The 1,153,433-nt window shown below is 42.6% G+C and overlaps 1 protein-coding gene across 2 annotated transcripts; it reads right to left on the bottom strand.

Annotated features, from left to right (window-relative positions):
• Positions 1 to 311,868: 311,868 nt before the first annotated feature.
• ARID5B (AT-rich interaction domain 5B) lies at positions 311,869 to 850,848 on the bottom strand. 2 transcript variants are annotated; one of them, XM_086921775.1, is made up of 10 exons: positions 850,380 to 850,848; positions 849,807 to 850,064; positions 745,204 to 745,426; positions 549,997 to 550,227; positions 419,929 to 420,038; positions 415,952 to 416,150; positions 400,559 to 400,611; positions 396,275 to 396,372; positions 350,978 to 351,176; positions 311,869 to 319,526 (listed from the first exon to the last, which is right to left on the bottom strand). In XM_086921775.1, exons 1-10 carry the CDS (start codon positions 850,404 to 850,406, stop codon positions 317,376 to 317,378), a joined length of 3,549 nt encoding a protein of 1,182 aa, XP_086777901.1. In that variant the 5' UTR covers positions 850,407 to 850,848; the 3' UTR covers positions 311,869 to 317,375. The 2 variants fall into 2 exon arrangements, with proteins under 2 accessions (XP_086777901.1, XP_086777902.1); XM_086921776.1 differs by lacking the exons at positions 549,997 to 550,227; positions 745,204 to 745,426; positions 849,807 to 850,064; positions 850,380 to 850,848 and adding an exon at positions 423,392 to 423,707.
• Positions 850,849 to 1,153,433: the final 302,585 nt, after the last annotated feature.

Below are 1,153,433 nucleotides of genomic sequence, written 5' to 3'. Positions count from 1 at the left end.
CAACCGGAACGCCTCCCCCTGCGATGGTACCCCTCTTCTGGCGCAGGGATTTACAACGTGACGCATCTGGGAGATGCGTCACATTGTAAATACCCCGCACCATGGTGCATCTTTTGCGCCACCGCTGCGTCACAAATGTGACACAACGGCAGAGTACAAGCGGCGCAAGGGGCTTGTAAATCTGCCCCTTTTTTTCCAGATTTTTAATCAGGGGACTTCCACCAGTCCTTTGGGCAGAGGGTTGGTTTTCCCGTTAACCCCATTGGGTAACTATTATTCTGTCTTAAATTTGCATATCTTTTGCAAATGAATGATTTATTATGCCTTTTGTCTCTTCATCTTCTCACTCTCAATGCATTGATTTGTTGAATGATTCTATGAATTGAATGTTTTACTAAATGAATTTTCTCTCCCATGAAAGATGCTGGAGAATGCACTGTGAATTTGTACTAATGAGCGTTCATTTATGACTAAGATTTAGATAAAATTCATTGAATCTTACCCAGAGTCTGTGGTTATTTCACTGAGATCTGTAAGTTAGTTATTTAATTGTTAATATCACCATCAACTACTCAATTAATGGTCCAAAGGAAGAGTGTTGATCTGTGAAGGTTAGTTAGTCATTGAATATAATTTTCAAGAATAATTTTGAGCCTGCAGTGAGTTAACTAATCAAGATCAAAGTGAATTACAAAACTTGACCCCCAGTGAACCAGCCAGGAAACTTAAATGTGTATATGGGCCCATTTGAAATGTTGGTTGACTGTGAAGTGTTCATCCCTGGCCTTTCACTGGATCAGGGTCAGCAGGTCATTCTGGATTGACTTTACTAATTGGACTTTGAACAATTAGTATATTGTTTGTAGGATGCCTGGTGAAGAGTCTGGGTCACTGTTACCCAGTCTGTCTCCTAGTAACATAAGACTGACTGAACATGAGCATGACCTGGACCATGTAGCCAGAAGGGGATTAATATGTGTTTTGTTTAATGTCCATAATGGCCCTGATGAAGCTAGTTCTGTTTGAGGAATCTCCGTTAATACACTTGTTTTCATCTCTCTAGTGGGTAACTTAAATTTGTGTCTCACCTTCCCTCTCAACTTCAAACTAACCTCTTTCATCTGTTGGTAGATTAAATGGATAGTTTAGCTCAGATTCAAATGATGTCTAAGCCACTGGTGATTTGTATGCCCAAATACAATGCACCATTGTAATGAGTAGGCACATCTGCTCACTTCCTTATTAGTGTCCTGAGCGATATTGGCCACTTACACTGGGTCCAAATCGGAGCAAATAAAGGCTTCAATCCTCTGCTGACACTGCTGACGAGGGAGAGCTCGTGGATTGGAATCCAGGTGTCTAACCACTGGTTGTGCATTTGTAATTTGTAGACCAACATAGGCCTGGGGCAGGCCGCTGTCGTTTCAGGGTCTGAGACCAACATCTAGGTTGGATCTTTGACTGGCACCAGTAGAGTCTCTGTTGGGATAGGTGGAACCAGCGTGGACCTTGGCACTGAAGGAGAAATCAGTCCCAAAGTTGGTACGGGCCTACTAGGTGGTCCTGATAGGACAGATGGCGTTTGGGGCAGATCTAATGGTGGAGTTCTGACGAGAAACCCCTGTAGGCCCATGTGGCCCATAGCCTTGCCAAATGGAGCTGGAATCATATCAGAAATCTAAAGAATGGGCTCTTTGAAGGCCACTATATACTGTGGGGTTAATGAAGGCCTGGAAAACTCTGTGACCATCAAACAGGATCAGAACCAGGAGACATCTGGGGAGTGAGATCTTTGTGATGCCCTTGCACATTCTCGCGAAACTTCTAGTGGCAGAACAGGCCCGAGTCCTTCTTGGCCTTCTTACGCTTATGCCTAGATTTTAACTAACCAAACGTTTTTGAGCAGAAAGTGGACTTTTTTGTGGGAGCAGCTTTGTGACCAGGACTCAATCAAGCTCATGACCTACAATGGGAACACTACCTCTACCTTGACTTCTTCTGTCAAGCGACCTAGAATTTAGCTTCCCTGTCCTACATTGCACTTGTCGCTCGCCTTAGACTTGTGGCCTGGTCCAAGCCCCACAAGTGTACCTCATGTACCTCTGTGACCGATGTCTGCCTCCTGTTTGCTTGATGCATTGATCCAGCGGTAATTTCACTGTAATTTCTCCATGCAAAACATCATTTACCTCTAGTTTACCTCTTAAAAGGTGATGGACCTTTGCCACCCTGTATCACCTTCAGGAGACTTTACATACACATGAAAAATCAAAATGCAATTAATATTTAATCAAATAAAGAGAATTGTGAGTATTTTTAAAGGGTTTTATTTTCTAGTTAAAAGTTAAGGTTCTCTGACCCTTTATTCATTAGTCAAGTATCAATCAGGTTACAGAATTGAAAATAGGAAAAATAGAATTAATACAGAACATATTACTGACGGAATACAAGGCATTCCGTAAAGGAAGGGAATGAGGCATCAAATGACAGTCAAAATTCTTTAAAGAATTCCAGAAAATATAATTCAAGAGTGAGTTTTGCAAGGCTAATCATTATTTATTATTTGGCAAAAATCTGCCATAAAAAGAAATAAATGCATGAGACAAATAAATCTTTTCAAAGCTAGTTAGTTAATCAAAGCATAAACTTAGAGTTTTAGCATCTAAATCTAAACCTGTTCTATCAGCTGCTCTCTGGTCTGTTCATCTGTCTCTCTGGTGTCTCACACAGAGAGGCTGCCCTCCCTTCACAAGACCACAGAAGAATGTTATCTGCCTTCCCAAAAATATGACAGGAAAGGCTAGCCTATGCCTCTCTGAAAAAATATGAGCAAGGCCCCGTCCTCCCTCTGTGACTCCTCAGACGCAATCTCCTCCCAGGTTGCACCAGCGACGTTGACATACCTAACCCAAATGATGACTGGTCTGATCTGCTTCTTCTCATCTCCTCCTATCTCTTCTAAGTCCGACACGCCCCCTAGGGGGTCATTATTCATGCTCTAATTCTTGGCTTACTACATTAATAATGTTGAGTTTCAGTAGAAACTTGCACTGTGATTGGTTAGCTAGGTGACATGAGATTCTCATCATCCTGTTCTCATTGTAAATCCAACCCATGCCGGTTTTAACAAAGAAAGCATTAAGGCTTAATACAGTCAATGTTTCACCATCAATAATTATACAAAATTGCGACATTTAAGCGTAAAAAATGTATCAGTCCATTTCCGTCTCGCTTTCACATCGCACGCAGGGATGACAATCGCCCACAAACACTGGTACATTGGTACAGTGACAGGAGTGTGCAGATCATTGTGGCCTTGACCTATGTGTCTTCACTCAAGGCACTTGGCAGTTCATGCAGCTGGCGCATTCTTCTGTGCATGCGTCCCTCATTCAGCACACTGCTAACAATTCTCAGCCATGCTGGATTCCTAGGCAGCCATTTTATTGTGGGCCCAAAAAGCAAAACAAACACAAAGGAATATTAATTTATTAAATAGAACCCATTATGTTCACCTCCAACCATTCAAATACCCTGTCATAATTATTAGCTAGAGAAAGCTATTAAAATAAAGCAGCTTTTCTAATATTTGTGCACAACATTGCAAAATGTGCAATGTACAACATAGCATAAACGTGCACTAGGGCAAATTTTCAAAGCGCAACCAGTTAATACATGCTCATAGCAACATGCTCTAATGTTTAGATAGCTTTTCATGCAAAATGTAGTGTTGGTGCATGGTTGATTAATTAATACACATTATAAGAAAGATGTGTTATGAACTGAATATGTATTGTCTAAATATGCAACAAAGCCAAAGTCTCTTTAGACGGCAACAGGGGGTGTAGATTACAAGGAAAAAGAGCTGGGAGGAAAGAACACACAGAGGAAACTGAAATCACAAGTTTATCTGCACTGCAAAAACACATGTTAATTCAACATGAGTATGTGCTACTTTAAAAGTAAAAAAAAACATTCTAAATTAAATGTACATTCTATAGTGAGGTTAAATCTAAACTAAACACATTAAACATCCAGGATTAATTAATTAAGCATGGTTTTAAATGAAAGCATTTCAGACTGAAAGCATTTTGACCTGGCCTCATTTCATGTCTTTCACTTTGCATGTACCAAAAGTGCCAATTTTAAAAAGCATTTAACTAGGCCTCATTTCATGTTTCATGTGCCATGTGTTTTCACTTGCACTAAAATCTGCGTGCCATTTTAAAGGCAATCTGAAACACAAAACAGAGCAATGCTTATTCTTGATGAAATCTAGCTCTTTCAACTCACCCTTTGATAATAACACATCATGATACCTCAAATAATTTGTAAATCATCACACTTATTTATTTTCACAGCTGACATTTTTATTGCAAAAGATTAGCATATAACAATTTTACCTCTATTTCCAAGGCAACACAAGTTTTGTCTGTAATCATATCATATAAAGCCAAGCGCAAATGTTTAGTGCAGAGTTCTGTAAGTAGCTTCTTGGAATTGTTAGTCTTCTCTAAAATAAGTAACTAAAATAATAAAAGGAAAATTCAACAGGAAAGTTCTCTTTTCTATTTTCTTTTCTTCTTTTTCTTTCATCATTCAAAGATTCTTTTCTCTTCAGCTCTTGACAATTCTCAGTAATTGTTTCAGCACTTCTTTGCTCTATGGCATCAGCTTGCCATCAGGGTTGCTAATACAGTGTGGCATTCTGTACTTTTGCCATGCAAGTTGACCACTCAGGTGCTGAGAAACTCTGGCAGAGCACCATTAATTCTTTGCCCTTTTTCAATCCAAGCCTTTCACTTTTATTTTCACTTTGATCAGATTCAGATGTTTCAGCTATGGGTGCAAATGATTTTTCAAGGGACCACTGCAGACGTTTTGGATACCCTTTTAGCCAGCTTTTTCATATCTCCACTCGTAGGGACACAGCACTAATTTCTTCTTCAGAGGCTGCATCTGACTCTTTCACCCTTTTGACACCACTTTCCTCTGAGTCAGTTTCCACTTTTTGCTTTTCCAGGGCCACTTCAGTTTTCTCCAGTGCTGCTACAGACTGTGTGTGTTCCCTTATAGCTTGACTGGCCCTCTTCTGTGGGCTTTTGACCACTGCTGTCATCTCTTCTTGAAGAGGAACTGTTTTATCAGAGGGACACAGGACCATATGTGTGTGAGAGGCATGCACCCAATTTGGAAGGCCACCACATTTCACAACAGTCTTTGCCAGGATCATTTGGAACAGGCCTTTTGATTTCACAGCATCTCTCAGATCAAAGTTTTGGCACCATCCATTATGTAGATCTTGTGTAACAGCTGCAATCTAGTGAGAAACTGCATGCTCCATTTCAGCCAGAGCTTCACAGCAATGGCTAGTCTTTTCATCTGTGTTTTTCACAAGTGCATTTGCATGTACATATTCAAGCCACTTCAATGATGCTGAAACACAGTTATTTGCAAAGTGAAACTCGGAACTGTCTTTGTGTGGCTCTATTCTGCTTGAAACTTTAGGCACATAGCTACAATCCAAACTGTGGTTCTGCACACATTATCTTTGAGACCTCATTATGATCTGACTTCAGAAAAACTGTCAATCTATACCTGGGCATCAGTCTGTGCAATAACACATTTGCTACTATGCAGTTGTCAATTTTCTCAAAATCTGTTCTGATACAACCCTGTTGTTCTGCTTCTGAAACATTTTCTTGAGCCTCTACTAATTCACCTGTGGGGAAACACTTGTGCCACTTGTGGATTTACCTGAAGCAGCAGCGGGGACACAACTCAGTGGAGAACCACGCTCCCCCATCCGACAGCGACATCACTAGATTACTTCTCGCATTTCCCGCTCCGCGGGAAACGCTCGCAGCTGGGGGCTCCTGTGACAGGAAGGGAGTAGAACTACAGCGCCCACAAACCATCTGGGCATAGAGACACCCTCACGCCTTCCACAGGTGGATAAAATCTGCCTCCTTATCCCGCATCGCGGGAATCACTTGTGCCACTTGTGGATTTACCTGAAGCAGCAGTAGGGACACAACTCAGTGGAGAACCACGCTCCCCCATCCAACAGCGGAATCACTGGATTACTTCTCGCGTTTCCCGCTTTGCGGGAAACGCTCGGAGCTGGGGGCTCCTGTGACAGGAAGGGAGTAGAACTACAGCGCCCACAAGCCATCTGGGCATAGAGACACCCTCCGCCACGCCTTCCCCAGGTGGATAAAATCTGCCTCCTCATCCCACATCGCGGGACGAGCCGGGCGAAGCCCGGGCAAAGGGCGGGCCGTCTGTGGCCGTCCGGGGCCAGACGAGGCCGGGGTGGGGCCGCCGTCTTGGATTTTGATTACTGGACATGAAGTAAGAGCCTTGGTGTACATTTAGTCTGTGATATTGGTGAAATAGTTTTTTGCCTGTAAGGATTGTATTGATAGTTAGACAGGTTTCGTGTCGCAGACCCTCAGAAAAGATGACCACACGCCCAAGTAAAGGCAGGAACTCGTTGGGGGAGGGACTTTCAGAAGGACGTTAGATCACTTCCTAACTAGGGCTGCTTTGAAAATAGAACAGGAGATAGCGTTCACAGAACGTCGCCTGTCTTCAGAACTTACCAATAAAAATTCTTCTCTGGGTTCCCTTATCACAGCAATCTCCCCCCGCACACAAATTACAGAAGAAAATCCTATCAGTGATTCTAGCATCCCACTACCCTTACAGGATCGCACAACATCACCGAACCCACACAGGGGGGCACAAGTCAACATTGGCACTTTGGATACCTCTTTAGAATCTACTTTTGAGGAGCTTTTAAGGATTCCTGGTTTTAATCCTAATCCCAAGAACAAAAAGAATAACACAGACACAAATTACAAGGGCAGGGTGCTATACTAAAGAGAAAGCGGGGGGAATACCACCAGGGCAGACATGCCAAAACACCCAAAATTCATACTAGCACCCTCAAAGGCCAAAGGTACATCAATAAAAAAGACATCGTATGATTTACAATTCTCAGTCCCTGCTGACACCCATGGCTTAATGGAAAGCATAGAACACCTAGTAAAATCCTTACTTTTACCCCTTACGGAAAGAGTAAAGAAGATGTCTGAACAATTGGGCAGTATAGCGGAAGTGTCTGCCTCCAATGGTAAATTATTAAAGGAATTGGCATCCCATAAACAAGTCACCATCTCTTGCGGGCAGATACCCCCGGGTGCGACTAATACAGGGGATACCTTACCTTTATCCAAAGAGACCATCCTAGTCCCTACTGGAAAAGACAGTGTTCCCAAGATAACAGAGAAGCAAAAACGGCAGGACTAGTTAAAGGGTCAGAACAGACAAATACTAATACTGTCAGGGAACATTCATTGCATAGGAATATAAAAGTAAATGGACAGCATATAGATCTGCCACCAGGGGCGGCCCCATACGTTATAGTTCTTACTGGCGTTCCAGAATTGGCAGCAGGGAAGACGGAAGGCTACATAGAACTTAAGAACAAAGCAGTCTTTTGGTTAAGGAAAAATAGACCACTGCCCCCCAACATAAATGGTGAAATTATGTTTGTTAGAAGATTAGCATGGGTGGGGCACAGGCCCAAGGATATTGAGGGGGACGTTTTGATCATTCATTTCAGGGACCGAAGAGTAGTCACCCACATAGTAGATTGGTATGTAGTGAGAAGAGGTGGCGGAATATCGACTTGTGATCTGAGTTATTTTTACCCCCAATCCCTAGTGACCCCAGGTAACACTAGACCCACCCGTGAGACTTGGAAGAGTCTTAGTTGTATCCCCCTAGTTCAAACTCCTATGACTGTCAGTCGGCAGGGGGCCTTCCACCTATTACCATCTTATGCAGATAGGCCCCCTTTATACCAAAATGGGAGAGCACAGCAAACGGTATATAACCCCATTGGTCCATCCCCTTAGATAATCGTTATGAGGCATTAACAGGTCTGGACGATCTTGATTGACACATGAGGAATAATAGTGAGCAGAAACTAATAGAGAATGTCTCTCCTTCACCATTGGATGCAATTAGTTCACAACGGAGAGTATACTCAGGCAGGTACGGGATTAAAAATAGGGAGGAAGAAAATAGGGCGGTAGAGATCACACATCCTTTGGATGAGCACAAAGCTTATAACCTACCTAAGGACCCTAGGGATAAACCCGAATTCGAGATAGAGCCAGTCTCTCTCTTACGAAGGGCCATGACTGTCAGTGATACCGTTGATAGTACCCCCCTTCAGGGGCTAAGACCCACTCATAATATCTTATCCTGGAATGTCGCAGGATTAATGAACAAAATCTCCCACCAACCTTTGCTAGACATAGTTAATAACTATAATATACTCTGCCTCCAGGAAACCTGGGCCGTGGACGAATTACATATAAGCGGGTTTAAGACCCTGCACACACCCGCAATAGTAAGCACCCAGGGAAGAAACAAAGGGGGCCTGTGCATATATGTCTCCACTACAGGGGGAATTAAAATTCTTACATTTATGACTGCAGTGTTCTATCAGGTTTTAACAATTAGGTGGGGCCATGTAAAGAACATGACCCTAGTACATTTTTATAATAACGTGCCCAAAAACAATATGGAAAATGTAACTAATAAACTAATGAGTAGCTTAACTACTCTAAAGGATCAGCTACGAGGGGAGATGGTTCTGATCTGGGTGGGGGATTTTAATTGCACTATCTGTCCGCACGGTTCGACTGGCATTTGCGGCCTTGCCGAACACAGGGAGGACACCCCCACCCACTTCATTCATTCTAAACTTGGTAATACGCTGAATAACATGATATTCCATTTTAATTTGTCCTTTGTTAATGAATTATGTACCCCAATGATCCCGTTCCAGCCGACTTTTAACGGGAGGGGATGTAATTCAATGATTGATTTTACATTTCTATCAACTATGCATGCAGGTTTAGTATCTTCATGGGAAACCCTTGAGTTCGCTTTTAGTGACCACTATCCAATTTCTTTTAGTCTAAAAATTAGAGGGCATAAACAGACCTTAGATGATAAATCTTTATATAAAGCAGAAATTAACCTGGCAACCAGAAACGGTTATTCAATTAAATGGGACAAGGTGGAGCCAGTGGGTTTCTTGAAAAATTTAGCATTAGTATCCTGCGAAGACCTATTTATTTGTCTGTCATATAAAGAGGAGCCATCAAAAGTAGTGAACTTGTTTTTAAAAATTCAAACCGAGATGAAAAAGTTATTAACTAGGGATTACCGACCAGACTCAAATAAACCTCATGGCTGGTTTGATAAAAGCTGCACTAAAGCACATACAACCCTGAAAAGGGCATTGCACGCATCACCTTGATCCCCCCCCCCGGAGATCCGGCAAGCCAGAAAGCATTATCAAGCGGCTATTAAGATTAGGAAAAACTTACTGAGGAAAGAGGCCTGGTCTGCTCTGTCCGAAGCCTCCAAAAGAAGGGATAATACCGCATTTTGGAAAGCTGTAAACGCCCCGTGCTTACAGAATAGAGAGGGAGACGTTATAGACCAAGCAATTGACAGGGAAACCTGGGTGAATCACTTTAAATATCTTTATGACAAAGTGAATGCCCCCGATCATGCAAATCTTGTGACTGAGATGCTGGACAGCTACCATGACACTAATCCATCTAGTGTATTCCCGATAGAGATTATTTTTAACTGTGAGGAGGTCACATAGGCAATCAGTGAATGCCCCTCAGGTAAAGCACCGGGTCCGGATGGAGTCCCAATAGAAGTTTATAAAAATGAAATTGATTTATGGTCTCCATTGTTAACAAACGTCTTAAATAAAGTAAATCAACAGGGGCTCATACCGTCCTGGTCGGGAGCCAAAGTGGTCCAATTTTTAAAAAAGGAGATAGAAATGATCCCACTTGCTACCGGCCAATTTGGCTACTCAACGCATTAATGAAGGTAGCAGGTCGGATAGTTTTAAACAGGATACAATCATGGGTAGAGGAGAATGATATTATATCAAATTTACAGTATGGATTCAGACCGGGTAAAGGAACAATAGAGCAGGGATTAAATCTCGCCTTAGTAATATCTAAATATACTCAGGCCAAGAAGGGAAACCTTTTTGTCACCTTTGTTGACCTAAGTACCGCATTTGATTGTGTTGACCATGAGTTGTTATGGCCAACACTAAGAGACATGGGTATAGATAGTCAAATTCTTCTGTTTATTAAAGAACTCTACAAGGAAGCAGGCGCCAGGGTACGCTATGGTAGGGGTGTAAGAAAGGGGTGCATATTAGCTCCCCTTCTCTTCATCCTATATATCAATTCCATCGGTCAACACCTAAGGGAGTCACAGCACGATCATCCAACCATAATGGGAACACCAGTGCCAATACTCTTATACGCTGACGACGCCGCCATCATGTCTCGCACCAGGGTCGGCCTACAGAGGGCTGTCCTGAAATTTATTAACTACATGAGAGTCAGAGGACTAAAAGTTAACACCTCAAAAACATACACCATGTCATGTGGCCCTGGGTCAAAGAGGACACCTTGCCCGATCTTCCTTGATGGTAGGAGAATCAAGTCTACAGAAAGATTCTCTTACCTAGGTATAAACTTTGATAGGAAGGGTAGATGGCACCCAGCAGTGACTGCCAGACAGGTAGCCTTTTCCAGGACCATAGGCGCTCTGAATAACTTTGTGCCAAAACTAGGGGGCAGACCAGTGAGAGAACTGATTCACATTTATAATGCAAAATGCGTTTCTACAGCTGTATATGGTTCAGGCCTTTGGGGGACAGAAAACGCACAATTGATCCAATATTGTGAGAATCAGCATATTCGTTACTTATTGGCCGCACCCAAATCAACACCTACCTACATTGCACACATTGAATTGGGTCTACCATATATTTCGGATATTATAAAAACCGCTCCCATACTATTGTGGCACAAAGTTTGGGTTACCCCTGAGACTTCTGTAAATAGAGACTTAATCACCGATTGCCTTAAACTTGACAGGGTTGGTAACATTAAATGTTAACCTGTGTGAAGAATATGATGACCGAGATCAGGCACTTGGAATTTTTCACAAGCCCACTAAGTATGGAATCGGTGACTAGAAAATCATTAAAAAAGATGGTCTTGGACCACCTAAGTAATAACAGGTGGGATTTGGAAAAAGCCAAAACCACAGTCACCAGATACCAGCAAATTACTATCTGCGAAGGGCTCCAACGGTACCTTATGTCTAATCAAAGTTGTTATGCCCGAATGTTACTGACCCAATTTAGGTTTGGCACCTTTTTTCGTTTGATCACTTTCCCAGACTGTAACACCTAGTCAATGGAAAACTTTACATGCCCATGTGACGACACCTCCTTTCAATCAAACATCCATTGCGTCTTCTTTTGTAAATTTTATCAGATACCAAGGAGGGCTTTCCTGAAACCTATTTGAAAGGAGTGGGGTATCACTACTTGCAAATTAGCATTTATTAGATTGCAACAGTTAGAAAGTGACCCTGTAATCTATGCAGTATCCAGCTTTTTAAAAACTCGTCATTAGGTTTCGGACTTCAATGAAATAGCCATGATAACTAACCCTATTTTAGAACTCCTTCTATTGAAACAATATGTTTTTAATTTACTTGATCTGATTATCAGACCAGCACAGCAAAATCAGTTTTTATCTTTGTGAGTCTTAAAATTGTATAATCCATCTGATGTTTATGGCAGTTTATAATGTATGCTTTTATGATTTTGTTTTTAAAAAATCGAATAAAGCTTTTATGAAACACCTGTAAGAATTCCATTGAATGTATATGCTAACAGAACACAATTTTGTGCAACTGAATTACCATTTCACTCTCCCATGACAACAGTGACTCATTTGAGCAGATAGACTGCATGTTTTGGTAAGGGCAATCAATTTTGAACTTTGGGCTGAGGTAACTACTGAAAGCCATGAAGCTTTGGCAAAATAATGTATAGGGGCACAGCATGTGCTGCTCTTAGTGTGTCATTATTACCTTTCAAACATGGGCCTTCTACAAAATGTACATTGTTGAGCTAAATCAGACGTTCATCCTTAAAGTTTGATCTTGGCTTTGTGCATATTTTCATGACATCTAGACATTCATATTCAGTTTCATTGATGTTGGGGTCAAAGGTCATTGGGAAATACCTCACAGACCTTTAAACACATGTTTTTAAACAGGCACTGAGAGAGTGCATCCCTCCCTCTCCACAAATTGGTGTATTTTCTTTTAAATAAACTTGCATTCCTAGCACTCGGGCGCAACACTTTTTCTCTTTCAACTCTTGGAATGCTCTTGTGCAATTGTTGTCCAATGGAAGCGGATCAGACAAACCCTTGTGTGTCAGCCTCAGTACAGGGTTAGCCACTAGGGAAAGGTTTAATAACCACTCTCTACAGCAGGGTGCACAGACATAATATCGACTCCAAAATATCGTTTGGACAGAATATCGAGTTTTAAATATCGTTTGGACAAAATATCGACTAGACAGAATATCGACAGCCAAAATATCGTTTTTAAGGTAAGTGAAGTAATATCGACTGTAAATAATATAGACAGTGAAAATATCCAAGTATATAATCTAGATAGTAAAAAATATAGTTTTTAAAATAATATTTAATTATTTATAGTGTTTTTATGTAATAATATGTGTGAAAAGTGTCATTTTATTTTATAATTATTTTTAATTAATGATTTTTTTAATTATTGTGTAATTTTATTATGTAGCGGGTTGTGGGTTTATAGGGGAATAGGGTGGGAAGTAATTTAATTATAATTAATTAAATATGTAAATTTATTAATTGGTAGTAATAATTAATTAATTGGTAATTAAATAATATATGGTATTTAATTAAAATGTAATTGGTAATTAATTTAATTTAATAGATTAATTGCTAATTATGTTAAATTAAAGGGGTATTTTTAGGGTTCAGGGTCAGTTTTTAGTTTTTGGGTAAAGGGGTATTTTTAGGGTTCAGGGTCAGTTTTCAGTTTTTGGGTAAAGGGGTATTTTTAGGGTTCAGGGTCAGTTTTTAGTTTTTGGGTAAAGGGGTATTTTTAGGGTTCAGGGTCAGTTTTTAGTTTTTGGGTAAAGGGGTATTTTTAGGGTTCAGGGTCAGTTTTTAGTTTTTGGGTAAAGGGGTATTTTTAGGGTTCAGGGTCAGTTTTTAGTTTTTGGGTAAAGGGGTATTTTTAGGGTTCAGGGTCAGTTTTTAGTTTTTGGGTAAAGGGGTATTTTTAGGGTTCAGGGTCAGTTTTTAGTTTTTGGGTAAAGGGGTATTTTTAGGGTTCAGGGTCAGTTTTTAGTTTTTGGGTAAAGGGGTATTTTTAGGGTTCAGGGTCAGTTTTCAGTTTTTGGGTAAAGGGGTATTTTTAGGGTTCAGGGTCAGTTTTTAGTTTTTGGGTAAAGGGGTATTTTTAGGGTTCAGGGTCATTTTTGGGTTTTTGGGGTACATATACAATATTGCCTATTATTTAATTGAATTTTGTTACTATATATATATATATATGTTTTAAGAAATATGATTAAAAAAATATTATTTTTTTACTTTCATTAATTATTTAATTATTAAAAGTTATTTTAAGTATTGTTAATTATATTTTAGTAATTAATTTTTTATATTAATGTAATTAAACATTGTTTTTATTAAAGTCGATATTTTTTACAACGATATTTTTTACAACGATATTTTGTACTCGATATTTTTGTACTTACCTGTTTGTACATACAAACTCGATATTTTGGTTGTAGATATTTTTTCCTCGATATTTTGGGTAGTCGATATTTTGGTAGTCGATATTATTTCAGTGATCCCTACAGCAGCTAACCAATCCCAAAAACATCTTGACTTCTTTCTGAATTTGAGATGGATTCATCTGGTGAATTATATCCACTCTCTCTCTGGTGACACCTTTCTAGCTCCCTTTCCAATTATGTGTCCCAGACATTCTTCTTCTTTTGACAGTACTCCTGACTATTCTCATGTAATGGCACTGTGACATGAACTTGACAAAAATCAATAACAGTAAGCCATTCTTCAGCACATGGAATGTGAAAAAATATATTGGCTGGATTCTGTACCACGGGACAACATTTAGAGCCCTATTAGGATGGCGGACGGACCTGCGCCGTCCGCCACCCCAGAGGAGGAGGGACCATCCGCAGGGGCAGCGGCGGTCCCCCCGTACAAATTAGAATGTGACTGCCACCCTGGCGGTCACATCCTGTATGTATGTTTAACATTGCGGCGGGTGCTGCTTGAAGCAGCAACCGCCGCAATGTTAAAAATGCAATCAGTGCATTTGCATGCACAAAGCGGCAGGCACCGTGCGGTGCCTGCCGCTTTGTGCATGCAAATGCAGGGGGGTACCATAGGTACCCCCCCCACATGTGCACCCCCACGCCCCCATCACCCGGGAGTCCCGCAACGGGCCCCCAAAGAAAGGTCCGTTTGCCTTTTCGTGGCGGCATTGCCGCCGCGGAAAGGCATTACAAAATTCTAATCCTAATATGGCTGGCGGTGTCTGATAGACACCGCCAGCCATGTTAGAGCTTTTCCGCGGCGGTCGGAAGGCGACCGCAGCGGAAAAGCGGCGGACGTAAAAATGACCCCCCAGCCATCCTAATCTGGCTGGGGGTCATTTGTGTGTCCGCCGCGGTGAATCCGCATACTCTGGGCCGGCGGTGGCTTCCGCCGGCCCGGAGTATGCAGATTCACCACAATCATAATGAGGCCCTAGGTTTCTGTGAACCTGTGATCAGAAAGCTACATAAACTTCCAATCAATTCCATCAGAAATCCTTTACTCAGTTTACCTTCAATTATGGGTAACATTTCTGCAACTGATGGTGCACTTGAATACATGTCATCTGATTCTAATTTGAATAAGACATGTTCTGCCCATTTTATTAATCTGACATACTTCTCTGTGAACTCTATTATTTCTTTCAAATCAGAAGGTAATTTTTCAACAGTCCTTTCTGAAAACAATGCTACGGCTGTCTCTTGTTTGGCCATTTTAAAATGTACATCATCATCAGGAATCTAAAAATTAACATTATCTGGTGTATAGTAATCTTTGCTGTTAAATTTGCAAAACAACTGTTTTCCCGCTAGGCTCGTGTATACAGTAACCGTTTGAAATGGGTTCTTATTTTGTTTCTGGAATGAATTCACACTTGCTCTGGGCAACTGATTTAACTTAATTTGAGCATTTTCCATATTTTGTAGTAGCATCTGAGATTGAAAAACTCCTGCCATTGGTACCTGATCTGAAACTGACATTTGCATTTGCTTAACTGGCATATTTTGCACCTGCATTTCTCTCTGTGTTTGTGCATCATGTTTAAATTTATATTTCTTCTTCCAAGGCTCAAATCTGTTATAAAGATGGCAAAAGAATACTTTTTCAAGCAGTGCAACATCCATACCTGAATTTGCACAAACCAAAACACCTTTACTTCCATCCTGTGTTCTTTTATTCTGTACCCAATTAACATCCTTTGCTAGCACTCTGCCCTTCAGGAAAGTAATCACTGCTACGTTTTTCTCCATAACAACAGAAAATGATGGTGCATTCATGCAAACCTTTTTCATTGTTTCCTCACCTGGCCTTTGCACAGCAACTTTATATTCAAACCACAATTCAATCTGCATGGCAATGTCAAAGAACATTTCCAAATTAATCCACAACTCTTTTACATTTTCAACCATTTCATCAATTTGTGGGTACCATAGTATAATTTTGTCTCTCAATTGTGGGAATGTGTTAAAAAATGCTGCAAGTTCACTTTTGTTCCATGATACATGAACATGCACTTCTTTTCTCTCAATGAGTAAGCAAAAGCTGCTCCCTCACCCTGTTTATTATTTTCCTCAACTAGATCTGGTGGTTTCTTTTTCTTATCCAGTTTCCTTGCTAGGTCTAGTGGTTTCTTTTTCTTCTCATGTTTTCTTGCCCATTTGTCTCCAAATTTCTCAAACCCATTGCATTTGAAAATATATTTAGTTATTTCTGCAGTGTGCAATTGCATTCTTGAAGAGCACATTTTCTCATTTGCTTCATCATTCATATGTACCCTGAAACCTTTCTGAAATGGAAAACTTTCTGAAACACCAATTTCATATTTTTTAACTAAATCCGCCAGTCTATCATGTGTAGTTACTGCACATGTAGCGGTTTCCTTACTCAGGGAAATTAATTATTTCTCCTGACACTGGTTCACATTTTCATTATTCAAACAGCAGGGACTGTTAATTTCTTCATGTTCAAATGTTGAATTTAAAACACTAAGCTGTTTCTCTTTTTCAGGATATGGGTTAATTTGTTCCCCCATGCTCTCTATCTTTTTAATCACTGCTGCTTCCTCAAAGCAGGTTTGAAAAATCCCATCTTCAAATATATTCATTTTATCCTGGGCTGCAGATGTTTTAAAGACCATTCCCCCCCCCTTCAGTGCTTGGACTGTCTGGGGTAATTTCTGTTCAATAATCTGTGAATTCTGAGTTTCTGAAATAAACCCTGACAAAATCACTACTTCTACAGCTCTTTGAACCTTTTGAGTAGGGACCATAATAATTGGGACAGTCTCAATTTTTCTAGGCATTGTTGTGCATCTGCAATTTGTAATATTTGGACTGAATCAGTCACATTTGAAGCAGTAACACCTGGAGATATCACTGTCAGTGCTGAATCAACAGATATAAAAAAACACGCACCGGTAGTAGTGTTCCCTCACAGGGAAATATCCGCACATTCACTAAGCGCAATATAATCATGAAAAGTTAAATTGTTAAGCTTTGCTATAGCAACCAGGTGCTAGATCAGCCCCAAACACCTACTACCTGAAGGTGTTGTCAGCACAAACAAATGTGCAACCAACTAAACAAGAAAACCGAGGCTCTTTCAGCACACCATTAGATCAAATATTAATCAAATATAGTACCGGTTTACTCTGTTAGACCCTTAGATAATATACCACTCCTTTGAGAACGAGAAAATTACCACAATGTTCATCAAAAAACAGTATTATTAAAATAACAGAGATCCAGAAGGGTCATTATTCATGCTGTTTAGTATTCTTTATTCATGTTGTGTCAAATTTAAAATTCCAACCACAAGATTAGCCGACACGTGTTTCGTCTTTGCTTAGACTTTTTCAAGGCTGGAATAACAAACCTAATACAATAAATACCCTACATACAATAAAAATTCAATCATACATGACACCCTCAGGAAATACATACACATGACCATGTTGTGATGTGCATATAGAACACACATGGTGATGCTACATTGGAAGATAAACAAATGTACTATTAAAGATGCACTGTTGATTATACCTATATTACATATATTTATAAATTGATGTATACGTGAAAAGGAGAACCCAACCACCTTATGAGTCAACATCAGAAAAAAAGCTAAGTGGAAAGAAACCATAAAGAGAAGGTGAGATCCCGAAATTCAGCTGGAATAACCGTAAGAATTGTGATTTAAGTCTTCGGACAAACTTAAACAAGTCAATGTGTATTTGTGTAAAGTCCGGTTTCGATAAATGACAAAAACCTAAGCCTTTTTTCAACACAGTCATTTCAATATTGGTTTATGTTATCTGGAACACATTTGAATTGCTACATCTTCAGGTGCATTAACCACATTTAGCACCGGTGCAACATTGTTTTCCATCATTTCCTCTGCAGGCGCAATACAGATCCGGTGACTCTTTTGTTCTGACCACGTCTATTCTTTCTGGCCCCCCTCCTTGTTCTTTTCCTCCGGTGTTGTCCTTGTTGAACCCTGGTTTCTTTCCCTTTCAATATTTTTCCAGTTCTAATAAAAAAACATGACCCAGTGGCATTGTTTTCACTAGGCCCCATGGTGGAAGATGTTTCACTTCTTGCATCGCTCGTTTCACTTAATCCACTTGACAGGTCTGACTCACTGACTGGCATGACAGTATTAGATCTTTTCTCATTCAGAGCAGCCAGCCCCATCCTTGTTTAACCTCATCAAATTTGCCACATATGTGTTGATGCATAGTTGATTAATTAATTCACATTATAAGGAAGATGTGTTATGAACTGAATATGTATTGTCTAAATATGCAACAAAGCCAAAGTCTCTTGAGACGGGAACAGGGGGTGTAGGTTACAAGGAAAAGGAGCTGGGAGGAGAGAACACTCATTCCATTGTTATCCTCAACGCTAAAGAGGAAACTGAAATCACAATTTTTTCTACACTGCAAAAGCACATGTTAATTCAGCATAATTATGTGCTACTTAAAAGTTCCAAAAAAACTATTTTTTTAATTAAATGTACATTCTATAGTGAGGTTAAATCTAAAGGAGTGGTGCGTTGAGGAGAGCGACCCTTGACCCTGCTCTCAGACAGGTCGCTCCCCATGCCGCACAGCACCACCTGTGTGTTGCTGCCCCTGAGCCCGTTGCTGCCGCCTGTTGGAGGTTCGAGGCCGTGAGCTCCTGCGCTCACTATGCCCCTTGCTCCCTGTTAGCCCTGCCATGATTGTGCTCTCTGCTCTTGTGTTGGCATTGTTGTTTTTCGCCGGCATTCTTTTTTTTTTCTGTACTGCTTCTCTGTTAATGTGCCCTTTTTTTGCCCTTTCCACTTTTTTGCCTTCTGTATCCCCCGCCCATTCTTCCCTCTCATTTTTCCCGCAGCTGCATCCCCTGCAGCCCGCCCCTTGATTGCCCATTCGCTGCCCGCTCCCAGCTGCTCCTCCCACCTGCTTGTATATGGCGGCCGCTGGTACGCCACGCGCCGCTGGGGCGCCAAAGATGTGCCTAAGGCAAGCGCGTCTGCGCTCGTCCGCGCCTGGACTGCACCCAGCACCAGACCCCCTGGTCCCCACGAATTCCAGGACACCTAACGCCGCTACAACGCCAACACCCTCCACGCACTCAACACCGGAACCACACACCTGCTTCCTGGCTGCATCGAAGCACACCAAAGGACAATTCTCCTGCCGGAGCTGCAACTTCACCAGCCTCCGAGCCACCACACAGCCCACCGTTACAGGACGCAACCACCTCAGATGCATACTACTGAACACCCGCTCCGCAAGCAAATGCCGTCGAACTCTGGGACCTGCTCGACACATCCTCCCCGGACGTCGCCTTCCTGACAGAGACCTGGATGAATGCCTCCTCGGCACCCGACATCGCAATAGCCATCCCGGACGGCTACAAGATCTCCAGCAGGGACCGCAACGGAATAGGAGGTGGAATCACCATCATCTACAAGAACACCATCATGGTCTCGACCAGCACTGATGACACCCTCAGCACCACCGAACACCTGCGCTTCCAGATCCACACCGATATCAACACCACATTCAAAGGAACTCTTGTCTACAGACCCCCAGGATCCCGAACTCACTTCAGCGACTCCATTGCCGGCTTCGTCAGCACGCACGCCCTCGCCTCCACAGACTACATCTTCCTCGGAGACCTGAACTTCCACCTCAAGAACAACAATGACACAAACTCCACCACCCTGATTGACAACCTCGCCAACCTCGGACTCAGACAGCTTGTCCCAACACCCACTCACTCCGCCGGTCACACGCTTGATGTTATGTTATGTTATGTTATTTTTATTTGTACAGCGCACAGCTGCCCCAGCGAAGGGGCGTCCTGGCGCTTTGAAAGGGTAAACACAATACAACACCGATAAAAGAAGGGAGAGGAAATAGCCTAAGATTTAATCAAACAGAAAAGTTTTGATGGCACGCCGAAACTGAAGAAGGTCATCAATTGCCTGGATCTCAAAAGGAAGGTGTTGGAACTGGGGTCACCAGTCCCATAGGGTAGCATGGCACGAGCGGGTAGGCGTCCGAAAGCATATGTGTAAAGCGACCATACAGCACACTCAACCACTGAGTCAGAAACATGGGCACGCAATTAGTGACACCACTCCAGTGAGCTTGTGTAAAAACTCAAGTCAACTTTATTAAGATAGAGCAGGATCAGGGTATTAGGAATTCATCATAAAATTAGCTTCATAGCTCTCTTTTCAGATACCTGTGTGTCAACACTTGGCATTAAACTTCAGTTGAATAAATATTAGCTATTCCATAAATATTAAATTGGATAAATACACTTTTAGTAAAACACGGGCCTGGCCTATGCCTTGCTCCTGGTCAGCACCTGCATCAAATACATTAAGGAGACAACCAAAATGATAGGTCATCTTATTAGCCTTGTGGGCTTTTTACCCACCTCTCACCAAGCAAGGGTGAGCGTTTCAGAACAGCAACATGTAGATAAATCACTGTAGGCTTCTAATAAATATAGCACTACGTGGAAGTAAACCTTTCATTAAGAATAAACAACCTCGTGAGTAGGTATAACCATTTAAACAGGCAAGCCTGCGCTTAAAAGACTTGGATTAGGCATATACAATCTTTCAGTAAATGTAACACATTCCCTTAGCCGTAGCCTAGATTGACATAACACCTTCTGTGAAGCAGGAGTAAGACATTTCATGAGGCCGGAGTAAACAGCTCAGTAACTGAAGTAAACCCTTCAGCCATCCCCTTGTGCAGGGTCAACCTCTCATGAATCAAGAAGTATATTTCATCATATCCCTGTAGGCACTTAGCCAACATCCTCTTATGCAAGTCTAAACATTTCCTTATGTAGAATAGTTAGTTAACCAAGGTAACCAAATCAGGAGTAAACACTTCCGGGAAATAGGAGCAACCCTTCCCTAATCAGGAATCAACAGATCATTAACTTGATTAAACACTTCCATTTTAGTTGTTAAACAACATTTTATCAGGTAAGTTCCCCATAAAAAGGCACAACATTTCCTGAGCAAGAATAGGCATCCCCTTAGGTAAACATCCCATTGGGTTAGAGTAAAGGGAGTAATTCACCAATGCAACACATACAATGAAGGCATAGCCTTTTATTTCTTCCTAATCAGCATTTCATTTTACACTGGAAGGCAATGCATCAACATCTCTCTTGACATGGATAAAACATTTAATCCGCAGGGGATTTCCCCCTGTGAAACTCAGCCCCAGCTAAGAAGCAATCTGGCTAAAATAATCCCACAGCTAGGGACTACTCCCTCCTCAGACCAGTCACTAATTAGGAATTTGGGGGTTCCTACCCAGTCAATAAGGCAAACATTTAATTAATCTCTTTGAGTAAGCATGGGCATTTTCGTGTAGCAGGAATGAGCCTTTCCTTGGGTGGAATAACCAGTTCTCTAATCAGGGCCTAGCAATATCTGTTAATAGCCTTTGCCCCAGGTGGGGGTCAACTTTCGTGGCCCAGCAGTCCCTCGAGGGTCTTACCCCGATTCAGCTGGTCCACTTGGGGTTAATTAGGGCCCACAACAGTCTTGTCCCCAGGGGAGGGGTGAACTCGGGCCCTCTTCGGCCTTCCACCCTCCTCCCTGGAGTTACCTCAATCTTCGGCTCCTCGGGGAGCCCTTGCGGTGCTTGAGGCTGGGTAGGAAAAGCTCCGGCCCTCCCGGAGGCCTCACACGGCCAGAGGATCTCTTCCAGCCTCCACGGAGCTCATGGGCTCCTCCTGAGTTGGCGCCGGCAGGTGGGGGGGCTCGGACTCTCTCGGAGCCCTCCCTGATGACACAAGGTTGTTCCCGGGCCTTCCAAAGCCTCCACGGCCCGGGAACCAATTGGGACGTGGCTGCAGAGGGGCTCTTCACTTGCAGCCAATGGCTGCGCGGCAATGGGTGGGGGTGCAGCCGATGACGCGGTGCACCCCCGTCACGTGAGGTGGGAGGTGGCTTCACTGGTCCTAGCGCGGCCCTTACTGAGGTAGCGGCGGCCCCCTCCTGGTACTGGGGGTCGCCGAGGGGGGCACAGAAGACAGCGCTGACCTTCGGGTAATCGCGGCGGCCTCCCCAAGGCTCCGGGGGCCGCTGCGAGGACGGCACACAATCGGGCCAGGCGCTGATCACCACGACACGGCGGCGGCCCTCTCCTGGCACCGGGGGCCGCCTGGGGCAATTACCGCGCTTCACACAACACCACAGGTGAGCGCTGGAGAGGAAATTGCGGAGCTTGCTGACAGCGCTTCACGAAGCTCCACAGTCTCGGGCACCACAGCGCTTCAGGCGTGGGGGGGGGGCGCCAAACAGTACAGAACACAGCAGCTCGTGGCACCAGTGCCTGGGGCAGTTATAGCGCTTGTAAGGCAACTTCTTTAATAGCGCTTCCATTCCTCCACACCAGGGCACAAAGCAGAGCAGCACTTTCCCAGTTTACTTCGAAGCACTTTCCCAGCACCGTTCACAGCAGGCATTCACCACAGCGCTGAGCAGACACAAAAGTCTCCAGGACCACAGCGCTTCGCAAGGAGGCTGATCACAGCAGTCCAGGCACAGGTCACAGTGCTTTATAGGCACAGGCAGTCTTTAGCGCTTTGAAAGGGTTCTGGCTAGGAACGCAGCAGGACAGCAGTCCCAATAATAATTCAGTTCAGCGCCTGGCAGTACAGGTAGTTTAGTCAGGGAGAGCTAAACACAGCTCAGGCAGAACATGTAGTTCAGTAGAACCAACAGGACAGACCACACGTCCGTGGCAAACCAGAAAGAGGGATCCCAGATGGCGTCAGGGGGCACAGGGAGCAACACAGCGCCAATACCTGGGTGGTTCTTCAAATGTCCTGTGGTGATTCAGTCTCTTCTTGGCGCTTTATGTTCCTTGCGCCTGGTTTCTTCTTAGCGCTTTATGTTTCTTGCGCCCTTGTAAGTTTCAGTTGGTTTCTTGTTTCCTTGAAGGGGGTTAAGTTGGTGGCTGGTGTTAGATCTCCTCAGCCAGTTCCCTTCAAGCAGACCGGGGGTTCCCCTTCCGCCGGGCCAGGTCAGAGGGGCAAATTCAGGATACCTCAACACTTGATAGGCAGCACCTAGGCCCTGTCTCTACCAGTGTCATAGGCCCCTGTCTAGGCCCCACCGCCTAAAGCTCCTGCGTAGGTTCTCCCCCAGGTCTGCGCTCCCTCAGTCTGACAGGAAAGTTTCCCTCCCTCTCCTTTTATAGTGCCAGTTGACAGTTGGTAGTGGCAGTTGGTGTCACCTCACCTCTTCCAGAAGGTTCCAGAGGCTTCCAGGAGGTTCCACCACTCTACCTATGGGCAGGCTGGCAAGCTAAGATGGATACATTGTCTGAGGGTTCCAGCCAGCCCCTGGCTACTAGAATGCGCCAACGTAGACCACGCTGCAGCAGCAGAGGTCAGTGGCAGCCATGTTAGGGGTAGGAAGTACCTGTACTTTAACACTAGTTTTACACTACACAGGCCCTTCTCCACTACACAAGGCCTACACACTGTTGTTTCAATAGGGGCATTCTAAATTAAAAGGGGATAAAAAGCGAAACATATCTGGGGAAAGGGCCAAGTCCTACACAAGGGGGTACCACCATTTCGCGGCTAACACTCGGAAGGAGCGGCCGCCAGTTGTGCTCAACCTGAAGCACAGAACCACCGCCAAATTCTGACCCAAAGATCTCAGGGATCGCAGAGGAACATAAGGTGTTAAAAGATTCGCCAGTATTTGAGGGGACATACCCTTGAGGATTTTAAATGCAAGGCAAAGGACCTTGAATTTAATCCTCTGATTTATGGGAAGCCAATGAAGCGAATGCAACGTTATAGAAACCGAGCACCGCCTAGGCAGACCTACCACTACTCTGGCTGCGGCATTTTGCACTCGCTGCAGCCCGATAAGTTCAGCCTGATTTATCCCCGCCAAGAGCAAGCTGGCATAGTCCAGCCGGGACAACACTGATGCCTGAACCACCAGCTGTCTGGTGGGGCATCAAAAAATGTAAGTATGGGCCTGAGTCCTCTAATAGTGCCATAGCAGGAGGCCGCCACCCTCTTGGTGTGGCAAGTAAAACTGAGCGTCGGATCAAGCCAGACCCCAAGATTTTTCATCTCCGATACTGGAGAAGGGGTCATGCCCAGTTCAGGAGGCCACCAGTTGTCACTCCACAGCCCCGCTTGCTTGCCGACCACCATCACCTCTGTCTTCTTGGTAGTCAACTGGAGACAGTTGGAGTTCATCCAATTGGCCACTGCCCGAAAATCGTCACGGAACCTGAGAGCCTCCACATCAGAGTCCCCACTCAACCTGACCGCCAGCTGCGTGTCATCAGCATATGAGACCATCGTCAGGCCCCATTGATTGACGACCGCAGCCAGCGGTCTAACGTAAAGATTAAATAAAGTGGGACTCAATGATGACCCCTGTGGGACCCCCGGGGCCAACGGGTAAGATTTGGATCCCATCATCTCCGCAAGTCCCCACATCACCTTCAGCCACACCCCCAAACCGACCATTGCTGCAGCCACTTCACCTTCCATAAACCCACCACACACCATTGGACTCAACAGATCCCCCGCCATGAAGCAAAATCATTGAAGCCCAGCTAAACACCACCCTTGCCCAGGGCCCACCTGCTGACCCACTGACACTGACGCCTGCAACCTCAGGCGTTGGATCGACAACTGCACCAACACCCTCGTCCCGATCAAGAAACCCTCCAACAGACACACTAACAAGAAAGCCAGCTGGTTCACCGCAGACCTCTAGGCCTCCAAGCAAACCTGCCGTATACTAGAGAAGAAATGGCACCGCGAACAGACACCGGATAGCTACGCAGCCCACAAGAACGCCATCCCTAGACATCACCTCCTCATCAGATCCTCCAAAAAGGACCTCCTTCAAGGATCAACTTAACAACAATGCGCAAAACAACAAAGAGCTCTTCAACATCGTGAAGGAACTCTCCAACCCTAGCTCCAACACCAATGACATCCCAGCATTGCAAGACCAGTGCGACTCTCTTACACCTTCTTCCATCACAAGATCGCTGACATCCACGACAGCTTCAACAACCTGACCGCCCGACACCCAACGACTTCTCAGACCCCGCGACCACCACCCGCATCGATCCCCTGCTCACCTGGACACACCTAAACAATGACGACACCATCAAAATCATGAACACCATCCACTCCGGCTCTCCATCAAACCCTTGCCCACACCACATCTTCAACAAAGGCAGCGCCACCATCGCACCCCATCTCCGTAAGGCCATCCACATTTCCTTCGAGACCGTGACCTTTCCGGAGAGCTGGTAGCCCACCGAGGTCAACGCCTTACTCAAGAAACCCAATTCGGACCCGAGGGACCTCAAAAACGTCCGGCCCATCTCCCTGCTCCCGTTCCCGACGAAGGTCATCGAGAAGACAGTTAACAGACAGCTGACCTGCTACCTCGAGGAGAACAACATCCTGGATCCGTCCCAGTCTGGGTTCTGCAGCAACCACAGCACCTAGACTGCCCTCATCGCCGCCAGCGATGACATCTGGGCCCTGACGGACAACGGCAAAACCGCTGCCCTCATCCTCCTGGACCTATCAGCCGTCTCCGACACTGTCTGCCACTGCACCCTATGCACACGCCTCCACAATGCAGGGATCCGAGACAAGGCTCTGGAATAGACTACCTCCTTCCTCTCCGGCAGAACCCAGAGAATCCGCTTCCCCCCTTTCCGTTCCAAAGCCTCCGAGATCATCTGCGGCGTACCCCAAGGATCCTCCCTTAGCCCGACATTGTTCATCGTCAACATGGCACCGCTCGCCCATGCCGCCCGACTGCACGACCTCAACATCATCTCCTACGCTGATGACACCCAGCTGATCCTCTCCCTCACCAAGGACCCCCTCACCGCTAAAGCCGACCTCCATGAAGGAATGAAAGCCGTCGCAGAGTGGATGAAGAACAGCCGTCTGAAGCTGAACCCAGACAAGACAGAAGTCCTCATCCTCAGCTCCTCCCGTTCAACCTGGGATGACTCCTGGTGGCCGTCCGCACTGGGAGCAGCACCGACACCCACCGACCACACACGCAACCTGGGGTTCATCCTGGACTCAACACTCTCCATGACCAAGCAAGTCAACGCCGTCTCGTCCTCCTGCTTCAACACCCTCTGCATGCTCCGCAAGATCTACATGTGGATCCCCACTGAAACAAGCGGTCACTCAGGCCCTCGTCAGCAGCAGGCTGGACTACGGAAAAGCCCTCTACACAGGAGACTTGGCCAAACTCCTGAAACGACTACAACACATACAGAACGCCTCCGCACGCCTGATCCTTGACATCCTTCACCACAGCCACATCACACCACATCTGAGAGACCTGCACTGGCTTCCCGTCAACAAGAGGATCACCTTCAAGGTCCTCACCCACGCACACAAAGCGCTCATTAACACCGGTCCGGCATACCTCAACAGACGGCTCACCTTTTACACCTCGAACCGACAGCTCCACTCTGCCGACCGTCCCCCGCATCCGAAGAGCGACCACCGGCGGCAGATCGTTCTCCCACCTCGCAGCCAAGACCTGGAACACCCTCCTCATCTTCCCAGGACCTACTAACCTTCAGGAGGCTCCTCAAGACCTGGCTATTCGAGCAGTAGCAGCTCCCCTCCCCTGCACCTTCAGACCTCACGGGTGAGTAGTGCGCTCTACAAATGTCTTGATTGATTGATTGATTGATTAATAAACTAAACACATTAAACATCCATGATTAATTAATTAAGCATGGTTTTAAATGAAAGCTATTCAGACTGAAAGCATTTTGACCAGGCCTCATTTCATGACTTTCACTTTGCATGCACCAAAAGTGCCACTTTTAAAAAGCATTTGACTACGCCTCATTTCATGTTTCATGTGCCATGTGTTTTCACTTACAACAAAATCTGCGTGCCATTTTAAATGCATTCTGTCTGAAACATAAAACAGAGTGATGCTTAATCTTGATGACATCTAGCTCTATCAACATGTACATTTTTGGTAAGGATATTGTTCCCTAGCACAACGTCCAAAGGTTTTTGGTATTAGCAGAAGCATTTCACAGCTGGGAGTGGAGCATCGGAGGCATACAGAGGTTGTGCTTATATGTGACTCCACTCATTGTCACTTCAGGGGGCAGTGTGGTGTGACTGGGGAGAGCCATACAATGCCTCCTACCACCACGTACAAATATTGCTGAAAGAATTCTCCAGAGCCTGTCTGGTGCCCGCAATATTCTAAAGGCGAGGAATCTGCAGTTAAAAGGTTCCATCAGAAATGTCGATTTTGGAAGCTTTGAGGCAAAATATTTTCCCATTCCTGTTTAAGTAGCTTTGTATTTTACCCCGATTTCAGTACAGAATATACCACATTTGAGAGAAATTTGATAATTTAGGTCTGCAAAAATGCTTTGTTCCAACTACAACTACAAAAACCAACACAATGACCAAGGTTATTTGAAGTGATGTGAGTCTAGGAAAGCTTTAGAAGACTTAAGGTTCGTTTTCTTGTCACATTGATTTACAACACTAAAGTTATTGACCGCCTCATCAGGTGTTGTTAGCTCTATATATGTATATATCCGTTTACAATTTAAAATACATCAGAACAGAGCCACCTTGTTATAGGACATTATTAACAACTTTTGTCTTTTAAATTTCGACTGGGAGTATGTGTAAAAAGGGGTAACAGAGCTTAACTGCAATGTCTAAATATGTTTAGACCTATTTAAACATTACAATTTAGTAGAATAATTTTGAAAAGAATGTGGGGGCGCGGGGGGGGGGGGTGGAGGCCGTGGATTTTTTTTATTAATATTATTATTTAAGGTGGTGAAGTGGGCACAGCATTAAGAAGTTTGAAGACCACTGCATCAGAATGAATCTTCAGAAATCGAAAGCAGTGCTTTGTGTGTTTGGCCATTAGTTTGCTAATAAGAAAAAATACTAAAACATATGGGGGCAGATTTATGTTAACTGGCGCATCCCATTTATGATGCGGCGCACCATGGGGCAAAAACGGCACAGATGCGTGACGCATCTGTGCCGGAAATGTGGCGCATTGCTGGAGTTGCGTCACAAGCGCGACGCAGCTCCAGCAATGCTCTGGGGGGGCCTATTCTTTCAATGCTGCCTCAAGCCTTACGCCTGCTTCAAGCAGGCGCAGGGTTTTGACGCAGCATTGCCCTGAAAGTGACTGAGTGAAATCTCATAGATTTCACTCAGCCACTTTCAAGAGGCGTTCCTGCGCAGGAACGCCCCCCCCTGTGCAGGAACGCCTCCTCATGGCGCAGTGCTGTACAACGTGACGCATCTCCTAGATGCGTCACGTTGTAAATAGGGCGCAGGGATGCGCCACGTTTCTGCGCCATTGCGTCACGCAACGGCGGCGTAAACGTGGCGCAAGCCCTTCATAAATCTGCCCCATGGTGCTCCTTTCCAATGATTACTAGAAAAATTCCAGTTATGTGTTAATATAAAGTCAATCAAAAGCTATTTTATTTTCTACTTATTCTGGAGGCAGCAGCGCCGATAGTGCCATCTTGCGGCCAAATGCGAGAACGTGTGATGCTCCAACATTCCAGCGCCCAGATTGTTTCCCATGTAAGCGTTTGCGTATTAAGGTTGAAACAATGTGCGAGTGCGTGCCAGTTATGATTGGAACCAAATGTTCTTTTTCTTCTTCTGAAAGCTCCTAAGAAAGGAATATTGCTTTCATGTTATTTTTAAATCGAAGAGCCTGGAGAAGGATTGCTAGGCTCGCACTTTACCAAGAGTTCAAGCTGTTTTCTCGTTATGGAATTGTGTATGTAAACGGCTGCCAAAGAATATCCTTGCAGCCACAGCCTCCTCCTAGGCTTTACATATTTAAAATAAAAAAAAACTGCCTTACTCTTTTCCACTGGCTCAACGTAGTGGTAAATATAGAAGCTAGACTTTCAGTATATTATCTAGGTAACTTATATATATAAGTTATTCAACAGCAGGCTTCTCCCTAGGCAAAGATTATTGCTAGACCCGTATGGCCCAAACAAGTTATGTTACCATAATAACATGATTTGCAATGGTTTTGACACACGTCATACCAGGGGAAGAAGTGTGAAGCGAACATGAACGTTTCCAGGTATAGCAGCAAGTCTGAGACAACAGTGAATCAAAAGACAGGCATTTAAATGTTTCCTCTAAAAAAGACAGATCCTGTTTCGCCTAGCTAAAAAAAAAAAATAGCACGTGAACCTACAACATGAATATCACTGACTAGAGACAGCTAATGTGCAACCCATCTGTTTCTTACATATACAGAGCTCTCTTATACAGAAACTGTAGTTAATTTTTTCCATGAAACATGTGAAAGCTAAAAGATTACTTGGACAGATGCTCGTCCTATAAGTTAATTTTAGTCCAGGAGAAAGTGCAAACCATAGTTCTTTAAAGATGTTTCTTTGTAATAGCATAAACAAATGCTGCGTTGTAGTAGAGTGTATACATTTGTTTGGCACGCTTTAGGGAAAGATCGGTTTACAAATGTTTAAATATAATGATTATATGCAACGGAGGTATTCAGTTAAGTTATGTTTATATCAAGTATATAATATTGATAGCATATGTAAGACTGTATGTAAGACACGGCTGGCAGAGAATTCACTCTCTGAGACCTCTTCTGAGAGTTCCATACCTGGGTGGAAAACTGGGTGGCATCGCATCTGTGCTTTGGCAAAAGCAGTAATGAGTTAGGACCAAGGGTAAATGTAGCACTGTTAATTAGTGCCAGAGAAAAAAAACCTCTGGCTGTGAAACAGTTTTCAGGCTGTCAGCAGTTAGAATCATGCAGCTGCAGATAGGCATTTTACTCCTGTAGTAAACAGACAAGGCCTTGGTCGAAAACTGCGCGCCCAAACTGGGCGCTTCATCCATTCCTGCCAGGTACCATAAGCAGGGCCGGACTGGGAACCAAAACCGGCCCTGGCAAAGTGCTCGGCCAGCCCCCCCACCCCCCAGGGGAGGATTGGGGATGCGACCGCGCTCTTTGCCAGGGCCGGTTTTCGGCCGATTTTGTTACAGGGCCGTTTTTGCAGCAACGCTGTAAAAATGGCCCCAGGGGCCCAAAACCAGCACCAAGGGCCCAAAACCAGCCCCCAAGGGCCCCCACCCCTGTGGATTGCCCGGTGCCCGCAACGGCCAGTCCGGGCCTGACCATAAGCACCTGATTTGAACTGTGGTAACAAAATAGTCTAACAAGCATTGGAAATGCAATAGGTCTCGCATTAGGAAAGTTTGAGCAATTGGTATTGTAAAGGACACTTTTTTTTATTTATGTGTTGGTTTTGAAAATAGCAAAAGTAATAGCTTTGTCAGTTACAATGTCAATAGTTTTAACTTTTGCAAATGTGACACCTATAGCATTTGTAATGCAATGTGTGTTGTCTTTACGTGACTTAGATGTATTGATATTGCAAATAACAATGGCTTTTAATTTTGTACATAATTAATACTTAAATAAAATTTATTGTAATTTATAATGGCAATAGCTTAAACGTTTGTAAATTAATTTTGTGAAGATTATGTTCAGTGTACTTTATTGTGACGAAAATCCAAGAACATTGCATTTGCACCTGGTGGTGGATGTGGTGGTGGATGTGGAGGTGATGGTGGATGTGGTGGATGTGGTGGTGGATGCGGTGGTGGTGGTGGATGCGGTGGATGTGGAGGTGGATGTCATGGTGATGGTCGATGTGGTGGATGTGGTGGTGGATGCGGTGGTGGTGGATGCGGTGGTGCATGTGGTGGTGGATGTCATGGTGGTTGTGGTGGTGGATGCGGTGGTTGTTGTGGTGGTGGATGTGGAGGTGGATGTGGTGGTGGATGTGGTGGATGTGGGTGTGGTGGATGTGGGTGTGGTGGATGTGGGTGTGTTGGATGTGGGTGTGGTGGAATTGAAACATTTGTGATATTAATTACTGCCACGAAATCATTGCTGTTACTCAACAGCAAACGACCATTGAGAAAGCCAAACTCCCCACCTGGCACATACCCCCTCATTTCAGGTCATGACCCTGATTGTTACATGACACTCAGGAGAGCTACTAGGACCCTCTGTCTCAATTTTATAAATATATATTATGTAGCTGTGCAGCCTTGATCGCTCCAATTTTACTTAATATGTAATCTTGAGTGAATATGTAATTTGTTAATCTGTAACTCACGTCACGAGTAACTGCTGTACATATAAGTAGTGTTGTCTACTACCATGTCACTTTTTCCTTATGTAATTTACTTCGCTCTAGTCTAAAGCGCTCTGACAACTCTGGGTAAAGTGCGCGCTATGTTAAAAACACATAAATAAATAAATTGCAATAGTCCTGTTAGTTTTTTGGTGCACGTCAATTTTTGTGTTCTATAACTGGATGCAATAAAGGAAAGCTGGGAGAGGAACCAAAATTCAGGTTGGGTGGCACATACTATGGAAATAAATTAAATAGGCCAAACACCTTTTGGAGACCCCCTCCCCCAAACACCTTTGCATCCCACTTATAGCCCAGTGTCGAACAGTATTGGGAGGGGTGATCTGTTGGAATTGGAAAGGAGGGGGAATTTGTGAGGGAGAGCGAAAAAGAGCTGTAAAGGGAAGTGATGGGAAATTAGGGGAAGAGTAATTGAGCTGGGAGAAGTTCAAAGGGAGGCGAAAGAAGTGTGCGAGAAAGAGAGGGGGGGAGGAGGGAGGGGGCCGTCTGAGGCGAGGTGGCGTCGGTGCGGTGAGAGGCGGATGTGGGGCGACACAACAACAAAGAAGCAGCGAAAACAAAGCAACATATGGCTGGTGAGTTGCAAAGACCGTAAATTAATTGTAAAGGGAGGTGAGATAATGAGAGCACGTGGTCAGTCCCCTTGAAGGGGAGGGGGCAATGGCGGGCGCGAGGCAGAGACTGCAGAGTGATGCGAGGCTCCGGCGGGGTGGATTGTGCGCGAGAGAGATTGAAGGGGAGGGGGCAAGTCCCAGAATGAAAATTGAGAACTAGATGTGCAACTTAAGCATGCACGTGGACGCTTCAGAGCCCTGCTATTCATTAAGGCGTTGATAGTGTATGAAGGTAGTAATAGACTAATAGTATTTGCACTTGATATGAAGGGTTCTAGATGTATGCCAGTTTCTGGTACTGCTCCTTGGCACATACTCCATAAAGAAAGATTCTATGTTAGTTATCATTTTGTAACTTGTACAGCAAAATTGAAATGGTGCCTCTTCCTGGCACCAATGGGCAGCACATGACACCGTCCCAATGACCCTGCCCCTTTACTTCTTCTCTGAACGTTAAACATAACCTCGGTTAATCATCGCCAGCCGTTCAATTATTGTTAAAGTGTAAGAAACAGACAAAGAACAATAGCGGCCCGTGCACGCCGCTGCAATTATTCTCTTAAACCAGTTTCTGTGAGCAAATCATTGGCTTCCTGTCAGGGCTGAGTGCATTAATGCCATAAATAAATAAAAAACTCTAGGCCTAAATGTACCACACACCATGCTGTTTTTAAGGCACTGATCGCCACAAAATTAACTAGATAATGCGATCCCATTATAGAAAAAAAAATCGGGCAATGAACTAGACAAAAAAAATGAAAGTATAATTTCATGTTATTGTGATTTGCGCTTTTTTTCACAGGCTAATCCACAGAGCTCTAGGAATGTCCCTGATCAGGGTTGAGATGTTCTGCTAATTGTCACTTTTGGCTCACTTAGTACAGTTCTGCCACGTCTGGGAAAATTAAAACTGCAAGTAACAAAATACAAAGCAAAACGAACTAAACAATTCCATATTAGCCGAACGTTTGATGTCAGGTTTCGGACAGCCTTTCAGGGCTGTGCCTCTATAAACAGACTTGTGTTACCGAAGTAAACAGCTCGGTGATGCGATTAGAACCTCACCCCCACGCGCTTAAACACTTTCCTGATGAACAACAATCCCGAACTGAAACTGACATTCGCTGCAGAGGGTCGAGATGGGCAATAAGGAAAACCTTTATAAAGTATAGGTTTCCTAAGGTATGACAGCACACAAAAATAGGATGCTTCAAAATATTGGATGGCATGTATACTTTGATTTAATCACAGAGTTATTCAGAAATTGTAATAATCAATGAAGGAAGACTGCAGATAGACACTGAAAACAGACTACCCCATGTAGAGATCTTGGGCGGGTTGTAATAGACAATGAATTATGATTTCAGAGTGCTGAGGTGTTGAGGTTCTAAAAGAAGAAAACTGGAGGCACCATGGTGGGGCTGTCAGGGTTTGTGGCGCACAAAGAGAGCAGAAGTCAGTGTGTACAGCTCGAGCGGTGAACGCGTCACTACCCTAAATTTCCAAATAAACGGAGGCTTGTAAACGACTCAATTTAGATCAATAACATGTAAATTTATGTCGAGTGCTATCCTGAAACGTTATGGCTCGTGTCTGTGGCTTAACATTGGTCACCGGAGCGTGGACGCTTGGCAGCAATGCTTAGAACATGTGTGCCCCTTTAAAGCAAATTACGTCACGAAGCGTTAACGACCCACAAACCATTTAACAGTGCTTCAGAGAATCAGGCCTGGTGACGTAATATGAGCTTTCCTGCCTGCTGTGATGGCACGGTGTCCACTGCGGTCCTTGATTCAATTATTCCATGAACTCAATGCCTGGAGGTACCACAGACAGTGCAGTGACAGCCAGGCCTGGCATGCCCTCTGCAGCGGCCAGCGACGCCTCGGCACCCCCTGAGGAGTCTGTCAGGCAACAGTTGCCACTGCTGTGGGTGGCTAGAAAGCCCCCATGACAGCACGTGGAGGGGGTGAGACAGACGGCGGGCAGGGGACGGGGCGGAGCGGGGAGAGGGGAGAGGTGCGACACGAGAGTAGGAGGAGGGGGGGGAGGAGAGTAGGGGAGGCACGGCCTAGCGGCCGTGCAATCAAGAAGTGAGGGGGTGGAGAAATGCGACACGGCGGGCAGGGGAGGGGGCGGAGCGGGTAAAAAAATAAACAAACAAGACGGAGGGAAGAGAGAGAAGGGGAGGGGGGAGGAGAAATGCGACACGGCGGGCAGGGGAGGGGGCGGAGCGGGTAAAACAAGACGGAGTGAAGAGAGATGGAGGGAGGGAACTGATGTGCACGCGCTTTTAAGCTCAATGCGCATGCGCATTGAGCTTAAATGTCACGGGCACTGCAAGGAATCGCCACGATTCCTTGCAAGTTGGTTCAAGAGTGGATAAGCCCCCATAGTCTCGCAAGCTCGATGCGCATGCGCATCGACAGGCGAGACCTAAAAAGAAAGAGAACATGCAAGTTCTGATATGCGACGCCATCTGGTAGTACGGCCATGTAACCAGCCTCATTATCCATAAAGAGGACAGAATTGCTTGCAAAATCTATAAACAAATAGGCGATGGAGGCTTCTAATCAGAGACTCCTCACCTTTAGAATAGCCCAGGCATCAGACTGGATGCAGACAATTTCAACAGTAGTGCTCCTGGGCTCAGGCAGGTGTTGCCATGCGGTTACTTTTTGGCTTCACCCTCCCTTGGATGTGACTGGACAAAACCGCATATAATCGTTACCCCCTGCATGCTGATGCCAGCTTCTTTCTTTCTAAAGCCATGATTCCCTGCCTGTAGACCTCTGCCATTAATATAACTATTTTAAGGAATTGTTCTTGAGGTGTCGGCCCTAAAATTGGAATACACATTTCTTCTCCAAAGACTGCCTCACTGTCCCCCCAACCTCCCACCCGTGTGTTTGCATGTGAAAGTGCCTAAAACACGCTTCCTTTCCTGGGTGAGTCAAGGCATGGGAACGGTCTGCTGCTCACTCCTCCTGCCTGCAGCCAAACTGTGACTGGGTTCTGAACCACATATGACGTGTAGGCCTGCATGGGGTTCTGTCTGTAGTGTGGATGGCTTCTCCAGTGAAAGAGCTCCTCAAGAGTAACCCATGACCGGCTTGCCAGCCTTCCTGGAACCATGCTGCTGCCCCAAACCTTACCAGCCAGATGCCTTGTGCCCAAGCAACCCATGGATAGGCAACTTCAAACGAAATGAGTGGATTTTGAGATATGTCTCTTGTCTCTATATGTGGCTGTACTCCATCCCCTAAATACGATGTGCACGGATCTCAGTGCTCGACTGGCACCAGGAAACAAATTCTGTACACACTGTTTTTTTTAAGATGTGATTTACCCCTTCTGGAACCACCCAGTATTCAAGATGGACACAGGGTGTTCGTGGGCATTGCCAACTTTAATCAATGTTACCTAACAAATGCTTTATTGATTCTGTGAACGAAGTTTCCTCAAACATCATTACAGACTTTAGAGGTAAACAATAGTAGCGATATCCTTAAACACTGATAGCCAGAGGGTGAAGAAGAGCTCCGCTATAGTATTGTCTACATTCACTTAATAGCAGGCATAATTGTTTTTTTTAATTATTTTGTTATAACTGTTTAGTGTCGTGCTGCAAGAAACATATGGCCAAACTTCTTGTTAGACCTGGCATTTTTTGGCATGCTTTCCTGGTCTTCTTGCTCTGTGACCTCCTGGTTTTGAGGGTGTGCTGGACTTTGTTTTTGCTGGTTTAGTGTCTATGCACGCTTTCTCACTGCTGTTCAGTGTTAAAATGCAAGTGCTCCTACTGAAAATTGCGTCTTGTTTGGGATATTTGATTTACTAGTAAGTCCCTAGTACAATTAAGGTGACCACGCACACACACGATGGGTTGTCCGAAGTATTTATTCAGCAGAAGAAGTTGTATCTCTCTTAACAGGGGCCCAGGGACAACTGCTGTACGGTTCACTGACAAAATATTGATGTTAAAAATATAGAAGTAAAAAATATTTTGATGCAAAAATATAGAATGCAAAAATATTGACTCCCTATACTTACACAGGTAAGTACAGAAACATAGAGAAAAAAATATCGATGTAAAAAGTATAGTTGTACAAAATATCGAATTTGATACATATATATAAATTAATGAATATTAAATATGTTAAATAATAAAAGTATATTTAATATAAAAAATAAATAAATAAATGTATTTAAAAAAGTTAAACACACAAATAATAATTCATATATATTTACTTTAAAACAATTAATAAAATATTAGTTTTTATTTGTTATAATTTTATAATTATATAAAAATTTATAAATATATACTAACATAAAATCTAATAAAAAACATTCCATTATAAATTAATAAATTAAAATATTAACAAGCTCACCCCTTGTCCCAGATCTAGTTTGTATCCATCATCGTTTTTGCGCACTTCGCCACCCGGGTGCGGAATCAGCCGTATGCAAATCTGTCTAGACCCTGTACCTTATGGGAACAGTCCATCCCAAACTGCCAAGCAAAGTCTTCTCTGGATTGGACACAAGCATCCTGGGACCGGTTTAGAGGTAACACCCCTCATCAGCCAGGCTAGCTTGAATCCAGTGGCAAAGTGAACAAGGGACCCACATCTAAGCATACCCTGACAGGTCTGCAGAAGGCAAGCCTCATGATCAAGGCCAGTAAGTGCCAAATCAGGCACACGTCTGTTGTGTACTTAGGGCACCGGGTAGGAAGCGGGCAGGTGGCGCCCCTACAGCCTAAGATTGACAGCATCCTGGCTTGGGAGCCCCACAAGACCCAGACCAAGCTGAGGGCCTTCTTAGGTCTCACCAGTTACTATAGGAGATTTTTCAAGGGCTATGGCACCATTGTTGCCCCTTGACTGAGCTGACTTTCAGGAAGCAGCCAAGGAAAGTTATCTGGACGGATGCCTGTCAGTCCGAGTTTGATTCCCTAAAGGCAGCTATGTGCATGGTGCCCATGCTTAAGGCACCCGACTTCTCCAAGGAAATTGTCACGCATGCTGATGCTTCATAGCATGGCGTGGGAGCTATGCTCTCACAACTGAATGAAGAGGGCCTGGACCAGGCTGTAGCCTTCCTTAGCAGGAGACTACTCCCCAGGAACAAAGGCGGTGTGCCATAGAGCTAGAAGCTTTTGGTATGGTCTGGTCCTAAAGAAGCTAAGGGCCAGATATACGACCAGCAAAATTGCGCCTCGCAAATTGCAACTCCTTTGCGAGTCGCAATTTGGGAGGTGCAATTTGCCATGTACAACAGTGTTTTTAATACTGTTTGTGATTCCCAATGGGATCGCAAATGCGAGGCTCATTAATATTAATGAGCCTCTCGCAATTTGCGAGCACCATTGGGAATGACAGGCCCTCCCAGGTATGGTGGCCTGCTGGGCTCAGCAGACCACCATGTCTGGGACTGCTTTTAAATAAATCAGTTTTTTTAATGCAGCTCGTTTTCCTTAAAGAACGGGATGCATTTTTAAAAAAAATGAAACTTTTAATTTCATTTTTTAAGGGCAGGTAGTGGTCCTTGGCACCACTGCCAGCCCGTAAAAAATATTTTTAGAGACAGTCACGAAATGTGGGAGGGGTCCCCCGGGGACCCCTTCCAAATTCCGACTGCATTAGCACCCTCTTGAAGAGGGAGGTCATTTGCAAGTGTTTTGCAACCACAATTGTGGTCACAAAACATTCATACATTGATTTGCAGACGCAATTAGGAAGGGAACACAAATAAATTGTGACTCACTATTTAGGAATTGTACATGGCCCTGGGCCATTTTGCATGCTGAAATGGGTTGCAAACCCGTTTGCGCATGCAATTTAGGGTTGTACATCTGGCCCTAAGACGTTACCTGTTTGGGACTCACTTCCGAGTTCATACAAACCACAGGACCCTCAGGTGGTTCATACAAATGAAGGTTGAGATGTACATTCACACTAGATGGACACAAAAGGGGAGTTGGGGTGTTCCCTGCCTTTCCTCGGTGACCTATAGTCAGGCTGAATAGACCTGGCAGCATTTAGAGTAGTGAGAGCAGTTGTCACTTGCACTTGAATGGACTGTGGCTGCCTTCCACAAAGCTGTCTCCACCTCCTGGAGTGAACCTGGCCTGAGCTAGGAAGAACTGGTTTATGTATGCCAGTGGAACTTTGTTTGTGCCAATTTCAATGGGAAATGTGGTATAAATATTGGGGCCCTGACCCCAGAACTTTAGAACTCTTTTGGATCAAGAAACTTGCCAAGAAAAAGAGCTGGAGAGGCTGTGAGGCGAGACTACCACTTTGCTGTGTTGGCCTGCAGTGGCTGCTTCTGTCTTGGGCAGTGAATGGACTGGACTGGGTTTTCTGCATCCTATTTTCTTTAGTTTCTCCGAGGGCTTGAGGTAGAGCTTGTCCCCTGTTCGAGAAGACTCAGGAGCAGCAAAGACTTCAAGTTCATCTGCTACCAGAACCTGTTTGGTGCTGCAACAGAAGAAAAAGCAACCCAATGGCATCAAGGATGACCTGAAGGTACCGCAGAGGGCACCGCCACATCTTGCACCGCAACCCTGGTCTCACCAGCCTCCTCGTCCGACGCTGCTCCAGAGCTGCTGCTTGCACTGTGACCTGTGGGCTCCAAACCAAACCACCTCACTTCACACCGCCGCCCTGGTATCCCTGATGACACCACGCCGACATTGATGCCGCTCATGTTCATCATGTAACTCATGCGAAAACATTCTGGCAGGCGAAGAGTTTGAACATAATGGCCACAAAACTAAAGCGAGGGAAATGTGGAATTGTAAAACAAACAACGTGATATATTTTATACAATGCCCGTGCCCCCAAGGATACATAGGTGAGACCTCAAGAATGATTCACACACGCCTAAATGAGCATCGCTCAGCCATAAGAACCAAGAAAACAGCATGCCCAATGGTGAAACACTTTCTAGATAAAGGACACAATGTTGATGATTTTAAATGGAGAATCTTAGAGAAAATTCACGTCCCTGACTCCAAAGGAGGCATGGCGATTCGGAAGAAAAGAGAAGTCTTTTGGATTTTTGTTTTTAATACATTCCGCCAAGGTCTTAATAGCGAAATCCCGTGGGAACACGCAATATGCTAAGAACCCTCATTAGTATAAACATACACATATGCCCAGTATATGTACTACATAATTAGACCTTCATAATATATATAATGTGTAGTATCAAGAATAATACAAACTACACAATAAACTCTAATGATCTGTAAACTTTATAATCAATATACAATATACAATATCTCTAGACCAATTATGAGACATTCGAAATCATCTATAGATCCCTTTTACATGATCTAATTGTCTTAAGCTCCCCTCTGTAGAACTAAATTTAAATTAAATATAGAAATATAAAAATGATATTTGAAAGGAACTGGCTTCTTTGTAAATTTTATTTACTGTCAATAATCTTATTCTAATCAATATCAACTATCGTCCCTTTTTCTGATTTCCGGCGAAACCACGAGTGGAAAATCTCTCCCCTGCCATATATGCATTGTTTATGTAAAATAGAACGCTGACCGTGGGATCCACATTAAACTGTTTTAGACTTAAACCTCTAATCGCTATAATCAATCTATGCATAAATCCCGCATATGCCCAAAACTTTTAACCTTTAGTACTGACTGTCGATACATCCAATCAGAGAAGCGCTCATTAAAACTCCGCATACGCGACTCCGTTAATCACTGGCATTTATAACTAGAACTCCGTTTTTTACCTCTCAATGCTCTAACTAATGTTTACCTTTATGTTTACCTTCACACTAAAACTTACCAACCAATAGAGCCCACTACATATACAGCCAATCAAGGAAGCCTACACAAAACTACACATAGTCATACCATCAATCCAAGGCATCCTGAGTTTAAACTTCACTATTCTATATTTCTCAACCAATGTGAAACTCCTTAAAACGAGAACCACCAATCGTCGGAACCCATCGCACGCGCATCCAATTGAGGAAGCCCCCACGGAACTCCGCAAACGTTATACACCCAATCCGCGTCGTTCTAAATCGAAACTCCGCTACTCCGCTACTGCACATACCGAATGACGAAAACGATAACGCCCAACAGGTGTCAATGATTTACAATGATTTACAGCCATTTAACGCCAATATATAAACAAATGCTGCAACATAGGCAATCGCTCATCACTTTTCCCGCGCTTACCGCCGTGAGAGACGTATCGACCCGCCAACGGACATAGGGAGCCCTGCCGACCATCTTCAGGTGAGACTCCAGACTAGAGTCTGCAAATAGATTACTTGTAATAAAATAGAATAAAAACCAGAATCCCCCCATTTTAGGTTACAATGTCCTCTTATTCTTAAATTTACAGGCAGGGAGATCTTTTAACCCCAATTCCAGATATATGAGGAACAAGAACTACCTTACAACTTGAAGACCTGTAAAGAACAAGTGCCACATTGTTTAGGTAAGATGACTAAAGAAAAATATTTTTTTTTTAAACTAGAGCATAAAGAAATAGGAAATATACAACTTAGTTTTTATTATTTTTACATATATATTTTCTCTAGGCTAACAAAGTGGCTGTTGAAATCAACAAATCAACATTTTATAAATAAACCACTTCTAAAAAAGAAACTTGATCACAAGAAACCATGAGAAGATCGATATATATTTTATTAGGTAAGATAACTGCCTTTGTCTATATGTTCTAGACAATCGTAATTGATCAACTACTCGCAATCCCCGTCAAGAAAATGAAAAGTAAATATTCCATTATCTCTCTCTTTATACTCCTACAATATTAGAGAACTAGAACACTCCAAGGGAGCAATACTATCGAACATCAATCCATACAAAGGGTTCCAGTTGGCGGGCGCTAAATGTTTTATTACTAAATCAATCAGGTAAAAAATAGCGATCAACATCCTACCTGTCAAAACTAACTGGAAGTATTAAACCAGTTAAACTAATTGTTTATATGACATTGCTTCATTTTTTCCTCTTTAGCCTTATCAAACCTAAGAAAATTTATCTAGAACAGCTTCCAAAAAATTTTCTATTAGTAAGTATCCTATGACTAAAACTACAAAATATCCTTTACAGTAAGGCCCGTTTGAACAAGGCGAAAAATAGATCTATAAAACAATACATGCCTATATATACATATATAAGAGTAAATAAGGCACTACCTTCGATATTCATATCAGACAATAAATGTGTTGATCATCATCAAGTTTGGCTTTACAATACAGATTTTTTGACCATTTATACAAATTAAATAAAATCAACTCTGTGAATTATTTGTTCTTTAAATCCTAAAGAAAAAAATCTTTAGTCAAATGTCCTTTATATCATCTGAACCTCACCCCGTATGAATGATAAATAAATTACCGCAAGGAATTGACAATGAGAATATAAATGTTTACTAGAATGTTTTTATCAAACTACAGCTACTAAAAACTCCTTTGTTAGAAACTGTTTTTAGAATGTATAAAAACGTAACATTGAAAAGATATAACATTATGTTCTATATGCATCTTCACTTTATAGATATTGTGTGGCTGCTCCAGGAAGAAGGCGCTGGCCGCCGAAACGCGCGTAGAGACTGAATTTTTATGCCACCTACCTTTTTTATTGTTTTTCAATTTGCACACAATAATGTTGATGTTAAATATATATTGTGTATTTTTAATCGTGATTTGATACTTTATAAATGTCTTTTTAAACTGTATGAATTGTTTAATAAAATTACGTTTTTTAGCTAGCTGTAGTTGACTTTCTATAATTCTTTACCATTAAGGTACTCTTATTCTTAAGTTGCCTAGGTTGTTAATTTTCATGTGTACTATTTTCCCTGACCTAGGAATTGCCAATTTCAGTTATTCAGGGGGTCCTTGCTAAATACACAAACATTTTCCCACAGCTTGTCTGTGCAGGGCTGTACCTTAGATAGAGCTTGTTATATCAATCTCTCTCTTGCCATTCCCTTGCAAATTTATTATCATTAATAATTATATATATACTCTATATCATAAACTAGTGCTATAATGGCACTCCAAAAAACCTTTGGCTTCACAGATGAAGAATTCGAAACACTTGTAGGAATATCAACTACATTTGGCGCATCTACCTCTAATTCGACCTTGCATAACGATGATACAAAAAAATTATTGGAATTAAAAAAGAAACTAAAAAGAATTGAAGCACATGGGGAATTCATGTTAGCCTATCTAAGGCTGGGCATTATCCCCATGGGTCTCCGAGTGAGAAACATCCCCGGCCTCTTTGTTCACTACAAAGCTTTTCTGGATAAATGGAGCAGAATTGCCAGTAGATGCTCAAGGGACCTTATGATGCTCATCGTTGAGACCGCAAAAGAATTAGCTGCAGAAGTAAGGTCTGAAGTAGAAGAATTGGAAAATAAGATCAAAAAAATGGGCAACATAGATGAAGCCATTAAGAAAATTGAAGAATGCAATAAAGATATAGAATCATTCACTAGCTATCTAGAAAAAAGAAAAAATGATAAATTATTAAAAGATAAAAGATTTGCCACCATTGAAAACACATACCCGTATCTAAGACCAGATTTCTACCAACAGAATCACTATACTACCGAGAATAGGGAACACCAACAACAGAACCAGCGTGTAAACACCTTTTCAGAAACCTCCGATTCTGAAAATGAAAATAACGAAGGTTACTATGACTCTGATTTACTCTACAATCAGACACCCAACAGAGGAAACCGTAGACAGCCTTTTTTAGGGAATCGCGGGGGAGGACGGGGACGCCCCAGAGTCCGCTTCCAGGGTCAACCGAGAGGGAATTACCAACCTCAGCACCACCATCAGCAGGAAGAACCACAATTTGTGCGGGAAACCAGAAGCAGACAATATTGGAAGCAGGGCATATAATTCCAATTTTCAATTTAACCAAATTGGAGCTATATAAATACAGCACCAACCTGCTTTCTAAAGGATTATCGTATGTCCCACATTCCACAGTCAATTTATTTGAGCTTCACTGTGACATTATCTCCTTTTTCCGTAAAATCCGTTTAAAATTTTTTTTTGCATCAAATGCAATTATAGAGGAGGAACTTCCCGCCATAAAACCCCTTTGTCTTCCATCAACTTTCTGTCCTGGTCTTGAACAATTAGGACCTGAAGTAGCAACTTTTGAACTAGTAGTGCTCAAAAAGTTAGATCAAGCACTAAGATTTATCCCTAAACCTATTTACAACCTGGAAAAGGAAGAACATCAGGCCCTAATGTCCCTCTCCAAAAACAAAGACCTCACCTTTAAAGGATGTGATAAAGGTGGAGGAATAGTGATCGTAGACACATTAGACTATGAAACAAATATGCTCAAAATGTTAAACGACCCAACATTTTATGTCCCTTTGAGATCACACTCTATGATAAATATATCTAAGAGAATTAGGTCCTTAACAAAATCTGCCCAAGAGAATGGCCTTATTAATGCCAAAGAATCTGACTTTCTGAACCATCACCAAGGAAAAACTGCCTGTATCTACGGTCTACCCAAGATCCACAAGCATGCCAGCAACCCCCCTTACAGACCCATAGTCTCTACAATAGGGACAGCAACTGAACCACTCTCTAAGTATGTGGACAACTACTTACGCCCATTCGTCCCTAAAATAGAATCCTATATTCGTGACACAGGTCACATGATCCAAAAGATCGAAGGAATTCCTTTCAATTCAAACAACGAACTACTTGTCACAATGGACGTGGAGTCCTTATACAGTAATATTCCTCTGCCTGATGCAATGAGAACCACAAGTTGGTTCATTGATCTACACCAGATTCCATGTCCCAAAGAATTCCTACTTGCCTGTTTGGAAATTGTACTGACCGAAAATGTCTTTGAATTTGGCAGCCACCTATATCGCCAGATCAAAGGCGTCAGTATGGGGGCTTCAGTAGCACCGTCTATAGCCAACATCTTCATGGCAGCATTTGAAAAAGAATTTGTCCATAATGAAGCCACCCCATTCTTTGAGTCTGTCTCCCATTGGTCCAGATACATTGATGACATCTTTTTTGTCTGGACCGATGGGAGGGAAACTCTAAATGAATTCATCCAATGGATAAATGGAGCAAACCCCAATTTACATTTCACCTCTCATATTAGTAATGAGAGAGTAGAATTTTTGGATATCGAGATTGTTAATAATGCAGGGAACTTAGAAGTGGACCTCCACATAAAACCTACGGCAAGGAACACCTTACTCCATTATCGGAGTTTCCACCCCCGAAGCCAAAAAAATAGTATCCCTTTCTCACAGTTCCTACGTGTCAGACGCAACTGCACAAACTTAAATGATTTTGACAAGCAAGCAGCAATAATGAGAACTAAATTCATTGACAGAGGCTATCCCCATCGCTTAGTAAGAGACGCTTACAAACGAGCTCGATACTATGATCGAGATTGCCTCTTAAAAACAAAAACCATCAAGCCCAATGATCAACTAGTCTGTATAACACGACACTCAACTCTAAACGAAAAGGTAAAACAAGTTATAAATTCCAATTGGCACATATTGAACAGCAACTGTGTAAATGACCAAAAACTGATGAAGCCTTTATTTGCGCATAAGAGAAATAAAAATATAAAAGAATTTATTGTCCATTCCCGCTTTCAAAGCATCAACGAAGAAGTCCTAAGTCAAAGATCAATCTTGACTAATAACCCTCTAAAAGGCACCTTCCCATGTTCATCATGTAACTCATGCGAAAACATTCTGGCAGGCGAAGAGTTTGAACATAATGGCCACAAAACTAAAGCGAGGGAAATGTGGAATTGTAAAACAAACAACGTGATATATTTTATACAATGCCCGTGCCCCCAAGGATACATAGGTGAGACCTCAAGAATGATTCACACACGCCTAAATGAGCATCGCTCAGCCATAAGAACCAAGAAAACAGCATGCCCAATGGTGAAACACTTTCTAGATAAAGGACACAATGTTTATGATTTTAAATGGAGAATCTTAGAGAAAATTCACGTCCCTGACTCCAAAGGAGGCATGGCGATTCGGAAGAAAAGAGAAGTCTTTTGGATTTTTGTTTTTAATACATTCCGCCAAGGTCTTAATAGCGAAATCCCGTGGGAACACGCAATATGCTAAGAACCCTCATTACTATAAACATACACATATGCCCAGTATATGTACTAGATAATTAGACCTTCATAATATATATAATGTGTAGTATCAAGAATAATACAAACTACACAATAAACTCTAATGATCTGTAAACTTTATAATCAATATACAATATACAATATCTCTAGACCAATTATGAGACATTCGAAATCATCTATAGATCCCTTTTACATGATCTAATTGTCTTAAGCTCCCCTCTGTAGAACTAAATTTAAATTAAATATAGAAATATAAAAATGATATTTGAAAGGAACTGGCTTCTTTGTAAATTTTATTTACTGTCAATAATCTTATTCTAATCAATATCAACTATCGTCCCTTTTTCTGATTTCCGGCGAAACCACGAGTGGAAAATCTCTCCCCTGCCATATATGCATTGTTTATGTAAAATAGAACGCTGACCGTGGGATCCACATTAAACTGTTTTAGACTTAAACCTCTAATCGCTATAATCAATCTATGCATAAATCCCGCATATGCCCAAAACTTTTAACCTTTAGTACTGACTGTCGATACATCCAATCAGAGAAGCGCTCATTAAAACTCCGCATACGCGACTCCGTTAATCACTGGCATTTATAACTAGAACTCCGTTTTTTACCTCTCAATGCTCTAACTAATGTTTACCTTTATGTTTACCTTCACACTAAAACTTACCAACCAATAGAGCCCACTACATATACAGCCAATCAAGGAAGCCAACACAAAACTACACATAGTCATACCATCAATCCAAGGCATCCTGAGTTTAAACTTCACTATTCTATATTTCTCAACCAATGTGAAACTCCTTAAAACGAGAACCACCAATCGTCGGAACCTATCGCACGCGCATCCAATTGAGGAAGCCCCCACGGAACTCCGCAAACGTTATACACCCAATCCGCGTCGTTCTAAATCGAAACTCCGCTACTCCACATACCGAATGACGAAAACGATATATGAGGAACAAGAACTACCTTACAACTTGAAGACCTGTAAAGAACAAGTGCCACATTGTTTAGGTAAGATGACTAAAGAAAAATATTTTTTTTTAAAACTAGAGCATAAAGAAATAGGAAATATACAACTTAGTTTTTATTATTTTTACACATATATTTTCTCTAGGCTAACAAAGTGGCTGTTGAAATCAACAAATCAACATTTTATAAATAAACCACTTCTAAAAAAGAAACTTGATCACAAGAAACCATGAGAAGATCGATATATATTTTATTAGGTAAGATAACTGCCTTTGTCTATATGTTCTAGACAATCGTAATTATCAACTACTCGCAATCCCCGTCAAGAAAATGAAAAGTAAATATTCCATTATCTCTCTCTTTATACTCCTACAATATTAGAGAACTAGAACACTCCAAGGGAGCAATACTATCGAACATCAATCCATACAAAGGGTTCCAGTTGGCGGGCGCTAAATGTTTTATTACTAAATCAATCAGGTAAAAAATAGCGATCAACATCCTACCTGTCAAAACTAACTGGAAGTATTAAACCCGTTAAACTAATTGTTTATATGACATTGCTTCATTTTTTCCTCTTTAGCCTTATCAAACCTAAGAAAATTTATCTAGAACAGCTTCCCAAATTTTTTTTCTATTAGTAAGTATCCTATGACTAAAACTACAAAATATCCTTTACAGTAGGGCCCGTTTGAACAAGGCGAAAAATAGATCTATAAAACAATACATGCCTATATATACATATATAAGAGTAAATAAGGCACTACCTTCGATATTCATATCAGACAATAAATGTGTTGATCATCATCAAGTTTGGCTTTACAATACAGATTTTTTGACCATTTATACAAATTAAATAAAATCAACTCTGTGAATTATTTGTTCTTTAAATCCTAAAGAAAAAAATCTTTAGTCAAATGTCCTTTATATCATCTGAACCTCACCCCGTATGAATGATAAATAAATTACCGCAAGGAATTGACAATGAGAATATAAATGTTTACTAGAATGTTTTTATCAAACTACAGCTACTAAAAACTCCTTTGTTAGAAACTGTTTTTAGAATGTATAAAAACGTAACATTGAAAAGATATAACATTATGTTCTATATGCATCTTCACTTTATAGATATTGTGTGGCTGCTCCAGGAAGAAGGCGCTGGCCGCCGAAATGCGCGTAGAGACTGAATTTTTATGCCACCTACCTTTTTTATTGTTTTTCAATTTGCACATAATAATGTTGATGTTAAATATATATTGTGTATTTTTAATCGTGATTTGATACTTTATAAATGTCTTTTTAAACTGTATGAATTGTTTAATAAAATTACGTTTTTTAGCTAGCTGTAGTTGACTTTCTATAATTCTTTACCATTAAGGTACTCTTATTCTTAAGTTGCCTAGGTTGTTAATTTTCATGTGTACTATTTTCCCTGACCTAGGAATTGCCAATTTCAGTTATTCAGGGGGTCCTTGCTAAATACACAAACATTGATGCCGCTGCCTACATCATGGTTTGGAGGCACTGCTCGTAAGTCACACGATGCACCACCCTGTCACATACCACAGCCTTGGCCCACCGATACTGACACCAGCGCCATTGACTCCAGTTCATCAGCCGACAACATCGCTTCAGTGACGCTGACAGCACTGCAATGAGCACCGTCTGAATTCACACCATAGCCCTGGTCTCCCCAATTGCGCTGGACACGGTCACCGAGCCACTGCCTGCACCCTGGCCTAAGGGCATCACACTGCTGCACTTCACACCACAGCCCTCCCGATGCCAGCGCTACTGACTTCAACTGCACTGAGTTTGATCTGCAATGCGTGTGACTTCAAGGCCCGACTAATCCTGCACTGGACTCTGGAACCAATGCCTGCCGACACTGGCTCATAACAAGGTCCCCAACTCCCTGCATTTCTAAAGGTACTGTTTTGCGGGTCCTTCCAACGCTGTAGCTGGTCTGCAACACTGCGGTCAGTCAGAACAGTTCACAATGCCATGACAGCCCCGGATGGAGCTATTGACTTAAAAGAACTGTTTTTAGAGTATGTTTTTTGCTTTGTGAGTATTTTGAATAGCTGTACGTTACAATGATTTGTAAATCTGAGGCAGCTGCAAAAACAAATGCCTTTCCAGCAGAGACTTTAAAGAGTGGCAACAAGGAGAAATACTTTAATTTCTTCTCATTATTTACTCTATCTATGTGTGCTACATTTTGAAGAACACATAGAAGGAGCAAAACACCATTAATGATTGCTTTTATGCAGGAAGGGACATCGTCCTGCACAAACACAATCATTCCTCCAATACAAGCACGATTGCACCATGGTGCAAGGGTGTCTGTGTTGGCGCATAGCTTCTTTTTGTGTGCTGGGACAGGGGAGGGCATAGGGGTGTATCGCATTCCTGTAAATACAGTGCATCCCTGCATTTTGAAATGATGCAGCTCAGTGCAGCAAAATTGCTTGCGGCACTGCGCTGTGCCATTTCATTGTAAATATGTCCCGCGGTATCTAGCATCCTCCTTCAGTCAGGGGAACAAGCAATTGTCCTCTCTGAAACTGTTAAGTGTTCTTACAACCTCAGGTTCTTGTGAAAGATTTCAAACATCCAGGGCCTTGAACTCCACACTACTGGTAAAGAAAACAGCTGAGTGCCTAGGTACCATTTATAAGGAACATAGGAAAAAGATGAACCGCTCTCAATACATAAATAAACAGGCTTAGTGACGAAAGAAATTCTACATTTTGCTGAGAACTCCTTATGGTTTGCTTCTTCTCAGTTTTCAATATGTTATCATATCACAAATGCAGATACAGCGGCAGTGGCCTCGTTAGTCTCAGAATTAATAAACCATAGATTGATTCTGTTGTTTTTTGCTCATTTGAGGCGTTGTGCCTTAAGTTCTCATGCAAAGTTTCTTCAAGAATCAAACAATTTACTGGATTCTTTTTTAGCCAAATTAAAATGAGTAATAACCATAGGCTACTTTAATACCTAGAGAAATTCTGATGATTAAGTGAGTCTACTGCATCTAAAAGCACAAGATGCCACTGATGATATACATTGTTAAAGAGAAGGGTACAGAATGGATTGGGCCATTTCATTTGGTAGGAATGCAGTGCAAGCATTTGTGTCCCCACTTTTATGCTATGGCCACATCATGATAAAAATGGCTTCACTCTCCCCCGCAAGGCCGATTCCCCCGAATCTGAAGGCAACATGCTTCTGGAAAAAAAAGTTAAAACTCAGTCCTTCTGAAATTACACAAGAATGTCAGTTTATAGGGGCCTGCCTCAGGGGTGCTCGAGGAACAGCGTTGCACCAAGAGGCTTCGCCCTTTAGTCTGGTGCCATGACCATTGCTGAGATATCACTCCAAAACTCATTACGTGAATTAATAGTTCATTTACTTTGCAGAGGATAGAATAGACTGTTAAAAGGAAGCCCGGAAGTGTAAGACATTACAGTGGAAGGAAGATGCAGTTGTGTGTAATATACTCTTAAGGGAGACTAATTTTGAAGGGGACACTACTATTTTAGACTACTTCTAATAATGGCAGACAGCAGTTCAAGTGTCCTGAAGTAATTAAAGAAATTGATCAACATATCCTGCCTGACGTCCTTTAGATTACATTGATGAGATCTATGATCCCTTCCTTTGTCTTGGACAGCAGAGTCCCTGCAGTGAGGTTCAGGGGTTAGTGCCGGATAAGCCACCTTAATTAGGAAGATTTTTAATGAGTGTTTTATACCTGTGAGACTAAAGGGAATGAGAGTGATGCAGCATGATTTTAACAATCATAAAACATGACATGTTTATACATGAAAGGTTGAAAATGCACGTTGCACACATTAGACACAGTGACGCATTATACAGAGACAAGTTTAGTAGAAGCATTCTAAAATACGTGCGTTAAAACGAGACATATTTATAAGACAACACTAATACAGATACATGAGTTGCAATAATACATTTTTCATGCATATGTTGCTTATTAACTTAAATTAATGAAAATTGTGATGCTACATGAAGTGGCCTAGTGTTTTTCATTCTCTTTGCTGAAAACGAACCAATTAGAAAAGTCGGTACAAAAATGTGTAACAATGAAGTACAAGTTTGATATTTTGTAATATATTAAAGACTCTATGTTTTATGAAATATTGGAAACTAATTTCGTAGGGTGAAATTGGAAAAAAGTGCATTTAAATGAATATCGTGAAATGTTGTGGTAGTGGGGCATTTTTGGTGTTGGCCATTTCCGTGTGATAATAATTTGTGAAAATGTATATATTTTGCATTTGAACTGATTTAATTGTATTATTCTTGAGGTAAAAGTTGAAACTCATTTCGTATATGTATGCATGCTGGCTTGAAGGCCTTCTCAAAATGTTTTTTCTCAGGTGCTGGCCTTTCCCCTTATTTAATGCAATGGATCGGGCTTTACCGGTGGGATGTTGCTTGTTTGTCCATTGCAGGCCAACACCCTGCCATTCCTGAGTATTTCTTCAGTGTGCACAGTGGAATATTCCTTGGGAATGAAGTTTCAGGTATGCCTTTCAACAGACTACTTAGTATCTCTTTGTTTTGATGCTGGGCTTGTGTGGACTCACAGTTTTTTTCGTTTCTCATGACTAGCATTGTTTCAGGTGTCCTGGATGGCACTATTTGGGCATTTACGTGTGGTGGATTTTAGATTGTGGTGTGATGCCACACCACTGGACAGTACTAAAAGTTCAATTAAACAGGAAACACAAAGAGAGGGGCAACAACCGCCATTCTGGTTTTTCCTACTTGAGACCCAGATGCTATGCTGATCGACCCTTTACTTTGGACTTTTCGTCGATGCTACAACCGGTAGCTGATGGCCTGAAACTTTCTTTGCCTAACCATTTCTATTTTCCAATTTTTCATTATATCTTTAGCTGTAAGTTAATGGACTTGCCCCTAAGGGACTTAAAGTCTGAACCTTTCCCCTTTTTCTGTAGAACTTGAGCTGTTAGAAATATTAACCATCCTTCCGCCTTAAAGGGTAGCATGGCTCTGTAACTCTGCAAACCGAACTTTAGAACCTCTCAATAAAAATGTGCCTAATGTTTGATGCTTTAATGCAACCGGTGATATTTTTGACCAAAGTCCTTAAATTGCTTATTTTATTGAATTTTGATTCTTTAATACAATAACCAAATTAATCTAAATCTATCTGAGTCTATTTTTGAATCCTGTTGGTTTTTTCATTTAAACAGTGCTACTGTACTGATACTTTGAATGCTTTTGAGGGAGAATCAAAGAGCTCTATCAGAATATCAGGATTTACTTCTTTTATTCTGTGTTGCTATTGCGGAGCTTTGGATTGCATAATTCTCACTCAATGTAACTTTTTTAGGAGGTTTGGGTCTCCCAGTTTCTATTCTTTATTTATGCAGCATGATTTTGAGAGTGGTGTATCTAAATCTGATTTCAAATTAGTGATTTGATGTCAATTAATCATCCTCATTAACAGCTAAAGAGGAATTTGGTCACCCTCATTTCCACCACACCTATCGGCGGAGAAAGATTTTTCAGAGGATCATTTCCTCTGTGGTAATGGAAACACTTCAGACTGTCTAATTAAAAAGGACCCAGTACGGTTAGAGGAGTAAGTAGAGTAAGTGTACAATAAATATTTTATGTACACTTTATGCTGCAACAAATCCAGTTGGATATACCATGGTTGCTCAGGATCATGGGGCTTGCAGCTCCTCTGCATCCCCAGGAATGTGTTGAATTCCATCCTAGGTGAAAGACAATCCTGCTTTCACCCCATAATGGGATGCAGGCTGCAGTGTTTGAAAATCATAGTGGACTCTGAAGACCATGCTCTATTGATATTCATTCTCTTTACAACCTTTAAAATCGTTGATCACCTTACTTTGCTGGAGTGTATTAGGAGGGTTGTGGAGCCATTAGGCCATTCCTGAGATGGTTGGTATTTTCTTTTTTAATCTGAAAGGAGTATGAGGGTGCTGATAAGCCAACAGTAAACAAAGACCATTGAGATGAGGTGTGGAGTAGCACAGGGTTTGTGTCTCTCCCCTTTAATGTGTATGCTCAGCTTCTACATGAGCTGCTAAATGATCTCAGGGGTATATTTACAAGCCCATAGCACCACCAGAGCGTCACTTTTTTTGATGCTCCGTTGGCGCTCTATGAAGCCCATATTTACAAGGCAGCACTATGCCACTTTGAGTGGCTTAACACAGCATTGTAAATATGGCCCTCTGCAATACACAGTTTTCTGAGACAAAGGGGAGTGCAATGAGTGTTGCTGTAGACATTCCCAGCAATACCCATGGCTTGTTGACACTACTCCAAGTGTACGAGGACCTGTAAATCTGAGACAGCGCCAAAAGCAACACTTTTCACAGGGAGGCGTTAATGTGGCGCAAAAAAGAGAAATACCTTTGTTTCTTTTCACTTTTTGCTCTTTCTATGTGTGCTGGTTTCTGCAGCACACATAGAAGGAGCAAAACACCATTAATGATTGTTTTTTTTCAGAAAAGTGTCCCTTCCTGCACAAACACAATTATCCCTGCAAAGCAGGCATCCTTGCAACATAGTTCAAGGGTGCCTGTGTTGGAGCTAGACAGCTTTTTTAGCATCAGCACAGAGGTGAGCACAGGTATGCTCCTTGCCCCTGTTAATACGGTGCATCCTTGAGTTTTGAATATGACGCAGTTCAGCACAGCAAAATTGCTTGTGGCACTGCACTGCGCCATTTGTCATGTGAATATCTATAGCCGCAACTCAGCTAAGGCAGAGGAGCCTGGACCACTGCTTTTAAGCAGTAGAAATAAAGGAAAACTAAAATGATAATAACGGTAAGTTATTACCATCTTATTTTTTCCTAGTTTCAGCACCTTTGTGGTCCGGGCGGGCTGGTTTGCTGACAGAGCAGGGGTGGAGTGGTTTGCACTCCCTAAGTGCGCATAACATTTTGGCCGGCAAAACTGTCATGTACACTTTGCATGTTCTCAACCCATGCTGCATTACAGCCTGGGTGGAGAACATTCCCAGGCCCCTAGTCCCATTTCCCGGAGAATTTGTGCGGCAAGGGTGAGAGTCCTTCGGGGCGTGGGCGCAATTGCCGTGAAGATGGCCGCACCCTTGTGAGGCTCCGGCATCTGTGGCGTAGATCTGATTGCACTCGCTGCCACAACCTGCTGCAGCGTACAGTACAGACCATGATATGGTAGTGGAGAATGTGGCACCGAGGCACCAGGGAAACTGTGGCCCAGAAGACACGAATACTGAGGAGGGACTGAGACGCATCCAACGCCGCCTCTGAGGCCCCACAGCAAAGGGGGCCGCAGGCGAACCTGAGGCAGGGATCATTTGGTCCGGTCTGTACGAGCATCTGCTCCCTTCCTCCCTCCCTTCTTTGGCATTGCCCCATGTGCTGCAAAGCTGAAGCAGCGACCAAAGGCTCCCCCCGGTGAAGACATCTACCCACTGAGACGGCCTGCCCGGGTCGGCGGAAGGTTTCTGCTGGGAATAAGAAGAGCACAGACAGGAGCAGCTGAGCCACCCCGGGTTCTTGCGTGCAATTCAACCTCACCCATTGGCCAAACAAAAGCAGAAAGAGCTGCGACTGTGACACTGCCGACCCCACGATAACTGCTCACATCATCCCACCCATTACTGCAGAGGATGCAGTGCACCAGGATTACGTCATAGGACACACGGATCCTAAGCAGTGACGGCTCACGATTGTCTGCACAAAGCCCTCCGAAAGTTGCGGCATGCACTCCAACATGGATGAACCTGCAGATGGCGGCATGGAAGGCGCCACCTCTAACAACATGGCAAACATAATGGCTGAACTTAAGGCTGGTTTTAGCGCGATGGACACCCATTTCAATACACTGATGGGCCATATCGACAGTCTGGGTGAACGGCTGGACAGCCAAGGCCTCTGATTTGAAAGTGCAGAGAAAAGGATATCATACCTGGAGTACTCTTCCAGCACAATGCTGAAGCGGATGGAAAAAATTGAGCGAGTGCTCAAACAGGTGGCCATAAGAAAACATAAATCTCAAAGCCAGATCTTGCTGAAATAATATCCGCATAGCAGACATTGCGGAGACCACCAACATGGGACGCCCAGAGATCTTCGTGGAGCAACTACTAACAGAGCACCTTGAACGCTCTAACTTCTCTGCCACATTAGTGGTCGAAAGGGCGCACAGCTCAGTGGGTCCACAACACCAACAGGGCACTCCACCATGATACATAATGGCCCGCCTTCTCAACTACAGGGACAGAGACACCGCCCTTCGATTGGCGTGTGAAAGAGGCCCACTCAGGCACCAGGGTGCCACTATTTCCTAACTCCCCAACTTCACCACTATGGTACAGGAAGCTAGATGGAAATTCAACTGCATCAAGAATGCTCTGCACAAGCTGGGCCATTCAATACGCCATGCTATACCCGGCACGCCTAAGGGTGGAGCATAAGGACCGCCCTCAAATCATGGACACGCCCGCGAATGCGGCTGCCTTTTGTAGGGAGTTCCGAGCCAGATCTCCCTCATCCCAGTGTTCATCACCTTCACACCCAGGAGCAGAACATTTGGGACACTCTTCCCCTGTAGCCCACAACAACACGACTAGAGGAACGCCGACCCAGGACATTTGCAAACCTCCTGCTGGCAGAGCTGAACTTCCCAACTATATGTGAACAGTACCAAAGACTCTGTATCTGGTCCACATTGTGATACTCTCAGAGTGGAAGCAAGATGGCGGCCAAGTGAGTCAGCCATAGGTGGCTCCCAAAGGTGACGGCGCTACCTATATTATAAGTCATTTAGGACTAGTATGGAGAGCCCCCAAGTGACAACCAGGTGACAGGTGGCTGTGCAATGACTGTTCGAGCCTCACTGAAGAGCTCGGTCACGGTGATGGTCGAGGTGGCAGAGCAGCTGATTGTCGGCTGCAGAGAATTCGAGCGGGAGATAATCTGTGCCTCGGGGTCGAGCAGAGGGGACGGCAGTGGTATGGGTCCAAAAACTGGTACGAAGGGCAGAGGTGCAGCAATCTAGGTGGCCCCCAAGGAGTCCCCACGGGGGCACATGACAGAGCCTGAGGTTTCCATTGCGGCTCAGGTATGGAGGCAGAGGACCCGGCTGGAGAGTCTCCCGGACAGGAAGGGGAGGGGCACGGGCACGCAGCTCCAACCTCCATGCACCTCTGCCTCAGTAATCGACATGCTGAGGGCAGCAGCTCCTTGGATCAGCAGAGAGAACGGACAGAGACAGAGACTCCAGAGGAAGGCGGTCAGGGCCTGATACAGTCTGGTAAGCCACTGATGGGTTGAGGGGAGCAGGGAGGGTCCCTGGGGGAAGAAACATTGAATCTGCATTTCATAGGGCTTGAAGAAGGAACTCAGGAAAACCTTGTTGATGAGCAATCCCTGAGCTGGGGTGAAGCTCGAACCCAGGAAGTAGGGCTGGTAATGCGAGATGCAGAGACCCCGGGTGAGCCACACAGCGGAGGGAAAAGGCAAGATATAGGGATTTCTGAGTGCACTGAGCCATATCAGGGGGAAACTAGCAAGTCTATGGAACAATCAAGAAAAGAGATTGTGGCTAAGAAGGGAAAGTACATGGGGGGGGGAAGGGTCCACCCCGGGGTTCAGAGCAGATTCCTCCCATACCAGCTAAGGGGGGAGCTAAAACCCGGGGGACTCTCAAGCCTACATAGAACCCCACAGGCTCACAGTGAAAGGGAAATTGATTTGGAAGCAAATTACTATTTTTCACTCTCTGATGTCACATGGTCAGAAGGGGGTTGGATACTGGGTCTAGTCTGACTCAAGTGAGGCAGATAGCTTAACCGGAAGTGGCATAGGCAGCAAGGACAATCTCACCACAACTCGGAAGATGCACTGCAAAGTGGCTAGAATTGTCAGGCAGAGGGACTTGAGGTGGGATTTTTCCCTCGGAGATCAACTTGTCGGGGATAGTAACAAACCCCCAAGCAAAGATTTATCAACCGCAATACCCCCGACACTGGAATCCATTTTGCAGTGTGTTGTTGCTCATCAGGAAGAAGCCCGCATGGAAAGTAAACGTTCACAGAATGCCACTGGTAAACTTCAAGGGGTGGTGAGGAAAGTTGCAAAAACCTGTAACGCTATAAGCGATCGAATGACTGAGCTAGAATCTAAAACAGCCTCACTGGAGACTGACATATCAGGCGCAAAGGTACAAGTGGAAGCCCATGAAGTGCCACTAATGGATATCCAATGGAACTAGAGGGGAGCGCAAATCGCCAGAGAAGAAACAATTTGCGCTTCCTGGGCATTCTGGAGGGAAAGTAGGGGTCAGATGCTCGAATTTATATGGTCCAGTTGTTGCAGAATTCCTTTCCAGAATTGGAAGGCTGGAACTGGCCTCAGGAAATACAAAGGGTGCACCGAGTCCCGTTCACTCTTCGACAGCCAGTCCGTCCAGACGCTAAACCAGGGTTACTCCTGATCTATTTCGGAAACTATTTGCTAAGACAAAGTGTGTTCAAGAAAGCGAGACCGGAAGCACAGTGTGTTGCGGACAGATTTTCGTTTTTTTCCTGACCAGATTTTTGTCACATTACTGCGGAACGTCACTGGCGTTTGGTCAGATGATTAATCTCTTTCAGGAAAAAGGTGCACAGGCCTTTCTCCTAAACCCAGCTCGTCTGAAAGTAATATGAAATGACCAGACTAGATTCTTCACATCAGAGATCAAGGCAAAAGAGTATTTAAATGCAGGGGGGAAATGACTTTGAAATTCTGCATCTCTGACTTTGACTCAATTCGGGATTGGGATTCAAGTTTATAGGGATAAGCCGCATGTCTTTCTGTATGTCAAGCTGGTTCTGTTTATCTTTCTCAAGAAAAGTAGCATGGTGGGTTAGGTAATCATGTTTCAATAATGTGAGGAGATGCTCCTTTTTTTCCCCTCTTTTCTTTTTTATGACGCATGGGGGTTTCTAGGAAGTCGCACATAAGTATTACACATGTCACCTTTGGGAGGGCTCCACCGCTCATCAATCGTAGATCGAGACAGGTCTGTTGCTTCATAGAGCAGGGAGGGGGAAGGGGGAAAAGGAGGGGGGAGGAAAGGGGAGGTGAGGGATGGGGGTTGGCGAGGGGGATAAAAAATGTAATAAACTCAGGGAAGCAGATCACTGCTGTAACATAAAGAGGTCAATGGGAGCTAGTTTGAATAATTGATCCAAAGTCCAACATGAGTATCAAATAAATTTACAGAGATGGTAGGATGATTATTTGTTCTGTAAATATTGGAGGTCTGAATAATAGGGGCAAGAGAGGTAGGGTAGGGGAGGCACTACAATCTCTGGGCGCAGATATTATAAGTCAACAAGAAACCCATATCCCGGGGCAAAATAGAGGGCTCAATGTTATCCCAGGGTATATGCAGGTCACCTGCTCTTCCCAGTCTACCATGACTAGAGGCGTTGCAATTCATGTATCTAATAGGATGCCACCTACAAAGCGCATGTTATCTGATAAATGGGGTAGGTGGGTGATTGCTTCAATAGCAAGTGCGTTCACATTATGTACAATTTACGGATCCAATTTAGATGATCCAGACCGGCTGTCAGAATTAGAACTCAAATTAGTTTCCTGGCCTGCCCCCTCATCATCTGTGGGGATTTTAATATTCATTTGGATGTAAACGGCTCCTGTAGGGGCAGCTTTAAGGGTAGGAAACCACACGATTTTAAGGCATTAAAGGTGCTGGTGGATAGTCATGGGTTAGTAGATATGTGGTCTTATAAAAAACAGGGGACCCAGGTTACCCCTACTTCTCGTGTCCGCATAGAAAGTATGTCAGGCTTGCCTATTTCTATGCTTCAGCAGCTCTTATAGATGGGGCAAACATTGAAATTACCTAAGGTCCTGTCGGCTCATAATCCTCTTATATTGGAAATCGAGGCTCAAGTCCACGAACGATCATTCACAAAATGGTCCTTTGATAGGAAACGTTTGGTAAAGGGAGGATTTATAAAATATATCAGGGGATTGGCTCAGCAGTTTTTATATATGAATAGGTTTAGTACATCCAAGGAAAATGTCTGGGACGCATTCAAGAGCATCCACGAGAGCTTGGTATAGCCCCTGCGAATTGCTATTGACGATACAGGACAAAAGCGAACGAACTTTGGAAAGAATGGTTTGTGTGACGACGTTTAATACCCAAAGACATGTGATTAAAAAAATCATCAACAAAAACTGGTCGATTATTTCTGATGACATCGCACAGCCCAACCTACCAATGCATGCTTTTAAGAAAGCAAAAAGTGTCAAGGACCATGTGGTCTGTTCCTACTTGGATAACCAGCGACACCTTCCATACAAACACTTTGGAATCTCCCTACACAGAAGGGCCACTACAGATGTGGGAACTGCAAGGCTTGTAGGATGACCATTCAAACTAAACAATTCATTTTTAAACACCACCAAATTGAACTACAGGCCTTTACTAATTACAAAAGCAATAATGTAATTCATGGGATTGTCTGCCCATGTGGCTCCATCTAGATAGGCCAAACACAACAAAAAATTAAAGCAAGGATACTACAGCATTGTAGTCGAATAAGATGTGATACACAAGGTGCACCTTTTGTGGAGCACTACAAGAATGCAGGACACACGGCAGAGGATCTCCAAAGGATTGTCCTTGAGAAGGCTACCCTGGGGCCCCGAGAGGCAATATTGTGTCAATTCTGAATGTCAGGGAATCGAAATGGATGAGCCGTTTTGACTCAGTACATAATGGCCTTAATGAACTTGACCCAAGCCATGCACAACTGGCCTGTCTCACAATGGAATAATATGGGCCTACTTCACACAACCTGTCATTCTCCTGGTCACAGAGACTTTGCTCTCCCAGGACTCATTGCCGGACGTTCTCGCGGCGCTTCCATCCGAGTACTATATCATAGCTGAGAATTGTCCGGTGGGCAAAAAGTGTGGGGGAGTAGCAGCCATCATCCATAAAGAGCATACATTTATACAACTGCCTTCTCTGACCCTGAGTGACACGGAGAATATAGTAACGAAAATCGACACAGCTGGTGGGGCTTTATTACTTGTCTTGCTCTATCGACCTCCCCAAACCATGATTACTTTCCCATAGTCTCTGGCAGAACAGATTTCACACCTTGTGACCAAGTATCCAAAAATACTCCTAGTCGGGGACTTAAACTATTAGTTTGATAATATCATCAGTGATCCCCAGGCGCTGGAACTCTCAGAATTACTTTCAAATATCAACCTAACTCAGCATATACACGTGGCTACGCATGAAAAAGGTCACACGCTGGACCAAATTTGGTCGCTTAACCTTCCCTGCTCATTATCATCCATTATGCCCTGCATTTGGTCTGACCATTGTTTTATCCGGTTTGCGCTAACTGTTGACGGGCACACTAAATTGCCACCAATGGCGGGCGGAGAAACTAGGAAATGGAAAGCCATTAATATACCTGCCTTTATTAAAACACTAATTAGTTATGATGGGTTTTGGTACCCACCTAATCCCGCACTGTTCACCTGGTGCTCCGCACCTTGTTTATTTATGTTTTTATCTCCACACTATAAACCAACTATTTTTCTTTTGTTATCAGTTTTGCTTTTAATCATATTTTTTCTTTCTAGCATCTCATCGTGTTATTCACAGTATTCATAACAACATGCATTTATATTCTTTGCCTTGCAAATATCATATTTTCTTCAGTACATTTCAACATTATACATGACACATATAATCAATTTTCTCTTGATGAGCCCAATGCATTTCGGCACCTATTTGGCGCCTTCATCAGGGGAAGTTCTGCAAAAGTAAAAATACATAGTGTAAGTGTTTTGTACTTCATTGTACGTGGGGGTTCACGTAAGTGTAACATGTTTTTTGCGTACCTGGTAATACCTGCTATATGGTGATGTATCTATACGAGTATCCACCTAAACCGCAAGTATTCTGTTAGAACAAAATAAAAGCCCATCTTTAGCTAACTGTGCCATAAATTATATGGACCAAGTTAGCCTCTCCTAATCTAATGACGTACCTTATGCTCTTCGCCACAAAACTCTGAAACAACAAATGTAAACATACTTAGAAGTCTACTTCTATCACCATTATACACACGACTGTTCTCAAAAGTGTCCACACCGTACCTTATCTTCGCTATATCACTTGCGTCTAAAAGAATCAAAAAGAATAGAATACCACGTTATTACTATCATGTGTCAGGTTTTTCCCTCTTACTTCCCCTAGTTCACGTTCTGGCCGTACCTGTGTCTCCTTGACTGTCTCCTTCGGCAAAAAACCGCAGCCCTGTGCTTGCTTCTGTATCCCCTCCACTCGTGATACAAACGTTACATAAACTCCGCGAACTTCGTAGGCTTGCGTAGTTTTAGAAATAAAAAACGGACTCACTGTAGGCCATAGCACAATAGACGAAGCTTGCTCGGTGCCATCTTAGTATGGTGCCTACCAAACCTGCTATACATCCCTCAGTGTCTAAAATAGGATTTGCCCGATGCGTTCTGCCATATTGGATCCCCATCAATGGATTCGCCTACGTTATAGAAAATAAGGATACATCGTGTGTTATTATGGTGTCTCATGGTGGATGTTGTGTATTGGGCGAAATGTTTATGTATACATTCAGCTTAATTTACATTGATCATGTTTTCGTGAATTACATCCTGTTTCAACCAGTTATAACGTTATCATCTGACAGTGGGTTACATTTCAAAAGAATTAGAGTATCGTTATATACATATGTCTACATTGTAGATGGTATGTGATTCAGTGAACAATTTTCAATATTGCCCTTTGTTCAATTATTCTCCCTAAAGGTAACCTGCTAAGTCGTAGTTATCATTGAGACCTATCGGTACCATCGTATTAAGATATTTAATCCAAAACAGTTCTCGCTGCAACAACTTTTGATGATTGTTAATCCCTGGTTTTGTTTGTACCTGTTCTATGACTAGGAATCTTAACTGAGAAATACTGTGTTTTTCTTGTCTCCAGTGTTGCACCAATGGTGAGGTCAGATTTTCATTGCGGATCCGGCTTTTATGTTCCGTTATTCTTATTTTTATTTTTCGTTCCGTTTTACCAATGTACATTTTACCACATGGACATTTGATATCATACACAACATTCTGCGTATTACAGTCACTGGTGTGTTTTAAATGTATTTGTTTTCCTGTGGTCGGATGGGTGCATGTGTTTCCTGTTATTACATTATTGCAGTTTGTGCAATTGAGACATCGGATTGTCCCCTTGTATGTTGTTGTTGATGGTGGTTGTTGTCTGTATTTCAGTCTCTCTCTTAAATTTAATCCTCTTGTGTATGCATGTAGTGGGAGTTCTTTAAATAATCTGTTGAAATCTCGCTCCATAGATAGTAATTCCCATCTTTTGTTGATGATATTTTAGATTTTTTGTGATTGGGTTGTATATTTAGTTACAAATACCATTCTATCTTGTGTTGTTTTTCTCCTGGGTTTCAACAATTCCACTCTGTCCATTTGCGAAACCTTGTCCAATTGCTCCTGTAGTGTCTCTGGTGGATATCCTCTGTCCTTATATTTTTGTGCTTGCTTTGCAAGTGTGCTTTCACACGTTTGTGTGTCTGAACAGATGCGTTTAATCCGTATGAATTGTGACAACGGAAGATTCCTGATTAGACTCTTTGGATGAAAGCTCGTATAGCTGAGAGCATTGTTCCGATCTGTGGGTTTTGTATATAATTCTGTTTCAAATCCACTCTCTGTTTTGGTGATTCTGACGTCTAGGAAGTCAATAACATCCTTATTTATTTTATGCGTGAATTGAATTCTCACATCAGCTTGGTTCAGTGTTCTGATTAACTGTTCCAGTGTTTCTTGAGTATCATCCCAAATTAAAAAAATGTCATCGATGAATCGGCAATACATTTTCACATGTGGCCATTCACTCAAACTCATCAAATTCTGTGCCTCAAATTGGGCCATGAATGTATTCGCGTAGGCAGGGGCCCCTGCAAAGCCCATGGAAGTTCCATTGAGTTGTGCATAATATTTGTCCTTCCATATAAAATAACTGTTGTAAAGACAGAATTTAAGCAACTGTAACAAAAAGATTTTGTTGGTAGGTAAATCTTCCATTTTGAGCAATGCCCATTCTGCGGAAGGAGTTACAAGAGGGAAAATTACGCAAATACAAATGCGACACAATAGATATGGCCGGGATGCCCGCCACCCCCTCCCAACACCAATTCCCCATGGGAGGAGACAGACACAAGTTTGAGCTTTTGGAAGGCGGGGCGGAGTTACCCCCCCCGGCCGTATTTATTAAAATATGAAACAAAATTTAAAACTTTAAATAAAACGTTTCCTACATTATGTACAATTTTACTTTCATTACATTTTGATGAAGACATGTTCTTTGGCTAACCTTAACAGATCTCTAATACAAAGGTTTCCTAGCCGAGTCTAGCATCCTGAAAATGCATACATTCTAAAATAAAATTGTACATCCTAGCATTAAGGGCCAACGGCAAGGTCTTAAACGGTGTCAGATCCCTACTACCAAATTCCCGCCCTCACGGTGTGAGTGGCGCATGCGCAGAGGACTTTACCCTCGTTGCCAACTGTAACTTCCCTTGTCGTGGGGGCCCCCTTTCACTCGACGCCATTTTAAAGGTCGTCCGAGTTCCCATGTGAGGTATCTGTAAGAAGGACAGCGTGGACTCCCCCCCTTCCCCACACTCTCTTCCGCCGGAGCGGATATCCGGCCCCCGGGAAATTCGTAGGAGGGGCATATAGCCGTCTCCCCCCTGGGAGGGGCCTATGGCCGTCTCCCCCTAGGCGACCCATCCGTCGCGGGTGCCGCCTCCCCGTGGGAGGGGCCAATGGCCGCCTCCCCCCGGGCGTTCCCATCCATACTGGGTGGCGCCCCCCCTAAGGACCTTGAAATTACTGCTCACCGATCATGACCTTACCGCCACAGGCCAGATAGTTGACCGACTATCCGGCCCCCCACACCTCCTAAAGGTCATGCCTCCTCAAACCCACTAGCCATGCTATGAAGTCTCCTATGAGTAAATCATTCCCCGCCCTGGACAGGTGAACCCCATCATTCAAGTAAAAGTGATCACCCCGAATACAACCATGGGGAATGCTTTGCAAATGTGCGGAGCGAAACAATTTCCCAATTTTATTGTTGACCCTCTTTACCGAGTGGTTCAATGCCGTCACAGAGAAACCCCCCCGCCAAACTCTCCTGGGGATCATATGGGACCAGGCAATTGTGCACCCCGGGAGCCTCCTAGCCAACCAGCTGACTGCCGACAATATGTGTTCCACTAACACTCGTCTTCCCAGTCTTACCAAGTCATTGCCCCCCAAGTGCACTATGATTACAGATGGCGGTGACCTTTGCCGCCTTAAGAGACCCTTCACAAACGATTGAAATTGGTCAAAACAGAGGCCTCCCTTCCCATGGAAGGTTACTCTGAACCCGTATTCCCCAGATGCGTGAGTCGCGTCACCTGCCATGAATACTTCCCCGGCGCGCCTCACGTATGAGTGGCCCACGACCCATACCACTTGCTCTCCAGTCGGTGATCCTCGACCGCTGGTCCTCTGGTGATGGGTTGATCCCAAATTCCGCCCCGCGTCACAGGCTTGCGAAACTGTAATTCAAACAAAAGACAACAAGCGTGAGTGCATTTCATCAGTCTTTTACAACATGTGCAGTCGCACATACCTCTTGAAACAGTTCGAGGACCAACGGCCTAACTGTTTTACTTCTTCCGCACCCAGACCCCGAGCCGTAGCCTCAGTAGCGGCCCCTATTCTGAATGAGTGGGTCCCAAAATCGCACGGGTTCAAGCCCGCCGCAGCAATCGTAAGTGCCAGCACCCTCTGAAATTGAAATTTTGTCAGCGGGGTGCCATCCTTGTGTCTAAGCAGGCTCCCTCCCCATGTTGCCGGCTTCTGTGCCAGGTAGTCCTCTAAATACCTTATCGGACAACTGGGGCTCCCTCGAGCGCGCTGCACAACAACACTACTCCCTATAGCTTCCTGGTCTGTCTTGGACCTGGCTATCGAGATTAGCATCGAATCACCCCGTATTTGAACGTGATCCCTGCATAGGCCTCCCTCCATATCTTTCTTGTTCCTCGCCACGAGTTCGCTTACCCGCATGGCCCCATGGAATGCCAAGGCGAAAGCCGCTCGGAACAGAACTGCCTCGGAAGGGGAGGAGCATGTCTCATCCAGCTTTGCTAGTAGCAGAGACAATCTCTCTAAACCAATCGGGTGCCTTGTATCTTGTCTGCGACCCTCCAGGCGTTGCCAACCGCGGAGCGCCTTCCTGACTAAAAAGGAACCCGTCGGATCCCGTATGCCGTGGAGCTGTGCCATGAATGATATGGCCGCCCTATGTCTGTTGGCAGTTGCGGCTGATCGGCCTTCTCTATGAAGCGCCACTAAGAACCCCAGGAAGGATTCCTCCTGCCCCCAGCTATGTCTCCCTGCCGGGCCTAAAAAGGCGCAGTAAGAACGAAACGCTCCCTCATAGGCTTTCCTCGTCCTGGGCGCTAAGCTTGCTGCCACGAGGTCCTGTAATCCGGGGCACCAATCAGCCATAGTGCTTCGGGGAACGGTGCCGCCACTAGATCCGCTGTAGGTAGATAGCCCCTGAAAGCCTGCATGTGTGAACGAGAGAGTGCATCAGCTGCATTATTCAGTACACCCGGCACATGTTTTGCCCTGAACTGTACATTCAATCTCATGCAACGTAATACAATTTCTTTCAACAGTCTCAAGATCCACTTGCAGCGTGCTGCCTGCTGATTAATGCACTCGACCACTGTCATATTGTCAGACCAAAACACTACTGAGCGGTCCCTAAAATCTTCTGGCCATGCCAACAGAGCCACCCAAATGGGAAATAGCTCCAAGAACCCAATGTTACCTGTTAGGCCACTGGAGTGCCACCACGTCGGCCATACTTGCGCCGACCATCGGTTACCAAAGATGGCGCCAAATCCCACGCTCCCAGCTGAGTCGGTCCACAAACCCAGTTCGTCAGACGATGCTGGGGGTTTGTTCCACGCCACTCGACCGTTGAAGTCCGCCAGGAATGCCAACCAAATGCGCATATCCTGGCGAACCTCTGCCGACAGTCTCGTGCGGTGGTGTCCCTCCTTGAGGCCGGCCATAGCCTGTGCAATGGAACGTGAGAAGGGGCGAGCCATCGGTATTACTCTCAAGGCAAAGTTAAGCTGGCCCACTGTTTGTTGTAACTGGTGCAGGGTCACTTTTTCTTTGCCCAGGCATTGTATTAAGGAAGCCCTGAACTTGGCCACCTTCTCCATTGGCAGACGGAAGCATCCTTCCACAGAATCGAGCTCAATTCCCAGAAACTCCAGTGAAGTAGATGGCCCCACTGTCTTACCTGGTGCCAATGGGACCCCAAACTCCTGCATGAGAATGCAGAAGTCCTGCAGTGCCTGTGCACATTTCGTAGTGCCTGCCGGCCCTAAGAACAGGAAGTCGTCTAAATAGTGCATCACCTGTCTATGCCCTGTGGCCTCGGTGAACGCCCATTCTAAAAAACAGCTGAACATTTCAAAATAAGCACAAGAAATTGAGCAGCCCATGGGCATGCATTTATCCATGTAATACTTCCCTTGGAACGTAAATCCTAGCAAGCGCTGGTCCCGCGGGTGTACCGGGAGCAACCTGAATGCTGATTCGATGTCTGATTTCGCCATCAGAGCACCGGGGCCCAGGTGATTCAGTAGGTCAACGGCATCGTCGAACGATGCGTATCGAACTGAACAGACTTCCGGGTCAATGGCTTCATTCACCGAGGCCCCCCTCGGGGCCGACAGATTGTGAATAAGCCTATACTCCCCTGGGTCTTTCTTCGGAACCACTCCTAGAGGTGAACACACGAAATCCGCCACTGGCGGGCATGGAAAAGGTCCTGCTACCCGTCCCAAGCTGACCTCTTTGGTAATTTTCTTGGCTGCCACTGCCGGGTTGTGTTGAACAGATAGCTGATTCTTACAAAAGGGGCTCCCCCGAAAATTCCCCGCTGGGATGTTGAAGCCATATAGGAAACCATTCCTCAAAATCCCGGCGGATACATGATCAGGGTATTTGTTCAGCCAGGGAGTCAAAGCCATGATGTCGATGGGTGAAGATGATTGCTTCCCAAGCATCACATCAATCCTGCTTGGATCCCCCCTTTCCTCCCGAACTACCGCTCTTGGACCTACAGCTACTTTCCGGGTGTGAGGAGTTCCCACAGCCCGCACAAGCATGCCGGAACCTACATGTTCCCTGGGGCCTGTTACAGTTACCTCTGTTGAAACCCCAACAAACCCCGCGCTTGCCCCCATTTCCGCCGGTCTTGGGCTGTGATTCCCCACCGGCGCTTGCTCGAAAGGGCTGCGCCGGCCTTTGTTGAACTGTCCCAGACCCGCTCCCGCCCGGCGAGGACGTACCCGCCGATCTAGGCAAGAGCTGTTTGTGCCATGACACCGTGTCGAGGCAATCCCACGTTAAAGTTACATCAAACTCTTTAGACTTTCGAAAGGGAACATCATAACCTTTCCATTCATTCCCCCCGTACATGTTATAAAAATCCATGATCCTGTTCTGGTAACATGATAGATCGGGTAACCCTTCAGGTTTACGTTTCCCCATTACCGCCGTAAATATAGAGAAGGCCTTCACCCAGTTCGCTATGGTCTCGTCGACCCTAAATTCCGCCATCTTGGCCCGCCATACGCTGGGGTGCCATAAATCTTTCTGGGTCTTTGCGTACTCTATCTCACGATGGTCGGTCAACAGTGAAAACATATTAACATATTTGTCCCCCCATATCATTTCCTTCGTGGCCGCCGGGATGTGCTGGGCCAACCTTTCGCGCCTCGAAGGCACTGAACTCTCCCCTACCATTGGCAACGGGTTCTTACCGGGTTCAACCGCCGTGTCTGCTGTCTTTTCTCGGCCAACCGCCGTCACTCCCGGTGCCACCTGTGGGGGAATAGAAGGAACATTTGCCGTCCCGGCTTCTCTTGACTGCCGTAACTGCTCGATTATTAATCTGGCTTCCTCGGCCGGATCCCCCGCGGAGTTATTACAACAGGGATTGGTAAACCCACATCCGGACTCGGTACCGGGCTGTCCACCGGTGTGACGGGGCCTGCTGGGGTACCTCCGGGACTGGGCCCTCCCCGGAACCCGCCCTCTTCTTACTATGTTTCCCCCTACCCTCAGGGGCGACTCCCGGCAAGGCCGGTCCTATCACCTTCTTAGGCCGCCCCGAGAGGTTGTTCGGGGCTGCTATCTGCTTTTTAACCTCTGCTAAGCCCCGACCGATCGAATCCACTTTACCCAGTTTTCGGTCCATGACCGCCATTCGGTTCGACAAAGTGCGTAGTATCTTCTCCAACTCGGAGCTCTTTCCTGCTCTTTTGCCGGACATGACTTCGTTCACTCCGTTCGACTTGATCGACGAGGTCCTAGATCCTACACACGCCTGATACTGAAAGAGAAACAACAAAGATTACAAGTTCTCAAAATTGCTGCTTGTTCCGTCGAGGGCTCACGAGCAACGAGTGGTGCAGCCTTCAGAGCACTGGAACAAGAGGACGCTTCCTTGGATTCCCGCTCTATTTATCTGTCTGCGGGAGGGCGGGGGCCCTCCTCGGGTATGCCCATCTGGGCGCGGTCTTCCGGGCGGGTGTCTAGGACAACCCCTTCTGGGGGGGAAGGGCGTGCTCCGGCTACGCCGCTTTGGGCATACCAGCCGAACCACGCCTTCCGCCCAAAACAGTTTCCCGGGGGGAGCGGGGCACCCATCCATACGTTCGGGGGGACCGAGTGGTCTTCCCTTTCCATTATAAGCTCAATAAGGTTTCTACATGGGCTGACATCTATGCCCGACGACAATTTATCCCTAGGAAAACAACGCCAACCACACACTCGTCTGAAGAAAGTTTGGTAACGGATAAGGAAACATCTATCTGAAGAGGAGCTGTAAGAGCAACACAAGAAGGAACAGTATTGACTACTGATGGCAGTCAGCAAGCAACAACAAGTAGAGACGCAGCTTTTTTATCACGGGAACAGGACCAAGGACAACCACCAACGTCACAAGCAGAAACACCAGTAGCAAGCAGAAAACAAGGCGAGGAAGTGGCAGGAAAAGTTCTACGGAGCCGACGGACTGTAGTTTAATCATTAACATTTCCTCTACAACACTAACAAAACAACAAACAATGACTTTAAACAAAGGCCTTTCATTCGTACCCACCACGGCAACAAACGAAATGGAGACAGAGGATGCGTTTTTCAAGTTCATGAGAACATTAAAACTAAGACATTATTTTGAAAATGTGGTAGAACCTACAGACAACAGGGTTGAGAACGTAGAGAGACAATTTAAACCAAAAAGTGTGTACCAAGCCCCAGTGTCACATAAAATGTTAGACACATTCGAAATAATGGTGAAAAAAGATCTCAAATCAATTGACTACAGAAAAATACGACATAACAACCTGACCAAGACTGAACAAAACATCATAAACAATTTGGCAAACAACGAAACATTAACCATACAACCGGCAGATAAGGGCGGCGCCCTAGCAATAATGGACACGCACTTTTACGAACACAAAATTGATGAACATGTGGCAGATACAGATACTTATGTACTGTTACCATCGGACCCTACAACAACGCTCCAAACAATGCTAAATGGAATTCTGCAATCAGGCAAAACAAATGAATGGATAGATGATCAAACACTGGCATACTTAACAGAAAAAAATCCCAGACGGCCGAAACTATATATGATCCCGAAGATCCATAAACACCCAACTAACCCACCGTTCAGACCTATTGTCTCGGGGTGTGGGTCAATATTTGACCCCCTCGGACAATACATCGATCATTTCTTACAGAAATTTGTACAGCAATGGGGATCCTATATAAGGGATACTATGGATTTTTTGAGTAAATTGACATGGATACAGGAAGGTTTCCAAAATCACTGGATTATGTGCACCATAGATGTGGTGGCACTTTACACTTCTATACCACATCAAGCAGGACTGTAATCCGCAGAATGGGCATTGCTCAAAATGGAAGATTTACCTACCAACAAAATCTTTTTGTTACAGTTGCTTAAATTCTGTCTTTACAACAGTTATTTTATATGGAAGGACAAATATTATGCACAACTCAATGGAACTTCCATGGGCTTTGCAGGGGCCCCTGCCTACGCGAATACATTCATGGCCCAATTTGAGGCACAGAATTTGATGAGTTTGAGTGAATGGCCACATGTGAAAATGTATTGCCGATTCATCGATGACATTTTTTTAATTTGGGATGATACTCAAGAAACACTGGAACAGTTAATCAGAACACTGAACCAAGCTGATGTGAGAATTCAATTCACGCATAAAATAAATAAGGATGTTATTGACTTCCTAGACGTCAGAATCACCAAAACAGAGAGTGGATTTGAAACAGAATTATATACAAAACCCACAGATCGGAACAATGCTCTCAGCTATACGAGCTTTCATCCAAAGAGTCTAATCAGGAATCTTCCGTTGTCACAATTCATACGGATTAAACGCATCTGTTCAGACACACGAACGTGTGAAAGCACACTTGCAAAGCAAGCACAAAAATATAAGGACAGAGGATATCCACCAGAGACACTACAGGAGCAATTGGACAAGGTTTCGCAAATGGACAGAGCGGAATTGTTGAAACCCAGGAGAAAAACAACACAAGATAGAATGGTATTTGTAACTAAATATACAACCCAATCACAAAAAATCAAAAATATCATCAACAAAAGATGGGAATTACTATCTATGGAGCGAGATTTCAACGGATTATTTAAAGACCTCCCACTACATGCATACACAAGAGGATTACATTTAAGAGAGAGACTGAAATACAGACAACAACCACCATCAACAACAACATACGAGGGGAAAATCCGATGTCTCAATTGCACAAACTGCAATAATGTAATAACAGGAAACACATGCACCCATCCGACCACAGGAAAACAAATACATTTAAAACACACCAGTGACTGTAATACGCAGAATGTTGTGTATGGTATCAAATGTCCATGTGGTAAAATGTACATTGGTAAAACGGAACGAAAAATAAAAATAAGAATAACGGAACATAAAAGCCGGATCCGCAATGAAAATCTGACCTCACCATTGTTGCAACACTGGAGACAAGAAAAACACAGCATTTCTCAGTTAAGATTCCCAGTCATAGAACAGGTACAAACAAAACCAGGGATTAACAATCATCAAAAGTTGTTGCAGCGAGAACTGTTTTGGATTAAATATCTTAATAAAATGGTACCGATAGGTCTTAATGATAAATACGACTTAGCATGTTACCTTTAGGGAGAATAATTGAACAAAGGGCAATATTGAAAATTGTCCACTGAATCACATACCATCTACAATGTAGACATATGCATATAACGATACTCTAATTCTTTTGAAATGTAACCCACTGTCAGATGATAACGTTATAACTGGTTGAAACAGGATGTAATTCACGAAAACATGATCAATGTAAATAAAGCTGAATGTATACATAAACATTTCGCCCAATACACAACATCCACCATGAGACACCATAATAACACACGATGTATCCTTATTTTCTATAACGTAGGCGAATCCATTGATGGGGATCCAATATGGCAGAACGCATCGGGCAAATCCTATTTTAGACACTGAGGGATGTATAGCAGGTTTGGTAGGCACCCGCGTATCATATAGAAATGAACTATGTAAGTGCAGTTTTTTTTAGAAAAGCATCAGGAGGCATAGTGTATATTGGCTTTAAATAAAATTCACTTTGTACCCACGGTTATTATTTAACATCCATAACCCAAACGAGCAAGTTGCGTTGCAAATCGAACTAGTTAGTCGGTGATTTTCACCATACTAAGATGGCGCAGAGCAAGCTTCGTCTATTGTGCTATGGCCTACAGTAAGTCCGTTTTTTATTTCTAAAACTACGCAAGCCTACGGAGTTCGCGGAGTTTATGTAACGTTTGTATCACGAGTGGAGGGGATACAGAAGCAAGCACAGGGCTGCGTTTTTTTGCCGAAGGAGACAGTCAAGGAGACACAGGTACGGGCAGAACGTGAACTAGGGGAAGTAAGAGGGAAAACCTTGACACATGATAGTAATCACGTGGTATTCTATTCTTTTTGATTCTTTCAGACGCAAGTGATTTAGAGAAGATAAGGTACGGTGTGGACACTTTTGAGAACAGTCGTGTGTATAATGGTGATAGAAGTAGACTTCTAAATATGTTTACATTTGTTGTTTCAGAGTTTTGTGGCGAAGAGCATAAGGTACGTCATTAGATTAGGAGAGGCTAACTTGGTCCATATAATTTACGGCACAGTTAGCTAAAGATGGGCTTTTATTTTGTTCTAACAGAATACTTGCGGTTCAGGTGGATACTCGTATAGATACATCACCATATAGCAGGTATTACCAAGTACACAAAAAACATATTACACTTACGTGAACCCCCACGTACAATGAAGTACAAAACACTTACACTATGTATTTTTACTTTTGCAGAACGTCCCCTGATGAAGGCGCCAAATAGGTGCCGAAATGCATTGGGCTCATCAAGAGAAAATTGATTATATGTGTCATGTATAATGTTGAAATGTACTGAAGAAAATATGATATTTGCAAAGCAAAGAATATAAATGCATGTTGTTATGAATACTGTGAATAACAAGATGAGATGCTAGAAAGAAAAAATATGATTAAAAGCAAAACTGATAACAAAAGAAAAATAGTTGGTTTATAGTGTGGAGATAAAAACATAAATAAACAAGGTGCGGAGCACCAGGTGAACAGTGCGCGATTAGGTGGGTACCAAAACCCATCATAACTAATTATTGACTCAAGGAGTGACAATCCTAAATAATTGCAGCACCAATAGATTACTAAATAAACACGAGCTTAACACGGAGTGCTCCTTACGAACCCAATTCATTAAATTTATTAAAACACTGGCATCCATGGTGCCAGCACCCAATAAGGAGGTAAACCTTATGGAAGAGGAGATCTTATACTGGCTTTTAAAGGCTACTGACTCATGTGCCCTTAACAAAATTCACACGGGCACGCACTAGGGATGCTCACAAGTGGTTCACGTCGGATCTTAAGAACCTAAAACTAGAGGTACGTCAGAAGGAAAGAAAGTGGAGAGCAAAATATAAGCCCCAAGATAAGGAGGAATATACTGCGGCTCGCAGAAATTATTTGAAGATCATTCTACAAAGTAAAATTAATTATTTCTCTGGGAAAATTTTAAACTCTCAAAATAAAACCAAAGAAACTTTCAACATAGTAAACGATCTGTGTAATAGCGAAAGAACTGCGCTTCCTCTGACGACCTCGCAGGAACTTTGTGACTCTCTTAATGATTTCTTCATAGATAAAATTGCCATCATAAAAAAGAATATTTAAAGTCTCCCTGGTGGGGATCCTATTGAAGACATTTATTACAATCCAGCCACTTTAGACACTTTACCTTCTATTGATGAGAAGACCTTTTCAGAACAGGGGCGGCTCTAGGTTCATGGTGGCCCTGGGCAGGGAGCGTAGGTAGGGGGCCCCGGAAGAGGTGGTCCGGGTGGGGCGGAGCCCCCCGTCCCGCCCCCTCCCCCCCCCGGAGCTGAGGAAGGTGTTTGGAAGTGGAACAGAGCCGGAGGCCACCAAATCCCTGCCAGGGGCCACCACGCAAATATGTATCCATCCTCAGAGGATTATTATATTAAGGATATATATTGGTGTGGTGGCCCCTGGGGTTTAGTGGCCCTGTGCAGGTGCACAGCTTGCACATGCCTAAAGCCGGCCCTGTTCAGAACTTCTTTCCCGTGTCAAATCTGGCTCGCCCTTTGATAGTTGCCCCCCCCCATATCCTAAAGGAGGTGTGCTCAGCTATTCCATCAGGAATCCTTCCTCTTCTGAATGAATCACTTAGACAGGGCAAGGTCCCTGATAGGTTTAAAAATGCCACTGTGATTCCATTACTGAAAAAACCAGGAGCTGACCCCCTAGTTCTAGCCAACTATAGGCCTATCTCCCTCCTCCCTTTTTTCTCCAAACTCCTGGAGGCACATGTATCCAGGTGTCTATCCAATTTTATTGAAAGTTCGGAATATTTAGAACCAAATCAAGCGGGATTTCGACCATCTCACTCAACGGAAACTGTAATTCTGGCTGTCCAGGACACTTTAAGATCTAATGCTGATAAGGGTATCCATCAGGCCCTGGTGCTCCTTGATCTGTCGGCCGCGTTCGACACGGTTGACTATAACATTCTGATCAACCGTGTCGAGCAGGCCGGCCTCAGGGGCCGCGCATTGAACTGGATTGCCTCTTTCATCACAGACCGTACACAGTCAGTGAGATTAGGATCTTTCACAGCCCCCAAGATGTCATCTACCTGTGGTGTTCCCCAAAGTTCGTCACTTTCCCCTTTATTATTTAATCTTTATCTTCGTCCACTGATTTTTTCTTTAAAAAACTATAAACTTACCCTATACAACTATGCTGATGATCTTCAGTTAATCATTCCCCTAAATACTCTGAACTCAGCCGCCGAATGCATTGCCGTAATGTCACATATACAGAGATGGATGACCCTAAACCATCTGAAACTGAACCCAGGCAAGACAGAATTGATCTTGCCTGGGGAAAGTGGACTGAGCTGGGGTCGACAGTTCTGGCCAACTGATATGGGAGTCCCTCCTACAAAGACCCAATCGGTTAAAAGCTTAGGGATAATACTTAATGAGGATTTATCTCTTAAAGGGCAGGTAGGAATGGTGGTTTCCTCTAGTTTCTTTCAACTCAGGAAGATTGGGAAAATTGCCCACCTTCTAACACACCCTGCACTCATTCAAGTAGTGATTGCCCTTGTCCTCTCCCGGCTGGATTTTTCTAACAGTCTCTACTTGGGTCTTCCGACTGGCCTACTAAAACGCCTCCAGATGGTTCAAAATCAGGCGGCAAGGCTCATCTGGAAGCAACCAAAGTGTCAATCAATTAGAGCTGGGTTGGAAAAACTTCACTGGTTGCCAGTGGCCCAGCGAATTGCTTTCAAGGCAGGGTGCATCTCCTTCAGGGCGCTCCATGATAATGGCCCTATATTCATTAGGAAGTCCATTACTAACTACACACCTCAGCGCAACTTACGCTCTACACATCTAAGCCTTGCAAATGTCTCTTCATCTAAGAAGAAACGCCAGGGTAGCAGCTGTTTTCACCATCTGGCTGCCTCTCTTTGGAACGCTTGTCCACTTCCTATTAGACAGAGCAATGATTTACTGTCATTTCGAAAGTCTTTAAAAACGTGGCTCTTCCAACAGGCTTATGCTTAGAATTGTGTCTAGTGTCTTGAACCTATAGCGCCAAGAAACCCAAGGGTGTACGTGCGCTCAAGAAATTGTTATTAACATAACATAACATAACATAACCAGGGATCTGTAATAATATGTTGTCTCCTGTACTAGTGCCTGATAATAGATACTCTGAAATTTTATGCTGTCTATTGATGATATGGGATCCCTTGCACTAGTATCTAACAATAGATACCCTGTAACTGTATGCTGTATATTGATGATTTTACCGACTTTGACTTTTTTACGTAGCAACAACAATGCACTGAAAACTGTATGCTGTTTATTAATGATATAGGATATCTTGTACTAGTGCCTAATAATAGACACCCTATAACTGTATGCTGTATCTGGATGATTTTACCTAATTTAACTTTTTCACGTGGCAACATTAATGCATTGATTATTCTGAATCTAATGACTACCACATCTCTGAGTTATGTAATTTTCATTTCTTACATGTGTTAACGATATAAAAATGTGCAGCCTCGAAATAGCAACCCCATACATGCTTTTCTCAGATTTAATTTGGTTAAACCATGGCTATTATGGCGATTCATTTCCCCGCTGCCACTTGCATGCAATCATCATGCAGTTGCTGCGCCCGAGACTCTGACCCTGTAAATCCATTGGGACTTTACTTGTTCTATTCATTCTGATTCACAAGTCTGTTTTCCAAAAATAACTTTTTGCATTTTTCGGATAATATTATATAAATGCAAAAACCCAGGTGATGGACAGAATGCAGAACAATGTCAGACATTCACCCCAGTACAGAGATCTGGGCCCAAATCCATTGTTTTTTTGCACTCCACACCACCCCAGTTCAGACATGGCCATATGCAAATCAGTCTGACCCTGTGCCTCATGGGAAGTGTGCCAGACGTGAGTCCCATGCTCTCCACACCACTGGATTCAAGCAAGCCGGGCTGAAGATGGCTGGAATGCCAGAAACCGGTCCTCAGAAGCTTGTTTCCGGCCCAGAGAAGGCATGGCTTGGCAGTTCGGGCTGGACTGATCCCATGAGGCACAGGGTCAGACTGATTTGCATATGGCCATGTCTGACCTGGGGTGGTGTGGAGTGCAAAAAACGATGGATTTAGGCCCAGATCTCTGTACTGGGGTGAATGTATGACATTGTTCTGCATTCTGTCCATCAACTGTGGTTTTTGCATTTAATATTATATTAAGGCACACCCTCATATGTGATGGTTATTTGCTTCTATTGAGAATGATTGGGTCGCATTACGTTTAGCCATATCGGCAATTCCAGCATAAGACATTTCGAGTCTGTTGTCAATGTCTGTGAAATGACGCGGTACAGCTAGCATCCAGCGTCTGGCCCGACCTACATCAGGAGATGACTTAGCTTTTTCACTGCACTATTTATTGGTTTCACTACACCCGCCTCGCTTCCCTCGATCATACATTGTTGGATGATTCAGCGAGTAGCGGTAAGTAAGCATTTGGCCTCCCCTAGTGACGTTTTCATTAATTAAACTATATGCTAGTTAAGTTCTCCCAAACTTTTACATAGAACTTGTTCCTTATTTGTGCTTTATTCCCTTTAGACGCCAGCACCGATTGAACAATTTTACTTTACTATCACCGAAGACCAGTGAGTTTTTCCAACGTGTGGCATAGAAATCATTTTACATATGTAGGCCCGGTTTTAGACAATGCCTGACCTATATTTTTGTCAATTTATTTTGCAGATACAGTGTCTCGCATAGATCAGGTAATGAGACACATTTTATTTTACTACCTCGATGAGTGTAGTTCGTTTAGTGACTCCTCCGTTGTACATATGTTTCTTTCTCTACATTTTCAGATATTAATTACTGAAAATCGACATGGTCTGCATAGATGTCACCAATTTAGATGGTTTTTTCACAGAAGGGACACGCTGATTTGCCTGCTTTTTGTGTAAGTGTAGCAATTTTTACCACTACCGCTCGACCTTTTGAGTAATTGTAAAGTAACATTAGGAACTCTTGTGGTCCGGGTTCTGACCCCCTTTTTGATAAAAACACCTTATCTTCAATTTTAGGTGCTGTTGTCGCACTCTTCATTTAGGAGCCCTCCCTGGCCCACTTATCTCTATTGAGTCCTCATTGCAGGATTTTGGTAACTATATTTGGACATTCTCTGGTCTGATTATGAAGCCCTTACGTTTTCTGTTTAGTACCAATTGTGTTCTTATACTTTCACAATAGGTGCCCACATGTCATGACAGTCCTGATGAAGACCCCATCCTGGACTCCTCCCTCTCCATGACCAGACAAGTCAACGCCGTCTCCTCGTCGTGCTTCAACATCCTGCGCATTCTACGTAAGATCTTCCGGTGGATCCCCACCGAGACCAGGAAGACGGTCACCCAGGCCCTCGTCACCAGCCGTCTGGACTACGGCAACTCCCTCTACGCCGGAACCACCGCCAAACTCCAGAAGAGACTCCAGCGGATCCAGAACGCCTCAGCACGACTCATCCTGGACATCCCCCGTCGCAGCCACATATCCGGACACCTGAGAGACCTGCACTGGCTCCCGGTCAACAAGAGAATCACCTTCCGACTCCTCACCCACGCACACAAAGCCCTACACAACCAAGGCCCAGGATACCTCAACAGCCGCCTCAACTTCTACGCTCCCAAACGCCAGCTTCGATCGACCGGACACGCCCTCGCTGCCGTCCCCCGCATCCGAAGAGCCACCACAGGGGGACGGTCCTTCTCCTACCTCGCCGCCAAGACATGGAACTCCCTCCCGACCCACCTCCGCCTGACCCGGGACCACCTCGCCTTCAGGAAGCAACTCAAGACCTGGCTGTTCGAGCAGTAGCGGACCCCCCTCCCCCAGCGCCTTGAGACCCTCTGGGTGAGTAGTGCGCTATATAAATGCTTTGATTGATTGATTGATTGTGTAAGGTGTTAATCAACCTATGTCGCAACTTTGGGGTCGAAATGTCGACTCACCTTTCTCCTAACGCTAACCCTTTAAACAACAGAGACAATATTTATTGTGTTTCATTCAGGCGGGCAACTAGAGCCAAATTTCGGAGGGGGGCTGAAAAATATTTCGGGGGGGAGTTAATTCTTCCAAACTTAGACAAGAGTGGCTGTAAGAAGGGGTGAACACACAACAAAAGCCTCATTTACAACTAAAAGCCTCATTTACAACTAAATGGTCTATTAAAGACCTGTTAAGTACTCGGCTGCGGCTGCAATTAGATGCTCGCCAGCCCGCGAAGCTGTCTTCGCCCGGGCTGACACACACGACGGGGGGGCGGGGGGGCTGAACCAATTTGTGTTGCGCGCCTGGTTTCATTTATGTGGTATAGCCATTGACTACTTACATGGATAATTAATGTACCATTGGCTTGACATTTTGAAAGCCCGATTTATTGAGGATTTGGCATACGATTGCACCCCTTTATTCCATGCTTTCTCACACAATCACGTATCCTCATCCAATTCACTTACCCCTTCCTTTTTCTCTGTCCTGCTGGGCACCCTTTGTATATATATGAAAATTGTGACGTATATGTGTATTATTCAATTATGTGGCATTGTGATTAAATAACATTTGCCGGGATACTATTCTTGCTACAGAGTATTGCTATTTAGATATTTATGTGTTTAATGTCCAGTTAATCTTCAGTTACTGGGGCCACTATAGATTGTACTGGGACGCATTCAAGACAGGACTTAGGAGAGAGATAATTAGTTAGGTGGGGTCTCAAAGAAAGAGACAGAAAGAGGAAATATATCAACTAACAAAAGAGATATCTAAATATGAGGCAGATCACATGGTCGCAATCGCTCAAAGACAGGAGGAGCAACAATCGCAACTAGAATTAAAAGTCATAAGAACTGCGGCTAAAATTTATGGAATTTATAATAAAATGGCAGCAGAAATATTCCAAACTCGCGCAAGGGACAACTATGAATATGGCGAGACTACAAGAAAATGCTTGGCACTCCGCCTTAAACAAAGAGCAGCGGCTCATAATATTGTAAAGTTAAAAAGGAAGGATAATGAAACCCAGGAAATATGACAAATATTTCTGGATTTCTATTCGGACCTATATAGCTCAAGGGATAGAGGTTCGGCAACAACAGGTACGGAAATGGATGCAATGTCCCTTATTATACAGGAGTTAGAAGAAGATATTACCATAAATGAGGTTACAGAGCTGATTCAGGTAATGGCCTCTGGCAAAGCGGCAGGCCCTGACGGGATCCCGATGGATATTTATAAAGCTTTATATACAGAGTAAGGCTCTCTTCTACAAGACACTGTTTCTGGCCGTACAGCAAAATGGGATTCCGCCTCCATCCTGGCAGGAGACCAACATAGTTATTTTTCTGAAGAAGGGAAAGGCTCCTGAGGTCCCAGCATCATAACGACCTATTTCTCTTATAAATGCCAATGAGAAATTGTATTCAAAGATTATCGCGCCCAGACTAGCAAAAATAATAGCCTCCCTGGTGAGTCCATGGCAACACGGCTTCATTCCAGGTAGAAGGACAATGGATCATGTCCGACGGGTAATATCTTTATTCGGCATAGCGGAAACTTCAGGAGAACAAATATCTTTGATACTTTTAGATGCACAGAAATCCTTTGACCAGGTTGAGTGGACATATTTGTGGAATTATTAAAGAACTTATGGCCCACGCATATTAACGGCCCTAAGAGCAATGTACATACATTTATTTAGGCAGTTGAAAGGGAGCTACTACAAGAAAACGCGCTTCAAACTTATAAGAGCAACTTAGAATGTTTGGCGCAAGCCAAGTAAAATCTTACAAATCCCAAAGGTTCAGAGATATTTACTCCTGTGGCGCTCACAAGTTTTTCCTGGCCCACTATACAATAATACAGGTCGAAGCTGGGAACAGGCTGGAACTAATAACCTGGGAGCTATTATAAATCTGAATGGAATTATACCATTTGGAGAACTTCAGGAACGGTATGGGATGAATACTAGATCAATTTTCAAATATATACAAATTAGGGAGACAACTAAATCTGCTGTATCACAGCTTACCAGCATGGCTCGAATCCCGCTGGTAGACTGTATTGTTTAGGAAGCCTCCTATTAAGGATTTATCTATACTACTATTATAAAGAGAGAACTTGCACCTTTTGGCCAGGTAAACTTGGGAACCACAGCGCCAATCTACACACCCGATACATCTATGAAAATGTCAGGGTGTGTAGATGGACATAGGCTATATAAATAAATAAAAAAAGTAAATAAAAAAAATTACGTTTGTAAACAAAGTAGTCCCCTGAAAGTAGCGCAGGCCGGGACCTAGCGCTGGCCGAAACACGACGTGCGTGATGACGACGAAGGAGGAGGGCGGTGCAGTGAGGAGCAGCTGTGCAGTGAGGAGCGGCGGCACAGGTAAGGAAAGGGAAAGTGAGACTGTGATGCAGGGGGAGGAAAGAAGGAGGTAGCAGTAAATGAAAATGTCGGGGCGGGAGGGGGGCGCGAGTGAGTCTGGGCGGGAGGGGGGCGCCAGTGAGTCGGGCAGGAGGGGGGCGGGAGTGAGTCGGGCGGGAGGGAGTCGGTGCGGGAGGGGGTCGGGGCGGGAGCGGGTGTACTGCCCCCAGCCCCTTTCTGCCCCAGGCAACGCTGGGGCGGGCTGCTAGTATTCTATATTGTTGAGTGCTAACACAGACGATATAGCCAGGTCGGAAAGTGTCTGGGCAGACAAGCTGGAGAATCAGGATGTCGACCTGTGTGGATCTTTAAAACTGTCTAAAAAGATTTTTTATTCACCAATCTTAAAGCACAACATTTTAAAACGGGATTCAGATTATATTTGACACCAGTAAAACTGTATGCGTGGGGAAAAAGGGAAAATCACTTCTGTCCAAGGTGTGGACAGGGCCCTGCTGATATGGTCCACATGCTTTTCGACTGCTGCAAACTGGATATATTGAAACAAGGGATTGAAACTTTCCTGTATCAAAGTACTGGGCGGACGATCTATTTAAGCTCAACATTAATGCTACTCGGCTGTGAAGAAACTTTACAGTTGGAACTAACCCAAGTATACTTTTGTTTCATGATAACAGCAGTAGCTCGCCTAATGATTGCCTCACACTGGAAGGATGTGGATCCTCCCACACATCAGGCGTGGTATGCCAGTCTTTTCCATGTGTTTAATTTAGAGGTGGCATTATACAAATGTAAAGGCCGGAGAGCGAAGAATAAAAAGGGGTTGCCAGGTGTAGGGGCCTCTCATGGAGCAATAGAGGAAATAGGAATCATGATTTAATCTGTTTGCTTGCTTCGCTTTTATTTCTTTGGACTGATTCTTTCTCATTGTTTTTGTTTCTCCATTTTTCATTATATTGTGATTGTATGCTTAGTTGTTTTTCGGGGGATTAATTGAATAACTGCTTCTCTGAGAAAAAAAAGTGATTCTCTCACAGCGGTTTCATATCCACTGCACAAAAGAAACTACTCTCAGATGGGCCGTCAAAGCCAAAATGCCGCTACACCCCCATGGTGATCACCGCCTCTTATATATTGGGTATTTCCTTACTTATTTCTTTTATTACTTTGAATAGAATTCGCTGGATGTCATTTAATCTGGTGTGGGTGCGGGGAAGGGTACGTGGGGGTTTTGTTAGTATATGTTACAAGTTTAATTGTCTTTTGCTGCATTATTCTATGCTACACAATACCGATTGCAAGCCGTCACACAGCACTCCCCGTTAGGCTATCTCTTAATATAGGACACCCATACCGACTAACGACTAACTCTCTGCTATATCATGGAACATCTGCTGCTTCAACAACCCGCGAAAAGGGAAGCAGGTGCTCTCCTACCTGCAGAGACACGATATCAAAATTACTTTCTAATAGCAGACCCACTTATTGCCCTAAGCAATGGGGCTCTCATCGACATTTCTCATGTTATAGTTCCTAATCCCGGGGCACCTGCATTCGGATCCATAAAAGCTTCCCATTTCTCCAACATGCTTATCATGCAGACCCGAACGCCAGCTACCTAATACTGCAGGGTACCCTAGCAGAAAAGAATGACCTATTGGTAAACATCTATGCCCCCATTGTCGATGACCTCGATTTCTTTCAGGACTTATTTGCTCAGACTGACAGTTTTGAGACATACCATTTAATGGTGGGGGGTGACCTCAATATACCACATTGCCTACAGGCAGAGTTAGAGGGGTATTTCTGCATATCACTGACACATATTCTTTGCTAGATGCCTGGTGCACTCGCTATCTTCATATACCTGGCTACATGTTGTACTGCTCCCCCAACTCCTATTGCTTTCTCTATATACGGACAATATCCTGCTTTTCATCAGACATCCACAGGACAATTTTCCCCAATTATGCAAAAAATAGCAAGATATGGAGACCTTTCAGGACTCCGCATCAATTGGGCAACACAGAACTTTTCCCATTGACAGATGCTGCTCAAGTACCACCTGAAGACTCTCCTCTGATGGGCTGAAGATGGCATCAAATACCTGGGTATTCATCTTCATAAAAACAGGGACCAGATCCTACAATGCAATCATGGCCCGGTTATGACTACCCTGACGTGTGTGGGGGGTTTGGAGCATTTATACCAATTTGTATGCAGAAACAAGGTAATTTTATGCACTGACTCCAAGTCTTAACCACTAAACGTCTCTATGCTGCTTCCTATAGACTTGCCCGAATGTCTGTTCGGTTGTTTGTACTTAATTAAGAGGTCCAATATGTACCTGGTGTGAAAAATGGGTAACAGCATTTACAACGCAACTTTTACAACGCAGTACCTTTACGATTACGACGCAACCATTACAACGCAAGTCATTACAACGACTTGCGCTGGGGGGCGCTCTAGGATAGGGAATAGTTTTCATTTACTATCCAACACCTTCCCTACTATCCACGGGGACTGGAGTTGGAATAGTAAATTAAACTATTCACTATCCAGCGCTCCCCAACGCAAGTCGTTGTAGCGACTTGCGTTGTAAAAGTTGCGTTGTAAAGGCATGCGTTGTAACGACGTACATCCGTGAAAAATGTGGTTGCTGATTTTTTTTGTTGCATGCCCGTACTTATGCATGATTCCAACAACAACGCCGAGGAAGAATTCTGTGTGGCTAACATTCATGAGTAATTGCATGGAATATCTATGGATGAGTGGAAGTCGGAGCAGAAAAATGATGTGTTACTGAGTAAAGTTCACGGAATGCTTTCTAAGGACTGGCTGGACAAAAAGGTCTGTTCCTAAGGATTTGCGTCTTTTTTGATAGGTTAAACATGTATTGACAGAGGAAGGTGGTTTGCAATTGAGTAGTGGTAAAGTCATTCACCCAGCCAAGTTGAGGAGCAAAATACTGGAAATTTGTCACGAGGGACAGTTGGGTATTGGTAAGACTAAATGCAGGGTAAAGAATTGGTATTGGTGGCCCGATGTAAATATTGCATTAGAAAGGACAGTTAGGGACTGTTTCTTATGTTTGAATTTGGACAAGACACAGGTCACGTTCAGGCCCTCTCTGCATCCTATCAATTGTCCGCCTAAGCTGTGGGTGAGAGTTGGCGTGGACATTATGGGGCCTAGTTTGGAATGGGTTGAGCAGGTGTTTGCCATTTTTCTAATCAATCCTTTTTAGAAGTGACCAGAAAATGCTTTTTGTTCACAAAGCAGATGCTAGCAGTATAGTCAGGTTTATGGATGGGATTTTAATCAGGTAAGGTTTACCCAAGGGCATAGGCAGTGACAAAGGTCCACCGTTCACCTCGGAAATCTTTATGGCCTATCTTAGCAGAAATAGGGTTGTTCCTAAAACGACATCTGTCTGCTATCCTGCGCGTTTGAACCGTGTTATAGAGGGGATTGTACAGCTGGCTTGCAACAGCAATCTAGCTTGGAAAGCAGAAATTCTCAAGGCCTTGTGGGCATATCTAATCACGCCATGCAACAGCACTTGTCTCAGTCCCTTTGACCTCATGAGGGGCAGAACTCCAAAGTCCAAGGACAATGTAGGTTGGTTGGTGGCTGCTTGAAGAGTAGATTGGGCTGGAGATGAAGTAAGGGGTAGATTGGAAGAGGTCCAGTTAGTGTGTAAAGAGTGCTTTGACAAGTAACACTGCAGCAATCCTGTTCACTTGAACACTGGCGATGTTATAAGAGTCAAGAAATGTGGCCATATTGGTAAAGCCCAGAACAAGTTTTCTCCATCCCATACGGTTAACAAGGTGTTTTGTAATTCCTCCTTGTTGAGTGATGGCAGGATTTGGCATTTCTCTGCCTTGGCTTTGTTCAGACTTGTTGATGTTCTGTGCCTTTGGTTGACCACAGTTTGACTGCTTGTGATGGTAATGCTGTTCACCCTGGTGGTGTTCATATGTCTGTTTGCAAAGGTGGTGGGAGAAAAAAGTTGAGTGCGTGCATGCTCCTGTTACTCAGCAAGAATTGCATTGTGGTTCTGGGTCCTCTTCTGTCCTTGAAGAAGAGTCGTCCAGTAACAAAACCAGCAGAGTGGGTCGTCCTGTAGTCCGGCCCAAGAAACTGACAGATTATGTATCTAGAGTTTATTACAGTGATTTCCACTCTGGTGCCCTTTAAGCACTTCTTGGGTACTGTGTTCTTCTGCCCCTCACAGAATTTCTTTCCTTCTCCTAGACTTGGAAATGTTTCTCACTATTCCACAATGTGGTGTATACCATGCACTATAGTTCATGGTGCACCTACTTGTACATATTTCATTATTTTTGGGGGGTTTTTGTTCATGCTTTTCTGTAAGGAGGAAGATGTGTTGTGATTTATTATGCCTGTATCCGCTCAGGGACACCGTACCCTAGCTCTCTGTCAAGTCCTCAACTGGCATCTGGAACGTTTCCAAATGACGGTTGATGACTGACCTATATGGATGCAACGCTTGTTCTCCCTGATCTGAGCAAGTATTTAGTGCTGGAATACTTTATTCTTGGACATCCATGTGGAATTTGTCTTTACATTAATAATACAGTAATATCAGTACAGTGTTGCTACTTCCTTCAGAATGGTAATCTATTGTAGGTCATCCATTAAAGATACCACAGTCTCTTTGGTTCTCAGGCTACGCTAAAATCTGGTCTTCGTCGGTCAAAGAGAACATTTTCTCAGAAAAAAAAACATATTTATTGGCCTGTCACTGTCCTCTCCAGCAACATACCTGCAGAGGCCAGAAATGAGAGGTAACGAGATTAGATCGATTATCAGTTTTGAGAAATTACTCTTTCAGCACGGATCATAGAATTGATGCTTTTAACTGAACAGGAACACATGCAAAAACAATCTAACTAGAGCACAAGTCCTAAAAAAAGAAGTGGGGGGACTAACCAAGTTAGGCAGTATGCAAGAGACATGGAGCGTGACATCACATTGCGTGGCTTCCCAAATGCCACACAACCCATGACCTCACAGGAAGTGACATCTTAAGACCTCACATATATGTTTAGCAGGTCTATCAGGAGTACATTTGAGTGTATTACGGTATTTAACAAATGAGATTTTATTCTGGATCTCAATTTAGACATTTCTTTTTTTTAACTCTGCACCAAAGAAATTGGCAACAAGGAGAAACATGGCAGTAAATCTGTTCTGCTTAATTGGTTGCAAAGTCTGCATTTTTAAATATCTTTTGTGGTGAAGGCACTTGCTACAAAGATGTTTGTGTGCCAACTAATTCGCAGGACGAAATAACAATGTTAAGATAACTCTGGGGGTTAACGTATTTGCTAGAGAGACTTGTGTTTTGACTAGTTCCAGTTTTGAATCTAAGTAGCATAGAGGGTTAATAGGTCTCATGCTAAGCACATTACTTAACACATGGATGCCAGATTTTTAGGTTTCGCCTGCACGGAGCTTGTGTTGTGCTTGTGAAATCAATTTATTTAATATATCTTAAATGGGGGCTCTTATCAGTTTCCAAAGCCAAATTACTGTGTTCATTCGCTTTTGTGTGGAACTTTTTTTTAACTTCCACTGGCTACACGCATTTATGATACTTCTACTAAAGCTGTTTGCACTATTTAAGCCCCGCTAAGATCTCTTCCCACTGAAAAGGCAGACTGCTTCTAACAGTATGCTGGAATGCTTGCTTTTTTATTATAGCTTATTAGCTTTAGAACGTTTGTGGCATTTCCTCTTCATGCCTCAGTACCTTTATTCATTTTTTCAATGTAATCTATTTGGTCATTACGATCAAATTCAAAATGTTGTAATAAATATTGCGCATTAAAAATAAAGTTAATATATAAGAGCTATGCTGTATTGTCCTACTAAACATGCAGCCACAAGTGCAGTTAGCTTGCAGACATCAGGGTCATGATTTGGATTGTAAAGCAGGCACAGTAGCACTGGGCCCAAACGTTGTCAGAACCCCTCTAAACACTGATGGTCTCATTTACAATATTTTGACGCACAGAAGTGCAGCAAGACTTCCTACTGCGCTGCAGTGCGTCAAAATAAAAGGGCAGGAATGCACTGTATCTACAAGATACAGCACATTCCTGTCCTTCTGCCCTGCATCAGCACAGAAATTGCAGCTATGCGCCAGCGCAGACACCCTTGCATCTCTTCTCGTTGCGCCTCCTTACGCCTCCCCCGGGGAGGGGTAGAATTCAGACGCATTCCCAGTTTTACAAAAAGTTGAAAATCTGGGAATGCATCTCGTTTCATGGATGTTGCATGGAAACAATCACATCCATACCCCCTTTCACACAGAGTTATGCATGGAAGGGAAACATATTTACAAGGCCATGAAAAGCCAAGCAAGGTGACTTTACATGACCTCATAAATATGGGGAAACCCATTGAGCTGCCTGTGCGTCAATAAAAGTGACACTCTGGCGGCGGAATGGGCTTGTAAATAAGCGTCATAATTTTAATACATTTGACTACTAAACAGGTAGTCACAATTGCACTTACCTTGCAGTAAAAAGGGTCTTGGTTTGAATTTGAATGGTGCAGCAGGTGCAGTGAGGAAACATCCTTTACCACGCAACTTTTACCACGCAGTGCTTTTACAACGCAGGTTTTACAACGAAAACCATTACAACGCATTGCACTGGGGGGCGCTCTAGGATAAGTAATAGTTAAATTTACTATTCAACACCTTCCCTACTATCCACGGGGACTGGAGTTGGAATAGTAAATTAAACTATTCACTATCCAGCACCCCCCAAAGCAATGCATTGTAATGGCTTGTGTTGTAAAGCTTGCGTTGTAACAGCATGCGTGGTAAAAGCATGCGTTGTAACAAGGTACATCCGGTGCAGTGGCACCGGGGCCAAAAGCTCTAGGACCCTACTAAACCCAGATTATTGCTAAAATGTAAAACTAAGCTGGCAGTCACAAGTGTAGTTACCTACCTGATACGGTCTCTCATCATATTTTGATACAGAGGTTGAAATAAGCTGGCATAATGGGTCGCGCCCTGTACTGGTTTATCTCCTTTCTTTCGGATAGGACCTTTCTGGTGTCGGCCCCTCCCTTTGCCTCCAGACCCCATTCTATCAAACAAGAAGTGTCGCAGGGCTCGGCGTTGAGTCCAACGCTTTTTAACCTTTATGTTCAGCCCCTTGTTGAGGTAGGCAAGAGGAGAGGGCTGACTATAGTGTCATACTCTGATGACACTCAACTAGTTGTCGCCCTCTCTGATGACTGTCTGAACGACGCTGCTAATTTTAGAGTGGTTTAGCGGACTTTGCAGTGTGGATGATGGCCCACTGTCTCCAGCTCAATGCCAGCAAGTCTGAGGTCCTGCTGGTTGGGAAAGACCAGTAGCTGTGGAGTGAACAGTGGTGGCCCCCCACCCTGGGCCCCGCATCCACCCCTAATCAGGTGGTGAAGAACCTTGGGGTCTCGGTGGACCCAGCCTTGAGTTTTCAAACTCAGTCTAAGAAGGTAGCAGCAACATGTTTTGGCATTCTGCGTGGACTGAAACCCCTGCTGGGTTTCTTTGACCCTTCCATCCGACAGATGATTGTCCAGGCATCCGTGCTGTCAAGATTGGACTATGCCAGCTCGTTATATCTGAGGGCAAATAAGACGGAGATTGTGAGATTGCAGAGAGTCAGAATGTGGCCGTCGGAACTCTTCTGGGCCTGCCTCGCAGCTGCTCCACCTCCACTGCCATTCGTCAGCAACGATCTAGGCTATTTACTCTATTAACAGACCTAACCCAGTCCATATATTCTGGCGGTGCATAGGACATCCATTTTAAACAGATTTCCCTTCTTCCCAATAATATTAAAAGACACAGCAAATGTGCTTGCCTTTTTTTTTTTCTGTGACCCATCACCAGACAGAACCCCAAAAATCACGGAGGCTCAACTGGATATCTTTTCCAAAAATTTCAGAGATAGCCTTACCGACTTCTTGCCAGAAAACCTGCATCAGAGGGCACTGCCGAAACATATGCAAATCATCTGCTTTTTCCATGGAGCAGTTTAAGCAGGCTTTGATTTCTCTGCCTACCAGATTTGATACCCTTTTCGGGGCCCAATACGCCCTGTGAGCTGTAAATAGAGTGTTTCTTCTGAGAGGTGCAGCTTTAATTACTGACCATATAGTGGGCATTGATACTTGCCATAGATGTGTTAAATCTGTCCCTGGCAGGTCCCTCCTCCAGATCTCCGGAAGCATTGAAGTCACATCCTCACCCTTTACCATCATCAAATACCACTTGGAAACTTCTTTGTGTTGAAAAGGGGACTCACGCAGTTTATCTTCCCACTCTTGGTTTCGTTCCCCATCTTTGCCTAGACTATGTGCCCAACTTGATAATTGATCTTAATTTAGATAGTCTTTGATTCGTGTAAATAGTCAGGGACTCCCAGGAGACTATTTAGTTTTCCTGTATTAGTTGACCCCATTTGTTTATTCCTGCCTCAACTTTTGGAATGGCCAGTTTATCTTGTAGGCAATTGGGGTCCCTGGTGAATTCCACATAGGTGCAAAAGTGCTATAAAAGGGTATCCTCACAATTCGTCTGGCTTGATACCAAAGTAGAATGTTAGGGTGCTCTATATCCCAGTGGGCTTTGAAGGAGAGAACATCAATGGTTTCATCATAAGCCTACTCAAGGAATGTATCCCTTCCATAGACTCTGCAGAACTCAAGACAGATATAGAGAGAATTAATTGAAACCCTTTTTTAAAGAACTTAAACAGGAAAAATCCAAGGAAAATTTAGATTAACTTCAAAACCTATTTTTTGAAAGAACGAGTCTTATCTGAGGCCCTAAAAGTGGGAAGTTTTACTAAAGGAGATTGGTCATTTCGAGTCAGATCTGATATTTCAAGGATTACACAAGATAGACAGTGGGAGTCAGGGATATTCATACCAGAGTAAAGATCATTAGTTGCCACTGCCCCAATGAGATTTCCGACTCTACTAGGAATTATGTGGAATAAGATGCATAAAATTAGTGACACCAAGGAGGCAGGCATCTTTGTCGAGCAGATAAGGGCACAGAAGAAACATAAATGATAAACGCCGGATGAAGTAGAGTGCTCCAATGGGTATCACAAACAACATTCCCGATTTTGGTCTAGGGAGGGTTCTCCAGGGTGGGTTGGATTCACTTAAGGATGTCGTTTGGCTTGAATTTCACTGGATGGGGAGTAGGTGGGAAAAAACACACAAAACAGATATTAAAGATCCTCAATCTCAGAAAACTAGATCAAAGGGGTGGAGGTATGAGAAAAGTACAAAGGTCGTTTTTTAAGCTAAGATAACTGAAATGTCTGAACTGATGAATTACACCTCACTCAACGTTCTAACATGGAATATAAATGTCTTAGAGTAGTCAGAAGAATTCTGCAATACTTGAAACAGGCCAACTATGATATTCTAATGTTAGAAGAGATTCATTAAATGCAGGATGAGTGGAAATACATCTTGCTAAAACAAAAGTGGATTGAGGAGTCAATATATACTATTCAATCATGTTGTACAAAGGGAGTGGCCTTGTATATCAAGATAATCTATTAAAGCCACTATAGGGGAGTGTAAGGTAGATGCTGGGGGATGCTTGATAATATGGAACCTAAATATACAGAGTGCCTGGTATGTCTTTGTGGGGTATTACGGGCTCAATACTGATGACACTGCGCCCCTTCAAGCCTTATTTTGCCAGCTTCTGGAGGTCAAAGTGCCAATAATTCTTGGAGGCCATTTTAACATGCTATTGAATCCAAGTATGGATAACTCTTCCAAAAGGAAATCAACAAACGCACCAAAAATGAGAAGATACATCAAGACAATGATGGAAGATGAAGGTTTGATAGATATATGGAGAGAAAATCAAAGCTTTACTTTTCATAATCAAAAGCATAGGCATGCTTCTAGAATCTATTCTTTTTTGGGGTCGACTCTAGGCTAGTAAGAAGAGTTAGGAAGGTGTAACATATTCCTGAGCATCTCTCTGATCACTCCGCGGTCCATTTAGAGTTACAACTAGAAAATGTGTCACCCCATAGTAGGTGGACATTTGATAGAACCTTATTATTCGACTCAACAGTAATAATTCCGTTGAAAAAGGCCACAGAATTTATTTAACTAAATAACACTTCATCTTCAAAATAAATGATATGGGATGCATTTAAGGCCTATATTAGGGGTAGGGTAATCCGCTTAGCAGCCAAAAAAAACAAGGAGGAAAGACATAAGATAAAAGATCTGAAAGATAATATCTTAAGGTCCTTGAGAGAAAGTACCTTGCAACAATATGATCAGGCTATGGAAGATAAGGAAATTAAATGTGCAAGACAGGAATTAGTAGACTATCTAGACAGCATACGATGGAAAAAATTGAAGGCCAGTAAACTAGCTCGTTATGAATATGGGGAAGGAGGTGGGAAGCTCCTTCCCCATATTCAGATATAGAACTAGCATTTACAGACTTTTTTCCAGAGTTATATACAGAAGATCTTTTAGTCGAGCTAATGCAGATTCTTAATCAGAAAATGAGTCTGGAGGAAGTCAAGGCAGTAATCAACAAGTAAAAGAGAGGCAGTACCGCTGGTTTGGGCAGATTACCTAATGAGTTCTGTAAAATGCTATCTGATTCGCTAACTTCTGTCCTGGCTGAACTGATGAATGGAATATTCTCCTAGGACTAGTTGATCCTGTGGTTGTGGGATGAGGCCGATATTAGCTTAGTTTTAAAACCAACAAAAGACCTGAAGAATTTCATTACTAAACTGCGACTACAAGATCTATACGTACGTTTTGGCAAAGAGGTTAGAGCGAGCAATTGGAGTAGTGGTTCAGGAGGACCGGACGGGTATCATTAAAGGCCGGCAGTTACATTACTTAACACATGACTTGATTGACACTATAGACTTGGCTACTGTAAATAAATTACCATTATCTGTCCTAACATTTGATGCTGCAAAGGCCTTTGATAGAATAAGCTGGCCTTTTTTTACTTCAAACTATTCATACATTTTGTCTGGGATTAGAATTTTCCAAAAAGCAATTAGTGCAATATATTGGAAGCCAACAGCTAGGATAATAGTGAACAGGAATCTGACTAAATTGATTAAGATAGAGAGAGGGACAAGACAGTGGTGTCCCCTATACACCCTGCTCTTTGATCTATATATTGAGCCACTAGCAAATAAAATAAGGGCAAATCACTAAATCTTGCGATTCAAGTGTAATGGGTGGGCAAAAAAGGGATACTATATGCTGATGACTTGATAGTTTTTACACAGGATTATTAAGGTTCTCTCCCAGCACTATAGCAAATTTTAAGTGACTTTGAAGAAGTTTCTGGGTATCAAATAAATCAGCAAAAGCCCAAGATCATGTCATGAAACACACAACTGAATAACCCCCTTATAAAACAAGAAATAAGATATCTAGGGATACAGGCCTTTCTAAAATGGCCCAGGCCAATCTGGATAAAAAAACGGGCGAGAATAGAGCTTTGTTAAGAGCTTGGGGCTGTCTTTAACTCTCAATTTTAGATAGATCTAATTTGGTGAAAATGTCAATTCTGCCCAAATTAACGCAATGCCTCTTTTATTCAATCTAAAATCTATAAAAAAATACAAGGAGAAATTAAAGTTTTATTTCATTCTGTAAGGTAGTGAGGATCGCCTGGATGAAATTTGAAGGTCAAAGACTGAGGGAAGTATTGCAGGCCCGACTTCTGTCTATACTGCTGGGCCTCTCAGCTAAAAAATATAAGATCTGTCTTGGTGAATTGGGCTGCTTTCCCCCAAGGCTCCAAGCAATGACAAAAATCTGCCCTGCAGTAGAGATTTATTTCTTTTTAAATTTGGTCATCTAAAATCTTTCAAGAAAGTCAAATTAAAGATCTTAAGTCACAAGTACAGTTATCTTGCAGACAACAGGGTCCTAATTTGAATGGTGCAGTGGCACTGGTTCCAAAAGAACTCCTCTAAACACCTAATATTGCTATATTTTACAACTAAACAGACAGTCACAAGTGCAGCTATCTAGCAGTAGGGTCATGATTTGAATGGTGCAGCAAGTGCAGTGGCACCGGGCGAAAAAGCTGTCAGAACTCTTTTAAACACCTAATATAGCTATATTTTATTGCTAAACAGGCAGTCCCAATTGCAGTCACCTTGCAATTGAAAGGGGCTTGATTTAAATGGTGCAGCAGACACAGTGGCACCAGGACCAAAAGTTGTCATAACTTTACAAACAACAAATATTGCTATATTTTACTACTAAACAGGCAGTCACAAGTGCAGTTATCTTGCAGGCAACAGGACCATTATTTGAATGGTGCAGCAGGTGCAGTGGCACTGGGTCCAAAAGTTATCAGAACTCCTCTAAACACCTATAATTGCTACATTTTACAACTAAACAGGCAGTCATAAGAGCAGTTATCTAGCAAGCATTAGGGTCATGATTTCAATAGTGTAGCAAGTGCAGTGGCACCGGGACCAAAAGCTCCAGGCACCCCATTAAACACCTAATATTTCTATATTTTTATTCCTAAACTGGCAACCACAAGTGCAGGTTCTTTGCAGACACCAGGTTCATGATTTGAATGGTGCAGTAAGTAAGTAATTAAGTAAGTAGTAAGTTTATTGTATAGTTATTTAAAACTTACCAATTTAAAAGAAAATCAACATGATACACTGAATTTAAAAAATACTTATATAACAATAAAATTAGCAAAGTTCCTTTATTCGGGTAGTCCGCGCAATATACCTTATTTAAATTGCAGAGGGCATAGGTCTAACCAAGTCTAAAATAAGCAATTCCATTCATAAGGTAAAACACAATTACATTACCACTAAAAATTCATAGTCATTTTAAAAAGATGTTCACAATATGATTTAGCAATGAATACACTGATGGTCATATTCTCAAGGAGGTATCGCCGAGTTAACGGCATAAAGTTATCACCCCATTCACAAGCTGGAGCTAACAGCCCATAGCACCCGTTTACCTGCAATAGTAGCTGCAAAAAACATTGCCACAGATGGCCCTCGCAACTATCGGTAATGAGCTGCAGAGTAGGCGTTCCCGTGCCAAAAGCAGCGACAGCACCACTCCGCAACATTCTCAACGACTAGCCAGATCAGCGATACGACCACAAAACATGCAATAAGGCGCGTTAGCAGCAGGAAATTAACACCTGCTCTGACCTGGTGTAAAGTCAGACGACAGCCTGCACCAGAAAAGGGAGCCCAGTCCAGAGCTACACCGAAGAACAACAGATGCCATGGAGCTACTGATCATGCAGCTCAGTCACCCAAGAGGGCCACAACAACCACAGCCACCACTCCCAGGCCCGCCACCACCCCCCAGCCCCCCCGCACCACCCTCCCAGACCACCACAGAGGCAGCGCAGACACAGACCGCGGACCTTCAGAAAACGCATCAGCCTTACAGACATAACACCAGAGAATGTCATTGCCCACTACAGGCTCAAAATGACAACCGTCCTCCGCATCCTGAACATCAGTGCCCACAGGCTGACGGTACACAGCAGACAACCAACATCCCACCTCAGACAAAGCTGCTGACTGTGCTGCACCTGTTGGCCTCTGGTACCTTCCAACCAACAACCGCCAGAGTCGGTGGAGTCTCACAGCCAGCCCTATCAAAGTTCCTCAAACCTGTCCTGGATGCCATCATCAGCTTGGTACCCAGTACCTATACTTCCCCCACACTGCGCAGGACCAGCTGGAGACCAGGCAAGACTTCTATGCCATAGCTGGATCCCCACACGTGTTGGGGGCAATTGACTGCACACATGTGGTACTTGTGCCTCCTGCCATCACTGCACACAATTACGGCAACAGAAAGCACACACATTCCATCAATATGCAGGCAATAGTGGACCACCAGGGACTCTTCACCAATGTCGTTGCCAACTACCCAGGCAGTGTGCATGATTCCTTCATCTTCCGACAGTCCATCATCAGCCGGTACTTCCAGGATGGCAACTATGGAAATGCTCTGCTCGTTGTTAAGTACCAAATGAACACACCAAACACCTCAACTTCACAACCATGCCACCCACAACTCTGGGAATGCACAAGTTACAAACTCACATTCATCATGACCAACAACAGGCCCACCTATGAGACACAATATTACAACTCACTGTGGTAACGTGGGCTACCGATGTACACAAGCCATCAACAGCATGGCACCTCAGCCACACAATAGCAAACTGTGGGGAGAGGTGGGAACAAGGCATGTGCCAAGGAGGCAAGTGACCCATGAATAAGCATGTACACAATGCCAAGTGTGGCGTGGATGTGATGGCCAGACTGCAGTATACAGACCACACACATATCCATGACGACATACACCGCTAGGTTCTGGAGTGTAGTGGACAGTGAAAGCAACCATATCACCCCAGCCAGAGTCGGAGATCAAGGAAATGTAGCTTGTCACATCCCCCGTAAGCGTGAGCGGAGTGGGCTGGCCTGGCATATGCCAGGCCAGTGTAGGGGTGTGAATAAAAGGCCCGTAACTCTGGGCATGGTCCTCTTCCGGAATGCCCAACGTCTCTGTCAGGGCGGCACATCTCACCCCGCCACGAGGCTGACGCCGTTACCATGAGCGGTGTTGCCTGCGATCCTGTGGGCCTGATGCACCCCTGGCTGCTGCTCCCCGAACCAGTCTTGCCCGCCCCTGCACACCCCGGCCTCAATAGCCTACTGCCGACACCGGCGTGTGTCAAAGAGGGCCCACCACGTGCCAGAGCAAGCTCCAGGCCCGAGGCCCACGACCTTGGCAGCCTCCTTGGACCATCATGGCCTCCGCGACACACGCCTGCTGAACTCCATTCTCGCTGACGTACTCCACCCGCATGCACAGCGGACTAGTAGGTCACACATTTGGAACTGAGTCTTGATTACACCATGGCAGAGTACATTATTTAAGGCTGAGGTTATGTGACTATACTCCCTTCAATGTGGTGCCACCAAGGATGTGCATAGGACTTGCACCAAACGTGTCTGTCGGCACTTGCTGACTGTGGCCTTCGGCCTACACTGCAGTCCTGTAGGCCTCACACCAATCCAATGCAGTCCGTCACAGGCAGGACACGGCATTGTTGCTGGCTAAACACCTGCTCAGCTTTGGTGCCACTACCTATGTCACCCACAAATCTAATACAAATGACATTCCAATGTCATGTGTTAGAGATCCAGGAGGAGATGGCTGGACAGCGGTTAACCTGTGCTGATCCCAGCCTCCGTCCAACACTGCGGCCAATTTGGTCGCATTTTTGGAACTGAGTCTTGGTTTCTTCATGGCAGTGTACATGTCACAGTACGCAAGGAGAGGAGTAAGGGGAAGACGTGCTTCAGTTCGCAGTCCCGAGTGGTACCGCCGTGTTGACAATGCTTTGTTAACACGGCGTAATTTTCAAGCGATAGACTGCAATGTTGGAAGTTGCGTTAAGTAACTTTTGCAATGGCTATCACACGTTCTTGAGAATATGCCCCTGAGCTGTTTTATAAATGCAATGAAACAAATTGAATTGACACCTAATGCCTTTCAGTATACACCAATTAAATAATACACAATAGAAGGAAAAGTGGTTATTGCTCAGCAGAAATATTACACCTAGTGCCTCCGGAATACTGTCTTAAAAGCTTAAAGCTGACTGGGACTATTACTCCTATTACCTCCAGCCTGCCCTCCTGGTACCACCCTCTCCAAGGGGGAGATGCATATTGCGAGGGTACCAAACAAAACGCCAAACTTAATCTTTGTTTAGGGCACACTTAAATCCAAAGTGCAAAGACATTCTTTCTAAGATGGTTTTAACCTGATAAACGAGCAACCTCTATCCAGAGAACACCATTCTCCAAATCAGATCCTACTAACACCCTACTGTTGTGCAGGTAGCCTAGTACATATTGCAAATGATGTAATTAACGTCTGACTTTGTTTCAAAGGGAGGCCTGTAGCCTGAACATTCAATAAAGTTTGGTTTAAACACATCTCCCCAGCACACCCGGCGATCTGCTATGAAAGCAAACGGAACATGCCTGAACACAGGTATGTACTCACTCTGCCCCCAAAAAAATAGTGCAGTAGCACTGGACCCAAAAGTTGTCAGAACTCCTCCAAAACTAGTTTATTGCAAAATTCTACTACTAAACAGGATAGTCACAAGTGCATTTATCTAGCAGGCAATAAGGTAATGATTTGAATGGTGCAGCTGGTGCTGTAGCACCAGGACCAAAAGCTCAAGGCACCCCACTAAACAAATAATATTTTACTACTGAACAGACAGTTACAAGTGTAGTAACCTTGCAGACAACAGGGTCATGATCTAAAAGCTGCAGCAGGTGCAGTGGCACCGGGCCCAACGTCGTCTAAACACCTAATATTGCTATATTGTACTACTATACAGGCAGACACAATTGCTTTTATCTTGCAGTTAAAAGGGGCATGATTTGAATGGTGCAGCAGGTGCAGTGGCAACTGGACCAAAAGCTCTCAGGGCCCCACTAAATGCAGAATATGCAGAATAATGCAGAATATTGCTATATTCTACTACTAAAGAGGCAGTCACAAGTGTAGTTCTCTAGCAGGCACTAGTGCCAGGATTCCAGTGGTGGTGCAGTGCAGTGCCACTTGGGCCAAAAGTTGATAGAACTTCTCTAAACCCTACATTTTGCTATTTTAAACTCTAAATGAGCAGTCACAAGTTCAGTTAACTTGCAGGCCCTAGGGTCATTATTTCAATAGTGCTGCAGGTGTCCTCGGGCCCAAAGCTCTAGGAACCCTTTTAAACACCAGAAATTGCAATATTTTACTGCTAATCAGGCAGTCGCAAATGCAGTTACCTGACAGGCAATTGGGTCATGATCTGAATAGTGCAGCAGGTGCAGTGGCACCTGGGCCAAAATTAGTCATAACTCCTCAAAACATCAAATATTGCTATATTTTACTACTAAACAGGCGGTTACAAATGCAGTTATCTTTGATGCACTAGGGGCATGATTTGAATGGTGCAGAAGTTCGTAGAACTCCTCTAAACATAATATTGCTATTACATAAATTAATTCTATTATTTCCCTCTCATTTAATTTTTCTATTACTTACCCGCACTATACCACTTGTAACAGCACAATATATTGCCTTTTTGTACACCAACAAGTCAGAACACTTAAACAGACTTTCTGAAACTCATATTGTACAATTACTCAGCAAGCTACTACTTACGACAAAAAACAGCTTATTATTAATCACATAGACTAAACATAATGCATTTACCAAATCTTGTTATTTTATATAAGTGGTTACTACTTTTAACACAGAGATCCTTTTGTTCCTTGCAGGTCATAAATTATAATCCTTCTAATATAGCATCTGGCTCCTACACCTTGAAATCCTCGCTGTCTTATGTGACACATCCTGTACATTGATTTACAGACATGATTTATTGTCAATGTATAATGTGTACATGTGATGTAAAGTGCTCCGACTCCCTGTACTGGGATGAGTAGCCCTATCGCGCCATAAAAGAAATAAAACAAAATAGGGGTATTTAAATCGTTATTTATCCCTTATATGCAAGGACTGATCTAAGTCAAAAAATGTGAGGCTCCCAAAAGCTTCCAGCTAAGATACTCAAACAACAAGAGTCCTGATAGCCCCAGGTGGAATCTGATAAGTCCCCATACCACCTAAACATTGCTGCTTGGAAGGAAAGCAGACAACCTGCAGTGTGTGTGAAGATTACACCGGGACAAGTTTAGCCAATTTCTCTGCTGCCCAACCTCTTGGCAGGGTAGACAGAGCCCACACTGAGACGAGTGGGTAGACACTGCTTACCCACGTGTACCTGAAAGAAGTGACCCAACTAGGGCCACCCGGGTCACTCTCGACCTCCTCTAGCCTTCCAAGAATGAAGAGTCGAGGACGCAGAAGAGAATACAAGCAAACTAGTTTATTCACAAAGTACACTGCAGTGGAGTCCAATCTGACCAGCCTCCCATGATGGCTGATGAGGGACTGACTCTAACAAGCATAAAGTTACATTATGTATGTTGTGGAGCCCACAATGACCACCCGCCTACTACGGAAAAACACTGGTAGCTGTCCCAATATAATGGGGGTACAGAACATAAGTTTCGAGTACACAGCCTGGAACAAGTTATCTACTGCCTAAGGTCATCTGGCTTATCCTCCCCACTAGACAGGTGGGAGAAGGCCACTATGTAACAGAAAAGCCGTGTGTTAATGAGCAACATTCAGCATTTGAGAAACAAAACTTACCAAGGACCATTTCTCGTAAATGATCAAGTAACAATTTTGATTATAATACAAAATAGCGGCTTCGAGAGCTGAAATGGTGGAACAGATGTCAACCTATAAGAAAGAAGAGGGGAGATGGGATGCACTCCAGTGTACTCATTGTTTAACTTGCTCAACGTCATCACCATGCTGCAGGTGTGCAAATTTTCTCCGCCCTTATGTGCTGCAGTATAACTGAAACACACCTGAACCGAGCTAGGTTCAAATCAAACTGCTCAGCCAAACTCAAATGAATCCAATCAATCAAATCGTTAAATTTCATCATAGTTTTCCTCTGAATTTTACTCCATTTTTCATTCTTTCTTTGGCTTTATTTATTTCGATTAATTGTATTCATCCAAGTGTACTTGGCATAAGTAAAAACCCAGGAGACAGAAAATCCTTGCCACATGTCACAATTTATTAAAATGTGTCCCAATGCATTTCGGGAAACTTCCCTTCGTCAGGGAACTCTAAAATTACAAAGATAAGAAACACCACCATCAAAGTCACACGTTTCTCTTATTAATTTACAAATTCATCTCATTAAATATTCCTTATTTTTAACGTGTATCAAATACCCATAAAACAGCATTTCGTAATAACCAACTCTGCAACATTACATTGTACAGGGAACCACACTCTTAAACCCTACCCCAAATGTTTCTTTCTATCCCCAAGAATCTGCCATGCCTCCATTGCACTCTCCTCCCATAAATTCAAAACGCTATTGCATCTAACTGGCCGTTTATCAGCCTTGGGCTTACCATGACATTTCTCTGGCTGCTATCGCAGTCCAAAGTTCATTTTCACCCGCTACACCGCTCATTAGCTTTGGGTCATCATGCATTCAAATTTCATGAAGTGCCACTGCACATCCTTTCTAACTATTCCGATCATACTAAATTTATAGTTGCTATTCCTCCACAAGTGTGCTCTGTCCACGTGACTCCTTAGACTACAACGTATAACAACGGACTAATAAAAGAACTCTAGTACTTTTATTGCCTTCATGGGCATTTAACTCAGTTTCCCACAATGCCTCCCGCCTTCCTTATTAACATTCGGAATGCCCAAAAGCAGGTGTCCATGTAACCTGTTTCATTTTTTCACAGCATAATAAACAAAAGTATACAAATATGATGTAAATCTTGTCTAAACAGAGCAGGGTTAACAACTGCGTCCTCAGTGGTTTAAACATGAACATATGCTCATGAGTGAACTCCCAACATTGCAGTCAATCTTGCAGACAGTTAAATGCACGTTATAGTGAAATGTTGATGGTGGATGTGTTCTCCTGAACTCCTGTGCTGATCATAAACATCTTTTCTCAACCTTTATGTTCAATTGCATTTTTGATCCTCTCATTATTCATATGTTCATCAATATCTGTTTCATCATGGGTGCCATCTCATCAATGGGTGGGCATTTGTTAATGTATAAGAAAGAAGAGGGGAGATGAGATGCACTCCTGTGTACTCATTGTTTAACTTACTCGACGTCATCACCATGCTGCAGGTGTGCAAATTTGCTCCACACTCCGCCCTTCTGCGCTGCAGTATAACTGAAAGACCCATAAAACGAGCTAGGTTCAAATCAAACTGCACAGCCAAACTCAAATGAATCCAATCAATCAAATCGTCAAATTTCATCATAGTTTTCCTCTGACTTTTACTCCATTGTTCATGCTTTCTTTTTCTTCGTTTATTTCTATTCATTTTATTCATCCAAGTGTACTCAGCATAAGTATAAACCCAGGAGACATAAAATCCTTGCCACATGTCATGATTTATTAAAATGTGTCCTGATGCATTTTGGGAAACTTGACACAGATGTCAACGTAACTAACGTAACATCCGCAATTATTAGTTGCATATGCATATAGCAAGAATATATTATGAAATAGCTACATAAATGCTAACATATTATCAGGTAAAATATGAGTAATATGGCAGTAATACATTTCAATTCTAACAGACCATCCTTTTAGCATTTATCTAGCTAATACGGACACCTTTATTCTTGCTATCAGGTAAAGGTCTTTACAATTTAAAAAGTAGATACAATGTAGAAATATAGGCAATAACATGTCAAGTATGAATTTATGTATATATGCATAGCAAACGTATGGAAGAAAATGACACTGAACATTAGTAGTACAATTAACACCAGGTACAGAACCTGCAAGAGAAGTAGTTGAACCAAAAACACCCTCCTCTTTTTGCATAATAGTGTCAAGCTCCTTTTGAAGCTTCATAGTTGCATTATTATCATGAACTGAAATCCTTTTGGGAGAGAGATAAGTAGCACAGTATGAGCACCATAAGGGAAGACACTGAATCAAAACACAGGAACAAATTAAAAGAACAATGAAATATATCACCTTTTCTAGAATCCAACCCCCAACCACCAAATAAAGACCAACTCAATTACTGCTCTCCATTCCTCGAACATTTTCCAAATGTCTAAAATATGCTGGGTGATATTCCTTTCCATATTTGTGACACTGACCACACACTGCTCTCCTATTATTACACATGCACCACCGCTCTTAGCTAAAATAACATCGACCGCATATCTTGTTTGCTCAGAGGATATGCACATACTTTCTAACTGGATGGTGATGTCATGTAAAGCTGGCACTGTAGAATTAGACAGAATCTGCAGTTTGCACCTAAAATATTCTCTAGCTCATTCACCCCTGGCCATGGCAGTACCACCAAATGTGATAATAGAGGAAAGTATATATTTGCAAAAGTGATACAGTTACTGTAATTGTTGACTTCCAAATCGGTAACACCCTCACAAAATTCCTTGGTCAACGTTCTTTTTACCCATCTTGTATTTGGTATACTATACTTGCAAGGTACCCCAAGAAGTAACACCAGTCCCAAGACCACATCCTCTGTGCCATTGTACATACTAGAATATGCATCATTTGATAAAAAATAAAAACCTGGGTATGCATAGAGCGGACCCTGATAATTCAATGGAGCATATCAAGTATTCCTTCCCTTCATACTAGGGTCATCTTTTTTTTCCTAAACGCAATATATTTTTTTACACTATTGATCCAGAACAATTTAGATACAAATAAGCATCAGTGCTATTTATTATTGGGCAACAAGCTGGATAAAAACCTGCCTCTTGAGTGACTGTCAGATCTTGATCATGCCAACCTGTCAGAGTGACATTTTGTTTATCAATAATCACAATACATTTCAGGCATGCAACCTGGGAACCCTGTCCCTCTGGGTATTCTATACTACACACAAGGGCCAGGATATCCCATACCAAACTCACCCTTTGCCACTAAAAAAATGGGGAGGACAAAAATATGTATAATTTGCCAACGATAATGGGTAAGCAGTTCATAAACCTGTATAGCTCTTTTGCTACGATCTGAAGAGACAATCCGCTATAAAACAAATGATGGGGTATCACCAGAACACCCAAAGACTCAAAAAATCTCCCCTCCCACCAATAAGAACAGTAATATGAAAACAATACAGAACACCTTCTTTCTGAGCAACCAATCGAAACTGAGCTGCCCCGGTCACAGGGCAACAAAAGGCTGTTCATCTTCTACAATGGGATGGCCAAACAGATACATGTTTACTACAAATTTTCAAATAGAATCACGTAATGGAACCAATGATGGAAAGGACAAAAAAAAAGGAAATATGAAAACGTTGAAAAGATCAGGGTCCTTCACAAGCCTCCCTGGCAGGCTTCTATTATCCTCGGTGGTGCTAATGAAAACTTCATAGTGGAGCCACCATGTTGCATCCTATCAGCAAATGTTTACTGTTCTCAGGATAAGACACCCTCCCTCCTTGGAAAATCCCCTCAGCTTATCCTGTCTTGCATCACAAGCAGTGAAACAATCTTCTGATCCCTAGTCTACTAGAAAAAAAGCAGAAACAAGGGGGATTTTCACTAATCTTATCCACAAAGTCCATCTCTGCTACACTCACTTCTCTTTTGGTGGACTATCCTCCGTCGGGACACAAATTGTACTTTGCTACTCCAGGCACTGTCTCATCACAAAGAAGAATCTGAAATTCAGGGGGTATCGGAGACCAAGACTCAGGCTCCTGCAGATCAGATGAAGAAGAAGCTTGGGCAGCCCAAATTTCTGGGGGGAACTGCCGCTTTCAGAACTGCCTCACTCTCTTCCTCCGTCTGTGCCCAAGTCAGTTGGGCATTAGAAAAGGGAACAAAGCGTGGAACCTTCTCCGTCTCGTGATCACCTATCCCCTCGCGAACCCAACTATCATAGGGGACGGGGAGCGGCAATCGCCGACAATGAGAGGTATGGATCCAATGCTCCTGGCCGTCCACTCTCACTGCCATCCTTGTCGTGATGAGGACCAAATATGGTCCTTTCCAACTGGGTTCCAAGCTATCTTGCCTTTGGAAATTCTTAATGAGAACGAAATCACCAGGCTGTATGGTGTGCCCGGGCTGGAGGCAAAGTTCCATGTATCTGTTGATGAATAGAACATCAACGTTTAGTAAGATCATATAAATAATCGACAAGCAGAGGGTAATCCATTTCAGAAAACATTTTTGGTCTAGGGACGCCCCACACATTTGCAGGACAACCAAAGCCCACCTCATATGGCAATCCAGTTCTAAAATGAGATGTCATTCTGGTGGACAAAAGATCAAGGGGTAATGCATCTGGCCAGTGCAACCTAATACTTTCCTTAATTTTTCCCAATTTTAGCTTGAGAGTTCCATTGTACTTCTCAACTAAACCTGCTGACTGAGGATGATTTGCTGCATGAAATGTTTGCTTGATGTGCAGACCATTGCACACCAATTGGATCTTCTTTGCATTAAAGTGAATTCCGTTGTCACTCCAAATCAAACGGGGCAAGCCGTAGCGTGGGAAAAACTCCTTAATAAGAGCCTTTGCATTCACCATGTCTGTGTTTTCTTTCGTGGGTAGGCCTCAATCCATTTACTAGATGCACCAACAACCACTAGCACATATTTCAAATTATTAACTCGTTACATCTCAATATAAACCATCTGGATTACCTCGAAAGGGAGAGAAGGTGGCGCATAATTACCAGAAGGTGTGGGGTACCTTTTCCCGGATTGTGCTTCAAACAAATCATACAGTGTTTCACCAAATGGGCAGCAACTTTTGGGATATTGTCATTTTGCCACACAGTATCAAATAACCTACAAATTCCCCTTGCGCTAATATGACCCGGACCATGTACCATTGTAACTACAGGAAATATATATGCATTGTGTAACATCCATCTCTGCTTCTTGGATTTGTCAGTCCAGCACCCTTCGTCATCTAAATGCCGTGTACTCTCCTGCCACACTGCCAACTCCTCAACTGTTGCCTCACTCTGTATTTCCCTAACACTCTCTAGCGAATTTTCAAGCATAGTAACATCTGTTACCCTTTTAGCAGGTCCAGTCACAAAAATGTTCGCATTTTTGAAATTTTTGACCTGGCTGTCTCTTTTGCTATCTGATCTGCAAAGGCATTTCCCCTCCCCACATCATCAGTAATTGCTTAATTCTTCACTATTGCCAATCATTAGGGAAGGGTCAAGGCTGTCAAAAGCCTCTCTCTCAACAGACCGTTCTGAATCTTAGTGCCATGTGAAGTCAAGAATCCTCTCTCTGCCCAGAGTTGTCCAAAATTATGGGTCACCCCAAAGGCATACTGGCTACCAGTGTAAGTATTGACAGACAGTTCTTCACTCAATTCGCATGCTCGCAAAAGGGCTATCAGCTCCGCAGCTTGTGCGGAATGTTAAGGAATACGTAATGTCTTAACTGCAGGGTGCAGCATGGTAAAAGCATACACTGCTGTAGTAGTGCCATCTGACAATTTGAAACAAGAATCATCAACATATAGTTCCCCTTGTTGATCATATAAGGGATCATCAGTCAAGTCTACCCGTCGCTTCGACTCTTCTTCAATACGAAACAAACAATCATGGACATCTGTGTCTTCATTTTCCGAAGGGAGGGGTAGTAACGTGGTTTGGTTCAGAATGGCACATCTTTTGATAGTAATATGAGGTGCAAATAGAGTCAATTCATAGCCGGTCAGACAAGCACTGGTAAGGTGCTGAGTCTTTGTTTTGTTCAAAAGTACATCCACAGCATGGGGTACCATTACTAGTAGATCATGATTAAGAATGAGCCCTGCCGATTGTGGAATAGAGACTGCCGCAGCTGCCGCTGCTCTTAAACAACTCGGGAGAGCTCTGGTGACAGGGTCAAGTGTAGCAGAAAAGTAAGCACACAGCCTCTGCTTACCTCCAAAATCTTGTGTTAACACTGAAAGTGCACATCCAGCCGCTTTGTGTATGTACAACAAGAAAGGCGTCTGATAATCAGGTGTACCAAGCACAGGTGCAGAGCAAATCACAACTTTTAATTGTTCAAAAGCATGCTGACATTCATGCGTCCAGTGTAAGGGTTCATGCACATCTTTAGTTGTTAGGCGAAGCAAGGGCTGTATTAATAAAGAATAAGCGGGTATCCAATGTCAACAATACGAGGTGATGCCTATGAAAGCACGCACATCCCCCTGAGTCACAGGGACAGGCATCTTAACAATGGCATCAACTTATTCAGTTCAAAAAAGGGAAGGAGGACCCCACACAGACTTATAGGGGACTGGGGGGAAGATAGTTTTTGAAAAGAAACAAAAAGTCCCCACAAAAGGGACAAACTGAAGGTGTGTCCAATACTAATGAGTGTTCCCTGGGGCACACCTATTTACTAAAAGGCAGCATACCATCAATTGGGCAGGAAAGGTAAAGGTACAGGTGTTATGTTCAACTTCTAAAGATATGCTCAAACTGGACAGCAATACGATATTCTGAAATACTGCTGTGTTCGATAAACACTAGAATTGAAAAAATAAAAAGGAGATAATCCCCACACTATATGTTTGGTAAAACTCTGTTAAAATTTATTCGAGTACAAGACATTTTTCATTTCTTCATTGTTACAAAAATTAAAAACACATGTTATACATTTTATTAAAAAATTATATTTAAAAACACAAAGAATCAAACAAGTCGACGCAGCGTTTCGGTATTCTGCTAGTACACCTTCTTCAGGACTGATTCTGAATAAATTTAAGAAAACACAGAGTTACCATTCTTTTTTGGTGCAGATTCAGAGAACATCTCATCGATACCAATATCATAACATTATCTTGTGATAGAAATTAGACCACTTCTCTTTAATCAATTGTTCCTAAGATACTATTTCTAAACAAAAGTCTTCTTTTTAAATTAAACATTGTGCAATCCAGTTTTTCTGACATGTTATGTCCATTTCATCTTTACACAGACATCTTACTAGTGGTACCTATGCATGTCTACTCTTTTCACAAAACTAGTAAAGTTTACCTTTCCCTTGGATATTCTTATCCAATGCTGCTGACCCCAAATTAAGACATATTGAGAACGTATTAATGTTATTCTCATATTGCCGCATACCTTGTTCCAGATGGAGTTATTATCTCTACTGGACAATGATGTTTCTCATAGAACTCCTATGGGTTTCGGAATGATGGACCTATCCCAAGGTTCTGTGCTCAATTTGCAGGATTTTGATGTCACTGAGTAGAATAAAATATTTCTTAATTAGGTATGTTATTCTTAGACCCCTTTAAAGAGATCTTTTCTTTTGGCTAAGAAAGGTTTCTTAGTAGGAGCTTCCCTATTTTGCATACCTTTTCGGGGGAGAAATATTTTCGACGTTCCTTTAAATCGTCACAATTCAATCTTTCTCGTTCCCATCAAGTGTTTCTATAAATTATGAAACAAAAATAGTTGGAATCCTTAGTGTTTTAAATATATCTCACTTATTGCCTTATTTTAGGATTCATTGTTAAATTCTGTACCTGTCATAATGGCATGGATTTGCTGTATATTTGAATGCCAGGAGGAGCCACCGTTTAATTAGTCGTGATTGCCGTCAGTCTACCTAGAAAATTGTAATTATGTGATTTAGTATCAATTTTAGGGCTTTAGTTGGTCAAAGAGAACCTTTATTAATATTTTGTTAGTCACTCACCTATTAGATCTAGGTGACGGATATAACTTCTTGGACAATGTCTTCCAAAGCGGTCCGTTCTCAATTCGGTCCGTTCTGCATTAAGTGGTACAAGACAAAAAGAAGGGGGGTGTCCTCATCACTTTATGATTGATTTATATTAATGTTAACTTTTTTATAGTCCCCTTCATCCTTTTATTTACTTGTCGGGGGTTTTTCAGATTTTAAAATTATTCCACCCTCTTTTTTTAGTTATTATCGATGGAAGACTGTTATTCAACCCGCATCCCGTTGGGGCTTTAAAGTTGTGTTAGGGGCCTGGTTCTGAGTTTCACTTACCAGCGGTCTTTAAGTCGGCCTCCCTGCTCCTTCCTTCCCGGCAGTCAGTCCGTGTTTCCTGCGATCGGTGTGTTTCGAAGCGGAATGAACACTGACTGTTGTTTTTCCGGGTTTTTAAGTATCCCGTGTTTTAATTGGACGTCCGTCACCTAATTCCTCATTGGTTTATGTGCGGCCAATCACCATAGCGTTGCCATGGTGAACGGACGCATCTCAGCATTTTTCTTGGTGACTTTCTTATTCGCTCTCAAGATTTTAGTCTGCTCTCACTCATTGGTGTTTAGTATACGCGCGTTGTCATGGTGTTTTACTCCTGTTTATGCCGCGCTCGAGGTTACCGAGTCTCTTTTGACGGTATCCCGTGATTCTTTTGATCCCCGCGGTATGTTTGCTTATACTTATACTTACACCCGGTTTTACTCAGCTTTTGGGTGTATTTTAAACTAACCAGACGTATAGTCTCACTAATTAATAATTTTTTCCCAGTCTTCTCTCGTGTTCAACCCACATCTTACACTATTAAGCGTGGACATATAGAATTGCTCCCTTCTTTTCCTTTTATTCTCTTGATTACCCCCTCTTGCGCTGCCAGTTATTTTTTCTAACCCACACCATTTTAAATCATCGATCATATGGCCAGCTGACCTCCAATGTTCAGTGAGGGGTGCTCCTGTTTTGTTCGTTCTCAGGGCTGATCGGTGCTCATTTAAACGTAGCCTAATTTCCCTAGATGTTTCACCTACATATGATTTCTTACAGGGGCATTGGATGAGATAGATGGCATTCTTGGTCCTGCAGTTAATGAAACTTTTGATGTGTATTGTTTTCTCATTTGCTATAATTTTGTCACCTTTGATAATACTAGCACAGTTTACGCAGCCCGTACAGGGATGGGTTCCCGTTGGTAAGGGGTTGCCATCAATGGCTGACTGGAGGTTCTTGGGCATCTCTCTGTATGTGTGTACTAGAGAGTTTTTGATTGTCCTATTCCTCCTGTATGAAAACATAGGTTTTGGAATTGGAACTTGGGATTTATCTGAAATTAGATGTCAGTTTCTATTTATAATATTCTTGACCTTGAAACTAACTTGTGAAAAATATGTTACAAATATGATCGGCTGTGTGCTATTGTTATTCTCATTTTTTGGTTTAAAAATGCTTTCCCTGTTGAAATATTTTGCCCGTTTATAGGCTTGCCTTATCATTCTTTTGGGGTACCCTCTCTCTAGGAATTTGGTTTTTAGATTAGTGGCATGGGTCTCATAATCCTGCATTGAGGTACAATTCCTTCTCAATCGGAGAAATTGCCCGAATGGGATGTTATTCTTCTGTGACGCCGGGTGGTTACTCTCATAGTGTAACATACTATTTCTGTCTGATGGTTTAGTATATAGTTCCACTGTCAGATGGCCCTCTGTGTGTTTAATGATAATGTCAAGGAATTCCACATAACATTTGCTAATGTGTGATGTGAATTTCAAATTTTTATCTCCCAGATTTAGCCAAAGGAGGAACTCATTCAGGGTGTCTATCTCTCCTGTCCAAATGAAAAATATGTCATCTATATAACGACCCCACTCCGAGATATTTTCATAGAATGGGGCAGTTGTATTATAGATGTGTTTCTCCTCAAATCTGGACACATACAAACACGCCAGACTTGGGGCACACGTGGCCCCCATGCTGGTCCCCTTGATCTGTCTGAAGAGGTTGTCTCTATATAGGAAAATGTTGTTTTTGAGGATCACAGTTATACAATCAATAATGAATGTCTGATGCTCTGTTAAGTCATATTGATTATCTCTAAGGATCTCTTCCATAATCTCAATGGTGTTATCTTGGGGGATGTTGGTTTAAAGTGCTTCAATATCCAGAGTCACTAGCACCTGTGACTCTGGATTGAAACTTAGGCCCTCGACTTTCTGAATCATAGAAGTTGTGTCCTTTTCATAAGCCTTTTGTTGTTGCACTAGGGGTTGTAAGAAAACCTCCACATATTTACTTAATGGTTCCGTAAGGGACCCTATACACGATACTATTGGTCTCATTGGGGGGTCAAGGATATCCTTATGCACCTTTGGTAAACCATACAGTGCCGGGATTAGAGGGTCTGTATTGAGCATAAATGCAAATTCTTCCTCGCATATAATGTCATCATCTTTAGCTAGTCTTAACATTCTCTCTATTTCGCCTTTTAGGGTATGCCATTCTTCCTTGCTGGATTTTTTGTAGTGTTCACTATTATTTAAAAGTTTGGACATTCTGTTGTCATAATCTTGGCTATCCATTAAAACTACACTGCCCCCCTTGTCTGCCGGCTTTACTATCAGCGTATTGTCACACTCAAGGAGTTCTAGTGCTTTTTTCTCTTCCCTAGTTAGATTGAATGGTGTCCAATTTTTTTGTTTTAAAAGGTTGTCTACACTTTTATCAACAGATCTTTCAAAGGCTTCTATATCCTTGTGTACCATATTCAATGGGGGAATCCATGTCGATTTCTTTTTTAGACCCGACTTATTAGGCCTTGGGAGTCTTTCTTTTCCCTCAAAGTAAATTTGGAGTCTAACTTTTCTAAAAAAAAATTGTAAGTCTCTTTCTAGGGCGTATCGATCTACAGGCGAACATATTGCATATCCTAGACCCTTTTAAAATAACTTAGTCTCTGTTGGAGTTAACTGGTGGTCTGACAAGTTAATGACAGCTGCTTTTTTAGTTTTATTTAGTCCCACTGTTTCTGACTCCTGGTTCGAGGACGTTGAGGGTTTTGGGCTTGTGTGTATTGTGTCTGATGGTTGTAATTGCCTCGACCTCTCCCTCTCCCTCGTTGTTGACCAAACATTTGATTGCGTTTGTCTAAAAAAGCAAGCCCCTCCTTCAGGGTTGTTTTTTGTTGTTTGTTGGAATCCCCATCTTTTTGTTGTTTTTCATTTATTGATTCTCCCTCTGAATCCGTGCTGCTATACGAAGAATCAAAAAACCTCACTCTTCTCTTAGGTTGGTTTCTAGGTTGATTTTGCCACTGCCTACGGGGTTGGAAATGTTCCTTAGGGCCTTCATAAAAGTCTTTTTGGAGGTAGGGATAAACAAATTCGAGGTTATAGTTTTCTATATCTTTTTTCAATTTGTTGCTCTTTTTCTTAATCAAATATTCATTGTAACCATCTACGTCGTTTTGGATTTCGTCTAGCTTAGCTTTAGCGTCTTCCAATGCTGTGCTGTCCTTTAATTTAATCTCTAACTCCTCTATTTCTTTCTTCTCAATTACTATAAATTCATTTGCTGTTTCTATAATAAGAAGGATCCAATCCCTGCTGCACCTGTTTGCCACAAGTGTCCATTTATCTATAAATTTTTTATCTGTTATAAAGATGCCCTGTTCATTGGTCACCTGCAGGCCTTTGGGAATGATCCCATTTTTACAATATTCCACAAGGAACTCCGCATGTAGTTCCGCTCTTATCACTTTCTTCTTTAAATTCCAAAGTTTCTCCCATTGTTCTTCGTCTGTTTTATCTAATCTTACTGTAGTGGTATTACGAGATCTACCATGGATTAGGTTTTTAAATTGGTCTTCAGAAAAACTATATGTCTTTATCCCTTCCATTTAATGGTTTTTTTATATATACTTCTTCAATTTAGTATCGAGGTATTTTTTAAATTTTACCCCCTTGCTGATTTGCAATAAAAATCAAAGACCTCCTCAGCTAACAAACTGAGTGTAATGTTCAAAAACATGTCAGAAAAACTGGATTGCACAATGTTTAATTTAAAAAGAAGACTTTTGTTTAGAAATAGTATCTTAGGAAGAATTGATTAAAGAGAAGTGGTCTAATTTCTATCACAAGATAATGTTATGATATTGGTATCGATGAGATGTTCTCTGAATCTGCACCAAAAAAAGAATGGTAACTCTGTGTTTTCTTAAATTTATTCAGAATCAGTCCTGAAGAAGGTGTACTAGCAGAATACCGAAACGCCGCGTCGACTTGTTTGATTCTTTGTGTTTTTAAATATAATTTTTTAATAAAATGTATAACATGTGTTTTTAATTTTTGTAACAATGAAGAAATGAAAAATGTCTTGTACTCGAATAAATTTTAACAGAGTTTTACCAAACATATAGTGTGGGGATTATCTCCTTTTTATTTTTTCAATTCTAGTGTTTATCGAACACAGCAGTATTTCAGAATATCGTATTGCTGTCCAGTTTGAGCATATCTTTAGAAGTTAACACCTGTACCTTTACCTTTCCCGCCCAATTGATGGTATGCTGCCTTTTAGTAAATAGGTGTGCCCCAGGGAACACTCATTAGTATTGGACACACCTTCAGTTTGTCCATTTTGTGGGGACTTTTTGTTTCTTTTCATCAACGTATTCAGGTCTCAGCCTCCGACCCTCCATCGACAGCAGGTGACCTAAATAGGTGACCTGCTGTTGACAATATTAAAATTTGGAAAGGGACACTTTATGTCGTTTGTTTGCCAAATGCTTTAATAATTTAACCATAGCATCCAGACAAGCCTCTTTGGTATCGGAGCCCATCAAAATGTCATTCACATACTGCAATAATGCATTGCCTGTGGGGGGAGAGAGAGAGAGTACAATTGACTTTTCAAAGCCTGGCTATAAATACTGGGACTTTCAGTTTACCCCTGAGGACCTCGACATAATTGGAAGCTCCTACCAGCCATAGCAAATCCAAAAAGATACATACTGTCTGGATGAATAGGAATACTAAAAAAAACATTTTTCAGATCAATCACAGAAAATAATTTGGCTGTGGAAGGAATCATCATCAAGAGAACAGTAATGTCTGGAACCACCGGGAACTGGGGGACTACTATTTTATTACTCTCCCACAGATCAATCACAAACCAATAGACATCAGGATGTGCATCAGGGGGATCCAAAGATGCCTTTTTAAGAATAGGGAGAATGGGGCTATTGCATACATTCGCCACTGTCTCCTCAACCACCCCAGATTTGATCAGGTCCTATATAATCTACATCAAAGCCTGTTCCCCAGCTTGTGATATTTTGTACTGGGCAATACGAGGGAGCACAGCATTATCCTTGTCCTTTATAGAAACTGGTGGTATCTGCAACAATCCCACATCCGTATCCCCTGTGTCCCACAATGAGGACGCCACATCCTTAAATTCAACTGGAAGCGGCGCATCCTTTGCCAAACACTTTTGCACTAACTACATTAGGTCCAAGAGTCCTGTAAACACCATCCGGGTAACAATAAATGGTAGCATGTAGCTTTTTCAACAAATCCAATCCTATAAATTTTCCCTACAATTCGCCATCAACAAAAATGGGGAGTCCACAGTAAAAGGACCAACAGTCAAAGCAAGAGGTTTGGAAATGGAGCTCACAACTGGTACACCTGAAAAACCTACCGAAACATTATTACGGCCAAACAGGGCTGCCCCTAGGACCAGCGAATGAGAAACAGAGCTATTCATTGCACCAGTATCCACAAAAAATCACTCTGCAGAACCATGCAAATGTGCTTTGACATAAGGACCACTGGAATTTGGACTGGTCCTATTCCATGTCCCTGGCTGTCCTAACAATAGGACATCCCTGCAGTTTCATTGATATCATAATCACCATGATAGTACTGCCTTCCCCTTGGGTCATCAAAATAGTTCTGATCAGAACGACGTACCGAGGATGCACCTGCTTGAACCTCATCCTGATCAAACTCACCACGGCCCCTTCCACTCGAACCCCGCCCTCTAAGTACTGCAATTTTCTGTAACAAATCTCGACACTCGATTCGCCAATGTCCCTCCTTTTTGCAATACACACACTGATTAAGCCCTAATGGTGCACCACCTCTACTGGCACCCAGCGACCTCCGAGCCGAACCAGAGCCTCGTCCCTTTTCTGGACCCTCTTGCAACCTGCTGCAGCAACACCCTCGTTTTCAAATCCTTACTCTTCTTTTCCACCTTGTCCTTTTCCTCATTTACTCGATGCTCATAGTACTGGGCCTTACTCAATATCACCAAAGGGTAGGCGGTAGTCCAAGTGCTCTCCGAAGCTTGCAACAGAGCCGCAATCTCCAGAAGCAAATTTGTGACAACCCTGTTAACAAACAAACAAACACCACCTTCAACTGACAAATCCTGCCCACTGAAATCCAAGAACTCCCCTTCAAACTGAGTAAATAAAATGAGACACACTCTCTTCTTTCTTTTGCTGACATGTCATCAGCTTATCTCAATCTACTCGTATAGGTGGGATAAGAGAATGCATGTAAGTGATGATACCACTTGGCAAAGCCAGAATCTCAGCCCTAGGGTTTCCCTGTGATCCTTTGTATGCCCCTGCCTCCATATATCCACCGGCACCAACAGCCCGAAAAACATCTCAATGTATGCTAGGGTCATAACTGGTGAGGAGGCGGGCTCTGTTAACTCTTTGTAATTCGCCATAGGGTTTTTCCTAGGCTCCAGTAATTGACTTTTAAGAGCTAGCACCTCACGTCTCTTCCACAGGGTATAGACCTATTGTTCCTGAAAATGAGCCGCTACCCATTGTTGAACTACACCTCCTCTCTGGTTACGCTGCTCTGGAATCTCAGGACAAAAAATAGGATGCACCTCCCTCATCGGAAATTGAGGCACACTAGTTGGAGTACGGCGATGTAATCTTTCAGATGTACCATGTTACAACGCATACCGTTACAACTACCTACCATTACAACGCGACCATTACAACGCATACCATTACAACGCATAGCGCTTTGAGGTGCTGAATAGTGGTAAGTATAATTTACTATTCTAACTCCAGTCCCCGTGGACCCTAGGGAAGGTGTTGGATAGTAAATTATACTTATTCCCTATCCTAGAGCGCCCCCCAGCGCAATGCGTTGTAATGGTATGCGTTGTAAAAGTCGCGTTGTAATGGTAGTGCGGAGTAACAAATGCGTTGTAACAGGTGTATACCAATCTTTCTCGATAACCTAGTAGAGTCCCAACATTACCGAGAACTTCTGCAGGGGCCATACCAGTTGAATATATATGATCTTGAATGTCATAAATAATTTGAGGAGCTGTGCCTCCAACACACTGTTCCCACAAACCAATCAATGTAGCCGACATATGCTGAAAGGCAGGCTGTTGTACAAGCGGATCAAAATCTTTTATCACACTCCATATATCCTCCACACTATAGCTCGGACTCTGATCCCATTGTGCTGCCTGATTTGCAACCATCCTTTTTTCCTCTTCACCCACATCAGATCTAACTCCCGCTTTCATTATTCATCAATAACTACCATGTGATGATGTTATATTCGTAGAGGCCCAAATAACTTTACTGCAACTCTCTCCTAGGCATGCGCAGGAAGGTCAGACATTGTCAATGAATGCTGCGTCACCTAGGGGGATAAACGCTTACAAAGGGGGCACAATTTCAGCTCTTTCTCAACTTGTTCAGCTCAGCGAGGTAACCACAATTGGTCTCTTAGGGCTCTTTTGGTGGCTACAATGTCACAATGCTCTTCATGGGCTAGCTCAATGACTTGCTGTCTTAGGCTCTCACGTATGACAATTCTCTAGCCTCTATGTAGAGGCCTAGTGTAAACTAGGTCTGACCGGGAGCTCACTCTTAATGTCCCTAAGGTTTCAGAACACTTTTCATAATTAATCAAAATCATTCAAATGTTATGCAAAAAATTATGAAATCACACGTTTTTTGGAAGGTTCAGAACTTTTTTAGTTAACCATTTTTTGTACATGTATCAAAACAACTTGTTTAAATTCTTGAAGTAGTAAGGACGTGATGTCAACTTAACAATCAAATCATTTATAGTAATCACATTCAAAGGTTAAGCAGTTCAATAAACAAAAAGTTTGACATTTCCCAATGCATTTCGGGTCATGTTCGACCCTTCGTCAGGGGACTTTCAAGCGTTGAAGCGAATCCAAAATTAGTATAACTGTATTGTCCAATTCAGTTCCATAATCCGGCACTGTGAAGTTAAATGAAAAGAAGTATGTTTCTGATACTCAAGGTCACATGTACATAGAGATTTAGAATTAACACTAATTCCCAGGATGAACGTATGAAAGATAAACAGAGTGTCAGTGTGTGTAAAAGGGGATAGAAGAGAAAAGCCAACACCCTAATGTAATACTCAAAACCTCTGTGCTTACCCAGTGTTAGAGTGCAATAATTAAAAGTATGCTCTCTGTACCTGACTGATACTTGAAACCGTGTATACAGGTTTTTAGACAAGTCGTTTGAGGTGATCAGGTCTGTGACAAATAAAGATATAGAAAAAATCTTAAGTAACGATACTAATGTTCGTAGTGCTAACCACTTATTGAACGAAACAAGTTTATAATCTTACCACAACATTATTCGTGGTTACATGGAATGAAATGTTCCGAGGTTATGTTTCCTGTTGTGTGAAAAAGCCGTTTCTAAAAAAAGAAATCACAAAATGTGTAAACTCCACATTTGAGTTCTAAGAGTTAAATGTGTAAGTCAGACGCCATAAAGGCGCGAACGCCTACCTTGCTGCTAACGCGTACCAAGACCTCTGACCTCCCAATAGCTTCCGGTGCAAACATCCGGTACGGGGCTACGTCCTTAAATAGTGGGACGTTCTACAAAAAACCTATCTCTAAGTGACGGGTGCCGCTGAGGAAAAAATAACCGCGTGTGATTTAAGCAATACGTGTGTGTATGTAAAAGTGAAGCTCAATTATAAAAAATGGAAAAAAGAAATGGAAAAAAGAAAGAATAGTGGGATTTAGTGTCAATCCTGTATAAAAACTGTTGACAAATGGTACTTGCTAAACAAATCTAGTACATATTTCTAAAATATCAGTGTCATTAATTCAAGAGACTTTGAGATGTTAATTCAATGAAACAAACCAGATACATTGTGTACTATACATAGGTAATGTGATATTCATAGAAAGCATACCATCTCATACTGATCATTGAGCCCACCCGGAGTCAGTGTGCCTAATTTTTTTATCCAAAATGTCTCTCTCCGAGCCAAAGCTACATTATGATCTATGCCCTTGTGTTTCTCTACCACTTCTAGAATGGTGAATCTAAGTTGTGGTATGGTGTGACTTGAGTTAATCCAATGTGTCGCTAGGCAAGATGTTATAGACCTGTTACGTATGGTGCTTTTATGCTCGATGATTCGAGTCTTGATCTTTCGAGAAGTTCTACCCACATAAGTGAGTCCACATGGGCAAATGATAGCATAAATTACCCCAGTTGTATTACAGTCTCCACTGTACTTCAATTGAATATCTTTACCAGTATGGGGATGTGTAAACTGTTTGGTCACCATTACGTTATTACATTGTCCGCAATTGTAACATTTCCTCATGCCTTTATAAGTGGTCTTTGGATGATGTTGAGGATTCTTAAGTATTTCTCTGATGTTCTTTGATCTGGTGTGTGCAATGATAGGAAAGTTCTTGAATAGGTTGGAGAAGTCTGGTTCATTGGCAATCATTTCCCAACGTTTTCTGAGAATCTGTTTTATTCTTTGTGACTGTGTAGAGTGTTTCATTACAAACACAATCCGGTCATTGGTGGATTTCTCTGTTTTTCTCAATAGAGTGTTTCTGTCCATAGTGGAAACCTTTTTCACTGAAGTTTCTAATATTTCAGTTGGGTAGCCTCTAGCAATATATTTTTGTACTTGTTCTTCGATCAAAGAGTTGCAATTAATTGGATCTGAAGAAATCCTTTTAATCCTTATTAATTGAGATGTTGGTAGATGATCTTTCAAATTTTTGGGGTGAGCGCTCATGTAATGTAGCGCGTTATTGACATCCGTAGGTTTACGAAAAACAGTGGTTGCAATGCCTTCTGATGACTTACTGATTTCTATATCCAAGAATTGTATTTTTTGTTCCTGAATATTATGAGTAAATTTTATTCTGGGATTACAACCATTGAGTTCTTTGATTCGTTCCTCCAGTTCCATCTTGGTGCCTCGCCAAATTATCAAAATGTCATCGATAAAACGTAAGAATAGAACTAAATTCTCCGTCCACCTAGTGTCAGATAAGATAAATTGTTGCTCGAAATGCGCCATAAAGGTATTGGCGTATGCCGGGGCTCCTGAGAATCCCATCGATGTTCCGGTTCTCTGAAGAAAAAATTTGGATTTCCAGGAAAAATAACTATGGTACAAAGAAAAATGCAAAAGTTCTAACAGAAAAATCCCTAGTTGATGGTCAAGGTCAGATTGTAACAGTCTCCATTCAATAGCTGAATGGAGACTGTTACAATCTGACCTTGACCATCAACTAGGGATTTTTCTGTTAGAACTTTTGCATTTTTCTTTGTTCAAGTTGTTTTGATACATGTACAAAAAATGGTTAACTAAAAAAGTTCTGAACCTTCCAAAAAACGTGTGATTTCATAATTTTTTGCATAACATTTGAATGATTTTGATTAATTATGAAAAGTGTTCTGAAACCTTAGGGACATTAAGAGTGAGCTCCCGGTCAGACCTAGTTTACACTAGGCCTCTACATAGCAGTTTCATTCACAGTTGTGGGCTCAACTGACCACTGGGTAGCTCCCAATACAGATCAAAATTCTTATAAAACGCTATCTAAATCTGGGATTAAATAGGTGTGCAGGCTAGATTCCTACATTGCAATTCTCTAGCCTCTCAATATGATAAACTCTCAGGTGACGGATAGCTCATCCATTCATTTTTGAAATTCAACATCATCAGCAAAGTGTCGAAAACTTTCTTTCCAAGATTGTGTTGTAATGAGGTCTTTGAGGATGAACATTCTTTACCTGCATTGATAGCAGCAATAATCTGCCCAATGGATACAGCTGCTGGTGCTGGGCCTCACAATGAAGTTGAGATACTCTTCAGCTGCTTTGGATTTCAAACTTCGAGGATGAAGAGGCACTCGTGAAAAGTCATCTGCTTGGTTTTGGTCTTTCCCCAGCCTGTGCGCTATCACATAGTTGTACTCGTGCAGTTGCAACTGACACCTCTTGATGCAAGGGGGCCTCTTAGCTTTCCAAAGATAGTGAGCAAAGCCTGGTGATCTATGATTATAGTGAAATGCTTCCCATATAAAAATACATTAAAATGTTTGCAGGCCCACACTACGACCAGACTCTCCTTCTCTGGCTGAGAATAGGCACATTCTATTTTTGAGAGGCTTCTACTGGCATAGGCCACAATGTGTGTCTGGGCACTTCAATGGCCATTGTGTTGAACAAGGATTGCCCCCAACCCCTCCGAGCTTGTGATCTCAATATGTAACTTGGGGCCAAAATAAGCCATTTCAGTTGCTTTCTCAATCAAATGTTTCATTTCTTTGAAATGTTGGTTGCATTCAGGAGACAACAAAGCAGAACATCCCATTGCAACTAAGTTTTGCAATGGGCAACTCACTTTAGCAAAGTCACGAATGTACCTTGAGCAATAACTGGTCATGCCTAAGAAGGATAGCAGCATGGTTACATCTTGTGAGGGTGTTCTGACCGGGTTTTCTGCCCCTTTTTGAGTGAAGGTGACTTTAGCCTGCTATCATTCTAATAGGAGGACTAGAACCTCAGACCTGGCCTATTTACAAGGTGTTTGATGTAATTCCCTACCCTTTTCTTTATTCTAGGGCCTATAAACGTATGTTAAGGGATAGATTCCTTAGTATTAGTATTAATCCATCCTTTTGTAAGGTTGCTAGTATATTTCTAATGGAGTTATGCTTATTTCGGGCCTTGTAGGCCTCGAACGGGAGAGACTCCATCTTTCTTTCTGCCTTGGCTGCTTGAGACGCTTTTAGGTCAAATGTAATGTTTTAGTTATAAGGTGTTGTTCGCTTGGAGAGAACCGGCTCAGGCTGGCCCTTATCGAAAGACTGTATTTTTCTTCGTGTCAAAGACATAACATCAGGCCAGCCGTCTGAGAACGTGTCCTTGGCACGGGGTGGTCAAGAATTTGGTGGGCGGCAGGTTACTGGCCGTAACTTTCCATGCATGAACAAGGTTCCATATTAGTGAAAGCACGAAGAGTTCAGGAGTCAGTTAGTAGACGGCAGCTAGTCGTTAGCATTATTGCAGTTAATCAACTTAAGGCAGATAGTCGCCATTTTGAAGTCTGAAAAAGACTGAAGGCTGATACTCTCTTAGAAAGATTGAAGTTATTTTAGTTGGAGCAGCTGGTGAGCTTTGATACTAAGATCAGAGCATGCAGAGTGAAGCAGTTAGCGGAACGAACGAATACTAGAGCGGCAGAAGCGATTTATAAGATCAAAGTTAGAAGGTGAAGATAGTCCGTGATCGAGAGGAGAGAGAAGTAGTGCAGAACAGCGAGAGTGCAGCAGACGAAACAGAGAATAAGAGGAAGGTTCCAGTGACTTGGAGGGGAGCAGAGGAGACAGAGCATAGCGGTGCAGACGTGTATCCGTGACTGCAGGGGTGATCCTAAGATGAGCCAAGGCACAGACGAGAAGGGAACCCAGATGACAACTGAGTCCAGACTTCGTGCTCATAAGGTGACGTCGACCCTTTCTTATTAGTGTGCACACACATTCTAATCCTTTCTTTCGCTTTTCAGGCTATATGTTATATTGCAGTATTATATTGTTGTTATTGTCGAATAAAGGTACCCCAGTTCTTAGTGAACTATTGTGTAACTGTTATTTTCTTATAATAAAGTTAACCTTTCTTCTAGTCAGATGCTGTTATGTGGACGGATGCGTCTCCCGTCCGGGTAAATGGTAACTGAGCAAGGGAGTAGAGGAGCACTCGAATTAGGGAATAACCTTTGCACATTGTAATTTGGCCATTCTTGTGTGAGAGGATCGACCTGTCTATCTATCACATAATCTATAATATTGTATTCCCAGTAGATAGAGAAACTTCTCAATATAGAAAGAGATAGAGAGAGCTGAAGGTATTCATAGGAAAGTGATCGTCGTTGTGTAGCGGCGTTAATGAGAGCATTGACCGTGGTCAGTGTGTATACCCACAAGATTGTGGCTTGCGAGAGCACCGGAGAGACCCGGTGTGTAATGAGATCGTCACTAGGGAAAGTGGCGTTAATGAGTGAAAGTGGGAAAGTGGCTTGTGTATGTATGAAATAGTGAGAGCACTGGGGGGATACAGTGTCTATACCCACAGGATTGTGGCTTGCGTGAGCACTGATTGTGATCAGTGTGTAATGGTAAGTAATCGGAACTGCCTCAGGGTAGTCTAGACTGGGCCTATGTTGCCGCAAGACTATAAGTATGAGTGTGGTGTTTTAGGCGATCTAAGCTTGTATATTGCTAATTCCCCATCCTTAGGTAGGTACCCAGGTGCCTTTTGTACGTAGGTCCTGAAGAGGGAGGTGGTTAGGTTTCGGCTGGGTTGGTGGTGTCTTGGTGAGCTGATTCTATCTGGTCCGAAAATCCAGTCGTTACAGAGGGGCAAGAAGATGACAGTGCCTGCACCTTATCTGGGTCAAGAGTCATTCCCCAATCAGAAAATATATGCTCAAAGAATTTAAGTTTGGTTTTTTGAAACTTGCACTTTTGTTGCATTCAGACTGAGACCTGCATCAGCAAGTAATTAGCACACTTGTGTAAGAATCATGTCATGCTTCATTTTGTGTTGTCCCAAATAACAGAATGTAATCACTGTAATTCAAAGCATGTTTAACAGGTTGAATTACTCAGCGAATAACATACTGAAATATCTCCACAGCCAAAGATACTCTAAAACTCAAGGGGATATGTACAAGGAAGTTGCGGAGTGAGGCGTTAGCCATCATGGCTTAACGCCTCACCCCACCATTTCTGAAATGCAAGGCTGCACCATATTTACAATGATATGGTGCAGCCTTGCATTCCTCCCCCCCCCCCGATATGAGGCTACACTTAGCAGTGTAGCGCCAACACAGACACCCTTGCACCATAGTGTAAGGGTGTCTGCGTGCAGGGGGAGGATTGTTTATGTATAGGAAGGCGTCCCTTCCTGCACATAAACAATCCTAAACTGCCATTTTGTCACTTTCATGTGTGCTGCTTCATGCAGGACACATGAAAGTCTCAAAAATGCAATAAAAAAAAAAAAGATTGTTTATGTCCAGGAAGGATGACCTTCCTGTACATAAACAATCCATGGCATTTTGCTTTTTCCTTGTGTGCTGCAAAAGGCAGCATACGTGGAAAAAGCAAAAACGAGGAGAAATAATGCATTTGTCCTCAATTCGCCAACTTAACGCCTTAACCGCGGCGGTTTTTCCGCCGCGGTGCGGGCATTCTATTAGGTGGGCGGGGCTGCGTCGGCTGTTGGCCGACGGTAGCACTGTGGAAAGTCAGCCCAATTTACAACCGATGCCCAGGCTGCTGGCGCAAGACGCCTCTTAGTTCCCATTCTGAATAGTTACCAAATAAAGAGACGGGCGCTGGAAGCAGGAACACAAGAACAGAGTTTTATTTCTCATGAGGAGAGCCTGTCATTTCGGACACGAAACACAGTGTCTTTCGGGAGGTGCTCTAACAAGTTCTCTGAGACATCGCCTTTTATACATCACGAACATTCCTTATTACAATAATGACATTGTGAAGCAAGGAAAAAGACATCCCCGACCCCTCCCCGCTCTGGCACAATCCAACGCGTGGCTACAGTAGAGGTCCTCACCCCATACAATGGGAGGGGGCTATCACTCAGCTGAGTGTTCCGCTGATTCCTTTGGAATGTGTGCGCCTGATCGATTCTCGGAGGGGTGGGGAGGTCATGATCAATAGTAGCTCTTTTGAAGAGGGGCGAGTGCATACAGTGGTGGGCAACAAACTGTATCCTCAGGCGAAGGAGATGACCAGTGGTCCATGCGGACAATCGGGCTCAGTGGAGGGGTCATCAAGGGAGGGGTATTCATGGGAAGAAGGGAGGTGATGGTCAGGCACGGGGTGTGATTCCCAGGGACAGAGTCGCACAGAGAGAGAGGTCTTATGACCCGTACATGAGAGAGCGGGGGCAGTCAGGTACAGCTGGGGGGGGTTATGTCAGCTGAGGCGAAGGATGCTTCTTCAAGAGGAAATGGGGGGGTGCGTGGGTCAAGCAGGAGGGTTACTTTTCAGAGCAGGGTCGCGCAGAGGGAGAGGGTTTTATGGTCTATGCATTTGAGAGTGGGGGGGGGGTGTTCAAATGTGCGCAGGAGGGAAGCCGGGGATTCCAATGAGCGGGCAAAAAGGCCATGGTGCCTAAAATGGCTGTCATGTACATATGGGCACGGGCTTTTACTGGCGGAATGACGCGGTCAACGTTTCATGGTATTCATGGTGCCTACAGGGAGGGGGGATGGAAGAAGGCAAATGAACGCCGCTTATGTACATTAATATTGCTAATTTCCACAGCACTAGCGAGGTAGTGCTTCCGTCGGCCAACGGCCGATGGCAGCACGCAAGGGGTTAAGACTAGGTTTTACCTGGTCTTAATTTTGGCGCTTCCTCCAAAGTACGCTGCCCTTGTACATAGGGGGCAGTGTCAAAATCAATGGGTGTTGAGGTGGAATGCCCACTGCAACACCCATTGCCCACCCCTTTCACGCCAACCTTACTCGGAAAGGGCACCTTATTTACAGCGTTACTGCCTTGTAAATAAGGCCAAGCACCTACCGCCACCACATTGTTGATCAAAGTGACGTTGTGGTGGCGATAGGGGCTTGTACATATGCCCCTCAATCTTTTGTAGTTGAACATACCAACATGAGTCAAGAAAGTTGTAATGTACCTACAATTTTCTTCCACTTGGAGTTGTTGGTATGTTTTGTCCATGTCAAAACAGGAGATGATGTTGGCTCCATTTAGCTTCATGATCATGTCCTCTATGTGGGGACCAGGATGCCTATCTCTCTTGATTGCTTTGTTGGCTTGGTGCATATCAACACAAATGCGCACTGCACCGTCGCTGTCCTTTTTGGGCACCAAAAATATGGTTGAAACCCACAGCTTAGGACAGATGGAGCATTCAGTAATGTCATGCTTCAACAGTATTTATAGTTATTTCTCAATGGCTTTTTATAAGTGAAAAGTTACTCTGCTGTGCCATTGGGCAACAGAGCGAATGTCCTCATTATTATGAAGTTGCACTTTCATCTTCTCGAGTATTCCTTAGCCATGAAACCATGACGGGAACTGACTCGCAATTTTAGGCTGAGCAGGGTTGTTGTAGCTGAGAGATATCAGTCCCATGTCAGCAGCAGTGGCAAAGCTAAGTAGGCATACACTAGATGAAGTTCACTGAAGGGCCTGAATTTGTGACTGTACTGCATTGTTTTATGTCACAGGGTTGCTGTAAATGACCCTTGAATTTGTAATGGTTTAGAAGCAGCCCATGTGTATACCTTCATGTTTGAATGAGTAAGGTGTGGCACAGGAGATAGGCTGTTTACATTTCTACTGACATGATTGTAATCGATGCACCACTGTCTATAATGAAGATTATGGAGCGACCCTTCCCCTTTAATGTAATTTTAGGGCAAACTCATCCATTGTTTCACCAGTGTGTTGTTGTGCTTGGTTGAAGATCTATCTTTCATAGTCGACATTCGGCATTGAATTGAACTTGGCTTCCAACACTTCTTTTATCTTTCGATACAATATTGCATCAGTTTGTGAGACTTTCTTTTGCACTTCTTTCACTCGATCACTGGCATGGGTTTACAAATATTTAATGATTTTCCTATTTTCTTCTTCTAGCGCATCTATAAAGTCAACAAATGGTTCACTCCATGCAGTCCACCTGGCACCAATGTTCTGTTTATTCACTGTGTCAAAGGTAGTGGTGGTAGCTTCAGGAATGTAGCTGCATCATATTTTGCTCTGTAATAGACGTCTTTATACTTCAACATAAAATCATACTCTGCACATATTGCATCATTATAACCACACCTTAACACCTCCCAGGAGATTATGTAATTCCTATTTAGAGTCGGCCCAGAAATGTGAGGGTCCTAGTGCACATAATAGTAAATTCTCCACAATTGGCGGAGTGAGTGGTTTGATTTCCAAGCTTCATCCATGCTATGTGCAAGTCAAGTTATTTGGCTGCCAGTCTCTCGTGAATTGTACGAGGAGCTTAGCAGGTGATCTCAGCATCATTTGCACAATGCTATTTACGTTCCATCCGTTCAGCTTGGAGGAAGCTGGCTGTTCAGCTGAGTGAAGATGAAATGTAGTATATTGTATTGGATGGACTGACTTTAATATTACTTTTATATATGGAGTCTGATAGCAACCATGTCCACTAGTTCAAAAAAGAGAAGTGTAGAGCATCACTTATTGCAAAAAATACAGCATACATTCAGAATTAATTCCCATTCAGTCACATCAAAATACACTGTGTTATAAATGGGGTCTCTAGTTGGCAGTGGTTTGCACCCTGTCCACATAGGGAACCTCACTCTAGTTAGGATAAGGGAGTCACACAGCAAAAATTACCCTTGCTCACCCCCTTGGTAGCTTGGCACAAGCAGTCAGGCTTATCTCAGAAGCAATGCGTAAAGCATTTGTACATACACACACAGTAACACGTAAAAACTCTATAAATGAACACCACACCAGTTTAGAAAAAATAAAAATACTTAATGAATAAAACACGACCAAAACGACAGCAATCCAACATACACAATTCAAGCTATCACTTTTAAAAGGTTCAAAATAGTTTAGTCCATTGGAATTTATGGATGCATCACTTTTAGAACAACGTACCTGAGATGCGTCAAAATTCAAGATGAAAACTGGCACAGGGGAGGTGAGGTGCCGGAAAGCGATCAGTTGACTGGGGTGAGTGCTTGCAATATTCAACACTCCTTACTGCCAGGGGAAGTGATGCGTTGTTTCCTTACTGCAGCACAGGGGAGGTGAGGTGTCAATTTCTTATTGTCAAGAGAGCTGATGCCTCAGTTCAATTTTGAGAGGGGTAGTGATGCATTATTTTCTGGACACGCGGCCTCGGTTCCTTATTGAGAGGTAAAGTCAATGAAGAACTTGGCGCCCAGGGATGATGCGTCAAAAATCCAGACCTGCTTGGTCGATTTCACACTTGTGAATCAGGTGATGCGTTGACTTCTTCAGCTGTATGGCAGGGTCTGCATCAGAGTTGGAGTGTGCGCCACAGCCATCGGTGACGTGGTGCTAGGGTTTGGTGATCTTTCAGCCACAAGGCAGACGCTTCGTCGATTCTTCGGCTTCACATCAGTGATGCGTTGGCTTTTCAACCGCACGGCGGTACTGCGTCTGAAAATATGGGCACTCATATTCTACTTCCAAGGGCCCAGGAACTGGATTTGGTACCACTAGGATCTCAGTAGACACTGGTAGGGGAAGTCTTTGATGGCCCTGAGACTTCTTAACAGGAGGCAAGCACACACAAGCCCTTGGAGAACCTTGGAAACGAGGATGTAGAAAGCAAAGACCAGTCCTTTCACTCCCAGATCAGAAGCAGCAAGCAGCAGGCCGGCACAACAAAACAACAAGCAGAGTCAGTCCCTTCTACAGCATCCAGGTCTTCTTAATGGTAGAATCTCCTCTGAGTCCAGATGTGTTCTGAAGTTATGGTGTTACAGCCCCAGTACTTTTACCTGTTTGTGCCTTTGAAGTAGGCAAACTTTAACTGAAAGTCTTTCTAGCGCACAAGACCCTGCCTTTCCCTGACGTGACTCCAGACACACTACAGCAGTGTGGAGACAGATGTGTGAGGACAGGCATAGCCCTATTCAGGTGTCAGTGAGAACTCCTCCTACCACTCTAGGTCAGGAAGACCCATCAGCTTAGTGATGGCTCATTAGGATATGCAGGGCACATCTCAGCTCCATTTGTGTGACTGTCTAGAGTGAATGTGCAGCAGCCAAAACTGTCACCCTTTCTAAGACGTGGATTCCACAGGTGGGTGGAGGCACAGAATGATAAAGCAAAAAAATGCCCACTTTCTCAAAGTGGCATTCTCAAACAAGCAATTTAAAAACAACTTGACTAAAAGATGTGTTTTTAAATTTTGAGTTCAGGGACACCAAACTCCAAATTTCTACTACTTCCCAATTGGAAGTTACACTTGTAAGAGGTTACAAGGTAGCTCCAATGATAACTTATGGGTGACACAGTCCTTGCAATAGTGAAAAATGTAATTAGCAGTATTTTATTATCAGGACATGAAAAACATACCAGTACAGTCCTACCTTTCAAATATACTGCACCCTGGACATGGGGTTACCTTAGGCTTACCTTAGGGGTGCCTTACATTTAGTTAAAGGGAAGGTTAGGGCTTGGCCAGTCGACATGGCATTTTAAAACTCCCCACACAGACATAGGTCTGAGACATGTTTGCAGAGCTAATTCATATGGGTAGCACAATCAGTGCTGTAGGCCCACTAGACACATTTGATTTACAAGCCCTGGGCACACCTGGTGCACTTTACTTAGGACTTACTAGTAAATCAAGTATGCCAGTCATGGCTAAGCCAATAGCAGATATGTTTTGTACAGGGAGCACTTGCACTTTAGCACTGGTCAGCAGTGGTAAAATGCCCAGAGTCCTAAAACCAGAATAAAATAAATGCAGCACACAGTCAAAAACAGGAGGTAAAAAGTAAAAAAGACAGGGGAAAAACACGCCAAAGATGCCAGGTCTATTTGACACCATAGTGGAATATAGCAGTCACTCTGAGTATAAAATAAACTGGAACAATCCACACTTTTTTATTGCAATGCTACAGAGATATGTTGGCCGATGCCCAGCGAACTGAGAGTTGTCCAGGAGGGATTTCAATACTTAGGGATCTTTATAACTCCACAAAGGGAGAAATGTAGTGGCGAAAACCTGGGAAAGCTCCTACTAAATTTTAAGACCGATGAGGAGCGATGGAAAGACCTCTCCCTCTTCCTGTTCGTAAGAGCAGCCTGTTTTTTAAATGATTACACTGCCCCAATTGCTATATGACCTACAAAACACATACCACTCACTCCCAAGGGGAGTTTTTGTTGAATTGGAAAGCGGGATCAGATCTTTACTGTGGCAAGGGGGTCACCCCAGAATTGGGCTTAAAACGCGATAGCGGAACCCCTTGTCAGGACCCCAAATCTACAAGTCGCGACAACCATCTATGAGCAGAATCATCGGGCAAGGTTGGAGCCAAAGACAAGTTCCTGGTCCGGGATGTTGTGGAAATGGAACCTCAAGATGGCCACTGGGTCGCGCCGCGGTCAGCGGTCCAGTGTTTAGAGTCTCTAACAGCCGAGTTCAGGTGAAGCGCGTGATGACTAGAAACTACGCACTTCACCAATGGCGTTACCCGAAGAGGAAGTGCAGTCAGAGTCTTAGAGGAATTTAGAGTTCTAGAATCGGAGTAATAGAGAAACTGAATATTAAGCCCCCTTTTCCGAGTCCGTTTCTGTTGTGTGACTTAAGCCCCCTTTCCCGAGTCCGTTTCTGTTGTGTGACCAAGCCCCCCCTTTCCGAGTCCGTTTCTGTTGTGTGACTGGAGTTAACCTCGAGTCGCGTTAATTAAAACACAACAGTGTCAAGGCGAATTCTGAGGAGAAAAGGGCTTGAAGATTATCAGCGCATTCCGGCAGCTCAGGAAGGAGTTCAGAAACGCGCTTACCGGCGAAGACTCCACAGCGTCAGAACATCTGTAAAGGAAAAGGAAATACAGAGATAAGTGAATTAATTTTTAAGTACGCGGGTTTTAGCAAGAAGTAAAAAGACTGAAATCATACTTACCTTGCTAATGTGGATGATAACCCGCACCAAAGACAAGCTAGAAACAGGAGCAGCAAGTAATGAAAACCCTAGGAGAAAATACACGAAGAGCAGATTAGTAAAGATACAGGAAAAGGTTCACAGAGAGAATAAGTAAGTCAGGATACCACACGAAAAATATTACAGAGCAGAGCTAGAGTTGGGAATTTTCAGTGTAACGATTACCTTAAATGTATTACAGTTAACAGGACAAGATTACATGAAGACTGGAAAAGGCATACAGGATAACTGAACAAGAGGACAGATAGAAAGTGAGTAGAAAGAGTAAGACTAAAGATAGAGGCGGATTAGAGGAAAGGACAGGTTAACATAAGGTGTGGCTCAGGGGTTAGAGGCGGCAGACCCGGAAGCTGAGATCGGCCCTGGACCAGGGTTCAATTCCCCGCACCGATGGGGGTTGGGCTCAATAATTCCACGGACTCGATAATTCTCACTCCGGTGCCTACTCGACTCACGGGTTCACACTCTGCGACTCTGGGCAATAGCTTGCTTAATCTCCACAACGGCCCCTCGCGGCGGGATGCCTGGCTTTCACCTTGTGGATACCCTGCCGGGGTGTCTCACAGGGGAATACCAGGACGGGTTCCCTAAGCAAGCGCATAGATGCCTGCGATGTGGGCGATTTGCGCTATATAAATACATGTACATTTACATTTACATTTACATTGTGAATTGCAGGAAGAAATCATTAAAAGAAGTTCAGCAGAAATCTGAAGCCTTAACTTAAATTGAAGAGAGGGTAAGACTCTTGGCAGAAATGGTAGGTGAGAACCAGGGAGAATAATAGGAAAGAGTAGAGAGGGAGTCAGAGGTACGGAGTTAAGATATTGTAATATTTTCCCACACAGGTTTCCAAGCCAGTGAAGGTCTGCAGGTCGGACGTACAAGCGGAGCCACCCAAGAGGATCTCTTCTTGTTGTTTGTTATTTTATCCAATTTCCCCTTCCCCCAGAGGTAATGGTTTGGAGTCTTATATATGCATATTGAGCTCTAAGTTATTGCCTTAGGTGGATTCGGAAGCCAGCATCTCTGTTCCCGTGCAGTTTACCAAGAGTATCCTTTTAAGATCTGACAGAGTGAAGTGCCCAAGTTGCACCTTGCACCTGAGCAGAGATGGCAGAAGGGATAAACCTGCAGGGTTTAGGAGTAATCTTAGACACAATACAGAAGGAGTTAAGTGCAGTCAGAGAGGAGAACCAAGATCTAAAATTGGAGATTGTGAATGCCAGAAAAGAAACAGCGGAACTAGCACACAGACTTAGGCAGTTCCTTAGTACAGGACTGGAAACTCAGAATCCCTTGTCAGATAGTACAAATAAAATGACCACCCAAGTTATCCATTCCTTGTCCCCAGTAATACCCCTGGCAGCCACAGAGCGATTTAGTGGGGATCCACAAAAGGCGCAGATTTTTATAACTCAGTGTTCCTTACATTACATGTGCGCCCTTCAATTTTCCCTGACGCACAATCCAAAGTCGCATTCGCATTATCCTATCTGAACAGGGACGCGGCAGCCTGGTCCATGCCACTCATAACAAGAAATGATCCAATCCTAAGAAACTATGAAGAATTTAAGGATGAGTTTTTACGAATATTTGACAGGAGAAGAATATCTCAAGTCGTGGACAAAGAGCTGCTCGACTTGAAACAAGGAAACCGAGATCTGGTGGGTTACCTGGCCCAATGCAACAAGCTAGTGGTAGAGACAAACTGGCCCGAGAGTAAGCGAGCAGCAGTGTTCTACCGCGGTTTAAAAGACAAACTCAAAGACGCCTTGGCCGGAATTCCAAATAGACCCACCGAGATATCTTCTTTGGTGGACCTTGTACTAGAGATAGATTTCCGGCAAGGGGAGAGGAAGGGTGAAAAAAGGAGAGAGTTCCGACCGACAGTTCCAATATTTGATCGGGCTCGATCAGAAACTAGTCGAACTAACGAAGGTTCCGCTGGAGTAGAACCTATGCAAATTGGAACGATCCGTGGACCTCTGTCAAAGGAAGAGAAGGAGAAGAGAAGGACGGGTAATTTATGCATGTACTGCGGAGCTGGGGGCCACTTTGTCAGGAATTGCCCGAAGAAACCCAAAACAAATTACAAGCCGAAGGAAAACTAGTTGCACTACCTGTTGAAGGAGTCGAACAGGTGGGTGCGATTCTAGAAAAGGCTCCAGAAGAACATCGAGTGGCTAATACCCTACAGTCAGCAGCTCCTCATCTAAATCTATCGATGGAAGTGAAATTCAGACACATTACCTTAACAGGGGTGTCGGTAATGATAGACTCTGGCGCAACTGGGAACTTCTGCGATTTGAGATTTGCTCGTAAGTTAGGAATACAGGCAATTATGAAGAGTAAAAGTGAACCTGTAAGAGCCGTGGATGGAACTAATTTGTCTTCAGGTCCTATAATTATCCACACTGAAGTAATCCATCTAGCCTCCAATAGTGGCCATGAAGAAAGGATTCAGTTCAACTTGATAGATGTTCCCCAGTTTGAATGAATCCTAGGCATTCTTGGCTTACAGAGCACAACCCCACAATTGATTGGAGCAACAGAACAATTAAGATGAATTCAAAATACTGCCTGGAAAACTGTTTTGAACATAAAGAAAGAGGATTAGAGATCGATGTCAGCCCGTCTCATTCCCTATGTCAACTGGAAGGATCGATATGTGTAATCAACGCTCAAGAAGTTCCGGAAGAATACTTGGAGTTCCATGAGGTGTTTAACGAAGTTGAAGCAGAACAATTACCCCCACACAGAGACTATGACTGCGAGATAGAGATTGAACCAGGATCCAACTTGCCTTGTAGTCGAGTATATGCCTTGACTGAGAAGGAAAATCGTCACCTCAAGGAGTATCTAGGAAAATATCTAGCTAACGGATTCATTCGGCCTTCCCAATCCCCAGTCTCTTCGCCCCTATTCTTTGTGCCGAAGAAAGAAGGAGACTTGAGAACCTGTATTGACTATAGAGCCATCAATAGGATCACCAATAAGAACAGGTATCCACTACCCCTAATATCGGTGTTATTGGATCAAGTGAAAGGAGCTCAAGTATATACGAAGCTCGACCTGAGGGGGGCCTATCACTTAGTCAGGATGAAAGAGGGCAACAAGTGGAAGACGGCCTTCCGAACCCGTTTTGGATTGTTCGAATACCAAGTCATGCCCTATGGGCTCTGTAATGCCCCGGCGGCATTTCAACATTTCATTAACAATGTGCTGAAGGAATTCATAGACCAATGCGCCATCGTGTACATTGACAACATTTTAATTTACTCGGCAGACCAGAAAAGTCACAAGGAGCAGGTCAGGGGTGTCTTGAGAAAGTTGAAAGAAAATCGACTATTTGTAAAATTGGAAAAATGCGCCTTTAATGTGACACAAGTGGAATTTTTGGGTTTTGTTATTTCGCCAACAGGAATACTTATGGACCAATGAAAGATTGAAGCGGTGGTACAGTGGAAGTCTCCCGCAAGTGTTAAGGAGGTCCAAAGTTTCATTGGATTTGTTAACTTTTACCGCAGATTCATCAGCAAATTTTCTCACAAGATCTTGCCACTTACCAAGTTGTTGAAGAAAGGTATTCAATTCAATTGGACCAAAGAAGCGGAAGAGGCATTCAATTCCCTAAAGCAGGACTTCACTACAGCCCCAATTCTTCAGCATGCTTATCCCAACAAACCTTTTTACGTAGAAACTGATGCTTCAGACCAAGCGGTAGGAGGAGTCCTATCTCAGCGTAATACGGTATCTGGGCAATTGCACCCGGTGGCTTACAGGTCAAGGAAGTTATCTCCTGCAGAGTGTAACTATACCATCACTGAAAATGAGTTGTTGGTGATTAAGGACGCCTTTAAGGAGTGGAGACATCATCTCATGGGGGCCCAGCATCAAGTGACAGTATTTACTGACCATCGCATTCTAAAATTCCTGAAGACAGCTCGGACATTGACTCCGCGGCAGTTGAGGTGGCCACTGTATTTCGTTGACTATGATTTCATAATTACATTCCGACCAGGAGCGAAAAACGGAAAGGCGGATGCCTTGTCCAGAATTGGCACAGAGAATCAGAAGACACCCATGGAGAATCAATCTATCATACCAAAAGAGAAAATTATTGGTGCTGCCACCTCAATAGGTTTGGAAACCAGTATTTCAGAAATAATGACACCAGAAGCGATGGAAGCCTGGGCAAAAAAGGAAGAAGGAAGAAAAATTGTTGGACAACTCCCTTACTTTCATGAAAGTTTGTATATCCCTTCGGAAGAGCTCCAGTTACAGTTCATACAAGAAAATCATGATGCAAAATTGGCTGGACATAAAGGAGAGGCAAAAACCAAGGAATTAATTAAGCGGCATTACTGGTGGCCAGAGATGAACAAGGATATAGAGAACTACGTCAAGACTTGCGAGGTATGTGCGCAGGGAAAATCTGAACGGCAAGCCCCTAAAGGTTTACTTCAACCCTTGCCTACACCACCTTACCCGTGGCACACTGTAAAATTGGACCTCATCACGAAGTTACCACTTAGTAAGGGCTATGACAATATATTAGTAGTGGTAGACCCTTTCTCTAAAATGGCACATTTCACCGCACTAAAGGGGATTCCATCTGCTAAACAGTTAGCCTTACATTTTAGTACAGATATCGTAAAAATTCATGGTATACCCAAGATAGTGATCTCTGATAGAGGGCACAATTCATTTCCCATTTTTGTAAATCTTTTATGGTGAGCTTAGGAACCGAAGTAAGATACTCCACTAGCTACCATCCCGAGACTGATGGTCAAACTGAACTAGGGAACCAGGAATTGGAACAGTACCTACGACTGTTTCTTCTGAAGCAGGAGGGGGACTGGGTAGATTATTTGTGGGCAGCAGAGTTCGTCCACAATAAAGCCAAAAATATGTCCACAGGTTTCTCTCCCTTCTATATGAATTATGGGAGACATCCAAATTCAACCCTTAGACAGGTAGATCAGTCCCAGCAGTTCAGGATATGATGTCGCATTTAGAACAGATTCATCAAGAGGCCATAATAAGTCTCCAAAGAGCGAAAGAGAAATATAAGGGTTATGCAGACAAGAAGAGGCGAGAGGGTCCAAAACTGGAGATAGGAGATAAGGTATGGTTAAGTACCAAGAATTTAAGTTGAAAGGAAACCGAAAGTTCCAGTCAAGATTTATTGGTCCTTACCCAGTGAAGAAACAGATAAATCAAGTATCCTACAGGTTAGCCTTACCGTCGAGACTTAAGATACATCCAGTTTTCCATGTTTCGTTGTTGAAGAAGGCCCCAAACAATTTGCGGAAAACCCTACCACCAAAACCCATCAATCTAGAGACAGGAACCGAGTACGAAGTCAAGGAAATTTTGGACTCAAAAAGTTTGAAAGGAAAACTGTTCTATCTCATAGATTGGAAAGGGTACGGTCCGGAAGAGCGATCTTGGGAGCGTGAAGAAGATGTTCATGCTCCCAGATTGGTTAAATCATTTCATCTACGCTTCCCCACAAAACCAAGGGGGAAAGATTCTACCTTGTTGGGGGGTACTGTCAGGACCCCAAATCTACAAGTCGCGACAACCATCTATGAGCAGAATCATCGGGCAAGGATGGAGCCAAAGACAAGTTCCTGGTCCGGGATGTTGAGGAAATGGAACCTCAAGATGGCCGCTGGGTCACACCGCGGTCAGCGGTCCAGTGTTTAGAGTCTCTAACAGCCGAATTCAGGTGAAGCGCGTGATGACTAGAAACTACGCACTTCACCATCGGCGTTACCCGAAGTTGAAGCGCAGTTAGAGTCTTAGAGGAATTTATAGTTCTAGAATCGGAGTAATAGAGAAATGGAATATTAAGCCCCCTTTTCCGAGTCCGTTTCTGTTGCGTGACTTAAGCCCCCTTTCCCGAGTCCGTTTCTGTTGTGTGACTAAGCCCCCCCTTTCCGAGTCCATTTCTGTTGCGTGACTAGAGTTAACCTAGAGTCGTGTTAATTAAAACACAACAGTGTCAAGGCGAATTCCGAGGAGAAAAGGGCTTGAAGATTATCAGCGCATTCCGGCAGCTCAGGAAGGAGTTCGGAAACGCGCTTACCGGCGAAGACTCCACAGCGTCGGAACATCTGTAAAGGAAAAGGAAAGACAGAGATAAGTGAATTAATTTTTAAGTATGCGGTTTTTACCAAGAAGTAAAAAGACTGAAATCATACTTACCTTGCTAATGTGGATGATAAACCGCACCAATGACAAGCTAGAAACAAGAGCAGCAAGTAATGAAAACCCTAAGAGAAAATACACAAAGAGCAGATTAGTAAAGAGACAGGAAAAGGTTCACAGAGAGAATAAGTAAGTCAGGATACCACACGAAAAATTTTACAGAGCAGAACTAGAGTTGGGAATTTTCAGTGTAACGATTACCTTAAATGTATTACAGTTAACAGGACAAGATTACACGAAGACTGGAAAAGGCATACAGGATAACTGAACAAGAGGACAGATAGAAAGTGAGTAGAGAGAGTAAGACTAAAGATAGAGGCGGATTAGAGGAAAGGACAGGTTAACATAAGGTGTCATTATGAATTGCAGGAAGAAATCATTAAAAGAAGTTCAGCAGAAATCCGAAGCCTCAACCTAAATTGAAGAGAGGGTAAGACTCTTGGCAGAAATGGTAGTTGAGAAGCAGGGAGAATAATAGGAAAGAGTAGAGAGGGAGTCAGCGGTACGGAGTTAAGATATTGTAATATTTTCCCACACAGGTTTCCAAGCCAGTGAAGGTCTGCAGGTCGGACGTACAAGCGGAGCCACCCAAGAGGTTGTTGTTTGTTATTTTATCCAATTTCCCCTTCCCCCAGAGGTAATGGTTTGGAGTCTTATATATGCATATTGAGCTCTAAGTTATTGCCTTAGGTGGATTCGGAAGCCAGCATCTCTGTTCCCGTGCAGTTTACCAAGAGTATCCTTTTAAGATCTGACACCACTATAATGGGTGGGATTGCGCTACCAGATGTGGAAGCATACAATTCAGATGCCCACCGTGTCCCTATAAATGAATGGATACACAGAGCTACAGACCACCCGACATACCGTCTAGAAAGAGAAACAATGACACTGCACACACCTAAACTATCTCTATGGAGGGAAAGGGCGATCCCTTCTACTGCCCGCAACGCAAATCACCCTAGAAGCAAAGACGAGAACGACAAAGACTATAGTATGGACAGGCCGGGCCGCGCACACTGGCCACACCACTCTGGGAAGGAAGTAGATTTAAAGAACTACACAAAATAAATGGGTTTGAGACCTGGGACCTTTTGGGCATCTCCACAATACGGGACATAATGGATAAAGGGGAACCGAAAACCTGGACAGAGCATAGTCAGGAATATGATCTACAGAAAACCCAAGTCATCAAATATGCACAGCTGCGCCACGCACGGCAGGCAAAGGACATTCAGAACAAAAACCTCCCAGAATAGGTCATACTAGATGAAGGATTACTGCATGAGGCCCTAGTTGAAAAGGCTGCCTCCTTAACGTATAAAACCATCAACAACAACATGCCAGGCTGATTGGGGGGTTGCGGGAAAGATGGGAAAAGACATTGTGCCCCTAGAAGATATTAACTGGGAAGCAGCACTAATCCACCCCAGAGAGGTAGCCATCAAGGTGAGGCTACGCCTAATACAATACAAAGTTCTACAGAAACTACACAAGATAGGAAGGTCAGAATCACTATACTGCACCACCTCTTAAACGGTTAAAGGTGATTTTGTCCACACACTGTGGGCATGTCCTGAAACACAGACATATTGGGAGACTATAATTGAGACCATAGCATAGGGTCAATATTAGGAACAACGCTGCAGCTGAACGGAAATTTGCTATATTGGGAATCCTGAATGAGGTGGACATAACTAGGAACCAACAGATCTTCGCCTCCCTAGGATTGGTGGTGGCTTAGAGAGATGTGGCTAGAAGGTGGGGAGGGATGGAGAACCCAACGATCCAGGGATGGACCTCTATATGGCCGCTGAGCACACCACATACCAAAGTAGGGGCTGCCAAAAACAATTCCACAAAATATAGGTTCCGTGGAAACGACAGTTTGGGCTTTACCTGTGGGATGACATACAACAGTCTATGTCACAAAATACACAACTGACACACATGGCATGCAATGAAATTCAGCCCTAGTGGTGAAGATGCTCGGTTGTTCCTTCTTCCTGGGTTCACAGGGAAGAATAGTGACTACGAGATGAGAAATTGTATTAAACTAACTTAATATAAAAAATGGGGATAGGAGGGGTTTCTATTGAAAAGGGCGGGTGTTCTATGCAACTAAGAATTGAAATATTGTTTATCAAATGTATTGACTCTTTGAAAATAAAAAAGATTTATAAAAAAAAGAAAAGATGCCAGGTCTAACAAACTCCATCTACCATTAGACTAACACATGATGGTCAAAATGAAAGATTATTGGCCCAATTTAAAAAAAAATGTGTTCAGCATTTCCCTTAGTAGGATAAATGGGCACATTTTCTGTATTGTTCCAAATCTAAAAATGCAATGGTAGACATTAACTTCTACCTTATGGACAAAACGTGAATGAATAATAAAATGGGCTTTATTAGACTACATGATTAATTAAATACCATGAGACATGATCACCCCACCTGTTGAGTAGCCATTGCTACAATCTTGCTGAACATTGTTATCAATAATGACACACCGCACAGTATCTTATAAGGCACTGTGCTGCTGATTGCATTCCACTTATAAGTCATGAGCTGAGCTTTTGTTTAATCCTGTTGTTTGTACCTGTGACCATTGATATGAAAGGAAGTCCAGAATCAGAGGGTTCCTTTTCATTATGTGCTTTTTTGTGTTGTAATTCTTTATTAAGAAATTAAAGGCATAACATTTCATAAAAGTATAATACAGCATTATAGACCCATATTTGTCTAGTGACAAGAGGAGAGAGGAGGGATGAGATAAAAGACAGAAAGCTAATAAAGGAAAAGAAGGGTATTGTACATAGTATGCTAACTCTGATTAATTATAATCATGGAAAAGTTAGACAGAATGAATTATGGAACGAGGAAATTTATTTTTGAGCTGCTAAATTAATACATGCGTAAAATATGGAATATGATGTATTTTAGGATGATGTTTGGTAATGAAGGTTAGTAAATAAACAAATAGAGAAATAGATAATTAGATAAATAAATAGATGCATAAATAATTAGATAATTGGGAAGATAAGTGAGCAAAAAGGTGGATGAATAAATGGAAGAATGAATAAATAGAGAAGTGAGGAAAGTCATCTCCTTACCCGGAATGAAAAAAGGTAAGGGTGGCGGAAATTTAAGAAGGGAAAAGACAAAAGGGATAGAAAGATAGGGTGAAAGGAAAAGAAAAAAAGGAAAAAGATGAAAGAAAGCGTTGAGGGACCAGACAAGGCGATAAGAGGGAGAAGTTCAAGAGCCTTGGAGAAAAGAAGTCCACGCTTGTTGAAATATTTCTTCTTGATCCTGTAGTTTATATATGATGCGTTCATATGATGCCATCTGAAACATTACAACCATCCAATCTGCCTTGGAGGGAGGGTTAGGTGATTGCCACAATCTTAAGATACACATTTTGACTGTAGAGAGTGCAGTATATAAGAGTCGACTCTGAGGACGTCTGAAAGCAGGTGAACTTCCAAGATCATGCAATAAAATATTAGTAGAGGTATAGGGGAGTCGAAGAGGAGTAATTTCCTTTGATGTATCTCCTACTTGTGTCCAGAAATGTTGTGTAGAGGGACATTCACAGAGTATATGGAGAAGGTCACAATTAACTCCGGAACATCTCCAACATTTAGAGTGAGGTAACAATCCTGCTCGTTGCAATTTCGATGGTGTCCAGTCCCAGTCAAACGAAGTTTCAAAAAGACAAAATTCCAGGCGCGTTTTATGAGTACCCTTGTCCAGAACATCCAATATGTCCAGCCAGGCACCTTTGTCTACAGTAATATGTAGGCATTCCTGCCATTTCTCGCAGAGAGCTTTAAGAAGTGGTTGTGAGTATAGGAAATTAATTTGAGTGCAATATAATACCGACATTACTCCCTTATGTTGACCCCAAGTATGAAGATAATCCAATATTGGTGACTATTCTAATGTCCAAGGGAAAGAACCTAGACATCTCCTCAGGCAATGCTGTAGTTGCAAATGCTTTGAAGCCTGATGTAAAGAAGGTCAAATTCTTGACAAAGAAGATCAAAGGATTTCAATTCACCATTTATTTTAATCTGGTCTAGGGTCTGGATTCCTCTTGAACTCCAATCAATCCAGGAGAGCGCTCGATCATTGATTTGAATACTTTCATTCCTCCATATTGGGGCTTTAGGGTGCAAATGATGAGCAATCCCAAAAAGGTGATGTGCTTGTTGCCAGCTTGATATGTAGCATGAAGCACAGGATGCGATGGGGAAGTTCGAGGTTTATGGGTACTATATAAGAGGTTAAGACCATTGTCACACTCAAGTATTAAGTGTTCTGTTGTGACCCATTGTGGAAGATCAGTCACACCTGGGAGTAAAAAAGCCACTTGGGAGAGATGTAAGGCTAAAGAGTAATGCTCCAACGATGGTGAACCTAAACCACCTTGAGAACGACAAGCCATTAACTTAGCAGCAGTTAGACGAGGAGGCATAGTTCCCCAGACAAAGGTCCGTATACGGGAATCTATGCGACGAAGTGTGGTCAAAGGTACTACAATCGGAAGCATTCCTAGAGCATAAGTAAAGCGAGGTAGAGTAACCATTCTTACCGCCTGTATTCTTGCCTACATGGAGAAGCTCAAAAGTGACCATTTGGCAAAGTCAGCTTCCATTTGCTCTATAAGAGGTGAGAAATTGTCTGAAACCATCCCCTCTAGTTCACGATTAATCAGGATTACTAGATATTTTTATTGGAATGATTTCCAGCAAAAGGGATATGCATCAATTGAAGATTTTGTGGTACCAGAAGAGAGTGGAAGAGCTTCACTTTTGTCCCAATTCACCTTTATAGCCAGAAAGCTCTGAGAACTCATTAATAATTTTGAGAAAAGTTGGTAAAGAATGGGAGAGATCCTTAAGAGTATAGGAAATTAATTTGAGTGCAATATAATACCGACATTACTCCCTTATGTTGACCCCAAGTATGAAGATAATCCAATATTGGTGACTATTCTAATGTCCAAGTGAAAGAACCTAGACATCTCCTCAGGCAATGCTGTAGTTGCAAATGCTTTGAAGCCTGATGTAAAGAAGGTCAAATTCTTGACAAAGAAGATCAAAGGATTTCAATTCACCATTTATTTTAATCTGGTCTAGGGTCTGGATTCCTCTTGAACTCCAATCAATCCAGGAGAGCGCTCGATCATTGATTTGAATACTTTCATTCCTCCATATTGGGGCTTTAGGGTGCAAATGATGAGCAATCCCAAAAAGGTGATGTGCTTGTTGCCAGCTTGCTATGTAGCATGAAGCACAGGATGCGATGGGGAAGTTCGAGGTTTATGGGTACTATATAAGAGGTTAAGACCATTGTCACACTCAAGTATTAAGTGTTCTGTTGTGACCCATTGTGGAAGATCAGTCACACCTGGGAGTAAAAAAGCCACTTGGGAGAGATGTAAGGCTAAAGAGTAATGCTCCAACGATGGTGAACCTAAACCACCTTGAGAACGACAAGCCATTAACTTAGCAGCAGTTAGACGAGGAGGCATAGTTCCCCAGACAAAGGTCCGTATACGGGAATCTATGCGACGAAGTGTGGTCAAAGGTACTACAATCGGAAGCATTCCTAGAGCATAAGTAAAGCGAGGTAGAGTAACCATTCTTACCGCCTGTATTCTTGCCTACATGGAGAAGCTCAAAAGTGACCATTTGGCAAAGTCAGCTTCCATTTGCTCTATAAGAGGTGAGAAATTGTCTGAAACCATCCCCTCTAGTTCACGATTAATCAGGATTACTAGATATTTTTATTGGAATGATTTCCAGCAAAAGGGATATGCATCAATTGAAGATTTTGTGGTACCAGAAGAGAGTGGAAGAGCTTCACTTTTGTCCCAATTCACCTTTATAGCCAGAAAGCTCTGAGAACTCATTAATAATTTTGAGTAAAGTTGGTAAAGAATGGGAGAGATCCTTAAGAGTATAGGAAATTAATTTGAGTGCAATATAATACCGACATTACTCCCTTATGTTGACCCCAAGTATGAAGATAATCCAATATTGGTGACTATTCTAATGTCCAAGGGAAAGAACCTAGACATCTCCTCAGGCAATGCTGTAGTTGCAAATGCTTTGAAGCCTGATGTAAAGAAGGTCAAATTCTTGACAAAGAAGATCAAAGGATTTCAATTCACCATTTATTTTAATCTGGTCTAGGGTCTGGATTCCTCTTGAACTCCAATCAATCCAGGAGAGCGCTCGATCATTGATTTGAATACTTTCATTCCTCCATATTGGGGCTTTAGGGTGCAAATGATGAGCAATCCCAAAAAGGTGATGTGCTTGTTGCCAGCTTGATATGTAGCATGAAGCACAGGATGCGATGGGGAAGTTCGAGGTTTATGGGTACTATATAAGAGGTTAAGACCATTGTCACACTCAAGTATTAAGTGTTCTGTTGTGACCCATTGTGGAAGATCAGTCACACCTGGGAGTAAAAAAGCCACTTGGGAGAGATGTAAGGCTAAAGAGTAATGCTCCAACGATGGTGAACCTAAACCACCTTGAGAACGACAAGCCATTAACTTAGCAGCAGTTAGACGAGGAGGCATAGTTCCCCAGACAAAGGTCCGTATACGGGAATCTATGCGACGAAGTGTGGTCAAAGGTACTACAATCGGAAGCATTCCTAGAGCATAAGTAAAGCGAGGTAGAGTAACCATTCTTACCGCCTGTATTCTTGCCTACATGGAGAAGCTCAAAAGTGACCATTTGGCAAAGTCAGCTTCCATTTGCTCTATAAGAGGTGAGAAATTGTCTGAAACCATCCCCTCTAGTTCACGATTAATCAGGATTACTAGATATTTTTATTGGAATGATTTCCAGAAAAAAGGGTAATGCATCAATTGAAGATTTTGTGGTACCAGAAGAGAGCGGAAGAGCTTCACTTTTGTCCCAATTCACCTTTATAGCCAGAAAGCTCTGAGAACTCATTAATAATTTTGAGTAAAGTTGGTAAAGAATGGGAGAGATCCTTAAGAGTAAGAAGGATGTCATCAGCGAATAAGTATAGTTTTGATACTCCTCCCGCTATAGGTACACCCCGACTCTGTGATTAGTGGCGAATGTGTGAGGCAATGGGTTTCATCGCTAATAAGAATAAATGTGGGGATAGGGGACAGCCTTGGCGGGTACCTCTTTGTATTGGAAAGGGGTCATACAGAAAACCCCCACAGTTCACCTGGTCTGTAGGATTGTCATATAGTAAGTGAACCATGGAAATAATCTGATCTCCTAGACCAAAGCGTTTTATAGTGGTAAAAAGATAGACCCAGTCAATATAGTCAAACGCTTTCTCTGCGTCCAGGGAGAAAGCGACTGCATCTTCTATCATTTCCCTTGCAGACCATATAGTATGGGCTAATGTTCGGAGATGATTTCTAGATGAACGACCTGGGACAAAGCCAACCTGTGAACGGTGTTTTAGAGAAGGAATAACTTTGCGGAGTTGTGCCGCAAGAATACTTGCCAAACTTTTAACATCACCGTTTATTGAGGAGATAGGGCTGTAGCTACCACAAGCGAGCGGATCCCTGCCCCGCTTCGGGATAACCTCAATTAATGCATTATTAGAAATAGGACCAAGAGAATATATCTGGACAGCTTCATGAAAAGCAGAATGAAGAGTGTCAATTGTTTCTTCCCCAGACCACTTATAATATTCCGCAGGGAATGCGTCTTCACCTGGGGATATGTGATAAGGTAATTTGGAGATGGCTGCAGCTACTTCGTCCTTAGTAATGTCACCACCAAGTAAATGTCTGCCCTCATCTGTAAGACATGGAAGGTCAATATTCATGAGGTATGTAATTATTTGATCTTCAGTTGCTGCATTTTCAGAAGTGTAAAGTTCTTTATAAAAGAATGCAAAAGAGGTTTAGTGAGAATTTCACCTGATTATGTTCGTATTGCAGATATAGCCATAGAAGCTTCACGTTGTTTAATCTGTGCTGCGAGTAATCGGCCTGCTTTCTCACCTCGTTCATAATGTCTACCTTTTAGACGCTGAATAGCATACTATGCTTTGGAAGTATATAGATTATTAAGTGCCATTTTAGCTAATTCTAGGCTTTACGATTGATTACAGTAGGACAAGAAGTATATAGATGAGTAAGATAAATACGACACAGAGATGTTGATTTATTGGCCACAGCTGCATCTCTCATTAGTTGTCCGCGAATAGTTGCTTTCACAGCTGCCCAAACTGTTCTAGAAGAAGTAACTGATGGTTTATTGTTGGTTAGGTATTAAGAGTGAAGAGAACGTAATTGGGTTTTACCGTTCTGTGAACGATATCTTCGAATGTTCATATGCCATGGTTTTCAAACTGGAGAGGTTAAGCCTACTTCTAGAGCGAGAAGCACTGGAGAATGATCATAAACAGTGGCTTCTAAAATATGGGATTCATTAGTGATTGCAACTACTGAATGGGAAATAAGAAAATAATCTATCCTGGATTGTGTGCCATGAGCAGAGAAAAGAAAGAAATATTCTTGATCTGAGGGATGACAGAGGTGCCAGTGATCTACTACACCATGGTGCATTGTTATATCACCCAGTAAAGCTCTGTCACCAGCATTACATCTGTCTAAGGGGACTGTTCTATCTAAAATCGAGTCACAAGTCAAATTCCAGTCGCCACCAGTGATATAACTGGATGCACTAATCTCCACTAGTAGGCTGTTCAGGTTGAGAAAATAGGAGCGCGAAGCGCCTGTTGAGGCATATACTGAGCCAATACAGAAAATCTTTTCTCCAATTTTTACCTTAGTAAAGACAGATCTGCCCTCTAGATCAATCCAGGTTTTAACGATTGAGATAGGTAGGGATTTGTGTAAAAGAAGAGCCACACCACATTTCCGTGGTTGGATCGTCTCAGAAGGGGGTTGTGTTGTCAATCCGCAATGAATAACTTTACCCACCCATTCTAGCTGTAACTTAGATGCTTCCAGAGCATCGAGATGAGTCTTTTGTAAGAAAGCAATATCAGTTATTTTCTTTTTTAGATAAGAGAGCACTTTTTTGCATTTTATAAAATGTGAGAGGCCATTTACATTCCGTAAGATTATGCATAATGGATGAGAGGAAGAGGTTGTGCTCACTACCATATGTGCGTTGGAAGTATAAAGAGGTTAATTTAAAAGAAAAACTGATGTAAGGGATAAGAGATGTCAAATTAGATATGCAGACAAAATATCGATATTTAAATATCGATATACAATAATATCAAAGTTTAAATATCAAAGGGACATAATATAGAAGGTAAGTAATATCGATAGATTCAATATCGATATCAGTAATATCGAAGTGTTAAATATCGATGTTAGTAATATCGATGTTGATAATTTCGATGTTACTAATATCGATTTTTATATTATTTTTGTGTATATTATAATGTATTCATTATGTTTTTAATTTATTGTTATGTAATTTTGTATTTCAGTACTGTAGCGGGTTGTGGGTTTATAGGGGAATAGGGTGGGAAGTAATTTCATTATGTTAAATTAATTATTAATTAGTAGGAATTATAAATTAATTTTAATTAATGTGTAATTATTTTTAAATAATTGGTAATTAATTTTAAGTAATTGATTAATTGATAATTATGTTCTGTAGCGGGTTGTGGGTTTATAGGGGAATAGGGTGGAAAGTAATTTAATTATGTTAAATTAATTATTATTAGTAGGAATTATAAATTAATTTTAATTAATTGATAATTAATTTTAATTAATTGGTAATTTATTTTAATTAATTGATTAATTGATCATTATGTTCTGTAGCGGGTTGTGGGTTTGTAGGGGAATAGGGTGGGAAGTAATTTAAATGTAATTAAGGACAAATGTTTTTTAATTAATTGTTTTGTTAATTATATATTTATTAATTAATTATTAATTGGTAATTAAATATTATTAAATGGTATTTTTAATATTTTTTTAATGTAAATATATTGTGCTAATCATGTTTTTAATAATTATGTATTTGTATTTGTAAATGGTTTATATTTATTTAATAGTTAAGTTTTTTATTATTTAAAAAAATACATTTATTTATAAGTATGTTATTTTTACCCCTACGCTATCCAACACTTTCCCTACTATTGCACTCTCTGGAGATGGAATAGTAATTGTTACCCCTACGCTATCCAACACTTTCCCAGCAGTTGTACTCTCTGGAGTGGGAATAGTAATTGTTACCCCTACGCTATCCAACACTTTCCCCACTGTTGCACTCTCTGGAGTTGGAATAGTGATTGTTTCCCCTACGCTATCCAACACTTTCCCTACTGTTGTACTCTATGGAGTGGGAATAGTAATTGTTACCCCTATGCTATCCAACACTTTCCCTACTGTTGCACTCTCTGGAGTTGGAATAGTAATTTTTACCGCTACGCTATCCAACACTTTCCCTACAGTTGCACTCTCTGGAGTGGGAATAGTAGTTTCTACCCCAACGCTATCCAACACTTTCCCTACTGTTGCACTCTCTGGAGATGGAATAGTAATTGTTACCCCTACGCTATCCAACACTTTCCCAACTGTTGTACTCTCTGGAGTGGGAATAGTAATTGTTACCCCTACGCTATCCAACACTTTCCCCACTGTTGCACTCTCTGGAGTTGGAATAGTGATTGTTACCCCTACGCTATCCAACACTTTCCCTACTGTTGTACTCTCTGGAGTGGGAATAGTAATTGTTACCCCTACGCTATCCAACACTTTCCCTACTGTTGCACTCTCTGGAGTGGGAATAGTAATTTCTACCCCTACGCTATCAACACTTTCCCTACTGTTGCACTCTCTGGGGTGGGAATAGTAATTGTTACCCCTATGCTGTCCAACACTTTCCCTACTGTTGCACTCTCTGGAATGGGAATAGTAATTTGTACCCATACGCTATCCAAAATGTATTTAATTTTTTTTATTTGTTTTACATTTTTATTAATTGTTATTTATATTAATATTTGATGTATATAAATTTATTTGTAATTTGTTATATTTTCATTTATTTATAAGTTATTAAAATGATTTATTAGAGGTATTATAAATGAAGTATATACTATGTATTATATCTTTATTATTATTAGTTTTTATTACATGTTTTATTAATTTTAAATATTATAATATATATTTAACTATGTTTAATAAATGTATAAGTATTATTTTGTTAATATTCCATGTTTTTTAATTTAAAAAAAACGATATTTTTTAAAAAACGATATTTTTGACATCGATATTATTTTTTCGATATTTTTGTACTTACCTTGTTAGAGACAGGATCTCGATATTAAGGTAATCAATATTTTTGTTGCAATATTTTGGTAGGTAGATATTTTTGTAGTCGATATTTTGTCATAGATTCGTTAAACTATGAAGGTGCTGAAAGTGAAGAAGGGATTAAAGTGCAGAAATAGAGGCTAGATAAGTATTGGGGAGATATCATGAGCGAGAGAGGAAAAACAGGAGATAAAATAAGAGAAGGGACTATGCAAGGGGAGGAGTGGAGTAAAGGAGAGGAAAAGGTGAAGAAGATAAATAAATTCCGGGTAAGGAGAAAATTAAAGGATGAGTAATCTGCTAGGAAATTATTTATATGTTATATTGAGAAGTAAGCAATAGTAAGAAAAAGCGAAAGAGAATATAAGGGAAAAGTGGTAGATGTACTGCGTGGGGATAACACAGCACCAATGGGATGGAACTGTTTACTGCAGGTCTAGGCTTACAGGCTATTTACACTGGAGGAGACCCATCCGGCAACAAAGTTGGTGGTCAGAAATGTATTTATAAAATAATAATAACAATATTCCTACAATAATATAGAGTTTGGAATTAAAGTTGAAAAACGAGGGAAGAGAAGAACATCTTGAGAGTAAAATGTTAGAGGAGATGAGAAAATCAAAAAAAGGGAGAGGAAAGAAAAGGAATGAATAAAAGAGAGAGGTCAACTAAGTATGAAGTTGTCAAATGTATGGTACAATGAGCAGAACTTTGAATAGTATAATAATAGTAATTAAATATTAACATAGACTAGATACTTGTAATCACAGTTAGGTATAATCCTATCTAGATATTAGCACTGTTTAATTAAACAATATCAAAGTTAAATATTAAGACAATTAAATATGAAATATTATCATATATAAATAATATCATAGGTACTGGTTAGACAGAAGATGGGAATGAAAGATGAGTTCAGAGGATTGATAGAGGAAGAACACAATAGTGCTTATAGGTAATAATACATTTATGACAATTTTATAACAATTCATAACAAAAAGGCGGTCATTCATGTATATAGACAATAATCCTGATACCTATAATGTAAAGTATTAACAACACCTAAGGAAAAGGAAAAATGTAAGCAAACAGGCTATGGTGAAAATGGAAGAATCTATGAAGGTAAAGAGATACTGACCTATAATATGAAAATTTCAGTCAGTCAAACTTTTCACAGGATAGAAATAATAGTAATTAATATTAAATATTTTTAAATAGCTATTATATCAATTAGGCATTACTATACTTAAATGCTAACAAAGCATAAATAGATATTATCACAATTAAATATCAAGGCAATTAAATATTAAATATTTAAATACTTATTTAACAACATATTTATTGGTTAGGCAAGAGAGGAGGAGGGGAAATATGTGAGAAGGGATTAAGACCGAAAGAGCATAGTAGTATTAATAATGCATAAAACCTGTATAACAAATTCATAACAGATAAGAGGGAGTTCATATATAAAGTAAGTTATCTTAATTCTTTCTTTAAAGCAAACAGGCTATAAAAGAAACTTTGAGGATAGAGAAATGTTAACATATGTATATATCGGTAAATGTTGAAAGAGGGGGTAGGATGAAAGAAGAGAATATAAAATAGATAGTTTATAAGAGAAAAAGCAAACGTTCCGCTACTCATCTAATCACCGTCTACAAGAGGCAAATGAGACAGCAAGTGTTCATCAATCCAGTGATATAGAAAGGTTATATATTTAACAAAAGATAAAGGTATGTACTCATTGAAGGAAGAGGGGAGAAGACATGCAAATAGGATATAATGAGGCAATGTCTCTTTTCTGTGTTCAGTAAACATTCTCCTCTGATGAAGAGGGTTTAAGAGGAGACAGTGACTTGTCCCTGTCTCTTTCCTCTGTGAGAGTAGCGACTGCATGTAGGGCCTGAGCACGATCTCCCAAAGGGCGAACAGTTTGATCTAGGTCTCGACCTCGACTCTGAGACCGACCTGGATTACAGCGGAGCCCACTTGCAGAAGCAGTAGGATTAAACAAGGAGAGCTGAGATCCAGATTCTTGTGAGGACCTCATACATTCCATGTTCTGAGGAGAAAGATTGTCCAAGAAGTTACAAAAGTCTTCTGGATTAAAGAACTCTTTGGAGATCCCATCTTTGGTAATTCGTAAACGTGCTGGTACAAAGAGGCCATATTTGATATCGAGTTGACGCAGATGTGGTCTAAAAGAAAGGAAATCTTTGCGACGATCATTAGTTTCTTTTGAGAAGTCCACTGCAACTCTGATCTCATGTCCTTCGAATATGTATGGGCCATGAGTACGAGCCACTGTGATCAATTGTCGAGCTTGCTCGTGCCGTAGAAAGCAGACAATGAGCGGACATGGTCACCAATGTTTTCCTGTGTTAAGTGGACCAATGTGATGAGCTCTTTGCATTTCCAATGATGGTTCAAAGGTAGGGTCCGTGAATTTTGGAAGGGTTTCTCTGAGAAAGGATTTAGCATCTGGTACTTCTATCTTTTCTGGGCAGCAAAAAAGACGGATAGTGTCTCGGCGACTTATGTCTTCCAAATCTACCACCTTGCTCCTTAGGAGGAGAAGTTTTTGATCTTGGTCCGGTATGGAGTCAAGGTAACTTTCGACTGCGCTCACCCGAGCAGTAAGGTTATCCATCCGAGCCTGGAGTCCAGCAAAACTGTGAGTATGGATTTGGTCTCAGGTGTGGCCCACAGCAGATATTTCTTGTTGCTCCACAGTTGGGTCAGGTGAGGTTGCAATCATAAGGTTAGATGTTTTATGAGTCGAGGGAGAGACACCACTTGTGTCCATGTTGGAGTGGCCTTGATTTAAAGCTTCTGAAAAAAAGAGCTGTTTAGCAGGTTTCCCAGATGTCTTACCAGATGGCATCCCCAGGTTATCCGTGTCAATCTTTTGGTATTTGCAGCAATGTAAGAAGGAGCCTTTGGACCAATAATCCAATCAAGGCAGTTGAGAGCAACAAACAGAGCAACCTAACCAGTGGAGAATCTCACAGGGTATAAAAATAAGAGGCACTTATCCGGGCTGTAGTTATAGATTACCAGCAATGGGACTTGGGAAATTCAGTAATTCAGGATCGGCGAACAGAATGGAATGCCAGCATTCAGTGGTCGGCACTCCGTCTAAGAGTCTTCAAACACACTGTGATAGTGATAATCGTAGGTCCAGTATCACCACATGTAAACCAGCAGTAAATCAAAGGATGGCAGACCAAAAAACGAAGGTTCTGCATAGTAAAATCATAGAGAAAAATTGACATCGAAGGGGCGGTCTTTTGTGTGTCTGATGTAATATGGTTCGGATTCAGGGCTTCAGAGAAGAGGAGTTGTGACTATACCAGGGTAGTGTTCTCATCACACAAGCCAATCAGGGTCATTTGCAGGTAGGCTAGATCAAGTTCCACAGTTGAGGCAAATCTCCCTGAATAAACCCTTGCAATGAAATCAGATTGTACCCCCAGTCCCCTCCACAATAGCACACAGGAGTAAAATACAAAGAGAAGCCACCACAATCGAACTACAAGAGTCCGTTATTGCCAAGAGACTCTGCAGTCAAAAAGGACAGGGTGGCGCGTGAAGCATCAAGTAAGGTCCCATAGTTCAAGAAGGTGGGTCACAGAGAATAAAACGCGAAGACCACCAAGCCACGCGAACTACTTTGCTGCCTCCAGTGTCATATGTCAAGAGGCAAATGAGCAATAATATAAATGTGGTAACGATGGCACAGGACTACACATTGAAATGAATGAGCAAGATGCAATGTTCTATTGTGTCGACAGGCTCGTTTCCATTCCATAAATAACTGCGTCACCAGACTTAGCCCAGGAGAATGACCACAGATGCTCCACAAATTCACAAATAAAAGGAGACCAGTCCGATACAGACACCCAAGGACAAGACTCCGTCCCAAATTGAGCAACTGGAACCATCTGGAAACCAAACTCGCCTGAAAAGCAGCTCGCGAGTTTACCTCAGAAGCTCCGTCATCTCAAAATGGCTGCATCCTCCGAAATTCACTCATGCCGCCGCGATCACATCAGGGCATAACAGGGGGCATTTTGTAGTACCAGGATTGCCAAGTCTGCATCTACAAACCATCCGCCAGCCGAAGCCAAAGCTCAGGCAAATAATGTATCATTTAATGAGCTGTCGTCGCCGTACCCGGCTCTTCACAGCGCGGAGCTCCGGAGCTAAGCAGCCATCTTCCTCCGTGGCCAGACCACGCCCCCTGATTAAGTCCTTAAAATCAATTGTAAAATTGGCAGCACCACAAAATCTGAATTCTTCATCTAATGTGCAATATACATTTAGAGTTCAGATGTCTAGTGATTAACCATGTAACCCTTTGTACGTGGATGCCACTGGAAGGTTGTCAGCATGCCATGACCTCCTTCCAAGACAACCCCCTTGACATCTGCTTCCCTCCTTCGTATTGATCTATGACGTGTACAAAATGAAGAGACAGGCTAGAAGCCATTAATACTACCAGGTCTGGTGTAATGCAATGGACTGTATTTGATGCCGTGTTGCCCTTTCAAAGGCAGGTAGATCAGGAATAAAAAGAACTTGATAAGTGGGTGGCTAGTCTGTCTAGACTTAATTTAGCCCAATCTAAAATAAGATCTCAGTTACAGGTGTCATGCAATTGTTCCCACTTGATATATAGGGCAGGCCCACAATATATATAGGTGTGTGTATTCCATGATAGTGGTGAGCCCTATGATTTATGTGTTCCTAGCCTTGAAAATGCTGGCCTCCAGCCCAATCCATCAGCTGCAAGAAAGGACCAAGAGCTGGCGAAGTCACGAAGCTAATGCTAGTACATCAACTCAGCCAGACTACTACGAACAATCAGAACAAATCATTTCCTGGAAGAGCTGAGTGGTATTGGGACAGCAAAAACATAAATAAAAGATCGGCCGAATTCTCCAGCCCTCACCACTATTTAACTGAGGTTATAAAGACTACATGTCCCAGCATGCCTGGGCAGCTCTCAGCTGTGCCTAAAAAGGCACACGTGATACTCAAATGACGGAGTGTGCTACCTGAACATACTGTGGTTTCTATGTAGTATTTTTCCAAAATTGACTAGAAAAATAGCACACCAGCACTTTCACCCTGCAAAAAAGTTCGGAACATTTTTTTTCTGACGTTTATGAGCATGAAATATCCATATGACGATGTCCAGCATGAGATAAGCAGTATAGGGATTTTAAAAATATAAAATATCTGTCGAATTCACATTGATTTTCTTCCACCACACCCCCGCCCTTGTTCAACAGTATTAGAGAATATTAAAGACCACCTATGCAAGAATGCCTCTGATAGCTTGCAGCCATGGCTAGCTAATAAAGCAAGAATATTTGATGTGCTGACAGAAAATGAAAAACGTTTTCAACAAATGTGGTTCTATTAGGACTTAATTTCCTGTAATATTATATCAAAATTGACGGGCAGAACAACATGTCAGCACTTTTGCCCCATAAAAAGATTTGCAATGTTTTCTACTTACTGCTGTCAGTGAGCCTGGAATGCGATTGAAGAACTTTCCAGAAAGACCCGAGCAGTATTGGAACTGCCAAAAATATTGCATAACTTTAAAATTCACAATTATTATGTGACACAGAGCTCACCCCTCTCTCCATTTGTTCAACAGTATTGGCCTGGTAATAATAAATACTGCCTACATAGGTGGGCGGGGTGCTGGGGGCTCCAGATGTGCCTAATACGCTCTTGTACGCTGAATACAGTGGTTTCAACATACTGAGTTGTTTGGGCCCTTGCAAGGCGCCTGTAGACTTGATTCCTGGAGCTATTGTACTAAATTGAGCGGAAGAATAGCATTCTATCACTTTTCCCCCCGAAAAAAACCGTGGGATATTTTCTGCACACATTGCTCGTAAATACAATTCCAGGAAGAGCAGAGCAGCATTGGGGATTGTAAAATGTGCAATAGCGGCATGGCACTAAGGCCCTCCTCTTCCTTCAATGCTACTGAACTGAGAATAATAAATGCTATATGCAACAGATGCCTGCGGTGACTTGCTGCTTTAGCTCATGAAAGAAACCTACTATCGAGTTGAGCAGAGTGGGCATCCAAAGTTTCTACAGAAACCTTGAAAGAGGGAGCCCAAAGTCCCTATTCGCCAAGGTTCGGTCTCCCATCTCTCAGCTTCCAATAGCAAGATCAGGGTGTCGTCAATCACTTGGTATTAATCGAACCACTGGCTACAGCAGCGGCCCACCAAACAGTCGTAGTCGATGGTGCTCGCCACCCTACTTTCATATTAGCTGTCAGGGAAGGGTAGCAGTCGGTACTGTGAAGGCCTGCCATCCCTGACTTGGCAGTAGCTCCCATGTCCCCACCGCTGAAGGGTTTCCCAAGCTCCAGACAGAGGAACAAGCCTCACATACCCCTGACACTCCAAATCATCATGGCAATTGTTCAGATTACGTCACGGGTGCATGCACTATTTATTCTCAGTGATAGTAGGGTGACCAACTGGCATGGGTGCAAAATCAGGATGGTGGGTGTGAAAATTCAGGACAAAGGGTCAAAATTCAGGACAAAAAATTCAGGATATGAGGTCAAAATTCAGGACAATAATTTGGGACAAAAGGGACGTTTTACAGACACACCAGAGGAGGTCACGCAATAGTATATAAGTATGTAAATTGACAACCAACATAGGAACAAGTCAAAAAATGTTTATATTACCTTGAGACGAGCGTGCACTTCAGGGTTTTTCAGTATGCGCGCAGCTTTGAACTACTGAGCAACTGTGCAAGTCTTTTTGCGGTATTTAATATGATCAGAATCTATTCATGTATCATTCTTTTCTCTCTATTCTTTAAATTCATATTTTCTTTTCTTTTCATATTTCCATATTCCGTGTTCTCATTAATTTTTTTGTTCCGTTTTTATTTGATCATCTTCTTGTACTTCCTTTACTGTTAAATCTTCTATATCTTTCCAGCTTTTTCATTATTTGCATTTTATTCTTCCTTTGTTTTCTCACTCCATTTGTGTCGTACTTCTTTTTGATTTACCATTTTAATCATTTATATTTATGTAGTCGCTTTCGCCTACATTGGCACCCTGTGGCCCCCTTCCCACTGCTGCATCATGGTGATTATTCTTGTTTTGTTTATTAGGGTCTTCTCCTGTCTTGTGCTGACCTGCGAGCCACATTCAAAAGTTGGGAAGGGCCATAAAACGCTTTAATCTGACCCGGTCACACCCCCACTTAGCGGGTGCTTCAATTAGGGTGACCAACTGGAATTGGTGCAAATTCAGGACGGTGAGTGTAAAAATTCAGGACAAAGGGTCAAAATTCAGGACACAAATTCAGGACAGGAGGTCAAAATTCAGGACGATTGGATAAGTTTTACAGACACATCAGAGGTCGCGCAATAGTATATAAGTAAGCCCATAAACAAATGTGGGGGGGGGTCGGTGGGGAATTTTTTAACGACCATGCAATGGTATCATCCCCTAACAGTATCTATAACCAAGAGATACCATTGGGTCACAAGAAAATGAAAGTAAACTGTTAAGGCATGTGTTGATTCGGGAACAGTCACCAATTCCAAGTTTAGATGGTAAGTGGTGGCCATCAAATGATTCCCATGAGATACCCGTCCTGTGCCGCCCTACATCATTTGGGATCCTTCACCAGAAGGAAAAGATGTTAAACCACTTAGGATTAGGTGAACTGTAACCTAATCAAGTGGGAGAAACTCAAATGTGCTAATTTGTGTGTATGGCATAGGGAGGGTAAACAATATATGTTTGTCGCAGTGCATAAACGTGTTAAAGTGATAACAGTGAGTGAGTTAAGATTGGGTTGTAGAAATGGAAAAAACAATTTAATAGTATCCTATCCACACCCAATATTAAAAACAGTGCATAATGGTATTAAACATATAAATACTCAGATATATTTAAGGTCAACATGTTTCTGCGGTAGTTGGAGTCTCAAGATCTCCTCCAGCTTCGTCAGGACCTTATGTCAATGCTACTGCATGAAGTGATTCAAAATAAAAAGTGAAAAATGAATATCACCTGAAATTCGCCTGCTCAGACCGTCATTTCGAATGACCAAGGCGGTGAAACAAAAGAAAACACATAATTAGAATCAACAGTTTACTACACATATATTAGAATGTGTCTTGTTAAATGATGCCAATAGATATCGGTCAATTTAGTCTCAATATGTAAACTATATGATGTCTTTACCCAAATCAGTTTGGGATTTTAAGAAAAGGATACATTTATCCTACTACTCACCCAATATGTGGGGAATATGCTCTCCACCTCACCTGGCTACAGCTCAGGTAAAACGGAGCACCGCTCTGGAGAGAAGAGAGGAGGGAAGAAAATGAAAAAGGAAAGACGCATCACTGTAATCATTGCATCTGTGTTGTTAGCATGATAGTTCGAGACATTTATCTCCTGACCAAACTATCTACACTTTTATGTCGTTATTTGGATTATTTTTGTGTGTATTAATCCAAGGTAACTAATGTGGTGACATAATGTTCATTCAGTCATTACCCTTGCTTATCATTGATGTTCTTTGATATCATGCAAGGGAATAGTCTGCCCCCTTTCAATGATTAGTTAATATATTCTACAACATCACCGTGCTGCCTCAGAGATGATCAAATCGAGTTTTATTATGATTGTGGCCTTGCTCGATTTGTTTAAAAAGGCTACTCGTCACTCTTTAGAACCACTAGTCAATGTTTTTAAAACGACTAGTTAGTGTGAAAACACCGCCTCGCAATCGATAAATAATTGCAATTTCAAGCGGCTCTATACTCTAGTAGTAGTTCTCGAGAAACAAAAGAACAAGAACAGGGACAAGTCTCCACCGCTTACCTGTCCGTCGGTACTCCGGACATCCGTCTAGGCTGTCGTGGAGGGAGGTACCGTACCGGACAGGAAGCGGGTCTTTATCCTTCCTGGTTTCCCGTTCCCGGACGCTTCATTGGATCGGAGTGTCACGAGGTGTGCTGTGACATCGCATGCGTCAGCGTGCGCATGCGTCAGCGTCCCTTGTTGCCTTGCAACTGAACACGAAGACGGGGAATACGTCTTCTGCTTCCTTCTTCTCACTCATTGGAGGAGCGTGTCACGTGATGACAATGTCGCGTCTGGAAGCTCCGTTGCCTAGCACTAGCGCGATAGAAAGAGAAAAAACAGTCTTTCATTCATAAGCATTATGAGGATGGTTGAGGAAGCGTTAACGCGATGTTGAACATAACGGGTTTATTTTGAGAGGGTACAAGATCCAAATTATTATTACAACACCTAACTGGCCTATGGATAATTGTGCGGAGCATTACCTATTGTAACTTAGCGTGTCCCTGATAATGATGCTGGAAGACTGTATTTATTCAAGGACCCGATAATTGCATGGAACTGCACATGCACGGCGGATTGGTTCCCATACGCTGTTTATTGTAACTAGGTGTGTCTTGGGCTAAACAAACCTTATTAGTGTGTGTATAGGGGTTTGTGGAGAGTGCGGACCTCTTTGATATCATCCAGGAAATAGTTCTGAACCAAAACTTTTTTGGGAGAGTACAAATTTATTCATATGATCGGTCAAGATGATAGCCCTTGTTAATTCATCAGTTACGTGTAAGAGATCTTTATACCTGGAAAAAAAGGTTTAAACTCACAATGACATCCATGTCCAAGACACACCTAGTTACAATAAACAGCGTATAGGAACCAATCCGCCGTGCATGTGCAGTTCCATGCAATTATCGGGTCCTTGAATAAATACAGTCTTCCAGCATCATTATCAGGGACACGCTAAGTTACAATAGGTAATGCTCCGCACAATTATCCATAGGCCAGTTAGGTGTTGTAATAATAATTTGGATCTTGTACCCTCTCAAAATAAACCCGTTATGTTCAACATCGCGTTAACGCTTCCTCAACCATCCTCATAATGCTTATGAATGAAAGACTGTTTTTTCTCTTTCTATCGCGCTAGTGCTAGGCAACGGAGCTTCCAGACGCGACATTGTCATCACGTGACACGCTCCTCCAATGAGTGAGAAGAAGGAAGCAGACAACGTATTCCCCGTCTTCGTGTTCAGTTGCAAGGCAACAAGGGACGCTGACGCATGCGCACACTGACGCATGCGATGTCACAGCACACCTCGTGACACTCCGATCCAATGAAGCGTCCGGGAACGGGAAACCAGGAAGGATAAAGACCCGCTGCCTGTCCGGTACGGTACCTCCCTCCACGACAGCCTAGACGGATGTCCGGAGTACCGACGGACAGGTAAGCGGGTGGAGACTTGTCCCTGTTCTTGTTCTTTTGTTTCTCGAGAACTACTACTAGAGTATAGAGCCGCTTGAAATTGCAATTATTTATCGATTGCGAGGCGGTGTTTTCACACTAACTAGTCGTTTTAAAAACATTGACTAGTGGTTCTAAAGAGTGACGAGTAGCCTTTTTAAACAAATCGAGCAAGGCCACAATCATAATAAAACTCGATTTGATCATCTCTGAGGCAGCGCGGTGATGTTGTAGAATATATTAACTAATCATTGAAAGGGGGCAGACTATTCCCTTGCATGATATCAAAGAACATCAATGATAAGCAAGGGTAATGACTGAATGAACATTATGTCACCACATTAGTTACCTTGGATTAATACACGCAAAAATAATCCAAATAACGACATAAAAGTGTAGATAGTTTGGTCAGGAGATAAATGTCTCGAACTATCATGCTAACAACACAGATGCAATGATTACAGTGATGCGTCTTTCCTTTTTCATTTTCTTCCCTCCTCTCTTCTCTCCAGAGCGGTGCTCCGTTTTACCTGAGCTGTAGCCAGGTGAGGTGGAGAGCATATTCCCCACATATTGGGTGAGTAGTAGGATAAATGTATCCTTTTCTTAAAATCCCCAACTGATTTGGGTAAAGACATCATATAGTTTACATATTGAGACTAAATTGACCGATATCTATTGGCATCATTTAACAAGACACATTCTAATATATGTGTAGTAAACAGTTGATTCTAAGTATGTGTTTTCTTTTGTTTCACCGCCTTGGTCATTCGAAATGACGGTCTGAGCAGGCGAATTTCAGGTGATATTCATTTTTCACTTTTCATTTTGAATCACTTTATGCAGTAGCATTGACATAAGGTCCTGACGAAGCTGGAGGAGATCTCGAGACTCCAACTACCGCAGAAACATGTTGACCTTAAATATATCTGAGTATTTATATGTTTAATACCATTATGCACTGTTTTTAATATTGGGTGTGGATAGGATACTATTAAATTGTTTTTTCCATTTCTACAACCCAATCTTAACTCACTCACTGTTATCACTTTAACACGTTTATGCACTGCGACAAACATATATTTTTTACCCTCCCTATGCCATACACACAAATTAGCACATTTGAGTTTCTCCCACTTGATTAGGTTACAGTTCACCTAATCCTAAGTGGTTTAACATCTTTTCCTTCTGGTGAAGGATCCCAAATGATGTAGGGCGGCACAGGACGGGTATCTGATGGGAATCATTTGATGGCCACCACTTACCATCTAAACTTGGAATTGGTGACTGTTCCCGAATCAACACATGCCTTAACAGTTTACTTTCATTTTCTTGTGACCCAATGGTATCTCTTGGTTATAGTATAAGTAAGCCCAGCCATATCCAAACATATTCAACCATTTGCAAACCTATCCATCATGTATCCTTCCATCTATCATTTCACTCATCCATCCCTTCATTCATCCTTTCACTCATCCATCATCCATCCATCCACCCTTTCACCCTATCCATCTGTACACTCATCCATCTTCTCTTCTACCCATCCATCCATCCATTCATTCACTCATCCATCCAGCAATTTACCCTTTCACCCATCCAGCCATCCTTTCACTTACTATCCATCCACCCAGTCACGCATCCTTCTAACCATCCACCCTTTCAGTCATCCATCCTCCCTTTCTCTCTCTATCGACCCTTTCACTAAGCAATCCTTCCTTCCATCCACCCACCCACCCACCCACCCACCCATCTACTCATCCACTCATGAATCCATCCATTGACCCTATCACTCATCCATCCTTTCTCTCATCCATTTATCCTTTCACGCCTTCACTCATCTATTCATCCTTTTGTCCATCTAACCTCCCTTTCACTCACTCATCCGTCCTTACATCCACCCTTTCGCTCATCTGTCCATCCATTCACCCTTGCCAGTTCATAAATCCATCCATCATTTCACTCATCCATCCAGTCACTCAGCATCCACCTTTTCTCCCATCCATCCTTTCACTCATCCATCCACCCTTTTACCCATACAGCTACCCTTCCACCCATACATCCAGTTATTTACCTTTTCTCTCTTCCATCCTTCCACTCACTCATCAATCCATCCATCCTCTCAATATACATCGTTTCAATCTTTCATTCATCCATTCACCCTTTCACTAATTCATCCAGTCATCCACCCATCCCTTAACTTGCTCACTCGCCCACCTTTTCATATTAATTTTGAGATGAGCCTTTTTGAGAAGAGACCCATCAAGAACTTCACCCTCGCTGCAGGAGCCATTCCAGGACTGGGACAGAAGCCAGCTAGGGCAGAGACAGGATCCAACACAGGGGTGGTCAGGAGCCATCACAGACGTGCGGGGAGGGGGGGGTTGAGGGAACAGGAGCCACCACATGGGGGGGAGAGGAGCCATCACTGGGGGGGGGGCAGGAGCCATCACAGGAGGGGGAACAGGATACACCAGGGTGGGCACAGGGGTGGGGATCCAGTATTCTTGAATAATCTTGGTCTCTTCCAGGGTGGGGTAGGGCTCCTCATTCCCTCCTGGACAAGGCAACGAGAAGACAGGCTCTCTTTCCAAAATGTTAGTTTTGCCATCCCCACTGTGATGTACAGTACTTAAAGGAGATATTCCAAGAGTACTGATTTAACTGATTGTACTCCATCATTTTTTAATGAGTGTGGGTGCGATTGTGTAATTTCATAACTTTATTACATTATAGACTGCATGTTTGATGAACCGCTCTTTGAAGAGAACCACATGCTGCCTCGGTGTAATCAGGGCCGGTTCTAGGATGTTTGGGGCCCTGGCAGAAAGGGAATGTGTGAGGCCCATCTAAATTGCGGAGACATGAGGCATTCAGGGCTGTTTGCATCTGAATAGATGCCCCTGCTCCTGAAGCTGCAGCCCCTCCCTCTCAGTCACCTTCAAGCACCTCTTAACAGCTCATCAAGGGCATAAGGTGTGAGGGTTGCCATCCCGCTGTGCCTCTCCAATGCTGCTGGGTATGTGAGCTTTGGGACTGCCTCAGAGTCTGTTACACCCGACCTCAATAGCATCGGAGTCAAGAAGGGAGGTGGGTGGAAGCTGTGCCGGCTTCAGGGTGTTGGGACCAGTGCCCGGTTAAAATTAAGGACAAATGGCGTCCGTAAAGGATCCTTCACGGACAATGGACAGACGGACGAAATTACGGACTGTCCGTGAAATTTACGGACGGTTGGTGACCCTAGCTTCAATACACCTTTGGCCCATTGTCATTCTAAATGTGATAATCAGCCACAGTCAGAATGACAATGGGCCTTTCCACAGTCTGTGCCAGGTCCAGGAAGGGCTGCTGCAGCCTCTAGATTTCGAAAGAGAAGTGCAAGACAGCTGCGATTGTAAAATAATGATGAGGGACACCGGACAAGTCAGCAAAGTAATGGACAGTCCGTGAAATTGACGGATGTTTGTTCACTCTAAGTAATAGACGTGGTACCAGCAGCCGCGGTCGGTAGTAGGAGTTTCTGCAGGGCGGTGAAGTGGGGAGGGGGAGGGGCAGGGTGGGGGGGTAGTAATGTATGGTTTACGGAATTTAACAGGTAAATAAACATATAAATAATGAAAATGAATTTTGTTGCGTGCACTACATCACCAAATGCGATGCAGTGCACGCAACAAAATTCGTTTTATTTATTTATATGTTTACTTACTTGTTAAACTCCGTAATCCATACATTACTACCCCCCACCCTGCCCCTCCCTCTCCCCACGTCACCGCCCTGCAGAAACTCCTACTACCGACCGCAGCTGGGTACCACTAAGACAAGCTCAGGGACTCCTCTTTGCACGGGGTACTTAATTACCCCAGGGTCGAGTTTTCTAAGGAATACCATGGTGCTTTGCCTCCCTGTCCTCGCAAATCGCTGCGATTTCCCTATTCCTCCACGTTCATGGGAAGAAGATGTGGTTTTCTCCAGGTGCAGGCTCGGCTTGGCCAGAGCTTAATTTGTAAAAAAAAATTAAAAAGTGCCAGTGCTCTCTTGTCAAGAGGCCACTGTAGCTTGCACCACACATTGCCACTGCTATGCTGTCAATGAGGGTAACAACACACCTACTTAGAATCACACTCCTACAAGTGTGACAACTCAGACTATTTGATGCTCTGAAAGCTGTAAGAATGGTTTGGACTGCTGGTAATAGTAACTTTTAATGTATATTGAATTAATAATGAACTGTTGTGGTCGTCTCTAAATTAGCCAGACAGCACCACTTTATGACAGACTCTCACAAGCGCTGGTGTTGACAATTAAATGCCGGTGCCAAGCACTGGTAACTACTGGCTCAAATTAAGCACTGGATGTCTGCTGAATAATTCTTATTCTAAACAACAAAGGAGTGACTCTAGTGAAAAACAAAAGTGATAATAAAAATAAAATCACAAGATAACGCTTCACTGTATGCTGCACGCGTGATCAATGCTCACACGCGTGCAGAGAATACAGTGAGGCAGTCTTAGAAGTCCCTAGGGGGGCCCGGGCGACCGTCTTCAATCGGAAGAAAGTCAAGGCGTTTGTTAGTCACCATCTAATGGGTGGGGGGAAGGACCTAAGTTCTTAGAAGGACCCTCACTCACCACTAGTTGGTGACATGCTTCATCATCGGGTCCCCGCTGGGGTGACCGAATGTCTCCCCAGCGTGCTACGACGCCTGATTACAGCGGAGCAGGATGTGGTGGGTGCAACAGTGCCCAAATTAGGAAGTGACTAAACGTGATAGTGCAAAAGTGTATTAAACAATTAAAAAATGCAGAGGTTGTGCCCTTAGAAAAATTTTAATAATGGCCAACCCGCATTGGTTAAAAACAAAGTGTGCGGACTCCCACGGTTCTTAATTAAGGAACCGGAGTACTAAGTCAGAGGTAAAATTTGGTCGATTGTTTCAGCTGTTAGGGTTGCATGTAGCTCAGCTTTCTTCAGGACCTACAACATAAGTCCTCCGGTGGTATGCACGCTCTAAGGTGCACCCTCCCGTGAGGCTCTAAGTGTGAAAAAGTTGTTATTGTTTAAAATCAAAGGATGGAAGGAAATTCCATCTCCACCACACTACTCACTCTGGTAGGGGTGTAAAAAAACGGGAACTTTCTGAGGGAACAGATTGTGCTCCTTCGGAAATGGCAGCCTGGGTTATTTTCACGCGGCGTTATATTCCACGCCTGCGGCTCCCCACCGTGTACCTACACGGGCTATGGCTGTCTCCCGACTGTGCTGAATAATTCTGCCATCACAGTCGGTGAGCTACTGTACGTAAGAGGAATAACCACTGATGGCTGTCTACATAGCTATGCATTTTCTATAATGTTACTGTGTGATGCACGTTTTGCCCAGTCTGCATTTTTTCCTGTAATGCAGATAGTCGTTGAGTGTCCGAAATACTTCAGTAATGTACATTGTACATAGTTTTTGCAATGCTCTCTAATGCACATATTTTCCTAGCTTAATAATGGTGCCGGAATGCACAGTTTGATCAAATTGTTTCTTATTTTTAATCGTAGCACTTTGCTTATACGTAGCTCTAGCTGGGAGAAAGATGTGTCACTAGGATTCAAACCTATGAGTTACATGTTACATATTATTCTGTGCAGTGAGTGGATTTATCCGCTGATTTTCTCCCTATTTTTAAAACCAATGACACATTTCTCGAACAGGTACCTTTACTAGAATGTAATTATTTTGCAATAACCTTTACAGTGCAGTACATTACATTACATTGCATCCTTTACAACTCTAGTCATTAGTTCGTGAAGGTAAGTGTATGGGTATGTAAGGAGATTTTTAAGCCTTATGGATGGGTTGTGGTAAGGGTTTTAGGCTTTATGTATGGATTGTGGTAAGGGTTTTAGGGAAGGGTTGTGGTAAGGGTTTTTAGGCTTCAGGGATGGGCTGCGGTAAGGGGTTTTTAAGACATAGGATTTTTTTTACGGTTTAGTAAGGGGCATTAGGCTTTAAAGTTGGATTTGGTAGGATATGTTTTTTTTAGACCTTAAGGATGGGGTGGCACATAGGTTTGGAAGGGGATTTTAGACCTAGGGGATGGTATGTTTTAAGGGCAATAAGTGTTTTTTAGGCTTTAGGAATGGTTGGGGTAAGGGGTAGTAAGTTTTTTTAGAGCTTATGGAGGAAATGGAATAAGGGGCTATAAGAGGCTTTTAGACTGTAAGGATAGGATATTAACCCCTTAACTGCTGCCCCCCCCCCTGTGCTGAGCCCTTTTTTGGCTATTTGGAGTAGTTCATGCTTAGAGCCCCATAACTGCTTTCCACATAAGGTATCCCCACAAAATCTGCATCCTTTTTGCAAGCCATCTGTGGATTCTAAAGGTACCCAGTGTTTGTGGGTTCCCTTAGAGGGGACCAAAAAACAGGCAAAATACAGCTACATTTTTAGTTTTTGGAGAAAAATAGGAAATAAAGTGCTTTGGATAAGTGTCTGCTTTTTTCCCTAAAATTGCATCAATTAATGGTTTGCTGTGCTAAATTCCTTATCTCTCCAGCTTTCAGAAACATGCAGATCTGTATAAAAAAGCCAATTGTTTACAGCAGTTTTAGCATTTTTGAAAGAGGTAGCCCATTTTTACTATATTTGTGTGCTCTCAACCTGCTTCCAGTTCGTGGTGGAAATCAGTATGAAACCCATGGGTGATCCAGGAAAGCTATAGATTTCTGCAAAGTAGACACAATTCCAAATTAAACTAGGGGTCATATGTGTAGATCCCTCAAGGTTTTCCAAAAGAATCTAACTGTCCGTCCTCCATGCCTCTGTTCCCTGCCACCTTTAGCGAACAATTAGCCAGTCTGATCACCTCATCCGCCCGACTCGCTATCTTTGGCGATTTTAACTATTGGTACGATGACAGCGCTGCTGTCCCCCATGCTGCAGAGTTGTTCGAAGTCCTCTCTAACTTCAACATGCACCAACGTGTCTCTTCCCCCACTCATGTCAGGGGTCACATATTAGACCACGTCTGGACCTACAACCTCACTCTCTCCTGTCCTGTGGTCACCCCCTGCATTTGGTCGGACCATCACTTAATTGACACGGTGATCACAGTCAGGGGTCGTGTTTAAGCTCCTGCCGTAGCAGGTGGGGTCGCTTGCAAATGGGGCGCCCTAGATTCGAAAGGTTTTCGGTCCTCCCTGGCTGACACTCAACCTCCATTGCATTGCAATACGACAGTCCAGGTTTTGGAAGACGATCTCTCCAGCTGGATCACCAAAGCTAGTGATCTCTTCGCCCCTCTTTCTAAATATCCCCGTTCTTGCCACAGCAAGTCACACAGGTGGTTTAACACCTCCCTGAAATCCCAGCAGCTGAAACTGCGTCAGATGGAACGCAGGTGGAGACGTTCTTACTCACCACCCGACAGAGAGGTTTACGTCGAGGCACGAAAAATATATAAGAGCGCAATTTTAGCTGCAAAATCCTCATACTTCTCCGATAGAATCTCCAGTGACCCCAACCAGTCCAAGGAAATATGCAGAATTATGGGCGAGTTGACGTCCGACGCCAGAACCCTCCCTTCCCAGGTCCCCACCCAACACTCCTGCGATGCTTTAAATAGCTTTTTTATTGAGAAGATCATTAATATCAAGAACACTATCCCCCCCGCCCCTCCTGCCGCTTCACCTGCCCCTTTCCGTGGAAACCCATGCTCACTATCACACTTTCCCCTCCTCGATTCTCCCTCCCTCGCCAAACTTGCCTCTTGAGTCAAATCTGGCTCCCCCAATGATTGTTGCCCTCCCTCTGTCTTCAGGGACATCTGCGTGGCCCTGCCGAATTGCATTTTGCCTCTACTAAACACCTCTCTTGAGGCCGGCACTGTACCCAACTCCTTTAAGGAGGCCGCCTTGGTACCCTTGTTGAAAAAACCCGGAGCCGATCCAGAGGACCTCGCCAACTATCGGCCTATTTCTCTCCTGCCTTATCTTTCTAAGATCTTGGAGGCACATGTCACCAGTTGCCTCTCTCAGTTCATCGAGTCCTCCGGCCACCTCGAGCCTAACCAAGCCGGCTTCAGACCGTCCCTTTCCACTGAGGCTGTGATCCTGGCTGTTATGGACTCTCTCAGGAGCAATGCCGATAAAGGGTCTCCTCAGGCTTTGATCCTTCTGGACCTGTCGGCAGCGTTCGACACGGTGGACCATAACATCCTTCTCCACCGTGTCGAGCAAGCCGGCATCAGGGGTTCGGCCCTGGCCTGGAATAAATCCTTCTTGACAGGCAGAACCAGGCTGTTCACCTGGGTCCTTTCACGGCTACTAGGGAACCATCCTTCTGTGGAGTGCCTCAGGGTTCCTCTCTGTCTCCCCTGCTTTTTAATCTTTATCTTCGCCCGCTCATCCATTCCCTGAAGAGCTGGGACATTACCGTCTTCAATTTCGCAGACGACCTGCAAATCATTTTTCCTCTTAATACCTCTAACGCAGCTCTCGATTGTCAGGCGGTCATGTTACATATCCAGCAATGGATGAACCTCAATCAGCGCAAGCTGAACCCAGGGAAGACAGAACTAATTCTCCCGGGCAGTAGCTCCACCCATTGGGGCCCACAGTTCTGGCCTGCAGAGTTGGGCCCTCCGCCCATCCCGGCTAAGTCGGCAAAGAGCCTAGGGGTTATCATAGACCCAGAGCTCTCCCTCAAACCTCAGGTTGGTGCAGTTGTATCCTCCTGTATGTTTCAGCTCAGGAGAATCAGGAAAGTTTCCCACCTCCTATCGCCTGAAGCCCTGATACAAGTCCTGATCGCCCTAGTGCTCTCCCGCCTGGACTTCTCCAACTCTTTGTATCATGGCCTACCGAAATATCTACTTCATAGGCTGCAAGTCGTGCAGAAACAGGCGGCCCGACTAGCCTATAAGACCCCGAAGTGGCAGTCTGCAAAACCACTGCTTCGCAAACTCCACTGGCTGCCGGTCGAACAGAGAGCCGCATTCAAGATCGGCTGCCTGACCTACAAAGCTGTGAATGGTATGTCTCCCGTCTTTCTAAGATCCTTAGTGACCCCTTGCCGTCCAGCCCATAACTTACGGTCCTCCCATCATCAACTCCTGACTGCAGTCCCAATTAAACTCAAAAAATATGGTGGCTGTAGATTTGCTCATCTAGCTCCCAAATTTTGGAACCAGTTGCCGTTATTGCTCAAATCTTCCTTGTCTTTGTTGGAATTCAGAAAACGTCTCAAAACCAACCTCTTCACACAGTCTGGCTAGCTCCCCTCCTCTACATCTCTCAGTACCACCCAGCGCCAGGAAACTTATGGTGACAGAGCGCTATACAAGTTTCCCTTAAGATAAGATAAGAACTGTTGAAATAAAAGAATATTGAAAATGAGTTGGGAAAAAAATGCTATTTGTGCCAACGTTTTCATCTGTAACTTTTTGTTACGATGGGCGATTTACAAAAGCAATTTACCATTGCGTCCACTAGGCCATTCTGGTTGTGGGAATGTATAGGGTTTGTAGGTTTTCCAAGAATCCAAGGTACCAAGAGCCGACAACTAAGCTGCACCGTTCAATGGTTTTTCATTGTGTACCGAGTATAGACCAATTCATACGGTAAAATATGTAGAAAAATGGGTATCAAGGAAACCTATGTATTTCTGAAATTAGCCCAAGATATAGAGTTTAGGAGCATTGGATATTTGTAGATCTCTGAATTTGTGGGTACCCGTGCTATCATATGATTTAGAGAGTACTTTTCAAAATGTCTTCTTTTTTATACACTGGCGTACATTTGGAAGGTACAAATGCAGTGAAATCCAATTATAACTATTTTAAAGAAAAGAATACAAGGTATTTATAACACTATACAATCAAAATCAGTTTCAATCCCATTTCCCAACCAACATCTAAGTGCTCCAAATTGAGATAGAAACTGCACGGTAAATCTCTGGGCAATCAGTTCTGTAACAGAGACCTAAAGTGTCCATTTCGTTGGAAACGTTATAAGTGTAAAATGAAGGAGCAAGCCATTTCATGGGGACGGTAGATACATTTAGACAAAATAGCATGAAGTGGGTAATGGCCTCAATTTCACCACAATCACATACTTCATCAATCCCCTTGGGCTTGCTCCATTTGGCAATATAGCCTTCAAAAGGAGGATCCTCAGGTGGAATTGTAAGTAAAGATAACACCATATCTCAGGGTAGATGTCATCCAAATAGGGTTCATAAGCAACATTAGATTTGTGCTTTAGATAACCCTGTCCAGGGATGCTCTTCTTACCTAACTCAAATATCATGTGGTTCTTATATTGCCAATATGCATCATTTGTCTTATTTATTGGTATGTTGTTCCCCCATTAACCACCGTGGAATCCTCATAAATAATGTACAGATTCAGCTGCTTTGAAGTACTGCGAACATGCTTCCACCAAGGCATTCCAGGCAGGCCAGGGTAATGGGTCGCCTCCCTTATAGCAGCCAAATATATGCCTGCTAAACAATTTTTCTTTCGGCATACCTAGTAAATTACTGGGGTTAAGACAATAATATCTGAAATAGGTCTAATGGCCAGTTCCAAAGACAGTGATGCTAAAGGCATACCCTGTCCCACCAGCAACAGTGCCCTCAGGAACCTGTTCTCAATTTTTTGAACAGACGAGGAATCTGTGTAGCCTCAAATTTCAGCTCCATATATAATGCAGCTATAAGAGCTTATGCTCTGTGCACATGTAATAGTATGCTCAGAGACTGCCCCTCCACCATTCTTTGTTTGCACATTCAACTGCGGCAACTGCCTGCCTCAGAACTACAGCTGCTCTTTTTATTATTATTATTATTATATTTAATTTTGTAGAGCGCTCAGCTACCCGTAGGTTTCCCGGCGCTAAAATCAACATAGACAGAGGGGAGGGCAACGGGAAGAAAGCTTACATATTGAAGAGCCAATGTTTCACTTGTTTGCGGAATTTGAGATAGTCAGGTTCTTTTCGTGACTGAAGGGGGAGAGAGTTCCAAAGTGAAGGGGCTAGCCAGGCAAAAGAGCGGCCTCCCATTCTGGCTTTTCTGATTCTAGGCACTGAAAAGTGGTGTTGATTAGATGAACGCAAGGTGCGGGGGGGACAGTGATGATGGACCAAGGAAGTAAGATATGGTGGGGCCAGGCCATTGTTTATCTTGTGCATGATGCAAAGAGCTTTGAATTTCGTGCGATTTTCAATCCGGAGCCAATGTAGGGCACGGAGAGAGTTAGAGGTGGGGGAAGTGTTGGGTAGTTTGCAGAGCAACCGTGCTGCCATGTTTTGAACTGTTTGAAGTTTTCGGGTTACCTCTTTGCTGGCGCCCAGGAGAAGGATGTTACTGTAATCCAGTCTTGAAGTAATTAGAGCCTGGACAACAGTTTTCTGGGTATCCGTAGGCAGCATCCAGATGATCTTACGTAGCCATTTGATAATTGTGATGCAGATGGAAGAAGTTTTGATCACATGGCTTTTCATGGATAGTTGATCGTCGAAGATCACGCCTAAGTTGCGAGCTGATTTAACAGGAGAGGGTGGAGTGCCATTTGAGCGGGCCAGTGTTGGGGGCCCCATAAAGTAGTATTATGTCCAAACAGCAGAAGTTCTGTTTTTCCAACAGTTGAAGTTTGTTGTCCAACATCCAGGCTGCGATGCTGTTCAGTCCTGAACGGAGGGTGGAAGAGGGGGCATAAGGGTCTGAGGAGAGAGAGTAGATGATCTGGGTGTCATCTGCGTAGGAGTAAATTGTGAGCCCAGCTTGCTCCGCAATGGACGCCAGAGGTCTGACGTATAAGTTGAAGAGCAAGGGGCTCAAGATGGAACCCTGTGGGACTCCATACGCAGATGTAAAGGATTGGGAGGCAGATGCGGAGGAAAAAACTTGGAAAGTACGGTTGGATAAGAAGCTAATAAGCCAGTTAAGAGCTGATCCGGTAATGCCCGAAGATCGGAGGGCATTGACAAGGATGGGGTGGGAGACCGTATCAAATGCGGCACTCAGGTCCAACAAAATGAGTGCCACGGTTTCCCCCCTGTCGATTGGGAAACGGATGTTTTCCGAGACTCCCAACAAGGTGGATTCTGTTGAGAAACCGGATCTGAAACCTGACTGTGATGGATGTAGGATTCCCCTAAGCTCAACATAGGTGGAAAGTTGAGAATTAATATGCTTTTCTAAAATTTTAGAGAATACTGGGATAAGCGAGATGGGACGGAAGTTAGCTAAAATGCTGGGATCAGCATTAGCCTTTTTCAATAAAGGCATTATCATCGCATGTTTCCATGCGGAGGGAACAATAGCTTCTCTTAGGGAGGAGTTTAAAAGCTCCATGATGAGTTTTAGAGAGGTGTTATCCATCTTTTTTAAAATTTGGGGGGGAATGGGATCTAGTGGGGAACCAGATTTAATAATACAAATGATGTCCGAGAGGGTCTCGATGTTGAGTGGAACCCATGTGTCGATCGACTGAGCGATCGGAGGACAGGTATCAGAAGTGAACCTAGAATCATAGGAAGGCGTGGGTGGGATCGGCAAGGAGTGGATGGGGCTGTTGTCCTCTGGGGTCTCTTGCTCAAGAGATGAGATTGGAGCCTGTGAATTAGATAAAGGAGGGGGGGGGGATAAAGTCCCAAAGTTGGAGTAGATGGTGTCAATTTTGGCAATGAAGAATTCAGCCAGTGAGTTACATTGAGATATATTGAGACAAGGAGCCTTAGGCTGGCATAGTGCTCCAGAGAGTTTTTGCACTACCTTGAAGAGTGTCTTTGGGCGATTTTTTGCTTCAAGAATAGTGTGATTAACATGTTCAGCTTTGGCAGCTTTACATAAGGAATGGTATTTCAGTAAAGCGACTTTGTAGTTTTGTTTAGAACATGCGTCATATTTTATGCGCCATTTGCGCTCCAGGTTTTTGCAAATGTTTTATTCTTTTTTCAAGGCTTCAGTGAACCAAGGGGCGGGTGGGTGGATATAATTGTGCGATTGCGTGCGCAAAGGTAGGCATGCATCAGCAGCCTGTGCAAGCCAGGTGTTTATAGTAGCAGACATTGCAATGCTAGAGTCTTCCATGATAGGCCTAGTATTTTTGAGATAGGTGTTGAATTTGTTTAAGTCCAATTTATTCCAATTTCTGGATAATCTAGGTTCAGCGGGGTAATGGGGGGTGTTAGTTTGCTGACCTAGTTTGATGGTGAAGGTCACCATGTAATGGTCAGACCATACAATAGGTAAAGGAGCCTTACAGTCAATGGCCTCCAGGTTAGAAAGGATGGGGTCCAGAAGGTTCCCTGCTTTGTGCGTAGGGCCAGAGTTATGTAAATGGATGTTTAAAGCAGCCAAATCCTGTAGGAGATTGCTGCTGGTAGTACATGAGGGATCATTTAGGTGCAGATTGAGGTCGCCGATGATAGAGAAATTTGTTGAGGGCTGGATTAACGGTGCTATATATAGGGAGGTTGCTCAGGATGTCGCTGAGCCAGGGGGGCGCTATATGAGTAGGCCTGAGAGGGTGAAGTTGGGGGAAAGTGAGAGTTTAAACAGACCGGCCTCACAGTTAGGCATTGCAGAGTCTTTCCATTTGCAGGAGTATAATCTGTTATAGATTATAGCTATGCCTCCCCCTTCTTTCTTTGGTCTGTTTTTCCCTACATAAGTGTAGTTGTCGGGGAGAGCGGCGGCAATATCTGGGCCAGAGTGATCTTTTAACCATGTCTCAGTGAGAAAGAGAGCTGCGGGTTTTTATGCGACAAGAAGATCGAAAATTTCTCTCCTATGTTTGCCTAGTGATCTGCAGTTAAGGCTGATCATCATCCTGGTTCTTTCCCTATGTTGTTTCCATGACATTTTATTATCGCACCAGATTCCCAAGTAATCAAGATTGTTTACTTGTTCTAATGTATCACTTTTCTTTGAGAAGGAGCACTTTAACTCAGTTCTAGATTCATCAATTTTATTTTTGGGAACATTAATAGTTAAATGTTTCATGTCACAGTAATCTGGAAAGCCCTTAATCAATTTATGCATGGAAATTTAGGTAACAGAGAGCAACACTGCATCATTCGCCTATAACAACACAGGGACTCCTATATTACCAATCTTCAGGCAATCCCAGTCTAAGTTGTCAATCTATCGGCCAACATCATACAAAAATAAGGAAAAGAGCAAGGGGGCCTACACACTCCCTTGCCGCACACCAGCATTTATCAAAAAGCTCTCTGTACATTGTCCTCTCAATCCATAGCGCACTTGGGCCAATGTATTGCTATGCAGATTCTGAAAAGTCATGATCAAACACTGATGCAGACCCTGCTGTTGTAACGCTAGCCACAATAATTCCCTATCTACTAAATCAAAAGCAGTTTTTAAATCAACAAACTTTAAAAACAATGGGACATTCCTTCGCTTCATATACTTCAGTATAGACGCATGGCCTGTTCCACTATTCGAATACCCCTTCAGAAGACTCTTGATTATCTGATAAATGTTTTCCATCTTCAACCCAGTCATGAATGCAATTGGAGAGCACCCTCACCTAGATCTTGCCTGCCCCATACAATAACAAAATCGGGCAAAGGGTCAGTTCTCACACCTTTCTTGAATAGAGGAAGAATTATGGCCCCCTCATCAAGATTTTGATGTTTCTCCAGATCTCACAATGGCATTAAATACCTTACTGAAAAGCAGGATCCATAATAGTAGGTCAGCTTGATATAAATCTGTGGGTACAAAATCAGGACCCAGGACTTTATTAGGCTTTTGTTGTAATATAGCATGTTTGATCTCAGATTTGATGAATCCTCTCAATACGATCCTGGGAAAGATTGTTTAAACCTAATTCCCGCCTCGTGGGGGATGGTTCCTATCACTCAAGGAGGTATAGACAGACTAGTAAAATGTGAAACCCAATCCTTCACCCCAATACACATATCATTCTTGCCAATGCTTTGATTGTAACCCCATGTGATGAGTGATCAAATGCTCTTGGAGTTCTTTTCCCCAGCTGCCTGAATGCCCTTGTCCCAGACATTAAGTTGCATTTCACGCTTCTTCCTCTGAGTTAATACTTTATAATCCCTTCTAATTCTTATGAATGTAAAATCCACATCCACAATTTCAGTGCACCTGACAAGAGCATAAGATATCTCCTTCTTTTTCAACCAACATTCATAATTAAGCCAATTACCAGTCTGATCAATAACATTTGTAAACCCCACGCTCTTTGTGGTGATCGCAAAGGGGGAAACATCTTCAATAATTTGCTCAAACAGGACCAATGCCCTTTTATCATCCAACTCCTCATCCCCAATCACTATCATTTCCTCCAATCACTATCATCTCCTCAGCATTAGCATGATGTAAATTAATCAAATCCAGAGCAAAGTTCATATATTTTCCAGTGTTCAACCTTCTCAGGTCACCTCTCTTTCACTCTTTCAGGAATATGCACTTCCAAATTAGGTCCATCAAAAAAGAACACATGGGGGCTGATTCCGATCCTGGAAAAACGCTGTACAAACCGTGGTATGGAGCGTTTTCTCCATACAACTCGTACTTGTAAGGAGGCCCCTACAACCTAGGAAGTACGATCCGTACAAATAGACGCACTCCATACAAATTGTAAAAAAGACCATACAACTCGTATATACAAGCGATTCCGATTCGGATTGCTCTGTATGCGACGTTCCCATGTATTCCCGGCAGCAGTTTACAACCCGGCAAGTACGATTCGTACAACCGGCATGCGGTACGGCTCTTTTTTTACAAGAGCCAAAAAGTGCGGGAAAAGCCTTGTACGCCCCTAAAACAGTACGAGACAGACCCCCCCATGTACGCGTCGTACACCCCATGAATACAGGGGTACGGTGCGTATGCACAGTGCGTACGGATGACACGGAAAGTGGGGTACGGTGCGTACATACGCGATGAAGTGGTACTGGTCGTGTACGCACCATACAAGCACCGTACCCCAAAATCACCTGTGTACGAACCGTGCCCCAAAATCGCTTATGTATGCACCGTACCCCAAAATCGCCCGTGTACGCACCGTACCCCAAAATCGCCTGTGTACGCACCATACCCCAAAAATCGCGTATGTACGCACCGTACCCCAAAATCACGTATGTATGCACCGTACCCCAAAATCGCCTGTGTACGCACTGTACCACAAAATTGCGTATGTACGGTGTGTAAATGCGCGATGTTGGGGTACAGTGCGTACACAGGCGATTTTGGGGTACGGTGTGTACATACGCGATTTTTGGGGTATGGTGCGTACACGGGCGATTTTGGGGTACGATGCGTACACGGGCGATTTTGGGGTACGGTGCGTACATACGTGATTTTGGGGGACGGTGCGCACATATGCGATTTTGGTGTACGCACCATACACATGCCTCGCTTGTGGGGGGACCCCTGTACGCCTCATACCTCTATACGACCCGTACCCCGGTATGAGTCATACCCCCAGAACGAGTCATACCAGGGTATGAGGAGTATAGGGGTTCGCTTCGTTGCCCGGTACAAGTCATTCCCCGTATATAGGCCATTTTCCATACAAATCGTATGCTGACAAACTGGTACGAATCGTACTTGACGGGTTGGACAGCCTTTTTACAATTTGTATGGTCTTTTTTACAAGTCTGTGTCGTACAGCTTTTCCCGATCCGATTTGTAAGGATTGGGCCGATCTGTATGTATTTTTCCCGTACAAATCGTACTACACGGTTTGGAAGGGACTTGTACAATTTGTATGAAAAAAAACTACAAATCCTATTTGTATGGAAAAAAAATCCAGGATCGGAATCAGGCCCATAATGTGGGTTATTTTCAATATCTGGACGAGGTACAACATGCATAGTCCTTGCCATCAACCAAGATTCAACATTAATTAGAATAGAGTCACTTATAGAAGAACCTCTATGGCTGAGGAAGGTCTCATTAGATGGGGTATCAGAGGAGGTGCGTCCATTCAGTTGTCTTAAGCTGCAAGACAAGAACAGGGACCTGGGACTATGATGTTCCCCTCAGGCTTTACCTGCCTCATAGTTTTCCAAAGCTACTTCCAGTACAACCCCGCCTGATCTTCCTATAAGAGTACACTATATTACCTAATTGCTAATAACAAATGTTCTATTACTCTATGTTCCAACATGTCTTCCAATAGAAATGGTACCTCACTTGTATGGGTAAGCCTAGTGGCTGCAACAGGAAACACAAACATAATACAACATGGACGCATCACATTTTCCCACAGAAAACTGACCCTTTTAATTTCAATGGGGCAGGTGTGGATTTAGGACCCTAGCTGAGCTGGCACCTAGGAAAATCTAGCAAACCTGTACATTTTTAAAAACTAGACATCTAAGAAAATCCACAGTGGGGTGAGTTGCATGGCTCTTACCAGGGTTTCTTACCAAGAATCCTGTGCAAACTTCAAACTTTGACTAAAAAGCACATTATCCTCAAATTTCTGTGATGGAAAGTTCTGGAATCTGAGAGGAGCCACAAACTTCCTTCCACCCAGCATTCCCCCAAGTCTCCCAATAATATTGGTACCTCAATTGTGTGGATAGGCCTAGTGCCTGTGGCAGGAAATGGCACTAAAACACATCCTGGATACATCGCCTTTTTCCACTCAAAGTGGGTAGCTGTGAATGTTGGGCCCTAGCTCAACCAGCTTCTCAGGAAACCTAGCAAACTTTCACAGTTTTGGAAACTAGACACCTGGAGGAATCCAGGGTGGCGTGACCAGGGCCCAGTGCAAATCTCAACCATTGACCAAAAGAAATATGTTCCTTACATTTCTGTGATGGAGAGTTCTGCAATCTGTGTGGAGCCGCAAAGTTCTTTCCACTCAGTATTTTCCAATGCCTCCAAATAAAGTTGGTACTTCACTTGCGTTGGTCGCCTGGTGCCTGTGCCAGGAAATGGCCCAAAAACGCTACATGGATACATCACATTTTCCCACTCTGAATGGATCCTTTTTTGCAAGGTGGGTAGCTGTCGCTTTTGGGCCCTAGCTCAGCCATCACCTAGGTAAACCCACCAAACTTTCGCACTTTCGAAAACTAGACACCTAGAAGAATCCAGGGTGGGGTGACTTGCATGGCCCTCACCGGGATTTTTATAAGCAGAATCCGTTCAAACCTCAAACTTTAACAAAAAGAAAATGAATTTTCCTATTGTTTCTGTGCTGGTAAGTTCTGGAATCTGTGGGGAGCCACAAATGTCCTTCCAACCAGCATTGCCTCAAGTCTTCCAATAAAAATAGACCTCACTTGTGTGGGTAGGCCGAGTGCCCGCAACAGGAAATGGCCCAAAACACAACATGGCTACATCACAGGTCCCCACTAAAAACTGACTCCAGCAGATCCTGAAAGCGGGAAGAGGAGGAGCAATGGGCAAGAGCGAGGCGGAGGGTGTAGCAGAGCAGAGCGGAGCTGCCTAGAAAGCCGTAGCTGTAGCCGAGTCGAGCCGCACAGCGCTGCTGCCGAGGAAGTGAAGAAAGTCAGCGGGCAGCAAACGAGAGAGTGGCAAGAGGCGAGAGGCAAGTGGCGGCACTGGTTTCAGTGCAGGATGGACCCCGGGAGACGGACACGCACGTACTACAGGCAATGAGGTGAGGTGCTGCGAGGGGGGGATAGGGACAGTCCTCCCTCGGGCTTTCTTTGCCTCACGAGCCTGGCGCAGCCCCTCCACCCGCGGGTAACTGCGGAACTCCATAAAAAAAACGCTGAAATGCTTGGCGCAGCCTCTTTACCCACTGGAAACTGCTGGATTCTATAAAAAAAAACGCTGAATCGCTGGGAGGGTGGAACACACCTGGGCCTTTGATGCAGTCCGGCCAGAACTCTCTGCCCTCTGCCGCCGCTCACCTTTCCCGCATTCCCGAATCCCGCAACCATCGCTACGGCACCTGCGAGTAGTGAGCATCGAGAGAAGAGCGAGGGGAGCAGTGTGTGGCGTGGTATGGCGTCGTGAGCAGGGGATCGGTCTCGAGCGGTCATGAGCGGACCTGAGTAGATCCCCTGGTGAACTTTTGTAAAACGATTGCCACCGTGCTGCCGAGTGCTGGACCTGATTTATAATCATACCGACGCCATTGAAACTAGTTTGGCGCAGACAGATAGAACCTGACTTGAGCTTGAGTCTGAGCGGGAGTGGAGCCTGGGCCTCTGGGTTGCTGTGGTCAGGAGGCTGCAGGCAGTGCTTCAGAGGTTCTGTAGAAGTTTTGTAGTTAAGGAGGCTGAGAGTGAGCAAGTCGTGAGAAGACCGGGACAAGGGCGGGCCAGTCTGTGGCATCCCGAGCAGAACGTGGCTGGGCTGGGCCATAGACTCTGGATGTTGCCAACGCCATCAACCCCTATACTGTGAGACTTTGTGATATATATTAAGTTTTTTTTAAAGTTTTCTGTGCCACCAGGAACTGGAACTGGCGCTGATATAATTTTATTTTATTGTGCAATCCATGATAGCTTTCGGTCATTAATAGTAGTCTTGTCTTAGTTATATTTTTCCTTTCTAATTATGTCTAAATTGAAACCTGTGAAAACCCCACCAGTATTGGCTACACTCGATAATTACCTAGTTAAGGTGGTCAGTAAAATTAATAATGATAGGCGATTATCTCTAGGGTTAGGTAGTCCCCCTTGTCTCCCATTCTGCCAGTCTCATTAGTCCCACCAGTATCAGATGATAGTAATGGTCTTAATATTCCCTATGCTACTGACAAGGAAGTGCCAGAACAACTGGTGTCTAACCAAGTTGTGCTGGATGACTCCCCTGATACCTCGGTACAGTGTTCCCCGGCCCCTGCCCCTAGAGTGGTTAGAGCTTGCAGGAAATCTCAAATTAAATGAGGAGGAACCCGTAACACAAAAAAATAGCAGTTACCCCTCCTAAAAATATTACTGAGGATGGGGAGTCTATGGTTAAAGACGGCTCAGTTACATTGGACATTGGGCAATTTAATCTTTCTGTCAGTGCCATCGATTCTAAGATAGAAGGGATTATCAAACCCCTAGTGGCTAAACTTGACCAGATTTCTGCTGAGGTGATAAGATTAGGGGGGCTTTTGGACACCCATATGGCCTCAGTGAGAAGCTATAAGGCCCCAGCTGAGAGCACTAGTGTTAGTGTTAGTAAAGCCTCAGCGAGAAGTTCTAAGGTCCCAGCAGAGAGCATTAGCGTTAGTGTTAGTAAAGCTGCTCCATCTGAGGGGGGACCATGCGTTAATGAGATAGTTACGCAGAATGCCTCTTTTACGGCCTGTTTGGATAAGCAGGCCGTAAAACCAGATGAGATTTAAGCGGGATGGACTGAAGTAAAGAGAAGGCGCTCTATTAACCTCCCTCCTGATTGTGCACCATATGTGGTGGTTTTAACTAATGTACCACCCACTGAAACCCATACGAGCCAGAGCCAGCAGGAATCTCATGAATCGCTAAAAAATAAAACAGTTTCTTGGCTGCATAGACAATGTGGGTTTCCAACTGCTTACTATGAACAGGTGTTGACTACTAGAAGGGTCAACTGGATAGGTAACTCAAGGAAGAATTGCAGGGGTGATTGCGTTATTGTTAATTTTAAGTACCCACAACACGCCGCCACAGTATTGCTCAGAGCAGCTTCCCTACGGACCCCTGACAATAGTGTGTGCGTGCGCTCACTTGGCTTTTTCTATAGCCACCTAAACAAAGTTCCATATGACAATAAAAGTACCAGGCTCTATCCACCTTCCCATAGGCCACATTTTGATATCCCGATTCAAAATCGATTCCGTGGTCTAAACTCCTTGGATGCAAATGACTGACTTGCCCAGGACGACCAGCGCAAATTTGGCGAGACTCGAAGTGTTCAGTTATACAAGACAGTTGATAATATCATAGCACTGGAGTTAAATGTGGTGGCCGATTTAAGTCTGTCCACCGAGAGTGGGGCCCAGAGCCATGGAAACCAAAATGAGGGAGATGGCATTAACGGTCTTTTGTTGTCAGATGGCACAGGAATAAGGGGTAAAGGGATTACAATTGTCAGTTGGAACGTTGCAGGATTAAAATCTAAGTCGAATGTTCTAGGTTGGTCGAATTTTATTAACACATACGACATTCTCTGTTTCCAAGAAACGTGGTGCAGGGAAGATGTCAGTTATGATGGATTTGTTTCCTATAATTTGCCAGCGCAGGGTACTGGACCAGGGAGCGCGAAAGGTGGTCTATTGATATTAGTATCTATTCTTCGCCCAATAGTAATAAAAAAGTATATAACTGTGGGAGATCATGTTCAGATTCTTTGGCTTCTTGAGAACAAAGGTCGTAATATCCTACTGTTAAATTACTATAATAATATTTATGATAATACTAGGGTGAAAGTAGTAACCGGCCTGGCCAGTGCCATTGAAAATTTATGTTTAGAAGGGAATGTTACTTTCGATTTCATTTGGGTAGGTGATTTTAATATCACATTATGTGAACTGTCAACACAAAAGGTCTGTGGGGTCACAAATAATGCCGGATGGGATGATTTGCATTTTGGACATAACAGCTATTGAGAAGCACTACACAAATTCATGGGCTGTTATGACCTGGAAATTTTGGACCACTTGAAAGATGTAAATGGCCAAACCATTCCGACTTTTAAAAACCGGCACTCTAGCTCTGTTATTGACCATGTGATTGTTTCCTCCGATATTATCTCGTGTTGTGCTCCCCCAAGAATCGAAGTAACCTCACTAAGTGATCACAATTATATCTTCCTGGACGCTATTTTTTGGGGTGGTAGCTTAGTTAAAGTAGGAATTACAATCACAAACGTTGAGCCACACAGACCTAACGGAGTTAGATTAAGATGGGCAGGGGATAAGGCCCATGACTTAATCATTTCTATAGTGAAGGATAGTTTGGTAGATATTATCTTCGTCCTTGAAAATAGCGCTGATTATGAGAATATTTTAACCTCTTTCCTTGAAATTAATAATTCTATCGATGCCAGGTTCACTAAACATAATAGCGGTCAGCGTAGAAACGAACCAAGTTGGTTCGATCACTTATACACTACCTCATTATCTAAACTTAAACAGGAGCTTGCAAAAAAGCCCAGGGACACCGCTTCAATTATCAAATTAAGAGTGGACTATAAGCTTGCACTGAAACAGAGGAAGAGTGAGTTACAGCAGCAGGCCTGGGACTCCCTTAATCAAGCAGCGAAGTTATCCAATAGTACTCTGTATTGGGCGACGGTCAATTCTCCTTTTCTTAAAGACGAAAAGATACCAGAGTTGACCTCTAATGTCCTGAGTGAAGGGTGGGTCGCTCACTTTTCTAACATCTTTGATACCAATGGAAGTGTAGATACCGACCCTTGCAGGTGGATTGTTTTACCGTTGGATATAACAGCTGGTGATGTTGAACTTGGCATACGTGCAAGTAAGGGGGGCAAAGCCTAAGGCCCTGACGGGGTGCCGATTGATGTATACAAGGCAGCACCTGAGATGTGGGGACCTCTCCTGGCTAATGTCTTTAATGCAGCTGTGTGTACTGAGGCCCCCAAAACCTGGGGAAAATCTATCATTGTCCCGATTCATAAAAAGGGCAGTAGGTCTGATGTGAAGAATTATCGTCCCATTTCTCTTCTTGACTCCTCAGTTAAGATCATGAGTAGTGTCATGCTTGTCAGGTTAGAGGAATGGGTCGAGCGAGAGGGCATATTGGTTGACAGCCAGTATGGCTTTAGGAAGGGCAGGGGTACACTCGATCAGTGCATCAATCTTGATTTACTGATCGGGAAATATACTGAAGCAAAACCTGGCTCACTTTACCTCTGCTTTGCTGACCTAAGTAGTGCCTTTGACATGGTAGACCACTCTATCTTATGGCCAACCTTGCCACAGCTGGGAGCCCCTGAGGGCATAATCTTCTTTCTCGCCAGATTGTATGGGAACCTACAAACATGTGTGCGCTTCGGTACTAAAGGCGAATGCACCCCAAAATTTGGTGTTAAAAGAGGGATTAGGCAGGGCTGTGTATTGGCCCCCCTCCTTTTTATATTATTTATTAATGGAATCGATGCCATTCTGAAAAAGATTAATGCAGATGCCCCCCAGATCAAAGGCGCCCCTGTACCGGTGTTATTATACGCCGACGACGCTGTTCTACTTTCTAGAACCCCCTTAGGATTGCAGCGCCTGATCGACATTTTTTTTTCCTTTATCAAGGATAGAAAACTAGTTATCAACAAGGGGAAAACACACACTATGACCTGTGGGGTTAAAAATACATTTTTAAATGCCTTTTTTATTGATAGTGAAAAGGTGCAGCAGGTAGACAAATTCTGTTACCTTGGTATCACCGTCTCCAAAGACAGGAAATGGACCGAAGAATTTAACAATATCCGGAACAAAATGGCCGAAAATTCCTGCGGAGTTTTTAGATTTGCTGCTAAGGTCGGGGACCGACGAACCAGGGATATGCTTAAGATCTATCAAGCAAGATGTGTTTCCATCGCATTATAGGGGGCGGGTGTATGGGGCCATAGTTGCGACTATAATTTGCAAATAGAGGAAAATTCTTTCTTAAAAAAGCTTCTGTGTCTACCAACTTCGGCTCCAACTGAGTTAATTCACCGAGAATTAGATATAAACTATTTAACTGATCTGTTTTCCCTAAGGCCACTTATGATCTGGCGTTCTATTTGGCTTAAGTGGAAAAGTCTTTTAACAGGTCTATAATCGAGGATTGCTTATCGTTGGATAAACATCTTAAGATACGTTGGGTAAAATATGTTGTTGGTTGTTTTTCCGAGATATTTAACTTGAATATTTTGCTTGATCCAAGTGCAGCATCTAGGATACCCAAAGCTGAGCTGAAAAGTAATTTCCTGTCTTTTAGGGAGAGGAAGCGGGCATCAGCCTACGGATCCTTGACCACTGTCTTGCTCTACACTAGATACAGCATGGTTGAAGGTTTTCCTTTGTATTTATCCATGTTGACTAGGCCATCTCATAAAGTTGTACTCACTAGACTTAGATTCGGTATGGCACACCATTTGGTGGCCCTCGCGACCCTCAAGAAACATCCTTTGGGGCCATGCATGTGTGATGGCGTTTCTACTCAGAGCACTTCGCACTTTTTACTGTTCTGCAAACTGTACTCAAATTTACGTACTGCATTCTTGAAACCAATGTTCATAAAACATGGTGTACGTACAGTTAATCAGGCAATGATTTTATTTTTCAATCTGCAATCGGCCGATATCTGTTTTTATACAGCCACGTTTTTAAATCACTGTGTTAATGGCAGGAAAAGTATGTGTTTTTAATGAATCATATCTGCAATATTGTTTGTAACTCTTTTAGATATTGATGTATTTGCTATTATTATGTTTTTTACCTTTGTGCTTTTATGGTCATTTTAAATGTGCCGAATAAAGCTTCATGAATTGAATTGACTCTTTTATTCAAAGCTGGTAGCTGTGGATTTTGGGTCTCAGCTTAGAGACACCTTGGGAAGCCTAGCAAACTTTCACAGTCTTGAAAACTAGACACCTGGAGGAATCCAGGGTGGGGTGACTTGCATGTCCCTCATCAGGTTTTATTTACCCAGAATACCTCACAAACCTCAATTTATGAATAAAAAACACTTCTGTGTTGGAACGTTCTGGGATCTGTGGGGAGCCACACATTTCCTTCCAGCCAGCATTCCCCCAAGTCTCCCTATGAAAATGGTATCTCACTTGTGTGGGTAGGCCTAGTGCCTGTGAATCCCTTGCAAACCTCAAACTTTGACATCAAAACACATTTACCTCACATTTCTGTTATGGAAAGATTTGGAATATTTGGGGAACCACAAAACGTTCTTCCACCGAGCATTCCCCCAAGCCTCCCATTAAAAACGGCCCAAAGCAGAACCTGGATATGTCACATTTTGTCCACTCAAAACTGAACAATTTATGCAAAGTGTGTAGCTGTAGATTTTGGGCACTAGCTCTGCCGACACCTAGGGAAATCTAGGAAACATGCACATTTTCATAAAGTAGACACCTTTGGAAATCCAGGGTGGAGTGACTTGTGAGAATCTCTTAGAAACGCATTTTCCTCAAAATCTTGTGATGGAAATTTCTGGAATCTGCATGTAGCCACAAACTTCCTTCCAGTCAGCATTTCCCCAACTCCCCTGGTAAAAAAGGCACCACACTTGTGTGGGTAGGCCTAGTGCCTGTGACAGAAAACATTCGAAAATGAAACATGGGTACATCACATTTTCCCACTCAAAACTGGCCTTTTTTTTGCAAAGTGGGTAGTTGTAGATTTTGGGCGCTAGCTTAGCCTGCACCTCTGGAAAGCTAGCAACCTTGCATAGTTTTGAAACTCGATACCCAGAGGAATCCCGAGTGGGGTAACTTCGTGGCCCGCACCAGGTTTTTTTTACCCAGAATCCCTCACAAACCTCAAACTTTGACTTTGACTAAAAAACATATTTTCGGGGGGCATGGCTTGTTGCGTCAAGATGGCGATCGCTCTCTAAGAGTGCTCCTGACCCATCCATCATCTGCGCCACTATCCACTAGTACCGACAGCCATCCATCCTCCAATTCTGTAGCCAATGACTTGCCACAACCGAGGGCATACACCCACGGCGAAAATCCCCACAAAACCCCGCATTTCTGTGACAATCAGATGACCGCGGCCCCACCGCTCTTCAAAATGGCTCCACCCTCTCTCAGGACCGGAATGTCCTAGCCTGCTTCACCCCTGTGGCACCGTGACCCACACTCGATCCATCTGTGGCCTGAGACTACTGCAGAGACTGGCGGCCCGGCGACTAAAAGAGGCATCCACACACGGAAAACCTGCTCCCGCTCCCTTGTGACTCGACGTGGGTTGTCTGCTCACACGGCTCAAAAAGGAGGCCAAGCAGTGTGGTCCTAATAGGTTCTATTTTTCTTGGTAGAACTCGTCTTGAAATAAAGATTGGCACCACAAATCTTTCCCCTAAGAGAGACCTCGACTTGTCAAATAGAGGTACGACTTTATAGCTTCTCCAGTTTCTTCTAAGTATTTTGTGTTTAACGCTAAACAAGCAGTTTTTTACACACATATTAAATATTCTTCCTTTGTAGGGAACTAATATCCCTTACGAATATAATGAGCCATCACCACCAAAATGAGGATAGAGACAGTGTAATCTGAGCCTTCGTTCAAAACCAGGAAGGCCCAGTCTGCCTGATTGATACAGGTATATAAACACACTTTTAAACTACAGCAGTGTAATGTTAGAGAGAGAAAAGGTTTCAAGTTTGTAAATAAAACTTTATTGTTTTTTCGCATCTTATATAGAAAAGTGACGAAGCCCTGATGGGAATCCGGGAACTGGTTTTCCCTGGAATTGAAACGCGTTGGCACATCTGAAGGAGCGAGTAATGTCATTAATAGTGTAAACTAGCATCTGCTAGTTGTAAAATGGGTTTTCTCTTGGTGACTTTGCTCCTTTTTTTACTTGGTCTTTTATCTTTGGATATAGATTCACTCATTTGAATGAAAAGCATAAATATATAATGTTTGTTTGTATAAAGTATTGTTTCTAGGATGTATGATGTTTATTTTTCTTTAGTGATTATCTGGAATGTAAATAAATGTCTGGAAATTGTGTTGTATATTAGTGCAAATGTAAAGAATGTACAGTTTTTCCTTTTCATGCACAAATGTGAAAAAGAGAGGATAATATGAATTACAAATTAGAAGGGTATAAATAAAAATACTGTGTCAAACTAAAGGAATTTGTGTTTGATCTTCAAGTTGAGATTTTGAAATCAAGAATGGTTAAGGCAATTTTTTGTGTTTTTTGTGTTGTTATGTCAGACATATCATTAAACAGTCGTCATAAGCTCTTACATTTAAAATTGTTGCGCAGAGTGTACATCACTCCAGCTCGCTCACATAGAATTGATTCCTCCAGTTCACATCATTGTGTAAAGTACAACGCTCCACATGCAGATTTTGCACATTTAACCTGAAGTTGCCCCAAACTACAGTCCTACTGGAATGCGATACACAACACATTAGGCCTCATGTTTAATCTAACTCTCTCCCCGCTACCCAAGATTGCGCTCATGGGGTACGGAGTGAACTTCCCCAAAGGAGTTCGGAGATTCTCCGCTATGGGCTTTCTCCTAGCCAAGAGGGAGATTGCTATTCACTGGGATGGGATGCGGGTTCCCACTTTACATGCTTGGTTACGGAGCCTAACATATTGTAGCACGAACAGCGAGACATATGCTTCCACACTTCACGCCCGAAAGATATCTGGTGCCCCTTCAGGACTTACGTTGTATGCACCTCCTCGACGTCTAATACACAACTGGACCACGGACTTGTTCACACAGGGGTTGGATAAATGTGTGGGTGTGTTGTTTATGGTGTATGTGATTCTTGAAGTTTTTGATTTTGTTTGAATTAACCCAATATATCTAATCACGGTGGGGCCTAAAGAGGGCGCTCAAACTGCCTTTCCGGCAAGTGGTATAGTTTGGGTGGACGGGGCATGTGTAGGACAGATTTGCCTAGGTAATGACTACAAAAGGACTTTTGTTTTTTGGATATATTTGTTTGCACTCTATTGAAATGATGGTATGACAATGAGCTTAATGGTTTTGCATTCATTGTAACGTAACTAAATGACAAATAAAGTTTTTAAAAAAAATACTAATTATAACATCACCAACATTTTTGATATAATTGCACAGTTTTTTAAAACATTTACTATTCCTTTTTTCTTACATTATTCCATTAAAGTCTATGTGAGAAATTGTCTTTTTAATTTTATTTTCACCGGCGCTACTGTTTTTCAATTTTTTCCGGTTGCAGCATCTGTTTCTTCAGTCAGTGGAGTATCATGGGCAAGGACAGTGTGCTGATGGGGCACTGGGCAAGTAAGAAACGTATTTTAGTAACTGTTGTTATTTTCTAATGGTACCTTATATAAACAAAATGGTAAGAGAGGCCATGATATGTAGTAAATGTTTTTGTTTGTTCATATGTTTTTCTGTTTCAACTTTTCCCACATTTGCAGGTTGTTGGAGTATGTGCGTGCATGGCACTTTTTGCAAGACCGGTTATTTGTTTACTTAAAATTTTAGAGTAGTAGTATAGTGTTGGGTCAATTTACAGTATTCTTCTACTATTCTTTATTAACTTTCAGATTGCAAATTTTTGTTGGTAGTTTGCATTTATTTTTTGGTTGGTTGGAAACATCTGACACAATTTCTTCACTAAATTCTTTTCTCCATTTGTAATGGGCCATTTTATGTCGGTTTCTATTACAACAATCCTATTTGGGTTTCTGAAGTTTTTACTGTGTGGACGTTTTTGTCAATAGATTGGAGTTGTGTTTTTGTAATAAAAAATTAAATTAAAAAAAGATATAAACTTGTGTAAACTTTTTACTTAAATAAGCATTCGGTTTAAAATAGGTGTTTTCATTTTTTGAAGGAGCATTTGTTTAATAATATAGTAGCATATCACTTTTCGAGTTTTGGATGGTTAGGCTAATGGGTCCTGAGTTTGTGAATTGTATTACAGTGCTGTAGAGATGGAAGCGGTAATTACAAAAACACCTGCATTTGAAGAAAGAAGATAGCTCAAGGTAGGACTTGTAAAAAAAATGGTGTTTGCAAATTAGTATGTTTAAAGGACAAGGCAAGAGATTAAGGTTAACTTTAGTGCATTTCAGTAAGGGTGCTTTAGTGTTGTTAGTAATGTAGTACACACACATTACATTTTAAGCAACCTGAACCTCCAAACATGCCACATTGTTTAACTCTAGAAAGGAGAGATACATGTATTTCTTTAGGTTTTCTTCTTTACTAACTTTTGGGTGCATACAGCTAGAGATATATATTCTGCTTGTCTTTTTTCCTGGGAACTTTGATCCTTTTTTGAAATTTCCAATAAATGATAGAAACTGGGGTGAAGTTTTCCTGTAGAGGATCAAAAGGAAATATGGCATCTCTTAATGAAAATATTAGTGGTTACTCCTGCGTCTAAGCAGGTTGAGTAGTAGTTCCACCAGCCAATATGGAGCCTTGGAACTCATCTGTAACGGGACCTGTTTAGATGTATAATCCATGTTGGCTCAAACTTTAGTAAATGTGCCACTTGTTCCTCTTTTTAGGTATATGATTTGTTGTATAGAAATTATCTAGTTGTTCAGAAGGAACAAAAGCTAATGCAGTTAGTTTTTTAATTACAAATTGCATTTTACTGTCAGTCATATTTTCTCCTTCTAGGGATGTTTTCTGCATTTTTTTTCCCAGATTGCCTGACTAAGATGGAAAAACATCGCTGTGTTTGAGTGTAAGGGTCGAGGTTTTTTTTTTGCTGCCATCATTGACAATTTAAAGTCTATACTTATTTTCCCAGGTGTTTTATTGTTGGATGTTTTTCTGTAATTATTAGCAAGAATTCACTATATGTGTGGCAGACTGTGTCTGATAGTTAATCATGGAATTTGAACGCTATTCATTTTAGCGTGCACAGTACAAATTTTGGGTGAATGGAAGAGGTGTAATTTTAAATGTTCCATCGATCATCCAAATGTTACTATTTGCTAGATTACCCCCAAGTCATCTATGTTAATATAGATTTGTAATGACTGTAATTGCTATAGAGTGGAAAACATTCATGCATAAAGGTTTCAATTAGTTTGCCAGATAGTGATACTATGTCAGCAAAGGTTTTAGTTTGAGTGAAAAGATCTGTACTTGTCTGTGTTTTCCCAGGTATTTCTCCGGCAACATGCATTGGTGTCTTCTCTGCAACCTCTCTTAACACTGCACCAGAGAGCCCATTGAAAAGGCTGGCCAGTGCCTTCATTGTTCAACTTTTCCTCTAACCACACATTCAGTTGCAGAGGCAAAGAGGATATGCTCTAAGTCTAAGTCCACCAAAGTAGCCATTCTACCTCTGACGCAGAAATAGATGACACGCTTCCAAAGAGCTCTTGGTTGGTTAATTGAGACTTTCAATAAATTACAGTTACCCTATATATTTTAACAATTGGTTCTTCTTTTGGACATCACAGGGGCATGTGCCAGGGGCCATGTTTTCCAATTTTTAATCCCTATTTTTAAGATCGAAATAAATAAAAAAGAAAAAATAGGTATGCATTTTGGTATTTAATGTTTAAATGTTTTCACTATGTCTGCAGTTTCGTTTTTTTACCTTTCTTTTTTCCTGATGGCTATTTTCAAGCACTCTTCTATATGTTTGCCACCTTTGTTCAATGATGATGTCTGGTATCTTTTGTGTTTTTTTACCCAATAATCAGTTAATTTAGGTAAATGCTTTTTTAATTGATTTTCTCAATGTTTATTGTTGTTTCTGTGAAGAGAAATCTTTTGTTTGTCAATTTAACATGTTTTCTCTTTTGTTGAAAACTCTATTAAACAGCAATCATTACTTTTATTAATCTAAAAAAATGTTTGTGGTTAGTTATTTTTATTTTTATTAAAGAAAAAAAATGTTCTGTGCTTATACCTGATTGTATTATTGTAATGTTTCTTTCCCTGTGCAAAGTGATTGTTTGAAAAAAGTTTGCCTTGTTTGTTCTTTTTGGGTAATAGGTTGTCTTGTTTTCACTGACTGTGTGGTTTTGCATATACAGGCATAAGATAATATCTATGAAACATGTTTAAAAATTATTTATTGTTGATCATTGACATCTGTAGCTTTTTTGGCAAATATGTTTTTCTTTATATATATATTGCCAGGTATAAATGCCACTGTCCTTATTGACACCTGTTTTTTGTGCAAGTTGATTATCAATCAATCAATCATAGGCATTTATATAGCGCACTACTTACCCGGAGGGTCTCAAGGCGCTTGGGTGGGGGGGGGTCCGCTACTGCTCGAACAGCCAGGTCTTGAGCTTCTTCCTGAAGGAGAGGTGGTCTTGGGTCAGGCGTAGGTCGGTCGGGAGGAAGTTCCAAGTCTTGGCGGCCAGGTGGGAGAAGGACCTTCCTCCTGTTGTCGCTCTGCAGATGCGGGGGACGGCGGCGAGGGCGTGACTGGTCGAGCGGAGGTGGGGTTTGGGAGCGTAGAAGTTGAGGCGGCTGTTGAGGTAGGTCGGGCCTTGGTTGTGTAGGGCTTTGTGTGCGTGGGTGAGGAGCCGGAAGGTGATTCTTTTGTTGATCGGGAGCCAGTGCAGGTCTCTCAGGTGTCTGGAGATGTGGCTTCGTCTGGGGACGTCGAGGATGAGTCTCGCCGAGGCGTTCTGGATCCGCTGGAGTCTCTTCTGGAGCTTGGCGGTGGTTCCGGCGTAGAGGGCGTTGCCGTAGTCCAGTCGGCTGGTGACGAGGGCCTGGGTGACCGTCTTCCTGGTCTCGGTGGGGATCCACCGGAAGATCTTACGTAGCATGCGCAGGATGTTGAAACAGGACGAGGAGACGACGTTGACTTGTCTGGTCATGGAGAGGGAGGAGTCCAGGATGAAGCCCAGGTTGCGTGCGTGGTCTGTCGGTTTGCGTGCGTTGCCCAGGGCGGGGGGCACCCAGGAGTCGTCCCAGGCGGAGGGTGAGGAGCCCAGGATGAGGATTTCCATCTTGTCTGTGTTCAGTTTCAGGCGGCTGGTCGTCATCCACTCGGCCACATCTTTCATCCCTTCGTGTAGGTTGGCTCTGGCGGTGGCGGGGTCGTTGGTCAGGGAGAGGATCAGCTGGGTGTCATCGGCGTAGGAGATGATGTTCAGGTTGTGTTGGCGTGCAATGGCTGCAAGGGGGCTCATGTAGACATTGAAGAGGGTGGGGCTGAGCGAGGATCCCTGAGGGACGCCGCAGATGACTTCTGTGGCTTCTGATCTGAATGGGGGCAGGCGGACTCTCTGTGTCCTTCCGGCGAGGAAGGAGATGATCCATTCCAGTGCTTTCTCCTCGATTCCGACGTTGCTGAGGCGCTGCACTAGGGTGCGGTGGCAGACAGTGTCGAATGCCGCGGAGAGGTCCAGGAGGATGAGGGCCGCTGTTTCTCCGTTGTCCAGCAGGGTTCGGATGTCGTCGGTGGCAGCGATGAGGGCGGTCTCGGTGCTGTGGTTGGCCCGGAAGCCTGACTGAGATGGGTCGAGGGATCCAGTCATCTCGAGGAAGGCTGCCAGTTGCTTGTTGACGGTCTTCTCGATGACTTTGGCTGGAAACGGGAGGAGCGAGATGGGGCGGTAGTTCTTGAGTTCGGTGGGGTCCGCCGTTGGTTTCTTTAGTAGAGCGCTGAGTTCGGCGTGCTTCCAGCTCTCAGGGAAGGTGGCGGTGTCGAAGGAGGTGTTGATAATGTCCCGCAGGTGGGGTGCGATGACAGCGTCAGCCTTGTTGAAGACGTGGTGAGGGCAGGGGTCGGTTGGAGATCCGGAGTGGATGGAGTTCATCGTGCGGATGGTGTCTTCGAGGTTGATCGGTGTCCAGGCGTTGAGGGTGGTGGTGGGGGGCGTTGGTGTGGTCGTGGGGAGCGTTGTTTGTGTGCTGAAGCTGTTGTGTATGTCAGCGATCTTGTTGTGGAAGTAGGAGGCGAGGGAGTTGCAGAGGTCTTGCGATGGGGTGATGTCGTTTGGTTCCGGCGTTGGGGTTGGAGAGCTCTCTCACGATGTTGAAGAGTTCCTTGCTGTTGTGTGCGTTGTTGTCCAGCCGGTCTTTGAATGCTGTTTTCTTGGTGGCGCGGATCAGTTGATGGTGCTTTCGAGTGGCGAGCTTGAGGGTGGTCATGTTGTCCGGTGTTGGGTCTCTTCTCCAGGCTTTCTCGAGGGCACGGCAGTACTTCTTGGAGCTCTTGAGTTTGTCGGTGAACCACGGGGCCTTCTTGCTTCCAGGTCTGCTGGGCGGGGTCCTCAGAGGGGCGAGTTCGTCCGCGCAGGTGTAGATCCATTTCGTGAGGTTGTCGGCGGCTTGGCTGGGGTTCGCTGAGCTGGCGGGAGGGTGCTGGCTCAGGGATGCGGCGAGTTGGTCGGCTGTGATCTTGTTCCAGCTTCTTCGTGCGGCCTGTTGCTGGTGGTGGTGGACCGCGGTTCTTCTGAAGGTGAAGTGGATGCAGCTGTGGTCCGTCCAGTGGAGTCCAGTGGCGTGGCTGAAGGCGATGTCTTTGCTGGACGAGAAGACGGCGTCGAGTGTGTGTCCGGCGAGGTGGGTGGGGGTGGTCACCAGCTGCTTGAGTCCGAGGGTGGCGAGGTTGTCGAGCAGGGTGGTGGTGTTGCGGTCGTTGTTGTTATCCAGGTGGAAGTTGATGTCCCCGAGGAGGATGTAGTCGGCGGAGGGGAGGGCGTGCGGGCTGATGAAGTCGGCGATGTCTTCGCTGAATTGAGTGCGTGGTCCCGGGGGTCGGTAGATCAGGGTGCCCCTGAGGGTGGTCTTGGGGTCGGTGTGGATCTGGTAGTGCAGGTGTTCGGCGGTTGTCAGGGTGTCGTCGGTGTTGGTCGAGATGCGGATGCTGTTCCTGTGGATGATGGCGATACCTCCTCCAGTCTGTTTGTCGCGGTCTTTCCGGATGATCTTGTAGCCCTCTGGGATGGCGATGGCGATGTCGGGCGCTGAGGATTCGTTCATCCAGGTTTCCGTGAGGAAGGCAACGTCAGGAGCTGTGGTGTCGAGGAGGTTCCAGAGTTGGACGGCGTGTCTGTGGACGGAGCGGGTATTGAGCAGGATGCACTTGAGGTGGTTGCTGCTGGTGTTCGGCTTGGTGGGCGCTGGTGCAGTGCAGGTCCGGATGCAGGTGAACTTGCAGGACTGGCAGGTGAAGGGTCCGTGGGTGCGTCTCGGGGTGGCTCGGTAGCATCCAGGGGTTCGGCCGGTGTTGAGTGCGTTGAGGGTGGCGGCGTCGTACGTCCGGCGGGTGGGCAGGGGTCTGCGAGGGCCAGGGGTCCTGGCGCTGGGCGCGGTCCAGGCGCAGACGGGCGTAGACGGGCTTACCTTTGGCGCACCTTCGGCGCTCAATCGGTGCTCCCGCTGCGCGCGTTCGCTGCGCGGTCGCTCTGGGGGCGTCATAAGAGGGGAGCCGGGAGGGAGGGTCTGCGGGGAGTGCGGGAACCAATCGGCGGGCGGGGGGGTGGGGTCTCGTGGGAAACCGGCGGGAAAAGCCTGGGGGCTCGGCGGCGGCCCTGCGGTGGCTGGGGCAGCGCTGGGGCGGCCCTGCGGTGGCTGGGGCGGCTCTGCGGCGGCCCTGCGGTGGCTGGGGCGGCGTGCAGTGCGAGGCTCAGGCAGCAGGTAAGGAGGAGCAGGCGGGGGGTGTGGGGGCGACCAGGCCAAGGGCGCAGTGGTCGCTCCTGGGCAGCGCAGTGGGTCCCCTTAAGAGGGGAGCCGGGAGGGAGGGTCATCGGGGAGGCGGGGAGCGCGGGAACCAATCGGCGGGCGGGGGCGGGGTCTCGTGGGAAACTGGCGGGAAAAGCCTGGGGGCTCGGCGGCGGCCCTGCGGTGGCTGGGGCGGCGCTGGGGCGGCCCTGCGGTGGCTGGGGCGGCTCTGCGGCGGCCCTGCGGCGGCTGGGGCGTCGTGCAGTGCGAGGCTCAGGCAGCAGGTAAGGAGGAGCAGGCGGGGGGTGTGGGGGCGACCAGGCCAAGGGCGCAGTGGTCGCCCTTTACAGAAACATAATGGGCGGTTGCTTGGAAATGACCATGTACCACTGATGGAAAGCCCCCATGATGCAAAGTAAGGCAAAGCAGTGCCTTGCCTTGTTTTATTTTACTATATCTAGAAGAAGAATATGTTCCTGGTGGAATTATTTGTACTCAACTTAATCTTATGCTGGTCAAGAAAATGATCCAATGACGTCAACAAAACGCTAATGTATAAAACCAATGACTTAATAATGTGAACATGAATATATTTATAAGATTTAAATCAACAGAAAATCATATCCATTATACGTGATCACAGTACAAATAACATTTTGGATGTTATGTTATGTTATGTTATAAGAGACTTATAAAGCGCACAATTACGCGATAAGCGCGATATGGACTCAGACGTGCGGAAGGAGAAAAAATTTAAAAGCTTGATTAAAATGGTGGGTTTTGAGAAGTCTCTTGAAGACACAGAAGTCCTGGGTGTGGCGCAAAGCAACGGGAAGACTGTTCCAGAGCATGGCTACCTAAACCGAGAGTGACTGACCCCCCAGTCTGGAGGACCGGAAGCGGGGGGTGGCCATCAGATGGTGAGAGGCAGAGCGTAAGGATCGGTGAGGAGTATAAAAGGCCACCCGTTTCCTAATGTAGGAGGGTCCTGAATCATTCAGAGCTCTATGAGCTAAGGTAAGGGCCTTAAACTGCAGCCACTGGGCCACTGGCAGCCAGTGGAGGTCGCGCAGGTGAGCACATATACTGGATCTCCTAGATATGTTGAATAAGAGTCTGGCCACCACATTTTGGATCAATTGGAGTTTATTCACCAAATATCCCAGGATGCCAATGAAGAGCGCATTGGCATAGTCCAAACGGGACAAAATAAGTGCCCGAGCCACCATTTCCTTCGCTGGCTGAGGGAGCAAAGGGAAGAATCTACTAAGCGACTTGAGTGTGCCAAAACAGACACCCGTTAGTCTCTTGATGTGATCGGAGAACCTGAGATCCTCCCCGAACAAAACTCCCAAGTTATTGGCCGGACCTCCCTCAGAAAGTGGACGGGGAAAATCAGAGGGCCAGAGGGCATCCACAAAGTGTGGCGGAAATTGGCCATAAAGCAGAAATTCCAATTTCCCCTCATTGCACTTTAGCTTAGCCTGGGCTAGCCATGTAAACACGGCAGAAAGGAAGCCCTGAGCAGCCCCAGTGCACAGGTCGGGTCCATTCCAAGTGAATAAAAGTTGGGTGTCATTGGCATAAGCCATGATTTTGGCCCCCAGCTCTTCAAGCAGGGAGATCAATGGAGTCAGATAGATGTTAAAAAGCAAAGGGCTCAAAGTCGAGCCCTGGGGGACTCCCGTCAAGACCTCCCTGGCCGAGGATGAGAAAGGAGGTATCCAGACCTGCTGAGTGCGGGCATCCAAAAAGGACTCCAGCCAGGTCCACACTGTCCCCGAGATACCAATGGCAGAAAGGCGGGAAAGAAGAAGCTGGTGAGGAACCGTATCGAAGGCGGCAGAGAGGTCCAATAAAATCAGAGCCGCTCTGCCACCTCCGTCCAGGCACTCCCTGATTGCCTCCGCCATTTCCACCACCGCTGTCTCAGTACTATAAGATGTTCCGAAGCCTGACTGGGCCGGGTGTAGAGCCCCAGATGATTCCACAAAGGCTTCTAGTTGGCGGAAAGCCACTTTTTCCCAGACTTTTTTTTTTTTCACAGGGTGTAGAATTTTAATAGAGTTGCCAAGTTCTCCCAGCGTTTCTCCGACAATTTCAAAGAGGGTGATAATGGGAAATCTTTTTATTTTTTTTATTTAAGACCTTTATTGATAGCATAGCCGTTTGTCAACATATATAGATCTTACAGTTCCCATTACATTGGAAAGTACAGCTGGAGGACCAGATGAATTATACTCAAGGTACACTGTACACAGCCAGAATGCCGGCATCCCGGGGGCCCGGCGGCGTGATGTCACAGAGCAGGTCAGCATATACTAGACATATATCCCACTGTAAGCCTTAAATAGTGAAGTAGTTCAGTCGGCTGTCTTAAAATGCAAACATGACATTGCGGTCTTGTAACAAGAGAACATTAAAGGAAACTACCCCATAAACCCCCCCAACTTCCCCCCCGGTTTGCTCTCGAATGTGCTCTCGGAATCCGTCCCAACCTCTCATTGCTATTAATGTTGTGCGTATCCTTCGTGTGTTGAGTGCCCTCCCTCCACCCGTGCCACCCAATACTCTAAACCCCCCCCCCCTGTCCGCCCCCCATTAGGGGTACGTCTACACTTCGCCTCCTCCGCTCCCATTCTTCTATCTTTAGTCCTCCCCTCGGGGTGGGCTACCCGAACCCAAACCACAGTCCTCCCCCTGGGCCTGAAGCTCATCAATCTCGGAGGTGTCTGAGCCACCCTCCTCCCCTTTGAGTAGATATTCCTTGTAAAGGACCCAGAAGTTTTTCGGCCTGCTTCGGGGAGGAAGCAAGTCGCTGTACAGTTCCGTTTGGGTGCAGCAGTACTGTAAGTCCCTAAGCCATCTCGCTTTGGTAGGGAGTGGCCCGCGCATCCAGCAAGCAGCGACCACTCTCCTGGCTAACAACAGCGCCATATCCACCATCCTACGCAGTGAGGGGGCTAGCGGTTTGGAAAAGCCAAGGAGCGCAAGTGCCGGAGATCTCAGCAGCGGTTCCCCCAAAATCCGGCCTAGCTCTGCAAATACTTCCTCCCAGAAGGACCAAACTCCCGGGCAATGCCACGCTAAATGAAAGAAATCAGCGACCTGTGCTCGACAGCGTTCACACTCCGCGGAAGTGCGAAGGCCATAGCGTTGCAGCCGTTCGGGGGTGTAGTACACCCGCTGAAGGAACTTGAAGTGCACCAACCGGTGCCTGCCATTCAGAGAGATTCTGCGAGTGTTGGAGCAACAATAGCGCCACATGACGTCGTCTATGGGGGCCTGGAGATCAGCTTCCCACGCCGTTCTAGCTTTAGAAGATTGTGAAGTCTGATGTAACACCCCTAACTTGTTAACCTGTGATACCAATTTGGCAGGCGTTTTGGTTTTAATAATATACGTCAATTCGGGTAACTCTTCAGGCTCCTCTAGAGTGGGGCCCAGTACCTCCCTGCAAGCCGAACGGAGCCTGTGGAACTGGAATCTCTGCAGCAAGGAGGGGCCCGTTGTAGTGGGGGGGAGTTGTTCCCAGGTTTTCAGAGTACCTTCCAAGAACAAATCCTCCATTTTTACTATTCCCAGGGCACGTAGGGCCTCTATCACACCTTTCTCGTTAAGTGGGTCTAGCCAGAGTGCCCAGGCCACCGGCATCAGTGGAGAGTACATCAGCACACAACCCCGCGCTCTCGCTAGCGCATGCCAGGCGTGATTGGTCGCCTTAAGTGAGTCCATCTGTCCGACCGAGCGGTCCGTAGGAAGGCAAATCGTGGCAGGCAGGGGGAGCGGGTCGGCAAACAGCCTCTCTAGAATGAGATGCGGCGTGCGTGCGTCACCATGTATCCATGAGTGCAGGTGCGTCGCCTGCGCCACTCGATAGTAGCGTTCCATATCCGGGGCCCCCAATCCCCCCCTCTCACAAGGGAGAGTCAGTGTTGCCCATTTGACTCGGGGTTGTTTCCCGCCCCAGGCCAGCCTGACCAAAACCTGCGTGAGCCTCTTGAAGAAAACCCTCGACAGGACCACCGGGATGTTAATGAAGAGGAATAGGAACCGGGGTAGCACTATCATCTTCATGATGGCAATCCTGCCTAGCAGCGAAAGTGGGAGTCTTATCCAGGTTTCTACGTCATCTTCCAGTTTAGTAAAGGCGATGCCATAGTTGTCCCGGATCAGGATCTCGGGGTCAGTATGTAGGCGAATGCCCAAGTATCTGACCGGGTCGTCTGTCCACTGTAAAGGGAACTCCATGTCAAAGGGCCGTGTAACCGGGGTCAGGGGGAAGGCAATAGACTTGTCCCAATTCACTCGGAGGCCAGAGAGTGACCCAAAGCGGGTTACTTCTCTGAGGATCGGGGATAGGTTGGACTCCGGATCACGCACGTAAAGCAAAGTGTCGTCGGCGTATGTCGAGATACCTATTTTATAGGTGGGGAAGCTGATACCTTCCAGACTGTGGTATTCTCGCATGGCACAAGCTAGTGGCTCCGCTACCAGCGCATAGAGCAGGGGCGACAGAGGACATCCCTGTCGTGTTCCTCTACTGATGTGTATCGGCTCCAATACCCTATCTCCCAGTCGTAGACGGGCCGAGGGGTGATGATACAGTGCCCCTATCCTCTGCAAGAACGGTTCGCCCAGGCCCAGTTTCCGCAGCACTCTAATCATGAACGGCCATTCGACAGAGTCGAACGCCTTTTCCATGTCCAGAAAAATCGCCAGCGCGCGGTTCTCCTGTTTGACATGCTGCATCGTGCCTAGCACTGTGCGGCTGTTATAGGTTAAGTTCCTGCTAGGGACGAAGCCAGCTTGCTCCGGGGCGACCAGCTCAGGGACCAATAGGGCCAGTCGGTTGGCCAGCACTTTGGCATACAGTTTTGCGTCTACGTTCAGTAGGCTGAGTGGTCTGTACGAGCTGCAGAGATCCGGGGGCTTCCCCGGCTTGGGGATCGTTATCAGCAAAGCCTCCCGCATGGAGAGTGGCATCTCACCATCCTCGCAAATAGTGTCAAAGAGGGTTATTAGTTGTGGGAGTAGAAGATCTTTAAAGGCTTTGTAAAAGCCCACCGTGAGGCCGTCGGAGCCCGGAGCGCTACCCGACTTCATGCTCCCCAGGGCCTCTAAAATCTCGTCTTCGTGTATTGGGGCCATCAGAAATTCCCTATCCGAATTCTTAAGGAATGGCATGGAAATGTGATCTAGGTAGTCTTCTATCTCGTTTTCCGCGCCCCCTGCCTTGGATCGATAGAGTTCCGTGTAATAGCGTCTAAAGGTCTCTAGCATTTGATCTTCCTCCGTGATCCTGTCACCCTCCAGGGTCTGCAGTTCTTCAATCACTAAGGGTCTCCGGGAGCTCTTGACCATACGAGCTAATAACGCCCCTGGCCTCTCCCCCTCACCATATGCCCGGGCTGTGGCGTATTTTCCCATGAAGAGAACTTCTCTGTCCGCAAGCGTGTTGTATTCCGACAGCAATTGCGACAGCGCCGGACCATCCTCACTACTAGGTGCCACAATTCTACGGTTCTCTAACTCCGCCAATTTTGTTTCTAAGGTGGAAAGGTCTCTCCTAATGGCGCGTAACACGCTAGAGTGTTTGGACATGGCCATTCCTCTAATGAACACTTTGAAGGCCTCCCAGACCGTGAAGAAATCGTCAACCGAGTTGATATTGGTAGCAAAGTAATGTTCTATGTCTTCCGTCAGTTCCCCACGGAAGGCGTCGTCAAGCAACGCAAAGGGGGGGAATCGCCAGGTATGGGGGGGAATCCCCTTTCTGTCAGTGGACAGTCGGATCAGTATGGGGGAGTGGTCAGAGAGTGTGCGTGGCAGAACCTCACAAGAGCAAATACCACCCAGGACCCGATGGGAGGCCAGCCAGTAGTCTATCCTAGTATGTATGTTGTGGTAAGCAGAGTAGTGTGTAAAGCCTCCCTGCAGGGGGTGTTTGTCCCTCCAGACATCAACTAGGTCCAATTTCTCATCTCCGCTTTCATATAGACAGCAGATGCAACCGGTCTCCGAGTTGGGCCCGCGGAGCGGTCCTTCGCGGGGTCAAACACGAAGTTGAAGTCCCCCCCCCACAACATCTTAGACTGGGCGTGTGGTCTGCATTTTGCAGACAGGGTCGTGTAGAACTCCGGATCATCATAATTGGGGCCATAGACATTCACTAACAATATATCCAATCCTCTTCCCACACATCTAGCAAGGACATACCTACCCTCCAAGTCCACATGCACCGGGGTCAACTTCAATCTCGAGGAGGGGTTAGCCCAAGTAAGCACCCCACGGGCGTGTGTAGTGAAACCCGCTGCCACGATATTACCCGCCAACCCCCTGGTTTGTAACATCCTGCTGTTGGCAGGCAGGTGGGTTTCCTGCAGTAAAGCCAAGTCTACCTGATGTCTGTGGAGGTAGCTAAGGACCTTTCTCAGCTTGCGGTGGTCATTTAATCCCCGCACATTCCAGGTCATGAGTTTGAGTATGTGGTGAGCCTGTGTATGAGCAGACATTACAGCGCTAGACATTGCAACATTATACCGACCACTTTGTGTTCAGGGGCAGAGAGAGCACAACACTGTAGGGCACAATTACTATTTGTGGCTAGCCAGCCACTCCATACATTGACATTTCCATAAATCAAGTCATTCGCAGCAAACCTCGGGTTCTTCAACATACCAACGTAAAAAATTCCAACTAAACAATCCTTGTTCCCCATCCCCCCGTCCCTCACCCACCCACAGCCGACCACCCCCAACCCGGCCAGACTGGTCCCCGCAATAATCCCCACCAACCCAAAAACCTTTTAGTCTGTTAGGTAGTGCGAAACCCAACTCCCTGGGGAGTGTCACAACCAAAAGCACTGGGGCAAAGCGCGCCAAAACTGTGCAGAACCAACAACGGTCACAAAGTACATTACCATTTCGGTACCTCAGTTCAGCCCCAAGTCTATTTCAGTGCCCATAACGAAATGCATCTGTGGAGAAAACAAGGGGGGGGGGGGGATCCCCTCCTCCCCCTCCCCAGCGCCCCCCGACCCCGAACCCGTGCTCTAGCGTCCTTCCACAGCGGTGCCCCGCCCTGCCCTCCCCAAAGCCCATGCAAGGAGGACACTGTGCATTGCTGTCTCCTTCCCCACCCCGCCAGCCACAGTTCCCAAGTTTACGTGGACTTACTGCCCCCATTGGGGGAGGTGTAGCGCAGTCACGGCGGGGAGTCAAGTCTCATCTTCTGTAGGGAGGGTGATACATTCCAGTAGTGTCCTCCTAGTCTTGATCATCCATGTTCGACGCCGCTCCTGTGTCATCACTCTGGTGCTGTCGATGCTCCTTGCGCTCCCGGGTCCACACCTTCAGGGATTTTTGCAGTTCTTTGGGATCCGTGAAGAAGTACGATTTCCCACCCGTATTGATCCTTAGCTTGGCAGGGTAAAGCATCGCGTAATCGAGTCCTAGCTCGCGGAGCTGCTTTTTATGTGGTGCAAACTGCCGGCGCTCCTCCTGCACTTTGGCTGTAAAGTCTGGGTATAGGGAAATGTTCATACCTTCCATTTGGAGCTTACCCTTTTCCCTAGCCAAGCGCAAAGCTGTGTCTCTGTCTCGGTAATTCAGGAGTTTCGCGATGATGGGACGGGGAGGCGCGCCAGGCTGTGGTTGAGGGCCCAGCGTGCGGTGCGCACGCTCCACGATGAACATCGGGGAGAAAGCCTCCTCCCCAAGCAGTACTTTCAACATGTTCTCGACATAGAGTTCCATCTTGCCAGTCCGAGTCGATTCCGCCACTCCCGTTATGCGAATGTTCGATCTGCGGGAGCGTGCTTCCAAATCCTCAGCTTTGTCACGGATGACCTGCAGCAGTCTGCCAAATTGCTTCCTATCCTTGTCCCATTCAGTTTGTGCTTCCTCTGCTTCCGTGAGGCGGCGTTCCGCCATATCGAGGCGCTCCGCATGTTTGTCTACTCGTTCCGACATGCGGTCCATGCGGTACGACAAAGCGTCAATCTTGGAGCCTACCGCCTCAATGCTGTTTTGGATTCCTTTTTCCATAGCCGCCAACAGCTCTCGGAGCTCTGTAGGAGCCGGGGACGCTGTTGCTGGTCCTTTAGGGGAAGTTTCCGGCGCTGGCACCTCGGTCCCCTTCGGCTTGCGTCGGTCAAAAGAGAGCTTCGCCTGGGTAGTATCATTTTTCCCCATGATTCCTTCTGTACGCAGTGTAACACGGCTTCGAAGGGGACCTCTACGTCCCAGGACAGGTAGTGTTGCAGGGGTGGTGCCCCAGCCGCCTATACTCCGCAACCCGAGGCCTGGCTTGGGCAAGAGGAGCGAATGAGCCAAGATGGCTACCTTAGGGAAAGGTTCGTCGCTGTCGAGCGTTCTGGTCAAGCCCCTGCACCTCGCTGTGTGGTCTTAGTCCCCCTGCCCCGCCGCCGACAGGATCTTCCAGTATAATCGCTGAAACGCGGTGGCCTCCGTGTGGGTCAGGGTCTGCCCGAGTCCGTGGCCGTCTCAGAGTGTCTGTGCCCCGCGCTGGATTGCCGGTGCACCCCCGGTGCTCCGCCGCGGTGCCTCTGCGTGGGGGTGCCAAATCGTATTCTACGGGGTGCCGGGGGAGAGCAGGGGACCTCTACGTCCCAGGACAGGAAGTGTTGCAGGGGTGGTGCTCCAGCCGCCTATACTCCGCAATCCGAGGCCTGGCTTGGGCAAGGGGAGCGAATGAGCCAAGATGGCTACCTTAGGGAAAGGTTCGTCGCTGTCGAGCGTTCTGGTCAAGCCCCTGCACCTCGCTGAGTGGTCTTAGTCCCCCTGCCCCGCCGCCGACAGTACCTTCCTGTATAATCGCTGATACGCGATGGCCTCCGTGTGGTTCAGGGTCTGCCCGAGTCCGTGGCCGTCTCAGAGTGTCTGAGCCCCGCGCTGGATTGCCGGTGCACCCCCGGTGCTCCGCCGCGGTGCCTCTGCGTGGGGGTGCCAAATCGTACTCTACGGGGTGCCGGGGGAGAGCAGGGGGATGCCCCGTAAGCAAAGTGTTTTCTCGCGCTGCCAAGCGCGGAGCACCCCGTCTTCTCCAGTGATCGGGGCCGCACGTCGGGTGACGTCGCTCGGCCCGTGACACAGGACAGCCCGCTGCTGCAGGCCTGGTCCGCCGTCTCTCCGCGACGCAGATCTCCGCGTTGATTTCTCGGAGGGGAGAGCTCGCTCGGGTCCGCCGGTCTTTCAGTCGGGTCCGGTGGCACTGGGAGGCGCAGAGTCCCAGCACACAGTAAAGCAGGCACTTTTCAGGATGATTTAACAGGATATTATCAGGGCTTAGATGAGGAGCCGAGAGCTCACGCGTCCGACATCGACGCTGGCTAGCTCCGCCCCACACTTTTTCCCAGACTTTAGCCAATGCTGGTAGTAAAGATATTGGGCCATAGTTGGCTGGTATAGCGGGGTCCGCCGTCGGCTTCTTAAGGAGAGGAAGAAGCTTGGCTTGCTTCCACTGTCTCGGTACAATCGCAGACTGAAGTAACTAGTTGACAATGGTCGTTACTTCAGTGCATACAATATCAGCCACTCCTGCTAGGACTCTGGCCGGACATGGGTCAGAGGGAGAGCCTGACTTGAGAGATTTAAGAATAGAAAGAATGTCAGACTTCTCAGCCACAGCGAACTGCAAGAGTAATGTGTTGGAGGGGATACAGAGAGGGGGTATTGGGAGGGGGTTCAGAAATGGCACTGATAGACCCAGGCTTTCTTGAAATAATTGTATTTTATGAATAAAGAATACTGACAGCTCCTCACACCATGCCGAGGAGGCTGGAGTGGCCTTATGCTCCACACAGGGTGACATAAAGCTTTTAACAATGGAGAAAATCTCTTTGCCGTTGTTGTTGGCTTTCATTAGTCTATCAGTATAAAAATAGCTTTTAGCTTTCCTGACAGATGTATAATAAAATCTCTGTGCTGAACGCAAATCGGACTTAGCTATTGGACAGTAGGCAACCCTCCACTGACGTTCCAACTTCTTGCAGCCCAGTGTCATCCCCTTTAAAATAAGGGAGTACCAGGGCTGAGAGGCAGAAGGCCGGTGAGCCTTGGTAGATAGAGGTTTGCCTGAGGATTCGACCCCCCCGGCTAACCCAGGTATTAAACCGGTCAACCGCCCCCTCCAGGTCAGCAGCAGGGTCAATCTGAGAGTGACTAAGGGCCTCTACCAACCCTGAAATATTAATCTTACGGGTAGGGGGGGCAGATGGCAAAGATGGCCTGCGAGAGGATTTCCCCATATCCCAAGAAAAGATAATCAGGGAATGGTCAGACCAGGAAACAGGCAATGGATCTTCCGTATGCAATTCGAAATTAGAACATACCAGATCAATCAGATGGCCCCTAGAATGGGTAGGCTTGGAGACCCACTGGGTCAGCTGTGTCATGGACAGAAGGTCTAGTAAAGCCGTGGCGTCAGGGACCTCTGGGTTATCTAAGTGGATGTTGAAATCTCCCAAAAGGAGAAATTTAGGGAAGCGCAGAACCCGTACAGCGATGGTCTCCCCCAGAGTCTTTAGGAAAGCACCAATATGGCCGGGGGGGGGAGGTAAATCAGTGTACCCCCCAGCGTGAAATCGGGCAATAGGGTGAATGAAAAATCCAAAGCCTCGCCCTCCAACACCTCCACACAGGTTTCGCATGCAAAGGCCCAGTTTTTCCTGAACACCACAGCAGTTCCCCCCTCGTGCGGTCCACACGAGCGAAATAATACCCCCGGGGGACATCGAGTTCAACCACCGGCTCATGCGACTCCCTGAGCCATGTTTCGGTACTAAACAGTACATCGAGTTTATAGTCTACAATTAAATCAAAAATATTTTCTGAATGTCTCACCATTGAACGAGCGTTGATAAGGGCTGCCAGAACACCCAACTCCTTCCCTACTGTAAATCCGCTACTAGAGAAATTAGTAACAAGGTGGAAGCTTCAACTAGGGCACCCCCCGGCCAGATTTAAAATAGCATTGCAGCGTTTCAAACCTGTGCAGCAGTACATCAACAAACGAAAAAGGACACCGCCTTATGATCCCTATATTCGTGTTCATTAGGTTCGGGGGTCCAAGGAAGGGCAAGAATTCTCCTGACCATATAGGTCCAAGACACCTAAGTCCATGAGATACAAATCATCACATTTCAACTTTGAATGTAGGACAAAAAGCAGCATACTGTTTCATTGATGTTGGCATAGAGGACAGACTGTTGATGTTTCGGTCTCCAATGGTACATCAGGTCCGCAACACCATCCTCAGGACACAGTTTTGTGGAAGAGTAAAACCTATAAGTACTTGTTGACAACTAAGGCACACTTCTGCATGAAGGGCTCCACAAATGCCTCATGCATCAAAATGTTCCAACCATATGTATTTCAGGGCGGCGTGGCTTGGATCGCGATCATGGCGGACGCTAAGCTGTGAAGCTCTGTCCTGGTCCGTATGAATCCTGCCTAGAGCGAGTGTGGGATACCCCTGATGCATGAAGTTTGCTGACACAGGGGACAGGCCGGTCACCGATGCTGATCCGAGCTGTGGTTGGGGCTTCAGCGGAACAGCGGAAAGGTTGCCGCAATGGGAGCCTGGAGAGAACGCCATCAGAGTTGCAGTGGGCCGCGGCCTAACCGAGAGCCCTGAGAGCATAGTGGCTGGAACAGAGAAACATGAGTGGAGAAGACAGCGGTCGGGCCGCAACTGAAACGACAGCAGCTGGAGTATCGGATCAACAGAGGTCTGGCGTGGACGATTCCAGCCCCGGGCTGATGCATTTTAGGAGGCCTGGAGCAGAGAACCGTAGAGATCGGCAGCCCACTCTAACCAGAAGTGGAGATACTACACCCAAAGAAAAGACAGACCACGGCGTTCTTGTTCCCCTGGAGCGGAGAAGGCGGCGTGTGCTGCGGCAGACCCTTTGGTACGTGCGCCATATACCGCTGCGAAAGGGGTAGCAGTGACGCAGCACTGAACCATTGGGTGGGCACTGGAGGTGCTGAGCAGCCCGGAGGCCCATGTGGACACCCAGGAGTTGTGCAACAGAGTTTGGCTGTGGACATCGTAAGCACCGCACCTGGAGAATGTGGGCCTGTGCTTGAGGCAGCTGCGCAGTGGTACCCTGGCTAGGGTGTGGCAGAGTTGCGTCAATTTTAACGGTTGGCATGACAGGCCAGGACTGATGAAGACAGCAGTTGAGGCTATGAAAAATCAGCAGTGCAAGCAATAAGATTGCTGGGGGCCTGGCACTACAGGGCACAGTCCCATGCAGACGGACTTGAAGTGGCCTGGACAGATGACTGTAGGCCGAATGAGACATCAGGATGCATAGATAGACCTGCAGAGAGAACCTAACGATGAGGAGAGCTAGGAAATGTGGCAAGCTTTCACCACCTAAGCAGAGGCAGGGGTACATACAGCAGTTGGCTCCAGGTTTTAGTGTCGGGACTGGTAGCAGTCATCGAGGCAGTAGCTTATAACAGACTGGCCAGGCTCCAGCACCAGATGTCATGAGACACCAGTAGAACGGTGTTGACACTTAGACACTGTGCTGGGTCAATCCGCTGGGGAACAATTAAGTGGGTATACATGCCCCAGATCTTACTACTGCATATATGTGCTGCTGAATCAACCTTCCCCTGTGGCTTTGTGAACCAGTAGCTTGGTACCGCTGATGCTGGGATATCGTTAGTGAAGGTTAACAGTGGGCGAATCCCCTGTCAGGCTCCGTGATCCCCTTGAGGTAGGGAGCCACCGGATGGATACTAGAAGGAAAGGGAGCTGCGGAGTCCCAGTGCCCTAGACGGATCAATTTACAAACACCACACTAGGTGCTAAGGCATTTTGCTGTCTAAAAAGTTGCCGGGCAGGGTTTGAGGGAGTTAAAACGTCAGAAAATGAGACAAGGGGATACCTTGCCCCACACTCGGCACAAACCCATGGGGATACTACTTTCAGTGATGAAAACATGTTGGGTTAGGTGTATGGCAAGGGCTAGGGATACGCCGCTTTATACACCAAATATACTACTCATGGGACTACCACAGGCAGGGATGGGTCCCCTTCTTACACAGCGGCAATTACAGGGTTGGGGGTAAGCAGGAGTGCTATTGATTAGGGATTGCTATTGGAATGGTGAACTGCTTCCTTTAAATGAGTTTCTAGAATACCATGACTTGCTGCGGGACAGTTTTTGAATTATCATAAGATACGGGGGCATTGACAGCACTGTGAGGAGTTGACATGAAAGAACCTGCCACCCATGCGGCCTTTCAGGGATGGTGACTTTGAGGTCGGCATGACACCTGGTAAAATGGTTATACCTGGCTATAACTGAGATGACCCATTGGCCTTTGCCCCAAATACAAGAAAGATGGGAGGGTACACTGAATAGGCAGCTGACTGAGAGGGAGTGGAAGAAGGTCCTGGGAAGCCCCAAAAAAGTGTCCAGGAATGCAGCCTTTAAACCCATTAGTTCAACATTCTCCATAGAAATTATCTCACTACGCACAAGCTGAACGTAGTATATGGCAGAGACCAGGCCTGCGCCAGATGCTCGCTAATAGACACCGACTTTGCCTATATGATATGATCTTGTCCTGGGCTCAGAAATTACTGGACCAAAATTGTAGATACCGTAAATGGGGTTTTGGCTCGTAATATGACATGCCCAGAGGTGTGCCTTCTGGGCCTTTTTCTGAGACCCAAATCCAAAAGATTTGGACATAGGTTTGTAGACCTGGCTTTCCTCTTGGCTAAACGGAGAATAGCTCTCAGGTGGAAGGCAAAGATGAACCCTTTAATAGTAGACTGGGAAAATGCTGATTCCTGTTGGGCCAGGGCAGAGGAAAAAGCCCTGATCTGGGAGGGTAAGATCACGAAAAGACGCAACCCCCTGGCGAAACCATGGGCTGACATACTGAGGGCTTGGGACACACGTGATACACCTGACCAAAACTCACAGACGAGCTCATCGGAATCTGAGGGAATGGGAGAGACACGTACCTGCTAAATACAGGACAATTATTGCAGAACCCTTATAAGACTCTGGGATCTCGGGAAGAGGGTAAGCTTAGCCCCCATGCACCATAACACTTGGATGACCCCTTCTGTTCATTTGGTTGTGGTCCTTGCCCTCGTCCTTCAGGGGCCCTCGTTGCTTTCTCCTCTCTCTCCACCCCCCCACATTGGGGCCCCCGGTCCGATGGAAGAACCGGTCGTACCTATTGACAGAGGACACCTGGTTAATATACATAGGTTTTAGTTGAATGTCTAAATTTGGTTCTGGATGCACAGAGTTTGTTTTTTCAGTTTCTTTCTTATTGAGCTATTGTAGGTTAGCTATACAAGCATTTTCAGAACATGTAAATGCGTGACAATCAATGCTGACAGCGGACCCAATTACTCCATACAATACACCCCGCTACAGCAGGGAAATATTATGCATTATTGTAAACCTGGAGGATGACTGACACCATAGGGGAAAGAATCACAGGGAAGCATGATGTGGAAATAACTGCTGTTTCATTTGTACATACATAATGTGTTACTGAGATTGATGTCTGACATTACCGTAAAGATTGTATTCCTACTGTTGATTTAAAAATGCATTTATTGTATCGAAGTTGATTTCATAAATGCCAATAAAACAGATATTAAAAAAATAAATACAAAATAAAAAACCTATACGTATTTCAAATAACTCGAAATCTGTAATTTTGATCACCGATTCACAAGGCAAACCAAACTGATCCTGCCAAACTTGGACTTTCTCGTTTATTACAGCTAATAGGGTGAAATTCATATACTTGCTTAAATGGGAATACATTTTAATGTCCTAAATCTCATGTTATTCTATAATACAGCTAATGTAGTTTTTATGCAATGTTTCTGTGTATCACTTTGTACGTCGGGTATCAATGAACACAAGGGCCATGCGTCACATAAGTACATGTCGATATTTTTGAATTTCACATTTCATTCATTATTCAAAACATACTGTACATACCAAAAAGAAACATTTGAGAATAATCTCTGATAATTTAATTACTTGTATATTGAAGACACAAAACTATATTTACTGTAAATGAATTGCTTCTTTGAGACCTCACTTAGTTGGAGAAAATTTCCACCTTTACTATTTTCATCAGTAGCACGAATCATCAACTTTTTTACTTTGAATTAAAGGCCTCCCATAGATCTCTAGATATCTCTGCTTTTCTAGAATTTTCAGGACACCTCAGGACAACTGGACAACAGTCTATAATTAAAAAACATGTATCAATACTATATTTTATACAGAGGCATATTTTACATAGCTTCTAGAAATGTAAACATATAAAATGATAGAAAATTGCCAGTAACAATTTCTCTTGAAATGTTCATTTAATGTGTATTCTCTAATTTCATACAATCCGCTAATTACAGCACTACTCCATGGTAATAAGTCTGTGTTCATACAGCGGATGAAGAAAATATTAATGAATGTCCACTTCAAAAACACCAGATTCGGTCACTTTACTTTTCTTACTTTATCCATTCACACTGAAACACTGTGTCCTCTTCCCTATCAAAGCCTAATGATTATGGAACCATACCCTTTATTTAAATAACTTCTTTCAAATTACTGGATAATTAAACACAGAACATCTAACCTAAATAGAAAAAAACCTAATTATACTGACATAGATTTCGTTCTGACAACATCACAGCTTTTATCCATGTACTTCTTGTATGGATATGGAATGTTAGATCTGGAATAAGGATTTACAAAATACTAACATCAGCAAAAATTAAGGTAAGGAATTGTGTATATGATATATCCCACATGTACCATGCCATTGCCTTAATAGCCCTTTAGGTCGGGTTATTGAAATGTGATTCCCCATGGGCAATTATGAGTTGACTTGCACCATAAATTCAGCTTCCAGCAAACAGATCCTGTCCTTTACTTTTCAATTCTGCAGATCAAGTTTAAAGTGAAGAGCAAGTGTGCATTTATCTGTAACTGTAACTAAAAAATTAGTTTTACACTTGAAACTAATTCTATTTTTAGACAATTGCTTTAGTTAATTCTTTGTTTCTGCTGTCCTGCGTATGTTGTATTCTGAATGTGACCGATTTCAAATAACTGTATTGAAAATATTGGATTCCAATCCATTTGTAACTTTAGAAACGGTCATATTTAGTCAAATGTAACAGCTTTTGTTAGTTTACTGTGCTCCACAGAACCTAAAATGGGAGCGTCCTGTTAAGGAATTACCTTAACCCACTATTGAGTTGGGTTGCAAAGTGTTTGGCATTTGATAAACGCTGAATGTGGTGAGTTCGAGCTATGTATCTTCACGATGGTGGTCATGCATGCCTGCATTCCTACGCCATTCGAAATGGCTGTAATCTTGGCGATACTGCCAACCAGTGTATCAAAATGTTATTTCAATACCTATTTTCCAGTGCCCAAGTTATACATGTACATGTGACAAGGCTCCAAGCATTAATTCAAGCTGAGAATGGAAGACTGGAGGAGTTATTTGTAACTAGTTGATGCATGTTTGTGCTAACTAAAAGGTGAAGACACTGATTTATAGAACAGATGCGGTTGTTTGGATTTTCTGATTTTTTTTTTCAGGTACAGTTGACAGCTATCCATAAACTCTTTGTGTATTTATTTAATTATTTTACTGTAGTTCCTGGGAGACTGGTGTCTTGTATTACCTTTTCAATTCTTTGCTATTTTGACCTCCTGATTACAGGCTCTTAGCATGCATCCATAATAGCCTTGACCTATCACGTATGACTCAATTGAATTAACTCCGGTAACATGTTTGCTCGCTATCTTCCTAGTCTCCTTCTTGCTACTCATTTCAGTCATCTACCTTTTTTATTTTCAAATGTTTTATTCAGTATGTTCAACAATTAAGTACAGCTTTAGGGTACAGCATGAACCAATACAGCCTTCTAGTGACATTATACATTGTGCTGGATAGGAAGCATTGAATAGTGCACATCTCTATAACGCTACACAAGAGTTTGAGCTTTGTTTCCAAGAGAGCTGTTATGAAAGTGATTCGCTCCTGCGAGCTTCCCAGTAACAAGAACGAGCTCTACTGTGAGAGAGAAAGAAGAGAGCAAGTGGACTAGGGATAGGAAGAGGGGGAACAGGGTCAGTGGAGGGGACAGAGATGAGGTAGAGAGAGGGGGTGGGGGAGCCTGGTTAGTCCCTGTTATTAGGGCGTGAACGAAATTAGTCTCTGGGGTTGAAAGGTGATCCATCTCGGGAAAAGGGTGTGGGTTTGGGATGTGTCATTATGTATGTGCTGCATAGTTGAGGATCATGGTGGTTTTCATTTCTGTAGATATTTGTCTATGGGTGACCATAGCTGTCAGGAGACATTAGGATTATGTTTTTTGTTGCAAATGATGTAGTCTGAGCTTCTAAGGAAACATGCCCAAGCCCACCAAGTGTGGTAAGATATGGCTTTGCAATTCTTCCAATCACATAGTATCATTGATACAAATGTTGTTACTATTATTATTAGTTACTAGTAATAATAATGATACCAAAGCCACAGTAGAAAAGCCTGTTGACCAGTTATAACGTTTTTCGGGATCGGTTTGTTTTCAGTGATTTTTGGGCAAGTATAGGTAGCATATTTCTAGAATTATATTTTTGCTTACAGATACGAAGTGTTGTGTAACGTACAAGTTAATATTATTATGATTAATAATAATACCTTGTTTTTTGTACAGCACTTCGATCCTCACTCCTGCCATTTCTATGCACTGGAAATTACAAATATTAATAACTTATGGTAATAACATTTTTACTTAACTAATCCATAAGATGCTGAATATAGCTGACTCAAAATACCCACTTTGTATGTCTTCTTGTTATTTTTTAAGGTGCTCCATTTTTATAAAAATGCTTAACCCTTGTTTCAACACTAATTTAACTGAAGATTTACCAATCTAAGGGCCATCCTCAGCAGATGCTCTATATTCCTTTAAAAAATAAACGCACACAGTGTATTGATTGACCTCCTTGTGATTGAGCTTATCAGAGGTGCTAGTTTGGTCCAGGAACTCTTAAAAGCATTTCCGCTTTGGTCAGCTCCACTAACATTTCAGCCTACCTCAATGGGCTGGGATCACTGGGCACAAGAAGACACTTTTTTTCCAAGGATACAAGACACATACACTTAGACACTCATCTCTGGGGCACCAGGCTCCCTATAACTGTTTCTCTAATGAGCTTATGACCTGACAGTACATTTATCTTTGCAACACTGCATTTCAGGAGTTAATTCAGGCTGAAAACAAAACCGAAAGCTAACGTTATGTTCACTGCTTTCAAGACAAGCAGGTCGCACTACAGTGAGATTCCTGTTTTTCTTGTGTATACATTAAACATCATTCAGCAAGCAGTCCTGTAAATCAGGGGTTGCTGGGAATCTTTCCAGGTGTAGCAAATGGCAAGTTAGGGGCCGCAGCTGCGATCCATGGTGACCCCTAAATTATATTTATGTATTCTCTTCAACTCCAAACCCCAGAAAGTGACTGCATAGGTGGACGATGTACTCCTCTTCTCAGAAGAAGCAGACCCTGCTGCACCTTAGATTTTTAATCTGGTTAAGTACAATGCAAAGTACTCCTGCTACACGATGAACAATGAGAAAACTGAGGTCTTCCCATTAAGCACTGTATGTAACCCCTCAATCCTCAGCAATAACAATCTCAAATGGCAAAATCTCCATACTAAATACTTGAACCCGCATTTCTCTAGGGCCCTCTAAGAATCGAGATCTCAGACTGAAAACCCCCTTCTAAAAAAAGTACAAGACCTTCTTGACATGTGGTCGCCTAAACACATCAGGTGGTCAGGAACGCTAGAATGATGGTCCTCCACATAAATTAAATCACAAGTATGTTCCCATTACACCTTTCTACAAATTCTTTCAGTTACCTACCTTGTCATATATCTAATGTTAACAATTCACCAACAAGACATTCTTATTGGACTGTTCCAAATTCATTTAGGTATGTATCAGTATTACTCCAAACTATTACCCACAGTTCCTATGGCAGCACGTACTTACCTTACTCTACGTGGTACAAAAATATCTTTTTTTTTTAATCTTCTTACTTTCAATTGCCATCAACACTGGATCAACTATATTCACCTAATCGTACTTCACCTGTGCTATGTCAGTTCTACTTTCTCTCAATTGGAATAATATTGATCTGGCAATGTGGATACTTTTGTCAAGACAAAGTAATTATGATAACTTGGCATCACAAATAGATGCCCGAATGCCACTTGGGTGATTGTTAAATATTAATTTCTATATACTGCCACACAGGAACTGATGGATGCCTTTAGGACTTACAGCCCTAAAATAGTCCTAAAAACAAGACAAAACATGTGTTGGCTATTGTTCTATATAAAATCAAATATACTGTTCTCTTTCAATCAATGAGGCTGTTGTGATGTATATATGAAACATATCTGCTATATCCTCAACTAAAGAATACTGAGGTATCTTGCTGATCTAGTGAGGGCCTGGTTTGTGAGCACCATCTTGGTTTCTTTTGTTTACTTTGTCAGTTTATTGGATGTGTGGCTTAAATAATCCATGCCACTGACATTTTAATGGTTGTTAAAGACTATATGTCATAATAATAGAACAAAACATTTCTATGGTTGTATATGATAAGCTGAATTGTGGGCAATCAAACAAGGTCAGAAAGGTACCATAGCGGACATACTCATTTTATCCCGTAACTAGGGTTTTTTGCATAATCCAGTATTTATCCAACCTTTTAATTTAACAGAGTATACATTTAATCTAAAGTATTCTAACCACGTAGTGCTGTAAGAGGACCACGTAGTGCTGTAAGAGGACCAGCACCTGCGCACACTCCACTGGCTCCCCGTTGAGGCGAGAATCACCTTTTATTATTATTTATTATTATAGGAGCTTATAGAGCGCCTGGTGACGTCTCTCGACGTGTCCCCGCGCTGTGGAGAAGAGTGTTGCTTGTATGGAGCAGAGCATCAGACAGTTTAAGTGGTGAAAAGATATGTTTTTAGATGTTTCCTAAAGAATGTTTCACTTTTTTCCTGTCTGATATTCATAGGAAGGGTATTCCATTCCTTGGCTGCGAGAATGCGAAAGGATCTACCTCCAAGTCTGGCTTTTTTTGGGCGCATGATCTTAAGCAAACCTGTTCCCTTCGAGCGAAGGGATCTGGAAGGTTCATAGGGTGAGGCTAAGTCAAGCAGATAGGAGGGGGCTCTGTGGTGAACAATTCTGTGGCACCAGAGAAGGGCCTTGAATATTATTCTCTTTTTTATGGGCAACCAATGTAGAGCATCCAAGGAAGGTTTGGAAGGAGCTCTTCGCGGAAGTCGTAGCACAAGGCGTGCTGCTGAATTTTGGAGGACCTGTAACTTCCTGACGTTTTTTTCAGAGGTTCCCAAAAGAAGCACATTCCCATAGTCAATTCGGGATGTGATGAGGGCCTGCGTCATGGTACGCCTGGAACTCAGGGGAAGAAGATCCAGGGTGCGACGGAGTGTCTTCATTACTCCGAAGCATTTTCCAACTATTTTTTTGACATGACTGTCAAATGAAAGTTTGGTGTCAATCCAGACGCCCAAGTTCTTGGCCTCCTGACTGGGGGAGGGTAATGATCCCAGACATGAGGGCCACCAATCCTTGGTCCAGTTGGTGTTGTTCCCCCCTATGACGAGTACCTCTGTTTTTGTTCCGTTTAATTTGAGGCAATGCTCGTTCATCCATGTAGCCACCTTGCACATACATGAGTTGAAGTTATCTGCCTCAGAGGAGGGGGATTGAGACAGGGAGATCAAGAGTTGAGTGTCGTCGGCGTAAGAGACAAGCTCTACGCCGAACGATTGGATCACCTCTGCCAAAGGGGACATATATAAATTGAACAGGGTGGGACTCAGGGTCGAGCCCTGAGGTACCCCCTGTTCTAAGATCAAACTTTCAGAGAGATAGGTCCCTCTTTGGACCTGAAAGCTTCTGTTTGTTAAAAAAGCCTTCAGCCAGCATAGAGCCTTTTTAGTGACTCCCGCTCTGTTTAGACACTGTAGCAGTATGGAGTGAGCTACAGTGTCAAACGCGGCACTGAGGTCCAGCATGATCAAAGCCATAGTTTTGCCTTTATCAGCTCCCTCCCGCAGAGTTTCAATAGCTCTTAAGAGAGCCGTCTCTGTGGAGTAACCTGTTCTGAAACCCGATTGAGATGGGTGGAAGATATTTTGGGTTTCGAGATGGGTCATTAGTTGGACGTTGACCACTTTCTCGGCCAACTTGGCAAGGTAGGGGAGTAGGGAAATTGGGCGAAGATTCTCCAGTATGTCCTGACTTAAATTTGGTTTTTTCTTAATGGGAAACACTATGGCTTGTTTCCAGTCAGCAGGGAGGGTGGCTGTGGAGAAAGATGTTTCCAACATACGTCTAAAGTGTGGCTCCAGGACCGGGAGGCTAGCATTTAATATTTTCGGAGGTGCGGGGTCACGGGGTGATCCAGATTTAATCCCCTTACACATTTTTTCCAAGATTCCAGTTGGAGGTACAGAGAAAGCACATAGGTGGAGAGACGTGTTGATGTGATCTACATCCTCTGAAAAATCAATGCCAGATTTTATATTGCCAGAAAAATTAGCGTAAATGTTGGTGATTTTGTCAGAAAAGTATTTTGCAATTTTATTACAGGTATCCACTGAGTCTTTCTGAGAGGTAGGGTTGGATTCGACTGTGGAGATTTCTTTATAGATTTTAAATAGCTCTTTAGAGGAATTCTCCGCTTCCACAATGCGTGTGTTATAATAGGAGGCTTTGGACGCTCGCACCAGTTTATAGTAGTTTTTTTGAGCTGTTTTATATCTAATTTTTGTTTCTGGACAGAAATTTACACGCCAATCTCTTTCGAGTTTCTTGCATGCTGTTTTAGCAGTCTGGAGCTCTTGATTATACCACGGGGCAGTTTTTTTCGTTCTAGTAGCATTGGTAATAGTGCGGTTGGGGGCGGTCGTATCCAGTGCTTTAGCGATATTGTTTTGTAGCTGAGCATATACAGTCTCACTGTCATTTCCTATTGGGAGGCCGGTGGCCTGGATTATGTGAGAAAAAGCATCTATGGAAAAAATTTTCCAGCTTCTACGCTTGAAGCGCTGAGAGCTTTGGTTATATAACTCCGCCTTTTCTAGTTGAATAACTATCGGCACTATGTGATGATCAGACCAGGGGATTGGCTGAGGATCTAAGGTCTCAATTCCCTTCCAATTTCCAAAAACAGGATCTAATAAATGTCCGTGTTGGTGTGTGGGGGCAGTATTTTTTAACTCTAGTTCTAAGGTGCGTAATTCAGATCTGATTTCTGCCGCCTCTTTATTAAGTGGATCGTCAAAATGGACGTTTAGGTCACCAAGTACTAGGAGACGTGATTTTTTTATTGCCAGATGAGTAATGGCTTCAACCAAAGTAGGGGTGAAGTCATACAGTTGTCCAGGGGGCCGATACACCAGGATGCCTGAAAAGGAATGATCCTTTAAGATGCTCACCCACGCACACAAGGCCCTCCACGGCAGCTGTTCACTTAACTGGAGGCCAGGGTCGGACTAGGACAGAAATTGGGTCTGGGCACCAAAAAAGTGCCCCCATTAATGAAATTGATATCTAAACAAGTGGTCCCTGTTTGCAAATTTGGGCAGTTTTGAATTTGTAAAGACAAGTTTTATAAATGTTTACAAGGTATAAAAGACCACATAGATTTGAGGTTACTGCAGGCAATATTTGTTTTAACCCCTTCGATGCTCATGACGGAACAGTTCCGTCATGAGCATCGGCTGAGCTGTGCTCATGACGGAACCGTTCCGCCATGACCACGCCCGTTTCTATTAGGGGTCAGCACCGGGCGGTAAATCGTACCGCACCGATGTGGTTAATATCAAGGAAATCAACAGCAAAAACCAGCCCAGCAGACCATAAAACAACCCACAAACAGCTACAAAATCTGCTCACAAATTGAATTGTCAGCAGAGCCCATCGGGCACTGCCTGAATGCCCTGTAGGCCAGTCTGACCTTACTGAAGGTGTGTTCACTGTGCTGGGGGATGTACCATGTTACAACGCATACCGTTACAACTACCTACCATTACAACGCGACCATTACAACGCATACCATTACAACGCATAGCGCTTTGAGGTGCTGGATAGTGGTAAGTATAATTTACTATTCTAACTCCAGTCCCCGTGGACTCTAGGGAAGGTGTTGGATAGTAAATTATACTTATTCCCTATCCTAGAGCGCCCCCCAGCGCAATGCGTTGTAATGGTATGCGTTGTAAAAGTTGCGTTGTAATGGTAGTGCGTTGTAACAAATGCGTTGTAACAGGTGTATACCGTGCTGGGGGACTCCAAATCTTCCCTCCCCACACTGATGGTTGTTTCAGCATTTCATCCACTATAGCTCTACCTGCAAATATTCTCCAAGTTATTACAGTTTATTTGAACTATTTTCAGTATCCATTGGAGCCAAATATTCACTGTCTCAGCTGTGTGAGTTCAGTTTTTTATTTTCTTGTCCTAATGAAGACCCTTTGGATCGAATGTGGGTTGAAATGCCTTTGACAGTCTTAGCGGCCTAAAACCTTCCTTTACAAAATTCTATGTGAAACAGAGTACTACCTAGAATGAGATATAAATGGATTCATGTGTTCGTACTCTGTTTTCACAATGTAAGTAAGTAAATGTATTAACGTTCCATTAATTAAAATAATTACAGTAAAAAAGCACAATGTGTATGTATAATTATTCTGGATAGCATTTTCTGACTGTTTGCTTCACTTATAAGCATTATGTCTTTTTTTGCAATGAAAAAGCAACACTGGGTGTGGGCTTCCCACAGCAAGGCCAAGCCTCTTTATCACTACCAAACAACACAACTGCCAGTACTGTGACTACTATTTAGTTTCAATGACCTGCGCGCAAAGAATTAAACTGAGTGCGGGGTGAAAATAAATTTCACAGATTTAATCACTTTTATTTTAACGAAAGAATTTTGGAAAAGTTTGTTGGTTAGAGTTCACCAAGATTTCACAACAAGTAGAAAACACAAACAATACAAAATACCATATTCATAAAAATGACATTATCATAAAAGACTCATTAATGAAAACACACAATCGTACCTAGTTGATCAACATTTGCATTCAAACACTCACTCTCTCATCCAAACCATACATACAGACATTAATATTTACAATTTACAATGTCACAAAGAGAAATTTTACAATGAAAAAGGAATACACCATAGAAATATTTTTTTCGGAATTGAGTAGCCTATTTAAAGGATTTCTTGCAATACTATTTACAACTCAAAATCTTATGGTTTAGAAGAACAGTCTTCTACACCATAAGACGGGACCAGATATGTTTATCGCTCGATGAACTAGATATATTGATGCATATTTAAGAGGAAGTGGGTAGCGCGGCGTTAGCCACCTTGGCTTAACCATAGTGCAAGGGTGCCTACATTGTAGGGAAAGATTGTTTATGTGCAGGAAGGTGTCCCTTCCTGCACATAAACAATCTGTAATGGCATTTTGAAATTTCTATGTGTGCTGCTTCATGCAGCACACATAGAAGCTGCAAATCATAATTTTTTTTAATTGGTTGTTTATGTTCAGGAAGAGTTACCTTCCTGCACATAAACAATCAATTACCTTTTGCTATTTCTATGAGTGCTGCACAGCGCACAGGCACACTGGTCCAAATTCTACATGTGTTTCCATCTTATATTCTAGACCTATAATGTGGGGTTTCCATAGTCTAATGCAGTAGTAGCTAACTAATGTTACTGCAAATAATCTCTGTGATGCTCTCCCATTTGTCACATGTGAGATTTTGTTTCGATCTGAAAGAAACTGTTTAGGGTATTGCATGATAGCGGAAAACACAAACTCAACATTTCCCTACCAAATATCTGTAATAAACTACCAAAGATTACTTGTTTAAAAATACATGAAAGGAAAGCGGTATTTAAAACTATCTATATTTAAGAATCATTCCAGCTCATAAGGACAGGACTGTGAGTAGGACAATACCAGCTCTTTCAGGGGGCCCTATTAAAGGCTGTGGCCCTGGGACAGTACCCACTTTGCCAATGTCTTACCACATCTCTGGTTGTAGCTTTCCAATACTTTTTTCATGGGCACCAATAGAACATCTATTGCAGTAATATAGCCTTAAATAACCAGTGGAGTCGAAGAACAGGAGTAAACCTGTTAACCCAGCTGAGACTCTGGTGCAATTTGTAACTAGAAAACAATGTCTCAACCGGTGATCATTCAAGGGGGGCAAGTACTAGGAGAGTACCAATCACTCAGGGAAGTAAAAGAAGGGAGACCACAAAAAGATTTAGTAAGAAGTAAATTCTTTTTTGCAAATAGTTATATTAGCACTACAATACAGTTTATGTAACATTAACCAAAACACACAATTGTGCATTGAATGTGCTAGTGATAGTGAACGGCACAGTGACACAACGGGGTGAGATAAACAGTGTGAGCGGCGCAGGGATAATATACAGAAATAGTGTTCAACACAATGACAAAGATTATATACAATGGGGGGGTTTTCGTTGAGTCTCTTTAGGTAGACCACAATGATGCCAAGTATACGTTGGATAGTAGACGGCGTTACGACCTGTTCAATTCCAGGTCATCATCAGGACAGGGTTACTTTATTTAGAGTAGTGCTGTACAATGGGAGTTCAGAGCTACCAACGGAGGTGGAGGAACTGAATTCGCAGTTTACGTGGGTCCGTGAGGATTGGACCGGCACTTCTAATGGTCTAGTATAGGATCAAACTGGAGTATGGGTAGGTGTTAAAGCCAGGTCATGAAGGACTGTGATCCTGTTTGATCGGTATGGCTGGAAATCCACGCAGGGTTCAGGTTCAGTTGAAGAATTACTGTGATCCAACGCAATCAGACCGTAACAGTTTGAAGGAATCAGGATATGTAGGCTGATCAGAGAATTTGAATTGGGAGCAGCGAGTGGGTGCGTAAAGCGTCACGTTCATCAGTCGCACAATAATCAGGGCATGGAACACTAGTTTGCAGCTCTCCAGCAGCAAATATGGAGGAATTGTCTTCAACATTATCAGCTGGAGAAAACATACAGTGTGTGTTTTATTAATCTGAGTCGTTCAAGAACGCTGATCAGCAAGATTAAAAAAAACTGATTTTTAACAGTGGTTTTAGAGCGGGTGGGGAAACTTAAATCCGAGGCCCACCAGCTTTCGGTTACAGTGCTCCAATAGAAGCACTATGTTTTGTCTGTTTCAATGGCGTAGCAAGGGGAGGTTGCTCCGCCCTGGTTAGCATGAGTTTAGGATGCCTCCCCCACTCTTACCAGCCGTCGCTGGTGGTAATCCCCACTCTTTGGCAAACAAAACGGAGCAATCTCACCAGCACTCCTCCTCCCGGCTCTTCAATACGGCCGCTGCGGGGCAGCTAACGCAGTGACCTTCACGGGTGGCCAAAAGGCTAGCTACACCACTGGCCCATATTCAGTTTTAAGCCATTGCCATGCATTCAGCTGGCCATGACAGAAAATCATTTGGAAAAGAGACCTGATTGGAATCCTTGCGTCTCTTCAGCTGAATGATACGCTGAGTGTCATCAGTGCACATCATGCACCCTAAGGTACCCTGTGATTTATTTTACTGGAAAAGCTTCTGTAAAGGAAAAGGTCATTTTAGACATTTCTGTTTTTTTCTGCAAAGTTGTATCTCTGGCACCAGTGGCGCTTGGTAACCCACGAAAATGGTAGGTCGACAGAGATAAAATTAAACAAAATACAAATAAACATTTACATTTTAAAATTTAAAAAAGTTTCCCTTACCTTTTTACCCTGCAGCATGACCTCTGTGTTCTCCATCCAGCTCCTCCCTCCTCCAGCAAGCTCCTCTCTCCTCCAGCACAAGGTCTCGTAGCTCCTTATCAAATCCAGACACTGCTCTCATTCTGCATGAGAGAAGTGTCTTGATTGGCTGGAGCAGGTTACTTCAGCGCACAGAAGAGCACTGAAGGCCTGTGCCTGCTCTCCAACCCCACTGTCTGAGAGAGGTTGAATTGCGCATGGCTGTTTGGCCATAATAATGTAATCGGCCAAACCAAAACAACCAATTCAAACTGAAAGCGCCACTCTTTATTGCTGCCAATCAGCAACAATGACGCACTGGCCTGCCCTGCTCTCTCAGTTCAGCCGAAAGCTAGAAAACTAAAAACGTAATACAATCCTTTAATTAGCATTTTATTTTTCCAGCTTTCTGCAGCTGTGTGGGGAGTGGGTAGACGCTCCTCTGCTCCCATGGAGAAACCGCCACTGTCTGGCACTAATTCCAAGGAGTCTAGCTGTAAGGACTTCAAGACAAATGGTGTCAGAGGCCGGAGACAAGTCCAGTAGGATCTATACATAGCAGCCTCCCTGGTCACAAACCCAGCAGAGCCGATCTACCTCTGCCAGAGGAGGCGATCTGGTGCTGTGAAGAGGTCTAAAACTGGACTGAGCTGGATGCAGAATGCAGTACAAAACGACGTCAGAAGTCAGAATGTTATTGACATGTTTTTTCAGAATCTTGATTAAGCGGTAGTTGCTAGTACTAGAAGGACCGGCTGAAGTTGTTTTTTTTTAGTTTGAGCATTCGAGACCTCTTGTATATACTTTAATATATACTTATATGTGTATGTACTTTGTGGGCTCTGGAGATGAGTCCTAGGACTTGTCTGCTTCCGCTTAAGGACTTTTTTTCTGTTCAACTGCCTCTATTTAACTGTCTTAATAGAAAATGACCAGTGGAGGTCAGTAAAATTCCAGAATTGCTTACTGTTTGTTCAACTGCCTCTATTTAACTGTCTTAATAGAAAACGACCGTAGAGGTCAGTAAAATACCAGAATTGCTTTCTGCTGAGGGACTTTTTATTTTTATTTCTCTGGCAACTGCCTCTATTTAACTGTCTTAATAGAAAACGACCGTAGAGGTCAGTAAAATACCAGAATTGCTTTCTGCTGAGGGACTTTTTATTTTTATTTCTCTGGCAACTGCCTCTATTTAATTTTCTTAATAGAAAACGATCAGCAGAGGTCAGTAAAAAAAACCAGCATCACTTTAGCATTCTCTAGATTACAGTCCATAGAAAATTGTCTTCCACACGCACCTGCAGATAATATTTTTTTCAAATCTTATATTTTCAGTGATAAGGCCCTGATTTTATATTAAAAACATAGCAACATTTCTCTTCATGTGTTCCCATACCTGGTGTGTCACTTTACCGCCATGTTAAAGAACAGTAGATGTTTCAGCACCCAGGCTAATGTGCTGCATAACTAAATACATATAAGGTCCCAAGGGCGAGACCGATTGCATTGCAAATGCTTGTTTTAATCGGTGGCACAATTGCCTTTTTCCAGCTCAGAAGAACCATCTCTGTAGCCAGGCAGGTGCTACCGACGTTGTGAGAACAGTTGCCAGCGTATCAACGCCCAGATGCAGGATCCGTGCAGGGCGTGGTTCGCAGGGTGAAACAGATTTAACAAAATATGAGTTGTTTCTGGTGAGTTGGGGAAAAAGAGTCAAAGTTGGTCAACAATTCCTCGGGGTGTGTGTGTGGCTCTCACTAACCTTTGCACTTTGATGCCAAAAGTCCAAACTCGCATTCATATTCAACCAACTATTGATTTTATTAAAAAAATACATATGTTGCTAAATTGTTACACATCTCTTGAAAACTGGGGCTGTTATACACTGGACAGTTCAGATGAGTAAAATAATTAATTATGTTAATTTCTTTTGTTGGTTTAGATGATATTTGTATTCTGTAAATGAATTATGAAGATTTGGCCACTTTGATCATTTTTATAGTCATAATGCATTTAGATAGAGCATCGTGTTCTCTTTATTTACTTCAGTCCCCTCGTCAGGCTGTCTCAAGCTTGTTACCTTCTTTTTTTGTGAAGAATTATATTGTCCGAGTACCAGTGTTTAGATGCTATGACGTGGCAAAATGTCTTGTCCTTACCCGGGCCCAAATTATCAAGGGCCTTATTTATCCAACTGCAGCATGACTCATTTAAGGTAGCACCATCGGAACAGCCGTTTTATTTTAGGCAAGGTGAAACCGCAACCAGTGCTACTGAAAACGGCTCTTGTGTAATTTTCTACCAAGAAAGAGATTGCACCATTTTTTGTTTTGTTTACATTATAGTTGCATTAGATGAAATAGCTGGATTCTTAAATGAATCCACGTTGGAACAGATGTTTGATGCTTATGGATGCCAGGGAGCATATGTTGTGAGAATGCTGGGAGCGTGCACATTTTGGGCAAGAACAGTATTATTTTTAAACCAAGTTACTAAATGTCAAAACTGCTTTTCTGGGTGCTGTTTGAAAACTGACTTTATAATTTACTTAGTGGACTTTAGTTATTAGGTGCAAGTGAACATGCTGTCTGCTGCTCTGAATTGCTAAGGGAAATTAAAACGATTGTTCAGGTTGAAATTTGTGAAAGATTGGGACTAATGGAAAAAATTGAAAGAGATGTGGGGAAAGTGTTTGAGGATTTTTTGCTTAAAAAAGAACAACAACAGTATTTTATTGTTTTTATAGAAAATAAAACGTACAAAAGCAAATACAGCGTGAGTTGGCAGTGCCCTACACATTTTCACGGAGATTACAAATCAGAGGCAGTGGCAGACAAACATTATACAGTGTTCGCAAGTGGGAACTTCTACCACCTCAACCAAAGTCAAAGCAGTTTGTGTATATAACCAAGGCTATGAGTCAGTCATTATTCAAGAAGCACCATTTCACACTTGGTCATCAGAAAATGATTGTAAGTATTAACCATGCACACAATCAGCCCTCTATCTCAGAGCCGCTCTCGGAGCTCGAATCACTGTCATTTTGGAACATACCCAGCAATTGAGCCCACAACATTATGGTGTCAGCTGCCCCTTCATCATTACGATACTCTCTCATGTGGTGTTTTTCTGCCACTCCCCATTCCAAGAGATCGCACAACCATTGGTCCAACAGGGGGATCGTCGTGCCCATCCACCCAATGGCCACCGGTCTCTCCACCAATAATAGGACCAACTGGGCAAGTCTGTAAGGGATTGTACATCCTTCATTGTGCACCACTACTCTCATCAAGCAGGCTAGCAGTGTCAGTGGGATTCTAATCCCTGTGGCGGTAATATACGTGGCACTACTTGTCGACAAAAATCCAGGACCTTTTCGCATTCCCGCACTAGGTGTAAGAAAGTGTCCCCAATCGCACCACAGCAAGCACACTTAGCTCCTTTAGCGGATCTATAGTATTTCAATTATATGGAGTGACATAGGTACGGTGTTGAAAAAAGTAGGAGCTTAAATCTGTTGTTCCGGGACACAGTAAGCACAAGGCCAGACGCACTCACCCAATCCGAATCTGAGAGGGGCATATCAAATCTCTTTCCCAGGCCCTACATGCTGGAAAGTGTTGAGGTTGCATTTCACTCCTAAGAGCTTTGTAAAAGAGGGTAATTAGGTGGCCAATAAGAACATCAAGCACCACCAAGGGCTGTAGCGCTGCTGGGAAATCCATCTAGAGCTCCTTCGCTACACTGTCAAAGCCCAGCTCACCTGAGTTTCTGTTCAGTTCTGATGGAGTTTGAAGACAGTCCGACCCCACCCTGAAACTGCTTGTTCCAGCACACTAGTTTTAAAACAGTGCACTAAGTACCAGAAGCTCAAGGGAAGGGGAGAAGTGGATAAAATAAAAAAAGAGAGACAACACCGTTTTTGCGTTTCCACTGTAGAAGAGCTGCTAAAATCTGCGGCCCTCTCTGACTTCTATAGAAACTGGTGCCTAATGAAACATAAACAAAGAACAGATAAGTGCAACCTATCCCTAAATGTGTTCCTGACTAAACCTTAATCTTATTAGAAATTCTCTTCTAAAAGTACCTCTTGGATCCTGGTCTCAAGCTTCCAGGTTTGGAATGTGTTACTGTTCTGGGATGTGCTTTCTATTACTGTAAAACTTCTGTAAAATCAAACGAATATCATTATAAGAATTACCAACGTCTAACATTCACCTTAATATAACTAAAGCTTAAATTCTTAATAGAAAACTCACTTTTCACACATTTCCAGACTTTTTATAAAACAAATACTGTACTTTTACATCAAAATACAGCAGGTAATTTGTGCAAGTCCTTGGTTTACTGTTTGCCTTGCTGTCAATGGTTTCCTCTGTTCGATTCTTAAAAAAGTTCCATGTAAAACAATGTTTATTTCACAAAGTTCCACAAAGTATTCTTGTAACAAAGGGTTTGAACAACAAAGTTCGTGGGAGATATTTGTTCCAAATTGTCTTTACATGAATCCAGAAATCGCCGATAAAGTTCTTTCAGGTAATGAAAGGTTTTGCACTTACCTGTAGCTGAAAAGGGATACTGATCAGTCTAACCTTGACCTCTTTTGCAGGACGATTGCAGTGGACAGAAGAGGGGCTGAGGCAAGAAGTAGCCGGAAACCAGAAGAAGGAAGAGCCAGAAGCTGCGCCCGTTGAAGTCAATGAAGGTCTGGAGAGAGCAGGAGCGCCAACGCCGAAGGATCTGTTCTCAGGTAAGTGGGAGGTAGACGAGCACAAACACTGGGTGAGGCTCAGGGGATGCCTTTTATAGACAGGGCTGGGTGTGGTTCGAAGAGCTGGGTGTGGTTCGAAGAACTGGGTGTGGTTCGAAAAACTGGGTGTGGTTCTCACAAGCAGGTGTGCAGAGCTTCAGTTATTATGCTAATGAGTTGAAGTAACACATGGCCTAGGGAGAAGTGTTCTAAATAAGCCTTGGTAAAAGCAAGGTCCAATGTTTTCTAAATAACCCTTGGTAAACGCAAGGTCCAATGTGCAAACAAGACAGCAATGTCCAAACTTGTGAATACATTGAACATACACAGAAGTCTTAGGGAGGGGTTGAGATAACAAGAAATGCTTTCAGTAGTATGTTTAAAGAGAGCTATTACAGAGACCACTAGTGCAATGAGAGGGGACATGCTCTTTGCAGTGCACAAACCCTAACATACACTCTGCAATTTAGGATAATGTAAGAATTGGCTGGTCCAACCCCAAAGGTGTCCTAGGCATCCTGAAGCACAATGAAAGCATCCCCTGCGTATATATCAACCCCTACCAAACAACCCCCTCACTCCATTGTTCCATCAACATGTCCATATCTATATTCCAAGAGGGAGTCAGATCCCACAACTGTAGCTCCTTGCTGAAGGGAGGCCTACTAGGAACCTTTTAGTCTATCTTCTCCCAAATTTCCACTGTGATTTGAATTAGATACTGAAATTCAGTCAGGCCTATCCCCTCTCATCAACAAATGAGGCAAAGTATTGCCTGCGAACCCGGTCCCCAGGAGCCGTTTCTCTCTGTTCTCAGACTTTGTGAGCCTTTTGCAGCATGCTGTAAGTGTACAGCATAATAGTAGAACTGTGTATCCGGGAGCTCTAAACCCAATCCTCCTAGTCTTTCTTGAGCATGGCCAATGCCACCCTACAGCGCCTTCACGCCCATAGGAGATTCACCAACAGGCTATCCAGCCTGTGAAAGAGTTTTCTGCACAGGGTTCAGGTAGCGTGGAAGGAACACCATTTTAGCCTCAGCCACCTGTCCCATCACAGAGAGAGGACGCCTATTCCAGAATTTACTGGAGTTATCTAGACCCGGCAGCACCCTGTCTATGTTTTTGCTTCAATGCTGGACCTCAGCGTGTGTAACCCAAATCTCTAGTTAACAAAACTCCTCCAATTTCCACATCTGGCATTTCGTCCAACTGCCTCACAATTAATCTGCCTAAAGGGAACAAGAACAATTTTGCAGACATTGATCCGAAGATCCGAGACCACACCAAAGGAACCCAGTATTTGCATCAGGATCAGAACCGAATCCCCAGGCTTGCGCACATACACCTGTGTGTTATCTGTATATAGTGAAATAGTGTGGGTAGTGTCCCCCACACTGATCCCCCAGGGTTCTAGCTCTGTACATATCAGTAGTGCAAGGGGTTTGATTGCTAATTCAAATATTGGGGTTGAGAGAGGGCACCCCTGACAGGTACCCGTCTCCACTGGCCAGGCTTTAGAAAGTTCATCTCCCACCCTTATACGTACAGAAGCAACACTATACACAAGTGATATCCAGGTATAGAAGTTAGGACCAAACCTCATGTCTCACAAGACTGCCATCAGATAGGTCCACTCCACCATATCAAACGACTTTTCAAAATCAAGGGAGACCAAAGCTATCTCCCTTTCTCCACCCAAAGGGTAATGTAGTACATGTACCAACCTATAGATGTTATGAGTGGTGCTATGTGCCAACATGAAGCTGCATTGGTACCCATTAACCAGCTCTCGAATCACTCCTCGCAGCCTGGTTAAAAAGGTAATCTCTACCTACAACAACAGGGGACGGCAATGGGAACATCTTTTGCCCCCACGTACGCAAACCTACTGATGGCCGTCTGGGAAAAAGAGGTTCTGCTGGAAGAGAACAAGAAACATCAAAAGATAAAATGTTGGCATCGATATATCGATGATCTCTTTTTAGTATGGGACCGGAACCAGATAGAGCTACAGACCTTCATTGACTCTCTGGAAAACAACCGGTACAATCTACATTTCACTTCAACCATCAGCAACACCAGGGTGATCTACCTGGATGTAGAGGTAGAAGTACGCAATAACAAACTATGCACCAAGATGTACAGCAAACCTACATCCTGCAACAGCATCCTCCATGCCAACAGCGGTCATCCCCCAAATTTGAAGTGGAGCATACCATATGGAGAGATGCTAAGAGCCAAGAGAAATTGCTCTGAAGAAGAGGACTTGAATGCGGAGATAGAGAAAATGATTGGCCGATTCCTATCTAGAGGATACCCGTTGGAAGTTCTGATGACAGCAAAATCTCGAATGCACCTGAAGGACAGAGGGGACCTCCTGATCTCTCGGAAAGAACAAGCATACACAACGGGAGTCCTTGAGTTACCCGAGAAAAGAAAATTGGAGGAGTCGGGAAACAAAACACGCCTCATTATGGACTTCAACAACCAGAGTCAGAATCTGAAGAAGGTGATACAGAAAAATTGGAAAATTCCCCTGTTAGAGGAAACTCTTAAGGAACATTTAAAACATTTAACACCTTATCCGAGTATCACCTATAGGAAAACAGTGTCCCATAGAGACATCCTGACACAAAGTCATTTTGAGATCAAGCCGAAGGAAAAAACGTCTTGGCTGAATACACCAGGGTTCTGGAAGTGTATAAAATGCAAAGCTTGCGAGCATGGACAGAACATCAAAGAATACACACTCCAGAGTGGAAAAATTGAGAAGATCACAGATCACATTACCTGCGAATCAAAATTTGTAATTTACAGACTCAAATGCCCATGTGGAAGAGAATATATCGGAAGCACAATTAACAAACTGAAACTGCGGATCTTACAACACCTACGTGCGATTAAAAATAACGATCCGAGTTACCCCATGGTGAAACATTTCAACGAACAACATCAAGCAGACTGCAGCCAACTAATATATTCAGGTTTGAAAATCGCCAAGGTATCTGAGAGAGGAGGAGATCGCACTTTAAAGTTAAGAAAAATGGAAAGTAGGATGATTCTCGGTATGGGAAAGGAATTTCCTTATGGACATAATTTGGACGCAGAACTACATGTACATCTGGAAAAGTAAACAAATAATAGAGATCAATGATGTAGTAAAAATTTACTTTACAGAAACTCTTTCACTAAGAGGCTCAATCAATTTTGTAAAACTGAACTTTGGAACTTTGCACGTGATTTGCACCTCGTTTGAGGAATAATATCATTGTGAATGTAAATAAGTCCCCTTCAGGTACTTTACATGATGCACGTTGCACTTTAGAATTACTTTCTTAAAATAGTACTTTACTGTAAACTATGAAGTGCACAGAGATAAGGTGAAAAAATGGTGAACAAAATGCACCGTGAAATCATACTCAGGACTGGTAGTCTAGTTGTTTTTAATGGTAAAGAAACGGATGAGGGTACTAAGCACAGAGCACAACATAAATTGTCTAGACACTAGGTACTCTATGGTCCAGTTGAAGACTAAGTATAGTCAAAACGCGTAGGCCGTCCTGTTGCTAATGCACATGGTGTTTGTGGAAAAATAAAATAAATTTGAACTCATCTGCTGCTGTGGTGCCTGACTTCTGTGGAAACTACGTGAGGAGCCTGTAAGCATAAGGGTCAGCTGAGTCTCCTCTAGCTTTTAGCATCAAAGACAGTATCTCCTCTAGCATAGTTGGTGGGAGAAGATGTTTCTCATTCCAGCAGTTTTTCTTTGAGGATGGAAGAAAAGGCTTGATATAACTACACTGGGAACCCATCTCCACCCAGAGCCTTAAACCTGTTAATAGCCACAACAGCTGCACCCACCTCCTCCAAAGAAAGGTCCTCCACCAAATCCTGCATGACCTCCCTCCATAACTGAGCTAAAATCCTATCCATCACTCTCACAGTGTCCAGGAAGGTAGCTCTGTACACTAGCTTAAATTGGTCCAGCAGGACCTAAAGAACTTCTCATTGCTGGGTTTGAAATTGACCCTGTATGTTCCGTATAGATCAAATGGGGGGTACTTCCATTTCTTGCCTGAGGACCCATTCCAGGAGCTTACCAGATTCATCACCCTCTCTGTGTAACAACTGATGAAAGGATTTCTGTGCAATTTTATCCAGTGTTTTCCAGAGGAAGTGCAGCTCTATATGACTGCTAAAATCATCGCATGCACAAGAGCTAAGTGTACCTCATATTTTTTTTGATCAGTTAGCCGGCCCTCTTGTGTCTTCAGGTCCGCTATGAGGGGCCTACAGTCTCAGCAGATGGTCCCAATACATTCTACTCAAACTACAGCCTTTAATGTCTCCCATTCAATTGCCCTGGTGTCCATGGTCCGCCAGTTCTCAGGTAGGTAATTCTCCAGAGAGGTCCGCAAGTCTGCCTTACAGGTTATCTCTGTGAGAAGATCAGAGGGGATATGTCAAGCCCGGACCCCCCTCAGCTTTTGTACCCAAGCCAGTGTCAGCAAAGTTGGGCATGATCAAGAGGAGCCTAGCCATGTGTGTCACCATGCCCTTAATGCATGATCCAAACCTCCTATCAAAAACTGGTCCAATTAACTGTAAGTATTATGGGTCTGGGAGAGACATGTATGTATGCATGACCACCCCGGTGCAGTAAGTGCCACCCATCAAAGAGACCCAAATTATTCAGCACTGACCGCGAAGATCCCACCATTAGTGGTTCAGTGCCCTCTTTTGATGGATAGTGATCCCCGCTCCATTCAGAACACAATTAAAATCTCCTGCCCAGATTATCCGCCAACATGTCCTGCAGTTTAGTAGTGTGATCTCCTTACCATCCAGAGTGTCTTGAACCAGGATGTACTGCCCCATCACATTTGCCTGGCTATAGGTGGGCTTAAAGAGAACCCCTAGAGCCACCCAGATAGACACCAACCTTGGCATAGAAAGAATAAGAGGCAAAGAACAGTTGACCCCTCCAATTCTTTTTGCAACTTCTGTGTCTCCTCCCCCACAAGATGTGTCTCTTGGAGGCAAACAAATTGAATCTTATGGCACCTAAGAAATGAGTGGACCCTGTAATGCTTGGAATACCTTCACAGCCCACGGACATTCCACATGACAATGTTAAGTTGATCAGCCATAGGCATAGCAGATTCCTATTTGAAACCCCATCCCCTTCCTTTCAGAATGTCCAGCTCAAATACTGGCATAAAAGAAAATGTCTGCACCATCAAAATACTCACACTGTTATAAAAAGGAACAAACAACCCCAAACAGTGGGATCTAAGAACAAACCCCCCTACCCTGGATATGCAGCGTAGCAACAACATTTCAAAATGCCAATCCAACTGAGCACTTGCTGTCGGGACCCACAGCCTAACCCTACCACCCCCAACCATGAACCATGGCCAACTACTAACGTGGAGAGGCTACCTTCTATGACACAACCCACACACAGAATATCATGCCTTAAGAAGAACCTAGGGGCGTGGCTTGCACGCCGCACAAGATGGCACGTAACTCCGAAGCTCTGTCGCTGACTCCCGATTCCGTACGGCTAACTCCGGCTATATCGGGTATTTCTCAGCTCTGCCACCAGTTTTCTGTGCCTTAAGATGAGGTGAGCTCCCTGCAACGTTTTTTTGCCTGCATATTGACTCGATTGAATCCCTAAATCGGCGTGACTCGGTCCGTGTTTTTTACGGCCGCCATTTTGTGTTTCACTGCTCGCGCCTATGCAGTTTTTTCGCTGAAAAGGCTATTTCTTCAGTTTTTCTCTTTAAATACATCTGCTGAAATCGCTTTCTTTTTGAGGGCCCACTTCAAGCTGGTTATTTTTCATTCAAAATGCTGTCCTCGATGTCTCCTCTTCAGCTTGCCTCCAACCCCCCTTAGACTTTCAGAGCCGCCATTTTACTTCTTTGCTTGTAAATTTTGTTCATGACATGACAGCCATTTTACTTCACTAGAGGCTTGTACCTTCTGTTCATGACGTGACATTTCATTGCTCGCCACCTTTTTCTTCAACTTGATAACCTTTTTCCTCTGGACTCCTCCTTTGCTGCTTGCGACATTGACAATTTGGTTTCCTCTCCTCACAAGCTTGTTTTCATTTATATGGGGAAATTGCGGAATCTCAAGCTTTCTTTGTCGGTTAAAGCTGCTCCTTGTTCAGACTCCGACTCCACTTTTCAGGACATGGAGGAGATCCCTGCGCAAAAAATCCGACTCTGCAGCTGGTGCAACTCCGAAAATGCTTCCCCATTGTAAACTTCCAACAACAACTCCTACTAAACGTCATAAGAAAGATCCTCCTTTCCCAGGATTGTCTTCTTCTGCTTCTATGGATTTGATCTTGGATGAGATCCGCGCCCTAAAACCATTCATGGAGGAAAACACTAAGACTCTACAATTCTTACATGATAAATGGTCCTCTTTGGAATCCCGTGTGCTCCTAGTGGAACAGTTGACAGATTCCCTGCAGGCATCATGTTCCCGGATCTCTTCTCTAGAGGCGGATATTTCACTCCTTAAGAGGCAAGCAATGGATTTGGAAAATAGCAATCACAGGAATAACCTTAGACTTTATGGTCTTCCGGAACTCACTAAAGGGTCAAATCCCACCACCTTTTTTCAATCCTTACTTCCGAAAATGTTGGATCGAACTGCTGCATTTAATTTCAACATTCAATGAGCTCATAGACTTGGACCGAAAGTATCTACCAAACCCCGTGGTGTTATCATGCTGTTCCTACAATATACTGACCTTCTCCAGGTTTTGTCAGCTGCCAAATCTAAAAAGCAGATCGTCTGGGAGGGTCACCGCCTATTCCTCTCACAGGATGTGGCTAAGGTTACAGCAGATCGTCGGAAAAGGTTTTTAGATATGCGTCCCCAGCTACGTGCTCTTAATGCCAGATTTGGTTTACTGCATCCCTGCCTCTTCAAGGTCACCTACAAAGATAAAACTATGACATTTGAAGATCCTCTTGTTTTGCAAGAATTTCTTCGCCAGCAAGGATCTGACGTCATGGACACTTCAAGAATTGTCTAACTTGCCAGTTTTAATTTTTGTTCTCTGGTTGTTTCTTGTTCGGTTTCTCTCATTTTGAAATCTCCTATATACATTTTTGTATTGTAATGAAGTATATGTTTTCTGTTCTCTTGACTAATCTTTTTCTCCTCTATTTTCTCCAAAGGTGTGCTCTCGTCTATTCACCCCGTTGTTTCTCATACGTTCTGTGAAGTGCTGTCTTTCATCGGAGGTTCGGTGATGTTTGCCCTTGTTGTCGTCGTCGTCTTCTGGCGTCATCATCCCCGTTTCTCATTCTGTTTTTGTAGGTATGTTTTTCAGTCGTCTGTTTTTGGATTGTACTGTCTTCTGGTTTTTTACTGTCTTGTCTCTCACCTTGCTTTTTCTCTTCTTCTTTCTTCTCTGCTTTCCTTGGCTTCCTTTTCTTCTCTTTGTTTCTAATTCATGTTCAGCCTCCTATTCTCTCTTTGTTTACTTTTCTGCTCTTACTTTTCTCTATCTTCTTTTCTCAACAATGTTTCTTCTTTATTCTAGTAAGCGTAGTATTTACTCAGCTTTTTTCTCTGTTTCACTTTCCGGGTTTTTACTTGGAATGTTAAAGGTTTAAATAACCCAATTAAAAGGCAGCGGGTATTATCCCACTAAGCCAGGCTAAAAGCTGCTGTGGGCCTTCTTCAGGAATCCCATCTTTCAGAAGCTGAAGCCTCGAAACTTAAACGTGGTTGGGTGGGACATGTATTCAGTTCCCCTGCTGCGGGTAAGAAAAATGGTGTTGTAGTTTTATGCCATAAAAAGCTGAATATTTCTATTGTTTCTCAAGAACATGATGTTGATGGACGTTGGATGCTTGTTAAACTAATTGCAGATAAGATTCTATTGTTATTTTTAATGTTTATGCTCCTACTGGTGTTGATCAATCTTTTTGGCCTGCTATTTCGGAGAAATTGGTTACACTTAATGATGATTATATTATTTTTGGTGGTGATTGTAACCAAATCCTTGATCCTATCTTAGACAGAAATTCCAAAGTTAGATTCTCCATCGCTAAAATGCACTCTCAATTTACTACCACTATTCATCATAATGCTCTAGTAGCTATTTGGAGATTATGCCACCCGACCTTAGAGAATATAGTTTTTCTTTCCCCTTCCCATCACTCACAATCCTGTATTGATTATATTATCCTAAGTAAATCTTTAGCTCAACATGCCATTCATTCTGACATTGGTTCTATTTTAATTTCAGATTATGCACCTGTTTTTGTTGATATTGATCTCATTCCTTTTTCCCCTCACCCAGGAAGATGGAGGTTTAATAATTCCTTACTCCCAGATTCCTCTTTCTGTGCTAAATTCAATGCTTTTGCCACCGAGTTTTTTATGATTAACAACACCCCTGATTCCCCTTTTGTTTTGGTGTGGGATTCTTTTAAGGCAGCTGCTAGAGGTTTTATCATTATTTTGTTTCAAAAAAGAAGAAATTATTGGAAGCTCAATCTGTTCAACTTCTGAATAAAATCAAACATCTTGAATATATTTATTATCACTCCAATACTGATTCTTCTCTTAAAGATCTTATCTTTGCCAAATTTACTTTTAATAACATCACCACGAACGCTGCCTCAAACTCTTTATTAAAATGTAACTCCCGTTATTATGGGGGTCAGAATAAAATGGGGAAATTATTAGCCAATTATCTTAAAATACAAAAAGAATGAAAATGTAATCTATTCAAGGGCCTACTGGTATCTCCCTTTTTAAAGACAAGGATATTCTAAATGAATTTGTCACTTTTTACAAAAATCTATTCACTCCAGAATTTTGTACTGATTCGGCCGATCTTCTTTCCTACTTTCAATCTATTCCTTCGCCTCCTTCTGATCATGTGGATTTTGGGTCCCTAGAATCTGATATCTCCCTGGCAGAAATCTCTCATGCTGTCTCAGTGTTACGGCATGGAAAGGCTCCTGGTCCTGATGGTTTTACCATTGAATTTTACAATCATTTTGCTTCCCTTCTCCTACCAAAACTATTGCTTTTATTTCAATCTTCCCTTGACTCAGGCTCTTCCCGTGGTACGTTTCAAGAAGCTCTGATTTGTTTAATCCCCAAAAATGGTAAAGATCATTCTTTATGTAAGAATTATCTCCCTATTTCTTTGGTAAATACATATTATAACATTTTGCCAACGTTTTGGCTCTAAAGATGGATCCACTTTTGCCTGATTTAATTGGACCTGAACAATCAGGTTTTGTTAAGGGACGACTTTCTTCTGACAACTCACACGTCTTTTTCAACATTTTAAGTAGGGCTCCCTCACTTAATCACCCTTTGGCCGCTATTTCCCTACATGCTGAGAAAGCTTTCGATAGGATAGGATGGGATTTTATATTCCAGGCTCTTAAGTGGGTAGGCTTTCTACCTACATTTATTTCTCTTATTTATTTACTCTATTTCGGCCCTCGGGCTTAAATTTTTGCAAATGGTGTGGTTTCAGATTATTTTCCATTACAGAGAGGTGTTAGACAAGCTTGTCCTTTATCTCCTCTATTATTTGTCCTTAGCTCTAGAGCCCTTTCCTACTATAATCCGACGGGATGATAACATCTCTGGTTTTCACTTCGGTTCCCAACAAGTTAAGCTTTTGGTTTACGCTGATGACATTCTTTTATACTGTTCTGATCCACAATCTTCTCTTCCTTTCTTCATGCACCAGGTTTCTTCATTTTCCAGAGCTTCTGGGTATCGCCTTAATGTTGATAAATGTGAAATTCTACCTTTAAACCCTTTTTGTCAGAAACATCTCTTTGAACATTCTGGTTTTTCTTGGTAACCATAAAAGATTAAGTATTTAGGAATTTGGTTTGCTCCTCTCTGGTCTGATACACTTAAAGTAAATTTTGAACATATTTCTCAAAAATTGAATGCCGCCATTACCCGATGGAACACCCTCTTTCTTTCTTGGTGGGGCTGTCTCGACTCAATTAAAATGATATTAGCACCACTTATACTTTACACCATTTCCATGATTTCTATTCTGATTCATGATCATTATTTTAAGAATATCGATTCTATTCTACTTACATTTTTGTGGAAAGGTAAACGTTCTTGTATAGCCCTAGTTACTTTGAAGAAGGATAAATCTACTGGTGGACTTAAATTCCCTGATTTTAAAACGTACCATCGAGCTTTCTCCTTGAAACAAACTGCGCGCTGGCTTTCGAGTGATCTTCCCTTCTACCCTCCTCTCTGGCTTAAAATAGAATCTTCTTTTCTTTCTCCCTTTGACTTTCATGAAATATTTATCCTTTACATCCACCTTGGCCTCCCTTCGAAACCCTATCATTTCTCACTCTCGTAATCTTCTTATTCCTTTTTTATCCTCCTCTTATCCATCTATTCACTCCACTCACCTACAGCCTATTTGGCATTATAAACACCTTGAGGTTCGGAATAGTTCCATATTCTGGAAGTCCTGGTATTCCCGTGGTCTGAGATGGATCTCCCTACTTATTTCTCATGGTCAACCTCTTCCCTTCACTGACCTTCAATCTCAATTTTCCTTACCTTTTTCTTCCCATTCACAGTATAATTCGCTTTGTCCCATTCTCACTCAATACCTTCGATCTCTACCTACTACTAATGACATTCCTACTATATTTCAATCTATTTCATCTGTTTTGGATCATTCCCCTTCTGCTTCCTTTCTCTATAAATCTATCCAATTTTCTGGAGACAGAGCTAAATCTAAGATTGAACTAGCCTGGGAACAGAACAAGATTTTTCACAGAATTGGTCAATTCCCTTCTGGGACAAGACATGGCTAAAACTCCATAAAACCTCTAGGGCTGCCAATACCACGCAAACCCTTTTCTTCATTTACAACCGGATTTTATTAACTCCATTAATCTTGTCGACTTTTTCCTCAAACACTCCCTCCACTTGTTGGTCTTGCTCATGCCCTTCTGCTGATTTAAAACACATGTTATTTGATTGCCCCCCTATACTCCAGTTTTGGAAACTTGTTTGGTCCCAAATCCAAAAAATGATTAAGTTTTGCTTTCCCTTCTCCATTACTAAAATTTTTCTAGGCTCCCTTTCCCCTATCTACCCACAGCCTTCACAACATTATGCACTTATAGACCTTTTAACAGCTATCGCATTTCATCTCATTACCTGCAATTGGAAACAGGCTAACAATGTCACCTTTCGCTCTTGGTGGAATGCAGTATGTTTTCATCATCGCCTTGACACAAACTATGTCTCTCCCATTTCCCTGGCAATTAAACGTGACCTTCTTTGGCTCCCTTTGACCAATTATCTGTCTTCCGTTGCTCCCCTGACACATACTTCTCAAACTCGATCAGATGAGGTCCAAAAACCACCATGATTCTCCCAATGCCTTTTATCATTTTCGTTATCTAATCACCAGTTATCTGTTTAGTATTATTATGCTTACGATGATTTTTTCTTACGTATGGTTCGATTGACATTTTCTTATGTTTTACTTGATACTTTGTAATATTTTTCTCTTTTTCGTTTTTACTATATAATCTATATGGTTGTATCATTTTGACTGTTTCTTCTTTTTCCTGTTCTTCTGATTTCAATAAACTCAAACTTAAAAAAAAGAAGAACCTAAACATAGCCTACGCTGACAATGATTACCATGCAATCCCACAGACAATGCATGAAAACTCCCACCCTTAACATTCTACAGCTATTGAAGAAACAAATATTGCCATGAGTCCTTCCTGCAAAGGGAGAAAACAAGCATTAGATGACATTGCAGAGGTCAAGACCAAAATAAGTGCCAAATCCTGCTGCAGACTCGGTCGGCATCAAATTGTCCTCTTGCATTGGAGAGGTCTCCCCTGAATCCGGTTGCCAGATTGGCTGAGCCAAAGCCATGGTCCCATCCTCTAGGATCTCCACTCTGAAAGGATCATCCTTCTCAGAGGACCATAAGGGCTCAGTGTCAGGTCCTCCACCCACCCTCCAGTTGGAACCCTCCACATTGGCCGACCTCAAGTTTCCTGGTTCTCCAGGATCCAGTGCATTCCTTGGGTACACTATCCCAGACATCCAGCCAGCACCACACATCATCAGGATGATCAAAAAAGTATGATTGGCCCCACCAAGATCACTCTCGGCCTCGCTGGGTTTAAAAACATGTAGAGAAGGCCGATTGAGCAAAGCTTGGTCTTAACTGCCAGCAATGTTTTTCCAGAGCCATGTACCTTGTTGGTGTAATCTGAATAAAGGGAGAGCCCCTGCTTCTCATGTTTGGCAGTGTCAGCATCCCTGGCTGCTCTGAAAATCAAATTACTGACTTGTAGTTTATATTCGGGCAATGATGGCATGCAGAGGAGCCCCAGGGCGAGGTGGAGCCACCAGCGCACGGTGGGATTACTCAATGAATGTATCTAAGACTCAACAAGCTACTCAGGGTTCACCCCCTCGGCCCGCTCAGGAAACCCCAACAGGCTTACATTATTGCAGAGGGACTTCTCCACTGCATCCTCCACCCTAGCCTTCAGGGCACCAGACCGAGACGTGACCACAGCCACCAGCTTTCTCAAGGTGACCACTTCAATCTGCAGCTCTTCAATTGAAACCTCGGCCAACCGGACTTTATCAGAGACCTTGCGGAGGTCAGTGCGCAGATAGAGATGGAGACCTCAAGGGTCTCCATCTCTATCTTGTTCTACAGGGTCACTCTAAAGCCCTGAATGGCTTCCAGCAGCTCAGCTCTCCAGGGCTCCCCTACAGATGGCTCAGACTCCTGGTCACCCCAGCCAGAGTTATGCCGCGTATTGTGCCATGAGGTGGGGGCTGTTGTCCTGTAATGCTCTGTGGTGTTCCCCTGGGTTATTCCTACCCATAGTACTTAAGAGTGAGACCCTCAATGCACACCTGCACCCCGAGAACCACTAGTAGCAATCTCAGGGACTCTTACGGGCACCAAAGGAGAAAGTTAGTGTGGCCAGAAGCCAGTAGCTGTACCCTTTAGTCCCAAAGGGGCAAGCACTCAAAGTGCAGACAGGGAAGCAAGGCCAGAGAGTTTGTCGTTGGCCAGGCAGGACGCGTCCCACACAAACAGGAGGAGACAGCTCAGGGGGATCCAATTCAGACCCAGGCAGTTACTTCACAGCCCCTGTGGGATTCCAACAGGCCGCTCTCTGACCCACAGCAGGGACTGCGACAGCGCCTGATCCGCGTTGTCCCAGCAGTGAAGTCCAGCAGTTCAGCTGCCTTCTGCCAGCCGCAACCTGCAAAAGAATCCAATGGAGTTGCGCAGATTGAAATGTACGAGGTAAGCCAACAAATAATGGGAGCCCCCAAGGGAACAATGGGCCCAAGTGTGGCAGCCGCTTAACTCTGTCCACCAATAAGAAGTGAGGGTTTGCGAGGCCGCCCAGGAAGCACAACCCCACCCAATGGCTACACAGGGTGTTTGCAGGATCGAGGTACCCTATGTCAGCCCTACCAGAGAACAGTTTAGTCTCTTTTGGTCTATTGTCGCCACATTGTACTATTGTATTGCGTGTACTGTTTTATATTTTGAATTATTGTTATTCACTTTATGTTAGTGTTGTAGATGTGGTGTTGTATATTTAGCCTTGTGCTACAACTATGGGCCTCTGTTTATGTATTGCCCGCACTGTTTAGGGAAAGGAAAACAGTTTTTAAATGTATATTTATGTGATTACCCTATCTATTTTTGATACTAATAAAATGTGAATTTATAAAATGTTGTATATTATATAGTGTGGATGAATCACCCACAATAGTGTATTCCTGTGGAGGAAGATTCTGTTATTTAACCAGCCCTACCAGAGAACAACAGGGCCACCCCAGCACCGCACAGCCTACCTGGCCACAACGTCAGAAAGGCCACAGAGGCAGGGCACAGCAGGTCGTCCAGTGCGGAATTCGGGTATGTACCTGTATTCTCCTCTCACTGTGTCGGTAGCCTGGTGGCCCATCAGCTCCGCTAGGCACCACCCAGGACCAAAGGTCCTTCACCAGACCACCAGGGTGCAGCATCCAGGCAACTAGCTGCATGGTCACGAGGCCTCCAGACCCACTGCAGGCCCCTAAGATACAATAGGTTCAAGGAAGGCTCCCGATTACACAATTTAGAATTTTGGGGTGCAGAAACCCACAAAAGTGCTATGCCCTGGATTTCCAGGAACAGTGGCGCTATTGAAGGTACGATTCTGCAGGATATTACTGGGTCGACAAGTAGCCTCTTTGTAGCATGTCCTGTCAGCCAGCTTCGTTTGAGGACATTTTGTTGTATTGAATGTACAGGGGTTAGGATATTGATTGGGAATCTGTATGCAATATCACATTACTTATGATGAGGTCAGAACCTTTATGACTAATGATTTGTAAATTAATGTTTTGTCACAGCTAAGTATGCAGTGGGATATTTACTTGTTTAAAAAAGGTATTTATCATACATACTATTTTTTTTGTTCTGATTGTATCAGATCTATTTAGACTTATAAAAAAAATATCAGGTATTTAATGCTTTGTATTGGTCATTGTAAGGAATAAATCTGTTTGATGATTCTACGGCAGATAAGTGGTACTGGACCCAAATTGTAACAACTGGAGTCTTTCACCACAGGTGCCTTGGACTCCTTGTGGAAAATCCCTACCCTGCTCCCCGCACTTAACATCAGAAACTGCCATGGAGCCATCCACGGAATGCCTGAAACGCAGTCGTAGCCTGGAACATAAAAAAGGAAAGGACTTTGGAGTAGAGGACGGGCCAGATCTGGCCAAAGCGCCATAGGCGTTGAGAAAAGACTTTTCTTTCTAGGTTCAGAGGGGCAGATCAACCACTGTGAATAATAGGATGGAGCAGAAGGATGGGATGAAGCAGAATCCAGGAAGTTGTGGCAGTGCTGAGAGTGACCTGGTAAAAGAGAGCTTGTAAAAACCTGTAGGTATGAATGTTTTCATTTTGTTTAAGTTGTTTGTGTTATGTTCATGGTGTGCTGCACTAGTCCCACAATTTCTTTTGTATGCTGCCAATATCCTGTTTCACTAGTCTCATGTTGTCTTTAACCCTCATGTATGCTGCATCCCAGATGCTGGTTACTATGGTTTGAGAGAATTCTTCCAATCCCCATACCTTGCCATACTATATGCTAAGGGCTATAAACAAATGGGGCTTATAAAAAGTGCACCAACCTTGGGTAATCCCACGGCTGCTAGGAAACATAGTTCTCTATCAACCCATGACCCAGGGTGTGAGTCCTTCCCTGTATAGGGAAAATGGTCATGACTTCATTACGCTAACACATGTTTTTTGATGAAGGAAGAATAAAACCCGTTCAGTGGGATTTAAATACTTACCGCATTCTTTCCTGTTTCCTTGATCAATCAATCAATCAGTGACACTTATAAAGCGCGCTACATACCCATAGGGTCTCAAGGCGCTGGGGGGGGGGGGGGTGCCGCTACTGCTCGAACAGCTAGGTCTTCAGCTTCTTCCTGAAGGAGAGGTGGTCTTGGGTCAGGCGCAGGTCGGTCGGGAGGGAGTTCCAGGTCTTGGCGGCCAGGTAGGGGAAGGACCTTCCTCCTGTGGTCGCTCTTCGGATGCGGGGGATGGCGGCGAGGGCGTGGTTGGCTGATCGAAGGTGGCGTTTGGGAGCGTAGAAGTTGACTCGGCTGTTGAGGTAGCTCGGGCCTTGGTCGTGTAGGGCTTTGTGTGCGTGGGTGAGGAGGCGGAAGGTGATTCTTTTGTTGACGGGGAGCCAGTGAAGGTCTCTCAGATGTCCGGAGATATGGCTGGTTCGTGGGATGTCGAGGATGAGTCTGGCTGAGGCGTTCTGGATCCGCTGGAGTCTCTTCTGGAGCTTGGCGGTGGTACCGGCGTAGAGGGCGTTGCCGTAGTCCAGTCGGCTGGTGACGAGGGCCTGGGTGACGGTCTTCCTGGTCTCGGTGGGGATCCACCAGAAGATCTTCCGTAGCATGCGTAGGATGTTGAAGCTCGCCGAGGAGACGTTGTTGACTTGCCTGGTCATGGAGAGGGAGGAGTCCAGGATGAAGCCCAGGTTTCGTGCATGGTCTGTCGGTTTGGGTGCGGTGCCCAGGGCGGGAGGCCACCAGGAGTCGTCCCAGGCGGAGGGTGAGGAGCCCAGGATGAGGACCTCTGTCTTGTACGAGTTCAGTTTCAGGCGGCTGGTCGTCATCCACTCGGCTACCTCTTTTATCCCTTCGTGCAGGTTGGATCTGGCGGCGGCGGGGTCGTTGGTCAGGGAGAGGATCAGCTGGGTGTCGTCGGCGTAGGAGATTATGCTGAGGTTGTGTTTGCGTACGATGGCCGCGAGGGGGCTCATGTAGACGTTGAAGAGGGTGGGGCTCAGAGATGATCCTTGGGGGACGCCGCAGATGACTTCGGAGGCCTCTGACTTGTACGGTGGTAGGCGGACTCTCTGTGTTCTTCCGTCGAGGAAGGAGATGATCCATTTCAGCGCCTTGTCCTGGATTCCGATGTTGCTGAGGCGCCGTACTAGGGTGCGGTGGCAGACCGTGTCGAATGCCGCGGAGAGGTCTAGGAGGATGAGGGCCGCTGTTTCTCCATTGTCCATCAGGGCTCGGATGTCATCGGTGGCGGCGATGAGGGCGGTCTCGGTGCTGTGATTGGCTCGGAAGCCGGACTGTGAGGGGTCGAGGGATCCGTTCGTCTCGAGGAAGGCGGCCATCTGCTTGTTGAGGGTCTTCTCGATGACTTTGGCTGGAAACGGGAGGAGCGAGATGGGGCGGTAATTCTTGAGGTCGGTGGGGTCCGCTGTTGGTTTCTTGAGTAGAGCGCTGAGTTCGGCGTGTTTCCAGCTCTCAGGGAAGATGGTGGTGTCGAAGGATGTGTTGATGATGTCTCGCAGGTGGGGTGCGATGACAGCGTTGGCCTTGTTGAAGACGTGGTGAGGGCAGGGGTCGGTCGGTGATCCGGAGTGGATGGAACCGGAGTTGATAGCACTGGCGAGAGAATCCACCTCCTAGGAGCTGTGGAAAACGAAAAAGAACCACATTACCACCTGCTACCTCACTCGAAGGATGACAACCACTCATCCATACTCTGATTTCTTTGTACATCTTTAAATCAAAGCAAAAATACGTAAATCCAAAAAGCCTCTCAAGCCGTATTTCCACCCATCCTTCCTGCACTCCTGTTCTGCTGTGCCTCACAACTGGATACCAAATGCCCCTTTTTAGCAATTGACCCTCAAGGCATTTGGGTTTTTGTTGGAAGTGCTCCGGTTTGCAGGTGCCCCAGGACACCTGAAAAAATGTTGGGCAAGATGAAGACCATTAATGTGAATCCGGTTTGGAGAATCCTAGGGCAGATCAGGGCAACTGGGCCCCAATTGTAACATCTGGGATATTTTGCCACAGATATCCTAGGGCTCCTATGATTAGTGCAAGACCTGGAACCAAGTACCTCTTTTTAGCACTTTTTAGACTCTCTAAGTACCTTCTTCCCTGTTGAGGGTTCACAGTACAGTGGCTACAGGACACTAGTAGTGCAAGATTTCGCTGATTGAGATCCATTTTGCAATTTGCCATGAGACTCGTCCAATCGGGATTTCTTCCATAGGTGGGATTGTGTTACACGGTTCCTACAAATTTAGCAGGACAGTGTATTAGACCAATATGAACTTCACAAGATAGGCACTCAGTCCACATATACCATCAGTAAGTGTTGGTGGGTTTCGGCTAGCTCACAGCACCACATGCAACTCCTAAAGTGACTGGGGTAAAAGATGTTATTTGAAACCTCGAAAATTATGCCGATTCTTAAGCAATCAGTGACAACAGATCTAACCCTTTCGTTTGGTCACTTTTACACATCCAAGGTAAACCCAAGAAAGAGATGGTAATGTATCGTCAAACATTTATTGAAAAGATTGTATTCTTGCAAAGAAAGAACAGGCTGCAATTATTAGAAAGATGAGACATTTTACTGTAATTGGTAAACAATTTGAAAAATTTAGCCACTTTAATTGCTACTAATGTTGATTTACTCCTATCATTATCTAAAAGTACACTAAAGAGAGGATTGTGATAGTACTCTTCTGCCAGATCAATTGGGATAGCCAAACCCCCATACCTCGGTCTTAGATGCCAGGAAGTCGGTCGCAGCACGGCACACAGGTTATCTTCCTTAGCAGTATGGAGGTCGGAGTCAGCATGGATGCATCTCAGTCACAGTTCGCAGCGGTTCCCTGATAATCCCTGCATGGAAATGCTCCTCTCACTGAGCTTTAGCATGAAAACTGTTCTTCTCAATCTGTAGGAGAGGAGCTCATTTGGTTTCAATCTAACTAAAATTAAGTGTCTCTTGATGAGCACAAAGAGAAAGGAAAACAATGGCATTGTGTTCATCATGTACACCCCGGAACTAAGTGGGTCATTATGATGGTGGTCGGTCAGAGAGCTGACTACCATAGTTTTGGACAGGACCCATCAGACAATGAGTTGGCGGACCCACCTATCCAACTAGTATATGACCCCCCCCATTCAGGCAGTCGTAAAATGCCTTTTTCTTCTGCTGCTTGTGCTGTGGCCCAGGAAAAGGGCTGTAGCACAAGCCGCAGAAAAAGACACTTTTAAAAACATTCAAGCACCGTGTGCCAGGCACCATGTGGTTCCTGTCTCAGGGTGCTTGGATGTTTGCAGGGCTCCAAATGTGCCCCCCTGGCAACCTAGCAGTGGCCCACAGGGGGACAGGGTCTCTACTTGGGGCCCCCAAAGTCAGTTTCGGTCTTCCTTTAAAGGGCAGTTGGGAAGGGACATCCTAATCCCTATGGCAGTGTCTGCGCAGGCACTGCCTCCATTGTAGGGATTAGAGTCTGACCGCAGCCCCGATGGGTTCCTTGAGCCTGACCCAGGCAGCGGTCTTTCCCTCGACCTTATTGCTCTGACCACCTACATCGTGATGCGTTGGTCGGACCGATGCCTGGATGTCTGGCATACTGCCACCGACATCATAATGAGAGATAAACGTTTCACATCTCCCTTTATTGCTTTACCCCTCAGAGGGGGTACCACTTTCCTGTTGTACTCTGCAGAATAGTTTATATAACAAGTGTATGCTGTCACCTGAAGCCTGGCCTCACAGCTGAAAAATCAATTCAGCTTCCGTCATTGAAATCTCACAATTGAAATGTGTAAAAAACCTTACACTTGTAATTTATTATAATGGATCATTTCCCACATTTTCAAAATACTTTTTTTAACACCAAAATGGAACAGAAGTTCATATATTGATATTCATTGATAACATAATGAACAATAACATCTGAAGAAAAACATTGCAAATATTCTTCCTATAAGACAAAGAGATCAATGCTTTTCTTGAAAGGTTGTTATGTGTGCCCAATGCATTTCGGGAAGAACATTCCTTCTTCAGGGGACACTGTAATCAGGAAATATTCTTATTTGAATGACCTCCAATGCACATAAAGAGAGTGCTTGTGCAAATACACTAATGAAAATAACGTCTCATGAATATTAACACAGAAATGTAGCTTATCTACTTGCTAGGCACTACTACAACCAGTCTGTTGACATGTTGCTTCAACCGCTGTGACAGATTAGATAGTGATACCTTTACCCAGATGTGAATTGTGTTCCTTTATTCATAAAGACTTTAGTTTAACAAACATAAAGCTTTTTAAAGAAATGTAGATTAAGGTGCCCCACTGAACAAGTGCTAAAGAAGCCATGTTTTTGAAAGAAAGGTGCCTAAAAAAAGAACTAAAGAAATTCTATCTGAGAAGGTTCTTCGTTAGTAATATGATGTTCCAACATGCTGTTAAAGTGAAAAACTGAATAACTGACCAAGACTGAATCAAACTGATGAGATGGCAACTTACTCGAAATAACGAAACTCTGTTACAAGTCTCTGTCAGTGTGTAGTTTAAAAACATGGCCTGTAAAACAACCAATATGGAAATTAGACTTTCAACAAAGAAACTCTCGTGACTGATTAAAAAAGAATGTATGATTTAATGTGATGCTGCCTTACGATTTAATAACTCAGGAAAACAAGGGTTTTCCTTGTGCTTGAGAAATATTGGAAATATTGGAATGGCAAATAATGTACCTGCGAAATGTTAGAAAACAATGAACTGAAATATGTGAGACTAAACTGGTAGCATGACTGCAGGCATGAAGAATTCCCAATGGGATTCTTACCTCCATCAAACGTAGTTTGTATCTAAATACGTTGAAATCGAAGATTGTGATGAATGCATGAATCGACGGGTGAAATAGCGTTCTTGAGGAACAGAGATGAATAAAGGACTAATCTAGTGCAATGGTGCATTGTACTTACAATGCGATTGCCATCTTTAAAGTGCCTCTTATGTGTGAGCACTGAAGATTTCCAGGTTATTAGGTATAAAAAATGGAAAGTCCTTATTATGAAAATGTGACCCTGTCCTTAAGGACGCAGTGAAGTGCGGATGTTCCCAACGGTGACAATATGAGCAAGAAACAGTAGTGCCTTGGCTCACAAGTACTGTTAGTAGAAAAATTAAAAATAAAGCTTGTGTGTTCAAAAAAGACAAAATTAAGAATCCCTACTACCAAAGAAAAGTCAAGTTGTGTGCTGTAAGTAAGCGAAGTAAAGATGCTTCAAAAGGGTGAACGAAGATCTCCGCTACAGCTGGGTGTATATGCAATGGTTATAAACTAACAGAAACACTCATGAAAATACAAAATGAAGATAGGGGATTGCATTTTATAGTAATCCATCATGATTTGTTAACTAACAAATACAATGCGGCTGCAATAGTCATGACAGAGAGAAAAAATTGTGATAATCCAAATGAGTGTTAGAAGCTGCCTATTGTAATTCACCCAAACTGTTGTATAGCAAGCGTGTTGAACGCTTTGTAGAACAACAGGAGTTGCTTTATGGCAAACAATAACAAACAAGATAATCCAAGTATGAAATAATTACTTGAATTGTACATCATCGTCTCTGTTAAGCCAAACATAGCATGATGATATTGCTGCTCCATTACATTATATGTTGCTAAGCTTAGCTAAGGTGATAACAAACAACTCGTGTCAATTTTGTTGTTTAGACTGAATGGCGTCATTGTATTAAACTTTTTAATCCACCAAATTTTCCTCTGTGACAATAGTTTGGAGTTGTCTATGTCTTGTGTGAATTGAATAGTTTCTAGAATGAGGAACCTGAGGTGAGATATTTTGTGTGTGTTTACTAACCAATGTATGACTAAATTAGAGTTAGTGTTTTGGTATGCATCATGCTTTTGTGCTCAGTTATTCTCACTTTAATTTTTCGTTCAGTTTTACCTATATACATTAAGCCACACAGGCACTTAATGCAAAAGATAGCAAAAGTTGAATTACAGTCTGCTGAATGGTGAAATTGCACTGGTTTGCCCATCATTGGATGCATGATAGTGTTCCCCATAATCACGTTGTTGCAATGTATGCAATAATGACATTTCCTCATGCCAGTTTCAAGGTTACTGTTTTGTAGTTTGGGTTTGGATAGTATTTCCAATCAATCAGTCAATCAAAACATTTATATAGCGCGCTACTCACCCGGAGGGTCTCAAGGCGCTTGGGGAGGGGGGGTCCGCTACTGCTCGAACAGCCAGGTCTTGAGCTGCTTCCTGAAGGCGAGGTGGTCTTGGGTCAGGCGGAGGTGGATCGGGAGGGAGTTCCAAGTCTTGGCGGCCAGGTAGGAGAAGGACCTTCCTCCTGATGTGGCTCTTCGGATGCGGGGGACGGCGGCGAGGGCGTGGCTGGTCGATCGAAGCTGGCGGGTAGGAGTGTAGAAGTTGAGGCGGCTGTTGAGGTATCTTGGGCCTTGGTTGTGTAGGGCTTTGTGTGTGTGGGTGAGGAGACGGAAGGTGATTCTCTTGTTGACCGGGAGCCAGTGCAGGTCTCTCAGGTGTCCGGAGATGCGGCTGTGTCGGGGGATATTGAGGATGAGTCTTGCTGAGGCGTTCTGGATCCGTTGAAGTCTCTTCTGGAGCTTGGCGGTGGTTCCGGCGTAGAGGGCGTTGCTGTAGTCCTGTCGGCTGGTGACGAGGGCCTGGATGACTGTCTTCCTGGTCTCGGTGGGGATCCACCGGAAGATCTTACGTAGCATGCGCAGGATATTGAAGCAGGACGAGGAGACAGCGTTGACTTGTCTGGTCATGGAGAGGGAGGAGTCCAGGATGAAGCCCAGGTTGCATGCGTGGTCTGTCGGTTTGGGTGCGCTGCCCAGGGCGGGGGGCCACCAGGAGTCGTCCCAGGCGGAGGGCGAGGAGCCCAGGATGAGAACTTCCGTCTTGTCTGAGTTCAGCTTCAGGCTGCTATTTCCTTGATGTTCTTACTTCTTTTGTAAGCGAATAAAGGCTTCTCAGCAAATTGATATTTGAAATCAGGTTCAATGATATTTAAATTGGATTTCCTGAGGAGAGAAAAGCTGCTTATCATGAATTATATGTTTAACTTGAATAACCCCTTTAAGAATCCAATCTTTCCAGAAGATAGTACGATTTGAAATTTTAGTGGATTTATTATGCCATATAGAGGAATCCAGAAATAGCTGAAGCGGTGAACGTGAATTTAGTAAAAATCGGAGAGAGAGTAGAAATAAGATATGGGTTAGTAGGAGATTTGAAAGAACAAGGAGGATGAACACAATTGGCTAATGAGGAAAAGGGTATTGGAAGAATAACATTCTCCTCCAATGTATACCATATGTATATATATATATATATATACTGATATGGAAGGGTCATCAGAAAAAGAAAGATAGGGCAGAATTTGCAGTATTAGACAGGAGGAATGATATTGATGAAAATTGGAAAAATTAACCCCCACCCTTATCTTTAGGTCAGACAAAGCAGAAATAGAAATGCAAGCTTTCCGATTATTCCAAAGAAATTTACTCAGGAATCTGTTAAGATTCTTATTTTTTTTTAAAGGGAGTCGTACCAGTAACATTGAAAGATAAAAATTAATTAATGGAAGTATCATCATCTTGAAGGTATCCAACCTGCCCCCCCAGGACAGGAACAAAGGGGACCACTTCCCTGCCATTTCAGAGATTTTTGATAAGACATCATCCAATTTAAGTAGAACAGTCTTAGCAATACAATAATTTATCCCTAAACAAGTAATGTAATTAGTATTCCATTTAAAATCCATTCTTTCACACATACTTTTAAGGCAGTGTTTATTTAACGGAAGAATTTAAGACTTAGAAAAATGTAACATATATCCAGACAGGGCAGTAAATGAAGAAAAAAGGTCAGCAAAAGCAGACAAAGAGATAACAGGATCGTACATATATAACAAAATATCAACAGCATAAGCCATGAACATGACTTCAATTAATTTACGAGTAAAACCCCAAAAAACAAGAGAGCTTCTAAGGGAATGAAGAAAAGGTTCCAGGACAAGATAAAAAGCAAAGGAGACAAAGGACAACCTTGATGGGTGCCTCGTTGAAAAGTAAAATAAGGAGATTGGAAGCCATTAACAAAGACTGAAGTGGTAGGGGAGGAGTACAACAAATTAATAAGAGATAAAATAACAGGGCTGAAACCATGCCACTTAAGGGCACGCATCATAAAAAGCCAATAAATGCGGTCAAAAGCTTTCTCCACGTCTAGGGTGATAACGACGACTGGGGTAGAACTTTTGGAAGCAAGATTTATAATGTTCAAAACAGTTCTAGAATTGTCAGCGATCGTTCTACCCTTAACAAACCCTGTTTGCTCATAACCAAGCAGATCCGGGATAACATTATTAATACGAAGAGCAAGGACCTTGGCAAAAATCTTACAATCTAAATTGATTAAAGAAATAGGGCGATAGTTAGCACAAGAAGAAGGATCCTTGCCCTTCTTAGGAATTAGACAGATCATAGCTTCAAGAAAAGAACGGCAAGCTTCTTTGTGAGACACAAAATGTTGGAATAAAGATAAAAGATGAGGAAGTAAAAACTGGGAGAAACAAGAATAAAACTCAGCAGTGAAGCCGTCCAGGCCAGGAGATTTATCTTTTGGTAATTGCGCTAGGGCGGATTTAATTTCAGGAAGAGAAAGTTCCCTTTCTAATATAGAGCAGTCCGGAAGCGAAGAGGGATGTGAAGGAAGTGCTTCAAAAAAAGAATCCAGTGCCTCCTTGGAAGGAGAAGATTCTGGAGTATAAAGAGTTGTGTAAAAATCCGTAAAACAGTTTCATATTTCATCATCCTTGAAATGATCGACACCTCCAGTATCAGTGATTTTGACTACCTTAGAACGTTGGCATTTCACCTTTAAATAATTTGCCAGTAGTTTGCCTGCTCTATTGTGACCCCCATAGAATTTAGAGTTGACTTTGAGTAGTAAACCAGAAGCCTCTTCAGTAGATTTCTTTATTAAAAGACAACTTAGCCTGAATTAACTCTTTTAGGGTATCCCCATTATTAGAAGTAAAGTATGTGTGTTCGAGATGTTTAATAGAGGCTAGCAGAGAAGCAGAATCCTTCCTACACCGTTTCTTTTTAGCCGCAACGTAATTAATGAGGAGTCAGGCTGTTTCCTTGTAGGCATCCCATATAGTGGGATAGGGAATATCCGGAGTAGCATTCCTAAGGAAGAAATGTTCCAAAACGTATGATCCTTGAGTAGATAATTATTGAAGTGTCATCTGCGTGGCTTGGGGGGTTCAGAGGGGTGGTCCAAACTAATCCAAACTGGAGCATTATCAGAAATAAGAATATAACCAATATCAGAATGGATTAAGTTCGAAAGGAGATTGGGTCTCAACAAAATATTATCTATTTTAGAAGAAGATTTATGAGTAGGAAAATAGAAAGTGTATTTTAATTTATCCGGATGGGATATTCTCCATGCATCAACCAGACCCCTCGAATGAATTGTAATCCTGAAGGTTTTTTGCATTTTATTGGGAATGTACCTAGTGTTGGATTTCCTGTCCGTGAAAGGGTACATGACCTGATTGCAATCCCCTACCACTAGTAAGTTAGTATCAGGACAGGAATGAAGAGTGTGTGACATATTCTTCCAAAATTGTGCATCTACACCAGTAGGGCCGTATTTATTGAGAAGGGAGAGAAGGGAACCGTTTATGAGAAGATGTAAAAGGAGCCATCTTCCATCACCATCTCTCTCCTCCCTCTCCACAACAGGAGGAAGAGTTTTGTGAAATAGAGTAATCATTCAATTTTTCCTGTCTTTGGATGGGGAACAAAAAACAAGACCCACCCATTGCCTTTAAGAGAACTAATCTAATTTTCATTCAGATAGGCCTCCTGAAGCATTTCTATTTTACATTGCAGCCTCAACAAGTGAGTGAGGAGCCTCTGTTTCTTAACTGGGTTGATTAGTCCTTTAACATTCCATGAAACAATGCACACATTATCAGTCATTATAACTAGAGAGGAACAACATTAAGCAAAGTATGCAATTGATAAAACTTTAGCAACATCTGAGACAACTTATAATGTATATAGCTGTAAACTAAACACATGAATGCCTGTAGTACAAAGTGCCAAAGAATACATGTTAGAGAGCAGTGAAAAAAAAGAATAATAACATCATGGAAAATACCAAGAGATGGAAAAAGAAATGGTATGCTGAAAGGAAAAAGAAATGGAAGATATGAGGACAATGAAAAGAAGATAATAATAAAAGATAAAAAATAAAAAATAAGCCACAAAAAGGAAGAAAAAAGAAGAAGTAGGTGATAGACAAAGAAAAGTTGACAAGAAGCCAGAGTACTACAGTCAAGAGAGACAAGATAAATATCCAGAACAGAGAAAATAGCATGAGGAAGCGGGAAGACGCGAAGGGAAAAAAGATGGCCAAGACAGCCAGGATATCCGAGAACAACCGGAACCAAAAATAGAGTAATAAATATAAAAAACACGGAGCCAGTATGAAACGAAACAATGAAATAGACTAACTACAGATCAAACCTGAATCATCAATAAACATGAAGCAGGCAATCAACAACAACCAGAATGTGTGAAGAAATATACAACACTTACTATACCTGAGGGTAACTTTAAACATTGGGATTAATGTGGAAAGGCAGGGAAGAGGGAAACATCTGGGGAATGGGTCTGAACAGGAGGAGAGAACATCTGTGGAGAGAGACAAAGAGAAACAATAACATAATATGACCAACCATAATAACAAACAAACTACCATAATCTAGAAAAAACAACAACAGTCCGAGACCAACAACATTGGAAGAATTCCAACATCTTCAAACAGATACGATATAAAAGATAAACTCAGAGTATAAACGACAAAGTTGATCAGGTCCCTCCAAAATCTATCTCGTCCCCATTATGGCGAGCAATAAATTGTCTTAGATCTTCAGGACGATCAAAAGAGTAGGACCTCTCTTTATAAGTAACTTTAACAAAGCAAGGGTGTACCAATCCATATCTGGCATTCATGGAGCGAGGCACCAGGTGGAGAGAAAGAAATTCCTTGCGATGAGTTTCAGTAGCATGGGCAACATTTTGAGAAAAGAAGACTTTGTGACCGGACCATAACATCTGTTTTCTTTGTTTAGCCACTGAGAGGATCATTACCAGTTCTTTGTATTCCAGAAATAAAACAATTATCTCTCTGGGGCAGTTGGTTGACAGTGAAGAAGAAGAACCTCTAGTTTTAGGGCCAATGCGATGGCACGCTGTAGATTAAGATTAGTACCTTCCTTGAGACCAACCATTTTGGGAATATGTGTCTTTAAGAAGGCGATCATGTCAGACCCTTCCTTCCCCTTAAGAGTGGCATAAATTCGAAGATTTTTATGCCTATTACAATTGTCTAAATCCTCCGTTTGTGTCTGAAGGAGAGTAATCTCTTTAGTCATGGCTGCAACCTGAGGGATCAGATCTTGAGTATCGCTAATTCTCTGTTCCATCGCTGACGCTCTTGAATATAAGTTCGACCATTTCTCATCCAGCCTCTGAAGAGTAGCGTTGGTTTCAATCACAAAAATCACAGCTTCCTTTAGCACTTGTTCAATGGCAGCACCTTATTCTACATTTCTTTAAAAAGCTTTATGTTTGTTAAACTAAAGTCCTTATGAATATTGGAACACAATTCGCATCTGGGTGAAGGTTACACTTTCTATTCCATCACGGCGGTTGAAGGAACTTGTTAACAGACTGTTTTAGTATTGCCTAGCAGTTAGATAAGCTACATTTCTGTGTTAATATTTTTGAGACTTTTTATTTGCATTAGTGCATTTGCACAAGCATTCCCTTTATGTACATTGGAGGTAATTCAAACAAGAATATTTCCTGATTATGTTTTACAGTGGCCCCTGAAGAAGGGATCTTTTTTCCAAAATGCATTGGGCACGCATAACAACCTTTCAAGAGAAGCATCAATCTCTTTGTCTAATATGAAGAATATTTGTAATGTTTTTCTTTAGAAGTTCATTACGTTACTTTGAATATCAATATACAAACTTCTGTTCAATTCATTTTGAAAATGTGAGAAATTATCCATTATAATAAATAACAGGTGTTAAGGTTTTTTACACATTTCAATTGTGAAATTTCAATGACAATATTTGTTTAAGGAAGTTGAATTGATTTTTCAGCTGTGAGGCCGGGCTTCAAGTGACAGCGTACACTTGTTATGTCAACTAATATATTATTATGTAGGCAGCCTCATTCCTAACCAGCATGCTCATCTACTACAAACAAAGCAAAATCTAGACAAGCTAGATATAGTTTAAATCGTAAATCAGGTGATCTATTATCAAACTAGGTGTGCGCAACACATTTTCACTTATCGTACTGTGCAGAATGCCACCATGCTCCTATGTCCAAGGTCGTGGGATGGGCCAGAGACCCAGGAGCATTGAATTATGTATTCTCCCCTGTGCATGTCTTTGATTTGGTGATGCATGGAGCACCTACCACAACAGTGTCTGCATCCCTTCTGACAATGGACAGAAGAAAGAAAGCAGCTGGCTCCCGGGATGGGTGGGTGTGGGAGGAAGGTTGATTCCGGCTCACCTATTGTTAGACCTGGCATCTTTTGGTATGTTTCCTCTGTCTTTTTGCTTTCTGACCTCCTGGTTTTTTACTCTGTTTTTGCTGGTTTAGTGTCTCTATGCACTTTCTCACTGCTGTCCAGTGTTAAAGTGCAAGAGCTCCTATTGTAAATTGTATTATCAATTGGTGTTTCTATGACTGCCATATTTGGTTTACTGATAATTCCCTAGTAAAGTGCGCTGAGAGTGCCAGGACCTGTAAATCAAATGCTGCTAGTGGGCCTGCAGCACTGATTGTGCCGCCCACACGAGCAGCCTTTCAAAGGGTTCTCAAACCTGCCACTGCAGTGTCTGTGTACAATTTCTACTGCCATGCTGACTTTGCAAATGCGCCTACTTGCCAATCCCTAACCTACCCTTTTATTACATGTGAGTCGCTCTTAAGGTAAACCCAAGGCACCCCTATGGGCAGGGTGCAGTGTATGTGAAATGCAGAACATGTACTGGTGTGTGTAAAGTGTCTTGATAGTGAAATATACTGCAAGCAGTTTTCACTATTGAAAGGCTATCTGCCCCATAGGATATAAAGGGAGTTTACTTATAACATCTAGATGGAGAAATGGAGTTTAGTATGCCTGTACTCAGAATGTAGAAATGTATCTTTTAGTAAAGATGATTTTTGTGTTATATCACTTTTAGAAAGTAGGTATTTTCTTGCTTAGCCATCGTGAGCGCCTCTGCTGGGTTGTGGATTGACTGTCTTTGCTTTTGAGTGACAGGGGCTGGGGATGTGCATTCTCTTCAGACAGCCACTGGGGAGTTTGAGGTGTGTCCTGCCTTTCCTGGCTGAGTCAGGGATGGACTGAATAGACCTGGGCTGCATTTAGAGTAGTGGGAGGAGATTATCTTGCACCTCAATCGGACTGGTCTGCCTTGGGCAATGCTGTCTCCACCTCCTGCCGGGAAGCTGGGTCAGAGAGTACCAAACTGGTTTGGACTGAGCACAGACATACTGCCTAAGAGAACCAAGAGAAACTGGGTATAAATATTGGGGCCCTGGAAAGTTTTTTCCTCATTGTTTATGAGGGCTATTAGGTGATAGTTCTTTGGCATGAACCTCTCCTCACTTTTGTTTATTGGGGATATTATAGAACCTCAGAAATCTGAGTTGCGCTTGAAGATTAAGAGGGGATGCCAGTGGGTCCTGTTGCCCTTTCTCTATGGCATTTGCTGATTTGATGCCTAATTAAATTTGTTCTAAGTTACCTTGAGGGATCATTCTGCTCAATTGCAGTTGAAGGGGAGATTATGGTTTGGCTAATGATCTCAAGGGGTATCATGCTGGCTTCAGTGTTCCTCCAAATACGTTGCCCAGGAATCTTCCGCTATGTGGGAGGAGGCTCCTCCATGTGAGGGGCGGTAAGCTTGTTCCCAAGAAACAAGTGCTGTCATTATATTTGATATCTGTGAGTAGCTTTACGCAAACCTCCTCCTCTTTGGATCTCTTGATAGCCCATTTCAGCTTTTTTCTTGTTGTTGTTGCTGCTGTAATGCTGTAGGAAATCAGGGTCCTTGGATTACGTCAAAACGACTGTAGGGTGCTGTTAATTGATTTTTTGAGTTGCCGAAGGTGAGTCTTTAGGGCTCTAGGAATGCTCCCTTTCGCGTCAGATAAGGTAGAGTTATTTGATTTGTGTGGTACTGCAAAGGTGTCCCCCATATTGTTGGTAAAGTATCCCATCTTCCTATTTCATTGCCTATTGTGCCCCCATGTTCACCTTGTAGCGTCACTACGGAGTGTGATAGATACTCTATGGTCGGTGGGCAAACGTAATTCTTTTCTGTTTAAATTTGTTTTTATTGTTGCAGCAAAAAATGTAAAACACAAACATTTCATCAGCTGGTGTGGCATCACCATTCAGCCACTGTCAGCTATTTGTGCAACTTTGTCAGGAATATCGTAGGTGCTACTACATTTGGTCAAAAGAAACACCATTGCAGGAAAAAGCTTAGGACCTTGGTGAAACCCTGTATTATTAACGATGCGGAAGATCTTAATTAGCGAACTTGCACACTGTAAGATGGCTGCCGAATTTACTGCACAGTTAGGCACATTTTCAAGATACCTGTGAGGCCACTAATTGCTAAGATGAGTGTGCGTGCTCCCCGCGGCGCACTTCAACTGTAGTTTTGTTAGGTTTAGTTCGCGACTCTGTTCCTCCTCATAATTTATATGAGCCCTGGTGCGGAGTGCTTTAGTTCAATTATAGATTTAGTGGAGAGGTTGCCCGCATTTTCAGAGTTGGAGGCTGCATCACGGAGTTTCGTGCACATGGAGTAATCTTGCAAACTTCGGTGAGGTCATCTCGAGGAGCGGTTCTTTTGCGAAGAATTCACGAAGGAGTCAAGACCTTCAGCTTAAGGAGATATTCGCAAGAGAGAGAAACATTTCAAGTAAGACATATTTATCTGCGCTCTCGCCTCAGCTTTCTTCAGCATTTCTTGATGGCAGCCGTGCAACTAACCCGGTCCCTTGAGAGATTTGGACCTTATCCTTTGCGCTTTTCCTTTTCTTCCCGTCCTCTTTACCCTTACCCAGTCCCTTTTTGCGCGACTACCTTCCTGCCATTCGAACAAGCCTATGGAGTATCACAAAAGTTCTTAGGAGGCGAAGACAAGTTCCAATGACATTAATACTGTAATATATATATAATTGCATTGTTAAGACTCCCTGCTGGATTAACCAGGTATAGCGAAAGGCAGAAGTACAACACATGTAATTCATCTACTGTTTATTTCAGTAACATCACTCACATTGTCTTTATCAGTTTCAGGTTCAGGGAGACAGCTTACTACATTTAAAGCATCATACAAAGAGAGGCCTATACTCTTTCATAGACTGGTAGGAAGTCTTCAGCTCACTAGATGTTGGTAATTGAGTAATAGTGAGGAGGTTGTTGTTTCATCTTTTGCCCTTCTGTGCATTAGGTACCATCTCCTTTCCAGGGAATAACTAAGAAGACTACCTAGGAGCAGAGAGGGAAGCAGTTGCAGAAGGAGTTTTCTCTTCTCTATCCCAATTCCCCTTTCCCCCCCGTTGGTGCACCTGCTCCGTGAAAGACGGAGCGAGGGTACTGGTAGGCGGGCATTGGGATTTAGCGTCAGTTCTGCTTCTGTGAAGACTGCTACTTTGACAAACTTTTAACAAAGTACTCCCCCTCCTTGCCCTCCTAACCCTCCCCACCTGAGTGTCCGTGTGATCTGCTATTACCACCATGGTCTTACAGCGTGTATTCCTTCTGAGGTAGGCCCTGGTTAAGCTATGCCAGTGGTTCAGTCAGGCACAACAATTTTAGATATCTAGAGTACGTACGTTCTTTGAATTCCTGACATAGGAGTATAATGGATGGTTGCCAGACCTCCCAGAACATGTCCCCCTGTAGCTTGTGTGTCGATGAGAGTCTCTCCATCCCCAGTAGATGCCAGATTTGGTGAAGACAGGTCTGTCTAGTCAGAAAACTGTCTGTGCCCCAGAAGGCCAGTATTGATTGCCCCCAGTGCCAGTGCAATATGTCTGCCCCTTTTGGATTTAAGTGGGTTTGTCAGCAGAGTGGGAAGACACAGCACTATGTATGAAGGGAAACCGGGGAAGTTGAGTGTTAAAATGAGTGTTGATGTCTAACAAAATCTCTTCCCAGAATTGAGTCAGTCAGGGGCACTCCTGGATAGAGTGCACCAGTGTCCCAGGGGAGTTGCAGCGTCTCCAACACCTGTCTCCCCATTCCGGGTTACCTCCATGGAGACGAACGTAATCCTTTTATAATTCAGCATGAAGACAGTGTTGGGAGGTTCTTTCGTCTTTTTAAATGTAGACAGAGTGGTTGGTAGGGTTGTCTCTTGCGGACAATGGTCACTGTCCCCTCTGCCTCCTAGTGGAAAGAAAAAACCGGCTGAAATAAAGGGAGAGAGACAATCGTGTAATTGATAGGAATGCTGTGGGTTGAGGAGAAGTAAGTGGCCGCCAGTGGCTTGTCTTCCTGAAACCTTCCATTGAGGGCTCTTAGGTTCAGATAGTCCAGTTTGGCAAGCAGCACTGTTTCAAGTTTAGCTGGGAGGCCCTGGTTGTTTCTTCCTTTCACCAAGGATAGGATAGACAGGGGCACCACCAACAATGTATTTAAATGTTTTTTGGGGGCCTTATGGAGCACCGCAGCCTCTCAGAAACATTTAAAGAAAACTTGCAGTAAGTGTCCTGGGTCATTAAATACATAACCCCAGCAGGGCTTGCAATCATTGTTAAAGAACTTCAAGCTGGATTTGTGGGTTTCTTCAGTTAGAGTGCAGGTACTGCTTGTGGTTGGCCTTATGTTTGCATTATGCTGCCTAAAAGATTTGAAAGACTCAAGCACATGTTTATGGCTGTTTTGAAAAAAACGGTTAAATAAAAATATTTTAGTTAAACTTATTATTAAGGAACATTGTAATGAATACATTAATAATGAATGCATTGGATGATTATTATAATGGTTTAAGTGGTAAAATATGACTAATTTATTAATGTGGCGAGCTTTTGACAAAGTCAATAGACCTGCTTTATATATGTTGATGTAATGACACCCCTTAGAAACTAATACACCTACCTTTTATATATTGATGTTCTGAACCTTTGACCAAGCAGCACGTCAAACTTATTTGAAATCACACCGCAAATATTGTGATAGACAGGCTCTGCGGATAATCCCATGTCACGGCCTGCCAAATGCTGTGGGCAGAAGAAGTTTGGCCACAGAGCCTGGCCGCATTCCAGGCCCTGCAGCCAACCTTATACAGCGCACGGCCAAAGGCCATGTGTGGAAGGGGTTGTCATAGTTGGGTATGGTTTTAAGGTATTACTTTACATTTAAAAAAACCTAGAAATTTATTGTAAAAGACTAAGGTTAAAGTTATATTTTAGTTAGGTATGGGTGTAATATTTCACTTGTATACACACACAAGGGGGCATGGGGAGATTTAGAGACATAGCGAGCCGAGAAATTTATAAAGCAAAATGAAACTTAAATCCAGTCAGCCAAATAGTCTAGTGCAAAAAACACATAATCTACCAGTGATTCACCGATATGTAATAGGGGCTAGTGAATCCCAAGATACTGTACCCACACAGAAGGACTAACGTGGCTAGTGGAACAAAGTTCCTAATCAAATTTAGGACACCATAAGATCGTGTTTTGGAACTGTGTATAACATTGAAAAGGCATCCACCTGCAAGTGCCAGGCACAGTACCCCAGCTGTCCTTTGCAAACTTTCACTTTACATTAGAAAATGTCAGAAAGTCACTGAAAAAAGAAAGGTTAAAGGAATGTTATAGTTAGGTGAAAATGTCAGTTAAAGCATAACATTTTAAACTGAAAATAAACACTAAAATTCACCAGTTATATTTAACAGAAGTAACTATAACTCACACCCTCACAATGTGCTGCTTATGACCTCATATAGTACATCACCCATGACTTGTTCTATGACATCATTGATAACTTCAGTTATAACATCTGAAATGACATCATTGATGACAACACTGCATGGCGATTATAGTTTTTATGACACGACGAAGGGTTAAAGGACATTCTAGGTAGGTGAAAATGTCAGTTAAAACATACCTTTTTAAACTAACATAACAGCAGAAATTCACCAGTTATAATTATCTTAAGTAACTACAACTCATTCACTAAAGTAACTATAACTTGTATCCTTTGCCATGCACAGTATTACAATGAATTATGTCATTTCAGCTGTTGCAATAATGTTATCAATGATGTTATAGAACATGTTGTAAATTATACTTTGTGAGAGGTAATTTGCAGTACATGACGGTGTGAGTTATAGTTACATTAGGGCACAAGTTATAGTTACTTAAGATATCTATAACGGGTGAGTTTTAGTTGTTTTGTTATTTTAAAATGGTATGTTTTAACTGACATTTTTATCTAACTAGAACATCACTTAAAGCTTTGTTTTTTCAGTGCATATCTAAGGATTTTTTTAAATACTGAACTATAACTGTCAATCTAACATTTGCTTTTTTCCGTGAATGCTTTCTGTAACATAAATTAAGTTGTACATCGCCATGCGTGGTGCGAGATTGGGTGCCCAACCTTTCCCCGCACACAGCATTTGTGCATGCACGGTGGTGCCGGTCCTGCATCCAACCCACCTCCCCGCACATGGCTAGCTATGTCATGCAACAATGTAAAAAGTGTGATTTTAAGTAAGGCAGACCTACTGGCTTTGTGAAAGGTTCAAAATTCCAAAGTAATCGTGGCAGGCCCTATTGGCTTTATCAAGGGCTCAGAACAATAGCTTGTTTAAAGCAGCAAAAAAGTCACTAATAACCATAATCAAATGTATATTTCATCAGTTCATACATTGCAATGTTTAATGATAGTGATTGAGTTAAAATGTTTTCACGTAAGTCTTTTTAAGAAAACATTAACACGTGTTTGAGTTTTTTTTCTTTTTTAGCCACAAATTCCAGACAAATAACAAACCACTAGAAGTCCCTGCACTCTAGCTGTAGAGTAGACAGCTCCAACTTGTAGTGCTTTCAAAGATATTGGAACTTCTCCTGGCGTCATAGACTCAATGACTCAGGAGACTTACTGTGTTTCTTGTGCTGATTTTGTGGGGCTGCTGCACTTTCTGCAGCACCCATCAACATAATTAAAAATGCTTGGTGGTGCCCCTGCCTCTTCTAGGGGCACCACGAGCAAGAAAATATATAATTTATAAATGCCCTAGGGCATTATGAGGTGCTCTTTGCATAGCAGTGAATAATAAATAAGCAACTCCTGTAATAATTATTAATACAAAAAAAGTCAAATTATATATTTGTTTCACTTTGGGTGGAAATGTGATAAATTAAACTTTAGAAAATCATTGTATTTTCATATAGTCAAAATAATGACATTTGGAATGTATATTAATATATTAATGCTATATATTGTTTTATTTTATACATTTAAACTAAATAATTTACATTAATATTTAACAAATATTTTTAAGTTTTTCAAATGTATTAAACTTTTTACTGTAACCTATTGTTTGCCATAGGGAGATCTCCTCCACCAGGGCATATCTTTTCTGTTTTTATCACAGGACATAGATTCTTAGTGATGAGGGATGTTCATCAACCATTCATCCGAGTGGAATGGACCACTACAAAGCAGGCATTCATGGATAAATCTTGTGGTAGCACAAAACCCGGCCCTGGGGCGACATGTCTGCCTTATTACCATAATTGGGTCATTACTGCTTAGGGAGCCATTCAACAATTTCACATACATTTCTCTGGAGTGTGTTCAGTGATTTAGGACCATCGCTGGTGCAAATTCCGCCATCTAACTTGCAGGAAATGTGTCATTTTAAAATGCAAACCAAGCAAATAGTCTCTGCTGCACGCAAAAGTCTCAGCCCGTCATGGTTATGAAGTATGCTCAGGATTCTTGATCTATTGAGTGGAAACTTATCATCAAACTAATCTATGAAATCTATTTATGAAGTTCACAACCCTTCCCAATAAGGAAAAATTAATGCACATTTTTTGAATGAACTGTTTGTCCCTGTTGGTTTAACTTGCAATGTGTAAGGCATTTATGCAGTACTAAAACAATAATAAAGTCAAAATGCAAAACAATAAAAATCTCAAAATTAATTTGAGAAATAGAGAAACATTTAATGAACAAAATGGCACCAACATGATAAAAATCTAATAAAAGGAACCAGAGATATATTTTTTTTTAATTTTCAGTGGAAATAGCACCAAGAAGCACTAAAGGTTAGTAATTGTCAATGGTTGCGAAAGAAAAAGACCACAGCACAATTTGACACTGGAGCTCAGATCACATACAGTAATCAGGTTTGCCTTGCTCAAAAATTATACATTCCGCCTTTAACCCTTCAGGTCCCAATGCATAACAGGAGTACCGTTCTAAAGCCCCCATGACCTCATGTGAGGCACTTAGAGACTCCCAGATTTTGAGGCAGAAGCCACAACAGGGTCGAGCACAGATCCTGTTGCTACTGGAGAGATTGGCAGTTGCAGGAAAAGACCTCTTGTAGCTTGTTATGTCCCTGTATCTTTTAACAAAAGGTAAGCCTTATGATCCTTGGAGTCCACTTCTCTGTCCTGTATACAAGCAGGAGTGCAGTTCCAATCTTCTAGGCTCTTCTCAGACAGCCGTTTCAGTCCTCTTCTAATATTGCTAAGGTCCTGGAGTGTTCTGAAGTCGGTGCATGGAGATGCCACATTTATGCCTCGTATGAGCCAGAGGGTTGGAATGATCTCTGGGCATGCCCTAACCAATGGTGTAAAGGTAATTGTTCCCAGGGTTAACCCTACCCACTTTGGGCAGTTTCAAAATAGCCGGGCTGCGGGTGAGGGTGGATCAGAGCTATGGGGTTTTACCAACTTGAGCGCCCTGGTTACTGCAGAGAATAAATTTCTTCGCGGGTTGGTTGGTGTCCCGCAGAGCACTCCATCGATCCCGCTCCTATATGATCTAGGGAGGAAAAAGATCGAGGATATGGCTCGATTGCGCCCACTTTTATATTGGAGGCGCATAAAGACTACTCCAGAATTGGGCCATTACGCATCTGCTCTCATGGACATCATTACCTCTGATCGGTTTCATAAAATAGCCTGGCCCCCTGAGGGCCGCCCTTTAGGATTCTTTTTCGCGGGGACAAAAATTTTTTAAAAGCCTTGCCGAAAGACAGGTGACACTGCCCAGGTTTCCTGTAGCATAATAACATCATGGCTATCAATGAATTCACCCCATTCGGGGGTCTCTAATTTGTGGTGAATTCCCGCCAGATTCCATGAAATGAGTTTAAGGCTAGCTTTTGTCTGGGTGTTCCTCTCTTGTAGAGATGCTACCTGCAGAGTGTGGTTCAAAGGGAATGAGGGGCTACTCTCCCCATTACATACAATAGTGTGGGGAGTCGGCGACAAATACTCTGCAATACTAGGCAAATCTTCACTGGAAGTAGGTGTCTTACCATTACTGGAGTTTATTTCAATAGGCTTCACTGCGACAACTGTTCCACTCTCTTGGATCTCTACAGCGATATCCTTTACTACACTCATCCGCCCTTTCAGTCAGTCACACTCATTAAGACCAGAAAGGGCCGAGAACCTATTTTCCATCGGGATACCCCAGTTATTCTTCATATCAAAGGTTTTGGCTTTTTTTAGTACAGGGTAAATTTGTAACTGTATCCTAGGTGACAATAACAAATATTAAACATAATATTGTATCCCATTGCTTTACTATGGAACAGCCAACCCTGCTCCAGTTAAAATAATTCTAGCACTTTTTTCACTGTAAAGACATATTTAACATTAACCATTTACAAGTCCTATTTTTAAATACCATCCACCCTGCCTTAGTGGCAATAAGGCCTACTTAGGGGTGGCAATAATATTTAAAAGTTAGGTTTTAGCTTGTCAAAAGGGGTTACTATGACAAGTTGAATTTGCAGTTTTAAATGACATAGAAAGGCTACAATGGTAGGCCCGGAAACATGCTCTACTGTCCCACTGCAGTGAATGGCATAATGAGTGTGTCAATGCACTGATAGCAATTATTTTACAGGCCCTTGGTACACTTAGTACAATATACTAGGGACATATGAGTACATTTAATGTGCCAATCAGGAATATACTAATGTCATCCTGATGAAGGGAGGAGCATAGCCACTTTAGCACTGGTTAGCAGAAATTAGGTGCACAGGGTTCTATAGCCGGCAATAATAGGAACAAAATATATAATACAATTACATCTCCTGATGTATAACAAAATTCCAGCAACTGCAATTGATGTTAACAGCAAATCATTCATACCACCTTCCTCCTAATTAAAGCGCAGCACAATAATTAAAGTGCAATGATAATTCGTCTTTAAAGACATCATAAATATACAGAATACAATTTCATCACATAATAAACAACAAAATCACCAGCAAGTACAATTGACATTAGCAGCAAATCATTCATACCGCCTTTCTTATAATTGAAAGGTTGCAGGGTGCTAAAGTGCTATACTGGTACGCCTTCAAGGATAGTACGAATATACAGAATTTTCAAGACGGTAAACAAGTGTAACCATAGGGTATTTCAACTCTTAAGGGCTCAAACTTCAATCCACTACTCCCTAGTAAAACTGATTCAAAACCATGTCCTATTAAAAATTGAACAATAAATAGTAAAGAACAAAAATGCTGCGAAGTTGGACAAAAACACATACATTTACCATCTTGTTAATAAAGTGCATTAATGTCTAAACCTGGTCCTTCTACTAATGGTTGTAAACCCAAAGAAAGTCCAGAGTAACGCCCTTAACCCAATGAGTAAAAACTACTGAATATAATTTTGTAAAATTCATAAAGGAGATTGAATAATATTAGTTTGAAAAACCTATTCATGCAGATGAATGATGCTGAAAAAGCTCAAATGAGCCTTGACAAACTCCCAACATTTCATGCATATACCTCCTCAATGGATTTAGTCCATTCCTTGTGGATACAAAAGTTCAACGGTTGGAATATTTTTTCATTCTCCAATTTTGTAATATCAAGGAGCGTGCAACCAATATAGCAATTGAAATAAAGAATTTTACATGAATATTGACCCTAGTGGCGGCAAATGATGAGCCAAATAATTCTAAAATGGCTTCAGGCACTATCCCCACTTGAGCACATTTACTTAGTTCTTGAAGTAAATTACTCCAGAATTGAGAAAGAGTAGGACATGTTAAGAAGGTTGCATAACTAGACGTTTGCTGCCCAGCGTCCGCATGTACGAGGGGTTCTGGCGATTCCTGCAACGTACTGCATGTAAGAGCTGAGAGGGGCTCGCAATTATGACGTTTAAGGTAAGGATTATGAGGTAAGAGCGGGGCGTGGCCTTTACCCTCAAAACCTGTGCTGCCCCCCCCCTTCCGACACCAGGATTGACTGGATCAGCCAATGCAAAGTATAAGGATTGCAGTATGCTAACCATCTTGACAGAAAATACATTCTTTTAAACTTTGCAGCCCCCAGGAATTTATAATCCACCTTTAAAATATATTGCCATTCCCCTGTTGTTAGCTTGCAATTAGTCATGCTATAGATTTATCCATAAATTCAGGAATCAGAGCCTGGCTAGAGTACTTTTGCAACACCCAGTACCAGTTGTCCACTCCTGTTCATTTGCTTTTCACAAAGAGCTGCATTAGCGTGTATACCTCATCGCTCATCCCCTGGTAATTTGACGTTAAGAATCCTGATGTCTGGTTTAAACAGAACATTAACTATTGTCTCTCTGTCCCTAAATGTAAAAAGAATTCCTCCCATGAAATCTGCTTTTGGCCTATGAAAAAACCACCAGTCCTAGCTTACCCCTTACTTTCCCAGGATTCTAAAGTGGATCTTGACAAAGTAAGTCGGAGGATTTTGCAATCATGGATTGACATAAATGCATAGCATGCTGAATTAAAGAAAGCCTTATTATGACTTTCCAGTGTATGGAGCGCATTATGCCTGGTATTTTTTGGAAGCTTTGTTGCTTTTAAAAATGCTTGTAAATCAATTGCTGACTCTTTCACCATGTGAGTTAATGAAAAATGATAAAAAATTACAGGGTACAACAAAAAGTCGAAGCACATTATTCAATAGTGCAACCTGACAATAGGTCTGGACATGAGGTAACCAAGTACTCCCTGAACCTTATCCAACTGCAAAACCAAAAGCGTTATCCTGGAATATTTATTATTCGATACAAATGTTATTATAGGCGAGTCTAGCTCTTTAAAGTATGCATTATTAATCTTATCAGGGAGGTTTAAAAAAAGGAGTAAAAATAATAAAATAATAGCTTGATAGACATTTTAAATAGAGCCACCCTACCTGTCAGTGACAAAGGAATTAACATCCATCTGTCCAATAGGGTTTGAACTTTGCTGAGCATAGCATTGTAATTTAGTGGAACAAGTTGTGAATAGTTATTAGTGACATGTATTCCCAAAGAATGATTTGGGTGCTGGGGAACGAACTCATGGTGGATATCCTGAGAAAGATCACTGGGTGCCGCCTTAAATAATAAAAGCTCAGTGTTCAGTTGATTTACTTTATAGCCCCCTACACCAGAATGCCCAAGATTTTTGCTCATCACCCCATGGATATTAATCATGTAATTAATCATGTCTGTTTTTAAATATCATCCACATACAGTTTAATTTTCAACATCCCTTCCAATGGTGGGATAATTGAATCTTGATTGTGTATTTTCACTGCCAATGGCTCAATAAAGAATGTAAAAAGAATTGAAGACATTGGACATCCCTAGAGGGTGCTCCTATTAATTTTCACCGAGCCTACTTCCTTCGAATTTATAATAATTCTAGCTTCAGTGTTGTGATAAAGGTTTATGAGCATTTTAAAAAATTGGTCGGAAAATCAAAATTTTGCAAAAATACAAAATTAGACCCCCCAATTTAAATTAAAAGCCTTTTCAGCATCCATAATAAGTGAAGCAACTTCCTTTTGATTACTAGAAAAATAACCAATGGCTTGAATCAAAGAATCCATATTCAAAGCTATAAACCTATTTGTAAAGAAGCCATTCTGATCCCTGTGTATCAAAGTTTGAGCATTTGGAGTCATTTGCAATGTCCTGATTTTTGTGAATAATTTGTAGACAGAATTTAAAAGGCTTATTGGTCTACAGGAATTAACATTCATAGATGACTTATCTTTTTTAAGGAAACTAACTATAATCAACTCTTTAAAAGATTTAGGGATATACGCTCCCTACCTAATTTGATTACATAACTCAGTTAGAAAGGGGAGAAGTTCCTTTGCAAACATCTTATATACCCCAGTAGGAATGCCATCATTCCCACGGGTTGCGCATTAGCTGTATTTAGTGTGTTATTGCTACTTCAGGAACAACTGTTTTATCTAAAAAAAAATCTTTTTGTAGACTTCTTATTTGGGACAGACAGAGTGAGCTAAAATATTGTTCTAGCCTGGCTAGAGAGACTAAAGAGATTTTAGTCTCCTCTTTGTATTTAATTTTAAATTTAGTACCATGTATTAGCTGAACCTTAGCAACTGAATTCTTTCATAGAGGTCAATAACTGTTACAAGCCCAACTTCTATGATTTTTATTTGCTTTCCTCCTGTTCTTGGCTAAGGTTTGTTCTGCCCTATATGCCTACAAAGTACCTGCACCTTTCCCTATTTAGGTATAGTATTTGCAAGTAATGGCTCGTGGACCACCCACATCTCGCATAGCGAGGCAAATTTGCTAAAGCCATTAATTCTGTTCTTTCATTACCCCAACCAAAAAAGACAGAGGTAGTATTACCTATTATTAAAATCTTCAAATTACAATGCATTCCGGTGGCAACCTATGGGGCAGAGATTTGGGGATACTCAGGCTGTAAGGGTATTCAAACCGAGGAAAACAGATTTTGCCGAAAATTGCTAGGTGCCCCGGTTCCTGCATCTAAATATATTTGTCAGGGGGAGTTGAATCTGATGTATGTGGAAGATTTCATCAGAGCCCGGCCAGCTATCTTCTGGCTTAAAGTATGGCAGAACCCTGCGGCTACTTTAACGCAAAGCATAATCTCTGACCACCTCAATTGCGACAAGGGTATGGCCATACCATGGATTTCGGCCGTGCGAGAAAAAAGCCTATCCAGTGCAAGTCTTGAGCACCTCTTTTTAAACACCAGCGATTTGGGTAGTGTAAATAAAAAATCACTTCAGGGGCTGCTATATGAAAAGTATAACACGTTAAGACAGGCAGAAGAGATGTCCAAACAGTCAGTAGAAAGGTATATGTCAATTGAGAACATTTCACCTAATTTGCCATCAGGTTACCTTCTGAAGAACATTAATCGATGGGAAAGAGGAATATTGTTACGGTTAAGAGCAGATACAATGAAATATTTGCTTTTTTTCCATTAGTGTATAGTGCCAAACTCGAGCAAGCGATGTGCCCTTGTGACAACCACAGCAAACAAACCATGATTCACTTTGTATTCTTTTGTAAATGTTATTTAATGTATACAAACCGATTTCTAATTCCGTTCTTCAAGGAAACTCCCATCATTGACCACAAAACAGCTTATACTAAAATTCTTAGCTTGGAAGAAGATGTTCTGGTCATTCGAGTATGTTCTTTTTTGAAAGCAGCTGTCTGGGCACGTGCTACCGTGCGTGACGAATGAAGGTTGAATCCTTGTGCATATTCCACATGCCATTTTCTTCCCTTTCTCTGAAATTCGAAATTTGTATGTATTTTGTAAACTAGCTTTATTCTCTTATTGCCCTGCAGTAGAAGCCTTACTAGAATTGATGACAGTCAATTCATGATACTTACATATCCTGAGCTCCATATCCAAGGTTTCATTATTGCCTGTATATGTTTGTTTCTCTTAGATCCTTCTAGCATTTACCATGGTTGTATTGCTTTTCATGCTTTCCAGCATACAAGAACTGTCAGCCTAACACTCATAATGTAGCCTTGTCAGCCTCTACCCTTACCTTGAAACCAAATTTTAGATTTTATGTCAAGTTCAGATGGTGAACATTTGACTATTATAGTAGGTTGTTTAAAGTTCCCAAGATTTTGATCCAACACTTCATAGAGCTTAAAATTCATATTAGCAAAATGTTCATAATCTTACCCTCATCAGATTTTCACCCTTTCTTTCTATTTCTCTATTTTCTTCCCATTTTTCCCTCTGCCAAAGGACTTCGATGGTGAGTCTTTCTTTTCAATGTTTCCATTCAGATGGGTCTAGATCATAATTATTCTTCTCCAAGCAGTCCCCTTTCTTTCAAACTCTCACTCCATTCTTATTTCAGTGTAAAGAGTTGTTCTAGCTTTTACTGGTTCTCCTTTTTCCTCAATCAGGCTAAAAGTGCTCATCATTCATCTTTCTCCTTAATAATCCTCCATGTTCCTTTGAGCTCCTTGCATAATGTACCTATCAGGAGAACAGAATGTGCAGATTTCTGCACACTGTGTTAAGTTCTTTTAAATTACAGAACAACTGGTTTGGTACATAGGTGTTTCTGACCTATCTCAAATGCAATTTTTTCCAAAACATGGGACTTCTATTGGCTAAAGCATTCATTTTGATATCCCTTTCATGGGACATGCATTGATAAGAAAGCATTAAGTGAGGAGCTAAATCTGGTTAGTGACCTACTAATGGACCTAAGAGACTGAGGGGCCGATTATGATGGCGGACGGACTTGCGTCCGTCCGCCACCACTGAGTGTGAGGGACCGTCCGCATGGGCAGCGGCGGTCCCTCCATGACAATTAGGATGTGACCGCCACCCTGGCTACATTGCGGCGGGTGCTGCTTGAAGCGGCACCCGCCGCAATGTAAAAAATGACAACAGTGCATTTGCATGCACAAAGCGGCAGGCACCTCGCGGTGCCTGCCGCTTCGTGCACGCAAATGAGGGGGGTACCATAGGTACCCCCCACCCCCCTTTCACCTAGGGGGCCCGCAACGGGCCCCCGCAGTGAAGAACCGTATGCTTTTCCACGGCGGAAAAGCCGCCGTGGAAAAGCATAGTATTTCAGACATCCTAATATGCCTGGCGGTGTCTGATAGACACCGCCAGACATGTTAGTGCTTTTCCGCCGCGGTCGGAAGGCGACTGCGGTGGAAAAGCTGCGGACATAACAGCAGACCCACCAGCCATCCTAATTTGGCGGTGGATCTGTGGATCTCCGCAATCATAATTAGACCCTTAAAGTGGGTTTCTGATGTCTTCATGCTGAAACAACTGCATGGTTCAGGGAGTTCATAATATAGTAGGCAATCTTACCAAATGGCATTTCCCCATTAAATGTACTTATTGATCCTTCTTTCAGCAGGTTTTTACACTTGCTCCTAGCTTAAGCTAAACAGTTGATAAACCACTCAAGTGGTGAAAAAAAAGAGTGGTGGGAAATGAAAAATGAATTGGCAAGTGGTTTGTCTCTCATTCCTTTATTATCACCCTCATTTTCATTTCCTCACAATCTCTATTGTTCCTATACATTCGTAAGATAAGAAAAGTCATTTCTGTTTTTATGTCGGTTTCCAATAAATCTTGCCCCTTAGGATATTTTGTAAAGAAATACTTTTAAAGGCAACTCACATCAGGAGAACTCTAGTTCAAAATGTTTGTAGTTTTTTAATAGGTGGCATAATGGGTTTGTTGAGGTTTTATTTCTGCACATTTTAGGATGCCTGTTTGGTTCAACTTCTTTACATAATCCTGATGTAGACCTAATGATTTGTAACTATGTCTTTCTAGACACATCAGAAAAAGGAACATAAAGAACATCAGTCAAAACAAGCTTTATTCGATTACATTTAAAATCATAAAAGCAACAAAACAACATGTATTTAAAAATTAATTACAATTTGATAAAATTCATTACAATTTGATAAAATTCATGTGAGTTACAAAGGCAGAACAATTCAGTAAAATTCATGGAGGTTAAAAGCAAACCGGAAATCATAGTGGTAAAATCACCCTTCCAATTGTCTCGGGGATAGCATCCTGGTCCTAATACGCATAGCAGCGACCAGGAAGCTAGCAACCCCGAGAATTGTCCTGGTGCTGCCTAATAGCTGAAGGTAGAGTAAAGCAGGCCGTACCTGGACAAAACCTGCATCTCTTAAAATGGGTGCCAAGAACCTCGACCTGCTCGCTTTGTAGTGGCTACAAAACATAATGAAATGCATGAGGGTTTGCTCAGAGAAGTTATCACAGCTACACGGGGTAGATTCATCAGGAACACCCCACACAGGAAAATCGCCCAGGGAGTATTGGATTAAATTGAACCTGAATCTGATAAGCAGGTGACGATGGTACGGTCTGCTCACGATTATTAAATAAGGTTCAATTTGGGGCGAAGTCAGGAGTAGGAAATTAGCTCTAACTCTTGGTTTAATTAGTTCTTTCTCCTCCCGTGTTAAAGAACATATCTTCTCTATAGTGCCATTGATCAAATGTTTGGGTGCTCAATTAAAAACTGAAGATAAAAGAGTTTTTATTGCACATGACATTTCCAAAACAGTAGGGTGCTTCTAAAACGTTTCCAATTCAGTAAAGAGCTTCTAGAAGCTAACTAAACCATGCTAAACCTCTAGAAATCTGCCCCATATCTGTTGAATTAGAATACTTTCAGTCTACAGAATTACAATGCTGGAGCAAATCAAAACACGGTCGAGAAATGATAGTGGGATCATAGTGCTTATTCAGTAAGTGACCATTGCGATTATGAATAAGCCAGGCTGAATGGAGATATAGGCCACTGCTACAACCACTTCTCTGGTGTCTAATCGAAAAACTCTTAATGCAACAGCATATTAGCCAAAAGCCAAAAGCTTGCATACAGGCTTCAGACATTTTTTATGTGGGCCTGCATAGGCATTGCAAAAGAAAGCAAAATGATGGATGGATTCATCTTCAAATCTGCAACAGGGGTACTTGCTAGAGCTTCAGTACTCCCCCCTCCCCCATTTTATGCAGACACTATTTGCAGGCAAAACATCATACCTCCATTTTAGATAAAGTTATTTTGCTAAGCACGCAGGACGAACCTTGTGATCTAAAAAGGGGTCTGTCAGAGCGCTCTTTGATCAGTGTGATTGACTTCACTTTATCCTGAGTCACCCACCGGGATGACAAGCCAATCTCATAAATCGTGGATTTACTAAAGGCAAGCTAGGAATCCTTTTGGAGCCGTTGCCGTTGGACCTAAGAAGTACCTTTAAAGTTTGTCTCTACAAGACCAGAGCCTATGCCATGACAGAATGGGTCAAAGCATCAAGCTAAAATGAATTGGGTAAATACCAACATCTAAAAATTGAAGGAGTCAGGAATCACTCTGGGGGAGATTTAATAAGCTCACATATGCCTATAGCCTTGGCCCATAAACAGCTCGGGTCTTGGCACCCGAAATAGTCTCAGTGCTTACAAGACTCTTTAATGACATCTTAGCTAATGGTGCTACCCCTCCTAAATCATGGGGGGAGGCAACTTTTGTCCTGATCCCGAAAACCGGGAAAGATCCGGACAAATGTGGCTCTTATCGGCCAATTTCGCTTTTAAACAGCGATTATAAGCTCTTTGCGGCTGTGCTGGCGAATAGGTTGGGGCGCGAGGTTGGCTCAATAATACACACCAACCAGAAGGGCTTCATACGGGGTAGACAGCTCTCAGATCTTACGTATGACCTAATTGGGGCAGTGAATATCGCCTCAAAGTTCTCCCTTCCTTTGGCCATTATGACCCTTGACGCTACAAAAGCGTTCGATCGAGTAAATTGGGCATATTTAGCTGAGGTAATGAAGACATTTGCAATTGGGCCAAACTTTCGGAGATCAATTGGTCTGCTGTATGCCAATCCCAGTGCAAGCATTTTGGTCAACGGTTCATGTACCCAGCCCTTTCAGATCAGTAGGGGAACAAGACAGGGGTGCCCCCTGTCTCCTCTACTTTTTAACATTTATAATGAACCACTCGCACAATCCTTCAGGGATGATCCAAGAATCTCCTCATTCGAATTTGGCGGTTGGGAAAGAAGGGTAGGGCTCTACGCCGATGATATAGTAATCTATACCAGTGATCCAGCAAATGCCTTCCCCTTTGTGGTTGAAAAGGCCAAAGAATTTGGAAACATATCAGGCTATGATATCAACGCTGAGAAGACTGAGCTCATGACGTGGAATATTGCTAATCCGGGCGTTGGGGTGGCACCCTCAATTCGCTACCTCGGAGTTAAAATCACGCAAGACATTGACACCCTAGCAAAAGTTAATTTAGATCTGTTTTTCCGAGAATGTAGGGCCCTATTGAAATACTGGGCGGGTCTTCAATTATCAATTTTTGGGAAAGTCAATATTGTAAAAATGTCTATCCTTCCGAAACTGACCTTTATTTTCAATTCTATTCCATTGGCTTTTGACTCCAAGCAACTTCTGAAGTGCCAGCAAGAAATCAATTCTTTTATTTGGGGCAATAAAGCTACTAGGTTGGCCTGGAAAAAATTAAGGAGGAGGAGGGAAAAAGGAGGGTTAGCCCTCCCAGACCTGCAGTATTACTCTTGGGCATTCCAGCTCTCCCACTCAAGAATGCTCCTGAAGTCACCAGATCTCTCTTCAAATGGGAGGCTGTTTAAGGCAATGCTGGTAGGGGCAAACCTCCCGCTAGACGGGTTTCTATTTAAGTTTGGAGACCGAAAGTTCTTCAAAAGGGTGAGGCTTAAGACTCTTTTAACACTATTGAAGTCATGGGTGCAAATCAAACGTAGAGTGGGGCTGGCATACTTTTCTAATTATGCTCAGATATGGGATTCTCCTGGGCTCCCACTGTGCCTGCTAGACTCCCTAGCAACCCTCCTAATTACAGCTGGGTTTTCAAGATGGGGTGAATTGATATCTGGAGGCATCTTGATAGAGTGGGAGGAGCTTAGGGAGAAAGCAGGGCCGACTCTGTCAAGATTTAAGTACATGCAAATCAGTAGTTGGACCAGAGAATTAATTAGGAAAAATCCTAACCTCGGGAGGCTTAGCCCCTTAGAACAACATCTAGTAGAAAAACAGACAGGAGGTAAGGAGGTGGCTCTTTGGTATTGGTCCATATTGGAAGAGATAGATGGGGATTTCAATCTCCCAATGGAGCTATGGGGAAGAGAAATTGTGTCATTAGATGAGGACTTGTGGATAAAATCCTTCTCCCTTCTGTATAAACTAGTTAAACCCGCCTGGCTTAGACGAAACCATCTGTTTACGCTACACCGGGCATATCTCTCCCTTTTGCGTCTATCTAAATATCAGGACGGGAAATGTTGTAATAAATGCCAACTACCAGCAGCCTCAGATACACACATGTTTTGGGAATGCCCCCACATATCCGTTTTTTTTAAAGAGATTAAAGTCACTTTAGATTCAATTCTCAAGACTAACATTCCGTTAACACTATCACTAGTCATCTTCGGGTTTGATCAGAATATTATTGGGGCAGCGCGGTCCTTTATATTCTATGCTATCCTGTTGGCAAGACGGCAGATATGTATGCACTGGGTGGATACCATCCCTCCCACTCACTCCGCTTGGCTAACCTCACTCTACGAAACATCTAAGGTAGATTTGAAAAGAACTTGTAGAGCCCAGAGCCTCACATTTTGGAAACTTTTGATGGACTGGAAGTGAGGTTTTCTTTGCCTCCTTGGGTTTTTTTTTTTTCCCCCCCAAAGATCTGATGATTATGCCCATTCACTCCATGGCTCAGTATTGTGGTCTGCCCCGACTCCGCTATTTACATACTGGCTTTACAGGCATAAAGTTGCCTAGAGGAGCGTTAACAAGGTGCATTGTATCTCCTACCAACTCGTAATAACTTCTGCCTAGTTTGTGTAGCGGCTCAATGTCAGGGCCTTGCTCCCAATGGCAGTGAGGTGGTTGGTTTGTCTTCTTTGCATCTAAGGAACGTGTGTCGGGCAGATAAACTCTTAATGCAACAGCATATTAGCCAAAAGCCAAAAGCTTGCATAAGGCTTCAGACATTTTTTATGTGGGCCTGCATAGGCATTGCAAAAGAAAGCAAAATGATGGATGGATTCATCTTCAAATCTGCAACAGGGGTACTTGCTAGAGCTTCAGTACTCCCCCCTCCCCCATTTTATGCAGACACTATTTACAGGCAAAACATCATACCTCCATTTTAGATAAAGTTATTTTGCTAAGCACGCAGGACGAACCTTGTGATCTAAAAAGGGGGCTGTCAGAGCGCTCTTTGATCAGTGTGATTGACTTCGCTTTATCCTGAGTCACCCACCAGGATGACAAGCCAATCTCATAAATCGTGGATTTACTAAAGGCAAGCTAGGAATCCTTTTGGAGCCGTTGCCGTTGGACCTAAGAAGTACCTTTAAAGTTTGTCTCTACAAGACCAGAGCCTATGCCATGACAGAATGGGTCAAAGCATCAAGCTAAAATGAATTGGGTAAATACCAACATCTAAAAATTGAAGGAGTCAGGAATCACTCTGGGGGAGATTTAATAAGCTCACATATGCCTATAGCCTCTCCCCATAAACAGCTCAACTTTATACTTTTATATTATAGTTATCCACTGCAGGTGCTAGTAGACAAGACTGTGTTTTCTTTCACAATTTAATCACAGCACCAGCCTCCTGTTGAAGTTTCAAGGGGCTTTTGCTCATATGCGCAGACCAGTTTAGTTTGTTTGTCAGACAACCTCCTCTATACATACAAACGCCTGCACTTGTTCCAGACGGACCGCTTGCACCAAAATGTTCGTATTCACTGCTTTTTAGGGGTAGAAGACCATTAACTTGGTTTTGTTAATGTTAAGTTATCTGCAAAAACATAAGAAAGTGATCTACTATTGCCTGCAGGCCATATGGAGTTTTGGATATTAGAAGCATGTCGTCCGCAAAGAGCAGAGTAGAAATGTTACAAAGGCCTAGTTTGGAGGCATCATTACCATGAAAATGTAATGCTTTTACTAAATCAATAATATAAAGTGTGAACAACGTCAGTGCCTAGAGACCACCGGTTAGCAAGTGTCTCAATCCTAAAGAGTTCAGTAAGCTCACCTTTATTTCCATACCTTACTCATGCATTATTGGAGGTGTGCAGCATAATTAGGACAGTCAAAAGATTATCAGGGACCCCCATCTGCTTCAGGACTTCCCATAATTTTGCCCTGAGGATTGAATCAAACGCTGATCTTAAATCAGCAAAACCTGCATACAAGTGACCCCCTGTCTAGCGTTATGGTTTTCCGATAATGCTGCAAAAATGTAGAATTTGATGAATTGTGATGGTATTGTCCTAAAGCCCGCTCAATTCTGAGAGTATGGAATTTGAATGAAGCCACTACTGTTGTATGTTGTTTTAGATTCCGAATGGATTTTCCCGATTCATGCCCTTATATAGGTACAATTCTCGTTGCCCTTATATAGGCATAGAAATCCAGTCCTTATTTAGGCATAGCCCATGCTACCCAAATACAGGCATGGCTACTTCCGTCCGTTCATCTACGTCACAACAAGTTCTAGGAAAACCAGGCTCTTAAGCTGTAAGGGACTTCCCCGTGCTTGGATATTGATTTCTCCAGGAACTCATTTATTATGCATGAACAACTATTCCTTAGGGGTTCATCCATGACATTCATATGCTCAAATTTACGTCAAAGCTGGCATTCCTAAACACCTTCAAGGTATAAATATACCTTCACTTGCTATGGCAAAGCACGGTGTGGTTTTAGCCTATGTTATTTATGTATGTATTTTTATATATGTCATAGCAACAGACAATGCTATTATAGTGTTATTTTATACTACTGTTATTATACTACTGTTCTCTGTGTACGCATTATACTTTGCATTCTGTCTAACGATTGTAGCAGTACACCTCTCTTGCATGAGAAAGAAGACTGTTCAATAAACCCTTTTATTGAAAACGCCTGTCTCACTATTTCTTTGCAACTCTGTAGAAACGAAGCATGCACGATTGACTGAGTGAAATAGTTATCTATTGTTTCCACGACTCTGAAGATATTTGTTCCAGTCCTAGGGAAACAAAGTTGTCATGTTTATGCGATTGTCAGAAACTAATCCCTTCTTGTTTATTCAAGAAAGTTTCTAGTGACCTCTGAGTTAGTCGGCACACACAGTTAAGTTTAATATACTCAATAGAGACATACTGACCTCAGTCTATGTCAAAACTATAGTGTATATTATTTCAATGCGCAAAGCCTATTGGGAATATAGGAACTACACTACACTACAACAGTTACCCACAATAATACGACAAAATAGTTTCTGGGAATAGTCAATTAGGCTGATTGGTCTGAAATTGTAGGGGTCGTCTTTGCTGCCCTTTGTACATATCGACACAATCTCGCTTTCCTGCCCAGATCTGGGTAACCGACCACCTCCCAGGATAGACTGAAATAGTATGAAATCAAGGAGCCCCAAACAAAGGGTGCTGATACAAAAAGTTCCCCAGGGACAGAATCAGGGACAGGTACTTTGTGGGGAATAATCACCATTATTGCCAATAGAATATCTTTACATCAAGCTCTCATGCTCCCCAGACACTATAACAGAAGAGAGAACATGAGCATTGATCAGGATGACCACCACACCTCAGGTCGATGCTCCTCATCTCACAATTCAGAAATGCCTTCATCTGCTTCCTCTTCTGTTAAAACATACTTCATACTGTATAGTTAACCTTTATGTTCAGTTGGGCCTTAACTTTATGCGTACTGATTCCAAATCTTTATTTAGCAGATAGGAAGGCTCAGTCATTTCCAAGTCTGTGTTTCTGACTCGAGACACATTATGCAGTCAACCACTCGCAAAAAAAGCTTCCTTTTAATTTCCTCTTTCAAAATCCAACCTCTCATTTCTTGGATTATCATCACGGTCCTGCCTTTGGCACAACCCATTTTGACTTTCCCGAGAGGGTTGTGTTGGCTTATAGGATCAGGGAGGGTTCTGGTCCATTGTGCCAGTCAAAAAGATTAAGAAGTATCTTCCCTCTTTCTCCTCTCAGGATAACCTTGGGGCTCATAAGTAAGACCCAAAGGCCTCACCTGCACCCTACTTAACTGTTCAGGCCTATCACTCAGGTGCTTAATGGCATGATAGTTTTGTCCTTTCATTATATGAAATATTCTTAAATTATGAGATTAAAGCTGAGGTCTTCAATCTGTGGGGTGTACCCCCCTGGTGGTCCGTGGCTGCATTCCCAGGGAGTGAAAATGCCTCTACAAGTACTTGTAAAGGAAGATGGTCTAAAGGCGAGACCCTGTTTGTGTGGCGTATTTCCAGGCAGCCTTCATTTACAAGCGTCCTTTGAAGCACATAAGGTATGGTAACAGTGATCCTGAGTGCCACTGGAGGCAGGTGGCAGTGAATAAGCTGGCAGGGTCAAAGAGGTAGTTAAAAAGAGTAAACTATTCTGTAGGTATTTTTGTGTTTTTTGCCTTTAGGTAACTATATTGAACAAGATGCACACAGCTTAAATAAAAAAAATGATGCATGTTAAACTAGTTGATGGGAAATGTACTCTTTTACATTATGGAACCTCAGGTGGTTAATACAATCAGTGCAGATGTCTGGCTTTGTAAGATCAGAAAGGCACAGAATTGAATCATAGTTGGTGCAGTAGGAAATAGTGACTTGTATATTTGTAGTGCTAGAAGGTCCCAGCCTTTGGCAGGAATCACTGTGAATATGTAAGCCATTATTTAGAAATAGTAATACAACCAGTAGACGCTAGGCTGCCGAAAAAAGATTTGGGGCCAGATGTAGGTAGCCCTTTACCGATCGGAATCGGCCGAAAATACCGATTTTCGGCCGTTTCCGATCGGTAAAGGGCTAGGGAGATGTAGGGGCACATATTCGGTAATTTTACCGAATCGTTATTATTACCGAATCGGTAATATTTACCGATTCGGTAATATTTACCGATTCGGTAAAATTACCGAAAATGCTATGTGGGTAGCCAATTTTCTATTGGCACATGGTTTACAGAATCGGTATTTTACCATGGATTACAAATCCATGGTAAAATACCGATTCCTGTGTACATGCACATCTGTGCATGTACACATGTAGCATGTGACAGACAGACGTGCCCTTAGGGCATGTCTGTGTGCCACATTGCACACATGCCCGTTTTGGGGGTGCTAGAGGGTGGCAAAGTGACACCCCCTGCACCCTTGTGAATTCCTTAATTACCGATTCGGTAAATACCGAATCGGCAATGCCTAATCATTCCTATGGGCTTCAAAGCCCATAGGAATGAATGGGCATTACCGATTCGGTATTTACCGAATCGGTAATTAAAGAATTGTTAAGGATTCGGTAACGAATCCAGATGTTGGGACCTACATCCCATTTACCGATTTTGAAATACCGAATCGGTAAAATTCGGTATTTCAAAATCGGTAAATGGGATTTACCTTCATCGGGCCCTTGGTGTTTGAGATAAAACAATTGCTTTCAAAATATATATGAGCGATAAATAATAAGGATCTTAACCCCAGAACTGAGCTGATAAGGCCCTTACATTACCTCTTAAAAAGAATTAATCTTTGTCACTACTAAATTTTAAGTCTCTCCATTAATTAAAAACTGGTTAGAAGGCCATTTTCTTCTTTAGCTTTCTGTAGCCCCATCCCCTTCCTTCTCTTTCAGGCACAGGCACCTCAAGGTCAGCAGTAACCATTCAGAGACAACTGTTTGTGTGAGTCCGGAGGGTAGGAGGGAGTAGGCCAACGGGTTGCATTCAGATGCAGAGACCTAATTCTCTGGACGGCTGGAACCTCGGGGTACTGACCCTGGAGAAAGAGGAAATTAGCTAAATTCATGGATAGTGTCAAAGATATGGCCCAGAATAGGAGGCACTATGTGTGGGCTCAACTTTTAAGTTTCAAATGAACAGAGAGAGCTACATCAGAGAGAGGAAAAGGGTGAAATATGTTTTTGTCTTGAAGGGCCATCACTACCACTAGTGCAACAAGTATTAGAGACTGAGGTCAAAGGTGTAAGTGACTGTCTTACTATGAAAAAGCTGAGTAGGGCCCATTGTCCTTGCTAGCATTAGAGCACTGTTCACCCTTGGTGCTTTTTTGTTACAAATCGGCATAAAGTTTAATTGGTGCTGCACGTACAGTGGTACCAGGACCCAGAGATATGAGGAGCCTACTAAACCCCATTCATAGCTGTTTTACTCTCCTTCTTTGCTTGAATTAGGGACCAATGCACAATTGTTATGCGAGTGTTGCTTTGGGACCCGGAGTAATGGCTCAAGGGAGGTATATTTGAAGCAGAGGAGACCTCTTAGTTTGGCCTTAGATGGCAGGAAAGGGAATGTGGCAAGATGGGAGCCCTGTTTTTTACAAAGGTAGAGGAGACAGCCCGCTTGGCAAGGCAGTGGCTATCATTAGTGAATAAGGTGCAGTGGCACCGGAACCCAGGCGTCTAAAGGGTCCACAGGATCACAATTATGACTATTTCACTTTAAAAAGGGGCATGTGGTCTTATTTCCTTTCTAGCATTAGGGCCGAGGGTACATATGTTGGAAAATAGGGGACAACATATGGGAGCTCTTTTCTATTTATCTTGAAAAGGACAGGGAGTCTGTTTCAAGATTGATGGTCGGGCATGTTGTGGAAATGATGAAAGAGGCAGAGATGATAGTCTGCTATTTTGGACCTGAGTTATCATTAGTGCAGCAGATGCATTTTATTGGGGCCCAGGAGTGTGAGGGGCTCACAACACCGTAATTATGGGGAGCAGTATTTTTCGGTCAAATATTGTTTTTCTTTGATGCATATTTACAAGCCCCTAATGCCACCAGAGTGTCACATTTTCTGACACTCAGTTGGCATTGCTCTCTACCCTACATTTACAAGGTGGCATTGAGCCATATGGCTCAACGCCATCTTGTAAATATGCCCGTTACCGCACAAGTCTGCTGCAGCAAAGGGCCATGCAATGGGTGTTGCAGAGGGCGTTCGACCGCAACACCCATTGCTTTTTGATGCTGCTTCAGATTTACAAGGCTGGAGCAGTGCCAAAAACTAAGGCCATGTAAAACCTTATCTTAGGATGGCGATACAAGCAGAAATTATTAATTTCTCCTCATATTTTGCTCTTTCTATGTGTGCTGCACTCTTCAGCATACAGAGACAGGAAATCACCTTTAAAGATGTGTTATATACAGAAAGGTGTCCCTTCCAGCATATTAACAATTCACCCTGCAGTGTAGGCACCCTTGAAACATGGCCCAATGGTGACTGCCCCGAGCGCTAAGCAACTTTTTAGCAACAGCGCTAGGGGAAACATAGAATGCGCTGTATTTTGGGAAATATGGCGCCTCCCTGCGTTTTGAAAATGTTAGAGCGCCGGGTTGCCAAATTTGGCGTTACAAAGGCCTCTGACATTTTCTTGTACATATCCCCCTTAGTGTCGAATTCTAGCTACGCTGAAAATTTAACGTCAAGTTGAAACTGTAACCCTCATATGATCCCATAAATCCACACATGCACTCAGTCCAACAGCCCTGTCCCTGCCCTAATGTTTGCCTTAAAACTTTCGAGGGGGGCTGACTTCAAAAGATTTTGCTTATGGGGCTCAGAGCAAAAAAATCTAAAGACCCCTGAATTAAAGGCAGCACTTCTTTTGGAATTCAAGTGGCCCTTGAGTGGCCTCGGCAGCTCCATTGTTCGTGATGTCCTTGTCTTTTTAATGATATTCACAGGAAAAGATCATGTATTCATTCTCTCAAAGGACAAAATGTGACCAGAGTAGTCAAATACATAATTGATGAAAGACTTGAATGTGATATTTTGACTCTTTTGAAATTTACTGCAAGGGAACCTGTAGCTGTCACATAACCAAGCCAATCAAGATTTCATATAAAGGCTACTTGAGGTCAAAAGCCCAGAGGTTTTAGTATAGTTTAGCAGAAAAAGAAGGCACAACAGGGGGACTGCACACGAATGACGAGTGGAATGCAAAATGAATTTAACGAACTTCTAAATCCTCCTGGCATGTTTAAAAAGCACTCCCTGGGAAACCTGCACTGTACTGTGAGTAATCACGAGTTTTGAAGAAATGATTCACTTACTGCAAAGTACATTGGAAATGAAAAGAGCTTACATTGGGAAAGAATATTTAACCGTTAACTGCAGTCCGTAGTAAGACAATGTGGCTCATTAGATTCAGCAGGAAGGGTGGTATAATGGCTAATTTGTCATTGATGGTCCGCAGTTTTTCTCCGATTGAATACTGTCTCTGTGTGCTCAAGGCAATTTTCTGCTGTAAGTAGGATAAAGAAAGTCATGAAAACTAATTTAACAAAAGTCAAATATGACAATTTAAAAATGAAATTAGCTGATAGCACAATAGACCATTCATAATGCATTTTATTTAACAATAGAGCACATTAGGGCCTAAGTCCAAACTGCTGGTACTGTCTTGCGTTCAATTAAAACATTTATTATGTTCATTATAACTTGTGGCCACAAATTTTGCACAGTACAATCTGATCCAGGTGCGTTTTAGGCAACACCGATTTTAATAGCAGCATTTCAATGGGCACAATAACCCTCAAATCTTTATTTGTACTGCATTCTGTCCGTGTTCCAATTGGATGGCTAAAATCCCAAAATGTTTTTTCCGGTGGAGCCCATTTAATGAAGCGGTAAAGGGTCTAGGCAGCGCTTTCACTGTTTTCAAGACATGCTCTATTTGGGATATATGATACAGAAAACAAATGATGGACGGAATGCTGACAATGCAAACATTCTCCCCCAGTCAAAAGATCTGGGTTAAATCCATTGTTCTTTTGCCCACTATGCCACCCCAGTTTGGACCCAGCCATATGCAAATCAGTTTTGACCCTCTGCCAGGCCGGGTCCTCCCTGGACCGGAAACAAGCATCCTGGGACCGGTTTCAGGGTATGTCACCCTTCTTCAGCCAGGCTAGCTTGAATCCAGTGGCACAATGATCAAGGGACCCACGTCTTGGCATACCCATTCCACTTAGGGTGAAAAGTGTTACAGAAAACAAATGATGGACGGAATGCTGACAATGCAAAAATTCTCCCCCAGTCAAAAGATCTGGGTTAAATCCATTGTTCTTTTCTCACTACGCCGCCCCAGTTTGGACCCAGCCATATGCAAATCAGTCTTGACCATGTGCCCCATGGGAACAGTCCAGACCGAACTGCCAGGTCAGGTCCTCCCTGGACTGGAAACAGGCATCCTGGGACCGGTTTCAGGGTATGTCACCCTTCTTCAGTTGGCTAACTTGAATCCAGTGGCACAGTGAGCAAGGGACCCACGTCCCACTTAGGGCGAAAAGTGTTACATAAAACAAATGATGGACGGAATGCTGACAATGCAAACATTCTCTCCCAGTCAAAAGATCTGGGTTAAATCCATCGTTCTTTTGCCCAATACGCCACCCCAGTTTGGACCCAGCCATATGCAAATCAGTCTTGACCCTGTGCCCTATGGGAACAGTCCAGACCAAACTGCCAGGCCAGGTCCTCCCTGGACCGGAAGCAAGCATCCTGGGACCGGTTTCAGGGTATGTCACCCTTCTTCAGCCAGGCTAGCTTGAATCCAGTGACACAGTGAGCAAGGGACCCAAGTCTGGGCATACTCATCCCTTTTAGGGCGAAAAGTGTTACAGAAAACAAAAGATGGACGGAATGCTGACAATGCAAACATTCTCCCCCAGTCAAAAGATCTGGGTTAAATCCATCGTTCTTTAAGACGGCTGATAGCCAGAAACCGGTCCTAGGATGCTTGATTCCGGACCAGGGAAAACATGGCTTGGCAGTTCGGGCTGGACTGTTTCCATGAGGCACAGGGTCAAGACTGATTTGCATATGGCCAAGTCTGAACTGGGGTGGCTTGGTGAGCAAAATAACGATGGATAAAACCCAGATCTGTGACTGGGGAGGAATGTTTTGCCATTGTGCAACATTCCGTTCATCATCTTATGTGTTTTTCTATTCACCCTATGTGGGAAGGGTATGCCCAGACGTGGGTCCAGTGCTCACAATGCCACTGGAGTCAAGTTATCCTGGCTGAAGACAGCTGATAGCCAGAAACCGTTCCTAGGATGCTTGATTCTGGTCCAGGGAAGACATGGCTTGACAGTTCGGGCTGGACTGTTCCCATGAGGCACAGGGTCAAGACTGATTTGTATATGGCCATGTCTGAACTGGGGTGGCTTGGTGAGCAAAATAACGATGGATTAAACCCAGATCTGTGACTGGGGGTGAATGTTTTGCCATTGTGCAACATTCCATCCATCATCTTGTGTGTTTTGGTATTCGGGATATAGGCATTCAACATGCTCAGTGCTTCTGGTTGGTTAGCTGGCCTGCCTTTCTAAATTCCTTTACTCTGGTTGGTCAATACAGTCAATCTGTCTTGCATTTGTGTGCTTGGTTACGTCCCAGAGGACATCATCAATTGTGTTTTTTTTTTGTTGGCCATCTGTTGCCTCCTCGCTCGCACCATCTCCCTCCCATCATTGCTGCAGTGCTTCCCGTGCTGCTGCTGACCTGGTATTGTAATGCTTTGTAATTTGGTAACTTTACCGATCCTGACGCATTGTATTTATTGTTTGCTCCATCATACCCTACACCCCTGCATGACACTGGATTGCCTTTTGTGACAATGGCGTTCTATTTTGGTAACTTTACCGACCGCAAAACATTGTATTTATTATTTGCTCCAGCATGCTACACCACCTTGCACAACATTGCATTGGCTTTTGTGGCAATGGCAGCACGACGCGCTTTAGCTTTAAACATCTACTGTGAAAGCGCAGCACACCACCATTGCTACAAAAGTCAATATAAAAAAACCGAAGGTGGGCGGCGCCGCATTTATTTTCCATTTATTAATTTTCATAGCAATCGCAGCATGGCGCGCTTTATCTAACTAAAGCTAAATTACAGCAGGCCGCGATCGCTACAATAGTAAATACACAGAAAAAAAGGCGGGCCAACAACTTTTTTTTTTTAAATATTGACTTTTGTAGCAATGGCGTCACACTGCGCTTTAGCTTTAAATATCTAAAGCTAAAGCGCGGAGTGCTGCCATTGCTATAAATGTCAATGAATAAAAATCACGAAGGCAGGCGGATGCCGCATTTCTTTCCCATTTGCAATGCCAATTGCTCGATGTTTAACTAATGCGAGACCTATTGCATTATAAATGCTTAATTCTTGGGGGACGTATTAGTATGTGAGACAATACCCGCATATAAAGCAACATGGAGTCTTTGATCAACCTCAAAAGACATTTCCTTTTTATTTGGGTTCATCTCCTTCAGTTAATTCTGCTAATAAATAATCACAGATAAAAATCATCTGTAATTTGACCTTCGGACTACAGCGACCCTACCTTCCTTCATGACTTTGCTAAAAGGGGAAAGCACCTTTGTAACGTAGATACTATTAGCATTTACATTTTAGTAGGCACCATTGTTCAGATCTGAAATTAGATCAAACCTTTATTACGATACTGAATATTAATAATAATATTATCAGCGGAAAAGATAGAACAACCACCCAGATATTCAAGAAAACTATTGATGTATCAATCAAGGATTAAGAAATGCACCACAAAATTAGGTCAATCTAATGCAACCTTTTGTAACGGGAACATACGAGTGGAGGCTACCTCAAATGATCTCCATCACACATACTTGGTGTCTCCATAGGTCCACCTGTCCCATCTCCTCCATCGTTTCTTAAATGCTCGGTCCAATGACAACACCACCAGCCCAAAGTTCTCAGTGTGGCATAGTGGTATAGCATCACTTCTGCTTTTCAGTCACTGATGGGCAACCCCAGTCTGTTGCACCCTTCAGGAGCCCTCATGAAGGTATTACATTGGTGTCACATTAACCTTAGTGTCCCTAAAAAGAAGTGAGACTCCACCCCATGCCATTCAAATTGTTTTTGGTGCAAGTGTGCCACAGAATGGGGAAAGAATGAGTAGGTTCACCAAAGATTGACAGCATCTCTAAACAGTATCCAGATAGTTTGTACAACTTCACAGAACGTGTATCATATCACATCTTCTCATCCCACACCGCTACAATGTTGGTGTGGTAACACACCAGATCTGTACAAGAAAACTCCCTGTGGTGGCACTCAATTTGTCTAAGTAGGTGAGGGAGAGGCAGATATTGGGTCCTTACCCAGCTTTCCACTGAGACAGTGTCGGGGTTGGACATACTGCCATCAGTATGTCTGAATGAGGCTGTTCTCAGTAGTTGCACCTGTAAAAGATTTGTGTCTCCCAAGGACATCTGGTCCAACGTATGTATACCATAATCTCTCCAAGCAGGCCAATTGATCATCTGTCCACCTATACACATACTCACATTATTCCAGAGTGGGGCCGACACATGGAGTGATGGATCTAATTTCACTGTAGCATGTGGCTGTTTTCAAATATAAACCATGTTTAATACTGTGGGGGTAAGTCAGTACTTGAGGCTCAGGTTTTGTAACATAAAGGGCACTAAGGTCAGCCCACAGTGTAGGATATTTCTTTCTATCTTTCACCACGCTGAAGGGTCCTTAATCGGTGCTGACCTGTGTGCCATTTGTGATAAGTGGTAGGTATTCATATGAGGTGCCGTAGCCTTCCAGCCTCCATGAGTGCATGCAGTTTTAGTATGTAGCTCCACATTGACAAATGGAGATGGGACCATTTCATAATGTCGAGTTGCGTTGAAGCAAGCAAGTGCAGTAGGTTGTCGTGAACCATGCATATTAGCCCATTTTAGATGCATTCCTAGGTAATTCATACCTCTTGGGACCCACCTCATTCTAACTTGGTGGACACAAGTCCTAGTCATGACTATGGAAATTACCATTTCTTCGCACTTCCCTCAATTTACCTGGGATGCAGTCAACTCTGAGAAGGTGTTCATCAAGCTCAAAAGTGCTGGAATGGAGGTCTGCAATATGGATATAGTCATTAGTATATTAACCGCATAAAGGAATAACTTAACTGGTCCTGCACTGGTTAAGATGCAATGTATGTGTGGAGATATTCTAATGCCAGAGGACCAAGGGCTAGAAGAAAGAGTAGAGGGATTAGCAGACAGCACAGATAAGTACCTCTTTTGATCTGTATTACGCGGGATAGATGGCTTCCACAGTTGATCTGCATTGTTGACACTTCATATAGCCTCTTAACCGTTATTAACTCCTGCCCTAATCCAAATCGGTCCATAACCCGAAAGAGATAAGGACATTCAAAGCAAATGAAGGCCTTCTCTGTATCCAAGGACATGGCGACAATTTCCTTGTCTGCATTCTAAGAGTCCTATTGTAAGGAAATAGGCTCTTTGAAGGTTTACCCCTACTTTGTGCCCCTATTTCGACTACTAGGTACTGGTGTAATGATTCTGAAGTGCCCTGAGCCCTGCTAAACAAGTCTCAGTGAACGTGGTTTGACCCTTAAAATTGTTCATGCTTAATTGATTGTCCCAAATTGCCATAGCCTAACTTACTTGTAAATCCTAGTATATTTTAGTAGGGATACTCAGGGCCTGTAAGAGTGTCCCCCAGGGACTGCAGCACTTTTTGTGCCACCCTGAGTGGGTAAGGTAAAACATGGCTCCCAATCTTCTACTGCAGACTGAAAGGGCAATTTTAAACTGATGACTCAACTTTGCCATTTAAGGTATTGGCAAAACCCACACCTTCTTTTTTAGGTCGAGCCAAGGCAGCACGCATGCACTGTCTGCAAGTCCTGTTGTATTCAACAAAACCACTTTATTCCTGCCTGCTTCTTACCATTGGTTCACTGCTGCATCACTCTTTTTTGCTACCACCTAAGTTGTTCACTCAGCCGATAGGTCACTACCAGTCAAGACCAAGGAGCACTGGCCAAACACAGTCTACTTACTCTTACTTTCTTTATACATGTTTTAGAGAACTCTTTTTTTAAAGTTTCTTTATGCCCGTCCCGGCTTCCACACTCCCACTACCCTCCCACACACTTGTAGGTCTTTGGATGTGGAAGTTTAATCCTTTATGTAAGTGGAACTTAATATTGTTGTAGTGAGACAATGTAAACACATACTTTTACTTCTTTGTCCTAGGCATTACACGGATTTCAGTCTTGAAAGTACAACCACGTTACTTGGTGCATGAACTGAGCACTGCGGGCAATCATCCTTTTCGTAAGAATGGCTTTATGATGGCCGCGCAGGGTCAGGTAATTATGTGGATTCGGGCAGAGGGGCAGGAAATGGTGGCAGTTATCACCACTGCAGAAGCTGCACAGGGCACTATGTCAGCCACTTCAGCGCCAAGCAGGACTCAACCCAACACTGCCAGGACTACTACTGCAGCTCGCTGGTATCTGCAGTACTGTTCCGTCAGCTTGACCCCAAGTGCACTGTACCAGGGATAGCTCAGCTCCAATTTCATCGTCCCTCCAACCCCAGCCACCTTGGCCGCTACCCAAGCTGCTGGTTGAAGCCGCCCAGTTCTGCCACTCCACCAGGCAATTCCGCCATTCTCCTACCTGATGGCCGCAATAGGCATATAAGCATTTGCAATGCAATAGGTCTTGCATTACTGATAGTTTGACCTATTAGCATTAAAAATAATAATGAAATGCTGATAGCTCAAACTTTCAGTAATGCAAGACCTATTGCATTGCAAACGCTTGTTAATATATGTAGGTCACCCCTGAGGTAGACTTAACAACCACTAAGGCAAGGTGCTATATGTTAGAAAGTGGAACAGGAACTTTTACAAGCTTCAAAAGTAAAACCCCAAATGTTACTTTTTACTATGGAAAGGCTATTAGCCCCATTTCAGCAAGCACAGAATTACAGGCTGACATCTCAGCCCTGCTAACTTCTGTGTAAGACTACTAAAGTTGATACTGTACAGTATCAAAATATTCAGTGCATTGAATCAGATTTAATGCTTAAATCAAATTTAAGGTCACTGGTGGGCAAAGTGCAACTTTAGAATTTACCACTTTAGTTGCCCAAGATTTCCAGTGCCTGTTTACTGTTGTACTCTGGATCTGTCCTTTAGACCACCTTCTGCCCGCCTTGAGAGAAGTGCTATTTTGCTAATGGCTCCCAGGAAAGATAACAATAGAGACATGCCAAAGGAAGTGGTGTTCTCTTCCATAGGCAGGAAGCCACAAAGGTGTTAGCTCAAAAGGCGAGTTTAAAAGATAAAGCTGCCTCTAAAGGGGACACCCTTGGGAGAGAGGCAACTCTACTATTTAGGCAGATAGGCTGTAACTAGAGACAGAAGAGGAAAAAAACAGTTGCCTAACCAGTTTTCCAGAGGTGTGCAGCCCCAGCTCTGGGTTGGGCTAGGGATTTCCACATGCCAGGAGAAGGGTCCTGCCATATTGAAAGTGGGCAGAATAGTGCATTCTAGGATGCCCGGATGCCACATATCGCAGGAAGTGGTCACCAGGTGAGATGAAACCTGGTAGCCCATTGGCTTCTTACTTCATCCTGCCCTAAGGGAATTTTCTTTGCATATGTAGAGCAACCCTTGCACCCCGAACTCAGGTCTCCACTGGACTGGAAAAAGGACCAAGGAAAGACTGACCTTCTGCACCATAGAACTGACATAGAGAGGCTGCACCATTGTGATAGGCACCTGCTGCACCTGGTGCCTAGCACAGGAGAGGGACTGCGTCTGCCATGTCCTGCTTGAGGAGAATTCATCTTCTGAGTCTGCCTAAACCAAGAGACTCCAGGTACCAGATGACTGGCCTTCTTTTCGCAGCACAGGGATACAACAGCTGAAGAAGCCTGTTGGCGCAAGTTGGTAGCTCAAAGTCTTCAACCCCCCACCGTGCAGCACCAGTGGCCAGGATTCAAGGCACAAACTTGCCTCTGAGTTCACTGCAGCCGGGAGTGCCATTGGAGTGCAGCTGGAATTTCCGGAGGATGTTACCGGCCCAGGAAGGATTGGCTTGTGACTCTGATACTGGCCAACCATCAATCCAGTGGCGACTGGACATCTACCAGCACAGAGAGTATTTTGAGGGTCATCGGCCATGTGACCAGGACCACCCCACTCCCTTCATGTTCAGAGGAGTAAGCGCAGCAAGATCCACATCGACTGCATTGCATTCACAGCATCCTTTGAGGATCTTCAGCAAACTTCATCCCTTGCATCAGGGCCATTACCATAGGTAAGCCCTGCAAAGGATAAAAGTGGCTGGAACGAACTGAAGATTGCTTCACCTGTGGAGGTAACTGTTTCTGAAGACCTTGCAAGTCCTCCTGACTGGCTCACTACTGGAGTTAGTCACCTAAGGTGACTCTAAGTAACCGCATTACAACTAGCCCAAACCTTTTAGTGAGAACTTGTCAAATTTGTGGAATTTGCTAATGCTTGTTTGTGGTTGAGTGAAATGCTTTAATGTACTATATATTGTAAATTCTGTATCTCCAGAACCTTGTTGGGTGTCTAAAAATACAGAAAAATACAGTCTATCTGTTTTTTAAATTGGTGTCGGACTTCTTTGGTGTCTTGTCGTTTCTTCTTCAGTTGTTTTGGTGCTGCTTAAATGCCTTACACTTGTTCCTGTTTTTTAAACCTTGCTGCTCAGAGCCACAGCTACCCAGGGTTGAGCTGAATGTTTGACAAACAAAAGCAAAGGGTCCCAAAGGGGTTGGTAAGTGCATTGCACGGTGAGGTTGCACAACCACACCATATACACACCATTTACTTACACTCATAGAAGTTGAGCCATGGTATGCATGTGGTTTCTTGAGGAGCGCCCTGGCACAAATCCAACTTGTGAAGCATGGATCTAAGAGGGTATCACCCTCAGGAGTCTGTTGGCAAGCCCCTTAGCTAGAATCTTAATGTCAAAATTCAGAAGAGATATGAGTCTAGAAGATCCACATTCAAGTGGGCCCTTCCCTTCTTTAGGTAGTACCATTATTACATCATGTCACCTGTCAGCTTTCTGGAAGGCTTGACAGAGCATTTGTGCTATTTGGGGTGTGCATGCCATGTTTACCTGGTAATTCCTATGTGTGTAGGCCTGCTGTAGCATCATTGATTTTTTCCAGAGTGATGTTCCTGTTAAAAAGGTCTTTGTCCTCCTCAGTAGAGGATGGTGGGTTGATAGAAGCCATCAATTGGTCCTCTGCTGGTGTAAACATGCCACTGGAGAAGTCTTAGAATTTTGTCATAGAAAGAAGCAAAATCCTCAGTGATCTTGGTCAGATGGGTAACTACTTGACCGGTTGGTTCTGAAAGCTGCATTTCCTATTGGCGAAGTTGGAATGTTAGGAGACTGCCTGCCTTCTCACCATGCTCATACTGCTGAAACTTAAGTTTCATAAGCCCTCTCTCTACAGCATATGTATACACCATATTGTAATTAAGTTCTTTTTTCTCCAACCGGCGTCTGTTGCCAAGCATGGGTGAGGCATTATAGGTCGATGTGATAGAGGCTACTGAGAATTTCAAGAGCTTCCTCTCAGTGGCATCAGTCTTTTTGGCAATAGCACTGTCTCTTATTATGACGCCTCTCCACATGGAATTTCCGGATGCTCCTACTACCTGTGGGGAAGTGACAGTGTACTTATTCTCAGAGAAATAAACCTGAACATGGGTATTCAGAACCTTCCTTTCCTACGGAGACATATGCCAGATGCCAGTCAAGGAAGGCCTATGACCTGTAGTCAGGTTGAGCGATATGAGACTATGATCATTTAAGCCCCTTGCTAATATATCACTATTGAACGGGTAGGGCAGCAGTGAATGGTGCAGTAGAACAAATTCCAGTCTGGAGGTGGGATTTGTGAACTGATGAGATACAGGAATAGTCTTTGCCTCTGGGACGAGCTGTCTGCCATATGTCTAGTAAGCCATGATTTCCCAGGAGATCCATTAGCTGCGCTCTGTCTGTGGCATTTTGATGATCAGGGAGGCCAGTCCATTTCAGAACCACAACATTTAGAATGAAGAGCAATGTTTCAGTCTCCCCTATGACCAACTTAGTGTCGAAAATTCCAGCAAAGAGCTTATTTAATTGGCTGAAGAAGACCATTTTGCCCTCAGTCGACGCGTATACAGTCCCCAGGATTAAGACCAGTTAAACCAGCTTCACAAAGGCATATCTACCCTCAGGATCTCTTCAGGATTTCAGACGTGTATGAGGGAGAGACTTGTGTATTAAAATTGCCCTTTCATAATTTCTAAGGAGTAGGAAGAAGGTTCAATTAATCAACTAGGGGGTTTGTAAAGTGCAGCTGCTCACCCGAAAGGGTCTCAAGGTGCTAAGGGGGGAGCGCAACTCCTGGATGTTCACGGTGATTGGATGAATAGTCAGGTCTTGAGGTTCTTCAAGACTTTTAAGAGTGTTGTTGTCTGTCGGAGGTGGAGAGGGAGGGTGTAGAATTTGGAGAGTGTTGGTGTCTGTCGGAGGTGGAGCTGTAGGGTGTTCCATGCCTTGGCCGAGAGGAAGGAGAAGGCGCATCCTCCTATTTTGGTCTTCTTGATGCGTGGTACCATCGCAAGAGAGAGCTGGGCTGAGTGTTGGGATCTTTCCAGTGTATGGAACGAGAGGCGGTGGTTCATGTAGGCAGGTCCAGTGTTGTGGAGGGCTTTGTGGGCGTGGGTGAGAAGCTTGAAGGTCATTCTCTACTCAATGGGAAGCAAGTGTAGTGTCCGTAGGTGTTGGCTGATGTGGCAGTGGCGCATTATGTTAAGGACAAGTCTGGCGGCGGCGTTCTGGAGTTTGGGGGTGAGGTTCTTGTTGATCCCGTCATAGACTGCGTTGCCATAGTCCAGTCTGTTGCTGATGAGGGCATGGGTGGTGGTTTTCCTGTGTTCAAGGGAAATCCAGTTGAAGGTCTTTCAGAGTAGGCAGAGGGTGTGGTATCAGGAAGAGGTGACAGCGTTGATCTGGCAGTCAATTTTGAGTTCAGAGCCCATGATGAGTCCGAGGTTGCGTGCGTCATCTGTGGGGGAGGGAGGAGACCACCAGGTGTTGTTCCAAGAATCGGTGTGTGGGTACTTCGATTTTGTCTGTGTTGATTTGTAGGTAGCTGTTCCACATGGTGACTGCTTCCATTCTTTCTTGAAATTGGTGTTTGAAGATGTTTGGTTCATTGGATAGGGAGAGGATGAGTTGGGTGTTGTCTGCGTATGATAAAATGTTGAGTCTGTTTGGTCTGACGATGGATGTGAGGAGGGCCATGTAGACGTTGAACAGGGTGGGACTGATGGAGGATCCTTGGGGGACTCCGCAGGTGGTCGGTGTGGGTTTCGAGAGTAAAGGAGAGAGTCTGACCCGCTACCTTCTGCCACAGAGGAATGAGCGGATCCAGTCGAGGGCCTTGTTCTGGATTCCTGCGTCATGGAGTCTGTGTGCTAGGGTGCGGTGTGAGACTGTGTCAAAGGCAGCGGAAAGGTCCAGTAGGATGCAAGCCACAGTCTCTCCTCTGTCGAGGAGGGAGCAGATGTTTTCTGTTACAGCGAGAATGGCATTGTGCTGTGATTCTTTCTGAAGCCTGATTGGGAGGAGTTGAGGAAGTTGCTTTCTTCTATGAAGGAGGCAAGTTGACTGTTGACAGATTTTTCCATGACTTTTGCTGGAAAGGGGAGTAAGGAGATCGGTCGAAGTTCTTGAGGTCGGTGGGGTCCGCCAAGGGTTTCTTCAGGAGAGGGTTGATCTCGGCGTGTTTCCAGTTGTCGGGGAAGGAGGCGGTCTCGAAAGGAGCGGTTGATTATTCATCGAAGCTTGGGGGAGATGATGCCTGTGGCTCTGTGGTAGATGTGGAGGGGGCAGGGGTTAGTGGGAGCCCCGGAGTGGGTTGTCTTCAAAGTCTTCAGGGTGTCTTCGATGCTGAGGGCGGTCCTCCTGTCCAGTGTCGGCTACGTAGTGTAGGGAACGGAGGGTGTTGGTTCCCTATGAATGTTGTTGTTGAAGCTGTCACAGATGGTCTTGATTTTGTGATGGAAGAAGGCGCTGAGTCTGTAGCAGAGGTCCTGGGAGGGTGGAATGTCTGTAGTCTCACTGTTGGGATGGGCGAACTCTTTGATGATACCGAAGAGCCCCTTGCTGTTGTGTGTGGGTGGAGATTCTGTCCTGGAGTGCTTTCTTCCTTGAGTATCTGATGAGTTTGTGGCGGGTGGTGGTGACTGCTTTGAAGTTGTTGAGGTCTGCTGTGGTTATGGAGTTTCTCCATAGCTATTCGAGGCATCTGTAGCTTTGTCTAGATTCTCAGAATTTGGTGGAGAACAAGCAGGCTTTCTTGGCGTGTGATTTGGAAGTAAGGGTGGGCATAAAATCCATTTCGCGGGCGAATTTGCGGATTTTCCGCGATTTCGCGATCCGCGAATCTCACGAAATCGTGGTAAAATCCGCGAATCAGCGGGGACGAATTTTCAGCCAAGCAAGGGTTACAGCAGCAGGTGCAAAAGTTGAACCTAATTTCTTTGTAACCTTTTACAAAAGGGTTACAAACAAATTAACTTCAACTTGGACACCTGCTGCTAATTGCTTCCTGGCGCCTCGTTGCCTACTTGCAACTATTCTCTGACCCTGCTCTGACCCTTGAAGCAGGGTCAGAGAATAGTTACAAGTAGGCAATGAGGCACCTGTCCAAGGAATTAAACCTCATCAGGAAGCACTTACAGATATAAAAAACAGGAAGAAGGGAGAGGATGGCAAATACACCCATTTTGAGTTGTCAGGAGGGGTTAAACTAAAAGAGACCTTTACAGCACAATTTTCATATGCATTTTGCTAAAAAATAAAAAGCTGTATGTTCTGTAGGGGCAACTCAGGAATCTGGCCCTTCAGAGATCCGGCCTCTCTTTCTTTCTCTCGTTCTCTCTCTCCCTCTCTCTTTCCCTCTCTTTCTCTCTCTATCTATCTATCTATCTATCTATCTATCTATCTATCTATCTATCTATCTATCTCTCCCTCTCCCATAAACAACTGCATGGGTAACTTCGCTATGCAAGCGGCTCGCGAAGACGCAAAAAGCCCCGCGAACACGCAAAAAACCCTGCGAACACGCGAAAAAACCAGCGAACACGCAAAAAACAAAAATCCGCAAATTTGCTCAAATTCGCGAATTTTGCGGATCGCGAATTCGCAAATCCGCAAATTTGCGGATCGCGAATTCGCAAAATTCGCCCATGCTTAGTTGGAAGTTTTCTTGAGGGGAGTGATGGTGTTGATGCAGTCGGGGAGCCAGTTGTGTAGGGTATGGGCGGCGGTGGTAGGGTCGTCGACTGTGGCGGTGGGAGCGGAGCTGCTGAGAGAGGAGGCGAGCTGGTCGTCTGGAATCTTGTTCCACTTCCTTGACTGGAGCTGGTGTGGACATTTGCAGGAGATGTTTGTTTTGAAGGTGTAGTGGACGCAGCAGAGGTCTGTCCATGGGAGTTCGGAGGTGTGACTGAAGCTGATGGAGTTTCCTGATGTGAAGATGGGGTCGAGGGTGTGTCCTGCTGAGTGCATTGGTTCGGGTAGGATCTGTTTGAATCTGATGTTGTGGAGGTTGTCCAAGAGGGAGGTGGAGTTGGGGTCTAGGCAGTTGTCCATGTGGAAGTTGAGGTCTCCCAGCAAAGTGTAGTCGGTGGAGGCGATGGCTTGCGGGATGATGATGTCGGTGATGGAGTAGGAGAAAGGTGTGCGGGGGGTCTGTAGATGAGGGTGCCTCAGAGGATGGTGGATGGGTTGGTTTGTATCTTGAAGTGGAGGTGTTCCATCAGGTCTGTGGGCCCGTTGGTGAAGGTGCTCAAACATAGGTTGGATTTGTGAACAATGGCTCCCCCGCAGCGGTTGGGGTAAACCTTCTGGGTGATCTTGTAGCCTTCTGGGATGGCAATCGCAATGTCAGGTCCCGAGGCAGCATTCGTCCAGGTTTCAGTAAGGATTGCAACATACGGGTAGTGCTGTTGAGGAGGTCCCAGATTTCCACGACGTGTCTGTGGAGGGAGCGGGCGTTGAGGAGGATGCATTGCAGGGTTTGGGGTGGGATGGAGTTGTTACTGGAGGGTGGAGGTGGGTCCTGGCTCTCGGCGAAGGAGTGGTGGCAGTGTCGGTAGGTGAAGGGTCCGTAGATGTCGAGAAGTGAAGAGAGCTTGCAGTTGTTCTTGCCTACATTGAGTGCATAGAGAGCAGAGGAGCTATAGCGTTCTCGGGTCAGAGGACTGTGGTTCCTGGCGCTGGTCGCAGTTGGTTCGCGGACAGGCACAGACTGGCTTGCCTTTGGCACACCAGTGGTGCGCCTGCTGCGCGGCAGCCATTATGTAGGGCTCAGGGGGAGGGCAGGACAGCTGGGAGGAAGGAGCGGGAACACGCTGGAGTGGGTGGGGCAGCAGGGGCAGCAGCAGCAGGAAAAAAATAGCTGAAGGTGGCTGAAGCGGGGAAAAGTAAAATTAGGTGAGAGGTGGACAAATGTAATAAAAATTAAAGAATTATAAAATAATTCAATAAAGTTAAATGAGGGTAAGTAAGAGTACAGCCAAGTGAAACTGGCTAAAAAGGCAAAGCAGTCCGAGGGCAAGGCACAGGGCCCCGAACAGCATCTAGCTGTGGTGAAGGGCAGAGGCACTACCTAAGTGCACTGTTGGTGGAGCTGTGTGCTGGGAGAGCAGTATCCCAACCAGAAGTCCAGGGGTCTTGCTCATCTCAGCGTGCAGCGGGCACCATTAAGTAGGAGTTGGGGAGGGCGGGACAGCTGGGAGGAGGGAGCAAGAACACGTAGGAGGGGTTTCAGGAAAAAAACAGCTGAAGGAGGTTGAAGCAGGGAAAAGTAAAATTAGGCGAGAGGTGGAACAATTAAATACAAATTAAAGATGAATTATAAAAGAATTCAATAAAATGAAATGAGTGCAGGCAAGAGTAGAGCTGAGTGAAACCGGCTAAAAAGGCGAAGCAGTCCGAGGGCGAGGCACAGGCCTTGAACCACAGTCAGCAGCAGTGAAGGACAGAGGCACTACCTAAGTGCACTGTTGGTGGAGCTGTGCACTGGGAGAGCAGTATCCCGACCAGAATGTCAGGGGTCTTGCTCTGGGTTGTGGAGTCAGGAACCTCTGTATTTAGAGGAGTAATGTGGCTACTCCCTATTGCCCGTCCAACCTAGTCCCTCTTCAGCTGTTGATTTTTAGCAGAGGGTAAGTGTAGTTCCTGCAGGAGTGCAACATCAGCCTAGTGGTGTCAGATATAAGTGAGCGTTTACTTATGTTTAACAAAACTAAATAAACCAGATACAGAGCGGTATGTTGTACAGTGGCATTTGGGTCATGGTCCTAGGCTCAGGCGGTACCTAGGTGTGAAATGGAGGATGCAGGGGGCAAGAGAGGGGTGGGGTTGCTGTTCCAACACCAAACATTTGGGCCATGTTCTCCAGATTAGACTGTGGAATGTGTGTGGCATTAATGTGCCCAGGTGAAATCAGAGGACAAGTGTGATGTCAACTCTTGTGTTCCTATTTGTTCACAAAAAAACTTCAATTGTAGTCTGTGATGCAAGCCATAATAGCAACCAAATGTCCCTCTACCAACCAGGTTAATACCAGAGGAAATCCTCAGCAGCAGACCATAATAACTTGTAATGAAAAACAAAGGGGAAGATGAGAACAGGCAACCACCTAGCAATATCCCCATGGTGACCTATTTCACGTCTCCAACCCCAGACATCCGTCCATCCCCAAGGCAAAGGAAACAACATTTTTGGTAACACAATGATGTATACAGGACTATTGGCAACAAAAAAAAAGAGTGTGCACGCCATCAAGGCATGTTGAGATGTGCATCACTGTCTAAGAGAAGAGAAGGCATGATGTTATTGTAAATAAAGTCAGATAAGTCAACCGCAACACAGATAAAGAAGAGGTTATTTATGGAAGCATATACAATTTCAAGTATTCTGCTAGCCATTCAAATCAGATCATTGCCGTGCCATACTGTGAGGTATTCAGTGTCTCAGTGAAAGAAGGCTAGTTCACCAGGGGATCTGTAGGGCTCTCCTTCAGCAGACATCTATGAATTCCTATTCCGGTCTTGGGACAGCACATCAATGACTCTGTCCAGTCTCTCTCTGGCAGAGTGCCTATGCTGGATTGGTTAGGGCCTTGGTGAGATGCATGCTTCCGATTGCTTCCGATTGTCCATTGAGGGTGCTGGGAGCTTGAGGGGTTCAATCCCTGGACTCTCCAAGGTTTTCCAAAAAGACAGTATGTCATTCCAGATCATCAAATTGTGAGGTGTAGCCTTGTACAGTCACTATCATCACAGCCAAATCCAGCAGATCTAATTTCTTTTCATAGGCAGGGACGTAGGGCCATGATTTTTTTCATCCAATCACTATCTCATATGAAATATCTGTGATTACATAGGGAATTAGCCCCTGTCTTGGTACATTGACGCTGCAAGAGAAACGCTATGATTATCCTGGAAGCTTTTGGTTGGCAGGAAGAACATACCCTGTCCATATGCAAGAAAGCTGGGAATTTTCTCCCACCGTTGCTCACCCAGGAAAGCAGCTTCATCCGTTTGTCCATGGAGGTGGCCCAGGCCATTGTGCAGATCAGGACGCTAGTCGGGTGGGATGTGATGAGCAGACCACTTCTGCAGCCTCCATACACGCTCATCAGAATCGCCCACCTCGATGGGGATGGGCAGTGTAAGGCCGTCCTTTCACCATCCTGGTTTCCATCAATCTGCCCCGCTGGATTACCAGTTGTCCCCAGGTGCCTGAGCACATTCAATGAACCACCATCTTGGATCCTGGCAAAGTCCTGCCTCGCTATTCTGTTCTATCCTTTTTAGGTAATTTAGCACCTTTATTACATTTCTGCAGCACTGCCAGTAGCAGTCCACAATTGCAACACTATGGTATTATAATTCAATTAGCAAAAGCAAATACAAAAAACCAATATAGGCAGACAAGGGAAGTATTTTGGCAATATTTTATACATGTTTATAATGTTATCAATGAATAACCTGGCCATACTAACTTGCAAATGCTACAAGAAATAGACTGCTATACATTCAGAAAGAAAAGCAATGCCATCTGGCCTACACCATTGATAGCTAAAAAAAATTCTTCCTGTCCTACTTTTATATACACATAAATCTATGGAATCTATTTGCTTATTGCTTTCAATCAAAAGTTAAACTTTTCTCTTGCAATGTTAGAAGGCATAGTGGTCATTTAAACCTACTTGCTAGTGAAAAATCTGAGTCACAAGGAGTTTGTACAGATGTTTACATTAGTACCTATCAGAAGATAAGTGCAAAGTGTTTTCACTCCAGAGTTTGTGCAGACTAGTACCATCTGTTCCTACTTGGTAACTGCTACTGTAAATTACAGTGCATCCATTATTTTACATTTATATGTAAGTTGTGTGCAATGATATTTGCACTAGAGTGCTTTGCATCAGCAATCTACATATACTTGCAAAGGCCTCTGATAATCGTCAGTATATTTTTATATATATCTGATGAACTACCCTCTGATGTACATTATAAGGATATTGCAAGTCACAGAGGAGATCCATAGACCATACAGCGGAACAAGGCCAAAGACCTGGTTTCTTTTATGATCATGGAACTCTGAGGTGTCTCGGAATATCATTTTAACTTAGAACAGAGGGTATTTTATTCCTTACAATACTTGGTAACACTAACACCGTCCCACAAATGACTTTAATCCTCAGTGTCTTGCTCTTTCATATGAATAGTATGATAACATATTTGCAGACATTAAGACTAAAACTAATTCTGTAGTGTGAAGTTAAAGACATCAAAAAGCAGTTGGTAATTTATTGCAAAAAATATTAGAACCTGTGCAACGCAACTTAGGTTAAAATGCTGTATCTCTAAATGTGTAGAAACATGTCAAGTTTCTATCTTAACTGTAATAATGTGTACAAAACAAACATTTCTTTAAATATCTCTTTCCAGCTGATCTTTGTTCATTTTAGAAAATAACAGAACAGAGGAACAAAAAGTTAGTTTTCCTTTTCTTTGACTAAACTGATTCTGTTAAGTAAGCTCCATCCATGTTTAGGTGGAAAAAAACTTTGCTACAAAAACAGGATGTCACTGATGTTGTAGGGTATTCTGAATAGGAGCTGCTCTACACCTAAACATGGGAACTACCCAAAGTTCTATGGCCTGTTTTGCATCATTTATGCAGCACTCTAAGCTTGAAAGGGTATTATTTTTACTTATAATGGGTTGCTCCCTTGTGCCTGGACACAGCTAAACCTCTCAGAAGAGCTGTAATGACAGCGAAACATGTGTCAAGGGTTGCTTTCATTCATTCCAGGTTGACTTGGATGGTATTTTACCAATCCAATGATGCACTACGGCAATGCACTCTATGCTGGAATCAACAAGAACCTCACCCGCAAACTCCAGAACATCCAAAACGCTTCCACCAGACTAGTCCTCAACCTACATTACTACTGCCACAACACCCAGCACCTGTGGACATTACATTGGCTCCCCGTCGAGAGAGAATCACTGTCAAGCTTCTCACCCACGCCCACAAAGCCCTTCACAACACCGGAACTGCCTACCTGAACCACTGTCTCTCGTTCCACACACCCCAAAGATCCCTCCACTCAGCCCAGCTCTCCCTTGCTACGGTGCAGCGCATCAAGAAGACAAGAAAAGGAGGTTGTTCCTTCTCCTTCCTTGTGGCCAAGGCAAGGAACAACCTCCCTCTCTACCTCCGACAGACTCCCAACACTTTCATTAAGGACCTCAAGGTCAGCCTCTTCGACGAATCGCTGTGAACTTCTGGGAGCTGCGCCCCACCCACAGCCCTCTGGGGTGAGTAGTTGTGCTTCACCAACCCAATGATTGATTGTAATACTTTGCTTGGAGTGGTAAAAGGCTTTTGTCATTTTACAGCTCTGCATCAATGGCACTAACTAATCCTATGCTTAAAGCCTTTGCTGTATAAATTGCAAAAAACGTTGTCCCTTATTAGCTCTGTGTGAATGGCACTTTACTATTCCCATACTTAAAAACTTTGCTAGAACGACAGACATTTGAGGTGAGCATATTTTAGTGTGAATGACATTGTAGCGTGCTCTGTATAGGAGCTGCTCTCCACCCAAACTTGGGAACAACCCAGAGTTGTCTGCTTTGTTTTGAATATGAATATATATATATATATATATATATATATAGGGATGGGGAGCAAAATGCAGTCCCTTTAACCAAAGAAAAAGAAACACCGAAACCTTTTTTCGCCGAGTACCAAGTAATGAAAGAGACACGTCAAAGGCCGCAATTAAGGAACCATCCTCCTCAACAAAATCAAAGAGGAGGACGAGGCGGGGGAAGAGGCACAAGGGGAGGTTCTCAGGCCTCAACCACCCCGATGGTCACACGGAGTGCCTCCAATCGAAGGAGAAGGTAATCCAATTCAGAGAGAATAACATCATCAATCTGTCAAAAAGGAACCTGATGGTTGATGAAATTAAGGTACTGAAAAAAGGCCTCAGCTTTTGTCCGGCAAGTGAGTTCAATCTTGTGGATACAAAAATAGACTTGGTTAGATACATAAGAAAACTAAAATTCAAAAAGATTTTCTTGCAACATCCAAAGATTGGGCAAGATGCAACATGCTCAGACTCAACAACAGCATCAATAGATGAAACAACAGAAGACAATCTCTTAACCGCATGCGCGCTAGCGGGTTTTCCTGCTGCACGCTGAAAATTTAAAAAACCCGCGTTACGTGACAAAGCCAGCTCATCATGCGCGCAGTGCAGGTAACGCCCATGACGAGCAGGCTTTGTCACCAGCATCGAAGGGGTTAAACATCTTGTTGACTCCCACACAAGAGCTCCAAAACCAGGAGCAAACTCGGAGGTAACTAATGCTGTAACTACAACACAAGTCAGGGATCCAAGCAATTTGAAAAATAAATCGAGAAAACTGCCTAACGCGTCCCACGATGTGATTGATGTTTTCAGTGAAGCAATAACGGCAGATTTGGAAAAAATTGCAAATACTAAGATGGATATAAGAACTTCCAACATTACAAGAAGAGAGTGGGAAGCAATCAAATCTCTCCGGAATGACAAGACGATTGAGAACAAGCCCTCGGATAAGGGTGGGAACATTGTTATTTTTAGCAAGGAGAACTATGAACAGGAGGCACTAAGACAACTAAGAGATACTGAGTGCTATATCACTGCAAAGAAAGAACAATATGTGAAAAGTACCATAGAATATCAGACACTACTTAATCAGTGGAAACATGATGGTATGATAAGTTCAGAGGAATATTCTTTTCTCCATTGCGATTCTCTGGTCTTGCCCACCTTTTATCACCTGCCAAAAATCCATAAAAATGCCAAAAGACCACCAGGGAGGCCGATTGTCTCGGCAATTGGCAGCCTTCTAGAGAACACTTCTCACTTCATTGATACATATCTTGCCCCGATTGTGAAGGATTTACCCTCTTATGTGAGGGACACGCAGGACTTCCTTCACATTATGGACAGCATCTCATGGGAACAGGACATGTTATTAATAACACTAGATGTTGTTAACCTATACACATGCATAGATCATGAAAGAGGATTGAGTGCTACGAAGTGGTTCCTTGACAGGAAACAAGACAAATTCCGGGCACATAGTGATATGCTTCTATGTATGATGAGATTCTGTCTATACAATAACTTTTTCCTTTTCTCTGGCCAGCTGTATAAGCAGATTAGGGGCACTTATATGGGCTCGTGCTTCTCCCCCAGCTACGCGAATTTATTCGTGGGCTGGTGGGAGAGGCACGAGGCTTGGGGAGGAACCAATGAAATGTGGAATGAAAGAATTTTGATGTGGACAAGATACATTGACGATCTCTTCATTGTTTGGCGTGGAGATAGAACCTCAGCGGAGGAATATATCGCCACGTTAAACAACAATGATCTAAATCTAAGATTCACCAGTACAATTAGTGAAAAAAGTGTATGTTATCTTGATTTAGAGGTGTTTGTGGAAAATGACAATCTCCACACCAGACTCTATAGGAAGCCAATGGCTGGCAATGCCGTGTTACACGTGGCCAGCCACCATCCCAGGAGTCTGATCAAGAACGTACCATATGGTGAATATCTGCGCCTCAAAAGGAACTGCTCAGCGGAAATAGATTTTCGAGATGCCCAAAAATATGCTAGTAATAGGTTCCTGGCTAGGGGCTATTCAAAAAGCATATTACAATAGGCAACCGTGAAGGCAGAAGCCAACAATAGGAGGGATCTGCTATTGGTGAAGGAGGCACAGACTGAGAATGATCAGGTGAGAATGATTACCACATTTAACACCAAGTCAGGTGATCTAGTCCACGTGTTCAAGAGAAACTGGCACATTTTACAAACAGATATCATCTTGAAAAAACATCTATCTGATAGGCCAAAGATCACTTATCGAGAATGCCAGTCCCTATCAGATCATCTAATCCACAGCCATTTCTCCCCTCTAACTGAATCCCCGGTTGTTAACAGGATTAAAGGAATTTTCCCGTGCTTGCGCTGCAAAGCTTGCAAGTATAGCAAGAAAGTAAAAGAATACCCAGGAAGATCTGGAGAGGACAAACCAAATAGGGTGATTATGAAACATCTGAACTGCAACTCAGAATATACAGTATATTGTCTAGAGTGCCCGTGTAAGAAGCGTTACATAGGGAGCACCATTAAACCCACGAAACTGAGAAGCCTGGAACATATGAGGGCTATCGCAAATAACGACAAGACCTATCCGGTAGCCCGTCATTTTGCCGAATTCCATCAAAGCAATAGGGACTTACTCAGTTACTACTGTATAGATTAAGTAAAACGGTCAGAACGTGGTGGGGACAGGGAGAAATTACTCCGCATTACAGAGTCCAGGTACATCATGGACCTCAAAACAATGACACCATGGGGTCTCAACAATGACGCAGAAATGTGGGTACACCTGTGAGACACTAATAGTTGCAGCCCTGAATTTGATAATTAAAAATGAAAAGACAGTTCTATTTTTTATACTTGCAAAACTCCCAGAAATAACCTTGTAAATATGTATATATTTCTATCAAATATGTTTAGGATTCAAGCCCATACAGGGCTACAGAACAAAAATGAAAACAAACTGTGAAGCTCTGTAGTTTGTGAATACTATCTGGTTTTAGGGGATACACCCAGTATAACATCTTTGGGAATCCTAAGGAATTCAACCTCGAACAAATGAGGACGAAATGGTATATCATAATTGATAATATGAATGAAATAGAGTGTGCAGAATAATAATGAAATGTTTGTTGTTGTCAACGGTTTTAATTTTGCACTTGAGCACTTTATATTCGCTATTTTAACCAGTATGTAATCTATGTAATACTACACTACAAGATGGCCGCCACTTTCCTTGCAATTTACCATCATGTATGTTGATGATACTGAAAGGCTGGGTGGGGATAAAATGGCGATCGTATGTTTGCACAAACTGACACTGACGAAGCTTTTTAGCGAAACGCGTCTGTCGGGGGTGAAGGGGGTTTGAAAATAAATTAATTTGACATCTGGATACCCGAGTGCTTGCCGTTTTTCGACCGGATTGGTTGATTTGTGCTGCTATATATATATAAATATACATATATATATATATATATATATATATATATATATATATATATATATATATATATATATATATATATTCACTGAAAAAACCATAGGTTTCACACCAGTTATAGTTAGCTGGAAATTTTACTGATATAAAACCATTGAAATTCCCACGTTATAGTTAGATGGACTCACTATAACTTGCGCGTGCAATGCACTGCTGATGACGTCACATATTACATCACTCATGACATGGTCAGTGACATCACTCATGACATCACTGATGACATCATCCTTGAGACAGAGTGACAGACCTCCTTTCAGTGTAATGTAACCCATGAAACACATATTCAAAAATAGAAATTAACATTTTCAAAAAATGGAGATACACATAAAAGGTACAACAACCAATTCAATAATTCCACCATCTATATACACATCCACTCATTCACCAACAGTTCTATATAGTCACTCATACATATACTCACTCATCATATGTAGTGATACACCTATACATCCTGTTACACACCAACAGTCATCCAAAAGTTACTCTCACACATACTCACCCATGCAAGTAAACTATTGAACATCCATTTATTTGCATATACATCTAAACACACACTACCACCTTACTTCTAAGGAAACTTACACATACTTACTCTCTTAAACAATCACTTATAGAAACACATACTTATTTAAACAGGAACTCTTACAATCTCTTACTCTCACATATACTCACTTATATACATCAATATTCACATATACTAGATTAAAACATATGTAGTTACTGATAAAGACACTAGTGAGACAGTCATTCACGCAGTAACACACACATATACACACTCATCCACCCATACAGTCCTGCACATATGCTGTCTTCAAAACACATACAAAGAGAGAGTCAGTCATTCATGCATCTATGTGATAAGTAATACCCCCACCAAACCATACAAACACTCATACTGATACTAAAAAAACATCTAATAACCAATATACCTACACATGTAGCTACTCACCAACCCATGCAGCCACTTATAAACAAAGTGAAACACTAATACATATATTTAAATATTTAAACATTACTCACTAATATATGTATTCACTATCATACACTTAATAAGCCAGTTAACCAATCAATTTTTTTTTTAAAACCATCCATTTAGACACTTATTTAAACATTTATTCTTCCATCAACTTTTACATATACATATATAAAATATATTTATTTTTCAGAAAGACACACATTCACTGGATGGTGTCATCAGTGATGTCATGAGTGATATCACTGACCATGTCATGAGTGATGTAATATGTGACGTCATCAGCAGTGCATTGCACGCACAGGTTATAGTGAGTCCATCTAACTATAACGTGGGAATTTCAATGGTTTTATATCAGTAAAATTTCCAGCTAACTATAACTGGTGTGAAACCTATGTTTTTTTCAGTGAATTTAATAGGTTTTTTAAATGCTAATTCCTAACTATAACTGGTGTGAAACCTATGGTTTTTTCAGTGAATTTCATAGGTTTTTTAAATGCTAATTCCTTTGTATATCGAGTTTCTAACCTTTTTTTTTTTTTTTACAATTTGCTGTTTTTTTTTAAGTATTCATTTTTTTTATATAATTTTTTTCTTTTGTGCTCTGGGTGCGCGCTCCGGGAAGCTTTCAGCTAAGCTCTCCGGTAAGCTTTTCCGTGAGCTCATCTGAAAGCGCACCCAGAGCGCAACTGTCGTTCATGAAAAAAAATATGAATGAAAAGTTAATAATAATGCAAAACATTTCGTACCATACAAATAAAATTAGTTTTTTTTAATAAGGAAAATGATTATGCATTTCTGTAAAAGTTTGATGACGTCACTTCGGCGCGCAACGTAAGTGCCCTCGGAAGCGCCTACGTTCGCGGCGCGTAAACGCACGCAAAAGCGCCTACGATCGCGCCACGTTTGCGCCCCGGAAGCGCCTACGATCGCGCTGCGTAAACGCACCGGAAGTGCTCCGGAGCGCGCAGCGTAAACGCGTCGGGTCATGTGACCCTAAAATAACACTTTTCATTGGTTGCTAACAGTTTTTTTTTACAATGAATGAAATCCCCACCCATTTCCTTCACTTCTTCTTTCACTTTTGTGACTGAAAGACCTGCCTTTTTGCTCTTGCATATTTCTTGGATAATCATGGCTGCCAGACCATCCAGCAGTGAAGATGAGCCTGAATTCATTGATGAAGAGCCTCCTCAGCCGAAGGTCAAAGAGCATTTCATCTGGAAATTTTTTAAGTTTCCAGCAGACCAGAAAAAGGTGAATGCACCAAAAGTGGAGTGCAGGATCTGCAAACAGGTCCTGTCACGGGGTAACCCCCCAAAAAAGTACTCTTTTGGCAACTTTACCATGATTCGCCATGTGGAGAGGAGGCACCCCCAGAATTTTGCCCGGGAAAGTGTCAGGGCTCTGGCACAAGAGGTTCCCAGAGATGGGGCCTCTACATCAACCGGAGGAGCAACTTCTTCTGGGAGAGAGCAATCGCAGGAGCAGGTGGCAAACATACAACCTGCATTTAACCATGGGGTCGTCAAATGCAGATACTGCAATCAACTCCTCACCTATGGGGAGCAAAGTGTCCTGCTCATGGTTCGAGCATTGGAGAACCATCGCTGCCCTTCCCGCCCCTAATTTTTTTGTTTTCTTTTTGCTCCTGTTGAGCAGTTTCCATTCCCTGTTTTTGTTCCTGTTCAGTTAAAAGAAGAAAACCAAAAGTTCTTTTCAGAACTACCTCCAATTCTCATCAAAGAGCTATATTCTTAAAAAAATGAAGAGTAAGTGAAATATAGTGCATTGATAATTGAAAGGAGAATGAGTAAGAAAGAACAGAAAGGTATGAGAGGTGAAAGGAAGTGAAGTAGGAGGAATGAAAGAAGGTGAGTGTTAGAAAAGAAAGTTATGACACAGTGAATAAACTGGAGGCCTCATTTCTGAAAAGTGACGCATCGCTACGTGAAAACAGCAATGCGTCACTTTTGTGGACGCACTCCTTATGACATTCCAGATATGTCATATTTAATATATGACTAATCAATTCGCAAGGAGTTACAGATATGTCAGTATTTCTGACGTATCTGTAAACACAAAAGTAACGCATTGCTGGAGTGCATCACAAAAGTGACGCAACTCCAGTAATGTGTCCTTTCACATGGAAAAAGCACCATGTGAAAGGTTTGCTGTGAAGCAGGCGCAAGATTTTGACGCAACAGCATCCTAAAAGTGACGCACTGCGTCATTATTACCAAGCTTTTTGCAGGGGAACACCCCCTCTGCATGCATTATACCTGACGCTATTTTTAAAAAGTGACGCATCTAGGTACATGGGTCACTTTTTAAAACTCTGCGCCACATTATATCTGCATCAGGTATAATGTATGCAGAGGGGGCAATCCCTCGCAAAAAGCTTGGTAATAACGACGTACTGAAATCTATGAGATTACTCTGCGTCACTTTTAGGATGCTGTTGCGTCAAAATCTTGCGCCTGCCTCGCGTCACTTTCATGTTTACAGATATGTCAGAAATACTGACGTATCTGTAACTCCTTGCAACATGATTCGTCATACATTAAATATGACACATCTGGAATGTCATAAGGAGTGCGCACAGAAAAGTGACGCATCACACCAGCAGTGTAATAAAATGTGCCTCGTTGCACTATATTTAAAGGACGCAACAGCATCCTAAAAGTGACGCAGTGAAATCTCAAACATTTCACTGCGTCGCTATTACAAAGCTTTTTGCGGGGGAACACCCCCTCTGCATGCATTATACCTCACGCAGATATAATGTGGCGCTTGATTTTAAAAAGTGACCCATCTACCTAGATACGTCACTTTTTAAATATAACGCAACGAGGCACATTTTTTTACACCACTGGTGCGATGCGTCACTTTTCTGTGCGCACTCCTTATGACATTCCAAGTAACGCATTGCTGGAGTGCGTCACAAAAGTGACGCAACTCCAGTAATGTGTCCTTTCACATGGAAAAAGCACCATGTGAAAGGTCTTGCGTCAGTCTAACACCTGCTGTAAAGCAGGCGCAAGATTTTGACGCAACAGCATCCTAAAAGTGACGCAGTGAAATCTCAAAGATTTCACTGCGTCGCTATTACAAAGCTTTTTGCGGGAGAACACCCCCTCTGCATGCATTATACCTGACGCTATTTTTAAAAAGTGACGCATCTAGGTACATGGGTCACTTTTTAAAACTCTGCGCCACATTATATCTGCGTCAGGTATAATGTATGCAGAGGGGGCATTCCCCCGCAAAAAGCTTGGTAATAACGACGTACTGAAATCTATGAGATTTCTCTGCGTCACTTTTAGGATGCTGTTGCGTCAAAATCTTGCGCCTGCCTCGCGTCACTTTTATGTTTACAGATATGTCAGAAATACTGATGTATCTGTAACTCCTTGCAACATGATTCGTCATACATTAAATATGACACATCTGGAATGTCATAAGGAGTGCGCACAGAAAAGTGACGCATCGCACCAGCAGTGTAAAAAAATGTGCCTCATTGCACTATATTTAAAAAGTGACGCATCTAGATAGATGCGTCACTTTTTAAATATTGCGTAACAATGCGCATTTTTTTACACCGCTGGTGCGTCACAAAAATTGACGCACAGGAGGCGCAAAACTGGCAGCGCAAGGCCTTCATAAATATGGTCCTGGATTTTCCCCGTGCTTCGCCGGTGCGCGTACCATGCGCTTCCCCCGCGCAAAACGAAAAAAAAAAATAAAAAATTTTATGCCCCGCAGGACCCTATTTTAGCCCCTACATCAAACCTAGGGGGTCAGAGGGGGTCTACTCTTCCCCCTTATGGTCATTTGCCCCTTTTTTTTTCAAACCCCTTGTGTCTCGATTTTACCGAGACACAAGATGGCGGCCGCTCCAGACTGTTTAGAATGTTTACAGACACCCAAGAGCCAATCAGCTTCCTGCGCGCAAGTCGCGTGTCGCGCCTGGAGCGCACTCCGGTGCGCGCACCGGAGAGCGCCTATAGATATATATATTTTTTTTAACCTAAATTACTCAAAATCCACTGCAGCACATATCTTGAGACATAGCAAAGGCACATCGGGCTACCAGTCCCTTCAATTTTGCCAAGTTTGCTGGAAATCCATTCAGCCGTTCGGGCTAAAAGTGAAATCGACCGCCCTATGGAAATTTACATGGGGAAAACGCGTTTTGGGACCCCCCTTTTATCTCGGCCCCCGCTTGACGTATCCCCCCCAAACTTTCAAGGAAGGACCGGAGCTCGACGAGGCCATTTTCAGGAAATTTTCAGGCAGATTCGTCAACCGGTGCCAAAGTTATTCCAAATAGAATTTTGAGATTTAACATTGAAAAAAATCCTAACTATAACTACCTACTGGCGACCGCCAGTAGGTAATATATATACAAATATATATAAATATATTTACACAAATATATATATATATATACACATATATATATACATATAATCCATGTCGCCCAAAAAAAGGAGGACGCACTCAACTGCAAATGAAACCATCCGGTTTTATTTAAAGGCAGACCAGCATCTGCAGTCCAGTTCAAGGATTTCTTTAGCCTAAAGCGTTTTGAGGCACCAGCCTCTTACTCATAGGCAACTGCTGGAAAATCCACAGAGGCTCTAATTACATCTTCGTCAGCATGCTGTTGATTAATACTGGCCCCCGAAGGGCCTCTCAGGTGAGTTCAACTATTATTGCATGCTGAGACTTTTAGTTTGCATTAAGCCGATTCTTACCCTTCAGTGGGTTCTGTTTTGTTTCCATATTTTTCAAATGTTTTATTCACCGTCCAGTGGGCCCCAGGATGCAAAGCAGGTTTGTATATATTATATATTACATATGCCGCTATCTGATGTTTTATATTCTTCCCAAAAAAACCAAAGTGGAGCCACAGGCAAACCTGATGGTCCGCTTTTGGTAAGCAGGTCACACATTATCCAGTGCAAATTTTTAAAAGATGGATAAAAAGGTGTCCTCAATATAGGTGCGATTTGAGAGATCACTAAAGGAAGAATGGCAGGCACTGGAACATGTACTAGCTAGCAGTCACTTAAGAATTTGCCAGGTTAGCAGATTCCAATCTGATCTTCAGGATTTTTTTCTGAAAAAAGTTTGATAGGCTACAAACCAGGGGCGGCGCCTCCATGTTGGTGGAGGAGAATCACACCGCTGCTTTCTCACAGTGCGAGAAGCAGAAACATGAAATGGTATTACAAATACCATTTCATGTTTCTGCTTCTTGCACTGCGAGAAAGCAGAAGGGTTTGGTTGGGGGCTGGTGAACCTGCTCATGGCCAGGGGAGGAGTGGCTTGCCTAATAATTTAGAATGGAAGGTGCACCAGAAATGAAGTTCAGATAGCAACTTTAGTCCATTATCCTCCTTTATTTATGATTGCAATAAAAATCAGCCATCAGCCAATGCGTTTCGTTCCTTTAGCATAAGGAACTTCATCAGGGCTAGGTAAATTTGGTAGATTATTCAACAAAGATCCTTGATGGTTGTGGTAATGTTAGTGTAGCCCGGGTAATCACCTCACAATAAGGGTCAATCAGGTCAAGTCCCAGCTTGTAATACGGGACGTCAGTAAATTCAGCCCCACTTCCATTACTGTAACAGAAGTGGGGCTGAATTTAGTGACGTCCCATATTACAAGCTGGGACTTGACCTGATTGAGGCTGCCTACTTCCTGTTCAGGAGAGGAGCAGAGAAGCAAAGATGACGTGGGACAGGACCGGCGAAGGCAAGTTAACTTTAATTTTTTTTTTAATTAAACCTCCCCCCCCCCACCCCGTGCGACCCCTGCACCCCACCCGCGAGTGATGCCAGCCGCGACTGTTACAAACTAGTAACAGTTTCCAAACTTTTTACTCCTACACTTTTTTTCTGTAAGGAAAAAAGGGATAGATTTTCTTGAACTGTACACTTGAAAATATCCTGACTTTGTGATGGCAAGGACATGAAGGGCAAAGCTTTTCAAAGTGAACATACTTTCAAATTCCTTCCTTAACCTACTCCTGACACATGAATGCTTGGCATGATGGCCATCAGAGAATCTCAGACTATCGTTATCTCAGTTTATAAAAAACACTTGTGAACTAACTTGGTCATTCAAAAGGTGACTGCTCAACTTCTATGCAAAGCTCACGTTTGATACCGCATCTCTGAAACTGGTGGCGCTGCACTGGTTTCATACTGAATCAAATGGTGCAGTGGAGTGTACTATATATTGACCCCACAAACGTAAACTGTACTATGTGCACTTCATTTTTTCAAAGAAAAACCTTATTTTTCCTACCTTTTTAGTCAGCCACCCATACCTATATTCAAAATCCGAAGGTCTTGTAGGGGAAGGAAGATTGGCAGTGCTGCCTTCTCGCCCCAACTCATTAGAATTGCTTATCGTTCTCCCTTAGGCTAACAATAATTCTCATGTGCTAGTAAAGGTTTCTATCATGATTATTCACAGCTAGATCCTACATCCTTTATTTCTTTTACCTGCTTAATGTTAATCAAAACATTTTGGGGGTGTATGTGCATTTCCTACATGTTTCGCATAGGAAATATCCATAACCTAAATCTAGCCTGGCAGCGATCAATATGGCTCAATAAATCACTACAACAGTTTTGTCTGCATGTTGTCAATTTTCAGTACGTTTATAGCAATACAGAAGATTGAAATCGGGTAAATTGTTAGAATCTATAAGATTGTAGGACGCAATTCAACAAGAACTGTGCCCTTGGCCAAAAGAAGTTGGGTAATTGTAAAGGAGCAACATTTTCTGCGACCTGCTTTAGGATTATACCTGGACAAACATCTGAAAGTGAACCTAAACTAAACACTTCATAGTCACCATCAGGTTGATTGCCTCAACCAGGCATACTGGCTCATGATACTGTACGTGAGGGACCGTTTGTGCCGGTTTATAAGAGCGCTACTGAAAACTTCTCTGATTCTAGTGAACTAATATGTTTTACTGAATTTTATATTCAATAAAGGACATGATATTGGAAGATTTTTTGGATGAGATACTATTGGAGGCCATGACACCACTCCTAAGATGGAAAATTGAATGATAAGTCAGTAACTGTGTCGTTAGTAAGCTACTGGGTTGTGTGGCACACTTCTCCGGATACCTCTGGTGCAGACTGAATAAATTGTACAAGCAGAATTATTTTTTTGATTGCTTGAGCTATTAACACTTTGACAAATCACCCCACCTTATTTGTGTGTAACAGGGACCATGCATATGCATTTTGGTTGTGTGTAGATTTGTTTTTTAGTAGAGACAATTATAAATTATGCTTCTGTACATTTGATACAAAATGATATCAGCAGCTGTCCTAAGACTAGATAGACTGGCATCAGGCACTTGAAATCAGGGCGAGTGTGTTGCAAGCCAACGAAGAAAGATGAAAGATTTAGCCTAACTCTGGTCTTGCTGTTAATTAAACTTTTGTAGGCAGATTGGACAGATAAATCAGCAAATTACTGAAATACCAAACAAATCCATAGGGGTTATCACAGGAAAACATGGCATGTTGTGTGTGTTGGGCCACTAGTTCACCAAGTAATACCAGTCGCACTAACTTGAGCAGAATGCATGTCTTCTGAAATATCTTCTGCATGATATACTTCAGTAGTACTTCTGGTTTCGATATATTAAAATAATCCGAATTTGTTTGAATGTGTATCAGAAAGCAAATCCCTTTGGAAACCAATTTAACCACTGTTCAGAGAATCATGGAAAGTCACATATGGATCGTAAAGGCAATTGTTAAAATATGTAAGAACAAAAGCAGCTGTTCATTTTCTGGTTTCAAAGTAAGAAACAGCTTTCATAATTATTTTAGCAGTTAACTAAAGAGAATTCGGCCTAATATTCTTAGCCCACATAAATGTATAACCAGACTGGTAACAAAAATATACATTACATTGTTTTAAGAGGACTAAATATGATCGCTGACGACATCAATGACTGAATACTGTGCTCCTTTGATTTAGCTATGTAACGCTATGACATTATTGGTTGCAGGGTATGGCAAGTGAACAATGCGAGGTTGTCACTTTTTGTATTTAAATTCACAGAAACACCAACAACTGAAAACTACAGAAAAATGGGCGGTGCCTCTTAATGAGAGAGAAGAAATGAAAGTGGTAGCTTTTATTCATGTGAAACATAGGCGGTTCTCAAAATAAAAAACAGAGCGATTCACAGCTATCGCTGAACTGATCCATAGCTGCAGGAGAAGATAGTTGTCAGAAGTGGCCCCTCAATAGATTGTCGCCCGGTGGCTTCAAGCTTCTATTTTCGGCAATTTGGAGGTCTTTCTTTCCTTCAAAGCCCTTAGGCCCACATGCATCATTGTTTCATTTTGCACTTCCTAATTTGCGATTTTTAGGGAATCGCAAATTAGGAAATGCAAAATGGGATGCATGTACATTTTCTCAAAATATTTGAGAATCGGTAAAAATCGCAATTTTTACCGATTCTCAAATATTATGCGATTAGCAAAGTGCGAATTCGCAATTCCCATTCATTCCTATGGGCTAAAATGCCCATAGGAATGAATGGGAATTTGCAAATTCGCACTTAGAATATCGCAAATCCCGATTGCATTTCAAGGGTGGAGAGGGGGGGTTCAAATGACCCCCCCCCTGCACCCATGAAATGTTGTTTTCGCATCATGTTGCACACACACAAGTCCTAAGGACATGTGTGTCCGTAACATGAATGTGTAAAAAATGCTTTTGCAGCGTTTTTAACACTTTTTGCAAATTTACCGAGTGGTTCAACCACTCGGTAAATTTGACACCCTAATTGCGAATTCGCAATTATAAAAGTAATCATGCATTGCTTTTAAGAAATCGCAAATTTGCGATTTCTTAAAAGCAATCGCATTTTTAGAAATCGCAAAAATGTTGCGATTTCTAAAAATGCTTGATGCATTCCAAAAAGCATTTTTGGAATCGCAAACGGACGATTTCAAGGAATCGCACCGTTTGCGACTCCAAAAATGCTTGATGCATGTGGGCCTTAATGATTTAGGGCCATATGTATCATCAAACTATTTTGCATTTCCTAAATAGCGAATTTTAAGGAATCGCTATTTAGGAAATGCAAAATGGTATGTATGAACAAAATCGCTTTTTTATAGCGATTCCTTACCATTCCTAATTTGCGATTAGCAAATTGCTAATCGCAAATTACCCATTCATTTCTATGGGCCAGGAGGCCCATAGGAATGAAGGGGCAATTTGCGATTAGCAATTTGCTAATCGTAAATTAGGAATTCTTTCAAGGGTGCAGGGGTGTCTCAAGAACACCCTGCTGCACCCCTGAAAATAACATTTGGGGGCATATGGCGCACATACATGCCCTAAGGGCATGTATGAGCGTCATATGACACCTTTGTTTTTTTTGGAAAAAAGCTTTTTAAAAAGAATTCGCAACTTACCGCCAACTAGAAGTTGGTGGTAATTTGCGAATCCTTATGGGCATTTTTTGAATATTTTTTCCTTGATACATTGCATTTAAGGAATCGCAAAATTTGCGATTCCTTAAGTGCAATCGCAAAATAAGGAATAGCAAATTTTGCGATTCCTTATTTTGCATCAAACATGTTACATAAATACCATTTAGCTAATTAGCATTAGCAAAGGCCGAAATTCGCGAATGCTAATTAGCTTGATACATATGGCTCTTAGTGTATGTTAGTCAGGTGCAATGTGGGTACTGGTTATGTATGCCAGATGACCTCTGGACCCAGTGACCTCTTAGGGCTCTAGAAAGGACAGCCACCACAACCCTTTCATACATAAGAGCTATGCCAGATAGTATGTGGAAAGCAGGGAGCTGATGTGCTAGCCGTTTTGAGTACTTTATTTTAGGATTCTGTGGATACAAGTACTGTAGAATTACTGTCAGGCATCAGGATACGTCTTTCTTGAAAGATCATATATGACACATCTCTGCAACTTAACTGGTGAAATGTTCACCAGCAATTCAGGGAATGTGAACTTCCAAGCTCATGAAAGCTAGCATTAAGGGGCATGTGTATCAATCTCCGTGTTTGCGATTCTCAAATAGCGATTTTTTAGAAATCGCTATTTGAGAATTGCAAAACGGGATGTATTTAAAAATTCACAATTTTTTGGCAAATTCCTAATATTCCTTAATTGCGATTAGCAAATTGCGAAATCGCAATTAAGGAATACCTTCCCATTCATTTCTATGGGCCAGGAGGCCCATAGGAATGATTGGGAAGTCATTCTCAATTTGCGATTCGTAATTTGAGAATCGCAAATTGATAGTAATTTCATGGGTGCAAGGGTGTCATAAGGTCACCCTGATGCACCCCTGAAATGAACGTGTGCACATATGGCGCACTATGTGCGCCACATGGCACCTTTGCAAATGCCAAAAAGTGCATTTGGGAAAGAAATAGCAAATTACCACCAACTTGGAGTTGGTGGTAATTTGCGATTTCTTAATGAGAAATCGCACAACTTGGGTTAAGGAATTGCAAATTTTGCGATTCCTTAAATTTGCGATGAAATTATTCACATACATACCGTTTTCCGAATTTTGAGTCGCAAGCACTGCTTTTTTGCGATTCGCAGCATTTACGAATCAAAATTCCGTTGATACATATGCCCCCAAGTATTTTATAAGGTATCTTTTTCAACTAGCAGCAATTTTTTTTTAATCTAATCTAAGACCTTTATATCTCTGAGCTACAAATGAAGAATATTTACCCCTTTTTATTCACTACTCAAATTCTCAAGAATAGTGATTAAACTAATTGGTGTAAAAAAAGCTTAGGATATTCATGGATGGTCCATGAATATCCTAAGCTTTTTTTACACCAATTAGTTTAATATATTCAAATTGTAGCTGCATGAAAGATTACCATGCTCTTAGTAAAACCCAACGTGAAACCTACTCCACAATACCTTTTTCGGGGGGCGGGTGGGGGGGCTGGTATTGCTTCAGCACTGGTAGAATCAGCAGTAATGAGGCATTTTTTCTATTTTCACTACACTTTCATTTTGGTCCTCTACTGTAAAATATTAGGAACAACTATTTATTGACAAATTGTAAAACAGTTTTTAAGATTAAAACAGTATTCATAAAGAATAAATGACAACAGAATAGATAATAACTTTTTTTATTAAATATTACAGTGATCAAAAAGTACAAAATATTTGTCACAGGGCTATGTGATTGGGAAACTATTGGCACATAATTCAGTATCAAAAGCATTTTAATGGTTACAATTTGGAAAACATACAAAAATTGAGTGTTTGTCATTGGCTCAGCTTAATCTATGGTAGTGTCTCGTCTAATGCATAGGTTACTTCAACAACCTTTCAATCAGAGAGAAACTACCATGTTACTGGGCCATTGTACTATATACAAATAATCACCTTACACTGCACACGAATTACATAACCTGCATCACAATTAGTGCACACTATTTACAACAAACATTTGAAAAAAATGTATACCCAACTACTACAATATACTGCCATTATTAGAACAGATGCCTATATCTCTGTGGCGCAACAAAGATATCAAGTACATTTACAGCAAATATCCTGAAAGTGCTCACGATGTTCATTTAAATGGTGTGAGCAGCACATTAGCAAACAGTAACTTTTTAGTTCAATCAAATCAAAATGCAAGGGCAGGAATTATGACATTTCTGTGTCAGAATGGCATTCCAAGGTTGAAATAAAAATTTGTATTACACTCAGGTGATGTTAAACATGTTAGGGAGCCTTCCAGTAAATATTCACATTGGCAAAAAATAAATGAGGACCTCTAGTACTCCCATTTAAAGTCTGAAGCTTGATGCAAGCCTTGTGATTAAAATGTGAGCCTAACCTGACCAGAATTACTATAGTAAATATGGCCATTACTTCAGAGTACACACACTGTTTCTTACCTAGACCTTTGCTGTCCATAGTAGTATTCATGCCTCCCATTTTACAATTCATGTTGCTCCATGTACAGCAAGCAGTCTGTATTTGAGTGCCTATATTGTTGTCAAGGCCTCTGCATTACCCCATGCTGACTTTAATTAGGTAAGCTGTATAGGGTTAGAATAGTGTTTGCTTAAAAGGCACACCGCATTACAAAAGAAAAGCTGTTTCAAGCCATTTATCATCATATTATACAGGGGATAATGTACAAGAATTCTGCAGGGTGTAAAAAAAAGTAAATATTTAAAATGTATAGGCTATTTGGTGAGCACTGAACTGACACCTAAATTCTGCAGTAAGTGCATAAATAAACCAGTTACAACAATGTTACTGGACCAAGAGTAGTGATAGACGAAATGAAAAGGTTGAAATCCCATTTGGGCTTTGCTTCTAATTCGTATGCACTTTACATGCAAATAAAATTTACTCAGTACCAAGCAGCTGCATAAATGATTTTATCTCCCTGGTGAAAGATTAAAGAATGAATAAAGACCTCAGTACGTATTACAGTGCTTCTTGGGAAAGCTCAGGGTAAACAGATTTATGACTATTTTCCATTAGATTTTTAATTCTCGGTAGAAAAACTTTCAACAGTCGGCTAAAGAAAAAGACATGCCACTTTTAAACACGTTTGGAATATTTTCTACGTTTTATGTTGGGGAAATAAAAAGAAACATCAAGCATAACATATACTTGGATTTCATAATCACCATGTTTTTCTTTCAGACAAACCTTGTGTCATCTTTAAGAGACTCTTGGGAAAAGAAATAGTCTACAAATTTTCCATGACATCAAAGCCTCAATGGAAAGGAAAATAAAAGAATAGCTCAAGTGACATTGTCTGGGCACATGGCACTCTTGATGTTCTTTACTCGCTTCCAATATATAAAGCACACGCAATTATGTTACATCAGTATAAAAAATATAATAGCAGTCAAAGTATTCTCTGCAAGTTGTTCTCATAACTGCTGGTGTTATCCTGCACTGGAGCACATTTACTGTGCTCATTACAGTTTACGACGAAATGATACTATGAACTGAAATCAGTTTACATTTACTTATGCAACAAAAGAATCCGCATTTATTTTAAATGATGGGTATCCTGTGCTCCCATTTCATTTTTACAGCAACAACGTTGCAAGGATTTTCAGTTCTGCTGGCAAAATGTAATGTTGCTTCTTGCAGTGCCCTTTGGCATTGCGAGCCTTCTGCATTCTTTAGATGCGACCAACAGGTGGCGATAAAAGACTGCCCCAGCTTTCCTTATGAGAGCACCACCCCTGCTGCGCAAATTGACCATTGTATGGTGTAGCCAGACGGCATATACTGGTGCACATATTTAGTCATTGTGAAGAAAAAAATGACAACTTTTTTCTTTGAGGGCATAGCGTCAAGGGGCAATGCATTTACTCTGTGATAAACTCTTTAAAAACATACAGTGTGGATGTAAAGGAAATTGCAAATTGGTGAAAATAAAATGAGAATTGCAAGTGTTTTATTATTTTTATATAATAATGTTTTTCCAAAAGGGAGATGGGCCTACAACAATGAGTACGAGTACTGTCCCGATCACCGAATTGCAAGTGGGAGGCCATTTTTACAAGTGATGTAAAAGATTGTGTAGGTACAAAAACTGACATTTATGAAACGAATGCATCTTTATTGAAGGGCATTATTCGTGCAAGTTTTTGAATTGGCCTTCTGCTGCTAAGTTACAGGCCAGTGACAACGCCATGACAGTCATACTCAGCCTGAATGAATAGGATTACTCTAATCAGCCTCACATGATTTGAAATTAGAGGCGTTATTCGTGTTTTTCAAAGAATGTCTGGCCTGCCGTTTATTTTCCTTGCGTATGGTGGCAAATGGTTCGTTTGAAGTCCAATTCCTATGAGTATTTGCCAATATTGTTTTTATCTTAATTGTCCTAATGTATTTTGACTTTGTAGGAGCCGTTACAGTAGTTATACTCAATTTCCAGTATGAGGGCTGCAGTCATTTCCAGGTGCAGTATTACCACACCATTATCAGTTTGTCCCTATGGAATGGGGAATTGCTGTAGAAATGTATGTTTCTGCAGTGAATTCCACATGTTATTGCCGAATTCTAGGCTAGTTACCTTGGATATATTCCACGAAGTTTTAATGTGTTATTGATTTGCCCAGGTGTGGTAGTAGTGCATGCAGTAAACTTAAATATTTTGGAATACCTATTTGGGTGGAAACTCTTTTTTCAAACCAAATCGGGAATACACAGATTTTTGGAGTGAGGGCCCTGGTGGTCTCAGTAGTTTGTACTAAATAGTATCCTTTATTCATTCACAAATGTAGCTCGCAACATGTGTTGTGTGTGTATTTGCCCACTTTCACACTGATAAGTAGGAACAAGTTTGTGGGTTTCAAAAACATTTGATATAACACCCAACAACAATTAACATGCAAAATAGTTCTTTGAAGCGTCTGTAGTAAGGCGTTATGTAATGGGTTATGCTTTTCATGAGGCATAGTGAGAATGTATAACCGGGCACAAAATAAAGAATATTGGTTGTTTAAGGACAGGTCTCGGGGTTTATTAATTTGGCGCGGAGTTACACATTAAATACATAAATTCTCTGACAAAAAAGTTAAAATATGAAGTTTGTATTGCATGTAATCTAAACAACGTTTGATACGGTGCCAACATATAGTTCAAGCCAAATTCAAATCTTGATAAACATATCCTTCCTCTGGGTGGTTTACACGCCAGCATTGCTGTATTTCCATTGGAATGCAGCCTGCAGATGTTGACATACATTCTAAGAATTCAGGAACTGTTCTACATGACATCTCTGGAGGGACATCAATCAGAATATCTTTGAGATGAAAGTGGCCATTTCGTGTGCATTGTAGCATTTTGAGTAAATTCAGTAAGCATACTTTCGTACAGTGCCTGCAGGTCTAGGGCATCAGTAACCATAAATACTTCCAACATCTCAAAGAACCCTTGTCATGTAAAAGAATTCCAAGTAACCAAAATAGAATTCGAGAAAAGAGGTTATTCATTTAGAACAGGGTTATTCGACTTTATTTGTGTTCACCTTTCAACTCTGATAACTATTTAAAAAAGTTCAAAAGAAAAGTATCAGACGTGCAAATTAATTAAATGATGGCATAAGTTCCATGGATGAACAAAAATTGCAATTACATCACATTTAAATTTAAACCAACGTACATTCTGATTAGAGAACCATTATCTGCAAATCCTGTATCTGATTTTAGAAACTGCTGAGGAGCCTAGAAGCATAACTGGTTCATTTTTCTCACAAATAATTTAAAAATTATTGAGTCTCTTTCGCGCTAAAGTGAAAATGTAGTCAGTGATGAAGGAAACGAAAGGACAATTATTGAAGATAGACAGTACTCGGTACCTCAAACGTCATCCTGGAGATGGTCTTGTATTGGGGCTGCTTGAACAACATCCTTTATAATTCCTTTCTGCTAGATTTGGTAAGGTTTTGTAAAGGGCTACCTTTCAATGCAAATAGCAGGACAAAATGTATTTGATTTGTACTCAGCACGGTAACTATTTAGCCAACACTTTATTTAGAGAATATGTTTATCTTTGTCAATCATCTGATCAAGAATTTGCTTTGTTCAGCATGGAGTTCCTGAACAGTCATAGCAAAAATTAACAGTTTATATAAATAATATGTTTATAGCGCTTCCCACTACACTTCTGACTTTTCTAAGCACTGTAAATAACAGGCATTAGTATTACCCAATTTGATGGCGCTCACTGACCTCGGAATGATGGAAGGCGTATTCTCCCTTGCCAGGTTTAGAACTTGTGGCCTTCATGTCCTTCCTGTTTCAGCAGCAATCATTTAACTCAATGAGTCATCCAGCTGGACAGAATCCCTCTTTATCTTATATTGATATTTAAGTAAACATATTCTCAATCAACAATATATTTTTAAAAATCCACAAACTTTTATGAATATCTCACCTGTGTAGTATGACTTTATTTCAGTGATTCGTGAACTGTGTAACCAGCCCAGACTACTACAAAAGAAAGCCATTCAATGTCTATAACAACAAATCATCCCAGATTAAACACACTGCAAGTACTGTTTGATTGCAATACCATCTGCTTAATTCATATGAACACATGTAGTTTTAGATGCACGTATGAATGCTTCACTGAAGTGTTTACCGCTCTCCTCATAATGTAACATTGATCAAAATGAATTTTATTTTGTACTGTACATTGCATTGCTACAGCCTTAACAGTCAGATGAAAATGAACCAATCAAAATACCTAAATTGTCACCTATTGTAGTACTCCTGCTTTATTTCCTAGGGCATGTATTACTTTGTTCTGTGAAGATGTGGCCTGCTTAAATACTATTTTAATGGATTTTTCCAACTCTAATTGGCAAACCTTTCACTTCCAATTGTGCAATGTATCTTGAATTAGCAAATGAGACAAGGAAACCGGAAACAGGAGTGAGATGGTACCAAATCCTAAAAAGCAAAGTCTCGAACCACAAAAACCCTGTCTCAGCTCCCTCTACATAAAGGAAATACTTTACAAAACAAATTCTGTCGCCGCCCCCCTCAAAACAAATAGATTAGTTTGGTACAAGGAATGCAACAATTATTTTTTAACTACTGTTACTGATTTCGCTTTCAGAATTTAAAGTTTTGTGCTAGGATGAACAGGTGACAACTGTGAAGATGAAAAGGCATTTTGAGGATTGATCGATGCTAGAGGGTACATGTTGTTGTGCAAAAGGTCGCCGTATGAGGATCCAACAGGGGCACCTGCTGCCAAGTGCCTGTATAGCTGCTGGGAATTGGCTGAAGATGCCAGAAGCTGTCTCTGTACCATGAACGAATGAAATGATATTGGCTGCATTACTGGGGAATACATAGTCTGGTTTTTCAAGTACTCTAAAGGGTGCGAATATGCAGCTGGGATCCGTGAAGCCAACCCAGTACATAAGGTACCTGGATAGAGACCGGAAAACACTGGTGAGGAAACAGGATATTTATGGCCCTCTAACATACTGTCAGAATTGGAGTCATGCACAGTTTTACTTCTTTCTCCACCTGGATTGGAAATCTTTTCTCTTCCAGAAGTTTCTTTTGGCACATGCAGTGGGGATACAATTCTTATTTTTTTCTCTGAAGGATCATTGTGCACATCATCCAGGCTTCTTTTCAAAGGTCTTGCCATGCCTATGTTAACAGTTTTACTGGTGGGGACTGGATGGACTGTACCTTCCACCCGTCTTGAACTTTCAAACCTCATGTTGTGTGATGGTTCTAATCTAGCACTGGAGTCTGCCACCTTTTTTGGGGTGTTTATCATTGGTGATACACGACAGGCCTTAGGAGTGCCTTCACTGCTTACAATGTGGCTATTCTCAGACTTATACTTCAGTAAAATAGGTTTGCTCTCATATTGCACCATTGTATGTGGAAAGCTGACCCCATGGATACTTCCACTTTGCTTGTTTATGGTTTTGGGTAGGCTTAAATCTGTAGGCTGCTCATCTGTTGAAATTTCTGAAGACAGTTTTTCTTGCTGATGCAAAGGTGGATGATAACTTAGATTATTTTTATCCTGATGCTTGTGTTGAGAAAATGTAGGCTTTCTTTCACAGTCCCGCAAGGTGTCTCTTGAGAAGCTCTTTGCAGACTGCTCGCCATGAAGGTGATGCTCAGTCTGTTTAAACAGCTTGTGCAGATGAGGAGAAGAGTAGAAGTCTTCCAGAAAGTTGGCTACACGTGAATGCTGTCCCGGCCTTTTCTTTCCATCTGTCTTCAAAACATAAGAGTCTACGTGAGTATTTTTATTAGGCTTAGTGAAATCACAATGAGGACCATCTGATTTACTTGAAGGATTCTGCTTTGTACAGTCATTGGTGGGTGGTCGTTCCTCTTCATACCTTGTTTTAAAGCTCTGTACATGCTGTATCACTGAGGGTCTGTTAACTGAAACGGGCTCTTTGATACACCCATGTGAAGTTTGCTGTTCACTAGCAGATGGTTCATCTCTTGCATTTGTTCTTTTTTTGCTGATTAATGGTGGGGGGGATCCGTAGGGATAACTACTAGATAAGGAGGCTCCACTAACTTGCGACAACAGTTTTTTCTTTGCTAGAGGAGACATAATTCCTGGGTTCCCCCTTGAGTACAAGAGTGGTGCATAGTTAAAAGTAGGGTTCTCATTCCCAGGGGCTGGCAATTCTTTTTCTTTTAGTATATCCAGTGACTGTACAACGTACACTTTTGTATTTTGCTTCAGAGCATTTTGTAATATGTTACAGTCCATTGCAGATTTCAATTCATCGGATCCCAAAGGGTCCATCTTTACTGTGCAGTTTGCCACATAATCAGGTAATTGGGGCAGATTGTCATCTTCCATCTTTGGATTTTGCACATGAACATGGATGTCGGGGAAAATGGTGAAGGACGCTCCTTGAAGTTCTTTTTCCCCAGGGTCTGTAAAAGACTGAATACTTTGCTCTTGCTTTGCAGCAGACTGTTCATCTGTTTTAGTGCTTGAATGCTCATCTGAAGGACATGATTCTAGTTCTGATTTGGAGTCCGATAAATTACTAGAACCAGAAGTTTCTTGCTCTTCCTTATCCTCTTCTTCCTCGTGTCTGCTGCCATTGACTTCCAGCAGGTCTAACTTTTCCATGGAAACAACCTCTGTTGCCTCCAGTGCTAAAGACATAGACTTTTCTGGTAACTTCTCCGCATCTTTCGGTGCATGGACGTCTGATACAGCATGCTCCTCTTTTACTCTTTCTTGACTCTTATGATCCAGTGAAACCTGATTAAAAAAATATATATATTAGAATCCACTCACTGTGTATGCTTTGATGTCTTCTAATAGTGTTCAACTCAAAGAGCCATGCTATTTAAACAGCACTGAAGACACTCAATTCAAATTACTACATTAGGCAAAAAACCTCCAGTGAATAAATTCAAAGCCACATTTAATATGCTATGTACATAATTTTGGAATTTGCTAATCAATTTGTTGACAGCCCTATAAATTAACATATGACATAACTCTAAAAAACAACTTGTTATAACAGTAGCAAATCAGATGATGGCATAAGATAGGTCATCAATGATGTTGTGAATGAGGTCATTAGTAATGCATGGCGGGGCATGATTTACAGTCTGAGCAGCTTACTTTAACAAGGGAATGTTAGTGTTTAATTAACTGCAACCATAGCACCGCTTTAGGAGTGTTTTTGTAAGGGAATTTCTATATTCAAAAACACAGAAAAACCATTCCTGAAGCATATGCAAATTTGAAGTCTCCATGAAGAGATTACATGTTATAGCTCCAAATACATTATTGGTACTGATAAAAGTTGACCACAGAGGAGGTTCAAAATATATATTTCATTTGAGTAATGCTGGGATGTGTAAACCTTAGCAACTGATGGTGAACATGCACTAGTTTCAAAAATCATATTATATGGTCTGTAAAAAGGAACTGTGGAGGACATGAGTAGTAGCCAAACTGTACTTAGCGATCTAGATAACCTCATTATGGTATGACCAAAGTGATGCAACGACAAAATGTGAAGAATATGTGCTGCCATAGCATGCACCCATTGCTAAGTGGTGAACCTAGCCTATCTTGTCAAGGGATTTAGCAGCTTTTGCATGCCTCACAACTTGCTAAAAAGGTGCCATTTTAGAAGGAACAATTAAGTTAGTCCAGCCTGTGATATTCAGCAAAACTTTAGTGACTTTTTTTCATAGAAATACCATTGTACATAGCCTAGTGAGAGTCAAACTTTTAGCCTGGTTATGGTTCTAATACTGTCTTCCATTTCCAATACCTTTAGCACATTTCACCACAGTGACTAGGTCGTCTCCTATATGGCCTGATGCACAATCTTTCAATTCGAATACTCTCAGGGGCTTATTTAATATGGCCTTGCATCATGCTTGCACCACGCAATGTGGTACATGCACAACACTAAGCTTCAAGGCATATTTAAGAAGCCACTTTGCATGGCTTTGAATTGCTTCATAAATATGGAGTAATGTAACGCAGCACAAATCGCTGCATTGCCTTACTCTGTGCAAGGGAGGCTTTCCCTGGGCGTTGCGTTGGGTGTTCCCAAACGAATACCATGTTTTTGACTCTATCCCAGATTTACCAAACCTGGTAAACCTGGGAATGCACCAAAAAGATACACCTCTCCAACTGAAGCATAATGAGGAAAAATCTATTTATTTCTCCTCATTTTTTCCTCGTTCTATTTGTGCTGCATTCTGCAAGATAAGAAAATGCCTCTATGGATTGTTTTTGTGCAGGAAGGTCCTACACACAGGCTGCCGAAACGGTGCCAGGGCAGGCAGAAACAACAGGAATTCACTGTATTAGATAAATACGATGCATTCCTGCCCTTTCCCTGTTACGCAGGGCAGCCTGCGCCACAAGGTAAGGTGCTGCGCTGCCCTGCACCACCGTTCTCATAAATATGCCCCTCAGTGTGTTGAATAACAATATCTGATCCTTTTGGTTTAAAACATAGATATGTTCAATAATAATCACTAAAAGGCTAGTGTTTTTGTGATATTACCTCTTTGAAGCCATTTTAATATGAATGTGGTGGGTATTGTTTAAGGCACGCAGTACATTAGTTTGTAAGGTAAGGCAAAAAAAGCAAAGCAATAAGTCGGACAGCATCATTTTGTCTGCAACTGCTGATATCACAGGCCTGTTCTGAGCAAGCATACATGAAGCCAGATTATACCCCTAAGTAGTATACATTTCTTACTGTGTATGCTATCCAGGTTCATTAAAATATTCCTTTTTGTATACAGTAAATGTGAACTGTGGCACCCGAAAGTGTTCTGCCCGGTCACACAACATATTTAATATTCATGAAAAGCACCTGCACAACATGTGGCCCTCTCCATCAATCATAAAAAAAGTGTTTAAAAAAATGAGGCACAGCCCCGGGGGATGGGGTCCCTGGGGCCACTTGAGGCCTAAGGAGGGGGGCCACACAGCCTCCTTAAAAAAGAATATTTAAAAACATCAAAATGTAGCCATGCCCCGGGGGATGGGGTACCCGGGCCGAAATTGGCCTCCTTTCCCTTTTTGAAAATGTTTTTGTATTTTTTTTTCTAAAGCAGGCCCTGGGGGATGGGGTCCCCAGGACCCCAATTAATGTAAAAGGAAGAGTGGCCACACAGCCCCTTTGTAAAATAAAATAAAAAATAAAAAAGCGGGAATCGCGGCAGAGGCCCGCCCCCTAACTGCAGCACTCAGCAAACTCACCCCCTGGTACGTAGTAAGTGGGGGAATTAATTTCCCTTGAATTCTGAGGGTCCCTGGGGGCCAACTAGCCCACCAGGTACCTCCAGTATGCGCCAGGGAGCTGCAATGCAGAGAGGTGTTCATAGGCCACACCCCTTTTTACACCTCTCTGCAATGCAGCTCTGTGGCGCTTACTGGAGGTACCTCTTGGGCTAGTTGGCCCCCAGGGACCCTCAGGACTCAAGGGGAATTAATCCCCCAATTTACAACACAACAGGGGGTGCTTACTGGAGATACCTGGTGTGCTAGTTGGACCCTCAGGATTTCAGGGGTTTTGGTGGAGCATCCAGAGACAAAGTTGCAGTCCCCGCCATTAAAATGTCCATGCCAAGATATCATGATGCAGCCATTGTCACTGTAGTATAGAAGTCTGGGCAGTCAATATTTGGTGTGTAAATGTTCATGGCCATTTAAATCCCCATGAAAGATTATATATATGCCCTCCAGATCTAGGACAGGACTCCTGTAGTGAAATGAGACCCCTGGAGCCACCCAAATTAACGTACGTTGGGAAAACCAAGAATAAGATGTGGTGTAAAGTTGTCCCTTCCCCCGTTTGCAAAGCCGAGGGATACAGCCCCCCCCCACACGTGTTTCTTGCAATAATGCTATGGACACATTATATCCCTACAGATATGCATACACTCTGCAAAGTTTTTCAAATCCGGCAATACTCCGGACATTCCAGGACATTAATTTAAATGTCTGTCCTGCCATTACCAGCTCCGATTACACAGTCCTCGACCCAGTAGATGGTCTCCACCTCTCACCACCCATCCAGTCCCCCCGAATACAGAAATGTAGACCTCATTATACCATTACCAATCTTGTCTAACTTCTTGAAAAATGTAGGCTCTCCCAACTCCCCCCCCCCCCCCACACCACTTGGGCAGCTACACTCCAATGTCCATTCTGGCAAAGAGCCAGGCAAGAACCAGCTTTTGCCACCCAATTCCTGAAGCCACATCGCAATTTATGATCAACTACTTTTAATAAAACTTGGGCACTGTGCTAGAGGGCAGACCTCAACAGAGATGCAAAGCTGCGGACCTCAAGCCCCTCCGCCATGCCCGAGTACCTCTCAGCATGACCTCCAGCCAGCAGTGACAGGTAAACTATGAGTGTGACCTCAATAAGAGACAGCAGATCGTTTTGTCGCACATCCAATGATCCCACCCCACGGAGTAGCCTTCACCCGAGTGTTCATAGTTTATGGATTGTCCGCTAGAACCGCAGCACTCTCCATGGGGCACCCCAACCTTTCTGGCAATCCCACAGCCTTGTAGGCATATTAGTACTTCAAGCAGGACCCAATTCTGTGCCATCGCTGGCTGTTCTAGGATCGCCTCGATGTCCCTGGAGCTAGGTTCTTCAAATCCAGGATAACCTCGGTGCCACGTATGGGGAATCTGAACACACTATGATTCACACAGTGAGCGTGATCCGTTCTGACTTCTTTCACGACCATTTCATCAAGTGATCCATGCGGATTTTCTCTGAGTGTTCGAACACATCAAGATCCCTTCACTGGTTGCCTAGATCCTGCTACTCTGCAGAGTGTCCAACCACTCAAAGGCCTCTCCTTGCGTGCAGCAGTGGGCTGGGACACTGTACCCTGTAGTGAGGGCTCACCAAGGGCTTACCCCTCCACATTCCAAAACAGAAGGCTCCGCAGGTTAAAAGTGTCAATGTTCATATGAGCAGACGTTCTGAGCTGCCCTGACCCCAATACAGTGCCGATTCTCAAACCAGGCCCCCACAAGGGCAGGTTCAGTTCTCTCCAGGCAGATTAGGCAGCATTTATGGAGCATGGGGGTGAAGACGGCCCCCGATGGTTAGGGATATTTGCAGAATTTGCTTTATGCCAGCAGGAGCGCCGTTAAAGAGCATCTAGGCAGCCATGATGCAGGCAAGGCCCCTCCTCCCTCTAAATTTCTCTCCCTACCCAACCTCTCACTCGCTCCATGTTGACCACCACTACTGGCTTTGCTAAAGCTGAAAGCTTTTTAAAATGAGCTGATATTTGGGAAAAGAAAGTGGCGACTGGACATCTGAAAGTATATTTTTCTACTTTCATGATGATCACCATGTTGGTTAACACATCTTAGCACCCATCTTGAAAATATAGAAAAAGTGATGCTTACATACTATTATGGGGACCACCACTTGTGTGGTGCAATGCAGTGGCCACCTTGAAAGTTGAGAAAATATTTTCATACATTTAAGATAGCAACCACGGTGCCTCATGCAACATTGGGCCTTATTACGATATCAGGTGGCAGCCCATCCATCAGCTTGTCTTTCAAGTTCTGCCTGACAACTTGAGGCATTTATCCGACCGCTGTATTATGAAACAGGATGTCCGACCGATGCCTGCGGGTGGAATCCACTCCATCTCCGGCATGCTCATTGTGGCGGACGGCGATAATAACCCCCAAAATGGAGGGGGTGTCTGCTCAGGCACCGCCGTGGGGATTACGATGCACGTTTCCAACAGCTTTTCTATGGCAGACTGACTGTCATAGGAAGGCTGCCAGAAAACGACTTTGAGGGCCCCTATGCCCCCGCTATAAGGCCTGGAGGGCACCCAAACATCCATGCATCCTGCCCTGCCTATCAAACTGTGTATAGATGTTCAAAAAGTGTATTTTTCCTATTGCAGCTTGTGCTGTGCCCCGCAGCACAAGCCACAACAGCAAACATGCACTTTCTGTCTGCAGTGAAGGTGGCTGCATCCTAATTTGGGAACCAGAACCGCTGATTCCTTGTCGCGTGGTCCATTTTCTGACACAATGCTAGTCGGACCGGCATCATAATGATCTGCCATGTGTCCATCTTGAAAGTAAAATAAATGGCCTTTAAAGATTGCTGGTCGCTAGTATTTGCTTTGCCAATGCCAATGCATTATAAAAGCATCGGAAACTTGTGGCAATAGTGCTGACAAAATGCTCTGGCAAACAAGACTACCTGGAATCATTCTAACTACAAGGTGTCATCAACGGAAGGTAAAGAAAGCTGTTGTTAGTCAGAATCCAGCAAGGAGTTGCAATAGAATTAGTATCCTGAGAGTCCAGACAGGTTTACTGAAACACGACGGATTGGAATGCTACCCTAAGTGCTCTTGCCTGAGGTTTAGACGCTTCGCTAGCATTCCTCTCATCCCACTTTGTGCGATTTGTAGACAAACAAAATCAATAACTTATCTTATTTTTCTAGTTGGTTCCTAATTCCTAATATTTGTTGCCTTAAAAAAAGTGTCTGATCAGGTTTTTAGCAAAAAGTAGCCAATTTAAATGTTCTGTGGGGCCTCCTACACACAATTTCCTAGTATACTCAGATTACTGGCTGTACGTTCATTTGTGATGAAACTCTATCTCTGAGCCTTTTACTCTACATCATGATAACCTCTGCAAGAGTTGTGCACTGGTTCTCAAAACTCACACACACACACACATACCCTTTGACCTTTCTCACTGGGTAGTTAGGACCACGTTTGCATATGAAAAGCCTCTTTAGTTTGCTAATAATTTTCGTGCGGTTTGACAAATCTTCCAAGAACCTTTCAAAAAAAGTCTCCTCTAGCTTAGCTCCTTCTGGAAAGTTTTGGGGTTATCTGTCAAGCAGGGTCCGAGAAAAAGGAGGAGTCACAAAACTTGTATTCCCTGTTCATTTTTTCATAGATATTTTAGGCACAGCTACAGCCCCCAAATGGCTGAATGGATTTACACCAAATTTGCCAGAAAGTTAATCTTTGTCCAGAAAGTGTGCTTTTTATAATCGGATGTAAATCTGTTCAGTAGTTTTTGAGAAATGAAGCCTCCAACTTTATAGCTATTTCACACCATGGTTGATCCGTGGGGCCACCACATCTCGAGATTAGATCTGATTGCCTGCCACCACATCAACAACGATGTGGCAGCATCTATCTCAGGATTCCGGACTCAGCACCTAGCCCTGTAAATAATGTTAAAACATCCCCATATAAAGTTTAGATAGGGTCGTCCACCCAAGTTTGTGAAGGTATGCATATTTGTCATTAGAATCTGGGGAGGGGTTAATTTGGAGATAAGCTTTTCTCTTATGTTTGTGCTTTACCTTGAGCACATGATTTACTGAGTGGCGCTGCTCACATTTTGATCAATAAAAAGTTGTGTTTTAATTCCACACAGTCAGAAGCAGCGGTCTAAGTCTGCTTCAGGTCACCCAAACGTCCCCCTAAAATGAAAAATGCTCCAATTGTACCTCCTGGAGTTAAGGTGAAAGCTGACACTGCAAGCCCCTCTCCACCCCCACTTAGTGTAACGTGCTGAAAAACTGTGGATTTGGGTTGTTGTACATGCTGGATAACTGCTCACTGTGGTAGCTGTTCAGTGAAATCTTCTTACAAACCCATGGCCTACGTATGAAAGCCTGTTGTGCCACTCTTTCCAGACCCCGGAGTGATGCTGTTCATAAAATGCAAGCAAGTAGAACGCACTATGGTAAATAAGGGGAGCTGGCACGTCTATTGCAGCACTTAAGGGTGACCCACCTATGAAGGTATAAACAGTGTTCTAGATGGAACCTCAAGTATTAAAATCACTGTATGTCTGCTATCCACTAGTGCAGATAAGTTACAGTTACAAGCATGTCTTCTGTTTACTCTCGGACTCATTTCAAACTTCATTCTACTACACCTTACAATGCGCTACCCTATTTCGCACCCTACACCTCTCTCAATATATCCTCTACAACCATACTCTCATTCTTCCCAGACCCCATTCTACTGCTATGATCCTCAAAATGACCCATTCTAGACTCTTTCACTACTCTACCCCTCCTTCCATCAACTCATACCTCTTTTTTGTTTTAGACCTCCCAAACAAGTCTTTCAAAACCTTTCCCTCTAGCTCTTCCACCCTCCACTTCCCCTTTACTCATCCCAAACCACCTCCTACCGCAAGAGAACTCCCCCCAAAAAATCTATCCAGACCCTTCTTTCTTCTATCCCTCCAATATCGTTTTCAATCCAAATAACAGACTCACATGTCCACCGCTCAAATTAATTTAATATTTCCCTGTACTAATTCCCCACTAATTCTGTTAGGGTCACGGATTAGTGCGCTACCCATCATACAGCGCTTCAACACCTCATCAGGGGTAGCAAGCAATATACAAATACAAACCTTTCCCTCCACTATCTATTTCAATCCAACTTGCAGACTAACATACCCACCACTCAAATTAATTTCATATTTACCTATTCTAATTCATCATTAATCATTTCTGGGTTCCGGAGTAGTGTGATACTTGCCAAAAAAGAATGTTTCTACGCCTTGTTAGGGGTATTAAGTTCTATATAAATTTAATTACAATATAAGCAGGCACTGTAGGGATACCCTGCACTGCTAGTCCTTGTAGGGGTGGAACCACAGAGGGATCCGTGGGGGCAAAAACCAATTTGTTATTTTAAATTTGCAGAGGATCAGTAAATACGTTGTCAAATTCCAAAAATAAAAAGTTCAGGATCCTGGGCAATTAAAAAAGAAAAATAAATCTTGTGAAGGTGCATGATAATGTATAAGGTGGGGGGTCAGGTTAGGGGAGTCTCTGTCCCTGAACCTGCCTACAGACAAGACATGCGTTCAACTCCATGATGAGTACGGCCAGAGGCCGTGCATAGTGTTGGGTTGGAGTGCCAAATGGTAAGAAAATATTTCTTCAAATTAAAAAAATCCTAGAAATTCACTGGAAAAAACACACAGAGGTGAATGTGATATCATAGCTAGGCATGGTAATAATATCTTACTCAGGGATCCCATTCCTGGTTTATTAACATTAAGGGAAGAGGGTTGGAAAGCCACCCTCCCAAAGCCGTAGGCCCTGGGACCCCATCTCCTCTGCCCCTCATTTCTACAGGGTCTCGCAAACCACATCCCGGGATGTAGCATTTTTCTGCCTGGGAGAGTCCGGGTATACCCTGCTTTACCTCTCCTGGGCAGAAGACTGAACTTTGCTCCCACCTGGCAGGAGCAGTGAAAAATGCGCTCGCGTCCAGGCGGGAGCAAAGGATTGGTGCCTGCTTCTTGCAGCTTCCAGTATGGCACTGGCCAGAGTTCCGGCTGGGGCACACAAGCATACATATATAGATAAGATTTTTCAACATGCACTAATAAACATGACTTAATAAAGATGACTCAGATGTTCCTATGGTTAGGTATTCTGAAGCTTCTCCTCTTATATACTCGTTAGAACATACAGAAAGAGACCTTTAGATTTTATATTATGCAGTTAATACCCAGTGGTCCATCAACATAGGTAAAACTAAAGTGCCAGAAACAGAACTATAGATGCTCAACTGGTTCAAACTCCTTGAACAAAGTCAATACTTCTTGGGACAGCAATTTCTACAATACACTCTTGATAAAGTTTGAACAGAAGTGAAATGAGATTAATGATGATCCATTTCCTCACAGTTGTTGAGGTAAATTATTCACATAATTGAATTTAGCTCTAAGAATTGTGGGATGAGAGGACGTATATCAATCTAAAATTACCATTATCAAGGGTAACACTTGAATAAGAGCTTTGGGATTACTCCTAGGAGTATCTATCTATGACATGCGCTAAACAAGGAGAATTGCCAATAGCGCAGTTTCTGAGGATCACGAATAAGGGTTTATTGTGCAATTGTAAAAAATAACTTGTAACTACGGATTTAAAATGCACTGGAATGTATGAGGAGTTTTGCACTTTGTCAATCAAGTTGGTGCTCTTGTTTCTTCGGACCATATCACCATAACTACCTACACAAAGGGGCTCATTACGATGTCAAGCGGAAAGCCTACTCCCGACAGTCGTAATCTCCTCGACTGCGTCGGAGCCCTTCCGACTAACTCAGCGGTTTTCATTCCGCCCGCCCAAATACAATGTTCACGCTCAGAATGTAAACCGCAAGGTCATTCTGAATTGGTTCCGACCAACTCGCAGAGTATTCGTGTCGGTCGGAACTGCATCATACAATCTTATGGACAGCTTTTCTGCCCTCGGGATTACGATGTCGATTTCCAACAGCCTTTCCACGTCGGCCTGTCCGACATGGAAAGGCAGTCAGAAAGTGACTTTGGGGGCCCCTAGCAGGGCCCCCTAACCCCTGCGATCTATGATTGAAGGCCGAAGGGGTACATGAGAGACTCGCCTGCAAAACTTTGCACTGTGTGGCAGGCACCATGGGGTTCCTGCAACAGGGTGCAGGGTTTTCCCCACACCACACACACCCATTTTCCCTTATGAGCTTGTGTTACGGGAAGTTGTCAGGCGTAACACGAGCTCCCATTGGAAACAATGGGAATCCGATCAAATAGTGTTTGTTGCATCGTAATCCGGCGGTCAGAACCACAGATCGCAAGTGGTCAGTCCCGATTCCGAGAGAGTGTAGGGCGGAGGCTTTCCGCCCGACATCGTAATGAGCCTTAAATTGTTACAATTAATGGGTTCGTTTATGTGCGCTACTAGAAAAATTCAGAGGGACAGCTCGATGACCCTTTTAAATGTGGGTGCATCTAGCGTTGCAATAAGGATGCATTGCCCCTATTAATCGTGGTGCTGTATTATTATGCAGCAGTGGCATAACAAAGGCCCCTGCAGTGTGCGGGACAAGCTTCGGGCCCCCCTCAGCACAGTACACTTGCCTCAGAGCTCCTGAGTAGGGGGGCCTCCCTGTACTTGACATGGGGGGGCTCAAGTTTCGTTATGCCAGTGTTATGCAGGAGCTAAATAATGAGAAAGTGTCCAGTTCTTAATTGTAAATTGAGAGAATTGTCATTTGGTATTTTTATCATTGTTTTTTTTTTAGTGAACACTGTAGAGGTTGAGGGGGAATAAAACTAAATACATATTTATAAAAAAAACATTATCATTGTGATGTACTTCTCATGTTCTTTGCAAAAGATTGCAAATGACCTCGGATGTACATTCAGAGGGTTCGATGGTCTTCATTATAAATGTGTGAAATGTGATTCTATGTAAAGTGCTCTGATATCTGTATGGTGGGGGAGGGCTATATAAAACCGTTAAATAACAAACAAACGATGGCGCAAGTCTTTAAGGCCTGGGCCTAGTATTTATGCTTCTCTCTGGTAATGAGATTTTCAATGGCCTGCTTGAAGACTATTTACTCGTTCACTTTGATTTTTTTCCTTATTAGATTTTTCAACCCCTGAAACAGGGACATCAAGGATTGTGGGCCTTCAAATTGATACAGTCACTTCTTCCACGTCAGAAACAATACTAATCACTTCTGCAAGCCAGATTAGCAAGACAGCTGCTTGCAAATGGATTGGCACAAGAAGAGATCTTGCATGAAAGGGTTTTCTTGTGGCCTACTGTGAGTTTTATCATACTCGCCTACGAACCAGCATCACAATGACAATACTCATGAATACACGGCACCACTAAAAACAAACTACACTATATGCAGATGCTCAAGTGATGTTTTATAACCGTATATGTCAATGTGGTCACCAAGGTGAAAGGCTCACGCATCACATCCTCGAAAAATAAAACAAAATTTGAGTAGCTAGCGTAAAAAAAAAAATAGTATAGCGCAATAAAAACAAAATATGAGCCACTTTCCTTTTGATAGAACATTTAGTAAGGCGAAATAAAAAAAAACGCCACAATAGAAGGACGAGAATACGCTGAATGTTTACCTAAGGGGGAGCCCGCCCAAAAAAACAGGAAGAGCATTTGTGTTCTTATTGCCAGAAAATAAAATTGTCAGCAATCCTGCGCCGTGCCCAGCAACAAATATCTTGTCCTTTCACTGAAACAAATTAGTCAGCCGGCTATTCAGTCGCTCACTCCACTCCCGATTTAATGAGACCTGCGTGGTCCGTGCGCACAATTCGCCCCATTATGTGGAGCGCGGGCCTGTGACCCGGCAGGTTATTATAAGGCTCCATCTGTGATGCTCACGAGCGGCGGCCTTTCCCCGAGCCGCTGCCGCGCTCCTGTGACAAGCCGCGCTAAAAGGCCGTCTCCACATAGCAGCATTGTCCGGCCTTTTAATATTTCCCCTTCTAAGTTGCTCGGATAAGAAGCATCAAGGAAGCGATCCTCGCCGCGGTCAGCGTAGGAGGCTGGATAGAAAGCAGCTAATGAGTCACAACTGGTTTAAAGATTTATTTCCTCACAGCTGCTTTTAAATATCCCTGCGTGTTCAGTATTCCTATTAGTCACGAAGTCTTTTAGCCGTCCGCGCGGTATTTTGTCTCCTAATAGCAGCCCTTTCAGTTTAAATGTCATCATTAGTCCTTTACAAAGCACTGTACTGTCCGCGGTCTCCAGAGCTTACACAATTACATGGAAATGCCAGACAGATGAGGGAAGGAAGGCAGAATAACGGGTCAGATAATATTTAGTAACTCAACCTGTTGCATGCAGCCGTTGCTGTAACGGCAGAATACGTCATTTCGAAACTCACTCACCCATAGCACGCAATATTCATTTACCGGCAGTCGTCAGTTACGGAACAATGTACACTGCACCAAACATTAATGTTATAATGATTCAGAACAATACATGCAATACTATAAATAAAGCTCGCAGTCAAAGAACAAATCTAGAAACGTGGTTTTCTTAGAATTATCTCTACGCCAACAGAAAATTACAGTTAACTAGTTAGCATCTTTTCTTACTCTATACAGTTACGGAATGAGTTTTTTAAAATTAATATGTCTAGCAAATAAAAAAATCATTAAAGGGAAATTCAACTGGTTCAATAATAATTTTTTAAAAAATGCACATGGAATCGGGAGCATGTTTTGTCCTTGGCAGTAAAAAAAAATGTCAAAACCTAAATGTTGTCAAAATGGATCTAATTAAAACTAGTTGCAACTGGTTAAGTGGAATGTCTTAAGTCATAAGGAGATGAGGGGCGGAGCGCTGAAACTTTTCAGACACTCACCCCCAATCACAGATCTGGGTTGAATCCATCATCGTTCTTTAGCTCACTTGTGGAATGTACACCAGGGCAAAGCTAGTATCTTATAGAGTGGACTATTTGGCTGAAAGGACAGGATTCCTTAAATAGACACCACACACAGAGCCAGAGTCAGACGCAATGGCAAAGTCCACATCCCAATTCACTGAATTAAGATCCCTAAGTCCGCAAACAGGTCACAAAAGGTGGCCACAATTTGCGCACTGTTTTTCAGGCCTTTCTCAATTTTGCGAAGTGACTTATGTTTTAATAGGTTGCATTGCAAAACCTCCAGTAGGAGGGGGTCACAGAATGCCCTGCCTAACGACTATAGGCAGGTTGGGGTTTGCAAGCCCTTGTAACTAGCTATAAACAAAGAGTTGGTGTACTGTAATATAAAGCAGACTAGCTGACCAATGGAGACCTATTTCCCTTTGCAAATGTGGTATCAGCTCATTTGAGAAGTCAGTAATTTACCAATGACTTGCTACTGCCAATACGGTTACAAACCATTCATAATTACCATTGCGAATCACAAATACCATTGCAAATCACAATTCACACTCCCTCTGCTGTTCGGAATGAGTCTGTAAGCTTATTTTGCCAGTTTGGAAAGGCTTTACAGATTTACAAAATGGATTTAGTGTATTTAAAAAAAACATTTTGCGTTCATGATCCCTTTGATTTTGTGAACTGCACGATTTGCAAAATCGAAATTAGTTAGTGCACCAGCCCTGAGGAAACATGGGAGCTAGGGTCTGATTACGAGTTTGGCAGTGCGGTAGTCGGACCAACCCGCTCACGGTTCTTTGGCGTTCCCACAGCGATGCCTTTGAAATAGGCACATTAATGGAATCAAAATCGGTACCTGCACGGCATGGACTGCTTCAGGCCCTCTGTAGGGCCCCCTTTGTTTCCACTCTACCACAGGTTTCATGTTGGTGGAACCGCCATGAAAACCAAGGTGGAGAGGAAACTAGTAATATGCTAGGCGGGACCGGTGCGGTCCCGTGAAGCATATTCTAGCCTCAAGACTGCCATGCCACGCCACCATCACTGGCGACTGTGGTGGTCCCAGATCGGCCCAATCGCCCTAGTTGTAATAGGGCGGTCAGAAGTTCGCCACCGCTGGGCCCCGGCGAGTCTGGCAGGCAACTCGTAATTAGCACCTAAATCTTTCGAAGTGTGTTTGTGGACACAGAACTTCTTTCAACAGGGTACATAATTTCAATACACAAATGCCAAGGGGATAGTCAATAATGTGGGTGATTATGGGAGGGGCATCTTGCAGAAGAAGTTGAACACCCCAAACCTGTAAGTGTGTGGGCATTCGCAATTACCTTGCAGGTAGTTTGGAAAGGGGCGACCACTCGGTCCCCCCGAACGTATGGCGGAGTGCCTCGATCCCCCCGGGAAGCCATTTTTGGGCGGGAGGCGCGTCTCGGCTGGTATGCCCGAAGCGGCGTAGCCGGGGCGCGCCTTTTTCCCGCCCTAGAGTGGGCTGGCCTAGACACCGACGTAGCCAGCCCCGCCCTAGGGGCAGGCAGGGGCGGGTTCTCGCCCGCCCTGAAGACGGATAAAAAGAGACGCAAGACCAGAAGACGTCCTCTTGTTCTTGTGCTCCGAAGCTGCACCTCCTCGCTACCCGTGAGCTCGGGACAGAACGAAGAGCCAATTTTGAGCGTTTTGATCTTTTTCTTTGTCTTCTAGATACTTCGTCGGAGAAATGCCAAAGAAAGTCGCAAAGAGAATGACGACCGACCAGATGGTGCGGGCCCTTTGCAAAGAAGTGTCCGACATAAAGAAACGGTTGGCGAAACGGGACGGGGAGGAGGGTTCGGGCCCTGCGCCGGCTGAAGGGAGACCTAAGAGGCCGAGAAGGGTTCCAGCCGGTGGAGACGTCCCGGTCCCCTCTTTACCGCTCGAGGCGCCGATCCCAGTACCAAGGGAGGGGAATCCAATCCCCGTGGTCGTCACCCCGACATCCAAAGAAGACATGCCCCCCGAGCTGGCAGCACAGCTAGCAGCTTGGTTGGGGGATAGTAGTGATGGCGCCACGGCTGCCGAGGCGCAGGCGCTGATAAAAGGGCTTCGTGAGAAGAGAGATGCAGCTAAAGTGACTGCGCCGTTGGCGGGAATAGACAAGCCGCAAGCGGCCGAAGCTGCGTCCGGTGCAGGTAAGCGGCCATTGCCGATTGCAAGGGACGAGTCAGCACCCTCTCGTAGAGAGAGATTGGGACAACATGTGCCTTTAGCTATAAAAGAAAAGATCTGGGCTGGGGAGTACGTGAATATTTTCTCCTTGCTTGTCGATCATTATGAGGTGGAGCATGTTAAAAGTCAGAAGGACCTAATGCATCCGAGTGTTTGGCGCGCAAAAATGGCCGCCTTTAAGGTAAATGAGAATATTGGCAACTGGGGCAATGCGTGGGGTATTTTTACATCGATTTTGGGGGAACGTAGGCCCGAGTTGCTTTCTGAATTTCCCATTTATCAATCACGAATTATGGGTTACTCGACAGCGTATCAAGGTAACCATTGGTTTTGTTATGACAATCTGTTCAGGAAAGAAAAGGAACATAACAAGGGTTTGACTTGGGATTGTTACGATTCGGTAACATGGGATAAAATGAAAGAATCAGGAATGTTAAAGATGCCATTGGTTGGGAGCAATGTGGTAGATTACTCCCGCCAAAATGTGGGGACGCCCTTTCGACCAAGTACGAGCACCGACGATCAGTCGAGGCCCGCAGGCAATACAGGGAGGAAGGGCTTCTGCTTTAATTTCAACAAAGGGAAATGTACCAGACCTCCGGGATCGTGTAAATTCAAACATGAGTGTAGTACGTGTGGGTCGTCCCATCCTGAGTCATCGTGCAGAGCCAGAACGGGTGAAAATGGGGGTAGGGGAGGCGCCAAACAGGTCTAAACTAGTCCGAGGGGCGCCTTTACCAACCCCGATTGATACCTTGGCAATGATTCCCTGGCTCAGTGAATACCCGGATCGTACTTCTGCTGGGGTGCTGCGGAACGGTTTTTCACATGGTTTCCGCATCCCGGTAGGGGACTTTCAGGGTGTAGGGATTTGCAAAAATCAACTTTCTGTTTTACAACATACATCTGTGGTGCAAGAAAAAATTCAGAAAGAGGTTAGCCGGGGACGGGTCGCTGGCCCGTTTAGTGTACTCCCGGTACCGAATTTTGTTTGTTCTCCGTTAGGGGTGGTCCCCAAGAAGGACCCAGGTGAGTTTCGTTTGATCCATAATTTGTCTGCTCCACACGGCCTTTCGGTGAACGACGCAATTGATCCAGAAGTTTGTTCGGTGCGATACGCATCGTTTGATGAGGCAGTAGCCATCTTGAATCGCCTGGGGCCCGGGACGTTGATGGCGAAATCAGATATCGAGTCAGCGTTCCGGTTGCTCCCGGTACACCCAGACGATCAGCGTCTTTTGGGATTCGGGTTCCAGGGGTCATTTTACATGGATAGGTGTATGCCAATGGGTTGCTCTATATCATGTGCTTACTTTGAGCAATTCAGTACTTTCCTGCAATGGGTGTTCACGAAGAAAACGGGTTTCCGAAATGTAATGCACTACCTTGACGACTTTTTGTTCCTTGGTCCCGCCGGAAATCCCGAATGTGCTCAGGCCTTAGCTGAATTCTGTGTGTTGATGGGTCATTTTGGCGTGCCATTGGCACCGGGTAAAACTATGGGTCCCACGACTTGCCTCGAGTTTTTGGGGATCGAGTTGGACTCAAGGGAGGGGTGTTTCCGTTTACCAGCTAGCAAAGTGTTAAAATTCAGGGCAGCCCTCCAGGTATGTGTGAATGCATCTAAGGTTACACTGCATCAGTTGCAACAATTAGTGGGAAAGTTGAACTTTGCCTTGAGGGTGATCCCAATGGCTCGCCCTTTTTCCCGCTCAATTGCCCAAGCGATGGTTGGCCTAAAGGAGGGTCATCATCGCACGAGGTTATCGGCTGAGGTCCGCCAGGACATGCGGATTTGGTTAGCATTTTTGGCGGACTTCAATGGCCGAGTCGTCTGGAACAAGCCAGCCGTGTCCTCAGAAGAGCTTGGGCTATGGACAGATTCAGCAGGAAGCATAGGCTTTGGCGCCATCTTCGGCACAAAGTGGTCTGCTCAAAGGTGGCCCCTATGGTGGCACGTGAAGGGGCTAACGAGTAATATTGCTTTCCTTGAACTATTTCCCATTCTGGTGGCCCTGAGATCCTGGCCAGAAGGGTTCAGAGATCATTCTGTAGTGTTCTGGTCCGACAATATGACCGTGGTAGAATGCATCAATAGTCAGGCAGCCCATTGTAAATTGATTTTGAGGCTGCTCAAAGAGATTGTCCTACTGTGTATGCAACTGAACGTGGTATTCAGAGCAAAACTTGTCCCAGGGGTGAGGAATCAGGCTGCTGATGCACTGTCTCGTTTTCACATGCAGGCTTTCTCGGGTTTCCTTCCTTCAGCGGACCCGGAGCCGGCACCCTTCCCCGAAGCTCTCTGGTCTCTCGGTGCCCCGAACTTCGTCACCTCGTGGGAGAGAGTCTAGCACCCAGGACAAGGAAGGCATATGAAGGGGCGTTCCAGGCCTATTTAGCCTTTTTGGGGGCAGAGAGAGGGGGACTTTGGGGTCAGGAAGAGTGGGTTGTACTTTTTCTGATGTCCTTACGTAGGGCTGGGAAATCGGTGGCTACGGCCCAAAGGCATCGTGCCGCCATTTCTTTTGTTGCCAGGGCCCATGGCATCCTGGACCCAACAGCGTCTTTTACAGTACAGAAAGCGCTGCGTGGGTGGCAACGCCTAGAGGGTCGCAGAGTAGACGTAAGACGACCGATAGGTTTAGACAGGTTGTCCCAGTTACTGGCCACACTCCCTAACACATGCTCGTCCCCTTTCGAGACCTGTTTGTTCCGGACTGCATTTACGCTGGCATTTCACGGGGCTATGAGAGTTAGTGAGCTAGTTGCAAGGAACAAACAGGATGTGACGGGGGGCTTGTGCAGGGAACATGTTCAGATCAGGGGTGATGCGATGATTGTCTCCTTTCTCAGGTCCAAGACTGACCAAGATGGGAGAGGGGACTGCACGATCATTCGCAAGAACCCCGAGTCACCCATGTGTCCGGTACAGTGCTTAGAAGATTACCTAGCACGAAGGGTGGCATCATGGGGGGGGACATTGTTGAGGCATGCAGACGCCACCCCGCTGACGAGGTTTCAGTTTCAGCGGGTGCTTGCAATGGCCATTGCCGCAGCGGGCTTGGACCCGGGCGAATTTGGGACCCATTCCTTTCGGATAGGGGCTGCCACTGAAGCTACAGCCAGGGGTCTTAACGTAGAACAAGTGAAACGTGTGGGGCGCTGGTCCTCCAATTGTTATAAGAGGTACGTGCGATTGCACATGTTGTGAAGCTGTAATCATGTACTCACGCCTCTTGTCTTTTGTTTGTTTTCAGTTGCGCAAGCCTACGCGGCAGGGCGGACTGTGCAGTCGACCCAACACCAGGCCAGCGGTCGCACGTCACCGGCTGTGAGGAAGGAGGTGTGGGTCGTGGGCCACTCATACGTGAGACGGGCCGCAGACGTATTCAAAGCAGGTGACATGATTCACGTACCTGGGGAATACGGGTACAGAGTGTCCTTCTACGGAAGGGGCGGTCTCTGTATTGACCAGTTTCAGGAATATTTTGAGGGTTTGTTAGAGCGGATGAGGTCACCGCCGTCCATAGTCATAGTGCATTTGGGGGGCAATGATTTGGTCACCACCGGTAGACGACTTCTCCTGGAGGTTATGCTTTCCACGGTAAGTTGGTTAGCGAGGAGAGTTCCGGGGTGCATAATTGCGTGGTCTCATGTGATCCCACGAAAAGTGTGGCGGGGGGCTATCTCGATCCCTGCTTTGAATCATTCTGTTAAAAAATTGAATAACAAAGTGAGTAGGTTGTTCCGTTCCAAGACATTGCATTCGATCTCGCATAGTTGTATTAATGATGACAGTATGTATCTGGGGGATGGTGTGCATTTGTCGAGGGTGGGGAATGAGTTACTCATAGGTGACTTCCTAGCTTGGTTAAAATCGTTAAAACATGACCTTTAGGTAGGAGTTTTGTGGGGGGTCCGGATAGCCGGTCAACTATCCGGACCTGTGGCGGTAAGGTCATGATCGGTGAGCACTAATTGGTAGATCCCTATGAGTGGGCGTCACCCAACACGGATGGGAGCGCTCGGGAGAGGTGGCCATTGGCCCCTCAATGGGGAGGCGGTCCCGTCTAAGGGCGGGTCGCCGGAAGTAAAGGAAAGGCGGTCAAGGCCCCTTCCTTTGTAGGAGGGGTTACAGCCCCCTCCTGGGGGAATTTCCCGGGGCCAGTGTCATCTGCGACGGCAGATGCGGTAAGTTGTGTGCGGTGGGGGGAGGTCCACGATACCTTCTAGATACCACACACAAGTCTTCGAACGACCTTTAAATGGCGTCGAGTCTTAAGTGCCCCCGTCAAGTCAAGGGAAATTGTTAGTAGTTGCACTTGAGGTAAGCCTCTGTGCTGTCGCCCCTCCCAAGTGGGAGGGGTAAGTCTGGTTAGGGATCTTGACACCGGTTATGACCTTGCCGTTGGCCCTTAAACGTTAGGATGTACAATTTCAGTGTTTCTAGAGAATGTTTTTGTAGGATGCTAGTTCGGCTAGGAGAACCTCTGTATTAGAGAATATGTTAAGGTTAGCCAAACATCGCAATGTGATAATGAAATTGTACATAACATGAAACGTTTAATGTTTTAATTTTTTGTTTTAATAAATACGGCCGGGAGGGTCACTCCCTCCCACATCCAAAAACTTTAAGAACTGTTTCCGGTTTCCCTCCTTTTGGGGATTGTGTTGAGAGGGGGTGGCGGGTATCTCAGCCATATGGAAAGGGGCGACCACTCGGTCCCCCCGAACGTATGGCGGAGTGCCTCGATCCCCCCGGGAAGCCATTTTTGGGCGGGAGGCGCGTCTCGGCTGGTATGCCCGAAGCGGCGTAGCCGGGGCGCGCCTTTTTCCCGCCCTAGAGTGGGCTGGCCTAGACACCGACGTAGCCAGCCCCGCCCTAGGGGCAGGCAGGGGCGGGTTCTCGCCCGCCCTGAAGACGGATAAAAAGAGACGCAAGACCAGAAGACGTCCTCTTGTTCTTGTGCTCCGAAGCTGCACCTCCTTGCTACCCGTGAGCTCGGGACAGAACGAAGAGCCAATTTTGACCCACCCACCAGCCCCTGAGGACAGCAAGTCGTTGTGCAATAAAGTGAATTTTATAAGTATGTTTTACGTTTCGTTTACAGGCTGTGAAAGTATCAGTTTGTGGTTGATCATAATAAAGTATGGTGAATGTCGTGTAAGTTGTTACGATTAAAATGATTTGATGAAGTGTTGCATTTTAAGCATGTTCTGTTGGTCGTAGCGACCAATGTTTTCTTAGTTTTGAGTAGGAACTGTCGTATTTATTTTGGTAGGCGGTAAGGTCATGATCGGTGAGCACTAATTGGTAGATCCCTATGAGTGGGCGTCACCCAACACGGATGGGAGCGCTCGGGAGAGGTGGCCATTGGCCCCTCAATGGGGAGGCGGTCCCGTCTAAGGGCGGGTCGCCGGAAGTAAAGGAAAGGCGGTCAAGGCCCCTTCCTTTGTAGGAGGGGTTACAGCCCCCTCCTGGGGGAATTTCCCGGGGCCAGTGTCATCTGCGACGGCAGATGCGGTAAGTTGTGTGCGGTGGGGGGAGGTCCACGATACCTTCTAGATACCACACACAAGTCTTCGAACGACCTTTAAATGGCGTCGAGTCTTAAGTGCCCCCGTCAAGTCAAGGGAAATTGTTAGTAGTTGCACTTGAGGTAAGCCTCTGTGCTGTCGCCCCTCCCAAGTGGGAGGGGTAAGTCTGGTTAGGGATCTTGACACCGGTTATGACCTTGCCGTTGGCCCTTAAACGTTAGGATGTACAATTTCAGTGTTTCTAGAGAATGTTTTTGTAGGATGCTAGTTCGGCTAGGAGAACCTCTGTATTAGAGAATATGTTAAGGTTAGCCAAACATCGCAATGTGATAATGAAATTGTACATAACATGAAACGTTTAATGTTTTAATTTTTTGTTTTAATAAATACGGCCGGGAGGGTCACTCCCTCCCACATCCAAAAACTTTAAGAACTGTTTCCGGTTTCCCTCCTTTTGGGGATTGTGTTGAGAGGGGGTGGCGGGTATCTCAGCCATAAGTTCTGCACACTGGACCACCATCAAATATTCGACTATCAAAGTAAGATATTCCTTTGCAAAGTGGGAAAGAGGTAAGGACACTCCCATAAACCATGAGGTCTAGGGGAATAGGCTTCATCAGAAAAAATAGAGCCCAAAAGAAACAGGAGCACATTCTTGTTTGATTTGCTGAGGTGACATTTTCCACCCAACTAAAATTTTACTTGCATATGTTTTTTTACATGTAGGATTTCCCTGAAATTTACTGCTGCTTTTCAGCGTTCTTCCTTCCACTGCAGTTGTAAACCTTTGAAGCAAGACTGTGAATCCTTCGCTTGAAGAGCAAACTGTACACAAAGTAGGTCAGAGAGCTGAACATTTACACCAGTGTCACTTTATTATGTTTTGCTACATGCCCAGGAGAGAATGCTTTTAATAGGGGATTATCTCTTTAAAGAATGTAAAGGCATACAAATCAATTTACTGGATCCAACCTAAAGAGTACTTTTGAACCAATTTGCACAACAATCCATATTCATCTTCAAAAACATGTAATGTTTTGCTTGGCATCAAGGTAATTTCTTCTCTAAAATTTAGAACCCGAGTTATTCAGTTGCAACAGAGTCAAATCTTGTAAGTGCCATTGATGTTTGGCCACTGAAGATTATAAGTTAATATTCATTCCTGTGGTTTCTCTTTTTGAAATGAACTCAAAGGAAATGCCACTAACCCTACAATAAAGTGAATTACCGCTACTGTCCAAAAAAACCGAGTGAGAAATTCAAAACAAAACTACAATGTTATCGTAGTTCCTGACAGAAGCAATTTTTTTTAAATACTAGGCTTGCTGCAGGTGCTTGTTTTTTTCGTGATCCTGTCACAATTCCCAGCAGCTGGTTTAAAAGAGTCAGTATCACGTGAACATGATGTAAAGTAATATTGTCACGTCTTCATGTATTGCACACAGTCTTGTTCCTAATGATAGGACTGACAATTCTCTTGGCGAACAGTGCAACAGTTTAGTCTCATCTTTCATACACGAATAGCACCAGGGCTTTTTTCAGTAACTAAACGCATCTGCGGCTTTCCTAAACCATAAACCTCACGTGAGGACTTTTTGCTATTCTGAGGTCACAGGAAACGGCAATCTGTAAACATAATAATGTTACAGTAACGAGTTACTGGAACATGCATTCTTCCTTGCTTTAGTCATCCGTACTTTGGATTTCACTATTTCCACATCAGCAACACAAACTATTCGTTTTTTTTAGAATTCAAAAACATGTCCAGTAATGACTAACTCATGACCACAATCTCAGAATATTAACAGTTACTGCAAATTAGCGAGCTATTCAAAGGTCATCTGTGCAATCCATGAATATGGCCTGCACCCATTGGGGTTGACATCCAGCAGGCCAGCAATTGCTAATAATTGTGGTTAGACTCACAACCAGACATAGCTTTAAAGACCTCAATGAGGGGTCACAGCAGATGCCCCATCCTGCAAACAAGGACAGACTGTGCAGCTTAAACAATTTCCACTGACTTCTGCGGGGGTAAACAGATTTACATGGCCATGCACGACAAGGAAAAGCAAAATGTGCGGAATCACATTTTGTTCTTGCACCTCAAAAATGTAACTTGCAAACATAGCACCTTTGAGAAGCTCAGCCACTCAAAACAAACACCCACTAAGGCACTCACAATGAACAGTGAGACGAGACACTGAAAAGTGGGAATAAAAACATTCATTATCAATAGTGTAGAAGTGTAAACTAAGGTGTAACTGAACAGTGCAAAGAAGGGACTGCACATAGGAAAGGAGCACCCGCTCATAAAATGCAGATACTTCATCATCTCAACCATCTCTAATTAATCCACTGGAACAGGCACAGACTTGCAGACCCCATTTAAGCACAGAGATCTACCTCGTCAACATGAATTTCCTACTGGCACTGTTTTGTCCTGAGTGTGGAAGCACAATATGTTCTCACTCCAGCATGTCAGTGGAGTTTTGGCCTAACTCTCCAGTGGTCATCTTCCAAGCCCCTTCCTGTACTAAGTACCTCTTGACACCAAGTCACACTTTCAATGCTTAAACTTGTGCTGGACAGCGGCACAACTGTGTTGTGTTGAGGCAAACAAATACCTGAACACAGCTATGTGGATTTCTAGTTTCTTTTTTTAGAATGGTTGAGAAGATAGACATGAGGTCAAGAGTCTTGTACTAGAATGAGCATTTAGTCTTTTATGAAGCTGGGCATCATGCTAGTGACTAAGGCCTGTGTAGCAGGTAAAGACTGGCTTTCACTTTCTGAGGAGATACTCCTATACACTTATTTGTAGAGAGGGTTCCCGAAGCAGCTTTTGGTTGTTGGAATAACTACGGAGTTACTTTGACTGATGTGGCACAGGTGAGTATGGATATAATACCATCTAGACATTCAGGTATGCTGTTTTACGCATATCATTGAACAGTTTCTGAATAATTGTGAAAGGCGGCAATGATTCAGGTTTGAAGGAGTGCTAGACTTGGCATTCTCTTGATTTGGGAGGTGGTGGAGGTGCATTTGATTTCTGCAACACGTCTGTGTGACGAGATCGGAGTGTGTCTACATGGTACTATGATATCCAGTAGTGGGATCAAAAGTTACTTCCAAGCTTGTCACATTGCAGTTGAGGGCTCAGAATGGTAATTTCTCAGTTGATGAGTATTGGGGTTAGAATGTACTGTGGTGCAATTCCTACGACAAGTTGTATAGGCAGTGAAGCAACATGCGCCACAATGTTTGTAGTGGGTAGTGTCAGATTTGTCTTGGTGCTACTTCCTACTTTGCCTCCAGTGTTTCTGTCTGTATGTTTTATATTCATGTTGCTCGTGTATTCTGTGGTCTTGTTTGTCTGGAAGTTAGGGATAAAGTGCCTTGGAGACTTACATTTATTTTTAATATTTTTTTCTGGATATTTGTTGATTTCGTGACAAAGAATGTGAGTGTAGATTGAATCTTATTTTGGCCTTAAATGGTCAGGTGAATGGGAAATAAAATTCAAAGAAGATATAGGGTCTGGTAGAATGTTTGTGTGTTTGAATATGCTCACAGAGGGCTGGTGTTGATTTCAGGTAGGGGTCAGTTTGTGCCAGTCTAACAGGGCTGAAGGGGCATTGATATGTAATATTCGTTCCAGTGCACATTTTCTATGTCTGAGCCTTTCCATTCCATATGATGCTGTCAGTGGATATGGTGATGTTAGAAAACCAATGCCCATATTCAGTATTGTATAGATTACTGAAGACAGTATTTGAGTGTGTCTTGAAAGGATAATGTTCTAGATCAGAAAAGGTCTGCCCTTGTACCTGTCTCTATAGTAAGGCACCCATCGCTTCAAGGATTTGCTTTTGCATGTTTTCCTGTGGCGTGTTAACACTTAGTCCTAACAACAGTTGCTCACCAGTGAAATGCATATTTATTATGTGGCTATGGAATTCTGGTCTATAACCTAAAATAATAAGTCACAGTACAGCTGAGCCACTGGTGAGTTGTCTGTTATTTACATCAGGAATCAGGCCCTTGGGTAAGTTTTTGGAATGTAATTGTCCTTCTTGATTGATACAAGTGGCCCTTTGTTGTGCTCTTCAGAAAAATAAATCAAGTCTTCTAAATCCTTCCAAAGTTTGTGTGAAGATCTGTTGATCTAAAACCTAGAATTGGCATCTCTCCACTAGGTTGTCACTTCTTTTTGAACCATCTTATCCAGAACATCTAGTTTTTTCTGTCTCTATCAGGTGCTAATCTGGGAGTAGAGAACTATTCATTGGTAACTTGTTGCTGGTTGTTGCAATGAGTAGATCAAGAACTGCCTGAGAGTTTATATATAGGATTTTGCAGTAAGACCCTGAACTTCTTTTCTAATTTAAGACTGACAGACGTTGCCTCCCTTCATGGATAACACTAAGTAACAGAAGCATACATTGATTTTTGCTCCCTGAAGAAGAATCAAAGTTTCAAAACAAAACAAGACTTGTTAGTATTTTCTTGCATCTTCCTTTCTAACATTTGAGCAAATTGCCATGACAGTTTGAGATATTTCATCTGCTGACTGTTGGTGAGTGTGTAGGAAGTAGGATACAACTATTTTTCATAGTCAAGAGGATGAGTTTCAGGTGTCTTAAGAGTGAAAGGTTTTACAATATCCTACGATTTCAAAGCTTATGTCAAAGCTTTTTTCTTTGAAGCTCATGTTTGTGTTTGGAAACAAACAAAGAAGTGGTGCCATAAATGCTGTTTACCTTTCAGGGAATCTTTTTGATGATTTAGCCATCTTGGCTTCCGGTTGACTAGGCCTGGGACTCTTTGGTTCTTCCTGCACCCTGTTCTTTGGTGTTTTTGGTCACAAAGTACTCATTAGGGGTCTGATTACACATCAGATGTATTCATTATTTTCTACATTGAGTGCATTTGTTTAGCTTGAATGTTTTAGAGTGTTATCTCCTGACAATTTCTCTTTCTAGCACAGAAGGTTTAGAGGTGTTTGTTGTGTTAACTAAAAGTAACTGATCCTGGTGAGACCGCTACTTCTGATTGTGGTCCTCATCAGAAGTAGAGAGTTGATCTCCCTGTACCTATTCTGTTTATTCAGTTGCAGTACCATCACTATCCATGCTGTAGCCAAAATCCTTATATGAGTCAATTTCTCAAATCAGACCTTGAAACTAGTGTAGTTAGCAGAAACATTTTCCTTGCATGTTTTCAGTACTTGCTCTGAGTTGGTAGTGAACCCACAGAATACAAACATTACACATTTATTTAAGTGTATATTTGGGTATGGTTGCACATTGGCCAGTCTAACATGCACAGTGCATCAACAAAAAAGGAAAATTAACTGAGTCGGATTATGTTTAAAGTCCATATTGATTTGCTAAACTGTCAGACTTGCTCTATTGTATCATTTTAATGTCAAATATTTGTTGTGGTCCGCCTTTGAAGTAATTCTTTGGGGTTTTAAGGAAATTCATTTTCTGGTAATGACTGTCACCAAGTACCAAAATCTCATATTACAACCAGCCATAAGATGATGGTGATTACAATGTGCAGATTTTGGGCTTATGGTCAACATCATTATGAACCATACAAGACAATGTATGACACCCTAAAAAATCAATGTTATTGCTTTACCAAACTCAACCTCCAACTCGTGTAAGAATGCGCAAGATGTTTATCTTCAAAGGTTCTCATTGCTATGTAAACTGAAAGACTTGCTTCACCAAACCCAACCTCCAACTCGCGTAATAATGCGCAACATGTTTATCTTCTCATTGCTATGTACACTGAAAGACTTTTTACACTTTGCTTTACTGCTGAATCCCAACTTTTTGGCTTCAATCGGCAAAGATCATATTTGCATTTGCTAGATGGTCTTAGGTTCACATTTCCAGCTTGCTCAATTGGACCCTAAATGTTTCATTGAATATATATATATATATATATATATATATATATAAATATATATATATATATATATATATTTGTTCCAACGCCTGCTCACACAATTTAGAACAGACCCCAGCACGCTCAGTGTTGCTCGTTTTCAGTGTTTATTTCAGCCAAATACTATCAGGTAATACGTTTCGACCGCACAGGCGGTCTTTCTCAAACCTGTAGTTTAACCCATGTGGGTGTCGCATTGATACAATATTAAAAACATTCCCATTGTACATTCTCCAGAATTCCGGGCAAATTCACATGACATTATTATCCAATCAATGATGACCTGGAGCACCATGTCATATTTGATAAAAGGCTGCCTGTGAACAAGGAATTAAATTTCAGAAACGCGTAAGGTATGAAGCCGGTCCCAGTAATTTCTGCTTGCCATCTGCTAGAGGCCTTGTTATGAGTGCTGGCTTCATCCTTCAGACAAACATTTGCTTCAATTTATAACGGCAGTCCAAGCCGTTGGAGTCAGCACCGCTGCAACACAAATGCAGGTTTGTGGGTCCACACTTGCAGACTAAACGGAATACAGAGGGGGCATGTAATGAAGTTGTGAAGGACAAGCTGTTTGCCCTGATGGACAATGGGAATGTTTTTAATATTTATCAATGCGACACCCACATGGGTTAAACTACATGCTCCAGAATTTCAGGCAAAGCCACATGACATCATTATCCAATAAATTATGTCCTGGAGCACCATGCCGTATTTGATGAAAGGCTGCCTGTGAACAAGGAAGTACATTTCCGAAAGGCATGAAGCCGGTCCCAGTACTTTCTGCTTGCCATCTGCTCGAGGCATTGGACATATATATATTTGCAAGCGATATATATATATATATATATATATATATATATATATATATATATATATATATATATATCACTTACCGCTAGTACTTCTGAGTTATCCAAAGCCACGGATGACAGATAAAGTGTTCTTTCAGTATTTTATTTGAATACCGCCATTACGCGTTTCAACTCTCAGGGTGCCTTGATCATATGCCAACGTTGTGGTATGTTTGTTGTTTTTTTTAAAGTGACATTGTGCTTACGTGAGTTTACAAAAATCGACGGTCATGACAATGGAAGAAATACTGAGTTTGTAGTTTCACATGGTAAATTAAAAAGTGACATGGTAAAATACAGTTAAAAAACTGATAATCATGTGTCAAACAAGAGTAAAAGTAGGTACGTCAATGTAAAATATTTCTGTTACTCATACTGAAATTCTGTTTTAAGAAAATGATGCCTTAAATTATATTATGCTATACCACAGAAGATTAAATATATCACATCCTCATGTGTCTGCCTTAGTCGCCTTCCTGAACCTGTGAGGTCAAAACACGTTGGTGGGGGTAGAGGTGTTTGAATAAAAGAGGAATTTACTAAGATTTATTGAGTGTTGCGTTCCTTTGCATAATATATATATATATATATATATATATATATATATATATATATATATATATATATATATATGAAAAAACAAAGGTTACAGGGACGTTATAGCCATTTAGATTAATTTATTTACAGTTAGGAAAAATAACGCAGCCACAGCCACAATTTTTAATGCTCGATGTATGAATGCATGCTTGCATATATTAAACATTATGTACTACACGTTCATTTGTATATATGACAACATGTGGTATGTCGAAGTTGTCTGAAAATGTATGCAAATAGGAAAAAGCTCAAAGAAATACATAGATGTAACTGCAACATTTTTGTACATATTTTACATTTGTTTTTCAAAATTGGTGATTTGTTTCTATAGAACTGAATGCTAGCTAGGTAAGGTAACCTGGACAATCTATTCTGCTCCATCCAGATGTAGCATTCACACACCATTTACACTTTTGACACTGAGGGGCTTATTTCGATGTCAGGTGAAAGCACCGTCACGGAAACGGGACCAACCGACCTCCGGTTGGCAGTGCTGACTGCCTAATCATGATGCGGCCACACACATGTGGTCGCGTACTCCCATTCCGCTATGGGAGCTCATGTTACGGCCGTAAACCAGTCATAACACAAGTTCCCTTAGAAGAATGGGAGTCTGTGTTCATCCCTCTACCCTGTGGCAGGCAGCTCAAGGTGCCTGTTATAAGGCGCAGGGCTCAATAAGGGGGCACCTATGGCACCCCCCCCCGGCCCCCAACCAGAGGCCGAAACAGACCAAACACGTGTTCCAACAAGGTTTCCATGTCAGAAAGGCCAGCATGGAAACCCTGCTGGAAACCGTGCATCGTAATCCAGAAGGAGGAAATGCCTTCCATTTGGATTATGGGCCGGTCTCTGACAGGCTGATGGGCTCCTGGAGCCTGTTTGAAACCAGTCGAAATTTCCAGCCGGTTTCAATTCTGACTGGCTGAATTGTAATCAGCCAGCCGGAATTGAAACCAACGGTCTCGATCATAAGGCCTTCGACCTAAGGTTGGAGGCTTTACGACTAAGATCGTAATCGGGCCCTAAAGGTACAATTTTCAAAGTGATGTACCTATCTTTGTAAATGTGCATGCTAACTTTCACTGCATTTTAGTCCCAATCTACAACGGGCAAGGAGTGCAGAAGGGCAGAAAATCCCCTGTCTGGCAAAATAAGTTCTGACCTGACTTTCATAGTTAACCAGGGTGTGGAGTGGGGTTTCTTTAGAATCCAGTGTCAGCACAAGTAACGAGTGGAGGAGGATAGAGGCCTGATCATGGAAGCAGGACGCATGTCCAAACCCTCACCATTATTGGAAACATGGGGATATGCAGGGGAGGCAGAAAGTGAATGTAATAACAATGTGTAACCACCCAGAAAGAAACACTGTTTAATGGAATTCACAAACATTTAGAAATTAATGTATGTGAGTTTAACTTGCATCTCAATAAATATCTGGCATCATTTTTTTCCAGAAAATGTGCTGACATGCATCAGTTCATCCCACTTTAATAGAGGTGTGTATAAGATCGGTGGTTTAATCCGTATGTAAGTGAGGCAAATATAATGATTTGGTTGTGGCCAAGTATGCAGTCTGCATTTGGGCTCCATTTATTTATTTATTTAATGAGATTTTCTATCGCGCGAACATTTTAATGCGATTTTCTATAGCGCGAACATTACCCGAAGGTGTCCGAGCACTTTACAATGCACATATGCAATCAATATGCACATATTCATCCTATTTTACACATGCACAAGTTCCTTTCTTGAATCAGCTCATGAACAAATGCACTTATCCAATCAGCATACAAATACATAAGGAAACGTTTTTATTAAATCCGTCTCTACCTATGTGGCTATTGCTTTGACTCCTCTCCAACATCCAAGATTTGGGAAGTCCTTAAAGCAGTTACTCACTGCCCAGCTTGCCAGTTCTGACTACAGCTTCCCATAGACTAATCTTTAAACCCTTCTTTCTACTCTTGCCATTGTCATGCTTTAAATTCAATTTTCCTATGCCAGGTTTGGATAGGAATTGAAGACGGGTTAAGGAGAGCAGAAATCAATTGCATTTTTTTAAGCGTGATCAATGTGACTTTTTGGGCATAGATTTGCTATCCAACGCCTTACTTTTCTTTTTGCAGTGTTTATAAAATGCGAACTGGACCCAAGGGCATCGGAGTGTTTTAAATGAGCACCAGATTACACTACATAAGGTCAGATTCAGTTGGGGTTTTTAGGCATGGGAGATGAAGTGATTTGCCCAGAATCACGGAACGCTGAGCCGGCACTGGGACTCGAACCTGGTTCACAAAGTGCAAAGTCTGCATCTCCTCCTGCCTGTTATGAGTTTGTACCGATTTCCTAGCCCTTTTGTGCCCCCAGTTTTAATCTTATAGATGTCCTGAGCACCCCACTCGTGATGGTAGGTAACAGAGAGGCCGTGGATGCTTTTGGGTGGTTCCAAATGGACAGTTGACTTCACTGAGGTACTGTTTTTTGATACGCACCTGCATCAGCTCTGCCCTGAAATATGCTTGTCTTTTACCCACTAGCAAACTGCTTTCGGTGATGTCAGTGCGCAGTGGAGGATACATCAAACCGTGCAATATTCCTTTGCTTCTTTCAGAAGTAGTCCAAATTATAGCCAAAGTAAACAGAAGAGGTTTCTCAGGTTCAATACTCGCATCTGGCAGCCATGGAGATGAGAATGTATCAGTATGACCCTTTAGCTAAGCAGGGAACACATGCAGTTGCAAAGGCTGCAGTGAAACCCAGCCTTGGGCTGAAGTGACTCAAAATCCTGCTGCACTTTGAAGATGATAGGAGAAATGACACCCGGCCTTGCATGGTGCTTGTGGAGAGAAATTTGATCCATCGCCCTTTTTGTATCATGTTTAACATATGTCTTTGAATTACTATATATATGAAAGGGATCTACGTTGCATGATCTTTTGTGTTGTTTTGCTTTCACTCATCTTTTGGATTAGTTACATACGCAGAGACTTTACTTATACCAAATATACAGCTGCGTTGCGCCTACCCTTCGCCCAAAAACTCAATGTGCCTGAAGGTCATTATCCTATGCAAAGGCTAGAAATGCAGGTTAATTTTTAAACGGGGTTACTAATATGTTAATTTTTAGTGGACAAACAAATAACAATTTGTTATTGGGTAGGAACTGATTATTCCTGCCCAATCTGCTTTCAGCTTGAGACACAGCAATACCATGCACGTCATTTAGCGAATAATATCAGATTATTCACTATCAGTGTAGTATAAAAACAGAGTATGGTTAGCTGGAATTTTACACTATCTAGCAGCTGAGGTAAGTAAACAATGTTTTTATATGTATGTTCTGTGCCTGAGTGAATGTATGTGCAAGCATGTGTGTTTGAGTCAAAGTAAAGGTCAAATGGCATGTGATGTCCCTTCCCCTACCCGTGACATTTTGGTGAATTTAAATCCATGAGCAATATTTGACAACATTTGTATCTTTCCAATCAGAAATACTTTCAAGGACCAAGTACCACTTTGTCAAGTATTGTGGAGATATGTTTTCCTACAGGTCATGGAGAGGGAAAACAGAACATTATGAAGCAAAATTAACAAAAATGTAGGTGGGAATCTGTAATAATGGAGACGCAAGTCCAGGTCAAACTTGTGTAACAAATTCTACTGTTTTATCAGTTAATAAATCTAAAAGCTTTAGACATGAACAATAGCAGCGATAAACCGAAAATGTGACTCGGATTACTGTGTACACACAAGCTGACCTAAAACATACACAAAGAGTTCAAATGTGCGTAACCCACCTCACAGGGATCCTGAGGTTTCTGGACATTACTTTTTTCTTTCTTGCTCTTCTTGGAATCCACTCTGATGTGTTTGGCTGAGGACTCTTCTGTTTTTATTTCCCCATCCTGTGCACCCTGTTCTTGCTTTCTAGGCTTTACTGGGGGCAGGGGTTTATCTTCCTCGCCTTTAGTAAATCTCTCATACGGGAGAATTAATCTGAAAAATATATTTCACAACAACTTAACAAAACAGATGAAACTGCATCACAGCACAATTTGGGCTCAACAAACAATTACAGAACGTATCACTTGTTTCTTAAAAGAAATAACATTTGTTTTATGCGGAAACATTGTCTCAAACAGACACATATCAGGGTAATAGGTTAAGATACGAAATAGGAAAGACATGAATTACCAAGTTGGCCTTTTGAAACATATTACATTCTACACTTTATTCATGCTAAAAGCTGTTAACAATGTAAAATATTCCAAATAGCAAATACATTATCAAGTCTAATGAGTAAATAATCTAATCACTTGCATTTGTGTGCTTAGCAGAGAGGACGCGATTAAGCACTCAACTGCTAAGGAAATATTTTCTGGCACTGATACAATAGCCACGACTGGAGGAACACGAAATAAAAAAAAAAATGGCAAGACAAACATTACCATGAATTAAAAAAAAAAGGGCAAGTCAAACATTACCATGAATTTAAAAAAGAAGGGCAAGTCAAACATTACCATGAATTAAGAGGGTCTGCAAATCCAGCAAACCAAATAGTCTACTCACCCAATGTTTCAACAAAGCACCAAATAAAAAAGTACAGTGTTACTGATCTATTTTTGTGTCCCTGCCTTATTTAGTACTTAATCTTAAAGGGAACAAACCGGTTCAATTAGGAGCGAGATGGATTGTGTTACAATCTCAGTTTCAACTTCAGTGATTAAAGGTTTTATACTGCAGTTGACATGATTAATGACTCACTGTGGGATTGCAACAGGACTGCTTGGCTTAAAAAAAATGAACTTCAATGCAGCAAACAATGTTGTTTTGAAATGTAACAAGATGACTCAAAAGAGAATTCTATTTTGCTTCGAAATAACATACCTCAGATGATTACGACGTCCTATTCAAAGCGTTTGTATTCTTAGACTGTCAGCACAACTTTAAATACACATTTATGCTGGTAACATAAGAAGGTTCACATCCTAACACACAAAACACAAATTAGACATGCCCGCTACAGCAACTGCGCCTCAAGGTTATCCAACACACACACTGGGCCGACTGATTGCATCGTTTTTTAATAAAATGCAACACATTTCATAATATAACATAAAAATAATTTATGTTGTATTGAAGCAAAATTCATTAACTGAGCACGTTCTGGCTTGGTATGTGCAAAGAGGCGTGAATAATACTTTCGAGCCATGGATCTGGCAGCCGGCCAGCAGTGAAGCAAAGCAGAGCCCAGAGGGAATATTTCATCTTCAGATCCCATTACAAACTCAGTTTAAACATGTTACAGCTGCTAAAACTAGAAACGACTCCCTCTCGACAGACTCCCCAAAATAACACAGAACTGCCAAATACCTGTTTCCCACTGTCATAGTAGAGTTAATGTTTATGTAACAAAAAGGTCTCGCTATGCAAAAGGGGAACAAAATCCCGTTTGTATTTAAAATTACATAATTCCTGTTGCTAATAGAATATTTACTCGAATGTGTTTTATCTCACCAGCCAAACAGTGTGATGCTGTCATATATAAATAACTTCTGTGACTAACATGCTGTCATGTACACACGTATATAGCAACAAATGTTTACAATTTGGTACAACTCAACGTTGTTACCAATACACAAATTAAACGTGAAGAACTGACAGCTACAGAAATCAAGCACGCATAAATTGAGCCTACAGAGATTCAAAACGTGCTTTAACTCACACAAATGTACTTGAAAATGCTTCGACTAAGCTGTAGCAAGAAAGAGGGGGTGCTGCAGGTCCCCAAAAACTCACATGTGCTAATGTGTTAATATAACCACATTCACGTCGCTGTGTAAACAAAAAGCTTAATCTACTTTGTTTCCCTAGGTAATAAAAGGCCCTTTTTTAAAATCAAAAAACTGTACGAGGGGGAAAAAAAGATGTTTGAACAGCTGTTCATGCGTACAAATGAAATAATAATACTATCTGCAGCCCTGTGGTAAAAGGTATTGTGCAATCACCCTCTCGGTTTCACAGAAGTGAGAGCATTAATTCAGCAATGCTGGACTCGACCACATCAATCACTCTCAACATTCTTTCCATGCGGCCTTTTATGGTAATTTATACAAAGGTCCCACCTCTTTATTTTTCATTGACAGCATCATCACAGTACTAAAACTCATTAGTCTGGAGCTAATTAGTAACCATGGCTAACTAACATTTCCTCTTCCAACCTTGAGGGATCAACTGGGAGAGCAACAATTTCATTTTAGTCATTTTTCACTGAGCTCAGCAATTGGCACTTCAGCTGCAGTATAAATACACTTCACACAGCTGGTCAAAGGCCTCGCGCCAGGAGCAGAAAATCTGGAATGAAATGCTTCTTGTATCTGGGAAGCGGCATGACTAAGGTAAAATGGACGCGAAATAGAAGCATGGGCTTGTTCTCATCTTGGCCTTTAACGGTCAGAAAAATCACGACATGTCACCCGCTTTCTCTCCGCCATAATGAACGATTGTTTCAGTAACAACAACTTTCAGGTTAAAAAGGGGGCGTTAAAATGCACTATGGTGCTGCAGAAAATGGCCTTCATGGTCATTAAACAGAAGAAATGCTCTTTCCTGCAGACATTTCCTTTCTTTTGCAATTTTCATTGAATGCTTCCTAACACCTGCAATTCAAGCCACAATGCCAAAAGGCATGTTTTTAAATATCCCTGGCACACATACAGGGATGGTTAGGGGGCACCACAGGTGCCCCCCAGGTCCTATAGCTGAGCTTATATTTCCTTGTAGAAGAGGGACTATGAAAAAAGAATGATACCTCTGTGTAAACCTTCCTCTGAGACAAGTTTAAGGGACACCTTAGTGGACAGATTAAAAGAGCAATATGACATAAGTTAGGCAATGAGGTTTAAGTTTAAGGTACTTATAAAGGCTATAACATAACAATGAATGATAAAAAAATATTTTCTTCTTTTATGGGTCCCCTTGGTTGTCATATCAGTTCTCTTTACTTTGTATATATAGGCTCTTACCTTACCCAAGATAATTTGAAAGCAAACTATACAGATCAACTACAGACAAAATCTAAGATGTCACAGTCTACACAAGACACCTAAAGTAACAAGGTTCCCATTCAAGATATGGTTGTCAATGATGCATCCCTATGGGAAATAGGTGTTAGATTTGTTGCCCTTTTATTTTTCACTGTAAACTTTGAAAAAGTCATGGTGCCAAAATCAAAATAGGACTGAAGTTCCCTTTCCTGCCTGATAAAGTTAACTCAAGGTAATAAGGGTGGAAACCCGGGGTTTGTAAATGAAAACTGACTTTAATGCAGGGTAGGTGATAGAATTCCCTCCTTTTACTCTATAGGTAGCTAATCGTTGATCGCTGCACTACTAGAATCTCAGCAACCCGGTAAAACGCAATATTGAGGATCCAACCAAGAGTAAGTTTTCAAAGGTGTCAACTTCTGAATATAGTAAATAGGATGCAAACCATAGGATTGAGGGTGAGAAATAAAGATGAAAGGTGAAAGGACCTTAAAATATCCAGATATTTTAAAAGAGACAGACAAATCTCCTTTCTGTCTGTAGTAAATGAAGGCATTTTTGGAACTATGCAATCTGTGTTCTTTCCTTCTCAATAGATAGGAACAACTTGTATTTGTGGGTTATAAGGTGGCATAAAAAGGGATAATGTTTGTATGATTGTCATAGATGTTGATCGGTCCAAACAATGTCTCTTTTTTAAATTTGTAATAAGGGCCAAGAAAGTAATGCGAACTTTTCGTATACATTTTTTCAGGTAATTCCAGGGTATAGAGAAAACATATTGACATATCTGACGGGTCCTGATGAAGGGGGTTTCCATCGCTATTAATTTACATTGAAACGCGTTGACCAAGTCCTTGTAAAATCCCACTAACTAGAGTGGTTATATATTGGGCAACAGACAGAAAATCAACAAAACGTGTTAATAAGTCTGGATATATGAAGTTGTGAATGTGGATGAGTGAGAGAGAGTGGTGTGTTTGGTTCAGTTCTCTACCTGGTGATATGGTTATTAATATGTATAGTGGTATAGGAACAATGAATTTTGTATTTTGATCTTTTGATGTTAATAATGCAATTTGTGATGGAAAAAAAACTTTTTTAAACTAAAAATAATGCAAAAAGAAAAATGCTGAATGAAAAAAATAATTTCAAAAATAAAAAAATGAGAAAGTAAAATAAATTAGTTATTGTAGTATGATTATGCCCATATAATCGGAGGTTGTACCCTGAAAAACTAAGAGGTCACAAAGGAGTTCCGTTTACTATGGGGGACAGGGGCCCAGCTAGGGTCCCCCCATAAAAACTTACCGCCAGCCTTTTCACATCAGAAGGAATTACATGAAATGGCTGACAAAAAGGTGGAACGTAATCCCCACGGAGGTGTGTGAGAAGGCACCGCCTCCATTGTGGGAAATGCGATCTGGCTGACCGCCTGACTGGCTCCTTGAGCCATCGGAAGTTGTCGGTCGGTCTCTCGAGCAATGCAGTCCGACTGTCCGTATCACACTACAGCTGTGTGACCACAGACATAGATGGCGGAGGAACCCACACCTACGACACTTCGGTGTTGGTCCCATCAACATCGTAATGAGGCCCTAAATGTTAACCCTCTATTTCTTGATATATTATGAAGACCTGTAGAGCTAGCAATACATCATCTACTATGTCACTGCAAATACCAGACATTAACACAACATCACTGGATTGAACATTTTTGTAAAAAGGAGCAAAACCGTTTTTTAATACAACAGATAAAGAGAAATATGCCTAAAATGCTATTTATTTTTGGGAAATCCAAATTTATTTTAGTAAAGGACGCTTAATTTTTTAATACACATTTAGGGAAAATTGTTAAAATTTTTGATGCCATTTTGTAAATGTGTTTGTAGAATATATTTTAATCATATTTTGATATAATGGTATATCTAGGATTTTTATGATATTGTAAATTTAATGAAACTCAAAAAGCATTTAATGTGCAGTTTAAGATTTAATTAATAATCACAGACCGTTCCAGATTTATTAAAACCCCGCCCATCCACTTTTCTTCACTATCCTGTATCCAAAGTGCTAATATCAGGGGCATCATAAAAACATTATTTAGCAATCCTGCAAATCCTGAATAATATTTCGATTAATAAGCTTAGGGATACTTTTAAACCAATAACTGGGATCCCTATTAAGTGTCTTTAAAATATTGATAAGTTCCTTTGTATCTAAAAGGAATTTAGCTTTTAAAACTACTGAAAAATTCCTTAAGCAAAGTATATCCCTGGCCAACTCCGCTGACCCGTATAAACACCCGGAAAAGCCAAAACATGTAGGCAAGATATACGTAGATATGCGGTTCATTATATTCCATCAAACATTCACACATTACCTTTTTATTCATATCTGGGGTACTCTGTTAATAAAATAGAAATTCCCAAAGGGGTACACCCGAAGATATTTTTAAGTTACCTGGATTCCCTGCAACTATACAGTTAATTTCATCTGAACTCCTGCACATTGATTGAGTCCACCAAGTTGTGGAGATTAAGAAACTATTGCTTAGAGTTGCAGAGTGGGACTCCATGATTGGAATAGGCACAGAGGCGAGAATTATCAGGTCCGTGGAATTTTGAGCCCAAGACCCGCCGAGGCGGGGAATTGAACCCTGGTCCCGGGCTAGACCTCTGCATCAGGGTCTGCCGCTCTAACCATTGAGCATATATATATATATATATATATATATATATATATATATATATATATATATATTGCGTTAGTCGTCACCAAATCTACAGAAAGCTTCTGCAAGATCCCAAATGACGAAGAGTCGACCCAGAAAGTGCTGGTGCAACAGGTTTATTCAGTAAAAGCCAGCGCTGCCGCCATGACGCGTTTCGCCTTGGAGAAGGCTTGATCACATGACAAATTGCGAGACAAGCAGTCAGGTTTTTAAAGTGACAGTGCATAAAGTTTGTTAAAGGACATAGAAAACATACTGTAATGCACACGTGCAGCAATGTAAAGGTATAATAAAATTGTGTAACTTTCTAGGACCCATCAGAGTAATAATGATGACTATTTACAAATAATTAAAAAATTGGTAAGCCTAAATCTGCGTGGCAATATACCAATTAGAGACAAGGTAAACAAGGCTAAGCGTCTAACATAAAACACGACAAATCAATGTGTCTGTGTTTTTGTAGACCCAAAACATTTACTGAATGATATTGTAGAGCCACAATGTTATTGACTCTGAACAATGGCCCCATGTAATTGTCTAAGAAAGTACATTCAGTTAACAGGTTGCTGGTGCAAAAGTAAAGTAATTTTTCTACAAAAAATTGTATACATTCTAGTCCTGGGTTCGATGTGATAACCAATATATATATATATATATTCTGTGCCTGCTTACCAAGTCTCCAGGCGGGGATAGGAGCAGGAATGGGTGTGTGTGTGTCTGCGTGTGTATGTATATATATATATACGTGAACAAGGGCTGTTCCAGTACGAAACGCGTCTTGCCCTTCTACCCAGCTGAAAATGCAATAAAGAAACCTGGTGGTCCGTCTCCTGCTTGCTTAGCCGATCCGAGCTGGGATTGGAGGTGGTGTTTGGAGTTTTCGTATATATATATATATATATATATATATATATATATATATATATATATATATATATATATATATTCGGTAAGCACACACGTCAAAAAACAATTCGATGTCTTGAATGACGAGGCAGGACCCATAGGTAGTGCAGATTGTTCAATTTATTGTGCGACCCAACACCAGTCCGACATTTGCGTTTCGGCTTTTACAAGCCTTGATCACATGACACATACAGGTGGCTGATGACCCTTATTTATAGTGCACAGTGCTCATTTGCATAATAAAAAGTGAAGACATACTTTGACATTGATAGCGTAATGCTGCTTGAAAGCGATTTGCACATTTTTTCAGTATCAAAAACAACAAATGGAAATCATAGCGTTTCTAGTTAGTGGTCAGATAATTTTGTATTTTGGATTAAAATAAGTTCAAATTTACAAAATAGCTAGTAATGGGGATGCAGAGATAAAACCATCATTTTAAATATTGTATCTTTAAAACAATATATATATATATATATATATATATATATATATATATATATATATATATATATATATATATATATATATATATATATATATATATTCCAAAACGATCCACTCCAATTCGGCTAGAAAGATGACCAGCACACAATACCATAGATTGTGAATTTTTTTAATTCAAGCCCCTACCCCCACAGACGCGTTTCGCCAGAAGGCTTCGTCAGTGTTCTGAAAAAAATAAAAAATAAAATATATATATATATATATATATATATATATATATATATATATATATATATATATATATATATATATATATATATATATATATATATATATATATATATATATATATATATATGTATTAATTTATTATGACTTCACTTGAACTGTACCCCCTTGAGCAATCTGAACACATTTAAAAATACCAGGAGTAAACAAAATATGCTAAGCATTTACTTAGTATGCAATTTCATCAGCTGTATCAAATGGCTCTAAAAGTTATAAACAAATAAAAATATAATTTTTTAACTCTGATAGCTCAATTTTTTTTAAACCCTTTCAATCCCACCAACAAGTTTGTTATATTAATTTCCCTCAAACTACTATCTGGATTTACACCAAACAAAGCAAAGGCAGTACTGTGGGAAAAGTTCAAATTGCATGCCAATTTAATGTACTTCTAGTCAGCATTTCTTTTTCTGTAGTGGAGAATAAAAATTTGTATGGTGGTTGAAATTGGAAAATGAGTTTATTTCCACCTCCCTTATCCAACCTGCTTCAAGTTAGGAAAGCCTGTCTTTTTACATATGTGCTAATTCGTCGAATTGCAACACAAAAATGGCTCTTCAGAGAATATTGACCTAACCCCTATTGCTATGCCACCCAAGTACAGAACTTAAACTGGAACCAGGTATGAAACCTGTCTAGTCTACTATGACATGCAACACATCTGCCTTCATTTGCTCAGAATTTCTAAGCCTATTTCTGTACCCCAGACTCTATATTCGTATGTTTAATGTATTCTAAACTTCATTAAATCAATTCTACACATGAAGAAAAACGTCTTGTCACTCAAACTGGTACTTTACATGCTAATGATTATAAATAAAAAGTTATATTTTTGGGGGAAAAAAGGAACCATTAATAAAATTAAATGTACCTTATCTATTATCAAAATATTTGTGGGTTAAACTTCCCCTACCAATTTAAGAAGTAGTTAATTTTGATTGCTCTCCAGCAAGGTAATTCTCTTCAAAAGACACTTAAGAACTATTGTTCTCTATGGAATAGGACTTATTTATTCATAGAGCTGATACAGCTTATGCTTTTTACATTAATGATAACAAAATAAGTAATTCGCCTTAGCTTCCTTCCAAAGAGTTACTCTAAACACCATTGCCCAGATGCATCAAAGTACTGTTTTGCGATTCCTAATTTGCGAAAATTACCGAATCGCAAATTAGGAATCTCAAAATGGTATGCATCATTTTTTTTGCATTTTTTTTTGTGATTCGGTAAAAATCGCAATTTTTACCGAATCGCATAAAAATGCGATTTTCAAATTGCGAATTCGCAATTCCCATTCATTCCTATGGGCTGAAATGCCCATAGGAATGAATGGGGATTGCGAATTCGCAATTTGAAATCGGAATTCAACAAAGCATTTCAAGGGTGCACCCATGAAATGCACTTTTACATGTAAGTTACATACACACATGTCCTAAGGACATGTGTGTCTGTAACTTAACAGTTTAAAAAATGCATTTTTGTGCATTTTTAAACAATTTTGCAAATTACCACGAGGTTCAACTTCGTGGTAATTTGCACTTGCAATTTGTAAAATCGCAAATGTTTTGACAATGATGCATTGCATTTAAGGAATCGCAAATTTGCGATTCCTTAAAAGCAATCGCATTTTTGGAATTCGCTAAAAATAGCGATTTTCCAAAAATGCTTGATGCATCCCAGAAACCAATTTAGGACGTGCAAACGGCCGATTTTTGCGATTCGCACCGTTTGCACTTCCTAAATACGTTGATGCATCTAGGCACATATGACGAATATTCTCAGATTTCTTACAAGTGGGTCCCAAGCCACCATAATTATTGTATTTTATGATACTATATTGTTAATATATAATCACAAATATATATCAAGATCATATTCAGCATTAATAGTAATTTTAAATATTGACAGCATTATATTTTCTAGGTGCCATCCCTTTTTTTCTTTAATTTTCATAGCTTTACATCTTTCATCATCCCGAGGGCCTAATTATTTATAACAGAAAATGATTATAAACTTTTATTACATTTTTAAGTTTGTAACAAGAGCATTAATATTTTAATCTTTTCTAGCTTATTTCTAGTGCTGCGTTGATAGTTTTGGGCTTATAGAACGCTAACCAAAATCTACTAGAAAAACAGATATTTGACTTGACCAGACTGCCAGTGAAGTTGAAGACCATATAAAAGAGCAGCCCTCCAACTAAAGAATTGTAAATACTCAGGGTTCCCTTTTTTTCATAACGTATGCAGCGCGTTAAGTGTGAAAGGGCAATGTTTGGACTTATACAACAACTGCTGTTATGTGTTTGGAAAAACGTATGCTTCTTTTATGAGCTCTAACAAGAGAAAACAACATGTTAGGAGCTGCTTTTATTCATTACAGGTTGGCCTTGATGGGAGTCTTCCCATCCAAAGCTGTAATACTGTCCCTGGTATCAGTAAAAGAATGTTATCACTTTTCAGCTAAGCGTGGTTAGCACTAGCTAAACCTATGCTTGAAGATTTTGCTGCAAAAAATGGTTAAGGGCTATGTTGCTTTTCTAGCTTGACAGGGATGTCACTAAGTTAATCTAATGCTTAAAATGTCTGCTTGTAAAACAGTCAATTGAGGTGAGCAGATGTGCCAGTAGAGCAGTAGAGTGCTACTTATAAAGGAGCTGCTCATCACCTAAAACTCAGGCACTAGCCCAAGTTCCCAACAGAGAGAGAGTGCGCAAGTGTGTGTGTGTCATCATGTGTATACAAGTGGTATTAAAAGCTGGCTCTTACGCAGACTTCGATATTTATGCACCCCTCTGCTTTTAACTCGGTCCATCTATTGCTATTTATTAATGCTGTTGCCATCATGACTTACTCCAAGCCTCTCTGGAATCATGACACCTCCTCTCTCAGCACCTACACTCAGCAATGGTAATAAATTGCATATTACATTCTGTACATCTAACTCTTTACTCTAAAAGATATATTTGGGTGTTTTATTGCACAGTTACAGTGGTACGCAGTGGCGGCTCCTCTGCAATGGCAGAGGAGCGCCGCCACCCTGCCTGGCGCAGAGCCAGCAAAGGAAAAATAAAACAATGCTCTAGCATCGTTTTATTTTTCCTTAGCCAGCTTGTGTGTGGGGCATGGGAGGGGGAGGGGGAGTGCTAGTGCACTCCCTGGTCCCTAAGTGCTCATGTGCGTTTGGCCGGCTGTCTCAGGCTGACCAAAACACACCTGCGGAGCTGGAGAAACTCCCACAGACTCACTGGCCCGAAGGGTGCCTTTTCCACCCACTCAGACCAATCCCCCTCTGCAGCACAGGGAGTGGCTGGAAGTCTGTCCCAGGGGCTGCTTGGACCCAGGAAGCTGCCAGCAGAAGTACCATTATCATTATTAATAATACCCCCCACACTCGCTCTCCCCCCTCACCTTGTGCATCCTCCAGCCACCCCACCACCCTTTCTTACTGGGGGCCACCACCGGTGATACGGAAATCCATACTTTTACAAGGACTCATGAAATATTTCCCACATTTTGCAGAAATGTCATATTGACAGCCTCTGCAGTGCTTCCCCATTTTGTTTAATTAGCAACCTGTTCTAGAAAACCAAAGGAAAGCCGGAAAATTAAAATTAGAACCAAGTCCCTTTCTTACCTGGAAAATAAGAAAGAGTTTGAAACATTTTTGAGCTTAGCTATAACTCCTATAAATTAGCTGTCAATTTGAGAAAGCTAGGCAAATCCGTAGTAAAAATCTCTGCACATTACACTGTGTATTGTTTAATCCACAGTATATTCATGAAAGCTGAACACTCTAATTACAATCACGGCTTACAGATAGCTCTGCCTTGCTGGAATTAGCTTCAACCATCACAGATTTCTATAGCTAGAATGTTTTTTAAGAACGTGAAGACACCTGTTTTACCTTAAACCCTGTATTCTAAATTACATAATTTAATAATAGTCTGTTCTTTTTACTGCAGACGATAAAGCAGTATAGTCCTTCAATTGCTGCTTTCAACAAACATTTCCCAGGTTTTTTTTAAAAGCACTATTTTCAAGCTCACTGAACAACAATAAACATGTAATATACACATGTTAGGAGGTAATGCTAGTGTAGTGTTGATACTGATACACACTGAACAATTAGATGTAGTAACCGTAATAGCAGCAGTGGTGATAGTACCAATACTAGCAACAGTAATGCTTGAAGTGGTACTGCCCACAGCTGCAGGGCTGCTAATAACAGTACTTATATTAGTAGTACCAGAAGTAATACATTTAGAAAAAAAACAAGACGGTGGACGCCAACTTTTACCTTAGACACCCTGTCTGTCTCTGTCATTCCCAGTCCAAAGGAACTTTTTACACTTGCCTAGCCCTGTGATCACTCCTCCACTTTAGTCCACACCCATTTGGGATAATGTTTTTAATGGCAAGTTTGCATCCCTGTTTTCTGTTGTCCCACAACCCAAAGCTATCTCTACTACACTTGCTCCCTCGGTTTATTTCAACTTCAGCTAAAGAACCGAGGCAACACATTTTAGAATCTCTAATGAATTGTGTAGTTATGGGCTTCATATATAATGGGTTTTAATGCTCAATAATGTTTCTCTTTTAATACAGTTGTAAATACTTTAATTAATCATACAATAAAGTATTATCTATCTAAAAAAGTGATACAAACAGCAGCTGTAATATGACTAGTAGTATTGGTGGTGCCAGAAAAGAAGCACTAGTAGAACAACACTTAATATTCTTGATATTTCCTTTTATGAGTCACAGCAGTAGTGAAATTGACTGAGAGTGATAACAGTATTGATAGCATAGTATCAGCAGCAGATTAAAACTCTTGCCCATCTGTTGTGTATATTGCAAACATTAAGTGCAATTTCCAGTCTGCTTTAATTTCCCTTACTTTATTTGTTATTGAAGATATTCTTTACAAAAACTATTTTCAATTAGGTTAATATAATCATTACAGCCAACACATTTCACCCCCTTTTTGAAAGCTAAATGGATAACCCAGTTATTAAGCATTTGCAAAAATATGCGTAAACTCTTTGTTTGGAGTTGTATTTGCTCCTTATTCTTACTAAAAGGTTAATAGATTGCTTGTATCAGCACTACTGCTGCAATTTATTCATGATAAAGTTATTGTCATACAAAATGCCCAAGATCCCCTGTCATTCTGTTAGAGGCACTGTAATCACATACCAGGAGCAATCTCTCTGGGGGATATTCCTTGTGTAGTGTATCCCTTTTACCCAATTATGAGTTGCTGGGAATTCAGGGGTTAGTGATACCTGCCTGTAATTAACGATTCATTAACAAAAGGCACCCACTACAAACTGTGCCTGGTTTTCCCTGCATATGGTAACTTTGACTGGTGGAACAATGGCCCATTTAGAATCAGATTAAACACTATCCCCCTCAAGAATACCCCTCCAGCTGACTCATACTAAAGCTCTTACTGTTAAATGACAGTGGTAATAGTATGGTTAGCACCATTAGTAGTAGCACTGCTTAATGTAGTAGTAGCACTGCAGCATGCTGTTACTGACAGTGCTATCTGTACTAGCTTTGTTAGGTGTATTAGTATTATAGTACCAACAGTTTTAGAAGCAGTAATTGTGAAATTACTACCATTAGAAACCATCATACTACCAATAGTAATACTAGCACAACTATTATAGTACTAGTAATAGCAAGACAAAATAGCAGTAGTGGTGTTTAATAAAGAGGGTACAAAATGATGTATAAAGAGAAATGTAGGGCTACTAAGAACCATTACAATAAATATGTGTTCAAGGAACTGGGTGCTGGCAGAGGTTTGTTTGTTCCCCTCTGACTGACATATTATCATTGTTTTATGAAATATAAAAATATACCTAATGGGTAACTAAATGTTATAGTATAATGATGCCATCTCCAAAGATCATGGACATTTATAAACTCCTCAAATCTGTTTACATGATTTACAATGTTTTTTAACGACGCACTTCAGTTTCAGTGTATAAGAGTTTTTTTTATTGTATACTGTATTATCCTTGGAGATAATGCAAAGGTTAGATTCACGCTAAAAGGAAAAATACAGTCATGTTTCATCTGCAAGAAATCAGGACATGTATTGTCAACTCAAAGGGCCCTCCTATTGTCGAGACAATATTTAAGGACTGGCCAACTGGGGGAATTAAAAGAATTAAAGGTCAAAAAGCAATAACTCTGACCTGTGAAATAATTAAAAAACATATTATTCCCCAAGAGAAAGGGTTACCAAATTGCCCATGTAATTAAATGGCAAGAAGACATCATAATACGAATTTCCTTATTCGCCAGATGTTATCAAACTAAATTGTTTGATTAAATGATTGAACATGCAGTTTATAAAGTGACCATTCAGCTTACAGTACATAGTTAGACTGTATATATAAAATGACTGTGCGGAAAGTATTCTTTTTAGAAAAATGTTTTCCTGGTATCAATAATGCAAGAGTAACATTTAAAAGCCATTAAGCAAAAATCAGTAGGGGGTTTTGGTTATCAGAGCCATCTTGTTAAACCAAAAATGCTCTTTTGAAAATAAAAATAATTTTCAAGAAAAAAAAGTTTGTTTCCATCATTATGTTAACTACATTTGAAATTGAGTCCTTATATCAGATATTCTAAAATATAACCTCTCATCTAAATAATGGTGCCACAGACATCCTGCAAAGTAAATGTGTTCTGTTCCTGGAATTCCGACAAGTACAATATTAAATGCCTGCTTATCAGCCATGCGGTATTCATCATATCTGATATTGTAACTTTCCAGAGTACACAGCTTCTTATGGTACTGACTTTTGAAATAGTTGGGCCATTTGGAATTTTGTAAATTCAATGTACTGCTCTGTACAAAGAGTCAGAGGTCACCAAAACTATTACCATCAGCCACCTGGCGTTCAGCCAACCAGCTTTAGAACACTAATGCAGACATTTTTATATTTACAGAGTCTAAAATCCTCTCAAACGCAAAGCAGACATGTCATTCAATAGAAATGCATTGTCTAGCGTATCCAATTTGCCTTTAATATTACAGCACTATAAAAGGAAATATAAAGCCGAGTGTATTAGTCGTGCTTGCAGAAAAGCGTTCAAAATGATGTAAAGGGTGATGGGAACTGGGAAACACTAATTCTCCTGCTTTTAAACTGGGCTAAGAAAGTATTATTCTAGTCAGACATTCTGCTCTTAAGTGGAATACAATAATGACGTGATGATAACTCACTGCGGTGATAGCTTGCTTTCAGCTAAGAGTAAAGAGTGTGTTGTGATTCATTTACTACACACAGTATATACAAGAAGCTGTTGTGATTTATATTGGGTTGCCTCCTACATGTGGACACATACATATCTAATGGCTACGGCTCAGCAAATATGATTTAGTGAAATGTAAGACATATCTATTTTAAGTCCATACACATTCATTTTGAAGTAGTGCTAAAAATATGTGATACTTTAATATGTCTTTGTTTATGAATCTGAAATTCAATTACAACGCAGGGGAAAGCCCAAGGCTATATACGGAAACTCTAGAAGCAGAGTGGAAGCATGCATCGCCAAAAGGGTATTTAAAGGCTGAGAGATGGACTGCTTCCAGATCTGCGGCTTTTGTCAGGGGCTATAAGTATAACCTTACTACTATTAGATGAGTTAATTAATCATAAAGTGTAACACTGCAAATAATAGTGCACTTTAAGGCGCATGTAAAATAACAATAGAAAACAGCACATATAAACAATAAAACATATACATTATACTGTCGTATTCAATTAAACATAACATGAATTAATAATCTGGACACAGTCAGCGAGCTAAGTAAACTACAGACACCCGGCTAAATTCTAAACCCGTCCAAGACCAACTACCCTACACACTGAAATCTCATTTCTCTTCTAGGGATATTGCCAGGCAATCGTGTAGGACGGCCAAATAAGTAAGTAGCCCTACATTCACCTTAAATAATACAAAAAGATAATAAACTAAACAAAAGAGAGACACATTAGACCTAATTCTATTATAACACAGACAGAATAGCTGTTCATAGTTAATAGGTGTCTAGTCAGCAAAGACCAGCATTACTAGTGGCAAAGCCATGGAGGATGCCCCATTTTACACATGACTCCAGGATTCAGTCCATCAATGAAACCACTTGTTAAGGTAATGATCTGTCTCTAATGGGTACACAGGCACTATAACAAAAGAGTATTATAGGTTAAAGGAGGCATGTAAGAGTATATCATGGAAACACACACGACTCACAAGGGGAGGGGAACCTTAGGATTTCCATATAACAAATTAATATACAAATGACTTCCATTCTTAATCATTATATGGACACTTGTCCATGAATATATCTGTGGAAACTTCTAAATGTCTGATTGGATTACTCCTGGGATCATTAGTGTACACTCTTGTCCTGCGGTATACTCAAATATTGTTTTTAAAGTAAAGCAATAGTCTGGAGACTGTATTCCTAATATGTGGAAGGGGGCAACCATTCAAGAATTACTGCTATACCAACGTACACATCACTTTATCTTGTTTTTGCACAAAGGATAGTAGATTATAAATGTGTTTCTAATATATCTAGCCTGGATGTTTTTTTAGTTTAAATTCAACCGTTCTCAAGTTCGTTTTTGGTAAGATCCATCTTAGTAACTGCTCACCCTTAAATATTTATGGAAAGTTTTATTTAGGTCGCCTTCTGTCCCCATTGTTTGGTCATTAAGGAAAGTAAGCTATTTTGTCATTCTTGATATCTTAAATTATCTGTGTCTGTCATAACGTTTGTCATTATTCACTGTAATTTCTCATGTTAACATTAACATAACACATGCTACTATATCATATCCATGCCACCCTTTGAAAGGTTTCTTATTAGATGTAGTACATTAACATTTTTAAACTGGTTGGTGGAGAGTTAAACATCAGAGACCTATGAATATGGGATATGCAGCAGGGGCTCGTGCAGATAAGCGCGGTGAGGCGAGGCCCTGGGTGGGGGTGGGGTATGTTGACAGGATAGAGCAAATTAAATAAATGACTCCTATTCTGTTGTCTGTCGACATTCCCCTCCACGCATCACGCCGCCCCATTGCACTTACCTGCACCGGCCACTGCTGGGAATATGGCTGACCTGTCCTAATGGTTCTGCATGATGAGGAGTGTCAACCATTGCAGTGGTATAAAAGTGAATCCCATTATGCTTTCAATGCAATGCAGTTCAATCAACACAGTTTATACTGTGTCTAAACCAACAGATATTAAGGTCCACAAAGGCAAGCAAAAGGGTACTAAAAACTTCTTTGAGGCTATTCTACACTAATTGAAGTAGTCTTTCTAGTAGTGTTTTCCTCTTTTACCATCGTACTGAGGGAGGCAGACATCACAACCACAAAAATAATCTCAGCCACAATCAAACTACACAAAGAAAGCATCCCGCCACCCTAGGGAGGACCAACACTGCTAATCTGAACCAGGAATGAATGGATCATTAGACAGTGAATGTGCTGCTTAAGGTTTAAGCAGAACAAATGATCACAGAACAGTAGAGCTGCAAATGAACCATGATTAAATCATCCTACATCAAGTCTGAATTTTAGACGAAATTGAATTATCCTGTCCTGATAAAGACCCAGAAAGATGCCAGGTCTCACTAGTGGTAAAAAAACATTAACCAAACGTAGGCTTTGGACCTATGCAAAAACTCCCAGAAAGATCGACAACCCAAAAAATGACAAACTGAACAACTCTGACCACTAGCACTTAGACAAACACAAACGTCATACTACAGAGCAGACAAATGAAAACTGCCTTCTGCATCAATTTTATTAAATGGGCACTCCTGGGTTAACATGACACAAGTAGTGAAATCTGTCATGCCAGACTTCAGATTGCTTTTTATGAAACCTTGCTCATGGGAAGCTGCATGTTTCAAAAATCATGCTGCCACACACAGACAGCAAAGGTATATCTTTGGCTCAAGTAGAATAAACACATTTTACATACTTTTGCAGAATAAGATCAATGAAATGGGTAGCCAAGATTTGATGAAAAGGATTACGTTACTTACTTACCCTGTAAGCATCTGTTTGTGGCATGCAGTACTGTAATTTCACATGCTCTTTTAACTTCTGCCATCTAGTGATGGGTTCGGAGTTTTGCAAGTTGTTTTTCTTCGAAGAAGTCTTTCGAGTCACAAAACGGAGTGACTCCTCCTCTCGATGATACTGTGCATGGGCATCAACTCCTTTGTTAGATTGTTTTCCCGCAGGTGGGTGAGAAAGGAGTGTGTAAGAACAAGGATACCCATGCTAAATGTAAGTGTATCAGATAAGTATGTAATATAACTGCAACAGCTGTTTTAGTTCTATCTATGTGAAACATGAGTTCTCTTTTTATATCTAAGGTATGAAGAGCTCCTTCTGCCACAGAATCAGGGTAGGGAAAAACTGGGAGCTCAGTGGATTGATTGAGGTGAAACTGAGAGACTACCTTAGGTAGCAATTTAGGATTATTATGAAGAACCAGCTAGTCTCATTGTATTTGAAAGAATGTTTCTTCTAATGTTAAAGCCTGGAGCTCACTAATGGAAAGGGGCGACCACTCGGTCCCCCCGAACGTATGGTTGGGTGCCCCGATCCTCCCGGGAAACCATTTTGGGCGGGGGGCGTGTCTCGGCTGGTATGCCCGAAGCGGCGTAGCCGGGCGCGCCTTTTCCCGCCCAAGAAGGGTTGTCCTAGACACCTACACCGATGGCCACGCCCAGTAGGCGTACCGGCGGAGGGTACACGCCCTCCCGAAGAAGAATAAAGAGAGCGGGAATCCGAAGAAGTGTCCTCTTGTTCCTGTGCTTGGAAGCTGCACCCACTCGTTGCACGTGAGCCCTCGACGGAACAAGGAGCAATTTTGAGAACTTGTAATTCTTGTGTTTCTATTTCAGTGATCTTACAGAGAAGAGACCCGGACTGTCTTGATCGACCCGGAGTGGATAATCGAACCATGTCTGGCAAGAAGGCAGGAAAGGGCTCCGAGACAGACCAGGTGCTTCGCATGCTGGTGAACAGAATGACGAGAATAGAACGAAGCATTGGTCAAGTTCCAGCGCTTGGTCGTGATATGGCGGGCATTAAGAAGCAACTGGCCGCAATGAACAAGCCTGGTAACCCGAAGAAGGTAATAGGCCCGGCATTGCCAGGAGTCATCCCCGAGGGTAGAGGGAGACGGGTCAAGAGGAGGGCGGCGTCAGGGGAGGTCCCGGTACCCGAGGTGCCCCCGGTCAGCCCTGCCATACCAGCTGATGCCCCAGTACCTACCCCAGACGCGGGTCAACCGATTCCGGTTGTGATTACGCCCGCCGACGACGAGGACATGCCTCCGGAATTGGCCACCCAGTTGGCCGCATGGCTCAACAAAAAAGCAGGGGGTGCCACGGCGCCCGGAGACACAGCCGAAGAGGCCAAGTTACTAATCCAGCAGTTGCGGCAGTCGCGAGATGCCGCGAAGGCGAATATCCCTCTTGTCTCCCCACAGGTGACCCCGGAAGGACCGGCAACTGGCATCGAGAAAACGGCGGGAACAACGACCGAACCGGTTAAAGCCTGGAGCTCACTAACATGCCTGAGTGAGGTAATGGCAACTAAAAATGCCACTTACCAAGAAAGAAATTGAAGGGGGCATGAGTGAAGAGGCACAAAAAGGGGACCCATGAGCCTGGTCAGAACAATTTTAAAGTTCCAAGTGGCTGCTGGAGGAACCCAAGAAGGAATGACTCTTTTCAGATCTTCCATGAATGCCCTAACCTGTTTAGCGCAGCGCAAAATCTGCCCTGCTGCGGGCGTTCTATTGCGCGGGCGGAGCCGCCTCGGCCAACGGACGTGCGCAGCACTACCGAGGTAGTGCTCGCGACGGTCGTTGGCCGACAGCAGCAACGAAGGGGTTAATATCTGGAATTTTGGACAGTGAGAGAGGCTGTCTATCTTTCAGAAATTGCAGAGAGGTGTAACCTAATGGAAGAGTACACTAAATTAGCCTTTTTTGCAAATGAAGAAGGTAATATATAATGTCTTGCACCATGGCTTTCATAGGATCAATTTGTTTGGGTTGGTAGAAGCAAACAAAACGTTTCAGTTTTGCAACATAACTTGCTCTAGTTGTGGGTTTGTGTGGATTCTTAAGAATGATCATACAGTATATGATAAATTAATATAGCCACACTTTATGGCCTCAGGAGCCAAACTGCTAAATTTACCGTTTTGGGGTCTGGGTGTCTGATTTATTCTTGATTCTGAGTGAGAGGTTCTGGCCTGATGGGGAGCTTCTTGTGTGGAACTACTGAGATATCTAGTAGTTCCGTGAACTAAGGCTGACACACCCAAATGGAAGCTATTAGGATCATGGTGAGAGAGGTTTGCCTGAGCCTCTGAACCAGCGATGGAATGAGAGGGAGAGGTGGAAAAGCATAGGCAAATATTCCTGACCAACTCATCCATAGTGCGTTGCCCTTGGATAGTGGGTTTGGGCACCTGGACGTGAACTTTGGGTATTTTCCATTTTTTGGCTGTGGCAAAAGGGTCTATTTGAGGAAACCAGAGTTCCCACTCGTGGATCTATTGCTGCATCCTGCTGTGCAGGTCTGCAAAATCGCTGTCGGCTCCTGGCAGATAATCCACAAGAGATGAATGTGGTGGTGAAGAGTCCAGTTCCACATGGTCTGCGACAGTTGTGACATTTGAGAATACTGCATTCCCCACTGTTTTTGTAAATAATACATGGCTGTCATATTGTCCGTTTGGACGAGGACAACCTTGTGAGATAAGTGAGGAAGAAAGCCTTTATTGCTAGAAAGATTACCTGAAGCTCTAAGTTGTTGATGTGTATTGATTGATGTTTTGCATCCCACAGACCTGTGGGGTGAGGTGTTGTAGATGGGCACCCCAACTCGTCTCCGATGCATGTGTGGTGAAAGTGAAGTGAGGAACAGGGTCTAGAAAAGCAGACCCTTTAGCAGGTGGTTTGTGTTCCACAATTACAGAGAACAGTGAATGTGGAGGTCTATTAACACTGGATCTTTAGGGTGACCCAGTGATTGAGACCACTCGTGAGCTAGATATTACTGTAAGGGACGCAGGTGCAACCTCTTGTGAGGAACTATGGCAATGCAAGAGGCCATCATTCCTAGCAGACGCATCATGGTCAGAACTGTGAGAGTTTGGTTTGATTGGAACTGTGGTAGAGTTACCTGAAAGTTCTGAACTCAAGCGGGATTGGGATAAGCTAATCCTAACTGTGTGTTGAGAAATGCTCCTAAGTAAGATTGAATTTGGGGAGTTTGAAGATCAGACTTGGGGAAATTTATTGTAAACCCTAGTCTGTGTAGTAGATCCACTGTTGATTGAGTGTACTATTGGCATTGTAAATTCAGTACTGGCTTGGATAAGCCAATTGTCCAGGGATGGGAATAAGTCAATGTTTTGTCTTCGCAAATGTGTTGCAACTACCGCCAAACATTCTGTGAAAACTCGAGGTGCTGTGGTCTTCCTGAATAGCAGAGCTTGGAATTGGTAATGTTTGCTTGCTTTGACAAAAATCTGAGGTATTAGCTGTGTGCAGGGTGTATTGGTGTACGGAAATAGGTGTCATTTTGGTCCAGTGTTGCCATAAAGTCGCCCTGTTGGAGAAGTGGAATATTATCATGTAGAGTAACCATGTGGCTGGGTCTACACTCTGGTGGCATGGTCAGCAAAAGAACAATGGATTTAACCCAGATATCTTGACTGGGAGTGAATGTTTTAATTTGTTCTGCATTTCGTCCATCATTTGTTTGTCTTTTTCTTGCTGTTGAAGCAGCACTGGTTTATAGCCCCTTTGAGAAGAAGGGCTTTGACTGCGATAACCTGTGAGTTCAAGGTGGAATGTTGGGTGGTGTGGTAATGACCTCCAAACAGGCCATGTTGGATAATGGCTAATACCCATTGGTCAGTAATGATGGATTCCCAGACTGGGTGGAAAAATTGTAGTCTGCCTCCATCCAGTGTGGAGTGGTCGGGGAAAGGATTGGGTAGTCACTGCTTTGCAGTGGGTGTTGCTTTGCGTGCAGAGGTGCCCCTGCTGCTTCCCTTGTTTTTTTCAGACCCTGAAGTAAGCTCTAAAATAGCCCTTTCTGTAGGCAGACTGGCCTTGTTTTTGTTGGGAACTCAAGGCCTCTGTTGTGGTAGATTTATATGCACCCCTGTAGCCTGTGCGACGAAAAGACCCCTTAGGTGTTGACATCTGTAATGCTCCAATACCCTCAGCTGTGTCAATGTCCTTTTTCATTTTAACATGGGTAGTGTCAATCTGTGGGCCAAAAAGTTGCTCTTTGTCAAAAGGTATATTTAGTACTGCCTGCTGGACCTCTGGTTTTAACCCAGAACAACTAAGCCATGAGCGTCGTCTAAGAAGCATACTGGTATTAATACCCCTGACACCTGTATCTGCTGCATCTAGTGCCCATCGGATGCAATTGCTGGTAATTGCCTGACCCTCTGTGACAATTTGTTGTCCCATTTGCAGTATTCCTCTAGGAGGTACTGTAAGAGTTCCTCTATCTCACCCCATTGAGCTCTATCATAGTGAGCCAGAAGGGCTTGGGAATTGGCAATGCACCAATGATTAGCTGCCTGAGCTGCAAGCTTCTTCCCAACTGTATCTATTCACTTACTCTCCTTTTCAGGAGGTGGAGTATCCCCAGTAGCCTGTCTGTTCGCTCTCTTATGAGCAGTATTTGCAACCATGGAGTCAGATGGAACTTGACCACTGATAAAGAGTCGCTCGACCGGAGACATGGAAGCCAATGAAGATTTAGAGGCTTTGTAATTTTTGATACCAAGGCTTTTGGCAGGGAACCAAGTTTTTTGCTCAGCACCGAGGTAAAGGTGGTCGGTTGCTAGCTCTATCCCAAAAGTCAGTCTCGGTCAGAAGAGGTCGATGCCAAAGGCTTGGCCTTGGTATCAGAATTCAGTGCCAGGTCCGAGGGTGGGGTATCCAATACAGTCTTTCGGATCCGACCATAGCCAAAAGGCAGTGTTGGTCCGGCACCCTCTATGAAAAATATTTTGAGGCCTGCTTGGGTATGGGAGCAGTGTCAGGGGCTATAGTACTCACTGGTTGACGGGATGGAAGGCTACACATCTCATTATCGATCTCCACGTAGGAACCAGAGCTTTCATCAGGTGAGAAGACTCCTTGTTTGTCTTCTGAAGCAGGCTCCTCCTGGTGGTGCTCCTCACCGAAAAGGTCAGGGTGCCATCTCTGCTTCTGCGAGACATTTCCAATTGGTGAGCCCTTCGAACACCGAGGGTTTTTCTTGGACTGAAAGGGCTTATACATGTTACAGTCAGCTTCCCCATGGCCCGGTGAAAGACGCAAGCTGCACACGAGGAGTTGATTGGTGTGCAGATATTTTGTTTGGTAATATAGCAAAATTGGAAGGGTGTGCATACCATGAGTAGGGCATCTTCGATGGAAACAAGGGCGCCGTTCACCTCAGAGTAGACCAGAGGTGGGCCGCCGCGCCCTGAAGGGCGCTCAGTCGTAGGCCAAACCAACTAAATTCGAGAGCAGCGCTGAACGGAAAATCGCGAACAAAACAATACCGTCAAAGACAATAAAGAACCACAAAATCATACCGAACGGAGTTGAAGCACAGAGCAGAGGCACACACATCGGAACCGGGCAGCAGAGAGAGAAACAATCTAACAAAGGAGCCGATAAACATGCGCAGTATCACCAAGAGGAGGAGTCACTCGGTCTTGTGACTCGAAAGACTCCTTCGAAGCGAAACAACTTGCACAACTCCAGACCCAACACTAGATGGCGGAAATATGCAGATCATGTGTATCGACAGCCACACATGCCACTGAACATTATTTTACAGTAGCAGGAAAGTGTCTGTAGATGCATGAATAGTAACTTGTATTTGACAGTTCAAATTCAGAAAGTATGCATTGGGCATTTATATGTTGTAAAAACAGTAAATAAGAGATGAGTAAATAAAAAGGATATGGCAGCTGTAGCATGATTGGTAGCTTTGGCTGCAGGACCACAAGTTAGTTTCTTAAATAGAGCAGTGATTCACAAGAGCTTTAAAGAGTCATGAAGAGTACTATCCCAGAAGGAGGCATTCATTGTTTTAGTAGAGACCACAGAGAGAATTGATCTCAATAGTGGCATAAGAAGAATCTCGGACTGGACTGAATGGTGTTAATGTCCTTTATAATGGATTCCATTTCCTCTGATGAATAGGTTAGATTAATATTAATGTGGCTTCTATATGCTGAGATACAGGTGCATGCCTCAATCCAATCAGATTACTTTTTATTATTATTTTCTCTTGTAGAACAGGTTTTAGTTTTTCAATTAGTTTTCTATATTGACAAGAGTCTGCTTAAAGCTATTTGATATGGGCTGAAATGTATCATTTCCTTTAGAAAATGAAAGAACTTCACCAAAACTAAAGTTTTCGTTTTGTGATTACAGTACAAGCTTTTTTAGTCTTAGTGATGGTTTACCTATAAATGCCTTTGATCACGTAAGTAACATTCTTCTCATTTTTGTCCATTCAACTGTGGCCATATGTACTTTGATTTTAAGGTTGAAAGGCTCCCTTAAAAACCAGTTTAGAAAGGGTTTAGCGTTATCCTTGGCTAATGGTGATTTTAGCCGAAAGAAATGATTGATGATAGCTATCAAGGTATCATTTTACCAAATTACTAGCTTCTCTGCTGAGTTTGAAAGACTGTTAATGGATAAATATTTTAAAAAAGAGTATGTTGCTATAAGATTTAGATTTATTAATCTGATCTTCTTGGTTTAAGATTCTCTGCTGTTAATGGAAACATTTAGAATAGGTTATTCCAAGCCACATATCTGCTTACACACCTTGACCATATCATTTTACCTTTGCTGATTGAGCACTTGCAAAAGCTATACATTTGGCTTAGAAGTTGGTCATGTAGGCTGTTAGACTTGGCATCCTTGGCGTGGTCCCTCCTGACTTTTTGCCTTCTGACCTCCTGTTTCGCTGACCTCATTTTTGCTGGCTTAAGGATTCTGAGCACTTTATCAAAGTTAACCAGTGCTGAAATGCACACACTCTGTACTCTAAACATAGTAACATTGGCTTATCCCCAATTGGCATATTTAATTTACTTATACGTCCCTTGTAAAGTGCACTTTATGTGCCCAGGGCCTGTAAATTAAAAGCTACTAGTGAACCTGTAGCACTGTTTGTGCCAACCACTTCAGTAGCCCTTTAAACATGTCTCTGTGGGTGCAGTTTTAAACTGCCATTTTGACCTGGGAAGTTACCTTACTTGTCAGGACCAAATCTTTCTTTTATACCACATGTCAACCCTAAGGTAGGCCCTAGACAGCCCGGAGGGCAGAGTGCTGTGTCTTTAAAAAGTGGGGCATGTATGTGTAAGTTTTACTTGTCCTTGTACTGAAATACTCTTAAATGTTTTTTTCATTACTGCATTTTATAATTGAAATTTCCCATTGGGAACAGATAGAAACTTGGGAGTTTGGTGTCTCTAGACTCACAATTTAAAATCCAAATTTATGGTGAAGTTAGATTTTAATTTGTAAGTCTGAAAATGCCACTTTTAGAAAGCTGGCATTTTCTTACTTTAACTATTCTGTGCCTTTGCCATTTTCTCAATACACTTCAGAGTGTGACAACTGGGCTTTGTGCATTCCATCTTGACAGTCACACACAAGGGGAGCTGGGGTGTGACACTTGCATCCTGATGGCCAATCGCCAAGCTGATCAACCTTCCTGAGCTAGATTGGGAGGAGCTGACACTTGCACCTGAATAGGGCTGTGCTTGTCCCTAATAAAAGAGCTGCATACCACCCTATAGTGGGTCTGAAGCCAGGGCAGGAAAGGCAGGAACCATGTGTACTTCAAAGGCCTCTTTGAAGCCTCCACCTCTTCAAAGACACAACTGGATATAAGTACTGGACCACCAATTCAGTACACTTCTGGATATAAGGGCATTCTGTCAGGAAGAAGAACTGCTGTACTGCTAGGAGGAACAGCCACTCTGCTGAACTGCATTGCTGTGTTGGCCTGCTGCCTCTTGCCTTGGAGTGAGAAGGGCTGGACCTGCACCTTTACATCCTCCAAGAACTTAAGTGACTCCAAGGGCTTGCTGCTTACCTCCTGTTTTGAAGGATCAGGGCCATCAAAGACTTCCTTCAACCCTGTTTCAGCTGCTGGACTTTGCCAACTGTGAGTCCTGCCCAGCCAAGAGGTGTTTATCCAGCCCTGGGCCTTGAAAGTAGGTTCTGCAACTGTTTTTCTGCAAAAATCAATCAGTGCCAATTTTGCACTGATCGGAACCGGCGCAGTACCCTTCCATGCAATGCCACTTCGATGACATCCCTGCGCGGCTAAACGACACAGTACTCGACTGTGAGGCTCGATGATGACACAGCACCTTCTTCCTAATGGGTTTGACGACGCAGGACCCGACAGAGAGGCTCGACGATTGTGTGGATGATAACCAATGCATCAAGTCTTTAACGCTGACACTGGCTCCATCCAAGGTACTTTTTCAGCAGGACCTTTGTGAGTCCTGTAGACGGCCTACCCTCTATCACAGTCGACCTAAACTTTGAATTTACCCCAGTCCAGTGCAGCCTCAAGTAACCCCTAAGCGCAATTGGCTTCTGAGCATGATATTGCAGTTTGTTCTTTAACCCCTTCCATGCTCATGACAAGGTCAACTCGTCATGGGCGTTACCTGCGCTGTGCTTATGATGAGTTGACCTTGTCATGAAACTATAGTATTCAAGCATTTGCAGCACAGGAGGGGAAAACCCCTTAGCAGCAAAGGTGTTAAAAATTCATATCTCAAGTTCTACTTATTGGATTTTTGTCGTTCTGGTCTTGTTTTACTCAGAAAATAGATTTCTAACTGGTGTGGAGTCTTTTGTGGTGTGGTATTGTAATTTAAATGTTACAAAAATACTTTCCCCAATGCCTTTTAAGTTAATCCGGACTACTCTGTGCCACGCTACCAGAGGGTGAGCACAGATTAATTTAGGTTGTGTATCTGAATTATCCTGACTAGGATTGTGGTTCCGACTTGGACAGGGTCCATTCCTATGCAAACTAAAAACCCAATTTCTAGCATAGGCATATTATCCTATCGCCCAATTTGCTTTAGCAGAGATTCTACAAATGTCAAGCAGTATTCTCTGAACAGTCTCAACATTTGTAAGGCAATGCCTCTTTCTGCATGATCACCCTCAAACTTTTAGACTAATGCTGCTAGTTTTTGTTTATTATAAAAGTTCTCTGAGTCGTGCCAGACAGGCCTCTATGCCTATACTCTGACCCTTAAAGGTATATACACAATTAGCATATGTTAAACTATTTATAAGTCCTTAGTATATGGTATCAGAGGTACTCAGGTCCTCCAAGTTAAGTGTCTCTTGTGGACTGCAGCACTAATTGTGCCACAACGAGTATGACAAAGCAAAGCATGACTCCCCGCCTGCCTTGGAAGGACGGCTGAGTGCTTTTTAAACTGCTAACTTGACTTTGCCATTTAAACCAATGGCAAAGCCCAGACCTTGATAGTTTTTGTTTGCTAAAAAAGTTCTCTAAGTCCTGCCAGACAGGCCTCTGTGCCTATATTCTGAACCTTACCGGTATATACACAATTAGCATACGTTAACCTATTTAGAAGTCCTTAGTATATGGTATCAGAAGTACTCAGGTCTTCCAAGTTAAGCGTCTCTTGTGGACTGCAGCACTAATTGTGCTACAACGAGTATGACAAAGCAAAGCATGACTCCCAGCCTGCCTTGGAAGGATGGCTGAGTGCTTTTTAAACTGCTAACTTGACTTTGCCATTTAAACCAATGGCAAAGCCCAGACCTTCCTTTTTAATATTTATAAATCAGCCCTAAAGCAGGCCTATTGAGCCCTAAAGGCAGGGTGCATTATATTTATATATAAAGAGATGAACACCTGCTTTATTAACTTTACATGTCCTGACAGTAAACAACCCAGGTAATCTTGTTTTAACTGTGGAAAGGGTAGAAGCCCCATTGGCGAGTATGGAGTTACATGCTGACAACTCAGCAGTGATAACTTCCAAATGGTGCTACAAAACATGGTACTTTTACATATCAAACAAATCATAACATTAAACCTAACTTGTTATTCAAGCTGAATTTAATGTAACTTTTGTACAAATGGCAACTTTAGAAATTTGCCAATTTGTTGCCCAAAGTCTCCAGTAGCCCGTTTATGGTTGCACACAAGCTGCTGTTCTCGAGACAGCCTTCTCAACCTCTTGGGGAGAGGTGAAAACGACTCTCAGGAAAAGAAACAAAGGACCTTCCGAGGAAAGAGGTGTGACCTCATCCGGGATGGATGGCCAGAGTGGATGTGAGCCCAAAAAGCGAACTTCAAAAGGGAAGCCACCTTTGTAGGCCAAATGGTAGTCACACACGGAAAGAGCTGCTTGTTTGTTTTAGCAGACAGGCTGGCATCTCAGGTAGAGACGGAGAAGCCACTGTCAAACCTGTTTTTTCAAGGGGACCCCAGGTAACCACCCCTCTGCGTTTAGATAGGGAGGTCCAAATAGCAAGAGAAGGGTTCTGCCATTTTGGGAGTGGGCAGGATAGGGCATTCTGTGCTAGCTAGATAATCCACTTTGCCGGAAGTCATCAATAGGCTGGAGGGGAGGTGGCAACCCATTGAATAGTTAAAGCCCACATCCTCCTAGGTTCATAGAGGCAATAAAAGTGGCACCCCCAGCAACCAGACCTCAGATCACATATGTATTGGAGAAAGGGCCAAATAAGGACTTGCCTGCTGTTCCCTGGAACCAGCAATGAGAGGTTGCACTGAAGACTGGACTGTACCTGCTGCACTTAGGACTAACAAAGAAAGAACTGTGCCTGTGGTGTTTCTCTCTTGGAAATAGGGGTGTAACAAAGGCCCCCGTAGGACATGCTGTGTGGGGGCCCCTAACATCCAGGGGCCCCCCTCAGCACTGCACTTTGCCGGAGTGCTCCAGATTGAGTCCAGAGGGGGCCCCTCCACGTACCCTGCAGTGGTGCCACCTCAAGTTTCGTTAAGCCACTGCATGAAAAAGTCATGCACGAGCACCAGACAAAGAAGCTAACTCCAAGAGTTAGTTGACTGATTCCCTGTTACAGCCACAGGGCCATAAAAGCTGAGAAACCCGCACCCTTGAGAGGCAAGCACCAAGAAGGATGACCTTTTCTAGACGCCGGGGTGCAGCCTGAGAGACAGAGTCCTAACCCTCAAAAGTTGTACTCAATTCTGCTGGACCTTGGAGAGTCATGAGAGCACAATTTGGTCACCCAGCACAAAAGTTACTGCAAGATAAAGGGAATACTGGTTTTGCTGTAACCAAAGACCATAGGCAACTGTTTTTTGCTGGACTTCACTCGGATTTTGTAAGACAATGACTCCTGAAGCAAAAATTGTTGCTCCCACCCTGTGCTTGTGGATCAAGGGGTGGCAACAGAAAGACCCTCGACACCAGCTCACCATCCTTGAGCATCTTCAGCATCTAGCATCCTTTGCATCAGGACCACTCCATTGACTTCTATGATGGTTTGCCCATAAGACCTGGAACTGGACTGGAAATGGCTTAAGCCGGCATATGTGTCCCATTCAACCTGACTGGCCCTTGTGACTGGCTCACTATTAGATTTGGTACCCCCAAGAGTGCCCATCAATCTGTTTTGAAGTTGCTTGATGTGGCTAACACTAAAGCGCAAGTTGCAGTAGATATCAAATATTAATTGCATTAATTTAAAAAGTGAGTTATTGTTACTTTTAAAATTCATATCTCTGAAACCCGCTGGTTGATTTTTGACATTGAGGTCTATTTAAAGATAAAAATACAACTTATTTTTACAACATTTGTGTGGGATTTTTATCTCATGCTGCATTTCCTTCTTATTCAACTGTTTTGGTAATTCATAATGCTTTACATTTTTTCCTTTGATAAATCTTGACAGCTCTGAGCCGTAGCTATATGGGACTGAGCAACGGTTTTACAAACAAACCTGATTGGACCTGCATGGAGTTGTGTCTATTACACAGTGAGGTTGGACAACCACACCCTATAATAAACCACTTTCCTCACAGTGTTCTTATGGGAGGAGCAATGATAAAGCTAGGTTCCCCATTGCAAATATGACACTCCTACCACCTTGGAATTACAGACAGTGAATTTTCAATTTGGAATCCAAATCACATTGATCAAGCCTAAGTATACCAACAGCTTTAATTAAAACTGTTTTTGATTCTGTATAGATATATGATCTGGAGACTTGGTCAGTACTACTCTGGGGGACATGAAATTGTACCATTCCAACGGACCAAAAAGAATATAAAGGCAGGACCACTGAAGTCACCTAATGGTGGATTTTATCTGTACAGTTAAAAGATAAAAGGTATACCACATAAATACCAGAGGCCCTAAACATAAGCTTAGACCTGCAGTTGGATGGATTACTAGGAAGCGCACTCGTTATCGTTATCTGAGGAAGCCAAACCAGACCACTTAGTAACAAATGCTTCATGGCAAGAGGATACAAACAGGTTTTCCATCTGTGGTTAAGAACTTCGGGGCAGATTTACAAGAAACTGATGCATCTGTAGAGACGTGTCAGTTTCCCTGCGCCAGCCTGTGATACCCTTGCACCACCATGGATGAGCTGTATTTACAATACGGCGCACTATGGCACAAGAATTGACAGATGCATCAGAAATTCTGACGTATCTGTTGGTCCAAAAGTCACGCATTGCTGGAGTTGTATCGCTAGCAAGACCCAACTCCAGCAATGCATGTTGAAGCCTACACTTATTGTACTGCATCACTCCTTATGCCTGCTTCAAGCAGGTGTAAGGTGTTGACGCCGTGGAGTCCTAGAAGTGGCGCTGTGAAATCTTTTACATTTCACTGCATCACTTCTACGAGGCTTTCCTGCATGGGAACTCCCACCCTGCATACATTATACCTTCCGCAGGTATAATGTGTCACAGAGCTTTACAACGTGACGCATCTCCCTAGATGCGTCACATTGTAAATTGGCCACATTGTTTACGCCTCCACTGTGTCACAAAAGTGACACAACAGCAGCGTAAAAGTGTTGCAAGAGACTTGTAAATCTGCCCCCAAATATTTAGGCTGCCCAATGTTACACTAGATAGCGCCATATATTTTCTCGCTTCTAAGACCAGACAATTTTTTTTTCTCTTCTTGGCAGTTCATAGTACACGTTAAGCTACCTACCTATAGGATGTGCCACTGTTGCTTAAAGGGCCTACTGCAGTCCTCCACATAACCGCTCCTGGAACCACTTGAACAAGAATTGTGATTGTTGTGGTGACCCATTATTATTACTGGCACACACCATGCCGACCTTCACCATAGATCATATGAATGATCAAACTAAGGCCAGTTTGAATAACTCTTCTTCCTTTGGTAATAGGTGCTGTCCGAAACAAAGATTGTGTTTGGTTATCACCAGAGGTACAATCACTGCCATTGCTAAACACATTATCACCGGGAATCCCAATTACAAGGAAACACTGGCCCCGAAATTGGGGTAAATGGCACAAAAAGATCAGTTCTGGACTGGTGTTGATAAACCAAATAAAAAATTGTTGCTTCTATTTAACGTGTCAATTAACTTGTGTTCTCACCATTCAGTTTGTAATGGCTTTAAGTTGCAGGGGGCCGAGCCTTGCAGCTGACTCCGCTTTGGGCTGCAAGCATTCTTTAAATCCACAGCTGAATTTGTAGCCCCAGACATATTGAGTTTAGTGGCTAAATAATACACCAATAGCAGGAAATAGTATGTTCTACCTAATAGGTTTCTCCTGCTATTGGCAGAAATAGTATTACCGTATTGGTGCTGGTAATATGTAGTTACAATACTTCAGCGATTACGAGTCAGCATGGTGTCTTCCTCAACACTGAAGACATACACCTTCGGTATAATTTCTTCCATAATGTGTTTTCAGGTTTGTATCTCTCTTCGCGCCTCACCATTCGGTGCTAGAGACCATCTCTCCTTCACTATTCTTTCCATTGTAGCTAAAGTTTAGTCTTAACCTACATGCTGGCCTGGTACAAAAGGATACTACTTTGGCCTGAAGAGATAGAAGACACCTACCGACCAAGGGAAACAAAATATCTGTCATTGTTCGAAGGGCTGCACGAACCGGATCTTTGCTGATAGTAATTAGTGTGCACTGATACCAAGTTGCTTCTTGCTCTGTGGTCCCATCTGAGTAAAACTTGTTTCAAATGGAAACCAACTCGCCGCACGTGATCTTGATTTCAATCCCTCCTGATACATCCTAAACATGTACTGTTCTGCATTATCCTCTTGTCCAAGCAGTATGCAATCCTTTCATGGTGAAAAATAATAAATTCCCCTCAAAATGAAAAATACATTTCATACACACTAGACACAATGCTTGAAGAATCTAGAGTGTGGGAGTTGTGGATAGGTTTAAACAGCAAAAGAGTATGTACTTCTGTCATTTAATACTTTCTATTTTTGCAACATGCTTTCTGGGCTTTCAATAGCTCCTTTGTTAAAGCATCTGTTACAGACATAATTGAAAAGATGTTTGTGCAGCGGCATGCTTGAGAGTACAGTTACTTAATCTTAATGATAAAGCCCCGAGGAGAGAAACTCAGATGTGGAAGTCTCTTGTTATCTATCAAAAGGAAAACAGACTAGGACACCTAATCTAGTCTAACATTTAAATGCGCGTTTGACGTTAAATATCAATAATTTGCAGTCAAAGACTGCTTGCCAACATCCGGTTGGCACACTGCCTTTCTAAAAGCAGGGTATGGCTACAACAACAGAGAAAATGTATCACAGATGCTATGAAAGAGAGAGGGAAGCGTTTTGTAAGATTGTTGGCCAAAAAGAATGAGCGTCAGCGAGCCAAAGGACACGTATCCTTGATTTATACTTCTGGAAACTGAAGCTTTGTTTTATTACAATCCAAAATGTGATGCATAACTTTGTTTTATACTCAACCTTTATGTAATATAAATCAATATATGTAGTGCACAGAATTAACTTGGCTAGCATAGGTACTGAGGGATATTATATACAGAATCCATTCTCGTGTAGAAAGAAGGGACTGTATTGAAAAAATCAACATCCAGTAATTTACATTCTGAAACGTGGATTTTTAATGTTTTAGAATATATATGAAAGGCAGAGCTCTGTCTTATGTCCTAGGGTAACATTACCTGTAGAAGACGTTAGCGTGTCAATATTCACAATACGTACAACTTGAATACAAACAAAGATGTCTTCAAATACAGAACCATGGGCCAGACTACGGAAGTACTCAAAGTGCTGCAAGAGCCTGTGCCTGCTCTTTGTGTTTCCGCTGCACTTTCGAGTTACAGAAGAGATCACCGCACTGTTGAAGTGCTGTAACACCATTTGTTCAGGTGCACATTTCACGACATTGGGAAGATGGCATTCCTTCATTTGGCTCTTTGCAGTTGAGGGCAGTAGTGGCTGCCACTGAACGGGGGTGGAGGGGCGGGGGAGCGAGGGGGGGAATAAAAGATGATATTGAAGGACTTAACTGGGCGCCTCTGACCGCCGCCTCTCTTCCGATGTCTTCTTCGCGCCGCAACAGGAAGCACAAAGCCTCCCAGAATCCCCTGGCCAATCACGATGCTGCCGTACAGCAGCGTTGTGATTGGTCTGAGCACCGTGGTTCGGCGCTTGGACAGGGAGGCTGCGTATGTTACCCACCAGGCTGTATAATGCAGCCTGGTGAGGAATATGCAAAGTGCACAGGACAGTTTGGCCGGCCTAAGAGGGCCTGCCAAACCATCCTGCGCACTTTAGAGTGTGCTTAACACTCCTCCCCCTCGCCCCTGCTCTTGTTAGCCCAGCCCCACCTGCCCCGCCCGGATCGAAGCAGGAATGAAAACTAAAATTACAATAACATTAGTTATTATCATTTTACTTTTTAAACTGCTCACTGAGCAGTGGGGCGACAACCCTCCTCCTTAGTGGAGGACACAACGCTGGTTGAGAGAATGCCTTTGCTCGTGCCCTATATTACAAACACTAATTCGTAGGTACAGAGGTTCTCTAGACTAGAAGTTCCCTAACTGTGCGCTCCCCCTTTGGGTGAGGGCATTGGGCCAATTAGAAACTCCAAAGGTCCAAACACAGATAACTGCAGACACAGAATGAAGGAGGATTACTGCCTCCATTCTGAAGGTAGGGCAGTCCCACCTGTAATGAGATGGAGCAGCGGTGTGAGATCTGCTGTCGGCCCTCACTCTAGCACATGCACTACTAATTTGGACAGTTAACACATGCAGTGGTGAGCACTTTTTTGTAATCAGGAGTACTTCTTAAGTAATTCTGCACTAAAAGTAGCCAATCAGGGAGTTTAGTGGAACAGGAAGGTATTTGCACATACTCTCAGCCCCTTTTGAAAGTGGGTGTCGTGTGTCCGAATGATATTACAACTCATTAGCAAGACAAAGTGAAGAGATAAAACATGCTTGGCTATACTGTGGTCTTGTCAACCTCTATGATTGAAGCAGTATTGAAACAGCACTAAACCTTTGTAATGTAGGTATTGTTGAGGTGATCTGCTCATGTCTGTATATAACATTTGTATTGCTGGGCCTTACCTATACATCAGCAGAGCACTATACAATTTAGGAGGCCATTTTACAGTGAGAAGTGATCGGACGCCAAAGCCTTCCGTCAGGGGCATGATGACTCAGGGTAGAAAAATTTAAAGGTGAACACTATGCAACATTTTACTACAAAAATGTAATTAATTTTGGAATGATTTTGTGCAAATGCACATAAATTATTGAAAGGACTGTGAACTCCTTCCGTTGAGGTGAACAGACTCAATAGCTGCATAGGATTCCTCTTCCAAAATTAGGAGGCAAGGCTGGACTGGCCGCAGGGGGCCCGGGTGTTTTCCCAGTGGGTCGCCAGAGTGGGGGCCAAATTTGGACCCGCCTGGGGCCATTTTTGCTACCGTAGGCGGGTTTTGCAGAATAGCTGCAATATCGGCCCGTCACAAAAGCGGCAGCGGTGAGAAGGGAGTGGTGCTTTTCACAAGCAACCCAACCCGGGGACCGACCGAGCTCTTTGCCAGGGCAAGTTTCGGCTCCCAGTCTGGCCCTGGGAGGCATTGGCAAAACCAGTTGATCATCCTTTTGAAAGGCAAAAGTCGACCCACTGAACAGCACTGGCAAAAACAAAAACATAAAAGTCCCAAAAATGTCCAGCCGCAGAATGATGAAGTGTACTTGTGCATGTCTAACCACACAATTGCATGTGCGACTCAGATGCTGTAGTCATCATTTTTCTTATTTTTACTTTTACTTTAGAGTTCCAAGAGATAGACACCCATATTGGAGTAGTAAATAGAAAATAAAGTGCACAAAAGCACATTATTCCGAACAGAACGGCCAAGCAGTAAACTGTATTTGACATTGTCTGGTCTCCTGAAAAAAAGAAATATAGATGAAAAAAAAAAAGGACGGGGAACAGTGAAGGAGTGAGGGTGGAACAGAAGGAGCCACAGATGACCTTGGAAGAATAAGCATTGATCTGTTACACTCGGTAAATATTAGACTGAATACTGTGTGGGCAGGAAACTTTTTTTTTTTTTTACTCAAAAACATTCCAGAAATGCAAATCGCTGCCAGTATATTATTCTGCCCTGCACATTACTGCAAACATTAGTAAGGCTACACAACGGTTATGGCAGATGAGTGTGAAAGGGAATGTACCACTTGGAGATTACTGTAAGATCCTGTACTTTGTCAAACTTTTCACCTGCGCTAGTTGTGAACAATAAAGTGGAGGGTGCATCACAATTTCCTAATATCTTGTGCCAAGCTGGATGTCATGCAGTGTTAAATTAAAAACGAGGCACCCAAACGAATGCTTCCCACCAGCACAGTTAATGCATTTTAATATTATTGGGAAGGCTGATTTGCAAGTTACAGTGAATAAAGAAGAAATTCGCCTTTGGTGCCAAAAAGAAAAACTATTTGTGTGCCAGGTTAAGAAAGATGTCCAACGTTCTTTCTCACATTTATGCCCTGCAAACAACCATGTCGATTTATCTCTCAGTGACTTAAGCATTTAGAAAATTAAATGTGTTTAGTTTGAAGCATTGACTATTCCAGGATACAGAATTAGCAAATAATTTTTATTCCGCCGGTAAATTAACACTGCTGGAAATGCTAGGTCTTGTAGGTCAGAATACTGTGTCTATTATTCGATTTAACGGGTCAAATAAAAGGCCACTTCCTAAAATAATGTATGCAAAATACACTTTGGAATGCACGGTGTCAAAATTGTTTTTTTGCTGCGAAATTGCTTCCTCTTTAATTATCATACCTTACTCCCAAGTCTTAGTCCTTTCCCCTTGCTGGGCAAGTGCAACGCAAGACAAATACCAGCAGCAGATTCACTCCCCAATACTAAAAAGAACAGCGGTTTAGATAATGTAATGAGGCAGGAACCACATTTTCACCATGTGTCTGTTTTAGAAAATGCGAATTCAGCATTTTTGCAGCAATTACTTACTTACATCGGCACCCATCCTTATAATAAATATGTTAAGCCTTCAATCACAGGATAACGTCAAGTTATGAAACTGCATTAGCTCTTTTTATAGAGATGTGCTAGTGTGTACAACACACACACACGTCAGATTTGCATTCATGATGCATTTTTGTTTTGCAAATAACTTTGGAATTGTTCTACAAATCTGCAGCTTTTGACAGTATTAGAGACAAATCATCAGTACAGAATTACAAAAAGAGTTGGCATGAAAGCAGAACCTTTCTCAATGAAGTTCCTTCACTTTTGATGGTGTAAATGTATTAACTAATCCACTCATTCTTTTACAAATTATATATATATATATATATATATATATATATATATATATATATATATATATATATATATATATATATATATATATATATATATATATATATATTGAGAGAGAGAGAGCGAGTGAGAGACATGTGTTACTTAATGCGGAATCAAACACTTCATAGGCATGATCCTACAAAGTTGCTACCCTAAAATGCATTTCTCTTGACCACAGATTGTATGAAAAATCCATGTTTCATACACCTGCAACTTTAGTATTGCAACTGCATCATTTAACCCGTTTACTGCGGCCCCGATTTTCCCGCAGTGCGGCACTTCCGCAACACAGGCGGGCTGCGTCAGCCATTAGCCGACTGCAGCACTGTGGAGGTAGTGCTGCCGTCGGCCAATGGCCGACAGCAGCAAGGAAGGGGTTAAGAAGGCCTTTGTTTGAGGAAATTCGACCTACTTAAAATTCATCAAACCAGTGGCTCCCACACCATACACAATAGGTTACACATCAGAAGGCTAACCAACATTACTCTTCAAATGTCAGCAATCAAAATACACCCCCTTTAAGAGATGGCGGTTGTGAATCTAGAACAAAACATACAAACAAAAGACTAGGTGCTAGAAATCATATCAACAACATTCTTGCCATCAGTGAGAATGTGATGCTCTTTTAAATAAAGATGGATCAGATACTATGAGAAGGGTATCTGCTTCTACTGAGATTTTAAATACTGGACAGTGAGAAGGACATTTGGGCGGTAATCCAAAACAGTGAGGGAAAGAAAATACTGCTTATGCTGCTTGAGCAGTAAACTGGGCCTTTATGGTTTAATCTCTCGGATTACCATGTCTGGTATTCAGGAGTTACAGGAACTCTTTTCTTTTTGCCTGGGCCTCAGAAACTCCCCATAAGTCTCTCTGGTTTGCCATGCATGCTGTAGGAGGAGCCAGGAGAATATATAAGAGTCTTATGGCCAAACTCTATTAGTATGTGTGATTACTAGATTGATAACAATAATAAAAAAACATTGATATTCACACATACCCACATAACTGACTGATGTACTTTGAAACTGGTGTGACATAAATAGTAAGCCCAAATTCCACCAGATGAGCAAGCAAAACAACCAAGACGAATTACACACAGGGTGAGGTTCTCGTTCTGAACTTTATTTGAAAACATGGGTCCAAATTGTGCATCTAAAAGTGTCATTTACACATAAAGTGGCCAAAAACCCATACATTGGCACAAAGTATTCCAATATTTCCATGATATGTTAATCAAGCTTGACCCTTCTGTGGGGTCAAGGGGAATTCCACCTCTCCAAGACACCTGATAAAGTGTGATAAAATGATGTATTTTCAGCAAATGTTTCCTAAAATTGAGTAGCAATCCAGGGTTATTAGAGGTAGCTTAGAAAATGTGGGCATGGTACAAACAGCCAGTTTACACTAGCCACACAGGCCCAGGACCCAGGGAAGAATATTAATGTGTTCTTTAAGGCACATTGGGTTTCAAGCAGCTTTTAGCTGCCACAGCCCACCACCACCCCTCTGCTACTCTCAATCCCTGAATGCCATGATTATAATGACACAGAAAGTCACACCAATTGATTCTAACCTAATGATGGTTGACTGGTGGCCACAGCTAGACCTCAATATTATACAGCTGTAGGAAATAGGGTAAAAGGGACGCAAGTGCTATGAGTTTTATGACAGTTTTATGAGAGGATTCATGACATGTCTCCCATAAAACTGTTATAACATGGTGCAGAAAAAGTAAAAAAAAACTATTCTTGCATATATTTCCATCCACATTTAATGTATATAGCTAGGAATGCAGAAACTTAAAAAAGATAATTCTCTATTGTGTGAATGCAGCACTTCTTACCTCAACTGACTGACTACAATATATCTTGAGTAACCTTTTACTCCTCACGATTGACAGTGATTACACTGGTGGGTTGTTTGTACATCTACCACTCTTGCTTATCCAGCTGGTATCAAATACTGATATTTCCTAAGCAAGGCAGTTGATGGGATTAGTAAAGTCCTCTCCAAGATGAAGGTTCTTATTCAGATGAAGGTCAGCAGGGAGATAAATCTGATGTTGGTACAGTATAGTAGTATAAAATAACTCTTTGGAGAAAAACATGTCATTACTTTTAAAGATCTGAAGCAAATAACTCAATTTAAAGGTTAGACAGTTTTTTCAAATGCATAAAAATATTAGAACCTGAAAGATGGTGGAAGTATTTGAAATGTAATTCTTACGAAGTATTTTTAAGTACAGCAAGAGTGATAATATAAGACACGTGTCAGAGAAATGCTACATAATATTGTTGCACCTTGCAGTGAAATGCGCTACATGCCTCATTTGAAAGTACTTTGAGCACTGGCATGATGGTAAAAACTGCTGGCATAAGGATAGCCAGCCTTGTATGGTCTACATCCTAGGTATGGTGCTGCCCACCCCTCACACAATGCTAGTCATATATGACATATTTTGCAAGTCCTTGGAATTAAAGAGCACATTTCTGACATAGTAGTCCTGTTATATTTCTTCCCATCATTAGTATATTTTGATCACCCATGGCATAATGGTGGCATCTCTGCAATGCAATAGTGATGAATATGCATGTGGCCATTTCAAGCAGACTTTGTCATTGTGTGGCAGCACCACATATAAATGCTAGAAGAAACTGATAAGAAAATATTTGGAGCCCAAACGTGTATTTACTAACAGTGAAAAGAAGGTATTTCAGGACATAGAGCTGTAATTTTTGCTCATGAACATAAGAAGCTTATATTAGGTGGAACTGGGCTCTTTTTTCAAAAAATAGAAAAAGCTTGTATTTCAAATCACAGTATTTATTTTCCAGAACAGAACTGGCACGCTTATTTCTGGGTGCTAAATGTCAGTACTGCCAAAATATATTGAAATATCAGACAAATCGTAATTCATGCTGAATTTTGGAGTCCTATAGCTTTGGGGATTTCACTGGTGGCACAGGGCACTTACTGCTCTGGCTATTATGTAATGACTCTTTTGAGGACATTTACCATATTTTTGAGAAAGCATTTTATGAACGTATTAATATTCCTCTCTGGGTCCTGAACCGGTAGGTCTAGTCTAAACTGCCTGTTGTACCATGCCACATTTTTTAAGCTATCTCTAATAGCCCTGGATTGCTACTCAACTTTAGGAGGTATTTGCTGAAAATGCATAATTTTACAACAATTTATCAGGTTTCTTGGGGAGGTGGATTTCCCCTCGGCCCCACAGGAGGGTCAAACGTGATTGACATATCGTGAAAGTATTTGAATATTTTATGCAACTGTATGCCTTTTAGGCCACATTATGAGTAAATTACACTTTTAAATGCAACATTTTGTTAAATTTTTTCAAATAAAGATCAGAAAAAAAACCTCATATAATAGGGCTTGTTTGTTTTGCCTGCTCGTTTGGTGAAATTTGGGATTGCTATTAATGCCACAACAGTTTCAAATGACATCAGTCAGTGGCGTGGGTATGTGTGAATATTAATGTTTTTATTGTTATTGATCTATTCATCACACATACTAATGGGAGTTTGGCCAAAAGACTACAATTTATTATCACATCTGAAAGACATGAATAAGTATCCAGGCAAAGTTTACCTGCAAAACATGTGGCAATACAAATTAATAGAGCTCGTAGGCGGGCACAAACTGTTTAAGCCTGCAGTGGTAAAAATGCTTTCCTTGCCAAAACACATATTGATCTGTTCTTTAAGTAAAAACATCCATCCATTCTTTTGAGTGGATGCACTTTCATTATTATACTCATTATTAAAGGAAATGCTTTCAAAACAATTTTTGAACATCATTTACTGAAACATTAGCTACCTTTCCTAGAATCAAAACAAAAGAATTTACTGGCAACACAATTCACTGCACAAAAAGAGGAAACAGTTGATAATGCAGAGCATGCAGAGTAAGTGCATGTTGCTCTTCCTGGAAATAAAAACAATATACATGACTAAAATAAGCTGATCCTGTCTGTCACAGAAAGCAGCAGCTGTGGCAGAGGTTATATTACAGATAGCTAAAGTCTCCATGAACCAGGGGGTAGTAGTCTCTCTCCAACTCGGTTGTAATCTTCCTGAAACTGAAAATGACCCTAATCGCTCTGAAATCATATTTTTCCTACTTCCAAGAATCCCAAAAATCCCTTAAAATGGCTCAACACCCCCAAACACTGGTACCACTGACTCTAAATACCCTAAAAGAGATCCATGTTCTTTACTCTCAGAACTCATGAACATAAAGAGCTGTCTTCAAACCAAACGATCAATCCTGGTAGCCACAAACTTCTACAGTTGCACATGAAAAGTAGAACTGCCAAAAATCCCCTAGGTGGGCTGTTTTTCTGCAGTAGTGTGTTCTGGAAATGAGTGGGAAAAGGGCAAATTAAGCATTCATATTGTATTTCCCATCCTGAAATCATGTGTAAATATTGCCCAAGAAAAATTGGGTCAAGGCAAAATGCAGGATAGTAAAATTCCCCACATTTTCACTGGCCTGGTGGAGTCAGCTGTGGTAGGGTGTGCAGCGGCTCAGGGGTGCCAGAGTAGATGTTAGCATCCGCAGAGCCAGCACTGGGCAAAGCATAGCTCAGGTGCAGGAGGTAGAGTTGCAGGAAGGACTGGGGAGACCAGCAGGTGGCATGGCTACAATGCAAAGAGGCGCATGTAAGCTATCCAGAAAACAATAGATGCTAAGAAAGTCTAAAAGCTGTAAATGAGAAAGCCAAAGCCTGGATTCAAGTCTGAACTAAAAGGAGAAGAAACTAAATGCGCCAAGATGAGGAACAGGCAAAACCTCACTCCCAGGCATATTTAATTTGCAGAAATGGGATACATACTTTAAGGTAGCAGACCAATAGAAGTAGAGGGAAAGAAGAGGGGAGAGGATGTAACCTTAGGGCTAGAGCGGTCGACCTCTAAGCTGGGGAACCGGGTTAGAGTCTCTGCAACGATGCTCAACATCCTGTGATTCTGGGCAAATCACGTAATCTCAACGTGCCTAACAAAAACAAAAAATGAATGTGTCCTTATGTAACAAAACTGGTGCTCATGTAAAGCGCTCTGAAACCTGTCGTGGGTCTAGTTTGCGCTATGTAAAATTATTTTTTTAAAAGGCTTGTTTATGAGGGATAGGGAAGTACCCAGCCCCCGATAGAAGATTCCATAGAACGATGTGCCCTTCCAGGCAAGCGGGGTCACCCAAGTGGGTTGGGATAGGAAGGGGGAACCAAACCACAAAGCAGTTGATGGATTTCTGGAGTTCATGTGCCTTCCTGCTCTTTCTCTTACAAGGAAAGGTGAAATGGCTACCAGAGTGAGATTGATAATTGCAGAAATAAACTTCAGGAGGAAACATACAGTAGTGTCTCTCATTGTAAATCTCACTAGGACAAACTAAGATTCAAGATCTCAGATATTATTACGAGGTGCAAAATAACTGAGACCCTTCCAAATAACGTCCTCATGAAATGCTGCTGCTATGCAAATACTGATGTTAACATGAAATGTCAAGAATAGGCAAACAACATTTTTATGAAAGATATTGATCCCACTCTATTTGAATTAGAATTAACAATACAAAGTTTGTGTTTTCTGGTTCTAGCAAAAGCTATTTCCCCAATTCCATCAACTGAGGACTTTACCACCACCTGATTATAATTCTCACTGCTTTAGGGCCTCATTAAACCAATCATCAGGAACTCCATCTACACCTTTCCAGCAGCTTTATCTGGTTGAGCTTCAAATAATTATTTTTGTTGCATACTTTAAATTGTTCACCTGATGGTGGATTACACAGCAACTGCAGCAAATCGCTGCTTTTTCCTGGCTCCAGGCTCACCCACTTCCAGAGAACATAGTTCACTTATCAGAATATTTCTCTTTAGATAAACTATGTCCCTTGCGCTTCCAAAGTTTTATTTCCCAATATTTTAAATTAAGACCATCGCCAAAAGAACTTAGTTTAAAGATTCCAGTATTCTTACATGCACATTAAAGCCTACAGGCCTTGTACACAAGAAAGTCATAAATCTAGATGCACATTCACAGCTGTCTACTCGTTCAAAAAACGCACAGGTGTACTAGAGGGAAATTATGATTTGAGTAAAGTTTTAATAACATAGCTAGTTCTCTATGCCTACTGGTGAAAGGTCTCTGTAGTGTGGAAAACCCTTATATGCAAGGATAGGAAATGTATAGAATGTCACAAAAAAGTCACTCCTAGTGAGGATTTCAACACTCACAAACCATTGGGAAAATGTGATTATTCTATTCATTTTCCATATTTTTCTGGACTTTTTGTACCACTTGCACCTCGTTCAATCAGGTCTAGATTTAGAATTGCAGATATATGAAAGAAAGAAATTGCAATTGTTTGCCATCACCCACGAAGTTACAACACTAAGAATGTTGACTTCATTTATAATGCATTATCCGGACCATCTAGCCCTCCCATAGGAATGCACCAAATTACTCTTTTTGGAGGCAAACTAGGGCTGCAGGAAAATCTCTGGGTCCGAGTTTAAGCAGTACAGCACATTCTGTGCATGCTAGTTAAATTACACATAAAGCTCAAATTCTGTGAAGCTACATTTTTCTAGTCCTCACAAGAAATACCGGATCAGTAATGACACATCAAATAAAATATTCATTAGCCCTGGGCCCTTCAAACCTAAGATGCACATGCACACATTGGAGCATCAGAAATACAATCAAGTCTAGCAAACATGAAACCAAGATCACAGAAATAAACAGTAACTGGAGGTCTAACTAATATGCAAATTAAAGGCAAGCGTATACCTCTGAACCACAGAAACTGAAGAAACACTTCTGATGCTGAATCCTGATTAACAGAAACTCCACTGGCAGCACAACAGCCTAAATCAAAGGAATGATGCAGCTACTGATATGGCAATGTCACAGCCACAGAACCAAAAGACTAATATTGAAGTATACAAATATCAAGTCACAAGTCACATAAACAGAAGGACACAGAAGGACACATAGGTGTGCACAAGCTAGAGCTCTATATGGAAAAGGTCTATTTTAGAGGCACTCACTTTGCTAGGACGATTATAAAAACGAAGAGTCTCACAAACTGGCCACACATGTTGCAGTGACTTCTATCCAATGTCATACATGGGCTGAAGACGTGTAAACCGGATTAAAAAGAGCCTCAACCAAACAAAAAGATCACTACTGCGGTGAATCTATCTCAATTTCACATTCACAGCAGTACTCAAATGTCTGATCCCTAGGACAAGCATATTAGCATAGAGATTCCAAAAACTCTGAGCCTTATAAATGGAACAAAAAACTCTACACCGTATTCAGAGAAAACAGACTTACGGTTTCACTACGATGCCCATCGGTTGGACTGCAAGCCGCTATTGAGGCAGACCGCCCGACGAGCATGTTGCGGTCTACCGCCATATTAGGATATGACCGCTGGGCTGGCAACTGGAAAGTCCGCGGTCTCACTACGGCAGCATGGCTCGGCAATTTAGAAGGGCCACAGCAGATGCCACCATGGTGCAGCACCTTCTGCATGTCTGTGCATTGTGTGCCATGCACCATGTTGTGCATGGCAGAGGGTGCATAGGGGTGTGTGGGGGCACTACATGCGCCCCCAGGACCCCCTTTAGGTGGCCTATGATGGCAGGCGGCCCTGTTTGGTGTGCCCCATATCCCTTTGCGACAACATTTTCATGGTGGGGTTCCAATCCCGACGGTGGTTCCTGCCTCGGCAAACCCACCATTGTAGGATGCTGCTCCGACCGCTCCACCATCGGGAACTATGATACTGGTGGAATCAGCGGTCTTGCGTCTGACAAATTAGGGTTGGACCGCCAGTGTCATAAACGGCAGTCGGACCGCCGCCGATGGCCTGTGGGTGATCTGACTGCCCAACATCATAATCAGGGCCTTAGATAGGAATGCACTCACTTGTGCAGGATGCTCCTAGGAACCACAGCAATCATATTAACTGGACGAGGACTAATGGGACAAGTTTTAACATTCACAGCCATTAACATTAGTCCAACAAAATGTAGTCCAAAATCTAAGAAACAAGAGTTTTTCCTTGGGCAGATTTTTTTGCTTTTCATTTTTTTATTTTGTTTAAATTTCTAATCTCTTAATTTGGCAACTATTGTGATTGTCAAATGTCTCTTTTTTGGTACTACTAAACAAACAATGTATCTGATGTGCTGCTTTTTATAAGAAATACACATGTGCAAAAATACGGAACAAAATACTGAAGAGTGTTTTATTTATGACACAGTATATATGGAATGCATAGACATAGCTAATCATAGGGGAATAGGAGCTACACTGCACAAGAGCAAAAGGGCAACAAAATAATGTGCCAAGTCAGAAAAAAAGATTGTAAAGTGACATTATTTTATAAATAAAATACTCAATACCTCTTTTTGTACATTAAAGATTTTCGAGACCATTGTTCACTAAGATAGTAACAAGTTTCAATGTGTTTACAGTTCTATAATGGACATGTCAGTGTTTGAAATGAATGAGATTATTAGCAAAATACATCCAAAATACATGAGTGTCCTGAAGGCTGTCATGTATGGTTATGGTAATTTACCGTTCGTAATGCCTGCGAGTACATGTAGCAGCACTGGTACTTCCAGGGTTACCACCTAATTCATCATAGACATGTTTCCATTGTCGACGGGCGGTAATCTGGTAAAATAAAAATAAGAGGAACTTGAATGTAGCATTTTAGGAGCTTAAGCAACACTTTCACACAGCATAAGCAAAGGCATGTTATCTCCTTCAAGACATCATACGTTATAAACAACGTGTTTTGATCTAACTGTAAGGAAAATAACTTTCATTTTTGTTTTCCAAATGTTTACAATTAAAATTATTCTGAGAATGCTAATGTGTTCAGAAATTATTTGCCAAAGACATTCCCTGTTTTCTTCTGCCGCACCCTCTGTCATTATGTGAACCCCTTGTAAGAAGGTTATGTGTTCTATGTGGCTACAGTTTCTTTGTTTCTACAGACGTTCGGCATCCTATCATTGGAATATCCTTTGCTCACTACTCGATGACAAAGGTTATCTTCTGCCAGAAAGTCAAAGGCATACAGGCATCCAAGTGGCAATAATATTTTAACATAATTTAGAATGCCAGGGAACGTCGACCGCTCCACACGCAAAGCTGTTTAGTCATGCCTCAGTTTTTGTGTCTCTTCTTTCCTACAAGTGCAGTTTTTGAGATACAGCATGAGACACTGGGCAAATCATGAAACCTTTTACTCAAAGGGCAGATATATATATGATCTCTGGTGGCACCGTGGCATACAACCGTTCCAACAATCTACAAGTTCATTTCATATTATCATATTCAAATAGTGATCAAAGAATTCCATTTTGAGTTTATGAGTATCCTCCCAGAGTATCATTCTGTCCTGTACGTATGACAGGTTGTAGGTCAGAATGTTGTCCTGTGATACCCAAAGAAAGGCTAGTGACCAAATTGGACCACTCAGGAGCTCACTTTGGAGGTCACGATAATCAGCTGTCACCCACTAGGGAAAACACTTTTCAGATGATTCAAATTGCAGAAATCATGGGAGGTGCATTAAGTTGTGAAAATACTGAGTTGAAACATTAGACTGCATGTGATTCTTTTAGATTTCCTTTTGTCTTTGTATGTAATGTGCATACATATGTAACCACTCATAGTTCTCATATTTTTTTCTTCGTGTGCCAATCACGATAGAATAGTTAAAGGAGAACTTGGCCTGGAGAATAAAGGTATTTTTCAGTGAGGTGGTCGGCTGGTTATTAACCAGCGAGTAACTTAACTGTACGGTCTCCTAAAATGAAGCAGGTGTGACCATCAGCATGAACTATGAACCCTCTGGGTTCTCAGGCAGTTAGTGTTCCTTGTTAGTATTCTTAATGGTAGCACAATTTACCACCGGTGTTCCCTGGCTTCAGGTGTTACTGAACAGCCAGCTGGATAATCCACTTACTTCTGTCATTTACTTTATAAAGCGTGGACTTTGCTAAGGACATGAGAAAATTTCACAAAGAATGATGGCAAGGCTCCAATACCAATTAGCAAGCTCACAACCACCACTTTGATGCTGTCCTGTACATTCTCCACCTATCTATTTACCATGCTCTTTGCAGCCGGATTTCCTGTTTCTCACTTTGTGGCAATGTGGGCCACTCTGAGCTGTCTTGCTTTATGTAGCCTTTCACCCCTTTGATGAAGCAACCATCTTGGGCTGATTCTGGTCATCTTTGTCCGTGTTGAGTTTGTGGGCTCAGTGGAAGGACCCAATGACCTTGGGCTTCTGACCATTTGGGGAGTCCTCATAATTACTGTAACCATTGACCACGATGGAAAGCTATCTCCCATTCTACTGCAAGTTTTCTATCCTGCTAGTTGAGACCCACTGCTGACCCTACCAATTCTGTTCATTGGGACTACCATCTTGTAGGGAGAATGAAAGTCCCAGTTAATAGAATGCGGGTCATCAGACCACTCACTACTTAAAGAAATACAGACAAAAAAGCGAGTGTCCTTCAAGTGTACCTAAAATGTCACCAGCGGTCAGTGTCTCTAGACTCCCATGGGGCAGTTCCACTCTGCACTAATGTTGAGGACACAGTTGTGTGTACAGGTGACCAGCTGAGCGCTCGGCTCTTCTGAATGAATGTCAAAAACCTTGGAGGACCCTCTGTGCATGTGCAGATTGTTGGGCACTCTTGAGTAACATTTTAAAAATCAGAGCAGGCCCATCAACATTCTCAATATAGTATGGGTTGCAAAACTTTCTTTATCTTATGACAATACACTGTTAAGTTAATTCTCATGGTCCACTTCACTCTGGCCTAGTTGAAAATAATGGAGATAATGCAGAGTGTATATAAATTGACCAGCACAACTTAAAACAGGCTTTCAGTTAAATTAAACAAAGGGAGCCTACACAACAGTAGCTTGAGAGTGGAACACCCTCTCTCTCGATAACCTACACAGCAAAATGTATGTGGTAGAGAGTTTGCCCAGCATAAACACTCTAGCCTCCTCCCATCCCTCTCTCGATCCAAACCTTCACCCCAGAACCCAGGTTCGTTTGTTAGAATCACACAGAATCAAATTGAGAGGTATGGCACAGAAGCCATACTGTTACGAGTTATCTTTTAATGTGGTGCTGAAAAAATACCAGAGGAATGATCATTTGGCAGTTAAAGATATATATTTTTAATCCCACATATAAAATAAATGTAAGTTAACATACACTAATTTAACTAATTTATAAGGCCATCTGTGTGGATAGAATTTACAGAACCTGCAAATATATCGTTCGCTCGCATTAAAAAATAACCCAAATAGAAGCACAATAATATTTTCCTAAAACGTCTAAATTTTTCATTATTTGATTTTGTGTTTAAGAATGTAGCTTTTGCTTTGATGTGCTTTAAACTATTTGAAATGGGGAAAGATGTAAAAACACTGTTCTTTGTTGATCTTTAAACCTATAAATCTAAGTTGTGTCACCTGTGGATTAAAATTCAAAACAGAATCTCTCATTTTTGTATTCACTATGTAGATTTCAATGCTTGTTTAATGCTCAAGGCCAGCATAATATCCATACAAGCAAACGAGACATCTATATATAATTGCAGATTGCAGAGTTATTTGGTACCACTCCATTTCCGAAGGGTGCAGGACATTCAGCCCTTATGTGATATTTACTTCATTTTGTATTATTGTACTTCTGAACAATAACAGTTCATGTTATCAGGCAATACTTAACCAGCCTTTGAATTCCATGCAGCCTCTGTTTCCATCAGGCTTCATTTTATATTTCCTAATTATAATTAATTGAGGGAAAACTAAACCATATTGTCATAATGTTCGCCGTGGCCCTCGACCAAGCAAATGCATTGTTGTTAAAGGGGCATTTGTGTGCGCCAGCATCAGAGTGCACAGCACAACCTCCATATGTCTCGCGCAACAATAGACCCAAGCTATTCCGCTCTAAATAAATTACTTCCATAAAGAGATGCTCGAGATTATGTTTCAAGAATTAATTCAGCTCTTTTGATTGCAGCAGCAGCCGCGGAGAGTAATCAGATCGCTGTGTGTACGGAAATATTTCCACTGACGCAATCTCCCTGTGTCAATTGCCTTTTGTTCTGTTTTTATATTACAGATGTCATCTGCGCGCTGCATTGAAGCGGGTCTTCTCTTTTTTTTGCAGATTTCAATCTAGACTGCTTGCTCAAACATATCAATGGTTTCCCAGTACATACTGTACCGTACAGTGCACGGCCATCGAATGTTCCTGGAAGCTAAAAATAAACTGCTTATGTCAGATACAATTAAGAGATAAACAGTGTCAAAGCATTTTCTGCGCTTGCTTGATTGCTTCCTGTTTGTTTGCCGCTGACCTTGATATGAGACGGCTCTAACGCCGGCCATAAAGCAGGCTCGTGCATCACACCATTCCTTAATGGGTAATCGCGATTACGTCGGAAGGCTTTTAATACATTTCTCATATGAGACGAGAACAGATGTCAGGTATGCTGCCAAGCGAAATGACTTTTATACAATCTTGGCTGGCCGCACAATAATAGCCGTTTCTCAACATGGGAAAAAATTACAGCCCCAACTAATTTCCTTGACAGGGAAGAGTTACATGTGTTTTCCACTGGTAGGCCTATGACGAGTTTACAATTCTGGAAAGCTGGAACTAATTGAGCCCGGCTGTGGAGCGGGTTCAAGAAACCTCTGATGTGTTCAGCTATTCCAAATGACTGTTTGCCTTTGCATCAACCCCATTCCTGTCAAACAAGGGAGCGTTACATTGCACAATTAATTTTTAAGTCACTTAAACACTTACTGTTTCATATCCTCCCAGTTTTTGAGCAGCTTGAAACATAGTCCAAAGGTTAACTGTTAGAGGGACAATAAGTGTTTAGATAAGCATTGCATTAGCCACAGTGGTTCATAACAAAAGCACATTCAACATTTTCCATTTGAAAAAAAACACACACAATATCTTTTTATCGAGGCGATGTTTTTAGTCAGTGGCGCAGTTCCAGGAATAATATCAAATTAACAGAACACACTTTAATAAAAGTGAACAATATAAGATCCCTTTGGAAAGCAGAGTTTGAAAACTAAAGAAAAATAAAAACTATGCTGCAGGGAAAGTACTGTAATCTTTCTCGAACTAGTGCTCTGTTTTAAGTAACCCGGGCAAGCAATTATTTTTGTTGTGCATGTGAGAAGTGCATTGCCACAACAAAGGCTTCAAGATGAGTAACAGCATGCCCACATATGTTCCTGCTGGTATACCTTTAAAAGTCATTTGCATTTTTCTGATTTCCACAAACCAGAAACTTGACATGCCTGCTCGCAACTGTAAAAACTACTTTTTTCACTTCCGCTGGATTCACAAGTTTCGCCTCTCATTACTTTGCACCATGGTACTTTAATTATTACTCATTAACATTCTGGCACTCAGTTGGGTTTTGACTCACGTGTTGGAGACCTACAGTCTGCACAATAGCTCTTTGTAGGAAAGTGATTTCACAAAATTCAATTGCTTAATTGAAGAGTGGGTATGGTGTCACAGTTGAGTCAACACTCCCATGATTCATCACACTATCATCATATGGCTCACAGCTTAAGGGGCCAAGCAGCCTATAATTAAAGCTTCTCTTATCAGAGTTAATATTTACCTAAGGCAGATAATAGAACCGCCACACACAATTAAAGAAAAATCAGAAAAGTAGCACACCTACAATAGGAAGGCAAAAAAATGTACCCATATATCCTCTGGAGGAGTGCACGACTTTTCACCCTCAGCGATCCATCAAGGCCAGAAAAAAAGCAAACTACATCATTATAGCTGACGTGGGTCATAGGAGAAAGGGCTGCAAGCCATGAAACACTACTGCAAATGAACTGGTGCCAAGGTGCTGGTGACCACTCTACAATTTCCAAACCACATAACAAAACAAAAAAGCAGTTTCAAAATTCCTCAAGTAAACCATGAGGAACTGACAACAATGGTGTGCACAAGGAGCCATAGGCCCTAAAGACAAAACCGGTGTGAGGGTACTAGTATGCCTGTCTAGAGGACACCTAGCCTGGCAGTTGGGTTGGACTGGTCCTATTGTTGCAGGACCAAGATAGATTTCCAGACTGATCTCTATCTAGAGTGGCATAGTGGGAAAAATGACGGCCAGGAATGCGCCACACAATGGTGACCAATGGGCAATTCCAGAATTCCACCCATCACATTGTTGTTTGCTGGAGCTGACACCTTAGGTGTAAGAGGTCAGCCAAGACCCGGGTACTGAGCACACTGTGCCACAGGACTCAGGCTATACTTCACAGACAAGGCCTAACAGCCTGAAAGAGAATCTCGGCTGTGTGTGTTCCTGTACTGAGGGGACCTAGACTGACAGTTCAAGATGAACTTTTGCTGTTGGAACAGGGCCAAGACTGATTTGCTTGTCCGAATCTGTCTGCAGTCATACGTGGGTGAACAACAAAGGCCAGGAATGCAGCCCTGAGAACTCCATAGAGGTTTGGAGTATCTTAAGCTTTCTTTACATCACTTTGTTGATAGCTGCATTGTAGGCCTTTAAATAAGCAACAAAAATTGCCCTTTTCTACCCAGATGGGTACAAAACGACAGCCAAAGTATGGATGGGATGGATGCAGTTCTCCCCATACCTCTTGGCCTCAGTGCCTCTGCACCTGCTACACCAAAGATACACACCCTTTACTGGCAATAGGAACACTATACAAATTCCTAAAAAGCATAAAAATAAATCCTTCTTCTGAATGAAGAAAGGTCTCAACCTCGGAAAGAAAGACACTGAGAGCAATACCCATCCAAGGGATGTGATATATGTAAAAGTGCTACTTATAAGACAGTGTCACTGTACAAAATTCTAAATCTGCTTGTCACCAAAGCTGATTCGGGGAGAAGGGGGTACCAAACCACACACATTTTTCCACCGTAGCTTTTTAAGGAAACGAGGAACTGATTTTCTGACAAATGTACACCCTATCAAATCCAAAGGCCTTTCCGCCTAATTAGATGATGCAGGCAACCCATTAAGTTACAGTGCTGACATATCTGTGTTCATAAGGTATATTTAAATGTCACTCCCCGTGATGCCTCTGGTGGAAAGCACGCAGGGCTTTTTTATGTACAGAGCAGCAGTTTTTCAATGCATAATTTATTGTCAGAGCTGCGTGCCTGCTCTAAAACACACAGGCAGCAAACTCACAGTATATAGCGTCGGGTGCCCCAGTTAGCGCCGCGCCATAAACTCTGCACTGGCTCATCTCCGGATATCACTTAAGAATTTGTGCCCATTTCTGCAGGGCATACTTGAATTCATCCGCCCGTGGTACTTACGTGCGTGCAGAAATAGTAAACAAGGCCCTTTGACACAACGCCTTTCGAAAGCATCTCTGACCCTTGTACTGCTTCAAAGCCATTAACAGATTTGCTTAGGCATTCGTTTAAGCAGAATCTGTGCGTAATGCAACAAAGCTGTTCACAGCACATTCATTTTATGTCTATTTTGAGCAGGCCTCGTTCAGGCAAACAATGTAATCATCTGTGGTTCTACAAGTTTGTCGTGCTTGCCAGGATTCTGTTGCAATCAGTGCCAGTTGCTATTTGGTATTCAAATTGTTATTTAAAACATACACGTTTTGCATTCTTTACAACGTGACACATGGTTTGAATCTGGAAAGAGACATTTCAGTGCATCACGTGAAGTTGTGTATTCCTCTTTACATATATTCCGTTGCACATTTGATTTCACGGCACATACACTGCTTTCCAAGGCTGTGTGGCTCAACTTTACTTTAAGACTTGCTTACTAGCAGTTTGTCATCGCCTACCTTACATCACAATCACACAGTATGATAAAGCACAGGACCATAGCACTGAAAAGGTTGGATAGTAGTGGAGTATAAGTAGTGTGTGCGGAAGATGATGTGCAATGTTTTCCTTCCAATTCAATTGTTTCCCGGCTAAACTCCGAGAAATTCCTCTGATGGGTCCTCAGAAAGTAAAGGTGGAGCTTGTCAAGTACATGAGACTAACAGCACCCTAATCGCAAATTGCAAATAATTCCAGATTAACATTTCCAGGAATGTGCAACTGTGAAGAAATGTAGTCCAGATTAGCTAATTTGAGACAATGTGTGCAATCGAGGGACACAAACAAAAATTTACTAGGGACTCGCCCTCTATTTTAGCAGTAACTTTGATCGAAATTTCATATGGCTGCATGTGATATCAGCAAGTCAGGATCATGCAAGCTTTTATCAGAATAAGGAATTCAGGCAGATAACTATTTACCTTAAAATATCTCAAAGTCAGACTTCAACTCTGGAAATTTGTATTGATTTTATTTAAGTAGTCCACGTGCAGCAGATCTGGCACCAAAGAGAACTGTAACTCTTATTATGGAGAATATTTGTATCATAGCAGAAGCCTCTCAAAAGCGAGATTCTCTATTCAGAGCAATATGGTGCACAAGATCTTGTTGACACCAGATTACCATAAATAGGATGTGATTGAGGAGGGATGGGGCAAGTAACTAGCAGGCTACTAGGCAGCACAATGCAAACTTGCCCTTTACATAATTAGTTCATACATGCGTTTAATTTCAGTCACAGGGAGGTGAAGTGATTTGGCAAGAGCCACACACTGTTTCTGGTGATATGCTGAAGCAGGGGACAGAATTGCAGTCTGCAGATTTCAATGTCAGCAACTTAACTAATGGGCCACATCTCCTCTCATTGGCAACTGACCGTTCTGGCATTAGGAGACTGATGCCAAATTTACTCTAGTTGACTGGAGTGCAGGCAAATATTAATGTACAGGAAGAGGGATGCTCGCCTAATATTCCCCAGGCTGTATCCCCACCTCCTTACCCGGCATTGAATGTGTCCATTAGTCACGAGGATAGTTCAAAATGGGGCTTTCAGTGGAGGCACCAGAATGACCCCTTGAATTTACCAACATTAAAGGAGGTTGTGCTAACAACGGAGCACCTTGTTATGAGTCCCTCTGATTCCATGGTAGCCTCTCCAGTTCTGGAAATTACCCCGGGCCCCGGGTAAGGCCAATAGGGAGAGAAGACACACTGGGGTCGGAACAGACTTCTTTAACTCCTCATCGGCCATGGTTAATGAGGGTTTAAATGGCAAAAGGATAGTTAATAATCACCCTGTCACTCCTCATCCCATAATGAGACAAACTCAGGGGGGGTTTAAACTTGTGTCGTGGAATATAGCTGGTTTATCAGCTAAATTTGATAACCAGGAATGGAGGCAGTATATTACCGGGTTCCAGGTAATTTGTTTACAGGAAACCTGGGAGGTAGATTGTAGTTACTTTCATTTAGCGGTAGAAGTGTTTTTCGGTGCCTGCACAGAAATCAGTTTCGGGGAGAGCAAGGGGAGGATTAATTATATTTGTGGACCTGCAAACGGAGGGAGCGTGGTCCAATTTAAACTGGAACACAAACAACATGCTGGCCCTTGGGCTTCATATAAATGGTTTAAATGTGATAATGGTTAATCTGCATAATGCCACATCAGCTAAGGCGAATGGATCTATATAGGTGAATTAGATATCAGACTAAGTGTAGAGTTAGCTCAGAGGAAGGGGGCGGTGGCCCCGTTCGTGGTAATAGCTGGGGATTTTAACTGCCACTTATGCCCCAACCTAACCCCTATTAATGAAGATTGGTCTCGTTGCCCAGTGGAGGAAGGCCCACATTTTGAGCACAGGTGAGGGGATTGAGTTAGGCAGGGTCCTGATAAGCCATGCCCTTGAACATACCATTGATTTGGCTGTAATAGGGAGGGAGGGAACGGTTAACCCAACCTTCAAGGGTAGAGGTTGTAGTTCTTTCATAGTTTACGTTGTGGTTTCCAGAGTATTCAAGACTGGATAAGAGGGGTCGAGATTGAGCTGAGTGAATTTAGCGACCACAACCCTCTAGTTCTTGAGTTAGTAGATCTGCCCTTTAGAAGAGCAAGGAGAGGGGTGGTGGCAGGCAGCATCGAGAAGGTAACGGACCAGGGTAGACGACTTAGATGGTCCAAAGTCGATGGGGAAGACTTCTACAAATCTCTCATGGACAAAGGAAAAGAACCGATTGGGGAGTGCCTTGACCTTTCTGTGGAGGGGCCCTCTTTGGTAAAGGCATTTGAGGTAGTGGCGCATCTCATAGATGGGCTACAAAAGTCTACCACGCATGGGAGGGAAAACACCACCCCTAGATGGTTTGACAAAGATTGTTCGCGGGGACAGACAGATTTAAAACTCAGCCTGAAATCCCTTCCACAGGACAAGTTAAGAATTATGCAGTGTAGGATTGCATATAAAAAGGCGGTCAAAGGTAGGAAGACCTCCCTTCAATCACAAGCCTGGGAAGATTTAAGGGACGGAGCAGACAGAAGGGGCATGACTGCATTCTAGAAAATAATAAATAACCCATGTTTTCAGGACATTAACACCCCAGAAATTGGTACAACTATCCTGCCAGAACAATGGTTAGACCACTTCAAAGGCTTGTATAACCATATGGATGAGAATAGTCAGGACTCGGAGGGGGGGAGGGGGGGAGGGGGGTGCCAGTGGGTTTCCACGATAGAATTTATGTTGGAGGAAATCGTTGTGGGTATCCAGGGCTTAACACAGAACAAAGCACCATTACCGGATGGAATTCCCCCGGACCTCTTTTTAAGTAATGTGGAGCTGTGGGCCCCGATTCTTACAAGGTTGATAAATGCGGCTGTTGCAACTGGCCTTCCGCGCTCATGGTCCTCGGCAATAATAGTTCCCATTTTAAAAAAAGGGAACAGGGATAATCCTCAGTGTTATCGCCCTATATCGCTGATTGATGTGACAGCTAAAGTCCTGGGCCGAGTGGTTTTGAAGCGCCTAATGGACTGGACGGACGAACAGGAAATCATTACTGACGTCCAATATGGGTTTAGGGCAGGGAGGTCGACGAGGGACCAGTGTCTAAACCTTTACTTACTGGTGGCTAAATACACCATAGCCAGTAATGAAGCGGTATATTTAGGGTTCATGGACCTTACCGCAGCTTTCATCCTAGTTAATAGAGAGAAGCTGTGGGCTCTGATGAACAGACTGGGGGCTGACCAGGGTCTGGTAAATATTTTGAGAGCATTTCACTGGAACACCTACGCTAAAGTCCGATTCAATTTGGAGGGGGGTACCACAACACCTTTTCCCTGTACTAGTGGGGTCAGACAGGGTTGCATTCTGGCCCCTTTCCTGTTCTCTTTGTACATTAATAATCTAAAACAGGCGTTAGGTAAATTAAAGGTGGATTCCCTAAGAGTAGGCACTAGACCTATCCCAGTGCTGCTTTATGCAGACGACGCAGTACTCCTAGCCCGCACCCCAAAGGGGCTTCAGTGCCTGATAGATGGGTTTGTTAGTTTCATGGACACCCTAGATTTATCGGATAATTTGACTAAATCCTATGTCATGTTAGCTGGAACTAAACGTTGCAAGAAGTTTTCCTATAAAATAGGCACACATAAAATAGGGTGGGGGGTAGCGGCCCCTGTTATTGTATCCTCTTTTGGGGTGGAATTGCTCCAGTCCAGGGGTAGGGTAGAAATAGGAAAGGTGTAGTGGGCAAATTTGGGTATTAAAACTATGAAGAAGGGCGTTGCAGATATATTCAACAGCAGTGGCGTCCCTAAAATTCAAAATTATAACATCTCCTGCTACTGACTTGGGGCCCCTCCCAACCCAGCCTACTCTCCTAGCTGATAAGATTTCACCCGAGACATTAGGCGGGAGAGGTCTGTTAACGCTGAGCCATTGAATGCACTTGTTTTTTAGCTCGCTCTCACTTTCTCTTTTCCCCTCGCCTAAAGATGGGACACCTGCAAGTGCTACCACGTACAGTTGGGCTTCTGGGGGTAGATTTATTGTTGGCAACTGATTGAGGGCAGATCTTGGTGTAGCATTCCTTGTCTTGAATTTTCCCCCCAGCTTCCCCGCGCTTGAGAGTATTGTTGAATTTAGTGCAAAGTGCTGGAGATGCGACACATCCCGGTCGTTTGGCTGTCTCTGCTGTTCCAGCCCCCTTAGCGTTTACGACCGAGATTAATTTGTCAAGTTTTGAGACCAAGGGTTTAAGTTGGGCCACAATAGTCCTCTCAAGGCATGCTTGTAGGTCAGCCACCATATTGGTGACCCAACAGGGAATGCCTGGTGACGCTGTTAATGGGTTGGCAGTTGGGGTCACCAAGTTGTGATTTACCAAATTGCTTTTGCCCGATTTCTTTGGGATATGTTCTTTCTTTTTCCTGGGACGTGCTTTGCAGGATTCCAGTATTTTTAGTGGGGATGGGGATGTTAAAATGATCGGCGGGTCCAGGGCATCCGCTGAAGTCTCTAGAGGTACCTGGCTACAAGGCAGGTCTACGTAAAATGATGATAAGTAGGAATTAGCCTCTAGGGCATCAGTCATGGTGATCGAGGTGTTCCCTCCCTGGTTTTGGAGAATGAATGATGGAGTTAGTGACAGCCTTCTTTCGGTGTTCTGAATAGCAGTGGCTACCACCCCGATCGTTTGCTGCAACATTTTATCAATCGCAGTCAAAGTGGGTAAAGGCTGGGGTTCTGCTGGCTGCAATTTAGTGTTTGATCAAGTGGCAGGCATTTTGGCTTTTTTCCCCTGTTGCTCATGCTGTTGACTGAAAACACGAGATAGCAATATCCAAATCTCAGGCGCTAGTCCCAGCTGTTTGGCCCACTTATTAATAACAGTACCTTGGGGTGTATATCGGTAGTCAGTCTGCTGCTCCTTATGAGGCGAAAGGGGGGGTAGGCCGTCCTGTCCTCCGTTGTCCCCAGACGGCCCGCCCTTTGCCCGGGTTTAGCCCTGGCGTGCTCCCGCGATGCGGACACTCGGAGGTGATCCTTAGCGACAAACTGCTTCCGCCCGCACTGGAGCCTGGGACCAGTAGTCCTAGCAGTCCTGGCTCCCCTCCGCCCGGCGGCCACACAGGTCACAAGAGTGCGGCGGCGGGAGGGAAGCGGAATGGGTTACAGGTCGGTCACAGGTCGGCTCTGATGACAGCGTGCAGCAAGCTCCCGGTTCGCGGCCCCCCTTGTCTTTTCTTATTAAATTCAAGTCCTTAACTCGGCCTCTCCTCTCCTCGCGGCACGCCACCTCTCCTGCCTCTTTGGGAGCCCTGGAAGCCTCAGCAGCTCCTTCTCGGCAGCAGTAGCACAAAGTTTGGCGTCTGACGTCACGAACGGCTTCAGCTGTGGGGCATAAAATAGGGAAGGTACAGACCTCTTCTTATCTTGGTCTTTTATTTGATGGGCTTTTAAATTTTAAAACATTAATTGATGATCGGTGTACTACGTTAGTGGCCTTGACCGGTGCTATCACGAATTATGGGCATAGGTTGGGCCGGTGGTCCCCGGAGCAAATTATGAATTTGTATAGCTCAATATGCTGTTTGAAAGCGACCTATGGGTCCGAAGTTTGGGGTTTTGTTAACGCCCACCAGCTACAGATCGAGGAGAACAAATTCCTGAGAAAGGTGCTTAAAACCCCACACAGCATACCCGCTTATATTATTCATGAGGAATTGGGCAGGGTATATATTGAGGACCAGATAAAGGTCAGACCCCTTTTGGCATGGTTAAAGATTTGGACTAATCCGGAGGCAGATTTGAGCAGACAAATCATCAGAGATTGCCTCGATAAGGATAAAGGAATGAGTATCCCATGGTTAAAGTACGTGAAGACTTCTTTTGAGGGAATTGGTAGTAAGGACCTTTTTTTAAAGCCAATGCAAATTACCCCTCAAGATAAAAACAGAGTTAAGCGAATTTTCTTGGATCAGGTAGCCTCACGTAGAGCAGCTCTGGTAGGAGGCAAACCTACAGTCCGAGCTCATGGTCTGGTAAAGACAGGGGAGGGCATGGAACCTTATCTTGCTCTTATGTTTAATGCGCAGGATAGATTTTTAATTACTCGTTTTAGGCTCAACCTTTTACATCACTTACTGGCCGATCCGCCCGGTTTTACCTTAACTGTTGAGCAGAAGGGTTCCTGTGGCTGCGACAACCGGTCTCCGTAGAACACCCTTAATTTTGTATTACTATGCCCATTTTATTCATTACCTAGGCGGAATTTTTTAGTAGGTATTTTAAAACAGGCCAAGTTTAGACATGCCAAGGTCGCTTTATTATTCTTACAAATGGTTAACGATCCTCTAACGTTGTTTTGTATCATGAATTTTATTAAGGTTGCACTAAGGCTAAGAAACACAAGAGGGTTGTGCTGAATGAATTTACCGTTAATTGTTCTCAATTAGTATTTGTTGTGGTGAGGTGATTTACAGGAATTGTATTTTAAATGTTTTTTTAACTGTACTAACATGTACTTTTATGGTATTTTTTAAATACCGAATAAAGGTTTTTTGGTTTGGTTTGGTAATGTAACATGACTTAAGACAATAGAAGAAAATCACCCTCGAGCCAAAGGATTTCGAGTCCATTCATTTACATCATATCACTCAAATTACATTTTTGGTGCGTACTCAAGCCTTTTGAGCTGAGACCTAAAGAGGTGAAGGGAAAAGTTACCTGAAGCAGTAAGTCTCTGAAAGACCACAGGAGTACATTTTGCTACCACCATAGCCAGTGGAAAGACAGTATACATATTTTCAAATTCCACTGTGTCCCATTAAGTACTACTATTATCAGTTCTGCTACCCTGATCTTCCACTTTAATCGCCGGAGAAATAGCAAAAATCCCTTTTAGCATCATCCTGATTGGTTTGTTGTCACTACGTACCAATTTCCCCCAAAGATTCAGGTTACTTTAACTATTTAAATATAATGAGCAATGTAATCCTTGTACTCAGTCACCATGATCATATGGCAAATGATTAGATTTAATTAACTTAAAAAAATTCTTTTAGCTTGTCCTAGGTTTAGACTGGCATGAAAAGGCGTTTTGCTTTGTAGAAAAACATAAGTTGCAGGGCAGTTCTGGGAGGTGGCTTTCGGCATGTAAGGGATGTATTTGAGGTTGAGAGTGGAGGAGGTGAATACCAGGGAGAGTGTCGTTGAGTTCCTAATGATACATAGGATCTGCACATATAGACAAGATAAACTAAGGGATTGGTGTCCAGACTGATTCCAGACACCCCCTAAGGATATGTTAGCCTTTAGACCAGCTAGCTCCCAGGGCTACTATAAGCCCCCTACCCACACCAAGGAGTGAATAATTTCTGGCAACTATCGAACAGGACAACCCTTGATTCTTCAGGGATTGTGGAAACAGCACAGTACTTTTCGTTCAGTCACTCGTGCTCACACTGTTTCAGAGAGATACACAGAATAAACGATGGGGACGTTTTCAATAAGTATTTATTGAACCAGCGTCATTCTAGTATAAAAGACGTGTGCTGCAACAACCATTACACGGAAACAGATATATATGATTGCAAGCACCGACAGAGAAAATAAAAGGTAGAATTCAACCATGGTGCTAAAACAGTGAATAAATGCAGACCTATAGATACATAGTAATAATTAAGCGCACGCCTAAGATGCATACCCTAGCTAAATGTACCTGACATATATGTAGGTGAAAAGCCAAGAATTCCCCTAGGAAAGAGCCAACCCCATTTCCTGAAGGAAAAGAACGAAGGACACTGTCTTGGTCTCGAGTTGGACACCCCGCAAGGGATGTCAGACCCCTGTGTGCTGGAGTTTCTGCATACCTGGACTTCAGCTTCTCTTGTCGGCATGGAAGCTTCTCCTCTAGTTTGCCCGGCGAAGATGTGGTGCTTATATGCTCAAAAGGTACCCTCAGGGGATCTACCTAGAATGGTATTGTGGGCCTGTCGTTCAAGGATGATGATATTGGTGACTTTTGTACAGAGTTATCATGCAGAAGTTGGTAATCCTGCTGTGATACTAAGAATCCTCATGCATAATAAATTAGGCCAGTTTTCGAAGAAAACAACACAACATTTATTCAGCACATAACTAAGGTAAAAGGTCAGCGCCAGAGCCGTTACGTAGAGCAAGGTAGGACAAATGTAGGTAAAAGGTCGTGCATCTACCTAGGCCTATATTGGGGTACATTGGGGCTCATAACGAGAAGTGCATTTTCTTTGGAATTATCAAGCAAAGGGTACATGCAAGTATATGCCCATTTTAGTGATGTATTTAATTGCAATACTTAGTTATTTGGAACTCTGTAAAAAATATTAAAGAATTTCATGGTTATTGACATGCATTGTAGAGACCGGAAAACTGAAAATCTGTGTCATCTAGTCCAGACGGTTTCAGATTTTGGAAAATAGAGAAATACATGAAGCTTCTCTGAACAAACCTTTCTACTTGTGACATTACAAAGACTTTTATCCCCCTTGCACCAGACATGACTTTTGGACACATTCTTCTTTTATCATAATTGAATGTATGCACAAAATATCATCAAATGTTAATATAATCCATGTAACAATCAATAATTAATACCTATATCAACTTAAGAGATCTACAAAACTACATGTTAAAAATTAACACCCAGATAAAATACATAAAAGATAGAAATACAAAAGCAAACAACATTACAATATCTTTTCCTATTCTTTTAGTTAATAGGCTGAACTTGTATACATCCATTTAACTTGAGACAAATATTTTATGCCCGATCTCAAGATCGAGACTTCATCTTTTTAGCTTTTGAGAACAACCATTGCATACATTACTCCAACTACCTTGGCACAAGGAATTAACAATTTTATTATATGCTCTTTTAATTATGAATTATGCTTGTATGTGAACATTGTTAAGGTTTATATTAACCTATTCGATGCGTCGGATGGCCCCTGGCCGTCTGACGTCACGGTGGGAGTGTGAGTCGGAAGGTCGGGCCGTCCGATCTGCGCACGTGTCGGACTCGGCCGCACCCCGGGGGAATGTCCGCTGCGGCGAAGCAGTTAACTGAATAAACGTATTTGAATTTTTTTTAAATACCTATTCATATTACTCGAGTATCTTAACCAAACCAATACACAGCCTATAAACAAGAGTTCATTCTGAGAGAAGTATGGACATAGGTCAGAAGAAAACCACATAAGAACTTTACTATGAATTTGCATCATAAATTCAGTCCAATAATTCAACCCAAACACCATAAAAGCGTTATGAATCATTATTTTATCTAAAGGGACGACTGTCTATTGAGGCCACATGTGAATGTTCCTGTCACCAAGTAATGACATCAGTGTTGTTGTTCTTCCACTTACAAGATTCAGCTTCTTTCCTACCACTGGCATTTTGATGATTCAGGAACACACCCTTTACTGTGTGATTAGCTAATCTTTTATGTGAGTAACCATGCTACAAATTTGCATGGTGGATCATTATTACCACAATTTATCATATGAAATACAGAATGGACTTACTTTATAGCAACAAAAAATGTATGTCATCATTAATATATGGCTCACAGCATAACGTGTACCAATCTGAGTTTACAGGATTCAGGCGTGATAGCTTACCTAGGGACTTACACATTTTCAATGGTATTTTCGTGTTTGTACCATTCAAAATAGAATTCAAAATATAACCATTCAATCAGTACCTATTCCTTGGTGAACCTTAACAGCTTCAACAAATTCCCTTCCTACATAAAGAATGTATTTTTAACAAAACAAAGGGTTTTTTCTCTTAAAATGATACAACCTTAACTACAAATACCAGAGTAGGTTAACCTTCACTTCAAGATCCACATTTACAGAATCAATGTACTTTAAACAAAATTCTAACTATAAAAGCACAGTAAAAAATAATTTAAAAAATATAAACTACATATCAAAAGAGAAACCCTCAAAATAATTTAGCAGCAATAATGGCCTTTCTTTTTTTCCCCACATCAAGTCGTTTTCAGCGAGGGCGCAACAGACCTAGTATGAGAGACATGCTGTTCTTTTAAGATTACATCAGTTCTCTGTTCATGTTTTATGGTTGCGATATTAATATGTTGGCCCTAAGCTAAGTTTGGTGAGAGTTTAATGCCCAGGTATGTAAATGAATATGCCAGTCCCATTAATTTGCTCCCCAGGGACAGCTTTCCCATAAACCTCTCACAATGGTTATAAGCCATAAATGTCGTTTTCTCTGCATTTATCTACAGGCAATGCTACGAACAAAAACTCCTGAAGCTGGCTAAAAGTTTATGCAGACCACTAAGTGTTTTAGAAATTAACAATGTGTTGTCAGCAAACAACAATCAAGGTATCTTCCCCTTTGCAAAAGATGGGGCATCAGCCTCAACTCTTAAGAGATAGTGTACCAGTCCAATTACATATAAAGAAAATAAAGAAGGAGCCAGTACACATCGCTGCCGGACAATCTTCAACACAGGAGTTTTTCCGTTTGTTGTCTCTATGAGCCCCATTGTACGGTACCTGGGCAAAGTTGCTATTGTGTAATTTAACCAGCAAGGATAATATGTCAAGGGGCATCCCCATTTCCTCCAGGACTGACCATAACCTTGAGCAGATCAAAAAAATGAGACATATAGGTCACCTTTGCCAATCAAGGCTGTCTTCCAGTATAAGATAGCAAATCTGAAGACTCAATCAATTTTTGATGTCTTGGATCTAAAACCTGCTTGCAACGGGCTTCCTACCCATTGTTAAATTTCTACTAATACGATTTGCATAAAACTTTCTGTAGGCAATAAATTAAACTAATAGGCCTAAAGTTGGCTGGCAGGCTGGTATTCCCTTTTTATACACTGGAACCACCTCCGACAGCCATGGAAATAGGAGTTCCCATGGCTGTCTTGTTTGCAGTCACCAGTATATAGTTTGTCCATACATCTATATCATGGAGATAGACATCTTCTGGAATGCTATCTGAACCAGCAGCTAGCTCTCCCTCTAGAAAAGGAGACCAATGAGTTAAAAACAAACCTATCCCTAGAAAAAGGTAGTGAATTCAATTGAATCAATATGACTTTCAAGGATGTTTTGCCCAGGTTTATAGAATCATCGGAATATAGTGCTGAGAAATGATTGAACCAATGCGCACAAGGGATATGGTTCTTGGGCTCAAACCCAGCTGTATGCTCTCCTCTGGCCACTAACCTACAAAACTGAAAGTATTCATTAGACACACATGTCTTAAATAATTCTCGCCATCTCTTGTCGTCCCACTCTTTTTGGCACTGGCCAATGACAACTAGTACATTTCTCTAGATGATACTATTAAAGGGGAGTTTTTTGCGCTTATGGCCTCAGCTAATAAGCATCTTAGCTTTCAGCACTAGCTATTGAACCAGCTATTCCCACCACTATGGGCTGACTTTCTATTTGCACTGGGAGCTACAAAGTGAGTGGCAATATCATCTAAGAACTTTGTATGCATCTCAATATCCTCTTATTTATCATTAATTACCTCTCTGAAGTGCAATAATTTAACACAATTCTAGAGCATCATTCTTTATAGTAGCTAAAGCTAGGGTTTCTCACTAATTTGCCGCCATTTAAGGCAGCGTTTATCTGCTGTGTTTTCAATGTTCCTAGTTCTAGTGAGAGTTGACTATCAACCTGCAACTTATTTAATAGATCCTTCATTGTGAAGCATAAAGGGTTATGATCCCTATATTCCCTTTCTAATACAGTCATATTGTTAACTAGGTGCCACAGTTTCAGATCAACCATTACATAGTCAATGCGACTCTTGGATCTATGGTTGTTAAACGTATATGCACCCTTACGGTCAGATTTAGTCCTCCCATTTGTTGCACGTATGCCAAACTCGATAGTGAGTGCCTTTAACAGAAGGGCAGGACGTGTCCATCTTTTGACCAGGGCAATCTCCAGTTCATCTTTCATCCTCCTCCACTGTGGTTCCAACATTGTTTTCAAGGGGCTCAAATTTGGTGAAGAAATCACCAGCAAGAATCAGGTGAACCCCAGGCTGTTGTCTATCCAAGAAGGCTGCCCGGGTTTGGATTGTTGGCACTGCGATCCTACCCATTTCCCCTCCTGCATAACTGTTAATAAATGACACAAAATACTTTCTGCCACAGCTTGCTTCACACACACAACTACAAATTGCACTATGTGAAATGTATTAATACTTTTAAAACTTTCTCTGGTCATTACTGCTTTAGTTAGGTATTTAAGCTAAATCATATACTTACTTTGCTTGAAACCTAAATATGGTATTCGTTCTATCGGCGTTTTTCTTTCTTTCATATATTTATAAAGTGCCACAAGAAAATTCTGCTCCTCTGCCTTGCATTCTCCAATGGAAACCTTCAGACTTTCTTCAGTCGGTTTCTTGCAATTATTGTTGTTACTCTTAGGTTTTAGCAAAGCTGATTTGTCCTCACACTTTACCTAGAAGAACACACTATTATTAGACTAAACCAAGATAGCAACGTCTATAATCATTTCCACATGCACATGTAAAAACAGCATAACACTGGTACTCAAACTCAATTTCCTAATTATACATCATGTAGCAGGATACAAACCAAAAGAAACTGTGGTTGGGTCTACTCGGGAAACATTACCATGGAATACTATGGAGTAATTTCTATGTTTAACATATATTGTGTGCTGTAAATTATCAGATTTTCTCTTTTATTTAGCTTCGTACAAGTAGAACCAAGCCACAGGGGCAGGGTGGAGCAAAACAAAATATAATTATTCTACGAAGAAGGAAAAAGAAATATAAATGTTAAGCTTTTATGTTTTTCAGTGCTTTGAGTGCGTGATGTGTCAATACGGTTAGAAACATGTCAGTATTCTAACTTTAAGCCATTTAATAGCATTCCATTGAATTAATCTCTTAAAAATCAGTTGGCATGTTGTAGAGTACTCACTGCCAACATTTTTCCACAAAACCAAGACCAGGAAACAATCTAAAGCAGAACATCTACCAATTATTTGTTTATTTGACTTTATTACTTGGAAATGAGCTGCTAACATTTTAAAGAGCTCAAATCATTTGCTGATCTAAGTCATGTTTCTCATGACAGGACGTGTGATACCCAGCTACACAGATTGTACCTACTTTTTTAAGGGGAAGTCACTCTATCCTCATCAGTCTACAAGTACGGTGTGTTGGTTAACACTGCGAACATTGTCTCAAATCCTGGGCCAAATCATCTTAAGGTGTGTGGGATTCATCAAATCTATTGGATATCTGAGACATTTAGTGGGTCTATGAACCAAGCCTTTTAAATCTGATGTGATTCGAGGTAGTTCAGCTTCTAAATAGGTTTCTGAATAGTGCATGGAGTATTGGTTTTCTTTGTTACCTGTGAAGTGGAAAAGCAGTTGCGGGGAAAGAATCGCCATAACCTTGCATCATGAACAGTTTGAGAGTTTGAAAAATCTTGATTTCCTCCATAATTTGAATAGTTTTAATTTGTCCAGCTTTGGTTCAACCTGGACTAACTGGCAGCACATACGGACGGACCAAAAAGTGCATATTCAGTGAAATTGGTGCAAAAACTGATGCCATTCATCACAAGATGTGCAGTTTAATCTCCTCATGTCTGATCTACTGATAAGTCTAGGGTGTACTTAACATGCAGGCTGTGGCCAAATAAACAACCACCAACTCTTCCAGGAAGCTGATGGTCCATCTGCTCAATTTTTACCATTTCATTATCTTGTAATCTCTTTACCCTTGATACGGAACCAACCCTCAAACTCAACACCTCCCTTCGTTTTTTGGTCTCTATATTGACAGCCTAGCTGTCACACAGACCTATTGCGTACAATTTACAGTGCATGGGCTTTGAGTCAGCACCTTTAAATAACTGTCTTTCTAAGAGGGAGAGAGCAGGCTTAGAATCCACCCCTTTCAAAAACTGGTTTTCTCTGACCAGCCTCTTTTAGCCATTGGGTGCAGACACCATCCATCACGTCTTGGCTAATTCCAGGGAAGTATCAGTCTCTCACCTAATGCTAGTGGGGGTTTGGGTGTGTCCTTCCACCTTCACTGGAGAGCTTGCACTGTAATACATGATGGACTATTTTACAACTGTAGCTCTCTCAATTCATTCCTGCTGGCTACCTCACACGAGTATCTCTCTCTGATGTGCTAGCACTACAAGCATTAGTGCATTTCCAGAGCTGTGGCTTTGCCAATGCTGGTTGACATACAAATGCCCTTACTTCAAGTCTGTCTCACAAAAACACAAATACTGAGTATGAAACTTGCATTATGGGTTTGGGTATAGTTCATTTGTAATACTGACTGTCTTACAATATATTTCACCATTTGCAATTATAGCAACCTTCATTGATCATAAACATTAGTCTACAGTTGTGGTTACAATTATATTATAGGGCAGGACAGCGCTGAACATGCTACCACCACCCAAGTAGGCATGGACCAAAATGCCATAACAATACAATATAAATACAGGGTGACTCGGATCTTGCCTGTGATGGAAAACTTGGAATCATGATATGGGTCACCCCGAATAAAACACAAGCCCATAGCAAAGGGAGGGCCAACGGGGCTTGTGGCCGAAAGCCCCGTTCTCTCTAGGGCTCTGTGGTGCCGTTACAAAATGTATTTACATGATAACCAAGCAGGCCTGGCCTGTTCAGTCGTAATACAGCTAATATGACGACTATAAGGGGCACAAAATATACTTCGCTTCCTTTTTCCACTGCGCACGTTTTTCTAATGACGAGGCTTTCCTTGGATTAGAAAGCAGAGGAGCTCCACATGCGTTGCTGCGGTGAGCCCTGCAAATGGTTCAGACATAGTGCCTATATAGACAACCCTCCCAGGGCCAGACTGGCCGGTGCGGGCACCGGGCGTTTCCCCAGTGGGACTCCAGGGTGGGGGCCGCTTTTGGGGCCCTGGGGCCGTTTTTGTTGCAGGGGGTCAGCAATATCGGCCCCCTGTAACAAAATCACCCAAAACCGGCCCTCGCAAACCGCTTGGCTCCCTGCCCCTCCAGGGGGGCCGGCCGAGCAGTTTGCCAGAGCCGGTTTTGGTTCCCTGTCCGGCCCTGAACCCACCCCACCTTTGCAGAGCCTAGCATGCAATTGGAATAAATAATCATGCAACACCATTTTTTTGGGACAAGTTTGCTGCAGGTTTATTCCATACAAAAGTATGCCAACGTGGTGGGTTAACTTACGGGCGATCCCAGGGCAAGCAGAGGTACAAGTGATAATAAGATTACAAACACCCACACTGAAAACGTGTGCTTTTTTCCATAGAAATGTTTCAAAGGTTGTGGTGAAAATGTGACATTTTATTGGAGTGATCTTGTCTATAAAATACTGCACACTTTCGTATACAGTCAGGTGTCTTTTAAAAGATGGTATGCTGCATTTTGCTTATCTTTTGAAGCTCCATGAAAATCTAGCCCTGCGAGTGGCGCACGCCGTATAAAAACTGTGACTGTGGTAGTAGCTCATATTCCTTTCTGTTCCTGTGGGTCTATAGTTTATGTACTTATTAAACTATTCCAAACTTCAACAACGCCTATAGTGACGTAGGCAGAAAATATATCCATGTCATCATGAAAAAACTGGAGTTAAACATTTCTAAGAACATGTTTGACAACGGACTGGCTCCTAACAATAGATTCAGATGCCCGAGTCTGATATTTAGAAAACTGCCCCCTCAGAGAATACTAAATGCTCTTCAATAAGAACTGACTATCATTTTAAGTTACTGACTGCACAAGTTTACCCCGTGCGTGCTCCTTAAACAGAACAAGCATCCGAATGACCCCGACAAACTGCGATCGCCGATGTCTATTAAAAATATGTCCCCGAGTCTCAATTACTCATTGCGAGAATGACTAACTGAAGCGTCTGGCTGACCTTACAGACTTGCGAACGTGTGTTTAATAGCGACGGGCCCATCGTGTTTATTTTGCTCTCGGTGGATCATTCCAGCGTGTCACTGTGTTACAGAGAGTGAAATCGAACACTCGGTGACGTCAGGGCTCGAGCTGGCCTACTTATAAACAAGCGGCATCTTTTCTCTTTGTTCCGGAGAAGCAGCAAAGCCAAAAGCTGAATGCGGTGGAAAACCTAGAACGTCCTATTCAGAGGTCCAGGCCTTTCCTGGAACTACTGGGGACAACACTTCACCTGAACACAAAAAGGGAACTCGTGAGGGAGTTTTTACCTTGGCAACAGCTCTGGCATCACAATTACTGGAATCTTTCACTCCATTAAATGAATCTCTCCTCTGTGAAAAGGGTTTCTTCTTGCGAGGCCGGCCTTTAAGATTTGGGGCTGAAACAAAGAGGGTGCAATTTTAATGTGAGCTCACACTTTCTCCTAGTAAATGCAGCCAAGCGCAGCGAAAGCATAAGAAATAAATTAGATCTGTGACTGTTTTGCTAATACCACTATTCATTTCCAACTATGAGTGTCTATAAATAGGACTGTGGAGACCGGGAGAGAGCATGTTTATTCTCGAGGTAATGGTTCTGGGGCCAATCCTATGCACACAAGTCTGGGAAAATGTAAGAGTAAGGAATGCAAAGCTTACTTTATGTTTACAAATGTGGGTAACTAACAACCTCCAGTCAGCTTAAAATCAATTCACTGACACTCAAGCTTTTGTACACATTGTGCAACGTAACTTCACAAATATCTGGGTAAATGTAAGAGTAAGGCATGAAAAGCTTAGTTTATGTGTTCCCCTAAACAGAGAGTAGGAGGTTCAACTTCAAGAATATCCCACTATAAACGAATATGTAACATAAAACTACTTGAGGGTAATGAAGTCACTGCTGAACAATCACAGTTCAGATTTTCTTGAGCAGAGGGTTATCAAAAGATTTGTGAGAGGTCGTCTGACCCTTAACTTATCAAAGCATGCTTCATCACTTGGCGGCTTCTCACACTAGTATGGTTAAAACAATAAACTAAAGGTCATAAGGTGAACAACGACTCACTTGTGAAGTACAGTTGAGTATACCCCTAGGTATTTTTAAAGCGATTTCTTGCCAAACTATCAGGACCCAAGGGATTGTCCTGACAATAGATTTCTAAGAACTCCTAGGGTTAAGAATAGCTTGTCTCGGTCGAGTCCGCAGGAGTGGCATTATTCCTACTACAGTGTGAAAGGTCGCCAAATGATAAAGCATGCCTTGATAAGTTATGGGTGAGACAACGTCTCAAAAATCTTTTGAGGACCTTCTGCTCAAGAAAGTCTGAATTGCAATTGCACAGCTGGGACTTTGTTACCCTGAAGTAGTTTTGTGTTTTGTATATGTTTACACGTGTGCCTAACTCACAAGTAACAACCTCCAGTCAGCTCATGTTTACATGTGTGTAATATATAACCTCCAGTCACTTCACAAACAATTCATTGAGATTCAAGTATATGTACACATTGCGCAATTTATGTGCACAAATGTCTGGCTTTAATGTAGGAAGAAGGTATGGAAAGCGTAATTTATGTTTACGCATGTGTAATTTACAACCTACAGTCACTTCACAAACATTTCACTATGGCTCAAGCGTATGTACACATTGTACAACTTACCTGCACAAATGTCCAGTTACATGTAAGAGGAAGGTATACAAAGCATAATTTATGTTTACACGTGTGTAATTTACAACCTACAGTCAGTTCACAATCAATTCACTATAAATGCATTACACAGTTGATTGAGTTCAGAAAATGCAGCATTTGTAAAGCTGTTCCACTTCACTAACCTAACAATTTCTGAAAAACTATTATTTATGGCATATTAAAACTACACTGAGGGGCATTTTTCCATATTTCGCCATTCAAGTCAGTTGCAAATCCATTAACAAGCCTCTGAGAGTACCACATAAGTCACTGCTTTCTGCTGTCAAGTATATTTCCATTGCACATCCCTGGTCATTCCACAGACACACCACTGGCTACTGTACTTCGCATAACCAATTTAAATTCATGTTCGTAGTGTACCCATGAGTACATTAAATTACAAACCTGGAAACACATTTAAACTGTTAATTCGCACTTCTACTTTCTCTTTCAGCTTCAGCTGTACTCAACGCATGGAGGCGTTACCGACATACTCATGAATAAGTTATGCAGGCGTCACCACCTTGTTTTAAAATGTAAAACATATGGACTGCCTGAAAACCCCCTTTATGACCCGATCACTGTATGAAAAGCCCTGCCACAATGCAGCATGCAGTTCAGTGAATGACATTCTGAGGGCCTGTCATCTCATTGGCTGAAGAGAAGCAGGAACAACTCCAGGAAATAGTATTATGAATGGTGAGGTGGAGTCCAAGTTACTAAAAGCATAAATGACAGTGGCTGCTTAAATTTGCCATTTAAATGCCATCGATACGAGATTAGTTTCTATAATGTCAGCAGGGTGCACCTTTCCAAATGCTGGAAGCACATTCTCTGAATGCCTGGGGTATAAGGGGCTAATAATGCAGCATGTTGACAAAAGACCTTCCCAGCCCACGCCGGCTTTCTATTTTTGTCCCCCAAAGAGCAGGGTAATGCAATGTCATCCTGACCTTGTTCCATTTACGTGTTGTTTGTTTCACAGCCTGAGTGCCAAGTAAGCATTTTGAAGCATGGCAAATCTATGCGCTGCAGATAGTCCGCAGCAACGGGGATTTCTCGTTCAGCGTGCATTTTTTTTTTTCTGTTTTACGAGCACATCCTCTTTTGTTGCTCAACCCCCTGCATGTAGTGGAAATAATTCACTCCTTCCAGCTCATGAGAGCCGTCGAGTCAGCCACTGGCCAGCGCAAACAATAACTCGCCAATCTCCTCACTTTGAAATATTTCCCAGATTGTTAAACTTTTCCTGCCAACAGTTCAAACACTAACAAACAGGAGGGGAAAAAAGTCAGCGAAGCAACAGTCCTATTGTATGAAGCCCCCAGTGCTTGAAATTGAAAATAGAAGTGCATGTACTCTGTAGCCGAGTACCTGCTTGTTTCTGAGAAGTGCCGGTACTCTCCAATTAAAAGTATTGCCTCGGTCTTGAAAAGTGCCGGTACTCTCCCTCTCAAAATAAATAGTGCCGGTACTCCTTACCGGGCAGTACCGGCCCATTTAAAGCACTGGAAGCCCCTTAACCATAGGCAGTGTGTCCTAATGACAGGTTTCTCGACTGGTGATAGTCAAACAGAAGGGTCCGAAAGGTGGGGAAACGCTGTACACACAGCTCTCTCAGCACCGGGCAGTCTTGCGGAGGCTGGCAATGCCAGCCTGGCATCATCACCGCGAAGGGGTGCTATGCGGGACACGCTCCCAAAACGCTCGCGGCACACACCACCCATCCGCCTGCAGTAACAGTTAACAGGAAAGTCCCACTGTCTGTCCATTAACAGGGCTCACTCACACCACCACCCGTCCAGAAACACACATTCACAATAACTAGCTCCATACATTTTTTAAAGGGCAGCTTCTGATCACCATGTCTAGACAAAACACATTTTAAAAACACTCCCTTCAAAACGTACTCAAAGTCGACCCCTTTCAAGAAAGTAGAGTCATCAAAACCGCATCACACTTCTATACTGCTGTCCTTAAAGTTTTTGCCTCAATGCTCGCCGGAGCATCCATCAAACACCAAAAAACTTGTTATAGCAAACTCAAAAAAATAATTATTTACCCATTCCCTCAGAGATGGGTGCGCCTCATCGGAGTCGCTGCTCGCCGGGGCTCCGCGGCATGTGACTGCCCGCTCCGCTTTCGGAAGTCTCGCCTTGGTGTGTGGATGTGAGCCCTACACGCACCGAGGCGCTGCCGGGAATCTGCTGCGTGTGCGCGCGGCTCCCGCCCCTCCCCCTGGGCACAGCTCATTACACACGTAAACAGAGCGCGGCGGCTCGCGTGGCCGAGGAGCTAGCTGCCAGTTGGTGCGGTGCGCGAGCCCTCTGCTGCGGCTCCGCTGATTCAGACCTCCGGCTCACACTGCCTGGGCTTGGGACGGAGCTCTATGAATCAGGCGGCCAAATACAACCTGCTAAAGATATCACAGTGGAAAATCAAAGCGGAAAACGGGAGCTGTGACTGATATAATAACAGTTGACGGATGCAGCAGAACATTAGTGATTCTGAATGACTTTACAGTTGTGAATAGAGCAAGAGTCAAAACAAACCCCAGTCACCCACAGGTGGGTGCTGTCTGAGGAATGCACACACGCTAGATTTACTAATGAATAAAACAGGTGGAAAAGTGCTTAATGTGTAAAATAGTGAGTGCTGCTGCCCGAAGCTCCGTTTACAATCCTGCGGCCGGTGCCATTACACATCAGCGCGCCGAATACTAAGACTGCGTTGTCTGGAAACCACCTCACACATTTTTAATCCACTACCAAACGCACCCTGTCCTTTTATCTTATCTTTGCAGTTTCCTTCTTATCCTCCCCTTGTGACGGGGTTCCGTCTCTTTCTCCTTCTTTCCGATTTGTTTGTTTTCCCTTCTCGCTCTCTCGGGCACTCATGATCAGGAAAAATAACGGCACCACCGATTCAAATTAAGCGGGAGAGCCAGCAAATTAGCAGGGCGAGGAAAGGGCCGGATTGGCTCTAAAAAGTTGAGCCAGCGGTCTGGCTTGACTCTAAATACCCCTGAGATCCGAGCCATGAACATGCCTGGGATTTAGCATTATGGGCTTTTCTGGCGCAGGGTAGAGCTAAGCAATTCTTTTATGTGCCTTCGGGGTGTAAAGTGAATTTATTTCTCCCAATATTTCTCAGAGTTATTGCTTTTTTCTCCAGATAGTACACCTCTGAAACACTGAGTAAGAATTGTCTCTTCCTGTTTCTGCCATGTGTTGTCTATAAAGCAGTAACCTAGAAAAATATCAGGAAATATGAATTCCCTTTACGGACAGCAGGCGCATAAAACAGTTGCTTGGGTCAGTACCATGAAAGCCCATCCCGATGCTTTGCCGTTGACTTGTAAATTGTGCAACACATTTCACGTTGAAATATGATACAGTCTTTCTAAAATCCCAAAAAGTGTCTTTCTTTAACATTCGGGAGCGCTTCACCTTAGAACATCAGATTGTATCACTTTTTTTAAACATAAACGTAGAAAACTTTAGGCCTCCCAAATCATAGGGAAATGCCATTTGGTGAAATGATAGGCAAGCATGAGGTCAGGCATTGTATTGTAATTACATTTCTATAGCACCTATGACCCCTGACGAGACATGCACCTATATATGACCTACAATCTTATAATACATGGAGCAAGTTTATAGGTTAATAAATCAAATACAAGAGGTTTTTGTACAGCGCAGATCCTGAACTCACGTATTTCATGGTGTTGCCGCATGTGATAACAAAGAAAAAGGAGGCATGATGAAATAAAATATTTGTCTAGGACCAAACACTTTGTTCACCCTGGGAAACCAGGACTGATCCTAGGTTTTCTGGTTCACATTGAGAAATTTGTCCACTAGGTGGGTGTCTATTTGCCTCTTCTGTTTTACATGAAAGGTCAATGCTTTGTCTTTAATTCTTGGTTCATAAAGTTAGAACGTGAGTGGCAGGCAGGAGGCACATGAGTCCTCACTTCATGGGTACAAGAGGACCTTGACGTCAGCCAGATCCAAGTCTCGGGCTCGAGGCTTCAGTGGCTCGCCCACCTTTATTAAACAAGGATGAGGGAACATATTAACACGTTTACCGCAGTGCAAAATCCGCCGCTGTGCGTGCTTTCTATTCGGTGGGCGGGGCTGCATCAGCCAACGGTCGTGCACCGCACCAGGGAGGTAGTGCTCGTATCGGCCAACGCAACTTTTACAACTACCTACCATTACAACGCAACTTTTACAACGCATACCATTACAACGCATTGCGCTGGGGGGCGCTCTAGGATAGGGAATAAGTTTAATTTACTATCCAACACCTTCCCTAGTGTCCACGGGGACTGGAGTTGGAATAGTAAATTATACTTACCACTATCCAGCACCTCTAAGCGCTATGCGTTGTAATGGTATGCGTTGTAATGGTCACGTTGTAATGGTAGGTAGTTGTAATGGTATGCGTTGTAACGTCATACATCCTTACAACAGTGTGTACCCACAGAGCTTGCAGGCAACAATCAAGCCCACACATTTCAACTGTGAATGCACTATCTCAGTAATTAATTGTATGTGCTGCACACACCACGCCAACATTTAGCAGCAGCTCACTCACTTTTTTCTGTCCCACTGGCCCTCCACAACTTTATTGGGCCACAGCTTACAATGCATCTACCCAGGTGGGAGCATTCTGGACCCTTCTCATGGGCACCCTTCAGGGCGCTGAACAGATCTAGGTAGTGCAACAGTTGTTGCACTATTTTGTGTGTCTACAATGGCAATCCATGACTACCTCCAGAGGAGGTAAGGCAATGCACCCTCCTGGGTGACTGCTGTCTGTGCGAGCCTCTTTTCACCTTCTCAAGGGGTAACTGGAGGATGGACTTACTGGATCACTTCCTGGGAGTACTCAGTGCAGGAGCCTTTGGTGGGTGCCCCAGAATGTGGTTCATGAGCAAAGGCAATACTTCTTTTGCATTGTCGTAGCCCCAATGCAAATGAGGGAAAACCCGCCATGCATTGCTCAGACGCAATCTGTGCACTCGGGCACTAGGTATTAAAAAAACCAGGAAAACACATATTTGCAGCTGCTTCTTTAATACTAAATTGCCTTCCAAAACAGGTGTAAATGCCTGTTACGCTGTTGTAGAAATTTCTCCAACCCAGCACATGAATGGAGAGTTTTGGTGTTAGCAGAGTCACAGAAAACATCTTTCCAGTAGTGACCAACACCTTGGTTACCTGGGATGTCGTTGTTCTGCATGCATATAAAGATATAGATATAATGGGCAGAAATCTTATTCTGCATCCAATCAGTCACAGGAGTGGACCTACCGCCGCCAGACTCTGCCAACACAGTCTACAGGGCCGCGGGTAATTTATTTATATAGCGCTTACCACCCCTGACGAGGCGTTAAAGCACTTTTTGGTGAGTAGCATGCTACTCCGGAACCCAAAAAGTATTAGCGGTGGTTTAGTATAGTGAATTGAAAAGGAAAATAGGGAATAGAAGAGGGAAGAGTCCCTAGAACTGGATTAGGGAGGTCATAGTAGTAAAATGAGTTTTGGGATGAGTCACAGGAGGGTAGGTGAGGGAAGAATTTAGAAGGGTTGTTAGGAAGATCATAGTATTAAAATGAGGTTTGGGGTGATCCAAGGAGGGCTATAGGAGGAAGTCTAGAAAGGGTAATTTTGCAGATCACAGAAGTAGAATGAGGTTTGGAAAAGCCAGTCATCACATTGTTGGGAAAGCTTAAAAAGTATTTATTGTTGGCTGTCAGGCTCGATGTAGCACACTTCTGGCAGCACCAACCCACCGCTCTGATAGCTCAGTAGTAATGACTGGTAAAAAACTGGAAGGTGTACAGAATGTAAAAGCTATCAACTTTCATACTTGATAAAATGCGGAAATGTGAAAAAAACATGGTTGATATTTAAAACGTACACTAATACAAATCGCAGGCAAGCTGGAGTCTCACCTGATGTGCCAATTATTACTCATCAGCTTAATTTGCATGGCATAACCTCTTCTGGGAGTAGCTTTGCAAGCAAGATGGCCTGGTCCTTCGGTTTTATTTTTATGCCCACTGACCTAGAGTAACAATTTCATACCTGTTGCTTGATATGTTTTATTTCATGAGTATATGTTATCATTTTAACTGTTGTTGCGACCAAAGCTTACGAAAGGATAATGTTTTTTACTTGTCTACATTTTCATAGATTTTAACTGCAGTTAATTATTATGTAATATGTGTTTTTCGCATGCTTTTATGATTTTTAACGAAATCAAATAAAAGTAATACTTACTTACTCATGAGTACATGATTGTTTACGAATGCACAACCTTATTTTTTATTTCTGTGATGCGACTATCTTTAATATAGCGTAACCAGTGCCCACAACTTCAAAATGCTAATAAACAGAGATGTGAAAACTGCACCACTTTGCTCCTCTCTATATCTTTCAGTAAAATAATTCTTGAAACACTCAAATTATGCTGTTCTCTAAAATATGTCCTATGGGGACATAGCTTACGAGGCTCCGGCATGGCCAGTCACACTAGTTGGTTGGCTCCAGTGCTGTGCCTAATTTGTAAAAAATAAGTGCCGGGGCCCTCGTTAGGATGCCACTGCAATTTGCACCACACATTGCCACGGTACTTACACAACTACTAACCATCACACTGATGCAAGTGTTACAATTCAGACTGTTCGAGGCTGCCGAAGCTTTAAGAATAGCTTGGGTGGCAGGCACTAGTTGTTTTGAATGTCTATTGAATTAACAAGCAACATTTTTTCTCCTCATCTTTAAATTGCACAAACCGCACCAATATGTGGCAGCTGTCATAAGTGCGGGTCCCAGCAATTAAGTGCCAGTGCCGAGTACTGGAAACCCCAGGGTCAAATTTAGCACTGCTCAGGTGTAGTTCCATGTCTAAGCTGGTTCCTGATGCTCAGAGTGAGAGTTGGGGTGGGACCTGACAAGCAGAGGGCGAGGCCTCACTTTTGAGGACCTCTGCTAGTTCAGAGGCTGCCTGTCACCCCAACACACTACTGGACTGGAGGCCCACAACAAACCTTAAGACAGTGGCACTCCATGCGTACAGCTGCTGCTTCGTGAGTGAGATTGGTGCTAGGCAGGCATTTACCAAGAGTTTTTCCTTGGTCCGAGGGATGCAGTGGAGGCCCCAGGCTGGGGCGTGGCTGCAAATTGGTGCAGCAGGAGCTGTGGCACTGGAGACCACTGAATCCTCTTTATTATATTTCATTAACTGCCCAGAAGTAAGGGGACCATTTGCTTGATTGCACCTGGGCCCATGGCTTTCTTGCTACACCATTAGCTTCTGGCAGACCAGTGTAGAGGAGAACTGAGTGCAGAGGTGGTGGCAGCACACAGGATCGGAGACTAGGCTGACTGACAGGAATGAGGGAAGGGGGTGAGGTGGAGTTGCACTTTGGACTGATATCCAGCAGTATTAGCCTCACATTGTGAAAAAGACAGTTCTCCTGTGTGAGACTGAGACCCAAGACATGCATCAGCAAGGAAGGAGTACAGCTGTTTCACTAAAGACAAGTATGAGCATTTTACGCAGCTAAATTTAATTCTGAAAGAAGCCCATAGGGATGGCAGTGAACCAGCTAAAATGTGGGGTCCGCCCTCCTCCAAAGAGTGTGGCTCAGTATGGTGATTTCGAGAGGGTTCCATGGTACAGCAAAAAGGATTTAGGATAAAATGTTAGTGATGAAGGGGGCAAACAATAATATGGGGCTCTAGATCGCCATGATGGAATGTTTGAAAAAAGCTGACTGAAAAAGAGATGAAAACCCAAAGAACCCACATCTTTAAGAAGAGTGCATCTCAAATAGAAGATTACGTGCATCAAAAATTAGATCAGATCTGCGAGGGCTAGAATTCAGGAGCTACCATTTTCATTGAAAAGATGAGGACCTCAAAAACAGATGCAATGCTTTGTACAGCTGCTGCTTTTTCAAGACATGAAGTCACATATTCTGAAGAAGGCAATATGCTTACGCAACCATAATTTGGAGAATAGAAATAGCCTAGAGACTGTAGTGGGTCAACTGGGAAACTCAGAACAGCATGATCTAGTACTACATACAGGAAACATGAATAAAAGCTGGACACCCTACAGTGCACATCTTCTCAGACCTTAACTTCATAACCCTTAGGTGGAGACTAGGCTTGCAACACGTGAAGGCCATGTTGGGTGTGGAGGACTTCTGTTGTTCTATGCATGGCTAAAGATTAGTGCTAGAGAGAAGGTTTCCTAGTCACACAGACTGAAGCTGCTAGAGACTTTCTAAGCACCAGGAAAATGATGTGGTGGCAGGAAAATAATGGTTCCAGCTGTGACTGCCATGAGGCCCGAAATGAATCTGTTTTTGAGGGACTGCTCTGATTTCCTATATCATGCTTGTACATCATGCAGGGTATATAGGAAATACCTTATGTGGAATTTATTATTGTGATGTTAGCCAGGGCATTGAAGCTTTGCTAGAGCTTGCTACACAGCGGTGACACCCAGGTATGCCCCCTCTTTCTTCTGCCTAGATACTTTTCTGGGGGAAGAGTGGTTTATTTACGTAATGACCTGGATTTTATAAAGATAGGTTTTTTAATGATTTGTTGCCAGTGAGATGCTCATGCAGTAAGAGTTGGCAGGATACAGAAATGGAGTGGTTCTCTTGTGCACTGTACTGAGTAATTGGGCTGTCTTCCTTAATTGAAAGATTTAAAATAGTTGTATACTTTTCTCTAGTATCTAATCTATTGATATCATTCCCCATCTCTTAACTAGGCTGACAGATTTCTGGGAAATTGGACAAAGGACCTGATTCTCTAGTATTACTTCATAGAAGAGATTAATAGCTTTAATTGACCAGTTTCTCTCAAACTATGGAACGAAAAAGCATCCTGCGATTACGAGTTGAAAGTAATACATCATTTTTGATTTGGCTATATTAGACTCATCGTCTTACTCATTAGCAATGATAATACACACTGACCTTTCTAACCCAAATCATTGACAGCTATTTAAAAATTAATTTGTCAGAAAATGGATCCAGCAGCCGGATATACAACAATGAACATCATAATTAATATACAAAAATATCATAGTTAATTATATCGTTTTTAATTGTATATGTTATACATTATTTGTATAGTTAATGTTTTTTAATATAGTTCTTAATTTTTAGTTGTTTTACTTTTGACTTAATAGTTTGCTGGTATTTTTAGACCCATATTGGGTTGTGGGGTTTACAGGGATACAGGGTTGGAAGCAAACTGAATATTATTAATAATTAGTTCCTAATTAATATTAATTCTTTGATAACTATGTTCATTGTGTAAATATTGTTTTTAACCACATTACGTTTTAGGTGTGGGTTGTGGGGTTTTTAGGGGTATAGAGTGGGAAGAAATGTAATTATTATTTCATAATTAAATTGTAACTATTATTAAATATTTAATTGATAAGTAAATTGAGTATTTACATTTTTTATTACTATGGTGTCTGTTGTGGTTTTTGTAGGGGTAAAGGGTTTGAAGGAAATTAATTCGATCAAAATAATTAATGTTAATTATTATTTATGCAATTGATAATTATGTAAATTGTGTAACTAAGATTTTTTAAGTTATATTGGAGGTGTGGTTGTTTTGTTTGTAGAGGTAACGGTTGGGAAGTTAAATAAATGTAATTAACTAGTTAATTGGTTTACTTGTAAATTATGTAATAAAGATTATTTAAAAATGTATATTTGGTGCACGTTGTTGGGTCTGTAGGGATAAAGGGTCGGAAGTTAATTAAATATAATTATTTAGTTATTAGTTAATTACTATTATTCAATTGATAATCATTATGAAAGTTTTAATTATTATAATTTTAAGATATATTTTAGGTGTGTGTTGTTTACTTTGTAGAGGTGTGGCATAGGAAGTAATTAAAATAATAAGCGGATAAAGAGGTATTTACTGTTTAGTAAATATGTGTTATTTGTTATGTGTTCATTTTGTTATGCTTTTTAATTGTAAATAACCTTTTTGTTTGTTGTTATAATTGTGAAAATGTAGCGTGGTATTTTAATGATAATGTTTGTTTTAATTTAAAATGTTTATTAAACAATGTAATAAACATCTATGTTTTCATAATAAATATGTATTTTAAATGTAAATATTTATATTTGTTATTTAACCGGTTCGATGCTGATGATGGAACCGCTGTGCTGATGACAGAGCGGTTCCGTCATGGCCCGGCCGCCACGCCTGCGCGGCGCTGATTTCGCGCCTGCGCGGCGCGTTCTATTAGGCGGGCGGGGCCATGACGGAACCGCTCCGTCATGAGCACAGCGCAACCGCGGCTGGTGACGGAGCGGTTCTGTCACCAGCATGCGTCTGCCATGCGGCCGCCCCGCCCTTTTAGCGCTGCGGCGGAATAGCCGCCGCAGCGATGTGGTTAATGTAGTTGTTAAAAAATATTTTATTTGTTTGAAGTGAACTACTCTCTGCTATTATACAAACTGGAGATGGAATAGTAAATTGTACTTCTCCGCTATCCAACGCTTTCTCTACTGTTGCACTGACTGAAGTGGTAATTGTAATTTGTACCCCTCCCGAGTCCAACGATTTCCTTACTGTTGCAGAGTTTGGAGTGGGACTGAATCTGCGTAACTCCTACAATTTCATAGTTGTGTTTATGTTCTTTAGATTGATATTATTATGAGGGTTCTGTGAATTTAACATATAATTTTTTTTTATTGTTGTTTTAATATTTAATATATTATTATTAATAGTAATTTTTTTTATTTTGTCTACTTATGTGTAATTAAATAAAAACAAATTAGAATTTTTCCCAGTTTGTTAGTTTGCAATCTATTGTGTGTGTGTGTGTGTGTGTGTGTGTGTGTGTGTATATATATATATATATATATATATATATATATATATATATATATATATATATATATATATATATATATATATATATATATATAAATATAAATATATTTCCTTTGCAATGCTTCTTCCGCCCCACTCAGCCCATGGTAGGTGGAGCGTGTGCCAGCGAAGCACAGGTGAGCAAGGGGACTGTGTTCCCCGAAACGCGTGACTGGATTAAAATCTAGCCCAAAGAAATGAATCCCTTGAGTGAGCACTATATTTGTTATTGAAAAAAAATATATATATATATATATATATATATGCTCATACATATAGTCCTTCACTGATCGCCTGATTTCTGTTCCAGCGGATTTCCCTCGTTGTGATATATATATATATATATATATATATATATATATATATATATATATATATATATATATATGTATTTGTTATTTAAAAAATAGTAAATTGTAACAAATTATTATTTTAACAAGTTTTAAATGATATATGTTTATATAAACATACAATCTTTTTTAATGATTATAAAATCCATATAGAGTTTTATATTATTTAAATATATGTTAATATATTTAATGTTTACTATGTTTAACTATGTTTATATTATTGTGTTCGATATTAGTGTAAAATGATATTTTATTACTTTTGCATTATAAGAATAGGAAAACCATATTTTTGTGCTCAAATTTTTTGACACAATGTTTATGTCTCACAATATGTGTGGTTTCGATATTTTGTCAGTGAACCGCTACAATGACCATACTCATTCTCCTAATTAATATATTGAATAAATCAATTTATGTTTATTTCTGGTTAAATGTCTCCTTGAAAACAGAGTCAAGAATAAAAAAATAGAAAGTACAATATATAAATGAGCAAAATCACAAAATTCATACCAAATAAAACATATTAGCTTTGTCAGCATACAATAAATTACAACACATAAAATCATTTGTATATAGCAGATGTAGCGAACCAGTCGCTCTCAAGTGAGAAAAGACCCATCCATGAAAGTTGTTTAACACAAAACCTTTCACAGTTTCCATGTCAGGGGCAGTCAATACAACTTATCAATCATTCGTATAAAGTACAGTTTGTACAATAGACACAGGGTCCAATTACGCTGCGATTATGGCCAGATTACAACAATGCGGTTAGGAAGGCCTCCTAATGGCATTTGCTCCTTCCGAATCGGATCGGGAACATGTCTTCCAACCAAATCGTATCGGGAAGTATCCGGATGCATCATACTCGGTCATTTGGACTCTCCCGATCTGAGTGGGTCGGAAACCATTTCCAAAACCGATTCGGTTGGGAAGATTTCCTAACTGCATCGTAATTGGGCCTATAATCGGGACCACCACCAACTTGTGAGAAGAATTAAAACAGAATCTAATCAATCAGAGGTCTCCAAGTTCATAGCAACTTAACTATTGATATAATTCACAGAGAAACAACACAAAATCATTGTTAAAAAAGTGCAAATGAACACATTTAGAGGCCAGGACGCTCTCTGATTAAATTGTTGGCCCCCAATTAACTTATTCAGATTTATCAACCAAGTCGAGTGTTCAGTAGAAATAAATGCAAAGTTGAAAGACTGGATATTAAATTAATGTACCATAAAGGCAACAGGTTGACCTTGGGCAATCAGCTAATAACTATTAATGGTTAATAACTCCCTATCTTTAAATTGAAGAATCAGCCATTCTTGATACAAGATTCAATAAAGTGGAGTAGATAACCCCAGTGTAAATTTTACTCCCATGCACATATTTTTATCACCCGTAGGTGATAAAAAGTAACTGGGCTAAGCACCACACAAAGCCAGAAGGATAGCATCATAGCACTATGGGACCTTTATATTCAGGTAGTCAATGAATATTGAATAATAAGACACGTTTTCTCTATCCAATATTCAATAATACGAGAACCGTTTTCTTTATCCAAACTGGCTTGTCTTACAAATTAAACATCGCTCACAACTTGCCACAAGAATTACTGTGACACAAGCAATCTTGTTGCTAGAGTAGGCTGTTAAGCGACCGTTAGGACAAGCATTCATTCTCATTTCATTCAAAGACAATTACTGCCTTCCAGGTTTGTGATACAATCATCGTTTTCCTACCAACTTTGTCGATAGAGCATCTTATACTTCTAAATATAGCGAGCATCCTCATCTTTCGTATGACTTCCTAGTCCTGCTATATTCTAACAAGTCAGCTGAAAGTTATTACAGGTTTCATAGTAGGCTATATTATTTGAAGAGCAATAGTTTCCTGATAAAGTTCAGGTAGTCCAAGACTGACCCGAGGTCTAACCTATCTAGCAAGGATAGCCCAATGGACAGCCCAAAAACTTGGATGAAGCATATTTACCAAAGAACTTGCAATCTTCATGTACTATAATTTCTTAAATTCCCCTTAGCAGCAGGCTTCTAATCCATTCCAAAAACAAGTGCTACATTAATTCCATGTCATCTAAATTAATTCCTATTTGTTCATGTAGATCCCCAATAGAATAAAAAACACAATGTCACCCGTGTTAATTTTTCAAACTAATTAACTAGGTTAAGGATAAAAGATACTGCTTTTAGATAACACAATTTAACTCGCGTTAAATATTGTTTGGTGCACTATATTTGTTAGCGAAATTTGTAAATTAAAAAGAAGTGAGATCATTTATGTCATTATGAAGTTATCTGTTAGTTCAAGGATGAGGGCATGAGCATTGCATTTGTTGTGCAAGTTATTTTCAGTGAATATTATATAAAGATGTATATGGCTAGATATAGATAAATATATAGATAGATATTACATGGAGAAGCCCATCCTATTGAATATTTGCCAGTGGTTTCACAATGCTGAATTCATTTACAGGAAATTTAGCTTCTCTACCAAATAAAAAAGTTCAATGGATGGCTAACAAAATATTTTTTCTTCATTTCAAATCTGTTAAACACCATCATAATAGCAGTGCTGCTCTTAGAGCACACCAGGCAATCTCACCTCAGCAGGCTTATACTTGATGCAAGCATCTTGCAATCAACCCTTCCTAATGTGTGAAAATAAACAATGTAAACAGACTTCTGAGAAAAAAATTACACTGCCCACGTTGCACTTTATTCACTATAGTGTCAATATACTGCAAAAGAAAAGCACAATTTAAAATTCAGTTTTTAAATTTCCTTACAATGAGCTTTGCATTTAAAATATAACATAATACACATTGTTTAAAAATAAACTTAAATACTAGCATATTTCACCAACAAAAACAAATGTTTTTTAACACATTAACATACATATCTGCAGTGTCAGGCAAGCAATGAATACTAAATAAATGATGATCAAATCCTGGAAGTATTTCTACAGAGTAGTAAGTCAACGAATAATATAAAAAAACACAGAATAGGGAATATGTATAACATGGTCCTATATTGCCATCCGTGAGTTCAAAGAAATTTTACAAACTACTCAGACTAGGAAGGGGGAAGAGAAAGAGAGAGTATTTTAAGGAAATGAAGAATTCCTTTATACTGTCTGCCTCAGCTCACACGAGGCAATGTATGTTTTATGGGCAGGAGTTTCTGCATCACTCATCAAACAAGTCATAGTTGCATGACAAAAACAATGATTTGCTGTGTATTATATACATGAATATATAAATGTTTATACCATGTGGCACATAAAGACGGTGACTTCAGTGAAAAAGACTGTTTTCAAATTGAAATGTGTCAGATCCACTTTTCTCAATAAAAGCACTTGCAACATATCAATCACCCTGTGTGAGTCCATTTTTGGTCATGGCGTGAAGACGTTCTTAGGTGAAAAAAAATATATGTTACCTAGTGGCAGTCGCCACTAGGTAGTTATAGTTAGGTCTGATTTTTCACAGAAAGAGCGTTTTTTTGATTTGCTAATAGCTTTGGCCCATTGGACAAATCTTCATAAAACTTTCCCCCCAAAAAGTTCAGCCACCTCCACGCCTTCCTGGAATGTTTTGGGGTGATCCATCAAATGGGGTGGGTGAGAAAAAAGAGGTGTACCAAAATGCAAAATCCCCATGCATTTTCCTTTGACTTCTTTAGACAAGGCTATAGCAACAACTAATGAATGAAATTACACCAAAGTTGGCAAGAAAATAGATCATGGTCCACAGATTGTGCTATTTGTGATTTGGTGTAAATCCGTTCAGCAGTTTTGAGTAATTAAGGGACAAAAAAAATCTTATATTTGAACGTTTGGGTCACAAGAGGCTCAAGAGACTTTTGAGGGAGCTGCAATTTAAAAATGAAGTATTCTGATTGGCTGAGTGAGCTTTATTTCCCTTGGACCATCTCACTCCTGTGGAAGTCAGACTCCTGCGAGATCGAGCGCTCTGACTTACTGAGAAAAATGTTGCTGGCAACCATTACAGGACACGGGGACTCAGTCCACTGTCCAAAAGTAAATAAATAATAATCTAAGGGGACAGGGTAGGGACCCTGTGATTTCCTAGGCCCTATGAGAGAGACCCAGAGGGATCCCTTGGGGCAAAAAAGAAAAAAAACAAATTGGCAAAAAGTGAGGCAATCCAGCGAGACTCTTGCAGGATTTAAAAAAAACACAAAATAGCAGCCGGGTCGCATTTAATACATTTATGCCCCGGGAGCCCACCCATGGGCTATGTGGGAGGGGGGCAGTGTAGTCCCCTTCCTCGAGCCTGCAGAGACCACAGGAGCCCACCATCTGGGGCCAAAACTAGTTTCTATGGGGAGGGGCCACACAGCCCCCTCCCTGAGCCTCCGGGGGCCCTGGGACCAGAATGTGTTTATATGGGAGGGGAGCCACATGCCCCCCCTCTCGAACCTCAAAAGGCCCTGGGATCCCCATCCCTGGGGCTGAAGTTTAACGAAAAGGGAAGATTACCATGTGATTCGGAAGGTCAGTGGATCCGACAAATCTCATACTGAGATCTAATTGCCTGCCACCACTTCAAGCAGGAAGTGGTGGCAGCCATCTTGAGATTCAGACATGGCCCGATTACCAGAAATGCAAAACAAAAAAAACTCTAGGGGCCATGGTAGGAGTACCCTGGCCCCCTAGGTCTGGTGACAAAAAAAGGCCAACACTCTGCCAAACACAACCTTTGGCGATGGTTGGATTAACGTACTGTAATTAACTATTACTTTACATTATAAAAACTACAAATTCACAGAAAAAAACAAAGGTTATAGGGATGGCATAGTTAGGATATAGCATTAAAAAACATACAAATTCACTGAAAAAACCCAAGAGGTTATAGGGATGTTATAGATAGGAAATAGAATTAAAAAAACCTTAGAAATGCACTCAAAAATCAATGGTTACATGACATTATAGTTAGGTTCAGATTTTACACCCACAAATCCATACAGATTCAGCAGCTATAGTTAAAGTTATCCCAACTTTCTATAACGCTTACCCTCAGGTTACTATAACTCGCACCCTCACCCTGCATTGCTAATTACCCCACATATTACTTCACTCATAACATAATTGATAATATCACTTCAACATTTGCAGTGAAATTATTGATGAGAAAATTGTGCATGTGGGGGTGCGAGTTACAGTTACCTTAGGGCACATGTTTCACTGCTAAAATAGTGTGTGTGACTGTATGAGTGGTTGTGTGGGGGTGTGTGAGAGTGTGTGAGTGGTTCTCTGGGTGTCTGAGTGGGTGTGTGAGTGGCTGTGTAGGTGTGTGGGTATGTGAGTGTTTTCGTGGGTTTGTGAGTGGGTATGTGAGTGTGTGAATGGGTATGTGAGTGTGTGAATGGATGTGTGAGTGTGTGAGTGGGTGTGTGAGTGGCTGCGTGGGTCTGTGACTGGTCTTCTGGATCTCTCAGTGAATGTATGGGTGTGTGATTAAGTGAATTAGTGGCTGTATTGCTATGTGAGTTGGAATGTGAGAGACTTTGTGATGGGACCTGTGAGTGGGTGTATTTAAAACAAAAAGTAGGCACTAGATCCACACACGGGCCACACTGTGCCTTGTAGGTGTTCTACAGGGGCCACCCCAAAAACTTTTTTGGGGCAATTTCTTGGCCATGAAGGGTCCCTTACAGAACCCTCCATAAGACCAATGGGGTTATTTTTTGCCCTCTGGGGCCAAGTCCTGATATATAAAATCTTGGCTGCAACTTTCCTTTTAGATTGTGGCCAACAAATCATGGCATTGATGGTGCATCATGGAGCCTGTCGGTCGGAGCCCATTGGTCAGTCTGAAAGGTCTCATAATCCCTTAAGGACGGTGTTTCCGCCAGTAGGATTATGATGTTCGTTTCTGACAGCCTTCCCATGTCAGCAAGGCTGTCAGAAAGCAACATGGGGGGCCACTAGCAGGGCCCTCTTACCCCCAGGCCCTCTGCATGTGGCCCTGGGGGGCACCATGCATCCCTGCACCATGTGGCAGGTACTGTGAGATGCCTGCCACACAGTGCAGGGATGTTCACAAACTCCCATTTCACAATGGGAGCTTGTGCTGTGGGCAGGTTTCCGCTTCCCCAGGACGGGCTAGTATCTTTCACATTCAATAAGTTTTTGCACCAGGTGTTATGCAGATCTTTAAGATCTTTAAATTCTTCAATGACTGCAATTTTCCTATCACTATCCTCTTTTTCATCTTCTAACTCTAACATGCCCATTTGTTGAACTTTATTCTTCTGATAACACTTGCTGTATCAGAGGGGAAGATATACCCTCCCTATTACTAATACGACTACTGAATATATATGCTCAGTGGGACTATTACTTCAGAAAACAATGGAGATAATGTTCACTTGACCTATGATAATCCAAACATAATGCCTTTTTATCTAGCTTGGACAATAATTGCTTCAAACGTATTACATATACCGGGACACATCCCATGGAACAGTTTCTTGATATAACTCACCTTAATGAGTTTGCACTCTTTGGTTTCCCTTAGTAGAGACAAGAATCCTGTGTGTACACCAGGGGCCATATTGTGGAAGTGCCCTGGGGATGCAATGGGCATTTGCGTCTGCTTTGTGCACCATTGGGGGCACCTCAGTAGTACAGAAGGGGCCACCAATGCTTGTACGGCCCCTTTTGTAATACAGATAGCGCTGGCACACATGTAGCACCTGTGCTATCTCAAGAGGGCTTTCCCTTATTTGCTTGGGTTCTGATCATACCTGCTGCTCCACTTTTGTCCAGTTGATATCAAAATGCTCTTCCCTTTACTACTCAAGTCTAAGTAGCTGTGGCCAACTGCAGATGAGCAGGAGACTTACCTATTAAAACAGAAGATATTTCATTGTATTTGGTGTTGAGATTTGTGGTGGGGGGGATCAGGTTAATCAATCATGATATTTCAGTTGGATTACGGAACATTTTACAAAAGCATGAGTATATCCTGGGCATCCTTCATATAAGTTTTACAATTCGATCAGAGCAAATCATGGTACAGTGCACCTTGAGGGCATAACACTTGCTTGTCTTTAACCCATCATAAATGATCTTTTTAAGTCATGGTTTATTGTCAAATAGCCATATTTATCATAATGTAAATAGTGGTCACTATATATAGCGCATCCATGCCCTACAATGCAGCAGGGCTCGAAAGTAACCACATCAGAGGTGCTAATCCTGAAGGTTCCAAACACCGCCTCAGCACAAGTCCTCAGTGAATGCATGTCGATGTTCCTTTACCTCCTAGTACTTCATTATCTTGGTATATTTAATTTGAAATCCTACCAAATTTAGTTTCAAATTCCACTTGGAAGTCATTATGTCTGAGCAGGTTAGTGAACTTTGTACTCCAGATGTGGGTAGTTTCAAATGCTCAAAATCATTAATTTGTGGTATGTTGCAATCCTTTGACATGGAAATTAAGGATAGCTCTTTTGGATAATCATACATCGCGAATAGGATCCAAATAGTTTTCTTATAAAATAACTGAAACAAATTACATCCAGACCTTTTTAAGATGTATACAAAACACACTTTTCATTAACTTTCAATGAACAAATATGATACATGTGCACAGTCTTTTTTTAAATCCAAGTAATGATTTCCATAAAAGTTAGATAATGTATAGTTGGTCCAGGGGTTCACACAAGTCCATGGTGAACTACATTTTTTAAAACACTTTTATTTAAAAATGTACTTTTCCAAAAGGTGGTATCCATGTATCAAAAGGACAATAAAATAATTCAGTCTCATAGAATTTAGAAAATTACAAATACAGCAACATTGTGTGCCTTAATTTAGTGAACATCTTTCACTTTTCTATTGGCTAAGCCATGTATAAATGAGGTTGAAAAAGGTTAACTGCTTTTAGGACAAATTATTATTCTGCTATATAGTACACTGAATCTACATTATCTATAACAATAGAAACACAATTTCTATTTACAGGGACATGAGTAGCAAATGGGTCCATTGTATTACACAACAAAGAGACTGGTTTCAGGGAATCACCCTGAATCAGCCAGGCTAGCTTGAATCCAGTGGTGTAGTGAGCACGGGACCCACGTCTGGGCATACCCTTCCCACTTAGGGCGACATATGCAAAATGAACAATTGATGGATGGAATGCTGGACAATGCAAACATTCACCCCAGCCACAAGGATCTGGTTTTTCTAGAAGTGGCATTTTTAAGCTATTAATGACAAATCCCTCTTTACTACAAGAGAGGGTTTGCCATTGGTAATCCAATGATAGTTAACATTATAAGGCTGCTCCACTGTAAGCCACTATTGCAGCTTAAAGTAATTTCAACTATCCCCCCATGTTAACATATGGGAAGAGCAAACCACATAGGTAGTGAAAACACACACAGGTATTCTTCACTACCTGGGCAGGAAAAACATGTGTACCTACCCTGCCTTTCACCCACCACTTGCTTCACTCCTTAAAACTTACCCCAAGGGTGTCCTAGTTGTAGTGAAGGGTCCTCTCATGGTCAGGCCAGAGGTTTAGAAAGGCCAACCTGAGCATACATGCAATCACATACACACAGGCCTATAATGTTGGACTTGACACATGTTTAAAAACCTCATAGGAACAAGTGTGCACCCACAGGCCTGCAATGGCAGCCTTAAGACCTGTTTAAAAACATGAGGTAAGCACCACTTGCTCGCATCTGTAGGAAGGGCACGTGTACTAAAAGTGGGAAAGTGCCCAGAGCTCTAAGCCCGGTAAAAGTGAATAAACAAAACCCTGGTGTTGTCCGATGGGAAGAGCCGATCTCCTAGGTAGGGATAACCGGTTCACTGACAAAATATTGATGCCATTGGCCCATCCTGCTCCACTTACAATTTGATCAAATGGCTATTCAATAAACACACTTACATATAACTGTCCAAGAAATAATCTCATATCAATATGGGGACACCAGTGTTATTTGGTTTTCAGCAAAGCCACGTGCATCACAAAATTCATCCGCTCATAATTATAAGAGAAACAATGTCCTTCCATTATTTACAGATGCTAGCTCTAAGATTATTGTGGGTTATTCAACTTCAGTTTCTGGTCCAGCACTCCAAAATGATTTTAAAAAAAGTTGACCTTTATCTTGACCATCAAATAACTCTTGCTTTGCTTTACCCATGGACCTGTCAGAATTATTGAAGTGCAGAGCAGCTTCTGTACAAGTGGGTACCATCAACCATTAATTGTATTTCTCACACTTGACTAGAGCTGAAGTGTGATATTCATAAATTTCTTTGACAAACAATATAACCTGGATGCAGTAAGAAGGGGTTCCTTTTACGTGGAGCTGACCATATGAACCTAGATAGAAGGTCTATTGATACTTGGTATTTATACTCTTCTTTGCAGCATTGGAAATCCTCTCTCTGAACAGCATCTTGTCGCACAAATACAATTTGTACATCTTCTTGCAGGAAGCCATCCCAATTTGATAGTTCCTTCTTGCAAGTCTTTCACTTATATAATTCCTTCTTTAGTTTGCTAACCGCCTCAAAACTGCCTCTTAAACTCATCCTCCTCACCCAAGTCGCAATCTGATAATGGGTAAATCTGAATCATCTACCCCAGTTGCTTCGAATAGATCTTCTCAATGTGTGACTTCCCACTTGATTAACAATCATCTAAAATTTGCTTCTTTCAAACGATGGCAATATTTTGTTTGGCTTGAAAACCGGATGCAAAAGCATAACAAATTGAATTATGAAAAATGCTCCAATTTTTCAATTTTTACTGATTTTTACAGATAAATACAGACAGAAAATAATGTGTTTTCTGTCTGCATTCATTTAAAAAAAACAAAAAACACAGAAAATTATGCTTCTTTTGAGTAACTCTCCATGCTTCCCTTGATGAATTCTAGACCAACCGCTGAGTAGATAGAAAGCATGAGATGTGAAAAAAAGAGGGAGATATCTTTAAATAAAAGCATATGTCAACATATATTTGAAGCTAATATTTAACTGTGGGTGTATTGTTTTGTTATATTTAGCTACTTAATTTTCTAAACCCACGACAGGCATCAATGTATTAGTGCACATTTATCAGTTATAAAATACTATTTTAAGTATAATTTATTCACACAATACATATAAATATGAATATATAATGATAAGATGGCCACAAAATAAATTAAAATAATTACAGATGGAAATGTTCAAAAAATAAATACCATAAAACCGGTAGCCCTAATTACAAACATAGAGCGATAACTAGCAGCTAATCAGTAAAATACATACAACATGTGTCAAAGAAATGCATTAGAATTCATAAATGTATAGTCTGCAAGGTAAAAGCAACTGCATCTCAAGGACAATCTGTTTTCAAACGTATTTTAACTGATAACTTTGAGGATTATTTTGAGTGATAAATATTTCCAGTCCATGAACTTTATGGGGATAACTGGTTCACTGACAAAATATCGATGCCATTGGCCCATCCTGCTCCACTTACAATTCGATCAAATGACTATTCAATAAACACACATATATATAACTGTCCAAGAAATAATCTCATATCAATATGGGGACACCAGTGTTATTTAGTTTTCATCAAAGCCACATGTATCACTAAATTCACCCTCTCATAATTATAAGAGAAACAATGTCCTTTCATTATTTACAGATGCTAGCTCTAAGATTATTGTGGGTTATTCAACTTCAGTTTCTGGTCCAGCACTCCAAAATTGATTTTAAAAAAGTTGACCTTTATCTTGACCATCAAATAACTCTTGCTTTGCTTTACCCATGGACTTGTCAGAATTATTGAAGTGCAGAGCAGCTTCTGTACACGTGGGTACAAGTAGAAACAAAATAGGTAAAAGTCACACAATAGTGCAAGAATGCTTCAACAACAGGAAACATTAGTATTCATAAACTTAACACCTGGAAAAGTAGAACCAACTACATCTGTGTAATAATCATTTCCCAAAATTATGCCATCTCCCTGGATTATTTTGAATAATAGATAGCTCTCACAACACATTAGATCGAACAACATGACTTCAGTAGAAGGTAGATGGAAATTCAATCAATATGCATTTGGGGGATGGGAATCGTGTTACATTAATTAGTTAACTTGCTTCCCTACCCACTAGGGTCCAGAACTCTAGAACATCCATACATTTAGCAAAAATATGAATCATATATCTGCTTCTAAGGATTTACACTAATGCTGATTTCTCCAGATCGCCCCATGTAACGCAGCCTTTAGGTGAATAATACAAATATTGGATAATTTTATACTGGAGAATATTCACTCTTAAAAGAAGAAGGATTTCATGGTAAAGATCAATATTCTTACACATTTCCACAAGCATCACTGGTTCCCCTATTTTAACAGATTATCTGTATGATTCTCGCCGCATAAACTGGGCCAATTATCCATTTACAGTAGGTAAAGTTTAGTAATTTAATAAAGGTAATAGGGTTACATCCCCAAAAATTTATTTAAATATGTTAAATGACAGTCAAGCGATAATTCTGAAATGATTATAATTCTGTACACTCATATAATAGCACTACACACTATAAAGTAGAATTAATCCAATATAAGACACATTTTTTGCTGAGTTTTAGATAGCGCAAACTTGACCCAAAGGAATCGGGTATCAGAGCGCTTTACATGAGCACCAGTTGCATTACATGAAGACACATTCATTTTTGTTAGGCATGTGGAAATTAAGTGATTTGCCCAGAATCACAAGATGTTGCGCGTCCTAGCCGAGACTAGAACCTGGTTCCCAAGATTTGAGGTTGACCGCCCTAGCCGGTAGGCCAACTCCTCTCCCAGGTAACAGGTATTATACCTAAGAGCATTACTGTTATATTCCCAGGTTAGGCCCATGTAGCTAAGCAGCTTCTGTCTTACATTGTCCTCACAAATAACATTTTCAGCTGTGATCTTTTGGACATATTTCCATGCACAACTATGTTCGATTAGTTACGCTGAAACTAAACTTGTTTACACTTCTAGCTTAGCAGAACATCATGTACAAGGTCTCGTTTTGCACAGTGTACAAATGTCATCACTATCTTCATCCACGGGGCGACATAGCTATCTACATGTCCATAAAATCACTAATCTATAAGCACATAGCAAGGATTTTTTCTATTATAAAAGATGAGAATCTCAAAAGATCAGTAGAGGAGGCACTTCCGCTGACACCAAGGTTTTTGCATGCTGGGAAATCAGCACGCTGTGGTCTGACATCTCGTGAGGGGTATCCAGTTCGTGACCAAGACGGGATCCTTCACTCTATCCAATCAGGTAAGGGGTTGAATAGTCCCATTGTGGGATTCTTGGCTTTACACCTACAAATACTCTGGGCACACTTAGAGTAGGATTTGCATCATAGGAGTATGCTCAATTACTGCCTTGTGTTATATGCCTGCATATATGCATTGTTTTAGCACCATGGTAAAACTCTACCTCCTATTTACGCTTTTGGTGCTTGTAATCACGTTTATCTGTTTCTGTCTACTAATCATTGTAGCATATTTATTTTAAGCAAGACCAACGTTAGTTCAATAAATATTATTGAAAACATCCCACTGTGTATTCTCTGTAAATTTCTATGAGAATAAGTGAGCATGAGTGACTGAGCGAAAGGCACTGTAATGTTTCCACAATCCCTGAGGGGAGAGGCTGTTCATGTTCAGTGTTTACCAGAAACCATTCGCTCCATGATAAGTTAGGGGGAGCTTATGGTGGCACTGTGAGCTAGCTGGTCTATAGGCCAACATATCCTGTGGGGGTGTCCAGAATCAGTCTTGACACCAAGCCTCTAGTTTATGTTGTCCAAACAAGGCACAGATCCTACGGATTAGTAGGAACTACACAACAGTATAGCTCATAATAGAAGGATTGGAAAACCACTGGACAAGAGACTTTCAGATTTGAGCATAGGCTGCTACATTTCTGAATCTAATGTGCTTAAGGCCCTTAACAACGCACACAACAGCAAAGAGCTCTTCAGTATCTTAAAGCAACTCTCCAACCCCAGCGCCAACGCCAACATTCCGCCCTCACAAGAACTGTGCGACTCACTAGCCATCCTCTCCACCGCAAGATTGCCGACATCCACAACAGCTTCAACATCACGACCACCCCGACCACGGCAGACCCCACCTACCCTGCGAACACCACCAGCGCCACCCGCCTGACCTCCTGGTCCAACATCAATGACGACGAGACACGCAAGGTCATGCACTCCATCAACTCAGGATCTCCGTCAGACCCGTGCACACACCACGTTTTCAACAAAGCAGACGCAGCCATCTCAATCCCAACTAGGGAAGGTCATCAACATCTCCTTCGAAACAGCGGCATTCCTGGAAAGCTGGAAGCACGCCAAAATCAACGCCCTCCTCAAGAAGCCCAAAGCGGACCACAAGGACCTCAAGAGCTTCCGACCCATCTCCCTGCTCCCGTTCCCGGCAAAGGTCATCGAGAAAATCATTAACAGACAACTGGCCCGCCACCTGGAAGACAACAACATCCTGGACCCGTCCCAGTCCGGATTCATATAAAACCACAGCACCGAGACAGCCCTCATCGCAGCCACAGACGACATCAGGCGCCTACTAGACAACAGCGAAACATCAGCCCTCATCCTCCTGGACCTGTCGGCCACCTTCAACATGGTCTGTCATCGCACTCTAAAGACACAACTCATAGAAGCCGGAATCCAAGAGAAGGCCCTTGACTGGACCATGTCCTTCCTCTCCGGCAGAACCCAGAGCGACCGCCTACCACCCTTCCGATCCGAAGCCACCAACATCATCTGTGGCGTCCCCCAGGGCTCATCCCTCAGCCCGATGCTGTTCAACATCTACATGACCCCCCTCGCACGAGTGGTCCGCAATCACAACCTCAACATCATCTACACCAAGAACACCCAGCTCATCCTCTCCCTCACCAAGGACGCACACACCGCCAAAACCAACCTCCATGAGGGAATGAAGGCCATCGCCGACTGGATGAAGAGTAGCCGTCTAAAGCTGAACTAAAAAAAGATGGAGGTACTTCTCCTCGGACCCACCCCCTCAGCCTGGGACGACTCCTGGTGGCCGACCACACTGGAAACAGCACCAACACCCACCGACCACGCACGCAACCTAGGATTCATCCTCGACTCCTCCCTCTCCATGTCCAAACAGGTCAACGCCGTCTCCTCCTGCTACCACACCCTCCGCATGCTCCGCAGGATCTACAAACGGGTCCCGAATGAAACTAGGAAAACGGTGACACAGGCCCTCGTCAGCAGCAGACTGGACTACGGCAACGCATTCTACGCAGGAATCCCAGCCAAACACCTACGACGACTTCACGGACCCAAAACACCTCTGCCCGACTGATCGTCAACGCCCCCCCGCCGCAGCCACATCACACCCCACCTGAGAGACCTACACTGGCTCCCCGTTGACAAGAGGATCACCTTCAAGCTCCTCACCCTCACACACAAAGCACTCCACAACACCAGACCAGCTTACCGGAACAGCAGACTCAGTTTCTACATTCCCACCCGCCAGCTCCGCTCCGCCAGCCTCGCCCTTGCCGCTGTCCCCCGCATCCAACGAATGACCTCTGGCGGCAGATCCTTCTCCTTCCTCGCCGCCAAGACCTGGAACACCCTGCCTACCCACATACGCCAGACCCAAGACCTACTCGTCTTCAGAAGGCTCCTCAAGACCTGGCTGTTCGAGCAGTAGCAGCACCCCCCCACCCCCCTCAGCCCCTTGAGACCCTCACGGGTAATTAGCACGCTCTACAAGTATTCTGATTGATTGATTGAAGGTAAGAGGGGTCTTAAAAGCTTTGACAAGATGGTAGGTCAATATAGAGCGCTTGGAGATATGAAATATAGCCAGGGCCCATTACCTGTAAAATTTGTCCAGAAAATACTGACAAATAATACAAACTAAGAATAGATAGGACACAGCTCCCCTTCTAACTGTAAATGCAACCAATGAGTACCTGTATGTTGACAATTATGTTGCCATATAAAACAAATGCAGGAACGTTTGACTCTTGTAAAAAAGGCGACATAGATATGATGGGATTGACTGCAAAAGATATTAGAAAATTAGGTAAAATTATATTTTTATAAGATTGCATCATTCTATGAGGCCTTAAGGGATCCTATCCCATTTATGAAGGTATGAGGTGGTTTTACTAAATAGAAAATTGTAATTTAATAAAATTATTTGTTCAACTCAAACTGAAAGTGGGATTTCCAGATAACTGGCTGAGGAGGCATAGCATTTATCCGAGCAATGTGTCAGTTTATTAAACAGGATCTGCATTTTTGAAGTTTTGAGAAGAGAGCCAGAGACTTAATCAAATCCGAAGGCTTCAGCTTTAATAAAACAGATAGCTCAACAACATTAAAATTATAGATATCTATATCATCTGCATAGGCTGTTATTCTGAGTTTGCAGTCTTAAGAATAAACAGGGGTCTATCTGCTGCTCACTTCAAGTATTTCAAGATAGGTTTCAGGTAAAGTGCAGATAGTGGGCAACCTTACTGTGTCCCTCAAGTTACCTGAATTTTATCAGAGGTATTACCCATATTTGAAAAGGGTTTACATCTATGGTTGATACCTAAGACTAATCGTAACTACTCCCAGAAAAGGCCAAGAGACCCTGTCAAACACTTTTTTATCTTTCTGCAGGATCATCCCAGCCTTCACATCCAACGCACCTGGAACATCGAATAACATTTTTGAAGATTAGGATAAGCAATGGTATCCTTTCCTGGGATGAAGCCATGTAGCATAGAATCCAACCGATTTGCAATCCTTGGAGCAGTATGATTACCCAAGTCTTTTGAATATATTTTGAAGTCACTCTTAAAAAGAGCTATGGGATGTTGCTAAGCGTAGAGCTGAACATCCTTACCCCTTTTTTTTAGAAAGACAGCAATATATGTATCATGCCATTCAAGAGGCGTCTAAGCCCCCTTGCCGAACTAGCTAATGATCGACAGATTAAACAAGCATTTACAATGCAACGGTTTCGCCTTTGTAAAAGTTAGAGCTATTGTCATTGTAAATGACATTTTTTTTTATTTATGTGTTGGTTTTGAAAACAGATAAATAAATGGCATTGTCATTTACAATGCCAATAGCTTAATCTTTCGCAAATGTGAGACCTATTGCATTTGCACCCACACGCACACACACACACACACACAGAGCCACCCACACAGAGCCACCCACACACACACAGAGCCACCCACACAGGAGTGAGGGCGGAGGGATGGAGGGAGAGAGCAGCGTGAATCTCTCCGAATCTAATGAAAGCCCTTCCTAAGCCTGATGTATTGCACCTGGCAGTCACTTGGTCTGCTCTAGCTATTGAATAATTGAAAGGGTCTGATCGGGGGGAGGGGGGACCTTCCCGAGGAAGTGTCTCTACACATATACATTTCCAGGCGGACCTGCTCGGCTCCCCCTCTCTGGAGCAGCTTTAAGTGTTCCACTCTTGGTTGTGTGTCTTTCCTTCCCTTGTTTATTCGTTTCCTGTCCCTTGCGCTCTTTCTATGGCGGGCGTTTTTGCGGCGGTGGGAGGCGCTGTCTCTTCTGGTGACCAGAGAGAGCAGACACGAGGGGCACAGATTGAGCGAGGAAAGAGGAGGGGTGAGAGGAAAAGAGACGGCAGGAGGGGAGAGAGAATGAGAGAACGAGAGAAACCGAAACTGTAAGAGGGAAGAAAGAAAGCTGAGAGGGAAAGATGTGGAGAAAGCACAAGAGAGAGGGAGAGAGAGAGAGAGAGAGAGGGAAAGGGGACGGAGTAAAGGGGTAGTGGCGGGTCATGGAATGAGCCGAGAGGGCAAGAGGTACATTTGGAAGAGGAAAGCAAAAGAAAGATAGGGCGAGTACAATGTATCAATGGAGGATGTGAGAGGATGGGAGGGAGAAAGGAAAGGAGGGGGCATCCGAAATGGAGAGGAGTGTGTGAGGACAACGGCGAGTGGGCAGGAGGGACGGCGAATGGAGGAGGTTGAGCTGTGTAGGGTGCGAGGAGAAGAAAGAGAGGGAAAGGCAGAGCGGGGAACCAACAAGGAAATAGAGGGAAAACGCGAGAGGGGACGGCTGGGGCAGAGGGGTGAGTGAGGGCAGAAGAGAGGGAAGGTAGGGGGACATTTAAAAAAGTGTGAACGGGACTGATGAATTGGGAGGAGCTGGGGAGGGAGTCTTATGGGTGAAAAAGACGCGAGGGACAGATAGGAAAGAGGACGAGAGAAGAGAGCCAACGGCGGGCAGAGGATGGGGATGGAGTGAAGACAGGCAGGAAAGGATCACCAGGGAAAGAAGAGAGGACAGTAAAGGGAGGGGACGAGATTAATGAACAGAGGCCACTGGGGTAAGAATAAACTGTTGGCGAAGTGTAAGCTTACAAGAGAGGCGGAAAGGAGTGCGGGGGAGATGACGAGTTTTACTCCGCCCCACCAGGCAAAACATTTGTAAACCCCAACTCCACCTGGGTAGATCCAGTCAGAAGGGACACCAGCTTACTGGGTGCCGCAAAGAAAGTTACGGCGTGGAAGGGTGCAGAAAGAGGTGCGTGTATATTTCTGAAGATTTATCAATATGCAAACACACCATATGTAAAGCTGTCACTGTGCCTCTAAACGCTGTTAACAACAATGGCTACAATAAGCCGACTAACAAAACGCTAATTGTATTGCCTCCCGGACACACTTTCCCAGCGATTCGACCAAGTGATAAGCAGATCTCTCCAGGAAAACATTAACCCGCTCAGCTACCTCATCAGCACGCATTCAGGCTGCCCCGTGCCAGCCCCGGCCACCCACCCTCTCAGGCGCGAGGCTAGCGAAGGAAAAGAGCCATCGAAAGCAATATGTCTTGCTTGGCGGGGAAGGGGCCATTAAGCACGGGCACACGGACAGCGGGAGGGGGGGCGGGAACGGGCAAACAGACAGCAGGAGGGGTGCGGGTTAACGGGCACACGGACAGCGGGAGGGGGTGGGAACGGGCACACGGACAGTGGGAGGGGGATCGGGCACAAGAAGGCAAGAAAAATAAAACAGCACTCACCTGGACATCTTCCGGCGGCAAATGATCAAAACATGGCGTCCAAAAAAATAAATATTAGCATCCGCCCACCGCCGCATGACGTGGGCAAAAGCCTAAAATTCTCGGGAACGCCCACGAATCTGCTCCGGCATTGACGAACAGATCTCTGTTCCAATGGCTAGCCTCCATTTATGGAGCTAGCCAATGGAACAGAGGGGCGGGACAACACACACATACTGTACACATAAGATTTCGCCTGCGCCGAAAAGCTGCGCGGGGCACAGCTTTCGACAGGCGAAACCTAACGATCATATTACCCATGACATCCCTAAGGTAAGAGACCTAAGAAAACATGGACTGTATGGGCATTTGACTTGTGGAGATATATGAGGCAGCCTCGAGGCACAAAAAAGTAAAGGAAAAAGGACCAGTTATTGAAAAAAGCAAAATATCAATAGATTCCAAATAAAGTGAATGTCTTTTGTTATTGACTACGAGGTTTCAAAGAGTGCAGTACGAATCAGAGTCGTTGCGGGACAAAGGAGTGGAACCCCATCGTACCTAAGTGCATTTGATATGATCAATAATATTTGACAAAGTGGATGGTCGCAATTTGGTAGCAGATGAGGCTTAGCTTGAAAAGTGCAGAGGCTTTGCTAGTGAGACAGCAGAAGCAGAGCATGCGCAGGAGGGTGAGGGCGTCTAATTATTGTATCATTAATAGGCAAAGGATTATTTGCAAAGGAAAGTTTCGCAGTATTTATTAAACTATTGGTGGCTCTCTTGTAACCACAGGGAGAGATTCAGGTTGTGCAACAACATGAACCCCTCTCCACTTTGGCCCTCGTGTACACAGTCCTTGTAGAGCTATAAATGTGTGACATTGGCATCATCACACATTTTACAATCACTGCAGATTTAGGTCCTCGTGACCCGTGATCATTTCCTTATTTCCCCGCACCAGAATTACCATGACCTGCCTGGGATCCTGGTTATTAGGGGACAGGAAAGTAACAGCAATTCGGAGTTTTGGAGAAACAACATACGGAAATCGGATTTACTGTGCCGATTTTACGCTTTTGCCCAGGTGCTGCATTGAGACTCTGCGCGGGAGCAGGAGGTGAAACACCGTGGAACTCCAGTGTTGCCTCACACTTCTAATTTCACTGGGGTAAGTAACGGCTGTTAACAGCCTCAACAGAATTACCGGGCCGCTCACAATTTGGGCTTTAGAGTCACACTGCATATGTGGTAATATGACACCACAGTACCGTAAAACATTGTGGGGTCCACCAGCAAAAATTACATTCGTTATTCTCCATTTATGGGTGGGAAAAACCTAATACCGCGGAGGGAGAGGAGGAGAGAGGGGGAGAAATAGAGGGGGAGAGAGATAGTGTGTGTGTGTGTAACAGAGGGGTCGTGGGGCAAGCGATTACAACATTCTTACATTCTTCCAAGTTCAGTGTGATGGTTTGAGTTCAGGAATATCACGTGGACTCTGCTCTGCTGATAGTCCACAGCACTGACCAGTGCATTTACATGGGACGTGAAAGCCTGTTCCAAATCCATCAAAAACACCTGGCTCTCGTGCATCTCCCAGTAGCTGTGGCCAATCAATGGTAGTTTCAATGCTCTACTGGGCCATTGGAGCGCCTCAGTCTCTGGTCCATTCAGGCAGACCTCCACCATCTAGCAGTGAATACGTCGCATAAACTTGTACATATAGTTCCGGTACTGTGATTTGACCCCCAGTCAGGGGATGGGCTGCGCACACTGGGTAACATAGATGGTGTGATTGGATGAGGTTCACCTGGGAGCACACGTGTTGATCGACATTGGTGCTAGGGGGGATCCCTGTGGAACCTGCAGCGGAGCCTCAAGTTCTTGGATACGTGGGTGCAGGGCGAGGACTGAATGAGGGTTATTATTTAGGTGGCGCTACAACTATGTGTAACTTCAACTTGTAGCGCATCTTCTCAGCGTGCGGCCAGAGCGCATCTTTTAGCACAAGCCACGGCTCCCTCTCCTTCCTAGAGATCAGGGCGTCACTGCAGGCGAAGTCACGTTAGGCCGTTCCCCCTCGAGTGTCACTCAAACTCCTCTTCTATCGTACAGTGTGAGGCGTGTGACTCACGAGCTGCCGCCCAAACCTCGGGGTTTCACTGTTGGCGAAGCAGGGCCCCTCTGCCAGGCCGAGCGAGGAGACAAATGCGCTTCATGTACACTTCCCATAGGCAAGAGCCACATGTGTGTAACGCGCCGGCACTAATGACAGGGAAGGCTGGTATTGATTGAGGGGTGCAGCATTGCGGTGTAGGGCGTCTGGGGCATGAAAGTAACAACAAGATGGATTGGTTATCCCACGATCACATAGGGGCGGGAACCGCACACGGACAACGGGAGGGGGGGCGGGAACCACACACGGACAGCGGGAAGAGGGGGGGGGCGGGACCGGCACACAGACAGCGGGAAGCAGGAACGGGCACTCACCTGGACTTCTTCCGCTTGCACACATTTTACGGGATGTAATTTCTATCTTCCGAAACATCGGGATCAGCTGCGGCTCGGCTCGGGAGGCGGGGATCTGCTGTGGGAGGGGAGAGGGAGGTGGGGATCTGCTGTGGGAGGGGAGAGGGAGGCGGGGAGAGCGGATCGGGATCAGCTGCGGCTCGGGAGGCGGGGGAGAGGAACGGACGGCGGGAAACGTGCACAGGACAGCGAGGAGGGGGGAGGGGGGACGGCGGGAGGAGGGACACGGAAGAAGGCAGGACAGAAGCAAGCATGGCCCGGCCGGACCAGATTCGGGGGCGTTCCCGGCTTTTGGCTGACGTCGCGTGACGTCGCCAAAAGCCAAAGAATCTCGGGAACGTCCCCGAGTCTCCTCCGGCCATGACGGACGCCTCTCTGTCCCAATGGCTAGCCTCCATTTATGGAGCTAGCCAATGGGACAGGGGGGTGTATTCCAGAGTCCTTACTGTAATCAAGAGATTTCTCTGGAGGCGGAGCCTAAAGGCTCCGTTCCCCAGCGAAACCTAAAAAGGAGTGTGGACTCAGTGCTTTAACCTAATGGGAGAGATGAACATTTTAAAGCTCTGGGAGTGTAATAAGAGAATCCAAAATGGTCTCTTGTTGTTCTGAAACTTGTCTCTTAAAGGTCAGTATAATATGAATGGAGAATACAAGTAATATTCTCTTTCCCTAAAACCGTCTGGCCTTATGTGTGTAAATCTGTAGGAAAATAGCTTTACTGGTCTGTTGGTAACTCTGCACTGACAAAACGTGACTGATGACTGATGTTCTTGTTCTTGTTATTTTCACAATTGTTACATTTGTGAATGGGAGCGGATTAATTGCCTCATCCCATATAAAAAAAAATTTAACCGCATCTTTACACTTACTAACATTTGGTAAATCTGGGCATTCTGCGAGGTACTGATGTGAGACAGAAAAAGAGCTGCATGCTCAACTTCCAAAGAAATTAATAGATTTTATATTTGTTTTGCCACCTATCTGAGATTTCCATCTCTTAATTGTAAAGCTAAGAGTACCTCTCCCAATAATATACTTCATAGCATCCAATACTATACCAGGAAGAGCAAAGCCCGACATATCTTTAATGTAAACAGATAGTATTGAGCAGGGGTCTATCAAGCCTCCAACTCTTAAGAATAGGTTATGAGCACAAATTATCTTGAGATATAAAGTGCAATAGGGTATGATATGAAATAATAGAAGAAAATACATAAACAGATAAATAAAGGGAAAGAGCCTAACATATTGGCTATCAGGTGATGAATCAAATTGACTGGTGAATTGAATGCAAAAGCGGTCTACAAGTCCATAGATGTCCATAATATGACAGGCGGCTGCTCATGTTCACCGCATGCATCCACGCTGTATACGTTGGAAAAGACTTACAATGAAAAACAACACTCCTGGGCAATATATAAGAAATGCAATGTAGAAAATTAGTTCAATGAGGAATTATTTAAAAAACAATCCATTTTAATTATCTCTGCAAATACATTTATACTTAAAAAACAACAGTCAATGACTTTCATTGATGCATATCATAAAACCATTAAGAAAATAAACAATTTGATATTGGTAGCGATGGTTTCTTCGACGCGCGCTTCTTCAGGAAATTACCACAAAACAATCTAAAATCAATTAAAACAATATTTAGAACTCATTCTAAGGTGCATTGCTATTTCTTTGCAATTTTTTTACAACTGCTCTAGAAAAAGTTAAGCGAATCATGACAGTACAAAATAGTGTACAATCTTTGACAAAACATTCATATATGATCATGTGGCCTAACAGCCGCAATGTGAACAGAAATTGACAACAACAAAAAGAATTGCTGGGATATTATCATGATGTGCAAACAAATGAAGAAAACATTCTGAATAGCTAGGAAATGCTATCATTATGTAATTGTTTCTATGTAACCCTACTATCATATAATGACAGTCTAGCTATAAAATCGGTAAGTATGGGCGGAAAATTTGTTCCGCTTGCGGAATTTGCAAATTTTTGGCAATTTCGCGATCCGCGAATCACGCGAAATTGCCCAAAAACCCGCAATTAGCGAACTCCCCCCCAAATTTTTTGCAAGCTTGCAGAATTTGGCGGATTTTTGCGAATCGCGATTACGAATTCAGGTATCGCAAATTCACAAATTCCACCGAAGCTTAACAATCGGTTCATAGAATAAGGAAGGGATAAGTGGATAAAGTAAAAGATCCCAGAATGGACAGGGGCTACCAAGAATCTATGTAACAAAAGAAGAAGAGACCTGCTTACTTGTGCGTCTATTTGTCTCTTGATGTATTTAGTAAATCTCGTCAATATACACGACCAGTGTAACACAGGTATATTCTATAAATAAAGAAATGCGAAGTTGTATAATGTGTACAAGGTCACTGTACTGATAAATACATTTCTATAAATAGATGAGAGTGACCTACTTGATGATGCAATTATGTATAGGGGATACCGATCCTAAGATGTAGTGTAGTTCCTATATTCCCAATAGGCTCTGCGCATTAGAATAATATATCCTATAGATGTGACGTAGGACTTATGTCTACTAGGTCTCTATAGAATATATTAGACTTAATTGTGAGTGCCAGCTAGCTCAGAGGTCACTAGAAACGTTCTTGAATTCACAAGAAGGGATTAGTTTCTGACAACCGCATAAACATGACAACTTTGTTTCCCCAAGATGAAACTGATCTTCAGAGTCGTGGAAACAATAGATAGATATTTTATTCAGTCATTCGAGCATGCTTCGTTTCACTAGAGGTGCAGAGAAATAGAGAGACGGGCGTTTTCAATAAAAAGTATTTATTAAACAGACTTCTTTCTCATGCAGAAGCTACAATCATAAGACTGGCTGTAAAGTATAATGCGTACAGCAAGAAAAGTATTATAAAATAATACTGTAAAAGCATGGTTTGGTTTCTAAGGCATAAAATACATACATAAATAAATAAAGACTAAACGTACTCAACTGGTGCTTCTAACATACGTCTACCCCGATGTACCCAACCTAGGTCTAGTATGAGGGAAGAAGTAAGTGTGGTATAGCATAAGTTTAGTATTCTTTTGCCAAGAATCTATCCAACATTTCTCTTAGGGTCTAATCAGCTCCGTACCTTGGTTTAGAATGAAGGAGGTCTGGTATCTCTCTGTCTCAGGACTCGATTTCCCAACACCCCGCAAGGGGTGCTTGGAAACACTGGAGCTGGATCTCTCGGCAAGAGAAAAGACAGCATCTCTCTCAGTGCGTCTGCTGGAGGGTCGAATTCCTTCGGCACTTGCTGTAGCGAGATGCGTCGGGCAAGTAGATAGTCGAACTGCTCCAAACCACCGTGTGTTTTCTTGGGCAAGTGTGGGCATATTTATAACTTGAAGGTGCAGAGTTTGACGTAAAGGTGGACATAATAATGTCATCAAAGAGTCTCAGTTCTTTGAAAACTCCATGAGTTCTTGGACAAATCAATATTCAAGCAAGGGGAAGTCCCTAACTGCTGAAGCCGAGTTTTCCAAGAAATCGTTGTAGATTTTCGGAACTAGTGGAAGTAGCCATGCCGATTTTGGACTGCATGGGCTATGTCTAAATATGGTTATGATTTCTATGCCTATATAAGGGCATGAATCGAGAAAATTACACTAGGGTCCTAAAATGCTATACAGAAGAGAGGGTGACTGTTAATTGGTTTGAAGTCTCTCTGTATTAAAAACTGTAACTGAAACATAGTTAGCATTGATTATTTATCAATATGATAAGGTTTATTGTGACCGATATTGCAAATGAGATTATAGTGGTGGAATAATACTGATGGAATTATAAAGGCAGCAGCCTGCCTGCTGTTTATATTTCTGTTTCATATAGCCCATTTAAGTAGCTGGTAATATCAAAAGTCACTTAAATTGGAAAAGGCAACACAAGGTCTAATGTTAGATTAATATCCCCTCACAAAATTAGGGGGGCCTCCCAAGAAACTAATTCCAAAAGCAATTGATGAACATTGGGGGAGATCATCTTCAGTTTGACCATATGCCATACATAATGTTAAAAAGCCACTTTCTCCAACAATCCTCGCAATCAGCCAGCACTCCAAACTATTCAAGCAACAGCTCTTGCATATGCATAAATTACCCTTTGTGAGTATAGCTTTCCCTCTGACAGGACAATCTTGTATGGTAGAACCTATCACTTGATAACTGAGCAGCCAGCTTACCCGTCTCACCATTTGACAAATGAGATCTTGGAGACATAATCTTCACACCTTTATATTGTAATCCTGCTCTAATATTATGCAGTGTAGAAGTCATCCTGAAGCCACTGACAATCCAAGAGGAATGCTTCTCTTATAATCATCATAAACTTGTATGATAATCCTTGGAATTACCAAATTTACCTCTAGCCTGAATCATCTTTTCTATTTTTACTACATACCATCACCCAAAGGCCTCCCCTTTGTCTTTGCTCAGCCCCAAAGACATAAGACTTCCCAACCAAGGACCCCTCCCACCCCAATTCCTCAAGGTGTGTTCCACAGGCTCCACAGGGAGCCCAGTAAAATCACATCCTACCATTTGAGATATTTTTCAGTCACTGTTTACAGATATTTTTCAGCAGTGGCTAAGGCGGGCATCTGGGAGAGAGAAACTCAGCCCCCCACCACACCCAAACTGAAAAGTAAGAGGATGTAGAAAAATGCAGTAAAGAGCCCCACTGCATGCTCATTATTAAACTGCCCTGTTCCATCAATATCGGACAGCCGCACCTTAAACAATACGTTTAGTATCTCTTTAACGTGTGAATCTGAAGTACATGCAAACGTACAGTTATTGTAATTGAATAATTTACAATAACTGTTCATTTGCAAGTTTAAGTTTGATAAATTCCTGCAGGTAACAATAGGCCTCTGCTGCTTAGAACAATAAAAGCACTTGACACATCTGCCAATCGCGCTCCACAGATGCCTGGTAGAAGTCTGAGCGTACAAAAAGCACCAAGTCTCCAACTTTCCTTGGGTTGCATTGGGCACACAGTCTAATATTAGAACTGTTGAAAAATAAAATTGCTTATATATATTAGTATTCTAGAGGGACATTAATTCCCCCTTCGGTCTTTAGTATACTGGAAAGGAAAATGATGGGCTTGCTGAATCTGGCATTCTGACAGATTTGGAAAGGCCTGCTGGAATAGACAGGAAAACCTCTAGGGTCATCACCATCTGTTCCTTTCAAAATACTTGAAACACATAGATTATCTCTGCACGTGCAATTCTCCAAGTTTACTTTCCAAAATATCTTTTGCGTTTGTTGTTTCATAGAGTGAGCTGTTTCTTCCAGTTTGGAGGTAAATTGTTCAACCTCTGGCAACTTGCCTCCCGGAGTTCCAACTTGTTTAGCTGCTTTATGTATTGCTATGTAAACCATAGGATAAGAGGTTTTAAGTACACACGGCACCATATACCCAAATAGCAAATCATAAAATGATGCAAGGGTTAAATGCTGGTTGGGAAGCCGTGCCCCAGGCTTGAGCTACTCTGCTAACTAGCAGTGTTATTCACCCTTGGGGCATGTTCAGTTTAGCGGAGAGCCGTTAAATGAGTTTATAAGCAGAGAGATCCTCTTGCGGATGATCTCCTACCTCTTCTTCCATACACTGAGAGATTGTCAAACAGTTGCCCTAGAACTGTGTTTGATTGCTTGGGACTGATTTTATCCAGATTATCAATACTGTCCATTGTTTCCATAAAATGATCTGTATCTGTATCTGACTCTCCATTGGAGGGATCGGATATGGAGAAACAGTCTCTTGAACATCCAACGTCTATTTGCTTATTTATCTGTAGGGCCTGCCATTAGGTTAGGGCTAGGAATAAGATTTGAATTTAGCCATCTACCTCATCACGTTAAGCGGCTAAATCTGTGCTTGCGATGCTCATAGTAAATAAGATGGTGTGCTTATGTCAGGCCTTACTTTCAGTCCATTGCTATCCAGGATTAGCTGTATTTTTCCCATAGAAGCAACATGTATTGATCTATTTATTTGGGCCCAGACTCTTTGCTGATCAAGCCACTATGCAGTATCATAAAATTCCACCCATGCATCACATACTGTCTTAGGGGCTTATAAAGGGCACCAAATATTTTAAGCTGCCCTTCTCTGATAATTATATTACCATCACTTGTTAGTACAGTGGCACTATATATATCCTAGTCTTATTATACAATGGTATGAACTGCAGATGTAGGCAGTCTGTTTCTCCCAGAACATTTCGGCTCTGTTCTGTGCTTTACTCTTTCACTCATCCTGAGCAGCTTTTTCCACAACAGAGACAGGTTCTGAGACCCTACCCTCCAAGTTGCTGCCTATGCTGGAATCATCGTCCCTGGTCCTAATTGTCTTTGAGTCAGGTGCCAGAGATAGGGTTGCCAAGCAGTTTTCCATATTAGAATCTTGCAGAGCAGCTGGCAGCATAGAGAAACCCACTGCCGGCCATGTTGCGGCTTGATCTGTCATCCAGGGATGCAGATGAGGATCCTTGTTTGGTTCCTGATTCCAAAAACTGAGGCTCACCTTCCAGTCACAGTTCAACTGCTGGATGGAGGGCCAACCTGACCTGTCTCTCCCCACAACAATACCAGAAGTTGTCAGGCAGTGTGCACCAGCTTTCAGCCCTCTACTTTCACGTCCAGCCATTAGCCTGGAAACACACCAACCACATCATCTGCTGAAGTGGAGACACAGTGGAGGGCAGACCAGTTACTAGGTGCCTATGGGTTATATGTTCATGCAGAAGTCCAGCTAGTATTATAGCAAGCAATAAAATACCTGTACAGGTCCCCCGAATGTATAAGGAGGGCTCCAACTGTACATCAATCTAGTTTTATCATGAAATTAGACATTATTAAATTATGCATTCAAGAGAGGATCGTAGACTCCTCCAGGCCCATCAGCAACTACTATCAGCCTGTTGCCATCTTGGTAGCGTCAAATTAGATCTTATGTAGTAATCTATTTCAAATGTAAAAACAAGCGCCCTACGTATGAGCTATTGTTTGTTATAACAAACAAATCTTTTGTTGAGCATACCTGTATCGGAAACCGTTACAGAAGCTTGTTCTAGCTTGACATTACTCATGCAGAAGGCATAATTCTATTGCTGGCAGATGGCACTTAGAAACAGTCTCATCAGTTGTGCATCACCTCTATCAATATGGGGGAACAAATGACACCCCAATTGTGCAAATTTCTGAAGCTTAAAAATCCTTCTCTAGAGTAGTTATAAGTGGTTGTCCGCTCATTTTTGGTAATAAGTCGTTTGCAGCTCAACTGGAGTGTCAAGCAAATCCTGAAGCTTAACTCAAGTCATACACCATTGAAGGCTTAGACTGACAGCAATGTTATAACTGTAATTACGTGGTAGGACGCGGCAAACAGGAGGTATTCACAGTAAGTACAATTTCATTTTAAAATGAGTATCAACTTTCAGCCAACAGCTGGATATTTATATTAAATTATCAAAATCAGCTATAGACAAGACCTTCAGATGCAACTGCACAGTTGCATATAAACACTGATGAAAGGGAAAGGAGATGCCCCATCAACCCCGGATATTGCTAGTAGATTCATACATATGGTAAAACAAGAGAAACATATATAACCCCGTGGAACCCAAAATAACAAATGAATAGTGCAGAGTTGGACGATCAGTTGTAGCCTGAGCTGACAGAAAGGCCTTTAATCAGTACAGAAACCATAAACCACTCGAACCTCCTGGTTAACCATATTGAATGCTACAGGGAGATTAAACATGTGAAGAAGGCAGGCAGCCCACCTCAGGAATTGTCCACAACATGATTGTCAGCCATCCTAGTGCTGCAAAGAAGTCAACATTGAAATTGATTGTATTCAAGATCACTATGATGGACCTAAGGATTTTGTTGCATTTTATTTTTTATTTGTATATAGAATTGTTTTATATAAAATAGACCTGTAATCCAGGCATGTTTCATAGTGCTGTACAACAAGTGGGATTTACATGAGACAGGAGCGCACATATTCAAAGTTCTATAAACATTTTGTTTACTGTGTACTCATAAATAGGAGGATACTACAGTATATTCTGGTTGTAAAGTTATTAGACAGGTTATGAACAATGTAGATGGTATTTCATCTGTTAGAAGAATGCAAGGTGGATTAAAAATGCATTAGAAAGTCTGAATAATTGTTTTTATTGGTTTACAGTCAGTGCAGGTCAGGTCGGTTAAGTGAGTCCTTTATAAAATCTGTTACAAAATCATCAGGTATTTATTGATGCAAAGGTTTTATAGATGGTTCTTGAAAATAAGGAATGAGGGTCATGTCTGATTTATTAGGAAAGGCATTCGAGATGTTGGGCACCTGAATCCACCAGACAGCTTTCACTTCCATCTAAAGTATCTCAGATATTAAGGGGTGGTGCGTTCTTTATAGAGATTCAATAGCTATGCTGTAACAAATACAGTAACTATTGTTCAAGGATGGGCGATGCAACCACATCATTACAGCAGCAAATAAAAGAATATTAATTATTAATCTAAAGTGCAGCATTTTATTGAGAACTAAATGAGCAAACGGATTAGCCTAGTGAGGTTTAGTATATACAACAATGTGTACATTACAGCTTCCAAAAAAGGACTGAGCCAAGGTATCCTAAAAGTGCTGTTAATCCTTGTAAATTCTTTATACTGATTTTTCTTAATGAAATGATTAGTGAGGTGTACTTTCAAGCAGCCAAACATGTTTAAGACAGGCGAAGAAAGAAATTGGATGAAAGTTAATTTACTTAGAGAAACAAAGAATTGATTTTCTTAACAGAGGCATCAACTGACTTGCTTTTAAAGTGGAAGAAAAATGGTGGGCCAAATTCGAAATCTCATAAACTGCGATATCCTTGTAGGAAAATGCAATTTAGGAATTCCAAACCCAAGGGTGCCTCTGGGCTTAAGGCCCCACGGAGGCCCCCCTAAATTTTTATGTGCATGTAAGTGCACATATGTCCTAGGGGCATATGCGCACCTCATGTCACATTAAAAAAATTTTTTTTTAATTTTTGCACATGGTTACCATCAACTTTGAGTCAATGGTAATAGCATTTCCTAAATGCCAAATTCGCATTTATAAAATGCTTTGTACATGTGCTTTAGGAATCGCAAATAAGTAATCCCTATTTGGTTTTCCTAAATCACTGTCACAATTGGCAATTTCTGCCAGGTAGAAATCGCAAATTGCATTGGCTTTTGGCTTTTGTACACATGAAAAGCCTGTTTTGCATTTCTAAACCAGCCGAAATTGTGATTCAGCCCGTTTAGAAATTAAAAAAGTTTTCGTCCATCTGGCCCATAGTCTTCAAAGAAGAACGCAAATCCAATGCAGACTCTGAATACGCTCAATCACCCTCTTGAAGGTTATTTCTTGGAAGGTGCTATGCTCCTCACAAATCTTGGATGATCTTGGCCACTGTGGTGTCAACACACATCTATTCTCCTCCCTAAGCATAGGCCCCTGAAGCTTAACTTGTAGCATTACAACTCTGTCAATGGAAAGTACCAAATCCTGTCCCTGAAAAGTCTGAGAGCGACTACTCAAAACCCTGAGCTATCAAGTAAAATTAGTAAATTTGTATTTCTGTAGCTTTCATTTCTTTCAGCTTTTTCAAACTGTGGGCTTTGCTAATCACACACGTTAGGGACAGGCAGTAAGAATGGTCTATCTCTGTAGTCCCCTGGTGTAAATTACAGTAACACACCAACATTGTGTACTATTCTGTTGCCCCCCAATAAAGACGCTGCAACCTTGGTGCTGGTTAACCATTTATTTAGCGTGTTGGGGGTCTCACTTTCGCCTCTTCCTCTACTCACTGGCGCGGCCGCGCCTCCATCTCTCTCATTCCAACCTCCTCCAGCCATCTGCTCCTGATCACTCATTCCTGTCTCTTGTCCTTGTCGGCCTTCTCTGCCCCCCTCAGGTACTGTCTCTTGGGGTTCCTGCTCAGCTGTTTCAGTCCCTTCATCTTCGAAGTCTGTTACACCTTGGTCCCAATTTAGGATCTTGTTGCATCTTGCCATGCGGTCCTGCGACCACACGTTCCCGTCGCTCAGCAAGGCTGCTCTGCCCAGAACTTCTTTCACCTGCATGGGCTTGCTATATTTGCTCTCTCCCTTCCTCTGCATCGTGGCTAACTTTACTCGTACCCATTCTCCTTTCTCTAGACCAGTGCTCTTCACATTCCTGCTGTTGTCGTAGTGCTTGGTGTGGACTGCTTGAGCCTTCTCAAGGTTGGATCGTACTACGGCTGGGGACCATTCACTCATAACTGTTTTTTCTTTCCACACTCTGTTGTCTTGGGTGAACGGCTCACGTCCTCTCAGTATCTGGAATGGGCTATATCCCGTGCTTGTGGGAGTGATCCTATATGCCCAAACCATGTGCCAGATCTCTACTTCCCAGTCCTTGTTGTCGGATACAGCAGCTTGGATCAACCCCATCAACACCCTATTAAACCGCTCCACCAGGCCGTTTCCAGCGGAGTGGTATATGGATGTGTGTCTGGCTAGGATGCCGTTCCTATGCATGAAGTTGTTCCACTTCTCCGACCTGAATTGGGGCCCATTATCACTGAGAATCGTCTTTGGAATTCCTTCCCTCACAAACGTATCAGCCAGGAATTTGATGATAGTTTCTGCGTCCATAGTTTCTTCTATCTTTAATTCTGGCCACTTTGAGTACCTGTCCACCATGACGCAAACATACTTTTGGATTCCTCGTATGTCCAGAATCGGGCCCAGGATGTCCACGGACAACTCCTCCCATGGGTTCTTTGGGAGATCAAATTGTCCCAGTGCTGGACGGAGGGGCTTGAGGGCTTTGTCAGCCCCCTGGCATCGAGTGCAGTTTCTGACGTGTCTTTCAGCTCTTAAGGCCATTCCCGGCCACCAGTAATCTTGTCTGGCCCTCAATCTCAGTTTGCAGATTCCGAGGTGTCCCTCATGGAGTGTGTCCAACAGCTTGTTGATGAGGTTCGCCGGAGGAATCACCTTCTCCCCCCTGTGCACAAATATTAACTTGTCGTCCATTGACAGTTCTTCTCTGATTTCGAAATATGGTTTGAGTTCTCCGCCGATCAGCCTCTTTTCGGGCCACCCTTGGGTGATATGCGCCTTTACTTCCTTCAAGGCCTGGTCCTCCTCATACGCTTGTCTCCAATCTTGGAGGCTGATGGACGTTTCTTGGTCTTCTGTAAGCGCCACCCATTCTGCTGTTCCTGCGTTGTCCTCCTCACTCGGTTCCATGGCAGCCGCCCTGCTCAGATAGTCTGCCACTCTATTCTTGTTTCCGGGTATGTGCTCCACGTCGTACCTGAACTCTAGTAGTTTCAGTGACATCTTGGAGATCCGAGGCGTTGCGTCGGCATGTCCACTCGAAGTTAGCACCTTCAGCAAGGGCTTGTGATCCGTTCTTAATTGGAACCATGTGCCCCACAGGAACTGGCTGAATCTAGTTGTAGCCCACACCACTGCCAACATCTCCTTTTCTATCACACTGTACCTCTTCTCCGTGTCTGTCAGTGTGCGGGATGCGAAGCTTATGGTGTCCATTTGTCCCTGTCCCCTGTCCTGCATGAGGACAGCACCCAGTCCTTTGTCGCTGGCGTCCGTGGTCAGTACTGTTCTTCCTTGGGGGTCGTAGCTTTGGAGTGGAATAGCCTCTGCAATTTCCTTCGTGACCACCTCAAATTCTCCTTGTGCCTCCTCTGACCAGTGGAATTCTGTGTTTTCTCGTGTCAGTTGCCTCATGTGATGAGTCTTTAAAGCGAAGTGTTGCACAAATTTGCTGTAATATTCTGCCATGCCGATAAAAGACCTGACTTCATCTTTGTTAGCTGGTGGAGGTGCCTCACATATCGCTTTAGCGTTTTCGGCTTTTGGGGTCACTCCTCTCACTCCAATTTCGTGCCCCAGGTATGTCACCGATTCCATTCCTATCCGGCACTTGGACCATTCTGCCGTGAGGCCCTTCCCTTCCAGGATTTGTAACACCTTCTCAAGTTTTGCGTCGTGGTCTGGCTTATCTCGACCCATAACGAGGATGTCGTCCTTGAAGTATTGGACTCCGATGGCTTCTGGAAGAGTTGGTGCATTAACTTCTGAAAGACTGCTGCCGCCGAGGCCAGCCCGAACGGCATGCGGCCGAATTGATAACATCCAAATGGGGTAATGAACGATGTGAGGTGGTGGCTTTCCGGGTGTAGGGCAATCTGGTGGTAGGCGGAGGTCAAATCGATGGTGGAATACCATTTGATGCCCCTGGTGCTGGCCAGCATCTACTCTATTCTGGGTAGGGGGAACCTTTCTACCACAATGTTCTTGTTCAGCTCCCGTAGGTCGACGCACAGCCTGACCTTGCCGCTGGGCTTCTTAACTACCACCAAGGGCGCCAGCCACTTGGCGCACGTGATGGGCTCGATGATCCCTTTCCTCTCCAGGTCCTGGAGTTCTTCCCGGACTGCTTCACGTACTGCCGGAGGAATATTCCTGGCCTTGTGCACCACTGGCACTGCATTGTCCTTCAGGATTATTTTGTGTGAGAATTTTTCTAACTTCCCCACCGTGCCTCCAAATACCTTGGGGTATGCATTCCTCCATCTGTCCAGGTCTGGCCATGTTCCTTGTTCCGTCAGTAATATCTGTTCTTTGCCTCCTGGGTCCAACTTGATGCCTAGGTCGCCTTGGTCCAGCCACCCCAGGACCGAGGGACCTTTCTCCGACACGTAGAGTTTGCAGTAGGCGGATCGGCCCCGGAACTCAAATTTCAGCGGTCTGAAACCCGCCATTGGTATGCGGTCCCCGTTGTATGTGACTGGGCGGATGTCTAGCTTTTCCAGTTCCGGGCCTAAGTGCGGTGCGAATTTCTCCTCCCATACCGCTCTCTGGACAATGGTGTATGGTGAGCTGGTGTGGGCCACCACGCTGATCGTGGTACCACCTATTGTCATTTCCTAGATGGGTTTCATGGTTCTTTTGCCGTCGATGCTCAGGACTTGTCCATCTACGCCCAGTACCTGGTCGTCTATACATAGTACTGTGACCACATCCTCCCCCGTCACTTCCTCCTGGTTGTCGTTGTCTTGGCCTACAAATCTTACCGTGCCCTTGGAGGCCTTTTTTCTGCACACCTTCTCATAGTGTCCGATTATTCCACAGTATATGCATTTGGCGCGAAACGCCGGGCATTTTCTGTTGTGGGCTTCATGTGACCAGCTTCCGCACCTGTAGCATGACTTCCTGTTGTTTCCCGCTTGCTTCCCCGGGAGACCCCCGTTGCTATGCCACCTGGTGTGTCCCTTGTCTGCTGCCTTCTTATTCTGGTGATCTTTACGGGGCTCTTCGTTGTCCACTTTGTTTACCATGACGCTGGACGCTGTCTCCTTCTTCGTCGCATCCGACACACACACAGCCGGTCTGAAATGTTCGTTGAGGTCGTCGATTGCATGGGCGTACACGTCGTCGTCCGTGCTTGCTCTTTGCTTTGGCACTAAGCTCTTGTAAACCCTCAGCCCTTCAGGGTCTAAGTTCAACAACAGGATGCGTTTCTTTCTCGACGGTTTGAATACCTCTTAATTCTCGTTTTCTAAGACTCCTATGAAATTGCCTATATACTCTCTCCAGTCCTCCCACTCCATCAGTGGTTCTCCCGGCCTGGGCAGAAACTGCACCAGCGCCATCGCATATCCTGTTTGCGCACTCATCTTTTCGCTCTTGACCGTGGGCTGTGTGCTTGCTTGGCCCCTGGGGCTCCCTGGCGTGCTGTCTAGTTCTTCCTTCTTGCTTGTGTGGTTCTGGGGACTACCTGCGTCAGCCCCCTCGCTCTTTAGTAGGGTATCCAGCTCGGTCCCCTGGCTTAGTGGATGGTGGCCTCATTTGGCGCGCTTCTTGTGCTTCCTCCCCGGGGTCTGTCTCTTCCTGAGGCGGTTGTTCTACCCCCTCGGGTGCTTTTGGGCTCTTTGGCTCTGCCGCGCTCTTTAGGGTACCTGTTTGGTAGCCATTGATCTTCTTGGCTCTCTGGTTCTCTGTGGTGCTGCTTAGCATCGAAAATCTCCTTCCACCGGTGTTTTGCTGTGTCCCTCGGCGTGATTTTCTTGTTGTGGGGGGTTGGGGATCTGCTATCCCACCCTCGTCGCCATTGTACTATTCTGTTGTACCCCAATAAAGACGCTGCAACCTTGGTGCTGGTTAACCATTTATTTAGCGATAACTGTCCCTAAAGAGCGCCGAGCCTCTACTGCCCGTACCGGCTCTTCGCGCCAATGAATCGCGATGCGCGCGCAGCCTGACGTGGCCCTCGGCACGTCACGTTGTTTACGTGACGTGCATACACTAGAGCGCGCTACTACACATTGGGGCATGAAATTGATTGCTACCAGAATAAGACTTAACAAACCGGTCAGACACCCACCCACTACACAACACCACACCAAGAAAGTTATTAAAACAAACTCAACAATCGTGAGACTAAATCTGCTGAGGGAACAGCCAATAATTTGCATATAAAGGGAACTGCCCTCTTTCCTTTGAACAAGACACCATTCTGTTTTTCTTTTTGACTCTTTATGGAGACATCATTAATGTACCTTAACAAAAGGAGAAAAGTGATCATTGAACTAGTTATGCCACACCATGCTTCCAGAAAGTAATATTTGAAACGCGAGGCAGGCAGGCAGTTATTTTTACTATTATTTTCACTAGGTGTATGTTACAGAGTGACACCACTCACTGTTTGCACAGTATCATTTTACACCAGAGGGCACTGGAGGAAAATAAACCATCCTCACACATTAGTAGGTTTACACTCTATTATTGCAGTTTTATAAATTCATTCAGTATTTTATATCACAGCCTTGTTATTTTGAAGGAGACATTCTCACAACACTTTATATAAAATGACATTAACTAAACTTCCATAGTTTTTACATATACACAAACACGTCTTAAACATTAACCTATTAATAAAGTGTCTAGAGATTTAGTGAGCTGTCTTCATCTTAGAAAAGGCCAGAAATATCTTTTCTTCAAACCAATCAAAGAGCCTCAGGCTACAGTGCGGAGAGGTCAATCATAAATGCTGCTCAGAAAGTGGAAAATAAACTGAGCAATAATGCGCTCAGAAGGATTACTGTTTCAGTAATGTATCAGAAAAAGCAGAACTGACTAAGGATAGCAAAAAGAACCGAGTGAAATAAGTGAGTGAATTGACCACTATCACAAAATAAAATCACCTCACAGCGATCATTTAGAACCAACCACATTAAAGATTCCTTGTAAATAATATAACTCTAAGACAGAGCTAAACATTTGGCCCAAAGAATAGCAGCCAGGAGCGTTCCAGTAATGGATTCCATGCTTATAAAAAGGCAAAGTGTTGCACATCCTAATGTCTATACGTGTTTATTATGGTACCAATTAAATAAAAAAAAGAGGGTGCACTTCCAATGATAAGTTTATAGGTGAAATTTATCCTTCAATCAGGGCTACCCTGCAGTTTTTGCTGCTCTCTGGCGCTGCCTGCTGGTGGAAATCTAAATAGTACTCTACTATTGCCTTGCACGAGACGTGGTCCTGCTTGGTATCAGAGAAAGTCCTTCTTTAACGCCAAGCTAGTACAGGGGACTCCAAGAATGGGAAATAAATTCCCGAGACTTATTTTAAACAACAGCAATGGTGTGGAAATGAGAAACTCACATGTGATGCAACAACACTCAGGACAACCGCAAATAGGAACACCACATTATGCAAGACGTAAGCATTTGCTTGGATTATTGCATAATGTTACAGCTCATATTAAGAAACTGGGCACATGAAACTATCAATTAACCAATTCACAGAACATGAACTAGTTTCTAGTTTTCCTTAACTATTGTACACACATACGATAAGTTTAATTACAACTACAAATTTCATACATTCTATTATCCAAGGGTATTGGAGCGCTTCCCAACAGTTTTCTTGGGCAAGATTTATACAATTAAGCAGTATTCTATATATAGGTTCGGGAGTCAGGGTGTGCTGAGCAGTATTGAGGTAGTACGTGAGTGCTGAGATAACCTCATAGAGTGCACTATGTTTATGCTTGAGCCACATTGGTAAGTTCGAAAGTCCAAATGTGCTGAGCAGCATTGAGGTAGTACGTGAGTCCAGAGATAACCTCGTAGAGTGCACAATGTCTTGTGGTTAATACAAAAAAAGCTGTGTTCTATATATAGGTTCGGAAGGCCAAGTGTGGTGAGCAGCATTGAGGTAGTCCGTGAGTCCGAGAGAACCTCATAGAGTGCATGTTGTCTTGGGGTTGAGCCACTTAGGGGGCAAGGAGCAGTTGGGGGTCAAATAGCAGGGAGGAGGTAAGTCTTAGAGCTACAATGTCTGGGAGAGACAAGCGAGCAGTAATTTGCGTTTAGATGGTGTAGTGAAGGCTGCTATGTTAGCATAGGCTTATTAGAAGTTTAAACGCCATTTTACCTTTTGCTGTTTTTGCGCACGGCAATACATATAGCTGTTGTTGTAAATTAGGCTGCGTGAAATATTTCACAGGAGAATGGCTTGTTTTCGGCATCCCTAGACTTACATCGCGAACCTAGTCAGCACAGTGAGTGCTAAAGCCTCCAATGTTATCATAACAAGGAAACTGTTGTTCGGGCTGATCGGCTCACTTTTTAGATATAACATACATACAACTGCAGCCAACACAGATTCTGGCGCCTTTAATATTGCACTGTAGGCATGATTTCAGAAGAATTCCGATTCCAGAGAGACAGAGAGCTTTGGCAGATCCTGATGTGATTCACTCTTTCTGATCTTGGAGGTATGGGGTCCCCCACACAAGCCTAAGAGACCTTCTATATTTTATAAAACATAGTTCCTAGCTAGGGAGGGTGAAATACTAGGCGCTATAGAATCTGTTTTCACCATCATTGTAATATGATTTCTCCATTTTGTTTTATGGAATTGTAACAATGCTGATCATATTATTTCTAATCATATGTCTGCTTGTGTTAGCTAAAATACTGCATCTTAGAGCACTTCATTAAAATAAATATTTTAACCTTTCCTGTGTCTCTTTTTACTCCTGTTGTGGACTGGTATGAGAATAACAAACGAAAGAGTGTTTTTGATTCCCACCATTCCTGAGTATAACACAAGTCGCATGTTCTGCGTTGTCTAATCATTGGTTCCTTTGCTATAGAACGAAGAGCTAATGTGACACTGATGCTAGTCGGTTAGGGTTTCTAGGTATTGAGGTGAGTTTTTTGGTCCACCACAATTCACTAAGGTCCTGGGTCTCTGTGCACAGTTCTGTGTCTAAGCAGAATCCCTGCACCAATGGTGGCTATCCATTTTGGAGGGAGCGGTTGAGGAAAAAGACTTTTAGGTGTTTTTTTAATTTTGTGAAGGACGAAATAGACATTACAGAGAGGACTTTATTTTATCAGCATCTTTCATGGACTCATTGTGATATTATGTCTCCTATAAAGGCTCACTGTCATCTTGTTTGACATGAGGTTTACACACCAATTTTGTGTGCTTCTTGGGGTTGGTTTTTGACATCCAGCTGCTTTAGTTCTTGGTCTCATTACATGCTGCCAAGAACTCTGCTAGTATCCCAGAACTATGCAATTTTTGTTGAACTTTCCCAGGTGCTTAACTATACTCATAACCATGTAAACTTCTTTCCAGTCATTTTCTTAGCCTCAAAAATGACATCACTGAAATTATTGGTTGATCTGCTTTTTGCTCAGCGGAGTCGAACCTACTTACATCACCTTTCAATTAACACTATTTTCACTCTATCTGTAGTTTCTGTGTAGAGCCGAGTGACCTACAGAATTTCTGTTGATGCTTTGGACATCCTTATTGGGTCTTGCAATATGCCTACTGGCAACTAGCTCATCATGCCAACTGCTTGCCCACTCCTCTTGTCCATTTCAGAAGCCACGGGTAAAACTTCTCCTGTGGCTAAATGATGGGATTCAGCCCAGTGGCCACCCATTAACATTCCATGTCATCAACTCTCCAAAATTGAGGTTACTGATGAATGTGAACACGTCAATCACAGTATTTCAGTGTTTTGGGTAAACCCCAATCAAACCTGATACTGAAGTACTCTAAACTGATTGTCGTAACAGAAAACGGGAAGAGACTAGTGAGGCCACACTAACACTCCTCTTGTATTCCATGAAGATGTGCAGCTTTCTCCTTTACACCCTTTCATGTTTAAGCCCCTGAGATCAGACGAGTCCCACAATGACTTGTGTGAAGTATGAGGTGTTACAGTCAATATTATTGTATTTACAATCTTTCAAAAGGGTGTCTACGAGGGAAACAACTTTAGCTATAGTAAACATGCTCGACGGCTGATACCAACACATTTCAGTAAAATAAAATTTTATATAACATTTCTTGGACAAGTTTTTTTTGCTGTCCTTCCACTGTTCCCTGCTGTCTTTTTTCTCAAGCACACAAAGTCCTGATTTTACAAAATGAAACCCAGGCTGTTTTTAGAGTGAAAGAACTTGCTCAGAATGTGGAAAGTTACAATATGGTCTACAGTCTTTACATGCGTCATTCATTCCAACCAGACCTCATTCACTCGAAAGAATTTGATATTGTTCTGCGGAAGTGATTTTCATCAAAGCAGCAAATGTGCTTCTGCGCTCTAAGGGTTAAGAATGCCAAAGCAGACAATTGCCGTATGACCTTGTACTGAATGGAATGCAAATAACTCGAGTTTTACCACAAGGTATTTTTGAATACCTAGCTAGTGAAACAGTAAACAGGGCCATCGTTTTTAAAATATTCAGACTGCCAATAATACAGTGCATAATTGGAAATGCGTTCCAAACATTGCTTCAAGTGTAAAGATTTAGTAGGATATTATGCCCTCGGAGAAAATAAACCCATTCATTATTTTAAAGTGTTCAAAGACCAGAAAATTAATCGTTTAATATATACCAATAAAGTCAAGTAAATCGTTAAAAGGCCTGTACTTAAATGACATTTTAATAAAAAATGAAAAGTAAATCTTTTGTAATAATGCAGTTTGTGACGACCAGAAAATAATATTTTTTTTACTTAGTAATTAACTAGTCAGATATAATTTTTTGGGTTAACAACCTTCTCTAGTGTTGTTATTTAATCTCTGACCGTAAATGTGAGAACAGATTTTTACTCCTTAAAGAGACACATGGCATTCTCTCACATTTGTGTAAAACAAAACAGCTCAACAAAATGTATTGAACAATTAGCAGAGGTTTGAAAAACAGACCCAAAACTAACAGTGAACATGTTTTTTTTGTTTGTAGAAACTTTCTTTCCCAAAAAGACAAAGGATTTCTTTAATAAAAGCCTTTTACAAAAATAAGCCTGCCTTTCTTAAGTAAAGTCTGGGTCAAATCTATAAAGAATGTATTTTTAAACAATGCTGTATATTTCCTTGATTGATAATAGGATGTTTGGAAGAGGATGATGCAAGCTGCCTCAGGCCTTTCTGATCCCTAAGTGTAGCTGGGCTTCTCGTTGTGCACAGAGCTACTTTACTGCACATGGTATGCATATTTCAGCATTCAGCATTATTAACTCATGACTAACTGACAGTTGATCATTATCTAACACATGGGTCTTCAACAAATCCTTTTTTGGGCAAAATCTGTTCTCAGGCAGACTGAGACTATATTTTCACTAGGGGTCATTACGTGCTGTCAATGGAAACTCGTATGCTGCACATATAAACAGAAAACCGAGGACAGGAAAATAAATCCTCTTTTTGTTTAAACCCTTGAATGATGTTACAACCATTCCTAACCCTGGTTAGTTCAAGGAGCGCTCTCGGTTGCCCTCTAGTGGTGCGTGAGCGTAGTGGAGAAAGACAAGAGCCCATGCAGGAATAATATACACAACATGTAATTAAGTCAGCAAGGAAAGCACGTTTTTATGAGAAAGAGCTGCACGGATGTCTATTTCCATAGCTGTCTTGGAATTACTGCTGATGCTAACCTCTTATCATAACATAAAAGGCACACTTTTAAATAAGAAATACGGCACATTATCCATGCTCCTCAGTTGTCAAGATTACAGCTTGATCTCGCAACAGGCTGAAACACAGAGAAAGGCACCACACTGTGTTCTGAAACGTCTAGTCAAAGAAAAATATAAACTGGCACAAAAGTGGGTTCTGCATAAAGGGATATTCCTACAAAATACACCTTCTTTCTTTCCTAACATGGCAGATAAACAGGTTCCTCTAAAGCAGTCTTTAGCTCTTACCCAATAAAGCCCTCTAGTTTCACCAACAAACGTTATATGTCTATGCCATGACGCGAGATTCTTATGCACCCTAACATTCACTGCATGGACAACTGTAACTGTGCACAGCAAAAACACCAAAAGAGGCAGTCAAGTTTCAATTCATGCCACGAAGACCACCTTGAGATACCTAACGCTCCAAGGCTCCACAAGCTATTCTGCATCAAGAATTCACTGGAGAAAAATATGGACTAGGTAAGTAAATGTTCACCCAGAATGTGTTCTTTTTGGATTTATATACCCGAATCAAATGTGTTTCAGTAGAAGACAAAGGAACCTCTCTAAAGACACATATCTCATAGCATCCAAATGTGTTTGACTGACAAAGATGGCATGCAAGTGCACTCATAATAATATTATTAATAATAATTTAAAAAAAGTGCAGCTTCTTATACAATATTTCTGCCATTCTAAGAGCTATAAATAGAAAATAACAAGCATTGCTATTACCTAAGTTAATGGTACAAGATGTATCCATCTGTCAAACAATAGAAGGCTTCCTTGTCTTGCCAGGATTCTTACTTGTGACCTCTAAATAGCCTCATGTTTCCAGGATACACACCAGCTCATTCAGCCTCTTTGCCAGCTTCTATACAGGTTCAGATTTAAAGAAGTAGGATCTGTGGATATTCACACTCATAGGCACAACCTAATACCACAAATGATCTGCATGTACCCTGTCAATAAAGTAAGTCCTCTCTCCAATGTTACTAAAATCCTCCAATAGGGATGTATGAAGGTGGATATTTAAACGCTGTATTCACAATGATGTCATTTGTACTACCTGGCAAGGATTAAATAAGGCTAACATGGAAACGCGTCTCCTAATGCCAATGAAAGAAGGAATGGCAATCCCGTGAGTGATCCGTGTGGTCCTTTTTGGACGTGTTCTAAGATGTATTCATGAGTCCACCCTCACACTATGGATTTAGCACCCGCCCTGAGTTCGGCAAGTGGAAACTGTGGAATATATATTATTTTTTTTGTTTCTTTTTTTTACAGAAAAAACGAAGGTTACAGGGACGTTATAGTTGGGCTCAGTTTTTGTTCATACATAACCAGTGAAATTCAGCAATAGAGCTTACTATAACTTGCACCCCGCCAATGCACTGCTTAGGACATCACACATTACATCACTGATGATGACATGGTCAGTGACATCACCAATATTATAATGGATGACTTCTCAAATGACATCAGTCATGACATTGCTGATGACATCATCCAGTGAGTGTTAAATGTATATACTACGGTACCACAAAAGTTAAATTAGTATACTTTGTGTACTACAGAGTAATTCCTTTTTTAACACGGTTTATGTGAGTACCTGTGTGATTGTGTGTATCTGTGTGTGAGTGAGTGCCTGCGTGAATGTACAGCAGTGTGAGTGGCTGTATAGGTGTATAAGTGGGTGTTTGAGTAGTTATAAGTGTGACTTAGTGGCTGTGTGAATGGCTGTATTGGTGAGTACATGTGTCAGTGGTTGTATGGGTGGGTGAGTGAGTGAGTCACTGTATGGGTGGGTGATGGTGTGTGTCAGTGACTGTAGGGGTGAGTGACTAGATGTGTAAGTCGCAGTATGGGTGAATGAGTGACTGTTTGAGTGAGTGTTTGGTTAAGTGAGGTGGTGTGTGATTGGCTCATGTAAGAGTGAGTGTCTGTATGAGTGGACCTGTGAGTGGTTGTACGGATGTGAGAATGGGTATTTAAGTGGATGTTTTATGAGTGAGTGGCTCTGTTGAGAGGCTGTATTAGTGAGTGAGTGGGTGGGTATGTGAGTGGCTGTATAGGTGAATAACTGGGTGTCAGTAGCTGTATGGGTGAGTGACTGGTTATATGATCAGGTTCTATGAGTGAGTGGGTATGGGAGTGGCTATGAATACTTGAGTGGTTGTGTAAGTACTTGAATGGGTGTGTGAGTGGTTGTGTGGGTATGTGAGTGGGCGTATGAGAGATTGTATGGGGTTGAGTGGGTGTATGTGTGGTTCTGTGGATGATGCAATCTGTAATGACATTTGAGATGTCATCAGTGATGTCACTGATCATGTCAGCCGATTACTCTGCGGCTGGCCATCTCCGAGTGTCTATCTACGGATTCAGTTTCCGACTGGAGCAACGCGATTCTTACTCATTCTTGCTCCCCTCAAGGATCCAACCGGATGGTGGATCTGGCTCCCTTATACTCCAATAAGGATGACAAGTGATACTTGATACCACTTCTTTGGCTCTCCACTTTGTGTCCTGAAGAAGACCCGCTGTGACTTCATAGTAATCACGTACCATCTTGGGTCGATACATCAACGTACCACACAATCCATATACTATGTTCTCCATCCCATGCCAAAGAACAACATCTATAGGAGGCTCATTGGAGATATATATATATGTCTAGGAATGGAAGTGAATTGATGTCAACATTTTATATTTTGATGTGTATAGCACTGTATATATTACTTTCACTCAAAACACCTTATCACCTTTAGATCACTTACTCACCGGAAAAGTCAATCTTTTTGCTTTTATCAACTGGGAATATTGTTCATGACAGCCTTTCAATTTTGTAAAAGAAAAATATACCAATCAAGAGCTAAATAATATATCTATTTTGATTGACCTTATATATGTGTGTTTCCATTTTTCTGCAAAATTATTGTTGTAACTGTAAAGAAATTGATTTCACACAACAGAACGAACTGTAGTATAATGTTTAGATACCCAGGTTCTGAGGGATACTGGGTCACCCCATTATATTTTATGCAAATGCTAGTAAAGCAAATACTTCTTTTTAAAAGGTGGGCGGCCGCCTTTACATTATTGTTGCTTTTACCTTTCATCATGGCGGCCGACCACCTTTAGTGGCTATTTATTTACTTTTCAGGCATTGACGACACGCATATAGCTTTAAACAAAATTAAAGAGCGCCACAATGCAGAGGCTACAAAACACACACAAAACAGCTACCACTTCTTAATGCTCACTTTAATTTTATTCACTTTAAACACGCCATTAATTTCTATTTCTATTTTACATTAATAGCATTTGCGACATAGCACATAATTATATTCCCTTATTAGGTCTCAAGCAAAGGCTGCAGTACCATAGGCTGTTACTAAGTGTCCCCGTCCAATGAAAACAAATGAAAATGTATACCCTTTCTCTTTATCATTCTATTAATGGTGCAGTACCTTATGAGGCTAATAGAGGTCCCTTTACAACTCCACTGGTCACCTAGTAACAGGCTCTGGTAATGCATCCTTTCTTTCATTCATGAAATTTCTTTTATTATTACTTATGCTACTGCTGGGATATTTTTAAACAAGCAAAAAATAAAGGACAAACATTAGCATTTGCGATGTAAATAGCTCAATGCTGGTTCCTCTTTGTTCTCGTTTCTGACCTTTATCTTGCTTCTTTCTGCTCAATTCTCACCTTTATTTTGCCTCTTCCTGCTTGTTTCTGATCTCTATTTTGCCTCTTCCTGCTTGTTTCTGATCTCTATTTTGCCTCTTTCTGCTCATTGCTAACCTTTATTTTGCCTCTTTGTGCACATTGCGGACCTTTTTCTGCCATTCTGCACGTTTCTGACCCTTTTCCTATCTCTTTCTACTCTTGCCTCACCTTGTTTCTGACAATTACTCTGCCTCCTTTTGCTAACTTCAGACTGTTATTTTGCCTCTTTCTTTCCTTTTCCCTCCCGGAACCTCGGGGAGAGACTCAAGTTCCCTGCGGTTCCAGACAGGTTCCCACCTCCTGTGGGAGCCGGCATTGCTCCCACAGACAGGAGCTGCTAAACAGGCAGATCCTTGTCTGCCAGACAAATCATTTAGTCGCTTTTTCTGCCCACTTGACAGCGGGCAGGGAAACAGACAAAAACTCCACTCTCAGCAAGCGGGAGCTCTTTCACAGCTCTCACTTGCTGAGAATGGAGTTTGTGTTTGCTCTGACTTGGCGGGGGCCGTCAAGTCAGGGCAAACAGCTATGTCCCACCGGTGGGCACCCCAGGAAATAGCCAGAGCTGGACCCGGGGCTGGTTTCTTAAAGGGGAGTCTCCAGAAACCCGGGTAACCCATCACAGGGGCCAACATTACTTTTTATGGAGAGCAGGGCCTCGCAGTCATTTAGGTCATCAGTGATGTTATCATGATGTCAGAGAAATGTCATGATTGATGTCATATGTGGTAAACACCCAAAATATAGAATACAAAATATCGAGAGTACATAATATCGAATGAAAAATATCGAGAGGACAGAATATAGAATGGACACAATATAGTTGGAAATAATATTGACATATTGGTAAGTAATATCGAATGTCATTATATCGAATGTCATTATATAGTATGTCATAATATAGAATGTTGTATCGTTTTTTTATTATATGTTATGTTAAGATATGCGTTAAAAGTATATAATATTTGTTTAATGTATGTTGCAATTTTTTTAAGATAATGAATTATATGTTAATACATTTTTCTGTATATTAGTTCCGTAGCAGGTTGTGGGTTTATAGGGGAATAGGGTGGGAAGTAATTTAATTTAAAGTAAAACATAATAATGATGTATTAATTAATAATTTATAGTTTAATAATTAATATTGGTAATTAATTTTTGTGTATATTAGAGCCGTAGCAGGTTGTGGGTTTATAGGGGAATAGGGTGAGAAATAATGTAATTTTAATTTAAAAACATTTATAACTTATTAATTAATAATGTTATGGTTAATAATTAATATTGGTAATTCTTTTTTGCATATATTAGTTCCGTAGCGGGTTGTGGAATAACAGGGGAATAGGGTGGGAAGTGATTTAATTCAGAGAAAAGAATAATTAATTAAATATTAATGTTATGGTTAATAATTAATATTGCTAATTACGTTAATTAATTTATTATTAAATATCAACAAAGTTAATAAAACGTTTTTAATTAATCAATAAATATGTACATTGTTATTAATAAGTAATTACAAATTAATTAATAATTTATTATTATGTTAATTATGTTATATTTTTTAGGAGTGTGTTGAGTGTTTATAGGGGAAATTGGTGTGTATTAAAATATTTGAAAATACATTTGTATTAATATTTAGATAATATTTAATCAAAGTAATTTATACTGTTAATTGTGTTAATTTATATATCATTGTTTTTATATTTTTGTTAATTGTGATTAGCTAATTAATTGAATGTTAATTAATTATGTTAATTTATTAATATATAAGAATATTGGAGGTTACATTTATATTGGAAAATAGTGTGAAGTAAATTAATGTAAATAATTTGTTTTTAAATTAATATTAATTAAATTGTAGGAATTGTGCACTAAATTATTCCTCTACGTTATCCAACACTTTTCCAACTGTTGCACTCTCTGGAGTGGGAATAGTAATTTTTACACCTACGCTATCCAACGCTTTCCCTATTGTTGTACTCACTGGAGTGGGAATAGTAAATTTTACCCTCCTGCTATACAACGCTTTCCCTATTGTCCCACTCACTGGAGTTGGAATAGTAATTCTTAACTACCTGCTATCCAACGCTTTCTCTACTGTTGCACTCTCTGGAGTGGGAATAGTAATTTTTACCCCTACGCTATCCAACGCTTTCCCTAGTGTTGCACTCACTGGTGTGGGAATAGTAATTTTTACCCCTACGCTATCCAACACATTCCCTACTGTTGCACTCACTGGAGTGGAAATAGTAGTTCGTAGCCCCCCGCTGTCCAACAAATTCTCTACTTTTGCACTTGTTGGAGTGTGAATACTGATTTTATTCCTTTAGCTAGGTAATGTTTTTAATTTTGTTATATTTAATGTAGTGTAAATTATTAATTAACATAAAAAGTATTACTTTAATTATTTAAATGATATTTTGTTTACTTTTATATTTATATGATAGGTTTATTTATACATATGTAAATATATTTGTTATAATGGTTTAAATATTTTATAATTAAGATTAATAATTATTTTATAATATTAAGTAAATATATATGTTTAAAAGAAAATTATGTTTTAATTTCATTACATTTATTATTTTTACATTTTAAGCTTTTTAAAATTATTTTAACTATGTTTTGTTTAATTGTGTTAATTATTTATTTACTTTTATATTATTTTTAATACATTTAAAAAATTCGATATTTTAGTTAACTATATTTTAACTATCGATATTTTGTACTCGATATTTTAGTACTTACCTGTTTGTAGATAGGGATTCTATTTTCTGTCCCTCAATATTTTTGAATCAATATTCTGGACAGTCAATATTCTGTCCCTCGATATTTAGTCACTGAACCGTCATATGTGAGGTCATAAGCAGTGCATGATGGGGATTCAAGTTCTAGTTAGCACTGCCAACTATAAAACTATAACTGGTGAGTTTCTGTGTTTTTTTTTTAGCTCAAAACATTAATGTTGTCACTGACTAATTAACATAACTATATATATTCCCCATTATAGTTAATTCAGCTAACTAATACTCACGATCCGGCAATGCACTGCTGATGACGTCACATATTACATCACTCATGACATGGTCAGTGACATCACTCATGACATCACTGATGAAATCTCAAATGACATCACTGATGACATCACTGATGACGTCATCCAGTGAATGTGTGTCTTTCTGAAAAATAAATATTTTTATATATGTATATCTAAAGGTCGACGGAAGAATAAATGGGTAAATAAGTGTCTATATGGATTTCTTTTTGTAAAAAAAATTGCATAACTGACTTACCAAGTGTATCTTAGTGAATACATGTATTAGCGAGTAATGTTTAAATATGTAAATATCTGTATCAGTGTCTCACTTTGTCTATAACTGGCTGCATGGGTTGGTGAGTAGCTACATGAGTGTCGATGTGGGTTATTAGTTGGGTTTTTGAGTATCAGAATGAGTGTCTGTATGGTTCGGTTGGGGATATTACTTAGTGCACAGATGCATGAATGACTGATTCACTGTTTGTGTGTGTTTTGAAGACAGCATGTGTGCAGGACTGTATGGTTGGATGAGTGTGTGTTTGGGTGTGTTAGTGAGTGAATGACTGTCTCAATAGTATCTTTATGAGTAACTACATATGTTTTAAACTAGTATATGTGAGTATTGATGTATATAAGTGAGTATATGTGAGAGTGACAGATTGGAAGAGTTCCTGTATAAATAAGTATGTGTTTGTATAAGTTATTGTTTAGGAGAGTAAGTATGTGTATGTTTCTGTAGAAGTAAGTGTAGTGGTGTGTGTATAGCTGTATATGCAAGTAAATGGATGTTTAATTGCATGTGTGAGAATGTGTGTGAGTAACTATGTATAAGTGTAGGTGTGTAACAGAATGTATAGGTGTATGAGTACATATGTGATGAGTGACTACATGTATGAGTGACTATATAGAACAGTGGATGTGTATGTAGATTTTGGAATTACTGATTAGGTTGTTCTAACTAGTATTGGTATCTCCATTGTTTTGAAAATTTTAGTTTCTATTTTTCAATGTGTGTATCAAAGGTTATATTAGGGTGAGAGGAGCTCTGCCACTCTTTCACAAGGATGATGTTATGAGTGATGTCATTTGAGATGTCATCAGTGATGTTATGAGTGATGTCACTGACCATGTCATGAGTGATGTAATATGTGTCGTCATAAGCAGTGCATTGTGGGCGCGCGAGTTATAGTTAGCTGAACTAACTATAACGGGGGAATTTCAATGGTTTTGTATGAGTGAAATGTCCAGCTAACTATAACATGTGTGAAACCTATGGTTTTTTCAGTGAATTTCTAAGGTTTTTTAAATGCTAATTCATAACTATAATGTGGCTGAAACCTATGGTTTTTTCAGTGAATTTCGAAGGTTTTTTAAATGCTAATTCCTAACTATAATGTGGCTGAAACCTGTTTTTTTCAGTGAATTTCAAAGGTTTTGTAAATGATAATTTTTACATGTATTAATTGTTATTTTTTATACTAATTTACATTGTTTTAAAGTATTTATTTTTAGATATTTTATTTCTCAAATTGCATTACATATTTTTAATATAAATTGAAAAAAAAATATTTTAAAAATATTGAAATTTTAATATTTTTTATTTTTATTTTATATATTTTTTAATTGATGTATATTTTATATAGCAGCCAATGGTATCCTATGGAAGGAAATTCAAGTTGCTGGTAAGTACAGTTAAATTTACTTTTCAGGAACAGTAGTGAGCTGAAAGATGCAGCACTGAGGTCTCTCCAGATAACAGATGAGTAAATCGGAATTCGTAGTTCAGCTGATTTTTGAGGAATTTTTTAAAGTTCCAAAACTCCACACTTAGGAGAATTTCCAAGTGAAACCAGTCAAAGTTAGCCTATGGAAGGAAATTCAAGTTACTGTAACTACGATTAGAATTACTTTTCAGGATCAGTAGTGGGCTGAAAGATGCAGCACTGAGGTCTCTCCTGATAACAGGTGAGTAAATCGGAATTCGTAGTTCGGTTGAATTTTTATGAATTTTTTTTAAGTTCCGAAACTGCACACTTCCAAGTGAAATCAGTCAATTTTAGCCTATAGAAGGAAATTCAAGTTGCTGTAAGTATGTTTACATTTACTTTTCAGGGTCCGTACTGGGCTCAAAGACGCAGCACTGCAGCACTGACGTCTCTCGTGATAACAGGTGAGTAAATTGGAATTTGTAGTTTGGCTGATTTTAGAGGAATATTTCGCTCAATAGTGAAGGAAGGGGGCGGGACCTGAGGTGACGTGTGCAAACACGCCCTGTGGCGCATTTTAGGTTGGGGAATTAGTTCCTCTTCAATCCTGAGGTCCCCTGTGAGCCAACTAGCCCACCAGGTACCTCCAGTATGCGCCAGAGAGCTGCGTTGCAGAGAGGTGTTCAGAGGGCACGCCCCCATTTTACAACACTCTGTAACACAGCTCCGTGGCACTTACTAGAGGTACCCGTTGGACTAGTTGGCCCCTAGGGGACCTCTGGATTGAAGAGGAATTAATTCCCCAACTTAAAACGCGCCACTGGGCATGTTTGCACACATATCATCTCAAGCCCCGCCCCTATCTTCACCACTGTGCAAACACGCCCCGTAATGCGTTCTAAGTTGGGGGATTAAGTCCCCTTGCATACTGGGGGCCCATGGGGGCCAACTGGCCCACCAGGAACCTTCAGTATGCGCCAGGGGGCTGTGTTGCAGAGAGGTGTAAAAAGGGGCGTGGCCTCATTACACCTCTCTGCAACACAGCCCCCTGGCGCCTTTGCAAAGGGTTAACTAATTCCCCTTGCATACTGGGGGTTCCTGGGAGCCAACTAGCCCACCAGGAACCTGCAGTATGGGCCAGGGGGCTGCGTTGCAAAGCAAAGAGGTGTAATGAGGCCATGCCCCTTTTTACACCTCTTTGCAATGCAGCCCCCTGGTGCACTTGCAGGGGGGCTCACGGCCCCCCGCAGCCCCGGGGACCGCCACCCTCCGGGGCTTCGATACGTATGGTGGGTGGTCTCTAAGGCCCCCAAAGCCCTGGGGACCACCACCCCCCCGGGGCTTCATTATTAAGTATGCGGGAGGGCTCACTGCCTGCCTACAGCCGCGGGGACCGCCAACCCGTGGCTTCGTTTAAAATTTGTTTTGTAAAAACCTGTGTGGGGGGCTGAAGCCACCCCACACACCCCGGGGACCGCCACCTCCCCGGGGCACTAATATTTAAATTGGGGGATCCGTGACGGACCCCCTAGCCCCAGGGACCACCACCCCTGGGGCTTTTAACAGGTGGGAGGGAGGCCACGCGGCCCCCCTCCTGGAGCCCTCGATGGCCCTGGGGTCCACCACCACCCAGGGCCGGCTCCTGTAGTGTTCCGGGGTGCCTACTCCCGGGACACTGCTGTTTGCTATGGCAGGGTGGGAGCCTCGCGGCTCCCGCCCTACCATAGCAAACTGCTTTGATTTTTGAAAGAGAGAGCAGGAAACCTGCTCTCTCTTTCAAAAGTCAAAGCGTATTGCTTTTCTGCATGGGGAGCAGCATGTTAGCTGCTCCCCAAGCAGAAAAGCAATGTCGGCTCCCACAGGGTGCGAGGAGCCGGCACTGCCGGCAGGGACCGTGGGGGGCTTGGGGACCCCCCAACGGAGAGGGCAGGCCCAGGGGGATGGGGTCCCCGGGGCCATAAGTTGCCCCACGAGGCCCCCTCCACCATTGAAATAAAAAAATAAAAAATAAAAAATGGCAGTCCCTGGGGGATGGGGTCCCTGGGGCAGTAAGGGGGCATAGGAGGGGGGCTATGCAGCCCCCTCCACAAAAAAACTAGAAAAGTTGGCCATGCCCGGGAGATGGGGTCCCGGGGTGGAATTGGCCACGGGAGGGGTGCTACGCGGCCCCCTTCCCAAAAAAAAGAAAAAAAATTGGGGGCAGGCCCTGGGGGATGAGGTCCCCAGGGCCAAAAAAAAAGAAAAAGAAGGTGGGCTACACAGCCCCCATTCTTAAAAGTACATATTTTTTTAAAAAAGGGGATCAGGAGGAGGCCACGCCCCCTCCCTGAACCTCTCTGCAAACGCGCCTTGGTTCTACCGAGGCACAAGATGGCTGCCAACACTTCCTGGTTTGGAGTGTTGACAGCCAATTAGCATAAAGCTCAGGAAGTTACAGAGTACAGTACAGAGTACAGTACAGAGTAGGGTACTTCATCTATAGATATATCTATGATTTTACTTTTGATTTTCTCAGCAACTACTGAACAGATTTACACCATTTAAAAGAAAGCGTAATCTGCGAACCAAACTCTACCTTTTTGGCAAATTTGGTGTAATTCCGTTCAGCAGTTCAGGCTGTAGCCCGTCTTAAAGGTCGTATTGGAAAATTGCATGGGGAAAACATGTTTTGGGTCCCCCTTTTTTTCTCGCCCCCGCTTGACGAATCACCCCCAAACTTTCAGGGAAGGAGCGGAGCAAGCAATTTTCTTGGAGAATTTCGCGAAGATTCGTCGACCGGCGCCAAAGTTATTCCAAATAGAATGTTGCGGATTTCCTATGGAAACTAGGCCCTAACTATAACTACCTATTGGCGACCGCCAGTAGGTATATATATATATATATATGTATATATATATATATATATATCACTGAAATAACCAAAGGTTATAGTTAGCTTCATGTTTTTCCCACACAAAACCATAGAAATTCATGAGTTATAGTTCTACATAAACTTATATTTATGTTAACAAACTAAAACTTGTGGCCTTAAGTTCCTTAATGGCATATGTTAGAATTTCCTCTGATAAGGTTAACTATAAGTATAAGTATAACTTTGGAATTTCTATGGTTTTGTTTTAGAAAAGTGTGAACCTAACTATAATGTCCCTGTAATGTTTGTCAGTGAATTTGTATTTTTTTTTAAAGTAATATATAATTGCATCTACGGGTTCCCATGGATCAGTAGAGGATTTGAGTCCCTAGATTTACGTTTTATTTCTTTAATAACTCCAAAACTACTGAACAGATTTGCACCAAATTACAACACGCATCGGCAAAGCCAAAAGGTATCAGCTTTACAAGAGGTTCTATTTTTATTTTCTCTATTCTACAGTAGTTGCGTGGACAGTAAGTTGTATTTGTATAAATAAATGTTTTTAATGATTTGCTGATTAAATGATGTATGTTGGATGTTTTGCCTGCCTCAGTAGACCTATTGGCTTTTCAAGTGTTTTTCGTTGATGTTAGCCAGCTGAAGCATTAATGCCCTGCACTGCCTCAAAGGCATTATAAACCCTTACTGCAGATTACATAAGCTCCCTTTGGAATGTGTTCAGCAAGCTATAGTACATGCTTTTGTTAAGCCATTATAGCACAGCACACAGAGGCAAGGCTCTTTCAGTAGGAGAGGGGACCTTATTTTAGCTTCCATTCAGTACAGAAGATGCATTTATAAGTTATTTATATATAAACCTAATTCAAAAGCAGAAGAGCTCCGTATATTGTCAAAGTAGAGCCATCACAACATATGATAGAAGTGGTAGCTGTTTGTGGACTATTGCTGATGCGATTTGACATAGAAGTGTGAATCAATGTCTGTAAATCAATCACCTCTTACAGTGGTATCTCTGCGCAACTCTTCAGCTAACTTGAGTTATGTGACGCACTGCGAAGAAGATGAAGTAGACTGCTCACAAAACTACTTTCCTTGCTCCTAAACATTAACTTTAGAAACATGTGGGGTAGCCGCAAGATTGTGCACTAAAGGTTCCCTTTATAAAATACATATCTATAAAGCTTTGGGGTAGAATATATGGTTGCTGTTGTTGTTGTATAACTTTATTCGATATACAATATCATAAAAGTATAAAAGCATTTTTAAAAAGGTGAAGGGAAAAAAGGTGGCAAACGGCAGTTCTACAGCCTGTGCTGGAATCATCCTATAAAGTTTCATCCTCCTCAGCCAGGCACAGCCCAGGTATTTGGCCACCCCACAGATTAGGCTGGGGATCGAAGTCTCCGATGACAGAATATGCTGCGCCACCCTGTGGTCTCTACAACCTAGGTTTGAACAAACGGGTTTCAGCCATTTCATTCTCACCTGGCCATAAGCTGGGCAGGCGAAGAGAAAATGGGCAACCGATTACGTAGGGGAGGCACAGCCCGGGCACCCCAAGTCGCTCCTCCTCAGGTGCCGCCAGCCTGCTCTGAAGTCGTTCAAAGGGAGAGTGCCAAACCTAAACTTCAGATACAGGGCCCTATCTATCGGGGACTCGATAAGATCTAGGAGAGGTTCTAATTTGGGCGCAGGCTTAACGCTCATAGATTTCCGTCAGTGTACAGCGGTTCTCGCTTCTTGCAGTGGCCGCGGCCCCCCAATCCCAATAGGCCTTTTTTACTACTACTTTGGGCGGCGGGTTCTGACTCACCCAGGCTTGTCCCAGACCTATATCCCCCACTAGCTGTTTCAATTTGGATAGCCAGACTATCTTGTGGCCCACGTCAAGTTCTATTAGTTATATTTGGTTGCAATAATTATTATTAATGCATTTTGCCTCTGTGTGATGATTGGCGGTCTCACGTGAGCATGTACCTCTACATTGGCAGCAGTTGTAATGAGGATCCGGGAAGCTAAAGTGTGACTCAGAGGGGAGGAGATGGAAAGAGCGACCAATGACGGAGGGTGATAGCAGCGATGAGGGAGGGGTTGGGTGGACGAAATAGCCCCCCCCTCGGAAAACAGCAAATGTGATGAGCTAAAGACAAGATTTACAGGGCTATTTACTGAATGCCACTAGAAGCATCAACATTACAAAGACACAAAAGGGAACCTTGCCAAAACACAGGATGAAAGAAGCAAAAATAAATAGTAGGCATACACGAACTGAAATAGACAAAACAGAATGGATAGTTTAAATCTTTTTGTTCAATGTTTTGTAAATGATAACACTACGCCCATCTACAACCACTGGCCGGCGGGGAACTTGCTCCAAATTGTATTGAATCAAACACAGAAGGAAACAAAAAAAAAAAAAAAACAAGGGAACAGAGGAGGAATCTAAGAATAGCAGAGTAAGGCAAGGAGTAGCGTAAGATCAGGTAAGGAATAGAGAAACAGAAATCCACCCACAGCTCAAAGTAAGGTCTGTCACGAATTCATGGCTGAGTTCCCCTCAGGGAGGAGGGAGGGGCCGTGGGGGATGTGGGAAACCGCAAGACCCTGAGATATCAGGGGCATGTAAGCTCAACAAATTCGGAGGAGAGGTATGCCACAGTGGACCCCCAGGTTTTGTCAAACTTAGGGAGGGTGCAGTGGATTCCAGCAGTAATCCGTTCCATCCCGACCACCTCCCACAGTCTGTGTAGACAGTCAAGCTTGGTTGGGATAACGTCCATGCCCCACTTCGCCAAGAGAGCTTGTTTGGCTGCTCCTAGTGCCAAGGTGATCGCCCTACCTCTACATGAGCGGAGGGGATATGTGAGGGGATTTGGAAGTACCAACAAAATATAGCTGGGGAATCTAGGGAGTTCTGTGTGATATATCTATTCAATTAGTGGTAGTATAGAATCCCAGAATGATTGTATCTTGGGACAGTGCCAGAGAATATAAGACAAGGTGCCCACTTGACCGCCATTGCACCAGCAAAGGTCGTTACTGTGAGTCCTCCACTTAGCAACCTGTGCCGGAGTATAATACCAATAGTGTGCGATGTTTAGGAGCATCTCCTTCCCTGAAGTGCTGCATGCCGATGCTCGGGCCCTGTGTATAATATCCGACCATTCTTTTGGGGAGAATTCCCTATCCAGTTCCGATTCCCACCTGCACTGCACTGGGGTCTTAGAGTAGTTCCTAGCCTTGTTGAGAAAATGTTACATGTCGGACAGGAGAAGCTTATTGGAAGTGCAGGTGGAATGGTTCATTTTATAAAACACATAGCTGTAATGTTTTGTGTTTGCATATATGGTTGAAATAATTATTTTAATGCATCATGCCTCTTTGTGAAGATTAGTGGCTTCACGTGTGTGTGTGTGTGTGTGTGTGTGTGTGTGTGTGTGTGTGTGTGTGTGTGTGTGTGTGTGTGTGTGTGTGTAGCTCTCCAGCAGAAGCAACTGTGACAAGGGGCTGGGAAGCTAAAGTAGGACTCAGAGGGGAGGAGATGGAAAGAGCTGCCGATGATGGAGAGGGCTGGCAGCGATGAGGGAGGGGATGGATAGACCGAACAAGCATCTTCAATAACAGCAAGTGTGATGAGATAATGGCAAGATTTACAGGGTGGTTTACAGAAATGGTGCTAGGAGCATCAACACTACAAAGAAACATAAGGGAAGCTTCCCAAAATATGCGCATACACAAACTGAAATAGACAAAAGTGAAAGAATACAGGTAACAGGCCACTGCTCTGTGTGGGGGAGTAAGATACAAGAAGGAGGGCCAAAAACACAGATTACCCACATAGATGTAAGCTTTTTGGAAGGACCCGCGAAGAAATTAATCAAAAGCATGGGTGGGCTGTAAGTCCACAGAGTGGACATATCAAGTCTCAAAGAGATAGTGCATGTGCTGCCTAGGACAGACCTAAAAAAAGACCTGGACCAAGAGCTAGCTTTCTGCCAAATTTTGTATATATTTGTTCAGCGAGTCAGCCTATGGCATGTCTAAAATTGAAAATCCCGTTAGACATTGTACGGAGAAAAATCATTTTTTAAGCCTCTTGGCCCCTGCTTGATAAATCACCCCAAAATATTCCATGCAGAACTTGGCAAAGGTAGACTACTTTGTTTGGAAATTTTTGTGACGATTTGTCAAACAGTGTCAAAGGTACTAGCAATACAAAGAAACTTTGATCCTAACTAGAACTACCTACTGGCTATCGCCATATACACATATATAGTTTTAACCAAGCATTTATAATGTTAGCCTTTTTTGTAATTATTGCAAATGTTTCTTAAGGGTCCTTTAAGAATTAACAAGTTTGCTTCTTTTGTTAGTGGACAGTTGAGTAGAAACCAGAATATTCATAACTTGTATCTCTTACATAGTAGCCTTTTAACTGAATTATAGGACAAAAGCACCTTAAAACTGTATATTGTTTCGCCAGTTTCCAAAATAATGTTATGGTTAGACAGACCCAATTCCCCAAATAACACAAGTCAGATTAATTTTAGACAGGGGTTCTAATTATTTAGCTCTTAAACATTGGGTCAAATTACCCCCAAAACAATCTCATTCTTCCAATGCTGAAAGCAAGTTATAAAGATACACTCAGGAAATTGTACCTTCCATTTTGGGGACTACTGATTTTAAAACTAATTGCTCATAAAGATTGGTAATAGAGCAGTGACACATGGATAGGCTTCATAAAGGTGAAACGTAAAATCTATAGGCTCACTGAACAAGGGCTCTACTTCTAGCTATACCGAGTCCACCTGGGACTCTAGCAAAAAAAAATTTGGACCTGTTTTGAGACAGAGAAACATTGTTTATTTTATGTACTCAGTGTCGCATCACCTAAAGTGGCACTGCTTGTGCCTAAAAGATTTAGGGATCCACTGATTTGCAAAAGGTAGACCATTTACTATAAAGGTACTTGTGAGGTAAAATTAGATGAAAAGGGTAGGTGTTCCTGACAAATGTTTTGTTCTTTCTGAAGGGTAAACCGATTACATTCTTCACCCACGAAATATGTTTGTGTCCACCAGATATGGACATTTCCATTAAAATACTTAACACCTTCCACCGATCTTTTGTCATTTGTATTGATAGCATATTCTCCTACTTAGGAGGCAAGGGGTGGAATAAAAATACATCACCAAGGCAGTTGTTGAGTCTCTAAGATGGAAGTAGAAATCAATGTATCCGTTCAAAATACAATGGCAATTCACTGAGACAGATATTTGGAGATATTTATACTTTTGACCGAGAATCCAGTTTACACCATTGTCTTAATATTAGAAGTACAATATACTACTTCATAGAGATTTAGGGGCCGATTACCATGGCGGTCGGAAAGCCTCTGACATCTAGTCTGAAGCTTTCTGACCAACAAGGTCGGTTTGCAGTCCGACCGGCCGTATATGATGTTGATGGTCGGAACGTAAACTGGCTGGTCAGTCTGACTCGTTTCCGACTGGCTCACAGATGCTTCCTGCCAGTTGGAAACGCACCATAATACTCAATGGACGGTGTTTTTGCCGTCAGGATTACGATGTTGGTTTCCCACACGAAAAGGCTGTTGGAAAGCAGGGCTCCCTTGCCTCAACGGTCTACGGTTGAGGGTTGAGGGGGTATTTAGGGTACCCCCTGTAAAATCCAACAGTATGTGGCAGGCACCATGGGGTAGTATCAGTATTCAAAATAGGTTCACTGACAAAATATCAACCCTCAAAATTTCCTCATACCAAAATATCACGACCAAAATGTCGATAGGAAAAATATTGTCATCCGGTGCTTATAATGAGAAGTACAAATATATCGAGAACAAATATATTGTTGTAATAAATATTTTTGTAATAAATATAATTTTTTTATATATATAAATGAAAATTATACAATATTTAATATATTAAATATTAACTAATTAAAAATTAAATAGATTAAATATTTTTAATAAATCTAACAAATAAACTTAATTTAAAAAAGATCAATACACATATGTAATACATGTGTATTTGTATACCTATATTATATATATATATATATATATATATATATATATATATATATATATATATATATATATATACATATACATATATACATACATCTACTTGTATATTATAATTACATTTTTTAACTACTATAAAAATATAACAAATATAAATACATATAGCAATACCATAAAATCATAAAACAGACCATCCTAATTAAATAAAAAATGTAAACAACTTAAAATTGCATTAAAATATTTTACACATAAAAACCTTAACAATGATAAATGTTATAATTTTAAATAAACAAGAATATAATATAAATGATAACAATATAAAATAAATCATAAAATATAAAATTTAATTCATATATTATTCCCACTACAAAACTACACAAACTATTACAGGAAACATATATTGAATGTAATACTCACACTTCACACAACACAAAAATAATAAAACTGGGTAAGATTTACAACAGTAGTGAAAGTGTTGGATTGCGGATAGATATTCCCACTCCAGCCAGTAAAACAGTAGGGAAAGCATTGGATAGTGAAGGAGTAAAATGTACTATTCTCCTCCAGTCAGTACAACAGTAGAGAAAGTGTTGGATTGAGAAGGGGTGGCATTTACTATTACCACTCCAGCCAGTACAACAATAGGGACAGTGTGGGGATTGCGGAAGGGAGTGTTAAAATGCACTATTCCGACTCAAGTCAGTACAACAGTAGGGAAAGTGTTGGATAGAGGAGGGGTACAATTTACTATTTCCACTGCAGTCAGTAGAACAGTAGGGAAAGTGTTTGATTGGGGAAAGGTAACATTTACCATTCACACTCCAGTCAATACAACAGTAGGGAAAGTGTTGGATAGCGGAGGGGTAACATTTACTATTCCTTCTCCTATAAGTGCAACAGTAGGAAAAGTGTTGGACTGCTGAGGGGTAACATTTACTATTCCCACTCCATTCAGAGCAACATTAACAACAAACAAAATCTCTAGAACACAATAAAATTATTTAAAAAACTAAGTAAAGAGAAATATAAATATGTTCAAACTAAACTACAAATATATGTAAAATTAAACATTTTAAAAATTAAAACATATTACAAATAACTACAAATATAAATAAAATGCAAAAATAATTTTCATGCAAATAATTTTTATATGGAAATTAACAAAAAAAGTATTACAACATTGTATTTAACTTTCTACCCTATAAATCCACAAAACTCACATCCTGCACCTATAACGTAACTTTTAAAAGCTAACTATTTACAATATTAATGTAAATATTTATCAACAAACTAGTTATCATTCATTAAATATTAACTATTCAATAATTATAATTAATTTACCCAACATACCCCTATAAAACACACAACCCACTAATACAATTTCACACAAATTATTTACACAAACATAATTATCAATCTAATTGATATTAATCTAAAAATTAATTATGAATTATTTAAAATGTATTTACTATTCACCCAAAACCCCTCCAAACCGACAACCCACATATAAAATCTTGACAAAAAACGAATTGCACAATTAACATAAGTAATTATCAATTAAACAATTATTACTTAATGACTAAATATTAATTCCTTAAAATTAATTAACTGCCCAACCTTTAGTCATATAAACTCCACAACCCACACCTAAGAGTAAAGTTTAAAAAATGATTTCCACAATTACAACAATTAAATAATTCATAGGATTTAACAACACATTTTTCGTCTGGCTTCCGACGTTCTCAAGGAACCAGTCGGCTAGTCGGAACCGGATTGTAATCCCAAAGAGCGGGCCTTTCCGATGCATGGTTTCTGGCATGTTTTCCATGCCGGCCTGTCCGACATTGAAACCATGTTGTAAAGCAAGTTCAAGGGCCCCCAGCATGGCCCCTGAGGGTGTGCGGCCTCAGGTTGGGGGCCAAGGAGGACCTATGGTGCCCCCATTGATCCTTGCAGCCCATGGCAAACACCTTGAGGTGCCTGCCACGGAGTGCAGGGATGAAAAACACCTCCCATTTCCCAATGGGAGCATGTATTACCACTGGTTTACAGCTGTATGCATGCTCCCATACGGAAATGTCGGATTGCGACCGAACAGTGTCTGGTTGCATCCTAATGAGGCAGTCAGGACCGCCGACCAGAGGTCAGTCGGTCCCGTTTACGAAACATTGTAATCACCCCCTATGTTTTGGCAAACAATATTAATAACTAAGATATTTTAACCCCTTCACTGCGGCGGCTATTCCGCCGCAGTGCTAAGGGGGCGGGGCGGCCGCGCGGCGGCCGCATGCTGGTGACGGCACCGCTCCGTCACCAGCGTCGGTTGACCTGTGCTTGTGACGGAGCGGTTCCGTCATGGCCCGCCCCGCTCAATAGAACGTCAGCACAGGTGCGAAATTCGCGCCACGCAGGCGCGCCGAGCGGGCCATGACGGAACCGCTCCGTCATCAGCACAGGTCACCCGTAGCTGATGACGGATAGGTTCCGTCATCAGCATTCAACGGGTTAAGGATCAATATTACTTGCCTTAATATCGATACTTGACAATGATATTCTTGCTGACGATATTTCCATAACATTATTTTGGACACAATATTTTGGTTGGCAATATTTGTTTTCGATATTTTGTCTGAATACCTTCAAAATACCCTTCTTTGTACCTGCACAAGTGATACGTATCTTCATGCAAGCTTTTACATACACTTCAATCGAAAATAATAGTTTTTTCCCCCCAAGTTTAAATCGTCTGGAATAACCTCCCCCTGGAAATCTGTACCACTTAACTGCATACCCTTCCAAAGGCTAGAAATACCTGTTATGGGTTTTGCTTTACCATCTACAGGCCCTAGAAACCCCTTATAGTATACCATGTAATTGCAAATAGACTATCAAAACCACATATTTCAATGAGGCAACAAATAGGGAAAATATCAGTGATAAATTAATGTATTCACAGCTTGCATTTTCGATCTCATTGAGGTTCAGGCGGAGATAGGCCCAATATGCAGAATATCCTGGGTAATAGAGATGGCAGTGCCCCAGTAGAAATAGTACTACATGTGGTGTCCAGAGTATCCTGTATGACAGCGAGACCGAGTCAGCGATAAGTGGTACATGTGTAGACTATCTTTTGTGATACAGATGGAAGGCTTGGGCAGAGATTGGTGCTGGATGAGAAGAATATCCAGTATGAAAGAGTGAGACTGAGGCAGAGAAAAGCATTATGCTGTGGAATATCTGTATCATGGAGATGAAAGACTCAGGTAGTCAAGTCAAGTCATAAATTTGTATAGCGCGCTACTCACCCAGAAGGTCTCAAGGCGCTTCAGGGAGAGGGGTTCGCTACTGATCGAACAGCCAGGTCTTGAATTGTTTTCTGAAGGAGAGATGGTTCTGTGTAAGGCGGAGGTGGGTGGGGAGGGAGTTCCAGGTTTTGGCCGCTAAGTAGGAGAAGGATCTTCCTCCCATGGTGGCTCTTCGTATGCGTGGAATCGTGGCGAGGGCTTGGTTGGACAACCGTAGTTGGCGGGTGGGGTTGTAAAAGGTCAGTCGAGTGTTAAGGTATCTGGGTCCTAGGTCGTGGAGGGCCTTGTGTGCGTGGGTGAGGAGACGGAACGTGATTCTCTTGTTGACGGGGAGCCAATGCAGGTCTCTCAGGTGACCAGATATGTGGTTGTGGCGAGGTATGTCTAGGAGGAGTCTAGCGGAAGCGTTCTGAATGCGTTGAAGTCAATTCTGCAGTTTGGCTGTGGTTACGGCGTAGAGGGTGTTTTCATAGTCCAGACGGCTTGTGACAAGTGCTTGGGTGACCGTTTTCCTTTTCCGGTTGGGATTCAGCGGAAGATCTTTCAGAGCATGCGTAGGATGTTAAAACATGATGATGAGACGGCATTGACTTGTTTGGTCATCGAGAGGGAGGAGTCTAGGATGAATCCCAAGTTGCGAGCATGGTCCGTTGGTTTGGGTGCGCTGCCTAGGGCGGAGGGCCACCAAGAGTCGTCACAGGCAGAGGGGGATGAACCTAGGATAAGCACTTCCGTCTTGTCTGAATTCAGTTTTAGACGGCTGTTTTTCATCCACTCGGCTACGTCTTTCATCCCTTCTTGTAGGTTGGTTTTGGCGGTGGTTGGGTCGTTGGTAAGGGAGAGGATCAGCTGGGTGTCGTCTGCATAGGATATGATGTTGAGGTTGTGTTGGCGTGTGATGGATGCGAGGGGGCTCATGTAGACGTTGAAGAGGGTGGGGCTGAGTGAGGATCCTTGTGGTACTCCGCATATGACTTCAGTGGCGTCTGATCTAAAAGGGGGGAGGCGGACTCTTTGGGTTCTTCTGGCTAGGAATGAGATGATCCAATCCAAGGCCTTGTCTTGTATCCCGGCGTCCCTGAGGCGTTGTACAAGGGTGCGGTGGCAGACTGTGTCGAACGCTGCGGAGGTCCAGGAGGATGAGGGCCAATGTTTCCCCGTTGACGAGCAGTGTCCGGATGTTGTCTGTGGCTGCAATGAGGGTGGTCTCGGTACTGTGGTTGGCTCGGAAACCGGATTGTGAGGGGTCTAGGGCATTGTTAGCTTCAAGGAAGGTGGCGAGCTGACTGTTGACGGTCTTCTCTATGACTTTGGCGGGGAATGGGAGGAGCGAGATGGGACTGTAGTTCTTAAGCTCGGTGGGGTTTGCTGTAGGTTTCTTCAGGAGGGCAGTAATTTCAGCATGTTTCCAGCTTTCCGGGAAGGTGGCGGTGTTGAAGGAGCAATTGATGATGTCCCGGAGTTGGGGGGCGATGATGGAGTCGGCCTTGTTGAAGATGTGATGGGGGCATGGGTCGGTTGGCGATCCGGAGTGGATGGAGTTCATCGTGCGGATAGTGTCTTCGGTGCTGATCGGGGTCCAGGCGCGGAGGGTAGTGGTGGGGGGCTTTGGTTCTGTGGTTGGTGGAGTGGTCAGGTCGCCGAAGCTGTTATGTATGTCAGCGATCTTGCTGTGGAAGAATGAGGCAAGAGAATCATAGAGGTCTTGAGAGGGAGTGATGTCGTTGTTGCCGGCGTTGGGGTTGGTGAGCTCTTTGACAATGCTGAAGAGTTCTTTGCTGTTATGGGCCTTGTTGTTTAGACGTTCCTTGAATGCTGATTCTTTGGTGGTGCGGACCAGCTGGTGGTGTTTGCGGGTGGCGTTCTTGAGGGCGGTCATGTTGTTTGTGGTTGGGTTTCTTCGCCATGCTTTCTCAAGGGTGCAGCAGTTCTTTTTGGAGTTCTTGAGGTCGTCGTTGAACTAAGAGGTTTTTTTGCTTCCTGGCTTGTTGGGAGGGTTTTTCAAGGGTGCTAGTTCGTCAGCGCAGTGGGTGATCCATTGTACGAGCTTGATGGCTGCTTGGTTTGGGTCCGTTGGTCTAGCGGGAGGGTTTTGGTTTAGAGATGTGGTGAGCTGGTCGGTGGTAATTTTGTTCCAGTTTCTTCGGGGAACTTGTTGCGGGTGGTGGTGGGTCGTGGTCTTTCTGAAGCTGAAGTGGACGCAGCTGTGGTCTGTCCAGTGGAGTCCCGTGGCATGATTGAAGGATATGTGCTTGCTGGAGGTGAAGATTGGGTCGAGTGTGTGTCCGGCGTAGTGGGTGGGGGTGTTCACCAGTTGTTTGAGTCCGAGATTGGTGAGGTTGTCCAGCAGGGTGGTGGTGTTGCTGTCGTTGTTATTCTCCAGATGGAAGTTGAGTTGAGTTATTCTCCAGATGGAAGTTGAGGTCTCCTGCAAATTTTGCAGAATATTCTGAAGCACCGAGATTACTGCCTATACACTTATAAGAGCATTGACACAGTTGCAGACAAGGCAGAAATAAGTTCAGAGCAGTGCTTAATTTAAGACGGTGGTTTCCTGTGCTTGGCACCGGCACTTAATTGTCAACATTGACACATATGGCGGTATGCCACATGGTGGAGGTCTGTCTAATTTAGAAAGGTGCACAACAACAGTCATTTATTAATTCAATACACATTAACCAGGACTACTGTTTGCTGCAGAAGGCTTTCCAATAGATATGGGGGCCTGGAATATTCTGGGTAGTTACACCTATAGGAGTATGATAGTTTGTGTTTGTACTGTCCCTGGCAGCGCTGACAGGGGCAATGAGTAATACAAGCTGCAGTGGCCTCCTGACAAGGGCCCTGGCACTTGAGCTTTTTACAAATTAAGCACTGGTTCAAAGTAACTTAAATATGTTTTATGTCCCAGCGGAGAAAGGCCAACAACTTGTACATTAAGTTGCTCAAGAAGAAACATAGTCAAACACTGACATCACCACCATCTCTCAGTTTATTGGCTAATCAGACTATAGCCTAAGTAGACTAGCCATAGAATGGCTGGTATTTGGTCTGCTCCACGCTTTGTAAATATAGGAGTACTTGCTACAGTAAACGGATTCGCTCACTTCACTGACTAAATGCTGTTTGTGAAAGGTGTTTGCGCCCACCCACTTTCAAATCCACCAGCCGCCACTGCTTTGGGCTTATTGCCACCATCATGGGACATATATTTATACTTTCAAAGACCAAGGCACTCACGGTAAACATGACTCTGCATGTAGGTCAGACAATTACCTTCTTTTGGCAGCAGATTGTTCTGTGCAGGATGTATCTTTTTTCTTCATTCTAGCATATTTTGCTTCTGGGAAGTGGTTAGGAAAAACAACATCAACAAAATGCTAATGAGATCACATGTGCAGCGCAAGAGGGCGAGCAAACCAAAATTAGCATTGTAGCAGGAGAAAGAAAAATGTTACTTTACATTGCCGGATGGAAGCGACTTTGCAAAACACTGTGATCTTTTGAGACTCGAGCCTCCCTATTGACTGAAAAGGAGCTGATGTGAAAGGAATGCACAATGCGCCGCATTGTAAATCATTTTCCCAGAAATGTGTCCAATATTCTCATATGAAACTCATGAGGCAGTGAATATGCCTTCGCGTCAACGTCTGAGATTTCCTGGAATACGGGCGCTTGCTTTCACAGTAAAATTATTCTCTGGCATGGAAGAAAATAACTTTGAAAAAAAAAAGATAAGTCAAATAAATGCTTGCGAGAGCCGAGTCATTCATTTGCCGTCAAAAAGCATACATTTCCACCTTTAACAAGTTCAGCATGTACTATGTTATTCACGTTCAGATATCTGCAGCTCTTGGCTATGCCATTAGCTAACTTTGCCTGTCCCAGTTTAATATAAACACACGGTTTACGTAACGCTGTGCATGTGCTGGCAAATGGAAAGGTCGGAATGCGAGTGTTATTTAATGGAAATGCAATCATGGCAAAAGGTGAAACGCTGAATGACAGCTGGGAGTGGAGGATGAGAAACAGAGTGCGTGGGTGCCATCAAATGTGCTCAAAAACTTCATATAACCACGGACTGACCAAATCATCTGCGAAGGCCCATGTTTGTTTCATTCTTAACTACCCTAATGTTGCTGTAAGAAAAATGTATAACCATTCCTATACGTTGTGGCTGGGGAAGTCATCACATTTAAATCGCTATTCTGCTAAAATCAAGAAACTGAAATATTATTTGCAAATAATGAATACTTACAACTACAACGCAGAATAGTTCAAGTATAAAAAAAGGAGATTACAGAATATACATTATTATTAATGGCATCATTTTCAAGAACTCCTAAATCTGAGTTTTGGTTTTCACCCAAAAGAAAAATATTGTTATTTTTATATTCTAAGAATGTTGCCGGAACTCTGGAAAGTTCCAACTGAGGATCACAAAAACACCTCTAAAAATGCAGTGAGGCGACAACAATTTCCCCATCGTGTAACGCTCATCACTACCACAGCTACACCCACAAATCCACACTTGAATGGGCAACGTCAGAGAGCCCTAGCACAAACCACGTAATGACAGCAATGATTGAAGAACTGCACCAACCAGGCTAACATTGGCACACGTGCACACAACGCACCATACACACGAAAGGGGCAAGCAAGGTGATGTTGTGAAAAGGGCTTTAAGTGCATGCATCAAGTAATATTCATGCATCACACAGAATCGTGAACATGTAAGCCAACCTTGTTAAGGAACGCAGAACCACACCAGAGGAAAACAAAGACCTTCCCCGCCCAGGAAACTGCAAAACAACTACATGCCAGCACACATGGATGTGTTGTCTGTCCAGTACACGGCCATAACACATGCTAGCCACCAATAGGCATCCCTAGCCAAATTTATACAGGCATGCACAGTATGATTGTACCCCAGCTGCAGCACAGGACAACACTGTGCTGTATCATGGTGTCATTGTGGTTGCAAAGTGAATTTTAAACATTTAATTTAGCTGGCCTTAATTATTTTTTTAAAGGTCAAAGAAAGCTACTTGGACCGTGCTAACATGACCACTAAACGTCATTCTCTCTGAAGTAGCCAAGGGGCTTGAACTGGTATTACTGTAAAAGACTACAATCCAGAAACAGTGGGCATGCCAAAGTGCTATCCACTTAGGTTATTTAGGAATTTGCTACTCTGCCCAAATGATGCTTGTATGAAATGACCATTCCTTCCAATTGCCAGTCAGGTTTGGTGGCACAGTGGACTAATGTAAGCAGGAATCTGTGTTTGACTGCATGGTCATAGGTGTCGATCCTGGTGGGGCCACTCAGCCTTTCATTCGATAAAATGAGTACCATTGAGTTGGTTAGCAATAAACATCTGTTATTTCAGTCAGCACCATGGCAACTAGGCTGTGGTGAACAAATACACATTTATTTTATGGAGTACCCCAAGATTTGATCCCTTTTTTGCCTGTGCTCCCCATTTCAACATAGTTATATAGGCATAACCCTAATTGGCATATTAAGTTACTTGTAAATCCCTAAGTGGATGGTAGAAATGTGTACACAGAGTCTGTAACTTAAATTCCACTAGTAGACTGCAGCACCTATTGTGCCATAGACTACAGTGATAGTGTAAATATGGCTTCAAGCCTACCATTGCAGCCTGTTTAGAGCAGTTTAAAAATCACATTTTCGACCTGTTACAATAAATCCTTTTGACAGGCCTAAACCTTCCTTTTATCTTTTGTAACAACAAGGGACCCCAATTAAGTCAGCTAGGGACCTCGGGGAGCAATTTTCTAAAACAACAGTGGTCCCATGCAAAGTTCAGTTCACATCCAATAAATATAGACGAAATCAATTCTATATTTTAGAATGACATGTCCAGCCGGACAGAGGTCTTTCAAGTTTACTTAATAAACAGAATTTCAGAATGAAACAAGGATACCTTCCACAATGCCCATGTGAAGTACACAAGCCTGTGCCCAACACGCGCGGGGTGATTACAGTTGAAGAAAATAGGAAAGGTTTTAAGGCAAACAAGCGTTTTTCTGTTTACATATTCATTGCACAGAAAATATCAAGTAGCACCATTACATCAGTTTAAACAACCAAATATGTTTGTATAAGGTGCATGAGCAAGTCGACGGCGTTTCGGTTCCCCTAAAGGGTCATGGGAACCATCATCAGGACAAACAAATAGTTGCCTTATTTCACTAAACCTCAAATTGCCGAGGCAGTGCGTGATTAACAATGGGCAAGACGTTGCTCAATATCGCCCGGACCAGCAGTCCGAATTGGGACAGCGGGTGCCGTGTTACAGAGTCGTAACCGGACGACGCCAGGGTAAGCCAGAATCGGCGGTCATGGAGGTATTCCCTGGAACATTTAATAATGGTATCTTTGGCTAGGAAACAAATGGAAATATAATTCTTGGACTCTTTGTACTATGTATGAAAAGCACAATTCATTAGTGAAGTCAGATTTGTAACACATTTTAAGGGAAAGGTACATTTAGCAGAGGAAGGTTCTTTTAGAAAGTAATCCTTACCCTGCCTAAAGCCTCTGAAGGCTCATTTGCATTAGCCTTCACCTTCAACTGCAGGTCTCTGAATGCTCGAGACACGAACGAGGTGTGAAAACTGCTTCCAAAGAAGAGACAAAGGCCTGGGTTTAGGGTGGTGTGTCTGTTCGTCTGGCAGAATAGCTATTTGGGCATTGCCTAGGAAATTAATTTTCTTCAAGTGGGTTTCCTCTGTCAGAAACAGATGTCAAATGATACCAGTACAGGGCCCTTTTTATGTTCCCCCAGTTAGGCAGGCACCAATCACAGTGGGGTGGTAACTGCCCCCAGAACCGGGTTATAGTGACGATAAAGGAGGGGCTGCTCATTTCTCTGACCACACCCTGGGCATGCAGACTCTGCACAATTGGAGTAGGGGTTCACCAACTTGGATTTAGGCAGAGGGGGGACTATTGGATTGTTTGCAATAGGGCACACAGGAAATGTTGCAAAAGTGAGTAGGGTAACCCCTGAGGAATTTTACCCCATTGGTTAGGGAGGAAACAGGAGTCACCCTCAGTCCCCAGTACCCTCCTCAGAACACAACTGGTCCTGAACACTTCTGTGAACCTGAGAAAAGGCCGAAGGACAGGACCTGCTCTATCCGTACCCAGGACAAAGAAGTGGACACCAAGGGTCATAAGGCTGACCTCCTGTTTAAGCTAAAGGAACACAACAAGCTTTCCTGTGACTGCTCAGCTTACCAGTTTCAACTGGTCCTGCCCTGAACCCTACTGTTCGTCTATGCTGGATTGAGTCTTGACCTCCAAGTGCTAATCCTCAAGTCCTGAAAGCCTTGGTTGGTGTAGGTGGACTTCTTCTACCACCACTGAAAACCTCGGACCTGTAAGCTGTGTAGCTGAAATTTTAGCAGCATCAAACATTTTTGTGATAGTGAACCCTCATTGGATGGAAATCACAGAGACAGTATCTGACCTCATGGAGTCCTCTTCGGCTACATCCTGCAGCCTTGCCCCACTGGAGAAATCCCAAAAAGTAACTAAATGTGAATGAAAAATATTGACTGGGCAAAGGTGACACACGTATTCGTCTGGCAGGTGACTGTCCTTGGGAGTTAAATTTGAATTTCACGCACTTGGAGACTTTCTGCCAAAAAACAACGGCTTCACTGGACCTCTTCCAACCGTTATCTGACCTTATGGAACCCTGCTCAGCTACAGCCTGCTGAAGATTTAGAGTTTAATTTTTTAGACCAAGCCCCAATGTACACTTTCCGGCTGGGTTGAACCTGGTTTCTGTATCTGACACCCAGTGCCTGGGGGTGCCCCTCAACAGTAGTGGGGTGTGAAGCAGACTGAGAGCCAAACCCAGTGAAAGGCATTGTAATACATCACAATGCCTTTAGGCTCAAAAACCAAAGCTCTTAGTCATGGCTCATTAACAGATTGTTGTTTATAACTGGCCGTGACTGAGAGCATTGGAGTCAAGGCTTAAGGCAATGGAAGTTTTTCACAGTGACTGTCAGTAGGCCAAAAGGATAGAAACAAAATAAAAAATGAACTTAAACCATGATTCCTCATCCTTTTTCTTCTTGAATGTTGTCAGTGCCTCAGTCAAAATCCCTCTCCAAATCCGGATGTTACTCTCAGGCTACAGATGAGCAGCATGAAAGCAATGGCAGGATTGGCTGGAGCAGGCTGTGTCGACACTCCAACAGGCCGTGGGGGGTCTGGGCCCGTTCTCCACCCAACTGTCTAAGAGAGCTACGTGAAGATGTTTAAAGTACTTATGCCGCAAGACAGTTAGCCATAGTAACATGCGTACTTTATTATTATCATTTGTTAAGCGCTACGAATCATCCCTGAGGGGATCTCTCAGTGCCGTAGCATTAGACAACAATTAGCAGAACTATGTCAGGTCAGAGATTGAACATCCAGGTTTTGAGAAGTTTTCTTAACTGAGATAAGTCAGAGCAGGAGCGAATGTATGGTGGCAGCTGGTTGCAATGGTGGGGAGCCATGAAAGAGAAGGAGCGACCTCCCAGGCTGATTTTACTTTAAGCTGGAGTGAGCACCACTTCCCTGCTCTCAGTTAACAGCAATGACGCCACCCTCAAACACTGCTTGGGCTGGGAGTAGTGAAAAATAAAATGATAATTTATTTTATTCCCTTTATATTCTTCTTCTTTGCTGCACTGGTAGTGGAGGGGCGGCAATACTCCTCCGTCCAAATGGGGGGCAGCCACTGCTGACACCTGATCCATCGTGTTCAGCCTTAAAAAATATCTAGGTCCAGTCTACTGTGACTTGTTGACCGTGCAAGGATACGATCCAGGGTGATAGCGCACTCTACAAATCTGCATAACATAAAATACCATAACATTAGGTGCCCAGCAATGGCAACCCTGAAATTGTTCACACAACTTCAGAGAAAGAGCTAGTGTAGAAGACAGAAGAAACAACATTCCCTAAAGTGCAGAGAGGAGCATGATGTAAACAATTTTACAGCTAATCTAAAAGCATGGTTGCAATCAGTTTAAAGTGCCCTAACATACAAAAAGGCTAGCCATATAAATGGAGGGATTGAAATCTATTTAGGCTGGTAAAAGGTACAAGTTTCTTTGAACGAGTTGTAGAACTCCGATGACAGGTTTCCCTTAGTGTAATATTCAGGATTATCAGACGCATTGGAGGAGTAAGAGGCATACATCTACATTCACCCACTGAAAATAGCCATTTTGTTTGGTACTCTGCAGATTCATGAGATAAAATGTCAACCTATACGGCACACTGATCCAGAGAAGCTACACAATGACATGAAAACAATGTTTATTAAGATAAGATCCATGATAAGGTACATCCTAGTTCTATGATTAGTCCAAGGTATGCAGGTAATCCAGGAAATAATCAATGAGTGAAAGTGGAGAGTTGACAATTGCCTACTCAGTAGGAAGGTAAAAAAAGTAAAAACAGGCCTGGATTACGTAGTATTGAAACAGTTGTAATTGAGACAGACTTATTTCTACTGTGTGCTGGTACCATTACACATTGATAAGGATCAAAAAGCATTAACGTTTTTTTGACTACTAATAGGGTAGATTTAAAATGTGATATTACTATAGCCCAACAACCTAATTTAATATAGCCTTCTACCCTAACTTAATTTAACAAAGTTGTTCTTCTGCCCTTCTGCAGTTTTTGTTCACTATTATAGTTCTTTTGTTAATTTAATAACTGAGATTCATTCAATCTTGGAACATAACAGCGGAATAAGTGTATAAGTGTACTGTGTAAGTGTAAGCCCAAAGCCAGTTGGGAAAAGTTGGAGGCACTTTCTGATCATTGCAACTATCCGAATCTACACCTATTACTTTCTTGTGGCTTTGCTTCCTTTTCTTTCTTTAACATTTTTAAAAATAAAATATTTGCCTACTTTGTTCTCTGTGAAAGTGCCTGGCATCATCACCTTTGCTGGCCGATTTTCAACAGGATGATGGTTGACAGTGTATCCCAAAAAGTAAGATGTAGATATGGAGGGACTGGGCAGGGAATGAGGAATGGAAACATCCTTTCCTTATCTAGCGAAATTCATTATCTGTGATTTGTTGTGGAAGGAAAGCATTTTCAAACAATCAAGAAAAAGTGCAGCAAAGTCAGAATTTATTTAACAATTCCATCAAACACTGGCAATTATAAGTGCATATGAATTCATACAGTGCACGTCCCTGTGTATTTTCAATAGAGGAATGACACATCACAAGGAGAATTAGTAGGTAGAAGTAAATGTAAAATATATACAAAGACATTAGTCTCCAATTCACTCAAAGAAGTGAAAAAATCTTTTTGACAGAGAACTAAATTGTTTTCAATTTTAAGTAAATGTGTGCTATTATGTGGGTCTTATTTGTTATTTTAGCAAACAGATAGCAACAATGATTAATTCTAAAGAAAGCCCAAATAACGGACTAAACCGTGCTTTTATCTAAGGCAGTCATACACATTATACATCAGAAGGATAATAGGCTTAAATAATCCTTCCAGGATTGAAACCTTTCTCATACAGGCCACCAGTCATTTCACAAGCTTAGTGTCAGCTTAGTGCTGCTTAATTAAGTGACAAAATGCACTTCCAAAGCTAATTTCAGAAAAGGAATTATACTATAGTATAAAAATATCCAACTTGATGTTTCTTTACAAGAAGACTATATTAAAAAGATGACCCATGAAGGTATAATTTGGTAAACAAAATTGTCCCCGAGTATACTTTTGCAAATATTGTGAAGGCCTAAGAAGTACTTCCAATCTCCATATACGACACAAATATGGCTTTTTAAATTCTACTATTAGAATTTGAGTCAAGATTTGTGGAAATCTTGGTTGATCTTTCCATTCTGTACACTGGACGTTCTGTGTCACTGACAACATATTAGGTCACTGTACTCTAAATCAAAATATGTGGAAGAAGGATCCCTTCTGAGAATCAGCACCATGCAGGAGTACACTGAAATCTCCACAATAAACAAATATATTGAAGGCCATAGAATACCAGAATAGGATGATCCCATGCCACTTCTGTAATCTAATATCTCCTTACTATGTGATAATGCTTTTCCTGTAATTCTCTAAGAGAAAATAGAACTATTATTTTTTATGTGGGATTAGGTAGCCAAAGGTAGAACAGTATTTTAAACTGTGATACCCTGAGTCAAAGTAGTAGAGTTAGTCAGTTAGCTGTACAGATATTGTATTTAAGATTTCTGCTTATTCATGCAGACATGAAATCGCATTGTAAATGTTGAATAGATTGCACATGTTTGAGATGTATCATTTTAAAAGTTAGGTTTTTCATAAAAACTTTCTGAATTAGTAAGTCTCTCAATTGAAGATAATGGGTAGCCACTAACTGAAGTTGCTGTTTATTTTTTTGTGAGAATCCTGCGAAAGTCAGGGCTGAATACCCTCAAATCACAAGCCTCTACATTTTCTCAAACCTTTTGAGATATTTGCACACTTTGAACACTATCCAGCGTATATTTCTGAACACATGCAAGTTCCCCTTGGAAGTTGCAGCAGTCACAGCTTCCCAGGTCTATTCCATGAATTATTCATGAATAAAAATAAAATAAAAGAAACATCAATTCTTCCTTCCTTTCTTACGCTTTTTCAAATTAAGAGCCATAGTATTTTCAGTTCTATTTGTCTTGCCACCAGGGGGAATTTTTGGGTGAACATCTCGGCAATCCTTCTCATTATATAAAGAAATTGTCTCTTACGAATGTAAAAACCATTCCATTTCGGATACTCAATTTGTGGATAAATATGTTGGCTGTATAGTTTTGTTTTTTTGTATGCCCAAGACCACCCTGGGTAAGACAGCTCCAACTTGCCCATCAATGCAATCTGCTCGTTAGATGCACAGTGTCAGGCCCCAGACTTTTTTGGGGTCTTTTCATTCTGAACTATGATTAAGCCATTTGAGGGATCTCAAGTGATACCTGAACCAATAAGCATTTTATAATAGTTTCCTTTAGATCAGGAGTAAATAGACAATTTAACTCATATTGGAAAAATGTAGAAGTATTATAATTTGTGTCCCATAGCCATATTTCTTGAATAAATACCATAAAAGGCAGGAGCATCAACGATGCCCGCTCCCTTCTAAACTGAATTTCTTAAGAGGTTAAACTATAAAAGGTTGAAGTACAGTAGTTTTGAAACACAACCATAAGATAATCTGCCTAAGATGAGGTTTCATGATGACTACAACCAGTTTCCAGAAAATAGCATTAGGAACAGTTCACATTTCACAAAAGCTCCCTTCAAAATGATGCACTCATTTACCCAATATCTAAGCAATAAACAGTCGCTTACACACACAAATTACACAGAACAGTTTTGTAAACTATTTTGACACACATTGCAAAACTCTCAATTATCCACACCGATTCCACAATCAATAGTTTGTATGTGCAATAGGGTAACGTAGAGTTCTGATTTTTCTCTGGATAAAGCACTGGCTGTGGTGTACACATGAGACGAAACCCAGACGATAATCTCTAAACGAAACAGCAACTGCTGCATCAGATCAAAAGCAACAAAAAAAACACAAGCAACAAGCCAACCAAAATGTATCATGATGAATATCTATTGTTGTTTAAGTTGATCTCTAATTAACTGTAGTCAGTACCAATTTGCAGGTGGTCGGGCAAAATATGCAAGCACAACTTTTCTTTGAAACTGCACTGCTGAAGAAAGACAACACTACTATAAGGCTCACTGCAACAGTTGAAATTCTACAGTTGTTTTCTCGAGGTTCAAGTGAGCTCAGTTCATCCTGACTGTGAAAAACATTTTAATAGACTCTTAATCCCACAAAACCGAAACAGAAAAAGCATGTTTGATCTTGTGCCTTGGTGACCACCTTTGTTCTGGGATCTTCAGGCCCAAAAAAAGGAATCCCATCTCACTCATTGTATGCAAAAATTACATCTTCGTATCTTAAATCTTACAAATCCCATGCATCTTACTTTTATTTCAATTGAAAAAGTTATCTGTAAATTGCTTCTTGAAGCTAGGTTCATGCTATGACAAATACCCAAAATTAAATAAGGGACTGATTACGAGTTTGGCTGGGTGGGAGTGGCACTATGTCATTGCCCGCTCCCTCACCACCAAACTCGACCGCTGACCACCCACCAGATTGTGAGTTTTCTCTTGGTTTGGTTGGCGGTCCTTTGGCAGTCCCACGGCAGTGCTGTGCTAAGGCTTATATGTGAGCCTTAGTAGGGCAAATTTGTGGGACAGCTAAAGCCCATTCCTGCCAGGCATGGACTATGAAGTTCATGCCAAGCAGGATTAAGGAGTGCATGCACACAGGGGGCACACCATGTGCCCCCCGGCATGCATTCCCAAGCCTTGAAGCAACAGGGAGCCCTGTAGGGCCCCCTTTGTTGCCTCACTGCCAAACCTTTCATGGTGGGCTCACTGCCATGAAAACTGTGAAGGTGAGGAAACTCATAATATGCTTGGCCGTGCCGCAGGGGCACCGCCATCATATTGTGAGTCTCTGACCGCCACGCCACTGCCAAGGGATCACTGATCCCCAGTGGTTTTGGCAGTCCAACCACCAAACTTGTAATAGGGTGATTTTACCACAGATACGGCGTTTGCCGCACCGCCACCGTGAGTTTAAACTTATAATTAGGCCCTAATGTCCTTTCACAGGTTTTGAGTGCATTTACTGATTGCCAGAAACAAATAGGGCTTATCACCTGAGTAGTTTTGTGGCAGCAATATTTCATTTGTCAGCATATTGGTCAATACCACCAAAATAGATTTGTGTTGGCGATATTTGAATTTGTCTGGGACAAAAGCTGCTATTTTAATGTACTGTGCAAAATGTTACTTCTTTGTTATACAACTGTCAGCAATGTAAAATACATAATGTGGTGCAATACAGTGCTTACGTCTAGCACTGCAACTAACTGCGAGCAAATTAAAAACCTGCCCTTGGCATTTACTGCTCACAAAATCTTATACTGTTAAAAAACAATTTTACTTGATACTGTCAATATTTCGGAAATATTTAAATACCACCACAGAACTGTTTATTTGTGAGATGCCTGTTCGACTGTACAATTTCCAAGTGGGATTTGCATTGTCCCAAATCAGCTGGAATTGAATAACTATATTAAATATAGGAATTCTGAATAATAATATTTTCGAAGGAGGAAATACCACACTAAGATTTATGAAACGACTATACATTAAAAAGATTGATGAAATATGCACTGTACCATCCAATAACCTCACACTGATATTAATATAAGTGCTGCTACTAAAAACAATCACTGTCAAAGTCAATAGGTCTGGTGTTGCTGTAAATGCTTGTTTAAAAAAAAATAGATGTTTTTATTTTGGCAATTGGAGTATTATACAAGTTGACAAGCATGGCCAGTTCACTTATTGGCAGGTAGCAATTGTAACAGATTACATTGGAGTATTATTCACAGATAAATAGGAGGAAATCCATGAATAGCGCATAACATACACATATTCACACAACAGACGTTATCTTTTGGAAGACTCTTAATAAATGATCTATTGTTTGGTGTACTGGGTCCGTAACCCCTTCGCTGAGGGGTACTCTAGTCTGCGATCTGCTCTTCGCCGGGGTAAATGCTGGTTTTATCTTGGATCCGGAAAATGTTTGTTGGGGAATCTACCAAGCCCTCACTAATCTAAAATATAAATGTCTAAAAACACACATTGCCAAAGTAGTCTCTGGCATTTAAGGGGAACCACTTCTGTGTGGATGTGCTCCTTGTGATAGGAGTGAACGCCTTCACTCACATTGAAGGTACGCAATGGCTGAAGTGGGCCAACTTGTTGCCCCACGCTGCACACTGTAGTGGGCGGAAGAAAAATGTGACTGACACAGTAACAGACCAAATGATGAAGAGGGCTGACTAAAACCACTATGAGTACGTTTATTATACGTATAATTTTTGTTGAATCAGAAGGTCTTGGCGAAGTCCAGATCTAAAAAAGCAGACCGAGTATTTGTAGAAAAAGCAAACAAGGCACTTTAAGGCAGGTTACAGCTCAGGCGCTTCTACTGCATACTCTCAAATTATATGCTTTAGTTGAAAGTCTAACCATTTATTCTAGCTCATTTTCTCTCCCAGTAAATCCCGCTTGGCATTCGATAGCAATATATTTTCAGTCAGATCTTTCAATTCTACATTGTTTTCAGCACAGTTATGGCTACATTTCCAAAATACTTCCAGGTGGTTTCTAAGCAACTCCTGTTGAACATTTGTTTTGGGGATTATGTGTAAGAAACAAAACTTTCCCCGCCATCATTCACGTACTACGCAATCACTTTGAAGTATTATTTGAGTGCTCGCACCACAACTGAAGCACAAAGCAGCATTAACTGTACTTATTTTTAAAAATGTCTGAGTAACCAAGAAGTCTGCTATGGCTAAAATAGGAAGAGGCATGCATCATGTCTAGAATGCTGATGGATGCAATGTGTCAAGAGCTTGCTGAGTCACAATGGATTTCACGATCCTTCCATTATTTTTAAGTAGCTTGCTATAAATTTGGCAAAGACTTAGAAAGAAAAGTATTTAACGTTTTGTTGAATGTATGCTGGGTTCACTGTGCTAATCCCTTTCCTTGCTTCTACCTCACAGGCGTTTTATAATCAGTTTTTTTGCTTGTTGCCTTTGATCCTGTTTTTGAAATGGGCATGCGATATTACCAGACAAAGTATTATTTTCCAACACCAAATAAACTCTTTATCCGTTAAACAAAGACTCCTTGTTTTTAACAACTCTTCCTCTCTACTGTAATAAGGGGATACAAGTATGTTAGCTTCTTTAAGTACATTTTAGCACAAAAGCACCCTTTGTTCTCATAAGATAGCATGAATGCAGTTAGCTACAGGAACCAATTCCTAATCTGAAATTAAACCACTGCCTTCTACTTAATGTACTGCATATTCGTTTTAAAACACAAACCATGACAGACAATAATGCCCTGATAATTCACATGACAGAAGATCAAATTCAGCACAATAATTAAAGTAATTTTCAGTGAAAAAAACACGTTTCAACTGAACACAGTTTGGGACTGCTGTTTAACCTCTCAGGAACACAATTTAAATGTAGCCTTGCACTTTCATACTCATATACATACTACATGAAGAAAGTGGACAGACTGAATAATTATGAGGTTGTATATGTCTATTTGCACATCGGTTGACTCTGTGGCCCCCCAGAAGTACTTATAGTTGCAAATGGCAGGATCAACCAACTTTTGCACGGAAACCTTTATTATGCATTGAACATTTAAGAATAGGTCTGCATCACATAGTGCCAAACTCATTTATACATGCAAATAAGGCACAAGAGAATGAGACAACACACATCTTTAAACATTCCACACTAAGCCAAATCTACCAACATTGTATGGGCTGGCTTTGAGCTATTTCTATAGTGTCTTATGTATAGCAGGACCCTTCTGTTCCCTGATGGGCTCCGTAGAAGAAGAGTGTAATTGTTTCGGTGAGACAGGGTGTGGTTGATAAAGTTCATGACGCAATGCGTACAGTTAGTCAAGGGTTGCACTTCGAAGAATAAAGATGTGCACTACAGAGCTCCATCTGTGGCATGGCCATTTGCATGGTACTGGGATGGGGAGGAAGATACAATATCCTAGTTTCAATGTGTGATATGTATTGTTTCTATGAAACTACACATATGATGTGTTTTACTCATGTGCATCTGACCTTGACGGTGTATAGAAATTGTGCAGGTCGGTTTTCTGGAAGTAAAAATCTGTTGCAATACACCACTTGCTGTTCAATTGTTTTCATCTTTTGTATAATGTAAAGCTGCATAATTTCACGCAACAAAGCACACATTTGATTAAGTCTTGGACTCGGATGTACTACCCTGCTTCATATTTGTTTATTCTGAAATAGTTTTCATGCCTTGAAACTCGTGAGAGATGCTACTGAGGTGTTCATACCAACCAACTATCTACATAGCAAAATGCATTACTTGTGTTTCATTAGATCTATTATATCACATTCAGATATCGGTTGTGTTCCTTATTGAAAGTTACCATCGAAATATTGTACCAGGTTTTGGAAGGGCAGTGGATACAACAGTGGCAGCTGAAAGATGACCAAAATAAAAATACTGAGGTGATTATCAAGTTCCTCTACTCAAAACATCTGAGGTACAAAATAATGACCACATTTCTGAGGAAACCTGCCACTAGAGGTGTGTGGAATTATAATGTCTCTGGTAACGTTGTGTGGAGTAAACAAACTTTTCACTCTGGGAGATTTCGAATTACTGCAAATAATCTTGCAGGCTTAGCCTCCTCCCTGTGTTTTTTTGTGGGTGAAGTCTTTCAGCAACATCTTGTTCAGAGGGAGAATACCCCCATATGACTATTTAGATAGGAACTGCTATTGGTAAAATTAGCTTCTGATAGAGCTTTTACCAACAACATCTTTTTGCTTAGTTTTGCGCTCACTCGTTTTTGAACTTCATAAAGTTTGTGAACATTGCTACTTTTTAATTAAATTAATTTGAGTAACTTGAGGTAGGTTAGGTTTTTCTAGTTTGACCCCCCATCAGATATGTCTATCATGGGACTACCCAACAAGACTTCCATCAACTTATCAAGTGCAAGATAGCATGAACTCCCAGAGTCTCCCTCAAAACTACCATTCCAACTTCAGATTCTCAAAGGGAACTAAGACCACACCGGTGAACGTATAATGTATTCGTATCTTCCTAGTTGAGGGTCAATAGGAACCACTGATCTACCATAACATCTCTGCAACCTAAAGCAGATCATAGCATGATTTTCAAACATGTTTGACTCATTGGAGCCACGAAGCTATCCAGTTAAGGATCCTGCCTTGCTCCATACAAACTTGTGTCAGCAAAATCAAACACATTCTATCGAATCCATTAAAAATTAGTTACCTCTGGGGTAATGTAAGGCCTATCACTTTTGACACTTCTAATATACATATACATACCCTATTGAGTCATATCATTGAATAGCACTACCTGCAATTGCAGGAATGTGTCCAGATCCGCTTCTGTTCTAAGACTGGAAGATGTTCCACCATCTGAGGAATTATGGACCACAGCTACTTCTTCACGAACAGCAAACTATTCTTGTATTGCACTATATTTAAAGTACGGAGAAATAAATGTACTGTTGTCCTTGGAGCTGAAAACTCAGCCCATTACATAAAAGAAAAACCTAGGCATCCAATTAGTCTCTGAGCCATGCTCCTTCTGTCTGTATGTGCTGTCCTGATGGTAAGCAGCACTAACTAACTAATAATGTGCACAAACACACTCCTTTCAGTTATGTACAAAGGGCAGATTTGCACCCATCTCGCTTCGAATGCCAGAATAACAATCTAACAACAGAGACACAAACATCTGCATCACTGAAAACCGAGCCAAAACAAACTTCAGCAAATAAAACTTAGTGCTACTCTCAAAACCTGAAGGTTCCAAAAAATATAAGGAAACCTTGAAGTGTCTGTATAAATGTTCAGTCAGTCATACTCACACATCAACTGCCTGAGCATTGTAAGAGTAGAGGTGGCATTATAAGAGGCAAAAAACACCACTGCATTACCAAAGTATAAGCAGGGACAGTCTAACTGAGACAATTAACTCCCACAGTATGCAAAAGGTGCCAATATTATGCCATGTGTGGGCCTTGTCATGCCCAGATGTCCACCTTATACCACAAAGTACCGCCAGTAGGCTGTGGATTGTATTTTGCCTGAGTTGGGCACCATCATACCAACAACATCCACAATGTGACCAGATTCATCTCATGTTTCAGGGTCAGTATTTGGCCAGAGGTCAGCACAATCATGTTGATAATATGACAAGTGTCCTAACATAATGCCCGGTCCAATATTATTTCAATTTAGGATAACATCATGCCACAGTCACCAGCTATATGTCAATAAACTTCACCAGGTTGCAGTGTCAGCACTGTACCAAGGACCACACATGCTCAGGATGTCTGCAATGTTTCAATCATTACTACAATTTGCGCAAAGCATTATGTGGAGATTTGTCAATGATTCCATGGACGTCCACAGTTTACAAGGACAGTGCTAGCATGATATCAACGGTAAGCAACATTGTGTAATAGAAGCCCCACTATTTTCCAAGAATTACTGTTACTTTCCAAGGTGCAACAGTATGCAAAGTGTAGGGACCACAATGCCGATAATGTCTAAAGCATGCCAGGAATCATCACCATTAATGCAGCTTGCCAAGACAAGGCCAGCATCAATCAACCTTTGTGTGACTTGGTGTAAGTATTTCACTTTGGAGGTCCCACTTAATTGTCAGACACTTTTAAAGATGATACCCATTCACACTTTACAACAGTGCCTAGCCCTAGCTTCTCATAGTCAATACAAAAGAAGGGCACCTTTCATGTAGATGTCATGTTCCATCTCAAAATGGAATCCACTTGCCCTCAGTAAGGATATCAGTGTTAACACCTATTAAGTCAAAATAGAGAAAAGCCACATATGCCCTCTCGCTCTGATCATCAATGTCCAGACAATAAATGCTGGCAGTTATAACCTGCCCAAAGCATATGGATTTCAATACAGCAGGTATTCAGGTATGATGTTTCTTTTCTCAAATAGAGAAGAGAGATCGGGTTCATTCTTAAAAGACCTTTCATACATGCCACTCACCTTAGTTTATTGCTCCTCATCTCTTGTGGCAGCAAGTATATGTGAAATAGAGGTGCAGCTACACACCCTTTAGGAATCAATTCTGTCAAAGTTATTGAGGCATGTTGAAATACTGAGAAATGTAAGACCTTTTATTCACTATGAACATGTGATTGTTTCTACCTTTTGTGTTTGACACATGTATTTAAGACACATAACATCTCATACTGTCCTTGATTAATGAGGGGCTTAATACTTTTTGTATATATGTAGAATGAAATCAGCCCAGCCCCTCGAAGAAGAGCCTATCTGTCTGAACTGGATAGTCGACAGGACAAGTCATGGATCATTATTCTAATGGATGACAAAGAAATCAACAGCAATATTGGTAGATAACAAATATGTATTTTTGATATTTTAAACAATGGAAAAAAATATTCTTTTCGGCTAAACAAGTAGATTAGTGATATTAAGAAAAGCAAACCTGTAGCCAAAAAAATGGTAATACAAATGTGGATGACTGTAGAGCAATGCAGGACACCAACCAGGATGATTTGGGTGCATAAATAGCTCTCTATTTTTAGTCTCCCAGACCAGAACCCACAGTTTGGCAAGAATTTCCAAAATTAACTCAGAGGATTCGGACAATATGCCATTGATCTCCACCTTTATGCAAGGGATTGGACCTTTTGTAAAAGATTTAGAAGGAACAATGTTTCACTAGGATATAAATCTTTATACCAAAGTGAAAGAGTGTTCTGTAATATGAAGACAGCAAAACAAGACAATTTTTGCTAAGGCACAAAATCAACATGCTGAACAGAGTGAAATTCTCTTGCAATTGCGTTAATAATTGCATTATATAAACATTATCTTTATCACCAAAGTGAGAGCTCTGGTGCTCATGCTCTAAGTAACAAGGAAGGTGCATTAAAGGTGCTAGACAAAACAAAACATTGTGCATCACTATTAAAAAGACGTATGACTCCTGTATACGTCTGGTGTTGACAGTGCTTCGACCTCTATACAGCTAGCCTGGTGGAAAATGAAAAACTATGCTTGATTTGATAAGTCTGTACATCTGATTGCAAGTGAATATGTGGGTGTGTGTGTGTTACACAGGATGATTATGGCAATAAGGAAAGTTCTTAATCCACACAAAAGATCAAAAGGAGAAACCCGCAAAAGAGAACATACTACTCCTTATCTAAATTATTAATGACACAAAGTACATTCTCTAAAGGAGTGTGAGAAAGAAAGATATTACAGAAAGAATTCTGTAACTAGTGTCAAAGTTAGAGGATTACGTGTGTTGTTGAGGATGGGTGAGATCTTTTTTAAGGACAAGTACCCTCACTCACCCGAGGGTGACATGCTTCATCATAGGGTTCCCTCCTCACAAGAGGTGCCCACATGGACAGCTTTTTTAAAATATTGTAAATAAACATATTGTAATGCAAATTGAACATTCCTGTTTTGCAAAAGGGAGTAGTACTTCAGTCCTGTAGTCCACTCACAGTGCCTTGAAGTACCAAAACTAGTAATAAAACTGGGAACAGATAGGTGGGAGAAGAGATGCAGATGCAAGTAGCATTGTCCAGGCAACACTGTGTTAGTCTAAATCGGCACACATGTCTTTTGTAGAGCATTTGAACTTCCCCTTGAGGCAGAGAGCATCTTGCTGCACCCCAAGAGCAGTCACAAACAACTGTCAAGAGAGTGATGGGTGGTATGACGACGGACAGTGCACTTGCCCATGACAGCATGCACACACAGACTATACATACACTGTTCATCAGCAAGCACCTCTGGGTGCAAAATGTGTAATGAGTTGTGTGTCCCTTCATGGCACAGCAGGATTTTACCAGGTGCCATCCAGGATCTTGAAGCCCAGCTTTCAACCATGGTAGCTAGACCGCGCAAATACTTTGTTAAGTTACACATGTGAAACTGGATGCTAGCTACTTCCTCCCTTTTCCACATACATGCACATAAAGGTGCTTACACGGATGCATGTGGACACACACCTGCAAGGAAATATGACCTTGTTCGTCTGATTATAATGGGCGAAGTAATTTTCTGGAAGCAGGCTGCTCTACCTGGAGCTGGGCTAGTAATACTTACCATATTTGGCAATTAATCCTAAAGCTATAAAGTCTATAATAAAGCTATTTGAAAAAAAATGTCCAAGGGTCTATGTTTTAACCTTTCTTTTTTTTAAAAGAAGCAATTAAAGCAGTCCTTTTTTCCCTGAATTGTTGCCATATTATCTGGAAATTGCTGGGGTGTTTAGAACACTCCTGCCCCTGACCATAAAACGTATGGACTAATTGTTTAGTACAAATGGAGAGCTATTAAAACTGTAATGGCAAGGCACTTCAAACACAGGGCTATTATTTCTACATGAATGCTTTCTTAAGCTCAAGCTTGTGCAGTGTATTGCTAATAAAACAAGAATTTCATTTAGCAAAAAAGCACAGCACATTTAAAAGCCTGCACACTCACAGATGAAACAAATCCCATCAATCAAACCCAAAACAACTGATAATTTAACACAGACTAATTACAAACAATAATAAGTATTTTAACTAAACTAACAGAATATCCCTACATTGGGGAAATAAAGAATACGCCATGTCTGCAATCTGGGTTATGAAAACTGGCATACTTCAGTTTCCAATGATATTTATGATTTAATTACACCTCATTGTCTCGGAGACAGTGTGTAAGGACTATCTATGCTGGGAGAGATGGGTAAGAGACAGGGTGGAGGCTTCAAGAACCTTACTCCTGCTCCCAAAGTGCTTTCCCTCAGACATTGAAAGTCGTAAGTCTACCAAGGTGACTCTGGCTCACCATTTGGTGGCTTTGCTAAGCTCATGGCTCATGTACTGGAGAAGGTAAGAGGATATCAAAGAAACAAAATACCTACAGAAAAATGGCTTAAGAGATGAAAAACACAAAGGTCAAGAAAATAAATTAAAATGCATTTAACAATGAGTTGTATTTATCAATGAAAAAAAGAGCTAAGACAAACAACGATACAGTAGAAGAGAAAGCACGTGGTTGAGGTGTCCAGGAAGCATTGTTTCCCTAAAGAAAGGTGCCTACTTTCAGCTTTTGATTGGCAAAAAGGTTCTCTACCCTTTATGTCTGTGGAGAAATTTGAGATTATACTTTGTGATTCAAGGTAAATAATTCAATGTATATGGTCATCCTATTGAAATGCAAACTTTGCATCAAACATTTAACAACAAATTAATGCCGCATTTAACGTAGTCTCCGACCCTGGTGCCAAAAAGATAAAGCAAGTGTGAAAAATGTTTAGCTTTACTTTGGAATTCAAAAAAGGGTGAATGGGGTTTTCTTAACTGTGTTTTCGGAGGTCCTTACATTGTGCTTTCATATCGTTTCTGTCAGAAAAACATTCCATCAACAATCTGATTACAGTGTTTATGTTTCAGAATGAGAAACGGTTCTGTTCATTCTGTTTTTAAAAGCCAATGTTGACGAACACATAGGCAGGCAGACAGTCAAGGTGCTTTACAATATTTTTAAAGGACCTTCTCACATTGAGCAATATAGGATCATTCCCTCCTCCTAAAATTCTGGAAACTTAGCATCCAAATATTATACTGCACGAGTAATTAGTCTTGAATTATTTACTACAATTTTTATTAGGTTTACTTATAAAAGGATCTACAGAGCATCCAATAGGCTGTAATGCAATGTAAGTAATTATTAACCCCTTTCGTGCTCCCGTCGGCCGTTGGCTGTCGTGAGCACTACCTCCCTGGTGCTGCGAATAGCCGACGCAGCCCTACTCACTCCGTGGAACGCCTGCACTGTGGCAAAATATTCGCTGTGGTAAACGGGTTAAGAAGTCAAAGGTTAATTAATTAAATACTTTATTAGTTTAAACATACGACCTCCTGCCACAAGAGCTCACAGACAGTAACCAGTGGCGTAACGAAACTTGAGGGGGTCCCCCTGCAAAGTGCATGAAGGGGGCCCCCTCCGACCACACTCTGCTGACAGGGTACTGGGCTGAAGCGGCCCCCTGGAGCTCGCCCCCCCCCCCAACGGGAACGGTGGGGTCCTTTGTTATGCCCCTGCCACCAACTGATGGTTGAGGAAATGCTTTAATCATCAAAGGATAATGCCTGTTGGAGAGCCTGCTCTGCACCCTTGACCCATCTTACCAAGTTGAACTATGTGTTACCCTTCTCCCTGGTCTTTTACTTTCCTTGTTAGGTCCATGGAGTGGGTCTTGTTGGCTGAAGTTAATCTCCCTGATTCCGGAACCACTTGAGCAAGCCGCCTAAAATGTAGCAGGATGGAGATGTTACAATAAAAAGGTGTAGTCGAAACTGAAAATGTGTTCTTCCAGTTTCAGGGGATTCCATAGTGTGATAAAAAGAAAGGGAGCGACCCCATACCCAAGAGAAGGGGTACCACAGGTAATAAAAGAGCAAATCTCTCATGGGAAATTGATTTCGCTGTGCTAATTGATCCTAACCATACATGCCCATGTACTCAACATCATTTGTCCTTAAAGAGTTCTCGTTCCCAATCATACCCCCAAATAGAGACAACCAGGGCCCCAATAGTCAGCTATGCAGAACAATACTCAAACACATGATATACAAAAATAAACAAATTTAATAGAATATATAAAACTTATACAATGATTAAAAGTGTTTTCACAAAAAGGTATTTCATCGAATACGTAATGAAAAACACCAATGTGCTTGCAAGATGAACCAATAAAATGAAAAGTGAGAGGATTTATATTTATATTCTTCTTATAACCCAATCACTAAGAGACCCACCTAGGGGACTCACAGCGGAGCGTAGTCAATGTGGATGAGTCCCACCACGATCGCTGTGGTTTCACATTGCCCTTTTAAATCCAGGTGGTTATAGAATGGCCCCACGCACGGCCATTTCCCTTTTAAATTTCAATTAGACAGCCCGAACATAGCAGAGGAGAGCGGCGCACGTTTTTCTCCCACAGGTGTGGCGAATCACACTGTGGTTAAATAGAGCAGTTACAGATTTCCCTGGCCACAAGCTTTTTGGAAGACGGTCGGTAGAGCGCCGCTATACCGCTTAAAGGTAAGGGGAAAAAAATCAGCACGTAGCGCCTAAAGCGTTTGGGGTGATGTTGTACATTTCAGCAGCACGCCCCGGTACACAGAGATGCGTACGCATCCATAAATCGTGGGTAACGCCTGATTTTATTAGGGGTGGCAGTCGTGTTAGTTAAGGAGAATGCCCCGAGAAGTACAGCTTAGGACGCACTCACAGAACAGGGTCATTGAGAACTGGGAGGTAACCTTGTGAAAGAGTTGTGTTACCTTCGGGTAACATGGAAGTAGCAAATGACCGGGGAGGTTTGAGGAAGCACGAGGGCAGAACAAAAGATGGAACTATCTCAGTGTAAGCCTCTCTTGGGAGAGGAGCATCTGATTATGTATCGGAGAGGGGATGCCCTAACCCAGGAGTAGACAAGAAGGGTGGTGAAAAAAATACAAAAGAAAGGGACACCGCTTAATTTATTAAAGGGACTGATTACATGCAGGCTGTATAGAACAGTGGAATAGGGATTACCCAATATTAGGGGATGAGATTGCCGAAATTACATACCTTTTTACATCTGAAAGAAGTTTAAGAATATCAGGGGGGCAAACATCTGTAACTATCTGTATATCATGGTATTATTTCCAGATTCACCACTCCCATTTAAGCATATAGAAAAGAAGGAGTAGAAGAGTATTGGGGACATATACAGGGGGACTACTGTTGCATATGCGCTTAGAGTCTCTACACCGCGGTAAGTACAGTTACCAAGTGAATAATACACCTGTTGTTAAGATCAAGTGTTGCAATAACAGTGGGGTCTTTTAACCAAATATTATGACACATGTGTTCTTTCTCCCTGATAGATATATTTTAACCCCTTCCATGCTCATGACAGAACGGTTCCGTCATGAGCGTCGGTTGAGCTGTGCTCATGACGGAACCGTTCCGTCATGAGCCGATAGGCTCATTAGAACCTTCAGCACAGCGCGAAAATTCGCGCCGCGCTGAAGGGGTTAAAGAAAGACACTACAATCTATCTCAGCGTTAAAGATTTTTCATAGATATCAAAAAGGATTTACCACACCACATGGGAGGATAAATAACCTCTTAATCTCCGGTAGGTCCTAAAGGATTCTTCGTATATATATTATATACCCAAAACTAAGAGTGAAGGGGGTATTAAATTAAAGCCACTAAAAATAAGATGATACAGGGGGGATTTATTCAAACCACGACATATACTTTTTTTTAAACAGCATCGACTGTAGAAGTGTTTGGAGCCCCAAGGAGCCCGCATCATCTAAACCACTTTTTGGCAGAGGATCTATCACCCTGCAGTGAGCGGTAGGTTCTATAGAGGGTTGGGGTATCAATGCAATATACCTTGCTCCCAGACCACATGAGGACCAGAGCTTAGAATACAAACTTAGACCTTTGTCCCTCCGCCCACAGTGCCAGCACCAAGATACAATTGGAGCCCCCATTCTATTGATATTGTGGAACTATTTCCTGAACCACCCCAGTAAGATTGTGAGGTGGGTGGAATTAATTATCTTTCGAGGTACTGGACAGATAATGACTGAGAGGGTGTATGTGGTATGAAAGAAAGAACATATACGTAACTATATGAGGAGCAGATGAGTAGCGATTGGGGACCCCTTGGACAGCTATGCCATAAAACATGTAACAATGATGAGAGGGTAATAAGCGATCCTCTCTATGCGGGCGCATATTGAGGTGGGTTTTATAAATTGTGGGATATATACAGAGAAGGGATGTCATGAAATCCTGTTTAAGCCAATGTTTATTAATTGAGATTTAGAATTCAGGAACTAAATTCTGTTTGATTGGGGGGTTTGGTTGATAAAATTGCTTGCATTGATTTTACGTGCTTAAGTATATAATAACACATTGATTATATATGTTTTTGATTAGGATTTACTGGTGTTTTTAACTGAAAGAGAACATTCTATATATATTGTCCTGAGGAAGGTGGCATACAATTATACAAAGGCCATCAAAACGCGTTGACGTACTTTTGGTTGTTACATCCAAGGATCTAGCTGGGTAGTGACTAAATTAAATGATTCAAGGACACCCAAGAGATATTACAACAATGAATCTATATGGAGTAACGAATTCTTGATGTGTTTATGAGTATACATTGTTGTTTGTTGTTCTCTCACTTTTCATTTTATTGGTTTATCTTGCAAGCACATTGGTGTTTTTCATTACGTATTCGATGAAATACCTTTTTGTGAAAACACTTTTAATCATTGTATAAGTTTTATATATTATATTACATTTGTTTATTTTTGTATATCATGTGTTTATGAGTATTGTTCTGCCTAGCTGACTATTGGGGACCTGGTTGTCTCTATTTGGGGATGTGATTGGGAACGAGAACTCTTTAAGGACAAATGATGTTGGGTACATGGGCATGTATGGTTAGGATCAATTAGCACAGCAAAATCAATTTCCCAGGAGAGATTTGCTCTTTGATTCCACAGGGTGTCGTGTCCATCTTTTTAAGTGTCTTTGCCTGAGAAAAATACTGACCAGCCACTTAAAGGGTGCAATCCTTAAAATGTGGTACTTCGATTAGCAACTTTGGATGCAAATCCATTCCCAGCACCAGTGGCTCTTCCGGTGGAACACTGACTTTTTGGACTTCATAGAATTGTAACTGATCTGTCTGAAAAGTGTCAAGTGCTCCTGTCACCCTGTAAGCACCACTGGAAGTCTGACTTTGGGACCCCTTTCTTTTTCTGTACTGAAACCTCACTTACTGGTGGGCTAGGCATGCCAGCTTACATTTGGGTGGTGGCCTCTTGAGTCTGAGTTTTTTTACACGCTCTGACTTGTGGCACTTGAACAGCAAGATAACTGGGAAACTACAACAAAGGAATGACATACCATGGCGCACTTGATAGATATGTACCATGTCTGGCACCTTTGTATTAGACAAACATTATTCATTGTGAAGCACTGAAAACCTAAAGCTCTCCTTAAGTTACCACGGATGCGTCACAACTAGCCCCTAAAATAATGCTGCACATAGACTCCTTACTCTATTACAGTGTCTTACCAGACATCATGTTCAGTAAAATTATTTGAGTAATGGGGGCACTCTTCTGCTAGTACAACTGTTCTTTGCTTCTGGCAAACATTTTCTTCCAAACAAGACCATGGGCTGTGATGCCTTTGTATGACGGTGAAGAATATAAACCCATGGAGGACCTGGAAGCAGGACTTGGGTGGGTTCAATGAGAGGCAGGTCTCCCCTGCAGGTTGTCTCTCTTGCACACAACAGTTTGCAGTGACCTTTATTCCCTCACCCCGTCTCTGCCGGACTCCAAGTAAAAGGCTTTCAGAAAGAGAAGGTGTAGGGAGAAGGGCTAAAAGGGGTGTCGGTACGTTTACCCTACAAGACGCTACATGGAAAAATGTTGATCCAAAAAAGTCACAAACCCAGCTTTCATATAATGGCAAGATTTTAACTTATATTTGGAAGGATGAGAAGAAAATGGCTAGATGTTTTTCTGTTTGTGTGATTGAAAACTATAAAATATTGGAATATAAAAAGGAATGCTGATGTATCCGGACACAACAATACTGTGTTACATAACATAATGCATAATATATAGCATATTAGACCGTCAATCAAATATGAAGGGTCTGCAAGTACTATAATGATATACAAAGCTAAAATGGAAATAAAATTACGAAATGTCAGGCACTAAAAATTAGCTAAGTCATTCCATGATTTATAAGCTGACGCATACAAAATTAGATATGAAATCTACAGTTTACTCTTTAGATTCAGGTAGGAGGGACTTTATTCTGTACAATAGCCAGCGGTTACTGATTTCTCTGTAAGTGTTCTTTATATATCTCCCTGTATGTGTCATATTCCGCCAAAATGTCACTTGTCTCACCGGCTTAATCACTTGCCATTAAAATGCATTCTATTTCGTCCATACCTCACACGTTTCCCCTTCTTCAGGAGATATTCCCCCCCACAACGTCTCATTTTGTCTGCAATCACTGCTTGCTATAGTAGGTGGCAGCCACCCTACAGTGAGGTCTCTTTACTCCCCATGCAGGGTGCCTTAGTCTTCCAGCAGGATCTATGTTTCCTCCAAAAGGCCTGGTCATACCTCCATAGGACCCACACACCCCCTGTAGAACCCAATCACGTTCACATAAGGCCTTCAGGAGAGTCTCTTCGTACTTAGGCATTCTGTTCTCCCATCAGTATCTACTCTTTGGACAGCATTTACACTACTGCAGATATCCTGAAGCCCAACAATTCCTGAGAGTCCGACATAACTACGCAGGAGGCCGGCAACTGTTTAGAAAATTAAGTATTATTAGACAAATTAATGAATAATTTATGCTCTAAAAAGCAAAAATGTAAGAGTCTGTAAATGTGCGGGAATTTAAAACTGAAGGCTAAATATGAGTTTTATATCGTCAACTTCATTCATGGGAGCAGGGTAAGTACAGGAAGGAGAATCTAGTACGGGGGATTGGTGGCCTGATGGAATCACTGGTATGCGACGACAAAAAAGAGACTATGCACAAGGAGCAAAAACGACAAGGTGAGGTTCTGCAGTCTAGCATACCACTTCGCCTTTTGCAAATAAAATCTGTTTTGAAAAGCTCAAACTTGCCTATTAAATTGTCTTTTGTAATTTTTTTATATATATTTTGTGAATAAAACAAAATATTTCACATTTTGTGTTTGTTGCACTTGTTTCTGTATTTGTGTGTACTAGTTTCTGTATTTTTGTGTGTTGCTTTCACATTTGAATCAGACATTAACCTATTAAAGGCTTAAGCAATTGTTAGAAATAGAAACGCAGTACTATTCAACTGTGGTGACCCTTTGTGTACATTGATTGTTTAATTTTTGATAATGTGAGTAAATTTAAATCTCGCAGTGCCATCAGACACCGAGTGAAGAGTCACTCAAACATAGTACATTCTTGACATTAAAGACAGCTCATCATTAGCAGGGGAAATATCACAAGATAGCGCCCGCCCAGCCAATCAGAAAAGAGGCTGCCGATTCGAAGAGCTTTGAAATCCAAGGGTCTCTTTTCAAAGTTTTTCCTCGCCACCAGTCTTAATCAACGTTTGCAGGCGCATTACTTGCCTAACTCCACGCGGCCCTTTCCCTCACTAAACAAAATATGAGATGTATGAATGGTTTACTGCTGCCAGACACACGAATGGGACTTACAATATAAGGCATTAAACAAGGCACACAAACACAGCCTCGTTACTAAAAAAATCAACCTGGAAAGGAGCACGTATGTGTCTTAAACATGCGTATGTATTATTTAGACAGTTTTTGCTCCTGTTCCCTAAGCTTGGTCACAAGTAGGCGAACAACGCTTAAAACACTCAACCAGGCACGCCACTGCTGCACTTCAAAGGATAGGCGTTTGTAAGGGTGTCAAAAGTACAAGGCACGAACACGTGCACAGATGAAACAGATCTTAATACATAAAAGGAACTCAAAAATATACAAAGCTTTCCCTATAAACAAATGGGGGAGCTGGGAGCGTGCAAACAAAATATGAAATACCAATAAATATACTCTAAACAAGTGTATGTGTGTTAGGGCGGGGGTATCCAATTGAATAACAGTGTAAACTTGGGTTCAAGAGGCGAAAAATCAAAGAAAGGTGGAAATCAAAACAGCACATAACACTCAAGAATAATAACTATTCCTGGTAATATGCACGGAACGTCCTCACTGCACCAGCCTCAAGAATTCAGAAATATTTCTAACACGTACACTGCCACGAATGACGTTACTATCTGATGGCACAAATGGCTGAAATCGAGGGACCCAGCATCAACTTAGCTGTATTTATTTACATCAGCCTCTTTTAAAAGGGGTTTCCCACTGTGGGTGGGCTTATGTCCCCCAAGAAACTTGCCTCCTTTCCTACCTTAGCACACTGGCAGTGCAACGGGGTAAGGCTTGACAGGCAGGGCCCAGGGCTGGTAATAATGTAAATTATGGCAGGAGATGGACCTCGGACGGTCCTTCTAAGCGTACCGTGGGGTGGCTGGGTCGACTCTGACCTGGGATCGGATCTCAGCAAACGCGCACTTTTAATTGAAGAGGCTCACGCGGGGCCCGCGCGTGCGCACTGCACAGCAGTTCAGTTGCACACCATTAAATTATTAAAAGAACGAGCCTCCATTTAAATAGAATGGTATCCTCGGGGGAGAGAGCGCAAGCGATTCTCCCCCGGGGATATTCGCCCGATTGGTTCAGTCCAGAACCATCGGGAAGGGGAGATTGAACCAGCTGGTAGGGATTAGTGACGCGCATTTAGCTACTGCGCAGTCAGGAGGTTTCTCTGTCGAGAGGGGCCGTTTTTGCCAAGGCCCACCCACCCAACCTTAAAAAAAAAAAAAAAAAAGAGTTAATGATAAAATATTTACAAATAGAGTAACAATTAGCTTTTCTGCCTTTCTGAGCAGATCACTAGCCACAAATAGGACAGGCAATTTTCTCTATGTGTCACTGCAAAGGCAGAATGGGGGGGGTCAACGCCTAGAGCGGGCTTGACCGTCCTTCATGAGAGAGGGTGGGGGGAAGGAATAGGTTGGGGGAAAAAGGAAGGAAAACAAGGAAATGGAATATGTTAATATATGGGGTGATTTCATAAAATGACGTTGATGGTTTTTGGAAAATAAATGTGACAAGAAAGAAGTTGAGAAATATATTTATGGTTTTGGCCTGAAGTTCTAAATTGCATGGTTTTGATGACAATGTTTTAGAAACATAGAGTTAATTAATTAATATTATAAATTGCCTGATCTTATGAATAAAGTGGCCTTTTATGCTACAAGTGATGTTGTCGGTGATCATTGGAGTTGTGGGCTGGGCTATCTTGGGCGAGAGCGGAGCCTCTGTGGCCCGGCCGGGGCTCAGAGTGAGGGGGCCCATAGAGCGCGGGCCCGCAACCCTGTGTTACACGCGGCCCTTGCTGTGGCGTGTGCACCCTTTCATTTATTGAGGCCGGGTGTGCTGTGCCGTGTGAACTGCGCACTATTAAAAACAAATCATGATAATAAATAAAGGGAGGGGGCCCCTGGAGCGTGGGGGCCAACACGCAACGTGGGGGCTGCGGGGGGCTGTGTTACACTCCTGACAGTAACTGAAACAACTGTCAGTTCAGCGCGAGAACAATGGGAACATTCCAAAGAGGAGGCAAGTATATGGGTGGTGGCAGAAGGGATGTGCTAAGGGCAAAAAGGAAGAGCAGATTACAACAGTAATATAACAGGATTTGTAGAGCTCCGGAATCACCTGTGAGGGTCTCTAGGTGCTAAGTAGGTGCAGAAGGTCAGGGTCATATCAATGCCCTGATCATATGCTGTGATTTTATAACGGAAAGAACATTCTTACTGCAACAGTGATACAAAATACGTTATGTGACTGATAGTTGTATAGCACCACATTAACGAATTACTAAGGCTCTTTGCATAAGCTTCATATTACTGAATGTAAATTTACCTTACATGGATAGCCTGAAAATCTACCATGAATCTACACTGGAGACTCGGGGTTTCAGCAAATCCTCAATTAGCCCAATCAGAGTAAACTGTCTCCATTCATTAGTTTCTTGCTTTGATCAGTCTCCTCTGCCACATATGAAAATCCATGCAAATGCATATCTCCTGCCCTGATGCCACAAACTCTAGTTCAATATTGTACTATTTAGCAGGAGGCATCCTAATACGCAGATGCCTGGCTGGACAGTATTTGAGTATGCCCACAATATAAATGCTGAGAGGATACGAGATGTTCAACTTTTTTCATCTGAAATTGAGCCTTGGTTGACTTGGGTGAAAAAATTGAAAATCCACAGGTGAAGGTCAATACCAAAATGATCTGCAGGCTAAAATGATTTCATGACACTTGGCGCTTTTAGAAGTAGCAAGGCAAATGATCCAAAGAAGTATTGTGTATTGTTTTTCTTTATTCTTTAAGAAATGGTGGTCCCCTGTTGTAGAAAGCCTTATTTGTGGTGCATGTCACTGTATTGTACACTCATTAGGCTATAAGGTGGTAAGTGCACTTATTATAGGTAGTGGCGCTGGCATCACAGGGGATGGGGTGAATTCCCTCAAATAAAATGAAGAAATATAAAAAAATAAATGTGCGTGCGCACATAAACTTAAAATAAAAGTAAACTTACCGAAAAAATATACAAAAATAAATGTGCGTGCGCACATAAACTTAAAATAAAAGTAAACTTACCTTACTCCTGCTCCAGATCTCTCAGACTGCAGCTCGGCAATCAGAAAACTCCCTAGACCAATACTGGCACTGCTCTCCTGCTGTGAGAGCAGCACCCTGATTTGAGAAGGAGGCCTCACTTGAAGCTCCACAGTGCTTTGTAGGCCTGCACTTGCTCTCACCCAGCTGTCTTAAGGCAGCTGGGCTAGGGATTGCAAACTCTCTGGCTGGCTATATCAAGACAGCCAAACAAAGGGACATGCACACTTTGAAAAGTGCACACACATCCCACCCTGCTCCCTGCTACTGTCATTCAGCAGTGGCCCACCCGTACGGTTCAGGGCAGGGGGATGGAAAATAAAAGGGTAATGAATTACCATTTTATTTTTTATCTCAAAGCTTTAGGGAGATAAGTGGGGCTACGCTCCTCTGCTGAAAAGGAGGAGCCGCTGAGTAATATGATCTACGTACAAGAGTCTGAGTTGATACATTTTGTATACTTCTCAGGCGGTTAAGCAAGTTGAGGTGTGTGAAGTTGCTATGATTTGCATTTCCATTCTATGCATATTTCTTTCAAACCTTTGTACTCTTCATGAAAGTAGAAGATTTACAAAACTATTGGGAGGGTGAATGCAAAATTAGGTTTTAAGGGAACAAATGTTTTAGGAAAACGATGTACAGAGACATGTTTCATTGGCACTACCTTAACAGGAGAGTCTGAGGGGAAAAAAGTGTGCCGAAGTTTCATGGATATTAAAGCTATAGAAATTATTCTAGAAAAGGCCAGAGATTAATTATGACAACCTACACTTGGCCCTGGTGTGTGAAATTCAGGCAAAATATATATCTATCTATTTTTTTTCTTCTCTCAAGACACCAAGATGTTATATAACATTTTCAAATTCACCTTTTACCTGATTAACCAATCTCATTTTTTGTGAAGGTTTATGATCAATATAATTGATAAAGTTATGATATTTGCTGCTGTATGTGATTACAAAATCCCCCTAATTGAATTCTTCAGAGTTTTACCAGACACAATTGCTCAAATGCTTATCTGAAAACATTAAAGTTGGGCACTTCAAAGCAGCCATAAATGGAAGAAAAGAAAAACAATTACATGGAACTGATTACAATTCAGTCTCTCCTATTTGCTATAATATCCCCTTCCAATTATCCAGAGAACATTTTAAGTCAAGAGCAACATATCTCAATGTAGTCTGCTAGGACAAATGTTGGTCTAATCTCTGTATTGCTAACAAACAATTCTGAAGTTGACAAACCTCATATGGAAAATGAAAAACACATCAATGGTGCACACAATTATAGCTATATGTTTAAGGTATAAAATCGAAGCAAATTATGTTTTGTACTTTTAGCAATTCCCTTTACAGATAATGGCATAGTTGCATACATTTGAGAGGCATTTATTAATTGAATATCTAGTACATTTCTGAATTTTTTTAAGTGGTCATCCATGCTCACGATTTTATCAGTACCCATTCACATGTTAGCTTTAAAGTGATCTCAGAGCCTGCTTTAGAATTTCCTGAACTCTTTTCTCTCTGAAGGACAAACAATGTTGATTACTGGTTGCTCAGAAACTGCAGTTGCATTTGTTGATAGCTGCAGTCAATATGTAGATCAGTTTTTTCTATTTCCGTCAAGGTTTTTAGTTGGCAGAGATTGTTGTTTTAAACTCTCATCCAGATTGCTGACACTCAGGATATACAAATAATTACTTTATACATGAGGGTAAAATGCTTGCTCATATTTATATAATTTAACTTGGCGTAATGCTGAATGATGTAGAATAAACATTGCCAACACATCTTTAATGTAGCTGAAATCCATGGAGCGTTACCCAATTTGAATCACTGTAAATACTGCTGTCCTGTATATTGTGGTACTAGTATGAAAAGTTAATAACGACAGTATAGGAGGAGCCGAGCTGATGCCAGATTTTACAAATGAACATTTGAAATGTTCCTGTTTAGATTCCTTGTTTGTATTCTTTCCTATGTGGACATCCTGAAAATCTAGGATAGATCTGACTAGCTTGCAATTACCACTGGCACTCTTGTTCAGAGAGAATTTGCTGGGAATTTTAAAAAGTTTTATTTCCAGTACTGGTTTGGAGATAGATTTCAAAGTAGATTAATCTATTTAATGTGGTGATTAGGGTCAGTGATCCTTTCTGTAGTGATGTGTTAGTTATCAAGAGCCGATAGAATTTGGTACATGGCTTCAGGTACACCTACCAGGGTCTAAAAGGAGTTCAATCTGATCACAGGCATTTAGTGATGAGGCTTCCTATACACACAGGCACACAAATGTAAAAGAGAACCCCACTTCATGCACAGTTTCCAAGTTCTAAACACTCAAAAACATTTCACTCATAGAAAATATTTTAAAATTACTAGCTATAATGTCAAACATTTTTAAATAAGTTGTTAGAGCTTTTCAAAAGTTCCCCTTAAACTCTGCTATAATGTCTCAGTTGACTCATCCCCTGTTGCTGAGATTAGTGTGATCCCTGTTAGAGCAGCTCCAGTCTTTTATTCCACATACATTAATAATGATTGATTCTGTGGGTAATATAGCATTTCTTTTTTAAGGGCCAAGAGATAATTCAGGATGTATGCTCCACATCAATGTTGAACATTATAGCTAGTCATTCTTATTGAGGCAGAAGCTGGCTTAAAACACGAATGCTGCTCACCTTTTGCAGCTAATGTAATGTGCATATCTTAACACACAAGAAGTGTATTGATCTTCGTGTATAGTCTCCTCTATAAAAAGGAATTGAAATTAATTTAAATGAGAAAATGCATAGTGTATGTTTTTAAATAGGAAAGAACCTTAAACTATTTGCAGTGAAAGATCAATGCTGTGGAATTATATTGCATTCTTTTTTATTCAATGTTCGCATCCAGTTGATTAATCAAAAATACTTATTTCTAATGATGATGCTCTTTATGGTCATTTAAAATGCAAAAAAAATATATTAACTCCATCCATAGCATTTCCTAAGCCCCGAATCAGATGGCCCCCTAATGCTAGTTTTACTGTGATGAGGGAGAAGAACTGCTTGAAATGATTATTTTGAGGTGTACTAGGGGTTCATTAACCTTTGGTACTGAACACTGACAGTTTCCTCATACATTAGCTACAATATCCGCTATAATTCTGGCTTCTGCTTTCTGCAGGCTCAAAAACAATACATGTGTGTAACAAACACTTAGGAGCAGAGAAACTGTGGAGGACTTGAACTCATGTGCATGTAGGACTTAGCTTACCTTTTTGAAAAAAAAGCCAACAAGGCATTCCAGGAATCAAGTATTTAGTCAGAAAACACAAATTCATCCAAATCTTGTAGGAGATTTTTGTTAAACTAGTCATGCCTTTTATGGAGCACATTCAATTCTGCTAGGATTATAACCCCCAACAGTGTAGCTTTAGGAATGGACACCAAGGGGTCGATTCGGATGCCGTTCGGAAAGCATTCCGACTGAATCAGTTTAGGAATGGTTTCCAACTGACTCGGATCGGGAGAGTCCGACCAACCTATTACGATGCATCTGGATGCTTCCAGATATGATTTGGTTGGACTCCCATTGACTATAATGGGAGCCTATGTTCCAACCGAATGCATAGGGTCCCACTGAAGAAAGGGATGGCTGGGAATAATCAGGCACCCTGTGGTGGGCTCCCCCGATGCCTGCCACACTGTGCATGGCTGGTAAGGGGGTCCCATGAGTACCCCCATGGGCAAGACCGGGAAGGCTTTGAGTGCAGGGGCACCCGACACAGGCCCCCAAAGTCTGATTCTGACTGTCGATTCAAGTCAGACTGCACGATTCGGAAAGGCTGTCCGAATCCAGCATCGTAATCGGTCGTTCAGAAACACAGCTTGTAGAGACGTATGAGTCTGCTTCATACGGCTTGGTCATTCCAAATGTTAAACCGGTTCAGATGTGGATATTCCCAACGCCTAACTCGCATCGCAATCAGTCGGTCAGAAAGCTTTCTGATTCAGTCGGAAAGACATGTTTCCAATCCGGTTCAGACAGACCAAATACCGTTAGAATGCCTTCAAAACAGCATCGGAATTTGTCCCTGAGAATTTATACCAGTCTTCCCCAATGAGTAGCTCTTTCGCTACCGGTAGCTCTCCAGCTACCTGTAAGTAACTCTCCTATGTGCAGCCCCGTCATCTAAATTAGATGCTTTTTTTCTTGGCTGAATGAATATATGAATAGCAAAATTTAAAAGTGTGTATTTGAAACAAAAATATGTGAATTTTCAGTTTTCATTACCTATTATTTGGAGAAAATATATTTAAAACTGATATTTGAGTCATAAAAATCAAACAGTGATGAGGAGACTATTATTGATACTATTAACTTGCTTCTAGAGGCACTGCAGTTGTGACTGTTATGTATTACCCATGTAGATTTCACATTGGCAAAACATTTTTAACATAACTGCTGGCAACCATGCCACATGCACAGAGGTAATCACTGCTAGTAATCTTGCATATGGTTGCCACTAATGCAGATCTTGTCAGATGCGATTACAACTACAGCTCTAATAAACTTAGAAGCTCTGGAGGATTTTCATTGAACACAAGTAGCTCTTATTATAAAATGATTGGAGACTCCTGATTTATACCATGAACTTGCAATCTTTCAATTGAGGCAGACGCCACCTATCTTTCACTTTATAGTCACTTTGAATTCTCTTTTTGAAGCCATCTGTTTTCTCAGAGGGCTGTCAGAGGCACTTGGGTAATACGATGAAACTGTAGATATACTTGATTAAAAAGGGGAATCATGTCTTACTCTCTGTAGCTGTGCCATATATCCAATTACTGTTGGATTCATTCCCTATAGCAATTTTAAAGCCCTAACTGAATGTGAACATTATAAAATCAAATAAATGTGTATCTAGGGGAAGATCTTATGTATCCATACTGGGCTACTTGGCAAATGTAAAATCAGGCCCTAATGAACTACCATAAAATGCACTGAATTGGCACATATATTGGTTTTACTAGAGAACTTCAGCACTGCCAACTTGAAAATTAAATGCTTTTTTTGGCCTCTAAACAAGCTCATACAAAAAAGAAAAGTATGGAAGCAGATATATGAGAAAAGGTTTAAGCAATTTTAAAATGCTATTATGATATTTGGTCTCTAATTCCATTATACTTTTTTGATATTTTTATAACTCAATTTATGTAATGTTTAATGCAAACAATGTTGGCATATCAAAAGGACACACTCCATCCACAAAGAGGGTACCTCGTATGTTCCTTGTACAATCGGAAACATTCCTTGAGTTCACAATTTTACTATATTTGAAAATATTTAATGGCCAAAAAAGTATAGGCACCAGCTAGGAATCACCTAAGCCAATGCAGGTGAAATAGAATTACAAATATCTGTAATCTGAGAAGTTTTACAACGCTGCCTGCAAGGATTCTCAAAAGAAATTACGCCCTTTGCAAGATATAATCCACTATAATGGCATAGTTTATTTGCACTAAGTGGCCTTTTCCACCTAAAGAACCACTTCAGCACAGTTCAGCAAGTTCAGCCCAAAGGCAATTTAGGTGTAATTTACTCAAAGTAGGCAGGAGTGCTAAATGAGACAGACAGGGTTATCAAAATGTAAAACGGTGTGATTTATTATAAATGTTTAGCATTGGTGAATTCCCAATCAAGATAAATATCCATTTACCCGATTTCTTTTAGCTTTGTATTAAGCCTTTTTTTTTTACTTAGGGTGTCCGTTTTCTTAACTTCTTTCAAACTCTGTAACAGAAGTGGCATTATAGGTGGATAGGAGTGTAATTAGCTGCTCCGTTAGAAAAGAAAAGTATGCGGAGTAACGTTTCTATGCTTTATATTTAGGTTTCACAGTTAATATTCTGATTTCACAGAATGTATCACCTATGGCTGCACAGGATCACAAGCTGGCCAGATTTTCTGGATATCCACAGTGAGAAACCAATTTAAATACAAGTTTATTTTTAATGAGAACTGAAAAAAGCATCAGAATGCTTTTCATATTTCTCTCCTGAAACCTTCCGGTGCTAATATCCATGATACACCTGCACACTCCTGCCGCTACAGAAGACTGTACTCTAATATATAAGGATAAAGCCTTTATAGATGTTCCTTTTCCTAAATTACATTTACATAATGTAGTGTGGTAGGACTGGAACAGAGCACACAATCATGATGTGGAAAAGGAACACCGTATTTATAAGGCATATCTCATCCAATAGTTGAAAGGTAAGCCCTTGCAAAGTTGCACACTCAAAGCTCACTCTTACAGGGGCGTGGCTTGAGCGCCGCACAAGATGGCGGCTTAACTGCGGAGCTCCGGACGTCGAGCACCGACACCAGCGGCTCTCTCCTCTCCCGCTGCACCATTCTGGACGCCGACTGCATTTCCACACGCCGGAGCATGAGGTGAGCAGACTGATACCGCCTGCGACCCTCTGCTCCGCTTAAATGCAATTTCTGCGTGAATAACGCGGCGCGCTTCCTAGCGGCCGCCATTTTCTATCGACTCTGCCACGTCTTTGACTCTGTCAGCGAAAAACCGGCGCCAAAGTGCGACGCTCTCCAGGTGAAACGCGCTCAAAGCAGCAATGATGAAATTTATGCTGTTCCTGCTCCTCAGTGGCTAATTCTTCATGTTGGCGCTTTTCAGCCTTTGATACCTTCTTTTTCTTCAGGCTTTCTCCACACTAATGCTATTTTCAAGCTATTTTCATCATTTGGACGCCGCTCTTCAATGACAGTCACTAAACAGGATACCGTTCGTTTCTGGCTACCCCCAATTATTTCTATCAATTCTTCCACATGATGCAAACGGTTTCCCCTGTTATATGCACCATATGCAGTGTAATTCCAGCTGTGTTATTTTATTGATGTCTTTTGTGTGACGCATTTTTCTTCACATGTGTACACGGCCCTGACATCACTGTCTTTGAGCTCTACCTTCCAAACACTGCTATTTTCTCAGTTTGAGAGCGCCGTCTTCACATAACTTATTTCTACGGAGTCTACAGGCACATTATTATTTATTTCCCATATCATTTATGGGGAAACTGCGCACTCTCAAGCTCACGGCTTCCAAAACCAAATTGCCTCTTTCCTCTGACTCGGACTCAGCGTCACACGTCATGGAAGACACTATTCCTTCTAAAGCGGATATCACTCGTGGGGCAATACCTAAGGCTACTGTCACCAGTAAACTCCCACAACCTGGCTCCACGAAGCGTCACAAGAAAGATCCTCCATCTCCAGGTTCTGACCCATCTTCCGCATCCATGGATCTCATTCTGGAAGAACTCCGAGCTCTTAAACCCTTTATGGCTGAAACTACCAAAACATTGCAATTTCTTCACGATAAATGGTCCACTCTCGAATCCAGAGTCCTGTTAGTGGAACAATCAACGGAGGCTCTACAATCTTCTTGTTCTAGAATTTCTACTTTGGAGAAGGATGTCTCTCTCTTAAGGCGACAGACAGAAGAGTTGGAAAATAGAAATCGTCGCAATAACCTACGCCTTTATAATCTTCCAGAGCTCACCGAAGGGTCTAATCCAACCTCCTTCTTCCAAACCTTTTTACCGAAAATTCTAGACCTTCCATCTTCTGTCACTCTTAATATTCAACGTGCACATAGACTGGGTCCGAGAGTTTCCTCCAAACCACGTGGAGTCATCATGCTCTTCCTACAATATACTGATTTACTTCAAGTACTTTCGGCAGCCAAGACAAAGAAACAGATTATTTGGGAAGGTCATCGTCTGTATCTATCTCAAGATGTAGCCAAAGTGACAGCCGACCGAAGGAAACAATTTCTTGATCTACGACCACGACTACGAGACCTAGGTGCCAGATTCGGTCTCCTACATCCTTGCCTCTTCAAGGTTACGTATAAAGAAAAGACAACAACTTTTGAAGACCCACGAGTCCTTGAAGAATTCCTTCGTCATCATGAAACCATCAACATGGACACTGCCAGATCAGTTTAATAATTCATGAGTTTTTCCTGATTGATTGAGTATTTATCCTTTTGTTTCCCTACTGTGCCTAGTATCGACTTCCCTTATCCTACTGTTCACATATTTTCCTTGTTTAGTATGTACAATGTTGCGTAGTTCATACAGTTAGCGTTCTTATGTATTCCTAACCTCTCTTCTCCATTTTTTGTCTCATCACAGATTCTTTCCTTATGTTCCCCATCCCGGTGTAGTTTCTGCTCCCTTCAATCGATCCTAAGCTGGTTCCTCCGGTGTTCGATGACGTGAGTTTCTGTTGTTGATGTCGTCCTCTTCTGGCGTCGTCACCCCCCAGTTCTCATTTGTATTTGTTGTTATGTCTCTTCTCTTGCTTTGTTCTCTTATCTTCTTTTATACTCTTTTCTCTCTCTCATATTTTTCTTACTCTCACCTTTTCTCTCTATCTCTCTCATACTTCTGTTCTTACAATCTTACTACTTTTCTCAACATTTCTCAACTAACTTTTTATTCTACCTTCTCTTTTCTCTTATATAATTCTCATGCTAATCTACATTCCGAGTAGTCACCTGGAATGTTAAAGGGTTAAATAACCCCATTAAACGTCAACGAGTTTTAACGCATTTAACCAGACTTAAAGCAGATGTAGCCCTCCTTCAAGAATCCCACCTTACAGATTCAGAGGCTACTAAACTTAAACGATGTTGGGTGGGTCATGTTCTGTATTCGCCTGCTGTAGGTAAGAAAAATGGTACTGTTATACTCTGTCACAAAAAGTTAAATGTTTCAATTGTATCTCAGGAGTGTGACGATAATGGTCGTTGGGTAATTGTTAATCTTCTTATAGATAAAATACCTCTAGTTATTTTCAATGTTTATGCCCCAACTGGTGTTGATAAACTGTTTTGGCCTGCTATTTCGGACAAACTCGTTACCCTCAATGACCAATATGTTATTCTTGGTGGTGACTGTAACCAAGTTTATGACCCCTTTATTGATAGAAATTCAAAAGTTAAATTTGTTCCTTCCAAGATGCACACCCAGTTTATCTCCTCTATACAGAATAATGCATTAGTTGATATTTGGAGGCTTTGTCACCCTGACCTCAGAGAATACTCTTTTTACTCCCCTACACATCACTCCCAATCACGTATTGATTACCTTTTTCTTAGCAAACCACTGGCCCAACTCGCCATTCATTCAGATATAGGCTCCATCCTAATTTCAGACCATGCTCCCGTTTTTGTAGACATCGATCTTATTCCCTACTCTCCTCATTCAGGCCGTTGGAGATTTAACAATTCCCTACTTCTTGATTCTAAGTTTTGCACCCAATTTAAGCAATTTTCCACTGAATTTTTTACACATAACCATCTACCTGACTCCCCCTTTGTTATGATTTGGGACTCATTTAAGGCAGCTGCACGAGGTTTCATCATTAATTTTGTTTCCCAAAAGAAAAAACAATCAATCTCTAAGTCAACTCAACTTTTGGATAATATTAAGAAATTGGAATATGCATACTATAACTCAAATTCTGAAACTTCTTTACGTGAATTAATCGCAGCCAAATTTGAATTCAATAAATTCACCACCAACGCCGCCTCTAACTCTCTTCTAAAATGCAATTCCCGCTACTATGGCGGACAAAACAAGATGGGCAAACTCCTAGCTAACTACCTTAAGATACGTAAAGAACGTACAAAAATTGAATCCTTGCAAAACCCAAATGGAGTATCTTTCTTTAAAGATAAAGACATACTTGCTCAATTTGTTTCCTTTTACCAGAATCTATACACCCCAGAATCTATTCCCGACCCTCAAGATCTTCTTTCATATTTTCATAACATCCCCTCTCCAGAAACTTCCCATCTTGACTTCCACTCATTGGACCTGGACATTAGCCAATCGGAAATTTCTCATGCAATTTCTATTCTTCGTCGAGGTAAAGCCCCAGGGCCCGATGGTTTTACCATTGAATTTTATAATCACTTTTCCTCCCTTCTCCTCCCAAAATTGTATTCCCTATTCCAATCTTTTGCGGCCTCCGGATCTTCTCAAGGAACTTTCCAAGAAGCTCTGATTTGCTTAATACCTAAACCAGATAAAGATCACACCCTTTGTAAGAACTACCGCCCCATATCACTAGTAAACACCGATTATAAAATTTTCGCCAAAATTATAGCTCTCCGACTAGATCCCTTATTACCTGAACTTATAGGTCCTGAACAATCCGGTTTCGTCAAGGGTCGCCTATCATCAGACAATTCTCGTGTCTTCTTTAATATCCTGAGTAAAGCTCCATCCCTTTCCTCCCCCCTTGCTGCTATCTCCCTTGACGCTGAAAAAGCATTCGACAGAATAGGTTGGGACTTTATGTTCCAAGCTCTCCATTGGTTTGGCTTCCCCCCTAAATTCATTTCTCTAATTTCTCTACTATACTCTAGCCCCCATGCTTCAATCTTTGCAAATGGTATGATTTCCGATTACTTTCCTCTCCAAAGAGGGGTTCGTCAAGGTTGCCCACTATCTCCTTTATTATTTATTATAGCCCTAGAACCCTTTCTAACTAAGATCAGACTTGATGACACGATTACTGGTTTCCATTATGGTACTCGGAAACAAGCTAAACTTTCTGTATACGCTGATGACATTTTATTTTATTGCTCAAATCCTCAAACAACTCTACCTTCCTTCCTTAGTCAAGTTTCTTCTTTCTCTACCGTCTCAGGTTACCGTCTTAACATTGATAAATGTGAAATTTTGCCTTTAAATCCCCTTTGCCAAAAACATCTCTTTGACTCTTCTGGTTTTTCCTGGCAACCTATAAAGATTAAATACTTGGGTATCTGGTTTGCCCCCCGTATTCCAGACACTCTTAAATTTAATTTCGAATCTCTTTCTAACAAAATCAATACATCAATAACACGTTGGAATCCTCTATTCCTTTCTTGGTGGGGCCGACTAGATTCCATCAAAATGATGTTAGCACCCCTAATCCTTTATTCTGTTTCCATGATTCCCATTCGTATTCCAGATCAATACTTCAAATCGATAGACTCCCTTCTATTAAAATTTTTATGGAAAGGCAAAAAATCTCGGATTTCGCTCTCCTCCCTGAAAAAAGACAAATCCCTTGGTGGTGTCAAATTCCCCCATTTTAAGTCATATCATAACGCATTTTCATTAAAACAATCCATGAAATGGCTCTCTTCAGATCTCCCTCTCATCCCTCCACTATGGCTCACATTGGAATCTTCTCTTCTGCATCCTTACGATTTTCGAGAAGTTCTACCCTTTACCTCTAGGGTGTCATCCATATGTTCCCCCATCATCTCTCACTCTTGCTCTCTTCTTCGTCCATATTTATTATCCACTTACCCATCTGCCTCCTCCACCCATGCTCAACCTATCTGGCATAATAAATGCCTCAAAATTCGCAACCGTTCCTTATATTGGAAATCCTGGCATTCCCTTGGTTTAAAATGGATCTCGCAACTTCTCTCGGACAATCAGCCTCTCTCTTTCCAAGATCTACAAACCCAATTCTCGCTACCTGCCTCTTCCCGTAAACAATATTTATCGATTCTTCCATCCCTTACTCAATATCTTTCTTCACTCCCAACCTCTAACTCTATCCCTACCACTTATCTATCGATTTCTAATGCTATTGATCAATCTCTTTCTGCATCTTTTATTTATAAATCTCTACAATCCTCTGTTGATCGTTCAAAATCTAAAGTTGAGTTGGCTTGGGAAGAAGATCTCTCTCACACTTGGTCCACCATTTTATGGAACAAAATCTGGTCCAAGATCCATAGTACATCCAGAGCTGCAAATACCACACAAACCTTATTCTTTATTTATAATCGTTTACTATTCACTCCGTTGCTCCTGTCTTCCTTTTCCCCAGACATTCCAGCTACTTGTTGGTCTTGCACATCCATTTCAGCTGATTTGAAACACATGCTATTTGAATGTCCCCCTATTTTACGTTTCTGGCACTTAGTTTGGTCCCAGTTACAAAAAATTTTCAAATTTACGGTTTCATTCTCCATTTCACACATTTTCTTAGGTTCCCTATCTCCCACCTTTGTTGAGTCCAGCTCCAACCATAAATTACTTGACTTATGCATAGCCATTGCCTTCCACCATATTACATCGCATTGGAAGCAAGCTAAGGATGTTTCTTTTACTGCATGGTGGAATGCAGTGTGCTTTAATCACCGACTTGACACTAACTTTGTCTCTCCTATCTCCTTAGCAATCAAACGTGATCTCTTATGGCTTCCCCTCACTGATTATCTATCCTCAGTTGCTAAACCTCCTCCTCCACTTCCAATTCGTACGGTTGAAGTTTGTAAACCTCCATAATTGCATTACCTTAAGTTATTCAATTTTCATATTGTTATTTACAGCAAATGTTTTATTATATTTTTAATCTATTTTCATATTTTAAGATGTCTCCTCACCCTCCTATGTTCCTCATTCTCATTGCTTATTTATTCATATTTTATACTTCAGTTTTCTAAATGTAATTCGATAATATGTAAGATTACTCTCATTTTCTCATAACTTTTGATTGTTTCTTCATTTTCTGTCTTTGTTTCTTTATATTTCAATAAACTTCAAACTTAAAAAAAAAAAAAAAGCTCACTCTTACAATGTTGAACTGCTGCATATTGTAGGATCGAAGAGACTGCTTGTCTTGGTGGTTGGGTTTTGTGGCCTAACGTTTTTTAGATAGATGCCTTTCAACAACCAACTCACCTACACACCTTCTCTGCATGGAATGTACATTCTGAGGTGATGGGGTGGAAACCATGGTTATTTATGGGATGTAGCGTCAGCCGAAGAGTTTGACACTCAGCCGCGGCTCCTGCAGGTAAGCGTGGTGGGGTGGGGGTGAAGTCGACAGACGACGGAAATGGGCAAATAAAATAAATACATCCTATTTCATCATCTGTTGACTCCCGCCCGTGCCCTGCCCACCGCGCTTACCTGCAGGAGCCGCGATTGAGTATGACACAAAAGAGCATTTGTGCTCTACACCATACAACATATGCCTTAAAACATCAGCAGGGATATGTGAGACCTGAGGCCTTTCTTAAAAAACATGTGATATACTAATATATCTGAAAGTGTAAACTTATTTGCTACTAACTGAAATATCTGTATGACCTGTATATCAAGTTTTGAATACCAGTAATATATAGTGACTCTCACCAAGTTTGATTAAATTAATATCTTTCATATGCAATGCTACCAAACCACAATTCCAAGGCAGCAGACAGTCGACACACTACAAATCACTACAAATCTCAGGACAAATGGTTAGACTCTCTCTAGAAAAAGACTGGCATTAATTCAGATTCCGAGATTGATTACTGATTTTATAGGTTTAGGGGATTACACACTATTTTTACTTTTTTCTAGCGGTCAGGGCAGTCGTGGCTCCTGCATATAAGCGGAGTAGAGTCAACAGACAAAGAAATAAGGATTTTATTTTATTTTCCCTATTACGTTGTCTGTCAACTCCTCCCCCTCCCCGCACCCACCTCGCCATGCTTACCTGCAGGAGCCACAAGTGTGGACACCGGTGCCGAATAACACTTGTAAGACCCTAATTCAGGACCTGCACAATCCTGAGTGGTGTTCAAATAGAACACCATTCTGAGTTTTGGACCACAGAATAGGGAACAACATGTGAATAGCTTGTTCTTCCAATCCGAGGGCACAAACCCAGCACTGTGTGATGGGGCCCTGTATGATTTGCACCAGGGAGTACTGTACAGGAGCCTTGCAGTCAAACACCCACAGGTGTGCTAATGTGTCCAGTCCCCAATCTGAGTGCCAACAGAAGCCCTAATCAGGATTTGACCAAGCGATGGAAGAGGCCCAAAGTTTGATGGAACCAGTTACCTCCTGAACGTCTGGTGTTTCCAAAATGTAAATTGTTCATACTAAAATAAAATACAATTATTCCTTTTATTTCAAGTATGCTCTTGCATTTTGTTCTTTCTCTCTGTTGAATAGCCACAACTGTATCAGACTTGAAATTCCTGACCCATAAAACGTTCACTCTTATTCAACTGACATCTGCATACTACTGGGTCCTAAAAAGTCTTCTGACAGTTTTCCTTAGCCAATTTCAATCCCATTCGATGGTAATAATCAAATATTTTATCAAAAGCTTAGTGCTTATACATTCTTAACAGTTCTATTTGCTTTCAATTGCGCCTTCAAAACAACACATTTCATTAAAATGCTTTTTCGACATATTCAGTAAAACATCAAAACAGTAATTTTAAGTTTGAAATCAAGTCAGTAAACAAAAGCAATCCAACTATATACACCCTCTACTGTGTTCAAGCTACAGCAGCTTTTAAACTGTTTCAAACTGCCTCTAGAGAAACTAAACGAAAGAAATTGCAGTCAATTATGTTTGTTTTACTTAATAGTTTAAGTGAGTAATAATGCACTCGTGGAATTTTAACATAAGTGCTTTGTTACTTTTTCAAAAATTGTCTGCAATTATAAACCACCATGACTCTTTAAAAAGTAACACATCGACAACTGATTCTATTTAGGTGATATGTACCCATAAAATGTGAGATCAGAACTCTTTGAAAGCTTGATCATGGCTAATTCGTGGAATCAAGGTTTTCAGTGTTCAAAAACCAAATAGCATTGTGCCTGCTGGAGCACCTCCTTTCATAGAGAAAAATTAATTGTTCAGTGTCTTTTGCAGTAGTCTAGAAAGAATGGTTAGGGGTTCTGCCCACCTCACCCTCCCGTACCTGAGCAGGAGACATCCACGGATGAAAGAAGTAGAAAAAAATGGTACTGAAGGGATCAATCCACTTTTATTTCTCAAACAAGAAACAATTAATTTTCTTGTGAATAGTAAATTAAATCAAAGAAACGTATCCATAAATTCATATATACATATATGGGCGGGCAGCCAGAGAGGCACAACAGAACACATTATATATACATCACATCACATGTACATTCTATACAAATTTACAACATATATAGTATCAAAAACACTTTTATGTACCCTAAGAAAAAGAATTATATATATATGAAAAAATTATATATATACATACACCAATTTACAAATGTATCTCCTCTTACGATCTAACGGAGTATACAAACAAGGTAGTCCCAACAGACAAGCACCAGGGGGTTAACACATATACCCAACCTATATTTGTGTAGGTGCATCAATGAATAAATCAAAATTTTTATTATATTGAACTAAGGGACTCCGTTCAAAAGCCAAAGGTGTCGACGCAGTCGCGGTCGCGTTTCAGCCAGATGATATAGGCTTCATCAGGACATGGGTACTCTCATATGCACGGCCCTGTCCAAATCTGGGGCAAAATACTCGGTCAACCCACAGCCAACCCAACCCAGAGGGGTGGGGTGGGTGCCACCGGCTCGGCTCAAGTCTCGAGAAATCTTAATCTCTACAGAGTGTCCGCCCAACACAATCTATAGATTCCAACTCGTAAGGTTCACAGGAATGGCTCAAGTCACACGCTCTTCCTTTTATCCAGAATCAGGCCTCCCTGCTGCCGCCGTGTCCGGGTTTCAAGTCCTATATCTGACACCAACACCAGATGGCGCTCTCCAAGGCTCCTGGCGCGCATCACCTTATGGCAGTGCAAGCACCATATGGGTAATCTCGGTTTTTTAAGGCCCATGAAAACAGAAGAGCAATTTAGTTCAAATAAATTATAGCATTTCGTTTTACCGTTGAAGGGAAAGCATATTAAAATGTACACCACAAAGTGCATTTAGACTTTTCTCAGTTGTTCACGCCTGGCATCCCCAGGCAAATTTTGTCAAAAAGTGCAACTATTTCACGCACGACAGTGAGTGGCAGAAGGAAGATCATGCAAATATTTATTTTTAGCAGTATGGGAAAATGAGCAATTAAGAGCTTGAAGGTTAAGAACGAAGAATTCACTTAACAGAGGCAATTATATTAGTCAGACAAACAAAACATTTCTGGTTTTAGATGTCTTTATTCAAGTGCCATGGAGCATAAGACAGGGTATTACTTGCTTAAAACAACACACAGAATGACTTCCTCCGTAGCCGAAGGAATCAATCATTATAAACAACATCTGGGGATCATTAATATTGTGCTCCACACTTGGATTAGCAACAGAATAGAAAAGCCCATCACGATTGCAAAACAGCTCCAGCTTTGCTTTAAACTTCAGGGTTACTGTATGTTTGCAGATATGGGAACATTGTGTTTAATATGTAACTGCCGGATGACACATTATTATGCATTCGTTGAATCATTACTTACCTCTAGCCATAGTCTTGTGATGTTTGGGGAAAATTAAATTGCTATATTTAGCTTTGCTGTTTGCAGCCTATAATTCGGTGTAATGTATGATTTGCTTAGCTTTTAAAAAGCAGGCGACTGACTGTGCAAACAGGAAAAAACAGACTGGAGAAAGATTCCTCAGTTCCTTAGCTTACCCTCCCTCCCCCACCGCCAGAAGGCCCATGATTATGTGTGTGGCGTCCTGTATGGCAAAACACAGTGCTTAATTTGAGCCAATGTTTGTAGGTGGAACCTCATTTGTGGGGGTCAGCACTTATTGTCCCTTCTCAGACTTTGACCCAGAGCAAGAAAGTGATAAACACAAAGTAGGAGCAAGAGAAAGACGGAAAAACCGTGACAAATGGAGAAAGCAGTGAGGAAAATAAGCTACAGGAATGAGATAAAGGGACAGGTGTCTCTTGGGTTGGACTAAGGAGGCATGTGGTGGAATCAAGACTACTGCAGGTTCGGCGGGCTTGGACATGTGAAAAGGGTGTATAGATACTGGGACGCAGGTTCTGAGCAAAACTCTGAACACCCCAAACTTATTCTCTAACAATTTCAGCACTGGCAAAGCAACATGTTGAATAAACTCATGTCCAAAAATTTCGTCAAGTAAAACCTGGAGTTTTTCTGCTTGGAAAGGTGGGAAACATTTCTGTTATAACTCTTATTCCAAGGTGTAGAATTTGAAAAGGGGAGGAAACGTCACACCCATTAAAAACTACACCTTATTCTCGCTGTATTTACCAGGTGTATTACACCGACTCCAAATACCAGGGTACTAGTATTGAGGCACTATGTGTTTAATATGACATTAGACAGTTTCATATTTATGGAATGTTATTGCGACAGAGCACTGCACACAGCATGTGGTCCTCAAAATGTTAAAAGTTTGTCCCCTCCAAAATTAAAAAAACAGCATAAAAGTGCGTCGTTGAAAAGGTCAAGTGTCTGCGTGACAAATATTACATTTATGCAACTACTTTATTTTGAGACAAAATTATATTCATAGCTCAAAAACTATGAATGTACAAACACACTAAGGGGCACATGCATCAAAATTGTAAATTGCAAATACCCAATTGCAAATTCCTGAGAATCGCATTTAGGTAATCGCAATTTACAATGCACAAAACTCAGAGTTTCAGATTGCGATTGCTAGGGGGTCGCAAATCGCTCTTCCTCATTAATATGAATGAGGTAGATCGCAATTTGTGACCCACTAGGAATCGCAAAAGTCATGGGTATGGTGGCCTACTGAGGTCATCAGACCACCAGGCCTGCGATTGCTTTTAAATAAAGCAATCTTCCGTTTTATAAAGTAGCCCATTACCCTTAAAGGAAAATAAGATGCTTTACAAAAAGTTAAATGAAATGTTTTCTTTACATTTTTTGAGACCATGCAGTGGTCTGTGCGACCACTGCCTACTTTTAAAAATGCTTTTATAACCATTAAAAAAGAGGAAGCGGTCCCTTGGGGACTCCTTCCCATTTGCAAATGAGTTACCACCTACTTGAAGTAGGTGCGAATGTTTTGCAACCGCATCCACGGTCACAAAACATTCATGCATACTGTTAGGATTTGGTATTTGGAAGGGACACCCTAAACGTGCCCCTTCTAAATACCGAATCGCAAACCCATTTTGCGATTCGGTAACAGGTTACCGAATCGCAAATTGGGGTTTGCTGCATCTGAAAATAATTTCTTGCATTTACAGAAAAAAAGCATTTTTTGCATTCACAAACAGGCAAAGGCAAAAATTCTTGATGTATGTGCCTCTAAGAGCCTAAATTAAAGTCCAGTTGGTCTATCCGCTCTAACCATGCTGTCATATGTGGACAATGCCATCATATTAGTCAGAACAGAAAATGCTTTTAATGTCTACTGAAAGCATTACACTTCTGTATGAAAATAAACCTAGTAGTACACTATTCAAAGTTACAAATCAAATACATTTCAGAAAGACCAACCAAGAACAACGTTTCTATTGGAGAAGCGAAAACCTGCTTCATTTCAGTATCTTGGCTTAATGTTACCCCATCAATGGCAAAGAGTGAAAAAGAAATGACAGGATTGGAGCAGCAAATGAACCAAACCAGAAATGCATTATGCAATTCCAGTGTAAATATGGTGATCTAATCATTGAACCTATGATAGAAGACTATTGCACTCAAATTGGGGTATGGTTTCAAGTGCAGTCCAAGCTTTTGGATGCATGTAGGAATCTTCTTCTCTTCAGGCATCTAAGAAAATCCTCTTTAGAAACAACCCTAGTGGCACTGCTACTATTTTTGCAAAATCAGAACTTGGGAAATGGTCGCTTTCAGTCTTAAATATTCCACTCTCACGCATCTAGGGTATGGAATATACACATTACAAACAGAAATTCAAGTAACACACACAATGTGTTCTATTCAAATTTATCTCATCCATTGATGTTCAAACAACTTTCCATTGACTGGTGTCCTCAGTAGAAAGAAACTTTCTAATATATTCAATTTTAACACGTAAGCTTGATTACTTTCTTCTCTGTTTTAAATTGTAAGTGTTTTCATGTTAGTTTTTCATTATTGTGCCAGTTGCATTTCAAGCATAAAATACACCCTATTCTGCATTAGTCAACAAAATGAAACCCAGACAAAATATATTCAAATTACAAACAAACTAAAACGTCAATGATATCTTCAAACTGCCATTCATCTTGTAACCCTGTAAATCTCATTAGTAAACACACTTGGTACAACATTTGCCCATGAGGGACCAACATTATTCAACTGTTTTCTTCCCATAAGACTTCACTTGAATAACCACATGATTCCTATGGTGGTCTTCAGTATATGGCTGTTAGATCACAGGAACCACAAAGCTGCAGAAGACCCCGCTTCTGCCCTAATGATGGAGAACCACCTACAACTTTCAGAAAATTGCTTCAGCGTAAGCACTATCAGCAAAACTGTAAATAAGCAAGAATCCATTTTATGGCAGCCTGATCAGCTATTTCTGTGTTCTCCAGAATCAAACTACCAAAACATGTCTATTTTGCAAAAACTACAATTACCCCAATATGTGGGGAACTTTCAATCCTGTGCATGAACACCATTTATGATTTGTATTCTACATGTGAAGTTTCATAATACTAGACTTGATGGACCTGAGCAGGGAAAGTCTGCATCAGGAGAACTTACATAGGGCATGTTTTATGCCATATTGACTCACTATGAAAGCAAGCAGCAACATGGTAAAGACACCAATATTTATTGGAGGAAAAAAGTTGATGAAATTAGAATATTTATCACCCAGTCACATTTTATTTACAGTTATCTGCCCATGATGTAATGTTGATTTATCCGGAGTGGCGTGTTTCCCCTATCTTGGTATGTTCTACCCAAAGACAATGTTGAATAAGCCTATGATTAACGACATACTGGACAGTTTGGCTTGGGTTCAGGGTGAGATACAAGCCATTGAAGTTTTTGGTCCAGTGGCCATTACAAACAACATGGAAGCACCAAACACGGAGTTCAGGACAGGTCAGATGATTCTGTGCATGCCTGGCCGCAAATCATATTTTGCTACTGCATCAGGACTTCGAGGTCAGATCAAGGGTAAGCAATTAGCCAGTGTTCCCTCTACCTAAATATATAATCTAACCATAGCAGAAAAAGTCAATTTTAGAAAGTATATTGAGAATAATTTGTCCAGTGGGTTCATGCAATACCCAATTCATGCGCCATGAGACCTTTTGGTGAATTGTGCGCTATACAAAAGCATTTGACTTATGACTTATACTAAAAGCCATGTGTGGCTTCTCCTTTTTTAATCCTAAAAAGTACAGAGTGGCACACATACACAAATTACCGAACAGTAGTAAAAATAACAACAAAGTGCTTTTAATTTATTTGCTGGGTACTAGTTTAAACAACACATTAAATTGTTATAAAATTGGATATGCATGTTTTTAACAGTGTGGGTTTGTCTTTTATAAGGAAAAAGTGATGCCATTCGCACTACATAACACAGCAGTTTTTTTGTAGTTTACGATTAAGACATAGAAGATATCATTGGCATGTGACAACATAAATCTGCTAGAATTCTTATATATTACTCAGAAAGAACCATAGCAATTGTCATGAATTGTCTAACTTACTTCATTTAAAGCAATTAATTAAGTGGGCATCACTATTCTGAAATGATCTTTCACACGAATAACAGGTTAGCATTGTTAAACTACTTGAAGTACTGTTATTTTCAGAGGTTTTGTGAAACAGATCTTATCAAGAATTTTCATCTACTTACCTCTGGATGTATACCTAAAATCTACTGTGTTCTAACAGTGTTGTTTCAGCCGGAGACTAGGATTATGAATTTGTGAGAAGAGACAGTTTATGACCTATATGCCTTGTGTCAAAAGATATATGGGAGAAGCAACTGACAATATTATAAGCGCAGCATGGTAGCAGGTGGGTATTTGGACCTCGATGTCCTATCTTCAGCACAGTAATCAAAGGTCTAAAGGCAAGACTGCATCAGATTTAGCATTCAAGAATAAAAGCTGGCAATTCATTCTTTATTTTTTATGGCAGCTGTAAACTTTACATATTAAAAACACTGTTGGTAGGGAAAGCTCAGAGATAATTCATTTAGTAGGAACACATCACAATTGCTGCATGAAGCATTAGCACTACATCACCTGATCAGGGTGTATGAAACCAATTGGACTTAACAAAACCATTTGAAGCTACTTTTAAAGTGCCAACTTCTCTTGACCCGAGATCGCTCCACTTTAGACCAACAGTAGACATTTAAAGAGCCTATGCTCTCTCAAACCTACATATGAGCAACGTTTCAATCTGGCAGACTCATTATAGTTAAATTATTTTGATTTCTACACTATGCCAATGAAGAATAAAAAATGCCTATGGGGCAACAATCTGTTCTTCGTTAAATAACAAATGTATTAATCACTCTGATACAATTTTCTCTGCAATTAGAGATTTACCTTACCTTGGTTGTGCCAAGAGTTTGGTGGTCTCTATGCCAAAATCTGGTTTAGAGTTTTGTACAAGACATTGACAAGACTGCAGAACATCATGGTGGTCTCAAAACACCAACGTCTTACATCAGTTCTGAAGTTGGTGAGGGGGCAGAATAAGTAAGGGAAATGACTCATTAAAACATATGCTTTGAATTATTGGAAGCTATAATAGAAATGATCAAGCCTCTAATTATTGGTCTTAAACACACAGAATTCATAGTTGATCTTAAAAAAGAAAGTGTCTTAAAAATGACTGCTAAGCCACAAAGCCTTGTCATTTAAAGAGCATTAATGGTTTCCTGAAGTAGAATATAAATATTTTACAGGTTGGTTGCACTTATGTTGAAAACAGCAAAATTATATTCATTGATCCTAAATGAATTCCTCCGGACTGTGCCCTTTTTTGCCTAATCCAAAATAAAGGAGACAGCAGTAAGTTTGGAGCATAATACCACCTGGAAGCTTTTCACCTGCACGATGAAGTAAAAATGCTGCTCCAGTTAGGGAATACAGGTGTCACTTATTTTAGTATGGGATAACAATCAAAGATGACAAATAGCAAAGCTGACTTTCAAACCCCTTGAACCTATCTACAGTCTTAGATACAGACAACCAGTCCATCTAACTGCTTAATTTTCAAAGGTACCATCAAAAGTAATTTTGATTTCTTCCTGAAAGAAAGAAACACATTTAATAGGATGGGCTGTGCAATTTGCATAGAGGACTAAGCCAGAGAGGTCATTTTTCTTGCATGCACCAATCGCTGCACTAACTGCCACGTGGCGTGAAGGTACAGTTTAAGGTTTCATTTATGGTTCACAAAGTTCCAACAGATAACAGGCAAGAGTAACTCACTTGTAGAATCCAGACAAACGTTCCTACAAGAAAGTGAAGATCAAAAGAGGAGGTGCACCTAGAAACAAATAATGTAGCACCACAGTAATGAAATGTAATCATCCTATGTTGTCCATAAATCTCAGAAAATGGACATAAAACATATTTCCAGGGAACTGTAGCCATATATTGGCTGAAGCAACTAGGCAAAACAGAGTGCTTAAAGATGGTGTTACAAAGTTTTATTGCAATATTTAAATCCATTCTTTCACTCAATCTATCAAGAGAGAAATTGTAACAAAGTCATACATTGCATATAGGCCACAGTGTTATGTACAATGAAATATGCAAAGTGCGTCTTAGCAGCGTACATTCCTATGTATACTTATAAATTAAACAGTTGAGAATACACAAAGAAATGACTTGCATCTTAAACTAAAATCATTCAAAATGTATTATTTTCGTGCAGCTTTTGCATACCAATAACTTACCAAACTCGTCGCATATACTCTCATTTTCAATTAAACTTGGATGGTCAAAGGTATTCCGACAGTAAAAAATTTGTGTATTCCTGTTGATCACTGCAATACCTCCAAGAGCTAAAACGAACTGATCGATCAGCAACGAAGATGATTTTGATTGAATGCGCTTCAACACTGAGCGATATCGACAGTACTGTGGATAACTCAGGACTATCACTTTTACATCCTCTTCATTCTCACCTATAAAGAAACACAAACATGTATTACAATACTGTAGATTTGCTTGTTTTGCATTCAACAGCTTAATGGAAATGTTCAATTCACGACAAAGTATTTTGACATCTTTTTTCGAAGTTAACATGCAGAAATAATACCACTGAAAGAACAGGACCTCCTACATTAAAAAGACAATCATCAAAAATAACATAAAAAGTTACCAACCCACCAAAAACACATAACTATATTTGAAAGTTTCATCTGTTCCAGACATATAAATCCTCTCGTTGCTTGCACCTCATCCAGACCTGGACAGCCGACCCTTACCCGAAGCTTAGCTCCACCAACACAGAATTCCTTTTCCAAGAACGAACAAAAGCTAGTTCAAACCTGTTTCAAGGACATACGTCTGGTCTTATTGAACCCTAACTTTCACCAAATGCCAAGTCAAATCCCCAAAACATTGTCAAGAAAACCAAGATTGCATTTTATATGTTTTTTCTACTAAAGAAATCATAACTTCAATTCCTTGCATTCTGGCACCTGAATGGTGGAAATGCCCTCCACAAGAGCCTCCCAGACTCTACACTGCCTCCCCTTACAGGCATCATATGCACAGCAAATGATCACACCGCCCTCATCCTACTAGAACTAGTTTCCCTTTCTGTCCCAAAACATAACCAAAACTAGCCACATCATCAACAAAGCCATCAAGACCAGCACTGATATCTGTCTGGCTCACTATCTTTGGAGGCTCTGAGCACACCTGCAGCCACACTGGAGAAGCAAAAAAGAAAAAGGAAAACGAAAAAACCACTAACAATGTTATCTCCATCTATGCACTCAGGATCTGGAAACATCCCCATATCAACCAGGACTGTCCTAACACTGCTCCAATTTAGAAAAGAGCAGAAAACGCATCTATGTCCTGTGGATCTGGAAACATCCCCATATCAACCAGGACTGTCCTAACACTGCTCCAATTTAGAAAAGAGCTGAAAATGCATCTATGTAATGCAATGAACAGAACAAGCATGGCCTCTCTACTTATTTTTTTTCATAGGTATAATTCAATTTTCTACCATGTATCTATTTCATGAATCAGAAATATACAGAGAGATATTTTCTTAGATCGTACATTTATTTTATAATGTTTCAAGGTCATACATAGATCAAACACAAAGCCATTAATGTATCCAATTGGAATTTATACATAGGCACATACATTTATATTGAGCTCCTTGATCTTACCACAATCATCTAAAAACCATACCTATAAATCAATGCACCCAACCACATTCATCCAACCCCATTGAATATACTCTCTAAAAACAGTACCTTATTGACATTTCATCAATTCATTACTCATCCATATATTTATCACTGACGGTGTACATTAGGCTTAGACAGAATACAATTATTAATTTGTTGTAGTGCATTCTTATCCACTGAGTAAACAGAAATATGTTACTTCTTATCAACTAAATAAATGAAAGAGGCACTGACGCACGTTTCAATGAGAAAATAATCAGATCTTATTGTGCCACCTTCCTCAGGGCGCAAAAACGTATATGTGAGTGGTGGCAGAAGTCATCCGAGCCAAAGGGAAGACATTTGAAGGGCCCATTTCCGAATGGAATAATGTTATAGGGGTATAGAATATAACTCTTCTTGAAATGAATATACACACTCAAATGAGGAAAAGTATTACTGCCTATGGGGTTATTATATCAAGGTCAGCGTTTCTAATCTATACTTGACCGCAATGGATTTTCCCGATAGAGGGATGTATTACTCTGCACAATGTACACCAAAGTGCAGAAGAAGAGTGTCTCTCCAAGATCAAAGAGAGCGGTCTGTACTTAATTTTACTTTTTTGCTACATATGTTGTAGGTCCTGTTATGCCAAGCAAAATGTTATAATTTAATTTGATCAAAGCCATATAGACCACATCTGTTTAATGACCACTACATCACAAGGTAGTCACAGTCTAATTTCACATTCAGAAACCATTTACCTCTGCAATCACACTTTGACTGCATCTTTGCCTTTGATGCTCAGTGGCAGTCTGCTACCTTCCAGGTAGGTTCCCACTATACAAGTGCCACATATATGTGCATACATACCATATTGGTCATATACCATAGTTAACAGTAGGCAAACATAAACCATGTCTGGAGCAAGAGGTTTGCGTCCCTAATCAAGCATTTCATAAGTGATTATTCAATTCGATTTTTTGAATTCCAAAAACATTGAAGCTAATTTACATAGCCAATGATTAAGAAAGGTAAACTATGCCATGCCTCCTTAGAATCTACATATGAGCATAGCCAATGATTGTTTTGAGTTTCATGTCATTTACCATATTATGGAGATGTAAGGGGTTTTTACCTCACTATATGTGTATTTATGTTGTACTCACATTTAATACTTACACCTACACTATGCACCCCATAGTGCATTGTCTATATACTCATACACCAATATTGGAAAATTGAGTATGCTCAACTTTATTTTTAAATGAAAACAGGAATTCTCCTGAAAAATGAAATGTTTAAATTTAAAAGTACTCTTTGTGACACTTCCTGATAACCCTTAAGGCAATGGCATACTTTACTCTTCTTTCTGGACCAGCTATGCTTTGGCTACCAGAATGAAATTAGGGTGCATACATAACTGAAGAAAGTGCATGCTCAGTCTTAATACCCACTGAAAGCCTCACTTAGTCCAATGATAAATGAAAGTGAAAGAACTAGCAGGTGCAAATTGTATTTAGGCTGGTGATTTTTTTTATATCAACGGGTATTTTCTATGAACAATTATCTTTTTGCTAGAAACCTCAATCCACATTTCAAAATGTTATTTAAAACATCGATTCACTGAAAGCATTCAAATAATTATAATAGCCTAATTAAATCAATATACTCCTTATAAAGAAAGAAAACTGCAAGTAAAGAATGATAAAACAACATAGCATTATGAATTTTACATAACTGAGCGTATGTCTAGGAAATCAGCCCAGACATTAGCGAATTTGCCTATATGACATTTAGACCTAAAATTCTCCATAGCAGCGAATTCAATCCTTACTGGAACTCAACAACACATATTGAAAAGGGTTTTATTTTCTTTAGCTAATGAGAATACGAAACGTAAAACTTGTGAACAGAGAACTGCTAGAAAGTGCTAAAATAGGCAGGCATGCAATTTGTGCATCTTTCCACACATACTCAACCTCTAAATGACTAGGCATGAGCGGATTTTGCGGATTGGCAATCCGCGAATTTGCGGATTTGCGAATTTGCGGATTGCGAAAATCCGCGAATCTGCGCGGATTTTTTTTTTCTATGTTCGCACGGGTTTCTGCAAGTTCGCGAGGGTTTTGTATAATTTCGCAAATTGCGAAATTGTACAAAACGCGTGCGAACTTGCAGAAACCCGTGCGAACACAATGTGATGTGCCTCTTGTGTGAATAAAAGGTCAGAGAAAGATCAGTTCAGCAGATGAAGAGAAAGAAGCTCCTGGTCACAGGAACAGCACGGGTATTGCGCTCGTGAAAGTCAAGGATGCAAAGCCTATCCAGCATCACAGTTGATTTTCCACGGTAGATTTGGGAAGAAGGCACACCTGTCCAGCCTCGACGACGCTCACGATTGTTTTTGGGCTAATGAATGAGTCACTGAATTTGAGCGTCAACTAGTTCGAGCGACCATGTGTGTGTTACTATGCAATCGCCCCGAAGGGCGCAGGGGTCCCTTGAGTGAGCTGCAGACCTGTGCCCAGCCATGCAACTATTTTACAATGTCGCCAGCAAGCTGCCAGCGCCGTTGTAAAATAGTTACAAAGTTAGCTTGCACAGGAAGCACTTAGATAAAATAAAGCAGCACCTGCTTCGTTTTATCTAGTGGTTCCTGTGCAATCTAACTTTGTAACTATTTTACAACGGCGCTGGCAGCTTGCTGGCGCCATTGTAAAATAGTTGCATGAGTGGGGGTTCAACTTTTGAGCCCGTTACGTTCACGGATTTTTTTTGCGGATTTTGCAGGAAATCCGCAAAATTCGCGGATTGCGGATTTCCCAAAACTCCGCAAAATCCGCGAGCGTAACGGATTTCCCGCTCACACCTATAAATGACATAATAGGTTCCTTTTGGGAACATATTTCTGGCTTTCATTGAAGGTCTGTGGTCACTACTATACACTTCCTTGGTGACCCCCAGTCATCAGTTGAGTGCAAGTAAAGGAAGCCAGTATTGCAAATAACATGTACACTCGATCATATTTCAGAATTGTGAACAATGAAAGTGTGTGTACATTATGAACTTTTCCAGGTGTAAGCCTTTTAAAACTATTGGGAATATGAAACTCTGCACTCAAGGGCCTTTACAGGTTAACAGTTTGTGTGCCTTTTTCATATGATAAAACAATAAAATTTATGTTAACTATTCAAACATATGAAAAATTTTAATATGACCTTCAACATGTACTTAGATTATGTTTAACAATGCAAAGGTTATTTTACTAATAACATAAAAAATTGACTCAAATGTAAAATGTGACACTTTATATGATAACAGTAGTGCATCAATGAAGCAGTAGATAAAGTGATAACAGTCAGATTGAGCTCATTCTGATAGGATTAGTGGATTGGTTTAAAGCATTAAGCACTATCATGTTTCCATTTGTTGATTTGATTGCATCTTAACCATGTTCTCTAAAATACTAATAACCACACATTAGCTGGGAGTAACAGACATGGCAGTCAAAAATATGACTCCATCATAAGACTAACAATTTACATGCAAATAAGCAAAGCATAAAATAGAGAAAATGGATGTGGTACAGAGGTACAACATACCCATTATCTTATAAATTCGAGCATACAGAGTTAAAAAATTGTTTCAGATTACATTTTATGTCATCTCTTTGACCAAAAACATCTTTTCAAATACGTCCAGCTTTCTCATTAGCTGTAACAATTCTTTAATTCTCAACTTTGGAAAGAAGTTACAGTTCTATAGAATATTCAATTTCACAAGAACAAGTGGTTTATCTATACATACACATATGACCCTTTTCAAATGGGACATGGCAATGTCCTTTCACAACAAAAGTAGAGGATTTAGAAAACAAAAACCCAACAGAAATGTGATATACCCCCAGTAAATAGCATCCAGTGCATTGTCTTACCAAACACATCCCCAAAACACTACTACCCTGCACCAATGATTTATATGTGGGTCAAGGTTTTAAAATAAACAAATTTACATTTGATTAAATAGTTTTAGGGTCAGGGACTTTACTGAAACATGAATACAACTATTGTAATACAATATTTAAAATAAAATAAGCAGGATAAATAATAATATGAATAATAATCAGATACATGTGATAAAACCTTATATCAAATTAAAGGTAAAACACTTTGGAGGCCAGATTATGACAGAAAATATAGTTGAATTTATATATTAAATTAAAAGAGCTGTAAAGTGTTGTTTATTAATGTCAATTAATTACAAATGCTACACATAGATTAAAGAAATGGGGATTTTATAGGAAAAACAATTTAATTGTAACTCAAATAAAAAACGGGTTATGTTTGTAAAATAAATACAATATAATTTCAACTGATTGCAAGTATTTACATTTTGAAAGGTTAAATTAAATTACAATAACAAACTATTAGTAACTGAACTATATTTAGTTGTTACAGCTAGGTAAAGAGCTGTAATTTTAAAGAACGCACAAAAATGGAAAAGGAATACATTTACAATAAAGAAAAAATAATTAAGCATTGTTAACAAGTGATATATAAATATGGGTGACGGCAGGTTCAATGTGAGCAAGGTAGTGGTCAATGACACAGGTAGGGAAAGGTAATGGTGGGTTAATTTATAACATACATCCATCAAAATGAAATGATGTTTATGTTACAATCTCTCTATTAAAAATTTAACAACTACATGAATAACAATTGTGTTTCTCCTTAGAAGACTATTTGAGTTCATATACATGGTTTGCTGCATTGGGCAGAAACTCAAGTCAAGCAGCTTCCATAAATTTCATTGAAGTTTATTCATTCTAATTTCTTCATCAATTTTCAAATTCTCTTCTTCGTTTGCCCCACAAATCACAAGCTGTTTTGAACTGCTCCCAGAATGGCCAACTGAGCATGAAGAACAAATGTGACTTTTCCTTATCTTTTAGGAACTGTAATATGAACAAAGAATGAAGACCTTCGATTTTATGGGATGATGATTTGTTTTTCAGCTAGTCCTGCACATCGATGATCCTGTATTCTACTGGAAGATCAGAAATCCTTTCTAAATATTGAAATACTCCACCCCATGCAGCTTATACATATTTAATTGAAACAATGCTCTCATCCACCCATGTGATAACTAGAATGTTTTAAAATTAAACAGGATAGACTATTTTTTCAAAATTGTCATGTCTGTTTGTTTACTTCTATTCCTCAAGACCCAGCCCCTTTAGAGCTTCCTCTAATGCATGACAAACAGCTTAAAATAATTGCCATATTTTCCCATTGAATTCACTACAATCAATGGGCAAATCAAATATATATGTATTACTTTGCTATCCATCACTTCTTCCTGGAAAGAGCCTCATATAAGCAATGGCCAATGGTAGCTGCTGAAGAACATAATCCAGTTATTAAGGTTACATGTCAAAGGTCTTACAGCCACCCACATCCCATGATTTTAAAATCTGATGAGATAACTTTAAGGTCCCTCAATGAATTATTTGCTAGATTAAACCTCTCTATGGTAAATATGTGCATTGACATTTTGATGTTTTGTTTGTATACAAAAATGTGGGTAGGAAGATACTTTCATTGTAAGTGTCTGACTAAATGAACTCATCTTGAAATTTAAATTGTTAGTGTTAAATATCGTGAGTTATTTTTATTTGAAATGACATTAACTATCTTTGATCTATTTAAATTTATAACATTGTAGGGTCTGTTTTAAGGAAAACAAATACTTCTCCTGCTTTATTTTATTTATTAAATAATGTTTTAGAGAACACTTCAATATGAGAAATAATTACACTATTTACATCTTAAAAAAATTAAATTAATATAATAATGTACTGCTTAGGGTTAAATTGCCCATATTACAACTGGAAACAGACCAAGGGGGGTTAGCCTTACCAAATATTCAAACTTATTATGAGGCAGCAATATTAGACCTTACAGCACGCTTACTAGAACCAAATGAATGGATGGACATATATTTCTTTTAAAGAATGATTTGCGAGTCCAGCACATGAATTCCAATCTTCTTAAAAACATCCAAATTACCCAAAAAGACCCTTTATAATACAATTCGTGATTACTCAGATCGACTTCAGTCCTGTTTTAAACAAGCGGACTCTTCAGGGTTTATTTTTCTGAAGTTAGAGGAATGCAGGGCTTTTGGTTTGCAAATTCACTCCAGTCACCTCAAGAGATGGAAGGATAGTGGCTTTGAGGATCTGGGCCATGCTAAGACATTGATCGCATGGGATGAGGTTTTAAGCAGATGCGGTAATTGAATGAAGCCAGGGTTCCTGGCATACTTGCAGATCATAAACTTAATCAAAAAATGCAATCTTCTCCCAAGCGGCGTGCCTACTGACCAATGCCCTATATAAAGCCAGGTTAAAGGGAGTAGGAAACTCGTATTCTCTGTTGATAAAACGTTTGGCACTCCCTCTGGTTGAGGAATTTTGGGGAAAATAACTCAAGAGACTAATTGTTCTTTCTCTCACCAGGAATGGCAGTCTATAGCCCAGGTAGGGAGTAAGGCCCTGAGAGCAGCCAATTTTAAAAGAATGGCTTTTTTGTCATGATGGCTGGCTTACTATAGCCCGAAAACATTAAATAAGTGCTATCTGGAAGTGGAGAATAAATGCTTTCGATGCCAGTCACATGGCGAGGGAGACTGGCTTCAAACATTTTTTACATGCCCAAAGGTTGAAGTTTTCTGGAGCAATATCTTTTTAGCTATAAGCCAGGCCATTAAAAAGAAGACCGACCCCGAGATAGAAGTGGCCTTTTTTGGGTTTTCGAAAACAAGGTCAGATTTGACCAAAGCTGAAGAGGTGTGCATTACAATTTGCTCCATAGTAGCACGTTCTTTAATTCTCCAAAACTGGAGATCGGAAGTAGTCCCCTCTTATCCTAAATGGATAAACTAAATGCAGAGATTTGAAGAAGCATATGCCATTCGGGTTGGGGCAACAAAAAAGTTTACAGCGGTTTGGAAGATTTTTGATAATTGGGATATATTGACAGAAGTCTAGCACTTTCGCACATTGCACTTTAGGATTTTATAGTTGAAAGGTTTGACTGTTTTGTCTTGGGATATATTGACAAAAATGTAGCACTTTAGCACATTGTACTTTAAGCACCTTTATTCTAGGGGATGTATGATTGCACAGTAATAATGTCCATTTTTGCACAGTTAGAAGGTTTTAAACAGCTATCAATGGATTTCTGTTTTTATTGGACATTTAAAGGCACGTAGTGATCATGAAAAGAAGTGCTTTTTTTGCTGTAAATGTGAAGATACAGTACTATTATATCTGATGGTAACTAGGCACAAGTCACTTTAGGGTCTCATAGTAATGGAAAGGTGTAATTGTTTCCCGAGTTATGATTGGCTGGAGGCTTTTTACCGTGCTTGGAAAAATAACTATAGAAGGTTGGATGTCTCCCAATGTATGCACTTTAATGTAAATAGTGTTTGTAATTAGGTGTTTTAAGGCAGTCTGCACTTAGACAGCACTTTAATAATGTGGGGGTAGAGGGGCGTGGCTTGAGGCGTCAAGATGGCTTTCGCACTCTAAGAGTGCTCCACACCCCCTCCGTCATCCGCCTCGCATCGGCCCGCTTGTACCTGTCATCGAAGCCCCACGTTCTCAGAGGCGATTCCTTTACCCCACCTGCATCGCTTTGACCCTTCTTGTGGACTGCCTGGTGCCCGGGCTGCCTTCGCTGGCTCTCTTCTCTGGGCGGCCTTGCTACCTCAAGATGGTGGCCCCCTCGCCATTTGATCTCTGGACCTGACGTCTCGGCCGGGCGCCCCGGCTTCTCCTTCCCCACCCTATCCACCTGGGATCCTCCTGGCGGCAGCGGTCTGTGCCGGTGGCCGATGGTCGGGCTGGATCCCAGAATCGTGAGGTGAGCTCCTGCCCCGGTGACTGGGGATCGGAGGGGACCGGCCCCGGGGAGTCCTGGAGGCGCTCAGGGGGGTGGAGGTGGATAAGAGAGGCTGCTGCTGGGCGTTGTAGGGTGTGACGCTACCCGCGCGCCATGCCACATCTGCAAAAGAGACAAGCTGGGACTGCGGATCCGGGCCTTGCTGCTCTGCTGGCCCTGCCCCCGGGCGTCCCTGTGGTGAGTGGCAGCGGGGCCTTGGGGAACACCGCCGCCTGACTAGCTGCGGGAGTGCCTGGCGCCGGGTGCGGCCTGAGCTGCTCCTCTGGGGAGGTGAGGAGGCAGGGGGTTCGTTTTGTGTGCCACCCCCCCCCCCCCCCCGAACTCTTCGGCTGCCCTAACAGGGCTGCGTGGATGCGCCATCTGGGCAGACGGAGAGACTGTGGGCTGTGGTGATGCCTGGCCAGTTGGGCCGCCCCTAGGGCCTGAGACTGATATATTGCCTGCTGGAGACGCCGGTGAGCCCTACTGTAACCCTTTGTGTGACTCTTGCTGGGACACCCTCTTCCCCCCCTCTGGTCTGCTGCAGCTGTTCGCGCCCTCTGCCATATTGGGGTGCAGTGAGGGGATGTGTGCTGTTGGACCCACCGGAGGAGCGGGCGGCTGGTCTGAGACTGTCCTGTGTCCCCGAGGGCAGGCTTCCTGGTCCGCGCTGAAGTGTGACGCCTCCTTTGATTGCCCTGACACCGGAGAGGCAGGGTGCCTGTCTTCCTGCAGGTTTTCTGGCCTACCTTGGACTTGCTGCCTGAGGGGCCCGCTTCTCCCCACTATCTGCGGGGTGTGATGTGATTTGGTGTGGGGCAGGTCGGCTACTGTGTCGGGTGGTGCACACGTGTGCCTGCCCCCCTTCTCTTCCCCTGGACACCCGGGGCCTTGCTGCTGGATGGCGGGGCTCATCCGACAGGACCCACGTATCCGGGGTTGGGCCTGGGACTTGAGCCATGTCGATAAGATAGCCCTATATGCGGACGACCTTCTGCTTTATTTGTTGTAAAAGCTTTTATTCAACACTGTCATAAAGCCAACACACACATATAATGCATACAACATAATCATCATAAAAATTTGTTTAAAATTGATAAGACATTGACAAAGATTCATAATGTGCAAAGTGCAATAAGTGCAAAGTGCAGTAAGTGCAGGTCCAGGACCATCATTACAAAAATTGTAAGGCGATTCGTTGCTCGTATGGTAATAGAAAATCTACAATCCGGCTATCTTACAAGACCAAATATTAAAAACAATTGGATACAGTTATAAATAATTAAAAATGCCAGCAATAAAAACTGTTTTATCCTACATTAGCATTCCAAGTTTCTTTCTAGTTAAACAAACACCATGGAGATACCTACTCAAACCAAATGTTATTAACTTAATGGTTGAAGATCTAAGTATACGCTCTGCCTCTTTGTATGATCGTGTGCCCAAGTTTTTACAAAGGGGTATGATCCATTTCTTACGCAGTAATACATATGACGGGCAGAAAAAGAGGATATGTGCCTCATCTTCATTATGTTTTAGATCACATAATTTACATATTTACAATTTGGATCGTTGTTTGCCCCTCCCCACCGACAAGTATTTGCATTTATCTGTAAAACCCCATATCTAAATTGGAGGGAGACAGATTTAGCCAGGGGTGGCTCAATTTCGTCCATAAAATGTTCAAACGAGGGGTGATCCTTGAATTGCAAAAATGTATGCGTTAAAGAACCAGTGGCGCGTTCATATACATTGATGTTCACATAATTCCAGTAGGCAGATTTTACTTGTTCCTTACAAATGTTTGGCGAGATGATTGACATTGCTGGTGTTTCCCAGAAGTGTGATAGGCCTATTTTTATAAACCAATGGGATACATGTCTCAGCCACTTGATTGAATTAAAAGAGTCCAGCTCCCTAACTTCCAATAATCCTGCTCTATAATCAGCAAGTTCCGGGGTAGACCATAATCTAACCCAATAAAGCAGTGGCCTCAACCAACACAAATGATCTGTACGTTTTAGACTAATGTCTAGATAGACCGGCACTAGAGGTGTTCTTACTGGCAGTCTTAATAGACGTCTAAAAAACACATTTTCATCGATATCAAATGTTTTTTTTGTATAAGGCCCCCAAATCTCGGCCCCATACAGGGCGGCAGATTATGCTTTGGCTTTGAACACTTCAATCGCAGGGGTTATAGCTTTTGATATACTCCCACCATGGATTTTTAAAATGGGGAGGGAGTTTTGCTTGAGTATTAACCTGCTTTTTAATAATTGATTTGTCCAAGACATTCTGCTATCCAGCCTGATACCAAGATAATCAAAGGAGTCCACATACTCAAGTTTAGTATTGTTTAAGGCCAAGCTCTTCTTAAATGTTTTAGGGGGATTAATGGCCATGTACTTCGTTTTAGATGAGTTGATTTCTAACCCCTTTAGCTCGCAATAGCTGTTGAATTTATTTATTAGATTTTGCAAGCCTTTTGGTGTTTGGGATATTAGGATGGTGTCATCCGCAAATAACAATGCTGTGACTGCCTCATTGCACAATTTAGGAGAATCATGGTTGCATTGTGCTAGGTAGTGGGGAATATCATTTACAAATAGGGAAAAAAGGGTTGGGGCCAACACACACCCTTGTCTTACCCCCCTTTTTACTGGAATGGCTCGGGTAAGTTCACCATTTCTTCCCCACCTTACTTTAGCAAAGCTATCAGTATGGAGTCTTATAAGGTTGGCCAACAATTCGTCCGGGACACCCATCTTCCTTAAGCATTCCCATAATAGGTAGCGGGGAACAAGGTCAAACGCTGAGCGTAAATCCACAAATGCAACATATATGCTACACTTCTTTACCTTAATATATTTCCAGCAAATACACATAAATCTATACACCTGATCCACAGTGCTTGTCTTGGTTCTGAATCCTGCTTGGAATTTAGAAAGGATTTCAGATTCCTCTATCCAAGTTAAAAGCCGATTTAAAATATGTCTGGCAAAATTTTTTTGTAAAATGTCAATTAAACTAATTGGTCTGTAATTACCTGGGTTGTAGCGATCCCCTTTTTTGTAAATGGTTACTATTTCTGCCCCTTTCCATGTTTCTGGGATCGGGGTTCCCAACAAAATGGAATTACACAGATAGTTTATATAGGGGCACCATACATCAATGTTATGGGTAAATAAATCACCAGGTAATTTGTCCGGGCCTGGGGCCTTACCTGCCTTAATTGCTTTTATTGCACACAAAGTTTCTTTAATACTGAATTTCGCTATGTTAGTGCGCTGGGGAGAAGAACCAGGATCATTATACTCGGAGGATGACCCAGCCTGGTCATATAAAACTACAAAGTGATCAAACCAGACTTTTTCATCCAAAAATAAATCCCTATTGGAGCTGCCTGTTTTATTGTTTTTGGCTATCAAGTTCCAGAAGGTGCATTGGTCGTGCTTCCTAGTGGCACTCAAGAGATCTTCCCAGATTAAGTCATTGCATTCCCTTTTTGCATTATGCAAGAGTCTTTTGTATTCTTGTCTGCATTCTCTAACCCTCATCCAATCTTTAGATTTCACTGCAGTGATTAAATTAGTTTTATCTAGATGACACTGTTTATTGTACCATGGTGTCTCTAGTTCCAGTTGCCTCCTTGTGTTATCTTTTTTATTTGTACAACTTTTACTCAGGAGGGGAGTTAGTGATTCCACTAAATGATAGTGCATTTTCAGGACCTCATGGGATCCCAACCTTAGATTTTCATATAAAGGGATGATATCTGAGAAGGTGTTATAAATTCCCAAAAGCGTATCCTCTTTTGCTAGGATGTGAAGCCATTTAATTGCTTTCCTGTTGTTGGAGACAACAACCTCAGCCACCTCCCTCTCACTTTCGATCTCACTATCGTGTGCCAAAAAAGGATCCGGTAGTAGCCCTAATTGTAATGGAAAGTGGTCGCTCTCCGGTCTGTTCACGACCTTAAGGGCCAACAATAAATACCAGAGGTTAGTTGAAATCAACATAAAGTCGATCAGAGATTTAGACAACCCCTTGCTGAATGTGTTGGTAGCTGGCTTATCCGGGTCTAATCGCCCATTGCATGCCCTCAAGCCATGGGATACAGTCAATTCATATATCTGCATAGCAGCCACTGTACATTTTACTGGCTTTACATTATCTAGGGGAGGGATGTCAAGCGCTCTGTCTTCATTTTCCAATAGATTTTCGAGCCCCATTATGGGCTCGAACTGGCAGTTGAGATCCCCGCCTATAATTATTTTAGAATCGGGCTCTAAATTGCACAAATAAGAGCTAAGTTGTTCTATGACCATTGATTCCTTATTTTGCGGGGAAGGTCTATTATAGACATTTATCATGTAAACATCACCCAAATCTTTCGTGGCTAACTTAACCCCAAGTAAGACATTGGAAGCAAGGTACAAGGGCGATACAACAACATCCAGGGATATACTTATCCAGATTATTAAACCCCCTGAGGGTCTACCTCTCACTGATGCAATTGCCCCACAATAAAATGCTTTATAACCAAGTCTATGTACGATGTTAATAGCCCATGTTTCCTGCAGAAATATAATGTCGTGCTCCTCCAAGAAGGAGCTCCAATTTCTATCACAGAGGTTTCTAGACAACCCTGCGATGTTCCATGACATTATTTTTAAGTCTTGCTTAGGCTTGCGATGAACTTGGTTGGATGGGTGGCAATTACTTGTAATCGATGTTTCCCCCTCGTTGAATAACCCCATAGGTTCTTTTCCACACACCTGGTCCCAGGATACTTTATTAGACAGTGGTGATAAATCATGGGCCTGAACGCTACTATGATCGATTAAGTCCGTCCCTTGATGGCCGACCAAATTTCTTCCGGGCAAATTCCCTGCCTGCGTTGGCTCGACCATTTCTATTTCAGAGATCAATACCCCAGTACATGTCTTTGATGTTTTACTTGATTCATGCTGGTGCACACTAAACATAAGGGAAGACAATCCATTAAGTTCGTAGTCTTCATTTGTTTGTCAATGACCCCACCATGACCAGTTTTTGTCCGTTCCCAAGTTTGTCGGGTGTATTCTGTCAATTGGAGTTGGGGGATCGAAAAATGAATATCTATTGTCCATCGGACCTGGCTGTTAAGGGACTCTGCTATCTTGCTTCCATTGCATTGGGTAAAAGTAGCTAAGATCGCAGGTTCCAATTCCTCGATTACCTCTTCGTGATTGTTGGCTATATACAAGTTGTGCTACAGAGGGATCTTTGAAATTGACCAAAATACAATCCCCTTCAATATCTTTAGACCTAGTGCCCAGCCAACTAACTCTTCGGTCTTGAATAACTTGGCAATTGACAGTGTAGGGTAGGGGTCTATTTTCCCTTAGCCAGTATAAGGTCTTGTTTTTTAATTCATCGTAAGACTCCCTTTTGTTGGGTTTCAATGGGGGAACTCCAGTGAGAACTACCACATATGGTTGGCACCCTGGTGGGAGGTGTGCATTTGGGACCTTCTTTGGCACCTGTGATCCTGTGCTACAGTCAGATGTTTGAACATTGGTGTTATTGTTGTTGACTGTAGGTCCCATCCCATTCGTTGGTTTTGTGGGTACCTAAGTTTGAGAAGTGGTAGTATTTGATAATTGTTTTGTTTTACGCGGTGCAGGCTTTGGAGGAACAACCAGTTGTATTCCGCCGCTGGGCGGTAGGTCTTTCGGGGGCTCCGAACTTAATCCTCCCAATACAGCATTGGTCCTACTTAAATCTGCTACCCTATCGTTCCTGGGTGGACGAGATGGTTGCGCTAGTTTGGGGGTCATTGAGCTCTTCTCCATCCTTGCAGTGTCTTGTCCAATCTTAGAATGGAGTTTAACCAGTGTTTTTAGGGCAAAAAAATTGTCCAAGGATGTTTGCTCAAATTTGTCCAAGCAGTCTGATAGCCCTTTCAGTTTTTCAGTTACTGGTAGCAATAAGGATGTCATAAGGGATTGGATCCGTTCCATCAGCAATTCTGATGCTGATAATTCTTCAGGATTGTTTGCTAGATCAATGACCACAGCGGTACCAACAGAAACATTTGATCGGTCACACTCCGGAGGTTCACTACGTTCTGTCCCATTGTTCGTGGAGTCATTAACTACTGCTTTGCAGTGTGCTCCCACATTCATGTAATTTTTGCGAATTCTTTTTAAGGCCTTTAGTCTATAGGCTTTGCGTGGGGTAACTAATCTTTTCCGTTTTACGGCGGCCCTACCTGTCTTCTGAGGGGATGATTGAAGAGTATGTTCTGTGGGAGTGTCGTGTATCGTTATTAGAGGCAAGACCGGTGGAGCGGGCACTACGGAATTTGAAACGTTTCTGGTTTCAACATTAGTTGGTATTTTGTTTAGAGGTACTGGATCGGGTGCAATTTCAAAAAAGTCACTATCCGGTCTCAAATCGACGACACATGGTTGCTGGTCGCTAGGGATAAAGGGGGTGTTTGATTCAGATTGAATGATGTTTGAAGGAGATTTGGCCTGCGCAAGAGACCCCATAGAGGATCGCTTGTGCACCAAGTATTCACGTGATAGTCTACGTTCTGCTAAAATGATCTCCTTCTCTACAACAGAAACAGCACGGGTAATGAAATTATCCATAGTCCCCAGCGTAGAGTTTCCCCCTCTCCGTGAGCATCTACCTGAACGGGTAGCCATTGGGGAATATGTAGACATGTAAGATGCTTAGCACAGTTAGCTATGTTGTTGTATACCCCTGCACAGTGATCCTCTGGTTTACCTGTGATGTTAGAGGGGTGGCCCGTCCCGGCCCCTGCTGGCCCCGGACGGCCACAGACGGCCCGCCCTTTGCCCGGGCTTCGCCCGGCGTCCCGCTTGCGTCCCGCAAGACGGACTCTCCTCTGATGTTATAGGATGGCGATGGGGGCGGGGCACGCAGGGGGGCGCTGACCGGATGTCACGTGGTCATGCAGGGACTCCTGGGATAGTGAGTCCCTGCCGCGCTTACCCCAGCAGCCTCCTCAGGTGTTCGTCTCCCTCGGCAACCAGGCAGGAGCAAACAGCGTTGGTGGGTCGATTGATCCTCCCACAGGCGAAGCGGCTCCCGCGCAGCGGGAGCGGCGAGCAGTCGGCAGCAAGGCAAACGGACAGGCAAACTCCCGCATCGTTCCCAACCACAGCAAGAAAAGGGTCCCAGACAGCTCTGGCCCCAGGTGCCTGGAGGTCCTTTCCGCTTTTGAGCGGGTCTCTGTACTCCGCCTCAACCCGGCGAAGTCGACTCTGGTCCCTCTGCATCCCTCCCGGGATTGCTTTGACTGGCAGGCGGAGTTCCCCCTTAGGAGAAAATCGGTCAAATACCTAGGCGTGTGGGTAACTCTTCTGCCAGAGCTCGAATGGGCTTTGAATATCACAACTTTGGTCGTCAGGATGAAGACGGACCTCAAGAGATGGCAGACCCTCCCCCTTAACCCCCTGGACAGGAGTGCACTCTTCAAAATGATGATTCTCCCCCGTTTTCTTTACATACTGCAAAACATTACTATCCACCTCCCGGGTGGTTGGTTCCGCGAACTTGACGGTGTTCTCACCCGGTCTCTCTGGGGAGGAGGGATGCCACGTTTATCCCTGGCGCACTGTCGTATCCCCCCCTTTGACAGGCATGGGAGTAACTAATCTCCACCTCTACTACCTGACCACGAAACTCATTGTGATCCATGATTGGTTTGCGGGCGGCTGGTCCGACCCAGCATACCACGTGGAACTCAGCACATAGGACTTCACGCAGATCCAGGCGTTTTTATATGGCAGCCCGGTGCCACAGGCTCTGCCCCCTGTCACCGGAACGGTGCTTCTGGCCTGGTGCATGGCCCTACGTCACGGGCGGCGGGACCAGAAACTCACTCGGCAGACGACACTTTGGCATGGGTCCTGGATGCAAGAGGTCTCGTGGATGTATGTCGTTACAACGCATACTTTTACAACGCATACCTTTACAACACATTTTTTACACCGCAACATCCATTACAACGCATTCCATTACAACGCATGCCATTACAACGAATTCTTTGAAACTACCTTTACAACGCATTCTACTACAACGCATACTACATTTACAACGCATACCATTACAACGCATACCATTACATTGCATGTATGGTAAGTATTGGATAGTGTAGGGGTAAAAATGACTATTCTAACTCCAGGGGGGGCATCAGTAGGGTAAGTGTTGGATAGTGTAGGGGTAAAAACTACTATTCTAACTCCAGGGGGTGCAACAGTAGGGTAAGTATTGGATAGTGTAGGGGTAAAAATTACTATTCTAACTCCAGGGGGTGCAACAGTAGGGTAAGTGTTGGATAGTGTAGGTATGCGTTGTAATGGTATGCGTTGTAATGACTGCATTGTAATGACATGCGTTGTAGTGGTATGCGTTGTAGTGACATGCGTTGTAATGGTTGTGTTGTAATGGTATGCGTTGTAATGGATGTTGCGTTGTAAAAGTTTCGTTGTAAAGGTAGTGCGTTGTAAAGCTGCATTGTAAGTGTTGTTTCCCGGTCTCGTCCTTGCAGGGGTTCTGACGCTGGGACCTCATTGGGATTTCGCTTCTCGGAGATATATGGGTAGGGGACCACTTCCGATCCTTTGCAGACCTGCAGCAGCGCCACGCTCTTCCCCACTCCCAATTCTATAAGTACCTACAACTCAGACACGCCCTTCTGACACAAGTCTCACCCCTGTCTCCCTTCCGGAGTTCAGCCCACTGGAGGCCCAGGTGATGATGGGGAACCTAGGGGGGGGGGGGGAGTGTCCCGCATATACCGGTCACTGGAGAACAATGGTCCCGCTTCCCTGGATCGGCTCAGGGCTCGATGGGAGGGATGGCTAGGCCACCTAGAAGAGCCCTTATGGCACCCAAAACCCTGACCACATCCACCAAGTTACGCCTGGTCCAACTTTACTACCTTCATGCTGCATACCTCACCCCGACACGTCCATTCCGGGACCAGGTGAGATCCTACCCAGCGTGCCCGCGATGTGACTCCGCCCCAGCCGATTTCTATCACATGGTATGGTGTTGTCCTGCTTTGGCACTGTTCTGGAGAGGGGTGAAACTCGAACTCACGCACACCCTAGGATGGGAGGTTCCCCACGACCCGATATGCCTGCTGCTGGGGGTGTTTGACAGCCTGGATGGCTCTAGGGCGGACAAGCGCTTTTTGGGGACGGCTGTGGTGGTTGCCAAAAGAGACATAGCTGCGCACTGGTCCCAGGCTAAGGCACCAACTGTACAGAGATGGAGGAGGGAAGTGGACTGGTGTGGGATGCAGGAGGAGTCCCTATTCGAAGCCCGGGATTCCCTGACTTAAAGTAAAGTGTGGGGTAAATGGTTTAACATGCTACCACTATGATGATCTGCCTTCATTTTATTTTATATACATTTGTATTTTATATCTAGACTGCCATGCCCAACCCTGATGGGCCGCCCTTGTCTTGTCAACGGTATACATTGTCATGTCTATCTCAGTGACTAATGACCTGCTGCCAATGAATTTCCATGTTGTTAAAAATCCAATAAAATTGATTATCAAAAAGAAATAATGTGGGGGTAAAAATTTTAAGTGATTACATGGCTTGCTAGACTTATGCGTTTATGTATGTATGTTCATCCATGTTCTATGGATTTCAAGTTGACAAATGTATAGAATGTGTATCCGTGAAAAGTGTGGATTTATTTCTGTCGGCCAATTGTACTATAATGCTGTTTTGTCCTTTGCTCTGCTCAATAATAAAAAATAATAATAATAAATAATAATGTCTTGCTTTAGGATTATATAATAAGTCCAAATATGCACTTACCATTCATGGATAACATTTTAGGTAAAAGCCGAACTTAATCAAACTAATGTTGAGCCTTTAAATAAAATGAAATAATATCCTACTATGGATATAGGCACATAGTACAATGCTTATCCCAAAAGCAACAGCTCTTTCTGTTCAAATCTTTTGTTGCCATAACAAACCCAGAGCATTTTAAAAAGATGTCAAATGAAATCAGGATGAAAACGAACACATAATTAAACAACATGCTACATTCCTTTTCAGCTTTTGGTTTCATTAATATTCAAATAGCCTGAAGCATATACAAAATAATTTACCTAGTACCTCAATTGATGTTTAGCTTCTACTAAAGTTTCTGTGATAAAATATAACAATAACGAAGAAATAATGAGCAATCATTACGATGTCTCTTTATTAAACAAAAAAGTCAGAATGACTTACGTTGAAAGTACAAGGGTCTTCACTTTCATATGATGCAGCACAATAACATTACTAAGGACAGACACCAGAAAAGACCAACTCAACTTCAGAAAAACCTTTTCTGCAACTATATGCAAGGCTAACCACTTAAATATATTGAATGAATAACAATTCTAATGTTGGTAAGTCTGTGACATCCTTCCCAATCTGTTTCTATATGATAGGTTGCTATTCTGGTTGATAAGAAACATAAGCTTAAGATACTAAAAACTGCAGGGGGGTAGGTGGGCGTTTACCCTATTATTAATATATGGCCAGAAGTATGTGCTCTGCACAGTGTATGGGCCGAATGAAGATGAGCCTGAGATACCTGATATGCTGTGTTTTGAATTACTGGACTTGTTGAGGGAGTTACTTGTAATGGGTAATTTTAATTGTGTTATGGACTTTAGTATTGAATCCACAAATCATTCTGCCTCTCCCCAAATGGTAAAAATAAGGACTTTTAGTCTTGAATTAGCCGGTCTGCATGGGCAGCAAAATTTATGGAGGGCACCATATCTGGCCAAACTAGGCTATACATTTTTTTTTTAAATCGCTGCATAGACATCACTCTAGGATAGACATGGTTTTTGCTAGTGGACGTTTGATTCAGGAGGCAGGTATGGAAGTTTGTCCTCAGATCACCTCTAATCACAATCCCATATTGGTATTTTGTAACCCTTTTTCGGCTAGGGAAGAGAAGAGTCAGTTCTCCTTCCCTCGCTACCTATTATCATATCCCAAATACTGCAAACATATGCGTAGTTTACTGTCAGGAAACTCTGCAGGTCAATGTAGGTATGGTCTCTCCACCACTGGTGTGGGACACTATGAAGTCATTTATTAGGGCTATCACATTGCAATTTATACTTAGTAAAAATAAGGACAGTCAGGATAGCGCTATGCTGCTTTGCCAGGCAATTAAGCAGCTGGAGATCATGCACGCTCATATAATTGCAACTGATGTACCTGATCAACAGACAGTATACTTTAATTTGATCGAAAAGCAATCTCTACTGGGCAGGGCTCTAAAAGAAAAGGTTATGACTAGCTAGCTCAAAAACTGGGCTCTTCAATGTGAGTATTGGAAAAAGATGGGTCAAGTACTTGCTTATCAAACCTCAGGCTATTGTGGAACAGTTCTTGTTTTTTTATCAGGTGTTCTACAACCAGCCTCAAGGATTTAACCTACCTCGGTTTACACAAAATGTTCGGTTTACAGATTGCCCTTTGAGAACTTGATGCTACCGTACTCCAGAAAGATATTACAAGCAATGAAATTACAGCAGCTCTTTTAGCTCTGCCATCAGGCAAAGTGTCAGGAGACAACAACATCCAGCTCGAATTCTATACAAACTTTAAAGATATTATCATCTCTCCCAGTGTCATCCAACATTTTGAGCCTGAAAGAGAAGTGACTAATTCCTGGAATATGACTAATGTTATAGTCTTCTTAAAGAAGGGCAAACCACCAGATTTACAGGCTCATATCACTCCATAGCTCTTATTAATGCCGATGCAAAGGTGTTTGCAAAGAATCTTAGTGTTCGTATTGCTCCTCAGCTGTCAGATTTAGTCTCCCAACAGCAGCATAGCTCTGTACTGGGTAGCGACACTACTTGTCATGATAATACAGCAGTTGCCACATTTGATGCAGTGGAAGAAACAGGCCAAAGAATTGGTATGATACATTTAGATGCCTAGAAGAGTTTCGACCGTGTTGTACGGGGTGGTCTTTGGGCAATGAAGACCGCCTGTGGTATCAGGGATTGCATTTGCATGGGGTTACAAGCATTATATAGGAGTCCCAGTCCTCAGCTAGCTTATGCTGGGAAGTCTTCGATATCTTTTCAGATTCATCACTGTACTTGACGGGTTCCCTCTAACTCTTCTTTTGTTCGCTCTGTATTGGAGTCCCTGCTCTCGCATAAGCATGATCAAATATAAATCAATGATTTCTGGTGATTGCGAACTTAAAATCACAGCTTAGGCTGACAATGTTGCTATATTTTCATCTAACCCGTCAGTAGCCCTTGATCATATTATCGAGGAATCTAATAGGTTCAGAATATTCTCTTGCTGTAAAAACTAAATACAACTAAAACTCAAGTTCTTCTTAATTTCAAACCAGAAGTTCTGATCACAGGAGTAAGTTAGTCAGCAGCCTATCTTGTAGTTCAGCTAAGCACCCAGGTAGGGAAATTTGTTATATTGAATTATGAACCCCTCCTACTTTCAGTTATTAATAAACTAGAGTTCGGGAATATGCTTCTGACCAACATCTTAGGTCAATGTAATATCATAAAAACTAATGTTTAGCCAAACGTTTTATACCAGTTTCGGGCAGTTCGCCTCTAGGCTACAAATTCATGTTTTACACAATTAGAAGGTGCTTCATTCTGGGCTACAAATGGGACAGACATGACATACAACTTAAAAGATTTTTCTCTGGGCACGGTGGACTGCAGCTTCCTGATTTCATGCTTTATTTTTGGGTGGCGTTTGCTGGTTAATCTTTGTAATTTTTAACACTTATTGATCCAGACCCCTCTATTTTCGGTCATCAGTTTGCATTAGGGCCAGACAATAGGCTATTTTTGTATCGGCTAGGGGATCCTAATTACTTTAAAAGTATTAGGTTCAAGTGTATTAGGGATATTGCTAGTATATGGTGGGTAATATCCGCTAAGTACTTTTTCCTGCTAATACACTCGGACACCCCACTTTGGGATAACCCAGCGTTTCCATCTATATTCCACAATTCAGTGGGTAATGTTTGGTTACATTATGGGGTTGAGACTACAGCGCATCTTTACGATCTTAACGGATTTTGCTTGTTTCTGGGCTTCAAGTCTCTTTTGATCTTCCCCTTTATTTTTTCTTTAAATAATTACTGAGTAGGGATTTCTTTATGTCAGGATGTAAGCTTACTATTTTGGTTGGTTCTGATTTACTTTCTAGCTTTCATAGGGAGCCTAGGAAATCATTATTCAGCACAATATCAGGGGCTCTGTCAATACAGAGTTGATGATAGTTTGTCTCTTGCTGCTAAGTGGAGTAGGGTACTGTCAGCTCAAATTTTTCCCTCAGAAATCCTTAGGGCCTTAGAGATCATTGACGGTTCGATACACTCTATCAACTTAAAACTGCAGCACGTCAAGACCAGCTGCAAGCTGTATTATACGCCAAACAGAATTACAAAGTGGCCCAGGAACCATGGGGCTGAGAAGACTATCAGGTAGATTCATCAAGCATTTATGCGAGCGCAAACGGTGCGAATCGCAAAATTCGCCGTTTGCGCCCGCAAAAATGGCATTTGAGATTCATCAATGGTTCATGAAGTCGCAATTTGACAATTCGCAAATAATTGCGAATTATCAAATTGCGATTGCATTTAAAGAATCTCAATTTGAGATTCCTTAAATGCTATTCGTGAACCTTTTAAAATTTGCGAATTTGCAACTTCTGGCCGCTATTTACCGCGAAGTCTGACTTTGTGGTAAATAGCGAAAACTTTAAAAAATGCACTTTTCTAAGTGGTATGTTACACACACACATGTCCTTTGGACATGTGTGTGCGCAACATCAGGCTACATTTCCATTTCAGGGGTGCTACAGGGTGTCCTTTGGACACCCCTGGCACCCTTGAAATCACATTCTTATTTGCGATTAGCAATTTGCTAATCGCAAATAAGGAGGCTGTAGGAATCACAATTTATTTTGCTATTTCTACATGAATCCCGATTTGCGAGTCCTTAATAGCGATTCCTTAATAATCGCTATTAAGGACTTGCAAATCTGGACATTGATGAATCTGGGGGTAAGTACACTAAATGCTGTTTTGCAGCTGATATTTAGCATATGTTGGTTATATGTCCAACTTTGCAAGAATTCTGGGATGGTGAGCCCCAACTGTCGTCAGCTTGTCTCAAATATAATATACAGCTTACTCTTAAGCAGATTATGTTGGGTTATAGGCCGGAATTTGATAATGTCTGAGACAAATGTTGTCTATAGCAATTGTTACTTTGCATTGTCACAGCTTGGGTCTCCCCGCTTTCCCCAAGGGCTGCTGAGGGGTGGGCCGCCATTCGGCAAAATAGGACTCAGAATTAGCGATGGCTAAAACTAGGGGTGCTCGGTCTATTAAGAAAATGTATTGAGCATGGGTAGGATTTCCTTGGAATACTCAGGCTAATGCCGATTCTGGAAATTAATGTGTTGGGATTCAATAGCCTAAATAGTGTGGGTCTGATAGATGCTTAGACATAAAATTGGCTTACTATTTAAATCTTCGTCATCCACAAATTTAATATGTCATTATTATTTCGTTTTTGTGCACCATTCCTGTATGTTTCTCTATGTTTATGCTTTAACTCTATGTTGTGGTAGGCTGGGCTATTCCCTGGCTAAAGTATACAATTGCTATTGAGATGTACTTCTAATAGTAATGTTTGCCTTCATAAAACAATAAGTAGATTTATTTTTAAAATTGAACTGAAAATGAAAAAAATTCACATTGTCAAGGTTGTACATTGTATTCATCTTTACAAGGGTTCGGCATCCCTAAAGTAAACACCTTTTTTCAGTATTAGCTGGTTGAAGATAGTTGAATATTCCATTCACTTAGGTGAATGCTAGTAAATCCAAGTTATATCCAAGGCAGGTTAATTGCTTAAGTAATCATGTGAGAGCTCATATGGTATATGTAGGCATAGTTCTTGACCTCAATAGGCTTACTTTTTATTTACATGAGGTAACCCATTGTCAATTAAGTTTGTACACAGCATACATTTATGTTCAATCCAGGACAACCTTGGAACCCAACCCCAGGAGAAAGTATATGTTGAATATATATAGAGAAGGGACCCTCAAACGCTTACTATAAGAAAACGTTTCTAACACTTTGTTCAGTTCTAATTCATCTCAAGGCAAGAAAGTGGCAAAACAAAACAACACTGATTAATTATGACCTACTTTAGAATCATAACACCACAGCCCATACAGAGATGCATAATATTGCTTCCTCAAATGTTTTTGTTAAATGATTTACATTTTCCATTCCAGTACAGTCATTTCCTGTGGTGTAATTGTCATTTGGATTCTATTTTGAAGGTTTGGTACTATGGGTTTATAAATGCATCATTTTCAGCGCTCTTAGCTACAGACACTCTACTTTGCCCTATCAGTAAGGATTGCAGTATATCAGGTCTCAGAACCCTCCCTCTGGTTATATGCCTAGCAGTTACTCCATGAAATGGATGATTAGTAGAAGGGACAGCACACCTCCACGTCCATATTATTTTCTAAGAAACATGTATGTCATTGAGGCTTAAATTGGTAATAATCTCTGGCATGTTTTAAAGAAATGAAGTCAGTGGTCCATGGTTCACTGTCCAGCAAGAAGCTCTTCCTCAATGGGAAAACGTACTGCTTTTTCTTGAAAGAAATTATACTCAAACATGTTTGCAATGAAACACATTTTTTAAGTTGATTGACACACTATACAATGGGAGAAACACTATAATTGTTTAATTTGTTACAAAATGTGGATTACACTTGTTTGTAATTTGCAGCGTAATCTGTCTCATATTTCAAAGATGGTTTAATGATTGACTAAAGCCAGCAGCTCTGTGATGTTGCAACTAGGCCTGGGCGGTAAATTCCATTCTGCTCGCAGAATTTGGGTAATTTGGGTAATTTCACATTCTACGGAGAACGCAGTATTGCCAAAAAATCTGTGATCGGCGGCTTCACAGATTTTTTTTGCTTGTTTGCCCTTTCAAAATGCGTGTTCGCTAGATATTTCTCCCCGAGTACACAAACAGTGTTCGCGAACAGGAAAAAAGCATCGCGAATGGGTGGAACATGCAATTCTTTTTTTTTTTTTTTAACTTTTTTTTTATTGCAGGAAAAAGAAAGCATCATTAGATTACATACAGATTTTGGAAACAAAAATATCCAAAAATAAATTTAACCATCAAATACATACAGAGGATGATAATGTACATTCTTTGAGAAAGCAATAATTAAATAAATAAATAATAAAAATAGATCGTTTTAGTTGCTGCTGGTACATATAAGTCAAATGAATCAAATAAAAGTACCCCAAATCCTTTGCCTTGCTTTCAATGCCTTAGTACCCCTTAACTTAGCCAACGATAGTTCCATTGTGTGTATTTCATTAATAAGATTCCACCACTCCATAATATTGGGTGGTTCCTCCGAGATCCAAGTCCGTGCAATAACCAACCTAGCGCAAGCAAAAGCAATAGAAATCAGGTCTTTATGTTTATGATTAGTATCTTGTATATCTAGCAGTACTAAATGTGCAGAAAGTGTAGGAAATATAATTTGTTTGCTGTTTAGGACCGCGGTTAATCCTTTCCAGAATGCTGTAAGTTCCGGGCATTGATATAACATGTGTTCAATGCCGGCGGCTTCTAGATTGCATTTGGGACATTTAGTTCGCTCGCTAGAACCATTTCCCATGGTCCAGCTAGCAATTCTTTGTGGTGTATAATATATTTGAGTCACCGTTCTATAAAATTGAAGCCTTAGATTTGATGATTGTACCACCAGATTAATCTGTCTAAGCGAGCCAGCAATCTGGCTTGGGTTGATGTTCAGACCTAATCGGTTAGTCCATTTGGCCGCCATGTTTTCACAGTCTCCTTGCTTATAGTTATTTAAGTAGGTATAGCTTTTACTAATAAGTGATTTAGTAACTTTCGAATGGATGAATTTTAAAGTATCTGAACTTTCTATTTTTCCAATTTTCATTTTATTAACAAAGAAATCTTTCATCTGAATGTATTTAAAATACATAGTATCTCTAATTTGGTAACTTAATTTTAGTACATTGAAACTCAAAAAACCATCCGAACCAAATAAGTCACCTAGAGTGCTTATACCGTGCTCCAGCCAAAAAGCTGCTGCACCATCGGAAAAGAAGTCTGGTAGCCCTGGGTTCCCCCAAATCCATAGCTCTGCATTAAAGAAAGGAATCTTACCAAAAATCATTATTTGGTCCCAAATTCTTTTGATGTGTCTTGCGGTGGAACATGCAATTCTGTGTGTTCACTGAACTTTTGTGTGCTCGTGGACATTTTTCACCATTTCACAGAGCATTGCGTAGCGTGACTACGCAAATTCCGCCCATCCCTAGTTACAACTATGAGTGTTATGCATTCCTTCTAATGTTTCCTCGCAGGCTATTGTTAGACCTATATGCAAGGAGCAGTGCCCTATAGGAGTTTATATTGAGGTCCACTAGGCAATCCTTCAGCTTACTCCTAACTGTGAGATTTCTGGACCCTCTATAAATAGAGGCAATGCTACATGTCTTACTCCAACTGCTATACACTGATGCACCAGCTATGGAGGAACAGAAACTATGAAGAGTAAATCATGAAGACCTATACATCTGTTCTATAGTGGAGGCAGTAACAGATAATATTTAAATGACTAATGCAGTGTACCCAGCCAGTTTTACCTTCAAATGCCTCTTATCTGTTTTCACTGCACAATGTGCTGTCAAACTGTGAAAAGAGCCACAAGTTCAACTAATACTGAAGCTGCATGTGGCACAGAGGTCTCTGTGAGACAGGAAGGAGCCATGCTTAGTAGGTGCTTTTGAATTCATGATATTTTTGAGACCCTAAAAGGATCCCACATCCAAGCCTTGCATCCACAACCAGGAGGATCCCAACTGGCATCACTGAAACCTCGAGTACCATTCTGCAGGAAGGTAACGTCTTCAATTTGCTTGACCAAAAGAAGACTAATTTCTGCACCCCCAAATTAAGGGGTTACTTTTAATTACTTATCCCAAGATGTACAATTTGAAGAAGTGTGGACATTTAAGATAGAGATCCACTGAGGTGAATGCTTAATCCCCTACTCAAATGTATTCAAACAGCGGGAACATTGAAGTTGGAGTAGACAAAACAGAAGGCACATAGAGTGACCTTCAATTCCTAAAGATATTGAAAAAGTCCACTCCTTGTGAGGGTGTGTCCAACAGCAATTAACCACTACAAACCAAACAGAAGATCACACTTCCCTTAAAAACAATCCCAAATACTGCATAACTGACTGCTGTGCTCATCATAAGGATGGCCTCACGAGAATGCCCCAATAACCAGATATGCGGAGGAATGCTACACATAAAATGTACTGCAAGTCGAACTATATATTTTGCATGTCTTTACACTATCAATTAGACTTTATCTAGGGCTTCTACCAGGCTCTAGCACCATTCTATTGTTTTATTCCTTTTTAAAAGATACAGCAGGTGATTTAAATTTGAACACAGTCAAGTCTTGTAACCATCACAAAACATCCTTGCTGGGTTGAACTTTGTTCTTGCTGGGTTGAACTTCATTGTTTTATACAGCCCATGCGAATCCCTCAAAACAGTAGCTACATGCTTTGACTAACTACCACACACTAAAACAGTGGCTTTGTCAGGGCTTGTTTTGTCTTGCCATGGTTTTTACAAACAAAATGTTGTTGGAAAAGTAGCTTGGCATTTATCAATCTGAAAAAAACTTTGTCCTGTCCAAAGCATCATCATCATTACAGAACTTTATTTCAATCACTGTGGATCATAAAAGTATAGACACACAAGACATCAAACGTATACATAAAAATATATATAAATAAAAAATAAAACTATGATAGTTTATAAAAGCTCCATCTGAATATTAGTTAATATATCAAAATAAAAACACAAATTTATTAAGCACAGGACCACTATCTAAAATGCATGAAAGAGGACAGTGGCAAAAATTAGAATTTACAACAGTATTGCACATCTAACCACAGTACATCATAAACATCGAATAATCAATTTCATAGGCTAAAAGCTGGCTGTGCAAATTTCACTCGCTTTATACAAAATGCCATTAAAAACCTGGCCAGGTAGAAAACCACACTTCCGCTGGTATCACACTGCAATAATCGGCTGGTATCACACTGCAATAATCTGAAAGTCTCCTGGTAAACTCTACTTCCTAAGTTTTTGCAAAGGGGAACAATCCATTTTGCATGTACTCTTTCGCCTTGAGTTGGTGCATCTAAACGAGCGAGAAGTGGAATCGGGTTGTGGATAAACACCCAACTCAAATAGCCAGAATTCCCACAAGTGGCGATGAGTAGCATTATCAACAGCACAGAAAGGACATGCTGAATATCCTTTCCTGGTTATTTCTTCTCTGGGACTGATAGTACTTGACTCTTCAAGACAACAGAGCGGGGTTGATAGATCCTGTGTCTTCCTTTAGAATTATCATGATTATCCCTCTGAACCGAGGATTAGATTTTAAACCATTCCCGGTCCAGGCTGAAGGGATCTAAATACAATTACATTGGGCATCCCACTGTTCATTGTGTGCAGTGAAGAAGCTTATCACTCATCCATTTATTGTTATCAGCTTGTAGTGTTTTAAAAGGGAGGTTTGTAACCCTTTTGATTTTTTGGTCCTGAGGAAAGGGGGTCTCATAGTGCCAAAAACACCGAAACGCGTTGATGCTGTGTTTTTATCTCTGAATCCAACTACGAGAAAGGAAGCTGCAAAAATAATGATGGACAGCAACAAAATTATGATTTCTACGTAATCAGTTGGATCAGACACTGTAACAGTATTTTTTTCTGCTGTACAATAGGGCCTCCCTATTATAATTTTTTTCTCTCTCTAGGAATTATTTCATTACCATCGAATTATCTTGCATAAGTTTTTACAGCTTTTTTCACTATTGAATGTATATGTAACACAACACAAGTTTTGAATAGGCTTCTCATGTATGTTAGGTAGAATGTGTTTAACATGTAATTTTTTTAATATGTATTACAAATTCTTGTGATGATAAATTCGTCAGACTACTGAAATCTATATATGAACTGTGTGGTACCTTGATTAGGCACCGTTTTTTTATCTACATTGGATCTTTGAATTCTGCCACTACATTCTTGGGTTTGATGGTGTTTCAGTTGAGGGGTTGTGTTTTAAGCTTACCCCCTGCCTTTCGCGGTGTTTTGCTTGCAACTGAAGTGCGGTGTGTATGAGTTAGTGTGAACTTGGTTTCCCTAAGGGATTGATATTTCTTCATTGCTAATGGACATCACCATGATTATTTACTCTAGGATACGGGACGGTTAACTTTATTACTGCTTACACAGCAGTATAGGACTTCTCCTTCGAACCCCTTACAAAGGGGCAACATTTTCACAGGATTCTTACAGGAAATGACTGGGACGGAAGTACAACCAGACACAAGGTATGAGTTTGGCATGAATTAGACGGGCATGGTTTTGTACCGAAACACGCCATAAACAACAATACAATGACACTAATGTGCCATTATTTCCTTTCCATGTGGTTTTCCCATGTGGTTCTCTAGACAAAAGAAGCGCTGAAGACTTTGACAGGTATATTGGGTTTGAGGTCTGGGGAGACCTCGGGGCATATTGATATTCTGCACAGGGGTTGTTTCATGTTTCACAGTGGTTTATCCTCTCAGATATAATTTACGAGTTATGGGTCCACACTTAAAAGAAAACATAATTAGTTGTAAAAAAGTAAAATAATGCCGGATGTTGGTTCACGACCCTCGAAGTGTTGTTGGCGCTTGGAAATAACTAAAAGTGCAACATTTTATAATGCTATAGGCTGATAATGTAATACAAACCCAATGAAATTGTACATTGAATTGTCGGAATTGATGATGGGTTTCCACGTAACAGTCACAGATTATGAAATAATCAAAAGTCGTTTTCATATATTTTTCCTAAATGTCACCAAATTAAGGGGTTACCATTCTTGCAATGGAATGCTAACATTTCATTTGGGATAATTATCTGTATTTCCTGGCCCTGACGAAGTTGCAGGTGTATCCCAAACAGCGACAAAACAAGTGTTGGCTCTGTGGCTAAGAATAAAAGAATTGCATCCTAAGAAAATTAAAGACAAAGGAGTTATTTGTGATTTCCCTTAAATGTCCTTATAGGAATATTAGATTCTATTTACTGTAAAATTGTGAGTGCTTGGGATAGAGGTTATTTGTATTATAATGCATACCGCTTTTATGGTTTGTGACCGTAATAAAGTAAAGAAAGGAAAAGATAACTACCCACTAAATGCTACTGGAATTAAATCATAAAGTCACACAGGTTCAGATTTCAAGGGAAAGGCAAACTGAACAAAAGGCATGTTGAGTGGCAAAGGACGAAAAAACATTTTAAGAGTCCTTGAACTTGAACAAGCTCTTTAGCTCTGAGACTCACTTCTCACGTGTTCTGAGAATGATGATGGGTCACTTTGGAATGTAAAGTTGAGGATCTTTTTTACTCTATGTTGTAAGGCACTATATTTTGCCCATTTCTTCCTTTTCTCCCCACTCTTTCTCCCTCAGCTTCATTTCCCATTATTTGTCATCCTAAACAAAACATTGAGGATTTCAATACAGTGATACAACTAAAGAAAATGTAGTAGTGTTATACAATAGAAATACTCAAAATTAGCTCTTTTTGTAAGAGTTCTATAATGATATAGGTATATTAAACAGTGAAAGAAGATCAGATACAAAACAAAATACATTAAAAGATTGATTGCCATGCCAAGGTGGGTTCACAATTTCTACCATTACACTTTCACTATTACCCATCATTAACGTAATTTACCATAAATGTCTGAAATTGTATGAAATAAGTGGGAGGGTCTTCATCCATATTTAATTAAACATTAAGCTTTTCAGGGGTAAAAGAGACATGGTTCTAAACGACTGCATACAACAAAAAGCATGAGATAATTTACACATCTATTTTAAATTTTGAAAGTTGGGGCTAAAAATATATGAACAATATCGGAAGTGCGTAAAGAACTGAAAATTTGTGAAAAGCAAAGTTGTGCAAGCATTTGTCCTTGTGCCAACTTCTTGATTAAATACTTATAACATTAATGCACAAATGCTCTATATTGAAAGAAAATATCAAGAGCTAGCTTTAGCAAATCCATAGCTATTTACATTAATAAAATTGTTTTCTGAATTGTGACATGACTGCTGCATGACATCCTGCATAAAACCTTTTTCGTGACAGTACTGAGAGAAAGAAAAACAGTACTAAGCGCTATATAAAAACACCTTATTGTTTTAGAACCCATACTCAAAAGAACGAGTGACCTGTGACAAGATGAGTAATAATTTATATAGAGAGGGGCGGTTATGGTAATGGACCTTTACTCCCAGTTTTCTAATTAAAATAATTTTTTTTGTTGCTCTCAAGAAAACACTGCCAAAAAGAACATATCAATTTTTGTTTAAAATTGAGCATGCAATTATTCTACCACAGTATTTAATTTGAGCCGGTGGTTTCTGGTTCCCTGCACCAGCACTTATTCGCCAGCACCTGCTCCAGTGGTAGTCCACAACAAGGTAGAGCTGTCTGTCTAATTTTGACATTAGCCCAACAACAGTGTTTAGTAAGTCAATATACATTAAAAAAGAATAATACCCATCACTCACACCATTATTATAGCTTTGGATGGCCTGGAATAGTCTGAATTGTCACACTTGTGGAAGTGCAACAGCTAGTAGAAGTGTTGATACTGTCATTGGCAGCGTTGTCAGGGGCGATAGGTCATGCAGGATGCAGTAGCCTCCTGAGACGGGCCCTAGCACCTACTTTTTTTTTTTTACAAATTATGCACTAATCTTAAAGAGGCACAGTGGCCTCCTCCATTTTTCAAATTTCAACCTCCACTTAAATGAAAGTTATGGAAAAGAATATTAAAATCGTTATTAGTTTCTACCTTTGTGAAAAGTTTTTCCCTTTTTATTGATACATTAAAAAGTCCATTGAAAAAACAAATCTATCTAACTACGGATGTAAGTTTCCACATCTCTATAATGTTTTTTTGTTTCTCGCTTATAATGGCCTATGAAGATAACTAAACAAAGGAATTGAATAAGGTATGGAGAAATCTCGGATTTGTTTAGTGAAAGTAAATAAGAAATTTCCTGGAACATTGGCTTTATGACAACCGCACCCACTAAAAGCATAAAGGCAAGAAACTGTACTATCTTAACAACTAAAGCTCGGAAACAAAGGGCCACATTTTTAGCTTATGACTTTTAAGTGAAGACAATTTACTCTGGTCAAACGGTGAAGACAACCTTAACAGCTCATAGATTAACTAAATCCATTTTCACCAAAATAGAACACACTGCAGTATCTGCCGTGGAAGAAAATGTTTTAAAGGTGAAAAAAGGCTTGCCTTCTCAAGAAGGAAAGCTCTAGAAAATATAGGATATGCTCATGCTTGGTCATTCAAATTAATATTTTAGAGCTATACATCAATTTCAAAACCACACAGTTGTTAATCTTTATTTACATTCAAAGTCCAATCTGTATTTCTATTTTAAATTCAAAACATAATTCGACAAAAATTAAATTATTTGTAAATGGTGCATGCAGTGTATTTATTTGATCTATTTTATTTAGCAGGTGACCTAAAGAAGCTGCCACTGTGTATCCAAATATACTTTTGTGTGAAAAATATACATAGATCTGGGTCTGGTGGCTTTATGGACTAATGCATCCATTGTGGTGGCCTGTGTTTGACCTCCTTTATTGGTTCAAATCCCAGTGGGTCCACTTCGCATTTCATCTTTCTGAGGCTGTTAATATTAGTACTATTGAGTTAGGTAACAATAAACATCTGTTATTCAGTGTGGAGAGCCCCTTCTGGGTGGCATGTAATGTAAGATAAGCTGCATTTCCATTTGATCACCTATTTTAGATATAAACATGTATAGGAACAAACAATGACACAGTCAAAAGACTGCACCTTTAAAAGGGGTTAGTGGAACTTTTGGTTTTTCCAATGCATATTGCCTAAGCTGAGGAGCAATACCAATAAAACAAGCCAAACAAAAAGAAAATGTCTGGCCCCATTGTGGTAATATGTACACACATGCATCACCATGCCAACATACAGCACACACATCTGTCACTGACACCTATCTTGCTGCAATAACAATAAAAGCATAAGGGCACACTTTTAGGCCCAGTAGCAAGTTGCAGATGCTGGGGCCTCTGAAAAAGGATGAAACTAAATGTAACCGGGGTAGAGCAGCCGTAGTGAGCAACAAAGTGTTAAGAGACCCAGTGAACCCCAATACAAGCCTAGGTAGTTGCACGACCTTTTACCTACATTTGTCCTACCTTGCTCTACATAACTGCTCTGGTACTGACCTTTTAACTAGTTAGGTGCCAAATAAATGTTGTGTGGTTTTCTTCAAAAACAAGCCTAATTTATTATGCATGAGGATTCTTAGTATCACAGCAGGATTACCATCTTCTGCATAATAACTCTGTACAAAAGTCACAACTATCGTAAACCTTGGCCGACAGACTCACAGTACATTGACACATCTGGGTAGAACCCCTGAGGGTACCAGGGGCTTAACGCAGGCCCCCACATCCCCTGCAGTGCCGGGGGCCGCCGAGCTGAAGGGGGACCCTTCAACACTGTACTCACACAGGAGGGCTCCGAATTAAATTCGGAGCGGAGCCCCTCTGTGTACCTTGCCGGGGGGCCTCTTCAACTTTCATTATGCCACTGGAGGGTACCTTTCAGGTATTTAAGTATCACATCTTTGCTGGGCAAACCAGAGGAGAAACTTCCACGCTGACACAAGACACAGGGGTCCTGCACGCCATGGTCTGACATCCCTTGTGGGGTGTCCTACTAGAGAACAAAACAGAGTATTTCCTTCTCTCCCATCAGGTAATGGGGTTGGCTCTTTCCTAGGGGGATTGGCCTCTTTACACCTACATACATGCTAGGTACACTTAGGTACTTCTAGTTAGGGTTTGCATCTTAGGAGTACTCATGAATACTGGCATGTATCTATATGTCTGCATATATTCATTGTTTTAGCACCATGGTAGAATTCTACCTTTTATTTATCCTGTTGGTGTTTATAACTGTATACATCGGTTTCTGCCTGCTGGTTGTTGCAGCACACGTATTTTAAACTAGAATGACGCTGGTTGAATAAATGCTTATTGAAAATGTCCCTGCCATTTGTTCTGAATATCTCTCTGAGACAGAGTGAGCACAAGTGTCTGAGCGAAAAGTACCATTCTGATTCCACAATCCCTGAGGAGTCACGGTTATGTCCGATAGTTGCCAGACACTTTTCACTCCTTGGTAAGGTTGTGGGACCTATAGTGGCACTGTCAGATAGCTGGTCTACAGACTAACATATCCTCTGGGGGTGTCTGGAATCAGTCTGGACACCAATCCCTTAGTTTATGTGGTCTAAACGCCCAGATCCTATATAGATATGTAGGATCTACATGACAAAATGACAGTGTGGTTTAATTAAAAAAAGTCATTAATATGCCAAGCAAGAAGTGGAAAAGAAAGCCATGAAATAAGAAGCAAGCAGATGAGAGCAACAAGAAAGCTAACCAATGATAAGCAATGCGTTGACTGAAAGCCCGCTTTAAGTATTGTTATTACACAATAGGTTTAGACAACAAGCAATGAAAGCTGTCTGTAAGACCTAAAAATGTAATTGCCATTTTACAGCTGAAGCACTGCACCATATTACCAATAACCATTTTGACAGACTTCACACAGTTATTTACCCCATAAATGTAGTTGAATGCATATAAACCATATGTTGAAAAACGCTTTTAGCTTTGAAGCTGCTGCTAAACATTGCAGCGCGTGAGCAAGCAGCCTATATCTAGAGAACAATGCATACATTTTCATCACCCATGCTATGTAGGGCAATCCTAGCCACAGGGTTGTTGTCAATGGCATCAACCTTAGAACTCTATCCAGGTAACAGCAGTTCAAAGAGGTCCACATGAAATGGAATCGGTATCCTTGCATTATCCATACAGACACATTTTCTAGTTGTGTTATCATAGAAATTCAAGCTAATTCTTAAAAATACATAATTACTATGACACACCCGTCATCACCCGGAGGAGGCTGGGCCACCCCTCTAACATTTGGGGTCAACTTGTAGCATGTCCTTCATTACCATTTAACCATAGTCAAACGAAAATCAAGGGCGCCTAAGACAGATGCTGAAATCATCAACACCCTGGATTCCTTTTTGACAAGGGCTACAGACATTATCTCAAAGGAAATAGAGATCACCAAGAACCACCTCTCCTTAGAGGAGGTAAGATTTCCTACTTTAGCCATTGAGGTCCCAGGAGTGGTGCGCATAGAAAAGGTTCCAGAAAAGGGGGTTGGTCAAAATGAAGCATCAAATATATCAGCTCCAAATGCTATTTCAAATTCCCCCAGACCACCTGGCAGCCCTGTAGTGGAAAACCTGTGTAAAAGGAAAAGAGGGATGTCTAAAGTTGTTCCTGCACCCGTAACGAAGTCCATTAGAGTACCTAAAAAAATGCCAAAGGCCTCAATACCGGCATTGCATATTGCCCTTGCTATTAATCTACAACAAGTGTCTGAGCAGTCGTCCCTTGATGACCCTCTGTTTCAGAAGCCGAGTCAGCTTATCAATACCCTCTTGCAGCCTGACCAGATTGTCCAATTTAGAGGAGAACATAAAACTTGTCCTCGCTATTAAAACAGGGAATGCGCAACCTAGGCGGGGAAACATGCAAGAGGGAAATTTGCACTATTGACAGCCTTACACCCACCCACAACAAGTACTGTTGGAGTGCCTGACTCCTCGAACTGCTTTTGCCTCCAAAGCCTGTTTACCCACAAATTCATCACAAGCGTTTCCAGGCACTTCTTGTAACCAACCGGGGGCATCGGACACCATCAACCCCCCCGTTCTACAATCCTCCCACCCTAGGTGCGGCAAAGGACGCCAATGGACCTGCAGGAGATCCAGCTAACCCTCATAAGAGCTCCCAGCGCAGTGTGATCACTGCGCAAGGTGGGCGATTAGACCTTCTACCTGCAGCCTCCCCATTTGTAATTGTCCTTGCTAACATTCCTGAACTGAAAAAGTCCCCAACAGAAATCCACGGAGCAACTAATGGACAAAGTTTTACACTGGCTCTCAAGATTTTATATGGGTCTTCCTATGTTATATAACCATATCATTATGGCCAGACGTGTAACATGGGTGGGCTGTGGGCTAAAATCAACTGGAGGGGATGGTGTAGATGTTAATTTTAATAACCAAAGAATACCATCGATCAGTGCCTTAATTTAGATTTGATCATTTCTAAATATACCGTGGTCATGGGAGGTCATCTTTACATGGCCTTCATGGATCTGACAGCCGCCTTTGATTGTGTGGCCCATGCGAAATTATGGTCCATAATGGAAAATATCGGTATAGAGAAAACTATCATTAACTTTATTTGCGAAATTTACTCCGGGGCTACTGAGTGTGTTTGTTCTGGGAGAGAGGGCGTGTCGTGTCGAGCAGCAAAGGGCCATCACCACGCTGCACGACACGATCTGTTGAGAACAAAACTTTCCACTATTTGGCCACTTTCATTCCACTGCGTTTTGTACTCTTGAGCATGTTGTCACAGTACTTGTTAGAGGGACAACTTGGCACATGCTTTCATGCCATTGCCCGTTTCCTCATTGTATCTTTGCTTATTGGTTTTTACAGAACTTATCCCCTGATGAAGGGCTAAGACAGCCCGAAATGAATTGGGAAATGCAAATGTTTGGTCCAAACTTGTGATTAATAATGTTCTGGAATTGTGGATTGATATTACGAAGATAATATCAATTATGAAATAAATACCAAAGACATTTTCTCAAACACCTTGTTCAAATTTTCGTTTGAGTATGTTAACATTCACCGTTATAAACCCACTGCAGAGTGGGCTACATGTTGTGCTCAGGGGGAAGCCCCCTAATCAGGAGACACTTCTCATTATTGTTTATACACACCATGACCAGAGAGTGAAACCCAAGAGGCACTCAACAAACTATCAATTTGTTCACACCGGTGTGCGTGATCCTATAACCATTTAGATTTTTTACTGTGATATCCCTGCAATTTGTGTGGCTGACACTGTCAGGTACTCTGTTAGTGCATGCCTCATCAGGCGCTCTGCATAAGTATCAACAACATGTAGGGCACACTTTTGTGCGTGGTGCTCAATCTGCTGTGTGGGGCACACTTCCGCACCATTTCGGTATGAAAGCAGAGGGCAGCGGACATCAGAGACTTTACACTTTCACAACCTAGGGCTAAAATATTACTCTGTTGCACGATTGTTAACATTAATTTATAATGTTCCCAGTATGCCAGAAAAACGATAATATTAAATATCATCACTAAACCATATAATTTAGTCTGTGACCGTGCTCCGGAGAAATGCCAATTCATAATGAATATTTTTCAGTAAAGCGCAGTTATCTTTAGTATCCTGCGTATGTTTTTATTTAAACCTCGCTCTAGAATGTTATAATGCTGGATGGAAAAAATAAGCTTGTTCCTTCCTGCACCTAATTACCTCAGCTGTAGAACCTGCCAAGTACGCTGCCCTTTGCTTCCCTTAATCGTATTACAGCGAATGTATTTTGACGCCAGTAGAAACAAACACGTAAAGATTTCAGCTTAAAAGAGTCCCAATATGTCCTAAAAGTCTGTTCGGATCATTACCACGCCAAGGCTTGAAAGCAAATGTACGTTTATATGGGGAAAAACACACAATGATGGATTTGCTTTCCTTAAAAACAAAATGTCTTGTTCAATGTGAATTTAAGTAAAATTGTGTCAATGGGAACTGCTCTCACAATGATTTATGCGGCCTTTTGTTGTTTTATTGCGTTAGACATTCCATTCCCTAAGCTTTATGCTTTCACCGAGCCCTTGCAGCCAGGCAAATGCACAGATCTGCCTTTATGTTCTTGGCAGGGCTCCAGCGTTTGCAAATATTGATAGCCAGCTTGAAGTTTTAATTTAATTGCTTCCCTGGTGCAGGACAGAATATCCCTGGTGTTTAAGAATTTCTTATTTTCCGGGGATCGTGTCACTCTGACGCTTCTGAATGCAACAGATAACGGACTAGGAAAGCATGAAATAGAATAATGCATGTAAATATGTTCTGTAAATTCGCGACACTGTGGTATATAAAACACGGAGATTTAATTTCTCGGAAGCTCGTGTTCTTTTGTTCAAGTGTCGCTTATTTCTCATACGGTTACTCAGAGATTTCCTGTTCTAGTTGCGAGATATCTCACAGACATACTTTAGTGAGCGCATAATGTGGTTATGTGAGGCAAATTTTCAAGAAGTGTTTGAATTATAAACGAGTGCCTCGGCGTTATCAAATCTGTGTGACAACATCTTCCTCTAGGCAGCTGACCTTGCATTCAAGTAAACATCAAAAGAGGGAACAAGCCAGGCAGTTAAACATTTAACAAAGAAAATTCTATTTTTTTCCCTTCCCATTGAGGCCATTAAATTCCTGTCGGGAACAAGAAAAGCAAAGTTAATGTTAACAGTATTAAAACCCTTCCTGGACATGATTGCACAAAAATATCAAATGCATGGATCGTGAGCTATGCACTGACGTAAAGTAGGCGTCAGTATTGCACAACTGTGGTTATTTTGTGCAATGATTGGTGCTGGAAGTCGGCTGGCTGTGCCCCAACTTCATAAAAAGTAAAGTAAAAAACATGTATTATTTGATGGAAGCGGAGGAAAGCGGGCTGATGCTGTTTGGGTGGAATCACATTTTCCACTAGGATTGCAGCTTTGTTATCTTTGAACAATGTAGCGTTCCTTTGTTTGCAGTTTGATTTTCCTAAATGTTTGCATAGCTTTTTATAACTGCAGTTAACGAGTATTTCGTAATATCCGATCTAGCACTCAAGGTTTGTTTTGCAACAATATCGTGTCCCTGAGCTGGCAAAGTGACTCGTTTGTACTTTCAAGTGGTAATATGCTGCAACTGGTGCACTTAGCTATTTAAACATAACAGAAATAAGTGTCCTGGGCAGCAGCAATATGCATTAAAACATTTTCAAAGATGGTGTTGTAACAGAAAAGATGTTTGATTTTGTTTTTTTGAAATTGACTGAGGAATAAGCAGAGATGTGTTTTTTATACGATCCCGGCTTTAGGCAGCTTCAACAGTGCAGGCAGCCCCATAGCTTCCAATATATGACACATACGTAGGATGGCTTTGGGTCAGTCCGTGCTCTTGACTAGATGTCGATCTCTCAGTTGTCTCCTCTTGATTTGATGACACCTAAATGATTTTGTCTTGCTCAAGAGCATATCCGCCTGTATTAGTTCTGATTGGATGCTCAGTATCATTCCACTGCTTACCAGAGGGGACAGTTTTTTTTGGGATCTGGCCTACCAGACAGCTTTTGTCTGTAGAAAATGCTTCTTGTGGACCATATCAAAAAATGACAGTGGGCTTTGATCTGGTCTATGCTTACCATTGGTTGGCTTTATTGTCACTCATTTTTGCTTACTTCTTATTTGTTGGCTAGCTTTGCTCTTCTTCTGTCACCCGGAGCATAGCTTCTTTCCATGGCCTGATTTGTATGCTTCCACTTTTCACATTCAGCAAACTACTTTTTTCATTTACAACTAGAAAGTGGATTTGCTTTCCAACTCTCTCTCCCCCATGTGCTTCTACCTCCCAAATACTTGTCCACAAAGGCTCTGTGTTGCTTTCTCATCCCCCAAGTGTCTTCACCCTAGTGCAGTTCAGTTCCTCTAATACCTGCTCCACCCTGCCCCAACTTACTCTCTCTCTCCCTCCTTTCCCACTTACATTTTTGAATTTTTTTATTTAACCTCACTGCCTACTCCTCATTGCTTTCCCCACCTATTCCTCCACTGCTACTTCATCCCTCAGGTCTTTTTTTTGGGAGAACCCTATACAGTGTCTATTTAGCCAATTCGCTTTCAGAACTATGGTTTTGCACATATTGCATTTTTTTTCTCCAAATGGCATCCACCTTCTTGTATCAGTAATTGAAAAAATAAAATAAAATTGTGCTGCATCATCCAATAGGCGCCCGCATGCGCAGTGAGGCAAGTGAGCACGTCATCATGCTTGCGCCAATGCTTGTATTTTAAGCACTACATCAGAGTGCACGTGTTTCCTTGCTTTCTCCCCCACTTTTTCCGTGTTTCTGTGCTTTGCACTTTTCCCACGCAGTTCCATCACATAGTCAAAAAGCATTGGTAAAGCCAATATATTGACCAAGCATAGACATATTTCCTTTGTCAATGTTTGCTTTACAGTACCTCACAAGTGTTACCTCAATGACTGTGCGCTATAAAAAGTCTCTCACTCTCTTGCGTTCAATGTCCCTCCTCCCTCCCGGGCAAAAAATATAAATAGGATGATATGCAATTCTTATCACAACACAGCCTAGGCCATTCTAATCCAAGTCAGTGGATATGATGTGCATACGTTATAAGGCGTTGGTCATCATTAACTAATGCAAACAGTGAATTACTACCTTGTCATGATTGTCTTTCCACAAGCATAAAGTTCAGCCTTACGGCAATTATGTGCTACCACTGGCTAAATGCATCACTTTTATGATCTTCAGTTCCGCTGCCTAAACAAACTAAATAGCAGGGTTATAATGTTCCAACCACTTTCACAAATACTACCAGCAGCTCTGGCCTCTTTAAGACCATTAAGGGCGTAATCCTTTTTACGTAGGCACCACCTTTTCATGCAGTATTATTTCTGAGTGAGTCTAAACCCTTAGAGAGCACAGACAGTGGAGTTAATTTGGTGCATCTCAAATAAGGATTGGAAAGGATGGGGGTACACCTAGAAAAATGGGAATTTCAGAGTAGTTTGGAAAGATGAAATATTGTTTAAGAGCCTTATTTGCAGGAGCAGGAAATTTCATATCTTGCTCATCTCCAATATTCTGAAAGCTTGTCAACGTCTGTAATTAGAGAGGTGGTGGGAGACTGCTAGTACACTTATCCAGATGGCTCAGATCTGAGGTTTAGAGATGTGAACTTTGTTTTACACCTAGGGGTCATTCTTTGAATGGATTTCTGGAGACTGTGAGGATCCTGAATTTGATGGGAGTTGTTTCTAGAAGCCAGAACCATGATTATTTTTAGCAGAAATATGCGGTTTCTTTTACCAGATAGCACACTGTGCTCCCTGCAGGCATGACCTGGCAGTATTTGGGAAGCAACTGGTTTCTGCGGATATATGATGTTAACACGCATAATTTTAGCACGCATACCATTACCACGCATTTTTTACAACGCAGGACCTTTTACAACGAATACCTTTAAGACGCATTACACTACAACGCAGATACTATTACAACGCATACCATTACAACGTAAGTATAGGTAAGTATATAATATTTTTAAATAATAGAATTAATAATTATTTAAATATTTTAATTAATTATTAAATACTTTATTGTTAAATATTTTAATTAATTATATTAATTTTTATTTAATAATTTGTAAATATATATGTTAAAAATACCCCTGTAACCCAAAACCCAAACCCAACCCTGAACCCTAAAAATACCCCTGTACCCCAAAACCTAAACCCAACCCTGAAACCTAAAAATACCCCTGTACCCCAAAACACAAACCCAGCCCTGAACCCTAAAAATACCCCTGTACCCCAAAACCCAAACCCAGCCCTGAACCCTAAAAAAACCCCTGTACCCCAAAAACCAAACCCAACCCTGAAACCTAAAAATACCCCTGTATCCCAAAACCCAAACCCAGCCCTGAAACCTAAAAATACCCCTGTACCCCAAAACCCAAACCCAGCCCTGAAACCTAAAAATACCCCTGTACCCCAAAACCCAAACCCAGCCCTGAAACCTAAAAATACCCCTGTACCCCAAACCCCAAACCCGAAACCTAACAATACCCCTGTACCCCAAAACCCAAACCCAGCCCTGAAACCTAAAAATACCCCTGTACCCCAAAACCAGCCCTGAAACCTAAAAATACCCCTGTACCCCAAAACCCAAACCCAACCCTGAAACCTAAAAATACCCCTGTACCCCAAAACCCAAACCCAACCCTGAAACCTAAAAATACCCCTGTACCCCAAAACCCAAACCAAACCCTGAAACCCAAAAATACCCCTGTACCCCAAAACCCAAACCAAACCCTGAAACCCAAAAATACCCCTGTACCCCAAAACCCAAACCCAACCCTGAAACCTAAAAATACCCCTGTACCCCAAAACCCAAACCCAACCCTGAAACCTAAAAATACCCCTGTACCCCAAAACCCAAACCCAATACCCCTAATAAATGTTTTTAAAAAAGATAAACTTACCTATACTTACGTTGTAATGATATGCGTTGTAATAGTATGTGCGTTGTAGTGTAATGCGTTGTAAAGGTATTCGTTGTAAAGGGTCCTGCGTGGTAATAGTTTCGTTGTAACAGTATTTCGTGCTAAAAGATGCGTGGTAACAGTTACATACCGTTTTCTGCAGTGTGTGTCAATTGTAGTAATGAATTCCCCAAAGGTAATGCATATAACACTGGCAGTCTTTCCAGTGGTTGCAATGCAGCAGAATACATATTTTTGGAGTGAGATATTTATTCTTTTCTGAGGCAAGCACTGAACCCCACCATCACCACCAATTGATGATACTTAGTGACCTAGTGATGCCAGTAAAAAAAGGGCATCCGTACATATTGAAGGCCCATTTTGTAGCACTAATTTCCTTCCATTGGAAGCATAAAAATGAGTCATCACAAAAACAATAGAAAACAGTTCAGCCAAACTCTTGCACTTGAGATAGTAATAAGGAATACATCAAGTAGAATTATTTGCTGCCATACAGTTTCCGGGCATCCAAAAAAGGCTGTTGATCAGCATGGTGTGTTGGTTTGGCTGAGATTTTATTAGAGAAACAAGGATACCATGAGGAGTGCAATTAAGACACAACTAAGCAGCACTGTGTGCAGTTCACTGTTACATATTTACATTATTTCGATCTTCAGAGAAGATAAGGTGACATACACAGAACCATAATTTTTTGGTATAGTGATCATAGTGAGATTTGAGCTCATCTCCTCGTGATCCGAGAATAAATGCAGTGCGTACAGAATTACCATATATATTATTATGCCAAATATCTTTCTGAAATATCTTACTGATAATCAGCTAAGAGCTAACCATTATGAAAGCATTTAAAAGCAACACCACTCTTGGTTGCATGTCTAAGAAGCAAACCAAAGACAAATATTAAATATTAACATTGGTTTGACACAATAGGACTGTTCAAGAAATCCAATTCTTAAAATAATGGTAAGGTACAGAGAAGACAACTCAAAAGAAGATTCTTTATCATGTGCTAAAATGTTCTGAAGGGCAAGACTTAAAATAGCAGAATGTATTTGATTGTAGCACTTCGTCCTGCAAGTCTACAATAAGCACATGTTGATTGAGTCAATTAATAAAATACATGTATCGCACTCACTGCAATTAAAGCCATCTGAAAAGGCATACGAGGAGTAGCTATTACCCTTGAGAATTTAGGTCTCTTAAGAGAAGAGACAGGCTTTTACGTTAGCCCTGTATACAATTCTGACACATGATCCCAGATGACAAATTAGCTATCACTAAGAGAACAACCAAAGATTTGGCACCAGAAGAAAGGTCTGATTGGCAAATGGTAAAACTCAAGAATTACAAAGGACATTTTGTCATTGCACTATTCTGGAATTAATCTTCATGTGGATTGATATATATAATGTAGAAAAGAGAGAAGGTCTACTCATGCTAATACAAGCACCAGCAGAAAGAAGTGTAGAAACGTATGTGGGTAAAGGAAAAGCACAGGCCCAAGCTGTTTGCAATGCCAAAATAGAGAGAGAGTATATAGTGGGGGCCAGGTGGGAAGCAGACACGAGTTTTAGTAGATTTAGAAAACACAGCACAAATGAAAAGTCACAGCATGAACCACAGGCCCACAGTGCAAGGACACATTTCTGAGAAAATATGTAGGTAAAAGTAGACACACAGGAACAAGATAAGCAGGTGGTTAGGTACTGCAGAACAGTAGGTGCATAGGAAGGAGGTGGGGTGCTAGGCTTCAAAGCATGAGCCATCAAGGACACCGGTACTGCAGGGTGCATGAACATGTATCGCTAACATGTGCATTTGAGTCACTTTCTGTAGAGTGCAGTTAGATGTTTTTGCAGAAACTATTGTTTCTTGCAGAAACTAGAAGTGATAACAATGTGCTTGAGCATGGTCTTGATTTTTTAAAAACTATATAAGGCATTGTAGTTCAGCTTCCTGTTCCATGGAGATAGCTGACTTCCCGGCCGTGTTTTGATAAACTCTTTGCTATATTGCCAATAGAAGTTGTGCCATCGCATTCTTTCTCTGACAACATTTGGCAAGCCAGCCACGAGTCCACCTCGCCTTCCCTGACTGCACCCAAGGGTGATGCTGCCTGCCCTGATTGAACAGATTACTGCGCAGATACATAAGGTAAGCAGACACTGAGTTAATATTAAAGTCTGCCTATTAAACATGGGCAAGTAAGGTTCCCAGACTGGCGTCAAAAAGGGGGAATGGTCTGACTTTATACCTACAAATTTGAATTGCATGATTCGGTGGCAAGGATAGTATGGAGGGATGAGAAAATGCATGCATAGTTTATGGGGGAGGGTTCTTCTTTTTTCAGGATACAATTATATGTTTAGAGAAATTAAATGTGGTGATTCCAAGAATGGACCGGAAGCCTAGATAGTGTGAATTCCCCTTTGAAATAGAAGGGAGAAATATCAGGAAGTAGTGTATTACCCAGGGGAAAGCTTCTGGAAGATACATTCCTTCGGGAAGTGGCCCAACAGGCAGTAGGGTATTACACAGGGAATAGCTCTTGGAAGGTATATTCCTTTGAGGAGTTGCCACAGATATTCCAGTTAGATCCGGAAAGGCTAGTGTAGAAGTAGCGAGACAGGATTGGGTAACAAGGGTGTGCAGTCTGACGTGATAAAGAGACGGCCATTTAACCGGTGCCGGCAGGCCTTACTCTGAATTAGTCACACACCCGGCTCTGGAGTTCTGGACTTTTTTGGTTCCGTCCAGAGGTGTCAGGGTACAACACCCAAAGACCCCGGAGTCCCACCTGCCTTGGTGCACAAATGAACAGAAACACGGGCTTCTCGATGGTGGCGTCAAAGACCAAAGGTTTATTACTGCAGGGACACAGAAGTCACAGAATCTACACACGGGCAGAATCTAGGAGACTGTTCGATTTGTACAAAGTGGGTTGCTCCTTATATACTAAAAATTGTGCTCTAGGCAAATATTTCACATGTCGGTACATTCCCAAACCTTTGTGTCTCTAAACAATAAATATTTGGCGTTACACAGGAACTGTCGATAATATCTGATACCAAACATCACGAAGAGGGGTTCCCACCAGTCCATCACAATCCCTTGTCAATATTGCATTCAAGACCCGGACCGCCTCATCGTAAAGTTCGTTACCTCCCCCTAATAAAGGCCCAGAAGGAAAGGAGCAGAGCCAGGTGCAGAAGATAGAAAAGCGGGATAAGAGATGTTTGTGGATTGTAAATGGGCAAGGCTACCGGCTTCGGCCGCCTAATCATGATCAGGTACAATGGACAGGAAAACCAGTTCAGGTGGGCTGGCCTCGGGCAGAGGAGGCAGCCTTTGTCGAGTCATGCAGCTTCAGCGTGATCTGGTTTAAGGTGCACGTGTCATGTAAGAGGTGAATCTCCGGCTAAGGCTACGTGTCCTTAATCAAAGTGAAGTGAATGAAATGATCAGAGGCTATTGCATATGTGAGGGCAAGGAACCACAAAATGGCGGCCATGATCTAAGATGGATGCCGTGTGTATATCAGAAATGTGTCAGTGGAAGGAGTGCTCTTGCTCGTAGCGTAGCGAAAACACTAGGATATACTAAATGGATCATTTGCGGTTCGCTGATACTAATTTTATGTATTTCCGACAAACTTGAAAACACGGGTTCAAGTCGTCACGGAACCGTCACGGAACCTCAGACCCTCCTTTTGCCCTTACATAGGCAATTACTCAATCTATGTCTGAATCTAGTTCTATGCTCATCAGGTCAGTGACATGCTGTTGTATCATCATCCTTTCTCGTGTCTTTTCTCCAAATGCAGGTGGTTTCCTAAAACAGGTTGTAGCACAAAGACTACACAGAGCAGGACCACACTGGATAATCAGACAACATGAGAATAGTAATATTAAGATGACACCAATGACCATTAGAACCTTCCATCCCCACGCTGAGATCAGAGTCCAAACCCACTCCATAAAGGACCAGTTTCCCTCATCTACATGTATGGAGTCCGAAATCTTGTGCAACTTAGAGATCGCCTCGTAAACTGTTGGAGCATTATTAGGAATAAAGACACAGCAGCTCGATTGGATCATTCTGCATACCCCACCTCGATCTGCAAGTATAACATCTAGAACCATACGGTTCTGCAATGTCATGAGCCTATCCGCCTGAAGCTCAGCTGTCAGATTGCTAAGGGCACCAGCAGTTTCGGTAATAGTAGATTCAACTACCCGTGTTAGCTGACGTATGTTTCTACTATTGGCCATAGGCCCCCAGAACGGAAGGAAGCCTTTGAAGAAGTCTCCAGCTTCCTGACCAGCTGTATCTTCCTTGCTGAAGACACCTCTCGCTACTCTTGTTCTGTGGTAATCAGGTGAAGCAGTGTATGTCGGAGGCAATAATCGAGCAATATAACATGATCCTGAGAAGTCGGCAGGCAACCATGTATAAGCTCTGTCTCGACAAATGAAATAGGTACCCCTAGCAGTAAGAAAGGCAGGGGAAGAGTTAGCCGGAAACACATAAGTCTCTACGCACTCACTCCTCCCTAGCTGAGCTCTCGGATTTCTCCCATTACCTTGCAAACAGACCTGACCTCGGTGAGGTACGACCCAGATTGGAGTTGAGCTTTTACGCTTGCTTTCTCCTAAACTAAGGCGATACTCTGAAGTATTCCAACTTAAATATACTCGCAATTCGTCTCTAGGGTATGATGGAGTATTATTGACGTCTTTGACCATGTCAATAATTCCCTGGACTAAAGCTTTGTTGGCAGAGTTATATTTAGTGGAACGTGGTGGACGTGGAGGATAGGTCTCAAGAGCATAAGCAAAGATGGTTTGAAGGGCCTGAAATGATCCATTGTAGCTGAAAGGCAAAACCAGATAGGGAATACCTTTATCCATAGTGTGGGGTATCAAGCCACACACCCAACAGTCTGTCGTGTTAACTACCAGTTGGTGTTGGTGCAAGAGCTGTACAAAAGTATTATTAATGAATTCTGAGCGTCGAGCTTGCTCATGTTCCGGAAACGAGTGAAAAGAGTGTATAGAAGAAACAGTAGAAATAGCAGGATCAAGGGGAGGTACTGTAGATACTGGCACAAAAATCAAATTTATGCTAAAGACAATTCCACCCACCAGTGTTGCTAAAACAATCAAAAATGTAATGGCACATTGCATCAAGAAACATTTGCTATGAAGAATTCTATTTAGTCTGTTTCTGCGAACGTAAATCACATTTTCTCGTTGCAGCGCAGGAAGTTCCATCTTCTACAATCCGCTCGCGACCACTGATGATGTGTACGTAGATGAAAATGCCTCTGTCAGCCCTGGGAGTTCCCAGTACTAACAGAAAGATCGACCTTGTGTCAGACCCCTGCAAATTCAAACTAGGCACACAGCCACGACCCTACGGCTACCCAGACGGCAAGGCAATTTTAAAAACAATAAACAATAACAAACTTCCTGGCTGAAGGCAAAAGTTCAAAATATATATATATATATCAAAATCACAGTATGCAGTTGCCTGCTTTATTAGTCCTTTTTATGGCTTCTAAGGTTGTATCTTTTCTTCGCTGGTACTGTTTGATCGGAAAATAGTGTATCACTAGCAGCTGTTGCAGAGTTTACGTTCGCAGATGGCAAAGTTTCTTCTGATGCTGGAGACAAATTTTCAATGTTCAAAGCAGTCTTTTCAAGAGGAGAGTCACGTTTCAAAGTGTCAGAAATCAAATCGGCATCGCTGAAAGGGACAAATTTTGGAGTTATTTCAGATTCGGAGGCACCAATTCCCTTCTTCACCCAGTCGTCGTAGGGCAGCGGCAGTGGAACACGCTTTACGTGAGAAGCGTGGATCCAGTGCTTGCGACCAGCAACACGTACAGCTGTCCTCGTCGCCAGCAGGATTTGGAAGGGGCCGATGTAGCGAGGCTGAAGATTCTTTGTCCTCGCAAAATTTCTGACCACCACGTGGTCGCCGGGTTTCAGCTGATGCCCTGGACTCTCCGGAGGTTTTGGCAAAGCATCAAAGACCTGTTGATGAATAAGACTTAATTTAGCAGTCAAGTCGTAAAGATAGTCTATCAACATAGGATATTCAATGGAGCAGAATTGTTTAGGCCTTGGCACACCCCAGACATTTGCCGGGCGGCCAAATACAATCTCATATGGAGAAAGCCCTATTCTAGAATGCACTGTTGCTCTCGTTGATAACAAGGCCAAAGGAAGTGCGTCTGGCCAAGCCAAACCTGTGGATGCTTGAATTTTGGCTATTTTAAGCTTGAGGGTGCCATTGTAACCCTCGACTAAACCAGCAGACTGGGGATGGTTCGCACTATGAAATTTTTGTTTCAATCCTAGACCAGCACACACACTCTGCATAACTTTCCCTATAAACTCACTTCCGTTATCTGACCATACAATCCGTGGCATTCCAAACCTAGGGAAAAATTCTTTGAGAAGAATTTTGGCAGTTGATAAAGCAGTGTTGTCCTTTAGTGGGTATGCTTCTATCCACCTGGAAAAAGCACAAACCACCACCAGGACGTATTTTAAATTGTTGCAGCGTTCCATGTGAATGAAGTCTAACTGTATTACTTCAAAGGGACAGGAAGGAGGAGCAAAATGACCAGCTGGAGTTGGAGTTCCCTTGCCAGGATTATGCATCAAGCACACCATACAATTTTTCACCACTCTCTCTGCACACTTACTGATTCCCTCATTCTTCCAAACCGGAGCTAACATCTTACATATCCCTTTAGAACTTATGTGCGCCACTCCATGCGCCATCGTCACTACTGCAAGCACATACGCATCAGGCAACATCCAACGCTGCTGTTCTGTCAAATCGATCCAACATCCATTCGAGTCCAATTTGCCCGTACTTTCTCTCCATACGCGTTTCTCTTCCTCAGTCGCTTCTTTCTGAATCTCTTTCACACTTTCCATTGTGTCCTCACACATTCCAGACTCAGCAATCCATCTTGCAGACGTAGCAACATACATTCTACTCATCATGTCTCTAGCTGTCTGTTTAGCGGTTTCATCAGCAAAGGCATTTCCCCGACCAACATCATCCGTGATTGCTTTATGAGCACTGCACTTCACAATCGCAACTTCAGTCGGTAAGGTTAGAGATTCTAACAAGTCGTTAACTAGCTGACCATGTTGAATCTTAGTCCCATGGGACGTAATGAAACCCCTTTCTCTCCACAACCGGCCAAAACTATGGGCCACGCCAAATGCGTACTGACTATCTGTAAACACATTCACTCTCTTTCCCTCAGCTAAAACACACGCTCTCGTAAGAGCTATTAACTCTGCAGCTTGGGCAGAATTCTGACTCACTCTTGCAGTCTCCACAATCGTCTTCAAAGTCGTTACCGCGTAGGCAGCAGTCACATCACCATTCTCCAATTTAAAACATGACCCGTCCACATACAGCGTACCATCTGGGTCGGATAGAGGAGTATCTCTCAAGTCGATACGACCTTTTGTCTCTTCCTCCGTTTTGAAATAACAGTCATGTGGCTCAGAATCACTCGACTCTTGATCAGTCGGCAACAATGTTGCTGGGTTCAATACATTGCATCTTTTGATCTGAATATGACTCGCTAATAACGTCAGCTCGTAACCAGATAATCTCGCACTAGTAAGGTGTTGTGTCTTCGTTCGGTTCATGAGTGTGTCCACTGCATGAGGAACCATGACCACTAGCATATTGTTCATCACCAAACCAGCAGATTGTCGAATGGAAGCTGCAGCTGCCGCTGTAGCCCTCAAACAACTAGGCAATGCTCTAGCTACCGGATCTAATGTTGATGAGAAATACGCACAAGGGCGTTGTTTATCACCAAACTTCTGTGTCAAGACACTCAACGCGCAACCTTCTCTTTCGTGAACGTAGAGCGTGAATGGCTTACTGTAATCAGGTGTGCCCAATACAGGAGCTGAACACAAAGCTTTTCGTAATTCAGCAAAACTCTCTTGACATTCATCAGACCATGGCACCGGACTCGGAACATTTTTCCCAGTCAAAGCTACCAACGGTTTTGCTAAAAGTGAAAAATTTGGTATCCATTGCCTACAGTAAGAGGTAATACCTAGAAAGGCACGTACTTCCCTTTGTGTGCGTGGAACACTCATTTGCATAATTGCTTTTATTCTCTCTGGGGTCAACTTCCTTCCCTCCTTTGACAAGAGATGACCTAAGTAGGTTACTTCTTGGCAGCAATATTGCATTTTGGAAGGTGACACCTTATGATTCAAATTAGACAAATGATGCAATAGTGAAATTGTAGCTGCTTTGCAAGTTTCCTTGTCATCGGCAGCCACCAAAAGATCGTCTACGTACTGTACTAGGGCAGAACCTGGAGGAAGGACAAAAGAATCTAACTGGCTTTTTAAAGCTTGACTGTAAATAGATGGACTTTCACAGTAGCCTTGTGGAGCGCGTTTAAATCTGAAACTACGACCTCCTAAACAGAAGCCGAAAATATCCCTACTTTCCTCGGCTATCGGAATGCTGAAAAAGGCATTCTTCAAGTCGATGACTGAGAACCATGTAGCTGTAGCGGGAATCAATGTTAACAAAGCAGTAATGTCTGGCACTACAGGAAACTGCGGAATTACAATCTTATTAACTTCTCTAAGGTCTATGACAAACCTATAGACTGGAGGCTTTGTAGGATCTGTTCGTTTCAAAATCGGCAATACAGGACTATTACAAACATTTCCTCGCGTTTCTTCAACCACACCTTTTTTAATCAAATCTTGCACAATCAATAAGAGTGCACGCTCACCTTCATTCGATATTTTATATTGAGGAATTCTTGGAAATTTCACATTCGCTTTCAAAGTTACTACATACGGTGGAATCTCTAGTAGACCTACATCATTGGGACCAGTCGCCCAAAGAGAATCAGGGAGTGAACGTAGCTCCGGCGGGAGTTTGTCCATTGACAAGTACATCGGAGAGGTGAGTCTTTTACCCAAAGTAAGCTGTACTCCTTCCGGAGAACAGTACAATGTCGCATATAGTCGTTTTAACAAATCTAAACCAAGCAGATTTTCATTACAACCTGTCGTCAAAATTAAGGGTGCTTTCAATTGACACGGTCCAACAGAAATAGACAAAGGACCAGATATCGGGTTGTACACAGGGGCGCCTGAAAAACCTACGGAAACATTTGTTGAGCCAGACAAAGGTGCGCCAGGGAGTTTCGCATGCATGATAGAACTTTTTGCGGCACCAGTATCCAACAGAAACGGTTCGACTACACCTGATGTTGCTACTGCGACATAAGGCCCACTCTGATCCACTGGAACTGATACTACTCCCTCTCTCTGTCTATGGCTGTCCTAGTACCCATTTTGTTGAAATCCCTCTTCAACTTCACAATAATCCTCAACAAGATATTGCTGAGATCTATTCTGTTGAGCTGACTGTACATTTCGCTGATCAAAGTGATTAGAAGGACGATCATTAGTTTGTGGAGGCATAGCACCTCGTCCCCGACCTTTAGAATTCTGTGCAAAACCACCACGACCTCTCTGAGCTGCTGCCGCATTATTTTGCGCTAAAATCTGACAATCATTTTTATAGTGACCCTCTTTCTTACAGTACGCACACTGATTCCACTGGTATTGAGGCCTGGTCGAATTATAATCTGTCTTTTGATACGAATTCTGTTGCATATTAGTCTGATTCGTGCGAGGCGGATACGCCTGCTGTAAAAGAACTTTAGTCTTTAAATCTTTCGTTTTCTTCTCTGATTTCTCCTTTTCCTCTTTATCCCTATTTTCATAGTACTGTGCAGTCGCAAGTATTTGCGCTGTCGTAGATACAGCCCACGCACTTTCTGAGTCTTTCAATTTATTGCATAATTCGGGTAACAAATTATGCACAAATTTATCGACAAACAATCTCTGTCCTCCTTCAGTGCTCATATCCTGACCACTATGGTCTACAAAAGTCTCTTCGAACCTCGTGAAGAAGTCGGAGACACTTTCGTCTTTCTTCTGCTTGCATGCGGATAATTTATCCCAATTAACACGCAATGCTGGCATCAGAGTCTTCATTAAATCTATTATTCTGCCAGGAAGATTAGCAATTAGGGGTTCGGGTTTCGCACCACCTATTTGTTGAGCATCTGCTGCAGTGATAGCTGCCCAATCACCACCTAAAGCAGCCTGATGATCCTCTCTACGAATTTTAGCCCACACTGGTTGTGGAACTACATTACCAAACAACATATCAATGTCGGCTAAGTTCATTATACAAGCCTCAACTGTCTGTGTCAATTCCTTGTAATATCCGGCTGGATTCTTACGTGGATCTGGCAAGGCCTGTTTCACTGCTAACACTTCTGCTCGCTTCCACGGAATATGTATCCATACTCTTTGGAACTGTGCTGGAGCAGCTGCAATACCCGCATTATCATCACGTTGTACTGCTTCGCGCCAAATTGGAGGAACTTCCCTCATAGGATATTGGCGACTTAGCTTCATTCTACCTTTCTCTAAATCTCTCGGCGAACGAAGAGATGGATCATTCCTAAAACTCAAAATGAGTTCCATCGCTTCCTTTATATTATCGCCCACTATCATTCCAGCAGCAAACTCTTTTTGAATCTTAATTAAATCTTCCAAATCTGATTCGACATCGTCTTCTTCTATTTCCTCACGCAACAACGAGCACATCTCGTCGAAGACGTATCGCTGTGTTGGCTCTCCCCATTGCATAAATGTCTCTAACACATCTTTCGTACTATATCTTCTAACTTTTGTAATCCATCTGAGAGCCGTGGAGTCTAAAACTCCCCGTTCCTCAGTACTTGGAAGCTGACTCCGTCTCTGAACAAAGTCAGGAGTAGGAGTCTTAATCAAGGTTTTATATATAGGAGACAGCATATTAGTAACAGAATCAGTAATTCTTCGACGAACAGAAAGTGGAGTTAGTACACTCGCAGACATAGAGAACGCAGTAGAGGTAGGAATAGATGACGAAACAGTAGGAGTATCGAGGAAAATAGTTTGAGGACCAATAGGTACAGTGGTAGGTATAGGAGCGGGCAGTGCAGGAAGAGGAGGAGCTGTAGGAACATTTACATTCACCACAGGAGGTATAGGAACTTGATTCTGAGGAACAAGAACACCAGGTTGTCCAGCAACCGGCAATTGAACATCCGGTATAAGTGGAGCCGCAGCACCTTGTGCATACGGTGGAGGCGACCGTAACAGATAAGATAGCAGAGGATCGTTTTCGGAATCCTCCAGTATCTTAGCCATTTTCGATGGCAAGGCAGGATAGCACTTGCCAATCGCTAAGTTACGCTCTCTAATGGCTACATCTATGGCTTTCTCACACTCGTTAGCCTGCAACTGCTTAGTCGCTTGCTCTAGAGTTAACTCTTCTAGTTCTTTTTGCTCTTTTTTCAACCTTTTCATTTCTCTCTGTTTGGATTCTTTCCGCCAATAACGAAAAGAGTCAAACATTGCCGGCCGGGCTTTCTTCCTAAACAATTTCGCTTCTAAATTGTCGAGAATCTCTTGTTCAAAACTACCATGCAGTGGCCAACTAAGGACACCATCCTTCTTACAATAACGGACCCATATCTCATTATAAGTTATAGGACCCACACCATACTTACAATATAGGTCATATAGGGGAGTCCCAATCGGAGGAACCAGACAGGAATCCTCTAATTGTGAGTCACTGTTGCAACTAAAACAAGACAACATTTTCCGACTTACCATTCTCAGTCCGGAACACAAAACAAACAAAACACGAAACAAATTGTGCACTTGAACCAAGAACTTAGGCCTACCAAAACGAACTGATGTATCGATACCCAAAACTGAACCAAATAGATTATCGTAACCAGAACAACTAGTGATAATCTTACAAAACCAAACCAAACCAAGAACCGATCAAGGATTTTTAACAATCCTCACAAAAGTAACCAGCTAGCTATCACTAAATACTTAACTGAGGCACTGAAGACGTCACCAAGGAGAAACCCGTCACGTTTCGCCGTACTAAGGACTGCACCACTTCGGGTCCAAGACAGGGCGACGGTCAAGGCAACGGCCCACTGCAGCCGTCCTGAACGGGAACCCTCGTGGAAGAGAACTTCAGGGCCACTTTTGCGATATGCCGGGATCGATGAAGTGGGGCGCCTCCCTCAGGAATCTTCACACGAAGCTTCTCGAACTCTTCAGGCTTTTGGACCGGTACCGAATGACGTCGCCCCACGTTGGGCGCCAATTGGAGTTATGGACTTTTTTGGTTCCGTCCAGAGGTGTCAGGGTACAACACCCAAAGACCCCGGAGTCCCACCTGCCTTGGTGCACAAATGAACAGAAACACGGGCTTCTCGATGGTGGCGTCAAAGACCAAAGGTTTATTACTGCAGGGACACAGAAGTCACAGAATCTACACACGGGCAGAATCTAGGAGACTGTTCGATTTGTACAAAGTGGGTTGCTCCTTATATACTAAAAATTGTGCTCTAGGCAAATATTTCACATGTCGGTACATTCCCAAACCTTTGTGTCTCTAAACAATAAATATTTGGCGTTACACAGGAACTGTCGATAATATCTGATACCAAACATCACGAAGAGGGGTTCCCACCAGTCCATCACAATCCCTTGTCAATATTGCATTCAAGACCCGGACCGCCTCATCGTAAAGTTCGTTACCTCCCCCTAATAAAGGCCCAGAAGGAAAGGAGCAGAGCCAGGTGCAGAAGATAGAAAAGCGGGATAAGAGATGTTTGTGGATTGTAAATGGGCAAGGCTACCGGCTTCGGCCGCCTAATCATGATCAGGTACAATGGACAGGAAAACCAGTTCAGGTGGGCTGGCCTCGGGCAGAGGAGGCAGCCTTTGTCGAGTCATGCAGCTTCAGCGTGATCTGGTTTAAGGTGCACGTGTCATGTAAGAGGTGAATCTCCGGCTAAGGCTACGTGTCCTTAATCAAAGTGAAGTGAATGAAATGATCAGAGGCTATTGCATATGTGAGGGCAAGGAACCACAAAATGGCGGCCATGATCTAAGATGGATGCCGTGTGTATATCAGAAATGTGTCAGTGGAAGGAGTGCTCTTGCTCGTAGCGTAGCGAAAACACTAGGATATACTAAATGGATCATTTGCGGTTCGCTGATACTAATTTTATGTATTTCCGACAAACTTGAAAACACGGGTTCAAGTCGTCACGGAACCGTCACGGAACCTCAGCTCCCAAATAAACAGATTTAAGATATCTGAAAGGCGTCTTTAAGGAAGAGCCACCAAGGCAGAGGCATCATTTGAGGAATCTGACGACTAGGTAAGAGGACAGTCGGATGATTGTTGTCAATTGACTTTGCACTGAGCACGACCAGACCCTTGGTTGCGGACCCAAAATTCACATTAGTTGCAAGTAGATATCCTGCCATGAATAAGGAGGATGACAAAGAGTATAGTATTTCATAACCATAAGGGGCAAAACATAGAGAAGTGGCAAGGTACCACACCGGTTGTCATTTAGTCTGATATAAGTGTGGGAGAACGACTGCAAGATCTTTGCAATATTTTTGATATTCTAATACAAACCCATTAAGTTTGCTGACAGCGAAAAACATTATCTCAGATAAAAACACGGGGAACCAAAATAAAGCACCCCAAGACAAGCCTAAAGATTACTAATCCTTATCTATGAGTGAGAGTGATGATTCATTGTGGCAGGTAACGCATACTATTGAATTACAATGAATATTTCAATGGGCCCATGGAGTACCCCCATGTCCGTGTAACATCGCTCGGTTTGAAATAATAACAGAATCACCCATCATATTAGAGGCCTTCCCTGATGCATTCCACACATATATTCACAATTTAGGAGTTTAAAAGATGAGTGGGAGACCACATACTCGAGCACCACAAATAGACATTTATATTCACGATAATGTTGTAACATGCATTGCGTCAGGCACAAATCCCCATAGACCCCCAATGGAAGAAGTATTACACAGACTAGTGATAAGTATAGCTGATGATCACCAATTTGGTCTTACAAAAATATATGTGAAGTCAGGTAACACTGCTTAAGGTCAAAACGTGTTCACCACTGCCATAGGTTAGCAATATTCATAAAAGATAAAAATATCAACAAAAGGAGACAGGTCCAAAAGGGGCATAAGACAGGGGCAAACAAACTAGGGATCAAAATTGGCACATCCAATACAGATAGGATCAAGCACATACTCAGGGGGCCATTGAGACCCCTCTGGAACACATGATAGAAACTTTCCCTTCAGACAAGAAGAGGATACAAAAGTACTGTAAGCAATGGTACAAAGGTACAAAGGGCCTTGCTCAGCCATGGCCAAAGAAAGGGACATTAGACGAAGACACAACTGAACATGCATTGACTTACATGCACTCTAAGTATAAAAGAAAGAAAAGACAGAAAAGGGAACCCATCCTGTCATTATGGCTGGTATTCTACGATACAAAATCAAAAGTGAAATTAGTAGCACTCAAAGAGGCAACTACACAGTCCCCAGAGAAGCCCCTGCCTAATGGTATTTACCCTATTTTGCCAGCTGTTGGGTGCCAGGATCCCATTGGAGGTGCACCTAAGGAGGAGAGACAAAAATCACTGAGTAACGAGGCAACTTCAGACCCCCACACCTACAACTCACCGGGCGGTCCAGAACTGGACCAAAGAGACACTCATAAAGGAATTGCAGCGCCCCATGACACAGGCAGAATGCTCTTGAAGCCCTGCCCCCCTTTGAGGACAATGGACTACGGACATGTTATTATTAGGCTGGTAGATCCTTCTGCAGACACTCTGAGAGAGGCAGCTCAGGAATGGATAAGAGAAGAAGAAGAGTTGGAAAGGGACATGGAGATGCCGCAATATAATGAACCCCTGAATGAGTTATAAGATGTAGCAGGAGCAGAGGAAATAGGGGAGTGGGAAGAAAGGCCTAACAGGGGTGCAGATGAACAGGACACTAATGAGAGACAATAGAATTTCTACCCACATCCACGTGGGGGTTACTAATGACAGTGAGGAACACATCAGCTATGAGGAAGAAGTCAATCCAAAAAATGAGTAGGTCAGATTTAAAACCCATGGAGATAATAGAACAAAAAGGAGGGTAGTTACTGTTGCTGACCCTTCCCCGATGAATAGGCAAGTTGGACTAAAAAAAGAGAAGCTACGGCCTAGACAAGGGTCTTTTAAACCCATTAAATTAGCTTCTATCGAAAATTGTATATGGCAGGGATAGGGCAACCCAGACTGGGACTACTCCTATATGCAAGAGTGCCTCATGGTCTGGATGGAGTATGCTATAGACAAACCAACTGAAGTGACCCGATGTAATAGACCAGATCCGAGGTTAGGCCTGAGATCAGTAAATCCTCAACCAATGACACCTCATTTTCAATCGTGGGCAATTGACCACTTACATACCAAGGCAGCAAATGGCTAAAGAGATTTTAAAGAGGGCACTACCCCACTATCGAAGGAAGTGGGAAAATGGATACGATGCTTTGAAAAACACACTGCTGGAGTGAACCTCGCCTTGGGCAACATTAAAAGTTCTCTGGTGGGAGACAAAGGAAATACCATTTGTACTAGAGCAGACATTGATAAATACACAGTTTGGCAGGTCATCCTTCAACAATATCCATCAATATGTCTTGGATGTGCTCCTGCGGACATACCCAGACACAACTGACATTGGAACCCTTATGGCAGAGAGCATAACACCGACTGAAGACATTACAGAATCCATCACCAGAATGAAAGAACAATGGGTACAAGAGTAGGATGTAACTGGGAAAACACTGGAGGGACTGTAATAATAAGGTGAACCAGTCTTTGTCTCATCCCTCACCGGTCACTCTGGGGGTACCACAGGGGTCCTCGCTTTCACCCTCTCTCTTCAAATTGTTCATAGACACTTTAACAGAAATTTTGAAATAATCCAGCATTCACTATCACATGTATGCTGATGACACCAAACTGTACTTGAAGGTCTCCTCTCTCCAAAGACAACAGGTCCTTCAATTCAGTTTTACAGAAATTTCAAAGTTGGCTGACACTTAACCACCTGAAATTGAATGCTCTTAAAGCAGAATTCCTCTTCCTCTTAATCGCCCCACCCAAAACGTCATCAGTCATCGAATAATGGATAAATAAACGTGCTAAGCGGTAAAAAACTTGTATCTTATTGAATTAGCCTCTGCTCTCATGCCATTTTATATAACAGCCCCATTTTTGGTTTCTGCAGGACTCTGGGGAAGTTAGAAGTTACATGTTCACTAAAACGCTGGTTGTATTGATGAGGCTCGCGTGTCAGAGTCAGCAGCCCTGCCCTGCCGAAGGGCCTACATTCATAGATGTCTAATCAGTTTGCCCAACAACGCCTGTAACCTCACTTGCCTATTTACAAAAATGACGTGGGTAGGGGTTTATCAGGATTCTACAGTACAGCATGTAGGCGTTGTGTAAGGGGCTGTGTAAGCGTTATGTAAAAAAATGCCATAAGAGGGTTATGTAAAATGTGATGTAACCATGACTAAGGGGTTTTCTAGTGAATTCCTATGGTACCCAAATTGTATAAATAGGAGACCATCAACCGTTCTAGTTTGTTCCCTCTCAGGCACTTGTAGTAGCTGTATGACGGAGCCATCTCAAGAGATATAATAAACTTGTGTTTTGTCCCACTCCAGTGTCAATCCTCAATTATTGAACCCGTAGACAAGAGGGTGTCCCTGCACCAGTGAGATTGATAAGAATCTCGCTTCTACAAACTAACAGCTCTTAATTGCATGCCACACAAAATTGATTCCACAAACTCATTGGGAATAATACTAGATAAGAGTCTGAACATGCAGAAGCACATTAATGTACTCACCAATGGAGCAAACTTCTAACTGAGCATCATAAGGAAAAAAATCTGTCCTCCCCTATAATGACAAAGGCTGCGGTACAAGCCCTAGTGCTCTCTAAGATGGATTATGGAAGCGCAACACTTCCTATATCGAAGACGGCTCCACTTGGGCCACTCTCAACTCTGCTGCAAGGCTCATAACAGGTTCTAAAAGCAACAATTCTATCGCACCCGAGCTGAGATCCTTAAATTGGCTCCCATATGAAGCAAGGATACAACTAAAAACTGCACACATGGCCCACAAAGCCATTCATTTCAACCCCCCGATATACCTCGCACAAAAAACTTGAACTCTCTGGAAGCTCTAGATACTCTAGAAGTGCCAGCACCTTCCTGCTCAAACCTAAGAGATTCCATAAAAAGAAGTAGCTAACTGAGCAGCACTGACACGTCTTTCCATTTCATCAGCAGCTCACACAAGGAAGCTAGCATGTGTTACAGTACACCAGCGTATAAGGCTAGTATATCTATTTATGTAAGAAAAAGATTAGAAAATATAGAGAGATGGCAGGAAAAACAAAAATTAATTCTCCCTTTAACAAAGGGTGGATTTTGTATCCATCTCAGGTTTTAAGATTATGTATTAAATCTTCCCTGGCATGTACAGTCAAATTAGGGCATGAAAACTAAACTGGGATTGCCTGCAGGCCATAAATGTTTTACCTTTTAATTCGGATGTTCTCTTTCCATTTCGTTCCAAAGCAAAAGAGGTAAGCTCATATTTGTTTCTGTAAAGAATGTGATTCAGTTGTTAAGTTCTGCTTGAGTTGGTATCAATCTGAAATAAAATCTCATGTGTTTCATTACCAAATGTGTCCGCTTCTCCGCTGAATGTATGAGCAAGAGATTATTTAGCAATCTGGCTCCTGACAATAACTGTTTGAATTTCTGTTTCACTGCTACAGAGATTCCAGCTGTGAACTCTTGCTATGAATGAGTGGTGTTCTAGTTATTGCCTGTCTATGAAAGAAGAACATGAGATTAAGATCCTGGAGCATAGCACTGTTTTTTATGTCCTTAATCCAACTGAACGCTAATATAGCATACAACTAGCTGGCAAACAACAAAGTGCAACATGTTGTGGGAATTCTATTCAGAGTTGAATGCATAGAAGGAAAATATGTGGTTCACAATGCTTGAGAATCAGGAGCCAAAAGGCAGTGTCCCAAAGACTAGAAAAGCATGATTGGGCTCTCAGAAATGATACAGAGGTTTACCAGATAGGATAGTACATTCTTATATCTCTGCAAGATTTATTACATATAATCTAACTGCTGTATCATTCCAAAGATACAATACAGCAAAGCCCTTTTCTTTTATTTTAACACAAATTTTACCCATTTTGGTTCTTGAAGAAAATTCTTTACTAATAGGCCTGGGGACGATGAAATAACAGTTGACACACACTTCCCTCTCCTGTAATGGATATGGGGCTTTCACCTTACAGGTGCACTGAGAGGCTTTTTGGGACCAAAAGAAAAAATCCCATGATGGTAGCTCTGCATTTTTTTCTTAGTCCAACTATATTATCCACAAAGCACATAACATTTTTGGACAGCTCTCATTAGGGAGGTCCATAACAATTTCATATGTCAAATTAATTCCATTCAGTCCAATTATTCTGAGTAAGATCCAAGTAAATGGCCTGCACCTTCAGAAAACGCAAAGCCTACATTGGAATGTATAAGTCTCAGGATGCTATACATTATTCAGGATTGCCTCATTCCAAACAAATATTTAAAGAGTAACACAGATTTCGGAAAACAATGTTGCACCAAAATAGGAAATCTCTTTATAGCTATGTAAAGCAGAGTATAGTTAAGGTAACAGATAAAAAAAGAGACCATTATTGATCTAAATTTCTAAGCACTTTTGTTTATCTGGTGAGATACAATAAAAACATTTGCCAACATGCCTTCCACGCAGTCTATCCCTCTCTTATAAGCAGACCCTAGTCACGTTAGTCTTAAATAAAAGTTTGACTAACATTTCCATTGCCTTCCATCCTTTTAACAGATATCTTATAGTATTTGTTGAGAACCTTAGGAGCATAAGTCCCCTTTCATCACCTGTCTCTTTGTTTTCCTTGATTCATCAACATCTTCACTTCTGAGCGATCGTGCTATGCTCCTTAGCTTCCTCAACAAGTAATGAACTGGAGAGACTCTGTATTGAAATGGTTTAATTCATAACCAGCAAACACAATACCTAAGGTTAGATCTCCCCGATCTCATGCAGACTTTCAGAATTTCTCTTTTTGCCCCCTAACAATTTAACTTTTATGTTGTTCTCTGGATGCACAATTGCACACCAATGGCGTCTTCATTGATCAAAGTGCAGGCAATACTCTGCTATATTTGATGCTCAATGACGAAAATAGTCACCTCACCAATCATGAATGACTCCGATGAGGCTAACGTACAAGTCACTCTTCCTCTAATTACAAAAAAACCCCAATATAATAGACAAGCCAGATACAAGGTTGTTATCTTACAAAATCTTGCATCATCCACAACTGTCAACAATATGGGTGATAGAATTTTCTTTTGTTTCATAAAGTCCTATGGGACTTTACAACCAATTCTGACATTCACTAGGCAACCCTTGCCCGTTTAAACAATCTTTCCCAAATCTAACCAACAAATCCAGTCTGAACATAGCTTGCTTTTAGGAAAAGTTTAAGGAAAATTTGTTTAGAGTTAATACAATTACTGGATTTCCAAGAATCCTAATTAATGGTCACTTTCAATTGTTAGAACACTTATATGCAGCACAAATATTTTCAGAAGTTGTTATTACTTATCTTAAGAAAGGAGATTGATACTCCGGAGCAGTGATGGCGCAGGTGTGAGGAGCGCGATCCAGCCGCCACGCCACAGTTGCATGCTGGGAGGAGTCCGAAAGCTCAGCGATCCACAAGCTGCCCTGAGACTGACCGTTACCGCTGCCACTGATGCCCGCTGTGGCCGTGCACCGAAGCACTGTGCGAACTTCGTGGAACCGAGCGGAACTCCGATATTCGGGCAGCCTGATTATTCACCCCGAGGCTGACAGGAGCTGGGTAGAACTGTGCAGGACTTTTCAGGCGGGTCTCCGCCTTCTAAGGATTGAAGCCGGGAGGGCTTTTGGGCTTGGATCACGCATAGCGGGAAGGAAGCTGAGGGCAGAGAAGGAGAATATGACCACACAGGGGAAGAAAAATGTTAAAACAAGGCTTGTTTCGGCGCAGGGGGACGGAGAAAAAACGGAAGCGCCACCACCATCCAAAGTTAAAAGGGACACTGGGGCTATTAAGAAAAACACTGGTAAAACTGGCTTAATGAAGGAATTTGGCACAGATAACATTGAGCGCTCACCCTCTATAAGTAAACACTTTACCGTTCTTAAGCCCACCTGGGATCAGGCACAATGCCTGTTATAACAGTTGATCAAAGTGGCCCGGCCAACTCTTGCGAGCTGCTCCGGGGCTGGTTGGTCCTGCAGATCTGGGGCCCCCTGCAAGCTCAGTCCCCTTACCCGACCTCCTGGAGTCTGATATTACGTTTAGGGAGACAGGTGGGACAAAGGTACAACAAGCTTTAGCCCCCAGGGAAACCAGTGAAGACCACAGAATGGCGTAGCAAACACCAGTTAACTCTGACCCCTTACCTCCTCTGACGCCCGATCCCACTGGCAAAAACTTTTATTCAGTATCAGATGGATCTTTAACTGACACTGGTAATGAGGAGTCTTCCTCGAGGATGTTTTGCTTGACGAGGGCAATAGCGAGAAAGAGGCTGATTCTAACAACGCCTCCAACACTGTGCTTCGGAAAAGGCAATCACGGAAAAAACGTACTCAACTGAAATGGGACTACTCAGATACCCCTAGTCTACTCTCCCCTGGTAATGCATCTAGCGCATCACAACTGGTGGCTCCAAGGGCTTTGGAGGAAAGCACGGAGGTGCCTTCTTTGTCATCAGTATTTTCAGTGGGGTGGAGACAGAGGTTTTTGAGTGGAGTGTTACTTATAATTCGTGGGATTTTTTATCAAGGTGAATTGGTGTGGGGAAAAAAAAGTATTGAAGAAATAAATAGGCCAATTTAGGCTATAAATCCATAAATGAGTGTTAATTTTTTTTAATAGTCTCTGTAAATATCTGTGGTTTTAATGACCCTGCAAAAAGACAGAAAGTAGTACAGGGACGGCGGTCATTAGGGTCCGATCTGATTTGTCTCCAGGAGACACACGTTGAAGGTGCTCAAAAACATCTATTGAATACATTGGGATATAAGGTTTTAGGGGCAACAACTCAAGGGGTAAGGGTGAAAGGAGTGGGGCTCCTAGCTAATCAAAGACTGTCTTTAAAGGTAAATGGAGTTAAGTCAGATGGTCTCGGGAGATGGGTAATTGTGGGTTGTTCACTTGCAACAAACTTTGCATGTACAATCTGCTCTATGTATGGGAGTAATTTTGACGATCCTGGCATAATCAACTGGGTAAATGAAGAGCTGGCCCACTGGCAACTTCCCATAATACTCTGTGGAGACATGAATTTAAATTTAACAAGCAACTGGCAATCTGAAACAAATTGGAAATATAGAGGTAGAAAGACAAAGGTGTTTCAAGCCATGTTAAACCTAATCAACACACATGGATTAGTAGATGTTTGGGTAGATCAGAGACCAGAACAAGATGACTTTACCTTCTTTTCAGCTCCCCACTTGTCACTAGCAAGACTAGATTATTTTTTAGTTTCCTCCTCTTTAGTCAGCTCATGCCATATTGATATTTCACCCAGGATCATGTCAGATCATAGCCCTCTGATTCTAACGCTAGAGGGTCCAGGCTCTGAAGGGGTGAAGTTGTACTGTGGCTTTGAAAAGGTGCTTCTGTATGACTGTAAATACAAGGAATATATGCAAGGGTGGATTCGAGAGTTCCTGAGGATAAATATTGGATCAGACCCCATTATGATGGTATGGGACAGCTTTAAAGTGGGGGTCAGGGGGGAGACTTTCCATTTCTCATTTAGGAGGAATTACATAGAGAAAGAGCAATTGAAACTGCTACTAGATAAACTGACAGTCGAGGAAAGGAAGTTAACTTCAGCAGTTATGAAAGGAGTTGGGGTGGAAGGAGCACAGCATACTATAGCCACAGCAAAAGCCGAGATCCGATCTATTTTTGCTGAAAGAACAGCAGTTAGATGGGCTTCTGCCCGAGGGAAACTGTATGAATTTGGAGAGCTCATTGGACATCAATTAACACTATCCATTAGGCAACAGTCATCTGCCAATGCAATAACCTCTATCCGCACGATGGCAGATGGGGTAACGAATGACCACGAAAAGATCTATAAGGCCTTTAGGGGGTTTTATAGGGAATTGTATACTGAAGAGGATACTAGACCCCCTGAGATCAGGAAAATTGGTAATGCAAAGTACTTAGAGTCTATACCTACGGCTAAACTTAATTTAGAGGACCAAGAACAAATGGAACACCCTCCCACATGGGAAGAGATAGCTTCCGCCGTAGCGACCCTACCGGATGGCAAAGGTACAAGATTGGACAGCATTCCTGTAGAATTTTATAAGCACTTTCTGCCGCAAGTTAAGGAAATCCTCACCTTAGCGATCGTTTCAGTTTTCAATGGGACATCGCCACCCCCCTCTAGGTCCCTAGCTAAAATAGTCATCTTTCCCAAAAAAGACAAGTCTCCTCTCGAAATGGCCTCCTACAGACCTATAACCTTAATAAACACAGATTCTAAAATATTTTCAAAAATGTTAGCAACCAGAATTTCCAACAAAATAGAGGGTGTGGTATCCAGATGGCAACATGGGTTTATCCCTAAAAAGGGAACCACAGAACATGTCCGTAGGACAATTACACTGTTCGATGCCGCCAGGATGTCAGGAGACCCAATCCCATTAATTTTACTCAATGCTGAAAAAGTTTTTGATCGGGTCTCCTGGCTATGCCTATAGGACGTTTTGAGGAGGACTGGCTTTGGACCTAAGATGCTACAGGCAATTCAAGCTTTATATAAAAATCCTGTAGACAGAATCCATTTTAATGGACAGCTTACAGAACTGATTAATATTTTGCGCGGGACTAGGCAGGGGTGCCCCTGTTCCCCACTTCTTTTTGCCCTTTTTATCAATCCACTTGTTAGCAAAATTGAGTCTAATCCAGAAATAGTGGTGGTTAGCAGGCATGGCATAGACACTAAGATCATGGCCTATGCTGATGATCTGGCGGTAGTCACCCCTGACCCTAAATCTGCTATTAAGGCTCTAGAACGCGAAGCCCTTGAGTTTGGGAAATTATCAGGATACGCCCTATATAGAACAAAAACTCTGATAATCCTGAACGATGAAATTAAATGGGTTGATAGTCTAGTAGTTCCAAAAGCTAAATATCTTGGAGTTAATATAGTGGCTAATAGGGATTTAATAGTTGAAGAAAATCTGATTCCGCTAGCGGCAGATATTAAAACATCTCTCAAGAAAATTGATAATTTGCATCTAACAATAGTTGGTAGATGCAACATTATAAAAATGACTTTTTTCCTGAAGCTACTTTATTTCTATAGAAGCATTCCCCTTGAGTTTAATAATAACATTTTGCACTTATTTGAACAAATTCTTTGTCAATTTATTTGGGCTTATTCACAGCCTAGAAGAGCGTATAAATTACTCTCTCTACCTAAGGAAAGAAGGGGGTGGGCGTTGCCAAACATAAAGCTATACTATTGGGCAACAGTCTTACAGTACAGCACGTTTCTATTGCATGAAGTTTTTGATCCGGACCCTACAGGACTACCATCTCCATACACATTACTCTTGGGAGAAAGTGTTATGGGATGTCTATGGAGACAGCTTGACTTTGGATATTATAAACGAGTCCGGTTTAAGACTTTAATAAGCGCATATCGGGTATTTACCAATATTTGAAGAACTTTTGGGCTGGGTAGACTAAATCATTACACCTCCATTAAAAATAACCCAAACCTGCCATCAATTTTTGAAGTCTCATACTTACAGAAATGGTATAGAGCAGGAATAACTAAATTAGGGGAGCTAGTAACCCCAGCCGGGGTACAGACCTTTGATGAGCTAAAGAACCAATTTGATTTAAATGAGAATCAGATTTTCTTCTACTGTGCTGTTAAAAAATTTCTAGCGCATAAAACTGGCGGGCTTGCTGGTTTTGTAACGCTAGAGTTCATAGATAAAATGCAGGAACATAAAACACCCCGGATCGGAGGAATCTATTCAATTTTAAATGCCAAAAGGCCAGATGATATGGAGAAAATTGATCCAAAGTGGCAACTGAAGTTGAATACCTCTCAAGATACTTTTCCTCTAGCACTAAACCTTGCTCATAAATATTTGTTGTCATCTAAGCTACAGGCTCAATTTTATACGTCTGGATTCTTTCTTTATATTACCCCGAGTAAAATAGCAAAGTGGGGAACCGGAAGAGGAACTTTGTGTCCCAGATGCTCCGAGTATTCAGCAGACCAGATTCACATGTTTGTAACATGTCCAAATTCAAAATCTTTCCTAAAAGATGTTCAACAATTTCCAGGATTAGTACTAGCTCAAGACATCCAACTTACTCCAACAACTATCATGCTAGGCCTAGCCGATACTATTAGCATCAGGGCAGGTGGCGCTTTGATATTTGTTGCTATGACTATTTACAGGATTTGTCTGGCCTCACACTGGAAAGATCTGAACCCTCCTTCATTCGCACAATGGCATGCCAGGTTACTGGCCACTTGTAAACTATGCTAAAAAGGGTAGACGCTCACAAAAAAGAGGTCTGGAGATTTGGGAACCTTTAATGAATTGGTTGGAAGGGGTAAACGCATAGATTGTTTAGGACTGCTTTTTTTTTTTGCTAAATGTTTAATATAGGGAAATTCTTAGTAAGTTGATACTCTCTTGCTTTTTATTGTTCCTTTTTTCCTTTCATCTCTTTTTGTTTGATGGTTTTTTCTTATTAATTGTACAATAGTAACCGTCATCCCGCTGTTCCTTCTTGATGTTACCCTGAATGTACAGATTAGTGTCAGGGTGGGGGGAGGGTGCAGCGCTGCAATGAACTCCTTGAATATTTGGAATATTTTTTCTGGTGTCGTATATTTAAAAAAAAAGAAAGGAGATTGATAACTTTCCCATCAAAAAAGTGAAAGAGCATGATGCTAGAAGAAATGGAGATGGCCATAATACAGTTGAAGTATTGTTTCACAAGATAGCACCCAAATAGGAAGCATCACAAGCAGCATGACAGTCAGTGGAGGAGTGCTCCAAGTACAGTGGTAACGTTTAGAAAACGGTATGTATAATGAATTGGCAGGATTACAAGTGTAACCCTCTCATCCAATTTATTTATGAAGGAACGGTGGTCCTTCACAACAAAAAATTACTACTGTAATTGACACAGAAAAACAATGGCGTCTATCTTCATATATCCAAATTAATGTTATACTTTTATTGTTGCATATTGGAAGGGGATGGCGACCATAATCACTTGCAGTTACACTTATATTAAACACTCAGGGAGCATGCACCTGAGTATCTCCTTGTTCTCTTGCCTTGATACTAAACACCACGGGGATTCGCTTCGAATCATTTGAGTCACACCAGAGGCAATGAACACTCCAGTGCACCAGACCAGGCATTGCACCTTGGTTCCTTACTTCCCGCCACCACGGGCACCACAGTTCCGGTTGATCACATTTAATTCAGGCCTCTCATTCAACAGAGCTGAATTCCTCAATTTCGTGACTGAACGCGGATTGCCTCCTTTCCCATCTGGAACTCGTTCAGGGACTTGATACTTCTATCTCGCTAGTGCTTAATGCATTGTTTCCTGATGGCATAGCTCTCAGGCATAAATACTTGTGTCCTGATGTGGATCCCTTGACCCTATTTGGGATTGAGACGTCGTTCACTTCAGTGTCTTGAAATGAATTGCTACATGTATATTTTCTTAAAAAGCAAACATACTTATATATATATCGTGACTCAGAATCTGTATTACGTCGTAAGTCACCCAAATGAACAATGCCCGAGTCCTGGAAATCTTTTGATTTCTGTATTTTTTTGCCCACTGAATTGTTTTCATTATTTCTTTTAGGTTTGAACTTATGTTTGACTAAATAAATGATTTAAGTCTCAATTCGGAGTTCATATAGGTAGTCTTTCATTGAAAATTCTATGGCTTATTGATTAATTTGTCTTGGAAGGGACTTTTGTTTTCTGTAAGACTTAAAAACATAGCACGTTGGCTTTGACGGGATACAGCGCTACCAATAAAAGGCCCTGTGACTACTTTCTGTTAATTTGTCCATCAGTACACAAAGCCAGCACTAAAAGGAGTTGAGGTAAAATAGCAGCCTCCCACTGCAACCTAGTGAGGATGGTAGATTACTTCAAAAAGCCCAATATTGCATAAATGTGCCTGGGTTCACCATGCTCCAACAGGGAAGTGTGTACTTTGCATGGAGAAAATCCTGTAACTTTTCTGGTCCACACAATAGAGGATCCTTACCTTGCATACAACACAGGAAAAGGTTCATAGAATCAAACCCCACCCTCCAGAACCAAAAGAGCCGAGGAGAGCAAAGCCATTTTCAGTGAGTTCCAATTTGTGTACATGGTTGCCACCACTGACGGTCCTCACATGAGGATCCCAGGATACATTTTCAGTCCCATGTCGCATAGCTGAATTCTCTTTTTGTTATGGACCACTGTTCTATTCAACTGTAATAACTGATTTTAGTTTCCAAGTATAGATGGATGGTGATATAAGTTGCATTTGTTTTAGCATAGAACGGAACTCGATCGTCAACAAAATGAAACAATTAAACCTCAGATATTAAAAGAAAACCTTGCATAAAACGGTGTCTGCATTCTATACATTCTATACAGAGACAGCTTTATCCAAAAACTCTTAATGATTCAAATGTATCGCATCATTTCTCATATTTTGAGGCTCAACTTTTGAAAGATCATCAATAAGTGTTCAAAAGCATAAAAGTGTTGTACATCGAGGGTGGGAATACCACATTACACAGCTATTAAAATACAGCTAGGCTTGTTCAATTTCCTGTTGTTTAAAATAGCGGAAGACACTGTTGCAATTCACCTGTATAAGAATACACTTATTGTGCAGCGCACAATACACATTTGTTTTTTTACATTGTACTTCAAACCACAGCATTGCCGAGGTAAGACCAGGATTTACCGTTTCCCAGTTCACTGACCTCGGAAGGACAAGTTGGTATTGCCGGGTTAGAAAACGTGACCTCCAGGACACAACAGCTGTCCAACTACAAGGGGTCACTTCGCTGAGCCATCGCGCTGGATGTGAAGATGAAATGTGGCACTTTCCAGCTCCCACAGAGGTTTTATATATTTACATACACTTTCTAATTTACATTTTAATTTCAACAGCATGTACCAAAATGTAAATAATGCATCAAAACAGGATTCTGACAAGATCAGTAATCTCCTTTCCCTAATATGATGGTTTTGATAGCTTTCTTAATGCTTCTGAAAAAATACATGAAGTTCTACGTCGACTGCACTCAGTATTTAACTTCCTTGATTTGCAATTCAATTTGTGGTTTTAGGCAGCATTAACTTACTGGAATGGGTTTTGTTGAATTTAACGTCTGCTATCTAACCAATTATTTGATGAATCATAGAGCAGCTGCCTCAGGCTTATGCTTCACAAAGGTCCAAGGATATTAATCGAACATATTACTTGGGACCTACAATTACAAAATGTGAAGCTATTACCCAAAAAAGTGTTTTGCTTTCGTCTGCCCACATAATGAGTTTGAGACTCCGGAGACGTAGTACTTGTTATGCTCCAATACAGTCAAATTAGAAGATGGATAGCACGCCCATGGGTTTCAAAGGCTGCCTTAAATTGTATACACTGAAGACCACAGTCTTTTCCTGTAACATGTCACAGAAAAACAACTGTTCTGGCACCGAAACATTGCAATTATAGGTGTTATCAACTGCAGTCCATAATAATTGCACATAAATTTAGATGCAAAAGAAAGAAAACATCAGTTATATCTATTTATAAAATAGTTCACAACCATCAGTTCCATACACGATGGTACAAGGCCTACAAGAGTCTTCAGACACACAAACATTTGCTAGTTTTAAGGTTTTCACACTGCATAGTACGCATGGGGTATATGCAATATGTGGCAATGCGAGCAAAATGCTAAATGGGCAAAAACATGCAGGACACAGATCTGAAAACATTTTTTTTTTAAGTGCAGAGGAGAATATTTAGGGGCAGATTTACAAGCCCCTTGCGTCTTCTTGCGCCGTCTTGGGCCGCCATTGCAACACTTTTTTGGACGCAACGGCGGCACAAACAATGCGGCCAATTTACAATGTGATGCATTTAGGTATAATGCATGCAGGCTAAGCGTTCCCACGCAAAAAGTCATGTAGAACGGACGCTGTGAAATTTACAACATTTCACTGCGTCACTCTACGCCTTCACTGCGTCAAAATCCCTATGCCTGGTCAGACTAGGCGTAAGGAATAATGCCGGGCTTTTTGTATTGGAGTCTCACATATCTGTTTTGTGGCACATTGCTGGAGTTGTGTCACTTTCATGAGCAACTTCAGCGATGCGTCACTTTTTGTTCCAACAGATGAGTCAGTATTTCTGGCGCATCTGTTAATCCTTGCGCCATGGAGCACTGTATCGTAAATACAGTGCATCCATGGTGGCGCAAAGACATTTGGCACTGGTGCAGGGAAACTGATGGATTTGTGCAGATGCGTCAGTTGCTTGTAAATCTGCCCCTTAGAGGAAGAAAGGTGACCTAATGATCCCGTAGCCCTGTCGAAACCAAGTGCCCCCGACTCAGAGGACAGAATACCTATGGTAGCCCAGCGTAGACCCCATCGAGTGCCCCCAGCCAGTTGTGATGCACAAGCCTCAAACATACCACTTCTGAATAGCATCACACATTTCCTAAAGCAATGGCAGCCATCCACTGCTCTCCTGGCATTGTGTGTATGTCGGAAGGGAGGGTGTGTGTATGGGTGCACTGCTTTGCAAGTCTCTTTGATTTCTCCCTCTATAAGTGTGTTGCCACAAAGGCAAAGAGTCCCACTTCCACTGTGCACGCTGCCCAGTTCCTGCTGGCCATGTAGATCACAATGCCGGTCTGTTATGGCATCTGTTAAAGTGTTTATCCGAGACACCACTCTCAACTGCTACCTGTTCCTACCCTCCATAGCGGTTTACGGATTTATATCCCCCTGTACTTGTATCCCTTTTCTTTTGCCCTTCTGCTCCCTCAGAAGAGTTGCTGGAATTGTGCTTAATTGGCTCACCCTAAAATTGTGTACTCAGCAGAAGATCCACATCCTCACTTGTGCTGATCTAAAACTTCCATTTGAGGACAGCTTTACTCATCACTCCAACTTTAGTTAATTCTTTGGCATCAGTGATTTTAAAAAATGCACTCAGAAAGCAGATGAATAGTTTTCAAATATTGTCCAGTCAACAGAAGAGCATAGCTTATGTATGACATATAACACATGAAAGCATAATGTGGGCACAGACTATGTTGATCTACAAAGATGACTTTCTACCAGGCCTGCAGTATGCCTAATACACAACTAGAAAACTAGACAACATAATACAATCTGGATACATCTAACATATTTTGCCCAACTCAAACATTAATATAAATATCCAACACATTTAGAATTAGAAAAAATTAAAAAACGTCACTTTTGAAATAGTGGTATCTCGAAGAATCATAAAGAGGTGGTGCATGCAATAAGGTAATCAGCACATTTGAGTGATGTAGGGCACTTCTCATTCATCGCAGAGATCTTTTTGTGAAAGTATAATAGGTCTATGAATAGAAAACATTGGCGGTATACTTCAAGAGCTTAACTTTTGATAAGATTTTTAGAGCGTGGTCGACAACATAGGTGCTATTTTGGACAGTGTTGGTTTGGGCTTCAGAAAAAGATATATGAACATACTAGAACCTCATTTACCAAGGAGTAACTCTTTCTACACCAGAGAGGCCATCTAATCATCATGGTAGGATATCCAAACTGCCATCCTTTTAAACACATTCAAACAATCATCTGAGAGGGCATCATGACAAACAATATCTTTGATTAAGCTGGATGTCAATTTCTTTTTCTAAAATGCTTGCCACATGACTTTCAAAGGTGATAGAGACTTATGTCGTATAGCAGCATAGCTTTTTTCCAGGCATGGCTCCTGTATGATCCTCCTTGGTGCTAAAAACACATTTAACACAGTTTCCTGGCAACATCCATGGAGGACAATGGAAAAAATTGAATTTAGCTCAAAATTTGTGAGCAACATTTTAAGACATCAAACGGTCCGAATCGCAACCATGAATGCTATTTGTGACTCTAAGAAAACTGTCACAGCAGAGGCAAGGTGGGTCCAATATTCCCATTACTATTTACTTTATGCTGAAAGTGGTACCTGTGGGAAATTATACAGCCTGTTGAGCTGAATGGCTATCAAAGTTGCCACTTATGAGAATGGTATTGCGGTCTTCAGCTAAAATGCTGAAAATGCTGGCAATAAACAGAATTGCCAAGAAATTTGAATCAATTTTCGGGTATAAGTTGAATGCTACAGAGATGATATGCAACAACAACACTGCCTGGACCAGCATGGTCTCAAATTCATTATAATTAGGGATCAGAATATTTAACAAATGATAAGAGATAATTACGCTTAATTATAAACTCCTGTTAAAAGCAGTTCCTATATTTTGTGTAACGTGAATAGACTACAGATCCCATTGATCAGTGGAAACATTACAGTTAAAATGGTCATGTTTCTTAATTTTCATCTCTTTTCTGATCAAACTCACTAAACATGATAATGCATTTTATTGTCACCTGGATTCCATTGCTGGAGATGTTATATGTTACTATAAATGAACCTGCCAACGCATCAGAATATTGAGATTACAAATTTTGAAGGGTGGTTGGTTGCTCCAACATTTGTTTCTATTTTTGGGCTGCCATAGGAAAATGCTGGTCTACCCTAGTTACCCACCGGAATAAATAATTTATTTTTATTTATTAGTATTTAGGACATACCATAGCCTTGTGACCTGAAAAGATAGAGGTTCAGGGGAGAAGTCACACCCCGACGTGGGGTAACATCCCAGGAATCAGGAGACCAAGGTGAACACAGTCTCTTCTGGGGGGCGTGGCTTGGGCGCCGGTGGCGATGGTCGCCTGAGAGCTCGGCTCCGGGACTGAGCCTGGATTTATCCTGAATATCGGAGGCTGAGGGGCACCCCAGACCCCGCATTCGGTTGAGCGGGGCGACGACACCCGCCCGAGGGCCCTGGTGGAGTTTGGTCGGAGGTGGCTTTGAAGAAATGCCGAAGTTTGCGGAGTGGCGGAGTGCGACCCAATATGGCGCCCGGACCCCTTTGTCCCCTTGATCGGACCTACGGAGTTGAGGAGGTCTCGCGGGTGTCGCCCGGCACCCGGCTTCACCAGCCTCAGGAGTTTTAGACACTAGACATTGGCTGGTTCGGACCCTCTACAGCGGGACCATACTCGATTGGACGTCCGAGCGGGTGCCCACGCACCGGAGGGCGCCGGGCACGGGCGCACTCAGCGCTAGGCAGTGGTCGACACCGCGACTCCGCAACGGGCTGCGGGCTCCTTGCCGCCCCAACTACATGGATGGCGCGACGCTCGGGCGCCACAGGACAACCGGGGGAGCTGGTGGCCCGTGCCCCGGAGCTATAGTGGGTGAACGGGCCTGCCCGACTCGGAGACGGGTATCTCCGCCCCCTTATCGGTGCCCTCGGACGCCGTGGCGGTGGCGTGAGCCGAAGCGGCGGAGTCTCCACAGGCTCTGGAGGAGGAGATCGCCCATTCCGGACTGGAGAGCGGAATCCCGGGGAAAACGTGCTGGACACTTGCACACGGAGGCAACTACTCCGGGTCCTTTGCGGAGAGCCCCTGGCAGCATGGGGAAACCTAGAGGAGCCAAGGGATCCAGCCAGGCCACCTCGGACTCTGAGGCCCAGGACAAGGAAGAACATGGAGATCCTAAAAGACCTGGTGGCGCACCACTCCAGCAACAATTTGACCGTGTACTGGAAGCTATAGAGGCAACTCGGTCGGCCCTACAACAGGACATTGCCCAGGTGGCGACTGGCCTGGGTCTCCTTAGGGCAGACCATGGCAAGCTCTCGGACCGGGTCAAGGAGGTGGAGAGCACGGTGAGGACTATAGAACCGGCGCAGAGGACCCTGGCTGCGACGATGAAGGATGCCATGTCCCGAATCGAGACCCTCGAACGGAGGGCGGAAGATGCGGAAGGCCGAAATAGGAGGAATAACATTCGGGTAGTGGGCCTGCCGGAAAAGGTTGAGGAAGGCGACATGGTGCGCTACCTGGAGACCTGGCTCCGAGACACGGTGGTCCCGGAGGGCCTGTCCTCCTTTTATACTCTAGAACGGGCCCACAGAGTTCCAGCGCGACCCCCGCAACAGGGACGAGCCCCGAGGCCGGTGGTGGCGCGGTTGCTACATTTCCGAGACAGAGACCTGATCCTCAATGCCGCCAGACACAATGGCCCGTTCCAGGTTGCAAACAGCCAGGTGAATATCTTCCCTGACTATACCTACGAGACGCAGCGCAAGCGGTTCTCCTTCCTGGCGGTCAAGCGTGAACTCAGGAGTGAAGGCATCCAATATTCACTCCTATTTCCCGCGAGGCTCCGAGTCATTGTCGACGACAAAACCCAGTTCTTCGACACCCCGGAGGAGGCCTGTGACTGGCTCGAACTGTACCGGACGGGGAAGGATGGTTATAGCGCCTCGACCCATCAGGCGGAGGAGCCGGAACAAAGGAGGCGATCTAAAAGGGACAGGAACCGCCGCGGCCGCACAGGAGGACCCTCGACAGTGGAGACATCATCTGAGCGGAGGGGAGTGTTGGAAGTTCTGTCGGAACTATCGGGAGCAAGGGGCGAAGTCATCGAAGAGGAGGAAGAAAACCCGGGTGCTCGGGGGGCTCCATCGGACTCGGAAGACTCAGTGGCAGACAGTACCCACACACCGGTGATCACACCGAAATCGGTGGAGGACCTTCTGGACGGACAGGGGTAATGGGATCGATTGCCTTGTTTTGGGTGGGGGCCCGGCAGGGGGGTGGCGGCTGCCGTCCTTTATTGCTGACAATGGGAGAGGGAGGGTCGGGAGGCTTCCACTCTTGCCCCGAAAGAATCTGATACGGGGGGGCTCATGATAGTCCTAGTAGCCTGGGCGACGAGGGCCCACTGCCTCCGCTCAGCCCGCACCTGGCCCATAAGGCCTTCCTACGGTGGCGACCGTAGGGCTAGTGGGGTTTGTGGGGTTTTTGGGGTTGTTCTCCATAGAAGTTTGGATGGGATCTAGATGGTGCAGTTTGGGTCCTGTTCTGGGGTGGTTGGGTGGGGGTTCTGTTGGGTTTTGGGGGGTTTGGTTCTGGTTGGGGAAAATGGCCGCCGACAGCGCTGGGAGGAACGATGTCTTTTCTTTGTGGGGACCCGGACGGGGGGACTGTGCAAGAACACTTTGGGACAATGGCTGATGTTGCTAACTTGAAATGTATTACTTGGAACGTGAGGGGGCTTCACACTATGTCCAGGCGTCACAGGGTCCACGCTTATTTAGTGCGTAGGGGAGTGCAAATGGCGCTGCTGCAGGAAACGCATCTGAACAAGGCGGAAGGGGCGGCGCTTCAGCGTAGGTGGCGAGGGCAGGTCTTCTCCACGGCGTACTCTGCTTATGCCAGGGGGGCGCTAATATGGATCAGGGCAGGAGTCCCCTTTCAAGTCACGAGGACAGTGTTGGACCCGGAGGGGCGCTTTGTGGCCATATCAGGCACGCTAGGAGGGAGGGACTTGAATGTTTGTTGTGTGTATGCCCCTAATATGGATCAGACTGCCTTCCTCTCCGGGTTATCGGGCTCGTTGGCCCACCTTTTCACCGGTCCCCTCCTGCTGGGGGGAGACTTTAACTCCGTGGTAGATGTAGACATGGACCGCTCGCATCCCCCGCTCCCCGACTCCCCGGTCCGGCGGGTGGCAAAGGGCCGTCAAGATTGGCAGACCCGTTGGGGTCTGACGGACATCTGGAGGGCGCATCACCCCGCGTCTAGAGATTATTCGTACTTTTCGAGCCTTCATGAGCTGCATGTTAGACTGGATGGCTTTCTTGGTTCGTCCGAATTAGTCTCGTCGGCGGTCCGATCAGAGTATTTATCGCGGACCATTTCGGACCATAACCCCCTCCTACTGGACATTCGCTGGTTCCCTGGGACGCCAGCGGTACCCACCTGGAAGATGCGCCCCGAGATCCTTGAGGACAGTGTCTTCAAGGCAGACCTCGGGGAGAAAATCGCGGATTATTTTGCATCCAACGGCGGTTCCGCGAGTACTAGGGCGCTCGAATGGGACGCTTTCAAGGTGGTGGTGAGGGGGTACTGTATCTCTAAGAGGGTGGGCATGCGGCGTGTTATCCTGGCTGATTTAGACGCAGCGGACCGGACGCTTCGCGAGCTCGAAATTAGCCGACCCGGACACCCGGAATTGCAAACACGAACGGTAGAGGCGAGGGAGAAGGTGGCGGTGGAGGTCGAGCGGCTCCGCTGTTTCGATTACAAGGCCTACACGGTCCGATCTATAGCGGAGGGCGACAGATCGAGCGCTTTACTGGCGTGGTTGGCCAACCCTACGCGCCAGTCCCAAACGACGACTGGGATGCGTGGGGCGGATGGGACCGAGGTGTGCACCCAACCGGAGATTCTTGCTTGCTTCCGGCACTATTACGAATGTTTATATCGCAGTCGCTCCGCACGCGACCCGGACCGGCTTGTTGACTATCTTCGCCCGCTGGAACTCCGCACGGTGGAACAAGCAGTGGCAGACGCCCTGGGATCTGACATAGGCTTGGGGGAGATCCGCGGGGCCATCAAACGGATGGCGAGGAACAAGACCCCGGGCCTGGATGGCCTGCCGGTGGAGTTCTATGCAGCTTATGCTGACCTTCTGGCCCCTCGTTTACTGGTGGTCTACAGAGAGGCGAAGAGGCTGGGTCGCCTCCCCGGCTCGATGTGTGAGGCGTTGGTGGTTCCTCTTCTCAAGCCAGGCCGAGACTCGTCTGACCCGGGGTCCTACCGTCCCCTCTCCATGTTGACGGTGGACTACAAGATATTGAGCAGCATCTTGGCCTCGAGGCTGTTGGGACACATGCGTTCCCTAGTACACGAGGACCAAGCCGGTTTCATCCCACGGCGAAATACGACCATGAACATCCGACGGTTGTTCCGCTTGCTTGGGGAACCGTTTGTGGATGCCCCGTCCCCGGTAGTTTTGTCGGTGGACCTGGAGAAGGCGTTCGATAGCCTAGAATGGGACTATTTGGACGTGGTATTGCGGAGATTCGGCCTTGGGGAGGGATTTGTTAAATGGACGGCAGTTCTTTACGCTTCTGCTTCAGCCAGGGTTAGATCGGGCCCCTTGATTTCATCGCGTTATCCGGTGGAGCGTGGCACGCGGCAAGGGTGTTCCTTATCCCCGCTTCTTTTTGCACTAGCGGTGGAGCCACTAGCGATGCATCTTCGCTCGGGAGCCCACTATACGGGCTTAAGGACAGCGGCGGGCCCGCATTACGTTTCGCTCTATGCGGACGACCTGTTGCTCTTCCTGGAGGATCCGATCAACGCATTACGGGGAGCGGAATTAGCGCTAACGGAGTTCGGGGAAGTTTCAGGACTACGAGTGAACTGGTCTAAGACCTGCCTCTTCCCGATGCGTAGGGGTGTCCCCATTCCGGCGCTAAGTAGAGAGATCAGATGGGAACCCGACTGCTTTAAATACCTTGGGGTATTTGTGTACCACGACCAGCCCGACCTCCTGGACGGAAACATTGCCCGGTGCATGCGAGCACTCCGAGGCAGCATGGATTTTTGGGCCACGCTGCCGCTCTCCGTGGCAGGACGCATTGCCCTGCTCAAAATGGTGGCGCTCCCCCGACTATTGTATTACTTTCGGACTTTGCCGATCTGGGTACCACCGGCTACGTTTCGCCGCTTGCGTTCTATGGTGATCGGGTTCCTTTGGGGCACGGGCCGGCGGCGGGTGGCTCTCAATACCCTGATGAGGCCGAAGGACGAAGGGGGGCTCGCTGTGCCGGACTTTGAGAAGTACTATCTGGCGGCGCAGCTCCAGACATACACCCAGGAGATAGCCAGGGAGTTCAGAGGCCCGGAAGACGATAGGGGGACGGGTATAGCCAGGCACGTCCTATCGTTTATCGCGCTGCGACAGCGTTTAGTCCTTCGGGACCTGTCGATGGAGGAGCGGACTATCCGACTCTGTTGGAATCGGGCTCATAATAGAGGTCACCTGCGGACCCCATATGCACCTGAAATACCATTGGGGATGCTGACGGCCCTCCCCCATGGAGGAGACTGGTCACGACTGGCGGACTGGGAGGAGTCGGGTTTACAGCTCGTCGGAGACCTGTATGAGGACGGAGTGCTCCTGTCCTTTCAAGATCTCATTGACCGCTTTGGGATCCCCCGGGGCGACTTTCTGCTGCACTCGGCCATTGTGCGAGTAATCCAGGCGTATTGGCAAAACGGACTAGAGGAACCTCGGTTGTCTCAGGTGTGCCAGTATGTAATGATGTCGGCAGGAACAGTGAAGGCGGTCACATGCCTTTACAGCAGGCTGATCGCCGAGGGGTTGGTCCCTCTCACTACACTGAAGTCCCGCTGGGAGGAGGACATCGGTAGGGAGATCCCGGAGACGACCTGGTCCCAGCTGGTGAGGCGAGCATGGAAGGGTACGCGTTGTGCCCGTTTCCAACTGGTCCACTACTATGTTCTCCATAGGGCGTACCTGACCCCGGTTAAGATCAGGCGTTATTTTGCCACAGCCTCGGCGGAATGCCCTAGGTGCCCGGCTCAGGAGGCGGACCTCCTACACATGCTATGGGCCTGTCCCGGTTTGACGGCCTACTGGCAGGAGGTGGCGGCGACCTTAGAAGAGGTGACGGGGAGGCGCTTATCGTTCGACGCGGCGGTAGGGCTGCTGCACTGGTTCCCCCATACCCCCCGGAATAAAATCTCCAGTAAATTTATAGACCTGGGGCTCCTACTGGCTAAACGAGAGGTGACCAGGAATTGGAAGGCACGTGCTGGTCCTACGGGCAGCAGATGGCACGGTGAACTTTTGAAATGGGCGGCGGGTGAGAGCGCGCTGCGATATCAGTTGGCTTGGAGGCAAAGCAATGAGAAGGCGCAGGAGGCCGCGTTAGAATGGGAAACGCTGGTGCAAGCCCTCAGGGATTATTGTACCCCCAGCGATTCCGAAAACGAAGAAGCAACTAGACCTGAGTCCCTTTAAACACTAGCATTAACAGCACTATTATCTTCCCCGGGGGTCACACAGTGGATCCTACAGTGATAAACTCCCTGGCGCTGAAGGTGGGGGGGGGGGGGGGAGTTTCATAATGTCTGGTAGTTGAGGGGGGGGGGTTTTCTTCCTTTTGGGGGTTAGGGTTTGTTTAGAAAAGCAGATGACGGACAGTGTGTTATCCGGACCAGCTCTAGCACCCTATTGACCCCAGCTACATTCACCGCCTAACCCCGAGAACACGAGCCGCTTGGCTGCATAGCAATACTATGGAAGGGGATCGGTGGGCTGTGTTGTGTAAAAGTTGGCTATAATATGATGCTGGTCATTACTGTATTGTCGTACTAATTCCTGCAATAAAAATATATTTAAAAAAAAAAAAAAAAAACACAGTCTCTTCTCTAGGTTTCCACCCAGGACACATCACTGCCAGTCAGGACACGACCCGGTGTCAGGCAGAAGATCTACTATTCTGAGCAGTGAATGAAAAGGATAGCGAGGGGGTGGAGCAAGAAGATAGAGCTAGCAGAGGGATGGAGGTTCAGGGATGGGGAAGAGCCCATCAGTGTGGCAAATTCTTTGAGCACACCGATCTCCGCAATATCCTGATGCAAAGTTAACTGTGATAATAACAATAACTACTAACATGTAGCATGACAAGCCTTTCTTCTGTATGTTCTGGGTGAGGGAGATTGGCCAGCAGAGCAAGAACCGTGGGCCTGAGGAAAGACGGGGGTCAGGGAGTATCTGCCACAGAAGCCATGAAGTAGTCCCATTCCCTGTTGAATACTTCTAGGTCGTCATTGAGTTTGTAAGTGGCCGTTTTGTGCTCCATCACCCTGTGGAGTTCAATCAACTGTTTCATGACAGTCAGTAGGGAGGACTGATGCCAATGCCAGAGGCTGCAAACTTTGACTACCGCCAGCTACCTGTGCATGTGGGGGTTAGGTCAACAATGTTTAAAGTGTCATGGAGGTGAGCAAGCTGAGGGGGAACAAGGAACAAGAAGGTATAGGGCCTCAGATGGGTCCTCACCTCGGTAACCATTTTGTCATGGTCTAGGAGTAATGAGGGCAAGTGCTCTGGTGTATACAACTTGTTGAGGTGTTTCTGCCGTGCCAGCCTGGTCGCATTAGAGGAAGAACCAGAGTGGAGGGCTTTCAGAAGTACCTCTTAGAGGCCGAAGACTACTCCTTGGCATTGGCCCAAGTCCAGTAGATACTGACTGGTGAGGAGGGTCGTTTCCCCGGTAATGCTTCCAATTGTGGTGCATAGGCAATGGGCGAGTCGCCCATACCTCCAATAATCTGAGTTCTGGAGTCCAAATTCGAGCTGTTGTTCAGGAAATGGTTTGAGGGCTGTGTCACTGTACATTTGTTCCAACCTAGTCAGACCTCTCTCCTGCACAGGACCTTCAGTAGCACATTAGCACTATTAGCATTTCGTAGGGCCGTGAAAACGTACTTGTTTTAATTTCTCCTATACTGACTCCAGCACTTTTTTGTTTCCTTCTGCGTTGTGTTATGTTCACCTTTTCCTTGCGCCAGGACGCTCCTTAGCTGGAGCATCTGTGCGCAAAATAAATGATAATAACATAACATAACATAACATAACATAACATAACATCCACCCCACAATACGCATGGCTGCATTATGCCAAAGTGGCACTTTGTGATACAGGATCGGTGCCTTGCCTAAGAGTTTAGGAGCCTCTTTCCAGATATGGAGTGTAGATCGGAGGATGGTATAAGTCGTTACTGCAAGGTCTGCAGGTGGTAAGAACACTGGGAACAGCATATAGGTGCACTCCACAAGATGTCTTTCACATCTTGCTCACCATGGCATTTCCTGGGGCCAGCTCAGGTAGGAGGCTAGTGGTGATAAATGAAAGGCGAGGTTATAGAGACACATGTGGGGTAGTCGTAAACCCTTGGGAATCGCACTTTAAGTGCACACAAGCTAGGCTACCAGGCATCTGTGTATTTTGTAATGATTTGTAGAGCAGAGATTTTCTACAGATGGTTAATAATAGGGTTTTAAATAATGACAAGAATGTATTAATGGAAATTTTAAAACAGGTGGCAAGGTATGTGAGAATTAAAAATGCCTATCCCTTAATTGCTCACTGGTCACATACATAAAACAGACAATGAAATTCTTTTTAGAAAGCAACTGCTATAGCTCAGACATTCTTATTACCGCTAACTTACAGCTTCTGCACTAGCAAACTGAGCAGGTGTTATAAAATATTATATAATTGAAAATGTAAAAATATCTCTAATTGCCCTATGTGCGGCAAACCAAAAGCAGATAACCTATAAATCTCTAACCTATAAATTAAGCTGTAACTTGCAAATGAATAGCCATTTTAATGTCCTTTCTATAATGCTCAGCTCTGATGCTAACCTGGAACAATTGTATTGTGTATTACACTTTGTGGCAACAGTGGTAGCTCGCCATGGAATTTCTAAACATTGGACAGACCCACATGCCTCCTAGTTCTGAATACCTAGCATATGTAATATACACAAAATATAAAATGCTATCTAGGAGGATTGCAGTGGGAGGCATACAAGACTTTCTACATGGAACTTATTTACCGACTAGCAAAATATGAATTAGATTATGGAATGAATTTAGCTGAACAAATATTGGATATATTGAATGTCAGATTACCAGGACTTGTATAAGATATGAACACTGATTTAAATAGCATCAAATCTATAACTGTTGACAATTATTATTCAATATTTATATGTATAGTACAGGTTTTTTTCTGACTTAAAAAGATTGAAACATTCCAAAATGCTTCTCTTCAACTGACTGAATGGCTCATATTTCTCTATTTCTTGGAAATATCCACATCAACAAGTACCTTTTCTGTGTCATAAGGATTATTTTGTCAACATCAACAAAATTTGCCAAGATGTCCTCGCATGCATTTTATGTCCTACAATATTTGTTGGAAAAATCAATATGTCTAAAATGCAGAGAATGTCCACATACAAGAGCCATGGTTTTCGATTTACAATTCCTGCTGCACGGTTTAAATGGTCTCATTGTATTGTTATTAGGTTTTCCTGAAGAGGTCCTGATTTCATTATTCAAGGATGCAGTGTGTCCAATTTTCTAATGTCACTACACACACATTTATAACAAATGTTTTGTACAGAAATTAGATCAATGTTCTCCCTCCACCATTCATTCAAAAACAGGGAAGATATATCAAAATATTCTGAAAATGCGAAGTGTCATCTAAAAGCCAGAAACTGTTTCTTTACATACATTGTTAATATGCTTTGTCTAAAATTAACTGTATAACTAAGTGCCTGTCTATTCAGCAACTTATAAGATGCCCAAACATATGAAGCAAAAAGCTTTCTCTATAAAAATGTCTTATGCATACAGTTTTTCTATCATTTTCAGTGCATCTGCAGGTTTCTTCCCTGCAGCTATAAAGCAATATAACTGTAATCTTAGAAATGAGAACAGCAAATCTGGAATATAAAAAAGGTTCACTTCAGAGAGAAGTGCTCATATTCTGCAACTATGGTTTCTGTCCAAGTCATATGATGCATCTGTGTATTTTTAATATGATACATAGTCTATATGCATTTTACCCTTTCTGATTTGTGAACCTCTCATACAGCTATTAATTGTAATAAATGCATGACAGCAACAACAGTTTCTATAACTTGGGCAAATGGGGGTTCCCTAGCAAAAGGCTAGTTTTTTAATGATTTAACATCACAACATTAGACAATGTGCCACACGTCCAGTCATGTGAATAATTTTTCTGTCCACAGTCCTAATTCAGCCACCCCCAAAAACAAATTGATATTGCATATTAAAACAAATGTATTTTAAGTATGCCAATCAATCATTAATTGTCAAATCTGAAAGCAGAGGAGGGCATTTTCCTGATCAATTTGAATGCAAAAACCAAAGCCTTGATTCCGTTACATAATAAGTCGCTCTACGGACTCATTCATTTAAATTGCGTTACATTGCTGTAGTATATATTATTATTTAATCTGCACATTTTTCAGAGTTGGCATGCCAAAGTAATACATATGGATAGCACTGTGAAAGGGTACTTTAAAATAATGAGCTGCGTTATTCTATTTTTATTTTATTGTCGTTAATTACTTGGCACAGGTCTGGACTGAAAAAGCCAGAGAGCTCTTCACACACAATGGGGAGACATGGCAAGTATGCACCAATACAGGATACTTGAGGGCACTTTAACATGTGGGAAAAATTGCACATAAACCAGAGGTTGTTTAGGTCTGGGCAAAATGGAGGAGAGAAGGCTTCTTAGGTCTATCATGAACCACAGACGTGAGGGGACCTTCATGACTGTGGTGTTGCCGTCTAGTGCTGCACATGTGACGTCAGGCACCCACGTGACTCGGTGGTGCTGCTTTGCGCCAGTGCCAATTAGTGAACAGCGGTGTGTAGATGCACTTACCCTTCATTTAAATAAAGTGCACTTAAATAATCATCACAGTGTCAGCGCTTGTGTCCGGAGCACAGACACCATAAACTGACGACGAGCGGACTCGAACCTGCTGTTCCAGCCGCCTCGAGTTCTTCAGCTTCCGTCCAGCACTCTCGGATCGCCTGCGAGAGAGGGGGAGTGACGTCCCACAGCAGCCACACGACGTTACACACACGCCTATGATCGCCACAGGCGGGTCAATAGCCTCCAGAAGCACATTAAGATCTTTACCACAGTCACCAGCACAGTACCGAGAAAACCACTGCCCCTCCACGCGTGCTGTCACAACAAGTATCCAGTGCTCCTGGCGGCCAGTCAGCCTATGTCCATGCCCAGGTAGTTCACCTTGTAGCAGGTACACTCACCCACCACCTTGTGCGCCCAGACCTTCTCACTCATGAACCCGGTGCCGTTCTGCCTGAAACAAGGGGAACCAGCAATGAAATGGGCCGACTGGAAGGGGTACTTTCTAAATTACTTATCGGCCCTGGAGGATGAAGGGGAGGAAGAGTTCTCCAGCAAACGCAGGAAGAAAATTCTGCTGCACAACCTAGGACCAGAAGGGCTGCGAGTTTATGAGAACATGCTAAAGAAACCGAGGGCCACAACTGAGGTAGGAGGACCTAGACACCCACTACCAGCCAGTCATCTGTACGGCAATAGATAGGTACACCTTCTTCCAGTGGAACCAGGATGAAACTGGAACAGTGGACAATTACATGGCTGCGATAAACTGCAAATTTGGGAACCTGCACAACGACTTAATACAAGACCAAATAATCATGCACACAACAAGCACCAACGTGCAGGAAAAGTAATGGTTGAGTGGCAATGCACCTCTCCATGAGATCGTTGCCATCGTCAAAAAGGCTGAACACTCAAAACGGTGTGCCGCCGCGGCCAAGAAGGAAGCAGAGATGAAACCTGCGGTCTGCAAAATCAGCGACACCACAGGGTCTAGAGACAAGCCACCCACCCCACGCCATACCGCCAAACCAGGAGGCCCCCTCGGACTCAAGAAGCACAGGTCCCACCCACAATGGACAAGAAGGGCTCCTGTTACAGATGCGGCAGCTCTGCCCACATGGGCAACGACAAACGATGCCCCGCATATTGCCTCAAGTGCTCCTTTTGCGGTATAGTAGGGCATTTTGGCAAAGCCTGCCGGAGGAGGCCCAGCAACACATCCGTAAAGTGTATCATATACGACTTGGAACCCGATGTGGGAGAAGGAGACAGGGATGATGACTGCATATTGTGTGTGGATGACCAGGTTTGGTGCATTGATTGCAAAGCCAAGAAGAAACCCTTGTGCATGGTGACCTTGGAGGTGTCCAGGTTTCAATGGTAGCGGACTCAGGTTCCCCATTTACCATAATACAAAAAGCGGTCTGGGACTCAGACTTTGCCACCTCCATAGGGCTCCCGCTATACACCACAGACATACACCCTGGCACCTATACAGGTGAGAAGATCCCCATGGTAGGGTTCAGACCCCTCACATTCGAGTTCAAAGGCAGGGTGGCCACAGGCAAACTATATGTCGCAGAAAAAGGCTCCTAGGATTGGCCGACCAAGGCGCACTAGGCATATAACGCAATCCCAGTGGCGACATTCAAGTCCTCATGACAGCTGACACACACACCCTAGCAGAGGTCACCTTGCGAAAAGACTTTCCTAGCATCTTTGGTGGCACCGTAGGCCAAGTATACCAATGCATGCATAAGATTGTCCTGAAGGAAGGAGCCATACACGTCAGCCAAAATGTGCGCAACATCCCTTTCAACTGCCGAGACACAATACAGCAGGGATTGCAACGCCTGGAAGAGAGCGGCGTAATTGAACCCATTGAAAGCACCGAATGGTTGGCGCCACTGGTGCACCTATGCATTGACCTTTGTGAATTAAACAAAATATCCTAGTAGACAAATTCCTGCTACCACGCATCAGCGACCACCTGGGTCAGACCAAAGAATTTAAATGGTTTTCGACTATTGATCTCACGGCGTCGTACCACCAAATCCTACTCCATCCATCAAATCGGAAACTAAAATCCTTCATCACACCATTCGGCTGCTACAGATTCCGCCGCCTGCCTTTCGGACTGGCCTCAGTGTCATCGGTGTTCCAAAAACTCATGCATAAACACTTCAAGAACAGCAAAAATGTACTATATTTCCAAGACGACATACTGATCATGTTGAAGACCAGAGAAGAACACAGCACCACCCTCTGAGACGTGTTACGCACCCTGTCAGCCAACTCATGGCTGAACTCGGAAAGCGCAAGTTTGAACTCCGCTCAGTGACATACCTAGGACACGAAATAGGAGATACTTCCCAAATAAGCTAATGAGACAGCGATCAGAGCTGCACCCCAGCCCCGGACCAAAGAAGACATTCCCCGGACTGGCAGAGTTTTACAGCAAGTTTGGCCGCAACTTTGCCACAAAAACCTATTCCATGCAACAACTTTTGAAAGACAAGGCCAGCTTCTGTTGGACGCCCAACTCCAACCGTGAGTTCAAAGCCATCAAACTGGACATCTGCGAGGCGATACCTCTCCAGCGCTTTGACTTTCGAGCTCCCAGCATCCTGACCACAGACGCGTGTGACAAGGGGTTGGGAGCTGTCTTGATGCAACGATCGATGGACGGCATCAAAATCACAGTAGGCTTTGCGTCCCGCTCGCTCGCACCCAAGGAAGAAAAATTCAGCGTGATCTAAAAGGAGATGCTAGCGGTCACCTGGGCTAATTTCTGCAATACCTATGGGGCTCTGATTTAGCCTTCGCACGGACTACAAGCCACTGGTAAAGGTTCTAACATCCAGCGTTCATGCCACTGCCACCCAGCGCATCGCCAAAATGTCCCTCAAACTCCTTGACTTTGTGTATGATGTGGAATACCTTCCGGGCCAAAAAACAAGGTGGCAGATTTTCTAAGTCGGTCAGCTGCCATGGAAGCAGCACCAGTGCCCAGTGAATGGGACGACTACCAAGTCGCATTCATGGAGGACCATGAGAGCAGCATCAGTGCCCAAGAATGGACATCTGCTTACGACACCGATCCTACATTTTTGAAAGTCAAAGCCTTTGTCACGACAGGGTGGCTGGAGAAGAGGCACATAGCAGAAGACACGAAGAAGTATTGGGAAGTATGGGACGAATTATCCCTCAGTGATAACGCTGTCTTCTTGCTCCGAGGGGACAAGGTGGTCCCCCTGGAGACGCCCTGAAACCACGTCCTCACTATCGTCCATGAAGGCCACTTGAGGATCATAAAGTCCAAAAGGAAGATAAAGCTGTCGTATTGGTGGCCGACCTTCGACTCCTCAGTGGAAAAATATGTAAGAGCATGCCAGCACTACACCAATGCAGACAAATCCCTTACTCTGCTGCGACCCCCGATGGGGGAATTCACCACTCCTGCCAACCCTTGGGAGGAGCTGTCAGTGGACATCTTAGGCCCCGTCCTTGACTCCTGGGGTGAACCCAAATATGTCATCGCACTCGTGGACAGGTACTCCAAATGGCCCAAAGTAGTGACCTGCAAGAAGGCAGACACGGACAGAATCATCGCCTTCCTTACCAACGTTTTTTTGCGGGAAGGCATCCAGAGAGCCATCACTTGTGACAATGGACCCCAGTTTGTCTCGGACAAATGGAAGGCCTTCATGCAGCGGAACAGGATCAAAACACAGCACACTCCAGTGTATCACCTAGCAGGCAACGGCCTTGCCGAATTCTTCAACGCATCATCATGGGCTCAGTACAAGCCACAATCAATGCAGGCAAGAATTGGGAAATAGAACTCGAAAGCACAATATGGGCATACGGGATTACGCCCACAGTGACGGGCTACAGTCCATTCAAGATCCTAAGAGGAAGGGAACCCTTCACCAAGGACAATCGAGGGTGGATGGACATGACACTTCAAAGCAAGTGGTCTCCGGCGGTAGTCAGAGGCAGCATAGCAAAAGTACAGAAAATCTACAAAGAACACTATGACCGGTGACATGGAGTACGAGCAGTCTCCTTGGCAGCAGGAGACTGGGTCACGGTGAAGCTGGGCCAGCTCTGGAGAAAGCAAATATAGCAAACCGCTACAAGTTAGTGAACTCCATTCACGTTCTGCCCTCCTGAGTGATGGAAATATCTGGTCACAGCAGCATGGCGAAGTGCAATAAAGTCTTCCGATGGGCCACCGAATGCGCTGCTGCAGACACCGGTTATGATGGGTGAGGTAGACGAGGCAATGGATATCCGCCCGCCAGAGAAATCCGATCGAGCCAGGGCAACCCCCGGCCCGCACAAAGGTGAGTGCCGGGGGTTGCCCTGAGCCAAGTACCAGCACAGACCCCACTCGGCACACAACACCCCAGCAATCCAAGGAGGTAAGCAACTCAGGAACAGAGCAGAGCACCTAGCCCCACACTCACCACACCTCAAAGGGCCAAGACACAAAAGGAGCAGGCCTCTGGCACTCGCACCTGCACAGGAAGGTTAATGATACGGCCCAACAAATACAGCAAATTTGTGAAATGTAACCTCGTCCCGGGACACTCCTACCCCCCCCCCCCCTCAACCCTTTCCCACAGGACTTCCTCCTCAGCTATCAACCACAGCCCGGGGGGGCAGGACTATCATGAAAATGTTGACAGTTTCATTATTCTTATGTTGTTGTCATAAAAGGGGGAGATATGTGGTGTTGCAGTCCAGTGCTGCACATGTGACGTCAGGCACCCACGTGACTCGTTGTTGCCTGATGGGATTGCGAGCTGCGTCGCACCAGTGCCAATTAGTGAACAGGGGTGTGTAGATGCACTCACCCCTCATTTAAATAAAGTGCACTAAAATAATCATCACAGTGTCAGCGCTTGTGTCCAGAGTACAGACACCATAATGACCACCACAGGAACCCCTGCCAGACCAGTCATCTGCACTCAAATATGTGTGGCCAAGTTGTCACTGTCTTATTGCACAAAGAAACAGCGTTATTTGGGGTGATAATGGGTCACCTTACTACTTTTCGGAATTCACAAACTGCCCTTTTGTAGTACTTTACACTTTTGTAGTATCTACAGCACTACACACGGCTATCACCGCCCCATAGAAAATAATTGCGGTAGGAACCTATAATAAGTAAATAGTACATATCTTTTGTTTCATTATAAAATATGAAATAGCCTGATTTATTAGGTTAATGCATATTTCATAATTAAATATAAATCTATTCTATACTAATATAATAAAGAGAGAGCCCAAACCTTTGAGGCGGGCAATCTCAGGAACCACAGCACCAATCACAACACCCAATACAGCGTTGGAAAGGGCAGTTGCAGCAGAAGGACATAGGCTATGCAGACGCCCACCATATACATTTAAAAGGTAAAAGAATCGTGCCAGCAAAGTAGTCCCTTGTGGGCGTGTCTGCGTTGTGCTGTGGGCTTGACAAACGCTGGGGGCGTATGGTACATTCCGCCCTTCATGCCCTGTCTCATATAGTGTGCTGTGGGCGTGTGCTGGGGACGTGGGCGTGCGCGGGGCGCGGGATTACGGGAAAAAAAAGCGAGCGTTGTGCCCAATATTTCATTGTTTTTTCTTCCCAGGTTCTGTACATTCTAGCTCCGGGTGTCCACCTGCTCCCTTTAAATACCCCTGCACCCCATAATCATAACCCACCCTTACTCCTTAAAATACCCCAACACCCTTAAAAACCAACCCATCTTAACCCTATAAATATACCCTGGACCCCAAAACCCAAACCTATGCCTAAATCCTAAAAATACCCCTGTACCCAAAAACCCAAACCTAGCCCTGAACCCTATAAATACCCCTGTACCTCAAAACCCAAACCTACCCCTGAACCCTAAAAATACCCCTGTACCCCAAAACCCAAACCTAGCCCTAAACCCTAATAATACCCATGTACCCCAAAACCCAAACCTACCCCTGAACCCTAAAATACCCCTGTACCCCAAAACCCAAACCTAGACCTGAACCCTTAAAATACCCCTGTACCCCAAAACCCAAACCTACCCCTGAACCCTAAAAATACCTCTGTACCCCAAAACCCAAACCTAGCCCTGAACCATAAAAATAACCCTGTACCCCAAAACCCAAACCTACCCCTGAACCCTAAAATACCTCTGTACCCCAAAACCCAAACCTAGCCCTGAACCCTAAAAATACTCCTGTACCCCAAAACCCATACCTATCCCTAAACCCTAAAACCACCCCTGTACCCCATAACCCCAAACTATATCTGAACCCTTAAAATACCCAAACGTTCCAAAACATATACCTCAGTACCCCAAAACATATACCCCTATACCCATACTTACCTTATCCAAACATTTAAAAAAAAACATGGTTTTAACATTCATGCATTTACAACGAATTTCGTTGTAAATGTATGCATGGTAAAAGCATATAAAATGTAATGCCATGCGTTATAATGGCATTGTGGAGTCATGGTAGTTTCGTAATGAAAGTATGCGGAGTGATGGTATGCGGAAAGAAAGTTGCTGAATAATGGATGTTTACCCTCCCCCGGTAAGTACATTGGTGGCACGGCGGCCCACATCTCCAACAACATACTCATAGTTTTTTCACCACCGATTTGAAAAATGCAAAGGTCTCTCTCATTGATGGCCAGCACCGACATACACTTTTAGACACACCTCCCGCCACAAGTTCTAGAATTACAAACTTTAGAGCTGGGGAGCTATGTTCGAATCTCTGTATCAGCTCAACATCCTGTGATTCCAGGCAAATCGCTTTGTCTCCCCGTGCCTACCACAAATGAATGTGTTCTTCTGTAATGTAAATTGTGCTCATGCCATGTTGTCGAGTTCGCGCTATATAATATTGCAAGGAAAAATAAAGTAGGGAAACTCGAGTTCACACACTACTGAACGCGCACTCTTAAGTGCATCAGCAGTGCACTGTGAATCGGAGCGTTTCACAGGCCTGTCACAGATAAGAAATGCTATTAAACGAAATCCTACAAAACAATATACTACTGGCCGGCAGCAATTCATACCTGGACAACTTCGGGACGGGCTGCTAGTATTAAATAAAATAATAAAATGTACTATCATTTTTCTCCATTAATTCATATTTGTTCATTTTTTTTAAGTGTTAAAGATATATTTTATTAGCAGTTGATGTGATAAAATAGATTAATATACAATCTCGTGGAACATGCTGGATGATTTCAGTGATCATTACCCCTTATGTCTTAAATTAAGGTGCTATGGCCCTAAATCCCTTCCTATAGTTGCTTTGCTACCTACAGCTCCAATATTGGCGAAAACCACAGGTCTGTTAAATGTCCTGCTGTACTGAATAACCAAGGAACCCCCCATAGAAATATAGGAAGCCTTTGCAGAGGTGTGTTTCCAGAGGACTCCGCCCTAGCCTCTCTAAGGGCTCCCACCACAGATGTACATACTAAACTGACACCAGCCTTGAAATCGATCCAGACCAGGCCACCTCTAAAGAAAACAACATCAAAGATCAACAAAGTTGAATTGAACTCATGATACACCAAAACGTTCTAGGATGCCAAAAAAGGCTTTAATAGATGCTCTAAAATAACTTATAATTCGCAAAAGGTGCGTGCTCCAAGATGCCTTCATAAGACAATTAAAGAAACCCGGTCAGCCGGGGAGGAAGCATGCTGAGTGGACCTAGTGATGGATGCCAAAATGGGGGGAAATTACCTCTTTTGGAAAATGATTGCCAACAAGAGTAAGACTGCAGCCTCAGAGATAGACTGCCATCTGAACCCAGGGGCCTGAGTGGATCACTTTTCCCGTATATATAAGCAGCCCCTGATGGACACCCAGGCACAACTCACTCTTTTTTTTGTTTAATCACATTAGTTCAGATCCATATTTTACGCCTGAGGAGACTAGGTAAGCCATTGTTTCAATTAATCTGGGCAAGGCCCCACGTCCAGATAAAATCCCTAGAGATTTGTTCTGTCACTACTTGGTAGTCTGGGTTACCTATGTCAATAGGTTGACTAATGCTGTAGCAGCAGGCGCCCCAATCCCTGATGCTTGGAAAGGGGCAGAAGTCATACCCATATTTAACAAGCATTTGCAATGCAATAGGTCTCGCATTAGGAAAGTTTGAGCTATTGGTATTGTAAATGACCAATTTTTATTAATGTGTTGGTTTTGAAAATAGCGAAAGTAACATCTGTCATTTACAATGCCAATAGTTTTAACTTTCGCAAATGAGAAACCTATAGCATGTGTACCGCAATATGTGTTGTATTTACATGCCACTTTCACATTAATGATACTGGTACATTGCTACAATATTGACAGCAATGCATTATTAGCTTGCCATTTCTATCGATTTCACGTGAAGGTACTGTTATTTTTATCTGAAAATATAAATAAATGTTTTACAAAATCTAAAAACAAAAGCTCTTTTCTTGTACAGCTATATTTATTTTAACATTGCTCAGTAACACTCATGTGCAGCCCACAAGTTTCCTAGTCCCATGTGCTGCTCAAGCCCATGTTTTTTAGGGTGGGGTCCGGGTTGATTCTAGTACTTTTATTCATATATATGGCATTACAGAAGAACAAAAATAACAAGGGCTACCACTTCCAGAATCTATAAAACAGCCCTAGACAGGCTCTGCACCCCAGGCATGGACCTGTGAAACGTGCTGCGCCATGTCTGGAGCGCATCTCTGAGCATTATGTACCGCACTATGCCCTCTGAATGAGCGCAGGTACCGAAGTGAATCAGTGAACCAAGGCACGAATTAGGCAGGTCTATGAAACGCCTCATAAGTCCTACATCTCAAGACAATTCCATGAGCAGCGCGGGGTGAGCGGGTGTGGTCAGCGGGGGGGGGGGGGGGGAGGGGGCAGGAGTGGGCAGCGCAGTATGGGGGGTGGGTGGGGTGGGCAGCGCGGTTCTATCTCACCAGAGCAGTGCTCATGCATGGGCGCAGCGCCACTACCAATATAGTTTCATGAAAATATGACACCATGCCATAAGCTCTGACATGAAATGACTACACGTTAAATGAAACGATATTAGAATCTACCATTATATTCAAGCGTTTCATTTAGCAACTGAAACCACATTTTGACGCTGGATAGTGTGTACAGTTATTGTAATTGCAATTACAGTTATTGTCGTTATCCAATGAAAAGGTGTTCGATGTGTCTACATATGAAGGATGAAAGTCGAGTCAGCCCTGCTGGATTCGAACATCGAGCAACCTTCAAGTTGCATAGAGCACCAAGGAAAGTGATTACCGCTCTATTGATATTTATCAGACAACTGTCTAACGACCGCGACGTCACGGCACTTAACCGCGTCACTAGGTGTTTTGGGAGCTAATGACAATCTCGTTCATTAGCTATGGCCTTCACCAACAGTGTCGTTTCTGACGGAAATATGTCTGAATGACAAGACCGCTGCCAAAACCACGCAAAAGGCCATAAAATCCGATCACAGTGCAGTCGATAACATTAACACCATTTAAACAAGGCTATGATGGGGAAAAAACAAGCAACAGAGGGAGGCCACCGACTTGGAACTGGGCAACCAGGTCCGAGTTTTGGCTCAAAATCTTGTGATTCTGGGCACATCCGTACCTTAAAAACAACAACAACAACAAACTAGGTTGCTGCACGCTTTCAGGAAGCAGAGTTGCTGGCGGGGGCGAAACCAGGAAGTCAGGCATCCTTGCCCGTGACATGGGCGGGGCCTGTGACGCGGCCGGAAGAGGCCGGTGTTGCGCGTTGATGCGGGCTCCCATCATGGAGGGAGAGCGCCGAGGTAGCGTGAAGATCCACAGAAGTGCCCAGCGTGTGGAGAAAAGGAGCTCAGCGAAGCGACTCGAGCACGGTGAGTGGAGGGGGGATATGTGTATATGTGTGTGTGCGCGCGCGTGCGTGTGCGTGCGTGTGAGCCCCGTGAGGAGTGGTGGTGGTGGGGGAGGGGGGTGCGTGTGTGTGTGCGCATGCCTGCCTGCCTGTGTGTATGCCTGAGGGAGGAGGGGGGGTGAGTGTGTGCGTGTGGGAATGTGTGAGCGCATGCGTGACTGTGTGTGATTGAGTCTGTGTGTGCGCATGCGTGTGTGGTGCCGTGCGCGCCCTCGCGGAGGAATCGGAGACAGCGACGCTCGTGCGTGAGCTCTGTCTTCACATTCCTCCTAACACCCCAACAACAGTTGTCTTCGCAGACAAAGCAGGCTCCGCCTGCTTTTAGGTCTGCTCGCCCTAAAAAGGGGGGAAAGGGAAAACCCGGAAAACTACTGACCAATTAGCCTACTGGATGCAGTGCAGAAAGCCTATGCTCGACAATTGTTAAGTAAACTTAGTGATTGGATTGAGAGACTAGAGATTGTGCCCCCATACCAAGCAGGGTTAGGCCAAAAGTTAGCACTATCGACCAAGTCCTAAGGCTGCTGATCATCATCTGGAAATATACAAGACTCAGAGAGGGACACATATATATTGCATTTGTGACCTCAGAGCAGACTTCGACCTGTTTCCCAGGAGGCTGTTCTGGGCATCTTTAAAGATCTAGGGGTCCTGGCGCCCTCCTCACCCAGATAATCAGACTCCACCTGAGCAACTATGCCCATGTCCATTGGGGAACAGGAAGGCAATTAAGTAACAGAATTCCGATGACCAGGGTGTGAGGCAAGGATGCCCCTGGCCCCTACCCTTTTCCCCCTATATATCAAAAACGTAGTGGAAGCTTTCTACCTAGGAATATAGATACACCTAAACTGGATGGGGCTAAGGTGCCCGCACTCCAATTTGTCCGATGACACCCTTTTAATCTGTAATACCCCGATGGGCCTCTAGCAGCTCTGGGCTTATTTTAATGATTTTTGTCTAGCAAATAGCCTCACGACCAACATCTTGAAAACCAAATTTATGACCGTGAGACCACACAAACATTTAAGCAAGCTATCTCTCTCGCAAATGAAAACCTGGGACAAGTATCAATATTTGAGTACCTGGGCATAATGCTCGAGGGTAGATTGTCATGGTCTGCATGCACACAAAGAGAAAAGAAGGGTTGTGCCAACACCAGGCCTCAGCAATATACAGGTGGTTCCAGGTAACAACATCGAGAGCCCCACTCCAAGCTCTGAAATTTAAAAACTAAAGGCCCAATCAGCCATTTTGTACAGGGCAGAACTTTGGGACATGCTAATCTAGATGCTTTCACCATAAGCAAAAACGAGTTTGTCCGCTCACTACTCCATCTCCCAAAAGAGTAGAAGAAGTAGCCAGACGTAGGCCCCTTTTGAATTGGGTGAGGCTCTGGAGTACGGAACAGTTTAGGCCAAACAGGATGGCTGTCGAGGATTTGTTGGTCCTCAAAAAAGCCCTGACTTTTACCCTGGTTCAAAAACGTCTTCCAATGGTTTGAAAAAATGGACCTTGGATTCTTTTGGTCAGATCCCGCCTTGTTGGAGGCTTCTTCCAAGTTGCTGCTAAAAAACGCTACTGGGAACACATATACAGTAGTCTTTTTCACAGTTCCTCAATTGGTAGGCTGACAGATAACTTTTTGTCAATCCATAACTGCGCATTTTATGAAACCTTTCTTGACATTCCGCTCCAACAACTACTAAAAACCTTATATCTAACATTTTGCTAAGATACATTGGAGCTGGGGTCATTTACTGCCCTAAGAAATTTGAACAGGAGCGTTGTTCACTCCTCTGTATGCACTATGTGCTCGCTAGCTGCAAATCAATCAATACACCAAGTATTTTTTTTCTTCCCAGCATAAGCAAAGCCTTGAGGGAAATGATAAGCCCACTCTGTTTGTATTATGGTTTCCGGAGATATCAGGAGGCAATGACAAAATTGAAGGGCAGCACAACTATTTACGTTGTTTTTGCTGTAAGAAAGTCTTTATTTATGGCTGGATTAATAAGGAAAGCTAAAGGTCTTAAACTCTAGCTCTAGCCAAAACGGGCGGCTTATATAGATCACCTCCTTTGCGCATGTCCGACTCTGTTTTTTAGGTGGGGTTACTGGACCTGCTCCACTTTCTATTTTTCTTTAAAGAGTGCCATCTTGTGACTTTCTTGTTTTTAAACAGAGTCATTCTATGTTAGGTCTTAAAGTGATCTCAATTGATGCCAACAATTTTGTAATATTGATTAGAAGAGTATTAGAGTAAACAGTAAGACAGAGAATATAAGAACAAGAAATAATATACAATGGAAAATGCTAAGAAAAAAGAGCAAATGTAAATATAACTGTATCCTATTAAAAATTACAGAAATACAATATCATTGCTAAAATATTAGAAATGAATGCACATCAATAATGAGGAATTTAAAAATTATACATAACAGTAGTAAAGAGTAAGGGAGGCTTGGGTACCTCTTCAAGGATCAGGTGAATTGGCAGATTGTGCTAAGAGGAGTCCAGGAAAGTTGTCACAGGTAACCAAAGAATGTCTCTTTTTATGGCAAGAGATATTGGGTTGACATATGCTCTGTCAAGTCTGATTATCGCAAACACCATTCTACCAGGCTTGAAAAGATTATTGGAAGAGCCTTTCCAAGATTTAGTGATCTGCTGAAAGGCAACTGCAAGATGTAAATCTAGTACATCAACTTTAGTTGAATGATAAGACCAATCTTCTGAGATACCACCTAGAAAAATATTTTTAAAGTTAAAAGAGACTTGTGTGTGGAAAATAGTATTGATATGTTTCTAGACTTTCAACCATAATTGATACGTAAAGAGACATTCGAATAGCATATATTTTAGGTAAGAGGGAGTGGTATTACAGAACCAACAAGAGGAAGAAGAGGAGGTAGGATTTATTATATTTAAAGTGGCTGAAGTAATCAAAAGTCTATAATAAATACAAAATTACGTTTGAATTGTATCAGCTGCTCTATTCTGGAGAAAAGGTTAGTTTATTGTAAATGTGGGATGCTGGCTGAAAGAATAGCAAATACATAGCCAGTTGAGGGACAGGCGTAATAGAAGTGATATTATGGGAAAGTTGTTTATAGGTTGAGTGAATCACAGATATTAATGACATATTTAGTACAATATGAGAGAGGAAAGAAAAAAAGTTGTAGAGCCTGTGCAAAAGGAAGGCAAGAATGATTATGAAAGAGTTGATGCACCCATGTTAGACCTTTCTCATCCCAGGACTTCCCCAAAAATAGTTTTCTTTATTTCAACATATTTAATGTGCCATATTGAGGAATGGCAAAATTGTTCTTTAATATTATGATAGGAGACAAAAATAGAATGTAGAAGCTTACATACATTTTTTTAATAAGAAGGCACATAGAGGTTTCTGGGTGAAAGATAAAAATTCTCGAAAAGAGAAAGATATGAAGAAACAGTTTTCAATATCAACCCAGAGGGGAGGTGTGATATATCCTTATTCAGATAGGGAAAAAAAGCCTTGCTTAGGAAAAAGCACTGAATGATAAGAGTGAAAATCGGGATAATGTACACCTCCCATATGTTTAGGACACTTACATTTTGGAAGGGACATGCAATATTTTTTATTATTTCCCAGAAAGCTAAAATAGAGTAGCTTTTTTAAAAATAAAGATAAGGGATATTCCTAGGAATATTGGAAAGATAAAAAAAAATAGAACAAGCATCATCTTCAGCACATTTGATCACCCCCACCAAGATTAGAACCAAGGAAGATGTAACAGTTGTGAGAACCCCTTTCATATTGATAGTAACTGTCTTTTCTAATAGCAGTGAACCAAAGACCAAGGTATTTGATTTTATCTTGATTAACCACATGACTGCTAAGGCGTTTCCCCTCCTGTGCTGAAAAGTGATTTTCCCCATTATTCATGACGAGCTCAGCTTGTCATCAGCACACGACCAGTGTACTGCATGACGAGCTGAGCTCGTCATGAGCATGGAAGGGGTTAAGATTGAAATGAGAAGAAAGGAAATCAGCATGAAAACATAATTTCACGTGAGTATATCACATTTATCTTCATTTAGTTTGTATCCTGAAAGAGAGACGAAGTTTGTGACTTCAGTTAAGAATCCTGGTGAAGAGGTTTGTGAATGGGAGAATATTGATTGGGTGCATTTATCGAGAATTTTAAATGGTTGTCTCCATACTGGAAACCATGAATGTCTGAATTCATACGAAGTTTTAGCAGGAAGGGCTCCAAGGTAAGAATAAATAATAGGGGAGATTTGACCAACACCTTGATGAAGTGAAACTGGTGTGGAAACAAGACCACTGACAATGATTGAGGCCTTGAGAGGAGAATATAGCAGAGAAACTAAGTAATACATTTAGAGCTGGAACTGAAGGAGAAAATAAATGGACCGGCCAACATAGTCAATCTAGAGAAACAGCTGCTAAAAAGTGTCTATAAGATTTGGACACACAAACATTAAAAAATATCTCTTGATAGACTACGAATTTCCAATTAATGGTACAGCAAATCTGGTTAATAAGTAGAACAAGCATTGGCATAGCCAATAGGTCTTGCCTTTGGGACCTTATAAGTGTTTAGTTATACAGTACAATATCCTTGGTGCAACAACATCAACTGTTGCATGGTTAAACACTTATAAGGTCCCAAAGGCGAGACCTATTAGCTATCAAATGGTAAATTTAATTTGGGATGCATTATTCATGTATGCCTGTTGTTACACAAAGGAGTAATGGTGCTTCTGCTGTGGGTGCTTGGGTGCTGCAGAACACTGGAGTAACGATTTGAACACCTGGCAGGGACTGGAGTACTTGGAACAGCGGTACAAATCAGAGACACAAATGCGTTAGTGTCCAAAGTACAACTTTGAGCAACACTACGATAAATTAATTCAGGAACTATAATGCTGAAACATATCGAAATTGGTCAGCAGGGTTGACAGAGAGATCATTGTAATCTAAAAGATAATGGTCCGAATTCCAGCTGGACTTACTCCACCTCCGTATTTGAAATGAGCATGACTGAGTTGGATGACATATTACTGTTACTAGACAAGATACACATTATGAAACAATGTACAAGAACAAGTTAGTATTCAACATGAATGCATTCTAAAGCGACAACAATTCAACACTGTTTTTCTACAGCAACTGTTTGTTCAACATGGTTTTGACAGCTGCATTTGAAATATCACATGTTGGATAGCACCGGACTACTAGATGCTGTTACAGCTGGATTTAGATCAAAGGCCACTTGCCACTGGTTCCTCCTCCTGATCAAGGGACTGTGATCCACACATTACCTCCTCGTCCTCTTTATCGCCACAGTCCTTAGTAAGTCAATACTGCTGTGGCCAAAAACGGTAATCAAGCAAAGGAAATAAACACATGCAACACAAAAAAACACACGCACAAACCACCAAAAAAACACCACAATAAGCACCACACACGCCACAAAAAACACACATGTCACCAAAAACAAACACACACACGTTTCCTATTGCTTCAATTTTCATTACCTATGTAGCGGTTAACATAAAAAGAAAGCAAGCCTCTGTTTTTCACACAAACTTTGGAGCAGCAAGTTTAGAGAAAGCCACACTGTTTAAGGTGAAAGCTTCTGCTGGAGGGAAATATTTGAGGAATAATCCTTTACACAGGTGCCACCAACTGACTCTGATGGCAGCACCTCTTGAAAGCTAGGACTGTTAGCGACATAAATCAAGGAAGAAGCCACTCATATTTAAACATCGGGATGTGCCGGCGATTGTGGTCGCGTTAATATAGAAAATGGAGCAGGATAAGAAGTGAGTTGACAAGAGGCACTTTTTGGAAATGGATAATAATGCTTACCCAGACAGGGAGGGCTCACCTGAGTTAGTCCCATCTGTGGCACATAAATAGTACAGGATTGGAATGACGGTGGCTGTAGCATTTAAAACAAGAGCGAACCTCACCCTTCCCAAGAAAATGCACCCATCTAATCATGATGGGCAGAATACTGAAAAGACAGACATTAAGGCAGGCAAATTCAAGGGGATGATTTAATGGAGATACTGCAGCACACAGGGAAACCATGGCCTTTCCTGATTTTCCAGTTGTGTAGTTAAGCGAAGATTTTTTTCCGTCACTACTAGATTAAAAGATTCTGAAATCCGACCACTACACGAGTGCATCCAAGCTAGTCATTGAGAGGGAGTCTTACAAATGAGACAGACAATCAAGCTGAGTCGAAGGAAAAACAAGCTGCGAGATGCGCTCTGTGGTGGGGGAGGGAGAGGGGCATTAAAGCGAGGTGCGCGCGCTTGGGCGAGCGAGAGGAAAGCCAGATGGTGCCTTTGCTCGTGGCTGTGCGCGTGCTCTGGGGCGGGGGAGGGGCTGTTAACTGAGTGGGGGAGCAGGAGGTGAGCCTGTGATTGGCGTGGCAAAGGTGAAAGTGATCGCGAGCGATGTGCGTGCACCCTGCGAGAAAGGAAAGCCATATGGCGACTCTGCTCGTCATTGTGCGCGTAACCGCACGCTCTATGCCACTCCAAAAGTGGTAGGACATTTGAAAGCCCACTCACTAAATGTCTCGCCAAAGCAGCGCATGCTCTTACTTAGGCGAGACGTAAAAACAAGGTGACACAAAAAAATTAAATGAAACACAGGATATTATCAATCATATATTGTGGAGCAGTGCAGATTATGACTTAACAACACAACACACAGGAGTGTCATGTAACGTATGCAATAACAAAAAAACAAAAAATGAATCAAAGTGCATCAAAAATGAAAAATGTTAAATACGTATGACATAACATACTTTAATGTAAAGTGCAAAAAGTACTCAGTAGGTTGTCCGTTAAAAAAAAAAAAAAAAATATATATATATATATATATATATATATATATATATATATATATATATGTGAAGAAAACGCCATTCTTTCCACAAGTTGTCCAAGAATAACGAGAGTGAGCCCAGATTTCGTGCCAATTTCTCGATTGTCATCAGTGATGTCATGAGTGATGTCACTGACCATGTCATGAGTGATGTAATATGTGACGTCATCAGCAGTGCATTGCACGTGCAAGTTATAGTGAGTCCAACTAACTATAACGTGGGAATTTCAATGGTTTTATGCAAGTAAAATTTCCACCTAACTATAACTGGTGTGAAACCTATGGTTTTTTCAGTGAATATATATATATATGTATTTTATATTCCAATTCCAATTCCAAAAATTCTTTATTTCGGCCATATAGGCCATAAAAGATGCAGTAAAACACAATACATACAATAATATACAGTATTAATACATATAAAAACTCTATACTGGGTCGGCGAGGATTAAAGAGTGCAAGGCAGTACCAGTTCCGGGGGACAATTTCTTCCTAATTATCCACGCTGCCATTAGGAATTTTGAGACTGCAAACACAATGTGACCCACTGTACTGGTTTTCATGACCCTGTAAGCCTGAAAGTACTTCCTAAAGCCCAGGTTCCGACAAAGCGGAGCTATCCAGTGCTTCCTGGGCCTATGGTAGGCATGGCATACAAAGAGTATATGTAGGTCATCTTCGTCACGTTCGTTGCAGCAAGGGCAGAGTTTATCACCCCCTGTAGACCATTTGGAGGTGAATGTTTTAGTGGGAATTGTGAGCCGATCCTCCATTGCACAAAGAGTTTCCTCGCCAAGACAGGGAAAATAAAATCCATAAAAGATTCAAACTCATAGGAATTTTTGGACTCCATAAAACGTGCCGTCAGGGTGCCACTGTTAAAAGCATTTTCCATATGTGTCAAGTTCTTATCTTTATACATCTGGCTCAGGGTTTTGCGGGTAATCCTTTGACAGCCTTGGGCTGGGTCATCCCAAAGTTCTAGCAAGTTCAAACTGTGGAGTTCCGACTTAATAAAAGCCAGCCAGGGAATTTTGTTGTTACCGTTCAGGCTCAATACATGAATTAAATCCTGCCTGTAATGGTGCAGTTCCGCGGTAGTCCATATTCGGTTCCAGAACTTTACAGGTTTGGACAAGAGATCGTCAGCAATTGAGGGAAGACCCAAGTCTAGTCGTAGGGGCATGAGTGGCGTGCCTTTCGGAAGGCCGAGTAGGCGTCTTAAAAAGCTATTTTCCACACCTGCCAGAGCCTTCCCTGCTTTGTGTCCCCATAACTCGCTACCATACATGGCTGCTCCCTTGGCTTGGGATCTATACGTTTCCAGTGCCGGGCTTAGAGGCTTGAAGGTGGACTTATTAGCCACCTTCAGCATTGCAGCCGATAACTGGGATAATTTTACCATGGATCTAGCTATCTGGGTGTCCCATGAGAGGTTTTCCTGGAGAGTTACCCCCAGGTATACAAAGGTCGAGACCCTCTCAAGGCTAACCTCCCCCAGTGTGGGATTGGGTCTGGTTTTGGAGGGAGGATTGAAGATCATGAACTTGGTCTTTTCTGTGTTCACCTCCAGCCCGTGTTGGCGACAGAAAAGACCAAACCCGTTCACGATCCTCTGGATCCCCAAGGGGGATTTGGAGAGCAGGAGGGTGTCGTCAGCAAACATTATTGCCGGGACCCTCCTGCCTGCCAGGAGCGGGGCATCATTGTCCCTAACGTTATCAAGGTGTGAGATTACGCTGTTGATGAAAAGACAGAACAAGGTCGGCGCCAGAACACAACCTTGCCTAACTCCTCTAAGGACTGGAAATCTGGCCGAGAGCTTGCCATCCCTCCCGCACCTCACTTGTGCATAGTTGTTCTCGTGCAACCTGATGATAATGCTGAGTAGCTGAGGGGGAACTCCTAGCTTTTCCAAGACCTCCCATAGTTTCCTTCGAGGGACTAGATCAAAGGCTGACCTCATATCCACGAAGACCATGTACAGTCTTCCCCCCTCTAACGTCACCGTCTTCCAATAAAGGAGGAGGAGACGGAAGATCTGGTCCAAGGTCGACGTGTTCTTTCTGAAGCCAGCCTGGAGGGGACTCAAGATGTCATTATCCTCGACCCAATCCAGCAGATGGTTTAGAATGAGGCGCGCAAAGAGCTTTTGGGGTTCATCTATTAGGCTAATGGGCCTATAGTTGGCCGGGAGCAGAGTGGACCCCTTCTTGTGGATCGGTACAATCTCTGCCCCCAGCCAAGACCCGGGGATCGCCATACCTCCTAAGATGGCATTAAAAAGAGTTAGGAGGTACGGACCCCAGATGTCCCAGTGGTACCTGAAAAGGTCCCTGGGTAGCTTGTCTAGACCCGGGGCCTTCCCCAACGATAAGTGCTCCAATGCAGCCTCTACCTCCCCTAGGGAAAGTTTCATGGGTGGACCCAGAGAGCTAGTAGGTACTGGCAGGGTTCTGTCTGAACGGGTAAAGGTGTCTTGGTAGAGTGCCCCGTAATGAGCCTCCCAAACCCCGGGGGCAATATTGGGTTCTGTTGCTTTCCTAAGTTCCCCCGTCCCATTATTTACCAAGGCCCAGAATTTCCTGGAGTCCCTGGCTTTTAGTGCCTCATGGAGGTCCTGCCAGTGATTCCAGTCCCACTCGGTCCTGGCACTCGCCAACACTGATTTATACTCCTTCCTTAGGTCACGTACCTTGGCCTTATTTGACCCCTCCTTAATTGCGGCAATAAGCTCAGATTTGACTGCCCTACAGGAGGAGGTGTACCAGGTGGGAACGTGGGTCTTTTTCTTCCGATTTGGCACCACCGGATAAAATACCTCCGCCAAATCCCTCACTAAATCCTGGTGGATGCTACCCAATTTCTCATTAAATTCTGGAGTTAGTGGTTCATTTAAAAGCATATCCACCTCCACAAACCTTGGGAGTACCAAACCATATAACTTGCTGATGGCATCTCCTGAGCTCAGGAGCTTCCCCCACTTAACCCGTCGCCTATTTGTAGTAAGGAGCAACTCTCCCATATCGACTCCACCATCCTCTTCAGGAAGACCCACTGGGGGCAAGGGCTGCTGGATGTTTAGGCAGAGGGCATTATGGTCACTATCTGTCCTATTTATGACCCTGAAGTCAAGGACTTTTGGCCAAATTGTGATGTCTACCATGATGTAATCTAGCCTTGACTCGTGACCCCTTCTATTGAAAGTACACACCGAGGGGGTGTCGGAAGGGGTACGGCCATTGCACGCCCTCAGTGCGAAGTTCAAGGTTAGGGACATGAGTTGAATTGCTAGAGGGGACCAGGCTTTAGGGTGTGGAGAGGACGAGGGTGGTACTCCCCAATACTCATCCTCCGCAGTGAGGGCACCCTCCAATAAACCTTGCAAGGGTTCATAGTGACAGTTGAAATCTCCTCCCAACACTACCTTAAGGTCTCCCGGCAGTTGGCCCAGAAAGGAGGACAGATCATTTAAAGTGGGTGACTCATTTGGCGCAGCAACTGGACGCGAGTAGACATTTACAATGGCCCACGATGGTTTAACAGGCCAGGTGAGCAATACACACTGGATGTCCTGCGAGGACGTATGCACCTGTTCCGCCTGACACCCAATGTGACTCCCAATCCAGATTGCCAAGCCTCCTGAAGGCCTCCCCCTCCCACTCCATTTAGCCGGAATTTCAAATATATCGAACCCTCTCCTAATTTGGGGTTCCCTCGCCCACGTTTCCTGTAGGAGGAGGATGTCACTAGAACCTAATAATTGATCCCACTCCGATGTACCATCCTTATTTACAATTCCTGCCACGTTCCAGGAGAGAATCCTCAACCCTGGGTCATGCGGTAGTGCACCTTGGCCTCCAATAGGCGGTGGCGCGCTAGCTGTGGGAGGATATGAGTCTGACAAGGCAGTGTTACAGGCCATGGTGCTGGGTGAGGCAACCAACTCTTCCACCATGTTCTGCACACTGCAGTCAGGCCCAGTATTAGGTAGTGGGCCCTGCTGGCCCAGAATGTCGTCCAGAGTACCCATTTGATCTTTGGCGGTATCCTGTGGGCCACACACAGTTGTAGAGACAGCACTCATTCCCACCCCACTTTGCGCCTCACCTAGCAACTTCCCGTGTCTGAGAACGATCTCCCCAGTTTGTGGTCAATCAACTTGATCCAAACATGAAAATCTATTGTGGTGTAGGAAATTGACCGGTACAGGTGGTGGGTAATGCTTGGATCTATAGCGTGAGCCATCTACGGCAAAGCCTACTCTAGTCCACTCCTTAACCCTCCCCTCCTCCGTGTTACTCACATCTGGATAAAAGTGTGAGAGGGGTACAAGTTCAATATTGGACTTGTCAGGCCTTACAAGCCAGTTGCAGATGTAATTAGCAATGTGTGGGCTTTTAAAACTGACAATAATGCAATCCCCTACCCTATTTTTAGGAGTATGACCAATCCATGGGATCCTCCTAACCATTAAGACATCACCTTTCAGGTTAGGGGGTAGAGGCCTATTGATACTGAGCCAGCTAATGACCTTGTTGCGTAGAGAGTCCTGAGGTTCCCTTGTGTCACCAGATAGCTCAGGGACTCCCACCATGATTGCCGTGTATGGCACTGCTTCTGGGGGCAGGTTGACCACCCTGCGCCTATCAAGCGGGGCATCAGCATTAACAGGGGGGCCATTGGTAGGTTCCTCAACTTCTCTCGGCTGGGGAACGGGAGGAGGCTTGGATCTTCTGGGGGCCGGAACAGGGGGCCTAGGCATTGGAGGTGGTAAAGCGTGCATTTGATGGACTGGTGCACCATTTGTGTTGCACGGGACAGGGTTGCGATCCTGGGTCGATGCAGCAGACGATGAACTGGTCCCAGGTGTATCCCGAGGGACTAGCTGAACATTTGTATCTAACCCATGACTGTTCCTTTTGTGAACATTTTCCAAGGCCTTGAGTCTGACCTCTATAGCATCCAATTTGTCCGAGATGGGACTCAACAAGTTCTTAAAAATCTGGGAAAGTGAATTAATTATTATGTCAGTGCTACTGGAGGTTTCCCCACCAAAAATGAATGGACCCGAATAAGATGGAAGGGCCATGGGTACTGGGGAGCTTATATGGTCCGACCTAACCCCTGGTGAATTAAGATCAGGGGAGGCCGAAATGTCTGTGCTGATATCCCGAATTAACTCAGTAGAATCCACTTTAGCCCTTTTCGCCTTCTTGGGTTTCCTTGACCTCTTCCTTTTAGGCGGATGTTCCACGCCACTAGTTGCTGGCTCTGTAAATAGGGCAACCTGCCTCAGTTCCTGCAACTCTATTCCCGTGTTGACCGGGATAGAAGAATGGGCAGGACTCCCAGAAGGGCCAGGGGAGTCACTATCCCTTTGGGGGAGCGATGGAGTTCTTAACTGTTGCAGCACTGACTCGATGGTCTGGTCGATGCTGTCCATTAATGACAAGTGGGTGACATCCAATGGTATGGGCGTACTGGCATCGGTAGAAAAAGTATAGCCGGGGTCCAATGCTATACTTCCAGGTCCTTGCTCCGAATGCGATTCCGTGACTGACTGGCATTTGTTAGCTTTTTTTGGGAAAAAATTTTCCAGTGTAGATGAAGCCTGTTGGACGGATTTGCTCCTTGAGACCCTGGTCGCCATTGTTGAAATATACAGGGGGCACTGTGAGACAGAAGGCGTCAGAGGGGGGCCCGGTCCGGTCTCTGCCGGCCTCTAACGGCCTAGAACGGCCCGCTCTTTGCCCGGTCTTCGCCCGCGCGCGTCCCGCGATGCGCGATGAGGGGGTGGAGATATTGGCTGAGTGGAGGGGGAGGCGCGGCCAGCCGGGAAGAGTCCCAGGTGCGGCGACTCAGCAGCCGCTAGGATACCTGGGACTCGCAGTCCCGCTGCGCCGCTGGGGTCCGTCCACGTCCCTCTGCTGTGCTGGTGAGTCCCCTGGAGCCTCGTGTGCTGAAGCAGCCTTCCGTTGAATGCAAGCCTTCAAGCGGCACCCGCGGAGCGGGGGCCGCGAGGCGCGGTTTTCACTGCCCGGGGGGAGGCGCGGCCAGCCGGGAAGAGTCCCAGGTGCGGCGACTCAGCAGCCGCTAGGATACCTGGAACTCGCAGTCCCGCTGCGCCGCTGGGGTCCGTCCACGTCCCTCTGCTGTGCTGGTGAGTCCCCTGGAGCCTCGTGTGCTGAAGCAGCCTTCCGTTGAATGCAAGCCTTCAAGCGGCACCCGCCTGCTATTTATACATAATAGCAGGCGTGTCAGTGTATAAATGCACATGTCACAAACTACGTTCATGGATATATATATATATATATATATTTTAAATCCCCATAAGTAGAAAGTGGCTACTACTATTTATAATTTCGATTTCTTTCTAAAGAAATTATTTTGAGACACGTTTTGTGGTAAAGTCAAAGCACACAAAAGCTCAGCAACAATCAGATAATTTGTGAACCTCTTTGCGAATACTGAAGCTGAAACTGATTGAAAAATTCAGCTGATAAAAATCTAACTCTAACTTTCATACTTCAAATTTTTGCACTTATATTGTAACCCCAAAAAATTTCTTACAACGTCTTTAAGAACCACAGAAGCTACTCCACTTTTCAGCATCTTTTTATCTACCCCTTTATGACTTTTATTTGAGATGTAAATGTTAGACAATGTTTCTACCTCTGTGGCCCCATCACATTTCTAAAGCTGATCCAAAGCAACTTTTCTGTTTATGCTTGCAGAGAAAAGGCAAATCAACTGTCCATCAAGTCTTTTAAATCCCTTAAAATCTCAGAAAAAAAGAAAGAATTCAGAACTATTTGAGAAATCACTATTCTTAACACAACATTTGGAAATTGAGAATGTTAAATCTGGGAAATTAGGGTTAATGCTCAAATGTTTACATTATATTCGAAGGACGCGCTCACCAGGTTTCTGACTCCGCCGTGAGGGGAATGGCTTCTCCACACCTCCAGCATGCTCTTTTCGGGACAGCTGCTTGTCACCAGCCGTGAGGGGAACGGCTTCCTGGGCAGTTAGCTGCAAATCCTGCCGTGAGTGGAACAGCTCCAGGCAAAGGACTACAACTCCCGGCGGGCACTGCTAGATGCCCGTTGAGGACGTCATCGCTGGACCAGAAGGCGCGATAACTGACGAGCTGGCCTGTCAGAGACTGGAGGAGGCTGGGCTTGGCCACCCCCTTGAGAGGTGGTTCACAACAGGCTGTGTTGCTGTGTTGAGGTGAGTGTCAAAAATCATAGCGACAACGGGAAGCGCACCACCATACCAACTCCCTGCTCTAACATTTCTAGACAGTATGTTAGAGAGAGCTGTCAATATTGTAACTACAGAAATTGAGCTAACGGAGAGGCGATTATCCTTGGGACTTGTAGCACCCCGAACAACTCCCACAGCAGGGGAAGACCAGTGAGATTATATCGGACCTCACCTATCAGCAAATGTAATATTCCCTACCACAAGTCACTCACCAACCCAGAGAAGTGGCTGTGACATGGAAAGTAATCGGGGTAACAATGGTAATGAAATTCCTGTGGACGATCGAGCTATGGGTTATGCAAAGGACATTGTTCCAAACAAAGATGTTTCCCCAAACCTGATAACTACCGGTGCAAAAAGAAAGAGCTATAGCTAAACCAACTAGCTCTAAGAGAAAACAACCCCCACGCTTAAAGCAACAACAATGCACAGCCTTGAGCTCATAGATCCAAAACACGGTAGCTCCTGCAACTTTAGCAAATGTGGGACCTTCTAATGCCTCAATGGTTACCACTGTCAATCTAACCCTATCAGAAACATTAATTCATTCCATTCATACACAAACTGAGAATACTCTAGACCCTACAACTCTTATCCGACCTGGTAACTTTTCAATTAATGCCAAGGCGGACGTGGTATATGAGCCCATGAGAGACCTGGTGGATAAGAACTTTAACCCACTCTGGAAACACCTAGATCGCTTGGAGAGATTGATAAACAAATCAAATGCACATACTAGTATATCTAAATCTACAACCAAGTCGGGGTGTTCAGAACCCTAAGCTTTTTGGTGGGGAGAACCCAAATGCTCAATGGCAAACTTTGAATTTGACATCCCTCCACTTTAGAGACCCCAATGTAATATGCAGTAAAACTAAAGATAGCTCACCTTCTCAACCTTCACCTATGCCCAGAGGAAATATCCTATTATGCACAGGGTATATTGACTACACTAGCAGCCCACACCCTAATACCCACACAGCCAACTGTGCCACTACCACAAATCCCTTAAACTTTGCCCGCGTGACAATCAAAATGCTATCCCCACCTCAGAAAACAATGATTCAGGGTCATCTCTAGAGCCTAGGAGCGATTTTCATAACTTACGGCCCGCAGCTTGCACCTACGTCCTAGTTTTTGCAGGCGTCCCCCCTAAGAAAAAATCCAAACGAGACCTGGGATCATCTGCGGAATAAAAACGTGGACTGGTTGGTTAAACTTAAAGGTTTTAGGGTGGCAAATATAGGTGAGGTCATAATAGTGCGTAGGGTTGGTTGGGTAGGATCATCACAAAAGAACATTAACGGAGACTGACTCATCATTAATTTTAGACGACCGCCACTGGTAAAATCAATATTGATGATACAGGAATCCAATAATCACTTTGCAACCCTCATATGGTCATTGCCCCTGGGTTTTTTCTACAAGCCAACCTCGGGTTCAAATACCCTTACCATTTCTCCACACACCATGCATAACAAATTCCCTGCCTTGTCGGGGTTAGATAGTATGGATTGACTACCACTTACCTCGATACCAGCAGCACCTGCCATTTCTGATTCCTTGTTCGATCCCTTGAAGATCATTACCCCAAAATCACACGATCAGAATGATCCAAACTTGCAGGTGCTTAGCTGGAATGTTGCAGGTGCGGCCTCCAAGTTAAGCTCCACACTGGGTCAATATCGTCCAAAAATATGATATATTAATGTTCCAAGAAACATGGGGTACGAGGGATTTATTCTTAGAAGACTTTACTTGTTTCAATAATACCGTCCACTTCCCCAAAGTAGGTCGTCCATCTGGTGGCCTTTCGATAGGGATTAAAATTTCATCAGGTGTTAGCGTAAAGTCCCTTCCTACAAATAATGACAATTTTCAAGCTTTGATTTATACACAGGGAGCCTTAATTGTTTTATTAATTTTTATAACAATGATTTTGTAAGTCATCCTAACATGAATTTATTAATTTGTTTGATTGTATTGCTATTTTGCTAAATCAGAACCTGCGCCATAATTTGGCTGGAATTCGTCTTGGTGGTGACTTTAAGGCTAGACTCTCAAGAGAAAATTTTACAGCTACCACATTTAAGGCCCATGAGTTTGCATGTAAAAGAGGGATGGAATTGTTAGATCATTTGTCTACCTGTAACTTGCTCAATGTGTTGGAAGCCGCCGCAGATGTGTGCAAAGATAATAATCGCTTAATACCTACCTACACGGTTTGTGGTTGTGCCTCAATCATTGATTATGTCTTTATATCTGCCTCTTTGGAAGATCTCTTATTAAAAGCAGAGGTCTTATGTACCTCGCAGGGTGATCATAACCCAATTTTAACGACAATTAGGTTTGCCCCCAGACCAAGTCTTGTCAAAGAGCCTGGGGCAAGTAACGAACGGTTTCGCCTGACAAATTAGGAGTAATTTGGAAAGGTATTGATAATAATATCCTATTTTGTAACATGATAAAATCACACCAATTACTCATCGAAACCTGTCTGTCATCTAGCGACCCCAATCCAGATGTTATCAGGGCATTTAGTCATCTGTGTGTTGGCATTAAAAAATTAATCTCTACGCCTGCGTTAAACATTAAACGGGATCCTAGCTGGTTTATTAGCAGTTGCTAGCGACCAAATAGATGACTTCATGTAGCATTACCAGTAAGACCTAGGGACGTAACTCTCATTAAATGTCTTCAGCGCCATTATAAAAAAGCAGTTGGGCACCGTAAAGATGAGCTCCTGAAAAAATGTTGGGTCAACCTTGCTTGTGCCGCCACACTCAATGATGGAAATGGATTCTAGGCAGCAGTTAAAGACATGAGATCTCACCCCAATACGCTCCAACATGAATGAATGAATGAATGAATGAAATTGATTTATAAAGCGCATGGCTGCCCGTAAGCGTCCCAGCGCTACCCGTAAGCGTCCCATAGTTAGCGAAGCCTGGGAAGCCCAATTTTCTACAATTTACACAGCCTCGGCCCCGAACGAGGCACCGTTAAACAATGCTCCTGTTACACGGACTTCTATATCAGTGTCAGAAGTAGAGGATGCCATCAATAAAAGCTTAGGGAACAAGGCCAGAGGGCCCGATGGGCTTTCCATTGACCTTATTAAACATAAACCGGATTTCTTGACACCTCTTTTACTTAATGTTTTTAATAATTTAACAAGCACCTTTATTCGAAGCACTTGGTCTACCAGCACAATTGTGTCCATTTTTAAAAAAGGAGATCGATCCAACCCTAGCTGCTACAGACCGATCTCTCTGATTGACAATACCTTGAAGATCCTCTGGAGGATTTTGTTTAACAAAATAAGGTCTTGGGCTGAAAGGGAATCCATTTTAAATAGTTGTCAACTGGGTTTTAGAAGCAAATTAGGAACAGTGGAACAGTGCCTTAACTTAAACTTAATTATTGGCAAGAACACAATAGCCAGGAAGTCACCTATCTACCTGGCCTTTATGGACCTTACCTCAGCCTTCGACTTTGTCAATTGGTCGCGTCTGTGGTCGGTCCTTTTAAACTATGGGTTGGATGGGACGTTGGTTCATTTTTTAGCATACTTGCATAGAGACTTGAAGGCGTGGGTCAGGATTAGCAACGATGGGGAGATTTCAAGGGACATCATTATTGGGAGAGGGGTCAGACAGGGGTGTGTACTGGCCCCTCTTGTATTCATTCTATACATAAATAAATTACATAACGTTGTTTTTGAACTTACCAATATGCGGATGATGCAGTCCTAATCGGCCGCACCCGAATGCACTACCTACTTTAGTAAGGGGGTTTGTTGTTTTTATGGCAGATCTAGACCTATGCACTAATTTTAAGAAATCTTTTATAATGACTTGTGGACCAAAAAACATAGTATTAATTCAATAATTTCAGGTTCTGAACACTTAGCATGCACACACACTTTCCCATATTTGGAATTAGTATTTTCTGATACTGGATCCTGGGTGGCCCAAGCTGCCCCTGGCAGAGGTAAATTTATGAAAGTGACAAACTCGATCTTGAGTCTCCCTCAACCTAAACATGCAGAGGTAGTTTTATCTATAACTAAAATTTATAAAACACAGTGTATCCCCACCGCCACATATGGTGTGAAGTTTGGAGTTTTATAAATTGTAGTGGAATCCAGAGAGAGGAAAACAGATTCTGTCGAAAACTCCTCGGGGTCCAAATTTCTTCACCAAACTTTGTGTGTCATAAGGAACTAAACTTGTTTTATATAGAAGATTTTATAATGTCTCGCCCAGCCATATTTTGGCTAAAAGTGTGGCAAAATCCGGCAGCTACCTTGACAAGGGAAATTATAGTTGACTGCCTCAATTGTGACAAGGGAGGAAGCATACCCTGGCTTTCCGCTGTTCGAAAAAGCTTAAGCAGTGTGAATCTGGAGCATGTGTTTTTGAATCCTCTGGGCCTAGAGGGAATAAGTAAAAAGGACCTCATGGACGTAATGTATGACTCATACAATAATGCAAGACACGCCATAGAGCTTTCAAAATCGTTGGTCGCCAGGTATATGTCGCGAGTGGAGGCTGACAGCCCCCTAACCCATATGCCCTCTAAATATCTTCTGAAGAATTTAAGTCGATGGGAGAGAAGCCTGCTCTTTCGCCTCAGGGACGGCACTTTAAAATAAATACTCACTTTGCTTTCCATTGGGATTTAACAGTAACCTTGAGCAAACGTCCTGCCCCTGTGGCACCCATAGAAATCAAACGATGGTACATTTCTTATTCTTTTGTAATTTTTATAAAAAATATACAAAAGAATACTTGATACCCTATTTTAAAGCAATTACAAATATTAATTATAGATCAGCTTACTTGGAAATTCTCAGGCTTGAGAGGGACGATATGATTTTCCCCGTAAACTCCTTTATGAGTTTGGCATGTCTGTTCACATGCTTCGATGAGCACTTTGTAAATGCATCTTAGCATTTGGGAACACACAATACGGTCTTCTTCTATGAACCTATTTACATTTTTAGTAGGGAACACTAAATGAAAGTGTTACATGTAGATTGGACTACCCTAAAATATCACATTTAATTGCACTTTATATTATGCTGCTAAAATTGTTTACAATCAACTGCATTTTATCATGATCTGCTGTTATCTGATTTTCAGGGGATTACCCCAGAAGACCAAATTTAACTGCACTTTATATTATGCGGCTAAATTTTACATAACCAATTGCACTTTATTGCAATCTGCTGCCATTTGTTTCTTGGACACCTGAAAGTGCTCAACATTATCATGTTGCCATCTGCCCGTTTTTAACTTTTTCTATGATATTGTTGTTTTGAACATATATTCATAATTGAAGTCCTTGTAATCCGATAATCTCCTTTTTATCTATTTATATTGTGTTTTTAACAAAAATTGTATGTTGCAGGTATTTTTGACCTGTGCTTTCATGGATATTTTATATCCGAATAAAGATTATTGAATATGAATATATTATATTCGAAGTTCCTTGGAAATTAGGAAATTCAAATTGCTCAATACTACAATTTCAGGCACATTTCCTAATTTCCTTCTGAAATGCCATAAGTACAACAAAAAAATGACGAGAAAAAAAGGGTCATAGATGTATATGCCTAAGTGACTGTATTGCCAGAGAAGTTGTTATTGACATATATCAACAATTTCCAATATTCCAGCCCAAATCTACCTCTCATCCTAATCTTAAACAAATATCATCAACTGTGGAGGCCAATGGGGGTGGCTCACTTAGCACTTCAAACGTATTGAAAAATTATACTCCTTTAAGCAATGCACTATATTTACACCAATCAAATGCATTGCATAACTATCTAGAAAAATAACATACCTATGCTCACATTTACAACATATATGACGCACTTCAGACTAAAGGGACTTGTATGTGGCTAAGTGAACCAAATGCTAATAAATGTCAAATTAACACATTTACTGTACTAAACAAAACATAAAAAGCTGTATTACTATCCATATTTGAAAGCACCATATATAAAAGTAAACTTCTAATTATAAATAATTTATTTAGATTAAACACTATGTCATTTTTAAATAATTATATCTCGATCTATTAAACGTTTCATCAAAGGTGAGTAAGTTGATATTATTGCCCTAATTGTGAGTTACTTTGGAACCCCAAAGCAGTGTTCCTACACCCGGAATAATCAAAAACACAGGGCCCTTAGCTGGCACCATCCATTGCCCCTGCCAATCACAGTGCCACCACACATACCAACCATTGTCTTCCTACAAGTGTGACAATTTAGACTATTCCAGGCCACCAAAGCTAGAAGAATGGCATAGGTTGCAGGTATTAGTCATTTTTTATGAATATTGAATTAATATACAACTGTTGTTCTGCTCATCCCTAAATAAGACAAACAGCACCACCATGTATCAGACTATCATAAGTGCCAGTGTTGGCAATTAGGCTCCTGTGCTCACCACCGGAAACCACAGTCTCAAATTAAGCACTGGCTGGAGCAGTAATCCTGAGGTGCAAAAATAACTTAGTTTCCAAGTTTAGATTGGAGAAGTGGGATATCACCTTGGGGAGCTTTGAAATGATTATTGCACTTTTCTTTTCAGATACATGCCATTTGTAACCTAAATATTGTTAAAAGTTTCAGGTAAAAGATGTAGGAAAACATACAGGAGTGTAGTGCTCTAAAAAACGTGTAACTCTAATCATGATTAGCCCCAACTCAAAATAAAGTAGTATGTCATTTTGTCTACCTAACAATGATACCTCATCCATTTGCTCCCTAAAATCCTGTCAGCAGTCACCACTTTAATTTAACTATTACTGTGCTTGTGTTTTGTCTGTTGTCTCTACAACACTCATATTTATTATGCTACATACATTTAACAAAATGTTACCAAACCATCTTATGTACTTGATAGAGTGATTATGGGGCTCATTACGATGTTCGTCTGCCATCACTGCGGAGCTGGGACTGGCCGCCTGTAAGGCGGCGGTCCGCCCTGCTCATTAGGATGGGCCCACCACTGTAGCAGGCGCATCCAGGCCCCTGATCATTGCGGAAGGTGCTGCTGGCAGCAGCACCATTCGCAATGCACAAATGGCACGTAGTGCATTTCCATGCACAACGTGGCAGGCACCACACGGTGCCTGCCCCCTTGTGCATGGAAATGTAGGGGGGTTGCAAGGGTACCCTCCAGTGCACATTGATCCTCCCCCACACAGAGGGGGCCCGCAACGGGCCCCAGAACCCAGCCTCCACCAGCATTTCCATCGCGGTTGAACCGCCATGGAAAGGCTGACTGACGCCAGCATTGCAATCTTGCGGGCGGTGCCTGCTAGGCACCGCCGCCATTTCACACATGCTGACACATCCGCCAGGCAATCGTGACAAGCATAAATTTAGTTCAGGTTCAAGTCTGATTTATGCATTTGCTGCCTATACCCACACATTTTAAGCTAAAGTCAAAAAGAATGGGAGAAACAAATAGAGTAAATAGAGTACCCATTCTTAGCTTTTTATTTAATTTGTAGAAATCGGAATCCCTCAAGGAATGTGTCACTCAAATGTGGAGAAAAACACCCAGGCTAACTCTAGTGATTTTTTACCTGAAGAGGCATTTTCCATACTTACAAGCACATCCAATCTTAACCTGAATGATCCAGGTGTGCTACTGAATGTGCAGGCAAGTGCATCCACTAACACAGTTTTCACTGGGGTGTAGAAGAAGACGATACATATCAGAAAAATATTTTCAAGTTAACATTAAAACAAGATTATTTTAATCTGGTTCTAATTCCTCAGCCATTATCTATGACTTATTTACATAACCACGCCTCTTGACAAGCATATATTATGTAAGTGTACGTTGAAAAATGTTGTGAATTAGTGAAGCAGGTTTAAATGAGGACCATGAACAGGTGTAATTTACTCGTTTTCACGCTCATTTTGGGTGTCGTTGTCATTTTAATCAGCATCAGAATTACAAGTTGTGCTTTTTTAATTACTTTTTTAATTTCATTCCCCAAGCAGACAATAGTGGCTAAAACCTGAAAATATATGTGCAAAGAAACAAGTCTTGGGAGGAGGAAAACATGGCAAAATCAGTGCCTCAGCCTGTAATCCTGCAGTTATTCCACACTCAGAAACTGATGCCCGCATTATCTGTAATTTTTTGAGTGAAGGTAAGATGACGAACACTCACAGAGTTTATCGTCTGTACATGTCAGACTCGCCACCAATGTGATTCTACATATGATTTTACTCGCTGCCCACCCACAAGATATTTACTCAAATGTGTATTTTATCTTATGGCTTGGGAAATGGGCAGTTTTAACACTAAACACTAGGAGTTCCCCCCTCCAAAAACAATTGTTCCAACTCTGTTCCCAATAATGTAGATGTGACCTATATTTTGCCTGTGTTCTAGAGTGGTAGCAACACTGTCAGGGGTGGTAGAAAACCTTCTGAACTACATCCCTGTATTTGTGAAAGCTGGTTTACTATGGCACAGATACCCAAACAAGTTTGGCCTCTTCCGCTGTTTGAAGCTTGCACTTGCCCGGTCATTGAAAGGTTTCTTAGGTCTACATGTGCTAGCCATTCACACTTTAGGGACTGGTGTTTAAAAATTGAAACTGGATATGTACCCCATGGCCATCCATTAATTGAGAAGGAGATTATCTGTCGTCCCATAATGTGAACTGGTGTTTGGTATAAAGCCCTCACTACCAACTTCAAGTGGAGTTCTTCGTAGCAAATTTAAGCCAGAGCTTTCATTACTGTAATCACATTATTCTAGGGCTTCTTTTCACAAGTGTCTCTCTAGTAACCACTCTGGTATTCCCAGGTCTCACGTTATTTAACTCAGACAACTGTTTTAAATCTAATTTAACATCTTGCTTGCCTTTTCTCTATAAGGGGCGTATTAAACCACAACAGTGTGTTGTCCTTTTGATTTGACAGTATATTTATTTATAGAATTATGGCTTATTTTAGGGATGCTAATGTACACACAATGTGTGTGATTTAAATATGTGGATGCATGATGAAATTCCTAAAAGCTTGGTAAGGCATTATTAATTTGCCACCCACAAGCATTTTTTTGTGGTGAATCGTGAACTTTTGTTCCTGTATTTTTTTGGTATTCACTGGAAAAATTGCAGACTATGAAATGCAGCTGTTTTGCATTTTCAATACATAATTTCAAGTCTGACTCCAAATTATTGATTTAAATAGTTGTTTTAGGCAAAGCAGTGAGCATTAAAAAAATTTTTTTTTATTTTATGGCATATATGTGGTTTAAAAATCTGCCCGCAATGAAATTAAATTACGCAGACAAAAGTAGAACATGTTTAGGAGCAATATGGATATTGTAGATCTCCACTACAAACTACAATCAGAAAGTGATCAATCATACTCTTAAAGTACTCCTTTTTACAAAATGTTTACTTTTTTAGATCGCAAATTCACGTTCGGGCCTTTAAATGACGATATGCAGTCTCGAATTTAGAATTCTTGGCAAATTGCCAAGTTGAAGTCATGAGGGAACCAATGATATGAAGAGATCAGTGTTTTCTAATGTGGAAAAGGCATGTAAATTTTCCAGCATGTCTGCAAGCAATCAAGATTTGCTGACTATAAATGAGGCTGTTTGAAATGTATTTTTAGAGAACTATCATTTAGGATTCAAATTGGAGCCAAAAACAAATCCTTACAAAGCAACGTTAAAGGTGACTGCAGAGACAACGGCACATAAATATACATAAATATTAGTATAATCGTGTAACTTGAGCAGCCGGATACAAATACATCATGCCCTACCAATAAGATCTTGCTCTAATTAGGGCAAACTGGGAAAACAAACGTGTGTTCCCATGGCATTCAAAATGTTTTCTGGCAGGGCGATTTCACATTACAATGCAGCAGGATGAGCAATACCATACGGAAAAGAAAAGTGATTCTCATTATTCCAGATGTTTGCATACAACATAAAAGAGCCCTCCCTCCTTGTGTTAACAAAACAGATGTTAGAACATGTAGGCTTTCAAAGCTGACATTTAGAAGAGGAAACACATTCTAGAGCAACATTATGCCTTTCTCCTTCTTATTTCAGATTAAAGAAGGTAGAGGGCCCTATTGTTGTTCAATCAACATTCAAAAACCAAATTGAGCACTCTAACCACTTTAAAAAAACGTTTTTTCCCTCCATTTTTGAAAAACAAGTTGGTGGCGCTATTGTCTCTGAAATACATCACAATTCTACAACCACTCATAGATTCCTTCTGGAATGCTTTTTTTTCAGGATAAACATTTAGTTAAATTTTGCTTCATTTTATGTACATTTTTCTTATGAGGATATTCTAAAAATGCCATATGGATCCAGCCCTCACTGACCGACATTGTGCCACACTGCACTTGGCTCTAATCCAGCTCTTTCCAGATTCTAATGTTTGGAGTCCAATTGTCCATCAGGGAATGGGAACTAACTCTAAATTATAGAAAGAAGTAAAAAAACGTACACGTTTAGGTGCACAAGAGAAATTTTTAGGTTGAGCCTACCAGACAGCAGAGCGGTCTAGTTTTCAAAATACCTATTGTAGACTTAGCAAGAGCTTAAAGAAGATTACAGCCCACCCACTGCTTACTATTGGTTAGCTCTATTGTCACTCTCACTAGCTTACTTTGAATTAGATAGCTTTCCTTATCCTAGCTTCTCCATCTCGAGTTGGTCATTTCCATGGAGCATAGTTTCTTTACGACCTCTCTGAATGACTGGTTTCTTTCCATCCACTGCTCACTTTAAGAGCACTTCCTTTTACTTTTTGGCTGTGTTTTCTAGCTCTCTGCCTCTTGTGCTTCTGCACCCACGCAAATACCTGCCTCTTGCGTTGTTGTCTCCCTCATGTACTGAAAACTGTCCTGTTTACCATCAAAGGTGTTTTCGTACTACTTCAATGTCATTACAACAAGGTTTGTTTTGTCTTTCTCAAACAAAGAATTATTGACCCACTCCTATACAAATATTTCACAAGCAAGCTATAACTAGTGTTCATACTGCAGATTTCAATTGCACAAACATATTATATTAATTTGAATTACTTTGATAGTGAATGTATTCTTATACTTCTTATATTGCCTAACAATATTCATGATAAACCAGATTATTTACACATGACCAATTTATTACTGGGAAGAAAATAAGTGTAGGTGCTCCAACTGGAAAAGTCCTTTTAGTGGCATGACTAAGGAATTTCTTCATGACAAAGTTAGGCATGGAAGTCAGATCACAAATATCTTCAGTGAAATACCAACAGTCTTAATTAACTGGATGGACTGCAGTCTGTGGAGGAGGTGGGTAGCAGGGGCACTGTGCTTTGAGAAGGAAAAATTATGCATGACTGCTTGGCATGGCCAAACAGTCATGCGCACTTAGCATGTTCTCCACCAGGCTGCATTACTCAGCCTCGTGGGGAACATGCCCAGGCCACATGCCCCCATCTGAGCTCCAATCCACAGCGCTAAGACCAATCACAACGTTGCATTGCAGCATTGAGATTGGCTATGGTAGCCTGAGTGCATCCATGTTCTGGGACTCGCCGGAGAAGCGGAGGAGAAGCACAGCTGACAGAAAAGGCAAGTAGTATTTTTTTTAGGTCTCGCCTACACAACACGCAGGCGTTTTGGAATCGATCAGCTTTTTGGGCAAACATTTGCACGTTTTGCATTGTTTTGTATTGCAACGCGTGTACGTTTGGTGTTTCCCTGGCTGGATCGAGCTTTGATGACATCTTTTTTTATTATCTTGCACACAGATGGTGCCCCTGCTCACTGCCGCAAGGGAAACGCTGTGTTTGTTTGGTCCCTATTACCATGCAGAGACTGCTAAATTCCCTATTTGATTCATATAAGGGCTCTGCCCTTTGATGCAAAATCACTTTTCTTTCTGCATCCCTCACTGTGTAATTGATTGGCTTTTGCCGAACTCTTGCGCTGGTCTGTCACGGGTGAGGCCTAATGTGTAGACGCGTTGCGAGCGTGCATGCTCTCTGCCCCCTTCTGTGGTGGGTTTATAGTTACAACAACCAAAAGACACCGATGTGCTGTCCGGTCTAGGGCTGAGGTTGGGTCATCTACTTCGCTGAGCAGGTAGTATCTGTGGTGAATAATATTCCAGGCTTTGCCTCCTTAAAACATTTTGAGGCACGCAAAAAAATGCGTCTTTTTTCACCTGTGCCCAGGCTATTTTTTTTCATTCATGTAATAAAATATACCCATATATTTAAACAAAATTGTGCTAGCTTAGTTTCACCTCTTTTATTGCAGCAAGGAGAATAGCGTTTTCTTTACAAACATATTATGTACCTTAAATGGCTTCGAGTAGGAGGTTTAAACCATTTGTGGACATGATGAGTAAAGATGTCGAAGTGATCAAAATTTCAAATACATCCTGAAATGTTTGTGATCATATTCTTTACCATCACACTTTTGCAAAAGTATACATTCATTTCTACTTTGCAGGAAGTGCTATATGCCACTTTCCTACTGCCTCTAAACACTTTGTTAGGAAAAAAAATGGAAAAAAGAACAAGGGTAGTTATGGAGTCATCTGAGGTGAAATAAGTCTTGGTTGCAAGTAAAGGAGGAAAACTACAAACTGTACAAAAATGTCCTCAGACAGCGAAACACAATGGCATACTTTGAAACTCAGTATAATGTGAGTGGTAGTGGACATGACAGTGCCTTCCCTTTGAAAAGGGCAATGGGAAGTAGTAACAAGCATTGGCATAGCCAATAGGTCTTGCCTTTGGGTCCTTATAAGTGTTTAGTTATCCAGCACAATATCCTTTGTGCAACAACATCAAATGTTGCATGGCTAAACACTTATAAGGTCCCAAAGGCGAGACATATTGGCTATGCCAATGCTTGTTATTATTTTGCCCCCGCCACTCCAACCTCATTCCCTGCCAGCCGCTACTGGTGGGTAGAAATTCTGGTGTACGGTGTGTTGCCATAGTCCAATCTGCTCTAAATGAGGGCCTGTGTTACGGTGCATCTGGAGTTCTGGGGTAGCCACCTGAAGACCTTATGCAGCATTTGCAGGATGTGTTAAGAAGAGGAGATAAAAGGGTTAACCTGCAAGGCCATAGTGAATTAAAACCAGACAGGCAAATTATCTTTATTACTATTGCAGTGGCAGTTTTACAATGACACTGCTTCCAGTTGCAAACATTTAGTTTCTCTAAGCCACACAAAATACCTATTTCAAAAGGCATTGTGAAATCAGGAATTTTGTGAGACAATTTCACGGTGTAGCCCGTCCAAAAATCAAAAACAAAGGAGGTCTACTCGTCCACAAATCAAAAGCAAAGGAGGTCTATTAGCATCAAATGAGGCCATTTTCCTATCCATCAGCTTTGTTCCTGTTCCCGTAGTACACTATGAGTGAAGCTGATCCTGCACCTGAAGAAGATGAGCAATATCTTCCTCTGAGGGGGTGTTTACATTTTGCACTCCATTGGAGACGGTGGCAGGTGGGGTGGGAAAACAAGAGACCCATAGATCTACTGGAGGAACCCGCAGGAATGTTGCATGTATACACTTAGCAGACAGGCTCGGACTGGCCATAGCGGGCACCGGGAAATCCCCTGCTCGGCGGCACCTCCAACCCCCCGAGTGGGTAGGGGGGGCCGGCCGAGCACTTTGCCAGGGCCGATTTTGGTTCCCAGCCCGGCCCTGCTAGCAGAGTGTTTCTTGTTGTTAGCAAAACAGCAGAGTCAAGTGGCCTAGCTTCACAAAATTCAGGTCCTGAACAAGCCTACTGTGGAGAAGTGTGGCTCAGGGGTTAGAGGCGGCAGACCTGGAGCCTGAGTTCGGCCCGGGACCAGGGTTCAATTCCCCGACTCGGCGGGTCTTGGGCTCAAAATTCCACGGACTCGTTAATTCTCGCTCCGGTGCCTCCTCGACTCACGGGTTCACACTCTGCGACTCTGGGCAATAGCTTGCTTAATCTCCACAACGGCCTGGCTTTCACCTTGTGGATACCCTGCCAGGGTTATCTCACAGGGGAATACCAGGACGGGTTCCCTAAGCAAGCGCTGAGATGCCCCAGGGAAAGTCGTGCGCTATATAAGTTTCATCCATTACTCAGGCGGCATGAGCTAAACACTTTTACAGATCAGGAGGTGAGCCTATATACAGCTACCTGGGGAATAACATACGATAATAAGGTAATCTAGGCAATCAAGCTGTGGGGCAGGCAAGTGGGCATTCCCCCTATTCCTGATGCACAACACAATGTATATAAAAGCCAGGTGTAATAATTAATTGCACATTCATTTAAATAAGCCTTTGCCGTTTTAAAGACACAAACAATGATTGTGTCACCTGCAAATTCAGTGGTTTGGCAGCATAATTAAGTAACTAGTACTATTGTGCTTGAATTGCAGGTGTAGAATTCTTTGAACACAAGGGGTGAATTAATAGCATGGCATAGATCTAAACTGTAAGGAATAATAAGGAACATTATTAAAATACCAATATACTGCATGCATCAGAGACTTACAAGAAATGTGTAATTTGCCCAGTCTCCCATTATTCATTGCGTTGAGGGAATGACAAATCAAACCTCAGTCGTTTTACCCCTGGGGTCTGATGTCCCTGAGAGAGGACTAGTAGGCCAGCCTGGGCCGCAAAAAAGAATGGTAACCCTAGCCCTGACATAGAACTTCTTGCATCCTTTTCAACTCTGTCAGTAGAGCAAGTCAACGACCTCCTGCAATCAATAAAGTCAGTGTCCCCTCTGGACCCCTGCCCTCCCAAGATTGCGGTAGTTGGCTCCTAATGTACTAGCCAGACCCTTGACGTGCATGAAATGATCAATTAGGGATCCTTTCAGAATGTGTGGAAGATAGCTTTCATTCTGCTACTTCTTAAGAAAACGAACTCCCCACTTTCGGACCCAAATAACTATAGGCCAATTTTTTTTTTTTTTTTTTGTGTTCAAAAGTTTTTTATTCGGAGCATATAAGGTATACAGCTGAGCCAAAAGTATTAACAGAATAAAGAATACATACATATAGAGTAAATGAAACAATAATAAGCAATAATAAAAGCTGTTATATGGGAAATACAAAAGAGTTGTGTCTGTAATTGACAGTAGTTGACATTAACTTAAGTAAATGAAACAAAACAGAGTTATACATTACATTGAGCATTGAACATACAGGTATTCATAGGGAGAGTTGCATCTATTGTTACATGACGGTAGGTATACATAGTCATAGAGTGATGAAGTGATAAGGTTACCACTACACCGTGTTAAATAGGAAGGTGGGAGTACGAGAAGGTCTCGGGACTGACATGTATCAAGGAGGTTTGTATAGATCGAAGTATACATCTAGCGAGGCCCAAAGTTCCCTGAGTGGCGGGCACTACGGGGTTGAGGTAAGGGCTATATTGTCAGCTCCTCTTAGGTTGGTGACCCAGTTAAGCCAATGGGGGAACAAAGCTTTGGTTGTGCTTTTCCAATTATTGAGTATGATTTTAACCGCAGCCGTCAGCAGTAGGTCAAGTAGGGCTTTGTCATTATCATCAAGTGTGGCGGCTTTGGCGAAACCGAAAACAAGAGTTGAGAATTCCCTTGGGAGGGTGATATGTAGGGCTTTTGATATGAGATCAAAAATTCTGTCCCAACAGGAGGTGACCCATGGGCACCTAAAGATTAGGTGTTCAAGGTCCCCTCCTTCACCATTGCAGTTCCAGCACGTGTCGTCGTCCCTGATTTAGTGGGGAAAGAGCCTTCTAGGGGTCCAGAAGGTCTTATGAAGTAGCCAGAACTTGGTTTGTGAGAGTGTAGGGCTTATCTTGTGGCGTGTGGTGGACTCCCAGGTTCTGGCCCACTCTGCCTCTGAAGTGGGTGTGGCTGAGAACGAGTCCCAATAGAGCTGGAGTGGTTTGGTTAGGGGGGACGTTTGTGGGCGAATAAGCTTATATATTCTAGAGACTTGGTGGCCGAGCTTGTTAAGTGAGGTGAGGAATCCAGGGAGGGAGGGGGTGACGTCCTTCAGGTCCGCTTTCGCTAGGGCTACTTTGATGTGTAAAAAGTTGTAGAATTCTATATGGTGTAGGAGGAACCTGTCCTGTAGGTCCCTGAAGGTGAGAGGTAGGGAATTTTCCGCGAGTTGGTGGGGGAAGAATATACCTCTTTCTATCCAGGAAGAGTAGTCCAGGGGTTTCCTTTTGTATGTTAAGGTGGTATTGTACCAGAGCGACTCCCAGTTTGAATGCCGGAATTGATGTGGTAAGTGTTTGCTAACTTGGAGTAGAATGAATAAGTGTGGGTGCTGCACTCTGTTTATACAATAGTTGAATGTTTATTCGATAAATGTGCTACGCTAGATTAGTGCCTGCTGAACTGTGTTAAACAAAATGTATAGCCTGGTCCCAGAACGTCACCAGGACTCTAGCGCGCACTACAAGAAAATTCAAATTCTCCAATTACATGTTTCAAATCCAATTTTATCAATAGTTCATCAATGTTTCACTTTGCTTATATATGTATTACACATTGAACATTAATACCAAAGTAAACAATAGCATTTTTATGTCATAAATGCATATCCACAAAACAATACATTAAAAAACCCAATGCATTTCGGGGCTGAGGCCCCTTCGTCGGGGGTCACAGGCGCAGGGTGACTCGATAGAGATTGTATTGAGAAGATTATTTCGTTGATTACAGTTGATCTGAGCTGTTAGTCGTAAATTATCTGTGGGTATTATGTAGGGCCGCTTATACAAATATCCTGCGAGCCTCTGTTGTAGTTCTAACGGTCTCGCTGAGAAAATTAAAGTGGTTCCACGATAGCGGGAGAGTTCATGCTGGGTACGACGTTTCCAACCGATCTGTTGAATAAGGTTATTCATAATACCCACAGATACTTTACGACTAACAGCTCAGATCAACTGTAATCAACAAAATAATCTTCTCGATACAATCTCTATCGAGTCACCCTGCGCCTGTGACCCCTGACGAAGGGGCCTCAGCCCCGAAATGCATTGGGTTATATAATGTATTGTTTTGTGAATATGCATTTATGACATAATAATGCTATTGTTTACTTTGGTATTAATGTTCAATGTGTAATACATATATAAGCAAAGTGAAACATTGATGAACTATTGATAAAATTGGATTTGAAACATGTAATTGGAGAATTTGAATTTTCTTGTAGTGCGCGCTAGGGTCAGACTGATTTGCATATAGCCATGTCTGACCTGGGGTGGCAGAGTGGGCTAAAGAACGGTGATGGATTAAACCCAGATCTTTTGACTGGGTGTGAGTGTTTGATTGATTCAGATGCTCCGTCAATCACCACCCCCTTTTGTACCGCTTTTGGCCGCCATAAGTGTGGCAGGGTATGCTCAGACGTGAGTCCCTTGCTCACTTTGCCACTGGATTCAAGCAAGCCGGGCTGAAGATGGCTGGAATGCCAGAAACCGGTCCTCGGAAGCTTGTTTCCGGTCCAGGGAAGACATGGCGTGGCAGTTCGTGCTGGACTGTTCCCATGAGGCACAGGGTCAGACTGATTTGCATATGGCCATATCTGAACTGGGGTGGCAGAGTGGGCTAAAGAACGGTGATGGATTAAACCCAGATCTTTTGACTGGGTGTGAGTGTTTGATTGATTCAGATGCTCCGTCCATCACCACCCCCTTTTGTACCGCTTTTGGCCTCCATAAGTGTGGCAGGGTATGCTCAGACGTGAGTCCCTTGCTCACTTGAAATGAAATGAAATGAAAAAGAAATTTCTAAAGCGCACAGCGGCCAAGCGGCTTCCTGGCGCTAAGGAGCACATCAGAATCCACAGAGGGTCCCAAGGAGGTTAGCCGGGGAATGCCTGAAGAAAAAGAAAAGTTTTAAGGGCTTTACGAAAGTGAGAAAAAATAGGGATAGAGCGAATGGAGAGAGGGAGATTGTTCCAAATCTGGGGGGCCAGCACAGAGAATCGGGTGCCCCCCGTGCGGGATTTGCGGAAGCGGGGGACGTGAAGAAGAGAGAGAGAAGAAGAGCGGAGAGAACGGCTGGGGGCGTGAGAAGAGATTAGAGAGTTAATGAAAAGCGGGGCAGAGCGAGCGTGCGCCCAGAAGGCCAAGCAAGCTAATTTGAACTGAGACCTGAAAAGAACCGGGAGCCAATGGAGGGTTTTGAGGGCCGGGGTAATGTGGGAGGATTTGGGAAGACGAAGGATAAGGCGGGCCGCCTGGTTTTGGATGGCCTGGAGACGGCGAGTTTCGTAGGCGGGAATACCTACGTACAAGCCATTTCCATAATCCAGGCGGGATGTAATGAGGGCCGTGATAATGGTTTTGAGAGCATCAACAGAAAAGAACCGGGAGATCTTACGGATTAGGCGGAGGGAGGAAAAACAAGAAGACACGACGGAGCTGATTTGGGCGTGCATGGACAGATCATTGCTGATCTTGATGCCCAAGGACCGGACAGAGGGGACTGGGGAGGGGGGAGAGCCAAAAGAAAGGGGCCAGTGAGCTGAGGACCAGGGATTAGATGAGCCACCCGTGAGGACGAGCTCTGTCCTCACGGGTGCCACTGGATTCAAGCAAGCCGGGCTGAAGACGGCTGGAATGCCAGAAACCGGTCCTCGGAAACTTGTTTCCGGTCCAGGGAAGACATGGCTTGGCAGTTCGGGCTAGACTGTTCCCATGAGGCACAGGGTCAGACTGATTTGCATATAGCCATGTCTGAACTGGGGTGGCAGAGTCGGCTAAAGAACGGTGATGGATTAAACCAAGATCTTTTGACTGGGTGTGAGTGTTTGATTGATTCAGATGCTCCGTCCATCACCACCCCCTTTTGTACCACTTTTGGCCACCATAAGTGTGGCAGGGTATGCTCAGATGTGAGTCCCTTGCTCACTTTGCCACTGGATTCAAGCAAGCCGGGCTGAAGACGGCTGGAATGCCAGAAACCGGTCCTCGGAAGCTTGTTTCCGGTCCAGGGAATACATGGCTTGGCAGTTCAGGCTGGACTGTTCCCATGAGGCACAGAGTCAGACTGATTTGCATATAGCCATGTCCGAAATGGGGTGGCAGAGTGGGCTAAAGAACGGTGATGGATTAAACCCAGATCTTTTGACTGGGTGTGAGTGTTTGATTGATTCAGATGCTCCGTCCATCACTACCCCCTTTTGTACCTCTCATGGGAACAGGCCAGCCCGAACTTGATTCAAGCCAGCCTGGCTGATGAGGGGGACTTTTAAAACTAGATTATTGTAATGGACTATGGGCCAGATGTACGATGTATTTTTGCATGCGCAAACAGGTTTGTGACCCGTTTGCGCATGCAAAAATACCTAAGGGCCATGTACAAACCCTAATTAGCGAGTCGCTAATTAGGAGTTGGGACTCACTATTAGGAACCAGTGTTTCAAGGGCGTCCCTACCTAAAAGCGAGTCTGAGCCCTGTGTATGACTGTTATACGACCGCTAACAGTTGCAATTTACCACCTACTTCATATGCTTGCTATATTTTAAGTTAAAAAAATGTAACCATCACATAATTTTGATATAACACTACGGAAACGTAGTAGAAGGCAGGTGTAGTTAGAACAGGTAAAGGACCCCAAATTTCTAACAAACATCACAGGAAAATAAAATTCTTATTGACTCAAACAAAAGCTACTATTTGCTTTGAACTACTGTAAACCAAAGACATAGCTTAAACTCACAAGGATACCTAAAGAATGAGAGGAGATCCCTCCGACAAGCCGAAAGAATCTGGAGACAGCACCCCTCGGCCACACACCTAAAATTTCTCCACCAGGCCAGAAATACATATTACAAGAACATCCCCAACTCAAAAAAGAGTTCTTCAGAGCGGAACTAGGAAATTCCCAGAACAAACCACGCAAACTCTTCGAGTTGGTAAAATACCAATTGAACAAATTGGCCAAATCATCAAAAGAAAACCCCAAGTCTCTCATCACTTCCGAGGAATTCTCCTCGTTTTTTGCAAACAAAATCAAAACCTTAGGTAACGAACTTAGTTCTGCCTCACTCTCTCTACCGAACCCTGACCTTCTGCCTCCCCCCCCTTGCCTCTACAGTCCTCACCTAAGAATCAAGCACACTAGACTGACTTCTCACTCTACGACAATGACTGTCGCCAAAATCCTTTCCACCTTAAACACGAACAACCATTTCAACGACCCGCTTCCCTCACACTGTCTTGTGACCGCCGCCCTATCCATTTTTCCTAGCTGGACTGCGATAATTAACGCCTCTCTCTGGCAGGAATCAATCCCTGACACTCTGAAACCAGGCCAAGTCCTTCCCATTCTGAAAAAGTCGGGGCTGGATCCAGCCTCCGCAGACAATTTCAGACCGATTTCCAACATTCCTCTCTTAGCTAAAGTGCTGAAGAAGTGTGTGCAACTGCAGCTAAGTCACCACATCAACAACTTCGACCTACTCGATGACTGCCAATCTGGTTTCCGACCTGGACACAGCACTGAAACTACCATGCTCCACATCATCGATGATGCTCTACAAGCCCTTGACCAAGACAAAACCTGTCTCCTAATCCTCCTAGATCTATCCGCGGCCTTCGACGCAGTCAACCACGTGAAGCTACTTGAACGCCTCAAACTTAGGATGGGATTAGATGGCCCTGTCCTTGACTGGTTTGGATCCTTCCTCCAAAACCGGTCTTAGAGATTCCTAATCAACGGTAACCTGTTCGCTCCCTCCTTGGTCACGGTTGGAGTCCCTCAAAGATCAATATTGTCCCCCACCCTTTTCAACCTTTATTTAGAACCCCTTATCGAAATCCTTCGCACCGCAAGTATCTCCTACCATATGTACGCCGACGACACTCAGATCTACATAAAAATCTCATCTCTCAAGGAGATTCTCTCCCTGAATGAGGCCCTGAAGTTGACCGTCCAATGGCTCTCCTCCAACCAACTTAAACTCAATGCAAAGAAAACGGAGTTCCTTCTAATTTCCCCGCCAAAGAGCAACTCTGAGATCCAGACATGGATCAAAGCCATCACAGCCTTAAACTGTCCCCCGACCATTGTGGACTCGGGCAAATCTCTGGGAATAACCTTGTATTACATCCTAAACATGCGAGACCACATCAACTCAATGTCCAAATCTGCCAGATTCTACCTGAGCTACCTATGGAAACTGAAACCCTTCCTTGACGCTCCCGGCCTAACACTTGCAGTCCAAGCACCAGTCATCTCTAGGCTGGAATACGGCTGCTCCACCCTATCTGGTCTACCCAAGATCTCCCTAGCACCCTTAAAAGCCTGTCTCAATGCAGCCGCTAGGCTACTCACCGGCACTAGGAAATTTGATCACATCACTCCACATCTGAAAGTGTTGAACTGGCTTTCTCTTGAGGACAGAATTCAACTCAAGCTGGCATACATCACGCACAAGGCCCTACACTCAAACTCCCCTGCGTATCTTACACAGAAACTTGTGATATCCGGAGGTAGCAGAAACTCACAATCGGTCAATGCCCTCCTACTCCAGCCGTACAAAAGGGGGGTGGTGGTGATGGACGGAGCATTTGAACCAATGAAACACTCACACCCAGTCAACAGATCTGGGTTTAATCCATCACCGTTCTTTAGCCCACTCTTCCACCCCAGTTCAGACATGGCCATATGCAAATCAGTCTGACCCTGTGCCTCATGGGAACAGTCCAGCCCGAACTGCCAAGCCATGCCTTCCCTGGACCGGAAACAAGCTTCTGAGGACTGGTTTCTGGCATTACAGCCGTCTTCAGCCCAGCTTGCTTGAATCCAGTGGCAAAGTGAGCAAGGGACTCACGTCTGAGCATACTCTGCCAACTTATGGCGAACAAAGTGGTACAAAAGGGGGTGGTGATGGACGGAGCATTTGAACCAATCAAACACTCACACCCAGTCAACAGATCTGGGTTTAATCCATCACCGTTCTTTAGCCCACTCTGCCACCCCAGTTCAGACATGGCCATTTGCAAATCAGTCTGACCCTGTGTCTCATGGGAACAGTCCAGCCCGAACTGCCAAGCCATGCCGTCCCTGGACCAGAAACAAGCTTCCGAGGACCGGTTTCTGGCATTACAGCCGTCTTCAGCCCGGCTTGCTTGAATCCAGTGGCAAAGTGAGCAAGGGACTCACGTCTGAGCCTACCCAGCCAACTTATGGCGAACAACGTAGTATTAAAGGGGGTGGTGATGGACGGATTATTTGAACCAATCAAACACTACACCCAGTCAACAGATCTGGGTTTAATCCATCACCGTTCTTTAGCCCACTCTGCCACCCCAGTTCGGAAGTTTGCAAATCAGTCTGACCCTGTGCCTCATGGGAACAGTCCAGTCCGAACTGCCAAGCCATGTCTTCCCTGGACCGGAAACAAGCTTCCGAGGACCGGTTTCTGGCATTACAGCCGTCTTCAGCCCGGCTTGCTTGAATCCAGTGGCAAAGTGAGCTCCTACTCCAGCCTGCACCCTTTCTGGAAAAAAAAACTATAATCGGCCGTTCACTGAGGCTGCACCAAGAATATGGAACTCCTTCCAACCCACCATCAGAAGAATCAATTGTGTATGAACTAGTGGTTAGGCAGGAAATTGACTATGTAGAGTATTTACCTTCCAGAAGGTCAGGCCTGAAGGTGTCAATCACATTTAGGGCGAGCTATTTCCAGTGGGAGGAGTAATAGAGCAGAAAGCTTGCTTTAAAAAAAATGTATTTTACTTTTTTTGTTTATTCCTTCTTATTTCCGTGTCCTAATAAGATGAGCTGGTATTTTTTTTAAAAGCAGCGCAACACGCAACACTATGTTTTTTTTCTGCCATGCATTAACTCATGTTTTCACTTCAACAATAGCGGTTGTGCATTAATCTAAGTGTCCTTTTCAGTGTTTACAGCTAGGGACGTGTCCTGTCATTTACAATGCCATTAGCTCTAACGTTCACAAATGCAAAACGTATTGTAGTGCAATTGCTTTTTGAGTGTATCTCAACAAGATAGATAGATAGATAGATAGATAGATAGATAGATAGATAGATAAAACAATGTTTATTTAGACCATAGTCTTTAAAACCATACACAAACTTTGGATCCTCATAGTAATATCTTAATTAAAACACATTTCATTTTCCACAATTTACAAACCATAAATCAATAAAATTCTCAATATTGGGGGAGCATTTTAAAAAGTTTTAAAATCAGCATTCCTCTTTTAGTTTCTCCTTTACAAAGCCCTGTGTTGCTTTCAAGAACTTCCCCAGAGCAATTGTAATATCTAGAGAGGACATATCCATAAGAAGACAAGCAGCTTGAGCACGTGAGTTCACCTTGTATTTTAAAAATATTGGACATAAAAATACTTTCCGTAAAGCTAAAATCAATGTGCAATCAAGCAATATATGCAAAAAATCATTTCTTACTCCTAAGCCACATTTACAAATACCATCCGTTTGAATCATTGCTGCTTTTTTTTATCTCAACAAGCCTGTACACACTACTCTCTTAAAGGCAGTTGAGACAATTACCCTGAGCGTCATATAATGACTCTTTAATTCAGAAAAATATCCATAAGTGTGGAACCGGTTTGCAAAGGTGGAGGGAGATGTGCATTCTGCAGTGCTCAAAACTTTACTAGTCACCCTGCAGATCTGCTGCATTGAAGAAGTTGAGAAAGAGACAAAATAGAATATCTACTGTGCTGCATCAATTATGAGCGATGTTTCAGCCATAGCCCACCCAGGATTAGACAAGTTCCCATTTTCCACCTTGAGAAAGACATATACTTTGATATTTTTCTGCATTCAAGTAGCGCCGAGGGAGGGTCTTGTTGAACATATGCAAACTTCCTCTGCACCCATGACAGTTGTCCCAAACCCAAGACTGAGTACTCCAAATATGTTAATTCCTAGTTTGTTGGTCAATCACAAACGGCAATGAAACCTCTTCTAGTTGTGACATTCGCCCTACCATCAGTCTAGCATCTAAGTCCCCTTCTTTGGAAAACCATCCAGCTAAAAAATGGTGTGCCATCATAAAATAATACTTTGTGTGAGAGTAGATCTAGTTTAACCCTCCATTGTATCTCCACCCAGATTTGGATACCAGTATGCCGTCCAGTTCTCTAAACGCTGAAGGGGGCATGTAATACATAATCCATAGAAATATGTATATGCTTCTGAGGAGGGCTATCATTCTGGTCAATGTTACCAGTTCAGATAATGACAAGTGAAATGTCTTTCAAAATGTACCAGATTTATTTTAATTTTGGATCACTATGTGAATTAAGAGAATACCAAAATGTATTCATGCCTGCTATTCTAATTCCTAAGTCTCAAAACAAGTCATTCCTGCCATGTTACGGGCAACTTTGGCATTACAGCATTTGACATTTCCTTATTAATTGTTCAATCCTTAGACCTTACAGATTATTTGTAAAATGTCACAGACTCAACTGAGTCCATCAGATTCACCAAAAATCTTCAGTGTATAGCAACACCATGCACTTTACCAGTACAATATTCATACCATTGTTGCTAAATGTATCCGTGAGGACAAAAGCTTGTGATGCCACCTTCAGCATGACAATTAGTGAAGACAAGAGGCAACCCGGTCTACAACTTATGCATTGTGGTTCATAAAATCAAATCAATCTATCAATGGTATTGTTGATCCACAATAGAATATTTTAATACATTATGCACCCTTTATTATTGAAACACTGCAGTACAGCAGTAACTAGGATTGTTAGCCCACTGAGTATTTAAATCCAGTTAGCTTTTCAGGATAAACACAAATGATTAAATATGTCTGAAATGCAACACAATTTCAGTATTGATATGATTTCAGAATGTACAACATAGTAAATAAGGTCACCAAAGGTAATCCATGTACATTAGTTGGTATCTGAGTTTTCAGTTATTCCTTGACTAGAATTCAATCCACACTGTCTGCCACCATAATGACTAGTTCCACTGGCACGTTGCATTATTATGGTGTAATCCATGGGGATTTCCTAACTTTTTCCCAGGGGCCAAAACGTGCGGATGGTTGGGTGACCCAGTGCTGCATTAATGCCAGCACACTGAGTCCGGGTTAAGGTGTGAATAGAAGAAGTGAAACAAGGGGAGGGAAGGTGGGCATAGTGGAAGTGAAGCAAATACAAGGTTAGGATAGTAAGTTGTGCATTTATATTGAGAGTTTCTTTCCACACTTCCCTCTAAATTATGCCCCTAGTCTCTAGAAAACTCATAGATTTGACAATACTTTCATATACTATATCAGAGGCGCTATCCCTCTACCACACCCCAGGGTAAGCCTCCTCTGCTTTCTGTTGCTACTGTTGACAAGTTAAGTGTACAAAGGTAGTAACCTAATTATTGAATCGTATGAAACAAAACATCAGCCCTCACTAACCCCTTATGTCTTTAGTCTCTTATCTGTAAACATTGCAGTGCTTAGAAACCGGTGCAGTTAAAGTAGTCAGTGCTATATAAAATCATAGACAAATATCCCCCCACAACATGTGCAGTTCACTGAGGTGGAAATACACAAACACCCAACCAACCTCCGCCGCTAAACATGGGACAGTGGAAAATGCTAACCTTGGCATTAGGATACTTGACATTTAATCTTGCCTTAGCACTTTGCCAACATATGCTGGATGTATACTCTGTACCTAAAGTCTCAGTAGATTCGCAGCACAGTGGCATTTTATTGGTCAGAGTAATTCCTGAGTCACGGCATTGAAACCATTTAAACCCTACTTGTTGTATAATGATCAAGATGGAAACAGTGGAACAAGAAGGCATTTTTTTTTTAAATTAATTTTGGCCTAAACTTGTGACAAATTGTACCTCTTGGATGTGCCAGAAAGCATGTATTCATTTATGTTCACACTAGGTAAAATGCAAGTCATTTCGGATAAATACTGCAAGCAATACTGCATTCTCTACTGTAGGTTATGGTCACATGTTTATGCTTATATTGTGCAGAGATACTCTGTGAAAGAAATATGCAGAATATACAGCCAACATTCTCAAAATCTGTACAGACTAAGACTTTAACAGCTGGACGTTTGCTTACATAGCTGTTATGAAGGAATATTTAAATGTGTTTTAAAGAAAACATATGTTCTGTAACAAGCTTGGCATAAAAAATATGTAAGCTGATATTCTTTCAAAGAGGAGTACCTCAAGCGTTCCCAAATCTTAAATCAAGTATTCAAATATCAAGACAAATTTTAAGTACAGAAAGTGGTATTTTCAAAAAAGCATTATTTAGTATTTAAGACACAAAGATTAGATTTCTGAGACTCTTGCCTGCAATCCTCTAGATAACACTAGATTCCCACCAGGTATTCCTTCTTTGAGGCTTGTTTTTCCAAGAGAGGTTTCGAAAGCTTAAAAGCATGTTAGAATCAAGAAAAACTCCCAATAACTTGTTGGTTTTGTCGTGCATTCCTTTCAAAGGTTTCTAACAACAAATGATTCAATGTGGTCCACAATGCTGCCTTTTACTATCTTTTCTAACGAACCGTACCAATGCCAATATGTCTCACTGTATTGTGCTAATATAAGGAAACAGCATTTATGTATGCCTATGATCACCATGTACTCAATACAGACACACCTCTCACTTTGCATACACAGAGGCACACCCCTAACCCTGTACTCAGACAGACATACAAAACATTAGCCAGGAGGCATATCAAGCTTTGGTACACTGCAAACCTAGAAAAGTCACACAAATGAAAAAGAACACTTGGCAACCATGCTTGGAAGAGGACTCTATTTTAGAATCCCCACCCAGCGTCCGCTGACAACACAATAGTACTTCAGAGACTTTTTTGCCCAGAACCTCCTAAGATTGCCACTGAAGGCCATTGTGCCTGAGAGGCTCTTATACCCATTCTTCTCTGAACTCAGTCCATAGATACTGTTCCTCATCTAATGCTACTAGGATGTGGGGGGCTAGTTGCATTAAAGACCTCAAGGAAAGAGTCTGTATTCTTGTGACTAGGAAGGGGCCATTGTGTCCAGAGCGCTGAGATCCTTCAAGCTTTCACTGTTAGACTCTACTTCACCAGATGCTGCTGTCTCCCATTGCTAGACCCTTATGAGAGCAGATCTTCAACAATACATCACTGGGCCAGATTGAGACAGATGGAAAGGGCTGGAGATGGAGTCATCAACCGTCAACATTGACAGAGATCAAAGACTAAGTACAATGCATCACTAAGAACAGCTGCATGGATTTCACTACCAAGACTACGTTAAAAGAGAACTTTTATAATGAAGAAGTAGTAAGAAGTGCCAGACCAGAATGACTATTTTTTAAGTAAGAAAAGCTCAAATTTGAGTTGTCATTAAATATTTAATTTCCCAGCACTAAAAAATGTATTATTAAAAAAGTCTAATCCAATGTTATTGGCTGGCATGTATGGTGAACCTGTTTTTTTTGTGGGGGTGAGATTTGCAGAGATCTAATAATTAAATAGAGACGTAACTGGTTTCACAGATGGTGCTACAAGTAGGCGCTTGCTAGCAGTGAATGTCATGCTGCTGGTTAGATGACCACATTTTCAAAACTGGGACAGGCCACAAAGAAGTAGGACTACAATTTGACAATGGACAGGCAGGGTCTACAATGGAAACAATCAAAGATCTAAAATAAAGGATACAGTCTCAGTGACTGCCACTAAAAATATGTGAGGCTTGCTGCTTCGTGTTGGCCATGCTGCTGCAGATTCATGAAACATGACATGGTGCATCTCTTCATGTAATAAGAATGTTTCTTTTAGGGGAAAATGTTTATTTATCCAACAGACTTCCATTGCAATGCATGGACAAACTCTATGCTGCTTGGTAAAGCTATTTGTTTCTGATTACATGAGATATGGCAAACAGCTGTGCTGTCAAGGTAGGCTTAGAAAGCTATAGGTAAGTGTGAGCACACACAACATATAGGACAGGTTCTTAAAGTATTGATTCAGCTTTGTCTTGCAATTCTTACCATACAGATTAGCTCAGATTATATTTAATGTACTCTTTCTTTCGCGTTATCACGTTTAGGAAATTCAAAGCAAACTTGCAGAGACACAGAACGGGAAAGTAGGATCAACATATAGAAATCACTGCTTTACCTCTTTTCTAACACTGCAAAGGGGAGAATCAAGCTAAACCAAATTAGTTATAGCAAATTTACTTAATTGGAGAAATATTTTTCATGCTACACTCAGTGATAGCCACTGCAAAGACTGAACTAATAGCAGATTGTGGTCCTTTACTGAGAAAAATGTGAGCAAGTGAAGGGATTTGGAGTTAAAGAAAATATATGCAAATAAATGGACTATCGGATTTCCATTTTGTATGTAGAAGGAAACACAAAAACATGGTTCGGCTGTGAACACATTTATCAAACAGATATAAAAAAATACCCTGGATGACCCATCAAATAAGCCAAAGGAAATCGTTTTGAAAATGTCTTTATCTAAAAAGGATTGCCAGTATCCCTTGGGAATATAAGTATCTATTAATTACATCAGATGTTACCTCATTGTAAACATTTATAAAAATGAGAATAGTTGAAGGCTTCACATCACTACCTCAGAGCTTAGAAACTGCAATATTTTCATCACACACAAACGATCTTGCCAATGATCAGATAGTGCTCAATGGAGAACATCTTTCTATTTGAAGAGCACTTGTATAGACAGCTCCAAGGAACCTTTGATGGGCACCTCCTTCAGCCCCAGCTACGTGAATCTATTCAAAGGTTTGCAGAAAGAGCAGGTGGCCCGTGTCAATTCCAGGAAGAATATGAGGAAATGCTGCCCTAGGTATATGTTGTATAGATGATTTAGCTATAATTTGGAGAGGTTCAGAAAATGACGCAAACAAAATAGGTGGCATATCTGAATAACCACAATTTAAATCTACAATTTACTAGCACAATGGGTAAGCATGAAATTACACTTCTAGATGTTCAGCTTAAAGCTGTAAACAATGAACTGCAAACTGCAATTCATAGGAAGGACACAGAAGGGAACAGTACATTGCATTGTAAGAGTTTCCATCCTATAGCACCTCACAATTCATATCCTTACAGGGAATATTCGAGGGCAAAAGGTAATTCTAGCTCGTGGGAACTGCATGAAAAGGAAAGGGAAGTAATCAGGTGCCAATTCAAAGCCCGGGAATATCCCTGTGAAGTTCAAAAGGAAGTAGAGATCAGGGTAAAAGCATTAGAAAGAGAGAAATTACTATTTGAAGAAAAAACAAAACCTGGGACCTTATTTATGAAGGCCTTGCGTCAGTTTTGCGCCGCCGGTGCGTCACTTTTTGTGACGCACCAGCGGTGTAAAAAATGCGCCTCGTTGCGCCATATTTAAAAAGTGACGCATCTAGGTAGATGCGTCACTTTTTAAACCCCTGTGCCACATTATACCTGCGTCAGGTATAATGTATGCAGTGGGGGCGTTCCACCGCAAAAAGCCTCGTGATAGTGACGCAGTGAAATCTATGAGATTTCACTGCGTCACTTTTAGGACGCTGTTGCGTCAAAATCTTGCGCTTGCCTCACAGCAGGCGTAAAACTGACGCAAGCCCTTTCACATGGGGCTTTCCCCATGTGAAAGGACGCATTTCTGGAGTTGCGTCACTTTTGTGACACACTCCAGCAATGCGTCACTTTTGCGCTTACAGATATGTCAGAAATACTGACGTATCTGTAACTCCTTGCGACATGATGCATCATACTTTAAATATGATGCATCAGGAATGTCGTAAGGAGTGCGCAGTGAAAAGTGACCCATCGCTGTTTTCACGCAGCGATGCGTCACTTTTCATAAATGAGGCCCCTGGTGTCAGCAAAAGGACTACATTAACCCCTTCGCTGCTGATGACGAGCTCAGCTCGTCATCAGCCACGGGTGGCGTGTGATGGCGTGTGATGGCGTGTGATGGCGCCACGGGTGGCATAAAATGAAAAAAGCCGCACAGCGCAAAAATCGCCGCAGCAGCGATGCGGTTAATTACTCTTACAGAACACAGCATAGAGAGAGATAAGAGGCATGTCCCAAAAGCACAGAAAGCTCCTGCATCTAGACCCAATTATAGGCCATACAGTAGAGGAAAGGCCAGGAATTATATTCCCCAAAACATTCTTTAAGAGATGAGCTACCTTTCAGTCATTATTTTCCAGTCAAGAAAACCAATACTTGGCTACAGCCAACAGCCGGCTTCAAGAAATGCACAAAACGAAAAGCATGCAAAAAATGGTGTCAATACGAAGAAGTGTAATAGTCCAATCTGGTCTGAACTCAGAAAGATCAGAAACTCCTTAACCTGTAAAACTGATTTTGTGGTGAATGTGTTAAAATGCCAGTTTAAAAGTGTCATGTGGAAGGTCCAATCTATACGGCCTACAAGCGTGTCCTGGAACACCTCAGGTTGTTAAGAAATGGAAACATAATTATCCAGTATTGGGGCATTTCATGGTGGTTCAGGGATTTGTGTGTCAATCTATCATGTTATTTTGTTATTGATCAAGTCCCACAATCCTTTAGAGGAGAGGACAGAGAAAGAGTACTTAGGAGACTTGAATAGCATTACATAATTGAATGTGACACCTCGAACCAATGGACCTAAGCATTTGTGACCTTAAAATACATTTTGTTAAATTAAACAAGGCTATAAACCTTCTCTTTCATTTTGCCTTCTGCTGAACACTTTTCCATATTTTTGAATAATTCTAGTTAATTTGTGGTTCTAAATCTCAAGTACAAAAGTATTTTATTAAATATGTTTTTGGAACTCCGTGGAGATCCACATATTATACAATAACAAACAAAGTATGAAAATAAAACCGTATATAACAACTCATGCAGGCAGTAATTATATAAAAAAAACAGTGTACCGTTCTACTAATAAAGTTCTAAGAAACATTTAAAAAAAGTAAAAATGTTGTTACAAAAAATTCCGTTTGGGGGACTGAGGATAGCGTCCAACAAGGCTGTTGCGGAAGAAATACCAAACTGGGCACAAGCCGGTTTTATCCAGAGGCGACGGTAAGGCAGTAATGCTGGACAAACTAACAAGACGTGTTTAGCATCTTGAATTGCAAGGTTACAGTAATTGTATACATTGGATATGCCATACCATTTGGCCAGCAACTTATTCAGGGGGAGCAAGTCCTGCCTGAGGAGTAGCCAAAAGCGGCGTAGGCCGTGAGGGGTGTTCCATGATAGGTAAGGTTGTACTTGTCTAATTATGCAGGAATCAACAACTTGTATGGCCCCCTTTTTTTGTATTATCAGATTCCGGTCCCTCTCATAACTTAGCTTCCATGTGGCTTGTTTTAATTGTAATTTTAATTGATTCATGGAAAGCTCTAGGAGAGATGCTTCCTCCAAGTCCAAGAGAGTGATGGCTCTCCTATAGTTCTTTATGAGGGTCGAATATTCGTTTAGAGGGCCCATCAACTCTTTTGTGATAAGAGATCTAAGAGTAGTTGGCTTTCCTTTAATCAAACAAGTAACCCAGCGAATCACTCCTGCAAGACCCTGTGCCCAGCTGCTCCTTAGACCGAGTTCTAAACGCAGGGTTGCAACACTACAACTGTTGTTAACAGAGGATAAATTTCTCAAAAGGGAGCCCTCAACTGTGTCCAAGAAGCCCCATTCCGCTAGGTCAATTAATTCAACTCCATAGAGCAAAGTCGGGGGGACTTTTGCCCGAAAAGCCTCCAGCAAGTGAACAAAGTGTCTTTTGCCTGTTGATTTATACAAGGCTCTTAGGCCGTTACCCTGAGACTTTGCTTTTCGGGAGCTGTTTTCAATATGTGATTTGTTACCCAAGCTACTGTTGACAACCATACCTAGGAAAACATACGTTTTTACTCTTTCTAATTTTTGACCTCCCAATTCCCAACTAATGTGGTCCAACTTTAATTTATTTCGTCCTTCCAAGCACATTATCTTACTTTTGGAAATGTTTATTTTCAAGAAGTGCTCTTCGGAGAAGGTGTGTAGTGCATGTAGACGATTATTAAGACCCTTAGGGGTGAGATCAAGAATTAAAATGTCGTCCGCATACATTAGACAGGAGATGTGTCTTTCGCCTAAGCGTGGTGCAATTCCTACGCATGTCGATAAAGTGAAGGGAAGGTCGCTAACGTAAAGGGAAAATAAGAGGGGAGCTAATAGGCAGCCCTGTTTGAGGCCATTTGCTGAAGGAATGAGCCGGGAGAGGCCCCTTTCTCCCCCCAGTAGTACTTTACACCATGTGTTATCATGCAGATCCTGGACCAAACATAAGAGTCTGTGTGGCATTCCTAAGTTGTGTAGCTTTCTCCACAGTACCTGACGGTCGACCTTATCAAAGGCCGTGGAGAAATCTATGAAGGCCGCATAGACTCTCCCTTTTCTTGCTCTTATATATTTGTCAATTATTACCTGGAGGGCGGTTAAGTTGTCCATGGTCCCGTGGTTTTTTCTAAAGCCTGTCTGTTCGAGTGGGAGGACATTAGAGGACTCCACCCATGCATTTATCCGTTTAAGCAGGCATCTAGTAAAAACTTTGCCGATTGCATCCAGCAATGCAATCTGGCGATAGTTCTGGGGGAGGAGACGGTCGCCCTTTTTGAACAATGGGACCAGGATGCTTCCCTTCCAGGAGGGTAGGACCTTTCCGCTTAATAGGCAGATATTGAAGATTGGACATAAGAGCTTGCTCCATTTGACCCTGTTCTGCTTTAACACATTGATGGGTACTTCATCGGGGCCCATAGCCCCTGAGCGTCTCATTTCCCCAATGGCAAGGTCTATGTCTTTTTCTGAAAAAGGCTCTAACGGCGGACTCGTTTCTATTGGCCGTGCTTGGGGTGATGCAGTATGGTTACTAGCATAGAGGTTTGAGACAAAATCCCTCCATATATGTTCCTCAATAGGGCTGGGTAGCGGGCTAGTTCTCGTTCCGCACCCCTCACCTATAAGGGACCAAAATTGTCTCATTTCCCCGTTGGTTGCTGCTTCCCTTATTTTTACCCAGATGGCGTCCTCTTTTTCTTTGCGAAGTGAGAGTAAGAGTCTTCTCCTTTTCCTTCTTAGCGTTGTTATTTGTCGTGATAAGGCGTCAGTTCTATTTAAATATTGGGCCCTTATTAATTTATTCAAATCAATGTTGAGCAGTTTCAGGGGACAGGGGATTGTGTTATTGGACTTTTTCTTATTCTGTTTTTGTGCCCCTGTTATTACCGACTTCAGAAACAAGGAAAAAAGCTCGATCTCACGACCATACCAGGAGGGGAGCTCTGAAATTGCTATATCGAGCATAACCTCCAGGTTTCGGTGAGCCCTTGCGTTCCAGTAGCATCTTCCTGAACTGTTACCAAAGTTTATTTGGTTACTGTTCAAAGTCCATTGATCACATTTGGGAGGGTTTACGTACATCGAGATGGATAGGATTCTATGATCGCTAAATATGGTATCGATTACAGCAATTTCCTTTAATAACTCAAATGATTGAGACCCTATTATGACATAATCAAGAATCGATTCCCCTTGATACAATTTGTGAGTGAAATTTGCTGGGGAATCCGAAGGGAGTCGCCTATTTGCGATTATCCCATCTGTTTCTGCCAACTCATTCAATAATAGTTTACCCCGTTTATTTGTTACTATGCTTTCGGGGAACGTTGCTCGAGGAATATGGAGTGTTTCTTCTCTTATTTTATCGCAGAATAAATTTAAACTAAAATTGGAGATCTTACAATTCAAGTCCCCGATTAGGATGATAGCCGTTGTTGGGTCTTTCTCCTTAATACCCTGTATATGGAGGAAGATTTTGTTTAAAATTGCATTAAAACCTGCTTCAGGCGGTATGTAAGCATTTATCAGAGCCAGGCGAATTCCGGCTAAGTGGTTGCCTGGCCCAAATAGAGTTACTACCTGAAAAAGTTTACTCGGGTCCATGTAGTGATCATAGTCCCAGTTTATACGGTTTGATAGGAGACAAGCTATGCCCCCACTGGCGTGGCCTTTTTTATTTGCAGTGGCGCTACCTTCCAGTACGTAGTAGTACTTCCCTATTTGGATATTTCCGCTGCACCATGTCTCCTGGAGGCATATTATATTGGCCTCTAGCGACAAGAGAAGTTGTATTTTCTCCGGATTAGTTTTTAGACCTGCTATGTTCCAAGATATTATAGATAGATCTGTGCTAAAGGTACGGATTAGATGATGGTTTACTTGAAGATTTTTCAGCCAGTACTTTGGGGAGCCAATTCCATTGATCACTTTCCTCTCCCATAGTAGTTTGATAAGTTAAGAAAGAGGGTTTAGCATAGGATATTACTCGAGAATCATTAGACTTGCTTATTTTTAATTCTTTGATTTCCCCTAGTTTATTTATGTTACCTGATGCAGCTTGCAGCAGAGAAGAGGGGGGATTCTGTTGGTTTAAAGATTTGGGGACATTATTCTGTCTAGTGTGCATTAATACAGGAATTACGTCTATTCCTCTACTCTGTAGATCTTCTGCCCGTTGAAGAATGAGGTTAGGTACTAATTTGGAGTGAAATTTCACCCTCGTAACCGTTCCCACTTCAGATTTTAGTTGTAGAACTATGTCTAGGTCGGCTGATTGGATACGTTTCAAATTGGCAGATTCTTGAAAGTATTTCAACAAGAGAGATCTGTTCAGGATGTAATCAGCTTCAGAAAGGGGAAAACATTCTACCCATACAGTATCTATATTATCTTCCTTAGATTCTTTACCCAGGGTGCCCTTTATAGGTGCTCCTAAAGAGGCAGTTATAAAGGGATTGAATGATGTAATTTTTTGGGCAGAGAAATTTTGCTCATGCCCTAAGGAGATTAGTTTATCTGCCTCAATAGCACCTTGTGGGGGAACACCCAGGGAGGTTGCTCCCTGGAAGACAGATGCAAAAGGATTGAGTGATAGAGCAGCTTGGGTAGGTGGATTTTGCACCTGACCTGGAGAGGTCGATTTGTGTACCGCTTTTGTATCCCTATTATTGTTACCTTGCTGACCAAAGGTAAATATGTTAGCTATTGCAGATAATGGGGATGTATGGATGGGTAAGGGGACTGACGCTGCCTTAGGTGGAGAGGCAATGTTTTCTTTGGCTGGCATATTGACAAAGTTTTTATTTTTTCCCACTGCCGTCTGTACTTGGTGTGTCGCTTTCGGTAAGGGAGAGTTTAGATGTTTTCTAAATAGAATTTTCCTCAGCCTATTTTTTTCTATCCGTCTTAACAGTTTCCTCTTATTCTTTCCGTTCTTTTTTATTGACTCAATTTTCCCTCTATTATCAATTTCTCCCAGGATAGCTTCCTCCTCTATATCCCCATCTCCCTTCTGCTTCTTAAAGATTGGGAACAGTTCATTTCCAGTTTTTAGCGGGATTTCCCCATAAGGTTTTGTTTCAGAATCGTTACATGATGAACCATTTAGGCGGGGTGGGGGCTGGGAAACACATATTTTTTCCTCTTCCTGTGCTTTTTTTGTAGTGATTTTAGCTACTGGGGAATGATCTTTAATACCTATCTTATCAGAGGCCAAAAAAGGAGAGGTGGGCACCTTCCCGTCCACGTCCTTCTCCCTTTGGGACCTCAACAGGACTTTTAGAATTTGAGTCACTGTATCGAGCACACAATCGGATCCCCCTACGAATTTTTCCAGTAATTGTAAGATCGATGCCAATAGGTGTTCTAAAATGTGGAGGGAATCAGAAAACGGTTTATCGGGCCCCTTACATTGGAAGGTATTTATTCCGGTCAAGTTTAAGTTAGGGCTAGAGGAAAAATGTGAGTGCGAGGATTTAGATGGAGTACTACTGTAGAGATGTAAGCCGGCCTGGTTTGACATTATCGGGGTATTCTGGGGTATCTCAACTTTTGTAGGGTCAGATTCTAAATACCGTTGACATAGGTCTTCATCTAAGATCATTGGGGACAACCCATTGTGAAATGACATTTTAGTTGGTGAACTGTTAGCTGGCTGAATGGCATCATCGTGAGGTGTTATCATGATGTTTAAATTATCTTGCTCTATGTCTTTTTTTGTTTTTATGACTACCTCTGGTACGAGGTCAATGTTGTTTTTCAGAGTTGAAAATAGGGGGGGTGAAAACTCACTCTTGTGGGGAGATTGTGACACCCTTGTTGTCCCTGGACTCATGTCTACAGTTACCTTTTTAATTTCAGGGCTCTCTCGCGGGTTATTGGGGACAGAATCTAAGTGGATAACTTCAGAGTCCTTTGGGTCCTTTGCTTTATTGTCCACCCCTGAATCTTTGTTTTTACCCTTTTCCCAGAAATTGAAGAGCTGACAAGTGCTTTTCAAATTAGTAGCTTGGCTAAGTTTGTTTCGGAGGGGATTCGATTTTGTTTTGGTGCCTGATCTTCCTACTATTATTTTCCCAGATCGTAGTTTCTTTGTCATCATCGCAGACAAACAATGTCGCGGTTGAGCAAAGAAACAACGTGGTCGAGATAGTTATAAGAGCTCTGGGATTACGCTACCAGGAAATATTTCTAGGGTCTGTTGCTTATTTACTGAACCTGCAATAAACCGCCTATAGCTACAGACTCACAACTAGTATGTGACAAGAGTGTGAATGATTTACCAGGAGAAAGAGAGCTGGCCTAGCCTGGCCTTCTTGTGCCTCTGAGGGCCTCAGAGGGCCCGCCCTTGTCCCGGGCTTCTCCCGGGCGCTACCCGCGCGCTACCGCGCTGCGGTATGCTGACACTCTATAAGTACGTCGCGAAGTTACGGGGGCGTGGCCTACAGGGAGAGCGTCACCGGGTGTAAGTGGTGATTCACACTGCTAGGACTCTTGGGAGATTGAGTCCAGCAGTGCACACGCTCGCTGCCCTGTTAGCCTTCAGCCCAGAAACGATGATGGCAAATAGCAGCTGTGAAGCGGGACCCGCGGAGCGGGTCCGGCGAAGAGTAGCGCCTTGCAGAGCGCTTCCAAGGGGCCGTGTAGCGCTTCCTCTGACCACCAGCGCCAAAGCACAGTCACGAACTCAGCACACAAGTACAACAGGATAGGTATCCACAAACTGGACAGAACCGGAGCCTTTTCTCCACACAGCTGGGGGCGGGGCCTACAGGGAGAGCGTCACCGGGTGTAAGTGGTGATTCACACTGCTAGGACTCTTGGGAGATTGAGTCCAGCAGTGCACACGCTCGCAGCCCTGTTAGCCTTCAGCCCAGAAACGATGATGGCAAATAGCAGCTGTGAAGCGGGACCCGCGGAGCGGGTCCGGCGAAGAGTAGCGCCTTGCAGAGCGCTTCCAAGGGGCCGTGTACCGCTTCCTCTGACCACCAGCGCCAAAGCACAGTCACGAACTCAGCACACAAGTACAACAGGATAGGTATCCACAAACTGGACAGAACCGGAGCCTTTTCTCCACACAGCTGGGGGCGGGGCCTACAGGGAGAGCGTCACCGGGTGTAAGTGGTGATTCACACTGCTAGGACTCTTGGGAGATTGAGTCCAGCAGTGCACACGCTCGCAGCCCTGTTAGCCTTCAGCCCAGAAACGATGATGGCAAATAGCAGCTGTGAAGCGGGACCCGCGGAGCGGGTCCGGCGAAGAGTAGCGCCTTGCAGAGCGCTTCCAAGGGGCCGTGTAGCGCTTCCTCTGACCACCAGCGCCAAAGCACAGTCACGAACTCAGCACACAAGTACAACAGGATAGGTATCCACAAACTGGACAGATCCGGAGCCTTTTCTCCACACAGCTGGGGGAGGGGCCTACAGGGAGAGCGTCACCGGGTGTAAGTGGTGATTCACACTGCTAGGACTCTTGGGAGATTGAGTCCAGCAGTGCACACGCTCGCAGCCCTGTTAGCCTTCAGCCCAGAAACGATGATGGCAAATAGCAGCTGTGAAGCGGGACCCGCGGAGCGGGTCCGGCGAAGAGTAGCGCCTTGCAGAGCGCTTCCAAGGGGCCGTGTAGCGCTTCCTCTGACCACCAGCGCCAAAGCACAGTCACGAACTCAGCACACAAGTACAACAGGATAGGTATCCACAAACTGGACAGATCCGGAGCCTTTTCTCCACACAGCTGGGGGCGGGGCCTACAGGGAGAGCGTCACCGGGTGTAAGTGGTGATTCACACTGCTAGGACTCTTGGGAGATTGAGTCCAGCAGTGCACACGCTCGCAGCCCTGTTAGCCTTCAGCCCAGAAACGATGATGGCAAATAGCAGCTGTGAAGCGGGACCCGCGGAGCGGGTCCGGCGAAGAGTAGCGCCTTGCAGAGCGTTTCCAAGGGGCCGTGTAGCGCTTCCTCTGACCACCAGCGCCAAAGCACAGTCACGAACTCAGCACACAAGTACAACAGGATAGGTATCCCAAGTATGTTTTTGTAGGTGGGGACAACGCTAGCAATGAGAGCATCAGAATGAATACAGATGCAGAATTTATTTAACTCAAAATGCAGATATCAACCACATGATGGCTAGAACATTGTCATGGACACAAATGGGACTTTATAAAACATAGTTACATTTTATTTGAAATGCTACTGTGAATAATAGTAAAATGAGACATCAGCCAACTGTGGTATGAGAGTAGTGAAAAGAGGTGAAATGGTATATCAGGTAGCCACCTAGTATGATATGCCTTTTAACTGTTTCAAGGTCATTGCCTCGGCATGGTACTTGTTGGATAATATGACAACTGCACTCTATGGAGTCTAGTACACTGTTATGGGATGATTCATAATGTGGATATGCCACTCCCTTGGGCATTTTTTGTACTCTGTATTCAGTTACTAGTAATGCCTCTGGATTTACATACATGAACGCTGTGACTGTTATCTTCCTTTAATTTTTTTTCTTCTTCCTTTACTCACTCTGTATATTTTTATCTCTTTAAAATCAAACAAAATAAAAAAAATAAAAGTGGTGAATTGATCTAAGTTGCTTATGTATAAAAATCACATTCCGTTTTGTCTAAATTTGTTCCTGTTGCAACAATTGGCACTTAGTATGCATACAATAAGTGGGCTTTGTGGAAATGAAATGATGTACATATACACAGTATCTTTTCAAATAGAATAGTTAATCCATTTGAGGAAAAGACTGTATTTTTGGATACATTTCCCATTTCTTCATCCATGTTATTTGGGTAAAGGCTTTTCATGATATGGAGCTCCGTGAAATGAAATATAAATATTTGTGTTTCCAAATAAATGCATAGTTTTCAGCCCACCATTTGGATATTATAGATTATCTTCATGTGTGTTGACCCAGAGAGGAGGCTACATTTGTTTTCACTGATTAGCACTACAAATGCATTAAATGATGCAGAAACACAACCAAACTCTGTTGTGAACAAGGCGGCAATAATGAAACGTGTTGAACTTTTTTGGCACTGTAACGTTGCAAGAACGGGAACTAATCTCCAGCTAGGGTGTGGACTTTTCTTGTGGATATATATCGAGAGATTGATAGTTGTGTTTAAACGAGACAATGGATACACGAGGTGCCGAGGGCATACAATGTCACCATCATTTGTGAGATATGTATACAAACATACATATGTATTTACTATTTTGTTTTCTATTGGTCAGTTTCTATAGGAAGAGCAGTTTTGATAACAACTGTGGTGCTGTTTTGGGAGCCTTCACAAACGTTTCCACCAAAAAAAGTCCATCTACCTACGCTCCTGGGAAGTTTTGGGGTCATCTGTCAAGCGAGAGCCGAGAAAAAGTGGTGGTGTGAGTCATAAAATAAATTTTCCCCATGCAGTATCTTATCGGATTTTTAAGAAGCATTTTAGAAGAAAAGACTTAACTCAATTTCACCAAATCTATCAAAAAGCTTGATCTTTACTTCAAACGTGTTCTTAGTGTGATTTGGTGTAAATCTGTTCAGACATTTTAAGAAACTAAGCTTCAAAAGTTAGCTATATCTGGACAGATGCTCCTACAGGAGTACCGCTGTACTTCTACAATATAAAAAAAAATAGATTAATCTGATTGGTCACTAACATAAACTCATAACATCAATGAAAAAAAGAGTTAGTATGTTAAAGACATGTTGTTGCACTTTGATAAATGGCCATGATAAACGTGCTTCAATTTCATTGTGCTGTTTTACCCATCAACATAAAGTGATAAAGTCAATAAGTAAAAATAAACTACCAATAGTTATTTGGGAAGATTACCATGTGTATATGCTACAGAATGAGCGAGGCAGCATTGACTCCCTGAAGAGGGAGATCAGATGCAATTAGTCAGTGGGCATTGTGAATCTCGCAAAATGCAGTATGTTTATTGGCTGTTCGCATCATCCAACTAAGGAGCCATTTTCTAAATCAGTGTCAAGTATTCTCTGCATTTGATGTGCAGATGAACTATATCCGCTTGCTGTGGCTTAATTATCTGGGTTATTTATTTCTAAAGATTTCCCGAACTCAAAGTTTGCAAAAACAAAAATACAACTACAAAGTAAGCAGTTCTAAGATGGCCCAAAATAAATACATTTCGAATTTTTATTCCTATTGCAATGAAAACGAATTGAAAGGTAAGTGTAAACTAGTCTAATTAGTAATGCATGTTAGACAGATAACATCTGAACAAGTTCTTCTTCGAAAAAAAACTACACTTTAACATAGTGAGGCTAGTTCCGACAAAACAACACTATCTGCACGATGGAACAGGTTCTGGGAATTAGCTTTTTCCAATGAAGAGAAGTGGGATTAAAATACTTCATGGGTTGGTTGCATGAAACAATAAGCGATCATCATTTTCTGAATGCCTTGGCACTTCGAAGAAGAAAGCAATCCCCATGTATCAGCTTTTTCCAAAGTGAGGTTAATAAAAGCTTCATCAATCCTTTTCTCAGAATTGAGGCAAACCTAATTTTTCAAACCCATAAATCATGTTGACGAGTCTGCAGCTACATTCTGTACAATATTTGCATTTCACAGTTGATGTATAATTCAGGAGCAGAATACTTTAAGGTACTAAACAAAAGCTAAAATGGGAAGAGATTTTTTTCCACAATTAAGTATGCACACTCCTGCCTATGCAAGCAAACCAAATGGGTCTCAGACTATTCGGGCCAAAAGGCTTCATGCCAAGACGCAGTTAAGAGGAACTGCTGTTCATTTTTTAATCGAACAACAAACTTGTAACAAGCAAACAGAACACCCACTACACATCCTGTCAATCTATTTATATCTAATTGAAGGGGAAAATGTTGCACTTTTCCATCCAGCCCTACTGTAAAACAGTACTTGTGGCTATAATTTTTAGGCAGCAATAGATTTACTGTACATGTTGTTTGCCTTGACTCGAAAATCCTTTGTATAATTTCAAGCTATTTTATCTTGAAGGTCATGATAAAGTAGTGGGGGATCTACAAACAAGGAATGAATCACTCTTCAATTTTGTGTCTTTTTTACATAACTGGACGAACTAGCAGTTTCCTGTTCCAACCTACAAAATAGCATTGCTTCAATAAAGTTAACTCCTCTTTTCATGCCAGCAGTTTCCATTTAATTAAATTGACAGCAAAACAGGCCCTGTAAGTAATGCGATCCAGACCAGTTTTCCTTCAATGTAGATTCCCAGGCATGAAATTACATTTGAAACAGACAAAATAGTCATTCTATAATTTAGAGGTAAAATGTAATCGTACAATAAAGTGGCGGTTCCTCTGAACCTTATTTTTTTTTTAGCATGGATCGGCAATTATTTCCCAGTTGTAGCACCAAAAAATGGTGCATTATTCTGCTTAATGTTTCCAAGGAAACGTTTGATTTTCTTTGGTTTACATCATTCTGTAAAAGCATTTTTGTGACCTGTCAGATTCACACACTGATACATGGCATGCAGGTGCATGAGTTTCTTTGACTTTCACTTCAGGTTGAAAAACAGGCTAATAATAGCAGTTCAATCTTCCAAAGACAATACCCGTGACAGGGCCACTCACCCAAAAAAAATGTGCTGCTTGATGGATTTTCTAAGGTATTTTAAACATCAATGCTATAGAGTAACAAACACACCAGTCAAAATAAGACATGTCATATCAAGATTATAAATCAGGCTCAGGCACCGCAATACAGAGAAATGTTTCTTTAGTATATAGTCTGAGATAAGATTAATAGCATTCGCCCTACAAACATTACAGTTGGCTTTCTGTGTGCATTAGTTTTTTTCAAAATGCATTAATTTGCTATTTTTGTTAGCGGGATTAAACAAGGTTTCTTTTTTTTGTAGCAGGGCTCTATGCTGAACATATGTACTCATTATAAATCTTTCATGAATTAACTCAACCTTCAAACAGGTTATCCACAACACCTTTATCGGTGATATATGTGACAGTATTTCGTAGGCAACACTACCACTTTTTCTTTTGTATGGCAGCTTCAGGCAAATTGAAAATGATCCTGACCTACCTTGAATAGCAGGCTTTGCCAGCAAATATAGGTCCTGTAGGTCCAGGGCTACCATCCCGTCACTTCGATTGCGTGCAGACAGAGCCTGGGTCAGGGTGAGCATTCTGACTCGGTCCTTCTACAGGAAAGAGCTCAGAGGAAGGAAGATCTTAAATAGGATGGAGGCCTTCATCATACTTTGTCACAAGAAAATACCATGAGTAACAGCCTGTTACTCTTTTCGAGGCCAGCACCTTCTCAGTGGCACCTCTGGACAGTAAAACTTGCAACTCTTGCAACAAGATGGATAGGTGCTGATGTGAAAGCAACTCTAATGTGGGAAGAAGCAATGGTGAGTCTAAAAAAAAAAGGAGGACACTCTGACTGACTCATCTATCGGGCATGATGGATTGCCACCTTGGGAGGAAATATTGGACCCTTCTTTCCAGCTTGTGTGCCGCTAACAGCAAACTAAAGTGGCTTGGAAGCTGATGTTGCAGGTCAGAGGGAATGGGAGGACCCAATGCCCAAAGTGACCTGTATGTTGCCTGTCTGGTCCCAGTCTCAGACCATGCAAGGGCTGAGGTCACTGCATTGGAGGGGACCTGGCACTGCTTATACGTCAAACCTCTGGAGTATCCCTGGAAAGGAGAAAAATTATGAGGAAATTGTCTGACAGGCATCGAAAGATGTACAGAGTGCATCATACCATGGCTTTCCTTTCAGCACACAAGGACAGAATCAGCTATTTCACAAAAAAGTTGGGATACATTGAACGACAGGAATGCCTTCATAGTTATGTTATGTTATGTTATGTTATGTTAAAGGTATTTGGTACCGCACACATACACCAATTGGTTTCTTGGCGCTCAGAGAACCAGTGGGAAAAGGACACAGGAGAGTAGAAGCAACTAGTCATGAGCAAGACGGAACAGGTAAGTTTTCAAGAATTTACGGAAAGTAGGATAGTCAGGTGTAAGCCGGATTGAGAGGGGAAAAGAGTTCCAAGTAGACGGAGCAAGAAAAGAGAAACAGGCACCACTGTGTTTCTTACGTTTGAACCTAGGAGTGATCAAGAGGTTGTGGGCAGAAGATCTGAGGTGTCGAGAGGGAACATGGGGGTGCAGACAAAAAGAAATAAAGGCGGGGGCAGAGGCAGATAAAGATTTGAAAATGGTGCATCCCATTTTGAAGATGCAACGTTGCGCAACCGGGAGCCAGTGTAGGGTTTTCAGCAACGGCGTAACATGTTGATATTTGGGCTGCTGAAAAATTAGTCTGGCTGCCTGGTTTTGCACCAGTTGAAGTCGGTGAAGATGGTATGCGGGGATCCCCATGTATAGACAGTTGGCATAGTATAAACGCGAGGTGACCAGGGCCATGATGACAAGGGTAAGAGCCTCTGGTGATAAAAACCTTCGGATCTTCCCGATTCTGCGAAGATGGTAGAAGCAGGCCGAGGTAACAGCGTTGATATGCGGCCGCATCGAAAGGTCACTAGAAATAATGACTCCTAGGCTCTTCACGGAGTTAACTGGACAGGGAGGGGGACCAAGGGCAGGGGGCCAGAAGTTGGGAGTCCAAGGATGTGAAAGCCCACCGATCAGAACCAGCTCTGTCTTGCTAGGGTTGAGCTTCAGCTGGCTGAAGTTCATCCACTCGTAGATGGTAAGCATAGTGGATTGGAAATTAGAGCAAGAGAGAGGGGAGGGGTCGATGGGAAAGATGAGTTGCAGATCATCTGCATAGTTAAAGGTGGTAACAGCGGAGTGACGAAGAGAAACTAGAAGGGGCTGCATATAAAGATTAAACAAAAGAGGGGACAAAGCAGAACCCTGGGGAACACCGCAGGAAAGTGAAGTATGGGGAGCAGAGAAGGTGGACAGTTGTACCGATTGAGAGCGGCGTTGGAGGAAGGACACAATCCAAGACAGGGCCGGGCCCGAGATGCCCGCATTTCTGACACGGTCGACCAAGATGTCATGATCGACCGTGTCAAAAGCGGCCAAGAGATCTAATAGCACCAGAGCCTGGGCCAAGTTCTTATCTGCCCCCTGTCTCAGTGTATCCATAACCGCCACCACCACTGCCTCCGTGGAGTGGGCCGGTCTGAAGCCTGCCTGTTGGTCGTCATGGAAGTGAGTTTCCTCGATGAAGGTGCTCAGGCAGCGAGCGACGTAAGTCTCCAGGACCTTCCCCAGATAGGGGAGGAGGGAGATAGGTCGGTAGTTACCTAGGACCGCAGGGTCAGAACCGGGTTTTTTTAAAATAGGTACTACCACAGCTCTTTTGAAAGCATCGGGGACAGGGCCTGTAGAGAGTGAACGATTTAGAAGGTCAAGAGGGGGGCCGGGGCAGGCCATAAAGGCATCTCTTAGGATTTGGGGAGGGCAGCAGTCGTTAGGAGAGCCAGAACCGACAGCCTGAAGTAACGAGAGAAAAGTATCCAGGGAAATAGGGGGAAATTCATGCAGGGAATGAGGATTCGGAGAAGGGAGGGCACTGACCTGAGACATGGTGGTGGGATGGGATGTTATTTTTAATCGTGGAAATATTATCGATAAAAAATGAGTTTAGGGAGTCGCACAAAGCCTGCGAAGGTAGAGGCTGAGGCGTAACACGATCAGGTAGGGAGAGTTCAGCCACGATGGAAAAAACTTCTTTTGTTTTAGATGCAGAACTGATGACTTTCTGGGAATAATGGGAGGATTTGGCCAAAATGATAGATTTTTTGTAGGATTTTAATAAGTCCGTGTAAATAGACTTTAATGAGAGATCATAATTTCTCCTCCAACGGCGCTCAGCCTGTCTGAGAAGTAGTTTATCAGCCTTCAATTGGTCCGTAAACCAACGCTGAGCGTCGTGTGGGCGTTTAGATTTAATGGTTTTAACAGGGGCGACCACATCGCTGGCTTGGGACAGCCATTGGTCCAATGCGGCAGTTTGAGAATTCAAATCAGAGTGGTCAGGGGGGAGTGTGGAGGCCAGGGTCGAATGAAGAAGGGAAATGTCGGCGTGCTTCCAATTACGTGCCGAAAAGTTGGAAGCTAAAGGGGGCGAGTAGGTACCAAGAGTTTTAGAGAAAAAGAAATAAGAAAATGATCGGACCAGGTACAGGGGTAAACCAGGGGAGGGGAGATGTCCAGGTTGGTGGTCCATACCTGGTCCAGGGTATGGCCCTTATTGTGAGTTGCAACAGAGATATGTTGTGAAAAATTAAGACCGAGTAATAGGTCAGTGAATTCAAGTGAGGGAGTGGATTCATGGGGGTCTAGTGGCCAGTAATTGAAATCCCCAATGATCAAGACCCTAGCGGAATTAATGGCCGTCTGAGAGATGAGATCGCCAAACAGGGATGGGAAGGAGGGCATATTAACGGGGGGACAGTACACTAAAACACAGATGAAAGAGTGTTTAGGAGATGTGAGTTTCAACGTAAGAATGTCGGAGTTTAATATAGGAGCGGTTGTTAGGGAAGTGAATTGTAAGTTAGAACGGATGATGGCAGCAACTCCTCCGCCTGGTCTACCAGACGTCCTGTTGGAATGGAGGATATAATAACCCATGGGTATAGCGGCCAGAATGTCGGGACAGGAGTCCGCATGGAGCCAGGTTTCTGCAAGGAGCAAGATGTCAATATTGCCACCATCCAGGAGTTGAAATACATCAAGTTGGTGTTTTGGGAGGGAGCGGGTGTTAAGATAAACTATTGAGAGTGGACGAGCACTAGAGGAGCAGGACCTAGTAGATGTGGGGGTGCATTGTTGAGGGAGGGGGTGACAGGAAAAGGAGCCAGGGGGATATTAGAAGGAGGGGAGGACAGTATGCCACATTTCTGTGCGATGGCAGCTATGTGAGGAGCAAGGGGGGCGCAGGGATGAAAGGAACGGAGTTCATGTGAGGAGTAAGTAATGCAACGGGCAGCATGCATGGCCCCGGGCCTCGATCGGCCGCGGACGGGCGCAGACGGGCTTGACTTGTGCGCGACTTCGGCGCGAAGTCGGCGCTCCCGCTGCGCTCGTCCGCTGCGCTTCCTCCAGGTCGCCATTTATACTGAGTGACGTGAACCACTAGACCGCTCACCTGCATGGTGGAGAGGCAGGGCGGAAGTGGTGCATAGCTTCATAGCTCCACAAAAGCCTGTAGCTCTCATCCATGCATGGCAAAGGAGCACCACATTAGTACCGATAGTTCACCATAAACAACTGGCAGTATTCAGGCTGGCCCAATTATTTGGCTGCATCTTTAATGGTTTGAGCCAAGAAGGCCCTAAACTCTCCCAGGCCTGCTGCAAGATCTCAGTGTCCATGTCCCAGGGTGCGTGCGTATAGCGACCTAGTAGGCAACTTATGTTTTATCCACCCTAAGGCTAGGTTGCTGAACATAAAAAAGTTTCCTGAATGCCTAAACCTTTTTGACTACCTGACAGGGGTGGTTGTGAGGAACAAAGAAGCTGGTGGAAGCTTGGACACCATACTCTCAGGAGAAGGATGCTGTGTAGGAAAATCAGGGCCACCAGGTGGCGGTCTGTGGTGTCTGTGTACCTGCCTGTACGCTAACGAGAAAGAGCAAGGTTTAGAACAAGTGGCCACAATAATACAAGCTAGGGATTTGTTAGACTGTAGTTCAGGCTCAGAAGCCCAGGCTGTAAAACTGCACTAATCACATTTTTCAACCTCAACAGAAAAAAAACCTTGACCTTGAGTAATGTAATCGGGTGCTCATTTAAAGGCCTCTGATGCCTTTGGGCCAGGTTTACACTATATAAAACAGCACCAAAAAAATGAAATTGTAGATCCAGCACCCCAGGAACACATGTGATGACTCTAGGAAAGAAAGCTCTCTCTTCCGTTGGTGGCTGGTTGATTCACCCCTCTATTAGGGAACGTGTCTAGTCCACTGGCCTCTTGTAAATCCATATATTCACTGTAATTCTCATAATGTGCAGGTTGGAATGGGGGGTGAATCATCCCCGTCATCATCTGCTAGTGGTGACAAGCTCTGGTCAGAGTCAGAACCCAAAAGCTGGTGGAGCAACTTAGGACGGTTCCATGGTAGAGGGAGTTTTTTTTGCCTGAATCTAAAGTCAAGAAAGATTTGGGTCTGAGCCAGACACTGAAGTCAGCAGAAGTTCTACAACCAGTGATGTAGGAGGTGGCATAGATGAAGAAGAGACTGGCTTAGGTCTTGGAATCAGAATGGATGCCAGCACCAGAGTCGGGGCGAGATTGGAAGCAGGTTCCACACAAGAGTCAGTAGGGAATAGGAGGCAGGTTTCAGATTGTACTGATAATGGATCTGCCAGCAGTAACCTGATTAGAGACTCCTGTAGATCCTTCTAACCCAAAGGTGCACCAGAGGGAGATTGTGGTGAGCCTAAAATATGCAGCATTGCCTCTCTACAGGGCTTCAACTGTTGCAGCATTGTCAATGGTCCATTGAACCTGGGATGAACTGTGTGATTGGCTCCTCAATCAGAGATTAGGAGTAAGATCGAGTGGCACCTCTTTGCCCTTGTGTCTTCTCTTTAGACAAGGAGTGGTTGGATGAGGGTTGAGCCGCACTTTACCTTCTTGTGTTTCTACTTCACTCTGGACTTCAACTTCAAAGAGGACCCATCAGAGCCTAATGACTTGATGTATATGTGACAGTTCACTTTTGCAATTCACCAAAAGTGACACTGGAAGGAACAAAAGTTTGGTGTGGTAGTTTGTGAAAGTAAATGTGCTCTTGTCACAGGAGTGGATGGTTTAGGATAAGAATGCCCTTAAAATGTGGTCTCAGCCACCCACAAATTCAGATTTCTGAGAATTCAGACACCCATTCCTACTGTGAATACCCTGTCTAAGAATATAAAATGACTATAGTAATTTGTAACTTAAAATGGACATGCACATGAATCACTCACCTTATCATTTAGGTGCAAAACATTTCCAAATATAAACTAGACGTTCATAAGAAAGAAATCAGGGGGGCACCCTTCTGTGAAGGATGTTCATGTGAACTCCTGGATTCAGTTGAGCTACAATACTCTACAGAGGAATGATAAGATCACTGAAGATCAAGATAGGCCATAATTTATCATCAATAAAATTAAATTATATGGTTGCACGTACCAACAAATACACTAGGGCTATTGATAGGATCATCTGCCCTGGACTCAAGATTCCATGTGTAGTTCACATCTGCATTTTGCAATGAATTCCTGTCCTATTTTACCTGAAACAATATCTAAACAAGAGTAGTAACCAATAAAGCCATGCAACAAACGTAAAATGGTTATCTCATGCCCCTGTCCAAATGTACAATCACAGGAAGATTCAACAGGACTTTTAGCATTAGTTCAGGAGTAAGCCTAAAGTTCTCTTGTAATTTTACTAGAGCACCATCAAAATGAAATCTCTTAGGCATCATCCTGCAGTGTGGAAAATTTCAAAATCAAAGTCAAATGCATCCCAATGAAAGAAAGTGGGAATGTGCAACATACGTACAACGTAGGGCATGTCTGCAATGCAACAGAAAAATATTTTTTACATATATTTGTGTTTCTATTTTCTTAATATGAGGTACTAAAACACTGCTTGCTTGTAATGATCTTGTGGGATATATGAATAAGGACAGATGTGCCACTTGTAATATCTGTAGGATCTCAGTATATTTCAATTGGGATTTTCTAATGATTTAAGCCAGACCTTCCAATCCCCCATATGTGTGTCCAAATCTGTCCTAGTCTTACACTGCTGGCTTAAAGTTTTGGTGTTTTTAATTTATGCTGTTACTTTTCATTTGTTTCTACCAGTGTAGATTCCATCAGGGACATTCGCCACCACTCTGGAGGCTTTCCCTTTTACAACTTAGGAACCCAAAGATATATAGAATAAGTTGATGCAAAAATGCAGTAAGGCTATATAACCAGTCTAAGATGGCTAATAGCCTGCCCATTTGCTTTTTATATTTCTACAGTAAAAACCTTAAATACCATTAGTTTAAATGTGACCAGCTCTTATCATAAAACTATAGATGGGAACATATATATCAAATGAAGACAATACTACAAAATACATAATAAGATGTTTGTGGAATCTCTTTCCATAAGGAACCCTGCATTTCAGCTCAGAACGCACAACTGGGTTAAATAGATATAGACTTTGTGTATGGTACAGTTTTCATGGTTCTAGAGACTGTGGTAATGGATTTGTTAAGGTCTTATATGGCAAAGCTCCTTAGAAAAAAACGTGCATATGGCAGTACATACAGCTCTTGCTTGCTTCATAGTCTTTGCTGGTAGCTTACTGGAAAAGGGAAATAAGGAAAGGAGCAGTGTTATGAAAGGATACTAGATAAGATGAAGTTGATAATATTATGATGGAAGATAGGGATACATATTTTGCTATCTCTCTAAGCTAGTACAAAGAGGGAAAATCCAAGACTCTTAAATAATATCACCATATGGGTCAAGGCATTATTGAAGGCTGTTCTCTGGACAACAAAAAACTGCATCCTAAATCTTTCCTTTTTTACCATTGTGATTTTTTCTGCATTTCGCTGGCAATGATAGCTGGATATTTTGCAGTGTGATTCTGTAGTTTTGTTAGGCCTTTTTCTTTTGTTTTTGAGCTAAAAGGCTCTATGGCGCAATGATAAGATCTCATAAACACTTGTCAATTAAGTGACTAAAGCACAGATAGAGTGGCTTCTTGATTTTAACTTCAGCGTTACTCTGGCATCATAATTCTGAAACAACTGGCTATTTTGTATTAATACCTTTTGGAGCATTGATTCTGGAAATGTCAGGGTTTGTCTTCTTTAAGGCTATTTTGGCATCTTGTTCTGATTGGACAGCTCTCTTGCTTAATTTTAACATCTACTTTGCAACCTAAAATTGCTCTTCAAATAACATGCCTATTTTTCTGCCGACTTCAATGTGTTTGAGCAAAACTAAGGAAAAAGCCCAAGAGGCCACCTTCAACCAAGTTAACACCTCATTAGGTGTTCAGGTCATCAGAGTACATATTTATATAAAGTAAATTCTATGTTTTCATATTTATCAGTCAGGTAAATAGTTATCTACGCATAAAATGCAATTCATAACAAAATGTTGCAGTAGCTGTTTGACCTGGCTCTCTCTGCTAGGTCACCTCCAAACCCTTTGCCGTTTTCCCTCCTCTTTTGGCGGAATCCATTTTTGTTGGTCTTAGGTGACATCCAAAGTACTCAAAGGTATGGGCCCCCAATGTTGAGCGTTCTTTATCCAATGTTCGATTAAATCAGAGTTTACTAGTCAAGCAAAAAGCTGTGCACTTCACGCTGGTGCTTCAGTGAGTTCCCGAGCAAAGCCTGCAGCACTCATTGTGTCACCCACTGAAGTGGCACCTTAAAATGTGTCCCAGGCATGCCACTGCAGCCTGAATGCAGCTTTTACTGGCATGTCAACTTGGAATTGAAACCCACTTGCCAAGCCTTAAACTACCCTTTTATGACACATACTTCACCCCTATGTTAGGCCCTATGTAGCCTATACGGCAGGGTTCTGTGTAATTAAAAGGTTGGGCATGCACATTTACGTTTTGAATGTCCTGGTACTGAAACACTCCTAAATTTGTTTTCACTATAGTGAGGACTACCTCTCCCATAGTATAACATTGGGGTTTCCTTAATACATTTAATAAACTGTAATTTCCAATTGGGACCAGGTAGCTGCTCACGTTTGATGTTTATGAAATTGTAATGATAAACCCTCTACAACGGTAAAGTCTTACTTTTCATTATGATTTTGAAAATGCCACTTTTAGAAAGTTACCATTTTCCTGCTCCTTAGCCCTTTTTACCTGTAACCTGTCTTGGGTCACATAACTGGGTGTAACTGACAGACTTGGTGAATTCCTCCCAGACAGTCACAAAATAGAGGGATTAGGTGTACTTGGATGGGCCATCTGCTGGCAGTATGGGGGAAGCGGAGTGTCTCCCCACTTGCAACTGGATAGCCTGTGCGCTGCCTTCACACAAAGGGCCTAACAATCCTACATAATCATTGTAGCCAGCTTGAAAACAGGGCAGGGGAATCAGGATATTCCATGCACTTCAAAGCCACTGTCTAGAACTGTTTCCCACCTTCCAGAGCCAGGGTATAAGAGTAGGACCTTGGACATCAAATCTTCAGTGCACTTCTGGACCTGTCGATACTCTGCCAGGTAGAAGGACTGCTGTGCTGCTGAAAGAAATGCCACTCTGTTGCACTGCTGACATGCCGCTGCCTTGCCGAATTGCTGCTGTTCTGCCCGGCTGCTATCTTGTCTGGGGAAGAGCTGGACCTGCAACTTCATCTTGAAGACTTGGTTAATTCCTCCCAGACAGTCACACAATAGAGGGATTAGGTGTACTTGGATGGGCCATCTGCTGGCAGTATGGGGGCAGCTGAGTGTCTCCCCACTTGTAACTGAATACACTGTGCTCTGTCTTCACACAAAGAGCCTAACAATCTCACATAATCACTGCAGCCAGCTTGGAAACAGGGCAGGGGAGTCAGGAGATTACATTCACTTCAAAGCCACTGCCTAGAACTTTTCCCCACCTTCCAGAGCCAGGGCACCAGGGTATAAAAGTAGGACCTTGGACATTAACTCTTTAGTGCACTCCTGGACCTGTGGATACTCTGCCAGGTTGAAGGACATTCTGTGCTACTGAAAGAAATGCCACTCTGTTGCACTGCTGACATGCGGCTGAATATTGCCGGATTGCTGCTGTTCTGCCCGGCTGCTATCTTGTCTGGGGAAGAACTGGGCCTGCAACTTCATCTTGAACCCAGGGCTACCAGTGTGAATCCAAGAGCTAACCTGCTGGCCTCCTGAGCTGAGCCGCAAGAATATAAAAGGCTTCCCAACATCCTGCACCAGCACCTGGACCAAGCAGACCTGACCCCTAAGTGATGCCACTTAGGCCGTGGACCCTTGGTGTGGCTCAGAGAGCAATATTCGTGACCACTAATTGGCCCGTTCACACGAGACCTCACTGCTCGCACCGTGATTTGACATGAGTCTCCCTCAGACTGACCCTTCGAGCTACAGCGCGCGGGGACCGCCAGAATGAAGCTCCAGCAATGCCCATCTACGATGCCTGGCCTACTCTTCGTGCTACTCTGGCAGCCTACTGGAACACTCTCACTGCTCCTCACGTCCCCCTCCACCATGAAAGAGACTTTTGGGACAGATTAAAAAAATTAAGACTTCAGCAGGTCTAACCTAGTGACTGTAACCGACCAGTGCTCCATCACAATAGGCCTGAACCTGTGACATTGGCCCGGACTAGCCCAACCACATATACATTGTTGGCGCTCAATTCACTAAAACCTTTAAAAATGAATAACTCCGGTTCTACCAATTGGCCTTTTGTATTTCTGGTATCAAAGAATTTATTGAAATATGCTCTATTGTTTTTTTATTGGTTTGGGATTTTTCTTGTGTTGTATTTTCACTTTATTACTGTTTGTGTGCTGTATAAATACTTTACACATTGCCTCTAAATTAAGCCTGACTGCTGTTAGTGCCAAGTTACCCAGGGTTAAGCACAGGTTAATATAACTACTTTTTGTGGTTCATGTTCAGGGGATTGTGGCTGTTGCTTGACCAAGGTCCACATGCCATTTAACCAGCAAACCAATTTCTAACAACTGTAAAACAGCAAAACAAGATGATGGTCCTTATTCCAGCACATATTGCTCAAGTAAAGAGATTGCTGCTAATTTGCAGCCACCTGACACAGAGAACAATTATTTTAGAGCAATAATGTTCAGTTCAGACATCTCTTTTTACTAGACTAAGAATCAATAGGAAACGCCAAAAATTAAATAGGGACATAAACATCTAAAGTGTCTGAAATGTACATTGCACCTACTTATCCATTGTGCTTGCAGTAGTGACAAACAACTACTAATTTTATATAGTGGAAAAAAATATATAGGCTTATTATGATGTCGGGCGGATATCGACTCGGTCATGGGACCAACTGACACCCGGTCGGCTTTCCCGACCGCCTCATTAAGATGCGACCAAACACTGTTCAGTCGCATTCCTATATTTCATTATGGGAGCATGCATTATGGCTGTAAACTGGCCATAATGCATGCTCCCATAGTAAAATGGGAAGTGCGGTTCACCCTGCACCTTGTGGCAGGCTACACAAGGGGTATGTCACAAGGTGCATGGATCAACAGGGGGGCACCATAGGAGCCCCCTCAGCCCCCAACTGGAGGCTGTGCACCAAAGGGGGCCCTACTGGGGGCCCCCAAACATGCTTTTCGACATGTTTTCCATGTTGGACAGACCGGCATGAAAACCATGTCAGAAACCGTGATAGTAATCTCAAGGGTGGAAAGACCCGCCCTTGAGATTACTTGAGGGCTTCCCAATGGCAGACAGGCTTTTCAAGCCCAATGGAAGCCAGCCGGAATGACCGGCTGGTTTACTTTTCAACCACCTCTAATAAAATGAGTAGGTCGGAAAATAAAGCAACCAGCCCATTACGATTAAGCCTAAAGGCTCCGACTGAAGGTCGGGGTGTTTAAGCGCTGTATCGTAATCAGCCACATAATGTTTACAAAATATTTTGATTAAATTCTAAACATAATGCAATGCCTGGCATTGTCAAATTCCCCGAGAGAAATGAAACACCTATAAGACTGACATCTTTTCATTTACTGAGCAATTTAAACGACTTCACAGTAATGAAACAAAAAACAATTATTCCACCTAATGTAAAAAGGAAACTATTATTTAATTCCTGTTGTTCAAAATTAAAATCACCAGGCTCTGATTTGTTGAATAGTACTTGCCACTTTTTTTCACTGGTGGTTTTATATGGGTGTTAATATTGTTGCAAAATATAGACATTTAAGAAAATATGACTTATTAGAACGAAGTTGAAAATTAAATGAAGATGCACTTGATTAAGCCTTCAGTAAAGTGTTGCTTCGACTTAATGCCAATGGGTAATTTCAACTTTCTGCCAGGGCAAACATTCTCTAATATATGCAGGAAATCATGTACGACTCAATATAATAGCAGAAAAATAACTTGGACAACCCACTGCATGCAAATCGCCCAAATGGAGCAAGAGATTGAGTTTATGTGTTAGGTTTGTCCAGAATAATGTGGCCCATACTAAAAATCAAAAACGCCAAATTTGGCGGGGTGTATGGTTTCAGAGTTAACCATATTAATGAATGCCCTAATCAGCAAAGGCTAAATTAAAACATTGCTTATTCAGAGGCCATGCAACACCAAAGGCTATTCGACACTCGGATGAATACATTGTCTACACAAGTGGCTTGGAGAGAGGACGAAATAATACTATCAGTTTGGAATGGAAAACGGCAATCATGCGCATGTTTCTCTGGTAAGTAAAGTGTGTTTTAAAATGTATTCTGCTAATACAGCTGACCTTTTTCAGCACAGAAAAAAAAATAAAACAGGGTAGTAGCATTTCAAGCTGGAAAAATGTAACAGTATTTACCGCTTCGAACGATTAGACTCTAGTCTTAACATAAGAAGTCCCTGCATTATTGGCAAATGTTCCACAAATGTGCTGCTTCAAATTTCACTTATAAATTTGCAAGATGAACTTAGGAGATCCTACCTTCAATAGCAAAAAAGCTTAAGACTGATGAGACAGATATATTAGCACATCAAATATATTGCGGGTGCACCTTACCATAGTCAAGAAACGTGCCTATAACTCATTACGCCATTCCAGTGCGTAGTTTGTAAAACAGTACGGGTCAGGGCCCAAACGTTTTGGTCAGAAGTTTGTGGCCGGTGCTACAAATACCAGGTGTGCCGAATACCAAGGAAAGGCTTGAGTCCACCTCATGCCTTTTTCATCCACCAAGGGGTTTTGTTTGTTCTGTGAATGTTCAGCACTGTTAGGACTTGTTTAAGAACAATCAAAGTACCTAAACCTGAAATTAATCAGTGGCTGTTCTATTTAATTCAAAAGAAAGAAGTTCCTAGAAAAGGAACACAAGATGTTACCACACTAACATCATATGTACAATGAATGATTAATAAAACATGAAACCAGGATTTTTGTTTGTCTGAAAATTATTATTTAAGTTCAAGGCAAAAGATATAAATTTCTGTACAAAAAAGTGAACATTAACATAGGGTAGGGTACATACATAGATATAATATGGATATTCAAGGTGTTGGTTGCTTTTCCTTTGACATATCCAAAAATTGAGTCCAGACTGCTGAGTCACAGTAATTAATTGATTTCAACTAAAAATCAGAAGAAAATCAAAAGATGACATGAGACAAAATACGCAGAATTGGACTAAACAAGTCGACGTTTCGGTCTTTTTTCGAATTTTCTTAAGACCATCATCAGGACAAAATAGTGGTATATACAATTGATGACCCTTTTATAAATCAAAAGCACGTCAGTTAGGAATTCTTGACGGCACCAGCACCTTCAATTATGGCGTGGAAGTCGGGCAAAGAAATAAATAAATTGTGCGTAGGATACACTCGTAGTGAATATAGTGATGTAGTAGACAGATTCTGGCGGTTAATCCAATTTGTGTCGCTTTTCAAATCGCTCGGAGTTGTTTGGAGTCTTTGGCCACGGAACGACAAATCAGTCCGATTTGGAGGATTTGTCGTTCCGTGGCCAAAGACTCCAAACAACTCCGAGCGATTTGAAAAGCGACACAAATTGGATTAACCGCCAGAATCTGTCTACTACATCACTATATTCACTACGAGTGTATCCTACGCACAATTGATTTATTTCTTTACCCGACTTCCACACCATAATTGAAGGTGCTGGTGCCGTCAAGAATTCCTAACTGACGTGCTTTTGATTTATAAAAGGGTCATCAATTGTATATACCACTATTTTGTCCTGATGATGGTCTTAAGAAAATTCGAAAAAAGACCGAAACGTCGACTTGTTTAGTCCAATTCTGCGTATTTTGTCTCATGTCATCTTTTGATTTTCTTCTGATTTTTAGTTGAAATAAATTAATTACTGTGACTCAGCAGTCTGGACTCAATTTTTGGATATGTCAAAGGAAAAGCAACCAACACCTTGAATATCCATATTATATCTATGTATGTACCCTACCCTATGTTAATGTTCACTTTTTTGTACAGAAATTTATATCTTTTGCCTTGAACTTAAATAATAATTTTCAGACAAACAAAAATCCTGGTTTCATGTTTTATTAATCATTCATTGTACATATGATGTTAGTGTGGTAACATCTTGTGTTCCTTTTCTAGGAACTTCTTTCTTTTGAACTAAATAGAACAGCCACTGATTAATTTCAGGTTTAGGTACTTTGATTGTTCTTAAACAAGTCCTAACAGTGCTGAAAATTCACAGAACAAACAAAACCCCTTGCTGGCCATTTTCTATTATAATAAACTCTGCCCGAGCCCGCAAGGGTATATTGGGTTGCTCACCTTCCTACACATTTTTCATCCACCAGCAAACACTCTCTGCCCTTTATCTCACTCTTGCGGTTTGGGCTCTTTTTCATCCCCGATTTATCCCTTGGTCACTGTTTTTCAGTCTCTCTCTTCCTCTTTCTTCTCCCCTTTGGTGTTTTCTCTCTCTCTCATACTCAAAGTGAAAGTCTTATGAGGAAAACGGGTTTGTGTGTGAGGGCTCCACTGCAACCACCAGCTCAAATTAAGCATTGCTCCATATCAATAAATGATGTAATCCTGCATCAGTAAACTTATTTTGCTCCTGAAATCACCAATACTGTGTGTATCAGTACATTTGGGATGTGGATTAATCTATAGTGGGACCCTGGCTGTCTCTTGAGAAATGAGGGGTTACACCAGGATTAGGTAAAACTGCATTACCGTTCAGTAGTAATTCTCTGTTATTGGTCAACTTTCTGCTGGGTGTTTTCACATGGTTTCATCCAGTGAAATGTCCTCTGGAGTAGCCGGTCGCACTGAGAGTGTGGTTTTATTCCCAGTAGTCGTACTCCATAATTGGCCAGTAATTTGAGTTACAGCCTACATCAGGATTCACTCCAAACTTAGAAAGCATCCTTCAGTGTATTAAATGCTTACATTAATTTCTTGAAAATGGAAAAGAGTCTACAGTAGAAAGGTTTGATTTTCCATTTGCAAACCTTCAATAATGCAAGGGGTTTGAAGAAATAACACAGTCACCAGTTGAGCTGTAAAACAGAGAGCAGATGCTAAATCTTAGGGCAACCATTTTCCTGACTACATAAAAGAAAAAAATATTGCCATTCCCTTTGTGCTGCTTCCTCCAATCCCGATGCTTATGCCTAATAAGAACGGGATGCCAACTCATCAAGAGCTTTTGAGTGTATAAATTTAAATGTGCATTAATATTATTCAAATAAGTGTATACTTACAAGGGGCTAATACAATTCATTACACTGTGTTAAAGTATGTTTTTCTGGCTTAGGCTAACTAGGCCACAGTTAGACCTTAACACCATCTTTGTTCAAAATGGATCCAATATCATAATGTTTATATTTCTCACGAGAAACTACGTACAGCAAGATGAGTATTGTTTACTAAACTGTTCTCGAAGAGCCTAGAAGAGATCCTTTTGTAAACATTTTCCAAGTAACTTCCACTTGCATGCAGGACTACATTCATTCACAGTGATTCATGGTGGTTTATGTAACTAGTTTTTCCCCCTTCTGGAGAAGCTATATTCATGTAGGGGGTTAGTGCCAAGGCAATAGGCTTATATGACATTTACTTTGAAAATGTGATTTGTAGGAGACATGATCATACCATGCTTACTTTGCAGAATCTGTACTTTCCTATGCAAGAAAACTACATATAAACCCTTGAATTTGGGGGTGAGACAATTACCTTTCTTGAGCCTTTGGGGATGCTGTCCGATTTCTTTCTGATTTACTACACATTTGAGACTTCAAACTCTCTGATGTTGCCCATTATTATTATGTTATTTTGTATTTGGTGACCCCTTTAAGGTAAATCATTTCTATGCAAGTGAAAGAGATTATTACTTCATTTGAATTTACTATTTTTTTAATGTACCTTTGAACTTTTGTAATAAACCTTCATGTTTAGTTTACTAAATTTCTTATATCAAATTCCCTTTTTGACTCAGACTTTTCTTTTTTAATGTATGTTAAAATGCTGATTTGAAAGCTATCTGTAGCATCTTGCTACAATAACCACAGACACTTATTGATGTCTAAACTGGAGCTTTATTTAACACGTCTTGCTCGTGCCCTGTCCCTACTCTAACTAGCCCTTTCCTGTGTCCGCTCCTCCTCTTCCTCTGGCCCCCTAGCTCCGCCCACTCCCAACTACTAGTGTGCTGACTTCACAACATCTCCCCCCTTCGTAACAAAAGAAACAAACATACTGAATTCTCAGTCCATCTCTACGATCAGTCTCTTGGGTGGACGTATGTCGCAATGAGGTCGTGGCGACCTGACTCTCGGACTATTAGTACTCAGTGTCTCAATGATCGGAGCGGTGCTTTCACGATCATCAGGATGCAGTTCGTCCGAACTGAGAGTGTTCATTTCACTCATCCGGGTTCTGGAGATGCCCTGTGACAGTTCCTTAAAGTGTGAGATGTTTCTCGTGACTAGCCGCTGCTCGGACTCCGCAGTCAACATGGTTCCTTTCCTCTTCGTGATCACCACTGGTTCGTCCTTGAATAGACAAGCTCTGCTGCTGAAGTCTGGACAGATGGAGCCTTCAGTGTCTGAGGTGCCTATGGAGAGCTCAGTTTGATATCGGCAGTCTGTCCTCCTTTGTGACTCGTGCTCACGTGACGCTCGGCCTCTTTTCCAAGGGGATGTAATTCTAGTTCCCTTCCGAGTGTCTGCATGTATTTTTACTTCCTTTTGCCTTGTCAAGTCAAGAATAACACTGTCTTCCTGTTTCGAGTCTGGGATGCCAGCCGTTGGGGTATGAACTGGGGAGGTCATCTTGGTATGGCTTGGAGATTGATTGGCTGTCTCGGGTTGTCTCTCCCACTCCTGCTCGCGCCTAGAACAGGCAAACCTTGGAACCGGCTGGGTATTTGTGTGTTTCGTTCTTATCTGATGATGACTTGGCTCTCCTGACGTGTCCGGCTTCCTTTGCAGATCGACTGGTTGGTCCGTCTTTATTTGGGTGCTAATGGCCACGATGTCGGTTTTCATTTTATGGGACCAGGACCAGGACCTTCGAGTCAACCTTGCTGCCCCTACCCGGGGTGACGGTGTAGTATTTGTGTCGCGATGCACCTGTGATCGATGTGACAGGTTGTCTGGTGGAGTGATCGAATGTGCATGGACATTGGTGTGAGACATGTCGCTCTTGACAGGAAGAGTGTCCCTTGGTTCGCTGATGTGTTCAGGTGCTTGGCGCCATGGCCGTTGTCGGTACCACGACTCTGTCGACTCAAAGGATCGGACCGAAATGCTATCTGAATCAGAGGGGTTCTCCGTCACTTCCCTCTGAGAATGTTCCTTTACGAATGTTGCGCGTGGTCGTTGTCGGGACCACGACTCTGTCGACTCAGAGGATCGAACCGACGTGCTTTCTGAATCAGAGGGGTGCTCCGTCAGTTCCCTCTGCGAGTGTTCCTTTGAGAATGTCTTACCAGGTGGTCTTCGGAACCGGGTAGTCCGTGACGAGCTGCTTTCCACCTCGGAATTGTCTTTGAAAAGCTTCTCCGTGTGTCTTTGTTGGAACATCTTCAATGTTGTCTCATTTGGGAGATTGTTTGAAGATTCCGTGTTTGTTCCTTGTGCTTGATCCCAAGCTTTTGCCTCTTCGTCCTTCTCGCTTGAGGTTACCCACCTCCGCTCTGTTTGTTCGTTGTTGCGGGCCCATGGATGCATGGATCTTTTCTTGCTTGTTGTTGTGAGGGACCAGTCCATCTTGCGCGATTTGGTTCTCCTTCCTGATTGTTTGGTGCTCTAATATCTCTGATCTGTTGGTGATGTGTTCTCCTGCCAGCTGTTTCCTCGGACTCATCTTCACTCCTTGGCGATTGGTGTTCCGGCGTCGATTTTTGGTGTTGACCATTGCGGCCCCTTCTTCTATGGTTTGTCTTTCTCCCCCACTTGTTATGCAGAATGCCATCTTGTCCAGGAGTGCACTCTGTCCCACTGGACGCTCCCTCCTCGTCAGAGTAGCGTGTGTCATACTTTGAATGACTCCTGGGAGTTGTTATTTGGACGATTGACTCTGAGTAATCTTTGGTTGATTCTGAGTGGTCGGACGCTGAGTAATCTGACTCTGAGTACTCCTTGTCACTTTCCTGGTCACAGTGTCTCCCCCGTTGTCTTTTCGCTGGTCTGCCTTCTCTCTCTCTCCTTTTGTGTTTGTTGGATTTCTGGGTTCTCTCTTCCCAGGTATCTCGAAGTTTTGTACTCAGATGCACATCCCTCAATTTGTCTCTTGTTTGGACTTGCATTCCAATTTCGGCTTTCTTGATAATTTCCTTTAGCGACCAATGCCCTCTCAGTATTTTATGCCTTGTTTCGGGGTTTTCACAGCCTTCAATTATTCGGAGCCGAACAGCATTCTCATTTGTAAACGTGTTGAAATGGCAGCCTTGTACCAGACTTTGCAACCGAGTGATGAAATGCGGCAATGGTTCGCCTGGTTCCTGCCGTGCTGTGTTGAAGACCATGCGATTATGATCCACCTCTGCCTGTGCATTGAGATGGGCACAGAGCTCCTCTTGGAGTCTATCATAGATGTCTGCTTCTTCTCTGGAAAATGTTCTAATTGGGCATCGGCCCCCGGGACCCACCAGATGGAGGAGTAGCACCAGACATTTTCTTTCTCTTTGCTCACCGTTGGCTTTCAAGAAATTGTCCAAAGCTTCCAGCCACCAGTGCCGTTTGAGGCCCTGGATCCAATCGTCAATCCGCGCTGCTGGGGGCGATGCTTCAAGGTGTGGATTGAAGCATTGAGCTACGTCTCCTCCCGCCATGAGAGAAGAAGGTTCTGATCTGTCGTAGACGCGGGGCATTGGGCTGTACACTTTTCTTCGGGTTTCAGTTGCTTCTGCTTGTGTTTTAGCTTGAGCTTGATGGTCAGTTCTTCCTTCCGTGCACTCGTGTTTGGTCAACATTGCCCCTTGAATTTATCCATGGTTAGTGACAATGTTGGGTTTTACTTGCTTGTTGTTTGTGTTCATTGGCTACTCCACACCTGCATTGGCTGGTGCTCGTTGCTGGTTCCGTTGTAATTATTTATGCGTTGTCTTTATTTATGTTTGCTTGTTGCTTCTTTTATTTAATGGACACGCGTTACTTCATGGCATTCGCCGCTGCGCATTCGCTTGCGTTTCTCACTGTTCGCGTTTCTACCCGTGCTGACCTTTGTTTTGTCAAGGCTTGTTCGTTGAGTCACTCTTGTGGTTGCTCTTGCTTGTTAGTTGATTCACTCTCGTGTTAGCATGTGCTTATTCTGTTTGGTTGCCAAGACTTGTTCAGTGTTGTCCACGCGCCGTTGTCCACACTTACTTCTTTGCATTTACCAGCGCTTGTTTAGTTGCACATACCAAGGCTTGTTGACTTGCACGTACCCACGCTTGTTTATTTGCATGCACCAGTGCCTGTTTACTTGTCTTCGCCAGTGTTTGTTTGGTCATTGCCAATGCTTGTTTATTTGCATATACCAATGTTTGCTTATCTGCTCCTATTAACGCTCGTTGGTTCTTCGCCAATGCTTGTTTGGCCTTCGCCAACACTTGTTCGGCCTTCGTCACTGCTTGTTTGCTTTTCGCCAATGCCTGTTTTCTTCCTTTGCCACGATTTATCCAATGCTTGGTGATCTGCATGTATCAATGCTTGTGTCTCTTTGCATGTACCAATGCTTGTTTACTCTTCGCCAATGCTTGTTTCCGTTTGTCCACTGTTTGTTGATTTGCATGTGTCAATGCTTGTTGATTTGCATGTATTACTGCTTATTTATTTGCAGGTATCAATGTTCGTTTATTTGCATCCACCTTACGGTTATCAGTGCTTGTTGAATTCCTTTTGCCAATGTTTGTTTCTTTCTTTTTTTTTTTTATTTACCAATGTTTGTTTTGCACTTACCAGTGCTTGTTTTTGGGCCCTGTGGCACTCGCCAATGTTTATTTGCAATTTCAGGTCTTCTGCCTGACCTCAAAATGGCCGCCGATGATCCCTCGCAGGGGATTGGATACTGCTGCCTGACTCCAAAATGGCTGCGCGGGAATCTCGTTTGACGGGATTTCGGCCGTTTTTCTTCGTTTCTTCACCGGAGTCACTGTATTTCTCAGCGCTTCCACTTACCACTTGCCGGGTGCAGCCAGGATCCACCGCTGGAGTCAATGCTTCAGGTAGGGCAGCTTTCTTTGACTTCTGCCGCCGGGGTGGGCTCCCGGTGGGCACTTCTGGGCACTTCAGACGGGACGCTCCCACCTCTGCACACGGGGCTCCCGATTCCAGCGCTCGACCGCGCTTTTCAAATGTGCATTTGTTTTAGCGCTCAGCAGCGCTTGTTGCCAGTCACTTGGGGACAGCGTCCTCCACGTCAGGGGACCCTCGTCTCGCTCTAGGGGTCACTGGACAGGGTCGGGGTGGGCTCCCGACTCCTGCTCTGCAGGTTTCGCGCTTCTTCCCGACCACCTGCCAAAGCTCACGCATCGGGCGTGAGGTTTTCCGCCGTCGGGAAATGCACAAGCCCCGATCTCCGCGCTCTCAACAGCGCTTGACAGCGGCGCCTCTCAGACGACGTTCGCTGTTCTGGGGCACTTCTTGCTCAGTTTTTCAGCGCCACACAGGGTCGGAGTGGGCTCCCGATCTCTGCACACGGGCCACTCACCCAGGGCACACGCTTCCAGCGTGAGACACGTTTTAGCGCGAAGGGGTCTCTTCTTCTTCGAGCGTTTTAACGCTCGGTGCCTCGGCTCCCTCTTGGATCCCTCTCAACTGGTGGGGGAACAGGGTCACCTGCTGCTGGCTTCTTGTCTCGGGCAGCAACTTCGTTTCCCTTGGGCAGCGTTTTCTTCTCCTCGAGGCTGCCTGGGCCAGGGCTCTCTTGTGGGGTTCTGTGGGCTAGATTCAGGCCCATCCCATCCTCGTCGCCAGTTGTAGCATCTTGCTACAATAACCACAGCACCTATTGATGTCTAAACTGGAGCTTTATTTAACACGTCTTGCTCGTGCCCTGTCCCTACTCTAACTAGCCCTTTCCTGTGTCTGCTCCTCCTCTTCCTCTGGCCCCCTAGCTCCGCCCACTCCCAACTACTAGTGTGCTGACTTCACAACACTATCTTTAGGGACATAATGCTTCATGGTTTCTGGTTACCACTATCCGTGATCCACCCACTGTTTGTACGCACTTTGTAAAACAGATTTCCAAGTCGCTGCAGCCTGCAATATGTAGGGGCCATGGCAGCAAGGCATCCCTGTAACTCAGGATAAATATATATGACTTTTACATGTATGTCGGCGATGCATCTTCTTTTATATTGCTCTTGATTATTGTGTTAAAAGTATCAGGATATTGTAAATGAACACCACACCAAAGCAGAGGGAATTACAAACATACCTGCTTATTACATTATTTTGCTTGGCTCTCTCGGCCATTAGCGTGAATGACTGGATGCTAAATCTAGTAATTCACTGCTATAACATAGCAATGTTGCCATGTCATAAAAGAATATCAGATTGCTCTGGCAGTGCTTTCTGAGAGCCTACCAGAGTGGTGCTGGAGCACAGAAAGGGAACTAAAGTAAAGGGAAAGGAACAAGAGTGGTGGGTGTACATGGCAGGACAGCATGTAGGTTTTTAAAACATTTGGGACAGGGAGGAGTGGCCATTTAATGTCTGGCTCCCCCATTACTCCTCTATCCTATCATAGCTGTTAAAAGCAAGACCAGATGATTTTAGGGGCCATACATAACATAAAATTAGAGATGGCTAAAAATTAAAGTACAGGGATGTTTTTCACATCGGGATCCGACTGACATCATAGACAACTTGAGTTTAGTGCTCTGTCTCAGGTCACTCAGAACCCCACAGTGATAGATATCTATAGTTATCCATCTATAAAATTCTATATATTATATATGGCTTTTGTAAGAGCCCTCTGTCATTTGCACAGTGTAAAGAACATCCCTAGGCAATTAAACTTTTTTTTTTTTATTAAAATTTTTGAAAACCTTTATTGCACAGTATCATTAAACAAGTACGGGCCTACAACCATCCGGCCGGCCTCGACATCATTTGGAGCACTTTTGCAAACAATACGGCAACTCAGTAGTATCTCAAATCAAAGTACAATCAATCCGGGTTACACTGGAGGTATTTGCACTACCGAGGAGCAAGAGAAGTTAAGGTTAATTTAAAAAACATTTTTTTTTTTTAATCATATTGAAATAGTAGAAACTAGACAGGATCAGAGTCCAAACAATCCGTACAAGACTGAAGTGGGCGACTTCCATCAAAGAAATCCAGCAAACATGAAAGCATAAGCAAAATGGCGGCACAAGGATATCACAGAAGGAGTGGCAATCGCACATTATATCGTGTGCCGGTCGCTACCCACCCCACATCGAACCACTCTATTGACCCAAGGAAAAAAGGAAATAGAAAAGAAGTCAAGAATAAAGAAAAAATAAGGCCCATAGAAACTGAATCGGACAAAATAAAATTCCCCCCCCCACCCCCCACCCTACACGCATGCAGAGGCTACGGCCTACCCCCCCCCCCCTAGCAGTGTGCCTGTCGCCCAAAAAAGAGTACCCAAAATAAAGAAGGAAGAAAGGAAGAAAAAAGGAAACATGTAAAACCGGAGGAGGGCCAAACGTATGTGATCAAAACAGCCAACATGGACATTCTCGGCCGCCCCTCCCCCAACCCCGAATCGATGCATAACCAACGTCCGGCTCCCCTGCCTACCCATCACAGTCCCAGCAATGCAAGCAACAGTAAGCAAAAATGAAAAGCATCTTCAACCTTGTCCCTTACGATCCAATGTGCAGAGGAGGTACAGTGGTAAAGTAGCCATCTGGAATGGTATAAACTGCCGCAGTGACCACAACCGAACAGGGCGCTGTCCACCAAGATCTGTCCAATTCAAAGCCATGTGGCCTACGATTGTACACAAAAGGGCAACACCCAGCAGTAATCCTCCAAAGTTAAACAGCCAAAGCATAAGCAGCATGCCCAGGATACGGTAACGAGACTCGCCAGTAGATCCTGAAGGAGTTGCCAGACATGGCGTCCAAAGGCGATTCTCCAGCCACTGTACTAGTCCAGGAATCCCATACCTCTCCACAGCCGTAACAGGCAGTTTCGCAGCGGCATCCAGCTCTCGTATCTCCAGCGCCTCCATGTACCTCTGGACAGGCAGCTCACAGTAGTCGAATCCAGGGTGTGGCGAAGCGCTCTGCATGCGAACACCAACTCGGCCAGTCGAGAACGCGGGCAGAATGGCGTCTAATCGGCCCCCCAGGTCCAGGGCATTGTCACGCAAAGCAACTCGCAAAGTACCCAGGGCGGCCAGAATATCCCCGATTTTCAAGGACACCTCAGGAGAAGAGGATTCTGCAGCTTCCTGCATGTGGGGCTTGCAAACGTGTGGTAGCCTTCGAGCCTGTCCACCGGCATCACTTGTCAACAGCCGGTCGTCCCATCGGTGCCCCAACGAGCACAGCCAGGTCGTGGGGACAGGGACAGCACACTCCATTTTGACACCGCACACGGTTGCAGTGCAGCGTCGGCCGTCAGAAACACCCTCAGCAACAGATCGGCTAGTCAATTCCAAGTGCCGAGCGCTCGGCTCAAAATGGCCCCCTTCACAGCGCTGGAGGACGAAAAGACTCTCAAAGCCGTCCAGAGGGAAGGATACAAATGTATCACTGGCAGCGGCGATGACGGGCAAGCGTGGAGGTTGAGGGGATTGAATCGCTCGCTGCAGCGGAAAACTCAGTGTGGCAGCCGCTCTCTGCCGGCCGACTCCGCCCTGCCTTCAGTGGCCGCTGTTGTCGTAGTCAGGGCCGGCCGTCTCCGAGAACAAAGACCCGGTCACCGCCATTAAGCACCAGAAAGGGAACAAGGACGCCCTGTCGCTTCTGTCACAGGGAGCACGTCGGGGAGCACACCGTTGGAGTCAGCATCACTTCCCGGTTCCAATACCTCGACACGATCACAGGATAGCTTGCAGGATTAATAGCGGTATGGAAGGAAAACAAGCTGGTCGGCGGAGCCGAGGGATTAGGCGGCCATCATGGTTGCAGGCTAGGCTCCTCCGGCAATTAAACTTTTAATGTTGTTTAGAAATCTATAGATATATTCATCCTATCGGTACAAAGTTTTTACAAACTCAGTGTAACAATCAACCAGATAAATGCAGTAGCAATTCGTTCTAAATAAAAACAATCTTTTATTCCAAATTAAGAATATTTAGAACACATATCTATTTAGAAAACATATCAAGTTCTATATATCTAATTGGCATGAACATACATGTATTTAGTCATAAAAAACAATATCATAAAGATAAAAGCAGTTCAAGTTGTGGCAGAATGAATAAATTTCTTCGACACGCGTTTTGAATGTGTTTGTGCAGATCAGATGATGTTTATTCAATACATAGATAGTTGACACAATGATTGTCATGGGTCATCCCGTATTTTTGGTCAATTGGGATGCAACGTCTCGATGTGCTGGGAGCGGCTCCATCGGCTTGTAAACGTCAATATGTCATTTGCACCAGATTCTAAATCTGGTAATTCACTACTATGACGTAGCAACAGTTGATAACAGTTTATATCCACTATTGCTATGTCATAAAGACATTCTTGGTCAGGCTGGCAGGGCTCTCTGAGAACCTGTCAGTGCAGCACTACTTCTCTGCAGAAAGTACAGCTACAGGAGAAGAAAGATAGGGAAGGTGGTCAGGGACGAGTTAAGGATGGCAGATAGGTTATTATTTTAACATCTGGGTTCCGGATAAGAGGGCATGTTATGTATGGCTCCTCCATTGCTCCTCTGTCACTGTGTCTTAGCTGAAAGCAGGGGCAAACGACTTTGGGGGCTATATACGACATATATAATTATAGAAAGATAAGTACAGTGAGTTACGGGGATGTTTTTAACTGGGGGTTCTAAGTGACATCAAACCGACCATGAGAGACATGCAGAACCTAAAACAACTAGATGGGTAAAAGGAACATTACGGGGATGTTTTTCACCTCAAGTTTCTGAGAGCTATCACAGATAATTCGAACTTTGCTTTCATAGTTTTTTTGATGTCAGTCAAAAACTCTTGGCGAAAAAAAATCCCATTATTCACTGTTAACCATCTATAATTCTATATTTGCATTGTGAATCTTCATCCATAACTGATTTTGAGAACACATTAAATTTGCTTTAAAAAAATAGATGTGAAAAGAAGCTGCATGAGTTACAGACATACTGCAGTAACCAAGTTTGATGTTAAGAATGGCTATTCATTCATTAAAACAAACTTTTTGTGATGCAGCTGTTTTCATGTTTGCAAACTGTAAATAAAATAGTTAGCCAATTTGATAGTACTAAAAAAACAACTTCTCATAAAACATTCTTCATTCGTATTTTCAAGTTAACCTGTATCATACAGATTCCACTGGAACTTGATATACACAAGCAGTTCCTTAAACAAAGGAAATTCTATCAGATATTAAATAAAGTAGTCAGAAATGGGTAATCTCATTCTGGGAATGAGTCAGAAATTCCTTCTAAGTTGTGGTATGTGAGGTATTGACAATGGCAGGGTCAACCTGTAGGATTCATGGTTCAGGAATTACTTTTAATTAACCACAGTATGATGAAGACATAAGTGTACTTTTCAGAGAACCAAAAGTGGCGCTTAGGCCATGATGTAAAGTTGTGCAGAGACATTGAGCACTGTGAATTTTCACTTCGAGACAAGTGATAAATTATTAGGTGGTGTACAGGATCACAGCTTTGAAAACAACTGAAGACAACAGAGGGCTTTGAGAGGTTTATATTAGAACTTATATTTTTGCTAAATTGTTTGCACAATAAGTTGACACACTTTCTCCTAAAATACATAACTATACACATAGTCAAGCAGTCCATCCAGTCTATCTAAATCAGATCTTTAGATTTACATTGGAGTTGCTTTGTTTTCCTTTCACCTAATACATGTCTTCCAGGGGTTTTTATTCCACTATCTATTGTGTTGAGTGTTCTACATTCTAAAATGTGAGAAAGAGTTTCAATTGGCTGTAACCCAGAAACACTCCAAAACAAGAGAACAAATTCTAATTTAGATACTGGTTACACTGTTCTTACTTTCATCGTCTTCCAAAAGAAGAAATGTTCAAGCTCCAAGTCTACCTTTCCTCTAACCATGCATAACTAAGTAAAAAGATTTGATTGGGGGCTCACCAAAATATGGAAACACCTCCTTGTCTAAAGAGAGGTACTCAATACTTTACAAAAGTCCATCCATACAACAAAAAACATTCAGCAGGATACAGCCGATAATTGTATGCCACTAAAACATTCAACCCGAGTGTCAATCTCTCAAATATAATAAGGCTGACATTAGTGTTGTCCCAAATTTTAGCTGGCCTCCATAGAAAAGCACGAGCCACGGCCATAAAAAACAAGCCAAGGCGGAAACACTAGGTAACATACAGGGTCCTTTTTTTGAAAATTAAATAGAAATTAGTTAGAAAATAGTGAAAGTATAATTGCCTTATTAATGTTTTCTTTCTTGTGGATGTTTGGTTGATAAAGTTATCCTATTTCACAACTAGTTAAGTTGCTCAATAAATTGTCCTTGACATACAGAAGAATGATGTTTATCTTTCAGGACCAGAGAGATAGAACTTAAAAGGGTCGCGTGTTATTGGGCATTATGAGTCAGCAATGATTACGTGGACATTACACAACTGTAAAAAGTGATTTCTTTTGTTGCCTTTATAGAGTAACAATGACTTTTGAAGTGAAGTCTGATCACATAGAGAAAAGGTCAGAATTTTAGTACAACTACTGTTAAATTCATCCTTGGTCAATTTAGCAGTTTATTTGACACCATCCTCATGATTAACACCTAATGCATCAGTGCATAGCCGCCACTGGAACAATGAAATACTGTTTATACTAAGATGATCATGGGTGGCCTGCAATAGTGGCACCATGTGGCTAGGTGAAAAACTATTTCTCAAGATCAGTTTTGTAGTACAGCAGGTTTACAGCAAAGTTGTAATAGAAAATAATGATGTGGCACCTATTTGGGGATTAGTTCTATCAGAGGAGCCTACATTGAAGACATTATTTGACTCTAATCTTGGTATTAATGGTACTTTTAGGTTTTACATCACACATAGAATTGCCATTAGCATCAACATCTTTGTTCATTGTATTTCTATCTGTAGATAGCAATGGTATGCTCTCCACCAAAAATGCCTTGAGGTAGATTAAACTAAAACTAAAGTTTTAATTGGGGCAGAGATTTGACCCATTTGAGTAGAAACCTTTGTTGTGTATAGCCTAGTTTATTTACTATGGGAATTAGCTTGTTCCTGTACTTCAATACTTAAAGGTCAGTGTGTTGAGGGAGATTCTGAATAATGTCCAATTTATTTGAATAGTCATGCTTCAAAGGGGGATAGTGTTCAACAGAGTCTGTGCTAGATGAGAGAATGAGGGAATGTAAATTGAGTGTTGTCTTTTCGTCACCACCCTCAACCAGAATGATTTCCAGACCTAGTGGTCTTTAACTGCCTACCCTCTGTGTGAATGTTATATTATTTTGTTTATTTTGCATGCTCTCTCCCTTGCTTACAAAATCCTTTCCTCTAAGCGTAATAGCATGAAGAACATACAGTTGCAGTGGATTTTCTTCTGTACTGAGCTCAATCAGCAGCTGTATTTATTTACATATCTTTTTTTTGGGGGGGGGGACAGGTTTGGGAAATTAACAAGCACAGACAATTTTGCACACCTAGCTTTCGACTAGGTGAGCCAAAAATTGTGTTAATAATGTCTTGTAGTATAATAATAATAATATAATAATAATAAAAACATTTATAAAGCGCCTGGTTACACTATAATCAGTGTGTCCCCGCGCTATGGACGCAGTCCAAAAGGAAGGCAGAACTTCGAGCAATCAACGGCAGGTAGAGGTCGGAAGACACAGGTCCAGAGTTAATGATTCGGGAAGAGGTGCGTTTTAAGTTTCAGGCGGAACCTTGCTTCTGAAGGCTCCATCCGGAGTTCAATGGGGAGTTTGTTCCACTGTTTGCAGGCTAAATATCTAAAGGAGCGACCTCCCATAACGCCTCACAGGGAAAGCCAGGATGGGTTCCACAGCGGTATTCGTACAAGTGCCTTGAGACCCTCGCGGGTGAGTAGTGTGGTATACAAGTATCAATTTACATTTACATCCTGCGTGTTGCCAAGTTTCATGATATATAAGTGGGTGTACTACACAAAAAACAATGTTTTTTTTAAAAATGGCCCTTAATAAAATCTTAATTTTTTTGATCCAAATATACTTTTGTGCTGAGATCATTCTGTCAAGGTCTTCCAGATTTCATTCTTCAGCTACCCATTTTGAACAACTACCCGATCAATTTGAACAAGTATGCAACCACAAGCGCGCTTACCTTTGTCATCCAAAATGCCACTGAAGAAAGGATGGGAGTCCTGAAACGCGTCTGGCAAATGGCTTAAGAATTGATGTTGGTTTCAAAAGTGTCTCTGCAGGCGAGCCGTCATGAAAGAACTGTGAGCATTACTTACCTCTGTGTGGCTTCATTCCTAATGGGTTCCTGTTTCGGTGGATTTACAGACGGCCCTAGCCCGATGGTGGATGAAGCCTATCACTTTAAACAGAGAATCTGTCATGGTAACATGGTGTGCCGTAATCAACGGGATGGAGGCAAGCTGACGCCTTTGACAGGGTGGTGACAGTTTGCAGCTTTTGACGGTGTTAAAAGCGGTGCAGGTCCCTTCACAAACTGTGTACATCATTAATAGAATTTACTTTGACTTTGATAAATGCACCCACGGGGGTAACAATGTAGCGTACTACATCGCCCAGAATGCTGTGAGGCCACGCCGATTGGGGCGGGTGCGATCAATTTGAACAAGTATGCAACCACAAACGCGTTTACCTTTGTCATCCAAAATGCCACTGAAGAAAGGATGGGAGTCCTGAAACGCGTCTGGCAAATGGCTTAAGAATTGATGCTGGTTTCAAAAGTGTCTCTGCAGGCGAGCCGTCATTAAAGAACTGTGAGCATTACTTATCTCCGTGTGGCTTCATTCCTAATGGGTTCCTGTTTCGGTGGAGATATATATATATAAATATATATATATATATATATATATATATATATATATATATATATATATATATATATATATATGTTCAAACCCTCTCTCCTCATCGAAAGAAGCTGAGTCGCACACGTGACTTCATTATATACCATTTTAATTAAAGGAACAGCATGATCCGGGACTTTACTGACGCGTTTCGTTTCACCTGGAAACTTTTTCAAAGTAGTGTCCTGCACCTGAACTCCAGTCCGTGGGTTCCACAGTTCATTTGATGTTTTTGCCACATTTCCTTCAATGGAATTTCAGTACGGGAAACATTCCCCTTTGATGTTGCATTATGGAGCCTGTGGTTCCGACGGCTGTTTAAATGTTTTAAAACCCTCCAGTGGGCGGTGAATTGATCTTGCTGTCCAAAGCAGTTTTGATGGCTTGAAGTTACCCCGTGTCAGCCCACTTTTCGAGCTGGCTAGGGACCAATACCGAGGTCCAGTCCTCGGCGGCACCTCTCTCCCGATCCGTTTTGTCGGTTCAACACTTGGGTTCCTGTTGGGAGAGCGTTGGCGCTCTTGTGGCGGTGCGTTAACTCTTCGGCAGAACCACGCCGATATAAATGTTCAAACCCTCTCTCCTCATCGAAAGAAGCTGAGTCGCACACGTGACTTCATTATATACCATTTTAATTAAAGGAACAGCATGATCCGGGACTTTACTGACGCGTTTCGTTTCACCTATATATGTATCTTTTACACAGTGACAATCGCCACTAGATTGTTGTACTTAGGACCACGTTCCCATTTAAAAGAATAAGACACTGTTTTAAACTGCACACACGACACACGAGGGAAAACTTTATCGCTTATTATAGAACTATGAGACCCAGCATGCTCTAATGAAAACTTGCACGCTGATGTACTGGGCAGCACATCAGCATGCAGTGAATGGCACCCCAGCGAGTTTGCCGGTTTTACAGCGTCATCCTCTGATGAAGGAGCCTTCCGGCTCTGAAACGCGTAAGGACTTTGCTGTGGACTGGAACACCGTTTCTGTTAAATAAAGGCTTTGTTGAAAGCACTCGGCTGGCGAAGGGTGTCCTCGCTTCAGGGCAATTTTGGATGTGTTATATATATATATATATATATATATATATATATATATATTACACAGTGGACCACGTTACCATAGGAAATTGATGTTTGGGCTTGCTAATGGGGTGATGGCCAAGGAAAGGGGGAGGGGTCTCACAATGTATTTTCCCCATGCAGTTTTCCATAGGAGCTTTAAACACATCTACAGCCAAAATGGCTAGATCTTGATCTACAAAGTGTACTTTTTATTATTTGGTATAAATCCATTCAGTAGCTTGAAAAAGGATGCTCAAAATGTTTGTGTATTTCCCATCGCGGTTACACTAGAGTGGATCCGCGAGCTCAAGCGCACATTGTGAATGACAAGCCACATCCTGAAGGAAAAGTTGCAGATGCAATCTTAGGACTAAGTGACTCAGGCCCTGAGTCCAACAAAATACATGAAGACAATATATAATGGGACAAGGTAGAGGTACCAAGAACCCATGGGTCATGTGTGGGGGGGGGGTGGACCCCCTGAGGCCAAATCTTTTTTGGGGGGGTAATTCTGTGGATCTTCAGATCCACTACAATCGTCTGTGAGGCCCCTTGGAGAACCAATGCAGGTCACAAATCACAGATGCATCAAAATAAAATAAAAAAGTGGGGGGCTGGATGCCCAACACAACTCTACACATGCTGTGAGCAGCTAGGGGTTGAGCACTCATGGGTGGTGGGGCGCAGGGCCTGGCCATAACCAGGCCTTACAGTCAACCCCACGCTGATCACGGTATTGGACATCTTACTTTGCTCTAAAAAAAAATTTATTCACTGGGAAAAAAAACGTCAGTGATATTATAGTTATATAGTTAAGAATTATAATAATATCTTACTTTACATTATCATACTTTGCCCTGAAGTAACTATAGCTTGCGCACTCACCATGCACTTCTTGTATACTCGCATTTGAAATCACTCATTACATATTGATGTCTGCATTGATAACATCCCTGATGCCATATGAAAGGACATCATTTGACAGCAACACAGTGCATGGCGAGAGTGAGGGTCATAGGTACTTTAGGATATGAATTATAGTTACTTAACTATATAGTTTAAAACAAAATATATTACCTGAAATGTTGACCCAACTATAACATCTCTTTAACCTTTGTTTTTTTCCTTTGAATTTGTAAGTTTTTTAAATATAAAGTAAGATATTATTACAATTCTTAACTATAACGACCCTTTAGCCTTTGGTTATTCAGTGAATATATATATATATTACCTACTGGCGGTCGCCAGTAGGTATATATAGTTAGGATTTTTTCCCTATGGGATTTTTGAAAATTCTATGTCTAATAACTTTGGCGTTTGTGGACGGAATTGGCTGAAATTTTCAGGAAAATGGCACATTTTGTTTCTGAGCAGCCCCTGAAAATTTGGGGGGGGTCGGCAAGGGGGGGCCGAGAAAAAAGGGGGGCCTCACTTTTAGCTCGAACGGCTGAATGGATTTGCACGAAACTTGGCAAAATTGTAGAGACTGTTAGCCCGATGTGCCTTTGCTAGGTCTCAATATATGTGCTCCAGTGGATTTTGAGAAATTAACGTTCAAAAAAAGATATATATCTGTAACAGCGCTCCGGGTAGCGCTCCGGTTCGCGTACTTTTTGCGTAACGGAACTTTGCGGTGCGAAGCTGATTGGCTCTCCGGTGTCTGTCAACATTCTAAACAGTCCGGAGCGGCCGCCATCTTGTCTCTCGGTAGGATCGAGAGACAAGAGGAGGCCAAAACAAAGGGGGAAATTACCATAAGGGGCATAGTAGATCCTCGTTGACCCCCTAGGTTTTATGTGGAGGTTTTAAAAGGGCCCAGCAGGGCAAAAAAAAAAATTTTTTTTTTTTTTTGCGTGGGGAGCGCCCGGTTCGCGAACCGGAAAGCGTTCTGGGCAGCGTACTATAAGGAAAAAAGAATGATAGACTTTTCAAATACTGTATGTTAATTGTTTGTTGTTTTTGTTGATTATTTTTTAATTTCTTTATTTTTTTAAGCATTTTTTTTATTGTGATTGTGTTTCATAATTTTTTTAACTTTCTAACATTTCACTGTCAGAAATTTCATAATTCTCATTGAATATACTTTGTAGTCTCTGAGGGTGTAAAATGTCCTCATTTTTAAGGAGGTCATCTACTGCTTGCACACATTGCAGTAGTTCTTGGTCCCTAGTTTCATCCATAAATTCATTTTCATTTTGATAAATGATTTCTTGGCTGCTCTCTTGCAGGACAATTTTAAATTCAACTTTATGTTCGCCTTCCATTTTGCCTGAAATTTGGAAAAAATATATATATATTAGTAGAGATAGGGCACTGTTGGGATTAATTTTAGATAGGCAGTTTTTATCAGTGAATTTATCTTTTGGCAGTGTATAGTATCAGAGTGGAAGTAGGAATATAAAAAAGTGTCTGTGATTTAACGTAAGTAAATTCATAATTATACAAGAGAAGCCTAACTCCATCCATAACTATAACAGAGAAGTCTATCTAAATCTATAACTACTACAGAGGGATAGTATATAACTATCAGAAAAAGTTGACCATATTAATTTATAGTGTACAATATACTTCAGTTTTAAAAATAACAACTTACCTTTACAAACAAGTTGAAGTGTTTAGTGATAATTCAATTGTAATGTACAACAAGAAGTAGCAGTCAAAATGGCTGTGTTTCCTTCTCTTCCTTTATATATATTCAGGTATATAACCAATCAAATGTCAGGTAATAAAAGTAGAAAATGAAAGTAACATTTTCATTGGTTGTCAATTCCAACACTTCAGATGTGTTTTGTGAAGTAATTTACCTCACGGTATTTAGAGAGGTCTACAGGCTTAATGGCTAAATGGAATTTCAATCAAATTTGTGAAAATGAAAGGGATTGTTATGTAGTATGAGCTAAACTATATTTGGTGAGAGTGTCTCCAGTCGTTTTTCTGTGAATTACTTTCCCACCTTTTTTATTGGACCGCTTCCCGGTATGCGTCCCGGTTCGCGAACCAGCAGCGTTACGGGAGTCCACCATTTTGTGTTTCGGTCGAATCAAGATACAAGATGGAGGGCAAATAATGTTCAGAATGGGTAGAAGGGGGCACGGTAGACGTATCTTGACCCCCTAGGTTTTCTGAGGGTGGCTGAGGAGGACCATATGTGCGGGAAAAAAACATTTTTTTTAGAAATTTTGCGCGGTTAGCTTCCGGTTCGCGTACCGGGTAGCGCTCCGGGGCGCGTAGTTTGTTGAAAATTAGAGAAAAAAGTTAGAGAAAAATAATAATTGTGAGTGATCAGATGTAGGGTAGCTCTGAGAAGAGCTTTTGGGTTTATGGTACATTTAGGTACTTATAAGTAGGTACCAATGCACAGTCTTAAATTCAAAATGAAAATTCTGTTGCCCTCATCTGAGAAGTGAACTCCATCTCCTCTGTAGATATCTTGCATGCAGTAACGCAAATTATTGTTGTACATGGAGCCCATTCCATGGTCTCTCATGTAAGCTGAAACAGATTTGTTTACATGCTTCCTCGACTTCTCAATTTGTTGACAAAATTGGTTGGACCACCTCCATTTCTGTCTTTGGCATATATTTGAATATACCAAGGCAGTTTGAGGAAAAAGTGCCATTAATTGCTCAAAGGTGTCCTTTAAAAGCATTTCCAGACCTACCCCAGTCAAAGTGCCCAAATCATTACCTCCACAGTGCACAATTAACAGGTCAGGTTTTGGCAAATGCATAAAGGTTTTCACCAATGGTATCAATTGGTGACATTTTAATCCTCTTTGGCCCAACCACTTAATTTCCACATCTTGTAAATTGAGGTTAGGTAAATTTCTGTTCTCAGCATACCTTTGAGCCCAGTAGATGTAACTATGTCCAACAATCCAGACATAAAACATGGTGAGAGAAGGTTGTGCTGCAGTCAGATGAAGTGTGGTAATGAAAGGGCAGTTGAAACAGTAGGAGTTTGTAAAGAAAAAAAACTATGGATTTCCAGTGCTAATGATTCATTAGCAGTGATTGGTGCATTTCCATTTCTGAAAACAGAAAGTTAGGGTGCATGGATGTGTTCTTTGAAAGATGTAATTTGAATGGTCAAGGAAAAATCATTTAATGAAAGATTGCACTGGATACGCAGGTGCACTGAGAGTTCAGAGTTCAATTGAAACATTGTTGTGTGAACTTGCAAACATGAGAGGTCTTTCAGGAGGTGGTTGCTAAGCAAAAAAGGCAGAGAGGGCAGAGGGGGGAAGGGTTTTGATTTGAAAAAAGTGAGGGAAGAGTTTTGATTGGCTAATAAGAGAGATATGTGTAATGAATATCAGCATTTCTGTGCTTTCTATAGCTGCAGCCTCTGGAGTGCATCCTCTTTGTTCGGCTGAAGACAATTTGGTGTATTTCTGAGACTGTTTTGAAACTCAAAAAGTATTTGCTGAGGTGAGAAAAGATTTATTTAATTTAGATAGAGAATAGTATGATTTAAGGAGAAAATGATGAAGAAAGCTGTGTTTTTAAAATGTTGCTTTGTCTCAAGTGATATACAAATAGATTTTGTTTCTTTGAGAAATTGTAATTGCATATTCTTTGTAGAAATCTGGCATGCAGTAACGCAAGTTATTGTTGTACATGGAGCCCATTCCATGGTCTCTCATGTAAGCTGAAACAGATATGTTGTGTTTAAAAACGATTTTTGAAAACAATTACATTTCTGGATATGTTCTGCTAGAGCTTCATAGGTTGTTTGGGCCATATTTATAAGGCATTTGAGTGTCTCTGATGTTATTGTTCCCATTTTAATTGAAGAGCTTTCTCCATGGGGCAAGTTTCTTGAAAATATGCTCCCACCTGTGCTTGGCAAATTTAGATTTTGATTATGGGAGTTACATAGCCATGTTAAAAATGACCCAAAAATGGTGCAAGGGCAATCAAAAAAACGCTTTCATGTGTCTTAAGGTCATTTTTAGTCATTTCCTCTTGAATGTAGGTATATAATTGATTTATATGTTGTGTTTAAAAACGATTTTTTGAAAACAATTACATTTCTGGATATGTACTGGTGGAGCTTCATAGGTTGTTTGGGCCATATTTATAAGGCATTTGAGTGTCTATGATGTTATTTTTCCCATTTTAATTAGAAAGCTTTCTTCATGGGGCAAGTTTCTTGTAAATACGCTCCCACCTGTGCTTGGCAAATTTAGATTTTGATTATGGGAGTTACATAGCCATGTTAAAAATGTCCCAAAAATGGTGCAAGGGCATTCAAAAAAATGCTTTCATGTGTCTTAAGGACATTTTTAGTCATTTCCTCTTGAATGTAGGTATACAATTGATTTATATGTTGTGTTTAAAAACGATTTTTTGAAATCAATTACATTTCTGAATATGTACTGCTAGAGCTTCATAGGTTGTTTGGGCCATATTTATAAGGCATTTGAGTGTCTATGATGTAATTTTTCCCATTTTAATTGAAGAGCTTTCTACATGGGGCACGTTTCTTCTAAATACGCTCCCACCTGTGCTTGGCAAATTTAGTTTTTGATTATGGGAGTTACATAGACATGTTAAAAATGACCCAAAAATGGTGCAAGGGCAATAAAAAAAAACGCTTTTATGTGTCTTAAGGACATTTTCAGTCATTTCCTCTTGAATGTAGGTATACAATTGATTTATATGTTGTGTTTAAAAACGTTTTTTGAAATCATTTACATTTCTGGATATGTACTGCTAGAGCTTCATAGGTTGTTTGGAGCATATTTATAAGGCATTTGAGTGTCTATGTTGTTATTTTTCCCATTTTAATTGAAGAGCTTTCTCCATGGGGCAACTTTCTTGTAAATATGCTCCCACCTGTGCTTGGCAAATTTAGATTTTGATTATGGGAGTTATCACATTTAACTTCTATTAGTTCTTCTGCTTCATTTGTTTAATTCTTACTTTCCTGCCTTTGCTACTTCCCTCATTCCTTTCTCTATTACTTAATTATTCTACTCCTTCCACTATTTTTCTCAGTCCCTCTCTTCTCATACTTCTTCACTCTTGTTCACTCACTCTGTCTCTATTAATGTCACTGTTTCTGAGTGATCACAACATTTTTTTTACAAAAAGAACAGTAAGTATAAGGGAAGGAAACAGTTATGTTACAAGAAAGACAGCTATAGGGAGTAAACAAAAGATACTGTTACTCGCAATCCACTGCTGATGATGTCATTGACCATGTCATGAATGATGTAATATGTGACATCATCAGCAGTGGATTGCGGGTAACAGTATCTTTTGTTTACTCCCTATAGCTGTCTTTCTTTTAACATAACTGTCTGTTTCCTTCCCTTATACTTACTGTTCTTTTTTTTAAAAAAAAAATTTTGATTCGCTCCCGGTTCGCGTACCGGAGAGCGAACCGGGAAGCGAACTAAAAGAAATAGAGGTTGGCAGAGTTCCAAATATTCTACCAATTTTTTTATAACGGGGAGGTAGTTCTGAAAAGAACTTTTTTTTTGTTTTTGTTGTTTTATATTTTTTTTATTATTTTTCTGAACATTTTTTAATTTTTTTTGTATTTTCTGAACATTTTCATATTTTTTTGGTTTTTTTGGGGGAGGGGGAAACGAAAACGATTCATTGTAAAGGGCTCAACAGGAGCAACAAAAAAAAAAGAATTTATTGTTTGGGGTGTTTTGGGCAAACATGATTATCAATAGCTTTGATAATTAGAGTGATGCTACTTTCTCTGTAGCAAATGAACTGATTGCAGCGCACGCACACTTGTTTCACTTCCCCAAACTTCATTTGTATATTTGGGACCATCTCCCTCGCCTCTGGTCCCGTCACTTCCTGTACAACCGATCTTCTGGCCATCGAAGGGGGATTTTCTTGCTCGTCACGTAACTGGGCAGCACTATAGTTGTTAGGATGCCACCTACTCATGTGCCGATGCATAGTGTAGTTGCCGTAACTGTATTTTTTATCAGTCCCCCTGGACAGTCTATCATTACATATACGGCAAAACACGTAGCGTGCATTTACTTTCTTTTGGCCCTCGGGAAATTTAAAAAATTGCCAAATATAGTTCTCCTTCCGATGATACCTCCTGGGCTCCTCTGGCAAAAACAGTGTCTCTTCCTGCTCTTCCTCCTCTTCCTGTTCTTCCTCTTCTTGTTGAATAATAACTTCAGCAGGTGGTCCTCTCTTCCTTGGATGTGATGGAGGTGGTGGGGAAGAACCAGCTGAAGCTACTAATGAAGCCATATCTCAATGTTAATAAAGGGTCTTTCTCTCACCAAGATGAAAGTCAGAGTGAGGAAAGAAGGAGGGGTTTTCATCATTTGGGAAAAGCAAAAGTTCTAAACCAATGAAAAGTGTTAATTTTAGATCACATGACCTAGTATTACATCATTAGGAAACCAAAAGTGAAATGAACCAATGAAAAGTGTTATTACCGAGTCACATGACCTGCTGTGTTTACGTTACGCGCTTTGCGCCGCGTTCCGGTTCGCTTCCGGGTACGCTAACTTGGCGCGTCACATGACGTATTACGCGACAACGCAAAACGTCATGCTAACGCAACAGTTACGCAAACGGAACGTTTACCAGTTCGCGGACCGAGTCGCGGCTCCAAATTGAGCTAACGGGAAGCTAACCGGTTCGCGGACCGGGAGCGAAACAAAAAAAATAATAAAAAAAAAATTGTATCAAAAACATGTAAAATATATTTTAAGATTTAAAGAAGAATACATTTTACAGCTACAGATATTAGCTTTTAAAAAACCAATGAAATTCACTGAAAAAACCATAGGTTATAGACCATATATAGTTAGGGATTAGCATTTACAAAACCTTATTTTACTCACACAAAACCATTGAAATTTCATATATAGTTAGTTGCACTAACTATATATCGCGCACCCGCAATCCACTGCTGATCATGTCACATATTACATCATTCATGACATGGTCAGTGACATCACGGATGTCATCACTGATGACATCACTGATGACATCTCAAATGACATCACTGATGACATCACTGATGACAACACCCAGTGACTGTATGTTTCTGTAAACTTAAAATATGTCTTACATATTGAAGAATGAGTGTATGTATAAGTCTCTGGATGAAGGATTTAGTAGGTGCATGACTGACTGTATGAGTGAGTGATTAAATGTGTCTCACTGAGTGCATGGGTTAGTGACTAAACGGTCTTAATTTGTGCATCATTATGTCTGTTGTTCTGTAAACTGCTGCATGTGTTGATCAGTAGCTATATGAGTAACTATATGGGTTATTGATTGGTTGCCCAAGTATTTGTATGGGAGACTGAGTGTGTGTGTAGGTGGCTGGGAGGTGTATGACTCTGTGCATAGATGTGTGAGCAGTTGATTCACTAGATGTATGGGTTCAAAAGTGCATGTGGAAACAGCTGTATGGGCCGTTGACTGTGTGCATGAGTGTATTGGTGAGTGAATGGATATCTCAGTGCTACATGTCAAAGTAAGTACATATGTAAAACACAGTACATGTGAGAGTTGACATATATAAAAATCTGTGCATAAGAGCCAGTGAATGTGTGAGTGGCTGTATGGATCATTGTGAACTTGTATCAGGGATTGTATAAGAGAGTAAATATGTGTTAGTATATGTTTGAATAAGTAAGGTGTGTATAACTGTATAGTTGAGGAAATTAAATGGAGGTGTGATTGATTCTTTGCATGACTGACTAGGTGTGTGAGTAACTCCATGGATGAGTGACAGTCTGTGAGTGTCTGTTTACACTGAGTGTATGTAAGATTATATAAAAGTCTGAAGAGGTTCACCGTATTATCACATGAATGATGTCATCAGTGATGTGATCAGTAATGTCAAATGAGATGTCATCAGTGATGTCATCAGTGATGTCATTTGAGATGTCATCAGTGATGTCATCAGTGATGACATCAGTGATGTCACTGACCATGTCATGAATGATGTAATATGTGACATGATCAGCAGTGGATTGCGGGTGCGCGATATATAGTTAGTGCAACTAACTATATATGAAATTTCAATGGTTTTGTGTGAGTAAAATAAGGTTTTGTAAATGCTAATCCCTAACTATATATGGTCTATAACCTATGGTTTTTTCAGTGAATATATATATACATACAACAATGTATGCAATTCCATACATTTATTAATACAGTGCAAATTATGTACTTCTTCTTACTTTCACAATTCAGTGAAAGTGACATGAGAAAAATCCTGTTCACTATGTCACGGATTGTATGTAATATGCTATTTACTAATCTCAGTGAGAGGAAAGGTTTTCTGACCTACACTCAACAATCGTAATAAATAGCCATTCCCACTCTCCACTTCTATAACACAAATACACAAGAATATATATACAAAATGTGTCTATACTTCTACATCATATGTAAACCTAGCTGCATATGAACACGTGAATAAAGAGAGAACGTGAGATTAACATTTTACAGAGAGATGAATGTGGAGATTAAATCGCTGTCAAATGCCTTTGCACAGGCTGACTGAGGCAACATAATTGACCGTGAGCATGCTTCAAAAATGAAACTGGTGGTTTAATAACCTCAGCCTAGAATATATTCTGCTGTATGCCTCAAAGGGTTTCAATAAAACGTCAACCTGTAGAGGAATATTTTCTCAGCTTAAACAACAATCCACTGAATATAAATGCAGTGCAACTGTAATGGCATATTTATAGGCCTTTAAAGCTTGCACTGCAGCTTTCAATACTCTTAAATGGACTCTGTAAGAAGCCGTGTTATATGAAAAATGTGCAAAAAATGAAATACAAAATGCCGAAATATGCTTGCAAGAGGCGAACATCCCCGTGCACCTGTGTTCCCTGGTTTGACAGATTGCTGTTCACGATCAGTTTCTCTTTAACGAATGCAAAATAATTCTAAGAGGCAGAAATAAATGAACAGAGGAGGGCTGACAAGTGAATTAAGTAAATGGATTCCCGGACTCCGGCAAATGCTTGCATCCTTTTTGAATTTTATGAATACTTTAAACATGAATATGAAATGCTAAATGAAATGTGTTTCTTCTGTTGTTTCTGTTAAATATTAGCCTAGTCGTGCAGCATGTGGGAGTGAAGAAATGCCTGAATATTAATAACCCAGCCTTTTCCTATAATACCTAATGAAGAAACTAAAAAAAGAAAAACCTGTCGTGCACAAAGAATTGGATGGTACATGAAAGTCAACGCAATTATGAAAAAAGTGATACATTTTCAGTTGCCAACTGACTTTAAATCCTGCCCTCTGTGTCATAGGTATGCAATAAAGCTACGGTTCAAATGGGATTTATTATAGTGGGCTTTTAAGACGGATATATTAAAATACTAACATGTGCAGCACTGACAACTTGTGTCCTCTTCTTTGACGGACAGCTTTGCTAGGGCATTTCTACACAAAGCTATGAGTGTTATGTCTGAGGATAAATCACAGTCACGTGACACTTGCTGGACATGAATAATATTACAAATGAGAAAAAAGCATGGGAACAGTAACTTAGTATGTTTAGGTTAAAAGCATTTTCTCAACATTTTCCTAACACACTATAATGAAGTCCAATTATGACTTTTCTGAGAGAAACAACAAAAATCAACAAATAACACTTTGATAAAGAGAATTAGTTGGACCAACGATTGCAGAAGGTTGAAAAGAGAAAAGCAGGAAGCAATGGTGGTAACCTTTGTACAGGTGTGCTTCACTGAAGCAGGTACAGGTACCAACTACAGTGCCTAGAGATACTAACTCCACACCGTTTACAGTTCTTCGATGAGCTCTGGAACAATAGAATGCTTTATTTGCATTGACACAGTAACTGATCAATGCACCATGCATAATGTGATCCAAAATATTCATAAGACTTCATGAAGTCATTTACAAAACACTTAAAGTAACATGGCTTTGTATTGAAAGCATCAACCCATTGCCAGCAAAACATGGTAACCAATCACCATTCACATGTGATCAGATGATTTTTGGTGTATCTTTATCGTATATGACGCAAGCAAGATACATAGCAGGAATAGACAAGAGTTCCACTTTAATACCAAGCGGCACTGAAAGCAGCACAAATTGTGTGGCTTACAAACAAACTGTTCATCCCATTGATGCAACTTCCAATTGGTAAGAAACAACAATATCCTGCCTAGATCAAGCTATGGAAAAATGGCAGTATAAAAATAGAGCTGTGGAACATATGATCGCCCCATGATCTTTAGTTTAGGAATACAATTTCAATTTTTTCAATAAGACTCCAGCCCTCCAAAGTTTATTTAATTCCAAGCTTGTGTGACATGCTATTCTTTCTGGAAACTAACTTCCTCCAGGCAAAGTACCAGACACCATTAAGCATGCATACGTAATCCAGCTACTAAAAGAGCCTATCTCCAATTCTACAGACCCATCTTATTTTTAGATCACATTCCTAGCTCAATAGGGGTGCAAAATAACGTGGCCTCAGTCTAGTTACAGGTTTTGGTTAATCATGGGGTGTTAAGGACCCCTTTCAGGAATGCTTTCAGCCAGGGAAAGTAACTGAACCATTCTACCAGTCAGTCTCAAAAAGCCTTGCACTCGAACTGGTTAGTGAACTTTTGAAAGCTTTGTTCCTAATAGCCAAATAATTTGATACTGTGGCCAGAGTTTATTGCTGTCTGGAGAAAATGGTGATGTGAAATGCTGTCTTGTCAAAAACCAGTGCGTCCCAAGTAATTTCACCTCCTCCAAATCCTACGCAACTTCAGCCTCAAACCCATTGATACTCCTCATGGGCCAGCCCATTGCCTTTTTTTAAAAAAAATATTCAAAGTCACTGATGAACATCATTCACTCTTATGACTTGGTTTTTCACAAATGTGCTGAGGATACCACACCCTGCAGAGGGTTCAGTGGCCATCAGTCTCAATCTCTGTCCTCCTTTTACACATTTCTGATAGGCCCTATATAACTGAATGACTCAAATTAAATCCTTTAAAATAGCTGTATTCAGCCTAAATTTTAAACTACAGAATGCAGATTTCTGTCGAATTGCTCAGGGAGGTGCTCCAAATTATCAGCTGTCAGGGAAATGGTGCTGTAATTAACAAGTCATTTATGTATATACTACATAATGTTGTTCAATCCTTTTGATCATCTTTTGACTCTACACATGATTTTCATAAACTTGAACTTACAACACTGGCTTTTGCCAATTCTGGCATGTAATTAGACTCTGCACATTTTTTCAGTCTGTGGAACCAAATTTTTAGCTGAATCTACCTTTTAATTAGGATACATTGTCACCTGATCTGGCCTGTAACACAGAGAACATCAGGATGTATTCTGAAATAGAATATGGACCATTGCAAAGTTACCTGACCACACAAGAGTTGTGGGCATTTAGCCCCAGAAGAACCGCATGGACTTTAACTGGCTGACACCAGCCAATCAGAAAAAGGGTATCAGAGGACACTATTCAGACTAGTTCAATAGGTAACCAGACAAACTCTTGGAACAGCAATATGATAAGGCAACAAGACACCTGAAAGTGTGTGTTTTCATTCAGACCACCCAAATGCCAGAAAGGGTTTTAAACAATTAGTGTCTCCAAAGATGACTGGCCTTAGTTATTTCTGATACTCCAGTGTTTCAAGCCTGTATATCTAGGGGACCTGGTTGCAGCCTCACCAGCCTGCCTGTCAAGTCAATGCCACTGTCACACACACCAAAATATGCCCTAAAATCTTGCGTATAATATTAGCATAAACATAATTACCCTTACATTGTATCAGAACATCACATCATAAGACACGGGCCTGGCTTGTAACGAGTGTATGAAAAGCACTATGCTCTGGCTGAGCATGGACAGCTGATTCGCTAATGCAGAGGAAATTCGAAAATGTTTCAGCACACCCATCAATACACATAAACCACCACAAAGTTCTTCCTAGATCAACCTCACCTTTCTTTAACAGTAGCTCACACAAAGCATTTCAAAATCTAAACACTGTATCAATGCTTTACTAGCCACACCAAAGCAACCACCAATAAGTAAATAGCGGTTCCTTCGGTCCGATTGATGACTTTCACAGATCCTTGATACAGGGTACCAAAATAGAGAATGTATTAAAATGGCGTAACAATGGTGGTTGTCACAATACAAATGCAAGCAAAATTAGGCAGAAAGTAATTAGATAACAAAATTTACCAAGTTCCATCTTTTCTTTGAGAACATCTTTGAAGTTTAGTCTACAGTTAAGTGTAGACTGTCTGTGTTTAAGAAAAACTTGCTTCTGACCATTCTTCAGCTCTTTACATTTAACAGGTAGAGCCTTAAGACCATGCTTCCATTTAGAGAAATCCGAATGGGCCCATTTTACAAGATCTTCAAGTTTGACGATCACCTTTTCTGAGACTGCAATAACTTCATCCTGTATGAGAAAAGAAAAAGTATTATTATCTGTGTGTGCTTAAAAATTAGCACAATTGTTATAATAAATTTCAACTTGTCAGTGGTAAATTTGATCTTTCCAGTGTTCGGTGGGCAGCATTATTGTATCCATGGCTAATTGCTGAAGTTGTCTGCATGCAATTTACATACTTCCACTCTTGAGTTGTTAATGAATGGAAACATGTATGCACGATTACACATTAAAGGCATAGTAGGAAATTTAAAATTCAATCTTTATAAATGTCCCATTTGAAGAAAGCTGTATTTTTATTTATGACTAGCTACAAATATAACAAACAACATCTATTTGAACCTAGTCTTTACATAAAATGACTAATTCTCATGAGATTGGATCTTAGACTAACTGAATAATTCCTATTTGGTGTTAGCTTAATTGAAAGGTCAACTGTAAAATGCTGGTAACCGAATCAGTATTTGAGAATCCTGGTTCAGAAAATTAAGTATCAGTGAAATGGCATGACTAAATTCCACTTACAACTAAACCTAAAATTAAGGTGGATTTTCCAGAACGGTGAGTAGAGGGGTTAGAGTGGAAAATGGGTGCATACAGGTGGGGTAAACGAGTAGTCACTGAGAATGTGGTGGACAACCACAGAGTTGTATTAACTTTGTGGTTTTTCTCAAATATTGCCAACGTATTCTCATATTCATTTTGAGATGTAATTTTAAATGCAAAAATTCTGGCTTTGGTGCGCAAATAGGGTGTAAAGGTGCAACAAAAATTGCCATTTTTGCATTGATGTGAAGCATGCAATTTCTCAGCCTTGGAAACAGTTTCAATGTGGAGACAGAAAATATGTTAGCGTGCATCTCAACCCTAACTTAAAACTCGCAGGTTTTCCACCATGTGATAATCTGCAGATTTTAGGTTAGGTGCATGCTTGAGAAGCTACAGAACTGGGTTTTGGTGCAGTCTTAAAAATAAAAATGAGTAACTTCAAAATAACTGCGTATCTAAGCCTACACCTAAATACCTTACTAATAATACTGTATGAATCTGGCTCGACTTTACTACAGTGACTTTATTAATATTCTTTCAGGAAGAAGGTCAAGTCTAACAATTTAAACTCTTACCAATAAATAAAATATGGGACAAAAGACCGATGAGAAATTCTGAATGCAAATTAATTAAAAAAATGAAACCAGCAATTAAACGGATTATTTGTGTTAATAATGGAACAATTACAATGATTTATCAGATCATAAAATTGCATACGTCGTGCACATGTATACAAATGAGAAAAAAGCACAACACACTCACAACTACTGCACTATTTTTGCTGTGTTGTGCTGCAGTTGTTTTGTGTTATATTTGGACTGCGTTGTAATGATGCGAATAGATATGTTTTGTGTTATGATGCTTTGCATAGGTTACAGGGTGTGGGTCAGTTGACTTCTTTAAATGTTAAAAAATGTTCCTACATTTCTAGTCTAAAGCCGCACTCCTTTAAAGATCCTGTGGCATGTTCTATTTACCACGGTGTAAAGTCAAACGAATTGTGCTGCTTCGACTCTTCAGCTACTTGAGACACCACTCAGGCCAAAACTGTGGCATATACTCTGTGTTATCATAGCACTGCCAGTGCTCACTTTAAGTGATACAGCCAAAAATGTATAATAAATTGTAAAGTATTTTAACAATCACGTGTAGCCAAATTAGCAATCTGATCTATAATCTGGTGGCATCTATCTGGCAAACAGGGAAAATATAAACACATTTCAGAAATTATTTTATTTTAGAAGCTAGATTAATTGCAGATTATGAATTGTGCAATGAGATTTCATATATGAATCATTTATTTATTAAAGAATAGTCAAAAGTCTCACACTATGACATACATTTTTGCTTAACTCTTAAAATATGTAATAGATGTAATATAATCAGTATATAAAAGCATAGTTATCCTCCTAGCCTTACACAAAACCATAAAGAATGTATAGACTGGAAGCAGTCTGGGAAAGATACAAATTTAATTCTAAAAAGTACACATTGCAAGTTCGGTCATAAGTTAAGGGATGTTTGCAGTCAATACATTCAATGTGATTTTTCCAAATGATGAAAATAGTACTCTTAATTTTTCATACTGTATATTTCTCCAAGAATTATAAATATGTGTGCATTTTATGCCTTTAAGTCGGATTGTTGGAGTGCTTCCTAACCTTTTCTTCACATAGGTCAAAAATGTACTTATTCTATAAAATTGTATAATATGACAGATTTGTATTTGTACTTTTTTTATTTCAACAAGGTCTAATAAGTGTTGATGGCGAATGAAACAAAACATGAAAGGAGTATACAACAAAGAGTAGCATAAGATGACCCGAAAATGACATCCATACAAGCACTTTAGACTAAGTAATCAGAAGATCACAGATACAATATCATACCAATTGATCTATTTTTCTACTAGTAAAACCAATGGGCGCTCAAGTGACCTTGGATGTGATATTGGAAGGTTAAATCCAGTTAAAAAGCCCTTCATTCTTAATACTTGAAAGTCAGTATAATTACAGAGAAAAGTGGGACAGCTGCAGTAGGCAGGGGTGAGAATGAAGAAGCAGTGTAGAGACATGGGGAGCACCCATATTTGAGAGGTGTGGATTGGAATGTCAGTAAAATAACAATGATTGCTATTATGTTAAGTTGGGATAAAATATTATGCAATTGAAAGTACTTGAAGGTCATGGAGGGTCAACTTTTTGAAGGTGTTCAATAAAGTCTATGCCATAGGGGGAAATGCGTGACATGAGATAGCTTGCAGAGAACATAAAGGTTTTTGAGCACCTCTTAAAAGGATAAGCCAAGATGTCCAAATGTGAAAGAGGATAGCTTCAGAGATTTCCATTGCAAGAAAATCAATTTTGCAGAAATGTTTAGTATGAGGTCAATAGGTTTCTGATCTGTTGAGGAGTTTGACAGGAGCTGCTAGGATGCCTAGTGCTATTTTAACAAAATGAAGAGCAATTTGTGATTTAAATAAATCTATCTTTGATGTAGGAGCCGATGGAATCCCATAGAGATGTGATATGGTGAGAGCTGAAACATGTGCAAGATTACCAGTTTCCTCTACACATTTCCAAGATCCATTTGATGATGTGAAGCCTAATTGTGCTAGCTTTAAACCTAGTCAGCTTGCTGCCTTTAAGCCTAATTTTGTTAGCTTTAAACGCTTTTGAATGAGCCCTAGAAATCCTTGCTTTTCTTTCTTTAAAATATTGGCTTTACTCACTCTTTCTTATCTTCCTCCAGTCCCCTCTGAAAACAAAGGTAAATAAATTGTGACCCTTCCGATCCTACCCTTTCTACAGCAGTAATGTATGGACATTCACTAGTAACTTAAGTGTGCAAATGCATTTAAATTACACCGGGGTGGAGCACACGCTGCATTGTATGGGATCTCATTAACCATTTTCCGAACAAATCCTAGAGGGTACCCTTCAGTGAAAACATAAGAGAAATTTAAGAGTGCATTTTTACAACTCCAACTCCAAAACTACTGAACGGATTTACAAGAAATCACTAAAAGGGCTCTTTCTGGACCAGGAACTACTTTTCTCCCAAATGTGGTGTAATTCTGTATAGCATTGTTTGACTCCCCCCCTTTTCACTGCACCTGCCTCATGGCTCATCCCAAAACATTCCATGGAGAACTGGACAAAGCAGTAAACTTTTTTGGGGAAAATTTGGTGAAGATTCGTCAAATGCCACCAAAGTGATAAGGAAACTGAAAAACGCTTTCCATGAGGAAACTAAGTCATAACAATAACTACCCCGCAGCGACCGGGAAAGTGTTACCATTATTTTAAAAAGGCAAAAGACCAAAACACGCCATGTTGGTTTTGAATACATTGGATCTCTACAGCCCTGCAGTTGTGCTTCATTCAGTTTCTTGGAGCAGTGTAGTTTTGATATTTGCGTGCGGCCACTAGCACACTTGGAGGCACCCGTCCTCAAGTGGTTCAGCAGGTTGTGGCTTTTGGACTATGTATTCAAGTTATTGAAATACTTCCGAACCCCCACTAGCCAAACAGTGATGGTGTGCCTGTCGACAGAAGTCTGATCATGGCTGCATGAAGAGCGATGGTTAAGATGCCAACGCTTGTGGGTATTGTCACCTGATGAGCAGGTATGTGGTTGGATGTAGGGGCTGCGAGGACTACTTGATTTTAAAACTACGAGACACAACCATTGAGCGGAGAAAGTGTTTGTGCGAACTGATATAAAAGGCAGTGCCATGATCATACAGGTGTGATGTAGCCCGTGCCCACTGTGGCAATTAAGAACGTATTTTGAAAAAATAAGGGACATACATCTATTATAGGGTCAACGGACATCATTTGGCCGAAGAAATTCTCATAGCAGCTGTCCGCATGGCGCTGCTAATGCACTTTCAGTGTGGAGATAACATATAGTCCTTTCTCCCTGGCCACTCAAAAGATCGGCCAATAACAAAATGGTAAGATATTTTGAAAGCATGTTGATTGGAACTGGTAAGTGTTACCAACATTTGAAAACCCGGCAAGATGCCGAGAAGCGTCTTGTTGGTTTTGATTAAATTGGATCTCTTCAGCCCCTGAGTTGTGCTTCATTCTGTGGTCTTTAGAAATATTCCACACCACTCCAATCCACTTTTCACAAAACCTTTGCATAAAAAAATGATGGCCCACGGCTCAATTCCTTGCAGCAAAATCAGCCCGGTACGTTTTGGAGCCCAAGCTTCCTGATCATGGGTCCTGCTAACACCAGCAAACTCAACTCACCAAGACTCACAACATAGAAGCGACTTTAAAATATAAAAAATAATAATAATACTCTTTCTAGTTGCTCAGGGGTCCAATGTTAATCTATATACTGTTTCATAAAATCAGCCTAAATGGACTGATAGCTCTTGATCCTTGTTTAATCCCTCAGGGTTCAAGGTTCTGTATCCGATAATCAATCTAGACTTTAGTCTTCTTAACCCCTGTTTTCTATTGCTTTTTCAGATAGGAATTTATCCAGCAAACAAAATTGTAGAAGACCCAGCTTTTAATCATGTCTTTGTTTAAAATGCCTTGCTATGCTTCATTGGTGATCGCTCTCATGTGCCCCAAAATTATTTTTTTCACTTTATGAATCGCTCTGTCTATGTAATACATTTCATACCAGCAGCACAATGCATAAATGCGAATGTCTGAATTACAGGTAAGATGCTTTGTGATTATATAAGGCTGATCTTCTTTTGATAGTTTGGACTACATTTACAGGCTTTACATGCACCGCCATGTATGCTGTTAGGGCCTTCTCCAGATTGCACTAGACTGTTACTTGGAGTATCCTTCAAAGAAGCTGATCTTCTGAATGTCACCTGTGGGTTATCTCAAATCTGTGGGGCCAAGATCTGTCTTGAGTACTTGCCAAATTTATATCAAACAACACTTCACCTCCCTTGCTTAACTACTAAACAAGTTTATAAATCTCAAAGGTTGAATATTTAACGCTTCTCTTGCTTTTGGACTAGTATTCCTTCTCTTTGTATGCTTTTGACTTTCATACATGCCTGTTCTACGCCTTTGAAAGAGTACCCTCTTTCTTTAAATCTCAGCTTCCTAACATTCCTCTCTTCCAGGAATGTTACTTCCGAACTGCAGTTTCATTTGGCTCTAAATAGTTTGCCATACGGTATACTTTCAATTAAGTTCTTAGGATGGACAACTCCCTGCATGCAGCAGGCTATTGCCTGCTGTCTTTTTACAAAAGAAGCTACTTCCAATTTATTGTTGCATACCTTTAATCGTACGTCTAGGAATTCAACTTCCGTTTGACGTATGTGACTCATGAAGCTGAGATTTAATGAATTTTCATTCTAAATGTCAATACATTCATGAGCTTCTTCTCTGCTTCCCTTCCATATACAGAAAATGGTGTTAATATAGCAAACCCAGAGGGCAAAATGGTGATTAAATTGCTTGATGTTACTGATGACCTGCTCCTCCAGCTAGTCTAGGTAGAGACCTGCATAGATGGGGGTGTAGCAGGTCCCTATCACTAGCCCCGGGGTTTGCCTAAAGATCTCTTGGTCAAAAATGAATAATTGTTTGTTAAGCCTGCATACATCATATCTAAGAACATCTCACTATGAAAAATATTTGGTAATGACCAAGCTCTCATAAAGTGTGTATATGCAATAATTCCCATATCATGGGGTATGCAAGTATACAGGCTGTTCAAGTCAGGATACAGGAGTAAACAGCTTTCTTCCCACTCTATATCAGCAATGAGCTTTTAAAATCACCTCTGTCTCTTATGTAAGAGGGAAGAGACTGTGAATTTTCGAGCATACTGCCTATACAGGGGCTACGGGCTCTGAAAAGCGTTGTGCTGATTTTGCTGCCGTTTTGAAAATAAACAAACATGCTGCAAGCAATTGAGCTGTGACCCGTATTTCTTTTTTGCAAAAATGTCGGGATAAGTGGTTTGGAGTGTTGTGGAATATTAAGGGTTCACTACTCCGCATCAGGCTCGTAGTCACCAGAGGCGGAGGATATCAGCGATTTGGAGAGTGGCATATATATCAAAGAAACATGACATTTATTTGATGGAATGTATTATTTTACTAGATCTTAAGAACTGTACACAGGGAACACCACTAGTAGGCCATGACTTGATTGAGTAAAACATGTGTATTTGATAGATTGAAACTGATATATAAAGTGTTTTCTCAACCATGTAAATAAACCATGGGAAAGTCGCTGCCTCTTAAGACTATGTTAAATAGTGAAAAAGGTAAAAAGCAGGAAAAAGAGCAAGTGTTAAATACAGTAGTGTTTTTCAGAAATAAATGATAGATGAATTTGTCTATAGTTATTCTGGTTCATCTCATAGTATTAAATGTCAGTTACTGTTGCCCATACTATTCAATTTCAGCTGATTTCTTTAACAAAGAAAACTGAGCTGGGCAGCAGAGTTTTGGCCACATATGAGAACCTAATAAACTACTATAGACTGGTATAAAATTCCATGGGAAACCTTGATCTTGGAGTGACCCTCTGAATTACAAATGAGCTTGTAGACATGCCATTTCAATGTCCTGGATACATTATTACAGTATTATAGAGTTATTGCTTTGTTATCCGCTTCTACTTATTTTCCCGGTATACATTATGCATTTCTTATCTCTAATTACCCATTTTGTATCAATCTGTGGTGATGTCATGTAAAATATTCAACATTTGCATGTTAGTGTTGGCGGTTACAGCGCAATCTACCTTTACTACGCGGTCATTACTTCGTACTACCATTACTACGCATATTTTAGTTCGCAGATGCCATTACTAAGCAAGCATTTACTTAGCATGCATTTACTGCGCATTTTCCATTACTTAGCATGCACTTACTATGCATAATAGAGTTACTGTGTAAAGTTGCGTTTAGGTTTTGGGATGCTGGGGTAATTTTAGGGTTCAGGGTGCTTTTAGGTTTTGGGGTACTGGGGTATTTTTAGGGGTCAGGGTTTTGGGTGCATGGGGTATTCTGAGGATTCAGGGTGCGTTAAAGGTTTTGGGGTGCTGCAGTATTTTAGGGGTTCAGGGTGCGTTTAGTTTTGGGGTACTGGGATATTTTTCGGGGTCAGGGTGAGATCGGGTTTTGGGGTGCATGCGGTATTTTGAGGGTTCAGGGTGCATTTACGGTTTTAGGGTACAAGGGTCTTTTTAGGGGTCAGGGTGGGTTAGGGTTTTGGGGTGTAGGGGGTATATTTAGGGTTCCGGGTGGGTTTAAGGTTTTGGGGTATTTTTGGGGTTCAGGGTGCGTTCAGGTTTGGGGGCGCTGGGATATTTTTAGGGGTGAGGGTGAGATAGGGTTTGGGGGTGTAGGGGGTATTTTTAGGGTTCAGGGTGTGTGCCAGGGGTTGGGTTACTATTACGATTAAGTTTTTTGTTTGAAAGTACCAATAACGCATTATAATGGTATGCGTAAAAATTAACAGCAAAGTAAAAGCATTTTTAATGTATTTGTATATATTTGCGAAGTAAAAGCATGCAAACTAAAATCATGCTTAATAATGGTATTTGGGAAGTAAAAACTTTGAACTAAATACCTGCATAGTAACGGTATGCTAAGTAACATCATATATTCGTTACAGCTAGCTCAGTTCTTGGTGCCTCCTATTTGCAGAGCACGGTTGAGTGGCCTAATTTGGTTAGAGCTAGGCCATAAGCTACTTATCCTTGGGAATCCTCTTTCTAGTGGATACTCTAACTGCAGATTCCTCACCTTGAGGATTTGCCAAGGCGCCAGACTGGATCTGTGAATACCTGCACCAATATCCAATGAATGGAGGGCAGATAGGTATTTAATGTAAGCAAATCGCCTGCATCTCAAGAAAATAGCAGAGGTAAGTCTCCACCAAAGTTCAGGGACCTGTGATATCCACCTCTCCCAGATGACCTCTCCTACCCAGTAACGACCTACCCGTCACCACATAAACTCTGTGTGGTGTAATCATAGGTGTCTGCCACTGGCTAAACTAAAGTTGAGCAGCCACAATGGCAGATCTTTTGATGCCTCCTCAAACACTTCATGTAATCTGACAAGTTCCCTTGGTACTAGGCCAAATAACACTTCAGATCCCACTGTACAGCTTGTATGGTGAGAGAGCAGGATGCAGGATACTAATTGGTCAAGAAGCCTTAGAGCTGCCACAGAAGACAGGATGAACTTCGGGATCATAGCCTGAATGTCCTGGACTCATTGGTCCAGAAGAAAGGCTCGAATGTGCATCATATCCAGTATGGCTTTGATGAACGAAGTCAGGTGCAACTCAGACAGGTTGAATGAAAACCCCACAATGATGTCAGGAGGTTTGCCATTATCTGGATGTGGTATGTGGCTAATGGAGGTGAGTCCACCCTCAACAGCCTCTCTTTGAGATAGGGGGAACACTGGTATCCCAAGCTCCAAATATAGGCAGCGACCACCTAAGCATGGGCGAATTTTGCGAATCTCGCGTTCGCGAATTTTGCGGATTTGCGAACTCGCAATCCGCAAAATCCGCGAATTCTCGCGAATTTGCAGATTTTTTTTTGTGTTCGCGCGGGTTTCTGCCAGTTCGCAAGGATTTTGTACAATTTCGCAAACACGAACTTACCTGTCGGGTCGCAAGTTTTGCGAACTTGTTGTTTCTACGTGTCCAGCCTGTTTGGGACACTCTTCTTCATCACTGCCACTCTCTGTCACCACTGCCACTCTCTGACTACTCATGCCACCCTCTGGCCCACCCATGCCACCCTCTGTTTCATCACAGCACCCTCTGGTTGTCCAGCCAGTGTACATTATTGTGGCAAAGCAAAGCACACCTTCCCTGCCTCAAGTGACCTGAATTAATTTGGGGCTGATTAATGTGTCACAGAATATTTTTTTAGCTGGCACCTGCTTCCTTAGTGCTTCCTGATTAGTGATCTTTTGCACTTGCTAAGTGCTTTCATTGTTGCAAAATTAGTTACAACACCTGCCCTGCCCCAACTGACAATAATGAATTAGGGGCTGATTAATGGATTTGAACTTCCAGCCTGGCTCCTGCTTGTCTCCCTTAGCTGTAATTCAGGACCTTTGTGGCATATGTGTAACTATTCTGAGGTTCAGAGCAGGGTCACATAATAGTTGCAAGTAGGCAACTGAACTCTGGAGGGGCTCCTCAGGAAGCTCTACAGGAAATGGCTACTAATGATGAGCCTGAACTTTTGAACCTGGTAAGTAGTTTCAGTTTTGCTAAGATCGTATTTCTGCAATTTAGCGCTTATTCGCGGGGCGCGAAGTTGTACTGGGAAGCCGCGAACTCACGCGAACAGTGCGAGCAAGCCATAAAATCCGCTGCTCGCGGATTTTGCGGGAGATTCGCGAATCTCGCGGATTGCGAATTTACTGAAAATCCGCAAAATCCGCGAGCGAAACGGATTTTCCGCCCATGCTTACGACCACCCCCATTACCTTTGTGAACACCCGAGGGGTACATGTGAGGCCCGAAAGCATGCAAGGCAAAGTACGTGTGACCTACCTTGAATCACAGGTAGCACCTCTGAACCTGCAGGATAGGGATGTGAAAATAAGTGTCCTCCAGGTCCAGCATACCATCCTGTCTCTGAGATTCAGGGCAGAGAGAACCTGGGTCAGGGTGAGCATTTTGAATTTGTCCTTGCACAGGAAGGTGCTGAGAAGATGAAAGTCCATGATAGGGCGGAGGCCTTATCTCCTTTTGGCATAAGGACATAGTGGAAATAGCACCCAGTACTAAGTCCAAGCCTGGCACCCTCACAATAGCTTATTTGGCCAAATAGACTTTCTGGCATAAAACAGACATATGGTCCTCAGAGAAGTCGTTTGATATATGTGGCTGGTGTGGTAGATCAAAAAGGGATGGCAGGGTGTAACCCCATTGGAGAATCTTCAGTACAATTTGTCGAATGTAATGTGTTGCTATCCCTGCAGAAAGTGGCTGATCCTACTTCCTACCAGATGGTGGTGTGCTGCTGCGGGTAAATTAACGGTGTTTTGAGGTTGTGTCCAGAGAAGGCAAAGAATGAGATGAGAGCTTCCCCTGATAGCCAGGTTGTTGTCTGTTGGGCCCACGTCCCTAATTACGAAAGGGCTGAAAGGTCTGTTGTGTGGGTAGTGGAACCTAACGTTGTTGGTACCCAAGTACCCTCTCATATCTTTGAAAGTGGAACATTTTTGGAGTAGGGGAATAGGGGCATGGACGCCTTTTCACCAAACAGACAGGATTCATAAAAAGGATGTCCATTATGGACATGTGGCTGTCCCCAAAGAGACAGTAAACCTCATGCAGCATTAAAGCACCATGCTGGTTCCTACAACCCTGCCCAGACAATTCTTAGGGTTCATCATCAAGCGGATAACAAATTTGGCCACATCGCATCCATATTGTGCTAAAGAAGTACACGTGAGACACCTGTGACCACATACAAGATTTCACTCACCATGTCCCATAGTGCATGGGTGTAGAGACCGAGCCAAAAGCTTGTGTAAACTGATGAAAAAGTAAGGCTGGCTGAGGGGAACATATGCTTACCAAATGGATTCATCCGTTTAGACTCCTTGTTAGGGAGAGTTGTAGGGAAGGCGTGAAGGCACACTTTATGGGTGGATGCATATACCACTCAATCAATCAATCAATCATCGCATTTATATAGTGCACTACTCACGCAGAGGGTCTCAAGGGGCTGGGGGAGGGGGGTCCGCTACTGCTCGAACAGCCAGGTCTTGAGTTGCTTCCTGAAGGCGAGGTGGTCCTGGGTCAGGCGGAGGTGGGTCGGGAGGGAGTTCCATGTCTTGGCGGCGAGGTAGGAGAAGGACCGTCCCCCTGTGGTGGCTCTTCGGATGCGGGGGATGGCGGCGAGGGCGTGGCCGGTCGATCAAAGCTGGCGTTTGGGAGCGTAGAAGTTGAGGCGGCTGTTGAGGTATCCTGGGCCTTGGTTGTGTAGGGCTTTGTGTGCGTGGGTGAGGAGACGGAAGGTGATTCTCTTGTTGACCGGGAGCCAGTGCAGGTCTCTCAGGTGTCCAGAGATGTGGCTGCGACGGGGGATATCCAGGATGAGTCGTGCTGAGGCGTTCTGGATCCGCTGGAGTCTCTTCTGGAGTTTGGCGGTGGTTCCGGGGTAGAGGGAGTTGCCGTAGTCCAGATGGCTGGTGACGAGGGCCTGGGTGACCGTCATCCTGGTCTCGGTGGGGATCCACCGGAAGATCTTACGTAGCATGCGCAGGATGTTGAAGCACGACGAGGAGACGGCGTTGACTTGTCTGGTCATGGAGAGGGAGGAGTCCAGGATGAAGCCCAGGTTGCGTGTGTGGTCTGTTGGTTTGGGTGCGCTGCCTAGGGCGGGGGGCCACCAGGAGTCGTCCCAAGCGGAGGGTGAGGATCCCAGGATGAGGACTTCCGTCTTGTCCGAGTTCAGTTTCAGGCGGCTGTTCTTCATCCATTCGGCTACCTCTTTCATCCCTTCGTGAAGGTTGGCTCTGGTGGTGGCGGGGTCGTTGGTGAGGGAGAGGATCAGCTGGGTGTCATCGGCGTAGGAGATGATGTTGAGGTTGTGCTGGCGTGCGATGTCTGCGAGGGGGCTCATGTAGACGTTGAAGAGGGTTGGACTGAGCGAGGATCCTTGAGGAACGCCGCAGATGACTTCAGTGGCTTCAGATCTGAACGGAGGGAGGCGGACTCTCTGTGTCCTTCCGGCGAGGAAGGAGATGATCCACTCCAGCGCCTTCTCCTGGACTCCAACGTTGCTGAGGCGTTGTACTAGGGTATGGTGGCAGACAGTGTCGAAGGCCGCGGAGAGGTCGAGGAGGATGAGGGCCGCTGTTTCTCCGTTGTCGAGCAGCGCTCGGATGTCATCGGTTCAGAAAAGGGGGTGGTGATGAACAGAGTGTCTGAATTAAGCAGACCACTCTTACCCAGTCCAAAGATCAGGGCTTGATCCATCACCGTTCTTTATCTCACTGCACCATCCCAGCTCAGAACATGGCTATATGCAAATCAGTCTGTCCCTGGCCCAGTGCAACATGGGAACAGGGCAGACTAAACTACCAAGCCAATTCTTCACCAGAAAGGAGACAAGCTACCGGGGACCGGTTTCTGGCATTTCAGCCTTCTTCGGCCCGGCTTGCTTGAATCCTGATGGTGCAGTGAGAAAGGGACTCATGTCTGAGTATACCCTGCCACACCTATAGTGGCCAAAAACGATTCAGAAAAGGGGGTGGTGATGAACAGAGTGTCTGAATTAAGCAGACCACTCTTACCCAGTCCAAAGATCAGGGCTTGATCCATCACCGTTGTTTATCTCACTGCACCATCCCAGCTCAGAACATGGCTATATGCAAATCAGTCTGTCCCTGGCCCAGTGCAACATGGGAACAGGGCAGACTAAACTACCAAGCCAATTCTTCACCAGAAAGGAGACAAGCTACCGGGGACCGGTTTCTGGCATTTCAGCCTTCTTCGGCCCGGCTTGCTTGAATCCTGATGGTGCAGTGAGAAAGGGACTCATGTCTGAGTATACCCTGCCACACCTATAGTGGCCAAAAACGATTCAGAAAAGGGGGTGGTGATGAACAGAGTGTCTGAATTAAGCAGACCACTCTTACCCAGTCCAAAGATCAGGGCTTGATCCATCACCGTTATTTATCTCACTGCACCATCCCAGCTCAGAACATGGCTATATGCAAATCAGTCTGTCCCTGGCCCAGTGCAACATGGGAACAGGGCAGACTAAACTACCAAGCCAATTCTTCACCAGAAAGGAGACAAGCTACCGGGGACCGGTTTCTGGCATTTCAGCCTTCTTCGGCCCGGCTTGCTGGAATCCTGATGGTGCCGTGAGAAAGGGACTCATGTCTGAGTATACCCTGCCACACCTATAGTGGCCAAAAACGATTCAGAAAAGGGGGATGTCATCGGTGGCTGCGATCAGGGCGGTCTCGGTGCTGTGGTTGGCCCGGAAGCCAGACTGCGAGGGGTCGAGGGATCCGTTCGTCTCGAGGAAGGCGGCCAGCTGCTTGTTGACGGTCTTCTCGATGACTTTTGCAGGAAACGGGAGCAGCGAGATGGGGCGGTAGTACTTGAGGTCGGTGGGGTCGGCCGATGGCTTCTTGAGTAGGGCGCTGAGTTCGGCGTGCTTCCAGCTCTCCGGGAAGGTAGCGGTGTCGAAGGAGGTGTTGATGATGTCCCGCAGGTGGGGTGCGATGACAGCGTCGGCCTTGTTGAAGACGTGGTGAGGGCAGGGGTCGGTCGGAGATCCGGAGTTTCAGGGGTTGGACGGTGAGTTAAGATATCACGGGTTCCTGGGACAGGTCTCTAGCAGCAGCCAACACATCAGTTACCTAGTAGGCCAGAACATGTTTTAGCTGAAGTGCCCAACATTGTGTCAGAAAGGGCTTCATTGAAAGGCAAAAGAGGTTTGGTCATTTTATGGCCAAGCTGCAGGACCTTTATTAATACATTCATCTCTGCCTCAATAGTGGAATCCAAGGATCTCAGCAGGCTTTCTCTTACTCAGGGTGGGAAATCAACTCAGTATCAGGTCAGATGTGAATCCCAGTGGCATCCTGCAGGTCCATGTACCAGTTGTCAACAGAGAGTGAGGCAAACTCTTCCATACCCTCACCATTGTCATCTCTATATGGCTGGCTCTGGTCAGAGTCTGAGCCAAAAAGTTAGTGTAATGTCTGTGCATAGATGCATGGTGGTGAGTATATTCTCAGTCATTTAGAATCAGTCCAGGTTGTGGTGTATCACGGTCTAAACGAGGCCACGGTTGAAGACAAGATGAAGCTGGCTGGGAGTTGGACATCACAGAGAGTTATGGTACATCCTCCTGCATCTGTGCTGGCATCAAGACTCAAGAGACCACCATGGATTCATGTGCTGGTCACCCGGAAGCGAGTTTCGAGGGGCTTGACATCAATGATGGGCGGAAGTCCCACTGGGTGTCCCTGCAGATCATTGGGGCCTGAAAATGAGCCAGAGGTAGCCCAAAGCATGTCAAAGAGTCACCATGGCCTCTCGAAATGCCTCGCCCAGCTACGAAGTTACAGATGGACTGGAGACCAAAGCTGGAATCAGTTCCTTGGAGGAATGGGCCCTGGAGGCATGCTGATGCCCTGACATCTCCGCTCAAGAATGAGAGTTGCAGAAATGGTCTGAGTGCTGCTTGGACTTCTCATGTTTTCTCTCTGACACACACGAAGACTGACTGATGGAAGAACTATCTCTAGAACCATGTTGCGAGCAAGATTGGGTCCACACCTAAACTACCTCTTGGAGCGGGACTGCGTGGAGATTTCTGAAGCCTTTTCAAGATCAATTGATGTGCCTGAATATGCAGTATTGTTATTTCTTTGTTTAAAATATGGATTGTAGTATAACTAGGGTCACAATTACACCCTGAATCATCTAAGATCTGGTCTACTACTGTCCTCTAAATCTACGACAGTAGGTTCACAGTTCTTAAGTGTTGCACTATTTCCTTTTTGTGTACCTTTGATTACATGAAGATCATTAAAATGACTGTTCTACATTCATCTTTAGTTTCACTCCATTTCATATCCCTTTTAAATATTGTAAAGAGATGCAATTGCAAGTTGCCAGATTCAGATGAAAGCTAAAAACTTAATAAAGGCTTACAACTGGCTTAGACGCATCCCAAATTATAGAGGACTGTCCTTACAAGGTACTGAGTTTTATTAATGAGCGTCATTGGATGAGATATTATTTAAAATAATATAATCTCAGATTGGGCCACAGAGGCCACAATGTTTTTCTATTTGGTTTTATGACAATCTCATGTGTAGCAATTTCCTTCTTAAATATCATAGCCTCAACTTCTTACAAAGATAGATTTAAACTCGAAAGGTCAGATTCACAAAGAAAGTCAGACATTTATGGGCAGGGATATTCACCTCTGTGTGACATATCTTTTCAACTTTCTGGAATTCAAAATCATTCCCAAGAGTTTGAATGGAAAGCCGTTTCAGGTGCAAGCTTCCAGTAATATTTCTGGGAAGCTCAAGTGACGTTCCCACTAGGATCCTATTCCCACAGTGATGCATTCTCCATAACAATTGGGAAATAGGATCCCTTGTACAAATGCATTTTTTCTTCAAGGGAAAATTAGGAATCCCTGTGGAGAAAGTCCTTCCCTTATAGCCCCAGAAAATTAGGAAGTGTGTCATTCCACTTCTGCCAGAACTTGGCCAGAGTAAACATCATATCATGTCCAGGGTGAAAAGGAGAATGAGATGAGTTTGTAATGTAATGTGCATGCTTGTGGACATTCACTAAAGCCCAAGGCTATCATTCCTTGGAATACTTATTTGTATACCCCATAACTGGGATTTAAGGATGCAGAGAGCTGTGCAGTTGCTGCAGATATTTTCAAATACATTATCTGGCTTACACATGTCAGGAATTCCTTTGCAAATTCCTGACTGGCATAGAAAAGATACATTTGATTGCACACTTATATGACCAAATATACATCCTTGCATGGGCCCTAAAGCGTTTTTACTTTACCTCTTTGAAACGATTATACTACGGGCCCTATTTACATACAAATGGACCTACAAGATGGAGAACTACTAGAATGTCCTTTTATACTTATTTGCCATTCACGTAGCAGGTGTAACAGTACACCTGGAAAGTCAAATCAGCCACAGATTTCTAGGCATCATATTCTACTTGTCCTGTGAATTCAAGACTGCCAATTCGCTGGTGACAAATTGTACATAGTATACAATTCCACAAAGAGGGTTACTGATCGGCTGCGACAATAAGATACGGGCACCAGCTGGGGCCAAACATGTCTTTATTCTCGTACAGCAGACCCCTATCAGCCCGCTACTCTACCTTGCTCCTCCCCTTCCGCATCCGGCCATCCCTGACCCTGAAGTTACAGGGAGGTCAGGCATGGCGATATGAAATCTTCACCTTTTTATTTTAAATGTTCCATTTTTACTTTCTTAGAGTCCTTCAATGAGCTGGGTGGGTTTCCAATGGTTCTCTGTGGTAGGCGTAAGAGGTGCCTCTCTCTCATCTCATTTGAATCCACCACACATCGAGGTTATTCTTGATCGTCCACTTCTTGGCTTGATACATCCGTGTCCCAATCAGGTTCTTCTGCTCAAGTGTACACTGCTGGATTGCATTTCTTGAAGTGTGATACGTTTCTTGTTGTCCTCTTAGTTCCAGAGGCGGCGGTGATCATAGTTCCTTTCCTCCTTGTTACTTGTAACGGGTGAGCATAGTATTGACTGTCGGCCTTGGTTTTACGCTCCTGCCTTACCAGCACCCAGTCTTCTTCTCGGATGTCAGACGTCTTGGCATGTTGATGGTTGAGTATACTCTTTCATCTTTGCTTTCTTGGTCCTGTCCAGATTTACTAGGGTCTCTTGGTCCGAGGTCAGGGACCTGGACTGTATGGCAGCGTCTGCAGTCTGTATCCTGGTGTGTGGGGTTCTTCCGAGCATCAGGGTGGCTGGACATGTATTGGTGGTGCTATGTGGTGTGGTCCTGTATGCTTGTAGTACTTCATTGAGTGCTGATTGGATGTCGTGTTGAGTCAATTCAGCTTGTTGTATCGTTTTCTTTATGGGGGCCATGAATCGTTCAACCATCCCACTGGCCTGGTGCCACAAGGGAGTGATCTTTCTGTGTTTTAAGTTCAGGTGTCTCGCATACTCTGCAATCTCATGCCTGTTGAACAGTGGCCTGTCTTCACTACTGTGGGGATTCTCCACGCTGCAAAAGCTTTGTCGATGACGGGTTTGATGGCAGTCGCCTTTGTGGATGAGATTTGATGCGCAATGGAGAATCTGGAGTATTCATCCAAGATGATGATGATGTATTTCTCAGACTTCAGCAAACCGAAGAAGTCAACAGCTACTTGCTGCCATACGCTGTCTGAGAGGTCAGACATTTGCAGCGGGGAGTGTGGTTCATCTCAGCCTACTAGTTGACATTGCGGGCAGTCTTGGACTGTGGCTTCTACCATCTGGTAGCGGGACGGGAACCAGACTCGCTCTTGCAGGGCTTTCTTCATGGCCACTACACCTCTGTGACCTTCGTGTGCTAGACTGACAGTTCCTTGTCTCAGTTGTTGGGGAATTACAATTCTCCTGTCTCTCAGTAGTAATCCATTGGCGCTGATCGTGAGATCATCCTTGACGTGTCTGAATGATAGGAGTTCTTGCGTGTTGATGCCGTCGTTGGTCTGAGGGTCCTCCAGATGTCTCCAAAAAGCTGTGCGGATTTGTTGCATGATGTTTTGGAGTGTGGCCTCTTTGGCAGTGGCTTCTATAATGGCGATCAGTGGGAGAGCAGGTGGACGTGCCTGATTGATGACAAAATGGAGTTAGTCTTCTGCTAATGAGCCGCGTGTCCGCGTAAAGGCTTGAGGATGTCGCAATATGTAATCCGCCGGGTTTTCCACCTTCCCTGGTTTGTAAATGATAGTGTATGTGTAGTCTTTCAGGCGGATCCCCCACGATTCAATTTGTGAAGGCATCTTCGCTCTGGGGTTGCCAAATATAGTTATTAGAGCCTGGTGATCAGTGATGAGCATGAAGTGCTGTCAATAGACGAACAAAAAGTGCTTGTTCACCCACACGACCGCCAAGCTTTCTGCGAGTAAGCTTTCTCCTGGTCAGTGAGGCTGAGACTGGCATATGCCACGATGTGGCGTTGTTCTCCTTTGTCATCATACTGAGCTATAATAGCACCAAGTCGGCAGGGCTAGCGTCCACTGTAATCTCTGTCTTTCTTTGAGGGTTGAAGTATGCAAAGTTGATGGCAGAGCTCACAGCTGCTTTGATTTCACTGAAAGCGCGCTCGCATTTGGCTGACCAGTGAAAGCTTCGGCCTTATCGTGTGAGTTCTCGCAGCGGATAGCTGATGGTCGCTTAGTCTTTGATGTAACAGGTGCAGTAGCTGGCCCTACCTAGGAAAGATCGAATGTCACTAACATCGTGGGGTTGTGGCATATCAGAAAGCGCCAAGACTTTTTCAGGATCAGGTCTCGTGCATCTTTGGAGAAGATAGGACCATAGAATTTGAGAGTTGACTTGTGGATCTCACATTTGTCTCGGTTGAGCGTGAGATTGGCATTAAGAAGAGCATGACACACTAGATCAAGTGCTTTGTCATGATCCTTGCGGGTTTCATCAAACACAAGGATGTTGTCACTGTAGTTAAAGGAGTTTGGGATGTGCTGGATTACTCGTCGGACTGCATTTTGAAAGATCTCTGCTGCTGAAGGGATTCCAAAATTGAGGCGCTTGTATCTGAAGAGCCCTTAGTGTGTGGTGAACGTAGTGATGCACTTAGACTTCTTGTGGAGTTCGAGCTGGTGGTATCCCTTGTTGAGGTACAGTTTCAAGAAGACTCTTGCTCCATTCAGGCGAGTGATCATGTCGCTAATATGGGGTCCTGGATGCCGCTCCCGTTCGATGGCTGTATTCGGGGCTTGCATGTCCACACATAAGCGTACTTTGTTTTCTTGTACTCTTTTGGACATGACTACTACTGGATCTTGGAGTTAGTCAACCACTGCTTGTTGGAGATGGAATGGTACTTTCTTATGGTGCTCAGCCACATGTGCCACTTGTACATTAATGTGCAAGGTGACTTTGAAGTGAGCCAGTTTTCCTAGACCAGAAAATAGCTTTGGAACTTTCTGATTATATCAGGCGAATCGTCAACTTTATGTAGGATCCCTACTAGCTTCAGACGGTCTGCCATTGGAAGGCTGAGAAGGCAGTCAGCTGCTTCAGGGCCTTCATCACATGATTTTGTGCATGACCACAATCTGTCTTTGTAGGTCAAAGATGTACAAAATTGTCCTAAGCATGGCAGGAGTTCTTTGGACATCCACGTGTAGACACGCACTGCAGCTGGCTCTAGCTTAGGCTTCGGGTTCATTTTCTTGTACTCAGTTGTTTAGATATAGCCGAGTTACGCTCCGGTATCTAAAACAAACTTGGTAGAGTGGTTTCCCATTTGAATGTGTAACCGGGGGTACTTCTTTAGTCGGTTGGGGTCCGCTACCATGCACACATATTCATCACTGTCTTGTGATATGGGAGTGAGGGCAGACGATTCTCTCGAGGTTGATCGTCAAGATCGATATGAACCTTGCAACTGGGTGCTGGATCTCGACAAGCTCGTTGAGCGTTTTCTTCTCCCTTGCACTGCCCTCACATTGTGACGTGATCCTGTGCTTCGCTTGGTCGGCCCAATTTCCTTGCAAGCTGCTTCAAAGTGATTGTCCTTCCCGCATCTGTGGCACTGTTGTCCGATGGCTGGGCAGGTGCCCGTGTGAGGGTAGTCTTGGCCACAGCGATAGCACTGCCGCGGTTGTTTCTGGGTGTTACTGCTCTTGTTTCTGCTGCGGGGCAAACTTGTGAACTTTTCAGGTTTCCGATGATCCGGTCGACGTCTTGAGCCTGTTTGAGAATGTATTCGGAAGGCTTGTTCCCGTTTCTCTGTCTTGCTAGCTTCCATCTTTTTCGCATGCTCTTCCGCTTAGTTGTTTATTTGTGTGAGCTCCTCAATGTCATTGAGCGATTAGTGCTTCTTCAATAGACTATGTCATATTGACTGATAGGCATCCCTCGATAATTTGTAAATGAAGTGCATCTTCTGTGTTAAAGTTGTTTAATTCACAGTAGTGGGCTAAACGGTTGAGGTGAGAAATGAAGTCGCCCATGAACTCATGTCGATTTTGAGGTGCAAGGTTGAAGGAGTAGCGTTCATAGTCCATGTTTCGATTGTGGATAAACCTCTTGTTTAAGGCTTCCCTCATGTCTGTGTATGAGACAGCATTGGCCGGAGGTAGTTCTTTGATGATTTGTCCAATGTCCTTGCCCACTAAATTTCGTAAAGTTATGAGTTGTTGGTCGGGGTCGCTGACTTGTGAACCCTTCATAAAGTCTTCAAAATCTTCTATCCAGCTCTTCCACTTAGGACCAATGTTGTTTCCTGAGGTCAGCATCAGGGGTTCGGGAGGGCGCAGGAATGAGACCCCTATTAATATTGGTCCGGGTGGCACAATTCACGCTGGGCCAGGTGGGTGCATTTTGCGGTCAGGTTGTGTAGTCATGATGAGGCACAGCTGACTTCACTCTCCACTCCAGCGGTCTGCGGCAGCGTGTATAGGGGGTTTCAAATTGTATTTGGCGGGCACAGGGATGCGTTCTTCTTTTTGCCTGACTTTAAGATGGCCGACGGACTGGTGACCAGGCTTTCTAATATGATGTACCTGACTTCAAAATGGCCGCCGAGTGCAACCTCTACATGGCAGCCTCAGTGATAAGATTAATGGGCTTACCCCAGCTCCACATGACGTTTGTTTCGTCTGAGCTCCAGGGGGTTTTCTGATCTCAGGCTGCTGGTGGCCTTGGCGGTGGATTCTCCGTTGCAGGTAGGAATGCAGGCAGGTACCGCCACACGCACTCACAGCAATGCTGAAGGCGCTCTGCTCTGCTCACTGTTCATGCTGCAGTACTCTGTCAGCGTATTCTACACGTGTCGATCAGAGGGGGTGTCTCCTCATCCCAACCTCGTCGCCAGATTTCGGTTCTCCCACGACAATAAGATGCGGGCACCAGCTGGGGTCAAACAAATCTTTATTCTCTTACAGCGGATCCCTATCTGCCCACTACTCTCCCCTGCTCCTCCCCTTTCGCATCCGGCCATGCCTGACCCCGACGTTACAGTCTTGTCAGGCTCGGCGATATGACATCGGTGAGATGTACAAAAATTTACCTATGGAGAAATCCTTTCTCCTACACCAAAGCAATTGGGGTGATGAGTTCCCCTTCGAGTGAAGGATGTTACTCTAGTCATTGTAATGCTTGAGTATCTTTCGGACCATTTCCAAGATTGGAGAGGATGGATTTCAGTTTGAAGCTATTGTAAATAACTACAAAAACTCTCTCTCCTTACAACTACTTATTTGATATGGGGGTTTGGAAAGCACTTCTCCATCAATATCTCAAATACCTGAACTGCAGATTAGTAATCTTTCATTTTTCACCTATCTAACAACATATGTACCAATGTTGCTTCTGAGAATGAAGGAATCTATTTTGTCCTTTAATTCTAGGGATGGGATTGCAAACACACCTCTTCTTCACTTGCTGTACATCTGGTGACAACACTCTTGCCTAGGAGAGTCTTACATTCATATTGCCATTAATAAACAAGACTGACCTCAAATTTGGGATGAAATTAGGTAAGATGTTTTGCATCAATTGTCAACACCAATAAAAATCCCTTTGAGTCATCATCAGCAAAGCATTGTTAACTACAAAAACATAATCGTGGTGGGACATGGCAATCAACATTTACACTACTTGCAATGCCTTGTGCAACCCAGCAATACCTTATCTAGCATTGTTTCAAACTAATGTATCTGCTTTGCTTCCAAAAGACACACAATTTTCATCCATTTTCAAGGCACCTGATAATTGACCAAAATGTCACCCCTGGCTGCCATGACATGAAGAGATTACAAATATTAGCATTAAGCTCAAAGATATTCTTGAAAATAATGTGTATTAAATTTGTCTGATTTTATTGCCCCCCAACTACATATCGGACACCTAGTGGTAGCCTACTTTGTATTGTGACACTTGTCACATTCAGCCTTAAATAAGAGATCATTGATCAATTTTAACCCCAAACCAAATGCCAATATAACAATATCTATGGTTATATTAATTTTTGTCTGACTGGTGTAAATTTGACATAGTAAAACAAAATTAGTTTCTAAAAACCAATCAATCAATGAAATGCTGTTTCTTTCCTGCATTTGACACAAACGTATTTGACTACAAAACTGGCACTTTTCTTGAATTGATACATTTGAAAAATAGCTTGGTAGAAGCAGAAATTTCTTAGTCCACATCTAAGTGACAAAAGTCCCACAAAAGCAGACACTACCTTCGCAAGGAATACTTGAACAAAAATTACCCGTGGAGGTTAGCACTCAATGATCAATCTATAGTGTCTAATACTTTCCATAATAGACCTCAGGAAGAAGAACTTTCTGCCTGATTTAAAGTTTCTCGGATAGGTACTCTGTAACAGTGTTCCGTCCATCATATTACAAGTACAATAAATCCGATGGCACTTGCAATAAGGTTGATAGGATATCCATCAAGTTGTAGATGGAGTAGCCATCCGCCAATGTCTAAAGAATGCACATAGTCAATCTCCATTAACTGCTTTGTAATAACATTGATTCTCAATTTATTCTTAGCAGCAATTAGTGCTAATTGGGAGAGATCGTCAAAGTGTTGGAAGAAAAGATCTATAAGTTGAACTAGTTTGGTTTCACACCCCAATCACAGGCTCATAGCAGGACAATAGTGCACGGTGGTACTACAAGGCAAAAGTCATCTTCTCCCTTATCAAAGGCCCCGTTGATGGTGCTGAAGAAATAGCTGTCAAATGGTCAATGGGTCTAAACAGCTCAGAAATACCATTAAGTCAGGAGAAAAAAGTTTTGTTGTTTCTGGGGTGTTTTTTGCAACTGGGAAAGCAGCTCATATTTTGTCTGCAAAGTGGATTGGAAATTTAAAGAAAATCTGAGAACTGGGCACAATACAAAGCAAATTATGGGTGGATGCGCTATTTTGCCAAGATATATTATAGAGATGATCAAACTGAAGAATTCCTAAGGAACCCAGAAAACAGGGGGATAGGGGCAATGTGAGAAAACTGGATCATCCATTAACATACTTGAAATGTTCCAGGACAACTTTGTGACCACCCGGTATTTGACTTTTCACTTTATGTGAACAACAAATCAATTACTAGAGATGACCTGGTTGTTATCTAGGAAGGTCTTTCCATTTATAGATCCCATTTAACTTTATGTCCCTGCAATTCCTTTACTGAATATTTTCCAATGTAAGTAAACATTTAGTCAATTGCTATTCAGAGAAAAGCGTACAGAATGGGGGAGATGAAAGAGCAAGACTAGGATATTTTTAACTGTAGCAATTACTTCTTGTTGTAAAGTGAAGCATTGAAGTTAGAGAATGCTATCAGCTACTACTAATTAGAATTTCACCAACTCTCTTAGTGATGGATTATACTTGGCTGATAATTCTTTCAGTATAGACAACAGAGGGGATCTCAACAACAACTCTATTCACCTAAATGTTAAATCAGAGGGAAACAGGAGAGGCGCACAGTCAGTGTAATACCATAAACAATAATGGAGCAAATTTACTAAAAATGTATACCGGACATGCTTCACAAAAGTGACACAAATCAGTGAAATTTGTTGATATGTGATTCACTGTTTAGAGTAAAACATTATATACGTTGGAAAGTAGCACGAAAGTAACGCATTGAAGGACTAGGGATGCTTTGCTTCAACTGGGTGTCCCACGGAAGAAACATGGGCATAACCAATGCAACCACCTATGAACTTTGAGGCATAGTACTATCTGTAGCGCTCTAAAAGCCCAAGTACTTGCCAATAACCACGCCACATATGGAGAGGAGTTTTACATGTCTTTAATCCACTGCATGTAAGTCAGAGCTCAACATTCTAAGACTGCCTTCAATTCGTCCCTCAGTCACTTAAGTCAAAGTTCTACGGTGTACAGTGAGAACCAAAAGAGTTCCATTATTATTTTATTTACAAGACACTACACAATCTACAAAAAATAGTAGACAGAGCTTTGAGGCCAAAATATTGCCTCTTTGAGGAAGGTGTTAAAGAGGAGAAATGTTAAGTTTTTCCTAACTTCATTGCATGTGTGATGTACTGTACAGCACATATCTAATGTGGGAAATGTCTTAAACTATGTATAAGCATAGTACTTTGCATTGGAAAGCTTTACTTCCTGCACACAACCCACACTAGACATCACATATACGCATGTTTGGTCTATGGTGGAGAGTGTGTCCAGGTTGTAAGCCAGGATTGAAGAGCCGACGCAGGGGGAGAGGTAAACTCCGCAATCTCTTAGAACATACGCACCATTTCTCTCTCTTCCTTTTAAGCCAATCAGTGCAGCAACTTTAGTTACTGCTCAGCGTATCATGAATTGTTATTAAATTCACCCTGCAATGCGTTACTACTTTTTTTGTTGTTCAAGAATAAGCTGCTACTAGTTACTAAACTAATATGTAATCCTGTGAATGGAGGTACACAAAAGGGCAGACATTTGGACTGTTTGAAAGGTGTCTCTTCTTGCACTAGAAAGAAAATGAAAGGAGTGAGAGACAGTGGCTCTTTCAATTTTTGTGTTCATAGATTTTGCTTTGAGGCGTGCTAAAAAGATTGGGATTATATTTATTCACAAAGGGAAGTATCAACCTTACCCAAATGAGCATATTTAGATAGATGTCCTTGGTGTTTGCTTAAGGAACACCTTATCTCATAAGTAGAATTCTTTAAGCCAGAGTTGGAAAAAGCAGATGTATTGACATATCTGAATGGGTACATTAGAGGAGGGAGGTCAGGTGGATTTTCTTTCTAAAAGGTAGCAATAACTACAGTTTCACTGCTTGGGCAGTCTTTACTGTCATTACTGCATGTAATGTAGAGAGGACTCTTTAGGTGGTCATTGTGACAAAGGGAGTACGCAAAAATGAAACGCAGCAAGCCAAGGGGACATTACTTTTTCTACAGATTTGAAGGACCCGATATGTTTGTGTTTATCTTACACTTAGGGTATATTTAGTCTTTCATATTTGTCTTTGGTCAACATTTATAACTCGCCATACTATAATGATGAATTACTTGTTGCCCACCTCACGTACAGTCCCTTCCGTCTTCTAAAAAGAAACAGAAGTGGCAGGTTTACACACTCAAAGCAGTGGGCACCAACATGTAACAGAATAGAAAAGCTGCTGTAGTTGCTAAATTAAAGCTGCACAGTTAAGAAATAGAATGGAATTGGGAAGTTTCAAAATGAGAGGTGCTGTGTCGGTGCAGGCAAGTGTATTTTACAAAAGTCAATAGCGCTAAAGGGGAACCCCAAACCTAGAGGAAATGCATCACTGCAAACCACTTACAGTAAATGGTGGAAAGATTTGCTTTCTGTTTTCATTGTGCACGCAAATCATCAAACCAAGGATAATCATATTCTAAGTATTGTTCGGGGAATGTAAAAGCTAGTGCTTGTGGTGTTCAGAATTTCACATCGAAATTTGGACATACCTTAAAACCCGTGGTAGGGACATCCAGCTAGTTGTCAGAGCTAGGGATTATAAAAGATTGTTTATAATTGCTTTCTGTACTACAAGATGTATTTTGAACGTGTAAGTAGGTAGGCTGTTTTAACTGACAAACAAGCTGCCATTTAATTTGCCACCTGCCCATGAAGCGTGCACATTTAATACGAAACAGCAATATGTTTCTGTTGGATCCATTAAAGATTTTAAATCCATATTTGTATTTGTATTTGCAAAGCGCAAACTACTCACCCTTAGTGGTCTAAACTAACTGAGCACTTCGAGATAAGCTTTTTTTCAAACCAATGCAAAACAAAATATCAATTTCCACAGTAGAGATTGATGAATGTTTAAAAACATTAATAAATATGAGGCTCTTCTCTAAGGATAGATAGTCATACACTGAGTACTCACAAAGGTTAGATGTACGGAATTATCGGTTTCAACGAATGCTCAGAAAAATGCTCGGGCTCAACATTATGTAAAATTAGTTAAAGCTGTGCAATCCAAAATGCAAGTGAACATTTGCCAGTGCTCACCTAGGCTCTTTTACTCTAAAACTGAGGAATAGTTCTGTGCTTCTGGTTGAGTGCACTATAAGGTTTTTTTTGGCATTCCTATGCCTAATCATTTTCATTAAAACCCAATTTAGCCAACGGCCCATGACACAGTTGTCCGATTATACAACCAATGGCATTTCATATGCAACAATACATAACAAAATGGACCAACTGATCACAAATTCCCTCACTTTTGGTTCCGGTTCAATGTCCTTTTCACGGTGATCCAATAGAGATCCTGTGTGTATATCTTTCCACTGACTACTCTTAACTCTACTCATCACAACTGAATTCTCTCCCCTCTTTTCAGTGTGTCTCTTCCATTTAAATTCAGTTTTATATTGCAGGGTAAAGTGAAACCAGGTCTCTGAAATTCATACAATGTTAAGAGGACTAACACCCATGCCAGAGAGCTGCAGCTCTAGACAAAAACATTAAATAAACAATTTGAAACAAATTCAAGTCTATTATTTGATATGCACAGTTGAAAAACGAAAGAACAAATGATGGGGTTAAAGAAATTAAGGACATTTAATACATTGGCACTTGCCTTATTTTGTGTTTTTCAGGTTTGTTCTAATGCTGTGCTTCGTATGCCATCATATTTTGCACTATGTCTTGAAGATATCATGTATGGTATTTGTTATGCATTAACATAATAAACTATTCTATGTGTACTTCTGCCCAGATTTAATACAAGGTCACGAGGTTCAGGAAGGATAATGACAAGAAAATTCCACAATACTTTCAATCTTACAATTCCAAACCCTGAGTAATTTACTGGGGGTAGGGAGAAATAGGTGAACTTATTTGAGATGGGAATACAGTTGTATGGCCACAGGGAATTTAAGAGATACAGAATAGGGAACTGGCCATGTTTGCTGTGCCTTGGGAATAGACCTCTCTTTTATCTTCGGCATACAGAGTTCTCCCAGTGAGAATTCCATTTTATACATTGACATTCCCTGTATTTTTATCATGATTTTTATTTAAAAGAGCTGCATCATTATCAAATCTCCATTCCTGCAAGTCATTTATAAGGGTAGCATAGTCTTCACATCCTGGTTATAGCTCCTCTGTAGCCGCACTCTTCAAGAGAATGCCTTTTCTCAATTTTTGGATATTCAGGTTTTCCGACGAGCTATAGGTTTTGCCACTTCTTAATCTACATACTAGCACTAATATCTGGTTGGAATGCACGCAAGTGATGCGGCTTCTAACAACATTGGTATTGGTGTAGCCACACTTTTCTGTACTTCCTCCAGTGCTTTATTTTTTCTTCCTTCAGATGCACAGAATGAGCATCAGTCCTTCAGATGCACAGAATGAGCATCAGTAGATAGTTAAGAAGTGATGACTGCTACCAAGGTTCCAGTTATTAGCTGGTTTGTTTTTTCCATGGCCTCAGTAATTCATTTTTCAGTCATGCTTCACTGTTCTAACAAACTAGATGAACCTATTTGTCTTTTATATGGTTACTTTTTGTGGCTCTAAATACATTTGTTAAGTATATGAATACACCAAGGTGCGAGCGCCAATAATACTAAGCGGCTCATACCGGCTGCTGTCTAATGTATCTTTTGCTGATTGTACGTTTTTGTATTTTTCTCAGTTGTCAAGTGATGTCCTTTGTGCAAATTAACTGTGCGACTCAACCCACAGAGACGGTGAAAGACATCAGGCACCCATTTATTGCTCTACGATACTTCAGAAAATGTAAGAGAAATGTCTGATATTTCTTTTTAAATACTACAGAAAGTATCGGATTAATACAATACCAACATGTTTTAGGAACATACAAGGCCACCTAGTTACCAACAAGTCCACATTCTTTGTACAATAAAGATGCCACTTTATGTTGAAGGCAGTTTCATGTGAATACTATTTAGATGCAATAAGCAGTTCAAATTCAAAGGAGTGTCAAAAGTAGGCCTGGGCAGGCATTATGCCTGTGAAGTGACATAAAAACTCCACAGAGTTCCGCAAGCATCAGAGTGTGGAGCGAACTGACATTTGCGCTGATCTTCCTGCTGCTCGGATAGAAATTCTACCCCAGCGGCAGCTTCTGCTCTCCAACTTACTGCTGGCGAGCAGGGAAAAAACTGGAGCAGAGTTTTCTGCACTCCGCAATCTCCCCGAAGTGAGGAGTGCAGAAAACTCTGCAAACTCCACGAACGGAGCGGAGTTCACCACCCAGGTCAAGTCAAAATGTTTGTAGAAGGACAAAAACATAACAAGCCTTGTTTTGCACCACTGGTCAGTAAGAGGACTTCTTTGGTTAAACTGCACAAATTTTCACTGTTCCTAAAAACTAGTAGGAAGTTTATGCAAAATATTTTTTTTATTCTGGTTATCTTTGTATCCAATTTCTAGCCTTACCCTTAACTGCTGCAGCATATACAGACATGGTATGACAGGGGCACAGGCAAACAGATAAGAAAAAAAGAGGCAGTGTATCAGGGTGGCAGATAAGTCTCAAAGTAAAAAAATTACTTCAGGTAATGGGATACCGTTTAGGAAAAATACAGGGCATAGAGGGTAGAAAAGGTTAACAAAGGAGCCAGTAGGCGCACAGGTGAGTGTTTTGCGCAGCAAAAATGCAACAAAAGGGAGCAGTGTTCTAATAAGAAGAGAGCTGAACACTCAGGAGTCTCATAGCCAGACAAACACCAGAGATCTACAAGGGTCATGTAGCTGTATTGGAGAAATAGAAGTGTCCAAAAATAAAGAACACGTGTTTAGGTAACAAAATGGGGAAGAATAGTGCACTGGGTGTTGGAGAGAAGGGGAAACAAGCACAAGAAAAGAAATGTATGTGACCCTGTTACATGCAAAATAGCTAAGTGAATACAATTTCAAGATGGATACATTCACCAAGTTGGATATGAAAACTTGGCAAGAGAAATGTATCTTCAAAATTTCTTGCAACTGTATTATGAGAAAGGAGTTTAGTAATTTGGCTTTTCTCCAAAATGGCATACTATCAATGGATGCCAAAGCACAGGTATTATACTTAATGACATAGCCTGGCTAGCCCAGATCGGCCTATATCCGATATGCCTAGATGTAGTCTCTAATGCCTACACACACCCTCAAATGCCCAGGTACTACAAGCACATGTGTGGATTTTTCTATATGTCCAGATACAGCCTTGTAAATCCAAACTGAGTATATACAATCCCAGTACAAGCCCAGGTACTCAGGCACAGGGCGTTGTACATTGGCAAAGTCTTCACATGCCCACAGGTGGAAAGGTAAAGCTTTGTTTGTAAAGGCCGCCCTCCAAGGTATAGCTATTATTTACTAGTTGTAACTTCAAATGTCCATGTAATGCCTGAACCCCACCTCAGTCCAATAGTCAAATCCTTAGGCTACAAACATTTTGGTACATTTTGTCTTGCTCTGTTTAATCTAGTAAAGTCAGAATGGCTACTACTCTGCTACAGTTTTCAGATAGAGGAAGAATATGCAATCAGACTATGTCAGTATTTATTTTCAGCTCTGCCTATTCTGTATGTATATTTCTGACATGGCAACATACATTATTCAGAAAGATTTGTAGCACTCCATTTTCGAAACAAAATTATCTTGTGAACGCATAATTATTTTTCAAAGGCACCTGCTTGTTTATCAGGTTTCGTATGCCCTCTTCATATTAAAAGTAAAAAGCGTAAGGCCTTTTTGTACTAACGCATTTTCCAATCGATAAAGAATGTGTAAAAGCCTTGGATATTCAAGACCTAGTTCCCTGTCCCACGCTGGTGATGGACCACTTCCTCACTGTAGCTGTGCAGGCACTAAAGCCTTTTATGGTTTCGCCTGGCTTGTGAAATCTATTGCATTTAATAAAACACTTAAAAGGGGATTACATCCCACTCTTACTTTTGATTGGTTTGTGTGCTCGCCACTTACTTTTCTATTTTCTGTTTTTCTTCGGGTGCTTCTTTTATCTGTGTCCCAGGGCCCAAGTACTATTTTCATCCACTTTGTGGAACTTTGTTTTAGCTTTTGCCTGCACATCGCTTTCCCCGTGATTGTTTTGGTTGTCCTCCGTCACCAGCGGCTGCACACATTTAATGAGCAAGCATTTTTCCCAACCCCTCCCACTGTTCTTTCTTTTATATTATCAATTTAAGATAGCACAAAGGTATTGGAGTGCTTTGCATGAGCACAAGTTGAATTAAGTTATTTGCCCAGAATTAAAGGATGTTGAGTATCCACCAAGACTCAAACCCTGTTCCCCAGCTTTGAGGTAGGCAATCTAGCACTTGAGGTACATTCTCTGCTCGAATTGAGAAGATCAGCATATAAGAAGGCTGGCACTCCTTTGAGTGCACAATCAAAAGGCATTTCCATTATGCGTTCCAAAGCAGCTATAGCCATCTTTTTTTTACATCACGCTTGCACAGACTAACATTTTTTTTTCTTTTTCTGTTCAGATAGCAAATGACTCATGGTTTATACTTGCTTTGCTTTTACACTCATAATCACTTCTACTTCCTGCCACATGCTTGTTTTTAGGTTGGTGCATGCCTGTGGGGAATGACCACCGGGTGAGCTCAGCTGCAGCTCCCATGACACTGAATGAGGGATTTCATTTAGTCTGTCTTCTTTCTCTCCACTTCATATGTGAAAGGAAATTGAGTCATCATCAGTGACATCTTATGTTTGCCTGCATTGGCAACAAGGTCATTGATTGAGTAAGGGTACAGGGAGCAAAGTTGGCCTGGCCTTAATGGGACTGCTTGCCAGTACAGATACCATTGCTGACAGAGCCAGCCAAGTTGCTGTAAATACTCATGGTACTATGTGCATGGATATGTGCTGTCTTTCTCTGGTGTTCACCCCATCAGCTTCTCTAATATAACCAGCATGGGGCTTCAAGTAATGAGGTTATCAGATGACATTCGCAATCAGTCCACATATCAAAGCCTATCTTCAAAAACCATCCCTGCAAAGGTACACAAGACGTGATATATGCTGCAATTTTTTATTAAATTAGTTTGGATTTAGAAATCTTATCCGTGAGTAAGATGTGCTCATTTTACAAGTATGCATTCACTACTACAAACAAGGCAATGTGTGCCTGAGAACAATTCTTCTTATAAGTGAAGACAACAAAACAGGTGAGCAACCCCAAATCACCTGTCGCATGGAGATGTGGTGTGGCCAAGTGCATGCGCACAGACACAGGACTCACAGGCACCGTTATACACACACACACACACACACAAAAAACACAGGCATGCGCTGAGGCACTAATGCATGCGTACGCACACACATACAAATGCACTACAACACTCCAAGCACCATACATGTATAAAGGCACATACACGAACATGCATGAACCAATGACATTAAAACCTGCTGCAGGATGTTCAGTAGGCGGACACTCGGACTGAGCAGGCTGAGGAGAAGTGGAGACACTGGCCGGGCTCCTCAACAATGAGGTCTTGGGGTTCTGGATTCCTAGTTGTGGGGGGAGGCGTCAATCAGCATCGGATGCAGGCTTAAGGAGATTAAGACAACGGCGATGTCTCTTCAAAGAGAGGCGAGAAGGCCTGTCTTCTGGAAACGCAGTTCCCCCCTACCCATCAGACTTCCGCACTGACTCTCAAGCCTGTATGCCCTTTCTGACCTCATTCTGTTTCTTCAGCACCCCAACTCTGTCCACTCTGAGTTCACTCTGTTTTCTTTTAATTTATGCTCTCCCTTCAGCTTCGAACTCTGTCCAGTCTCCCTTCTCATATCCCATTCTGCCCCATCAGGCACCCACTCAGTCACATCATATCTCAGCCTGGCTCATCAGACTCAGAAAGTGTTTTCTTTCCCCCAGTATGCCCCTTATACTCCTCTGAAAACCAGCTTGTCCCACCAATCCCTTATCCCTGTATCAGACCATCTTTGGCCTCATTCCGCACCATCTGATCCCAGTTTGCCCAATCAAAGCCTCCTGGCCTCACCAGACCCATCATCCTGTCCTATTAGAACCAGCCTTTCCTCTCCAAGCTCATTCTGCACAGTGCTTAATTTGTACAAAAAAAATAAGTGCCAGGGCTCTTGTCAAGAGGTCACTGCAGCGTTCACCACACATTCCCCTGCCACGGTGCCAATGATAGTAACACACAACTAACCATCACACTCCTACAGGTGTGACAATTCGGATTATTCCAGCTACCCAAAGCTATAAGAATGGCTTGGGCGGCAGGTAATATATATTGAATTAATATTTAACTGTTGTTGTGGTAATCTCTAAATTAGCCAGACAGCGATGTCCCACTCGCCAAAAAGCACTTAGATGTCTTGTCAGGGGGTAGTAAGTGCTATATAAATATAATACAATTACGCTGAAGGCACAAGAGTGCTGGGGTGGCAGCCGGGGACTATGGAGTGGGCTGCCAGCACACTCATTTTAGACCTGTCATCCGTCCTTGTTATATATGCCCACACACCCAGATAGGAAGTCGCCCAATTCCACTTTTTTGTTACTCATTCACACTCCAACGTTTCACAGAAAAAGCCTGACATGCTTGGGAGTGATTACAGTAGGCTGAGCATGAATCCACTAACCTCACTCACAACCATGGGAGGATTTAAAGGATACAACGATGTGCGCACTCATATTAGTGTTGGGTGTTGTATGTGCTGCTATTGTTTTATCGCATCGTCTGTTCTGTTTTATTCGCTGCAGGGGAATAAATGCAGGCCCCGGCGATGTACAGTGCGGACTCATTTTCAGGCAAAGGCATATGAATATCCATGAGATTATGGGAGTGTCAGAGGCCCCTGAACACATTCTGCAAGAAGGCTGTATAATTTTGTGTTACACCATTGTCCCATCGATACGGTGGATTCACTATTCAGGGAGCACACCAGATGTCATACTGCACCACTGGAACTACTGTAAAATCATCTGTAATAGCTTGTATATGAAAAAATATCTAAGGGCAACAGAAAGTGCTTAGAACCATGCAGCAACCTCAACCACTGCAATAACATACTCCGACTATATACCCTGGAATTTGTTGGCCCTGGTTCTGTGGAAAGAGGTCTGTTTAAAGTACACTGTACTGTTCACAAGACATTGTACGGCTGCAACCGTGTCATAGGAAGATGTTCATATACTTTTACCAAAGCATCTGTGGCCACTGCATTCTTACTAGTCACAGACCTGAAAATATACAAATATTTACTCCATGTAAGTGTACAGGGAGGAATGAGCGTGATGTGTCCTTGCAGCTTTGAAGATGCTTTGCATTGCAGGTTTTGGGGCACAGCAAAGGTTAGCCAGAGAAAGGGTTACAATATGGTTGGTGAATGCTGATGGCTGCATTTAATTTATGCTCAACAAGCTAACACTAACAAAAAAATAAACACATTTTTAATCACATGCTTGAAACCTATTGCATTTGCCAGTGCTTGTTTAATCTAGTCAAAAGTAGACACCATGGTCTGATAAAGAATGTGTGAAAACGGTCACACAATCATCACTATCATTATCAACTTTATTCGAAAGTCAGAGGCAATCAAACATATGTAGGCACAATACAAAACTCAATAAAAACAGTTTTCACATAATAGTAATTAAAAAAGTGTATGCTTACAACGATCTGATTTGATCTGATTTGATTTTTAGATTTGCAGAGCGCAACGAATGCCCGGAGGCGTCTTGGCGCTGCGGATTCAGAGACCATGGACGGCTAGAGTGCGGCAGCCCTATAAGTCAGATTGGAATAGCCAAGTTTTAACTACCTTCCTGAATGTTTTCAGATCAGGGCTGTTTTTGATTGTAAAATGGTAGAAGGTTCCAGGTCTTGGCAATCTCAAGAGGAAACGTCTGCCTCCCCAACGTGCTTGTTTGAACCTAGGTATTTGCAACAGTTTTTGTTGAGTAGATCCAAGGTTCCTAGACGGCCTGTAGTATTTTAAGCGTGATGTCAGGAAGGAGGGACCCTTACCCTGGAGAGCTTTGAATGTGATGCACAGTGCTCTGAACAGTATTCTTTTCTTGACCGGTAGCCAGTGCAGTGATTCATGCTGTTGGGAGACTGACTCGTGTTTAGGGATATCAAGAATCAGTCTTGCTGCTGCATTCTGCAGACATTGTAGTTTTTTCAAGAACTGTGTTTGGATCCCTAAATATAGGGCATTTCCGTAATCTAGCCTGGAGATGGCAAGGGCCGTCACCACTGTTTTTAAGGCCACAAGGGGAATGAAGGCACAAATCTTCCTAATCATTCTCAGGATTGCCCACAAAATGGAAATAAGGCCATTGATTTGGCTGTCAAAGGTCAGCCTGTGATCAAAGGTAATCACAAGGTGTTTTGCCTTTGAGACAGGTTCAGGGTATTCACCCAGCTCAGGTGGCCACCATTTCAAAGACCATGCCAGGTGATTGGCACCTAGTAGTAGTAATTCGGTCTTACTGCCATTAAGTTTGAGGCAGTTAGATTGCATCCAGGAGTTGACGTGGAGAATGCAGTTATTAAAGCGGTCAACAATCTCCTCCTCGTTATTAGTTATTGAGACCACTACCTGAGTGTAGTCTGCGTAGGATACAGAAGAGAACCCAAACTGTCTAATTAGAGCCGCCAAAGGGGTCACGTAAATTTTAAACAGCGTAGGGCTCAAGGACGAGCCCTGTGGGACGCCACAGTGTAGATTGAATGTTTGAGAGCTGGATTCATTTAGTCAAACACGAAAATATCTGTTGGTCAGATAGGATGTTAGTAGAGTCGTGGCAGATTCTTGAAAGCCCAGACTAGACAGCTTCGTGATTAGGATTTTGTGATTGACAGTGACGATAAACAGCTAATTAACAAAAAACATCATACTCCATAACATACAACCTCATAAGGTAACAATTGTGTGAATCGAAGTGCTACACTGCATTGAGTAAATTTGGGTTCTCTTAAGAGTGGCAGCCAAAATTGGACTCTTAAAACTTCATAAAAATTAGGTCTCGACTTTGGGACCTTAAAAATGTTTAGCCATGCAGCACATTATCCATTATATTACATTAGCAATTAAAGACATCACATTTTGTGATACATCTATAGCGGGACACATAATTAACAAGCGGTTGGTAAAAAAGCAATCAAATAAATTAATATGTAAAGTCATTAGTAATAATTCAGAAATTGATTGATACCTTGATTAATTGCTAGAAGGTGTGAAGTATGTGCAAATGTGCTTCAGTGTTTTGTCAGCCTCACTCCGCATGGAAGGCACTGTTTTAGGTGCAAAATTAAGACTTTGGGCCAGATGTAGGTAGCCCAATACCAGTCGGTAATGGCTGAAATTATCGCATTTCGGCTGTTACCGACCGGTATTAGGCTATTGAGATGTAGGTGGCTACATTTCAGATTCAGTAATTTACTGAATCGGTCATTTAAGGAATCAGTAAATTACCGATTCCTTAAAATACTGAATCAGTAAATTACCGAATCTGAAATGTAGGGAGCACTCAAATGAGTGCATTGCATGGTCAAGGATTCAGTATTTACCACCATATGAAAGTTGGTGGTAAATATCGAAACCTTTGAAAAAGCAAATTTGTGCTTTTTCAAAAGTGCCATGTGGCAGATATACATGCCCTTAGGGCATGTATGTGTGCCACATGTGCACCCATGCACTATTCAGGGGTGCAACAGAGTGTCAATGTGACACCCTGCCACCCTTGAATGTGTTCCCCCATTACCGAATCGGTATTTACCGATTCAGTAATTCCCATTCATTCCTATGGGCCTCCAAGCCCATAGGAATGAATGGGAATCAACGATTCGGTATTTACCGAATCGGTAAAAACCAAATATTATCGATTTGGTAAACTTTACTGAATACTTACCTACATACCATGTACCGATTCTGAAATACCGAATCAGTAAAATTTGGTATTTTAGAATTGGTAAATGGAACTTAGCTGCATCTGACCCTATATCTTTAATTTGTGGGTCATGAGGTTAAAGCATGGCTGTTAGGTAAAAGTCAAACTAAGGCTTGGCTCGCCTTGGGCTCGAGGGTCCAAGATGACCTCAAGCTGAGTCACAGCAAAGGATATGGTTCTGATCTAGATCAAGCTTTCAGTACATGCCGACCCCTATTACGAGTTGTGCACCTTATTTAGTCACTGCATATTACCACATTTCATCCACCTCCTACTCATTAACCAGCAGATTCCCAAGCTGCATTGTTTAAACTGAACAGGGAACCGTCTTAGGTGCACTTGCATTGCCCAGCCCACCCTTTCTCGGGTCCAATTACATCAATAGGGGTTGCAATAAGTAACGTAATTGAACTGACCACTTTTTTCCAGTAGGACTTCGCTCAGTCTACTAACCCTGGGCTGTGAACTCCGCTCGCGGAGTTTGCAGAGTTTTCCGCCCTTCGTGTTACGCGCAGCTCACAGAGTTCCGAAAAATTCTGCCCGCGTAGCGGAGCAGAGGTTTTTTTTTCTCACTCACGTTCATCAACGTGACGTTGACGAGCAAGGGCAATCAACCTCTCAGTGAGATTTTTCCTTGTTCGCGATCATCAACATAAAGTTGGCATATGAGAGCATGGAAAATCAACCTCCCGGCGAGATTTCTCAATGCGGGGGGGTGGGGTCAAGTGTCTCATTGCGAGTGGTAGTGAATGCTCGCGACTGCTCACATTGAGAAACTGCCAGTTCGCTTAGATAAAGCTGCCGCTCGAGTAAAAATCTACTCGAGAGGCAGAAAAGGAAAGCAGGGACTGCTTGCGCTGTGCAAGGTGCCGTTCGCAATGACTGCACAGTGCGGACAAGCATCCGGCACTGCAATCACTGCAAACTGAATTTTCCTATTGTCCTCCGCCACTTGCGGAGCTCCCCGTAGATTTTTTTTTGCACTTTGCGGAGTTCCGCATAGTGAAACTCCGCAAACTCCACCCAAGGTTACAGTCTACCCTCGCTCACAGAGCAGAGAACACTGTGCAGCCAACTGTGAACAAATGTAGAGCCGAGTCACGAATGAACTACAGAACGCCATTTTGGAAAGGTGCTAAATCCAATGTACCACAACTACAGTAATAGATAAAAATGAAATATTTTCACATCTTTTCAAGAAAAAATTTCAAACACTAGAACAATGCTTTCAATTATCTTACAAGCGTGTCAAAGTAATGTTTAAAAACATTCAGTAAATTTTTATTTCAGTATATTATTGCACTATTTAAATAGCAATTTTATGAACAAAAAAATTGAAAAATAGCTCAATAGTTTCCTTCTCCTTAGAAATGTTATTAGTTTGTATTTTCATTTTTGCCCGGTTCTCTTTACTTTGAATTCAAAGCGTTCTTTTCTAAGATGTCTGTTCCAATTGCAAACAATGGAAAACGGACTAACAAGTGAGCATGTGCCGTTCAGGCCCGTCGAGTGACTTGGAGAGATAATGTCTCCACCCAGGCCAAAGTAGCTGTGTCGTGGACCTTTAGTAGGCCTGTCAAATTTCATTTTAAAATTATTCTCAGAAATAAATTAAAAAACATGGTTGTGTGTTATGAAATTAACATATTTATTTGATCATTACTCGCTCCAAATTTCTCTAAATCGAAAGGCAGGGGTGCAGAATGCCTTCCAGTGCCACCAACTAAAAATAAAAAACAGCGCGGGTCACAGGAACGAGAGTGGCCGCGTGCAACGAAGAAACGGCATGGGACCATTAAATGAAAAATAAGAAAGAGCTGGCTGAACTACCGATAAATAAATCCAAGAGTGAGGGGCATGTTAAAAGGGGCAGTCGCCACTAAAGTGAAATCACACCCATAAGCGGGACAAAGAGCAATGTTTCACAATAAAAAGAAAGGAATATAGAAATACATACTATACGAAGGAAAAAATGGAAAGCGGTGAGCGTGGTCTAAGCCCATCGTGGAACTACAGCATGCTTCGCAGCGCATGCGCACTGCTAGGCTCGACCTCAAAAACCAACAAAGGAGCTCAGTTGCATCCAGGTTCGATTGAACCACCCCCAACTCACCCCACATCCCTTGAGATAGTAGACTGACAGAGGACACCAAAATCTGTAAAGCAGTTTAACACTTAAGTCTTCCTAATGCTAGACAACCAGTGAATAGATCAATAATGCAGACAATGATAAGCAGAATAATCAATTCTGCAATACCGTAAAGAGGCCTGAAATATTGTCAAATTCTTAGTTCGACCAAATTTTAGGGAGCAGGGAACATAAAATCCCTCACTTTGATGTTAGTTTAAGTTTGGCGTTTATTTCTTAAAACTGCCGGGGCTGGGGAACGTTTAACAGGTTTCTGACAGGCGTTGATATGTTGTATGGGAGATTATTGCACTGGCCTTAACCTGTGACGATAATCCAAAATAGTGCTCAGCCTGTTCCCGCGCGAGTCAGCTAACTGGCAATGTGTGACAGGCAACTAAGAATCCTGGATATCTGTGTACCTTGTCTTGTTCATGTTGGAGCCTCACTCATCCGTCCTTTTGGGCCTGGGTTTCCACGTCATGTGGACAGACAGAGGCCCTGGAGTCTGATGCTCTCCTGATTGGTTGCTGGCAGGCAAGGGGCCTAAGGCGGGAATTGATTTCTGGTGCTTTGCTGCAGTTTTAAGATCTGCTTGGAGTTTCTTGTTGCTCAAATGAGTGTAATTTCTGATATTTCTATGTTTCCCTTGTCTTCATTGCTTAATTTTGCTCACAAGAAAGTGTCACTCATAGTTGTGGAAATGTCACTCAAAATTACACTGAAACTATGAAAATGTCACACACAGCAATCTGAAACCTTGGCAGCTATGCATAACAGTTTACACCTAGGTGAGGAATAACGAAGAGAAGTGGAATGCGGTGTGATAATGCAGAAGACTGCCAATTTCCGACTTCTCTATGCCACAGATGACTGTATGAGGCATAAAAAGGCATTTAAGATCACTCAAAATTCAACTGCTAGCCAATTGAGGTCTCTTTAGGACTATGAGACGTAAGGAAAAATATAGTTGCTATAGCTCATAACTGATTGCCCACATGTGATCAGTAAACCTCAAACACGGTAATGCACATGTCAAAATCATTTGCAGAGAAGTATATTTTACCCAGGATTTTTACAGCACTGACTGATCTATTTTCCATTCAGCTGTCCTTAGACGAAAAATGATGCTTTCTACAGAGAAATGCTCCGAAATGGGGGCAATGTATCTTTGAAAACCAGCACCCTGAAATATTATGTCATCGTTGTCTACGCAACCAAGACAGAACACTGAAAGCATTGAAACGTTCAAGTGTCTGACTCAGCAGACAGGCTGAGCGGCTATAAAATAATGCAAGCCATCGGACAGCTATCACACAGGTGCAATTTGAGAACAGCTATGGATTGATGGGTTTTGCAAAAGAGCCCCTCGATTCCTGAATCAGAAATCGCAGTACACCGACATATGCAATGACTTTTCTCTAATTTTTACTGGTCAAAATAAGGAACTCACAGAGCTGATAATCCATTCTACACTGGGCTCCCTGCATTGTGAACTAATCACCAATTCAAGGGGAAAATGTGGTTTACAGGAAACAGCAGTTAAAAATGAATTCCTTTACTGATTCGCTGACATCAAACTTGAGTTCTAAGAAAACGTCGGGCATTAGAACTTTCTTTTCAATTTTAAAACAGCCTTTTTATCTGCACAATAGATTGAGTGTTTTTTTTTCTCTTCCCAGCATAATGGGAATGAAAAAGTCATTTTTCTCAGGCTTTCACAACTGCAAATAGCTGTGACAGTATACTTTACAGAGGAATATTTCCATGCAGTGCTGCTACAAATAAATGTACTCAAGAACACAACGCCACTTTAAAGAATGCATAAAAGGGCAGCGTAAAGCTCTTCCTTTGACACTACCTTTTATTGTTATTCATAAAATGCCTTTAAAAAAACACATTTGCAGAGCTTAATGCACATTTTTACAGACTTAGCACAAGGTTAGCACATGCTGGAGCGGACGGCCTTGTTACATTACTCATTATTTTCATATTAGGTTAAGTGTTATTTTTTCCATACTATTGTAAAATAAACGACATGGTTTTATGCATTACTGAGAAGTGGGAGTGGACAGCATTCTGATATGTGCTGAACATCACTGCGTATTAAGGAAAAGCACGCGCCCTTTGGAGTATTCATTAATTTGTTAGGCAATGCTGAATTGTTATTGTAATTGCATTTATATAGCGTTTAAAACCCCTGCTGAGGCGTCGAAGCTAGTAAATGGCTTAGACGAAGTAGGAGCCCCTGCGTGGCAGATGGGGCCCATCCCGTTAGGGGTCTCCAGCATTTCTGGGACCCTATTTGGCCCATGATCAATGAATATCAATGAGATATTGGAGCATTGAGGGCCCCCCATCATTGTTAGACCACTGCCAAGTACAATTTCTGAAGACTTGATATATCACCAATCAACCATAGACTATGTTTAACAAACTAAAACGATTTTTTCAAATCATGTAACCAAACCACAGTTTTTTTTCAAAACAAATAAGAGATAGCCAAACCAACAACCCTTCAGTAATTAAGTCATCCACAAAACGTTTTAATGGTCGATTCAAGCCTCCTAACACATTTATAAATTGCAAAAGCAGCAAAGCGGATTAAATGCATAAAAGCACTAAGAAAAACTACAGGTAGCGAGAGTGGAATAAATGTAATTAATCAATTTTTCAGCTGCACTAGATTAACTTAAAACCAAGGCAAGTTCATAAAGCAACCCATAATTCTCACACACAATGATTATGAGCTCCTTATATATTACGCCAATAAATAACGCCTAAATGCAAAATGTAATTAAATAACACAAATCAATAAATACTATACTCACAGTCCCTTCCTTCAAAGTTGTAAGGTTAATGTGATATGCAATTTCATCAGCAAGATTTTTTACATTTGTAATTACATTTGTCACTTTAAAGATGAGGTCATGAGCATTTCATACGCTGTGCGACTTGTTTTTCACGCTTAGTGTGCGAGCTATGGATCATCGTCCTAATCATGATTTACAAATTTCAGGGGTTTATCCGTTTCAATATGCAACCATAAATAAGCTATAACTGTGGAATTTAAAGTACATTTTAGAGGTTTTTATTTAAATTTTGCTGAGATGCTACAACTAGAGCCATCTATAATTTCACTTTAACCTGTTTTATCAGTAAAAAACATATTATATAATTTCTTTTGCCAGAATAGGTAAAATGTCGGCACTCCTCCAGCTCCCAGAGATCATCAGATGCTCAGCTTCCCTGCACCTCTTCGGGGGGGGAACCTTAAGACCTGGCTCTTCAATTGAACCGGAGCTGCAACCCACCCCTCCCCCCCATCTCCTTGAGACCCTCGCGGTTGGTTAGCGCACTATATAAACCCTTGATTGATTGATTGATTGACTGATTGATGTTAAGAACTTAATATTTTTAAATGAGCAATTCCTGCCTGGGAAGTAACTTCCCATGCGAGGTAGTCACTCTTGGTGTAATTTTCTGAAAACGTACCTGTGATGTAGTGACTGCTGAAGTACTGCCTGAGAATTAGTGACTAAAAAACTGAATTCCTTTATGTAATGGGGGTGTCCAGTTCTTGTCCAGTGTGGATTCAATTATTTGCTCACTCTGGTCACAAAAGCAAAATATTAGGGGGCATATTCACAAGCCCACCACAATGTCACTTTTCTCGATGTTGTGGTGGCGATAGAGGCTTCGCCTTATACACAAGTCAACATTATGCCACTTAACGTGGTTTAACGCCGCCTTGTCAATAACTACGAAACAACTGAGGGTTGGCTCTAATCAGCAAGGCTGAGCCTAAATATCAACAAACAAAAATGGGTTGCCAGTGCTGATGTGAATAATTTAAATAGACTAGTAACCTGACAGAACTTGAAAAACGCATTCAAGACCGGGAATTGCTAATTAATAGCTTTTTGTTTTATTATTTTTTGAAAAAGTATACTTTTTAATTTTTCAAACAAAATGTCATATTCAAAAAGGACACATTATACAAGAAAAAGATTCAAGGAAGACACATTATACATGGGAAGGGAGAAAAACAAGGGAAGTATTAATCATTCAATATCTCATACATATCACATACATACATAAAACATTCAACCAGTCGGAGGAGGGGGGAGGGGAATTATATAATACAAAATATACAGTCTATTATACAAGAAAAAAGGGGGGAGCCACTGTCTGCGCAACAATTTGACGGTAGTTATAAAGAAAAACAATTTATACTGGGCACATTCCGGTATATTGAATTAACTGGACACAACAATCTTTCTAAAATTGATTGCTATAGGTAATGTGCACCAACAAGCGACACAGGAAGGATCCTTTAATCGCCTGTTGATCTTGCAGACTCAAGGTGGCAGGAGCCTATGCGTTTCGAATCCCACTCGGTCTTGAGGGATTCTCTTCAGGGCCTCAATTGTGGTCAGAGGGCAAAGATGCCATCAGAGAGCAAAGATGCCAAAGGTACGGGGAGACATCAAAGTCTAAGAACGCGTGAGTCCAGATCTCATATGTAGAAAAAACGGGGGGTGTCTATCCTTATGAATGTGGTCCGTAACAAGTTAATGTGCACCTTGTTGGTGCACATTACCTATAGCAATCAATTTTAGAAAGATTGTTGTGTCCAGTTAATTCAATATACCGGAATGTGCCCAGTATAAATTGTTTTTCTTTATAACTACCGTCAAATTGTTGTGCAGACAGTGCCTCCCCCCTTTTTTCTTGTATAATAGACTGTATATAGAGTGTATATTTTGTATTATATAATTGCCCTCCCCCCTCCTCCGACTGGTTGAATGTTTTATGTATGTATGTGATATGTATGAGATATTGAATGATTAATACTTCCCTTGTTTTTCTCCCTTCCCGTGTATAATGTGTCTTCCTTGAATCTTTTTCTTGTATAATGTGTCCTTTTTGAATATGACATTTTGTTTGAAAAATTAAAAAGTATACTTTTTCAAAAAATAATAAAACAAAAAGCTATTAATGAGCAATTCCCGGTCTTGAATGTGTTTTTCAAGTTCTGTCAGGTTACTAGTCTATTTAAATTATTTACATCAGCACTGGCAACCCATTTTTGCCTTGTCAATAAGGCACACTTTCACGCTATACTTAGCACGAAAAGGGCAGGCAATGGGTGGTGTGGTGGACGTTCCACCCCAACACCCACTGATTTTGACGCTGCCCTATATTTACAATGGTGGTGTAAATATGGGGCAGCACCAAGATTAAGACCAGGGAATACCTGGTCTTAACCGGGCCGCAATGAGAAATGCTTAATTTTGCTTAGTTTTTGGTGTTTCCATGTGTGCTGCATTGTGCAGCATTGTGCAGCACACATAGAAACATCAAACGCCATTGATTGTTTATGTGCAGGAAGGTATCCCTTCCTGCACATAAACAATCATTTTTAAAAAATGACGTTTTGCAACTTCGATATGTGCTGCATTAAGTTAAAAGTTTCAATACGCCATTTCAGATTGTTTATGTCATAAACAATCATTCCCGCAATGCAGGCACCCTTGCAATATGGTGCAAGGGTGTCTGCATTGGCGCTAAGCAGTTAATTAGTGCCAGCCCAGGGGGAAACATGAGGCAGCACCATATTCTTTTAAATACGGTGCAGGCCTGCATTTCAGAAGTGGTGGATCGTGGCGTTAAGCAAAGGAGGTTAATGCCACAGTCCGCCACTTCATTGTAAATATGCCCCTAGAGGTGGTTCCTTCCACCAGGAATCATCTTTTTTCCCTCCTTTCTTCACCAGACCACTTACCTTACCTTCCGACATAGTCCTTGTACTAACATTTTCAAAATAAAAGCCTTGTGTGTGCTCCAGAAAACTCTTTGAAATTTGCATTAATAACCACCAGGGTTGCAGCAAGATCATAAACATGGTATGGGATAGTTCATTCTGTGCTCCTTTCTGTAGCAAACGCAGTGAGAGTAAAGGCATATCCTCCACACGTACTTGACCTACATAATATAAACAACAGAAACGTTTACAAGTCTGTCCAGACTTTTATCTTATTTATTGTGCGGATCAATTCTAGGGATACCTAAATTTCTCCCATGGAATCAGGTTCCTAGAGTTCAATATCTGACTAATCACTTTCTCAATAAGGTTCCTTTATCTATGAGTCTACAAGGCAAAATCCAGTGTTGAGAACTTGTAAGGAGTGGAGGTTTATGAGAAATGTGTCACCAATCTAACCATAATTCAACTTCTGATACCACTGGCTACCTTAGAAGTGGAATCGTTATGGAGCGAGAATGATCGGGACCAATCCAAGTGCCACAGTACTATGTAACTGGAAAGTGGTAGAAACAGGAGTGAGACTCAGTAGATAATCTGCAAGTAATATAAGGGTAAGTCTCCTCACCCATTTCACTCTCACACCAGGCTACATCTCTTTTGCTGCCCATTACAATTAATCCTGTTGACTCTCATTTATTTCTCATCCAATAGCAGGGCACTATGATGGATTAATTACAGAAGAATGGAGGAAACTGCAAAACTAAGTTCATTAACATCTGGACAAGACAGATGCATATAGAATACCTTTCCTCTGTGATAGCTTTCCCTCCCTCTGCTCCTCCTTGATTACACAACTGTGTCTTATCCTCTTAGCCATATTATGCACTTTTTTCTTCTCATGTTTACCCCCATCCTCCTTTGTACTCTCTGCACCCCCTTCATGGGAATATTCATCCTTGAGAAGCTGCATTTACAACTGTCCAGGATTATCCTGTAATGTTGTAGAAAATGATAGTTGTAGCAATACCATCAGAATTCTAGATCTTTTAGATGATGCTAGTGGCAATAAATTCACTACTCAAATTTCATTCTTTTTAGAATTGTTCAGTTCTTATGGTGAGGCTTTGACCTTACATAAAAGTTAATTATTAACAATCAATCCACGCCTTCTGCCTTTTCAGGATTAGTACCAGTTCTGTGAAGGATGTTATACAAACGGCTCAAAGACAGGGCCATTAGTGGTCAATGGGATATTCTTTTTAAAATATAATTATTGCAGGAACTCTATTACTACACATAAAAGTGAGAAGCTGATGATTTACCCCTGTCTCATGACATCTCAAGACCTACTTTCAGTATGGGAGACCCACAGCTGGTGAACTTAATTTTGTGGGTGTTTTTTTATCCATATGAGGCTAGAAACTAGATTTTCAATTTCGGATTGAATTACAAATACATTTCAGTCTCACTAATATGCAGACTTTTGACAGATACATCAAAATCTACAGAAATCAATAATTAGGGAGTTTAAATTCATACATGGTTACACAGATCACGCTTTGTTATTCAGTGTAAATCTGGTCAGTAGTTGTTGAGAATTTTAGGAGACTCAAGATACTGCCATTTGATCTTGGTGATAATCGCTGCTTTTATTTAAATGCCAAGGTATTGTGGCTTTTGTGATGAGTGCTGTATAAACTGATAGTATTTTTAAGAATATCTATGCATACATTGTCAGTATTTTTAAGAATATTTCTACTACAGTTAATACATTTGATCTTGGTGAAAATTACTGCTTTTATTTAAATGCCAAGGCACTGCGGCTTTTGCAAAGTGTGCTGTATATACTGTCAGTATTTTTAAGAATATTTTTATTGGGGGAGTTAATATGATTAAATCTCAAAATATCAATAATAAATGTCTACTATACTAGTCTATGTATGTTGTGAAAATTTTCTGTAGTAAAGAGCTCTGACTCACATGCTCTGTATAGGATTGTTATCTTTGATGTGAACATTTACTGTTGTAAAACGTTCTGATACCTTCGGGTCTAGCAAGTGCTGTATAAAACTCCCAAATACATAAATGGTATTTAGTACAGTTAAAGTCATAAAGCAAGTATCTTATATCGCTTATTGAACATTAACAAGAAATTCATCCCGTTAACAAAGGTGGAGTTTTCAAAGGAGCTACTTCAGTCCCATCTCTGACACATTACACTGATACTTCCATTGTCCTAGATAGATATATTCCTTAGCAATATTCACCACCACTCCCTTATAAACATACAACGACAATGAACAAAGCGATAGCCAACTATATACCCTGAAACAAGATCGGGGAGAAAGTTGTCCATAAGGGCTTCTCTAACCCCTTCAGTCAGCTGGTTTTGCCCATAGCTATTCTGAGAGTAGCAGCTGGGTTTCCTCTATGCAGACCGTATAGCTCTGGAAATTAGAATAAAATGCAAAAGTAAAAATAACAAGCATTGGCATTGCCAATAAGTCTCACCATTGTGAACCACTGGCTTTGCCAACTGCTTTTAGCCACACTGCACAGCATCCACAATGATGTTGAACATGCCTAATTAAAAATAATAACTTTGACATGGCTGCCGGCATCATTTTGTAGGATTGTGCACCATGCATATACGTGGCTAGAAAATAACGCAGGAGCATTTTTTTATTTAGCAATCTGAGTTGGATTGGTGCCCAAGAAAATATTAAAATATGTAGAATAATTTTTATAGTGGATTGGTTAGGGAAGGGAAGCAACATGAGGGCAGCTGGAGAGAATGGCAGAGCAAAACGGAGTGTGGGGGGGGGGTAAATGGCAAAGCAAACTAGGGAGTGTGGGGGGTGCCAGAGCCACATGAGAGTGGATTCGAAAGCAATGGGGGGAGGGCTAGACATGATGCAAAAGCAACAGGGGAGGGTGGGAGCAAAAGCAACAAGGGGTTGGGGAAGAGAACATAGAGGACACAGGTCAGGGAAAGCAATGTGGAGAAGCATACATGTAAGTGCAAGAGGGAGGATGGTGGGGAGAAGCAGTGTGGCAACTGGGAGCAATACGTAGTGCTGGGGTCAAGACATACTCAGTGAAGATGGCTAAAAATAGATCACTCTAATTGAGTGCTTCACACAAAAGAAAAAAAGTAGTGCCAGAAAAGCAAGCAGTGGAAGCAGCAATGTCAGCCAATCAAGGAGATTGTAAAGGGGCAATCTTGTGTTTGTCCATCGGAGGGACAAAACAAGATTGACAAGCTGGGACACGAACAAGAAGACGGCATGGGAACGCAACAAGAAAAGTCAACTAATGGTAAGCAATCGGTGGGCTCCAAGTCCCTCTATGTTATAAGAAAGCCACAATAGGTCATGCGACAGATAGCGTAGGCTCGACCTAAAAGCTATCTATGGTTGGCAGGCAGCCTCAGTAAAATGAACCTTGAGACCAAGCAGAAAGGAAATGGCATACAACATACCACATGAACTCAAAACTATTTATAGAACCAAACAGCATGTAAAGAAGCATGCCTTTACCTTAAGACATGAAGTAATATGTTCCACGCATATTATTTCAGCTGGAAATAAACAGAAATAGTTTTCCAAGCCATAAAAGAACTCTAACATCATCAATTTTCCCAACAAATCACACTTTTTAAAATCCTTTGTAATATTCTAGAAATTTCTCAGACAAAATTGCCGAGATTAGGTAAAACATTTCCCTATCCCTTCCCAGTGACATTTGCTCCAAAGGTATTTCTCCTTAACCACTACCACAGACTATGTTTTTTATAACTTCCAAAATTTTCCACCATACATCCTTTTTCAGCGTGGATCATACAACTTGTGATATTCAAATGAACATCTGGCTCTACACTGGCCCCAGTTCCCATCAGGATCTTGGATCTCAAAACTCAATATTCCAGGTCTCACATAGGCAACTACGCACCTGTTCAACATTTCCTTAACCTCCAGCATTCTTTCGGTCAAACTAAACAGCATGACATTGTGCCGCCTCTCCTAACAGGCCTAGTTTAGACCCTGACACCAAGCAGCAGGCCACAGGCACTTTTTCCAGATGTTGCAAAAATCTTCAAGCAATATGCCACCTTCTAATTGTCTACACATCTATAAATCATCTCCATTTTATATGATGCAGACAGAATTTCAACTAAATAGTGGTACAGAAACAACTTCTTTTAAATAACCGTTTATTAGGTTTCAAGGCAAAAGCAAAGCACAAGAACAGATTATTTTCTGTTGTCATATATCGTTCAATAATACATCTCAGTGCCTTGCATTAATACCTGCAACCTTTTCGAACTTTTGAACCCCTCTTGCTTCTCCCCATGAGTCTTTCGAGTTTATATCCATCATTCTATCTCCATTAGCGATCTGGAAAGAAGGATGAGGCAACTGTAACCCCTTTGTGACTCGTACGGTGACTGTGGTTATGGAGGGTATCAGTTTACTGTTCCTGAGGCCATTTGTACTAATGAGTGGCAAAAGCAGGCAATCCTACAGGTGACAATTCCAATGACTCCGGTTCTATGAGGCTATTTACCAGAGTTTGTCAAGCACGGGCCGCATTTAAGGTACCTATTCCCCCCCACCATCTCTCAACAGCACTCTTCCCTCACACTCTTCCAAGTTCTCAAATTCCCTGCGCCTTATAGTCACCCGTGGACCCCTGTGTTCTTCCAGTTCCTAGTGTTGTCCCTTTTTGCTACTATAAAAACCAGATCTTGTAATATACTCATGACTTTTATTTTCGAGGTATGAGGGAACCAGCTCAGTAATCAATGACCAGGAAAGGCAGGAACCTTTTTTTCTATAACTACAGCTGCTTTTCTCGTAATCTCTTCCCTAAACATTTTCCAGTGATGGGCAAGACTACAACATGTGAAGGAGCTAATTTCCCGCTTCCCAATACCTTGGGCATGCTACATCATCCACATTGAAGTACTTATGTATGCGCCCCGAAGTGAGGTATGCTCTGTAAAGTACATAGTAATTGATCCATTTAAATCGGGCATTCCTTGAAACATTTGGGATTCTGGCCAGGATGACTTCCCAGTTACGTTCTCCCTTCACATCTCCAGGGGTTGGAGCAGATCCTTCTGTATTGTCCTGTTCAGGACTGTTACTGCCTTAAAAGTATCCGCTAAGTGTGCAATATACTGGCAGCACTTATCGGACAATGTTCATGAAATGCTGCTGTTACTGTTCTAAGGAGTATAACGGGACCTTGCAGGAGATTAAATTCTGTGCAGAATTCCTCGAACTGAAGGAGCTCCTCCCTTCTGAACATACTCCCACTTTTGCCGCCGCAGCAGTGACCCAGTCCTCCAATCCCCCCCCTTCCCATGTCCACCATGCGGTTGCTGCATCAACATTGTCAGGGGAAACTCAGGCGAATACTGGGCCTTCCTACCAGTTTTCAGGAGGGACCTATTCCAGCACCTGGATATCACGTGGAACTTTTGGGTGTCATCAACTGCTGGACGTCCCACTCTCAGCAGTGCTCTATTTAGGCGGGGGAGCTCCTGGACAAACGGCCTTACAACTCTCCTCGGGGACTGCTTTCTCACCAACCACTATGCGAACCATTGGAGTTCGGCAGTCTTAAAGTCGGGGGCTGCCAGTCCATCTCTAGTCATGGGGCGTTGCATAGTCGCCAGCGCCACCCTCCTATGGCCTGGACCCCACATGAATGCAATAAGCAATGATTCCAGTGTGTGGAATCCAAATGGGGAGAGTAAAAATAAGTAGAGAAGCCGTGGCAGGCACACCATCTTCAGAAGCACCACTTTTTTTGCTGGAGACACTGGTAATGTGCTCCAAAAATCCATATTAATTCGAAGCAACCTGATTGCCCGTCTCACATTGGCCTCAATAAATCAGGCTGATCATAGTAAACCTTGACCCTCAGATATGATGGGCATCAGGGCTCCCATCGCAGTAGCTCTAGTCCCTCCGGAGGATGTGGGCCCATCTATGTTTGGAACAGTCTCGATTTTTGCCAATTAACTTTCAAGCCTGACAACGAGCCAAACTGTTCAAACATGGCTTTAGGGCCGGCTGGATCAGCTGCTGTGTTTTTAAGGAAGATTTGTAAATCATAAGCATATAGGGAAATCCGTTGTTGGAGTCAACCCATGTGCACTCTCTGGTATCTGTTCCCAGTCCGTGCAAGACTAGCCAGATGCTCCATAGCTAGCGCAAAGAGCAAGGGTGACAAAGGACACCCTTGCCTCATTCCGCACTCAACCCTATAGCTGTCGAATATGGTCCTGCCGGTGTAGACTCTAGCTAGGTGGTCCATATAGAGCAGTCTTGGTCCATATCAAGCTTACAGTCACAAATATTTTCCCTTGGAGTACCTAAATCACACACCTCAACTACCAAAAACATCCTCAATCACCACGCATTCATACACCCAGTCTTGAAAGAGCCATATATTATACAAACAAGTTTATATTACCAAATTTACTGCCAAATACATCAAATGAATTAGTCCATAAAATTCAAGTCAATCTCAAAACAAATATAGCAAAGCTCACATTAGTACACAAGTTAAAAGGAGAGATAACACATGACATTCATATTTGTCATAAAATGTTGTTAATTGGTAGGACTCCACAAAAGTGACATGTTGTAGAAACAAATTTATTTTCAAACATGTGAAACTATTTTTCCCAAATTTACCAAACACTAAGGGTCAACGTGTTTCGGTGCAAAGTGCAGGATAGTACCACCTTCTTCAGGACAACATGAATATTTCCCTCCTAAGGATCTATTCAATAAAGGCCGAAACTAGCACTCAAGTGAGCGAGACAACCTTCGCTCGAACCTAAAAAATAGAAATCAAGACCTGACCCCTCTTATCATATTATACATCTACTTACATTATTGATTTAAACATCCAGCGGTGGTCAGTGTTTCTAAGTAATCACTCGCTATACTTCATATCCCTACTCTGAGGCATATGTATATGGTTTCCCTGCCCTCACTCCAGTGTGAGTCAGAACAAACTTCCTCAGATCGTGGAAGATAAATAAGGAAGCTTAAAAGCCTTCCAATAAAATACTTGCTGGGCAGACAACCGCTTCAATGTGTCTTTCTCAGTATCAAGAGGCACCAAAGCTCTCTGTAGTACATCTTTCCCCTGATGTGGACCGTAACCAAGTATCTGGAACACTTCACCTGCCGCATGTGCTCCAACACTCTACAGAGATAGTCCCTCTCTAGGCCGTCGAAGGCCTTCTCTATATCAACAGCAAATGTTGCTGCTTCCCTGTGGTCGAATTTGTTGGCCTCAGCAGTGCTAGAACGCGTCTGATGTTGAATGCCGTGTTACGGCCGGGGATACACCCCGCCTGGTCAGGGTGTATTGACTTAAAGTCATGAACGTGAGGAGAATGGTTTACTTTGAAAAAAGGGGACCCTTATATAGCAAATAAACCGGCTATACATAGTGAAAAAGATACTGTAAGTAAAGGTCTATAGCTAAGTCAGTCAAACATTGACATAAGCAGTTCTAGGTCTAATAGAGGTATGTGACACTGCACATGGTTTATGAAACTTATTACCCATAGACCAGCATTGTCACACAAAAGTGTTCAAATTGCATATCATTTTATTTGTATATCGTGTTTTCATTTTCTTTTTTTGGTTTGATATCTCTACTCCAAACACATAGTGTATTTTATAATTCGAATTTGATATCAAAGGATAATATTAATTTAAACATTCATATATATAAAAAGATATTTTTCATAAAAAGCAACACAAACAAACAAAGACAAGAGATGATGGAGACAAAGCGGTAGATAGGACTACGCGCGTTTCGGCGTTATAGCCTTCATCAGGTCACTGTCTTTTGCACTGAAACTGAATAAAACATACAACATACCTATTATTATACAATTGTGGGGACACATTTTAAATTTACATTCATGAGATCCTAGAACAACTTAATATTACTAAATCATAAACAATTACTGTGACCACATAATTATAACAAATACATAACAATATTACCTCCAGTAGAACACAATTATGCTTGTAATATCGAACCAATATTGCTATTTCATTGAAAGGCACATATGGTGAGAAAAATGTGAAACATTACATCATAACTGCAGTATCTTATATATTAATTTAATTTCATTCATCTCTTAAATGGGTACGCATAATAACTGAATGAAATGCTGTTTGTTAAAAAGAGGTGAAAAAGGAAATGGAAATTGGACCCAAGTAGAATAATAAGGAACAGACCATAATAAAATGGAATTCAGGGCACTGGATTCGAGCAGACAGGTCTTAACAAAATGACTATACATAATGTGTGGTAGATATAGGAGTGAATATTACCTGATACCATATGTAGCTAATTGATTGAAGGGGTTTGAATGTAATGGCAGTTGGCGAGAAAGTTCCAACAGATAAAGAGGTTTTGTATAAGGAATAAAAGGAATAAAATAGGCAGATACAATATACCTCTTATTAGTTGAAATACCTCATAATCATGTTGTCAAAGAAACATCAAGGACCCAAGGGTTATATAACTGATAGGGGGCAAAGTAACTTACTTAGGAATCCACTGGGGGCAAATAGCAATAATCTCAATGATAGTAGTTTCAATGGCGTGTTTAATATAAGCAGGAACAACAAGAGATGTATGTCCTGAAATGCGAAAAAGAGATGTGAGGCCACAGCTCATGCATTTACTCAATAAGCTCATGATATGGGGACCACGATAAATCTCTTGTCCTAAAACCGGCCTGAAGTTCGCAAAAGAATATATACATATACCTTATTGGGGCATAGCGGTCTGTCCACATAGGGTCCTGATAAACATTTGTTGTATATAGTTCATAAAGGAGCAGCCGAGGGATACCGTGCCACTTGAATTGGTTACTGAAGGAACGTTATGACATAAAATAATGAGGAGTTAAGTTTCGCACTGCGATTAAAAAGTCTAAAAATATGTAAGGGTAAGGCTAAACCTTCTCAGGGAAAATTACCTCAATACTGGAGAACTGCGAATTAAAGGGGGGGGAGGGGTTCTGTTGCACTTATACCATATGCGTGATAGCCACTTTGTCCAGTCAGGAGAGAATAGAATAAACTGTAGCAAAAAATTGTAAAAAATAGTAGTGCTTTAATTAGCGCACTAACGCGGTCTAGAAGAAAGTGAAAATCCCGCCTAATCCATTCAAGAAACACATACCTCAATGCTCAAGGATCGAGGCACGCCTGCCGTATTCGTATTGTTCCGCTTAATCTAGTCAGAAAGAGGTAAAGTACCCAGCAGCGGAAAAATAATAGTGGCCAATTAAATTACGTACTGAAGGTAGATAGTCTACAAACAGAAAAGCGTCCGGCCGAAACTACTTAACGAAAATTACCTCAATGCTGAGAGGCAGCGAGTTGATATGGGGGTTTTGTGCCACGACTGGCGTATGCGTGTTAGTCGTGGCCCGCCATGCAGGAAAATACCAAGCGCTTGTCGTATGCGGAGTGTCGAGAGACCGCCATAGATGATAATATCACGCAGCTGGGTGGTATATATAGGCGACCGGATGCAAGCCATTTGCTAAAAGCAGTATCAACAGAAACAACGGACTATCTGTTGGCTTGAACCTAAACACGTCCATAGTGATTGAGAGAGGACTGTGTTCAGACGAACGTGGAAGAAATGGGACATGGCTGTCAGAGATATATAACACAAATATATAAGTGGGTTGGACAGCAGCAAACCCGCCCAGTGGAATAAAGGTTCCTATATTAAAATAATGTGACGTACAAAATAAGAAAAAGAAAAAAGATGTGGTATGGCTATCATAATGATGGCACTGGATCAGTAGTGGATTGCTTCATGATCGTAATAGCAAATGTGAATCGATACTCCGCTACAGAAAACAAAAGATCATGATGATTGTATTTCAGGCACAAACGGACAGACAGAGTATAATCCTCGATCGTGTAATGGTGTACAGGGCGCCATCTAGAAAAAGGTCGCCATAATTAAAAAAAAAAGCATTACTTAATATCCAATCCAGTCTAGTGAAATAAATATAATTACTTAAGGTAGGTAAGGTGCTGCCCGACAAAAATGATGACTGAAAAGGTGTATGCCAGATGTAAATGAAGCTCAGTGATCAATTCTACCAATACATAACTGATAAATGAAACAATGATAGATTTCGTATCCTTAATTTCACTACACTAGGCCTTACTCGGGCTAGGAAGTGTAAAAAACAGCGCTTACCCTGTTGGGAGAAGATGAATAAAAATGAAAAGTTGAACACATAATAAACAGATATGATCTATACAAATCAGTACAACATGGATGTATACTGTACATATTTACACTGGTACATACATATCTTAACGTATCAGTCAGTTGATCTATTTCATTAATCTAGATCATTAATTCAACACATAAAGGACAGATATGATCTCTACAAATCGGTACAACATGGATGTATACTTGGGCTTAATGTTTTCTGCTATGTTGAGTGGTGAAGGTCTTGGTCACTCTGGTTTTCTTTTTAAATTTGGTAATCCGAAGTTCTTTAAAAAAATTAAATTGAAGGTCTTACAAGGGCTCGCAAAAATGTGGGCAGATGTAACAAAATCCGTAAAACAGGGGTATTTTTGTGATAAAGCACCATTATGAGGGTTGCCTGAAAGCCCAGCTTGGCTAGGAGATACCTTAGCGGCACCCCTGAGAGATGCAGGTTTGGAAGTTTGGGGGGACCTATTTTTTGAGGGGGACCTACTCTCCTGGGAACATCTTCGAAGTAAGATCGGCCCCAACCTCTCACGATTTAAATACCTGCAAATAGCTAGCTGGACTCAAGCACATAAACCATCACCCCATAGAGGGAATAAACTTGTTCTTGGTGGCTACAGCCTCCTTATTACCAACTTAGTGAATAGTGAGCCAGCAAAAAAAGAGGTCTCTCAATGGTATAAACTTATACTTGAGGAAACGGATGGGGACTTTAGCTTACCTGACCGGTTATGGGGCCCTTTAATCACCGGTCACAATCTACAAGAACTTTGGGTTGCCTCTTTTGAGTTTTTATGGAACACTCTGAAGCCGTCTTGGCTGCGTAGAAATCATCTTTATACCCTGCACAGGGCTTACTATTTTCCACTTAGGTTGTCTAAATTCACCGAGGGAAACTCAGTTTCATGTGCTAAGTGTGGGCTTATTGCTGCATCAGACGCCCATATGTTTTTTGAGTGCCCCCGACTAGACACTTTCTGGGCAGCCATTGGTGATACCCTTACAACATCGTTGGGGTTTAAGATAACCATAAATTTGCCTTTGGTGATTTTTGGGCTTTTAGATGGACTTCAGATTTCAGCTAAGAGGTTGTTGTTCTACGCAGTACTGCTAGCAAGAGGGAGATTTGCAGAAGATGGAAAGACCCTTTACCTCCCTCCTTTAATGATTGGCAAACCTCTCACTTGCAGACTTCTCGGATGGACCTTGCTAGGTCTGGTAACCAGAGGACCTTTTGGTATATGTTTTCATGGATGTAATGGATCACCCAGGTTTTTTTTTTTTTCTTTTCCCCGGGTCTGATGATTATACTACCATGGGGTACTTTTGACACACACCTTCTGCACAGCTGTTGCCCGGTCTTAGCCCGGCCCGTGTTGGGTGCCATTCTGACTTAGATGTTTGGCCCCTTCCTTGTCCGTTTTTATCTCTACCAGTTTGATAAACTGAGTCAGCTGTTTACTGGCTAATCCGTTTTGGCATATAGACTCATGGTAGCTATGAGGACAAAAAAAAAACATGGATGTATACTATACATATTTACATTAGTACATACATTTCTTAGCGTATCCGTTAGTTAATCTAGATAAACAGTCTAGGTCGTTAATAGACAACAATAACAACTGATCTATACAAATATCTACAAGATATGTGATATTCATATTTACATTAATATATACATTTCTAAACATATCTGTAAGCTGATCTCAATCATTACCGGACAACAACAACAAGGATTGACCATTCAGAGCCGCAATGGTACTCTACAATATTAGATTAGATAATAGCCTGATCCCAGGGTATTTCTAGGTTGAGGCCGGTTTTGGCAGTGTCTAGCCAAAAGATATAGAAGACATCACGTTTTTTTCTAACTTTATCAGAACAGATAACTGGTTTAGATATGATTTTTTCCAAGACATACCATCGTATGTCATCAACTGAATGGTTGCGTTTGATAAAGTGTGATACCATGGGTGAAGCAAGTTCTCTCGTTCTGATAGCTGATCTGTGTTCAGTTAATTGCACATTTAGGGACCTCGATGTTTTGCCTAACATATCCTTTGTTACACGGACATATGAGCAAGTATATAATGTTTTTGGATTTACAGTTATTTATCCCTTTGCTCATAATAGTATGTCCGTTGTAACAGATTTCTTTAGTCTCAATGGATAGTGGGCATATTTTACAAGTGCCATATCGGAAATTGCCGTCAACTGGGTTCATGCCTACAATACTTCGCTGTATTGGCTCTTTTATTTGTATAGGCATACGTGATCTAACAATTAGATCTTTGATATTCCTAATTTTGCCATAAGCAAACATAGGTTTTGGAAATGCATCACAGTTAGATCTGTTGACATTCAGTAGGTGCCAGTTGGAGCAAATTATCTGGTGAATCTGTTCATTTAAAATTGAATGTCTGGTTACAAAGACAAGGTTAGTATCTTGTTTCTTTTTGGTACCTAGTAGTAAATGTTGACGGTCATAGAACCTGGAGCGTTTAAATACCACTCTGATGACACGAGGAGGATAGCCTCTATGAAGAAACGTATTTTTTATCTCTATAGATCATGTATCATAGTCATTGAGTTTTGTGCAGTTGCGCCTAAGGCGCAAAAACTGCCCAAAAGAGATGATATTTTTCTGTTTCATAGGATGAAAACTGTCATGATTTAAAATATTGTTCCACGCTGTAGGTTTTGTATAAAAGTCTACAAATAACTGACCACAGTCATGTTTAATGGTCAAATCCAAGAATTCAATCTCTAGATTACTACTATGCGAGGTAAATTGCAAATTAGAGTCACATAAATAGGGCCACAAAATGAATTCAGCTAGAGTGTCTTCATAGTCGTCCCATATAAAAATAATGTCGTCGATATTTCGCGACCAGTTTAGGGGGGATTCAAAAAAGGGGGCACCTCATTGAAAATAAATTTCTCCTCAAAATAGGCCACATAAATGTTCTCTATGGTAGGGGCGCAAGATGTGCCCATACTAACTCCCTTTGTTTGTCTGTATAGTGCACCCCTAAATTCGAATACATTGTGCTGCAACATAATACTGAGACAATTATAAAATTGCTGTTGCAGTCGACGTTGTATGTGTCAATGAATGAACCATTGGATGGCAGATAGTGCTCCATCATATAGTATATTAGAGTATAAACTCCCAACGTCTAGAGTAACAAGCCATTGTCTATTCTGATTGAATGGTGTCCCTTCCATCATTTTGATAATTTGACATGTATCTTTTACATATCCTGGAACATTGTGTATGTAAGGGCATAAAATTGCGCCTAAATATTTAGAGATGGGTTCAGTGACCGAGCCAATGGTCGAAACGATTGTGAGGAGAATGGTTACAAGAATTCTTCTTAGAATCTTGTAGCCGATATTAAGCATCAATAGCGGTCTATAAGCTTTGCAGTTGTGTGCAGGTTTTCCCAGTTTTGGCTGGTACAGCCCGGAAGACACCCAGTTTCTCTGGACGGGCTTTATAAATTTACCGACTTGGATGCCAGTTCCACGCATATGCTGCATAGAACTCGACCAGGAATCCATCTGTTCCCCGCATTTTACCCCATGCCATGTTCTTAATCACTGCCCTAATTTCTGAGAGCTTGATATGCCCGCCCAGTTCCTCCAACTCCTTATCTGTGATGTGTGGGTGGGGAAATGGGGCCAAGAAGGTCTGTAGAGCCCCCTCTTCATGCTGTATGGCACTCCTGTATAAAGCAGAGTAAAACTGATGAAAGTGTTTATTAATTTCTTCTTGGCTGAATACCCGGGTACCCCCATCAGTCTCAATTTCAACTATGACTGACCCCCTTTTCACCGGGTTAGCCAACGAGGTCAGTAAGGATCCCATCTGATCCCTCTCAATGCACTCTCACTCCATATATATCCCTCCATATATATCCTATAGTCGAAACACCTGATTCTTTCAACCTGTTCTGCCACCTTTTCCTTAGTGTCTATTAGGGCCAGCTGTAGCTCTAGGCTCCCAGGTCTGCACTATTCTATGCTGCGCATTTCCTGTTCTGCTGTCAACACTTCCTTCATTAGTGTGCCCCATCGACTCAGCTATGCACTGATCACCACTTTGAAAGCGCCCCACTTTATCTGGGGAGAGGATGCTGTACCGGTATTATCAGTGAAATACTGCTCTATATTGCCTCTATTCACCTCCTTAAACAACTGATCTTCTAACTATTTAGATTTCAACTCCCATGTCGGGATAAAGGTCCGATCCCGTTACAGCTGCAGAAGGACTTGATTATGGTCCGATATCATGCGGGCAAAGTAATCTGAATGAAAAACTAAGCTATGCACTTCCGGGGTACATAAGAATGAATCTATGCCACTGTGGTGCTCCTGGAGGACTGAGAAAAAGAAGTAATCTCACGCTTGTGGGTGTGTCCTCCTCCGGGTGTCTATCAGTCCCCATCTACTTTGCCAGTCCACAAGTATTCAGGCCAATTTAAATGCCTGGGAGTCTCTCAGTGGGGAGTGTGATCGATCCATGTAGGGTCCACCACACAGTCAAAATCCCCTCCCATGAGAAATGGGTGGACCAGATATGGGGCTAGTGGGCCTGATAATCTCACCAGGAAGGCTCCATATTTGGAGTATATACGTTCACCAGCACTATGTCTCTGCGTCCCAGGTGGCCCACCACCACCGCATACCTGCCCTTCAGGTCAATGAGGTCCCTCATGTGTTGGAAAGGGACTCCCACCCATATCCAAATCAGGGTACCCCTGGCATAAGCAGAATATGTTGTGTAGTATGCCTTCACTTCTCATCTACTCTGCAATGCTGCCCTTCTGTAGCTGTCAGGTGTGTTTCTTGTAGGAGTGCCATTTGGATGCCCCTTCTATTGATTTAAGAAGACACGTTCTAACAGTTTGACATTGTGTGCATGCCTCAGATGTTCCAAGAGACGGACATGTACGTCATGGGGGCTGCTATTTTCCTAGTGTGAAGTTCTTTGTGCGTCCCTGTCTCCCAGTAGCAACCCAATCTCTGCCCATTGGTATACCAGGAGGGATCATGGACAGGAAGTTCTGGTAGTTATAATGAATGGCGTCCCAATTCCCCAGCGATCAAAAACAACCCAACTCACTCTCCCCAGGACAAGTAGGCAACAACCCCTTACCAAAACTGTAATCCAAACCACTTTTACTCATGGGAGTACCCACAAGTCGGTCTGCAGATGGGTGAAGCCGACAACCCACTCTGCCGCGAATCTACCCACCCAGTAATTTTTAAAGGGAGTAGAATTTTCTAACACAGCGGTAACGAGTATTCATTCCCCATCAACCCCCATCCAGAACCATAACAATGACCCAGCCATGTCTCTTCCAAGGGCATCAGTTCGGCTTCTGCCTCACAGGATTTCTTCCAATGTTCCGGGGGTCACCTTTGGCAGCACAATGCTCGAGTCTCCAGATGCCCTCGAGCCACGGTCTGAGTGCTGTGCACCCCCATCATCCATCGACAACAGGGGACCATGCCGCTGCCACTCAGCAAGGCTATTGCTACCACTACACTCTTTCCTTCGCCAACGTCAGTGCTGGGGGTACATCAACTAGGTCCCTCTCAGCAGTGGTAATTCGGTCTGCTAAGCAGCAGTGATCATCGGCAAGAGTCCAGGATCTGTTCCCAGGGAGCCCATCTTGGTTTCCAATACTTCTCTAGAGGTCGTTATTGCCTGTAGAATATCCTAGAGGGTGATGCCTCCAGTGAAGTCAGTTTGTTGCAGCTGGGTGCCATAGTTTCTTGAGGTTTCCACAATGTCCCCAATCCCCGACTCTTGATCCTTCTTTCATTTAACCTTGCCCATATTGGCAGTGGAGGAACGAGGTCCACAGCAGTGTGAGATGCACTCCCTGTTCCCTGGGAGCCACCAGCACTATAACCCAATTCTGACAGTTGACCTCTTCCAAAGGGGGTACTGAGTCTGCCCAATATCTCTGTGCTGTACACCTTCCTCAACTTTCAATGTCCATGCGATATGCATTATGACAGTGTCCTCGGCTACACGCCACACCTGGTTGCACTCCAGGTCGTTGACCCCCCCAAGGGCAAGGTGCTTCTGGCCAAGGGGGGCAGGCGGTGAGGCAGCATGTCTTCCAACTGGCCCGTTTATTGGTTGCACAAGTTATTGTATTACCTCAGTCCCAGGGCATCACTGGGTCCAGTGACTGGTCAGGGGTCCCCTTGTCGGGGTGTTCAGGGTGCTCTTTACTACTTGGTGCAGGGTGTCTGATGCACTACGAGAACCACCAGGGTCCATGAGAGAAAGACCCCGTCAGGGCCCCCTAGGGTCGGTCCCCGGCTCCAAGCACCAGACCCAACTTATATGGCACCTCCCACATAATTTTTCTATATCACGGAGTAATCATCAAGCCTCAGCTCGTGTTGTATGCCCGGGTGAGCACCCCTTCAAGTTACCCGCAGCCTCTGTGTCACTTATAAAGGCCGGTGTCCCTTAGGGTCTTGTGCCCTCTGCTCTATTCTGTAGCAATTGTGGCAGCAGCACCGCAGTTCCCTCAGTCACAGCCTTGCTGTCACCAGTGCAGTCAGCGCCCCGTCAGAGTGTGCAGGGGAGGGCAGCTTCACTCAACACGGGGTGCCCTGCCGCCTAACGCGGTCCAGTGTACCACTAACCCAGGCCAATGCACCTCCTGGACCCAGCCAACGTCGGTCACTCACTGTTTAGTGCGGGCCCTCCTGTGGTTCCTCACGTTGCTTGGTCATCCGAATCAGATGAATGCAGTTTCCGTCCAGGTTTCAGTCCTTGCTCCACTCCTCGCCTCTGCCTCCTCTCCTCTTGGCCACTGGGTCACTGCTTTCCCGGGTCCTCACTGTTGACATCCAAGTTAGTCAGTTCGCCCCCATTGCCCTCTGCTGCACTATGCAGCCTGCACTCAGTCCGTGTCCCTCTACCAGTCGGCACCAGCGAGTCTGGCAGACGTGGACTTGGCTGGGGCTCACTTCTGGCCTCTTGTCAGGGTGCCGTCACCATCTTGGAGCCACTTCCGCCCTGCCTTGCCATGATTCAGCCGTGGCCCCAAATCACCTTTTAGCCCCAACAGTCTTCTCTCAAATCGGCATCACAGGCTTCAGGGGTTTCTTCGTAGTGTGTTGATGCCTCTGAGTCGAATATTGAAGTCAGGATGGTGCTGGATGGGGACTCAGCGGCTGGAGCACCGTTCTCCACTGCCTACTCCTTTGGTGTCAGGCTATGAACCCTCTGTACTACAGAAACAACTACGACTGCAGTGATTGATTAACTAATATATGGCTGCAGACAAAAATCTCACTAACTCACCGATTTTATTAGACTTAATGGTTGCATTAGATACACTGGACAACATTCTCATTAAATGTCTTGCCTCTAACATAGTGTCCAGAATCTGTTTACAAACTTAACAAAAGACAGATCATAAATAATAGTCCTATGACTCTACATCACCACCCTTCAAAAAGTACCAACTGGCATCCCAAAAACTTGTGTCATTTCACCCTACTTATTTAATATATATGTATAACTTCTAGAAGTACTCATCAGGACCTAAGGTTCCTGCGTTTACACTGATGAAGAAGATACTTAATTAATCTTCAGATTCTCTGACCAGCAATCTAAGTCAACAAAGTTTAAGGATTGCTTAATAAAAATCAAAAGGGGATGGATAATAGCTGGTTTAAGATAAAACTTGACAACACAGAAGTCCTCATTGCTGGCAGAAACCCCTCCTATTGGTCTTCACAGTTCGAGCTTACTTCAGAAGGCCACTTTCTGACCCCTAATAAGAATGCTAAAACTCTAGGAGTCAAATTAGAGTCTCATCTTATTAAGGGCGCCCTCGTCAGTGGGCTCGTGTCAGCCTGCTCTTACCACAGGCATAAGTTAAATCCCATCCTTACTCTTCTTTCATTAGAGTGGAGAAAAATCTGCAGCAGTAGAATCCAATCTAGACAACTGCAAGACCTCCTACTCGGGTCTAAATAAATCTTTCATCCAATGTTTACAAACTATTCAATTTATGGCATCAACACGTCTATGCACCTCACTTTGCTCAGTACAAAGCCCATCCTTAGAAGCATACAGTGCCAGCAGGCACAAAAGAAGATTCCTTTCTACATTATTTGTTTCATTTACAAATGCTTTTATCAACTACTTCGGGGCTTTATCCTCTCTAAAACCCAGAGCAAAAAGTTATAAAGTATCATTCTTTCTGCAAATGCCCAATAAATACTCTATAATTCTGGAAATCTTGAGTTATAGGAAGATCATTTTCTATTCTTGCCCAGAAACCCTTGAACTCTTTCACACTTAAAATGAAAATTATTACCATCCACACCTGCTCTGCTGAATAGGAGCCTTTCTCTTTGTTAGTTCCTTGGGCATGGCATCACAAAGCCAAAAGACCTTCCCAGTGAAAGAGGGGTTTTGAGATTCACTTTAGCATAACGATAAATCCTTTCAATCTAGCTATCCGGCTTTTAGGTCCATAATCTAGGATTCTCCAGGATTCAACACAATTTTAAATATCGGCTCTCAGCTATAATTAGGAATTGTTTGTATTTTTTGCAGACAAAGAAATCACTCCAGTCTAATATTTAACCATCAACAGAAAATAATAATTTTAGGAGAAGTGTTTGGTTGTTGACTGGGGTTGGTGATGCAGTTTAGGCCCCAACTCCCACTTACTTTAGACTGGTCCTCCGACCAGCCTAATGCCCATTCAGACCCTGCTGTCTACCGTGAGGTGCCACTTCCCTCTTCTTTCACTCTTTCCTTCATAATCTCGTTCGCACTCTGCCCGTCTATGCCCTCGTTTTTAGTGCCTGTGCCAATTTTTGCTTTTGTTCCCTCTGGCTCTTGTGCTCGTTGTACCTTTCTGCTTAATGCCCTTTATGTGCTCGTTTGACTTCTCTGGCTCCTGTGCTCTTTGTGCCTGTTTGCTTAAGGCCCATTTGTCTTCTGTGCCTGTTTGTCTGATGTTTTGGCTCTTGTGCTCTTTTGTGCTTGTTTCCCTTAGTGCCAATGTTTTGTGCCGGTTTATCCTTTGTGACCTTGTTTGGGCTCTTTTCTGTTGCCCTTCTTTTGCCTGCTTCTCCCCTCGCTGCAGGGACCCCCATTCCTCCCCCCTCCTGTGCATATCCCACTGCCCCTCTCCACCTCTCCTTACCTGCTCTCCTGCGTGCCTTCTCCCACTGCTGTTTCCCTTCCCTTCCTAGGCCCACCCCAGCCAGCCTCTCCCTCCTAGGTCTTACTAGTGCGCCAAAGGCAAGCTCACTGCCACGGACCCTGTTGCATCCAAATGCCACTGCTACACGTCCACCGACTTGCTAGCACTCAGCACTGAAGTCCATCACAACCACAGCCTCAGCTCCGCATTACACAACAAGAACTTTCTCATGTGGTCACTGCTGCTTCTCTTACAACATCCCCTCCACACCAACCTCCGCACACACCTCCCATCACCTGCATGATCGTCAACACCAGATACCTCTGCAAACACACCACATAGGGCTAGGACTTTACTGACACACACTATCTCACACATCCTCTTTCTCCCAAAAACTTGGCTCAGCCCAGTATCTACCCCGCCACTGTAGTGGCCATCTCAGCTGGCTACAAGACTGTCTGCCGTGACAGGCTCCACAAACTTGGAGGAGGCATTGCAATAATCCACAAAGGCACCATCACCTGCACTACCTTTGCAAATTAACCAACCACGCTGCATCTCAGCCACTCCACAACCATCTCAGACACCCTTCCCTATCGACTGCTAGGGCCCCAAACCACCTTCAGCACTCCCATCACCATGAAAACCAATGACTTTCTCCTGCTCGACTACCTCATTATTCCTCTTGATGACCTTACAGAGTCCAACGCCACCGACCTCCGAGAGAGCCTCAATAAAATGGGGCACATGCTGCTTGTGCAAGGCCCTACATACATCACTGGACACAAACTCTACCCAGTCTTTACAGCCAGCACCACGATTACCTTCAGCCACCTTATCCCGCTTTCATGGAAAGATCACTCCATTGTACATTTCTACATAAAAGCTCCCAAACCCAGCAAACTAAAACCAACTATCAACATTAGCCACAACTGGACAAATAAAAACAGACTGATCCAACCAGCCTATCCTCACAAATGGCCAATAGAATGACCTATCCACCTTTAACAGTTGGACCTCACACTGCGCAACAACCTGGCTCCAATGAAGAAGATCAGACACACAAGAACTCCGGCTTACGCTTGCTGGTATACAGAAGATCTAAGAGACTACAAGCGCCATTGCAAACAACTGGAAAGAAGATGGAGAACCAGCTGACAATACCACCAGAATCACCTACAAATCTGCACTCAGAAGGTACCACGCACAGATCGAAAAAGTCAAAAAAGTGGCCCATTGTGCACAAACTCGAATCCTGCACCCAACCCCAGCAAAGAACTCTTGAACATCGTCAAAGAATTCACCAACCCAACAGATGCCTCCAACACCAGCATCCCCTCACAGATCCTTTTTGATGACCTCTCTGACTTTTTTCACAACAAAATACTAAAGATCTAAATCAACTTCGCAACACAAACCACTGTAGAACACATCATCATGCAACCCCTCTACCATCAGGAGTCCCCACCTCCTAATAAACTGGAGCCCGCACACCACAGATGACACTGCCATAATCAGACCATCCACTCAAGAACCCCTGCCCTCACCACTTGTACAACCTGGGAAGCACACTGATCAGCACAAACCTTCCCACCATCACATCCTCCATCCACAGGGGAATCTTCCTGGACAGCTAGGAACACACAGGGGACAAGGCCCTCCTAAAGAAGCCATCAGCCAACCCAAAAGAGATTAGCAACTACAGGCCCAACTCGCTCCTATCCTTTCCGGCTAAAGTCAAGGAGAAAGAAATCAACAAGCAAACTCTCCACTCATCTTGACCACAAACATCTCCTGGACTCCACCCAGTCAGGTTTCAGCAGCAACCATACCAGGAAACCGCCCTCCTGGCAGCAACAGATGACATCTGGTCCATCATGGACACAGGAGAAACTGCCTTTCTCACGGTGCTTGACCTCTCAGTGGCGTTCAAAACCGTCTCCCATGGCATTCACAGTGCCAGACTCTAGAACTCAGGAATCCAAGGCCAGGCATGAAGTGGATCATCTTCTTCCTCTCTAACAGGACATAATGAGTCAGACTCTCCACTTTCACCTCCAAACACAAGAAGCTCATCTGCAGTCCCTTAAGGCTCTTCCCTCAGCCCAAAACTGTTCAACATTTGCTTGGCACCTCTTGCCCACATCATAAGAACCCACAGTTTCAACATTGTCTTCTATGCCAATGGCACTCAGCTCATACTCTCCCTCACTGACAGGAACAACATCACCAGCACCCCCTGCATGTCCAGCATGGCCAACTGGATACAAGAGAACTGCCTCAAACTCAACACAGACAAAACAGGAATCCTGATCTTTTGAAGTAAGAGCTCCCCTGGGACTCCTCCTAGTGGCCACTTGCCTTGGGTCCAATGCCCACCCCCACAGACCACGCCAGAAGCCTCAGCATCATCCTTGACAGCAAACTCATTATTAACAACAGGTCAGCACTGTGATCACATCCTGATGCCACATCCATAGAATGCTTCGCAAGAATTTCAAATGGCTCCCCATGTACACAATATGCAAAGTCACCCAGGCCCTCATCACCTGCAGACTGAACTATGGCAACACACTCTAGGCATAGCCATTTCTAACCAGCTCACACAAAGACTTCACACCATCCAAAATACTGCCATCACACACATCCTAGAAATCCCCAGAAGTGCTCACATCACTGCCTACTACACTAAACTACAATCGCTACCCATCCAGAAACGTTGCAAATTCAAGCTGCTCATCCACGCCTACAAAGCCCTTCACAATACAGGAACAGTGTACCTCAACAATAGACTCCATCTCTACCAACCCTGCAGACAGCTACAGTCCACCCCTCTCTGGCACGAAGTCCCAGGCATCTGCAGAAGCAAGATAGGAGGGCACGCATTCTCCTTCATCTCTGCCTAAAAACTGGAACAAACTTCCTCTACACATCAGGTCTGCCACGCCACTTCTCAACTTCCACAAGAAACTGAAGACCTGGCTGTACAATTAGGAGCACTGCCGAGCCTACGGTCCTGCTCCAGTGCCTGGATATCCTCTCAGATGATAGGCTGTGCCATCCAGATCCACATCACATAACATAGGCAAGTTTATCCAATTCCTCCTTCTGAAGATTACAATTTGCAGGAATCAGGTTTATGCGTGGCCTGAAAAGCTGTGTCCACATTTCAAGGACCACAATTTTTCTACACTGGCTCCCCATTCACAAGAGACCCTCTTTCATCTTGCCTGACTGCCATACCTTTCATTCGCATCCCTCAGTCGTCCCTGACACTCGGGGGTGCAGATCAGAATATTTATGCAATATGTATGCAAAGACGCCTCTGGGCCTGTGCAAATCCTATTTGCGTTGCCACAATAGTTTTATTGCCAGGAAACAAAATTCGATTCAGAACAAAGACGTTCCATTTCATAAGGTCAAATATTGGATCCAGTGCTTGTGCTAATGTGTAAAGTAGTCCTCGGAGTGTGTGTTATATGAACAAGTCACTATTAACTGTATAAACTGTAAGTTGTTGTGCCTTTGCTTATAAATAAATGAAAATAGAAGCAAAGCACAACTGTTACTAACCCGCGGGTTGTCATTGTATTGTATAGATTAAATAATGTGATTATAGACTAGATTTAAGGATATAATATCAAAAATATATTTTTATGTAGAAACTGCCATCTTTAAGCAGAAGGATGGACGACTGCCAACTGCTGAGTTCAAGCAAATGAGGCCGCAGTAAGTACCTTTCAACATTTTAGTTGCAAAATACGTAGAACAACTTGAGATGGTGCTCTAACTCGCATATCATCACGATTTACTATTTAGTGTAAAACTGTAAATAAAAAAGTAAATAATATGTCGGCTGCGAATGCCTCTCATTGTATTAGCGAGTTTCTTGACCGGAGGAAAAGCAAATGTATTTTTAAACTAAACTGTTGAATAATTTCACACATCTTTACACAATCTCATTTTGGATATCTTCTTTCAGAAAATAATCACAGGCACTGACCTATAACAATAACTGAGTTAACAAAGCATGCTAATCAGAAATCAAATTCGACCAACCTATCATCTATACCCAACTGGGTTGAACATTACTTAAAAGATAGAAAATTTACATAGTTTATGCTTTGTCCTCCTCTACAGCATGATGATTATGGTCAAGGGACTCGCAGCATGAAAAATCCAATTTGCCATACATATGCTCGGGAACACTAGAGTGTTACTTAGCAACAACAGACAAAATACGGTCTCATTAATTCACTTCTATGCCTATTTAAGTCAAAATTAGAACATTTTTTATGTTTTAGAAAGCACAGTGACGAATATACTTGGAATGATCTTTATGAAATGTTCCCTATTCATGAAGGAAACATTTAAATGCAGCTGTACTTTGTAACCTATCCAAATTATCAACATGTTTATTTCATGCTTTCCTTCCTTCACTGCCACTCGCGTTTTCTCGTGTTTCGCTTCTCATTAATCATATTTATGGCTCTCCAATGTCTCGTGTTGTTTTTGTTCCCAGTAGCCCCGAATGTTTATGACGATACCACATTGTAACAAAACCTCTTCTCACGCGCTTGTGAAACTTGGTTAAACATACACGAAAAAAAGCCAATACTTCAAAATAACTAAAATAAAACATTTGGTAGCCTGATGTTTGTTGCCTCCAACAAATCATGTAGGTGCTGTTTCGGCATGGATGCTCACAGCGAACGGGCTCGATTATGCTAAGTGGAAGGAGCTTCTGCTACTGAAGTTATTAACAATTTCACTTCATGACAGAGAGTCTTGCTGACATGCATTCAGAGCGACTAATTGCTCAGCTCAAGAGCATTTACCAAAGACTACTAATCATGTAACCAGAGTTTCCAAGTCATCGGCCTCATAGACAAAACAAGTTATCTTTTTTGAGGATGCATTTTCGGCACCAACATGGACTCACAATTAGTGTGTGAGCTAGAGGCATTGAGAATTTGACCCCAGGCTACATTATCAATAGGTGTAAATACATGGGGTGATAAGATTCCTCACTGGACCCAGAGTTACCTACAGCAGCGGCCGGCATGACTTGCGAACGGCGCAGCACGAGGGGGGGCATGAAGTAGCGCATTGGAAAACAAAAACAAATTAAAGCACTTACCGTTGTCGCAGGTCACGTCACCGCGCCGTTGCTCCTTGCTCTCCTTGCTCTCCTTGTGGGACAGGAAGCCAGGCTCCCCTGACCAATCACAACACTGCAATGCAGTGTTGTGATTGGTAAGCACCCAGGCTCCCCTGACCAATCCCAACACTACAATGCAGCATTGTGATTGGTTTTGAGCATCTTGCTTCAACGCTCAACCAGGGAATAGGAGGTCTGGGCTTGTTCTCCATGCAGGCAGTAATCCAGCCAGCATGGGAAACGGGGAAAGTGCGCATGACTGGTTTGGACGGCGCGAGAGTGCAGAGCAAACAGTCATTGTGCACTTAGGAGTGGACAAACCACTCCTCTCCTGCGCCGTGAGCAGCGTAGAACCACCCACCCGCAAAGGAAGGAAACATAAAATGATAATAACTAAAAGTTATTATTATTTTAATTTCCTTTCCTTTACACTGCTCAGAGCAGTGGCGCGCCGCTCCTCCGCCATAGCGGAGGAGCCACCACTGGTTGCCCACTAGCTGTAAAGGCCAGCATCTCTCTCTCTCTCGCTTTCCATCTGAAAGGAATATGGTTTGCCTCCATGAGTTGCGTGTTATGTGTAGTGTATTCACTGCTGTACCTACCCTGAGAAGGCACACCTACCTACCGTATCTCAATTTGTATCATCGTTCCTGCCCCTATTAAAAGGGGAAAGAGCTCCTAAACCCTGGAAGTTAATACCAACTGTCACTGAGACCCATCTCTGTTCTATCGACCTGACTTGGTCTATCACTCGCTTTGATCCAACTGTGGCTCAGACCAAGTATGAGTACAACTGAGCTCAGCATCCCACTTGTAGACTCTTACCAAAAAGGGAAACTGGAAAATATGTTAAGGGCCTATATGGCAAGGGGTACACACAGAGCAGTAAGGAAGCTAAAAGCAACACAGCTTGCCCATCAAACGACAGATAGAAATTATTCCATTAGTCGGTGACTATTTACATTTTCAATGACTAAAAATTAGCAAGGCTTCAAGCACAGTTGATACTTCAAGAAAGCCACGATTTTGTCAAATGCCGAATTCCATCCCACCTAAAGAAGAGAAAAGTGAAGGACTGCAGGATGTGTACTGATAGGCACCTGTGAATAAAAGCTTAAAAGGAATCAAAAATGTCAAGTCTCTTTCTTTGTTGGAAATTATAGCAGATACACAAAAAGTTATACATCATTCCCTGTGAGAAGTACTGCTCAATATATTACATTTTATATCTGTCCATCGCTTGTCAGAGATAGTAGAAAGTTGAATCATGATGTTTGCTTTCTGTACTTTAGGCAATGCATCCTTTCTTTAGGAAAATAATGGGAAATCCTAAATACTATTGTTCCAAAATCATAAATATGGTAATGACATAAATTAATCTTCAAGCTAAGGGTCTACAGTTTCAGCAGAGAATACGTAAAAAGCATCACACCAGAGGCCAATTCTTGAAATTAACTGGAAACAGTAAATGTGTGCTTTAAGGAATATTCCAAGTTTCCGGTAATGTCATCTAATGCATGGCGATATTTTGGGATTTTTTGGGATTGTCTACCAAGGAGAGTGTTGTAATGTACATGTCTTGTACATCCTCCCTGTGTTTTCCCCCTGCTGTCCTGCTTGGCCCTTGATGATGTAATTAGAATGTTGGTGGGTTGTTGAGTAAGCAGATGTCAGTTGGCTTGAAGGGCTGAGCAGTGGAACTGCTCCTGGCGGGGTCTCTTGATTGTCTCCTGATTATCTCTAATAAACTTATGATCCTAATATACCTACAGACTATGGATCTTCCTTCATTGTAACAGAGAGCTTTCAGCAATATCTAAAACCTTGGATAATCAAACTTATGGATAGTCTTTGTTAAGTTACAAGAAGGTTCTAGCAGTTGAGAGAGCAATTGTTCATCAATTTCAAATTCTAAACACAAGACTACAGTTCTAAATGTTATCCAAAGCTATTGGTTTCACCCCATCTCAGCCAGGATAACGGCACAATTCCAAGGAACTTTTGTCTTGGTTTATTTATTAATTTTCCACATGATCTCAAATCCTATCAAATCCATGAAGAATGGAAAAGGTCTTAGGCAGAGGCAATTGAGATAATTTGTCTGTGTGTATGAGATTTTTAAGACCTATGAGCCCAACGTTACAACATTGCACTCAAAGATGTCCGTGGTGCTAGTCATATGAAACATTTGCTGACGAGCTGCTGACTTGTTTAACTCTTTCAATGTTCCTTTATTTCCTCCACTACATCTGTGTCTACTGACGGTTGACGTAAACACTGTATGCGTTGTACAATAGCATCAAAGCAGCAAGGGATTTCTTGCAACCAAGAATGTCCTGAAATAAAATGACCCCTAGTGTTGTATACCATTTACCTGTGGCCTCTCTAGATAGATAGCCATGCCACAAATCTTTCTCAAACATTTGATTACTATATCTTGATGAGACGTAAATAAGAAATAATCTCAAAAAACGAAATATATATATATATATATATATATATATATTTTGTTTTATACACAAGAACATTTCTTATCAACAAGTATTTGTGTGCTTCATTTTATACATACAGACTTTAAAAGCATCTTAATCCACATTTTATAAATCATCAGTGCCATTTCTCCATCAAATGCCTTATTGAAAATGTATTGAACCCAATTAGACTTTGTTTAGACAGAGTAAATAAAGCTAAGGTGGCAGACAACTTTATGTCTGTTACCCTGCCTTTACTCTGCCTCCTAAATATAGAGTTCACGAAGAGTCCTGTGGTGAACTGTATATGTTTGCATTACCATTGTGACAGCAATTCATATCAAAGCCATTTAAAAGTTTGGTGTGCATCTGCCATTGGAGATTGCAGCTTACACCAAACACAAACTTCCAAAACGGGAGTTTATGTGTGGAACAGAAAAAAACGAATCGCCCCAATATCATGTGAGTTTTCTCTCATGGTATGATGGCCATTTTTAGGTGTCGCCTACACAGCCCGCAAGCGCTGCATAGGCAAAAGACCTTTAGCATTTGCTTTGGCTTTTCAGGTAAAAACGTGCACGTGTTCCATTGCCTTCAATAGGAACGCGTGCACGTTTGGAGATTCCCTTGGGGGAGCGAGCTTGACACCATAGGTTTGTAATTAACTTACAAACACATGGTGCTCCTGGCTCGCTCCCGCAAGGGGAACACTTTGTGTGCTCTCGCACTCCCCCCACCCCTCCCACTTTTAGCGCGAGGCGCGCACGCTTGTTCTTCCCCAGGGGAGTTTTATTTTCTTTTTAAGTGTATTTCATGTATTATTTTAAAATGGTTGTTTTTATTATGGTTTTAATAAACTACGGTCTAAATAAACGTAACCTTCTTAACAGAATTTCTTTGCTGTTTAACCCACAGAGAAGCACCCACACCTGGAGATCAAATACTGGCAGAAGAAGTCAAAGGAGCGAGAGCAGCAGGAGGCTGATCATGAGGAGCGCATAAACCAGCAGCGGAGGAGCTCTTCTTACAACAAGGTTAGTGTACTGGCTGAGTCATGGGTGCTGCAGACTGCGGGTGGGGTACAGCTGGCACTTTGTCTGTAGCTTGTCTATGCGTTCTCTAGTCTCCAGTGTGAATTGTATCCCATTAGGCTCCCACCCGTCTCTGTCGCTGAGTGGTAGATGTACCATAGCGCTGATGTCAGTGCAGCAGCTTTATTGGAATACTGATGTGCTAATTAAATGTATTTTTTTAAATTCAAGCGATCTAAATCTTCCTCCCTGCTCCCTATACTTCCTCTTTAGAATATTTCAGGGCAAGAGGTGAGCTGTCATGATAGATGTTCTGTACTGGATAAGAGACCATTCTGTGATGCAAAATGCTGCCTGCTGATTCGCTGAGGGGACTTCAGCATATGTCTCTAAGGCCTCCGCTGCTCGTTTGTTTTTACTACTGCTGGGGTCACCAGCACAGTCATATTTAAGAATCGCCCTGAAGCTCCTTTTCGTAAATTCACCAAAATCGCTTGCATTTGCCAGATTTGTAGTATTCTTAGGTGTTCTGAATAGAGCAGATTTGCTTTAAGGGAGATTGTTTAATCAAAGCACGACCTGCTGCTTTACTCGAGTATTAAATTTTAATTTCCGTCACAATGCCAATAATCAACAAGCACTGGCATAGCGAATAGGTCTCGCCTTTGGGACCTTATAAGTATTTAGTTATGCAGCACAATATCCTTACTGCAACAACATTAATTGTTGTATGGCGAAACACTTATAAAGGTTCCAAAGTCGAGACCTATTGGCTATGCCAATGCTTGTTTTTTCTTCTTACTGCCTACTGAAGGGTATTTCTAGCAGTGAAGGACAGTTAAAAATAAAAAGGACATCCGACCATCGACTCTTAAAAAAGGATAGACGGTCAGAATGCTTACCTCCAATGGCACATACTTCTGCATGGGGTCAGAGAAAGGTTTACGCTAATGGAGTACATTTTACTCTGTTGGCGTAAATCTGACTGTCCGACTAACAAAAATAGGACAGGCAGACCTAGAGTTTTACGGACGGGGTACTTCGTCACTGTTGTCATTTAGCACCCTGTCTGCCAAATTCTAAATGGGGTCTATGACTGCTTTCCGATACCAAAATGTAATTAGATTTTATTGCATATAAAAAAAACACTCATCCTTGTCGTTTTCACAGATACGATGAAAGAAACCATACATATATTCTCCACACCTAAGATTTTATGGGGCTCAGGCAGGTTATTTCTGATTACTGGCAACAAGTGTTTCATATATACAATGCGGTTTCAGGGCAAAGTAATGTTTATTTTAACAGACTAATTTCCAGTGTATCATCTATTTCCTTGCTCAGTTAATGAATCTCGAAGATTTTTCCACATATGCAGCACTTCATTTCATGACTAATTTTCATTTGTTCAGTCCCATATCTTTTATATTTATAATCATGGAGGTCTTCAAGAATGTAAGCCTTGTTTGTTTGCACTGATCTCTCCCAGAACTTCATACAGTCAAAAATCTTTCTCAATTGTTGTCTGGAAATGGAATAACTAACTGCGCAGATCTGTGAGCTGCACTGAGATCCTGGCACGGACCTATACATACTTCACCCTCTTTCGCTGTGGAAACCTGGTGACTTGCCAGTGGTTCACAGAGTGTGTACTCAGTCTTGTCACTTGGAGTAGAATTGCAAACACATATCTGCAGATTGCCATCAGAAACACATATCTGCAGATTGCCAACAGAAAAATGGCTGTGTGGAATGTTGCTCCTGCAAGCATATGAACATCCACCATCTTCTTCTACACCAGCACTTAAGTTGGAACACAGACAAAGGGCACAATGTCAAACAAAAGCATCTGGATTGAGACAGTCGCTGAAAGGTGCTCTAAACATATAAACACCAGTGAGCATGGTTCTACAAGCAGAACAAAGTACCAAGATTTAACTTACTGATAACCCAGTTGACACCAATGGTTTCAGATTCAACAAAAATATAACCCTTCTACCCAAAGGTGCATCAAAGATCATTCGAGCACCATTGATGGCCTTCAGAATGTAATCAATATCAATACCAGTTACTCACTAGTGCACTTGGTACATCATTAGTAAACCAGGCCCATGAGAAACCCCTCCAAAAAAACAAAATCAGCGGTCATGTCACAAGTAACAGTGATCATCTTCAAAACTACTGAATGCCCCAACCTGCTGTCCAGATGCCTATTCTAGTTTAACGCTGTATAGCTCATATTACCCTACAAGTCTTAAAATATGTCACTCTGCAAAACAACACTTCAGGCACTGCTTTTGTAGCTTTAGACCACCAACTTCCCTTTTAGTTCATATGATAGGAACACATAGATGCTGTTCACCGTAAAAGTACCCTACAGATGTATTTTGAAACATATTTAAATCTCCTTCGGATAATGCAGTGATATACTCTGTTCAGAGTGACATAGCTTCTCACCTACACCTACACCGAAATACAATTATATGAAAGGTTTTGTAAGTGTAGAATTTTATATGTTTAGATTGCTAATTATGCAACCCAGAATCTAGGTCTTAATGTGAGTTCATTTAATTGTTGATCCCATTAGATTAAGTTAAATTAGAATCAATGCTGGTGCACAAGGCGTGGGTGGCCATATGTAGCAACATCATTTTAATGCAAATAGCAAGAATCAGAAGGGTGTTTCTGGAAAGACATGGAAGTGTGACTATTGCTGATGAGACTTACCACGAGATGTGTTCGGAAACCAACATGTAATCCATCTATCATGTTAAAACTCAAGGATTGATAAAGGAAACAGAATCTGTCGTAGCATTATTCTTCGTCCATGATTCTTGCAGGATTCTTCAGTTGGGCTAGCCAAAGCTTGAATGTTTTTCTCATGTGAAATCTGCCTTGCAAGAAAGGTTTTTTGTACTTTTATGGCTGGGTTATAGCCGCCTCCACTTACGTATGTGGCTGCAACAATGATTTGCCAAATAGAACATCATCCCAAAATTCCAGCCTCTTGGGCACTCAGGTTATATACATTTTTTTTTAAACTTTATAGTCCCATTCTTAAAACAAAAGAAATATTTAGCAAATTGATATTTTGCAAAAGGTGGGTCCTATAATATTAATAATATTGCTCCCAGCATCTTGAGTAATATTTTAACGTTGTCTTAAATTTTGGGGAAATATAGGAAATAAATACACTGTTTCCACGTCATTACTGCAAAACTCCTATAGCAGTAAACAGCAGCAGGTTTTGCAAACACCAGCCAGTAGTGTGAAGTATTACCAGCAAGTGTCAAGTAATTTTTGGAAATGTCCGAAATACCCCAGATGGAGAAAAGAAATGCTCGAATCCAGTTTACTGCCTTTCCGTGTGAGCGTACTTCTCCTGGCTTTCTTTCCCTCAAGAAAAAACATTTGGCGTGGATCTCCTTTCCAACTTCTCTTTCCAGGAGTTAATAATGGTTCAGTTAAAAGAACAATGGACTCCATTCGTCTGGTCCATCACAGGAAAGGTGAGGGCATCTATTTAGCACTAGCTAATTTTTCTGAATTTGATCATGTTCTTCTTGAAATATTGTGATGTAGTGGTTACATTTTTAAGTCTGTAAAATGTCCTCATGTTTATTGAATGTCACAAAGAGTAAGTCAATATTAACAAATTGAGTTTTAGACATGGAAACATATTAATATGAATATCAATTGTAGGGCAACTTTATTTGTAGTTCACTAATGCATTACAAGATCTTTAGAGAGGATCATGACAGATGAGGGTTCCTTGCTACTTGCAAAGAACATCTATGAAAGAAACATTTCTGAAAACAAAACACATGCAGTAAATCGGGCTTCACATGAGAAGCGGACTGGACCAGCTTGAATATTTCAGTGACTTAAAATACAACTCAGACAAATAGAGTGTTCTTCTACTTTATATTTAAAAAATAAAATGATAACTTTTATTCAGATTGAATCAATCACATACGGAACACTACTAACCTTAATTGTAATATTTAATGCAATTTTAATGCCCATCATAACAGATGTTTTAAAAATGGCAATGCCAAATCTGTAATACACTAACAGCCGCCCTGTTTAAAAGTAGGTTCTGCCAAGTAGCTCAGCAAAGATAACAGTTTTGACCCCCCATCAACAGCACTAATCAACTCAAACAACAAAATAAACTTTTGGATGTACAATACCGATCATAAGGATTACTGTGTTATTAAATAAATGCTCATTTACACATAATCCAACAGGTCCAAAAATACTACAAAGCATGACAGCGTCCCACAGAATGTGACAGTTCTCCAAAAGGAGGAATGAAACCCTGCCATGATGGATTTGTACAATTCATACATAATAATGCTGTCGTTCACAATGTATTGGGTTATTTTTATGAGATTTTCTATCAGCATATTTATATAAAAATGACATTGAAAAGAACAAAAAGACTTACTCTAAAGTAAATTTAATTCAGTTTTACACATCGTATGATGGATCAGCAGACGGAGGTGTTTAAACATGGCCATCCATTGGCATTGTTCTAAATGGAGTAATGTCTATCTATCTATCTATCTAATGGGAATTTATACAGCGCAACTTAGCCCAAGGGCATCAAGGCACACTAATGATATATGTTTTAAATGCTATACAGGATTTTAGGATAACTTTGCACTAAAAAGTTACACAGTTTACCGTTGGAAATTGTTACAGATAAAGTTTGAAACTAAACATAATATGAAATATGATGGTAACGCCATCTTAATAAACTGAACAATGTGGCCATCAAAATGAAAATAACATCCCATAATTGAAAATCGCCATGCATCTCCCTCAGTAAATTATAACAGTTCGAGGAAATCATGTTCTCCCATGTCTAATTATCTGCAACCATGGATATTGAAATAACGCAGCCAGTCATTAATTCATCTTGCTTTGAAATCATCAGTTTTAAAATTCAAAACTGAAAACAGCATCAAACTCCCTATGAATAGCTGATAATACATAAATGATAGAATGGATATAATATCACAATATAACATCAATTTTCTGCAATACGGTTAAAGGCAAGATCCATTAAACGACAACTTAATGCAAATGGCTCAATTAATTAGAGCAATGAGAGGAGACTGAACAATCTTGATCTTAACATTACATGGCTTATATTCATTGCTACCATAGCCACCAAGACAAGAAGGAACGCAGGGACAACTGTCATAAAATGCTCCCTCATACTAAAGCGTTAAATATTAAATAACTGTATCGATGTAAAATTCTGTTTATTGGACAACTGATACTTATAGCTATTACAAACAACAAAATAATACCATAAATTACGGATTAATGCATTTCGAAATGTATTAACGAATTATGCAATCATTTTTATGTATCTTGAGGAACTTTCCTCACAGATAATACTACAGCAGACTCTTACAAATCAAATAGAAATTATGCAGCTGACATCTCATTAAGCTACAACACAGGTACTATTATCTAGGTCTGTCAAAAGGGGAAATGTGGGATCATCCTGAGCTCTGAGACTAAAGGTACACCACCCCAAGGCTGATCAATGAGAAGACACTTTAGTTAAGCACAGGTGTAGCATAGTTTGTAGAAAGAACTGATGGATGTGGGGGACCTAGCTTTGATCCTAGATAGAGTTATACTAGTGAGGTTTTCGAATCATACATTACACCGAACCATTACCACTAAAATATTTCAGGTTTTCAATGAATGAATGAATAAATGATTGAATGAATAGGGGACAATATTTTGACCATTTGGAAATGAAGGCCAATTTCTTCATTCACTACATGTCCGGCTGATGTGATGCTATATTTCTAAAACAACCCATTTAATTTGGTTTCAACAGTTAAATATTACAGCACCAAGTACCTCATCCTTAGGATAGCTCAGACCAGCATAATCTTGCTATTGCTCCTTCAGGGTTTTCAATTAAGTTTTAATACAATTTAATAACAACACTTAGCCACCATGTTAAGAGAGATATGGCCTAATTCCAAACATTGGGCTTAAAATCTGCTTTGGGTACTACCGCCCTAAATTATTGTAGTTAAACGTGTTTGATAGTCATAGGGAACGTCTACAAAATTAATGGGGCCACCTCACTATTAAATGCCCTTACTACTGGCACATGGGAGGCATCCACAAGCAAAGTTAAACTTTCTTAATGCATTCACTATATAGAAAACACAATCATTTAAAGTTCTATAAGGATTCACCCAAGACAATTCAACATAAAACTGAAAAACCAAATATTTATATTTAGAACTGAAAATAAATGGAGTTTTTTCAGGTAGCCAGATCATCTTACCAGCATAAGCGTATGCGTTTTCACTGCATCTAAAAAAGGCAACCGAACTGGGGATAAAGGACAATTGCAATCAGACTCAACACAACCAAGTCATCTGCATACAGTAATGTTAGCATTAGATTGCTTCCCTAATGGAAGGAAGCATCTTATGTTCATTAATGGTGGTAGCAGATTTATTGAAAATAGTGATAACAAAAGTGTGAATATGCATCCTTTCATTAGAAATTAGAAACTAGAATTTTGTTTGTTAGTGATCGCCCAAGGTCCGAATGTACACATTCATTTCTATAAACGTAATGCTTTAAAGAGATCTAACAACCCATCATACAGGCCTAAATTAACAAGCATTTTTCAATTGATGGCAAGGTCCACCTTGTTGAATACTTGCATGAATTCAATGAAGCAGGCTTATAATAAAACCTACACCAAGTACTTCCGGGTTAAAAAAAACAACAACAAATAAACAGACACAGTGTAAGAGAATGTTGGCCCATGCCCATCCCAGGCTGATTATCAACCTGATCTTTAGGAATGAGAAATCTGCTCTCCGGGAAAGAGGGAATTCTTATGTATCCAATTCTCAAGATTTGAGAGAGTAGGTGTAGGTAGGTGCAAATCTTCGCAAGCCATTAAGAGGGAGGGTCATCTTGAAAACCTTTTTTGTTGTTTCAAGTAAGGAATGGGAAATTGAGGTAAGTCCATACGTTGGGAGAGCTTCTAGTTATCAACTGTGTACCCAGTCGGGAACAGCAGTTGGGTTTGGTTCTGAAGACTCAATTATTTTAACAATGAAAGGCAGTATCATAATTCAGTCTCTAAGTGTCCCCGACAAAACCGTCAGCAATCTCAAGTAGCTGCTCTATCCAAGGGGCCTGATTCAGAAATATTTGTCACAGTTACACCAATTTTTTAATTTGAGCTAAGCAGATGTTTAATGAGCACTATTTAAAGATGTTGGTGAACCTCAAGTAGCATTATTTAAGTTAATTCAAGTATGCTTTTTAATGTATGAAGTACACAAACATCATGTTGATTAGTACATTTCAGAAGCCAATGCACATTATTGTTACAAGTTTTAATAAAAGTTTACAAAACTCCATTAATCTTTGGTGAACATATAAACTGCACGTGTATGTGAAAGGTATAAAGGTTGAGCCACACAGGAGTTGGACTTTGGCCATCTCAAGTTTGTTGTTGTGTTATTTTTTTTATTTTTTATAATTTTTTATTGAGCAGAGCAGAAGGGCAATCAATACAATATAAAATAATCAATAATTGGGATTAAAGAAAATAAATTTTTTAAAAGAGACATGCAAATTCGAGTAAGATCCTTGGTCAAAAACATTATCGGAAAACAACAGAAGAGAACATAGTTCCTACTACCATGATTTCTAAAGTGCTAACAGTGATTGGTGTAAAAATACAGCAGAGTTGATCAATAGCATATATTATTATTGTCGTTGGCCTGGAACCCCTCAATGCAGGTCATATTTAATTAATGCATAAACATTCTATCCAATCAAGGGTGCTGTTGTGTTATTGTCATAAAGATCCATTTGCGTTTGGTTTGTGGACATAACAGGCCTTATGGCCTGTATGTCTATGTAGTATATGTACAATTTAGAACTGCAAGGTGGTGAAGGTGGGCAACATCACCATGTTATGTTTGAGATGCATCAACATTTGATTATATTTAAGGTAAATTCTTGCCTGTATGTATATGTGATGGGCATATTCATTGAGTCCATAAGCTAATCATGTTGACTGTTTTTTTTAATGCTCATGAAGGTTGGTTTTTGTTACATATTTAGGGCCCGATTTGGATGTTGGTCGGAATTGCCTCCGACCGACATCCCTGCGGTTGCGGAACCCACTAACCTCAGGTCGACGGCCTAAAACCGCAATCATGAATCAACCGCACATGGTGCTGTCGCAGACTCCCACTTACATATGGGAGCTTGAGCGGCGGTCGTAAACTGGCCGCAGCATAAGCTCCCATAGAGTACTGGGAGTTACTGTAAATCCCTGCACTGTGTGGAACGCACCTCACCGTGCCTGCAACACGGTGCAGGGATTTAAAGGGGGTACTATAGGTGCCCCCTCAGCTCTCAACCAGAGGCACGGTAGAAGGGGGTCCCCCAAAGTCGCTTTCCAACAGGCTCTCCATGTCAGAAAGCCTGACATGGAAAGCCTGAAATAAACAGACATCATAATCCTGATGGTGGAAACGCGGTCCGTACGGTGGGACCCTTGAGCCCGTCGGAAGCAAGTCAGTTTGAGCTGCTGGTTTCAAATCCGACCGCCATCATTGTAATAAAGCGGTCGGATTTGAAACCTTGGATGTGTGTCAGAAAGCCTCCAACCTGGGGTCATAGGCTTTCCAACCGGCATCCAAATTAGAGCCTTATTATTTAATTCCCTATAACTAGTTGTTTATATGGATATGTAGTACTGTTACAGAGAGAATAGCAATGGCACATATGCTTTGCCCAGGACAAGTTTGTGCAAGATTATATTTGTAATCTTTGTGACTACTTATGTACGAAACGATTTACAGTTAAGCACCACAATGTGTGTTCGTTTACTAAGTGCATGCACAAATGCACATGTCTGCAACCTCTATTGTTAGTGAAGGGTTATCCAGGGTTTGTCAATATTTAGGGGCACACACAGCAGTAGTGCATGCATTCTGGGCACTTGGTCTTGCTTAGTAACTCCAACATGGCAGAATAATAATTGCTAAAACAAGGAAACGGCACTGAAGGAATCCAAACTCTGGAAGACTGTAAAGTTTTAGAATTAATTGTGCAGGAATTTACCTATGGTGATTTCCATACTATTTTTGTAATTGTTTCAATTTGGAACTCCTAATATAACCTTTTACCTCTTATACCGATTAGCACAGTATTCGGCTGTAATTCCAAGGGTTATTTGGACTAAGATTTGTGTCAAATATTTGGTTGGCAGGAGCAAAGTTATTATCAGCGTAAGAATGGCATTCCCTATGGAGTATTGCCCCAGCTGTTTTTTACATCAATATGATAAATAACGGCCCCTATACCACTACAACTCTGTATTGTCCATCTTGACTAGAAATTGGGAGGGCCTTCTAGGATCGACAACCTGAACTGTATTATGACTACGAAATGTTCTCCCCAAACTGAGTGCTCCACATATACTCCATGTACACTGGTTGTTATTTTACATGGTACTATAATTCACAGGGCCAGTCCATAAAGAAGCTAAACTACAAATTATGGGATTTTTGAAAAGGAGAACCTGCAGCACAGTGATTCATGTGTACAAAATGGTGATCCGAATGATCGTCACATGAAAAAAAGTACAACACCTATATGTTCTACACTAGGAGGCCATAGGGATGAGTGCTTCACAGTTAAGCAAGATCCGGACTATAACTGAAGGGTTGATTAACCATCTATGGTTTTGTGTAGCCAGAATGTAAGTAAACATTCTGTGATCATACAGTTACAGTAAAAACATTCTGAAGTCTGTGAAATGTCTCAGCATAGGTACACATTACCAGGGGTATTAACAATATACACCAATGCTCTTACCTTCCAAAAACACAATGAGATGTTCAACAATATGTGGCTTTAATACACATAGGCCTCTATACTTAGCGGAACATGACTTGATTTTACATGAGCCAGTTTGTTTGCATCACACTGTATTTTAATTTATCGTAAAGGGCCTTACAAATATGTAGACAAGGTCCTAAGGTTCACAATAAGTCCAAAATTGGATAACTGGATAATGAAGCCAGAAGGTAATTACATAGCAAAATAGCAAAGTGTAATTGCTATAATCCCAGGGAAACTGAACCATGCCTTCCTGCGCTGTCAAGCTTCCTGGCTTGCAACACCCTTGATATATGGTCAAGTCACTTATTGTTAGCACAATACACAGAAGGCTAGGTGTCTGATATTCTCAAGACGCATGTGACAAACATCAAGTGTTTCTAACATTAAGTCAGAAAATAACACCTAAATCTGGCTTTTTCAGCACAGAACATACTTTCAGATGGACCAGGCCGAGAGAAGGTTCTGGAGATGTGTACCCAATGTTATTAGAAGACAAACAAACAGATGTGTCTTCTTGCAAGCTTCTACTAGAAAGACTCTGTTCTTGGTGACAGAGAGAGGTGTGAGTGTAGGTTCTCTGAAAGGGGTGTTAACAGGATGAATAGTGTATTAAAAGGGAGGCAAGTGATCTGAACTGTACAGAGAAAGAGGCTCATCCATATCAGTGTTATGCAGTAAAAAAATAATCACAATAAAATTGCACTAACCACATGAACCAGGTCTTAATGTGAGATATTGGATTTAGGATTTCATGCTGTAGTAATGATTTTATGTTAAATCTAACTATTTCAATACATCAAGGTTTATAAAGCTCTATCACCCATGAGGGTCTAAAAGGCACTGGAGCTGCTAGCTACTTTATGGCGATCTTGTTTATTGGAACAGCCAAGTCTTAAGTCCTTTCCCGATATGCCGGAGCGATGAGGTAGTAAAGAGTACAGCGGAAAGTCTTTCCAGGCTTGGCACCAGGTGTGAGAAGGAGCATTAGCAGGATCAAGGGGTGTCTGTGAGGAAGCGAGAGGCAGAACCTAGGTGTCTGGTCGGTTAGTGGAAGGTCAATGCGTTTGTTGATGTATGCTGGCCCTTCATTGTGCAGGGCTTTGTAAGCGTCTGTCAAAATCTTGAACTGCTTTCTCTTCTGGATCGGGAACCAGTGTACCTTGGTAATGTGGGTCCACGTGGGGAGGTCGAGGATGAGTCTTGCAGCTGACTTGTGTATTGTCTGTAGTATCTCAAGAAGGTGTGGAGTGATTCCTATGTAGAGTGTGTTCCCATTGGAGACAAGGGCCTGCGTGACGGTCCTCCTGGTGTGACTGGGAGTCACCTGAAGCTCTTGTGGAGTATGCACAGGATGTGGAAGCAGGTGGATGAGACTGCATTTACCTGTTTCTTCATAGATAGCTTGCTGCCCAAGATGTTGCAGAGGTTGTGGTCAGGTTCTGTTGAGGCGGGGGATGGACAAAGTTCAGAAGGGCACCATGCGTCGCTCCATGAAGTAGTGTTGTTCCGAAAGATGAGGACTTCCATCTTGTTGGTGTTGAGCTTGAAAGAGTCGTCTTTCATCCAGTCGCCGATGTTCATCAGGCATCTGTGGAAGCTGTCTCTTGTGTGGAGGGGTCTTCTGACATCAAGAGGATGAGCTGGGTATGATCAACGTAGATGATGTTGAGTCCATGGAATCAGACTGTGTTGGCCTGGTAGGGGTCATGAATATGTTGAGAAGGGTAGGGCTGAATGAGTCGGTCTATCTCAAAGTACTGGACAGTGGTGGTAGGCTAGACAAATTATTGGGTTTTCATGACAATGCGGGAAAGAATTTCAAATTTATATAAAAAGGAAGCACACTTTATCTAAATTACAAGGCATGACAAATGTTTTGTTTTAAGGTATAACTTGACAACTTACGTGTCAACCACATGCCTAGTCTGTAATTCTTTATAGGTCAAAAATCTAATAAAAATGAGATTGAAAAGAACATGAAGTGTTGCGATGGCGGTGTGGCTCGTTGGGCAGAGGGCAATATGGGGAATTGTTACAACTACCTCTGTGGTGGACGTTTGTGTGCTCTATTCTAGTCTCCACAAAATAGAAGTAAATGTTTATGCGAGTTAATTCAACCCACCTAGAGATGTTGATATGTTTCTACCCGATCATTACCCTCCAATAAGTTGTTGGGGCTTTTATCAGGGCCTGAGACCCACTCTGCAGTAACCGGTGTAATTGCACAACTGGTGTACATTTTCTGAGCTCTCGGTTCCCTACTGTGCTTGCATCTCTCCTCTTTGGGAAGCGATTGCACACACAGCAGGGACCCAAGAGTTCCAAAATGCCCAGCTCCACAAATACCTCTGCTATGAGATGAGGCAACTACTATCCCATTAGTGGGATGAGATGTTGGCTTACCTAGGAAGCCAGTACGAACTGGCTCTAAAGCACACAAACATCTACCTGAGAGGAATTTCCCCCCTGCCCAAGTTACTCCACACTACATTCGCCACACTTCATCAAAGGGCACCCCATACTACAATGAGCAAATATATTTTCTACCCCTGAGCTCCCTATAACACACGATGTAACCTGCACTTGGATTTGAAAAGCCAGTACCATGAGGTGCCCGATGATGAAGCCTGCCGCCTTGATGGAGGGTGAGGGTTTATCATTCTGTTGACAGGCAGGCTTAATACTTGGTACCTGTTGAATAGATATTGAGGCTGCAGGTCTGTAATACTGTTTGTGTATTCTCCACTACCAGGGTGCCCCTTGCTAAGGGCAGTCTCCCCCTACCTCCCCAAGAGCATGTGGGCCCCAGGTATTCTCTCTACCCTGCTGTGCACTCCAGATAGCAGGGAGAAATTGCCCGAAATTCTCTAAGCTCCAGGAAAGGGGACTTCTGTGAGATACAAGCCGGAGGCCTCACTGCTACTGCTCAGCCATATTTCGTCACTGCTGTCAGTCTTAGAATCTGGCAATGACATTTAACCATGGTGAAAATTTAGCAGACCCCTTGTGGTGCAAGTATTTACGCCATCTAATTGGCATCTCTATCTCCCTCCCCCGCCTTGCACCTGGTGACTGGAAGGAGGACTGGAGCAATTTTGTGGTGCGTCTCCCAAATAGGTGCCACATTGTTGGGTGGCATCCCAAATTACCAGGGATAACCACTGTTTGCTTTAAACAAGAAAAGAAAAACACACAGTTCCAACATTATAAAGAGAAAGGTTCATAATTATTGCAATTAAATTCCACCCAAGATTGGTGCAATTTTTATGCTTCATTTCAGAAATGGAAGTTATTATATCTGACACTCCTGTTCTGCTCAAATGAACACATTCACTGAAGAAATGCATTGGTGTTAAATGTACTTCTGAATCGGTTATTAAGATTTCATCGAAACATTTGGTGCATGTTTCTGAATTGGTTTGTACGGTGCTTTTTGCTCTTCCTTCATTACTGTGATGTGGCAGTTCCAACGTAGGGGCATATTTTAGATGCTGACTTTTTTCTGAATGTTTTGCATTTCTGCCCATCACGGTAATACTGAATTAAGTTCTGCATATGACTGAGATGCACTTCACATCTCCAACATAGATTGTTTTACACAGACAGTTTTAATCTGTCATTCTACCATCTCATTTTTAACAGCTCTAGTAACTTGGTGAGAAATGGTGTAGTATTGCTCTGACTTTTGATGCATAAATTAGTGTGTTTTAATGATCTGTTTAAAAAAATATGTGTTTCTCTTTCTTCTTTGTGTAAGGTGCTGATGTTGCTCAGTCATTCAGGTCACATGAAATTTGTGTGTAGGCTTTATTCCCTCGAGGCTAATAAATGGCATTTTTATCATGCCAGCATGGCACTGGTAATTTAATGAGAAATCAGTTACTTTGCTAAGCAATCCAAAATACAATTTTCATAGAAATCATTAGCAGGACATAACTAGGGATGCTTATTTGCATCTCATGTGACCCTGAGCACATTTCACCCACCAATTTTTTTTACAGATGTTTGTGGGAATCACATAAATCTATTTTGACTTCAACACAAAATCGTAGCATTTTGGGTTTTGAAATTATCTAAAAACAGGACTAAAACGCAACATGAAATACACTGTGAAGGCCAAGAGAAAAGTTAGCTAACATCTGGGTGAAGAAATGGCTCCCACGCCAGTGTTGATGAGGTTAACGTACAGGTTTGCCCATGAAATGTTCATATCCAAATCTGAGAATTGTGCTGAAATTAGACACCAGTCGGAATAGGAGTAAAGGCAGAAACAGAGAAATGATAACGAAAGACTTGACGGGCTCAAAACAGGGTCTTTACTTAAACCACTGAGTTGTCTGCAGTATCTTTTGCAGGACAACAAAAAACGAGCAAAGGACAAGGCAAGTTTCGACACTCGCCTGGGGATGGATGACTTGCCGCCTTTATTAGAACCAAACCCAAGAGACGATCCTGCTTCTAGGACACAACTTTTTGTGAAGATGGTTTGGTATTAGTACAGGATGATGAATTTATCCCTAGTAACTTATATATTCCAGAGTCATGAATATGACTGCAGACTGGCTCCAGGAATCAGAAGGGGTTGAATGTCAGAATATCAGTAACAGAACCATCATCTGATAAACATTATGGCCTAAGCCTTGTTTACAAAAATTTCACCATTAGGAGTAGATTTTCTATTATTAACACCAATGGAGAAAATGTTTTGTAAGCTAAATGGAACTTAGGAAATTATCTTTTCGTTAAGCATTATTTATACCATGATATGCTGGTACCATTCCCTCAAGAGGACTGTAATAACTACACATGTGTAGTCAGTTTGCCAAATGGTTGGACAGTTGACTATAAAGGTTGTAATACTCAAGACCAATACTCAGAACCAAGGTATAAATAGATTCACACAGAATCATAAAGAAAACTTCTACAGATCACTTCAACCATGTACCATTATGTCTTTCTCTTCTGACTGGCAAGGCAAAACCAAAGTAACCATGGTGTACCCGTCGAAGACAGCTGTTCTCTAAGCAGATATACTTGTAATGTTTACTGATGACTATGTTTTATGTTTTTGTTTGTTTTAAGTCAACGGCGAGAAGGTAACCAAGAACTTGTAACTATATGTATGCCATTATATGTAATTCGTATCCTGTAAATACCAATACAAATATATATTTAAAAAAAATCTCTGTCTAACACACTAGCCATGGATGGTATCCTCCTATGGACTGCCTTTATCAGACCATCCTTCATCAGAAAAGTCCAGGACCTTCAACTAGAGAGCATTAGTATGCACAGTAAGAAAGAAGCCATTGCTGCTGGGACAGATTCACAGGATCTACATCAGACTTCGGTCCACAACTTAACAGGTTTATCGTTTGGCATTGCACTAATTAGACTTGGAAAATAACTCAATCTATAACGGTCCTCTCCACATTTGCAGGCCGTTTTCAGTCAACTAAAGGTTCATATGAACATAGCTTCACTTCCAAATCTTGAAAGAGTGAATAAGTGGGTATGGCTTGGAGGTCCAAAATATCCTATTTTGTGAGTTGCTGACTTAACGTTAAAGTTTTAGCAGAGGTTAAATTATAAAAACATCCTTCATTTAAAATAATATTTGCATATTTGGCTGTGCGGAGGGCTTGGGTCTTCAAAACAACAATAGGCTTGACAGATATGAATTTATACAGGGTACAAAATAACCTAAAGCAACTCCACTTTCAATTTGATATAGGTACAATTGCCATTATCCTTGATATATTATTTTATTCACGGTAATGACATCATTTTCACACTGTGCTGTATTTTTTTTTTATTAAATAAGGAGTTTTTTTTCTGCTTCCTGGCAAATATTCTTTTTATATTTGCAGTATGAAGTCTCATAACAGCATGATACCACACTTAATTGCCACATTGAGTCAGTGCTATACGAGACTGCCAGGATCGTCACTAAAGTAATTGCCCCATATTCTGTGTAGGAAGTGGATTCAAGTAAGACATTAGGATTGGTTATTAAAGTTTGCGAGTATTAATGCTCCTTCAAATTTTTCTAGAGTCTATATGTTTTGTAAGTTGTCATATAGAGTTGACTCATTCAACACTTAACACTCTTACGAATGTATTACTCATGGTTTTTTATTCCAAAGACCTAATAACAGTTATTGCTGGCACCATCCGAATTACTAAATCTGCGGTATATCAGTGGATGTGTTGTTTTTCAACAAGAGAGTCTACCTAGTAAAAGATGGTCAAGTCTCCGGATGAAACAACACTGGGGCATGAGGAATAACCAGCGGGCTCAGAACACGCTTTACTGATGATTCTGATCATTTTAAATTTGTAAAGGAACCAGTGAGGAGTTACCAGGAGACATCTGGTGACTAACGCCCACCCACCAAAGTCATGGAGGTCCCTAGTCCAACTAGTTTTAGGACATGGTGATATTAGTTGCAACTTCGTTGTGGACCTTGTAATTGGCGCCTATTAGGCCCTCAGGAGTAGAAATGGTCATGTGTTTTTAACTTGGACACTTGTAAGTCTCTGTGACATGAATTAAAATGTAAATTCTGCAAAGGGACCTGTAGAAGAATTGTATTGTCTTAAGTGCAACAGGACACAATTATGTCTCTTTCCAACATTTCTTTTCGATTTACTTTAGGAAAACATCCTTCTGGAAGCCAGGATAAAGAATAAAGGGTTAGGGAAAAACACTGTGTAGTAGTTCAAGACATGTCCCAAGAGGGTGTTTTAGTTCTTTTAAGGCACAGCAAAAGAAAAGAAATGCCTGCAGCCATGATATGATTTCAATCAGAAGGAAGAAAAGGTGGATGATTGGATTTTTAGGGGCTAAAGAGTTAGGAGAGTGCACGGATTTCAAAGTACGCTTAAAAACCGAAATTAAGAATAGAAAATGGACATCGGATATGCAGTAATAAAGAAAATACACCTCCTCTTTAGTTGAGTTTGCAGAATTGCATTTCTAGGCATTTCACTAGAGGCAATTCAAAACAATCTAATAAAGATTAATTTTCAAGAGTCATATTCAAACAATCAAAAGCCTTATAGTAGTATTTTTATTAATATTATATAGGTCAAACTAAGTGTTGTCTGAGCCGAAACCTTACAGGATGCATACAAAGCAACCTTTGACAGCAGATTCAATTGCTGGAGGCTTAAACAAGTATCGCATGAAATGTTATAAGCTGATAGTGCGTATACACAGATGTTACAGATTTTATACCTCTTCAACTACCCCGTCAATAAAATGCACTCATGGTCTTCTAACTATAAGGTATTTTTGATTACAGTTAAATATTTAACAATTATCACTAGAATCCTCTTTGTCATTAGTTAGGCATGATGGGTTCAACATGCAGTTCATTCAAAAGTAAAAAGTGTACAATAATTTTTACTAATCAATATATAATTAACATGTATTAGGGAAAGTAAAATTACATTTATTTTCAATGCCTTACTAGCTCACTGATACACAAGGCCAGATACACCAGGCCCATAGTGGTCATTGTCAGAAAATCAGCATAACAGTAGCTAATACCCCTTGATGTGAGGGGTGTGACAGTTGTACATACTCCGACCTAAACCAAAGAACATTTCAATTGTCGCTATACAGAACTCCTAGCAACAAGCAAGTAGGAGGTTGAGTAAAATTCTGGAAAGTTCTACAGGCTAATACAAACACAACAGAGCACTGCAAGAGAAAGTGCACCTTTAGCACCAGAGAAGTAATTTACAGTTCGGCTATGGCTGTATAACAGCATTCAATTTACTTCACATTCTTTTCAAGTCAGGGATTGTTGCGACAGTGACACTGTTATTTCTCAGATTGATTCACAGATATATAGAGTGAAAAGAGACAAATTTGCTCCCGCAGAAATACTGCTCCGTTTCTAGTAAATTTCCAACATGTGGGAGTTACAAAGGATCCAAGGAGTACACCTGGAAATCTACCACAGCTGTATATTTCCAGTAACACTGACATATGCAAAATGTAATTGTGTACTACTGACAGGCATACACATTACTTGTGACCATTCCTGGGACAAATTCATTAAGCAAGAATTCTAGATTGGGTGTTTCAAAATAGTTAAATGTATCAAGTGCCCACAGCCCAGCACTCTGAGCATCTGGAAAGGGATTCCAACAAAACCCAAGCAGTGCTGAATCGGGCTTTCATTCTTCCGTAAGTGATAAACTGAATACCAGTGATGTGGAAAATAATTAGGCCCAGGCGAACTCTTAATTGCACTGTCTTGGTTTGTTATTATGAACTTTTCATTACGCTAAAGTGAAATTCCTGAAGTTACATCACATCACATAATAACACCACGTTTGTGGCAAAATTATAGTACAGGAACCACTCACTTCACCGGAAGGCAAGCAGCTGTCATTCCTGGTGCTTGTGTTTTTGGTGCTATTTGCCATATTTGTTTTTGTTAAGAAATTACGTGAATTTAGCGAAAACCTACTTATGACACTCAGCATACAATTCTACTGAATGCCCGAAAAAATTACACACAAAAGCTAATCTTTCCGTCACTGGAGTTATTTGCTATGTTCCCTTTAGTAACAAAGAAATGCTCTTTATTCACATGTGTGTAATGTACATTTGCCAGGGCATGGAAGATATGTGCTTTGTCTAGCTTGCCTTTGAAGAGTGCGAATCAAGCTCTGGCCTCATGCTTATTTTGCATTTCCCAAGGATGCCTTTTTTTAAGTTTTCAGGTGCTCACTATTTTGTTTTAATTAGAATGATGGATGAGGCTGCAGTTCCCCCATATGTATTTATCATTAGAAACAAGAGTGACATTCCTGTATTGTTCTCCTGCTGCGTGTCAATAGCTGACTCAACATCTGTTTTAAAAAAAACAACAAGCTGGCACATTTTCCCTCGAAAGAGCTTTTAGAAACCTTTGAATGTTACCTGCGTGATCTGCTAAAATCTGATATTCCCACTTTTACATCCCCCTACAATATCTCACAAAAATTTTCCAATGTATCATCCTGGTAAAATGTACCCACGCAGCATTTCCATTAGGTAGAAATTAAGAATAAATATACATGAGCAAACGTGCATTAGCATATTAATTTATGTTCTGTTTCTCTGCTCAGGAAAAGATTTTACTCGAGGGGGGCTCTCCTTCCTTCACACCCCTATTAAATATCAAGTTGTTTCCTTTCAATTCCAACACTGGAAATGCACCTACTCTTAATGCTTGAAGGAGAAAACAGGCATGGGCTACTAAGGTATGAAATTATCTACAAATGGTACATGAATACCCACAAACATAAAACATTCTCAGAGTCACCTACATTTCCAGGAACGTTCATCCTGTAGCACCCGCAAACCCACCACAAACTGTGCATTTGCGAGTGAGGAAATTTTACTGATAGGCCAAATTTCCGCATTCGCATATTACATTTTCGTTGGTAAAAGTCTATCATTCCTGATTCAGTTAATCAGGAGTTGCTCTCAAAAACACCTTTGGAGCACCAAGTAAATTTGAGAGAATCAGGCCTTCGGCGATCTGGCTTTACGTTGGATACTGAGTAGCAATTTTGCCTTGCAACTATGGCTCCATCGTTTCTGATTTCTATTGGGTGCCATTTTGTGTTACAATACGAGCTGTGTCCCATCTTTTATTTTTACTACATTTGGATGCATCTGGATCTGGTTATTCACAGGTGGTAATATTTCTGTGCCTTGTTATTACACCGTTCATTTGATTCGATTATGTTGCTATTAGGACATCATTTGATTCTCTTGCTCTATTGTCTTATTTTGTATTATTTAGAAATTCATACAAACCTGCCTTTTATTACTGTCTATTGTTATATTGTCTTTAAATTCCTGCACTATTAGACTTTTCAGTTCTGGCCCATTTGCTCTTCAACTGCAATTCAATGAATGTTGTAATTCTCTTCCGGCTTTGATCCTCCTCTAGTTTGATACAAGCTCATTTACTATGCCAGCATATTTCAAATTTGCTTTAAACCCTGCACACGTGAAAACAATTTTCAAATTAACATTTTATTAGAATAGTATAACCTGGACTCCAAAAGAGGTCGATATCAGGAATGAAAGGCTCCAAACCTAGGTAACCAGGCTAGTAAACCCCAAATGAAGTTTAAAGTACTGTACAGTCTACAATGCCTACTGGGGCAAAGGTCCAAGATACCTAAAAAACCCTATTCCCGTCCACCAACACCACATGCTGAATGGGATACAGCAATCGGAATTTGCCCAGTTCATTTACCCAAGACCATTTAAACTGATCAAACATGGAGTCATGACTGTGTGAGTTCGGTGCTTCAAACTGTAGATAGCACTAAACCCAAGTTTCAATGTGGAGCCAAACTAAATGAATTTAAGAATCAGCAACAAAACTGAATTGCTTCAGCTTACTGTCAAATTGAATCTTATATTCTTGGAAACTATTATGAAGAATATCAGAAACGGCCCTCCCATTACTGAAAGGACTCTAACTGCCATACGTTCAGAGTGTTACATTGCGTAGTCTTCTCCAACTGAGCTAATGGGAAGGCTGGGCCTGACATTCTCTGTGTGACAGAATTGAAAGATGACAAGTGATACTTTGCAAATTTCCTACATAAATCTATTAGGCTTCAATGTGCTTAGTTTCCATTGCAAATTCAGAATAAATACAAAGTGAGAAATAGGACAATAAAGAACTGTGTGAATGACAAGTGGGTGCACCGATGTTTTCTTTGTATTCTGGGTAGTCCTTAAAGCAACATGGAATAAGATTCCCAAGGACGCATTTTGTAAGAATGTTTATGGATGCAAGTTAACCATATATTTTCCATACTCAAGTGAACAAATGAGAAACCAACAAATATTTGAATGCTGATAAATACAAAAAAAAAATGTGCCGAGGAGATTGTGGTTCATTTGATAGCAATACATGCGGCAAATTACTTATAATAATGTTAATTAATTGAGACAGCAAAATCAAGGCTCAGTGCTTAGGTAGAAACAAGGTGTCAAAAACTCGATTAGGGTGAAGAACATGCGACGGCGATAAAAACATGGCTCTGTGAAATCTGGTATGATATAACTGAGGCACAGTCAATGTGTTCGAACTATGAGCAAAAGACTGCACTTAAAAACTAAGTTAGCCAATGTACGACCCCTTAATAGAATGATTTTAGTGGGGACTTCCTCAGGACATTGTCTGGAGGCACTTGCATAACTAAAAAACACAGTTGATGTGCCCAATGACCACGAAAATTCACAATAGGAAGTGGGAAGAAAACAAAGAAAAAAGTTAATAGGATTACCTCCAAAAATGTGATCGTAAGTGTTTATTAAATCTTAAAATAAATTATTTAACAATATTCTTATATATATTTATATATATATATATATATATATATATACATATGTAACCGCTGAGTAATGAGAGGAATTCGGCGTTTATAAAAAAAACTTCACTGGTGACTATACATTGCCATGACAAGAAAGTCATGTTCAACTGGAAAACTATAGCCGTAGGTCTGATAAACTCTTAAGAATTAACAATTTGAAATTAAATACGATACTAGCAAAGTGCATATGAACAACTTATTAAAGATGACTCTTAGCAGATTTGGTCTACTGTGTAGTATTCTTACTTTGGAATTTGATAACTCACTGTACTTTCCCCTTTTCAAACCCCTCTCTAGAAGAGCCACTTTTACTTAAGCTCCTGTTGCACTCTAGCTTTTGTGTACCTTATAGGAAAATATATGCTGTCCCCTGAACAACTGAACTGATAGCTAATCGAATCTTTAGTTACACATGGTCAAATAAAATTCTCTTACCTACTAACTTTCCCCATATTCCGAGTAAAAGACTGGGGGGATTTTGTGAATGTTCTCTGCAACTGGAAGAGGCAGTTGTTTTTATTACAGGCAAAATAAACGGAAGAATGATATAATGCATTTCTTACAAGCTCCACCTTTAGAATTCTGCTATGCAGGTCAGGTGTTCTGTAATGGGCACTTTTAATGGGTCCTTTTGGGCCAGTAGGCCAATGTACGTTATCCAAAATGGACACCACCACACACACACCTTCTAATGATGCAGGTCTGAATCCAGTTTGAAAGGTATTGAAAAGTCAAATTTCCTCTGCTCTTGGAAAGTCACTACATACTGCCTGAGACTGGAATGAATGACAGTTGCAGCTTGATAACTGTAGAATGTTGACTAAATTGAGGGGATCCAGAGTGATTTGTTTTGATAAAGGGATCACAATGTCTTGCCCGAGATCCTTTGCTAAAGCACCAGATTTTAATTAGCTGAGCACAATGTGATGGAGCTCTGGAGGTATATTCTAAACACTTTACTTGGAAGTACATTATATGGTAACAAAATGTAAGTTAGTTGCATAATGAAGTATTTTCTGATCTGTTTATGAACTGAATAAATCTTAAAATGGCTATCTGCCCCACTAATTTCTATAATGGTGTGTGTTATTTAACAGTGCTTCCATTAAATCACAATCTTTCACCACAGAATCATTCACCACCCAGTGAAGAAGAATAAAACCTATGTAAAATAGCTTTACAACCCTTGCCCACTCAGGACCCGGTGCCACATTCAGGCTGCATCATCAGACACAGAAACACAATGATATCAGTTATAGGCAGGGCCACTGGAAATATGCGATTCTGCAGCCACTATATTTTTCAATATAATTGTGCATTTGCCACGTAATCTATTGTCTGCTGCATAATCTACAGAGTTTAACAAACAAATTGTTTCTAGCTCAAACGGATCAATAGTTACTAAAAAAATGGTGACACGTGTTCCTGTGCACTGGAAAAAATTGTAAAATTGTAAATTGATACTTGTATAGCGCACTACTCACCCGCAAGGGTCTCAAGGCGCTTGTACGAATACCGCTGTGGAACCCATCCTGGCTTTCCCTGTGAGGTGTCCACTCCTGGGCACCCCCAAGGTGGAGGCCAGGCATCCTTAGCATTGTGGGGGCCGTTGTGGAGATTAAGCAAGCTATTGACCAGAGTTGCAGAGTGGGACTCCATGATTGGAATAGGCACCGAGGCGAGAATTATCAGGTCCGTGGAATTTTGAGCCCAAGACCCGCCGAGGCGGGGAATTGAACCCTGGTCCCGGGTCAGATCTGTGCATCAGGGTCTGCCGCTATAACCATTGAGCCACACTTCTCCACTGACACTTGGCAAAGATTGACAGCTTCCCTTTCAGTTGCTTATTGATGTATTTGGATGTTAAATTGGCGCTAGTGAGGTGAAAGTCTTTCCCAGACAGTTTTAGCATGTGTCAAAGTGACAAAATGATCACGCAATACAATCAGAAAATGTGCCGCATTACGCTGCATAATTTGTCTTTTTTTGTTGCATAATTTGGTCAACTCAGTTGCAAAATGTGGTCCACGTCTGCAGCATAATTCCAGTGCCCCTGTTCATGGGTGCCTCAGGGCTCTATAGAGACACCTACAAACCAGCCTAAGGATACAGCTGTCATGCAAGTTGTAGTTCTGCTTCCTATAGCTGCCGGTATGTGGTAGGCTGCATTAAAGGGAGTATATGTAGATAACATGGTTCTATCCACCTGGAGGAATGGCATCCCTAGGCAAGTAAAAGTGAGCATACTGCTTTGCTTGTGTACATTTTTGTCTTCCAACTGCACAGTTGAAATGGCAGACATTTTGTTTTTCCTTTTTCACTGATAAATGTGAACCTACTCACAGAATCCAGTTGTTACATCCCAATATGAAATATGCTTCAAGTTGTACACCTAAGTTCACTTTTGTCACCTTTCCAAATATCAGCTTCCATTAAAAATGTGTTGCAAGTACAAATGGCACCACACAATATCTAGGAATGCTATTCAGAACCATATGCCATTATACATTTTTCGCTCATTACAGGATTCCCCCATTGCACAACACATGCAATCCGTATCATTCCCCTTTTGTCTGGTGTGTTTCCTTTCTCTAGAAAAGGTAATTATAGGGAGTAACTTGGGGCCTTGCGGCACAATTGTGATGAGAGCTATCTGTATGGTCTCAAGGCCTAGGGCTTTGCGGACCACTTGAAAGGGTACATGGCGTCACTACCCGGTAACAGTTGCTTGGCCTCACCGTCATCCCAAACCCATTCTTACTTCCTACTAGGCTAATGGAAAATTAGGAGGTAAATACTACTCGCAATTCTTTTAGGACAAGTATTTTGTGGGCTGCTTGAGGACTGAAGTGAGAATATCTCCATCTGGTTGACCATATCGTACCTCCGCCCATGCATTGTAAGAGTCAGCTGGGAGACAAGAGGTAGAACCTTGTTGGAGGAAGCCTGCAGTTCTCTGTTCCCAAACAAGATGTTGGAAATGCAGTCCATAATCTGATGTGGGATGCATGGCTGTGGATAGATACATTTAGAAAATGCAAATAGCCCCTCCCCATACAACTCGACTGGATTTAATAGAAGATCCATTTTTTTAGAAAGGAACGATAAAGTGAAAATGGGAGATGGTAAACATGCTACTTGAACAATTTAACCACTTGCCCGTGGCCGGAATTCCGCTCCTGTGCTGCACATTCCGATCGCGGGCGTGGTCGTGACGGCTCACGGCCGTCATCAGCACACGAGCACTGTGTGCCATGACGGACGGGAGCCGTCACCAGCATGCAAAGGGTTAAATAATGAGTGCTGTGAATCATGAGCAAGAGAACTGCTCTTTTGTTCCTAACCGGTCATGCGACTAACTTTAAACATACTGGGGTGAGATCTACACAACGAGGAGATAAAGAATTAAATGAAATAGTAATAAACACATTTTACATATCCTTTCACACACTCTTAATTATATCCTAAATTCACTACTCCAGGGAATCAGTTATTCAACATATGCCAACAATGTGTAGCACTTACAATGTTTAAGAAATAACCAAGGAATTTGTTTTAAAAGTGGATTTCTTTTTAACGATTCAAGTATGCACTGTAATTACTGTACAGTAAACTGAAAGTTAATTGGCGTTAACATAATGTATATTACTTCAGCTTTATATTCTCCAGTCATTGAGTATTAATAAACTGAAAATCCTCACCGGTTCAGTGAAACGTAACAAAATTAGAGTGGAAATGTAAGCCAAAAACATTATTTGAGTTGGCTGTGGGACCTGGTGTATTTGCCTATCCCTTTGTTAGCTTGAGAGCATTCTGTTGCTATATCCATTTTTGTGTGGGGAGGAAGTGATGTAAAACAAAAACGGTTAGACTACAAAAGCTGTTTCAGGCGGGAATGGTGTTTACTCTGGTTCACATCTGGAATATCATATATGTAAACAATTTAGAAAATAATGATCTTATCTTCAACTGCCTTGTGATTGACACATATGAACCCACTTTTACTGAAAGTGATGTAGGCACAGAAAGTCATTCCGCATTAGTCTTTGTTTTCCATAGTTTAACGTTATGGTTGTTTCTGACTAGTTATAACAAATCCAAATCTCCATTAGACATGATTAGGCATTATGAGTAAAGAATACTATCTCCAGTTTTTAAGCTTTAATTAATAAAGCTTTTTTGAGTTTGTGCTGTTACATGTATTCTAGGCTTTTTGCCACCACCTTCTCTAGAAGCTATAGGAATGACCCAGAGCATGCCAGCAGCAGGTGCGGATGTGGTGGTCAAGAAACAGGAACTGATTGGGATTTTTGTTTGTTTCAATCTTATTTGCACTTTAAGCTTGATTTACTTTAATGCTCTAAAAAGCATAAGCAATTGAAACAATGAACTGAACAAAACATAGTTTGTTAATTAAAGTGACTGAACAACCAAATGGCCCTCAACACCAGTACGAGTGACTGACCATATTTCAATATAATCTAATAGACACTTTACATTTCTGCATATTCCTTTTCAAAAGTTTGTCTTGTATTTCATGTTCACAAATTACATTGTAATTATCTCTTCTTGCATGTTATTCTCCACACCGCTAAAAGAAAGGCACTGTTATGCTGGGGTAGGGAGCGTGCATTATGGATGAACCACCAGGGAGTGGTGTGGTAATGAAATATGTGAAGCAATGTGACTGTCTACTGAAAAGCAGTGTGTCATCCTGGGAAAATAGTTCTCATTCACTCCCATAGTAAGCCCTGAATCCCATTGTGGTTGCAAGAAGGATCTGTGCAGGCAATCTTGCTTGAGTCACAAAAGGGAACAAGATACCAGTTCCCCAAGCAAATTAGTCACTGGGGCGTGTTCTTAGGAAGAAATCTACCTTCTTTGAATATAACATCGAGAATTACGTGGGCGACAGAATCTGTTTGAATTTACAACACAAGGACATGTGATTTCCTTCCTATTGTCCCGCAAAGAATGAGAAATTCTGTTCATGCTGGTAAGATTGCCCTGCATCTACTTGATGTTTTCTGTTATTGGTTCAGCTCAGGTTATGCTCCCTTTCTGCAAATCCTATCCAGGTAACAACCTTACTCTGGATTTGTTATGAGCTTTGTAGAAATAGAATGCAAGATTCTGTATGTTGCATTTATGTAATCTGCTATATGGTCTTTATACACAAATCTTTTATTGAATGATATATGGTTGTCACAATTTACTACCAAGATATGTTCAACCCAGTGGACCTTTCGTGTCATACTAGGGAAGGAAGAGGGTTGAGATTGTGTGCAGATTTCCAGTTCCGGAATGACGCTCATTTGTCACAACTCAAGAGTGGAAATTAATCTGTGGAACCTTCTGAGACATTAGGTGAGATGGTGACCATAACCTCCAGCACTTATAGATATACTTAGTCATAGGAAGCGTGATGCATCCTTAAACTCACAATTATTTCTGCTTTTAAGAAATGCATTTCCTCAAACTGATGTGTCCTTTTTTACTTTTTACCTAAAATGTAATTGTGGTCAGGCAGTGAACACTGAATCTAATGGATTTATTTACATCTGAGGAACATGGTCCTGAGAAAGGAAAATGTGAGCTCTCCCTAACTACACAAGCCAGGGGTATTCCTAAATATCTATGGTTGTGCATCTAATACAAGAAAAATCTTTGATGACAAAGTTTGATCTGCTAATAGCTCATGGACCACTGAAGAGGAGACGAGATTGGAGAAATGGAGAGTGTGTACGGTAATGGGTAATATGTGCTTTAATGGGTTATGTAAAAACTGGGCAATGTGTATTTCCAAAACAATGAGAAAAAGTGTAATCTGGTTTACTGTGAAATGTTGAATTTGGCAGTATCTCTTAGACTATGTCAATGTAGAGAATGTTGTATGGCCCATGCACATTGGAATGTGATTTAAAGCACACCATGCACCATTAACTTGTCAAAAATAGAAGAGTTCTGTGAACCTCACTATAAACCACCAAACCCCTGGGTGAATTGTACTTTAAATCCGCCAAACTATTATCAATGTTACATCTGAGATGTGCTTCACCAAATGTCATCTACATATCCTTTACTTTCTTTCAAAAATTAAGAAAACGTAATAAATGTGAGAATTTCTTTCTGGTTAAAACTGAGTTTCTTGGGGGTTGCACATCTTTGGTTAGGTAGTTATGCCCAGGATTGCATAACCTTAACTTAACAGAACCTCGTGGGTCTTCACCACATTATGCAAGAGGGCTGCATCATTATGCAGGAGGTATGCAAGGCAGAAAAGACCCATGTCTATCCAGCATTTTACCCTTCTTCGGCAAAAGACCACAAAACTTGCAGTTACTCCCACACGCACTGTTTAGAGTAAGCTGAAAAATTAATATCAAGCACAAAATAATCACACGTTTGAAGAACTTGCTATAACTACAGACTAAGACCCGCAAAAGTAAAGAGGAGCATGGGCCGTAAATAGCACATAATCCCCAGAGTTTACAGGAAAAAAGTCACATGGCTTGGGGCTGTAGATCCAACTAGATTCTCATTTCGCCCACTTAATTCTAGACATTATATTTCAAGCAGGCAGACTTCTTCCTAAAAACACATCCCGGTGACTTAATTCCCTGGGGAACTGGCACCTCGTCCCTTTTGTGACTCACGCAAGACTGCCGCCACTGATCCTTCTTACCCTCGTGATGGGGTTTGGGGCATATTATGGGAGTAATTAATAATTATTTTCCAAGGAACACACACTGCTTCGCAGTAGATGCTCGCACTGCGCCACTCATTGGCATTACCATAATACCTATTCGTGGTACATCCATAATGCACACTCAGCACAAACATAACAGTACTTTCCTCCTAGGGGGCTAGAAAATGACATACAAGAAGAGAATTACAATGTCATTTGTGAACATGCTTGCTACACAAGAATAACAGTCAAAAAGAGTATGCAGAATGCCAAGTGTCTATAAGAATATATAAAAAATATGGTCAGTCACTCCTGCTAGGGTAAGGGACCATGTGGTTTTCAGCCACTTTAATTAACCAACTATGTATTGTTTGGTACATTATTTCAATTGCTTAGTCTTTTTAGATTGTGAGCCAAACCAAACTATATTTTGGTTGTAATAAAAAAATAACATTAAACTCAAATTAGGCTTAAAAGGCAAATAAGAACTGAAACAAACAATAAAATCAAAATCAGTTCCTGGTGCTTGACCACCATGTACGCACCTGCTGCTGGCATGTTCTGGCTCATTCCTAGAGCCTCAGCCAGACTTATCCTAGACATCCCCCACCAAGCTCACATATCCGGCCACCTGAAAGACCTCCACTGGCTCCCCGTCAACAAGAGAATAACGTTCCATCTACTCACCCACGCACACAAAGCCCTCTACGACCTTGGACCCAAATACCTTAACACGTGTCTGACCTTCTACACCCCCACTCACCAACCTCGATCGTCCAATCAAGCCCTTGCCGCGATTTAACGCATCCAAAGATCCACCATGGGAGGAAGATCCTTCTCCTACTTAGCGGCCAAGACCTGGAAATCTCTCCCCACCCACCTTCGCCTTACACAGAACCACCTCTCCTTCAGAAAACAACTCAAAACTTGGATATTCGATAAGTAACGCTCCCCCCCCCCCCCCCTCCCTCAAGCGCCTTGAGACCCTCTGGGTGAGTAGTGCGCTATACAAATTCTAACTTGACTTGACTAGCACATCTCCAAAGGGGGGATAACTACAATATGTGCAGCCGCACAGTGGGCCTTACATAAAATACTGCACAGGTGTCTGAGGTTGCTTCAGTGATAGCGAAGCACACGGATAGCGAGATCATGTGTGCACATGCCTGTTATGCTCTTGGACACTGTTGATATGGTTCATGGGCTGAATTTAAACTACTAATTGACTATGCATGTAGGCAGAGGTATACTGAAACTGCACAGGTCTAGCTGGGAAGAGACAAGACCCACAGGTATGACTGAGCTTTTGTTTAAAGAGAGGCAGGCGACAGACGAGATCCTATAATGTGTGAAATATTATTACTTGAAAGGGTGAATCTTGAACTCCTGCTAAGTCTCAATATGCATTTAAATGTGAACATATGGGTTTTCAAGGCGCATTCTTACATTCCACAAACACAAATAAATAAGCTTATAAAACCTCAACAATGCCAAGGTACTAATATGCAAGACAACAATGAGGCTACACAATTGTCACAATTTGCCAACTCTGCTTCAGCACAAGTTTTCTCACTCAATAGCGTAGTTGTAACTTAATAAAAAATATTAGGCACTGGAACAAAGAGAACATAATATTAAAAAGTTAGCTATCCAGTAAAAGCATTTGTGCATAAACGAGTTAATGAGTAAGTGGAAACTAAGCACATTTCTTAATGGGAGTGTAATATTGCCCTCTCCAGGCCCTGGCTCCAAATGCTAGTTTCTGCGGGCAGGCTGCCAAACAAATATCGCTGTATGCTGTTTCTGGTTCTGTTGCTGCTATTCTGCTAATGAATGACTAACTAGTGCCGGAGGGGAAATGACATCACAGAGTCAGGCCATGTTCTCTCCTACTAGAGGTAAATGTTTATCGGCGGATCCCTACACAAGGCGCGTTTTCGCTTTGTGGAAAGGGTGTCTATGTTGGTCATGCTTAGTGTGGCTATTTTGCAAGTAAACTTTTGCTTACGAAATCCCATGAGCGTGTCTAAAAGCCTCTCCAAACAGGCACTGCACTCCTACTGTTTCCCAGAGAGTTGCTTCTAAATATTTACAGCAGGGCATAAAACAGAAGTAAATACCTTCTGGTTCGCGCTATTAAAGTGTTAAGGAACAGTCAGGAAAAAAAAATAGCCTACATCAGTCAGATAGGAGGAAGGGCTGACTTTAAAGGAGTGAGTTTTGGCGAATGCTTTTGATGGAAGCACATTTTAATTTTTCTTTCAAAAATCGATTGCACACGAATTTAAATTAAAACAAAAAGCAGCCCAGTTGAGTACATTAGTGCCCCAGTCGACCTACATTGCTGCTGCGCCTTTCACAATACCAGCACTCGAGAAATCAGATTAATGCGCGGGCACAAAAAATGTTCTGAGGAAGCAGAAACAGGCCAACTACAGACACAAATTAATTTTAACAGTTGCTTTAGCGGCATTCCAGAAGGTACTCTCTCCCTCTCTCTCTATGTCCCTTCTTGGATATGCTGCCATTCCCCCGTCCAGTTCACTTCAAAAAACATGCTAAAGTCATAATTCTGAAAAGAGAATAAACTCCAAGGGGGGAGCTGGGGGCCTAACGCAGGTCCCTGCATTCCAGGGATGCGTGCCCCCCTAACTCCACCCCCCCCCCCCCCCCGTCCCCTCCTCACCAACACTTCAGGGGTCCCAAATCTATCAGGGGACCCACATTCGGCCCAAGGACAATGTATATCTGGGAGACTGGGGGAGGGGGCAATATTTTGCGTTACTCTACTGTGCATTTGAGGGTGGGGGGCAGCTTCGATGTGAAGTTAGGCCGGAGAGGGGTCAATGTAAGAGCAAACTGTCAGCAGAAGTGTGTGATTTTTTTTTACACAATCTCAGCAAACATTTCTGCGTTTGTTAATTTTGACATCCGAATAACCGACTATAATTACACATGTGAGATGTGCAGACTGAACACGCCCCTGTCTCACAGGAGTGTAATCCCATACGTGTAAGTGAGCATTGTGCAATTATTACCCATTTCAAGCTGTCGGCTACTGCACTCAGATCATAAATACACTGTAAACACACAAAACACGAGCGTAGTTAAGCATCGAGGCGAGCCGCCACTCCAGTCACGGAAACCAGCGCGACCCGCCCTCGTCCGCTCGCGACTGTGATGATCTAATTGACAATTGTATTCCAGTCACATAAATATGGCGCAGTCCACGCAGACTCTATGAAAATAGTTTGTCACCGTAATGTAATGCTTGTCAGCTAACAAGAGCACCTCTGTGGTCGTACATGAAATTACACCTCGGCGCTGATCCATTGTAAAGAACTATTCGCTCGTCTATCTGCGAATCAGCGCCCAATTACATGAATGCAGCCTTCCTTCCCCTGTGCCGTGCACGGCAGGCGCCCTCTCTGATGCAAAGTGAGGTTGTGTTGGGTTACACTTGACCACAACTGTCAAACCCGCAATGAGCCGGACTCGCGTAGAAGTCTAGAGAAACTCAAAATCGCCCATCTGCTGGTGCCTCATCACCTTATCCAGCCAAGCGCGGATTGGGGGAGGAGAAAACAAGTTTAGCAAACGTATAGCCAAGCGAGTGTCGTATTCGCATATCACTTAATCAAACATGTCTGTGTCAGCTCAACTGCTTGTATTCTCGTGCGAGAGTCTGTTTCACAATTTCCGCCTTTCATCATCACACTGAGATACTTAAAGATACATGTTTATGTACACACACACACGAACATATATAAAGAGGTATGTTATAATTACACCATGATCTACGACACGTGACAAACGCCTCACTTGTACGCCCAACGTGGGTGAAACCAGTGAGTGTATGCACTGTGTATAAAATAAAAACGTGCATGAAAGAAGCAGATGGTATTCTTGATCGCCTACCAATAACCACAGAATAACTATACTAGCATGCCGTTTGCTTCTTGCTGACCACAAGCACGTCCCCAACTCTGGCACTGCAACCCTTCCCGTAGCTTCACCCATGTTGCCAGCGGGCTCTACCTTTTAATAACGCCCCTTACCTGGCCGTGCTCGCTGCTCCGGCCCCTCGGAGTGTCCTCGGGCAGGAAGTACAGCTTGGAGCTGGACAGGAGCTGCCCGCTGGTCCTCTCCTCCCACAGCAGCTGCAGCTCCGCTATGCAGACCGGGTGCCCCCCGGGCTGGCACCGAACAGGGAAGAAGTCACCAAGGCACAGGATGCGGGCTCTGCCCTCCAAGCAGCACTGGAAAGCCTTGTAGAAGGTGTACGATCCGTGCGACCCGCAAGGGGAGCCGACCCACTGCAAAGAGGCGAGAAATAAAGCAGGGTCAGGCGCTAAGAGGTGTTAACGGCCCCCACGCGTGTTAATGGCACTCTGCCCGGGCAGCGGCGAGCTCCTGGGGTGAAGCCTCAGGTATGCATCTGGCTGCCCGTCCTGCCGGGGTTAGGGGTGAGCGGCAGGGCACGGGACGTGTGTCAAGGAATTCTTCCTGGCACAGATCACGTCCCCGTGCCGCCCCCCTGGCCTGGAAGTTGCTGCCGGTCCTGCCTGCGCGCTCCCGCCCGGACCCTCCATCCCAGCCCTTGGTGCTGCGGACCCTCCTCTCCCTCTTACCTGCAGCGCGGAGCTCCGCTCCTCCATCTCGCGGCTCCGCTCAGCGCATTGAACTCATAACATTCTCTCGCAAAACTTGTTGGCTTGAATGGACGGCGCGGGAGGTCCTGGCAGGGAAGGGCGCCGCCGGCTGCCGTGAGCTCAAGATCGCCTCCGAGCCCCGACGGGAAGCGAGAGGACCACGGGTGGGACCCCACCGAGCCCCGTGCCCAGACCCGAGCGAGAACGGGGCGCCTCAACCCCCACCAAGAGGAGAACGCGTCCTGGGCGGAGGGCTGGGCGTGCGTGCACCGGAGACCGCAGCCGGCTCTGCCAGGACGCTGAAGGGGGCAGGCGGGAGATACAAAATGTGAAAATAGGCGAGTCCCTGCCACTAGGTCCTCCGGGGTCTAACGGCGGCCGGTGCGGGCTCACGAGCCTCCGTTTTGCATTTTTGCCAGCTTGTTTTCCGCGCTCGCCGTGTACCTCCCTGCCAGGACCTGCTTGTATATATCTGATATAAAGAGCATTTCCTGCAGCGGCGGCAGAGGCTCTGGCAGGGCTCCCGCTTTACTTGCGCTCCCCCCAGCACAGCTTTGATGCATTACACATTTCAGCCGTGTGTGGGCTGCAGCCGTTCGTGTGAAGATTATTTGCACAGGGGAGGGGATAATTATACTAATGCATTAATGAAGGGTGCCTAATATTGCGAATGCATAAATATGAGTGGATTCGCGATCAGTGTTAAAGGGCCAACTGCATCTATTTGGGAAAAGGGGATGGGGCATCCCTAAGTGAAGGAAGAGGCGTTGCATAAGGTCACAGGGTGCGACTGAATGACATAAGGAGGAGGTGGCATTAAGGTCACAGGGTGCAGAGGGTCACACGGTGCGAATGCATGCTGCGAGGAGCAGCCAGGCACTGGGTTACAGGTAGAAGTGTCAGAGGGTCACAGGCTGAGCTGTGTACGGTACAGTAAACTAGTTGAGAGAAGGGATAATGAATAATTTTCCCGCTTGGCCAGTGAAGGATAGACATGTGCTTATGTCTTCAAGTACTTGAACAAGGCCTGCAATGTTTCACCATGGAGTACGGTCACTGCGCTACACCTGGACATGCTCAGGCTGTTGATGGGAGCCCGGAAATCTCATGTGCATGTACAGTGCTGGCGACGCCTTCCTCCCGCACTCTGAGGAGAGAAAGAAGCCAGACCGCGCAAATGTGGCAGCCTGACGAATACCCCTTTAGTCAGCAGTCAAACAGAGCTAGAAAATGAAACTGATGAAAGGTGGGCGCGAGGGAGGGGCGGTGACCCCTCCGACAATGCCAGAAATTGAAATGTTCATATTTACATATTTGGGTCTACAGAGAAGCGCATCATGTCTTCTTGCGTATTCAAACACCGGCAGGAGAGGGCACCCATAGGACATCACATGTATAAAATGTATGATACCCCCCACCCCCCACCCCCCGGTGGGCAGTAGCGTTCCAGGATACCATGGGTTCTGGTGCCAATAAGAAAAAACGCCCCCTTTGACTGGTATTGTAGTAATGCAGCAATTAACAAGGTTCAATGGGCCCCGGCGTCACTGCACCGGCTGCACCTATGCCAGCTACGCCCCAGCTTGTAGAGCGACATTTCCTCAGTTGACTCTGGCAGGGCCGAATGGAGGGAAAGGGGCCTGGCACGGTTAGAAATAAACATGTCACGGATGGGGAACTGGGTCTGTAAAGTATGACAGTTGAAACCCGATCTAAGATAAAATCACAGGATGTTGAAATCACCAGTAAACTATTTTTATCGCTTTCGCAACGTTTCACCTCCAGTCGCTGCCTCCAGCCGAAACAGGATTACTTTAATGAAAATTATCCGCACATGACTGGAGCTAATGCAACCGAGAAGGGACACACTCCTGATACTTCAAAGCGCTCATTTATTAATATATTTTGAATAATGCATGCAGTTATTTCTCAGTGTGATTGGAATAGAATTGACAGTCGCTGGGATACAAGTTATTAGTAAAAAAAAAAAATCAGACTCGGTTGAAACAGAAGCAAGATCTGTCTTGTTTCTTCCCAAGTGAAGAGGTAATCAAAAGAAAATTGCAGGGCATCAAATTACTGAAAGCAATAAGGCCCGCAAACAAAAGAAGAGATTTCCTCCAAGCCGGTTAAAGCTGTTTTCGCCATTTACCAGAAACAACATGAAACCCTTGCAAAGTAAGAGACACGGAAAACAGTAATTGGCATTGTTTTTTCAGCAGGCTGAAAAGGAAAATTATGATCTAAGAGCCCCCTTTCATTATGTGACTCTATATTTGGCAGATCTTTGAATTTAATAAACATGTGCTACTTAAGGAAATTATAGCCCATATTCACTTTAGAGACACAGATATAGACACTCCTACTCTTTCATCAGGGTTTTCAACTGTAAATTTCACTCAACATTTAATGGCCACCCCCCACATGTGCGAAAAGCAAATGCGCCAGTTGTTCAGATGAAAACGAGGGGTCGCTGCAAAAAAACAAACAAACAAAAAACTTAAACAAAAAAAAACAGTTGAACTTGCTATTGTGAACTCGAAATGAGTCAGCTTCCGATATCAAATGCTGCAACCTTTTGTGCAGGAAACCTCAATCGAGGGCCCGAGGGCATCCCAGGCGTAAGTAATATATGGCATTAAGCGAGCTGTATTTCACCACATGTTTTTCATATCAGCAGCTGACTGTCAGCAGGGTGGGAACCCGGCCTCATTGATGCCTCTCAGATGTTTGACTGGAAAAACCGCCTTGTGTGAGGCAGGTAATACTGCGGATTATCAATTTCTGAAGAAAAAAATCAGATTTTTTAAATTTGTTCGGTACCTCACTCTGGATACTGTTTCAACATCTGCGATTGCACAATTAAATTCAAATCGCCCAAACTAATACTTAAAATGCTGGCATGCCACAGACTCCACTGTGCCGTTTAGCTGGCACGTTCTGCCAACGTGGGCATGCAACTCAACTCAAAATTCAAGAAAAAAAATATCATGATGCAAATCCCATCTGTAATATATGCATCATTTAAGTGACTGTGTACAGCGCACCGTGTCCTCTATCTGCTTGAGCAACTACCCCCACAAAGAAAGTTTCAATTAAGATAAGTAGATTGTATTGAAACAGCCTTTTGAAGTAATGCAGTTAATAGCCTGTTTGATTTCTGCTTGCGAGAGGGTAATAACGTGTGTTCAAGGCCCCATCAATCACAGAGCAGATGTAAGACATCAGGCACCGGCACCCAGGGGAACGGAGGCCTGCTCTTGCCGTGCAGGCCTCGACTAATGCAAAGTAAATACTGGGCAACAGATTGAGCCGTGCAGCAGGGCCGCGCATCCGGGGCTTCTACAGCCAGCCGAGCAATGGCGTCGTTTGTCCACTAGAGCATGAAGTGGCTCCGGGAGGTGCACGGGATGTCGCTTTCAAGAAAATAATCCGACATAATTTAATAATACGTTGACTCCCCGAAGTACCTTTTTTTCCTGAGGAAATAGCTGACGCAAAGATTATGAAGCATGGGTGAATGTATTAATAAATCAGCAGGTGCGGTGGCACCCGCCCCCTCCTCAGCTTTGAGCGGTCTTCTGCACCCAATCGTGACGTTTTTTTCCAGCCAGGTGGGGCAGGGTGGCATCCATTACTTGTCAGAGGCGCTATGACTCCCTTGTTATCCCACGGAAATTAACCGTATAACCAAAGGGACACTGTGTCCGGACTTGACACAAAGTTGTCCAGGAAAATCCTGCTGCAACATCTGTTGCAAATATGCGAATTCGCAGTAAGCGGAAACATTGAAATTAATAGGGCGAGAAATTAGACACATTTAGGTAAAGCAATGAAGCACGCACTTGTTATGTTTCAGAGGTTTACTCAGCAGTTTACCTGCTAATTGCTACATGATACCGTGTGTGGCTTGAATATGTAATTGCAGTTTTTTTTTCTGTCCATGGTAGAATTGCTTGTGCAGAACTACGAAATGAAGCAGGTGACATTTTTATTTGTATTTTCCCATTCAGGGAGTGGTTTATATTCTCAGCAACAGAGATCAGAACAGGGACAACACATTGCCCAGTAATCCCCATCAACACGTCAGGCACGTCACTTCCTGTTCACGCAATGAAGATATGGGGGCTCTGGAATACAGAGCTCCTCTCTGGGTCTCAGCACCCTAACAAAATAATAATATGCTTCCTTATCTATCTAAATAGGCCTCTCACTATTGCACCGATATTAGGATTTTACCAGGAGCAAAATGCATTCTGTCTACATTTCATTGTAAAGGCAAGCCGAGATACAATGGATTGTTGCAAGGGATGATGAGCTCCACTATCAAAGCTTATTAATCACTCAGATGAAGCACAGTGCGCTCACGCGTCCAGTAGTAGGCATGTGAGTGTACTTGTAATTATGAACGTGTGACATGACATTACAAATGACATCATACGTGACATGACTGGTGATGTCACGTCATTGTTAGCGAAGTAGTCAAGTACATTACACACATGGTATTATTCCTAAATAGAGGCATTCCTGAAGTGGCGAGAATGCTCTTTACACACACTGCTGATATCCGCCTACGCATTCTGCACAACTATCAGTAGCCACATGCACCTATACACTCAAGAGTCATAAAATCACCACACACTCCTGGAACCCAGGTTGCCTCACCCAGTGCAGATCACCTATGTTTCTTGGTCACTTTACTAGTCACATGTCCTTAAAATATATATATTTTTTAAAACAGCAGAATTCATGCTGGGTGCGCAAAGTCGGACGAAAAAAAATTTAAAAAAATGAAGCACTGGCTACAGCGCTTCGTTATCTGTAAGCCCCCGGGTGGGCCAGGTCCCTGGGGCAATGTATAATTAATTAGTGGGGGTCCGCGGAGCCCCGGGTCCGCCACCTCCCCGGGGCATTATCCATTATGTGCGGGGGGCACGCAGCACCGGGGACCGCCACCTTCCGGGTGCTTCTAAAAAAATGGGCAGGGGGTTCTGCCCCCCCCCCTTGCTGCCCTGGGGATCACCACCTCCACAGGGCACTAAATATTGAAATGCAGGGGTCTGTTGCGGACCCCCGGCGGCCACCACCTCCCCAGGGCTTTACACATTTGGAAGGGGGACCGCATGGCCTCCCTCCTGGAGCCCTTGGAGACCCTGGCAACTGCCACCCCCAGCTCCAGCAATGTGCCGGGGTGCCCACAAAAGGGACATTGCTGTTTGCTACGGCAGGGCGGGAACACATGCTCCCACCCTGTCATAGCAAACCCTGCTTTGGTTTTGGACAAGGGGAGCTGCATGTCAGCAGCTCCCCTTGTCCAAAAGCAGTGCCGGCTCCCGCAGGAGGCGGGGAGTTGGTTGGACCGCAGGGCATTGGGGCTCCCTCACGGTCCCCAACAGTGAGGCCAGGCCCTGGAGGCTGAGGTCCCAGGGGCCACAAGTTGCAAATGTATTAAAAAACAAAACAGTAAGGCCGGCCCTAAGGAGGGGGGGCACACGGCCCCCTACAAAAAAAAGAAGGTTGGCCAGGGCCCGGGGGATGGGATCCTCGGGGCCACGAATGGCCTGAGGAGAGGGGCCACACAATCCCTCTTCTTGTTTAAAAATAAATAATCGCTGGCCCTGGGGGATGGGGTCCCTGGGGCGAATACGAAATAATAGAACTGGACTTTTTTTCATCAAAGTTTGGAGTCATGACCCCAGCGTGGGCCCTAGTGTAAACGCGATGGGTGCGTGGCTCTCAGCGCGGCCCTCAGTGCAAATGTGATGGGTGCGCAACTCTCAGCGTGGCCCCCAGTTTAAATGCAATGGGAGCACAGTTCTCAGCGTGGCCTCCAGTGTAAACGTGATGCATGCGCGGCTCTCAGCACGGCCCCCAAGTGCAAACGCAATGGGTGCGCAGAGCTCAGCAAGGCCCCTCCCTGGTGTAATCACAATGGGTGCGCAACTCCAACCAAATGTTTAAAAAAAATATTTATATTTTATGTAAAGTTAGGTTATATGTTGGGTTATTGGGTGGCTCTAAAAAGAGCCGTTGTTTACATTGGGATTTTGTTGTAGCTACATGTAAGTGCGGATGCAGAGCTTCAGCTTGTTTAGAAAGACTCTGTTTCTGGTATCTGTAAAGTGTACTCCATCACTTCTGTAGATGTCATCCATATCAAACCGTAGTTTGTTGTTAACGATGGAGCATATCCTATGGTTTCTGAGGTAAGCAGAAACAGTTTTATTGACATTCTTTCTAGCTGTCTCAATTTGTGGACAGAATTGATTGGACCACTTCCATTTCTGTCTTTGGCACATGTTAGAGTATACAAAGACACTTTGGGCGAAAAGCAACATCAATTGTGCAAAGGTGTCCATCAGTAGCATTTCCAGACCTACCCCAGTCAATGTGCCTAGGTCATCGACACCACTGTGAACAATCATGAGGTCAAGGGGTTGGAGATGTAAAAAGGTTTTAACCTAAGGCATCAATTGGTACCACTTTAATCAGCTATGGGCAATCCATTTAATGTTCATATTTTGTAAAGCTAGGTCTTTGTCAATACCCGTGCGTTCAGCATACCTTTTGCACTAGAAAATATAGCTATGTGCAACAATCCACACTGTTAACATCTAGAAGGGATATCTCACAGTGATGAAAAGATGTCTGTAGCTGAGGTAGTCAGTTGGTAGAATGAGAGGTATCTAAAATGGTGGACAAGATGCAGTTTAAAAAAAAGTAGAGAATCGATTGGGTGTTTAAGAATATTTTACATTCAAAAATTGGGTGCATGTTTGTGTGTTTAAAAAGCATGTTTCTTATCGGTTAGTAAAAAATGTCTGAAAGGTACAGTAGATAGGATAAGCAGATATATTGTAAAGTCAACCACACCTGCTGGTTGCATTTGCAACATTGTGTGGTGAATTTGAAAATAAGCTGAACTTGTGACCTGTCATTTAAGTTGAATGTTCCATGAACTGTTACTACGGAAACTGGCATTAAGTAGAATGAGGGAAGGGTGTGATCTTAGCTGTTGATTTAATATGTAAAATTGTTATGTAAATGTAACTGAAATTTCATGAACGTAAGATTTTCCAAGGCAAGAATATCTTTAGAAGTGGTGCATTTAAAAAAAATTGTTGATTTTTTATTTGTAATATGTTTTTGAACTCCTGTATGGGTTCGTGGCTCCGTCGCTGCGGTGCGGGGTTTTGTTGCAACTTTAGAAAATTCTAGAAGCAGTTTAGGAAGTTTTAGAAGTCAGTTGGTAAGGGTTATTACGTCTAACCAATAGAAATGTGTTTTGAGATTTAATATATTGTAGGAAGGAATGTGATTTGTTACTTGCATGTATTTGTGTGGAGAAAGCGAGGGAAACTGTGGCATTACTGGTTCTACCTTACTGAGACAGGTGCATTACATTGATTGTGTGCCTGAGAAAATCTTTTATGAGTTTGTGATTTTTGAAATTCTACAAATCTATTTGGAAGGTGAGTTATAAGGTTGTGAGGTATATTATGGATTTGGATCTTTTAATCTTTAAAAACCATTAAAAATGTGTGGTGTTTGAAATATATAATTAAATGTACAGATGTGTATTATAGTTTGTTTTATTGTGGTTACATATTTTTTGAATTATATTTTGAATAGTAAGATGTGTATTTTGGAAGATGTATTCGTTATTGTGGTAGTTTGTTTTAGTGTAGAGATATGTATATTCTTAGTATACTGAATAATTTTAGCTGTTGCTTTAAATTTGGTGGTGGAATCTGTCAACTTTTGAGGTGTCAATGGACTGCTGTCTGAAGTATGTTTCTACTTGTATATGCATTTTTGGGGAAACATCACTTACAACGCAACTTTTACAACGACATACCATTACAACGCAACTTTTACATCGCAAAAACTTTTACAACGCATGTATTTACAACGAATGTTTTTACAATGCAGGTACCTTTACAACGCATACCATTACAACGTAAGTATTGGTAAGTATATAATTATTTTTTATATGTTATATGTTTGGGGTAAAGGGGTATTTTTAGGGTTCAGGGTCAGTTTTGGGTTTTTGGGTAAAGGGGTATTTTTGGGGTTCAGGGTCAGTTTTTAGTTTTTGGGTAAAGGGGTATTTTTGGGGTTCAGGGTCAGTTTTTAGTTTTTGGGTAAAGGGGTATTTTTGGGGTTCAGGGCCAGTTTTTAGTTTTTGGGTAAAGGGGTATTTTTGGGGTTCAGGGTCAGTTTTTAGTTTTTGGGTAAAGGGGTATTTTTGGGGTTCAGGGTCAGTTTTTAGTTTTTGGGTAAAGGGGTATTTTTGGGGTTCAGGGTCAGTTTTTAGTTTTTGGGCAAAGGGGTATTTTTAGGGTTCAGGGTCAGTTTTTAGTTTTTGGGTAAAGGGGTATTTTTGGGGTTCAGGGTCAGTTTTTAGTTTTTGGGTAAAGGGGTATTTTTGGGGTTCAGGGTCAGTTTTTAGTTTTTGGGTAAAGGGGTATTTTTGGGGTTCAGGGTCAGTTTTGGGTTTTGGGGGTACAGGGGTACAGGGTAAAAATAAATTAAAATTAAATTTAAATTAAATTACATTAAATTATATTTTTTAAAATTAATTTACGATTATAAAATTAACATATACTTACCAATACTTACGTTGTAATGGTATGCGTTGTAAAGGTACCTGCGTTGTAAAAACATTCGTTGTAAATACATGCGTTGTATCAACATAGATCCGCATTTTTGATATGTGTTTTATATTTGAAGGTGCATGATATATAACAAAGAGGTATTGTTGCTTTTTATGTGGTTGGCTCAAGACTGTGACTACTAGTAAAATGGTGATGATGCAGCACAAACGTGTGGTGTAAAACATGGTGACATAAGGTGTTATTAAATAGGCTTCTTTTTTACGTTTCTAGAGAGGTGCAGTTGAAATATGCAGCATAATTTTTGATGTTTGCTTGAAATTCGAAGTTTGTTCTGTGTTTTTTTTTAGGCTTGGATATTGTTATGGTACAGACATATTCATGTATGGTTTTAGTAATATGGTGAGACTTTTTACTAAAGATATGTGAAGGGTTCCTACTTTCTATTTGGGTCGGTGTAATATTATAAGTTGTTGTAGAATGGTTAAGCAGTAGCCTTAAAGTGAAGTTTGAGATGTTTGTAGAGATGTTATTTACTAGAGTAATTTGTATGATGTGAAAAAAGTTATATTTCATATATACCGCATAATTTTCAGTGTCTGTTTGAAAATTGAAGTGTACTCTGTGAAGTTTTGAGCTGGACATGGTGTTGTGACTGAGATATGTGTGTACTTGCTCATACACTTATAGAATAAACCAGGCAGTGCCTTTGAACTCAACTCCTGTAATCACTCAGGCAGAACCTTAGTACTCCTGCAATCACCAAATCAGTACCTATGGAGTTATAAAATCACCCAGTTACTTTCTATGTATTCCAGTAATTTCCCAGATATTACTTCTGCAGTCATGAAATCAACCAGGCACTTGTTTTGTACTACCTGTACAGTCATGTAATCATGCAGGCTGTGCCTTTGCAGTAATGTAATAACCCACACACTACCATTGCAGTCATAGAATCCTGGCACTACATATGAACTGCTGTAATAATTCAGGCATTAGTGCTGCACTTATGCAATCATGTAAGCACTATCTTTGCAGTCATGCAATCACTAAGGTATTACCCATACACTCTTTCGATCATGTAGCCACTACTCATGCACTTATATATTCACCCAGGCACTACTGTTGTACTTGTGCAATTATGGAGGTAGTACATTTATAGTTTTGTAATCACCCAGCCAGTAGTATTGCTGTTATGAAATCACCCACTCACTACCTTTGTCTGTAGGCACTATCACTCATTTATAATACATAGACTATCCTTGCAGTCATAGAATCATCCAGGCCCTATTGTTGCATTGGGGTATTCACCTAGGCATTACTCAATGAATGATCTATGCATTCAGGTGCTATTCATATAGTTATCCATGCACTGGACTTCTATGTGTGCACTTCTACAATTAGCCAGTCACTATCTATCCTCTCCTCTAATTACCCAATGACTGCCCTTGCACTCATACAATCATCCAAACACTATCCATGGAGTTTAGACATTCACTTAGGCACATCTATTACATATCTCAGTTTCTAGGTTTCACTATTTTCCAGAAATATTGTATACTTATTTCTTTTAGATATGATGATGATTTGAAAAGGTACAGACATGTGTATGCACGCATTAAACGATAAAGAGCGACTTATGGTGGAGTCATTTAATAGTGTGCTGGTTTATATTTGGCTAGGCCCAACCCTCATGCAGTTATAAAAAGACCCAAGTACTACCCATGCAGTCTTTGAATGATCCAGGCAGTACACATACACTGCTGTAATCACTTAGGCCTTACTGTTGCAATAATGCAATCATGTAGGCACTATTTATGTAGTCATGCAATCATTAAGGTGTGACCCAAGCACTTTTAAAACCATGTAGCCACTACTCATGCACTTATATAATCATCCAAGCACTACTGTTGCTCTCAATCACAGAGGTATTATCCTTGTATTTATATAATCACTCAGCAAGTAGTTTGCTGTTATGAAATCACCAACACATTACCTTTGCACTTGTTTATTAACTGAGGCACTACCTCAGTAAACGTGCAATTACCCAAGAAGTACACATGCTCTTATAAATTCACTCAGTCATTTCCTATGAAGTGATGTACATTTTCATTTGTGTCTGTTGTAGTCACCTGCAAAGCACTACATTTGCTCTCCTGAAAATATTTAGGTACTACCTTAGTACTTTTGTAATCACACAGGCAGTACTCAAGGACCTATGCAATATTGTGTACATATTTCTTTTAGATATGATGTCGGTTTGAAAACATAGAGACATATGTATGCATGCTTCTTACAATATGCAAACACTTGTATTTGAGTGATGTAATAGTATGCTGCTTTAAATTTTGCTAGGCCGAACTTTCATGCAGGTATAAGAACAGTCAAGTACTCACCATGTAGTCTTCCAATGATGCAGGCACTATATAAGCAGTGTTGAAATCACTCAGGCTTTTCTGCTGCACTGATGGAATGATATAGGCAGTATCACTCATTTATAACCCACACACTACCCTTGCAGTCATAGAATCACCCATGTCCTACTGTTGCATTCATCTATTCACGAATGCACTACTCAATGACTTGTCTATGCCTTCAGGTGCTATTCATAAACTAATCTTTGCACTGAACCTCTATGTCTACACTCATGCAATTAGGCAGTCACTATACATCCTCTACTCCAATTACCCAGTGACTAGCTTTGCAGTCATATAATCATCCAGACAGTATACATAGAGTTATGGAATTACTTAGACAGATCTATTATATGTCTCAATTTCTAGGTTTCACTCTTTTCCAATAATATGCTATACATATTTCTTTTAGATATGATGGTGATTTGAAATAGTAGAGACGTATGTATGCATGCATTTAACAATATGGAGAGACTTATGGTTGAGTTATGTAATAGTGCGCTTGTTTATATTTACCTACGCCCGACTCTCATGCAGTTATAAAATGATCCAAATACTATGCATGCAGTGTTTGAATGATGCAGGCACTATATACACACTGCTGTAATCAGTCAGGCATTTGTGCTGTACTCTTGCAATCCTCTAGGCACTAGGTATACATTCATGCAATCACCAAGATATTATGCATGCACTCTTTGAATGATGTAGCTTCTGCTAATGTACTTATATAATCCTGCAGACAGTACTGTTCCCCTCCTCTAATCATGGAGGTACTATCCTTGTACTTATGTAGTTGCTCAGCCAGTAGTTATGCTGTTATAAAATCATCAAGGTAGTACCTTTGCACTTTTTATTCAGTCAAGCAGTAAGTCAGTTTTCTTGAAATCACCCAAGAAGTTCTCATGCACTTATAAAATCGCCCAGTCACTTCTTATGTAGCCATGTAAATCCTCATTTATTGCTGCTGTAGTCATGAAATTATCCGGGGTTTACCTATGTAGTCTTTTAATCACCCAGACATTACTTGAGTACTGATCCAATCAGAAATTGATTTGTTATACAGTGCTTGAATTACCCAGGCACTATGTTTGCACTATTTCAGTCATGCAGGGACTACTCTGAGCCAGTACTCATGCACTTATAAAATCTCCCAGGAACTATTTGGTAGTCATGTAATCAATTAGGCAGTACCTCAGTATTTCTGAAATTACCCTGGCAGGACTCATGGACTTATAAAATCACTCATTCACTTTTTATGTATTCCAGTAATCTCCCAGATATTATCCCTTCAGTCATGCAATCACCCAGGCATTACTTATGTACTACCTGTACAGTCAGGTAGTGATGTAGGTTGTAGCTATGTAGTCATGTAATAAGCTACACACTACCCTTGCAGTCATAGAATCGCCCATGTCCTACTGTTGCATTCATCTGTTCATGTAGGCACTACTCAATGGCTTGTCTATGCCTTCAGGTGCTATTCATATAGTTATCTTTGCACTGCACCTCTATGTTTACACTCATGCAATTACGCAGTCACTATCCATCCTCTACTCCAATTACCCAGTGACTAGCTTTGCATTCATATAATCATCCGAACACTATTTATGGAGTTTTCAAATTACTTAGACAGATCTATTATATGTCTCAATTTCTAGGTTCCACTCTTTTCCAGCATTATGGTATACATATTTCTTTTAGATATGATTGTGATTTGAAAAGATAGAGATATATGTATGCATGCATTTACCAATATGAAGAGACTTATGGTTGAGTTATTTAATAGTGTGCTCGTTTATATTTTGTTAAGCCCAACACTCATGCAGTTATAAAAAGATCCAAGTACTATGCATACAGTGTTTGAATGAGTCAAGGAACTACATACACACTCCTGTAATCAGTCAGGCATTAGTGCTGCACTCATGTAATTATCTAGGCACTAGGTATGCTTTCATGCAGTCACCAAGATATTACCCATGCACTCTTTCAATGATGTAGGCACTACTCATGTACTTATATAATCTTACAGACAGTACCCTTCCACTCCTGTAATCACAGAGGTACTATCTTTGTTCCTATGTAGTTGCTCAGCTAGTAGTCATGGTGTTATAAAGTCACCAAGGCTCTACCTTTGAACTTCTTTATTCAGTCAGGCAGTATGTCAGTAGTCTTGCAATCACCTAGGAAGTACTCATGGACTTATAAAATCACCCAGTCACTCCCTATGTAGTCATGTAAATCCTTAGATATTAACTCTGTAGTCATGCAATCAGCCAGGCGTTACCTATGTACTCCTTTAATTCCCCAGACGTTACTGCTGTATTCATGAATCACCAATGCATTAGTTATAAATTGGTTCAAATACCCAGGCATTAACTTAGCGGTCTTTCAATCACACAAGGACTACTCTTGTAGTTATGTAATCACTCAGCCAGTATTTATGCACTTGCAAAATCATCCAGGCACTATCTTTGAAGTCCTGTTATTATTCAGGTAGTATTTTAATTTATCTGTAAACACCTATATATAAACAGGTAGGAGGACCCCACTCTAATTTGTAGAGGACGGTGGGGAAAGTGATTTTAAGAAAAGAACAGACGTCCAGAGTAGGTGGACAGTGAGGATGGTGTCTTATTTTAGTGTTGGACAAATGGGTATCACCATTATAAATTATGGTAATTATCAATACTTGAGGGTCATATTTACCCTGGGAAAGGCAAAAATTACACACTTGTTAGAAAGGCAGAGGGCACACATTTATATAATTGTTTAGGAAAATTACGTATGTGCTAGTTTGGTAGAGTAGACACGGGAAAGTGACAGATTCTTAAAAAGTTGATTCAGTTGTCTGAAACCAATATTATGCATTTGATTACAACACTACGACAGGTTTTAAACAAGTTTTTTGATTAAAAACATATCACTACATGTGTTTGGTAACAATATACAAATTTTATTACACTTTACAAAATATAAAAACACTTTAAAAACATTTAGCAATAAACATAATCATCACAATGTCTTGAATAAAAAGTCACAGAATCAAAAGGTCGACGCGGCGTTTCGGCTTTTTCTAGTACACCTTCATCAGGACTGATTCTAGACAATTAAAATCATAAAACACAAAGTTACCAAACAAATAAAAGTGTCTGATACATTATTTATCTGTCCATTGTTGCTTTGCATCATCCTGATCTAAGATACTGTACTCTTTCTCATAGTCTACACACATATCTATTGAATTACACTGCACATTGCCGCTTTTTATACAATTCACATATTTTTCTTGTTGACAGGTATTATTCATACATTTATACTCCTCTCTCTTTTTTGCCTTCCCCTTGGACATGTGTACTATTGTCTTGGAAACCCCCATCTTTCCATCACTAAAAAAATAGTCCCTCCTGTGATTGGGTGCGTACCTTGTTAATCCAAATGGATTTATTATCCACGTGGATGGAACTTGTTGGTTCTACGAGGAGTCCTTTTTGGAAAATTTGGACTGTTGGTGCATTAGGCTTTGCTAGTGATTATTCGCAAAGTTGCTCTGTCTCTGAATAAAGACATACAGATACCAAGTAAATTCTTTGTATATACATGTTAATTTTCATGTTTGGACTGCATATAGTCACAGATCTCTTTATTACATACCGAAATCGTGGGTTAATTGAATTTCCACTACTTCGAGATCGTCTTATTTTAGAATATGGTAGGAGACTTGATACCCTCCTTTTATGCCTGTGGGTATAAAAGTACAGATGTGTAGGCTTATTTTTAATTATTCCTACCCTATTTTTACTAGTAGACAACCATACCTTGATAAGAATCTGTTCTTGCCGTGTCTTTAGCTGCCAGGAGGAGCCACCGTTCTATATGATCAATCGTCTGGCACTATTCTCCCTATAGAATTAATATTAATATTGTAGGATATATAGCCTCACTTTCTTATTGCGCTCTCATTCATTTTGTTATAAATTTCCCTGTAGTAGCACTCACAGTGGGAGCCGGAGTGCTGGTTGCAAACAAACCAAAACCTCTTTCAATTGGGCAAGGGTATGTGTCACACACGATAAATGTTTCGTGATTCTCCTCTTCGGTTTGTTGATATCTGTGGGGATTATGTACCAAGAGTTATAATCCTATTTTTAGATCCACTTGCTATTGTTTATATTAAATCTAAATGTATATTTGGGGCATATTGTTTATATTTAAATCTAAATGTATAATTGGGGCATATTACTCTTTTACATGTAGCTCTCTCACAAGGTTTCCTTTACCTCGAGTTTTATACAATTTATGTAAGGGGCCAATAAGGACCAAGTTATTTAAATAGACATTCAGTCTTTATATTTCCTCTAGTTTAAGCCAAAGGGGTCTGCGCTATGATCGTTGCGCTTACCGATATACTTGCAGTCGGCCTCCCTGCTCCTTCCTTCCTGGCAGCCCGTCTTGTTATCACCGCACGGCGTTCTCTGGAAATGAACGAACCGTGACGTACGGCAACCTAAATAGTAACTGCCGGTTGATTGGGCGCCCAATTTTCGCTGTTCTGATTGGGTGCTTTCAATTGGTTGTGATTTCTCTATGTTGACGCGGTAGCTATGACGACCGCCGAATTTGCAAGCTCGTTCTGATTGGCTAAATTTCTATTGAGGGAAAGCCTATTCGATTAGGGCGAAAGGACGCGTTACTATGGTAACGTTGTCGCTCTATTTCCTGAGATAGTCCCTCCTGTTGCGGGCACAAATAATAGATTTATTGGGAATGAACTGCAAAGCGGTTTTGTTATTAGAACGCTTTTCTCTTTGGCACCCAATTGCCGCTATTTTAGTAGCCTCTGGTATCTTTATGTTATCGGGGTAGCTCCGGCGAGACGTCGTTTTGATTAGCTTGCTCCGATTGGCTAGACTTCATATCAGGGCCAACCCTATTGGTTAGGCGGGGATGACCGCATTCCTATGGCAACGCTGCCGTTCTTTTCACATATTGTTAGATCCTATAGTATTTAGGCGGGTAGAACTACCTCTTGGTTTTTTAACATGGAACGAGTAGCTATGGAACGTGTTGCTCTTGCAACATACTCGTGATAGTGTAAAATGCGCAGATCACACCTTGACAGATCAGTCAGAGAAAGTGCCCCTATTTTGCCTGATGTTCTAATTTACTGCCCCTTTATTTTGAAATATTTAATTTCTATGCTCTATTTATGTATCCCTCCTCATATCGGTTTCTTTGGTAAAAAATCATAGCACTTATTCACTTATGTCCTGGGTAAATTAGGCAAACATTGCTCCTATTTGATTAGGGTCCAATGTGTTTCTCTATTCAATATTGCAGTTTCATTCGGTTGAGGTTTTATTACTTGGAAGCGTTTTTAATGTTGGAAGCTACCTAGGATATATAGGGGAAATCAAGTTATTATATGTTCCAGGGTCCCTTTTGTGACTCATATTTATATTTTCTATATCATGATTTCTGCCTTAATGTTTAAACATATCTAATAGACCATGTTGTCCATTTCTTGTCGTAATTATTTGGGGTGTATCTTCAATTCGAATTATTTTCTCCCAATCTTCTCTTGAGATCAACCCACATCTTACGCTATTGAAGGAAGACATGTAGAATTGTTCCCTCACTTTCCTCTTATTGTCTAGGTTCCCTCCTCTCTTAGTTCCTATGATTTTCTCAAGCCCGCACCACTTAAGATCATCAATTTGGTGTCCTGCGTTTGGGAGAAATAATTCTGAATTGAAGATACACCCCAAATAATTACGACTATAAATGGACAACATGGTCTATTAGATATGTTTAAACATTAAGGCAGAAATCATGATATAGAAAATATAAATATGAGTCACAAAAGGGACCCTGGAACATATAATAACTTGATTTCCCCTATATATCCTAGGTAGCTTCCAACATTAAAAATGCTTCCAAGTAATAAAACCTCAACCGAATGAAACTGCAATATTGAATAGAGAAACACATTGGACCCTAATCAAATAGGAGCAATGTTTGCCTAATTTACGCAGGATATAAGTGAATAAGTGCTATGATTTTTTACCAAAGAAACCGATATGAGGAGGGATACATAAATAGAGCATAGAAATTAAATAAATAATTCAAAATAAAGGGGCAGTAAATTAGAACATCAGGCAAAATAGGGGCACTTTCTCTGACAGATCTGTCAAGGTGTTATCTGCGCATTTTACACTATCACGAGTATGTTGCAAGAGCAACACGTTCCATAGCTACTCGTTCCATGTTAAAAAACCAAGAGGTAGTTCTACCCGCCTAAATACTATAGGATCTAACAATATGTGAAAAGAACGGCAACGTTGCCATAGGAACGCGGTCATCCCCGCCTAACCAATAGGGTTGGCCCTGATATGAAGTCTAGCCAATCGGAGCAAGCTAATCAAAACGACGTCTCGCCGGAGCTACCCCGATAACATAAAGATACCAGAGGCTACTAAAATAGCGGCAATTGGGTGCCAAAGAGAAAAGCGTTCTAATAACAAAACCGCTTTGCAGTTCATTCCCAATAAATCTATTATTTGTGCCCGCAACAGGAGGGACTATCTCAGGAAATAGAGCGACAACGTTACCATAGTAACGCGTCCTTTCGCCCTAATCGAATAGGCTTTCCCTCAATAGAAATTTAGCCAATCAGAACGAGCTTGCAAATTCGGCGGTCGTCATAGCTACCGCGTCAACATAGAGAAATCACAACCAATTGAAAGCACCCAATCAGAACAGCGAAAATTGGGCGCCCAATCAACCGGCAGTTACTATTTAGGTTACCGTACGTCACGGTTCGTTCATTTCCAGAGAACGCCGTGCGGTGATAACAAGACGGGTTGCCAGGAAGGAAGGAGCAGGGAGGCCGACTGCAAGTATATCAGTAAGCGCAACGATCATAGCGCAGACCCCTTTGGCTTAAACTAGAGGAAATATAGAGACTGAATGTCTATTTAAATAACTTGGTCCTTATTGGCCCCTTACATAAATTGTCTAAAACTCGAGGTAAAGGAAACCTTATGAGAGAGCTACATGTAAAAGAGTAATATGCCCCAATTATACATTTAGATTTAAATATAAACAATATGCCCCAATTATACATTTAGATTTAATATAAACAATAGCAAGTGGATCTAAAAATAGGATTATAACTCTTGGTACATAATCCCCACAGATATCAACAAACCGAAGAGGAGAATCACGAAACATTTATCGTGTGTGACACATACCCTTACCCTATTGAAAGAGGTTTTGGTTTGTTTGCAACCAGCACTCCGGCTCCCACGGTGAGTGCTACTACAGGGAAATTTATAACAAAATGAATGAGAGCGCAATAAGAAAGTGAGGCTATATATCCTCTGTTAGAACCGGCTGTCTCTAGTTGGCAGAGGTATACACTTCTGACAAATAGGGACACTCCTTTTCTAGTCAGGGCAAGGGGATCACACCCTTCGATAACCCCTGCTCACCCCCTTGGTAGCTTGGCAGAGCAGAACAGGCTTATCTCAGAGGCTGTGCGTTAAGCAATTATGACCACATACAGTAATACAGTGAATACACTACAAATGGACACGACACCGTAGTATTATAAAAATAAGTATTTTTATATAAGGCTTAGCACAAGACCAAAATAACGGCAAAACTGTACACAATCGGAATAAATACGTTCGGGAAGGAAAAAGGATAATTCAAAGGTAGTTTCTTCTTTAGCACAAAAGTCTTTTAGTATCAAGCAAATCTTCTTCTTGGAAACAAAGTTCTTAGCAACAGGGTAACTCACACGGGAGCTACACAACGCTGGGCAGAGATAATCCACAGGTTCGGCGTCGACCGCGAGGAGCGCTGCGTCGGGCCTGGAGCCACACGGACCCCCAACAACACAGTACCTTAGGAAAATGAAGCACACGATGATCAGCGGCGTGGAGCAATCCGGCGTCGCGTCTTCGGTGTCGATCAGGCCACAGCAGGCGTTGTTGATGATGCAGTTGCACAGAGTGAGCAGCGCTCACGGCGTCGAAGGGCACACGGTTGATGCGATCAGCAGCGGGGCAGACACGAGGTCCTCTGGAGTTAGAGCCGTACTCCTACTCACTGGCGTTGCTGCTGGCGTCGGTTGGGCCCAGCGTCCGGTCGTCGTGATTGCTGTTCCTTTCAGAGGTGCTGGACTCAAGCTTCCAGCGGTTAGCACTTTTCAGCAGGTGAAGTCTTTTGGCCCTGAGACTTCGGCAGGAGACTGGCACTCTTCCAGTCCTTGGAGATTTTCTTAGCAAGCGTGAGAGTACACACACAGTTCCTCTCTCCTGGTTCCTTGGCAAAAATAAAGAAGCACCGCAGGATTCCCCCAACAACAGCACACCGGCAGAAGGGGTAGGCAGTCCTTTAGATCAGTAGGCTTCTTATCCTTGGTTACAGGGTTCCTTGTCAGAAGTGATCTGATTTCCTAGTTCAGGGGTCCTTCTCTTATACCCCTTTTCGTCTTCGATCCCTTTGTTTATGCCGGGGATTTCCCAACATCCTGGGTCTGTGGTGGGTGGAGCTAGGCAGTAGCACCTGGCCTATTCATTGAGCCGGGCCGGGTCCTCAGACGCCCCGCAGGAGGTGGAGCCAGCATTGACACTGGCAGGAGCAGAGCTATCGCCCTCCTGGCAGGAGGTGGGGCCAGGATCGTCCATGGCAGGTACAGAGCTATCAGTCGCTCGGCAGGAGGTGGAGCCAGCATTGTATCAGGCAAGGCAGGCTATCAACAACTACTCTCCCCCTACTCTCAACGTAATGTCCCACTCATCCCACACTGACTCATCCAGACCTCTTGGAGCCACCCAGCTCCTGTCACACACACGCAAGACCAGCAGAGACCAGATATGGTTAGACAAGAAAATAGACACTTTCTAAAAGTGCTATTTTCGAACCCAGAGTCCAAAAACCATCCACACCAACGGATGCGTAATTAAACCCCGAGTTCAGGGATACCAAACTCGACATTGCACCATGCTCCCCGAGCCAGCTAGGATTATAGCGTTAATAATCCCGGCGGCCCATTCTAACCAACGGAGAGCAGGCTACCTCGCAATAGTGAAGCCCTAAGATGGCGGCACTTCACTATCAGGACATGCCAACTTGGTCAGGCTTGTCCTACCTTACACTTACAATGCACCCTGCCCACGGGCCTACCATAGGGGTGACTAACATGAAGCTAAGGGAAGGTTGGAGGGGCTGGCAGGTAGGTATACCTGCGCAGCCGACGTGACAGTGCAGGACTGCACGTGGGTCTCGCAATGACCGACCCGTAGACATTCTTTTACCAGGCCGCTCCTGTGGGTGGCACAACTCGTGCTGCAAGCCCACGAGCGGCATTTGTATTTACAAGCCCTGGCACCCCTGGTGCACTAGACTAGGGACTGACAGTAAACCAAATAAGCCAAACATGGATACAATAGATACATCATTTTAACATAGGGAGCACTTGCGCTATGGCACTGATCAGCAGTGACACGGCGCCCAAAGCATATACCAGCAAAACATCGTAACACAGTAGAGGGAAACAGAAAAAATGGAGGAGAGACTCAAGCCAATGATGTCAGGTCTAACACGTGTCCCCTCCAGCTGAAATGTGGGGAGAACTACCCTTACCCTAGGGAGTCCTCATCACTAAGGCGGAAAAATCTGGACAGACCATCAGCATTGGCGTGATCTGTACCAGGGCGGTGTTCCACCGTAAAGTCCATCCCCTGTAGAGCAATGGACCACCTCAACAGTTTTGGATTCTCACCCCTCATTTGCATTAACCATCTGAGGGGCCTGTGGTCTGTCTGAACCCGGAAGTGAGTCCCAAACAGGTAGGGTCTTAACTTCTTCAGCGCCCAGACCACAGCAAATGCTTCTCTTTCTATCGCACTCCACCTCGTTTCCCTGGGAAGTAACCTCCTACTGATGAAGGCTACAGGCAAGTCTCGGCCCTCTTCATTCACCTGAGCTAGAACAGCCCCCACGCCATGCTCTGAAGCGTCCGTCTGAACAATGAACTCTTTCGAAAAGTCGGGTGCTTGGAGTATAGGTGCTGTGCACATTGCAGTTTTCAGGGTGTCAAAGGCCGTTTGACAGGCATCAGTCCAGATCACGTTTCGTGGCTGCTTCCTGGAAGTCCGCGAAGTCAAGGGGTGCACAATGTTACCGTAATCCTTGACAAACCTCCTGTAGTAACCCGTGAGTCCTAAGAAGGCTCTCACCTGTGTTTGGGTTTTGGGCGGGGCCCAAGCCAGGATGGTATCGATCTTGGGTTGCAGGGGGGCAACCTTGCCGCTCCCTACTTGGTGCCCCAAGTACACCACAGAACCCTGCCCAATCTGGCACTTACTGGCCTTGATTGTGAGGCCTGCTCCGCGCAGGGCCAACAACACTTCCTGGAGGTGACGCACGTGTTCCTCCCAGCTGGCGCTGAACACTGCGATGTCGTCCAGGTAGGCGGCGCTGAATTCCTCCAGTCCAGCCAAGACCTGGTTGACCAACCTCTGGAAGGTGGCGGGGGCATTCTTCATCCCAAAGGGCATCACCCGGAACTGGTATAGCCCATCTGGTGTGGCGAATGCTGACCTCTCTTTTGCCCCATCAGTCAAGGCGATCTGCCAGTACCCAGACGTTAAGTCAAACGTACTAAGGTACCGGGCAGCCCCCAACCGATCGATGAGCTCATCAGCTCTGGGGATGGGGTGCGCGTCAGTCTTCGTGACCGAATTGAGTCCTCGGTAATCCACGCAGAACCGGAGTTCTGGTGAAGCACCAGGCGCTGCAGCCTTCGGGACCAAGACCACTGGGCTGGCCCAAGGACTGCTAGAGGACTCAATCACCCCTAACGCGAACATTTTGGAGACCTCCTCCTTAATGTACGCTCTGACCTTGTCAGTCACCCTGTAAGCCTTGTGCTTCACAGGAGGGCTGTCTCCGGTGTCAACGTCATGGACACACCAATGCGTGACACCCGGAACCAAGGAAAACAGATCCGGGAATTGTCCCAACAGGTGGCGACAATCCTGTTTCTGCTCAAGGGTCAGTGTGTCAGAGAGGACCACACCATCCACTGACCCGTCCTGCTCCTTAGCATACAGGAGGTCAGGAAGAGGCTCACTCTCCTCCTCCGTTCCATCATCTGTCGCTAAGAGCATGCCCACTTTGGACCTTTCTAAGTGGGGCTTCAAACGGTTGACATGCAGGACCCGCAAGGGGTTCCTGGGAGATTTCAAGTCCACCAGGTAGGTGACATCGCTCTTTTTCTCCACAACCTTGAACGGTCCAGTCCACCTGTCCTTGAGCGCACAAGGTTCCACAGGGGACATGACCCATACTTCCTGACCAGGCTGAAGCTCTACCAGAGTGGCATTCCAGTCGTACCATCGCTTCATCTCCTCCTGGCTGGCCTCCAGATTTGCCTGAGCAAGTTCTCTGAAGCGCCGAGTCTGGTTCCGAAAGGCCAGCATGTAGCTGTATACATCCTGGGGAGGTTTCCTGGGAGATTGCTCCCAGCCTTCCTTGACCAGACTCAAAGGTCCTCTTACCGGGTGACCGTATAAGAGCTCAAAGGGGCTGAACCCTAGAGCCTTCTGCGGCACCTCACGGTAAGCAAACAACAGGCATGGCAAGAGGACGTCCCATTTCCGCCTCATTGGTTCTTCAAGACCCATAATCATGCCTTTCAGGGTCCGGTTGAACCTCTCAACCAGCCCGTTTCCTTGAGGGTGGTAAGGAGTGGTGAACTTGTAGGTTACCCCACACTCCTTCCACAGAGACTTCATATAGTTCGATATGAAGTTGGTGCCTCGGTCGGACACCACCTCTCTGGGGAACCCCATCCGGGAGAAAACACCCATCAGTGCCCGTCCCACCACGGGGGCCGTCACTGTCCTGAGAGGGATGGCTTCCGGGTACCTTGTGGCATGGTCCACCAAGACCAGGATGAACCTGTTGCCCAGGGCTGTCTTGGGGTCCAGGGGCCCAACAATGTCAATACCCACCCGGTCAAAGGGGGTGCTGACCACTGGAAAAGGTTGGAGGGGAGCCTTCTGCTTCCTTCCGCTTTTCCCACTTGCCTGGCAAGTGCGACAAGTCTTGCAATGGATGTCTACATCCCTACGCATCTGAGGCCAATAAAAATGGGTGACAAGCCTGTCATAGGTCTTGTCCTGCCCCAGATGTCCAGCTAACGGTACGTCATGAGCCAACCCCAGTAGGAAGGCTCTGAAGCGCTGGGGTACCACCAGCACACGGGCTGACCCAGGCTCAGCAGCCTTAGGCTCGCTATACAGGAGGTCGTTCTCCCAGTACACAAAATGTGACCCTGACTGATCACCTGAGGATTGGGCTGAGGCCTGCTGCCTCATGCCCACAAGAGAAGGGCACTCTTTCTGTTCCGCACAGAATTCCTCCCTGGAGGGACCACCATCCTGCTGCCAGTGGGTCAGCTCGGGCAGATCTCCCAGTTCGGCAATTTGTTCCCCGGTGGGCTCCAGGGCATCCCCCTCAGGGTCTACCTCCTTCTGGACCACGGGAACAACGGGGGCCGGTTTCCCGCGCCTCCTGCCTCTTTTCTTTACAGCTGGGTCCTGGGCCGTACTTTCAGGCTCCGGGACCCCATCAACACCCTTACTCGCTGTCATGGATCGAGTGGTTGCACACACCCACTCCGGTACACCCAACATTTTCAAGTGCGCCGCTCTCTCCACCTTAGCCCAAGGGGAGTCTTCCAAATCATTGCCCAGGAGACAGTCGACAGGCATGGCGGGCCTCACAGCAACCTGAAGAGTACCTGAAACTCCCCCCCATTCAAAGGAAACCTGAGCCACCTCACACTCTTTCTGGGAGTTATCGGCAGCTATCACGGGGTAGAATGCGTGGGGAACCACCTGCTCTCTGGACACCAAGTGACACTTGACAGCTGTCACACTCGCTCCGGTGTCTCTGAGGGCTTCCACTCTATGGCCATTAATGGTCACCCACTGCCTATATTTACTAGTGTTACTAGGCAGAGGGGGTGGAGGGACCATTTGCATGTCTCCTAGCGAGACCAGGGACATTTCTGCGGGACCCCTCCCACCATGGACAACCATCTCCTCCCCTCCCAAGGCTACACTGGCCAACTGACGAGGGGGTGCACGCGGCGGTGCATTCGAATCCTTCTTGGGACACTGGGGGTCATAAAACCGGTGTCCCACCTGCCCACAACCGTAGCAGGTTAGGGGGCCCCTATGAACAGGTTTACCCGTCGGGGCCCCTGACTTCTTCTCAGGGGGAGGCTGGGAACCCTTCCCTTGGTTCCCTTGGGGATTACTTTGGGGCCCTTTCTGAGACTCCTTCTGTTTACCCTTGTCCCCCCCCACTCTTCTGCTGGGGACCCTGCCCACCTTTGGCTGAGTCTCCCACTGGACCCTTGTGGACCCTGGTACTGACCCAGCGGTCCGCCTCCTCAGCAAGTTTTCTAGGGCTAGATATCTTGCTATCAATCAGGTGCTGGCGCAGCTCTGGAAAACAGTTATTAGACAAGTGCTCCCACGCAAACAAATCATAGAGAGCTTCATAACTTTCCACTTTGCTGCCCTTTACCCAACCATCCATGGCTCTGCAAAAATAAGACACATATTCAACCCACGTCGTACCAGGCAACTTCTTACATTCTCTAAAAGCTTGTCTGTACTGCTCGGGGGTTAAACCATATCGCAACATTAAAGCCTCTTTCATATGAGCATACGACATCCTATCTGCAACAGGCATGTCTAACAGGGTATCTCTTCCCTCACTCACAAAGCGACCCCACAACCCTGCTCCCCAATTCTTCTCAGGGACCTGGTGGGCCAACAATGCTAACTCATATGCTTTAAACCATTGACCAATATCTTCATTCTTATTGTAATCTTTGATCACATCTTTCGGGAAGTAAAACTTACTTTCTGCAGGCTCGGATGGAATGCTGCCACCAGAGGGATTCAACTCTAACTTTTTAGCTTGGATATCCAGTTCCCTCAACCTGGCTTCACGCTCCAAAGCTAACTTCTCTCGTTCAAACTCCAACTTTTTGATCTCTAAATCAGCTTCCCTTCTACCTCTTGCATTTTCTAACTCCAACTGCCCATTTATCTTTAGCCTTGCCATCTCCATGTTGTAAGCTCGCTCTTTCGCCCTTTCTTCTCTTTCTTCAGGGGAAAGACCTTTGGAGGAAACACTGCTTCCGGGAGAGGGCACAGGTCCATTCACTGGCACCTCCTCATCCCCTTCCTCTGTGGGTACCACCACCACATCAGAGGGATTTCTGGACTCCCACCAGGCCTGTAATGCTTTATAAAAATCATCTTTTCTCGAGAGGCCGGTGGTAGGAACTCCAAACTGGTCGCAAAAGTGTTTCAGCTCATCTTTCTTGTATTTCTTTAGCTTATTCCTCTCGAACTCCTCCACAACAACGATAGCAGGGGCAGTGACTCCGTTGTCACTCATGGTTAAACTGGCAGTGTTCAGAAAATCACGTTTCAGGAAAGCGGAGAACAAAAATAGGATCCTTCCGAATTAGATTGTGACTGCGTTATGGTCTGCTTTCACTACGTAGCGCACACTAATCACTGTACATGGGTCATAAATGCAAAGTCCAAATCCTCACCGCTGACCCACCAATGTTAGAACCGGCTGTCTCTAGTTGGCAGAGGTATACACTTCTGACAAATAGGGACACTCCTTTTCTAGTCAGGGCAAGGGGATCACACCCTTCGATAACCCCTGCTCACCCCCTTGGTAGCTTGGCAGAGCAGAACAGGCTTATCTCAGAGGCTGTGCGTTAAGCAATTATGACCACATACAGTAATACAGTGAATACACTACAAATGGACACGACACCGTAGTATTATAAAAATAAGTATTTTTATATAAGGCTTAGCACAAGACCAAAATAACGGCAAAACTGTACACAATCGGAATAAATACGTTCGGGAAGGAAAAAGGATAATTCAAAGGTAGTTTCTTCTTTAGCACAAAAGTCTTTTAGTATCAAGCAAATCTTCTTCTTGGAAACAAAGTTCTTAGCAACAGGGTAACTCACACGGGAGCTACACAACGCTGGGCAGAGATAATCCACAGGTTCGGCGTCGACCGCGAGGAGCGCTGCGTCGGGCCTGGAGCCACACGGACCCCCAACAACACAGTACCTTAGGAAAATGAAGCACACGATGATCAGCGGCGTGGAGCAATCCGGCGTCGCGTCTTCGGTGTCGATCAGGCCACAGCAGGCGTTGTTGATGATGCAGTTGCACAGAGTGAGCAGCGCTCACGGCGTCGAAGGGCACACGGTTGATGCGATCAGCAGCGGGGCAGACACGAGGTCCTCTGGAGTTAGAGCCGTACTCCTACTCACTGGCGTTGCTGCTGGCGTCGGTTGGGCCCAGCGTCCGGTCGTCGTGATTGCTGTTCCTTTCAGAGGTGCTGGACTCAAGCTTCCAGCGGTTAGCACTTTTCAGCAGGTGAAGTCTTTTGGCCCTGAGACTTCGGCAGGAGACTGGCACTCTTCCAGTCCTTGGAGATTTTCTTAGCAAGCGTGAGAGTACACACACAGTTCCTCTCTCCTGGTTCCTTGGCAAAAATAAAGAAGCACCGCAGGATTCCCCCAACAACAGCACACCGGCAGAAGGGGTAGGCAGTCCTTTAGATCAGTGGGCTTCTTGTCCTTGGTTACAGGGTTCCTTGTCAGAAGTGATCTGATTTCCTAGTTCAGGGGTCCTCCTCTTATACCCCTTTTCGTCTTTGATCCCTTTGTCTATGCCGGGGATTTCCCAACATCCTGGGTCTGTGGTGGGTGGAGCTAGGCAGTAGCACCTGGCCTATTCATTGAGCCGGGCCGGGTCCTCAGACGCCCCGCAGGAGGTGGAGCCAGCATTGACACTGGCAGGAGCAGAGCTATCGCCCTCCTGGCAGGAGGTGGGGCCAGGATCGTCCATGGCAGGTACAGAGCTATCAGTCGCTCGGCAGGAGGTGGAGCCAGCATTGTATCAGGCAAGGCAGGCTATCAACAACTACTCTCCCCCTACTCTCAACGTAATGTCCCACTCATCCCACACTGACTCATCCAGACCTCTTGGAGCCACCCAGCTCCTGTCACACACACGCAAGACCAGCAGAGACCAGATATGGTTAGACAAGAAAATAGACACTTTCTAAAAGTGCTATTTTCGAACCCAGAGTCCAAAAACCATCCGCACCAACGGATGCGTAATTAAACCCCGAGTTCAGGGATACCAAACTCGACATTGCACCATGCTCCCCGAGCCAGCTAGGATTATAGCGTTAATAATCCCGGCGGCCCATTCTAACCAACGGAGAGCAGGCTACCTCGCAATAGTGAAGCCCTAAGATGGCGGCACTTCACTATCAGGACATGCCAACTTGGTCAGGCTTGTCCTACCTTACACTTACAATGCACCCTGCCCACGGGCCTACCATAGGGGTGACTAACATGAAGCTAAGGGAAGGTTGGAGGGGCTGGCAGGTAGGTATACCTGCGCAGCCGACGTGACAGTGCAGGACTGCACGTGGGTCTCGCAATGACCGACCCGTAGACATTCTTTTACCAGGCCGCTCCTGTGGGTGGCACAACTCGTGCTGCAAGCCCACGAGCGGCATTTGTATTTACAAGCCCTGGCACCCCTGGTGCACTAGACTAGGGACTGACAGTAAACCAAATAAGCCAAACATGGATACAATAGATACATCATTTTAACATAGGGAGCACTTGCGCTATGGCACTGATCAGCAGTGACACGGCGCCCAAAGCATATACCAGCAAAACATCGTAACACAGTAGAGGCAAACAGAAAAAATGGAGGAGAGACTCAAGCCAATGATGTCAGGTCTAACACGTGTCCCCTCCAGCTGAAATGTGGGGAGAACTACCCTTACCCTAGGGAGTCCTCATCACTAAGGCGGAAAAATCTGGACAGACCATCAGCATTGGCGTGATCTGTACCAGGGCGGTGTTCCACCGTAAAGTCCATCCCCTGTAGAGCAATGGACCACCTCAACAGTTTTGGATTCTCACCCCTCATTTGCATTAACCATCTGAGGGGCCTGTGGTCTGTCTGAACCCGGAAGTGAGTCCCAAACAGGTAGGGTCTTAACTTCTTCAGCGCCCAGACCACAGCAAATGCTTCTCTTTCTATCGCACTCCACCTCGTTTCCCTGGGAAGTAACCTCCTACTGATGAAGGCTACAGGCAAGTCTCGGCCCTCTTCATTCACCTGAGCTAGAACAGCCCCCACGCCATGCTCTGAAGCGTCCGTCTGAACAATGAACTCTTTCGAAAAGTCGGGTGCTTGGAGTATAGGTGCTGTGCACATTGCAGTTTTCAGGGTGTCAAAGGCCGTTTGACAGGCATCAGTCCAGATCACGTTTCGTGGCTGCTTCCTGGAAGTCAGCGAAGTCAAGGGGTGCACAATGTTACCGTAATCCTTGACAAACCTCCTGTAGTAACCCGTGAGTCCTAAGAAGGCTCTCACCTGTGTTTGGGTTTTGGGCGGGGCCCAAGCCAGGATGGTATCGATCTTGGGTTGCAGGGGGGCAACCTTGTCGCTCCCTACTTGGTGCCCCAAGTACACCACAGAACCCTGCCCAATCTGGCACTTACTGGCCTTGATTGTGAGGCCTGCTCCGCGCAGGGCCAACAACACTTCCTGGAGGTGACGCACGTGTTCCTCCCAGCTGGCGCTGAACACTGCGATGTCGTCCAGGTAGGCGGCGCTGAATTCCTCCAGTCCAGCCAAGACCTGGTTGACCAACCTCTGGAAGGTGGCGGGGGCATTCTTCATCCCAAAGGGCATCACCCGGAACTGGTATAGCCCATCTGGTGTGGCGAATGCTGACCTCTCTTTTGCCCCATCAGTCAAGGCGATCTGCCAGTACCCAGACGTTAAGTCAAACGTACTAAGGTACCGGGCAGCCCCCAACCGATCGATGAGCTCATCAGCTCTGGGGATGGGGTGCGCGTCAGTCTTCGTGATCGAATTGAGTCCTCGGTAATCCACGCAGAACCGGAGTTCTGGTGAAGCACCAGGCGCTGCAGCCTTCGGGACCAAGACCACTGGGCTGGCCCAAGGACTGCTAGAGGACTCAATCACCCCTAACGCGAACATTTTGGAGACCTCCTCCTTAATGTACGCTCTGACCTTGTCAGTCACCCTGTAAGCCTTGTGCTTCACAGGAGGGCTGTCTCCGGTGTCAACGTCATGGACACACCAATGCGTGACACCCGGAACCAAGGAAAACAGATCCGGGAATTGTCCCAACAGGTGGCGACAATCCTGTTTCTGCTCAAGGGTCAGTGTGTCAGAGAGGACCACACCATCCACTGACCCGTCCTGCTCCTTAGCATACAGGAGGTCAGGAAGAGGCTCACTCTCCTCCTCCGTTCCATCATCTGTCGCTAAGAGCATGCCCACTTTGGACCTTTCTAAGTGGGGCTTCAAACGGTTGACATGCAGGACCCGCAAGGGGTTCCTGGGAGATTTCAAGTCCACCAGGTAGGTGACATCGCTCTTTTTCTCCACAACCTTGAACGGTCCAGTCCACCTGTCCTTGAGCGCACAAGGTTCCACAGGGGACATGACCCATACTTCCTGACCAGGCTGAAGCTCTACCAGAGTGGCATTCCGGTCGTACCATCGCTTCATCTCCTCCTGGCTGGCCTCCAGATTTGCCTGAGCAAGTTCTCTGAAGCGCCGAGTCTGGTTCCGAAAGGCCAGCATGTAGCTGTATACATCCTGGGGAGGTTTCCTGGGAGATTGCTCCCAGCCTTCCTTGACCAGACTCAAAGGTCCTCTTACCGGGTGACCGTATAAGAGCTCAAAGGGGCTGAACCCTAGAGCCTTCTGCGGCACCTCACGGTAAGCAAACAACAGGCATGGCAAGAGGACGTCCCATTTCCGCCTCATTGGTTCTTCAAGACCCATAATCATGCCTTTCAGGGTCCGGTTGAACCTCTCAACCAGCCCGTTTCCTTGAGGGTGGTAAGGAGTGGTGAACTTGTAGGTTACCCCACACTCCTTCCACAGAGACTTCATATAGTTCGATATGAAGTTGGTGCCTCGGTCGGACACCACCTCTCTGGGGAACCCCATCCGGGAGAAAACACCCATCAGTGCCCGTCCCACCACGGGGGCCGTCACTGTCCTGAGAGGGATGGCTTCCGGGTACCTTGTGGCATGGTCCACCAAGACCAGGATGAACCTGTTGCCCAGGGCTGTCTTGGGGTCCAGGGGCCCAACAATGTCAATACCCACCCGGTCAAAGGGGGTGCTGACCACTGGAAAAGGTTGGAGGGGAGCCTTCTGCTTCCTTCCGCTTTTCCCACTTGCCTGGCAAGTGCGACAAGTCTTGCAATGGATGTCTACATCCCTACGCATCTGAGGCCAATAAAAATGGGTGACAAGCCTGTCATAGGTCTTGTCCTGCCCCAGATGTCCAGCTAACGGTACGTCATGAGCCAACCCCAGTAGGAAGGCTCTGAAGCGCTGGGGTACCACCAGCACACGGGCTGACCCAGGCTCAGCAGCCTTAGGCTCGCTATACAGGAGGTCGTTCTCCCAGTACACAAAATGTGACCCTGACTGATCACCTGAGGATTGGGCTGAGGCCTGCTGCCTCATGCCCACAAGAGAAGGGCACTCTTTCTGTTCCGCACAGAATTCCTCCCTGGAGGGACCACCATCCTGCTGCCAGTGGGTCAGCTCGGGCAGATCTCCCAGTTCGGCAATTTGTTCCCCGGTGGGCTCCAGGGCATCCCCCTCAGGGTCTACCTCCTTCTGGACCACGGGAACAACGGGGGCCGGTTTCCCGCGCCTCCTGCCTCTTCTCTTTACAGCTGGGTCCTGGGCCGTACTTTCAGGCTCCGGGACCCCATCAACACCCTTACTCGCTGTCATGGATCGAGTGGTTGCACACACCCACTCCGGTACACCCAACATTTTCAAGTGCGCCGCTCTCTCCACCTTAGCCCAAGGGGAGTCTTCCAAATCATTGCCCAGGAGACAGTCGACAGGCATGGCGGGCCTCACAGCAACCTGAAGAGTACCTGAAACTCCCCCCCATTCAAAGGAAACCTGAGCCACCTCACACTCTTTCTGGGAGTTATCGGCAGCTATCACGGGGTAGAATGCGTGGGGAACCACCTGCTCTCTGGACACCAAGTGACACTTGACAGCTGTCACACTCGCTCCGGTGTCTCTGAGGGCTTCCACTCTATGGCCATTAATGGTCACCCACTGCCTATATTTACTAGTGTTACTAGGCAGAGGGGGTGGAGGGACCATTTGCATGTCTCCTAGCGAGACCAGGGACATTTCTGCGGGACCCCTCCCACCATGGACAACCATCTCCTCCCCTCCCAAGGCTACACTGGCCAACTGACGAGGGGGTGCACGCGGCGGTGCATTCGAATCCTTCTTGGGACACTGGGGGTCATAAAACCGGTGTCCCACCTGCCCACAACCGTAGCAGGTTAGGGGGCCCCTATGAACAGGTTTACCCGTCGGGGCCCCTGACTTCTTCTCAGGGGGAGGCTGGGAACCCTTCCCTTGGTTCCCTTGGGGATTACTTTGGGGCCCTTTCTGAGACTCCTTCTGTTTACCCTTGTCCCCCCCCACTCTTCTGCTGGGGACCCTGCCCACCTTTGGCTGAGTCTCCCACTGGACCCTTGTGGACCCTGGTACTGACCCAGCGGTCCGCCTCCTCAGCAAGTTTTCTAGGGCTAGATATCTTGCTATCAATCAGGTGCTGGCGCAGCTCTGGAAAACAGTTATTAGACAAGTGCTCCCACGCAAACAAATCATAGAGAGCTTCATAACTTTCCACTTTGCTGCCCTTTACCCAACCATCCATGGCTCTGCAAAAATAAGACACATATTCAACCCACGTCGTACCAGGCAACTTCTTACATTCTCTAAAAGCTTGTCTGTACTGCTCGGGGGTTAAACCATATCGCAACATTAAAGCCTCTTTCATATGAGCATACGACATCCTATCTGCAACAGGCATGTCTAACAGGGTATCTCTTCCCTCACTCACAAAGCGACCCCACAACCCTGCTCCCCAATTCTTCTCAGGGACCTGGTGGGCCAACAATGCTAACTCATATGCTTTAAACCATTGACCAATATCTTCATTCTTATTGTAATCTTTGATCACATCTTTCGGGAAGTAAAACTTACTTTCTGCAGGCTCGGATGGAATGCTGCCACCAGAGGGATTCAACTCTAACTTTTTAGCTTGGATATCCAGTTCCCTCAACCTGGCTTCACGCTCCAAAGCTAACTTCTCTCGTTCAAACTCCAACTTTTTGATCTCTAAATCAGCTTCCCTTCTACCTCTTGCATTTTCTAACTCCAACTGCCCATTTATCTTTAGCCTTGCCATCTCCATGTTGTAAGCTCGCTCTTTCGCCCTTTCTTCTCTTTCTTCAGGGGAAAGACCTTTGGAGGAAACACTGCTTCCGGGAGAGGGCACAGGTCCATTCACTGGCACCTCCTCATCCCCTTCCTCTGTGGGTACCACCACCACATCAGAGGGATTTCTGGACTCCCACCAGGCCTGTAATGCTTTATAAAAATCATCTTTTCTCGAGAGGCCGGTGGTAGGAACTCCAAACTGGTCGCAAAAGTGTTTCAGCTCATCTTTCTTGTATTTCTTTAGCTTATTCCTCTCGAACTCCTCCACAACAACGATAGCAGGGGCAGTGACTCCGTTGTCACTCATGGTTAAACTGGCAGTGTTCAGAAAATCACGTTTCAGGAAAGTGGAGAACAAAAATAGGATCCTTCCGAATTAGATTGTGACTGCGTTATGGTCTGCTTTCACTACGTAGCGCACACTAATCACTGTACATGGGTCATAAATGCAAAGTCCAAATCCTCACCGCTGACCCACCAATGTTAGAACCGGCTGTCTCTAGTTGGCAGAGGTATACACTTCTGACAAATAGGGACACTCCTTTTCTAGTCAGGGCAAGGGGATCACACCCTTCGATAACCCCTGCTCACCCCCTTGGTAGCTTGGCAGAGCAGAACAGGCTTATCTCAGAGGCTGTGCGTTAAGCAATTATGACCACATACAGTAATACAGTGAATACACTACAAATGGACACGACACCGTAGTATTATAAAAATAAGTATTTTTATATAAGGCTTAGCACAAGACCAAAATAACGGCAAAACTGTACACAATCGGAATAAATACGTTCGGGAAGGAAAAAGGATAATTCAAAGGTAGTTTCTTCTTTAGCACAAAAGTCTTTTAGTATCAAGCAAATCTTCTTCTTGGAAACAAAGTTCTTAGCAACAGGGTAACTCACACGGGAGCTACACAACGCTGGGCAGAGATAATCCACAGGTTCGGCGTCGACCGCGAGGAGCGCTGCGTCGGGCCTGGAGCCACACGGACCCCCAACAACACAGTACCTTAGGAAAATGAAGCACACGATGATCAGCGGCGTGGAGCAATCCGGCGTCGCGTCTTCGGTGTCGATCAGGCCACAGCAGGCGTTGTTGATGATGCAGTTGCACAGAGTGAGCAGCGCTCACGGCGTCGAAGGGCACACGGTTGATGCGATCAGCAGCGGGGCAGACACGAGGTCCTCTGGAGTTAGAGCCGTACTCCTACTCACTGGCGTTGCTGCTGGCGTCGGTTGGGCCCAGCGTCCGGTCGTCGTGATTGCTGTTCCTTTCAGAGGTGCTGGACTCAAGCTTCCAGCGGTTAGCACTTTTCAGCAGGTGAAGTCTTTTGGCCCTGAGACTTCGGCAGGAGACTGGCACTCTTCCAGTCCTTGGAGATTTTCTTAGCAAGCGTGAGAGTACACACACAGTTCCTCTCTCCTGGTTCCTTGGCAAAAATAAAGAAGCACCGCAGCAGGATTCCCCCAACAACAGCACACCGGCAGAAGGGGTAGGCAGTCCTTTAGATCAGTGGGCTTCTTGTCCTTGGTTACAGGGTTCCTTGTCAGAAGTGGTCTGATTTCCTAGTTCAGGGGTCCTCCTCTTATACCCCTTTTCGTCTTTGATCCCTTTGTCTATGCCGGGGATTTCCCAACATCCTGGGTCTGTGGTGGGTGGAGCTAGGCAGTAGCACCTGGCCTATTCATTGAGCCGGGCCGGGTCCTCAGACGCCCCGCAGGAGGTGGAGCCAGCATTGACACTGGCAGGAGCAGAGCTATCGCCCTCCTGGCAGGAGGTGGGGCCAGGATAGTCCATGGCAGGTACAGAGCTATCAGTCGCTCGGCAGGAGGTGGAGCCAGCATTGTATCAGGCAAGGCAGGCTATCAACAACTACTCTCCCCCTACTCTCAACGTAATGTCCCACTCATCCCACACTGACTCATCCAGACCTCTTGGAGCCACCCAGCTCCTGTCACACACACGCAAGACCAGCAGAGACCAGATATGGTTAGACAAGAAAATAGACACTTTCTAAAAGTGCTATTTTCGAACCCAGAGTCCAAAAACCATCCACACCAACGGATGCGTAATTAAACCCCGAGTTCAGGGATACCAAACTCGACATTGCACCATGCTCCCCGAGCCAGCTAGGATTATAGCGTTAATAATCCCGGCGGCCCATTCTAACCAACGGAGAGCAGGCTACCTTGCAATAGTGAAGCCCTAAGATGGCGGCACTTCACTATCAGGACATGCCAACTTGGTCAGGCTTGTCCTACCTTACACTTACAATGCACCCTGCCCACGGGCCTACCATAGGGGTGACTAACATGAAGCTAAGGGAAGGTTGGAGGGGCTGACAGGTAGGTATACCTGCGCAGCCGACGTGACAGTGCAGGACTGCACGTGGGTCTCGCAATGACCGACCCGTAGACATTCTTTTACCAGGCCGCTCCTGTGGGTGGCACAACTCGTGCTGCAAGCCCACGAGCGGCATTTGTATTTACAAGCCCTGGCACCCCTGGTGCACTAGACTAGGGACTGACAGTAAACCAAATAAGCCAAACATGGATACAATAGATACATCATTTTAACATAGGGAGCACTTGCGCTATGGCACTGATCAGCAGTGACACGGCGCCCAAAGCATATACCAGCAAAACATCGTAACACAGTAGAGGCAAACAGAAAAAATGGAGGAGAGACTCAAGCCAATGATGTCAGGTCTAACATCCTCCAATATTAATATTAATTCTATAGGGAGAATAGTGCCAGACGATTGATCATATAGAACGGTGGCTCCTCCTGGCAGCTAAAGACACGGCAAGAACAGAGCCTTATCAAGGTATGGTTGTCTACTAGTAAAAATAGGGTAGGAATAATTAAAAATAAGCCTACACATCTGTACTTTTATACCCACAGGCATAAAAGGAGGGTATCAAGTCTCCTACCATATTCTAAAATAAGACGATCTCGAAGTAGTGGAAATTCAATTAACCCACGATTTCGGTATGTAATAAAGAGATCTGCGACTATATGCAGCCCAAACATGAAAATTAACATGTATATAAAAAGAATTTACTTGGTATCTGTATGTCTTATTTCAGAGACAGAGCAACTTTGCGAATAATCACTAGCAAAGCCTAATGCACCAACAGTCCAAATTTTCCAAAAAGGACTCCTCGTAGAACCAACAAGTTCCATCCACGTGGATAATAAATCCATTTGGATTAACAAGGTACGCACTCAATCACAGGAGGGACTATTTTTTTAGTGATGGAAAGATGGGGGTTTCCAAGACAATAGTACACATGTCCAAGGGGAAGGCAAAAAAGAGAGAGGAGTATAAATGTATGAATAATACCTGTCAACAAGAAAAATATGTGAATTGTATAAAAAGCGACAATGTGCAGTGTAATTCAATAGATATGTGTGTAGACTATGAGAAAGAGTACAGTATCTTAGATCAGGATGATGCAAAGCAACAATGGACAGATAAATAATGTATCAGACACTTTTATTTGTTTGGTAACTTTGTGTTTTATGATTTTAATTGTCTAGAATCAGTCCTGATGAAGGTGTACTAGAAAAAGCCGAAACGCCGCGTCGACCTTTTGATTCTGTGACTTTTTATTCAAGACATTGTGATGATTATGTTTATTGCTAAATGTTTTTAAAGTGTTTTTATATTTTGTAAAGTGTAATAAAATTTGTATATTGTTACCAAACACATGTAGTGATATGTTTTTAATCAAAAAACTTGTTTAAAACCTGTCGTAGTGTTGTAATCAAATGCATAATATTGGTTTCAGACAACTGAATCAACTTTTTAAGAATCTGTCACTTTCCCGTGTCTACTCTACCAAACTAGCACATACGTAATTTTCCTAAACAATTATATAAATGTGTGCCCTCTGCCTTTCTAACAAGTGTGTAATTTTTGCCTTTCCCAGGGTAAATATGACCCTCAAGTATTGATAATTACCATAGTTTATAATGGTGATACCCATTTGTCCAACACTAAAATAAGACACCATCCTCACTGTCCACCTACTCTGGACGTCTGTTCTTTTCTATAAACACCTAGGCAGTATTTACAGATGTATACAAACACCCATTCATTTTGAATGTATTACAGCAATCCACCAGAAATTACCTCTGCATTCATGTAATCTCACAGCCACTAGTTATGTAGTACCCCTACAGTCATGCAATCATGCAGGCTGTGCATATATCGATTTTTCACTGTTTGAATCACTCAGGTGCTACAATAGTACTAGTTCAATTAACAATGCAGTATCTCTGCACTTGCAAAATCATCTAGAAAGATTGTATATATTTGTGTATTCTCCTAGATATTACCTGTAAAGTCATGCAATCACTAGGTATTACATACATATTCCATTATTCCCCTAGACATTATATTGTATTAGGTATAGACTAGTTTAATCTCATAGGCTGCACCCTTGCACTCCTCCAATCAATCTTTGAGGATATATGCACTACTTCTACCACTTACCAAGTGTGCATGCAGTTATAAAATCACCCACTCCCTTTAGTTTTCTCCACTGACTGAGCCACTAGCACTAAGCTATTGCAAACACTTAGGTAGTACCCATGCACTTAAAAAATCAATTAGACACTTTCTATATAGTGTTCCAAGAACACAGGCAGTATCAATGCACTTACACGTCTCTAATCTCTCACTTTGTAGTGGTTGTTTACCATTGTACTCATGGCAAAGGTGAGGATGTTGGGCCTAAGAAATATAAAACAAAAAAATGTACAACATATCTGAGCAGTAAGTGTCAGTATAGTGTGGAAATTATATATGGATTTGTTTGTAGTTTTTAAATTGTATGCATTTTTATAGTTATCCATGTGAATATTTGTATATAATTATTTTAATTATATTAAATAGTTTTTAAAACGTTTCTTTTTTTACAGATATTCAGCATAATTATTAAGACAGAGTTACAATGACAAAAAAGGGTAAAGGAAAAGACAAGAGAGAAAAGAGGCCTATTTAATGAAAAGAGAAAAAGAGAAATTAGATGAACTACAAAATGGATCATTAAAGAAAAAGTCTTCTGGTAAGATAACTAAAGAATTTGTTGAAATTTATTTAAAGAGTCTAACACATTCTCAAAATGAAGAAAAGAGAAACAAAAGTAGTACAACCAAACAGAAGGAAAAGAAAAATGAAAAAAAGACCTGGAAAATTGGATTATGAGAAAAAAAATATGTTGAAAGAAGGCTGAAACAATTTTTAGACATTAGAAAAAGATTGTATAAAACTAGAGTACTACAAAATTTGTTAAAAAATTGCAAAAAATACAAAAGGAGATCAGCATTTTATGAAAAAAGGAGATTCAAAGTGTTGTTGAAAAAGGTTTTGAATTGATAAGAAAATATCTTCATTTTAAACAGAATGAAAACTCCTTATACAATAATGCAGTCTATGAAGGACAAAAGTAAATGAACAAGAATTGTAAATAGAAGTAACTTTTGTAAAGTATTTTCTGGAGAATGGAAGCATACTTCTAGTACGCAACCTTTTTTCAGTGAAGAAAGCTATTTCAACAACATACATTAGTTCAGATACTTGTGGTCGTCGTTACAAAGTTAAAAATGGTTGTCCAATTGAAAAAGAAAAGATGGTTCCTAGAAAATGTGGAAGACGTAATAGCTGAAGAAGTTTAAGGGAGACGTACACAGGTTCCGGTGTTTGAATGGGATTGCCGTAGTATTTGTAATATACGACAGGAATCTTTTGATATATTACTAAATTTCTTAAGAGAATATGGAAAAAATTGTGAAACAGAAGATTAAGATGTTAAAATGAGATAACATACTAACCTGCAGGGTCATTCTCTGGCTTGTCTTTCTAAGAAAGTGTGTCAAAGTCGTTTTCATCATTTGAGAATGTTAGCCGTACATCATTCAGAAATGTGGAAGTTAGTAAGAAGATTGTACTACGTAAAAAGTCCCGCATTGTGTCTAAATGAAATTAACACAGCTCTTTTGCATGGTTCAGTGTTGGATGTAAAAAAAAATTCTGATGATTTACAGTTTCGTTTCTTTGGTGCTCAAAAGGAGTGAGAGTTTGATAAGTGTAGGTGTTGAAGAAGAGATGGAAGATTCTACTACTGTGAAGTTTGAAAAAGAAATAACAAAGTTTGAAATAGTTTTTGATGAACATCCCAACAATGTTTGTATTTTTTGCCGGAACTAGGAATGTAGATGTGTTTTTAAAAATTGAAAAAGAAAACAATGATAAATAGAGGGAATTTCCTGCCTTTTTGTTTATGGAACATCGTTTTGCGTTGGGTACTGATCAACGTATTTGTAAATATTGTTACAATAAATTAGAAGAGAACAAAATAGTCGCTAGAGGTATACATAACAACCTAGAATTTGTAGCTATACCTCCAGAACTGGTAGATTTAAATACTTATTAGTCCATCCTTATTCAATCTGTGCACCCGTTTCAGGCTATAATTCGTATGGAGACTAAAACAGGTAAGCTACCTCCAACCGATCTACAAAGAGGTGTAAAAGAAAGAGTTATGTATTTACCTTTAGATTTTAAGAAAAATATTGAAACTGTTGGTATAGACCAGAGGTCTTCAATCTGTGGGGCGCGACCCCCAGGGGGGTCGTGGAGTCCTTGGAAGGGGGTCGCAGATTCTGTCCAAGTGCAGTTCCTGGCTTGGGCTGATCGAGGCGGTGGGGGCCTAATTCACACTGAGGTGTGAAAAACATCAAAGCCTCATTAACAAGTAAAAGGTCTTTTACAGACCTGTCAAGTACTCAGATGTGGCTGTGTGTGTGAGTCCCTGAAGCCGTTTCGAGCTGGGGAGGAGGGGAAGTGGGGGGGCAGAGGGGGGCTTGGGGTGCAGGCTGTAGTGTAGCCCTTTGAGGTCAATGGATATTGCGCGCCTGGAGCTGTGGGTCCCGTGACACGTCCCCGCCCCCAGCAGGCAGGCACAGAGATGCCCTCCCATGATTGGGAAAGAATGAAGAAAACGCAGAGAGATACTGACCCCCCCCTCCGCCCCCTCCCCCATGAGAGAGGCACAGAAAAGGTGGGTGGATGAATGATGGGGGAATGGATGGATGTAAGGATGAAGGATGGATGGATGTGTGAAAAGGTGGGTGGATGAATGAGGAATGGATGGATGAAAGGGTAGATGGATGGATGAAAAAGGATGGATGGATGAAAGGGTGGATGGATGGAAGGGTGAAAGGATAGATGGATGGAGGATGTATGGATGGATAGAAGGTTGCATGGATGAATGATGCATGGATGGATGTGTGAACAGATGGGTGGATGAATGATGGGTGAATGAATGTATGAAAGGGTGGATAGATGAAGGATGGATGTATGGATGGAAGGATGAAAGGGTGGATGGGTGAAGGTTAGATGGATGAAGGATAGATGTATGGATGTAAGGATGAACGGGTGGACGGATGAAGGATGAATGGATGGATGAAAGGGTGGATGAATAGATGAAAGGGTGGATGGATGGAAGGATGAAAGGGTGGACTGATGAAGGATGGATGGATGGAAGGGTGGATGGATGTATGGATGGATAAAAGGTTGCATGGATGAATGATGGATGTGTGAAAAGGTGGGGGATGAATGATGGGTGGATGGATGGATGCAAGGGTGGACGGATAAAGGATGGATGGATGGAAGTGTAGTGTAGTTCCTATTTTCCCAATAGGCTCTGCGCATTGGAATAACATAAACAGCAGTGTAGACGTAGGACTGAGGTCATCTAGGTCTCTACTGACTATGTTAAACTTAATTTAGGTTTGCGCCAGCTAGCTCAGAGGTCACTGGAAACATTCTTGAATGAATAGGGAGAAATCAGCTTCCCTGACTCAGACAAGAAGGGATTCAGCTTCCGACAACCATATAACATGACAACTTTGCTCCCTCAGAATAAGAGTAAATCTCTAGAGTCGTGTGAAAACAATAGACAGCTATTTCACTCAGTCAAATGTGCGTTCTTAGTTTCACCAGAGTGCAGAGAAGGGAGAGACGGGCGTTTTTAATAAAAGGTATTATTTATTGAGCAGTCTTCCTTCTCATGCAAGAGAAATGAATTGCCACAACTGCAATACTCAATATAAAGTAAAGTACGTACAGTAAAAGGAGTATTATGAAATAATACTGTAAAAGCATTGGTATGGTTTCTTAGCCATAAGACACTTTAAAATGGATAAAATATATACATACATATATACATTGGGTAACGTGCTAAACTGGTGCTTCTAAAATACGCCTACCCCGGTGTACCTGACCTAAGCCTAATACGTGGGAAGGAGTAAATAAGTAGCGGTTTAAGTTAAGTTGGTTTTGCCAAGAATCTGACTCAAGAATTCTCTCTAAGGGTTTAGTCAGCACTGTACCTTGGGAATAGAATGTAGGAGGTCAGGTATCTCTCTTTCAGGACTCGATATCCCAATCACCCGCAAGGGTAGGCTGGAAACGCCGGAGCTGAATTTTCTCGGCAGGAGAAAAGACAGCGTCTTTCTCAGCGCGTCAAAGAGGAGGGGCAGCGTCCGTGGGCTTTTCGCATCAGCTGGGCTCTCGGCAAGTAGATAGCTGCTCTGCTCCAAAACCACCACCGTGTGTTTGCTTAAGGCAACGTTGGTATATTTATACCTGAAAGGTGCAGAGTTTGACGTAAGGTTTGGACATAAGACGTCAATAAAGATGTCACTAAGAACTGGCCGTTCTTACAGTGCTCGCAGGAGTTCTATTACAAATCAAAACAAAGCAAGTGGGGATTTCCCAGGTTGCTGGAGGTTTGGTGTGTCGAAAGAACTCGTTGTGCTTTCTAGGAATCTAAGGAAGTGGCTTTTGCCGTGCCTAGGACTGCAAGGGTGATTTACTAAAATATGGATCTGATTCTTATGCCATGATATGGATATTATTGATTATAGCCATACAAGGGCATAAAATAGCAATATTGATTCAGGTTCCTAGATAAAAACACAATAGAAGGAAGGATGAAAGGGTGGATGGATGAAGGATGGATGTATGGATGGATAAAAGGTTGCATGGATGAATGATGCATGGATGGATGTGTGAAAAGGTGGGGGATGAATGATGGGTGGATGGATGGATGAAAGGGTGGATGGATGAAGGATGGCTATATGAATGGATAAAAGGTTGCATGGATGAATGATGCATGGATGGGTGTGTGAAAAGGTGGGGGGATGAATGATGGGTGGATGGATGGATGAAAGGGTGGGTGGATGTATGAAAGGGTGGATGGATGATGAATAGATGTATGGATGGGAGGATGAAAGGGTGGAAGGATGTATGGATGGATAAAAGGTTGCATGGATGAATGATGGATGGATGTGTGAAAAGGTGGGTGGATGAATGATGGGTGGATGTATGGAAGGGTGGATGGGTAAAGGATGGATGTATGGATGGAAGGATGAAAGGGTAGATGGATGAAGGATGGATGTATGGATGTAAGGATGAAAGGGTGGATGGGTGAAGGATAGATGGATGAAGGATAGATGTATGGATGTAATGAAAGAGTGGACGGATGAAGGATGGATGGATGTATGGATGGATAAAAGGTTGCATGGATGAATGATGCATGGGTGGATGTGTGAAAAGGTGGGGGATGAATTATGGGTGGATGGATGGATGAAAGGGTGGGTGGATGGATGGATGGATGAAGGATGGATGTATGGATGGGAGGATAAAAGGGTGGATGGATAAAAGGTTGCATGGATGAATGATGGATGGGTGTTTGAAAAGATGGGTGGATGGATGGAAGGGTGGATGGGTAAAGGATGGATGTATGGATGGAAGGATGAAAGGGTGGATGGATGAAGGATGGATGTATGGATGTAAGGATGAAAGGGTGGGTGGGTGAAGGATAGATGGATAAATGTATGGATGTAAGGATGAAAGGGTGGACGGATGAAGGATGTATGGATGTATGGATGGATAAAAGGTTGCATGGATGAATGATGGATGGATGTGTGAAAAGGTGGGTGGATGAATGATGGGTGGATGGATGGAAGGGTGGATGGGTAAAGGCTGGATGTATGGATGGAAAGATGAAAGGGTGGATGAATGAAGGATGGATGGATGGATGGAAGGATGAAGGGATGGATGGATGTGTGAAAGTGTGGGTGGATGAATGATGGATGGATGTGATGAGGTCTAACAGGCGCATTTATGGTTGTCAAAAGATGATGATGAGGAGTACCAGTTTCTAGAAACTTTTGTCGGAAGGGGGTCCTTACCCCTAAAAATGTTTTACAAGGGGGTCTCGGCATCAAAAAGTTTGAAGACCTCTGGTGTAGACAGAGAAGAAACAAAGCCTATAATAATTCTAGTTAATGGTGTACCAACAAGCAGTCTGAAAAGTTGGCAGGAGATTGTATATGTCTCCAAACTTCAAAAGGCCCCATTATATCTGGTACAAAACAATATTTACTATAAATCTGTAAATGTAGAAGAACAAGAATTATGTTTAGAAGATGAAACAGACATTTCAAGTGAACAAATAGAAAAAATGGAGAACTCCAGAAAAGAAGAAATTTACGAACTTTACACTATACACCCTCTAGATTTAAAAGAAGTGATAGGAGACAGTATTGAATTATTCCAGATGAAAAAAAGCAAAAGGAACTCCCATGGATGTATGGGAAAAAGGTTTGGAAGCTTGTTGTTTTCCACAGCTGTTCCCTACTGGAAAAGGTGGACAATATGATGAGCGATCAGTTCAGATTCCAGCTTTAGAATATCGTACTTTATGACTGTACTTAGAAGATCCAAGATTTCAACAGAGTATTCCATATTTGTTTAATCTTTTATTTGAAAGTGACCTGTCTGCACTTTCATTTGCAATGAACCACATATTAAAAACAGGAGTTCATCTTTCACATGTTTCTGCAAAGGAATTCATGGACAAAGTTCAACAAAGAGACAAACATTAATAATCACAGTTAATTAATTTGATGGCTTGTCAACGTGATAGTAAGGAATATTGGTATTGACGTCTTGGAGAACTCAAATGTATGTTAAGGAGCTTAGGAACCCCTAAGTGGTTTGTTAGACTTAGGTGTGCTGAGTATGCATGGGATGATTTTCTGCGACAAGCAAATTCAAATATATGAATTGAAGACAGCTGGAGAACTGTGTTCCTTGGATCCTGTAAATGTGTACAGATATTTTATTCATAGGTTTGAAGCTATGATGTCTTTCATCTGCAATAAAAATAACCCACCTCTAGGAGAAGTTATTGATTTGTTTTGGAGAAAGGAGTACCAAGCCAAAGTTGCTTCACATATACATATGTTAATATGGACCAAGAATGCTCCTAAATTTGGAACCGATTCTGATGAAACTGTTTTATCTTTCATTGAAGACTATGTTACCTGTGCGATTCCCAAAACAGGAGGAGAAAATACCTTGAGACAACAAGTTTTATGGTTTCAAAGTCATCGATGTGGGAAATATTGTCGACAGAAATACAAGTCAAAGAATTGTTTTATACAAAATGTCGATTTGGATTTCCACGTCCAGTAATTTCCAAAGGAAGAGTCAACAATTTCATGTCAGTAGTGAGGCATACTATCACTCGAAAATCTCCAAGGAATACTTACAATATAAAAAGAAGCAAAGAGTCAAAATATATTAATGACTACAATCCAGTGATTTTGTTAATGTGGAATGCAAATATGAATATCCAGTATGTTTTAGATATTTCGATTGCTGTTGCTCGGTATGTTACATCCTATATAATCAAATCTGAAAAGACAGAGTTAAAAGAAATGTGGGAAGAAATTTCAGGAGTGAGGACTCTTACTAAAAAAATGTACAGCTTTAGTTTGAAAATGCTTCCGCATTGAGGGATTGAATCCTACGAATGTTCGGATCAGTGGACATCTGCAAGTTTATATTCAAAGTCAAGAGGAATCATTTGGGTAAGTCTAGGTCTTAATGAAACACGAAATTGAGTATTGAAATCTGTACAAGAAATTGGATACTTAGCATTGAATGAACCGGAAAGTACAGACATTGTTAAAACAAATATGTTGGGTACGTGCTATCCTAAAAGAAGTCCAAATATGGAAAACATATGTCTCTATGAAGTGCTAAAACATTACAGCTTTAAATTTTTTTTACAGAAAATATAAATGGAGGAAAATGTGCAGTAATTGGATGTGAAGGATGTTTGGTAAATCATGCCAAAGAAAATCTTATTAATCACAGGAAACTCAGTTGCAATACTCCAGATAAAAGGGAATTTTTCTATTTAGCACTTCTGCAACTCTTCATAGCCTTGGAGGACTGAAATGGTTTACATGGAGATTTTGAGTGCTATGAAGATTCTTTCAATGCATGTAAAGATAGCATTGAATGAATACTTTTTCAAAATTCTCTGCAAATGTTGAACGAAGAGATTAATCAAGAAACTACTGCTGACATTGCTAGGGTCAGTTCTCATGATAGTCAGAGTTCTGCTCCACTAAGTCAAGATCCAATAGAAGAAGCCATTCTTGAAAATGAAGCAGCAATAGCAATGAGTGAAGTGGAAACAGCAATGCAACAAGCAAAACAGGACACTACTGATTTGAGAAAGTTAGAAGAACAACTGAATATTGAACAGAAAGAAATATGTCAGCAAGTTACACAAAATGAAGCAACATGGTTTACTCCATGAAAAGAAAGATTGCCAATGCACATAATTTAAACCTTTTCTTATGTACATCAGTGGGCAAGCTGGAACAGGAAAAAGTTTCTTGATTAAAGGTTTGACCAGTTATCTACAGAAAACCACGGACTCCCATTTATCTTGTGTTGTAACCGCTCCAACGGGGTTAGCTGTACACAGCATTAAAGGGGTTACATTACATTGTTTACTTATGATACCAGTAGAACATGAGAATAAGTTGGAATATCACAAGCTAGCTGGAGAAGCTTGTTATGAAGTTTCAAGAGTACTATAGAAAATGAAACTTCTAATAGTTGATGAGGTAAGCATGGTCTCAATCGTAATGCTTGCATTTGTACATTCAGCGACCTACTACAACTTATTCCTGTAAAAGGACAACCTGTTTTTAAGACCCTTGTTCATGAATACACTAATAAATCATTGGGAAGTATTGGAAATATAAACATTTGGTCTCATTTTGAATATAATTCTTCTTTACTTTATTATGGTCAATTTGAAGATACATTTCAAAACATTTCATAAAACATTTCATAAAATTGCCAGAAACTCTGATACATTACATAGATACAAGGGAAATAGTACACAAGCACAGGGGGATAACAATAAAATAGTTTGTCAGATAATCAGCCTCTACACGCCCTGAATTGCTAGCTCATAAATTCAATATTTAAAATTAATGTTAAAAACAATATAAATATATCATCATTTAAAAAGATTAAAAACGTAAAATAATTATTTCGCAGAATGAATTAATGGGATCACCTTAAATTTCAACTTGATTGCAAGGTGGTTAACGTTTTATTCAACGTACAATTTGAAACACTGGTTTAAAATAGACCCCTAGAATTTCAGCCCCATTCTCTTCCTAACCAGGAATACATTAAATAAAAACCTACTTACATTTTGAATATAAAGAACTTATTAAGAATATGTGACAAGCAAGTGACGAACATTATGGAAACATTCTTCAAGATATTAGAATTGGTGTGTCGACAAAAGATGGCAAATAATCTTTACAAAGTTGGCTACTAACAACATGTTTCCAAAATGAAAATATTGCACCTGAAATAATGTACAAAAAAGTTGCAGAAAAGACGTCTATAGTTTGCCTTATGCCAACACGGAAAGAATGCTCTATATTCAATGAAGAACTGTTAAAACTGGAGAAACAACCAATAATGAAAATGGCAGCTATTGATAAAATAGAACACGAAGGAGCTACTATTCTTCTGTCAGAGAAATTACAGTCAAAATTAGATTCTTTGGAAAAATATACATCTAAGACGCTGGTTTGGAAAATACTTTATATGTATGTGTAAACTGTCGGGTAATATTACGACGTAATTTAAAAGTTGAAAAAGGTTCAGTGAATGGAGCAATGGGAAAGGTTGTTGATTATGTACATTTTCAGAACAGAGAAGGGATTGAATTTTTGAAGATTACATTTGATCAGATTGCACAGGTTAAACAGATTAGATGTTGTAGTGTTAGTTTCTTGCTTGTAAATGGCTGGTATGTTCGTAGAAAACAGTTTCCTCTTTCTTTTGCATATGCAGCGACCATTAATAAATTGCAAGGTTTAAGTGTAGACAGTGCTTTGGTAAATAGTGGAAGTTCAGTGTTTAAAGAGGGACTATCATGTGTTGCATTGTCTCAAGTAAGAACATTATCTGAATTGTATTTGATTGATTTTAATGAGAGAACATTTTTTGCAGATCCAAACTGTGTTAGAGAGAATAATAGGTTAAGTAGACTGTATGCTCCCAAATTAGGTGAATATCCCATGTATGAAAAGCATGTAGTATGTCCAAAATGAACGTATGAGAAGCACTGTAGTGAGGTTGAAAAGAAGAAAAAATATCAAGAGAATGTTCAGGCTCCAAAGAAAATGAAAATGGACACTGTTGAGGATATTGCAGATTGCCAGTTAGAAAATAGTTCAGGTATCAACTGCTACGCTAATGTAATTGTGAACATCGTGTTTTTTCTTGAAAATATTCATCAGCAAATTATGGAAAATTGAGAAAAAATTTTTTGTTCTTTCTTGCATTATATTTTTGAAAAATTGACAACAGATAAAACAAAAATCCAAACTGCTTCTGGCATTTGGCATTTTTGGGATATATGTTCTGGTTCTTTACAATTTACACTTAATGTACAGCAAACTGCTCAACAATTTCTTATGTTTATGCTTGCAGTACTGGAAAGTGAAGGAATACAAATTGAAAATCTGTTTGGAGTACGTTACAGATGGGATCATAAATGTGAAGACTTTTCATTTTCTTCAACCACTGAAAAGACACTGAACTATTTATATATTTGACAATATCAGATTAAAACAAAACACACAAGATGATGGAATGACGATTGATGAATCGATGGATTGAACCCAGATCTCAGACTGGGGGTGAATGTTTTGCCATTGTGCAACATTCCGTCCTTCATCTTGTGTGTTTTGCTGTTCACCATATGTGGGAAGGGTATGCCCAGATGTGGGTCCCATGCTCACTAAGCCACTGGAGTCAAGCTATCCTGGCTGAAGACGGCTGATAGCTAGAAACCGGTCTTAGGATGCTTGATTCCGGTCCAGGGAAGACATGGCTTGGCAGTTCGGTCTGGACTGTTCCCACGAGGCACAGGATCAAGACTGATTTGCATATGGCCATGTCTGAACTGGGGTGGCTTGGTGAGCAAAAAAAACGATGGATTAAACCCAGATCTGTGACTGGGGGTGAATGTTTTGACATTGTGCAACATTCCGTTCATCATCTTGTGTGTTTTGCAATATCAGATTACAAAGAGGCCAAGCGGTCATATGACTACAATTTTTGGCGTGATCTAACGGAGGCAAGTACAAGGAAAGATGCTAAGGGGTTTTGGGACTTGCTAAGGTCAAGAGGCAAGCCCATAGATCATCAACTGACTTGTAACATCCCTGGCGCTGCCTGGTTTGCCCATTTTTCGAACTTGTATACAGCGCAAACAGGGCCCCCTCAACCAGACCCGCTATCACGGCTCAGTTCCACAGTCCTCCCACCAAACGAAGTTGCATTCACCGCTGTAGAAGTAGAGAAGGCAATTAGTTGTATTGTTCCCAACAAAGCAGCAGGCCCGGACGGGATCCCGGGCGACCTGATAAAAAATAATCCCCCATTTTGGAGCAGACTAATTGCTGCACTTCTTAATGAGGTTATGTTGGGGGGATCTTTCCCTGACTCTTGGAGGGGCGCTGAAGTCGTCCCCATTTTCAAGAAAGGCAACAGGGAAGACCCAGCTAATTACCGCCCCATCAGTTTGTTGGACACAACGCAAAAGGTGGCGGGGAAAGTGGTATTGGGCAGGATTCTGGAGTGGGTGGACGACAACCAGATATTATCTGATTTCCAAGCGGGTTTTAGATCAGGGACAGGCACTGTCGAGCAGACTTTCCGCCTTCTAATGCTCTATTGGAAGGTAGTGGTGCTAGGAGGAGGCAGTTTATATCTAGTCTTTATAGACTTAAAAACGGCCTTCGACCTGGTCCCACGAGCATTACTGTGGAAGGTCCTTGACGGTCTAGGTCTACCTCCCTACCTTCTGGACTTATTGATAAAATTCCATGCAAACAACTTTGCTCAAATCAGATGGGGTGCCCAGGGAGAAAAAACACCGTGTATCCCAGTAGACAGGGGCGTCCGCCAGGGGTGTGTGCTTGCCCCCACTCTGTTTTCGCTATACGTAAATGGAGTGGTGGAGCATCTTTTACAACATCCTGCAGATGCACCATCCCTGGCCGGAAGGAAAATCCTGACGCTCCTGTTTGAGGATGACACCCTCCTGATTTCGAAGTCACCCATAGGCATACAGGCGTTACTTAACAGCTTTAAGGCCTTCTGTGATACCAAGGGCTTAGCAATAAATATTGGCAAGACCAAATTTCTTGTCCTCAACCCCCCGAAGAAAACTGTTAAACCCCCTACTCTAGACTCTGTTCCATTAGAACGAGTCAAAGAATTTGACTATCTAGGCATACGCCTTTGTGATAGTATGAATTGGAAGGCCCACCACCAGAAAGTGTTTCTAACCCACAAGAGGGTTGTTGGCGCTTTACTTAAAGAACAACGTGCCTCTTCCACAAAACCGATCGGGGCACTTCTTGACATCTATAGGGCCAGGGTCGTGAGTGCAGCATTGTATGGCGCAGAACTTTGGGGAACCCAGAGAGTGGACACTTTGGCCCACCTAGAAAATAAATTCCATAAAGACTTGATGAGGTTACCCCAGAGCACTCCCACAATCCCACTCTTGCTCGACGCAGGTACCCGCCCTATCTGCGAGCAAGCTAAACTACGCCCCTTACTACTGTGGTCCAGAATTTGGAACGTTCCTGAACTCCACAGCTATGCGGATGCCCTAAAAGACGTCTTGTCCCATCCTGGCTGGCACAAGATCGCCTGGCTTAGAGAGGTTAAGAAGGCACTTATCTTGCTTGGTTTAGGACATGCGTGGGAAAATAAAACCGCACCTCCCAAACAGGAATTGAAGAAGGCCTATTGGTCTTGGGTTGATAGTGAGAGATTGGGTAAATCAAACTATCCAAAAACTGTTGCCAACTTCCTGATGGTTAAATGTAACCCCTCCAGAGAAGCTTATATGGACTTGATCCACAGTCCTTATGATAGGGCTTTATATTTTAAATTCAGGGTTGGGGTTCTACCTTTATGCCAGTTCACTTCTACCTGGAAACCACCCTTGCAAACTGTTCCTGACTGCCCATTTTGTGAGCTGAAAATAGAATCCGTTGCACACTTTTTATTTGAGTGTCGAGCCTATCTGGCTCCCAGACGGAGGTGGTTGAAGCCTCTTTTCAGGAGCCTAGGAACCCGTTCACACCTGGAAGCTTTGAGAATACTGCTCTCAGACACAAGACCCTTTTTTGCCATCTGTTTGGCAAAATTCCTAGGATGGGCTTGGCGTATAAGAACCACAAAAAAACTGATGATCCAATAATGTCTCCCCCTTTTTAACATGTTTTGCTTGTCCAAACGGACAGATTTTTTTTTAAAGGCACAATGAATTGTAAGTTGTTTGCTCGATTACTGTTTTATACTGTGATGTCTTGCTTTTATGATATGTTTTTATATATCGAAATAAAGCTTACTTACTTACAATATCAGATTACAAAACAGTGTCTTTTAACAAATTAGTAAAATCAGATAATCAAAATATGGAATGTATTGTATTGTATTGTATTGTGGCATACTTGTATAGCGCAACCTGTCACCACAAAGGGCATCCTGGCGCTTAACCCGTACTCAGTGAGAAAGCAATAGCTCAGCCTATCCTGGGAAAAAGATAAGTTTTTAGAGCCTTTCTGAAAGGTAAGAAATCTCCAAGGCTTCTCAAGGATAAAGGCAGAGAGTTCCAGAGTTTGGATGCCGCTACTCTAAAGGAGCGGCCCCCCATCCTCACTCTCTGGAATCGCGGGACTACCAGTAGCCTGGATGACGAGGAGCGTAAAGCTCTAGCTGGACAATACCAGGCAAACATTCGCCGCAAAGGAATGGGGCCCAGATCATGAACAGCCCTAAACACAATACACGCTGCTTTGTAGCGCACTCGTAGATGAACTGGGAGCCAATGGAGTTCTCGCAGTGCTGCCGTGGAAGAGCTGTGGTAGGGGCGAGAAAGGGCAAGTTTAGCAGCAATATTTTGGACCCTTTGCAACTTGCCCAGGAGTGTTACCGGGGCCTCCAGAAGTAGTGCGTTACAATAGTCAAGTCGACTTAGGATGGTACAACGCACTACTTCTGGTCTGGCTTGCACAGGGAGGAGAGGAAGGACCTTACGCAGCATGCGGATCAACATCATACATGTTGAAGAGATCTTATTCACATGTAGATCCAGCTGCAGGTTGGGCCCAAAAGTGACGCCCAAATTGCGCGCTGATTGTGCCGCAGACACTGTCTCTGAGAAGGACGGAGGCCAAAAGTCCACTGGTAGATCGCGAGGAACCCGATCCGCGGAACAGTGTAAGACCTCCGTCTTCGTTCCGTTGAACTGTAGCGAGTTCAACCGGAGCCATTCCGCTGTCGCCTGCATGCACCGGTGAAAGGTCTCCAATGAGACTGCGTCCTGTCCCTCCAGAGAAAAGACCAGCTGGGTATCATCCGCATAATTAAATGCGGAGATACCAAAGGTTTTGATGAGCTGGACTAGGGGGCGGAGGTAGACATTAAAGAGTATGGGGCTGATGGCCGAGCCCTGAGGTACTCCTTGTCCCACTCTCCGCTCCTCTGAACTGAAGGGGGGTAACGAGACCCGTTGCTGACGGCAGTCCAAATAGGAGATTAACCAGTCCCTGGCTTTGTCACTGACCCCGCACTCCTCCAGCCTAGAAATCAGGGTGGGATGGCTGACCGTGTCGAACGCGGCCGACATGTCGAGCAACACCAAAAATGCTGCCCGACCACTGTCGACTCGCGCCCGCAGATTGTCTAGCACGGTCACCAACGCGGATTCCGTCCCATGCGCTGGGCGGAAGCCAAATTGCGTCTCATCCAACCAGCTGTTCCCTTCTAGAAAACTGGACAGAGCGCGGGTGACCAACTTTTCCATAATTTTAACCGGAAAAGGAAGCAGGGAGATTGGCCGGTAGTTAGAGAGGCAGGCAGGGTCGAGCGTAGGTTTTTTTAACAGCGGGGATACCACTGCCTTCTTCCAGCAGCTTGGGACAGTAGCTGTCTCAAATGACTGACAGCAGATAGCGTGCAGGGGTTGGAAGAGGTCCTCTTGAAACACTTTCCATAGTCTTGGAGGGAGAGGATCCAAAGGCGAACCAGAAGAAATCGTCAAGGCTAGGTCGCCGAACTCCTTCAGGGATGGAAGGGGGAAACTACTCAGCAGGGGTCGACTGGCCTCACTCGCCGGAGCTCCCAAACTGAGAGTCGGCTCCCAGGAAGAAGAAAAGGGACTCCTCTGCTGGGGTCGACTGGCTACGGTCTCCGGAGCTCCCAAGCAGAAGGCCTGATCCAAAGAGGAGACAGAAGGGCCACTCAGCAGGGGTCGACTGGCCTCGCTCGCCGGAGCTCCCAAACTGAGAGTCGGCTCCAAGGAAGAAGAAAAGGGACTCCTCTGCTGGGGTCGACTGGCTACGGTCTCCGGAGCTCCCAAGCAGAGGGCCTGATCCAAAGTGGAGACAGAGGGGCCACTCAGCTGGGGTCGACTGGCCTCGCTCGCCGGAGCTCCCAGACTAAGAGTCGGCTCCACAGGAGGAAGAAGAAGGCTACCCTGCTGAGGTCGACTGGCTACAATTGCCGGAGCTCCCAAGCAGGGAGCCGAATCGGGGGCAGCGAGGGGAGAACAGTTCAGCAGGGGTCGACTGGCCGCAGTCGCCGGAGCTCCCAAGCTGAGGGCCTGATCCAAAAAAAAGAGAGGAGGGCTACTCAGCAGGGGTCGACTGGCTTCCGCCGCCGGAGCTCCCAAGCTGGGAGGCTGCTCATCTGGTCGGGGTCGACTGGAGGGCATGACCGGAGCTTCCTGGCAGAGATTAATAGCCCTCTGCAGGGGTCGACTGGCCAACTCCTCCGGAGCTCCCGCCTCAGTGGTGGAATTCCGTGGGTCCTGCAGGCCAGCTAGAATTTTACGGATTTTTTCCTCAAAGGCATCCGCCAGAGAGTCACAAAGAGCCTGCGACGAAGGAACAGCACTGGCCACGCACGTGGGGTGAGCCAGGTCCTTAACGATTTTAAAAAGGGCCTGAGCCTTGTTTGGGGCCTGATTCAGAGTGAGTTCAAGGAAGGTCGCTTTCGCTATCTTAATTTGAGCTTTATATTTGTGCATAGCAGACCTAAATGCGGTTTTCTCAGAGTCTAGGTACTGTTTCCTCCAGACCCTTTCCGCACGTTTGCAGTCAAGTTTGAGCTGGCGAAGTTCGCTCGTGTACCAAGGACTAGCTCGGTTCACCCTCCCTCGCGACTTCCGAAGGGGCGCTAACTTATCCAGCGAGCTAGCTATAGACTGACAGAAGAGGGTATAACTTTCTTCGACTGTATTGCCAAGTTTGAAGTCCTCGTCAAGGATGTTCGGCAATGGAACCGTATTTAGAATGCGGGACCAAGGTCTCTCTAGCTTAGCTAGAGGTAGTCCAGCCTTACGCGAAGTAGGGTCCTCCGACCAAAGGGAAAACCTAATTAGAAAATGGTCCGTCCAATATTGGCACTTAATATCCACGAGTGATGCCCATTGAGGATCCGCAAACACCAGGTCCAAAATGTGGCCTTTCTGATGCGTGGAGGCGTTCACCAGCTGTACTAAGTTGAGATCTGTACAAGCTTGGCTAAGAGAGAAAAAAGCATTGTCCAGCGAGCTGCCTGCCCACAGATTGAAATCTCCAAGGACTAATAACCTGGAGTGGGAGCTGGCAAGTTCATAAATCAGGTCAATGAGAAGAGCAATGGATGGTGCTGGTCCCGGGGGACGATAACAGAGGACACCCGAGCAGCAGATCGACTCCTGCTGTTTGACTGAGAAACCCATCAGTTCAAATCCCGGTACCTCGCGAATTTTTAACTGGGACAGGGAGAGCGAGTCTCTATGAATGTATCCGATACCCCCTCCTCGGTTGAGTGGGCGCGGTGAATGGCTGATTTTATAGCCTGATGGGCAGGCTAAGCCCAACTCGACCTCACAGTCCTCCCGAGTCCACGTTTCTGTGAGAAAGAGGACATCGAGCTGTTCAGACTCAATGAGGAAGGCTATTTCCGTGTGGTGCTTGCAGAGGGATCTGACATTAAGCAAACCACAGGTAATTGGCTTGGAGGTGGAAGGTCTGACCGGGTCCTGACCAGGTCTAAGGTCGAAGAGCTCACTCCGAGTGTAAGCTATGCGGTTTGAACTAGAGGGGCCAGAGGTAGCGGCCCTAAGCGCGTCCGTTGCGCGAACGGGCGCAAACGGGCTTACCTCTGGCGCACCTCCGGCGCGCCTACGACGCGCCCGCTGCGCGCGAGCGCTGCGCGTCGATCCATCCATCTTAAAGTACTATTACGCTGAGCGGAGGACCGCCTACTAGCCTCTTGCCTTACGCAAGATGGCCGCGGAGTGCCTCGCCTCACAGCCCAACCCAAGATGACGGACCCAGCTAGACTGTCTGGCCTCGCCGAGTGCGAGGAGATGGAAACTTAGATGCAGGTGAGCCTCTCAAACTTCCCCGGCCTACGGACGCCGACAAAATGAAGTTACTCGGGGAATACTGACCAGAAGCGCTAACAAGGGAGAGTTTTTTAAAGCGCTAGCAAGATGAGCAATAAAGCGCTAATAAGTAGCTTTAAGCGCCGCAAGATAAAAGCACAGAAAACACCTTAAAATTATGAATAAAAGGCGCAGCAGCTAATGCGCTAAGAGCAAGGTTCTAACTGACCTTACCTCAAAGATCCTTATGTAGCACCTCAGAGTGCGGAGGACCGCCTACTAGCCTCTTGCCTTACGCAAGATGGCCGCGGAGTGCCTCGCCTCACAGCCCAACCCAAGATGACGGACCCAGCTAGACTGTCTGGCCTTGCCGAGTGCGAGGAGATGGAAACTTAGATGCAGGTGAGCCTCTCAAACTTCCCCGGCCTACGGACGCCGACAAAATGAAGTTACTCGGGGAATACTGACCAGAAGCGCTAACAAGGGAGAGTTTTTTAAAGCGCTAGCAAGATGAGCAATAAAGCGCTAATAAGTAGCTTTAAGCGCCGCAAGATAAAAGCACAGAAAACACCTTAAAATTATGAATAAAAGGCGCAGCAGCTAATGCGCTAAGAGCAAGGTTCTAACTGACCTTACCTCAAAGATCCTTATGTAGCACCTCAGAGTGCGGAGGACCGCCTACTAGCCTCTTGCCTTACGCAAGATGGCCGCGGAGTGCCTCGCCTCACAGCCCAACCCAAGATGACGGACCCAGCTAGACTGTCTGGCCTCGCCGAGTGCGAGGAGATGGAAACTTAGATGCAGGTGAGCCTCTCAAACTTCCCCGGCCTACGGACGCCGACAAAATGAAGTTACTCGGGGAATACTGACCAGAAGCGCTAACAAGGGAGAGTTTTTTAAAGCGCTAGCAAGATGAGCAATAAAGCGCTAATAAGTAGCTTTAAGCGCCGCAAGATAAAAGCACAGAAAACACCTTAAAATTATGAATAAAAGGCGCAGCAGCTAATGCGCTAAGAGCAAGGTTCAGAATGTACTCACTGCAAATCTGAAATGTTGTCAACATTATTTATAGAAAGATTTGGACAATATGTCGTTTTAATGCTACAATGTTGTAGAGCAGATAGAATAAAATTGGAAACCAAAATTAAACATTTTGTGGCAAGTCAACTGTCAATTTCAGGAACAACCTTTAAAGCAGTGGCTATTATTTTCCACGAAGGACCTTCTACAACATCTGGACACTATACTGTGTATGTAAAGTGCAATAAAGGATGGACATTTAGAATTCAAATATCGGTTGCCTCATGAATTACCAAATTCATATCTAGGGCCATATGTATCAATATTAGGTTTTGCAATTCTCAATAGCGAATTTTTGAGAATCGCTATTTAAGAATCCCAAAACGCTATGTATGTAGGATTTGCAATACATTTTGTGAATCCTACATATTCCTTAATTGGAAATCACAAATTGCGATTCGCAATTAAGGAATACCACCCCATTCATTCCTATAGGGCTAGAGGCCTAAATGGGAAGATATTCTCAATTTGCAATACATTTTGTGAATCCTACATATTCCTTAATTGCAAATCGCAAATTGCGATTCACAATTAAGGAATACCACCCCATTCATTCCTATAGGCCTAGAGGCATAAATGGGAAGATATTCTCAATTTGCGATGCCAAATTAGAGAATCGTAAATTGAGAATGCAATTTCAAGTGTGCCAGGGTGTCAAAAGGACACCCTGTTGCACCCCTGAAATGAGCATGGGTGCACATGTGGCGCACATACATGCCCTAAGGGCATGTGTGTGAACCACATGCCACTTTGAAAAGTACAAAAATGTAAATTTTTAAAGGAAATCGCAAATTACCACTAACCTGTAGTTGGTGGTAATTTGCGATTCCTTATACCATATTCCCACAACTTGGGTGCTACATACGCTATTTAAGGAATCGCAATTTGCGATTCATTAAATGCATTTGCAAAATGAGGAATCGCAAATTTTGAGATTCCTTAATTTGCGAGACAGTTGTGCTTTCGTACATAGCACAAGGCCAAATTGCGATCGCAAACGCCGAAATCTGGCGAATTTCGGCATTTGCGATCGCAAAATTGCCTTCATACATATGGCCCTTAATATTTTTGATGCCAAAGTTCTGAAAACATCATTTGGCCAATTGGGAAGATGTCAACATGAATTAATGAGTTTATTTTGGATATTTTCAATGCAAATTAATTCAGAAACATCACTCAGCCTATTGGGAAGATGTGACCAATTAGTGTTTGTATTTTCGTTTCAGTTTGTTGATATTACATTTGGAAAATTGAGATAGAAAGAATTAGTTCATACATTTGGTCTTTGTATTATATACAATGTAAATGAGACCGTTTAAAAAAATGTAAACAGATAGTTGAACTTGTAAATATTTTGAACACAGATTTGGTTTTTTTTTTACAATCTTATTGATTGTATTTTTTTACCCGCTGTTTTATGCTGATCAACATTTAAATCACTGTGTATGGTGAAATTCAATAGAATCTGAAAACAGCAAAAAATAAAACCTGTATATGTTATATAATTTTTAAATAATATTGTGTTGTTAACGTATAATATTATTTGCAATAACAGTATTGTTTCTTCACTTTTACAGAAAGTAAAACTGAACATTGAAAATGTTTTATATTTAATTTAGAATCAAACCAGTATAAAATAGTTTCAATGAGTTTGAAATCTACTTCAATATAAAAGGTAAGATGAAAATGTAATAAGCATAATATTAATTAATGATTAAACTCACTTTTATTGCAGTTATTCATTTTTTCAAATTCAATCATCTCACTCCTAAAATCACCTCAGCAGGACTCATGCACTTCTTCAATCACTAAATCATAATCTATGTACTTACAAAATCACCCAGGCATTACTAATCCACACCTTTAATCAGTGTGGTAGTACCCATATACTCCTGCAACCATTTATTTATTTATTTGTTAAGTTTGTAATGCGCTCAGCTACCCAAAAAGGGTTTCCCGGTGCCAGGACAGAGACTTGGTAGTAACGCAGGACCTTCAGCAGATGTTACTGATCAAACAACCAGGTTTTGAGGTTTTTACGAAACCGCAAGTAATTGGTTTCTTTACGGATGCAGTAGGAAGAATATTTCTGATTGAGGGGCCTAGATAGGAGAATGATCTCCCTCCCATTCTGGAAATTTTGACCCTAGGCACACAGAAATGTCCCAAGGTTTCAGGTCTTAGATGGCGGGCAAGTACGTAAGGACGTACTAGTGCTTGGAGATATTTGGGAGCTGTACCTGCTTTTATCCTAAACATGTAGCTCAGGGCTTTGAACTTAATACGGTTCTCCACCCTGAGCCAATGTAGGTCACGTAGATGTCCAGAAATGCTGGAGGTCTTCGGGATCCTGCAGAGCAACCTGGCAGCAGAATTTTGGATTAGCTGCAGTCTGCGGACTACAGCTTTGTTTGACCCAATATAGAGAATGTTGCCGTGGTCAAGTCTAGATGTAATAAGAGCATTGACTACGGTCTTTTGAGTGGAAAACGGGCAACATCCATAAAATCTTCTTGAGCCATTTTAGAATCGTGAAACATAGTGCAGCTACTTTAACAGTGTGTTGGTGCATGGACAACGTGTTGTCCAAGATGATGCCCAAGTTCCGAACATGGCTGGAAGGCTCGGGGAGATTACCCATTTGAGTAGGCCAGTGGGAGAGCTTCCAAAGGTCTTTCTGTTTACCCAAGATGAGAACCTCAGTTTTATCACCATTTAGTTTTAACTGGTTTTTGGTCATCCAGTTGGAAATGTTGATGAGGCCTTGTTTGAGATGGGAAGGAGGGAGTGGGTTAGAATCAGAAAGGGAGAAGACAATTTGGGAATCATCAGCGAAGGTAAACAGGGTCAGTCCAGCTTGGTCTGCTATGTCCGCTAAAGGACTAACATAAAGGTTAAAAAGCAATGGGCTCAGAATTGTGCCCTGGGGCACTCCGTGAGGTGAGGCATAGATTTTAGAGCAGGCTGTGGTAGACATGATTTGGAATATACAATGTCTAGAAAGGTAGTGATCCACTCCAGTGCCGCACCACATATGCAGCGTTTTTTAGTGTAAGTATTAGCCGTTTGTGCGAGATGGTATCAAAAGCCGCACTAAGGTCTAATAAGATAAGTGCGACTGTTTGACCTTCATCCAAATGTTTTCAGAGTTTTCCGGTGACGCCCAGTAATGTCTCTGTTGAGTTCCCGGCCCGAAAACCGGATTGAGAGGGGTGGAGAGAGTTATTGTTTTCTGTGAAATGTGTTAGGGATGAATGAACATGTCTTTCCAAGATCTTTGAAAAGACGGGCAAGAGGGAAATGGGTCTGTAATTGGACAGTACCTCAGGATCAGCCATGGGTTTTTTGAGGAGGGGGGTCACCATTGCGTGTTTCCAAGGAGTAGGTCCAGTGGATTGTAGAAGTGAGGTGTTAAGAGTATTGAGAATCACCTGCAAATGAGGGTTATCAAGTTGTTTCGGAATGTTGATGGGGAGAGGATCATTGGGTGAACCTGATTTAATGCTTTCAAGAATGGTTTTAAATTTGTCCATACTTATGGGAGGCCAACTGTCTAGGATGCCCGTAGAAACAGGGGTAGTTGCATTTTCTTCTTGATTAGTGGAAATGGATTTGTCGGGGTAGGAATTCTTCATTTCCAAAATTATATTTTCAATTTTCCAAGTGAAAAATTGAGCGAGATTATCGCACCTTAGCTCGTTTAAAGGCCGAGGAATTGCGACTGTTTGGGATCCTGACAGTTCTTTTGCCATGTTAAACAGAGTTTTAGAATGGTTGGTGGCTTCAGTGATAGTTTTAAAAACATAGATGGCTTTCGTTTTTATACAAGAGGTATGATAATTATTTCTGGCCTTGATATATATAATTTTTTGCTCAGATGAGTAATGTTTACGCCATTTCCTCTCTAGTGCTTTACATTTGGTTTTTTCCATTTTGAGTGAGTCATTAAACCATGGGGCTGGGGGCGATGATTATTGAGTTTTTTAGTGGATATGGGCAGACATAGATCAACGGCATTTGAGAGCCAGGATTGTGTGGACTCAGCTGCAATTGCCATTTCAAGACCATCTGGGGGAGAATTTTCACAGAGAGCTTTGTTTAGAGCAGAGAGGTCAAGCTTTTTCCAGTTTCTTCTCTGTGTACTCTGCGGGGAGAAAGGAGGGGTGACTAGGACGGAAAGTCCAAGAGTAAATTTAGATAAAAAGTGGTCTGACCAGCATAAAGGACTGGCAGGATAGCATACCATCTCAGCGATGCTAGAGAATATAGGATCTAGTAGGTGTCCTGCTTTGTGTGTGGGACCTGAATTGAGAAGCTTGATGTTAAGGGCAGCAAGGTCATTTATCGGGTTATTACAGATATTGTTGGAAAGATCTTCTAAGTGAAGATTGAAGTCTCCAATGAGAGAGAAGTTCTTAGAACTGAGATGAAGCGGGGTAATGTGGTTAGTGAATGTGGTTGCCCTCTGATTTCCATGAGGTCGATAGACCAGTATACCTGATAGAGTGAAATTCGGGGTCAGGGTTAATTTAAAAACGGCAGCTTCGTAATCAGAGATGTTCAAGGGGTCGAAGCTACATTTCAGGTGATTTTTTTAAAAAATCGCAATACCGCCACCTATTTTCAGTGCTCTATCTCTCTGCATGATTGCATAATTGGATCGGGAGAGCTGTGGCTATGTCAGGGCCTGCGCTGTCATGCAGCCATGTTTCAGTCAGGGAGAGAGCATCTGGCTGTTCTTCCCAAATCAGATTAAAGATGTCAAGTTTATGTTTGGGAAGTGAGCGACAATTTAGACTTAAAAACACAAAGTTGTCTGCAACAGGAGCAGTATGGGGGGTATGTGAAGTGATGGGGGATTGAAAGTTCATAAGTGAAAAGTTACAATTCGTCCATATCTCGCTACCTGCGTGTTTAGCCTTTAGTGCTATACATCCATTAGGTCTAGGGGGACGAAATGCCAGTAGTTGTTCAGATGAGAATACCTGCATGTTGGGGATTTTTGGAGCAGGGGTCCTGGCCCCTGGTCCCTGCCGGGCCAGGACGGGCACAGACAGGCTAGTCTTTGGCTCGTCTTCGGCGCAACGTGTCCGCTGCGCGTGCTGCCTGACATTGATTTTAAGTAGAGGACGGGCTCTAGGTCAGGTGACCGTCGGAGCTCTGCCTCTACTCACTGGCCCAATAGCGTTGTGCCCCTGGAGAGAAGACACCGCCCTGCATCCTCCACACAATCAAGCCTAACGCTTGCGGTGGACCGGGGTGATTGAGGCGAGGAGATCGCGCTGCCAGTAAGTTTCAGTTTACAACAATTAAAAAGTGCAAAAGAGGGTTTCACTTCTACAGTTTTCCAATCACCTAAGTATTATCTATGCACTCCTTCAATTATCCAGACATTACTCTTCCACTGATGAAATCACCCAAGCAGTAACCATGAACTCATGCAATCACCCTAGACATTACATATGGACTTACAAAATCATCAAAACAATACATATACACTTACAAATTCACCCAGGCACCACCAATGCACTTCTGGAATCACCTAGGCACTACTCATCCACTCATGCAAAAACACAGACAGTAGCTATACATTGTTGCAATCAACCATGCATTCCTGTAACCAACCAGGGACTACCCATGCCCTTGTGCGATCAGTGAGGCAGTACTCATCCAGTCTAGTAATAACCAAGGTACTACCCATGGACTGCTCCAATCACCCATGCACTCCCCATACACTCCCCATATCACCCAGACACTACTCATTTACTCCTTGAATTATGCAGCCAGTAGCTATGCACTTCTTTAATGACCCAGGCACTACAGATGCACTCATGTAATCATCCAGACATTACCCCTATACTCCTAAAAATATTCAACTATTAGCCATGCACTCTTCAAATCACCCAAGCACTTCCAATGTAGTCATGCAATCAGCAAAGCATTATCCATTCACTCATGCAATCAACTATGCAGTACCCATGTAATATTCCAATTACCTAGTTAGTACCCAGCCACTCATATAATCATTCTGCTATTACCTATGTACTTATAAAATCATCCAAGCACTACCCATGCACTCCTCCAACCACCCAAGCAATACCCATGAATCCATGCAATTACCTAGACACTACTAATACACTAATGCAATTATCCAGGTATTACCTATAAAGTTATGCAATCACCCAAGCATTACCCATGCACTTACAAAATCACCCAGGCATTACAAAAGCACTTGTCCAAACACCCAGTCATTACCCATACACTCATACAATCACACTGGCACTACGCATGCACTCATGCAATCACACAGACAGTACCCATATACTCTTCCAATCATCAAAGCACTACCCATGCACTCATGCAATAACAGAAGCACTACCCATGCACACATGCAATCACCCATGCAGTACTCATGCAATCGTCCAGTCACCCAGTTAGTACCCAAGCACTCATGTAATCACTTTGTCACTACAAAAGCACTTATAAAATCACCCAGACACTAACCATGCACTCTTCCAGTCACCCATACACTACCCATGCACACATGCAATCGCCCAGGCAGTACCCATGCAATCGTCCAGTCACGCAGTTATTACCCAAGCACTCATGTAATCACTCTGTCACTATACAAGCACTTATAAAATCACCAAGGCACTACCCATGCAGTCTTCCAATCATTCTGCCACTACCCATGCATTCATGCATTAACCCAGGCACTATGTATACACTACTCCAATCATCCATGCACTACTTATGCACTCCTCCAATCACCCAGCCAGTACCCAAACACACATTCTATCACTCTGCCACTACCCAAACATTCATAAAATCACCACGCAGTACCCTTGCACTTCTCCATCATCCACACAGTTTCCTTGCTCTCATGCAATCACTCAGAAAAATTATTTTTCAGAAACACGCACATTCACTGGATAATGTCATCAGTGATGTTATCATGGATGTCATCAGTGATGTCATGAGTGATGTCACTGACCATGTCATGAGTGATGTAATATGTGACGTCATCAGCAGTGCATTGCGGGCGTGCAAGTTATAGTTAGCTGAGCTAACTATAATGGAGGAATTTCAAAGGTTTTGTATGAGAGTAAGTAAGTATTTTATTTGCGTAATTAATTAGCCCATTCGATGCTCATGACGAGCTCAGCTCGTCATGCAGTACACTGGTCATGTGCTTATGACGAGCTGAGCTCGTCATGAACAATGGATTTCAAGCACATTCATCACAGAGGGGGAATTGCTGCAGCAGTGATAGTGTTAAAAGCATTGCAATTTGTACAGACAATAGTTGCGATTAAAAGACAAAAAAAGAAAAACTGTAAACACATAAAAGAAGGGGGAGGTAATTTTGGGGATTAAAGTTCATACTTGGGATAATAAATTATTGATTCCTAACATAAATTTTACAAAGCGAGTGGCCATCCGAGGTGAGTCACCCCTTATACACAGTTCTAATGCTTCATGACATGTCCTAATGTTGAAAGAAAGCCAGATTGGACGAAGCCAGAAGACTCGTAGGGCAATCAAAGATCAAATTGTCAGAAAAGATTCCCCTTTGGGTGAACTTTTAAGCTAACCTCAGTTTAGAATACACACATCAACAATCAATACAGAAATCACAACTTAGGAGCAGCAAATGGTGTAACCGATACAGTCATACAAAAAATTTACATTTTATTTTGATATATTAAAAACAAGGTTAAAAAGCAAAGTTAAAAAACAATATACAATACATAATGGGACAATACATAAGGAAAATGATTCCAATTCATAAGAAGGAAATACAATAGTCCTAAACACTATATTGGATCACACTCCAAAATATATAGTTAGTCACTTAAGAGGAGTTTCTTTGTCCAATGACTTAGTGTATTTCCACCCAGCAATGCATCAACGCATTTCGGTTATGGCAAATATAGATTCAGAGCCAAAAACCTTCCTCAGGAGAAAATAATAGTATCCCACTATAACCATGTATCTAGAATAAAAAATATATACAATATAAGATATACACAATATACATTGCATGACTGATCACAACAATACAAACATCATTATGCAAAATTCTGCTCCTACACACGCATACACTCTAAATTTAATCACATACAATGATCAACTACACATTATTCCCTGTTGAAATAACAACATGTTGGTGTGTAAAAACATTATCACATAGTCGCCAGTATAAGATTAATGGGCGAAAGGATCTCACAACTAATTAAGGGAGAACTTTATTAGCTAATAATATGCTATTTAGCTCAGAAACGGGACATATTGAATGGCCATTCATAACATAAACCGCAAGTGGGGCACATATCGCTCCTAAGTTCATAAGATAAGTTTTTTTTAAATTATCTTTAGTAAAATCAATAAAATCAATGTCGGTGGTGCTGTTATGTTCAGCTACCTTCAGCTACCATCAGGTGCCTAAAGAATCAAAGCAACATAAAGTCTTAGCGATATGAGCATTGCGACCTTCATAGTTGTCACATATCTTGCTTTAGAGAGTGTGTCAACTATTACCATATATCGACTATTGGCATTTATAGCCCTAAATGTCGAAATCTCTTCTTTTATTTAAGGGAAAGTAGCCAAGTTATACTCGTATTCACCCCTATGGTGACCAGCACCACCCATGAACCCTCAAGAGGAGTAAGTAAACGGCGGTCATTTTTTAATTTAATATTTACCTCTCTGTTTCCTAACGGTGCGCGTAAATATACACTGCACTATTTCAACAGCGATGTATAAATTACGTCGTTCGTTCTTGGACGGTTTCAATCCTTTCTGTAGCTAGACCGCCTGCAGTCTAGGGATATTTTAAAAGGACAGAACACGAGAATTAAATACCGTCCTTTCAGTATTTTGCGGACTCTAATAGATCCTATTTAGAACACATACCTGCTAATAACAAGTCTGAACGGTACGGTGGGTTCTGGCTCCTCGTAATGGTGATACCTATTGCAGGACGCTGACTCCGAGGTTTATATACAGGAGATTTCGCGCGCATTATTTTGCGCAATAAGTTTTAATTAGAAGCGGATACTTCTGGGTCATGGTATCCCATCCGCACTAATCTGCAAAGTTAAACCACAGACTAGGAGCCCAACATAAGTGTAGATATTATGAAAGTAAATAAACATGACACTAAAGGGGGCGTGGCTAGCTGCCGAGCATGGCGGCCACTTAACGGAGGAGCTCCAGGAGGGAGGCGGCGTCCCACGTCAATCCTGTAACATTATTTGGCAAAAGCTAACTCCAATGGGGCGACCTGGTTTAAGGACCGAGCGCTGCCCAACGGTGAAAGTCTGGGTACCGTAAGACACCTGGAACAGTAAAAGTGGAGCTCTGCGGGGAAGGGCCTGTCAGCAGCCGCAGACACCGGACTCTATTGCAGGAGCAGACCGGGCGGAAGTAGTGGCGCGGTGGGACATTCGCACCGGAAGTTAGCGCAGAAAGTGAAACCGCACGTTCAATCAATTCCGGAGGGCAGTGACTATATCGCAGCTGGGCAGCAGACCACCAGTGGCGGCGGACGTTGGCGGGGGTCCGGTAGGAAACGCAGAGGAGGCGGAGTGGCAAAAAGGCACAGGGGCTGCAGACGAGAAGCTGCGCGGTGCACGCCGAGTGCGGGAGAGGGCCCAGCGGGAGATCGTACAGCCATAAGGGGGAGCGGGAAAGCAGCTGCTCCGGCCCCCGCAAGAAACCCCGGGAGGACAGATGCGAGGTAGAACACGAGGAGACCGGTGACGCCCTGGTAGCGGTGGACGGAGGGAAACAGCTGCACATAAGGTACCGGCGTAATCAGTGGGGGCGCCCGCTTGCCAGCGCAAGGGGATAATCATAAAACCAACCCTAGCCGTACCTGTGTTGGACTGGAGCGAGAAAGTGTCCAAAGCAGAGGAGGCACACATTCACACCCGTCAACGGCGTGGAAATTGGAGAGGCAATAACAAAGGGCTATCCAAGGTCAGCACTGTGGATTTAAAGCCGCCTGTCTGAAACTACGCAGCACTGCGAGGAGGTGGGAGATAAAACAAAGACAGAGGAGGGCGTCGAGTGAGACACCTGAGGCCGCGGACTATGTTCTAACGGGAGAATAAGCCTGGTCACCTCACATTGCAAGATCTTAAGGACCATGGTGCCACATCTCACCACCCTCACCCTCAAACCTCTCCCCCGCACAAGACTCCGAAAGGAAAAAAAGTGGATTGAACGTCGCCGCCGCATGCCTACACCTCGTCTTGTATGTATGCATGTATAGGCATTTATATAGCGCACTACTTACCCGGAGGGTCCCAAGGCACTTCGACCGCTGCGAAACCCTTCCTGGCTTCCCTGAGAGATGGTCCCTTAATGGGTATCTCCAGGGTGAGACCAGGCATCCCCGGCGGTCTGGTGGGGCCGTTAGTGAAGATGAGGCAAGCTAATGCCCAGAGTTGCCGAGTGTGATCGCTGATCAGAGTGGGCACCGAGGCGAGAGAATTATCGAGTCCGCTGACCCTGGTCCAGAAACCTGCCGCGCCGGGAATCGAACCCTGGTCCCGGGCCGTCCTCTGCTCTCGGGTCTGCCGCCTCTAACCAGTGAGCCACACTACTTCACTCTTGTGTCTTGTGGAACGTTCTATGTAGGGACTGACAAGATCGCACGGAGCCTGAACGCACCACGTCTAGCGCTGGCTACAGGGGGATATCAGACAACCCGGAGGTTGCGGTCAGAGAGGAGAATAGGTGGGCCGCAAGGAGACCCTGGGTAAATGGTAAACACACAGCACAAGATCGAGGCAGGCCCAGGGGGAACCATGACGGGCAGGGGCTCGAAGCATAATTCAACGCAGGCCAAGCTCGACAAGTTTTCTTATGATAGAAACAACCATCCCCAGACGGAACTTCGAACTACGCCGGGGAAGACGCCAGTAGGAGAAGGAGCGAAAAAGCGACGCTGGAAGACGTCATGCGTGCCCTGGCTCAAGTTCAAGCTACAGTGGGAACCACAGCCTCAGAGGTCACGCTGATCAGAGCAGACTTTCAGAAAATTACTGAACGAGTGAAGCAAGTGGAAGTGGTAATGAAGTCCCTGGTGGAAGACGTGTCGGATCTGCAGGTGGCGATGGAAAAGATGGTGGCTGAAAACAAATCCTTAAGAGACAAGCTGGACAATCAGGAAGGACGCTCGAGGAGGAACAACGCCCGAATATTGGGGTTTCCGGAGTCAGAAGGTAAAGGTGCCATGGACCTTTACGTAGAAGTACTGATTAAAACGCATCTCAAACCCAAGGGACTTTCACACTTTTTCTCGGTGGAAAGGGCCCATAGAGTGCCCGGAGGAAAACCAAAACCGGGAACCCCACCGAGACCGATCCTTGCGTGACTCTTTAATTTCCGTGACCGGGACGCAATTCTGCAGGCGGCGAGAGTGTCTCCAGCTGTCCAAATCCAAAATTCTACACTTGCCTTCTTCCCGGACTACACAGCAGACGCAGCGCAGCGGAGAAGAACTTTTCTGGAAGTTAAAAGGGCGCTGCGAACGAAATAACTGTCCTACTCTATGATGTTCCCGGCCCGGCTACGGGTGGTGACGGAAAACAAGGTCTGGTTCTTTGACACACCGGAAGCGGCACAAGACTGGCTGGAGGGCTGGAGAACTACAGGGCAATCCCACCACCCACAAGACAACACACAAGATCACCGGGGGGACAGCCAGGCAAGATCGCAGAGGTCAGAAAGAAGCGGACTGCCTAGCTCACCGACGCAGGGCTCCACGGGAGCGGAAGGGGGTGTAGAATCCTAAGATCCCGGTGTTACTAGAAGCTTTATCTGCTGCAGGACCACTATTGGATGGGCGCTCTTGGACACTGGCCTGGGAAGCACGGAGGAGAGCAGGGTGGCCGCATCCTCCGGAGGACTCTCCACCCCAGCGTGCAAGTAAACTGTTGAAGGGTTGGGTTAAGCACTCTGCTATGTTGGGGAGGTGGGCGGTTAAAAGCCCGATAAGCAGGGAGGTAGGGAGGGGGGCAGTGGGGGGGGTTTGTTTGAAAGTTTTTGAAGCTACACATGTAAGGTTGTTTACTGAACTGTTGACAATGCGCTACATGAGACAAACTAAAGGCAGGTACACCCCGAGATTAAGGCCCAGTTTTCGCTACTTTAGACGCCGGTTCGACGACACACGACTGTCACACATACACACCTGATGGGAGATTGGGGAACTCGCGGTTTGACTCTCTCCGTCTTATGACGTGGAATATACGGGGCTTGGGAGATAAGATAAAGAGGGGATTGGTGATGCACGCAGTAAAAAGACAGGGACCGGCTTTGGTGCTTCTCCAGCAGGAAACACACCTCACAGGGGGGACGACGAAGGCCCTAGAAAAGGATACAAAATGGCAGTGCATTCAGAGTTTTCCACAGGTTCAAGGGGCACGGGAATATTAGTTAAAAAGTCTGCACAGTTTATTATACTTAGCACTAAAATAGACGCACAGGGATGCTTCGCATCACTCCATGGGCAATGGGAAGGGAGGCTCCTGACTGTGGTGTCAGTGTACATCCCCCCGGCGCTGCACTCGGTAATGTTGCCTGCGCTTGGGGAATTTTTATTGGAACTACCCGAAGGGGACATAATACTGGGAGGAGATTTGAATGCCACGGTGGACACCCGGTTAGATAGATTCCCGGAAATACCTCAGAATGGGGGCCCCTCCCGGTTTCAGAGATTTCTGACTGCGATTGGCTTAGTTGACATTTGGAGACATACACATTCTGCCGCGAGGCAATACACATATCACTCCACGGTGCACAGTAGCTTATCGCGGATAGACTACTTCTTAGCGCTGGGTGGCGGGTTACAACATGTAGATACCGTTGACATACACCCCAGGGGAATATCAGATCACTCACCAGTCACGCTCAAGATCTCCACGCAAGAAAAATCACGTAAAAGAATTTACCCAATACATGCTTCATACCTTAAAATTCCCAAGGTGAGAAAAGCACTTAAACTGGAGACTTCCCATTACTTTGCCGAGAACTCTGGGTCAGTGCAATTCTCTGCTCTCTTTTGGGAGGCATATAAGACGGTGTTGCGGGGACAGGCGATAGCGTCCATAACGAGACACAAAAGGGAGCGGCAGAGCGAACTGGCGGGGCTGGAGCTGGCCCTATATGCCGCAACGGAGGCACACAAGACAAACCCTACACCTGACACGACCCACGACATGGTCCTGCGGCAACAACAATATAGGGAACACGTGAGGCAGAAGTCAGTCAATCAGATAACAGAGACGGCACATAGAATCTATGACATAGGGGACAAGGCAGGGAAAATGTTGGCCTGGCTAGACAGGAGGGGAGGTAGTACCACGGGTATACAGCGCATTTGTGATGGGCAAGGGATAGAACACACAAGCCCCGAGGAGATAGTTGAAATCTTAGCAGAATATTTTCAGGGAGTGTACACTCCGACTACTGAAGTGTCGGCAGTATTGGCACGTGCATCCAAGGCTCACATCCCCATTCAGACACTTACACCGGAGGCGGTCGCGGAACTGGAGGTGGACCTCGCGGAGGAGGAAATACAAAGAGCAATACACAGACTAAAACCGGGTAAGGCATCTGGACCAAATGGTATTCCGATAGAATGGTACCAGGCCTCATCGGAGAGTCTTAGTGGGCCCTTGCTGGCTATGTATGCGGACAGTCTGGAAAGGACCGAACTCCCATTAGATCAGCGGACGGCAACTATTGCTGCGATCCCTAAGCCTGGAAAACCACCGGAGGAGTGTACATCATATTGCCCCATCTCACTTCTAAACGCAGAGGTTAAAGTCTTGGCTAAGCTTCTTGCCACCCGGTTGATAGCGCACCTTCCACAGCTTATACACCCCGATCAATCAGGTTTCATGCCGCACAGGAATACTGCCCTCAACTTGCGCAGGGCACATGGAGTGTTGTGCTAGGGCAACCTCATTGCAGGACCCGGCTCATACTGGCCCTTGACGCAAAGATGGCGTTTGATATGGTGGAGTGGCAATACCTATTTGAAGTCCTGACACACATGGGATTTGGCCCAAAGTTCGTCGTGTGGGTCCGGCTACTGTACACTAAACCTGTAGCATAGGTGGTGGCAAATGGGCATCTTTCTCGACCATTCCAGCTAAAGCGAGGGACCCGGCAGGGTTGCCCGCTGTCGCCGCTGCTCTTTGCGATTGCGTTTGAGCCGTTGGCGACTTTGATACGCTCCACCCCATTATTAAAAGGGATCACCCGGGCAGAAGGATGGGAAGACCGCTATTCACTCTACGCGGACGATATGCTGGTGTACCTATCGGAACCAGAGAGCAGTATACCAGCGCTACTGGTGCTGTGCGATGAACAGGGTAGAATATCAGGGTACACTCTCAACTGGGCGAAATCAGAGAAATATGTCCTACACGGCCCGGCTCCCACACTATGCGAGGACTGCCCCCTTGGGAAGGCAGGGTCCTCATTTCGATATCTGGGGGTTCATGTCACTAAGGATGCAAACAAGTTTTTCCAGAAAAACCTGGCACCACCACTGGAACGACTGAAACATGATGTTAAATTTTGGGCAGCGCTGCCGCTGACACTGTTAGGAAGGGCAGCACTTTATAAGATGATGTCCCTGCTCCGGTTTTGTATATCCTGGAAAATACGCCGTACCCTGTAACACCGGGATATTTTAGGAGGGTATCTGCGTTGATGGCCGGCCTCATGTGGAACAATCGTCCAGGACGCATTGCACATGCAAAATTGCACAGGGGATGGTACGATGGCGGGATCGCGCTACCAAACCTGCAAATGTATTACTGGGCCGCCCAACTGAAGCCCATTAATCAATGGCTTCATACACCGCAGGAAGACCTGGCTTACAGGGCGGACAGGGCGCAACTGGGCACAAACAACATGCTAGCGCCCCTCTATGATAGGCGGAAAGTGCGCACACCCACGGGACCAACGAAACTTACAGTATCATTATGGCACACAGCAAAGACAAAACTAGGATGGAAAGGGAAACTCACTAAGCTCACCCCATTGTGGGACGCGAGGGCACTGGGAAATCTGAGGCACAGTAAGGGGTTCGAGCTCTGGGACAACATTGGAATATCCACAATAGGAGATCTGTGGGAAAAGGACACGGTGGTTCCCTTTGACCAACTGAGACAACGGTATGAGTTGAGACAAACGGAACTATACCGCTATATACAAGTGCGACACGCTCTATCAACAGCCATTCCGTGGGACACATCACTTCCAGAAGCATCTCCCCTGGAAGATCGTCTTCTTACAGATTACATGCCAGACAGGGCAACGTCACTCACTTATCGTAAATTATTGAATAATCTACCAGACCTGACAGTAAAACTAAGAGACAAGTGGGAGGAGGACATAGGAGAAATGGACGAGTCCGAATGGAATGAGGCGCTGGCATCACCTAAAGAGGTGGGCATTTCGTCCAAATTGAGGCTTGTTCAACTTAAAATTCTACACAGGGTGTATTACACGAGGAAGATGCTCCACACAATACAGAGGGCTCAACATCCATATTGCCTTTGTGGATGTGGAGAGGTGGGAACACTATTTCACACGATCTGGGAATGCCCTCGAATACAGGAATTTTGAAGGCAAATAATGCGTACTATGTCGCAAGAATTGGGGGTATCCTTGGTCCCTGAACCTCGCATATGCTTGCTAAATCTATGGGGACTTAACAATCTCTCCAGGTACGGTCAGCAATGGGCCGCAATAGGCATGATAATAGCAAAACGCGACATAGCACAAAAATGAGACACACCCCTTGTACTCCTAGATAGACGATTAGGGGCAGCTTTGGAGGTACAACCGCTCGGATACTGTCGGACTCCCAAGCACCTTTCTTTCTGCATAACCCGCAATATGAGGATTAAAAAAATAAATTAAAACATGGGGAGCGGTAGATGCCCCCACATTTTCACAATGGTGCACAAATATGGACAAGGTCATGATAATAGAGAGGACAGTATACACCACCAGAGCATGCCCACGAAAATGGAATAAGTTGTGGACTCATTGGAACGTATACAGGGGAGACATATGCGAACCACTGGAGGAAGATGACGTATTGACATCAGATGAAGAAGGGAACGAATACGTAGGAACACGATAGTGAGGGGAATGTGGGAGGAACCAGGGATTTCACCGGGGTAGGATGAGAAGGGGAGAAGAGGGTGGACGGGATGAATGATAATTTCTGAATCCTGATTGATAAACGGACCTGCACGATTGTGGAAGAGTATGGTAATGACAAACTAGAAGATCTCGGAACTGCTCCCATATGTTAGTCGCTCGAACAAGGTAAACTGGATTAGGGGTAATACACCTGTCACTTTTAAGACCTATGACCGAATGTAGTAACTTCTTGTTAAAGTTGTTTACGCTATAAAATAATAAACAGACCTATGAAACTCCGTATAAGAAATAAGAACATACTACACATACTGACATATGACGCCGCCGTACCCCCGGGATGTCGTCACATGGGCTGTGTACTTCTGAAGTTGTATGCATACCTGAAAAAAGATGCGGCGGCCCAACGGGTTGTAGGCATGATGCTGTGTACGAGTTCTATGGTAAAATAAAGGTCTTTAAAAAAATTTAAAAAACATGACACTAAACTTATATATACCAAGTTTCACTGGCGTGATTATCGGTAAGATTAAATCACAGAGACCAATATAGTTAGTAGGACTTTTTTTAAAAACTCGGTACATATTGTAATGTTTAAGAATTGTTTCTTTCTCTCACTATTTGGGATATAGGACCGCACTATCGTGACGGCAAGAACGGTCAATGTTTATTTAAAAAGTAAATTGACAAGAAGATATACTAACAACACAGGCATAATATTAAACCATTCAAAGATGGCGGCTCATTGAGCCAAACTGGTCCTGGTCTATTGAACCTCAAGTATTCGGCATTGTCATACACCCGCCGTTATGAACGGTAATTTTATTCTAGTATGGAAATGCATCATTCATTAATCACATACATGCAATTACTATATATATACATAGTCATTACACTTCAGCAATAAAATTGTAGTACATAAATCAAGGGGCCTATAACAAAATTGAATTTATACATTGTGTACATATTGGCATACCATGTTAATGCGGTCAGAGTGTAAATACATTCATAAGGGCATGTACATTATTAAAATTACAATTAAATTTAAACAAAATATCCCTATTCTGATAGTCACAATGTTATCAATTCTCAACCTTACTGGTACTCATAGTTTTGTCAATTCTCAGCATTGCTTATTAACACGTTCAGCCACTAATACAGAGAACATTATTGCTGACAACTTGGTCCCAACGGAAACAGCCCCATATATTTAAGTTCAGCTGATGATATTTGATCTTAAGTAGGTCTAATTAAACGTTCCCATTCTTCTTTTGAATTCAGACTATTCCTAACTGTATTAAGGTACGAGATATAACACTGTTCGCATGCTTTACGTTTGGATAACAGATTGCCCCCTCTTTTTCCAATGACTATTTTTTCAAGGATAAACCATGAGAAATCATTTTCACCATGGCCCACCTCGAGAAAATGTTCAACAAGGGACGCAGTTAGTTTTTGGTTTTTATCGCTGACCTGTGTTCCTGAAATCTAGTCCTGGCCTCCCTGCCGGTTTCTCCAACATAGCCAAGGCCACAGGGGCATTGTAACAAATACACTATATTCTTACTTTTACAATTAGTAAAGGTCTTAGATTTCATAACGTGATTATTAAAATTAATCTCCTTTGCTTGCGTACATTGCGGACAAACATTGCATGTCCCACATTTGTAGTTCCCTAACACCACACTATTATCTAGAGTTCTTTGACAGGATTGTGGCTCTTCTCTATAGGTATGTACTAGAAGGTATCTTAAATTTATGTTCTTTTTAAACGCAAACAAGGGTTTCTCAAGTTTTTTAGACTCATCATGATTGAGAATGTGCCAGTTCTTGTTGACAGCGTTCTTGATTTGGTTGCTTAAGTTTGAGAATTGGCTCACAAAGACTACCTTTTTAAGGGGCTCCTTCTGTTTCTCTTTCTTATTTTTTACTAACTCATCACGGTCATAGAACCTAGCCCTTTCATAGAGTGAGTCAACAGTTTTTTTGGGTAACCCCTATCTCTAAACTTCTTTTTCAGAGTTTCAGAGTGTTTGTAAAAGTCTCCCAGATCAGAACAATTTCTCCTAAGCTGAAGGAACTGGCTTAAAGGAATGCTATCTCTCTGAGTCTTGGGGTGAAAACTTGAAAAATGTAGGAGGGTATTCTTTGCAGAAGGTTTGGTGTACAGCTCAACCTCCAAACAACCGCCAACTTCCTTTATTGTAATATTCAAGAAATCCCCCCTGGAAGGCGCTATAAAAAAATGTGAATCTGAGATTGGAATCACCTAGGTTAAGCCAGGTGAGGAATTCTTCCAGGAGGTCAGTGGAGCCTTACCAAATAAAGAAAATATCATCAAAGTAGCGGTACCAGCCCGCTACATTCTCAAAAAAAAGGGGCTAACTCATTATAGATATGTTTGACCTCAAAGGCTCCCACCTAGAGGCATGCCAGACTGAGGGCCCAGGTGGCCCCCATGCTGGTTCCCTTCAGCTGTTCATAAGGATGAGTTCTATGCACCTAACAATAAATTCCTTGCTTGCACCACCTAAATCTTGGGATTCTAGTATATCATCAATCACCCTCACCGTGTCCATCTGGGGTATAATTGTGTAGAGGGACTCAATGTCTAGAGTAACCAGACACTGAGTATCTCTACAAAACTCCCTACCTTCAATGAGTGATATCATGTGGGCAGAGTCCCTGACATAGGACTTCAGGCCACAGACAATCGGTCTCAGAAAATGATCAACATACTTGCTAATCGGTTCAAGGAGAGAGTCAATGCTGCTCACTATTGGTCTTAGAGGAGGGTCAGATTGATCCTTATGGTCCTCTGGAAGCCCGAAATAGCTGGGATTCTAGGTTCAGTATTATTGAGGAACTTGAATTCATCGTCGCAAATCCAATTGTTTTCTAACGCTTCATTTAGGAGTTCTAAGCAGTCCCTCGATATTTTCGTCATACTACTGCCTTGGGTGCGTGTATAGTGTTCCTTTACTTAAAGGAGTTTGTACATCCTTCTGTCATAATCATTTGTATTAAAAATAACAATCCCTCCTCCCTTATCAGCCGGTTTTATGGTAAGGGATTTATCATCTTTAAGGGAGTTAAGGGCCAATCTCTCTTGCGAGCTGATGTTATGGATATTTGGTCTCTTAGTTTTATACACTATATTATGGATATCACTCTCTACTGCAGTTTCAAAAGCTTCTATGTTTTTGCCAACCATAGACAGCGTTGGAGTAAATTATGATTTGGGTTTCAAACCTGAAATATTAGTTCGTTCTCTAGGTTCCCTATTTTCAAAGAATCTTCTTAACCTAACCTTCCTGAAAAAGGACCGCATATCTTTTTCTAACTGGAACTGGTCAATATGGGTACAAGGAACAAAGCTAAGGCCTCTACTTAAGACACTCATTTCTGTCTCAGTAAGACCTCTATCAGATAAATTAATTACAGTTATTCGGCCAGTCTCCAATAGCGTTTGCTCCTTGTGCTCATATATTCCTGTTGTTGAGGAGGGCCCCGGTAGTATTGTCCCCTCCCCGTGTTCCCATTGTATAGCTGCCCCCTCTTCGGGCGGGGTCCTAAAAAAGGCCCTTAGCCATTGGGATAATTTCTTCCTGTCTGTTCCTCTCTCTGTGGACACTCATCCTCCCTACTGGATCCTGATGATTCGGAGAAGGTAACCTGTTTTCTGCCTCCGCTATTATAGACTTGCTTATTTTGTGGTCTATCCCAATAAGGTTCATTTTTTGTTGATAATAGTTTTCTTGAAGAAACGGATAAACTTTTCTACAGAACATTTTTCAATATCTTTCTTCAACTTGTTAGTTTTCTCATTGGTAAGATATTCACTGTACCCTTCCACATCTCTATTGATGTCCTCTAATTTCTTTTTTGCTTCTTCAAGTGCAGGACAATTTTTCAGTTCACTTTCCAATTTTTCAATAGCCTCTTTTTCTAGTATGACCAAACTCTGGGCTGTTTCAATAATTAGGAGCATCCAATCATGGCTGCATCAATTGAATATCATAGTCCAAGTATCTAAGAATTTTTTATTTTCAAAAAAGAGGACAGTTAGGAATGGTCTGAATTCAAAAGAAGAATGGGAACGTTTAATTAGACCTACTTAAGATAAAATATCATCAGCTGAACTTAAATATATAGGGTTGTTTCCGTTGGAACCAAGTTGTCAGCAATAATTTTTTCTGTATTAGTGGCTGAACGTGTTAATAAGCAATGCTGAGAATTGACAAAACTATGAGTACCAGTAAGGTTGAGAATTGATAACATTGTGACTATCAGAATAGGGATATTTTGTTTAAATTTAATTTTAATAATGTACATGCCCTTATGAATGTATTTACACTCTGACCGCATTAACATGGAATACCAATATGTACACAATGTATAAATTCAATTTTGTTACAGGCCCCTTGATTTATGTACTACAATTTTATTGCTGAAGTGTAATGACTATGTATATATATAGTAATTGCATGTATGTGATTAATGAATGATGCATTTCCATACTAGATGAAAATTACTGTTCATAATGGCGGGTGTATGACAATGCCGAATACTTAAGGTTCAATAGACCAGGACCTGTTTGGCTCAATGAGCCGCCATCTTTGAATGGATTATTATGCCTGTGTTGTTAGTATATCTTCTTGTCAATTTACTTTTTAAATAACCATTGACCGTTCTTGCCGTCACGATAGTGCGGTCCTATATCCCAAATAGCGAGAGAAAGAAACAATTCTTAAACATTACAATATGTACAGAGTTTAAAAAAAAAGTCCTACTAACTATATTGGTCTCTGTGATTTAATCTTACCGATAATCACGCCAGTGAAACTTGGTAAATATAAGTTTAGTGTCATGTTTATTTACTTTCGTAATATCTACACTTATGTTGGGCTCCTAGTCCGTCGTTTAACTTTGCAGATTAGTGCGGATGGGATACCATGACCTGGAAGTATCCGCTTCTAATTAAAACTAATTGCGCAAAATAATGCGCCCGAAATCTCCTGTATATAAACCTCGGAGTCAGCGTCCTGCAATAGGTATCGCCATTACGAGGAGCCAGAACCCCACCATACCGTTCGGACTTGTTATTAGCAGAGTATGTGTTCTAAATAGGATCTATTAGAGTCCGCAAAATACTGAAAGGACGGTATTTCAGTCTCGTGTTCTGTCCTTTTAAAATATCCCTAGACTGCAGGCGGTCTAGCTACAGAAAGGATTGAAACCGTCCAAGAACGAACGACGTAATTGATACATCGCTGTTGAAATAGTGCAGTGTATATTTACACGCACTGTTAGGAAACAGAGAGGTAAATATTAAATTAAAAAATGACCGCCGTTTATTTACTCCTCTTGAGGGTTCTTGGGTGGTGCTGGTCACCATAGAGGTGAATACGAGTATAACTTGGCTAATTTCCCTTAAATAAAAGAAGAGATTTCGACATTTAGGGCTATTTTTTTTTTTTTGTATGTTCTTATATAGCGCTCGACTACCCGGAGGCATCTCGGCGCTTGCCTTGGGAACCCGTCCTGGCTTTTCCCTGTGAGATAGCCCCTAACGGGCATTCCCAAGGTGAAAGCCAGGCATCCCGCCGCGGGGGGCCGTTGTGGAGATTAAGCAAGCTTAATGCCCAGAGTTGCAGAGTGTGAACCCATGATTAGGTCAGGCACCGAAGCGAGAATTGTCGAGTCCGTGGACATTTGAGCTCAAGACCCTGCCGCGTCGGGAATTGAACCCTGGTCCCGGGTCTGACCTCTGCTTCAGGGTCTGCCTGCTCTAACAAGTGAGCCGCACTTCTCCACTATTCCACTATTAATGCCAATAGTCGATATATGTTAATAGTTGACATGGGAAGTGTGTAAGTTCATGGAATTAGTTTCACACTCTCTAAAGCAAGATATGTGACAACTAAAAAAGGTCGCAATGCTCATATCGCTAAGACTTTATGTTGCTTTGATTCTTTAGGCACCTGATGGTAGCTGAAGGTAGCTGAACATAACAGCACCACCGACATTGATTTTATTGATTTTACTAAAGGTAATTAAAAAAACCTTATCTTATGAACTTAGGAGCGATATGTGCCCCACTTGCGGTTTATGTTATAAATGGCTATTCAATATGTCCCGTTTCTGAGCTAAATAGCATATTGTTAGCTAATAGAGTTCTCCCCAATTAGTTGTGAGATCCTTTCGCCCATTAATATTATACTGGCGACTATGTGATAATGTTTTTACACACCAACATGTTGTTATTTCAACAGGGAACAATGTGTAGTTGATCATTGTATGTGATTAAATATAGAGTGTATGCGTGTGTAGGAGCAGAATTTTGTATAATGATGTTTGTATTGTTGTGATCAGTCATGCAATGTATATTGTGTATATCTTATATTGTATTTATTTTTTATTCTAGATACATGGTTATATTGGGATACTATTATTTTCTCCTGAGGAAGGTTTTTGGCTCTGAATCTATATTTGCCATAACCGAAACGCGTCGATGCATTTCTTAGTGGAAATACACTAAGTCATGGGACAAAGAAACTCCTCTTAAGTGTCTAACTATATATTTTGGAGTGTGATCCAATATAGTGTTTAGGACTATTGTATTTCCCTCTTATGAATTGGAATCATTTTCCTTATGTATTGTCCCATTATGTATTGTATATCGTTTTTTAACTTTGTTTTTTAACCTTGTTTTTAATAAATCAAAATAAAATGTACATTTTTTGTATGACTGTATCAGTTACATCATTTGCTGCTCCTAAGTTGTGATTTCTGTATTGATTGTTGATGGGTGTTTTCTAAACTGAGGTTAGCTTAAAAGTTCACCCAAATGGGAATCTTTTCTGACAATTTGTCTTTTGGTACCCTACCCCTTTGGTTTGTTTGGGTCCCTCTCTTTTGTTAGAGGGAAATCAAAGATCTACAAATGCACAGGATGTGAATTAGAATTTCTTCCTCTAGATTGCAAAAAGGGCATTTTGTGGAAATTCCTTTTTTATATCCTTGTCCATACTTGTATGCCGTTAGTGAAATTAGGCCAAATCGAAACCACATTAATTGGTTGATGTGTAGTTGCATTGGTAATGAGAGGTAGAGCGGTAATGTTTTGGGAGCGTAGAGTTTAGAGGCACAACTGCTGTGAAAGAGCTTTGATACTGATTGGGCATCATTATCGTAAGACAGAATTATTGCTTGTTTAATCAAGAGTTTTGATGTCATCTCTATGGGTAGCGAAGCTGACCATATGTCTTGGGCTTTTAGCGAGTCCAAGCAATATGACAGATATTTGTTCCAAGATGTATCCGGATTGCTGAGTAATAACCATATAGTGCTCTTTAAAGTATGGGGGCGAGCTAGTTTTGTCTTTAGACTATAAGCAATAAACCTTGCACTCATGTCCCAGTGTTGGGAGGACAAAGAAAATTCCATTCGGATTTGAGCATGAGAGGTCGAGTTTGGTAGTAAAAAACACTCTGTGAAAGCATGCTGAGGAGCTCTATCTAACCAGCAGGACATTTTGTCTTTGTAGGTTATAGCACCGAAAGCAATTGTCGGCAGAAGTTTTGCGCCTATCAGTCTTATTAGTGGGGCGAGATCGGGAGAGTGGAGGGCGCTCTTTGTTCTAATGAAAACTCCCTCTAAACTTCGGGCGACACTCTGCATTGCAGTAATGTGCACGGTCGATCTCCCCTTATGATCTATCCAAACACCCAAATATTTGTATGTAGAGACTGATTCCAGTGCCTTGCCCTCGATAAACCAAGTGCTTTTTCTTGTTTTCAAGGATGAAACTGTCATAACTTTTGTTTTGGCGATGTTAATCTCCAGTATATTGATGTTACAGTCCTGCACGAGGGATTTGAATACTCTTTGGAGGCCCACCAGGGTCTGATCGAGTAAGATGGTATCGTCAGCATACTGCAGGGTTTGAATCTTTGTTAGTTTGATTCGCGGGGGGAAAGCTCGACATCCGGCTAAGCATTTAGGGAGGTTTGCTAAATACAGGTTGAAAAGTAGGGGTGCAAGGATACATCCTTATTTTAGGCCTCAGTTGGTGAAGATTGTGTTGGTTGTTGTCCATCTCGAGGTGACTCTTATTTTCACCCAGATATCTATAGGTAGCGCAATGAGAGCTTTCAGTAAGGGCTGAGGGATGCCCCATTTTGCCAATTTTTCCCACAATTTGGGGCGAATCACACTGTCGAAAGCCTTTCGAAAGTCAATGAAGCCCAGGTATAATGGTTTGCCTTTCGTGGCTAGTGTGGATTCGATCATATGAGATAGACAGATTACATTGTCTTCAATATGACAGCCCTTTTGGAAGCCAGTTTGTGTAGAGGGAATTAAATTACAATTTTCGACCCAGGTTGTCAGTTCTGATAAAAGGACACTCGCATACGCCTTTCCATCTACGTCGAGAAGGGCTATCATCCGATAGTTGTCGGGGCTGGAGCGAGAGCCTTTTTTATGGATGGGGACAAGCAACGATCCTTGCCAGGAAGCCGGAATGGATCCGCCCAGTATTGCTGTTTTGAAAAGAGGAGCCAACAGATTGGCCCATTTATGAGCAGAGGCTTTGTATACTTGGGTGGGAATGCCGTTTGGTCCTGGCGCACCCCCTGAGCGCATTTTCTTTATTATGAGTGCAACTTGATTTGGGGTTACCTTGATAGTTGGCGTCTTATCGTCGTGGGAGGTGAAGTGGGGGAGGATGGAGAGACTGTTACAAGTTATGTCGCTCGGTTCTGTGTAAAGTGCTTTGATAAAGACCTTCCAATCGGCTGGAAAGATGTTTGTTACGCTTGGTGGTTTAGTAACTTTAGCAGCCTTGTTGAGAGAAATTGTTAGCTAACATAACGTGTGAAACCTATGGTTTTTTTCAATGAATTTGCATGGTTTTTTAAATGCTAATTCCTAACTATAACGTGTGTGAAACCTATGGTTTTTTCAATGAATTTGCAAGGTTTTTTAAATGCTAATTTCTAACTATAAAGTGTGTGAAACCAATGTTTTTTTCAGTGAATTTCAAAGGTTTGGAAATGATAATTTATAAATGTATTAATTATTATGTCTTTTTTTTGTACTAATTTCTTATATTTTTAATATAAATATTTATATGTATTTTATTTTTTAGATTATATTTCATATTCTTATTATAAAATAATAACAAAACTAAATTGCAAAGTAATTTTTGGATGAATTATTGCTTGACGTCCGTTGCAAGTATAACACAGCTCCAGCAATTCTCTTAGGGCCCTATGCTCACAATGCTGTATCAATCCTTATACCTGCTTTAACCGGTTCGATGCTGATGATGGAACCGCTCCGTCAGCAGCTGCGGGTGCGCTGTGCTGATGACGGAGCGGTTCCGTCATGGCCCGCTCGGAACGCCTGCGCGGCGCGAATTCCGCACCCGCGCTAGACGTTCCATTGAGTGGGGCGGGCCATGACGGAACCGCTCCGTCATGAGCACAGCTCAACCGAGGCTGGTGACGGAGCGGTTCCGTCACCAGCATGCAGCCGCCGCGCGGCCACCCCGCCCCCTTAGCACTGCGGCGGAATAGTCGCCGCAGTGAAGGGGTTAAGCATGTACAAGGTTTTGACGCAGCATAAGCTCAAAAGACACTGAATAAAATGTTATACATTTCACTCGGTCACTTTTAGGAGGCCTTGCTGCACCCTCTTCTGCACAAGAAAGCCTCTTCTGGTGCAGCGCTTTACAATGTAATACACCCTCCAGATGCGTCACATTGTTAATAGCACACACCATGGCACATCTTTTGCACCACCGCCGTGTCACAAAAGTGACGCAACGGCTGTGTAAAAGAGGCACAAGGGGATTGTAAATCCGACCTAACACATACAAATTCACCCAGGCACTTTCACCAGCAGCTCAAATTGAAACATAGACTTGTAACATATTTATGTACATATGATACATTTAAGTGCTTCGGGCATACTACAGTATACTATAGATAAACACCTTATAGATTTATGCTGTAGCAGTTCCTTATAGTTCTGCACTTTCACATTCTCTATACACTAGTAACATATTCATTCATTCATTTATGAACTACACATTCATTCTGACAAACTTTTACACACTAACATAGAAATATAGTTCTTTCTTTGACCAGTGACGGTAGTTCTAAAAATAACTGTTTTTTTTTAGTTTTGTAGTTTTTTTTGTGTTTTCTCAACAAATTCCAAGCGGAACAAAAGAATGAAAAAAAGAACAACTAATGTCGAGGACAGCGATGATCCTGCATCCTGAGTTTCATCAAGTCTATAGACTGTTCCCCATAACACAAAAGTTTATTGCAATAAATGCATAGAATATTAACTTTAGCAAAGTCAGAATCAATATATGGGTGTGGACTGCTTGCTAAATATTCTGCTGCAGCAGCTGATGTGCTTGGTGCAGAAGCAGGTGGGTTCTCGTGCAACCTCCGTTTTGCAGCTCAAGCAAAGTTCTTGGGGTGAAAGTTCTTCATGTGTCGCACTATATTTGCTGTGCCAAAGGAGTATTTTTTACATGGATCACCCCTTGAAAGAGTTGTTTCGCAAATTTTACAGGTTACTTTTGGAGCATTAACCTTTTTTTGACATTCTGGAAAAGTGAAAAACCTCCAAATTAGAGCTTCTTTCCTCTTCTTTGGACGTTCTTCAGGAATGAAATCTCCCTCTGAAGAACTGCTGGAAGATGAATTCATTGCTCTTATTATTGTGATCTTCCTTCTATTTGAGAAAATTCTCAGAACAAATGCTTCTTCTTAGAAAGTCACAGTTGAATAATTATAATGGGACGGAACTTTCAACAGTCGCAATAGGAAAAGTTATGAACCAATCAAATCTCTCCTTTTAAAGTCACATGGCTTTGCGTACGCTTATGATGCGCTTGCGGAGCTCTTTCAATACGAGTACCCATGATGTTCTACCGCGATTTGTGTAATTCTTTTTAAAAGTAATATATGATTATAACAAGTATTTAAAAAAATCATATTTATCCCAAATGTCTGGCCTTAGTATGTACATTAAATACATACATGTTTTAAACCAAGTAGAAACATTGCCCCCTTTCGCATACAGAACGCCGTACATGACGTCACACCGAAGCTTTAATGAGACACGTAACGTCAAAGCATATTCGTACCGTATGCGCGGGTACACGCTGAGTATGATAAGCAGTACAAACTATGGTGCGATCACCCTCTCAGTGACAAATCAGAGCTCAGGGCGCGCTAAGGAGAATGATTAGAAGTGCTGACTCATTGCAGATCCGATTCTGGGCCTGCCTCTGCATACATTATAACACCGCCCCCATCTCTCTCTGTTGTTAATTGTTAGTGCACACACTCAGTGAAGTAGTGTGGCTCACTGGTTAGAGGCGGCAGACCCGAGAGCAGAGGACGGCCCGGGACCAGGGTTCGATTCCCGGCGCGGCAGGTTTCTGGACCAGGGTCAGCGGACTCGATAATTCTCTCGCCTTGGTGCCCACTCTGATCAGCGATCACACTCGGCAACTCTGGGCATTAGCTTGCCTCATCTTCACTAACGGCCCCACCAGACCGCCGGGGATGCCTGGTCTCACCCTGGAGATACCCATTAAGGGACCATCTCTCAGGGAAGCCAGGAAGGGTTTCGCAGCGGTCGAAGCGCCTTGGGACCCTACGGGTAAGTAGTGCGCTATATAAATGCCAATACATACATACTCATACTTGCACATGCCCGGTGCACGCCCACCCACACTACCCACATGCCACCACCTAGCATGCTTGCTATCATTTAGCCTGCAAACCAATACATTACCCAATGGCATGTCCCCCAGGGCCATCATTCTTGCAGACCGCGAAAATGCTACCAATGACGGCCCTGGGCTTGGTTTGGTCAGCCCCGCGGTTCCTATATAATGCAGGTACACACGTGAGCACGCTCTCTTTTGCCTGCCTCCGCTGCGGTGACAGACAGACTGTCGAAAACACCCCCGACTCAGCGAAACCAAAGCCTTTCAAGACACGACAAAAGACGACAGAAGCGAAGGTAAGTGAAGACGTCACAACATCAACCTCCACTGTAAATTGTATATGCATAATGCTATTTTTTTATCCTTCATATTGCTTTCCTACCCCTCAATGGTTTTAAATTGTACTTACATAATTTAAATATTTCTTTATAAGTCATGAGGTCCTATACACCTCTAATCTTAAAAATTGTGCGTGCATACATTTCTGTGTCGTATTTCTGTACTACGCCACGTGCCACGATGAGTGTCGGTGTATAACAGGATATATAGGTGTGTGAGTACATATGATGAGTCAGTACATGTATGAGTGACTATATAGAACTGTTGGTGAATGAGTGGATGTGTATGTAGATTGTGGGATTACTCAATAGGTTGTTCTAAATGGAATTGGTATCTCTATTGTTTTGAAAATTTTAGTTTCTATTTTTGATCGTGTGTATCAAAGGTTATATTACAGTAAGAGGAGGTGTGCCACAAGGATGATGTCATCAGTGATGTCATCAGGGATGTCATTTGAGATGTCATCAATAATGTCATGAGTGATGTCACTGGCCATGTCACGAGTGATGTAGTATGTGACGTCATCAGCAGTGCATTGCGGGCGCGCAAGTTATAGTTAGCTGAAGCCCAGGATAACACCAGAACCTGGACTGCTTTGGGAATTCACAACAGCATATTATCAAGCCCATTATCGCCGCTTTAGCTGCAGTTTCCTGCTGCTGAAATGGCGATAATGTTATCGCCGTTCTTGATAATATGCCCCGTAATGCTTCAGCTCATTTACTCACATCTACATAATTCTAAACTCTAATTTTCTTTTTTCTTTTGCAGATTACCGATCGAACACCTTTTGGAATCCATTTTACAATTTGTTTATAACATTGTTTAAGTTATTTTTCCAGTTCTAATATAGTTATAATTGAGTTTCATTTATATTTATTGTTTAATAAAAGTTAATAAAAAAACTACATACTTATTTTATTTTGTGGGGGAGGGTATGACGGCCCACAATAAAAATAATGTTGAAATACTATAGTAAGATATTCAAGACTAGGATTGAAAACTACTGAGTTCTAACTAACAGATATAAGAAAAACACCGGTGAGAAACTACTAAAATGGCGATGGACGGAGTGCATAATCCAAGTTTAGCGCCTCGGCACTACCTTTCAAATAAATATATAAAAAATATGACTATTAATACTGTACAAAAGTACAGCAGCGAATGACACACACGAACCAGGAGAAGAAAGCGACAGATTTACTAACTGATATAAAGAAAGGTTTGCTTGTTGAACTTGAAGAAAAAGAAAAAGTGGGCTTCGAAATGATGCTGAGCATGCGAAGAGAGTACAACTGCTACACCAAAAAAAAAGGAAAGCTTTACACACAATCATAGAAATGAAGGAGCATATTATCAACAAAGGGCGATACATTATCGCCGCTTTTATTGACAGGAAACTGTCGATAAAGCGGCGATAATGTGCTTGATAATAGGCCCTTGTAACTTCCCATAGCAGCCCAGGTTCTGATGTTAACCTGGGCTCCTATGGTTATTCACAAGGGCATATTATCAAGCCCATTATCGCTGCTTTATCGGCAGTTTCCTGCCGATAAAAGCGACGATAATGTATAACCTTTTGTGGATAATATGGCTCATTGCTCTTTTTTTGACCAGTAAACTTAGGTGCATATTATCAAAGACCGGTGTTACAATTATTGCCGTTTTATTGGCAAGAAACTGCAGATAAAACGGCGATAATGACCATGATAATACGGCCTTGTTATTTCACATAGTAGCCCATGTTAACATCAGAACATAGGCTTCTATGGCAATTAACAAGGACGTATTATCAAGCCCACCCTCCCAACATTAATAAAAAACCATAGCAGCCCAAGTTCTGATGTTAACCTGGGCTGCTATGGTTATTGACAAGGACATATTATCAAGCCCATTTTTGCCGCTTTATCAGCAGTTTCCTGCCAATAAAAGCGGCAATAATGTATCGCCTTTTGTTGATAATATGGCCCATTGCTCTATTTTGTGACCAGTAAATGTAGGTGCATATTATCAAGGACCGGTGTTAAAATTATCGCCGTTTTATTGGCAGGAAACTGCTGATAAAACAGCGATAATGAGCTTCATAATACAGCCTCGTTATTTCCCATAGAAGCCCATGTTAACACCAGAATATAGGCTTCTATGGGAATTTACAAGGACGTATTATCAAACCCACCCTCCCAACACCCCCTGACCTAGACTATAGGCTCAGAATGTTTCTACCCTGCCCCGTTTTCATATTTCTCAACTTTTTTTTACTGTTTTCTTGTAACTCTTCTCTCCCGACAAACAACACTTCCTGGTTTGGAGTATTGACAGCCAATCAGCATGCAGCTCCTGCTCGTAATTGTACGTATTTCCATACATGTACGCCGTGATTTGTCTTTAAAAAATAAAAATAAAAAATAGAGCCTAAACATCAATGTACGACCCCCTGAGCAAGCCTAGAGGGTCAGAATGTCTCTACCCTACCCCCTTCCCTTATTTCTAAACTTTGTTTTACTGTTTTCTTGTGACTCGGTTCTAGCGAGGCACAAGATGCCCACCAACACTTCCTGGTTTCGAGTGTTGACAGACAGTTCATAGCCAATCAGCATGCAGCTCGCCCTCGTAATTGAACAGATTTCAGTACGCGTACTAAACTCCGTCTCTAGATATCGCTATGATTTTACTTGCAATTTTCTCAGAAACTACTGAACAGATTTACACCATTTAACAAAAAGCACAATCTGCGAACAGAACTCTACCTCTCTGCCAAATTTAGTGTAATTCCGTTCAGCCGTTCGGGCTGTAGCCCTGGCTAAATATCCCTATAGAAAATTTCTGTGTTTTAGTATATTGTCGTATTTATACATTGTAATGGTTTTTACTAACTATACAATAAAGCATTATTATTATTATTAATATTATTATTATACTATAGGAAATTGCATGGGGAAAACATGTTTTGGGACCCCCTTTTTTCTCGGCCCCCACTTAACGAATCGCCCCCAAACTTTCAGGGAAAGAGCGGAACCAAGCAGGCCATTTTCTTGGAGACATTCACGAAGATTCGTCCACCGGCGCCAACGTTATTCTAAATCGAATGTTGTGGATTTCCTATGGAAACTAGGTCCTAACTATAACTACCTACCAGTAGGTAATACATACATATAAGGAGATCGGAGGAGCGGCTTTGATGAAGGAGTACGGGTGTGAGGACAACGAGTCCTGCTGACCCTGGCTACCGCTACAAATCACAGCTTGAGAGCCTCTCCATTACACCGACCCACTGTGTCTGAACATGCGGCATTGTGGGAGTTGTGGTGCAACGATGTGAGCCAGCACTACAACAGGTGGTTTGAACATCAAGGGGGAGGAGCGGAGCCAAGCCATCATCATAAGGCAGCAGGAGGCACTGACCGGGACAGTTGGTCGGGTGTAGGGCGCTGAGGAAGGCGGAATGTGCCGAAATGCATTCGCCGCCACCGGACCTTGAACTCCATCAATAAAGCCTCTCCGAAACATTTCTCCTTTGTGGTTGCTGCCTTCTCCCGTGTGTGGAGGGCGTTTGTGGATATATATATATATCGCCAGTAGGTATATATAGTTAGGATTTTTTTCCTATGGGATTTTTGAAAATTCTATGTCGAATAACTTTGGGGTTTGTAGGCGGAATTGGCTGAAATTTTCAGGAAAATGGCACATTTTGTTTCTGAGCAGCCCCTGCAAGTTTGGGGGGGTTTCGTCAAGGGGGGGCCGAGAAAAAAGGGGGGTCCCAAAACGCATTTTTAACATTGAGTTTTCCATAGGGCGGTTGGACTCACTTTTAGCTCGAACGGCTGAATGGACTTACACGAAACTTGGCAAAATTGTAGATATGGTTTGCCCGACATGCCTTTGCTATGTCTCAATATATGTGCTCCAGTGGATTTTGAGAAAATAACGTTTTAAAAAACAGATTTATCTGTGACAGCGCTCCGGTTAGCGCTCCGGTTCGCGTACCTGACGTGTAACGGAACTTCGCGAAGCGAAGCTGATTGGCTCTCTGGTGTCTGTAAACATTCTAAACAGTCCGGAGCGGCCGCCATCTTGTGTCTCGGTAGGATCGAGACACAAGAGGTGGCAAAAACAAAGGGGGAAATGAGCATAAGGGGGCAGAGTACATCCTCCCTGACCCCCTAGGTTTGATGAGGGGGCTTTAAAAGGGCCTCGCGGGGTTAAAAAATAATAATTTTTATATCGTTTTTTTTTGCGGGGGGAGCGCTCGTTACGCGCACCGGGAAGCGGTCCGGGAAGCGTAATATTGGGAATATAGGATGAAAGAATGTTCAAATATTGTATGTTTATTGATTGTTATTTTTGTTTTTTTTAATTTATTTTATTTAAGTACCAACATGTAGGTACAAATGCAGAGTCTAAAAATAAAAATACATTGTTTCCTTTGTAGATATCTTGCAGGTTGTTTCAGAAGTTATTGTGGTATATGGAATTCATAGCGTAATCTGTCAGGAAAGCAGAAACACAATGAAGGCAGGACATGATAAAGAGATGTTAAATACACATTGGAGATGATATAGTGGAAGAAAGGAAGTAACTATGAGCAAACTTAAAGTTGCACTGTATATTTAAAGTCTGATTTTACATTATAATCAATTTGCTACTAGTTTAAAAAATACATATAAAAATGAATAATGTCTCAAACAATTTTTTGAATTATTATATATAAATTTATTTTTCTGATTTGTTTTCAAAATTAAAAAGAACTTCTAATAATTCTTGGTCAGATTTTGTCTCATTTTCAATTAAGAAATCCACAGCTTCAACACATTGCAGAAGTTCTATGTCCATTGATTCATCAAAGAATTCTGAATCATTTTCTGTGTCTTGGTTGCATTCTGCAACAATTTCCACGTTATTTTTTGGCTCTCCTTCCATTTCTGTGCTGTAAAATAAATTTTAAAAAAATATATCAGTACAGATAGGGCACTGTTGGGTTTAAGTACAGACAGCTATTTTGGTTTTTTAAACAGTGATTTTTTCGTTGGGCAGTGTATGGTATCAGACTGGAAGTAGAAATATCAAAAAATGTATGTGATAAAGTCTAAGTCAATTCTTAATTATACAAGAGAAGCCTAACTCCATCCACAACTAAAACAGAGAAGTGTATTTTATTCTATAAGTATTACCGAGGGAAAGTATATAACTATCAGAAAATATTTTCCTAATTAACTTAAAGTACAGAACATACTTCAGTTTTTAAAATAACATCTTACTTTTCAAATAGAAGTTTAAGTTATCAGTTGAAATGTACTTGATATGTACTTCCAGAAGTAGTAGTCAAAATGGCTGTGTTTCTCTCTCTTTCTTTATATATATATTCAGGTACATAACCAATCAAATGTCATGAAATAATAGAAGATATTGAAAGTAGCATTTTGATTGGTTGACAATTCTAACACTTCATAAGTGTTTTGGTTAGGTAATTTACCTCAGGATATTTAATCAGGCTTACAGCATAATTTTCTCAATGAAATTCCATCAAATTTGGGGAAATGGTAGGGACTGATATGTAGTAGGGGCTATTCTATATTTGATGAAAGTGTCTGTAGTGGTTTTTCTGTAAATTACTTTCCCACCTTTTTTTATCGAGCGCTTACCGGTGCGCTCCCTGGTACGCGAACCGGCAGCGTTACGGGAGTCCTCCATTTTGAGTATTGGTAGAATTGAGACACAAAATGGAGGACAAACAATGTTCTGAATGGGTAGAAGGGGGCATGGTAGACACTTTGTGACCCTCTAGGTTTTTGGAGGGGAGATTAGGATTTTGATACATGCAAAAATAAAGTAAAACTTTTTTTAAAAAATTTCGCGGGGGGAGTGTCCGGTAAGCGCACCAGTAAGTGAACCGGGGAGCGTACTTTGGAGAGAAAAAAAAAAGAATACATTTTACAGCTTTTGATATTTGCTATTAAAAAAACATTGAAATTCACTGAAAAAACCATAGGTTATAGACCATATATAGTTAGGAATTAGCATTTACAAAACCTTGAAAATTCACTGAAAAAACCATAGGTTATAGACCATATATAGTTAGGGATTAGCATTTTCAAAACCTTATTTTACTCGCACAAAACCATTGAAATTCGCATATATAGTTAGATGCACTAACTATATATCGCGCACCCGCAATCCACTGCTGATGATGTCACATATTACATCATTCATGACATGGTCAGTGACATCACTGATGACATCACTGATGACAACTCAAATGACATCACTGACAACATCACTAATGACAAATAAATTGACATCACTGATGACATCATCCAGTGGCTGTATGTTTCTGTAAAGTTAAAATATGTCTTACATATTGAAGAATGAGTGGATGAAGGATTTAGTAGATGCATGACAGACTGTATGAGAGAGTGATTAAATGTGTCTCACTGAGTGCATGGGTTAGTGACTAAACTGTCTTAATTTGTGCATCATTATGTCTGTTGTTCTGTAAACTGCTGCATGTGTTGATCAGTAGCTATATGAGTAACTATATGGGTAATTGATTGGTTGCCCAAGTATTTGTATGGGAGAGTGAGTGTGTGTGTGTGGGTGGCTAGGAGGTGTGTGACTCTGTGCATAGATGTGTGAACAGTTGATTCACTAAATGTATGGGTTCAAAACTGCATGTGGAAACAGCTGTATGGGTGGTTGACTGTGTGCATGAGTGTATTGGTGAGTAAATGGATATCTCAGTGCTATATGTCAAAGTAAGTACATATGTAAAACACAGTGCATGTGAGAGTTGAGATATATAAATTACTGTGTATAATAGCTAGTGAATGTGTGAGTGGCTGCATGGATCATTGAAAACTTGTATCAGTGATTGTATAAGAGAGTAAATATGTGTTAGAATAAGTTTCAATAAGTAAGATGTGTATAACTGTATAGTTGAGGAAATGGAGGTGTGATTGATTCTTTGCATGACTGACTAGGTGTATGAGTAACTCTATGGATAAGTGACAATCTGTGAGTGTCTGTTTACACTGAGTGTATCTAAGGTTATATTAGAGTCTGAACAGATTCATCGTATTATCACATGAATGACGTCATCAGTGATGTTGTCAGTGATGTCATTTGAGTTGTCATCAGTGATGTCATCAGTGATGTATGTCACTGACCATGTCATGAATGATGTAATATGTGACATCATCAGCAGTGGATTGCGGGTGCGCGATATATAGTTAGTGCATCTAACTATATATGCGAATTTCAATGGTTTTGTGCGAGTAAAATAAGGTTTTGAAAATGCTAATCCCTAACTATATATGGTCTATAACCTATGGTTTTTTCAGTGAATATATATATATATATATATATATATATATATATATATATATATATATATATATATATATATATATATATATATATATATATATATATATATATTTATATATATATGTCCCCCAGCTCGAAAGGTTGCCCAACATGCGAGAAGCACTCAGACCACAGTGCTAAGGTCAAAAGTCCTTTATTAAGGTAAGGGCAGCATGCGGCAAGTTGAAAGATTGTATAAACAGTTTTTCCGTTGTGCCTTACGCATTTCAAAGTTTCATTCTTCACCAGAGGCTTGCCGGAAGAGAAACGTGCCGGTCCGGTCACTCCCCCTCCATTTATTCATGATTACAGCATGCTCCTGGATGGGCTCCTCAGAGGAGTCTTTGAGTTGCATGCTGGAAGTTGATGTGCCGGTAATTATCCTCCCCCAATGGGTGCACTGCATTTACTGTTCTTTTTTGCAATGTAATAGGCCTCACATTTACGCCTCTTTTAAAAACAAAAACATAAACAAAAGGCATTTTCATTTACAATGCCAATAGCTCCAACTGCCTAATGCGAGACCTATTGCATTGCAAATGCTTGTTATTGGAAGATTTGGGGGAATGGTGGGTGAAAGGAAATTTGTGACTTCCCACAAATTCTAGAACTTTTTTATCAGAGAAATGTGAGGAAAATGTGTTTCTTTAGTCAAAATGTGAGGTTTGCAAGGGATTCTGAGTAAAATAAACCTGGTGAGAGCCATGCAAGTCACCACAAGTTGGATTCCCTCATGTGTCTAGTTTTGAAAAATGCGCAAGCTTGCTAGGCTTCCCTAGGTGCCTGCGGTTTCCCACTTTGTAATAAAAGGGCACATTTTTAGTGGAAAATGTGATGTATCCATGTTGTGTTTTAGGCCAGTTTCCTGTCATGGGCACTAGGCCTACCCACACAAGTGAGGTATCATTTTTATCAGCATCCCACTAGTTCTAGAACTTTCCATCACAGAAATGTGATGAAAATGGGGTTTTGGTAAAAGTTTGAGGTTGCAAGGGAGTCTGGATACAAAAATCCAGTGAGAGTCATGCAAGTCACCCCATCCTGGATCCCCCAAAATGTCTAGTTTTAAAAAATGTACAAGTTTGCTAGGTTTCCCTAGTTGCCTGCAATGTGTCCAACACCCACAGCTATTGACTTTGCAAAAAAGTGTCACTTTAAAGTGGAAAATTGTGATGTATCCTTGTTATGTTGTGGGCCATTTCTTGTCGAAGGCCCTAGGCCTACCGACACAAGTGAGGTTCCATTTTTGTTGGAAGACTTGGAGGAATGCACAGTGGAAGGAAGTTTTTGGCTCCCTGTAGGAAAGTTCCCTGGGTTCCTGCCAACCAGGTCCCCAGTGCCTGAACCCTTCTCCCAAAACTGTACCATTGTGTTCCCAATTTGCAATACCTTAAGCACTCTCTAAGTCCCTAGTAAATTGTACCTTTGGTACCTAGGGCCTGAGGTACTAAAGATGGTCACAAAGGGCTGCAGCATAATTGTGCTACCCGAAGCGACCCCTCACCAAACTCATGCAGGGATGCCATCAAGGGCTGCATGTTTTGGTGAAGATAAAAGTGAAAGCACACCAAAACACACATCCCTGTGTGTCATGTCCACTGACACTGCATGTAATATTTGTAAGTCACCCCTACAGCAAGCCTAACAGCCCTTAGACAGGGTGCTTTATATTACATGTGAGAATATATCTGCCTGAGCAGATATGTCCCTGTGCTGGTCAGTTCCTTTGCTCCCAGTACAAGTGAAATGGAAGCCATTTTAACCCGTGTGCTGGACACTGTTGAAAACGAGTTTCCCAGTTACATAATGGCTGCACTGAAAATAGGGATGTTTGGTGTCAAACACCTCATATTCACAAACCCATCCTGACTCCAGTGGTGGATGTGTGAGTACATGCACGTACTGAAAGCCTACCAGCCTCTGATGTATTGGCTGACTGGTCTCTGCCAGGCTGCCACGCAAAACAGATATCTGACCTCTCAGGGGGAGGGCCTCTGCTTTCAGGAGGTCAGTAACCAAGCCTGCATGGGAAGATGGTGCTCACACCCCCTTCCTCAGGATGACCTGCTGATTAGCATTTAAGGCAGGGGAGCTTCAACAACACCCCGCTTTCAAAATGCAAATCTTGCTCCGTTCACGGGAGAGGAAGCCGACCCCCTTTGTCCAGAGCCCTTCGACACCTGGATAGGTGTGAAAATTAGTCAGCGAGGTAGACGTGCCCACCCCCATGCTAGTACCTAAGGGGGGCTAACTAAAGTGGCCATGGCTTTTCAGAGTTGACCATCTTTGTGATGGCAAACTTAGGAACTCTGGGACAGGGCTATGCACACTTCTCACTAGAAGTGGTCAAATAGGGGGTGCAGTACCCCAAGGGTAAGTAGCCTATTGACTACTACCCTATACTCCCCTAACATCCCTAATTTTAGCATTTAGTGGAGCCCCTGGCACCAGAGAAACAGATCTCGCCAACCTCAAAGAAGAAGACAGATGTGAAGAGTCACAAAGAGCAAAAACAGAAGCCCCAGAATCTGCCTGCTGACTTTGAGATTTACGCCAACAGACTACTTGTCCTGTAGCTGCTGAGTCCCCAAAAGCCTAGGAGATCTGACTGCACTTTCCCAGGAACCAAGAACTCCAGAGAATTAGCAGCCCTGCTTCCCTGCATCTAACATGCAGACACCCAAAGACTCATTAGAGGACTTTGTGACCGCAGAAACCTGTTGCCTGAAGACACCACTGCACCTGTCTCTTCAAGACCTAGGTGAAGTGCGCCAAACGTTGTCCTTGTGGTCCCCCAGTCCTCCAGAGACTGAGTCCACCATGGTTTCAGTCCCCAGTGAGAGCTCTGATGTTGCCTGCAGCCTCTACACGCAGGCCACCTCTGCCGGTACTGCTCTCTGTAAGGAGAACCCAATGCCTAAAGACACCTCTGGACCTGTCACCCCAGGCGATGGAGAAGAGGACCAAAAGTCGGTGAGTCCCCGAGCATCGGAAGGCCTGAGCCCTCCTGATGGTTCAGCATGACTGCCTCCCAGTCAAAGTCTGCAGCCTCTTTACAAGAAGACAGATCACCATAGTGTAACAGTGTGCACCCAATGCTGTTTTGCACCCCTGCACCCAGCTGCCTTAGTGCTACTGTTAGTGTTCTGCTGGTGCTGCCTTGGACCTTTCCAACCACTCACCTTAACCCCTGGAGACTGGTCTCATAAGTCGCTGTACTGTACCTGAATGCCACACTTGCTTGTCCTAAACGCAAAAAGTAGCGCACCCAAAGCTGGGGGCATCCCCCTAGGCACAGTCCAAACCCTGTGTGGGGTCAACTCACTTTTTTGAGAGTTGACCCCAAACAGGGTTTGGACTGTGCCCAGGGGGATACCCTCTGCCTTGAGTGCGCTACTTTTCAATTTGTTCCTTCGCTCTTGACCAGAGAGCGCTACCCTGGGAGCACACTGTTTTTCTATAGAACAGTTTGTTTTGAAGTTTACGGTGTGCGCGTATTACAACCTTTTAATATTTCTGACACTTGCTTCTCTTCCATAGGATAACATTTGAAAATTTCAATGTTGATTTTTTTAAAAGCAAAAGTATTTCTTGTGAAAAACTTACTTATCTGAACAAATCACTTCTGGTGCCTAAATATATATAAAGATGCATGTTAGTTTTATAAATTGGAGTGGATCTCCATATTGAGTCATGGGACTCACTTATTGAATATTGTGTGTATTTGTGAATGTATAACAATCCCCTCTGATAAGCCAAAGGCTGGTTGACCACACTGCCACCTAGAAGAGTACATTGGGATTGCTAGAGCTTATGGTGGAACCCCTGGACTCTCTGCATGATATATCTCATTTTGATATACCATATAAAGAGCCAGCTTTCTACACTCCCCATATATTAAAGTACTTTCCATCACAGACATGTGGAGAAATGTGGTTTTTTTTGTCAACGTTTGAAGGTTGCAAGGGATTTTGAGTAAAAAATCCCGGCAAGAGCCAACCAAGTCACCCACCTTAGATTCCCGCAGGTGTCTAGTTTAAAAAAAATGTTCAGGTTTGCTAGGGTACCCTAGGTGGTGGCTGAGCTAGGGCTCAAAATCCACATCTACCCACTGTGCAAAACAACTGACTGTCTTGAGTGGAAAAATGTGATCTATCCATTCTGCCTTTTGCTACATTTATTGTTGCAGCCACTAGCCCTACCTACACAAGTGAGTTACCATTTATTTTTATTGGAAGACTTGGGGTAATTCTGGGTGGAAAGAAGATTGTGGCTCCCCACAGATTTCAGACCTTTCCATTAAACAAATGTGAGGAAAATTTGCTTTTTTAGGCGAAGTTTGAGTTTTTCAAGGGGTTCTAGGTAAAACAACCTGGTGAGAGCTATGCAAGTCACCACACCCTGGATTCCCCCAGGTGTCTAGGTTTAAACCAGTTTCAGGTCAGTTTTGAGTGGAAAAATGTGATGTGTCCATGTTACGTCGTTTTGGGCCATTTCCTGTCACAGGCACTAGGCCTACTCGTACAAGTGAGGTACCATTTTTTATCAGGATACTTTTCATCACATAAATATAAGAAAAATGTATTCTTTCAGTCAAAGTTTGAGGTTTATAAGGTATTCTGGGTAAAAAGAAACTGGTGAGAGCCACGCAAGTCATGTCACACTGGATTCCCCCAGGTGTCTACGTTTAAAACATTTTCAGGTTTGCTAGGTTTCCTTAGGTGTTGGTTGAGCTAGAGCCCCAAATCCACTGGTACCCACTGTGGGAAAAAAGGTGTTGTTTGCAGCATAAACATTGAATTTGTCCATATTGTGTTTTGGCCATTTCCGGTCACACAAGCGAGGTTCCATTTTTATTGGAAGACCTGTAGGAGCATGGAATAGTTGAAAGGTGCTATTACCAATTGAATTTCACTACATTTGTGCCTTCCAAATGTAAGCCAGGACAAAAGAAAGAAGCTTTTTAGAAAAATACCCTCTAAATCATATTCTAGTATGGGTATCCACCTATTCAGCGATGTGCGAATAACTACAGCTCCTAAACTCCTTATTTTGTGCCCATTTCAGAAATACATGGGGTTCCTTGATACTCATTTTTCGCTCTACAAATTTCATTTTATGAATTTGTCTGTACTCAGTACACAATGAAAAACAAACCATTGTAGGGTACCGCTCGGTTGTTGACTCTGGGTACCATGGGATCTTGGAGAAGCTACAAATCCCATATGTACCCAGGACTACAAGGGTCCAGCGGGAGTAGTGGTATATTGCTTTTGTAAATTGCCTTTGTGGCAAAATGTTACAGATGAAAATGTTGTCACAAATTACTGTTTTTTCAAACTCATTTTCATTCTTTCTTTAGTTCAACAGTTACTTTCTTTTGGAAACCCTTGAGGGATCTACACATTTGACCCCTTGCTGAATTCTGAATGCTGTCTACTTTACAGAAAACTATAGCTTTCCTGGATCATCCATGTGTTTCACACTGGTTTCATCCACAACACACACAACAAACTGGTCACAGTAACTGGCCATGTGCGACTTAATACACATAATAACTTGTTTTTTCATAGCACTTCTTACTGTCCTACCTTTTCTCAGCACTCTAACAGCTACTGTGACTCAATTTCATCGTACCTAACTGTAAATTACAGTGGTCCTTACCCAATTCAATGTTACTTAACATACCACCCTCAGCAGAATAACAGGCAGAGCCATGACTCAAATTCATGGCCTGCAGATTACAACACTGTTGCAAGAGGATTTCTACACAAAATCCAGGTAGATATTCCACTGTATGTTTATTGTAGCAACAAGTAGTAATATAAATGGAACCAACAGTCAGCGCATCCTCTGCATTAGCCACTGAGTAACTGCGCTAACCACACCAAGGGCAGCACAGGCTGTGACATTCACATTAAGCGAAATACATGCAACACATTAAGCGTGTGAGAAGGCTCATAACAAAAGATGCAGAACACAGTCAAGGAATACAACTCCATGAAATAATTCAGAGCTCCGTGAGAGAACACAGAGCATAGAGAACTCTCTGAGCAGAGTACAAAGCCCATGGGGGATCTCGCTCTGTACAGAGACACATACGTAGAACAAACACGTTTCTGAGCTGTCTACAATGCTAGGTTGCTACAAAAAGTATGATCTCAGCAAACCCTCAAGTGCATTATTAATTTTCCCTTAATGCCCTACAATATTTAGTAAATGTTAATTGTTCACTAAGCATTATTCAAAGCGATCAATAATATTCAGTACAAACAATTATGGAATTTGTTTATCAAAATCTGCTTGTCACCCAGTAGAGTTAATATGTCTGCTCAGTGATATTTTACCACCTTTTCTAAACTACCCTGTTTTGTTTATCTGTATATATCTTTTTCTATATTTTAACAACCATCAAAAAGCAAGACAGTTAATTAAAATCTAACTGGAGTTTTACCACTTTGTGATAGTTTACAAAGCCAAAGAACAAGTTAAACACAAATGCAATCACACAATATTATTGACAAGCAACTTAAAAACAATATAGAAAAATGTGATATAGTTCTGGTCTACATTTACAGAATTAGGGTTTATTTCAATATTCATTTTGACTGAATAACTGGAACGAAACACATTAGAATTAATAACAGATTGTCTCCCAAAGTTACATTCATGACCAATGTAATCTCTAAATTACAAGGTCTTAACTTTCTTTAAATCTTTGGAAAATCAACCAAAATTCCTCACCCCCTCAGCCATTCAAGGTACAAAACCTGCTTCTTTTTTATGAGTTTGGAAGATTTTCTAAATAGCTCTGAAACTCATTATATTAATTGAATTCAGGGAAGGAATGTGTCCCCCACCATTGACCAGCACCTTCTCTGAGGCAAGACTCCTGCGGAGTTAGACCATTAATTTACCCCCACCACTGACCTGCACCTTCCCTAAGGCAAGCACCCTGTGGAGTTAGAATATTAATTGTGCCCCCCACCACTGACCAGCACCTTACCTGAAGCATGCACCCTGCGGACTTAGAATAGTAATTTTGCCTCACCACTGACCAGCACCTTCCCTGAGGCATGCACCCTGCGTAATTTTGACCCCCTCCACTGACAAGCACCTTCCATTTGGCAAGCACCTTGCGTAATTAGATCAAAATTTGCCCCCACCACTGTCCACCTGCCTGTACATGTTTCTTCATTTTCATCTGCCTAACCAAGTTTATTTTTTTGTTAAAAGTGTTTACAAAAAAAGATTTTTCTTGCAATACCAGAATTAAAAATATGTTATAATAAAAATCTTATATTGGACTTTTACATTTTTGCTTTTAATTTACAATCATATTTATTTGAAATATTCGCTTACTCTAGTTAGTTAAGGGGAAAACTGAAACTGGATGTTTTCCACGATCTGTGAAAATATAAAAAATCATGGTTTTATTTTAGGTTTGCCAATTATTTGTTATCTAACTAATTATGCTTCAGTTTTGACGTACACTTACTTTAGTCAATGGATGGCAGTATTTCAAGTCGAAAGTGGCAGTTTTCTCATTCAACTCCAGATGTGTGTGGTTACCAGGAAAGTCTGACCACCACTGAGGATAAAATGGTTGTCGCCTTAATGTATACGTTTGGTAGGAGTAAATGAAAATGTAAAAGAAAATATGTTTCAAAAACGATTTTTCCTCATGAATTAGAACCTGACAGAATGTACATTTATAATGTTGTGTGTGAAGGTTTGGTTTTTATGTTCCGTCTTAGAATGGCAGCCATTTTGAGTAGAGGATGGCTTGGCTGCTATAATGGAAATAGTCGATGGACACAAATGTTGTCTTGCTTTGCATGCTGTGTATGCCTTGTATATGTATGCTGCTATTAAAAATGACTTGAGTTAAAAAAAATGTGTTGTATATCTACATCAATGTTAAATATTTATTTGGGTAAGTAGATACATTAAAAATATATATAATAATTAATACCCAGGTATTAAAATGAATACACAAATATTACAATTAATACCTGGACATTAATACATTTACCACCCAAAACCCCTGTTTCCCTTGCATCACGCCCCAGAGGGTGGTCGACAAAAGAAAAAACTTTATTAATATCGTAAATTACTTTCCATTATGTGTTGTAAGGGCATGTTTTGTGCTTGTATGTGCAGTGATGTTATGCGTTGTAATGGTAGTTTCAACGTATCCCTATCTACTCAACGTATCCCTATCTACATGTGTTGTAATGGCATGATTTGTAAAAACATGCGTAGAAATGGGAGTCGCGTTGTAAAACCTGAATTGTAAAACTAAACATTGTAATGGTATGCGTTGTAACGTCATATATTCCTTGGGAGGTCCTTGTAATAAAAATCGACACTCTAGTAGCTGGCGTAGGGATATTGAAAGATGATCATAGTTGGCTCGCAGGCTGCGTCACGACATCTGAACGAGATCTGGCAGAGGTCACCCCAGTCCATCAGATATAGAAAATAAAATCTGGGCACTAGAAGTCAAGGTAGAAGATGCAGAGAACAGAATCCATCACAATACCATTAGGGATCTTGGCCTGCCCGAATTGTTGGAAGGAGATCACGTGTTGAATTTCCTAGAATGTTGGCTAGAGGAATAAGTGCCACCAGAGGGGCTGTTCCCCTTCTATGCACTAGAAAGAGGCCATTGGGTCCCGGCGAGGCCCCTGTTTCCTGAAGCTCTGCTGCACTTACTGATTACCAGACTGTTGCTTTACAAGGACAGGGATCATATCTTGAACCAAGCCAGATTGAAAGGGTAAATCAAAGAAGACAATAGTAAAGTTATGGTCTTCCCAGACTATACTAAGGAAGTACAAAAACAATGCTCCACCTTCTAGGAGGTGAAACGGCACCTTTGCCAGTTGGGGACCACCTATGCCATGATGTTCCCTGCCAGACTCAGATTGATGACTAGAAGTGGAGTGCAATTCTTCCAGACTCCACAGGACGTCTAGGAGTGTATCAATGAGCAGCAGTGGCATGAGCCCGACGTCTATGGCGGGGGCGATGGTACCCATGACATCTCAGGTCTACCTGATCTGAGGCTTCGGAGGCAGGCCTGCCCAAAGTGAATCCAGGAACTGCTGATTAACTTATTTAGTGCACATGGGTTGTTGGTATTGTGAAAAATGTTTTCTATTGGGGGAGGGGGGTACCTTGCCCGGGGTTTTCAGTAGCGTGTTGTGAATGTGCTCCCTCTTGGCAACAGGAGTCAATTTTACCCATGGACACTGTTGGGTGATGGGGAACTGGACCCAGGGCTTCCAAAATACTGCATCGACTCTTCTGTTATTACCCTCGGGTGCACCTACGAGTGGTGGCTGTTTGATTGTGAGTTTGGATAGGGTTTTTTTGACAACTCGTCTTGGGCTGTGGGAGTTGAGTTGTTTGTTGTTGGTTTGTTAATTGGTGATTTATGGGTCGCGCCTCACTTGCCTTCCCTTCATTTTTCCATCCCTGCTTAGAGGAATCTAGTGAGCAGGGGCTTACTGGTGGGTTCTGCAATGTGTACTTAGATGCATTTGATGGCGACCCCCTCCTAACATATAAATTCAAGTCCTGTCACATTTGGGGCATGCATACGATGCAGTTGCGGCTGGTATGAGGCACGGGTTGGGGGTTGCGTGGGGAGGAGGGGTTAATTTAATTTGAAAAAAAGATAATTAAACTTACCTGGCTGAGTCCCGGGTCCTGCGTCTACTCTGCTCTCCTGATCTCCAGGAACAAGAAGCAGAAGCAGGCAACCGGGCTCCCTCCCTCCCCTAAGCCAATCACAATGTTGCTCAAGCAGCATTGTGATTGGTCGGGACGACGACCAGCCAGGGGCTAATGGGGAGGCCATAGCAATAAATAACATCTACGCCCCAAATGTGGATCAAGGAGTGTTTCTAGATGACTTGTCTAGGTCCTTGGCCCCCCACCTGGTACACTCTGTCATAATGAGAGGAGACCTCAACTGTATGGCAGATCCTATTTTGCGAGATTCTCAAGTTCTACGATTAGAACATTTATTTGCAAACTGCCAGCACACATCGGGGCTGGTTGACTCTTGACACCATATGCACCACTTGGTCAGGGACTATTCTTTATTTTCAGGTCTCCATGAACTACGTGTACAGCTGGATACCTTTCTTTGTTAGATGGGGATGTTGGAGGGCTAGCCCGTGCGCTTAGGATGACTATTGATTTCTGAGTGTCGCTCGTCTTGTCAGTAGCAGGATGGCTTGCCCTAGTTAAATGGTGGTGCTGCTCTGGTTACTATGGGCCAGATGTATGACCATTTCATGTTGTGAGTCACTAATTGCGATTTTTAGCCTTCTGTGGTCCGCAGACTACCATGTCTGTGATTGCTTTTAATTTTTGTTTTTAAATGAAGTTCTTTTCCCTCAAAGGAAAATAGGTGCAGCCTGTTTTCCTTAAGGAATAACGGAATACATGTAAAAAATAAAAATGAAAAGTTTCCTTTTCGATTTTTAAGAGTAGACAGTGGTTTGTGGGGCCTCTGCCTGCTCTTAAAACATTTTGGCACCCACATTTACAAAGGTCAACGTTTACGAATGGGTTACCACCTCCTTCATGGAGTCAGTCAAGTATGACTGTTTTGTTACTGCATTCTGGCTGCAAAACATTCATACATGTCCCTGCGACTTGCTATTAGGAAGGGACCCTCTTGGCATGCTCCATCCTATTAGCACCCCGCAAACCCTATTTTGCAAGTCAGTAATAGGTCACTGACTTGCAAAATAGGGTTAGTACATGCCAGAAGCCATTTAGTGGTCCCAAATGGCCCTATTCTCTGTTTTCAGCCGCTAAAAACCCCAGATTTCTTTAGGAGGGCCAGTGTGGATCCCCAAGGCCATATTTTGAGAACTAGATTCACTCATGGCAGCCTTATGATGGGGTAGGGGTCACAGACAAGTGGCACTGATGACACTGCAGCTAACTGTAGGTGATGAGGGTCTAGTAGTCCCTGAATTTGAGGATGATCACCATGCGACACAACTTCAATGGCTCACCCAGTGGATAACGCAGAGGTCATCCCCGGAATGTGAGGAACGACAATTGATTCCTGAGCTTCCACAACATTTCCATGCGCTCCTCTGGACTGGCATGTCCCTTGCTGGGTATACTACCAAATTCCGTGTTCTGAGACGCTTTTGGAACAGGTGTTTACAGAAAATGCGCACACAAGTCTTGTACTTTGCAGATATGCCTTTAGGCATGTTGCAGGTGAGAAACAACCTTTACAACTCGATAGTTTTAGCACTCCTGAGGCGGAAGCCGGGAGCTAGGGCATTTAATTCGCACTATAGCTGCTACCCATTTCATTTTCGCCGTATTTTAAACAAATACACTAAGCTTTCCTCTGTGCACTTTCTACCCCATTTTTAATTGCACTTTACCTTCTGGATTGTTATTCCCGCTTTGACCCCTGCCAGCATTCTCGAGCCGATTTGCCGGCTCGACAGGATCACGGTTCTCTCCTCCCCAGGCGCAGACATCGGGCGCCATCTTGAGTGAGGAGCAGGACAGCGCTCTAGTGCAAAGGCAGATTTGGGGCCCTCGCACTATAAAATGAATGGCACTTCCCGTCCGCGCAGCGGGCGCGCCGAAGGCGCACCGGAGGCATACCAGAGGCAAGCCCATCTGTGCCCGTCCGTGCCCAGCCGGGCTTAGGGCTAGAACCTATGCCCGTTTCAGCTGATGGCCTTATTATGTATTCTCGGAGTGACCTTCTCTCATTGAGACCCCATAGGCATACTCGCTGTCATTACGTACTTAAGCAAGAGGATACTTACACTTATTGCGATCTCTGCAGCCTATACTCTCGGGGATCATATATTAATCCTCTAGCCCCTACTCACCTGCGTATGGCCCTATTGAATTGCAGGTCCCTTCCCAAGCACTCTCTAGAGATCAATTTTGTGTTACAGGACCACGACTTAGATATCCTGTTTCTTACCGAAACGCGGTTAACCTCTAACTCAGAGGCCGACGTTGTTTGTGCTCTCCCGCCGGGGTTTCTTATCCATTCTCAGATCAGACCCTCTGGTAAAGGGGGTGGCTTGGCCATTTTGTACAAAGATCATTTTATTGGTAGGATGAAGAATGGCTGCATTTCGGAATCTGAAAGTTGCCACTTCTACTTCCAATTATCTCCTACCACCTCCTTCACAGGCCTCTTAGTTTATCGCCCTCCAGGGAACTCCAGTCACTTTGTTAGTTCTCTCCTGGAAACAGTCACTGCTCTGGCTTCCTCCACTTCGAATTTCATCATTCTAGGTGATCTCAATCTCCACTTTAATGACCCCCTAAATAAAGTGGCGGCGGACCTTTTACTTGATTTTAGATCATACGAGCTCCATCTAGTGAACACGGGTGCCACACATAATAAAGGCCACCTTCTTGACCCGGTTTTCACTAACATCCGGTCATTCCAGGCTAGCCCCCCTCTTCCCCTCCCCTGGTCTGACCATTTTTTGGTCCCCTTTACTTGGCAGGTCGAGTTTAAACCATTACAAACCCCCAGTACATCTACTTATGAGAGGGCATGGTCCAAGCTCTCGGTCGAGAACTGGACTCGTACTCTTGAACTTTCCACTCCTCCCCTTGATCTTGATCCCGTTGCAGCAGATACTAATTTTAAAAACTGGCTCACAAGCTCACTGGACTTACTCCTACCAAAAAAAAGACTGGGAAAAAACTGCCAGAGTTGGCTCTACCCCCTGGTATACTCCTGAGCTCAGATTTCTAAGGAAAGGCTGTGAGAAGCTTGAGCGCATTTGGAGGAAAGACTGGGATAATGCAAACAAAGATATCTACCGTGATGCCATTAGAGAGTATAAAGTTGCCCTCAGAAATGCCATAACAGTATTCTTTGATGAGAGAATTAAAAATTCATCTAACTCTACAAGAGAAACCTTTAAGATTGTCAAAGAACTATTGAAGATTCCCGACCCCCCGCTGTCTCAAGATACGTCAGGAGCCATGTTGAATGAACTTGCTAATTACTTTGACTTAACAATTAAAAACATTGTATCTACTCTGCCCCAAACAGATGGCCTTGTCTCTGTCGACAACTTGCTCCCGGATGCGGGACCCCAGCTCAATGCCTTCAACCCAGTTTCAGTAGAGGAATTCCTTAAAATCTTATCCGCCATCAAAAGCGGCTCCCCTAGTGATCCTGTTCGGCAACTGAGCTCATTAACACCTCTCTTTCCCAGGGCATTGTTCCGCCCAATTGGAAAACGGCCATTGTAAACGCCCTTTCTAAAGAAACCGCATCTCGACTCCCTGGCGCTTGCAAACTTTAGGCCGATCTCACTACTCCCGGGACTCATTAACATCGCAGAAAGACTGGTGAACTCCCAACTTTCCCACTTCCTGGAGTCCAATGATCTCTTGGTTAACTCTCAAACCTTATTCCGCCCAGGCCAGGGTACTGATACGGCCCTCCTCTCTGTCATCGAGGAGGCAAGGTGCATCTTGGACTCGGGAGGATCAGTGGCAGTGATCCTCCTGGATCTGAGTGCAGCCTTTTATACAGTGAATCACCGCATCCTTATCCAGCGCCTGGCCGAGGTGGGAATACGGGGGGCCGCCCTGACTTGGTTAACATCATTCTTGTCTAACCGCACCTTTCAAGTCTGGGAAGGCAACTCACGATCTGCCTTAATTCATCTTTAAGCCCCACATTGTTTAATGTGTACATGGCCCCCCCTGGAGGATGTGGTTGCCCTGTTTGGAATTATCATTGTAAGTTACGGAGACGACACGCAATTGGTCGTCTCACTTTCCCAACTCAGTCAATGCCCTGACAGTCTTCGTCTATGTTTGACGAACATACATACCTGGATGTGTAACTCTTACCTTAAATTAAACGGGTCAAAAACGGAAATCATGTTACTTGGTAACAAGTTGACCTCATTGCCCACTTCCACCTGGCCTGCTTGTCTGGGGGATCCTCCCAGCCCAAAAAAAGAAATTAAAAGTTTAGGGGTCTGGCTGGAGCAGGATCTCTCGCTCAAAACACAAGCAAAAGAAACAGCAGGGTCTGCCCGGAAAATCCTACCTCTCCTCCCGCAGCATTCTAGGAAGTTACTAGTACAAGGACTGGTTCTGTCCAGACTTGATTTTAGTAATGCGATTTTCTTAGGAGCCCCCGAAGCCACCATTTATAAGCTCCAACAGACTCAAAATGCCGCAGCTAGGCTATTAATGGGTAGTTCACTTAGGACGTCAGCAAAACCTGCTCTCAGATCTCTCCACTGGCTCCCCATACCGGAGAGGATTAAGTTTAAATCTCTATGCATTACCCATAAACTTCTTCAAGGTAAAGGACCTCCGATTATGAAGAGCCTAGTTACGCCCTACAAGGCTAATAGGCCCCTACATTCCGACAATGAGTACCGGGCGAGAGTGCAGAGAGTCAAGAAAGCACGCACAGGAGGCCGCCGCTTCTCTGTGAATGCGGCCTCGCTATGGAACGCCCTTCCCTTGAAATTGAGCGCGGAACCTGGCCATCTGCGCTTCCGGAAGCTCCTGAAAACCTTCCTCTTCCCTAAATGACCCCCTGCTCCCCTTTTCCCCTTGCGAGCCCGATTCTACCGCAGCACTGGGATTCCTCCTGGTAACCATGCGCTGTATAAAAACGTGTTACATTACATTACATTACATTACAACGCAACCATTACATCGCACTACACTTACAACGCAGGCATTACATTACAACATCCTTTACAACGAATGACACTACAACACAGGCATTACAAAGCATACCATGTGAAACCAAAGGGGATGATGAATGGAGCCTTGGAGCAAATCAAACACTCACCCCCAGTCAACAGATCTGGGTTTAATCCATCATGATTCTTTAGCTCATTCCACCACCCCAGTTCAGACATGGTCCAAACTGGAATAGCATGGTGAGCAAAACAATTATGGATTTAGGCCATATCTCTGTACTGGGGTGAATGTATGACATTGTTCTGCATTCTGTCCATCAACTGTTGTTTTTGCAGTTGCAACCCGTACCATTACAATGCATGACACTACATACCATGTCACTACAGCGTAGGCATTACAATGCATACCATTGGAGTTAGAATAGTAATGTTTAACCCCTACATTATCCAACACTTACCCTACTGTTGCACCCCCTGGAGTTAGAATAGTAATCCCTATACTATCCAATACTTACATTAAATGCAATGTAATGGTATGCGTTGTAATGGTATGCGTTGTAAAGGTAGTATGCGATGTAATGGAATGCGTTGTAAAGGTAGTTTTTTAAAATGCAATGTAGTCTCATGCGATGTAATGGAATGGGTTGTAGTGGATGTTGCGATGTAAAAACTGCGTTGTAAGTGCATGCGTTGTAAATGTATGTGTTGTAACATCATAAATTCGTTGTAGGGATTACCACATGGGAGAGAATGTTCTGGCACTGCCTGTAGATGCTGCCCTACCAGGAAGAAGTTATGACCATTTGGGCGGACATTACTGAGAAGCAGGTTCCCCAATCCCTGCACATTGTTTACTAAGTTGTTTCCTGCACAATGCTATGACCAAGGTTACTAGTAAATTCTAGGACTTAGCTATCATCCTGGCAAACTGGAAAATTGCACAGCACTGGAAGGTGGCTGGGGCCCCATGGGTCATACTGTGGTGCAGAGAGCAGAAAGAATAGATGCGATACGAAGGCCAGGTCTTGCTTAGAGAGGGCAGGCAAGTATGGGGCTCAGTGGATGTGGCCAGGGCATGCGAAGCACTGGTGTATTGTTTGGGGGAACCAGATCCCCAATCCCAGGTGGTGTCTCTCGGTAGCCCGAGAACCCCAACTCTCTACTGGAATTGGCAGCTCACCTGCAGCCCTGCTTAATGAAAGCCTCTCTACACAGTTAGCTCCGTGGCATTTCCTCTTCTGTATAATTTCCATCACTTGTTTTATTACACATTTATTGCTGAGATGGGTAAAATTGATCTTCTACAGAGAGAGCGTGACTCAGGGGGAGGGCCAAGTTTGGGGATATTGCGAGTGAGGGATAGTCACGGTCGCACACAATTCTGTACTGATTAGACAATAAGTGATGATAATATTTGAACTTTTTCTTCTGGAGAGCTTGTGGATGAACAAAAAAGTTACTGACTCAGGGCATGGGTATTCATTTGTGGAGGAGCCTTTGTATAGAAGTCAAGTATAGAATGAGATGAGTTAACTGGGCAGGTGATGGATATATAAACACTAGCTGAAACAATTAGGAACTGGTAAAAATGAAATAAAGATTTTGTTAATTTCCCATAAAGACAAAGAGCAGGAAACAAAACCTACTCTGCTGCATTGCCCTTTTCTGGGAAAATCAATGATAGCCCATCTGCCCCTTTAGTAACTTAAATTACATTTTGGGGATACTAGGGAGTCCTAAGATATCCCTGGGCATCCTCATTATCTAACCCCCCGCCCCCTCCAGGCAGGCTCCAGAACAGGCTCTGGGTGTATACCTGGTGGCAATCATTATAATCAACATTTTGTGGTTGCCAACAAATCTAAAATGTCCAAGAGTTGAAAGACGCAAATACACCTTAGTAACAAATGCATGGGATAACCGGAACTATAAAGAAAATTCTCATATCAGGCACTACCTTCAGAGTTAGAAATCAAGCCTTTGATCTGAATGATTCTCAATACACATACTTTATAAGATGTAACATAATGTTTACTCATCAGTTCAAATCAAAGTCTGAATCCTTGATCTCTAATGTTTAGTCAGAATACTTCTTTAAGAGGAAACTCCTCAATATCTCTTGTTTAAAGCACAATGACTACCAATCTCTTGGTGTCAGTGTCCTGGATGAAACAACTAAGGGCCCCATTAGGATGGCGGGCGGGCTTTGCCCGCCCGCCCGCCATCCTATCGGAGATCGGGACCACCCGCCCTAAGGGCGGGGTCCCTCACGCACCATTAGGATGTGCCCGCCACTGTGGCGGGCACATCCTGTATTTTTAGTATTGTGGCGGGCGGAGCTCTGTGCTCCGCCTGCCACAATACTAAAAATGCTTTGCTGCATGTACATAATCAAAGCGGCAGGCACCGCGCGGTGCCTACCGCTTTGATTATGTAAATGCAGGGGGGTACCACAGGTATCCCCCGTGTGCCACCCCCCTTTGGCCTTCACTCTGGGGGCCCACAGGGGCCCCCAGAGTGAACACTGCATGCCTTTCCGCGGCGGCATTGCCGCCACGGAAAGGCATTGAAAAATGCCCATTGTAATATTGCGGGCGGTGTCTGACAGACACCGCCTGCATGTTACTCGTTTTCCGCCCCGGCTGCAAGGCGACCGGGGCAGAAAAGTGGCAGGTGGTGTTTTGCTTCGCCGTGGTCCCCCCGCCATTCTAATATGGCGGGGGGGAATACAGGGAAGGATGGCGGGCGGATTTCCCCCGCCAGGCTGGCGGTGGCTACCGCCAGCCTGGCGGGGGCAATCCGCCGCCATCCTAATGGAGCCCTCAGTGTCATGATTGCCTTGCAGGGAACACTCTGAAGTAAGAGGAACTTTTACTCAATTGATCTAAGATGGCTGCCAACGTAATTAGTCTCAAGAGAGTACCATAGGGCTTTTGGAAATGTTTGTTCTTGATTCCAGCAGCTGTGAAGTCTCACATTCAGCAGTGCCTGCACTTTGCAGCTGCCACTTATCTCCCCTTCAGAGGAAGACTTGGGCACCTTTGAAGTCCAAACAAGTGCATCACTATGCCTGCCTTGCATATATAGTTGAGCACAGTACACAGATCTTGACGTGGGGTACCCCAACTATTACTCCACAATTGCAGTCCCATCCATTAGATGGCACACAAACCACACTCTTTGCCACTTCTCACCATCCAAGCAGTGTCCCTGCCACTAAGAGACTGCATTATTAGCCACACTTTTGCTCCCCTCTGTTTCACTGCAACAGAGTTGGTTTGCCCCTGCAACAACTTGTAAGGCCCACCCATGTACTTCATAGTTCCATGGCTCTCCGACAAGTTAGGCAAGTCATGGTCCCAACATTGGGGGGATTGCGAGAGCAATAAAAGATGGCTGATGCTGTAGATCAGAGGCCAGAAGAATCTGTGCACTGTAAGCATGTGCACAATGTGCCACCTCTGTGATAAGTACTGGTTCAGAGTATATCATCTCCTCTAAAATTTCAAAAGTTAACTCTTATTTCAAAACATACTAACTCAGAGCACTTATGTTGATAAAGTCCAATTAGAACTTGTCTTATCCAAATGCATCTGGGAAGGATTACCTGCAAATTTAGCCAAAAGACAGCAGACTCATGTACAAGGTGAAAGGCAAGTACATAGTCAACATGTGGTAGGAGAGGTACCTGGGTAGTTGCTGTTAGTCCCTCATGATGTAATATGTCCTATAACAGAAGAAACTCCTGTAGAGCTCAGCAACTAATAACAGACAGAATCACTGCTTCTGGTAACCCCTATCTCCCCACCATTTGCATAGAGAGGAACCTTGTGCCAAGACAAGGTAAATTTGTGCTCAGTGAAACCTCGCATTCCCATATAGTAACACGGGCTTCCCCTGGCAGAGCACTCCTCTAGCTGAGAATTCCCTCCATAAAACCGTTTGCAGAGATGGTACCCATCAATAGACAAATCAGCAGCCACCATCCGTAGAAAGAACTCCTGTGCCTCATTTATAAAAAGTGTTGCAGTGCTGCGTAAAATAGCGATGCAACACTTTTCAGTTTGCCATCCTTGCGACACCATGGATTTACCATATTTACTGTAGGTGCTCCATGTCACAAGGATTTACAGCTACGGGAGTATTCCTGACGTGTCTCTAGGTGCAAAAGTGGCACATTGTTGGGGTGTGTCTGAAGTTAGACGCAACTCCAGCAATATGTCCTTTCACATGGGACAAACCCCATGTGAAAGGGCCTGCATCACTCCTTACGCCTGCTGTGAAGCAGGTGTAAGGATTTGACGCTGTGGCGTCCTAGAAGTGGCATAGTGAAATCTCATTGATTTCACTGTGCCACCACTACAAAACTTTTTTGCGGGGGATGTCCACCCTGCATACATTATACCTGGTGCGGTATAATGAGGCGCAGAGGTTTACAAAGTGATGCCACAGGTCACAAAAATCGATGTTACAGCTGAGTAAAGGGCTTCTAATTAAGGCCCCCTGTGCCTAGGCAGTCGTTTATCCCTCCAGGAAAGGAATCTTCAAATAACAAAATCAAATGCAAGGGTATTTTAAGTACGGCTTTCAATGTTCAATTTTTACAGATTTTTGTACACATAAATACAGACTAAAACAAACATTTTTCCTTTCTGTTTTTAATTTTGTATACGGAAAAGACAGAAATTTGGGATTTTTTGTGTAAGTCTCCAGCTAAGAAGCATAGCAGCCAACCAAATGGCTGTCGAAGTTGATAGTGTGGGGTTGTTAAGGAGGCAATATTTTGTACAATTAAGTCTAAATTGTGCTCCATGTGCACATTTGTTCTGAAATACTACTGACGCTATCTCTGAAATGTGAGATAAAGTGCCTTTGCAGAATCGGGGTGGAGTTACCCTCGAGAATGTATGAGGTAATGTGCCCTGAACAAAAGTCTAAAATGTCAAAAAAACTAGTAGCGCAATCAAAACCATGAAGGTTTATTAATTTCTTTACAGAAGGCAAAATATGTTTGGGTTTAAATCAGTCAAATGCATAATAAATCAAATGGAGGAAATTAGCATGAAACTCAGTCAAATGCAGAAGGAGGTTTGATTTTATGTCAGATCTCAGAGAAAATATCAAAATGATTTAAAGTCTCAAGCAGGAGCTAGACAAGGGTCTGCTCACTGAGAATCAATAGATTGACTTTGGCTCACCTCCAAATCAAAATCTCTTTTAGAGGAAAGTACCCATGAAAATCATACAGTCAGCATGAGGTGATCAAAATGGTGCGCAGGGTCAGCAAATCACAATGCAGAATATAATACAACAATATTCAACAACATCCTAAACATCATCCCCTAATAAATAATAATGAGTCCCTTTTAGTCTAATGTCATGGAACGTGAGAGTAAAAATCTAGTTGCACCCAAAGCAAAGACAGACTCATGAAGTGAATAGATGATCTGAGTACAAGCCAGAAGGACCTTGAACATTTTTGACAGAAGGCTTCCTCTAGAGTTCACCAAGAACAACACATCATAACAAAGCATTTATTTGTGTCCCTTTTGCTCCATGTGGAGTCAGTGAAAAATGAAAACACAGTCATGTTAAAATTCAAGATGAAGTTTAGCCCTTTTTTGGGCATTTTTAGAAAAAACCTGGTTCTGTGAAGGGTAGTGTAATATTCTTAAATTAAAAACATTAATGACACCACTCTAAACACACATTATTTGTTAAACAGAACTATATCAGACAAATCTCTCCTCTTATTAATCATTATCATAATTCTCACAATTGTAATTTATATTACAGTCTCCAACAGCTTCAGCTTCTTCTGTTGTGATTCTTGGAAAGACTTTATATCATTATAGACATGTGCTTTAATGTTCTACAACTCAATCTTATTTCTTTTCCTTGCAGATGTTGCTGACACCTTCTGTTAACAATCCACAATTTAAACCCCCTTAAAGCAAATTGTTTCTAAGAATTTAAGCACACAATGAGACAAATTATACAAATAAGAACAATAATTTGTGGGGTTAGAATTTTCTGAAACATGCTTCCACCTTTATTGTCAAGTGACTCATCAACCTTTGCAAACCCCTTTCCAATCTCACTGAACCACGCACTAACTGATTTCCATAATCTACTCTCTTCAAACACGTGACTAGCAAAAAATATCTGTGATATTACTAACATCATCATTAATCATCTTGCTATTACCTGGTATGTAAGTGCAGCACTGTTGAACTCTCAACACACAATAGACACCACCGTCATTTGCAAGTAGAACATCTAAAGCAAGATGATTTAGCATAATTACTGCACACATTGCCATTAATTCTTTGTTTATGTGAGTAAATGCACCTGCACTGTTAGAATCTAAACACTCCACTAATGTAGACAGCTTTCCAATTGAAATTGTATGAAAACACCAAGCTCAACCATCATAATTTGTACGAAACCACACTTCCCTCTTCTAAATCTAATATCACACCTTACATTTATTTCATTCACATGTTAAACGAGAGACAATATAGCAGCTTCCCAACCATTACGACGCAGCTTTACAACACACATAATAAATTATACTAATTATCAGTTCATCTCCAGTCAAAAACTCATTGTAAACCACATAACTCTGATCACACTCACACTTTCCAACCATTTTTAATGGTTCATTACTCTGAGAATCCTGAAGCACCATACACATCACTCCTTTTATTATTTCTTGCTTCACTCTCAGTTCTGCATCCTTGAATTAAAAAAAATATTCTGAAGGCTCTTCTTTCAATTTAATCGCTATCACTTGTTCCCAAATTTCTGATAATTTTCAGACTCCTTTTATAATATTTGTTACTATCGAATGGGTTAATGTGTATACTACACAGATTTGGTTTTTAAATACATTTTAAAATGTATAATTCTGTGATGTATGAAATGTTTTGACACAAAGAGACCAAAGGAGGTGTATAGGAAAGCATATACGCCAATGTCATCTTGAGAATCGCAATATTTTTTAAGGAGTTGTATGCAATTTTCAATATACACAATTATGAATCCAATAAGTATTACACTACTTTACATATATTTGGGTTCAGTATTTAGGAGTTATATAATGTTGGATGAATGGTGAATGAGTAAAGTAAGCAATTCAATTGATAGCAAGAAGTGGTGAATAGGGGATTTTTTGTGATTACTCTGAAATACAGAGCAGGCCTGGTTCCAGGTTCATTTGTGTGTATAGGAGGCTAGTGTAAGTGGGGCTGGGTGATGCCTCTCCCCATTTATCCTGCTAGAATGCCATTCATAGGCCCCCTTTGTGTTGCTGCTTGGAAACAATACACAAACCTCACAAGCAGAGCAATTCACAGTCATGTGACCCAGGACACTGAGGCAGAAGGCACAAATGATTTGTACAAGAAAAGGCCAACTTTCTAAAAGTAGTATTTTCAGAATTGTGACTTAAATTCCGACTTCACTTTTAAAGAGGGTTTTAAATTATAATTCATTGATAGTATACAGCATATTTCTATCTGCTCTCAATCTGAAGTCAGCACTTATTAATTGTCATAAGGTAACCCACTGTTAGTCAATGGAAGAGCTAGGTCTTATAGCAGTGAAAAATGACTTTAGTAGTTTTCTCTGTCAGGCCATGTAAGACGTAAGTACCCATTTTCTACTTGGGTGCCTTATATGTATTATATTAAAAAGGTAAGTTTAGGCCTGGCAAAAGGTTTATTTTGCCTGTTCGAAATGGCAGTTGACACTGCCCACACAGGCTGCAGTGGCAGGCCTGCGACATATTTTAAAGTGCTAAATTTAGTGCATGTCAGAAGGAGAGCCGCTGTCCACTGGCAGCGTTTAATTTACAGGTCCTGAGTACATGTAGGACAATTTACTGGGTATTCATAATTAAATTAAATGTACCAATCAGGTAGATACCAATTGACCATGTTTCAGGGAGAGACCTCAAGCACTATAGTACTGGTTAGCAGAGGTAAAGTGCACAGAGTCCTAATGTCGGACTCAGCACCGGAAGGCCAAAATCAGGGGGTAAACCTGCCAAATAAGGTTTAACACGTATGTTTTTGATTTTCATCAGCATTAGCGAAAGTAAGTCTGGTAATTTCAGTGATGTTGAGGCACACGCATTTGCAAGCTTAGACTTCAATGTACTATTGACTCTTTCTACAACTCCTGATTCTTCTGATCTGTAACAACAATGGTACATTTGCTCAATTTGCAAACCTGTGCACACTAGTTTCATTATTTCACTTTACAGTGAGTACCCTTATTTGTTTATATCGAAGTTGTCATACTGAATCTAGTGATTGACTTCCTCAGTAACAGTTTGGCTACTGCCGATATGTTGCATTGCCTAGTTGAGTAGGCCCCAAATGACCTTGAAAATAAGCACAGTCATGAAAATATATCTGAGATTGTTCTGAAAAGGATTTTCCATAAAATCTAATTGCATTCTGGTGAATTGGCCCTCAGACTTTCAAATGAGTCTCGTAGTCACGAACCTTTTCTTCTCTGTGTTAGTTCGCTGGCAAGTTGCAGAGTGTTGACACAAATCTTTCATTACTGTTCTAAAGTGTGGATGCAGTCAATATTTATTAAAGAGCCCAATCACATTATCTTGACCAGCGTATGTAGGAGCATGTATCTATCTGGACATTGCTGGCTGCATTGAAGTGGGTAAGCCATACTGTTACGAGCAGTCATCAGGACCTCATTGTGATCCTTTGTACAAACTGCCATTTCCCACTTCCTCTTTTAATATTCTTATGTCTCATCCTGTAGGTCGCTAAGCTCACTAAGGGGCCATTAGGATGTCGGGCGGATTGCCCCCGCCAGGCAATCCGCCCAACATCCTCACTCGTTTTCCCCCGCCATATTAGTATGGCGGGGGGACCTCAGCAGACAGAAAGACCATCCACCGCTTTTCCGCCCCGGTCGCCTTGCGGCCGGGGCGGAAAAGGAATAATATGGTGGCGGTGTCTATCAGACACTGCCAGCCATATTATGATGGGCATTTTACAATGCCTTTTCGTGGTGGCAATGCCGCCACGGAAATGCATGCGGTCTTCACTTTGGGGGCCCCTTGCAGGCCCCAAAGTGAAGGAAGGGTGGGGGGTGCACAAGGGGGGTACCTGTGGTACCCCCCTGCATTTGCATATACAATGCGGTAGGCACCGCGCGGTGCCTGCCGCATTGTGTATGCAAATGCATAAATTCATTTATGGCATTGTGGCGGGCGGTGCAGAGAGCACCACCCGCCACAATGTTATAAATGCAGGATGCGGCCGCCATCCTAATGCCACCCATGGGACCCCCGCTCTTATGGCGGGCGGTCCAAATCCCTGACAGGATGGCGGGCGGGCAAAGTCTAATGACCTCCTAAGTGTCTAGACTGAAGGTAACATAAAACACTTTATCTTGTAATTTACATTATGTACAATGTTACATTGTTCTTCCTCTTTTGAATTGGTTTTTCAAAAGCACAGTATTTTGCAACCTCATCTGCATACCTATTTCCAAAGTGATTATACAATTTTCACTTTTCTGAGAGGCACCCTTAACCCACTGAAATCTCACTAGGTTGCTATAATGCTTTCAATAGACTCAAAATATGTGTGTGTCCCATTATAGATTGGGGCACTAGAAGATGTCATAAAACTCTTTTGTGATCACAATTGTCTGAAATCGTGGACCACTCCAAAACCATATGGCTGTTAGTATAAATCATAATACTCAATCTATTGGCTAAGGCGCATATGGCTGAGATACCCGCCACCCCCTCTCAACACAATCCCCAAGGATGGGAAACCGGAAACGGTTCTGAACTTTTGGAAGGCGGGAGGGAGTGACCCTCCCGGCCGTATTTATTAAAATATGAAACAAAATCAAAACATTAAAATAACAGTTTCATATTATGTACAATTTCATTTCCACATTACGATGTTTGGCTAACCTTAACAGATCTCTAATACAAAGGTTCTCCTAGCCGAACTAACATCCTACAAAACATTTGACTTGAAATTGTACATCCTAACGTTAAGGGCCAACGGCAAGGTCATAACCGGTGTCAGATCCCTAAACCAGAAATACCACCCTCACTTGTGAGGGGACCAACCGCACAGAGGCGTACCTCAAGTGCATCTACCAATTTCCCTTGGACTTGACGGGGGCCCCAATGAACTCGACGCCATTTAACGGTCGTCCGAGGACTCGTGTGAGGTGTCTAAAAGGTAGCGTAAACCCCCTCCCGAACCCCACACAACTTACACATCTGCCGTCGCAGATGTCCTGGCCCCAGGAAATTCCCCAGGAGGGCCCGTAGCCCCTCCTATCCAGGAAGGGGCCTTGACCACCTTTCCTTTCCTTCCAGCGGCCTATCCTTAGACGGGACCGCCTCCCCGTTGAGGGGCCAATGGCCACCTCCCCCGAGCGCTCCCATCCGTAATGGGTGACGCCCCCCCCATAGGGATCTTCCAATTACTGCTCACCGATCATGACCTTACCGCCACAGGCCGGATAGTTGACCGGCTATCCGGACCCCCCACAACAACTCCTGCCTAAAGGTCATGTTTTAAACTCTTTAACCAAGCTATGAGGTCTCCTATGAGTAACTCATTCCCCACCCGGGACAAATGAACACCATCCCCCAAATACATACTGTCACCTTTGATACAACCATGCGAAACAGAATGCAGTGTACTTGAACGAAACAATCTACTCACTTTGTTATTTATTTTCCTTACTGAATGATTCAGAGCAGAAACCGAAATAGCCCCCCGCCACACTTTTCGTGGGATCATATGGGACCATGCAATTGTGCACCCTGGAACTCTTCTTGCCAACCAACTTACTGTGGAAAGCATTGCCTCAAGAAGAAGTCGTCTACCAGTGGCCACCAAATCGTTGCCCCCAAGATGAACTATGATTATAGACGGCGGTGACCTTGTCCGCCCTAACAAACCCTCGAAAAAGGATTGAAACTGGTCAATACAGAGCCCGCCCTTTCCGTAGAAGGACACACTGTACCCGTATTCCCCAGCCACGTGAATCATGTCACCTGCTTTGAATACGTCCGCGGCACGCCTCACGTATGAGTGGCCCACGACCCACACCTCCTTTTTCACAGCCGGTGATGTCTGACCGCTGGTCCCCAGGTGTCGGGTCGACTGCACAGTCCGCCCCGCCTCGTAGGCTTGCGCAACTGAAAACCAAACAAAAACAAGAAGCGTGAGTACATCATTACAGCTTCACAACATGTGCAACCGCACATACCTTTTATAACAGTTCGAGGACCAACGCCCCACACGTTTTACCTCTTCTACACTCAGACCCCTGGCTGTAGCCTCTGTGGCAGCCCCTATCCGAAAGGAATGGGTCCCAAACTCGCCGGGGTTCAAGCCCGCGGCCGAAATCGACATCGCAAGCACCCGCTGGAACTGAAACCTCGTCAGTGGGGTGGTATCAGCGTGTCTCAACAAGGTCCCCCCCCATGATGCCACCCTCAGTGCTAAATATTCCTCCACGCAAAGAACCGGGCACATGGAAGACCCGGGAATCCTCTGTATGATTATGCAGTCCCCAATCGCACCCTGATCGGTTTTGGACATGACAAACGAGACAGATATCGTCTCCCCTTTGACCTGAATGTGCTCTCGGCACAGTCCCCCCATCGTATCCTGCTTGTTCTTCGCCACTAGTTCGCTTACCCGCATAGCCCCATGGAATGCTAGCGCAAAAGCGGCTCGGAATAACACCGTTTCATACTGGGATGAACATGTTGCAGGGAGTACGGATAATAACAGGGCCAACCTATCCAGACCTATCGGGTGCCTTACATCTGTTCTACGACCCTCAAGGCGTTGCCACCCACGTAGCGCTTTTTGCACCACGAAAGACGCTGTTGGGTCCTGGATCCCATGAGCCCTTGCCATAAAGGAAATGGCGGCCCGATGCCTCTGGGCCGTAGCTACTGATTTGCCTGCCTGATGTAAAGACAGCAGAAATTTTACTACAAACTCTTCCTGGCCCCAAAGCTCCCCCCTAGCAGCCCCCAAAAAGGCCCAATAGGAACGGAACGCCCCTTCATATGCCTTCCTCGTCCTGGGTGCTAAACTCTCTCCCACGAGGTTTTGTAGTTCGGGGCACCGAGAGACCAGAGAGCTTCGGGAAAGGGTGCCGCCACCGGGTCCGCTGTGGGCAGAAAACCCCAGAAGGCCTGCATACGGAAACGAGAAAGCGCATCAGCCGCTTGGTTATTAACCCCCGGCACATGTCTTGCCTTAAATAGCACATTCAATTGCATACACAATAACACAATTTCTTTGAGCAGTCTCAGAATCCATTTGCACCGTGCTGCCTGACTATTGATACACTCAACCACGGTCATGTTATCAGACCAGAACACCACAGAGTGATCCCGGAACCCCTCAGGCCAAGTTTTTAGGGCCACCAGAATAGGGAAAAGTTCGAGAAAAGCAATGTTACTCGTCAGCCCGTCCTCGTGCCACCAAGACTGCCATCTTTGGGCCGACCATTGTGTGCCAAATATGGCCCCGAAACCAATACTCCCTGCCGAATCGGTCCACAGCCCCAGCTCCTCGGAGGACGCCGCTGGCTTGCTCCAGACAATTCGACCATTGAAATCCGCCAGAAATGCCAACCAAATGCGCATGTCCTGGCGAACCTCTGCCGAGAGCCTCGTGCGGTGATGACCCTCCTTCAGGCCGACCATGGCTTGAGCAATCGAGCGGGAAAAGGGGCGGGCCATCGGCATTACTCTCAGGGCAAAATTCAACTGGCCCACCATTTGTTGCAATTGATGCAGTTTTACCTTAGTCTCATTAATACATGTTTCGAGGGATGCCCTGAATTTTAATACCTTTTCTCTCGGTAATCGAAAACAACCTTCCTCCGAGTCGAGCTCGATCCCCAGAAACTCGAGGCAAGTCGAGGGACCCACAGTCTTACCTGGCGCTAATGGCACACCAAAATGGTTCATTAAGACACAAAATTCATTTAAGGCCTGTCCACATTCTGGATCCCCGGCTGCCCCCAGGAACAGAAAGTCATCGAGATAATGCATAACATGTTGAAAACCCGTCTTCCTTGTGAAGACCCATTGCAGAAAACAACTGAACTTTTCAAAATAGGCACAAGATATAGAGCATCCCATTGGCATACATCTATCCATGTAATATCGACCCTGAAACATGAAACCAAGGAGACGCTGATCGTCTGGGTGTACCGGGAGCAACCGGAACGCTGACTCGATGTCTGATTTTGCCAACAGCGCCCCGGGCCCCAGGCGATTCAACATGGCGACGGCCTCATCGAAGGATGCGTACCGCACCAAACACACTTCCGGGTCTATCGCATCATTCACGGAAAGACCACGTGGGGCCGATAAGTTATGTATCAGCCGAAACTCACCCGGGTCCTTCTTGGGGACCACCCCTAAAGGGGAACAAACAAAGTTAGCAACCGGTGGCAAATCAAATGGGCCGGCGACACGACCTCGAGTCACCTCTTTCCCAATCTTCACCTGTACCACCGCCGTATGCTGCAAGACCGACAGTTGATTCTTACAGTTTGCTACACCCTGAAAATCCCCCACTGGGATGCGGAAACCATATGAAAACACGTTCCGCAACACCCCAGCGGAAGCATGATCCGGGTATTCGTTGAGCCAAGGAATCATTGCCATGGTATCAATCGGGGTAGGTAAAGGCGCCCCTCGGACTATATCAGACCTGTTTGGCGCCTCCTTTACCACCGTTATCACCCGTTTTGGCTCTGCACATGGACTCAGGATGGGATGGCTGCCCACACCCCCCACACTCATGTCTGAATTTGCATGACCCCTGGGGCCTCGTACACTTTCCTCTGTTGAAATTCCAACAAATCCCCCTTTTACCTGTGTTGCCACTCGGCTTCGAGTGGTACTCGTTACCTGTACCCGTCCGAAAGGGCGTTCCCGAGTATTGGCGGGAAGATTCACCCCCGTTACTCCCTAACAATGGTACTTTCAACATTCCTGTACTCTCCATCTTTTGCCAAGACACTGAGTCATAACAATCCCAAGTCAACATTGGGTCGTGTTCTTTAGCTTTCCTGAACAGGTTGTCATAGCAAAACCACTGATTACCCCCATATGCCCCGGAATATTCCATGATACGTGATTGATAAATAGGCAACTCGGTCAGCAACTCGGGCCTGCGCTCGCCCATAATGGAGGTAAAAATGCCCCACGCTCTGCCCCAAGTACCAATGTTTTCGTCAATCTTAAAGGCGGCCATTTTTGCGCGCCAAACACTCGGATGCATGAGCTCCTTTTGGCTCTTAACATGCTCCATCTCATAATGATCGGTAAGCAAGGAAAAAATGTTCACATACTTATTCGCCCAAATCTTTTCCTTAATTTCCATTGGGACATGCTGAGCCACCTTTTCCCTCCGTGAAGGTACAGACCCTTCCCCCGCGATCGGCAGTGGCCGCTTACCTGAACCAGACGCATTTTCCCCCGACGGAACTGGCGGGGTAACAGGAGACGATGCCTTCGCAGCCTCCCTAGCTTCCCGCATTTTCCTCATCACTGCCCTGGCGTCGTCAGCCGTGGTGCCCTCGTTATCTTTACCCAACCACGCTGCCAATTGTGCCGCTAACTCGGGCGGCATATCTTCCCCGCTCACGGGGGTGACCACCACGGGGATCGGATTCCCCTCTCTCGGCACCGGGGTTGGCTCCTCAAGTGGGCTCTCGGGGACCGGGGTCTCCCCCCCGACTGCCCCTCTTCTGGACCTCTTGCCTCTCCCACCCGGGACTGCTCCCGGCAAAGGCCGTTTCGGTCCTCCCTCCCCGTCCTTAGCCGCCATCTGCTTCTTCAAATCGGTTACTTCCTTCATGAGCATGCGGAGCATCTGATCGGTGCTGACCCGCTTTCCGACTTTCTTGGGCATTCTCAGACAGAGTCTCTGTAAGACAAAAAGAAAGATTACAACGCTCAAAATTGCTCTTCGTTCCGTCTCGAGCTCACGTGCAGCGGGGAGGTGCAGCTTCAGAGCACAGGAACAAGAGGATGCTTTCTTGGCTTGTTGCTCCTTATATCCGTCTTCAGGGCGGGCGTAAACCCGCCCCCGCCTGCCTCCGAGGGCGTGGCCGGTCGCGTCAGTGTCTAGGACAACCCACTCCAGGGCGGGAAAAGGCGCGCCCCGGCTACGCCGCTTCGGGCATACCAGCCGAGACTCGCCTCCCGCCCAAGATGGCTTCCCGGGGGGATCGTGGTACTCCACCATACGTTCGGGGGGACCGAATGGTCGCCCCTTTCCATTCTCTTGTTAAAGCAATCAGTTATTCTACTTGAGTCAAATATATTTTACACAAGTATGATGCATGCTTCAACAATATTTGAATAGTGCACACTGAGTTTCTGCTGCTCTAAATGTTAAATTATGGCTCTCAGACAAGAACCATCTACAAATCAAATCAAATACGCCAGTTCAGGTGGAACATCTATGTCCAGTCCTGGTTTGGTGCACAATTCGGTTGCATTAATACAGTCATGATCACAAACTTCATTGTCAACATCTTTATTTGCAATTGGCAAAAACTTTGGGGGATTCAGGGTATTACACTTCTTGATTAAAATGTTGTCAGCCACTAGGATTGTTTGCTCATATTAGGTTAGTCAGCTGTTTGACAAATGCTAAGTTTAGGTATGAGTCAACAAAATCTCAACTGAACTAACACAATAAGTGTATCATAATTAGTGCTCCCGGTTTTATGGTATGTATTTTTTTGCCACTTCCGTCTGTATTTATCCATATTTATTTTTTGGGCTTTTTTTCTGTATTTATCCACATTTATTTTTGCCACAAGCAAAACGCTACAGCTAGTATTTTTCCACATTTATTTAAATTGACAATGCACACATGGGCTCGGTTGTTATTGGTCAACACTATACATTCATCTGAAGACTTTGCCATTTGCAGAATGTCCTAAATATGCTTAAAAGTGCTATGACAAGCCATTTGTCTCAAAGCCTTGCAGTTTCTGTCATCCGCAGAGTTCCACAACCTGTTCCCCACTGAACACCATACTGCCCCACTGAGAGAAACTCACACTGCCTTCAGCTACAGCCCAATTGTGCCTCGCTATAAACACCTGGAAGCAATTCAATTCAAATTATGCACTATACTACAGTAATATGCTGCGTGAAAAAAAGTAACAACATACTGGAAAAAAGCAAACACTCATAGGGAATACAACTTAACGCTTTTACACTCATTATTCAGAAATCAATGAGTGTTTTTGCTTGAAAAGCAAACAACATGAAAAGAAAAGTAGCGCTTCACTGGCAAACTCTGTAAGGTGGCGCTATTGTGTTGAGTGTAAATAAAACCAATCTGGCCACTTTGCAACCACCCTGTCTTGCTTTGTTAAGTTATGTATTTATTGTTTGTATTTTAGGGGTGGGGGGCTAATACAAATTTCAGGGGGGCGGGGGGCGAGTTATTTCTTCAACAGACTGGCATGTTTTTCCCCTGTCAGCTCTGGACACTTTTCTCTTATTTTTGTTCAGCACACCAGCCTCGTTATTACACACGGGAGAGTTTTGGGAGGGCGTGTATTTTAAAGTTCTTGAAAGTTTGAAAGTTTGCAGTCCTTATGGAAATTCAATATCTCACTGGAACTGAATTGTTAATCCTGTTCCTGATCTGTTTGCTTAGCCTTCTTGCCACCGGTGTCTGCCGTAGATGGTTCATGTGTTCCTGCTTTGCAAGGATGCTCTGCTAAGACAAACATAACGACTGTATCAACCTCTATTTTGCATTAGGTTGTGTGTGGTGTGCCCCCAGGGCGCCTCAGGCCCTCGTTATAAGGTTAGCAGGCTTTTGTGCAGGGATACCTGGGGCCAGATTCTCGGATTCCGGCTGGTGTTCTCCATCCAAAACTATCAATTATGAATTTGTCTGTGGAATAGAGAAAATAGAAATAGACACAGAACGCCATGTCCAATTCCTTATGTCGTTATCCGATTCTGAGGAGAAATATGTGATGGTTTACTCCTGTTCACAGCAGGTTGAACATGTCAGTGAATGGTCCAGCGGTGGTTGGGCAATCAGCAGAGTGAAGAGGCAGGGGCTCTAAGAAGGGGCGAATGAACAACAAAGTCTCATTAACAAGTAAATGGTCTTTCAAAGACCTGTGAAGTACTCAGGTGAGGCTGTGTGTGGGCCTGGGAAGCTGTCTCAGCCCGGGCTGAGACCTTTTAACCCACTAAGGAGGGGGAGACACCAGATGGTTGGGGGTGTGATTCTATTGATGTCAATGAAGACCTCACTCGAGGGGCGGAGCGGAGCTGGGGCATCAACAAAAGCATTTTGTGTTACTGTAGGCTGGTCTGTAGGAGCACAGCAGTGTGGCAAAATGTACTAGTATTTTCCTGTTTTTAGATATAAATACAGATAAAGGAAAACTTGTTTTCCATCTGTATTTATATGTAAAAATCTGTTTAAACGGAAAACCGGGAGCCCTAATCATAACCCATTAGCTTTGTTCAATTGCAAGAGAAACTGCTGCTACTGATTTGAAACAACGAGGACATGCTGTAGCTACTGGACCAATTGTGGCAGACATGTAAGCCGCAGGCCGCTTTATTTATATGTTTTTGTGTAAGAACTGAAAATGGAAACCCTTCTCTCTTACGGCAGAATAGATAGAAATCTTTCTCATAATTTGGCATTCCTGGAGCAGGTGCACTACAGATTTTACTAGTGTACAGATATATACTGTAGGAGTATGGGATTACTCCTCCCCTTGATCTGAATTATAGCATAAACATCAACATTAGCGATGCAGACTGGAGACTCACAAATGTTTGAGCCAAACTTGCCTTAATTTCAACAGTCTTCTCGTTGTCTAACTGTAGGGTGCTACTTACCAATCAGGCTGAATTCTGGGTGGAAGTGGAAGTGATGGCCATGAGCAGTAACAGCAACAGTCAAGCCACAAGCTCAAAACTGTAACCCACGGATGGAGTGGTAGTAGCAGCAGGAGTGGAGGGTTGCGTGTGGAGCAGAAAGGTGAGTTAAGAGGGGATGCAGGAGAAAGGAAAAAGGAGTAAGGAGGATGGAGGCAGGGTTGCGGGCATCTCCTACTCACTCCCGCAATTGAAAACTGGTCAAGTGAGTTAGGTGAGCCCAGGATTCTGACCTCTTAAAGCCGGCGAAGCTGAATTTGAGTGCCATGCATCAGGTGTTTGTGCAATGGAAAAATACCTTTGCAGTTTGTCACTTTCGTAAGCCAATATGTCAATTAGCCTGCCAGCCCATGAGCGCACTAGCCCACCAGTCCTCCATCCCACCAGAACACTCTTCTGCCTAACTGTCACAGCTTTTGCCCACCATTACGCGTCATTCGACCAGCCCACCAGCAACGTGTTCACATGGGCCGATAGCGTGACCCGCAAGTAAGTAGCTGTGGGCATTAGGCTACTAGGGTAGGTGCACCTGGGTGCAGCAGAGTCACCTAAGCTAGGTCTTAGTGCGGCTTGCAACTTGTGGTTCCGGCTCACACGGGCTTACCAATCATTGTTTGCATTAAACAGCATCTACAACAGAACACCATCAGCTCTCCAGTCCCTTGCTCGCAGCTAGACTTTCAAGCTCACTAATACAGTCACAGCTTGGCCCTTTCAGCACATAAACACATAACAACTTGCAGGAAAGGAGACCGATTACCTACATGCATCTTCAAAGCACCAGGCATTAAACTAATGGACTTTGGCATGGTTTGGTTGCTTTGCGCATTCTGTGACACCAGCGGACCAGTCGAATGGCTGAATGGTTTTGTTTGAGACTGTAACAGACCACAACAGACAATAACGGACAATATTTAACTACAGGAGACTTTAATCAATTTGCAAAACAAATTATCACAAGCAGACTTAAATATGAGTGCCTGGAAAATAAGGAGCAACTCAAGGCAGCATAAGAGGAAAGCCACTAAAAGAACCCTAAATACAACAGCAATGATAGGAGAACAAGGGAAACCTGAGTCTTAAGTATATAACCATCTTACTAAAAAGGGAAGAAAATTGGCAATTGAAAAAAAATCAGAACATAAAATAACAGACGAAGACAAATGAAATAGAGGGCACTGCAAATTCTCGATAAGAAACCAAATGAGGCCAGATTGAGTCCACCAAGCAACAGACAAATATCTTGACAGCAAAGGGGCTCCACCAGTCAAACATTCACCATGTATGAGTTCAAGTTCATAAAGTCAACTACGCACAATCTTCTCTACAATCATACCCTATAGTAACCAAAGACCTGGGCACCTTTAGTCTCACAGGAAGCTCCAGCACTAATAATCAATTTAAACATCCTGAACTACAAGATTTCCCCTGATAGAATTTTGGTCAACACACATGATGCCTGGAATACGCCTAATACAACAACAAACGCCCTCCATTTCATCTATAAAACGTCTGCCCTTCAATTCCACCATAGTCAGCATGAGCCCCTTCTACCCCCATAGCTATAGCACTCTGCTCATCTCAAACAGTCTTTCTTATGAAGTTAAATCCCTCTTTAAGTTAAGTCCAATCAAACTAGCAGCACTAGATGTGAACTTCCAAACTTTGAAATTAATTGACAAGCTACATTCAGGAAAAACTGCTGAACAAAAGTACTACTAAGATATCAGAGGAGAAGCAGGACATCGTTTTAAACACCTCTGCCCCCTTACAAATGATGGCAGCATTGCATGCCCAATCTGAATAGCACTTTTAAATACAATGGAGGTAAAATCACAGGAAAGCCAGGTAGATCTTCTCAACATGGTTCACTGGCAAAATATCAAAACCATAAATAGTGTGGTATGTACATCTTGTGTTAAAAATATTGAGCACAAAAATATTGCTTCCTATACTTAAAATGTAAATGACAAACATATCAAAAAAATATTGCTGCACACTAGTCAGTCAGTCATAGTTTATTGTATGATTAATTAAAATCTTTACAATTCTCCCCCCAATATGGATAGAAAACAAGTATAAAAGACATTAACACAATTTGGCTAAAGTGTAAGTGTTTATCCTTTGATACAAAATGTTAGGGACGCATTTTCCTAGCTAAAACCATGATAGCGCTTTAACTTACTATAGTATAGTATCTCCCACTCTGCTGAATGGAAAACACAAAAGAAGAACTATCAGTTAGTCGACACAGTATGACATCAAGGTACTACAATTAAAAAAAAAAACCACACCTAATTAATAAATAGAGAACCCTAAATAGAGGCAAATTCTTTTTAGGAGAGCACGGTTTTTCAGAAAAGTATAATGTTTCAGTCCAGCTTTAGGGGCCTACAACTAGAAAGGGTCTCTAATGATTTTACTTTCAGTCCATTTATTACATTGATGAGTCAACTGTGGCCTTGCCAAGCAGGTCATACTTATTTAGTTTACTCCGCATCGGCTTGCCGTAAAAGTCTTCTAACCTTTGTCATGTATTTGACCACCCGGCTGGTCAGGATAATGGAGGTGTCCTCCAACCAGCATATCACAGCTTGCCTGCACGAACGAATATTCAGATCATTGAAAATGAATTTTAAGTACTGTCTCCTCTGGTCCGTGACTGCTGGGCATACACATAATAAGTGGATTAAAGATTCTGGGTGAAAACCACATAATCAACAGTTCGCGGTTTGGTAGGACTTTTCCCAAGATGGCTGCAGGTCTTTTGATTCATGCAAGCCCATTCGATAATCTGTGAAGCTCTTTTTTAATTGCAAGCTGAAGTGAGCAGATAGATATGCTTGTGGCTTTAAGGATTTATAAGAGTTGATGACGGTCCACCCATGCTGGCGCTTTGTAATTGCTTTTTTGTCTTCCAGCAAAGCTTTCCTTTTAGCTGCATCATTAGCAGCTTTACTGAAGTTTGCTCTATCAACCCCATTTTCCCATGCTGTTTGTAATTCCAACTCAGCCAATGAAGTTCTCAGGTAGCTTCCCCAGGAATTTGGTGTATCGAGGTCTATCTGGTGCTTGATTTCTTCCCAGCATAATCTATTCATTGTATCTGGATTGGAAAAGCAGAATTTATAGCATAGTTTAACAAAGCCGCTCATCCCCAACATTTCTGATTCTAGAGGCCGAATTCCAGCCTGACCTGAGCTGGGGAGGCAGACTTTGGCAGGTCAAAAACAGCCTTATAAATCCTTGTCTGAAGTTCATTTAATAAATCAGCTTCCTTGCCACACAAAGAGACTAAACCATACGACAGGCTGGACTGAATTTGTGGAGCCATTACTTTTAACAGATGGTTACAGTTCGGGCACTCCATTTTTTTGTGCAGTAATCTGTATGCATAAATTAGCGATTGTGCTTTAGCTTTTATGGCCAGTTTATGTTCCTTGTGTGTTGTGCCGAGATATTAGTAGGACCCTCGCTCTTCCACAGTTCCCCTTTCACCGACCATTTAAACTTAATTGTTTTGGAGTCCACTAAACAAATGATTTTTGCGTTTTCTTTGTTTAGTTCCAATTTTTCCTGATCCAGGTAGGTTACACGGCTATTTATTGCTCTTTGTAATCCAATAGGGGTTTGGCTCAACAAAACGATGTCATCAGCATACTGTAAGACAGAAACTGACTCATTGGCCATGTTCGGCGGGTGGCAATCGGCTTTTTCCATATGCGTAGTAATATATGAAAGGAACACATTAAATAGGCTTGGTGCTAGGACGCATCCTTGTTTCAGACCTTGCTGCTTATGGATGCTTGAGGTTGTACTGTACCCGTCGCCCAGCTTTACTCTTGCCCAGGTATCACTATATAAGGCGGCTATAGCATTGAGTATTGAACTAGGCAATCCCCATACATTTAGTTTATTTAGTTTCTTCCAAAGACGCCTCCTACTCACTCGGTCAAAGGCAGATTCATATCCACAAAACATGAGAACAGCCGTCTTTTTTTTTTAGCGCTTTTTCAGTTAGGAGTGCTAGAATGGCCAAGTTTGTTATAGTGCCCATCCCTAACCTAAAGCCTGTTTGGAACTTGTGAATTATGTACTTTTCGTCCATCCAACCTTGGAGCTGGACTAGAAGACAAGAAGCGTAAAGCTTGGCCTCTACATCTATCAGAGAGATCAGTCTGTAGTTTCCCGGCTTACGGTGATCTCCCTGTTTAAATATAGGATGGATTATATTCCCTTTCCAGGAAACTGGAACATTCGACTGTGTGTAGATCTCATTAAAGAGCGGCGTAAGCTGGGTTGACCAGAAATCTGGGTCATTTTTAAAAATTGCATTGGGAAGTCCGTTTGGACCTGCCGCTCCCTTGGTCTTAAGTTTTATTATTATGCCTCATAATTGCTTTATGTTGGTCAGGCTATTTTGTCTCTAGTCCTGAATCTCTGCATTCCACACTTTCCTGATAGGATGTTGATTGTGTTTTTTCTTGCTCGAGAAGCGACCCCCGGGACCCTTCTACAGCCCCTGCTACTGTATTACTATACAGGTTTCGCACTTGATGAGTCCACGTTTCCTCTCCGATTCCTGCTTCTTGATGCAGTCTTGGGCCTTTACACAATTTATTTATTATGCCCCAAAAGTCACTGCTGTTGGGCATTTTTTTTTGAGCTCAGTAGTTTCGTCCAGATGGTATCCTTCTATGCTGTTTTTTCGCTCCTCAGCTTCTTCCTGTAGTTGCTCCTTAATTCATTCAGTTTGTGTTTCTCAATTTTTCTGCCCATTTTTGCCACCCGTGATTGTAAATGCATCTCTCTCGTGATCCTTCTCTTTTGTTCTCTTAATTCATTATTGAACCATGGTTCTCTTCTGGTCTCTGTCCTTAATATACTACCAGGAGTGGCTGGGAATTTTTGAACAAGTAACAGGGCCAGCTGTCACCACATTTTTACACGCTCCTCTTCTATCTGCTGGCCCAATTTGCCCAAAAATTCCCTAGCTGTCTCCTGTATGATTTTCACATCCACTCCCCCCATTTTAATTTTCGTAAATTGAACTTTTCTGCATGTTGCCTAAGGGAGTAAATTTTTTGCGCATGCATTAACTTAATATTCATTCTCAAGATGTGAGGGAGGTGATCGCTTTCTACTCGCGGGGTGATTTTAAATGTGTCGATATGTGGAACCAACTTGTTGCTGATAATAGTAAAGTCTATTATTGAACAAAGTTTTCCGCTTAAATATGTTGCTGCCGCTGGTATGTCTCCAATTGTATTGCTGTTCTAAATTGTCAGACCAAGAGTTTCTAGTTCATTCACTAATAATCGAGCCCCCCGGTTATCTTGCCTTTTACATTCGTTCTGAGTTTTGGCTATAAGGTTACAGTTGAAGTCACCTAAGATGACCATTTGGCAATGCTCGTGACTTCTTTGCATTGCTTTTATTAGTTTCATTAGAGTAGTGTATTTCCTTTCTGATTCTTTCTCTCGGGATGATTGTAAACGTTAACTAATAACAGTTGCCACTTTAATTTATCAGGCGTGGGCTTGCCACTAAGTTTGATCACTAGAACCCAGCTAGTCCCCGTATTCAATTCTTTGGTTGACCAGTCATGTTTTTGTGCAACATAAATTGATAGGCCCCTCTGGAGGGCCCGAAGATTGAAAATCTTTCTGCCAGAATGTGGTGTTCTATAAATCCTGGAATTGAAGTTGGGGTCATTTTCCAGGTTTCCTGAAGCAGGATTATGTCTTGTTGGAGGAAGAAGGATAGGGTTTCGAGGTCCTTCCCCATGTCTTTAAATCCTTGGTCATTTCATGAGCAGATCGTAATGCTGGCTGGTCAAACCTCCTCCCTATTCAGGACCTGCGTCATGTCTTCCGTTAATGATTTAAGTTCTTCATTAGGCATACTTATTGGTTAGCAATTTAGGCACCCAAGGCCCATCCATGTTGTCCAATAATCTGCCCTCCATGTTTGCAGGACTTGCTGTTACGTTAGCCCTAATTGAATTGGGGGCATAACGGGAATGTTTGATCGAGCGCCACGTACGCATGTTTTATGGCTTTTCCCAGGTGTAACTCCCTCTCTAGAATTTTTCAGGAGGGGGTATGGGTACCTTGGGCATTTGTGAACCCTCAGCGTAATTCCCCAGGCTCCAAACCTTGCACTCATTGAGTATATTTTGTCCACCAGTTCCTTTGAGGACCAAGTTGTCAATGTTTCTTCAATGTCTGGCCTTAAAGTTTGTTTGAATTCTATGGCAATTAAATCTTGTGAGGGAATTGCTTTTAGTTCTGGGATTTCTTCGAATAGCTTCAACAAGTTCCCTTGATTCAGAATGTCTTGCCTGCCTTTAGTCGAATATTTGTGTACGAATGTCAATATCACTTCAAAACCCTCAGAATGGTTTTGATCACTGCTAAAGGATTTTAGAATTTCATCTTTTCCTGGTTCAGGATTTCTTGTTATTGGAATTTCATGTTTAATTTGGAAATCTAGCTCCGCTGGTTCTGCTTTCGCCACCTCCAATTTGGTTATCGCTATTCCTGAGTTTTTTGTTGTTCGTATCGCTGTTGGCTCTGGTTCTGATTCCGTATAACGGAGCTTGCAGCTTCGATCCTTTCCAGTTATTGTGACCTCTAATGGTTTATAATTGTTTTGAACTTTGGTAGTTGTTTTTTCCTGCAACATCTTGCCTGATGAGACTTCCCGATTTTCCGGTTCAAACCCTTTTTTACTCTCCTCTTTTTGATTATAAAGTTTGTCTCCTGTTTCTGTTTTTGGACCTCTGTTACTCCGAAATTCACTTTTATCTAGAACTTGAGGTGTTTTTTCTTGCCCTGCACCTTTCTCAAATACTTGGTTTCTTTCTGGTTGCCACGTGTCCTGTCTGTGTTTCTGGCCTACTTCTTTCACTGATGGAGATCCTACGCCCGTGTGAAGGACTTGGTTTGTCTTTTTTTGTATGGGTGGGGCCATAGAGATCACACTTTCTTGCATTGCCTTGGAGTCTGAAGTTGCACACTAATATCGAAGACAAAAATATGTTTAAAAAAGAAATAAAAAAGATATATATATATATATATATATTAGTAAACATTAAGGGGCCGATTACGATGTCAGTCAGAAAGCCTCCAACTGCTATTCGGAAGTTTTCCAACCACCCTTGGAGGCTTTTTGACCGACACGGTCAGTTTGTGGTCCGACCGACCAATTACTATGTCAGCGGTTGGAATATAAACCGGCAAGTCATTTCGGCTCGGTTCCGACTGGCTCTCGGAGCCTTCCAGTTGGTTGGAACTGCACTATTATCCCCTATGGATGGCGTTTCCGCTGTCAGGATTACGATGTCGTTTTCCCGCAGCCTTTCCCTGGGGGTCTTTCGGACACGGAATGGCTGTCGGAAAGTGAATATGGAGGGCGATAGCAGGTCTCCCTTGCCTCTGCGATCTAAGGGTTGGCGTTCGAGTGGATTCCTAGGGTACCCCCTGTAAAACCCTGCACTGTGTGGCAGACACCACAGGGTGCCCGCCACAGGGTGCAGGGTTTTATACACCCCCCTTTTCTCTATAGGAGCCTGTATTATGGCCGGTTTATGGCCGTGACACAAGCGCACATAGTGAACAGTGGGAATCTAACCAAACAGTGTTCCGTCGCATCGTAATCAGGTGCTCAGAACCACTGACCTCAGGGTGGTCTGTCCTGAGTCTGAGACTGTGTCGCTCGGAGGAAACTCCAACCAACATAATAATAAGCCCCTAAATATATTAACATTTAGCAGTAATATACTGTACATTAAATATATTTAAATAATTAAGAATATATATAACTGTTATAATTATTTGAAAAAAACACACATATATATATGTATGTTTATTTCAACATATATAATTTAAAGGTATTATTAAAATTATAATTGTAATTAATATTATAATGTACAAACTTTTTGTAAATGTGATACAATAACAAATACATTTATATACATAGATATCTATACATACACAATAAATAAAAAAAAACTGGAACAAATTAAAAAACATACCAATTTAATTACACATGAAGAAGTCAATAATTCTGGGTTGCTACTCCTGAAACGGCGAGCCCCTGCCACCGGTTGCGGACCGCTGCTTTAGCCCTGGTGTGGCGCCGTTAACGCTATTAGGGGTCAGAATTGCAGGCCCCATACACAGGGCATAATGGGGAAAACGGATTTTGAAGCGGCAAAACGTGGCGCCTGAAACTTGCAGGAGAACCAGGTCTTGGATGGAGGAGAGATGGCCCAGGGTGGCACAACCGCACTAAACCCATATGTGCAGAGTATCCTTCAGGAGGTTCGGCAGGGATTTGCTACCATCGTGGACAAGGTAGACAGGATGTCATCACGCATGGACGCCATTGCGCACAAGTTGGAAGGACATGAGGACCGCATAATGGAAACGGAAAGACGCATTTCGAAGACTGAGGATGCAACGGCCCGGGTCACTGCGCAGGCGGCCCCTATGGACAGACTACTGCAAATGGTAGCCGCAAAGAATGAGGACTTGGAAGCAAGAAGCTGACGCAATAATATTCGCATCCTAGGCATTCTGGAGTCAACCAAAACAGGGAGGATGGAGGAGAAATTACTATTGTCCTCAGTGGGAGCGGAGGCCTTCTCCAACCAGTTTATAATAAAGCGCGCACATCGTTTATTGGACCTGCGTCCGGCTCCTGGAAACACCCCACGACCAATTATAGCGAGACTCTTAAATTACAGGGATCGCGATGTCGCGCTCTGTGTAGCTCGCAATAAACAGCAACTGACCTACGATGGCAACACCTTTTCCATTTACCTGGACTTTACACCTACGGTTCAGGAGGAGAGGCACAAAGTTACGGAGGTTGAGAACAAATTGCGGGCTGCCCAAATTGATTATGCGCTACTGTACCCAGCGCGCCTCAGAGTTACGCACCAGGGCAAACAGTGGTTCTTCTCTAAACCGCAACAGGCGGAAGAATTTCTGAAACACTTGAAACGCACAAATCGCACTAATGGATCATTGCCGTCATCGCAACAATCCGCTTCAGTGGGAACCAAAGAAAATGATTCACGGTGAGTGATGAAACGTTACATGTTGTTTATTCTTAGCTGGGCAGTGAACTGTGAAGATTGAGATTGCTGGACAGTTCGACTAAGGACACTCATCCTGCCACTTGTTCAGCTGTCAGGATGCGCTGAGCTATCCCCTGCACGCGCTGGGCACCCTCCGTTCTTCAGAGTCCGAACCCCCTTCATACATGGTGGGCTCTGGAACGGGGTGAACCTGTGCTGCCATCGAGGGATACCCCCAATGGGCATTCCCCTACTGTTGTTCGCTGCATGGTGCATGCATTGTGAAGTTGGTATTTTCTTCTGGCAAGTTGTGGTTGCTTCAGTGGGTGGGGGAGGGACTAGGGGGGAATGTTTGGAATTGCACATGGTTGTCATGGCACTGAATGGCTTTCATTTAGATCTAGCATGGACAGCATGCAGTGTAGGAACAGAGCTGTTGGCACAGGGTAGAGCATCACAGTATGTATATGATTCTGAGCTGACCTGCCTTCATCGAGGGGGGGTCTCATTGTTGGTAACCTCACGTGCCCATGGCTGACACAGGCCCCGAGAAACTGAACGTTATCACGTGGAATGTTAGGGGGTTAGGAGACCCGTGCAAAAAGTGACACATATTAGCCTATTTAGACAGGCATCAAGTGCACATAGCCATGCTACAAGAGACGCACTTTAGCCCCCAGGGAGCCAACACCTTTGCTAGTAAATGGACCGAACATGGAATCTTTTCCTCTTATTCTTCCTATGCGAGAGGTACGGCCATACTTATAAAGAAGCGCACACCTTTTCAGCTGGCTGTGGCTACATGGGACACGCAGGGGAGGTATTATTTGGCATGGGGCAGACTGGACTCCGACTCAATAACCCTAGCCTGCTGCTACGGACCCAATGTGGGGGATCCAGATTTTTACACCGGGTTGTGGGCAAAAACCTTTGACATGAGCTCTAACCATATAATTTTGGGGGGAGACTTTAACGTCACATGAAACACGGACATTGATAGGTCACTCCCTGCACCCCATCACTATACCAAGGCATGTGCGGTCCTGCGAAATTCGGTAACGGCCTACAGCTTGATTGATGCTTGGAGACATGCTCACCCCCATAAGTTAAAGGGAACCCACTACACAGCGCAGGCGGCGTCATGGGCTCGGCTAGATTATTTCTTTGTGTCCCGGGGTTGGGACCCGCCATTTCCCAAGTGCAGCATCTGGCCCGCACATACTCAGACCATGCCCCTGTTAGGCTCACATTGACATCGGCAGACTACTGCCCCCGTGCAATAGTTGGAGACTACGTGCCCCTATCCTGCTAGACTCAGTTTTTCAGTAGGAGCTCAAGGACGAGGTGAGCGATTTGTTTGAGCGGCATAAAGGACTCCGTTGAGAATGTTGAAACCATTTGGGAGGCTCAAAGTTACACTTAGTGGATGTTGCATAGCTAAAGGAGCCGGTGTACTTAAAGATATCATGAACACGTTACCCAAATTGGAAACAGACCTCAAAGCGTTATAAGCGAAGCTGGCGATACACCCAGATAGCCCCACACAACTTAAGTTCAGGAAAACACTCACAGAGTACATGGACTCGGCACGGAGAGAGACACGCTTCAGGGGAAAATATTGGGTGGCTCGGCGGTATGGGGAGGGGGAAAGACCAGGTAAAGCACTGACCAACACAATTCGGAAATCACGATATTCCAACTACGTGCTAGAACTTGAGGACATGAGAGGAGTCGTGTTCAGAGGCACTGCGAACGTACTCAATGCCTTCACTGCGCATTACGCTCAGCTATAAACCACACATAAAGCAGACAAGCTGGACCTGGAGCAATATCTGGGGGATGTATCATTGGGGTGGCTGAGCGATGTGCAGAGAAAGTTTTTATGTGCCCCTTTTGAGCTGGATGAGGTCAGAGAAGCAATCATGCACATGCAGTCAGGGAGGGCCGCTGGCACAGATGGCATTCCTGTAGAGTCTTACAAAACCTATATTGACCACATGGCCCCCATACTGAGGGAAGTCTACGAGGATGCCTTGGACACTGGATGCCTTCCCCCTTCAATGAGAGAAGCCCTCATTGTCTCGCTCTTAAAACCGGGAAAGACGCCTCAGCAGTGTGATTCCTACAGGCCATTGTCACTTCTCAACTGCGATGTAAAAAGTCTGGCCAAGCTCATAGCCACCAGACTCAGTTTGCTGATGGAAAATCTGATACTAAGTATGGGCGAATTTTGCGGATCTGCAGTCTGCAAATTCGCGCGAAATTGCCCACAAATCCGCAAATTCACGGATTTCCCTGCGAAATCGCGGATTTTGTTTGCAATTGCACTATACTCAACTGTAGTACTTTCTACTGGCTAATCAGTAAGTGCTACCTCATTGGGTAAATGTATATTGCTTTTCCTACACTGCAGCTGCGCAAAGGGCCAGAAGATTTGCCTTCAGTGACCCTGTGTGCCTGTAACTTTGCCACCGCGCCAAAATGCGCCGAGGTCCCTTGAGTGAGCTGTCCATCATAGTTGGGAAAGTGCGGGAAGACGTTTGATACCGCTAGTGTGTGGTGCGGGGCTTCTATGCGTGTTCACATGCCTCTTGTGTATAAAGGGTCAGAGAGTGAGCAGGGCAGCTGGTGAGGAGAAAGCAGCCTCCTGGCCACAGGAAGTACACAGGGATCACGCTCGAGAAACTCATGGATGCAAAGACCTCCCTCGAGTATTACAGCTCATTTTTGACAGCAGAAATGGGGTTAAAGCACACTTGCCCAGCCTCGACCGTGCTAAATTTTTGGGCTGATTAAAACGTTACTGACTTTGAGCTTCAACTCGGGCACCTTATTTGTATCTGTAAGTGCTTCCTGCTGAGGTTTAATTTTTGGGACAAGAGCCTCGTGCCAGAATGAATCCTCCCCTACATAGTTATTCACGCACATGCCACTATGATGGACGAAGCTGTCCATCATAGTGGGGAAAGGGCGGGAAGACGTTTGGTACCGCGTGTGTGTGGTGCAGGGCCGAACGGGTGGGGCTGCTATGCGTGTTCACATGGCTCTTGTGTAAAGGGTCAGAGAGCGAGCAGGGCAACAGGTGAGGAGAAAGCAGCCTCACAGGAACTACACGGGGATCAGGCTCGAGAAACTCATGGTTGCAAAGACCTCCCTCAAGTATAACAGCTCATTTTCAACGGCAGATATGGGGTTAAAGTACACTTGCCCAGTCTCGACCGTGCTAATGTTTTGGGCTGATTAAAACATTACTGACTTTGAGCTGCAACTCGGGCACCTGCTTCATCTGTATCTGTAAGTGCTTCCTAAAGAGGTTTAATTTTTGGGACAGGAGCCTCGTTGCCTACTTGTAACTATTCTCTGACCCTGCTTCGATGGTCAGAGCAGGGTCAGAGAATAGTTGCAAGTAGACAACGAGGCGCAGCTCAGGAAGCACTTACAGGGTTACAGCAGGTGCCCAAGTTCAAGTCAATTTCTTTGTAACCCTTTCGTAAAGGGTTACAAAGAAATTAGCTTAAACTTGGGCACCTGCTGCTGTAACCCTGTAAGTGCTTCATGGAAAATTCGTCCCGCTCGCGGATTCACAGATTTTTCTGTAATTTCGCGAGATTCGCGGATCGCGAAATCACAGAAGATTCGCAAATTCCGCTCGAATTTTTGGCCCACACCTATCTGATACTCCCTGATCAGTCTGGCTTCGTGCCTGGGAGAGCTACTTCCCATAACCTAAGAGCTCGTTTTACTGTATTAAACAACGTTTCTCCTGATTTGCCTTTGGCAGCTGTATTTTTAGATGCCACAAAGGCTTTTGATTCAATCGAATGGGATTATATCTTTGGGGTTATGTTGCGAATGGGCTTTCCGCCGCTCTTCCTCTCCTGGATACAACTACTGTACTTTTCCCCTGTCGAAAAAGTGCTTGTGAATGGCCGCATATCCCGAGCTTTCCCGATCACGAGGGGCACCCGGCAGGGATGCCCACTCTCCCCCTTGCTTTTGCGCTCGCAGTTGAGCCGCTGGCAGTGAAACTGCGGCAACATCATAAGGATAAGGCACTGCAGTGCAACATGAGGCAGATATTATTATCATTATATGCGGACAATATTACTCTGTATATTCGCGAACAACAATATATTCTATATCCAATACTCCGGGAGTTCATAGTGTTTGGGAGGCTCTCCGAGATCCAAATTAACTGGGGTAAGTCCTGTATTTTTCCCTTTATGGTGGCGTAACTCACTTCCCATTGAATTAACCTTTGGAGTGGTGCGAGGACGAGTTGAGATAATTAGGCGCTCATGTCACAAGGGATAGAGATGAACTGATGCGCCTTAATTACGGCACAGCACTGCCGTGCATTAAGGATAACATCACCCGCTGGATTTCACTTCCACTCTCAATGGCGGGCTGGGCGTCACTCATTAATCCGTTGCGTGCTAATGACGAGTTCAGCTCATCATGAGGCACGATGGAGCTGCATTCATGATGAGCTGATCTCGTCACGGCCGTTGGAACGTTTGCACGCGGGGATAATTTCCCTGCTGTGCTGAACGTTCGAAAAACGGGTGTGGCTGTGACGAGCTCAGCTCGCCATGAGTGCAGCTCCGCTGTGCCTCATGACGAGCTGAGCTCGTCACCAGCACGGCGGCGCCACGCGTGGCCCCCCCGCACAGGAGGTGATAAACCCCGCAGTGAAGGGGTTAAGATGGTGATTCTACCCCAGCTGCTGTATCTGTTTCTGAACATATCGTTTCATCCAGAAAACTATTTTTTCAAAGCACTCAAATCTGAACTGACCCACCTGGTGTGTGGGGGGGGTAAGCACCCGAGGCTCGCAGGGGGGATTCAGGATACCCAACTTTGAATTATACTATATCAGCGCACAAGCCCACTAGGCACACTTTTGGGTACACCAACCGAGATATATGCCACAAGTGGCGGCAGAGCACTGGCTCGCACATCCGGTTCCGCTTGAAGGCGCGCTGTATGATGAGCCTGCCTGAAGGGAAAAAATGTCCACTACTGTTACATGCACTATTGCAGCCTGGACACGCATAGGACAGATGTTAGATACACATTTGCTATATTCCCAACTGTTACCGCTTACATACCATCCCTGTATGCCCCTTATCCAGGAAACAGTATTTCACAAATTCATGGAGCGTACACACATGACAAATTGGGGAGACATGTACCATGAAGGTCAATTTCGAAAGGTGGAGCATGTCTTTCAGGGCTTGCAGCAGACACCACTTGATGTCTTCTTATACATACATCTCAGACAAGGCGTTCGCTCCATCACGCCGGACTTCCCGTCCGAACCCCCGGTGCTTGCCCCACTTCAACTGACCCTTCAATGCGCGACGGCCAATCGATTAGTATCACTGATATACCGCACAGTGCACACAGAAAGAGAGAGACAGCCTGCACTAGCTAGAATGCGCTGGAATTTAGAGTTGGACCTCAACCTAACAGACGAACAATGGGAATACTGCTCATCACAGACAGAACAGGTTTCAGCTAGCAGTAGGCTCCGTATAATTCACTTAAAATGTCTACACAGATTGTATTACACCCTGGCACGGATGCACAGGTATAAGCTGAGGGATAACAATAGATGTGACAGATGCAGGGCCCCGGGAGTGGATTTCCTGCATCTGGCCTGGTAGTGCCCGGGAGTACATGACTACTGGAGACATGTTTTTGATGCCTTGAGTCTGATGGTAGACACACATATCGAACCAACACCATTGCTGGCTCTGCTAGGGTATGGAAACCGATATGTGCGGTGATATGTGGCCCTTGCACTACTAATGGCAAAGAGAAGGGTGGCATGCCGATGGGGCAGGGAAAGGGTGCCCAAGTTCAAATTCTGGATTGACAATTTAGTGTATTGTCAAGAGCAACTCACTACATATGCAGTACTGCTACCAGAAGCTTCTAGATCTAAGGACATTTGGGCCCCCCTGCAGGGTTATTTACTAATGCACAGGCGGACAGGTTCCACAGCAGAGTAATGGGGCGGTCAGAGCATGAGATGCGTTACGCACACATACTTATATGACATTTGGGTCACTTTGGGAGGCGGGGTGTTGATACACCACGTTATTTTCATTAAATACTGAGTTGGCTGAATGGACCGGGTGTGACGATGATGGTCGGGGTGAAGTACAATGTACTAACGACTGATTATTGATGTAACGGGGGGACAGTGCCTGGCACAGAGTCTAGAGTCCTTTGACAATGCACTTATGTAATGTGGTGCAATTTTAACGAGATGCCTCTTGCTTTATGTGTAGATACCTCCTTGTGTCATGCTGATTAACAATATGCAACTCGATGCTCTAAGGAATTGTGATCTGGTAATACCTCGTGCTGTGCTTTTTCCTTATCAGTGTCAATGACAAACATGTATGGTTTGTTTGAAAAAACAATAAAAAGAAGTTAAAAAAAAAGAAGTCAATAATATAAAAAAATGTAATTTTACAAAAAATGTATTACATTTACAAACATTACTAAATATAAATAACATAACGTTAAATACATAGAAACATTATAATAATATAAATGTAAATATAGTAAACAAAACAATAAAATTGTAGGACTAATACATATACTATTCCCAATCCAATTTGTGCAACAGTAGGGAAAGCATTGGATCAGGAAGGGTAAAATGTACTAAAGCGTTAGACTCAATAGGGGTAACATTTACTATTTCCATTCTAGTTGTGGTAACAGTAGGGAAAGCGCTGGACTCAGCAGAAGTACAGATTATTATTCCCCTCTAGTCTGTGAAATGGAAGGGAAAGTGTTGGATTGCGGAGGCGTAACATTTACTATTCCCACTCCAGTCTGGGCAACAGTAGGGCAAGGGTTGGACTCAGAAGGGGAAAATGTACTATTCCCACACCAGTCTGTGCAACAGTAGGAAAAAATTTGGACTTAGAAGGGGTGCAAATTAGTATTCCCACTCCAGTCGGTGCAACAGTAGGGAAAGGGTGGGACTCAGGAGGGGTAACAATTTATTATTCTTAATCCAATCTGTGCAACAGTAGAGAAAACGTTGGACTCCAGAGGGGTAACAATTTCTATTCCCAATCTAGTCAGAGCAACAGTAGGGAAAGTGTTGTATTGCAGAGGGTTCAAATGTACTATTCCCACTCCAGTCTGTGCAACATTAGAGAAAATGTTGGGCTCCATGGGGGTACAAATTTCTATTCCCAATCTAGTTTGTGCAACAGTCGGGAAAGTGTCAGTTTGCAGAGAGTTAAAATGTACTATTTCCCACTGCCATCTGTTCTACAGTAGGGAAACGGTGGACTCAGGAGAAGTAAAAATGTACTATTCCCACTCCAGTTTGTTCAACAGTAGGGAAAGGGTTAGACTCAAGGGGTGTAAAAATCAGTGTCGGCCAGCTCAGTTAAGTGTGGCGGGGTGGGAGGAGGGGGGTAGACAGGTGACCGAATAGGTGAACTTAAATAAATAAATAAAGCCTATTCCGTTGTCTGTTGACTTCCCCCACGCCCCGCTCCGCCACTCCACCACGCTTGCCTGCACCGGCCGCGACTGGTAAAAATTACAATTCCCAATCCAGTCTGTGCAGCAATAGGGAAATATTGGATTGCAGAGGGGTGAGATTGACTCTTTCCACTCCAGTAGGTGAAACAGTAGGGAAAGGGTTGGACTCAGGAGGGGTAACAATTTATTATTCTTACTCCAGTCTGTGCCACAGTAGAGAAATCGTTGGACTCCCGAGGCGTAAAAATTACTATTCCCACTCGAGTCTGTGCAACAGTAGTGAAAGCCTTGGACTTAGAAGAGGTGCAATTTAATCTTCCCATTCCAGTCAAAGCAGCAGTGGGGAAAGTGTCAGATTGCAGAGGGTTGAAATGTACTATTCCCACTCCAGTCTGTGCTACAGTAGGGAAAAGGATAGACTCAGGAGGAGTACAAATTTACCATTCCTACTCTTGTCTGTTTAACAACAATAGGGAAAGCCTTGGACTAAGAAGGGGTAACATTTACTATCCCCACTCCACTCAGTGCAGCAGTAGCGAAAGTGTTGGATTGCAGAGAGATAACATGTACTATTTCCACTCCAGTCTTTGCAACATTAGGGAAAGGTTTGTACTCAGAAGGGGTAAAATGTACTATTCCCACTCAAATCTGTGCAACTCTAGGGACAGCGTTGGATTGTGGAGGGGTAAAATTTACTATTCCCATGCTAGTCTGTGCAACATGTACAGAGAGAGTAGTTCACTTCAAATAAATAAAATATTTAACAACTACATTAAGGGCCCGATGTAGGTACCAAATACCGGTCGGAAACGGCCGTTTCCGACCGGTATTTGGCCTACTGAGATGTAGGGGACCTTTTTTTGTCCGATTCGGTATTTTACCAATTCGGTAAAATTACCGAATCGCAAAAATACCGAATCGGTAATTTTACCAATTCTTTAAATTTGGGATGTAGGTGGGACTACTTTCAGTCCCACAGGCCCTTCAGATTCGGTATTTTAACACCCAATCCAGGTGTGCATGTACATGTGTGCATGCACACCTATGCCATGTGACAGACAGACATGCCCTTAGGGCATGTCTGTGTGCCACATGGCTCACATGCCTTTTTTTGGGGTGCTGGAGGATGTCAAAGTGACACCCCCTGCACCCTTGCACAAATCGGTAATTACCGAATCGGTAATTACCGATTCGGTAATGCCCATTGATTCCTATGGGCTTCAAGGCCCATAGGAAGCAATGGGGGATACCGAATCGGTATTTACAGAATCGGTAAATACCGAATCTTACAGATTCGGTATTTACCGAATCTGAAATACCTACATCTCCCCCCCTCTAATTTACCACTTCATAAATACCGATTCGGTATGATTCGGTATTTATGAAGTGGTAAATGTAGATTTACCTACATCGGGCCCTAAATAACAAGAAATAGGAATATTTAAATGTAATATATATATTAATTTAAAAACAAAGAATATATTTATTGTAATGTTTAATAAATATTTCACATTAAAACAAATAATATTAATATATTTAAAATACCACACTATAGTCTCAAAATCATAACAACCAACAAATATAATATTATTTACAATGAAAAAAACCACAATTAACATATACCAATAAATAACACAATGTTTAATTAATGAATATCTATTTGTACATTTTGTATTACTTACATAACTTCCTACCCTATACCTCTACAAACAACACACACCTAAAATATATCTTAAAAATTATATCAATCACACATTTTACATAATCAGTTATCAATTAAACTATTAATAGCAATTAACTAATCATTAAAACAATTATATTTAATTGACTCCCACTCTTTATCCTTACAAACCAAACAACCCGCACATAGTACATAAATCCAAAAATATCTTCATTCCATAATTTACATAACTAATTATCAATTAAACAATTAATAATAAATATCTAATAATATATTTATTCTCAGAATATCTTTGAAACAAAGGAATAATTTTTATCTTACAAATGTCCTCATAGATAGATCTAAAATTAGGATAGCCAGACGTGCCAACAAAGCCAGATTGAAGGAGGCCAATTGGAATTGGGCCGATAAACTTTGGCAAGTTCTGCTCGCTGCTAGTAAAACCAAGGATAACAGAACTTTCTGGAAACTGGTAGCCCTACCTAAGCCAGGAAGTGTGAAATCCCATCACTATAACATACCTCTCGAAAAACGGGTATCACACTTTTCTGCTCTTTATACTGTAAAAGATTAGAACAATTGTGAGCTAAGCAATAATCAGCCCCCCCCCAACGATATCCATTGTAGATTGTGAAGCAGATGCTACCCCATTTTTCTTTACTTTAGACGAAACCGCTAGTGCAATCGATTTGCTAAAAACAGCAAAGGCACCAGGTCCAGAGGAAATTCCAGTAGGTTTTTATAAAAATGAGCCACAAATCTGGTCGATTTATCTGAGTTTGCTATCAAACGCCATTTCTGCAGGGGGAGAACTACCCAAATCATGGAAGGAGCCAAGATTATAACCGTATTCAAGAAGAGAGATGCAAGCAACCCTGCTAATTACAGGCCAATAAGCTTGATTGCTATTGTGCAAGAAAATTTTGCTAGGCAAGTTCTGAATAAACTGAATGATTGGGCGGATGCCAAAAAAATAATGTCACCATTTCAAGCTGGCTTTAGGCCAAAGGTCAGCACCACTGACCAGATATTTAGATTTTAGATTTTATACAGGAATACAGCTTTATTACAGCAATTAAAGCTTTATGTGGTTTTTATAGACCTAATAGCTGCATTCAATCTTATCCAGCGCCCAATTTATGGCATGTTTTATTAAACCTGGGAGTTCCCTGCAATCTAGTGCAGTTTCTAAGAAAAGTGCATTTGAACAACTTCGCTCAGGTTCTCTGGGGCCCAAATGGAGAGCTGACAGAACGCATCCCAATTGAACGTGGGATGTGCCAAGGCTGTGTTCTTGCACCTATATTGTTTTCCTTATACGTGAATGATATTGTTAATGTTTTGGAAAAATGTAGAAATGACTCCTCACTTTGAATAATAGTAAGGTACCAATTTTACTCTTTGCTGATGTTTCCCTTCTCATCTAAAAGACCCCATGGGCCTGCAAATCTTAGATGACAATTTTTTGTAAGTCGGGGGTTCTCGAATTAAATATAAACAAGACTAAATTTATGGTGCTGGGCAAGGGTGTAAGATAAAAAAAATAGTCATCTAAGTTGATAATGAGGCGCTAGAAAGGGTGGATAACTTTGATTATCTGGGGGTGCGACTCATGGAGAATTTTAAGTGGCTGGGCCAGTTGAGCAAGTGCAGCCTTTTAACTGAGCACAGGTCGAGCGCCATTCTTAGGATGCATAAGCAAACAGTCTTACATGTAGTATCGCCTTCTCTGGAAATATATTGTGCTAAATCCCCTGGGGCTCCTCTCTATGGCTCTGAAATATGGGGTTATGTGAATGTCTGGCCGCTGGCAACTGCTGAAAACTATTTTGCGAGGAAACTGGTCTGTCGTCCATTTAGCTTACCGCTGTTTCAATTGTACTTTGAGCTCGGGTTAAAAAGAATAGCAGGGGTGGCTGCATTAAAAATACTGGTTTCGTCCCTGGAGCATGCCCGAGCTAATTGGTTACAAGGATTCACTTGCAGAATTACCACGGATGCCAGGTGCTGGGACACAACCCTGGGTTACATTTGTAATATGTGACTGGGAGAGCTGGGTTACATAGCTATTGGGCTGACCCAACAGGAATCAATAAAGTAGATATACATGTACTGAAGGCTACTTATTGGGCACATATTAATGAAGAATATAAAAATAGCTCAGCAGGTTCATTAACCAATGCGTTCCTTGAACACATACTTACACCATCTTTTGAGCAATACTTAGATCTAATACCTTTCTTCTTAGCCAAGAGCCTGTACTTACGATTCCATTTCGGTACTCTTCCTATAAGACAGTTCACCCACAAATGGGTCAAAGAACAGGAAACTATGGCTTGCCCTATGTGTGGCCAGGATGATGAGAACGAATTGCCTTTATTGTTTTTCTGCTCCGAGTACCTGAATTCTCGTTGTAAGTAGATTCACACTGTATGCTATGACATGGGAATAACTCGATACCAGGTAGCAGTCAGGATTTTAAAACTGTATTAGCTGTAAGAACACTTTTAGAGACAACCTGGGATAATCAAAGAAACTATAGTTATGAAACTATTTTAGTATTTTTAAATATTGAATAAGTATTCTACATTTGCATTTGCATCTGATTTATGTGTTGAGACATTTATTCTATTTATTGCATCTTCGGCTGTGATGATAGTTGTTACCTATAATTGCACTGCTTTTAAGGCACAGGTCACCTTATACTCTAGTATGACCTGACAACTTGGGGGTTGTGATGCTTTATTGATTTAAGTAAATGGAATATATGCTATGTTTCTTTTAATCATTTTAAATATTTGATGTATTTTTGCTCAATAAGTAATCCACATCCACCCTGGTATTTGATCCTTTTGATCAAACTGCTACTCGATCTATTGTACTCTTTGTCATATGTTCATTGACGTTATTTACATCGCACTGCTTTTAGGCACAAGGCACTTAATATTTGTTATACCTTGGCAGGATCTAAACATTTTGGGGGCTGTGACGTACTGTGTAGTTAAGAAATTGGTCTAAAGGAAGCCTGGGCCTGCCCCATGGAAAGACCATCCTTCATTCGGCTAACATCTCGGCCAAAGCTCTGTCACAGCTGTAAGACAAGAACACATTAGCAGCTAAACGCCATGCATGACTATTATCCCCTCATATCAGCATTTAAAGCCTCAAGCTTACTTAACAGCTCACTTCTCACCTATGTTAAAGCACCAGCTTATATTGTTTCATTTTGAGCAGTTTTAAATAAAAGACCTTATCCCTTCCTGGAAGAGCCGGCCAACAACTTTTAAGCTGCTGTATATGACAAAAGTCACTAACTCACATATTATGCGCAAGTCCAGCACTCTTAAACCACAAAAGGAAGCTACTTAGATCAGCGTACTTACAACAGAAAGTGCGCACCTGTAGGCAAGCTGCAATTTGTTGGCTCAGTAGTCGATCACCCTGGTGTGTCAGGAGACACAGGGGCAGATTTACAACTTCTGGAGCATCTCTGCTAATCAGCAGGGATGCGCCAGAAAAGCTGCGACACGCCAAACCACCCGTGCGCAACCACTGATGCGCTGCATTTACAATGCGGCGCGCCGTGGCCCACGGATGGGCAGATGCGTGTCGCATCCCCTGGCAGAAAGACGGCGCATTGCTGGAGTCGCATCGCAAACGCGATGCAGCCCCAACAAGGCTCAGGGGTGCCCTATGCCCATGCCTAACATGCTGCGTCAATCCTGACGCCTGCTTCAAGCAGGCGCAGGGTTTTGACGCAGCATGACTGTAAAAGTGACTCAGTGAAATCTTGTAGATTTCACTGCGTCACTTTTACGAGGCGTACCTGCGAGGGAACGCCCACCCTGCGCGGGAACGTCCACATGAAACCTGACGCAGGTTTCATGTGGTGCAGGGGTTTACATATGATGCATCTCCCTAGATGCGTCACGTTGTAAATACGGCGCAACATGGCGCATGGTTTTCGCTGCCGCTGCGTCACAAAAGTGACGCAACGGTGTCGTAAAACTGACGCAAGGGGCTTGTAAATCTGCCCATAAATATCTGTGCCTGGTGTAAAAATTGCTCGGAGACACGCTGTATTAAGCCTTAGACTGCTAGAGACTGCCCGAGCACTTCTGCGCTTTAATTTATTCGTCTGGATCTTAGTCATGCAGGTTTTAATGTTCAACAGGTACAACACACAAACCTAGTCAATTCCAATGTTGGACATAAAAAACGGTTATGCAAAAGCACTTGCACATCCGCTTTTTATATAATTTAATTATTGTTAGAAATCTAAATCACTTTTAGATTATATTTCTTTTGCTGATTTTGTAATTGTAATTTTAATTATAATGATTTTAATGAACCACCAATAAAGTATTACTTACTTACTTACACATTTTATCTCTGAGCTTGAGGACGGCACTCATGCATTCCTCATTGAATGGCTACGGATCATTTATATCACTGTCAGTGAGTCTCAGTAAAGGCTTTGAAATAAGAAAAAAGTCTGAAATACACTGTCTACAATAGCAAACCATTCTCAGGAGTGGCTTCAATTTTTTTGGTGTATTTCGAAGATTCATTCTTAGGACTGCTGTAATGTCCCTTTCTTGTGGATGATACCTTATGTTCATTATCTGCACGGTGCTTTAAGAGCACAATTGTAACCAAATTGCAATCTTCTTTTGTTTTAGATGCTAACATTATCATCTGGGCATTGAACTAACACTTAGTTACTGGGCAATTACACATATTCTGAATCTTTCTTTAGAATCTAAGACTTTGTGGGATACAACCCCAAACGAGAATGTTATTAAATAATTGAAATGCAAAGTGGTGCCTTTTCTCACTAAGAGGAATAGAGAAGAACACTTAGCACAAGTCAATTACTGTGTACTATTCTACATCAGCAGAACTTTGAAACAAAATCTCAGCAGGATTCGGTACCTCTGGACACCATGAGACTATTCTGTGGAGGTCTTGGACCACCCTTTATTTTACATTCATTTATTTTTATTCCCATGATGGCGAGTTTCAGGATTCCCTAGCACTTCTATTAAAATATTAATCATATAAATCACAGGTTTTATCCCTACCTCTGAGGAGTTTGAGGGCAATGATGTCTGGTTTTACTGTAATTTTTACTGGCTCTGAACTTTTGAACATCAGAAAGTAAATCATCATTTATAATAACTGAAAATAGATGGACTTTTGACTCTTGCAATCTTATTTTAAATCCTGAGACTTCATCCTGTGTTTTAATCGCCACACCATATGGTGTGCATTAAATCATGTAGTTAATTTTGCAGAGCACATCTTCACCTAATAGGTTAACAAGACGTATCTCACATGTTATAAATTGGTGGTCGTTTCTATTGACCCAATTTTCCTAGGAACACTTACTGAGACCTGATTAGTAATCTGCTTGATACTAATGGCTACAATTTTGACATCATTTCTCAAGAGGAGTAGATTTGGAACCTCCATGGGTGGAACCTTGGAGTGGGTAGCACCTGTATCAATAATAATAACAAGCGATACTAGGTATCCATTCACCCCACCTCCTGCATATGGGCCACTTTAGCCTACCTCTAGAACTGCAATAAGTATGCGATCCTCCTCCCCCGAGGTACCGTTATTGCAACTGATTCAGTCTAGTAGAAATTCCAATAGTCATTGAAATCTATAGACAGTCATTGTTAATCATTAAAAGATTTTGCTAAAAACTAGAATTCTGCTAAAAATCAGGCAACTTATTTCGTATATTTTTTGCATCACTGTAGCTACAGGCATATTTACATTCAACTGCCCTTGGTTCTGCATATTCTGCACGGCAACAAAGTGGATAGAACAACTGACTGAGGCTATTATTCTGCTGCACTTGGGGAACAAAGTCAATTTGATCTAGATTCTGTGTGCTTTCCAGTTCCTTGTGCCCAAGGCATTCACAGATAGCACTTTTCTTCAAAATTTTTTTTTTAAACAAATTTTCTTCATTTTCCACGTAGCAGCAAATAGTACAATTATACAGCAGGACAAGATAAGTAATCCTATAAGCGAAACAATGTTTTCATCAGAATGTTAACTCAAGAGACTTTGCAGTCCATGTCATCCACTAAAACGATCATCCGCTCCCTCCTACAAGAACCGGTATGTTCAGTTCCGCTTGAGTAGTGCGAGAGGTACACTGTAGAAAAAGATTTTAATACTAGAAATAAACTTTGAAACGAACCCCCCACACTCCTCGCTGACGGTGCCAGGATTAGCAAAAGAGATAAGGAATGAAGAACAGCAAGATATCTTGGGAACAGGGTACATTGGAACATGTCCTATTGATCGAATTTCTACTATACGACCAGTCCTATTAGGATACACCAGACAGAGTAATACAGAACACTCCACTAAGTTATTTATTACTGAATACAATCAGACCTATACATTTCCAGGAATAAGGGTGTCAGTTGCTTTAAAAGATTCCAATATGGTGTCCCAGACCATGTCTATGGGAATTTACAGTAGTCCCCTACTTTCCTCAGTGCGAATGGCCACGCTTTCCGCTAGTCACCCTTTAACCACTTCGTCCTTCCAGGCCAGGAAAGTGGGGGCTGTTGGAGATTTTCATCTCCTAGTTATGCCCGTTTGGCCAACAATAGGGCCAAATCCATAAATTTAGCATGAACTCCGCAACCCGTCCGTCGTTTATTCAGCCCAAGGATACAAGCTTGAAGTGTGTGGAGCCCCATGTCGCCAACTATCTCTGTCAAAAGTTGTGCTATCTCCTCCCAGTACCCTCGTAGTTTGTTTCAGGGCCACAGTATACGCAACAAGTCCGCATCTTGGTCAGAACATCTGGGACATAGGGCATTGGCATCAGGATATATTGTGTTAATAGTGTGTGGTGTTGAGTATGCTCGCTGGGTTACCATATATTGGATAAACTTAGCACGAGTATTCTGGGACACTAGTTTTGGATATTCCAATTTAACCGCCCACTCCTTGTCTAGCAGAGGTCAGGTGAGCTCTTGTCCCTTTTACTGCACCTACAGCCAATGGGACGGTTGGTGTGTATGTAACCCATGACAAAACCAGCCCTTGAGGTGGCTATCTGTTCTCATGAGATACAATAAATGAACAGGTTAATGTTTGAGGGGGTTCCTTTCCTTGAGTAGTCCGCTTTTTCTTACCATAAGCTGTTAGGCTGGCATGAGTTAGAAACAGCATATCTGGTTCGTTGGCAAAATCAGTGTGCATCCGTTATGTTCCATTACCAAACAAGTCACCCACTGTGTCCACCCCGGCTTGCGCCCAAGGTTCCAACTGTCTTGCAGTTAATGTTCCAGTGTTAGTGGGGATGCCCACTAATGGTATATTGGGCGCATATGCAGGAACGTCTGCAGTATATTGCAGCGCTCTTTTCCAGTAATCGAATGCAACCCTGAGCAGTATATGTGATGGTTGGGGGGGGGGGGGGCACAACGTTTGGGGACATCAAGCGGTGTAGCCTACCCTGTGCAAACATTTGCGGTGTATATGCAATTTCACCTACATTTCAGCCAGCTAGCCAGTATGACAACTTTTGGAGTTGTGCAGCAAGACAGTAAGCATAGAAGTCAGGTGCTCCTGGCCCACGCGCATTAGATGGGAGCTGTAATTTCTTTGAGCTTAGCCGACGGTGGCCTATACCCCAAATCAAACTGGTCAATAACGTATTCAAAGTTTGAAAAATAGCAGCTGGAAACCTTACTGGCAGATTTGTAAAGAAATATAGCAGCCGCGGCAGGATTACCATCTTGGAGATAGCAAGCCAGCCTGCAACTGAAAGAGGTAGGGACGTCCAGAATGCTACTTGTGCCCTCAAATAGTTAATCGCTTGCTGGAGATTCCCATGTATAATATCTTGTGAGGCCCTGTATACTTGTATTCCCAGATATCGAAAAGTGGTGTAGGCTAATGCTATGTGATTATTACCGAAAGGGATATCTAAAGCTTCTTTGGTGTCATTGAAAGAGAATGCGCAGGATTTGTCATAATTGATAGCCAAACCTGTAACGGCTTCAAAGTGTTGAAAAGTCTGTGCTGCAGTCAGGGAATTATCCTGCAAGTTGTGGAAGTATAGTACAATGTCGTCAGCATACAAAGAGATGGCATGGAGTGTATTAGATAAGGGGATGCATCATTCAAGTGTTTCAGATCGGATCCTGCAAGCTAGCTGTTCCATCACTAACACAAATAGGGGCAAAAGGGGACAACCCTACCTTGTGCCTCTCTGTATATCCAGTGGATTCTGAGATATGCAGTCCAGTATGCACGCTACCAGTTGGAAGGTGAATTCGCACCTGTACCCATTCAATGTATTACAAAGGGATTTGTTTGTGTTATAGGTGAAGCACTGCAAAACATATGATCGATCCCAGTAGGCAAGATGGCGGCTGTGGCGTGAGCTGTGTAAGCAGCCTTACCCCCTTCTCTGAGTCCCTTTGGAAGGAGAACCGCTTTGGCGTGGTTTTTTGGCGGCTTCGGCGCTTCCAGCTCACTTGGACTCCCAGGGGAAGATACGAAGATTAAACTGCAGCCGTTGCTTCTACTTATGTTATCAGACCAGCGTCGATAGCTGTAGTGGCGGTTCTCACCTGTACCTGGTTTAATTCTACCTGCTCAGCTGAAGCAGGACGCGGCAGGACGAGACGGGAGCAAGCCGACAGCAGGAATAGTATTAGTAAATGTCTGTAATGACAGTGGGATCAACTCTGCGGCCAATTCTGCGGTATCCGATTTAAAGGACAAAAAAGGCTTTTTCATTCACCTTCGGCCATCCGGATTCTGGGTGCTCCCCGTGCATTTGTCCCACGAATGCTGGTTGATCTGCTCCGCGTTCGGCGGCATGTTCCGCTTTGGCGTCTCCCTACATTCTTATTTGGCTTCCAGAGCGCAGTGGTCCGGGGCCGCGGCCGTTCCCGCAGCAAAAAAATGCAGCGGAAAGTAGAAACGCAAGATATCACCCGCAGCGGTAAGTCAAAAAGTGCTGCTGCTGGTGAAAATGTAGATGAAAACGCTGGAACCGCTGAAGACGCTGAAGGTGAGAACTTTTCTGCAAATCCTGATATTAATGTCATAAACGAAGTCAGTAAAGCCCAAAAGGGGGGCGTATCTTCCACTAAGTCTACCGCATCGGCATCAGTACGCAGCCTGAAGCAAGTTCCCCCTCACTCTTACTCTCCCTGTACTATTCGAGAAACTTTCTGCAAAGAAAAAAAATTAAGCGATACAAGCAGGGGGGAGTGCAAACGGTGATGAATTGCCAGTACTGATCTCTGAGAGTACTGAGAAGGGTACTATGGGAGATGGAGTCCTTGAAGAACCTAATGAGAATATATTGTTAAGAACAGATTTAGATGGGGTGGCTCAAGAATTAAGTTTGCCGATGGCATCTGGTATTACTCCTGAACCTGAATTACTAGGATCCCAGGAAGCGGTGGAAAATTTGTATTCCTTATCCGACCTCTCGTCTGATGATAGCATTAATATCAGTAAAGATTGGGCTGAATACAGTAATGGAAGCAGTTCCGTTGAAGTGGAAGGGGAGCTAAGCTCTAATCCAAACTAATCGAATGTAAGTGCTTCAACGGTTAGAAGGCGCAGGAAAAAGGGTTCGCAGCGTGCTGTTTGTAAGGATTCTGATCCCTGCACAGAGGGTCTAAGAATAGACGGAGTGGCTACTGCAGAGTTGCAGCAAGGAGAAAGACTGGTGAACCGGCCAGAATTTACTGATCGGGGGGTTGACACACCAAATACGAACGAGATCACGTTAACCACTATCTATAATGCAATGATGAGTCACCGCGCAAGAAATTAAAGCAGAGAATCAGCGTACTCAGGCCACTTGCTCAAAAGTTAAGAACGCTGTTCATCGAGCCAAAAAACTGTGCGCTGAGACGGCCGACAGAGTAACAGAGACTGAAACGAGAATTTCTACTTTAGAAGATGAGACTATGGCACAGAGGCAAGAACTAAAGCTCATAAGGACGATCTTACGTATAAGTTGTCTGGCCTGGAGAACCAGACCCGTAGAAACAATCTACGCTTTCTTGGCATACCTGAGAAAAAAGAAGGGGCTGATATCAGGAGGTTTATCATTGAGTTGTTAAATGAAGCTTTTCCAGAACTGACGGTTTGGGATTGGTCCAAAGAAGTGCAAAGAGCACATCGATTTCCGTTTACTATAAGGAAACCACGTCAGGGGTTGGAGGAGTACCCTAGGGCGATATTAGTCTCCTTTAATAATTTTCTTGCCAGGGAAGAAATGTATACGCTAGCCAGGCCCGACAAAAAAGCTCAAGCTAAGAATTGTGTGTTTTTTGTAAGACCTGATTTTTGTCAGACCACAGTGTCCCAGCGCTGGCATTTGCGTCAATTAATACCAGACTTCCAAAAGACAAAAGAAGAGGTCCACTGTATTTCTTCAAAACCCTGCTAAACTGAAAATAGTGATGAAAGGGCAGACTAAATTTTTCTTATCGGAAATTAAAGCTAAGGAATATCTAGAGTCCTTATGAATTTAGTTGTAAGGCAAAGAGCGTTTAGAGATGATTACTGTTTAGATGTTTCTTTCTCTGTTTCTTATTATATGGTTGTTTCTTCCAGGGTCCTCGCGGTCGGGAGGACACGGCATCCCATACTTACCAGGAACTGGCTGTTCCTGAGCCTCAAATGTTGGGGAGGGGGGTACTTTGCTGGGTGGGGGAGGGCCAGGGTGGTGGTGGGGGTGTAAGGCAGTGGTAGTCGCTAAGGTAAATACAGGGAGATTGGTCAATTTTTTTTGTTTCTTTTTCTTTTTTTGGTATAGGTTTAGTAAGAGAAGGGATCATTTTTTTCGTTGAGCGCAGATTTAAATTTATGGTATAATGGATAGAAAGATAAAACTTTGCACATTGAATATCAATGGCCTTAATGACCGAAAAAAGATAGGGGTTCTACGTAGACTAATTCAGTTATTACGTGTTGACATCTTGTGTTTACAAGAAACTCACATTTCATGGGGCAAACGAAATATGTTGAAGAATCTGGGTCTCGAACTTCTTGTCAGTTCTAAGCAAACCGGGGTCAAAAGAGGAATTGCAATCTGTATGAAACAGGGGATCGGAAAATGTCTCAGAACACTAGCGGACAAATGGGGGAGATGAGGGCTAGCAGAAGTTAGTGTTGAAGGTAATACACTTACTGTTTGTTGTTTATATGGCCCTAATCTGGATGATAGTGAGGTGTTCAATACAACCAATAACCTCGAATTGGCTGCTTAGTGTCAACCTATAATCCTGTGCGGAGATCTAAATGTCCATGCTGAATCTGACTGTAATATCAGGACCATCAGTAATTATAAAGGATGTAAGATTAGGACCTACAAAGCCCTAAGGGAATTAGTATTGGGAAATGGGTTGTTTGATGTTTGGAATAAATTACAATCCACCAATCCTGGTTATACCTTCTTCTCGATCCCACATAGTAAGTTTGTCCGATTAGATTATTTTTTTGTTTCTTCAACTATTCTGGAGTGCCTGAATATTGAGGTTTTACCACATTTGGTTTCAGATCACAATCCTGTTATGCTAGAATTATCATTGTCCTCTAAGAGCTGTAATTTTAATAGCCATTGGTCGTTCCAAAGGAGTCGTCTGCTTGATGAAAATTATCTCCGGCATATGGCTGAAATTATTAAAGATTTTTTTGTACGCAATAATGGGACAGCCTCAATTCAAGTCGTCTGGGATGCCTTTAAATCCATCGTAAGGGGGGGAAACCCTAAGCTACTCCAATTTATAACGTAGGAAGGAACAACTGAAGTTTAAGAATAAACTCGATAAAGTAAGAGAGGCAGAGGTAAAACTAGCTGCTAATATTAAAAATGGACAAGGTATTGAAGAGGCTCAGCGACTTTTAACTATAGAGCGTGTTGTTTCATACTCTTCTTAGCTGATCAGGTCGCTTTTAAATATAAACAACACAAAGCGGAATGTTATGAATTAAACAAACAAACCGGTAGAATTTTAGCTCAAAGGTTAAGACAAAAGTCCACTATGAATGATATAACTAAAATAATTGATTTAGAAGGAGTATCCCAAGAATCTAAAGCAGGGATATTGAAAGCATTCAGCGGCTTTTATAAATTATTATATAATAAATCCAATAAGGAAATCAATGAAGCTAAGTATCCTTTGGATTATCTGAGGAATATTGATAGTGTACCGATCACTGAAGAAGATAATGTACTTCTGGCTGCTCCCATCACATGGGATGAGATCGAATTAGCCATCCTCGGCTTAGCTCCTGGTAAAGCGATGGGGCCAGATAAAATACCCTTAGAATTTTATCGCACTTTTAGAAACATGCTCAAACCCGAATTGCTTAAGATTTTCCAACAAGCTTTTCAAGGACACTCACCTATCTCTTGGTCTTTGGCCACCATCGTAGTATTTAAAAAGAAAGGAAAAGACGGAACTGAATTAGGATCTTGTCGGCCTATTTCTCTTATCACATCAGATAGCAAAATCTTCTCAAAAATATTGGCCAATAGATTAAATGACATAATGCATCTATTGGTTTCTAAAATTCAGCATGGTTTTATTAAAAAGAGGGATACCACTGATCATATCAGACGTATAATAACCCTGTTGGATTGGGCGCAGGCCACGGGATCCCCAGTCGGCGTTGTCCTGTTGGACGCGGAAAAAGCTTTCAATAGGGTCGACTGGGGGTTCCTGGGGTCTGTCTTGGTATGGAAGGGGTTCCCTGTTGAATACATTAGGGCTATTCAGTCATTATACACTGACCCTAAGTCAGTAATCCATGTAGGTACAGAGACGTCCTGTCCTTTTCCGATTACAAGGAGAACGAGGCAGGGGTGCCCATGTTCCCCCCTGCTTTTCACGCTATATATTGAACCTTATTTGAATTTATTAACAAAGGAAACTAGAATTCTACTGCACCAGGTAGAACATAAAATCTTCGCATATGCTGATGATGTCGCGATCGTCACCTCAGAGGTTGGTCCGTCTTTACCTAAAATCATAGAACTTGCTCAGGAATTTGGTGAGTTATCGGGATATAAGCTGAATATCTCGAAGACTCAGCTAATTCATTCGTAGGCAGGCAGACCAGAAGGTGTTACAGTTACATCTACTGCTACATATCTTGGTGTTACAATCTCTGCCAAAGTAGAGGACATTGTTGGACTTAACTCAGATCCCTTAGTATTTTCCGTTAACAGGACCCTCAAGAGATTAAATAATTTGCATTTATCCTTATGGGGTCGTACGAATGCAGTTAAAATGATTATATTTCCTAAATTTCTCTACCTATTTCGTACTATACCGCTTCTGTTTCCATCGATTTTTTTCAATAAATTAGACAGAATTATCTCCAGGTTTTTATGGGGTTATCGAAGAACTAGAAGATCCCTTAAATGGTGTATTTTACCAAAACTGAGGGGAGGCTTGGGTATTCCAAGTTTTCGACTGTATTACTGGGCAGTCTCATTGAGATTAATGAGTATTCTAATCTTTCGAGATTTTAATTTAGATGAAGCTATGATGCCATCAATTTATGAAATGCTTCTGGGAGTGGAAGCCCGACAATGTTTATTTAGGATTATAGAACCAAGCTATTATAAAAAAACAAGGTTTAAAGTTATTATATCGGCATTACAGATCTGGAAACAAATTAATAAGAGATTTAATCTGGTTTCGAATCTGAATTATTATACGCCCTTTCTGAGGAATCTCTCGTTGCCATGAATTTTTAGTGATTCTGTGATGCAGAGATGGAATGACCTTAAGATCTACTCATTCGGGTTGCTGTATCAGGATGAGCAATTCGTAGCATATGCTGATCTGCAGAATAAATACGGCCTTAATAGAGGGGATTTTTTTAAATATCTGAAGATTCGTAGTTTTCTAGAGTCAAGCAATCTACTAAACACTGATTCAATGAGTAAAATAGACGTTTTAGAAAGCTGTAGGAAAAAAACAGAATTGGTGTAATATATCAAATGCTGCTAAATAGAACTCAAGATAATCTAGACACATATGCAGAAAAATGGCAAAGAAGTTTCGGAATTGAAAAGGTCGACATATCCAGGTCTTTAGAGATGGGCAGCAAGTTTATATTTAATGGATCATTTAGAAGCCAGCATTTCATGTCCATTTTTGATTTGTATTACACACCAGCTAAATTAATGAAATGGAAAGCTCAGAAGGGTACTAACTGTAGTCGCTGTGGACATCTAGCCGCCGATTCAGTTCAGATGTTTTTTAGTTGTTTGAAATTAACGCAATTTTCCTTAAAAGTACAAGGTTTCCTAAATAACATTTAGGAATCATCTGTTGTTTTATCACCAGAATTGATAATATCTGGAATCCAAAATGATCAAATTGGTAAAAAGATGGTTGAAGAAGAAGGCTTTTTATTCATAGCTATGTCTGTATATAGATATTGTATAACTTCTCGGTGGCTAGATCCTGATCCTCCAGTATTTCATCAATGGCAATTTAAATTGTTAAGTATCTATCAGTTGAAAAATGCGGTGTATAAACTTAAGGGTCGGGGAAAAAAGGCTTTTGGTCAAAAATTATGGTCACCGATAACTAACTGGATATGATTTCATCTTCTTCTGTGTCAATTATTGCATATTCTCTGTGATTAATTCTTTTTTCTATCTTATGTATTTTTTCATTATGCAACTTTCCACTGCCATAAAATCAATAAAAGAAATAAAATTAAAAAAAACACTTTTGAAATTCTCACTCGTCTATCCACTTCTGATACCAATTACCTGGTTCTTTCCTAAGCTTTGGAAAGTTTGTCTTGAAATCAAAAAGATTCTACCTATTCCAAGGAGCATGCACATACGTTCCCCCATCCACCTCTCATAATGGAAATTCAGACACAATCATTCCCATATCAGATTTTCTGACACTTGCACTAGCTTCTTTTTCTGCTCAGACCTTTTGTTTTGTTTACTACCTCCCTAATTCTATTTCCACATACCCCTGTATTTCTTTAAACCTGCCAATCTTTTGTACAATTAATTAATTTTCTAATATGCTCATATAGGGTTAACAAACCCGTTCTATTCCCATTCGATTCACTCAAATACATTCTGTATTTTCTGCACAAATTTCTCTTTTTATATAAATCAATATTACCCATTTCTTCTAAATCCTCAATCCTACTACATGCTTCACATGCACTAACTGCTTTTTACTCAAATATTTTTATTTTTTCTTCTTTATATATAGTCAGTCTTTCTATACTATTTTTACTGTGCAGATTTTCTCTAAATTCAGTTTTCAACCAGAAAATATGAATTTCTGTCCTTGTTGGTTCTCTTGATTGCACTGTAGTGAAAGTAGCAACAGTTGGAGTAACACATCATCAGTAGATGAAACAACATTGGCAGGAAAAGTCTGTTGGGCCCTGTTTCACTATCAGGTGCAGTTGGTCCTTCTGATGCTTGCATACTCGGCTCTCCTTCACCCGCATCTTGATTGGGTGGTCTGGGTGTCTGTAAAACATCATTATATGGTGGAGGTCTTGAATCTAATCAGTCATTTGAAAATTAGTCTTGTTCATCTGCTTTAATCTCCATATATTTATTTATTTGTTTAAAAATTTCTCGGTTCAAATTTCATCATTTGTATTGTCAATTTTCTTTTTTTATGTCTCATCAACAATTGCAGGAAACATGCTATCCCCAAAATCATATCCTCGCTCTATGCACTCTTTTGTATTCTTCGGTCTGAGTCTATCCAATGGATCACGGCATGTCTAACCTGGTTCTTCATTCTCTTTTGTTCTTTCTCATTTGCTCGATGATCCAATTCATTCAGTGCTTCAAATAGTACAGATCTAGGTTGAGGTTTTCTTTCATACATCGCACACCTCGAATGCTCAAACTTTCTCACACTAAAGGTACCCCCAAAAGAAATTGCATGTTTGTGACATCACATAAGTTCTCATTCCATTCTTTTAACCACATACATGGATGAAGCCCTGAAATTTAAATAACTTCATAGGCAGCAGAATCTTCCAGACAAACCTTTTCTCCTTCCATAATAAGATCATTTGCCTTTTTCAATGCGACACCAATTTTCACCCAATCTGACTCTTCAAATACGTGTAATATAAAAAATGATATTCAACCAATCACAGCGTGACCTACGGCAAGAATTGGCACGTAACTGTCAGAATCAACCAAATGCAAGCACAGCTGATTATGATGTAATGGTAATGCCTTCAAAACCACAGACAAAATAAACATTAAAGGAACACAAGTTCTTGTGTGCTTAACCTGGATAAAGAAAGAGAAGGAAGATAAATAATAAGAAATTCGGAATGGAATAGTGTCTCACAGCACTATCAATCATACTAAAGCAAGTTTTCGATCACTGTCAACTCACCTTTGGTTAGCACATTTATTCCTGTGACCAAAGAATATACAATCACCAATCTGTTTTAGAATACTTTCAAGTGAACTTTTAATAATTCATGACATTTCCTATTAGGTGTGTATGTAGCACCTCACAATACACACCTCTACTTTGCAGAAAAGTTCAATATGAATATATGTTGAGTTCTTGGATTTTGATAAATCTGTATACCAAACCAAAGAAAACATAAAGCACAATAATTCAGTACTCGCTGACCTATTTATGTTCAAGAAATTCAACACATTTGACAACAATGCCTAAACAGATACAATAATAAAGTCCAGCAATCTAATCTAAAAAATATGGCAAAGTGATCAAGATCACAATAAATAAGACTTCCAATAACCCACAACTAAAAATCACATAACCAAATAGCTTGCACACAATATAATTGATGACACCACAGTAATCTGCACCAACCTATGAGAAGCACACTGCACTCAATCAAAATCTAATTTCATTGCAATACAGTCACCCTATTAATACTCACACTCCGCTGCTCAGGAGCAGCTCAGGAACACTAGAACACTGCAATTTGCCCAGACTATAGAAACCAAGAGTGTAGAAAGATCCTAGGAAGGGAAACATTTTAATCTCCAGATTTTATCTAATCGGTTATCAGATTTGCCGCATTCTTCACAAAAGCTGTTGACCCTACCTTTCATAATCTGATAAAATATAAGTTAAAGCACCTAAACAGGATAAGGGGGGGTGTTAATTTCAAGACTGTATGGGGTGATGTGTCCCTAACAAAGACAAAATTGTCAATAAAATAAGTAGCAAAATCAATTAAATCAGCCTACTTGAGACAAAGTATAATTTAGAAATCATGAAAGTCTATTAAAAGATGTAAGTTCATTACAGAAGTCGAAATATGATTGGTTTCAAATCAGTTAAAATGCAAACTAAATCATATAGAGTAAATTAGCGCTAAATTCCTTCAAATGCAGTAGGGAATTTGATTTTATGTGAGATCTTAGAGCAAATATAAAAACTATTCATAGTCTCAAGTATGAGTCCAGCTAACACGGGTCTGCTCTCTAAGAATCAAGACATTGACTCTGGCTCATCTCCACAATGAGCCCTCTTTTTGGTAAAATACACAATGAAAATCACAGTCAGTAAAAGGTATAGAGGCTTAAGAAATCATAATACAGAAAATATAATGCAGCAATACCTAACACAAGCCTAAACAACATGCGTTAATGAATAATAATTAGTCCTCTTTTGACGTAATGTCATGGAATGTGACCATAAAAATTACATTTCCCACAAAACAATGAGAGGCTCATGAAATGAATAGACCCGCTAAGTACAGGGAGAAGGACCTTGAACACTTACATTTTGATGAAAGGTTTCACCAAGAACAATGTATCATAACAAAGTATTTTGTTTGTGTACATTTGGCTGTGTGATAACACAGTCATGTTGAAATTCAAAATGAATTTGAGGACTGTTTTAGGCCGTGTTTGGACGTTGTTAGAAAAACCTGGTTCTGTAATGTGCAGTATATTCATTTTTAATGCAAAACATTCATGATACTAAACAAAATATTATTTGCTATTCAGAAATATCTCTCACTAAACTAAAGTAGTCAGTTGAGTCTATCATTATATTGCCTATAACTATTTATTTTTATAAAAGGCAAACAACATCCAAACATGGGCGAATATATGTAGCCAAAATATTTGTAGATATACTTTACTAGTTTCAACAGAACAGAAAATTAATATGGATACATTCAGAAAAGGTCTGCAAATAATAAAGAGGGATAAATACAGCTATTAATATAAAAATAGCATATACCATTTAATTGAGAGGCCTACTTTAATGTCCTTGTGCAATTTAGATTGAGATACCTATCCTTGAGCATTCAATAGTTGAATAACTAGTTTCAACAGAACAGAAAATTAATATGGATACATTCAGAAAAGGTCTGCAAATAATAAAGAGGGATAAATACAGCCATTAATATAAAAATAGCATATACCATTTAATTGAGAGGCCTACTTTAATGTGCTTGTGCAATTTAGATTGAGATACCTATCCTTGAGCATTCAATAGTTGAATAACCAATAGTTACTTTTAAAGAAATTGGTAAATTATGGGCTTGTTTTCATTAATATTCTTTAACTATTAGCAAAGCTGTACGTATTTGTTTTATTTTCAGTAGCTCTAGTAACTTTGTTGAATTTGGTGGCACAGACCTGGCATCGTTGAAACCTTTCTGGAATGTATTAAGACACGCAAGCCACTTTGCGTGATTTAGTCAATATAAAGTAAAACAACACAGCACATCCACCGATTTATTCTGACACATTCTTTGATGTACTAAAGCTAGTAAGCCTGGGAATGCATCAAAGTGCTGCATTTAGGCATAACGTGGTAAAATATGTGTATTTCTCCTCATTACTTCTCCTTACTATGGGGGATGAACAGAAAGAGTAATATACTTCAAAATAATGTTTTTGTCAGTAACTTACTGCATAAAAACAATCATGCCCGTATCAAAGCACCCTTGCCAGGGTGCTTGCATTGGCGCTAGGCAAGCTCAAGCACACCAGCACAGGGAGAGAGCTGAAGACTACCATATCTTAGTAGATATTGTACATTTCAACTCTATAACATACATAAAACGCAGTGTACCAACTTGCCTTGCTCCACTGCTTTGCGTGAATTATAAGTAAATCTGCCCCTGAATTTCTGACATTGCACTACTCAGGCTATCTAGCTAATAAACCCAGAACTTATTTGGTAGCGTATGTTGCACAGGTGCAGTTAGTCACTCAGGCAGGATGTAGGACCAGGAGTAAGATCTAAGCTACCATTTAATGTGGCATCTAATCGTGCAGTAGTCGAATGGGTTCATGTACCTACTGCATAGATCTCAATTATATCTCAAGCATAAGAAAATAAAAACGATACAGAAAAGGGGGTGGTGATGAACAGAGTGTCTGAATTAAGCAGACCACTCTTACCCAGTCCAAAGATCAGGGCTTGATCCATCACCGTTATTTATCTCACTGCCCCATCCCAGCTCAGAACCTGGCTATATGCAAATTAGTCTGTCCCTGGCCCAGTGCATCATGGGAACAGGGCAGACCAAACTACCAAGCCAATTCTTCACCAGAAAGGAGACAAGCTACCGGGGACCGGTTTCTGGCATTTCAGCCTCTTCGGCCCGGCTTGCTTGAATCCTGATGGAGCAGTGAGAAAGGGACTCATGTCTGAGTATACCCTGCCACACCTATAGTGGCCAAAAACGATACAGAAAAGGGGGTGGTGATGAACAGAGTGTCTGAATTAAGCAGACCACTCTTACCCAGTCCAAAGATCAGGGCTTGATCCATCACCGTTATTTATCTCACTGCCCCATCCCAGCTCAGAACCTGGCTATATGCAAATTAGTCTGTCCCTGGCCCAGTGCATCATGGGAACAGGGCAGACCAAACTACCAAGCCAATTCTTCACCAGAAAGGAGACAAGCTACCGGGGACCGGTTTCTGGCATTTCAGCCTCTTCGGCCCGGCTTGCTTGAATCCTGATGGAGCAGTGAGAAAGGGACTCATGTCTGAGTATACCCTGCCACACCTATAGTGGCCAAAAACGATACAGAAAAGGGGGTGGTGATGAACAGAGTGTCTGAATTAAGCAGACCACTCTTACCCAGTCCAAAGATCAGGGCTTGATCCATCACCGTTATTTATCTCACTGCCCCATCCCAGCTCAGAACCTGGCTATATGCAAATTAGTCTGTCCCTGGCCCAGTGCATCATGGGAACAGGGCAGACCAAACTACCAAGCCAATTCTTCACCAGAAAGGAGACAAGCTACCGGGGACCGGTTTCTGGCATTTCAGCCTCTTCGGCCCGGCTTGCTTGAATCCTGATGGAGCAGTGAGAAAGGGACTCATGTCTGAGTATACCCTGCCACACCTATAGTGGCCAAAAACGATACAGAAAAGGGGGTGGTGATGAACAGAGTGTCTGAATTAAGCAGACCACTCTTACCCAGTCCAAAGATCAGGGCTTGATCCATCACCGTTATTTATCTCACTGCCCCATCCCAGCTCAGAACCTGGCTATATGCAAATTAGTCTGTCCCTGGCCCAGTGCATCATGGGAACAGGGCAGACCAAACTACCAAGCCAATTCTTCACCAGAAAGGAGACAAGCTACCGGGGACCGGTTTCTGGCATTTCAGCCTCTTCGGCCCGGCTTGCTTGAATCCTGATGGAGCAGTGAGAAAGGGACTCTGTCCCTCACCACCCCTTGTTGTAAATATTTTTGTCCACCATAAGCGTGGAAGGGTATACTCAGATGTGAGTCCCTTGCTCATTGCACCATCAGGATTCAAGCAAGCCGGGCCGAAGACGGCTGTAATGCCAGAAACCGGTCCCCGGTAGCTTGTTTCCTTCCCAGTGTAAGAATTGGCTTTTGTAGTTTGGTTTGCCCTGTTCCCATCATGCACTGGGACAGGAACAGACTAATTTGCATACAGCCAGGTTCTGAAACTGGGATGGTGCAGTGAGCTAAAAAACGGTGTTGGATCTAGCCCTGATCTCTTGACTGGGTGAAAGTATTCTGTTTAATTCAGAGACTCTGTCCCTCACCACCCCTTGTTGTAAATATTTTTGTCCACCATAAGCGTGGAAGGGTATACTCAGATGTGAGTCCCTTGCTCATTGCACCATCAGGATTCAAGCAAGCCGGGCCGAAGACGGCTGTAATGCCAGAAACCGGTCCCCGGTAGCTTGTTTCCTTCCCAGTGTAAGAATTGGCTTTTGTAGTTTGGTTTGCCCTGTTCCCATCATGCACTGGGACAGGAACAGACTAATTTGCATACAGCCAGGTTCTGAAACTGGGATGGTGCAGTGAGCTAAAAAACGGTGTTGGATCTAGCCCTGATCTCTTGACTGGGTGAAAGTATTCTGTTTAATTCAGAGACTCTGTCCCTCACCACCCCTTGTTGTAAATATTTTTGTCCACCATAAGCGTGGAAGGGTATACTCAGATGTGAGTCCCTTGCTCATTGCACCATCAGGATTCAAGCAAGCCGGGCCGAAGACGGCTGTAATGCCAGAAACCGGTCCCCGGTAGCTTGTTTCCTTCCCAGTGTAAGAATTGGCTTTTGTAGTTTGGTTTGCCCTGTTCCCATCATGCACTGGGACAGGAACAGACTAATTTGCATACAGCCAGGTTCTGAAACTGGGATGGTGCAGTGAGCTAAAAAACGGTGTTGGATCTAGCCCTGATCTCTTGACTGGGTGAAAGTATTCTGTTTAATTCAGAGACTCTGTCCCTCACCACCCCTTGTTGTAAATATTTTTGTCCACCATAAGCGTGGAAGGGTATACTCAGATGTGAGTCCCTTGCTCATTGCACCATCAGGATTCAAGCAAGCCGGGCCGAAGACGGCTGTAATGCCAGAAACCGGTCCCCGGTAGCTTGTTTCCTTCCCAGTGTAAGAATTGGCTTTTGTAGTTTGGTTTGCCCTGTTCCCATCATGCACTGGGACAGGAACAGACTAATTTGCATACAGCCAGGTTCTGAAACTGGGATGGTGCAGTGAGCTAAAAAACGGTGTTGGATCTAGCCCTGATCTCTTGACTGGGTGAAAGTATTCTGTTTAATTCAGAGACTCTGTCCCTCACCACCCCTTGTTGTAAATAAGAAAATAAAAACAGCACCAATGAAACTCTGCTGCAAGTACATGGAATAGCACAACAGAATAGTGCAACACACTGCAGCTAAGTATAATATAGCCTAAGGTATATCAAGTACTCGAAAGCAAAAAGTTATGCAAAAAACTGTGGGTTTTAGCTCACTGGCCAAAAATACACTGATCGGTGTGTCTACATTGTGCAAACTTTATTATAACAACATTATGTTCAAATTATATCAAATTCAATAGTGCTTTTACCTTTGTGCACATAAGTAGACAGTAAAATGAATGTCTCTTGTTTTATACTATTTAATACTTTTTTCACAACACATTAAGCTGCCTAATAGGCTTCATTCAAAGCATATGTTGCCTTTAGTAGGGTGAGATAAAAAATAGATATTTAAATTTCTGTGAGGGAGGTCATCTTTGAAATGTCTCATCTTTTCAATCTCTCCAGCACCCAGACAGAGTATCACAAAATGTAAAAAAGTGCTATCTTTTTACACACATAGCACACATAATATTGAGATCAATGGAGTGATACTGTCACCCTCAGAACCTACGTGGGCCAAACGAAACAAAAGATCAAATAAAGTACTCTACAACACTGTAGCAGGCTCAGATGTAAGATTCAGGGAGTCCCACTGGTAGAACACTTCCACCAACAAAATCACCCCATAGACAGTCTTAAGTGGTGGATCCTAGAAAAGATACTACATGACGCCAGGGGAGGTGATATTGAAGCAAAAGTCAATGCCAGAGAGTGCAAAAAAATAAGTCTTGGAATCAGTAAATGGTGGTTTGTTGAGTAAATAAATAGACAAGCTGAACTGCTAACATAATCTGATTTTCCTTATTCATTCTGAACTTATACAGTGGGATCTTGTGCTATTCGCCATTTGACTGAAATAATGGGACATGCTATCTTTCCCCTTACGGCTGTAAACTTTATTGCTGTATAATCAAGTATTGAGATTTGTATTGTATTGTTTCCTAATACACAATGATGTATTTACACATATACGGTAGGATTGTGTCAGATGCACTACTGAGTTGGAATGAAGAGACATGGCAGTTTGTCCCTCACGCCTATAGTCGTCCGTCATTTAACATCTCTATATAATCATGCATTGACAAATGTACTTTATTGTTACTTAACGTACAATTAGGTGTGTACATATATAATTTACCCTACATGTTATGAGTCACAAGAACTAGCAAGAAGTGCACCTGACCAGTAGCATCACTAGAGGAGTGAGGTCATTAGGAGATCCCTCCACGCACATACATCGGGACGCTAGACCAGCATCAGGAACTTCGCATCACTTGTGTCTTCCTCAATGGTCAAATTGAAAGAATCGCTCCGCCTGCAGGCGCAGACAAGCTGGCCTGCACGCAGTAACCTCGCCTGAATTAGCCACTGCCCCTATGGCATTCGTAGAGGGGACGTGCTCAGAAACTCCGCAAGCTCGGATCCTACTGGTGTAGGTGGGGCTGACTTTGGGCCATCTCGGCCCTGGGAGAATTTGCTTGCTAGATTGCTTTGGTGCTGGAATACTTTTGTATTTGCATAGAGTTAGAATGGATTCTTGAAACTCGGACTACTAGTTGCACTTACCCTGAATATTGGCTAAAGGGAATGGGGAATAATCACAATCACTAGAGCAAGGAGGGAGTGGGACACAGGCGACTGCCTATGAAAACACTAGAACCTTGACCTCAGTGTGACTGTGTAATTGTGTGTGAATGTCATATTTACCTTAGTGTTGATAGTGGTAAAATAAAAAACTTCTCTTCTTTTTATAGAATTGGCTGGACAATAATGTATTGCTGCTGTTGTGTGTATTTTGAGGTGTGAGCCATTATTTAACCCTGCGTCTACCTCGTCCCAAGGGAGTCTTGGAATGTTGGGATTACACCACTACTGAGAGTCAAGAGCTGAAGGGGTACTTGGCACAGTTAATCAGAATCCATAGTAAGTCAGGCCCTATAACATCAGGAGTGGAAGGCATCAACCCCAACGGTTGGGCCCACTACTTCTGCTTACCCTGTGGCCTTCTGGAAAGGATTCTGACATTTTATGTTTGCTCTTGCTGAAGTAATCTATCCAGTGCTGAGTGTTTGGGGTGAAAGGTTGAATTTAGCTACAGCATCAACCAAGATGTTGGAGAGGTGCTCCCTCCCTTCCAACTATCTGATGCTCTCAGTGCTCCCTTCCATGAAGCCATATCCTGGTCACCATTCTGAAGCAGAAGAAGTTAAGTGGTAATCATTTCTTTAGCCCAGCTGCACAATATTTATGAAATATGGTAGATAGAATTATGGCGGAGCATCTTCAAAGAATCCTGGCAGTCCCTTTTCCAGATACGTTTAACATTTGGTGTGCTCATATTGAAGAGGAATCTATGATTTGTTTATTTATTGCAGTCAAGAAAGATCACATAATGTCTCACTGGAAGGTTTAGACATATGAATCTTATATGAACCTCTAAGGGGAACAGCATGCACATGTTCTGGCTTTGCACCTGGTTTACAGTATTGAAGATATATTTTCTGATTTTCAGTTTAGAGTGCCAAGCCAGTTCTCAATGATCTGTGGTCTTAGAGGAAGAGGTCAATCAGAATTTCAAGTCATAGCAACAACAGACCATTCAGTATTGGAGACTATTGTAGGTTTATAAAGGAGAAAAACACCTTAATGTTCTGCCCCAGGTCCAATACTTTCCATTTGACTGGTCCTCAGAGCTTTTCTAAAGTCAGAAGGTGAACTAAGATTCTGACACAAAGGGACAGCTTGTTTCCCAAACTCACGGAAGTTGGTGGCAGGTCAACCAACCACTCGGAACTTGTGCTGTTCTTGAAACTTTAGAGGGATCCAACCAAATATGTATGCATAGTTCAACATGTATACTTCAGCCGACAGTATCTAGTTATTCCATAATAGTTACAGTGTCCGAGAAACAGTAATGCTTACAGAATTTCCATAATACCTGCAAGGAATGTCATTTTAATCCACCCTGCTTCTGCCAATCAAGTACTGTAGTCATGACTGCAGCATATCTTCTTGAGTAGCAAACAAATCACTCTGCTGTCTCACAAGTTCCTGTGTTCCTATTTTTTTAAAATGTACTACTAGGTGCATTCCTACATGTCTCCACCCCCTCAAAACAGGAGGTGGCTCTACTAGTAACTTTTAACATATACCCAGAGGCCTCTGCCACCAGAGCAGAGATTTCGCTATAGTCATAATTATTTAAAAAAAATATAAAACATATTTAATGTAAAGATTATTGACTTAGAATTAAAAAAATAAAATTCTTCAGCACAATAACTCATCAATATAAATATTTATTAAATATGTAAATAAATATATAATATTTATTTAATTTATAATTATTTTTAATTAAAATATCTTTTACAAATCCCACCCTAACATTTTTATATTTAATTATTATTTTGTAAATTCCATTGAAACTTATTTGTTTAAACAATGTTAAGACATTTTAATTATTTAAAAGTTTTATTTAAACGTGTCTTTGTTATTAGGCCCCCAGTAAAGTTTGTGTGCAGTACCCATGTGTTTTGCAAACTTTGTGGTATCAAATGTGTAATAACAAGTTCAAATGGTATTTGAATACATTTTTTGCACATAGCATTTACCCCCCACATACATAATTTCCTCCAGCTAGTACCAGGTGGTAATTTCAAATGTTAAACTGATACTGATTAGTATTCTGGGTTCAACCCATAATCTGTGCTACATGTAATAGAAATAGCTGTAAAAATTGGTTACACTCGATTCCACTTTGTACACCTCTCTGAATGAGGCTGTGTACAATTCTTTCTAAAGTAATAACTGTAACAAATGGGTTCTGCCATTTTAAACCCTTGGATTTTTCTTGGTTTTGTACTACCCAGGTTTTGGAGTCTTTCTGAGTATCACTCACTGTAAAAATTCTGAGAAAACTGACTGAAATTGCTACCTTTTAAAATAACATCAGCTGCTGTGCATTAAGGGTAAGAGTTTCTGTGCTGGTTGCACATGAGCACAAACATGTTTCATGTGTGTGGGCTCAGCGTGTGAGACTACCGTTTAGCTCACTGCAGTATATGTGCAAAGGTAGCCGGTTGCAGGACCCTTGAGGGATTAGTATTAACTTGGTGTATGTCTTAATAATGTTAGTGGGCATTCATAGTGTAGTTCTATAGTGCCTAACTGAAAAGAGGAGGTGCGTCACTGAATTACACATTATGGTCGACATTTGTGCCAAAGTATTGTTTCACCCTACATAGGCCTAGGAATCCAAGTGAGGTTCCAATCATAACTTAAAAATGTACCCCAAGTCTGGATTAATGTCACTTTTGTGATACATATACTCCTTATGGTACTTGAGGATTTGTCATGATTCTCTGGATCAGCTTATAATTTGGTTCCAGGTCTCTGTACCCCTAATGGGCATAGTTAAATACTTTCTTGGCCATCAGTAGTATCAATGGCCTCCCTACACAACACAGCCACTTAACAGTGCTTGGGCTTCTTGCTGGGAAAGGAAGAGATGAGCTGGTGCTAATTATCTGCTCATGACCTAAGAAGGTCCACCCCCACAGTGATGAAGGAGGACAGCCAGATCTCTGGAGTGAGTGACAGGAGGGCCTCCCTTTTACGCTTTAGAGGTAAGGGATCAGGCAGCAGCATTTTCTGTGGACCGGTGAATTAGGGGAGTGATCCCAATCAGGATGGAGCCAGTGATTCTGCTGCTGGCACACAGGTGTCCTGAAAGATGACCAAAGCAATGGGGCCTGAGAAATATGTCATGGAGGGTATTCTGCTAGTGGGCTGCACAGGTGCTAATGGGGAAGTCCTGGGAGAACTGTACCAGGATCCCAGAAAGAGGACAGGCCCAGCATGAGAAGTAATGAAACCCAGATCCAGGAAGAAAAATAACGTTTAAAGGCCAGGACGCCTGAAGAAAATAATTCTGGTGTCTACAACTCACCAAGAGGAGCAAAACAACAACTGCCACATGAAATGTGGCACAAAGGGACCAGAGAATAAAGAAAGAAGCCTGACCTCCCACGGAGTGACCAGGCAGGAAAAAGGAAGGGGCAGATTAACAAGAAAATTACGCATCTGTAGAGATGCGTCACTGTCCCTGTGCCACCCTGAGAAACCATTGAACCACCATGGATGCGCGGTGTTTACAATACAGTGCACCACGGGGCAAGGATTGACACATGGGTCACAAATTCTGGCGCATCTGTTGGGGCAAAAGTCACACATTGCCGGAGTCGTGTCGCAAGCACGACTCAACTCCAGCAATGCATTTTGAGGCCTATTACCTCTTCACTGTGTCACTCCTTAGGCATGCTTCAAGTAGGCGTAAGGTTTGGACAAAGTGGCATCCTAGAAGTGTTCTAGTGAAGTCTTGTAGATCTCCCTGGGTCACTTTTAGGAGGCTTTCCTGCGTGGGAATGCCCACCCTGCATACATTATACCTGATGCAGGTATAATGTGACGCAGGGCTTTACAAAGTGACGTATCTCCCTAGATGCGTCACGTTGTAAATTGGGCGTATTGTTTACGCTGCTGCTGCATCACAAAAATCTTGCAAGGGGCTTGCAAATCTGCCCCGAAGTGTGTAGTGCTCTGCCTTTATTCTGAAACAACCTCTGGTGAGGGCGAGGGCCAATATGGCGAGGAGGTCATAGGGAATATCAGGACGAATGCAAGAAAAAGAAATGAAGACCACTGGGAGTCACTACACCCTCTCTGCACTGGTCCCCAAGCACCCCCATCATCTAAGGGACTGACAAATACTGCTGGGAGGCTTCAGAGGCAAACTTGAGCCCCAGGAGCAGAGCAGGTGTTTTCTCTGCTCCCTGTACCTGTGTCTAGGTGGGGTAGGTGCACCCAGTCAGCGTCTCACAGCTGTGCTCCTAGACAGTGGGGGAATGAGCCCACTGGGCTCCCACACTGGCAATGGATGTGTCAGGCTAGCAAGGATCTGGCCAGGCAGTGCAAGAGTATGCCTCTTGTGCTGCCCTCGTAAAAAAAGTGCAAGAGTATTCCTCTTGTGCTGCCCTCGTTAAAAAAGTGCAAGAGTATTCCTCTTGTGCTGCCCTCGTAAAAAAAGTACATGCTGTGTGACCAATCAAAGGGCATGGACACCCAACCTTTTAAAAAATGAAAATTCAGTGCGAGGCAGAACAATCAGAGCAATTTTTTCATAGTCATCGGACTAAGCAAGTAAGGGCCACAATATGCCCCTGTGAGGGGCTTAGAAATGGGCATATTGTTTCTTATGGTGCCCCGAGAAAAACAGAGGTACTGGTAATTGAGTGGGCAGCCTGGAGTTAAGGAGCCCTCCAGAAGAGTGCCTCCAGGTTTTCCCTGAAATGTTGCACAAAGACCCTTAGAGGTCTACATAGATAACCCCGAATTAAATGTGCTTGATTTTCAATACTGCTGAAGTTAGTGTTTTTGCACTAAGACTCAGGAGAGTGGGATCCTTTTTGTGTCTTTTAAGACCGAATATGCAGCACGTTTGAAATAGAAGAAAGTCTCTTGTACACATTATATTGATAAAAGCATGATTTATTAATAATGACGAATTTTACAATACAATGTTTTATATTTCAATGATAATTATTGAAAGGTGCTATTACTATAATGATTTTTATGGTGTTGCTTTAGTTTCGTGTCTTCTATTTCTGTTTTTATTAATGTGGTGACAGACTGACAAAGCCATTAGGCCTGCCTTTAGATAGCTACACTATCTTGAATTGTGTCAGGTATACGTGGGGGTATTTTGGACTTAGGTGCAGGACTCTCTAGGGGTGTGAACTAATGAGTGTGTGTCACAATAGGTATTTCTACCTGCTTACATGTATATATATTCCAATTACTGCCTAGAGTTCAATAGCAAGTGTGTAATAGAGTGATTTTCAGTAAAAGCACTGACTGGTCCTGATATAGTGGGTGTTGTTGGTTGCATGCTTGCGGAGTGGGGTACAATCTTACACCACCTTCCCAGAGTAGGCCTTGGACTGCCCTGATTTGCTAACCTGAAAGAGCCAAGTGCTACAACAGGGTACTTGGCTCCCAGCAAACAGAAGGTTGTGGATTTATTGCTTGTGAAGGACTCTCATCCGCAAAATGACTAACACATATTCTTACAATAAACATTAATTTTTTCAGTCATATTCTTGAGCAACCCTTCCTGCTTTTCTTTATGTTTCCTGCCTTTTGCATGCCACTGTGCAGCACCAGTTTATGGCGGTTTAACTGTTGAAAATATTCTTCTCATTTCTAAAGAACACTTTAATTACTGGAACAGCTGATTGCGTAACTCAATTACACTAATAAAAAATCAAATGGGCATTTAAAATGTATGAAAGAATTGTGTCATACACCACACGGGTCAACAGAAAGAACAATTTGCTCATTAAAATGTGATTAGCCTTTAAAGAAGCTTTTGGCATTATTAAAAAGAATTAGATTCATAAACAAGAAGTATAGTGTGGAGGTAATCTGACGTGTTAATATTCAATCAAATGTAATTTCTGTAGCTCAATACTTTTGTATGGCAAAGATGCCCTGGAAAGGAAATTAATTCTATGCACATATTATGTCTGTGTGAAAATGACCAACTTAAGTTCACATGTGGTTGGATGAGGTCTAGACATTCTCCTACTTGGAGTATAAAGGATTGTACTACTGAATATTAACACCAACAATATTGTGGCATATAATATCGAGGGGCAAAATATTAATAACCAAGTGCATATAGGGAAGTATAGATTTATTTGTCCTTTATTAAATGTTTGCACACCACTATAAGATGCAGGGAGACTTTTCTCAATCGACAAATATGGTCTTTTGGGAAAAAGTCTGCTACCAAACATATATTCATAAAGTTTCCACAACCAAAAATAACTGGACAAAAAAATCATCACATTGATATAAAGCAGGGGTGTCCAACGTAGAGCACGCAGGCAAGATCCAGGCCAGATTTTCAGGCCATCTACACAAAGAAAATTTGAATGTAATAGATGGAAATTGAGGTTGTTTACCCTGCCAGCGGTAATTCAGAAAATAGATCCTTTATTCTTGAGTCCCCTTACCTGATTCATAAGATTCCTACTACTACATACTCTAAAATCGGAAAATAAACCACATCAAACCAATAACCCAATGCCAACCCACCTTTTTTTTCCTTTCTGTGTGAACACACTACTTAAGATATTACTCCTTCTTGTACCATCTCTTTTCCCGGTGTGTACTCATAGGTATTTTAAAGCATAAATGTACCAATGTACACAATGCATGCTGTAAGATGCTCTCAGATTGCCCACCTTCTTCAGCTGTAGGAATAGGACCCGTACCCTCCAGATATGCCCCCGCCGCCCAACAACCCTACATTTGAAATCACCAGAGATTCAGGTGGGGTTAAAAAGGCCATGTTTATTCACACATTGTATAAACATGACAAGCAATAACATGCATATCAAAATCACAAGTTATAACATAACTACATTTATGAGCATATCAGCTCGATGAGCATATCAGCTCCATCACCTTCCCAACCCTAAGGGAGGAACACCATCTGGTTCGCATCTCGCAGCTGGGTATCCTACGCCAAGTGCTGTGCACCTGCCCCTTAGAGTGGTGGGTCCCGCCCTTCTATCCTTGTCCGCCATTACCGGGGCCCACCTCTCGACCACCAGGCTGCCCAGGGTCGCCCGGGAGGCTCGAAATCTGTCGCCCTAGCCTCCCCAGCCGGTGGTCACTTCCTCCCAGTGGAGAGCTTGCCATATCCCCCCTCAGAGCTGGCCTATAGAGCCCGGCAAGCGGGCTCCCATCCATCTTGTTTAGCCACTATTTACTGATCGCAGGTCTCTTCTCTGCAGAACGCCCCTCAAACCATTAATCTAAGGGACGGGTGGGTGGGAATTTCGGAAAGCCGGCCTGGGTCTCGAGAATCTCCAGGAGCCGGTGTGCAGTCAGGAATCCAGGAGTGATAGCGGGGACAGAGACCCCAGTCACAGGGAGTTGACCCTAAATAGGCCCAGAGTCTCCACCCCCTGACCCTCGGGTCACGCGATATCGCCAGAACGGAAATGGGTCGGTCGGACGCCGATTTGGCCGTCCGCCTGACCAATCACCAGAGACCAGGAGCGGGCGGGGTCCGGAGAGGCCGGGTCCTAAGTGCGCACGTCGTGATTCTCCACGCTTGTCATAGGACCCGTACCCTCCAGATATACCCCCGCCGCCCAACAACCCTATACATGCAAGATCCCCACATTTGAAATCACCAGAGATTCAGGTGGGGTTAAAAAGTCCATGTTTATTCACACATTGTATAAACATGACAAGTAATAACATGCATATCAAAATCACAAGTTATAACATAACTACATTTATGAGCATCTCAGCTCGATGAGCATATCAGCTCCCTGAGCATATCAGCTCCATCACCTTCCCAACCCTAAGGGAGGAACACCATCTGGTTCGCATCTCGCAACTGGGTATCCTACGCCAAGTGCCGGGCACCTGCCCCTTAGAGTGGTGGGTCCCGCCCTTCTATCCTTGTCCGCCATTACCGGGGCCCACCTCTCGACCACCAGGCTGCCCAGGGTCGCCCGAGAGGCTCGAAATCTGTCACCCTAGCCTCCCCAGTCGGTGGTCACTTCCTCCCAGTGGAGAGCTTGCCATATCCCCCCTCAGAGCTGGCCTATAGAGCCCGGCAAGCGGGCTACCATCCATCTTGTTTAGCCACTCTTTACTGATCGCAGGTCTCTTCTCCGCCACAAGGGTGGCCAAGGCCCACAGGTCTGACACCCTCCCCACCTGCGTTCAGAATAAATGACCAGAGTTCTTGGATAAACGTATCAGTTCCATAGTCCGACAAATGCACCCCATCCTGGTGGTACATTGCTTCTCCGGAAATCATCCGGTGCTGGAGGTAGCGCAAGCGGCCCTTTACTGAGCACAACCTTGCTAGCTCGCCGTTCAATCGCCTCACCGAGACGTTCAAAGATCTAGGACGCACTCCTGGGCCCCATGCCCTGCGTGATATCATGCCAGACCAGACTAGTTTCGTTGATGGCAACACATGCCCCAGCCAGGCAAACTCCGCTAGTAGGGCTTCCTTGACAGCCAAGCGCCCCCTGTCGACCATGTCGTTGCCTCCCAAATGCAAAACAATCCAATCCGGCGATTTGTGCTCTCGTGCCCTGAGCTCCTCGACGATCCGGCTCAAGTGTCGGACCCGCATCCCTCCAACGCCATGCCATACGAATTCGGTCTCGCCCAATGCGGCCGGTTTCACCACCTCTCTTCGCTGCAAGCGCACCTCCGCGGGACGCACGAAAGAGTGCCTGATTACCCATACCACGGAAGCGGGCATACTAATCAAAAGGAGAGAGATGGAACCGTTAGACACTGCACACATATGCATTACAACAATTCAGGCCTTACATATCGTTTGTAACAATCAGAGGTCCAGCGACCTACACCTTTCACCATGATGGGGGGGAGACCCGCCCCAGCCGCTAAAGTTGCGGCGCCAATCCTAAAGGAATGAGAAGAATAGCCCGCTGCTCCCAGTCCCAGGTTCCCCAGGGCCAACCCAAAGACTGCCTTAAACTGGTATTGCGACAGGCAATCCCCGTTTTCGTGGACGAAAAGAGCCGACCCCCCGCCTCCTGGGCGTCGGGCCAGGTACGCCTGCATACGGGATACGGGGCAAGCTGCTATCCCTGGGGCAGACCGCAACTGAATGTTGACCCCCTTTCCTGTTTGGTCTGTTTTGGACCGTCTTAACCGCATACTAGGCCTCCCGGGGAAATGGAGATATCCTTGAGCTGCAGGCCCCCCCCGTGGTCTACTCTGGAGGCCCCCACCATCTCACCCAGGCGGAAGGCCCCGTAAAAGGCCAGGCAGAAGGCCGCCCCCAGCATGATTCCCTCGAATGGTGACTGGCAAATAACAGGCAGTACCCCCAAAATATCAATCAAGGTCGGGAGATCCAAAGGCCTACGACAGTCCCGCCGTGTCCCGTCTAATCGGGCCCATCCCGCTAAGGCCTTCCTGATCAAGAATGAAGCCCCAGGATCCCACTCCCCCGCCAGTTTAGCAAAGAAGCCTATCACCGCCAGGGAAGCCTTAGCATAAGACACTGTTTTGCCCTGGTCCCGCAGAACCTGTAAAAAGGCGTACATCGTTTCAGTTGAGAAGACCCTTCCCTCACCCAACTGTTCACCAAATGATTTGTAAACATCAAATTGCGACTGATAGGCGCGTTTGGTGCGATCACTCAGAGCGGCACCTACCAGCCCCGCTAAAGCGGGGCTCTAATTCTCCACAGTGACGTAGGAAACGTCGTCATGCGCTCTTCCGCCTGCGGGTGGAACCTCCGGAAGTCCTGCAACTTGGAACGAGACAAAGCGTCAGCAGCATGGTTATCAACACCAGGTATATGCGCAGCTTTAAAAGTCAAATTCAATTTCAAGCATGCCAACACCAACAACTTCAGCAACCTCAGCACGTGTGGGCAAGTCGCCCCCTGCCGATTGATAACCTGAACCACTGCCATGTTATCCGACCAGAAGGTCACGACCCTGTCCCTGAAGCGCTCTGCCCACACCGTAACTGCCACCCAGATGGGAAAGTGCTCTAAAAGGCTAAATTCTTAGTCAGGCCCGCTAAGTGCCACTCCGCTGGCCAGACCGCCCCACACCAGGCAGAGCCCAAGATTGCCCCAAAACCAACACTACCAGCTGAATTGGTGTATAATCCTAGTTCTTTACTGGACACCGGCGGCGCGGGCCACACCACCCGCCCGTTGAAATCTGCCAGGAAATCCCGCCACACCTTGAGGTCCTCCTTCACCCCTGCCTTTAACCTCACCCGGTGATGCTTCTGGGTAAGACCCACCATCGCTCTGGCTATAGACCTCGAGAAAGGACGTCCCATCGGAATGATCCGCAAAGCAAAGTTGAGCTGCCCCACAAGCACTTGTAACTGGTGCAACGTCACCTTCGGACATGCCAATGTCGCCTCAATGGCTACAGAAAAAGCCTTTACTTTATCTTTCGGCAATCTACATTCCCCCGCCACTGTGTCAATTTCAATGCCTAGGAAGGACATGCACGTGTCAGGGCCGACTGTCTTGCTCGATGCCAGCGGCACCCCAAATTCCTTCAACATTGCCACCAGCTGGCTTAGGGCCAACGCGCAGGCATCCGACGATGCGGGACCCATTACCATGAAATCGTCTAAGTAATGCACCACATCCGTACATCCTGACTTTTGCGAAAACACCCATTGCAGCATGGAGCTAAAGGTCTCAAAGTACTTGCAGGAAACCGCACAACCCATAGGCATACATCTGTCGTAATAAAATTGCTGTTGGACCTGGAAGCCTAACAAATGATAATCCTCGGGGTGTACCGGTAACAAGCGGAATGCTGACTCAATGTCGGTTTTTGACAGTAACGCCCCTCGGCCTAGCTCCCTCACTTTCTGCGGCATCAAAGGACGAGTACGTCACTGAGCACACCGCCGGGTCTATGGCATCGTTTACCGATGCACCTTTCGGTGCGGATAAGTTATGGATCATCCTGTACTGTCCCGGCTCCTTTTTGGGGACCACTCCTGAAGGGGAGCAGACAAAGTTCTCCCAGGGAGGAGCCGGGAACGGGCCTGCTACTCGGCCTAAGGCCCGCTCTTTCTCTACCTTTGTGGCCACTACTGAAGGATGTGTTCTTGCTGAAACCTGGTTTCTACACTGGGAAATAGGAGGGACATGCGATGCTGGTATACGAAAACCGCTGGAAAAACCTTCAAACAACATCCTGGCAGCTGCCCTATCTGGATACCTGCCCAACCAAAAGATCAATTTCTCAATGTCAACAGGAGTAGGCAGATTAGGCTTGGGGAGGCTTGATATCCTTAGGGGGGTTGCCCCCTCGCTCTTTGGATTTCTTATTGCACCTTGACTCAGGATGGGACTGGTGACCGCAGTAGGCGCATGCGTGCTTGAACTTGCACTGCCCCGGGGGCCACGTGCACCCTTTACCATTGAATGCCCAGCATGTACCTTTCTTCTCGCCCGGCCCTCCCTGGGAAGTCCGAAAGGGCTGCCTAGCCGGGTGTTCCCTTTTTGCTTATTCTCTCTAACCAAGCATTGACCTCAACCTGCTCCCAACAAATGGAGGGGTTTTCTTCCTTTGCCCAGCGAAACTCCCTATCGTATGTCAGCCAGGCAGAACCGCCATGAGTGGCGTGCGCCTTTACAATCTTATTAGTATAAAACACCAGCGGAATCGCCAACTCCGGCCTTTTCTCCAACAACACCGTAACATAGACGTGAAAGCCGAACAACCAATTGGTTATAGTCTCCTCTATCCTAGGTCTCCGATCTCGGAAGGAATGATCCTTCCCATCCCTGTCCTTGTAATCCTCTTTCCGCCTCTTCGGCCTGATAAGAGAGAATATATCCACGTAGGCACCTCTCCAAATCTTCTCTCGCATTTCCGTACTAACATGCGTAGCTAACATCCCTGACTGGGACAACACGTTCCCCTGGCTAGTTCCCACCTCGCTGCTCCTTAGCACAGTGTCACCAGGCTTACCTCCTGTAGGTGGCACCGCTATCGCTGTCGCGGGGGCTGTGCTCCAATCGCTACGCTGGTCAACGCTTTACGCGACTCGACTAAAAGCGCCAACTGCCTCTGAACATCCTGCAATGCGCCCTGTTCTGTGACCTGCGGAGGCACCCACGGTGCTGCTGCCCCAGCGCTCGCTCTCTCTAATACCCTTTCAGGGGCTGATAAGTGGCCCACTAGGGAGGAAACTGACGCCAGCAAGTTATCCAATGGATCGCTAACGGCTACCACTGCGGCCACCGGCTGCGGCGGGAGCGGTGCCGGATGGACCGTAACCAATGGTGTCAACGTCCTAAGCGCTTCCCTAATCTCAGACAAAACTGACCCCACTGGGTCTGCTGGTGTGTCCGCACCCAGCTCAGGATCTGAAGGAAAGACCCGTTCTGCATCTGGAAGAGGAGTGGGGACGGGGCCTACTGATCTCTCGTCCTGATTCCCCCCGGCAGGGTTAGGCCTATTCTTCGTCCCTTTCCCTTTTGGCTGCGCCTTGGCCTTCTTCTTTAACGGAGGACAAGCAGCCTTCGGTCGCACCCCCCTGCGCGGCCGCTCTACTACTTTGGGCTGCTCCCCCTGGGAAGAATCACTCTCGTCCCCGCTATCGGGTGTCTCCTTGCTCAACTTTTTTAGCAGCAATTTCATAATCTGCGCTAATTCAGGTTCCGAGTCCTTTCGCTTTTGTCCACCCTTTTTTGGCGCCATGCTAACTATCGCGTGCCTCGCACTACCTCGCTATAGCACCTAACGCTCCCTGAGTTCCCTGTTCCCGCACCCCTAAGCACCGTTCACGCCGCCCGGCAGGAGCCCGTACCACGAGGAACCCCGCACACAGCCGTAAGCCCCGTAAGGCGGAGACACTCCAATCCCTACCCTGCACCCACCGTGACTCACGGCTGCCCACGAGGCCCCCGAGGCACTCGACCCCTTACCTGGCTACACGAACGATGCTCAGTCCTTCTGCTTCTGGAATTTCGGAAGGCCGGCCTGGGTCTCGAGAATGGCCAGGAGCCGGCGTGCAGTCAGGAATCCAGGAGTGATAGCGGGGACAGAGACCCCAGTCACAGGGAGTTGACCCTAAATAGGCCCAGAGTCTCCACCCCCTGACCCTCGGGTCACGCAATATCGCCAGAGCGGAAATGGGTCGGTCGGACGCCGATTGGGCCGTCCGCCTGACCAATCAACAGAGACCAGGAGCGGGCGGGGTCCGGAGAGGCCGGGTCCTAGGTGCGCGCGTCGTGATTCTCCACGCTTGTCATAAACTCTCAAAACAGCAGGATTTTCAAGTCTCTATTCTGAATACAATTACAACACACACATTGTGTCAATAGGTTACAATACTTTTTTTCTAGCTGCACAGACAATGTTAACTATGCCTCTGCCAATCTGTCAGGAAAGCAATTTGACCTCATTACCAGGGCTCGATTGGGAGCCCAAAGCAGCCCTGGCAAATTTTGTCAGCCCAGCTCCCGTATCGTGCATAGTGAGTGCAGCAAACGATCCTGACCACTACAAAGAGGTTTTTGGGGGGAGGTTCTCCTCCCATCTAAATTTAGGCACAAATGGCTCATTCTACAACACATATTTCATTAAATATTTGATTGTATTAGCTTTTAAAGCACAGGATTCAACAATCTCTGTTGGGGCCCATTCAATGATTCCCTCACTTTCACCATCCAACAGTGCACCTCAACTCTCCATAGCTCCTGGCTCACATATATTTCATTTGTTTTGTGGTGCCTCTCATACCAATGTAGGCTGTATGAGCACTTTACATCACACACACATACAGAGACAATAAATCATACCTGTGTAAATCGGTGTACAGGAAACTCTACATAAAACAAAGAGCACTACAAGATGTAGGATACAAGTCATCTATACTGGTGGGCATTTGTATATTTATTTCTACTCAAAACAACTTTTTTAGCAACATTAGGATAATGAAAGACTCAGAAAAAAAGACAACTTTCCAACCTGTAACGGTGTTACTGGGCAACATTTGTCATCTGTGACCAAGGCCCAGTGATCAAAATGCGTTGGAAATGTCTTTCTGGTCAGCACATTTGAAATAAAAAAATAAGTTTATCAGTCCTTCAAGAGATGCTTGTTCCTAAGTTGGTATTAGACTGCTTATTACTGTGGTGAGCCCTAGCATGTGAGGAGGCATTCTGGGGAGCATTTATATCAATGTATTCAAGGTTAGGTTTTAAAAGCAACAAAAGATAATGAGTGCCATTGTGTTTCAACCTGGTCAGTCTTGGTCACAGCTGGTGATGATTACCAACCAATTATGCAACTCAAAATGAATTATAGCTTGAGACCCTACATATCAATGCTTATGACATCACTGATTACACAGGTGTGGCCGTGCAGGTAAGAGCGATGGGTCCCATGGGGGGGGGGGGGGTATTTTTACAGACGATGATGAGGGAGAAGTAATTATTCATTTGTACTCATTGTCGTCGTCCCCACCTGGCCGCACTAATCTTACCTGCACGGGCCACGGATGTGATTACATCTCAAAATACATAATTTATGACATTACTGATGACATGACCGATGATGTCATTGACATGATAATTTTGTTCAACAGTTTTCTTTAAACTACTGTTCACTGACACACAATTTTTCAAAAGCTAATTAACATGCATTCACTAAATGTGTATGCTGTGTTGGTGTATGATGGCGGCTGTGTGGGCCTATTATACTGTGTGTGTTCGTTTTTTATAGCAAGTTTATTCGTTTTTATCGTGATTGTGTGTCCGTCTTAGGGTAGCTGTGTGGCCATATGATGGTGGGTATCTGGTCGTTTGATAGCAGGTATATGGCCATCTGATACCGAGTATGGAGATGTTTGCTGTGGTTTGTATCACCGCAGATTGCGGCTAGTGTGTCTGTGTGTGTGTGATGGTGGCTGTGTGGCCATATGATGGGGTGTGTATTGCTGTATGATGATGTTTCTTAGTGGCAAAATGAAATCGTTTATTGATTGTGTGGGCAAATATTTAGCTTAACACTTGGGAAAAACATGCATGAATTGGTCTGGAAACACAGATACCCTCATTTTGTTCTGGAACATATTTGAATAGGGGTTATTTCTGCTCCCTTTGGTGTTACCGATGCCCTGAATAACATCTGATTCTAAATACTGCCATGAATGTTCACATACTACTGCAGGATACCCTTTCTGCCTCTAAAAAATCCCAAATTCCCAACCACTACCCCTTTATTATGAATGCATCAAATTTACCAGATTGAAGGATTTCCAGTGTTTATAAATGTTGTTATCAACAACAGTAAAGCACAAATGCTATACAAGCCATCCTAACGCGTTTGGTCTGTGCGCACTTTGCTTCAGGGTCTAGCGATTTCATTGACAGGATGCAGCTTTCAATAGAAAAATTCAGCAAGACCTGATTCTCTTACTCAAGTTTGTGATTTTCTGAATGCAAATTGTCCAAAATGCCATTTTTGCTCACCTGAGTGCAACTGGACCACAACTCCTTTACTGGATCGGGTTGATGAAATAATATATGCTGGGATTTCCCGCCCAATACAAATGACATCATATACTCTTTAAAGCTTTCTGCAGGTTTTTGTTCAAATCTGCCTTGAATAAGCTCAGCGTGTTCCATTGGCAGAATGTCTCCTGTTCTACTTCTGCATTGCTAAAACCTGCTGCAATAAAGTACACAACGAGAACTCCTCTGTTCCTTTTTTATCAGATTTGAGAGATGTATGTTCCCAGATCCTGTGATGATCTCTTTCATACCTGTTTTTTTTTTCGTTCGGATTAGTACATGATGAACTGGAAAGTCCTGCAGAGAATTGTGATAACAAATATTCAACTGTGAATTACTGTGTGTCAGCATCTATCCACTGTGCAGTTCTACGCGATTAAAGGGACTGCAAATTAACGCAGTTGGCAAAATAACTGCATATTGTACACTATTTCAAGTACAGCTCCATAACAATGAGGGTACGCGTTCTTTGACGCTAGTGACGTCAGTGAACTTTGACGTCCCTCTGCGTTCTTTCCTCTCTCAGCAGCAACTCGCCCCTCCCTCTTTCCTATACCTGCATTAATGAGCCGGGACCATCTAGGCCTGGAATTGGTAGAACGGCGAGTCACCAGTTTCAGAAGCATATCGAGGAGTAACGGGATACGAGCAACCTGCCACAATACCGTATTTTCAAACTAAATGTTAGGGAAAAAGAACTTAGCAATAAGTGATGCGCGTGCCCGGGGGAAAAGCGTTTTTTTTTAAAAAAAAAAAAAAGAAGAAATACACTTTTCTACGACGCTGTAATTTCCAAAGGAGTTTAAATCATAATAAACACGCAGCGACTTAAAAGAGAGTGCTGCACATTAAAGACTTGTGTCTCGGTGTGGTTTAATGTTTCAAGACTAATAATAGATTATAGCTCTCCAATTCCACCTTTCTTTCATCTACCTTTGAAGTCCGGTCATGGAAAGGCTGATTGTAGAACAACCCTCATGTTTAAACAAATATCACTTAGCATGAGTCATATGTAGAAGAATTTACAATGCAGGCAAAGGACACGTTTTATTGTCTGCATCAAAGAAAATTAAAACTGCGCCCTAAAATGTATCCTAAAAATTATTAACAATTGGGGAGTTCATCATGCGAGACAACTAAAAAGTCTGCCAAAATGTGCACACTAACTTTCACCGAACTGCATCATGTAGTAACAATTCTTTTTGGGATATCTTGATCAGGCTCTGTGAAAAACTGGAACTAGGTGTTTCGTCATCTGTATTTTTTAACTGTTTATTGTAAAATAGTTTGATACGGGATGCAATCTCCTAAATGCTGCCGGATAGGAGAATAGAATGTAGGAGCATACAGCATAGCTATAAAAGATCACGGGCTTCCAAACATGCATAAATAAATGGAGGCAGCTCAACATTTGGAAGTTTGATGTGGAGTCAAATAAGGAAGTAATACTTTCTTTAAAAATGTCTAAATAGTATTAAGAAGTTCTCAGGCATAACTTTCCTTTTGTAAAGACGTTCAGATTATAAATCAGGGAAATACAATTAGTTATTTAGAGCTGCGGTAATGGTCGAAATGTGCTCTAATTACACAACCACACATTTAAATTATTCTGCATATGATTTTTTTCAGGCTCATGGAAATATAATGGTTTTCAACAACAGTAGACTTCGAAATACAAAAGACAAGATAATGTGGAAAAGTTGGTGCAATATTAGATTCTGCTGTACCACACATTAACACATTTTTGCGGTCTCGGAAGGTCAGCTTTGCAACTATCACTTTATATTGTACTCAGCAAATCATTTTAGTCTTCACTTTTCTAATGTTACCTTTTTCAGTTTCCTGCTCCCGATTCAATGACATTCCTTTCTATTCTTATGTTTGCCCTTTCTCTGGAACATTTAGGTTTCACCCTGGTTTTTGATTGGTTGAGGTCATCCTTCCACTGCTGATGTCAGAGGATTCTTTTTTCTTCAACTTTGTCTGTGCCATTTGAGCTTTAGTATTCAGTGGTAGTAAATTCTCTTCTCTTTCTTTCCTTCTCACTTGCTTTCTGTTTTTCGCTCTCTGAAACCCCGCCAGTCATCATCTGTTCCCCCTACTGTCTCTGGTTTGCTCTCTTCAACCCTGACACCAAAAATGGCTATGGCTGGTTCTCTCTCGCTTTATCTCTTGCACCTGCCCCACCTCTTTCTCCCGCTCTCCTCACACATCCACCTTTATTAACTTTGCCAATACTTATAGAGTTGTGTCGAAACTGGCAAAGCCAACTGCAGCATCAGGCCATCTTGGATTTCTATTTTCTATACTTTCAAGATGGCTGACACATTATATCTAGGCCTCACGTGGGGCCCATCTTGGAAGTATGCAAAATTGCAATCTAAAATGGGTGCCCACTAGTATTTCCAAATACCAACACGCATTGGCAAAATGAAAATAATCAGCCTTGTCAATGCTTGTTTCCAATTGCACTCTAAATTCATTGGTAGTGTAATTACCGCAGCGAGGAATTAGCTGCATATTTCGCTCTAGATTGTAACTGAACTGTGCAGCCACAGAAAAGCCTGTCTTTAGCACACATCTAAAGTCTGTACCCCATAAGAAAATGTATCCTCAGCACACATTCCAGGTCACATGACCATTTAACACAACATATCCACATCACTCTTTTCCAGGTCACTATCTTTTCACTCAATGTTCTCCTCCCACACATTCAAAGTTAATACACTTTATGACCTATGAATGCTTTAGTTCTCACTTACCTGTTTTATCTGCTGATTAGATTTGGAACCTATCATGTATGTCTTCGAAACCATAGTGCTGCATGCTTGATTTTCCAGGAATCGGGTTTTACTTGTGTACCTCTTTACAGCATTAACCTCCTTGAGTATGCAGTATTTTTAGCCTGTGAGAAAAATGGGCAATGTGGGAATCGGATCTTAGCTGATTTTTAACAGCCATACCTTTCCTCTTGGTTGCAAGTATTTAATCTTTCCCTGACAATTTGAATAGCAAGTTGCAGGTTCATGTAACCTGGTATACCAGAGACCCATCATCGGAGGGGCCTTGCTAATACATTACCTATAATGACAAAAACGACTCATTCAAAAAGTAACAATATTCTAGCACAGTGCACTTTTTTCCCTAAAGGAAAGGTTTTGTGGAAGATGTAGTAGTTGGAGTCACTAACTGTAAATTGCATGTTCAAGTTTAGTGTGAACAAATTAAAGCATAAAACAAAGAAAATGTATTATAATTGCATCATCAATAATCAAAAGAGGGAGAGAGAAGTTCAAGTTCCACTTGACTTCCCTTGGATAAACATTCACAATCAAAAAGAGTGGAAGAGATATATGAGCAGAAAGATGTAACACAAAATGTAGTAAGACCCTTAACAGTGTTTTTCCCCCAAAGTATACTTTCCTTTGGTATACTAAGTCACTGATTGTAACATCATAGGGCCTTATCCTCCACCAGGAGGGGTTGTCTCTTAGACCTGAGACTGTGTGTGATCCACCATGTGAAAAAAAGGAAAAGTATGTGAAAAATACCTCCTACAGTGCAAAAATGCTTTATTCAACATGTCACGGGTAGTGGTTTGATTAAAAGAAATGGGACATGTGAAAAGACAAATAATATGTATCTCCACATCTGTCTCTCAAAGTACTAGGTCGGGTCAAAGTTGCCCTGTGTGTAAGGAAAGGGGGTGATGTAATGACTTGTTGGGTCTGTGTATAGATGGGTCGAGTGGACATGCTGTGGATGCTCTGAAAATGTGATGGTACATGGAATGAGTGAGCTCTGGCAGTTAATTCCAGCTGGAGGGAGGATGGAGCACTGACAGGCACTTTCAGACAGTGGCTCAAACATAAAGGCCTAGAATTAAATAAAGAAACTTACCTCCTACCTGAGTGGCATCAGACTCTTGTTTGAAGACCATGTTCTCCATCCACAACATTTTGGTAATGGTTTGTGAAAAAAAGAGCTAGAGTGGAGATGCACCAGAACGCTAGTGCAATTGGGAGCTGGTACTGAGAAAGAACGATCATTGTCTACAGATGGACAGAGACCCTGAGACCATGAAGGGGTAGACTAGGGCTGCCCACCCTCAAACCCATCAGCAAGTGGTGTCTTCCAATATCTGCGGGGCAGGCAGGAAAAACCCAAAGAGGAGGGTGGGCAGTGCAGAGAAATTAACTGTGCAAAAGGCCAAGAGATCTAAGGCTCCCATTGTAGTTTATAGAAAATAAGGCTGGTAACAGAGAGAACTTGAACAACTGTAGTGAGTGCTGGCTTGGATGAGTTAATGAGCGAGTATGGGACATCTGACTCATCCATCAGCTCTTTACTTGCTGGTAAGTTGCCTCTCAATATGTATTGAGTATATAAAGTAGAATATGGGCTCTCACAAGGAAAGTCTGTGACACTTGCAGAGTCCTTAAAGCATAGGATGCTTTTACCCTAAGGGAATGATATGCATTTCAGAGTGATTGATTGGGAAATTTATAAAGCGCAAACAAATGCATAAAGGCATCAAGGTGCAAGTGGGAGGTTGTAATTGAACATGGAGCACCTATGGGCAGGTGTATAAACTGTGAGGGCCAACAAGGAGCACTCGAGAAGATGTGTGATTTACATTCAATCGGCATCATAAAAAGAAGCTTGATGCTCCGAATGGTACCAGTAGCGTGGCTAAGGAGAATGAGACATTTGATAACCCGATTGTGCACCTCAAGTTGTAGGTGCGCGGATGCTTAAAACTGGGGTGGCATAGCAACAAAGGGTATAGCCTTGTGTGCAGCCAGAGTAGTCTTCATTGCTGCAGTACCTTTATCGCAGGTAGGTTCTTGAACCCAGTGTAAATATTTAAAAACACAGTGATAAAAGTATAGGTATGATTGTCCAGAAGGCTAGTACAAGAAAATACATGGCAGCTTGATTTTCAAAAATAAAAGATACATGTGGCTTAGGAATAAAGCATGAGGTTGGTGTATTTTGAAAGCTGGACGAAAAATGGACTACAGGTGAATTGTGGAGCCAGGAAGCTGATCCAACCAGTAATGATAATTTGACACCTAGAGTGAAAATAGAAGAAAGAAAGAAACCTCACTAGCATCTGAATGGAAAAGTGCAGCAATGGCTTTTCCAAGCCAATACTCAATTTTAGTTATTCATTCTCAAGCTGCCATACCCTTCAATTTACTCAATATATATCTTACTTTAAGTATTTCATCATGTGGAAACATTGTTGTAAGACTCATAGGGTAGTGTCTGTTAGTCTTACACACGCTTCCTTGCAGCAGGTTATGCGCCAACTGACATAGAGACTATCCATCTTCAAATATATCTAGACAATTATTTTATCAAAAGGGTTAGTCATCATCTCTCTTCTTCATGTCTAAAAGGAATAGACATCAGAATGGTCTTAGTTTATACAGCATTAAATAACAATGCTGTATAGATATGTGTTGCCATTCATTTCCACCTTGTTAGAACAAATCAAACATTCCAAGATCTTTTCTAAACTTGATGGAATAGGAACTTATCATTAGGATTGCGTAAGAGAGGGGGATTAGCGGAAGACAGCATTGCATCCTAAACAGGACTTGGTTGAATACACTGTGATGCCCTTTGGCCTTTGCAATGCATGAGCACCATTTCAGTTTCTTATCACTGAAGTCCAGGCTGACTAATTGGATACACTTGCCATAGTATATTAGATGATATTCTTATCTTTTCTTACAATGAGGAAGAACATATAAGACCAAATTGGACAGGTTACAAAGGACATCATCATCTTGGGCATCATTTCGCTGTAAAGAATACAAATAAATTGCAAGAAGATTGGCGTAATCATTGCCTGGCCCTCTCTACATACATTTAGGGATGTATGACGTTACAACGCATGCTTTTACCACGCATGCCTTTACAACGCAGTTTTTACAACGCATGCCTTTACAACGCATAGTGCTTTGGGGCGCTGGATAGTGAATAGTTTAATTTACTATTCCAACTCCAGTCCCTGTGGATAGTAGGGAAGGTGTTGGATAGTAAATTAAACCTATTCCCTATCCTAGAGCGCCCCCCCAGCGCAATGCGTTGTAATGGTTTGCATTGTAAAAGTTGCGTCGTAAAGGCACTGCGTGGTAAAAGTTGCGTTGTAAAGGATGTTTCCCTACATTTAGTGATGCACAGAGCTTCCTTGGAATCACAGATTTCTGTGGGGATTTTATTCAACAGCTTTCTACACCAGGATCCTTCCTCTTGCATTTGTTAAAGAAAGGGGCTACCTTTCGTTCGACTGGGGAAACATGGGTGACGTTGCAGCAGGTAGAGACCTGTCTTGCTCCTACCTCTATTTTATTTTACACCATCTAAAGACTGAATGTTCTTACATTTTAGAAGTTGATGCTTCTGACATCGTGATTGAAGACGTCTTATCTCCAAAGTACTAAAGTACTTAGAACTACTGCCATCACCTACACCATTAGAGAGAACGAAATATTAACCATAATGATGGCCTTTCAGCAATTATTATTATTAAAAAGTTCTTATAAGACACACGCTACCCATTAAGGGCTTGCCGGTGTTGACAGAACAAGTGAGGACAAAAAAGACCTTGTGCTGCTTAGATGAAGAGGGGGGGGGTTTCAACTGTATGTTAAAACTGAGCTCGTTTTGTCTGTGATCTAAGCTGAAACGGAAGAGAGTTCCAAAGTTTAGAGATCCGAAAAGCGAATGAGCGGCCCACCTCTTACTCTCCTGATCAGGGCCGGACTGGGAACCACAACCGGCCCAGGCAAAGTGCTCGGCTGCCCCCCCCCCACTCCCCACTGGCGGCCGAGCACGTTGTCAGGGCCTATTTTTGGGCGATTTGTTACAGGGCCGATTTTACAGCTATGCTGCAAAAACGGCCCTGTAACAAGAACGGCCCCAAGGGGCCCAAAACCGCCCCCCACCCGTGCGGCGAACCGGGGAATTGCCCGGTGCCCGCTATGGCCAGTACGGGCCTGCTCCTGATTCTAGAAACAGCTAGAAGGACGAAGTTGTTCGATCTCAGTTCTATTGGAGTACTGTATGCTGTAATGAGATGTCGGAGGATATACGGGCCAGCGAGTGCTTTATCCTATGTGCAATACAAAGTGCCTTGAATTCTATTCTTTTGTTTGCAGGCAACCAGTGAAGCTGAGTAAGCGCCAAACGTACTGATTGCAATGCCCACATTATTTAATGCATACTCGACACCCTATAACTGTGTACACAGATCGAAAAAAGATGTCTTTAAAGGCCCTCATGCAATCTGAGCCAGGCAGTTGAACCAGCCACGTTTCTTTCCTGAATCAATTGTTCATATATTTTACAGGTGGTAAGTCTGCATGGTAAAGTTGATTCTTTATCACAGCAAAACAATAAGGCGAATGAGTTGCCTCATACATTGCTCCAGAAAGAATCATAGATGGAAAATAGAATACAACAATTTATATGCCCTAGGGCTTTATCATCGTGGATGCAAAAGAACACTGAGCAGATATCAGGAATGGGTTCCCTTACCACAAAGAACAATAGCTCTTATTCACAAACACATTAAATGCAGATGTTTTACATGAATATCATGACCCCTACCCCAGGTCCATAGGGAAAAATAGACTCTATGGGGGTTATTTACTAGAGCTGTACATCACTTTTGCACCATGTATGTTACATGCATGACGCAGGGCTCTGAATCAGATGTGTGAAGCCGCACAAAGCCACCCTATGTGGCTTTGAGAGGCCTCATAAATCTTGAGTAAGGTTACAGCAGCGCAAATCTCAGCGTCACCTCACAATGCGCTCGGGAGGCATTCCATGGGTGGTGCAGTGGTTGTTTCAATGCAACTCCCATGGATGTTGACTCTGCCCCAGATTTACAAAAGCATGTAAACCTGGGGAAGCGCCAAATCATTACACCTCCCGTAGTGAGGCGTAACGAGGAGAAATATCTTAATCTCTACTCATTTTTTCCTCATTCTGTGTGCTGCAGTCTGCAAAACACAAAGAAAGAGGAAAATGCCTCTTAGGATAGTTTCTGTGCAGGAAGGTGCTCCAATCCTGCATGCAACGGAGGCAACCTTGCACCAGCGGCGGCCAGCTCAGGTAAACGCGGTAAGGCGGGGAAGGGTACAGCGGGGGGGGGCAAGCCAACAGACAACGGAATAGGTATTATTTATTTAATCATACCTATTCTGTCATCTGTCGACTTACCCCCCTCCCACCCCATCCCACCCTGTCCCACCCTGTCCCGCCCCACCGCGTTTACCTGAGCCGGCCACCACTGCCTTGCACCATGGTGCAAGGGTGTCTACATTGGCACTAGTCTGCCAAAATGGTACCAGTGCAGGGAGAAAGGAGAAGAATTAATAAATATGGTGCATTCCTGCCTTTTCACTTTGCCATAGGGCAGCGCTTCCCTATGCTCAAAGCCTATAAATGTGGGCCTAAGCTTCTTACAAAAAAAAACAAACTTGGTGAAGGACATGAAAAAGAAATTAGAATCAATGTGCTCACTAGAAAAACATATAGTAGAGTAAAGACTGAAAGTACCTCACTGCTAGGACAAATGCAGGTTTTGCCAAATCCTGCCAAACCCTTAGGAGTAAATATGTTGAATTTTACTATTGAAATGCCCAAAGATCACGCCCATGATACATTTTGGGACGTAGTAGATACTTTTTCAAAATGTCTCATTTAATTCCTTCTGGGATAACCACTGCTAGTAAGTTAGCTTGGTTATTTCTGCAACATATTACATGTCTATATGGAATAACCAAGAGGCGCATATCAGAAGGGGTACGAATCTGCTTCTAAATTGTGAGCAGCATTTTTTAAAGCTTTACACGTCAAATAGTTTTATCCACTGTACATTATTCCCAGAGCATACAACAAACTGAAAGAACAAATTAGGAGTTAAGAAATATTTACAATATTTTGTGAGAGATCAGCATGGATAGGTCCAGGTTTGCAGCAGGCTGAGTACGGTTTCAACAACGCCATGCACACCTCTGCAGGACATCTGTTTTTTTATATTATGCAGGCTTACAATATTTATATCACAATGGTAATGTCTTCAGCTACCTAAATATACCTTAACTAATTAGTTGGTCAAGAGGAGTCGCAAGAGGAATCACAAGGCCTAGAAGGTTACAAAATCCCATCTTACTCATGTCAAAGTACAGTAGCAATAACAAGCTGATCAAAGGCGTAGACAGGTTCCTACTCATAAATGTGAGTCTTACAAAAGGTTATTCACGAAATAGTTAAGACTCGTTGGAAAGTGAAATATGTTACCACGGTTTATAGAATCTTTCAAGGTCATACATCATAATAATCTTATTACAGTGAAATTGAGTCTCCTACTACTCTGCCTGCATCCAGCATGTCACACCTCCAGTTAAAACCAGTTAAAACCACTGGTTACTGGAACATGTATACTTCAAAGACCAGTCCTGGTAAAGGTTGGTTTTGATGAAGAGCCTGAGATCAGGTCCATGTTGGATTTCTGTACGGTGAGAGGTTTATTATAATATCTAATAGACTGGGATTTAGGGAAAATTCTAATGGGACTTCTGGGGACTTCTTCTATCACAGTCTTGCACATCTGTGGCTTTGAACAAATGATCACAACAGCTATGGGGTGCTAATCAGGGTGCTAAGAGTAGAGAGTAGCAGTGAGTACTGGTCAGTCTTGGTATGCTTCTAATTAATGTGAAAGAGGATGTTGGATATGGCAGGAAGGAAGCAGTCTCGAGGAGCGCTTGGTGCAGTTTAACAGCCCCGCTCAAAGTGAGAAAAGATGGAAAACTACATTTTAAAGGCTAAGGGCCGGATGTAGGTAGCCTAATACCGGTCGATAACGGCTGAAATTACAGAATTTCGGCCGTTACCGACCGGTATTAAGCTTTTCATATGTAGGGGCCTAATTTAAGGATTAAGTAATTTACCGAATCGGTAATTTAAGGAATCGGTAAATTAGCGAATTCTTAAATACCGATTCCGTAAATTACCGAATACTAAATGTAGGGAGCACCCAAATGCGTTCTTTTCCCATTTTAGGATTAGTTATTTACCACCAATTACAAGTTGTGGTAAATATCAAAAACCCCAAAAGAAGCATTTTTTTGCAAATTATTACAGTGCCATGTAGCAGACATACATACCCTTAGGGCATGTATGTGTGCCACATGTGCACCCATACACTATTCAGGGGTGAGACAGGGTGTCAAAGTGACACCCTGCAACCCTTCAATGTGCTCCCCCTTTTACCGAATCGGTATTTACCGATTCAGTAATTCCCATTCATTCCTATGGGCCTCCAGGCCCATAGGAATAAATGGGAATTACCGAATTGGTAAATACTGATTCAGTATTTACTGAATCTTACCGATTCGGTAATTCTTACTGAATGAATACCTACATCCCATTTACCGATTCTAAAATACCGAATCGGTAAAATTCGGTATTTTAGAATCGGTAAATCTGGATCACCTACATCTGGCCCTTAGTCCTTTGTGTTGCTGATCAAATGTCTTACATTAGGAAGACATGGTTGCCTCCTGGAAGGCCTTGTGATAATAATGTTTTCCATCAACACATCATCTCCCATTGGTGTCCATGTGTAGGGTTTCTGCTGCAGTAACCCCCCACACACTTTTTGCCAGATTTCTGATGCACTTTGACTGAGTTTGCGCTGGCTCCTTGCCAATCAGTTTTCCACTGCCTGTGTTCGTTCAGTAATCTGTACCTTTCTTTCCACAATTGGCACACCTCTGGACCACATGTATGTCACTTGTAAAGGCTACCCCTGTTACCAAAGGTCCTTATGACCAGCAAAGTCCTCTAAGAGTTGCAGCATGTATTATGCCACCCTCAGAGACCCCGAACCTTAACACCTACACACTGTTATTACAGCTTGCGTGTTTTGGTGCAAAAGACAATGAAAAGTTGACATGGCACACATTCCTGTGTGCTATGCCCACCAACCACTGCCTGTGGCATGGGTAAGGCACCCCTCTAGCAGGCCTCACAAGTTAGGGTGCACTATGCCACAGGTGAAGGCATAGCTTCATGAGCAATATGCCTCTACAGTATCTGTGCCATTCACTGACATTGTAAGTGTAGCGAAGCCATTGTGAGTACATGGACGGGGAGTTTGTCCTTACGAACTCCACAGCTCCATGATGGCTTTACTAAAAACTGGGAAATTTGATACCAACCTTCTCAGCATAATAAATCCACACCGATGCCAGTGTTGGATTCAATATAAAATGCACTCAGAGGTCATCTTAGAGATGCCCCCTGAAAAGTGACCAACATCTACTGTATTGGCTGACTGATCCCCACCAGCCACCCACCACCAGACAGGCTTCTGACCTCATAGGGTGAAAACCTTTGTGCTCTCGGAGGTCAGGAACAAAGTCCGCTTTGGGTGGAGGTGCTTCACACTTCTCCCTGGCAGGAACAGCAATTCTTGGAGGTGAGCATCAAAGACTCTCACCTTGTGATGTGCTGATTTGGGCAGCTGCAACTGGTGAATATGCCCTCCCCCCTGTTCAGACCCCACTTTTGGCTGCAGGACAGGTGGGAACGTTAGCAAGCAGAGTACAAGTGTCCACCTCCAACTGGCACACGCCCAGGGTCACCAGGAGCTGAGGAGAAACCCTCTCTTAGAAATCCTCAATCTTGCATTGGAGAATTAGGCACAATAGGAACAGAGATGTGCCCCTCTCCCCATGGGGAGGGGGGCAACGAAAGAATGTAGTTACCCTAGGGGACAAAAGCCATTGGCTACTGTTCCCTGACCTCAATAATGACCTTAAATTTAGTTTTGAAGGGCCCCACTGAACCTTGCCCCTCAGATCCAATGGACCGAAAAAGAAGACGGTAGAAGATTGCTGCCGGACCAGGAACTAAAACGCTGCAGACACAACCCGGCAATAACCCCGCCACCTGTAGCCAGTTTGACAACTGGACCTGCTGTCCTTCCAGAAACCCTGCTAGGCCTGCAAGAATCCCGTAGACCTCCCAGCCTTTTCCTAATCTCCAAGACCTCCCTTTGGGCTAGAGGCTCTAGTCCACAGTGTCCGGCGTTACAAGAATCAGAGTGGTTGAGGACCGACTCTTGTGTTGACTTGACTCATTACTACAAAAAGAACCCCAAGACCGCAGCAGTAGAGGACCGATACTTGTGTCAACACGACTTTGCCCTGCCGGAAGAAAGCACGGCAGCTGGACTGAGGCCTCTCCAAGATGTCCCAACATCAGCAGACTCCTCTATCTCCAGCGCATCTCCATCCCCGTAACCGTGACAGCTGGGCCGGAAGTGCCTCCCTTTGACATACAATGACTCACTGACGACGACCGTGACAGTACCGGCATTGGTGCCCTATTGACTCCTATTCATCCTCATTGCTTTCCGCTGACCGCCGAGATTGGATTGCATTTTATCTATTGCATACAACTATCATTTTCAAGTATTAGGTGCTACTGTTTTGGATTGACAATACCAAAGTATTTCCAAAAATAAAGAACTTCCACTGCCTTTGTGAAAGTATTTTCTGCCGGAAAGTTCAACTTTTCTGTTACTGAGTTCAACTTGGTTCCCAAAATAAAAATAACTAAAGTAATATTTTTCCACAACATTGGTCTGGAGTCAGTCATTGAGTGTTTGTTCCTGTCTTGTATGCGCGGGTACAACAAATGCATTCACACTATCCTCTGATAAGCTTAAGTGCTCAGCCCAGCTTCCACTAAAATTGAGAGTAAGGTATTATCGACTTTAACCTCTGCCTTACCTTTGGGGACACACTGGACTCTGTGCACACTATATCTCTGTTTGATATAAAGAGCCGGCTTCCTACACCATGAATCTGATCACAGTACCACTTATCATGGTGTTCTGTTGCTTCCTATAGGCTGGCCTGGAATCAGACATCCAATGGCACATTCGCCTACGGGCACTGTGACAGTTAATGTAACAATAATATAACCTGTCAAGAAGGACTGGGTAATGGTGAATAAAAAGCATGGAGAGGGAGAAGGTCACCGGGTGCAAGATCCAATATATATTCTTATTAATGTTTGTACAGCTCACATACTGGCATAGGTTTATTTGTACAATATTGTTCTATGTGTTACAAATCTCACTTTATGGCTCATGTTTATTATTTTCTATTTAAATATTTAATTTGTTATTTCAGATAATTTCGCATTTTCATGACACTGTATATATATTTTTTTACATTTAGCAGTCCTGAAATCTGAATAAAGTTATCTGTGTGTTCATTGAAACAACGTGATAAGTAAGTATTTCTCAGCAGAAAACAATGGCATGAGCACCAGTTCCATACAGAGGAAATAAATAACAATATCGTGCGAGGACGAGAACTCAGATTAATATTATACAATGTTGTGGATACTTCAAGTGTGTGTGCTGCATTTTCCTCTTTCACAATATTTTCCAGAACCATGTAAGAATTCTGAGCACAGTTTCAGTCCTTAGGGCTCACATCACCCGCCTCTTCATATTTTTGATTTGTGCAAAATGCATGGTTCATTTTGTCAGGTACAATTTCATTCCACAAAATGGATAACTTTTGGTATGGGTGTAACTTTAAACGAACGTGTGATTTGCATATATGAGTCTGTTCAGCAAAAAGGAAAAAAACAAACGAAACAAGGAAAATATTCTCACAACTATCAATTTAGGCGAGCCCTTATCTAAACAGTGAATCATGTAAAGCAAACTTGTTCACACAATGCCTGTTACACACAGCTTTTCATTTTCAAAACCGGTAATACAAGTTTGCTGGCTCATACTGTAAAATGGAATTAAGCAACCCTAAAGGACATCTATTATTTGTAGTACATAGTGACTAATAGGCTTATACTTTATAGCGCTAATCTCAAAATGGACTGAGGAACAGCAATTATTAAGTACAATACAAAAAAGTAAAAGGAATGCAGGCTATTTCAAGTTATCAGCTGATTATGATGGCGTTGCACTACCCACATTGTTCTTTTACGTAAAGGCAACTTATTATATTGATTGTAAGAAACACACTATTGCCTTTTTCAGAATGTAAAAAGATAATATGAGAATCAAAGGAACAATGCATTTGTTTTAAGTGTTCAGACAAGTGTAACACTGTCTTTGTTTTTTATGTGTAATAGTTAAAGTGTCGATGAAGTAATGAAGAATACAGAAAGAACATTTAAAAGTCCAGGTAGAGGGAGGTAATAATATATTATTTGTAAAATGGAGAAATCCTCCAAAGAAATGACACGAGAATCGACCTCATTAAACTGCAGAGTTAAGTTGGAGAAAATCGCTCCCCTTTTTAATGATTTGGGGCCAGATGTAGGTAGCTAAATACCGGTCGGTAACGTCCGAAAATACTGAATTTCGGGCGTTACCGTCCAGTATTGGGCTTTTGAGATGTAGGAGACGAAAAAAGACCGATTCGGTAAATACGAGTAGGTAATTTACCGAATCGGAATTTACCGAATCGGAATTTACCAAATTCTTATTTTCCAAATCGGAATTTACCAAATTCTTATTTACCGAATCGGTAAATAAGAAATGGTAAAAAATTAGTTTTGAGATGTAGGAAAATTCTAAAATACCGAATTTCATGAAATTCGGTATTTAAGAATCAGTAATTACCATGGTTTGAAAGCAGGTGGTAACCAGGTGCAGGCTACAAAAAAGGCCCCAAAATGCAACAGTGTGAGCAGAATGGCGGCATTCTACATGATAGCAAGGCGGCTACAGCTACAGGCAGCAGGAGAGAGGGTCTGAAGAAGGGAGGAGCAAGTCTACAGACAGAGGATAAAGCTCTTCCAACTCAGTGAGGCAGAGATATTGCACAGGTACAGGATACACCCCCAAACCACCCTGGACTTGATCAGGGACCTGCACCCACTCCTGGAGCACCCAAAACCAATGGCGCACGCCATCCCACCCCATGTGCAGGTGCACTGTAGCCTACACCTGCTTGCATCTGGGAGTTACCAGGGGGTGATTTCTGCAGTAGGTGGGGTGTCCCAGAGCTGCCTGTCCCGTTTCTTCCGTAAGTTCCTGGAGGCCATGATGCAGAGAATGCATCACTACATCAGCTTCCCTGACACATATGCAGAACTGCTCAAGACCAAGACTGACTTCTATCAAATGGCACAGTTCCCTCACATCATAGGCTGTATTGATGGCACCCACATTCCAATCTGCCCTCCTGCAGCCACAGAATACACCTACGGGAACCGAAAGTCAACCCACTCAATAAATGTGCAGGTGATATGCAACGCTAGCAACATAATTACTGACATTGTGACCAAATTCTCTGGGAGCACCCACAACTCCTACATATTCCAGAACAGTGGGATAAACACACGCCTGGCTGCTGGAGAATATGGGGAAGGATACCTGCTAGGTAAATCACTGTGACACACCCTGATAATTACTGCAGCTGAATGTTTCAAATGGTATGTAACTAATGGCATTCTCTTTCCCGCCTAGACAATAGCGCATATGCTCTGCTGTCCTTTGTTCTCACTCCCTACATGAACCCATCAACCCGGAGTGAGAGACGTTACAATTTGGCACACAGAGCAACACGCAACGTTGTTCAACGCACATTTGGCCTCTTAAAAAGCAGGTTCCTCTGCCTCCAGAAGAGCGGAGGTGCACAGCAGTACACACCCATCATCTGCTGTAAAATCATTGCAACCTGTGCCATGCTGCACAACCTTGCCACCAAGAAAGGCACAGAAGTTGATATGACTTATCATGAGGACATTGATGATGGAACTGAACAGCCAGAGCCCTATGCAGCAGGAGTAGCACCAGCAACAGATGGGAGACTGAGACGGGCAGAGATCACACACAGCTATTTTTAAGTAAGTAAGGAGACACAGCCAGGGGTTGAATGTGAATGACATAGTTTAATGAGCACTACGGCAAATGACAAATGGCACATCATGGTAGTCCAATTTGTGACAAGCTAACTAGGCCGTCACAGGTTACTTCACCCTAACATGTTCTCTGGAGTGTGGGCAGCATTACAGTCTGCGCCCACGCACAACAGTGCGGGATGCCCGAAGCTGGGTTTCAACACTGGCTGATGAGCCAGGGCCTGCAGATTGGTGCCTGCGGCTCCTCTGTATGTCCTGTATGGGTGTGCTACTGCTGCTCCTGCTGGTGGTGTCTTCAGTGTCCTCCACATCTAGATCTCCAGCGTTGGCTGACTGGTTGGTCAGCAGCAGTTCCATTGCAGATGTAACCCTTCCCATTCCCCTGGAGACATCTGTGCAGCAGTAAACAAGCCCCTCTTGCATCGCCACAAAGCTCGTCCATAACAGGGAAGTGGCAGTTGCCAGACGGTTCACCGCCTTGGTTTGATGCTGCATACACTGCCTCTCCCGGCGCCTTTGTGTGCGGTCCTCATCGGATGTATGACGTTTCAATGCATGCTTTTACCACACATGCCTTTACAACGCAGGAATTACAACGCAAGTCATTACAACGACTTGCATTGGGGGGCGCTGGATAGTGGAATAGTTTAATTTTCTATTCCAACTCCAGTCCCCGTGGATAGTAGGGAAGGTGTTGGATAGAAATTAAACTATTCCCTATCCAACAGCGCCCTCCAGCGAAAGTCGTTGTAACGACTTTCGTTGTAAATCCTGCGTTGTAATGGTAGTGCGGGGTAAAAGTTTTGTTGTAAACGATCTTCCCTTCCTCATCTAGTTTATCGCATAGAGCCATCATGGACTGGGACATGTCCCGGATTCCCTCTGCCATGTCCCTCATGCTCTCCACCATGGAGCTGATGCCCCGGTTCATATTGTCCATGTTGTTGTATAAGTGGCGCATCTGTCTCTGCACTGATGATATTGCTTTTGCCTGCAGGCGCTGCACTTTCACCATTGTGGCCTCCAGCCCGCAGAAGACCCCGTCACCATGCTCAGATGTGCATCTCTCCCGGACCCTACGGCATCTTGCACCTGTGTGCACACCTTCGGAGGCGGACTGCAGCCCAGCATTGTTTGCCTCCTGTGAAGCAGTTTTGGTGTCACCCTCCCTTTCTTCATCAGAGGACGTTGCAAAGATTCGGAGAGGGGGTAACATCATGCCTCATGGGCCTTACCACTTCACATGACTCTGAAGCTGGTGAGGGAGACTGTGCTGGTGGGTCCTGCTGTGGTGAGTCATACCGTCAGGTTTCACCAAAGGCGCCTATCTAACCAGGGAACTACATCTCCCAGAATTCCAGAGAGGGGGCGGGGCACTATATAGGTAGGGCTGACCCTTTGCACTGTGTTCGTGATTTTGTGCAACAACAGTGTTTGTTAGAGACTTGAGAGGAGTGCTGTGTTGGTTTCCTCTCTCTGGATATCTCAGAGAATCTTGGTTCCTGTTTCCTGGTTTGTAGCAGCTTGAAGGGATCAAGTAACGCGCTTGGGACTTAAGCGTTTTGGGATTTTCCAGTAGCGCGTGGAATGCGCTTTCTGTCTGTTTGTTTTTCTCTTGGAGTTCCCGTTACCTGCAATGTGTAGGCGTCTAGAGGAAATTCCGAGTGGTGATTGAAGGACCGGGACTACGCTGATCCTGAACAGTGAGTTTCTTAACGGCGCGTGATTTCAACGCGTTTTTATGCTAGAGCTGAAGCGTTCTGCATAGGCGGCATTCGAGTACCCGGCAACGGGAATTGAAAGCGCATTAAGCATTTCGCAGTCGGATTGATTGTCTCGTTTTGTGGACTACAGTGAGAACGGAGTACAGCGGTTTAAAACCTACTGCGTACTACCGTTACGAAGTGAGTCACTAGTGTCTTTATAAGTAAGTGCCAAAGCGGAAGGTAGTGGGGGGAGATCCTACACCTTTCTGTATTTGGAGTGGAGCAATCAAAGTTTACTGTATTGTGGATTTGAGAGCGGAAGACGGTAGTAGGATGCTACGTCTTACCGTGTCCTTAAAGGATTGAATTTGGTACCTTAGTACATGAGTGAACTAGCTTCTCACAAGAAGAAGATTGTTTTGGATTTCACAAAGGTTGTGGGATATACACACTTATAATTTCTGAGCACAGTTCAACACAAGGCAGGGTAGGTTCAACACCACTAGAAAGTATAGTATTTTGGGTTCTGTGAAATATCTGACAGTTAACCGGTGTTTGTGTTCCTTAGGGACTAGTGTGACAATCAACACTATTCAAGACACAGGGAGGAGGTGGAGCGCTCTTCTTTTGGTAAAGGTGAATATCTATGCATACTTAGTGAGAATGAAACGAGAGTAGGATTTCCTGGTTACCAATTATAACCTGTATGCTTGTTCTCTTGTCTTTCAGCTATCCCTTCCCTGCAGTCCCCTTCCGTCCCCTCCTTGTTTTGTTTCCTGTTTTCCCTCGCCCTATCACTCGAACACGCTGTGCTGTTAATACGAGCGTGTTGGTGAGATCGGGAGGTGGAGTTATATGTGCATCAATCGGATCCGGCAGCGTGGAGTCTGACACATACAGCAGAGGTGATGTTGGCAGTGCTTTTGTGGCTGCCTCTGGTGTGGAAGCTGCCTGTGCTGTGGGTGCCGGTGGTGTTTCAGTACTTTGTCCTGCACTCCTACTTGCATCCTCAATCCTTTCACTATGGGGTGCTCTTTTCTCCCTCTCCTGCGCTGTCCTGCGCGATGACTCGCATGTAAACAGATATGGACATTGGCTCAGTGGTGCTGCAACCCTGTATTTCAATATTAAATTACAATCCTGTCACATACTTTTAATGTCTTGAACTGCTTCTGAATGTAGTGTGTGGCATTCCTTGCTGTTTTGTGTGATGACTGTACTGGTGTATGTTTCAATGATTACCTCTCCCATGATGCATTGCTGGTGTATCCCAAAACCTGTACTGGAGTGTGAAACACACAGCCACATTGGGGAAGGGGGACATGGAAGGGGGGAGGATTGCTGGGCATGCCCCTTACCTTGTTTTGTAGCATCTTGGGCTGAGCTGTCAGCATCCCCGATCCCAAAAACTCTCTGGCTCCAAGGTGGACTCCACCAGCTGCTCCAGGTCAGTAAGGGCAGGTGCCCTGTTCCTTCCTCCCCCTGTGACACTGGCCTCTTTCTTCGGTGCTGCCAGCTTCTTCTTTGTTATGATCCTGAGATCATACCAGCGTTTTATGAGGTCATCTACTTCTCTTGTGGTCACCCCTATGGCGTTCACCTTCGACTGGATTCCCAGCCAGGTATTCCTTTTCACAGCCTCTGTTACCTGCAGAGACTGTTTCCCAAAAAGCTGGGTGTGGTGTTTCATCACCTCCTCCACCAGCACCTACAGTTCACCTGTGCTGAACTTTAATTTTCTTTTGCGGTCTGCTACTTCCCTCTGTGAGTCCTGGGATTCCATCCTGCACTTCTGCTCAGCTCAGTACAGCCAGTAGCTCAGTGTCCCACAGCTCTCCAGTTTGTTCAGTTAGCCTGCACCTGCATGGGTGTGGCTACTTCCTGGTTGTGGGGTGGGGGGGTTGATGCACAGGATTGGTTGGTTCCTCTGTTGCTTGGTTGTGGGGTGGGCCCGGGGTCTACAGACCCCCGGGCCCACACACACAATTCAGTGAAGCCATCGCCGACTTCATCAGCCCACACGCCCTCGCCCCATCAGACTACATCCTCCTAGGGGACCTGAACTTCCAACTAGAGAACAACAACAACAACAACAACACCACCACCCTGCTCAAAAACCTCGCCAACCTCGTACTCAAGCAATTGGTGAACACCCCCACCCACTACGCCGGCCACACGCTCGACCCCGTCTTCTCTGCCAGCAGCCATGTTGCCTTCAGTCACTCCACCGGACATCCCACCACCACCCGCAACAGATCCCCCGTAGATATTGGAGCAAAGTCACCACAGACCAGCTAACCACATCACTGAGCCAGAAACCACCCATCACCACCACGAACACCGACGACGCAGCCCGCAACTTCACACAATGGATAGTCAACTGGGCCGACGCCCTTGCACCACTGAAGAACCCCGGCAACAGGAAACCAACATGGTTCATCGATGACCTCAAAGAATCAAACAAATCCATGACAGCCCTCAAGAACGCCAGCCGCAAACACCACCAGTTGATCCGCACCACCAAAAAGACATCTTTCAAAGAACGGCTGGACAACAACACACACAACAGCAAGGAACTCTACAACATCGTAAAAGAGCTCTCCAATCCCAACGCCAACAGCAACAACATCACACCGTCACAAGACCTCTGCAACTCCCTTGCCACATTCTTCCACCGTAAGATCGCCAATATACACAACAGCTTCGGTGCCCAGACTCCCCCCCGAGCCACCAAACCAACGTCCCCTACAACCATCCTCAGCGCTTGGACTCCCATCAGCACCGAAGACACTGCCCACGCCATGAACACCATCCACTCCGGCTCTCCTTCTGACCCATGCCCTCACCACATCTTCAACAAAGCCGACACCATCATCGCTCCCCACCTACGGAACGTCATAAATAAATCCCTAGCGTCCGCCACCTTCCCAGAGAGCAGGAAGCATGCAGAGATCAACGCTCTACTGAAGAAACCCACAGCGGACCCCAAAGACCTCAAAAACGTCCTCCGCCCTATCTCTCTTCTTCCCTTCCCAGTGAAAGTGATCGAGAAGATCGTCAATAAGCAGCTGACAGCATGTCAAAGCCCAGCTCACCTGAGTTTCTGTTCAGTTCTGATGGAGGTTGAAGACAGTCTGACCCCACCCTGAAACTGCTTGTTCCAGCACACTAGTTTTAAAATAGTGCATTAAGAACCAGAAGCTCAAGGGAAGGGGGGAATTGGATAAAATAAAAAAATAAAAAGAGAGACAACACCGTTCTTACGTTTCCACTGTAGAAGAGCGGCTAAAATCTGCAGCCCTCTCAGACTTCTGTAGAAACTGGTGCCGAAAGAAACATAAACAAAGAACAGATAAGTGCAACCTATCCCTAAATGTGTTCCTGACTAAACCTTAATCTTATTAGAAATTCTCTTCTAAAAGTACCTCTTGGATCCTGGTCTCAAGCTTCCAGGTTTGGAATGTGTTATTGTTCTGGGATGTGCTTTCTATTACTGTAAAACTTCTGTAAAATCAAACGAATATCATTATCAGAATTACCAACGTCTAACATTCACCTTAATATAACTAAAGCCTATATTCTTAATAGCAAACTCACTTTTCACACATTTCCAGACTTTTTATAAAACAAATACTGTATTTTTACATCAAAATACAGCAGGTAATTTGTGCAAGTCCTTGATTTACTGTTTGCCTTGCTGTCAATGGTTTCCTCTCTTCGATTCTTAAAAAAGTTCCATGTAAAACAATGTTTATTTCACAAAGTTCCACAAAGTATTCTTGTAACAAAGGGTTTGAACCACCAAGTTCTTGGGAGATATCCTGTTCCAAATTGTCTTTACATGAATCCAGAAATTGCCGATAAAGTTCTTTCAGGTAATAAAATGTTTTGCACTTACTTGTTGCTGAAAGGGATACTGATCAGTCTAACCTTGACCTCTTTCTCTTTTGCAGGTCGATTGCAGTGGACAGAAGAGGGGCTGAGGCAAGAAGTAACCAGAGACCAGAAGAAGGAAGAGCCAGAAGCTGTGCCCGTTGAAGTCAATGAAGGTCTGGAGAGAACAGGAGTGCCATTGCCGAAGGATCTGTTCTCAGGTAAGTGGGAGGTAGATGAGCACAAGCACTGGGTGAGGCTCAGGGGCTGCCTTTTATAGACAGGGCTGAGTGTGGTTCAAAGAGCTGGGTGCGGTTCGAAGAACTCGGTGTGGTTCTCACAAGCAAGTGTGCAGGGCTTCAGTTATTATGCTAATGAGTTGAAGTAACACATAGCCTAGGAGGGAGTGTTCTAAATAAGCCTCGGTAAAAGCAAGGTCCAATGTTTTCTAAATAAGTCCAAACTTGTGAATACATTGAGCAACACACACAGAAGTCTTAGGGAGGGGCTGAGATAACAAGAAAGGCTTTCAGTAGTATGTTTAAAGAGAGCTATTACAGAGACCACTAGTGCAATGAGAGGGGACATGCTCTTTGCTGTGCACAAACCCTAACACCGCATTCCTCGAAGCCAATGTGTCCCTCGGCCCATCCCAGTCCGGATTACGAGCCAACCACAGCACCGAGACTGCCCTCATCGCAGCCACCGACGACATCAGGACCCTACTCGACAACGGGGAAACCACCGCCCTCATTCTCCTAGACCTCTAAGCCGCCTTTGATACAGTTTGCCATCGCATCCTAATAACCCGCCTCCACAACGCTGGGATCCAAGACAAAGCCCTGGACTGGATCACCTCTTTCCTCTCCAGCAGAACCCAGCAAGTCCGCCTCCCTCCCTTCCGCAGCCACCGAGATCATCTGCGGCGTACCCCAAGGCTCATTACTCAGCCCAACCCTCTTCAATATCTACATGAACCCCCTCGCTACCATCGCAAGCAAACACAACCTCATCATCAACTCATACGCCAATGACACCCAGCTGATACTCTCCCTCACCAAAGACCCAGCCACCGCTAAACTCAACCTCCAAGAAGGAATGAAAAACGTTGCGGAATGGATGAAACTCAGCCGTCTAAAACTGAATTCAGACAAGACAGTGACCCTCATCCTCGGACCATCCCCATCCGCCTGGGACGACTCCTGATGGCCCACAGAACTAGGCACCGCACCGACACCCACTGACCACACACGCAACCTGGGATTCATCCTGGACTCCTCTCTCACAATGACCAATCAAGTCAACGCCATCTCATCTTCATGCTTCAACAACCTGCGCATGCTCCGTAAGATCTTCCACTGGATCCCTACCGGAACTAGGTCTGGAGGCCCATAGGAATGAATGGGAATTACCGAATCGGTATTTACGGATTCAGTAAATACCGAATCTGTAAATACTGATTCGGTGATTCCGATTTTTTACCGATTCGGTAAATTTTACCGAATTATTTGCTACATCCCATTTACCGATTCTAAAATACCGAATCGGTAAAATTTGGTATTTTAGAATCGGTAAAATAGGATTACTTACATGTGGCCCTTGGTCCTTTATGTCATGATTTGTCATTTAAAGAGTAGTGTAACGTGGAAGTAGTCTTCATTGCACCTATTCCTACTCATACACATCCAACACAGAGAAAACATATCTTGCTTTTGCTTACTAAAAATACCCTTTGTTACTTCTACTCTTAAGGGGAGGATATGTTAGGGCCGCCTCTTCTGTCCAGTGTACACTGAAGATCTACCCTTTCAAATATTATGCCAATGCAGGGCAGGTGGAATGGGCTGTACAAGGATTATGAAGAGTAGGACAGGTAAATAATCTGTGCATGACTTCCTTGTCACTCTTTGTTTTCCAAGTCCTTACATATGAATACATATAAAGCAGCAAAATCAGACATTGAAAAGCACAGAATCAATAAACTGCTAGCATATAGCACACCTCATGAATTACCGCCTCCATAGCTTCATTCACAAACTGTTCGCCCATAGAATCCACCTGAAGCTTATAATGGGATGTGCATGTGTGCCCCAAAACCAGGCTGCTACATGGAAGCAGTCTACCAAGGAAATGTTTCTTGCCACAGCCTGAAGCTGGGCTGGGGAACATGTTCCTGCTCCTAGATGAGCAAATAACTGAAAGTCACGTTGGGAGGCATCTTTCCCTTCTTACCCAAATATAAAGTAACAACCAGCTTGCCACAGTCCCTAAATGTTCTTCGTTTTTAGCTAAATGACCATAGCCATAAAAATATGCAAACAATGGGCCAATATGTCTACGTATGAGGAGGCAAGATGGGGCAACACAAATGCATTTCAAAACCTGAAAGCTGCTTGTTACACAATCAGGAATGTGAAGAACCACGACATCAGAAGAAAAATGAACATATCAGCACAAAAGAGAGCCTTGATTTCACCAAGGTGTCTTATGGCTACAAAGAACAGTTTTTCAGTGACAATAATTTGAGAGTTGCGTCTCTAAGAGGTTAAAATGATGTTCTTTGGAGCATCTGGCAGAAACCTCAGCAGAACCAACCTGATCAGACGCTGAGAGTGATCAAGGTTATGGAGGAAGTAAAACATGTAAGGCAATGTCATTGTAATTTGATCTGTCCCACTGCTCCTTGAATGGTGAAACAGCTGTTAGTTGACCCACGAGGAAAGAGAAAGTGAATCCATACCAACACGACAATTTTTATGATGATTGACAAGAGTGTTTCCTCCTTATGGGCCTGGACACTGCACCTTGCAGGAACATCTTCGGCAAATCTAGCAGGAATGCTAGTTTTTACAGTGGGGATAAGCATTGACAATAAAAGGAGGCCTCAAACATCTATCATGTTACTATGATATATCCTGGTCTGTGCCCAGTAGTTAAAAGCAGACTCTTCTCAGCATCAAACAAACCACTAGATCAGATCACTAACTTTACTTTCCTATGGTTAGCCCAAGTCTGGGCTGGGCTCCATTTAGTTAGTGATATGATTGCAGTGGCTCAGTCACTGGAGTTGAAAGATCCACAGAACCTACATACCCTATCCCTCTGTCTTCTTCAAAGCATAGTGAACCATTGAGCTATGCAATATTGCAGCACTGTTCCTTCAAATGAACTGTTACCAGAAAAACAAAATAGTCTGGAATATGGCAAAACACAATCTTTCTGTCGTCTTCCATGATGTTGGACAATTTCCCTAAGCTGGGGACGAGACAGCTTATTCACAGTAGGCTCAAGGATTAATAGGAATGGTTTCTAGACTTTGCCACTCGTCAGTGCTCAAAATCAATATTGTCATCTGGTACTTACGGTTTTGGCTCCTGCAAAAAATGCCAGTCTCAGACTGTTGTTGAAGCATAAAATATTTATTGGTCGCTTGTTCTCCTCAATCCTCTAACCGTGCTGGGCCTTTTATGATTAGACAGCCTGAAGCGTTTCCACTACCAAAGGGGGCAATATTCCACTGATTGGAAGGGTGGAAATTAGAGTGACCAAATTCTATGTTAGCTGTGCAAGGAGGACCATTAATTGACAACCAACTCACAAATTTTGAAATCAGATTTAGAAACATCACTCTTAAGATCATAATGTAAAAATAAAGAATTGCAATTTGACGACCCAACCTCTTAAAGAAGTTATGTCAAGTGAGGATTATGCAAACCAAAAGCTCCGCAATAGCAACACAGAATAGAAGAAGTAAAACCTGGTGTTCTGATACAGCTCGCTCATTCTCCCTTCAATGCATTTAAAATATCAAGTACGGTAGAACAGTTTAAATGGAAGAACCAACAAGACTCAATAATGGAATCAGACAGATTTTGATTTATTCGGTTATTGTGTTAAAGAAAAAACCATTAAAATAAGCAATTTCCTAAGGACTTCGGTGAAGAATATCACAGCTCGCTTTAAAGCACCAAACATTAGGCAAATCTTTATCGAGTTAAGTTCTGTTTGCAGAGTTAGAGAGACCTACTACCCTTTAAGGCAGAAGGATGGTTACAATTTTTAACAGCTCAAGTCCTACAGGAAAAAAGATAGGTACGGACTTAAAGTTCAGTAAAGGCAAGTCCATTAATTTAGAGCAAAAGATATTATGGAAAATTGTAAAATAGAAATGGTTTGGCAAGAAAAGTTTCAGTCCATCAGTGACCGATTGTAGCATTGACAAAAAGTCCAAAGTAAAAGATAGATCAGCATAGGATTCTGATCTCAAGTAGGAAAAATCAGAATGGTGGTTTTGGTGTGTGCGCAAAATCCATTCCGCTCGCAGATTTAGCGGATTTTCGGTAAATCCGCAATCCACGAACTCACGCGAATTTACCGAAAATCTGCGAATCCGCGAGCGGCGGATTCGGGGGGCAAAAGTTCAAGCCTTCAAGCTTGAAGTTGTAACTATTTTAGGATGGCGCCGGCAAGCTGCCAGCGCCATCCTAAAATAGTTACTAAGTTAGCTTCAAAACGAAGCACTAATAGATAAAATAAAGCAGTGCACCTGCTTTATTTTATCTATTAGTGCTTTCTGATGAAGCTAATTTAGTAACTACTTTAGGATGGCGCTGGCAGCTTGCCGGCACCATCCTAAAATAGTCACAGGATTATAGGTTGACAGCTCACTCAAGGGACCCCTGCGCCTTTCGGGGTGATTGCATAGTAACACACACATGGTCGCTGGAACTAGTTGAAGCTCAAATTCAGTGATTCATTCATCAGCCCAAAAACAATCGTGAGCGTCGTCAAGGCTGGGCAGGTGTGCCTTCTTCCCAAATCTACCGTCGAAAATCAGCTGTGATGTTGGATAGAGGCCTTTGTATCCTTGACTTTCACGAGCGCAATCCTCGTGCTGTTCCTGTGACCAGGAGCTTCTTTCTCTTGATCTGCTGCTCTGATCGGTCTCTGACCTTTTATACACACAAGAGACATGTGAACTCGCATGGAAGCCCCGCACGTTTGGTCCCGCTCACACGCGGTGTGCACCGTCGTCCCGCCATTTACCCACTATGATGGACAGCTCACTCAAGGGACCCCTGCGCCCTTTGGGGCGATTGCATAGTAACACACACATGGTCGCTGGAACTAGTTGAAGCTCAAATTCAGTGACTCATTCATCAGCCCAAAAACAATCGCGAGCGTCGTCGAGGCTGGGCAAGTGTGCCTTCTTCCCAAATCTACAGTCGAAAATCAGCTGTGACGCTGGATACAGGCCTTTGTATCCTTGACTTTCACGAGCGCAATCCAAATCCGCGAATCCACAAATTCGCGGATTTTGCGGATCCGCGAATACGTAAATCCGCAAATTCGCGGATCGCGGATCCCCGAAATCCGCCCATGCCTAATGGTGGTTATTACCCCTTCTTTGTGGATTCTTATTTTATAGAGTTTCTAGCAATGTAAAGTGACATGACAACACATCACCATCAAAAGACTATCACATGCCCATGTTCACATAGTGCCACCTAGGACACTTATACACATCGAGATGGTTTCCAATGCTAGTCATTAGAAATTAAAATTGTCAGTTCACACAAGCCTAGTATCAAATAAAATGATACAAAGTAGTCTGTCCATAGGCATAGCTGGAATGCTATTCCCACAGAAATATTTCACAGTGCTCATTACCGAAGCATTCAGGAATGTCAATGTGTAGGTATGTACAGGACAAATAAGTAACATTTCACTTGTAAAGAATGATCCATTGTATTAAATCAGGGAAAGGTCAGCACTAGAGAACAAGCATTTCAAGAGGGTCTTTAGGTTAGCATCGCATATTTAAATGAAATGAGCTCTAACTTTCAATTCAAATATAATGAAATAAAATCTATTCAAATTAAGAATGTATACTTTTTCACAAATTAATATGCATTGGAAATGGCTAATGTTAGAAATGCCCTACTACCAACATTTGTTTACGATATTCATATAAATGCACGCTTTTCTAATTTGAGCCTACAAAATTTGTTTTTAATATTTCAACTAAAGAGATTTTAATATCATATTGCAAAATATCAAACTTGTACTTCATTGCTACACATTTTTGCACCAACTTTTCTACCTTGTGGATTCTCAGCAAAGAACATGAAAAACAGTAAGCTACTTCACATAGCGTCACACTTTTTAATAATATACGTTAAAAGCAATATATGCATTAAAGATTCATTATTGCAATTAGTTTATCAGTTTTAGGGTTGTTTATAAATATGTTTTTTTTGTCTCTCATTTTAAAGCACACTTTTATGATGCCTCTACTACACTTGTCTCTGTTTCATGTGTCACTGTATTTAAAATGTGCTACTTGTAATTTCAACCTTTCATCTTTTCTACGTATAAACTGTAGAGTTGGCACTTCTGCATGTCATCATTAGAATGTTAGTTATGTTTCTAGGATGGAATATTAGCTTTTGATTATAGGAGTTGGTTTGTGAGCTGGGAAGCTGTGCTGGAGGAATCTACCTTTACTCTCCAATGAAGCAATTTATCTTTCATCGAATTGACAGGAAATTGGAATTTTTCATTGGCGACGAGGATGGGATCCGAACTCACGCATGCAAAGCCTGAATGTTTTTCTTGGCGGCCATTATAAGAGATTGGGCAATGCTTCATTAAAAAGACTTGTTTACAAGATTGTTATTAAAAAACGATCGCGATTTTGAAAGCAACAGAAATAAAGAGACAAAAGAACAGTTTTCTATAACATTAATTTTCTACAGTTTTGGGAACCATGAGTCCTGGAAGAAGTGCTATTTTTCTACAAATTGGGAACATGTGGAGTTGAAAAGCATACTAAGTGGACCAGTGATTTCAGAAGAATAAAGTTCATCAACTTTCCGGTTTGTTATTTTAAACTATTATTTTATCTTCTTATATTGACTTATTGTTTTGACTTGTTATTTCATTAACCAATATTTCCTTCTAGGTATGATGTATTGGGCCTATATTCTCATTGTAATTATTATTTTTTTATCAGTATGGGTGATCAATCTATGTCTGCTCCTCCAAGTTTTCTTCCTACTCCTGGTGGTCCAGCAATTCTTTGGAAAGATTGGAAAAAAAATGTTCTCACTTATATTTTAGCGATAGGAGCAGATAAATATGGACCCATATGGAAGCAAGCCATATTACTCCATCATCTTGGAGTTGAAGGACGTCGATTGTCTGAAGATTTACCTGAGATTTCTCTGGGACAGGGGATGGTCAACCCATTAATGTATATGAGATGTCAATAAAAATGTTAGAATTGCGTTTTACCACTAAAGTGAATGTGGTCCTTGAGAGGCATACGTTTTTTTAGTCGCAAGCAAACAATTGATGAGGATATTGGCACCTATGTTGCTGCGTTGAGAGGTTTATCACTTACATGACAATTTAAAAACGTAGCTGATTCAATTATTCGAGATCAAATAGTAAGGTGCACTAACAATAAGAGAATACATGAGACATACTTATTAAAGATCCTTCTCTTGAGGAAGCAATTCAAATCGCTAAAGGGTTAGAACATAACCAAATGTGGATTAAAGAAATGGAAGTTTGCAGTGATCCATTAACTAAGGATCAGAGTAATAAAAGTTGTGAAATACAAGCTTATATTGATGAAAATAAGTTAGTTAAACAAACTATAAAAAATCCTGTCAAGCCTGATGGATCTGTTGATAATAATAATATGTCAACATTTGACACAAGAATTGTTACATGTTACCGTTGTGGGGCACCTGGTCACATTGCTTCTAGTCCCAAGTGTGCTGCAAGAAATGCACTATGTAGGATTTGTGGGAAAAGGGGACATCTTGCTAAGGCGTGTAGGACCAAAATCCAATCAGGACAAACTCAATCATACCAAGTACATGAAGTGAGTGATGTTTCTGATGATATGCGAGAGCTTATGTTATGTGTTGATGGTTACAACAACACTTCTGAGTACGATCAGGTGTACAGTAATGATTTAGAATCACTTTGCGATCATTCAGTTTTAGATTGTGACGTAGTTAGGGAGAGCACTTCATTATTAACCAAACCTCATTGCAACATAAAATTAGATTCATATGATGTTAATATGCTTGTAGATTCGGGCAGTCTTTACACTTTGTTATCCATGGAAATGTATTGTAAAGTGTGGAAAGATAAATCTGATACTAACTCATGGAGTAAGCCTGACATTAGAGCTGTCGGGTATGGGGGAAAAACCATTGGCATAATTGGACTCAAATGGATGATAATATCTTTTAAAGGAAAGAAAGTATATGGAAGAGGGTATTTGACTAAACAGGGTTAGAATATGTTGGGTTGGCGTCATCAAAAAGATTTAACCCCTTCCATGCTCATGACGAGTTCAGCTCGTCATGCAGTACACTGCTCATGTGCTCATGACGAGCTGAGCTCGTCATGAACTATGGGAAAAAGGGAATGCAGCACCTCTTGAAAATACCTCTAGCATTGATGGTGTTAAATATTATCCTCAACCCTAATGCAGAAGAACCTGTTATGTCTACTGTTGTGCATGATAATAATTCTGTCTATCAAAATTATAATTTGAGAAGTTCTCAAGAGTATTCTCTGATGATCTAGGAAAGTTAAAAGACTTCTCGCACAAAATTATTCTAAAGAAAAATGCTGTTCCAGTGGTGCACAAGGTTAGAAATGTTTCCCATCTAATGAGAGAGCCATTGCAATGTGAACTCAAAAAGCTTCTTGCTCAAGGAATTATTGAACCAATTGAGGCCTCTGAATGGTTGGCTCCGATTGTCGTAGCGCCAAAAGATGGGAACAAAATTTGTCTGTGTGTGGACTTGCGAGATTTAAACAGGAATATTTGGGTGGATAGGCAACCTTTGCCAAATATTTCAGAAATGCTTACAGCTATGGGAGGTGGTACTGTTTTCAGTGTAATAGACATGTCTTCAGCGTATCATCAGATAGATTTGGAAAGTGGGTTGAGGCATCTTACCTCTTTTGTTACACCATTAGGGGCATTTAGGTATTGTAGGATGCCTTTCGGTTTAGCATCGGCCTCCGCGGTATTTCAGAGAGTCATGGAAAGGATTTTTGGAGACATGAATGATGTTTTATGCTTTCAGGATGATGTCTTGATTGTAGGGAAAGATAATGTGCATCATGATACGATTCTGAATGAGGTGTTGAAAAGGATGGATGACAATGGATTGACTATAAAGAAAGAAAAATAACAGTTGAAAAAGGATAGTGTAACATATCTTGGACATGAAATTTGCAAAGATGGTATTAAGCCTAAAAAATTTATCATTGCTGCAGTCAGAGACTCTCCCATCCCAAAAAATAAGGATCAACTTAAGTCATTCTTAGGACTTGCGGAATATTGCTCAGAATTTGTCAAAGGTTTTATAGAAATTGTTGAACCATTGAGGTTGCAAATGAAGAAAGGAGTTATCTTTACTTGCAATGGTGGTTGTGATAAGGCATTCAACAATATAAAAAAAAGTATAATTAGTCCCCTTACTCTTGGCCATTTTAACATTAAGGATAGATTATTTATTACAACTGATGCAAGTGCAGTAGGGATTGGAGCTGTTTTGACTCAGTTGAGCAGTGGTGAGGAAAAGATCATTTGATTTGCTTCCAGAAGATTACGAGATGCAGAATTATCTTATTCTTTGATAGAGAGAGAAGCCTTAGCGTGTTGTTGGGGGATCAAGCACTTTAAGTACTTGGTATGGGGTCTTCCTTTTAATGTGCGAACTGATCATAAACCGTTAGTTCATCTTTTTAAAGGAGGTAGAGGGTTAGAAGGAAATGTCACCCCTAGAATTTCAAGATGAATTTTATCTGTTCTCGATTTCAATTTTGTTGTTGAATATGTTAAAGGTCTCAAGAATGTGGTAGCGGACTATCTATCAAGGATGCCAAATGAGGGTGTGGAAAATATTATGGATCACATGATTGATGTAGTACATGATGTTAAAAGAGTTGAACATGCTTTTAGCAAGGAGGAATAGACTAGGGCAATGTCAAATGATGAACTTCTGCAAGAAGTGATTTCTTGTGTTTCTCATGGGTGGCATCAAAACAATATTGAAGATGTTAAACTCAGATGTTTCTACCATGTTGAGGCCGAATTGAGTGTATGTGAAGGAAAATTGTTGAGAAGATATCAATTTGTACCACCAGTGAGTTTGAGAGGGAAAATTATAAATATTGCTCATGAGGGACACTTAGGCAGAAACATGACTTAGAGAAGGGTTCAACAGTCTTATTGGTGGCCTGGAATGGATAGAGAGATTGAAGATGCAGTAAGAGAATGTTATGCTTGTGCTCAAGCGGATAAAACAAAAGTTATAAGGCAACCTCCACTGGTGTGTACATCTTTTCCTAAACGTCCATGGGAAAGAGTGGCAATTGATTTTCTAGGGCCAATTGCTAAGCTTGGTAGATTTTTGATGGTCATTGTTGACTACCATTCCAAGTGGTGTGTAGTAGAGAGCACAGAATTTATAACTACTCAAAGGGTTGTTGATTTTATGGAAAGGGTGTTTATGAATTAAGGGATACCTAAGACATTGGTGTCAGATAATGGTGTTCATCTGGTGTCAAAAGAAAGGCAGGAATTTCTTTCTAAATTTGGGATTATTCATGAGAGAGTTGCTTTGTTTAGGCCACAAGCCAATGGTTTGGTGGAACGAATTAACCGACTAATTATGGATAATATCCCGTTGTCCCTAGCTAATGGATTATCATGGCATGAAGAATTGAGAAAATTGGTGTGGTCCGATAGAATTACACCGCATTCGATTACAGGAGTTTCTCCATTTATATCTTTGAAAGGACGTGAACCTGGTGTCAAAGAGGTTCCTGGTTGGTTGAAAGTGAAAGATTGTGTGAGGGTTGACAGAAGTGCGGTCGAAGATAAAGTATTTAAAAAGCAAACTGAGTCTGCTAAGTATTATAATGAAAAGAAGGGTGTGAAAGAAATTGAATTTAGAATTGGCGACTGGGTGACCATAAAACATGGTGGTGTAACTACAAAGGGTGACAGCAAATTTTCTGCACCGATACAAGTGAAGTCTGTAAAAAGAAATGTTGTTATTCTTTCTGATGGATCAGCCTGGAGAACTGGGAACATATCTAAATGTCGTGCTCCTGTACATGTTTCTGAAAATTGATATTTTTGGAATGTAAAAAATGGACATTACTGGAAACATATGCGAATGTCGTGCTCCAGTAAATGTTTCTGAAAATTGATATTTTTGGAATGTAAAAAATGGAAATGTTATCATATTTATTTAAGTTTATTTTTATATGTAAAAATGTATACATTTTTGTTCAATATATATTAATTAAGGAGATGTGTAGAGTTAGCACCTCTGCATGTCATCATTAGAATGTTAGTTATGTTGCTAGGATGGAATATTAGCTTTTGATTATAGGAGGTGGCTTGTGAGCTGTGAAGCTGTGCTGGAGGTATCTACCTTTACTCTCCAATAAAGCAATTTATCTTTCATCAAATTGACTGGAAATTGGATCTTTTCATAAACGTGTTGTGTTTTATGATTTTTAAAGTCATGCTGCATCAGACTCCCCTCTGATGGCGAATAGAGCCATTTTCTTACCTACCATATCAGATCTCGTCACAGATTATGGGTGTGTTGTCTTTAAACTCTTTCTTCTACTCTTCTCTAAGGGTTTTAGTTCACCCAAAAATTTGCATTCTGCATCCTCCGTTTCAAGATTAGTGCTTGCTCTTTTCACTCCATTATTTTTACTCTTTTGGTATCTGCAAAATGTAATTGACTGCATCAGCAGAATTATTATCACAAAGAGATCACCACTGCAGGTCTCAAGATGGAAATCACTAATCCAGTTCCTAAGTTTCCCAACCAGCTGGTAACACTTGACAATCCCATACCCATGGTTTCCCAGGCACCATCTGCTTTTAAGTCTTTCAAGGTCTTTGTTCAAGTAAGTAATGTTTTAATGCAACCTAGCAAGTTTTTGCTCCGGTCTGGTATGTAGGCACAACAGTGTTGGACTTTCAATAATCGGCAGACTTCACACTCCTTTGCGAGAAGAATATCAAGGGCAAATCAATTTTGAATCACCATTGATCTTATCAATCTCATCTCCTCATTCACAACAGAACCCACCCCCAGTTGTAATGGTGGCAAGTTTATCAACAATAGTAGACAGTTTTCCAATTTTCCAAAAGTTTTATGCTACTCCTAGTGAAGGTATCAGACTTCAAATATATCATATACTATTTCACTTGCACTGATACTTCTCTTTGTCCTCTCATTTGTTTCCATTAACTCTTCTTTAATCCTATTGACGTGACAATTTTTTAGACAAAACTATTTCCATATTCACCTTCCATACCTTCTTTTCTGCTACGTATAATAGGCAATCTTCTCACAGACATAATATATCCCAGGAAAAACAGCATCTACTCTTTCTAAATATCTTCCCCAGTTTTAATACACTTCAAATGGGTGTTCCCATTCACTAAATCCTACAAAACCAGTGTTAATGTTTGATTTCTTAAAAGATATACAAAGTTTGCCTTTGTGCTGCCAATCTAAAGCTAATCACACCATTCGCTATATGATTTTGTTTTTTTTCTTGTGGTAATCTCCAATGAGATAATTTAGGCAATGTACTAATATTGATTAGTTCATGGTTTTGCCTACTCTCCACTAAATCTATACAATTCTTTTCAGTTCTCACTAATTTACATGTCAGTTTATTTCTAGGTGCATAAGCCATACCCAAAGATTGAGTCAGTCTGAATATGTATCCCATAGTTTCAATTGTTGAAACTTCAGGATGTGGATTTATATGTCTAAGCACAGAAATGTCAGAAAAGATATGATCTTGATTAGAGTAATAATATAGTAATTGATTAGCACCGTAAAACAAGGTGGCTAACACACTGCAAACAATTCCATGTGCCAGAGGCAAGCTATGGTAGGTTACCCCCTCAGCAACTGATGAAGGTATTTGCATACAAACCTAGTAATCACTAACATCCATGGAATTTATGTACTTATTGAGTAAAACAACATACACATTTAAACTAAAACTATTTTGAAAGTGTTATTGAGTGAAGAATTATCTTGCTTGTCATCAGAATTAGAAACATTTATTTTAGTGTCATCTACTGTACAGGGTGTAGATGACCCAATAGCTGGGGGCAGATCACTCCTGGCTCTTTTATATGTGGATGGCCCTATTTAAATTTCTCGTACCGCAAGATGTTTACAGCCGCTTTTAGATCTTTTTCTTGATTTTATGATTAGTCTGGATATGCATACAAATACTAGTAAGCCACATGTTATGATCATGGGATCAAAGAATACAAAAAGTGCTACTTTTTCTCAATTCAGGACCACATTTTAAATAAGGTGGATAATTTTCCATATTTAGGTATTTTATTAGATTCCAAACTCTGCTGGGAACTGCTAATCAAAAAGAACACTTGTTCTCTTATGAGAGCATTTGCAGGGGACAATGATTTTGAATTTGACTTTGAATTTGGATTTTGAATTTGAATTTGAATTTTAAAGCATTTATTAAGCGCACATATACCTAGCGGTTTCTTGGCGCTGAGGATGCAGTTGAACCCAGAGAGAGCGGAACAGAGGATTAATGCAGAAAGGCTTGCAGGAAAAGATGAGTTTTAAGCGCCTTGCGGAAATCAGAGTACAAGGGTATAGGTCTGATGGTGAGGGGGAGGGAATTCCAGAAAGTGGGACCAAGTACAGCGAATTTCACCTCCCCATCCTTTTTTTCCTGAAACGTGGTACGGAGAGGAGGGACTGGGTGGAGGAACGGAGTTGTCTTGCCGGGGTGTAAGTTTTTGATTTTGGAATTTAAGAAAGCGGGGGCAGTTCCGGCTCATGCCTGAAACGTGGTGCAGCCAAGTTTGAAGAGGGCCCGCTCTCTAATGGGCAGCCAGTGCAAGTTCTTTAATAAAGGGGTGGCGTGGTGCAATTTTGGGAGACCATGAATGAGGCGGGCAGCTTGGTTCTGGACCAACTGAAGGCATCGAAGGGCATAGGCCGGGACACCATTTTAAAGGATGTTACCATAATCTAGGCGAGACAACATCATTGCCATCAGAATGAGTTTTAAGGCAGAGGGGGAAAAAAATCTGGACATTTTCCTGATGGTGCGAAGGGTAAAGAAACAAGATGATACCACCATACTAATCTGGGAATGCAGGGTAAGATGTTGGTTCAGCATGATCCCAAGAGTTTTAACTGAGTGAGAAGGTAGGGGAGGGACACCAAGTGAGGGGGGCCAGAACGTGGGGGTCCAGGGACTGGATGTTCCGCCAGTGAGAACCACCTCAGTTTTATCTGGATTAAGTTTAAGGTGGTTGAAGTTCATCCAGTCCCTGATAAAAATCATAACCAATTGAAAATTGTGGATGGACTCAGGGGAGTGAGAAAGGTTGAAAATCAACTGGAGGTCATCTGCATAGTTGAAGACTGTGACCTCCAGTTGCTGTAAAGCAAAAATGAGGGGGAAGATGTACAGGTTAAATAAAAGTGGGGAGAGGGAAGAGTCCTGAGGGACGCCGCACTGCACCTTGCGTGGAGGGGAAGAAAAGTCTGCTAGATGGACGGCCTGGGTGCGGTCTCTCAAGAAGGAAGTGAGCCAAGCCAGAGGGGGCCCCCTGATGCCCGCTGCCTCGACACGGATGAGAAGAATGGAATGGTCAACCGTGTTGAAGGCAGCGGACAAATCAAGGAGGACCAGGGCTTGGGACCGGTTGGCATCCATCCCCTCCCTGTCTGTCCAGGACTGAGACCACAACCCTCTCGGTGGAGTGGAGAGGGCGAAAGCCGGCCTGACAGGAGGCCAGTCAACCACTGCCCTCGACAAAAGAGCCGAGGACAGCGGTGATGTGGCACTCCAGGATCTTACTCAGGTAGGGGAGAAAAGAAATGGGGCGATAGTTAGATAGGGACGAGGGGTCGGCACCAGGTTTTTTCAGGATCGGAATTATTATTGCTGCTTTATGAAGGTCTGGGACAGAGCCTTTGCTGAGGGAGTCATTGAGGAAAGCCAAGGGCGGGGTAGGGCAAGCTAAAAGATCTCTCTCAGAACAAAAGCTGGGCAAACATCAGAGGGGAACCGGATTTAACCCGGACCAATAGGGAAGATACAGTTTCCCTGGTCAGAGGAGGTATATGGTCTAAATGAAACCTGTTGGGTGGGGGTTCAGAGGCAGGGGGGAAGAAGAAGATAGAGGTATGTTAGCTTTGATAGCTGCAATTTTCTCAATGAAAAAATTGTTTAAAGAATCACAGAGGGATTGAGAAGGGGGAGGTTTAAGGGAAGTTCTGTCTGATAAGGCCAACTCGTGGACGGTGGAAAACATTTCCCTCGGCCGATTTTCGGCCGAGAGTATTTTGCCCGAAAAGTAGTTGGTTTTGGCCAAGAGAATTGCCTTTTTATATATGGTAAGCATAAGGGAGTAGTGAGTTTTTAGTGTTGGGCAATAGGCGCGCCTCCAGGCGCACTCAGCCTGACGCACAGCTAATTTCTTTCCCTTAAGGTCATCAGTAAACCATTTGTTGGCTTTATCAGCGCGTTTAACTGTGACACGTTTCAAGGAGGCCACTTGGTTGCAGGTCCTAGAGAGCCAGACGTTGATAGCAGCTAGCTGGGATGAAGGGGTAAGCTCCTCTAGGGCAGGATAAGAGTCTTGAAGGGAGGAGCAAAGGGAGGGAATGTCGACCTTATTCCAATTACGAGCCCATATGTTTTTGGGAAATGATGGGCGTTTAATCAGGCTGAGGTCTAGAAAGAACGAAATCAGAAAGTGATCGGACCAGAGACAGGGCGTGATGATGGGGATGTGACCGGAATGTTTAATGACCAGATTTGGTCCAGGATGTGCCCCTTGATGTGGGTGGGGGTGGACACATGTGAAATAAAATTTAAGCTGTGGAGAAGATCAGTGAAATCTTTAGATACCGCGTCCTCCGTGGGATCAAATGCCCAGAAGTTGAAATCACCAAGTGCTAGGACAGAGGAGTTGTTAACTGCTAGTGTGGCAAGCAGTTCCTGAAACTCAGCAGTGAAGTGGGGGGTGGAGTGGGGGGGACGGTAAGCAAGGACACAAGTGATAGGAATTTGGAAGGAGGCAGATCGCATTACTAAACAGTCGACTGCCGTAATGGTCGGGGAAGAAAGTATTTGGAAATGAAGATCCGTACGACAATCAGAGCGACGCCTCCGCCTGCCTTGCCTACCGGTCGATCTGCCCGCAGGACATAGTAGGAGGATGGTAGGGCTGCAAGGATATTGGGGAGGGAATCTGAACAGAACCAAGTTTCTGTCAAAAATAAGAGATCAGGTTGTGGGAGTCAAGGAACACAAAGAGTTCGAGGTAGTGCTTGACTGCCGATCTTGTGTTTAAAAGGAAGGTCGAAACAGTAGACGCTGGTCTGGATGACGGGGGGGGTTCTGGGAGGGGAAGGGGTGGGATTGGTGAAGGAGGCAGAGCAAGTGAGTAGGGGGAAGTGGAGTGAGGCCGAGTAAGGCCAAGTTTAGCAATTATGGCAGTGGTTTTAGGGCTAAGAGTCCAAGGGCCTTGATAAAGGTAAAGTTCCTCAGAGGGGTAGGTTAAAAATTGGGCATAGTGGGGTGCCCCTTGCCCCGGCCGGCCTCGGACGGGCGCAGACGGGCTTGCCTTTGGCGCGTCCGCTGCGCGCGTTCGCATGGGGCGTCTCTTATCTAGGGCTGGTAGTGCAATGACTGGTGCGCTAGCCTTGGAATCGCTACTGCCCCTCCTAAGATGGCGGCCGCTACCCCGTCAGCCCTCCGGGACAATCGGCACTCAGCCATACCGGACCGGGGCTAGGGGAGCGGGAGAAGAGCAAGGAGGACAGGCAGTAACAAGGTGGGAACAAATAATAAAAATTTTAAAAATAATGCGGCAATTAAAATGACGAGGCGAGCCCACACGCGACCGCAGCAGCCTCGAACCCACTGCCACTGGGTTTCTAGCATCCGCTGCATGTTTGCGTGGAGCGTCTCTTATCTAGGGCTGGGAGCGCAAAGACTGGTGCGCTAGCCTTGGAATCGCTACTGCCCCTCCTAAGAGGGTGCCCGCTACCCCGTCAGCCCTCCGGGAAAATCAGCACTCAACTGTGCCGACCAGGGCTAGGGGAGCGGGAGAAGAGCAAGGAGGACAGGCAGTAACAAGGTAGGGACAAATAATAACAATTTAAAAAATAATACGGCAATTAAAATGACGAGGCGAGCCCACACGCGACCGCAGCAGCCTCAAAACCACTGCCACTGGGTTTCTAGCATCTGCTGTGCGTTCGCATGGGGCGTCTCTTATCTAGGGCTGGGAGCGCAATGACTGGTGCGCTAGCCTTGGAATCGCTACTGCCCCTCCTAAGATGGCGCCCACTACCCCGTCAGCCCTCCGGGACAATGGGCACTCAGCCGTGCCGGACCGGGGCTAGGCGAGCGGGAGAAGAGCAAGGAGGACAGGCAGTAACAAGGTGGGAACAAATAATAACAATTTTAAAAATAATGCGGCCACTAAAATGATGAGGCGAGTCCACACGCGACCTCAGCAGCCTCGAACCAACTGCCACTGGGTTTCTAGCATCCGCTGCACGTTCGCATGGGGCTTCTCTTATCTAGGGCTGATGGCACAATGACTGGTGCGCTAGCCTTGGAATCGCTACTGCTCCCCCTAAGATGGCGCCCGCTACCCCGTCAGCCCTCCGGGACAATCGGCACTCACCCGTGCCGGACCGGGGCTAGGGGAGCGGGAGAAGAGCAGGGAGGACAGGCAGTAACAAGGTGGGAACAAATAATAACAATTTTAAAAATAAAATAGGTCATAAGCCACTGAAAATCATGCTGGATGTCTATAAAGCCAAATGTCTATCAATTTTCACTTTTAGTACTGTAATATGGGACTATAGGAATATAGATTATTTTAGGATTGCTGAGAAAAAATACCTCAGAGTGCTTCTGTGGCCAAACATTCCTGCAGAAATTCTACATGAAGAGTTAGGAATTAATTATAATATAGATTACATTTGGTTGCATCCTCTCTAGCTGTGGTGTAGTGTCTGGTTAAAAAGTGTGTTAAGCTTGAACAGATTAACTATACTTAATTGTGTGAAATTAGATAATGTACATAACATACCCTGGTTGTTTATGTTTGAGAAAACTTTACAAAATTAGGAAGATCAGAGTTATTTTTTAATCCGTCCATCATTACCAAACAATATGTGGTTTGGTTAAAGGAGACTTTTAATGTAAGCATGACAGCTGAGAGAGAAACTTTATCTTTAGCTAAACCATTATTTCAAAAATATATTATGGTCAAATCAGAACCAGGGATGTAGCCATACTTAATTTGTGATATGCCATCCACCAGCATTGTCTTGTAACTTTTTTTAGGTTGGATTTGTTCCATCAGTTGTTGTATCTAGAGGGAATTTGGCACAAGTATATTGATCCTCCATATTGTTCTTGTAACTTGCCTTTTAAATCTGATACCTTGCAAATTGTGATGATATGTCCTATCTATTCACAGCTTCCTCATTCATTTTTAAAACCTTTTTTTAACTCATGACTTTGATCCGGTTAGGCCAGTCTTTTTGTTTTTACAACTTTTAGCTTCACAGTTAATTTGTTACAATATATCAATGTTTCTTGTGAGGGTGTACAAAGTAGCACAGTAAAGAATACTCTTACAGGCGTTGATTGCTGAAATTCTTTATGTAGTGCTTTTTCAGGTATTCTGCTTAAAAGGATTTTTTATGTACTTGTATGATTTTATTACAAAATTGAATAAAGTATTTGTTGATGACAATGACTCATGTCAGTCTGTGGTCTTCTTCCAAGGTTTTATTGCTGATATGTTATGCAACAATGGAATAGTGTCTCTGCTGTTGCTCTTAATCTAGGATTGTTCAACACCAGTTAGAAAAGGTGCATCATTGTATCACTTCCAACATAGTGCCTTGCCATTGGTGAGAATGAGCTGTCAGGCAATACTGATCTGTCATTAGTGTAAATCTACTCATCATCCTCACTCTTGGGACATCCTTCTGGCAACTAGTACAACAAAGACCTAGACTATATAGGCACTTATAAAGTTTACCTTTGTTTGGGATATACCATTTGTTGCATTATCTTTGCAAACCTTACTCCCCTTTCACTAATTAATGGGGTAGTTGGTATGTCCTAGGATTGTGCCTCCTTTAGACAATCGCCTGGTTCCCAATGGATTAAAATCAGTTGTGAGACAACTCATACCACACTCACTTTCGTGTCAAATTGTGATGTGCAAAAATGAAAAAAGTGTGTGAGAGCAAGATGGCACCTCATGGGCGCAACACCAACGGGAACCTGGCTGGTACTCGCCAGGATAGCCCTGTTCTCATCATTGGCACCATCAAGCTCAAGAAGAAAAGAATAGTGTCTAGAAACTCAACAAGAAGAGTTTGTGAAAAGATGCAGTAAAAACCGACAAAAATGTGACCAATAAAGTGTCAAAAAACATGTAAAAACACACACACACCAACACATATAGGCAAATTTTATCCTGTCTCTTGTGTTGGGTATGGGGTTAAAAAAGGACAAAGTAGTCATGGTTATCACCTATCTAACCAATACTACTTCACTTGCAAGTGCATCTCTTCAGAGTCAAATGCTCTGTACCCAACTAAATCTGCTCGCAGACAACAATTGATCAGAATTGTGTTCACACACGAGTTAGCAGTATCTCCACTGAATAGGGCGCGAATACTGTCAGTGGGTGACCCATGACTGTACTTTTACACTGCTCAATATTCACACATGTAGAAACAACTGCTTTCAGACATCAGGCAAAGTAGCTGCAACAGGATCGAGGGTCATTGAGAAATAGGTGATAGGCTGCAGCCTTCCCTTTCACTGCAAAATAACACAAAGCATTTATGTATAATAAGTAATTCCCAAAGCTGGTGCCCTGTAAAGGCATTCTTGAAGCTCTGTGAAAGCAGTCATGCATCTGTCATTCCAGGGTACCTGATCTGACACGTCTTTGTGGGTCAACCTCTGTAGAGGCTTTGCTGTCAAAGACAAATTTGGAATCAGCAGTCTGCAATAGCTCACCAACTTGTGGACTTCCTTTTGGGTAACTAGAGGATTCATGTTAAGAATTACTATGATTCTTTCCTGTGACAATTTCCTCGCTCCTTTCTCTATATGATATGCTAAGAACGGGACTTCAGTATTTCAAAACTTTATTTAATTCGGGGAAACTTTATGTCCATTTTCTGCCAAATGATTTAGCAAGGCAATAAGATCAACTCTGGAAAGTTCTCTTTTAGTTGACGGCATCAATAGATTGTCAATACATTGAGCCAACATTGAGTGATTCAGCATTTTCAGAGATTCGAGATTCATTTTGAGTATCTGATTCAAAATTGAAGGCATTTCCCTATACCCCTGTTGGACTCTGCACCATGCCAAAACATGACTGCTGAAACGGAAAGCGTGTAAAAATAAGCTGTCTTCATGCAATGAAATTTAAAATAAGGCCTGGCTCAAATCAATGACTGAAAACCATTCAGCCTTACATGAAATCTGAAATAAAATCATGGCTGGATTCGGTACCACAGGACAACATGAAACAACAATGGCATTCATTCACCTTACACAAATCCTGCACAATGCAATACTTGCCATTCAGCTTCTGCAAGCCCATAATAGTAGAGTTACACAGACTTCCCATTATCTCCTGCAGAATCCCTTGCTTGATCATTGTGTCAATCACAGGAGTAGCTACAGCAATGATTTCTGGAGACAAGTTGTATTGTGGAATTTTTGGGAACTCAGCATTTCGTTTGATTGTGATTCAGACTGGGTCGACACCTTTGATTAGTCCAATATCTTTACCTGTAAAGTCCCAGACTATGGGTAGGACAGTGTCTCTCAGTTCTTCAGGCAAATTCTCACATGTCAGAGGAGGATACATCCCCACATCTCATTTTTGTTGGGCAAGTTTGAAAACAACATCCTCCTCATTCGTATGGAATTTGATTCCTCTGGGTGTGCAGTTCAGGTTGCAAAGTAAATCACATCCAAGCAGGTTCACTGGACGTGTCTCACACACCACAACTTGGTGACAATCCTCAAAGGATCCTATTTTAACAGTCCCTGGTTCTGAAATTGGGGTAGACAAATTTATTGCACATCAGCCCAGCCAATGTGTTTCATCCTTGCAGACTTCATTATGCCCTTTGCTCGTGATTTGCGATACAGACACTGGCGAGTGAGATCAAACAAGAGGGGTACTACGCCACTCTACACTTTGGAAGTGGAACACTTTTTGGACTTCTGCTATCTTATATTTCTCCCACATGAAGAGACATTATTTTCTGAAGAATATCCCAACCCTGATGAAGTACCGTGAGAGGGATGGGTGAAAAACAAATCTGGAAGGCCAGATGTGTCTCTCAATGTTGGTGTTTATTTTTAAACAAATGCAAACAGAAAAACAGAGGCGGGAAATAACAACAACAACAAAATATTTGAGGTTGTTGAAATGGACTCTTAGTTCTTCTCCTCTTTCAGCAGTATTCTTCTCCTTCTTCTCTTTGTTTTCGATTCACTCTTCCGTGGTGGGTCATCTCTGGCTTGCATGAAAGAAGACAAGGAGAATGAGGTAAGAAAAATGGCCTAAAAGTATCTTATTTGTAAGGGACAGGGACCATCACCACTCCCAGGAGTGCTAGGGAGACCTCTTTTCTGGTGAAGGTTGTAGATCATTTACCCCTTTCTCTATTAGGTTGTTTGCTTTCTTGAGCTCCTGTTGTGACCACTAGGGTTTAGGGAAGAGAAAGTGTGCAAAGAAAACAAGTGAAATTGTGCTCAGTCTACTCTCCTTTCCTATCTTGGTGGTTTGATACTGACTGCTCCCCTCTTGCTGTTTTTATGATGTCCCTTGGAGTTTTCTTTCATATAATGCTCTTCCTTTCTTCTTTTGGGTAACCACAAGTGCACCATTTAATTCGCCTTTCTCTCAGGCCTAATATCAGGCTCAAATCTCGCTAGGGAGTGACATCCCCTTCTGCTCTAAACCAACATCATTCGAAAGCAAACAATGAACAAATAAAAAAAATCATTCATGATCAATATAAAATAATTGGATGGCAGGATAGTACTCCTCACTGGGTAACGCTATTCCAGCGTTAGGGTAGTGCCATTTCTTGGCCCCCCACTTAACCCCTTTTCTCAATGCCCCACCTGTCTTGGTTCGTTCTCCCTGAACCTTCTGTTACACCTCCCCTCCCTTCCCAAACACGTACCAGGGAAGCCACAACTCTCCTGAGTTGCGGTGGGGAGTCACACTTCCCAGGGCGACCACCACTCTTAGCTCCAGGTTTCTGGAGTCTCGTCATCTTCGCATGCTGTCCTCATTCCCGGTGCAGCTTAAGGTAGCCTCTCTCCTTTGCTTCCCTGTGCAATGTCTCCGACGTCCTCCAACTCGGTAGAACGGGTCAGGATTTCCTCCTTCAGACAGCATCTTGAGTCCACGCTATTCCCTTTTGTGTCTTCTGGGTGCAGCCTTCTGTCTCTCTCCTCCAATCTGGTTGTCTGTTTTTTACTCTCCGCCTCCATCTGGGATTGGCTCCTAGTGTCTGTAGGCCCGCCTCCTTCAGTCGTCAGTGAATCCTCAGCAAAAGAACAAACCCCTTCTTTTTTCCAGGGAAGGAACTATTGGAGCTACTCGCCGTGCTGGGACGAAAGAGGCAAGTGAGGGCTGATTATGAATGTCGGGTCAGGGTACCATAGGGCTAATAGATTGCATTCAGGGAGTGGGCCTGGCCTTTCTTACATCTCCTCATGGAAAAAACTTGTTGGCTGGGCTGATGTGCAAATGTAATAAACCTCAATAAAGAGGATTTGAAATAGACGAACAAGACTCCAGAGGAATATCATTGGATGTTATTTGTTTTTGTGTCCAATTGTACTTTGAATCAAGCTATATATATTAAGGAATCTTATGCTCCTTTTCATTATTGTTCAACAATATTTAGCAAAATGCAATATTTCATACACTGATTTACTCTGCCAACAAAGTATCTGCTATTGAATCCTTTCAGAACTCTCAGGTCTCAAATTTATAAAATATATTGTCTAACTCTTGTCACCGCGGTAGTGTCTGATCCACTGTACTGCTTAAAAATCTATACTAACCTCTCATTAAAAGCATGCACTGACTCTTTCAGCTTTTGGGTCTTCCTGTCAATCTGCATCCAATCAATTTCTTTAAGGGAAACCTTAGTTTTCAGGTGAGTCATCACCTGATGATATTTCCTCATTACCTCTAGTTGGTGCACCTGTACTAGAATCCCTTGGTGGTTCTCCCGTTGGCCAATCCACAGCAATCTTCATTTGTCCCACAAATCTGCTGGAACAACAATTTCAAACAAAGTATTGAAATCAATTCACAAAACCTTAGAGAGTTTCACAAATTGTTTGACCTGTCTGTACCATTCTCTGGCTTTTCTCTCAATCTATGGAAATTGTTTGTAAATGAAAAAATATCTTTTCTATCCATTTGTACAATGACATGCCCTACTCCAGGTACTTTCCTCATAGGCAGCATTTCACATCCCTCTCACTGCCACTATAACAATCAGGTGGTGACTGCACCTAAACTCCCTTTGTTTTCATCTTTTTGACCAGCTGCCTTCCCACTTTTCTCTATCTTGCCATTTTCTGAATAATGCCATTAGCTCATTTATTTTCAAATTACTTCCTGGTGCTCTCATGGTCTCAATGCCATTGTTAGTAAAGTCCATTCTGTACAATTTCTACAAGATCTTTGAACTTCGAATATCTATACCATATGTCTGAGCCAATTCTAACAATCTTCAAGGTCGCATTTGCTTGTTGTGTAGCGTTTCTACAGAGAACAACAGTTCCTCCTCTTGTAAGGCTCTAATCATCAAGGGTTAAGTGTCCCTTGAATAATTTCTTCTAATTCAACTTTTATTCGACTCACATCCATGAATGGTTTATTTATCTTAACTGAATTTTGGACTTTACTTGGACTTGCAACCACATCTGAAACATGGGTTGAACTAGAAACTGAAGGTTGAGATAGGACTGAATTTATAGTTGGAGCTGGCAATGAAACTGGAAAAATTGCAGAACACTGATTATTTGGGGTACTGTATCCCTTAAGCCATTCATCAAGCTCTTGAGGAGGGAACTCTGATCTGATTGCTCTCCTGTAATATTTAAATGTAATCTTCCACTAGTAAAATTTGTACTCGTTCCAGGTTGCACGTTTAGGACAGATGCATATGGAACTGAAACACCCATCACCACAGTCATATCAGAAGCATGAAATTTCATTTCAGGAGGCCTGTTAAATTCAGTAAAATAAGATGAAGGGTCCTTGTTGTAATGTTCATGTAGTATATTTATTCTTGAGATTAGATAGAAGGTACAGCATTCAGGTAGGAATGTAATATGGTAAGAAACCCCACCAGGAGCAGATAACTTCCTGCTCAGCCTCCAGGTAACTGATAAATCCCTTGAATAGCAACAAGTAGAATCATGGATGACATCACAGAGACATGACATAGACAAGCAGACACTAACACTAAGGAGGGACAAAGATAGAGGAAGAGCAGGATATAACACACCTCCCTCCTTTAATTGAAAAAATGAATACGATGAAACAGAAGATGGCAGAAGCAGAAAGGCAGAAGAAAGAAAGAACATAAATGCACCAGAAATAAACACCCTCTTCAACATGATGGAAAGAAGAGGTAATATCAAAGGGGCAAAAGTACAAAGGCTGTACAAGCACCGTAAGCTAACAAAACAATGTAAGCTTAAATGAAATGAAAACTGAACATCTCAATACAAATGAGCAAAGGTACAGTATGGCTCAGTACCGTAGATAGAAAATGAAATATCAACTCCTCAAATTCGAATATTTTCGATTCCTCTTAAATAAAGCACAATAAAAATGAGCCCAACTTCTCAAAGTAAATACATGAACTCCTCTAAACATAGAGCACAGTAAAAGTGGTTCATGACAAAACGGCTCTTCACAGAAAATGCACAACTTCTCTATCAATAGAATAAAACTGAGCCCATGCAGCTCCTCACAGTAAGTAACAGAAAATCAGCAATAAAACTGAGCCCTGCGGCTCCTGACAGTAAATAGATGAACTTCTCTAACCATAGAGCACTATAAGTGGTTCATCTGAAATGACAATAAAATTAAGCCCCTATGGCTTCTAATAGCAAGAACATGAACACCTCTAACAATAGAGCACTATAAAGTGGTTCATAACAGAAATAAACATCAAAATTGAGCATCACTCTAGCTCATCATCACTAAGAATGAAAACAAACTGGAGCACCTCAACATAGTTGAGCACATAAATGACCCCAATAAGCATAACGCCTACAAATCATCACCAAAATGAAAGCAAATGAGCACCTCAACAAAGGTTGAGCACAAACGTGGCTCCAGTAAAGTAGGCAATAATAGAATAAATTATTTCAAAATGCATCACTTGCAAATCCACACAGAAAAGAACATGTAACAGCATACATACATAACCTAGAAACAGAATTCTAAGCATTGAGCATATAAATCGCTATTTAGCACACCACAGTACTTAGAAGAAATGCACTCAAGGGTAAATTACAGCGCAAACTACACATTGCATAAATTAGGAAATATGCAAAATTGTTCACAACATCTTAAACATAACAAATCAAAATAATAAAAGTAGTCACCGTTGTCATTTGAATGAAGGGAGACACAAACAGCTCTGTAGAAATGTCCATGGGAAAATGTAAAGAAAATCAAACAGTACCTTGTTGGAGAACACAATTTTTTTTTCAAGGGAAATAAATAAATAAATAAATCATGAAACAGCAAACACTGGTGAGCGATCTCTCACCCGGGTTACAGATCCAAACGTAGTGTAATGTCAGAAATTAATGGTGTGCAGATCAAGTTCCAATTCTCGAAGTCAAGCATGTAGACAGACTCCCAAATGGTGTAGAGCCAAGCGCTGGCATGTGAATTCCAGCACAGTTTGCAGAGTATGCTCAGGACGTGGTTGGCAGAAATAGGCATCAGGTCTCAGCATAGGCCACACGGCAAGCCAAATAACAAAGTAGAATAGCCGTCTTTTCACTCAAACTGCTAGTGCACAACCTCCAAGGTACCGAAACATGGAGTTCACACAGATTGATGAAGGCAGACTTTAATTTTAATTGCAGGTTGTAACGGTCCCAGTTAGTAGCGCTTTTGTAAACAGGAGACCTTTAAACAGCAGGTTGGCACAAGTTGCGCAGGCAATAAACTGAAGTCACAAAGTGAGCTGACAATCTTTTAAACAGCAGATTTCAGAAATAGCACAAGCACACTTTCATTTAAACAGGAGGTTGCAGAAGTAGCACAGGCACACCTAGGACAGACAGCAGCAGCAACGTTACTCATGTAAAACGCTGACTCACTAGATGAAAACAGTGAGTCCTTTAAGTTTGCTCTAGTGCCAGATGATTTAGTAGTAGTATTACTTCAGCAAAGGTTATTCCAATGCTCTGGGTTGAGACTGTCCATTGGAACCAGACACCGGTGGGGCACCCAGACGCAGGAAAGTAATTTTAAACGTTTCTCTTCTTGTCTTTGGTTGCAATGATGATCTCTTTAAATTCACTGAAGTTCCTTTTCTTTTAAATGGGTCCTTTTTTACCTCGTCGCCAGTGTTAAATTCAGTAAAATAAGATGAAGGGTCCTTGTTGTAATGTTCATGTAGTATATTTATTCTTGAGATTAGATAGAAGGTACAGCATTCAGGTAGGAATGTAATATGGTAAGAAACCCCACCAGGAGCAGATAACTTCCTGCTCAGCCTCCAGGTAACTGATAAATCCCTTGAATAGCAACAAGTAGAATCATGGATGACATCACAGAGACATGACATAGACAAGCAGACACTAACACTAAGGAGGGACAAAGATAGAGGAAGAGCAGGATATAACAAGGCCCAATCGGCTTGCAACAATAAAATGGTGGAAACCTCTGCACCATTCTTTACTTCATGTCAGCTTGTCTATGATTAGGGATAATACTCTCAGCAGCAGCATTATTGGACCGCATCGGAACCATGAGCATGTGAATCAGTGATTTTACTATAAGATCTGAGAAATTCCAGTGCACTGTTTTTATTCCCAAAGGCACAGCCACATTATGAGTTGTATTTACCTGTAGCCCAGACTTTTAAAGAGGTACATCAGGTCCAATAGTAACAGAACAGTCAAAGCATCTGAAGCATTTAATCCAATCATGTTTATAGGAGGTGACATTTCTGTCCTCCCGCTTACATGAGAAATAAGCATTGGTTTCTTTGGTACTTCAGGCATCAAGAGAGCATTAGGTCCCTCAGGTGTACTCATTTGCATCTGGTCTCCATTCGGGGACTCATTATAGGGTGCTGGGTGATTTAGTATTAAATCATACAAAAGGTATACATCTATGTTACTCTCTTTTCCCTCTTTCACTGTTTCAGTTTTGTCTATTTCTAAATGCTTCCTTTTCTCCTTTCTCTTGCCCCCAACTCCTTCCTCAGCCTTTAACATATGATAAATCGTGTTTTGTGTATTATATCTGCTCTTCACATTTTCTGTTGAGAATGCCATCTAGCTTCTGCGCAATGATCCATTGTTCTCCCATACCTTCCTTGGTATTTCTCTCTATCTTTCTGTTTAGCAGTATTCTCCCAGGTTTCCAAAGCCTCAAGAACAGTAGGTCTAATAGACTCTTTGATCTTGTATGTTCTTTTCCTTAAATTTTCTAAAATCTTCAAATTAAATGTCCCATGACGAGGGATGTGTAATCCCTCATAATTCGCAGTAACTATGCCAAAACTCGCGCCACAGATATGGATATAATTCTTTGTCTGTCATGACAATATTTTCTGGTGTACCCTTATCTCTACTTTCATCTTGCCAAATACGGTCTCATCTTTCTGTACTAATTTACGCAATGACTGGAAGAATTTCATTTTTATTCAAATCTGTATTCACAAATGACTTCCGTAAATTCAAGAAATGTTACTCTCTCACTATCTATCTGTTTGATAACCTCAACCAATAACAGCACAACTCTCATGATAGAGTCAACCAGTCCCAGCATGGCTTTACATCAACCGACCAATCATTAAGCTGCACTGTGTGATGGCGAAGCCCCTCCTTGCAGCAGCGCACCCTCCTTCACAATTTCTTCTGTGAGTTTTTCTAAAGGCAAAATATGACAATGCAAGGCAAGCGACAAATAAACTGTCTGCTCTACTAAAGGATATAAGTACTCACAAGGCAACTAAACTTTCTACAATCATTCACTGCAATGAAATCCCGACCAGCAGGATTTTACCCTTAATTGATATAGTTAGTCCCGATGCACCTGAGAACAACCATACCAATTATTTACCCCTAAAACATGAAGGGAACACTTACCAAGGTGTTGTTGATGATGTCTCAGATCAACACCACAAACCAGAAGACAGTAGTGTAGTGTAGTTCCTAGTTTCCCACTAGGCCCTGCGCATTGGAATAACATAAACAGTAGTATCGACGTGGAACTGGCTATATTCCAGGCCTCCACTGACTATGCTAAACTTAATTGGGTTGTGTTACCAACTAGCTCAGAGGTCACTGGAAACTTTCTTCTCTGCATAGGAAGTGATCAGCTTCCTTGGCACAGACAAGAAGGGATTCAGCTTTCCAACAACCGTGCAACATGACAACTTTTGCTCCTCAGATCAAGAGTCGATCTCTAGGGTCGTGTGAAACAATAGACATAGATTTCACTCAGTCAGTCTAGTGCAGTTTACTTTCACAGTATGTAGAGAATAGAGAGACGGGCGTGTATCAATAAAGGTTAACATTTATTGAACAGTCTTTCTTCTCGTACAAGAGAAATGTATTGCCACAATTGCAATAACTGTTATTATAAAAAGTACGTACAGTAAGATAAGAATAGCGAAATAGAACTGTAAAAGCATTGATATGGTTTCTTAGCCATACAATGGTTTAAAAGTAATAAAACATATATACAGTCATATATACATTAGGCTAACATACTCAACTGGTGCTTCTAACTAAGCCTACCCCTGTGTGCCTGACCTAAGCCTAACACGTGAGAAGGGGGAGTAAGTAAGTAGCTTAAGTTAAGTTGGTTTTGCCAAGGTTTGTTTCAAGAATTCTCTTCTAAGGGTTTAGTCAACACCATACCTCTGAATAGAATGATGGAGGATTGGTATCTCCTTCAGGGGTCTCTCTCGATATCCCAGTCACCCGCGAGGGTAAACTGGAAGCGCCGGGACTGGATTTCTCTGCACGAGAAAGGCAGCGGCTTCTCTCAGCGCGTCTGGAGGAAGGAGGGGTGACAGCGTCCGCGGGCAGCTGGGCTGGATGTCTTCGCAGAGGACGGCTGCACGGCTCCTCAAGCGTACTGCACCATAGGTCGCGCTGTAGCGGCGATAATGGTAATCAGTAGCTTCACCACCACAGGATAGCAGGCTGCAGCGACAGGCAACGCTCAACAGCAGTTAGCTTCGCTCTCACAGCTCACAGCTTCGCATTGCTTAAGGCAATGTTGGTAATATTTATACCTGACAGGTGCCGGGTTTGACGCAAGTTTGCTGGACATAAGACGTCAATTAAAGATGTCACTAGGAAGTGGCAGCTATCAGTTGCTCATTAGAGTTCTATTACTAATCAAAACATAGCAAGCGGGGATTTCCAGGTTTGCTAAGTTTTTATCTTGTTGAAGAACTCGGAGTGTTATCTAGGAATATCAGATAGTGACTGCTGCTCTGTCATTGCACTAATTGGTCGCAAAGGAAGTAGCAGAGAGTCATGCTGGAATGTGGCTCTGTGGCTCTGCTCGTGTGAGGCCAGAGATGACTTTACAGAAAATCGCACTTGAACGGTTATGCCAATATAGGGAATAAATGGATTTATAGCCGAATAGGGGCATAAGGTCACAGTATCGATCAGGAACCTAGATAAGCACATGACACCCACTCCACGAATTCATGTCCATCAAAATTACTAAAACTAAGCAATTTAGATGTATGTGTAACATTGTGCAACATAGCCCACCCCAAAATACATAAATGCATTCGAAATAGGCGTACTTGTAATACATGGAATTTAGGTACTGTACGTTTTTTAAAAGCATAGTAATCATTCAAAAGGTATTGCATATGAAGTCAATGAACGATTATGCAAAAAGATTTACACATGAAGTATCTCTGACAGAAGAAATGCGAGATAAATCATCACATAAAAATGCATTGTAATAACATGTGTGCTAGAGGCTGGTGTTATGTTGTTATGTCTCTAGATGAGTTTAGAAATAGAAGTGTGAAGCTTCTGTTCTCTAAGAATAGTTTTTACGTTAAGCAAAGAATTGTTCGTGCCAAAAAAGGAAAGGGTCAATATTTTTTAAAAAATTGTCCAATTCAAAGAAAAAATCAGTTTACCAAAGCTCCTGGCAGTTTTATGTTGATCAAAACTGAAGGCCGAATTCAGAGTTCATGGGAACGCTGTGTGTCGGAAAGCTTCTCAAAAGTTATTGTTTCTCTGTGGGTGAGAACATCGTATCAGACAGGCTCGCAAAGAATTGGTCTACAAAATCAGGTGATAGTTCAACCAAATTAGATAGCGCTGAAACTTGGCAGGTGTGAGAATGATTGCTGTCATCGAATGCAGGATCAGCAATGCTCACAGAACGTTGTACCTGGATGATGTTGCTTTTGTCACTCGCTCCACTGTTACCACTTGGCTGTAGTACAGGAGTCTCCACGAATGCCGTCATCAGGATTGGTAGCCGTTGGGGACAACACAATGCGTGAGCCGTTATTGGACTTAGCAAAGTATCGACGTCCATTGGTACTGCTGATGGAAGTGAAAGACAGATGTCCAACACGCATTCCTCGCCGCAAAGCATACACCGTAGCACAGGTAAAATGCAATTTTGCCATATCGGTCTGAATGAAAGGAACCAGGTCATGTTTAGATCTCTCAGCCTGGCCAATCCGAGGACGTTAGTTATCCTGTCCCTGTAGCGCATTGCTAGGATTGTCTCTTCCATTCCCATGGGAGCTATGTCTGAGCCGAGGTTTGCCATAACGTAGCAGAAGGGTCAAAAATAGAATCCCTGCGATGAGTCCAAAAAATAGTGGAATACCACCAAAGATGGAGTGCACAAAATTAGGAAAGATTCCCAAAATTGCCTGGAAGGGTGTTAGCAGTCCCGTAAAGACTGTCTTAAATATGCCTGGGATGCTTGTAGCACTAGACATGTTAAGGAGTTGCTCGAGCATTTGTACGAAATGCACGGGGCAATTTGTTGATAAAAGGTCATGGACCTCAGTAGCCGTCCTTGCGACTAGAAGATCATACGTCTCTTTAGATGACGTTATAGGCACTGTTGTCTGTAAAAGCACAGATTTCATTTTGCTTAATGTATCAATTCGTATAGAATAGAGATTCAGACGAGGCCAGAGGGGAGTCACTGTGTCTGGAGGCCCGCTCGGGAACAATGCTTGCATACAACATTTGACCATGGACGTTACTTCTACTAGATAACTTAGTCCGGGCGCGAGGCCACAGCACCTGTGATCCGTTCTTAGAATGTAACTCCCGTTTGCGAGTTGCATAAAGAAGGGCTCTATCTGAGTTGCAGGTGTGACTAGCTGGTGGCATGAAAGGTTGTTTGAATTGCCATCACATGCTCCGTGTAAATTAATACCCTGACACAAAAGTATACCGCTTAGTGAGTGTTTACAGTTCTCACCACTAAGAAATACATTTTTGTCGCTGTCACTATAGCAAGAATGAGTGTATGGTAATTTCCATTCGGATTTAACATATCCCTTACCCAATTGTTCATACTGGCCAGCAGGTATGTATTCAAGGCATTTATGAAATCGGAAAGTTGTTATCGGAATTGTGATAATTCCGTGTATTATCCATTCAATGACAGGACTCTCTGACATTGTCAATGGTAATCTCTCAAGTTTCTCGATGCTCAAGATTGTATAGTCTGCTCCTTTCTGTGCCAAACTGATCTGTTTATCAGTAAGGTTAAAAATGGAAAATAATGACGTTGTGTTTATCAGACGCCAAGGCACATAGCCTGAACGAAGATTTTGCAGCGTCCAGCCTAATTCTATAATAGAGCGTAATTGAGACTGGCCATGTTGTAACATTAGCAAATCTCTGTCTATCACATCAAAGGCAGAGGATACAATATTGTCCAAAGAATATATTCTGGAAGACAGAGTCATTAACCCATTGTCTACCACAGAAAGTGATTTTTCCAAATTAATACGATCAATTTCTCGTATCTTTTCAGCAGTTTCAATTTGCTTTACTTTCCAAGCCTCGTTGTAAGCAGCATAGATGCTGGTCGCTATGAAACGCTTTTGACGCTGTTTGCGTGGTCCAAGAATGAAATCGCGCAAATCAGCACCATCTTTTAATAAAGACAAGTGTTGCTTAATTTCAGCCAGTGTGGATGTAGTTAGCCATTCTAGGCAGAGTTTACCTACACTGTATGTGGTTATAATTCCTGGATGTTGTCTCTGGGAATATCTAGGGTCTAATCTGGTCATTTTTAAACCCTGTGTTTTATTCAGGAATCTATCTTGACAGCTATTTGTGTCTGTAGGCCAGATTAACCACTTTTCCCAATCAGGATGTGTTCTGTTGAAATGTAAAATGTGTGACACGTCTAACTCAATATCAGCTGTTGTATTTTCAGGTATTGGCTTTGGTATAGACGGTGTTTTCATTTCTTTGTTCTTGGCTAGGCCAAGACAAGATGTTTGGTGTACAGTGTCATTTAAAAATAACATTTGTTCTGGTATCATGCAGGTTCTAAACAGTGCTTCTATGCCTTGCACCTGCCAATCTTTTGTACCCCAAATTGATTTCGTTTCAATATTATTTTTCCAATAATCAAAACCAAATGTCATCATTTTGTCATAAAATGCTTCTGAATATATCAATTTAGAATTTGTCAGCATTGTTTTCATGCCTGTTTTATCTAATAGTTTATAATAAAACGTTTCTGCATCACTGGTGTTAAACCCTGAAAAATATTTGAATTTCTCAAAAAATGCTTTAGAACTGCTTTTAGGTGGTGTAGAACAATGTTCCCATTGATTATACATAAAAACATTTCTAGGCTGTGCAGATTTATGCAAGTAATGATCCCCATAGTGGGTGTAACAGAATAACTGCTCATAACTAGATGAACCTTGTAAATAATCATGATCTGTGAATCTAGCTGACATTACTAAATCAGACATCATTTCATTAATACTGTTAAAGTCCCAATCATCAGAGAATGTACTAGGTGTAACAAAGTCACTTAAGGAAACCTTTAGTTGATGAGGATACTTCAGGATTTCAACCGGACCATAGATCTCATAGTCTGTTTTCTCCCATACTACCCCACCAGGTATTGGAATTGCTGTGACATTTACTGTTGACAGTTCTCTTTTCTTCACGTGGGATGAGCTGTGTGGTTTCAGGACTAGGTTGATGTTCTGACTTGCTGTGTCCATTGTAATATATTTTCCTTCAATGAATTTTCCCAAACACAGTACCATGATGAGCCAAAGCAGGAGGAAAAATACACCTAGACCGAACCAGAACTCTAGCCAAGGGGAAATTAGGTAGATTTCCTTCAGTTGATGAAAGAGTTCCGTTGCTTTTTCTTTAAAAGACTTTTTTGTTTCTGGCATCACTTCCGGGTCATTTAAATCTTCAGAGAAGTTGTCGAAGTTGATGAAATAACCAGAGGCAGTTCTGTCAATTGATGGGATTGTTCTTTCAATCTGTCTCTCGGTAGCATTTTCTGATGCCACATCATTGTAGACTGGTGTTGTTTCTTGACGAACTGTTTCAATCTGTGTTTCAAGAGGCACGAGTTCCATGGCATTATTGCATAGTCCTTCATTGTGCACTGCAGGCTGATCGAATGTGATTAGTCTTTCAGTTTGAACCTCTTGGATTGTTGCAAGTTTGGGTATTCTGTTGTTTCTTGGGAGTCCACTGGGCCTACTGTTGATTATAGGCCACATGCTTGTGGTTTTACCAGATCGATGGACACGACTCTGTTCTCCTTTTTACCAGCAAGGGGCGGTAGCACAACTGATCTTGTTCCGGTGACTGCTAAGACAGGTACTGCTTTTCTGTAAGAAGGCCCAAATTCCTTCTTCACCGCGATCTTTTCTCTGACTAGATCCCCAATCTTTGGAATCCAGACAGGCCTTGCTGGGGCTGTTGCGGGTGGTGCCTCGTCAGTGGTATTTGGCTGTTGCTTTACCTTTATGTTGCTTAATGATTTTCTTGTTTCATTCAGTTCCTGTAAGACAGCCAAACGGTCTTTTACTTCAAACTGCTTTGTTTCTTTTTGTACCACTGACATCTGACTATCGAGGTCCTGAACGCGCATTCTTATTCCGAACAATAGTTCGTATGGGCTGAAACCTTTTAGAGAATTTCTTGGCATGTTGTTAAGACTAGTCTGGACACTTATTAAATGTTTGACCCACCCAGCGCCTGAACCTAATACCTTCGCTGTTATAGATTGCTTTATGTCCCGGCTTTTTCTTTCTATCACACTTGTGCGACGGACAAGAATACCGCAACCCAATTCCCATGCTGGCCATGGCCTCCCTATAGGCTCGAGAGCTGAAAGCAGGACCCTGGTCAGAATGGAACGTGGTAATTGCGTATGTGCCGATAAAGACTCGCAAATCTTTTATAACCGTTCTAGCGTCAGCCGAGCGCTGGAGGCCTCATTTTTTAAGTGCTTTTCGTCTTAATGGTGTACACTGGGACGCGCTTCTCTTCTTTGATTGCGCAGATAGACCGCCTTATGCTGTCTAGAAGGGATCCTGAAACTACACTTGCCTGTTCATTACTGCGATCTCTATTGCAGTCTTCACAATTTTGAGCAAAACATTGAATATCTATACTCATTCCTGGCCACCAGTACTCTGATTGCAATTCTTTCAGAGAGGCTTTGATTGTTTGGTGTTTCAGACCCAACCCCATGTGTGCTTCCAGTAGGAGGAAGCCCCTCCTGCTCCTGTTTGGAATTACTCTATCCCCCACTCCAGGGATTCGAGCAAAAGGAACGGAGTTTGCATCGATTATGTATGCATAATTGAGTGGATAGTTTACGGGTAGTGCTGCACAGTCGCCTTTTACGGTCGTTTTTACTGCCAGCATGGTTTCCCCGTCTATGTACTTATCTGTACGCTTTTTTGTGGCTACGGAAGCCGGGTTAGTTGCTTCCGCGGTGGCTGTATTAGCCAATGAATTCCCTGCAACGTGAACGCCATCACGTTGAAGACTCTGTGCGTGAATCACGTGAGTCTTTTGTAGTTCTTTGTGTAAAAGAGCTACCTGTTCCCAAAGCATTTTATGCTTTATTGTGGCACCTGTGTCATCTTTGTAGTCGTTTTCGATCCAACTCTGCAGTTTATTGTTGTAAGAATTGACGCAAAAATGAGAATCGCACACTATAAGTGTGGGGAATTCGCGTTCTGCATTTTCGAGCGCCATCTTTAAAGATCTGATTTCAGTTCTCTGAACCGAACAGTACTTTACAGATTCAGTTTTTGTTACTTTCGGTCTGAATTTACCGCACAGCCAACGACCTTTAATAATCGCACATGCTGCATCGTAGGATTTTTTCTCTACGTTGAAATGCTGTACAAAGCTATCTGTATAGATTATACATGCGTATTGTGGGAGAGGCAGGATTTCGATTGGCAGAGGATATTCTTCTTCATATTCCAAATCATTCAGTTCTTCGTATTGCGGGGCGAAATAGTATTTCACATCTTCCGCTCCTAGAGAATCTATGCACTGTATCCATTTCGGATCCAGTGACACTGTAGGCAGGTTTACTGGGCTGAATAGCGCTTCGAAGGCGGATTCCGCTGTAAGGATATTAATCCGTTTGCCGTGTGCTAGTTCTCGTTCATTTGCTAATGCGATTTGCACTGCGTTCACAGTTCTTTCTGTGCGACTGAATGTTTTTTCTGCTTGTGTGTACAAGTGAGACTTAATTGAAATTGGTACCTTTTCTCCCTCATTAGAGGTTAGGTACGTGAATCCGCATCTTCCTGGGATGACTCGGATTACAAGATCACGTGTGTTGTCACGTGTATCTAATTTTGTTTTTGCTAACATGTCTGTTTGCAGTGATCTCAAAATTTCTGTGTGTTTTTGAGTCCAATTGATTTGTTTTAAATCAGGTTTTATTAGTTCGTAGAGAGGTTTAACCCTCTCTGCGTAATTTAGAATGTAAGTTCTTCCGAAATTCAGAAAACCTAGTATTGATTGTAAATTCTTCAGCGTTTTTGGAGCTTGGAGTACAGCGCACTTCTCTAAGAAGTTGTCCGCTAGGCTTTTCCCTTCACTTGATAATTCGTACCCTAAGAATAGTACTGTCAGATGGGCAATTCGGGACTTTTTAAAGTTGAATTTGTAACCCTCTGCTGCGAACCCAAGTATAATGGTGTTCACTCTTTTCAAGTGAGTATCCAAGTCGTCGTCTGTGAGATAAATATCATCTACGTAAGATAATGCTTCATCATCATAGATTTGTAGTAATTCTGTTACCCTAGCTGAGAATAGTCCTGGGCTGTTCTTGAACCCCTGTGGGAGTCGACAGAATTTTTTCTGTGACCCAAATGCGGAGAAAGCGGTCAAGTATCTGCTTTCTGGTGCAATGTTTTGACAAAAGAAACCATTAGAAATGTCTAATGTTGTTTTGTATTTTTTCCTAACTATGTTATTCATTAGGGCTGCACTATGCGAGTTTTGTACTGCAAAAGTTTTGCAACATGTATTAAGGTGTCTGTAGTCCAAAACTAGACGATATGAATTGTCTGGCTTGGAGACAGGAAACAAAGGATTGTTCATTTGAGAGGTGCATGTTTCAATCACCCCCTGGTACTCAAGTTGATCTAAGATCTCCCTGACCTGTTTTTTAGCTTCTTGCTTTATGGGATACTGCCGTTGGGCAGTTGGTTCACTTTTTAGTTGGATTTTGTGAGGCGTTGAATCCTCATCCCATCCTACATGATTTTTATACAATGCAGGTGCCTGGGCTACAGCCCATTTCCTTGCATATGTGTATTTTTTGTGAATCGGTATGTGATTCGAGAAGGCAGGCATAATTACCTCTTCGCCACGAGGGCACTCCCTGACAAACTCCGGGGGCCAATCTTTTTCAGCTAACAGAATATCATAGCCTTTTGAGAGCTTATCCCAAAATAGACTCTTAATTTTCCTAGTCTTATCACCCTCTATACGCAATGTTATTTCGTATATTTTATGGGGCTCGCTAAGTCTGGCGTCGGCAGTTTCAACCTGAATGTATTCATTCGTGTCCACTGTCTCCAGATGACTCATCAAGTTCTTGCGCGCTATACTGATCTCTGCTGCACTGTCCAACATTGTCAATGCCCACTCCCCGTTTTTCAACTGTGTCCTCAGTATTCTCGGCATTGTTGATTACTCTAATACTGGCTACCTTCTTTTTAGGAAATTGAGATTTCTTATTTTGAGCAGGTTCCTTGTCTTTGGACTTGGTGTGCTCTCCTGGGTCTGACCGTCCTCTTCTTTCCGAATTCTGTGGAAAAGATCGAGAGGGACGTGTATCAATACTTTGATATCTATCAGGTTTTTTTATATTATCCCTATTTCTAAGGTTATATCTTTTCTCAGAGGGCTCCCGTTGGGGAGACTGGCGTTCTCGAGTCGGAGTTCTCTCCCTCCGTCGAGGAGACCTTCCTCTGGACTGGAAAACTTTTTCCTTGGGAGTGGATTGTTTATTTCCATCCCAGCTCTTTTTAGGAGTGTTTAAATTATTTTTAATAAATAATTTTTCAGGATTTTCGAGCAGTTGGGGCTTTACTGGTTTTCCACCCAAGCTGTCTCTACCTAATTCTTCATAGCATTTTTCTATGATTTTTGCAAGCTCAACAGGATCTTTTATATCTGTTTCCCTCAACTTCTGGCGAATCGCCACAGATGCTGCTTCTCCCTTTACATTGGCTAATAATATAGCCGTGACCTGCTTGAAATCTTTCAGTAATTTCATACCTAGATTTAAAGCTGGTTCTGGACCGAATTCATTTTGAATTTGTTTTAGCACGTCTGGTATTACCGCCATAGACGGAACACCGTGTGTTTTTGTGTAAATGGAAGCAAAGACTGTACCCCAAGTGTCGCAGTCCTCCACGTGTGGTGCGATTCCCATAGGAAGGCAGATGGTCAAGATTCTGTGTTTCTCAATAGGGGTAGTATCAGGAAATACTGCCTCTATTTGAGTGATTTTCTGGGCTAACCAGAAAGGAATATGTTCCCGTTTTACGGGTGTTTTACCAAGACATGACTGTATGTTCTGTGGTGTAATTTTATTTGTGTTCCCCTGATGAGGGGTCAGCTGGTGTGAATTAACAGCTGGCTGGACTGTTGCAGTCCGTATTACATATTGGACTAATTGCCTATGTATTTTTATTAATGTGTTTAGCTGTACTAACAGCTCTTCTCTAGACATTCTTGTAATGTCAGGATGTGGTGTGTAGCTGGCTAGAACCGGCCACGTGGCTCCTGGTCTACCTAGTGGACCGAGCCTAGTTATGTGATCATTGTGTTTTAGGGCGCCATTAAACCAGAGCAGGTGCTCTTGAAATTTAAGTGGAATTTCAACCTCCTCGAAAGGGGCGTACTCATCCGGAGGTTCCTCTATTTTGTAATAGTGAAACTCTTGTGTTATAGCGTTTACCGCTGGAAAGTTTATCCATGAATAGAATACCTCTGTCTGCCGATACTCGTGAGCCTCTATCACGAAAATTACTGTACCACCTTGAGGTGGCAGTCCGTTTTCTATAAGTTTTAAAGTTATAGATCTTCTTAAGTGGACCGGGATGATAATAGCATCCGGGTCTGTGTATTCGGGACCTTGCTGAGTCGCATCTACTGCGGCCCCAGTGGTGCCGTTGTTTTCTACTGACATTGTATAAATGCAGTTTTTGCAGAGTAGGTCTCCAAGGAGACAAAGATTAGATGCACAATATTTTGGAACACTGTATCCTTCAACGTTGAATAAACCAGAGCTTTACATAGGAATCTCTTCCTACTAAGGTCGGGCGGATTTTAACCTTTCACCCACTCCAGACGTCTATTGGAGTATTTACGGGAGAAAGGGGTGTGAAATATGCACGACTGAGTTACTCTACAAGTCTTACGTTAGTTTATCGCCTTACCAAACGTTGGGCGCCATGTAGTGTAGTTCCTAGTTTCCCACTAGGCCCTGCGCATTGGAATAACATAAACAGTAGTATCGACGTGGAACTGGCTATATTCCAGGCCTCCACTGACTATGCTAAACTTAATTGGGTTGTGTTACCAACTAGCTCAGAGGTCACTGGAAACTTTCTTCTCTGCATAGGAAGTGATCAGCTTCCTTGGCACAGACAAGAAGGGATTCAGCTTTCCAACAACCGTGCAACATGACAACTTTTGCTCCTCAGATCAAGAGTCGATCTCTAGGGTCGTGTGAAACAATAGACATAGATTTCACTCAGTCAGTCTAGTGCAGTTTACTTTCACAGTATGTAGAGAATAGAGAGACGGGCGTGTATCAATAAAGGTTAACATTTATTGAACAGTCTTTCTTCTCGTACAAGAGAAATGTATTGCCACAATTGCAATAACTGTTATTATAAAAAGTACGTACAGTAAGATAAGAATAGCGAAATAGAACTGTAAAAGCATTGATATGGTTTCTTAGCCATACAATGGTTTAAAAGTAATAAAACATATATACAGTCATATATACATTAGGCTAACATACTCAACTGGTGCTTCTAACTAAGCCTACCCCTGTGTGCCTGACCTAAGCCTAACACGTGAGAAGGGGGAGTAAGTAAGTAGCTTAAGTTAAGTTGGTTTTGCCAAGGTTTGTTTCAAGAATTCTCTTCTAAGGGTTTAGTCAACACCATACCTCTGAATAGAATGATGGAGGATTGGTATCTCCTTCAGGGGTCTCTCTCGATATCCCAGTCACCCGCGAGGGTAAACTGGAAGCGCCGGGACTGGATTTCTCTGCACGAGAAAGGCAGCGGCTTCTCTCAGCGCGTCTGGAGGAAGGAGGGGTGACAGCGTCCGCGGGCAGCTGGGCTGGATGTCTTCGCAGAGGACGGCTGCACGGCTCCTCAAGCGTACTGCACCATAGGTCGCGCTGTAGCGGCGATAATGGTAATCAGTAGCTTCACCACCACAGGATAGCAGGCTGCAGCGACAGGCAACGCTCAACAGCAGTTAGCTTCGCTCTCACAGCTCACAGCTTCGCATTGCTTAAGGCAATGTTGGTAATATTTATACCTGACAGGTGCCGGGTTTGACGCAAGTTTGCTGGACATAAGACGTCAATTAAAGATGTCACTAGGAAGTGGCAGCTATCAGTTGCTCATTAGAGTTCTATTACTAATCAAAACATAGCAAGCGGGGATTTCCAGGTTTGCTAAGTTTTTATCTTGTTGAAGAACTCGGAGTGTTATCTAGGAATATCAGATAGTGACTGCTGCTCTGTCATTGCACTAATTGGTCGCAAAGGAAGTAGCAGAGAGTCATGCTGGAATGTGGCTCTGTGGCTCTGCTCGTGTGAGGCCAGAGATGACTTTACAGAAAATCGCACTTGAACGGTTATGCCAATATAGGGAATAAATGGATTTATAGCCGAATAGGGGCATAAGGTCACAGTATCGATCAGGAACCTAGATAAGCACATGACAACTTACTCAGTGTCTTCTACACTGAGACAATCCGTAGGGAAATATCTTGAGATCTTAGGCAACAACAGGCCCATTTACAACTTCAACTTTACACAAAAACGCCACAATCATACATGGACTTTAATCATTTCACTTGGTTCAACAACACGAAGCCATTTTTAAAAACTTTAATCCTAAGCAAAGCAATAGCAACACGCATCCCTACTGATACTCACAGTCATTTGATGCTTGCTGTTGATTTTATCCAGAGCGATACTCCATCAGCTCTCCACAAACCCTCTCTTTGCCAAACCACATATTTTGGACTTTTTGGAATTGGGATAAGGACTATTTTAGGTACCCTAAAATCTCACTCCACTAGGCAGAATCATAGCTCTACTACAAGATTTGTTGGAGCATAAAGCTTGCATAAAATATCTTGTACACTTACTCTTTTTACTCCTCTATCCCTGCTGGGCCCTGGTTATAAAATTCTGTTCGACGAGTTACATAGTCCCACTACCGTTTAAGTCAGAAGGATTGTTCAAATTTATAAGCGTTCAAGTTCTACAGAAAAAGGGAAAAGGTTCAGACTTAAAGTCCAGTAAGGGAGAGTCCATTAGCATAGAGCTAAAGATATAATGGAAAATAGAAAAATAGAAATGGTTTGGCAAAGGTTTCAGTCCATCAGCTAATGGGTTATGGGCGAATTTTGCGAATCTCGCGTTCGCGAATTTTGCGGATTTGCGAACTCGCAATCCGCAAAATCCGCGAATTCCCGCGAATTTGCGGATTTTTTTTTTGTGTTCGCCCGTGTTTCTGCCAGTTCGCGAGGGTTTTTACAATTTCGCAATTTGCGAACTTACCTGTCGGGTCGCAAGTTTTGCGAACTTGTTGTTTCTACGTGTCCAGCCTGTTTGGGACACTCTTCTTCATCACTGCCACTCTCTGTCACCACTGCCACTCTCTGACTACTCATGCCACCCTCTGGCCCACCCATGCCACCCTCTGTTTCATCACCACACCCTCTGGTTGTCCAGTGTACATTATTTTCGGCAAAGCAAAGCACACCTTCCCTGCCTCAAGTGACCTGAATTAATTTGGGGCTGATTAATGTGTCACAGAATATTTTTTTAGCTGGCACCTGCTTCCTTAGTGCGCCCTGATTAGTGATCTTTTGCACTTGCTAAGTGCTTTCATTGTTGCAAAATTAGTTACAACACCTGCCCTGCCCCAACTGACAATAATGAATTAGGGGCTGATTAATGGATTTTAACTTCCAGCCTGGCTCCTGCTTGTCTCCCTTAGCTGTAATTCAGGACCTTTGTGGCATATGTGTAACTATTCTGAGGTTCAGAGCAGGGTCACATAATAGTTGCAACTGGCAACTGAACTCTGGAGGGGCCCCTCAGGAAGCACTACAGGAAATGGCTACTAATGATGAGCCTGAACTTTTGAACCTGGTAAGTAGTTTCAGTTTTGCTAAGATCGTATTTCTGCAATTTAGCACTTATTCGCGGGGCGCGAAGTTGTACTGGGAAGCCGCGAACTCACGCGAACAGTGCGAGCAGTGCGAGCAAAATCCGCTGCTCGCGGATTTGCGGATTTTGCGGGAGATTCGCGAATCTCGCGGATTGCGAATTTCCCGAAAATCCGCAAAATCCGCGAGCGAAACGGATTTTCCGCCCATGCTTAAAACAGACATAATATTGAATCAAAAATATAGACAGGACATAATATCGAGTAAAAAATATCGACTACACAAAATATCGACCAGACATAATATCGACTACAAAAATATCGAGTTATATCGATATTAATAGCCAAAATATCGAATCAAAAATATAGACTAGACATAATATCGACTATATAGAATATAGACAAAAGAAAAAGGAAAATAAGGTATGTTTTGACTACTTTTTAATAATTGTGTAATATAAATCTGTAGCGGGTAGTGGGTTTATAGGGGAATAGGGTGGGAAGTAATTTAAATAGAATTAAATAATGATGTAATTATTAATAATAATTGTCAAATAATTAATAATTGGTAATTAAATAAAAAAGAATAGGTAATTAATATTAATTGATTAATTGATAAATAATTAATTTATAGTAAATTAGTATCAGTAGCGGGTAGTGGGTTTATAGGGGAATAGGGTGGGTAGTAATTTAAATATAATTAATTAATTATGTAAATCATAATTAATTGTAAAATAAATATTAATAGGTAATTAAATTAAAAATAATTGCTAATTCATAATAATTGTTTAATTGATAAATAATTACTTTATAGTAAATTAGTTTCAGTACTGGGTTGTGGGTTTATAGGGGAATAGGGTGAAAAGTAAATCAATAAATAATTAATTAATTAAGTTAATTAATTAAATTGTTTAATTAATTAATAATTGTCCATGAAAAAAAATATTTGGTAAATAAAAGTAATTGGTATAGGAAAATAAATTTCCTTGGTACTAATTTTTCTATAAATTATAATTAATTATGAACTTTTGCCTATTTATACTGTTGTACTCACTGGAGTGGAAATAGTCATTTTAACCCCTACGCTATCCAACGTTTTCCCTACTGTTGCACCCACTGGAGTGGGAATAGTAATTTTAACCCCTATGCTATCCAATTCTTTCCCTACTGTAGCACCCACTGGAGTGGGAATAGTAATTTTAACCCCTACGCTATCCAACGCTTTCCCTACTGTAGCACCCACTGGAGTGGGAATAGTAATTTTAACCCCTACGCTATCCAACGCTTTCCCTACTGTAGCACCCTCTGGAGTGGGAATAGTAATTGTAACCCCTACGCTATCCAACGCTTTCCCTACTGTTGCACCCACTGGAGTGGGAATAGTAATTTTTACCCCTACGCTATCCAGCGCTTTCCCTACTGTTGCACCCACTGGAGTGGGAATAGTAATTTTAACCCCTACGCTATCCAATGCTTTCCCTACTGTAGCACCCACTCGAGTGGGAATAGTAATTTTAACCCCTACGCTATCCAATGCTTTCCCTACTGTTGCACCCACTGGAGTGGGAATAGTAATTCTTACCCCTACGCTATCCAGCGCTTTCCCTACTGTTGCACCCACTGGAGTGGGAATAGTCAATTTTACCCCTACGCTATCCAGCGCTTTCCCTACTGTTGCACCCACTGGAGTGGGAATAGTAAATTTTACCCCTACGCTATCCAACGCTTTCCCTACTGTTGCACCCACTGGAGTGGGAATAGTAAATTTTACCCCTACGCTATCCAACGCTTTAGCTATTGTAGAATTCACTACAGTTGTTACAATAATTGTTAACTATTTTGCTATGCTACGGTAAAATTATTATATATGTTTATTTAATATTAAAAAAATTATATAAATATATATGTATTATTTTTTATATTTATTTTTAATTTTTAATAAATATGTATTAATATAACATTATTTTAATAATTTAAAGTAAGTTTATAATAAATATATTTATTACTACATTAGTATTAACTTAATTTAAAGACATTTAAAAAAAACGATATTTTTTACAGTCTATATTTTAGTAACTCGATATTTTAGAGTCGATATTTTTGTACTTACCTGTTTGAAGATAGCCAGTCGATATTTTGTCCATCGATATTTTGTCAACGATATTTTGGCAACTCCATATTTTTGAGGTCGATATTATTTCAGTGATCCCAGCTAATGATTGTAGCATCGACAAACAGTCCAAAGTAAAATATCGATCAGCATAGCATCCGGGTCTCAAGCAGAAAAAATCAAAGTGGCAGTTGTTGCCCCTCTTTTGGGGTTTCTTTTTTTATAGAGTATTAGCAATATAAAGTGTCATGGCATCACACCACCATCAAACGTCTAACACATGTCCATGTTCAGGTAGTGCCACGTAGGACATTTGCAATATTGATATAGTTTCCCATGCTAGTCATGAGTAAAATAAATTGTGAGTCCACACAAGCCTAGTATCAAATAAAAAGATACAGATTATTCCCACAGGAATAATTCAGGGTGCACATTTCGGAATGTCAGGGTGTAGGCATGTACAGGACAATTAAGGAACATTTTACTTGTAAAGAATGATCCATTGTACTAAATCAGAGAGGTCAGCACTAGAGAAAAAGCCATTTACCTCACACTGAATCATATTTGGCCGGACAGCTTCTCATACAGGTTTTTCCTGCACTGCACACCAATCCATCCCTTTGCGCCAGTGTGACACAGTGGGAGGGGTAGGGTCTTTCCATTTGGCTGTTATGTTGAATTTCGCCACCATGGTGACTCAGAAATGCTCTGTCAGTCCAAGAGCCCTCCAAGACCCCCAGGATAAGGACCAGGGGAGTGAATTGGACCTCTCATCCAAGAACCGCATTAAACGCATCCACTAAGTCTGTCCAATATCTGTGCAAGACGGCACAGGAACAACTCACTTGGTAAAGATCAGCAAGGATTTAGTCACACAGTGGGCAGCTTGGGGTCAGAATAAAACCAGTGTGGTGCAGTTGGACCCCGGTGAGGTTGGCGCAGTGAAGGTAGTAGGTTTGGATCAGTCTTAACTTGGACGACATGGTAATAACTCATGGGGTCATAAGGGTGTCCCACCAGTCCTTGTCCTCAAAGGGGTCCAACCACTGTTCCCAGCATGCCTGCAGGTTATTTAGGGTAGCTGGACAAATATTGAGAGAGTGGTAGATCTGGGACTCCCCTCCCCTCCCCAGACCACCCATGAGAAATGTGGCCTCCAGTGAACTGACCTCAGGGATTGAGGTGCCAGTGGGAACATGAGAGGTGAGTGCATGCCTAAGCTGTAAATATTTATACAATTGAATGGAGTTAAGGGAATACACATCTTGTAATTCCTGAAAGGTGTGTATGTGGGTTTCAGACCAGATATCCCCAAGCTGTGTAATACCTATAAGGTCCAACTTCTGGAATCCCTCCAGCGCAGCCACCTCCCTATACCCTCAACCATGTGCCATGCCAGATGGTTGTCTGAAGTGTGAGATTAATTTGTCCCAGTGGGTATGATGAATCGTGGAGCATCTGGCAAGGAAGACCGCTCAGGAGAGTGGGGGCAATTCAGTCTACGCGTGATTGGGCAACAGACATGGACAAAGCAATGATAGCTGAAAAAGATGTCTTTAAAAAGAGGGGATGCCCCAAAAAATGGGAATGTAAGTGAGGGGGTGGAATAAATACAGAGGGGACATTTGTGTGTCTCCTACACTCAAACTGCGGCATGAACGGAACCGAATGGCAGACATATCAGACATTGAAAATGTGAAGTTACAGGGGGATGAGTAATATAAATGTCTCTGACCTACAATTTAAAGATCTATTTATGTGAAACATGACCTTGAAGCAACACCATACTCCAATCAATGACTGTGTAGGGTATTGCAGTTATGATTCTGTGTGGTGTCCTATGGCGCAATTCCAAAATGTATTTTCCTTCACTACTGTGACCCTGATGTATGGCTGTAATGGAGTATTTTTTTATCTGTTTTTTTATAATGAAAAGTTTACACAAAAAAAAGAACACTGCTCAAGTCACCGCTGGAATAGTGCGGGGGATCGAAGAGTTGTAAAGCATTGCTTTGACTTGAGGAAACTCTACAGCTGTCCATCCCACTGAAACCCAGTCATTAATCACCAGGAGGTGAGTCGCCAGATAATAGAGGAAGAAGTTGGTCATGCCCAGTCCACCGTCATCAGTGGCACTCTGGAAGCAGTGGATAAGGGCTAGACATGGTCTAGAATTGCCACAAAGAAATGTAGTCTAAGATGTGTTCAGTGGTGTGGGAGGTGAGGAGGTAGGTTCAGCAGCACTTAGAAGAACCGGGGATGTATTGTCATCTTAAATAAGGAGATTTTACCTATTGGATTCAGTGGGAGGGATTGCGATTTGTGATGGCCTTCTTTGGTTTTTTTTAGCAGTGGGGTGAGATTTAGGGACCAGGTAAGTTCTGGTTGGAGCACCACCCAGACCCTCCCATGTACCAGAAGCTGAGGTGTCTGATCGAGAGATCTGTTTGCTATGCCACACAGTCGGGAAAGATATTTAGGAGTACTAAGAAGGATTTGGCAGGGGGAAGTCGTAAACCAGACACTTCACCGAATAGCTTGGGATGTGTAGGCAGCGGTGACAAGCCTGAACGGGGTGCGCCATAAAATGCAAGACGTCATCTGTATAAAGCGCAATACAGTCCTCATGGGAGTCATTCCATTGCCACCCTTGTATTTGATCATCGCACCTAATAAGTCAGGTGAGAGGCTCTATCACTGGGGCAAAGAGGACACGGATGAGGGGCAGCCTTGCCATGTTCCACGACAGATAGGAAAGATATTAGAGAGGGCACCGTTTACTAAAACTCGGGTCGAAGGGTTAGAGTAAAGCATGTGGGTGAGTCCCCAGAAGTGCGGACCAAAGCCGCTCTCACAAGCACATTCTCCAAGTATCGACAATCCAACGTATCAAAGGTCTTCTCAAAATCTATTAATAGTAATCCAGATAGGGTGAGAGGAGGTGATGGTGGGCCAATGCAACGTGGAGCGCTTGAAGGCAGTGCCTCGTCCTACAGTGGGACATAAAGCTGCATTGGTTGGGGTGATTCAGAGTACTGAGCACCAGCCTAAGACAAGTTGCTAGGATCGTGGTGTAAATTTTGACCTCAGTGTTGATGAGGGAGATCGGACGATAGTCCAAGCAGGAGGATGATGGAGGGTGCGTTTTGGGAATGACAACGATTGTGGCCACCTCAGTGTCTGCTGGGAGGGTACCTTTCTTTGCTGCTTCAGTGTAGAGCACGTGAAGCCATGGTGTCGAGGTGTCTTTGAACGCCATATAATACTGATTCAGAAACCCATTAGGCCTGGAGTCCTTCCAGCCACCATTAGGGAGCTGGCTGCACCTATCACTTCAAGTGATACGGGTTGATCAAGTAGTTGGGTTTCAGCTCCCTTGAGTCATGGGAGAGGTACCTCCCATAGAAGAAGATCCAAGGGCAAGGCTGCTACGTAGAGGTGCCTGTAATATGGAAAGATTGTCTGCACAAGGGCGGGCGGGGCACGGTGAGCACGGTCCTCAGTGTCTAGAATCTCCATAATTATCCTGTTTGCCCATGGCTGAGAAGAAAGCCAGTAAAGGCGCTTACTGCTTTTGTCCCCCCAACCACAGATTCGAGCTGTGGAGGCCCTCCACATTTGCTTTGCAGTTTCTAGTGAAATATGACTCAATTCGTGACTGTGTGACATTTAGGGGCAGGCTTGAATATCAGATCAATGTGAAAGTGAGTATGGTGTGCCTCGGAGGTGTGAGTATATTGAAGCAGTTGGGAGTCCATGTTCTCCACACATCACAAAGGCTAAACCTGGAGGCCCATTCTGAGAAACGTCTAGCTCTTGTGCAACCCCCATAGTGTTGTGTGTAGGGGCCACGGCTGCATCACAGTCTCCTTCAATCACTCTCAATTCCTCCAAGAGGGTCAATATCAGTTTGGAGAGGTCAAAGAGGGAGGACTCTAGGGCAGCCGGGGTTACATAAACCGAAACTAGATGAAGTGCATACTGTGAAATTCCTTAAAAATATGATGACTCTGTTGCAGCTGTATCCAAGTTCTAGGTTTATTCTTAGGAAGGAGTTACAGGATTTGAAGTAGGATAAACAGTATATTAATCCAGGTTATCAAGTACATCATTGTAAGCCCCACCGGGAGCAGCACCCCTGCTGCTCTGCCTCATGCATAAACTCACAGACACACTTAAACATACACAGAGGGAACATTCTATGATATCACAGAGACTAGCTGAGCAACAAAGTAAAGGACACAAAGAAAGGACAGAGTAGTGAACAAGGCAAGATACCACACATACCCATTCAGTCCCTTGGACTACCTGTTTACCGTGAATGGGAATGAGCGGCGCAGGAGTATCACCACACCGTAAGAGCCTCGTAGAAACCAAGAATATTCTGGTACCCAGGCATCAGGCCGAAGAGACAGGAGTGTCGGCAAATCTGATCTGGATGGCTACGAGATGTGCAGTGCAGAAGTGTCATGTTGTGTGCTGAAAACAAGGAGAATAGGAGCAACAACAAATAACCATGTTCCCCAACAATTCCCCAAACCTACCCCCATCTCATACTTCTTTCCCGGAAACATCTGTCACCCTAAACAGAAAAACAAAAGCAAACACAGTGAATTTGGGAATGGAGTAGTGGACCCCTCCATGTTGCAGGATCGTGAGAGTTCAGGAATCCAGGACTATCCATAATTGCTGAAGCGTTTGAAAGGCCTCGCCAGCAACCAAGGCGATACCTCTCTCAGATCATGGGGCTCCACCAAAGGTCGGTGTCTTCTGAGCAATTGGTGGTCGGGGCGCCAGATCGTCTGCAAGATTCGCCAGGCTTGGAGTCCGAGTCGCTCACTGTGGAGAGGCAGACATGGGGGACCCAGGCTTATTCCGCCCAGCTACAACAGGCCTCGAGGACGCCACTCTTCTGGTGTTGCATCCTCTGTGGGAGCAAGTGCATTCTAGGGATTTAAGGCGAAGAACGTTGTTGTGGTACAATTGAGGCTCTACCATATCCCAGGAGTATCCCCAACAAAGGGCAGTGTCATTTCAATGGAAAACACAAGATGGAAGTCTGGTATAACTCTGTTGAGCGGTGATAAGATATAGCCATGATGGAATACCTAAAGAGTGTCTATCATTGATAATACTCCTCATAGATCTTTTTTTATAAAAACATGTTTATGCTGTTTTCTACAAAATCGGAATGAGATTAAAGCATAGAAAAATTGTTCAACCACATTTGAAAAAGTGTGGGGTGCAAAGGATCTCTTTTAACATTTTAAGTGCTCTTATGCAAATAAAGAAGACATAGTAAATAAGTAAGGCTTTGGTTGGAAGGGAAACAAATAAACCTGCATTTACTGGAACTGACCTCTATTTTAAGAAGAAGGAAATTGGGCATTTAAGTCTTATATAAAACACCTATCTGTTATTTTCGTATTAATAGCGCTGTAAATGGTTTGCAGCAGAATTAGTTTTATTACAGATTATATAAAACGTGCATCTTCTCATATGTATATTTTTGCTGCTTTGGTATTAAGTAGTTGAACTTCGACATTATGGTTCATCCAATATGGTGTTAAATCAGTCCATGTTTAGATTAAGGTCTTCTAATGGCACAAGTGCAGGAGTTACTTCGAGGGTATTCCTAGCACACCTTTTTAGTGCCTCTAAATTGCGTATGACAAAGTTCAACTGTAATTTGTATATCTATTCATGGACATCAATTCACCAAAATGCCTGGGGTAGCGAAATGACATCACATTCCATGTGGCTTTCGCTTTCACTCACACATACATATATTCACAAACTGCATACGTATACACAAACATTCACTACTATATGAACCCCCGTTAGCAGGCGCACAACATGCCTTTAAAAGCATTTTCTAACTTAACTCATCTGTCAGTTTTTGCATTTATATTTACTGACCATTTAAAAAAGCTGTTGTAGGTTTGGTGACAAGACAAGCAGATCTGTTCTGCTTTTTTAGGTGTAAATGATATGGAAGGTTTGGTACTAGAATATCATAACCAAATTATTTTTTGACATAAATATTGTGTTTTAAATGAGGCTCACAAAACATTGCCCCTTTGGAGTTAATAAAAGGAAATCTCCAACCAACAGGACAACATTTTTGATAATGAACGTTTATGAAACAATCCCCCAGATTCATCAAAGTCATGTTTTGCGAGTCCTTAATAGCGAATTTTAAGGATTCGCTATTAAAGACTCGCAAAACGGGATGCATGTAGGAATCGCAATATTATTTGCGATTCCTACTGATTCCTAATTTGCGATTAGCTAATTGCTAATCGCAAATAAGGAATGGCTTTCCCATTCATTGCTATGGGCCTAAAGGCCCATAGGGATGAATGGGGAGTCATTCCTTATTTGCGATTAGCAATTAGCTAATCGCAAATGTGCCGCAATTTCAAGGGTGCCAGGGTGTCCAAAGGACACCCTGTTGCACCCCTGAAATGGTAATGTTCACTGGTGTTGCGCACACACATGTCCCAAGGACATGTGTGTGTGTAACATGCAACTTAGAATAATGCACTAAAGCGCATTTTTCTAAGTGTTTTCTATTTGCCACGTAGTTTAACTTCGCGGTAAATAGCGGCCCCAGATTGCGAATTCGCAATCTAAGAACGGTTCATGCATTGCATTTAAGGAATCGCAAATTGAGATTCCTTAAATACAATCGCATTGAGAACTTGCAATTATTTGCAAATTCTTAAATTGCGAGTGCATGAACCCTTGATGCATCTCAAATGCCATTTTTGAGGGCGCAAACGGCCGAATTTTGCGATTCGCACCGTTTGCAGCTCGCAAAAATGCTTGATGCATCTACCTGAATGTTTCTGAGAGACCACATGTATGTTTAAGATATTCGGGCATATCACCTGCATGTAACTGAAGACTTCTTTTTCAATGGTTTTACTCAGAAACATATTTGACAGTGATACATTATGTAACATATTTGACAGTGACACATTATAAGTGTCATGTGGAGGGGAACATTTGTTTTCCACTCAAGTATTTGTGCACACAATTTAATAAATTACTCACCAATGGGCTTGCTTATTATGTGGGGCGGATCGCCATCAACAGTCTGTCGGTGATTGTCTATGTAGCATCTGAGGCTGCGGTCCAACCCCCGGATAATGATGGGGTCGGTTGTAGAACAGTGGGCAGATGGATCTACTGATGCCTCCGACCAGCTCAAAGAGCCATGTCGGAGCATCGGTCCAAATGTGGGTGGTGCTGGCGGAGGCCCCGCAGTAGCAATTACAATGTCCCTTTTCCCTCTGCCTTTACATGACAACTGAAGCTTCTTATTTTTTTAAAACGTAATTCTATTTGCACCAGAAAACCATTATCTCACCTACCTGAATCTATGGTAAAAGACCTGCCAGTTCTTTCAAGATTCATTTACTTGTGGAAGAATCTTTCAGTGATAGAAGTGTAATGTCACGTCCGGCAGATGTAATTGCACGTGAACAGTGGGGATGAAAATAATTATCTGCTGGAAGCATGCTTTGTTACAACAACCCTATTTATTTTATTTTAATATTTCCAGACATGATAAAGGTGCTCACATAAATCTTTCAAATAAGCAAAAGTGCAAGCATTTCCCAGCAATTTGCTCAAGGTACAAAGCAAAGAATTCCAATTTCATTTGTTATGCACCATGCAGTGATGAGGCTCCCAGTAATTATGTTAGATAAAATGTTATTTAAACAAGAGCTTCAGAAGTATGCTGCCAAGAACATTCAGATGGTTTTATACAGTTGTCATGATACCTCTACCCAGACGGTTATGAAGAACTTTTAATGTATCTGCAGCCTCTGTCAACTGTCTTAGATGTTCTGCATATATTCAATCAGTTGTACTCTCTGAATAAAGTTAAAGAGATTTGGTCAACGTAAAGCTATCTTCAGACTCCCAGTGTCTCAGTTCTGTGCATAGTTTCAATTTTCTGAGATTGTTTATCCCTTTTTAAAAGAATATAGGGGCCCATTAGGATGCGGGCGGACTTTCGTCCACCAGCAACCCTAACCGTGCTGGGACCGGGTGCCAGACGTGCGGCGTTCCAGCAGCACTGATTAGGATGTGACCGCCATCCTGGCGATCGCATTTCCCAATCTTGATATTGTGGCAGGTACTGCTGTAAGCAATAACTGCCGCAATGCCAAAATGGCATGTTGTGCATTGCCAAGCACAATGTGGCAGGCACCGCGCGGTGCCTGCCACCTTGTGCATGGCAATGTAGGGGGGTACCATGGGTATCCCCAAGTGCAGCTCCCCAACCCCTTACCTGCTCGGGGGCCCGCAATGGGCCCCCAAAGCAATTCGCCACCAGCCTTTCCATGGCGGCAGCCCCGCCATGGAAAGGCCTTTGAAAACACCCATCCTAATATGGTGCATGCTAGGCACACCACCATATTAGTGCCCAAGTCCACCCGGCCGGCAATCGGAATGATTAACGACCGGCGGAAAAGCGGCAGATGCACTTTGCACACGCAGGTAGGGCGGTGGCGATTCGTCCGCCATCATAATCACCCCCAAAGTGTTATAGGATCTAGTCCCAGGGATATATGACCTAGGAGCAAGACTCTGTCTCTTTTTGTCGTAAGTGCTGTTCTTTGAAGTCCAGCAGGTGGCCTTTTCTCTTCTGGAAGACAATACCCAGAAATTAGACTTGCCTCTTGCTTAATTACAGGGTAACAAATAAAATAATGACATGGATAAACAAACTCCATTAATGAGTAATATGGTATCTAACAAATCCATTGAATGTATGTGTAGATCAGGGGTATGGTGTGAATTTAGAACTTTTAGCATTTTAGCATTTTACGATCAGAAGTTAGGGAATTAGAGATTTTTAGCCATGTTGTGCTTTTAAAAGCAAGTCTTGTAACGTGTTGGATAAAAAAGAATTTTTAATGACATGTTATCACTTCAAATGCAAGTGTGAAAATACTTTCTTCACTCTTGCATTCTTTAATTAAAATGTGTGCAATTGCCAAAGCCTGAGTGCACAATTACAGTTGACTTACCAAAGTGTCAATTTATGATACCATAGCTGAGGGCTCCTGACAAGTTATGGGTAGCAGGCCTCAGCTACTCGAGAGGTCAAAAACCAGAAGTCAGAGGTGGGAAAATTTGTGGGAGCACAGTAAAAAATGTACTTCATCCCACTTGGCACCTATGGAAAGTGCTGATCTTCAAGAACCACACCTCCCTGTGGAACGACTTCCGGTGGCCTACTGAACTAGGACCCTCACCCATCCCATCAGACCATGTCTGCAACCTTGTCATTATCCTGGACAGCAGGGATGCACAACAAGGAGAAATATCTTTATTTATTGTTTTTACATTTTTCTATGTGTGCTGTATTCTGCATAAGGGAGGCACAATGAGGAGAGATATCTTTATTTCTCCTCTCTTTTCCTTTTTCTTTGTGTGCTGCATTCTGCAACACACATAGAGAGAGGAAAAATCCTCTTGTGATTGTTTTTGTGCAGGAAGGCTTCCCTTCCTGCATAAAAATAAACATCCTTGCAATACAGACACTGTATTATGCGCCGGGGCAGGGGAAAAGGACAGGAATGCGTTGTATCTGATAGATAAGGCCTATTCCTGCCATTTTCTTTTGCCGTAGGGCAGTGGAGCAGGAAGGCCTGCAGGGCTGCCCTATAGCAAAACCTTATAAGTGAGGCCCTCTATGCATTAATCACCATGCACCTCCTGAAGAGACTGCAGACCATACATTATCCAGTGGCCGGACTCATCCTCGACCTCTCAAAATGGGTTCACATCCCCCCTCACCTCAATAAGCTCCACTGGATCCAAATTCAGAAGAGATGTCATTTCAAGATGCTGATCCACACCTACAAAGCTCTACACAATCAGAGTACCAGCATATGTCAACCACAGCTAGAACTTCCTCCAACCCTCCAGACACCTGTGCTCTGTCACCCACTACCTCGCACCCCCTGCATTAAAGTCCTGGAATGACCTCCCCATTCGTCTCCAGACTTCTTTCTCTCTGCGGGAATTCAGGAAAGGACTCAAGACTTGGCTGTTCAACTGAGTGAACGCCCTTGAAACAGCAAGGTTCTCAGCACCTGGATATCCTCATGGGTGACTTAGCCACGCTTAACAAGTCCTATTTGGTTGACTGATTGAGTGAAATAGATACTATGTAGTGAAGCATTTCATCCCAATGGATATCTCTGCACGCACATTCAGCATAAGATGTGAATGTGCATGCACACAGATCCATAGTAATAGTTTCAGCTTGTTTACTAAATTAAGCATCTAACTCTTTAATTGATTCCAGGATAGGAGAAGGCCAGCAATCCCATAGAACCGAATTTAGCACTTGTCAGTAATAATAACCAAAAGCAGGAAGAAATGTTTTCTTGAAAGGTTTGCTATGTATTATGGCAAGGTGGACACTGACGTATAGGTAAGGAGCAGCATCTACTGAGACAACTGATTTTCCAGACTCTAAGCTTTGATAGTTGTGCACAGCTGCACAGTTCTAAGGAACACTGAAGTAAACAAAGGTGGATGGAGTAGCTGACCTGTGGCAGTTCATGGGGCGATCACCTTTCTATCCCTTCCCTGCCCCTTCCTCTGTGGCCATGAAATAACTTCCTCAGATACTGAAAAAAGAAATTCATTATTAGGCCCTTTTCACTATCACAGGGAAATCATCAAACATCTATACTGCCCTACTTTCACTTTAGAGAGCCTCGTCCCATGATGCCCTTGAGTGTTTTGATAGTCTGCTCATTTTTGTACTTACCAGTCTTACATTCCCTGTCTGAAATTGGCCATTTTGTCTGCCCCTCCTAGCCATGCCTGACATTTCACAATAGCATCTGCCCCAAGTGCATGGAATTCAAATAAAGCAATAAAACACTTATTCTGCCGCATCAATCACCACCTCTGACCCAGTAAAACTCGTCATACTTAATTTCCCACATCATAAACATTTCTTTTGTTATTATTTAAATTAACAGTACAACTCGCCATTACTATTTATTAGGCTGGCCTTTATCTACATTTGTTCCAGTTTCCCTAGTTTTTCTGCATTATTGTTCTTTTTTTATACTATCACCTAGCCATATCTCTTCTTTAAGTGGCCCTCTTTGCCCTGTTATTTGGTACTTCTGAAATCATCTTCAATGCCGGACCATTAATTTTGAATCCTTCTGTGTCCCTATTATGAGGCTGCATCCTTCTCCCTACCAGGAGTGTCTCTCTGTTTATCTGTGATGCTCAAGGCATACAGTGACTGACAAAGGGGATGGGTGTGCTGCATTTTCCTTTGGGTATTTTGTTTTGCATAATTGGCCAACCCCTCTACCCAGAAATAAATCCAATGTATTCCTCTGGGCCTTGACAATCATTTCCCCACTATTATCCCAGGATAAAGAATATATGTGAAGATAAATTTGATCATAACCGATGTGTGATAGATTTACTAATTGACTTGCCAAAGCTGTGCCTTGTCAATCAAGCTGTATATTGGGAAAGGGTTAAGCACCTAAAATAGTAATTGTTTAGGGTGTATCAAATAGTTCTAATGTGTTTCTTAATTAAGTACTCTAATTAAATACAACAGTTTCTCCTGTATTCTTCACAAGCCAAAAAGTAATGAGACATCTGCCTAAAACTAGCATATGTCCTGCCACCCACCTCTAGAAAGCAGGGTCTCAGTTGGCTCTGATGTCAGTAATACTTTCACAGTAGGCCAGCTTTGCAGCTCATATAGCTTTGGAATGCCTGAGCTATGCAGGACAGAGTTTCTAACAGAAGTGTGCTATGTTTCTTGTACATGGGTCCATCAGGCAACACATGGAGGTATTTAGCATGACAAAATGAACTCTGTCATCTACATACTAGCCTAAAAACTGCTAGCATGTCAAGGTACTGACTGACCATTTTTTGGTAGCAACCTCCCACTTTAGGAATTTTTCTTTGAATCATGGAAAAAATACTGACTTGCCCAGCATGGTGCCATAACATGGACACCATTTTTCATAAAGAACTTGTGCGGAAAATTCTCATGCATCTGGGCTATGAACCTAGATGTGGTGGACAGGTCAGCTGTGGGTTGAGGATGATGGGCCTCGCAAATGACTCAATATGGTGGCGGTGCCTTGCAGGATGCTTGATTTTTCATGGCGAAGACTCCGCCATGGAAAGGCATGTGGGAATTCACTGTGGGGCCCAATGTGGCCCCCCAGGGGGGGTTGGCTGCACTGGGGGGTACCCATGGTAGCCCTCAACATTGGCACGCACAAGGTGGCAGGCACAGCGCGGTGCATGTCACATTGTGCATAGCAATGCACAACATGGACTTTATCATTGCAGTGGGTGCTGCTGCAGGCACCGCCCGCCACAGTATTAAAGTCGAGGATGTGCCTGCGATTGTGGTGGGTGCATCCTAATTTGCCTAGCGGGACCACCCCAACTTCAGTCCGCCCGCCATCGTAATAGGCCCCATAGATTGAGAAAAAAAAGGGGCTTATCCACAAACTACAAAATGCAATTTACAAACCTGCATACAGAGACCTCCCCGTCATCTCCTATCTTTTCTTTGTGGGGATGCCTGCCATGACTGCAGAGATCACTGCAGTAGTAAATGTAGGAGGGATGGAAGAATGGCTGGAAAATTGTGAATACTTATACCAAAATGGGAGTGTTTGAGAGAGGGCCGAGCAAATTTAAAACACTGTGCCAATCGAAGGTTATGCTCATTGCTATTCATAAACTGCACTTCTAAAGTTACTACAGCATCTTTTCTGAGCACACATCTCTGCCACAATGGCAGAGAGCTCAACACCTGTAAGCCTACTTTTTAATGGAAAAAGTGGAAGGGATCAGTCAACGGAAAATAGGGAAGACTTCAAAAGGGGAGGGTTTAGGGAAAATTAAAGCTGGGAGGGGCTTATGGGGACAGGCTTCTATAAACCCCCACCTACATGCCTATTGATAGTCACAAACTAGCCACACAATACTACCTCTAACTCACCACTCAATCAAGTGCAGTGTTTTTATAAATTAGTTCAATAGAAAAGTAATGCGTCTTGTTAGGAATGCTATGATTTAACATACTATAACTGATGTAAAATGAAAGAGTATAAGTAGCATGGAGAAGGCGTGAGTTATAGTTATAGTACCAAAAGCAAGGCGGCGAGGACAAAAAAAAGTGTGCACTATAGTCACAGTTCAGTACTTTTCTTCAAAGTTTCCAAAGAAGACGCTCAACTCTCCGTAGCCCACTGCTCCTGGCCACAATCCTCTAAATGAATTCACAAAAATGGAAAGGAACGTCTTATAGTCCATATCAAAAATGTATTATTGTATATGTTCAGCAAACAGATATCAGGCCAAGTTCCAATAAAATATTCCAATTTTTATTCCAAAATTGTTGCAGATGAATCAATATGTTACATATTCATGAAGTCTTTTCAGCCTATGCATTTCATCCTATACCGGACGTCATCAAGGCTCTTTATTCAAATATTAACACCAGAATTGATAGATTTCTGTCTTAATAATAATTCAGTTGGTTTCTTCTTGTACTCCATTCAATTAAGTCTAAATGATGAACAATTCTAATTATATACATTAATCTTTAATTATTTGGTCAACCTCTTCTGGCTCTCCAGACAGTTCTAGCCAGAATAATATTCAATTCTTATGAATAGCTGTATTAGCTTATACTCTATTCCAGCTTCCAGCTTCCTTGGTATTCAAGTCCAAAGACCCTTAATATATACACATAAATATTCGGTCTTCGTAAGTAGTTTCCCACAGTATCCACTGCTCCACGGTATCTATCCGTTCCTAGTTTTGCATTATCAGCTAAGGCCGCAGTAAGCCTCCTCCATGAACAGCCGGTCCGATAATTCCCGCTGTCTCACTGTCCTGGGAGTTATAGTTATGTAGTGTGGCTAGTGAGTTGACAGAAGTGCGTACAGAGAAGTCCGAGTTAAAGTAATTTAAAGGTGGTGCACAGACTATAAATTTAAGGTATAACTATAACTTTAGCATTTTATTGCTTGCGCACTTTAAGTTTGGTTTGTATAGAAAGAATAAATAAAGTTATAGTAATTTGAAGGTAGTGCCTAAATTATAAATTTAAGGTGTAAATATGACTTTAGAATTTCTCATGATTGTGTAGTTTGTTTGGTTTGAAAGAATAGAGTTTCCCTAAGTATACCTCACCTTTGTGTTGTTGACTCACTAACACAACATGTACAAAATATCGATGTGAAAAAATTATCAATTAAAAATATAGACAACAAAAATCTTGACTCCTATAGTTACAAAGTTACAAATATATAGAATAAAAAAATACTGATGTAAAAAATATTGATTTAAATATATATGTATATATATATATATATATATATATATATATATATATATATATATAATACAATTATATATACTTAATATATTGAAGTTTAATATTAATAAAAAAAATACATTTAATATATACATTTTGACATAATATAACAAATCTATTAAAAAAATAAACACACAAACATAATAATTTATACATATATATATATATATATATATATATATATATTTACTTTAAAACAATTAATAAACTATTATAGTTCATTCATTTTAAAACTTCACAATTAAACTAATATACATATATATATAAATAATTTAAAATATAAAAAAACATTATACAATAAATTAAAACATTAAACTGTGAAAAAATATTGAAACTTAAATAGCCCAATACAATAAGCGCAACAGTAGGGTAAGTGTTGGATAGCAAAATAATGACATTTACTATTCCAACTCCAGTGAGTGCAACAGTAGGGAAAGTGTTGGATAGCGGAGGGGTACAAATTACTAATCCCACTTCAAAGAGTGCAACAGTAGGGAATGTGTTGGATATTGAAGGGGTTAAAATTACTATTCCCACTCCAAAGAGTGCAACAGTAGGGAAAGTGTTAGATAGCAGAGGGGTAAAAATTAATATTACCACTCCACTGAGAAAAACAGAAGGGAAAGTATTGGATAGCGGAGAAGAAAAAATTACTATTCCCACTCCAACGAGTGCAACAGTAGGGATAGTGTTGGATTGTGGAGGGGTAAAAATTACAATTCCCACTCCAGTAACAGCACAAATAAGGAAAGTATTTGATAGGAAAGGGGTAACAATTACTAGTGCCACTCCGCTGAGTGCAACAGTAGGATAAGTGTTGGATAGCCGAGAGGTAAAAATTACTATTTCCACTCCAGTGAATGCAGCAGTAGAGAAAGTGTTGGACAGCGCAGGGGTAAAATTTATTATTCCCACTCCAAAGACTGCAACAGTAGGGAAAATGTTGGATAGCGGTGGGGTAAAAAACATACCATTCCCACTTCAGAGAGTACAGCAGTAGGGAAAGTGTTGGATAGCGGGGAGGTATAAATTACTTTTCCAACTCCAGTGAGTGCAACAGTAGGGAAAATACATGATTGCGTAGAGGTAAAAATTACTATTCCCACTACAGTGAATGCAAAAGTAGGGAAAGTGCAGGATGGCGGTGGGGTAAAAATTGCTATTCCCACTCCAGTGAGTTCAACAGTAGGGAAAGTGTTGGACAGCATAGAAAAGAAAACGACTATTCACACGCAAACACTTGGGGGGTCATTAGGATGGCGGGCGGACTTAGTCCGCCCAACCATTCTATCGGTCATTGGGACCACCCGCCATAAGTGCGGGGGTCCAGTGGGGGGTATTAGGATGCGTCCGCCGCTGTGGTGGGCACATCGTGCATTTTAAGCATTGTGGCAGGCGGTGCTCTCAGCACCGCCCGCCACAATGCTAAAAATGCACGTATGCATTTGCATAAACAAAGCGTCAGGCACCGTGTGGTGCCTGCCGCTTTGTTTATGCAAATGCAGAGGGGTACCACAGGTACCCCCCGTGTGCACCCTCCACCTCTCCTTCACTCTGGAGGCCCACAGGGGCCCCCCAAAGTGAAGACCGCATGCCTCGATGCCGCCACGGAACGGCATCTTAAAAAGCCCATGTTAATATGGCGGTGTCTATTAGACACCCCCACCATATTGGACCTTTTCCGCCCCGGTTGCAAGGCGACCGGGTCGGAAAAGCAGCGGACGGTCTTTCCGTCCTCCGCGGTCCCCCCGCTATTTGCACCAGAAAACCATTATCTCACCTACCTGAATCTATGGTAAAAGACCTGCCAGTTCTTTCAAGATTCATTTACTTGTGGAAGAATCTTTCAGTGATAGAAGTGTAATGTCACGTCCGGCAGATGTAATTGCACGTGAACAGTGGGGATGAAAATAATTATCTGCTGGAAGCATGCTTTGTTACAACAACCCTATTTATTTTATTTTAATATTTCCAGACATGATAAAGGTGCTCACATAAATCTTTCAAATAAGCAAAAGTGCAAGCATTTCCCAGCAATTTGCTCAAGGTACAAAGCAAAGAATTCCAATTTCATTTGTTATGCACCATGCAGTGATGAGGCTTCCAGTAATTATGTTAGATAAAATGTTATTTAAACAAGAGCTTCAGAAGTATGCTGCCAAGAACATTCAGATGGTTTTATACAGTTGTCATGATACCTCTACCCAGACGGTTATGAAGAACTTTTAATGTATCTGCAGCCTCTGTCAACTGTCTAAGATGTTCTGCATATATTCAATCAGTTGTACTCTCTGAATAAAGTTAAAGAGATTTGGTCAACGTAAAGCTATCTTCAGACTCCCAGTGTCTCAGTTCTGTGCATAGTTTCAATTTTCTGAGATTGTTTATCCCTTTTTAAAAGAATATAGGGGCCCATTAGGATGCGGGCGGACTTTCGTCCACCAGCAACCCTAACCGTGCTGGGACCGGGTGCCAGACGTGCGGCGTTCCAGCAGCACTGATTAGGATGTGACCGCCATCCTGGCGATCGCATTTCCCAATCTTGATATTGTGGCAGGTACTGCTGTAAGCAATAACTGCCGCAATGCCAAAATGGCATGTTGTGCATTGCCAAGCACAATGTGGCAGGCACCGCGCGGTGCCTGCCACCTTGTGCATGGCAATGTAGGGGGGTACCATGGGTATCCCCAAGTGCAGCTCCCCAACCCCTTACCTGCTCGGGGGCCCGCAATGGGCCCCCAAAGCAATTCGCCACCAGCCTTTCCATGGCGGCAGCCCCGCCATGGAAAGGCCTTTGAAAACACCCATCCTAATATGGTGCATGCTAGGCACACCACCATATTAGTGCCCAAGTCCACCCGGCCGGCAATCGGAATGATTAACGACCGGCGGAAAAGCGGCAGATGCACTTTGCACACGCAGGTAGGGCGGTGGCGATTCGTCCGCCATCATAATCACCCCCAAAGTGTTATAGGATCTAGTCCCAGGGATATATGACCTAGGAGCAAGACTCTGTCTCTTTTTGTCGTAAGTGCTGTTCTTTGAAGTCCAGCAGGTGGCCTTTTCTCTTCTGGAAGACAATACCCAGAAATTAGACTTGCCTCTTGCTTAATTACAGGGTAACAAATAAAATAATGACATGGATAAACAAACTCCATTAATGAGTAATATGGTATCTAACAAATCCATTGAATGTATGTGTAGATCAGGGGTATGGTGTGAATTTAGAACTTTTAGCATTTTAGCATTTTACGATCAGAAGTTAGGGAATTAGAGATTTTTAGCCATGTTGTGCTTTTAAAAGCAAGTCTTGTAACGTGTTGGATAAAAAAGAATTTTTAATGACATGTTATCACTTCAAATGCAAGTGTGAAAATACTTTCTTCACTCTTGCATTCTTTAATTAAAATGTGTGCAATTGCCAAAGCCTGAGTGCACAATTACAGTTGACTTACCAAAGTGTCAATTTATGATACCATAGCTGAGGGCTCCTGACAAGTTATGGGTAGCAGGCCTCAGCTACTCGAGAGGTCAAAAACCAGAAGTCAGAGGTGGGAAAATTTGTGGGAGCACAGTAAAAAATGTACTTCATCCCACTTGGCACCTATGGAAAGTGCTGATCTTCAAGAACCACACCTCCCTGTGGAACGACTTCCGGTGGCCTACTGAACTAGGACCCTCACCCATCCCATCAGACCATGTCTGCAACCTTGTCATTATCCTGGACAGCAGGGATGCACAACAAGGAGAAATATCTTTATTTATTGTTTTTACATTTTTCTATGTGTGCTGTATTCTGCATAAGGGAGGCACAATGAGGAGAGATATCTTTATTTCTCCTCTCTTTTCCTTTTTCTTTGTGTGCTGCATTCTGCAACACACATAGAGAGAGGAAAAATCCTCTTGTGATTGTTTTTGTGCAGGAAGGCTTCCCTTCCTGCATAAAAATAAACATCCTTGCAATACAGACACTGTATTATGCGCCGGGGCAGGGGAAAAGGACAGGAATGCGTTGTATCTGATAGATAAGGCCTATTCCTGCCATTTTCTTTTGCCGTAGGGCAGTGGAGCAGGAAGGCCTGCAGGGCTGCCCTATAGCAAAACCTTATAAGTGAGGCCCTCTATGCATTAATCACCATGCACCTCCTGAAGAGACTGCAGACCATACATTATCCAGTGGCCGGACTCATCCTCGACCTCTCAAAATGGGTTCACATCCCCCCTCACCTCAATAAGCTCCACTGGATCCAAATTCAGAAGAGATGTCATTTCAAGATGCTGATCCACACCTACAAAGCTCTACACAATCAGAGTACCAGCATATGTCAACCACAGCTAGAACTTCCTCCAACCCTCCAGACACCTGTGCTCTGTCACCCACTACCTCGCACCCCCTGCATTAAAGTCCTGGAATGACCTCCCCATTCGTCTCCAGACTTCTTTCTCTCTGCGGGAATTCAGGAAAGGACTCAAGACTTGGCTGTTCAACTGAGTGAACGCCCTTGAAACAGCAAGGTTCTCAGCACCTGGATATCCTCATGGGTGACTTAGCCACGCTTAACAAGTCCTATTTGGTTGACTGATTGAGTGAAATAGATACTATGTAGTGAAGCATTTCATCCCAATGGATATCTCTGCACGCACATTCAGCATAAGATGTGAATGTGCATGCACACAGATCCATAGTAATAGTTTCAGCTTGTTTACTAAATTAAGCATCTAACTCTTTAATTGATTCCAGGATAGGAGAAGGCCAGCAATCCCATAGAACCGAATTTAGCACTTGTCAGTAATAATAACCAAAAGCAGGAAGAAATGTTTTCTTGAAAGGTTTGCTATGTATTATGGCAAGGTGGACACTGACGTATAGGTAAGGAGCAGCATCTACTGAGACAACTGATTTTCCAGACTCTAAGCTTTGATAGTTGTGCACAGCTGCACAGTTCTAAGGAACACTGAAGTAAACAAAGGTGGATGGAGTAGCTGACCTGTGGCAGTTCATGGGGCGATCACCTTTCTATCCCTTCCCTGCCCCTTCCTCTGTGGCCATGAAATAACTTCCTCAGATACTGAAAAAAGAAATTCATTATTAGGCCCTTTTCACTATCACAGGGAAATCATCAAACATCTATACTGCCCTACTTTCACTTTAGAGAGCCTCGTCCCATGATGCCCTTGAGTGTTTTGATAGTCTGCTCATTTTTGTACTTACCAGTCTTACATTCCCTGTCTGAAATTGGCCATTTTGTCTGCCCCTCCTAGCCATGCCTGACATTTCACAATAGCATCTGCCCCAAGTGCATGGAATTCAAATAAAGCAATAAAACACTTATTCTGCCGCATCAATCACCACCTCTGACCCAGTAAAACTCGTCATACTTAATTTCCCACATCATAAACATTTCTTTTGTTATTATTTAAATTAACAGTACAACTCGCCATCACTATTTATTAGGCTGGCCTTTATCTACATTTGTTCCAGTTTCCCTAGTTTTTCTGCATTATTGTTCTTTTTTTATACTATCACCTAGCCATATCTCTTCTTTAAGTGGCCCTCTTTGCCCTGTTATTTGGTACTTCTGAAATCATCTTCAATGCCGGACCATTAATTTTGAATCCTTCTGTGTCCCTATTATGAGGCTGCATCCTTCTCCCTACCAGGAGTGTCTCTCTGTTTATCTGTGATGCTCAAGGCATACAGTGACTGACAAAGGGGATGGGTGTGCTGCATTTTCCTTTGGGTATTTTGTTTTGCATAATTGGCCAACCCCTCTACCCAGAAATAAATCCAATGTATTCCTCTGGGCCTTGACAATCATTTCCCCACTATTATCCCAGGATAAAGAATATATGTGAAGATAAATTTGATCATAACCGATGTGTGATAGATTTACTAATTGACTTGCCAAAGCTGTGCCTTGTCAATCAAGCTGTATATTGGGAAAGGGTTAAGCACCTAAAATAGTAATTGTTTAGGGTGTATCAAATAGTTCTAATGTGTTTCTTAATTAAGTACTCTAATTAAATACAACAGTTTCTCCTGTATTCTTCACAAGCCAAAAAGTAATGAGACATCTGCCTAAAACTAGCATATGTCCTGCCACCCACCTCTAGAAAGCAGGGTCTCAGTTGGCTCTGATGTCAGTAATACTTTCACAGTAGGCCAGCTTTGCAGCTCATATAGCTTTGGAATGCCTGAGCTATGCAGGACAGAGTTTCTAACAGAAGTGTGCTATGTTTCTTGTACATGGGTCCATCAGGCAACACATGGAGGTATTTAGCATGACAAAATGAACTCTGTCATCTACATACTAGCCTAAAAACTGCTAGCATGTCAAGGTACTGACTGACCATTTTTTGGTAGCAACCTCCCACTTTAGGAATTTTTCTTTGAATCATGGAAAAAATACTGACTTGCCCAGCATGGTGCCATAACATGGACACCATTTTTCATAAAGAACTTGTGCGGAAAATTCTCATGCATCTGGGCTATGAACCTAGATGTGGTGGACAGGTCAGCTGTGGGTTGAGGATGATGGGCCTCGCAAATGACTCAATATGGTGGCGGTGCCTTGCAGGATGCTTGATTTTTCATGGCGAAGACTCCGCCATGGAAAGGCATGTGGGAATTCACTGTGGGGCCCAATGTGGCCCCCCAGGGGGGGTTGGCTGCACTGGGGGGTACCCATGGTAGCCCTCAACATTGGCACGCACAAGGTGGCAGGCACAGCGCGGTGCATGTCACATTGTGCATAGCAATGCACAACATGGACTTTATCATTGCAGTGGGTGCTGCTGCAGGCACCGCCCGCCACAGTATTAAAGTCGAGGATGTGCCTGCGATTGTGGTGGGTGCATCCTAATTTGCCTAGCGGGACCACCCCAACTTCAGTCCGCCCGCCATCGTAATAGGCCCCATAGATTGAGAAAAAAAAGGGGCTTATCCACAAACTACAAAATGCAATTTACAAACCTGCATACAGAGACCTCCCCGTCATCTCCTATCTTTTCTTTGTGGGGATGCCTGCCATGACTGCAGAGATCACTGCAGTAGTAAATGTAGGAGGGATGGAAGAATGGCTGGAAAATTGTGAATACTTATACCAAAATGGGAGTGTTTGAGAGAGGGCCGAGCAAATTTAAAACACTGTGCCAATCGAAGGTTATGCTCATTGCTATTCATAAACTGCACTTCTAAAGTTACTACAGCATCTTTTCTGAGCACACATCTCTGCCACAATGGCAGAGAGCTCAACACCTGTAAGCCTACTTTTTAATGGAAAAAGTGGAAGGGATCAGTCAACGGAAAATAGGGAAGACTTCAAAAGGGGAGGGTTTAGGGAAAATTAAAGCTGGGAGGGGCTTATGGGGACAGGCTTCTATAAACCCCCACCTACATGCCTATTGATAGTCACAAACTAGCCACACAATACTACCTCTAACTCACCACTCAATCAAGTGCAGTGTTTTTATAAATTAGTTCAATAGAAAAGTAATGCGTCTTGTTAGGAATGCTATGATTTAACATACTATAACTGATGTAAAATGAAAGAGTATAAGTAGCATGGAGAAGGCGTGAGTTATAGTTATAGTACCAAAAGCAAGGCGGCGAGGACAAAAAAAAGTGTGCACTATAGTCACAGTTCAGTACTTTTCTTCAAAGTTTCCAAAGAAGACGCTCAACTCTCCGTAGCCCACTGCTCCTGGCCACAATCCTCTAAATGAAATCACAAAAATGGAAAGGAACGTCTTATAGTCCATATCAAAAATGTATTATTGTATATGTTCAGCAAACAGATATCAGGCCAAGTTCCAATAAAATATTCCAATTTTTATTCCAAAATTGTTGCAGATGAATCAATATGTTACATATTCATGAAGTCTTTTCAGCCTATGCATTTCATCCTATACCGGACGTCATCAAGGCTCTTTATTCAAATATTAACACCAGAATTGATAGATTTCTGTCTTAATAATAATTCAGTTGGTTTCTTCTTGTACTCCATTCAATTAAGTCTAAATGATGAACAATTCTAATTATATACATTAATCTTTAATTATTTGGTCAACCTCTTCTGGCTCTCCAGACAGTTCTAGCCAGAATAATATTCAATTCTTATGAATAGCTGTATTAGCTTATACTCTATTCCAGCTTCCAGCTTCCTTGGTATTCAAGTCCAAAGACCCTTAATATATACACATAAATATTCGGTCTTCGTAAGTAGTTTCCCACAGTATCCACTGCTCCACGGTATCTATCCGTTCCTAGTTTTGCATTATCAGCTAAGGCCGCAGTAAGCCTCCTCCATGAACAGCCGGTCCGATAATTCCCGCTGTCTCACTGTCCTGGGAGTTATAGTTATGTAGTGTGGCTAGTGAGTTGACAGAAGTGCGTACAGAGAAGTCCGAGTTAAAGTAATTTAAAGGTGGTGCACAGACTATAAATTTAAGGTATAACTATAACTTTAGCATTTTATTGCTTGCGCACTTTAAGTTTGGTTTGTATAGAAAGAATAAATAAAGTTATAGTAATTTGAAGGTAGTGCCTAAATTATAAATTTAAGGTGTAAATATGACTTTAGAATTTCTCATGATTGTGTAGTTTGTTTGGTTTGAAAGAATAGAGTTTCCCTAAGTATACCTCACCTTTGTGTTGTTGACTCACTAACACAACATGTACAAAATATCGATGTGAAAAAATTATCAATTAAAAATATAGACAACAAAAATCTTGACTCCTATAGTTACAAAGTTACAAATATATAGAATAAAAAAATACTGATGTAAAAAATATTGATTTAAATATATATGTATATATATATATATTACCTACTGGCGGTCGCCAGTAGGTAGTTATAGTTAGGATAATTTTCAATGTTAAATCTCAACATTCTATTTTGAATAACTTTGGCGCCGGTTGACGAATCTGCCTGAAATTTTCAGGAAAATGGTCTCATGGCGGTCCGGTCCTTCCCTGAAAGTTTGGGGGGGATTCGTCAAGCGGGGGCCGAGATAAAAGGGGGGTCCCAAAACGCGTTTTCCCCATGTTAATTTCCATAGGGCGGTCGATTTCACTTTTAGCTCGAACGGCTGAATGGATTTCCACCAAACTTGGCAAAATTGTAGGGACTGGTAGCCCGATGTGCCTTTGCTATGTCTCAAGATATGTGCTCCAGTGGATTTTGAGTAATTTAGGTTCAAAAAAATATATATATCTATAGCCGCGCTCCGGTGCGCGCACCGGAGAGCGCTCGAGGCGCGACACGCGACTTGCGCGCAGGAAGCTGATTGGATCTCAGTTGTCTGTAAACATTCTAAACAGTCTGGAGCGGCCGCCATCTTGTGTCTCGGTAAAATCGAGACACAAGAGGTGGCTAAAAGAAAGGGGGAAATGACAATAAGGGGGAAGAGTACACCCCCTCTGACCCCCTAGTTTTGATGTGGGGGCCATTAAAGGGCCCCGCGGGGCCTCAAAAAAAAATTATTTTTTTTCGATTTCCGCGGGGGGCGCACCCGGTACGCGTACCGGGGAGCTTACTGAGGAGCGTACTAAGGAGAAAAAAAATGACAGATTTTTTTCACAAAAAAATGCATTTTTTTATAAATTAGAGGTAGTTCTGAAAAGAACTTTTTTTTTTCTTCTTTTTGTTGTTTTATATTTTTTTGTGTTTTTTGAACTTTTTGAACTTTTTTTGGCTTTTTAAAACAATTTTATAATTTTTTTGGATTTTTGTCAAGGGAAAAACAAAAAACAGGAATTCAAAAACGGCTCAACAGGAGCAAAAAAATGTGAAAATTTAGGGACTGTCAGGGCAGCGGTGTTGCTGTTTCTTTAGGGCAATAAGTTCAACACTCTGCTCCCCATAGCAGAGCAGTTCGTTACACTCCGTGCACAGAAATTTGATGCCTGCAAACTCTGGCTGTATGTTAGGGACCATTCTTCTACGGGATGGTCCCGAAGGTGTTGCTCCACCAGTGGAGGTGCTGCCGCCATCTGTGGGTAATTTCCGTGCCAGGTCTCTGACACTCTCCCTCGCAAAGTTGTTTGGGTGTCTTCTTTTGACATGCCTGATTAAATTGGCATTACCAAAACTATATTTTTTCAGAGGATTGCCTCTGGATAAAGTACTCCCACATATTTTGCAGGTTACTTTTGGAGCGTTGACTTTTTTTTCACCTTCAGGGATGTTATAAAATTTCCAGATGAAATGGATTTTTTTCTTCTCCGTAGGAGGGTCCTCATCTACAAATGCATCTGAATCACTGCTGGATGACTCTCTTGCAGCCATTGCTGTAGATCAGGAAAGTAGGAGATGAAGATAGTACACAGAACAGCTCTTGCTCTCTCCAAGTACAAAGCAATAGTGAAGGAAATGGGTGGGGATTTCATTCTTTGTAAAAAAAACTGTTAGCAACCAATGAAAAGTGTTATTTTAGGGTCACATGACCCGACGCGCTTACGCTGCGCGCTTCGGAGCACTTCCGGTGCGTTTACGCGGCGCGAGCGGAGGCGCTTCCGGGGCGCAAACGTGGCGCGATCGTAGGCGCTTCCGGGTGCGTTTACGCGGCGCGATTTGAGGCGCTTCCGGGGCGCACATATGACGCGACCGTAGGCGCTTCTGCGTGCGTTTACGAGGCGCGAGCGTAGGCGCTTCCGAGGGCACTTACGTTGCGCGCCGAAGTGATGTCATCAAACTTTTACAGAAATGCATAATCATTTTCCTTATTAAAAAAAACTGATTTTATTTGTATAGTACGAAAAGTTTTGCATTATTATTAACTTTTCATTCATATTTTTTTTCACGAACGACAATAGCGCTCCGGGTGCGCTTTCTGCTAAGCTCACCGGAAAGCTTACGGGAGCGCTTAGCTGAAAGCTTCTCGGAGCGCGCACCAAGAGCGCAAAAAAAAAAAAATATATAAAAAAAAGAATACTTACAAAAAAACAGCAAATTGTAAAAAAAAAAAGGATACAAACTCGATATAGAAAGGAATTAGCATTTAAAAAACCTATGAAATTCACTGAAAAAACCATAGGTTTCACACCAGTTATAGTTAGGAATTAGCATTTAAAAAACCTATTAAATTCACTGAAAAAACCATAGGTTTGACCCCAGTTATAGTTAGCTGGAAATTTTACTGATATAAAACCATTGAAATTCACACGTTATAGTTAGTCGGACTCACTATAACTTGCGCGTGCAATGCACTGCTGATGACATCACATATTACATCACTCATGACATGGTCAGTGACATCACTCATGACATCACTGATGACACCATCCAGTGAATATGTGCCTTTCTGAAAAAGTAAATATTAGTGAGTAATGTTTAAATATTTAAATATATATATTAGTGTTTTACTTTGTGTATAAGTGGCTACATGTGTTGGTAAGTAGCTACATGCGTATGTATATGGGTTATTAGATGTTTCTCTTAGTATCAGTATGAGTGTCTATATGGTTTGGTGGGGGTATTACTTAGCACATAGATGCATGAGTGACTGACTCTCTGTTTCTATGTGTTTTGAAGACAGCATATGTACAGGACTGTATGGGTGGATGAGTGTCTATATGTGTTTGTTAGTGAGTGAATGACTGTCTCACTAGTGTCTTTATCAGTAACTACATATGTTTTAATCTAGTATATATGAATATTGATGTATATAAGTGAGTATATGTGAGAGTAAGAGATTGTAAGAGTTCCTGTTTAAATAAGTATGTGTTTCTATAAGTGATTGTTTAAGAGAATAAATATGTGTAATTTTAAATAGAAGTAAGGTGGAAGTGTGTGTATAACTCTATATTCAAATAAATGGATGTCCAATAGTTTATTTGCATGTGTGTGAGTAACTTTTGGATGAATGTCGGTGTGTAACAGGATGTATAGGTGTATCACTTCATATGATGAGTGAGTATATGTATGAGTGACTATATAAAACTATTGGTGAATGAGTGGATGTGTATATAGATAGTGGAATTACTGAATTGCTTGTTGTAACTGATATAGGTATCTCCATTTTTTAAAAAATTTCAGTTTCTATTTTTGAATATGTGTCTCAAGGGTTACATTATAGTGAAAGGAGGTCTGTCACTATGTCACAAGGATGGTGTCATGAGTGATGTCACTGACCATGTCATGAGTGATGTAATATGTGATGTCATCAGCAGTGCATTGCACGCGCAAGTTATAGTGAGTCCGACTAACTATAACGTGTGAATTTCAATGGTTTTATATCAGTAAAATTTCCAGCTAACTATAACTGGGGTCAAACCTATGGTTTTTTCAGTGAATTTAATAGGTTTTTTAAATGCTAATTCCTAACTATAACTGGTGTGAAACCTATGGTTTTTTCAGTGAATATATATATATATATATATATATATATATATATATATATAATACAATTATATATACTTAATATATTGAAGTTTAATATTAATAAAAAAAATACATTTAATATATACATTTTGACATAATATAACAAATCTATTAAAAAAATAAACACACAAACATAATAATTTATACATATATATATATATATATATATATATATATATATATATATATATATATATATATATATATATATTTACTTTAAAACAATTAATAAACTATTATAGTTCATTCATTTTAAAACTTCACAATTAAACTAATATACATATATATATAAATAATTTAAAATATAAAAAAACATTATACAATAAATTAAAACATTAAACTGTGAAAAAATATTGAAACTTAAATAGCCCAATACAATAAGCGCAACAGTAGGGTAAGTGTTGGATAGCAAAATAATGACATTTACTATTCCAACTCCAGTGAGTGCAACAGTAGGGAAAGTGTTGGATAGCGGAGGGGTACAAATTACTAATCCCACTTCAAAGAGTGCAACAGTAGGGAATGTGTTGGATATTGAAGGGGTTAAAATTACTATTCCCACTCCAAAGAGTGCAACAGTAGGGAAAGTGTTAGATAGCAGAGGGGTAAAAATTAATATTACCACTCCACTGAGAAAAACAGAAGGGAAAGTATTGGATAGCGGAGAAGAAAAAATTACTATTCCCACTCCAACGAGTGCAACAGTAGGGATAGTGTTGGATTGTGGAGGGGTAAAAATTACAATTCCCACTCCAGTAACAGCACAAATAAGGAAAGTATTTGATAGGAAAGGGGTAACAATTACTAGTGCCACTCCGCTGAGTGCAACAGTAGGATAAGTGTTGGATAGCCGAGAGGTAAAAATTACTATTTCCACTCCAGTGAATGCAGCAGTAGAGAAAGTGTTGGACAGCGCAGGGGTAAAATTTATTATTCCCACTCCAAAGACTGCAACAGTAGGGAAAATGTTGGATAGCGGTGGGGTAAAAAACATACCATTCCCACTTCAGAGAGTACAGCAGTAGGGAAAGTGTTGGATAGCGGGGAGGTATAAATTACTTTTCCAACTCCAGTGAGTGCAACAGTAGGGAAAATACATGATTGCGTAGAGGTAAAAATTACTATTCCCACTACAGTGAATGCAAAAGTAGGGAAAGTGCAGGATGGCGGTGGGGTAAAAATTGCTATTCCCACTCCAGTGAGTTCAACAGTAGGGAAAGTGTTGGACAGCATAGAAAAGAAAACGACTATTCACACGCAAACACTTGGGGGGTCATTAGGATGGCGGGCGGACTTAGTCTGCCCGACCATTCTATCGGTCATTGGGACCACCCGCCATAAGTGCGGGGGTCCAGTGGGGGGTATTAGGATGCGTCCGCCGCTGTGGTGGGCACATCGTGCATTTTAAGCATTGTGGCAGGCGGTGCTCTCAGCACCGCCCGCCACAATGCTAAAAATGCACGTATGCATTTGCATAAACAAAGCGTCAGGCAAATGCAGAGGGGTACCACAGGTACCCCCCGTGTGCACCCTCCACCTCTCCTTCACTCTGGAGGCCCACAGGGGCCCCCCAAAGTGAAGACCGCATGCCTCGATGCCGCCACAGAACGGCATCTTAAAAAGCCCATGTTAATATGGCGGTGTCTATTAGACACCCCCACCATATTGGACCTTTTCCGCCCCGGTTGCAAGGCGACCGGGTCGGAAAAGCAGCGGACGGTCTTTCCGTCCTCCGCGGTCCCCCCGCCATCCTAATATGGTGGGGGGTCATTTAGGTGAGGATGGTGGGCGGAATGCCCCCGCCAGGCCTGCGGTGGCTACCGCCAGCTTGGCGGGGGCAATCTGCCCGCCATCCTAATGGGCCCCATAATTATTTTTTTACCAATTAAATAAAATAATAAAAATAAATAAACAATATATAAAAAATGAAAATACAAATTATTAAACATATAAAAAGAAAACCTATTATAATATTAATTACTCATAACAAAAAACGAAAAATATTTTAAAAAGCTAAATAAAATTCTTTTAAACTACTTAATATTTACAAACAAAAACATTAATTAAAATATACATGCATTTCTTTTATTTCCTACCCTATAACACACATAACATAATTAATAATCAATGCCGCTCGTGTGCAGGAGTCTTTCTTGTTGTCCGCTCGCCACTGCCTGGCTGGGAGCCTACGCCTGTAACTGCTGGGGAGACACTGACAGTGAGACCGGCCGCAGCGGAGGTGAGAGGCGCAGGCGAGCGGGACTGCGAGGACCAGCAGCCCATCTGCCATCGTCAGCTGGTTCCTCTTCCCGCCGCGCCGCGCCCCCTCCCAGTGCCGCGCCCCCCCGCCTGAAGGTGCTCTTAACTCCTCGCGGCCCCCGCTCCGCGGGTGCCGCTCGTGTGCAGGAGTCTTTCTTGTTGTCCGCTCGCCACTGCCTGGCTGGGAGCCTACGCCTGTAACTGCTGGGGAGACACTGACAGTGAGACCGGCCGCAGCGGAGGTGAGAGGCGCAGGCGAGCGGGACTGCGAGGACCAGCAGCCCATCTGCCATCGTCAGCTGGTTCCTCTTCCCGCCGCGCCGCGCCCCCTCCCAGTGCCGCGCCCCCCCGCCTGAAGGTGCTCTTAACTCCTCGCGGCCCCCGCTCCGCGGGTGCCGCTCGTGTGCAGGAGTCTTTCTTGTTGTCCGCTCGCCACTGCCTGGCTGGGAGCCTACGCCTGTAACTGCTGGGGAGACACTGACAGTGAGACCGGCCGCAGCGGAGGTGAGAGGCGCAGGCGAGCGGGACTGCGAGGACCAGCAGCCCATCTGCCATCGTCAGCTGGTTCCTCTTCCCGCCGCGCCGCGCCCCCTCCCAGTGCCGCGCCCCCCCGCCTGAAGGTGCTCTTAACTCCTCGCGGCCCCCGCTCCGCGGGTGCCGCTCGTGTGCAGGAGTCTTTCTTGTTGTCCGCTCGCCACTGCCTGGCTGGGAGCCTACGCCTGTAACTGCTGGGGAGACACTGACAGTGAGACCGGCCGCAGCGGAGGTGAGAGGCGCAGGCGAGCGGGACTGCGAGGACCAGCAGCCCATCTGCCATCGTCAGCTGGTTCCTCTTCCCGCCGCGCCGCGCCCCCTCCCAGTGCCGCGCCCCCCCGCCTGAAGGTGCTCTTAACTCCTCGCGGCCCCCGCTCCGCGGGTGCCGCTCGTGTGCAGGAGTCTTTCTTGTTGTCCGCTCGCCACTGCCTGGCTGGGAGCCTACGCCTGTAACTGCTGGGGAGACACTGACAGTGAGACCGGCCGCAGCGGAGGTGAGAGGCGCAGGCGAGCGGGACTGCGAGGACCAGCAGCCCATCTGCCATCGTCAGCTGGTTCCTCTTCCCGCCGCGCCGCGCCCCCTCCCAGTGCCGCGCCCCCCCGCCTGAAGGTGCTCTTAACTCCTCGCGGCCCCCGCTCCGCGGGTGCCGCTCGTGTGCAGGAGTCTTTCTTGTTGTCCGCTCGCCACTGCCTGGCTGGGAGCCTACGCCTGTAACTGCTGGGGAGACACTGACAGTGAGACCGGCCGCAGCGGAGGTGAGAGGCGCAGGCGAGCGGGACTGCGAGGACCAGCAGCCCATCTGCCATCGTCAGCTGGTTCCTCTTCCCGCCGCGCCGCGCCCCCTCCCAGTGCCACGCCCCCTTGTCATACTTAGGTGAACTTGCCCACGCGCATCGCGGGACGCGCGCGGGGCGGTCACCGGGGCGAAGACCGGGCAAAGAGCGGGCCGTTCGTGGCCGTTAGAGGCCGGCAGAGACCGGACCGGGCCACCCCTCTGACGCCTCGGGTCTTTATACCTCCCCTTACATATTCCAGCATGGCGACCAGATCCTCACGAACCAAGTCTGCCCAACAAGGTACAAGCACTCTGGACAAATTTTTTCCCAAGACGAGTAACCTAGCTAGCAAATGCTCGTCAATCCCTGAGGCCCACCTTGGGATGGGCCCGGAAAGTGTGTTTCTGGATCAGGGGGACACCTCTTCCACAGAGGCGAGTACACCACTCACACTGGATGCCTCTCACATATCACTATTGGACAGCATCGATCAGACGATCGAGTCGGTCCTTCAGCAACTAAGAACTCCTTTGAGGCAGAGGGACAGGAACTCCCCCCGGTTATCCGGGATCTCTGATCACACCAGTATCCAGGATACTAGAGGAACAGTCCCACAAGACGCGGGTCAGGCTGACTTGCCCATAGATGCTGAGGGTAGCATAGTACAGCACCCCCCTAAAAGGAAAAGGGTTAGGAAGGCAAAGAAGGCAAAGAGGGCCAAAGTGGACATAGTAGAGATGAATCAGACCGACAGCATAGACATTTCTGCCTCTCCTGACCTTAATTTATCTGGGACTAGGCCGACTTGTAGGGGCTCTCCAGCTCCTGCTTTCTTACCCTCGTACACGGGTCCCTTCATTTTCGGTGGGTCAACTTCTATTTCTTCCAGCACTGACTCCTTAGTCAACACACTCACTGGCATCATGAGGGACTTATTAGCTCCTATTGCAGCCAAACTGGACGCTATAGAGTCCAGATTGAAGGTCCTGGAAAGCACTCACCCAAGGGAAAGCCCCGGGACAGGTAGTAATATGACCAATCCGGCTCCAGTCCCCCGGACCTCCTTGGTGAATAGCCTGCTGTCCGGTACATCGACACAGGGGGCCAATACGGTAATGCCGGGCACGGCCGGGGCGCCTGACTCCTAGGCGCCCCCCCCGTTGCCCCCGGCGCCCAGGCCCCCTGTTCCGGCTCCAAGGAGATCAAAGCAACTCCCAGCGCCACAGTCTGGGGGTGCCGAGATGCCTACAAATGGCGTTACTGATGGTCCTGCCCCCCAAGGTGACAGACGTAGGGTGGTCAACCTGCCTCCAGAAGCGGTCCCTTACACGGTAATCATGGTGGGTGTACCTGAGCTGACTGGTGATATGAGGGAGCCCCAAGACTCGCTACGCAACAAAGTGATAAGCTGGCTTAGCATTAATAGACCGTTGCCCCCTAACCTGAAAGGCGAGGTTTTGATGGCTAGGAGAATCCCTTGGATTGGTTACACCCCAAAGAACAGGGCTGGGGACTGCATCATCATAAGCTTTAAAAGCCCCCACGTAGCCAACTATATTTCTAATTGGCTTGCCAGGCCTGACAAGTCCAATATAGAATTAGTCCCCCTCTCGTACTTCTACCCAAATGCAAACAGTACAGAGCCAAGGGGGGAGAAGGGGTGGACTAGGGTGGGCTATGCTGTGGATGGCTCACGCTACAGACCAAGGCACCACCCTTCGCACGTCCAGGCAAGTTTTGCACATTACAATAGATTCTCCTGCCTAGACCAGGTTGACTGACTACATACCAGTGGTACCTCGCCAGGCTTGGGAAAGATGGTAGATGAGGTTCCCAGGGGGGCGGGTGAGAGCAGAACCCCTGTAGTTGAACCTGGATCCCTGGTCAATGCTAAAGGCAAAGAGCAAAGTCGGGTGGGAATGACTGTGGCTCACGCAACAGAACACGCTTCACCCAGTAGCGGTGTTAGCTTGGGCTTACAGGGGATCTCTCACAATGCCGGGACTGGCCACATTCCACAACCCGGGGGGGTCGAGCTAGTTGGCCCTCTTACCAGTGTGCCAGGAATCCACCCATCTACTGACTATATGCAATCCCCTACTGAGGGCCAAGGTCCTCTACCCACAGTACAGGGACTGAGAATTGTTTCTTGGAATGTAGCGGGTATTGCAAATAAGGAAGGCACGCCGGAGTGGGACCAGCTACTGGCCAGTAGCGACATCCTACTCCTTCAAGAAACTTGGGCACGGGACACTGTAACCAGGAATGGGTTTGACACATTTGAGATCCCTGCCAAATGGGGCGGGAGGGGGAGGCCGTCGGGCGGGTTGGCGATCTGGATTGCGAGTCACACTGGATGTCAGGCGGAACAGGTACTTACGTCCTCGCAGGACATCCAGTGTGTTCGGCTCACATGGCCTGGTAAACCACCTTGGGCCATTGTGAATGTCTACTCTCGGCCGGTTGCTGCGCCTGATGAATCCCCCACCCTAAACGACCTCTCCTCCTTCCTGGGGCAGTTGCCGGGTGATCTCAAGGTGGTGCTTGGAGGAGACTTCAATTGCCACTTTGAACCCCTGGAGGGCATGTTGGAAGGTGCCCTTACGGCGGAAGACGATTACTGGGGGGTCCCACCATCGTCCTCCCCTTATCCTAAAGCCTGGTCCCCCCTTGTAATACAACTCATGTCCCTCACCCTGAGCTACGCACTGAGGGCGTGTAATGGGCGTACCATCTCCGACACGCCCTCAGCGTGTACTTTTAACAGGCGGGGTCATGAGTCGAGGCTAGACTACATCATGGTGGATATCTCACTCTGGCCTAAAGTTCGTGATTTTAGGGTAATAAGCAGGTCGGATAGCGATCATAACGCCCTGTGCTTAGATATCCAGTGGCCTCCCCATGTAGTGGGAAAAGTGGCAGAAAACATTGGGGGAGAGGAGGGGGATCTGGTCCTCAAAACCAGCAGGCGACGGGTTAAGTGGGGAAAACTGGTGAGCTCAGAAGAGGCCATTAGTAAACTATACGGGCTGGCAATCCCAAGGTTTATGGAGGTGGATGCACTGCTAAATGCTCCAAGAACCCCGGAATATAATAAGAAGTTGGGTGACATCCACCAGGGTCTCGTAAGAGATTTGGCTGAGGTATTCCACCCGCTGGTGCCAAATAGGAAGAAAAAGACTCGCGTTCCCACGTGGTATACCTCTTCTTGTAGGGCAGCAAAGTCTGAGCTCATTGCTGCAATAAAAGAGGGGTCAAGTAAGGCTGAGGTGCGCGCCCTTAGGAAACACTACAAAGCAGTGATGGCGTCCGCCAGGACCGACTGGGACTGGAACCACTGGCATGACCTCTGTGATGCCCTAAAAGTTAGGGACTCTCGTAAATTCTGGGCACTTGTCAACAATGGCTCAGGGGAACTTAAGAACGCAGTGGAACCCAATATTGCCCCTGAGGTCTGGGAGGCCCATTTTGGGGAACTCTATAAAGAAACCAATCCTTGTCCCGCTACAGCTCTGGATGCGCTCTCTGGCATGCAGGACTGTGAATTGGAATTATCCCTGGGGGAAGTGGAGGCAGCCCTGAAGCAACTACCACCGGGGAAGGCGCCGGGTCTAGACAGGCTACCGGGGGATTTGTTTAGGCACCACCTGGACATCTGGGGCCCATACCTTCTCGTTCTTTTTAATGCCATCATAGGAGGTATGCCAATCCCCGGGTCGTGGCTGGGGGCAGAGATTGTTCCGATCCATAAGAAGGGATCTACTCTGCTCCCCGTCAATTACAGGCCCATTAGCCTGATAGATGTCCCCCAGAAGCTTTTTGCGCGCCTCATCCTCAATCATCTCTTGGACTGGGTGGAGGAAAATAACATCATGACCCCCCTCCAGGCTGGCTTCAGAAAGAACACCTCGACCATGGACCAGATCTTCCGCCTTCTCCTCCTTTATTGGAAGACTGTCACCATAGAGGGCGGTAGACTGTACATGGTCTTCGTGGATCTGAGGTCAGCCTTTGACCTAGTCCCTAGAGGGAAACTCTGGGAGGTTTTGCATCAACTAGGAGTGCCCCCACACCTTCTTAGTACCATCATTAGGCTTCACGAAAACAACTATGCCCAAGTAAGGTGTGGGAGGGATGGTAAGCTCTCTGGCAAATTCCCTGTCCTCAGAGGAGTCAGACAGGGTTGTGTCTTGGCGCCAACCCTTTTCTGCCTGTTCATTAACAGTGTCATTCAACATCTTGACACTGTTGAGGACAATGATGCTCCGGTTTTGGCAGGCAGGAGGGTTCCGGCAATCATGTTTGCTGATGATACCCTCCTGCTTTCCAAATCCCCCATGGGGATTCAGAGGATTGTAGATGGTTTTGGCCTTTTTTGTCAGCAACATGGGTTGGAGGTCAATACAGAAAAGACTAAGTTTATGATCTTTAATCCCCCAGCAAGAACCAGACCCAACCCAAAACTGGGGGAAGTTAGCCTGGAGAGGGTCTCGACCTTTGTCTATCTGGGGGTAACCCTACAAGAAAATCTGGCCTGGGACTCCCAGATAGCGAGATCAAGGTTGAAGCTATCCCAGCTAGCGGGTGCACTCCTTAAGGTTGCAAATAAATCCACCTTCAAGCCTGTAAGCCCAGCTATCGAAACCTATAGAACTCAAGCGAAGGCAGCAGCCATGTATGGCAGCGAGCTGTGGGGTTTCAAAGCAGGGAAGGCACTACTAGCGGTGGAAAACACGTTTTTGAGACGCCTGCTTGCTCTCCCGAAGGGAACGCCACTGCTACCCCTAAGACTGGATCTGGGCTTGCACTCGATCGCTGAAGATCTTTTATCCAAACCCGTGAAGTTCTGGCATCGGATATGGTCCACCGAGGAACTGCATTATTATAGGCAGGACCTTATCCATGTACTGAGGTTGAATGGCAGTAACAAAATCCCCTGGCTGGCTTTTATTAAATCGGAATTATCCAGTCTGAACTTGCCAGACCTCTGGGATGATCCAGTTCAGGGTTGTCAAAGGATCACACGCAAGACTCTTGCCCAGCTATACAAAAGCAAAAATTTGGCCGACATGGTGAATGCCCACAGTACCGGCACCCTTACGAATTGTTTTATGGAGTCCAAAAATTCTTACCTGTTCGAACCTTTTATGGATCTTATCTTTCCCTTGCTGGCGAGGAAATTGTTCCTGCAATGGAGGTTTGGCACACTTCCCACTAAAGTATTTACACACAAATGGCGCCCCGGGGACGACAAACTCTGTCCTTGCTGTAAAACCAAGAACGAAGATGACCTCCACATAATGTTTGTCTGCCACGCATACCGGAATCCCAGGAAGCGCTGGATTGCTCCGCTGTGTCGGAACCTGGGTTTTCGCGAATACCTCCAAGCATACAGGGTGATGAAAACAAATACCCTGGGTCATATTGTGTTTGCGGTGTCGAAATTTTTAATGGCAGCTTGGTTAATAAGGAAAAAAATGACCCCCTGAACTGGTGCCTCACCCCGTGCAGATCCTCTAGCCTTTTATATGTAAATATTTCTGCAACATATGAATTCTATTTTATTGTGTATTTATGTATTGTATTTTATTGTATCTTTTATGGTCCCCTGTGGCCGAAATAAAGAATTTTTGGATTGGATTGGATTGGAATAATCAATGAAAAAATATTATTGATAAAACATCATTAATTGACTACACAAACTTTAACACTATATTATCCGCAACACACACCTAAAGTTAACTATAAAATAATAAAACACAAATAAAACTTATTTTTACATTAAAAACTATTACTATTAACAACTAATAATTACATAATTAAAAAGTATTTAATGCCCACCCTTTAACCCTTTAAAAGTAAAAACAACACACACAAAAATATATAAATACCCAAAATAAATATCACATAATTAACATTAATTAACAACTAGGTATTAATTCATTAAACACAAATTACTTCGAACCCTTTACTCCTACAAGTACCACATTATTCACCTAAAATTAATTACACAATTACCGTAAATATTTACCAATTAATTAATTGAATGTAATTAACAAACAATTATGAATTCTTCAATTAAAAATAAAATACTTCCCAACCTTTATACATATAAACACCACAACACACGCCTAAAATTTAATTACACAATTACCAACATTAAGTACATATTAATTAATTAAAATTACCTAACAACCAATTATTAATTCATACATTACAAATAGTTTAATTCCCACCCATTACACCTATAAACACCACAACACACACTTCAAATTAATTACACAATTACCAAAATTAATTACAAATTAATTAATTGAAATTAATTAACAGCCAATTATTAATTATTTAATGATAAATTACTTTACACATTTAACACAATAACTCAATTAAACAAATATTATTACATCCAAATTAATCAATACATTTAATATATTTAAATTACTTCCCACCCTATTTCCCCATAAACCCACAAGCCTCTACGGAACTATAAGTTCAAAATTCAAATTTAAAGAAGCTTAAAAACCACAAAAGGTAACTCATATTTTAAAAATACAAACAATTCTTATATAATAAAACATACATCACATACATATAAAATATATACTAAAATACATACCAATAATAAAAAATGATATTTTTAACAGCTATATTTTTGTCAAACCACATTAAACACTTCAATATTTTTAACATCAATATTACTTACCTTAAATTGATAATCTTGACCACGATATTCTTCCTGTCGATATTCCTTACCCACGAAATTAATGACTCGATATTTGTGCAACTCGATATTTTAACTCGATATTCTGTCTCTGCACCTGTTTTTTTCACTGAATTTCAGTGTTTTTTATTAAAAAAATGATTCAAATCATAGAGTGAAAGTGTTATACAATGTAGTGGCATACATTGGAGTTTCATAGAATGTAGTTGTGTAGAGTGGCATACAGTGGAATTGTGTACAGTGAAGTGGTGTAAAGTGAGGGGCTTAGAGTGGAATACCGTAGAGTGGAGAGGCATAGAGTCATGATGAGTGGACTGTCCTAGAGCAGAAAAGTGTAGAGTGGAGTGTCGTAGAGGGAGTGGCTTGGAGTGGAATAGCATAGAGTGGAATGACATAGAGTGGTGTGTAGTTGAGTTGCACAGAGTAGAATAGCCTACAGTGGAGGAGCTTTTAGCAGAGTGGTGCAAAGTGGCGTGGCTTAGAGTGGCATGGCGTAGAGTGAAGTTTTATACACTGTAGTGGTATACAATGGAGTGTTATACAGTTGAGTGACAGAATGGTGTGGCATGTCATAGAGTAGAGTGGCAAGGAGTGCCACAGAGTGGAGTGTTATAGAGTGGAGGCATGTATCATAGAATGAAGCAGGGGGTTGGTAGGGGAGGGGCATGTCATAGAGGGTTGTAGAATGGAGTAGAATAGTGTACAGTGGAGGATATAGAGTGGAGCAGAGTGCTGTAGAGTGCTGTAGCGTAGAATAGTCTGGCATGTTGAACAGTATGTTAGAGTGGAGTGGCATAGAATGTTGTGCAGTGGAGTGGAATACAATAGTGTAGTGTGTTGTGGTATAGAGTGGAGTAGTGTAGTACAGTGTACTATAGTGCAGTACTGTGTTGTAGAGTAGAGTGGAGTAATGTGGCATGGAGTGGAGTAGAGTGAGTTGCACAGAGTGATGTACACTAGAGTAGAGTGTCATAAAGTGGTATAAAGTGGAGCACAGTGTCTCGTAGAGTAGAGGAGCATAGAGCATTATAGAGTGGAATAGAGTGCCATACAGTGGTGTAGAGTGGAGTGGTATGTTGTATAGTGGAGTGTAGAGAAGGGGAGTGGCATGTCATAGAGTGAACTGGTGTGTCATAATGTGGCCTGGAGTGTAGTGTCGCAGACTGGAGTGGACTAGAGTGGATTGGCATGTAGCAGAAGTGTGGGGTGTCATACAGTGGCATGGAGTGTCTTAGAGTGGAATGGAGTTTTGTAGAGTGATGTGTCATGTCGTAGAGTGGAGTGGGGTATCGTAGAGTGGAGTGGTATGTCATAGAGTTTTGTAGGGCGGCATACAGTGGAGGGACATACTGCGGAGTAGAGTGTTGTGGAGTGGCGTGTCGTACATTGTCTTAGATTGGAAGGGCATACATTGGAGTAGCATAGACTGAAGTGGGATGTCGAACAGTGGAGTGGCATGTCTTTGTGTGGAGTAGCCTACAGTGTCATACAGTGGAGTGGAGTGGAGTGGTGTACAGTGGAGTGGCGTGGTGTGGTATGGAGTAAATTTGAGTTGTGTATCATAGAGTGGCATGCTTTACAGTGGAGTGATGTAGGGTGAACTAGTGGAGTAGAGTGGAGTAAGGTAGAGTATTGTGTCATACAGTAGAGTGGAGTGAAGTGGTGTGGGGTGACATAGAAGGAGTTTTGTATAGTGTCACAGACTGGAATACAGTGTCATAGAGTGGCAGAGAGTGGTGTAGTGTGTCATAGGGCCCAATTACACTGTCTGGCAGACAGCTGCCAACAGGCCATCAGTGGAAGCCCACCCAATATCCAGTGTATCGGTCCGACCGCTGGATTACAGTACCGGCGATTGGAGCGATTTGGGCGGGGGGGAGGACTGCTGCCTCCGACAGGCTCAAAGAGCACGTCTAGAAAGAGGTCGTAGCTTAATCCCTACAATGGAGGTTGTGCCTGCGGAGGCACCGCAGTAGGGATTAGGATGTCCCTTTCCTTTAGCCTTTACATTGTGATCTCACCACCATGTAGGGCCCCCGTCCCCCATGGGCCTCTGCTATGGGGCCAGGGGGGCACATGTGGTGACCCCCCAACTATCCATGCACCATGTGTCAGGCACAGAGCATGGATGTTTAAAACATCTCTTTTTCAATTGCAGCTTGTGCTGCGGCCATTATCCAGGCTGCAGCACAACCCACAATAGAAAAAGGAATGTTTCTGACCACCTATACAGCAGTCAGGCGAGGCCCTTGCAGGTAGGAGCGGTAGGACCGGGTGGGGCCAGCTGGGGGATCTCGACAGATGACGAATATGGATAATTAAATAAGTAATTAATTGTCCCTTGTCGTCATCTGCTGACATTCCCAACCACCCCATCTCTCTCACCTGCATGGGCCCTGGCTGACTGCAGTCGCTTCAAAATCTGGTGGGTGGGACCACCAACTACTTGTTGGGCAGTCCGAATCCTGATACGATTGGGGTCGGACACTCATCTGGCCACCATCATAATAGCCCCAATAGAGTACAGTAGATTGGAGTGGCAGAGTGTAGAGTGCCACAGAGTGCAGTGTCATTGCAGTGGGATATGGTAGAGAGGAGTAGTATGTGATAGACCATAGCGAGGTGCTGTTAAATGTAATACAGTGGAGTTGCAAAGACAAGAGTGCCGTAGAGTGGAGTGTCATACAGTGTTGAGTCATCAAGTGGCATAGAATGTTGTGGTATAGAGTGCTGTGGCATAGAGCATTGTGGCATGGAGGGTCGTGGCATAGAGTGTCATGGGGTAGAGAGTTACTTGTTACTGTGTAGAGTGGCGTGGCATACACTGGAGTGGCATAGAGTGGGGTGGTGTACAGTTGACCAGCATTTCGTTGAGTGGAGTTGCATGTTGTAGAGTGGAGTGGTGTGAAATGTTGTAGAGTGGAGTGGAGTGTCGCAGTGTGGAGTCACATGTCTTAGACTGAAGTGGCATGTCTTACAGTCGAGTAGCGTGTTGTAGAGTGTCGTACAGTGGCATGTTGCACAGTGTTTTAGAGTAGAGAGGTGTAAAGCGCAGTGGTGTAAAGTGTAGTGGTATGTCATATATTGGAGTAGTGTGTCTTAAAGGGGAGATGTGTGTAGTGTAGTAGAATGGAGTGTTATAGAATGGAGTGGTGCGTCATACAGTCAAGTGGCATTTCACACAGTGGACTGGTGTGTCGTAGAGTGGAGTGCAGCAGTGTGTCGGACAGTATCGTAGAGTAGAGTTGAGTAGAGTAGAGAGGCGCAGAGTGGCGTAGAGTCTAGGGGCATAGAGTGGAGCAGACTGTTGTAGAGTTCATTGGCAAAGAGAGGAGTGGCTTGCTGTAGAGTTGAGAGGAGTGGTATGTCATAGTGGTGTGTCATACAGTGTTGCAAAGTAGAGTAGGTTGACATAGAGTAGAGCAACCGCGATTTGGCCTTTGTACATATCAAAAGGCCATTTAGCATTCCTTAACCACTCAAAATAGTGATTAGGACTGTTGAGAAATGCTAAAATGCTTTGTACATCTGGCCCTTAGAGTGTCTTAGAATGGAGTACAGTGTTGTAGAGTGGGGGGCATAGAGTGGAGTTGAGTGGAGTGGCATAGAGTGAAGTACTGCGCAGTGGAGTGTCACAGTGTTGAGTCGTAGAGTGTTGTGGAGTAGAGTGTTGTGCTGTAGAGCGTCATGGTGTGTCATTGAGTGGTGTGTTGTGCAGTGTCACAGAGTGGATTAGATTAGCATAGAGTGGAGGGGCATAGAGTGTAGTAGAGTGTTGTAGAGTGCAGTGACATAAAGTTGAATGGGGTGTCATGGAATAGAGTGGAGTGGTGTGCCACAGAGTGGAGCATTGTGCTGTGTGTTAGATTGGAGTGGTGTGAAGAGGCGTAGAGTGGAGTAGTGGGGTACAATGGACTATTGTGTCATACTGTAGAGTGGTGTAAAGTGGCATGGGGTGGGGTGGGGTGGCAAAAAGGGAGTTGCTTAGATTGTTGTAGACTGGAGTAGAGTGTCATACGTAGAGTGGCATAGAGAGGAGTAGAGTGTTGTAGAGTTCATTGGCAAAGAGAGGAGTGGATTGCTGTAGAGTTGAGTGGAGTGGTGTGTCATAGTGGTGTGATAATCGAGTGTGATCTATTGAACACAAAGGACGCGCACTTTCAACTTTAACCTGTGGGTTTTCTTCAAATTCAACTGCTTTGATGGCGTGTTTGAAAAAATGAGATTTCACTTCATTTTTTGAACATGGCAATTATTTTAATTCATAAGGCATGTTTTAGGAATAATCATCATTTCCAATGTGAAGTTCATTTGCAATCACTGGAATTTTGCGACGTTACATTATGCCCAATGCATTTCGGGTTTGTCAATTAAACCCTTCATCAGGGGCCTGTGATAAACGAAAACATACAAGACCTTAGCATTCACAAAGTACCACTTTCAATATTCAAGCAAAACATTACAGTCTGTGATTAACATTCTGAATTTGCTCAGTACAAGTTCTAACATGTGGATGACAATCCGATTTAAAAGCATGAAGTGTATAGGATCAAACAGTGTTACTCTGTATGAGCCAGAGAGTGTGGCAAAAGATTAGCGTTTAATAAAACAAAAATACGGGTTCAAGTTTGAGGGATTACGGGATTGAAAGGTTAGCAAGCAGCGCTAAAACTTACGGTTTGTAAACGATCGCTGAGTTCTCGGTCGGCACTTCCCAAAGCGCAAGAGCACGGATATCGGGTTAGCCTATCAGGTTGGAATATGTAGGAAAGTGACTAGGTCATGTGATCGCGAGCGAACGGAAGTAAGCAGTACGTTCGATGTGTTTGCCGAAGAAGAATTGGAAAAGTGAAGCGAACGTTACTACAGATAAACCGGGTGGTGTCGTGCAAAAATGGTGAAATGGTGCAACAAATTATGTACTTAGACACGAAGTCTAATAGCATTCATGCGGAAATTCCGATCATGTGATTGAATGAGCTGCGCTGTCATTGGTCAATGCTTCAAACCCATGGAAAGGGAAAACGAAGTGGTGCATTGATTACGAAAGTGAAAGGAAGAAAGACTGTCTTTACAACAGTTACAGTGTGATAAACATCATATAACAACATGATCAGAGGAAATTAAACTATTAAGGTGAATCAATGGAAATTTGTATAAAAATACAATAAATGGAAAATCAATCAAAATGTATTTAAAACGGAGTTATAGCATAGTCAATTGTAACATTAATGAGGACGTAGGCTCAGCCTAACGAGTCTGCTGTTGTGCATATATATAAAAAATTTATAGAAAACAAGACATTTCAATTCGATCATTAATTCCAATCGGTTGCAGTGCATTAAGTTTTTTGATCCAAAAGAATTCAGCTTGCAAACGCTGTTTGGTAGAGTCCATGTCACAGCGTTGCGGCAATATCTCAAGTATAGTATATTTCAATTGTGCGATTTGGTGGTTACAGTCTAACCAATGGGTGGCTAGAGCGGATTTCATGTTCTTTGTTCGAATATTGCTCTTATGCTCTGATATCCTTATTTTAACTTTACGTTCTGTTTGTCCAATGTATATTTTACCACAAGGGCATTTGATTACGTAGACCAGGTTTTTGGAGTCACATGTACCTGTGTACTTAAGATTAATTTCATACCCTTGGGTGGGGTGCATAAAAGTATTTCCGATTATGACATTATTGCAGTGAGTGCAATTTAGACATTTGGTCATTCCTTTGTATTGAATGGGTTTCGGTCTCTTGGTGTTCAGGATTACTTTTAGATTTTTAGATCTACTATGTGCGAATGTTATGCGTTCACTAAAAAGCTGATGTAAATCTGGTTCTGATTTGATTAACATCCAATGTCGATTGATGATTTTTTTGATTTTTTTGGTCTCGGTAGAGAATTTCAAAACGCATACTGTTTTTTTGTTGATGGTTTTTTCAGTTGGTTTCAATAGTTTTTCACGTGGTAATTTAGCAACTTTCTTAATAGATTCTTCTAAAATCTCTTTGGGGTAACCTCTTTCCAGATATTGATCTTGTTGTGTGATCATGGCTTTCTCCAGTGTTTGTGGATTGGAAGTAATACGTTTAATACGAATAAACTGTGATGTGGGTAGATGATTCTTCATGGTTTCTAGGTGGAAGCTTTGATATAATAGACCGGAGTTGCGGTCTGTACTCTTTTTGAAGAATTGTGTGTGCAATTTGTGGTCAGCAATTTCAATTTGTACATCCAGAAATGATATCGAGTTGTTGCTGATGGTGTGGGTAAATTTAATTCTCTGGTTAAGTTGGTTAAGGTTACTGATGTTAGTTAAAAGATGTTCCTTGTCTCCCTTCCAGATTAGGAATAAATCGTCTATATATCTTTTGAAAATTGTGAGATTTTCAGTCCAATCGATGTTATTCAGAATGTGGTCATGTTCGAATTTTGTCATATACAGGTTCGCGTAGGAGGGGGCCCCCCCAAAACCCATTGAGGTACCGGTGCATTGATTATAGAACATTTTATTCCATTCAAAATAGCTATGGTAAAGTGCGAAATGCATCAATTCTAACAAAAAGATTTTGTTCGCTTTACAATGTTCTTCTTTTAGGAGATTCCATTCCAATGCCTCCAGCCCTTCATTATGTGGTATTGAGGTATACAGTGATACCACATCTATGGTGCATAGCCAGTATTCAGTGTTTTTGTCTAAGACAATGTCTCTTAAAAAATTCAAAAATGTGGTGGTGTCCTTGATGTACGTTTGGGTTTTTTGTACTATCGGTTGTAAAAACCAATCCACGTATTTACCTATACTTTCCGATATTGATCCGCAGGCTGACACAATGGGTCTGAAAGGTGGTATTTTATCATTTTTGTGTATTTTTGGCAACATATATAGCCTGGGTCTCCTTGGGTAATTAGTTATTAGAAAATTCTTGGTCTGTTCATCAATCCATTGCATGGTTACTGCATGCTCAAGAATCCTTAAAAGGACATGTTGGTAGTCTTCAGTCGGGTCTTTGTTTAAAGGAATATATGTACTGGTATCATTCACATGTTTGTTCACACTTTCTTCATAGAAACTAGTGTCCATTATTATGAGAGCTCCGCCTTTGTCGGCTCTTTGAAATGTAAGTTCCTGATCATTAACAAGGTTTGAAATCGTACTCCATTCCATTTTGGTCAAGTTACTTTTTTTCTTTTCACGAAAGTTGATTTTTTGAACGTCGGCGAGTACTGCTCTTTCAAAAGTATCGATCGTTTTGTGGGAAAAAGGTGCACAGACGAGCTTTTGGGTTTGAAGGTTTTTTCTTTCTCTGTAGTACTTGAAGGCGCATCTTTAAAAAAATATTTGAGTTTCAGTGTTCTGAAAAATTTGAAAAGAGCTACTTCAGTTTCAGGCAGACTGGTTCTGTAAGTGGGTGCAAAAGAACTTCCTTTGTTCAATACTGTCAATTGAGTTGACGTGAGCTGTTTAGAAGAAATGTTGATGACTAGGTTACTTTTGATGTTTGGCTCCTTGTCCTTTTTGCTATTTCTGCTGCAGTTTCTTCTGCTCCTTCTGTTGCGTCTGTGGGTGGTGCATTTGATGCTGAGCTTATGTCTAAAAAAGACTGCTTGTTAGAGGATGTTCCTGGTTGTTGAGTTTTTTGAAGCGGTTGCCTGGTTTGTGCTATGGCAGATTCTGAAGTTAAGCTTTCTTGTGATGAATTACCTGGTGTTTTTGATTTTGGCTGTTGCCATTTCCTTTGGTTATATGTTTCAGCCCAAGTATATACTTCGTCGTATTTATAGTCTATGGTGTCTCTTTTATATTTTCGTACTTTACGATCATTAACCTCTCTTGCATATTTGTCAAGTTTTTTATTCACATCCTCCAGCATAGTTTGTAGATCGGGTAGTTTTTCTAGTTCCTTTTTCATGTTATTGAGATCATTTTCAATTTCTTTCAGGACATTTGCTAGTTCTTGTATAATTAGAAGAATTAAGTCCAGTGAACATTTGTTCAAGATTTGATACCATTTTTCTATAAATAGTTTGTTATTTTTGCACAACATCGGCTTCAGGGCGATTCTAAGTCCTCTGGGAATTCTTTTGTTTTTGTGATAGTGTATAAGTGTGGTTGCGTGGAGTCTTTGATTAATTTCTTTTTTACTTAAAAATTCAAATTGTCGAATTAATTGAGCAGTAGTTGAAACATTAGGACTGAATGCTCTGGTCTCTTGTATGAGTCCGTATATTTCTTCAGCTGCCTCCGTTGAGAAGGCTAATTGTTCTGCTTGTTTTGAAGTGATCTGAGCTATATCGTCGAATTGCATCTTTGTTGCTTGCTTTATAGGGTGCACAGGAAGATGGTTTAGACTGGAGTTTGTAAATAGTGATTGTTAGTATCTTCGTGCTCCCGTAGTTTGATAAGTGTAGTAATATCTAATTTGTGTTGGCGCTATCCTTGTTGTACTGTGTCTGTCAGCACCTTTGTAGAATGAGAATCGAGTGTGATCTATTGAACACAAAGGACGCGCACTTTCAACTTTAACCTGTGGGTTTTCTTCAAATTCAACTGCTTTGATGGCGTGTTTGAAAAAATGAGATTTCACTTCATTTTTTGAACATGGCAATTATTTTAATTCATAAGGCATGTTTTAGGAATAATCATCATTTCCAATGTGAAGTTCATTTGCAATCACTGGAATTTTGCGACGTTACATTATGCCCAATGCATTTCGGGTTTGTCAATAAAACCCTTCATCAGGGGCCTGTGATAAACGAAAACATACAAGACCTAAGCATTCACAAAGTACCACTTTAAATATTCAAGCAAAACATTACTGTCTGTGATTAACATTCTGAATTTGCTCAGTACAAGTTCTAACATGTGGATGACAATCCGATTTAAAAGCATGAAGTGTATAGGATCAAACAGTGTTACTCTGTATGAGCCAGAGAGTGTGGCAAAAGATTAGCGTTTAATAAAACAAAAATACGGGTTCAAGTTTGAGGGATTACGGGATTGAAAGGTTAGCAAGCAGCGCTAAAACTTACGGTTTGTAAACGATCGCTGAGTTCTCGGTCGGCACTTCCCAATGCGGAAGAGCACGGATATCGGGTTAGCCTATCAGGTTGGAATATGTAGGAAAGTGACTAGGTCATGTGATCGCGAGCGAACGGAAGTAAACAGTACGTTCGATGTGTTTGCCGAAGAAGAATTGGAAAAGTGAAGCAAACGTTACTACAGATAAACCGGGTGGTGTCGTGCAAAAATGGTGAAATGGTGCAACAAATTACGTACTTAGACACGAAGTCTAATAGCATTCATGCGGAAATTCCGATCATGTGATCGAATGAGCTGCGCTGTCATTGGTCAATGCTTCAAACCCATGGAAAGGGAAAACGAAGTGGTGCATTGATTACGAAAGTGAGAGGAAGAAAGACTGTCTTTACAACAATTACAGTGTGATAAACATTATGTAACAACATGATCAGAGGAAATGAAACTATTAAGGTGAATCAATGAAAATTTGTATAAAAATACAATAAATGGAAAATCAATCAAAATGTATTTAAAACAGAGTTATAGCATAGTCAATTGTAACATTAATGAGGACGTAGGCTCAGCCTAACGAGTCTGCTGTTGTGCATATATGTAAAAAATTTATAGAAAACAAGACATTTCAATTCAATCATTAATTCCAATCGGTTGCAGTGCATTAAGTTTTTTGATCCAAAAGAATTCAGCTTGCAAACGCTGTTTGGTAGAGTCCATGTCACAGCGTTGCGGCAATATCTCAAGTATAGTATATTTCAATTGTGCGATTTGGTGGTTACAGTCTAACCAATGGGTGGCTAGAGCGGATTTCATGTTCTTTGTTCGAATATTGCTCTTATGCTCTGATATCCTTATTTTAACTTTACGTTCTGTTTGTCCAATGTATATTTTACCACAAGGGCATTTGATTACGTAGACCAGGTTTTTGGAGTCACATGTACCTGTGTACTTAAGATTAATTTCATACCCTTGGGTGGGGTGCATAAAAGTATTTCCGATTATGACATTATTGCAGTGAGTGCAATTTAGACATTTGGTCATTCCTTTGTATTGAATGGGTTTCGGTCTCTTGGTGTCAGGATTTCTTTTAGATTTTTAGATCTACTATGTGCGAATGTTATGCGTTCGCTAAAAAGCTGATGTAAATCTGGTTCTGATTGATTAACATCCAATGTCGATTGATGATTTTTTTGATTTTTTTGGTCTCGGTAGAGAATTTCAAAACGCATACTGTTTTTTTGTTGATGGTTTTTTCAGTTGGTTTCAATAGTTGTTCACGTGGTAATTTAGCAACTTTCTTAATAGATTCTTCTAAAATCTCTTTGGGGTAACCTCTTTCCAGATATTGATCTTGTTGTGTGATCATGGCTTTCTCCAGTGTTTGTGGATTGGAAGTAATACGTTTAATACGAATAAACTGTGATGTGGGTAGATGATTCTTCCAGGTTTCTGGGTGGAAGCTTTGATATAATAGACCGGAGTTGCGGTCTGTACTCTTTTTGAAGACTTGTGTGTGCAATTTGTGGTCAGCAATTTCAATTTGTACATCCAGAAATGATATCGAGTTGTTGCTGAAGGTGTGGGTAAATTTAATTCTCGGGTTAAGTTGGTTAAGGTTACTGATGTTGGTTAAAAGATGTTCCTTGTCTCCCTTCCAGATTAGGAATATATCGTCTATATATCTTTTGAAAATTGTGAGATTTTCAGTCCAATCGATGTTATTCCGAATGTCAACACAAATTAGATATTACTACACTTATCAAACTACGGGTGCACGAAGATACTAACAATCACTGTGTCATAGTGGTGTGTCATACAGTGTTGCAAAGTAGAGTAGATTGACATAGAGTAGAGCGACCGCGATTTGGCCTTTGTGGTGCATTGTGCTGTGTGTTAGATTGAAGTGGTGTGAAGTGGCGTAGAGTGGAGTAGTGGGGTACAATGGACTATTGTGTCATACAGTAGAGTGGTGTAAATTGTCATGGGGAGGGGTGGGGTGTTTTTGGCATAGAGGGAATTGCTTAGATTGTTGCAGACTGGAGTAGAGTGTTGTACGTAGAGTGGCATAGAGAGGAGTAGAGTGTTGTAGAGTGGAGAGGCGTAGAGTGTAGTGGCATAGAGTGAAGTGCCATAGAGTGGAGTGTCATTGAAGGTTGTGTTGTAGAGTGTGGTGTTGTAGAGTGTTGTGCTGGAGAGACCCATGGTGCACAGTGTCATAGCACACAGTAGGGAGGAGTAGAAGCGAGTAGTATAGAGTGCAGTGGCGTAGACTGTAGTGGGAAAGAACGGAGTGGCATACAGTTGGGTGGTGTGTTGTAGAGTAGATAAGAGTGTCACAGAGTGTAGTGGCATGCCGTAGAATAAAGTAGAGGGGAGTAACACAGAGTGGAGTGTCACTGAGTATCTTAGAATGGAGGGGCATAAAGTAGGGTGCCGTAGGGTGGAGTGGCGTGTCATAGAGTTGTATTGTGTTGTAGAGTGCACTGGTGTTTTGTAGAGTGCACTGTGTGGAATGTTGTACGGTGGAGTGAGGTATCAAACAGTGCAGTGCAGTGGCATTGTCAGGAAGCCACTCACCTGATCTCCAAGTCTTTCCTTTGGAGAGACGACTGGATCCTACACTACCTAAAACCTTATCAGGCAGCAATGATATTGTTAACAGCACTATGTCAGAGAAAGTTCCAAGGGAAAGGGGGTTGGGTAAAACAAACAAACTGCTGTGGATCTTAAGTCACCCTGTTGATGGGAGGTGACGGTGTACATTCACTGTTGATTTGAGAGACAGCAGGATGAGATGCCAGGAGTCAGGAAAATGAACGTTTCTTTTTGTTGTTTTTGTTGTTGTATGTCTGCTAAAAATGGCAACTATTAAATCATGCAGTTTTCATAGAAATCTGAATGAACATTTATCTCTCAGAACACCTGCTATAATAAAAAAGAAAACCATGCCTTTCATCACTGTGAAGGATTTGTTTTAATGGCTCCCTACCTTACACAACTCCATTGACATATAACAATTGCTGCAGAAACAGAAAGCTATTCATTAAATCTCTGAACTGCTTGATTTCAATAACAAGTTATTTCGAAGTCCTTTCAATGAATAAATATACTTTGTTTTCCTTTGTGAGTAACTCAAAAGTCTGAAGAATGCACAACTTGCAAAAATAGGTATTCTGCTTTTATCAAGTAATGTGGTTAAAGTCTTAAATAATAGTCTCTGTAAATGTGGGAAAAAAACAATTCTGCTTCTTCAGTATCACAGTGTAAAAACCAAACAAAAACAAAGAAATAAAACAGATAGTCAATACCTTCATAGAGGGGAATGCCATACATTGTTATGTTGTCAAGTGTCGTGGCATAGAGTGTCATGGTGTAGATTGTCGTGATAAAGAGTGCTGTGGTATAGAGTGTCATGGTTTACTGTGTTGTGGTGTAGTCTCGTAGCCTAGTGGCGTACACTGGAGTGGCGCAAAGTGGAATGGCATGTCTTTGAGTGGAGTGAAGTGTGTTAGACTGGAGTGGAGTTCTGAAGGGTGTGATGACATTTCGTAGAGTACAATGACTTAGAGTGTTATACACTGTAGTGGACTTTCATAGAGCGGTGTAGCATGTTGAACAGTGAAGTGGTGTAGAGTTACGTGGGATGTTGTATAGTAGAGTGGAGTGGCATATTATAGAGTGGCGTGTGGTACAGTGCTGTGGAGTGGGGTAGAGTGGAGTGGCATAGAGTGAACGGGGATGTCTTAGTGTACAGTTGCATACAGTAAAGTGGTAAGTCGTAGAGTCGAGTGGTGTGTGTTAGAGTGGAGTGTGTGTCATAGAGTAGAGTATCCTGTCATTGAGTGGAGTTGCGTGGAGTGTCATACAGTGGAGTGGGATGTTGCTGAGTGAAGTAGTGTGTGTAAGACTAGACTGGCATGTTGTAGAGTGGAGTCGCATGTCATAGAGTGGAGTGACGTAGAGTGATATAGTGGAGTGGAATCTCATAGTGTGGAGTGGTATGTTGCACAGTGGAGTGGCGTATCGCACAGTAGAGTGGAGTGGCGTGTCATAGAGTGGCATGCGGTGCAGTGTCTTTAGAGTGGAGTGGCATAGAGTGGAGTGCTGTACAGTGAACTCGGAGGCCATAGAGTGGAGTGGAGTGGCGTACAATGGAGTGGTATGTCATAGAGAGAAATAGCTTGTGTTAGAGTGGAGTGGCATGTTGTAGAGTGCCCGGTCTTTGAGTGGAGTGCCTTGGACTGTCATAGAGTGGACTGGCATGTCAGTAATTGGTGTGGAGTGTGGTAGACTACAGTGGCGTGTCATAGAGTGGAGTGGTGTGTTGTGTCATACAATTGAGTGGTGAGGAGTGTCATAGAGATGAGTGGACTGTCATAGAGTGGGGTGTAGTAGAAAAGAGTTATGTGTTAAAGAGTAGTGTGGCGGGTCATACAGTGAAGTGGAGTGGCATGGGGTGTCGTAGAGTGTTCTTTAAAGAGATGTAGTGTGAAAATGACTAAACATCTTTAGATTAGATTTGTCAGAAATATAAATTATGGATTGTATAGGGTCCTTTCAAGCATGAGGTGTAAATTGTTTCAGTAGTTTCAAAGTTATAGGGCCTGATTCAGAAAGGGAAACTTGACACTTTTGTGTAACTTTATGATTATTTGTTATTCACAAAGGTATTTTACCAGGAGTATCTTTATGACTGTGGAGACTCTACACATACAAATATAGGTCAGTCATCTATCTATCTATCTATCTATCTATCTATCTATCTATCTATCTATCTATCTATCTATCTATCTATCTATCTATCTATCTATCTATCTATCTATCTATCTATCTATCTATCTATCTATCTATCTATCTATCTATCTATCCATCAAGGTATCTTTCTGTGTAGTGTACTGTGTATCTTTGTATCTGTGTATCTTTCTGTGTACTGTGTACTGGCGATAGCCAGTAAGTATATATAGTTAGGACCTAGTTACCATATGAAATTCCGAACATTCTATTGGGAATAACTTTGGCGCCAACTGAGGGATCTGCCTGTAATTTTCCTTAAATTTGCCTTGCTGTGCTCTGCTCCTCCCCTTAAAGTTTCGAGGGGATTCGTCAAGCGGTGGCCGAGAAAAAAGGGGGGTCCCAAAACGTGTTATCCCCATGTTAATTTCCATAGGGACATTCTGACAAGGCTACAGTTCGAACGGCTGAACGGAATTAAACCAGATTTGGCAAAATGGTAGGGACTGGTATGCAGCAGTGCCTTTTGTATGCTTGGTGAAAATCCCTTCAGCAGTTCTTGATAAAATTGAATTTGAAATGTTTCAAATGGCATTTTCTATGGGACCTTTAGACACGGCTACTGCCCGAACGGCTGAATGGAATTACACCAAACTTGGCAAAATGGTAGGGACAGCTATGCACTAATTTAAGCAAATTATATATCTATATGCGCTCAACATTCTATTGGGAATAACTTTAGCGCCGATTGAGGAATCTGTGTGTAATTTTCCAGAATTTTGGCCAGCTCTGCTCCGCTCCTTCCCTGAAAGTTTACGGGGGATTCGTCAAGCAGAGGCCGAAAGGGGGGTCCCAAAAAGTGTTTTCCCCATGTTAATTTCCATAGGGACCTTTAGACACAGCTACAGCCCGAACGGCTGAATGGAATTACACCAAACTTGGCAAAATGGTAGGGCCTGGTATGCAGATGTGCCTTTGCTACGTTTGATGACAAATACCTCCAGTAGTTCTTGAGAAAATTGAATTTGAAATTTTTCAAATGGCATTTTCTATGGGACCTTCAGATACGGCTACAGCCCGAACGGCTGAACGGAATTACACCAAACTTGGCAAAATGGTAGGGACAGGTATGCCGTAGTGCCTTTTCTGTATTTGGTGAAAATCCTTACAGTAGTTGTTGAGAAAATTGAATTTGAGCAAATTATATATCTATATGCGCTCATCGTATGCGCACCGTACGCGTACGGTACGCGTACCGTACGTGTACGTGTACGTACCCTTACGTGCGCGAGCGAGTTTCTGATTGGCTGGCAGTCGACTGTCAACATTCCAAACAGTCCAAACCAGGAAGTGTTGGCCACCATCTTGTTTTTCAGGAGAACTGAGGCACAAGAGAGCCCAAAACAAGAGTGGAAAACACGAAAAGGGGGCAGGGTAGAGACCCCGCAACCCTCTAGCCCTTCTCAGGGGGTCCCAAAAGGACCCCCGAGGGCAAAAAAAAAAACAATCGAAAAAATCACCGGGTACGCGCACCGTACGCGTACGGTACGCGTGCCATGCGCGTACCCCGTGATTTAAAAAAAAAACTTTGCACTTGGTGGTCCTTCTGGAATTTGGGCCCCCCCCCTTTCGGCCCCCGCTTGACGAATCCCCCTGAATCTTTCAGGGAAGGAGCGGAGCAGAGCTGGCCAAAATTCTGGAAAATTACACACAGATTCCTCAATCGGCGCCAATAGATTGTTGAGCACATATAGATATATAATTTGCTCAAATTCAATTTCTCAACAACTACTGGAGGGATTTTCACCAAACATACAAAAGGCACTGCTGCATACCAGTCCCTACCATTTTGCCAAGTTTGGTGTAATTCCGTTCAGCTGTTCGAGCTGTAGTCTTGTCAGAATGTCCCTATGGAAATTAACATGGAGAAAACACGTTTTGGGACCCCCCTTTTTTCTCAGCCCCCGCTTGATGAATCCCCCTAAACTTACAGGGAAGGAGCGGAGCGTAGCAAAGCAAATTTAAGGAAAATTACAGGCAGATCCCTCAATCGGCGCCAAAATTAATACCAATGGAATGTTCGGAATTTCCTATGGTAACTAGGTCCTAACTATATATACCTACTGGCTATCGCCAGTAGGTTATATATATATATATATATATATATATATATATATATATATATATATATATATATATATATATATATATATATATATATATATGTATGTGTGTATTCACTAAAAACAAAAGGATACAGGGACATCATAGTTAGGAAATAGAATCAACAAAACCTTAGTACTTCACTTAGCAAACCAAAGGTTAAAGGGTCGTTATAGTTAGGCTTACATTTAACTTGTACAAAACCAGAAAAATTCTGCGGTCATAGTTACCTGAGCTAACTATAACTCGCGCCCCCATAAAGCACTGCTTATGACCTCACATATTACATCACTTGTGACATGGTCATGGTTAGGGTTGCATCGTCCCTATGCCCCCTTGCGTGTCTCATGGGCATCACAACACTCTGGCCCTAACTGTCTCCTGAAGATATAATGCCAGCATCTGCCTCTCAAACTCCTTTATAGTATGATTTAACAATACTCATATTTTAGCAATTAGTTCACATTTTATGTAATGAGAGAGAGAGAGATGATCATGCTCCGGAAAGACTGGCTTCTCACCATTCCGTTGATATTAAAAGAGACCTGTTTTAAAAATCCTGAGATTATGGGTGTGCCTCAGTGTTTCTTTGTTCATTCACATGATTAGGTAATACTGAAATAAGCATTGGCAAGGGGGATTCGCTTATTCACATGACAGCATGCCATTATAAAGTGAGGGAAGATGCATTGCTGAGTGCACACCCTCTGCAAAGTGGGTGTATATTCTTTATCATGAAATTGACATTTTGGCCGCATCTATGGTGATAAAGTGCAGCCACTGACAAAGAGATCTATACCATTGACTACTTTACACTAATGCTAGGAGTGGAAAAAGCATGAACAGTGGTGAACCAGATATCTGTGCTATTTTTTTGCACACCAGGGGCACTTCCATATTGCTCAAATAACCACATGTTGCTCACTTCTCTAAAACTCATTGTGTATGCCCGCACTTTGTACCTGAAGAATGGCATGGCAGTGTCCCTTCATTGCTCAGTTACAGGAAAATTAGGAAATAACTTGTATGTGTGCACATTATTACCTATACAAACACAGGGGCAAATATGGTCTTGCAAGGTGCATTAACTGTGCACTATCTAGCACCAGTTGGAATCCAATCCCAAAAAAGGTAGGACAAATAAGGACAGAGACTCCCGCTGCCTCCTCAATGTATTTTTCATACTTTATTTGATTTACAAACATTGGTTGTAGAATGCCTGGACAGCTGTGCTGGCGCCAGGTTTCCTTGTGTATACTTGGGAAATCCTGTGAATGTTCCAGTGGTTTCCCTTTTGCCACTGTGGGGAGTTCTCCATATCAACTACACCCACACAGGGCAGATGGGCAGATATTATTGCTTATGAAAAAAAACATTTTTTCCGCTTGGAAAATACGGTTCCCCATGGTGAAAGACCTTCCCCTTGAAGGAGCTGGAAAACATGTTCTAGACCTGCTCTAGAACCTCGAGTCAATGCTACTTTTTCTCAGCATGAGAGCGTAGAAGGGAGAGAAATCGTTAACAATGTTGAACAATTCAATTGCAGTTCTTTAGGGTCATTAAGAATCACAGACTACTAAATAAGGTTAGTTGATTTATTACAAAAGCAAAAACAGCTGGACATGCAGACACCGGAAGATGAGGGTGTAGAACTACATTGGACCTAATACAAAGTCAAATCTATGAATGAGGTTAAGGCAGTGCAGCATACACAAGATGATTAACTCAAGAATCAAGATGAAAAATATTAAAGAACAAGAGTCAAGATTCCCCTGCATTGAAGGTTTATAAAAATAAAGCATTAATCTGTCCCTACACTAGCACTAGTGTGACATCCCTAATCAAGCAGTCTGCGGGGCAGGATCGGCATGAAGCTACTGAGACAGAGCTTGTTCTAAGATGCTCTCTCTCCACTCTCATAGGTGGTGTTCCACGGGATGACGATTACTCCCAATCAGTAGCACGGTGACCTTGATTCCCAGACCCTCTCCGGTGAGAAAATACAACAATTCTCCTTATGGGAGTTATCTCCCAATGTATCCTCTTATCAAAGATATTATTCTTACTAACAAGGGTGCTTCTTCCACCTGCAATATAAACGTGAGAAACAATAGAATCTAACATGCACATTTAATTCAGCTATTAATCTCTAAGGCAAGAATTTCCAAGGAGGATGCATTTCAGGCCTGCAAAATTCAGCTAACATAAGAGAAAAGAACAAGGACTTTACACAGTTATATAGAAATTGAGACATATACGGTTAATATTTGAATTTACATAAAAATGATGCGATTAATAAGCACATTCAATAATGAAATGATTGTCAGTTGCACAACACAAGTGTTTCCTGCTAGTGTTTTCTGATGGTTACATTTGATTTTCTACCGAATTCTACATTTTGGCCTACACACATCACATTCATGTTATTACATTACAAGATCCTAACACTTAGGTCAACATGACAAAAGGGTATATGCGGATGTAGTCTACGCATGTCTTTATAATGCACCCCTACAATGAAAAGTGGATTTTGCGCTACTTCACCCTAAA

The sequence above is a fragment of the Lissotriton vulgaris genome, chromosome 5 (genome assembly GCF_964263255.1).
Source record: "Lissotriton vulgaris chromosome 5, aLisVul1.2, whole genome shotgun sequence".
Classification (NCBI taxonomy): domain Eukaryota; kingdom Metazoa; phylum Chordata; class Amphibia; order Caudata; family Salamandridae; genus Lissotriton; species Lissotriton vulgaris.
This window is presented reverse-complemented; position numbering and strand designations above follow the sequence as displayed.

Bases quoted from the DNA above. Each gene is read 5' to 3' on its own strand.
- ARID5B (XM_086921775.1), bottom strand. From the start codon at position 850,406: ATGGAGGAGCGGAGCTCCGCGCTGCAG. The intron at 400,612-415,951 runs GTAAGTATATGA...TCCCTCTAACAG, and splicing joins ATATTTAGGTTTCAAGCAAA to TTAACCTTTGGACTATGTTT. The intron at 319,527-350,977 runs GTGGGTTACGCA...TTTTTTAATCAG, and splicing joins AACCTCAGGATCCCTGTGAG to GTTTCACTGGATCATAAGAG.